The 1,151,992-nt window shown below is 43.0% G+C and overlaps 10 protein-coding genes, 1 long non-coding RNA gene and 1 other non-coding gene across 24 annotated transcripts; 7 read left to right on the top strand and 5 right to left on the bottom strand.

The window, feature by feature from the left end:
• Positions 1-50,047: 50,047 nt before the first annotated feature.
• On the bottom strand, positions 50,048-64,213 carry ADAT2 (adenosine deaminase tRNA specific 2). The gene is made up of 6 exons (XM_074990455.1): positions 64,119-64,213; positions 59,729-59,833; positions 54,099-54,249; positions 53,384-53,490; positions 52,201-52,273; positions 50,048-52,032 (listed from the first exon to the last, which is right to left on the bottom strand). Exons 1-6 carry the CDS (start codon positions 64,158-64,160, stop codon positions 51,992-51,994), a joined length of 519 nt encoding a protein of 172 aa, XP_074846556.1. The 5' UTR covers positions 64,161-64,213; the 3' UTR covers positions 50,048-51,991.
• A 29-nt stretch (positions 64,214-64,242) lies between these two features.
• Positions 64,243-90,217, top strand: PEX3 (peroxisomal biogenesis factor 3). Of its 2 annotated transcripts, none has more exons than XR_012645029.1 (12): positions 64,243-64,408; positions 69,363-69,494; positions 72,046-72,127; positions 76,234-76,277; positions 78,873-78,997; positions 80,834-80,900; positions 80,996-81,050; positions 82,176-82,344; positions 85,152-85,222; positions 86,331-86,453; positions 86,541-86,662; positions 88,417-88,514. XR_012645029.1 is itself a non-coding variant. In XM_074990454.1 (12 exons), the coding sequence occupies exons 1-12, from the start codon at positions 64,336-64,338 to the stop codon at positions 89,378-89,380; spliced, it is 1,122 nt and encodes a 373-aa protein (XP_074846555.1). In that variant the 5' UTR covers positions 64,243-64,335; the 3' UTR covers positions 89,381-90,217. The 2 variants fall into 2 exon arrangements, 1 of the variants encoding a protein (XP_074846555.1); XM_074990454.1 differs by lacking the exon at positions 86,541-86,662 and adding an exon at positions 89,297-90,217 and having other exon boundaries at positions 88,417-88,513.
• On the bottom strand, positions 90,089-111,554 carry FUCA2 (alpha-L-fucosidase 2). The gene is made up of 8 exons (XM_074990453.1): positions 110,636-111,554; positions 108,278-108,465; positions 106,094-106,433; positions 105,151-105,361; positions 100,927-101,117; positions 98,774-98,882; positions 91,688-93,718; positions 90,089-91,304 (listed from the first exon to the last, which is right to left on the bottom strand). Exons 1-7 carry the CDS (start codon positions 110,815-110,817, stop codon positions 93,581-93,583), a joined length of 1,359 nt encoding a protein of 452 aa, XP_074846554.1. The 5' UTR covers positions 110,818-111,554; the 3' UTR covers positions 90,089-91,304; positions 91,688-93,580.
• A 7,699-nt stretch (positions 111,555-119,253) lies between these two features.
• Positions 119,254-348,814, top strand: PHACTR2 (phosphatase and actin regulator 2). 5 transcript variants are annotated; one of them, XM_074990449.1, is made up of 13 exons: positions 119,254-119,380; positions 273,029-273,196; positions 282,363-282,443; positions 285,652-285,807; positions 295,516-295,749; positions 303,303-303,855; positions 312,182-312,378; positions 313,669-313,825; positions 315,148-315,203; positions 328,103-328,164; positions 331,128-331,265; positions 335,005-335,081; positions 339,771-348,814. In XM_074990449.1, exons 1-13 carry the CDS (start codon positions 119,368-119,370, stop codon positions 339,784-339,786), a joined length of 1,908 nt encoding a protein of 635 aa, XP_074846550.1. In that variant the 5' UTR covers positions 119,254-119,367; the 3' UTR covers positions 339,787-348,814. The 5 variants fall into 5 exon arrangements, with proteins under 5 accessions (XP_074846550.1, XP_074846549.1, XP_074846552.1 ...); XM_074990448.1 differs by lacking the exon at positions 119,254-119,380 and adding an exon at positions 205,829-206,061; XM_074990451.1 differs by lacking the exons at positions 119,254-119,380; positions 295,516-295,749 and adding an exon at positions 205,829-206,061.
• An 8,305-nt stretch (positions 348,815-357,119) lies between these two features.
• LTV1 (LTV1 ribosome biogenesis factor) lies at positions 357,120-375,458 on the top strand. The gene is made up of 11 exons (XM_074990447.1): positions 357,120-357,599; positions 360,292-360,423; positions 361,197-361,388; positions 362,704-362,791; positions 365,486-365,624; positions 367,796-368,039; positions 369,574-369,701; positions 370,805-370,938; positions 371,240-371,292; positions 372,675-372,875; positions 374,973-375,458. Exons 1-11 carry the CDS (start codon positions 357,597-357,599, stop codon positions 375,084-375,086), a joined length of 1,428 nt encoding a protein of 475 aa, XP_074846548.1. The 5' UTR covers positions 357,120-357,596; the 3' UTR covers positions 375,087-375,458.
• Positions 375,459-378,879: 3,421 nt separating this feature from the next.
• ZC2HC1B (zinc finger C2HC-type containing 1B) lies at positions 378,880-400,299 on the top strand. The gene is made up of 8 exons (XM_074989111.1): positions 378,880-378,916; positions 387,431-387,495; positions 388,320-388,439; positions 389,396-389,534; positions 393,523-393,653; positions 394,804-394,897; positions 398,003-398,093; positions 400,275-400,299. Exons 1-8 carry the CDS (start codon positions 378,880-378,882, stop codon positions 400,297-400,299), a joined length of 702 nt encoding a protein of 233 aa, XP_074845212.1.
• A 13,971-nt stretch (positions 400,300-414,270) lies between these two features.
• PLAGL1 (PLAG1 like zinc finger 1) lies at positions 414,271-449,824 on the bottom strand. Of its 3 annotated transcripts, none has more exons than XM_074990444.1 (8): positions 449,019-449,824; positions 442,500-442,542; positions 427,815-427,979; positions 426,276-426,388; positions 424,155-424,304; positions 419,911-420,033; positions 418,226-418,722; positions 414,271-416,992 (listed from the first exon to the last, which is right to left on the bottom strand). In XM_074990444.1, the coding sequence occupies exons 2-8, from the start codon at positions 442,516-442,518 to the stop codon at positions 415,735-415,737; spliced, it is 2,325 nt and encodes a 774-aa protein (XP_074846545.1). In that variant the 5' UTR covers positions 442,519-442,542; positions 449,019-449,824; the 3' UTR covers positions 414,271-415,734. The 3 variants fall into 3 exon arrangements, with proteins under 3 accessions (XP_074846545.1, XP_074846546.1, XP_074846547.1); XM_074990445.1 differs by lacking the exon at positions 449,019-449,824 and adding an exon at positions 447,836-447,912; XM_074990446.1 differs by lacking the exons at positions 426,276-426,388; positions 427,815-427,979; positions 449,019-449,824 and having other exon boundaries at positions 414,272-416,992.
• Positions 449,825-450,920: 1,096 nt separating this feature from the next.
• On the bottom strand, positions 450,921-451,822 carry SF3B5 (splicing factor 3b subunit 5). Its single transcript, XM_074990442.1, has one exon. It carries the CDS (start codon positions 451,681-451,683, stop codon positions 451,423-451,425), a length of 261 nt encoding a protein of 86 aa, XP_074846543.1. The 5' UTR covers positions 451,684-451,822; the 3' UTR covers positions 450,921-451,422.
• Positions 451,823-452,023: 201 nt separating this feature from the next.
• On the top strand, positions 452,024-506,806 carry STX11 (syntaxin 11). Of its 2 annotated transcripts, XM_074990440.1 has the most exons (4): positions 452,024-452,164; positions 454,102-454,172; positions 497,820-497,979; positions 503,099-506,806. In XM_074990440.1, exon 4 carries the CDS (start codon positions 503,104-503,106, stop codon positions 503,968-503,970), a length of 867 nt encoding a protein of 288 aa, XP_074846541.1. In that variant the 5' UTR covers positions 452,024-452,164; positions 454,102-454,172; positions 497,820-497,979; positions 503,099-503,103; the 3' UTR covers positions 503,971-506,806. The 2 variants fall into 2 exon arrangements, with proteins under 2 accessions (XP_074846541.1, XP_074846542.1); XM_074990441.1 differs by lacking the exons at positions 452,024-452,164; positions 454,102-454,172 and adding an exon at positions 481,618-481,748.
• On the bottom strand, positions 454,110-472,856 carry LOC142011272 (uncharacterized). Its single transcript, XR_012645028.1, has 4 exons — positions 472,755-472,856; positions 468,539-470,609; positions 466,170-466,303; positions 454,110-454,648 (listed from the first exon to the last, which is right to left on the bottom strand). It is a non-coding gene; the product is annotated as an uncharacterized LOC142011272 (long non-coding RNA).
• Positions 506,807-524,407: 17,601 nt separating the features above from the next.
• Positions 524,408-524,490, top strand: TRNAL-UAA (transfer RNA leucine (anticodon UAA)). Its single transcript has one exon. It is a non-coding gene; the product is annotated as a tRNA-Leu (tRNA).
• A 40,218-nt stretch (positions 524,491-564,708) lies between these two features.
• Positions 564,709-1,124,974, top strand: UTRN (utrophin). Of its 5 annotated transcripts, none has more exons than XM_074990438.1 (77): positions 564,709-564,844; positions 565,932-566,098; positions 672,774-672,835; positions 694,185-694,277; positions 695,101-695,178; positions 706,428-706,520; positions 707,369-707,541; positions 710,535-710,650; positions 711,916-712,079; positions 712,711-712,914; positions 714,052-714,233; positions 715,137-715,287; positions 717,117-717,236; positions 718,517-718,618; positions 725,039-725,146; positions 725,710-725,886; positions 727,003-727,139; positions 734,272-734,395; positions 738,169-738,256; positions 743,541-743,782; positions 744,022-744,202; positions 749,943-750,088; positions 752,788-753,000; positions 760,293-760,406; positions 761,299-761,454; positions 763,367-763,537; positions 764,380-764,559; positions 765,253-765,387; positions 767,400-767,549; positions 769,925-770,086; positions 770,379-770,507; positions 771,053-771,226; positions 771,379-771,534; positions 778,667-778,837; positions 781,396-781,575; positions 783,727-783,828; positions 783,997-784,167; positions 786,502-786,663; positions 787,151-787,288; positions 787,686-787,838; positions 797,285-797,461; positions 798,910-799,098; positions 801,312-801,484; positions 805,319-805,469; positions 806,867-807,042; positions 808,366-808,501; positions 812,425-812,574; positions 816,889-816,973; positions 818,288-818,502; positions 820,402-820,519; positions 828,403-828,608; positions 834,212-834,366; positions 843,327-843,516; positions 930,285-930,457; positions 939,759-939,915; positions 980,233-980,362; positions 991,968-992,236; positions 994,198-994,344; positions 996,788-996,866; positions 1,000,427-1,000,487; positions 1,026,110-1,026,171; positions 1,028,618-1,028,692; positions 1,038,750-1,038,951; positions 1,046,889-1,046,974; positions 1,054,031-1,054,188; positions 1,058,634-1,058,803; positions 1,062,016-1,062,127; positions 1,074,916-1,075,052; positions 1,076,179-1,076,217; positions 1,076,441-1,076,506; positions 1,084,796-1,084,861; positions 1,090,110-1,090,268; positions 1,090,930-1,091,173; positions 1,106,998-1,107,106; positions 1,109,782-1,109,868; positions 1,120,728-1,120,750; positions 1,122,746-1,124,974. In XM_074990438.1, the coding sequence occupies exons 2-77, from the start codon at positions 566,020-566,022 to the stop codon at positions 1,122,752-1,122,754; spliced, it is 10,578 nt and encodes a 3,525-aa protein (XP_074846539.1). In that variant the 5' UTR covers positions 564,709-564,844; positions 565,932-566,019; the 3' UTR covers positions 1,122,755-1,124,974. The 5 variants fall into 5 exon arrangements, with proteins under 5 accessions (XP_074846539.1, XP_074846538.1, XP_074846537.1 ...); XM_074990437.1 differs by having other exon boundaries at positions 783,727-783,855; positions 787,695-787,838; XM_074990436.1 differs by having other exon boundaries at positions 783,727-783,855; positions 1,058,637-1,058,803.
• Positions 1,124,975-1,151,992: the final 27,018 nt, after the last annotated feature.

Genomic DNA, 1,151,992 nt, shown 5'->3' with positions numbered 1-1,151,992 from the left:
CCAAGCCTTAGGCTGCTCTAGCCTTGTTCTCACTTCAGCCCTCGTACAAGTCTAGCTCCAGCTCTGCTCTTGGTCCTTGTTCCAGGCTTGCTCGCACTCCAACCCATAGCTGCACTCCTGACTCTGGCTCCGACCCCAAACTCCAGCCACTAGGGCTGACTGTTCCCATCATGACTGCTGATCGTGATCAAAGATGCCAAATGAGTTATATATTTTAAATGCAAGCTTAGGCACCTTAAATGAAAGTGCTCTTCCTCTCAAAGGTGCTGAGTACACACAACTAGTACTGTCTGCTGTTGGATCTCTTAAGCAGATATGCCTCTGGAAATCAGTACACTCAGAATATGTCAGATTGGACTGGCACTGACTCTCAATACACGAAAGACCAAAGTTCTCTTGCAGCCAACACGTCATACTGTTACCTAAACCAATCATCATGGTGGATGACCAAGGGCTTGTTTACACTAGCTCCCTACTTCAAAATTTTGAAGAGTAAAGGTACTTCGAAGTTACCCAGGCACTTCAAGGTACCGTCAGGTTAGCTGCAGCTACATGCAAGTCAGCATTTCAAAGTTTAACACTTTGGAGTTGCCGCGGGGGAGAATTAGCTTAATGAAGCGCTGCATATGCAGCGCAGCACTTCATTAATAGTCTCCCGACACCCTACTTACCATGCTTCCTTCAAAGTAAGGAGCTAGTGTAGACAAGCCCCAAGGGTTGGAAAATGTCAACAGCTTCCCCTGGCTCAAAAGCCATCTATCGAGTAATACTGATATTGACGATGATGAAATCTGCCACTGAATTTCCAGTGCCCATGCAGCTTGTGGATGTTTACAGAGGTGAGACGTTGATGACCGTGACATCAAGATGCAAACCAAGACTGATGTCTACAATGCTGTAGTCATCCCAACATTGCTGAAGCGTGGACTCCCTATAGACATCATACTCAAGAGCTGGAGAAATTCCACCAAAGGGGATCTGAGGAGAATATTGGGCATCAAGTGGCAGGACAGACAAACTACCATTAGCATCCTTGCAGAGGATGAGGCCTGAAGCATTGAGGCACCCATCATCCACGGGCAGAAATATTGGTCTGGTCATTCAGATGATTTTGTCAATAGCATCTGACCACTCTTGGGAATTACCTGCATACACCCAATCCTACAGTCTATTTATAATGAGTGTGTAACATTAAATGTACAGGCTGTGCAACCTGACTGAGTTGATGATGCTGAAGGAAATTTACCTTCCGTATTTCTGGACTTTTTGTTTTGCTTTTACTCTATGAGGATAACAGTGCCCGAATAATTTTCTACATTTAATCGTCTCAGTTTAGTAAGTGATAATAAAATAAAATAGCCCTTACTTAGCAATATGCTTAATTTAGCTTTGAATTCACATGTCATCTATATGCCTAGAATCGGACAATTGGAAATTTACGACTTTTGTGCTACTATTGTTTGTAGAAAACTGTTTCCAGACAGAGTTGGATTTAAAAACACAGCAGAAGTAATATCAGCTAGTAGGTCAGGAAAAGGCTATTAATTGTACTATACTGAGAGAGATCAAAGAGGCAGCAAAAATGATACTAATGAAGGACTTCAACTACCTGCATATTATCTGGTCAACCATCACAATGGGACAAGGTTTTTCTTTACACAATGAATGATTGCTTCTTGGAACAGCTAGTTCTAGAACACACAACAGGAGAGACTATTTTCAGCTTAAAATTAAGTAAAGTGCAGGAATTGGTTCAAGAAGTAATTATAGGTGAGCCATTAAGCAATAGTGACCACAGTTTAATTAAATTCAACCTCCTTGGGGAAGGAAAGGTACCAACATTTAGTTCAGTGATGCTCAACTTAAGGGGGAGAAAAGAAGAAGCTAATTGAAAAGTCAAACATAGAGAAATGTAAAGGCCTTAGATTTGGCATGGCTGCTTGAGGAACCAGGAAATCTGAGGGCTTGTCTTCACTGTAAAGACAGTTGAAGTTATAACTCAAAGGGTGTGTCTACACTAGCCCTCTATTTCTAAACCATTTTAGAAAGGGGACCTAAACTTAAAAGAGGCTGCTGAGCGTCTACACACATAACATCCTCTTTCGAAATTGTTTTCAGCGGAAATGGGTGTGCATTTTGAAATCACTCTTCCCATCCAATTTCAGGAACAGTGGCCCCTTTCAAAGTTGAATTTTGAAAAAGCATATGTGTAGATGCTCCTGGCCCACTCTTTCTAAAGAGCGGGTCCACCATGGTGGCAGCCACAGGGCACACAGAGACATTCTTGCCAGCCGCAGCTGCAAGGACCCAGAAACCCCAGGCAGGAAGGTCAGTGTGTGCTGGCAGCCCCAGAACATGAGTTCTGACAGGCATGCCCTCCAGCTGTTCCTATTCCCCAGCCAAAGAGCCCACCCACTGGATAGTGAGTCCCCAAGACCCAGGGATCCCTGGGAGTCCCCCTCTTCCCAGCCAGAGTGGGGTCACCGGAGGCCAGCCATGGCCAGAAAAGGAGGGGCCCGTCCTGGATGGAGGCCAAGAACAAAGATCTCCTTGGTCTTTGGGGCAAAGAAAACATGCTGCAGTACAGCACTGGCTGGCCCTGAAATGCTGTGGCTTTCGATTGGCTGTCGCAGGGGCTCCTCTCCATGTAAAACCTACCACAGATTTTGTTGCAGTTGTCAGTTGCCTGGCTGCCCTCCAACCAATCCAAAGGCTAATTCATCTGGTTTCATTCAGTAGCATGTCACCCATAGTATCACCTCTCACCTCTTTCCTCTAGGAGGCGTCCCAGATATTTACTTATAGCCCTGAGCTCCTCAGGAAAGCACAGGTTAGTACTGGTCTGGGATGTTCCTTTGGTCTCATCATTCTCGCCTCTCCCTAAAGAAGGTCAAAAGTTTCTAATCAGAGGAGCGAAGCTCTTAAGCTGCTTTCCAAAGGGAACATTGGGAGCAAAATCCTACTTAGCTTTGAGACTGAGCTTGATAAATTAGTGGAGAGGGTGTCTGATGAGAGTAGCACAATGGCATGTAGGCAATCTTTGTCTGCAAGCAAACAATAGCCCCAGTGGCTGGTGATGAGACATGAGATGGAAAGGGTTCTGAATTACTGTGGAGAATATTTTCCAGGCACCTGGCTGGGGGGTCTTTCCCACATGCTCAGTCTAACTGATCATCATATTTGGGGCTGGGAAGAAACTTTCACCCGGCTCAGATTGGCAGAAACTTGGGTGGATTTTTGCCTTCCTCTGCAGTGTTGGAAAAGGGCCACCTGCAGATTTAAAGTAATGTGAATGGTGGGTTCTCTGCAACCTGAAGTGTCTAAATCATGATTTGAAGACTTTAGTAACTCAGTGAGAAATTAGGAATCTATTAAAGGAGAGGGTGGGTGAAGTTCTGTGGCCTGTGATGTGCAGGATGTCAAACTAGATGACCGTGATGGTCCCTTCTGACCTTAAAGTCTGAGTGTCTGATGATATGGTAACAGTGGACAATCCATGAATTACTATAGAGGTAATGCTACCACTGAAAAGCTAAATTACTTCTTTGCGTGTCTTCACCGTAGAGGATGTTGGGAAAATACGTACCCTAAGAGTACTCTGGTAGTACATCTTTGTTACCAGCAGAGAGTTCAGAGGTCAAAAAAAGAATACAGTGGAAGAAACTTAGACATTAAAAATAAAACAATCTAGCAGGCCCAGATGGTATACAAACAAAAAGTTGGCTAAGAATATGTGGCTAAACTGCTAGAAAATGTGCTCTTACTTATTAATATCTACTGCACCAAAGGACTTTAGCAAATGTTGTACCTATATTTCAGAAGAGTGCCAGGATGATCCAAGAAATAGCACTGGAGTCACTTTTACCAGATGAGCTGTTTGAAATAACAAAACTATGTAAGATGTAAAAGTTAAAGTTAGAAGTTGGATGTAAAAGTTAGATGATCATGATAGGATTGTGGTCTAACCAGTCATGCCTCTTCTAATGGTCAAGATTTGTTATAATTTTTGATAAAGTAGTGGACAGAGAAAAGCCACTTGAGATCATTTAATTAGACTGTCAAAAGGCTTTTGAGAAACTTGCTGACAAGAGTATTCTAAAGAAACTAGACAGTCATAGGGTAAGAGACAAACAAATCAAAGAATAGGAATAAACAGTCAATTTTTGTCATGGCAAAAGATTACTGTACTGGGTTTAATGCACTGTTACAGCACCTCCTGCTGGTTACTCTAGGAATTAGCTCAGTACAGCCTCAGAATGCCCTGCCAGAGAGTCTCTCACCTGTTTCCCAACAATCTCCATCCTTTTCTTAGAATCCACATTCCTCCCAGACCACAGTGCCCCATCCCTCAGGGTACTACTCTCTTGGCAGTGTCCACATCTGGCATCCTCTTCTCCTGGGGAACCCCACCACTCCTAATACCACCTTTCTGAGTGAACTACTGCAGTTCATCATTTAGTCCCTCCACACAGGGAAACCAGTGTCTGAATTGACCACTAATCATTGGCAAGTTGAACTTGCTGCCTATTCCAGCTCTGGCTGTACTGTGTAGCCCTGGTATCTCCATGAGGCTTTGTCACTGGGGCTCAGCCTAGCATTTGTTCAGCCCCAAGCTCTTCTGGCTTGCCCTGCCTTTCCCCAGCACTGCTCTGTCCAATATACCCCTGCTTGCAGATGGCTAGGCCCCTCTCCCTCCACAGGCAGAGCATGAGTGAGCTGCTCTTCTCCAGGAGCCCTTTTTATAAGGCCCAGATTGGCCCTAATTGGCTTCCTCAAGCCCACTAGCGATTGGCTCCCAGTCCCAGCCTTCTTTCAGGATTGTTTTAACTCCTTGTGTGCCAGTGCATGGCAAATGCACAGTTACCCAATGGGTCACTTAGGACTGCATGCATGGATTGGTGTTATTCTGTATTTTTATTATCTGAATGTGGGCGCACCATCCAAATTTTGCAGATGATACAAAATTATTAATTCAGTCACGTTCTAAACTTCAGGAACTTCAGAGAGAGCCAATCAAGGTAAATGACTGGGCAGAATGATGGCAGATGAAATTGACAAATGCAAGTAAGGCCATTTAGAGGGAATACTCCAATACTTTGCCCTGGGGTCTAATTTAACAGCATTAGCTCAGTGGACAGACTTGGGCATCAGTTCAGACATCTGAGGCAAGACCACTGCCCAGTGTATAATAAGAGCCAAAGAAGAAAACAAAGTGCTAAGCTGTATGAGGAAAGCTGGAGGATAATATTATTCTGCTATGAAATAAATTAATGGATAGGCCAGCACCTGGAGTACTGTACACAGTTCTGCTCACCTGATATCGAAAAGGATAAAACAGAAATAAAGAGGATTAAAGATGGGTGGTGAGAGTGATGAGAGTCATGGAAAAGGTCTTATATGAAGAGAAACTGAAAAGACAGAGACGGGGGTTATGCATAAGGACTGGTATGTCAAAATAATCAATACTATAATCAGGGGAGTTTTATTTACCCTTTCTCATTATACAAGAACAAGAAAGTCCATTAGGTTGAGAGATGGCAAACTCAAAACCGATAAAAAATATTTTAATAGATTGCACTATTCATCTGTGGAACTCATTGCTCCAGGATATATTTGAGAAGCTTAGCAAGACTCAGAAAATTAGAGAGTTATATGGATAACAATAACATCCAGTTATAACAGTAGATGTAAGCAAAGGAGCCTACATTGTAGTTAGTAATAGTGCCAAGGGGTATAAAAATCTTCCATTGCCTGCAGAATTGCAGTTCCGTCGAAGCATCAGAGCAAGCTGCCACCATCACCTCCAAATACACTGTACAAAGAATGTAGCAACCCTGCAAGATGCTAACCACATTCAACTGCATTGACATTAAGGGAGACTGAGGGCACTCTAAACTGTACCCTTTACACAGGCTTAAGGGTAGTTGTAGGCTCAGCATTCATCCTGGGAAAAGCTACACCACAACAGAAGGATCCAAGTAGTGTGGGACGAGGGGATGTCCTAAATTACCTTGATGGATCAGGGTCAAAGACACCTGGTGCAAGGGGGTTAATTAATTGCACCCTCTTTCTTGCGCATAAACATTTAAAAGCTATAATTACGGGCAATCCATGAGAAAAATAGGGATAAACAATTAACTCCCTTGAAACATGTTTGAATGCTAAAGGGTTTTTTCAGCATGAAAGACAGGTTTTTAAAGAAGAAGAGAGGAAGCAATTAAAACTATAAGGACTGTCCTCCTAAATATAGTCGGTATGGTCGGCACGTATGTCTGCAGATTTAAGATTAAAGCCAAAACAAAAAGATGTGAGCCTTTGTTCAACAGAGCTATAATTATGCAGGCACTGGCAGATTTTTATTCCCCTTAGCACTTCTAGACTGCACTGGATGTGCTTAATTTAAAAAAAAAAAAAAAAAAAAACCTGCACTTTGCAGTTTACATTTGCATAGCGTAGGATTACTGTCAAGAACATATATCTGAATATCCGGGGGAGGCATGAGCTGTTTTCAACATTTCAGTGGGCTGGAGAGAAAACAATTAGAAGAAGGGTAGAGGGGAGGACATTTTTATTTTTTAAAAAGGAGCAATAAAAAAATGCAGACAAATGTGTCAATCAGGAGATATATTTTCTCTTTAATTTTATCACAAATACCAAAGTTCACAGTGTGTGTGTGTGTATGTGTGTTGTACTTCCTTGACTGCATAATCTGCATGATATGTGTCATAAGATGTGAATGTTGCCATGGTAATTGCTCCCTTTACTGAATAGTAAGTTAACGAACAAGCCAGACCACAGTCAGGCATGTTAATTTATGAGCTCACCTTCTTGGAAACGTTAAACAATATTTATCTATTTCCTCGAATATGCACAACATAGTTTTCTGCCCTAGGCCTCATAAGCCCCAATAAAATAAATTTACCAGCCTTCCATGATAGAGATTCTTCTGTAGAGAGTTTATTGAATTCTGCAGTTAGCTCTTTCCCAGCTTATCCTTTCCCAGTGTCCTTTGAATTGCAAACTTATTAAGGAAGCCACAAAGACACAGACAATTCTGCTGTGACCCACATGTCAAAAAATCAGTTTGCCATGCATTGAGCTGAATGGCTTAGGTGATACAACATGCTTTACTTTCGCTTCACAGAGGAGCAACAGTGTTCTCCTTTGCCCCGTTATTGACAGCATACACATGGTGGGACTGAGGGCTTGGTTGCTCCTCTCACCCAAAAAGGTCATATCACACTAGGGCCATGGAGCACTAACAGGTATATGAACCAATCCCCCATTTAGTGCTCAAACTTCCTAACTGTCCGGGTGGTTAAACACCAGAATAAATTGCCTAGGGAAGTTGAGGAATCGCCATCACTGGTGATATTTAAGAGCAAATTAGATAGACGTCTACCAGAGATGGTCTAGACAGTACTTGGTCCTGCTGTGAGGGCAGGGGACTGGACTCGATGACGTCTCAAGGTCCCTGCCAGTTCTAGTGTTCTATGATTCTATTATCCTCCAGGTTGGTATCATGCCTGTGCATGCCAGAGGCGGGAGAGGCTCTCTTCCTGGCCTGCTTTTCTATCTGCACGTTATCTTTACGTTAGGTATAAAATTTGGTTTCATTTCCTCCCCTCAACTTTTGTGTTCTGCTACTCTGTGTAATTAAACCAACAAGCCATCCCCATGCCAGAGGTGGTTATATATCAGTGGCGGAAAAGATTGATCCCTCTATTACAGGAAGAACTGGCAGCACTACCTATTATTAAGATTACCCAAGATTTCCTGTTATAAGACTCTCTTTTCAGATGAGTGTAATTGTGCCAGCCTTTAACCATTTTCCAGGCCTGGTGTCTGCCTTCAGCTGCACTTTATTTTTTTAAGTAAAATTGAAATGGTTTGGTTGTTTCCAAGACTGTGGTTAGGGGAAAATACATAGTTTTGCCCATGTTAAAAAATACTAATCTAGCCATTTCATTCAGAAGCTCTAGCACTTTGATGCTATGGAGCAAAGTCATAAAATTGCATGGCAAGGAAATCACAAGAATTAGGCTTGTGGCTTTTTCTGAACCTGTGACAATCTGCCCCAATTTGGTCAATTAGGAGCTGTTAAGAAATTTCATTTCATGCACACTCAGCAGAGACATGCTAGAATCTGGACCCTCAATTCTGCAAAGATCTCAGACATTCATCATCCTCTTTCAGCAGGTACATGTGAGCAGTCTGAGCATGCATCATCTCTCCAGAGCATCTCCATCCTGCAGCTGAGCAGGACTTTTCCTGTACTTGCTCTTCCTGATGGCCAGGGACTGCTGTGGCATCAAGCACAAGAACAAAGAGCAGGAAGATTATGTATCTTGTGCTGTCAGTGTCTCACTGTACTGATGCCCAGGCAGAGTGGAGAGTGGGAAACCAACTGATTAGAATACAAAGTAGGAGTGGTGACTCAAATGGGTGCTGAGGGAAAGCTGCAGGAGCCCAAAGACATGGAGGAGCAGAAGTGGACGGGGAGGGGAAAGAGCTAGGGCGGATAGGAGAACAGAAGGAAAGGGATTTGGGAGAGGAGCTTAGGAGGGGTGTGGTCTGTAGGTCAGAGACTGGACTTGGAGCAGTGATGGGGACAGGGAAGAAGGATCCATCACTAGAGAAATACATTCCCCACAAGAATCTAGAACTGACCCCAGCAGTCCTGAGTCTCACCATTCTCAGCGTTCAGTATACACATCTGTGAAATCTACTGAGGAAGTGTGTCTTTGCCCCCTCTAGTGTTGGTTCCCCAAAGAGGATAACAGCCTACTACTGCTACTGCGAGAGGGTCTGTCAATAATTTCAGTTCAGGCCAATATAATGCCACATGATGGAATTTTTCACTTAACTTTGCCCCCACCCTCCTGCCCCCAACTTTTAAGAAATTGTATAGTCTTAATTATTTGATGATATAATTTTTTTCAACAGTATTCCTGCATCTTTCAGAGGACAGGATGCTGCGTACTTGGGGGATGAACAGTGAAAGAGACAGGCTTTTGTAGGGCCACTGGCTTGTGTGTGTTCACTTTCTGGATCCTCACCATGAGATGCTTGGGAGACAGATTCCCTGAAGTGCTGAGCATTCACAACTGCCACTGAAATCAGTGGGGACTGTCTGCGATGTGCAAATACTACACACTCAGGAAAATCAGGCCCCAAGTGTCTCCAGCTAGGCACCTAAAGTTAGTGGATACGTTTGATGAGTTTCTCCTTAGACCCACTGTGCTTCAGTTATATGGTTATGTGGCCATCCAACGTGTTGGCAGCTGAAAGGAAGCACAACAAAGTCAAGCCATCGGTGGTGTTGTGCCCTATCTGGCACGCCGAGTGAAGAAGATGAAGGGCCTGCAAGACTTTAAAATACCTTGATGTTAAAGGCTTGGGTTAAAGCATTCCCTACGTCACAAATTCCCTGGACTTGGATTGGTATCACTGCCAGCTTTGAGAACCCAGGAAGGCGCATGTAGGAATTCCTCCCTGTGGGGTACTCTCAAGCTTTTTTAACCCTCCCTCAGGAGAGAGCTTGAAAACTGTAATTTCTCTCCATATTTTGGTTTGCAGTCTAAGGCACATACACATGCCTCCTGCTTTCTAAGACAAAGGAACTAGCTCCTGGTCTTAAAGGAGTGATTTTTATTAACAAAACAAAGAAAACACTTGGTGAACATTACTTGGTGCTAAGTGCTACAGAGCAACTGCAGAAAGAGGGTTAAAACACAGAGAATTGCTTCTTTGGGATTCAGTTTGGAAAGTTACAGCATAAGGGAGTAGTTACATATGCTCAGCACAGAGAAAGCCAACAAACCCCAAAATAAAGTCAAAAAACCTGATCGTGTGTGTCTAAACATTCCCTGGTCTACTCACTGTCTGCTGTTCCAAGGTTTAGTCCCTTCCTAGGCATGGCTGTCACTGGATACTCCATGCCTGGCCTCCTGGCTTAATTCATGTCCATCCAGCTCTGCTCAGGTTACAGAACAGCCAAAACAGTAAGGCCACTGATGTCAATTCACAAGCCCACACTCTAAATTCCATGGCCTCTGCTGGCCTCCTGCCAACTCACTTTGTGCTTCCCTGGCATTCTTAGGGACTCTCTAAGACCCACTGTCTATGCTTTTAACCCTTACAGGCAAGACGGTTAGGGCTAGGTCCCAAGAGCTAATTACTGAGAAAGATGTTATAACTGAATGGCTGGCAAGTCCAGAAAAAGGGTATTCTGCCCCCCCACCCCCCACCCCGGCTTCCCCACATGCACATTCCTCACAGGTATGTAGCTGCAGTACAGGAAGAGAGCCCAATGTATGAGTGGTAAATCCTCCCAGGTGGCTATAAGGTCATTTGCCTGCTGGAGTTCGGAGCACACGCTGCTTCCTGGCTCACCTGTGGGCCTCAGCCTGGCTTCGCTGATGGCTCTCTGCAGTGACTACTTCAGTGTCAACCCAGCTTCCCCAAACTGAATGATTGTGGGAATGATTTTCCCAGCTGTTAATGGGAATGCTGAATTTCTTGAGGTCTTACTTGAACTTGTCACTGTGTCAGAGCTTTGGCCTGCCTCTGCATGGCAGGCAGGTCTTAAGGAGGCTTTGAGAGCCTAGGCTTTAGCAGTGCTTTGGTGGCACATCAGTTACCCATCTGTCACAATGGGATAACACCCCTTAATGTCCTGGGGGGTGTTGTGAACATTTTGTGAATCTTTCAGACATCGTGCTTAGACACCATAGAAACTCCCAGTTGGAAATTAATATTCTGTATTCAGTGTAGGTTGTATAGAACAGGTGCAACAAATAGTGCCTAGGCCCACCCATTGAATGAGAATAAAAAGCAATATTCATTCACTGAATGAAGCAAGGTTCACAAGGAAAAAAAACTGTACACTATAATAATGAATACAAACAAATGGGCTGAGTTAAGGTGCCAGAGACCTTTAATTCCTTAACGTTTGAGTGTTTGGCTTTGCAATCTTAACATTATCAATTTGGGATGTAATACAACGTAAAGGGCCAAATCTTGAGAGTGGATGAGGGCCTGCAGAGCATGCTTGAGGGGATGCAAGTTGCAAATGCACAGCAGCCATTCTAGTCCTCACAGGACTGAGCCAAAGTTGGCTAAGCATTTTGGGGCTCCTTCTGGATGAGTGGCATGTTTGATTGTTTTTTTCTGGAAGTGACTGCATAAAACATTTTATTTTGTGATTAGCCAACTAACACCTTTCCCAGCCGCTAAATTTAGTAAAAACAAATAAATATAAACGTACAAATGAAAAAGGCAAGTGACATTTTTGTAAATGATGGCCCCGGAAAAATATATGTACTAAATCATTCAGTTCATCTGGGTTGAGAATGAAAGATATCTATTACCCATGTATTTGATCCTACAATATGCAGTTACTGAGTAATCAGATCAACAGAAAATTATAGTAATCCTCCACTGGGAAGAAGTTGTTCAAACTCAAAAGATTCTGATCATATGCACATACTGAAGCTAACCATGTCATGTTAGGCACTGTTTGCATATATCAGAAAAATGTTTTCATGACAGATAGCCCATAAGTGTGTGTGTGGCCCAGAGGAATCCATGAGTGCAGAATATCTTCAAAAATCACAAGAGTAAGCGCTTCCCACAGAAACCTGACTTCTATATGTCATATGGGGAAATCACTCATTTTTGTAGGAAACCCTTACGTAAATGGAAGAATTAGAAATAAAGGGCCTAAAATACATACTCCATTCTAATTTAGACAACACTACTACCCCTGAATTAATTATCAATTTTGCTTCTCCTTTGTTCAAGGCCAGCCAGGACAGCAATGCTTACCCTAATATCTGTGATGACTAGAGAAGGTGACCATCTGTCCCATTTTCGGAGGGACAGCCCTGTACTTTGGGCACCATTCTGGCATCCTGATTTATTTTGCATAAGGGACTAATTGCCCCAAATTTCACAGAGTTCACTGGCTTCCCCCAGCTGGGAGAGCCGGGAGCTGGACTCATGCCACTGCTGCCCAGCTTCCCCTACCCAGGGCAGCCAGGAGCTGGGAGCCAGACAACACGGTGGCTTGGCTATTGCTTGGCTTCCCCCAGCAGGGGCTGGAGCTAAGCCAGGGTTGTGGGGGTTAGAGCGGAAGCCGCGAAGGGCAGGATGATCCAGGAATTCCATGGGGTTGGATCCGGGGCCTGGCTGGTGGGGGTTGGACCAGGAGCTGGGATTGGAGTCAGAGCCATGGGGAGTTTAGCAGGGTCACTGGAGCCAGAGCCAGAGCTAAGGGGTGGGAGGGGCTGGAGGCAGAGCTGCAGGAGGTTGAGCCAGGCTGTGGAGGTTGGAGCAAGAGCCCAGGCCAAGGGAGGGGTGGTTGGAGTGGGGCTGCTGGAGCCGGGAGGGCTAGGGCTGGAGCCCTGGGGGGGGGTTGAACCCAGCTGTAGAGGTTGGAGTGGGAGCCGGGAGAGGGTTAAGCAGGGCGCTGGAGCCGGAGCTGGGGTCGGGGGGAGGTTTGAGCTTGGGGAGTAAACCATGGCCGCAGTGGGGTTAGAGCCAGAGCTGCCCAGCTTCCCCCAGCTGGGGAGCCGGGAGCTGGACTGAGCAGCGGCATGGGCTGCCCCCCACAGCTCAGAGAAGCCAGGCGCTTTGCTGGCAGGTTGGCAGCCATGTTCCCAGTGCCCCACAGAAGGTGACCATCTGTCCCATCTTGGCCAGGACAGGGGTCAATCCCCATGTCCCATATGTGGCCGGGGGATATATAGTCACCTTACTAGAGGCTGAATCTTTCTAGGCCAGAAATTTCTTGTCTGGCAACATTCATAGTTTGGCATGATTTTAGTTACCCGGACAGCCACTTATCTTGGGTATGGCCAAGTTTTCCATGGTCTCATAAAGCTTGTTTATAGACAACAGTCCTGGCTGTCAGTGTTCTGTGCTGTTATTTAGCTGCAATTTACCCCTAAATGTCTTCGAAAAGCCCAGTAAGCAGTGGAAGTGTTGGTAATGCTGCTAGACAATATTGACCTCCCATGGTTTGGCAAATTCTCTCGTTCGGCACTGGTCAGGTCCTGAGGGTGCTGGACTAGAGAGATTCGACACGTCGTTTGATGTAGAGACAGAGCTTAACTTCTGAGTAAGATAGTTAGTCACTGTGATTTGAAAGACTTCCCCTGGACAAAGTGTGAAGACCTCCAAAGTACTTACCTGTGCAGGGACACTATCACAGAATGCTGCACTCACAGCCATCCAGCCCTTTGGTTCTCAAACTGTGATCTTCCAAACTTTTCTCTACTTCAATCCTACCTCATTTTGTTCTGCAGAGCTTGAACAGATTGATTTCAGAAGCCACAACTATGGCATGTACCGTATGTTTTTTTAAGCAAAGTAGACAGAAAAACAGCAGACCACGGACGTTTGTTTCCAAATTCTGCAGCTTCTAGAAAATATGTGTAGCTGCAAAAAATTATTTTTCAACTTGCAAATAAAAATGCAGACAGATCCACAGCATATGGCTCAAGATTTTATTACATAGGAATTGGGTGATATGACATCTCTTTTAATAGTATAGCTTGAGCCAATGGGACTCCCTATCTTATATGGCAGAAGACATCAGAACCTGCTGGTGAAGCCATGTACTGAGGTACATATTTGCACACAATCAATAAATGTGGTTATTTGGAATCCTTCTGTACCAGCGTGTTCTCCCCATGGTCTCAGTGTTGAGTTGGGAGCAAGGACACAAGTGCTTTGTCCATTTTATGATTAGCATCCTCAGATACGACTGTCAGTCATGATGTCGCAGATTATTATCTACTATATCAAAATTGAGATTGTGCCTCCAGATGTATTGAAACGCTGAAATTTTAGTTTCCAGAAAAGTTCTTTTATCTGGAGCCTCTTGCAATAGTTCCTTTTGTTGGGCATTTCCTGGGCAATTACTGCAAGAGGAAGTCTTCATCCCTAGAACGGTGGTCCCAAATATTCTCCCTCCCTTCCTTTGACGTTAAAGGTTGCTGCAACACCTTTGGAAAGTGTGCATGAAATTCACAGACACCTACCTAAACTTGCAGGAGCTGTAGTAAAATAAGCTTTACTAAGAGTGGGAGATAGGGGGTGTGAATCTGATTAAAGCAAAATAAACAGTGTGCATGACACATCAGTTCTTCCACTCTACGGAAGCTAATCCTGGCTGTGTTACAGGCAAATAATCAATAGTTTATGTTTCTAGAGCATATCCTTTCCCCTTGGTTATGCTTTTGCAGGCAACAAGTCATACATACAGCAAGTGCTGATGGTCTGTGCCCCACATGTACTAAAGACTGAATTAATTACTGTGGACAGTTTCAGCCCTTGTTTTTTTTGCACCATTAGTACACCCTAAAATGTTTTATTGAAAGTGTGGATCCACAATAACTGTCTACTGGCTTCACCTTGGTTTCTTATTTCTAAAGAAGCATCCCCCTTTCTACAGGCTGCCCTCTGTTTATCTTGCCCATCAGGATGCGAGGTTCCTAAATCAGATGTTCCAGAAAAAAAAATCTTATGTGCTCTTGTGACACGATAGCAACTCCTCCCAGAAATCTTGGCATTCACACAGGCTGCACTGAAATCCTCTGGCCTGGTTTCTTAGTTGGATGCGAACATGACTCTAAGCCTATGTCTACACTGCTGCAGAACAGCACATGCTCAGGGTCAATCTTCTAGAGTTTTGTTTTGTACGTGTGTGAAGTGGTGCTTTCCGGGGTCAACGTCAACCCCGGAACTCTTCACGAGCGGTAAGGATTAAGGAATGTTCACAGGTAAAACGTTCTCGGCAACCTTCTTCCATGTAGACAGCCATAGCAGTGGACTACTGATAAGTCCATTTTAGTTATGCAATTGATTTAACTAAAATTGAGTATCAGCAGTCAACTATTATGTCTGGTGTAGACATCACCTAAACTTACAAACCCTGAGTTCCTCTTCTTATGTCCCTTCACCTGAGCCTCATTTCCTTCTCCCTCCTGGTCTCATGACTCGCTGTTGTTTCCATCTCCATACACTTCTGCTGTCTGGGAAGGCAAGTGAGCACCTGTCCCTGAGCTGACCCCACTGCTGCTTTTTGTCCAGCTAGCAGCAGCTGTCATGTACTGAAGAGCCTGACTTCACCACCTCCATGATTCACTCAAAAACCAGTGACCTTGGGTGAAGGGATCCCTCAGTCTTTTTGGTGTCCTGAGTTGTCGCTCCAGTAAATCATTGCCCACAGCAACATTTACAGGTGAAGATGAGCTGTGTTCACCCATCAGTGGGTGGAGTGTTATTGTAAATGAGCTTTTATTTAACTTATCCTTAGAAGGCCAAGGAGATGGAAATCCCCCAGTGCCCTGAATTCTGATTCCCTGCACTCCAGTAAGGGTTTAGGGCACGTTTTATACATGTTTTTGAGTGACAGACCCTAGCGGGGTCTGGTTGAAAGCTAACAATATGGTGTTTCCTCCCCATACACATTCAATAGAACCCAGCACCTGTCTCTGATCACAATTAATTTTACCTCCACGGGGGGAATAACATCACTGTAACTTTTCAGGCATCGCCCCATTTGCTGCATAACAGCTATTATCTTTGGGCTTTCTGCATTTTTATGACATATTAGTTCCAGGGCTTGTGGTTTGGCATCAAGTGCATGTTATTCACACACAAAACAACTGCATTAAAATAACATTAGGAATCTGGCTTAAGCTGACAAAAGCTAGGAAACTGAGAATTAAGGCTGGAAAGTATGTCCTTAACTCACCCCAATGTGCTGTGGCTTCTGTAGCTTATTTAGTATGTTACACCCTCTGGCTGCAATCCCTGAGTCCAGCTGAGCACACGACTTGGTGGAAGGGGAGGAAAAGAGACTGTATGCCACATATGCACCCCCTCAACACACACACACACACACACAGAGAGGTGCTAGGAGTTGCTTTTTTGACTCTGCATATAATTGACTAGCCTGCAGATGCCTCTAATTGCTGGCTGCTCTAATTAATGCTGGCTAGTAATGTCTCTCAAAGGGCAATTACCCCAGCTGGAGAAGGCCAAGGTCCCCGCTCCCCAGACACTTACCCAGCTTGCCACTACAATGGGCCAGAAGAGAAATGCATAGAGCCAGTTGAGCTGGGTCTATAATTACTAAGGATTCCACTGAGCTGACTTTCATGCTGCTAGATTAGTCAGGGTGGCTCTATTGTGGGCCTGAATGAGTCTCGTGGATTTGAATCCCTCCAACTGAAGGTCCAATATTAATTGCAACACCTAAGCACAATAGGCTGACGTAGGAGCTAAATTACCAAGTGGGGAGGAGTCCTGGTATGAGACTCAGAACCAAACTGGCTTCTTCCCACCCTGCTGCCACTTTGGAGTAACATCTTGATGTACCATTATGTTACTGTACCAGGACTGGCTGCCACTGGGCTAGCACAAAAACTTTTTCAGGAGGAATTATGTAGCTACAGGTGATGGAAAACAATTGTCAGATACCATGGTACCTCGCTCACATGGTGGCGAGGCAATTTTTTTTAATGTAATGGCCCTTAACCCCACCCCCACTAAAAAAGTCTTCTCCAGCAAACCTACTGTCCTCTAAACTTAATAGGCTAGCAACAAGACCTTCACAGAGGTCTCAGGCAGCACAAAAACTGAGGAAAACGCTGAAATCAGCAGACACCTGCCACCAAGAAGGGAATCTTTGCGTTGTAGCCAGGCATGAGGCAGGAGCAGGTATTTCTATTGCTCAAAGCAATGTGAGAGAATATGGCTAGTATGGTCTCTGCTGTGGGAGCAATTGAGTTGAGCCTGCCATTACAGGCAGCCTGGCTAGCAGAGGCTTCAGACTGGATATAATTGGAGGAGCAATCCCAGCTTGCACAGTAACTGAGTCAAAGCAAGATGGCCCAAACGAAGTTCTTCACAAGGAAGTGCTGCAGCTAGAGAACAGATCCCAGTGCAAAATTTAAGGATTTACTGAGGTACAGCCAGGAAGTGCGTTGGGGATACAGATTTGGAGTTTGACATGGCAAACAGATCACTGGCAAATAAACGGGGGAAAAGAGGAGGACCAGACCTAGTCCTTGAAGGAGAAACTCTTCTGCAAGGCCCATCAGTTGGGGGAGCTGCAGTTAAATCCGTGCTCTTAAAACAAGTCATAACATACCATGCCTGAAAAATAAGGGAAGGTTCTGGAAAAATGGATGTGGGAAATGAGAAACACTGTGACTCTGGCTTTGGCAAACTGAATGTGACTGGAGGGTGCTGACACTTTCTTAACTAAGTCACCTCCTGAGCCAGGGAGTTTATCATCTTCATATTGTCCATCTTATACCATATTGGCTTTTGTCACAGAACATAAATATCAACTCTTCCCTCTGGCATTGGCTCTCTTCCACAAGACATGTTTGCTCATTGGAAAAGATTACCTCAGCTGCTGTATCTTCACAGCACAGCAAATACATTCAAGTAGCATCAGGGGTCATATTCCAAGTAAAGATTCAGCATGAGAGGGCCACTGTGTCCATGAGAAGGGCCACTGTCCATCCCAATTCCCTGTGACGGCCCAAAGTTGTTTATTTTAAGGGCCACAGCCAGTGTTCTCTCTATTTTTTCCAGCCATGGGTGAAAAATATTGTTAGGTGCACCAAGGCATGTGCAGATGAGCACCACCAACAGAAACACATGCTGCCAGTGCCAGGTGCTCTGCTAATCAGCTGGGTGGCATCTGAATCTCTCATGGGTGGCCACTCAAGTGTACTGGGAACACTAGCCATAGCCAAGAATTCGTCTCCAGGCTGCAGATAAATCATCTCCTCCGAAATATGCTCAAAGTGTGTTTCACTTTTTTGTCTCTTCTCATATTTTTATTTATGTGTTTTGCCGTTTTACAGGAAACAGGCGAGATGCTCAAGTATGAGGCAGTGCTCTCTGATAAGTAACACCAAACACACCAAGTGGAACAGCCAAAAAATAGCTTTCAGGTTCAAGGCTCTGTTCTGCAGAATGAAAAGGCATGTGTATAAACCTCATTGTTTGGCTTTTCCTCCCAGGGCAGGGAGCGAGGTAATTTGTTTTTAAATACTTGCAGCAAATGTTAATGCAGCTGGATCTAGTTGGGTTCTTTCTATTTGTATACTGCAAACCAGCCTATTCCTTCACAAATTGGCATATGGGATAGACCACAAAACACTACCACAGCTGGTAGCTTCAATGGAAAAAACCAAGGACTCCATGTCTGGGCTTAACGATGGGTACTGGGGAAGTTCTATATTATGTAAGAGGTCAGCATAGATCATCAGAGTGGTCACCTTTGGTTTTGAAATCTACGAATCCTCCTCCTGTTAGCGGTCTCTCCATGTCGGGGCTGAAACACTCTGGTGGTAAGAAGATGAACAGTGCTGCCGTCTGTGCTGTTCCTGTTCTGTGTCTAAAGAAAGGACTTCACATTTTGCTCGGCATCAGGAGCTTTGTCGCTTTCCTGAGCATTGAATTAACTATAGGACAATGCTCAGTTAGTTGCTAGGGGGACTTTTACTGCAAAATAAATGATTATTGTATTGGGTCACATTTTCCAAAGCATTAACTAATTCTGGATGTCCAACTTCAGAATCCCTGGGTCTGATTTTCAAGGTTGCCGAGCGCCCGTAGGTCCCAAGCAAGTCACCTGGCGTTGTGACTGGAGTAGTCCAATCGCTGAAAATCGGGCCAAAATATCTCAGAGTAATTACCCAAAATTAGGGACCCTGGAAAATCCAGTGTCATATTGTCCAGAGTGCCTCGGTCAGGGCAGCCTGTCAGGAAACATGGCAGACACACCACGTTGGTGGCGTGTTCTACAACGAGATTTCACTAAAGCCAGTGACAAATGTGAACTCCTGGATCACTCCCTTAGTCTTACCATGGAGCTACAGGCAGACCCCTTTGACTCTCCAGGCCATCTTGCCACCCAGACAAACTGGGCTTTGTGTTAAAAGGTCATTTCCACCAAAAATTACACCACGTCCGAGTGGTGCCCAGTCTCGAGATGCCGGTAACTCACTGGAGATGAACTGGCACGCTAGAGCTTACACCAAGGACGCTAGTAGCCAGTCCCATAGTAAACTAGCCACAGACCGACAACAATGGGGGCAAAGGGCACAGTTGCACAGCAGCCCAGCTCTAGGCCCCTTTGAAATGATGCAGCAGCTCTCAGCTTGGCTCGGGGGTGGGGGGTGGCAGTGCTGCAATCTGAGTGGCGCTACAGGCTGACTGCCCCAGAGCCGGCCCACCAGCAGTACCAAAATTAGTAGAGTGGCCCCTCTGCAAAAATTATTGGCCGCCCCTGCTCTCTACTAAGAGACAAGTGAACTCCCTAGGGCTTCCACATGAGCTGGCACCTGGTCTGCCAGCGCCACAGCCGGCCATGTGCACAGTATGTGTCCAGAGCATTTAAGGGATAAACCAAAGGCCTGTGCATACACCCAGGCCTGACCAGCGTTTCCTGTAACCTGAGCACTTGCGAAGCCACCCGGGGAGATTCATGCACCACCCAGTGACTAGCAGAGTGCCCACAGCCACCAGCTTGTGTTGCTACAGCCACACATGCACTGGTGCACATAACAAAATGTATTCTGCCTATGGATGAAAAAAGTAGAGGGCACACTGGCCTGTCCCCTGTCCACAATCCCTGTGCATAAAGTTAGGCTCTAGCTGTGCCTCCCAGAGGGCCTGGCCAAGTAGCAAGGCAAGGCATGGAGGTAGCTTTGTGTCACCTTTGCATGCTCCTGAATTCACGGGCTACCAAGAGCTTCTAGCGCAGGGATGTCCACCACATGGCCCGTCAGCCAGAACCAGGCCCACAGAACTGGCAGCAGCACCGTTTTTAACAGGTGGTCTTGGGGTTGGGCCTGGCGCAGCTTGCGTGGATCTCAGGGCTCGGAGCAGCTCTCGGGGCTCGGGGCGGTTCGGCGTGGCTCAGCACGGCTCTTGGGACTGGGCGCAGCTCGGTGTGGCATGGATCTTGGGGCTCCAGTGGCGCAGCTCCTGTGGTGGCTCTGGTGAGTCAGTGTGGGTGGGATGTAGGGTGCCTGGCTGCAGGCAGAGGGGGGAAGCTTGGAGGCAGCTTGGGGCTGAGAGGGGGGATAAGCCTGGGGGCTGGTGGGCAGTGGTTTGGAGCTGTGAGGGGTTAAGCCTGGGGATGGGGGATGTGGGTTTGGGGCTATTTTGTATTCGGTCCCCAGAACATGTGAAAAAATTGCTGTGTGGCCCCCGATGAAAAAAGGTTGGACACCCCTGCTCTATTGCCAGCCTGTGCGTGAGCTGGAAGAGCTCTAGTTCCACAAAGGAGGCCTTGGCAGCTCTGAATAGCCACCACACAAAGTGAAGATGGTCACATCCCTTTTTCTCCTAACAGATCTCCCTCCTAGCCCTGTGCTGGATCTAAAAGAATAGCAAACATAGCTCAAGGTGTGCCTACATACTCAGAGGCTTCCTGGTTTATGAGGCCCAGCTATTTTCTGGCCTTTTTTCTCTGCTGGAGTGCTGTACAGAAGGCAGAACACAGCCCAGAATCAGTGCCATTGTTAGGGGGTGGGTCGTTATGGCTTCATGTTCTGTATAAGAAACCTGTACACGTCTAGGAGACTGGACAAGAACAGCTGCCGTTTTGGTTCAGCAGAGTTGAGGCAACATGTTACAGAAGAGGCAGAAAGAGCGAAGTAGAGTTTATTAATAGCAATTTTGCTGTGGGCCATTGCACGAAAAAAGCATTATAATTACACCCCCAATTCTAAAATTTTAAAATACCCATAAATAAAGATTATGTAGGCAGTACAATGTTAAACCACCTATGACCTCCAGGCTGCTTACCCTTTCCTTATTTTAATGCAGATCGAGCAGCTTCTCTGATCACAGACCCAGGATCAGTTGCTAATAGTTTATCTTCTGAGAGGTCATAAACAAAAGGCCCCTGGGACAAAAAAACCGCAAGTCATTTTGACCTGGAACGGCAACGCAAAATTCAATGTCATAAATAACTAGTGGGAGTAGGTCCTCCCTTTGCCTTAAGCCACATAGACTGAAGTGGTCATGTTTCGCTGTGCCAGTATATTGGCCTTCCAAGTGACTTGTCTGCATGGACTGAAAATGGGGTGCTATAAGGGCCTCTCTTTAGAGTGTTATTACACAAGGTATCAAAATGTCTGGCATACTCGTGAATCTGTTTTATAAAAAGGGACGCAAGGTGATATTTGAAATAGAAACAACCACTTGCTTATTAATTTCCAAAGACACATGCTGCTTCTGCTTCCATCAGCTACAAGGTGTGTTTAGCAGGCACCAATAACCTCCTCTTCCTTTGCACATGGGTACCAGCACCTAGGTCTATGAACTCTTGTCTGTTCTTTATACAGTAAACTCTCGTTTATCTGGTATTTGAACAACCAGAACTCTCAATTAACCGGCATTCTGTCCAATCTCAGCCATCCCCTTCTCACTCTGGTGGCCTTTGGCTTCTCCACTCTCTCACATAGTACTCACCGCCCAGAGTGGCTCCCAGAGCGGCCACAGCCATCAGAGTGGTGCGGTAGCTGCCCATGGAACAGCTCTTTGCCCAGTGCCCACTTCCAGTAGTGGCTCCCTGTGAAGCCACTCAGCAGTGGCTCCCCAAGTGGCCGCACGAGAGCTTACCCTGACAGCAGCTCCCTGCCCAGTGCCCACCACCAGCAGCAGCTACCCAGGCGGCTGTGTGCCAGCCAACCCTCACAGCAGCTCCTTGCCAAGTGTCCGCTGAAGGTAGCTGACCCCAGCAATGGCTCCCTGCCGAGTGCCTGCTGCAGGCAGCTGACCCTGGCAGCAGCTCCCTAGCCAGTGCCTGCCACTGGCAATGGCTCCCCACGTGGTGCAGCCATGCCCAAGCACTGCAAGCTGTTCCCCGCCATCCCCACCGACAAGGTAAGGAGGCAGCAGTTGATCAGGAGCTAGCCCTTGGAGAGGTGGGGAGATTAACTTTGTTATCCAGCATATTTAAATATCCAGTAGCCTCCCAATCCCAGGGCTGCTGGATATGAAAGAGTTCACTATATTTCATGGAAGTAAATTTACAAAGAAGTGTGAATGGCTTGTGCAGAAGAAGCACCTGTGCATGCAGTACTTTGTGCATTCCCAGCAGACAGCCTAAATCGGAAAATAAAAAGAGGGTGGGTCTTCAGGTATGTTTTAACATGCACAGGCACTATCAACTTAATGGCACAAATTTTGCTGTGAAATGTACGTGTTCATTCCAGATTAAGGATTTAGAAATGACTGATAAACTTTGCTTTTACCCTCTGATTTCTGTCAATCAAACACCCGAGAGAATCAACAGAGCATATTTAGAATATGTATTTTTAAAATTTCACTTCTGCCAAATCGTTCTGACATTAAAAAGTCAAACTGAAAAAAAAAAAATCCAACCAGCTGTGACTGAAATACACCAAACAAGTAATCAGAATGAAAATTATAGAACAATGTCGCTAATTCCCAGTTACATTAGGCAAACATCAGATGTGCTCTCATCTAACACTTATCAGGTAAAAAGAGCCCAAACCTAATCGTGTGGTACATGCTCACATGGAAGGACAATTTAATGCTTTTCTTCCACCTTTGTTATGGCTCATTCTTCAGCTCTTTAATTCTCCTCTCCAGGTTATTTGTTCTTGTTGCCTGATCATTGGTCATTCTTCTAGCTGTGGCTTCAGTGGAACCTGACATGCATTTGGTGAATGAAATCTAATTCTGTCCCTGAGGCAGGGACTGTGAGCCCCCAGTGTTTGCCCTGATTACAGAGTGGGCAGAAGGACTGGGATCTAGTTGGTAAAGATTTCTCATTGGGTCTGAGAGGATGAAAGTGTAAGACTTGGTGATGCTGAGCAGCTGCCTGAATGCAGCCGTTCTGGAGACCAGGAAAGGCAGATGTGGGCAAAGAAGCTGGTGGCCGGCTTATTGATAAAAAGGGTATTTATTGCTCTGTTCATGATTTATGGCTGAAGAAAGGTTGCACCGTCCGTGTGTTTGATGTTTTAAAACACAGAAACATATGGATTTCCTCCCCACCCCCAAAACCATACCACCGATGGGCTCTATTGTGACTAGCCCTAGTGTGGCTAAGCAAGCAGTAAAGAGACCTAAGGTGTCATTTCTTCCCCATTCTAGAGCTACTCAGATCTTTTGCAGTGCATGGAGCTGGGTCCTAGATATTCATCTCATTGAATAAGAGCAGGAGGAAGAGGCAGAGAGAATGGGCAAAGCCCTACTATGTGCCAGTGAAAGTGGAGAGCTTTGGGAGCAGGGCGGGTTACCTATTCAAACTAAGCAGGAAGAGCTGATATGTTGTATCCATGGGCAGCCTCTGACGTCTGCCCTCCTGGAGCTTATTGGGAATACTATAAAGGGGCACTGCTTCTATGTAAGACACTATGACTGGAAACACTATAAACCAGCTACCGAGACTTTTCTAGTGGCAAGTGCGGCTTCCTGGGCTATGATGCAGGGCAGTGCTGGGGGGCAAAATAGTGGCCCCCACCCCTCCCTGTTGGAGCCTACCTGATGTTGGTTGCCAGGATTGGTAGCAGACACCTGGTGCACTAGAAGCAGGCAGACATTAAGTTTCTCACCTTCCCAGGCTGATTGGCTCAGGCTCCATGCCCTGGTCTTGTTCCACAGCCCTAAGGGTTCAGGCTCTGGACACAGGACTTCAGATTCCGGCTCTCCACTTTCTCCCCATAGCCCCCGTATCTAGGACTTAATGTGTCCCCAGGCTTGCCAGAGATAAGTAAGTCTGCTGTGAAAAGTGATACTTGAATATTTGTTTATATCACTTTTCACAACAGACTTACTAGCTAGCAATAAATATATTACAATGATTTGGACATATATCTTGCATATTCATTTGAATTTCCTAAAGCTAATTAAGTATTTGGGGCATTGTGTAAGAGCAGCCACCAATATGAGTTAGGGGGGGCCACACACTAAGGCCGCAAGAAAATTTGTCCTAAGAATCTTTGGTATAAACCATCCCAGGAGGACATTTATCAGTAAGAGGAAACAGAGGACACAGCCATGAAAACAGCAACTGGTTTCTGTGCCACAGCTTGACTATCAGGGAGCCTCTTATCTGCATTTAATGGGGCCACTGAAAATCAAGCAGGATTTTAGAAAAATTAATAAAGAGAAGTCCTGTGGCACCTTATAAACTAACAGATTTTTGGAGCATAAGCTTTTGTGGGCAAAGACCCACTTCATCAGAGGTACGGAGTGGAAATTCCAGAGGCAGGTCTAAATATACAGGTTCATGAAAAAAAGGGAGCACCAATCAAAAGGAAAGCCAAAGCTGACGAGGTTAGTTGAGGCTGCTGCTATACTACCATTGTCCTGTCAGAGGGGGCATGGTAATGAGGCAATTCAAAGCAGGCTAAGGAGATGCTGACATGCATATTCAGTGCCTCATTAGCACCATGGCAGCCACACAAACAAACGTCGAATTTCACATTGACAGTGTAGATGGGGGCAGCTTTGAAATAAGTGCCCCGCTTCGACATTCCCTTACTCGGATCTAGTTCTGTGGGAGTAAGGGAATGTCAAAGTGGTGTGCTTATTTCGAAGCTGCCCCCATCTCCATTTGTCAGTCTGAAATTCAATGTTTGTTTGTGTGGCTGCCATCATGCTAATGAGGCACTGAATATGCATGTCAGTGCCTCATTAGCCTGCTTTGAATTGCCTCGTTACCATGCCCCCTCCAACAAGACACTGGTAGGGTAGCAGCAGCCTCAGTCAGGGAGGATGTGGCGTACTTCCAGCAGCTGATGTGGGGGTGTGAAAACCAAGAGAGGAGGAACTGCTTTTGTAGTGTGTCAGCTATTCCCAATCTCTGTTCAATCCTTGACTGATGGTGTCAAATTTCCAAATGCACATTTTAGAACAGCAGACTATCTGTTGTCCATAGTTGACTGAAATTGTTGGGACCCAATTCATTCCTCAGAACCGCCATGTAATTCCCTGGAAGTCAGTGGAGGATATGTGGGTATCTGAGGAAGATGTGTATGCGTATCTTCATAACTTCTGTGTAGCTTGTGCCTTGGCTGGACTCTTATGTGATTTTATGCAATTAAGGAGACGTGCTGACGATCACTTCCAGGTAAAAGGCAAAGGAATGTGTTGAACAGCAACGGCGGGCTGGAGAGGACACTACCATATGTCTAAGAATTGTATTTCCTTTGCTGCAGGGGTGCTCACTTTCCCCACTTGGCCCTGGGAAGCACTCACTACCTTCCTTGCCCTCTGGATTTGGGAGCTGCTTGCCTCCCCTCTCCCCACCCAGCCCAGGGAGACCTGTATCTTCCTTCCCTTCACACTGTCCTAGCCTCAGCCCCAGCCCCAACCCTTGCAGAAGATCGATCTTCCCTCCCTCACTCCAGCAGCAGCCCCGGCCCTTTCTGGGCAAGAGCTTGATTTTCCTTGTTTCCTTAGCCCTGGAAATGGAGAAGTTCTGGGCCCCTGACAATTACTGGGGTGGGCAGGCCCCTGGCTGCCACCCTCTTGTGCACAGATGAGGATGATACAACCAATACTGAAATGCCCTTACTCAGTTTGGGAAGCCTCTCCGTGGGCATTGACACTCTTTATTCAGTGTTTTGTTCTTATTTTACATTTAAGATTGATGGTCTAAACGCTCACTTAACATGTTTATTATTATTGTTATTGGTACTACTGTGGAGCCCAGGAGCTTCTGTCGTGAGCCAGGACCCCATTGTGGCAGGTTCTGTACCAACACAACAAAAAGTCAGTAAGTGCCGCAAAGAACTTACAACCTCAGCATAAGATAAGAGACAACAGGGATACAGGAGAATGCAAGCAAAGCAACAGATAATACTGGTCTGCCAAGTGGTCTCACCCCATCAGCAGTCTAGCAGTTGTCAAAGTAAGTCTTTGTAACAAAGGATGCTGGCTCCACTCCTTGGTGCAGATGTTGGGCCAAAATCTCTCTAAGTTATAATATTATAAACCTGTTTCAACTGCTGTATTCTCCAGAAAGTACCTGGGTAGAGAAGATTTTAAAAGCATATCAAATTATCTGTTTTTTGTGTCTTGCAAAACACTTAAAAAGGCACATCTGAAATCTCATCACTTACTTTAGCTCACATGATGGCCTTCCCAATGTAAACAAGGCCTGAATGAGCTCACTCCTGAGCTTTGGGGAAGGCTTCAGGATCAGATTGTGTTTATGTGAATAGCCAAAGGCTATGGCTGCACTGTACGTAAATCAACATGTCACTCAGGCGTGTGAATTAGCTATTCCCCTGAGTGAAGTAACATATGACGACTTAAGCAAAGGAGTAGATAGCCCCTGTCTGCTGTTTAAAGGTGAGCTGATTAGATTCATTTGAAAGCCTTTGGTTTTGGACAGTGATTGCTACAGCTGAAATCACTGAGATCAAGTCTAGGTGTCTCAGATGTGAGACAACAGGGAAAGGTTGCCCATGCCCAACCTTCATGAGCAGCAAAGTTCTCCCAGTACTGCTGAAGTCACTGACAGCTGACATCACTGCGCACTGGGCGTTACCTCAAGAGACTGACTCACAGAGGTCACCACAGGGAGGCGGGTGATAGCAGAAGGAGACAATGCAGGGCCAATGGTGATATAGCAGATGACAGTGTGGAGGAGTAAATGGCACAGCAGAGGACAGCAGTGGAACGCATGACAGTGCAGTGGTGGCTATAGGCAGTGACACAGAGTGAACTGCAGCATCTGTGAGACAGTTGCTTTGGCAGCAGAGCTGATGCACTGTGTGAAGCTTCTTTCCCAGGATGGGAGATGCACTCACATGAAAAACACCCCTGAACCTCTCTGCTGATCAACGACAGCAGGTGTGAGTGGGGTGCAGTGGAGGGAGAGGAGAGTGGTGCATTAAAGGGACATGTTTGTTAGATTCTCATATTACAATGGGAGAAGCGGTGGGAAAGACAGTGTTCAAGTGCCTACAAGGGTGTTACAAGGAGGAGGGAGAAAAAATTATTCTTCTTAACCTCTGATGTCAGGACAAGAAGCAATAGGCTTAGACTACGGCATGGTGGGGTCTAGGCTGAACATTAGGAAGAACTTCTGAACTGTCAGGGTGGCTGAGCACTGGAATAAATTGCCTAGGGAGGTTGTGAAATCTCCATCATTGGAGATATTTAAGAGCAGGTTAGATAAACGTCTGTCAGGGATGATCTGGGTGGTGCGTGGTCCTGCCATGAGGACAAGGGCCTGGACTCGATGACCTCTTGAGGTCCCTTCCAGTTCTAGTGTTGTGTGGTTCTGTGGAAAGGACACTGCCCAAAGTACTCTAATCTGTGCTTAACAAATACAAACGGACTGCTGAGATCCAGCGTTAACATACCTCTTTCTTCTTTATTTCTCTCAGTGAAGCGGGGGCAGGTCTTAAATCCCATAGGGAGAACAACTATTATCCAGTCGCTCAGATAACTATAAGACTGGTTTACTGCCCGCCAGAATGCAGCTGCACTCCTTGTATTTAAATGCGAGGATTGTAACAGTGAGTAGTGAATGTCACTCTTTACTCCCTTCACGCACCACTGAGCTGTGCTCACAATGGTTCTTGGCAGCACCAAACAATTAAACAGATAACACCATCCGTCTTTTATTTCTACCCATTAACCTAATTGCTAACAAAGCACAACTCATGTCATCCTTATGGACTCTCCAGAGCTGAGTCATATTCAAACCAAGGTCTGATTGCTGGGAAAAAAAAAAAGTCACATTTCTTCCTTCCTTTCATGCAGAGCTCCAGGCCAAATTCTCCTAAGTAAAGAGGCTTTGTGCTGCGCGTCCTGTGCAAGGGCAGAGTTTGGAAATTGGCACCCCAATGGAGGTGGGGCTGTGACTGATACGGTAGCACAGAGGCAGTAGTTACTGCTGCACACTGTGACCACAAACTGTGCTACATTTGGGGACAGTGAATCAAAGCTGCGTTGCTCCAAGTTGGCTACATCCCTGCTGCTCCCTCAGCTGCCCATAACTTCCCCCACTCCTTTGCAGAGCAGCAGGCATGGGAGCAGGGAGACCCTCTGTGATGGGTTTCTGTTTGCCTGTCCCCTTAAGCAGAGGAAATGGAAGACTTGTGCCTTGCACATCTACAGAAGGAGCAGGGGATGTTGCCATCAATGACTGAATTTAATCTTTCCACAGTCATCTACAAACTAAGCTCTGTGGGTTCATTATGGTACCTATGACTCTATTTTATCAGCTGCTTTTCCCTGGAGATACTTTACACTTAATGAGAATCTCGATGGAAGGCACTGAATTGCTTTGCAAATGTTAAGCCTTCGACAACCTAGTGAGATATTATCACGTGCATTGCATTATAGAAGGATAAACTGAGACTCGGAGCGGTTACACTGTTTGCACAAAGTCAATAGCAGAAGTGGAAATAGAGCCCCAGAGTGCTGCTCAGCCACTCCCTTCCTATGCATTATAGCAATAAACAGTAACCCTGCATGTATTATCAGCGTACGACTACAGGCCTTGGGCACATTTGACTAATGCCTTTGCTCATCAATAGCCTACTTATGCACATCCTGGCGTGGCTTATCAGCATTCGAGGATGTCTTAATAATTTAAACAGGGACAGAGAGGCGGTTTATTTCTGTGTCTGGGAAGTGCCTAATGCAATTTGGGAACTATAGCGACATCTACATTAGCACGTGATTGCGAAAGGTGCCCTTTTCAAAATGATAAATCGAAAAATCACCTTTCGAAATACAGCGTCCACACATGAGCAAAGGCTGCGCTTCCGATCTGCCCTTTCGAAAGGGTGAGGCACTCCTTTGAAAAAGAGCGTCTACGCCAGGTTTTCCCAAACTGGGGAGCTGTGAAGACATTCCGGGTGCGCATGCCCAGCCCCCTCCCCCTATCACTCTCCTACCCGAAGAAAGAGCTGGCCTTTGCTTCTGGCTCTCAGCCCCTGCCATTTTATGTGGGCAACCCGGCACAGCCACTGTAAAAAGCAGGCAGCCGGCAAAGACCCACATGGAGTTAGCTGCCTCCTGCTAAGGGGAGTGAGTGTGGGTTGGGAATGGAGTTTAGATGGGAGGCTGGGCGTGCCTGGCTTTGGGGAAGGGGAAGGCCTTGAGTGGGGAGGCTTGCAGGGCTAGGGCGGCTTGGGTGGCTGGCCCTAGCATCACAGGGCTCGGGTGGCTTGGGATGGCGGGTGGTCGGCTGGCCCCAGCAGTGCAGGGCCCTGTTGTCTGGCAGGTGGGCAGGCAGCTGGCCCCAGGGGCTGGCAGACAGGCGTCTGGCCCTGGCAGCATGGGACTCAGGCAGCTCAGATGGGCAGCTCTGGCAGGCAGAGCTCAGGCAGGCAGGCAGCTTGCGCAGGCAGCTCTGGCAGCTGGCATGAGGCTCAGGCGGGCGGCCAGCTGGGGCTGCACCAACCACCCACAAGAAAAACTATTTGTACTTATTTTTAATTTTAAATAACATTTTATATCAACTTTCTGTGTTTATTTTAAATTACAAATACAACTGAATTTTTTGTTAAAGAGGGGTTGGGTGATGGTAAAGAAGAGGTGGGGGGTGGCTGAGGGTTTCTCAGAAATCAAAAGAAGGGGCGTGATGCCGAAAAGTTTGGGAATCACTGTTCTACACTGTCCCAAGCGCCCTTTTGAAAGAAAGGGCCAGGAAACGCCCCGGACGGGGTCACATGGTGGACAAGCCGTTCTAGGGCTGAGGCCAGTTGTCCCCTTAAAGGGCCTCTCCCCAACAGCCTCATCCTGCACAGCACAAGGTCTGTGCAGGTGCCATGAGCCCTGTGGACACCTGCGCAGATGGGGCAACGTGGACCAGCAGCACCAGCTTGAGCTGCTTCTGGCTGTTGCCAGTGACATGGTCGCTTTGCTGTCTTCAGCAGTAGCAGCCACCCTTCATCTCCTGCTGCTGCCCCTCAGCACAGCTGTGGAACCCCTGGACCCACAACTCTTCTGGCACCCCGCTCCCCAGCTTGGGTTCTCTGCCAACTCTGAAGCTACCTCAGTAGCTCCGAGTGATGGGAGCACCTGGTGATGGGGGAATGGACAACGCCAGGTGGCTGCAGAATTTTAGAATGCAGAGGCAGAGTTTCCTAGAGCTCTGTCGGTGGCTAGCCGCTGTCTTTCAGAATCAAGCGAGGATGAGGCACGCCCTCCCCATCAAAAAGAAGGTTGCAATAGCTGTCTGGAAACTGGCCACTCTGGATAGCCACTACTCCAAAGACCACCAGTTTGGTGTGGGCAAGGCCACCACTGGGGCTGTCAAAATGGAGGTAAGGCAAGCTCAGGCCATGTATCTACTGGGGGGACAGGGGTCCTGGTACTCCCCACATGTGTACATATGTCCTCCATCTCATGCAGGTGGTTCAGGCCATGAACCCCATGCTCCTGCAGAGGGTGATCTGTGTGGGAGACCTGGATGTAGCCATCAATGTCTTTGCAGCGCTTGGGTTCCTGAACCACTTCAGTGCCCTGAAAAGGACCCAAATACTGATTCATGCCCTGGAACACAGCAGGGGCCAGTATATAGCAGGAAAGGGCACCACTCTGTTGTGCTCCAGGTCCTGGTGGACAGCCGGGGCTGGTTCCAGGACATGTATGTGGGCAGGCCTGGCCACAGCCACCATGCGAGTGTGTTTAGAAACTCCAGCCTCTGCCACTGCAGGGAGGCAGGGGCTTACATCCCCCAAAGTGAGGTCCCACTTAGGGACACCTCAATGAACCTGTGCATGGTGGTTGATGCTGCCTATCCCCTCCAGGCCTGGCTCCCCAAACCCAGCCAGGACCTCTGGCTAAACCATGCCTGAAATGTGTTGAAGCACATGTTCAGGCATTTGAAGGGCCAGTGGTGCTGTCTCCTGGCACACTGGGAGGTGTGGAGTCCAGAATGTGCCCCAAGTGATGGCTGCTATGAATATGCAGTGCCTCATTAGCATAATGGCAGCTGCACACAATTCAAAAGTGCCACTTTCGAATCACATGCCCCCTGTATAGATGAGGGCCTTTCAAAAGGACGCCCCCAGACCTCGAAAGCCCCTTGTTCCTATTTCCAAAAGGAAGGGGCTAGTGTAGACATACCCATATAGACAAAACACTGGCTACCGACCAGAAGAATTTATTTATCAGGGGAGAGCTTGTCTAGCAATGGAGTCACCTGTTAAGGATCTGGGATCACCTGAGGAGGCTGATCCAGAAATCATCTTGCCGAGGGACTGGAAGATTACAAATGGCACAAGCTCCTTTTTTGTCTCATTTCACGGTCATTTTACACAAGCTGCAGATGAGGAAAGCTGCTGCAGGAGCTATGTGAACTGAGATGGGTGGGATTTTCCCCTACCTCCTAAATGCTGATGATCCCAAATGATTCCCAAGGCTACAGTCAGAATTTAATACTTTTTCATGAATCTATGTAATAATGTGTTTGATTCTGTGCAAAGTGTCTGTCTGCTACATGCTGCAGCAACCTTCTGCCCCCTGAGAGAGCTAAAGTATACCCCTAGAAGGCTGACAACTTTGATGGGACACTGGAAGAGAGTGTACTTAACCTACAGGGGAATCTGAAGGAGGGGTTTGGGAGCAGGTCAGCAGCTGTGGGCAGTTCAGGATTCAGAGGCTTAAAACACCAGGATAGTCAGCAGCTGAGATGCCGCTATGGGCTGCTGACCAGGAGATTATCACTGGACTAGTGACAAAGGCCCAGGCAGAATGTGGCTTTGAAAATGTGTGCTCCATGCTCTGTTCTAAATACGTAGGAAGCATTTTCTCAACTTACACTATAGTCATTTGTTTCCAGGGTTGCTTGTTAAGATTCTGTCTTGCAGCCTTTACTCCATGGCTGAGTCTACACTCGCATTCCTCTTTCGAAAGAGGCATGCAAATGAGGGGGATCAAAAATGCAAATGAGGCACAGATTTGAATATATGACGCCTCATTTGCATATTCTTATTTCGAAATAGCTTCTTTCGAAAGAAGAAAACCAGTGTAGGCATTGCTCTTTAGAAAGTAAACCCCATCTTTGAAAGAGGAGTGCCTACATTGGTTTTCTTCTTTTGAAAGAAGCGATTTCAAATAAGAATATGCAAATGAGGTGTCAGATATTCAAATCTGTGCCTCATTTGCATTTTTGATTCCCCTCATTTGCATGCCTCTTTCGAAAGAGGAATGCAAGTGTAGACACAGCCCGAGTGAATAAAGGCTACAAGTATATTAGGTCCAAATTTTCCAAAAGAGATTTCCTCTCTATTGATCAACGGAACAACTGCAGCACTAGCAGCAGCAGAGCAAGCTTTTCACAGAATACCTGTGCTGAGGGCACCATTTACATCTAAACTGGAAGCTAGGCACCTGGATTATCAGCTCCTAGAGACATACCTACCCTAGAGGTCCTTGAGTAAGCATGCTAACAATAGTAGTGGAGCTGCAGTGGCACAGGCAGCGATCAGCAGTGGCATGGGTCGGCTCAGCTGAGTAAATACTGTAGTCCGGCGGACTTACTGCTGTTGTGTCCTCATAGGTCTTTGGCTCCATTGATGATAACCATAAGGCTGCTCGTGGGACCCAATCATATGGGCCCAATGACTGCAGCAGAACCTGCAAGGTTCCCCAAAGACCACAGACCAGATAAGGATCAAATGCACCCAGCCAGGGTTTATTGCCAGTCAAGGTACAAATAACAGTTGTCAAGTATAGTACGCTGTACTGATACACTGTACATCTGTACCTGCTGCAATGGACTGAAGCAGCCAGTGGGAATTCCACTGTCCCGCTAGGTCAGAAGAGGGTCCCCACAACATCACGTTAGATACCGATACAAACAGCACACCTCACTGATGACATATCAAGTGACCACCCTCTGATGTTGTCATTTTACCACCTTCTGAAGCTACTTAGACACCACCCATCACCTGGTACCTTACAGTTTGATTAGATCATCTTTTATCCATCATGCTGTTATTTTAGACCCTTTCCTGAACTTAGATCTGTATCTGTGAGGAGTAGGTACCAAGGTCTTTTTTAATGAGCTGGTGAGACCTTGTGAGTTCAAACTTATGAGCTGTACCAATTAGTGTTCTGCACCTGGACCAATTACCAATCAGTGTTTTGTACTCGCAGGTCTATCTATGCCAGCTTCTGTTACCCGAGGTCTGCCTCTTGCTCACAGCTTAGCTTCACTTTGAGGCATGTTTTGTCCATGTTGCTAGGCCTCAGGCCTCAAACCAAGCCTGTGCTATATGGGCTTAGGCCTTCCATCTTCTTACAAATACGACAAACTCCAGGTCAGGTTGTACTTGGGGCAACTAGCCTGTGTCGTTGCTCACCGCTGCTCATCAAGAGCTGGTGCAAATACATCTACCTCAGCTGGGAAACACACACCAAGCTCCAAGTGCAGACATAGCCTAAGGACAAGAGGGTAGTTCATTCTCCATTTATTCAGGCCTCTTTAGTGAGACTATCAATGACACCAGTGAATGCCAGCCATGACGGGCAGGGTGAGGGGTTAATTTGTCTCTTGTCGATTAGGAATGGGAATGAGCCCATCGACTCATTTCACACGAGCCACTGAACAGCCAACAGATGGTAATAGATTTCGGTCACTGACAGTGTGGTCTGGAACCAAAGGAGAAATGTGGACATGACAAACGATTCTATTGGCCATTTCTTGAACCATTCCTGCCTTACTAATCTCAATGCTGACTAGATCAAAAGACTGGGCTTCTAAATCATTTATCCTCCTTGGAAAATTTTATCACACATTCCTCCTGGTTTAAATCTACTACAGTTAAGGAAGTTTCACTGGGGGCTGAATAAAGCCAAATAAGTGTCAGTAGCTAGGAAGATTTACCTTTGACAGTAATTTTTTTCTCTGTAGAATTCTGGCTACAAAGAGTTATTATTGATTTAAGTATATTGTTGCCTAGACGTCTGTTTCATTGCTCATCTCTGGGTTCTAAGTACAGTAAACCCTTGAAATACGCAGCTTCACGTTACACATAACTCATTTTGACACAAGTAAAGCACAACTTAAAGCTGCTCTGTGGCTGTCAGCCTGCCTAGCTATCTGCAGCTGCAGGCAGCTGGGCAGGCTAAGAGCCCCTTCTCACTGCCTTCCCCCAGCTTTGTGGCTGGGGCACAGCAGGGAGAAGCAGCCAGGAAACTGACCAGCCCTAGCAGGCTGCTCAGTTTCCCAGGTCCTGCAAGCAGCAGGGAGCTGGGAACCACGAGGCAGCCTGCAGGAATGCAACCCCCGCATAACCTGAGGTTTTACGGTATTTAGAAATCTATATAGCTAAATTATCTTACTATATGTTTTAGAAATGTATCTGTCTCTCCACCTGTCTGTGAGTCTGTTCAAGAACTCCTCCTAAATGGTAAGAGCTGAGAACCACCAAACTTGGCATGCAGCTTCCTGACTGAAAGCAAGGTCAGAATTTGGTTGTGCCAGGAGAATGGGATGTGCGTGGAATGAGATTGTTGCCTATCAAATGGAAAGGAAGGAGTTTGAGAGCAGGGACAGTTATACTCACCCATGAGCAGAAGGGGGCAGCAAGCACAGGGGACAGTTATATTCACAAGTGACAACAGTGGGACAGCAGGGGCTCCCGTGAGCAGTCACTGGCTGGCAGCACAGCACACGCCAGCCCAGCCTGCCTCGGGGAGCAGATGCCAGCTGCCATATGGAGCTCATCGACCTGGGCTGGCCATGGGGAGCAGCTCCAGGTATCTTGCACAGCTCCTGCCATCCCTGCATGGCTCTAGGGAGAAGCCAGCAGGCTGCACCCCACCACTTCAGGCCACCCTCAGGGAGTGCTGTCAAGCAACCTGTCCCCCTGCAACTGGGGGAGCAGCTGGGAAGTGGGGTGCAAGGCCCCCCTACCCCAGGTGGGCCTTGGGGAGCAGCCAGTGGGTAAGACCCCCACCCTGGACAGGCCTTGGGGAGAAGTTGGCAGACTGGGTGCAAGACCCCTCCCTGACCTCGGGCAGAAACCAGCTGCCTGGGTGCAGCCCCTCTGCGGCCCTGGCTCAACCCCAGGGAGAATCCAGAGGGTGGGGTATGTGGCCTCGATCCAGACCTGGGCAATACCAGATAAGTCTGTTAGTATGGTGATACTGTGTAGCTGCATTAATGTTACTGTTTATTAGAGCATGAAATAAACAAGGCATTTCATAGCAAAAATAAGATGTTAATGACTGGTAAAATAGGCATTCATTTATTATTTACATCAAATTAATTTTTTCCCCTACTATAATTACTGTGATATGTGATGTGTACATATGAGAATGATTTCCATATAAATACAGCTTTGAGAGTGCTAGTTATCCTCAACCTATAGCATACTATTTAGAAATAATTAGATGGACTCTAGTTGTCTTTTTATCCCTTTTCTTTTTTTAGATGAAATGTACTGAAGGGGAACATAATTCAACAAGTGAACATGGAATTAATTTAATGCCAGCTAATTTTACACAAGTTAATATAATGGTATTAATGAATTGCTTGGTCACTCCTTGCTGTTGTATTGTGATCTCTCTTTGAGTTGCTTAGTAATCTACAGGCAGTAGGCATTTAATTGTTCAGAAAGAGGCAACCTACTGATAAAATAATATCTAAAAGGTGACTGCATGTTTACAAGGGGAGATGACAGACCTGGAATCACTTGTTTCCATTTGCTCATACAAGAGTTGAGTTCAAAGGTCAAATCCTTCCTATGTAGACATTCAAGGCCTTGAAACAAAGTGGCTCCATTGTGCCCTTGTGGAATAGATCTGGTGTAGCAGTAAGTATGGGAGCAGAGACTGACGGGTCCTGAGTATGTAAAGTAGTGGTATGTACAGGGGGTCTGTACCTGGCTTGGACCCATTATTTCAACAGACCCTGGGAAGCAGCACCTGGCCATGCCTGCTACTTCTCAATTATCCTTCAAGCATAGCTTCACAGCAGCTTTAAAAAGACCACTAGTGAGGAGTAGCAGCCTCAGCCCCACCTGTACTCCCCTGAGTGCACAGCTTTTTTTTTCCTCAGACTTAGCCCCCACCCATTTCTCTCCTCTTCCCTCAACATTACAAACATAGGAGCAAAACTGGTGGCAGCCTGGGGACAATGCACTAGAAATAGAGCCATCTTCCTTTCCAAATGCTAGCCTGACACAAAGGCCGTATCTACACTAGCCCCCTCCTTTCGGAAGGGGCATGATAATGAGTGAGTTGCTAATGAGGTGCTGCTATGAACATGCAGCACCTCATTCGCATAATGGCAGCCGCACGCAATTCGAAAGTGCCACTTTTGAATTGCACACCTCCCATGTAGACAGAGGCCTTTCAAAAGGACCCCCTGGACTTCGAAAGACCCTTCTTCCTATTTGGATTTAGGAAGAAGGGGCATTCGAAGTCCAGGGGTTCCTTCTGAAAGGCCCACTTCTACACAGGACGAATCGCGCACAGCTGCCATTATGCTAATGAAGCTCTGCACATTCATGGCAGCGCCTCATTAGCATCTTCCCAACTCGCTCATTATCATGCCCCTTCCAAAAGGAAGGGGCTAGTGTAGACATAGCCAAAGAGGTGCCTTGCATATGGCACATAATCTGGGCTTCAGGGACGTAACACAAGAGATGACTTTAGCTCATTGTATTTACTGTTCTAAGAACATTCTTTTCTGACGTGCTCTCTGCTGTTTTTCCCTCTGTTCAAATTTTCCACTTCCCAGGCTATTCTTTCATTGTGAAGTAGATAAGTACATTTCTATGGGCCAGACTGATACCATTAATTGCACCGAATAGTACTTTATAATCAATCAATGGGATTAGTGGAGTAAGGAAATACATCAATCTGGCTCCATTCAACTGCATTGCTGATAAAGGGGATATTCTTTTACCACATCAATCCCATGATGTGTGAGAGCTTCTGAATTCCAATGAGCTCTCACTAGGCACCATCATTCATTCAAATTACTCACTGACAGGGACTGATTAATCTATAGGGGTGTATGACAGAGTGCAGTCACCCTGCACTGGACAGTAGGGGGTTAACCCTGCCCTGTGGGCTGAAGAAGCCACACTCCTGCCATGCTCCAGGTGCACTTGCAAAGGCAGCTCGTCAGGGGAGAACTGGAGGGGTCACCGGCCATGTGATTCCCCACCCCTGCAGGCCAGCCTGGGGAAGGGCCAGGACAACCCTCTCCATCCAAACCCTGCCTCTCCCTAACCTCTGCTCTGCCCCTCCCAATCCAGGAGGGCAAAGCAGTGGGGCCATCTTACTCCACTTCCGCTGCTGATACTGGTGAGTGTGAGTGGGGCTGGACCCCTGCTGTGGCTGCCAGACACATACTCACCCCCACTGGCTGGTGGCCAGTCCCTCCCACCCAGTGTCTGTGGGGGCAGGTAACCATCTGTCCTGCCTATATCCGTCACCCCTATGGACTGGCATAAAAGAGAGCAGCCCAGCTCAGTTGAGGCTGCCTGCTCTAGACAATCCTCTGCAGAAGCACAGGGACAGAGACACTGCAGCACAGGCCAGAGACAAGATGCTCTCCGCAAATGGGGACAGCGGCAGGAAGTAACCCAACGGAAGGTGACAACAAACTGCTGAGTGAGCTGAAGTCAAGAGTCAGCATATTCAGGTCCGAGCTTTTCCCTGCTGACTCAGTGGCTTGAGCTACAGCTGCTGCTGGGGCCCAGTGGAGAGGGAGGGCCTGGACACCCCAGCTGGGAAATGCTCCCCTTCCCCCATTTTCTGACTCAGAGCAATGGGCCATACAGTCCTGCAAGAAAGGTCAGTTAATTGACTCAGTTGACCATAACTCTTTGCCATTAAAAGTGAATGTACAGATACAGGTTGTGGATAAAGGAGGTGGGAGTTGCATGCCCACTTCTCTATTCCCTAAGGGAGACTGGCACACTTGCCCCCACGCTGGATGGAGTCTTCCTTAACCATGGCATGGGATGATTATGTGGAAGTGATACGTGGGGATTGGATGGGAAGAAGAATGTTTATTGCTCACTGGAATCCAGACACGAAATCACGTTCTATTTGTACTCACATGAGGAGTGAAAGAAAAGATTTCTTTGCTGACAAAATGGTGGATGTGGTCTTTGCCTCTTATGACAGAGAAACTATGAGCACAGAGAAACGGCCAGCAAGCTGCTGGCAGTGCAGTTTAAGAAAAAAAGAAAGCACAGCATGTAGTACCATTCCTCTGCTTGGTCATCTGGTACATGAATTACAAAACCTCTGCACCTCAGCCATATCTCTTTGAGTTCTAAAAACCTAAATAATTAACCTAAGGCAGTTGCCACATCTGAACAGAGTCCAGGTTTCTTAAATAAAATGGAAATACCTATAATTCCTCAGAAAATTGCAGCACTGTTAGATCCTGTAAAACAGGAAAAAAACAAACCATAAAAATCTGTGGGCTCTAGAAATGCTCTGGGTGAAGATGACTTTCTAATAGAATTTTATAAGCTTTTAGTCTCATTTGGTTCCTAATTTACTGAAATGTTTTTAGAGATAAAGGGAATTTCATTTCAGCATTAATTGCAGCCTAGCTTTTTCTTACCTCTCTTTGCATCAAAAATACAGTGATGGACTATTTGCAATAATTAAATTATATTCCAAAAACCCTCTGAGTAAAATGACTCTAAAGACGCAGATTTAAATGCCATCCAGAAAATTCCAGAACAGTATCTTTTATGGAGAATAATTTAATGAGAACTTCAAGATTAGATGCTGATCAGCAAAGTTGCTACAGAATCCATAGTCCTGATATAATTTGCTATTTTTAAAATTGTGAAGTAATCATAAAAATAAAACCCCACAACCCGTAAATGGGCTGTACCTCACCCATAAACAGCAGCTGACTTCTTTGTTTACCCCAAAACCATTTAGTGCTCTGCCTACTACTCCGCAGTACTACACACTATAATTGTATCTTTAATTTCTGTCTTGTTGAAAGTCTGCTGGAAAGCCATGTCTGTGAGCCGTCATTAGCAGCAATTCATATGTAAATGGCTTAAGATGACAAAAACAAAGCTTTATTAAAAGAGAAACGTTGTCCCAAAGATTGTTGAGGATTGTTGCTTGTCCTCCTTAGGTGTGATAACAGCTCAGCTGGTGTTGTGACACTTGGTGAATCGAATGTGGAGCATGAAGAATGCAGACCACCCCCTCAGTGCTATTTCCTTACCTGCCGGAGAGAGCATTTGATAAGAGAATACCAGTGCTTATCCCACCATGCTATATTGCCAGTTGCAACATTGGAGGCACCTGAACTGAGGCCTCACTGCTATAAGAGAAGGGGGCTGCTGGCACAGTATTCTGCATTAGGTACATAGGCCTTTGGAATGCGTGCCTTCCCCTTGGTCTGTAGCGACCTGAATGTATTAATTTCCATGTGCGTTGCAAGATTGATCTTTTCTCCTCTGACCATAAAGACATGGGAAATGGGTAGCAATGGAAAGGGAGTCAGGTGGAGACCTCAATGGTGCTGAGGCAGGATAAATTCCCAAATTTGTGGACTGTGTGTCAGGTGTGCTGGTCTATTGATACAAAGGTGAATGTCATATCTCTTAATGGTCTGATGAGGTTGGGGTATCTGTTGCTTTTTGAGTATCTGTGGGAGGTGGGAGTGAAAGCTGCTGGGAGCTTTGGTGAGTGTTATTGATAGCAATATGAAGGTTGAAAGGAACATAGAACTCTTTCCCCTTATTGACATACTTTTAAGGCAGTGGATGAATAGACTTGAATCATCTGTTCTTTCCAGCCAAACTTTTATGATAAGCACTGAGAAGTCTGGGCTCCCATCCAGATTTTTCAAAAGTGATATAAAAACAAGGATAGTCCTATCCAGTGGCCAAAACCTATGTTAAAACTGATAGCATCCAAAACCTTCATTGATTCTGTTGGGGAGTCTTGTTTGAAAAACTGCTAGCACAACATGGCTCCAGATTTTACCCTTTAACTTATTAATAAATGGCAGATACATGACATTGAAAACTGTAAGTCAATCATGAGTTAATAGCTCCAACTCTTTCCAGGTAAACTTCTTTTGTAATTAGAGAAGAATGGTGTCTGGTAGGCAGGTGCTGGGAATACATCAGCTAGAACAGCTTCACCACCTCTGATCCAAGTACCAGTGGTGCTCCACGGAACACTAATTAGTCAGGTGACGCAGATTCACCATATTTCCAGTGGAGAGAAAGAAGAACAAACAAGTGACAGAAACTAAATGCACAGGAAAAGGATCATGAGAATCACAATTTTTGGTCTGGCTGGGCTGTACTGAGCATTAAACCAGAGGGAGCGAATGCAAAGATTGCTTTAAGTCACTTTTGCAGCACCCTAATCCTTGGCTGAGTTTACACAACTAGTCTTAAGAATAGAGATTCCTGTAGCCTGCAGGCTGTTGAAAATTGTGCCAGATGATGACTGGGGAGGACTGCAGAGGTGGTCTAAAATGTGTAAGTAACAAAAAGCACACGAAATTATGTGCTAAACACTTCACTATGCTTGCATTTATACAACTAGCCTATGATACCAGGAATTTAGTAAGAATAAAGACATGCCATATCTTCATTAAGAGCTGCCACAGTGAGCAAGAAAACTATTGAAATAGGAGTGATAGTAAAACAACACAGTGAGATAAACAAGCACTTAAAAGACAGCCCTGGCACAAAGTTAACAAGTGGTGGAGGAGGGGAAGAGGCCAAAATGTCAATTCACTATGAAAGGCTCTGAGCCATCAACTGGCATTCAGATCTCCAGCTGCCCCCTTGTGTGCAGGCAAGCTACAACACCCAATACTGCTAGAATATTTTTTAAATCCCCAAACCTAAAGATTTCTCACGCTACAGTTGCCTATTCATGGGCTGCTAAACATCCCATAAGATGGAAATGCTATTAAAGTATCTTCAAGTAGCAGTAGGTAAGGGTTCTGTTGTGCAAGAAGCTGAGGTCTTTTGTTGAAGTCAATGGGTGTGAGGGATCCTCAAGATCTTACTGGAGATACCAGATGCCCCACTGAATAAAGCCCCACATGAGCAAATTATTACACAATGGATTTAAATACTACAGAGCACACTAAGTAAGTGCATATATGTGTGCGTGAGTGATTCCTTCTGATTGTTACTGCTGACAGCAGCAGCACTGCAAAAAGAGATTGGAAATGAACTGTAGCCTCAGCAGTGTGGATAAGCAAATGAGTCGCACTGAAACCAAGTAGCAGCTGTCTTCATGGAGAGGATTAACGAGAACACGTTTGGCCACTGAGGAGCTGTCCATCTCGGTTCAGAGTGGGGGGATTCTTGGCCTGTTGACAGCATGAGGTTATGAGTGAAGGCAGAGAACACAAAAGTAGCTACACAATTCTGTTCCAACATTTAAGCGACATTTGCCAGTGTAACACTGTGGGTTGATTTCACATTTAAAAGTAAGAATTTTTTTAAATAAAATAAAAACTGCTCTTCTCTCCCCGAGCATTTCGTTTGGCAACATAACACCTGGCCACAAAATTATGTGAGATCCTCACATTCATCTTCAGCCATTTTTTAAAAACGTTTATGACATTTTGATGTACTAGCCTGATGCACAGGGGTTATTTGCAGATCAAGGAGCAGGGCTATTCAATGATTCCACTCTACATGCTAATCTTCACTTGTCATGGGACAATTTGGTGGCAAGTTTGGATAAGTAAATCCAAGAAAAAGGCAGAAAAGGCAGGCAGGAAAAAGATGGCTATGTGGGCTATCCATACACACACAAACATCCATGTAGTTGCTAAAGACACCTGCACAAAAGCTCCATGCAGCAGATGGACCCTACATAGGGACAGGTCAGGGAGTAGAACTAAAGAACAGATTCTCTTAGCATATGCTCCCCATCAGTGTAAAATATTCTGGTTATTTAGTGATGCGTGGAGCTGCACTATTATTTAGCCACACTAATAAACAGTCTCAGAGAAAGCTCTAGGTTTCCTAATCATTATACTTACTGTATGATGACCATTCAGCAACATTAAGTAATAGTAAAAAGGGAACAAAGTACCTAACCCTCCCAGTAAATCAAACCAGAAAAGCCTCTTTCATTTTTCTCTCACAGGATAGATATTCTTCTTTTCCCATAAATGGGTGTCTTTTGCAGTGTGCCTGGAAGGTTCTGAAGTTTGAGCAATTTCAGATCAAGGAGAGAAACCAGTTAGAGTCCTGGGGTCTGCACAGAACACCAGGAGTCCCCTCATTTATAAGGAGGGAAATCAAACTTGAATGCTTTTGCTGATCAGAGCATGTTACAGGAGAGATAAACTCCCTCGAGTAGGCAGGTTCCAGGTCATTTAGGGTTCTACAGGTCAGAATTAATACCTTAAACTTCATTCAGAGACTGACACGCAACCAATGTTCTGGAATTCTAGTGTTCTGTGCTTCCAGCAATGTGCCCTGGTCAGTAAATGAACTGCTGTGTTCTGCACCAGCATCAGTCTTTAAGTTTTAGCCCCATGCAGAACATATTGTATGTGTCAAAGCACAGCTAGCAATAGCAAAATCCACATCCTGGAGAGGCATGGACTCTAAAAAGCCACCTTAGCTAGAGCTGCAATACGATCCTCCAACAGCAGCCGGAGGTCTCACTCCCTAAGTTCTGAGCTCTGGTAGACTGGTGAACTTCCTCAACTGACAAGGCTGATATACTGTCTCTGCCATCTCTTCTGCAGCTTCCCCCATCCCACAGTCCTCATCTCCATTTCTGAAGAGCTGAGCTTTTCATCCACAATCCTGTCTGAGGCACTGAACCCCAATGCCATCCAAGCAAGACAAGAGAGCCATACAGTTGGATGTTATCAGTATACTGAAATGGCTTCCCTGTGCTACACCATGCATGGAAGCTTTCTGGGAATGAAAGCTATAGCTTAAGTTAGTCTTTCAAGTGATGGCCCAGTAGCCAGTGGCATATATGTCAATTGCTAAGCATTCGTGTGTGAAACAAGGAAGGAGAGTCTGTATTTGGGAATTAGGACCAGAATTTCCAATGAATCCTCAGTCTCTGCATCTTTTACTAGTCCTTCCCCCTGCACACATCAGTTTACAGCTGGTCAGTCTGACCAGGAGTTTAAAGAATTCCCATCCCCATGGTATGTGAGCACCTAAAGTCTTACAGAGTAGTGCAACCTAATGGCTGGATTTCAAAATACAAGGCTTCTTTTTCACAGAAGTCAAAAATAGGGTTCTATGGAGACAGTGAATTTTTCTATTTAGCAACTTATAGATAAACTTAACATAGCCTAACCAGGTTTTTTACTTATTTATTTTGTTAATAATACGGTATTTTTTACCATATGAAAATGGAAAAATGACAAGTGAAATCTTGGCACCAACTGCCCCAATGGCAGTTTTGCTATTGTCTTTACTGGGAGGCAATGTCACCCCATGTTACTACAATCTGAACAATTCCTTAACTCCAGAAATTGCCTCTACTTTATCCAATAGTACCATTAACCACCTACATGTTGGCATGCACATCCCCGCCCCACAAAAGAAGACAGAAAAGCTGGCAGATTCATTCATAGGTGAAGTCACTGAGTTGTTCTTTAGCCAGAAAACAACAAATTCATTCCTTCTGTCGTCAGGTGATACAAAGCTAACAAACATAACGTCCGCTATGAAAGGCGAGATTAATCAAACAGTTCTAAACCTTCACATCCAGAGTTCTGTGCTTTTTATTTTCTTACCTTTCTCTTATTTTTAATCATGTATGTTTTGAGAGAGACAAAAGACAGACAGCATTGAAAACATTTGATGTCTCTATGGAAACACAGACTAACTCATACTTTATTGCCAAGTGACTACCTAACTGGTGTTTACATCCTATTGGATCACCACAGGCCATCTGCCATACCAAAAACTTTTGCAAAAATTGCTTTTCAGTTATACAAAAAAATAATCATTCTTGGCTACCAGTTCACAACAACTTTGAAAATTTCAAACCACCTCACTTCAGAGGTGGCCCCTTCAAAAGATAAGGGCATGCCTTACAGAATTATTAGAAAATGACGCATTTCTAGGTGTATTTTAATTATAAAGTTGTATTTTGGCAGCCGCCAGGCAAAATAAATGATTAAACAGATGTTTCTTGTACTCTAACACTAATTGTCTTCCTCTACCCTTTCCTCTCCTCGTGTCAAAAGCATTTTCTTTTAAGATTTAACAGTTACTGCATACACTGGAGCTCCTGGCTGCAAATTCTCTCCCCAGGTCTTGCTCCAAATACAACAGAAGAACAGGCTTCCTCCCAAGTGCTGGGAAAGTTTGAGGACTTTACTTTTAAAAATCTAATTTTTTATCAGTGCTCTAAGTCTGCCAAGGAAAGTTTGGGCCATGCTGCATACACATCTCTGCAAAAGACCTGCAGACATTTCAAACACTTAATGTAAGACCTCCATAAATGTACACATTTAAATAAATAAAACTGTCATGTAAAGGTATCACAATCTAAAATAATGGAAGGAGCTCATAATGAGAATGGAATGGCTCCATAAGCCTTTCAAAGCCTCAAGTTGTAATTTAAATGAGTGCTCTCTCCTGTCGTGCCAGTCACAAGACATAATTATTGTATCTTTGGCTTGTCAATCACAATCCATTTAGGACAAAACCATGTAGCTTTGTGCTCTCGCTCTTCAAGCTGGTTCAACAGATTTTCATGTCAAAATCTATTGACAAGCAAGCCAATGGATGAGATAAGGTCACAGAATTCTGTGATTTGACTGGAGAATATACAGTCCAAGGTGAATCTTATATGGTAGCATATTTTGGGTGTGTGGGGAAGCCTTATTTAAAATACTTAATTCCATATCGTATAAGCTGTGGGTATATTGTCTACACCTTCTGAAGGTTCTTGATTACACTGTAAACAAAAATAAAAACAAGGAAGCAAAAGTCATGTGAAAATAATGTGTATAATTAATACAATTGCAACCACAATGTCCACATGGTATTGATAGCCAAGGACGTTCTGTTCAACATTCACTTGTGCATTGAGACAACCCCTGTGAAGATTCCCATTGTCTACAACAGGGCTTGGATGGGTCCTTGGTGAAGAGTTTGCAACCATTTCCTCAGGATGTGGAACCTGCCAGTTTTCCCTGGTGACTACCTGTCTACTTGGCAAAGATGCTTCCATGGAACACATTATGCCCATGATCCATAAGCAGCAACAGATTCCAATTTGTTTCCAGCTCAGGTTCAGGTTATGGTGTGGACCAATAAATCATTAAAAGTTTTACTTTCCAAATAAATGGCCTCTTTCCCTGTGTTCCATACCAATAATTGAGGTCAGCTGCTGATCTCTTCATCATACTGTCCCTGGAGTTCTATTCCACAAGATGCAGGTGCAAAATATTCTGGCAGACTATATTCCTGATAGTCTGAGTCTGTCGGTCTAAGAACATGATGCAAGGGCTATCAATTTTATTAAATTTTTCATTAACTGAAATTTTCTAACTTGTGGTTGGAGGACCCTAGCAGAGACCTATGGACAATCTAATATCCTATCTCTGATAGATTAGTACTGGACACTTTAGAAGAAGGTAGGCAAAAACTCATCAGGGACAGTTATTTAAAAAAAATAATAATGCCCTTCAGAGGGATTTTCTTAATTCCCATCATTCAGTGATTGGCTTATAGCCTAAAACATGAGGATTTAGATCCCTTGTTAAAAGAATAACACCTGCGTAACTCACTGTGACTCTAACAGCATCCTAATGCCAGTGGTCAAGGGGCTCATGGGTATCTGGTAGTGAGTTTCAGTTGGCCTGGCCAGTTCACTTATATCATAATCTGGTTCTAATAGGTATTGTGTAAAGCATTATTGGAAAACCCTAACAACCTGGTCATTAATAGTCTTGTGTGGTGCAGGTATCGTACATGCCCAAAGGCCTGTACAAATGTGAAGGAAATATGGGACTAAAATGTGTTTGGGTACGAGTCTGGGGATTGAGTAAACAGTTTTGATTTTTTGTTTTTCTCCCTAAAGAAAAAGCCAACGCCTCCATACAAGCACAACTGTGGACAACTGACAACCAGTCAAGTGGCTGTTCCAGGGATATCAAAGGCTGCAAGAAAAAATTAATTTGTACTGAAGAAGAAAGCACCAGCAGAAAAGAAACCTGCATGGGACCTTCTCCATCAGAAGCCAGAGCACCTTTCCTCCCAGCAGAGGCTCTGAACTTTGAGGATACATTTCAAAAGCTCACTGCACTATAAAGGAACTTGGGGTTCTCTGTCTCTCTCAACTAAGGGTATGTCTATACCTATGGGGGGTTTGATGTGCCATGATCAATCTTCCAGAGACCAATTTTACTGTGTCAGTGAAGACGCGGCAAAATCGATCTCTCTGGGTTTGGCTGTCAACCGTGATACTCCATGCTGCCATGTAGAATAAGGGATGTTGGCACAAACCCAAAGAGCCCTGGTCTACACCAGGGTACAAAGTCCATCCTGATACGTCAATTGGCTAGAATTGTGTATCTGGGATTGATCCCTAGTGTAGACCAGGACTAAGGAAACAAAGAAACTAAGCACTTTAGACTTAATGGGAGATACTTACTGACCAGGCTATCAGTCATCTTGCTGGTAGGAGGCATGACAAGAATCAAGATTCTACCTCTGTTAAGTCAGTCACTAGACAGTGTGTTTCACTTTTATTTGCTTATACCCATTTCTGACTTTATCCTGTATGCATGAACACACTTAAAATCCTTTTTCTTAATAAACTCGTTTACTTTTAATTTAAACCAGTGCTGTGTTTGAATTGAACTAATTGTTAACATCACTTACCAAATACAGCAAAATAACAGCTTACGTATAGAGTAACAGACCTTAATACTTGCCTGTGAGTCCAGGACAGAGGCATACAGTTTTGGGGAAATTTAGGACCAGGACTGTGCTGAGGTCAGATGGCTAGTAGTAACCAAGGCTAGTGGATATCCGTGTGGTGGTGGTGCAAACAAGCAAGCTGCTGGAGTCAAAATTGCAGGACCACAGCTGCTTATCACACAGTGATTCAGTGCATGCTTATATGAGGTCTGGGAGCATCCAGACTGAGATGCTAAATCAGTAGAGCATTTTAAGGCACTCGGGGTTACAGGACAAGTGGTGGGACAACATCTCACTCGTCTGTGTTGTACCACAATATGTGACACTCATTAACCATATAAAAACACCTTTTTATACTGCTATGTTTTGCCTTAATATATACATTATGAGTTCCATAATAATGCATTGTATTAAAAACACGCATTTTAAATTTGGTGCCACTAATTGATCATTACCTTCTGTATATCATTATTTAGACCTTTATTGCATCCCCTTATTCATCTCCTCTACAAATTAATTCATCCTAGCCCTTTCATTCTCTCCATGTGGAAGAATTTATTTTTGTCACTTACCTCTGCATTTAAATTTTTACTTTGATTTTGAGATTGCAGCATGGGGGATACACAAAGTGAAGAGTTTTCAGATGGGACCCAGCACGTTTGCAATAATACCATCATGCATTCATCATTCACTATTCTGGTCCTTGTGCATTGTTCCTATTTGTTTGTTTTAATGACTGCAGCTTAACATTAAGCAAAGGTTCTCACTGAGTTGTCTGCACTGACAAATTGGTCTCTTTCTATAAGAAAATTCAAAATCCAGCTGCATGCACAAGTAGCAAAAATTATTTCTTATGAAGTACATTACCTTGCCTTTGACGTCTTAAATTTTATCAGTCATCTAGTTGCTCATTTACCTATCCTGTTAAGTCCATCTGAAATTTCCCAGTCTGCTCTATCCTTGACTAAACTGAACAATTTTGTTTCAGCTGTAACTTCTACACTCTGCCTCTCTCTCCTATTTTATTTTATTTTTCATCAGCTCAATGCATATTTACTTTATCTTTAATTACATATCACATTTATAAAACCATAGAAGAAGTCTTCAGTGTAAAATAACTGACCCACACTTCTAAGCAAAATAATTCTGAAGAAAATTGTGCATCTCAAATCTGCTCTATTAACAATGTATGGAAAAGAAGAACCAGGTGATAAAATTTACCCTAACCCTAACCCTAACCCTAGCCTCTACTACCTCACTGTTCCCTACCCTTTCCAAATTAATAACAAACACATTAAAACAATACAGATCCTGATCTTTAAGGGTACTCCATTAACTTTTTGACATGTTGAAAATGGGTCATTTGTTCATACTTCTAATCAATAACAGATCTTTATCTCTCACACCTTTCCTACTGAATTAGCCTTTTCTGAGGGACACTCAAAGATTATAAAGTTCCAGTAAATTGTGTCATCTCGCTCTTCTTTTTCCCCTTATTGTTAATGCATGCAAAATACTGTAATAGATTTGAGATGCACAATTGTCTTTTTGAGTAATTTTGCTTAAGGGTGTTGGTTGCTTGTTTTACACAGAAGGTGTTATTTATGATGTAATTGTGGTCTTCAGCTGTGATCCTTTTTCTTTTCCGCCTTACTTGCTGGAAGGAATAAGCAACCCAAGCAGAGACTTAGAAATCTCACCACAAAATTTCGTCTGAGTTTTTTGCACTTAAATATAACTTTGTCTGACAAGCTAGAAATTGACTAGGTTAAAAAATGCAGTGGTTTGGGTAAGGCTTTCTCAACCCCTGCTACCTGAAATATATGTATTTGGCCTGTCATAAGGATCAATATACTAACACTTTTAGGCTATGTCTACACTAGAAGCATCTGTCAACAGAAGTTACTGTCGACAGGGAAATCTCGACAGAACCTCTGACGACAGATTGCATCTACACACAACTTGCTCTGTCAACAGAGAACTGTCAGGCTGCACTGCCCTCTGGTGCCAGAAAGAGGAATGGTAGCTCTGCACAGGCGGTTGCCAGGCAACTGGAAGCCCTCTCTGTTGACAGACGTGTCTACACTGCATTTTTGTTGATAGTACTCTGTCCAGAGACTATTATGCATCAAATTTTTGAGGGATAATACTGTCAAAGAAAATACAGAGTTCTGTCGAGACTTTGTTCTGTCGACAAAACTCTTTAGTGTAGACACAGCCTTAGGGAAAGAAGTACCCCTTCTAAAATGGGATTCTTTTAAAGTGGGATTCCCACTTATCTTTTGTTCCAGTTCAAAAGTCCAACATAGACTCTGACTAGGTCAACCACCTTCAGCTGTGTGCCTTATGCGGTCCTACTACCCAACAGCTTGATTTTTCTGTCCCTGCTCTTGGGCTATGTCTACACGTGAAGCCTACATCGAAATAGCTTATTTCGATGTAGCAACATCGAAATAGGCTATTTCGATAAATAACGTCTACACGTCCTCCAGGGCTGGCAACATCGATGTTCAACTTCGACGTTGCGCAGCACCACATCGAAATAGGCGCAGCGAGGGAACGTCTACATGCCAAAGTAGCACACATCGAAATAAGGGTGCCAGGCACAGCTGCAGACAGGGTCACAGGGCGGACTCAACAGCAAGCCGCTCCCTTAAAGGGCCCCTCCCAGACACAGTTGCACTAAACAACACAAGATACAGAGAGCCGACAACTGGTTGCAGACCCTGTGCCTGCAGCATGGATCCCCAGCTGCCGCAGCAGCAGCCAGAAGCCCTGGGCTAAGGGCTGCTGCCCACGGTGACCATAGAGCCCCGCAGGGGCTCGAGGGAGAGCATCTCTCAACCCCTCAGCTGATGGCCGCCATGGCGGACCCCGCTATTTCAAAGTTGCGGGACGCGCAACGACTACATGGTCCCTACTTCGACGTTGAACGTCGAAGTAGGGCGCTATTCCTATCCCCTCATGGGGTTAGCGACTTCAACGTCTCGCTGCCTAATGTCAAAGTTAGTGCCGCTACTTCGAAGTAGCATGCACATGCAGACACGGCTTTGGTGAGTTATTACTCATATATTGTCCCATTGACTTCAGTGACTACTTTTAAGGCAAGTAAGCATTCCTCAGTTTAAGTAAGGATGGCAAAACAAGGCTTGGCTTCAAAAGTATTTAATTTTCCTATTAACAGTCACCTATGTACTTACATGGTTCCCAACACCCGTATCAGTTTCAAATATCAATTTGTCCTTTCAACACATTTCAGATGCAGAATGGAAGCAAAGGATATATGGCCCAGACCCTCAAAGTAGTTAGGTGCCTAACTCCCACTGACTTCAAAGGCAATTAAGCACCTGAATACCTTTTGAGGATTTGGGCCTTAAAATAATTAATTCAAGGTACTCAAAGAAGTTTGTGTAAATCTAGGAATTTAACTCATATCAGAGTTACCAGTCAAATGTCTTAACCACAAGTATATCCATCCCCACAGTGAGATCCACAGCATTAAAAGCTGTTATCTAAATTGTGGATATTTGGACAGTAGGTTGGTTTCAAGGCCTCTTGTAACTCTTGCCTACTGGAGGAAGTAAATTGACAGTATCTCTTTTCAGCACTACATATCTCTGTTGATGCTGATGAATCTAGAAATGCAGTAATATTTTATATGATTTCAGGAAAGAAAAGACTCAGACCAGCAGTAACTGCTGTCCAATGGGTCAGGAGATACAGTATACTGAAAATGTATACGAAAGGAATAATTTTAATATCTTGTAAATAGCAGTAATATGAAAAAGAGCATGTAGGAGCTCAGGACATTCTTCACTCCCACCCCCATTCAGTAAACTACAACCATTGACAAAAAGTCTCAGAGGGGTAACCGTGTTAGTCTAGAAAATTACACAGAGAAAGTAAGTATCTTTATATAACCATCAAAACAAAAATCTAGCTGTTACTCAGATGGTAGAAAATATTTAACTGTACCATGATTCTGACTATTGTATTCTCAGAATTTTAATCTCTTGTGTAATAAAAAAATATACATTTCCTCAAAATTTCTGCAAATCAGCCAACTAAATCATGAGACTTTTTTTCCTCAAGGTAAATATCTATCCAAGGCAATACAATCCGAATTTCAACTTAGACCTATATTTTTTATTCATTAATGGAACTGTAAGGCCCTCTTCTGGATTATGAATTACAGCAAGGCCAAGCAAAAGCATATGTAATTGATGTAAATAACAAATGCTCCAAAACCTAGACAGTCGTGCATTTTGTTCTTTTTTTTTTCTGACATTTTCCTTTCCTAGTTTTAACATATATGATTATACATTTCAAACACAAGAATATAGTAGTTTAGAATGAGTCCAACTGACTGACCTATTCAACACTTAACTGTAATCTTTTTCTATATGCTAATAAGCAAGAAAGGGGTAAGAGGCACAAACTTTCATGACAGCTTCCAAAACTTCATGAACAAATACTATGCAGGCAAACTGGTATTTGCTTATGCAAATCAAATAGTGCAGTTTTGTATAAATGCTTGCCTTTTCATGTGTGACTTCCCAGAAACTCTTTGAAAGTTTGGCCTACAAGAGATACACAGTAGAAAATAGTGAACTTTTACATGTAGCTGATCCCGATATCGGTGTTGGGTGGTGTAAATGAACATAACTTTCAAAGTGACTTGTTTATCCATATTTGATACTGAGACACTCTCTATAAATACCCACTTTCAAACTTCAAGAGGTTCCTCCATAGACTAAAGGACATGGATGTCCATCTATGCACTGTGTAGTACAGAAGTTATTCTAATGGTCCAGCTGGATTAAAAGAAATTGAGTCTGAATTATAATTCAAAATATTCCCCAACAAACAGAAGTCATACACTCATTGTAAAGGTTATTATCAATCATTCAACCTACTAGCCACAGAAAAGACAGAAATTGATAATATTCAAATAGTGAAACCATACTGATCAATGTATTCGAAGTTCATGAATGTGTCCATACCCAAATGCTGCATCTAAAGGAACAATGAAGAGATCTTTTTCCACAAATCACTATTTTCTTCTCTTTCAGTTTTCCATCAGTAGGGGACTATCACTTACTGCATTCCTTCTTCCGTACTTTTGATTTTGGTGCTGCCATAAAGGATGGAGACAAAAAACAGGACACGGAAAGTGAAAGATGACAGTACCTGTGCCAGAATTCTTTCAAGCTATGACTGGGGTGATCAGAGTTGCAAAACAAAAATTAAAAAAAACAAAAACAAACAAAAAAAAAACAACACCTCACTAAAGGAAACTTACCATTTGGATTTTCTTGTCTGTAGAAGGTTTTTAACATGTCCACTGCTTCTTCAGCTCGATAACCAGCAATGCACTGTTGAAATTAAAACTCTGTGTTTATTAAAGCCTCCAAAACCAAGATGCACAGACATTGTACTTCTTTTTCTGTATATGACTAAGTATCTATAATCAGAAATCCTCATTTTCAGGATGAAGACCTTGTCTATTTTTAAAACTAGGCTGAGGTTCAGTATAATAGTTGGCAGACCTGTTCATCTTCCATAAATGTTAAGAAAAACTCTTTTGCAACCATCATTCCCTCCTCCACATGCTGGCAGTATAGTTTCTGTTTACGTCTGTAAATCCTATTAATACTTGGTAATATAAGAAACATGAATGTGGGTATTTTTAAATTAGGTTTCTATCGAGTAGTTCTTCTATGATCATATTCCTAGAAATCAACTGTGAGGCCTCCTTGCCCTTCAAAAGTAACATTCCCACCCATAAAATGTACTGTAACCAGCCCAAATACGTGAATGAGAATGACAGGAAAAATAATGAGCTAGGATGTTTTCAATAACACCACTAATTGCAGAGAATACACCCACATAAGAAGGTGCTAACTTGTACACATTCATCCCACTGCAATTGCTTGTGGGGGAAAAAAAAGTGTTTATAATAGAAACAGCCTTTTCCTTTATACAGCTGGTCATATCTAAGAACTAAATACCCATCTTCAGCTCGGCTATCAGAAAAAAATCTTTCAGAAGTCTGTACAAAACGCTCAGACCGTAACCCACGGGTGAACAATAATTTTTGATGGGGGCCACTCCAAGATTTTGCTAAGTGTTCACGGGCCACACTTGTCTATGCAGCAGGTGCAGGGTTTGGGATGGAGGTTGAGTGCAGAACAGGGTAGGGAACTGAGATGAAGGCAGGCCCACTGACTGTGGTAACAAAGGTGGCAGTTGCACCGGGCCCCAGTATTTCAAACAGGCCTGGAACTCCCAGGTGCCACTACTGCTACTGCCACCATTAATCTAGAAAGTGGGTGCTCATGTTGTGATGCCATCAGAATGTATTTGCCGATATTGGAAATCCTTTCACAGCTGCACTATCTCAGCTTCTCATCACCAAGAGCACAGTAGCAGTATTCTTTCTCTTAAACATTAAACACCAGAAGGAATGCATCTCAATGTCCTACCTGAAATGGTTCCCCTGTGTCTGTTAAGTTAGCTGAGGAGATGTTCAAAACGGAGCCACAACCTCCAAAACGCTCATTTTGACAGCCATACACAACCAGTGGGATTTATAGGAAAGAGTTAAGGAACTAAATAAGAAAAGAGTGTTCTTAAGCAGAAGATCCTGATTTAACAAGTCATCTGAGTTCAGTAAATGGTGCTTATGCTCTTAATAAAGTTAGTCGTCATCCACCCTTCACTTTTGGGCTGGGACTCAGCGTCTGCTTCTGGGTAACATGTGGAACATGCCTTCTGCAGATGGAAGAATTGGTCAACCCACTCTAGCCTTTGAAATTGGAAGAGGTCCCACAGGGGACACACTCGAAGCCACATATTACTCGATAGTTACATTTTCCAAAACAGGACACTTGAGTGAGATGGACTAATTGTATACAGTAACGGGCTCTGAGACTTACTTTCACGCCCCTAAGAGAAAAGAATCTATGTGCCTGGTCTGCAAGTTGCTTTCTCTTCTCTTTAAATCTTTTCTTCTTGGTCTTTTGGCCTTTGATAATAGGAACTGTAGCATGAGTACATTTTCTGAGCAGATAAGCTGGTACTCTATAAAGCTTTTTTCAAAATATCAAGCTCTTCCCTACCAGTTCATTACCAAATGATTTACTTGAACATAACATACTGACATATGGTTTTCTCACCTGTATCACAACCAAAGGATACTCATCAAGCGCAGGGCTGCTGCACACATAATACAAGGCTCTACGGTTACATACAACACTGTGTGTGCAAACACTTCGTCAGGATCCTTACCATGTTGATGACACCAGTCTAGGACCTGATCAATTGCTACCATTTCGGCATGTCGAGTAGCCTGAGAATTTATACGGAGACAAAAAAGACTTGCACTGATCTACAACTTTAAGTATATTACCCCATTAAGTTTATCTGCTCCAATGAAATGAGAACACACCACCAAAACATTATCTTTTTTAATTTTTTTTAAAAACTTATTTTCATTTCTATCAAATCTGCAATGTAACGCTTCATTAAAGGGGCCCGTTTTTTGGCTAGTCCTGGCTGAAAAATTGAGCATATACAGAGTTCAATTTGAATTTTGCAGACTGATCTGAAGTAATGATTCTCAGCTTCAAACTTCAATCGTGTACAACTCTCAAGGAATCAACAAGCTTGATCAGATCTCATCTCATTCTGCCTGCTTCTTGACACAGCAAGCAGAGGGCTCAACTCAGGAGCACATCTCTCACCCTATGCTTCTCCGGCTTCATATATGAGGAAAATGCTAAGTAAACAGACCAGAGTGACCTTGATTTGTCTTTGTAGCCAAGAAAAGTGGGATAGGTTAATAAAATCTTACATAGCTAAAATTAACTGTAAAATAATATATAATTTAAATATCATCTCCATGTGGCTCTAAATAAATATTTCGATGAAATTTCCACATATTCATTCAATGTGACCTTTCACATTGCCTTAGAATGGTAACTGAGGATTCTTCAGTGAAAGTTCACTCTCAAAATGATTTGGCATTACCCACTGAACATGAAATTCCAGTGCAACACTGTGGCCAAAAAGGCTAATGCAATCCATGGATGCATAAAAAGGGAAATCGAGAGTAGGAGAGGTTATCTTCCCCCATATTTGAGACTTGTGAGCCTGCTACTATACTATTGTGCCCAGTTCTGCTAGCTAGAAGGATCCAATTCAAAAATATGTTGAAAAATCAGAGGGTTCAGAGAAGACCCACGAGAATGATTAACAGATTAGAAAGCCTAACTTATAGGCTGTGTCTACACTTACCAAAAACTTCGAAATGGCCATGCTAATAGCCAGATCGAGGAATACTAATGAGGTGCTGAAATGCATATTCAGTGCCTCATTAGCATGCCGCCAGCTGCAGCACTTTGAAATTGCTGCATTTCGCTCCCATGCGGCCCATCTACATGGGGGTCCTTTCAAAAGGACCCCACCAACATCGAAATCCCCTTATTCCTATGAGTTCATAGCATGCCTGCTGGCGGCATGCAAATGAGGCACTGAATACGCATTTCAGCACCTCATTAGTATTCTTCAATCTGGCCATTAGCATGGCCATTTCGAAGTTTTTGGCAAGTGTAGACGTAGCCATAATGACAGACTCAAAGAGCTCTATTTATTTAGCTTAACAAAGAGCAGGTTTGTCCAGTGACTTGATTACAATCTTTAAATACTTACATGGGGAACAAATATTTAATAAGGGGCTCTTCAATCTAACTGAGAAATGTATAACACAATCCAATGGCTGGACACTGAAACAAGACAAATTACGACAGGAAATAAGATGTACATTTTTACCAGTGAAAGTGCCTGACCATTGGAAAAACTGATCATGGTTCTTGGCAGATTCTTCATCACTAAGAATTTTTAAAATCAAATGAGACATTTTCTAAAATGTATTGTCTAGGACAGGGATCGACAACCCTGCGGCTCTTTAAGGATCCACTTGCAGCTCCAAGTGCTGCCGCCACTGACTCCATGTACAGCTTCAGAGGCTCCCACAGCTTATTTTTTTAAGAGGTGGCAGCCTCCGGAGCCACTACACAGTCAGCTGCAGCAGAGGGGAAGCTGACAGGGCAGGTAGCCCCAGAAGAGAAAGCCGGGGCAAGGTCAGCCTGCAGGACAGCTGGGAGGAGGGGCAGCTGAGCCTGCCCTGTCGGAGCTGTGCAGCCATGCAGAGAAGGCAGCGGCAGTGGGGAGCAGCGGTAGTGTGCAGAGCTCCTCATCTAAGCCAAGTAAATCCTGGGTTGAGGGGGTGGTGTTGTGGCTGAAGGGGTTAAACCTGGGCTTGGGATGTTGGTTTGGGGCTGAAGGGGTTAAACTTGGGGTTGGGAGGCAGATTTGGGGCTCAGAGGGGTTAAACCTGGAGATGGGGGAGCAGTTTGAGAGATGAGGGTAAAGCTGGGGGATGGGGTAACAATTTTCTAACTGGTGAAATGCACTGTGTGTGCACTGTTCTTAAAACAAGGGTTACAACAAGTACAGTTTGACTGTATTATTTTTTATCTATTTATTAAGGACTGCCTCATATTCATGTGCATTGTGGCTCCTGAAGTATTAGTTTTGTAACTGAATTTGAAAAAATGGCTCTTATTGCTATTTCAGTTGCAAATCCTTGCTCTAGGAAATAATCTGGGGAAGGTACGGCTTATGGCCATTTAGTTGGACGCAACAGTCTTTCTGGCCTTGGTCTCTATGAGTCTATGAACTTGTCTGCAGTAAGAGTGCCTGGGAGTGAGCTCACGGATGCCGCCAATCCCAGGCGAGCAGACTGATTCCTAGAAAACCATTACAGACAATGTAATTTAGAAAAGCCCTACTTGACTGATCTAAATTATGCCCTGAAGATGACAGAAGGCATAAAGATAGAGCTATGTCTGCTTTCCTTCACACAAAGTCAACTGCACCTGGCATGAGCTGGATGAAGATGAGAACTAAGTCCACGTTAATGGAACAACACAGGTCTTAAAATGACTTTGTGAACAGGTATACTGAAACAAACCAATGTGTCATTTTCATATTGGTTGTGCATGTGTTCACTTTTATATTACATCATGAATTCATTCATAATCTTCAATAGCCCCATATATAAAATTACTATTTGCATAGACTTTATGTGCTATGTATTTATTATTTATATTATTATAAAAGAGAAAAACTGATAAACAGTAATAATGGAACAAAAAACAATTATTGTTATAGAAGAATAATAAAAGGTGTTGGAAAAATAGACATTACCTGAAGGTAAAGTCATTAGGGAAGAAGCCTATGATGCTATTAATACAGTGCCCAAAAGTATCCTGTCCTAAACAACAATCAATCTAAACCTTACACAAGAATCAACGAGAGTGACATGGCTAAAGCTGGTAGTTCTGTTTTATCCCAGGGCATCATTAATAATTTATGAGTGGAAACAATATTTCCTTTTCAATGGTTACATATTGTACTTCGCAACATGCTGTGGGCAAAACACATGCTGACATGACTAAACAGGAGATAAACAGCAAGAAGAAGCCTACATGTGGTAACAAAGCATCTTAAAGGGAGAACAGTTTAGTGGGAGGATATGCTTGCACATATACAAATTCCAATAATTTTTCTTGCTGGGAAGGGCCACATGTATTATTACAAAGGAAACAGAAGGGTTATATGGAGAAGGAATGAGAACAATCAGGCTAGCGTGGGAGCTGCCAGAGGCAAAATAATGCTGGCTAGGTCTGGTGCACCTACTGCCAGCTCATTTAAAACAGAATGCCTAGCAAAGATATTTGGTGCACTCTTGCCCAATGAATTCAAGTAATTACAAGCCTAACAATCTTGAATAACTGAGTCTAGACATATGCTGCTACTAAGCAACATGAAAGATTCTGTAATACACACAACCATTCCTCCCATCCCCAACTTTGGCAAGAACTAGGACAATGATGATAAATAATTTTAAGATAAGTCTGGTAGCAGAAAAGGCTTCCTGGCTGGTTTTACATACATTGCTTTTGGCATATGGCACAGAAAAAGCACACACGTGACAATATGCAGAATAACTGGAGATTTCAGTTGCTGGCAACATTTGGAGAGATTTCAGAAAATATTTTTTTTAAAAAATGACCAGTTTGAAGCATGAAGTGGCATATGAACTTTTAGCGTATCAGGCAATATCTTGCAACACTGGCTATAAAAATGCCATGCAAATGCCTGTTTCCACTTTCTGGTGACATTGTAAATAAGAAGCAGGCAACGAAATCTACTATTAGTGTTTGCCTTTGCAATCAGCAGAACAAGAAGTAGTACTAAGTGGACTTATAGGCTATGTCTAAACTAGAAGCATCTGTTGACAGAAGTTACTCTTGAAAAGGAAAAGGAAAATCTCGACATAACCTCTGTTGACAGATTACATCTACACAACTTGCTCTGTCGACAGAGAACTGCCAGGTTACACTGCCATCTGATGCCAGAAGGCAGAATGGCAGCTCTGCAAAGGGGGCTGCCCGGCAACCAGAAGTCCCTTCTGTCGACAGTGTTATCCCTCAAAATTTTGAGGGATAATGCTGTCAAGGAAAACAAAAAAGCAGTCCAGTAGCACTTTAAAGACTAACAAAATAATTTATTGGGTGATGAGCTTTTGTGGGACAGACCCACTTCTTCAGATCATAGCCACACCAGAACAGACATCCCATTTCAAATCATTGTTAATGTGTCAAATTTGAATACATAAGAGAGTTCAGCAGCCTCTCTTTCCAAACAGCTGTGAAAATTCCTTTTCAGTAAAACACAGACTTTCAGGTCATTAACAGAATGGCCCACTCCATTAAAGTGCTGGCTGACAAGTTTGTGAATCAGGAGTGGTTTTATGTCTGTTTTATGCCCATTAGTTCTTTGTCTAAGGAAGTTTGAAGTCTGTCCAATACACAAAGCATGTGGGCATTGTTGGCACTGTTGGCACCTATGATGTTAGTTGAGGAACATGAGAATGCGCCCGTGATTCTGTGAATAACCTGGTTAGGTCCAGTGATGATATCTCCAGAATAGAAATGTGGACAAAGTTGGCAACAGGTCTCGTTGCAACGAAAAGTTCCAGGATTGGTATTCCTGTGGTACAGACTGTGAGTGTTGGTGAAGAAACTCATAAGGTTGGGAGGTTGTCTTTAAAGTGCGACTGGACTGCTTTTTTGTTTTCATAGTATATAGACTAGCACAGCTATCTCTCTGTTACTATTCAATACTGTCAAGGCAAATGCAGAGTTCTTTCAAAACTCTGTCGACAGAATGCTTTAAGTGTGTAGACACTCCCTGAGATATGTCGACGGAAGGCCTCTTCTGTTGACAAAGCTCTCTAGTGTAGACACAGCCATAGAGTCCAAAGTTTTACATTGGTTTGGTTTAGAGTGTATTTATGTGAAAAAAAACCATTTACATTTGTAAGTTACACTTTCACTGTAAAGGGACTGCACTTTAATACTTGTATGAGGGGGACTGAAAAATACTATTTCTTTTGTTAATAATTTTTACAATGTATATATTTGTAGTCAGTAATGTAAAGCAAGCACTGTACACTTTGCAGACTGGTTGTAACTGAAATCAATATCAAAATGTAGAAAAACATGCACAAATATTTAATATGTTTCAGTTGGTAGTCTATTACTTAACAGTGTGATTAATATTTTAAGTTAATTTTGTGAACCATAATGAATTGACACCCCAATGCATACATGGTGGGGAATCCACACCCGCTGGGCTCAGTGGTAAGGCTCCCATTGCACATAGTGTGTACTTTCTGACAGGTGTTTTTTGTGACTTACATTCTTAGTCTCATTAACCTCATTCCTCCCCTTTCCTAGGATTTCATTATTATAGACCATAAGACAGCCAACAGGGACTTCCCCATTTTCCAATGCTTCTTTAGCCTGCAAAACACACAAGAAAATTAGGAGGGAAGGGGAAATCTTAAAGATAAGGTGCAGACAAAATAAAACCTAATTGCTGTTAGCATTTGTATATAGTGTGCAACTGATGGCCATTTTACATGCTGTCACAGAAACTCTTTTTGTATTTGCTGTATGGATTTATCCTATTTCAGGTTCCTAAAGAGGAACTGGGTCAGCTGATTATGAGAGATCTGGGAGCTTTGGGGAAGGAGGGACACTGTGGAGGAAAAGCAGGAGTTGGGGAGTAATAGGTGGGTGTGACAGAGGAGGTACCTCCAACAGGCAGAGCCATCCCATCCATAGAGCAATCTGGGGCAACTGTGCCAGGCTCTGCCCTTTGGGTGGGCCTGCATCAGTTGCCTCAACTGTCCTATGGGCAGGACAGACCCTCAGGAATACAGGAGCCTAGTGTCTGGAAGCAGCAGGGGCCTCCCCCTCTCCCCAGTCACTGTGTGGTGGCAGGCCCCAGAGGCCTGGCAGCCTGCTGTGCTCTACCTTCTTCCTCCCAGCTGCATTCTGATTCACTCGAGCTGAGAGAAGTAGAGCACTCCAGACCCAAGGAATTCCACTTCCCACAGCTGTGAAGAAGTGGGGCACAATGGGCTGGGAAAGGGTGGTGGTGCGGAACTGAGCAGGCTGCCAGGCCACTCCAGACCCTGCTGCAATGGTGAGTGTGTGCATGGGGTGATTGCTGCTGCCACACCATGCCAGGCCTGTAACCCTCCAGCTCACTTGCTTAGAGGAGGGGGCAAGGGGATAGTGCAGGGGCACAGGTGGGACATGGGTGAGGCTTGTGGAAGGGGAGGAGTGGGGGTGGGGTGAGGTGAAGCAGAGACAGACCAGGGGTAGGGCCTGTAGAAGTGGGGTTGTCCTGGTCACATGCCTGAGACATTGAAGGGGGTCAGGGGAACAGCCCTGGCAGTGGGGGATACTCGCTGGAAATGGGATGCATTGATGCTCCCTGTCAAAGTGACCGGGTAGCTGGTGCAAGGCCAGAATGCACTAACAGCCATCAATCAGTGCCTCCTTACAGGAGTCCATCCCCAGTGATGTTAGCTGGGCCCTGGGTGGGTAGGATTGGACAAATGCAGCTGTGGGGAATGAATGTAAGGGAGGGACCAATCAGTTCCTTCTGAGATGCAGCTTATCTGCTTTGCAAAAACTCCAGACGTTTCCTGTTATTACAAAAATCCACATGCACTGAGAAAAGCTATGTCCTGGAAAACCAGGCTGTATGGTAATCCTATTTCACTCAGAAAACAGATCTGAGATGTTTTATTCCTTTTCAAAATAAAGGCCTTGATTCAACTCAGGAAACCTTGTGGCAAAAAGACCTATGCAAACAGCAACACATCCACCTTCCCTGAAATCAGTACAACTGCAAATGTGGACAATACTGATGAAGATTGGAGTGTGATGAGAGACTGAATGAGTTCAAACATCTACTAGTGTAGTAGCAGAGAAGTAGCCATGCTACTCCATATTCTAACAAAACAAACCAGCAGTCATGTAGCACTTTAAAGACTAACAAAACGATTTATTAGATGATGAGCTTTCCTGGGACAGATCCAGTTCTTCAGATCTACAGAATTTCCAGTCCAGACTCAGTTTTTTGTTTTATAATTGGAACTATGCATCCCCTAGAACTGGAAGGGACCTCAGGAGATCATCTAGTTCAGTCCCCTGCCTTCTTGGCAAGACCAAGCACCCTCCCTGGCATCTATCTGCCCCCATCCCTAAATGGTCTCCTCAGGGACTGAGCTCACAACCCTGGGCTTTTAGCAGGCCAATGCTCAAACCACTGAGCTTACATGGCCCCCAGGTCCAAAAAAGTAATTGCAATAAAAAGTGACAAATCAAATACACAGAAGTGAAGGACAGAGGTGAGAGGTGGGGAATGTTCACAAATCTCACTATGTAAGCTGCTTTTAAAGTCTCTTTGTTGTCGGATGCATATTCTCAGAACTTTAACAGAATGGCCCACTCCACTGAAATGCTCATTGACAGGCTTATGTGTATTGAGATTCCTAAAGTCTGGTCTGTGCCCATTCATTCTTTAGCAAAGTGTTTGCCTGGTTTGTCCAATGTACATAGTAGAGGGGCATTCCTGGCACATGATAGTATATAAATATTGCTCAAGGTATAGGAGAATGAGCCCCTGATCTTGTAATTAATGTGGTTAGGTCCAGTGATGGTGTCTCCAGAATAAATATGTGGACAAAGTTGGTAATGGGGTTTGTTGCAAGGAAAAGTTCCAGGACTGGTATTACTGTGGCGTAGGCTGTGATTGCTAGTGAGAATCTTACTTAGTTTAGGAGCTTGTCTATATGAGAGAACAGGCCTGTCACCTAGGGCCTTCTCAAGCACAATCTAGAATGGGTTGTAGTTTATTAATGATGTGTTGCAGGGGCTTGGCTGGGGGCTATAGGTAATGACAAGTGGTTTTCTGTTATTGACTTTCTGGGACCTATCTTGATATAGCTGGTTTCTGGGTATTTGTCTGGCCCTGTCAATCTGTTTTTTTACTTTTCCCAGTGGAAAATTAAGTTTTACAAATGCTTGATAGATATATCGAAGTTTTCAGTCTCTGTCAGTAGGATCAGAGCAGATGTGATTGTATCTAAGGGCCTGACGATAAACGATGGATCATGTGGTGTGTGCTGGATGGAAGCTGGAAGCACGTAGGTAAGTGTAGCAGTCAGTGGGTTTCTGGTAGAGAGTGGTGTCGATGTGGCCATCAGTGATTTGTACCATGGTGTCTAGGAAACGTATCTCTCATGTGGAATAGTCAAGGCTGAGATTGATGGTGGTGTACAGCTTGTTAAAATCACTGTGGAATTCTTCCAGAGTCTCTTTATATTGGGTCCAAATGATTAAGATATCATCAATGTAGCGTAAATAAAGGAGTGGTAATAGGGGACAAGATCTGAGGAATCATTCTTCTAAGTCAGCCATACAAATGTTAGCACACTTAGGGGCCATGCAGGTGCCCATAGCAGTGCCCCTAATTTGAAGGTATAAACTGTCCCCAATTGGAAATAAGTGTGAGTAAGAACAAAGTTACATAGGTCAGACAGCAGATTTGCCATGGTAACATCAGGGATGGTATTCCTGATCTCTTGTAGACCATGTTCATGCAAATAAATCTGATTCCGGGCTCAGATGATGTATCTGGGGGTGGGTTCATACTCAAATTTGACACATTAACACTTGGTATGAACACGGACAAAAATTATCACATGCATTAAAAGGACTGTTTCCCTTCCTTTGAGGTTCCTAATTATCTCAGGCAAGACACTTAACATCCCCCATCCCGCGCCCTCCTCCTTCAGTTCAATGTATTTGATTTGTCAGTTTTTATTGAGGTTTTTTTTTGGAAGGGGGGACCTCTGTGCTATCTAACTGAGTATGGACTGGAAATTCCATAAATCTGAAGGGGCTCTGCCCCACAAAAGCTCATCACGTAATACATCATTTTGTTAATCTTTAAAGTGCTACGTGACTGCTGTTTTATCCTCTGGTGTGTGTATAATGGCTCTCACCCAATGCACAATCCATGAAGGCAGGCAGATAGTCTACGTCTACCAGCCCTCCTTTGGGTGCACTGTCTTCAGGCCTGCCACAGAAAGATAAACCTGACTCCACCCTAGTCCAGGACGGAGACACAAACCCAGGCTCTTTGCTTGCAGTTTATTACTACATCCTGATTTGTGAGCTCAATAAGGGCAATCTTAGATATCAGTGACCTTGACCTAAGCAGCTGCACCCCTGGAAGCTCTCGAGTGTAGCTGTGCTCTTAGCAGACGCTAAATATGAGGTGCTGACTTTTGGTCACTCAGGAACATGCTCAATCCAGTGTCCCGGCCAGACTGGGACACCCTGCCAGCCCGCATTCTCTGCCCGCTGCCCTGGTACAAACACGCGGCTGAAGCTGAGCTCTCCAGTGCTTCGGCTTTACTCATAGTTTCACCTCCAGTGACCGGCCTGGCAAGTTACCCCTCTCTGGGGCACACCAGGCCTGAGCGCCGAGGCGCCCACCACCCACCTCCAGGCACTAAACTGCACCAGTTTAGCCCCACGGCCGCGCTGAGCCCAGGCCCGAATGAAAGCTCCGGGTAACTCCCACGTCATCCCTCCCCGCACTTGACCTCGCGCCAAGGGGCTGCAGCTGCACCCGGCCGGCCCGGCCCGGCGCCTGGCGGGATGCAGCCCTCCTGGGACCCACAGATCCCAGCAGACGCCGCTCTCCGGCCCGGCCCCTCACCATGCGCAGGGCTCGGTCCATCCAGCTCGCCGCCGCCGCCATCCCCGGAACGCGCCGCGCCACACGGCTGTTTCCGGGGGACCGGGCGGCAGCGGCACCGCGGGGGGAAGTGGTGGGCGGGGAGTGCCACTGTCTGCGCCGCCGCCGCCTCTCGCCGCCCGCGGGCTGAGCGGCCGCTGCCGGCTGGGGGCGGCCGGGCCGGGCCGGGCGGGGCAGGATGCTGGGGGCCCTCTGGAGCTTCCTCAAGCGCCACAAGAAGAAATGTCTCTTCCTGGGCACCTTCCTGGGCGGTGAGTGACCCGCCCGCGTGTCCCCAGCCGGCCCCACGGAGCCCTGCTCCTTCCCCGTCCCCCCGGTGCGCGTCTGGGGCCTGCCGTGCCCCAGGAGCTGCGAGCGCTGCAGATCAGGGCGCCCCGGGGCCTGCGGGGGCCACGTAGCACCCCTCCCCCATTGCTGGAGCCTGCAGTGCGGGGGCTCCTGCCCAGCTCGGGAGAAACTAGTCCCCCTCCGCTGGCAGCCCCCAGCCTTGCCCTGCGAGGGAAGCGGGGTGTGTGGCCCCACTGCTGGCCTGTGCTCTGTAGGGCCTTATTTTTGTGACTGTGGCTGCAGATAGAAATGTTGTATCGGGAACTCGGTAGATCTCTGGGATGGGGTGCCGCCTGGATCGTGTTTGCAGCTGTGGGTGTCGTCCAGCTGATTAATAGAGCACCCCCAGTGCTCATAGCAGGTTTCTCTACTCGTGGTGCACCTAGCCACATTTACTCAGCACACACATGGAAAAAAAATTAGAGGGAACATTGCCTGCAGCTAGGAGGCCCTGACTGCCCACTTGAGGCATGTTGCACATAAGTCTGTGTTGTATATGTGGGATGGAAATGCTTCCTCTCTGCTCCTTTCATAGTCTTTTTTTAAGTTTACACCCTGTAATACTAAGTGGGGTGCAGCCCACAACCTTTTGGAGTATTAATGTGAAATTTAGGCTACATGTACACTACAGGCAATTGATGGTCTGAAATGAATCCACTGGCGGTCAGCTGAATAGGTGTAGTGAAGACTCACCAAATGGGCCATGTCTTCCGTCAGCTGGATTAGAAAAGCAAGGGAAGTCAGCCAGAGAGTTTCTCTCAAAAACCCTTCACCCCGCCCCAACCCCATAGATCTTGCAGTATCTTGATTTAAAGTATGTCAACTCTGGCTACTTTATTCACGTAGCTGGAGCTGCTTATCTTAAGTCAGCTTTCTGCTATAGTGTGGCTGTAAGCATCGTTTTAAAAATATAATGTTCCTGTGTCTGGTTTTGATAAGACAATTACACTTTCATACATAACTTTTTTGGGGGAAATAAACTGATGAACTGAGAGGGTGCTGAAAATGAGTGTGTGAAATGCATAAAATGAATAATTTGGGGTTGCAAAATCTATTTTAAAAAGCACAGCAGACAGACCTTGCTTTTATATGGTGGTTATTTGGAGTTTTGTGAAGAAGATGGTGGCAAAGCAACCAGTGAGGCAACTCATATTTTAAATTATTTCCCTCCAATTACCATGTTTATTTTCATAGGAACTGAGTTGTACTAGAATGTGAGCACGGACTACAATATTCCTGTTGCTTAAGAGGAAACTAAGGGGATCAGCCGAAACAAACAATATAAATACAAATTTTAGACTATGCCCATTGGGATCTGATTAGTAAATGTGAATTAACTTGAAGGCCTTGAAAGTAATGCATGCCTTGACTATCTTAAGTTTTTAATGATACCTTAACAAATTTCCCAGCTGCTTCTCTCCCCAGGGCTGCTGTGGATGGAGCTATTCCAGCCCTGCTGGAGAGCTCCTGCCTGTGGCCATTCTGCCAGGTTAGAGCAACCCCCCATCCCCATGGTAGGTGTGGTGAAGGGAGGAGGGCTGGTCCAGCCCATGCCTGGTAACTGGTTAAAGTAGTGCACAACATGGTCTGACTGTGTCTCCTTCATCTTCGCTCAAGATTCTCAGCACATGTCCTAAACCATGGGTGTCCAACCTTTTGGCTTACCTGGGCCTCATTGAGTGAAGAGGAATTGTCTTGGGCTGCATATAAAATATATAATACAGTTAATGTATATAAATCACGTAATAATGTTAAAAGTTTACGATCTTGTGGGGCCACATTACTAGCTGTCCAGGGCCGCATGTGGCCCATGGGCCGCAGGTTGGACATGCCTGTCCTAAACTGAGCAAGAGGACTCCTGTGTAGCAAGCAATGCTGTTTTACACAGCACAGAGATTTCTGAGCGTCCATTTAAGAATGTTGCAAAGGCAGTATAGTTGGGCATGGATGTTAAGGGACTGCATCTTATGTTTCAGTTGAAAGATTAATGGTTTCTCACCTCTTACATAGCTTTGAAAAAGCATTAAATGGTTTTAAGGATGCAAGTATTTAATTGATTGTTGAATATTTCATAATGAACAATTGGTTGCTCATCATTTTTATGCTTATATCTTTATTATAAAGAAAGCTAGATTGACTAAACACTTCCAGCCATCAGCAACATGTAATACTGTTTGGGTTTATGGTACAGGTTGAACCTCTCCAATCCAGAACTCTGAACTGGCAAACTCTGTAATCCGTCATGATTTTAGTTAAATGAACCACCACAAATTTGGATTGAGCCATGTTTCCCATGTTCCCATAAAATTTATTTACAGCCACCAGTCCTGGTTCTCAGCGTTCTGTGCTGTTGTTTAACTGTAGTTTACCTCTAAATGTCTTCTAAGAGCCCAGCGAGCAGTAGAAGTGTTGGTAATGTGCTAGAAGATATTGACCTCCTGTCTAGCAAATTCTCTCATCCGGCACTGGTCAGGTCCCGAGGGTGCCTTAGGAGAGAGGTTCAACTTTCTTACTCTTTCAAATATTTACTTTGTAGCCCAGGAATCTTTATTCAGTTGAAGAAAATGTGTATACTTGAATTTACTGCTTCATAAGAGTACTTTAGTATCAAGAGGAATTTTGAATTAATATATAAGCTTGTTTGGTATACTGTTATATGATTTCCAGACTCTCTCTTCAGTGACAAGATCTGTATTAAAAAAAAAAAATTAGTGTAGAAAAATATGTGGTCAAATAGCAGTGATGCTTGCAGTAGAAGTGGTGATAATATTGTACTCAGGTAGGACATGCATACCTCCAAAAGAGTGTGTTAAACACCTGAATGGTGTAGATACATAAATATCCTGCAAAACCTCAATTTGACTTGTAGTCTAGGAAATTTGAACATTCTAAGTTTCAGGTGTTCATGTCAAAGCTGAAGTACAATGAATATAAAAATAACATTAATCATTGATCAGTTGAGGAAATTTGACTTAGGTCTGTCTGTCAGTAGCATGACATAAAACAGATGCTTAGAGATAGAAACATAGCAAGAACAGATCAGGAGTTCACTGCAGTCTGGAATCTTGCCTTTGCTAGATGTTTCAGTGGACAATAAACTCCAGTATAATGTCCTTTGCTAATTATACCGTACTTCAGTGTTGTAAGGAAAGGAGAAATTTTTTTCCTGATACCAGCTGCTGATTGTCTTAGGCCTCTGATACTGGAATGTGTTGTATAACAGACCCCTGCAGCCAAAAAGGGCTTGTCTACACTTGAAATGTGACAGTAGTAACATTGTCTATGCCAGTGGTGTTCAGTCAAAACAAAATTTAGCAGTTGCCCCAGCCTCCTCCCCAGCCAGGCATACTGCCCTCCAAGCCAAGCACACACCCTCCACCAAGCACCCTCTCCCCTACATGCAAACACCTAGTGGCTCACCAGAGCTGACCCTCCCTGTGCTGAGCAAGCCACAGGAGGAGCTGCCAAGTGGTCAGGTTCATGTGTGTAGGGGCAGAGAGCACTCCCTGCGTGTGGCTCTAACAAGCCACTTTGCCACACCGTGCTATCCAGTTTGCCACATGTGGGCCATGTCTACATGTGCCCCAAACTTCGAAATGGCCATGCAAATGGCCATTTCGAAGTTTACTAATGAAGCGCTGAAATGCATATTCAGCGCTTCATTAGCATGCGGGCGGCAGCCGCGCTTCGAAATTGACGCTCCTTGCCGCCGCGTGGCGCGTCCAGACAGGGCTCCTTTTCGAAAGGACGCCGCCTACTTCAAAGTCCCATGAGCTCATGGGAATAAGGGGACTTCGAAGTAGGCGGCGTCCTTTCGAAAAGGAGCCCCGTCTGGACGCGCCGCGCGGCGGCAAGGAGCGTCAATTTCGAAGCGCAGAATATGCATTTCAGCGCTTCATTAGTAAACTTTGAAATGGCCATTTGCATGGCCATTTCGAAGTTTGGGGCACGTGTAAACGTAGCCGTGGTGAATGGACAGCGTATTGGACGTTGCGGGTCTAAGCTCTGGGATGTATGCACTCACAATACTGATGGGAGGAATTATCCCATCAGTGTAGGTAATCCACTCCCCAAGAGGTAGTAGCTAGGCTGATGGAGGAATTTATCCCCGATCTAGCACTGTCTGCACTGGGCATTACATAGACTTAATTGCGTCAGTCGGATGTGCAGATTTCTGACATGCCTGAATAGCTTTTTAGGAGAGCAGATCTACAAGGAGTTGATAGCCCTTGTAAATTTAATCCAAGTTAAAGAGATTTCATGTCACTTGTGTTTGTCATTTACACTTTGAGATGCTGAGGAATTTATTTTATTTTATTTTATTTTTTTTTTTATTTTTTTTTGCTACCAGTCCCTTACAAATATCTGAACAAAATCTTTTTTCTCTAACAATGAGCTATCACTTTTCTTTCCTTTTGTCTCTCTCTCTCTCTCTCTCTTCCCCCTTTCTTTGAGTTTTATGCATTCAGCTTTTCTCACTAACCCTTTATTTCTTCCTCACTCTCTCATTTTCTGCTTTTCATTCTCCAAGTTTTTTTTTTGTTTTTTTTTTAATATTTGTTGTTTGTAGTGCAGTTGGCCAAAGGATCCTTATCAAATTGTGAGGAATATCTGCATGGAAGACATTTTTTGCCTAAAATCAAAGCATTATGTTTGGCATTTTATTTTCACCTTGAAGTCCTAGTTTTTAATAGTAGAGTGGAAAAATTCCACCCTGAATGGTTGAGAACAAGATTCTTTTAAGAAGCTTGTGATATTGTTGTTTTGTTAAAAAGAGGGATGGGTCTATAGTAAAACAGAACAAAGGAGCAGAAGTAAAAAGAGCTTTATGATATTTTGTAAAGCCACTTGTTTTAAAATATATATGTTTACTTATAGGAGTCTACCTACTGGGAAAATATGGGCAGAAGAAAATCAAAGAAATTCAGGAAAGAGAAGCTGCTGAATATATTGCCCAAGCACGAAGGCAGTATCATTTTGAAAGTAATCAGAGGACCTGCAATATGACAGGTAAGGCAAGCAAATATATTTTCCATATGAGACTTCTTTGGAGATTTGTGAAATATATTGAAACCTGCGAGATGCAAGGAGAAGATTAATACTAGAGCTTATGAGACGCATCAGTGTTTTATAAAGGCATAGTTCAAATACAGTTATTGGGTTCTATAGTAATATAGATTTATTACAATTTTTTGTAGGTTCAGCATTCTCTGATGTCCCTATGAAATACATTATTCAGGAATAAAATGGTCCCCAAACTAAAGGTCTGGGTATATTTCCAGAAAGCCATTAAGCAAACTCAATTATTAAGTTTGATGGAATTAACTTGGCAGATAACATTTAGTACATCCAGTAAGAAACTTTGAAGTTTAATAATTTCCTGACATTGAAGATAGACCATTTAAAAAGTTGAACACTAAGGTGGTGGTGATTATTCTTGTTCTGCAGCGTAACCTATAGCTTAGAGAAGGAGAATTATTTATTCACAGGTGATTCTTGGTTATTTTTATGACATGCGTGGAACAGCATTTCTTTTTTCTCCTCTGAAGTGCCTAATATCTCTTTGCATTGCTGACAGTGGTTGGGGATGCCAAGTTTGGTTGGAAAGCAGTTTTGGCTTCTTTTTAACTTAACACAAACTTTTCAAGTTTATAGTTCTGAGTTGAGTGTACAGAGGAAATTAGGTTTTATTTATCCTGTTCATTCACCACAACTAAGTACTATCTGTCTGAATTATTTCCTTTCTACATGCGTTGTCGTTATATACTGTGCATGTCTGTCTTTCATTTTATCTTCTCTTTGACAGGATAGGAATTTGGCTCTGAGATCTTCCAAGATAAAGGGAAATTTGCCCCCTCAATATGCCTTCTGTTTGTTTCTTGTTTTAAATATAAAATGGATCTTACAAATAGGCAGCATCCTTTCTCTAGAGAAACAAAGTCAGTATTGTCTGCTCCATTGAAGAAAGCCAAATTTCAATTTTTAGCTAGCTGCAGGAACCCTGTATACTTTTTAAGATTTTATATATCAAAAGTTTAGATATCTCCAATTCATATATAGAAATAAGGAGACACAACAGTGGCACTAATAATTTGTGAGCAAGTTGACATTGTGAGTACTTGGGTTGTGTTGAGTTCTGTTCTGTTGCCTTCCTTCATTGTTCTTTGTTCAGGTTCATAATTCTTTGAGGCAGAGACTGTTTTCTGATGCCTGTAAAGTACCTGACATTGTTTGAGTTCTACTATAGCATAAATTAAAATAATTTAAGCCCTAAAATGTGTGTATCTGGTAGTTTGTTTGTGGTAGTACAATATTTAGTTGTGAATCAGTTAAAAAAGGAACAATACCCCCAAGAGCAGGAGTTCTATCCTGAGATTTGGGTTACCGGGGTTCAGTTCCCCGGTCTGCCATCAATTTCCTCTGTGATCTTGGGCAAGTCAGGACCTCAGTTTCCCATCTGGAAAATGGGAATAATAACATTTACCCATCTCACAGTGGTGTTGCAACAATAAATACATTAAAGTTTATGAGGCACTGAGATACTACAGTTTGGAAAGATCTCTAAGCACGTTAGAGATGGTGAACGATGGATTTGGCACAACACTCTAACTTGACTAGCCAGTTAAGCCTGACACAAAAAAAATCCAATTTAGGAACTAACATAGAGTTGTACTTGACAAACCAGTCACAAATGTGGACACTAGGGAATAAGAAATACTCTACCTCGGTGGTTCTCAACTGTGAGAGTATTGCAGAGGATTTGTGGAAAACAAATAAAAATGATCATAGAAAATAAGTTTTAAATAAATTTTGAAGTTATACTCAATTATTATGTTTAAATTAAATAGCTTCCAATAATGTTACTAATTTCTGTCTGAAAATCTACACTGTGATTTCCTTTTCCATTTAATGAAGTTATATAGTACCTAAAATTGGCTTTGATGAGGGTCCACTGACAATTTGGGGAGTGATTGGGAGTCTGTGAATGGTTTTGGAGAGTGATTGGGGGTTTGCACTAGTGAAAAGTTTGGGAACCACTGCTCTAGCTGTAGCTGCTGTAAAGACTGTTTCTAGACTAACAGACTGGGTTCTGACATGAGCAGTTAAATGGACTGATGAGAATTTTTCTTCCTACACAAATAGAAGTTCCCTATAAGTAAATACAACAAGTGAGGACTTCTTCAGAGGACTTCTTCAAAGCAAACCATCCCTGTGACTGTACACTTATTGTTCCTTCTTTGATGAAATCAGAAAAAGCCCTTCCTTAACTTCTAAAAATAGTAACAGATGGGTAATGGCCACCCCAGTTTGATGTCCATAAGACTTACAGAAATAACTTATGCTTTTGTTATACTATGATGGGAAACCTCTTCGATTGTATGTTCATTCTATAGTATACTTTCAGTCCTTCCTGTGTGTCTTGTCCAACTGCCCAGTCACACGCACCTGGTGTGTTGTAAATGGGAAGCAAAAATTATTATTCTTAAGTATTGGAGGGAAAGGAGGGCATATAGACTGGCTGTTTCTCTTTGTTTACCAATTGCTTTTCTTCTAATTTTAGTGCTGTCTATGCTTCCAACATTGAGGGATGCTCTAATGCATCAATTAAATTCTGAGAGCCTCACATCTTTACTGAAAAATAGGTAAGATTGTCTTGTAGATTGTTGTAGAAATTGTGCTAAGTGATTGAGTCATAAGTTTTCCCAGATTTTGTCTCTAAGAGGTGTATTTACAGTTGAAAGAGCATGTGAGATTTTGATCCTCTGTACCATGGATGGACAACGCCAAAGAATGAGTGAGCTGCGTGAGTGTCCGTCCTTCACGTCAGTGGGTCACAGCAGTTGTGAATCAGTTAAAAAAAGGAACAATACCCCCAAGAGCAGGAGTTCTATCCTGAGATTTGGGTTATCTGGGTTCAGTTCCCCGACCTGCCATCAATTTCTTCTGTGATCTTGGGCAAGTCAGGACCTCAGTTCCCATCTGTATAATGGGGATAATAACATTTACCCATATCACATTGGTGTTGCAACAATAAACACATTAAAGTTTATGAGGCACTGAGATGCTACAGTTTGGGAAGATCTCTAAGCACGTTAGAGATGGTGAAGGATGGATTTGGCACAACACTCTAATTTGACTAGCCAGTTAAGCCTGACACAAAAAAAATCCAACTTAGGAACTAAAGTAGAATTGTACTTGACAAACCAGTCACAAATGTGGACACTAGGGAATAAGAAATACTCTACCTCGGTGGTTCCCAACTGTGAGAGTATTGCAGAGGATTTGTGGAAAACAAATAAAAATGATCATAGAAAATGCCTGCAGCCCTGTAGGCTCACCAACTGTCCCCCACCCCACGCACGTCTCACACACTGGGGCACTAGGGCCCCACACTTACCTGCTCCTCCCCAGCCCTCTCGGTGCTATCAGGACATGTACATCACCACCTGATTTGTGCTCCATTCCTGCTCCTTTCCCTCTCTCCCAGAGGTGGAACACCACAAACAGCTGATTCACAGTGTTCCAGCTCTGGGGGGGAGGGGAAGGAGCAGGACAGAGCATAAATTGATTGATTTGTGACTCCAAAAGCCCTAATAGGAAGTGTGATGCTCGAGTGCCAAAAGGCACATGTGGGAGGTGGGTGGCCAGGAGATCTACAGCTGCAGGTTGACCACCACTGCCCTAGACCCTCGAATCAACAGTCTGTTACGGTATTAAATTATATCATAGAAATTATTTATATATATATTGGAGAGGTAGCTGTGTTAGGCTGTATCTTCAAACACAGCAAGAAGTCCTGTGAACCGTCACCTGACGAAGCGGGTCTTTGCCCATGAAAGCTTTTGCTCCAAAATATCTGGAAGTCTATAAGGTGCCACAGGACTTCCTATTATTTATTTATGTAGTTTATGTATGGTGCTTCATAAACATTAGAAGAAAAGATCTTTAGCCTGTAGCATTTATTCTAAGAGCGCTGGCTTCAAGCACTTATTATGCAGAATTTCTGGAAAGGACATGCTTACAGAATCAGAAACATTGAGTTTGTAAAAGAGTTCTTGTGATCTTATCAAGGTCAGGCATGCAAGTGGTTGTGAAGAGAAAGCAAGATAGCGTCCCACTTGTAATCTCATCTGGAAGAAGTGAGCTAGTCCAGATCTAGAAATTAATTGGAGGTACACATCTCCTAGAACTGGAAGGGAAATTGGGAGGTCATCTAGTCCAGTCCCCTGCCTTCTTTGCAGGACCAAGCACCATCTCTGACATCTATTTACCCTGATCCCTAAAATGGCCTCCTCAAGGATTGAGCTCACAACCCTGGTATTAGCAGGCCAATGCTCAAACCACTGAGTAGAACAGTTGGGGGCATTTTCTACACAAAGAAGTAATACACAGTTTTAGGGACATACTTCTACCAATTTTGGTAATGGCTTTTGTGGCTGTGATCCCCAGCCCATTCAATTTAGGCTACTGAAGAGTCTTCAGGTGGCAATGGCTTCTTTACATCTAATCTCATTGTATTGGAACCAGTGACCTAAAGGAGAAACTACATCACAGACAGCTCTGACCCATCCAGTCCCCTCATAGCTATCAGATGATGCTGTCACTTAGGCTATGTCTTTTCTGCTTTCGGCAATGGGATGCAAATGAGTTGTGGATTTACATATCTTGTGCCTCATTTGCATGTTTTCTCATGATCTTGCTTCAGGGAGAAGCTTTCCAGAAGCAAAACAACCGTGCAGACAGGGTTCCTTTGGAAACAAACCCCTTTTTCAAAAGCACCCTTCTTCCAATTCTGTTTCTGGGAGAAAGGTTCTTTTGAAAGTGGTGTTTGTTTTCAAAGGAACCCCATCTACATGGCTCTCTTTGCTTCTGGAAAAGTGTCTCCCAGAAACAAGATTGTGTGAGAATATGCAAATGAGGTATGTGATATGTAAATCCATCCATTTGCATTTCTGAGCTCACTCATTTGCATTCCACTTCTGAAAACAATGCAGTGTTGATGTAGTCTGACAGTGCTTTCCTTGTAGCTTTAATGTAACTACCAAACTTCAGCACACTTTTTTTGTTAAAGCAACTGGAAAGGCTTTTTAAATAGTTCAGCCTTAATGGACTGCTTAACGAGTCATTGTCTTTAGTTTAAAAAAATAGCAAGCAACTTAATCTAATGCTAGTATTTCTAGTACACGTTCTCAAAGTATCCTAGTTATAATTAAGTTAGCTGTCAAAAACAGCAGAAGACACTACATTTATTCCAGTTCTGTGTTGATTTTGTACAGCACATTAAATCAGTATTTTTGTTACAATAAACCATGATTTTAAAATGGAAATATGTTTATTGAATATTTTCTTCAATATGTGTAATTCAGGGACTCTGCAATCAATCAAGTTTATGTCCTAAAATAATCAGCAAAACTAGTTTGGCTATGATGCTGCTTATTGTTTGCTTTAAGGCAAAGATGTACAGTTGCTGAAATCATACCCTGTAGGGTACATTTTTGTGTCAAAATTGATCTGTTTCAGCTAATAGGTCATTATTTTGATAAGTTTGCAGGTCAAGGTGTAAAGGAGCTCTGAGACATGGGTGAATGACGTTGGTTTTCTTCTTGCAGTGACAGTGGATTTGTGGGGAAGGGCAGGCCAGATAGTAAGGTAGTGTTTTATCTAAATTTCTGAATTCAAATGTTACATGTAAGTGTTAATCTCTTGTTGAGAGATGGGCTGGCCAGCCACAGAAATTTAGGGCACGTTCTGATCAGTTGCCTCTATTTAGCTCATCGGTGCAGAGGAAGCATTGAATTTCATTTTCTTTGGATGTAGACCTGTGGGTTTTATATTTTTGTAGAGAGACCGGTCGTAAAACGAAATAACTGCCTGGATTGGATGTAAAGCTGGAGTTTTTTCAAGTAGCTACATATTCTTGTGCTTTGCCCAGAGATGCAGGGATGCTTTCTCACTGCCACCTCTGGAAGGCAAAGATGAAATGTTTTCAGTCCAGGTGGGGTCATTTTGACTGAAGGAGAGAGAGAAAGTACATGGCAGGCAGATAAGGAATGGTGATCATTTCTAACATTACTGTTTTGTACCATGTAAAGGAGCAGAAATGGAGATTTCGGCTCTTGATATCCCAGAGAGTACATTATCTTTCTGATATTTCAGTGTGTTAAAATCATGCATGTCTTAGTAAGTTTGCTGAAATACAAACAAATGGTCAGTTTCATCTTTAGAGCTTCAGTTTCATCTTTAAAAATCATCCGCTCTGCTTCCTCAAGCCAAATTTTGAGGAAGCAATATGACCACTGAGGCTACAGTCCTGCAGCGCATTGCACTGTGCCCACCCACAGCCCCTTAAATCAGTGAGAGTCCAGGTGGGCGTGGGTGTCTGTATGAAACATGTGAGAGGATCAGGATCCAGGTCACCAACACCGCTCTGTGTTTTGCATGGTTTTCATTTTAAATACTGATTCACTAAGCTTATGAACCCAGTCCAGGCAATAGAGCTACAGAATCCAATTTGCCAAAAAGTTAATCTGCTACGTTGAGGTTGTTTTGAAAAACCTTGAGGATTTTTGTTATGCTTTATTATAGGACACACTTCTTCCTGCATTACAGACACGTGATGGTGGGCACAAACTTAATTTAAATTAAGATTACATAAACTTGCTTTGCAATGCTATTATTTCATTTTTCTTTAATTAGTTTCCTTTTGAATGTAAAGTTTTTAATATTTTTCATTCTTTCTTCCCAACAGGCCACCAAACAAGTTAGAAATATGGGAGGATTTGAAAATAATAAGTAAGTCAAAATCAAAGGTGTTTATGTATATACTGTAGCATAATAATCCTGAAAAAGCATATCTTTTATGTCTTCTCCTTTTAGAACATACATAGCCATTTAACAGCACAGGAGTGGGTTGCTGTTGCTTTTACAGATATTGTTTGTTTAGTTATATTCTACTGCTTCAGAGCAACATTGTAGAGCAGAAGTCATCACAGAAGGATGTTACAGATAAGAGTTTTGTATATCTTTGGGAAGTCATAAGGTTGGAGGCCATGCTGAAGTATCTCACTGAGTCTTGGAAGGCTGTAAGACCCTCAAAAATCTGAAGAGTGGAATAAGAATGGAGAAATATGCGTGCCACTACTTCTGCACCTCTGTGGAAAAATCTCAGAAAGTGGTGCTAGAAACAACTTTGCTGGGCTCAGTAGAAGGAACTGAATTTAAAAAAAAAAAGAAAACTACTAAATGTTGCCCAGTTGCATGTATTAGCAGCTGTTGATTTTTCTGTCGCCCAAGCTCATGACAAGGTCTCATGTCACTGTCCACATATGATACGTGTCAATGTTGTTTCAGCAGATGCTATTGGTGAACACGTGTATATGAGGTCAGGCCTATGTAAGGATTAAAAACACAGTTATGTGTGGGGCAAACTAAATTGTCCATGACAGGTACTAGCTGTTGTATCCTTGCTCTGTGATGTTCAGATTTTTTGTGCAAGGTATTAACATGCCTTGCTATAAAGCAGTTAATGACAACATGACAAAACTGCCAGCACATTGCTCTGACCTGGGCTATTGCTTCCCAGTTGCTGAGTCAATCTGACATGGACTGTAGTGTATCTTTGTATTTGCCATCATGAAACTCGATACCTTGCTTTAGCTGCTCTTAAAATATGGCCTTTTGTATTCTTGAAATGGCCTATAAATAAAATGCCCAGACCCAAGCAGCTGAACTTTACTGAACATGCCTTCAATGCCAGACATCCAACAGTGATTAAGGATTCCAATATTGGCAGTCTCATTCTATTGTTTCATCTTGCGAACGAACTGGAAATCGCACATATCTAACCAATCCTTGTTACATAGTGTGGCAGTGGTATGCTGCCCATGTCTTACAACCATACAAAAGCATTGCAATGATGCCTGTCCAATAGAGGTATGGCTCGGTGCTGCTTTTGACATCCATGGCATACTATAGATAATACACCATTCCAAATGCAGACCTGTCCTTAGTTAATCTCATAATCGATTATGGAATTTAACAATGGCATGCTCCCTAAGTCAGAGAACTTGTCCATGGACTTCAGAGATACGTTCTACAACCTGTTCATTTTTTTTCTCAAGCTCGTAGTAACCAGTCATACCATAGGAGCCCCTTGTTATGTCATCTAGGCCATGTCTACACTAGCCCCAAACTTTGAAATGGCCAGGCAAATGGCCATTTCGAAGTTTACTAATGAAGCGCTGAAATGCATATTCAGCGCTTCATTAGCACGCGGGCGGCTGCGGCACTTCAAAATTGACGCTCCTCGCCGCCGCGCGGCTCGTCCCGACAGGGCTCCTTTTCTAAAGGACCCCGCCTACTTCCAAGTCCCCTTATTCCCATGAGCTGATGGGAATAAGGGGACTTCAAAGTAGGCAGGGTCCTTTCGAAAAGGAGCCCTGTTGGGATGAGCCGCGCGGCAGCGAGGCGCATCAATTTCGAAGTGCTGCGGCCGCCCGCATGCTAATGAAGCGCTGAATATGCATTTCAGCGCTTCATTAGTAAACTTCGAAATGGCCATTTGCCTGGCCATTTTGAAGTTTGGGGCTAGTGTAGACATAGCCCTAGTGTGTTTTGGGGTAGAGGGAAAGGGATTATGCCATGGTGTCTACATAGCTGAATAGCTGTGCAGTGAATTATCTTTGGGCCAAGGTTAAATATCTCTTCCTGACTCATAGCTACCATGTGTCTATCTGTTTTTTCTCTTTGCTTCATTTTCCACTCCCATTAGTTCTGTACTCTCTTTTATAGCTCTCTTATGTATACTGATTTGTCCATTTGGTCTTCTCCTTCCCTATTTTCTAGTCCTTTTTCCCTTATGTTCATATTGCTTGCTACTCGAGCAAACTTATTGCCTAGTTGCCTCATAGACCCTTCCATTCAGACATCCTCTCTTGCTAGTGGCTGGCTACTCCCCTGCTGGCTCCTGTTCCTTTTCTTAAGCGATATCAGCCCCCTGCCACAGGTAATTAGCAAGCTGCTGTTAAACTGCCTTTGTCTGAACTGCATCATCTAATGTAGAGTTCTGTATCTCTTTCCATGGCCTTATGAAGAATGTCAGTTTTAACACAATGCCCCTTTTTGCATCTGGATTAGCCCAATAACAAGGATCAGCAGTAACTACATACAATTTGAGTAATTTGTGCAGTAGTTTTTCTTTTTGCAAATGATTTTAATAGTGTAATTTAGCTTCTTACTTTACAGTGAATGATTGTGAATTTTATTAAGCATTTTAGCTCAAGCCTGTACATATTTAGACCTGCATGATTGTCTTGATTGTGAACTTCCTTTCCTCTTTTGCCCACTGAGTGATGTAAGTTCAGAATTATTTCCTTTCCTTCCTTTAAGGTTTTACCAGAAGCATTGTAGCTGTGTATAGTACATGTATGCTTGTAGTTCTTCTGCGAGTCCAATTAAATATTATTGGTGGTTACATCTACCTGGATAATGCAGAAATCTGCAAAAATGGCACAGTGAGTATTTGTTTGTGGAAAGAAATTACTCAGTGAGCGATAAAAGGATATAACTGGGAATATTGAGATGAAATTGTTGAAATGAAAATTTAGGCTGACATCAGGTGGGGGGGCACGTGAGAACTTTCCCAGCAGCAAGATGTATTAGTCCATGGAACAGTTTCTCGATGGAAGTAATGGTAATCCTGTTGCTTGAAACCCTTAAAACTGGACTGAGCAAAGTATTAGTAAGCTCGCCTAACAGTCTCTCTGAGAAACACAGGCACAAATTGAGAGAGTTGTTTGTTATTAAATACCAGAATAAATACAGATTTCTCGTATCATTAATTTTCTGAGATACAGCAATATGAATATGCACAAGTGAGCCTGTGATAGGTAATCCAGCTGCAGGATTTTCATGCCTTGTTCCTGTCAGCATATACACAGGCTGCCCCCAAGTTACAGTTTCCTACAACTGAAGAAGAATTATGATTGGCTAATTACAACTCAATGATCTAGTTACGTTGTCTGACTCCACTTATTCTGGCTTCCTGACTTTATGTCCTTATTGGCATTGCCAGATCATGGAAACACCCAGCAAGGTAAGAGACTTGGTTTTCTTTTCTGTGTTGTGGCAATCAACAAGAGGAACAAATGAGCCCAACCAAGAGTGTCTGATAAGATCTCAGTGAGCTACTAGATGGCTGCTTTGAAAGCATGAAATGTGGGCATTAATAGTCATCTTGAGTGCCTCTCTGTATCACTAACAGTTCCTTCCACCTTCCTTTCCAGAAGAAGGGCTTAGGAGAATCCACTTCCCTGTAAGGCAGGCCGAGATGGTGGAAGTCAGGGTCCAGTTAGTAAAATCTGAAAAGGGTCTGGGGAGACGGGTCCATTCTGCCATCTTCCCAGCAGTGGTGTGGATTGACAGGATCCAATTTCTGCTTCCCCACAAGAATTTTAAGGCTTGAGGCTTCATTGCTGCCACAGTCCTTCAGAGTGGCTTCCTTGAGATTTTCTTAGGAGCTAGAAGGTGGAGCAGGAACTGGTTCCAACTCTAGTTTGCCCTCTTCAGGAGAATTCCTATCTGTGTAAAAGGTGAATGAGAGATGAGATTTTTTCTGCCACTAGGGATGAAGAAGAGGTCCCTATGGCACAGTGGAGGGAAAGACCAGGGACCTTACCAGCGGAAAAATCTGTTTGGCAGAGTAGTAAAAGGATCCTTTAGGATGGAGGGAAGCAGGAGCCTGAATAAAGAACCTCCTTTTATTGAAGAAGAGGAAATGGCATGAGAAAGACTAGTCTTCTTCCACTTCCAGCCTGTCAGCATGTTTGAATCTGGATTTCTTCTAGCAGTCCTATTCTTGGATATTCTAGGCTAGGATATATGGGAGCAGTCCTGCTTTTCTTAAAAGCAGGTGAGGCAGGGGTTGCTGAATTTGAATGGCTGCTCCCATCTTTCACCCAGGCTTATGTGTAGCACGTCTCTACAAAGCTTGGAGATGAAGGATGAACAGAATGACCTTCTGCTAAAGAATGGATATGCAGCAGAAGCCAGTTTTAGCCCCTCTTTCACGATTTTCCTTTGAGAAAGTATTTGTCCCACCTTGTGCCATGCTGTAAAACTACTGAGGTCTGGGAGAAATATGGTGCCTCATCAGTGAGGCAGAATTGGGGAAGTCCATGCATAATATTAGAATGACCTGAGGGAAGCCCACACATGGTATTGGAATGACTTGGAAAAGGAAAGTCCACATCCAAAATGATTACAAACAACCTGAAAGCAGAGGAAGAAGACTCGTGCATTAATCTATACGAATGGCTGGTACATAATTAAATTTATTTTTTCCTATACAGACACCTCTAGCTCCCCCTGAAGTCCAACAGCAATATTTATCAAGTATTCAGCATCTTCTAGGAGATGGTATGATGTAAACTTACCATTTTTATATTGTGTTAATCAATATTTTCAACAAATAAGATTTGAGTCATTTTGGTACCTTGTTTTTCTGCCCATAGGTCTGACTGAGTTAATAACTGTAGTTAAACAAGCTGTGCAGGAAGTTTTAGGAAGGTAAAGGTGACTTTTTTTCATCTTCTCCATGCTGATTGCTTTTAAATAGTATGTTGGGAGGGGGGTATTAGTAAATATATGTGTGTGTTACCCTGTGATAAAATTTTGGCTTTGAATTTTGATATGCTTACATCCTTACTAATATGTGTGAAGAACAGAAGACAAAGTTGTTGCATTTCCAACAACCAGATGGGGATTTTAGTAAAATGAGACAGTTAAGGGATAGAGCTAAAAGTGTTACAGGGTGTAGTGAGAGTGTGATATATGGGCACACACTTGAAAACTCCCTCCTTCTTTCACAATAAGGTTAAGCGACCAGTTGGGAGGGGCAAATATGGATGCAGGGGAAGGGGGAGAGAGGTAAAATGCTTAAAGACCAGACAAATGCCTGCCCTGAATGCACTACCTCACCCCTTTTCCCTTAAATGGAACATGGCCATAAGTTGTAAATGGTGACACTTAGGACATGCACAGCAGGTATATCTGGGCTTGCTAAGCGGGAGTGGGAAGGGGAATGATAATGGAAGAAGGAGGGGACTGGGAATAGGGGAATGAGGAAAGAGGCACAGGCAAGGCTCTGCAGTATTGGAGCTGGAAAGGGGGACATAGAAGGTAAATGTTCTGCGGCATCAGAGTTGGGAACAGAACCCTGGGAAGAGGGCCATTGGTGTGTGGAACCAGGGGTTAGAAGAAGAAGGGGTTCTTCTGGAGTACAGAACTGTAGTTGGGAGAGGGGAAAGGGAAAACTCTTGGCATATAGAGAGAAGCTGACTGGTGAAAAGGGCTTCAGAATATGCACATTGGGAAACTAATCCCAATAAACATCATGTTTTCAGCACTTTGGACTTCTGTTCTTCTACTTTCTGTCTGTGTGACAAGAACTAGGGGAGAGGGTGATGGGAAAGCCCTTTAACAAAGGGGCTTTCTCAGAAATATTAAAATTTTCTCATTTGCAAATAGCAGCTGAAAATGCCTGATTTATCTATTAATGTGCATTGACAGGCTTAGTTTGTTGCAACAGATTTCTGAGGTGATCGATATCTGAAAATGACTGTACTTGTTTGAATGTAATTTTGTCACAAGCAAATAAAAGATGAATAACATCTTAGTCCTTTCTTTCCACAGTGTTTCTCTTAAACACACACTGTCTCTTTTGGAGTTGGAGCAAAAACTTAAAGAAATCAGAACGCTGGTAGAGGAGCGTAACAACTTGTCCCACTCAGATAAGACTGGAACTAGAGCGCTGTTGTGTCATTATATGATGCCAGATGAAGAAAACCCACTAGCCACCCAGGTACTTGTTTAATGTTAAGTGCTTCATTTTTGTTCTGTTTTGTGTACCACATTATTATTGTAGCTTGGTAACTGTACCCTTGATGAAAGTCAATCTCAGTTACTTCACATTGAGTCCTTAAAATAATTTATGGACTAGCAGTAGCTGCTCAGGAGCTAAAAAGAGTTGTTTATTTTAATGCCAGTTTCATCCTTCAGCAAGGAGAAACAGATAAGAGAGAAGAAGAAAACTTTGCTGGGAATCGGTTGTTTCAGTAAAAGTTTTCCAAACTTCCTGAACTTTATGAGCATCATTGTTACAATCCAAGCCACATCTCAGACCGAGAGATTTCATCCTTAATTTGATATAAAACTAGTTTTAAGGAATAAACTCCCTAGAGTACGTGATGATTAAATGCTCCTCTGATGTTAGATGGCTAAGCATAAATGTGAATTATTTCAGTTTTAGAGGATTCAGTATATCTTGCTAAGTACTCTGTTTCCCAGTAAACTTTCTGAAAGAAAACAGCAGTGATAAAATGAGTGAACACTTCTGCATGTGCACAGATTATAAAGAGACTTGATAATCCGAATTTAAAACTTAGTTTTCAGTTGGACATTTGTTACAATGGTTTTACCTTTTCAGACTTTTGGCTTGACTTCTCTCCCCTTTCTCTGTTGCACTTATGTTTTACGCCTTACTTTTGGTCACTCATGGGATGTTCACTGTGAAGCTACCTAATCTTAGTATGAGGAAGCTTTGTTGTGTTTGCTGAAGCTCAACTTCCCAATTTCACTGGCCATTGACAACACAAGCACTGCCCTTATGGCCCACTACCACTCTACAAATTAGTGATTGGCATACCCCAACTTCCAAGATCTCCCTGGAGTATCCAGCCTGCTGGACACTCTCGCAGTATTTGCAAATCTACTGCTTCCTTCAAAGAAACAGTACATTTTGCTTACCACTTCCACCTCAGATCACCATTCTGCTTTATGCACAGTGCTTCAATATCTTTATATTGAAATCAAGTACAATATAACCTCTTAGTTTACAAACACCGTGGGAATGGATATTGTTCATAATGATGAACAAAATGTTATGGTGGTTCTTTAAAAAGTTTACAAGTGAACATTGATTTAACACAGCTCTGAAGTTGTACTAAGCAGAGGAAAAATGTTGCTTTTAACCACCTTCATTCATTTAAATTGAACAATTACAGAAACAGTTTCCTTATCTTGTCAATTTTTTTTATACTTTCCCTTCAATTTTTTGAAGTTTGTTTCGTGCGGTATAGAACAGTAAACTCTTTCATATCTGGCAGTCTTGGGACTGGCAGGTTGCTGGATATTCAAATATTCTGGATAATAGACAGTTATACCTAGCAATGCATGACACTAAAGAAAAACAAGATTAGATATTCAGAAACAAACTATATGCAGAGTATTTTATTTACCAAAAACAGTAGTACCACACACTGTAAACTTACACTGTATTTGCTGCATTTATTTGTATTTACTTTCACTAGATTGTATTTATGGAAAATATAACTAAAATTTTCTTACGGTTAAAATGCCAGTTGAGAGTTCTGGATGATAGAATTCAAGATATGAAAGAGTTTACTGTTGGTGTTTTGGTGGGGGTTTTTTTTTTTTCCCCCATCTGCTGCTGCCTGATTGCATAATTCTGGTTCTGCTGTGTAAAATCTATTCAACACAAAGCATAAGAATTTCAAGTTTCAGCAAGAAGTAGGATTGGGAACAAATGGATACATACAATATGCATTCTAGTGCCCAGACATAGCTAAGGAGATACTCTTATGTCTAATAAAGCATTGCTCACACAAAATCTTGGTAGCATTTTACAGCCAATCTGTCTGGAACACTTCTTGAGACAAGCACACAGTCAATTTGTTTTCTCAGTGAAGGATTCAGTAAGTTTTCTTGCACTCCAAAATATGCCAGAACAGATAAACCTTTTGTTTTTATTGATAAACTGGACACCTCCCCTGCTGTTCATTTATTCCTATAGATTTCACTCTCTCTCAGTCCGAACCTGATTCAATGTGTATAGAGGCTGATAAAGAGATAAGTTGTCTTGCCTGAAAGAAGTGTATCTGAAGTATACCACCTTTATTCCAAGACATTGCAAAATATTATTTTCGGCATAGCTATATAGCTCATTAAGTATCTGTACATACATTTTGCAGTGATTATAACAACCAGTGGGTTATTAGTAGCTCTCACGAAAGAGATCACATGCCATCCATCACACAACTACAGGTTGAACCTCTTTAGTGCAGCACCCTCGGTGCCAAATGAGAGAATTTGCCAGACCACGGGAGGTCAATGTTGTCTAGCAGCATGACTGACACTTCCACTGCTTACTGGGTTCTTAGAAGGCATTTGGGGTAAATTACAGCTAAATAACAGCACAGAACCCTGAAAGCCAGGACTCGTGACCGGAAACAAACTTTATGGGACCATGGGAAACTTGATAAGCGGTCATCCAGCTAACTCAAATCATGCCAGATTACGGATGGTGCCAGACTAGAGAGGTTCAATGTGTATTATACAGATGTCTGCATTGGGGATCCCTGTAAAATACTTTGTATCCCTGGTGCCCTCTGCAGTTGATACAAAGCAGTCCCTGGACCACTCACTCCCATTTTACTAAATTTCCAAAATGACCCTAGCTGCAAATATATTACCAGCCTAGTCCTGCAACGCTGACATCAAACACAGACCTTTATATTTGTAATCTAGTATTTGTATTCCAGTTGCTAATGCTGTTCATATTAAGTTGGATATTTTGTTTGCTTTTTCTAGGCTTGTGGACTTACAGAAAGAGATGTTGCTACTATTAAATTACTTAATGAAACCAGAGATATGTTGGAAAGGTATAGCAAGAACCTATGCTGTACTCTGCATTAGCATTAAAAATCTTTACCATAAATTTGCAATTTTCCTGTATGAACTTGTGGTGGTGATTGATCTCCTTTTAAAACTTGACCCTTAAACTATTAACACTATATTAAAATCAATGATCTGTACCTAAGTGGGGGTTGACACATGGCTAGAAAATATACTTGTAAGAAGTAATCTTGCAGTGACAAGCTGACATGTAAGGTCTTTTTTTCCACCCCTCATTTTCTGTGGTACTACAGTAACTTGGGCCAACTTCTCTATTAGATCAGCGGAAGTCTAGATAGGTTTCACTGAAATCAATGGCTTTCTTCCATTCTTACACTTCTATAAAAATGCATACATTAGAACTTATTTTTCTTTTTCAGATTCCATTTTGAAATGGATTCTAATTGACACCTTTATTGCTCGGTTTTGGCAGAGCATTAATTTTTTTTTATACAAGAGTGAGGGTTTTTGCATTCAGAATATTACCAGACATTGAACATGGATGCACTGAACTATGGGCAGGCTGTTCTTGTAATTGATCTTCTGGAAATCTTGAGTGTTTTACTGTGCCCATCTGTACAGTATTTTAGAACTAAGAAAGAATAATTACTGCAGTTCTAGTTCCCCTACATTAGTGACAAATGCTTTAGAAATGTTTCATCTACACGGGCTTTTATTTAGCTTCCATGTGGAGTTCAATATGTTGCTTACAATCTTTAAGGCCCTAAATGGCTTGGGACGTGGTTACTCTGTCTCTGGTATACTGCCACAATTGACATTATGGAGTCTAGTGGTACTCAAGGTGGAAGTCCCTCAATAAAGATGAGAGGGAACTGCTGACAGGATGTTCTGTGACTTTTTTTGGAGCCTGGATCTGCCCCTCAAACTGCTGGACATGATGCAAAGACCATCTGTTTGATGGGATGAGGAAGATATATTTATGAGCAGTCCTTTGTGTATATTTAATCTTCAGTTTATGGGATAGGCATCCACATTGCTGGAGGGGTGACTACAGGTGTATTTTAAAAATGTGAAGAACTACCTGTTGGAAACAAGAACAGTGTATATAAACAACTTTTTTTTTTTTTTTAACAGTCCAGATTTTAGTGCCATTTTGAGCACATGTTTAAACAGAGGTTTCGGTCGACTATTGGACAATATGGCAGAGTTCTTTAGACCTACTGAACAGGACGTATGTCAGAGTGGCTCTGTAAATAGGTAAATATTACTTTGCTCGTATTTTATGTGTAGTCTTGATTGTGCTTTTGACTTCTGAGTAAACTCTCTAATATAATGTAATTATAGATGCCCTGGCCCTTGTATAATTGAAGTAGCTGCTGATGAGAAGAATTATAGGACTTCATAAACAAACATGGATTTTTACTCACTTTAGGGATGTAGAGAAGTAGTGCATTGCTATTTTACAGGTGAGAAAACAAACATAAGCTGTGATTTGATGAGTGTTGCCCACAGTCACCTGCAGTGTTAAAACTTCAGCGTTCTTGGCTCTCTCTCCTGTACTTAGTCTGCTAGAGCATGCTGCCTCTCTAATTATATTTTGACTTATTTAGAATATACTCCTCTGGTGGCAGCTCTTGGAACAATGAAGTATGACACTTGAGGGAAAAGACCATACAAACTGACTGGAAGAGAGAGTTTTGGCAGACAAGTTCTTTATTTTGTTTTACCATTTCCAGATCTCTTCAATAGCTGGCATGAAATCAGTCAGGAGTTCCTTTGCCCTATAAACGCACACAATACTAGTAACTGTAGATTCTGAAATTCTTCATGTATAATGGCCTGTTAAAAATATGGAGTCTAGTGCCTCTTCTAATAGACTTGCTTACTTTTTTATTTGTTTTTACTTATTTTAGCAATTTTTCAAACCCTGAATTGAGTAATACGTGTGATCCTGCCTAGTCCCAGAGCTAAACACATCCCAGTTGTGATTCCCATGCCTGTCTTAATCCCATCTCTTAACTCTCTCCATCCTCCTTACACAGCTTTGTTTTAGCACTCCTTCTGATATGTATTTTCAGTCCTTGACTCCTAGACGCTTAAATTTAACTTCTGAACTACATACCATCTGTAATATTGTCAGTGTACACAGCACTGGGCAGTAAACTGAATGTACTGAATACAAAATAGTTCCTAGCCTGGAAGAGTGAATTTTAAAAAAATTGTCCTAGCCTGAAAGGTATAGTGGATTTAAAGAAAAACACGCATACAGGATAAACATGTAATAATATGCGATCATTTGATAGCTAAAATACTTAACAGAATAGATAATTTATGGTCATTTCCAAGGGAGCTTGACCTATTGGCATTTCTCTTGGAACTGTATTCTTTGTGCCCTGAACATACAATGAGGGCCATACAGGCAAATGGTTGCACCCAGTGAGAACCCAGAAGGTTTCAGTTAGGCTGCATATACAGGGATTTGCTCATAAAAAGATCTGTCTCAGTGCAGGATTGAGCTTTGAGGCTGACAGAGGAGGACATGGAGGAGATTTATTACTCTGATATATTTATTGGTCAGATGAAGCTGACATTTTGGGGGTGAAATCCTATCTACACTGAGTCAGTGACAAAACATCTTATTTGAAAGTTCCATATGCATCCCATTCTAAAAAATATTTTAAAATAGGGGAAAAAACAGATTATCATTGTCAATAACAAAAAAGCAGAACAGTGATTTATTTAAAAATGCTTGATAGCCCTTGAATATCATTTATTTAAATTGAGTAATGTAATCTTTTGATTGCTATTAATCTCCCCTGTGTCTGATGCTTCGCACTACCTCCAACATTATTTGAAAGAGGATGGGCCTGCAAACTGAGACAGCTAGTGATAGTTGGTACAAACTTTGGTTGAGCTACAGCTCTTGCTATAGGTTACCCACCTATGTTGCTAACTATTCCATTCAACAACAGACCAATTACTGTTCCTTGTAGTTGTTCTCTGTTCGTGCGCTTTAACAAAAGACTGATAATGAACAAATAAGGTAAACTTAAAACGACATGCAATGCAAATCTGAAACTTGCTCTTCTAAGCTTTAAAGAGATGGAAGTGACTTCTTCAGAATTGTAACAATCCCAAAGAGTTTATATTTACTTTTTGTGATATAAAAAAGACCACACCTACCTCTTTTGCCTACCTCTTATGTTTTTGTTTGTTCTAGTCTCTCTAGTGTTAGTCTTCCTTTGGCAAAGATAATACCCATCATAAATGGGCAGATCCATTCGGTATGCAGTGAAACCCCTAGTCACTTTGTTCAGGTAAGAAGTATTTGTACTTCAAATATTAACAAGTGTCCTAAGCCTGTAAAAATATTAATTGTTAAATACAACATTGTATAGCATAATTATAAATGCCCAATTCCCATGTGATGAGTTCAGCTTCTTTTAGGAAATGGGAACAACTGGTGCCACTTAAGAATTGGAGGGTTTATAATTGTGTTTCCTCTCACAAAAAAGGCCTTTCTTTCTCAAATCCCTGCCATCTGCTGTTGTCAGTGGTGGGGACGGAAAGGAAGATAGCGAATGGGGAATGCAGAATGATCCCTTGATCAGACTACTTTGGTGATTCTGATGAAAACATTGTTTTTTATAGGTGAGAAATTTTTTATGTTTGAGAAGAGAACTCAATATATATCATGAGTCTCTTTCATGTCTAACGTGTAAATACTTCATCAAGAAAAAGGTGGTGATGGTGCTTTTAAGCAACACGGTGAACCTCTCTCATCCAACAACACCCATGACCAGGCAGGATTTTAGTTATCTGAATGTCCACTTGCCATGGGTATGGCCAAGTGTTCAGTGGTCCCATAAATTTTGTTTACAGCCACCAATCTTGGCTCTCAGTGTTCTGTGCTGCTTTTTAGCTGTGATTTACCCCTAAATGTCTTCTAAGAACCTAGTAAGCAGTGGAAGTGTTGCTAATGCTTCTACACAGTATTGACCTCCTGTGGTTCAGCAACTTTCTGGTTTGGCATCAGTGAGGTCCTGATGGTGCCGGACTAGAGAGGTTCAACTTGTTATTTTTATTTCTATTTTTTCCAGGACCTGTTGACCATGGAACAAATGAAAGACTTTGCTGCTAATGTGTATGAAGCTTTTAGTACTCCTCAACAATTAGAGAAGTGAGCTGTGCGTCAAAAGGGACAGATCATGTCTTTGTATAATACATCCTTTGTGAAGACATGACAGGAACGTAAGGATTTTGATTAGTTTTGTAATGGTGTAAGATTACCAAACCATTGGAAAGAATACACTGTTTGAAATACTTGGGAATGCACCTGCTTTTGTTTTTTATACTATAGAATCTTACAACACCTGATTTAAAAACTTGTTCTTGTTGGAAGAATCACTGTTCATTAAGACTTTGTATTAAGAAGGTCTGACCTCTATTTAATAACTCATTTAGAGCTACCTTTTATTGTACATAAAGGGTCAATATTAAGATATGTACTGTTAAAACTGACTTGCTTTGGATGGTGAGTTTGGGGAGAAGCAACCTCTACGTAACTGGAGAAACTGCAGCAGATAAGTAAACTGGGTGAAATCAGGCTTCTCTTTCCTTCCCCCACAAGGACTTTAAATACCTTCTTTCTTCAGTACTAGAAATGGCTCCCTAAAGTTTTAATATTCCTGAGGCAAAACACATTTTCTGCCAACTGATGCAGGTGCTTGGCCAACATTCTGGGTGCTTGCCTTCCTGCTGAAGACTTGGAATACGTTGATTTTTTAGAGGTTGTCTTATGTTTATGCTGTTGATGAACAGCTGTTGCTGTACACATTTGTTTGTAAATATTTTATCTTACTTTGTATTAATTTTGAGCCCAGTAAACTATCTGTATTGCAATAAAGAATTTTAATGTAAAACTTGTGTGCAATAACTTTACCAACATACAATAATGCCTATAACTAAACAGACCACCATTTTAAAACTTTACATATTTTAAAATAAATGTGTCTACATTATCATAGTCTTGCATTTATTTTCCTTAAGCTTCCTGGGGAAAAAAAAAAAACTTGCACAGACCAGGAAAATCATCTTGGGCACATCAGGTGGAACTACATGAGAGCAATTTCCATATACATATCAGTCCACACGAGGCATCTATCTCAAAACCCAAGCAGTATAAAATAAGAGAAACTGCAGTAACCCTGCTAACAATAAGGCTATGTCTACAGTGCATTCTGCTTTGGGCAGTAGAATGCAAATGAGTGAAGATCAGAAGTGCAAATGAGGCATGGATTTACATATCTCACGCAAACTGACTTCTGGAAGAAACTTGTCCGGAAGCAAACACAGCTTTGTACATGGGATTCCTCTGAAACATTTTCAAAAGAACCCTTCTGATTCTGTTTCTGGAAAAAGGGTTCTTTCGAAAACAGGGTTTGTTTTTGAAGGAACCCCATCTACCCAGCTGTTTTTGCTTCCAGAAAAGCCTCTTCTGGAAACAAGATTCTGTAAGAATATGCAAATGAGGCATGCTATGTCAATCCTTGCCTCATTTGTATTTCAGAGCTCACTCATTTGCATTCTGCTTACAAAAGCAGAATGCAGTGTAGACTTAGTCTAGCTAACTGACCCACACAGCATTGGTGCATAATGTCAGTCCACCACTCCGTTATGTCTAGACTGCAGGCTTCTGTTCTGTTGACATCCCTGCACACCTCATGCCACAAGGCAGGATGGGCCAAATGTCAGAAGAGCCTGACATAAATTGCAGTGCACAGTTTGCATATCTTTTGCCAACAGTTCCCCACAGTCTAGACACAGCCAGAAACTTTAAATATGCCCATTATTACAGCATAAAGTGTAGCGTTTGTAGCACAGGCCGATTCCTATTCACAACCTTCTAAATTTAGACAGCAGATAATTTTATATGTGATGTGTTAAATTCCTTACCTATGGAAGCTGCTTGAAATAGAACAATGTGACTTTTCTAGTGTCAGGTTACTTGCAGACAGTCAGACTAAGATACTGATCCTGAAAAGACAACTTTTTATGTTGTGAGTACTATTAAAATCAAGGCTACTACTCACAATGGCTGTGTCTAGACTAGCCCCCAGCTTCAAAGGGGGCATGGTAATTAGGGTGTTGGGAGATTACCATGAAGTGCTGCGGTGCATATGCAGCACATCATTAGGCTAAATCTCCCTCCTGGCAACTTCAAAGTGTGAAACTTCGAAGTGCGACTTGCGTGTAGCTGCGGGTCAGCCGTGGATACTTCAAATTGCCCTCACTACTTCAAAGTCCCTTAGTAAAATAGCATGGGCACTTTAAAGTACCCACGGCTGACCTCTGGCTACACACAAGCTGGCACTTCAGAATTGCCATGGAGATTTAGCCTAATGAAGTGCTGTGTATGCACTGCAGCACTTCATTAGTAATTTCACAACCTAATTACCATGCCCCCTTTGAAGTTGGGGGCTAGTCTAGACAGAGCAAAAAATGTAATATATATATGGATGCGCATAATTCTTTGGAAGATTGCTGCCCAGAGTAGGATACACAGTAGAATAAGATGATGAATATTTTGGCCAATAGGTGCTATAGCTGTACTACATTCCCCAGCTCTGTGACAATGACATGTGGCACTGGAACTTCTTTGCAAATATCATTGACAAATTGCAGTGGACTTTGATTCTGCTGTAGACTCTGGGAACAGCTTATTTAATCTCTTTCTTGATTTAGAATTCTGGCACTTAACGCTACGTTCGATATCACAGTCCTGTTACACGTAAGACAGCAGATACTGATGGTCCAAAGGAGGATTGTCATTGGCCAGTTGGACCTTTTTGATGTCACAGCTGCACACAGCCTTGTTATCACTAAAACACAAATTTCTGCCTCCTTTTGTTAAGTGGGTATTGAAGAAATAAAGGGTTCATCATAAATGGACTATCCATGCCACAGAAGAAACAAAGGCTTAGAATGACCTTTAAACTGTTCCCTCTCAAGTGCTATTTAGGGCACTATTTGGCCCTTTCAGTCCCTTGACTCGCCTTCTGTTGTAAAAAGTAAATCTGGAACTGCTGAACACTCAGTGAGAGTTGAAACTGACTATCAGGGGACAGAATGCTGATGAAAGGACAGCCAGGCTCCTGAAAGGCAGCAGAGGTCCAGTTATTTCTAGAAATGCCTTTTCTGCTCTACTATATATCCTTCACTAGGGCTGGGTCTATATTTGCCCCCAACTTTGAAGGGGGTACGTTAATCGGGGTGACAGGAGATTACTAATGAAGTGCTGTGGTGAATACGCAGCACTGCGTTAGGCTAATTCTCCTCCGAGGCAACTTCAAAGTGCTGGCAGGCGAGTAGCCGCGGGCACTTCAAAGTGCCTTTACTCCCAAAATTTTGAGGAGTAAAGGCACTTTGAAGTAGCATGAGCACTTCGAAGTACTCGTGGCTACACGCATGCCAACACTTTGAAATTTGACACTTCGAATTTGCCACAGAGGAGAATTAGCTTAATGAAGTGCTGCATATTCACAGCAGCACTTCATTAGTAATCTCCTGTCACCCTGATTAACATGCCCCCTTTGAAGTTTGGGGCAAGAGTAAACAAGCCATAGGAATGCCTTTCATAGTAAAAGGATATGGTGCACAAGTGCTTCATAACTCATATTAACCATACTCTTCATAGTAATAACCTTCAAAGTGGCTATTCTACTAGACTCCATGTTATTTCTAACGTGGCTGAGAAAGTACCTTATTCATGATTTACTACTGCAGCTGCTAGGGTATTTTCATGTGAAATTCTTTTTAATGAAAAATAGCTTTTTTCAATAAATTTTTGCAAAATGTTTTTGATCAATTTCATTTTCCCTTTTTGGCAGAAAAGAGAAGAAACAATTTAAATCTTTCCCTTAGGAAAAAAAACTTCTGGTTTAAAAAAGTACACAAAATAATTTCAGAAACTCTGACTGATACAACTAACGCCTTCCCTGCACAGCCATTTTTTGATGAACTTACCACTGCACAGTTTGCTCCTGCTGGCACAGGCTACTTGAGGAAGATGCAACATGGGTCAGTACACAAGTTCTTGAAGAGATGAATTGAAACCAGCAGGTCAGAAATTGATACCATGTGTCAGACAAGTTCCACTGTAATCTTACAAATCTACCCTATCATTTAAAGCTAACCAGTCTTTTAAATCAAAAGATGTTAAATGCAGGAAGTCCTCATCGCAGTGCATCAGGACCAGCATTTGCATTAAATCTGATCCCATCACTCCCAATTTCAGCTGTACATAAAGCATGCAGTCAAGTTAAAAATGTGAAGTTTTCTCAATAACGTATGTGAAAAATAGCTTAAATCTTCATTTGCATCATTCAGTTTACATTAGTTAGTTGCAGAGTCCAGGCCCACTGACAGGGTAACTGATTAGGGGTTAACAGAGGTATAGCCACTGCCATTCCCTTTTCTCCCAGTGAAACCCACTTCAATAGTCCATATCCAATCAGCGTCACCTGGGAAAAAGAATTAAATTACAGTTTACTCAAAGTGACCATTGTCCTAATGATTACCTGAATATATTTTGCCTCCAGTTAAACATTCTTTAACGTTTATTTTAACACAATGGATTAACAGTAGGCACCACTTTGTCAGCCATATGAATGGTTGGAGAATGTCCCAAGGTGCTAAACAGATGCTTCTCAGGTCTTCACGTAACTAAGATGGTATGTAATGATGCTGCATCCAATAATTTGGGCCTGACTATGGTAATGTTCTGGATGCAGATGGCAATGGAAAACCAAAGGAACTCTCAGACAGAAGGGCTGAGTCAAAATGGAGCTCTACCCAGCGCTGCTACCAGCAGAGCTATGCAAAGAGTTTGGGATTGCAAATGGCTGCCTATTTGCATATTCCCAAAGCTCATTACCATAGCCATGCAAGAGTTCAGTGCAGGCAGAAGCGGTGCTGGCACTGCAGAGGCCATGCGGATGTGCCTCTGCCAGCTAAACCCCACCTCTGTCATCAGTCCCTTATGCCTCAAATGTTTCAGGGCTAAGGGACTGGTGACAGAGGAGGGTTTCAGCCATCCAAGGCACATCCACATGGCCTCTGCAGTGCTCGCACCCGCTTCTGCCAGCACCAAACTCTCGTGGCTACGGTAATGAGCTTTGGGAGTATGCAAATGGCCAAATTTTGAGGAGTAAAGGGACTTCTAAGTTGCCTCGGCACTTCAAAGTACCGGCGGGTGAGCCGCGGCTAGACGCGTGCCACTACTTTGAAGTTTAAAACTTCAAATTTGCCGTGGGGGTGGGGGGGGAATTTGCGTAATGAAGTGCTGCGTATGCACGGCAGCACTTCATTAGTAAACTCCCAACACCCTAATTACCATCCGTCCTTTGAAGGAAGGTGGTAGTGTAGACAAGCCCTATGGGAAACACAGGTTTCACAATGCAAACTAGTTCAGTGACTTACAATTAATAACATAATATACTTTTTAAAGAGTAAGTACTACCACACAAATAGAGCAAGGTAACTATACACAAACCACATTCAGCTGTTTAGCAGAGCATGTGCATGAAAGCTAAGAGGTTCCAAACATCATAATGTAATGTCATGTTTTTGGAAAGTTAGTTAACAGGTTCTTACACTTGCACTACTTTTTGCCTACAGGAAGATGTCAAATTCCGAGGTGACTATTTTAGGGAAGCAGGCATTTTTGTTTTTTTAACAGAGATGCTTTTATTATAATGGAAATAACTGTTCTGCTCAGCTCATGAAAAAAAATCAATAATCTTTAATACACTAGTGCTTAATTTAAAAGCATATTAGAAAACAGGCTTTGGGGAGGGAATCACAAGTACCTATGTAGAAATTATATTATTGCACATAGTACATAAGGGCCATGTCTACACTAGCCCAAAACGGCCATGCAAATGGCCATTCTGAAGTATACTAATGAAGTGCGGAAATACATATTCAGCACTTCATTAGAATGCCGGCAGCCGCGGCACTTCGAAATTGACGTGGCTCATTGCCCTGCGGCTCGTCCAGATGGGGCTCCTTTTCGAAAGGGCCCCGGCAACTTTGAAATCCCCTTACTCCTATCTGCTGTTAAAAACAAAGGGATTTCAAAGTTGCCAGGGTCCTTTCGAAAAGGACCCCCTTCTGGACGAGTCGCATCAACTTCGAAGTGCCGCAGCTGCTGGCATTCTAATGAGCCGCTGAATATGTATTTCAGCACTTCATTAGTAAACTTCGAAATGGCCATTTGCCTGGCCATTTCAAAGTTTTGGGCTAATGTAGACATAGCCAAGGTGGTGTAAATTCTAGTCTCACTTTACTCTGCTGTCAGGAGTATTTGTTTGAGCGAGTACAACTGACACTTCCGTTACATGCCCTTTTAACAGTATGTAAAATTTTGACAGAATAAATTTAAAAAAACTATAGTTGTTATTTGAACAAGTCTTTGAAATAACTGTCCCTGTCTGTGTTACACTATACTTCCTCTGACATTTTGACACTGCATTGTCACCAGTTGAAGGATTATTAATATTTAGAAAGGAAGGAGAATTCTGTATTGAGGCACTGGCCAGGGACAGGTGATTTGAGTTCCCTTTGTGTGAGGTTGGGCAAGTCAGTCTCACTATGCCTCAGTTCCACCAGCTGTCAAATCGGGATATCATATCCTACTGCCCATCTTTTGTCAGCCTTGTTTATTAGGTTCTAAACTCTTTTGGAGAGGGACTCTCTCTTATTGCATTTGTACAACACCAAGCATATCAGTGCTCCAGTACTGGTAGGGGACACTAGGTATTACCATAACGTTGATACTAATAATGATTAAGAATGCAAAACTAAGAATGAGCTATTCATTTTAAAGTCTCCCCATTTCTAGATTTTCATCAGAGTGCAGAACAAATTCTCCAGTGCCAAGATCATGTACTTCAGTTGTCAAATGTAACTGATGCTAGAGAAGCACTGAGAGAGAGAGAGAGAGCGTGCAACACAAGCATCTTCATTTATCTATAAAGATGGTATTATATGGGAGTGTACTGAAGTAGCAACAGGGCTGGTCAAAAATTGGGCATGTCAAGAGGAAAGTCACATTCGGGTGGAGTTGTGCAAATGGGCAAAAAGCTACTCATGAGAGTGTGTAACTCACACAGCATCGGTTAGGGATGGAGGAATTCCACCTGCCCTAAATTACACTCCCATTCTTGTTTTTCAGGGTTCTATGCTAAGAAAGAAAGTCAGGGTTGACCACCTCAGTAAGATACCCTTTGAACCAAGGGACCATCCAGAGTTGCATCCAGCTCTTCAAGGAGTCATTTGCAGCTTTGCCCAGCTGCCGCTGAAACAGCAGAACTAAATTTAATTGGTTTAACAGCCGGCAGGGCAGCAGGAGGGATCCAGTCATTAAACCAATTTAATTTAGTTCCATTATTTCAGTGGTGGCAGGCAGGGAGCTGCCTGCACTGCAGGTGGGAGAAATGCTAAGACCTCAGGAGAGTTGAGGGGAAGCGTGGCAAAGTCTGCTCCTGCTGGAGCCACGCAGCCCTGCTGAGGAGGCGGCGGCGGCGGCAGTGGCAGCGGCAGCGGAAGCAGAGGAGCAGTGGCAGCACACAGAGGTGATGGAGCAGTACTACCTCCTGCTGGCCGAGCGCGAGAGCACACGCCAGTACAACAGGTACCTGCAGCTCAAGCTGTCTGACAGCTTCCACAAGATGGGCGAGGAGCTCATTGGCTGAGGTGGGTTAAGCCTGGGGATTGCTGGGCAGGTATAGGGCTGTTTGGGGCTGACAGGGGTTTAGCCTGGGGATGTGGGGGGTGGGGGAAGGAGGGGCAGGTTTGCCCTCAGGGCACCACAGAAGAATTTAGACTCCTACAAATGACCAGTTTGAAAAAGCAGGAGATACTTATGTCAAAACTAGGCCTCCTTTATGTCTTTCCTCCTGCAGCCTCTGAGGGTCTGTTGACATGAACACCTAGTTTGCAGCAAGCTGGTGTGTAATATCTATGTTGTACTAGCCTGCCAACCATTAAAAGTTCCATCATTCAGTTCAACCTAACCTGCTTTGAAATGGGAGTCAAAGCACACAAGAGAACTTTCTGTGTGTGGCACCAGGTTCTGCAGAGATATCTAATGTGTGGCAAGCTAGTGCAATGTAGATTTACAACTCAGCCTGCTGAGAAATAAGTGCTCGAATATTAAGTTTTCAAAGGCTATGCAAGCACAAGGAAACAAGCCACAGTGATTACAGTTGCCTCTCCTTAACCGTCAGGTCTTGGTTCTCTGACCTACTTTAGACATGAATGGAACTTTCTTTCAGAGTCCCAGTAACTCACAGAACCGTGCAACAGGGACTTATCAAACTAACATCCAGTGCAGCTGAACCTGGGCAACTGAGAGGAAAGACAGATATACTTAGATATACTCAAATAAACTTGGCAAGTGATGCACGCCCACATAGTGCAGAAGAAACAAAAAAACACCACCCACAACACTGTCAATCTAATCTGTGGGGTTGAGGGGGAGTTCCTTCCCAACCCCATATATGGTATTCAGTAGATTCCAAGCATGTGAACAAGTACCAGGCAGCCAAGCATCTGAGAGATGGAATGCTCTGTGTCACTTTGTAGCTTTGATCCACCCCTACCAATGTCCTATCTCCAGCTGTCTCTGATACTTAGAGGAAGGAAACCAAACAAACACAAACCCAGCATACATTTTTAGGCAGATCGCACATATTTTAGGAGGGGATCTCTGGGACTCCCGCATGACCAACCATGCACAATCTCAAGCACTGCAAACTCAACATCTTCACACAGGCTGAGGCAGCATTTGGTAGAAGGATGTTACTGGATGGGGCGTTCCTGTAACCCTTAATGTCCGTAACAATTCTACACACTTACACAGAATCCTCTACTCTCTGTAGGGATGACTTTCCCCCTTCTGCAACGGAGGGGCCTGATACAGAGAGAATTCTGTCTTACCTATGCATTTTCATTCTAGGAATGACCCTCCCTTTGAAGAACTGTGTTACATTTGCCAGAGAGGAGTGTCTACCAATTGCTTGCAACCTGAATAATTTGCAAGGGAAGTAGGTATTCCACCAGGAAATCTCTAAATTTTGTGTCAAGGCTTTGGTGCCAGTGGTTTGAGCTGAACAGCACATTTACACTTTGGTATAAGTAACATGTCTTCTTTGAAAGCTATCAGTCAGGAAGTCCTTCCTAAAAGGTGGCCCTAGGCCCAGGCTCAGCACAAATATTTGCTTAACCCCCAGTTGTCATGGAATAAGAAAACCCCCTTTTAGAAAGTCTGACATGGAGAGTCCTAGACTGAGAGTTTACAAGTAAGAGAATTTACCCTTTTTCAACATATTATGTTGTTATTTTCCACCAAAGGTGACACGGATTTTTATTTGGAAAAAAAGAATGTCCACAGTTGATTACACAGTTTTCAGATATTTTCCAATCTATCTTATGAATATATTCCTCCTTTCTTTATTCAAAGATAATGTGCTGGAAATCCCACAGAACTAGTAAAAAAGGCAGTGGTCACTTACTTGTGTCCTTCCAACAGTGGCTTTGGGGTCACCAAGTATCAGAGTCCCTGAAGTTGGCCAATTAAAGAAAATGGCATAGACTGTGGCTTCTTTACATTTGAATGTATACCTGGTTGAAAATGGGGAGTCATATACTTTAATACCAGTATTTCTTGTAACTGTGTAAACACCTAGGTGAAATGCACATGTAAATATTTCAAGACTAGTAAAAGGAATTTACTAGTGTAAATCCAGTGGCAATTAGCTTCACGAACACAACAAAAACTGTTTGATTCAAAACTACAGCAAATCTATAATTTAAAAAAAAAAAAAAAGCTTGGCTTTGAGAAGATCTTTGTCTAAGTACAATATTTGTGCGAATATTTGAAACTTTTCTTACATATGAATGTTTCTCATGAGTTTTACATCCTACTTTTTTATGGTTTATATTTCATAGCCAATGCTGAGGACAGGAACACAGAATGACAGAACAGCCTTTGAGGGAAGGAGAACGAGTAGAGTCAAAAATACAGCTAGGCCCTGGCTGTGGATTAGTGGCACAACAAACGTATAGACGTTATTGGGTAAGGCAGGGTCCATATGCTAGGAAGGAGTGGGTTTGATGGGAAATTTCACCAGAAACGACATTATCATTATCTTATCAATTAATCATACTCATTTTAATAGGGGTCATAGTCAACCTACCATTGATCAGAGTTGATTCAATTTTTCAGATCCTCTGGCTGAGACACTTCAATAGCCTAAGAATACACATCTAGCCTTTGTTTCAGTCTACATCAGAAGCAGGAACCCTTATGTCTCCTTTTTATTGCCCTACGCATTATGATGAATCAGCTTGACTCAGGGCTTTTTTTCTGGTGGAACGCACCGGAACTTGTTCTAGCACCTTTCTTCCTGGCACCACCATTTTGGGAGCCAGTTGGGTGACTCCAAGCCACATGTGGCTCTTTAAAGAAGCCATTTACAGCTCCTACTGCTGTTGCCACTCACTCCTCCAGCTCTCTGCCTGCCACGCTGAAAGAAGAGGAAGCGATTTAATTGGTTTAATGGCCAGGAGGGGGGATCCAGGCATTAAACCAATTAAATCGATTCCTGCTCTTTCAAGATGACATGGTGCTGGGAACTGCCCCGATACTCTATAAGTAAGTGAATCCTCGGTTGTAGGGGAGGGACAGTTTGGGAATGCCAGGGGTTAAGCCTAGGGGCAGATGGGGTGATTTGCAGCTGCAGGGGAGGCTGAGCTGGGGCAGGTGGGGAGATTTGGGGCTGTGGGGGTTTAAACCTGGGGGTAGTTTGGGGATATGAGGGGGTTAAGCTGTGTGGCAGAGCGGGGCAGTCTGGGGCTGTGAGGGGGTTAAGCCTGGGTGCGGTTTGGGGCTACAAGTGGGTTAAGACTGGGGGCTGTTTGGGACTGCGAGGGGGCTAAGCTTGGGGGTAGGGAGGTGGTTTGGGACTGTGGGGGGTTAACCCTGGGGGTGGTTTGGGGCAGCAGGGAGTTCTGGCACCCTTTTTTTTCCTAGAAAAAAAGCATTAACTTTACTAATGTCCAGTATATAATCTCTTCCTTTAAGCACCTATGTTGGCTTGTGTGATGGAGTGGGGGGGAGTGCATGCGTGAGTCAGGCTGGATGTGAGCGGCAAGCAGAGCAGCTACCAGTGGCTAAGGATGACCCTGGGGCTACAACTGGCAGGTAACACCTCTGCCCTGAACAAAGAGGAGGGAGGAGCCGAGCTGGGTTTTTGAATTGGGGAACGGCAGTTAGAGGCTAGGGGAAGAGAGAGCTGGAAGGCAGCCAGCTGAGGAGCGGGAAAGCTACACCCCAGAGAGGCACCCCTCGGGGTCTTCTCCCCAGGACAGGTTGGAAGGACCATCTCTGACTGCTGTACTGTCGCTTCTGTGAGAAACTAGGCATCTGTTGTCTAATAAACCTCCTGTTGTACCTGCTGAGTGAGTGTCACTCCTGCCAGCGGACGGGGTGCAGTGCAGGGGGACCCATGAACCCCATCACAGGTTGTCAAAAGGTTTGTTTTTTTTCCTGAGACAGCAAAATAGCATTCAAATTAAGGCAGTGGTTTCTTGACTGTAAACATCTGTCCATTAGAAATGGGACAATTTCATGTAACAGTCTCAATAACTGCACATCTCCTCTTACCACACTTCTGGTGTGATGGTGTCACTCTGAGTTCTCCATGGCTTAGTTCCATAAATGGCTTCTCCATTAACTCCCAGCCAGACACCCATCTGCCTTAGGCGTTCTTGGAATATAACATCAATGCGACCATCATGGGTGGGTCCAATGTTCATCAGCAGATTTCCCCCATATGCCACTGTTTCTACAAGTTGCTGAAACATGTAGAAAGCTCATAATGTTAAGTGTAGGGCCAATTAAGACATAAACATTCTTTTGGTGCTCTTAGAAAAACACAGTACAGTACTCCACATATATGGGTTGAAAGGACTGAGTCAGCATTTGCTAATGCAATACGTCAGTAGTAAGTTAGTGGTTCCAACAGTTTCTACAAAATTAAAGCTTCCATTAAAAATAACACAATTTTTAGCTCTTATGACTCAACAATGCCTCCCAAATGTGATCTGTCTAATGGCTGACTGAACTTGCATTCTTTTAGCCTCTCTGCATTATGAGCTATTATCTGCTCCTCATTTGTTTAACTAGGGAGTTGATTCCAAACCCTAATGATGAGAGATAAGTGTCAGTGTTGTTAACTATTTCAATACCAATCATTTTATGTTATAAACGTCAGGCTACTCTGAAATGGTGGTGAGAGTTTGGGACTGCAGTGGATACTATGAAGATACACACTCATACACTCTCACCCTCCCCACACACTCTCGCTCTCTTCCTACCCCCTGCCTCAATCTGACTTCTGAGAATGGGGTAACAATTATACTGAAAAAGTACTTGTACTGCAGAATAAAATGAAATTAAACAAAACACCTTTGGTTTCTGCAGCTAAATACTTTTCATTTCTTTTCAGAAGTACCTTGCATATAATTAGGGTTACCATATTTGACCTTTCAAAAAAGAGGGCACCCTTGAGACAGGTGTATCTGTATCAGTATCTACCAACTCATGTTGCATTAATATACTGTACAGTAAACTCTTTCATATCTGGCAGCCCCAGGACCGGGAGGTTACCAGATATGCAAATATCATGGATAACAGAGAGGTATATCTAACAATGCATAACACTAAAGAAAAACAAGATTAGATATTCACAAATAAACAAAAATGCATGCAGAGTACTTTATTTACCAACTACCATAGTATTGTACACTGTAAACTTATACTGTATTTGCTATATTTATTTGTATTTACTTCCACTATACTGTACTGATGGCAAACGTAACTAAAATTTACGTATGGTTAAAATGCCAGTTATTTGAGAGTTCCGGATGATAGAATGCTCGATATAAAAGAGTTTACTGGATATACTATAACATATTAATATAATCAAAACAAAAAAGCAGTCCAGTAGCACTTTAAAGACGAACAAAATAATTTATTAGGTGATGAGCTTTTGTGGAACAGACCCACTTCTTCAGATCATAGTCATACCATGTCGTGGTATGGCTATGATCTGAAGAAGTAAGCTGTCGTGGGACAGACCCATCACCTAATAAATTATTTTGTTAGTCTTTAAAGTGCTACTGGACTGCTTTTTTGTTTTGATAGTATATAGACGAGCACGGCTATCTCTCTGTTAATATTAATACAATGTGAGTTGGTAGAAAGCGATACATTCCGTCTCGGGGTGTCCTTTTTTTTTTAATATGGTAACCCAAGTATAATAGAAGAGTTTGAAGTAAACTGCAGTACCTAAGCCATTATGAAAGAGCTAAACTAAGACCTTTTTCCTGCAACTGATTTCAGGCGGGTGCACCTCCTGTTTCTTCGCAAAGCCCTGCTGAACTCAATGAGGCTCCACAAAGATGCAAGGGTGCACCTGGAAAGAACCAGTTGCAGGTTCAGGATCCTACCTTCCCTTGCTAACTTGTTTTAAATTACAATTATCTGCATAACCAACTTTCAAGAAAAAAGTATTTTAATTTTAAAAAAGGCAAGTATTGGATTGAATTTGCATCGGGAAAAATCTGAAAAAAAAACCTGGTGCAAAGATAAAAATGTAACTCAGCTGTTAGACTGTTAGCTGTGAACTCTAACCCACCTGTTAGACTGCAAAGTCAAGCCACCAAAGGAAAGCTAGAGTTGTGTAATCTGATAATACCAAACCATGCACACTACAACAGCTGAATATTTCACTGTGTTGTAACTACTCCTTAGAGACTAAAGTTCTACTTGTCTCTAAATGTGGTCAAGCTGTGGGTTTGGGAACACCCTTTGAACTCTGGAGGGCACTGATGGTGGCTGTGCATGCAGTGGGTTCTTTGGATGAGTCAGCAATCTGATCTCAGCACCATCTGTTATCAAACTCACACAAGCCGTGTCTACACGTGCACGCTACTTCGAAGTAGCGGCACTAACTTCGAAATAGCGCCCGTCACGGCTACACGTGTCGGGTGCTATTTCGAAGTTAACATCGACGTTAGGCGGCGAGACGTCGAAGCCGCTAACCCCATGAGGGGGTGGGAATAGTGCCCTACTTCGACATTCAACGTCGAAGTAGGGACCGTGTAGTCGTTGCGCGTCCCGCAACATCGAAATTGCGGGGTCCTCCATGGCGGCCATCAGCTGAGGGGTTGAGAGATGCCCTCTCTCCAGCCCCTGCGGGGCTCTATGGTCATCGTGTGCAGCAGCCCTTAGCCCAGGGCTTCTGGCTGCTGCTGCCGCAGCTGGGGATCCATGCTGCATGCACAGGGTCTGCAACCAGTTGTCGGCTCTGTGGATCTTGTGTTGTTTAGTGCAACTGTGTCTGGGAGGGGCCCTTTAAGGGAGCGGCTTGCTGTTGAGTCCGCCCTGTGACCCTGTCTGCAGCTGTGCCTGGCACCCTTATTTCGATGTGTGCTACTTTGGCGTGTAGACATTCCCTCGCTGCGCCTATTTCGATGTGGTGCTGCGCAACGTCAAAGTTGAACATCGACATTGCCAGCCCTGGAGGATGTGTAGATGTTATTCATCGAAGTAGGCTTCACGTGTAGACATAGCCACAATGATGCTGAGAGGGAGATGAGGAAAGAGTGCCCTGAATGAAGCAGAACAGGCAAACCCAAATTCCTCCTAACAAACCAACCCTCAAATCAGGATCAGATACAGTGAATTCAGATTTGGATTGCTATTTCCACCAATCTATAAGACATGTTCATATTTCTGTCCTGTCTTTGTAAATCTCTTATCCGTTTGTACTTATATAATAGGAACATTTAATGCAGAGTATCATGCTTTGCGTAACATGAATGTAGACTTTTTTGGAAACACTTAGATATGCTGTGTAAATGTGGATTCAGCAGATGTAAGGCTCATCCATTTATACAGAATTTAACATGTATTTTTGATATCAACTTCACTAGCAGCAGGACAGGACACCCACATGCTGATGTCAGAATATTTCTGAGATATGAGGAGAAAACTACAGCAACAATAATGACTCTTGTGCTTAAATACCTCAAACACTTAAAGGCTGCATCTAGATTCATTCCGGCTGCTGGCAACATAATGCAAATGACGGTTCACGAAATTGCAAATATGTTTGCTCATTTGCATAGTCACACAAATAATTTGCATATTCACCGCAGAAAACAAGCAGTGTCGACGTGGTTCTGCCAACAAAGACCCCCTCTGCAACCAGCCCCTTATCTTTCATTTACATCATGCTGCCAGCAGCTGGACTGAACCTAGAGGCAGTCGGAGTGTATAGTTTGCAAAAAATACTTAGAAGAATACCAAAAAATCATAGGTTATTACTACTTTGTATTCGTCACCATGAGGTTGGAACTCTGAAGACAGAAAAAAAAGGAAGGTCCTTAACCTCCTTTGTTTGCGACAAAAGTAATTAAGTGGAATTTATGGGCCTAATCCCCACCACCCATCTCTGTACAGCCAGTGGCCTATGCTCCCCACTCCCATGCTGGAGCCTCTGCATTTATTTGACAAATAAAATGTGCAGAATTGTACAATACTGCGTGCAGAATTTTTAATTGTTTGCACAAAATGCCTTCAAGAATGATGTGTAAATCACACATAATTCCACTGACATCAAACTTGTGTAAGAGAGAGGAGGCTCAAACCACTGGATCTGCACAGTTAAGGTAGAACCATCACTGAACTTAGTCTGATAATGACCTCCTGACGATTATTTCCTTTGACCATATGAAGTTATTTCTTAACATTATATTGATGACCTGTAAGAATCAAAAGTAATAGTCAGATGCTGTCTGCCATATCTCTGTCTTACCGTACCTTCACCAGTTCTTCAATCACGAGGTAATCACTTAGCTGTGCATTCCGTCTATAACCCCATGATCTCTTGTCTATGGTCATACAGCTCTCCCACTTATGAAGCAAAAGGTGTCCTGGGTTATAGCGGTCACTGCAGGTGTAATATCCGCCATGCTTACAAATGCTGCCAACTCCCCAGCGATCGTTTGTTACAACCGTATCCCGAACGGGGCTGAAATTACAGACATGTTAAACAAGTGGGTATGATTTTAAATTATTTAGAACTAAATGTCAACTCTTTTCCCCAGAAATTCACATTCAAGATGACTTCTGTATTTCTAATTTTCCTCTTTATATAATGCGCATGTGTAGGAAATTTGGACTGAGATTTCTATTTCTGAGGTATTACACAGAGTGCAAGCCACAAATGGACCCAGTTCTGCATTCCTTAGTCATGCAAGCCTCCAACTGTCTGCCACGGATACAGACTGCAATACAGATCTTTGAATATATGCACTGTGCCTTATGTCAAAGGCATGGTCCATGAAGAAAGTATCCTGATCATATTCTTAAACAAAGCCACCCCACTTGCCATCATGGAAGATGACTGTTTTAAACAGGAGAAAAAAACAGTTCTCATGGCCATACCATTTTCATGGAACAACTTATGGACCTGCTTGACATTTTGCATGAAAACTATTCATAAATTTTACAGCCATTTCTAGTAACTTGGCTAGTAGTAGTAGGCATAACTTGGCTATTAATGGCAATACTCTTCCCTGACTTCATCCCTTATATAGCAGGGAAACTATGTGGGAGATGACATGGTTAAGTGAAACAATGTATCCCACACAAGATATAGAAAATGAGACTGCTATAGACTGCTATAATAGACTGCTATGAGAAGATACAGACTGGCCAAATTTCCAATTTAAGGGCAAAATATATGATAGAAACAAGATACCTGTCATTATACAGCCAGGCTAAAAATCCAGTGCTGTTCCAGTAAGTATCTGGTACGTTACCATCCCCATCAGACCAAAGGATCTCTGGTTGGTATTTCATCACAATCTCATAGAGCTCAGGCAATGACTTGGCAGTTGGAAACTGTCTTGTTGTGAATACATTGGAAGCATCATAAAGAAAGAGAGGATTGAACCATTCAAAGAGAGAGTAGTACAGCCCAAAGTGCAAATCAGTTCTGTTTCTTATAGCGCTTGCTAATTCAGCCACAATGTCCCGTTTTGGTCCTAAGTTAACAGCATTCCAGTTCCAAGAGTATTTGGACCCCCACAAAGTAAAACCTAGCAAGAGAAAGTTGAAAGGTAAGGTGAAAGTAAAAAGCACTCTGAGCAGATTCTTATATATGTTATTCTATTAGCCAAATACACGGGCTGATTGCAGTTCCCAGAAAGAGGAAATAGGGGTCTTTACACTTCTGTTTTCCCTATCACTGAAATCTCTAGCTATGTATCACTGTAACATTCTTTCCTTTAGAACAATCCATTAACAAGATAGTGCTTAAAATTGTTTATGTAAAGAACCGTGTCTACATATAACTTTCAGTAGTAACAGACAGGGAGCCATGCTAGTCTGTATACTATCAAAACACAAAAGCAGTCAAGTAGCACTTTAAAGACTAACAAAATAATTTATTAGGTGAACTTTCGTGGGACAGACCCACTTCTTCAGACCATAGCCACACCAGAACAGACTCTATATTTAAGGCACAGAGAACCTAAAACAGTAATTAAGGTGGACAAATCAGAAAAAAAATGATCAAGGTGAGCAAATCAGGAGTAGAGGGGTAGAAGTGGGGGGGTGTCAAGAATTAGATTAAGCCAAGTATGCAAACGAGCCCCTATAGTGACTCAGACTTGCACCTTCAAAGAGCTTTACAAACACCACCAAACAAATCTTCACAACACTTCCGGGAACTGTGTAAATATCACTTACCCCATTTTAATGATGTAAACAGCTTAAGGTACTTGCTCAAAGCCACAAAAGAAACTGCCTGAAATCCAGGCTGCTCTGAATGGGAGTTTTGCTTTGAATTTGAGTGGAGCTACGGGCCCAGGCCTCAGAGCTAAGAGTAGAACTCACAGGTTATTGTTTGCTAATCCTGTGCCAACACGTTGTGTTGCTTTTAAGAATAACTCCTGGACTAGTGAAAGTATTAAACAGACCGGGTATATGGAAACAGCAGACCATTGCTTTGATAATATCACTGTGAGACCCTTCTCCTCCTAAGAACTGATACAAGCCCCTACCATGCTGCTTACAGTCTTAAGTTTTCGTCCAGAGTGTACCTGACATTCTGATATTAATTGCTACCACCGCAGACCTACCAAGACATGATGCGGTGAACTGTGATAGGATTTATCAAAAGGAGAAAGATGAAAAGAGCATTAACGGAAAAAATGCAGTTGTGTGGTGATACCACAGGACCAAAGCTCAGGCAATCTAGTTCAGTTCCCTGCTCTGTCACAGATTTCTTGTGTGACCCTAGGCAAGTCATGTAAATCTCTGTCTCAATCTTCAAAATAGTGACTATAATGTTTTGTCTATCTTGTCCATTTAGATAGGAAACTTTTCAGGGTAGGAAATGTTTCTTACTCTGGGCATGTAGAGCACCTAGTCATTCAAAGACAATTTTGAGTTTGGTTTCTAGCTGTGACAGTCACAAGAGAAATCAGGCTGCTAATTTTGAAATATATTATCTATATTTCAAAAATCTGTAGCGGATGCTGAAAAGCAGAAGAAATGTGCAGAGAGTTAACAAAAACACAGCCATGTTCTCTATGAAACAAAACATAATTTACTCATGTGGTTCACTAAGCAATAAAAGTCCTAGAGTTAAATTATGCAATAGTCAGATATTAACAACTTTTGTGGCTGTTGTAGGAAGCTCTGCAGCATTCTTAACTTCAGTCATTGCAAGCTACAGCAGGAGGAATAATGTAATAGTGAATTCTATCACATTTCCAACCTTCTATAGGTGATATGAGCTACAAAATACCACTTAATCTTGCCAGTTATTTTAGCATCTTGCCAGGTAGACAAGATAGCTTTATCTGGGGTGGTTTTCCGCACGAAAAGAAATGAACCATCTGTTGCAATATTGCCAGCAATCACATGTTTTATTTACCTTCATGATGTTTTGAAGTCAAGACCACATACTTTGCACCAGAAGCCTTCAGGATATCTGCCCATTGTTTAGCATCAAAAAACTCGGCAGTAAACAAAGGGCCAAAATCTTCATAGCTGAAGTCAGGAGGGTAATTTGTCTCCATAAATGTTACATAGGGCTGTTTCTTCTCCTTCTTCCAGTACCACCTTCCAAATACACAATAAAAACATCCAACATTTGAAAAACATACACAATTAAAATAACCAATTCCAGTTTTGACATTCTAAAAGGGGTGCACACTGACACAGGCACATTGTTGAAGAATATTGGAAATAAAATAAAACTGTTTCTGGCAAGAACAGCTTTTATAATTGGTGACATCCTGGTCTACATTCCTCAAGAACTTCATTTAAGGGTCCCCTAGTATTTCCCTCTGATCAATGTTTTACACCAGCTAAAATCTGATGAGAAAGGAAAAGAAATAGTCTTATTTAGAGACCAAATGCTGGAAACTTACTACCAGGCATACAGATGTGGGAAGTAAGCCATGTAGGCAGCTACGTAGTGTGGCAGTTTTGTAGGAATAGCCCTGGCCTGAGACTGCACAGCTATAGATCTCTTTAAATGTGCATGCTATAGCAGAGCAACAGCATCCAGGCCCACCAGTGGGGAGGGATGGGTGGCAAATGGGGCAATTACCCCAGGGCTCAGGTGATTTAAAAGGCTCTGGCAGGTGACAGGCAGCACAGTAGGACTAAGGTATCCTTCCTGCCTGCCCTTGTGCTGTGCCACTTGTGGAAGTGGCTGGCACCATCCCTGCAGCCCCTTGGGTGGGGTGTGTCTGCATGCTGCCCCTATCCTGAGCACTGACTCTCCAGCTTCCACCAGCCAGGAACACAAGGAAAGCGTCCTTGTGAGACAAATCTTATTACCTCCATTTTACAAACAGCAGGGTCAATCTGTGACATGCTTCAGAGGAGGTCTGTGGCAGAGCACAGAATAGAAATCACCTTGGCTATGTCTACACTAGCCCCAAACTTCGAAATGGCCATGTAAATGGCCATTTCGAAGTTTACTAATGAAGTGCTGAAATACATATTCAGCGCCTCATTAGCATGCGGGCGGCCGCAGCACTTCGAAATTGACGCGGCTCACCCCGACGGAGCTCCTTTTCGAAAGGACCCCAGCTACTTCGAAGTCCCCTTATTCCCATCTGCTCACAGGAATAAGGGGACTTCGAAGTAGCCAGGGTCCTTTTGAAAAGGAGCCCTGTCGGGACGAGCCGCGCGGCTGCGAGCCGCGTCAATTTCAAAGTGCTGTGGCCGCCCGCATGCTAATGAGGCACTGAATATGTATTTCAGTGCTTCATTAGTAAACTTCGAAAGAAGTCTGGAGCTAGTGTAGACACGGCCCTTATCATACAAAGGGTCTGCTTCTGGGAACATTCAGGTGTGTCAAAAAGTTTAATCATATGTAAATGTCTATGGGACCTGTTTCTGTAGTAAGGGTCATTTTAAAAATCAACCCCCTAACACAACATTAAAAAAAAAAATCTATCGCCACTTTCATTTGTTCACTACATCTTGACTGAAATCCTAGCTAGACCTGGATTACAGATTTCCCCAAGAATCTGCAATACCTCTGATTTGTGATGTTTGGAAAGCCCATTATAAACTGGTAAAACTTGCCTGTGGATTTGCTTTTCAAACACTCCCAAGGTTCAGGTGCCCAGGGGCAAGGTTTTGGTTCACCTCTCCTATATGGCTACAGCTACACTATGGAGATCTGTTGAAAGAAGCATTTCTGGAATACTGTATCTCTTCTGAAAGAACTTCTTTTGAAAGAGTGCATGTGTGCGCATGCGCACACACGGATCAAAAGAGTGATCTGCTCCTTCGAAAGACAGTGTGGACACAGCCCTTGCTCTTTTGAAAGAGGCTGAAAAATCAGGCACCATAAGGACTGCTCTTTCGAAAGAAGGGCCCTGCAGAGCATCTACACACACACTTTCTTTCGAAAGAGGCTTTGAAAAGGAGGTGCTCTTCCTGAAACAGGAGTGGAAGAGCAGTTTGGAAAGGAACACCACATGCTTTCGATTTACTTTGAAAGAATGTTTTTTGCGTGTAGACGCTCCATGGGCTCTTTCAAAGCAGCCCCCTTCTTTCGAAGAACTTGCTAGTGTAGACATGGCCATATAGCATTTCACAACTACCAGACACACAGGGAGGGAGGGTGGGAGTGAAAAGTTGTTTACGACCGGGTGCAGCTTCCTTAGGGACGGAAGAGAGCACAGCAGGGCTGCCCCCTGCACAGAAGCAGCAAGGGACGATCCAAGATACACAAAGGGGGAAGCCGGACGCGCGGAGGGAGCCTCACCAGAACCACTCGCTGCCGAAGCTGGGCACGGAGAACACGCCCCAGTGGATGAAAATGCCGAACTTGACTTCATCAAACCAGGCGGGAAGCGGCCTGGAATCCAGAGACTCCCAGGTCGGGGCGTAGCGCGCGCCGCAGCCCGGCAGCAGGGCCGGGAGCAGATAGAGGAGCCCCAGCAGCATCGCGGGTAGCAGCCTGCGACTGGAGCCCGCCGCCGTGGTTGGCCGCTGGGCGCGATTCCGCCTCCCACCCGACAGCAGTCAGCTGACTTGGTACGCGGCCGGCAGGGCTGCTTCCGCAGGCCGCGAGGGTGCTCCGCGTGTTCCGCCCGCTGGGCGAGGAGGTGGAGAATGGTTTCTTAGCGCCTGATCGTTTTCCAGGCCTGCTGAGCCAGGAGAGGCGGCGTGCAGGGGAGCTGAAATCAGATCCCACGGGGCCGTCTCTCTCAAGCGTTGAACGGGCGACGTGTCCTGCACACGCTCGCTAACTTAACAGCTGAACCGGCTGGTCTTTACGGTCAATTGCTAGTTAAAAAGCGATGGGATTGGAGCATCCGGGAGACAGGAGTTGGTTGCCCAGTTCCCCGGGCCACTGGTGAAACAGACCTTCCCCTGGTGTGATCACTAGCACAGTGGGTGCATGGAGATTGAGCGGTGCGATATGAAAAGTCCGGAAGAACAAAGGAAACTTACTTCTGATTACTTATAGGCGTTGCCATTTAAAGAAAATTAAACTGCCCGCCTTGGCCTCTGGAATTATTAGGTCTGTAGAGTGTCATTTGGAAAAAGACAAATGAGGGGAAGGATTTTGCATAGTTTCAAAGAGGCACTTAAAATGTCACACAACCTGTGAATTCTTTTTAGTTGTGGTTAAGCCATGCGACCTACTGCTTTAGAGGCATGATGTCAGTGACTGAATATCTGAATAAATGTCTAGAAAAGTGCTTCATTGTACTCACTAGACCTGTTTGAATCGGTAAAAGTAAAATAAACGTCAATACATTCTTCTCCAAAATATGCACCGTTTTAACCAGCCCTTCTGCCAAATTATTTATTTCTGAAATTTTATTGGTGCACAGATAATTCGGGAAATGTGTTTCGTCTGCCATAACCTTGAATTGCCACAAAGTGGCAGTATTTCAGAGAGTTGCTGGTAGAAATGGAGGTGTTTGTGTAATGTACTTAGGGCAGTCATGGTACATTAAACAGCTGAAATGCTTGAGTTTAAGATTTCATAGTACAGTGCTTATATTTGAGCAATATTTCAGTGTTAAAACTCTGAGGTAGAAGAAGTTGTTCCTGGCAGGTGCAGGGAAGTTTTCAAAGAAGATTATTTAAAAAAAAAGTTAAAAACAGCTTTGTGTTGTTCAAAAACTTTTCTCTCTCACTGACAGAAATTGATCTGATAAAAAATATTATCTCGCCCACCTTGTCTCTAAGAAATCATGGGAATGTTCAAAGGTGAGCATGAATGTTCACTGTGTTCATGGTATTCTCAGGTGAGAAATTGTGCTGATTGAAACTGTGCTGCACCATTCATCACATGTGGTGTCATCGTTGTGTACATTGTGGTAGTGCCTAGAGCACCCTACTAGGTCAAGGCCCCATTATGTTAGGGATCATATGAATACATACTAAGTTACTCCCCCTTCCTTACTGTATAAATGACAAAACAAGACAAAAAAGTGTTGTGGGGAGGGTAACTAAAGGACAGAGTAAAGGAAAAAATAGGCTGTTTTGGTACAGACAAACTGTGTGCACAGTCCCTAGCTAATCATCTGCAGTAATCATAACTCTCCACATACCTCACTACTTCCACCTGTTCATATTCTCCAACCACAGTCCTGTTTGTTGCAATATACTTGAATGAAGGAGTCCACTTGTGTCATGATGACTGCTGGTTCAACTCCTCAATGCTGTTTCTGTGTTGTGATTCCATAGATATCTCTACTGGTTAATATACGTGCTCTCCAGCCACCACTCAGCTTCTAATTCCTGTCCTCTGTGGTCTGCAGAAGACCGTTAGGTCCACCAGCCGTCTCCAGTAGTCCTTTTCCCCAAGCATCCTCCTGCCCCAACAGTAGAGAAAGAGGAATCCCTCCCAAATTCACTCTATTTCCAGCCCTAGTCATCCATCTGTTCTCTAATCTGGCTGACATTTCTCCAAACGTGGTCTCTGCAGGGCTAACTAGGGTGCATTACTGCAGCACATTTTCCAATATCTGATGCCTGTGGAAGGGTAGGACAGGAGGAAAGACATCTCCTGCATACAGATAGAAATAGGAGGATTGTCTCAGGGAGTACTTATGGGTACCTTTAGCAGACTCCAACAACTCTGAAAGGAGATTAGTTTTGAAAAGATTCTGAAAAAAAGAGCACTGGCCTAGTGTTATTTAACATTGAATCATATTTGGAATACTAGCAGTGAAAGAGCAAAGTGACCGTGTGAGGAATTCACCAGGCACTGTTTCCTGTGAATAATAATATCCACAATGCAGTTCCACAACAACTTGTCCTGACAGATCTTGACTTTCCGCCCACTATAGATGAGATTAAGAAAGCTGTTAGCCACATGAGTTCAGGAAAAGCTCCTGGAAAAGATGGGATACCAGCAGAGAGATATAAAGCGGCAAGTCCAGGAGCACTAGCAGCGTTCCATAGCGTGATCATCAGCATCTGGGAGGATGAAAACATACCAAAGGACCTCCACAATGCTATTATTGTCCCCCTTTTTAAGAATAAAGGCAGCAAAGCAGAATGTGGAAACTACAGAGGCATATCCCTCCTCTCCGTTGGAGGGAAGATCATCGCCCTCATCATCTTGAACCGCCTAATAGCCAGTATTTCTGAGGCAAATCTACCTGAAAGTCAATGCAGTTTTCGACCTGGTTGGAGCACAGCCGATATGGTGTTTGCTGTCAGACAAATACAAGAGAAGTGCATTGAACAGAACATGCACCTGTATGCTGTCTTCATAGATCTGACAAAGGCATTTGATACCGTCAACAGGGAAGCCCTTTGGACCATTCTAATATGACTTGGCTGCCCAAGAAAATTTGTCCAGATTATACGCCTTTTCCATGACGACATGACAGGTGAAGTACTGTCTGATGGAGCCACATGAGCGCCCTTCAACATCACCAACGGCGTGAAACAAGGATGTGTTCTCTCGCTCCTCTCTTATTTAACCTGTACTTTGCATGTGTCCTTAACCATGCAATGAAAGATCTGGACCGAGGTATATACTTGAAATACCGGCATGATGGTTCACTTTTTGACCTCCATTGCCTGAATGCAAAGACTAAGACAGTGCAGAAACTCCTTTCTGAGGCACTCTTTGCTGACGACTGTGCCCTTATTGCTCACACTGAAAATGATCTTCAGCACATTGTCAACAAGTTTGCTGAGGCCTCACAACTTTTCAGACTAACTATCAGCCTCGGAAAGACAGAAGTTCTCCATCAACTTGCACCTGGATCAAATGCTCCTGTCCCGAGTATCTCCATTGACGGCACTCAGCTTAAAGTAGTGGAGAACTTTAAATACCTGGGTAATGTCATATCCAGTGATGGATCACTGGATAATGAGATCAATGCATGAATATCCAAAGTGAGCCAGGCACTTGGCTGTCTGTGTGTCAAAGTTCTAAACCACCATAACACCCGGATGTCAACAAAACTGCTTGTGTACAGAGCTGTTGTTCTCTCATCTCTTTTGTACAGGTGCGAAACATGGACACTATATAGGTGTCACATCAAGCAGCTCAAAGCATTCCACATGTGCTGCCTCTGTAACATCATGAAGATCCTCTGGCAAAACAAAGTGCCCGATCTTGAGGTCCTCGAGAGAGCCCAGATGACAAGCATTGAAGTGATGATGATGAAGTCACAACTACGTTGGACCGGTCATGTCAGCCACATGGATGCCAACAGAATCCCTCGCCAACTTCTGCATGGTGAACTCTCCCAGGGCATCCGGCATATAGGTCATCCACGGAAACGCTACAAGGATACCATCAAAGCCAATCTGCAGTACAGAAGTATCAAACCTAGGGATCTTGAGGACGCTGCCAGTGACAGAACACAGTGGCGTGCAACAGTCAGAAATACCTGCATTGCCTTTGAGGAACACCGCTGCCGGAGTCTACAAGAGGCACGCGAATGACGTCACAGAGCATCAGCAATGCACAGCCCACAGATTGCAAACTTCCCATGCACCACCTGCGGCAAAATGTGCACCTCTAGAACTGGCTTATACAGTCACCAGAGGGCACATCATGAGACCAATAACAGATGATCTGCACAGATTTGTCATCATCGGATCAACGGACTACCATTAATTAATTAATCATATTTGGAATACTAGCAGTGAAAGAGCAAAGTGACCATGTGAGGAATTCACCAGGCACTGTTTCTCATGATGTTTCTCATCTCAAAAATGACAGCAGAATAAACAACATCCTTGTCACGTGCCAGTACTAAGGCAGACAATATTCCTGTTCCCCGTTGAATGGCTTTAAAAACAAGGACATAATATTTAATATTTTCAGTTGTATAACATTTTGATGTGCACTTCAAGTTATTGGCTGGTTAATGCATCATGGCTCTTGTAGTATCAGTAATTCTGATGGCTCACATTAATTTCTAATGGTGTTTTACATTTAGAAATAAGAGCACCTGAATTTTTGCTTTTCATGCTGCCTTTTCATTTAGGTATCTGCCTATTTTGTTCTCAAAGTTGACTCGGTTTCTGCAAAATATTTTCTCTTACCTTCGTTCCTTTAGCTGTCACTTTGCTCCTCACCAGGTACTTCCTGTCTCTTGTTATTTTGTTTCTATTCCAGTTTCTCTGATCTTGTAGCTTTCTCACATTCTGCAGCTTCTCCCTTCACTAAAAGATTTCAGACACACAAGTGCTCCTTACTTGTAGGCCTTTTAAAATGTACTCTTTAAAAGTAGTGCAATGCTGTGCAGCTCATCTTACATGCCGCTTTGATGGCTTAAATGCTTTGAAGGAAAAAATGGTCCAAAAACAGCTCATGGCTCTAATCCAAAGCCTATTTGAGTCAATAAATTCTTATTGACTTCCAAGAATTTTGCATCACACTGTGTGTATTTTGTTAACTTGCTTTAATGGCATTGTCATAGGGTGCCCTCACCCCACACAGGGCATGAGAGAGTTAACCCTGCTATAGGGGCTGAGAAAGACATGCCCCTTTCACTCTGCTGCGCATGCTCCAAGTGTGGAGTTAGTATAAAATGGAGCAACTCAGTTTAGTCTGTGCTGGCTGCTAGAGAGAAAGGATGTGTTACAGAAGCTCCAGAGGTGAACCAGCTGCAGAGCTAGACAGTGGGACCTAGAGACCCTGGAGATTGGGACAATCCTTCAGAGCCAGTAGAGTCCTGGAGAGAGATGGGAGCTGCAGAACTAAGGACCCTGAAACCGGATGGATTGCCATGATGCTAGAGATGGTAGTGTGCACCATGCAGGATGCATGAGTGGTACCTCCCACTCCAGTGAGTCCAGTGCATTTTGATTGGGAATCCCCACTGGGCTAGTGGTGAACCACTTAGCCACTAACAGGGCTATGAGTTGGGGGCTGATGGAGTGGGTGGGCCTGGGTCCCCCTACTGGGGCTGTTGCCCCTTCTTCCTTTGTCTAGCAATAGACATACTAGCATTGGGCTGTGCTGCCCTGCAGAGTAGTGTGACTTGACTGACTGTGGCCAGCAGATCACACATTTGCATCTCAGAGGATAGATAGGTAGGTTAGGGTTGGGTGGGGGAATGAACCAGAGGACAATAGTTTTCCATTTTGTTTCCTATGCCCAGCAATTTTGTACTCTATTTGATGGATTAGAAAAACAGGGTAAAATCCTGGCCCCACTGAAGTCAAATAGGAGTTTTGTCACTGACTTCAGTGGAGCCAGGATTTTAGCAAAGATGACACCTGCGGAAGAGTCAATACAGTGCAGAAACTTTAGTCCCTTGTGCTGCTCTAAGCTTTAAGCTGCTTAAGAAATAAAGCCAGAGAAGCAGTTAGCTTCCTAAGGAAATACAACTGCTATTGGTAGAACTTCCACAATCCATGTCTTCTAATGGCTGTAATATTGGTTGTGCACACTTTATACCAATGGTCCTCAGCCAGGAGTATGCATACACTTGGAGAACACAGAGGTCTTCCAGAGGATACATTAGTTCATCATTATATTTGCCTAACTGTACATCAGGTTTCATAACATTTACTTCTCAAGTCAGTATAACCTAAAATTTGATACAGATCATGACTTGTTTATGTATTAAACTGTATGTACAATATTTATATTCCAGTTGATTTATCTATTGTATATTTGAGTTCATGCATTTGTTTAAGCAATCTTCCTAAATGGTAAGAGCTAGGACCACTGAATTTGGCATGCAGCTTCTTCCTTTCATAACTTAAAGCAACGTAAGGGTTTGGTTGAGCCAGGACAATGGGATGTGTGTGGAATGTGATTGTTTCTCATCAAACAGAAAGGGAGGGCTCTGATAGCAGGGAGAGTTACATTCCCTAATGAGCACAGGCAGCAGCAAGCATGGTCTCTGACAGCCCTGGAGAGCCCCAGTGGAGCCACCAGCTGGACAACAATGCCTATGCTACCCTGGGGAGAAGCTCCTGCTGCCCTGGACAGCCCAGGAGAGGGGTCAGCACCATCCTGACAGCCCCCCAAAACTACAGCCCTGGGGAGTAAGCCAGTGGCCAGGCAGCATGGCCCCTTGAGCCCTCCACAAACACCTCCCAACCTCTTGCCCTAACTCTGGCACCCTCACTACCTGCTCTGGGCCCTTCCTCACCCTGAACCCTGATTCCTGACCCCCCCTCCCCCCGGAGCTCTCCCACATCCCCAAGCTCCTGCCCTGTCTCATGCACCCACCACTTGAAGGACCCAAGCATCAGATATAGTTATAAGGCAAAAGTAAGACAGTAAGCAATGGTGCAGTAGTAGTGTGCTGTGACACTTTTGTATTTTTAGATCTGATCTTGTAAGTAAATAGCTTTTTGTGGGGTCAGACTTGGGGGTATGCAGAACAAATCAGACTTCTGACAGGGATATAGTAGTCTGGAGAGGCTGAGAGCCTCTGCTTTAGATTTTCATATCTATCTTTTTCTTGATAACCGTAATCTACCGTGAGGATCTGAAATTACTTAACTAATAGAAGCAATGAAGCGAATGGATTTTCCATTGACTGTCATGTTGCTTTAATGATGACTTAGATTTTACAAAACTAAAATTAAAAAGGAGAGAAATACTGAAATAAAGAGCCTGATTTTGCTTCCACTGAAACTTCCACTACTGATTTCAAGGGAGAAGGAATGATTTCTAATGTGTTTAGAATTTGTCACATAAAACAGAAGATAGTGACTGTATCAAGAAGAAGCAAAACTGTCTCTTTAACATTAAACTGCATGTTAGGCAGATTTGACTCATCACAGTAACTACGGGTTGAGTGATACACCAAGCAACTTCTTTGTTCCATAGGTCAGGAGGCGGAGAAAATAAGGCATCCTGTACACAAAAGAAAATTGATACTCTCTATTTCTTAGCTTTTGTCTCACTGATCATCACAGTTTCTGGGCATAGGAAACGAAGTCGAAAACTATTGATTGTCACATCACTGGGACAGCTGCTTACTGCCATAAGGGAAGAAGGATTAGGTGTTGAGAGTACAAAGAGTCTGCTTTCCTTCTATATGAGGGTTGGCATATTTGAGTTTTCAAAAAAGAGACACCACCTCTGATGGGTGTCCTCCTTTTTTTTTTTAAGTTCAAATATGGCAATCCTGTTCTACACAGGCATGGCACAATTCTCTACTGACTTGCCCCTAACTGGGTGATTTTACACTTGCACAAATGGGTATAAAATGCTACTGGATTGGAAAAAGCTTTTTGCCTCCACTTTGTGCACATGGAAATAGCTACAGTAGGTGCAAAGTAGTGGAGAATCAGACCCAGGGTGTCTGTGAGGCAGCCAGGAAGGGCTAAGGTAAGAAGTGGTTAGGCTGAACTTTGAAAAAGCCACACTCGTGTATCACACAAAAGCCCACCCACACCTTATAGCTACTTTGACCGTGTGCCTAGGCAGCTGTGTGCCTGCAGGCCTTCTCTTCCTCTCTGCTGCTGGTGTGGTACGCAAAGGTCTTGGGCCTGAAAAGATGAGACGCAATAGTCCCTGGTCCCCCATTAATTCCAACCCCACCCCACACGCACCCGCGTAGCCCCCCTCTTTTCAAAGGCGGGAGCTGCCCAGTAGCGTTCCCTGGAGCCGGCCGGCCGGCTGAGGAAGGTCGGTCGGTCGGTGGGTCAGGCAGGCAGGCAGCGCGCAGGCACGTCTCTGAGGGCAGCGCTGGGATCTGATTGCACTTGTGAGCCAGTGGGCGGCTCCTTCCTGTGCAAACTTTTCTCTCGCCTCTCTCCCGCCGGCGCCCGCCCTGGCTAGCTGAGTGCCCGGCAGAGCGGTAGGAGCCGGTCCCCGCGGCTCTGCGCTGCGCCCCCTCCCCAGCCCGGCTCGCAGCTCCAGGGCTGCAGCTCTCCGCCCAGCTGGAGATGGAGGCGGAGGGCAGGAAGGAGAGTGCAGCCGAGGCAGCGTCTCCAGCCGGTTGGCTGCTGCCCGGGGATCCTGGCCCCCGAGGCCGCTCCCAGAGCGATATCTCCTCCTTCTGCTCCTCCAGGAGAAGCCCCCTGTTCAGGGGCACCATGACGGGCTCAGGTGAGCGGGGTGGTCCGTCATTGGGAGGGCCAGGGAAAGGGCTGCTAGGCTGATCCCACCTGCTGTCAGCTAACCCAGACTCTCCCTACCTGCTACTCTCGGAGCTTTTGCTGCAGGTGTGCCCCTGGTGGGGCTTTGGGGCCAGGGGTGCCCATGTCAATCCCAGGCCGGTTGGGTTTTGTATCAGGCTCTCCAGGAGTCTGAGGAGCTGCTTGGAGACATACAGATAGTTTAACGGGTGGCTGGTGTTTACAAACCTTGCAAAGTGCTGAGGGTGGAAGATGCCAGCGGGCATGCTGCTGCAGCCACGGTTTAGAGCAAGCACCAAGAGGCACCTCTCTCTCCAGCTTCACCAAGCAGCATCACCTTGAAAGTTGTGGGGTTGCATGTTGGTGTCTTACATCCAAAGTGTTGCTAAACAGGAAAATGCAGGGTGGGAACCCGTCTGATGCGCTCCAAAACCAGAATGAGTTTAGGGTTTGTTTACAAGATCTTAGTTGGTTTCAACCTGGGGCTGATCCTGAGAGGCAAGGAGTGCCCCAAATTCGTTTTGACTTCAGTATGACTGGGCACTCACGATCAGTCTATGCTGTGACTGAATATCACTGTTTGTTTGTACAGGCTGTCAGTTTACGAGATGTAAATCCCTTTGTCATGCTCATTACTTATTGTGTGGGTGTTCCCTTCTATTTTGGAAGTGCTATTAGTGCGCTGCCCAGCATTAGAGTTTTTTGAACTGACTTTCCTCAAGTATATAATATTTCATGTGAGTGTTTTAGGAAGCTTTGCAAAGAAACTGTGAAATATTCTGAAAGGGAACCCGAATTCAGAGAAGTGGGGCTGATGGCCTGTCTCACACAGAGCTCAATTTGTCCTACTTCAAGAGAACTTTCCCTGAGTAAAAGCTGTAGGATCTGGCTTGGAGTGAGAATTGCATTGTATTTTACTGCTTTCCATTAAAATGTTATTTTGTTACTATAGTTTGAACCTCTCTAATAGGGCACACTCCTGTGTGGCAACATCCGTAATCTGTCATGATTTTAGTTAGCTGGAGGATCACTTACCATGGGGGTGGCCAAGTTTCCCATGGTCCCATAAAGTTTGTTTAAAGACACCAGTCCTGCTCTTGGTGTTCTGTACTGATATGAAACTGTTATTTATCCCTAAATGTCTTCCATGACCCCAATAAGCAGTGAAAGTGTTGGTACTGCTGCTATACAACATTTACCCCCCCTTGGTTTGACAAATTCTCTTGTTCAGCACCACTGAGGTCCCCAGGGTGCCGGAATAGAGGAGATCAACCTGTATCATCAAATCTTTCATATTTACTGGTTCACCAACAAAGGTGGGGTTTCTGATGGGACAAAAACTTGTAAGGCAAAATTCTGTCCACAGTCAGGAGTTCACAGTCTACCTATTTCAGTGGAAGTTACAGGGGTACATCTCTGGTGTAATTTGACTCTGATACAAGTGAGGCTTCCAAAGAGGTCCAGGGTGAATTTCAAGCAGAAACTTCAGGGAGATGAGGATCACAGTCTTCACTGTAGACATTTTAAAGTGGCAAAACTTAAAAATCAGGCTATGGTCTTTTTGGTCCTTTCTTGTGGCTCATTTTAAAAAGAGCAGAACCTAGTTGCATCCTGCAATACAGATCTGCATGTGTACACTCACTTGGAAAAAGGCAACCCAGATCCTCAGCTGATGTAAATCAGCACTAATCCACCGAGTTAAATGAAACTATGCAGTTTACATCAGGTAAGGATTTGGCCTGAGATGTTTTGGATTCTGTTATGCTATACATGTGGACTTCCATGGAGGTTGATGCGGAGCCAAACCACAATAAGGGATTGTGCTTCAGGGTGCTTTCCGGAGCTCCCGAGTGTACAGAGCAAGCCAGCACATCCGCTGCAGCGTCTATTCAGATAATGATGGGAGAGCTGCAAACTGCACTTAGCCAGCAGTGCTGTCTGGTATGAAGGACACTGTGCTCTAATGTCACTGGCACCACAGGAAATGCTAGGTGGGAGAAGTCCCTTTGCTTAGGGAGACCCAACAGGAATCCATCTGGCAGCTGTGCAGAGAACACAAGTGGGAGGGGAGGCTTCTTGCACACTCACAGGGAAGCAAAACGCAAAAAAGGGCTGATATTAGATTTAGTCTGAAACTGTTTTACTGACAAAAATCATATGCCAGTTTCCGCACCTCATCTTTCCTTTTTCTTTCCATATCTCTTCCTCTTGAACAGTGTTCAAGTAAATTCCAGGCTGGTGAAGGGTGCTGCAAGTAGAGGCGACCATTTGTTTATGTGAAGCAAGTGAGATGAAAGCCAGAACAGGTACAGCACAGCCTGCAGCCCTGTAAGATACCCGGCTGCCTGCCTCATGTGCCTCAATCCATGCCTAGTGGTGATAGTGTTCAACCTCCATGTGTGTTCAGTCTTTAGTTCATTTGCCAAGACTGCCAATAAAGGATTAGTGTCAACTGTCATGACTTCTATGATGTGGACATTTCCTTTCAGCAGTATTTATTTTTAGAGTTTACTTGCATTACATGAGGTGAATTAGGCCTCCCTTCCTGCCCTTGTCTTTTTTTTTTTTTTTTATAACCCAAAACCCTTCAAAGATGTGCTTCCTGCCAGCAACTGACAAATAATGCCTTCTGATTTTTTAACTGCTATATTTACTCCATCTCTCTTCCTTGGGTTTTTCCAGCTATGCATATGCACAATGGAAGGTCAGGTAATATAGGTATGTATTCCATTTTTAAAAAAGGAACACGTGTATAAAAATGCAAAGCTGTTACATTTTAATATGGTTATTAGAAATATTTTAATACAGCATTTTTACAAAAAATTTCTCATTCCAAAAACCAGGAAAGCAAACATAAGTGGGAGTGAAACTTGGTGTGCTTGGAGTTACAATATGTTTTTTTTGCCCCTATATTTTCCTGTAGCCCTAAGATTATTAATTTATAGTCGGTCACTCATCACATCACAGATATCACAAGCATGCCAAGTGCCCCTATTTAGAAGGAACTTAAAAAATCTGTTCACAGTTTTTCCCTTTTGCCCCTTCCAAAATTTGTCCAGACACAGTATATTAGAATGAAATAAAACAGCACCTACTGACATGGTATTTTTGTCCCCATCAGTCAGATTTTGATCTCAGTTGTGCTGACATATGAGAACAAAGTTTGATCCATTTTCTGAACAATCAATACCTTACAAGAAGGTTATTCTGCCATTTTAGTCATCAATGAATGTGCCACTGAATGGGCATCAGTTTTTTGAGGGACAATGTTAATGGAGATTGTCTAGTTGCAATAATTACACCAAGATTTCTAAAAGCAGTTTTGGCAATGGCTCACAAAATCCATCTGCCTGTTATTCCAGACAAGCAATCTCTATATCTGAACAGCTTAATGAATCTAGGCTTTTTCTATATCCTGAAAGTAAGTTTCCTGGCATCTCTTTTTACGGTAGCCTGCCATCAACTGCCATCCTACTTTTGAGACTAATAAAATGTAAAATACTTTTTTTTCTAAAAGGAACCTATCCTAGGATAAATGATGGAAGATTATTTTCTTCTTCTTTTTAGGCCAAACAGCGTTAATCCCAGTCATGCTGAGTGACGCATTACCCCCAAATTAGAATTTTCATTCATTTTAATGGGATTATTGGCAACACAAGGTACTACTTAAGAGTGAATAAAAGTGGCATAATCTGCCCCTTTGGTAGCAACTTGACTTGTAAGCATGCGAATTAAATGTCAGGAATTAAGGGACATTAAATAAATATTCTCATATCCCTAGTGTGCCTCAGTTGTGAGGGAGGAACTGAAGGATGTGCGTATGATCAATTCTCTAGTCCAATGGCTTAATTGCCACCCACTTTTGGCAGTTACTAAGAAAGAATTCATGAGTTAAATCCCTGTGATTGACAATTCAGTTTTTCCTGTGGATGTCTTTGGGGTTGCTCCTTTGCAAGAAGTTGTTTGTTTAGATAACCTGTTCTAATGCCAGTGGATGCGCTTGGAGTATGAAAGGGTACATTTTTGGAACCCATCACCAACCATTGTGCAGCTTAAGTGGAGGAAAGGGACTGGAGAGTTGTCCAAAGAATGCAGTCAGGGATTCAACCAGTGTGGCTGGCATTTCATTGTGAGTTATGGAATGATGTGACACAAGGGGTTGGCTACGGGCTAAAGGCCGAGCCAAAGTATAGTGTATTCTGGCCATCCATAGCCAGCAGAGTGGTCCTTAGAGGATTGGTCAGTCCAGGATAATTTATTTCAATATGGCCCCACTTGGGGTGTGTGGAAAGGTAATTTAGAATCACCACCATGTTGAAATTAACACAAAACACAATGTTCTGTGATGAACGAATGTAGTGAACAGAGCACCAGGGTAATGTGTTTTTGATGGCATGTTTTGCTCAGGAAGAGAGCTAATACATTTTGAACAGGTAGGGGGTTTTTATGGTTGGTGCACTTATTTCCAGAACCAATGAGTTTCTGTAATCTAGCCTGAAAGTCACCAAGAAGTGAATTGTGGCTCCCAGACTATTATCAGACAACAGCAAGTGCAACATTCTTGGCAGATGCAACTAAAAGGAGTTTGATGGCACAAGATGTATTAGTGCCCAGAAACAGTCTGGAACATAGAACTCACAGGCACATGAGCTCCACATATGAATTGATTTGACTCATTAAGGTCAGACTGCCTTGGTAGTGGAAGAGATTAGGTGGTGATTAGCTCTTTGTGCTTGTTTTGACTCATTTAGCCTAATCTCTGAATTTGGTCCTTCATATTTGACAGGGGTAAGTCACTTTGGCCAAAGTCTTCAGAACTGGCTACAGATTGGGCTCCATAATTTTGGGGTCTCATTTTCACATTTACCAGACACCCCGTGTTGTAACTGACCCATGGGAGGTGCAGATATCCAACACTTGCAAACAAACATGTCATGCTTACACTGAGTGGGGCTGTAGGGCAGAGAGCATCTTTCAGTCTGTGAATGAGGGAGGTAGTGATTTTTGAGGGGCACCAGCATCTCATGCTAGTGGAGTATACTCAGATGTATAGTAATGATCTTTGCAAGTGTATGAAAATTACATAATATTTGAAAAAGGAGAAAAGTATAAATGAAATATACACTTTCATTGAGCAGGCTTTTGCAGGATTTATTTACAGCATAGATTAAAGAACAGAAATTACAGGAGGTTTAAAACAGATAAATTTGAGAGATTTGCAGTAGAAAGAGACAAATCATTGCAGGTTGAACCTCACTAGTCTGACACCCTGAGGGTGTGACTGGTACCAAACGAGAGAATTTGCCAGACCACGGGAGGTTAATATTGTAGAGCGGCATTGTCAACACTTCTACTGCTTACTGGGTTCTTAGATGACATTTAAGGGTAAATTACAGCTAAATAACAGCACAGAACACTGAGAGCCAGGACTGATGATCGTAAACAAGCTTCATGAGAAAGTTGGCCACACTCACAAGTGGTCATCTGGCTACCTACAATCATGTTGATTACAGATGTTGCCGGCTGAGAGAGTGCTGGGTAAGTGAGGTTCAACCTGTATTTTGGTTGAGCTCAGCAACTAGGAAAAACCTGTGTAATTTCTAAGAAATTGTATATCCTTTTACTAACATGGTAGGCTCTTGATCTTTTTCATTATATTTAAAATCTGTACTATTGAGAATAGAAGAGAAACCCACTCATACTTTGACAAGCAAGTGTTTATGAAATACATACACATATTTCTTTTTAATCAGTATGCGTCTTGCCGCCATTGTCACGTAACATGAAACTGGACTGTTTTCATCATTACGCATCACTACTAGTTTCAAAGTTCTAAGGAGAATGTCAACTGTCAGTGTACATTTTTTTCATACTACATTTACTGCAAAATATGAAGTTTCTATGAATCATAATCTTTCAATATGCTGAAGTATGCGTAAAAAAGCTGGGTGAACAAGAGCTTACCCACTGATACCTGTATTGCCTAAAAGGTAAGAATCTACGGTTTTTATATTGAACATAGCAAATTTTGCTGCCTGTTGACATTTGTAGGAAACAGTAGTGTCCTTGATGAAGGGTGGGTGCTCCATGGTTTAAAAAACACAGTGGTAAGTCATTTTTATAACTGGAATGACTGACCATTCAGCACTTTAGAATCAATTCTATATGTGGGCCCAGGATGAACATTATCTTAATGTGGTAATGATCTCTACAACTAGCTAAGTAGAAAGCAGGTTACAAACATTTGCACTACATGATAGAGCATGCATTTGTGGCAATGAATCAGCTACTGGCTGTGTGATCTGCTTAGCATTTTGCCACTGTATTTTAGTTTCCCATGGCCTTTGGCATCCTTCACTTCCTGCTAAAGTGAAGCCTCTACTGAGTAACCATTTAATATCAGATCTCAACTGAAGTATGACGCTTGCGTGGCCTATTAAAAGATCCATTGCAAAAGAATTTTTCCACCTTTCTTTCCTGACCAACGTAAGATTTTGAAAAACCAAAAGCTAAATATTTCACCTGATTGGTTATTTATTCTTCTGTTTTCTCATGTCATGAAATAGAGCCCCTTTATGGCCTTCAGAACTGCATGTGGGTAGAAGTACGTATCCTGTAAACCAGTGTTTCTCATTTTTTTTATAAAGTACTTTAAAAAAAATAAGTACCCCCCACTACCTACAATTTTCAGATACAATTTTTTCTACCATTGCAACACATTTGTTTAAACAACGTAATTTTAACTGAACAAAACAGCAGAAATGTAGCACTTTAAAGACTAACAAAACTATTTGTAAGGGGGTGAGCTTTCGTGGAACAGATCTGATAAAGTGATTTTGTTTTGTTGGCATACAGATTAACACAGCTACCTCTCTGTTACTTATGAATCGTAACTGGTTGGTTGGAAGAAATTGCTTATGGGCACTAAACTTGTGATTTTTACTTGACTGAGCAAAAAGGATAAATAAGAGAGAGAACATAAGACCAATTTTTTTATTCATAAAAAAGTCTGAGACACACTGAATTAATGTACGCTCTGGAAGAGGTCTGCATACCCCCATGGATACATGTACCCTGAGTTGAGAACCACTGCTTTAAACAGCTACATGTGATTGTAGTGGGACAGTCCACTCTTGAACACCCCTGAGTGGCTGGGCGTCATACTGTACCTTTTCTCCTGCAGGCTGCCAGCAACACCTGATAAGTCTACAGTGGCTTGGCCCTTTGGCCTTATTACAAAGTCCGAATGAACCCTTTCCAGAATAGGAAAAGTCCAATAAATAGTTTACTTTGCCCTCACTAGGGTCTTGAGCCCTAGCTCTGGGGCCTTTAAATTTAACTCTTTGATCAGACTCACAAATAACTTCCATCCCCTTCTTGGTCTTTATCCACTTTACCTGTGGTCAGTGAGGGAACCCAGGCTGGCTTGTATGGGTTCCAAACCCGGAATCTTCTACACGGCTGCCAAGTACTGCTTCATCCAGTTCTCTGCTATGTTTCTGGACTTCTCCCTACATGGCTTTCTAGGTTCAGGCTCTTATGTCCTCTCTCTCCTCCTCCAAATCCAGTTATGCAAAATGTAGCCAAAACCAAACTCTGTCTGTTGCTTGAGTTCCCTTAGCCAAAGGGAAACACCTTTCCTTTCCCCCTCCCACCTCTGATACCAGCTAGAAACTGATCTGCTAAGCTCCCACTGCTCCTTCTGTCTGGCCTGCTAGGTTCCAAGTGGCTGTCACTAGGCCTTGGAGGACGAGGTCTCTCCAGCTTCCACGATAACTGCTCCAATGAGGTCTCTCTAGGTAACCCCAAAGGACCTGTCTTTGCTGCCTTTTTCCTCCCACTTTCCTGGGGTGGACTTTGGGCCTCTCTAGAGAGCCACAAAGGCCAGTTTACACCCTGTCAAAACGTCATAAACATATGAAGATAGAAACGCATACAGTTTGTAAGCTTCAAGGTAAGATTTATAACCCATCCATGATACAGAATATCAACAAAAATGTGTCTTCCTCCTTTGTGCATTACATGGTAAATAGGAGCATTCAATGTGTAATTTTAAACTAAGACTGCACCCGGTGGCTATTCTTATTCTTTTTCCACAGTGTTGGAGCCCATGGAAACCCCCCTAAGGTGCTCAGTTGTTGTTTAGGTGTCCAAGCTGCTAATTTACAAGTATATTTAGGCTGCTAATAATAATACGTAGCTCCTATTTTGAATTCAGTGGATCTCAAAGCTCTTTACAAAGGGACATCTGTATCCATATAATGTAACAAAGTAACCTTTAATAACCATCATTAATTTGCCTAGTATTTGTTGCTACTTGTGCAGTGGAGTATTTTCTAAAATTACTCTATTAAACCACTCGGCTCATCTGGAAGAGGTTTCCTGAGAGGGACCAAAAATCCTGAGTTTGGTGTCCTGAGTTCTGTTACCTTTTGCTTGTCTTTGAAAGATCACACCATAAAAATATTAATTACAATGGACATTCTTGCTTGTCATTTGTGTGGGAGGTTTTGTCTTCCCCTTAGTATATGTTATGAGTTAGGCTGGGTATCCTGTAAAGTAAATACACAGACAGCAAGACCCTTGTCTTGGCTCATCTCTTACCACTTTTATACCACTGTAACTTCATTGACTTCTATCATCACCTAATAAATTATTTTGTTATTTTTTAAAGTGCTGTATGACTGCTTTTTTGTTTTGATCAACCTCAATAACAATGTTTGGACATCTGCTTTATATATTGAGTCTGTTCTGGTAAGGCTATACATCTGAAGAAGTGGGTCTGTCCCACAAAAGCTCATCACCAAGGGTGAATCTACACTAGCCGGCTACTTCGAAGCTGTCTACACACACTGTGCACTATTTTGACGTTGAAATCAACGTTAGGCGGCAAGATGTCGAAATTGCTATTCCTATCCGAAGATGGGAATAGTGCCCTACTTTGACGTTCAACGTCGAAGTAGGGCATGCGTAGACGATCCATGTCCCGCTACATCGAAATAGCGGGGTCCTCCATGGCGGCCATCAGCTGAGGGGTTGAGAGACGCTCTGTCCAGCCCCTGCTGGGCTTTATGGTTGCCACATGTAGCAGCCCTTAGCTCAGGGCTTCTGGCTGCTGCTGGGGGTCCATGCTGTATGCACGGGGTCTGCAACCAGTTGTCGGCTCCTTGGACCTCGTGCTGTGCAGGCTATGTGTGTCTGGGGGGGCCCTTTAAGGGAGCAGCTTGCTCTTGCCCCAGAAGGGCTAGTCCAGCCTGTGACCTCGTCCGCAAGCTTTGCTGGCCCCTTATTTCGACAGAGAGCGCTTGTGTGTACGGACACTCCACATTTCCTTCCAGGGCGGCTCCTTTCGATGTTCCCTGTCGCTACTTCAATGTTGAATGTCGACTGCACCAGCCCTGGAGGACATGTAGACGATACGCGTTGAAGTAGCCTGTTTTGATGTTCTTACTTCGACGTAGTGTGCTAGTGTAGACATAGCCCTAATAAATTATTTTGTTAGTCTTTAAAGTGCTACATGACTGCTTTTTTGTTTTGGTAGAATACAGACTAACACAGCTATCTCTCTGTTTCCATTGACTTCTGAGGGCTTGTTTTTGTTTACACTGTTTATGAGATCAGAACTGTGTCTTTAATATATAAAATAAGGTTATTAGAACTATGAAAGTCTAAAAACATTAGCATCTGGGAGTTTATGAAAGGTTGAAGCACTGAAGTAGTCTTAAACTTATAGGAATCAAATCAATGGTGGCTTTAGAAACATTACTTTTTCTGTCACTCTGAAGCTTTATCAGATCAGTGTCAACAATCCTCACAAACTTCCCTTGCCCTCCTGTGAAGAATGTCAAGTACAGCTCTGTTAAACAGCAGCATCACCTGCTGTGTACTTTGGTAATGACATGCTTTTCTACTCTGCCATCTCTCTCACATTATTGATCTTGTGTTCCTTCTGTATGCATTAACATCATCTCTCATTTTTGTGTAATTTCCAAGTCCACTTTCTTATTTTGCCAGAAGTACTCAATAGACATTTTGGAGGGGTTGGGTCCTCTATCAGATGATGTCTTGTCTGTTGCTTAGAGGTTGAAATACTGCATGCAGCTGATTTCTTCTAAAATATATTACTGTAAATACAGTAAACTTTCTTAACTGGCATTCTATCATCTGGAATTCTCAACTATCATTTTAACCAGAAGTAAATTTGAGTTACATTTTCCATAAGTACAGTACAGTGAAAGTAAATACTAATGAATACAGTGTAAGTTTACAGTGTACAATATTACTGTTGTTGGTAAATAAAGTACCGGCATATATTTTTGTTTTGTTCCTAAATATCTAATCTTTGTTTTTCTTTAGTGTTATGCATGGCTAGGTATACATCTCAATTATCCAGGGCTGTGTCTACGCATGCCACTTCCTCCAGAAGTGGCATGGTGATGAGCAGCCTGGAATATGCTAATGAGGCATGGATGTAAATGTTCTGTGCCTCATTAGCATATGGCCACGTGATTCAGGGTCTGGAAGAAACTCTTCTGGACTCCAAAATAGCCATGTTGATGTGTGGCCCACAGTGAAGAAAGGAAGAAAACCCTTCCTCCTGAAGCCCTGTCTTCCTCAGGAGAGATCCCCATGGGCTGTGCATGTACATGTGTATTCTGGAGTCTGAAAGAGCTTCTCCCAGACTCCAAATCATGTGACCGTATGCTAATAAGGTATGGGAATTTACATCTGTGCCTCATTAGCATCTTACTGGTTGCTCATTACCATGCCACTTCTGGAGGAAGTGGCATGTGTAGACACAGCCCAGAATATTTGAGTATCTGGCATCCTCTCAGTCCCGGAGCTGCTGGATATGAAAGAGTTTACTGTTGGAGGATTTCAGGAATTTAGTACATAGTAGTTTGTTTTCTTTTTGTTAAATTTAAACTGGTTGCCCTAAAAGTTCATATTTCAAATGACAATGTGTATTGTATTTTCAAATGACAATGTATGTTGTGGGTGGAGCTGGAAAAAGTACTTCTATCCTTCCCCTCCCTCATCCAAATTGCAAAATAAAGGGCAAAAACATGATCCACGTGTTCTTTTTAGAAAATCTGGACCAGTTTTACAAGACCATGACAACCATCACAAAACGGTGAGACTGAAAATCAGTGGGCAGTTCAGTTCTGATTAAAATCTCAGAAGTTCTTCTGGCTCTCCCCATTTTCCACAGCTTCCAACAAATTTGTGCTGTAGTGCTTCTCAGATCAGAGGTACATGATACATTCTAGAGACCCTTTGACTAGGAAGCTTCCCTGAATGAGATTTGAATGGAGATTGGGACCCAGCAAGCATAAACTAGGTTTGTTGGTGCCCACAAAAGGGCAATTCAAGCTGAAGAAGGCTTTTGAAGATTGTTAATAAACAGTGGTGGTTGGAAATTGCGCAAGAAGAGGAGAGCTTGGTTAGATCTCTTGGAGATTCTGGGGAAGGAACAAAATGCCTTTTAGGAGTCATGGCAAGAGAAGATTAAATAGTAGGAATAGTGGGGAGATTTTCAGACATGAAAGAAGAGTGGCAAAACTCAGGGACAAAGCTGAGCTTTGAATGTGTCATAATTTTTCTAAGTCTAGAATCTGTTTGAAGTTTTTGGACCCAGAATGTTTCCTGAGGAAGTGTGGGTTTTTTCGCAAGTAAATCCTGATTTCAAATGCATTTTCCAAAATCCAATGGGAAAACCTGAACCACAAAAAAAATTTAAATTGATGTTTCGAAGTTTCAGATTCAAGTTTGTGTAAACTTTAAAATACAAGCAAAATGTTATAATTACAACTCCTCCTCCTGCCCCTGAATCTGGGGGAAAATAGGAAGATCAGGTTTTCTCCTGGGGAGAAATGCCATTTTCCAAAGCAACTCTAGCTAAACCAGTTAATTTATCTAGTGAAAATATCATTAAAGCCAATTTCTTAAATTGATCACTGAAGCCTTGATCCTCCAAGGTGCTGAGTGCCTGGTCTAAAGGATGAGGGTGCTCACCACCTCACAGGATCAGGACCTAAAAATATATCAAACCAATGTATCATACCATTTGTAAAGACACACGCATTTTCTTTTTTCCATTCTTGGTGGAGAATCATAGCTTCTAAGTACATTTGTAACTAATGTACACCTTATGCAAATATATTACGGGTGCTGAGTTGAATTGGTGTAGATAGGCAGTTTTAGTTTTGTAGGGGTTTTTATTGTTGTCTGTGGACACAGGAAAGAATAGGTTGTGGCCAATTTGCAGTTGAAAGTTTGTGTCCTAATTGCAGGCCTTCTTTGTCTTCAAACATGTACAGCTATATTTAGGCTTACTGAGTGAGTGAATAATTAGTAATGGTACTATTGTTATTTTGAGGATTTTTTTTATTAGCTTACATCTGATTTTAAAATAACCTTTTATTGCAGATGGTCTAGTGGAATTTTTCATCCAAAAATGGGAACTGTGCTCAATAACTATTGCAAAAATAGTATTTAAATGTTACAATTTCCTACTTTGGAGTGAAATTAATAACTGAATACTGGCAATCTTAGGAAATCAAGATTTGAAACGTGTTAACACATTTGGTTCCAAAATTCAATTGTCTGTTCTATTTAATTTGTACGTCAGAAAGAAAGACTGGCCTTGTGAAAAGGTGACCAGATGTACTGTTTTTAACGGGACAGTCCTGTATTTAAGCTCTCTTGCAGGTGTCCCTGCTTTTATCTAAAAAAAAAATGGGCCAACTGTCCCTTATTTTTTGTCTCTCCCCTCCCATCAGTACTGGTTGGGCCTGCTGCCAGCCAGATCCTTGTTCCCCAGCTACCCACCCACCAGCATTGAGTTGGGGAGGGGGGTTCCAGTGGCTGATGATTGGGATAAATGTGCCAGGCTGGTGGTTGGGCACAACTGTAGTATGCAGAGCCAGCTGCTCCACCTGCAGGTCCATCAGTGCAGTCCCTACTGTGGTACCTCCTCTTGGCCAGCAGGCCCCCTTCACCCCTGTCCCATTTCCAGCCAGTGCTGGCTACTAGCTGCAGAGACAGGCAGGCAGTAGCCTGTTCCATGTCACCTGTGCTGCTTCCCCGCTGTCCCTCTCATGTGCTTCCCCTCTCATTGTCCATTCCCTGCTGTTCCTGTTCACACACCCATCCCCAGTGCTCCTCCATATCCTGTCCCGCTAGTAGAGTGTGTCCTGCTCCCAGCGCTGTGCAGAGAAACAGCCCCTGGTCAAATTATTCAGCTCTCCAACACACTGCCTGGTAGGTTCCTTCTTCTCCCACCCACCTCTGGCTAGGCTGGCACCAAGAAAAGCTCAAGACCCTACAGCACAGGGTGCTGCCTAGGAGAAACCAATGCCTGCATGTGCCAAAGCCCCACATAGCACTAGCACATGGAAGTTTCTCCACCCTTCCATTAAACTTGCAGAGGTGGGAAGGAAGCTATTTCCAGCCTGTTTGTGCCCCGATCCTGCGGGCTCCACATCAGCCCCTGGGGCAAGGGCAAAGCACCCTCTTCACACACAGCCTCCACCCTATATTCTGCCCTGAGGTGTGCATAGCTGCTCAGTCCACTATGCACCTTCCCGTGCTTAACCACATTGCCAGCCACTGAAGTCTCTGTAGACATTCTGAGCCCTGGTCCTCAATGCATCTTTAGGGCTTAACCCTTCCCACTCACACTTTAGCCAGGAAACAGGAGGTGGCTGGGGTTATGTTGGTGGCCAATAGCATCTTAGAGATGTTCGTGGTCACTCAGCACTGTGCAGGCAGGAAGGGACAAGTTGCTTCCAGCCACAGGAGGGTGGGGGTGAGGGACAGGGGTGGGAGGGAAGAGATGACCTTTCCAATACGCAGGCTAGGTCATCCCGACCCTGGACCTCCACCTCTCTGTGGCTGGAAGCAGCTCTCATCCCTTCCCTCCCACTGCTGGTTATGCCCCACTGTGAAACCTGACAGAAATCTGTGGCAGGAGGCTGTGACCCTGTGTGCCCCCTCCCCACCATGTGTTGCCTGGAGAAGATGTGGCATCAGGTACCAGAAGTGGGTCCATGGTTGGTAGAGAGTACTAGGGTGGAAAGGTTGGGTCAGTTCGGTCAGATACTCCCACCCCTGCTGTGCGGGAGGTGTATGGGAGAGTCACTTCTCAATATGCAAGCGTTAAAGATAAGATAAATAAAATGACTTTAGCCACCCAGTATTTTTTTTTAACAGCGCTCAGTCAACTTGATGTTAATTGGAATATTTGTACTGCACAGTTCTGATTGCCATTGAATTCACTTGAGTATAAGTCATTTTACTACGTGTCCCATATTCAGCATAGGGAAATGCAGTAAGGTCAGTTTCTTCTTCCATTGCAGACTTCTGCTGTGATGTTGATGAAATCACCATGCCTTGTCTGTAAAAATAGGATTATAGCACTTCTCAGCCTCACAGGGAAGCTGTAGTAAAGACAGCGAAGCACTCAGATTCCACAGCAATGGAGGCTGCATAAGTACCTAAGGGTATGTCTACACTAGAAAATGTGGTCAAATTTGTAAAGTCAAGGGTGCATGTCCACACTGGCACATGAAGCTGTATGAGTGAGTCTCTGTTAGGATTACCAGCTTTGATTTAGTCATCTATGCACTGTGGGTACCTATCCCACAGTTCCTGTTGCCCTGTTGCATTGTAGCCTTTTATCCCAGGGTCTGACAGGACAAAAAAGTGCTGTGGGTGCACTTCTCTCCTCTCCCTGCCTGTTGCAAGCAATGGCAAAAAGTGTTTTCACACCCTTTTTTCATATCTGTGCAGACACGATTGCAAGGCTAACATGGAACCCGTGCAGCTTCAAAGTGTTGTGGCAAGTATTGTAAGCACCTCACACATGGTGCTCAGTTATGTGCAGAGCCTAAGCAGCCTTCAGAGCGATGAAGATTGACATACTCATATGTGAAACACTGGAGAGGAGGAACAGGCAGATGCTGGCTGCACTTGAGGCTTTGTACACTGTGGAGCGCTAGTTCTGGTGCCATGAAATAAACTCGGACTGGTGGAACCGCATTGTTCTGCAGGCATAGGATGATCAGGAGTGACTGCAAAACTCCCGCATGCGTAGGGCCACTTTTGTGAGAATTTGTGAATTCCTTCCCCTATTCCGAAGTGCAGAGAGATCAAAGTGAGACCTGCTCTGACTGTTCAGAAGCAAGTGGCAATAGCTCTGTGGAAGCTTGCAACACCAGACAGCTACTGGTTAATGGACAATCAATCTAGAGTGGGCATATCTACAGTGGGGCCTGCTGTTATCCAGGTAAACAAGGCAATCATTACTCTTTTGCTATGAAAGACAGTGATTCTGGGACATGTATAGGACATAGTGGACAGTTTTTCCGTGGTAGGATTCCCCAACTGCAGCAGAGCAATAGATGAAATGTACCTCCCTATCTTGGCACCAGGCCACCTTGCCACAGAGTACGTAAACCACAAGGGACACTTCTCCATGGTGTTTCAGGTGTTGGTGGATCACAAGGGCTATTTCACTGACATCAGTGCGGGATGATCAGGAAAAGTGCAAGATGCATGCATTTTTAGGAACTCTGGTCTGTTCAGAAAGCTGCAGAAGGGAACTTTCTTCCCAGACCAGAAAATTACCATTGGACATGCGGAGATGCCAATAGTCATCCTGGGAGAACCAGCTTACCTCTTGCTCCCTTAGTTACAATGCCATACACAGGCAGCATGGATTGCAGGAAGGAGCAGTTCAAATATAGGTTGAGCAAATACAGAATGGTAGTAGAATGTGCATTTAGCCATTTAAAAGCCAGGTTCAGAAGCCTCATGACTCGGTTAGATCTCAGTGAAGGCAACATTCCCCTCCTTCAGGAGGTACCTCCTGAATGACGTGTGGGGCCTGTAAGTCCTGTAAACCGCCTTCCCCTGCCCTGCCCCATGCAACATAAGCAATAAAGACACTGTTTTTGCAAGCTTAATTGTGTTTCCCCCCCACACCCAAGGGAACAGTAAAGGTGTTCATACCAGGGGCTTTGGGGGTGGCTAAGCAAGGACAAGAGGCATTTTACCATCAGAGGTGGGCGGGGGGCAGGAACGTCAGCCTTCTGCTCTCAGAAATGTCCCTGGGAGTGGAATGAAAAGCTGCCCTTGACTTCCCTTCCCCTGGCCCCCATTCTGGGACACCAGTGGTGGGGGGTTAGGGTGCATAGTGAGCAGGGCATGTGGTTCACCATTGTCTGCAGTAACAGAGAGGTAGCTGCGTTAGTCTGTATCTTAACAAAACAAAAAAGCAGTCATGTAGCACTTTTTAAAGACTATTTCCAGTACAGCACTATCACCCAATAAATTATTTTGTCAGTCTTTAAAGTGCTACATAACTGCTTTTTTTTGTTTTATGGTCTGCAGTGGAGCTCTGTGGTCCCATACCAGGCACTGCAGGAGTTCTGTTTGCTGAACTATCAGCTCCAACATCTCGTCATGGGTCTGGACTTCATGTTTTCTGAGTGCACTTCTCTCCTCCAGCTTGGTTCTCCTCCATGCATTTAACTGTACACTGTCCATGCGGGCAGCTTCCATCTGCTGTAGCAACGTATCTCCCTGTATTTGTTTTCTCCTTTAGAGCTTGCCGGCAGGTCCAGCCTTGTGGGACAGGAGCCATTTAGGCTCATTTTCCAACCTCATACCTCAATAAGCCCTTCACACCCAGCCTTTTTGTCTCTTATCTATCTTCATGCATGTCTGCTGTGAAATTTATTAAATATCTCTGACAAAATTGTAGCCCTAATGCTAATACACTAGAATTCATCAATTTTGAAGGTCTCATATCCCAGTGTTGTGATATTTATCTTGGCACCAAAGAAAGTGTAGCATTCTGTTTTAATTATGTGGACTACAGAGGTTTCTGACAACTTACCTACACTAGAGTCTCCAGTTATATACTTAGAAGCTGAGGGGGGACTCTATTTCCACAGGGGAACTGCATCCCTCTGTTGCTCTGGTGAATTCAAATGTCTGGAGATTTTTTTTTTAAGTGTCTTTCTGTTATGCCTGGCTGCCAACACATCTGAGCTGGTAAAATCTCACATGTTGGGTACCTTATTGAAAAGCAAACCCAACAGAGCTGCTGCTACCCAGGTATTTTAGTTCTTGGGAAATGGTTCTGCCATGAAATTTGTTCGATTCTTTGGAAGATGAAATAATGCTGATTTTTTTAAACATTTTAGCTGCGAAAAGCAAAATTGGTTTTAGAGATTAAACAGACTTATTTTTATAGCCCCTACATTGCTTAGCGGATGAACAAGAAAGTTGTCCAACAAAACCTGCACATGGTGATCAATTCTAAATATACAGGCTTCTGTGTGTGCAGTAAGATGCTGTGCATTATAGCATACAATACAACATAAATTTCCTGTGTAATGTGGATATATGTTACTGTACGGTGGATGCAGTTTCTCTCCAGAATCATAAGTGTGCTAAAAGTTAAATACAGGTTGAACTTCTCTAATCCGGAACTCTCTCATCTGGCACACTCTGTAATCAGGTGTGCTTTTTATATGGTCACACCCATGATAAGTGTTCATCTGGCTAAATTTCCTGTGGTCCCATAAAGTTTGTTTACAGCCACAAGTCCTGGCTCTCAGTGTTCTGTACTGTTAGTTAGCCTTAGGGGTAAGTTAAAGCTATGTCTACGCGAGAAGCATCTGTTGACAGATGTTACTCTCGACAGGGAAATCTCAACAGAACCTCTCTCAACAGACTGCTGCTACACACAACTTGCTCTGTTGACAGAGAACTACCAGACTGCACTTCCCTCTGGTGCTGGAAAGTGGAATGGTAGCTCTGCAAACAGGGCTGCCTGGCAACCGACAGCCCTCTCTGTCCACAGAAGAGTCTACACTGCACTTCTGTTGACAAGACCCTCTAGTGTAGACACAGCCCTGTTGACAGAGTGTTATGCCTCAGATTTTTGAGGGATAACACTGTCGAGGCGAAAGCAGAGTTCTGCCAAGACTCTGTCAACAGAAGGCTTTATGGCTGGGTCTGCACTATGTAGTGTTGTCGACAGAAGGGGTCTTCTGTCAACATAACTCAGGGAATGTCCACACACTTAAAGCATTCTCTCGACAGAACTCTGCATTTTCCTTGACAGTATTATCCCTCAAAAATTTGAGATGTAACAATTTCTGGACAGAATACGTTCGACAAAAGTGCAGTGTAGCCACTTCTGTGGACAGAGAGGGAACCTCTCCTCTGCTCAATGCAGAGTGAGTTGCATTTCACTTTACCTTAATCCTGGATTTAGACTACATATATTTAGAGGAACCACCCAAAAAGTCAGAGGTAACGGCTTGTGACTGCAATTGGGACAACTATGGCTGTGTCTACACGGGAGCCCACCATCAAAAGAGCAAAATTGAAATTCAGAAATCGATATAGTGTCTTTTGAAAGAACACGACCATACGGCAAAGGCGGATCGCAGTTCTGACCCACTCTTTGGAAAACTCCGCCCCATTATTTTGAAAGAGTGCGTCCACACGTGTACAAGTGCTCTTTTGAAAGAAGGGAGGTAGAGATGCTGTGGACGGGGTCGCATGGCCGCCAAGCCCTTCCGGGGCCCGCAGCCAGCCACCACCTTAAAGGGCTCCCCTTCAGTTCCCCCACCCTGCACTAGCTGAGGCCTGCCGAGCTGCCAGGAGCAACGCAGGACCCCAGCACAGCAGCACCATGGCCAACAACACCCTGCTCCTCGCACTGGATGCAGACATCGTGGGCACTGTTGCCCATGTTGTCTGCATGGTTGCCGCAGCCACCCCCCTCCTCCTTGGGAGACATAACAGCCCTCCTGAGGACACGGAGTGCACCCCGGCGCCTGTGGAGCCACCTCAACAGCGTAGATTGGTGGGAGTGACTGGTTCTGGGGCAATGGGATGATGCCACCTGGCTCTGGAACTTTTGCATGAGCTGGGACACCTTCCAGGAGCTGTGTCACTGGCTGGCACCTGCATTGAGGCATCAGAACATCACCATGCAGCCCACACTCCCCATCGAGAAGCGAGTCACAATTGCGGTATAGAAACTGGACACCCTGGACTCCTACCACTCAGTGGGCCACCAGTTCAGGGTGGGCAAGGCCACTGTCGGAGCAGTGTTCGTGGAGGTGAGCTGGTCCTAGGGCACACTTCCACCACGGAAAGGCCGGCAGGGGGGTCACTGGCTGGGGTGGAGGGGCCAGGAGAGGGTCACTGGCTGGGAACACCCTGCCACACTCTCATGAGAGTGCACAGCCTCTCTCCCTGCATGTAGTCCACGCCCTGAACACCATGCTCCTGCACTGAGTTGTCTGCGTCAGGGACCTAGACGCCATCATCGAGGTTTTCTCCTCGTTGGGGTTCCTGAACTGCTTTGCTGCCCTGGACGGGACGCACATCCCCATCCGCGCCCCATCACACAGTGCTGGCTGCTATATCAACCGGAAGGGCTCCCACTCGGTGCTCCTCCAGGACCTGGTGGACCACAAAGGCCGGTTCATGGACATCTACATGGGCTGGTTGGGGCAAACCCACAACGCCATGGTCTTCTGCAGTTCCAGCCTGTGCCAGCGTATGGAGGGGAAAATGCCAGCTGGGGACACCACTATGCATAGTTGCGAATGCGGCATACCTCCTACTGCTGTGGCAGATGCGGCCCTGTACTGGCCACCTTGACCCCAGCAGGGAGGCCTTCAACACCCACCTCACCCAGGCCTGGCATGGGGTTGAGCGGGCCTTCGGGCACCCCAAGGGGTGGTGGCGGTTTCTTCTTGCCCGCCTTGAGGTGGGGATGTGCAGTGTCCCACAAGTGGTGGGCACCTGCTGCGTCATCCACAACATTGTGGAGGCCAAGGGGGATGCCTCCATAAGCACTGCCTGTCGGAGGTTGGTGGGGTCATCCCCTGTGCGCTTCTGTGACCTCCGGTTGCGCATCCGGCTTGATGCGGCTCCTGAAGGTGCCCAGCCCCTGTCCGATGCCTCTGGGGGGCTCTTGGGGACCACCAGCACCGATGGGCTGCATGGGCCCTCACTTGCTGCACCTTCAAGGGGTGATGGACAGCACGTCAGTCTCCCAGCAGAACCTCATCTCCCATTCCCCCCCCAGGACACTGTCCCCCTGAGGCCCCGCCTTCCCCAGTGCCTGGCCATGGTGGACATGGCATCCCTGTGGCGTCAAGTGCACAAGGGCTTCCCCCCCACACGTGGGACCATCCCCGGTTGTGGGCTGGCCCACAGGCATTCCACTGCGCAACTTGGTGCCTGGAACTGTCCACAGGTCCGGGTGCTGGGTGGCGCTGGCAGGTGCAGAGGGGGTGTTCAGGGCTGTGGCCGGCCAGGGTGTCTGGCCCTGGGCCTCCAGGTCTGTGCCCAGTCCACTGGCAGGGGTGCCACCCCCACCCTGCCCGCCGGTCTGCTGGCCCTGCTGTGCACTTACTGGGGGGGACCTCAGTGATCTCCAGGGATGCCCGGCTCCCCATGGCCCAGCTGGACGACCATGAGGGGAGGTCAATGATGAGGTCGCCCTCCTCGCTGGACCAGTCCCAGGTGGTGTCTGCCCCCTGGCTCGGGCTGACTGGTCCTGGCTCCTGCATCTCCTCTGGCTCGGGCTGGTCTGCCAGGCCTCCAGGATGCTGTGGAGCTCCCTATAGTAGGGGCAGGTGGAGGGGCCTGCCCCTGAGCGCCTGGCCTCATCCTGGACCGGGGCATAGCCCTGCTGGAGCTGTTTTACTTTGCTCCGGACTTGCTCCGGGGTCCACCCCAGGTGGCCTTGGCTGGTCAGTCCGTGGGCAAGGCGGGCGAAGGCAGCAGTGTTCCTCCACTTTACCCCCATCTCCTGGAGGACCTCCTCTTCTCTCCGAAGGCCCAGGAAGTGTCTGAGTTCATGGTCTGTCCAGGAGGGGCCCCTCTTCTTTTTTTTCAGGAATGGACACCTGGGAGCCCTGTGGCGGCTCTGAGGGGGGCCCTGGGGCTTGGGGGACTGCCAGGTGCTGGCCATGTGCCTGTCGCGGTTGTCGGGGGCAGCTGAGAGGGCGTGCTGCCTGGAGCTCGTGCTTTCGCAGCTTGCCTGCTCTCAGCTTCCTGCCATGGGATTTCTGGGTCCATGCGGCTTTAAGAGCAGCTAGATGCATGGGTCATAGAGCTCCGCTTGGTGGGGCAGGGCATCTCTGCGCTCGGGCTGGGCACCGTCGTGGAGGACTCCTCTTTCGAAACAGAGGGCCATGGTGTGTCTATAAGTGCCTTATTTTGACATTTTTCTATGGGTGGCGCTCTTCCTGTACGGCCTCAGGGTCCAGCTTTCAATGTCTGGGCTACGTTCCTTCAATTTCAAATTGAAAGAGCGCATGGCACGTGTAGATGCTCCCTTCGTTCTTTCGAAAGAGGGCCGGTCTTTTCAAAATACTGTGCATGTGTAGACACACCCTATAAGTTTACAGAGGTGGGAAGGATCTTAGTAATGGCAATCTACTGAACCAAATGGTTTATTTTCTGTGCTCCTTTCTGTGTATCATGTGAAGAGTAAAAAAAAAAAGTCAAGACAGGTTTCAAAGCAAGCAGAAATAATTAAGAAAAAATCTGATCTCCATTAAAAGAGCGTACTTTTGGCTTCAGTGGAATTAATCTAGATGAGGTGTATTGGAATAGAGAATACCTGTTTTACGGGGGTGGGATTGTGTTTAAAAAAATCTAGAACCCTCTGTGTAAATAACAAGTATCACTCTCTGACCAAGAATTAGATGCCTGAGTTTATGAACATTTGAAAGAAAACACTGCAGTTTGAAAAAAGCATCCAACAATATTGATATAGACTTGTAATGCTACTTCAGAAATAAAAAGTTTGCATTCGTAAACGTAACCAGCATGTGCATATGTTATAATAAACATAATCTCGAACATCAAGAAATGTTTAGGACTTTTGAAACTTTTGATGATTTTTCATATTTAGAGGCAAAGCTAGATTATGATTAAAAACTATTTGGTCTTCCAGATTAATGAGAAAAATCAGAAGTCAATTATGGTGTCTGTTAGTGGATGCTGGATGGTTACAGTATTCAGTCTGCAACTCGACTCCACTGGTTTTGGACTGATGCTGTACTCTATTGGAATATCTTTCTTTGGTACCACTCTATAGGACAAAGTCTCCATTAGGGTTTTCTCTGAAGCCAGGAGTTGTGTAATAGCATTGTTTGTTCAATACTGTGCAGATAGAGGGCATTGTTGGAATCTGATATACACTCATCCCTCGTTAAATGAGTACTTTATTTACGAGTACTCGCGTAAATGAGGGACACTTATACCTACCCCAGTGAACTCCCTCCACTAATATGAGCCTTACCCCTCCCCTCAGCTCCAACCCCCAGCAGTCTAACCCCCCTCCCCCATCAGCACCACAGCCCCAACCCACTGCAGCCAGACCCCACCCACCGGCCCCACAGCCTGAACCCCTGCAAGCCCTGCAGCCCCATACTGCGGCAGCGTAATCGGCCCGGTGGACAGACACCCCCCACCCTCCGCTGGCCCCGCACCGCAGCAGTGGCAGTGTAAGTGGGCCCACGTCCAGATACCCCTGACGGCCCACGGCCATGTACTGTGGCTAGACACCTCTGCCAGGCCCGTAGCCAGACCCCTCTGACGGCCCCACGGCCGTGTACAAGGACAGCCCAACCGGCCCCATGGCCAGACCCCTCTGCCCCCCCCCACTGCCACTCCCAAAGTGCAGCAGCCAGACCCGCCCCACCTCCTGTGCCCCCCGCAGCCTGAATCCCACCGGAATATAATCCTCCCTCCTGATCACAGCCCCAAACTGCCCCCAGCCTTTAACCCTCCCCAACTCAAGGTTCACTTACCCTTCAAACACAGCGTCACCTGCTGCCACTCCTTCCCCGTGTTAGGAACCCTAGGAACCAATCGGAGACTCTTACCTATATTTTAATAGGAATTTAGTGTCCCTCTTAGGAGTTTTCGCCTACAAGCAGAAAGTTGGGAACCAATTGTGCTTGTATAGCGAGGAATGAGTGTGCTGTAATGAAGCACCTTACAACAGATACAGCAAATGTAAAATCCCAGTACATGGCTTTCTAATGAAGAGTCACAATATGTAATACAGAAATTTTTGTAATGTGGAGACTAATTATATAATGTATGTGTCCTGGTCCTAGGTACTGTTAGATTGGCTGGTATAATTTGTGTGTTTATAACATTGTACAAACATCAATCTTCAATTAGACTCAGTTTCTTACAATTAGGGCCCTGCAAATCTGCAGATGTCTACAGACCATGGTTTTTGGATCACTGATGAATGTATATCCAAATGTTGTATCTAGTGCAGGGCTGTCAAGCCATTACAAAATGTAATCACACTTATTAATGATGCTGTTAAAAATAGAATAATACTTTTTAAATATTTTGGATGTTTACTACATTTTCAGATACATTTCAGTTGTAACATAGAATACAAAGTGTACGCTGTTCACTTTACATTTTTGGTTACAATTATTTACACTGTAAAAAAATTGTGTAAGGTGAATTGAAAAATATGAATACTATAGTGCAACCTCTATCATGACAGTTGAACTTATGTGTAAAATTATGTACAAAAATTGCATTTAAAACTAAAACAATGTAAACCTTGAGTCTAAAATCTAGTCTTATTTCTTAATCTGATTTCTTAGACAAATAAGTTTGTTTACATTTGCAGGAGACAGTGTTGCCCACTTCTTGTTCATAATGTCACCTGAAAGCAAGAACAGGCATTTGTACAGCAGTCTTGTAGCTAGTGCAAAATATTTACATGTCAGATGCACAGGATTCATATGTCCCTTCACATAAGCATGAGACTTTGGGATGCAGCACTTTCAGGATTTCAGCATCTCAGCCCACACCCCTGCAACCCAGGGTCCTGGCTACCAACCCTGTGCTGCTGGACTCCCGGGGTCCTATCTCTCAGGCCTGCTGTTGTCTGGAACCTCCACTGCAGGCATTGGGTCCTGCTCAGCCACTGACCCTGTACACTGGGGCTCTGCTTCTGGGCTGCCAGCTGGCAGGACAGGGGGTTCTGCTGCAGACATCATGGTCTTGCTCAGCTGCAGGTCCTGCATGTCCCAGCTGACAGTCCTGCTCTAGGGGGGCAATGGGTGGTGTGGACGAGGATGGGGATGCAGCTCAGCACCTCTACTTCATAAACTGTGTGAGCCACAGGTGCTTCGTGCTTCAACCAGAATTTTAGAAGACATGCATCCATAGTGATAAGTTCTGTTTACTAACAATGCAAAGCAGTGTGTACTGACACTTTCATCATCTCAGTCAGATGCCATCAGAAGGCTGGTTTTGCTTATGTTTGCTTTTGTTTTTCATTGGTGTTTTAGAGTTTCTGCACTGGAGTGTTGTTTTTTTAAGGTATCTGAAAGCATGCTGCATACTTCCTCTCACAAGTTTGGGTGGCACTTCAGATTTTTAAGCTTTGGGTTGAGTGCTGTAGCTATCTTTAGAAATCTCACATTGGTAACTTGTTGTTGTAGTATCTGCAATGAACATCATCGTGTAAGCATGTCCTCTGGAAAGTTTAGCTTATCTAGCAGGGAAGTACCTTGCATTATTGACTACAAAAGTACCATGCAACTGCCTGTTCTCACTTTCTGGTTACATTGTAAATAAGGAGAGAGCAGTATTATCCCCTGTAAATATCACCAAACTTTAAGACTGAGTAAACTTGTATGTTCTACATTTTTTCATTGCTCTTGTGCACAGTTATGTAACAAATCTACATTTGCAAGTTGAACTTTCACGATAGAGATTGCACTAAATTGCCCGTAAAATTTGTATAAAATGTTTACAGTGCAAATATTTGCAATAAAAATGTAATGTGACTAGTGTACACATTGTATTCTCTGTAACTGAGATCAATATATTTGAAAATGTAAAACAACTTCCAAAATATTTAATAAATTTCAATTGATATTCTATTTAACAGTGCAATTAAAACTGATTAACTGCAGTTTTTTATCACAACTTTTGGTTCATCGTGTGAATTAATGGTGATTGGCAGCCCAAATCCAGAGCCCTACAAATCTGTGGCTGTCTACAAATTTTGTATCTGCTCAGGGCTCTATTTAAAATATTATTTCTTCCCAAAACACTGTCAGACTGAACTCAAAGTCACATTGTAACATCAAGATAACAGCCTTGCATTTGAATTTGTCTCGTGCTCTAGACATAGCCTGAGATTCTAGCTTCCATCCTTTCTTCTCATGCAACAGAAGGGGAACTAAACTAGCATCCCCCACCTACTGGGTCAGTTCTCTAATCACTGGGCTAAAGGCTACCATTTTGTGACTCCAGTCCTCATTTGCTTTTGCTGAAATACCCCACATTACAAAGAAACTTCATCAGGGTGATGGGAAAAGTGTTTAATTTAGATAGCTCTGAAAGCTAGTGAAGAAGCAGGGCTAAGCTGGGAGAGAGGCAGCAGCAGAGGGCCATGTGGTGAGTGCGAGCTGGGGGAGACAAGGAGAGGCAATCCCCTGCCACTGCTGCTGCTACTCATGCTTATCCCCAAACACGGAATGGGTGGCGCCAAGAGTACAGGAGCGGCTGCCCAGGGCCCTGCACCCAGGGCACTTGGGGATTGCCCCAAGCCCTAACCCCCACCTGCCTGTGGGATGGCCCTGCCAGAAACAATGGGAAAAGGTCCATGCCCCAAGTCAACCTGATCTACAGGCAGGGAGTCAGGTTGCCAGGGGAGTCCCCTCCGCCATGTGAGCTGGACCTGCCTGGGTGAGACTGAGTGGGGCTGAGCTGTAGAAAGAGCAAGAGACAGCCCAGCAGCAGTGCCATGATGCCTGGAGAGCCAGAACCAGAGACCTGAGACACAGTGCAAAGAGCAGGCCCATGCTAGGAGTGGACTGTGACATGCCCTGATAGTCCAATGATGCTGTTTGTGAGGGCTCTGTGTCATAGAGAAGAGTTGTGTGTTTTCCCTCTGTTGTTTTCCATTTTTTCTTATTCTCATTTTTAAAATTGTTTAATACATTGTATTTGCTTTGAACTGTAGTAATCAGTGGCTCAGGGAAGTACTCAATACAAAGAGAGGACCCCAGAGTGGGGACATCCTAGCCCCTGCCCTAGGTGACGACAAGATTGGGGGTTGAGCCCCCAGGAATCCTGGCCCCAGCCTTACTGGGTTCACAAGGATTCTGCCACAAAGGAGAGTGGAAGAGAGCCGTTGGGGCCAGTGAGGCTTCTGAGTAACAGAAGTGGGAGCAGAAACTCAGACCCTTTCGTTAGCCCATCTCACCTGAGTGGTGTAGAAGCCAGGAAGGTCCCTCTCAATAATGGGACCATTGTCCACTTACATAAGGGTAGGAAGTGGGTGAGAAAGGTGTGAGGGCTAGTTCTTCTGAGTGATGATGATGGGTGTAGCTACTTGCAGGGCTTCCTGGACGCTCCACTTTGGTTAAGAGTGCTCTGTGCCTCCATTCCCTTACCCTTTATTCGAGCTTGGCCCGCTTTGACCTTATCAAAAGGAAAAGGGAGAAAATGTCCTGTGGAGAAAAAAAGATTAAGTGTGAATAACAGGAGAAATAGAATAGATTTTACATGTGAGAGACTGAGGAGGGTGAAATGATTTTTCTCTCTTGATTTCAAACTCTCCCCTCCTTTCTCCACTGTCTCCAAATTCTACCCTGCACTGCTCCTCCCTGTACATGGACATAGCACACTATGCTGACAAATTCATTCTACCCTGAAAAAATTCTGCTCTCCACAAGCCTCGGCCCTTGACACTGTTCTCTCCACAGAAACCCACGCAACTGTTTCTGCCCCCTGGGATCCCACACAGGTCTGTCTCTGCCTATATATTTTTTTTTTCTGTTTTGATGTTCTCTTGTGTTCTTAGCCTTTCTCCTTGCTCTGTCTTCCCTGCCGTGGAAAGAGCAGTGGATCCAGCTTATCTGTGGGAAACATCCAGAGAGTGTAATCTTCATTTCCCAACCCCTCATCTGTGGCAGGGTCCCCAGTGTGGATGGGGAGTGTCCAGGAGACGTGGTGTAGCTGGTAACGTTTTGGTAAGGGGTGGATTAGGAACAAGTGGGGACCTGGGACAACATGGCACAAGTGGGCCCCTCAATGTATTAGAATATTAATGTAACATCATTATTTATCCTTTAAAATCTATTCACGATTATTATTACTCATGATGCATACTAAAATTACACTTACTTTTAAAATAAGAATGGCACGACCTTTCTTTTGTTCCACTAAAGTAAATTGTTTAAACAAAGTGAAGTCATGGAGGGACCTCATGCCTGGGGGATCTGTGCCAACTGCCCCTTTTGCCCTGACGTTAATCCACCACTGGTTCTCCCCCTGTGTTTGGAGGAAAGAACTGGTGGCAGTATTTGCCAAGAGACCAAGATGCGAGCTGCTCTAACTAGCTAACCATTTGCCACATGGTCAGACGAGCAATTCCCCATAGGCTAGCAGCTTTATTTGCAGACCAGAGAAGGGACTGCAAATTCATAGCCTGTCAGGAAAAGATCACGGAATGGGCAGGCCTGTGGTCCTATTTCACCTATTCCATGTTGCAATGTTTTGGAACCATTAGTTAGCTTGGAGGAGCCTGTCTCATTAAGCAGTATTTATTCCTAAAAGTATTTTTGACTGAGTAAGGATTGCAGGAGATCTTAGCTTCTTTCATGACCTTTCTACTTTTCTGAGACGTGCAGTTCTCCTGTTGTGTGGGAAAGAATAGCAAAATGCTCTAGCAGTAAGGTTTTTGTGAGCACCTTTGTTTCCACAACGACAATCTGGCAATGTTGAAAGGGGAAATCATGAACAAGGTTTAAATCTCCTTTAATGCTTTAATTTTACTCACACAAGTTGACTTAAGTGGTGTAGCAGAGTTCATCCTGAGATTACTGTGGGGAGATGGAGCCACGCTTTATGCTTCTGGCTTGTCTGCGGAAGTTACTTCCACAGTCTGTTGTGATGCAATTGAATGGAGTAGCATGTTTCAGCCTGAAGTCCTTTTTATTGCACTGAACAAAATGGAGGAAGAGCAGGACTTTACCAACAGGAGGATTCCTCTTCTGAGTACAGGTTATACAAGAGAGAGCTTTTGGAGAAGGCTGGCCTTACTGTTTAGAGGGCTGGAGCACATGACCTACAAGGAGAGACTGTTCTCAGTAGTGACTGATGGCAGAACAAGAAGCAATGGTCCAAAGCTACAGTAGAGGAGGTGTAGGTTGGATATTAGGAAAAAACATTTCACCAGGAGAGTGGCGAAGCACTGGAATGCGTTACCTAGAGAGGTGGTGGGATCTCCATCCCTAGAGGTTTTTAAGCCCCACTTTGACAAAGTCTGCGCTGGGATGATTAAGTTGGGGTTCATCCTGCTTTAGGCAGGGGGCTGGACTCAATGATGTCCTGAGGGCCCCACTAGCTCTTGGATTCTATGATATGGACTAGGCTGCACATCTTACATCAAACACTCCTAATTTATCCAGTAGTACTGTCTGAGTCACCTGCTGTACAAGCTATTAGTTTAGATATCCATAATATTTTTTATATTCTTAAATATATTTTTCTGATTAGGATTTTAATATGTCTATTTTCAATTGAAAGACCGTTCAGTAAGGGATTATTACAAGAAAAATGTGGGCTGGCAAATGAAATTGCTGCTATGTGAAACTGACACACTAGATGGGGTGGTTGTCATTCTCATGCCAAATGCCCAAGTACTTTCTTTTGTTTTTGAAGTTATATAAAGTACACAAGTCCTTGTGTAGCAGAATTAATTAATTTAATTTTTAACGTTTAGCTTTCATTCATTTCTTAATGAATTGAGGTCACTGTAGAGTTCTTGTGAGGTTTGGTTTCTTTAAGCACCACTTTAGAATAATGTGACAGAATTGTTTTTAAAATCTACAAAGGTTGTTTAAAACAATTTAGTCAGTGCTACTGCTGTCAGCCATTGTAATGTGACACAAGCCGTGTCTACACGTGCACGCTACTTCGAAGTAGCGGCACTAACTTCGAAATAGCGCCCGTCGCGGCTACACGCGTCGGGCGCTATTTCGAAGTTAACTTTGATGTTAGGCGGCGAGACGTCGAAGTCGCTAACCTCATGAGGGGATTGGAATAGCGCCCTACTTCGACGTTCAACGTCGAAGTAGGGACCGTGTAGACGATCCGCGTCCCGCAACGTCGAAATTGCCGGGTCCTCCGTGGCGGCCATCAGCTGAGGGGTTGAGAGACTCTCTCTCTCCAGCCCCTGCAGGGCTCTACGGTCACCGTGGGCAGCAGCCCTTAGCCCAGGGCTTCTGGCTGCTGCTGCGGCAGCTGGGGATCCATGCTGCAGGCACAGGGTCTGCAACCAGTTGTAGGCTCTGTGTATCTTGTGTTGTTTAGTGCAACTGTGTCTGGGAGGGGCCCTTTAAGGGAGCGGCTTGCTGTTGAGTCCGCCCTGTGACCCTGTCTGCAGCTGTGCCTGGCACCCTTATTTCGATGTGTGCTACTTTGGCGTGTAGACATTCCCTCGCAGCGCCTATTTCGATGTGGTGCCGCGCAACGTCGAAGTTGAACATCGACGTTGCCAGCCCTGGAGGACGTGTAGACGTTACTCATCGAAATAGCCTATTTCGATGTTGCTACATCGAAATAAGCTATTTCGATGTTGGCTTCACGTGTAGACGTAGCCACAGTGTGATGAGCTTTACATGATAGGTGTTTCTAATATAATATGATCTCTTTGGAGTATTTGATTCTCTTGTGCTTGGCCCAGGTTTGGGCTTTTCATCTTGGTCTTCAAAGAAACTGAGTGAGAAACAAGTGAGAAGTGTCTTATTATCAGTTTTATTACACCTGTTTGTGTAATCTGGAATCATCGGAGGCTTGTATTCTCCATCCTGAGGCGGTTTCACATCTGTAGTATTAATGAACTTCAGTGTTTTATGGAGGAAAAATCTGGTGTTAGCAGAACCAGATGTTTCTAGCATATATGCCAAGTGCTTTGTTTCTGAGCTAAAGCAGCAGGTTTATGGGCTGGTGATAGTCTTAGAGCCTGGATGTGAATACATTTGTGTATACTGCGGATAGAGTTTATTAAGGAGTCTCTGATTTATCCTTTTTGTATTGATTTACATTACAGGCTTGATCTAGAACTACTTAGAACAGCATTCAGGAATCAGTTTTGTCAGCTAAGAGCTATACAGCAAGGACTCTGCTTTAATGGCACATTAGAATCTCCACTGTTTTCCTTGATAGCTTTCTGATTTATAGAAAATTAGAATATTTACCCAGTGGTGTTTGGGCCCTTAATTTTGGTTCTTTGGAAAGTAAAATAAAATGTATATGCTTCATTTAAATCATTGCTCTGGAGTGTAGCTAGGGATGCGGTGTTTAGTATGCATGCTGCCGTGGGGAAAAAGGCCTAACTCATCCCTCTCACTGCGGAGTTTGGGGCCACATAAGGAGTGGCCTCTATGGCCTCTGCAGAGGGGACAGTCCAGGGACAGGCATGTCTCCCGGCTGGGGCTGGTCCCAGTTCACCTGGCCCCTGTGGAACCCAGCCAGAGTGAAGTGTGTAGAAAATTGTGCACTCTCCCTTTGCTCCCTGACAAAGGGAAACATCTAGCAATGGTGTCTTACAAATTGGGGTGGGGGGCAAGCTTCAGACCGCCCCCCTGCCCAGTTGGGGTAGGCTCAGGTTTGTCTTCCCATTGCATTTCCCAGCCAGAATGAGGAATGCAGCAAACTCTATTCTTTCTGCTCTCTCCCTGACAAGGGGAACAGCTGGCAACAGTCCTGTAGGAATCAGGGTTGGGGAAAGCTTTGGTCCCCTCTAAAGGCTGCCTGGGGTGTGGGAGGCTCATGGATGGGGCAGCCCTAGATGGGGGGCATGCCCCCTGATAGCCCTTCTCACCTGCCTTTGGATTCTGTCTCTTTTCTGTATGGTTTTATGAGAATCAATCCCATTCCAGGCACACTTCATTTTCCTGGCACTACCAAACCCTTACATTGCTTTAAGTTATGACAAGAAGAAGCTGTATATCAAATTTGGTGGTCCTCGTTCTTTCTGGTGAGGAGGAACTCTTGAACAGGCAGATGGAGACATACAGACAGACTTGCAGACAGACTTTCACAAATATATACAGTTAACCCTTGAGAAGCATGATTTTGCTTTGCACTTAACACGCCTTAACACAAGTTAGGTGCAAATTGAAACCACTCCCACTCCAGCCTCTTGGCTCCCCCAGCTGGGGAGCTCGGGCACACAGCTGCTTGTGGTATGACTTCTTGAGCTGGGAGAAGCCAGGGGCTGCGTGGCTGCCCCCTCCAATTCTCCCAACCAGGGGAATTCTGGGGATCTCCCCATACCATCCCCCAGTTTATGCAAAATTCAATTTACGCGGAGGTTGCCCAGGACACAACCTCCACAACGCGGAGGTTGCCCAGGGATTACTATAGTGGATTTAAAAGCAGAGTCTGCAGCTCTGAAAAAGAATTTACAATCCACATCACGCTGGAAAAAGCTATGAAAAGCCTGGTGTCAGAATGACTTTGGTCCTAAAGCCTTTGTATAAAGTTCCATTCCTGGTAGTAGATATAACACTATCCTTTTACTCGGGATTTTACAAAATTTAACAAGAAACTGTTTCCTTTTCCCCTTTACCTACATTTGAATGCAGGCTCAATCCAAAGCCCATTGAAGCCATTGGAAAAATTCTTACTGGGTTCACCAGACTTTGGATTAGGCCCACACTGCTGCACTGAGAGTCCTGAAGGCAGAAAACTGCTAGCTGCATGAGCAATTCATTCCTTTGCGCTAACTCTATACATTGTCACATCAACATGCCTGGACACTACCTAGTGCAGTGCACTTCTGGAGGAGCAAGGATAGCATCAGTTTCCAAGCCTATTCATTCCATAGCCTGTCTGCCAACAAGGGCGTCATTGCCAACCTGAATAGTTCTGTGACACAGAGACCGGTTCGTGTTAGGACTTGGAGTGGGGCTTGTAGCTAAATACACAGGCTACAGAGCTCCTGCCGTATGTTGATGACTTTTTATCAGTTTCAGTCGTGTCAAAAGTAAATCAGTGCCCACAGGTTACTTAATTCCCTTTTCTATTCATTCCCTCTGAAGTGCCTGGTATTGGTCACTGTTCACAAACAGGATACTGAGCTAGGCAGACCTTTGGTCTGACCCAGTATGGCTGCTCTTATGAGAGAAGACAGTGAAGTGCCTTCCTTTACCTGTACTGTTCCATAGCATCTGATCAGTTGGGTAACCCTTCCCCCCGCCCATGCCCACACACACTTTCTTTCATGGTTTATTGTGATTATTTATTATGAATTGTAGTAGTGTGGGAATCCCAGTCTTTGACCAGGACCCCACAGTATGCTAGGCATGGCTCACACAGAGAAGAAAACGGTCTCTGCTTCACAAAGTATAATGTCTGATGCATGTGACCATGAAAGACAGAATGAGAATGAATTTCAGTGGGTGGGAGGTGCACGGATCAATATGTAAGGCCTTATAAACATCACATGTCTGATCCATCCATCTACTCCTAAGCAGGGGAGCCTTGTCAGAAATTATGACAAAAATCAAACATTGTTTTGTTTGGGGATTTTTTTTTAGAAATAAAAATTACAATACGAATATATTTTTATAAATGGATCCCATGAAGATCAAATTTGGTATAGAAGGATGACACAAATCGTGTGTGTATGTGTGGGTGTACAAGGGAAAGGAGATTTTGTTGCACTGTGTAATTTCAGTGTAAATTTACATAGTGTGTGTTAAAAAGAAAAAAGTTATCTATATTTGTATAGAATAATTTTGGATGTAGTTTTGGTCTTTTCTAAAATGGAACATTAAAAATCACTGTTGCTAAAACTTTGCTCAGTTATTTATTGATTATCATTGTCTAAACTCAGAAAAAATAAATAGAGCTTATATCTTATCATAGTAATCCAGTTATTGGTGAAGTAATTGGCATCAGTTCGTCAATTATTAATAAAAACAGAGAGTAAATAAATATAATCTACTTTATTCAGTAAGCTACCATTGATGTAACTACCTTCTATAGACATGCTTAGTTAACGGAATAAACATGAAAAAACCAGTCACAATAGCTATAGCAAGCCAGATTTTGATGGAGGGAAAAAATATGTTAACACCAAAGTCAATGTGGTAACAAACACGAATTGACAACAGCTGTAAAGAGTCATCTTGGTAGCTGGGGAAGCCCTAAATTCACCTTAGCCACAGGAAGTGTGTGGTAGCAGCATAGAAATAACTATAGTGCACCTAGGCCACTTAAGAAGACTGCACAGGGAACATTTTAGGACAGTGTTTTGTGTAACGTTGCCGTGATGCACATAGGGTCCAGCTTCTGTTTGTTCAGAGTGTTGGAGATAGGGAAGAAGGATTAATAAAATCCCTTCCTCCCCTGCAAATTGAGGGTTGAAATTTTCCATCTGTTAGCAGAGATAACTTCACTATTTCTGACGGTCATAATATTATCCAGTCCCTTTTTAGATTCAAACATAGAAATGACACAAGTTGCTTTGAAGAACTAGATCATTTGAATGTCTAATTTTAGGTTAATTCTTGAGAACATCCTCCAAACTGCTTTTCTGTCTGATTCAGAAGTAGAAGCATGTAAGGGTTCTTGTGACTGGCAGGGTGGCATAGCCTGCCTTAGCAGATCCATGCAGATTCAAGGCTTGTCTGTTACATTTGGTCTTTCCTTAACTATAGCACTTCATAGGTGGGAGGGACTATGGGATGGGGCCAAGACAGGGATTGGCAGCAGGAAGAGACATTCTTTTTCAAATTTGGTAAAAAACAGTAATTCAAGAGCTGCAGTGCATGTGAATACAAGAAGGTCCTTAATAAATAAGATCAAACCATACTTTTTGCAACCCCTATTTTAAGAACACATATCCCACAATTCACTGTACATATGAAAGGGGGAGCTCTCCAATGTTTCGAGATCACATATCGTTTGCGATTTAGATATGAGTTGTTCATTTTTGGGCTTTTGGATGTTCACTGAAATATGGAAAATAATCAGGAGTTTGTTTTTTTTGAACTTTGCAATTATAGCATCAGGAGCCACAAAGAAGTCCTTAAAGAGGCACATGTGGAGCTGAAGGTTGTCGACCCCTGGACCAAAGGGTTTGTCCTGCATGAAGCTCCAGCTAAGCGTGTGAGCTTTGAGATAGGGCTTGGAATGAGAGGTTTGGAGTGCGGAAGGGGGCTCCAGGCAGGAGCCAAGGAATTTGGAGTGCAGGAACAGGTTCAGTGCTGGGTCAGGGGATGGGTTCTGGCTGGGTGTGTGGGTTCTGGGGTGGGACTGGGAACAGGGCAGGTGGTTGGAGTACAGGAGCTTTGGGTGGGGGGGAGGAGGCTCAGGGATGGTGTGCAGGCATTGACTCTAGGAGGGAGTTAAGATGCAGGAGGGGGTTCCAACCTGGGGCAGAGGGTTGGGTGTGGAAGGGAGTTTGGGGTACAGGCTCTAGCTGGGTGGTGCTTACTGCAACATAGCAGGGTTAAGGCAATCTCCTTGCCTGCCCTGGCTCTCTGTTGCTCCCAGATGCAGCTGCCATGTTTGGCCCTAGGCTGAGGGCCAGGTTGCTCTGTGCAGTGTGCATTGCCTGCACCCACAGACAGCACTCTGCAGCTCCCATTGACTATGGTGCCTGACAATGGGAGCTATGGAGACAGCATTCGGCATAGCACATAGCTTCCCAGGTCACTGCCCCCTCTGCCTACGGGCTTCAGGGAAATGCTGGTGCACCGGCACTTGGGGCTCTAGCCCTTGTGGAGGGGGTGGGTACCAAAGCTCAGGGCTTCCAGCAAGCAATATGGAGACTTTCCATGGGCTGGATGAAATGAAGCAGCAGGTTGGGTCTCGCCTGCGGGCCACAAGTTCACCACTCCTGCTGTAATCACTCGTGTGTAACTTTACTCCATGGGAATGAGACCACTATATCAATGAGATTGCTTGCCTGAGCAAAGTTATTCCTGTGGTTAAGGATTTGCAGGGTCCATCATTTATTTAAGGCATTCCCCATAAAAAAAACAAACTTCAAAACTCCTAGGTTGTGCTCCTTAAAATTGACTTTTCATGATACATGCAAAGTGCTAGACAATGGCTAGGCAGCTGGTGTTCAGTGACTGCTGCTGATTGTTGCTGATCATAATTACCTTGCTGTTATCTTGTTCCCCCGCCCCGTCTGTGTCCACCTGTTGTCTCTTGACTTATGCATAGATTGTGAGATCTTCACTGCAGGCTTTGTCTCAGTTAGGTATGTTCCCAGTCCCGAGCACAACAGAGTCTGGCTCTACGGCTGGACTCCTAGGCACTACTGCAGTCAAAATAAGAACTTTGCCAGTCTCTGTGGCTAAAAAGAAGAGGGCAGTTTTGAAGAGCAGACTTATACGTAGATGAGTTTGAGACAAACTTGGCTGATCTAAGAACAAATCCTATTCCAGGGTTGTGTGCTATGCCTTTGTAGATCTGTATCAAGACACCAGTTAAACTGAAATAATTGAAATATAAATTAAAAGGCCAGGAAAGGACTTCTAATTAAGCAATGAATTCGTACCTCCTACTAGACAGTTGAACATACTAGCATAAGCAGGTCTCCTACATTGCTTCCTGTTTCCAGATAATTTTAAAATGTCAGTCAGTTTTGCTTAAATTTGTATTTTTAGACCTAGGCAGCAAGTAATCCTTTTCTGCCATAAAATGAATTATCATAATTTTACCAATTTTTTTAGGATTTCTTTAAGTGATTTGTCCCACTCTGGGAACAGTGAATAAATGTGTAGTTTTTATAGGATCCAGTCCTGCAGCTCTTCAGATGAACAATGGCACGGATCATCTGTACCCTGAACCAGAGCCATACATGAGGGGAACTCTTTGTATTTTGATTGCTCCCTTGCCATATGGAAATGGGAGCTCATTGTCTCCATAATATTCTTGTCCTTCTGGACACCACAGAAGTATTATAGCATCTCTGGGGTCATCTGGTGGGGTTGGAAACAGAGTGAACCAAGAGGTTATGTAGTGGGTAGAAGGGGATGTAAATCTTCTGTCCCTCTCTCATCCCTCAACCCTGAGAAACTTAAGCAGACTTGAGCCTTCCTTGTCTTCTGCATAGAGCACTGCCACCACCATGGTCCTGTAGGCAAGCAGTGACGGGGGTGCAGCTGGCTGGTAGTTCAGCTCCAATGGAGCACTTTGCCAGTGATGGTGGGAGGTAGAACTTTGCAAGCACGGACCTGCCTTCTCATGGACCCTGGAAGATATACTATACCTGTTTCGGGGAGGGAGGTTGCCTGCAATCCATTTTGCAACCCCAGACTTCCTGATAGAACTCTGCAAAGGCTATCAACAAAGGGTTCCTAGTGGAGATTTCCTCCCCCAGGACCCCATCCGGGAATGTAGAGTTTTTCATGGTGAAAGATGATTGTGAGAGTAACTGTGCATTTCCCCCTAGACAGAGAGGTGAGGCATTAAGAACAAAAATTTAATTTATTCACATGATTTCATAATCGCTGATACTCTCCTGTGTGTGCTTGATTGGTTTGCTTATAACAGAAGCCTACAGGATTCTTTGTAGAGCTGTGGGCGAAATTTGTTCGGTCCTAGAATTTAGGTTTTAGTCTTTTTTAAATAAAAATTTGTGGAATAGGTGCCCTGCAAAGTCTCTGGAAGTATGTATAGAACCATGACACATTTTCAATTTTACTGAAAAGTTTTAGGGTAAAACCCAGACACAACTATGTGCTAGTACAGGGTTTCTTAATTTGTGAATCATGACTCCTGGGGGTGGAGAGAAAGCTCCAAGGGATTGTAATGAGGTTGCCCTTTCCATATTGCTCAATAGGAGGGGGAGTACGAGTGTGGTAAAAGTTAAGAGCTATAGGGATAGTGCATAAACACCAGAAAGGGAATCTGAGCATGAAAAGAAAATTGAAACTCCCCAGCCTAGTTTTACTCTCTATGCTGAGTGATATGGAAGAAAAAGACAAATGGCTTAAGAAGTGAAAAAGTAAATTAGCTATTTCAAATACATTATGTTTTAGTAATTTCAAGCAGTATAAGTAAAGCAGGGAAAGAACATTTTAATATTTATTTTGACATGGTCCCTCTAATGTCATTCACACCCTCATGGAAGCTGAGCAGATTAAGTTTCTCACTGCAATATGATGTAAAGAAAAGGTCAATGGAGTTATAAAAATGCCTAGCAGCTTTTTGTAATAGTTTTAATGAGCCTTTTGATACTGTGCTCAAGAGGCCTTCCCTCCGTGGATGTCTAAATATGCTCTTAGAGCAAATGTTGTACAGTTTGCTCCTGCTGAAGGTTATTCTTAGAAATAAATGATGAAGGGTGTATCATTTCCCCTCCTCCACCTTTGTTGGTGCCTTAATACAGAAACCTGTGTTTGTAAGAAAATTACAGCATCCTAGATTTCAGTGCCTATTTGGTGTGCGACTGCAAGCGAGTGCTATTGTGAAGAGGAAAGAAAGAGAACAATGCTGTGCAAATGTCACTTCAGTATCTTTTTATGTCTGATTATCACCACGGGAGTACAGCAATGGCTTGTTTGCCACAAAAGGAATAGATGGCTTTACACAATGTGCTGGGAATGGATATCCAGGTGAAAAATGTTACATTAAATAAGGTATTGTGTAATATCAAGAGGGAAAGAAATGCTACCAGCTCTTCTATATATATTTGATCATGCAATTACATCAGTACCAAGGACTTAAAATAATATAGTACTTGGCTTCCAGCTTGTTGTTCATGATTTTATACACTTACTGCAAAAGCTGTTATGTGGCATTTCTAACACTGCAGTACCTCCTAACCTTCTGCTGGAGTAATAGTTTAGCATTAACTCAGTGAAACAGGTGCCAGTGACTGAATCATCACTTCCTGCAGCAGTTGGATTTGGTGTTTTTGTTTTTTGGGTTTTTTTTTTTTGTTCTCTCTTCCAATGTACTGACCAGACTGAACCCTGCTTAGCATGTAGGAGCCAGTAAAAACACAACCAAAGGTAATATGGCTGCATCATGAGCTATAAACCATTTGTCTCCCCTGCTAGCTCTACAGAGGCAGGCGAGGTCCTCCTGATGCATGTTATTCTTACACCTATTTATAGCACCTCACTAACATGTCAATTAGTTTTATGTGCTTTGCTCCCATCAGTTTAGCTGAAGGCTTGTCAGAATACATTTTTCAAGGAAATCCTGACAAAATACCAACTACGAGATAAGATGGAAATAACTAACTGATGTAGACTGTTCCCTTTAGCTGCCACTGTGGAACATTGTTGAAGTTGATGTATACTCCTGCTGATGTTCATTGACTTCAAAACATTTAAGTATGTTTGTTTGTTTGTTTCTGGTGGCTTTTGAAATGCAGGATGAAATTCCTCCAAGTGTACAAAGATCTCTATTCCAAAGCTGTACTGTTGCATCCATAAAACTGGATCATAACAGATTGTGAATCCCACTGATGGTTGATCTTCATGATATTCTAAACAAAAAGTGCTCTTGGCCATGCTTGTAATTGCTTCTGCCTGTCACATTGACTCAACAGACATTCTAAGCTTCAGAGTCACATACAGAGTGAAAATCCTGGAATGTTATTCTATAACTAATCTCGTATTGCCTGCTGCTCATGGTTTCATTATCCTCCTGAACTGTTAATAATTGTTTCACTATTTTCCTTGGGATGGAGATAGACTTACAAATAGTGATTATTAAGATCCCTCTTCTCTCAATATTTGCATTGCAAATTGGTGGAATTGAGAAAGAAGAGTGCTAACAAATATGTTGAGCACCCCTTTCTTTTCTGTGTCACGTCTTCCTTCCTTCTGATTTAACCCAAATTAAAAACTCATGCTCCCTCTTCATTTCCCATTCCTGACATATACTCTTCTGTATATTTTAAATTCAGGGATGAAAGTCCTGCCTCACCAAAACCAAGTGGGGATAGGATTGTGCCTTTAGTCCTCAACACGGGATTATGTTGTCTTCCCTTTTGTTTTTTCCTCTCCTAAAAGGTAATTCCACTAGTAGTGCCTGGTATTTTTCCTACTACTGTCTGCTTTATTTTATAAATAATACTGAAGCAAATTTTCCTCTTTTTACCATATGTGAGGTCATAAAACATGGGAGGTGAATCTGCAGATGAAACAGAGGGAAATATGGAGGGTAAAAAGGCAGGAGTATAGTCCCAATATTACGGTTTGCATAAAATGCCTTTTTATGCAAACTATTAAATAAATTCCTGTAATTCCATCGTAAAAGGCTGACAAAACAGTCTAATATTTCAGTTCATTAAGGATGGAAAAGGCCTGGTAAGGTCTTATGGAGTCAGATGATGTTCATACATTCATGGAGTTTGAAGCCAGGAAAGACCATTAGCTCATCTAGTCTAGCCTTTTCTATGTTACATTTCAGTTACCTTTAACTTGTAATTGCATAAATAAAATCTTTGCTTGAGATCTTCAAATCAAGATATGCTTTAACCAAACGATGGAGAATCTGCCACATGCCTGGATGGTTTGTTTCTGTGGTTAATTACCTCATTGTTGAAAAGCGTCTAATATGTAATTTGAATGTGTCTGTCTTCAACTTTCAGCTATTTGTTCTTACAGTTTTATGTGCTAAATTTAAGTTCCCTTTACCTGATGTTTTCTCCCTTATAACTTTAAATATATGATCACTTTATGTCTTCAAAACACTTTTGCTTGGGCTGAAACTTTTTTTGTACTAGCGATCCTCATGTCACACTGCTCATCAAATGCTGTCGATGAGGTGCCAGTATACCAGGCCCACATCAATAAAGCCAGCTATTTCTGATACAAACCCAGATCCAAAATTTTCAGAAAGTTTGAGGTTGTTTGGATCTAGGGTTTTGGTTTTACCTATTTTAGATAAATGTATAACCCTATGTTTTAGATGACCCTATGTTTTAGATGACCCTATGGCCAGACATAACTGGTGACACAAAGATTGCAAGGTTTTGTTTCAGGCTCATCTCTATTTTCAGTGGGAAAATTGGATGTTTTAATGCACTTATTTGTAATGTTTAATGTATCTTTAGTCTAAGGCAGGAGAAAGCATTTAATTTTTGAGTATAATGTCATCTATTTTGATGTTTGTGTAATGAGGAACTGAAAAACCAAACATATATCAGATTGATGCAGGATCTTGTAGTCTTTTTTATTTGCCGTGTACCCTTTTTGTTAAGAGGAGACACACTACCTTATAACTAGCCTTTTTCGTTTGGCTAAGACCCAGTCCTATTCTCTCAGGTTACGCCTATACTATAGAGATCTTTCGAAAGAAGTTCTTTAGGCAGATCTCTTCTGAAAGAACTTCTTTTGAAAGAGCATGTCCACGCTGCTCCCGCTCTTTTGAAAGAACAGCCAAGGGATCAAAAAATGAGGTCCCATGAGGACTGCTCTTTCTAAAAAAAAAAAAGGGCCTGCGGAGCATCTACACGTGTTTCCTTTCTTTATATAGAGGGTTAACAAGAGTGACTCCAAGAGCTTACAAGAATCTGAAAGGAAGAACAATTTTGTTTCTTAAAGAAAAATACTTTAAAGTGTAATGTAAAATCTGTGAGGGGAAACCTGTGATTGTTGCTACCTGAGGGATCACTCCAACAAGCCTTCTATTTACAGATCTCCCACTCACATCTGTAGGAGTTAAATAAATAACAGACCTGGAGAGCTAGACCTTGAGTGACAGACAGCATTGTGTGAACTCCACAACATTGTGGGCATTCTCTGTCCTTTGCTCTGCATCATATGTTCCATTGACAGTAAGGGCTGAGTACTTAAAAATATGAACTTTAGGGTAGATACGACTTCTGGTGTTTTTTACCACTGTGTCAATTAAGCCTTGTTCTGAGTAGATTTAAATGTCCTTTGGAGGCTGCCAGCTTCCTGTAACCCCCAAAATGCTATAAGCAGGGTTAAATGACAGTAGTAGAAATGTCAGAAGCCACCTTGCTAGATTCAAATTAAAGACTTGCAACAGATATGTGCCACCGTCTCACAGGACTTGGGCTACCATTTAACTGCAGGTGAGTATATGGGAGTTCAGCTTCCACCTGGGCCCCTGTCTGCACCACAGTTAAATAGCCCTTAGTCCAAACCCCGCACATCCACGTCCTCTAGCACAGGCCAGGAAAGGATTTTTAATTGTGGACGTACACTTCCAGTTCTCTGGTTCTCACCAGTGCCTTGCAGCTGGTGCTAGTTATTAGTGGAAAGTTTTTGTTAAAATTCCCCAGTTTAGACTGGTGGAAGTGTTTGTAGAAATTGTAGGTAATCCTCCTCAGTGCATGCACTGAATTTTCACAGTACTAAGTGGGCGCTTACAGAGCTATCTGACACAGTAGCAGAACATTATTTTCTAAAAAGAGGAGATTTAAAAAGGTGGTTTTGAGGAGCTCTTTTCTGCATGTCCTGAAGTTCACAGTTGTTGCAGGAGGAATTGTGGGGTTTGCCCACAGGACCGCAAGCTTGCCTGTATACCATAACTTACCATCTGTTTGAAATGAAAAGTGAGCACCTCTCATATACCTTTCTAGATCTGAGTTTATTAAAAGTTATAATTCAGAATTAGCATACAGTTGTCTTACCTATGTGTGTGCTTATCTTCTGCTGCATCTTTCTGTGTGCCACACTCGGGCTTTTTCTTGACCTCTCCTTATTTGTCTGTTTTCCACCCCCACTGTCCTCATGCCATCTTTCATGTCACCTTTTCCATTTTCACAGTCCCCCCCTCCCCATTTTAACATATGCCAAGCCCTTTCCTGTTCTTCTGAAAATCCTTCTGTTCTGTGAAACTCCCCACTTACAAATACCACGCATTGTTATACGGGCTTAGTTTTCCTTTCGTGCCATTTTTACATTTTTCCAAATCTGTCGACTTCAGTGGTATTACTCCTGCTCCTCCAACAAGAGAGCACAATCAGGCTCTGTGTAATTGTTCATGCTTTTATATTAAACAGTTTTTTCTTGCAAAGACTCTGTTCTCTGTTTAGCACATTTTGTACTGCAGAGCATCCTGTGTGCTTCCAGTATTATGTAAATAATCATTTTAGGCTGATTTGTGGCTTAGCCCCAAGCAAAGAACAGCACATTGTTGTGCTGCCCCGAGCCAGCCACCAGTATATGGCTGTATTTACACTATGAGATAAATACAAATTTATGGCAGTAAGCTTGATATTATAACATCACTGCCTTCACTGTAAATACCATTAGGTCGATTTAGAGAGCACTAATGTCGATATCATAACATCATTGAAACTGGCTGGTGTAGCATCAAATTCGAATTTAAAGGTCCAAAGGAAGGCCAGTGTGGAAGTGCCACGTCTTAGAATTGAATTCATTAGCCTCCAGAGGTATCCCATATGTATCCCACAGTGCTCCACTCTGGCCACTTCCATCTCTGCTGCTCTCCAGGTGCACAGGAATTGGGTAACAGGAAGCCTGCAAATATACATTTGGCATCCAGTTGAATTTCCTGCAGTCAACCGCATCACATGGCTAGCCCCCCCCCGCCCCCAACCCAATAAAAGGATCTGCCTGCTGTTCAGTGCAAACCATGCTGGCAGACAGCACCATGTCCTGGCTTGCACGCGGTGAGGGATCCAAGGGTAGGAAAGGTTTTCAGGGGCTTGCTGCTGCCCAGAGGAACATTTCAACTGGTTCTGCAGCCACAGGCCCCCCCATCCTTCCCACCCACACCCTGCCACCAAAAATATTTTAAGGGGCTTGCAGTCACCATGGGGACCATTTTAGCTGGCTCTGCATGGTGACTTTAGCCATGGTCCCCATATACCCCCACACAAAAAGACTTTCAGGAAGCATGTCAACTGGCCCATCATCTTCTGATCAACCACCTCCCCAGAGGATGAGGGGGTCCGGCACCCTGACAGTCAATTGGTGCTGCTCCCCTGCACCTGAGCACCACTGCTTGTTGAAATTTGGAAAGCACCATCCCCCATGTTGGACAACTCTGTAGTGTAGTGGGAAGCCAAAAATCTTTTTCCTAATCTTTTCTATGACCTTTCTTCAAGCTTTGGTCCCCTTAACACAGAGGAGAATGGGTGGAGGGCCAGTTGAGAAGACACAGGCTGTTGGGTGATCCCAGGGCACAGAAAGAGTGTAATGGACTGGGAAGCTGAAAACCCTGCCTCACAAAATCTCTATTTTCAAAACCTTTACTATCCTACTCTTTCTTCAAGCTGTGCATTTTCCTGTATTTTTTTCAGGGATCGCATATAATCAAGGGAATGGGGACAGTGGGTGGAGGGTCAGTTGAGGAGACCCAGACACCTGCTGCTTTTTGTAAAATCTTTGATAATTCAGTTATAGAAAGCAATTCAGTTGCAGAAGCAAATGATTTCAGTTAATTTGGTGATCTTTGTTGATGCCTCACATTTCCTTCCTTCCTCCTGGAAAAATATCTGTTTGTTTACCACAGGACGGGAATGAGGACAATGCAATGTGGGAAGATGACATCACATTCCCACAACCACTTGCAAGCCATTTTTTCCCATGCTGCCCCAGCGAAAATACCCAGATGGCCACAGGGCTGCGGGAACTGTGGGATAGGTTCCCACAATGCACTGCTGCAGCAGTTGATGTTTGGTGATTGAGTGTGGCAGCACCAAGTCAACTTTGTGGGGAGCATGTGGGGAGGGGAGAATAGTCCAATTCAAATTTATAAAACACAGCATTACAAAGTCAATTTAAATAAATTCAGAGGTATCTCATAGTGTAGACATAGCCTAAGATGGGAAACAGCAGCCCTGCTTCCCTCCCTATGCTGCTGGTCTGTGAGGTGGGTAGCTGTTGCAGAGGTTTAAGGGAGAGCTGTGCACTAGGTGTTTGATCCTGCCAATGTGGCTGAGCTGTCAAGCCCGATCCAATAAGTAAACTAAAACATACTAGAGTTGCTTCATGGGGACTACTTGTGTGCTTCCAGTTAAACTTTGGTGTAAATACTTCACCGGATCAGGCTAGAGTGACCAGGTCCTTGCAAAAAGGAGCTCAGGAGAAATGGCATCCATAAATGTAAGGCCTTCTGAGGACAGAAGAAAGGAAGTAAATTATTGAAAGCAACCTTAACTATACAGATATTACCATTCAGGGTTCTGGATGTTATTTATAAACATTAATTTAGGGTTACCATATTTAAGGGAGTGTATCTGTATCAGTATCTACCAACTCACATTGTATTAATGTATAATATATAATTAATATTTAATAATTATTATTACATAATACATATTTTAATATATAACACATTAATACAACATGGCTGTGGCCACACTAGCCCCTCCTTTCAGAGAGGGCATAGTAATGTGGCACTTAGGCAGATGCTAATGAAACACTGCCATGAATATGCAGCACCTCATTAGCATAATGGCAGCTGCTCCCGTTTCAAAAGTGCTGCTTTCGAAATGCACACCGCCTGGGTAGCCGGGGGCCTTTCGAAAAGACCCCCTGATTTTGAAAGCCCCTTCTTCTCAAAATCTAACGGGAATAAGGGGCTTTTGAAATCAGGAGGTCGTTTCGAAAGGCCCCCAGCTACACGGGCAGCATGTGTTTAGAAAGGAGCCCTTTTGAAGTGTGCGGGGGTGCTATTATGCTAATGAGGTGCTGCATATTCATGGAAGTGCCTCATTAGCATCTGCCTAAGTGCCACATTACCATGCCCTCTCTGAAAGGAGGGGCTAGCATGGCCATAGCCCATGAGTTGATAGATACTGATACAAATACACTCCGTCTCAGAGGTGTCCTCTTTTTTTATATGGTAACCTTAATTAGGTAACTTCACAATGGTATTTTGAAGCTAAGTGGCTATCCTCATTTTACAGGCAGAGAAAGTGAGGCACAGAATGTTAAGTGATTTACCCAAGGGTTTGGCCTATTTGCTGTTTTGCCAGTTATTCCTGTGTTTTGAGAGCATCCTCCATCCTTTTATCCATGGAATCACGCCACCTCTAGCAGGGAAAGGAGGGAAAATTCCCAGAATTAAAATTTGATGGAATTCCTATGAGATCCCAAATACTATTTTGGGAATTGTCAGAAGCTTTGAGGAGTAATGGGACTTCGAAGTAGCACAAACACTTCTAAGTACCCGCAGCTGACCTACGGCTACACATAAACCAGCCCTTCAAAGTTTCACATTTTGAAGTTGCCACAGAGGAGATTTAGTTTTATGAAGTGCTGCATATGCAGCGCAGCACCTCATTAGTAATCTCCCAACACCCTAATTACCATGCCCCCTTCGAAGTTGGGGGCTAGTCTAGACACAGCTGCATAGACCCATCAGGCTGCCCATAGGCCAGGAGTTACATGGGCCGGAAGTGCTCAAGCTCCATGAATATTCAGGCATGGGAGATCAGCACCAGCCATGTTCACAGCCTCATCTTTCCCCTGCCTGAAGCTGGCTGCTACCTATGCCCTAGATGAGTCTGAAAGCTGTAAACAAATTGCACATAAGAGTCTGGGGGAGCAGGCAGGGTGCATGGGCAGGATACCACAGGAATAAGCAGCACCATTTACTGGCAATAATCTTAACAATGTAGTGTTGTCTCACAGGCAACAAGATTTTGGATTTAGTGTTTGGTATACCTGTGTAGTACTATTTGTTGTTTGGTTGGATGAAAAAAAAATAGATTTCTTCTGTCCCAAATTTCAAACATTTGTTTATTTTAAAGTAAAGCAGAAACAGGAATGAAATTCAGTAGAGCAGCTGAAAGTTTTTCTTGTGTCATAATTCTGAGGTTTCAAAATTTGGGAAAATATTGAAAAAATACTATTTCTTTACACCTTTCAACTGATGATAAGAGATATCAGTAGAAGATTAAAGTTAAAATTGATGGTTAAAGCTTAATAGTTTTGTCAGCCAAACCATAAGTGAGATATTGCTCATATGTTGTAATGTAATAGTTACATCTGCTCATGGGTTTTCGTTAAGAAGTAACATGTAGCAGCGTATGCCAATCATCATAAAGACTTCTTTCAGTTCTGCAACTTTTAGTTTTCACCTATAAGAGGAGATTGAAATTTTAGATTAAGGATTCATTTATAAATATTCAATAAGTTATTACTTGGTTAATCATGTGTTAGTGACAGAATGCAACAGGAGAATAGGTCGCTTATTACCATTGCTTACATAACTCTTGTATTTTCACCTTCTATCACACATAGAACAGCAACATTCTTATGACATCTGTCATTTATAGGCTTTTTATAAATAGAATTTTTATATAAAGTGTAACATTTGTAATTTTTTTGCCCCCCTTAGCCCTCCACGCTTTTATGTATTGCAATACAGAATGCAGAGCCGACATGCCCTACACACTCTGCGTTTTTGCTGATGACATTCACTCTCAGCAGTTGATTCTCTCTCTCCCCCATTATCAGTGCAAACAGATCAGGGCTCTAAGCATTTTGTATCTAAAAAGGATGAGGGGAGTAATTGCAGAGATGTATATTGTTTGTCCTATAATACACACATTAGTACCCATGAGCATGATCTTATGTCATTAAACAACATGAAAACATTCATTTTTTTACTGAAGATTATGGTAGATACAGAAGTATGGAAATGAAAGAGAAAATAGCATAAAAAACAATACTGTGGCATGTATCTAGTTTGTTACTCAATAGGATTCCAATGAACTTCACAAAAGTGCGTAAGGTTACATTCCTCTTAGAAATGAGGAAATTGAGATGGAAGTTGTTCCTTCCCTCTACGGATTGAACCTCTCTAGTCCAGCACCTTTGGAATGCCAAACTAGTAAGCCAAACTAGAGAATTTGTCAGAACACAAGAGATCAATATCACCTAGTTGCATTACCAACACTTCTGTTTCTTACTGGGCTCTTAGAAGACATTTAGGGGTAAATTGCAGATAAATAACAGCACAGAATGCTGAGAGCCAGGACTGGTGGCTGCAAACAAATTTTATGGAAATAGGGAAAACTTGACCACACCCTTGATGGGGACATCCAGATAACTAAAATCATGCCAGAGCACAGACATTGCCCAAGAGTGCCAGATTATAGAGGTTGAACCTGTAGGTAAGATGGCAGGTCTGTCAGGAATAGAACTCAGTCCCCTGATGTCTATCTCCACATCTGACAAAGCGGGTCATTGCCCACGAAAGTATATACTCCAAAATATCTGTTAAGTCTAAAAAGTGCCACAGAACTTCTTGTTGTTTTTGAAGATACAGACTAACTTGGCTACCTCTTTGATACTTATCCCCATATTGAATCTATTCAGCTTAAGTTGGTGGGATAAATATCTTTGAACATTAAAATATGTATTATTTGTAAGAAGAGAACTTCTGAAAATATAGAAAAGGGAAATGTTTAAAAATCCCATTCTAGTATAATTATTTTATATGATCATGAAAAAATCTTGGGTACCAGAATCTCAGGCAGTATAAAAAGTCTAGTAAAAATGTCTGTAGTTGGCTTTTCATTTCTACGTATGCCAATCAGGTTTTGTTGGGCCTGATTCTGCTAATGTCCAGTGACGGTTTTGCATTTGAGTAATAGGATCTTGGCCCTTTAGTTACTTTTAGCCCGCAAAAGGTTGTGTAACATAATAAATGTGTCAAGTAGATGAGTTGCTTGTCTGTGTATGTAAATTGATAGAGCTATAAATGCATTTCGGGTAAACAATATGGAACATCAGACATGGAACATGTATGATTTAATGCATAGCCGGAATTAATGACTGCAGCAAACATAACCTCATTCATTTTCTTAAAGCTAAAACTCCTTAGGAGAAAAGACTACTTTTTACCCCCACCTATTTTCTCATCCCCACCCCATCAAAACTTTTGCCTTTTATAATGTAGGCTCATTCCACTCTTTTGTCTGCACCTTTTGCTTTAGAGTTTTGCCTTCACACCTTTTAAACATTTCCTCATTGCAAGAACATTTCTTCTACTTTGCAAACATGTATATTCAATATTATGTAGTTGGAAGCGGGGTGTCCCCCACCTCCAGGAGAGGTGAAAATCCTAGGGGCATTCAAGTATCCACTTGATAGGCTCACACGGTCTTAATCAGCCTATAATAGAGCTAATGGCTGTTTGTCATCCTTGGAGATATAAATTTCCTGGTGGTGTCTACTGCAGTCAGTGCATGAAGTATGCTCTGACTGCCAGCAAGGTCTAATAATCAGGAGAAGGGCAGTGAGCTTCATTAGAGAGAGAGAGAGAGCAGCACCAGCTGCTTTTTCTATAGAACTCTGCTTCTTGAGTGCTGGTGTGTGCAGAAAAAATGGATAATGCTGGTAAGTGGAAAGAAAACAGATTTTAATTCTTAGCTGATCCATCGAATTCATTTGTATCCTGTCTTGTTTGCTGCAGGATGTTTGCTATCTTGCTACTGCAGTTCTGCTATTAAAATGTTTATTAAACTGAATTTCTGTTGTGTATGTGCTATGCTCCTTTAACCCTTTAACAGTCCATGGAAGTTTGGGGTTTTTGGTAATGTGACTATACACTGTAATTGAAAATTAATCTTTTAAGGACTTCAGTATTTCAGAATCTGTCTGCAGGAGGTGTGGATTTTGATCTCTTTATATCACAGTAAAGGAGGTAAAATGCATACAATTAACTAGAAATATATCTGACAGATGGTAGAAAGTGTATATAGGTAATTAACAGAGGAAGCTGAAAGAGTATTAGCATTTATACTCATCACATGTATTTATTATTTTAAAATGTTTTTCTTTTATGTAAAAACACTTTGCCCTCTAACCAATTAAGAGATAAAACATTGAATATATTTGCACTTTTTTCTATTTCCTTTGATGTTTCATCTTTAGAGGATGCATTTTAATGCCAAATAACACGTCTCAGGGTTTCTACGTAGATAAACACGATAGCTTTACTTATTCAGAGAAAGAAAGTATTTGCATTTCACTCTATCATGGTTATACTGATTAGTGCAAAAGGATAGCTCTTTTTGATGAACATTTCAATACTGCTGTAACTGCAGTGCAACTTGCACATTTGCTCATTGGTTTATTGTACCAGCAAAATATGAAGTAAGATACAGGATTTGCTGTGGATTCATTGCCCATTGCACTCAGTTTAAATGATTTTATTTGCTCAGTATTTAAAAAGATGATTCACTATAAACTCTATATGTACACACTTTCCATAGCACATTTGAGAGAAGATGCTACAAGAATATACTATGTTTAATTTTTTTTTAATAGGAGAGTAGTTTTTGTTTGTGCTTTAAGCTGTAGTGGTCAAACTCATCCCTCATGTCACTTGATTGATTCTGTGGATACACAGGTTAGAAAAACTTGCGTCGATTTGCCACGAACGCCTGTTCTTAAGATAAACAAAAAATGCTACCAGAGATGAAATTGTTAGTACCACTGATCATGTATGGTCAGTTACAGTACAAGTGAATTCCTAAACTGATGTGGTACAAGTTTAATATTAGCTTTCATGAAATAAACTAGATGGAGAGATTTAGGGGCATTTTTTGTTATTTTTAAAGTATACTCAATAGATCTGGAATAAACAGACAATGACACATGCATAGTAGTCCATGACTAGGCAACATTTTTTCAGTCAGATAGAGGATTTTCTTGTTCCGCTATAGAACGTCTGTAGGTGAGCAATACCACAAACTGCTAATTCTTTCTGGTTTTAAACTCTTCCCTCCACCATCAATTAATTAATATTATTGAAATCCTGACAGCTATCGCTTTCTTCCAGCTATAAAAGCATTTTCTAGAATGAGTCATACTTACTTTAAAGGCCAGTTTGAGGCTATTATCTGAAAACCATAGAAACAGTTTTTCCCGTGTTGTTTTCTTTCTGCCTTAGTGGCGTTTCAAGTTCTGATATCTCATGATTTTGCAATCAGCAGCATTTTGGCATTGAAAATATATCGGACATTGTCCTCTGCATAACTTTACTAGCCAGTGTCAATATATTCCATATTGCTGAAATGTTCAACGATCCCCAAGACTTGATTGGTACTCTCTCTCAGAAATGTGGACAACCAGGCAAACTGTACTATTGCACCTTTGAATGGTGAATTAAGAATAAGATAAGCACATCAAATGAAGTAAGCCTCAGTGTGATAGGTAAGGCCTCAATTCTGCTTCCGGTCTGTAGCGAAACTCTCATTGACTTCAGTTGCGCAAAACTTAACCTTAAAAGAGCTTCTGTTATGCTTGTGAAATGTATCCATTCCTTTCCCTGGGGGCTTTTTCCAAGAATACGTCTCTGCTTGGACGTTTACATGTGCAACTGCTTTCAAAGGAGACTAAGAGCTGTGCGCCCATGCTTACTGCCTTTTAATAGGATTATTTTAAAAACTTTTTAAAAAAAACATCCTTTTAAAAACTCACTCCACCCTACATGTCAGAATCCATATTTAACTTCTGAGTATATCTGCTGATGCAACTGAAAGGTCTAAAATAGCTGTAAACCAGAAAGCCTAATTAGTGTGTAGTTCGGTAGTTCTTCATTTTATAGATAAGATAATGATATAGACATATTAGATACCTGTCTGAATATTTCCTGGGTTGATGCTATTTCTGTCATTACAGAAATTATAGAGTCTTATACACAGCTGCTGGTTTTAATCATTGTGTGCTAGAAATAACAATTTGGTTATCAATGTCAGTGAATCAGGTCTTTGTTATCAAATTCATGATTCTGCCAAATAGACTTTCAGAGTCAGAATATAGTAATTATTAGACAGAAATCTACCGCTGGCCGGCATAACAGATATATAGCTCTGTAATTTATCAAACTGTATGCCAACACCAGAATAATTTATGTGGAACTCTGTCTTTGAATATGGTCACTGTCTTTGGGTTGACTGTATGCACTTTTGCTGTTTCAGTCCATCCTATGTTGTAGTTTAAGAAACATGCTCTTGTGATGTGTCCACCTTTCAGTTTGATGTTAAAGCTTATGGTCTTGCTCTCCCAGATGACAACAATTATGCAGAGCTATTTCGCTTTCTATATTATTTTAAAAGCCTTTCCTGTAATAGTAATAAAATATTCATTAAATAGTGTACAGAGTGTCAGGGTAGTTCTAGCAGTGTTTGGCACCTGTTTTGGCAATAGTTGTTGTTTCTGTAGTTATCGCTGGAGGCACTCAGCAATGTTTTTCTTTTGAATTACAGTTACCAGTCAGTGTGTATGTTTGTAAAGGCTGTAACATAGGTTTCTCTTTTCTGCCTTCCTGTATCCAGTCATAGGGCATATAACCTCTACAGTCATCACAGCACTTATGTTGCTTTTTGGGTGGCTGGGGTCAAGAATGGTGGCAATAAAGCACATTTTAAAGAAATTAAAAGATGAAAGACTAAGAGGACATTAATGGGGAGGATATAAAAACAGCAGGACCCTTATGACAACCGGAGGAGGGAGACTGAGAGAACAGTGATTTTTGGACTTCCCATAAAAATATGGAAGACCAGTCCTATCTGTTCCCCCACAGGTGTTAGACAGTTTTATTATCCCTGGATAGAAAGCCTACAGCAAAGCAGATGAATTGTACTCAAATAATATTATCACTTGCATTAAACTTCTGGCCACAACTTCAGCCAGAGATGTTGAATGTTCTTGAGGTATTTATACTGGGATGAGCGACTGCATAGTGCCACTGTGTGGGCAGCTCCCACAGGGAGCCAGGCCTTGGGCTAAATTGTCTCTTTTAAAAGTGATGTAAGACTTGTACACTGAATGCTGGACTCTTTTTTTTAAGTCTGTCTACACAAACAGAAGATTCAAAATGTCACCAGCAACAAACTTTTTAAAGTGCCTGTAGAACAGTTCCTGCAGAACAGTGATTTTTTTTAATGACTATTTATGGAAATCCTAAAATCGTGTTCCAGACCTGGCTTCAAGCATTGATTTTAATTTGTTTGTCCAATATACCCCTACAGAAGAGAAGAAGGCTATGAGTAAAGGTTTCTTTGCCAAATGTAATTCATTTTGCTTTTGATGCATTTGTTAATTTTCCAAGAAGTCAATACAAAGTATACATCTGGGGCAAATGCTGGCCTGGATAAGAACTAGCCCTTAAACTGATACTTTATCATTTTTAATCTTAATATTAACTGCCTCAGACTCAAGCAACATTTCTACATTAAATATGAGATGTTACATGTTAACATAAAATTATGCATTTTATTTAAGATTTAAGGAAGACGTTTTTTCAGATGTTTAAAGCAATGGAACTTAAATTCTGTTCCTGAATTTGCCACCAGATCACTGTGTGTCCTGGGCAAGTGCCTTTTTTCAGTTTTTCTATCACTCAGTTGACCAATTGTTAGGATTAGAATATTGCCTATCATACAGGTGTCAAGATTCTTAGATATCCAAGGATTTATCCTGGTTAATGTAACTTTTGTGATTCAAACTGGAACCACACAATATTAGAAATGTAGGACTGAAAGGGACCTTAGTAGATCATCTAGTCTAGTCTCCAGCTCTGAGACAGAACTAAGTGTTATCCAGCCTGCTCTTAAAAAGCTCCAGTGACAGATTCCACAATCTTCCTAGGCAATATATTGCCATGCTTACCTAAACTTCTGGTTAGGAAGGTTTTCCTAATATTTATCCAAAAATGTTTCGTGCATAAGGGACTGGTGATAGAGGTGGGATTAGCCGTCTGAGGCATGTCCACATGGCTTCTGCAGTGTCGGCACCCTCTTCTGCCGGCCCCAAACTCTCACATTGCTATGGTAATAAGCTTCAGGAGTATGCAAATAGATAGCCATTTGCAATCCCATGAAGCTCACTTTGCATAGGTCTGCTGGCAGCAGTGCTGAGCAGAGCTGTGTGTAGACCCAGCCTCTTTTACTACTTGTGCTGTCCTTAGTGGTTAACAACTACAATTTATCACCTTCCTCTTTATAACAACCTTTTACATATCTAACGATAGTTTTCCTATACCTCTTCACTCTTCTGTTCTCCAGGGTGAAAAAATTCAATTTTTCAATATTTTCTCATAGTGTCATGTTTTCTTAAATCTTTAATCATTTATGTTGCTCTCCACTGGTCTTTCTCTTGTTTGTTCACCTCTTTCCTGAAGAGTGGTGCTTAGAACTGGGCACAGTACTCCAGCTAAGGCCTTATCAGTGCTGAATAGACTAGAACTCTTTCTTGCGTCTCACTGACACATACCAAAATGAGATTTGCTTTTTTTTTTCCAGTTGACTCATATTTTAGTTTATGATCCACTATGATCCTTTTTTACAGTATGCCTTCCTGGGCATTTCCCATTTTTGTGTTTCTGCAATTGATTAGTCCCTCCTAAATATAGAAGTTTGCATTTATTCTAACTGAATGTCATCCTATTTATTTCAGACTGTTTGTCCAATTTATCAAGGTCATTTTCACTTACTGTCCTGTCCTTCAGTGTTGCAACCTGACCCAGCCTGGTATCACTCAAAAAGTTTAAGTGTAATATCTGTGCCATTATCCAAATAATTTATTAAAATATTGACTAGAACTGGACCCAGGACAGATCCCTGTGGAGGTCCCACATGATATGCCCTTCTAGCTTGACTGAAGCATTAATAAACTACTCTGAATACAGTTTTCCAACCAGTTGTGTCAGGTTCATCCAAGCTATATTTCTCTAGTTTCACAGAATCATAGAAGGAGAGGAGGAGACCTCGGAGGTCATCAAGTCCAACCCTCTTCTAAAAGCTGGATCAATCCTAATGAAATCATCCCAGCCGGTGCCTTGTCAAGTCTGTTTGAGGAGGTCATGTGAAGCAGTATCAAAAGTCTTACTAAGGCTGAGATTTGCATAGAATGCCTGGGCGTGGAGAGGGATGACTAGCTTTCATGTAACAATCCATTGTCTCAATTGAAATTCTATGACCATTCTAAAATACAAGAACAAAATCAATGCTACATGCTGCTGGCAAGACCTTTTCTCTGTGATATGACCAGGTGACTTCTGTGTCTTACATTTTTTCAGCAGTGCCTAGATACTTCCTGAATGACCTTCAGTTCACCCTTTTTTGCTGACTTTAGCCTCTGCTTGTATATAATGGGGCAGCTGCTGATGCCACAATAACTATATTGGTTTCCTATCCAGTTATCTGTAGATTAAAAAAGAGATTGTAAGCAGACAGCAAATTGCAAAGCAATGATCAACCTTCTTAAATTCCTTGTATTTTAATTTGTACTAAAATACATCATTAGGTCTGGTTTGCACTAATGGTTCTCAGTGAAAACTGCTCCTATAGTGGAAGTATATAGTATAGCCTGCAAAAAAAAAATTAAATCTCTCATTTACTGTATTTTGATTAAATACTTGTTTGCTTAGTCCTCCACCTAGAAACTGGAACAGAATGTACATGAAACCATCACCTTGGGGGAAAAAAACATTTGGGAGGATTAAACAATTTCAGGAATGGCACCATTCTTCCAGCATTCTGCTTAAGAACAAGAAAGAATTGTTGGTTCATCCCTCCTGAAATGACAGTGCAGTAGGTTGCACAGATGCAAACGAAGCACTATAAGATGTAATGATGTAATGGGCAGTGTATATAGCCTTACGCTGCATCTTCCAAAATAATCATGGGGCCATTTCCAATTGTTGAAATGGCTCACAGACAGGTTGCTTTATGGCTTCAGGTGATAAACACATAATGCCATGGTAATCCATTTCCAAAGTTTCTTCATCCATGTAGCTAACATTATGCAATCTCTCACTACAGTCCAGTCATTGTTTTGACTGTTACATCCTTTTTTCATTATTTCTGTCCCTAAGAGTAGAACATGGTAAAGAAAAGACCTTGCTCAGTCTGCTTGCATGTAAAGCAATGCTCTGCACTGAACTGGTGAGGTGTGGAGGTGTGTTACCCTAATAATACTTACTGCTTTGCTGTACCCTAGCCACAGTTCTTTGGGTGAAGTTAAGCCTAAATTATCACCGTGCAATCATATTTTACGTGCATTCATGCTTTCTTTCCCTTTGCCCTGTTAATCATCTTCTGTGTAGTGACACAAGAATGAGTGAAAAGGAAAGCAAAGTATTTCAATAGCATATAGGTTTCAAAGGTAAGGAAATATAGTTTTTGCAGCTTCCGTTTTTAAACTGTTGAACTCGTCCACAGTACACTTTTTTTGGTGTTTTCTATTTTTACTGCTTGTAGCCCTGTACCATCTAGCAAAATCAGGGTCCCATTATGCAAGGCACTGGTCAAATGCATAGTAAAAGACAGCATAGATCTAGGATAAGACTAATACAAGGTGGAACTCTGGTTTCATTGACGTCATTGGATTTTTGTGATTGACTTCGCAGTGGTCAAAAATTCTTCCAAAAGCTGAGAAGGAAAAGGAAGATGACATGACTTGCCTGAAGTCATCCAGCAGCTCTGGGACTGGAACTCAGTCCAGTGCCTTGGACACTCTTCATCTTAACTAAATCTTGCTCAGACAGCTTCCAACAGGTGCGTCCAGAGACCAGGCTATGAGAACATGATTCTTATCCCAGCAACCAGCTCAGTTATCCTGAGGGAGTGTGTCCTGGCCTGACAAAGCTACCTAAGATTGAGACTCAATTGCCAGGAAATCATGGTAATGCTGAGGTCCAATGACTAAACCTGCTTCTCTCCAGGATTGCCTTTAATGGATTCTGAGAAAATGTACCAGAAAGTAACCCATTCAGCTCCACACCCAAACAGTCTATGAAAGAGCTATTGCCTTATGGAGGGTCATGAGGCTGCCACATTGTATTGATACAAGCCCGCAGTATTGTATCTCAAGCGACTGTCCTAGAACTTATAGCTCTTCACACTAGGCTACAGGAACCATCAGCTCTGGCTAATGTGAAGAGGTGGCATGTTGTAAGTGGTGACCTGATAAAAGCTCTTAGTTCATTTTCAGAGAAGAATTGTGTAGATCTGCAGTGGAGGGAAGTTGATAGCCACACGGGCTGAACCCATCATTTGAAAAAACAGATGGAAATAGTGTGTCCCAAGATGGCAGGTGACTGTAACTGTCTGGTTGTTCTATTTTCTGTATGACGATCACAACCTCCCTTTTGTGTGGTGTTTGCTATTGTGCATGAGAATAGCAAACAAGTAAACCCTCAACACTTTAAATTTCTAGTAACCATAGAACCACTGAAGTTGGACCATGGCATTTTAAACACAGAGGGTGTCATGAATGAATGCCTGTAAAGGGTTAAACCCAGAGAGAGTGGGTTCTCTGTTGGCAAGCAGCCAGGTGAAACAATGGGAAGAGAGAGGGATCTTTTGAATTGAAGCAGGTACTTGCTGAGGGTTTTTTTTTTCTCTTATCTTGTCAGATGAGAGAGACACAAAGATGTTTAAGCCTGAGCAGGGCCTAAGAAATTGAGTAAATATCCAGGCCACAAGGAGATCTGGGGCATACAGATGCATAAGTAGAAAGGAAATATTTAGTCAGATGCAACTGGATTATTGTTTATTTTGGGCTTGGTGCAGGAGTTTTCAGGCTGGCTGATGTACCCCCCTGTACAGTGTAAATTCTAAACTGAATCCCAGTGAAGTGATTCTCTTCTTTTACCTACCCTTTTCCTTTTAGTTGCTCTATAACACCTAGCAACCAAGTGTGCTTTATCACTTGATTTGCATCATTTATATTTTGTTTTGTTAATCTCCCTATTTAAAGGCAATGATTTGATTCCTGTGTCCTATGCGCATGCATGCCTAAAGGTCAGCTATTAGATTGCAGTTTAATATCTTCCTCTTTGTTTTTGAGCTCTACCCTAAGGCAGAGCTAAGAGCTTGGGGTTATCCCACAGGGAGACATCCCAAGTGTGTCTTCCTGGTTCTAAAGAGGGGTTTTCTCACTTGGGTGGTGGCAGCTACCTCCCAGGGTCAGGAAATCTGTGACCTTAGGAAGCTTTTAAACAGAAGCCTATAGAGGCAAGTTATTTTTATGGTCTGCACTTGGAGTGTCAGAATGGGGAATAGCTTTGACAGGAGGAAAGAGACTATATTTAAAGTAGCATCATAAAATCTTCCTCCAAGAAAAGTGGATCATGTTCTGAGGCACTTCATGCTAGAAAAGTGTGTAGGCAGGAAGTTAGCCACAGGGGAAGAAGCAAAATCATGTGACCAAAGAGCAGGTAGCTGATAATGAGACTCCAACATATGGTGGTTATTGTCCTTATTCACTGTCTAGCTGTGAGTCTTTTAGAAACATTGGAAGATCATGGTGTTACTTGTCTGGGCATGCTGTGGGGTATAACAGTAGGTCATCTGGATTGTTTGGAATGTCACACAAGAATTTCTCCAGTTAAGTGATTGAGTTTGTTCTTTTTAGTTATACTTGCATGTATAACTATTGATGAAACCTACTTAAATTGTAATTGAAGTTGAATGAAACCTAGTATAGGGATGCAGGAAAGTTCTCTTAACCCACCATCCTGTCAGGAGTTAGAACCCTGCATAGAAATGCTGAATCATTTCTGCTGACTGGGTGGCAGGTGTGACTTGATAACTTACCAGGAGCTAAGAAATGAGCATGGGAAAGAACTACGGGCAAAGAAAAGGAGGTCCTGTAGGAAACCTTAAAAAGTGCCTTGCTTGGAGATTACCCTGAAGTTGAGTTCATAATCATTTTAATTATCTGAGTGCCCTGTAGAGTCAAACCCAGAAAAGGGTTAAGTTTGACATTATATGGAGACTTTATTTAGAATAGGATGGAAACGCTGTTGGGTTACAGGAAGTACTAGGGCTAGATAATGAGTAACCATGTCTTGCTAAAACTGGCAGGTTCTGCAGTACCCCCACCATATTATGCCAGATGCCTGGTACAGATGTTTGGGTGGGTAGAGGTTAATGCTCTCAGAGAACCTTGTGAGGGTGGCACTAGAAGAGCAATGATCTTCTCACAAGAAGGCTGCAAAAATTTGAAAGCCAGAATGAATAATTTTATGCATAGCAGCCACTCCATTGGGAAGTCTGGCCTACCAAAGAGTGTTTGGTCCAAGCAAGATAAGTTTATTTTGAACCCACTAAAGATAAAGACCAGCAGAAATAGCCTACTTGCCTATAAAAGGCTAGGTTGAACTGTGCTGCATATTTGCTTGAGTCTGGGTTGCCTGATATTAATACCTGTTAACTTCAGTTATTTCCTGATTTACTATGTAATAAAATCTCTTTAAATTCATGTCTTTATGTAGCAATAGCCACAGGGCATATTCTGGAATCATAAAAGAGAGGTGAATATATTTTATGAAATAATCTCTGTAAGACTTGGTCTAGAAAGTTTGAGAACCCCTGCAATTCAGACAAAAGCATGACAACAGTATTTCCACAGTTAACAAAAAAGTCGAAGTCTAGTTGGATCTACCACTTACTCACAGATACTGTTTAACTTTCTCACCAGAGCTTGACTCACACATTGTTTTGGACATACATTCTTATGTGGAAGTCAGCTTTTAGATTTGAAGAAATGAAAATATTTGATTATCTCAAATCCAAGGAATGCTGACGTTGCTCTCACATAAGCCTTTACACATGTGCCAGTTAAGAAAATCCCTTGATCACATGCTTAACATTAATCCTGTGCTTAGATGCATTGATGAATCAGTGCCTTAATGTCAAATGAAAAATGTTTACTAATGCATAAAGGCTATGTGAATGCCATTTAGTATGCAATGTGAATTTTATTGGAGAGCTAATAATTCCAAGTGTAATGTTTATTTACATTTGTCTGTCTTGGCTGCTTTGTGTGTAGTTGGCTTTGTTGTATTCTCTTTCCCTCCAGCCTCTTTCTTTGTTCTTATTTTTATTATTGAATATTAAAATAAATGATATACTAGCCTGTCTAATTTCAAGTGAAATTTGGCCACCCTGTGTGGTGTGGTTTAATGGCTTTTGGCATTTTAAAAAGAAATGCATATGATAAAGCTACTGAGCTTTGATAAATATGACAGCTCACATAATTTGTTATTCAATGGATTTTCCATGAAATTTTAAGATCCATAATACTCATTCTTAATACTTCCATATTTACAATAAATCATAATTCTAATAGAACTATTCTGCTTTGTCAAGCATTACATGATCAGCAAGCTTTCATGAAGGAATTTAAAAAAAAAAAATTACCATTAATACTATGACACAAATGGTCAAAAAATGAGCGATTTAAAATTGGGACTAGTGTGCTGTTCGTAAACTGAGACACTGTGACATAACTAGAGCAGTATCCTTGTGTGAGAACAATAAGTATACTTCAAATTCTCTGGTTTTCTGTCACAGTCATCATCCTATAAACACATTATAGATAGGATCTTTGTATTGGGTGGATAAATAAATATGTTCTTTACCAAAGTCTCAAAGTTTGCTATGGTGTTGTCTGGTTTCCTAATGTGACTAGATGGCCTCAAATGTTTAACTATAACACAAATGTGGGGCACAGGAGCAGCAATGGTTTTGTAATGAAAGCACAGGACTGGGAATCAGGAGATGTGGATTCTAATACTGTCTCTGCTAAAGACTTCCTATGTGACTTAAAGAAAGTCCCTAGCAACCCAGTTCTGCAAGGTGCTGATGGGTCTTCCAAACTCCTGAGCTCCTTTCATTGGAGTCAGTGGGAGCTGAAGGCACTCAGCATCTCAGTAAGATGCTTGGTACCTTGCTACATACAGGATAAGGCCCTTTGTGTCTGTTTTTGAAGAGCTCTTGAACAGCTTTTGAAATGCTCTGCAGGTTGCACCTCCCCACTCTGGGGCTCTTTGGCTTAGCAACATTTCTGGTCCAAGACCAGAGAGCCCCAGGGCTGTGAGACTAGTGACTGGAGGGGCTGGGAGCCCTGCTGGCCATGACCCTGGTGGCAGAGTGGCCAGCAGCCCAGCTGAGCTGGTTGTTCTGTGGGGTTGCTGTCTGTGGATCTGGGAATGGAGCCAGCATTTGCAGGGCCAGGGCCAGTGTCTGGCAGCCAGGGCTGGCAGCAGCAAAGCTGATGCTGGGACCAGCAACTCAGGTGGCCAGCTGGGGCTGGTGTATGGGTGCTGAAGATAGGGGAGCCAGGTGGGTGGAAGCAGAGCCAGTGGCAGGGAAGGGCAGTGGGCTGGTGGGGGGGAACCGCAGGAAGAGGACATTGCCTGGTCCAACAAATTCCCTCATTCATGACTGATCAGATTCTAGGGGTGCCAGACTAGGGAGGTCCAACCTGTATATGTAAATTTTAAACTATGCAACAGTGCAAGAATCTGCTTTTGCTGATGCATTTTAAAAATGCACACAAGCAATAAATAATTCTGGCCATATATAAAAGATGCACAAATGCCATATAAACGCCACCTAATAATTTTAGAAAGTTGCCTACCACTAAACATTGCTTCCTTTTTTTTAATGCAAACCGGAAAAACAGCTCAGCATGCACTTGCGTCATCTTAAACTCATTGCACACTGCAGTTACTGAAGTGCACTGAAAACAGTTGTGACAATCTGCACAGGAAATATGTTTCTTTTTTAAGGTGCTTCCAAGAGATGGCGGTGGGGTTGCGGGAAGCTGCACAGGGAAATAAGCATTGTTTGCCATCCAACTAAAAGGATTCTGAAGATGTAGAAGTTAATATAGTGGAGGGGGAAATGTGCACATTTAATCTGAAGTGTTATCTGTGCTATTATTACACATAACAGAAAATAGCTTGTGGAATTTTATGCCCTAATTAAGAGCATCCAAAATGGTATAGATGAATTAAAAAAAAACAACCCTCTGACTACCGGAAAGGAATTAAAATATTCATTATCTATTGGGGTTATTGGGAGTCTTCCAGATACAGCACTGGTTCTCCCTCTGGGTCGGAAGCAATGCATTACTATCAGGTAAAGAGGCAGCTGGATATAGATGTGGCATGCAGGTGTAGCTTGACAGTTATATTTGTGGGGAGGTGGGAGGAGCAGACAGCTCAAGTCCAGCTAGTGGGGCTGAGGTGGGGGAGACAAATCTGCACCTGCCGTTTGGCGGGGGGGGACAGTGCCTCCCATGTGCCACTCCCCCACCCCCGCATGACACCCATGATCAGTGTTCCTTGTAAGCTGAATGCTTGGGCGACCACTCCAGAGAGACTGAGTAGCTGTCCAGAGGATTAGCAGAGAACCCCTGGCCAACATCATGTGTTTCTATTGGTGATGCACATCCAGACATGCCTTAGTGCATGTAACAAAATTTATTCCACACATGGATGACAAAATTTAGAAGGCGCATTGCCGACATTATTGGGTGCACATTACCAATGCACAGCGGACTGTTGGAGTAACGGGAGAGCTGGAAGACATGCTCCTACGTGTATCCTTGCATCTGCTCTTCAAGAAAGGCTAGGTAACCGCCATGGTGGCCTTCTTCAGCCAGTGAGCGGAAACAGCCCATGTGGGGAGATACCACAGCCTGGGAAGAGCATTGCTACTGTTTATTTATTTCCACAGATTGGCCCACACCCATTTAGTTATTTGGATGCAGGGATGGATTCAGAATTTGCCCCATAAAAAAAAATTGCTATAATTTTGGACAACCCTGTTTTACTGCACAGTTTGAGTAGACTGTGTTTGCTGTAAAGGGAAAACAAAAATTAGGTAACACATCAGCCCTGTTTGAGCAGTGTAAAAGGGCCTTAAGATGGGTGTAAATGTAAAGCACCTGACACAATGTTATAAAAATGACTTCCCTAAACTGAGAATAGGGTTCTCTGATAATGTCAGGTGATTGAATGAGGCAGTGCAATGACTGACAAGCCCTGAATTTTACCAGCCTTAAAAATTACACACCTCTCTGATCACCTCCACCCCTATTTTTTCTGCCCATTTTATTGGCATTGAATTACAAGTAAGAGTTCTACAAGGCCAACCATTTCTCTATATTATTCACATATGGATATATGGAGATCTGTCTTATACAATCTACCATTCTTCCTGGAGTTCAGCAATATTGTGGATATTCATGAACAGCATTTTCTGAACCATTTATAATGATCTTCAGAATAGGCAGGGCTCTGCAAGACCTTCACCTAGAGCATAGGGGCCCCAAAAGGCAGGGACTGTGGTGTTGCTGCTTCATGAAGTGTTGGATAGCTGTAGCATCAGTGCACTGATGAGGTGCTTTGCAACCTCTGCATGCCAGGTTTCACGCTGAGGTACAGGTAAGAGTGGGAGGGGAAATTGTGTCCAAAGGTGCTGAGGACAGCTAGCCACCAGGTCAAGGATTGTGCAGATCCAATGGCCACAAACCCTTGTTGAGCCACTAGGTTTATTCTGACCCCAAGACTGGGACAGCAGCTGCAGAAGGGTAGCAGAGTTCTCCTGCACTCTGCCCAGGGGTTGAGGAGAGTAAAGTTAGCTTCCCTGTCCTCAGAATAATTCCCTCCATGAAATAAACTGTGCAGAGAATGTGTTGTGATGGTTTTCTCTTCGTGAGAGGACTGCATGCTCAGTGGACAATTTCTTGCTCTTGAAGGAAGACAGACACTCACCTACACTGTGCCAATAACTACAAAGGCTGCCTCTAGATTCAGTCTGGCTGCTGGCAGAATGATGCAAATGAGGGCTCACGAAATTGCAAATAGATGCTTATTTGCATATTAGCATGGCTCATTTGTGACAGAAAACAAGCAGGGTAGATGCGGTTCTGCTGGCAAAACCCCCCTCTGTCACCAGGCCCTAATCCTTGAGGGTTTTTTTTTGTTTTGTTTAGTTTTTTGCCAGCAGAACCACGTCTACATTGCTTCTTTTCTGTGCCAAATATGCAAATGAGCAGCCATTTGCAATTTCATAAGCCCTCATTTACCTCATGCTGCCAGCAGCTGGACTGAATCTAGATGCACCCAAAGAGTAATTTTATGGACCAGGCTGTAGGTGGTCAGGTCAGGTGGGCACAGCAAGTATATAAGTTGGGGAACAAAGCCAAAGGTCAGCACCAGAGTCAATTACCAGTTGCCAGAGACAGAAAAAGGAATCAAAACTGAGGGTCAGACCCATGGTCAAATACCAAATGGCAGAGTCAGGGGCAGAAGTTAGAGGCCAGGACTGGTGGCAAGGCATGAAAGGAGGCAAAGGTCGGGAACAGGAGCAAAGGCAGGGGTGAGTCAGGAGCCAGGATCAGAGCAGGAATGCAACTGAGTGCAGGGGGACAGAAGTAGCCAGGGTCCAATATATCTACAACAGGAAACCACTTTGTTGCTCAGACAAGCTTTCTGTTCCTCCACCTGGTTTACACAGTATACAAAGCTGGACCAATTGGTGGAACCAGGCAGTCTTCCAATCAGAATTCTTGTGGGTGGTGCATTGGCTCAGGTTATAGCCCAAATAACTTCTCAGCCTACCTAATTTCAGTAGCCAGTGGGTGGGGGCCAGCCTATGGTAGGTTTCCAAGGACACCAGTCCTGATTTCAACACCTTACAGATCAACAGAATGACCTGGGCAATTATAGTTCTATCAGCCTGACATTGGTTCTAAGTGAACTAGTAGACCAGGAAATATGAGAATCCAAGGAGAGTAACACAGTTAGTGCCAATCAACAGGGGCTTATAGGAAATAGATCAAATGTTATAATTTTTATGATATTACAGGTTAGCTTGATAAAGGTAATAGTGTTGATACAATACACTCAGACTTCTGTAAGGAGTTTGATTTGCATGACATTTTGATTAAAAAATGAGATACAAAATCAATGTGAATCACATTTAACAGATTTTAAACTGGCTAGCTCATAGCTTCAAAAGATAATTGTAAATGGGGAATCATCACTGAGTAAGCCTAGTTTTTAGTGGTGTTTTGCAGGGACTAGTTCTTGGCCCTGTATTAGATTTGCAGATGGCAGAACGACCAAAGGAGTGGCAAATAATGAAGAGGACAGGTGTGGTCTGGACTGCCTGGTAAGCTGAGCACAAGCAAACAATATGCATTTAATACAGTCAAAAGTATAGTTACACATCTAGGAACAAAGAATGTAGGCCATCTTTTCAGCATGGGGAACTCTGTGCTGGGAAGCAGTGAGTCTAAAGTAGATTTAGGAGTCATGGTAGGTAATTAGCACAGGAGGTGTCTAGGGTTCTAGGGGTTATTCCTAGATGATAGTAAACCAAAGGGTGACATATCTGATCTCTCTATGAAGCACCAGTTGCCTGCTGGTTGTCATAATTATTGCAAACTACACATGTGGGTAATAGTTAAGGAGTTATGTATCTATCCTGAAAAACTGTGTTCTTAGAGTCTTGGAGTTAAGGCAGATAACCAAGTGGTAACTGACATGCAGGCCTGTTGATGGCGGCCGGAGAGGGGTGCAAAGGAGGCAACTGCCCCAGGGCCCAGCAATTCAAAAGGGTGGTGCTGTGTGCAGTAGACTCTGAGAGGCTCTGAAGGAGGGCAGAGGGAAGCTAGCCCCTTCCCCATCCCTTCGGCCCTAGACCCTGCTAAGGGCGCCATTTCAGATTTTGTTTGGGAAGGGGGCAACTTTAACCATGATTCCAGAGGCTATTTAGGCATTTGAAAACTCCGGTGGTTTTGGCCAATAATTTAACAATCAGCTGACAGGAGCCCTGTATCTCCTTCCCATATAAAAAGAAAGAAATACAGAACTCACTCAGCTTTAATAATAGCATGTTCTAACATCTTGTGGCAAGTCATTTAAGGGATACAGTTAGGTTTAAAATTTTAATATATAGTTTTACATTGTTACTAACTCTGCAGAGAGAGGGATGCTATCAGATCTCCTGGGTTCTAGTCCAGCTGTGGGAAGGGAGTGGGGTCGAGTGAGTTACAACAGGAGCAGCTACTTCTGGGTTCTATGTAAGAACATCAGAATAACTGTATTGGGTCAGACCAAAGATCCATCCTAGTATCATGTCTTCTGATGGTAGCCAGTGCCAAGTGTTTCAGAGGGAGTGAACATAACAGGCAATCACTGAGTGATTCATCCCATCACCCATTCCCAGCTTCTGGCAAACAGAGGTAAGGGACATACAGAAAGTGATGTTGGATCTCTGCCCCCATTGGCTATTAACCATGGAGGGATCTACTTTCCCATGCACTGACCTGGTTCTTTTTTGAACCCTGTTATAATCTGGTCCTTCACAACATCCTCTAGCAAAGAGTTATATGGGTTGACTGTGCATTGCGTGAAGAAACACTTCCTTTTGTTGGTTTTAAACCTGCCACTTGCTAAAATGTTCCTTTGGGTGCAGTAATCAGGATAGCCCTCACTCTGTTGCTGGGCTTCTGTCTGCATTCTCCTTATACTCTTACAGCTTGTTCCTCTCTTCATGTGTGTGCTTCTTAAATCAGGTGATTTGGGTTTTAGTTTAAAAATCTTGTTTATCTAGCCCCTGCTGCCGCCCCCTACTCAAACTCAGTCTCTAAACTAAACTCTCTCACAAGACTCCTTTGTTAACCCCTCCTTTGTTTCCTACCAGCGTACCTGATACAGTAAACTCTTTCATATCCAGCATTCTGTCATCCAGAACTTCCAAATAAGTGGCTTTTAACAATAAGTACATTTTAATTATGATTTCCATAAGTACAGGATAGTGAAAGTAAATACAAATAAATACGGTATAAGTACAATACTACTCTGCATACATTTTTGTTAATTGTTGTTAATTTTTAATGCCTAATTTTGTTTTTCTTTTGTTATGAATTGCTAGCTATATCTCTCTCTAATCCAGAATATTTAAATATCTGGTAACCTCCCAGTCCTGGGGCTGCCCGTAAGAAAGAATTTCTTGTACAAACTTTTTGTTATCTTATCACCTTGCCTCTGTTTATAAACAGTCTCCCTGCTGCAAAGGCTGTGCTGCTCTCAGCTTCCAAATTCATCACAGTCACACTTAATCTGTGTTGCAGTTAAACACTCTATTTGAGGCTAGAGTGAGTTGACCCCTCTTTCATAGTTGGGGGGGGGCTACAGACCCCTATATCCCCCCATAAATGGCATCCTGAACCCTACCTCATCTGGGTATGCAGACTGTTCCACCCCACAGACACACCTAGTCCAGAGGCCTTGCCCAGAGGCCTGGCAATTCTCTTGGCATTCCCTCAATCCCATCCCCGCTGACAAGTATTACCCTCTTTCACCATTTGTGTACTGTGTACTGTATACCTGATGATATCTGGTTTTTTTGCAAACTAAGCCTGGAGCAAAGGGACACACTAGATCCTTCACCTAGGGCAGGGGTGAGCAAACTGTTTGCATCAAGCCCCACTTTTCATCCCTGCAGTTAGCAGTCGCCCCAAAAAAACCTGTCCAGTGTAAGCCAAACTGATGGAAGTTTCAGTTATGTTCCTATGGGGGAAAAAAAAACAAACTTTCACCACATGTAAGAAAATAAGTTTATAGAAAGTAAAAATCTTTACTAATTGGTGTGTGTGTGTGTGTGTGTGTGTGTGAATACACAGACAGTAGAACCCTGATATATGCGCACTCAAGTTGTGAGAATCTTGGGTTAATGTGACTCTGAGTGATGGGGTGCTGGCACCTGGCTCCAGGCTGCCCAACACTCAGAGGAGACAGGAAACTGACCAGTGCAAGAGTGTTGGTCATTTTCCCAGCACTTATGAGTGGCGGGCAGCTGGGACCCAGGCGTCAGCTCCCAGCCACTCACAGAATTGGGGAAACTGACCAGCGCTGCTGCGTCGGTCAGTTTCCCCACTCCTGTCAGTGGTGGCAGCTGAGAGCCTGACTCTCCACTGCCGCCACTCACAGGAGTGGGGAAACTGCTCCTGTCGGGAGCAGCAGCTTGACTGTTGGCTGCCGCCTCTGACAGGAGTGGGGAAACTGATCAGTGCAGCAGCTGCTCACAGAAGCACTGCTGTACTGGTCAGTTTCCTGGCTCCCCTGAGTCACGCAAAATTTGATTTACACAGGGTTGCACAGGAATGTAACCTCTGTGTATGTTGGGGGGGGGTCTACTGTACGTTAACGCAGTAACATATATCAACATTTTGAATGAAATGGGTGAGCCTGAGACCCAGCAGCTCATTGAGCTGTGGCCGCCCCCCCTTAGGAAATTTCATGACCCCCTGATGGGGCTCACCCCCCACTTTGCTCACCCCGACCTAGGATACAAATTGCCAGCATTCTTGCTTCATGAAAAGAGGGTCAGAACAAGCCTGGCTGTGCAGAGGAGAAAGGATTTTGGGTGAGCAATATTGCGTAGGACTTGAGAATATCTTGGTAATTGAATACTGAGCCGAGAATGTTTTTGTTTTATTTTTATGCAGTTACTTGTTTCCAGTGTTTTTACTTGCTTCTGCTTGAAAAACTGTGCTCAGTGCTGTGTGTTAGATGGGGCAGTGGTCAGACACAGAGCCGGCAAGCTGAGCTGTCCTGTTACTTTGGAAGCTGCAGGTCTGTGAGCACTGCCAGGGTCCAGTGGACCAGGGGCAGGAAAGTTCAGAATGCTGCTTGGAGAATACTGCCTGTGGTACACACTGTGTGTGTGTGTGTGTGTGTGTGTGTGTGTGTGTTTGAAAGAGAGCTGCATTTCACTATGGACTCAGGCCCAGCTGTGGTTCACATATGATAGAGCTGCTCATACTCCTTTTATGAAATAAGTAATAACAACAAGTGGGTCCAGTGATGGGTAAGCCAGAGTTAGTTAAATGATTTATCTCCATTTACGCCAATGGAGGGCGGTGATCCTGGCATTATTTCAGAGTTGCTGAAGTCAAGTATCCACATTTTCATTTTAGATGTCAGCCTGACATTGTAGCTGAAAGTTAACTCAGTGCTGCAATCTGAGCAGTGAAATGTAAATCTCTTCTTTGCTTTACCTACCGAGCTCTGCATAGTCACAGAAAATCTGGCTGTTAAATATGTTCTGGCGGTTGGTGCATTCTACATAAAGGTTCAAATGACACTTCAGTTTCATATAGATGTGACTCTTGTCATCTGTGCACGGTGGTTATCAGTAGTTTTCACCCCAAACTAAGCAAAATCTGACTGTTTTCAATTAGTTTAGTTTTTATGATTGACTCATTGGAACCCTACCTGTAAAGCAAGATGCAGGGAGTGAGAATAAAAGCCTAACAAAACTATATAAAGATTTGTACAATTACTTTCAAACCAAAATCCCTATGCTTTGTAGACCTGTAATTATTGTGTGTACTGCTAGATTTCTTTTCCCCATTACATTAACACTGCACTATACATAAAACTCTAGGGTGCACAAGAAAAGAGAGACCACTGCGATTTAGGATTTTTTAAATAAAATTTTAATTTAGAAATGCATTCAAACCAAACCTTGGCTCCAGACACCCCGTAAGCTGATAGGACAGTGTTTCCACCCAAATGGTGGTAACTCTAGAGAGGTCACAGGTCCAATGTGGAGGTAAGACCAAGTGTGCAGGGGGGCAAGGTTGGATAGTGAGCTCACTCCACATTTACCCTACAGCAGTGACTTCTGTCCTGTAAAGTGGGGCCTGCCTCCCTTCACCAGAAGTTTTGATTAGGGTCACAGGGTCACAGCACCAGTCAAGTTTTACCCATCTGCCTCTCTGTCATTATGGAGTGGGTTGTGATCTGGTATATGGGGTCAGAGCACCACTCACTCACACATGGCCCTACCACCCATCTGTTATGACAGAAGGCTGGGTGAGGCCAAACTGAGTGGTGCTGAGTTCCCATACATCAGATCACAGTTCCCAGAGTGGAGAGCCAGGCACAGTCCCAAAGCACAGGGATGCCCCTGTGGGGCTAATGCTGGGCAAGCTTGTTGTCTGATCTCTCTGTCCCAGAGCCTGTGCTTTACATTGAGCTGGAATTATGAGTGGAGTGCCAAGATGGAAGGTACTGCTCTGGGTGGTCAGTGCCCCCGAAGCAGAGAAGAAAAGTGATGTCTTGTGATTTTGGGCTCCCCCTCAAAATTTGAATTCTACTGGGTTGCAAAAAAAGACGTTATTCAGCCTTACTACACAACTTGGGAGTTGTAGTGCTAGAAAAAGTTTTTTTTAGAAATAGAATGGAACAGAGAGCTATGCAGAGAACAGTTGGACCTGAGCACCTGCTATTTTGGAGGATTTGGTGTCTAAACCCAGACACAGACTTGAATTTTGCTTTTATTGCAGCCTACACCAGTTTTGCTTTGTTCTGCACTAGATGATATTAAAAATGAACCTCCTTCCATCCCAGATCTGAAAGCCTCTGAACTAGATTGAAAAAGCAGATGTGAATTTTGGCTTCATTCACATCTTTCTAGTGTACAAAGACTTTTATCAGAGGGATGATTTAAAAGCACAGGACTTAGACTCAAGAAACCAAGCTCAATTCTTTACTCTGATGCAGACTTCCTGATTGAGTATGGGCAAGTCACTTAGAGCCCCCAGCCATAAAATGGGGCTGCCTCCCCACTCTGACACTCCGAGTGCAGGAAGTGGGTGCCCACAAAAACAAAAAATACCTTGCCTCTACAGGCTCTGTTTAGAAAAGTTTCCCAAGGTCACACATTCCCTGGCTCTGGGTTGGTAGACTGCCATTACCCAAGTGAGAAAAAACCACTTTAACTCAGGAAGACAAATGTGGGATGGCTCCCTATGGAGTAAACCCCAAGCTCTTAACCCTCCCTTACAAGAGAGCTTAGAAACAAAGAGCTGTAATCTTATAGTTGACCTTTCAATCTAAGGCATGACTATACACAGACTTTTCTCTAGGACACAGGAATCAAATCATTGCGTAAAAAATAATTTATTCACAAAACTAGAGATGGAAGAATACCAAGAAAATAACTAAATGTACTTAGTTGCTAGATGTAATAAAACAACTCAAAATGTTCTGGTTGCAGAACAAAGAATTTCTTCCCTGGGATTCAGCTTAGAAGTTACAGAGTACAGGGGAAAGAACAATCATTAGGAAGCCTGTGGTATCCCAATTCCAAAATATACATAACCTGATCGCATCTAACTAAACATTTCCTTTCTGCTTAGATATCTATTTGCTGGTTATAAGGTGGCCAGGAGATTTACTGGACTCATTCAATGTTTTTGGTCTCTCCCTGCTCCAGTCGCAGACCCAGAGAAAGACCCCTCAAACTGCAGTTGTTCTCAGTTCTTAAAGAATCTTTCTTTCTCCCATTGGCTTACCTGGTGATCCCCACCAAGAACGTCTGGTAACTCTTTACAGGCATTCAGTCATGACAGGGGATAATGGCGATTCCCATATAAATACCATAGGTAGATAAGCGTTCAGTTCTCTTGATGCACACTGTGACAGTATTGCACTGAAATGGTGTATCAGAAATGAACAATGACCACATGAAAGACATGAGTCCTATGAAAATAATCAGACAGTACATATGACATAGTTGTGTAATTGTTCCATAGCAAAGGAGATTGGAGCACCCAGAGCTGGCAGCATGTGTTTCTATTGGGGGTGCACATCTGCACATGCCTCAGTGCACCTAACAAGATTTATTCCACGCAGAGAAAAAATTAGAGGAAAGACTGGGGGGAGCAGGAGGAAACCGGGACTGGTTGGACAAAGAGATTGGGACTAGGAATTGGAGTGGGGAGTGGAAGTAGAGGTAGACAGATTTGATGAGAAATTGACAGAGAACTAGGAGTGTTTGCGGAAAGGGTCGGGTGAGACTGAGAATGTATGAAAAGCCTGAGGAGGGACATTGAGTGGGAACCATTGCAGGGAGGAAGGGAGAGTCAGATCATCCAGGGTGACACTAGGACTGGCTGCCGAAGGAGATTAGAACTGAGACAAAAAGCTTGAGGCATGGCCCCTGGGACTGGATAAGAAGTTAGATGGTGCAGAGATGGAACTGGAAGAGAGACAGGTTCCAGAGGTTTGAGTAGAACGGAGGAAACAGCCAGCTTGTGGGGCATGTCTGTGTCCTGTAGAGAACACTCCCCTCCAGAGCAGTGTTCCCTGTAAGCTGAGCATGTGGGCAGCCTTCCGGGAGAGATTCAGGTGCAGCCCAGCTGATAGGAGAGGGCCCACAGCTGGCAGCATGTGTTTGTACAGGTGGTGCGCATCTGCACATGCCTTGGTATACATAACATTTATTCTGCCCCTGGATGGGAAAAAACAGAGTGAACACTGCTCCAGAGCCTGGAGTGGAACCCACTTCCTCATAACTCCCTGCTGGGCGGTAACATTTGTGAAACCCAGTGGCAAAGTGTATGTCTATATCCCCCACTGGAGCTGGTCCACATAAATGACAACCATCTACTATTGTTGTCAGTGACTCCTCTAGTGCAAGTGACAGAGGACTGAACAGGGGCTCTAAAGTTTCTCATGCTTTGGTGAGCTATGTGGGCGTCTATGTGATGAGTGTTTTGTGTTCTCAGTTTGCCTTTTAAAAAAAAACAAGGAAATTGCATGTGAAAACTGTGTAAAGAATGCTATTATGGATGTGGAGATAAGGACTCAAAAGTTAAGAAAAAAGCAGTCAAGTATCACTTTAAAGACTAACAAAATAATTGATTAGGTGATGAGCTTTTGTGGGACAGACCCACTTCTTCAGACCATAGCCATACCAGAACAGACTCAATATTTAAGGCACAGAGAACCAAAAACAGTAATCAAGATTGACAATTCAGAAAAAAAATTAGCAAGGTGAGCAAATCTGAGAGTGGGGGGGTGTCAAGAGTTAGATTAAGTCAAGTTTGCAAAAGAGCCCCTATAATGATCCAGAAATTCGACACATTAACACATGGTTTGAACCGGGATGTGAATTTTCTGGGTCATTATAGGGGCTCTTTTGCAAACTTGGCTTAATCTAATTCTTGAGTCCCCTCCCCACCTTCTGCCCCTCTGCTCTCTGATTTGCTCACCTTGATTATTTTTTTTCTTATTTGTCAACCTTGATTACTATTTTTGGTTCTCTATGCCTTAAATATTGAGTCTGTTCTGGTGTGGCTATGGTCTGAAGAAGTGGGTCTGCCCCACGAAAGTTCACCTAATAAATTATTTTGTTAGTCTTTAAAGTGCTACTTGACTGCTTTTTTGTTTTGATAGTATACAGACTAGCATGGCTCCCTCTCTGTTACTATTCAAAAGTTAAGAAGTGCAAGAATTTAAAACACAGTCTCTATGCAGCTCTATTACCTTTGCAGACAGACAAGGCTAAACTAAACCCATGGGGGTGTGCATTTCTCTTGTTCATCTTAAGGTTTCACGTTCAAAGTCTATAGTTGCTAAGTTCATACTGTGGCTTTTTAAAAGTATAAATATGAAGACCAATACAAAGAGTCTCTCATAAGATGGGCAAATACCAAAGAAATGAAGGCTGCCTATTTCAAGTGAATAACTTCAATACACGTCTGAATGTGGGTTTTCTTTTTGCAGGATGGGAGAAGGGATTTCTCTATAGTTATGTTTCTCCCTTTCTGCCCCTTTTCTGCGTGGATTTGGAGTAAAATGTTTCCACACTCTGGGCTTGGTCTGAAGCTTGGACTGTCAGGGATTCAGCCAGGCTGATAGTATATACTATCAGGCTAGAAACTGGAAAAAGAAGCACAGGCTAACTTTAAACAAGAGGATCCAGAAAACATGGGCAAGGGTTTAGATTGATGGAGTGGAGAAGGGAGTAAATCATCAACTCCCTCTTCCTAGCCAGTATGTTTCCCACCATTTTCTTTCAAGCTGTCCACTTCTCTGCAGGTCCTATCAGGTACAGCGGCACAACCAGAATTTTCCCTGGCAGGTTGTGTGTGGCCAGGGGGTGGGGTGGGGTGGGGTAGGCTACCTGCCATGCAGCAGACGTCAGGTTCTGACAGGCATGTGTGTCCATGGGGTTTCTTCCCTTTTTACTGATGCACAGCACATTCATGTACTTGCTAAGCTGCTCTCTCTCATTCTGGAGTGAGCTTGAAAGTGGAAGAATGAGAGGAAGTAGTATGTGGAGGTGACAGCCCAGGGTTCTGGGTTCTATCCTTGGCCAGTCCTTGAAGGTGGGGAAGAACTGGTAATTGAGGCTATCAACTGAAGCATGATCAGGGGGTCTGAAGCCTCAGGACCCTGTGGCCCCTGCTCTCCATTTCTGAAAAACCCAGTCTGCCATCTCCTCATGCTGCTTCCTCCAACTTTTCTGCTTCTGGTTCTGCTCTGGAAGATGGACATTCATGTGAATTTGTAGTATTGTCTACAGTCAAGGAAGGGGGGAAGGGTGGGATCTGAGGACTCTGCCTCCTTGCGTTTGGTGCCCCCAATCAGGTATCCTATCTGCTGAGCTGGGTGGGTGGCATTATGATCCTGGTGTGAAGTTTAAACATTCAGGAATTCAACAGGGCTGGCAGTATGAACTACCATAATATAGTCTGAATGCATAAATTTCCTGAAAAAGGCTGACCAAAACACAACAGTTGTACTACTTTAATTTAAATAATTGTACCACTGGTCTGTATTGATTTGAACTAAAATGATTATAAGCTGATTATAAACTTATTTAAGTCTATTCATTCAGGAGTTTGCAAAGGTTTAAGGAAATACTGTAAAAATATTTTTAGTTAAACTTTTACAGTCTTTGTGTGTGGACAAGGCTTAACATCTGCAGGTGTTTAGCCAGAAATAAGGCGGTAATATAGCACTTGGTGAAAAATACATTTCTTTATCTGGCAGTATTTTGGGAAAAGCATTGCTGAGATCTACCAGCCACTGGTTTAAGGACAAGGCTTTCATAGGAATAAGTATGAAATAACAAAATATTCTATATTAGTTTTCCTATAGTGAGAAGCCAAAACTTTTCCCTCTTTTTGAAAGTGAGGCAGAAGTTGGATGCTCCCTATAAGATGAGTAGTTTTTAATATGAAATTATAATTTGTTTTCTTCTATTGAAAGCAGACTGACAGTCAATAGATAAAAATAAATATTAAATTTTTACAGATAATTGAAGACCTCACTGCACCCCCTTCCCTTCAAATGGAGCAGTCTGCTGCTGTCTTCTTGAATATGAAGGTCTGACCCATGAAGACTAAAACTTGACAGAAATGCTCTATCAAGATAGGCACATTCCATTTTGGTCTAAATGGAGAGCTTCTTGGATCAAAATATAACATATATGGTAGGACCTATAGCCTAGGTAGTCTGCAGCTCTGTAAGATGGAAGTGGCCAAGACTGGATTTGGTCCCTGATTTATGATCTGGCCTACCCTAGTTAGTATCCTAAAGTATGTAGGGATATTCTGCCTACATTATCTCTCCATAAATAATAATTCATCCTTGTGTTTATGGCTTTGCCTTCGAGGCTCTCCACATGATTTAATTAATTTAGCCAATAACTCTGTGATGTAGGTAAACATGTCCTCTGTTTTACAGATGGAGAAACTCTGGCGCAGATAGGTTAAGTGACTCATCCATGGTCATATGAAAAGTCATTGGCAGATCTAAGGACCAAACCTAGATCTCCTGTATTCCTGTGTTGTGTCTTAATCAAAAGGGCAACCTCACTGACACATGCCCAGTCCCTGAGATGTAATAGTATGGTGTGAGCATTTGCCGTGTATCATATTTAAGAATTTGCCTTTAAACAAACAAAGAAAAAACCCCTAATGCATAAAGTTGCAAAGTACTACACTCTGATTTATTTTCAGCATGTCAGGAGAGGAAGGATGGTAAATATGGTACACATTTTGCAGTCAAATAAGTCGTAAAACATTCTTGAAATTTTCTGGTATGCTGCCAATGATTAGATCATTAAATAAGCAAAAGATTAAGCAAAGAAACACATATCAGCCTAACCTCTACATAATGTACTTAACGGTTGTGGGTCAAATTAATAAATTTGCTGTGTTTTATTACTGTGTATGAATCAAGATTAAGTTTTGTTAGGGTACAGTTTGTGAGAAAATGAACAGTCTCGTTTTGTGCTGTGTTTGAAAAGAGTCTGGGCAAGTGAGGATCTGGGTTTGAGAATCATCGAGGAATCCCCTTAATGTCAGTTACATCTTTATATACTTTTATGTATTATGATAGGACCAAACATTATTTAATGCATTCCTATAGTCATCAAATGGAATTAACCCTCTCTACTTTTCTGAAAAGAATCACAATTTTTAAAGTAAAATAAGTCATGTGATATATTTGCTTTGGGGCTAAAGGGAGACTTATGGGTGCACTGTAATTACCTTAGATAAAGAAAAGACAGGAATGATCATGCATGAGGATTGTAGCAATAAGTTCTGCAGCAGCTCACTTGATAATGCTGCAGTTGTGGCCAATGAGTCTGCGAGCTACAGGGATAATGCACCCCAAAACTTACCCACAAGGGAACAGAGGCTCATAGCTACTATTCACACCAATAGCAACTGTGCAGCAGATACGCATTAGAAAGTGCAAGATGGGGCTGAGGATTCCACACGTAGTAGAACACAGCATGGTAACTTAGGCAACTCTTGTGAGGATTTTCTCCTTCGTGAATTGATGATGTTGAGTGAATTTTTCCCAGCAAATACAGAACAGTGAAGCCTTTTTGTAATGCCCAGTAAGGGAAATATGAGGGTCCCTTTAAGTTGGCTTTATGGCTGCTTAATATCAGTAGTGTAGCACAAGGCAGTCACAACACAATGCAAGTCCCTGATCTGCTGTTTTTCCCTTGAATAAAATGTTTCACACCTGCAAGTTATTTTTTTCAGCCTTTGAAAGGTACATCTACACTTACGAAGAGATTGACCCGGTCTTCTGAGGTCCAATTTCACATGCCTGGTGGGGGGAACAGTCAACCCCTGTATTCTTGAGTCTTGTGAGGAGTTAGAGAGGTCGATGGGAAAATTTTTCAGAAATGTAAATGCATGAAGATGTCAATCAAAATAGCCAAAAGGAAAAGCAAAATGTAAGTTATAAGTATATTCAGTATCTTTTCTGTGGAAAAAACAAAAGGAGCTGTTACTTAGTTGGCTTGGCCCCCCACCCCAGCCAAACCCATGCGACTGCTGCGGTGCCAGTAGTCTTACTGGCACAAAAAACGCCCTGGGTATACTTAAACTACACAAGATGCATACCCTGGCCGAGAAGTTACTAATGAGAATGTAATGTTTCTAATTTCTGACTTTTAGTATTTGGCAAAAGCACCTAAAGTTGGGTTTATTTTGGCTTTTCTGACCAAAGTCAATGGGTCATTAAGAACCTTCAGGCCATGGAGATAAGGTTACAGCTAGTAGGGAGAGTTCTTGCCATAAACAACACACACTATAAAGTATCCACAGTGAATAGGGCTAGTGCAGAGGGAATGTATATGGCAGATATTTAAAGTGATAGATCTGCAGCTAGGGAGACAGGAAAATGAGTGTTCTGAGGTAACCTGTTGTGAGCTGCATCTGATCATAGCCAGTGCAGATAGAGAGACGCTATCTGATGCAAGCAGGAAGATGGGAAAAAGACAGAGATGTTTGAAACATAATAGAAAGGAGCAGGTTCAGAAATAATAGATAGGTGGTACCCACTTACCATAGGGCTTGCTGTGGTGACTGTGAAGAGGATGCATGACAGGTCTGAGAAAGGAGGAGAGAGCAAACAAAGTGCTTGGGCTTGCTAGTTGCAAAGAGAGATGATGGGACATTGTCCCTTAATATGAACATAAGGCTGTGCACACATGCATTAATACTTCAGTGGGAATATGCCAGCTATATCAGCTGACGATCCTGGTCCCTTATATTAACTTAAAGTACTAACATGAACTTAGAATGGTTAAAGTTTTTGAAAGCCTGGCAGAGACATAGCTCTTGAAGAATTCTGCAGTATAGCATGCTGTTTCTTTACCATCACTTTCTTGCTGCCCAAATGGCTTGAATTAAGATGTGCAGAACTCAGTTAATGTTTTTTAATTGCAGTTCTCGTTGTCTTTCAGTATAAATGTGAGGCTTCAGAGGAATAAGGTTCTGTGATAGGTATGTATTGGGCTGGGAATATTTTCAGGCAGCTTAGTTACTGTTTTCCTCTGAGTCCTCTACATACCATTCAGACATGACACATTGGCTTGTGGAAGGGAAATACTTATTCAAACAACGTATAGTTAGACTGTGGAACTCATTGCCACCTGTAATGGTTGAAGCCAAGAGCTCAGCAAGATTCACGATTGGATTGGAGCTATACATGTGTAATGCTGACAGACCCTGGTTGCCAGCATCAGGGATTGAACCTGTGGTCATAGGGGCGAAAGCTCTGTGCGCTACCACATGAGCTAAAGGGTAAGTGGCTCTCACTCCAGGCTGTACAGCAGAGACTTCACTCACCCTAGTATGAGGTCATAGTGCCTCTGGGTACTACATATGGATAACAATTGTATCCAAAGTTCTTAAGATTAAAAATAGTAGTATTTTGGAAGGGCCATAAAACTTCATCCTGCAGAGTTTAAGACAATTGCTATTAAAGACCATAGTAAGATCTGATATCAGGGCATATTGTCCCACATCTGCTTACTGTGGGGTTCTTGCACCAAAGCATTTATTTCTGCATATTATCAGCAACAACATAATAGACTACATCAGTGTTCCTTAAACTGTGATCTGTGGAACACTGGTGTTCCACGAACAATTCGCAGGTATGCCACAAGCATTTGAAAAAAAATACTTCAAAGTATATATTTTCTATTATTAAACCAGATACAATGTCACTTCTTTGTTGCTATGATACCTGATTAAATTACTTCATTTTGGTTTTGCTATATATGTTGTTGTTTGGCTTTTTTTTTTTTGCTCTGACAACAATTTTTTTAAAAAAATTTTTATAGATGTTCTGCATAAAAAATATTGTTGTATGTTGTTCCATGGTCTCAAAAAGTTTAAGAAGCACAGGACCAGATAGACCTTGACTCAGATCCAATATTTCTATGTATGTACACATACAACCATTGTATGTTGTTTATTTTTAGTAGAGCCCAGGATATGCTAAGCACTTTCTAATGGGAAAAGATGATCCAATCCTTGGACTAAAGAAACAAAAAAGCAGTCAAGTAGCACTTTAAAGACTAACAAAATAATTTATTTGGTGAGCTTTCGTGGGACAGGCCCACTTCTTCAAAAAACATGGTTCTCTTTACCTTAACTATTGAGTCTGTTCTGGTATGGCTATGGTCTGAAGAAGTGGGCCTGTACCACGAAAGCTCACCAAATAAATTATTTTGTTAGTCTTTAAAGTGCTACTTGACTGATTTTTGTTTTGATAGTATATAGACTAGCACGGCTTTCTCTCTGTTACTATTGGACTAAAGAGTTCCCAAAAGGAAAAAAAAATGGTTTAAATTTCCTTTTAGTATGTCGTTTTGCAATATGAGCTTTTTAAAAACTTGTTTCAGCTCACCGTGTAGAACATCTCATGGATTTAAGAAATGTGCCCAAAACTGGAATATTTCCACTGTTCAGGTTGAAACTCTCTAATCGAGAACTCTCTCATCTGGAAGACTCTGTAATCTGGCATGATTTTAGTGTATCAGATGACCACTTGGTGTAGCCAGGTTCCCTGTGGTCCCATAAAGTTTGTTTGCAGCCACCAGTGCTGTGTCTCAGTTTGATGTGCTGTTATTTAGCTGTAATTTACCCCTAAATGACTTCTCAGCAGCGGAAGTATCAGCAATGTAATTTACCCCTTAATGACTTCGAATAAGCTGTGGAAGTATTAGCAATGTGCTAGAAAATATTGACCGCCTGTCATCCAGCAAATTCTCTCTTCCGGCACTGATCGGGTCCCAAGGGTGCCAGAAAAGAGAGGTTTAACCTGTATTTTCTTGTGTGTTTTGTTTAGTGAGGAACACATCATTGGCTCTTAAAATAGTAGTTCTGATATCCAAAATAATTGTTGAAGACAAGAGTTTGCAAGGATGCCAGTAGCTAAGGACTCAAGTGTTGGCTCAAGCATGACTAAGCAAGAGAGAGGAACAATTTACTCCAAATAGTCACAAGGCAGAGCAAACAATCATTAGGAACTGCCATGCAAAACAAAATGACAGAAAGCATAAGTCAAATATAAAGTTATAAAAAAAATGACTTTATTAGGCAACAGATAAGGTCAAAAAAGTGTGTGCATGGGGGTGGGGAGTCACTTCATAGAATCATAGAGCTGGAAGGGATCTCAAGAGGTCATCAAGTCCAGCCCCCTGTCCAAGCAGGATCAACCCCGACTAAGTCATCCCAGCCATGACTATGTCAAGCCGGGACTTTAAAACTTCTAGGGATGGAGATTCCACCACCTCCCTACGCAGTGCATTCCAATGCTTCACCACTCTCCTGGTGAAGTAGTTTTTTCCTAATATCCAATCTACTCCTCTCCTTCTGTAACTTCAGACCATTACCCCTTGTTCTGCTGTCTGTTACCACTGGGAACAGTTGCTCTCCATCCCTTTTAGAGCCCTGCCCCCCTTTCAGGAAGTTGAAGGCTGCTATTAAATCACCCCCAGTTCATTTTAACTGTGTATCATTCTTTATGAATTCTTGTTCATTTTTCCCTTGTGAGTATGTTGATTGCAGTGTTTCTCTTCTCTGCTTTCAATAATTAAAAAAATCTCAGGAAGATTTTAGTGAGGGACTGCAGCAATTTATGAAGGCAATTAACTAATTAAAAAATTAATGTATTACAATGAAAAGATTTTGATGTTAGGAAGCATTGTGTTCTCTGACTTTCAATAGTAAATATTGTATTACATGCAGAGCTGTGTGAATACTGCTAAAACTGTTGAGAAAAGTTCATTCGCATAAAAATTGTTTTGCTTCTATGATATTTTAAAACATTTTGTGGGGTTGTTTTTTTTTTTTTTCCATTTCTTTTCCTAAAATCTGTGCAAGCAACGTCATGTAAAGGAATCACTAGACCCACCTGTGAAACAAGGAACTGCTCAGTGTAACTAAGAGTGATTTTAGCAGGCCCTCGTATATAAAAAGGAAAATGTTACAAATACATACATGCATGCACACTATTGTATAAATCTTGTTCAAATGGCCGACTGCTCGTAATGGATTCAGAAGCCAGTTAGAGATGACAGAACCTCATACCAGGTAGTTTAGAGGGCCTGTCGTACAGTGTAGATAATAAATGCTTGATACGATTGCTGAGGTGGATTATTTAATTACTGCCAGTTGGCTAAAATTTGTTTACAAATTGTTCAGTGAATAAGTTTGAATAGCAAACCTAACTGCAAAGATCTAATTCTTTGTAGATAATTCAGATGCAGAAGGAGGGGCTCAGTTTGTCAAATTGCTATAAATAGCTGTCCCAGCTCTCTAAGGCTGTGTCTACACTACGAACTAAGTTCAAAGCTAACTTCAGAGTTAGGCACTACTTTGAAGTAGCCAGCAAAAAATCTACACACATTTTCCCTTACTTCAAAGTTAATGTCAAAGTAGGGAGCCCAACTTCAAAGTCCTTACTTCATTCCTGGGAATGGAGTCATGTCCTACTTCAAAGTTAAACTTCAAAGCAGGGTGTGTGTAGATACTCAACTTCAAAGTAAGCAACTTCAAGGTTATTTTTGTAGTGTAGACACAGCCAAAATGTACAATTTAGGTATGTTCTTATGAAGAATGAGCATTGAAATGGGAGTAAATACCTCTTGACTTCTAAGCTAGCTCTGCTATTCAGAGCTTTCTCATATCTCAGTTTTTTCTAGTTGGAAAATTATGATTATATCTATCCATTCTGCAGGAATGTTGAGGAGAATAACTAGTTAATTTTTGTACAATGATTTTACGTTGTTCAGTCAAAGAATTAAAAACCACACTTCTACCTGAAATGTTCTCTTCTCCCAGTATCACACGAAATATCTAAGATTACTATAAGTGAAACAGATTTTGAGAGGGGAAAAATAACCAGTTTTTTAATCAGGTTGGCTACTTTGTGCTTTTGACATCACTTTAAGTATAGTCAGTTTCATGTGTACTCCTTTAGTTAGTCAATGTTCTTTTTTGTTTGTGTGGATTTACAGCCACTGAGAAGTGGGAAAAAGAATAAATCAGGAAAATATGAATGTAAAGCCACAAAACCTGCCATGGGGACTAAGACATAATACCTGAGTTTATTTACTGGTTGCTTGAAGCTGACTAGATTGCAAGTTTGAGGGAAGGTGGTGTCCCTCTCAGCTCTCTAAATCCTAAGTGTTATTGGTATTACTTGAGATGTTCTTTCTGCAACTGAAACAGCTTTTTCTAAATAGATTTGGATTTTTCAGCCAAGTACTGCTAAAGCTGCACTAACAATGTATTTCTGCTTGGGGAGTCAACAAAAAAATTCATAGTAGTTCAGTTCCAAACTATGGGGTTTGTCCCCTCCCACCCACACCACCATCCTCTCCTGTTCCACCCTCTTCCCTGAATTCAGGAAATATGTTTGGAGCATGCTAGCCAATCCTCGGAAAGCTCTCTGGTAAGCTCTTTAGATGGGGAAATGTGATCCCTATTGCACCCTAGTATTGAGCTCTCTGTTTCTTTGAGTAGACGTCTTCCAATATAATGATCATATCCCAAGTCTAGTATATGATGCTTTTGATATGAAAGGTGTTATTCTGTTTTTTTATTATATCAGGCAGACTCTACAAACCGTTTTACTTAGATGGCCCCTCAGAAGGTTAGCACAAACTCCTGAAATATCCTTTGTATGTCCACCCTCTCAGTCCAGTCAGGATTCTTTGTTGCTTTGAGCAATTAGTTTGCATTTTATTTTTTCCATCCAACTTAAACAGTTCTTTGGTTGCTGTATATATGCACTGTGTCTGCAGGAGATATCCCTTCCGCACTTCCACTTCTTAACTTTCCAATCAGCAGGGGAAAATTTTCTGCGGGAGAGCCTAGTGTAGACTAGTATTACCTGTCTGCCAGCAAATATACATTTTATTTTCAATAAGCAGCTCTCCTGCAAGGTGTATCTTGTTTTTGTACTGCCCAAATACAGTAATCCCTCGAAATGGGCAATTTTGAGTTGCGCTTAACTTGCATTAGCATGAGTTAAGTGCAACTTAAAATCCTGCTCCTCCCTGCCCTGGTTCAACCCCCACTCCAAGTGGCTCCAGCTCAACCACCCCCACCCCACAAGACCCTGGTTCAAACCCCCTGTCTCCAGCTCCCCACCCTCTGTGCCCAGCTCTACCGCACTGCGCCTGGCTCCAGCTGTGTCCCCCCATTCCTGTCTCCGCCTCCCCTTGTGTCCAGCTCTGGCTCACCACCCCTGCACACCTGGCTCTGGCTCAGCCCCCCACACAGCCCCAGCTCACCACCCCCACCATCCCCCTTGGAGCCCCAACCCACCACCAGGCTTAACCCTCCCCTGCTGCCCCCCAACCCCAGAACTTACTTTGTAAAAGGAGCTCCAGGTGCTCCTGTTGCTTCCTCTGCTGCAGAATGTGCATTCCACCCAGGGAAAAAACCGCCCACCTGACTTATGTGAAATTTGAGTTACATGGGAATGCAACCCTTGCCTAACTCGAGGGACTACTGCACAATTCTTTTGTATATTAATTGTCCTGGCTGAAAGTTTTAACCTGAAGTCAGATTCCTATCTGCCTCATATCTGTATTTAAAGAGAGTCATATTTCCAACACCAGAAGCAACCACTATGAGCTAGTCTTATTGAATAATATATACAGGCAATTCATCCTTTTTCCAGGTAGGGCTCCCAGTGTTCTTCTATAGGCCTCTCTTAACTAATTTGTATAAAAATTCTACTCAATATAAAATGACTTACATTTACCAGGCTCATATGGATGTGTGTATGAAGAGTGCAAACAGCTCCCCCCATACCCAATTTCTCTCCCTTCTTCCCTGCTGCGGTGTGCAGGAGAAGCCTGCAGTGTATGATGGGGGACCCAAGGGACCCTGGGTGCTGCACTTCCTTGGCCAGCTCCCTGCCTAGAGAGCTGGCCCTTCAGCAGGAAAGGAACTACGTTTCTCAGCATGTCCGTGGCTGTTAGCAAAAGGAAAAGGAGGGGAATTAATATTTTGGGATATTGTTTTTCACTTACAAAATTTTTCAAGCCTCAACATAATGCAATGTTATAAAAATTAAATGCCAATAAACATCAGGAAATTCTATGTTAAACTCAGAAACCCTTATAAATATGTAGATGAAGGGCATGGAATGTGTACATGGAATGCATTTATTTTGTGTAGCTTCTCAACTGGGAAAGTCAGTATGAGTTTGGAGTGATCTCTGTGTGTAAGTAGTTTGCAAATGTTGACCCAAAGAAGAGACTAAGAACATACTATTGCTCCTAGTTAAATTAGTTACTCCTCTAGTTCAGATGATAGAGGCCCATGCATTTACCATTGAATGTTCCAAGGATCAATCCTCCCATAATAACTTATAATGGGAGGTCTTGCCATAGAGTTAATGGGTTGGGAGCTTAAGGGAAGGAGCTAAGAGTGAAAGACTGTTCTTCTAATTTGGTGACAGAAGTCAAAGATTGTGAGGCTATTGGAGTTGTAAAAGCTATATGTACTGTTTCTTTAAATCTATTGCTGGAAGTTGCAAGCTAAGCAGAAAAAAATGAAAAATATTCTACAAGGAAGCAGAAGAGCGGTTCTATGGAGAATACTGTTTTATCTATTCTAACTGAATTCCTCAATCAGCACTGATAAAAGTGGTCTGTGATATTTTTTGTCATGGTCAGTTCATAGACCGCTACCTACTAACTCCAAAGGACGAAGCTGTGGTGGAAGTACTTAGCAGCACAGATTTCAGAGATCAGTATTTGTTTGTGATAGACAAGATAGTAAAAGCGAAAATGACTATAAATCAGTTACCTTAAATTTTTATTTTGTGGGGGGTGTAAATTTTTGGAAATTACTTTTGAAGTCTTGTGGTTTTTTTTTAATATAACATGTCTGAATATGCTGTTGAGCATTTGTTAGAAATATTTGTTTTTCCCTAAACTAATTTTCAGAGCAGTCACTGGGGAATGGGATAGGTCTAGGTCCAGTCTGACCAACTCTGAAACATGCCGCTAAACATGTTAGTAGTGTTACACTTACCAAGAAGTCCTGTTAAACTAGAAAAATAAGGTTTATTTTATGACTGTGACTTTTTTTTTTAAATCTGTAATAGGAAAAAAACTGCTGCCCCAATAGTCATCTAATAGACTTGCTTCAGAGGCTTACCCAACTGTGCAATGTCTCAGCAGCCGTCTTCGTGAAGTTTGTCACTCTCATAGAAATTCTTGCAGACTGTTGGCACATTCTGCAAAGTATGCTGCATCTTTACATAACGTAAGGGCCATAAAGGCTTTTGATAAGGCAGGTTAACCAGTGATAGGCAAAGTAATCATATGTTCCCATTGTTGAGATAAGTAACTCCCAGAATAAACCTTAATTCTCAAAAACTGTCCTGTGTGCTAGATCTTGTCAAGTTAGGAAACAAAGTTGAAGTTAAAATCAGATTTTGATAGTGATGTGAAAAGGAAGTGTTAAGACTTTTAAATCAATGAATTACATCTATTATTTCTAAGAGGTGATGTAGCCAAAACAGATTAGAGTTTAAGACCAAAAGATCATCTATTCTGTCATCCTGTCACAGTTACCTCGCTACCGAGTGCAATAACTTGTATTTGGCCAAAGCATATCTTCCAGAAATGCATCCAGTCTTGATCTGAAGACATCAAGAGACAAAGAATCCACCACTTTCTTTAGCAGTTTATTTCAGTGGTCAGCGCGACTATCTGTTAAAAATTTGTGCTTAATTTCTAATTTGAATTTGCGTAGCTTCAGCTTCCAACCATTGGCTCCTGTTCCACTTTTCTTTACTGAATTCATTATCAAACTTTTCATTATGTGGTATTTCTCCCTCTGAAGGCACTTTTACACTACAATCAAGTGACTGCTTAGACTTGCTATTAAAATATTTATTTTTGATATTTTAAATATTTTGAACTCTTTAAGTCTCTTGCTGTAAGGCATTTCCTCCATTGCTCAAATAATTTTGTGGCTCTTTTCTACACCTTCTTTAATTATTTCATCATTTTTTTTAAAAAACAAACAAACAAACATGGACCTCAGAGCTGTATGTGGCATTTCAGTATCAGTCTCACCAGTGCTGTATTCAGAGGTGAAATCACATCCATACCCTTACTCACTAGCCCCCTGTTTATACATTCAATGACTGCATTAGCCATTTTTGCCAGAGTATCGCACTGGGATCGCTCGCCAAATTGTTCTACTCTGCATTCTTCCTTCCTGGAATATAACTTTGCTTTTGGTTGTATTAAAACACATTTTCTCTGACTTGTCCCCATTCTGCATGATTGTTCTGCATGACTGCTGTCCTTACTTACTTACCAATTTTGTTCCTGATTTTCCTCAGCATCAGAAATTAACCCCCACCCCACCTCTTGTGTGTGCATACGCACAGCAAGAGAGGGCAAGCGCTATTTGGAATGTTCCTTTGTTTGCCCACATAAAAGTAATCAACACATGATCACTAGTCACAGGCAACCTCCAACTTCCAATCCATTGATTACTTCACCTTTAGTCTCTTTAATTCATGCGTGCATCTTTGTCCTAATCACTTCAAATTTTGCCAAAACACTTCCCCATAGCCACATTGCAAATGCAGAATCTGACATGTACAAAGCCTATTTTCTGAGAACTATATGTGGGTGGGAAATAATGGAAACAGCCAAATATGTCCAGCTATGGTGAAATTAGTGATTCTCAATAATCCTGCAGCATAAACCCTACCAGCATAGGGCGCTGTGCAAATCAGCAAGGTTCTATGCAGATTCTGGAGGCCATCAGCATGAAGCATCTTTCAGGGTCAGGGTCAGGGTCAGGGTCAATTATACTATTGTCTATTTATCTTTGATGTCCTTAACAATTAAAATATAGGTGTCTTTTGGAGTGTGGGGAAATGGTTAGTAATAGATTTGATATAAGTGGATTTGGTCTTCTTGGGTCATCAGCAGGTTTTACTGCTTAAACTGGTCTTTTCTGAAAGGGTCTTTAATTAAGATTCAGAAAATAAATACTGTAAAACTCTTCCCCAGGCCCTACCCATCTCTAAAGTGCAGGAAGCCCTGAGGAGAACTGTACCTGTGTATACACACATGTACCTGTGTTGTGATTGCGATGTCATCCTATAACTAGCAACACCAGAACAGAGAGAACTCAGTCCTTTGAGGTGTGGGAGATAAAGAGGGATAAGACCACTGCAGAAAAGCAGATCGTGTTGCATTTAAGTGCCCTGTCTTAGTATTAGAATTGGTTCTCATTCAAGCCCAGTAAGAGCATGTAACATTGACCCCTTTGTACTAGAGGAGAGTACTACAAACCCTTGCTCTGGTAGGATGGTCTCTGTGCGGCTGTACCAGCAGGGGACTCCCTCCCCACGACCTTTGACCTCCCGTAATCTGCATAGAGGAATGACAGGCATCCCGTAACAGGAACAGTGGTGAGCGGGGCTGCAGCCGGAGGAGGTGGACTTACAAGCGAACCAGCCGGGGCGGCGGCAGCAGAAGTTGCAGCCGTCTGATAGCAAAGCAGCCAGCCGCGGGAGAAGGTGAAATGAGCCCTTGGCAATGCATGTGGCAAAGAATGCATGACCGCAGGACCAAGAGAGCTGCATGATTGCGGGACCCCGGCCTCTCTTAGCGCTAAGGAATGGGCCAGACCTCAGTCTCCTCTCTGTCTCAACAAGGCAGCGGTGAGTAGCTGCAAAGCTGTGCTTTGGGTTTCTTTTTTCCGTGGAAGGAAAAGTTACGTTGCCGGGAGTTTAGTAAACGGCCCGTGTGGCTGACCCAGTAATTTCCTTAGATGGACGGAAAAGCAGAGCTGCGACAAATCTTTTTTGGGGGAAAAGTAGGGGGTTTTCGGGGGTGGTGCAGAGTTTGTGTTAAAGACACAGTAAACTCTTTTTCCAAAAGGATGACTTGGTTTGGGTATGATTTGAATACCCTTTTATAAATCTGGCTTTGGTTGGATGTGGCACTAGCCCTTCTAAAGTACAAAATAACTTGCTCGTAATGTCTGTCTATGTCAGGGAATCACAAATTCCTTACTCTCTTTTTTTAAAACCTGGCAACTGTTGGACTCCGCTGCGAGAAAAGAGTGTTTTTGTAGCTCTGCTTGGTAAAACAATAGACGAGAACAATGCAATACAGTTTTGCTGTCTGCAAGCACTTCTTAACTCCTATTCTCAATGTAGTCAGCTTTGGTTGGTTTCATGCATTTCCTTCCTTGTTTTGTTTCACTCTCCTTCCACCGAATACAAAGACAGTCTAACCATATCCTACGTTTTTAATTCTGTACAAATATATATTCTCTTGGCTCATTCATTTGTATTTTTTAAAAAGCCATCAGGAAGACATAACTGACATGTAACCAAAGAGAGCATGAGTTGGGGTGCGCTGTTTCTTAACTCTCCTCTTTCCCCTCTGCAATGTTTTATTTTTTTTAATTAAAAAAAAGAAGGAAAGGAGGTAGGGTCCTCTGGCACTTACACCAGCAGTATGGATAGCACTCATCCATCTGTTTGCTTCTGGCTCTCTTACATTTTATGTGTAAGATTACTATTTAAAAGAAACAGCATTAGCAGAATTTTTAAAAAAAGCAGTTTTGAGTTTCTGCAAATCAGCTTTCCCAAGATTTAATATTATATTTTTCATATTTTGAGGCAGAAGCACGTTGATAAAACCTGGTATGCTTTAGATATGAACAAAAGATCAGCTAACCCCCACAATCATAAAAAGAGAAGGGAATGTGTAATCGAAATTAATACCAGCAAGGTTTGAAATTTCTAGTAAAAGCTTATGTGCTCAGAGCTTTTTCTTTAGCACCCCTTTCTCTTGCCATCGTTTAAAACAGGCAGTCAAACAAACTCATGAAGCTGACCACTCTTTTTACTTCACAGTTGTTTCTTAGGGTTCTTAGTGCTACAGGTATAGGAAACTTTTGCAAAACAAGAGAATATACATCAAACTCATTTCCCTTTTTTTACTGTCAGCTTATTCATGTGCTATGAGGTAGTAGAGAATGGGTTTTATGAAAACATGGAGATTTTCTGGAAAAGTATATTTCTGCAGGTGGTACAGTTTTAATTTCCCAACATGTCTGAGTCTAGTAAAATTATCTGTGTAAGAAAATATTGATTATCCCGTCTCCAGATCCACTTCAGCCTCTCTGATGACATGTTAGAGAAATTTGGCTATATTTTTAAAGATCTCACCCAACAGCAAAAACATTAGAATTTCATGAAGGTGGCTGTTGTTAGGAAATAAGTTTAAGGAAATGTGAGTTAGATAAAGTTTTTGTTTAACTTCCGCTACAAAAACATGTTCAAATGTTATGTGTAAATGTGTTTTGAGAGTGGGTTTGGGGGACAGGGCTTATGTAATTTGAAACATGTTAGTTGTGTCTAAATTTGCCTCAATGCATACTGTTAAAATAATTGTACTGATTTATAACTAATTTAAAACAAATCTCAGAATCATCTTTTCATTGAAGACAGCACTTTCACTCAGGAGCAATAGAATAAAACCAGCTATAAAACATCTATTTTGTGATGCTGCAGATGTGTTATTATAATTATGAACATTTTAATTGACAAACATGCTATCCTTACGATTCTGGAGTTGAGGTGGTTTTGTCTGAGTACGTTAATAGTAAAAAAATCATGTAGCTTTCAGAGAGTTCAACAAAACTACAGTAAGATTCTGAAAATGTCTGGGAAGAATATTATCAGCAAGAAACTGGAGGCATGTGGGTGGGTGGGACCTATGGATTCCGTTTCTTTGGTCTGTTTTACAGATCTGATTTGAAAGCTTAAAACATCATAAAGTTTTGCGAACAAATCCTGCTCCATTTGAAGTCAATGAAAAGACTTCCATTTGACTCCAGTGGAGTTGGATTGTGCCCTCATGAATAGGCAGGTACTCCAGAAGTCCAAATAGTGCCCTCATAAATAGACAGATAGTCCAAAAGTCATTCAGTTTGGTGTGCCAGCCCCCTACAAGCTGTATAAGCCATTGACAGTTGCAAGAGATTAGAGCATTAAAGGAAAGCTTTATTGTTTGTACATAGGAGATGCATATCTATCCTAGTGCTAAGGTATCCATAGGGCATTCAGATCCTTAGCTACTCAAGAAAAGCAGCTGTGAAAAAGTATGCACTAGCCTGGATTTCCTCTCTCCCATCCAAGCTAACTTTTAGGTCCTGATTGTGCAATATGATTTCCTAGTATGGACTGTTGTGCCCATGTGCAACATGGCATCTTCTGGTCAATAGGGGACTGTGCTACAGGATCATGTTTCAGGATCGCAACTTTAGATTTGATCATGAAACAGAAATTTGTTCAGTACAGAGGACAAATGCAGCTTTAGGAGGTTCTTGCTCTGAAAATGGGAAGTGTCCATTGTAATGTAATCAAAAACAAGAAGTCGTTCTGTGGCACCTTATAGACCAACAGGTATTTTGGAGCATAAGCTTTAGTGGGCAAAGACAACACGGGTCTTTGGTGCCACAGGACTTCTTGTTGTTTTTGAAGATACAGACTAACTTGGCCACATCTCTGATATTTGTAATGTCCTATATTTCTGATGATTTTCAATAACAATTTTCTTTTAAACTAGGTAGGGGGAAGACCCTGAAAAATAAGTTTGCTTGGGGGAGGGGGGGTGCGTGTGTGTGTGTGAAAATGTGACGACCTAAAGGAGGAGGTCCTGAATAGCTTCTGAGTATTTCCCATGAGTGTTATGCAAGATCAGGGCCGGAACCTCAAACCAGATCTAGTATCAATTCTGCAAATTATATTTACATCCCAAAACAGATTTCGCCTTCCTCTCTGTGTACAAAATTTGCACTTCTATCTCTGTCTCTCATTCATAGCCTTATCTCCCAACCTCTTTCATCTTACACAATGGTGCTTCTTAGCACCTTACATGATCTAGACATTAAGGCTGCGTCTACACTGCAAAGTAACTTCGAAGCTTATAGTTGTATGACTTCGAAGTGAGCGACTTCGAAGTAGAGTGTCTACACACAAAAAGCTCCCAGCCTTATTTTGAAGTAGGCTCCCACCTACTTCAAAGTGAAGTGTCTACACACAATTAGCTCCTACTTCGAAGTAAGGGGCCAGGAAATAATGCAGGCAGTGGGTTGCATGGTCAACAAGCCCTTCCGGGCTCGCAGCCTGACGACCACTTAAAGGGCTACTCCCAACACCCTCATCCTGCATGTGCTCAAGGCTGCCAGGCTGCACACAGCAGTAGAGCACGTGCTGGGGAGAAGAGCCGGAGACCATGCTAGCTCACTCTGTCCCCAAGGACGATGCCCTCTCCACCCTGGTCAGCCTGCTGGCCATGCTGGTTGCCCTGCTGTTTCAGTGGCATGGCCATGTCATCCGCAGCCTGGCCAAGGCCCTGCCGCCCCTCCCTTGGGCCCCCCCAATCCAGGGCCAGTGCACCTGTGCCACCAGCACTGAGTGGTGGGACCGGCTGGTTCTACAGGACTGGAACGATGAGCAGTGGCTGAGGAACTTTAGGATGATGCACCAGATATTTGAGGACCTCTGCCACTGTGTCACACCAGCCCTCCAGCACCAGGACACCTGGATGTGGCCAGCGCTCCTGGTGCAGAAGAGGGTGACCATCGCACTGTGGAGGGTGGCCACCCCCTGACAGTCACCATCAGCTGCCGATTCAGTGTCAGCAAGGCCACCATCAAGCAGTGCTTGACAGAGGTAAGCCTGGCCCCCACCGTGGACCCAACCTGGGGAGGGGGCTACTGGGCAGGGGGAAGGAGGCTCCTGGCAGGCAGAGGGCAGAGGGAAGGGGGCCCCAGGCTGGCAGGTGTTTGGACCTGTCTTCCTTCCCCCACTTACCCCTCCAGGTCGTCCAAGCCATGAACACTGTGCTCCTGTGACACAGGTTGACCATGGGGGACCTGGACGTTGCTCTTGCTGAGTTCGCAGACCTGGGTTTCCCCAATTGTTTTGGATCCCTGGACAGGACACACACGGCGATCCAGGCTCTGGACCCCAGCGGGGGCACCTCTGTTGACAGGAAGGGGTACCACTTGGTGTTACTCCAGGCCCTGGTGGATGTGAGGGGCCGTTTCCTGGATGGGTGCGTGGTGTGGCTGGGGAGGGCCCAGGAAAACCAGGTGTTCCGGAATTCGTGGCTGGGACGCCAGATTCACGAGTGCTCCCACTCAGGCACATCAAGGTGCCCTCCTGCATTGTGGCTGAAGCTGTGTACCCACTGCACCTGTGGCGCATGTGGCCCTGTACTGGATGTACCATACTGGCCCAGGATGCCTTTAACAGTGGCCTCAACCATGCCAGGGGCACAGTAGAGTGGGTGTTTGGGAGGCTGAAGGGGAGGTTTCGTAGCCTCCTCACCAGGCTGGATGTCAGCCTTCCAGACGTCCCCGCGGTCATTGCTGCCTGCTGTGCCTTCCACAGTCTTGTGGAGGGCCGGTGAGAGCCCTTTATCCAGGGCTGGGCTTGTGGATCTGGGGACTGGCTCTGAGCAGCAGCCTGCTGCCCTGTGCCAAGGGATGGGTTCAGAGTCCGGGAGGCTTTGTGCCAGGCCTTTACCCAGGGCGTGCCCTGACCCTCCCAGCCACACTTAGCACCACAGGCCCTCACACTCCCCCACTGAATGCACCCCTCCTGCTCCACCCCTCATCACTCTACCACCACGCAACAGGGACACGGGGTTAGGGTGGGAACAATCAACTTTCCTGTGGGCAATAAACATAATTGGACAACAAAACAGAGCAACGTGTTACGCTATTTACAGTGCACGGGGGGAACAGTCCACAGGTGGGAGGTGGGGAGGCTATGTGGGGAGACTGAGCTGAGAGGTGGGCTGGGATGGGAGAAGGGTCAGTCACCCAGGGGCATGGGGGGCTGGGAGCTGCATTGGCCTCGGCTGCCCCTACTGCCCCAGGTCTGAGGCTCCCTGCGGGGCTGTGATGGGGCTGGGATCATGGGGAGGTAGGGCTGGAGTGGGAGTGCTGCAAGCTCGGCCTCTGCAGGGTGTGAGCGGGGTGGGGCCACTGGGGCTGGGTCAGGTGTACCCGCCTTAGCCAGCAGCTGTGGGGGGAAGGGGGCCTGTGGGCCAGGCTGGTGAAGGGGCAGGAGGTTGGGTGAGGCAAGTAGCCACGGACTGGGCCATGGCGTCCAGGTTGCTGGCCAGCCACACCCACAAGTCCTGCTCCATTGCCAGCCAGTCCCAGAGCACCCTGGTCATCTCCCACATGACTGCCTGGTTGGTGGCTGCCTCCTCATCCCTCCAGCGTCGTCTCTGGGAGGCTCAGCCATAGCCGTGTGGGGATGCAGGTTGGGGAGATGGGGTGGCCTCCTGGCCCCCTGAGGCTGCAGCCCACTCTGGTGGACTGTGGCGGTTTCCTGATGATGAATCTGTGGAGACAGAAGGGAACAGAGGGATGGCCTGTGAGTGCTGGGTCCCAACCCTGGGGGGCGGGGGTCAGGGCCCCCACCCTGCTGGCCCGCACCCTGCTGCCCTGCCACCCAATGGCGCATGAGCCCCATGTGATCTCAGGTGCCCAGAGGTTCTCACCTGACGAGGGTTGGGCCATATTCCCTCCCCATTCGCCATCTGCAGGCATGTGGGCTTCAGGGCTGTTCCTGGGGGGCCCCAGCCCCAGCCCTTGCGACAGCCCGCTTGCCACCTTCGTACCAGCTGTGACCTCCCAGGGCTCGGATGAGGCTCAGCTTGAGGATGCTTAGTTGGGTGTCCCTGAGGGGAGGGCAGTGATGAGGGTCCCGTTGCTGGAGCCTGTGTCATCGTCCTTGGTGGGCCTGTCCCTGCGCGGGGGGCTGGTGGTGCCGGAGAGGCCTGCCTCCTCACTGCTGTGTGAGGGGCAGGTGGGGGGACCAGCAGAGTTGACGACGTGCTCTGGGGTGGCTGCCTCCCTCGGTCCCAGGAGCCCGTGCAGCTCCCTATAGTGGGGGCAGTGTGCGGGCTGTTCCCCGACCTGCTGGCATCATCATGGGCTTTGGCGTACGTATGCCTCAGTTCCTTTACTTTTATCCTGATACTGCTGCCACTGTGGTCGGGGTGGCCTTGGGCAGTGAGGCTGCTGGCCAGCTGGTCAAAGGCCTCAGGTTGCACTGGCAGGTGCCGGTTTGCCAAAGGACCTCCTCCTCCCTGCACAGAGCCCGGCCCTGTGACCCTTGGACCCTTTGTCTGTGGCCACGGGGAGTCAGGGGGGTCCTGACGTGCTGCCGTGGTGGCCAGGGGGTGCGGAGGCTGGCTGGTGCATCGAGCAGGGGCAGTCCAAAGGTGAGCTCATGCTGCCCCTGCTCGTGGCACAGTGTCAGGTTCATGCCTGGGGTTGCCAGGGAGCTGCTTCCTTTAAGGCGGCCGGCAGGGACCATAGAACCCTGCCTGGGCTGGCCAGACTGTCTCCCTGCTCCAGGAGGAGCCTCCTCCTTGGTGGCCCCCTTACTTTGAAGTAGCAAGTGCAGAATGTCTACACACACTCTACTTGGAAGTTAAACTTTGAATTAGGGCACTACTTTGAATTAGGGCACTACTTCATTTCTGGGAATAGAATAGTGACTTCAAAGTTAGCCTCCCTTTCTTCAAAGTAAGGAAAAGTGTGTGTGGACACTGCAAGCTATTTCTAAGTAGCCTCTCACTTCGAAGTTAACCTTGAACTAAGTTTGTAGTGTAGAGGCAGCCTGAGAGAGAGAGAGACTAAGCTATTTTGAGAACAACAAAAAGTCTTGTGACATCTTATAGACTAACACAGCTACCTCTCTGATACTAAGCTATTTTGGACCTCAAACTTGCTGCAAGGATAATATAACTTGCTAGGGCCCTGACTCTGGGAAGCACTTAACATTGATCTTAATGGGACTTATGTACATGTTTATTGTGGAGCACCCTTTTATTTATTTATTTTCTTAAACCACTCACTATTTTCTCTTTGCATAAATGTATCGTCTATCCTATAATTTTAGTCTCTCTTCCCAGTGGTTAGCTTTTTTTTTATTCTTTTTCTCACATAAGTGCCTATTGTTGCTCTTATTGATTGATTTACAGATATTGCCTTCATTGGTGTTAGTACAAGTTTACACTGGTGTACAGGACAGGAGGATCAGGTCCTAAATTTATTCATTTCCCTAACCCAGAGGCTGTCAAACTGTGGTCTGCCGACCACTTGCTGTGGTCAGCAGAACAGTTGCTGGGTGTCTTTAGGTAGCTGCTGGTCACATGGTGTTGGCTTCTCCATCTTTGCTGCTCAGACACATTTGAAAAGTTTTTCTAAAGATCTTTTTCCTTGCAAGCCCTTGCTCCAGGTGCGTTGAGGATTTCTATAAATACAAATGGTAAGGGAAGTAAGCAGAGCAGTTGTGAAAGGCAAGGGGGATGGTGGATCGAGTAGGCAACTTCTTTAATGAAACACTGTAAAAGAGTTTGTGAACATCCTGCCCTGTTTCCTCTTCCTTCCTCCCCGCTGGTCTTTCCCAGGCCTGACAGGACTGGAAAATCAGCACTCCATTTCCATTCACTGACTGGTGTTCCAGGACTTAGCTTTGTACTGATGAGTGCAAAGAGAACTATCACTTCCGCTTTCTGCCCAGTGACAGATCAATGGCTTTCAAGAAGGGAGCAAAGTTGCTGAGTGATGATGGGGAGCAGCTCTTGTAAATAGTTCTTGTATTTACTTGGTTCCAGTCAATAAGTATCCTGAGACTGGAGACTTCTCAAATTCAAGCATGGTAATCACACTGGGAAGGTAGCACTCAAAAGTCCTTATTCCTGGAGCTGAAAAGCTACAGCCCACAGGATCTGGCTATTTGTTGAGTTTGGCGTTCAGTGCAGGAATTATCATAGGTCAAAAGCTAACTTGTTTCTCAGCCTTTTTTTTTTTTTTTTTTTTTTAAATCTCTCTTGGGGTTAGGGGCTTCCTGTTAGTTGACACAGCAATGACATCTCTTCCTATGGCTGACCAAAAAGCTCATGCCTTGTTTTGACCAGGCAGACATGCCACCAGCGTGTTTTTTTTTTCCAGAATGCAGTGAAAAGGGTGGTCTTCATTTCTACAGAGGATTAAAACTACATATCCCAATGAGCATCTCTTCTGTAATTTTATAGCAATAATAATTAAAGTGGGTTGGGGAAAAGGGAAAAAAATGTGAATGTTTGTACTTATCCTTCACCAGCCCCTCCCCTTTTTTAGGTTCAGAATTTTGAAAATGGGAAGAATTTTGATCAGTTCTGACGGTACTAATAATACCTTCCATCTGAGGAGCCTAGAGCCTTTACAGGCATTATTTGAATTAATCTCAGCACATCCCTGTCAGGTGCCACAATTATATCCCCAAGTGAGAGCTGAAGGAGCTTCTACTTGGGGGATAGTAAACCAGAGGGATTGGACCATAAATGAGATGACCAAGATCAAGGATGTCGTTGATAAGACTACAAATAGTATCCAGGTCTGCTGGCCCTGACTTGTTCCTCAGTGGCTAGATCATCCTAATGAGGTTTTATTTTAATGATTTATTTCAAATTCTAAAAATGCCCCTAGTGCAGTGTACTGGACAGGTGTTTGTAGTATCTTTGTCATCTGACGTGTTTACAACACACCAGGGTGGTCTTGCTGGCCCCTACAAGATGTCAGTGGCTTTGAGGTCAGCCAGCTTTGTTACATGATACGGCCCCTTTAAGGAATGGGGGTTTAAAGGTGCAGAAGGGGGGCTGAGGAATGGGGCACAGGTGGTAGTCTGGAAGCTGCCTCCAGAATAGGATAAAACATGAGTGTTCGCTGGCTCTAGGAAAGAGGGAAGCTAGATAATTAGCAAAAGAGGATGCCTGCTTGTGTTCAAGGACTTCCCTGCCTCCCACACTCCCTAATGAGTGGGGGTGTGCATGGCCCTGAACCAAAGGGGAGGGAGAAAAGAATGCCTATGAAGCAGGGCACCTGGCACTGGCCACTGTTGGCAGATGGGATGCTGGGCTAGATGGACTTTTGGTCTGACCCACTAATGGCCATTTTTATGTTCTTAGGGCTGGGACCTAGCTGCTGGTGTGCCAGGAAAGCTGGCTTTATCCATGCCACTGGCCCCCGAATCAGGGATATAGAGTTGTTTCACCAGAAAAAAGCAATGCACAGCCCCAGGAAGATGTAGCTGGCGGGGGAACGGGGGTAGTGATTTAGGCATGAAGGGGCCAAGGGAAATTATACGTTTGCAAATATTTTATAATTTGGACTCCGGGGAGGGGGGACTATTATGTTAAATATTTTGGTTGGGGAGCAAGTTGTTGTAGACAGGCAAGAAGGAACAAAGGGTGGTATACCTGGGGTGGCACAAGGGGGCATGCTCCAGGGATGGTGCCCTGCCACAAAACTCAAATGCATCCAACTCTCTCCAGCAAACAGACTCTTCCATTGTCACTATTCATTCTTCTCTGCTCCCTCTTTCTAAAAGAACAGACAGATAGAGCCTGGCAAAACAGACAGCCTTTACAGAGTGAACAGCACCAGATGGGGAGACGAAACTAAGGAGCTCTCACTGAAAATCTCCTGGTTGCAAACTGTCTTGCAGTGAATTGCTGGGACTTTTAGTCAAGCACCTTGGCTGATCTTAACTGCTACTCCTTTGTTTAACTAAGTTAAGAACTGGTCACTGAGACAAAAAAAACAATTCATTTAAGGGGTTATAAATTAAAATCAGCCCCTTTAATTGAACCCAGAAGCAATCTAGATGCCTATGTAGATCAAAGTATTGGTGCAGTGCAACATGCTTTTGGCAAGGAGAAGACCCTTTGCTGTTGTACATTGCATCCTGACTCTCCATCTGCTTGGAGTTTACACTGAGACACTGATAAATAACAAAAAGTGTATTTCTGTTCTCAGTGATTGCACAGTCTATGGCAATAAACTCTTCCTGATTGGTTCTGTACAGTTTTTCATCATTTATGTTTTTTATCATACACACAATTTATCATCTGATCGTGTTGCTTTTAAGGTGGGAAGAGTGCGTATTAATAGTTGTTTGAAACACCTTGACAGAGAGAGAGAAAACGTTGATAGACACATTGGAACCTTATTCTCAATTATACAAAGGTTCTTTATCGGACATTGTCAGGCGTTATGAGAAGTAATGAGGTGCAGCCACAACTACCTATGCGATAGATCAGGTATGAGCTGTAATTCTAACAGTCCAAGTTTATTCTGGTGAGAGGTATCCTTGCTAAGCATGTCAGTGATTGGGCAGGCAGTGCAGGTAGTAGCTAATATTGGGATTGGGAGCTGGGATTCAGAAGATCTAAGTGCTGGTTGGTCACTCTGCCATTTGCTCACCTGTTTGACTTTGGGCAAGTCAGTGAAAACTTTCTGTGCTTCAGTTTCCCCATTTGAAAGACAATCATGCTCACCAATCTTTGCCAAGTGCTTAGAGAACCATAGAGGAAAAATACCACAGGGAAGAGCTCCATGTCCTATTTTTTCATGTATCCTTGGATAAAATTTTGAGATGTACCTCAGTAACTTGGGAATCTAATACCACTGACTTTCAATAAGGCAATTGGAGTCTAATCACTGTGGAGAACTTAAGATCCTAAGTTACTTAGATGATTTTTGAAATTTTGCCCTACATCACATTTTTGTTTCTCTCTGAAATGCAGATGAAAAAGTAAAGGCACATGTTAGACAGTCACACATTTTAAGTCCAGAAGAGACAATTAGATCATATTCTGACCTGCATAACACCTAGTTAACCTTGCTCATGACAGTGAGCTATATCGTTTTTGACAATGTGACTTAGATACCTGAGGCAGGTATATTTGAGAACTTTCCCCATAATATTTCATATTTCAGTATGTATGAGCAGCCCATTGAGCACAGATGTACATTCCAGAAACGTGCAGCAGATACGTTGCTCAGAGAGTTTGATTCTCCTTTAATTGTGTGTGTGGTTAAGTTTGTGACTAAGGGTTCAGTGCTGATTTTGAGCCAGAGAGACTGCAAGTCTGCACATCACTAGGTTCCCCCCCTTAACTCTGCCAGTATACCCTGAGCCCCAAGACTCAACAAGCTGTCAGCTCTACTCTATGACGTTAACTGTGATAGACTTTATGGTAATTTTGGGGAGTGGACAAATGGGCATGAGAATGTGATCACAAAATTTATTTTCCTTTGCTAACTAAGTTGAGATTTCAACCCAAGTGTTCAGAAGAACCTTAGCATGCTTGTCTGGTTCTTAACCTCCAAGAAAGATGCTATCTGCCTTGCTGTTTAAGAAAAACTGCACTTCTGAAACATTCTTTTCATTCAACTTTCTTTTCAGCCAAAAATAAACCTGATTGGACTTCAAGTACCATAAACAACTTCTCTATTTCTTTTATTTTGGCATCTGAGTCACAAAAGAGGGACGGCATAGGAGTACAACCAGGAAAGCTCGTAGTTTTTGCTGTGAATTTGAGCAATAGCCTTTATGCTGGCTTGAGCCAAGTTTTAAGACAGGATTGGTAAGATTTTATACTATCTCTATTTTTCACCCGCAGGACCAAACAATGGAAAAAATTAGGATTGTGCCCTTATAATACTGAGACTTTGGGTTCCCATGGAGCCCATGTTGAGCACAGACTAAGTGGAGGAGTAGCTGAAGGAGTTTTTCTGCCAGTTTTTTCTGCTCTCTGACAGAAACAACTCTCTCAGCATAGCTGTGTTTGCATTGCAGGTTTTGTTGGAATAGCTATGTCAATCAGAAGTGTGTTTTCTTCAAACCCCGAACAGACACCTCTATGCTAGGATAAATTTTAAGCATAGACCAAGCCTTAAAATTGGAATGCTCTCCTTTTTGTCTCTTGCTGTACACTTATGTAATTATGGATAAGACTCTACCAAATTCACAGTCCATTTTGGTCAACTTCACAGTCATAAGGTTTTGATAATAGTAGATTTCACTATTTCAGCAATTTAAATCTGAAATTTCATAGCATTGTCATTGTGTGGGTCTGGATCCAAAAGGGACGTGTGGTGGTGGAGTTCACAAAGTTAATGTCGGGGGAGGGGATTTGTGGGAGTGCCACCCTTTTGTGCCGCTGCTGGTGGCAGTGCTGTCTTCAGAGGCGGGTAGCTGGAGGGCAGTGGTGGCTTTTGGTTGGGAATCCAACTCTTAAGACACAGCTGCTGCCTGCAGAGCTGGGCCGCTCGTCAGCAGTGGCTGTTTTCTGGCTGCCCAGCTCTGAATGCAGCAAGCCTGAAATAAGGGTGGCATGGTATAGGACTGCCCTCCTTACTTTCATGCTGCTGCCTGTAGAAGTGCGCCCTCAGAAGCAGAAGTGGGAAGCAGAAATATTGCTAGGAGACTCCTGCAGTAACTTGCACACCTGCCGTGCTCTTCCTGAGCCAAACACTGCACAAAATGCCACAGTAGTTAAAGTCAATAAGCTCTGAATGAACTCCTCTGCTGCAGCTGTAACTCGCTGCAAATGAGACTGTGATGTTAAGCTGCAGGACAGTAGGGGGTTCTCTTTATGCCATGCCCTGGAGAGAGAACCAGTCCACAGCAATGGCCCATGTGTTTATGACAAATGTGGGCATAATGCCCTGCAAATCTCAACCCTAGGATTCCCACCATCTTTCTCTTTGTGAGGCAGCTCTTACAGTGAAATTGAACCCTTTCTGTGTTGCTGTGCAACCATACTGTACCATATTCACATTCTTACCTTAGAAAAAAAAAGGTTTTCATTACTTCAGCCATTTCAGTCATGTTTCCTACCACTGCCTTCAACCGTAGGTATGTTGAGTCTGAGAAATTTGTGCCCTGATGTTTTGTAATCCCTAAACACTTACAAGCTGTTCCTAGGATTAATCATCAGCTTTCTCATTTGCTACTGTTAGAAAGAGAAAAGGCAACCTAGTAAACTTAATACAGTAAACCCTTGAAATACACGGCTTCAGGTAGCGTGCAGTCTAGCAGGCTAAGGACCCCTTCTCCCTTCCTTCCTCCAGCGATGTGGCTGACAGCTGCACAGCTGAGAGATGGCAGGGAGAAGCAGCCAGGAAACTTACCAGCCCTGGTGGGCTCTTCAGCTTCCTGGGTCCTGCAAGTGGTGGGGAGCTGGGAACCAAGTGGCAGCCCTGGTCAATTTCCTGGCTGCAAGCATTGGAGGGGAGCTGGGAGACAGGCTGCTGCTTGGTTCCCAGCCCCCTGCCACTTGTGGGACCTGGGAAACTGACCAGCCATGAGCTGTTCAGTTTCCCAGGTCCTGCAAGCAGCAGGGAGATGGGAACCAGGCTACACCCTGGTTCCTGGCTCCCTGCCACTCTGCTAGCCAAGAAACTGACCAGCCCTGGTGGGCTGCTCAGTTTCCCAGCTCCTGCAAGCCCAGGGGAGCCGGGAACCAAGTAGTTCCTGTCTCCTGCCGACTTGCATGAAAAATCTGTTACATGGAGGTTGCAACCCCTGCATAACTCGAGGGTTTACTGTACTGGAAAGACTGAAAAATAAGAGGAACTGTCCAGTTTTATATAGAACTGCTATGGCCTTCTATATGTTTCTATCAAACAAAAGCCTCTAGTTCTCAACTCTGCCCACATTCCTCTCTCTTAGTGCCAAACGATAGATGAATCTGGTGCATAGCCCTCTTCTTTTTCCAGTCACCAATAACTCTGCTCCTTCTCCTTCCTTTCTAGACACAGTTCTGTAACTTTTGTGTTGCTGAATAAGCTGTAATAGAGACCAAGTGATAATACCTGACTTGTATATGGCACTTTTGGTCAGTAACACTTTACAGATAAAGTATCATTATCTCAGTTTTATAGATGGGGAAACCGAGTCACAGAGTCGGAAAGTAAGTTGCCTACGGCCACCCAGTTGAGCCAGGAATAGAACTTAGTTCACCTGAGTCTTCATCTTATATTCAGGAGCCCACATTCTCTCCACTGGCCCTCATCTCTTCCTGTCTAACTCCTTAGAATAACCATTATCATCTGTCAGAATCCAGGATATAAAAACATGTCTCTGATCTTTAGTCTCTCCCTTGAGAACTAATAAAATAGCATTACTGGGGACAAGGCTGGGGACTGAGTCCCAAAGATCAGGGGCTCTCCAAGCAATAACTTGCTAGCTGCTAGGATTCTCTTGTACATATGTGGCTCTAAATCATGGGGAAAGAAGTGGATTGTCATTTAATAGATTTCTGGTCATGTAGTGAGAGAGAAAATATAAAAAAGCAGAGAACTGAAGCAGGAGAGTGAGGAAAACCTGATAAAAACAAACTTTCTTCCCAAACCAAACTCACATTGGTTTGTTTGGCTTTTTTCCCAGGGTGAGCATGGAGTGGGATGAAAACATAAACAAAAAACGATTCAAACAGATTTTTCATAGCCCTACCCTCGAGTTAATCCCAAAGTCCTCTCAACAAGTATTTGTTGCCACATCAACTTCAGGGTAAGATAGATGAGTCCAAACCAGGGTGGCCAATAATTTTTGATGGGTGGCCATGCCAAAAGTTTGGTAAATGGTCAAGGGCCGCACTTTTCTCTGGGTGGGGGGTGAGGTCTGGATGGAGGTTGAGTGTAGAAGGGAGATTGGGATAGGGGATTGGAGTGTGAGAAGGTGTGGAGTCTGGGAGGGAGTTTGGCTGAAGGAGGTGGTTGTGACCTGGGGCAGGGGATTGGCATGCAGGCTCTGGAAGAGGGTATAAGTCCAGGAGAGGAGTCTATCCTGGAGAAGGGTGACAGGAAGGGGGTGCCCAGAGTTTGTGTTTTGAGCTGGGACAGGAGATTGGGGGTGCAGAGCCTTCCTGATGGTCTCAGTAGGCCAGATTCAGGCCACAGGCCGTATCCTGACCACCCCGTCCAAACAGTACATGTTCTTCTCTTACCGCTATCCTAAGTCTAGAATTAGGCTCTGGAGGGTGATAAGTAACAAGGCAAGGTATCAGTGCTGCAGCCTGAAAATGACTTGAAGGTGTTTTCCTCCCCTCCTCTGCCCAGCTCTGCCCAGAATCACAAAGAGCAGCAATGGTTCTGTGAGTTATCTTCAACAATTCAACCTTCATAATCAAACCATAAAACTCTTCAGGAGTCCCCCTTCAAATCCCTATTGGTAATAGGACAGCCTCCTATCACATGAGAACTGTTTGTCACATGGGTGGGGAGCCCATGGCCTGGAACTGGTCTGTGGCTTGCCTGGATCCAGCACCTGAGGCTCAGGGCTCCTCTCCATGGCATGCAGCCTGTGGCAGAGTGGACAGGAGGGGATGTGGAGCCCTGAGCCTTGCAGGGCAGAGTAAGGGAAGCTGGGGCTGGATTGGGCCATGGACTCTGCCTGGCGGGGAAGGAAGTGGCTATGAGTCCACATGCCACAACCCCTGCACCCCCTCTGGTGGAACAGCAACACACCACTGCCTGGAGAAGCTTTTCCCTTCGCTGCTCTGATTGGCCAGAATTCCAGTCAGTCAGAGCAGTGTCTGGGAGTAATGCAGTGAGCTGCACCAGGTTAGTGCCCTCCCATCACTCAGACCTCACACCACCAAACTGTTTCTGCCCCCCTTCCTGCCCAAAGGCCCAACCCCAGCCCACTTCTGCAATCCTTCCCATACCCACCCCCCCACGCTTCTTCATCCCCCTCCTGCTCGGAGCTCCCATCCCCAGTCCACTCCTGCACCCCTTCCAGCTCAGACCTCCACCCCATCCAGTGTCCTGTCAGCTCCTTCCCACACTGAACCCCTCATTTTTGGCCCCATCCCAGAGTCTAGGGCTTAGCTAGCCTCTGGGGCTGGTATACAAGGGGAAAGCAGTGAATACCCTTTTATTTTGTTTTGCTTTTCAGTCAGAGACCAGAGTGAAATGCTTCTCATTTGTGTGGCCCTTGACAGATTTTTCTGGGGGTCAGTGGTCCCCCACCCCTGGTTTACCAGGACATTTAACTATATTATGCATGGTTAGTTGAGACTTGAATAACTTAGTAGCCCTGTGCAAGCTCTCAGTTTAAGAATGAATTTCATCTGAAGAACACAGCTTGCAATCCAGAGGCCACTTGGGAACAAGAAAATGCAAGATGACTGACTGATTACTTTTAAGTTTTTTTTTTTTCTGTGCTTAGAACAGCTGTGGTGGACAATTGTTAGTGTTGGAGGATTTAAAAGAAACAAGCATCCAGACATCCCAGTGAAAGTGTGGTGTGACACAGAGTGTCAAGCTTCTTAAGAAATAAGATTTCATAGGTAGCTATGAGTCTGTTTCAGCAAAAACAACAAGGAGTCCAGTGGCACCTTCATCTAATACAATGGCTATGTCTACACGAGCCCCAAACTTCGAAATGGCCACGCAAATGGCCATTTCGAAGTTTACTAATGAAGCGCTGAAATGCATATTCAGCGCTTCATTAGCATGCGGGCGGCCGCGGCGCTTCGAAATTGACGCGGCTTGCAGCCGCGCCTCTCATCCAGACGGGGCTCCTTTTCAAAAGGACCCCACCTACTTCGAAGTCTCCTTATTCCCATGAGCTAATGGGAATAAGGGGACTTAGAAGTAGGCGGGGTCCTTTTGAAAAGGAGCCCCGTCTGGATGAGACGCGCGGCTGCAAGCCACGTCAATTTCGAAGCGCTGCGGCCGCCCCCATGCTAATGAAGCGCTGAATATGCATTTCAGCGCTTCATTAGTAAACTTCGAAATGGCCATTTGCGTGGCCATTTCAAAGTTTGGGGCTTGTGTAGACACGGCCAACAGTTGTCCACCAGAGCTGTTCTAAGCAGAGGAAGAATCTGATGAAGTGAGTTGCAACTCACAGAAGCTTTTGCCATAATAAAATTTTTAGTCTTTAAGGTGCCACTGGACTCTTCCTTATTGTTTATTAAGGAATAAAGTGAGAGAAACATGGAAAAAAATGGGGAAGGCCTATGATTAGTTTACTACTTCAGTAGGGGACAATTAAGTATTGGGAAATAGTATTTTCTATTACTTGAAAAGTCAAGCAGCTCTGTAAAGTAAGATGAAGCTGTTTGTGAGTGACATCCTTATGATAATATTAATTGTTATATCAGAAGATGCAGAGTAGAGCCCCACAATGGCCTTTTGCAAAATATCATGGGACCTGTTGCCATAACAACAAGAATGAATAAAATGTACTATGTTGCGGGCAGAATTGGATGGGGAAAAAAACCAAAACAGACTTCTGTCATTTGTGGGAAAACACTAATTTTTAAACAAATGTTTTAATACTTAAATTTAAGCAAGGGATAAAAAAAGATTTGGTGTATGTTGTAACAGAAATTAAAGTATTTAACATGGTTTAAGCAGGATGTTTTATTCTTTTAATTATAAAAACTGTTTGAATTCCATACATGTGTGTATATATCATAAGATTTTTGCAGGTGGGAATGACATAAAAGTGCAAGAAATAGCGTGGGACTGGGTGGAAGTAGGTATCATGTTATGATGTGGGGGTGAGATCTGAAAAATGGTCCTTTGGAGAGCTCTAATGTAGACCATGACTGTGGGTTTTGTTTCCCCCCAATTGCCTTTTCACCTGTTCATGAATTTGAGCAAAATGTTACCGAGTGGAACAGAGGGTGTGGTACAGCCGTTCTAACACTTGAAACACTGCTGAGAAAGGAAACTGTACACATAAAGATCAGCTTTCATCCCTGACAAAGAACATCAACTGTACTGATACTGAGAGATGTTCCCTGTGGCCGACTGGCCAAACACTGGCAGCAAAACAGCTTGCGTAGAGGAAATCTCTCTACTTTGTATACTATTATGTAATTTTTTGTTTCCTGTATCCAAATGTGCTTGCGTTTTGGTTCCAGGGTAATGCCCACCCAAAATCTAAGAGCATTGCTGGTGCACTTGATATTAGTAGAAACTTTGGGGTTTTACCAGCCCTTGTGCAAAGAATTAACATCACACCATTTGTAAATAAAAACAAATTACAGTAACCACCAAAATATGCAGATTCTCTGATAAGTGTCTGTTTAGGATAAGTAGATCATTTCCACAGCTAGAACAATTGTTCTGTGACAGACATTGACATTTGATATTTTCACCATGAGCATTTTAATTTAAGTTATGATTTACCTGGGACAATGGCTGGAGGCAGGCAGGGACACTTTTGAATTCCTACGGTTTTTTTATTAAATGGCTGTAGCTTTAGCTGAGAACTGAACCCAATCTACTTATTTTTTTCCATAACATTTGACTGGGAATCCACCTCCATAGACAATAAGCCCAGAAATTTAATGCTGCCATTGTGGAGAAGATTACTGAGACTGAAGGCAACAACTGGGATACTCCTGGGGTCAGTTAGAAGTTTTGTCCTGGGACAGAGTGAAGTGGAGGAGACTCGTAGATGACCTATGCTCCACTTGGAGTACAAGGGTTTAAGTCAAGTCTGATGTATATTTAATGTGACAGTTCAACCACTTGTAATTTTGTTGATGAAGAAAAAAGTCTTCTCCCCTTTCTTCTCTGCCCAGATATTTCTAGACCAAGGATGGACACCACTGAACAATATAGAACCAAACTGTTGTTGAGTGAGGTCTAAGAGCAGACTAAGAGAGCACTTGTCATAAAGGAGATTAGGTGTGCAGGAGATTTCCCAGTTGGGTCACTTTTCTTGGGGAGAGTTTAAAAAATTTTAACAGCTGGATTGGAGTCTCTCCTTCATAACTCCATTTAAATTCACTGCAGCCAACTTTATTCTTTTCAGCTAACCCACCATCTGTTCAGATGATGAACTTGTCTCTCAGCTCCGTGGTAGGCAGGGCAGTATGATGACCAGTTGCACACTCTTATGCCTATTGGAATCTGGGGTTCATTCGTCATTGGTGTCGCAGGCATGCCAAAGGGCACAACACTTCAGTTGAGAGACACCATGCTGGGGTCCCACATACAAGCATTTGTGCCCCCAAATCAAACTTTGCAGGTACAATGGGGAGTATGAAACTGAGAAACATAAGGATTCCCTTCCCAAAACCTAAGTTCTCCCATGAGTCACTGGATAAGCATCCCTCTATTTCCCATAAATGAGCTTGTACATGATTTTGGTCTCCTTAGCTCTGTCATCTGACTCCTTACAGGTTTGTAAGTAGTAGGTAAACTCACAGGGAGGGTCTCAGGCCAGACCGGTGCCACTTCAGTAATACTCTACTCATTCATTTCCTATGGTGCTTGGACAGCTCACGTAATTAGTTGAACTATATTTCCTGTTTTTTGGTTGGGGACGGTAGTGACTGCATTATTTTTGTTATTTCTGCCCCAAATACCAGCCCCCTCCTGCAGTATAATTCATGCAAAGCATTAAAGGCATAACAAGCAACTAGACACAGCAGCCTAGTATGAAACCTAACCTGTGTGTTTTGATTTGCTGGGAGAGGAAACAAACGTAATGATACTTTTCAGCAAATATTTATTAAACTAAACACATACTCAGTGAAACACAGTCAAGTAATTTAGCTTATGTAGCCATTTAAAGTTCTTATCTGGTGGGAAATGATCTCTCGGGTCTATCTTTCTTTACTTGGGGGGAAAAAAAATCTCAAGTACTTGATTGCCAAGAAATTATGTAATTTTTTCATTGCTAATTGTTCTAAAATGGTTATGCAGTTCTGCTCCTGTAAATGTATTAAGATTATGGGGCAATTTCATGGTGTTTTATTTATTAATTAATTACATATTTGAGTAAAGGAAAGTATTGGTTTTGGCACAGGCATGCTAAGAATATTCTTGGTATGAAAATGTGAAATTTTAGATTGTACTTCACTAAATATGGCATTTGTTAAACTAGTATAAAGAAGGACACAGTGGACTTTACTATCTTATGCATTGTTTTGCTGCCCATGGTTTTCATCTTCTTGTGAACTGCAGCAGGGCCTTATAAAAGAAGGAAGATGGTAGCGTTAAATAATGCATATTAGATTTAAATTAACTCCATCAATTTTGGTGTAGTTTATACGTGATAGTCTAAGAAAAATTAAGGTTGAGCACTTTTGGAAAGATGAATATTATGAGGGAAAAATCAAACTCTTTGTCTCTAGGAAAAAGGTTTTGTCTCCTGAATATGGACAGCCTTGATGCATGGAACTGAAAAGAGTAAGCAAGAGGTATAAACTCTTAGTGGTGAAGCTTAAAACTGTGTGTGGGAGAGAGATTGATCAATAACATTGGCATGATGAGATCTGTGAAGAAGGTAATGGACTTCTTGAGGGCTGAACATATTTTAAACAAACAAAAGTTGACCTGTGTTCCTTGGAAGAGAAAGTAATATAGTAATGGAACAACAGAGAGCAGCAAAAGAGATAGGTACGTGAGGCCAGAAATTCCCCCCATCTGGACTAGGATGTGTTCCCAAGTCATGTAGTGGAGTGAATGTGGTTGTGAGATTGTGGGAGAAAAGTTACATTGAGGAGATTGGCCACTACCACAGCAGATTTCCAACCACAGAAGTTTGTAGCAAGAAAGGCAAGTACCTTGGTAATCTAAAACAATTTGCATCTTTCATCTTCCCCTGTTGCACTGGTTTTTATTTTGATGTAATTTCCTACTTCCATTAGTATTTGTGCAAGGCTATTTAAATATCAAATCTATCAAATCCATACAAACACTGTGTTACAGAAATACTTCATGTTTATCCACTAACATTATGAATGGACAAACCTCGGTTGAAACAAATAACTGCAAAATCTCATGTAGAAAGAAAAAGATCCATTACCATTCATATTTAACATGGATTTGGTCCATTTATTTCACTGCAATAAACAGCACCATCAGCTATTGCAATATTTAGTGCTATTCTTAGATACCCAACCACAGGAATAATGGAATCTCAGCTTTCATTTTTTTTTAAATATGTACATTTCTAACCCTCATGATTGCAGGGAAAAAGCTTGAAAATGTGAAACAAATGGTATCATCAAGTTTCAGGAACCCAAAGGCATTCGCACTCAAGTTTTTTTTTAAAAAAATCATGATTTTATGTTAATCTCATGATTTTGGGGCCTGACTCATGATTCTACCAAGCTCTGGTTGACTTAGTGTTAACATACAAGTGTGCTGATAAGAGACTGCTCTGTATTCTTGGCCCTGGTCTCATGACATGGAGTTTAACATTTATACCCCTGTCAGATAGCAATGGCCACCACTCCCTAATCCCAGTGGCTGCTCTTACAACCTCTTATTTTTCATCTAATGAAAGTACCTTATAGGTTAAACCCTTGTAAGCTTGTCCTTTTATGCTCACTCAAACATTGCTGCTTACCCTTCTGTTACAGATCTGGAAAGGGAGACATGGCCAAATGCAATGACTTATCCAAAGCCACTAAACAGAAATAAATGAATTAAGTTCAGGAATTTTTGTCACCCTTCCTCTCAGCTGTTCTCTCCCATTCTGTCCATCTGGGCTAATAATTTTATGTATTAAATATCTGTGCTGGTGCCTCTACCCACAGAACTTTCAACGCATGCACAGCCATGGAAGAAAAACACTGTAAAAACCAGCCTCAAGAAACTGCAAATGAGATAAAAATAGAGCGGGTACCTTGTTCATCATGGTAGGTGAATTTACTGGCAACCCTGAACCTCATTAAATCCTAGTTCTGAACAGGCGCTGTGTTAATTTTCAGATGGGAAAGCTACCCAAGACTCTGACCGCTGGCAGTCATACGTGCTGGAACTAGGATGTTGGGTGCACTGCCATACAGCCTGGCTTGAAGTGGTTTCCATCATATACAGGATTTACAGTTTGGGTCAGTGGCTCTCAGTTCTCTCACTGTATAAATTGTTCCAGCACTCCTGTCTGCAGTCCAGCAGATAACTAAATTGGCGATAGCCATGCCTGGGAGGAAAAGCTTCTACTCTTTGGCAGAATTGGTAACCTATTACTTCACCATAGAAGGATATTTCAGGGGATATAAAACCAGCCACAGGGAATGTTCCAAGCCTTAGGAGACTCTTCATCTCTGCAGATGACTGTGGAGCTGTCTGACAGCACAGGGTAGGTTTGTTTAGCCTTGTCCATCTCCTGTGAGGATTGACACTGCTGGGCATAGAATTCTCATCCAATTGGATTTCCCTCCTTCATCTTTATATGGTAAGCCCCTACTTGGAAGAGCAGGGGAAAAAAAGATAGGAAATTAAATTAGTGGCTTTTAAAAAAATTAATGAATACCAGACAAACTTAATTCAACATTGCTAACTATACCAGCATGTGTAGAACATTTGTATTGGCCTAGGCAGTTACTTGTAAGAACAGATGTCCGCAAGGGAAAAATATGTAAATCTACATAGATTTATTTGTTTTACTCTGTTAATTTCTTTTTAATTCAATCTGTGCTCCCACACTTAAAGTTGTGTGAAGGGAATTAAGAGTTCGGTATACATAATACAACACAAATGTCTGTTTAGCAAGGAAAAAAAGGGAGAAAAGATTTGGGAGACGGGAGAGAGACACTTGGTTAATTTGCTACAGTCACAGAAGACAAGTAGCAGCAGAACCATTGTAAAACTTCCTCCATAAAGACTTCTGTCAAGCTCCATCAAGCTGATTGCGTGCTCCAAAATTAAGTGAAGCTGTGGAATAGCTGTAGCTTAAAAAGCTATTGCGAGCAGAGTTTTGGCATGGTTTCTCTGACCAGTACAGTAATTCCTTGATTTACATGGAGGTTGCTTCCTGGGCAACCTGTGCATAAGTCAAATTTCACATAAATTGGGGGTGGGTGGGAAGATCCCCAGAATTCCCCTGGCTAGGGGAAACAGGCAGCTGGAGTCTCTGCAGAGCTCTTCTAATTCCCTGCCTTTCCCCAACTGGGGGAAGCCGGGCAGCAGCAGTGCTGCATCACTGTTCCAGCCTCCCACTTCCCCTGGCTGGGAGAAGTGGCACGGCCGCTGGCTCTGGCTGCCAGCTTCCCCTGACTGGGGGAAGTGTAGGGGTGAGCAGCCATGCGGCCCCCGGGCTCTCCCAGCTGGGGGCTTGAGGGGGGTGGTTTCGATTTATACTTAACTTGCATCAATGCGAGTTAAGCCCAAGTTGAAATCATGCTTCTTGAGGATTTACTGTACTGACAACTTTTTCACCTGAGGCTATGGCTCTGGTCCTTCAAACAGTGTGGTAGGAGTGCTCCTGTGTAATGTAGGTAAGAGTTTGCAGGACCAGTGCCTGAGGTAGATCCTTTTTATGAAGTCGTAATACGTGTTAGGATCTAAAGAAGTACAGGTCTCATGAAAACTCTGTGGTGCTTCTCAGAGTATTCCCTTACAAATATTAGTTTTTAAAAGGTAGAAGTTTGCTTGCAACAACTGTGTTTAGATATAGTTGTAGATTGAAATGTTCTGTTTCCAGCTGGACAGGATGGTAGCATGTACAGTCACTGCTCCTCTGAGTCTGTGAACATTATGTTCCGTGGAAAGGCTATAGAAAACTGGATTTTATTTTGCTTTGTGTTGTGGACTCACACCATATAAGATTCATTCAGTTGTCCAGTTTGCTGAAATGATGTAGTTGGTTAAAAGCTCCTTGCTTCCTCAGTGTACGTTAGTGTGGCAAGAATATTATGTACATATATGAAGATCTGAAAAAACTTCACAAAGTGGATCAGTATTGTCTTCTGCTTTACTGATAAAGAAACTGGTTGGTGGTGATGCTGAAAAGGACTTGCCCAAGATCACACAGTGGGCCAAGGGCAAAATGAAGACTAGACCGTAAGTCTTCTTGGCCATAGTCCAGGAGGCTACCCCCTAGACCGATGGTGTCTGGCCTTTTTTTATTGGGGCCACATGGCAATTTTTTCCATGTTCCAGGGGCCGAACACAAAATAGCCCTAAACCAATCCTCTCCTCATTTCCAGTCTTAAACCCTTGCAGCCCCAAACTGCCACCCTCCCTCCCCAAGGCTTAATCTCCAGCCCCCGCTGCCCCAAACCTCCCCCAGCCTTAATCCTCTCCAAAACCCCAAGCTGCCCCCAAGCTTAACACACACACACACACACACACACACCCTGCAGCACCAGACTACCCAGAATTCACTTACCTTGCACCAGAACTCCACATGCTGCTGCCTGCTGTTGCGTCTTCGCCGTCTCCTCTTCACCACGGCTACACAGCTTCCCCAGCCTTCCGGCTGCCCACAGGTAGAGCATGGCAGGGATGGGTCTCAGCACCCGCCGTGTTGAAACAATAGGACTTAAACAGTAATGGTTTAATCGCCGTTAAACCAATTAAATTAAGTTCTATTGTTTCAGCACAGCAGGGAGCTGAGAGAGACCCCTGCCGTGCTCTACCCATGGGGAGCTGGGGGATTGGGGGACCTTCACAGCTGCCTTTTAAAAAAGGTGCCGCTGCCGGCTCAATGGGCCAGATAAAAAGGTTTTACAGGCTGGATTGTACCACGGGCCACGTGTTGGACACACCTGCCCTAGACTATTCAGACTGCACCTTTTTTGGAAGTACTATGTATGTTGCAGTAATTGTGGACTTGAAAGAAACTAAGGATTTCAGAGCTAAGGGCCAGAGAATGAGAATGAGTCATATATTGAATCTGGTCACAAGAACTGACTGAGTTTTCTTTTGGTATCATTCTAGATAGTTTTCACTATAGTTACAAGATAATGTTATGCTTGCAAAAAAAAATTAAAAATGCAGTGTTGTTCAAATCAGATTATATTACAGTCATTTGAACCATATAAAAATTGTAAATAGACATTTATATTCTGAGATCTGTTCCCTTTCAAATGAAAATCCATATTTGGGTCTTCATATAAAGTATATGCCTGATCTTATTAATAAAACTATACATGCTTGTAAAAGTGTTTCAGGAGAATAAGGTCCTTCTCTAAAGCCAGTTTGTAAGATATGGAGTTCACCGCAACTAAAGTAACTAAAAGTTCTCATCTGGACTTTTAACAAGAACTAGTCCTTATGTTAAATTTATGTTTTTCTGTACCCTACTGCTTCCCCAGGAAGTCAGCATTCTGCTAATGGGTCTGTCACAGATGGGGAAAGGAAACTGCACAGTTGTTGCTGTAACCACTGAAGAGGAGATTTAGATTTATTTAGGAGTCTGCATTGAGTGAATCATGGCTATAGAGGTTGTATCATTTTGTATATGCTTCTCTCTTTCGCGATACAGTATGTATCTATTTTTGACAAAATTAGAATATTGATCATGAAACTTGCAGGGTTAATGAATAAAACTGTACTAACTTATCTTCCTGTAAATGCTAAAGAAAGTATTTAACATATGTTTCTCTAAACTGATATAAGAAAAAATAATCTTTCTTATTGTTTCCCATTTTAAACCTCCTTTTTAGTACAATGATGTCTTTTAAGTCACTATTACAAATAAAATATAATTAAATTTTTGTGCAGTTTTTGGTTTTATAACAAGTAAAGCAGAAAAGTTGAATATTCATCTGTCTCAGTCTGAATGTAGGTTAGAGAGGGAAGCTAATGGTAGTGATGGAGTTGATTAGGTAGTAAAAAGTTTGGAATGTAAACTTCAGCCCTCTAGATTTGTGTATTGCATATTTGGGGTTTTCTTCCTCCTCAACTTTGTTTACTGATTTCAGTAAAATTCCAAGGCTACATCTACACTACAATGATCCGTTGACAGAAGGCACTGTTGGAAGAGATCTGACAACTTCTGTTGACAGAGTGCATCCATACACAAAAGCGGATCGAAAAAAAGCCATCCACTCTGTCAACACAGAGTAGCCGGACTGCTCAGCCCTCTCTTGACAGAACGGCCAACCAGAAGGACAGCAGACAGGGCTTCTTGGTGACCTGCCAACAGAGGGCCCCCCAGAGCATCCACACAACTTTTTGTTGACAGATTTCTATTGAGAAAGGCGTTCTGTGCCAAATTCTGTCAACATACTGATTTTAGTGTGGACGCTGTTTTGTTTAGTGTGCATTTTTATTGCAGATGCTGTTTTATTGGGAAAAAAACCCTCTAGTGTAGATGTAGCCCAAAAGATTAGATTATTTGTGGGGGAGGGTGGGATAAGTGGTGAAGCCATTAATTTGTAAAAATGCACGTGTTTATTTTCAGAATTCTACATTTGAACTAGTGGTGGTGTAAGAAACCAGAACTAAAATTCCTAAACCTTAACTGGACATTTTGCCTTTTATACTTTGAAATTTAAGCTGAATAGAGGGGTAATTGAAAGCAGAGTGGTGCTCCAGATATGTGGCATCAATTGTAATTGAGTGGATTGTGTATATGTACCCCTCACTGTACAGGTTGAACCTCTCTAACTGACTGTGCCAAACGAGAGAATTTGTTGGATCACAGGAGTTCAATATTGCTTAACCCATTACCAACACCTCCACTGCTTACTGGGCTCTTAGGAGACATTTAGGGGTACAAGTATCAAAGAGGTAGCCATGTTAGTCTGTATCTTCAAAAACAAGAAGAAGTCCTGTGGCACCTTACAGACTAACAGCACAGAACATTAAGAGCCAGGACTGGTGGCTGTAAACAAATTTTATAGGACCATGGGAAATTTGGCCATGATAAGTGGTCATTAGGCTAACTAAAATCATGCTGAATTACAGAAGTAGCTGGATGAGAGAGTTCTGGATTAGAGAGGTTCAACCTGTAGTCTCCTACTTCAGCACTAGCTAATGTCTGTTGATTAAATGCAGAGAACACTATATTCAGTGCTGTTCAGAACCTATAAAGGAAGAACTGCCATTGCCCCAAAGAGCTTGTAATTACCAACAGTAATGACAAAATGTCACTTAAATCATAAAGGGATTCCTGGTTGTGCTTCCATGCAAAGGTGCTGTGAGTAGTAGGCATCCTTCAGTCTGCACAGACTATGGATCGCACCCTTCAAAGTTTTAATTTCAGACTTCATTTACAGCGTCTATTGTGACTATAAAGACCCACACGAGAGTGACAGTCCTTGCTGCATCTCTTGCCGATGTAGTGGGTGTCTGGCAAGTCCTTATTGTGCTTTCTGTGCGCTCGCTTCTCCTCTGCTAGCTGTCTGATCTTCAACTCGCCCTTCTGAAGGCCCTTGTGTAAGCCCTGCCTCCATCTGCCGCGGTCATCTGCTAGTTCTTCCCAGTTGTCCAGCTCGATGTCTACCTCTCTGAGGTCTCTCTTGCAGACATCTTTGTAACGCAACTGGGGGCGTCCGGGGGGTCTTTTGCCAGAGGCTAGCTCACCACACATGATGTCTTTTGGAATCCTTCCATCGTTCATCCTGTGGACGTGGCCAAGCCAGCGGAGTCGACGCTGCCTGAGGAGGGTGTGCATGGTTGGGATTCCAGCTTGCTCAAGGATGGCTGTGTTGGTAACTCTGTCCTTCCATGATATTCCAAGGATGCGCCTGAGGCAGCGCAAGTGGAAGATGTTCAGCCTCTTTTCCTGGCAGGCATACAGGGTCCAAGTCTCGCTGCCATAAAGGAGGGTGCTGAGAATGCAGGCTCTGTAGACTTGCATTTTGGTGTGAGTGTACAGCTTGTTGTTATTCCACACTCTCCTGCTGAGTCTGGACAGAGTTGTGGCCGCTTTTCCGATCCTCCTATTTAGCTCAGTGTCCAACGACAGGGTATCAGTGATGGTGGACCCGAGGTAAACGTACTCGTGGACAACCTCTAACGTATAGTTGTCAATGCTGATTGATGGGGATTCAGCAACATCTTGACCAAGTACATTTGTCTTCTTTAGGCTGATGGTAAGCCCAAAGTCCTTGCACGCTTTGGAGAACCGATCCAGCAGTTTTTGAAGCTGGTCTTCTGTGTGAGACACTACAGCAGCATCGTCTGCGAACAGCATGTCTCTGATGAGGACTTCTCGCACCTTAGTCTTAGCTCTCAGCCTTGCAAGGTTAAACAGTTTCCCATCAGATCTTGTGTGCAGCAAGATGCCCTCTGTTGAAGATCCAAAGGCATGCTTCAGGAGGAGTGCGAAGAAGATCCCGAACAATGTCGGAGCAAGCAAGCATCCTTGTTTGACGCCGCTCCTGATTCTGAAAGCATCCGATAATGCGCCGTCATATTGGATGGTTCCTCTCATGTTTTCATGGAACGACTGGATCATCTTGAGTAACCGTGGAGGGCAGCCTATCTTGTGGAGCAGTTTGAACAGACCATCCCTGCTGACCAAGTCAAAAGCCTTGGTCAAGTCGATGAAGGCTATGTAGAGTGGCTTTCTCTGCTCCCTGCACTTCTCCTGCAGCTGCCTTAGAGAGAAGACCATGTCAACGGTAGACCTCTCTGCACGGAATCCACACTGCGATTCGGGGTACACCCTCTCAGCAATCTTCTGGAGTCTGCCAAGGATGACGCGAGCGAACAGTTTGCCAGTGACGCTTAGGAGGGAGATTCCATGGTAGTTGTTGCAGTCGCTTCTGTCTCCTTTGTTCTTATACAACGTTACAATGTTAGCGTCACGCATATCCTGTGGAACCTCACCCTCTTTCCAGCACAGGCACAGCAGCTCATGCAGGGGTTCCAGGAGTGCATCCGCGGCACATTTGATTACCTCTGGTGGTATACCATTCTGACCAGGGGCCTTTCCTGCTGCAATGCTGTCGATGGCTGCCTTCAGTTCGTCCATTACTGGTAGGAACTTGACGGCATCAAGGGCTGCGTCAACCACAACATTCTCGCGTGAGTACAGCTCGGAGTAGTGCTCGACCCAACGCTCCATCTGTTTGGCTTTGTCAGCGATGACTTCACCAGATTTGGATTTCAGAGGTGCCATCTTGTTCTGGGTGGGTCCTAATGCCTTCTTCATACCCTCGTACGTTCCTCTGAGATTACCAAAGTCAGCACAGGTCTGGATGCTGCTGCATAACTGGAGCCAGTGGTTGTTGGCACAGCGCCTGGCTGTCTGCTGTACTGTTCTTCTGGCCTCTCTAAGTGCTTGCTGAGTACTCTGGCTCGGTGAGCGTTTGTACTCCAGGAGTGCAGCACGCTTCTTTTCAATGACTGGAATCATCTCATCAGAGTTAGCTTCGAACCAGTCGTTCGTGTTTCTAGCTCTTCTTCCAAACACCGACAAGGCCATGTTGTAAACTGTATCCCTCAGATGTTGCCATTTGGATGTCGCATCGAGGCCCCCATGGCCACTGCGCAGATTTTCCTGGAGGGTCTCTCTGAACTTTTCAGCTTTCTCCGAGTTTGCCGTCTTTCTGGCATCAATGCGGGGCCTTCCAGCAGGTTTACAGCGGTACAGCTTCTTGGGTCTCAGCTTGAGCTTGGAGCAAACTAGCGAGTGATCTGTATCGCAGTCAGCACTATGATAGCTGCGTGTCAGAAGGATGTTTTTGAGGTTGTTACGCCTAGTGATGACCACATCTAGTTGATGCCAGTGCTTCGAGCGTGAGTGTCTCCACGACACTCTGTGCTGTGGCTTCGTTTGGAAGAATGCGTTTGTGATGCACAGATTGTGGTACGTGCACAGTTCAAGGAGACGCTGTCCATTGTCATTCATTTTTCCCACACCGAAGTGTCCTAAGCAGGAAGGCCATGAGGCCCAATCAGCTCCAACTCTTGCATTGAAGTCACCCAAGATGTACAGTTGTTCACGAGCAGGTATTTGCGCTACAGCAGCACTAAGCATGTCATAGAACTTGTCTTTTACTTCTGGTGTGGCGTATAGGGTTGGGGCATAAGCGCTGATCAGGTGGACAAGACCGGCACACGTTTGAAGCGTGATCTGAAGAAGTCTTTCCGATCTGCCCATGACTAAATCAACCATTTGTAGAAGGGTGTTTCTGACAGCGAAGCCAACACCATGCTCTCTGGGTTCTTCTTGGGCTTTACCCTGCCAGAAAAAGGTGTAGTCCTTTTCCTTTAGAGATCCTGAATCTCCAAGTTGCGTCTTTTGCAGTGCAGCGATATCAACTCGGAGCCTTTTCAGTTCCTCATTGATGACAGCGGTCTTGCGGGTGTCACTGATGGCCTGAAGATCTTCAGTCAAGCCGGTCAGCATGGTCCGCACATTCCAGCAAGCAAGCTTGAATTGTTGATGTTTCTCATTTCTTGTTGATTTTCTTATTGGTTTGCCTGGTGCCCAAATTTCAGTCACTTGTCAGGTTCAGGAACCTTAAGCCTCACGCACCCAGCGAGGCAGGTGAACTGTGGCGGGACAGTACCCTATTGGCTGGGGGCTGCCCAGCTTGAGGCGGGCGGTGACTGTCCAGTGAGATGCGAGGATCCCTCCCACTGTCGAAGGCAACCCCTGGCACTCGTTCTCTACACCAATCGAGCAAGAGCTTAGAACCGGTAACTGTTGCCCCCGTGTTGATGCAACGCTGTTCAGCGATGCCGGAGTACCTCTCCGGGCGCGAGCCTGGGCATTTGTTATGGAGACTCTGGGCTGCCCAGACACCAGTGTCCCCCTCTCGGCTTTACTGATATAGTCCAAAGGAGAGGATAACCTCCACGTCTGGTACCAGCTCAGCTGCAGGAGTTGCCGGGACAGTGCCAGAAGTTGACACTGAACCACCTTCAGACTCCACTCCGGGTTTTCTGTCAGGGTTTACTCCCTTAGCCTTTCTCCTTCCCAGGATAACCCACAAGGCAGTGGGGTGTGGAGTTGTGGAGAATGTGGTTAAGGATCATACTACTTCATACCTCCCTGTCAGCATGAGTCACCATAGCTCCCTGTGGAGCCATGACCCTTCTCCCTACCTTTTGCCCCTCCCCCCAGCTACCATCACCATAGGACCCTCCCCAACCCACTACCCCCATCTGCTCCCATGTCCACCCTCCTCACTGCACTGGCCCCTCTCCCCCCAGCTGCTCTCAGTGCCCCCAGGTCCACTTTCCCCTGTCGCTCTTCAGAGAATTTTTTTTTCTCTCTCTCTCTTTTCCTTCTTCTTCTTCTCTCTTTTCCTGGTAGTGCTGCCTTGCAGGGCACAGGTGGAACACCATACCTGAAAAGGTCAAACCCGGGGCTCCTCTCTCGGCGAATTCCCAGAGGCAAACTCCCTTCCCTGTTCGCTGCTCACCCCTGGTTCGCTGGGAGCTCCCTTCTTATAGGGAGAGCTGCTGGCTGGTCAGGCCTGGCTCAAAGCCTTGCCTCCAGTCTATTCAGCCCCCCTTCAAGGCTCACCTGGCAGGGAACTGCCCCAATTCACACCTTGCAAACTGCTCTTCTCTGCACAGCACAAGCTCAGACTCTGCAAAGTAACATAGCTGCACAGACAGACAGACATTCACCCCCTACCAGCTCACCACACAGCCCCCGAAATCCCACACTCACCCTGCTGTGAGTGAAGCCAAATGAACTGAGTTTCTTTAGTGGCTGGAGAGAGCCAGACAGGGGCAAGGTGGATTGTGTCATGCAGCTCTGCCTCAGGTGAGCATCCTGTAGGTGGGTAGCCTGGTCTACACTTAAACATTAGATTTGATCTACCTGGAGTGCTGTGAAAAATTCTGCACCACGTGCAGTGTAGTAGAGCAACCTAATCCCCAGGGCAGGGATGGATGGGGGTTAGGTTGAGCTGCCATAGTGCACATGGTGCAGAATTGTTCACAGCCCTGTTCCATCCACTTAGCTACCATCTCTCAGAGAGGTGAATTAACTCCAGTGACAGAAAAATTCCTTCTGTCAACAGGGAAGCAATGACAGTGCAACTCGTCTGCAGGGCGGTGGCTGTGGCAGCTGTAGTGAGATGTACCCTGAGAGTTCTGGGTTCTGAGAAATGAAGTAGTGTCACACTGCAGCCTTCCAGAAAATATAAATACTTCAGATACAAATAGCTGTCATTAGGAGATGGTACCACCATGTAGTGAAGAAGTGGAAATAAGCGCTTCTTTAAGCAATGGACTAACATGGATAGGTTATACTGTAGAAGACTGTGGCCTAACTCAAGCATTCGAGGTTCTTGCTCTCTTTATTCCCTTAATAGTAGGATGGCTTATGAAAGCTCTCTTTAGCCCAAGGGGCATGCAGAGCCAGGAGAATGTCAGTCCTAGTCCTGCTGGCACCTGCAGTAACTTTGACTCAGCTGATGACAGTGAAGTCTGTCTTAGGCATGCAATTGTTATGGCATGTCTGCAATACTGTGAATCCCAAATATTCAGAACTCATGAGTCATGTCCCACCTCTCCCCCCATCACGAGATTTTAAGATCTAACATTTGAGCCCTTTTTTCCCCCTCTCTTATCTTCTACTTTTTGAAACTCTAGGAATCATGTTTTTCAGCTTTTCTCCACAGCCCTAAGGGCTAGAAATACTTGTTTTTTAAATGAAGGCTGAGATTCTTTTAATAGCTTGGCTTCAAGAGCTGAAACTCCTAGTATCCTGAAACTCTCAGTAACATTTCAACAGGAGTGGGCAATACCTTTTATTTTACTGTCCTGATCTGAGAGCTGTGTTTTCTGGCTTTAAAAATGAACCCTTGACTTAATAACCAGTATTAACTGAATATAGCTCTTTTGAGAGCAAGAAACTACTCATTGAAGGATAACTTTTGATGTTGTTTTACCTGGAGTAAGTAGTACTGCTGTAATTTGTCTATAGTAGAGGTTTGCATTCATGTAGCTACACAGAGGGTACATCTGCACTGCGGCTGGAGGTGTAATTTCTAGCTTGGTCAGAGGTACAAGTGCTAGTTTTGATCGGACTAGTGCACTATAGATAGCAGTATAACCATAGCAATGCAGGCAGCTGCTCAGGCTAGCTGCCTGAGTCCATGTCACAGGCTTAGTCTACACTGCAAAATTAGGTTGACTTAAGCCACTGGTTCCTTGCATTGACCTAGTTGTGAATATATCTGCACCTTGAGTTTGTCTCCCACTGGTATAAGCCTTCCATTACATTGACACAGTAACATCGCCTCCCTGAGTGGCACTGAGCCAAGGCTGATTTATAGTGGCCAATGCAGAGTGACTGTAGGGGCTGTGGTACCTGTATCAATCCTAACAGTTCCCAGACAGCTGTCCCACAATGCTTGGCGCTGACCACTCTGGTCAGAATTGTGAACTCTACTGCCAAGGGTCATGGAGTCCAAAAGTTCCCCTTCCTGTGTATTTCTGAAATGCGTTTTCCTGATTGTCTGTCATTATGAGCACTCCTCACAACTCTCCGGTGTGTGTAACTCTCCAGTTGACCATACCGGCTACATGCTCCAGATGTGCTCTGGCCTGAAATGGACAGGAGATACCGGAGCTCCTGGCATGTGAAGAGAAGACCTGTGCAAGCACAGCCACAGACCAGTCATAAAAACAGGGACAGAAACTTCACCCCACAGTGACCCTCTGCACTGTTTTTTTCAGCCCTGCCATGAATTGCCAGAACTTCCCAAAAGACAGTAACTGGATGGTGGTGAGTTACACACTGGAATACCTACCCGTGATGCACCATGCTGAGCATCAACACAAGCACTACAGCCTAGTACACTCAGTGTCAACACAAGGAGTCAAATGTACATGCACAGAAGTGACACATTAACTATGGTGACTTTATGCCACCAAAACTTGCATTGGCTGAAGTTTGTAGTGTAGAAGTGTTGTCAGATGGGTTGTACTCTGGTGACTGGTCATCCTACCCAGGCTGCTGTGGCTATTCTGCTATTTTTAGCACTCCAGCTTGATTGTACTGAGCGCCACCATCTCTACCTGAACTAGAAATTCCACTCCACAAAAAACAAGCAGTCCTGTATCACCTTAAAGAATAACAAATGTATTTCTTAGGTAATTACCTTTTGTGGGTTAGACCTCCTCCTTCAGATTTTCAGAACTTTACTTCCACTCCAGTATAAGACATAACTTTTATGGGAAAGAAAATCCTTCTCTCTTACTTTATTGTGGCCTCCAGCTGCCAGGTCACTAACCTTTTAACACTGAAATATCTTAATTCAAGAAAGCGCTGCCTTGGAAAGAAATAAATTAACTATAATTAAACAACGTTAACCTTTTGTCCTTCCTACGCTAACAAACTGGAGTGTTACGTTACATTTCCATCAGCTTAGAAACTGCTTGTTCCCCATGGTGCTGTATGCGGGATTCTACTTGGGGAAGGAAGGATTGTGTGTGGGGGGAAGGGCTTGTATGCTGCAAATTTGGGGCAGCTCATGTGGTGCAAATTGCCATAATTTCCCTGAGTTTGCCACTCACTAGGGATGGAATGAAATGAAAACTGAGCACAGAGTTTTAACGTGCAGAATGTGTTGTGTTGAGCAATGTGTGCAAGAATGAGAGGGAAGTTTGCGAAATTATGAACATTTTCCAAGCTACAAAAGCACTGACTTAGCTTTCCTTAGTCCTTTTCATTTTAGAAATGTCACCAACCACTCCTTCAAGTACTGGAAAGAAACAGTCATTTGAAAGCTATTTTGTAAATGTTCTTTTAAAAAAGAATTGTTAGTATTTTTTATTTCAAAACATGCTTTTATACAGTGTATGTTTTATATCAGGATCCAATTACTCATCCATTGTGTTGTGCCTGAGTAGTTTCATGTGTGGAATGCATTTACCATTAGTTTTCTTTAGTTACCTGATGGTAATTTTGGAAAAAGATATTTTCCTGTTATGTGTTCAGGGGAATTAAATTGTAGTTGATTATTTAATGGTCTCTGGTCAGTCCATGCTGTTTGAAATGTGGTATTGGATTGGCTTCAAATAACAACATAATAGAAGTAGCACTTAGAAACTGCTAGAAAAGAAGCCATATGTTGCAAAAGTAATACAGTGCAAAATTCCACTTGTTGTTAATACAGGGCTACACTTTTCTTTCTGCTTCTATGAGCAGAAGTTCATCTATAAAGTACATTTCCTATGGTTTGTTGCGTTCCCCTCAAAAGATTCTCTGCAACGTTTCAGGCTATACTGTTTTTAAGGAAAGTGGGTGGAATAGAGAGCAGTCAGCGAGTAGTTGAAGTTGAAATTAGAAATTAGATCAGAATTTAGGGCAGCCAGGAGTGGCAGGTAGACTCCTGGAGGAGCCGGGCTGCAAGCTGGAGGGAAGGGAAGATGGGGTCATTGTGCAGAGGCATAGGCGCTCTATGCCTACCTCCATTTCTTCCATGTGTGGGAGTGTGGGTGAATTGCTGAGGGAAAAATACCATGGAAATGCCAGGTTTATAGGTATTTTTGTGGAAATATCCTGTGCAGGACATAATGTGGCTCTCAGCCCATTTTATTGTTTTTTTAAGTATTTTTCTCTTTTGTGATGCTAATGAGCTGTCAGATTGTTTACATAAAAGACCAGGATGAAGCTAAAAAGATTAGGACAGGCAAAACCCTAGCAAATCAGGATTTTTGGAGTATTCCTCTGGGCTTCTCTGAGACATAATTCACTTTCCCAGGGACCTTGGAAACTGAAGCTTGCTGTCATATAACATTCCCTCTTTTGGAAACCATTTGGTAGTAGTTTAAAAAAGAAAACATCACAAACCTTAAATAAAGCCCAAGGTGATTTTATTAAGACTGATGTTGTGGATAAGAAAGTATTCAACTTCTGCAACAGCAGCAAATGGCTAAAAAGTCCGTTGCCTTTCAGCAATAATCTGCCTTTTAGTATCACATTGTTACAAAGCGTACAACTGAATATTCCACTAAGACTCCTCTACATGATATTCTTCTCATACCTTTTTCTGTGCTCTCAGTCATGTTCTATCACCTTACTAAAACTAGCCTGAAAGCTAAGACAGAGAAGAAGAAAAAAAAAACCCCAAACTTACTCCACAGTTCTTCTTCTGCAGAGTTTATCGCACAACTGACCCTTTGACAGAGGCTGGTGCGTCAGAATATAAATTTCACTTAAATCGATTTCTAACCCTTTTGGTGATGAAGTAAACCGTGTGTGGCAGAAACAGCAATTTCCTGCCATATTTTTGAGAGACCTCATTGAATGAAGTTTAAATAGCTTTGGAGTCAATTCTATTGCAAATAGAAAGTATAGGTATTATAGTAAGATTGAAAGTAACTTCTCTGGGGGCAGACATAACTAATACTCATCTGGTATTATTAAGAGCTTCAAAGGACTAATCAAAACAATATTTCAGACAAGAATCAACTTTTTGAGTAAACAAAGTTTAAAGGAAGCTCCCAGGAAATCTTTAGCAAAAGGTATGTGCAAATGTGTTCCCTCTGGTTATGCAAGAATTCCACCTCTGAAAGTACCTCTGGAATTCGAGGAGAGAGAGATTTGATTTTGGAATTTGGGAGCAGGTGATCAGTAGACAAAGGCATAAACTGCACAAAGGACAGGCTCACAGATCTATGAGGGTGCTTGTTCTGACTTAATGGCTGGTCTGGACTTGTAACCACAGGGGAGAAAAAAAACTTTGGTGTGATTTGGAATGGGTTACCTCCTAGAACCCTTGTTGAGTTAGGAAGATCTCTGATCGGTTTATCAGCATATGTGTAGATTCTTTCAATGTTTTAATATAGTTTCTGTGGAATGCAAGAGAGGTATCTTCTGTCTGTATCTTCACAAAACAAAAAAAGCATTCCTGTAGCATCTTAAAGACTGGGCCACACACTCCCAAAGAAACAGAGGTACCACCTGACCAGTATCCTGTATAACAAGCAGGAGAGGATCAAGAATGAAACTCTCATCAACAAACAAATGTCCACACAAGATGCCCCATTGTGGGTCTTTAATAATACCAGACAAAACATCTGTAATACACACTTCTGCTCCCTACAGAAGAGAGAGGATAATAAACTATCTAAACTACTTCATACCACAGGGAACTATAACCATTATAGCCTCAACTCACCAGATAATGTTGTTAACCTTTCCAGCTACAGACTTAGCCCAGCAGAAAAGTCTGTCTTACCCCAGGGACTTTTTTTCTGCCCTACCATTCCTGTGAATTTGATACAACTTTGGGGTGACCTTGAAGCATTTTTTGCCATTTCCATCTGAGGGAATACTTCCAACACACCGGTGAACATCAAGCTGACCCACTAGATCCCCCTTACCAACATCAGAAGAACTCTATGTGGACTCCCCCACAATGGTCATAACGACAGTCTGGATTTCTGTATTCAGTGCATCCACAAGCATGCACCGGTTGATATTGTGCACAAACCCCACCATGTGACACACAATCTCAGCCGTGTTGAACGCAGTGCTGTCCAGAGTCTCAAAAATAGCTCTGACATTATAATCAAGCCAGCTGACAAAGGGGGTGCTGTAATCATGAATAAGTCAGACTATGAACCGGAGGCGGCTCGACAACTCTCTGGCACTACATTTGACAGACCTCTTTCCTCTGATCCCACTGAAGAATACCAAAAGAAACTACATCATCTGCTTATGAAACTCCCTGCTTCTACTCGGACCAAATTCATACAGACATACCTTCGGAGCCCCGGCCAGGATTAGTCTACTTGCTACCCAAAATCCATAAATCCAGACACCCTATCATTTCAGATACTGGCACCCTTACTACAGGACTATCCTGCTATGTGGACTCTCTCCTCAAACCCTATGCTTGCAGCACTCCTAGCTATTGCCGAGATACCACTGACTTCCTGAGGAAATTGCAGAACATCCAAAATCTTCATGAAAATACCATCCTTGCCATCGTGGATGTAGAAGCTCTTTACACCAATATTCCACATGAAAATGGTCTACAAGCTATCACAGGAACACCATCCCAGATGATGCCACAGCACATCAGGTGGCTGAGTTATGTAACTTTTTGTTCTCATCCACACGTATTTCTGATTTGGGGAAAGTTTATGCCTTCCGATCAGCAGCACTGCTATGGGCATCCACATGGTCCCACGGCATGCTAACATTTTTATGAGTGACTTAGAACAATGTTTCTTCAGCTTCTGTCCACTATTACCCATCCTTTACTTATGTTACACTGATGACCTCTTTATCATTTGGACCCATGGTAAAGACACCCTTGAAGAATTCCACAGGGATTTCAACAACCTGCACCCCACCATCAATCTCAGCCTTGGTCATTCCCACACGAGACATCCATTTCATGGCCACCACAGTACAAATCACTGGCTGTCAAATCAATACCACTCTATAGTGGAAACCCACTGACCACTACTCTTACTGAGATGCCCTCAGCTTCCATCCAGAACACATCACATGATCCATCATTTATAGTCAAGCCCTAAGATACAACCTCATCTGCTCCAGTCCTACTGACAGAGACCAAAAACTTCAAGATCTCTACCAGACATTCATAAAAAAATTTGTACCCACCAGGAGAAGCTTAAAAAAATCAGACTGACAGGGCCAGACAAATACTCAGAAACCAGCTACTTCTACATAGGCCCAAGAAGTTTAATGAGAGAACACCGCTAGTCATCTCCGATAGCCCCCAACTCAAATGCCTCCAGCACATTATTAACCATCTACAACATATACTGGAACATGATGCTGAACTCTCGCAGCCCTAAGTGACAGACCTGTTCTTTCCTACAAACAGCCACCCAACCTCAGGAAAATTCTCACTAGCAACCACACACCACGCCACAGGCACACTAATCCTGGAACCTCTCCTTGCAACAAACCCCGTTTCCAACTCTGTCCACATATTTACACTGCCCCACAAAAGCTCATCACACGATAAATTATTTTGTTAGTTTTTAAAGTGCTACAGGACTGCTTTTTGTTTTGTGAAGATACAGACTAACATGGCTACCTCTCTGTGATTATTCACTTAATAGACACTTACAGAAACTTTTTTCTTCTCCCGTCCCACCACTTCTGTTTTTCATAGCTGATTTATCAGTTTTTATTTCATTTTTTTTCTATCTTGCTTTTATATTCTCTTCGTCTCATATATCAGTTAATAGGTATTCTCCAGATCTGAAGAAGTGGATCCATCCCATGAAAGGTCATCACCTAATAAATTATATTGCTAGTCTTTAAAATGCTACAGGATTGCTTTTTTGTTCTCTGTAATGCTTTCACCTTAAAAATGTGCTGTAGGTGATTATACTGTGGATAGCCTCTGAGGAGAAAGTGAAGTAGGCTTGTTTAGCCAGGCTGCCTTGCTGAGGTGCTCACAGTTGAGGCAAGGAACTGGGCAGCCTCGGAAACCCAGGTCAGGAGCAAAGATGCAGGTCCCTTCCAAGAGAGGAGAGAGCTGGGAGCCTAGAGTGGGTGCCTTTGCCCATAGCCCTGAATCATGACATTCTGCAAATATGAATGTAGTGTTGACTAGTCTTGTTCTCCTGGTTTCTTACAAAGCCTGAAATAATTGCTCTGAGAGATATGAGATGTCCTGGCTTATTTGAATGGAGAGCCCAGGTACCCAAGTCCCCAACTGCATCCAGTTGCCAGAACTCCAGTTTTCACAAGTAAGATCTGCAATGAAGCTATCCAGTTTCAATACAAGACTTTGCAGCACACAGAAGAATTAATAATTGTAATAGAATATAACTGTGAACATTGTTGTGATTGTATTATTCATTTGTATATGTCATTCAACTGAACCTTCCATTTCTATTTTGTTTGAAGCTGCCGTGAAGTTTGCATCCTGTTTATATTTGTGTTTCAGAATTCAAGCAAAATGAGGATTGGCTTAAAACTCGTGAGATTTTTTTAAATAATACATTTGGAGTTCTCTTTATTTATCTAGAGTCTTTTGAAATGTTTGGATTTCCATTTGCAAGATTATCTAACAATCATGAGCATTATAAACTTGCTTTTTATTCTGTAAATGAAAGCTGGGATATTGACATTTTCACATTGATTCCAGGGTTTAGAGCTTTAAGAAATACATCAGATATCATGAAACTTTCAATAAATAATGAAATTGGCAACAATAGTTTGCCCAAAGTAGGTTTTAAATGCTAAAGTGTGTTAAGAAGAGCCTTATTTTCTGTGTACAAATTAAAAAAAAACAAACAACTTTCATTTAGAACTTACTTGAACATACTTGGTGGAAGACTGAAATGATTCCCCATAGGATATGACAAGAAGTCCTGTGGCACCTTACAGACTAACAGATGTTTTGGAGCATACGCTTTTGTGGGCAAAGACCCGCTTCATCAGGTGACCTCTTGGGTGCCAGATTTGAATCTGGCCCAGGTTGGTAGTGACCAAATTACCATCTGCTGGCAGTTTATTGGAATGAGTTGGTAATCTCTGAGGCTAGGGCTACACTGTAGCCCTAGCTCAAAATAAGTTACACACTTTGCATTGTGCAAATTGCACAACTTATTTTGAGACATCTTATTCCAAACCTGATGAAGGCTACACTGCACCAGAGTTTGAAATAAGTGCTTATTCCAAGCTTCCCGGTAACCCTTGTACAACACGGTAACCCTATTTCGAGCATGGTGTTTGGCTGCATGGTTTCTATTTCGAGATGCAAATGTATCCCAAAATAGAAACAATATTGTAGCCTCAGTCTGACTGAGTAAACATGGTGTCTCTTCATAAGAGATGTTGGTTCCCAGCCCAGGAGTGAAACACATTAGGAGGACATTACTGGGGAGGAGATGAGCTGTTTATATTGTGTTATTTTGGTGGGCAGCTACCAGGGTTGCCAGTCCAGCGTCAGGTGAGCAGTACAATAGTACTAAATTAACTTTAAAATGTTAACAAGTACAAAATTAAATTTTATTTTACCCTAAAGCATATAAAGGTATGTTAAATAAAAAAGAGTGTATTCTTATTATTACTCTGTTAATATCCAAATGGGAGTGCCAGAAAAGTGCATACAGTAAAGAAAATCACATGGGCTTTGTAGGACTATAAGTAGTCTTAAAAAAATCTACCTGGTTAACAGAGAGGGTAGAGAAGAATCAGAAATGTAGGGAGCTGAGGAGAAGGAGTAATCTGAAATACAGACAGGCTGAAGGCTGTGGAAAGAGTGAGACCTAGAAAAGAAAGCTTTTGTGTATATATCATGTTTAATAAGATGCTTGCAAAATTGTAATGGAAATGTATCATCCCAGGCACCCAACCAGGCTGCCTACATTTAGCTTGATGATAGTAAAAGAATTAGTGGTATTTTACTTGCATGTAGAAATACTACTTGTCCCAGTGTCACAGGGAAATCAAATTTACCAGGCTGTACTCTAGGGATAGAAAGTGCCAAGTCCTCTAATCTTCTTCTCTTCATGGATCTGTATTCAAATCCTGTGTTAAAACAATGGGTTTGAAGATCTTCGTCTGTGTTCCATATAAGAAAGTGGATTAAGATATCTGAATGTCTTGTCATTTGTGCTCTACATAATAAAACCACTGGGCTAACTGGCAAAATGGGCAACCTGAAATGGAGGAACAAAAGGTGCAGGAGCACAGGATCAAGATGCACTGACCGTTATGTCGAGGAAGCTTGTGCAGTTGCTGCTCTGCAGTATATTCTAGCCAGTACTGGTTATGTCAGTTGTTAGTCCCTCACTGTCATAATAATAGCTCCATTGCAAAATTAAAAAACATTACCATATCACATTAATGCACTTCTCCAATTGGCATAAAGCAGAGCTATAATTCCACCTAGCATTTTGCACTCATGGTTTTTGATGTCACCGCAATAACCTGATGGAATTCTCACTGCTTTATTATGTACAAATAAGAGCACATTGAACTTTATATTATAATCCCTCAAAATAGAGCAGAATCCCTTCATAAGCTGCATTTCTATGTGCGCCCCCTCAGCCCTAGAGTAAGAGAAGCAGCTGGGTTGAAGAATATTTCATTCCATATGCAATTCCCCCTCCCCTTGTTTTTAATGAAGAGCTACACGCAGTAAACACAACAGCTGCTTGCCATGCAGTTAGGGACGATGAGAGCAATGAAACATGTTGCTGAATAAAAGCTGTCTGCCACTTGTTGGCTTTGATTTGTTCACAAGAAATACAAAAGCTTTGGTTTTGCCCAGGATCCTGATATTATGATCGAGAAAAACATGATCAATTTTGAAACTGTATGGTTTTAGAAAATGTGCTTGATATTGACAAATTGGCATTTAGACCAGAAAGAGTTGTGATTAATATTTTACAAATTCTTTGGGAGCATCTTCAGACTTTACTGTTTACCAAGGTATAATCTAGCAATGAAGACAGACATTTTCAAGGTAGGTAAAGAGCTAAACTAAATTAAATAGAGCCCTTTTTATGAGTGTAGAGCTAACAGGCTGCATAACCACTTGCAATAACAAAACTCAAAAATTTACAGATGATATTTAAATCTGTCCTTAACGTCTTCATTGGGTTTTTGTGGACAACTGGGGCACAGCATGAAACCTTTTGCATCGGATTTGACTTACGCACATTTGAATAACTGCAGCAAATGCAACTTCCTATGTACTATGTGGTTTTGAACATGCATGCTAAAACTGTAGAAATATAATATCACTTTTAAAAATGCAATTGCCAGACAGGTCTGTAATAAGGATTTTAAAGATGATCTTAGGGTTTTGTATGTAACTGTTTCATTGTTGCCATCAGTGGGCTTAGAGCTTTAATCACAGCAGAGGCGGAGGTCTCATACTGGGAAAAATGTTTCCCAGGCTCCTCCCAAAAAATAACGCCACCATTGTGAGTCACCAATATGCAGTTTGCAAAGGGATTCAATTATACTTGAAGGTATATAATAATGCAATAATGTCCCCCTCCGTGCATAATTTTACTATTGGATGTTGGTGACCAGTGATTGAATTTGGGAAGATGGTAGCGAGGGAGAGTTTCATTCTTACATGAAGACTAAAGTAGTTAATATTTTAAATGACCACCCCTGGGAATATGATGGAATATCTGCCTGAGATGTAGTGGGCAGCTCACTGCATCAGAGCTATTTGAGGATCTCTGTGCACTATAGAGTCAGTTCAAGTTATCAGTACCTAAGTTGGTCTTCCTGTGAGTGTTCATAGAGCAAAACCATACTCGAGTTACAGTGTCCTCACTGGTGTTGCACTCAACTGGTTAGATCAGTAGGACTTCTAGTTCTTGATTCTCCTAAATCAATATTTCTTTTTCAGTTTTGATTGATTGATTGATTTTCCATTTATCTCAATAAGTGTCTTAAAGGCTGAACTTTGTTCCCACTGTGAGTGTCCTTGTCATAAATCCCAATGGTCCTTGCAAAACTTTGTGTATCTTGAGTCTGTGATAAAAATCTAATTATCATCTGATCAGATTGATTGGCGAGCCTATAACCCATGTTATATAAACAGTACTGATCTCCTAAAAATTAGACAACACTGCTACTCACTGGATATGTTCAAGAAGAAAAATGCAGACCCATTCCCTCCAAATGGAGACTACTACAGCCCAATAGATTGCCAGCCTGGGACAAAGTTGCATTATGGACAAATATACTCCATGTCCTAATCAGAGCTAAAGGTGCTCTGTAGCTATTTACAGGAAAACCTGGCCAGTGGGTCCACTGGCAATGCACTTCTCAAGCAGAAGCACCAGTTTACTTTGTGAAGGAGGAGGATGGGTCACAGTGCCTCTGTGAGGACTGTCATATCTTGAACCAAATGACCATTCATAACATGTAGGCCTTGCCCCCATTCTGGAATTGTTGTACAGCCTGGGTATGGCCACAATACTCATAAAAGTAGATATTTTGGGGACATATGGCTTGGGGATGAACGGAAGACCTCCTTTAGTACCTGATTTAGGGACTTCAGATCCATGCTGATGACATTTGGCCCCTGCAACATTTCAGCATTTCATAAATGTTGTGTGCAGGGATATCCTGGATTAGTACCGGATCATCTCCCTTAATGTTATGCCAGTATTTTCCAAGAACTTGGAGCAGCACTACCAGCATGTTTGGTCTGTCTTGGAAAGGTTATGAAAGCATGGTTTGTATACGAAACTGGAATAGTTCACTTTTGATCAGGCCACCATTGAATTTTTGGGGTTCATCCTCTGCCCAGCAGGAATCTCAGATGAATCCTCAGAAGATGGAAGCCATCTGCAGTTGGTCAGCAAACCAAGCCTATGGGAACTTGAGCACTTTCTGGGCTTTGCAAATTTTCATAGGGGTTTCATCATCCAACGCATTACCTTCCTGACTTCTCTAGTCCTCAAAGCCATGCAATTCACTTGGTCATGTGAATTACAGCTTGTTTTTGACCGACTAGAGGCTGCCTTCACTAAGTCCCCAGTCCTGCACACACTGATCTGACTCATCCTTTCATAGGGGCAGCAGATGCATCCATTGTGGCCATAGGAACAGTATTCCTACAGTGACACAGACTCCAGTCATTTCTGCATGTCTCTACATTCTATTCTCAAAAAATTACCCCATCAGAGCTGAACTTTGAAATATTGGACAAGCAGCTTCTGGCCTCAAAAAGGACATGTAAAGAATGCTGTATCACCTTAAGGGAGCTTAGCACACAGTACAGATCTTCACTGACCATAAGAACCTTAAGTGTATTTTTGCAAGACTCAAACTTTGAACGAGCCCTCTTCCTTTCCAGGTTCAGTTTCACAATTAGCAACTACCTGGGAAAGCAAATGGAAAAGTTGATTCTGTACCATGGATGGGGAAGGACTACCAGGCAAGCAAAGACTTGACTTCCAAGCTTCCCTACCTCCTTGAGCCTGCTAACTTCTATGAGTTCAGCTCCCCTTCATCTCATCTGCCTTGAAAAAAGAGCTGTTTGCCCAAGCAACACAGTCCATGAAGGATGGGATAATGTATTTTGACGAGCACATATATATGCCCTCTGGACACCCTTGACTGGAGGTGCTAGGGCCCCTTTTACAATTCAATTTTGAAACCTATTGGTAGCCACTTTTTAATCCATTTCATGTGTGCCGTGTTAATTTTATCTTGTTCAATTTTTTAAAGCAAAAATGTTGCATGGTACCACATCTAATGTTACAGAGCAGTCTAAGTATATTATGTCAACACTATTAACTTTATCAACTAAACTTGTGCTCTCAAAATGAGGCTCTGTGTAGATCAGATATTTGCCTATCCACGTGGCCCATAAATCTATGGCTAGACCCTCCTGACAGCAGTCGGTCATGTCAGGAGCTTTCTGCCGACATCTCAATTTTCCTCGTTCCATGAGGAAGAAGGGATGTGTCGGCAGGAGGGATTTTCCTAACATTTGGCCCAGTGCGGATGGGCCAAATGTTGGTAAAGCCTCTGTTGACAAAATTATCAACAGGAGACACGCAAATGCATCGTGCAATTTGCATATCTTTCACCGACAGTTCTCGGCAATCTAGACATAGCCTAAGAGATTAAGATATTATGACAATCTATTTTCCAATAACACATCTTGATTCACATTAATTACATTACCCTCCTTTATTTCTTTACTAATTGAGTCCAGTATCTGCTGCTCCATGACCTTGCTCAAGAGTGGTGTCACACTGACAGGCCTATTATTACCCAGGGCATCCTGTTTCCTTTTTTGTTTTTTTTAAAAAATGGCACAATATTTGCTTTCTTTCCCATTTCTGGACCTTCACCAGTGCTCTGAGATTTATTGAAAATTGTATTAATGGTCTAGTGAGTTCTTCAGACAGCCCTTTTTAAAAGCCTCAGATGCAAGTTATTGGTACCTGTTGATTTGAAAATGCCTGACTGACCGTAGTAGCTGCAATTTAACACTTAAAGACACTAGTGGAACGGAAAGAGTTTTAACCACATGGTGAGACGATAGCATCATGATTTAGGTGCCCTAAAGGGAATTTGGCTGTCTTCGAAATCTGATCCCAAATCTGGGTGTTGAACATTGGGTGATGGCTCTGACCTCTTTTTAAAAATCCTGTATTTGGAAGTTTAGGATCATGACAGTCAGGAAGGACCCCTGGTATTTTGGCCTGACCATGAGAAGCACCTGTGTTGTGTTGCTAGGTCAGGGCTGGGCAAACTTTTTGGAGTAAGGGCCACATCTGGATTGGCAAATTTGTGTGGTGGGCCATAAATATAGGGCTGGGGTAGAGGGCTGACGTATCAGAGAAGGCTGGGGACAAGGGGCTGTAGGGCAGGAGGGGATTCAGGGTGGGGGTTGAGGTGCAGGAGGGGTTTGTAGTGCAGCTCCAGCCAGACACTGCTTACCTCAGGCAGCACCCAGTCAGCTGTGCAGCAGGGGGAAGACAGGCTCTCCCCTGCCTTTGTCCCATGCCATTCCCAGAAGTAGCCAGCATGCCTGTCAGTGGTTCTTGGGATGGGAGAGCAGGTGGCTCCACATGCTGCCTTCACCTGCAGGCACCTCCCTTGCAGCTCCCAATGGCCATGCTTCCCCCTTCCTGGCCAATGGAAGCTGCAAAGGCAGTGCCTGCCTGTGAGGGCAGTGCACAGGACCTTCGTCTCCCCTCCCCCTGCCCCCACTCCAGGAGGGTGTGTGGAGGTGCTGGCCACTTCTGGGAGTGGCAGAGGTCCACAGCAGGCAGCGAGCCTGGCTTAGCTCCCCTGAACTGGTCATGCTAAAGAGGGATTAAAAGCCCTGACAGGCCAGATGTGGCCTGTGGGCTGCAATATGTCCACATCTGTACTGGGAGGTGCTCGTTTGATGTAATAATTTCAATATTTTTAAACTAATTCCTGCATATTGTATTTCTCATGATGTCTTTTCAGTTTTCTGTGCACTGCAGGGAATAGGAAATCCTAATTTTAGGCAAATTACATAGTGTACTTATCTGCTTTCTCTTGGAAGACCAAGCCGGTACGATGGTCTCTGTTCTCTCCTATCTTTTTTTGCTTTAGTGCAAGATGTTTTGGCAGGCCATTGAAGAGTTTCCACGAAATTATGTGCAGCTGGAAGGTAATTTTGGAACTAGCTTGAGAAATGGGAATGGATCCAGAAGCTTCCATGTAATATGCTTGACTTGGTCTCATTTTATCAACTGTAAAACGTGTTTCACTTACTGCAGAGCTGTTTGTTTTTGGGTCCAGTTTATTTAAGCACAAAAATAGGATGACCGCATACTGACTTCCAATTATTTTCACACTTCCGTTCTGTGTCTGCTGAGAATTTCTGTCATTTGTCAGTTGCTAGAAGTATTTTCCATAAATGAATCCTCATTGATTTTTCCCTAATTTTAGAATATAGCAAGAAGTAACAAAATAAGGAAACATTGCTGGTTTTGCAGTATTCTCAGATGTGGTCCTGCAATAGGTCACCATAAAATTGAGCAAGGTACATAAATCTAAACATATTGGCTACATCTACACTAGGACACTATGTCGAGGTAGCCTATTTCGAAGTAACAACTTCGAAATAGGCCAGTTTGACATGTATCGTCCACACATCCTCCAGGGCTGGTGCCGTCGATGTTCAGCGTCGAAGTAGTGACGGGGAATGTCGAAAGGAGCTGCCTCAGAAGGAAACATGGAGTGTCCACATACATGAGCGCTGTCCACATATATGAGCGCTGCCCATCAAAATAAAGGGCCAGGAAAGCCCACAGATGGGGTCACAGGCTGGACTAGCCCTTCTGGAACAACAGCAAGCCACTCCTTTAAAGGGCTCCTCCCAGACACACCCGGCCTTCACAGCATGAGGTCTCCAGAGCGCTAGCCACACTCTCGCAGACCAACGCACAGCAGCCATGAATCTGCAGTAGCAGCAGGAGCACCTGGAATCCTTTCAGGTAGTCTTCCAGGGAGCAAGCGCCCTGCTAGGTGCTGCACAGGAGGCCGCCCAGCAGCTCCTGGCAGGGGGGCCCTCCCTGGTGGCAGACAGGGACACCCCTGACCACCGGGCTCCCCTCTTCCTTCCCCGCTGGGTGCTTCACCACCTCTGGAGCTACCCCACCAGCTCTGAGTGGTGGGAGCAGCTGGTCATGGGGGAGTGGGGGGACGACCAGTGGCTGCAGAACTTCCGCATGCGAGGGCAGACCTTCCTGGAGCTCTGCCAGTGGCTCACCCCTGCACTGAGGCACCAGGACACCTGGATGCAGCGCGTCCTCCCCATCAAGAAGAGGGTCGCAATAGCCATCTGGAAGCTGGCCACTCCAGACAGCTGCCACTCTGTGGGACACCAGTTTGGAGTGGGAAAGGCCACAGTCAGGGCCGTTGTCATGGAGGTAAGGAGGCCTGGGCATACACCCACTGGGGAATGGGGGAGTCAGGGAGGGCGGCCCGGATGTGGGGCTGGGGAGGGAGTGGGGCCGGGGAGGGAGGGGGCTGGGTGAAGGCCTGAGGGAAGGAGGGAGGGAGGGAGGGGGCTGGCTGGAGGCCTGGGGAGGGATGGTCTGGGCGTGGGGTGCCTAGGGAGGTGCCCAGGAGGGGGGCCCGGGTCAGGGGCCTGGGGCACCCTGCACACCCTCATGGGTGCTCGTGTCCCCTCCCCACAGGTGGTCCGTGTGCTTAATGCCATGCTGCTCTGGAGGGTCATCTGAGTCGGGGACCTGGATGCAGCCATCACCGGATTTGCTGCTAAGGGGTTCCCGAACTGCTTTGGGGCTGTAGATGGGACCCACATCCCCATCCACGCCCTGGACTACAGCAGGGGAAGATACATCAACTGGATGGGCTACCACTCGGTGGTCCTGCAGGCCATGGTGGACAGCCAGGACCACCTCCAGGATGTCTACATGGGCTGGCCCCGCTGTACACATGACGCCCGTGTTTTTAGGAACTCGGGCCTGTGCTGTTGGCTGGAGGCGGGGACCTACATCCCCCAGAGGGATCTACCACCGTGCCCCTCTGCCTTGTGGCAGACATGGCCTACCCCCTCCAGCTCTGGCTCATGCGCCCACAGACCAGCCACCTCACCACCAGCCAAGAGTGCTACAACGCCCAACTGAACCCCGCCCACCAGGTGGTGGAGAGGACCGGTGGCGGTGCCTCCTTGCCCACCTGGATGTCAGCCTCCAGAACATCCCCCAGGTTGTGGGTGCGTGCTGCATGCTCCATGACATTGTTGAGAGCAAGGGGAAGGCCTTCATCCAGGGGTGGGCAGTCAATGCCAGCATGGGCTTCCCCCAGCCGCTTGCTGCATCCAGTCCTCAGGCCCGCCACAAGGGAGCACAGGTCTGCGAAGCCCTGTGGGCCCATTTTGATCAGGGAGACCCCTGAGCACCTCCCTGGTCTTCCCCGGAGAGCTGCCCGCACACCATCCCCCCAACAAGCACACATCTCAGGTTCTGTGGAAAATAAAACTGTGGATTATTGAATACTGGTAAACTGTCTTATGTGCACAACAAAAACTGGAACCAATATACAAAGGGGGACAACTATATACAAATGGGGGGCTAGTGGATGGCTTGGCCATCAGCCTATCAATCTGGGGTGGGGGTGAAGGGGCATGACCACCAGTGGGTATGCGTCATGCCTCCCCCCCACCATCCGCAGTCCCCGGCGCAGCCGGCTGGGGCCAGGAGGATGGCAGGTACGGCTGGGATGCCTCCACCAGCCGGCCTTCAGCCCCAGTGGGCTCCAGTCCTGGGGGGCTGGCAGGTATGGTGGCAGTTGGGGCAGCAGGTGAGGCAGGTGGGGCGGCGGGGGAGCATTGGGTGAAACGGTGGGGAGGTCAGCAGGAGGGCAGCGGGGTGTGGGAGCCAGGCGACAGTCTCCTGGAGCGACCCGGCTATATCCTGGAACATGCCCATGAATTCCTGCCACGCTGCCTGGCACCAGTTAGACTGCTCCCAGTCAAAGTGGAGCCGCTCCTTGGCCAACTCTGCCTGCTGCCAGAGAGCCGCCAGGAGTCCACGGGGGCTATGCCCTGGGTCCAGCAGTGGCTTGCCCATCCTGCTGGCCTCAGTGGTGCCTGACCTCTGGTGGGCTCTTGGGGACCAAGGAGAGTGCCTGGCTGCCTGGGGCCTCGGATGGTGCAGCTGGAGAGAGGGAGGGGAAGCATGTTAGTACTGTGCTGTGGCCCATGGCCCATTCCCCCATCCCCCCTTGGGTGCTGGGTCTCTGTCCCCATTGGTGGGTTTGGTGTCCCTGTTGGGTGTCCCCATTGCATGGTCCCCCTGCCCCCGGGGTTAGGGCACAGTGCTGTCCATGGGTGTGGGTGCTGACGGGTACTGATGGCCATGCCGCCGTCCTGGGACCGTGCTGTGGCTGGGCAGTTGCAGGTTGGGGTCCACTCGGGGTGTGTGGGGCTCCCAGTCATGTCTGGTGCCCCCGCCCCATGGCCCGGGGGTACGTGCCCTGTAGGGTACGTACCTGACCATCCACTGCTGCGGTTGGGGGAACCCCAGTGGGTGGATGCCCGGCTGGTGCTCTGGGAGGGAAGGTCTATGAAGAGGCCCCCCTCGCTGCTGGGTCCCTCCTCTGCCGTCCCAAGGGGTGGCTCCTCACGTGGGCCCTGGGGCGTGGGGCTGGCCTCCGGGCCAGACTCCAGCTCCAAGGCCTGCTGGGACTCCACTGCTGCTGTGTCCAATATGGCCTGGGGGGAGGAGGAGTCCCAGGGGCCCAGGATGGCCCTGAGCTCCCTATAATAGGGGCAAGCGGCAAAGGCGGCCCTAGACCAGCTGGCCGAATCCCGGGCCTGGGCGTACCCCTGCCGCAACTCCTTCACCTTGTTCCAGACGTGATCCAGGGTGCGGGCAGGGTGACCCTGGGTGGCCAGGCCCTTGGCCAGTCGGGCGAATGCTTCTGCCTTCTGCCACTTGCTCCCATCACGTGGAGCACCTCCTCTTCACCCCAGAGCCCCAGCAGGTCTCGGAGCTCGGCCTCCGACCAGGAGGGCCCTGCCCCCGTGTGGCTGCCGGGGGTCCCTGGGTCCCCAGGTCCCCTCAGGGGTAAGCCCTGGGGTCGCTCAGGGGGCTGGCTGGATGCCATGGCTCTGGGTGGTCAGGTCGGGGTTCGTAGAGGGCGTGCAGGGCTAGTATGTGCATGTGGTGCTGCCTACACGCTCTCAGCTTCCTGCCATAAGAAATCCAGGTCTGTGGTGCTTTAAAGGCTGCTGCGCGTGGTGATCATAAAGCCCCACAGGGGCTGGACAGCATATCTCAACCCCTCAGCTGATGGTTGCCATGGAGGACCCCAATATTTTGAAGTAGCAGGACACGGATTGTCTACACACCCCCTACTTGGACATTGAACCTCGAAGTAGGCTCTATTCCCATCTTCGGATGGGAATAGCGATTTTGACGTCTCACCGCCTAACGTCGAGTTCAACATCGAAATAGCGCTCGGCGTTTGTAGACGCGATGTGTGCTATTTCGATGTTGTGCCGGCTACTTTGAATTAGCTGGGTAGTGTGGATGCACCCATTCTCAGGCTGAATCACAAAATTCTCTAAAGTTTTTCTCTTTTTGTTCTCCAAGCAACATACAAGTTGAACCTGTCTAATCGGGCGCCCTTGGGACCTGTCCGGTGCTGGATGAGAGAACTTGTTGGACCACGGAAGGTCAACTTGTGTAGTAGCATTACCAACACTTTCACTGCTTACTGGGCTCTTAAAGGACACGTAAGGGTAAATTACACCTAAATAACAGCACAGAACACTGAGAGCCAGAATTGGTGGCTGGAAATGAATTTTATGAGCCGACTGGAACTTTGGTCACACCCATCATAAATGGTCAAACAGCCAACTAAAATCATGCTGGATTACAGATGTTGCTGGACGAGGGGGTTCCAAGTTAGAGGTTCAACCTGCATTAGAAAACTTTATTACTGTGTTTCAGGGTGACTATCATTTCCTGGTATCTGGCATGATGTACAGTAACTTTCAGCCATCCATTAAACTAAGCAGTCTGATAGCGATTTCATTTTTGCAGCAAGTGGTTTTTTTTTTCTTCCTTTCCACCCCACTTTCTCCTTCTGATGGCTGGTTTGGTTTTCTGGTCAGTTTTTTACTGGGTAGTTTTTTAGGTCAAGCTTAGGATTTATCTTGACATTTGTTACATCTGGAAAACTTTACTGTCTGGAAGTTTTCCATCTGCTTTTTTTAAATAAATCATTGCAGGAAGGAAAGGAAAGTATACAATTTACTGTGGGCCTAACTTCACTCTTTTCTGATGTGAGCCAACTGGGTTCCAATCAGAGAGCAGGTAACAGGTGGGAATGATTAATTCTCATCCAAATTGTGTTCTAATGCCTGTATTCTGGGAACAATAAGCTCTTAATCACTCGTTATGAAAGAAACCAAAAAGGATAGAAGTTGAGTTGATTTGATAGGGAGTAAATGATGAGGATCCAGGACAATCTGATGCTGTAATGAAAACAGCATGGTGCTGGAATGTGAATAACTAGTCTATGATAGTTTGATATGTGTGAGTATTACAAATGTGAAGTTAAATCCGGAGGTACGGTGTATTTAGCCCTAGGCAGTTCCTGCCAGTCTCAGTAAGGGTCTGCCTATTCAAGGACTGAGTACAAATTGGAATAAGGTGCTCAGGGTTTTCCTCATCACATCCATTTCCTTGTACGCATACTGTTTTCCAGCTTAAACAATGGCATCAGTCTGGAGGCCTTTCTGAGCACCACCAGCACCATACCACACAATGCACTGGACGTGGCAGTCAGCTGTAGGGACAGATGAAACAAAATGATGTTTCTAGCTTCCCATATCTTGCCTCAATTTTCCACCTTCCTCCTGAGGGTCTCGGGATGAAGTTATTTACAAAAGGAACAAGACAATCTGGTCTTATATTGCCTAGAAACAAAATAGTAAAAATCCCAGTCTGTGGTATGCGAAGTCCGCCTTGTTGCTGTCTTCCAAGCCAGCACAGTAGCTCTTACTCAATGTGCTCTATAATTTGCCCCGCATTCTCCAGCCCAGGCTCATTATCTACGCCAGTGTTTCTTAAACGTTTTGAGACCACAGAACACCAAACAATAATCACTTTTTTATGTGGAAAACCTAAGAAAATGTTGTTAAAAATTGTTGTCAGATCAAAACAAATGAACAAACAACAACATATGTGGCAAAACCAAAATGAAGCAATTTAATCAGGTGTCATAGCAAATCAAAAGTAACATTGCATCTGGTTTTAATAACAGAAAACTTTGTTTATTGTAAAACTTTGAATTATTTTTCCAAATGTTTGCAGCACACCTTTGAGTTGTTCATGGAACACCAGTGTTCCACAGAACATGGTTTGAGAAACACTGATCTATAGTGCGTGTATAGATCCTGTTACTATTGTGTCAGAGTGCCTTGTAATCAATAGATATCTATTCTCACACCACCTGTGAACTAGAGAAGTGTTCTTATCTGTATGAGAACCAGAAGCACAGGGAGATTCAGTGCATTTCTTCACTGCAGAGTTAACTCGTACGATCTACTCTCAAATTAGATGAGCTTAGCTCAGACCCAACTACACTGTGCAATTACAGTTGGTCCATGCAAAGTAATTCTGTTAGTGACATTAAATGATATTAGCTGCTCATATGAAGTGTTCATTCAAGCTGTAGCCCGCAGCCCTAATGGGCCAGCCAGCTCAAGTTAAAAGCATCACCACATGTGAGTTAAGAGGTTTTGTGGGGCAGGCCTAGAGTTAGGGACAAAACTAAGTTAACTTGTCACTGAAGACAAACCCTCAGTGACTTCCTGGAGGTTGCAGAGGAATTCTGGCAGAGCAGGGAATTGGAGCTGGGGGTCCAAAGTCCCAGGCTGGCATCAAGACCTCTGGAACACTGATCGTTCTGTCTTCCCCTGGGCAGAATAGTGGGAAACTGAGCTGACGAGAACTCTCTGCTTCCAGGCAGCTAGGAAGAGGCCTCCCGACCAGGTGACAGAAGGATACCTCATTTTGTTAGCGCTGACTCTAAATACACATTTGAAGATAATGAGAAAAATTACGCTATGGGGTGGGATGAAACAAGGGACGCAGAGAAAATGATAGCAAGATAGAAGATGGAACCATTGTTCTGGTTATATTCATGCTTAAGACATGTGGCTTTGCATACGCTCATACCCTGTACACCTGTGAAGGGCATTTGCCTCAAAACTGTTGTGACCATATGTAACATTTTGTTGTCAAAAGAGCCTGGGAGTGTCTTTGTTTAACCCACTCCTAAGACTGAGGTGAGAAGTAGGATAGTATAACTCAGTGATGGGCAACCTCTGGATCACAGGCCACATGCAGCCCATCAAGGGTCTGTGTCTGGCCCACAAGATATTTTGCAATGTGCAGGATTGCCAGATTCTACTGGTTTCCACCTATGTAGTTTTTTCCCTACCAGTATTACTAAAGTGATGAGCCTGTAGAGCCAAGGGGCACGTGAAGCGAAATGCATGCTGATTGCAAACAACATTGACTGTAAGAGCCGTGTACCCCTTTTGCAATTGAAGTGCTGCCATGCTTCAGACGGGAAACCCCAAAAATTCTAAGTGTGCAAGTGCAGTTAGCAGACTATCCTGTCCTGGGAGACTGTCTTGGTTACGACAATCTTGTGGCCCTCAGCGAAGGCAGGCCACTCATACGGTCCCACTCACTAGCCTAGGTTGTGTATCACCACATGCATCCACAGTAGCACTGTCAAGGGAGCACAGAATTCTTACTAAGTGCTTGTGGAACACATGTATGTTAGTAATGGTACTTTGCAGCCCTATGCAGCTGCTTATCAAGGAGCAGAATTTGACCTTCTGTTTGGAGTTTAACAGACTTGGACAGATTTGCCTTTTCTGTTGTGGACTTGGATTAACTGGAGCAAGGTTTCACTTTGCTTCTCAGGAGGTGGAGAGGTGCAAAACAGCCATGTGAAACCTTCTCCGGACTTGTGTGTTGCAGGACTGTCATACTGACAGACTGACCAACATGCGCGGGCGAGATGGTGACACTCAGGTGGGCAAATATACAGTACATGCACTAATTGTGGCTGTCCCAAGAGTATATGTGCACTACCCACTTCTGTTATTTTAAGACAGCAATCAGAATTTATCTGAGATGGCTACTACCAACTCCTTAAGCACATTGCTAGCAGGAGGTCAATTGTACCTTTTGTAGCACTGATAGCCCTCTCTTGAAGTTACCATTCAGCCCACCCCCATTAGAACTTTTAGATTTTCCCTTCCATTTAGTTATAATACAATTTAATGAATTCTATCATGATAGATTCTGAAAGTTAAAGCACCAGATGTATGGCAAGGCAAATTCATACAATGCCAATTCACTGGGTTGCTCAGTGATGCATTACAGCTCAGCTATTGGGGGATTAGTTGCATTCTTTTTCTATCTGAGCAAGAAAAAAAAACCCCACAAGTCATTTAGGCTGTGTCTACATTAGAAAATTCTTTCAAAAATATTTTTGAAAGAAGGGGGCTCTTTTGAAAGATCACATGGAGTGTCTACACACAAAAAGCGTTCTTTCAAAAGTAAATCAAAAGAATGGGGTGCTCCTTTCAAAATCACTTTTGCTTTCCCGTTTCAGGAAGAACACCCCCTTTTGAAAGCTTCTTTCGAAAGAAAATGTGTGTAGATGCTCCACAGGCCCTTTTTTTTTCTTTTTTTCTCGAAAGAGCAGTTCTCATGGCACCTGATTTTTTTCGATCCCTGGCCTGTTTCTTCAAAAGAGTGAGGGCTGTGCAGACACTCTCTTTTGAAAGAGCAGCTCACTCTTTTGATGCGCTTTTCTGTGCGTGGGGACACACTTTCGAAAGAAGTTCTTTTGTAAGAGATCTTCCAGAAGGGCTTCTTTCCAAAGATCTCTGTAATGTGGGCCTAGACTCAGGCTTTTTTCCTTAGGGAAAATTTGATTTCTGCTATAGAATGAGAGTTTTAATTTATTTAACATTAAAGGTGAATTTTAACCAGAGGCTCAAACATTTTACCACTCAAAAGATTTTTCCAATAAACTCTAGAAATAAGCAGTTTAATTTATTCTGTACCAAGTCCAAGAGTAGTTATTCCTTTCAGGGAGTTAAGATAACATGCAGCTGCATAAACATGTTGATTCTGCTGGATTAGAGACCATGTCATCAAACTCTGGCAGCCTTCAGCAAGGCTGTAAGTGAAGTCACTCTGCCTTAAAAAGAGGGTTTGAGATCTCCATATACTAGTATGTCTTGTGTACCATGCGCCTTGGGGGAGAAAGGGTCAGATCAAAGGGAGAGAAATGGATTTCATATTAGAACTTTATCAGAGGGCTTTATAAATATACAAAATATTAAGACATAATGCCACAAAAATAAAGTAAGTCTGAATTCAGGTTGTCACACCCATCCTTAAATTTCTCAGCCCTTTTGTGCTAGGTATGGTAGTGCCTATCATCATGTGTTTAAAACAAAAAAAACATTCACTACACTGAATAATAGATCGCTCAGCTAGGGGCTGGGTCTTTCAATATTCCCTTGAGGTGGAGGGGTAGGTCACTCAGCATTCTTCCTGCCAGGGTTCAGTCCATCAACAGTCCCATGCACTGCCTTAGGTTCATGCTCGACCCTCAGAGGCTGATGTGAGAACCTGGGTCTACCTTCATCTCAAGGTCCCAATCCAGGGACACTCAGAAATTCTGGGCTTTTCTTTATCAGTCCGCACAGCTCCTTCCCTGGACTGGTTCCTTCCACACCACATTCCCTTCTGACTACACCAATTCCAGGCACCTTCTTCCCAGGGAGTGGTTGCTTCCTGCAGCCTTTCCTGTCAGGTCTGTCTGTAGCCTGCTCTTTGGCTTTATGGCTCTGCCTATTCCTGCACACTCTCTCTAATTAGCTGCCTCTAGTCTTTGCAGGCCAGTTGGCTCATTGGTTCTACCTGGCCTAGGTCAACACATGCAGGGCCAATCTGGGGTTCACACACCATCACAGCATGCACAGATTTTTTTTTCCATGAGTGGTGAATGCACCAACTATTTATGTACATTCCCATTCTTAACTCATGGTTTTTAAATGAATTCTTTGATTGCAGTTGACCTAACAGATCAGTATGAGTCTGACAGAATGGGACCAGGAAAGAGGTGTTCCAGCAAGCTGCTTTTCTGCAGTAATGCTTAAACAAACAAATGGGACAAACTTGAAGGTGCTGTAACAGCCTTTATTCAGAATTACATTTATTTTTTGTGGGCGAAAGGCTTTTCTGGGAGAGAATGAAGACAGAAATTGATAGACAGCTCAGGAAAGAACAGGCCGGCTTCCAAAGCAAGAGATCCTGTACTGACCAAATACAGTAAATTCTTTCATATCCACCAACCCTGGGACCAGGAGGTTGCCGGATAGTCAAATATTCTGGACAACAGAGAGGTCTACCTAGCAATGCATATCATTAAAGAAAAACAAGATTCGATATTGAGAAACAAACAAAAATGTATGTAGAGTACTTTATTTACCAACAACAGTAGTATTGTATGCTGTAAATTTATACTTTATTTGCTGTATTTACTTTCATTAAACTGTACTTATTGAAAATGTAACTAAAACTTACTTATGGTTGAAATGCCGGTTACCTGAAAGTTCCAGATAATAGAATGCTGGTTATGAAAGAGTTTACTGTAGTAACTCTAAGTGATCATAGAATGGTTGCTGGAGTGGAACTGCCCCCATATGTAACCTTCATAGACTTTGAAAAATCCTTTGACTTCATTGATAGAGACACTTTATGGAAACGGCTGCAGCACCATGGCATCCCATCCAAAATTATTAACTTGGTCCATTTCACGTATGAGCCCTCAACATGCCAAGTTGTTCACAATAGTGTCTTGGCAGAATCCTTCAGCGTACCCTCAGGAGTGCAACCAGGATGCCTACTGTCACCTTTCATGTTCTTGGTCACAATGGACTGAATTATGAGTAGGACAACAGAGGGCCATCAACAGGGCATTCACTGGATGCTTTTCAAATAGCTAGAGCAGTGTTCCCCAAAGTGTGGTACATATACCACTGGTGATATCAAAAGGATTTCAAGGGGCATGTGGCAGAAAATGCACTACTAAAAATTAGGAAAGAAGCACTTGGACGAAACTGGGAGAGGGGGTACACCAATACAGCCGAACTCCTGAAAGGGGTACATTAGTATTTCAAGTGTGGGAAACGCTGAGCTGGAGAACATTGATTTTGCTGATGACATCACCCTCCTTTCACACTGACATGAAATCGTAGAAGAAAAGGTCATAGCACTAGAAAAACTGCATCAGTCAGTGACTGGACTGAGCATTAACAACGGAAAGACCAAGACAGAATGTAGCCAGACAGCCAGCCCCTTCTCAGACCAGCATTGCTGGGAACACAAGGGAGCCAAAACAACAGGGCACTTAACATAAATTCCAGCACAGCCTTTGAAGCTGTGAGAAGCACAGGTGTGCTGCTACAATGTGCCTCTGGGAACATATACAATGATTAGGCTCACAGCAGACAGAGAAGCTGTGACAGACATGGCTCTTAGCCCCTACTAAATAACGTGATGCACACACACCCACATCCTAGGTGGGAAAATATTTACCCTAATAAAAGAATGTCCAGTAGTCGAAACTTATTGTTTCTCTCCCTTGCAAGTGTAAACTACTCTTGCGAGAGCTGGCGTCGCCCAGACAGACCAGCCCCAATTTCGCATAAGAAAGGAGAAAGAGAATAAAGGAGTACAGAGGTATAAGTATGGGACCTACAGCACCATGATTTTTGAGTGCTTTTCACTATCTATCTGCTGGTCAGATAAGTGACAGCCTCCCAAGGCTTCTGCAGCTAAGAGGGTCCCTGAGCGCCTTGTCCCTTATTCGTCTTTCCGCGGAATTGAGTGACCGATCCTGGCTTGGCACCGCTGGAATCGAGAGATGCAAGGAGGGTAAGAAGCACCCACACCTGATCTCCTATCTTTAGTGTACACATATTTTGAAATAGAGCTCTATACTTTGTTGTCTTTCTTTGGGATTGTGGCTTCAGCTTTGTAACTTGTTTGTGTGTGTAACATCTATACATTTAAATAAGTAGGCACTAGCAATTTTGTAACCACATGATTAGAATCTAGTTTAATAAATTTTGGTAACCATTTGTGCATAAGCCTGACTTGTTTCTCTGGTTTACTGTAAAGCAGCCAACACAATTAAAGAACCTCAGCCGTTTTGGCTATAAAGCCTGGCCATTAGGTGAGAGTACTAAGAGCCTAGCGTTGAGTTGTGCCGCCTCCATGGGGCAAACTCTTGGGGCGCCTGTCAGTCAATCCTGACTGCCCACTGCGAAGGAGCTCTGAGCTCTAGCAGTTAAAGTCACGGGTGTGGAAAGGCTCTTAGTGCTGCCATTGGGGCACCTGTCAGTCAGTGTTGACTGCCCACTGCGAAGGAGCTCTGAGCTCTAGCAGTTAAAGTCACGGGTGGTTAGGACCTTGGGGCATCCGTCAGCCTAGCCCGGGCTGCCCGCCGCGAAGGGACAGTGCGTCCTAGGGGTTAAAGTCACGGATGGTATAAAACGGGCATAGCTGGCACCTCACCAAACATCCTTGGCCATCGGCTAACACAGTAGGGATCAGCCAGTCCAGCAGCAACACCATCACACTGGGATGGGATGACCTGGAAGATGTGGAGCAGTTCAACTACTTGGGGAGTATTATGGGCAGAGTCAGAGGAACAGACAAGGATAGCAATGTCAGGGTAGGGAAAGCAACAGCTGCATTCAAGACTTCATCCCATATGGAGTTCACAAATAATACCTGCAAAGACAGAACTGAAATCTTCAACACAGATGTGAAGAGTGTGCTCTTGTATGAATGCAAGACCTGGTGTATTAAAAAGTCTGCAAATCACAAGCTACAGGCATTCCTAAACAGATGCCTGAGGTACATCCTTGGCATCAAATGGCAAGACTGTGTCACAAATGAGGAGGTTTGGAACAGAGCCTGACAAAGAACCACTTGACATTTAAGTCAAGAGCAGAAACCAGTGATGGCTAGGCCACACTCTCAGAAAACCATCATCCAGCATAGTCCGCCAAGCTCTCACATGGAACCCGCAAGGAATATTCAAAAGAGGAAGACCTCGGACAATGTGGAGAAGGTCTCCTGAGATTGAGGGACAACAGCTGGGGTACTCCCAGAGTCAGCTAGAAGTTTGGTCCCAAGACAGAATGAAGTGGAGGAGACTTGTAGATGACCTATGCTCCACTTGGAGTACAAGGGTTTAAGTCAAGTCAGGAAGTCTTAGCATTAGTGTTTACTTTGCTATTATTACTACTACTACTAATTAATACTTTCCCACCACACAGATTCATTAGTCTAGTAAATGCTTTCTAAAGCACCATATAAATGCTGGATAATGTTAACATTGCAGGCCCTCAGTCTAGAATCACAAAATCCTTTTTTCAAAATTATTAGTTAATTAACCATCACGGTGGTTCTGTGATCTATATAAATCTTATCCTCCCTTTGCAGATGGACAGACAGGGGCAGCAATGGCTTAACTGATCTGTTCGTGGTTACTTAGAGTCAGCGATATATCCAAAAACAGAATTCAGAATAGCTGATTCCCAATCTTGTGCTCCACTAGACTATTACTAATTGAATTACAATTTGAGGAAATAATACAGGCTCTGGAAAAAGTTTTGCACCTGTAGCTCAACATATATATGTATATTGAAGTTTTGCTCACTATCCTCTTAGTAATATAATGTCTCTGAAGGATTCAAGTAAAATAACACCCAACTTTCATTCGCTTGAGCTAAATCGATCAAAGTCCCGTTTGTATTAATGTGGAATTGCTGTTTTAGAGGGAGAAGAAGAGCATTATTAAAAGCACTGACTATGCAAAATCAATATTTTTGTAGAAAAACTTTGAGTGCATTGCTTATTGTTGTTAGCTACTTCATGACTCTTGGTTTGTTTCCCTGTTTAGTGTGAAAATAACTGAAATTACTAAGAGCAGATTATAACTAAAGAATTTTCAGTTAACCAGTAAAGTGGGGATCTATTGTAAACATTGAGTATAAATATGGCATGGGGTTGTTCCATGTTTCTCTAAAGTCTTCCAAATAAAATTGGATCAATTCGCAAGTAAAAAAAATTTTTAGTTTGTTTTGTTTCCCTCACTACTAACATTACACAGTCATGCCACCAGCAGATGAGTTTCACAAACAGCATAGCTGGCTCTCTGATTACCTAGCATGGGACATGTACCAAGGATGAAGTGTGGCCAGAGCATTTTTACACCTTGGCTGTTCTGGGTGCTGGAGTGGTCTGCAGGGGCCATTAGAGCTGAGGTAGGAGTTTGGCTAGCCCTTTAGACCGCTGTTATGAGCGCTGACAGCCCCAGGCTCAGGGAGGTTAGTTGTTCTCCATTTTGGTTCCTGTGACTAGTTCATCATCAGTGCAAGAATGATTCAGGCTTTTGGTTGATCTTTAACAGTTTGACCATATAGCAAATCTTAATAAAATAGAAAATGCTTAGCACAGCAAACTTCAGCATGGTACACTTTGAAACAGCCAGTATGTTTAGAGATAAAGGTTACTTGTAAGGCTAATTTGCCTTGTAAATAAACCTAAATCTTTTGCTTCACTAGGCTAATGGGTCCCTGATAACGTTGGCTTAAATTATGTCTTCCTTATCGCTGAGAGAGACGCCCAAATTACATGGCTGTCACACTGTGTGCGCCACTAAAAGTCAACACTTACCCACCATAGTTGGTATCCCATTCTTACAAGTAGCTCTGCACAGGTCCATGCAGCACCCCACTGAATTTGGTGGGGCTCCATGAGAGCTCAGGGATCTACCCTTACAAAGCTCATTGCAGGACCGGTGCCTAAAATACAGCTGTGCGATAACATTGGTTAACTGTTGACATTTAATGGCAATCACTTTGTGTCCAGGATGTTTGTCAAGTGTTCTTTAATAACAAACATCTTCTAGAATCTCCGAGTAGAGGTGCTATTCAGGAAAGCACTTCAACATGTGATTCAGTTCTTTCCTGACTAGAGAAGAATTTAAGCCTGTTGTTAGGTGTTTTCTTGAACTGGAGCCAGACAGAGGCAATTTCCTTGCATTACTGTTTTCCAGAAATGAATTTCAGTGAAACAGCATAAAAGTGCTTAAGTGCATCTGGTTCTCCAACAATAAAACTACTGTGTTTTGTCAGCTTCTTGATTTAAAATAAAACGTCTTTCATTTTCTCCTGCATTCAGTGGAATTTTACTACTTCAGCCTTCAGATGAAAAAAATCTGTCAATGGTGTAAACAATTAAAATGATGTCACACTAAATCCATGCATATTCTATTGTCAAAAATCATAATGGCAGATTTAATAGGCACCAGTGATCCAGGGCAAGTGAATGGCTTTTTGAAGATAAGGGAGAAGGGAAATGTTACAGTGTAACCGTGAGAGAGCAACATAAGTAACCAAACAACATCCCCTCACAGAGGGTTGAGCATCTACTCATAGGTATATTGCTTACAGTGATTAATAGCAGAGCCATGGTCACGTTGGGGTAAAACATACCCTTTGATGCCTGATGTATGAAGCAAACAGTGTAAATCATAAACATCAATTTTCTGCAAAGTGTTGCACAACTGAAGAGAAATAGTTATGGAAAAAGAGTTCTCCATACATGCTTTGTAATTTTACTGTGAAATGGCTTTCTTCCTGACAGTGCGTTAGTTTGAAATCAAATGTATTAATTTATTATTGATTTTGAATTGGAATGTTGGTATTTTCTTTAGACCAGAAATTTTTACCAAATTCCTCGTCATGGGGTAATTCTAGAAACATCCTGTAAAGTCTGACCATCCTTGTATGTTTCAGCCAGTTCTTTGTTGGGTTCTTTTAAAAGGAAGGAATGAACATAAGGGCCATTGTTTATTAAACGGAAATTTTCTCCATATAGAGTGACCATCCACCCCATTTTTCCCAGAATGGTCCCTTATTTAAGTTGTCTCACAGGCATCCTGACTTGAAGAAAGTAGGCAGACTGCCCCCTATTTTGAGGGGCTCCTGTTCCCTGTCACCCTGTGTCGTGGGGTGGCAGCCTCTCCTGCCAGGGAGCTCCTCCACTGGGTGGCTGCCCTGTTCTCCAGAGCTCTGCACCTAGTGGCAGCTTCTCCTGCTGCAGGGGAGCTCCTCTGGGGGGCAGCTGCCCCATTCCCTGGCACCCTACGATGGCAGCCCCCACTCCCAATGAACTCCACATTGGGGCAGCTGCCTCATTCCCCGGTGCTCTACACTTATAGGAGGCAGCTCTAGCTGCTAGGGGGCCCATCCATGGGTTGCTCCTGCTTCATTCTCTGGCCCCCCATGCTGGGAGACTTTGGAACATCCCCCAACAGGGGTTTATGGAGCCCCCATGCTCCACTCCCCCCATCCCTGGGGTCTCCCCATTAGAGGCTGCAGAGCTTCCATCCCTGGTGCCTCACCCTGGAGCAGCAGCCCCATCAACAAGGAGCCCTGACATGGGGCTGCAGCCCATCCCTGTCCCTGGAGGCTGGTGTCCTGTATTTGCCATAGGGCAATGTGGCCACCCTATCTTCTTATACCTTCAAAATGATTTATTTTGAATTTTGTTTTTAACAGTTATGAATGTTTCCGGATTAGTGTTTGCAGCTAAATTGATCATTGACTCATAGGACTGGAAGTGACCTTGAGAGGTCATCTAGTCCAGTCCCCTGCACTCAGGGCAGGACTAAATATTATCTAGAGCACCTTGGCAGGTGTTTGTGATGTTCTTGTTTGTGTATGGAAAATTCTGGCTCATTTGAAGGAGAGGTATTTGAGCAGTTGCAGCTGATTGTGAGGCTGTTATACAGACCTAGATGTTGCCATGATGTAGTCACAGCCCTCTGTAGGGGGCAGTGCAGAACTATGTTGCCCTGTGGGAGCTCTGGAAGCCCCATTCTCTGTAACCTCTCCAGCACACAGGGAGTTTACAGAGACTGTGCTATCATTTAGGATGATGCAGCCTGTTTACAGGCCAGTGAAGAAAAGAGTAGGGTTGAAGTCAAACTTCTTTTCTGGCAACTTTGGGTGTGTGCAGGATGTTGTGCTGCAGTCACTTTGCTCACTAGACATCAAGGAGCTGTTCACGGGCCCCGTCCACTCTCTGGCTTAGGGAGTCCCTTGTCTTCAGTTCTGTTTGTTCAGGCTATCACTATGCCCTTTCCTCCCTGACCCAGGTTCTCTTTGCAGGGTTACATTCACCTCAGAGTCATAAACTGGATTCTTTGCTGTGTTCTGGAAACTCTGACAGGAGCCTAACTACCACTGGCACTCTCATTCTGAACTGTTTTTTTTTTTTCCAATGAGGACCATGTGATCTTCTAGCAATTCCCATCCTTGTAGCCTCATCTGGGAGGCAGCTGATTAGTTGGAGATTGAACAGCCCTAGCTCTCCTCAAAGGCTGTGCCATCTGTGAAAGATTGTAACCGACTGACAGCGCAGAATAGCCAAGACTGTTTGTGTCCTCCCATCCCACACCCTTGTACAAGGGCCAGTCTCCGTCTGGCTCTAAGACCGAAAAGCTTTGTTAAAGCCAACTCTAGCAGTCTTCTTGGAACCCCTTTTTATTTTGCCAATGGTCAGGTTTTCCAAAGAGAGAAACTGAGTGTAGACTTACCGTTCTTAATAGTTTAAATAACAATTAATCTGGAAAAGCCCTTTAATCGTGTTTGTTCAATCTTCCTGCCCCTGTAAGATTTATTACATTTTAGTTGGACTATCAAGCAATTTAAAAAAATTAATCACAGTTGATCACACTGTTAAATGATAATAGAATATAATTAATTTCAATATTTTGGATGTTTTCTATGTTTACAAATATATTGAATACAAAATGTACAGTGCTCTCTTTTTATATTTATTTTGGTTACAAATACTTGCACTGTAGATTTTTTTAAATTCACCTCATATAAGTACTTTAGTTTAATCTGTTTATCATGAAAGTTGAACTTACAAATTTAGGATTGTGTACAAAAACCTGAATTCAAAAATAAAACCAAGTAACACCTTACTATCTGCAAGTCCACTCAGTCCTACTAATTATCAGAAAGCGATCACTCAGCACTCTGTATTCTGTATTGTACTTGAGATCAATATATTTGAAAATGTAGACTAACATCCAACATATTTACTAAATTTCAAGTGATAGTCTTTTGTTTAACAGTGTGATTGAATGTTTGTAATGACAATTTTTTTCGTTAATCTAATGAGTTAACTGTTTAATCGACATCTCTATATTTTATGGCCTGTTATATTTATTGATTAATGCTACATATTGAACCAAATTAATCTTTGATTTTAATGTTATAGACTTCAATGTGGTTGTATGAGGTATTTCCTTTTCCAGAATTTTGGAAATAGCTAATTCCAAGGAAAGAAATATTAACATCAGTGTTTCAAAAATCTCCCATAGCAAGGACATTTTTAAACATCCAAGGTCAATATGGAAACCTATGGCAAATACATAATTCTGTGGGAGCTATTTCAAGAGTCCATACTGGTGGGATGGGTCAGAAGCAGCACAGGGTGGTAGACAGGGCTCAAGACCAGCATTTGGGAAATCTGGGTCCTTTTCCAGAATCTGCCACTGGCTCCCTTTCCAACCTCAGAACTAAGCACTTAATTGTATTATGCTTTGGTTTCTCTCTCAGGAACCTGGGGATAGCACTACTTCCCTCTGTAGAGAACTTTGATTTACAGAACTTTGATGTACACACTGTGATTATTATTGTTGTCAACAATGTCATCAAGTGTGTTCTTGACCACTTATAACTGGAATATGTAAATAAACCAAAATACTAGCAGAAGCCATTCTTCCGTAAACACACAGACCTAATTTTATGTGCGTAAATAATGCCATTGATTTCAGTGAAACTACTCACATAGCATAGGTAAGTACATATTTAAGTGTTTGCAGGATCAAGCTAGAATGTTCTACTTGTTCTCTTCTAATTTTTAAAGAAGCCAGTACTGTAATAAGGAAAAATAATAGTGGAATTCAAAATGATACCATAGGGAAGTTCATGCCACCATACACTTTAACTCTATATCACCTCTCTGCTGAATGAGTTTTCTTAATTGGGCTCACAAAACCCAGCACTAAGGTTCCACATGTAAATATTGGCTCAGGCTTTGATTTTGTCAATAAATCTTTGCTGACCAAACCCAGTAATTCTTATTTGCGTATTTGCCTAAAGTATTTTGGATTCAGCACCAAATGCTTAATGTTAAATTCTTTTTGTTAATAAGCAGCCTTAGTCATGACACACTCCACTGTGAATTATTGACTATCAAGGATATCAAACTGACCTGTTTCTGAGTGTCCCATTCCATTGCCAAAATTGTTAATATTAGAGCTGGGGAAGCTGATTTATTTTTTTTCTGCTAAAATGTAACTATGGAAAATGACCCAGTTTGCAGTGGAAGATTTTTTTCCCAATAAAATGATCTGACCAAACTCTCAACTACAGGGGGAGAATTTTTTTTTATTTTAATCGGAAATGTGTGTTATAAAGTTCTGACCAATTCTAACTAGGATATTGAATAGTTGCGGAACAAAGGGACCCAACATGAAACAATCTCCATCTGGACTCATGGACTCATCCACCCATATGGAACTCTGGAATCTAATAATGCAGTAGGGTTAAAAGATTTGAGAGAGTTCGATGTTCAGAACCCTCACGAATGTTGATTTTTCACAAATACAGGGGGATTCGGAGCCCCGGGAGGCAGTGACTGACAGCGCTCCCTGCCCCAGAGCGCCAGGAAGCAGTGGCTGCTGGTGCTCCCTGCCCCAAGGAAGTGGCGGCTGGTGGAGCTCCCTGCCCCTGGGCCCCGAGAAGCAGCAACCATGGGCGCTCCCCCCGGAGCCCCGAGAAGCGGCAGCTGCTGGCACTCCCTGCCCCAGGGAAGTGGTGGCAGCTGGAGCCCCTGAAGCAGCCTCTTGTGAATAATTGAATTCACCAATGTTAAGTTTGCGAATATGGGGACCTTACAGATTTAGATTTAGAATATGACTTCCCTATCCTGCTTGTTTCTGTAACATTTTATTTTTCTTGTTTATATAGTTGATGGATTGGACAAGGCTTCAATTGCAAATTCTGATGGGCCAACCCCCGGATCCCAAACTCCTCCTTTTAAGAGGAGAGGCAAACTCTCTACCATTGGGAAAATCTTTAAACCTTGGAAATGGCGGAAGAAGAAGACGAGTGACAAATTTAAAGAAACATCCGCAGGTATGTGTGTGGTCATTTGTTAACCTGTAATCTGTAATTAAGCAATATTTTGTATTCTATATTAAATGTCTTTCTGTGACTATCACACCATTTCTACGAGAATGTAATATCAGTGTTCTCAACACATACACAAAATAGATAATTATTCCAATTTTACATACACCTATAGATAACATTTCAGATTCAAGTTTTGTTCCAATGTCTATGTCAAAAAATATTGCCTGATAAACAACTATGTTTATTAATATTAATGAGATTATTATGAAGCAGTGCCCATTTTAAGTACTTAAAAACTAATTCTGATGTGTTCATTCAAAGTATGATTGAATCAATTTTCACTAGGCCTAATTTTTAAATTCCAATTCCTGACCTGTGGCACTTCTGATTTAAAAAGCCTTCCTTGCCTGGCTTTAATCAAACATATAACAGAAAGCAGCTGTTTAGCCCATGATTAAAGGTAAACTTTAAGCTGCGTCTAACCTAAAACATAATAGCACTAATGAGACAGTTTTAAAATCTACACAGCCTAACCATTCTTTCTGTAAATCTTACATATTAAAGAGAAGGTATTTAAATGACTGGGTGCTTTTATTGCTACAAATCTACTTTGGCCAAAAGTATTTTGGGTTTATCTTCATTTATTCCATCTTATTTATCCCAGCAGTGAATTTGTCCGTTTGTGGCCAAGATGAAGAAACTCTTCTTGTTGCCTTGTTTTCAATTTATATAGGGCTATACTGTGCCTTTTTTAGGAGCTTCCCTGAGTATATGCTTGCATTGCCAAGAGATGATGTGCCAGGCTGTGCACTTCACTAAGTTGTGTCAAGACGTAATATTACAATGTGATGACATTTCACCTGCCCAAAGATATTTCAGAACTGAACCAGAATTCAGGATATATGACAGTCCCATCAAAATCGGTCCAGTCTGCTGATAATTAGAACAGGTGGCAAATGTCAAGGGCATAGGACCAAGTTAGAAGAACCATCAGCCATAAAACCAGGCTCCAAACCAGCATAAGAGAGAACGCAGAGGCTGCGGAGCCAGATCTTGATTCATATTTCATCTGCTATTGACATAAGAGCTGTTTGTAAGATGGCTACTGTTGGAATCAGGTATCATAGAATCACAGAATACTGGGATTTGAAAGGCACTTGAGAGGTCACAGCAGGACCAAGCACCATCTAGACCAGGGGGCTGCAACTGATATAGTGAGAGGAAACTTTTTTTTCAAATTCAGTTACAAAATCAACACTTCAAGAGCCACAATGCATGTGAATACGAGACAGTCCTTAATAAATAACGTCAGACCATAATTTTTGTTACCCCATGTTAAGAACAGCGGACACACAATGATTTGTACCAGTTAGAAAGTTGTTACCCCCATCTCCAGGCTTTACCCACCTCAACCCCCAAATCTGCCCCCATCCCCATGCTTTACCCCCACATCTTGCAAACTGCCCCCCTGACAGGTTTAACCCCTGTTAGCCCTAGGATTTACCTGCCTCAGCCAACAAGCTCCACACACTGCTGCTGCTCCTCCATGGCCTCCGCCTTCCGTCTGCTGCTCCCCTCTGCTGCCTCCTGTGTGCAGCTGCGCAGCTCCGGCAGGGTAGGCTCAGCTCCCCTCCCCACCCACCAGCTCTCCTGCAGGCTTCCCCCCCGTAGAGTAGCTCCTTGCCCTGCCAGATTCCCCCTGCCTCAGCTGACTGCTCACCGGCTCAGGAGGCTGCCGCCACTTAAACAAAAAACCCAAATTCCGTTTGAGCAATGGCAACCTCTAGAGTCGCAAGAGAAGTCAGTGGTGGTAGTGCTCGGAGCCACAAGTGTCTCATTAAAGAGCCTCATGTGGCTCTGGACCTTCAGGTTGTCGACCCTGATCTAGACCATCTAACTTTCTCTTAAATATTTCCAGCAATGGAGATTCCACAGCCTCCCTAGGCAATTTATTCCAGTGTTTAACCACCCTGACAGTTAGGAAGTTTGTTCAAATGTCCAACCTAAATCTGCCTGGCTGCAATTTAAGTCCATTGCTTCCTGTCCTTTCATCAGAGTTTAAGGAGAACGATTTTCTCCCTCCTCCGTGTAATACCCTTTTGGGTACTTAAAAATGTTATCATGTCCCCTCTCAGTCTTCTCTTTTTCCAGAATAAACAAACCCACTTCTTTCAATCTTCCCTCATAAGTCAAGTTTTATAGATCTTTTAATAGTTTTGGTTGCTCTTCTCTGTACCTCCTCTAATTCATCCACATCTTTCCTGAAATGTGTCATCCAGTACAGACCACCTTACTCCAATTGAGGCCTAATCAGTGCAGAGTAGAGTAGAAGAATTACTTCTTATGTCTTGGTTACAATACTCCCTGTTAAAGCATCCCCTAATGTATTGAATTTCATCCTATTTACCTCAGACCATTTCTCAAATTTCTCAAGATCATTTTGAATTATAATCCTTTCTTCCAGAGCACTTGCAACTCCTCCCATCTTGCTATCGTACACAGATATTACAAATATATTCTCCATCCGATTATCTAAATAGTGGATGATGATATTGAACAGAACCAGTCCCAAAACTGACCTCTGTGGATTCCCACCTGTTATACCCTTCCAGCGTGACTTTGACCCATTGACAACTACTCTCTGAGAAAGCTTTTCTTTACCAAGCAGGAAATAAGAAATTCGAAGATTATTTTTAATGTTGTCTGACACATTAAAATATTAACTCATGTATCATTGATATGTCTGCCAACAAAATCCCACATGTACATACATCACCAGTGGTGACCAGTGAGTGGAGCTCCAGGGAGGGACATCAGCTACATGCCCTCCCTCAGCCCTTCTCTGCGCTAATTCCTGCCTCTGTCCCCTGTTCCACCCCGCCTGCCTCTTCCTCCAGAAGTGGTACAGTGCTGATGGTTGGTGCGGAGGAGAAGTGCTGGGTGGGTCATGTGCCCCTCCAGCCTCTGTGCTCCATTCAGCTGATCCTGTCACAAGCACTATTTGAAATGCCCCCCTTTTCTGCTTTTCCAGACTACCTTCTCATTCCCAATGGTCATAGCATGAACTACACTCATCCCTCACTATACAAGCACAGTTGGTTCCTAACTTTTTGCTCGTAGGCAAAAACTCATAAGAAGGATACTAAAGTCCTATTAAAATACTGGTAAAAGACTCTGATTGGCTCCAAGTGCTCGGAGGGGCAGCAGGTGGCGCTGCTTTTGAAAAGTAAATGAACCTGGGGTTGGGAAGGGGTTAAAAGCTGGGAATAGTTTGGGGCCATGAGTGGGAGGGAGAGAGGATTAAAACCTGTAGGCAGCTCAGGTGGAGAAGGTGGCGGCTTGTTCCTCCCGGCTGCACCAGGGGTACCTGGGGGTGAGGGTGCGGGGGGACCAGGGGGTTTGGAATGGAACAGGATGGGGTGGGTGTTGGGAGTGGGCTGGGGGAATGTTGGGACAGGGCAGAGGGGGGCTGTAGGTTTCCCTGCCCCCTGGCCAGGGACCCCACGGCTGGAACAGAGCCAGCCGTGGGGCTGCCACTCTCACCACCACCACCACCCCGCGCCAGGGACCCTGTGGCTCAAGTGGAGCCAGCCACGGGGCCGCCAGTCTCTCCGCTCCGCCCCCTGCCAGGGACCCCGTGGGGCTGCCGCTCTCGCTGCCCCCCCAATCCCCCCCCAGCTGGTGATCCCGCAGCTGGAGCGCAGCCAGCAACAGGGCTGCCGGTCTCTCCACCCCCCACTGGGGATACAGTGGCTGGAGTGCAGCCAGCTGGGGGGTTGCAGGACTCACTGCTCCCCTCCCCCTCTGCCGGGGACCCTGTGGGGCTGCCGGACTCACCCCTCTCTCCCCGCCAGGGACCCTACAGCTGGAGCAGAGCCAGCTACGAATCTGCTGGTCTCGCAGCCTCCTCTAGCGGCTGGCTTGTATTAGCAGGGGAAGTTCACTCATCTAGTGAACATTGGTATGTATGTGACTCCCTCGTTTTAACGAGTACTCATAAGTAACTCCTTAAACGAGGGATGAGTAGACTTGCAAATGCTTTTAAACTTAACCACCAAAATGTGTGCACAACTTAATGAAGTGACCACTGGATGCTATTACTATTAACTATGTTTTCCCTTACATTCGTTCTTCACTGTTTGTTATTCTCACCCTGTATACCATGTCTAATAATAAAGCCCCAGTCTTGCAAATTGGATCTGCCCTTGTAGACTTAGTTGGGGTCCTATTGAAATCTTACGGACTCCATATGGGCACAGGGATCCACATCAGTGAATCTCATCCTGGGTTCAGAGACTCAAGATATACAGATTTTCAAGACAAGAAACTAGGTCTTTTTACCTGCAAGGTAGTCATTAAACACAAAGCACCAGGATATAGATAGGCACATGCTGGGTAATTGGGTATGGAACCTTTAATTTCTGTGGCAGTCATTTGACTCACAACCAGTGGTTTGACTCGCAACCAGGAGGGTAGTGGCAGTAAGCCATTACCATTTAAAGGGTGTCTTGTAAGGACGAGAAAACTAAGGGAGAGATGTGTCGTATTTTTGAGATCTTCTTCACAGGCATTACACCTGCTTTGTTTAAAAAAATAAAAAAGTTAAAAAAAAAAAAAAAGATGAAAGCAGAGGTTCTGGAGGACAAGATATTACATTGAGGGGTGTTAGTGTGCTATACTGCCTCCATCAGAACCCAATCAAGAAAACCTTCCAGTCAGATTCATATAAATAGACCCGCTGATGATTCGCTTGTATTTTCCCTTTTTTAACAAGATTCTTAATAGACCTTAAGTTCTGGGATGGAATCTGGGCAAATTTAGAACCAGATTTAGAAGTTAACTTTGTGGCTCAGGTACACTGTTCAGTCCTATATGCAGGGATTTCTTTTTATGCATGTCTGTGGGCGTACACATGTGTGTGCTTTTTTTGTAAATGTGGAGCACGATTTTTTTAAAGATAAAGGAGTTCAGAATAGTAATCCAATGAGTGTGCATAAGAGACATAAGTGAAAAATTTGAGTGGAAACAGTGATTGGTAAAATGATTTTGTTATGACCTACTAAAATATTTATACGTTAGTAAAAGTTTTATAGAAATTACCTTTTGGGATCATGCTGTAATATCATAAGTGGAAAAATAATATTTCCTCATCCTCCCCCATTTCCTGTTGCTAGCAGCCCTGGACATGTAGGAAACGCAGTCCCTTTCCTGCTCCAGGGCCAGCGTTCTTGACAGGCAGCTGACCTAGGAACTACAACTACTAAGGTGCCTTGGGTTCCCTCATCATGCCCTGCAGGATTACTTTGCACAGTGCAACAGGAAGGAGGGGAGAGAAACCAGACTGTTGTGCGGGGGGGGCCGGTGCGAGATCTTTGCAGCTTTCACACTCACACACACACACCCCCACGTACAGACCTGCTGTTGTTTAAATAATTATCAGTTGGGAGAATAGGACCGCAAACCTCTCCTCCTCCCACACTTCATGTAGTACTAAACGTCAAACAGATGCTCAAAAGAAAGGGGTTATAGGCAAAGCAAGCATGTTGAAACCTGTGGCATTTTAAACCCGTTCTCTTATTTGTACTGCGCTTTGAAGGTATTACTGAACAGTTTAATATTACTTTGTACCTAGGTACTGCCACATCTCCTTAAAATGAAAGATTTTAAGAACTCTCTTCACTGCATAGTTACCATCGGCTGTTACTCAGCAGCTGTCCCTAACATCCATGCTGTCTACATACAAAACCTCTTCCACTGAGTGTGGTACTGCTTTCAGCCTGGAGCTGCAGGCTAGAGCCCAGTTGTTGCTATTGCTCAGATTGGTAACATACCCAATCTGAAGGACACAGGCTAAATCATTCCAGTGCTAATAGTCCTCCATTCCCTTCCCACATTGCCCTCTTTCCTTGGATGCCCAGAAGGACAGACAAGTTCTCCCTCATTTCACTGAGAGAGAATCACAGGGCAGCTCCGTTTATTGCAGCACAAAGAATTGTGGGCCGTTCTCCCAGAAGTCCTAGTAGTTCACAGAGTTGAACACAGCACTAATGAGGACCTAGTGACTTTGTTAGTGCTTTGCAGCGTGGCTGCTTTCACCCAGGTTAGGCTAACCTGAGTGCTCCTGCCTTAGTGCTAATCACCCAAATTAGCTCTGCAGTGAAGAAATATCCTTCTCTGCTGTGGAGCTTGTTGTCAAGGTATACACAAACAAAAGGCCCTTTGGAATGCAGTGATTTGCTCTTAAATTCTCCAGATACATAGAAGAATTTTTTATAGAATCACATTAAATTCTGTAGTGCTTTTCAATAAAAATGGGGCATGGTGAAACCCCACTTGGGCTGAATGCACCCCATCACAAGCTGCTTCCCAGAGATAAAAATTCCATCCTTATACCTATTGAAAAAGATTCCTAGGATGAGCAGGAATTAAAAAGATGATTTTGCTTAGCCAGTGGCTCTTGTTGCCATACTGGTTAACACAGCAGGAAAGACATTAACTGCAGACCCGCAAAGGAAAAGGAGCAGGGAGGTCACAGGAGCAGGGTAGAAGAGCCTCTTCTTCCAACAAATGGTAAGGGAGATTTTACCTGTGTTTTGGACCAAGAGGATGTGTTTATTTTACATCTCTGAAGACAGCACCTGGCTTAAGAATGTTAGCAATCCTGTTTTTAGTTTGTTCTCTTAGAGGCCTAGCAAATGTTCTACCCTGGTAAATATGTGACTGGGGGATGTCTGTTCTGGTCAGTAAGAAAACAGAATGTCAGAGAGTCTTGCAACTGATATCTCTCTCAGCTCTGGATCAGACCTTTTGAAATAAGGCCCTATTATAAGTTTGACCAGACCATACCATGCAGGGTTTTTTTTTTTTAAACAAAATCCACACGTAATTGTATTGTGCTATGAGCTAAAAAATCTACATAACATATGGTGCAAATATTTAAAAAAAGATGGAGAAGTAGATATGGAAATATTTGTACTGATGTGGGAATGATGGTTGGAATTTTTTCCTTAGGCTACATATTTTCCATTCTGTATCTCATAAAATCCATTCACTGTGAACCCAGTTGTGCACTCTTTGTATAAAGAGCTTTTAAAATAGTGTAAAAACAAACTGAATGGCATCAACACAAGCTTTTCCCTCTGCGTCTATTTGCTGCAAAGGGAAAGGAGGCAGCAGTTTAAATCTTGGCATGAAGCAGCTGCCACTTCAAAGCTGCATGGTAAGAGTGTATGGAATTGGGGCCAGAAACCATTTTTAGCTTGATTAGATCAGGATTAAGCCCAGAGAAAAACTCTAAACTAAATCAGAATCAGCTGGGGCTCATCTTGGAAAGACCAAAACAAAAAATTGGCAGGTATCTAGGCTCTCAGATTACTTTTTAAATGGGAGAATGGGTTTTTAAGACTGCTTGAGGCTTATGGTCACTGAATGGCACAACGCATTCTTTCTGCACCAGGTAAATAAAGTTATTTCTTCACCTTTCCAAGCAAGTCACATATTGAATTGGCCTAATGCAAAAAATACAGTAGTCAGTGGAATCCCTTCCATGAGTAGGGTTTATTATAGTGAATGGGGGTTCCAGGATTAGACTGATAGAAAATATGCTATATTCAGACACAGTCACAAAACACAATCTTTCCTGTCTAAGGATGAAGCTCAAACCTCTGAAGTTAGTGGAAGTTTTTTAATTGACGTCAGCTTGGCCAGGGTTTCACTCTAAGATTTTTGAGCTTTCTGGGAGAAGGCCTCCATTGTGGGAGAAGGCCTCCAGTGTGTTTATGGAGTTGGTTGCACTTCATAACACGAACGTGGGGACCATTGTTATCTGGTTTACTAGAGCTCCAAATTGAGTCTGCATTTCCATAAAATCTCAAGGATGATGATAACATCATGTTAAAGGCAATTGTAAAGAGCTGACCGCTAAGGCTAGTTCTTATTAGATTTACATGAATATTGTCAACAAGGTCAGTTAGACTAGCAAGCAGTGCTGATTTGTTCATACCGCATGACTCAAAAAACCTTCCTGTACTCCAAGAATCAAATAAATTGAAAAAAAAAAAAGCATGCTGGGTTAATAGAATGTAATTTCTTTAACGTATTTTTATAAACAACCTCAGCAAATGCTAGGAATAATGATAGATCAAGACCTAAACCTCCTTCTGTGTGAACTTTCCAGCCCATGAAATGGGGATAGTTATATTTGAGTGCTATGATGCCTGCTTAATGGTGATAGTGATTTGAAAATATTACGAGTTGCATCCTAATATGAAATAAAGTGTTTGTTTGTTTTTTATTTTTCAGTTTAAAAATAGTAATTCCTGTGTTACCCACTAACAGTGCTGTTTTTGTGCTAGTATCTGCCAGTATAGAGTACCAGCACCTCAGCAGCCCCAGCTATGGAATTGGCTGGGGAGGAGGAATGGGGAGCTGGCTGAGTACTGGCTCTTCCTTTTGTTTTTTTTTTTTTAAAAAAAAGCACTGCCCATGAGCACTGGAAAAACATAATTATGGGAAATGCAGAGTGAAAACAGGTCAAATCTTTAGGCACTTAAATACCTTTGAAAATCTGACCATAAGTGCCTAGAACTTTTAAAAAGGAAATTTAGGCTCATAAGACAGGTGCTTTTAAAAATTTCACTCATGGTCTTTTTCACCCTACACTCTCTGTGGTTAACCAAGATGTCTCCATCGGCTCTTACCCTGCACTCTATTTTGTTGTGTGTTTTGTTTATGGGTATGCTACTATCTTTGTATGTTTTGAAATTATTAAAAAGCTATTTATTCTTAATGAAAAATAAAATTAATTAAAATGCGCACTATGATTTTTTCCCCAACCTAAAAATGTGACTTTGCAGGGGTGACAACCAGCCCAAATGATGATTTTGTTCTTGTTATTACAGGCTATATTAACTTATTTTAAAGCTGTTTTTCCCCATTTCATTAGGGCACTGCATGGGTTGTGCTAAGCAGCATTACTGCAAAGGCTATTGGCTACTGTGTGTCTAATAAAATAAAGAATATTTCCAGAATGTGTGAAAGCTGAAAAAGGAACTCTTCTTTCTCACTTCCAGCAAAATCAAGGAGCATGCAGAATGTTGGGGGTGGGGTCATATTTGACATTCAGCACCAGAAAGGATGTATTCTTAATTGTGCTTTTTCTTTTTCTAAGTGCTGGAAAGGAAGATTTCAACAAGACAAAGCAGAGAGGAGCTGATAAGAAAGGGAGTTCTGAAGGAAATGCCTGAGCAAGGTGATGACATATAACCAATAATTTAAATCTTAAACTCTAAGCATGGATCTTATTACTGCTATTGCTATGATTATTACTATCACGATGTTCCCTTTTATAGGAATATTAGCTATCCAGCTATAAAACGGCAGATTTGGAGAAACACTGGCAGCAAGTGGGAGAGGCAGTTTCACCAAGTTGATAGGGCACCAAACTTGTAGTCTGGAGACTTGGAGTTTGTTTCTGGTTTTGCTGTTGACTTGCTGTGTGTTCTTGCACTAGCTACTTAACTTTTCTGTAATATCTATAAAACTGAGTTAGGGCGTAGCACTTTCGTAAAGCAGATTTCATTCTGTGGATGAAAATGCAGAGTATTTTTTTTAAGTATTTTTGAATCAGTGACTCATTGAATATTTTGAGTTGAGATACTCTTCTCAAAATGTGGAAGATGATATGATTATCAATAAGAAAATGAAAGGCTTTGGGGCACTGCTACTTACCAGCTGAGGTATGTCTACACTGCAGTTAAAAACCTATGGCTGACCCACACCAGCTGACTCAGATTAAGGAACCGTTTAATTGTGGTGTAGACATTAGGGCTCAGGGGTTCTAGAAGCCTCTGAGGTGGGAGGAGGGGGTACCATAGCTCAGACTGCTGCCCAGATTTAAATGTCTTCAGGGGAATTAGACAGCCTCTTAGCCTGAGCTCTGCAACCTGGAATCAGCTGACACAGGCCAGACACATATGTCTAATTACAGAGTAGAAATACTGTGTGTCACAAGTGTAAACCAAGCAAGCAGTTCAACAGCTGGTATTTCAAATATTGAGAGCAGGTGTGAGATCTCTCACATACTACACTCAAATAACGGAAGCATAATAAGCTTTGAGGAAAAATCTCGCTGTTAAAAAATGGCACCAGATTTAGTAAATGGTAAGCTTAGCAAGATATATTATGCAAAGCATGTGTGAAACATTGTCTGATTATACCTGAAGTTTTTCAGCAGTATGCACATCTGTCTTCAGAGTGTTTGTTTCTGCTCTTTGAAGTGGTGGTATTTTGTACTATTAATTTAATAAATAAAATCAAAATCTTATCAAATCTGAGGTTAATATAATTTTATTAACTGCAGTGTTTGTCCATCTCCTAAAATTAATCCATTAGACATGAAGACCAAAAAGATTTTGACAGGACAACAGTAAAGGGAACTGCCTAAGAACCTAAATGGACTTTATAAAAGTCTTAGACAACAGTTTCTGATCATATTTCTCACGATAGATTTCCACTAAAAATGTTTTTCTCTGGCTTGACGAATCAGTATAGTCAATCTTAGGAATGAAGTCAGGACTAGTTAATATTTATACTCCCTACAGGTTCATAGGCATGAATATTTAAAGCTGGCGGTACTTTTACACTTGCTAGTGCTAGGGCATGGCTCTGTACACCACTGCAGTGTTTGTGTATCAGAGCATGACACCCGAGACAACTGGGGTTTTAAGATTGTCTTTGCTACCATTTTGCCCTGTGGCTCGGGACCAGAAACGTCATTGCTCTGTGCATCTGTTTACTTATCTGTAGAACTGATTTTTTTTTTAAAAATACATTTATTTTGTGGTGGTGTGAGGCTTAGTTGATTGATGTTTGTAGATTTCACTTTGGTGGGAAAGGGCAGTAAATGCAATGTTTTAATCTCTATCTTTTGATTAGTACCAGATTTAAAATAGTTGAGCTAAAAATGGACTTACGTAGTCCATTATTTCTTTAACCTCCCCCATTTCGCCCCCGCACCCGACTACCTGATATTCTGTTGCAATGCAATTTGTACTGTCATTCAAATTGGGTCAGTACAAAGAAAGACAAGGGTAAGATGGTGAAACAATATTTTCTCCCATTTAAGAAGGGCTTTCCATATGATAAGTATGTATGTTTTAAAGAGCACCTTAAAAGAAGATGAGGCAAAAGCTTGATGCTCTGAGAAAGCAGGCACACAAAAATAGGAGAGTAAAAGTTGGAAGAAGGGACGGGCACAGAGGCAGACAGGTTAAAGCCATTGCAGGGTCTTCACGGTGAGAATGAGAAGTTTGAATCAAATATGAAAGATGAGGGAGAGTGGCATGATAGTGCAGCCAGCGGGGGAGATAATTTTGGTGACAATATTTTGTGTGGATTTAAGGAAGAGTGAGGGGAGAAGTAGTGAGGCCAGAGAGGACACGTGAAGGCAATAAGAAGAGAAGTGAGAAAGAATAATCTAATCCTAACAGGAAAAGAGAATGCACTAGGAGGGGAAATGCAGCAGACATCTAAGGGGGAAAAAAAGGTAATAGAGAATAACCAGGAAAAATATTATTGATTATCTTAATAAGGACAGTGAAGTAAATGGAAGAACGGAAACCAGATTAGAGTCAGTCAAAGACAGAATTTGGGAAGAGAGCACATTGAGCCAGCCTCTGTAGAGAACATCCTCCAGATACTTGGAGAAACAGGTATGAGCAAGATGCACTGGAAGGAGGGGGTGTTTGTTAAGGGAAGGGTTTTAAGAGGATTGACAGAAGCGCATAGTTAAATACTAGTAAGTAAATATAATTTGTTAAAGGTAGAGCAAAATTTGGTCTGCATAATCTTTATTGCTTACCTGAGCTGTGAGTTCGAATTCAACTTGCCTGTCAAGGTTCAGCTGGAAGAGCTGGGAGTTGAATGATAATCTTTGTTACTTTTTAACTGGGCACATGTGATCTGGGAGTCACAAACACAATAAAGAGGGAGCCTTATAACACGAGTCACTTAGGCTATGTCTAGACTGTAGCCCTAACTCGGAATCATGTACAAATTGTGTAAATTATTTAGGATTATCTTATTTTGATCTTGTTGTGATCCAAACGGCACTGAAGTTCAAAATAAGGGGCTATTTCGAGGTTTCTGCTACTCCTCTCACAACAAGGGGTAGCGGAAATGGAATACTGCGCTCGAAATAGTCACGCTATTTCAAGTGTGGCAAGAAGCCCCAGAGTTGCAATTTCAGGATTCAGCTGTATCCCAAAATGGCAACAAAAGTCTAGCCATAGCCTTAGAGTAGAACTTCATCAGAATGTTTTATGGATAAATTAATGTGATATTGTGATTTTCTTTCATGAAAATTTAAAACTTGAAAAATTACTGAGTCAACATCACATGAAGAGCTAGCTCTTGAATAAGCTGAAAAATTGGATAACTTTTTTTCATCTTCATTTTAGATGGTGATGTAACAGTAAATTTTGAAACCTCAAATGGGCACACCATAACCATCAGTGAAGAAACCATACAGGAAGAAAATGTAATAAAGCCCACAGAAGACAATGGCTCCTTATCAGCCAAAACACCTGTTGCGGAAGGAAAAAAAGAAGATAAAGGTAAACAAATCCCTCATACTCTCACAACCTCTCTGAGTGACGAAGGGGAGAGTGGTCAGAGCACAGAAGCAGGAGCCAGGGGGATCTGATTTCTAACTTCTGAATACTGCTAACTTCATTTCTCGCTTTGGGCAAGTCCCTATTTCAGATTCTCCTTTTGAGAAATGAGGATAAACTATATTTAGTGTAAAGGTACATCTTCACTTCACTTTCTGGGCACCCCTGCTCTGTTGGTCACAGCATTCCACAGAGTCTTTGTCCCGGCCACGCTCTGTAAGGCTTTTCCTCAAACCTGCAACTGTCTAACTCCCCATCAAGGCACTCTTGGCTTGGCTAGCTGGTCAAGTCACATAGAAGTCTAAAGCTTTTCCAGGAAAGCATGAATACATCCAAATATGTCTTCAAATTCAGGGCTCTCCTGACCATCCCTACTGATATGCAAAACACACAGCTGCATGGAACACCATGACATTTATGGAACTAAATTGCTTCAAATTTCATGTGGCACTGTGCAGTTGGGTGCTGCGTATCATCTCGGGGGGCCCTATCCCCATTCCCTAGCTGGGCCTTCACTTCCCCATCACAGGCTGCGCCCAGTCCCTGCTCATCCGGTGGCAGTGAGTGACGTAAGTGCAGGCCAGAAGTCTGAGGACAGACAGGGGTAGTCACGCAGCTGGTGGCTGGAGAGAAGCATTAGTTTCCCCTTCAAAGTGCGGCTTTAATCTGGTCAGTCTGCTCCTTCAGCCTGCACTCACATTGCTTGTTCCTACCTGCACTTCTCACCTAAGGCTGCAGGTGAGTCTCCTCTCTGCCCTGCTCCTGCCTAGCATTGACATGCCAACTCTTCTGACCAGATGCCATGTGTGGCAATGTCATCCGGTGCGGGAGAGTTGACAACGGTACTCCTGCCCCCCGCAACTTCTGTCCCTGCGGAGCAGTTTCTCTCCCCGTGAGGGCTGGGGTGAGGCAGGGAAGAGGGCACTGGTGCTGCGCTGTGTGGAATACTAGTTTCGGGAGTGATGGCCCTTCTACCCCTCCGACTCGTTCCCTTGCTATATTCGGTTTGTTAAATCCTAGCCTAGGGCTTCTCCCCAATTAGAGAGACCTCTGTTTCTGAACTGAGCTCCCCTAGGCTACTTGTCAGACCAAATTTTGCCTCCTGTATCTAGGACACAATAGTTAGTCACTTACCCAGCTGCAGAGCAGGACTAGCTTGGGTTCTTCTCCCACTGAGCCAGCTGATGGGGGTTAAGCCCCATTGTGTATACTCATTAGCTTTTCAGGATTAAAGAAGAAATGTAGTTCATGTGTACAGTTTTCAAAAGTGCCCAAAGTGATTATGTTGCTTGTGTCCCAATGTCAAAAATAGCTTAGGAACTAAATCCCATTGACTTTCAACGGGTCTCAGCCACCTACGTGTCTAAATCACTTTGAAAATTGAACTTAGGCTCCTAAGTCACTTAGTCTTTTGCAAATCATACCCCATGTCTGTAAGGTGATTTGTAAAGAGCAATACATACAGTCAGTTCAGCCTATGTCTTCACTTAAACATCTGTTGATTCATTAGGCGTTTGATGGAATAAAGAAGAGTAATACTGAGTGAGGATCACAGGATTAGTCCCATAAGGGGTGTTTTGGTTTTTTTTTCCTAACATCTTTGGTAATGCACACTGTTATTTCATTGTCCTTGAAAATTACTCCTGAATTACAGCGCTTTCCTGAAAGGTATCAGGGATGAGAAGAGTCATTATCTCTTTATTTCAAGCTGTTTGATTTAAGGGCCTTTACAAAATATAGTGGTAGGGTTTTCTAGTGAGAAGTGAACCTTGGAAAGTTGAGTGTGACAGTTCAGCTAATCACCCAAAAAGTTTGGATCTTTCTCCAAACAAAGCAAATGTTTTGGGGAGGCAAAATGTGGCTGGAAATGAGAATTAGATTTCATGTAAGATTTCCAGTACTTGCTGCCTTCACTCGAGCCAGAAAAACAACAAGACTGGCCTTGCTCATGGTATTTTGGCATATCCAGCTTCTGGTCCTAGACAGGACTAGGAAAGCTTAGATTTTGGTTTTCTAGCTTCAATAAAGTTGTAGTGATATTATATAACAGCTATAAAGAATAATACAATGGAACTATTAGAGGGCCAATCCTGCAGGAAGTGGTGAATACATTTGATTTGCTTGCTGAGCAAAACCAGTATAACTCCATTGACTTCACTGGAGTTACTTTTGACACTCACGACATGAAAGGATAGGACTGTTGGGCCTATTGACCTCAGTAGGTGTTCCGGGTGAATAGCCTCGGAAGGACTCTGCATCAGAGCTGGAATTGCAATGCAGGACTCCCTGGCTCACTGCCTTACTTCCATATCATGGAACCTGCTGCTCTGTCTAATCACAACTCTCAGTCCATCATAAGAATCAAGACACGAAAAAGTGAAAGTTAGCTAGAAAATTCGGGGGTAATGTGTTCAGGAAGTACAAGCCTATGGCAGATGCTGTTAAGCATTTTAAAGGTTCTGTATTTATGCATAAACCTTAAAGGAGGGGTTTGCCCACTTGATGTGCATATGAGGACTGAAGACCGGATTGGTTCCTGTCATTAAGTGTCAGAACATGCTGCACTAATCAATATTGGCTGAACTAAGTGTTTTTAAAAATTCTTGAGACTAAAAAAATGTGCCAGGTTCTTTCTGTGTGCCTTCTTGATTTTGAGCCTTTAGAGCAGTGGTTCCCAAACTTTTCGGCATCATGACCCCCTTGTGATTTTTGAGAAACCCTCGTGCCCCTCCACCTCTTCTTACCACCATCCAACCCCCCTTTTAACAAAAAAATTCAATTCATAACTTAAACACAAAAACTTGATATAAAAATACTATTTCAAATTAAAAATAAGCACAAACAGTTTTTCTTGGCCCTTTGCAGGTGCCTGGTGCAGCCCCAGCTGGCCAGCTGCCTGAGCCCTGTGCCAGCAGCCAGAGCTGCCTGGGCCAGCCACCTGCTCACCTGAGACCTGTGCTGGCAGAGCCACAGCCAGCCACCTGAACTGTAGCTGCCGCCAGGGCCAGCTGCCGTCCCACCAGCCTGAGCTGCCCGCGCGCATTGCTGCTAGGGCCAGCCACCTGAGCCCCACGCTGCTGAGACCAGCCACCTGCCTGCCCACCGCCCAAGCCCCACGTAGCAGGGGCCAGCTGCCAGCCTGAGCCGCCTGACCCCGGTGATGCCAGAGGCAGCCGCCCAAGCCCCACGAGTCCCACAAGCTGGCTGGCCACTCGAGCCCCACCCCTCCCACAAAGCCAGGCACCACCAGGTCCCAGCTCTTACCCCATCCCTGTCACCAGAGCCAGGAACCCCCTGCCTCCCCATCTAACTCTTCCACCCCCTCCCCCAACCCACACTCTCTCACCTTTGCAGAAGGCACCCAGCTCCATATGGGTCTTTGCTGGCTGCCTGCTTTTTATAGCAGTTGTGCTAGGTCACCCACGTAAAATGGCAGGAGCTGAGAGCTGGAAGCAAAGGCCAGCTCTTTCTTCAGGTGGGGAAACTATGTGGGGGCTCGGTTGCCTCATGCCCCCACCCACCCAGTTTGGGAAACCATGCTTTAGAGTTTTCAAGTTTTTCCATACAACTGAGAAGGTTAAGAACTTTTTAAAACACAAAAAATTTGATTCTTACATGATTTCAGGACTTGGAGGGTTTAAGAAAAAACAACACATATTACAAGACAGTAATACAGTAAAATTACAAGAATTGGCAACCCTAGTAGAACATGGAGTGTGTTAGGGATTAAAAGAAGAATGGTCCTCTGGTGAGCTGTAGAATTAGAGAGACAGCAGGCAAACTAAAGACTGAAACATACAATGTAAGTTAACCAAAAAAAGCCCTTTCAAGTTGTCCTGTGTGCTGCTAAACAATTTTATAAACTATGCACCCATCTGTTGCTTGTCAGTTTACAGATGGTTCTGACATTTTGTGAAAAAATTCCCTTTGGTAGCTTTATAATGTAACTGTTGCTATTTGAAGTAATAATGTGGTGTCAGTCATTGAAATGGCATGTTTAAAAAGAAATCCCTCCCTTGCATAAAGATAATGAGGAGCTGCTGACAGTTCTTACATACAACAGGTAATTAATTATTGAGCCTTCGCAGGTGAGAAACCTTGATCTTTTAGCAGATCATGTATTTATTCTGTGAACTCCAGTGTTTTTTAAAAGGAAAATTATCCAGCACCTTTCAGGGAAAATAAAAAGCCAAAATGCTGAATTATAGCTATTCTCTGTAGGTACACAAGGGCTATGTCTGCACTGAAGGCTGCTGTCGACAAAACAGAAGTTTTGTCAACAGAGCATGTCCAGACTGCAGATCTATCGGCAGAGATCTGCCAGTTGGGAGTATTCTGTTGACACCCCTGCACACCTCGTTCCACATGGAAGAAGGGATGTCTCAACAGAGGGATTTTTCCCAACAGTCGTCAGAATTGTACTAGCCCAAGGATGATCTTATCCTCCCTCCCCAAGCACGCCAGAGGCAGGTGCTAACTTCTCACTGCACAGCACAGTAGCTCTTGGGCCCCTGGCGGGATTGCTATTCTTTCTCCATCGCTGGCTTACTGGCTTAGTTTAGAATCTTAAGCGTACACTTCATTTTAGTTCACAAAACTGATTCAATCCGTTTTTATTCCAGCTGGTTCATTTCGTGCCTCATGATTATCTTGGGCTTCGGGAAATTTTTGGCTGAATACTGAGGAGCAGGATATTAATAGGAATGGAGGCTGAGAAGTTTAATTTTGCAGGCTGGTAGCCACCTGTGATTGCTAGTGTTCTGAAAAACAATAGTAACGTGGGAAGCCAGGGCACTGTTCTGGATGCTATTTAGACAGAGTCCAAGCTTCTGAAATATTCCTAGGCATTTACAGTAGATCAGCTGACCAATTGCTGTGAGTTCTTGTGGATTTTTGCTTGTCTTCTGCTGCAGGAAATTTGCATGTTGATTTCCAGCTGGATTTTACATCTGTGGGTCACTTTTCCAATGAAGAATTCTATTCCAAGCTCCAGCAAAGGCTCTTCATTTTAAATGGTTGTGACACAGCTTCTTTTTATCCCCTTCTGTTTGTCCGCCATTCCCTTATTTCTTTTTAAATTAATCTTTTATTGTTCTCATGTCTGGAAACTTTGGCTCTGACCTTTAAATGAGCATATAAGCCAGTGGGCTAGCTCTCTGTCCCAACACTCTCCAGCCACAGATTTTCAGTTCTGTTTTCTTCAAGGCTTTGGTTTCTTCAAAATAAAGCTATATAACAGCAGTTCAGCATGTCATCCACATTCTTTCCCTCTCACCCATAAACTAATGCAGGGACCCGTAGCACCAAACCTGTGGCACCTGAGTCAAGTTATGCCTATTTGCCCCATTCTCATTCTCATTCATAACTTGCTCCCTGCATATTTGCACTCTGCAGACCATTCCACTGAGAGGAATGTGTAAATTATCCTCTTTCCCCTGACTCAATGACTCCTGCAGATTTCCTTCCACAAGGTCTCTTGCTCAGTGTGCTGCTGATACAAGAAGTTCGCAAGTGGGGATGCCTATGTTCTTGATTAACTATGTCAATGCTATGCAGTAAAGGGGAAGAGACTCTCCTCACAGCAGTTTCGTTTTTACAGTAAGCTGCAGCGACCATATATCGTTTGCAACACTTGTTTTCCATAATATCACCCACTGAGTTACACTTCTCTTCCTGGAAGGGATGACTTTGCTGTTGATGAGGATTAGATGCCTGAGTTGCAGTTCTACCTGTTTTATCATCCTGAGCCTGCTGTGTTGCTATTTCCTTGTGTTGCTCCTCTAGCATTAGAAATAATACTGCTAGAATAGCAATGAGATAATGCTGTGGTGGATTAAGAAAAACATAGGTCTTTCATTATTAAATATCTATAGCAATTAACAGCGAGTTAACAGTAAGTTCATGGACATGCAAGGTGTTGTTTCTAAACTTTATAGTCAGAATTTCACCAAAGTTCAACTTTCATCCTCGGGAGCCCAGTTTAAAAAGATCTTAAGGCCCATGTAGGTCTCAGAATAAATAATCAGATTTTCAAAAGGGCTCAGCACATCTGGATAGCGCGTCCTTTTGAAACTCTGGCCACACCATCACAGTGAGAGCTGCTAGGGGGTGAGCATTTTGTCGACTTGAATATCATGTGTCTGTCTTTGCAGGAACAGAGCTTCCTCTGGCTCTAGTTGTGGTGGGCTCAGCATCTTCAGCAAATGTATTCTAAATACAAATACAATATTGATTGAGGGTCTGAATGAGGCATTAACCTTTGCTGTGCTTTTGTTTGTTTTCAAAAGGGTGACTGATAGGTGCATTGTGTTGGTCCAAGTGATTTCTCACTGTCCAGATCTGGTACAAGGTGATAGTGGCTAAAAGTTATTCCCATTTAATGGCTGTTTCTGGTGATTTCTTAAAATGAATTGGTCATCTTGGTGCAGTCCCTAATGTACAAATGTCGAAATCGGAAACCAGCAGCTCACAGCTGTTGCTGGTAAATGGTGGAGACGAGTACGGATAAACTGATAAGATAGAGTTGGTCCTGATGTCATTCTCAGTGAGATGCCAGAGAATGAATAGCCCTGAAGATTAGGGGCCTGTATTACAAGTACAGTAGACCCACAACTTATGCGGAGGTTGCGTTCTTGCAGCCCCCATGTAAGTCAAATTTCCCACGCAATGTGGGGAAGCCCAGAAACTGATGAGGGCACCAGCGATGGCTCCCGTCTTCCCTCTGCTTGCTGGGGCTGGGAAACTGACTAGCATATCGCTGGTCAGTTTCCTGGCTCCAGCCGGCGGGGAGACAGGCGCAGCTTCTCCCTGGCTTCTCCCAGCTGGGGGAAACCCAGGAGAAGCCGCGGTAATGCAGGTGTCTGTCCGCCTGGCTTCCCCTAGGTGGGAGAAGCCACGTTGGGTAGACAGCTGCAGCAGCGTAGCTGCTCCCTGCTGGAGGAAGCTGGGGAGAAGCCACACCACCAATGCTGCCCACTCTGCTTCTCCCAGCTGGAGGAGCCAAGCAGGAAGACAGCCGCAGAATGGCTTCCAGTTGCTCTTAGCTTATGTTAACACAGGTTAAGCGCAACTCACAGTCGCACATTTCATCTGTATCCAGACAGAGTTACAGGCCTCAGACAGCCCCAAGCTTTCATGTGGTTCAAGAGGCTGGTTGCTGTAGTGCATAGGGGCCTCACTTAAAGATCAGGACCTCATTGTGCCAGGCAGCATACAAACACAGAACAAAAAAGATGGTCTACGCCCCCAAAAGCTCACAATCGAAATATAAGACAAGAGATGCCAGATAGACACAGGTCGACAACAGAGTGCAAGAAAACTAAAAAGACAGTACTGGTTAGTAAGACAGAAAGTGGTGTCAGTACACCAACAACCTAATTGTCAAATATTTTGTAGTCATGAGAGCAAAGGAGAGTCTGAGAGAGCATAATGGAGTTGCTTTATGGATTTATGGGGAGCTCCTCCCAAGCATGTTTGTAAGAGATGATAGGCAAGTGAGAATAGGCTGTGAAGGGCCTTGAAAATGAAGACAAGTAGGTCATGGAAGTACCCCGTTGGGAGTTTCACTGAACCAGCCATAGGACTGAAAAAGAGGTGGTCCTCCTTCGTATGTCTTCCACAGCTGTTCTGATACCTTCTTTCACTGCCTCAAAGCAAAAGTCATCAACAAAAGGAGAAGGTGAGGAGAGTTTTGAGGTAGATGCACAGGTACTCTAATGCAGAGGTGAACAAAGTGGGGGGCGTATCCCCTTGGGGGGCATGAAATTTCATAGGGGAGCACAGCATGATTGGCTGCTGGGTCTCAGGCTCATGCATGTTATTAAAAATGTTGAAATATGATACTGTCTTATGTGTGTGTATTCACATTTATACAGATTAATGAAGTTTTTACATTCTACATACTTATGTTCTTACACATGCCAAAAGGGTGTTTTTTTTTCCATATGAACATAATCCAAATTTCAATCTGTTTGGGTTATAGTAGATGGGTTAGGGGGCCCCTGCTAACTGTGGGGACGAAAAGTGGGGCCCTGTGTAAAAAGTTTGCTTACCCCACTCTAATGACCAGATATGCACAGGAGATATACTATAAAAGGGGAAGGTTTAATAAATGTATCTCCTCTTTCTCCCCGAGTGTGTCTGATGGAGAAACAAGACCTAGGAGAGCAGAAAAATTGTTGAAGTGGTCAGTGAGCGGAAGTAGCCCTCCATTTAATGGTAGTAAGCTTTCATAGTATTCTATCAGAAGTATTAGAAAAAAACAGCTAAGTCCATAGTGTTGTAAGCTTAGCAAAGAATGACAAAATCAACTGTTAGTGTAAACTGATTGTGCTAGATAACCCAATAAGTGAAGAGGAATTAACTCTTTGTCTTCATTCCCCCAGCATTTGACAACAGATAAGTTTGCATGCTGCATATATGACAACCATTGACACACTAGGCTCAAGTTCATTGCTGCTAGAGGGATCATCAGTCCTTTATCCCTGATCCTAGGATAAAACAATGTAATTGTTGTCTAACACATTATTTGTCTTTCATCTACTAATCTGTATAGTGAATAAATGCTGCTTATCTTTTGGGAATAGATAGAGATGTAGTAACAGAAAGGGTGGAAGGCAGGAGAAAGAGATCCAGGAACAGCCACTTGATGTGCAGTGAATGAAGTTTTAATATGACCTTAGTTATAAAAGTTAGTACACTGATTGCCAAAAATAACTACAGTGCCATAGATAGCTATTTTAGAACTACTTTAATTATGCACTTTGCTCCAATATTGTATCCAGACATTGTGCTTGTCAATAACAGACAAGTAATACATTAGTGATTTTGTACATGCTTATTGCTATATAAGGTGTTTTTCAAAAAGGTCAGAAAGGTTACTCTAATACTGAACAAATCCTGGGCTAGGAAGTTGGATTAGAACAGAATTTCCATCTGGCAAGCACCTAGACACAACCACATGATATAGAATGCTATCTAGTCTACAAAATCTACTTTGATTTAAGACGTTTTGATTCTTAACAAAACTGTCAGTCACAGTCAGCGTCAGTACAAGGGTGGGTAAGTGTTCTCACGCCACATAACGTTGCATTTAACTTGACTTCATTTCTGCCTAAAGAACAGAAGTACCCTGAGCAAGACACCTAAATAAAGTAACCACTTCTAATTTATATACTGCGGCACAGGCTGAAATTTCCGGCCACTGCCAGGCTACAGAACCTGTGACTGAGCAGATGTCCCAGTTTACAGAACAGTCACAAAATTAATACAGGATTATACGGTCTGCTGTTCTCATGGGAGGGGAAAAAATTAGATGGAATTTGAGGGGAAATGGTGCTGCCAGTTCTAAATGACTCCAACTATAGCTAGCAGGCCAGCCTGTGCTATTGCAAGTCACGGCTGGAGCTTGGAAACCTATGGTACAGAGAAAATTGAAAGAAGCAGGTTAAGTGCCCCATCCTCCATAAAAAAAAAAAAGGTCTTCAGTTAAGATCTAGTGTGATATATTACAGGGGTGGTGCATTGTTCTGAAGCAAGAGAAGAGGAACTCTTCTGATCCCCAACAGGTTAAGCAGCATTGTCTAGCTTGTCTTTGGATTTACATGGTGTGTGTCTGTGTCAGTTGGCTTCTGTTCTCTTTCTTCTTTATAGAGAGCACTGTTAACTGTCCTGAAAAACCAGCCTCCCCTGCTCCACCACTGCCCAAGTGTAAACCTAAACCTAAAAAAACGTCAGTACCTCCAAAAAATGTTACTGCTGCTGCCACTGCCACCAGCCATAAGAATAATGAAGCACCTCATCTTAAAAAAAAAGTCAAGGCTCCTGCTAAGCAGCCCCCTCTCCCACCTCCCAAACCAGCAGGTCACAATGCAAATCGAGAAGCTGGTGAGTACTGGACAAGCAGTGCTGGTGTGGTGGGTGCATGTGCATGGGGTGCATGTACCAAATATTCTCTGCATCAGTTGTAACTATGTATACTAACAAATCTGCACTTTACTAGCTCTTCACTGGGCTCATGCTCTGCTGTATAACACCCCCCTGCTCCCCCGAAAATGAATAAATCACTTTGCTGTCTAACCTTTGTATATTTGTGATTAAAAAGTACTGTACAAAGGTGATATGGAAATCCCAATTAACTGCAATAACTGAGGGTAGAGATGTTGGGAAAGGAAAAAGGTGAGTTCCAAGACAAAGTTTAGCTTAATTATCCCAAGAAAACAATTGTTGTAAAAAATGGTGTCACCGCCTATTTTTCCTGGAAATAACTAATATTTCAATAAATTTGACAAGACTACAGCCTCCCTTAAGAGGGCAGAATGTAGAACCACTATGTTATTCCTGGAGGCTGTCAAATATATTTGCCTCTAGCTGATAGAATAGATTACAGCTCATTGAAAAAGTCGTCTCTCAATGGACTGATGGATGAAATATCCTGCTAACTAAATCACAGATATACGTACCCAGTGTTATGCTGTTTAACTACCATTTAGCAATGATGCCAAATTAAATATTTTAAGCGGTCAAGTTTAAAACACTAATGTCCTTTGACTGAGAGTGGTTATAAATTATAGGGTGCCAAAAAAAATTAAAACCACCAGAAGGCAATTAAAACACTATTGAGTTTATAATCAATGCACTTTGTGCAATAAGCCAACTAGAAAGCTCACTCAGTGCCTGAATTTTTCTCTCCAAGTACATCCTCATTGATAGTTTGCAAATGTTGACAGATGCAAATGTTCATATCTGAAGCATGAAAAAGGAATCCTATTGATGACACTGCAAAGCTGCTGAAGTTGTGATAGTCGCGCTGCCAGAAAGTCTCATTCATGAACCTGACATTAATTATACCAGTTAACTGCACAAATGAACATTTGTTGAGCCTGCATCTGCATCCACAAAATAATTTGTGAATATCTGTATCCACATCTGTGGATACAAAGTGGATATCATCAAATGTACAAGGTTCTACATACTAAATTTGTATCCACATTGTCATCTGTATTTGCAAAAATGAGCTGTATATATCCACATTGACATGCAAGATGTGGATACTCGCAGATATCCGTGGATTCACAGGGCTTTAAATGTTTGAGTGACCCAGAATGCATTGCTTATATTCTTCATGCAGGTGAATGCCAAAGTTCTGATAGGGTTGGGAAGCTTTCTCAAGGTAAAGTCAACAAACTTTTATAGAAACAAAACATTGGATTCATGTGAAAAAAGATGATTTATTTCATGTTTTTAATTTAAATAAATAATCTTGTTTACTTAAAATACGTGCTATCTTGGAGCTTGATTCTGTTCACAAAGATTTTGCTACACCATAAAATTATTGGGGTTGCATGAGTATAACGGAGATGCATTTTATCTTTTGACTATTAAAGCAATACATACTGTGCTAATAATTTATTTCAACATTAGGTATATGATAGTCCTTTAAAAGGACAGTAATTTTATCTGTTTTACACTGGTGGTTTTCAAAATATTTAGTACACTATACTTATTGCAAGGCACCGCATACACTTTTGGCAATATATATAGGAAGAGCAGGTTGAAAATGGAAGGATTTCTATCACAAATTACAGTGAAAATAGAAAAAAAAACTTACTTTAAAATTTTCTGTGGAAATTGTTGATTTCAGCAGAAATCCAAAAATTGAAATATCTCACCCCAAAATTGATACTTCTGACTGAGCTGAAATTGGGCAGGTGCTATCACAGGGAAACATTCTGGTGGGTTTTCCAGTCTGAGTTCAAGTCCAGAAAGGTTCTAAGAATGGCACAAGACATTTCAATACCCTTGACTTTTGGAGTCTAATCAGTGACAATTGGTTCTATACTGTGCTTTTTAACTTTAAGCATGTGGCTAGTCTTCTCACTAATTTCAGCCCCATGCTTAATGCTTTGCTATTTGTTTCCATTGAAAGTTCCCCCTTCAGCTTTTAAGTCTTCCCATTTTTTTCTGATTGGCTGATTTGTAAATTAGTGACCCCCTAAAGCTCAGCTGATATACAATACCTGCTTTACAGGGAGGTCCTCCTTTTATTCATTTCACTAGTTTGTGGCACTCAGAGAACAGCAGGTGGTTTGCCAAAGGTCGGAAAACTGAGTCTGTGCACATTTTTCCAGGTGCACTGCTCATTCCCTTTGCCACAGAACATTGTAAATATCTGTGCCCCATAAAATTGTGTTAGAGGACAAAATAGCATAATAGGTTTTCTCTGCGGCTTTCCTGTTTCAGACTTCATGGAGCCTAAGTGTGGAAGTTATTTTTGTATCATGTGCTTATTTCAGTATAATAAATGTTGCCGATAGCTGTATTTTGGTTTGCATTCTAAACAACTGATTTCAAGGTACAGTTAAGTGGGTTTGGTACATTTTAACCTTCTGTTCTATTCTGTAGCTGGAAAGCCTGATGATCATCTGGCCCAGTGGGCAGTTCATAGCTTCCCCCGCCTTCCAGCTCCTTTGCGGTGATGAGCTCTGATGAAGCAACTTGAGAACAAGGGGGTGAATGAGGCTGCAGCCAGGGCTGCCTCTGGGATGACAAGACTGGCAGAACTTGGAAAGTCATGAACGGCCCTCTGGGCCAGATGATCATCATGCTTTCCAGCTACAGAATAGAGCAAAAGGCTAAAATGTGTGGGTGTGGGTCCCCCCTTCGTTGCTTCCACCCTCTTGTGCTCTAGTTGCTTCATCAGACCTCATCACTACAAAAAAGATGGACAGGGGTGCAGGCAACAAAGGGGGAACCCACACCCACCCACTCCACCAGGCCCCCAACCATCTCTCAAAGTGGCCAGCCCAATTGCTAAGCTGCCTCAAACTGTACATCCCCACCCCAGATCACTTCCTGTCAGTCTGATGCTCCTCAGTTTGAGTGGTGGTTGTGAGCTAAGCAGACTCTGCTCAGTGTCTTAGTACAGAGCATCTACACTACAAATAAAAAGCCCTCAGCTGTCCTGTGCAAGCAGACTCAGGGGCTGTGTATTTATAGTATAGATATTCAGACATGGCTAGAGCCTGGGATCTGGGACTCTTGAGAGTTGGAAGGAGCCCCGAGCTAACCCAAGCTCTGCAATTAAATTGTTCCTCAGCTTGAGGCCCAGGAGGCCAAGTCACAAGGGTGTTTAAGTGCAATGTAGCCCTGCCCTGAGGGTCCACTTCAGTTGGTCAGTCTGTCTCTCAAATAGCAATGGGACCCAAGTTCCCTATCCCGCTTCAGTGTGGGGCCTGTTGACCCCACTCCATATGTGGCATGTTAATCCACTGAGCTATTATGTGATTACATAAGAACATAAGAATGGCCATACAGGGTCAGACCAAAGGTCCATCCAGCCCAGTATCCCATCTGCCGACAGTGGCCAATGCCAGTTGCCCCAGAGAAGGAGAACAGAAGACAATGATCAAGTGATTTATCTCCTGCCATCCATCTCCTGCCCCTGTACTGAAGGCTAGGGCACCATACTTTACCCCTGGCTAATAGCCATTTATGGACCTAACCTGCAAAAATTTAGCGAGCTCTTTTTTAAACCCTAGTACAGTCCTGGCCTTCACAGCCTCCTCCAGCAAGGAGTTCCACAGGTTGACTGTGCGCTGTGTGAAGAAAAATTTCCTTTTATTAGTTTTGAACCAACTACCCATCAATTTCATTTGGTGTCCCCTAGTTCTTGTATTATGGGAAAAGGTAAAAAATTTTTCTATATTCACTTTCTCCACACCATTCATGATTTTATATACCTCTATCATATCGCCCCTCAATTGCCTCTTTTCCAGACTGAAAAGTCCCAGTCTCTCTAGCCTCTCCCCATATGGGACCCGTTCCAAACCCCTAATCATCTTAGTTGCCCTTTTCTGAACCTTTTCTAATGCCAATATATCTTTTTTGAGGTGAGGAGACCACATCTGCACGCAGTACTCAAGATGTGGGCGTACCATAGTTTTATATAGGGGAAGTATGATATCTTTTGTCTTATTATCTATCCCTTTTTTAATAATTCCTAACATCCTATTTGCTTTACTAACTGCCACTGCACACTGCATGGATGTCTTCAGAGAACTATCCACTATAACCCCAAGATCCCTTTCCCGATCTGTCAAAGCTAAATTTGACCCCATCATGTTGTACGTGTAATTTGGGTTATTTTTTCCAATGTGCATTACCTTACACTTACCCACATTAAATTTCATTTGCCATTTTGCTGCCCAATCACTCAGTTTGCTGAGATCTTTTTGTAGTTCTTCACAATCCCTTTTGGTTTTGACTGTCCTGAACAACTTGGTGTCATCTGCAAACTTTGCCACCTCACTGCTTACCTCATTTTCTAGATCATTGATGAACAAGTTGAATAGGATCGGTCCCAGGATTGACGCCTGGGGAACACCACTAGTTACCCCCCTCCATTGTGAAAATTTACCATTTATTCCAACCCTTTGTTTTCTGTCTTTTAACCAATTCCTGATCCATGAAAGGATCTTTCCTCCTATCCCATGACCGCCTAATTTACATAAAAGCCTTTGGTGTGGGACCGTGTCAAAGGCTTTCTGGAAATCTAGGTATATTATGTCCACTGGGTGCCCCTTGTCCTCATGTTTATTAACCCCTTCAAAGAATTCTAATAGATTAGTTAGACACAACTTCCCTGTGCAAAAACCATGCTGACTTTTACCCAACAATTCGTGCTCTTCTATGTGCCTTGCAATTTTATTCTTTACTATTGTTTCTACTAATCTGCCTGGTACTGATGTTAGACTTATCGGTCTATAATTGCCAGGGTCTCCTCTAGAGCCTTTTTAAAATATTGGCGTTATATTGGCCATCTTCCAGTCATTGGGTACCGAAGCGGATTTAAAGGATAGGTTACAAACCACTGTTAATAACTCCGCAATTTCACATTTGAGTTCTTTCAGAACCCTTGGGTGAATACCGTCTGGTCCTGGAGACTTGTTACTATTCAGCTTATCAATTAACTCCAAAACCTCCTCTAATGTCACTTCAATCTGGGAGAGTTCCTCAGATTTGTCACGTGAAAAGGCTGGCTCAGATTTAGGAACCTCTCTAACATCCTCAGCCATGAAGACTGAAGCAAAGAAATCATTTAATTGCTCCGCAATGGCACTGTCTTCCTTGATCACTCCTTTTATATCTTTATCGTCCAAGGGCTCCACTGCTTTTTTAATGGGCTTCCTGCTTCTAATGTATTTAAAAAACATTTTACTATCATTTTTTGAATTTTTGGCTAGCTGTTCCTCAAAATCTTTTTTGGCTTTTCTTACTACATTATGACACTTAATTTGGGAGTGTTTGTGTTCCTTTCTATTTTCCTCACTAGGATTTGACTTCCACTTTTTAAAAGCTGCCCTTTTCTCTCTCACTGCCCTTTTAACATGGCTGTTAAGCCATGGTGGTTCTTTGTTAGGTCTCTTACTGTGTTTTTTTATTTGGGGTATACATTTAAGTTGGGCCTCTAGTATGGTGTCTTTAAACAGTTTCCATGCCACTTCCAGGGATTTTAGTTTAGTTACTCTACCTTTTAGTTTCTGTTTAACTAGCTTCCTCATTTTAGTGTAATTCCCCTTTTTGAAATTAAATGCCGGAGTGTTTGACCGCTGCGGTGTTCTTCCCAACACAGGAATATTAAAAGTTACTATATTGTGGTCACTATTTCCAAGCAGTCCAGTAACAGTTACCTCTTGGACCAGATCCTGCGTTCCAGTCAGGACTAGATCGAGAATTGACTCTCCCCTTGTGGGTTCCGGTACTAGCTGCTCCAAGAAGCAGTCATTTAAGGCATCAAGAAATTTAATCTCTGAATCCCGTCCTGAGGTGACATGCACCCAATCAATATGGGGATAATTGAAATCTCCTATTATTACTGTGTTTTTTATTTTGATAGCCTCTCTAATCTCCCTTAACATTTCAGCATCACTGTCCTGGTTAGGTGGTCGGTAATATATTCCTAATGCCATATTCATATTAGAGGAATGAATTGTTATCCATAATGATTCCATGGAACATTTGGATTCCTTGAGGATTTTTGCTTCATTTGATTCTATATTATCCTTCACATATAGTACCACTCCGCCACCTGCACGACCTGTTCTGTCTTTCCGATATAATTTATATCCCGGTATGATAGTGTCCCACCGATTGTCCTCATTCCACCATGTTTCTGTGATGCCTATTATGTCAACTTCCTCCTTTGATATGAGGTACTCCAGTTCACCCATCTTATTAGACAGACTCCTAGATTCTTTGTTAATGCTCCCAGTCATGGTTTAATTTTAGTGCATTGCCCATCATAACAAAAGTATTTGATTTCACTGGTATTTTGATCAAAAGGATTTAATTGTATGTGGGCTTTTTAAAAAAATTTAGTCAGAATTCTTGTATTAACTCCCAATTTAGCTTCTGACTCATTGTACGACCTTGGGCAAAGCAGCTAGCTGTGCCTCAGTTCCCCCGTCTGGAGGAGGAAACCTTTACAAGAACATACTACGAGTTCATTAAATGATATGCATAAAGTATATTTTGACTTTCATATGAAAAGTGCTATGGAATGGCAACAATTATTGTCATTATTATACTCTGGTTTAAAAAAGCCTAAGATAAAAAAACTAAGTAAAAAATTAGTTGTAAAGATCATTAACTTTTGCTGCAGACTAACTGCAATTATTTATATTTTTGGGGAGCCAGCACTGTTTAGAGAAGAGGGACCAGGGAAGTTTCCATGAGCTAATTCTCCACAGGATGCATGGAATTACTTCTCACAATTGCTCTGTGTGTGTGCTTATCTAAAGGAGGATGTACAATCGTGCTTTAGTAATTGTGAAATTAGACTCATATGCAGACATCCTGATATTTTCAAAAGCCCCTAACTGATTTAGGAAACTGAGTTTCATTTTCAAGCATGATGTAGAACTGACATGCTTAAATCCCATCAAAAATCAGCAGGACTTGAGTTCCTAAGTCTCTGAGTCACTTTTAAAAGGAGGGAGGCTTCTGTCACCCAAGCACTTCTGAAAACTTTCCCTGGCATGTGGTTAGTTATTCAGTCAGGACAACTGAGTGATTATTTTAAACAAGTGGATTTTAAGACTATACTAGTAATCTTTAACACTACTGTGTATTGGCCTACTACCCATCACACAGTGATGGCAGTCAAAATCTCTAGCCTCAGCTCTATCATCTGTAAGGACCTTAGGCCAGTACTTACACCTTGTGCCTCTACCTACTTCTCAAAGCGGAAGCAGTAAGACCTACCACCTCACAGGAGACATGTGAGAATCAATTAGTTAACCAATGTTTGTCAAATGCTTAGAGTTACAGAAATACTAAGCATACACTTCTTTAAAATATCAATTCAAAATACAGTTGAAAGGATTTAAAGAAAAACTGCATTTCATATGTTGTAAAATATTTGTCCTTTCTCATTTTAGCTAGTTCCTCTCACACAAAAAAATTACCTATCTCCAAGTCATCATCTTCACCGTCTCCTTCGTCCACATCATCTCATCCAAAAGCCCTTAAGGAGACAGCACCTAGTAAAACGGGCGCATCAGGGACTTCCAGGGGCAAGAAAAAGCCTGGGAAACAGTCAGCCCCACAAACCCGTGCAGATGGGGATATTTCTTCCACCTCCACTGCAGCAGCAGACAGTTTGGAAACAAAGGTGGAGAACTCTCAGCCAGAGCAACCTTCCATCGTAATTTCTGAATCTGAAGATACAGACCAGCAGAGCAAGCTGATTATCCCTCCTCCTCCTACAGCTCCTCCACCACCACCACCGCTGTCTTTCTCTCCACCTTCTGCCAGTCAGTCCGTTGACTCCTCAAAAATACCAGACATATCCATTAGCACTGAAGCAGGCCTGTCTGTCCCAGGCTCAGATTCTAATCCTCTTCTCCAGTCTGAACATGAACTAGGCAGTGAAAACCTCAGCAGTGCAGCCCTGGATAGTAACTTGGATAGGAGTGAAGAAAACACAACATGGTAAGACTCTGGTGTCATTTATAAGCACTACAGTACACAGCTCATTGCTAGCAATGGTGACACTATCAGATAAAGGAAGAAGTGCTCCCAGTCCTGTACCTTTGCCTAACACTTCAGTCAAACGTGTACGATCCAGAAACTTTAGTTAGCTTGTTTTTTAGCAGTATTCATTTTCACTTGCCTTTATACTTTCACCTCCCAGTCATAGCCAACACTGAGAGGCAAAATACATTAATAAAACTCAATAATGCTTTCCTTCCATAACCGTAATGGCATTTACAATAGCAATTGCTCCCTTCTGCCTCCCTTGTTTAAGAATAATTCTTCGAGCGGTCCCCGTGGGTGCTCCACAGTAGGTGCCGGGCTCACCCCAGCGCCGCAGATCGGAAATTTTCTAGCAGTTTCCTTCGGATCGCGCATGCGCCGATGCACACCGCTCCTTCGCGCGCTCTCGGTCATGTGCGCGATCTGGTCCCCGCCAGTTCCTTCTCAACCGCCAATGGCTGCAGACGGAATCCACTCCGGCTCCAACGCCTGGGACAGATAAGACTGTTAGTTCTTAGTTGATAGCTTGTTTTTACTATTATACGTTTAAAAAAAAAAAAAAAAAAGTAACTAATTAAGAGGGAAGAGGAATGGAGGAGAGCAGAGCGGACAAAGAAGGCTGCTTAGGCCGTCTGCTACCCTAAAGGCCGTAAATGTTATTTGTTTTAAAAACACTGTGATTAGTGGCTAAGTACCCTATTAACAGTTAAAGACTCACCGGGATGTCTTCATCGGGGTTTAAGAAGTGTGAGTCATGCCGCGAGGCCATGCCTGCCTCTGATGGGCATAGTAAGTGCATTCGTTGCCTGGAGGAGTCCCACGTTACTCAGAAGTGCTCTCACTGCGCTAAGCTTACAGCCAGGGCCAGGAAGGACAGGGAAATGAGGCTCAAAATGATCTTGTTTGATAAGGCCCTTCAGCCCGAACCACCGGAGGCGCCTCACACAGAAGGGCCCTCAGGGTCGCACCAAAGGAAGGCAGCTTCTTTGACCCCCTCTGTGCAAAAGAAGAAGAAACTGTCCCCAGCTCGATCCTTGCTGGCGACCTCAGCGAGCAGGACGAGCGGAACGCAGAGCCCTGACCCACGGGCTGATGATAGCGGAGCACGGTCGTGCACGCGGCCGTGGCCGGGCCTCCGACTATTCAACAGTCAGCACCGAGGGTGCTGCTGGCACCAGCGCGGCAAGCGCCGGAATCAGTGGCGCCACCTCATGCAGCACCTGCTCTCACGGCACTGATGGTGCAAGGGCACCCAGCACGGGGCCAAACGGCGCCGGAGGAAGCTACCCGCATGGCACCTCATATGACGGCACCGAGCGCAGCACCGACAGCGGGGCCGAGATCCCCGGCACGGGAGGGGGCAGCACCTACTCTGCAAGGACGGGGGAAAGCTAGGGCTAAAACCCGGCACCGCAGTCCATCTCCGGGCATTGCTGCGCTGCTGCTATCACCCAGTCCCCCCCCCCCCCCCCCGAGATACACACACCGCACTGGACGGCAACTCCAACGGCCTGTTTCAGACCCCCCTCCCCGTTCCTCCAACCACCATCACCTTGGCTCAGACAACCTTCACCCTTTTCGGGCATGGATCCCTACGAATACTATCACAGACCATTTTCACCATTATCAATGTCGTCGAGGAGATCGCGCTCTTCCAGACATCATAGGTACACACTCTGATCGTAGTCCAGATCTCCATCACCGGGCCCTTGCCCGTGTTGTTATGGCCGTCCTCATCATACTGAACACCGACATCGGAGGTCCAGATCCAGGGGCAGATCCCCACCCACACCTCACCAACACCCCCGCATACACTCTCGCTCTGGGAAAGGAACGCAGTGTTCCCAGGCGGAAATGGGTCCAGAGTCCCAAGACCTTCCTTCACAACCCACAAAAGAACAAGCATACCAGCAAACTCAGGAATCAGAGGAGTTGGAGGAGGTATAGCCTAGCGGCGCCTCCTCATCTTCCCCAGATGAGGCAGTTGTCTCCAGGGACATCTCCCCCCCGGATGACCTTAAACAATTCCAAGATCTGTTCAAAAGAGTAGCATACCCACAGGACATTCAAATAGCAGAGGTGCAGGAGAAACATCATAAGCTCCTGAAAAATTTGAGACCCCCGGCTTCATCTAAAATTGCCATCCCACTGGACGAAGCCATTATGGAATCAGCCACTAACATATGGCAGATTCCGGCCTCCATCCCGCCTACGAATAAAAGGGCGGATAAGAAATACTTCGTCCCAGCCAAAGGCATGGAATTCCTGTTTAGCCACCCACAGCCCAATCCTTTGGTGGTCGAATCGTCTCAACAGAGGTCAAAGATGCCTCAATATAAATCAGGGGGGTCAGATAAAGATGCAAAGAAATTACACCTGTTCGGCAGAAAGGTCTACTCGTCCTCTACCTTATTACTGAGAATGGCAAACTATGCGGCACATCTATCAAACCATAACTTTGACAATTACACTAGACTTACCTCTCTCTTGGACTTCCTCCCAGAGGACAAGAAGCCAGTGCTAAAGGTGATCATCCAAGAGGGCTACATGGCCTCGCGAACGGGAGTTCAGATTGTCCTGGACATGGTGGACACAGCGGCACGCTCAACAGCCGCAGCAGTGGTAATTCATAGGGAATCCTGGCTCCAGACGTCTGATATCCCCAGAGATCTACAGGCGAAGATTGTAGATCTTCCATTCGATAAGCAAAAGTTGTTTGCATAATCAACCGACTCGGTCCTACACTCTAGCAAAGTTTTGAGGGCCACACTTAGGACCCTGCGTATCTATACTCCACCATACAAGAAGAAATTCTACCCCCAGCAAAGGCGCTACGCTTACCAACCACAGTGCGCACAATATCAGCGAGGCTATGACCAAGGGCGCCATCAACAGCAGCAACAGTACAGGGCCCCCAGGTGACGTCCTCAACAAAGTCGCACAACCTCGGGGCAAGCCCAAAGGCAGCAAGTTTGACGGGTATGTCGAGGACTGCACTATCAACACCATCTCTCAATGCCACTCTCACCTCATGTTCCATCATCTCCTCAAACCGTTCTACTCCCAATGGCAAAACACCACAACAGACAAATGGGTGCTGGAAATTATAGCCACGGGTTACACGATCCCCTTCCAGTCACTACCACCACCGAAACCTCCCACCCAGCCTCTTCTCAGGGACCCTTCTCACGAGACGAGGCTGAAGCAGGAGGTGGATCACCTCATGTTCAGAGAGGTGGTGGAAAGAGTACCAGAACAATTCCAAGGGAAAGGCTTTTACTCATGATACTTCCTAACAGAGAAGAAAACAGGAGGCTGGAGACCGATCTTGGACCTACGGGGCCTCAACCCGTACTTGCGCAAACAGCCCTTCAGGATGATTACAGTTGCCTCCAGAATTATGGCACTGGACAATAGAGACTGGTTTGCAGCCCTCAACTTACAAGACGCTTACTTTCATATAAAAATCCACCCGGCATACAGACGTTTCTTCCGCTTCAAGGTAGGCGGGGAGCATTTCCAATACAGAGTTCTTCCTTTCGGCCTATCTTCGGCACCCAGATTTTTTACCAAAACCCTGGCAGTGGTATCAGCTTACCTGCACAGGCAGGCCACGTTCATTTTTCCATATCTGGACGACTGCCTGCTGAAAGGGGCCTCGAAGGCAGAGGTCCTACACATGATACATGTCACCGCAAACATGTTCACTTCTCTGGGCCTAGTTATCAACCTCGCAAAGTCAGAGACCGAGCCCACGCAAGATATAGAATTTATAGGGGCGCGCATAGACTCTATTACATCAAGAGTATACCTGCCCAATGCCTGCTTCCGCACCATCAAATCCCTGGTACAAGTCATGATGTACAGCCCCACGGTGCCGATCCTAACATGTCTGCAACTGTTGGGGCACATGGCGGCCGCCACGTTCGTGGTACAGAATGCCAGGCTACATATGCGAAGCCTGCAGCATTGGCTGGCGAGTGTTTACAGACCGGCAGCTCATACCATCCATAGGGTAGTATCGCCCACGACGGAGGTACAAAAGTCACTAGCGTGATGGGCAGATCCCAAGAACCTGCTAGTGGGAGTACCCTTCCACCAACCACAAATTTCTATTTTTCTTACAACCAACGCCTCCCACATAGGATGGGGAGCACACATTGGCAGCAAGGTGACGCAAGGGCTATGGTCCCCCGCGGAACAGACACTGCACATAAACATACTGGAGCTCAGAGCAGTGTTCAATGCGTGCAGACATTTTTGGAAATGCCTGCACGGCAAAGTAGTCGGGATCAATACTGACAATACCTCCACCATGTTTTACATCAATCGACAAGGAGGGGCATGGTCCCGTGCGCTATGCGCAGAAGCAGTCCGATTGTGGAACTGGTGCACTGCCAACAACATAACGTTGAAAGCCTCATACTTGCCCGGCGTCCACAACGTGAAGGCAAACCAACTAAGCAGACGCTTTGCACTCACGCACGAGTGGCAGATCCGCTCCGACCTGCTCCGACGCATATTTTGCACTTGGGGGTTTCCCCAAGTCGATTTGTTTCTGACCCAACACAACAAGAAATGCCCTCAGTACTGCTCCAGATCAGGAATAGGGCGGGGGTCCTTGGGGGACGCCTTCATGATCTCATGTAAGGGCCCTCTGCTCTACGTGTTCCCCCCCACAACACTCATCCACAAGGTTCTACAGAAAGCCAGAAGAGAGAGAGCTCACATGATACTCATAGTCCCGACCTGGGAACGACAACAATGGTTTCCCCTGCTTCTGCACATGTCGGGCCATCGACCACTTCCCCTACCAGTAGTGCCAGACTTACTTACGCAGGCTCAAGGGTCCATAGTGCACCCACATCCTCAGGGACTCGGCCTACAAGCATGGCTAATCCATGGCTCAGCGCCTTAGAGAGCACATGTTCGGAGGGAGTAAAACAAGTCTTAGAGTGTAGTCAAAGGACCTCCACCAGAAGGACTTAGGAGCAGAAGTGGATCTGATTTACCTCCTGGTGCTCTTCCAAGCAGTTAGCTCCTCTCAACGTCCCTATAACTGTAATTCTAGAATACCTGCTGGACCTCAAGCGAGACGGGCTCTCTCTATCCTCGCTAAAGGTCCACCTCGCAGCTATATCAGCCTTTCGACACAAAGAGGAAGGGCCCACCATATTCGCCCATCCTATCGTCACAAGGTTCCTGAAGGGGCTGGTAAATCTGTACCGCCCTCGGAAACCGCTACCACTGTCATGGAGTTTGGACTTGGTACTCCACACGCTATCGGGACCACCCTTTGAGCCATTAGCCACGGTACCCCTCCGACTACTTACCATGAAAATGACCTTCCTTCTCGCGATTACGTCAGCCCGCAGGGTGAGCGAACTCGCAGCAGTAATGTCAATGCCGCCCTGCACAGTATTCTCAAAGGAAGCAGTGATCTTATGGTTACACCCAGCCTTCGTTCCAAAAGTTTCCTCGGAGTTCCACATTAACGAACCAATAGTATTACCCTCGTTTTATCCAAAGCCACACAGCTCCAGCAAGGAGGCACGACTGCATCTCCTAGATGTGAGGAGGGTGTTGGCCTTTTACATAGACAGAACTAAGCCCTTCTGGAAACCGGACAGACTCCTGGTGTCTCTTGCTCCAAGGTCGAAAGGGGAAGGCCTCTCTTCCTAGAGAATTTCAAATCACACTGTGTCCTGCATAAAACTGTGTTACAAGCTCTGTAAGACCCCTCTGCCAGCTCCGCCCAAGGCTCACTCCACCAGAGCGATGGCGGCATCAACAGCCTTTTTCAAGGGAATCGCATTGAAAGACATTTGCAGAGTGGCGACTTGGTCATCTTACAACACCTTCGCCAAGCATTATGCCCTGCACCAGGTGTTGGATGAGGATACCCGTCTGTCGACAGCAGTCCTCTCAAGGGCAAGCTGCACATGAATCGAGTACCCACCTCCTTGCTTGGGGTCACTGCTGGGTAGTCACCTACTATGGAGCACCCACGGGGACCACTCGAAGAAGAAAGAGAGGTTACTCACTTGTGTAGTAACGATGGTTCTTTGAGATGTGTCCCCGTGGGTGCTCCACTACCCACCCGTTCCTCCCCACTTTGGATCTCTGTCCGGTGTTTTTCAGGAGCATCCGGGGCGGTTGGTCAAGGAACTGGCAGGGACCAGATCGCACACATGACCGAGAGCGCACGAAGGAGCGGCGCACATCAGCGCATGCGCGATCCGAAGGAAACTGCTAGAAAATTTCCGATCTGCGGAGCAGGGGCGAGCCCGACACCTACTGTGGAGCACCCACGGGGACACGTCTCGAAGAACCATCGTTACTACAACACAAGTGAGTAACCTCTCTTTTAGAAAAAAAAGTAGATCTTTCTATGACCCAGAAAGGAAGAAGAATCAGCAACTGTAAAATCCACTCACTGTTGCCATTCTGCATAACAGGAAGGAGCACAGATATTACAGCAATTGGGCATCAATACCAGAACCTAACTAACCAGCCTCTGAAGTCCCACCCTCACACCACTTCTTCCCCCAAGGTCGTGCCTCCCCCATCTGTTCTCCCCATGGCACTCACACTTCAGATGTAGCTCCCCCACTTTTAAAAGTGATGGGCCTGTGGCTCCCTACTCCAACTTTTCTGTGTTCTGGTGTCCCGGAAGCCAGTCACTCTCAGCGTTAAAAAATGTTAAACAAGATCTGGGGTCTGGTATCCTCCGCCTGCCTAGTGTCATGGCAAGCACACCGCTAAGAATTATTTAACCTTTTATCAAAGATACAGAGAAGGTGGGAAAACAGTCGAAGTGTTAGGAAAAGTAAAGCATTAAGTAAGTCTTTAATTTTAACAGCTTTCCTTTCCTTTTAGCTGGAGAAAATTCACACAGAAACCTCCCCCCACACACACATACCTTTGACAGTCGCTTAAATGGTATCAAAGATAGCATTAATATTCTGTTTGGGGAGGAGAGAAGTTAGAAGAGATGAGCTGCAGCTGCTGTTGTTATTGCTATTACTGAAGTCCAAAACAGTTCTTTTGGGGAAAGGCAGAGCAGTTGTCTGAGATGGGAGGGAGCAGCTGATGTTGCTAAAGCCCACTCTTGTTTCAAGCAGCATTTGAGATTCGTTCAAAGCCAGTGGGATGGCCATTATCTCCGTCCCTGCCTCTGGCCCTCTCAGGTCAGAACATCTTTTGAGATTAGGGCAAAGAAAGTCTGGGGGTCCCTGCAAATGGTGGAGGTGGCAGCTATGAGGATAACACTCACTCCATTAGCCTGTCTATCCTCCCCGCTGTACCTCAAAGTCTTTATTTTAAGGACCCAAAAAAGGGTATGATGTGTGCAATAGCCCATCTCTTCGTTATTTTATCCACCAGTTGGGCCTAATGTACAACACACCAATTTTGGTCCATTAATACATGATTTCAATATAATCCTTGTATTTTACCAGTGTGGAGTTTTTGGTTTGGGCTAATTTAGTCTCTACGTCTGGTTCTCTTGCAGCTGTTTATGACATCCAGCATTGAAATCAACTTGACCAACTTTTCATCATCATACACATTTGATAACTGAGCTCAGAATTAGGATAAATTTGTGAGACCGATTACCACAACACTTCTCTGCTTTCTCGCAAGAGAAAATCAACATCATTCACAACCACACAAAGCAGTTCTAGTTTTGGCATTTAAGTGGCATAAAGGGGCTGTAATCCAGATGCTAATCACCAACAGAGAATTCCCCTGGCATAGAGGAAATCATAGCTAGCACGTCTGCGCCAGGATATAGTCCTTGTGCCTCTGCCTTTCCTTCCCATCACACACAGAGAGTAGAAGGGGCACTGAGGCTGGTGCAGCTATGCTCAGTTGCCCCAGTTCTCCACTGATATAGGCACCATTAAGGGGGATGGACATGAGTGGTGTAACTTAGAACTACCTGATGGCATCAGTAAATGATGCAGACAGGCTGGCCCTCATATCAGAGGGCTGGAACTCACGCCTTTGTTCCATCCCATTCCCCTTCATCAAGCAGATTTCTGGCTCACGAGAGAATCTCCTACACTGTATACACCTGTGATTGTTGGCTGTTAATGCATTTTATATATTACTGATACAGCTCATCACTAAGACCATGTGCATCTCTTTATAAATACAGGATTAAGTCTCTCTGAATAAAGAAGCTTGTATTTCCAGGCTTGCTTATCTCAGGAAGTCTCCTTTTGAGGTACCATGTGATTTACCTTGCTGTTACAGCATGTTTTCTATATATCGACAGTTCAGTTACCAAAGAAGACCAGGAAGAGGAGACTCCTAACCTAGCAAGTCCTCAACCCACAGAAGAACCTCTTGAGCCTATGGCCAGTCCAGAATGTGAGAGCAGCAAAGAGAGCCACACCAGTGATTCTGATTCAGATGGGCCAATACTCTACACGGATGACGATGACGATGATGACAATAACACAAGTGCTGAAAGTAAGATGATTGGAAGAGGGATGTTCAGGGGAGAGATGGTCACTTTATGTGAATGATAACAGTAACTTGTTAGGGACCAGCTAGTTTAATGCCGTTATTTTCTGTGAAAGAAATTCCTTCCTTCATCTTTGGTTATGGACTTCTCAGGCTTTTGACTCTCTTAGCACAAATGACATACTGTAAGTGTGAAAATTTGAAATTTCGTCTGAGTGACTTGTCCAGGAATGACGGGGAGGAAGCTCTTTATTCCCATGCTGAATTGGTATGCCAGGAAATGGCAATCTCTGTTACATGATTGCTTGAGCATTTCATTCATTTGGCCATTGGTCCAATACAAGGCAAGCTGTATTAAAAATGTTACTCAGAGGGGTACAGGGATTTCTAATGACACTGGAGCATACCCTACTGGTTTAGATATAGTCCAGGTTAGTCATCATGGCAAATCGATATATTCACATAGCAATGCCGTGGCCTATGGAAAGAGTGTTGTGGTGGCCTCAGACCTATTTTTACTGTACTAGTGACTACATCCCCACATCTGCAATCATGTTCATTATCTGACACCTTTACAAAGACTCGGCAGAGAAGACATGCGGTGAATGGGCTGTAAGGGACATATCCCTAAAGAAGGTTGGTCCCACAGTTAGTTGAACTATATTGGTGGGGCAACATTGGGAGGCTTGCATTATCATTGTTGTATCGGTTTTGTTTGAACAGGTGACTACATGCCCCACAGCCTGCCATCTAACATACTTTACAAGAGCTAAATGCACTTTTAAAAATTGACTTACTCCTTAGTTATAATTGTCAGATTCGGCAATGTTCACAGAGTGCTTTGAAGAAGAAAAGCGCTATAGAAGTGTTAAGTAGCCGTAAAAATGAGGGAGAGTTTGGGAGAAGGGGAGAATTAGACTGGCTTTAGAAAAGAGATTCAGTTTGTTATATGTGCTGTAAAAAAAGCACATAAAGTTAACTGTAATGTATCAGATTTCAGGGAGACTCAAGCCCTGACTTCTCATTTTTATCATATCACTTCAGAGATAATGGATGTCACTTGTAAACTCACACACTGCTTTCTAACATGTTGGCTGTCAGCAGATTCTTTTCTGAGTCCTTCGGCCTTTTATCATCATGACCCAAGTTGAAATTATTTTTCTTACGATGTTATAAAATTCCTCTCCCGCATGTGGAAAAGGGCTGCTGTGGAGATGTATTAAAAGCTCTTGCTGAGAGTTTGCATCTGTAACCTGAGTGTGAGTGAACTACCTATCCCCTTCATTTTTCTCTCAGGCGCTTTGGCAAGTAAAATCCGTCGTAGAGATACTCTTGCTATCAAACTTGGCAACCGACCATCTAAAAAAGAATTGGAAGACAAAAACATCTTGCAGCGTACTTCTGAGGAGGAGAGGCAGGAAATCAGACAGCAGATTGGAACGAAACTCGTGAGGTATCCATTGCAATCTGATGGTGGGTTTGGGAGGTGGGGAAAGAACCAAGTATATGGGTATCACATCTTGAATGAAGCCACAGTATCTGGTGCAGGACATCTGGGTTATCAGGTCTGTGAGTACCTGATATATTATATGATGTGAACTAATATATTTTGTGTACTGGAGAGCCAAATTAAAAAAAAAACAAAATCTCGTAATGGTGGGAGTGGTGCATCATTGTGTGGGATTCATGCAATACTTTACTTTTAATAATATGAGTGTGGGTCTTGTCACTGGTGCCCTGGCTGAATTCTGACCCCGGTCATCATATTGTGCTTATTGACATTTCTTCCACAGTTTAAACTGAGAAACAGAGCTGTCCCATCCATAGAATGAACTGGGGTGGCTGCCCCAGGTCCTGTGTTTTTGGGGACCGTGCAGCAGCCATCCATGCTGTCCTGTGGATGGGCGGGTGGAGGATTGCCTGGGACAGAGTGTGATGGCATTGGCAGCAGCCAGGGGGTTGCTTCCCCTTCCCCCACACTCACCAGGCAGGTGCAACAGGGCCGACACCCACTGTGGGCACGGGGATAAGATGGGAGGGGGAGGCTTTGGGTCTTCTACCTTTCAGATACCCAATGTTAACTTTCCTGGTGAAATTGCTCCTGCTTCTTTGCAGCCCCAAAGAGAATTTTTTTAGTAAATTTATCGCAATATAAGCCATGTTTTACTGTATACAATCCTGAAAATAAGTGGTTTTCAGACATTTTAAAAATGTTCAAATATTTTGGCAAGTACGTAACTAACATCATTTTGATTTAAATCTCCAGATTTTACATACACATAGCACTTAGTCAGTAGTGTACTTTACTATGGTTAAAACAAATGAAATAGAAAGAATGTATAAATGTATGAAAATATTCCTACAGTTGCCCAATGTATTACAATATAACACAGGGAGATTTGTACAGAATATTTCACACAAACTAGATCCCAAACTGAGTATTTTAAAGCCTTTTATAAAAAGGTTTCTACACATAGTTACCATGATTGCCGCTAAATGCTGGTCATTGTCACGTCTATGTGGTCAACTGTGTATCAAACGAGACATACACCTGCTCCGTACCCAGTGTATGTGCTCAGCTGTAGAAACTGCATTCAGATTAACTGTGCAGTTGCATACCCACTTTGGAGTAGAAAATGAATAGAACTGATGATTACATTTGAAAGACTACTTAAAGGAGTTGCACTACACACTTTAACTAAACAACCTATTGTTTGGATTGTGAACCTTTGGGAAAACTTGGCTGATAAATGGTCATTTAATTTGTACCTACAGGAGACTTAGCCAGAGGCCCACAACTGAAGAACTAGAGCAGAGAAACATCCTGAAGCGTAAGTATTCTATGCAGATTAATATCATTATTAATTCACCAAAAAAAACACTAATTTGGCTTGACTCTTAACATAAAGTATTAGATTTGTGCCTGGAGAGAGATGACGTCTGGTGAAGTAGCATCTTGACATTAGCCCCATTAAAAGTCTGTAATGGTAGCAAATACAGGCTGTATTCAGGAAGACATACTAGCTGTGTCTACACGTGCACGCTACTTCGAAGTAGCGGCACTAACTTCGAAATAGCGCCCGTCGCGGCTACACGCGTCGGGCGCTATTTTGAAGTTAACTTGGACGTTAGGCGGCGAGACGTCGAAGTCGCTAACCTCATGAGGGGTTCGGAATAGCGCCCTACTTCGACGTTCAACGTCGAAGTAGGGACCGTGTAGACGATCCGCGTCCCGCAACGTCGAAATTGCCGGGTCCTCCATGGCGGCCATCAGCTGGGGGGTTGAGAGATGCTCTCTCTCCAGCCCCTGCGGGGCTCTGTGGTCGCCGTGGGCAGCAGCCCTTAGCCCAGGGCTTCTGGCTGCTGCTGCGGCAGCTGGGGATCCATGCTGCAGGCACAGGGTCTGCAACCAGTTGTCGGCTCTGTGTATCTTGTGTTGTATACTGCAACTGTGTCTGGGAGGTGCCCTTTAAGGGAGCGGCTGGCTGTTGAGTCCGCCCTGTGGCCCTGTCTGCAGCTGTGCCTGGCACCCTTATTTCGATGTGTGCTACTTTGGCGTGTAGACGTTCCCTCGCAGCGCCTATTTCGATGTGGTGCCGCGCAACGTCGAAGTTGAACATCAACATTGCCAGCCCTGGAGGACGTGTAGACGTTATTCATCGAAATAGCCTATTTCGATGTAGGCTTCACGTGTAGACGTAGCCACTGAGACCTTGCTCAAACATACTCTCTCCTTTAATTTCAATGGAGCTGCATGAGTGTGACTGACTGCAGAAACTGCCCCTATTGTTATAAAAATTTGTCGGACACTTAAGTGCTCCTGAAAGGTATTTTTAGTCCTGTTAATCACTTCTCCCTAATTTTTATAAGGAAGAAGGGAAATATTCAGTGGTCTCCAAACAGGGACAGATCTGAGTGAAGTACAAAAAACAAGAAGAAAGGTGAAGTATCCTAGGGAAGAGGAGACAATGCACCCTAACTACTTCAAGAAGTCACAGAAACCAAAAGAAACCATTGCCTCCCTAAAGTTGTATTATTATTTCTGAGTTCCTTTGCCAGCAGACTGATGTCAGCTTTGTCCACTCTCAGAGCTGCTTTCCCCGTAACTATAGTTATGCCTTTTTTCGTAGTGCCCACATGTATGGGAATGCCCTTGCTCCTCAGATCCATGAGACTTCCACTCCTCAGGATTCACTCCTGCACTGACATCTACAAGAAATTCACCAGTCAACCTGATTAGGTTGAGTATAGCTCATGTACAGTGTTCCCTGAACGCTTGAGTGACCACCCAGGAGAGATTCAGGTGCTGTTCAGCTGATTAGCAAAGTTCCCACAGCCACCCACAGTGTGTACAATGTGTTTCTATTCATGGTTCCCATGCAGACATGCCTTGGTGCACATAATAAAATTTATTCCACCCCGGATGGAAAAGTTAGAGGAAACAGTGCTTGTGTATTATTTATTTTTTTTAAAAGCTATGTATGAAGTATATTATATAAACTTTGATTGTTTGCCCATCTTCCCCTTCATTTATGTTGCTTGCCAACTTAAATGGGTAAGCTATTTGGGACAGACTTGTGTCTTCTCTAGTGAGAGCTCAATATCTATCATATTGTGGGTTCTACCAGTATCTGAATAATAAACGACTATAACAACACAAATGCTAATCTCTTTAGAAACCCTGGCAACCAACCCCACCCCTGTCATCTAGACCATCATCTACACAGTACAGAAATAATACAATGTGTGTATTGCTACATTTTTAAGCACATCATCAACCCTTGCATGCCTAGAATCCATCTGGACATACCCATATACAGTATGTGAGTGGAAGAGAAGACGACATGGGTGCCATGTCCTGTGAAATCCAAGTGACTCTCACAACATCACTTGACCAGACAAGTTAAGAAAAAAGAAAAAGATCAACATTCAGGGAAGCCATGAAGCTGATTAAAATAGTACTGGTATCATCAAGCCTCTCAAAGTATAACTAGGATAATTATTAAAACTGTAGCTTCTTTTATGTGGTTATCTGTTATGCACTGTGATACAAAGCAAGCAGCCATTTGGCACCTTAAATACGTAACTATTTGTTAGGTAATGAACTTTTGTTGGAAAGACCCACTTCAGATTCTGCTTCAGAATCTGCAGAATCTGAAGAAATGGGTCTGTCCCATGGAAGCTCATTACCTAATAAATTGTATTTTTAGTCTTTAAGGTGCTACAGGACTGCTTGCCTTGATTTGTAAAAATACAGACTAACATGGCTACCTCTCTGGCACTGTGATACATTAGAGAGGGTTCAAAAAACTCATGAACAAAACTCCTGAGCTAAAATGTGCGACATTCTGAATCTTTACATTACACTGTCAGCTGTAATAAAGATAAACTGCCAGGTATAAACATACTGATCTGATAACCAGTCAGCAAACAGTGGACCATATGCAGGGTTTAAATTATCATATATTGTTTCCTGGAGCCCCAGGGCTTCTGGGTGCTTCTACCCTATGGGAGGTGCTTAGGCTCACGAGTTCTGGCCCACAGAGGACATTAGGGCTCAAAGCTTCTGTCTCAAACCTTTGACAATATTTACCAGAGGTTTGCTTTGGACAGCTCCAGTTGAGCTTAAGCACTGACCATGTAAGAAGGATATTTCAAAAACACATACCAGTATATGACAAGGTATTCCTGCTACTTTGAAGAGACCAGTTACACTTTGGCCGCATCTACACTACCCCTCCCTTTGGAAGGGGTATGTAAGTGCCACAGATCAGAAATGCTAATGAGGCTCTGATATTGGGTGCTGTCCAATTGGGAAGAAGGGTGGTTTTGAAATTGGGGTATCCAACGTGGCTAGTTTTCAATTCAAAAGCAGCACTTTCGATGTGGTGTGTGGCTGCCATTATGCAAATGACACACTGAATAGTCATATCAGTGCCTCATTAGCATTTCCAATCTGGGGCATTTGCATACCCCTTCCGAAAGGGAGGTGTAGTGGAGACACGACCTTTCTGTGTCCAGGTCTAACACGGATAACCTCTCAACCTGTCAAAGTACTCAATCAAACTAAAAATCACACCTAGAACTAATGAATATAGACGGTAGAGATCAGTAGAAGATATTTTCTTTATAATTTCAGTTTGTCTTGTGGGTTTAACAGCACTTTGTGCTTAGTAACTTTCACTATTTTCTTATTATAAATAGTCACGTTCTGTCAAAAGACAAGCCTGGAAACTTTTAACTCTGCTGGACACTAAAACCATAGCTCATTACCACAATTTGTGACATGCCTTCGTGCCTACTAACTTTTCATAGTTCTACAAATGCAGAGCCCATTTTAAGTGGGCTCCTACAGCATGTGTATGTATGATTGTTATGCTGAACAATTTATCCCACACTGAATTTAGCTTGGACACTCTGGTTACCTCTTGAAGAAGGGCTGATCTACATTCAAAATTTAGTTTGTATAAGTGGGTCTCTCAGGAGTGTGAAACACTCGCACCCATAGAGAGATAGCTATGCTGACCTAACTTTCCCCTCCAGTCCCTGCATGGATGGCAGTACATCAATGGAAAAATTACTAATCACTACATCTCAGGCCATGTCTGCATTAGCACTAATAGAATCATAGAATACTAGAACTGGAAGGGACCTTGAGAGATCATCAAGTCCAGTCCCCTGTCTTCACAGCAAGACCAACGGGTGTCCAACACATGGCCCGCAGGCCAAAATCTGGCCCACAGAGGCTTTTCATTCAGCCCATGGAGCTGGCAGTGGCACCATTTTGAAAGCCAGCTGGGTGGCTCTGAGCCACATGTGGCTCTTTAAGGAGCCATTTGCGCCTCCAGCCGCTGCTGCCGCTCATTCCTTTTCCAGCTCCCTGCCCAGCTGCACTGAAATAATGGGACTCAATTTAATTGTTTTAACAGCCAGCAGGAGGGATGCGGCTGTTAAACCAATTAAATTGAGTCCCATTATTTCAGTGAAGCAGGGCAGAGAGGTGCACGCACTGCAGTTGGGGGAGGGAGTAGGGCTGGTTGGGAGGAGCTGCACAGCCATGCTGAGGAGCAGACTGTGGCCTGGTGAAGGTGCAGCTCAAGGTGGTAGCACCTTGAGCTCCTGTGTAAGGTAAGTTAATCCTGGGTTTGGGGCTGCGAGGGGTTTAAACTTGGGGCAGGGAGGCAGCAATTTGGAGCTGCAAGGGTTTTAAGCCTGGGGACAGGTTTGTGGCTGAGACAGATTAAGCCTGTGGATAGGTGGGGACAGATTTGGGTCTATTTTGTGTTCAGCCCCTGGAATATTTAAAAAGTTAACATGTGGCCCCTGATGAAAAGAGTTGGACACCCCTGATCTATATCATCCGTTAGATATTTATCTAACCCATTCTTAAATACCTCCAATGATGGAGATTCTGCAACCACCCTCAGCAAAACACAGGCCTTGCTTTGAGCAGGATTTGAATCTACACAGGGGAACCCTATTGGATTTCTAGCCTGACACCATAAGCCCTCAGCCATCACAGCTGTCAACAAAACTTCTGTCATTTGGAGTGTGTGAAAAATCTTCCTCCTGAGCAACGTAAATTTTGCTGCCATAAAGTACTCTTATGCGCAGTGCTATGTCAGTGGGAGACACTGTGTTGCCAGTATAGCTGTTGCCACTCACTGAGCTGATTTAATATGTCTGTTGGAGAGCTCTCTCCCACCAACATAACGTGGCTACACAAATGTTCTTCGAGCAGCACAGCTTATAGCTGTGCCGTTGAAAACTTGTACGTGTAGTCAAGGCCCCAGGGAAGATGGAATAAATATAATAATGGAAAAAACTACTAACATCTTAATTGTAAACATTCTCTCATCTACCGTGTCTTTCTCATTTTCCTGGGTATTTATGTGGGTCTTGCTCAGAAAAGCAGGAGAAAGAAAAACACTTCAAAATTTAGGAAATTTTATTATAAAAAGTGGAGTGGGCACTGACTACACATGTACCTGAAGCTACTATGTGTTCCTTTTTAAAATGTATTACATTACAAGTTGATGGGAATCGTCTCAATGTCAAATAGGTATGTTGCTTCTGTTGACGGTGCTCTTAGCCCAGTGCCAGTGTAGGTTTTCTGAAATTCTCGTAGCTCTTAAACTATGTGTATTGTTTATGGGTTTATTCTGCCTACTTCCCCTGGACAATTCAGAAATGTTTACATCTCTTACATTCCTGTATTGTTGTTCTGTGCAGGATTTGTGAATGAGTCACAATTTCTTTGATAAAGCTTCCTTCTGGGTAATTTTATACTGTTGTGGGGGTTTTGTTAGTATTAGAACTGCCCATCAACTAAGCAGTACTGCAGCTGGAGCAAATTTGTGATTTATTTTTTAGTGTACATTTGGGATAGCTGAGCTGATGCACAGGTCAAATTGATCCAAATGTTTGCCTCAAAATTAAGTTGAATCCAAATATTTTGTAAGTTTCAAAAAAGTTTTAATGCTTCGGACGTTTTGCCACTAGCTAAAAGCAAGGATTTATTATGTCCAAAGATATTTTTATGTTTATAGTTTCAGCCAAAGCAGGAAGTACTGGAAATCCTGTGACAGAGATTTCAGTCTGATTTGTAGATCACAGAAACTTGGATAAGTGTGTATAAGTGTTCAGACTTTTGTACCCTTTTTCACATTAAAAATGAAAAGTTACGCAGTAACTTGAACATGTTCTAACACAGGCTGGTTTCTTGCATTCTGTCTTGGAAACATTTTGGATTCACACTCTTGAATCAATTATAGTATTGTGTCACAGCAATAGTATTGTGTCACAGCAAGGAAGCTTTTTCAACTCTCAGAAGGACTCCAGTTTGCTACCATTGTCTTCTTCTGTAGCTGTGAAGAATAGCAAGTTATACAGACTGTGTGCCCGTCCTCTTGACAAGCCTGGCTTTTTGGAAACATGATGTAGCTTTTGGTGCTAGTTAGGGAATACTAATGATTATTTTTGTTTGTGAAAACAAAAGCCAAAAACTGCTTTTTTGCTTTCCGCAGCATTCCAGATCCTTAGTGCTTTGTCTGTCATCTTTTTTCATTTCCTTAGCAATCCTACATAGTAATCTAAATATAGTTAATCCCCTCAGGGACTCAGTGGAAAGTTCAGTTTTACACTCCTGGATTACTTTAAAGTTGAAAACAGAGCAGCCCTTACGCAGAAAAATTGCTCTTCTCTGCCTGACTTTCTGTGGTGAATTAAAAGTCCCATAATGATGCCAGAGTCTAAAATGCCAGTATTTGCTGTAGCGGTAGTGGGATAAATGTTTATTTCTCTAAGGAGAAATAAAAAGACACCATAATATACCATAATTGACACCAATTTTAAATTCCTGTAATCTAGGATCAAATTCTGGCTTGGGCAATGTCTTCGTGTATGTTCCAGAAGCTGCAGCCAGGACACAAAGAAACCGTAGAACAGATTCTTTTCTGGTCAAATTCCAACTGCCCTTCAAATCAGAGATCAGTCCGAAGGATATCTGTAGGTTGAGCTCCAGAGAGGTGTTTCAGGGTAGCACTAGCAAATTGGAAATAGGGTGTGCATGTAACCCACATGCTTATGAGGTGTGGTTCATTGTCCCATATAAGACACCTAACCACTCACAGGAAGAATGGCTCTCCTCCAGCTGGCTTTTCACTCAGACTGTAGAGGCTCCTGCACTAAGCTCCAGAGGTCCCAGATTTGGGTCTGCCAGTGGATGGTTACATGCACATTTAACTCTTGGCCACATACAGATGATTTTTGCTCCTCGGAGCAACCAGAATGGATTCCCATTAACATTGCTTTTGTAGCATGACTCTTTATGCTAGTCTGGGCAAGTCAGACATTTTCATAACTGCAGCCAGAATTTGATACTAAGGCTGCATCTACACTATGAGATAAATTCGAATTTCAAGGCTTTAGCTTGATATTAAAACATGACTGTCTTCATACGTAATACTGTTAACTTGATTTATTGAGCCATAATGCCGATTACAGAATATCAATATTATGGGATGGGTATAGCATCTACCTCAAATTTAAAATCTCATATTAAGGTTCGTGTGGAAGCACCATGTCCTTAATTTGAATTTGTTAGTCTCCAGAAGTGTCTCGTATGTATCCCACAAAGCTACACGGTGACCCTCCAAGTATGGCTGCTTCATTGTACACTGCTGTGAGGTGTGAAGGAGGAAGGTCAAAGTAAGCCTGACAAGTTTGGATTGCATTTGAATTAAAATTTGAATTGGAATTTAGTGGCCCAGGCCTGCAAGTAAAAAGGGCATCCATTATGAAAAAGTCCCTTTGCCCATTGTGTCATCTGGCATCGGTAGCCATCGCACCCCATCGGTAGCAGTTTTCAGTAGCCCTGTACTGCAATCATGAGCACTCAGGGTAGTGGTCTGACTATCATGTCTCAGGCTCGTAAGAGAGCCCCAGCTTGGACCCACCAGGAGATTCTGGATCTCATTGACATTTAGGGAGAACAATCGGTGGCGAAGAGACTTTGGATGGCCAAGAGAAACGCGGCCATCTGTGATCAAATGGGGCAAGAGATGGCAGCCCGAGGTTATTCCAGGGACTCTGTGCAGTGCTGGCCAAAGGTTAAAGAACTCTGGCAGGCCTATCAAAAAGTCTGAAAAGCCAACCAGTGGTCAGTGGTAGCTCCACAGACCTGCTGCTATTATCAGCAGCTCCACGTGCTTATGAAGAGCGACCCCACCATGGAGGCACAGGTGGGCAGTGGAACTCCCTTGTCTGCAGCTGATGCGCAGCTTAGGGAACCAGGCAGTTGCAGGGAGGGTGAGTGCTGCTGAAGGCACAGCTGGCCAGTGATACTCCCTGGTCTGCAGCAAACGTGCGGCTGAGGGAGCCAAATGGGGGAGGGGGGACCAAAGGCACAGCACATTCTATTTATTAACTTAACCCCCTCCCCACCAAAGCACAACATTCATTCATTATGGCACAATATGATTTATTGGCATTATGGCAGACATATACATAGGTAACATGTACATTACAGATCATTCATAAAGCTGTTTTTTAAAGTGACCCTTATTACTGCAGCCTGAGTGTGGGTACTGACGGATGGCATTGTAGACAGCTGTGAGTAAGCCCTGCCTATTGCTTCCACTTCAGAATTCCAGATAGACGGGAAAGTCTCCCGCCTTGATTCACATATGTTGTGCAAAATAGCGCACACTGTAATAACAGTGGGAATATTAGCTTCAGAAACGTCCAAATGGGTCAATAAACATCTGAACCTCACTTTCAAACACCCAAAGGCGCATTCTGTGATCATTCTGCACTTGCTGTATCTGTAATTAAAGTTTTCCTTGCTGGGGTCCAGGGCTCCTGTGTAGGGTTTCATCAGGCAGGGAAGCAGAGAGTGAGCAGGGTTGCCCAATATAACACCATGCAATCTTGATTTTCTGATCAGGGAAAAAAGTCTCATCCAGGAGCTTTTAGTACAGTCCTGAATTTCGGAATACGCATGCGTTGTGAACCCTCCCTGACCAGCCTACATTGATGTCAGTAAAATGGCCTTTGTGATCTACCAACCCCTGCATGACCATGGAGATGTACCCCTTTTGATTAAAATGCTCTAAGGCCAGGTGTGCTGGGGCCATGATGGAGATGTGCGTGCCATCCATTGCCCCACTGCAGTTAAGAAAGCCCTGGGCAGCAAAGCCGTCCACAATGGCCTATACATCTCCCAGGGTCACAGTCTTCAGAAGGAGATGCTGACAGATTGCATGGCCCACCTCTATCATCGTGGATCCCACTGTAGATCTGCCCACCCTGAACTGATCTGCCACTGACGGGTAACTGTCGGGGGTTGCAAACTTCCACAGTGCAATTGCCACTTGTTTCTGTACCGTTAAAGCCTGCCTCGTTTTGGTGTTGCTGTGCTTCAGGGCGGGCACCAGTGCATCACAAAGTTCCATAAAGGTGGACTTCTGCATGCAAAATCTCTGCACTCACTGCTGGTCGTCCCAGGACTCCAAACAATGTGATCTCACCAGTGTGTGCTGGTCTCTCAAGTCCAAAAACGCTACTCCACTGTGATCAATGCATTCATGGCAGCCACCAGCTCTGTGTTCTTGGACTGCAGTTGGCATAATTGCTGTTCCAAAACACCATCCTCGTCATCACCAGCAGCAGCAGCAGCACCACTCCGGTAGAGAAGCATCATTGAGCTTTGGAACTGAAGGACAAATTGTGTGACAACCGCTGTGGTTGCCAAAACAGTCTGTGCTATGAGTTGGAGCGTTCGTGGATCCATGCTCACGCTGGAATGCTGCAGCAGGAAATGGCACGATCTCCAGTTCTTTTTTCACGCAGGTAGGGATGCACTGAATTGTGGGATAGTCCTTGGACTTCTGGGATTCCAACATGAAACACCCACAAGCAACCAGGGCTAAGGCACTGTGGGATAGGTACCCACAATGCGGTGCTCACGCTGTCGAACTTGCATGGGGCAATAGAGAAGTGGAGATTCGACAAGGAGAAAAGTGGGTTGAATTTCAAGAATCTTTGTGGGTGTGTCTTGCAGAAGCTTTTGCAGACTCCATAGCATCCTCAACTTCCCTGCTTCTTTGCAGAGAAGCCTTTTTCTGCTCTTCATTATAACCACCCTGAATTCCTAATCTTTCCCAGGTGGAGCTCATTCTGTAATCAGGGTTACCTAGCCGTAGCCCTCTAGCCCTGAATGGGCAAATCACCCTGTTAGCGTGCAAAAGGGGTATTTTGTGTGTGAGTTACAGTGTTAAGTGCCTTAAATAAGGCTTTCTCTAGACACACACCCTCTCAATGATAGACAAAAGTTTTGGTGCAGCAAGTGGCAATGTAAACAGGTCCTTGGCTGGCAGAAGTGCTCTCCTGTTGATAGTGTGAACCCTGCTCCTATGGGGTTGAAGTATTTTATCAGCAAACGTGCCAACCAACAGTGTTCATGCTACCTGAGTTAGCCACACAACCATATGGTTAAAAAATCTGTAACGTAGATAAAGCCTCAGTGAGTCAGCTTCTCAGCCAATGTACCAAAGAACTCAAAGCAGCCTGAGGATTTCAGATCTTTTTCTTTAGGAATTGAGTTTTAGTTCTCTAAATAAAAGAGTTCAACATAAGTTCAATATGTCAACTGCATGCTTTTCCCTGAACACTAGATCTCCCAATACGGTTCATCTGCTCCCTCCAGGTTTTGCTCCTCAGACCTTCTGCCTGGGTTTCCCCTTGTCCTGGAGCTTTTCCTCCAACAGACGGGCTTCCAGGTAGAGCGGTTCAGGAATTTTTCAATTAAACATTTCTTCAAGAATCATCAAAACCAAAATTTTCTGCAAGAAAGTTATCAGTTTCAAATAAAATTTCAGTGGGAAGATTTCTCAGGTCCAGGATGAAATTTCTGGGGAAGGCTCTAAGGCAGTGGAGTGGATATGAGAGAGGGACCCACATCAAAGAGCAAATTGATTAGAGCACTCATGTGGGAGGTGCTGTTTCATGTCCCTGCTCCAAATCAAACCTATTAGATGTTCAGTCCTGGGTCAATCTTGCTATATCCCATGAAATATAATCTTGGAAGACTGAGGTATATTGTGTCCACCACTTTCCTTATATCAAGACAGCCAGTTATCTGCTCCTAGGAGCAATCAGACTGATCAGGCATGACTTGTCCTTGGTGAGTCCATGTTGACCATTCCTGATCACTTTCCTTTCCATTATCTGAGGGCTCTTCCAATCTCAATCGTCACCTTCCTTTCCTACAACTGTTTCAAAATGGATTGTTTGAGGACCCGCTCCATGATTTTTCTGATGATGGAAGTGAGAGGCTGACTGGTCTGTAGCTCCCCAGGTTCAGATTCTTCCCTTTTTTGAAAATGGGCATTATATTTGCCTTTTTTGCAGTTGTCAGACCTCCTGCAGTTACCATGCATTTACAAAGATAATGACCAATAGCTCTACGATCACATCAGCTAACTCTCTCAGCACCCTCAGATGCATTAGATCAAGCCCTGTGGACATATACATGTCTATCTTTTCTAAATAGTCCTTAACCTGGGAGATAACACTCTGGGAGATGACCTTGTCTGTGAAGACTGAAGCAAAAAAAGCGTGGAATATTTCAGCTCTTTCCACATCATTGGTTGCCTATTAGGTTGCCTTGTATAGTTAGAAATACAGTGAAGGAAATAATGCTTTGACTACCAAAAGAACTTATATGAAAAATATTCACTTCAATAGCTCAGTAAGAGCGATTTCAGTCATAGAGCAAACTTAGCCTTGGCAGTCTTTGCAAGTGTGAAGTTTGGTGACAAAATGTTCTTGAGGAGTAATGCTGGGCTTGACATTTTCTTTCTGTTGCTGTTTTTAGTTTTGTTTCATTCTCTCCATCTCCTTCGCTTTCCCCCTTCCTTATAACAACGTCTGCTTTATCAAAAGAATTTACAAGTACTGAATAATACTCTGTTTTCAGGTATACCTGGTCCACCCCTGCGGAGATGGGTGTACTGACAGATTAATCTGTTGAACAATCATAAGCCTAATGCCAAAGTGAGAATTAAACTAAGTTTTAGCCACCTGTTTGTTCACTCATTTGGGACAGTCATTATGGATGAGGGCAAATCCTATTGAACAAGTGTTCAAAGCTGTGCTCTAAACCTTTTCTAACACAGTTTGGCCTTGTGCACAGTAGACAAATAGCCTCCTTTAGAACTAGATGTGGTTGGTTGAACCAAAATCCTCAAATTCATGGCCTTGGGGAAACATGGTCCCATATCTAAACTTTGCAATTCCACCAGCAGCTCTAATTAGAATATTTCATCCGCAGTGAAGATATAGTCACACAAAAATAAGGGAGATGGGCAAATAATACAAATAATTTCCTGCATTGATCAGTTAAAAACAATTTGTTGCACCAGTATATGTACGCCTTTTTTAATTTGCTGTTCACAGACATTCAGGCAGTCAGTTTTCAGTGGCACACAATTTTCTGGAAAGTAAATTTCAGTCACATGCACAAATATCTGCAGAAATTCTCAAGTTGCATATCCAATTATTTTTATTTGCTTCCTCTGACCAAGGAACCAAAAGTAATAAATTTTGATTGTTCTGATTATTCATAATTAACCAAGACAGCTTAAATAATGAAAATCACATGCTCGCAGAGAACTATTAATGATCAGTCCATGGAATCTAAAAAATCAACAGCAAAACAACTGACTGAATAATTTCCAGTACCAAATAAATTTAAGGCATTTGCTATAAGTTCATGGATAGTCTGAGAACAAAAAAACAAACAGAAAGAGGTTAGGTTCCTCAGACAGATTATTTACTTCAAATGATTTTCTCTGCCCTAGTAAACACAGTTAAACTCTGAATCTAAACTAGGGTAAATGGGGACTTAGGAATAATGGCATTGATGGTCTTAGCCTCGTGGCAGGTAGATGAAGCAGCTGTGCAGTTCCTTGTTTGTTATTCACAGAGTGCAAATGACAGTAGCCCTCTCTGTAAAATTCCAGGCATGGGTGGATAACTACAGAAAGCTGAAGAATTGGGAATGGGAAAGGGGCAGAGAAAGGTAATGAGCACACTAAAAATAGGGTATCTCAGAAATATGAATATGGATGACCAGTATGCTAAAGCCTGAAACATACTGTCCAGCGAAATATGCCATATACACATCCCTTAAATAGTCATCCCATTTTTTTCCACTCTTTCAAAACAGAGAAGAATGAAGAAGAAGAACAGGAAGCCAGAAAGGAATTAAAACGCAGACTCAGCAGAAAGGTAACAAAATGTTTCAAGTGTATTGTACTCTGGTTTCTTTTCAGATTGTATAAATCTTTCACCTTTTACCTGTGTGTATAATAGAGAACAAGAAAATTCTCTATGCTATTCTAAAATATTTTAATGTATGTTGATGAAACTCTCTCCCATTGCCATTTCCCCATAATATGAACACTGTTATAAAGACAGAATGGATCAAAGTCATCCTCAGTGTAAATCCGGTCTCTTCAATTTTCCCTAGTGTTTTTACAAGGCAGAAGTGTATCTTTGAAAGAAATCTAGGTCCTGATGGTAGTTTTCCTGTGCATATGTGTTTTGGGGGGAAAGCGGGGTGTGAATACGGGGAGCTTTCCCAAGCATGCATGCACACTCATGAAACCCCATCTGAAGGTATTTGCCTCTTACGGAAAATCTATGAGTTTAAGAGAGTCCTGAAAAAGTTTTGGGGTCCTGAACAACCTTCCATAATTATCCCACACACTAGCCCATGGCGCTTGCCCATCACAGAAGAGAACACCTACTGCATTCTCCTCCTCAGGGTTGGCCTAACTCTATCCTTGTTGAAGTCAGTGGTAAATTGGTACAACTCCCACTGCTATCAGATGTAAGCCAATGCTTAGGGTTTTTGAAAATCCCACTCCTTGTGCCTTAGTGATGCATAATATCTTTCAGAGCTCTCAGTGGGATAAAAGCACAGTCCTCCTGATCCATCAAGTATATCTAAATTGCTAAAATTGATTATCAAGACCAAACAGAGTGGTACTGTGGAAGATGTTGCAATGCAAATCTCTCCCAATAGATAATGTACACATTTTTGCTTAGCCCTGTCAGTACAAGAGAGAACCACAGTATCCCAAATGTTTATCATTATGCCCAAATTAATTATTAAATTGTGTTATATTTTTGGATTGTGATCTTCCTGTTAATCTCATGGATATTTCTATTGCCTTAAACAATTGAGAATCTTAAAATCTTACAAAAAAGTTATAATATGTGTATATTTAACCTCTAATCGGAACTTCCCTAGTTTGGCAACACCGCTGGTCTGGCACTGCCAGTGACCCTGTGGGAGCACTCCCAGGGACAAACCGTCAGGCTGAGCCTAAGAGCATTCTGTCTTTGCAACAGAGATCATGTGATGGGGAAATGGAGATGGGAAAGGGAATTCTGTCAGTATTGTATGAAATATACTTTTAGAATGGTGTGTGTGTCTATATATTTCTGTCTATAGATAGATAATTGTGAAACAACAAGCACATAAAAGCTTAAATTTTTCTAGTTGTACCAAACTTGCTTGTATACACGTGCATATTATGTATGTTAGGACTATATTCTGTTGTCCAACACACCACTGCAAACACAGTTATTTCAGCTGGATTTGAGCATTGCAAGAATTTCTGTACTGGATCAGATTCAAGGTTCATTTAGTTTCATATCCTGTCTCTGACAGTGTTCAGCACTGGCGGTTTCAGAGGAAAGTGTAAGAAACCCTAGCACAGGGGTGGGCAATTCGCAGCCTGCAAACCCGCTATCTGCCTCCTTCCCCACGTCTCTGCCACACCAGGGCACTAGAGCCCAGCACTTCCTACTACTTCCCCTGCCTCCCAGCACTTTAGAAGTGCCACAGATTCATGCTCCGTCCCCACTTCTCCCTCTCCCTCACAGAGCAGGAACAGCTGCAAACAGCTAATTCACAGTTTTCCCGCTCTGAGAGGGAGAGGGCGCAGCAGGGACAAAGTGCAAATCTGTGGATTGACAGTGCTCCTAAAGTGCGGGGAGGGAGGAGGTGACATAGAAGTGCAGACTCTGGTGTCCCAGTGCATGAGAGACACATGGGGGGAGGAGGCAGACAGGGCCCACAGGGCTGCAAGTGTAGCCCTATTGGGCTACAGGTTGCTGCAGCTGTGCCCTCCTCTCATGCCCTCCCTCCCTCAAGCTCATCCAAGTCCCTAATAGCTACAGAGTAAACCCTGAAGTAGAAGGTTTCATATCCCTTACAAACTGTATTATTAATGGCAACAATGTGGGATATTCTTGCTCTCCATATAACTATCCAATCCTTCTTCAAATCTTATTTAGTTCTTGGCCTTAGTGACTTCCTCTGGCAGTGAGTTCCACAGTTTGATCAAGCATTCCATATAAAAGTGTTATCTTTTGTTGGTCTTGAATTTACAACCTTTTAATATCATTGACTGTCCTGCATGCTTGGGTTATGAGAGCGGGTGAATAGAACTTCCCAATTTACCTTTCTTATTCCGTTTGTTGTTTAATTTTTTTATCCTACCATTTGTTTTCTAAGGAAAACAGTGCCAGCCTTTTCAATCTCTCTCCATGAGAGAATTTTTCATAGACTCCTGGTAACTGTCATTGTTCTCCACGGCACCCTTTCCAGTTCTGCAATATTCTTTTTGAGATGAGGCAGTGCCATAATATGACATACACTTTTCCTACACTTCCAAAAACATATATGCAAAGGCAGATTTTGCTTATTGTGAAAATAATTAGTTCAAATTAGTTAATTGGTACCTTTAGTGGGATGACTCTGATCATTTGATTCAAGATCATAATAAAGGCAGAATCTGATTCACCAATTATTTTAGTTGCTTTAGACAAACCTATCAAAAATATTCTTTTTATAATGAAAAACAGGTATGATTATTTTAATATTTACAATCTAGCATTGTCTAATAGATTAACCATTGTAACAAAGTTAAAATTAATGTACTAGAGATGAATTGTCAAGATACTTTGTGGCCTGTCTGACAAAGATTAATTTTATAGTCTAAGAAACTAGGTTGCACAGCTTTCCAGTTCCTGTTTAATGCTCCCAAGACAGTGCCTTTTTTTAGATGCCTGAAAGTGACCCCGATTAGAAATACCTTTAATGTTCTCTTGAGGTTACATCTTTCCCTAGGTTTTATATTGGCTTATTCAATTCACTCTTTTCCACCTCCTGTTCACAGCTCAGTCTGAGGCCTACAGTGGCTGAACTGCAGGCAAGAAGAATCCTACGATTCAATGAGTATGTGGAAGTAACGGAGTCCCCAGATTATGATCGCCGAGCAGACAAGCCTTGGGCACGGTTAACTCCTGCAGATAAGGCAAGAGAGAAATAGAAATGATGATAGAGGTTGAATTCCTTATCTTTCAAAAAAATCTCTAATCATTTTCCGTCCCTCTACACTAGTATCATTAATGACATTGTCTTGAGGCAATGAGATTGTCATGGTACCATGCATAGCCACATCTATGAAAACACTCTGCCTATTAAAATTGTACTGACTAGCTCAGTTGTGGCAATTCAGAAGTGAATCTCTCACATTTAAAAATCCTTCCAAGGTAAGTTTGATCACTGCTATCAAGTTTTAGTTGCAATCCCTGGAGTTCAACCAAAGTTTCTGTAGTCAGAGGCCTACAGGCTGTACTTAAGAGCTGCTTTTTTAAACAAATCATAGTGAAATGTAGTGGGCTTTCCCATTATTGTATAAATGCTTGGCCACATGATTACACATCACTACAGTTATCAGCTGACCAACTGCATGCATGCACCATTGGGAATAAACTCAGTTTAAAACATCAAAATCCTGTCTCTTTATCCTGCAGTTTAATAGAGGAGAGAGACAAACTGGGTAGCAGAGAGAACTTTAAAAAGCAAGAGAAGCTATCCAATTTCTTATTCACTTGTAAGTAGAGTTTTAAAAATAAGTAAAAGGATACCAAAGAAAAGTCATACTTTTTAATGAAAAATCATCAAATATTTCAGACTTTATTTTGCTAAAAGTAGATTCAAGTCTGGGAGGAAATTATTTTCATCCTTTGTGACTGCAGATAACTTCGGAGTACAGACCATAAGGAGCTACCTCCCACATTATACGCTCCCACTCAGAAGGAAGTGAGTGGCAGCTACTAGCCTTAGCTTCCAGTGAACTTAGCAGTTCACTCTGAGTACAGTGAGTTAACGCTAATTTAGGAGACGTCTACTCTTACCAGAAGATTGACTCCTACAGGGCCAGTCTTCCAGGGTTCAATTTAGCATACCTAGGCCATTTCTACACAGGCCACTTCCTTTGGAAGTGGCATGCTAATACATGGAGCTAAAGATGCTAATGAGGCGTGGATGCAAATTCCCCATGCCTCATTAGCATAACATCGTGATTTGGAGTCCAAAAATTTTCAGGAAGAGGGGCCTCCGGAAGAATGACTTCCCTCTGGAAGCCCCCCTGGGGCTGCGCTTCTGCACGGCGTTTTGGAGTCCGGGAGAACAGTCTTCTGGACTCCAAATCACGTGACATTATGCTAATGAGGGATGGGGAATTTGCATCCATGCCTCATTAGCATCTTTTGCTCCGTGTATTAGCATGCCACTTCCGAAAGAAGTGGCCTATGCAGAAATGGCCCTCGTGGGGATGCGCTAAATCAAACCATCAGGGCTCTATAGTCAGCCGTGGTACTCTTAATTCTTGTGAGGAGTAAGGGAGGCTAATGGGAGAGTTTCTCCTGTTGACCTCCCACTTGTGGACAGCCAGAAAAATCAGTCTAGGATACGTCAATTCCAGCTGTGCAATTGTTGTACCTGGAAATGTGTATCATAGATTAACTTGTTGCTCTGGTATGGACCTGGCCCTAAGCTGGAGGTAACAATGACCTGAATGGCTGTGGCACTCATGCCAGCCACAAGTGAAGAAAAGATTTTTGGGCCTACTGATGCCGTCCCTGAATTTGTGCACAATGGTGTCATTCATTAAATCCTGATATTGCTTTCTGCTTTGACAATAGGCAAAGTGCAATTCTGTCAAACTGCTTGTTTCTCTGCCTTCCTGGAGAGAACTGCTTCTTTTTTTGCCCCAAAGACTTATCAGTAGGGCCTTTCAGAAAAATCTATTCTGCTGTCCAATTCTCCTGTAGAATCCGCTTCAGAAACCCTCTGCTAGAAATGGGTGGTTTATCTACCACTGTTTCTGTAACAAATTAGATAGAAGATCCTGCAATACCTGTAAAGTACCACAAAACATACATACAAGAGTCCAGTCCTTTTTTGCTTAAAAAAATGAAAGCACAGCTTTTATTCTACTTTATATTTTAGCTAAATTGTTATCCACCAAAAGGAAATCATTTCTATAGTATAGTCAATAACTTGTATTTCAAAACATAGAACCTTATTACCGAATCATGTCCTGTCAGATCAAGTGGTTGAGACTAAAACTCTATTCCAGGCCTATTGCTAGGTTTCAGTCCTCTTAGGTACTGAGCATTCTCTATTCCTCATGAAGTCTTCACTAGCAGAGAACATTAAGCACCTTGCAAGAAACTGAGGTAAGCAGTCCTCAGGCAAATAACTGCTTGATCATTCATGGTGGCAATGTAACTTTTTCACTTGTAGGTCATCTGCTCAGGTCTTGCTAATAGTGGCTGAAAGTTATTACGACCACCTGACAGACCAACACCAATAAAAATTTTTACCTCACCACCCAATCTTGCTAATATTGTGGGACCAAAATGGCTGAAATAGCATTGTGTATATTATTGCCATCTGAAATATATTTCTTAGCATCAATCCATTTTGTGATGAACAGATCTCCACAGCATAGTTGCCACAAATTGGTTTCCATTTTTCCAGTCTCAGCAGAGAAGCAAAGCTTCTGGAGACTCCATTACCTCTTTTCCCCAGTCCCTCTAGGTCCAGTTGAAGCACATCAGTGAAAAGAAGCCTGCACTATACCAGTTCCATAGAGTGAGGCCTCTGGTATCTTGGCTATCAGTATGGGATATATTTAAAAACAATGGGGGTGCAATATCTGAGTTGTGTCTCTTTCTTTACTATTTTGCAGCAGTCTTATGCTGGTGTATCACGGGGCTTAAGCAGGACTGTCCCCTGCTGGAACATATGGTTTATAATTTAGGAGATGGCATTCTGACAACACAGCATAATCTTATCAGACTTAAATTCTGTCCTGCTTTGAAAGACATTGCTCTGTCAATGAAGTGTCTTTTTATAATACAAATTGTATTACTTGTACTTTAAACACTGAAAGGAGTGAGAGAGAATAACCCTTTCACTGAACAGCAGAGTCTGAAAGCCATGGTTTATAATGTTTATAGATTTGGACCAAAAGTACTTATAGCAATATCTGTGTGTGTAGAGTGCTGACCTTTTAAGAAATTATGTGAATTATGTAGTGAGGTAAAATAATTGCAGCTCTTTTTATATAGGCATCAAGGACTGACATTTTGAAGTGTGCCAAATTTCCGCTATTCTTTAGTATGTGCCAGCTGAAAACACAGCCATGGAATGTCCAAACACATCACATAATGTTACATAAAATTGATCAAACTGAATGACTACTTTCCATTTGAAAAGTGGCATTTATCTTGCATTTCTGAGATCTTGTCTCCAGTCGGGAGCAATAGGGATCTTGTAGTTTATGCAGTTGCTATGCATGAGGTATGACTCATCCTACACTCCAAGGCTATATGCTGTGATAATCTCTTTGCAGATGCATACTAAACAGATGGCTGGTGAGGGTGACAGATTCTCTTTCCCTCGTCTTTTGCAGCAGGTACCATATATCGGGGGAGGAGTTTTCTGGCCCAAGACATTTTCTTATAGGTTTCTTAAAAGTGGTATTACTGAATGAAATAACCATAAATGAAAGAGCCATTACAGTCTTAGGATTGGAAGTGTGCAGGAGTGATGGATTACATGAAAGGATTTAGTGAAAAGTAAATGGAAAACAAGTAGATGAGGGTATTTTACATCTCAAAAGTGAAGGTTTTTGTTCTGCTAATGTATTTTTACTGGGTGTTCCCCTTTGTGATGTTTGTTTATGTATTTTTAATTAGGCAGCCATACGGAAAGAGCTGAATGAATTTAAAAGCACGGAAATGGAAGTACATGAGGAAAGTCGACAGTTTACAAGGTAAGTAAAAGTACCTTTTGGTGTAAAGCTAATAATAGGTGAATATGTCGTATTAATCTCTGCCTTTCCCAAATTCTCTAGAGTGCTACTGTAATTAATTCCTTGACCTTTAGCTGGTGGAATATCCCAGTATTACTGATGTGATCAATGAAATCACATAACCGGTATGGCAACGAGGGTAACCAGAACAGATTAGATTTTAAATGGAAAATATTGCTTATGAGATCTGAAAACTAATCCTTTCATACATTTTATTGGATTCAGCATGTCCCAGATGAAATTAACAATCTGCAAATGTGGAAGGAGAGCTTTGCTTCCACCAAACCACTGCATATGTTAGTGTTAGCCCTCTTAGTGGGTGTTTTAAGGCACTATAATCAAGCCAGCAGGCTAACAAACTTTGCAAAGTCCATCCACACTCGAGGGAACTTCCTAACAATACCCACAGCCCCTAACAACCTTTGGGAAACTTGCCAAATTCCAACATTCCATTCTAACATTCCTTATTTATCATGAATAACATTTTCATATGCAACAGCAACAAAGGGTCCCGTGGCACCTTATAGACTAACAGAAAGTTTTGAGCATGAGCTTTCGTGAGCACAGACTCGCTTCATCAGATGCAGCATCTGATGAAGTGAGTCTGTGCTCACGAAAGCTCATGCTCAAAACTTTTCTGTTAGTCTGTAAGGTGCCACAGGACCCTTCGTTGCTGTTACAGATCCAGACTAACACGGCTGCCCCTCCGATATTTGATTTCCATATGCATCTCTCTTTGAACCTGTGCTCTAGATCTCACCAAGACACTTCAAATCAGTCTTGTTTGAAGTATTCAGGATACATTATCTTACAGCTAGGATATGTCAGAAAAGAACTAAAAGTATTTTCCATCTGTGATTGATATCTGTCTTTCTTAAACCCCATATCTTTTAAAAGACATGTCCAAATAATCTTAAATTTTGTCTAAAAGTAGTTTGATGATTACAGATCAAACAAAACAAATTTGAAGCTAACAGGAGTTTTACTGTGGATTTTAAATTTGGTAGTAATAAGAAGGCTCTATCAGTGGAAAACAATTTTCTGTTCAAGCTACTGCAACTCCATAAGGATTACTCAATATATTATTATTGTATTAATCGTAAGCAAGGCTCTGATATTTTAAGACCACTATATGCTTACCAAATAGGATCATTATTAGAGAAAGTGATAATCTATATTTAGGTTACATGACAATTCACATTATAATTATTTTTCTGACAGCTTTTTGACGCGCTGTAATGTCTCTTATGATTTGCCACAGAACTTTGAAATTTGGCAGAGGTTTATTACAGAGGTCAGATGTGTGCTGTTTGCTGTCACTATGATAATTTATCCTGATTTCTCCAAATTCTAAGCTTCTGAAGATGGCATTTAGCAGTCTGCATTATGCTTAGTAGGTCTTGTTTCTCAAATCATTCAACCAATACTTAATTTGTAATGAAAAAGGTGCTGGGACTGAAGCAATTGTGTTTTTTTTTACATTCATGACTGATGTAGCAAGTCTAGAGGTGCCAGGGCTATCAACTGCCAAGACTAGAGGAGCTGGCAGTCAGGGTTCTTTTGGTTAGCTATCAGGAAAACATTCTAACTGTAAGTATAGTTAAATACTGGAATAGGTTATCAGAGGACGTTGTGGACTAGATGACCTCTTGATGTCCCTTTCAGACATACATTTCTATGATTCCATAAAAACTGAGACTTCAGATAAGACACACACAAATATTGATCCATAACTGGGTCCCTTCCTCCTTTCACTGCCACTGTTGCCACTATTCTGCAATTGTGTGTGATCCTGTAGTTAACTATATCATAATGCACGGTCACAATGGGATAGAACTGGGCTAGATGATCAACATTAGTTCTGGATTTTCCTAATTTGTGTGTGCTTGACTTTATGATTTTAATAATCTTTTAAAATAAGGTTATTTAAGAATACCTAGCACTTCAGTGCAGTTTATAAACATGAAGGTGACAGTTACACCACAGAAATCTGTAGACAGAAGTCATTGTCAGAAGAGATTTCCTGACAAAACATCTGTGGACAGAGTACAGCCACACACAAAAGCCAGTCAGAAGATCCTGGGCTCTGTCGACAGAGCTGCCAGACTGCCCAGCTGCTCTCTCGACAAAACAGGCTCCCGGATGCACAACAACAAAGCTGCCCATTGTTCTGGATGCCCTGTCTCCAGAAATCCCCTGGGACCATTTACATAGCTGTTTTGTTGACAGACATCTGTCCACAAAGGTGTTATGCCTCGTGGCTTTCAGGCATAAGGCTGTCAACAAATGTGCTGGGTTTTGCACATGCTGTGGACAAAACCCATTTTGTGTATAAACACACTAGGGCTGTGGCCATACTTGGCCAAAACTTCGACATGGCATGAGGCAGTGAATTGAATATTCAGCGCCTCATTAGCATTAGGACGCTTCCAGTTGCAGCGCTTCAAAAGCGCCACTTTTGAATGCACGCGGCTACACAGGGGTCCACGTTTTGAAATCCCCTTACTCCTCTCAGCTGAGGAATAGCCAAACTGTAGCCAAACTAGTTAATTCTCATAACACCTCATGAGGCAGGCAAGGAACCACTGTAATTTTTACAAACAGGGAAACTGACCCAAGGATTATAACCCAATGTTTTGCTTAGGATGTTAGAAAATGCCCTTCTTGAATGTGGCTACAGATCACTTGTGTCTCTCCATTTTGGTCCCAGTTTCTTGTATTCCAGTCTTTAGGGTGTGTGAAAATACAGGCTTTGACAAATGCAATATAAAGTAAATTACTGGAGACTGTTCTGTGATGTGAGCTGATGCAATTGGTATGTAACTTCTCGATTAAACCATTACAAATTGTATGGGAAAACTAGCACCTATATATACAAGAGACACCAGAGAGGATCTTGGAAGTGTTTCTCACTGACATTGAAAACAGCAGTTGATGGACACAGATTATAGTAGGATTCTCAGAAATTCTCAAAGGTGTAAGGCAATCCAATTCTTGAACCCAGCAACCCAGTGGCAAAGCTATTTAGCTGAGAGATTTGAAGCAGGGATGCCAGTCTTACCCATGTATCCAGGTTGTCATCAAGGAGCCTACTGCCTGAGGAAGACTCCAGCTCCAAAGTACCTTCTCTCTGTTCTCTCTAACCATTTTGATATTTTGATTGGCCTGTGGTGGGGAGGAGTAATTATACTAATTCAGTGCACTAATGCTGGAGAAAAGTCATTGATGTTGAGAGCAGAATCAGGCACATCGGTGAACTATGTCAGCTATATTCCTTTCAACAACAGGGCTTTGAGGAGACTGAAGCTCTTTCCTTTCTTCCCAAAATTGAAATCCTATGACATCTAACAGACTGAAAAAACAAAGTAGGGTTTGGTCTAATGGTATAACAGGCAAGTGACTCTAGGTCAGAAAATAAATTATTAATTTAAAAGAAAAAAGAACCACTTAGGAAGTACAAATTAAAAGTGAGTTGCAGTCTGCAGCTGGGCAGAACAGATTTGCTCATAAAGTTAAGTGGTGGGATGAGAAGATGAAGGAGCTACTTCCTATAGGTCATTATTAATCTGTTTTCTCTTGCCTTCCCCAAATCTGATACTGAGCTTTGGATACACAATAAACAGCTTTGATGTTTATTTTTGTATCACGTATAATGTTCAAAGCCTTCCTATTAGTTCTGATAATACAATTTGATTTCTCATGTAAGTTCACAATTACATTAACGGGATCATTTTAAATGTAAGCCTAAGAAAGTGGATTCCTGAAAGGGGAAAAAAAAAGTCTTTTATTAACAGAGTAAGAATAATTTACCAATCTGTAAACATTCAGATTTGGGAAGACAACATAATGTATATTTATAAAGTGCTATGTTGTATTTTTTGAAAATTTTTCCACCCCTGCATGAGATTCACCATCCAACCTCTATAGACAGTAGACACCATTCTAATTAATACAAATGCTAAAATCACAAATTTGCCTTTGGAAATCATTATAATCTCACCTTGCTGCATAACATGCCAATATTGGGTTTTGCAACTAAACCCATAGTGCCCATAATTTAAAAAGTGACCCTGATATACATATGAATTATATGACAGTAGTGTAGCTTGTTTTCTTTTGCCTTGAAATGTCTGTCAGAAAAAAACATATGTAATTATATCTTACCCAAAATTGAGTATTTTGCCTTTTTTTTATATATTTTCCATGTTTGTGTGTACATTTCGAAACTATTTAAACAGAAATTCTTACTCTTGGTGATGGCTTATGCTACCAATTACTGCTGGTCTTCTAATGATTTATCTGGCATATCTGACTGCACTTACAAGAAAATAATAGTGTGTAAGTGCGAAGTGTCTTTTATGCTAGGATCTCAATGCAACATGCAAAGATGTTTAAGTACTATTTTACCTATTTTACTGATGAGGATGCAGTCCTAAAAATAATACTTGTTTTTCAAAGATGATTTGTGTTTCCTAGTCAGTTGTTTCACATGAGACATAATCTAGTTTGGATCTCATTTACATCAATGAAAATCAAGAGCATTTCTGTTAGGTTTGTGGAGATAAATAGGTGTGAAATCAAAATCTGGCCCAATGCCCTTATTGGATGAAACTATACTACCTATAACTTTTATTTGATTTACTGTTTCAGGTTTCATCGTCCATAATTGTTTGACAGTATCCCATACTTCACACATCAGTTTCCTTCAGGGAAATCATTGCATCGTGAAGATCTGAGATTGCACTGCAGCCTGAACAAGTATGAGTGCATGTTGCAGTTTATCCTGAGGTTAATGAAGAATGTGGCCCTCATCTTTATTAGCAAACAAGAAATTTGACTGGGACCAGAACCCACGGAAAGTGAGGGTAACATTTCATTTTAACTAAGCACTGTGTTGGTGTTAAGAGAGATTGTGGTTCTCTGTCTAGTTCACACAGATACCTTGTTATTTTTTTTTTCATGGAAGCTTGACTAAAGATAAAGGCCTGAAGACAATTGTTTGACAGCCTGTGGCCAGGAACTTATCAGGCTTTACATCATAGTGACTAAGGGTAATTCGGGGACAATGGAGAAACAGAGGGAGAGAGAACACAAGAGGAGGAGATAAAAAGAGATTTCACCTGTCAGTTCGCAAAAGAAAGTTAAAGCAAACTGGTAGCAAGTTCTTTGTGAAACTGGTTGAATTATGTACTTGGGTGGCAGAAGAAAAAATATTGTAAATCTGGCAGTTTGAGGAACTGTGTGTGTTTTCTAGAGACCTCAACCTATCCTAGCAAGACAGTAAACCACCATGTCCTCATTTCATCCGTACTTTAGTGAAGTACAGTAATATTTGTGGTGCCAGTGAATCCAGTTGCCAGAAAATATTCTTGTTATAATTCAATGTATTTTTTAAAATTCTGACAAGCATGCTTAGAGAAAATATATTGAGTATTCATATAGCACAGCTAAATATACTTGGTGTTTTTTAATGCAATTACACCTTGGATTCGCCATGATTATTTATCAGAATTACACACGTGGGTTTTAAAGGACAAATAACAAGACACTGTGAGTGCAATGAAAGGATTCAGGTTTTGAAACACTCTTCTTTTGTCTGTCACGTTGTCAGAGTAGTGGCTCCAATATCTCTTTGAACTATGGCAGACAGTATTGACAATCGTGATCTTCTGATTTGAAGTCAAAATTAGAACTGAAATCAGCCATGAATTTGCATTTAAGTAGGTTTGCAAAGTTATTTATAAAGTGACATTACTTTTAAGAGCTACATTAGCTGGATCCCTTGGATTGCTTCTAGAAAGAATTAACATGTGGATCAATATATCTTCATCAAGGGCCTTGTAAAAGCTACAGAAAATCCTTAGCATCTTCAACGTGTTTTTTTGTATGTGAAGAATGCTTATTAACTCAGTAACTTCTGAAAGTGCATTTGTGAATACAGTGCTATTAAAATTAAATGGTATGGAGTGTGAAAGGCAATATGTGCTTTTGTTGTGTCAGCCCTAAGGCCTATTACAAGCCTTTGGCATTGTTTACACTAAAGAATTCTCTGTCTTATATTGGCACTTATTTATCCTTTGCTTTATGTACACAATAAATGTTCTGGACCTGGAGTACACAAAAACATACATGTAATGCAGTATTACAGTATATATGTTATTTATCCTTTTTTATATGTGTACATAATTACAATTTATTTTTGTCTTATGTGCCCTCTTCAGTTTTTAATTATAAAAACTAAGTATATTTTCAGGCAATAAAAGGTCTATGTAGAGTGTTTTTTTTACCTCAGATTCTGCAGTAGATTTGTGTGGAATGTTTTTAATTTATAAAATGGAAAATTGTCATTTTAGATGTCTGCCTAAAGTCAGAAAACAATTAGCGGTTAAATTTAGAGCTCAGTCTTTACTGATATTTACAAGACCTTGTTTGCGTAAGTGGGATGGATTATTTTTGTAAAGGGCATTCAAGTAATAGAAGGATGCTTTCCAGGGCTGGCTTTCTGTTTGTTTTTAAATAGATCGATTCAAACATTTTAAAAAATAGGTTGAAAGGAACTTTACAAACACTTTAGTTTTGGTAAAAGTCCTACAAAATGCAGGATGTGAACCCAAAAATATCAATAACTACTGAAACAGCCAACTGCAAGCTTGTAACAGATAAAAATAACCAGCATGGTTCCACCACTTACTGGAATCAATTAGGTGTATTAAAAATAGAAGTAATAGGAAACAATTTAGCTTCTTCAATGCCATCATTTTGTAACTATAACAGCAGCATTTTTTCATCAAGGAAGCAATGAAGATGTACACCACACTAAATCATACATAAATGTGCAAGCCATTAGACTTATAGTTTTGACAGCATTCTTATTAAAATCCCATGCTTTTCAGGGTTTAAAATTAGCCATAAAAATGTACCAGGGTTTAAAGCTTGGCAAAACAATTCTTTTTTCTGAAACTGTTTTTGTTTGTTTGTTGCCAAATGTAGAAGAAAGCATGGAATGCAAAACAGTATAGAAATGGACTATGTCGACACTGAAGCATTTAATTTAAGCATTTTTGTTTTAAAAAATATTAAATGGAACAGTTGACAAGTCCTTAATGTGATCTAACGCAGAAGTTCCCAAATTATGTTCCAGCAGAACACTGGTGTTCGGCGAGCTATGCCAAAGTGTTCCACCATTGAAATTGAGTAATGGCGGTCTCTTCCCCATTCCCCGAGGAAAAAATAAATTTTGGGATGTTTTATCTTTCATCCCTGCTATATTTGTTTAGTTAATGTCTGGTTTCATTATTATTTGTTGAGTTGCATTTACTGTGCAATAATTTACTTAATAATATTATGAAATATTTTCTGTTAGTAATGTTCTTCATAGTTAGTATGATGAAGTAAAAAAAAAAAAAAAAAATGTGTTCCACAAAGAGCACTGTGACATCTGAGTGTTCTACAACCAGACAAAGTTTGGGTACCACTGATTTAACCACTTTGGTATTTTAGAAAATAGCATATGCCGTGTAAGAATTTCACAAACGTACGGCCTGATTCTGCAAAACTTATGCAGGATAGTAGTAGCATTCATACCATTGTATGAGTAATGACTACCAATGTAAATTAAAAACCAGCAGGACTGGGAAATCAGAGCTCCCTATGAAATCAATGGTGGGTTTTGCCATTGAGAATATATGCCATTGTGTACATGTGACAACTAATTGGAGCTACCGTGGCTTCCACTGTTAAAAAGATACAAACTGTGGCCCTTACTTAGCAAAGGACGTAATCAACATGCCTAAAATGGGACAAAGGAAATTCACCTCAGTAAGACTTATGCACAGACTTAAATGCTTAGCTAAATTAGAACTTACATATTGTTTATGCATAATATACATATACATATTTAACCCTGTATATATATTATATATATTGTAATTTGCAACAGGATTGGAGGACAAAAGTTGTAAAGTATTAATCAAGTGATAGACAAGTTAATGAAATTGTGATACATTGCAGTGCTTGATGAGGGAAGTTTGCTGCTTTTTGCTAAGTCGCATCACTTCAGGTAGGTCTCTTGATCCTTTGTCCTGGCTCCCTTGGAGACTTTCAGATCACTGTAGTGAAGAGGAATATGGTGTACATCTAAGCCCACGGGGGCTGGCAGCAAGCAACTCAACAAAAAATAATCAAAACTACTGTAACATGAGGAAAAACTGATTGGGGAGAGTCAACATGGAAATCCCAATGGCATAAAAGGAGAGAGAAATAAAGTGAAAAAGTTCTCACCTTGCTGCCAAAACCAATTCAATATGATTTTGAATTTCTTTCCAGACAGATAATTAATACAATTCTGTTTTAGAACACTTGACCAAGGCTTTGTTTCCTGTATTGTACTCAGCAATCCAAACTGAACAAAAATATGTTTACGGCACTCACTAGACTGGAATAACCATTCCACAATTACTGGATAACAGACTCAGGTGTCAGTCTTGCATTTGTCTTACATCCAGACATTCTACTGCATTATACTCAAGGGTACATAGGATGGGTCCTTAATAAAATCCTAAACTCCTATGTACAAAACAGATTGTAATATCTGAGTCATTCTAGTCTCTTAGGTGACATTTGTATTTCCTTATTGATAAACAGAGAAGTTTTTTAAAATGTGTAAAATCCTCTATAATTAATGGCAAATATATGCAGACTTAAAAACTAAACATGTTTCAAAACAAGATGCTGGTATCAGACAGGAACTGGAGACCTAAGCCTGTTAGGGTGGATCCCACAGTGGAGACAACATGGAAGCTCGAATTAAGGTATCTTAATTTGACCTTCCCCTTTAGTGTAGACCTGGCCTTAAAACACTATGGCTGCGTCTACACAAGCATGTGCTTTCAAAATAGTTTTTGAAAGGAAGGTCTCTTTTGAAAAATCCTTCAGATCATCTACACACAGAAAGCATTCTTTCAAAAGTACTTTCAAGGATGCAGTGCCCCTTTCGAATTTATGCCTCCCTTCCTGTTCCAGGAAGAGTGTCTTCTTTTAAAAGGCTCTTTCGAAAGATGTGTGTAGATGCTCCATGGGTCACTCTTTCAAAAGAGCAGATCGCACCTTCGATCTGCTTTTTGTGTATAGATAAGTGATTTTGAAAGGCAGATTTCAAAGGTTTGTCTTTTGAAATTGCACTGGTGTATAGATATAGCCTACCACGTACAGCGCTTAGTGCCATTAATAGCTTCATTGAAGTCCATGAGTTTCCTTGCCATAAGAAAACATACAGGCCGTGTCTCCACTTAGTAGAAACCTGGAAATGGCCATGCTAATGGCCAAATCAAAGAATACTAATGAGGCGCTGAAATGCATATTCAGCGCCTCATTAGCATGCCGGCACCAAGTGCCATGGTTTGCTCCTGTGTGGCTTGTCTACACCGGAGTCCTTTTCAAAAGGACCCCACCGACATCGAAATCCCCTTATTCCTATGAGCTCATGAGTATGCATTTCAGCGCCACATTAGTATTCTTCGATTTGGCCATTAGCATAGCCATTTCCAAGTTTTTACTAAGTGTAGACGTGGCCACGGTGGGTTTGCAGGGTTGTACATGTGTGGAGGATCAGAAACTTACCTAGAAGAACCAAAGTTCCATATGTCCTCTCTTCTGTAGTTGACGCTACTAATTTCTAAAGCAGTGCAAAAATTTAAACCCATGCCCTGCTTTGGTGAAGCATACGTCCATTATTACAGAAGAACTACTGAACTTGCTCACTGGTAGCTACAGGTCTTTGTGGATCAACACTAAAGAATTTTTTTCATTAAAGCTGTGATCCAAACTTAAATATATCCCAAAAATTCAAAGGTAGATGCCCTTTCTAACTCATTTTCCTCAGTACCTCATCTTCAATGAAGTTGCTTCAGGTTCAAGTTTTGTCAACATTTGTGCTACACCCTTGTTAAGGAGCCAGATTTACAACATGGTTGTCCCTAACATAGTTACAAACCTGGTCTTATAGATGATTTGGCATGAATTAAAAATGTATTTACAGCAAAGTCTATATTACAGATTGGAACTACAGAACCAGTTCAGCATTTGCTGAAGTCAATATAAAGAATTCCTTCACTTTGGTAGGCACTGGATCAGGACCCATGTTTAGAATCAGGTTAGTGACCAAATGAGTTATAATCAGATTCCCTGACACGATTGTACCTGTGTAGTATAGATACAGAGCTTTACTCTGCTGTAAGCAAAAATCACAATATGACACTTTGTCCTTAATATCCAGTATGAAGTTTTGTCAGATGGTATCAAATTAAAGGTTTATGCTGTGGCCTTCAGCAGTGGCTGTTCTGGCACATCATAAGTCCATTATTTTAATGCTTTAACACTCTTTTTATTTGTATCACAAGGTATAAAATCCGTTCAGCTGCTGTAAATTAAAATTAAGATGTTCACAGGGTGAAAAACAAATTTGCCCCCTGCCTTTAGGAGCCACCAGATTTAGCTCTTCTGCTGTTGATATTGGTATTTTTATTGTACAAAGCACAGTGCAATACATGCTGCTAGAACTTAAAAACTAGCTTTTGAAGGACAAGAATAGTACGTAGCAAACAAGTTGTGAAAGATGTTTATAGGTTGCTAGTGAAGTATTTTGAGAATAAAATAAAAATGGATGAAAAATAAATCCTCTTGAATTCAAAGCTTAAATTGTCTGCTTAGAAATAGGCATTTGAAAAATCTTGTGAAGTATAGAGGTAAATTGAGAGGGAGAGATGCAGTAGAAAAAACATAATATAACATGATGGCAGGTTTCTATTTATTAATTTTTATGAATGAGATTATATTTTATTATGTCAATCTCTAGATCTTTTCCCAGAAGTTTAAGGGAAATACAGCTCATATGAGCTGCTTGTAGCAATGCAAGAAAGTTGTCTTGATACCAGGAGGAGTCTTTGTCTTTTATTTCTTTTTCCATCAAGAAGCTAAATATTGTATTGGGTAGGACCAAAAGAGTTAATGATAGTCTATCCCTGGTACTACTCTCATTAATTCTTGATTTAGCATCTTGCAGTACTATGTCAAATTTTGCCATGGTTAAACATTGTTATAATTGAGTAAAATGATGCTGGACTTATCAGCTGTGTCAACATAGAGCAGTAGTGGTGACAGTCTGATGCAAATAAGCAGTCTTGAAAATGTAAAATGGTGACTCATTTGCATAGTCACACAACTGATGTACATATTCATGGGGTAACTTGCATATTTGCAGTAGAAATCAAGTGGTGTAGACGTGGTTCTGCTGGCAAAAATTACCTTTGTCAGCAGCCCCAATGCGTGATTTTTTCCACACAGCCATCTTCTCTTCCTTTTGGTATTCTGTGTGATGTAATTTTGATGTGTAAATTTTGGAATTAAAGAAACATCATGTTTTGGACAGTTATTTTAATTGGTATGATTTTGAGTCAAACAACCACATCAGTGACTTAATGTTTTGATGGGCAACTAGACATTCCAGGGTATTTTTTTATTATTTTGATATAGCAAAAGTTAATTTAATATCTACATTAAAAGAGAGCTTTTGAATTTTTATTTTTCTAAAAGAGAAATAGAATTCTGTTTGCAAAAAAAAGTTAAATCTGGGCAAGGTGATGGATCAGCACTGTCACTGCTCTAAGAACCAAAAGGTTTGTGGCACTTACCAGTTGCTCTGGCTATTACCATGACCTGGAAATGTCAATATCTCACTGGGTTGCGGATTTAGAGTACGTCTACACAGCAAAGTTATTTCAAAATAACAGATGCTATTTTGATATAATTATCTAGCATCTAAACAGCGCAACCATTATTTCAAAATAGCAGTTGGCTTATTTTGAAATTGGCAAATCTCATTCCGTGAGGAATAGCGCCTATTTCAAAATAGGTGCTGTTAAGAGAGGGAATAGCGTCTATTTCAAAACAAGCCGTAATTCATTCAATGTCTCTCTTTCAAAATAGGCTCTATTGTGTGTAGACACTATATTTCTAGGATGACCATCCATCCCGTTTTTGGCAGGATGGTCCCGTATTTGGGTCGCCAAAAAAAATATCCTGTCTTATTTTACAAAAGGGACTAATTGTCCCATATTTGCTGTGCAGGCTCAGCTGCTGGCCAGAGAGCACATACTATACGTCAGTATGTGCTCTCCACAACAGAGGGAGCCAGCAAGTTAGCCTACTTTCCCCTTCCCGAAGGCTCAGGGAAGTCGGGAGATGGAGCGCCACAGCTGCCCCATCCCTGCCACTTCCCCGAGGCTCAGGGAGGGTGGGGGAAGCACCACCCCACACACACACCCCAATCCTGTATGTGGTTTTGAGAGATATGGTCACCCTGTGTATTTCAAAATAGTTGTGTTATTTTGAAATGCATTTTTGAGTACAGCAGTATTATCTCAAAATAAGACTGCTGTGTAGACATACCCTTAGATGTACACTGCACTTTCAAGAACAAGTATACTCACATGCAGAACTAAAGTACCTATTAGGACTTGATACTGGAAATCTTTCCTCAGGTGACTCTTTCCACTTAAGACCTCTGAGAGATTTCAAAAGGATGTCTCCCTTGCAAGGGTTTTGCCAGGTTAGCCAATCCATTAAAACAACAGAGAGGAATAAAACTTGCTATATGTGACATCCAAATAGAACTAGCAATAGATCCTATAGGGGCTGATGAGGCTTTCATTGAAGTCAATGTGATTTTTGCCATCAGTTTCTCTATAAGTAAGTTAAGGCCCATATTCATGAGATATAAATCTAGGCCCTGTTGAAGGTTTTGTCATTGATTTCATTGGGATCAGGATTTCACTTACAGAATCAAGGCTGTCGTTGAATGTCAACAGTTAAGGTTGGTGTATGTATCACTAGGTACAAGGACAGTGTTGACACTTCACTTTATTACTATTATTGGATAAAAACAAAAACAAAATATGCTCAATTGTGCTCAAAGTATCCTGCCTCAGTTTCACCAAAGTTTCATACTTAAACTGAAAACAAGTGAACAACATTCCAGAGTTGATTTTCTACTGCCTTGATGTTGGCTACTCACAGGTACCTAGGCCAAGTGGACTTAAAATGTCACCAGTTCCAAACTGTGGCATTTTACACACATTTTGCACAGCTGTTAAGAGATGCATAAGGTAGAGAAATGGAGAATTAAACAATCAAGTCTTAAACTTATACAGTGTACTTTATATTAATGTGATTGTAAAATAAAGACATGAATGCCTTCCTGTGAATTGTACCTAACCAAAGTTGAGCAACGAACTGTGGCAAACTTGCCGGAAATATCAGACCTAATGAATGAGTTTATAATTTCCAGTGACAAATCCTATATTCCATATTACACAGGTGTATTGATATCTGTGAATGTAAATAACTGGAACTGCACATTAATTGATAGCACATTTTTTCTTGATCCTTGTTCTGTTCTGCAATATGTATTTTCCACTACTGTCATCTGAAAAATGTATAATTTTTTATACAGTATCTGTCTTTCTTTTGTGTTTATGCTGTTATTTAATAAGCAAAAATGTGTTCTGCCTAGCTGTACAATATTGTAGGATACTTTGCTGTGCACAGTTTCAAGTGCCTTAGAAAACCATTTAGCTCTCTCTCTCTATATATATATAAATATATACACGAAATGAAAAAATTACCTCAATAAAATTGTTTAGAAAACAAATATTTTCTTCTTGAATTTGTAGTAAGTATATATGAAAGTATATTAGATTTGATTTCTGATAGACCTTACCTTGTAGAAAGTTTACTTCTGATGGTTGGCTAAAAAGTGACTCTACGGCAGAAGAGGAAATGAGCTTTTATGGGACAGACCCATTTCTTCAGACCTGGAAAATTCCAATCCAAAGAAGTGGGTCTATCCCAGGAAAGCTCATCACCTAATAAATTATTTTGTTAGTCTTTGAAGTGTTACAGCACTGCTTTTTTGTTTTGTGAAGATAAAGACTAACATGACTGCCTCTTTGTGGCAGATGAGGGGTTCATTTCCCTGCATATAACTCAATGAAATTAGCTTGCTAAATTCCTTGTTTTGGAAGCTCCTCACACATATTTGATATGATTGCTCTTTTGTATATAGCCCTGTTCATGAAGAGCTGTGCTTAGTCACTCTGAATTAATATTTAGATAGCATGAGCTGAATTGAGAGAGGGGCCTGATTCCACTGTCCATTTCACTAGTTTTATATCTATTTGGTTCCCTTTGCTGACTTCAATGAAGTAACTCTTGATCTACAATGTCAGAGCAGAATCAGGTACTTAACTTGGTAATGTTTATCTGAACTGAACATATAAAAGCTCACAGAAGACCACAGCATGCCTTCCAATTTTTTTTGACATTTCACAAGCAACAGCATTCAATAGAGAAAGACTAATGTTATGACTACAAACACAAGAAAAGAACAAGGCTATGCCTAGAAGCACAGCATTTGTGTTTTTACAAGAGTTAGCAAAACAATTCCCTTCAATGGATTTGTCTCAGCACTGTTAAGCTGTTTCTTCATGCTGTATGTGAGAAATGTATGCTTAGCCACCATATTCTTATCTCTAGTATTGGAGTAAAGTACAATAAAGTTAAGAGTTTCTCTGAATCTACCTGAATTGAACTGAAATCAGAAAATGGGCCAGTATTCTTGATGTGTCTTTTTATTATACTAAATAGTACTTTTTTTTTTACCCATAAGAAGTAACACATCTTATGAAAATGTCTTCCTCCTCCTAGCAATTGTGTGTGTTTGAAGTTTAGGTTTTAAAAATAATCAGGTTAAAAATTGTACAATATTATGCATATGAACTACTTCAAATATTATTTTACTAGACACTTATAGTCAGGAAACTCTCCACAGCTATGCTGCTTTTAATATTGAACTTTCTGCATTGTTAAGGAGAAGGGAACTTGCACCTCCAAATTGTAATTGGAAGACAGGGGAGGGGATACTGCCCCATTGGTGGCATGCTCCTTCCTTCTTGCAACCCCTTGTACTGGATTCAAACTGCAAATGTTGAAGGAAAAAGGATTGGGGGGGGGACACAGTGATGTTGACAGGTCTAGCTACTCTTTCACCCCCCTAAAATTGTGGGGCCAAGTGTAACTATAATAACTTGCAGTACAGTGCTTTCTCTGCCACTTTGTGAAACCCACCTATCACCACCAATGCCTCTCACGAGGGGAGGCTCTAAAGAGAGCCAGCAGGCTGGAAGAGCACTGGTAGCAGACTCCTAAAGGAGTAGTGCTTCTAGGATATGCAGAGAGAATACAGTAGTCCCTTGGGATATGTGAGGGTTGCGTTCCACACAACTCTCACATACCTTGAATTTCGGGTAAGTTCAGGAGCTTGGGCGGTGGGTTGGGGCCGAGGGGTTAAGCCTGGGGTAGGTTAGGGCTGTGGCGGGTGGGAGGGAAGAGCTGAGCTGGGCCGTGTGGGGGTTGGAGCTGGATCCGTGGGGATGGTGGGCAGGGGGCTGGAGTCTCAGGCCATGCAGTGCTCCACTGCGCCAGGGGCTGCGAGCCCCATGCGTGGGTTGGGGCTGAGCTGAGGCCATGAGGGGTGGGACTGATTGGGGGGGCAAGGAGATTTTAGCACCCCTAGCTGCCTGCAGTAGCAGGCAGCTAGGGAGGCTAAAGCCCTTCTCCTTAGCTTCCAGAGTGGCGCTGCCTCTAGGAAGGGGGTTTTAGCCCACCTGGCTGCCTGCAGGGGCAGGCAGCTAGATGAGCTAAAAGCCTTCCCCCTACCTTCCCAGAGCGGTACCTAGCACTGCTCTGGGAAAGCAGGGAGAAGGAGCTCTTAGCCTGCTAGGCAGGCTGAGAGCCATGCATCTTCAAGTTGTGTGAAACTTGTGTTAAAGTGAGTTTCGCACAACCTGAAGATGCGTGAAGTGAGGGTTTACTGTACAAGCACCAAGGCCAAATTTGCAAACACATCTGTCATTTTCTTGGGACAGTTCTGAGGAGCCAGAGCTCTAGGAGCAGCCCAGGAAATGAAGTGGAGTTTGTGTGCAACTTCTGGGGAAACTTGAGGTGATCTAAATGTAAGTATCAAAACTAAAGCTTCAAAAGGTCCTGGCTCAGTAAGGTTATTGTGCAGGCAGTAGAATGACACTGTTCAGAGGGATGGTCCTAAGTGGCTGGCTGGGGATTGAGTTGCCTGGCAGTTATGAATGGTCAGTTTTATTAAGGGGAGTCAGTTAAATTGGTTGTAGAAAAAACAGAACACAGTGAGGAGATATAGGCTACAGGTACACTACAGCGCTCTGTTGACAGAAATCACTGTCAGAAGAGATTCCCACCAAAGCTTCTATTGGCACAGTACAGCCACACACAAAAGCCAATTGGAAGAGCCTGGGCCCTGTCGACAGAGCAGCCGGACTGCCCGGCCAGTCTCTTGACAAAACAGGCACCCGGAAGGACAGCAGACAGGGCTGCCAATTGTTGTGAATGCTCTGTCTGTCGAGAGAGGCCCCCCAGAGCATCCACAGCTTCTTTATCGACAGAATCTGTCAAAGAGTAGTGTTATGTCTCATGACTGAAAGGCAGAATGCTGCCAGTGAAAGTGCTGGGTTTTGTTGACAGATTGTCAACAAAACGCATTTTGTGTGTCCATGTTCCACCAGTTTTGTCAACAAAACCCTGGTTTTGTTGGCAAACTCTCCAGTGTAACCATAGCCAGAGTGAATGTGGGGAGACTGAATTAATAGAGATGGGGAAACCCTTGGGGAGACAGTGGATTATGAAAAGGGATTACCAACAGGCTGGGGTGACACTGGATAGCCTAGACCTCCACAACTTGCAGGAGAGAAACGGGAGCCACCCAGCTGCTCCCCAGTATGCAGAATATGCTATCTGGTGACATGGAGATGGGTCCATTTTTCTTCCCTGAAGATGCTGGAAATTGGAGGGAGGCATGTTATTAGCCCTCCCCACCCTTCCGAAAAGGCAACTACTTATAAGTAAGAGTGTGTTAGGAAAGAGAAACCCTTTGGGGAACAAGGTAACTATGTTAAGGCTGCTTTGCTGAAGCCAAACTCTTTGGGACATTGAAAACAGAGAGGTTTATATAGAAGTTGCAAAATAAAAATTAAAAAAAAAATCCCTCTCCAGATATGAGCAGCACACTCCATTCCAGCAATTCCCAGAGCTCTTCCTTTCTGTTACACAAGGAAATTTGCTTTAGATACTGGCACCCTAGCATTGCCAATTCTCATAAGATTATTGGGAGACGTGATTGAATGGATTTTTGGTTAGAAGGAATTTGGGGGTTTTAAAGCCTTTTACCATTTCAAAACTGTGAGGCTTCTCTTCCAAACTTTTGCCCTTATTCAGCAGGGCCACCATGCTGAACATGCCATAATGTGTCACAGACAGGACAGAGTGGGAGCTGAGGGGACAGAGGAATGTGTAGTGGGGGACAGTGGCTGATGGTTAAGCATGGGATTGGGGTCAGAGATTTTGAATGTGAGCATTAGGCAACTGAAAGGAAGAGAAAGGAAGATCTGAAGGGGTGAATATAGGGAGCAGATGAGGGAGGGGTGACTAGCGGGGCTCAGAGAAGAGACTGGAAAAGAAAGGAATGATGTCTCCCATATCCCAGGCATTAAATAACGATAAGTAGAAACTATGGCCCAACTGGGAAGATGGAGGCCTGCATTTTTGTATGTTTATTTTGAATCTCTTCTAACCACATACCAGAGGAGACAGATGAATTCCCCCTAAAGTTTAACAATCAGAAAAAAAGCCCAAACAGTAGTAGTATTAGGTATTATTCCTATTTCATTTCAAAACAAACCTGCTTGTTATTTGGGTAGATTACAGATTCACTCAGAGGCTCCATACAAGACCAGGCTCCCATTGTGCTACGCACTATACAAACAGAATTCCTGCCCCAAAGATCTTACATGACAAGACCAGACAAAACACGAAGAGCAAATGGAAGCACACAGAGACATTTAAGTGCCAAAATGCAAATACGACTCAAGGTCACAACCTAAGCAGGGACTAGAACCCAGTTCTCCTAACTCAGGGGTTGGCAACCGAAATAGCTAGAAGAGACCTTTTTTTGAATTGAGTAAACACTAAAACAAGAAGTTCTGTGGCACCTTATGGACTAAAAGATATTTTGAAGCATAAGCTTTCATGGGTAAAGACCCGCTTTGTCAGATGCCACAGGACTTCTTGTTGTTTTCGTGGATACCGACTAACATGACTACCCCTCTGATACTTGTCACCATCCAAGTAAAAACTAAACAATTCAAGAGTCTCAATACATGTGAATACAAGAGGGTCCTTAATAAAGTCAAACCATACTTTTCATACCACTATTTTAAGAACACATACAATAATTGGTAATGTGATTTGTAATTGTAATTTGTAATGTTTAATTTGTAACATGTTTAATGCAGAACATTCACAAACTTTTTACAAATTCTATTGCCTCACACTTTACGTGTGTGGGTGTGGGTGTGTGTATCACTATCTTCCTGACTTTCACTCCCAAACCCACTTTAGTTATGTCAATTTCATTTCAAATTTAATTTCAGGTTTCTTTCATAAAATGTGTTTTGCCCTTCACAGCAGGAGTGCCGTAAGCTTCCTCTTCCTTTTCAAAATCAAGATTTTATTAGCAACACAATTAAAACACAGCTATAGTATCATATCCCACAATGCACTGCACATATAAAAAGGTATTCACTATTTATCAAAAATAATTAGTAGGTTTTTTTTTGGTTTTTTGGTTTTTTAAACTTTGCAATTATAGCCTTGGGAGCCACAAAGGAGTCCTTAAAAAGCCACATGCAGCTCCTGAGCCACAGGTTGCAGACCTGTTTCCTAACTTCTAAGACAGCACTCCACCATATAGGCAATGACTGAGGGTTGGGATGGGAGTCAGTCATGATATTTTAAAATGTTTTGAAAATTTAGTGTTGGCCATATTGCAGTAGTGAGGCTGGGAAACAGCAAGAGTGAGCTGGCTTGCAATTGTGTCTCTTAAGTGTGTGACTCTGAAAATCCTTTTTTCAGCAAGAGTTATCACTCGTAGGAGTAGTCCTCTTGAATCCTTGCCCAAGGACTTGTAAAATGATGTCTCCAGTTTGAGATTCTTTTGAGTAGGTCCTGTGTCTCCTCCATGATCTATATCTATACAACTAGTCACCTCCCAATAAACAACAGAAATACAGTATCTGTTACAAAATCATTACCAGTCATGTCACATTATTTCATTAATTAAATTACTCTTTTCATAACACTGATAAAGTGACTCTCAAGCTTGGCTACGTCTACACGTGCCCCAAACTTCAAAATGGCCATGCAAATGGCCATTTCGAAGTTTACTAATGAAGCGCTGAAATGCATATTCAGCGCTTCATTAGCATGCGGGCGGCAGCGGCGCTTTGAAATTGACGCGCTTTGCCGCCGCGCGGCGCGTCCAAACGGGGCTCCTTTTCGAAAGGGCCCCACCTACTTCGAAGTCCCCTTATTCCCACGGGAATAAGGGGACTTCGAAGAAGGTGGCGTCCTTTCAAAAAGGAGCCCCGTCTGGATGCGCCGCGCGGCGGCAAGGCGCATCAATTTTGAAGCGCCGCTGCCGCCCGCATGCTAATGAAGCGCTGAATATGCATTTCAGCGCTTCATTAGTAAACTTCGAAATGGCCATTTGCATGGCCATTTTGAAGTTTGGGGCACGTGTAGACATGGCCAAGGTGAAGAAAACACATAGCATACTAAATTATGGTAAAGCTTTCAGAGAACAAGAAACTACCAAAAAATTGGAAGTGTGAGAGCTTATGAAGTTCTGGTGACACCTACTGAAAAATACTGAAATACATCTAAAAGCTAATTCAACTGGTATTGTGACAGAGAGATAGCCATGTTAGTCTGTATTCTATCAAAACAAAAAAGCAGTCCAGTAGCACTTTAAAGACTAACAGAATAATTTATTAGGTGATGAGCTTTCGTGGGACAGACCCACTTCTTCAGATCATAGCCATATCAGAACAGACTCAATATATAAAGCACAGACCTTCTGGTATGGCTATGATCTGAAGAAGTGGATTTGTCCCACAAAAGGTCATCATCTAATAAATTATTTAAAGTGCGACTGGACCACTTTTTTGTTTTCAATTGGTATTAATAATTCTCAGGTGCATATACACAGTAGCAGATACAAAAACATTTATTCAAAATTAAGAATTGTGTCTTAATCTCTTCTTTTGCAAAATTATAAATTCTTCCACTTTCCTTAGGGGCATGCTATGTACATTCCCATATAAATCATGGCCGTGTCTACACTAGCCCCAAACTTTGAAATGGCCATGCAAATGGCCATTTCAAAGTTTACTAATCAAGTAAAACTGCTCATAGGAATAAGGGGACTTTGAAGTAGGCAGGGTCCTTTCGAAAAGGTACCCCGTCAGGAAGAGCCGCGCGGCGGCAAGGCGCGTCAATTTCGAAGTGCTGCAGCCGCCCGCATGCTAATGAAGCGCTGAATATGTATGTCAGCGCTTCATTAGTAAACTTCGAAATGGCCATTTGCATGGCCATTTCGAAGTTTAGGGCTAGTGTAGACACGGCCCATGTTTGAAGATATTTAGCACTGGGTCAGGAGATAATTGATTAGCCTAAAGGCAGGATTACAAGTGCTACAGCAGCTGTGCAGGGCAAGACCTGCAGAGGGAAACCATGTCCTATTTTGGCCAGGACTGTCCTAACCTTTTTTTTTTTTTTTTTTTGGCCAAAAGCAGGCTATTGTCCCATTTGCCCTTGTCCCCGATCATCAGTTGACAAAAGCAAACTCATCAAGTTCAATTTTGCCAAACAGGTGGGTCAGACCCCTAACACAACAAAGGCACATACATGTGATTGGGAGTGAAATGGCAACACCAGATCTGTGCTCCAGGGAGGGCTAAAAATATCACCTCCAATCAGCCAGCCCACCCCCAGGCACCCAAGTGGGTTCTTGAAAGCCCTGTGCATGGGCAGGGAGATGTGGATAACTAGCCAGTCAGGTTGCCAAATTTCTGATTGCAGAAAACCAAACGCCCTTGTCCCGCTCCTTTCCTTGCCTCTTCTCTTTGTGCTCACTCCACCTTTCCCTCCATTGCTTGCTCTCCCCTGCTGTGGAGGAGGGGCTGGAGGACCAGCCCTACACACAGGTGTTTGGACCAGGGATGTGTGCAGTGGCCACGAGGACCCCAGCTCCAGAGTACTGTGTAGACAGAGAAATGAGGATGGAAGCGTGGTTCGGGCTCAGGCACCAATGGGGGCGGGAAGGGGCTTCAATGAGCCCCACGCGGGCAGGAGACAAGGAGGCGTCAGGCCCCTGGGGTAAAATATCTGACCACCCTGTGCTTCAGGAACATTTTTCTAGCGGTGATGTACAGCCGGGGCGCAGCCTCCATCAGAGCTGCCAACCGCCCAGCTTCGCTCCCCCTGACTCTTGCGAATGGTGGGGCCCATGTGCCATACGCTGCCCACCCTACACCCTTGCTCTGGGCAAGCCCTGCCTCCCGCCGGCGTGCGCGCCTTGGGGCACAACGCAGCCCAGGGCAGGGCCTCCGCAGGAGCGGGAGGGAAAGAGGCGCGCCAGGCGGACACCATAGGGCAAACGGCCGTGCGAGTGACGTCACGGTGACCGTTGGATGGCCAACTGGCACACGCGGCAAGTAAGCCCCAAGCTGACAATCAGGCACGCGCTGAGCCAGCCGCGTTCCTAAACCGGGCCCGCCCAGAGCCCCACGTGACTGTCACCGGGACTGTGGCGGGGCCCGCCCCGCTCGCTGCGAGCCAATCAAGCCCAGAAGCAACGAGCCGCGAGCCCAGAGCGTCACATCCCAGAGAGCGGGTCTATCGCCCAGCCTGTGAGCGGCGGGAGGGGAGAACGCACAACACGTGACCTCACGCCGCGGGCCTGGCCCAATGGAGGGTTTAACGTCCGTAGAAACGTACTGCTCATGCGCTGCGGAAAGACCCGCGGGGGGCACGTGATCGCTGTCCTCTCCTTTCCTTCAACAAAATGTGCCCCGGCCCACTGCGGCTCCCCTAGCGCGCGTGCCCACAGTCCTCCTCCAGCAGCAATTCTTCCCTTCCTGCCTACGCTCTTTCCACCGCTGAACCCCACCGCGTGGGCAATACCATTCGCGTAGCGCTGGGGGTCCTGTTAGTGCTGCTATCTCTTTAACCCCCGCCTGCCGCGAGAGGGCGTTCCTCAGCCCCGGCTGGTTTGGACCCTGTGGCAGAAGATGCCTCACTAACTTCCACTGTGCTTCTTTGGAGCCGAGTCTGTCCGCCCCCCACCCCGCCAGTGGACACCGGTTGGTTTATCCCAAGATGGCGGCGGCCTCCGACTAGTTGTAAAGCCATAGTTCAGTTTTGGGACTCCACGTGAGAGTAAGCGTGGCTTCGAGTGTTCTGTAGTGCGCCTGCCGCTGTGTCCGCTTCCGAGCCATGGTGAGTAGCGGAAGAGCGGAAAGAATATGGAACCTTTTTGGGTTGGGGGGCGCGCGCCGAGTCACTGTCTGTTGCTCTCCCCCGACCCCCACCCCAGCAGTGGAGTTCTGCCCCCACGTTTACTCTGAAACCTAATGACGATGGTGGCTTAACGCCCTGAGCCTGCTGGGGTTGGGGGGGGGGGTCTCGGAGGGGAGTTGTGAGGAGGTGCTGTGAAATACGGGTATCTGTGACTAGTCGTCATTTGTGAGATAGTGCCCAAGGGCCAGCAGCACCTAGGTGTCATTGTGCGAGACAGATAGGAACAGGTGCAGAGAGGTAGCTGTGCTATTCTGTATTTTAACAAACCAAACAAGCAGTCGTGTAGCACTTTAAAGACTAACAAAACAATTTATTAGGTGATGAGCTTTCCTGGGGTAGACCCGCTATTCAGATCAATAATGTTTCCACGACAGACTGGCTGCTATATATGCAGAGATTAAAAAAAATTGAGATTAAAAACTTTCCATCAGGTAGCTAGGACTGAAGGAGGAGGGTGGGGAGCGGGGAATTTTAAGTGTCTTGCCTGAGTTAATTATGAACATGGAAGGAGGGGAAGCAGACCTTGTAAGGCAGAGGTAACTGCTGTCTTTGTTTGTACCAAGTGTTAATGTGTCAAATTTGAATATGAACCCCAGTTCACAAATTCGACACATTAACACCTGGTAAGAACAAAGACAGCAGTTACCTCTTGCCTTACAAGGACTGCTTCCCATCCTTTTGATGTTGGTAAGTATCTCAGGCAAGACACTCAACATCCCTCACTCTCCCTCCTTCAGTTTTATGTACTTCATCAGTTTTTATTAAAAACATTTTTTGGCAGTCTGTATATATAGTTGTCAGTCTGTACTGGAAATGTTATTGATCTGAAGAAGTGGGTCTGTCCCACAAAAGCTCATCACCTAATAAATCATTTTGTTAGTTTTTTACAGTGCTACATGACTGCTGTTTTGTACTCTACTAGCAGACAGGCCTGGTATCCTGAAGGAACTCGCAAATCAAGTAGCCAAGACAGACGCAAAGTAAAATAATTAACACTTGAAATAATTAAACTTTAAAAGATCCCCAAATTATTATTATTATTACATTCTGTTTTCTGAGTATTTGGCTTCTGTGTGATTCAAAGTGCAGGTATTTGTTGTACATCCAGGGGTACTAGAATCAGCGTCATAAGTAAGCTGTCAGTCCTGTGGCACCTTTTTGAGATTAATAAATGTATGAGGTTTTAACCTTCTGTGAATAAGACCCACTTCTTCAGAGGGAAAAACAATTCAGTGTTTATATAGCATTTTATATAAATATGTAGGGAATTTTCTCATGAAAGCTGAAATTCTCCAGTAATCGTTAGGCTTTAGGAGAATGCCTGCCTTTAGGATAAACACCAGTATCCCAAGCCTTGTCCTAAAATCTGACTTGACAGTGGTGAAAGAGAGTTCACAAGGATGACGGTCAAGTGACCCAATAAAGAGAGAGAATTGGTGATGAAGTGGAAACAAAGGGTAGCAATAGTGGTAGACTTAAAGCATAACTTTTTAGTATGAATAATTCAGAAATTTATCTTAATTAAAAGGTATGTCCACTACATACCTACTGTGTCTGTGCAGGCTTCTCACTGACGTCAGAGGATTGCAAGTAAAGATGACATGTAGGTCAGAATTTATTTCCTGAGTCTATACAGACCATAATTATAAATGGATTTCTGCACTTTCCACAGAATGGACTTCAGAAGCATAGTTTAACCCACAAGCTACTGGGTTGTGTGAGTGGAGACCTGGATTTTAAACCTTGTATTTCTACCACCTTTCTCCTCTAGAAGTGGCATATACATTTGCTTACTTACAGTCTTTGGCCCTCATCTTGTGACATTTCCATACATAAGATTCCAGAATGCACACCTACCTGGTAGTTGATACATTCTTATAGCACTGTATCCCGAATCCAACATGTTATTTTGTTTGATTTATATTTTAGAATAAAAAAGAGTAGGGGAAGCTTAGGTTTATAACATATCAAAATGTTATATAATTTTTCTAAACTTCTCAGTTATCGGTAGTACAGCTGATTGGAAAATGTTACATTTTTTCACACAGTTTTACTGAGAGCTGTACATGTATTTTCAACAAAATAATGCTTTGCATTGCTGAGGAATTCAGGATGCTGAGAATGTTTATTTTATATGGTAGTGGTTCAGTTATTTCATTGTGATTATCTAGACTAGAAATATTTTTTATGGTCTGTTTAAATGATACATGGGAAGCTGCTTGGTCTGTCTTGAGGAGTTTCCACCTGTCCATTTCCTCGTTTCCCAGCTTGAGCTTTGACAGGTGTGCCCTGATGTGTTAAGAGTGCAGTTACTTAAGAACGCCTATGAGAGCACAGCTGAAAACGAAAACGTGCTGTAACTACTTCCCATAATTCATGTTTAGTGTGTAATTCTACAGAATACAAATACCTGCAGTTGACACTCCTAGATGATGCAGTATATGTGGCAAGAACACATCTAATGTTGGTTTGTTTAAGACCAGCTGTTTGAATATGCAACATTTTCTGAAATTTTATAGGAAGGAATGTGTGGGGGGGGGGGAAAGGGTTCCTTTAAAAAATTAAATATATTAAAACTTTCTGTAATCAGAATATAACTCTTCTGTTTCAGCCTCACAGAAGGAAGAAGCCCTTTATAGAGAAAAAGAAAGCTGTAACATTTCACCTGGTACACAGGAGTCAGAGGGATCCTTTGACGGCTGATGATACTGCACCTCAGAGAGTTCTGTTACCTGCACAGAAGGTAAATGTTCTTTTCTACCATAGAAGTTTAGATTAAAATTTAATATTGCAGTAGAGTGAAAAGTGAAACCTTATAACCATTTTAAAGTCGTAACTGATAAAAAGGGAGGTAGCTTGGGAATAGGTTTTTTCTTAGGAGATATCAGTCTGACCCAGCACAGTGTGAGAATCTGGATGTTCTTTGCAATTTTTGAGAACACATTCACATGTTCATCTTTTTTTTTTTTTTAACACTACTGTACAGACAAGTTCTCAGCATTTTACTAACCACTTATTAAGGAGAAAATTTGCCAAGCCAGAGGTAGTTATGGTGGATGCAAGGGAAGATGTCCCATTGATTAAACCCTGGAATGTAGGAGTCCAAGACATCCAGTCTCAGAATTAATCCAGTGAGTCAAAACAAGTCTCTGTGCACCAAATGTGTGATTGTATACCTTCTCTATATACGAAGGCTCACAAAGCTTTTGCAAATGAACGTTTTGCTCATGAAAATACACAATAAGGCATACATGGGTTGAACGTCTTAAGTGTATATTGGACTGTTTTTTAAAATAAAATATTTCTTTTACTATAAAGTGATTTTCTGTGATGTCTTTAAACAAAAGGCTTCCTTCTCAGTCCTTTATACTAAAGTTGCTTTGTCTCAGGTTTTTCCTTTTACCCCTATAAGGGGTCCTTATTTTTCAAAACACAAAGATTTCCATTTTATGTATTCATTATTTATAAAGAATTTGAATCAACATAATTAATCCTAATCTTGTTTACAATCTTAAGGGAGATGAGGAGCAGAGAAGAGCAGAGCAGCGGAAGTATGGCGTGTTCTTTGATGATGACTATGACTACCTGCAGCATCTAAAAGAAGCCTCTGGTGCCTCTGAGCTAGTCCCCTCTAATGTGCCTGGTCTACAGAGGAGCATTGTAGTGAGAGAGGAAGCAGAGATAGAGGAAGAAAGTCAGCAAATTCCAGTAAGTGTGGTGTTTGGTGTACTGTTGCCCATTAGTCTGTTTATATTTTTCTGAGTTTAACACTTGTAAATCCAGCTACCTTTTTAAATTTAATAACCTTGTTCAACAAACCTTCCTATAGCTATAAACTAACTGTGAAGCTTTCTGTTTTTTCCCATCATCAAAGGTTAGGTGTTTTTGGCTGTGATCAAATAGGAAATTTGGCATACTGAAGTACTATAATGGAAATAAACAATCCATTTGTTATTTAACAGCTGCAAAACACTTAAATTTTCATCATGGCCTTGTAAGGGTTCCTGTGTGACAGGAAAAGGAGGGAATCCCATAATGTTTATGTGGAAAAAAAGATGCAAGTTGCTCACGCTAGTTTTACATTTGTTTATAAAACATTAGATTGCATGGAAACTGGAAAACGTTTAAATAAGCAGTAGTAAACTAGAACCCACAAGAGAAGAGGCAGTTATTGATTATTGTCCCAAGTGGAACACAGTATCTAGTCCAAGAAGTGCCTATAGCTGGACCACTAGGTAATAGTGACTGTAATTAGATTATAACATCCCTCAGGCGTGGAAAACACTACAGCAGCCCAACACTCTCTTGCATTTAATTTCAGAAAGTGGAACTACACAAAAATGAGTCAGTGAAATGGAGATTAAAAGGCACAGTGCCAAAAATGGAATCCATGTAAGCTGCATGGAAGTCTTTTAAAGACAGTATAATAGAGGTTCAGTTAAATGTATAATTCACTTTTAAAAAGGTAGTCAGATAACCAAAATAACTGCCATTGTGGTTCAAGAACAAAAATAAAAAGCATTGAGAGAAAAAAGGCATTGTTTGAAAAATGGAACTTGTATCCAAATGAGGAAAATGGAAAGGAGCATAAACTCTGGCAAATGAAGTCTTAAAATGGCCTTTTTTATGCTTATGGTATTAAGGAGATAGAAAGCTGTTTCCAGTTATTTTGTGCACAGCCATATCCTCAGTCACATCTTGAAAGCTTTCAAACAATCTGCGTACTAAGGGCGAAAATTCTTCATTGGCTAACTTTCTAAATGCAGTAAAGAGACAAGTTGGGTAACATATCTTTTTTTTATATTGTGCCAGCTGCTGTCTGGTTAAAAAGACAAGCTTTTGAGCTACACACAGTTTTTTTTCCTAAGATCAGTTAAAAAAAAACCCAATTAAAATCTTTGTCATGTAAGTAAGCAATAATTTTCAAAGGTTTGTCTCCTCCTCAGTGCACTCAGAATATCTGATCACTCTCTTGCATCTTTATGATTATTTTGAAGTATAGTTTGGTTTTGTTTGTGTAAAGGTTCCTGCTATTAAGTTGCCTTCCTCAGTGTTTGCCTCAGAGTTTGAAGAGGATGTGGGACTGTTAAATAAAGCTGCTCCTGTGTCAGGTAACTCTTCCCCTTTTTTCTTTTGTGAAGCTGATGGTCCTTATGGAAACTTGGTGAAGTTATAGTTTAGTTAAATGAGAGGATTGCTTAGCTCTTGAAGAGTATGAACCTTCCATATTTGTTACCATTTTGCTCAGTCTCAGTACTTCTCAGTAGCAGGGAGAAGAGTATAATTAAGAAGAACCAAAATGTGAATCAGGAGATTTGTTTTCCTCAGTAACTGAATTTGTGCCTTTCTGCAGCATTTTATATATATGTGTGTGTGTGTGTGTGTGTGTGTGTGTGTGTGTGTATATATATATATGTAAAAAGCTAAGGACTAGAACCAGTTTTTTTATTTTTGTGTGTGTGTGTGTGTACTGAGGAAAATAAATCTCTTCACATTTTGGTTCTTCTCGGTTATATATTAAACTCATTCTAATCCTTATCTTGGTTATATTATGCTATTTGGAAAGCGGGGGGAAATCCTTGAGGGCTTTTAAAGGAGACTTTGTCAGTCTCTTAAATCCCCCTTTTTACTGGGATATCTGAACATACACATTTGTGCCACTGTAGAATCCCATGCATGCAGAAGTGCACCTGTGTGTATCACTGTACAGATCTGGGGTTTCAGTCTCAATGTTTGTTTTTCCTTTTAAGAAAATAAATTCCATTTGGCATCTCGTTAATGTATTCTGAAACTTTAGTATGTTTTTAAGTCTTCAGTATTACAAAGACACCGCATGTTTGTGTTTTCCCAAATACAACTGTGTGCGCTATTCTGGTATAGCATCTGTCACACTTTTCTTTTATTAGGCTTTAAGATCGATAGTCCCTTCTGGTCAGAAAGAGGCATTTTAAAAACAAATGTGCAGCAAACTGAAACAGAGGATTTAGTTTTGTGGCCCCAGTGTACACAATTTAAGGATTTTTTTTTAATATTTTCTGCAGTGGAGGATGTGTGTATTCCAAATAAGAGAAGCAGTTACTCAGATGAGAATAAATCATTTGTAACATTTGTACATTGACCCGTAAAAGAATTTGGAAATTATCCCCATGCTGTTTTCAATTAGGTCCCATTTTATATAAGGAAAAATTAAGGCTCAGTTCAGTGACTTGCTCAAGGCCACAGAAGAAGCCTATGGTAGGGGATTCATAAATTCTGATCTCAGCTTTGTGTCCCTGTTCTGTGTTTAGACTCTTAGACCCCACATCAGTCTGACTTCTAATGGGCACAGTTGCACTACTGTCCAATTGAACTCAGTAGCTGTGTCTCTGGATTTATAATCCTGTCTCTGTGGCTGTGTGTACACTAGAGGGTTTTTCTGGCAAAACTGGGCTTCTGTTGAGGAAAAACTCTCAGAGCATCTACACACAAAATGTGCTTTGTTGACAGCCTGTTGACAAAACTCGGCACATCTGCCATCAGCGTTATATCTCTCCAAATTCAGGTATAATGCCTTTCTCAATCATTTCCTGTCACCAGAACAGTCGTGGGCCGTGTCTACACTAGCCCCAAACTTCGAAATGGCCATTTCAGAATTTACTAATGAAGCGCCAAAATGCACATTCAACGCTTCATTAGCATGTGGGTGGCCATAGCACTTGAAAATTGATGCGCCTCGCCACCGTGCGGCTCGTCCCGACGGGGCTCCTTTTCGAAAGGATCCTGCCTACTTCGAAGTCCCTTATTCCCATGGCCATTTCGAAGTTTGGGGCTAGTGTAGACGTAGCCATGTAGATGCTCTAGTGCCCTTTTGTTGACTGATGGGGTTTCCAGTAACCAGGCAGCCTTGTTTGCAGAGCTTCCAGTCAGCTATTCTGTTGAGAGAGGGCCGGGCAGTCTGGCCGCTTTCTGTTGACAGAGCGGATTGCTCTTTCGATCTGATTTTATCTGTAGAGGCATTCTGTCGACAGAAGTTTTGCCAGGGAATCTTTTCTGACAGTCACTTCTGTCAAGAGAGGCTTCTTGTGTAGATGTGATGTGTGTGTGTGTGTGTGTACACAACTTTTTTTTCTCCCACGCAGCAGAATGACATCATTACACAACTGCATCTGTCTGCTGCCTTGAAGGGTGGAGGGTGGGGAGAGGGGCCTGGCTTCTCTCCTCACCTCTTTGCCAGCAGCCCTCAGACTCACCTGGGAGGGGAGCAGCCACCACCTTCAGGCCATGGCAAGGAGGGAAGGTCCCTCTCAGTGCTGAGCTCTACCTTCCACTACTGACTTCCCCAGGGCCAGGCAGCAAGACAGAGTTCCCATCTGTAGTGACAGTCAGCTCTGAGCGGCATCTTCCAGTCTGCTGAAGCCACCCACAGCAACCTCTCCCAGGCCTTCCCATATGGCAGACAGACTGGGTGCAGGGGAAATGTGGGGGGAGGCCCCATAAAGGCTGGGGCTGACAATACAGCTCCCCAACCCCTTGCAAAGGCTGGGTATGGCTGCACAGCTCCTTGACCCCTTAGGAAGAGGGTGGGGCAGGAGGGAGGGAGGCTGGCAAGTGTAGAGTGCAGGGGGTGCAGTGCCCTAGTACCTTTTAAAAAGTTCTTTGCCTCCCTAACTTTCCTTCCCAAAAAAGGATTATTATCTGAGCTCACCAAATAGCTTTACCTAATGCAAATCATTACATTTATAATTAGTGTTTGTAACTGGGATTGTTTGTTTTAGGGAAGTGGCTTGGGGATGCAATGCTAATTTTAATATTCCTTTCCATTGTAGGACCACGTCTGGATTTTGACCCTGATATTGTCGCAGCTCTTGATGATGACTTTGACTTTGACAATCCAGATAATCTTCTTGACGATGACTTTGTCCTAAAGGCCAATGAGCAAGAGAAAGGGGACTGGAAAGGAGAGGAGTATGTGGAGCTTTGCAGAACTTGTTAAAGTCCTAACAATAGGGTGACCCTCCATTCTGTATTAGTGGTCCCAAATAGCCTTCCGTACTTATTTTTAAAAGGGATTAATTGTACCATATTTGGGCCCTCCCCCGCTGACCTTTTCCTTCAGCAGCTGGCTGGAGAGCATGGAGGTCACTTCCAAGAGCCTCAGGGAAGTGTGGGCGGCTGCAGCATCCCTGCTGCTTTCCCAGGTCTCCTGGGGAGTGCTGGCAGCTGCTGCTTTTCCAGGGAGCACCGGCAGCATGGAACCGGGAGGAGCCACCCCTCCCTCCCATATCTACGGGACAGGGAGATATGGTCACCCTACTTAACAAACAATATGCAGCATTGTTCATATTTGGGGTTTTTTTGTTTTGTTTTATCTCGCTGTTTGTAACTAAGATTTTTTTCCTCAGTTGAAATAGTGTACATTGTTGGCAGATGTCTGTCTCAGACACAGTCATTTAAGTAGTGTGGTGGTGCTTTACAAAGCCAAATTCGGAGGGTTGCTAAGTTTGGAGGTGGGCACGTTGTGCCATCACTAAATTCACAAATGTGTATCTGACAATCCTGTTCAGTAAATTCCATAAACTGTGTTGGGATTGGATACACAGTCTCAAAGTAGTAGCAGAGATAGCTGTGCTAGTCTGTATACTATCAAAACCAAAAAGCAGTCCAGTAGCACTTTAAAGACTAACAAAATAATTTATTAGGTGATGAGCTTTCATGGGACAGACCCACTTCTTCAGACCATAGCCATACCAGAAGAGACTCAATATTTAAGGCTCAGAGAACCAAAAATAGTAATCAGGGTTGACAAATCAGAAAAATTATTATCAAAGTGAGCAAATAAGAGAGCAGAGGGGTAGAAGGGCGGGGGGGAATCAAGAATTAGATAAAGCAAAGTATGTAAAAGAGTCCTTGCCATCCCGGTTGAAACCACGTGTTAATGTGTTGAATTTGCATATAAAAGAGTTCAACAGCCTCTCTTTCAAAACGACTGTTAAAAGTTCCTTTTCTGTAAAACACAGACTTTCAGGTCATTATCAGAATGGCCCACTCCATTAAGGTGCCAACTTTGTCCACATATGTCTTCTGGAGATACCATCACTGGACCTAACCAGGTCACTCTCAGAATCATGGGCACAGTCTCATTTTCCTCAGCTAACATCATATATGCCATCATGTGCCAATAATGCCCACATGCTTTGTATATTGTACAGACTTCAAATTCTCTTAGACAAAGAGTTAATGGGCATAAAACAGACATAAAAACACTCCTGATTCATAAACCTGTCAGCCAGCCCTTTAATGGAGTGGGCCATTCTGTTAATGACCTGAATGTCTGTGTTTTACTGAAAAGGAACTTTTAACAGCTGTTTGGAAAGAGGCTGCGGAACTCTTTTATATTCAAATCTGACACATTAACACATAGTTTGAACCGGGGTGGCAATTTTCTATCTCATTATAAGGACTCTTTTACACACTTTATGTAATTCTTGACTCCCCCACCCCACCCTTTCCGCTCTCTGATTTGCTCACCTTGATGATGATTTTTCTGATTTGTCAACCTTGCTTACTATTTTTGGTTCTCTGCGTTTTAAATATTTAGTCTGTTCTGGTATAGCTATGATCTGAAGAAGTGGGTCTGTCCCGCGAAAGCTCACCACCTAATAAATTATTTTGTTAGTCTTTAAAGTGCTACTGGACTGTTTTTTTGTTTTGATTAGTCTCAAAATACTTCCAGTATAATATAGGCATTAATGTTACAGGTGATCATTGAGATGGGTTTACAGGTCTTTGGGAAATATCTTGTTCCCAATGATCCCTCACTTCATATTTCTAGCATTAGCTACTGGTGCCATTTCTTTCATAAGCATATGAATAGTTTTACTTATAATTATTCCAGTATTCTTTTGTGTCTGTTCTTTTCCCATTTCAAGATGTATAATCAACCAGTTATGTTTGGAACATCAAGGGGACAGCAGCGTGTGAAAGCATTGGTGTACTTCCTTTTACTGCACTTTACTATTAAATGTTACAAGTTCTTGTATCTGCAGGAGAAGAATATTTCAAAAAAAAAAAACAAAAAACCCTGTCATAAGCTTAAGTGTTTGATAGGATTCTGATGTCTATACCCATTGTAATAGGGGCTCTGGTACTGAGGATGAAGATGAGTGGGAGGATATGGATGATGATGGAAAGGACGACAATAGTAGTGAAGATTATGATTCAGAGGGTCCTTTGTCAGATGATGAGAAAGTTGGTGAAGAGATGAAAGAGTTTCTTTTCATGGAAGAAGAGACTAAGAGTCGTTTCACAGAATACTCCATGACTTCATCAGTAATGAGAAGGAATGAGCAGTTGACCCTGCTAGATGAGAGGTTTGAGAAGGTAAAGCAGCTAACGGATTGAATGCTAAATACTAATAAGCATGAGAGAGAGAGGGGACATTTTAAACTTATTTCTGTGTGCTTTTTGCCCCATTATTGTAATGTATGGTCTGCCCCCCCTCCCCGATCTATGAGCCAGTGATCTTCAAACTTTTTAGACTGCGTACTTCTTCCCAAATAGTCTACTGTATACTCGTGTCTGAGATAGGCAACAGGGAGACTGGGTCACATGCCCCCAACTGACACATCTTCCATTTAATAGCCTCTAGAGATTTTCAAACTCTGGGTGTGGCCACAGAGAAGGATGCAAAGAAATGTTTGGGGGTCAGGAGCATCAGGCAGCTCATGTTAGTGCTGCATGGTGGGACTGTAGGGAGAGTGCCAGCTCTGCTCCCTGACTCATCGTAGTGGGCTACGCAGCCTGTCAGGCAGAATAGTTTAAAATTATAATTCAAGGAGATGGGGCTTGAGGTCAAAAAGTTTGAAAATATCAACACCGTTCGCACACCCCTCTGCTCTTCTGCATCCCCTTAGGCGGGTATCCCTACATTTTGAAAACCTCTGAGTCACAACTGAAAGGGAACATGCATCTGCAGTTTTAATTGAAAAGTAATTAAATATTTAGGTAAGATTTATTGTCCACCATTAAAAGACTATCCTTGCATACCCTGGTAGTACATACAGCCCAGTTTGAAAATTACTGCTAAGCTAATCCACGTCCATGGACCCTTATACCAATGCAAGCTCTCACTGTTATTTAATTTCACAGTGGTGGCAGATATTGCTTTCTCTGCAGGTATTTTACATTTAAAAATGAGTTTGAGTTCTAAATGAGTACTATCCAATGCATGATTTTTATTGTTTCATGTACATTAAAAGGTGTTAACTATATAATCACAGTTTCTCTTTCTGCCCCCAATGATTATAATTATTTCTACTGAAGGTAATGCATAACCTCCTGGGAGGAGAATATCAATCAGTAAAGGATATACAATTTGTCAAGTCACATATGTCCATCTGTAAAGTGGGCACGGTATATTAGGCATGTAGATGGACTTGAAACATTGTTTTTTAAAGTGCTTTCATTTAATTGATGAAGTCTGATTTTTTTTTTTTCTATCTAGTTGTTTCAGTTAAGATCCCTAAGGCAAAAGAGGAACGGTCAGTAATTTTTATTTCATACCACTGAAAGATAACTTGTTCTCTGTATTATCACGTCAAAAGGAGGTAAAGAAGAAAGCTTGCTGCTGCTGCTGCTATAGTTGTTTTGTGGACTTAACTTCAAATACTCTCCCCCCCCCCCCCACCAGCCTCATAAATTATCTTCTTAGTGCTAAGGAGATCTAGCCAGAGAGCAGTACTTCATTGTAGCTAGTCACTGTAAGAACATGAACAGACAGTGTTTTCTTCTATAGAACTTTTTGTTACAAATAGTGTGAAAGTGAACTTGAACATCAAGAGATGCTGTTGAAGAACAATGTGAGACAATGTAATCTATTATTCCTTCAGTTTTGTCGCTCTTTTTTCTTGTATAGTTCTTTGAACAGTTTGATGATGATGAGATTGGAGCGTTGGATAATGTCGAATTAGAAGGCTTTATTCACACTGACAGTACTCGATTGCAGGAAGTCCTGAATGACTATTACAAAGAGAAAGCTAAGGAGTATGTAGAATACACTTCTAGACCTATTTGGATAATGTGTAACTAAAGTTAGTTGTCATTTATTTCACTTAAGAGCTACCTAAATTTTAATTTACTTCAGTGGGAGAATATTTTTGTTTTGGAAGATGCAGTTTAGCGTTTTACTCATGTATTTAGCAGTGGATTTCAGTTAAACTAAGTGGTGATACTTTTTTCAAAAAGTGAGGGCTTTGTGTGTGGTGGTGGGGGTGTTGGTTGGTTGGGCTGTTGTGTTTTTTGTGGGGGGTGGGTGTTGGGCTGAGGGGTGGAGATAGTCCCCCTCACCTTTTCAAGCAAGGCTCCCAGCACCCATACTAACTATCCTATTTAATTACAGCTAATGTTCATGGGTCATCTTATTTCTACTGATTTGCAGAAAAGTTGCTGATTTGAACTTGGGTTTCCTCACTTACTATGCATCTTTCCATTATTGCTGTTAGTAACTGATTTTTGCAACAGAGTATCTCCATTTGTTGTTACATTGTAGAATGATTTGTATATCATGAGCTTTCAGGTAACTGGCATAAGTAATCCCAAGCAGTAGGCTTTATGGATCCTACTCAGAGAGAGAGCCCTCTGTTTTGTCATTTAGTTCCTGTTTCTTCTGTGCCTTCTATTTCTCTTCTTGATTGCGCTAAGTCATGCTATGCCTTCTACTGCCTAATAGAAGAATGTAAAACACAATTGTTTGCATTCAGATCAGGGGGACAGTGAGCCAGTGGGTTCACTAATGTTTCCCTTCCTACCTTTGGGCTGCCAAACAGTGTTGTAAGTAGGAGCAGCCTACTTAGCAGTTCATCTCTGCTGATGTTTAAATAGGCTGGTTATTTTGGAATTTGTGGAGAGAGTGGATGGGGAAAGGAAACAAGATTCCCATGTCATACTAAGCTTTTTTGGTTTTGCTCTTAAAAATACATAGGAATGCTGCTAACTTTTGTGATGGCTTTTTTAATGTAGTCACAGATTTAAGTAAAATGGGTGGAAGAAACAGTCATGATTTGTTGTTCGGGGTTTGAAAGTTATAGTGAAATTCTTACTTCCCTTTCCCTGACTTTATGTCCTCTTCTCTTGATATTCTCCAAAAGCTGTGTGAAACCCAATGCCCTTGAACCAGAACGGGATTTAGAATCTCCACTTAATGAGAAGGGTGAAGAAGAAGAATTTGTAACTTTAGTTATTGAGGAACCCAAAGAGAAATGGGATTGTGAATCCATTTTAAGTAAGTATGTTAAGCTCTTTTTCCAGCAGTGGTAATGCAAATTATCGATTTGCCTTGTGACTTGTCACAAAGATTCTAGGTATAATACCTTCTGCGTTACCCTGTGCTTTTTGACTGGTGCATAACAGCATACATTCTCATTAAATTGGTCAGTGCATATTAGGTGCCCTAAAACATAACTATATGCCATGAATAATTAAAACTTAGTGCAATTTTTAAAAAGCTATACTACGTTTAAAAAAATAAGAAAGGTTTTTGGTGTACAGTCTTCCATTATGTCTATTTATCTTTCTTTCCTTAGGTACATACTCAAACTTGTATAATCATCCAAAACTTATTGAGGAACCAACAAAGGTAAAATCATTTAGCTTTGTTTTCTATAGTTTGTGAAGGTTACAAAAATATAAGCAGCTGCATAGTTTGTGGAGTCAAGACAAAGACAGTTACTTTCCTGTAGGCTGTATTTCTTCTTGAATGGACCTGCAGATGAGGGGAAATAGGAATGCTGTATTTGCTGCTAAATGATTTCTAAAACACTAGAAGATTTACCCAGCATTGCTTGGATCCTTAACTCAAATGTTTTTGTTATTCTTCATGTAAGTTATTGTTCTGGGGTGGAGCTGAGGATGTTGGGTTCAGTATACAGCTGTCCTTGGGAGAGAGGACAACCCCAGTCCTCTCTCACAGCAGAAGCATCAGGTGAGAAGTATGTATCCATGGCTGCTACAGCGGGAGGAGGGATGCATGCAGTTGAAGTGGGCACAGCTGGAGGAGGTGTTCATGCCCTCCAACTGAGGGACAGAGATACAAACTCTCAGCAGTCCCCTGTTGCCTCAAAGGGGTTGCAGCTGTTTGAGGACCCATCTCTGGCTGCTTGCTGCCCCCCTGTGGTCATTATATAGTACAACTCTCCTTGCTACCAGCCCTCCCTTTCCATTTTATGAGAGAGCCATCGTATATCAGGCACATCCCTTGGTCCTGGCAAAGCTGCAAACCAGATTTGGTGATCCTTATTCTTACCATTTAAGAGGAGTTCTTGAATAGACAGACTCAAAGACAAACTCTCAAATAGAGTGTGTGTGAAATTTTGGGTGGCTTTTTTTAAGGTGGGTTGGGGGCGAGAGACTATTTTTGTATATGAAAAATTTGCATAACCTGTTTGTTCTGGAGAACTGTGGGTAGTTGAAAAATTTAGTAATATTATATCAAGTATGAAGACTGAACCTGTACAGATGTTCAAGAAATCAGTTATTTTGGAGGTGAGTCTCTACTGTCCCTTCTGATGGCTGAGAATTCCCACCACAGTTTTTGTGCTCCAAGAAGTTCCCCAGCAAAATTTAAAGGAAACCTTAAAAATATCAAGATATAAAAAAGAAGCAAACCTCATCTTTTTGAGACCTTTTCATAAAGAATCAGAATATGACTTCATTGCTAGTAAGACTTAAAAGATGGCAGGAAAAGTAATGTTAAGAGTTTGAAAAAAACAAAGTTATATTTAAAGCCAACTTCAGCCCCCCAAAGGTATATATACAGTTCTTGTTGAGTTTGGGAAATCATGTGCATCTATGTAAGGGCAGAATTTGGCTTGAATGTTCACTATTGGGATATTTTGCAGAATTATTGATGGTTCTGTACTGTTGCTGGTGATCAAGGATGATCCATAACCCTTGGAAGAGAAACCAGGGGAGGATGGAAGGTTAAAGACAACTAATTCATTGGCACATTCTGTCTTTTAGTTTAAACCAATCAAAATTTCTCACAAGACTGGAATTCCACTGGAAGTTTTGCCTCAGAGAGGTCTTACGGCTAAACAGACTGAACGCGTGCAAATGATTGATCAAAGTGATCTGCCAAGAGTATCCACACAGCCACGTTCCAAGAATGAGAGCAGAGAGGATAGAAAAGCTAGAAAACAGGCTATACGGGAAGAAAGAAAGGTAAAAATCCAGTTGTCTTAATATGTTAAGAAAACACTTCAAAAATCTTCAGGAAAATGTATTGCACTGCTACTTTTCCGTTTCTTCAAAATCCTGCTTTTGTTTTTGTTTTTTTCTTTTAAAGCCAATTTTATTTTGTTTATAGACATTAATGTGAAAAATTCATGGTTTTTTTAGGGTGGTTGGTTTTGTTTTGTTTTTTGGTAATTTTTCCAGAAAATGCCATGCCCTGCAAAGCTTGATTGTGTGAGGTTTTGTTTGTTTCCTCCCTCAAGTATGAAAATGTTTTCTTGGTCATCATTCCACAAAGATTCTCAATTTTTTTTTTCAACTGTCTTTTTCTCTCTAATTACTGGTCTTTTATGTGTGAGGTTACTACAGAAAGTAAATTTACATTCACCTTTTAATCTCTTAGGCTGTCTACACGTGTCGCTTCCAGAAGAAGCAGCATGGTAATAAGCTATCTGGAAGATGCTAATGAGGTGCAGATGCAAATTTTCCATGCCTCATTAGTATATCAGCATGTGGTTTGGAGTCCAGAAGAAGCTCTTCCAGGCTCCAGAGTACATGTGCAGACGCGTGGCCTGTGGGGATCTTACGGAAGGAAACCCTCCTTCCAGAAGCCCCTTCTTCAAAATTTTGAGGTAGGGCGCCAGGCCAGGAGGGGGGTAGTGGGGCATGTGGCCATCAGGTGACTTCCTTTTAAACAGCACTGACATTCTCTTTCCTCATGTTGATGGATGTCACTCTTCTTCCTCAGCTATCTCTTCTGCTTTCCTTTTTGCCAGGGACTGGCATGATCCAACGTTTAAAGTTCAGAATAGATGAAGCAGAGGTGGTGGCAGAAGTACCATTAAGGCTGTATCTACATGCGCCTCTTCTTTCGGAAGAAGTGGCACGGTAATGACCTATCCAGAAGATGCTAAAGAAGCGCATATGCAAATTTTCCGTGCCTCCTTAGCATATCAGCACTTGGTTCAGAGTCCAAAAGCAGCTCTTCGGGACTCCGAAGTACACGTTCAGGCCCGTGGGGATCTTCCAGAAGGAAACCGTGCATCTGCACGTGTACTTTGGAGTCCAGAAGAGCTTCTTCCAGTCTCTGAACCACGTGCCGATATGCTAATGAGGCAGGGAAGATTTGCATCCATGCCTCTTTAGCATCATCCGGATAGATCATTACCATGCCGCTTCTTCCGAGAGGAGCGGCATATGTGGACACAGCCTTAATGGTACTTCTGCCACCACCCTGTTCCATCGACTCTGAACTTTAAATGTTAGATCATGCCAGCCCCTGGCAAAAGGAAAGCAGAAGAGATAGCTGAGGAAGAAGTAACATGCGTCAACATGAGGAAAGAGCGTGTCAGTGGTGTTCAAAAGGAAGACACTTGATGGCCACATTGCCCCGCTACCCCCCACCTGGCCAGGTGCCCTATCCTGGTGACTTGCTGGAGACGTCCAGCCCCAAGCCACGCAGCCCTGAGAGCCAGTGTGACGGTTTGGTGGCTTTGGGGGCTCATGCAGCAGTGGCTTGGGAGCTCGAGCACCGAGGTAGCTGGCTTGGGTGCTGTGTGGCCTGATGCTGGGCACCTCTGGCAGTGCAGCTCCTGAGCTCCCAGGCTGCTGCCGTACGCCACCTTTGGAGCTGCTGCACCACCACCCTAGCCTCCCCACCGACCTGCATTTGCCACAATATGCTTCCCTGTTCACTGCATGTGGTGAATGAGGAGCATATTGGACACTGCAGGAGTATGTGAGGCAGCAAGTCTCTAGAACTTTGGTGTGTGGGGCATCGTACAGTACAAGAGCTACAGCAGTACTGCTGCAATTTCACTGTAGTGTAGACGCTTCCGTCAACATAGTGGTGAATGTCATGGGTTAGAGGCTGTCTTAACTATACCTCCAAGGTATGAATTTTTTATGCTAGTGAGTAATGTTATGAAGTCAGCCTAAGCATTTTTTTGTGTAAACCAGGCCTTATTTAGCATGTTTTGAAAGTTAGTAAGATAGCTCTCTTGGATTGTGATGATGTTGGGCGTGAATTATATTTCTTTGCAAATATCAAATAGGTTTAATGTATAAAGTCATTCATGTTTGCAGGAACGCAGAATAGAGAAGAAAGCCAACAAATTAGCTTTCAAGCTGGAAAAAACAAGGCAAGAAAAAGAACTGCTCAATCTGAGACAGAACATACAAGGGCTCAAGCTATCATAATGGAACAAATGACTCTCATATTTTGGAAAATTCTTTTGCATTGTTCCATGTGCTAGACTCTTGTGGAAAAGACACTGACTCTTTTAATCTTGTTCCTCGATGGACAGAAATTCATACCACGGTAGCTGAATTTTTCTCTAACCTGATCCAGTAACTTACAATCTTTTTTTTTAAATGTAAAAATTAGATGAAACAATTTTTGGTTACAAATTAAAGTTTACAGTGGTATTGTATCTTTCTGTCATGAACATTACATGATATTTCTAAACTGAGTTGCACTGGGTGTGTGTAGCTTAAATTTCAGAAACTTATTTTTTCAATGAAACATTTTTTGTATGTATAAAGATCATTAAACAATTGTGATTTAAGAGAGCATGGTGGTGTTTCTACATGAGATTTCCCTCCCTTTATATTGGTATTTAAATAGAGGATCAGTTGGAAACCACACTTTGACTTTATCACAGTTCTATATATCAAAAATAGATGATATTTCTTCCAAGTCCTGTTCTCTTGTATGAGTTATTTATTATTGTTTGAATATTACTGTGGCAAATACTGGAAAGTATTTTTAAGAAACATGTTTTAGAAAGTCTTGTATATGTATACATCCCTTTAATTTAAATGGTTGTGTTTTTCCATTTCATGTGGAGGGTTAAATAAGTGAAGATATTTAAAATCAAAGTTAGCAACTTTAACAATTTCATAAGGAAATTAACATGGCTTTATTGTACAGTCTTGTACAAATTGGACCCAGGCCCACCAATGGGAGGTCAAAGGGGGTAGTTGCCGCAGACCCCTTTGAAATGTCTTGGAGAGCTGTGTTGCCACTCTGGGGCTGCAAGGGAGTGTGAGGAGACACCAGTGCAAGATCCACCCCTTCTGTGGGGGAGCGGGGGTAGGTAGCCAGTCCCCCTCGCACTTTGCTCCCGGGCCCACAGTGGCTGTTGGTGCCATTGGTTGGATCTCCATGTTCCCGTACCGTCAGGACCTGGTCAGGCCACTCTGGGCTGGCCCTGCTCGAGCTGATGAGGCTCCCTGCCTCTGATCTTTGTGGTCCCACTGGACTATGGGTGTTGCTGGACCAGAGAGGTTCAAGTTGTATACAATAGTTGGAAAAAATATTCACAGTAATAAGTTAGTCATACATCATGAGGGGAGTGGGTGGGATAGGTGTTGCATCTGACGTGACATAAAACTTCTGTTGCATTTCCTTATATTTCTTGAACTTTAACTGCAGCTTTAGTATCGCATTGTGAGACAGCTAAACTACAAATGCAAACATTGATGCTGTATGTGGTCTAAATCATCCATGACCTAAGCAGGAACCTCTTGAAGATGGGACGTGTCTCATCCCAAGCTAACACCGTACACACCTTAGTTCTGACTCTAGAATTGAATCTGCATTAAGGTATAATATCAGTAATTTTTATTGGCCATGGGACTGCTCACCTCAGTATGGTGAGCAAGAGTTGCCCATGTGAACAGAAGAGGGTAGCGCAATGTAAAAGCATCTGAGTGTGCTACTTACAGGTGGTTGATTCTTGTAGAATCAAAACCTATTTCTGGGATATGGAGCACTGCAGTAAACTCTCATATCCAGCAGCCCTGGGACCAGAAGGTAGCTAGATAATAGAGAGGTATACCTAGCAATGCCTAACACTAAAGAAAAACAAGATCAGATATTAAGAAACTAATGTATGCAGAGTATTTATTTTATTTACTAACAGTAGTAGTGTAAACTGTAAACTTACACTGTATGTATTTGTATTTACTTTCACTACACTGTACTTATGGAAAGCATAACTAAAATTTACTTACAGTTGAAATTCTGGTTACAGTAGTTCCTCGAGTTGTGTTCCCACACACCCTCACATAACTCGAATTTCATGTAAATTGGTGGGGGGGGTGCTTTTTTCCCAGGTGGAACACATGTTCTCTGGCCAAGGGAGAAGCAGGAGCACCTGGATCTCCTTTTGAAAGGTAGGTGCTGGGGTTGGGGGTGTAGCTAGGGAGGCTTAAGACTGGTGGTGGGCTGGGCCCATGGGAGGGAGGTAGTAGGGTTAAGTCTATGGTGGGCTATGGCTGCAGCTTCAAGGGGTGGGGATGTGGAGTTGCGCTGGACACAAGGGAGGGGGATGAGCCAGAGCTTGTGGGTACGGGGCTGAACTGGGGCAGTGGGGCATTGAGCCAGTCCAGGGGAGTTCAGCCAGCACCGGAGGGGAGCTGGATTTTGAGTTGCACTTAACCGACTTATGAACACATTCAGCTCCAGCTCCAACCCCCATCCACTCAACCACCCCACCTCGGTGCACCGCCCTGTGTGGCCCCCCGCCCCCCATTCAACCCTGGCATCCAGCTCAATCCTTCCCTCCCATGGCCCGGCTCAAACCCCCACCCCCCAATCCCCCCATGTTTTGGGGCTCTCTCTGTCAGCCACTGCTCGTGTCTGCAGGACTTCTATCCCCCACACCAGCTCAACCCACCACATTCAACCGCACCCCCCGGCACCCAGCACTTGCTGGGTTGTCAGCTGCCAGCTGCTGCAGGTGCATGAGGTTCTACACACCCCCGTTTAACCCCGCTGCCCCAGCTCACACTCCCTGACATGGAGCTCCCACTTCAACCTGTGCCCGGGGCTCCAGCTCCAACCCACCAGCCCCCACAGTCCCGGCTCCAAACCCCTGTCCAGGCTCAACTCCTGCCCCAACCCCCTGCAAGCCCCAGCTCAACTGCACCCTCCCACCACTCCTGCCATCCTAACCCACCCCAGGATTAATCCCCCACCCCTTCCCAGGGGCCCAACCCAAGCACTCCCCAACTTACACAATTCAAGGTACACAAGAGTTGCGTGGAACACAACTCTCATGTACCTCAAAGGATTCCAGAATAAGGGTGTTTCCAACTTGCAACCAAATGGAGTTGCGACCAGGTGTTCAGAAAGTAACCTGTTTGTAAGTTGGGGAATATCTATATATGAGAGTTCTGGCCAATAGAATGCGGGATATGGAAGAGTTTACTGTATTTTGAAAAGAATTCTGGACCAGTCCCCAGAAGGTAAGGGAAAGAGAAAATTACTATTTATTTAATCCACATCCCTGTAAGTACTTCAGCGTTGTTGCCAGTGGGATGTAAAAAAGAAAAATATTTTCACAGTTTAACCATTTTTGTCAGGTTGTTTTTACTGTTTTTGGAAGTTTTATTAAAATTCTTTAGCATAAACTTTCTCTCCTTGATGGGTGTGATGTAATTGTTTAAATTTCTATTGATCCCTATTATGAGCTCACTCAGCAGTACCTGTATCTTCCTTTGTGTTGTCTTTGTAAAACACCTAAATGGCAGGTGTGCGGATAGCGGAAATCAGCATGAATCCTTTGGGTACAGAAATTATTCAGAGTGCTTGGGCTATAACATCTATTGCTGCTTATCAGATTGAACTATTATAATTAGAATCTAAAAGTAGTTTTCTCTCAAATCTCTTCCCAGATTCTGTATTATCCAGAGCTATAGAAATCAGCCCACCTAATTATCGTGTCGGGGGGGGGAAAGGTATTAGGAGGAGCGTATGATGCAAACATCTTTGTTCAAGCTTTCATTTGATTTCTAGCTATGCTAATTTTCATGTGTATACTAGGATAGGTCAGGATGTGTGTGTCATAATTGTTGATTATTTGGTTGCTAATAACAGGCAACTCAGACTACTGCAAACATGAACTGTACAAGTAAAAGTCGATCACCTAGCACCCATGTTTCCTGAGTGGTTTAAATAGGGAACTTGAGGAATTCTCACATAGAGATGAATCAGATGCATGAAAAGGAATTAAATGGAAAAGGTGAGTAACGGTCAAAGCTTGATATTTTGAGTAAAGTATAACTGGTTAATAATAAACATGAACATGAGTTTTATTTGAAATATTGCTATGTGTTTTTTAAGGGTGCTGTTATCTATCTGCTGCTGTACAGTTGTGAAGTTAACCAATCATCATCTTCTGCATCAGTAACAGAGGAAGCCATGCTAGTCTATATACTATCAAAACAAAAAAGCAGTCAAGTAGCACTTTAAAGACTACTTTAAAGTGCTACTTGACTGCTTTTTTGTTTTGATAATCCTCTGCAGGTGGATATTATGTTAAGTTGCTGAAGCAGAGAGAGGAAGTAAATGAAAAAGGATGTTATGCTTTCAGTTTGGCTTTGCTGCCGGAGCTTTTGAGTCAGATAAGGCAATTTTACTGTGTTCTGCATACCTAAAGAATAATTGTAACTTTTTCAGTTATTCTAATATTTGATTTGCTATGGTCCATGTCCCAATATGACTTGCATTATGCTAAGAAGAGGAGTAACACCCTATAAGCAAGTTTGGGAATGGTTTTTTATGCTCTTGTTGCCTACAGACATGTGAAGCAGGCCTGTTACTACTGTTGTTTCATTACTGTATTTCCTTTCTCTCCTGGTTGACCACTTCTATAGAGTAAAAACAGAAAGTAAAGAGAGCTAGAGCCAGAACAAGAACACAATTAGGAAGTTAACAGTACTTGTTAAAAGGGGTGAGAACAGTGGGATAGAATGGAGGTTACAGGCTTAATATGTTGGTTAGAAATTGAGGAGAGCTGCTAGTCTCAGAGCAAAAGGTTATAAAATTATAATGTCACGAAGTGTTGAAATCATGTTACTATGTATGCCTCAGGGTATTCTTTTCTGAATGCCTACTACAATAAGGAAAAACTTGCCAAGAGGCTCATACTGCAAAGTGGCAAACTTCGTCTTCATATATGAGGGTCTGCAAGTCCCAAATGGCAAGTCTGTGTGGGTTATGGGGTTTTGTACTTTTGGGTTGGTTGGTTGGGATTCCCCCCCCCCGCCCCAATAAATAAGTGGGAGATATATTCCACTTTGAAACTACAATTCTTTGTTTTGAAAATTCTATTTCAAATTTTATATTATAAAATTGAGGTGTTTTGATTACTCAATAACTTTTGTCATTTTTCTTTAGAGAGCTTTGAAGTTGCAGGCTTTTCCAAATTATAAATGAAAACAAAATTCATAATCCTCAAAATGGAATTTCCATCTTCCCCATCTCTTTCTACTAATGTATTGCCACAATGTTTTAGTTTACTGTGACAAAATTAATTCAAGTCTCTGTAGACTCTGACATTATACATAAATGTTTGGGGGGCAGAGGAAGAAGGTTAAGCCATATTGTTCATTTTGTGTAACCCAAGCGTGCAGTTTGGCATAAGAATATATGTGGGCTACCTAGGAATTTTTCAGGTATTCTTTAAGGTCATAAGAGAAGTAATTCACAAGAGAAGGTCATAAGAGAATGCTCCCCTCTCTCCCCACTTAGCTCTGACACACTTTGAAGCTCTGACTGTCACTTATATGACTTTAAGATGGCATTGACTAGCTCTTCTAAGCACCTATTACAAACACTTTGTTTGCTTCCTTCAGAAATTTGACATAAATTGATAAGTTAGGGATAGATGCTAATATAGGCTGTTCTCTGCTCTCCTTGTACTTCCAGATCTCTTTTGACACAAAAGGGCACTATTAAGAATATGGCATGTTTAGTTTTCTGCTTTATATGTGGAAATGAATCAAATATTTGTGACTTTTTTCATCCTTTTATCTTCTGTTTTGCATTTAGAATAGCATAAATATAAAATAGAGGTAACTAATGCTTAAATATGTAAATTTATAATTTTCAGGGGTTTCTGGGTACAGGATGTTTGATACATCTTTATACATGTCTTATTTATTAATGAGCCTACTGTGTGACTTAAGCTGTATCATTCCCAGCTGTTTGCACAAATAGTAACCTGCTCACCTCTTAATACAAATTTAACATTTACAAGTGAGCATTACTTATCTGCTACAGAATTAAATCTTGAGAAATATTTAGCTGATGTGACAATTTTCTTGTGACCCATTTAATACATTAGTAATGGCCACACTGTCTTACAGCTTTAAAATTGTAAGCAGTCATCTTAAAGTTGACAGAGTAACTGTATCATAGAATCATAGAACACTAGGACTAGACAACACTTGGAAGAGACATCAAAAGGTCATCGGGTCCAGTTCCCTCCCTCTTGGCAGAACCAAACACCACCTAGATCATCCCTGATAGGTGTCTGTCTAAGCTGCTCTTAAATATCTCCAGAGATGGAGCTTCCACAGCCTCCCTACACAACTTATTCCAGTGTTTCATCACCCTGACAGTTAGCAAGTTTTTCCGAATGTCTAATCTAAATCTCGCTTGCTGCAGTTGAAACCCATTGCTCCTTGTCCTGTCCTCAGAGGCCAAGGAGAACAATTTTTCTCCCTCTTCTTTGAGGTATTTGAAAACCACTATCGTGTCCCCTCCAAATCTTCTCTTTTCTAAACTAAACAAGACCAGTTCTTCCAGTCTTTCCTCATAACTCGTGTTCTTTAGACCTTTAATCATTCTTCTTGCTCATCTCTGGACCTTTTCCAATTTCTCCATATCATTCTTGAAATATGGTGCCCAGAACTGGACACAGTACTCCAACTGAGGCCTAATGAGTGCTGAGTAGAAGGGAAGAATGACTTTTCATGTCTTGCTCTCAACACTCCTGCTCATCCATCCTAGAATCGTGTTTGCTTTTTTGGTAGCAGCATCACACTGTTGACTCATATTTAGCTTGCTATCCACTATGACCCCTAAGTCCTAGACAGTCCTAAGTCCTTCCCATTCTATATGTATGAAGTTAATTGTTTCTTCCTAAGTGGAGTACTTTGCATTTGTCCTTATTAAACTTCATCCTGTTTACCTCAGACCATTTCTCCAGTTTGTCCAGATCAGTCTGAATTAAGAGCCGATCCTTCAAAGCAGTTGCAGCCCCTCCCAGTTTGGTATCATCTGCAAACTCTTAATAAGCTCACTCTCTCTGCCAATATCTAAATCGTTGATGAAGATTTTGAATAGAACTGCTCATCATTAAGGGGCTTAATTTATTTTTATGATTTATGAAAAGTATTGGAATAAAGCAAAACCTCAGTGTGGAAAGCCCGCTTCTCAGTTTGCTCTGGTTAGCTGTAATCTCTGTAGTGAAATACCCTATTGTATCGTATTTCCACTCTACCATTATGATGTCATTATAGAATGATCTTTTACTGTACCATGCTCCATGCAGCCTGAGGAAGATCAGGTCTACTTTAATCTCATTGTATGATTTTTGCAGCAATGATTTCCTTTAGGGGTATCTGATTGGGACTGCAAACTCTTTCATAAGTATGTGACATTTTCAGCTTTTGAGTAGACAAGTTATTGTTCCAGTCTCATGCTCTACGTTTCAGATATTAAAATACTAGGGAAATCAAAATTTAACAGCTTCACAAGTGTCAGTTATACCACTCCTTGGCATATGTTTAGTTAAAGCCTCAGTAGTACTTGTTAAAGGTGATTCCTGCGTCATTTAGGTAAGGCTCTACAGGCTGTTTTATCTGCATGTAGAATACTTGATTCCTGCATGCTCACTGGAGTTGATGGCATTGTTAAGTTAGGGGGAAAAAAATCATTTGGTTTTTAAAACGTTTGTTCTATGAAAACTCAGTGTGGAATTTCTCAAAAATGAAATGGTTTTTTGTTTTGGTTTCAGAAAATCATTAGTTTTACAGGTATTTTTCCCCCCATTTTTCACACTGGTGAGCTCATTTTCCTACTAGAAAAGTCAAGGGGAGGGAAGTAAAATGGTAGTTTCACATTTAAAAAAAAGAAAACAAACAAAACTTAGTTTTCTGGTGAATGACAAAAGTGAGAGGGGACATTTCCTCACTGTTTTGAAAAAGAAAACCTGAGGATGAATGTCCTGAAATTTGTTTGAAAACTAAGAGCATATTCCAATATTTTTCGCATTAAGCATTTTCCTTTGAAAATGTTTACAAAACATTTTTGGCTGGCTCTAAGAGTGGAGTAATAACAAAAATGTGTTTATCTGATTGCTTTGTTGGCCAGTGGAAAATAAACTGCCACCAAAATTGGCTGGTTTGTGGATAGTGTCAGTAGATAGAGGATTTGTATTGGTATGGAAGACCTTTTTTTTTTTTAAACTTGCCCTCAAGGGCTATGTCTACCTGCACCCTAAACTTGAAGTAAGATACACCATTTGCATAGCTCAAATTGTGTATCTTATTTCATTTTGAAATAGGCTATTTTGGCATTTGGCACTGTCTAAACAGCACCAAATGTGCAAATAGTGCATTATTTTGAAGCATCCATTGTTCCTCGTGCAATAAAAAATATTTCAAAATAGGAGATGCATTTTAAAGACACAGAATAGCTATTTCAGGAAACCAAGGTGTGCCGAAATAGCTCTGCTATGCAGCCGTAATACAAGGGGCCACTCCACATCAGGGTTCTTGTGCTGTACTTGATGCTCCCGTTTAGTCTGTAGAATTGCTATTCAGCCACCTATCGCAGTGAGTAGTACTGGTGCAAAAAGCAAATAGTACAGGAGGTATAGCCATATATCTATACCATTCTAGGAAAGCTGTCTGGATAATACAAAATAAAACTGATTTGCCATCAGTGGCTTTTTGCTTTTAAAGCCCCATGCTGAATCCCTCTAGTAGGGAAAGTCAGAAGAATTCAAGAGAATGGAAGAGTGAAGTGTTTTGTCTGAGCAATAACTCCCCTGTGACTAGTGTGCAGGGGTGGTGCTCTATGAAAGCCCATGGACAAAAATCTAATTTGTGCAGGCTACAACTTCCTACGTGTAGAGAGGGACACATGCTTCCTGCATTTAACCAAACATGAAAGTCTTGTCAAAGTTACATACTATTCCAACCTTTCTCAAGTGTCCCTTACTAAAGAATCTATATGATAATAATACTCTTCTCCCCATTCAGAAGGTACTGTCTGAATAATTTTCCATTTGGCATATCTTCAACATCAAAACATTTCCAAAAGCAACCATTCCCAGATTGCGTAATATTTCTCTGGTATCCTTTGCGATGTAAAGGATGTGTTCGTCTATGATATCAATAAAAATAAACACAGTTAAGATATTTCCAAGCAGCTCACTCTGAATGAGAAATGTGAGTTTGAAAAGAAGTAGATTAAAATTTATAGGAAGCCTACTTTGAAAACAAGGAATTCAGCTGGGTACAAACTGAAGACATTACTCACCTTACTTGATCTCAAAGATGTTTCTTCTGTAGGAAGATTTTGGATGTGACAGATCATTTTGGGAAACTCCTTCCAATGTCATCTCCTAGCAAAACTTTTTAAGAGATTTCCTTAATATGACCACTACTGGGCTGCACAACAAAATGCATTTAATTGTATAAAAGAACTTCTGACCTCTCTGCCTGTTCTGATGCGATGTTCAGCATGCTGTCGAACACTGGTAGCAGCAGACACCTTTTCTTCAGAAGTGGGTCCGTCCCACAAAAGCTCATCACCTAACAAATTATTTTTAGTCTTTAAAGTGCTACTAGACTGCGTTTTGGTTTTGATAGTATATAGATTAGCACGGCTCGCTCTCTGCTACTTTTCAGATGAGTTAGAAATCATGCTCATACAGTAGAAGCTAAGAGACCTGAGACCTCTTGCATTCATATCATAAAGCCTTGCAAAAATTGAGCGGTGGTGTGCTCAAGTGGAAAAGGAAGCTCTAGCAATCCCTTGGTTTATCTCTGCCCATCGATCACCCCGGATGACCTGTGACTGAGAGCCCTTCAGTGCCAACTGGGAGACTGTACCATGCCATAATTCTCATCAAGTCTGATACACTCATTGCCCCAACTTGCTGGTGTCATTTGAATCTTAAAGATGTCATGTAAAATAATAAACATGCATATGACATTAATAATATTGTGTGATGTAGGTGACGTGTTGAAAGAATAGTAGATGTGTGCTCAAAATATGTTTCTAGTGTGTTCAGCAAACAGTACCTTAGCCCAGCCTGTCTTGGACAAATGTTGGTTTGCTGGAGTGAGTGAATCTTCAATGTAAATTAAGCAAGGTGAAACTAAAAACAATGAAAACCATATTTACATGAAAGGTAAACAAACTAATCCGCAAGGGGAACATAGAAATTGGGATTGCCTGAGTGTTACCTGCAAGGAAAGATTCAGGCTGTCTGAGTCCAGAGGAGTTTGCTGGCAAGGCAAAGAAGCTGGTGTTTTCGGTAGCCTGACTCCTAGTTCTACAGGAGCAAGGCATGTATTCCTTGGCATTTTGACCAATGTAGTGTCCGGATTGTCTCCTGCAGAACTTCAGGGTTCCTTTTCCTGATACATGTAAAACCCAGTGATCCAACCTGGAAAAAAATGTGAAAATGTTGTACCAAACTTGGCAACAACAAAACTTGAGTGTTCAGCACAGGGGGAAGAGAAGCACTACCTGAACAGAGATTATGAAACACAGTTGGGCTTAAAACCTCCGAGGCATTTGGAAGTGTTCAGAACGTGGCAGAAATTCCAACATTTTTACCTCCGCAAGAACTTTTCTGGAGGAATCAGGTTGATCTTCAGTATTTCCTGATGAGATGATCTGGAACCTGCAGGTTCTTTGCCAGGAGGCAGCCCTCTTCCACAGGGAGATATCTGCACAAACAACACAGAAATGAGAGCTTGACCTGGATGACTAATCAGACCCCTTTAGTGACTTCAGCCTTAGAATACTGTTTAGGACTATTTAAATGCAATTTTTAAGGAGACATAGTCAGTGTTCCCTCTACCTTTTTCCACCCATGGGCAGAACAAACTTTATGTGCACCAAGGCATGTGCACCATGAATAGAAAAACATGCTTCTGGATGCGGGCACTCTGGTAACCAGTTGTGCAGCATGTGAATCTTTCCTGGCCAGCCACCCAAGCACTCAGGTTACAGGGAACACTGGCCACATTACTGTAAATAGTTTTCAGGAATTAGAAGTTTATTTTAAATTAGAGTGTTCAGGTCGGGGGGGAGAACCTACCTATAATGAAATAATGTAAAGCAGGACATTTTCCCCCACAGGCATTAATGTAAGTCGGAGAGATGTGTTCCACAAAGTCCTCTGTCACCTCTGAGATGGACAGCATGGAACCTTATCCCATAGGAAACAGTGGAATGTGGGAGTGTTAGGTTCCTCGATCTCAGAGCTGTTCTGACCTCATGGTACCAAATAACCAAAACACAACTCACTTGCAGACATTTTTAACACATTTCATTCACACTTATGTTAATTGAACACCATTTTATTATCGCTTTTAAACTGCATTTCTTAAAACATTTACATTCCCCTCATTTATTAACATTTTTAAATGGCACTTTACATTGAAAACCCTATTTATTAGCATTTTAAACAACATTTTAAAAAAATCCTACTTGGAGGTTGAAGATGTCATCTTCATATCGCTAAGGCTATGTCTAGATTGCACAGATCTGTTGGCAAAAGATATGCAAGTTGTACAATACATTTGTGTATCTTCTGTCAACAGTTCTGTTGGGAGAAACTGTCCTAACGTTTGGCTTGTCTACACTGGGCAAAATGTCAGGTAAACCTCTCCTCTGCTGAGAGATTCCTTCTTCCTCGTGCAACAAGGCTGAGCAGGATGTCTCCTGAAGCGTCATGCTTTTGTTGGGAGACCTCTGAGCTCCTGTCAGAAGCCTGCAGTTTGGACATAGCCTAAATTTAGCTTCCATCACTTTTTCTCTTTAAAGTGACAGTCCAGCTTAGTTTGCTCACCATGGTGAAGTTTGGCATTGTAAATTTCTTTGGAGCATACCAAGTCATTCATTTATAGCATGTGACACCTTTGCAGAATAATCAACAAGATGATCATTTGCCTTGAAAATATCGATGAGCTCCAGCCAGTTTGAACATACGTTGAAGGGTATCAGCTGTCAACCCCTTTCGTGTTTCTGTTGATTTTTGTCAGGTGTCAGAGGGACAAAGATATGGTCTTCAGAAGCAGAGAGTAGAACGTTAAGTGCAAGTATATAAGAGAAGATCAGCTGGCATACAGCAAATGTTCAATATTTATCCACCTAGGCATTTATCACTATAGTATTTAAATGTGCCACTGAGTCTTCAGTTGAATGGTAGCCTGTAATCTTTCCTATATTGGACTGTAAAGTAACTGTCCTATGGAAATGGTGAAGCTGGCTCCTCCAGCTGATAAGATGGAGGAAATTATGGCCTGCGGGGTATAGCATTTAACCCAGCACAGAGGTGGAGCTTTCACAAAAGGGGAAAGAAAAATAAAATTCCCCAGTAATTGTTTTGCTGTGAGAAAAGATAATTGGTTCCAAAAATCACAGGGCCTGCTCTTATGATTGATTTTTAGTGTGTGTGCAAGAACTCCTGTGTCACTAATAATATATGTTGAATTTTGTACAGATACCAGATGTCAAGATTTGTTAACTTGTGAAACCTGTGGAAGACACTTTGCACAAGATATTCTGGTAAAATAAAGGCCTTTTTTTTGTAAATGCATACAACTGAAAATAGAGGAGTTGTGAGGGCTGGGAGCATAGAGAAGAGCAGTAAATGCTAGTAGGTTAAACATAGATATTGAAAGGAACTTGCACTCTCTGAAAAACTGATTGAGCTAATCACTCTGAGTACTACCCTGCCCTGCAGTGTAAATAGATTACCTGTGCATTGCTCTCTCTCATCTAGATGTATTTCTGAGTATGGCAGAAATAATGATTGTGCCTTAGACAGAAGCATTAGTAGCAGCATAGATGGTGGGTGACCCCGTAAGTTGGAAAGGCAAGTCCCCCTCCCCTGCCAGTAGCTAACACCCCCTGCATGGGATAGTGCACCAGTCTGCTCCAGAGAGCTGGTGGGTATGCGGAGCATTTCGCCTTCTGTGAATGCCCCACCTCTGTGGTGGGTTAAATTCTATACCCCACGGGCCACCATTTCCTCCATCTTATCTGCTGGAGGAACCAGAGAGGCAAGCCAGAAAGTTTGGCCCTCACCTCCCCAAGCTGTGCCTGCTGCCCAGACCCCTATCAAACAAGCCTCCTCCAACTTACAGCCAAATTGCCAGCCCCAGCACTGGGAGGACAGGTGGTATGGCCCTTAGCTTGCCTTCTCCAGCCTCTGTGGCACTGCAACAGCCTCTGAGGAAGGGAGCCTGGGAGACTCCAATGGAGCATGGTTAGGGCCAGATGAGGCAGTTTGGGAAAGCATTGTTTTCCCTAGCCTATGAATAGCCACCCATGATCAGCAAAATCTCAGGTCTTTGCCATAAGATTTTGATTTTCTTTTTGCATCCTAGTTAAGGCATCAGCCAATATGCAGAAAAGTCTTCAACAAAAAGCGCAAGCCTTTCAATTCTTTGAAACAGAGACTGCAAGGAACTGAAATTCCTTCAGTGAACAAACATCCACCACCTAAGGTATTGTTGGAATTGTAGCAGGCATGTTGCCTTCATTTTAATAGCTTCAGTCAACAAATTGTGGTGGTCACTCTGGTGATGAATGGGTGTCCTGAGTGAGCATAGTCTGTGACACACTCTCTCGGGACATACTGTCTCTTTGGCTGTGGGTCAGCCTGTGTTCTTGCCTTTCCTTCTCCCTAGCCCTAGCCTTTGTGCTCTATCAAGTACAACTAATCAGTGGTTTGTGCCTCAGTGCAAGAGCCATGCTGGCGTGCAGTGAAACCCTTATCAACACACCTGAGACATGTTCAAGCTACAGCCATCTATGTCCTGTACTAGGGACAATGCTGCAGAGTTTAATTACTGTTAAATTCAAACAGTAAGCAATTTTTATACCTTTATTCAAGGAAGATTATTATCTGTATTGCCGTGGTAGCCATAGGACTAAGCAGGACTCGGGGGTCCCTTGTGTGCAGCGCCAGAGGGAAGGTGTGATTCTGTGTGTACACATGAATTTGTCTTTTTAATACCATCATTGTATTATGGTTGTGTGCTGTTTGCTGATGATGCTCCAGTAACAATAGCTGGCTGGGGAGAATCCGGTTTCAGACCTTGACTGATGGTTTGGTAGGAGAAGAGGCAAAAATATACAAGAGGAGATCAAAAGGGAGTATGGGAGACAGGATTGTCATGCGAACTTTCATATTTCAGCCCGTATAAGCTATAGTCCTCTGTGACCTAAATGTCTTGCAATGAAAGGTTGTTCTTTTATTGGTCCCTTGGAGCACTGGTTAATTAGTGGGGACAGCGTGCGAAGATAAGAGAGTGGATTTGACCTGAATTTTAATAAATCTTGGTCTCTTTTTAATATTCTTTCACTTGGAAATTCTATTTAGCAAAGAATCCAAAGTCGAAGCCCTTATCCCCACAGAAGGGGTATATAGAGTTTTTGTTGCCCTGTGGTTCCGTTACAGAACCAGCCAGAAAAGAAATCTAACTGGCGACAGCAGCATGAGGATTTCATTAATGCTATTCGGTCAGCCAAGCAAGTCATGAAAGCCATGAAAGAGGGCCGTCCCCTTCCTCCTCCTCTACCTCCAAGCATCAATCCAGGTTTGTTTAGTTTTGCCTGTTGCTGATTTTCTGCTTGCTTATACTTGGTAAAGCAGAAAGCTCCTCTTATTCACAGGAGGGCTTCAGTTTTACTCCATTCTGTGCAACCTGAGAACAACACAAACTCCTGGTTTGTTTTTAAAATAGAGCATGAAGTCAGAAGGAGCCTTGGGAGCAGCTAAAGATAGTTTCTGAAGGTAGTGAGTAGTAGCTTCAGGGAGAGGTGGAGCAACATAGGTGAATTGTAGAGGCAATAAAATTATTGGACCTTTCAACTTTCGTGGTTATAACTCATCAGTCTAGTACAGGGGTCGGCAACCAAAATAGCAAGAAGAGCTTCCCCCTCCCCCAAATGTGGCAAAAACTCAATACTTCAAAAACCACAATGCATGAGAATATGAGACGGTCCTTAATAAATAACGTCCAACCATACTTTTTGTAACCCCTGTTTTAAGAACAGTGTGCACACACAATGATTTGTAATGCAATAATACATGTTTATGTATGTCCTGCAGAAGACTTTTTATTTATTCTCTTGCCTCACACTTTACATGTGTTTATACCACTGTCTTCCTGACTTTCACTCCTGAACCCAATTTAAATATGCCAATTTTACTTTACATTTAATTTTTCTTTCATAAAATGTGTGTTGCCCTTCACAGCAGGAATTCTGCAAGCTGCCTTTTCCCTGTCAAGACTTTATTAGTAACACAATCTAAACACAGTGTCATATCCCACAATGCACTGCACATATTAAAGGGGAATTTATCTAACATTGAGATCACATATCGTTTGCTGTTTAGATATGAGTTGTTCATTGTTGGGCTTTTAGACATTCACTGTTTATTGAAAATAATCAGGAGGGTTGTTTTTTTTTAACTTTGTAATTATAGAGTTGGGAGCCACAAAGAAGTCCTTAAAGAGCCACATGCACCTCTGGAGCAGCAAGTTGCCAACCCCTGGTCTAGTAGCGGAGCTCTGGGGTGGGAGTTGAGAAGTTTAGGCTCAGGTCCTGACTCTGCCATTGACTACCAAAGGGTGAAATTCACTTTTTACACTTGGAATAAGCTGTAAGTCAGACATAGGCCTGAGGATGGCCCTCTACATTGAGCCGAAGTTCAGCCTTTGGCTTTTCAGAGGTCAGTGAAGAGGGCGTGGGAACCCAGCACATGTGGCAGTTGTCTCTTCCTTCTCGTGGCCTTTAAGGCCAGAAAACATCATTGGCTGGGTCTACACATGCCCCTTCCTTTCGAAAGGGGCATGTTAATGAGCAGGTTCAAAAGATGCTAATGAGGTGCTGCAATGAATGAGGCACTGCATATTAGCATAATGGTGGCCATGGCAATTCGAAAGTGCGGCTTTTCGAATCGTGCACCACCCATAGAGACGGGACCTTCTGAAAGGACCCCCCCCCCCCAGTTTTCAAAAGCCCTTCTTCCTATCTGGTGATCGGCGGGGTCGTTTTGGAAGGTCCCGTCTCCACGGGCGGCACGCGATTCGAAAAGCCGCACTTTTGAATTGCCATGGCCGCCGTTATGCTAATGAGGCGCTGCATATTCATTGCAGTGCCTTATTAGCATCTTTCAAACCCGCTTATTAACATGCCCCTTTCGAAAGGAAGGGGAATGTGTAGACCCAGCCAATGTGGTCCCAGTCATTGTGGTCTTCAAATCATTATTTAAAGATGTCAAGTTTCAGAGAATCCACCATTTACTCTAGTTCGAACCGTTAAATGACTCACGCTACAGAGGGAGCAAAAACCCACCACACTCTTATACAATCTGTCCTTGAGTGTTTGAGAAGGGGTTGGGGGAGGAGGAGACATTCTTTCTGATCCCAGGTATATTGATTAGCTAAACCCTAAGCATGTGGGTGAGATGCAACAGTCAGGCAGCAAGACAGGGAACTCCAAGCCAATCCTCATCTAATGTCCTATCTCTGGCTATTGGATATATCTGTTTAGTACCAGGTAGGTACATATGAGCCATACAATATTTTAGGCAATCTTATACCATCCCCTCCATAAACTTATCAGCTCAATCATGAAACCAGTTAGGTAACTTCCCCCTTCCTTTGGAAGGCTTTTCCAGAACTTCACTCCCCTGGTTAGAAACTTTCCTCTAATTTCAAGCCTGAATTTGTTGATGGCCAGTTGATATCAATTTCATTTTGTGCCCACATTGAACCTTAGCTTTAAATAATTCCTTTACCTTCCATGTTTTTACCCATTGGATGTATTTAGAGTGAAATCGTAGTAGTAGGCATCCTTCAGTCTACGTAGACTATGGATCATGCCCTTCGTAGTTCCATTTGGGATCACCATTTGAGTGAAATCATATGTCCTCTTTAAAAAAAAAAAAAAAAAAAAAATTGTTTTCAACACATCATTAGAATTGCCAGGCTTCAGGGCAAATGTCCCTTTTGGTTCCCTCCCCTTCCCACCCCCATAGGTAGGTCTGTTTTTCTAGGTTCAGATCCCTGAGTTCTTCAGTCCAGGTCACTTCCCTAACTAATTCCCTTAATAAATAACAAGCAGTCCTGTAGCACCTTAAAAACTAACATTTATTAGGTCACAAGCCTTTGTGGGTAAGCCCCACTTCTTCAGGTGGTTGGAGTAGAACACTGATTCCCAGCCTTTTCAGTAACACAGCACACTTCAATGCGACAAACAATTCCCTGGCACACCCACTTTTTTTCAGCTGAATTGACTGCTCATAAACATGACATTTACTATGGACACGGTCTTACTAGAGAGGTTAGCAACATAGTGCACACAACAAGCTGAACAAGTATCAAATGCATTCATGTTTCAAATCCATCACAGAATATACCGTCATCAACAAATGGAAATAAAAGGTAAGCGAGTGAATGTGTGCCATGATAGGGATGTTGAGTAATCAAGTAACTGCTGAAAATTTCTGTTACTCAGTTGCTTGTGGGGTGGGGGCATTGGCAGCTCGAGAGGAGATCCTGTGCAAAGAGACGCGACGAGGGGAAAATGATGACATTTCATGGCATGCTTGGACAGTTCTCTTGGCACTGGAGTAGAAGTGGGTCTGAAGAAGTGGTCTTCGCACGAAGGCTCATGACCTAACAAATCTGTTGGTCTATAAGGTGCTACAGGACTGCTTGTTTGTGAAGCTACAGACTAACACAGCTACACTCTGAAACTAATTCCCTTTAAGTTTTTTTGAAGTCATTGCTCATAGTTGCAGACCTACTTTGGTTTATCTTTCCCTTTAGTTTAAAGTTAAACTGAATTAACGCTTGTACCTCTGTACGTGATGGCTGGAACATAGCAGATGTAATGCTGATTTTTTTTTTTTTTTTACAAAAAAACAGAGGCAATCCTGGCATTTACACACTGGTACGCCTAAGTTCGTTACCAGGAAAATTGCCATTTTTGGTAGATGTCCATTTTATATAGCATTTTTATTCCATTTTATTTTTTTAAAAGCCAAGCATAGTATAATCCTTCAACTTCATGCAAAGAAATTCTATTCCCTGATCCATGCTACAGAGCCTTTGTGATGTTGCACATTCTTGTCCCCTCTGCATTCATTCTACAGGTGGAACTCCAGTTGTAATCAGTGAATGCAGGAGAGAGATTTGTAGTGAAATACTGAAGGCGAGAGGAACTCCCAGTCATTTCAGTAGGCTTTGGACTAAGTTCCATACATCAGCAAAGATCTCAGTACTTTGCAAGCAATTGATCGTGCACCCACTCTTCATCCCTACAGCATACAGCAGATCAAATGAACATAGTAGCCAAGGTACATGGAATTTTGCCAAGGACAGTGCTTAGTGTTGATGGAAACTGAGACACAGTGAAAGGAAGTGACTTGCCCAAGGTCATCCCAGCAGGACAGGCAAAGCTGGACATTGAATCCAGGTCTCCTGAGTCCTAGTCTCACAAAGAGTAGGTAGTTCTCTCTCAATACCTTATGAACTGTTGATTCAGTCTTACCTGTTCTTTTGTTGTAACCAGACTATATTCAGTGTCCTTACTGCTTGAGAAGGTTTAATGAAGCTGCAGCAGAGAGGCACATCAGTTTTTGCAAAGAACTTTCTACACGACGTGCCTTTACACCAGGCCAAAAAGGAGCCAAGCAGGCCCTGGTGAGTAACACGTTAGCCTTGTGCTTTCTTCCAGAAGACTTACCAGATAGTGGGTTGTGATGTAGGGAGGGAAGCTACAGATTCATATGTAGCTTTAAACCACAATGAAACCAATGCTTTTTTTTAACTAAATGAGACATGAAGTTACTTCAAAAAAGTCTCTCTCTATCAGCAGGAAGTTATATAAAAGTATAGTCGCAAATGCTGAGGAGAAACTAGCTTCTTCAGACTCTTCTCTAAAGAGTCCAGGAAAGTAACAGAGAGGGAGCTGTGCTAGTCTATATACTGTCAAAACAGAAAAAGCAGTCAAGTTAGCACTTTAAAGACTAACAAAATAATTTATTAGGTGAGCTTTTGTGGGACAGACCCCCTAAGAAGTGGGTCTGTCCCACAAAAGCTCACCTAATAAATTATTTTGTTAGTCTTTAAAGTGCTACTTGACTGCTTTTTTGTTTTGAGTCCAGGAAAGCATACTACAGTACTATGCTAGGGGATATACCAAAGGCCAAATTCCTTTCATCGCCTTGGAAATGGAGTGAATCCTCTGTGTCCTGACCTGTTACTGTATTTATTAAATGTTTATACAACTTGCACTAAAAATTTTTATTAAAACATAAATTGTTCTTCACTTTAAAAAGTAAATAAGTGACTGAGGTAGTTTGTCTCTAGTAATTAGCAAAGTCAAAATCTTGTCTTCCAGTTCCTATAAGTGTTTCAATTCAGAGAAGGATCAGCTGTTTGATAACAGGAAAGATAAATCCTAAAATAGAAGAAAAAAATCTTAAGATTTAATACCATATCTGCCACCAAAAGGCTTAAACTGCATCGTTAACACAGTGGGCCTCTATTAGAGGAAGTTCCTGGAGAACCAAGTGTCTGAAAGGGTTCCATTGATGGGGAGAGACCATTGTATGTCATTGACGGCCTGTTCCTCAGAGTGCCTTGGCTATCTTAGATTGCATGAGAGAACTGTGTTTTGGGGAAGAAGCAAGAACCTGGTGTTCTTTCCTGCTGCCTTGGTCTGCTTTTGCTGTCTCTGAGGGAATTAAGACAATGGATTGCTCCTAGAATCTCCATGAATATCTCTGCTGCAGTTGAGTCCTGGGCAGTTTTGTCATGAAACAGTGCTAACCGTGTGCCCTCTCACCAGGGCAAGCAACAAATGTCTCAAAGGAAAGGCCCAGCCTTAACGAGCGCTGTGGAATCACTGCTTCAAAAAAGAGCCCAAGAAGCGGCCAACACAGGTAAGCAGTTGCAATCAATTAGTTGAATGAACATTGGAGAAATACCTGCTTTTCTTCAGTTCAGTGTCCGGTACTATTATTGCTCAGACATTGCAGAGGAACATAATCCCATCTGCACTCCACCTTTTTAACCAATTTTGTACCCAGTTAGTGACCTGGTTGGCTCTAATAGTGGTTTGTGTCCTCAGATGACAGCATTAACATTATTTTAGTAGTCCTCACAGTTAACAGCGTTATCTCCTGCCAGCAGCATAGACTAGTTACAGTAGATGACTGTCTTCCTGAAACCAGTCCTCACCCTCTGTCTGTGCAGTCAGGGCCAAATCCTGTAGGGTGCTAGCAACTCATGAAGCACCATCTGTCACTGAATTCAGTGGCCTTGAGGTGGTTCAGCAACATATAGGATCAGACCCTCTGTGAAAGCACATGCCTGAATGTAATGGCCCCAGTGCTGTTTGGTGATTATTCTGTGAAGCTGCTGTTCAGGCATTGCAACACCTACTGAGGCACTATGGAGTAGTGGCTGAGACTTTTCCTAGAATATACTACGTCAGTCAGGCAGCATGGTAGATATGACTGCATAAATATAATTTTATAATGTCTTTTTAAACACTGTAGCTGTGTACACAAAATAGAACAGTGCTTGTGATTGAATCGTGGGAAAGTGTCACAGACTGGCAAAGAAAATATGGTTGTACTTGTAGACTGTGATGGAGAGGTATTATACTTGTAGAACTTGGTAATTAGACAAATAAAATTTAATTTCAGCTTCATGCAATCATGAGCAGAAAGTGTTATCCACACTTCCACCCCCAAACAACACTCAGTTGTGTTTCCTACAACGGAAATGAGAGTGGAAGGGAGAAGTTTTAAAGCTTCTGAGTACAAAGCATTGGAGGGATTTTAAAAGTTGTCCATGTCCTTTTGTGCGGTAGGTTTTGAGGTTTTGTCCTAGGTCTTTGGGTTTTCAAAAATGACTCGAGTTGTTAAAAGCTAGGCATTTTTTAAATGAAAACATTCCCGTGTGCCTTGGAATCCCCATATGTGCAGCATGATGCAAGTAGATTCATAACCACCAGAAAGTGAATCTGAGGAGGAAGAGTTTTTAATAGTAGTCCCTGAGGAAGAGAATTAGGTTTTAGCATTTGAGATCTACTGTCAGGAGGTATGGCTAACGGCACTGAAGGATTTTGCTAAGTGAAGAATTCATTAATGTTGCAATATATTTCTTATGCTCTCAAAGAACTAGGTTGTGACTAGAAGCAAAAGAGGAGTAATGAGAAGGGTAATGCATCATTATGCTGCTTCTGTATACTATAATCGTTATTTTGTAGTTGGCAGCACTGAAATCTGTTGGGTCAAGCTATTTTCTCTTGATATTAAACCTATATTCACATGAAATAAAAATACAGCTTAATAAACTGAATCTTTGTGTTACAGTGGGTCCATGGTAGGAATGGAGATTAATTTAATCTCCCTAGCCACTTGGTGTCACTATAATTACAACATATCTGCTGTCCTTATTTTAATTTCTTACATGTATTGTAATTGCACGGTGTTGGGCTGGAATTTTTTTCCTTGTAATTCAGTCTGATCTTTTATAATACGTTTAAAAATGAGTATTTACCAAATTATAGGAGGGGGCCTGTTTATCCTTGGGCCTTTTGAGAAGTGAAAGGTGCTGTGAAGTGCCAAATATTGCTGATAACTCACACCACATAATCATCATCTGGCATATAGTCTGTGTGACATGTTTTCTTTTGGCCCCCAAGGGGCACGCCAGTATTTAGTCTTTGTTCCCTAGTGTATATCTAGCCTAAGTCTTTCTCAGATACACAGTTGTAGCTATGCGATTAACACAGCTAGAATCAACGTACCAGAATCAGCTTTTTGCCCTAGTGTAGATTGGGGCTCTTCAGGCTTGTGCCAGCATCCCTTACTCCACGCAGTAGTGGGGAGTACCAGAGTTGATGGCTGAGCCTAGAGGGATTGGTTTGCCACATATTAATACATGCATCAAAATCGAATTCTAGAAGGCTGATCATGGAGTGGTGATCTTATGGTAAGTATAGGCATACGCTTACTGCAGACAATGGACCTTATGCCTTGCTCATTCTTCTCTGACACTGATTTCTTTTTATCTGATTTTTTTCCCCACGCATTTATCTGAAGCATATAGGTACAGGAGACCTAGCACCCAGCACCATGCAGCCAGCAGCCCACCCTGGGCAGCTAGCAGCCCCACTGGGGCCAGCAGCAGCTGCTTGCTCAGTGTGGCTGGGCCTCAGCATCATGGGACAGAGGCAGGGATGACTGCTTGCCCAGGGTGGCAGGGGTTGCCCACGCAGGGAGCTGGCCTGGGAGATTGGTGCCAGAGCAGCCAGTAACCCAGCTGGGCTCTACTCCTTGGGACCCTGTGGGGGCTGCCTGGCTAGGGAGCCAACCCTGATGAGCCACTCTCTGGTGGCTGGCATCCCACAGCCTTACCCCATGGAGCTGGCTGCCAGCATTTCAGAATAGCTAAAGCCCAAGCAGCCCCTTCACTCCTAGCCTTTCCCTCTGTGACCCACCCCCCCCGCCCAATTATCTGACATTTTCAGGTATCTGACTGTTGGTCAGTCCCAGTTATGTCAGGTAAATGGGGTTTTACTGTAGTTGTTCAATAACAACATGGAAGCTTCAGCAATCTTTCCATACAAAACCTGAAAACCCTTAAACACACCAAATATGCTGAATTTGACATTCATTGGTTTTAGGCACATGATTGGAAATCAGGTGCTATTTATTATCTACCCCCTTGTTGGGAGGGGTGTGCTTCTTTCAGGGCCCCTCCCCTTCCTTTATCACACTCTGTTTACAACCTACACTGCTTTTCTAAGGCTCTTCTCTTTAAATACTGTTCCACTGAGCAAGTCTGTCAGCATCCATGTGGTAAGCAGTTACTTGGTTATCTGTACCAAAGTGGTTTTAAAAGGGCTTTTAAAAAAAAAAGTCATATTAATGGTTACTGAAGGTATAACCTAGGCAAAGCTACATGTGTGTGTTCTATTTTGCAATAATTCATTGAATGTAAAATTACTGAGAGATGGTACTATGCTTTTAAAGGGCCTTCTGTGGAGTCTTCTGCTGGAATACCAGAGACAACCAAAAACATATCAGGTGTACCTTCTGGAAAAACTAGTCCAGGAGATTCTCGGTAAGAAATATTCCTACAGAGGCTCCCAAGGATTAGATTTTTATTGTAAATAAATGTTGGTAAACATCAGTTTCACAATGTGCCAAAAATATTACCAACACATGTAAAATGTACAGCTAGACAAGGAAAAATACTACTTGAGAAGTTATTAGAGTTTGCTTAAGGAGCTTTATTTATTATATGTTGACGTGTGATGTTGACAATTGGTCTTTTACCAGTTACCAAGCTTTAACTTCTTGAATCTTAGCATCTATTTTTCATTAAATAATTCTGACCATAACTTCCCACAACTGTAAAAATGTAAGTAAAAATTGGAAAAAAAAAAGCTGCTCTCCATCAAAATAATTTAAATTTAATTTAATTAAAATTATTACGTCTCACAATACAGCTAAACAAATTATGAGATTTTTCGAGAGGTTGTTTGAATGTGAACAATATATGCAGTATGTAGGAAATATGTCACAAATAGGGCCACTGGAAGTTAGTGCAGTATAATTTCCATCCTCTTGGTGATGGGAGAGTCTCCTTATGGGGTTTTCTGGGATTCTTTTCTACAGTATTTTGGTTGATTTAAGTGTTGGGTGGAGTGCTTTTGGCTAGTAAGGGAACAAGTTCAATGAGTCTGCAGGCGTGCATATATTTACCCAGAAACTAGACACCTGCAGCTGGCCCATGCTGACTGGCTTGGGCTGGCAGGGCTCTTTCATTGCTATGTAGACTTCTGGGTGCAGGCTGGAGCCCTTGCCCTAGGACCCTCCCATCTTGCAGGCTCCAGCCCACACCTGGAAGTCACTGTAGTGAAACAATCTGCAGCCTGAGTCCTGTGAGCCCAAGTTGGCTGGCACAGGTCAGCCACAGGTCTTTCATTGCCCTGCAGACATACCCTGAGAAATACTAGTTTTAAGAACTGCAGACTGTGCTGTTCCTCTCAGTTGAATAATCATTCTGAAATACACTAATAGAGACATCCAGCTATGATGCTTGTTGATAGGGGCTATATACAAATACTTTCACCACAGATAAGATTTCAAGTTTTAAGTGTTACCAAAAATGAATATTAGGTCTCTAATAGAATTTTTGTCCTTAGCGTGAGGACTTTGGGGAGGTGTTGAGGGAAAAGGTCTGTCTGGGAAGTCAATGGGCCTCCAAGGCTAGGGGAAGGGTTCATGTGAAAATCTCAAGTAGGCAATGAAAGCTCTGAGCCTTGCAGAGGGAAGGGGAAGAAATTTTAAGATTAGGTGACAGTTTTATTTCACATTATGCAATATAGACAAACATAATTGGTATGGATTTTATTTTAAATATCCATTGTATCTGTCCAAAAGAGCTGCAAAATCCAGGCCAAAATTTCAGGGATGAGCATAAATGTGCTGCCAATTTCCACTGGCCGTGGGCATGAACAGATTTTATACTAGGAAAAATTCCACTCTGGCTGGGTCTACACTTGCCCCCATCTTTGAAGGGGGCATGCTAATCAGGGCAACAGGAGATTACTAATGAAGTGCTGTGGTGAATACTTGAGGAGCTTCAAAGTTGCCATGGGGGAGAATTAGCCTAATGTATTCACTGCAGCACTTCGCTAGTAATCTCCCATTGATCTGATTACCATGCCACCTTCGAAGTTGGGGGCAAATGTCGATAAGCCCTCTGAGACGTATTTCATAATCCACAAGCAAGAAAGGAATCTGTTGAAAAGTGGGAAAATTGTTTTCAGTGAACAAAATAAGCAGTTTCTGTGAAACTTTCAAAAAGTTGTATGCAAAGAATTTGTAAAGACTGAAAACAACCAGTCAACTCCATGCTAAGTGAAGGGTCAGGTGGTCTAATAAGAAACACGCTAGCTTTCACACACCTGGCAAAGGCCAGTTTGAGGGTTTATTTTTTACATATAAAGATATGCCAATTTCATGTGAAATGTGTTAATATTTTTTAAAACAGAAGAATGTGTCTGATTATTGGTTAAGCATTTTTTGTTCATTATTTTTCCTACCCGCTATCAGCATATGAACATCTAGAGCCTTTTATGAATGCCTAAATATTTGTTGTTCCAGTTCATCTAACTGGCTGTGATTATTTTTATTTTGTTTTAACTTTATTTTGTTAGGAGCAAATGTAAGTAGTACGAGAGGAAGGGTTTCTTCCAGCATAAGTAGTAAATAAATGTCACTTCACTGATTTCAGACTGCCAGCACAATACAGAAGATAAAGTGACAGATCACCCATGAGTTGAAATGACTCTTCACTTGTACAGCATTCCTACTGAAGATCCTAAGAGAACAGTCCCATAAAACCATCTGCATTCCAAGTGTGACTCGGTTTATTACATTGAAGGCAACCATGTGTTACTGATTACAATACAACGTGCAAGTTTTTCTGGGGTACAAATTATTTTCCAGGGCCTTTTTTAAAAGCAAAATTGATTTTTGGGGGTAAATTGTTCTTCCCCAATTATGACTGGTTATAAAAGGATTCCATCAAGATATTTTAAATTATTTTAAACATATTGGTGAATGGAATAGGGAGCTCAGAGAACCAGGCAACCAACTGGTTGTCATGCCTGACTTCAGTCCCTTTGCTTCCCTGGCAGAGTTAGGAAGAAGGTATGGGAATTGAAGTAAGGCCATCCCTCTCTCCCAGGACCTTGTATGAAGCAATGCCAGTAGGCGTTCATCAGGCGATAAACCAGAGCACCAATAGTAGTGCATTAAAATATTGGCTCCAAGAATTCTTGGCATTGGCCCCTTTTTCCTACACCCACAAAAAGTTCCCTACTATTTCCTGTGCACACGCCTGTAGTCTATAGTCAAGCAATGTCCATGCAATGTTCCTTCCTGCTTCTTCACTGGAAATCAAGAATCTCTAAAATAGTGTGCCCCTAGAGAAAATATTGAATGTTTTACACTAAGCCTATTGGTATGCTTAGGAGTGGTGGTCCATGTATGTAGCTGTTCCATGAAAACTTACATAGCTATCAGAATACGTGAGTGTACAGAATAGGGTAAAAACAATGTGTGTGTGCTCCTCCTCCTCCTCCTGAAGTATACCTCTTTCTACACAAAAGATCTTGTTATGAGAGAGAATGCAGATAAACTGAAAAATGCAAAAAATGGTTGCTTGTTTGAGGGGCACAGCTGCTGGTCCTTTTCACCAGGATTCCAAATTGCTGCTATGAGTGTTTCAGAATTGTATGTTTTAAGATAATCCATCTCCAGGAGTTACAGTGAAGCTTTCTTGGTTGTGCTGAAGTCCCCCCCAAAAATGTAAGCAACTCACCTCAGTCTAATTGTTTTTTCCTGCCTAAGTTATCTTCCCTCATAGCTTCCTTCTTTTGTAGAAGTCAGAGTACAAGATGAATTCTTCATTCAGTTTAAGTCTACTCTTTCACCTAAAATCAACCAGGACGCACATCTTTGGAGTCTTTGGAGAAGAGTGGAGAATTGTGGACAATCAAATGTATATACTAGCTTAGATCCTCTTCTCAACCACTAGAGTGGTAATATCCTCTTCCAATCAGGTAAATGAGTCATACACTATTCTGAGCAAGAAAAGTGCTGCAAGAGAGACCTTCTTGCTGCTGATTTCTGCTCCCATTGGTACACAGACTTACAAACATCTTTTGGGATAGAGTATGCTTTGGTGCAAAGCTATCCACCATGTGGTTCTCTGCCAATGCAACACCATCAAGGCTCAACATTTCTGAAATAATTCTCCCAGTTATATTCCACAGCATTGTCCATCCTGTGACCTCTTGATGACTTAACCTGGATTACTTTCTACATTCTGCTGCATCAAGTTACATTGGCCAGAAGATTCTTTACCAGTACAACTAACAGTCCATGGCTGTGGAATTCAGTTCTATGCTATATTTACAGGGACCACCTTTTGTGTACTTCTGCAACCCAATTTATCCATTGCTGGCATATTTCAGGTGACACCATCCTGTGAACATGCTGCCACCTAAAATTAGGGCATTATGTAATTTCTGGCATCTATTGGGAGAAAAGGAGATTCAAGTCCAGATGAAATTGATCATATGTAACATCCTGGCATGTGGCAAGGTGGCCTAGCAACTGGTGGGGATGGGCACCACTAAGCGTGGCAAACAATAGGCCATGAGAAGATAAGTGACCCAAAAATACTAGGTCCCCCCCATAACTAATATTTGTTTAATTGAGAACAGAAGATTTACTTTTATGAAGAGCTGGACTGGATCCTCAGAACTTGGACTGATGTGCTATTAGGTGCAGCAGAAGTATCCTTAACCTAAGCTCAGTTGTAATGGATGCAGAGAAGGAGGAAAAAAACAGGTGTTCTGTGGACCAGGAGATACCTGCTACATTGCTGGGATCTCAGAATCAATATAGTGGATCCAGGATCCTGACCCTGAAGCACAGATGTATGATACGTCCACCAGCTTGGGAGGAGGACTGTAGAGTCGGGGGCTCTCTACTGTAGGTATGTAGCTTTTTTTTTTTTAAAAGTTGTTCTTGTCAGAGCTGACTTTGTGGGGCTAATAGGAAGAGTTTTTTCCAAATTCTTAAGAGTTATTTCTTTTGGTGTCTGCAAACGTGTAGATGGTTCAGGTGCCCATTTGTCCCACTGCTCTGCCATTCCATTTCTCCAGTGCATTCCCCCCACCCTTATTCCCATGCTTCAGCATCAAGAGCAGCAGCTGCTAACTTCCAGATCTCTGTATATTTCCATCACCCTTTGAGATCCATAAGTATGCTCCTGGTCCAGCCAAAAGTTGCACCATTTGGGGGATACAGAAGCCAGTTGAGCCATGGCATGTGGCTGTGCTCAAGCCTCAGGTAAGCAGGGGAAGGGAATGTCAAAAGTAAGACAGAAACCACAATGTAAATTTCCAAAAATAGATTTTTACTGGGAGGGATTATATGTTAGGCTCTATGGCCAAAGCATTTATACTGCATTGGATCAGCCAATTTGCTGGACTACAGCATGTGAGTGTGCCGTTCTCGGCAATTGCAGATGCATTCCAATAGTTCAGTCCCACCAAACTTCACCCCGATTCAAAAGCAGTATTCAGCCTACTGAAGACCATCCCCAAGACAGTGCTTAGGCACACAGCCATTGCATCATGAATTCTGTGTACGGCTAATCTGGCTAACTAACTAAAATCATGCCAGATTATGGATATTGCCAGACTCGAAGTTCAACCTGTAGCATTTTTCAGCTATAGTTCTTGACTGAGCTGAGGAGGTAAGTATTGTCATATCTGTTAGACAGTGAAATGCTGAAAGATGAAGTAACTTGCTCAAGGTCACATAGTATGTCAATGGCAGAACTGAGCCAGAGCCTTGGTCCTTCTGTTTAGCCCAGTGCCCTATCCCATGTGTCACTCTGCCTCTGAAAATGTTCTGTCCTCGCCCACTCAATGGGTGAATAGAATACTGTTCTGACAACTGAATATAACATGCTCTGACCATATGTAAAATATAAACAGTATTCTTTTAAAATGTGAAACTCTCACCAGTTTCCCTGGGAGAAGGCTCCAAGAAAGAGAGCGCCAAAACCATCGTGTCATTTACATTCTGAGATTCTAAGATTTCGCTGATCACTTTCATGCAGGCACCACAGGCGGCTTCTTCGAGTGGTCTCTGTGGGTGCTCCACAGTAGGTGTCGGGCTTGCCCCGGCACTGCAGATCGGAGATTTCCAAGCTGTATGTCCTCAGATCATGCATGCGGTGATGCGTGCCGGTCCTTTGCACGCTTTCAGTCACGTGTGCGATCCGGTCTATGCCAGTTCCTCTCAACTGCCAGCGGCTGCAGACGGACTTTGCTTTGGCTCCAATGCCTAGAGAGAGAACTTCTATTTGTTACTATTTGCTAGTTCCCTTTCAAAATGTTTCTCTTAAAAACTGTTCTTTAAAAATTTTACTGTATGTAGATCAAAAAAAAAAAAGAGGGGAGGAGAAGAGAGAGGGAAGAGCAGCCGCTTCCGTGGCCTGCTTATCTCTACAATAGAGTGTTGTTGAATATTCTTTACAGGCTAGTACCTGTTTGTTTATTGTTCTAGTACTTGTTAAGTACCCTCGTTAAAGTTGCATGTCGTTAAGTAGTTTAACAAGGAAGATGTCTCCAGTGGACTTCAAATAATGCGAGTCATGGGGTGAAGCTATGCCTGCCTTGGACGACCATAGCAAATGTATTCATTGTCTGGGCGAGACATATGTCCCACAGAAATGTCATCACTGCTCTAAACTGATGGCTAGAGCAAGGAAGGACAGGGAAATGAGGCTAAAAATGATTTTATTTGACAAGGCTCTTCAGCCTGAGCTGACTGAGATATCCCATATGGAAGGGCCCTTGTTGCTGCACAAGTGGAAGGCAGCCTCTTTGACCTCCTTGGGTTGTAAGAGGAAGAAGATATCCCCTACTCAATCCTTGCCAGTACTACATACAAGCAGGATGAGTGAGGCACAGAACCAGGAAATGCTTGCTAGTAAGGGCAGCGCAAAAACTGGAGAACTGAAGACAGTGCCTGGGGCTCAGACTTTAAAAGATGTGGCACAGAAGATCCAGCAGGTGCCTAAGCAACAGGCACTGGAGACTGCGGCCCCAAGAGCATCAGAATGGGGTCTGATGGTGCCGGAGACCTCTGTTCACGCAGAGCTGCAGGCTTGGGCACCGAGCGCAACACCACCAGCACCGATACCCCCAGCAAGATCTCCGGCACTGGACGTAACACCTGTATCAGCACTGACTCATCAGTCTCACAAACCAAGAAAGGTGAGGTCTAAGACTCTGCACCGAAGTCCATCGCCGGACCTTCTCATCACACCTCTCTCACCCAGCTCTCCTGCTGAAACGTGCATACTGCAACGCCCGTTAACGCCACCATCACCTTTCCTGAGGCTGCCATCTCCTCTCCTCTGGCCACCTTCTCCCTGGCTTAGGCATCCTTCACCTGTTGTCTCACATGAGCTACATAGATATCCCTTCAGAGCCTCCCCACCTATTTCCATGTCATCCAGGAGATCACACTCCTCCCATCATCACAGATATAGACAGCACTCGCTCTCTATATCCTCATCACCAGGACCATGTCCTTGCTACTACATTCGTCCATATCATCATGAAGAATATCATCGGCACTGAAGCTACTCAAGGTCAAGGGATAGATCCCTGCACCCATGTTCATCATACAGACAGTTCTCACCCCTTCCTACTAAGGGGGGCCATGTCTCTCCACCAACAGTAGGTCCAGAGTCAGCTATCAACCTCCCCCTGGATCCTTTAGGTGAACGGGCACAGGAGGTGTCCGAGGAACAGATAGAGGCATATCAGACAGACGCCTCCTTGTCCTCTCCAGGTGAGGTGGTCATCCCAGGAGATACATCTCCTCCAGATGACCTTAAACAATGTCAGGACCTGTTCAAAAGGGTGGCACAGTCCCAGGATATACAGGTCATGGAGGTACAGGAGAAGCAGCACAAGCTCCTCAAGAATCTGAGACCTCCCACGTCATTGAAGATTGCCATTCCACTAGACGAGGCCATCATGGAGGCTGCCACAAATATCTGGCAGACCCCAGCTTCTATTCTGCCAACCAACAAATGAGCAGAAAAAAAGTATTTGTCCCATCGAGGCAAATGGAGTTTTTATTTAACCACCCGCAACCAAACCCCCTTGTGGTGGAGTTCTCTCAACGGAGATCGAAGACACCACAATACAAATCCATGGTGTCGGACAAGGACACAAAGAGACTGGACTTACTCAGAGGAAGGTGTATTCATCCTCCACCCTACTGTTACGCATGGCCAACTGTGCTGTGCACCTCTCCAACCATAATTTCAACAACTATACAAGACTCGTTTCACTCATGGACTTTCTCCTGGACGACAAGAAGCCTATTTTAAAGGCGATAGTTCAGGAAGGATACATGGTTTCATGTACAGGAGTCCAAATTGCACTAGATGTGGCAGACACAGCAGCACGCTCCATGGTCACTGCAGTGGTGATGCAGCGAGTGTCTTGGCTCCAGACATCTGGCATTCCTAAGGATCTACAAACGGAAGTTGAAGACCTTCCCTTTGATAGGGCAAAGCTGTTTGCTGAATCTACAGACTCAGTCCTCCACTCCAGCAAGGACTTGAGAACTACACTCAGAATGCTGGGCATGTACACTCCTCCTTACAGGAGGAAGAGATTCTACTCATACTAGCGACATTATACCTATCGATCTCAGTTCCCGCAATACCCGCAAGGCTATGATCACCAACAACGACGACCACCTAGATGACGTCCCTAGCAAGGCCATACCCCTGCATCACAGACAGCAAGTTTGAGTGCTATGTTGAGGACTTTGATGCCACAACCATCATTCAGTGCCAGCGACAATCTCAACCTCTGTTCCACCATTGCCTCAGATCATTCTACCATCGGTGGAAAAGCATTACTACGGACAAATGGGTACTGGAGACTATTTTGCTGTGGGATACGCCATCCCATTCCGCTCCATGCCTCCACCAAAACCCCCCACCCAGTCCCTCTTCAGGGACCACTCTCACGAGATTCTTTTGAAACAAGAGGTAGGCCACCTCATCTCCACAGGAGTGGTAGAGAGAGTCCTGGACGAGTTTCAGGGAAAAGCTTTTTACTCCTGATACTTCCTCATGGTAAAGAAAACAGGAGGCTGGAGACCAATCCTAGACTTACGGGCTCTCAACTGATACATCCGCAAACAGCATTTCAAGATGACCGCAATTACTTCCATAGTCACAGCACTGGATGATGGGGACTGCTTCACAGCCCTGGATTTACAAGATGCGTATTTTCATATTACCATTCACCCTGCACACAGGCGCTTCCTCCGCTTTGCTGTGGGTACAGAACACTTCTGGTATAGAGTCTTGCCCTTTTGGCCTGTCTTCAGCGCCCAAGGTCTTTACAAAGACACTTTTTGCAGTGTCAGCTTACCTGCATCAGTAGGATGTATTCATCTTCCAGTATCTGGACGACTGCCTCTTGAAAAGTGCCTCAAGGGCAGACATTACACATGATAGACGTTACTACGAAGACATTCCTCTCACTGGGACTAGTCATCAACTTCCAGAATCGACGACGGAACTCATGCAGGACATAGAATTCATAGGAGAGTGCCTAGATTCCATCACAGCAAGCGTGTATCTGCCTACCGTACGTTTTCATGCTATCCAGTCTCTGATACAGGTGCTGATGTACAGCCCCACAGTATGAGAATTAACTTGTGTGCAGCTCCTGGGACACATGGCTGCCACCACATTTGTGGTGCAAAATGCCAGATTGCATCTTCACTGCCTCCAGCACTGGTTGGCGACTGTGTATATACCAATGAAATACGCCACTCACAAAAATGTATTGCCCCCCCCAGCAGAGGTGCAGAAGTCTCTGACATAGTGGATGGACCCCAAGAATTTGCTGTTGGGGTACCCTTTCACCAACCACAAACCACAGTTTTTCTCACGACAGATGCTTCCCACATAGGCTGGGGGGCACACATGGGAAACAGGTCAGCACAAGGGCGATGGTCCCATACAGAGATGGCAATGCACATAAACATACTGGAGCTATGAGCAGTGTTCAATGCATGCAAGCACTTCCGCCAATACCTATGATACAAGGTAGCTGAGGTCAATACTGACAACATTTCCACAATGTATTATGTCAATCGTCAGGGCGGAGCTAGATCCCACACATTGTGTCGAGGCAGTCTGCCTGTGGAACTGGTGCACTGCAAACAACATAACCTTAAAAGCCTCATATTTACCAGGTGTCAGCAATGCAAGAGCAGATCAGCTGAGCAGGCACTTCGCTTTCACACATGAATGGGAGATTGGCTCTGATCTGCTCTGCAGTATATTCAACACATGGGCATTCCCTTATATAGACTTGTTTGCAACCTACATCAACAAAAAACGCCCTCAATACTGCTCCAAAATGGGCATCGGCCCAGGCTCATTAGGGGATGTCTTCCTGCTCTCATGGAAGGGCCCCTTGCTGTATGCATTCCTACTAGGGTACTTATCTACAAGGTCCTGGAGATGGCAAGGAGGGAGGGAGCACGCTTGATACTTATAGCCCCAGCGTGGGACCATCAGTACTGGTTTCCTCTGCTGCAATGCATGTTGTGTTGCCCACCACTCCCCCTCCTGAGTGTACCAGATCTCCTCTCACAGAACCGGGGAATCTTGAGACATCTTCAGCCTCGAATGCTACACCTCAAGGCATGGCTAATCCCTGGCTCAGTGCCCTAGATGTAGTATGTCCTGAAAGAGCAAAAGAAGTCTTTGAATGCAGTCGACGGGCCTCTACCAGGAAAGCTTACATGTACAAGTGGAAGCGCTTTACTTCCTGGTGTTTGTCCAAACAATTGACCCCGTGGAGGTCCTGTTTCCCACAATTTTGGATTATCTACTGGACCTAAAACAAGGGGGACTCTCTATCATCACTAAAGGTCCACCTAGCAGCTATATCGGCATTCCACCACACAGTGGAAGAGTCAACTGTCTTTGCCCATCCCATTACCACACGGTTCCTGAAGGGCCTTGTGAACTTATACCCCCCGCGGAAGCTGTTATCACCTTCATGGAGTTTTAGATCTGGTCCTTAGCACACCGTCTAGACCACCCTTTGAACTTCTAGCCACCATTTCCCTCCACCTACTTACCATAAAAACTACCTTTCTTCTCGCAATCACATCTGCTCGCAGGGTGAGCGAGCTGGCAGCGGTAATGGCAGTTCCTCCCTATATTATAATCTCCAAAGAAGCAGCGATACTATACCTACACCCGGCGTTCCTTGCAAAGATATCTTCAGAGCTCCATATCAGTGAACTGATAACTTTACCATCCTTCTACCCAAGGCCACACACCTCGACTAGGGAAGTACGGCTTCCTTCACTTGATGTGGGAAGGGCACTGGCCTTCTATACAGAAAGAACCAAACCCTTCTGTAAGACCGATAGAATCTTGGTGTGTCTCGCACCCAGATCAAAAGGGGAAGGATTATCATCACAAAGAATCTCAAATAACATTGTACCCTGTATAAAGATGTGCTATGCATTACATAAGACCCCTCTGCTAGTTCCACCCAGAGTTCACTCCACCAGAGCGATGGCAGTCTCGACAGCCTTCTTTAAAGGAGTCTCCCTGAAGGACATTTGCAGAGCAGCAATGTGGTCATCCTATGACACCTTCGCCAGACACTATGCAATTCATTGGGTGTTGGAAGAGGATACACACCTGTCGACAGCAGTCCTTTCAGGGGCAAGCTGCACATAGTGTGATACCCACCTCCATTTTTCTGGGGTCACTACTCGGTAGTCACCTATTGTGGAGCACCCATGGGGGCCACTTGAAGAGGAAGAAGTTGCTCACCTGTGTAGTAAAGATGGTTCTTCAAGATGTGTCCCCTAGGTGCTCCACTGCCCACCCGTTCCTCCCCGCTTTAGAGTTCTGCTTTATATTTTTCAGGAGCACCCAAGGTGGTTGGTCAAGGAACTGGCATGGACCAGATTGCGCACATGACTGAAAGCGTGCAAAGGACCGGTGTGCATCGGCACATGCGCAATCAGACGAGGTACAGCTTGGAAATATCCGATCTGCGGCACCAGGGCCAGCCCAACACCTACTGTGGAGCACCTACAGGGACACATCTCAAAGAACCATTGTTACTACACAAGTGAGTAACTTCTTCTTCCAGTTAGTAGTCCCTGTAAGCAGTAACTTTTAAAACAGCTTAATTCTGCACTCCGTAGCTTATTGTATTACATTATAAAAGTTGTTTAATGGTAACATTACACAGAGAACATTTTATACTTCAGATCTCAGACAGGATTGTAAGAATTGACAGATCTTATGAGGTAATTTGCCTTGTTGTATTGTATTGCTTTAAAGTGACCTGGATGTTTATGTTAGGGATGAAAGAGTGATTGAATCATGGGCTACTCCCATCACAGAAACTAGTCCTGCAGTAGAGGATGTATTTGATATTAAAGTGATATGATTGTGTCCCCCTCTGGTCACACAGGGGACTTGCATTTGCTGCAGAGCCTGCCTTTTTAACTCTGGCTGTAGGGATCACTGCAATCAGCCCTTTAAGTCACTAATTAATGTCTGTCTTGGCTGACACTTGGGATTTATCTCCACGAAGCAAGACAATCATCAAAATCAGCAAGAAAATGCCCAGCCTTAACTGAACCCGAAGAAGAGCTCTATGCTGCACCATAGCTTGTCTGCCTCACCACCAGAAGCTGGTCCAGGGGAAGGTATTACTTCACCTACTTTGTTGCCCAGGCCTAATTAGGTACTTTATCCAGCCTGTTCCTGAAAAAATGCAGGATATGTAACTATCTAAAACATAGTGTATGTCTACTCTGCCTCCACGAGGCGTCATTGCAGCTTTAGTAGACACATCTGAGCTAGCTTGAGTCTCAACATAGTGAAGCTGCAGCAGGATGCACCAGCTCTGAATCATTAACCAGGGTTCTGGTTGAGCTTGCACAGCCCACACTGAAGCACACCTTGCCATAGGCTCACTACTCCACCTCCCAGACTGGCTCTATTTGAGCTGTAACTACACTCCATCAATGCGGTACTTACGTATCCTTTATGGTTTTGGTTTACACTAATGATATATATCAGCAGTGCTGCCTTGTGAAACAGTATTAATACCCACATTGTTCACCCAAGTTTACAACTGTGGAGACCCAAACCCATAAATGTATACTCAATTTCTGCAACTTTGTGTTAGGATAAGCAATTTTGCTTTGCTGGCATCAGCTACTCTAAACTGCTGCATGCATTTGTTCTACGTTTAGGCATAACTGAAACTCTCACAATGGAGTTGTCTTATAATCTAGCAAGAGACTAATCCCGTTTACAGAAAAATGCACTTGTATGGGGCTATATACAAAAAAAAAATACAGCTTCACACTTCATAGCTTTGAATATGTAAAGTACATTCATCCCTCGTTTAACAAGTACTTGCTAAAATGAGAGACATACATACCTGTGTGTGTTCACAAAACAAGTGAACTTCCCCTGCTTATATGAGCCAGCTGCCAGGTCCCTGGCTGGGGGCTGGGGACACCCACAGCTGGAGTGGAGCCAGTCATGGGATCCCAGGCTGGGGAGATCTGCAGCTGGCTCTGCTCCAGCTGCAGGGTTGCTGGCCAGGGGACAGGGAGACCTGCAGCCCTGAGGCTGGACTGGAACCAGCCACAGGGTCCCTGGCTGGGAATGGGGACACCCACAGCCCCAGCCCAGTCCCCAAACTCCCTGGTCCACTGCACCCCACCCACCCCCAGGTGCTGCTCCAGCCCAGAGGAACAAGCTGCCACCACCAAGTTTTAACTCTCCCTCCCACTCATGGCCCCAAACTGCCCCCAGCCTTTAACCCTCCCTAACCCCCCCACCCCACCCCAAGGTTCACTTACCATTCAAAAGCAGCATCATGTGCTGCCAGTCCTTCGCTGAGTTAGGAGCACTACGAACCAATCAGAGACTTTAACATGTATTTAATGGTAATTTAGTGTCCCTCTTACGAGTCTTCGCCTATGAGCAGAAAGTTGGGAACCAGTTGTGCTCGTATAGCAAGGGATGAGCGTATTGTGTAGACAGAAATATACACGCAGACCGGTGAATTAGACAAGGACCACAGTCTTCAGTTTCCAGAGCTGGTGAAGAGAAGCAGCTGGGACAAGAATTTGGGGTTTCTTGTTTCCCATACTGGTCTCCAATATTCCCTCTAATTCTTTCTGGCCATGGGCAGAATAAATTATGTGCCCTGAGGCATGTGTGCATGTACACCCCCAGTAAAAATGCATGCTATGGGCACTCTGCTAAGCAGTTGGGCTGCCCCTGAACCTCTCCTAGGTAACTGCAAAGCTTACAGGGAACACTGCTGGTCTCCCAAGCTCAGAAATTTCAAACACAACCAAACATAAAAATCTCACTTTAAGTATCTTAATATTTCCCTTCCACTGACATGACATCTTAAGCCTAAAGCAGCAATGTAGTGGAAGTCTTTGCCTCAGAGGCAAATGGGCAGTGTGATGGAAATTCCTGTCTGCACTGTTCTTATCCTGTGTTCTTACACATCAACCTCCAGGCATCTCAGCAGAGGCCTTCTTGAGAACACTAGTACTACTACTACTTAACCCTTGTACTCTGTATGGCAGACAGGTCATCTACAAGTCTCGTCCACTGCACTCTGTCAAGGGACAAAACTTCTAGCTGACTGCAGGAGAACCCCAGTTGTACTTGAGAATACTACATTTACAGAAAAGAAAATCTCCCTCTTAATGTTCTTGCCTCAATTCCTACTTTAAAAAAAATAACAAATCTTTTTTCTAATTTTTTTCTAAAGATAATTTTTACAAGATACGTGACCTGTGATGCTCTTAATGACTCACTACAAAACAGGTCCTATGTTCAGCTTCCCCTACAGTTAAGCTTTTGAGAATGTCAGAAGCTAACTTCGAATTGACTGATGGGATTAAAATAACTAATTACCTTTTTCACTAAAATGTTTTAATTACTGTTGTATCATGCTATCTAGGAGCTTTAGTAACACAGGTGCTTCGTGTTACTTTTTATTAGAAGCACTCTTCATGAGCTCTGCAAGCCTAGCACCCATGTAGGAGGCACAGTGCTGTATTTCAGAATAGCTTTCAGGCAGGAGTGGGCACAAGTTCTCCTGACGGATCATGAATCTGGACTCCTGCTAAAGATGAACATTTTCATACAGAGCATAGTCATGATTCTAGCTCCATATCTGTAGTGCATTTTCTTTTAACCAAAAATATAAGTGAAAAAATATTTTAATATTTAGTTAACCTCTTTTAGAAGTTCAAACCAAGCTGATAAAATGCTCATTAACATATATTTAGACAATACCTATAAAATCCATATTGTTAAAAATATATAATAGTTGAAGCAAAATGACGACAATTTGCAAGATCAGGAAGAATAACACAGTAAATGAATTCATCTAAATCTACACCCACACATCAAACTTTTAAAGACTTAACCAGTAGGATGTTTATGGATAAACCTCCCAAAACCAGAATTCTCTCATCTAGAAACATCTGTAGTCTGGCAGGACCATGGATGTTACTGGACCAGAGCCCCCAGGTTGGAGGCTAGTGAGGGGAGCCTGGTCACCTCAGGAAGGGGAGCCCAGTGGGGCTTGCATCCCTGGCCAGAGATGACAGCCAAAGAGAGCCAGTGTCCATGCAGCTGGAGCTGCACAGGCACCCACAGAGCTGGGACCATCCCAGCGGTCCAGACAGGGCTGCATCAGGCACCCACAGGGCTGGACTGCGCTGGTAGCCCAGCTGGGGCCATACCAAGCACCTGCGAAGTGAGGCCATGCCAGCAAACTGGCTGATCCAGAGCCAGGCTGGGGCCAGTGACTGCAGGACCAGGGCAGTGTCCAGTACTTGGGACAGGCCTGGTGTCTGCACGGCCCAGGCTGGCAAACTAGTTGGGGTGGAGCTGGTGCCCATGTAGCCAGGGCTGCAGCTGGGGCCATGTTCAGCATAGGACTGGAACCAGACTCCACAGCTGGCAGCCACAGGTAGACAGGCCAGCGTCAGCCCAGCAGGGACCAAGGTCTGGCAGGAGGTAAGGGGGCCCCAGGACTGGAGATGTGGCGGGGGGGTGGGTGGGTGGGTGGAGTGGGCAGCAGACTGGGTGGCTTTATCCAGCAAATTCCCTCATCTGGGACCTGTCAGGTCCTGAGGGTACCAGACAAAGGAGGTGCAACCTGTAGGGTAATTTAAAAATGCACAATAGGCCTGTGCTGCAATTCCTGCATTTTTCAGTGAAGAGCTGGTTTTAGTAGTTAAATAATAAATCAATCTACTTTTAAGCAACTTAGTGGGACTTGAGGGCACAGAGTACCTTCTAAGGTTTGGACTTTAATTTCTATGTTTTCTTTTGATTCAAAGAGTCAGGATCAGGAACAACAGCAAACTTAAAAACACAGGATCTTTGTGAAATGGTTTATGGGAGATGGATGGACTGTGGCCTACGGAAGTTTTCTTTGCTTTTTAAGTTTGTAGTGTGGTATCTTTTACAGTTTGCATGAGTTCAGCATACCTTGTCAGTTGATAGCTTTTTGACACCTGTAAATTTCTGGAAAGAAATCATAAACAACTTACAAAAAAACAAACAAACAAAAGGCATTTTTCTAGTTTAGTTTATATAAACATGATTTAATGGCTAAATACAGCCAGTTAAATACTACTGCGATAAAATATAAATATAAAAATACATTACTTCACAGTTTCATACCTGCTACATATTTATCCAGCTTTAGTGAGGGGTTGACATGTAGGTAGGGCAGACACAACATGAAACCTTCCTTCATCTTAGTCATAACTGCAGACCAGTCCTTGACTGCAACAAAAGCTACTATGCATACAGGTAGGATTGTAACCTCAAGTTCGTTACTAGCGTAGTTTAACCACCAAAGAACAATTATGTTACAGGTTGTAACAGTAGAAGAATCACTTTCCTTAACTAAAAAGAGGCCATTATCAACAAAGAGAGTAAAGCCTGCTTGGGTGGAGAACATAATCTTCACTTAGGTTGTGGTACTGCTGCAATGTATCCTGTGTGGTCATACTATGCCAGCAGGAGAGACCTCTCCCACTGGCATTATTAAACCACCTCTAACAAACAGTGGTAGCTGTGTTTCCGGGAGAGCAGCTCCTGTTGACGTAGCACCATCCACAGCGGCGCTTTTGCCAGTGAAACTTTTGTTGGTTGGGGCGTGGTTTTGCTCATACCCCTGAGTGACAAGTTTTGCCAAAAAAAGTGCTAGTGTAGACATAACCTGCGAGTTAGATAGTTTAAGGAACTTAGCACTCTGGAATCAGTGGGACTACTCATGCTTAAGGCTAAGTAGTAGGGTTTAAATGCTTGTCTGGATTAGGCCCAGAATACCTACCTTCTTGCAGAATTGAGGTCTAAATGAAAAATTAATATACTGTCTTAGTCATATACTTCCTCTTCAGAAACAGCCACTTATCCCAGACATCCATTCTTAGGCTACAACGGTGGTAGTTATTTCCAACCCTGGAGAAAACACCGTATCTTCACACTCAGCAGAGATGCACTTCAAAAAAACAAATTCTAGGTCAACTTAATCATCACAGTGTTTTTTTTTGTGTGTGTTTTCAAAAGCAATAATTGAAAGAAGTCACAACTTATGTTGAACATTCTTAAACCTCAGTGCTCTAAGTACTTGCCATAGAAACTTACTGGACCCTACTAAATTCCACATATGAATGATATTCAAGTCTTTGTATAAAATTATTGTGTCATAGCTCACTTAAAAATTGTTTCCTATCTTTGTCTCCTAGCAGCCTCATAACTTTTGCCTGTTACAAATACATTTGAGTTTCCATGGAAGAGCACTAGTTCAGCTACTTGGTAAAAACGTGGAGGGTACTGAGTGGAAAAATGTGGCATTGTTGCAAGTTTCATAAGCTATGAAACTAGTATTATGTAAAATACAACTACTAATTGTTACTTCCTGGATATTCTACCATACTTATGTCCTTTTGACCAGATCTTAGACAGTCTGGGGCTTTTCTCCTTAACAAATCAGGGTATGAATAGCTGGCCATTATCCAAATGCATGGTGAAAATGAGGCAAAGCTACAGAATTTGTATTGGATGCAAAAGAATGGGTGACATGATGAAGCTGATTTAGGGCCACTCCAGCCAGAGCTAGGTGTGCACCTTGCTGTTGGGTGTGGCAGCTCAGCACGTGTGATGCTTCCTCCTGACTAAAGGTCATTGTGATGTCCCCACCATTATTCTGATTATCACTCTGAGGGAACTGCCAGAAACCCAGTATATGAGTAAGATCCATGGAGGGCACGCTAATAGATTCAACCGTTGTCACAGTCTCCTTTTGCAGCGTGTATTTCCCAGCATCACCTGGAGACCCCAAGGAAATTTCTTCCAGATGGATTTTGTGAGGTTCTAGAAAAGGCAGGTCCTCAAGCAAATTCACATCATGAGCTTTAATATCCACTTTGAGGGGTAGGTTTTTGATGGATGCTGGTGCAAATGAGGTAATACTCTGTTCACACTTGTGTTGATTAAAATTTTGGTTGGTAGGGACTGATGGAGGAGATGGCTTAGAATGATTGACTGAGAGACTATCTGCACAGCTCATCCTTGTCACATGAGGAGATTGAAGGTGATGAGTCGACTGTAGGCTTTGTTGACAGTGCATATGTGGACTGTTACACTCTTCTGCTTCTAAACAGTTCAGAAGCCCATGCTGCATAGAAGTCCTCTTGGGAGAAGAGAGGATATGGGCATCTTCCTTCAGTCTGAATGAAAAAAAAGGGTCAAAGAGACTCTGCAAGTCACGATTATGCAACCTACCCTTCAGTAGCTCTTGCGGATGTGTTTTCTTCATGTGGCGAGTCAAGTGGTCCTTACGCCCAAATCTTTGGGCGCAAAACTGACACAAGAAGTTCTTGCAGCCTGTGTGAACCACCATGTGACGTTGTACATCTTTGCGGGTATAGAAATAGCGTTCACAATGGTCACACTTATGTTTCTTTTCCTTAGTGCTGCTGCCTGGCTTCTCTGCATGACTTTTGAGGTGTTCTAACAGCACCTCAGTGCTTCCAAACTCTTGGGAGCACACCTGGCAGGTAAGGTCCCCATTGGTGGCTGCATGAAGAGCCAGGTGTCGTTTGTAACCGAGCTTGGTGTTATACTTCTTGCCACAGTCTTTACACCTGAAGGCCATCTTGTTGGGATCGTGAGTCTGAAGATGATTTTTCAGGTGGTCCTTTCTGTGGAAGGTCTTTTCACAGTAACTACAGTGGTGAGATTTCTGTGGCGAGTGGGTGACCGAGTGCCTAAGACAGAAGAATAACATGTTTACAGAACTCCTGTACAAAAGTGGGATATAGCTTCAAATAGTGAAGGCACTTATGTTCTCTAGGACAGCGTTTCCTAATTTTCTTTGGCCACAGAACCCTTGTAAATGCAAAAGAATGTTGTGGCATCCGATTCCCAGGCTCTATCCCCTTTGGGATCCCTCCTGCTGGCCATTAAACCAATCAAATTTAGTTCTATTGTTTCAATGCAGCATGGAGCTGCAGAGGAGTCAGCTATTTTAATGGCATTTTCTCACAGAACCCTTATTTTCACTTTGTGGAACCCCAGGGTTCTGCGGAACACCATTTGGGAAACTGCTCTAGGATAACAATTTTCAAAAAAGCCAAACTCTATTAAACTCTACTGGGTTTTTAAAGTCTGTAGAGCTAAATCAACATTACTGCAGGAAACACTTTTTGAATAGCAATTATAACTGTACTTAAGGGAAGCAGAAGATTGCTACTGGCTAAAAGGGAGGACTGGGAACTGGAATACCTATTGTCCTACCATGGACTGGTTGGGTACAACAGGAAACTCATTCATCCTCATCTGTAAAAGGAGTATGGCTCATTCACACACAAGCCAGGTGAAACGTAATCAATAGAGTGACTGTGTATCTCCCTGTCCCAAATACAGGACAGGGACATACGGGGGAAGGGACAGCTCCTCCCAACTCCATCAAGCCCCCAGGAAGCCAGGAAGGAAGCAGCAGCTGCCCACACTCCCCCTGCTTCCCCAAGGCTCGGGAAAGTGACTACCACTAGCAGCTGTGACTGCGCAGCTGCTGGTGGAAAAGGTTGAGGGGTGGGGAGGCCCAAATACGGGACAATTCGTCTCCTTCAAAAAAAAAAAAATAGGGATGCCTTTTTGGCATCCCAAATATAGGACCATCCTGCCCAACGCGGAATGGATGGTCACCCTAGTAATCCATGTTTGTGAAGTGTTCAAGTTCTGTTGAAGAAAGGTGTCACATAATCCCATTTGAGTGAGGTAGTATGGACCACACTATCTACTGGATAGTTTTAGCAACATATGACAGTGCATTTGTTTCAGTTATGCAGGCCATGAACAGCATATATTTAATCTTATCCTATATAGAAATATGATCCATAGTGTTTAGGCAAGAGTCATCACTAGTACAAGTCAAGAAAAGTTATGTGCTCCTCCCACACCCACACCAGGGAAGGCCATTATCCCTCCAGGAGCTGTACCTTATCAACTTATATTTGGAAATAAAAGCTTTTGTGCATCCAGGCTGGGAACATCTGTAGGGATGCTCTCCTGTGTGGCCATAAGCATGGGCTGCAAGCTTTTCAACAGAAACAAATATCTTCCCACAGCGTTGGCAGGGATGACTATCTGGTTGCTTCACTTCTCTGTCCATTAGGAGTGAAGACTGACCATTTCTCCATGTAGGCACAAACCTCCCAATGGAACTGCAAACACTTCCTGAGGTGGCACAGGTAGGCTTTGCTCTAGAGGAACAGGACATGGCCCTGTAGCACAGGGCAGTGCTTGTGCCCAAGCCAGTATCTCTCACTTGGCCTTTGGTTTTGCCCTTTGCTTTTAGAGGCCCTAGTGTATTTGCTGGTCTGAAGCTTCTGAGAAGTGCTTTGTCTTCACTGATGCATTGATGAGATTCCAGCAGAGCGAAAGTCTCAAAAGCGTTACCACAGTTAGAGCATATCCAGGCATGGGCACACTCTCTCTGCAATGAGAACAGAAACAGTTCCCTGTGACTAAGCATTATAAAGAGAGAAGGATCACATTCTTCTCACCACCCGTGTTGTCTTTGGTCTGGTCTAGCATATAACTATGCCACCCAGACTGCCTGTAGAGACACATTAATCTTAGCTATGTACAAGCAGGCCCACTGACAGGGGCAATTGCCCTGAGAACTGGTGATTCAAAGGGGCCCAGGACTCCGGCTGTCACTACTGCAGTAACAGCTGCAGTGAGCAGAGCTCTGGGCCTTTTAAACCACTGCTGGAGCACCACCCTGTGTCTTTCGAGTAGCTCTAAGGGCTGGGGGGAGAGCTGTGCTCTGGGCAGCTTTGAGTGCTGACTGCCCTTGGCCCCTCCCATGTTGTCCCCAGTTCCTCCCTCCCCCAACCTTCTCGGAGGGCCGAGCCTCCTCTCTCCCCCACACACATTTCACAAGGGCTCTGAGCAGCTGTCAGCTCCACTGTGCCCAGGCATGAAAGCAAATGATTGGCTAAATGATCATTTCCATGTTGTTGTCTGGTGTTTGTTGCTAGTCTAGCTCTTGCTGAGCATTTTTGTAATGTTTTTTCCTCTGCATGTAGTACATTTCAGTGTCTGTCTGTTCTTATTATGGAAGTGCCAGTCACAGTTCCGTAAGAAGGCCGAGTCAAGTTTTGTGCTTAATTTTAGACTGAGAGCACTCTGCTATACTGCAGCTATACAGAAACCATGGGCCTGTGGGATTGTTCTACCAACAGCGCAGAGTATGTATCTCCCTTCATGGAGGTATGAGAAAAAAGCAAATGAAATGTAGTAGCTGTTGTGCTCTAGCACTTGAGGAGGGTGGAAGGACTATAACATGCAACATATATATATGCCAAAGAGCTAGAGCAGTGAGCCGGTGAGAGGAGAACTTTAAGGACTGGTTACTCAGTTCCCCAAGAATACACGCCAGCATGTTACTCGTTCCAAAGCTTAATATTGTATGCCAGCACTGTACTGTGCTCTTCTTAGATTTCATAAAGTACTCTTTCTGCAGGTAATAGTTTACCTTTGCTATTTGTTTGAAATTTAATTCAATGTTAGACTAGCGGACCATCACTTTCAGTCATGTGAACTGAGGGAAGGTGAGCAGGTAGGCTTTCTGCTAGAAGGTGAAGTTTTGGCTTGGATTCATTTCTTGAACACTTACTGTTGTTAAAACTGGTGATAAAGCACAGATATCAGATTCTTCTTTGACAGGTGCAGAACCTTCCATAAACTTGGCATAATCTGCAGCATACCACACTTTTAATTCTGTGTGGGGTTCAACTAGCTGCGAATGGAAAAAAAAATCCACAGTTATGTACTTGTACTGTCTTTGTTTCTATAGAAAACTGTTTTAGATCTCATTTCAAAGTGGTAGTAATCTAATTCTTACCTGTGCACAAATTGTTTTGATAGCTGTTTAAACCACTGACAGCTAGGGATGTTAAAATATTTATCCATTTAAATGAGACTACTTACCTGGTTGATCATCTTGACTTGGGTCCTGCTGCCCTGCCTGCTGCTGAGCCTATCACCCAGCCCCAGTGTAACCATGGGGTCCTGCTGCAGCCATGAGAGCCCAACCTGCTGGCCCTTCTGCAGCAGGATTGCTCGGGCCCAAGATGGCTGGCTGCTGCCAGTGCTCACTGATGAGGGTCAATTAAAGGTGAGCATGCTAGTAAGCTTCATGCTTACCAGTTAAACATTTAACATCCCCATTGACTTCACTCTATGTAATTCTGTATGACAAATGGGTGACCATTTATAATATCATTAATATCGATGTTACAAAATTTCAGTAAATCTTACAAGATATGCCATGTAAGGTATCCGTAGAAAAGTTGTGATTTGCTAACAAGTATGATGACCTTGTTTATATGTATGTATCATCTTTTATAGTGAGTTATAAAGATGTGTGATCGAGCTGCATCGCAAACCTGTGCTAGGTGACAGCTCCAGACAGATTGACATCAACATTAGCTAGCCTGTTGGACCAATCAACCGTACAATGAAACCATTCAGAAAAGCTAGTGGCTGTGCCTATCAGTCCGCGGAAGAGGTAGGAACATGCCTGTGGGCAGGGAATGCCAAAAGGTCTTCTGTGTGCTGTAAGCTTGTTTGGGATAGATGATGTTCAAGTCACATGGCAAAGGACATCAAAAAGCAGCTGCATCTTCTCCATTGTGTCTTCCACCCTGTTTCTCACCTGTGGAGTAACTTTTCTAGAAGTTGGAACTTTTAAATACAAGATCAACAGACCCACCCAAAGCTCCATATATGTTCCCAATGGACTTCAGAAGCCAGCACGATCACAGAAGCTCCTAAGTGATATATGGATTCTCAAGTCATATATGTATGTATCTGATTGCTCTGACCTTTTAACAACTCATTTCTCATTTTTTATTTTTTAATAAACCTTTGATATTTTTAGATATTAAAGCATTATCTGGTAGCATGATACTTTGGGTAAGATCCAAGCTAGTATTGCTCTGGCTGCATGGGAGGCCCTTTGGGGGATCAGAAAAACATTTTGTGTAGTAATAAGTTTTAAATAACTTCTCACTTCACTGGACCTGTTCGGTATTTGGGAGTTATAGGTAGGAATGCAAGAAAGAGAAGCGAGAGGATTTGGTTTAGCTTCTTGATGATCAGGGTGGGGGCTGAGGAGCACAGTGTGTTACCAGTTGATGACCACAGTTTGGCAGAATCTATTCTCTTTTAAGCAGCCTGCCTTGACATTGACATTTTCAGTGTGGGCTACCTTGGATGCCTTGGGTCTTGGCTAATTTTCAAAATTTACCAATTTTTTGAGAACTACTGTTCAGCGTGAGTTGAAAAATTGGTTGGTTGTACAACTCCTAAAATAGGGAAGAACAATTTTACCACACATAATACATTTAGCCAATAATAATGCAAATTACAGAAAAACAGAGGACAATCAGGTAAATATATTACTTCACAAATTAATTGTTGAATAGAGCTAGGGAAGGTAACTTTGGGGTTTGGGATTTCTTTTTCTTCCTATTCCCAACCTAAAATATAAATATAGTAAACCATTTATAGATATGTAAAATACTACAGTGTATATGAAGCCAATCTATAGAGCATCTGCATTTCACTTAAACTATGTCAAATTATTTCCATGCTTGTGTGAAGGAAACAATGAAGATGATCAGGGGCTGAGTCTTTTACTAAAATGTGACTTTTAAATATTAATATTCTTGTTCTTTCCTAGAATCACAGTTGGACATGGGAATAATGTGGTAGTGCACACAATGAAATTTAAGTGGTCAGATGGATGATGCATTATATGTCTATAAAATTTGTTGCTTTTAAAATCTGTGTTTGTAGGGAATTGGTCTCTGTCACTTGCAGTGGTATTCCTCCAAATTCTTTAACTTATGTCTTCTAGTCACTCAGTAGGCAAGTGAGAGCTATGTAGGTGTATCACTTGAATAAAACTTATTAGTAGCAGTTTTGTGTCACTGCAGTTTTCTTTTTGTTCCAAACAGAATCTGAAACATCTTCATGCCTGTACTACAAAGGTGAGGAATCAACCTCTCCTCTGATGCAGGATACAACCAGACTGATAAGACTATCCACAATACCATTTTCTTCATGTTAAATGTGTGACCAAATTTGCTGCTGGAATAAATGAGCACAGCTCCACTGAGGTCCAGAACAGCACTCAATTACACCTGCAAAGTGTTTGGCCTATTTAAATTATACAAGAAAATATAGATTGTCATCATCACAAACTTGAAGGACAGACATTTGTTCATGTTTTCCTTGCATGACATAGAAGTAATCATCTACTATATTAAGTGTGTGTCTGTCATGCTATGTTTGTTCAAGAACTCCTCTTACACCATAAGAGCTACAACCACAACACTTGGTATGCAGCTTCCTCTTACGCTAAATTAAACCAAGGTCAGAGGTTTTGGTTGTGCCTAGAAAGTAGGAAATGCCTGAAATCCCATGATTTTCCAGAACATGGAAAGGGAGGGGCACCAACAGGAGGGACAATGTACTTCAGAGTCACCACTGTGGGTGGCAGGAAAAGAGTGGCCATGTGGAGATAAGGCTCTCCCCCCTGCTTGCTTTTGGATGGATAAGTGTGTTCCCGGGTTCCATGGAGGGAGCCCAGCTGCTCCCCTGCAAATTCCCCCCCATTAGTCCCTGACATGCAGGAGCCTGAAACCTGGCCCTGTCATCCTTCTGCCCAAGCTCACACTGGTGCTGTGGAAAGCAGTCCAGCCCTGGCCCCCCCGCTGCCATTCTCACTGGGGCCAGGCAGAAGTGCACCATCTCTGGCCTCCCACCCAGCCCTGCCACTCTGCCTGGGGCTGGGCACAAAAGGCAGGTCCCCAGCTCCTGCCTCTTCCAGCACTCTGGCCTGCACTGGGGGAAAGAGCTATGACCAAGCCTCCTACCCTTGGCAGCACAGTCCAGCCCCAGCCTCAGCCCCCTCAACCTTCCCCAGCCTGCCCCTCTCCCCGCCCACCCTGCAGCACTGTGGCCTGGCCCAGACCCTCTCACCTCTGGTGTCATGGCCCAGCCATCCCTCCACTCCCCCTGGCATAGCCCCAGCTCCTATGGCCATCCTGCTCACCCACAGGCCTTCCTTCTCCTCTGGAGCGCATGCCAGGGCCAGGGCAAGCAGCTCAGCCCCCCGTCACCCCCCCCAGCTCATATTGGGGCAACTGCAGCCTGGCCACAGCCCAACCTCTCTCTCAGGCCCAGCCCAGAACCTGAGGCCTGACCCACTTTTATCTCTAACTAGCTTCTCCCAGAAAAGTAATAGTCTAGAGAATCTGTTAGTACCTGATTACCTTGCAAACAAGATTGCAGTGTAAAAATTATGAAAACAATCTCCAGCAAGATCACTGTTCTTAAATATAGTAGTCAGCACTGTAGAACAATAGTATTTAAAGAGTTTTCTAAGTTTTTCTCTTCAGCACACACTTTCGGAACAGCTGGGTTGCCAAAAACATGTATAATTATATACCAAAGGAAAGAAAGGTACTGCTTGTTTTTCCCAGAACAAAGCTGTGTTCAGTGTCATACTGCCAGAGCAGGCGCATCACAAAAATTCAGAATAAAAAATATTTTACAACACCGTTGTATGAACTCCAGTTATCAACAGGGCTACTTGAGTTTTCTTTTTATCACTATCATTTTCTTTATCTCTTGCAGCATATTCCATGACACATTAGCTCTAATCAGAAAGCCCAGTAAGCAGCCTGTTGTACATTAAGTGGTATGAAGGGATGTGTATAATGGAGAGGAGGTTACTTAAGTATAATAAGCCTCTCATCTTTAATGAGGTAAGCCAGTCTCCTCTGAGTTTTGGTTAGACTAGCATGTTATTTGGATTGTGGTCATGTAAGGGGATGCAGCCTTAACTACCTTCACAGTTGTGAAATAGACTTCTCCTCCATACTGATAGGCTACAAGGGTCTGCTCTTCTTGATTCCGAGCTAGTCGCACAAACATCATCCAATTACCACAGTCTTCAGTTGGAGCATCCAGAAAGTACTTTACACCATCTTTTAATACCTGAAATAAGAGTGTGAGAAAAAGACTGAGTTATAACAGACCTGTGGGAAGAATGCACTACTGTTTTTTGCTGAATTTGTTTCAAGACAATTCTTTTTATATATTTATTCATACCAGTATGCTTTCAGAAACAATAAATGTGACTTTTTAAATGAGCCAGCTGAAAGAGACTGGTAAGACTGAACTATTTCTGAGAGGCCCAGGCACAGAAATAACTGCAGGTACTTGTTTGATATGTGCATTTACCAGTTATATTAATTGACATTTTTAGAATGTGAAAAGATAACTTAGGTTTAAGTGCAAGCAGACAAGAAGTAAGATCTATTTTGAACTTTAATATATTTTCGAAGTGCTTGATATCGCAATCATCAATGCTGTACTGAAGTTTTGTTTTGCATGGATCAGTAAGTAATAATTCATATAACAAGCATAATTTGGTAACATCCAGTATTTAGATATTTCAACATTCATCCCTCTTGACTGACCACAATATTGTATTTCCATACCAATAAGGAAGTCATACTAATGAATCGCAATGCCTGGGATGTCTCTCATTCTCTCTGCTTCACTTTATTCCTTCTGGATTCTTTTCAGACAGAAAAGGAAAGGAATGTGTTGAGCAAGAGGCTTCAGCTCTGCTGCCAGGATGTCACCCTTCAGTGACATGCACTGAAAGATGGGCTGTCTCGCTGCAGCGGTATGTCCGTTTTCTGTATGTTGACACTTCATATACAAACAGGCCATTTATCAGCTCCACTGGTCATTTTGAAAGCTCTCGAGGGTTGAGAAGCAATTATGTGAAAAACTCTGCATTTCTGTTGGCTTTGGGAGCTTTCCATCTAACATCAGAGTTTCTGGTGACTACATTTCTGCTGGATGTGTGCTGTTCTCAGTCACACTGAGGGTTCTGACAGACATAAGGCAAAGCTCCTGCTGAAGGAAATGCATGGTAAAGTCTCATGCCATTCTCTCCATTTTGTGAGGTAACTCTGCTACTTGGACTATGACTCTTAAGATAATTAAGAGGATACAGGGACTGATGTAAGAAAGGGGGAGGGGAATTTGTGTAAAGCCTGGTTAAAAGACAGCTAACCGGGGGAAACTAGTGAGTGTTTGATTCACTCATATTGGCATAGTTGTTATAAATTACACTCCCTGAACTAGTACAAGTTCCTGCGCTTGAAGTGGGGCAGAGGTGGGTTTTCATCCCCAGAGGAGGGCAGATCTCTTTGCACTGTCAACCTCCCAAAGGGCTTCCACTGAAGGATAGCTTTATCTTGCTGGAAGAAGTCTGTAGACAGCCTTTGCTAGCAGGGTTCATATGGGATGCATTGTATCAACTACTTCTGGTCCCTTTCAGAGCCTCACCAGTTCTCAGTTGCCTGCTCAGTGGGGGTAGAGAATGTCTTACATCAATGCAAACTTTCTCTAGGCCTTACCCATTCATTGTCTGTTGCTGACTTGCCCATGGAAAAAGAGCATTCTTTTTGTGTGAGGTTGCTTTTAATGTATAAAAGGACAGACTTTGTCAAAGCTCTGCCTCTCTCTCCTACCCCATGAAACAAGTTCCTGCTAGACTTAGAAATAATACTCTCATTGAACTAGTAGGAAGCTTTTAGTGTGAATGTTTTAAAATGGATTGAACAGATTCTGAGAGAATACAGTTCAGCACTACACAAAAAGATAGTTGCTTTGCATCACATATTATGTTGGTATCAAATTATGCATCACTAGAGCAAAAGTGAAAAACCACTTGTCGAGTTTCATAATGTTCAGGTTTTCCGTTTTTCAAAGTGTAACTTTAATCGGATATGATTGTATGTGCAATATGAATGTATTGTACTATCTGAAACTTGAATAGGAAAAAGATGTTCATGCCACTTTAAAAAGAAAAACACTGAATAAAAAATTGGAATCTTACAAAACTTCCTGCAATAGCTTGAAACCCAGCTGAACCTGTGAGTTCATTACCTGTAGAACAAGCCTGTTTTCATCATAGTGGGTAAGTTTTGGAGATAGTTTCCCGACATAAGGACCAAATTGTGTTCTCTTCTGTATAACTTTCTTAGTAAACACTCCAAGGACTGTGAATAAAATAAGACAAGCCTAAGAAGAATACACGCATCATGATCTAAATCCTAATCAACTGAGAGAAATGAGCAAGTGTAAAATAGGATGGACACATTTCTCCCCCAGGTTCAGGCTGAGAAATAAATCAGGTTGTGACCACTCAGGGGATCTTGAAGTTATTACATGGGGGGGTGGGGTTGCGCAGAAGCATCAGTCTGAAGGAGAAACCACTGCTTCTTTACAGCCACCTATTGCACAGCTGCCCTGTGCGCCTCCAGAATCCTCAGGCCTGCATTCCTGCCACTCACCAACTCCTGGCAAGCAGGGCTGAGTGTAGCCCGTAGTAGAGGAGGGGGTGGCCAGGGGATGGGGCTGGTCGCAAGAGCCAGTGCAGAGCCCATAGCTGGGGAGGGATGGCTGAGAGCTGCCCAGAATCCCCCTTCAGAATCTTCACCTAACTTCTATGCTCCTGCATTCAAGGTTAAATAAAAAAAAAAACTATTTTTCATTGCAAATGTACAGTATTTCATCTACATTATGGCTCGAATACTGTTTTGTGGTTTAGCCTAAGGAAACTAACCACCATGTATAACATTGTTTCTGTGGAAAAATGTGTTCCAAGTTCCCAACAACCAACTTACAAGTGAACTTTTGAAACACATGTTCATAAGTTAGGGGCTTCTTGTATTAACAGTGACAGTCAGCTACAGCCAGAAACTTTGTGTGGCTCAAGGCAGCATGCTGTGGGGCACTGAAGGTGCAGAGCACAATGCAACCACTTTGCTTGCCTTGCCCTCAGACTGAGTCTGTTGCTAGTCCTGCATGGAAGATCTTCATTTTCTGCCAGATTATCAAGGCAGAATTAGCTTATTTATAACCATCGTTAAGGAATATCTATAAATTAGCAAGAAGTTTGTAACCTCCTCCCCCACCCCCATTTGAACAAACTATCATGTTGCCTGAAAGAAACAATATAATCTTTCCTCATTGCTGACTTCAGATGCCATAAGGGTGAACTGCACTGAACCTTCATGTGCCCTCTGAATTTTGTTCCTTTAATTGCTATTTTGTTCCTCTTTCCCCTTTTGGACCATTGTCAGAATTAACTGAAGTACCCATAAGATAGGCTTGCAGTTTTGTCACATTCAGTGATTTCTGTGAATGAAATATTGGAAATGGCTTTAAAAGTATATTTTGATTACCCTCCCCCCAAATCATGTGATATTTCCATCAAGTGCAGGGGGGTCACAGCACTGCTCACATTTGGTCTGTCTGCCCCTCCCGGAGTGGCTTGCTCTGTGAGTTAGCAGTGCTCACCTAAAAACTAAGATAGCATTTTGTTGTGATAGGCTGTTCAGAACTGCCTCCCAGTTATGTATGAAAACAAGCCACATTAGTGCTTTTGTCTCTTCTTTCCCAAGCCATAGCAAAAGTAGTTACCACGCTTGCTTTGTTGGTTCCCAGGTCGCAGCTCCAGCACTCGCAAGGTGAGACAGTGAGGTAGAGAAAGGCGGGCTCGACTGGGAATAACCCTGTCTTTAACCCTGATGAGTGGTCCATGGAGTTTGCATTCTTCTGCAAGGCTTTTGCCACATTCTTCACACCCTATAAGCCAAGAACAGAATTCCCAAAGTAATGTACTATCCTCCTATTCCCAAGAAGCTGAGACTGAAAAGGAAACTGAAAAATAACATCTTACACTTAGTGTACTGCGTACTGGAGGGTCCCAAAGATACAAGGTAAATACAGGGATCAGTTTACCTTCATGAAATGCAGCCACCTCAGGAGAGGTGCAGCACAGAAAAAAATCTGCCATTCCAGGGACACAGTAATCGATGCTGAAAGGATATGATTGTCGCACCTATTTAGGGCACCTTACGGCATAGTAGTGCTATAATATTTTGGTATATAATTCACAGAAAACATACTTTACTGGACTATAAGTTAGATTAAGTTAGTTTAGAATGGATTTTGGAGGTACTTTGCAAAATACGCCCCCTCAAAAGACTGCATAAAGTAGACCCCTGATTTACACAATTTCAACTTGTTTCTTGAAATAACACAAGTTGAAATCAAGAATTATTGCCTAGCTGCTGCGCCCTCCCCATGGCCCTGCTGCACCCCTGAGCCTGCTCCGCTCACTCCTGCCTATCTGAAAACTTCAGGGGCTCAGCAGTTGCAGCAAAGATGGTGGTGGCTCCATGCACCCCACCCAACCCCATGGGCTGGTGCAGTGGCAGGGAGCTGGGAAACTGACCAGTGCTGCTGCTCCTGGCTCCCTGCTGAGCCTGGCTCCCAACTCCCATGAGCAGCAGGAAGCCTAGAGCCAAGCACAGCAGTGCTGGTCAGTTTCCCAGCTCCCCAAGGCTGTGGGAACCCAGGAGCCAAGCAGCAGGATGAGCACTGCGAGCAGCACCACCATACCAGCTGGCGGGCATACATAGCTGTTGTCATCTTCACTGTGGCAGCCGAGCCCCTCTGCCACTCACAGCCCTGGCCTGGGGGGGGACCCAAAAGCAGCAGGGTGCCCACTCCCTGGGCTTGTTCTTTGCCTCTCCCCATCACAACTTACACAAATTTTGACTTATGAGGGATTCCCAAGGAACACAACCTGCATGTAAGTTGGGGTTTTACTGTATTTTTAGTACTCAACCTCATTAGAAACAGGTAACAGATGAAAAAAATCAAAGCAAATTAATAAAGGCTTTATTTAGATCTGTTTTGTACTTGCCTGCTTTGTTTATGCTGTTTTTCTACAGAGATGGAATGCAAAAGATAAATCTGTTGTTCTAGACCACGAATGCAGTTTGATGTGGAAAACAATTAGTTTTGCCAAGTACTGGAATTAAACAGACATCTAGCAAGGGACGCTTCATGCAGGATTCAAATAATTGTCTGTGCCAGGGTTTAAGTGGGTCTGTAATTTTATTTACTAAAGTGTTTGAAAAAAAATGTAGGTGGTCCCTGTTGATGGGAAATATATAGGCACACAGAATTCTCAAATGTTTGTTTACATGGGTTGAATGCCAAATCTCACAGGAACTACACAAGGTCAGCAGGAAAAATGTGGCTGAATGACAATGTACCACTTTGGAAAGGGGCCCTTCTGTAATACCACAGGAACAAGCTTACTACTGAGTCTCTAGAACTCAGTTGAGTGCTATTCTTACAATGAATAAACTGCCCTTTTTAAAAAGGCCTAGAGAATCCTATTCAGGTGCATGGATAAATGCTCAAATCGGTATACTGCCTCTGTTCTTATGTAGCATAAAAAAAACCTAGTTTCCGTACCTGCCACTACCCGACAGCTTAAAAAAAGTCCTGCTACAGGAACCTTTCATTTTAGTCCCGTTAAAAGGCCTGATTAACGATGTTGAGGCAGTTCTACTCAAACCTTAGACTTTTCAATTTTAAAACCACCTTGTCTGTCACTATTTAACATAGTCCCCTGAAAGTGCACAGTTAATATCAATGTACAGAGGCAGTAGGGCTGCAGAAATTTTGGTGGTGCCCAGAGCCTGCAACCCTCCCCCAGCAAAATTCTTTGCCACTACCTGCTAAAGGCTCAGGGAGGGGATTTGGGTGCAGGAGGCGGTAAGGGGTGCAGGGTCTGTAATGGAGTCTGGGTGCTGGGCACAGTAGCTGACCTGGGGCAGGGGCTGAAGGTATACATATCTCATAAAGCTGGAAGGAACCTTGAGAAGTCATTGAGTCCAGTCCCCTGCCCTCTTGGCAGAACCAAGCACCATCCCTGACATTTTTTTTCAAGTCTAGTTGCCCCAAACCACTAAAGGATTAAACTCACAACCTTGGATTTACAAGGCCAATGCTCACACTGAGATGCAGGCACTGAGAAGTAGTTTGGGGTGGGAGGTGCCATGCTTATCTGGTCTGCCCCCTTCTGACAGCAGATGTTGGGGAAGGTGTAATGCCAAGCACCTTTCAGTGTTACCAACATGCCCATTGAAAGAGATTAGTTAAAATCCACACAGGTTTTATGATTTGGTTAACGTTCAGCTAAATCTGCAGTTGGACTATGCAACTGTGCTAAACTGATAACTGTATTCCAAAGGTGAAAATGCCTCCTGAGATGGTGGCAAGGAATCAGAATATTTTTAAGATGCTGAATTGTACTATAAAAGTGGGCATTTGCATCACTAAAAATTTCACTGCATCTTTGCTATATAATGACTGTCATATGCATGTTCTGCCCAAATCTGAACTTCATAAATATTTGAGATGTTAGCCTTTTAATAACAACCAATTTTCTTTCTTTAACACCTAGAATACTGGCTTTACAAGACTGCTTAGGAAGATATGTATATAACATATTCAATAAAAGCACCAAACTAATTTTGAAATCACGTTCTCCCCTTTGGTAACTCCGGCATAGCTCCTTTTGCAATCAAACGGAACCACACAAAAAGAATTATGTCCAACAACTAACTAAAATGGAAAGCTTAGGACAAAACTTATATTAGGCACTTAAATAATAGTAGCCTGACTATTGTGAGATTCTGAATCCCCAGAAATCCATCTTATTTCAGTGAGAAATGTAAGAGCTCATAGGAATAAGTGGATTTTAATGTTGGTGGGATCCTTTTCGAAAAGGACCCCCAGTGTAGACAAACCACAAGGAAATGAAATATGGCAATTTTGAAGTGCTGCGGCTGGCAGCATGCTAATGAGGCGCTGAATATGCATTTCAACACCTCATTAGTGTTCTTCAATTTGGCCATTAGCATAGCCATTTTGAAGTTTTTGGTAAGCCTAGATGTAGCCGGTGTGTTTTAAACTGAAAATTAAGGATTTGGAAACAGAACCACTGAATTTTGCACCCATTCTTGGCTGAATGCAGCCAAATATTCACTGTGATTTTTCTCCCTTGTTTTTAATCCTTTGAAAAATATCTGATTAGCTCTCAGGAATTCATGGCAGAGACTCTGGTGGGGGGCACGCCCAGCACATGTTCCTAAGGGAAGGAACCTGATCTCCATTCTCAGTGATGTTGTGTCCCCAGCTCACCATATCTGTAGGCATTTGTTCAGAAGAGGAAGTGAACTCTAGGGGCAGACCTCCAACAATCTAGCAAGAAATTTGTAGTAGGTAACATAGGGCATTTGGTGAGCCATAAAACTTCATCAATGCACGGGCTGATTTCCCAAAGTTAGCTAATGTTTATTTCCCCCTAGTATTTACTGGATTTTTCTCAATGATATGAAAAATGCTATCATTTAGCTATGTAATAATCAGACCATGGGTGTTAACATGGTGGTCTAGTATTCACAATACTTTCGTTCACATATTAGGAACCTGTTAGTGGATGCCTAGCGCACCAAAAATTCCCCACTTGCTTCAGATGAATATTGTTTGTGCCAGGAATACATGCAGGGGGAAAAGGCTGGAAGTAGATTTTAAACATAACCAATGAATAAAGATCAAGATAAACAGTATTCTCAATCATGGTTTAACTGCAGTTGTACCATTTGCATAACAAACAAGTAATTTATCCCAGAGAAACTGCTCTGTCTCATTTTCATTTAGTCATATTGTGGAAGGGTTTTTGTTGGTGGAAGAATTAAACATCATGGGGGAATTTATTTGTCTCACATGCAATGTAATTGCAGTATACATTACATCATATTTATTTTCTGTTAGATTGTGACACTGCAGTTCATCTGATGAATCATAATAGTATGAACAAATCCTTATTCTAAGAATACCTGATACTTAAAAAGAATACAGCAGCAATACTAATGGATGCAAGTCTTAGCTCTCCTTGCTTAAAAGTACACAAGGTTTTCTTGCTTTGTGCTTGTGCTGAAGAGTTCACTGGTGGAGAGCTTGAGAAGCTGTTTCAGAGTGCAATTTCCTTGGCAGAAATTCACAGTACTCAATTCATGAACCATTATTCCCAAGAAGGTTTCCTTTTCTCTTGGCCCCCAGCCATACATTTCCCACTGTGGCTCGTGTAAGAAACATTCCACACTCTGAGATTTGTATGCATAGTGCATTGATAAAGTATCTGAAGCACTGAATTAAATAAAGAATTCCACTTATATTGGAGTAAAATATATCACATCCACTACACTTATGGAACTTTATTCAAAGCCTCTTAATTAGTCCACAGTTTTTTAGTCTCAGTAAGTTTTTTTTTAGTTTCTGAATTTTTAACGTTTAGCTCTAGAAACTTTTCTAACCAGAAAACAGAATATTTTTTCCAATTTTCAAATTCTCCACAATTTCATGTTTCTGTAGCCTTAAATTTTTTCTGTTCTATACAATACATGTCTTACACTGAAAGAACATTATGGTTAGACTCATGAAAAGTGCTATATAAGAGCTAAGTACTGTTGTTGTAGAGTTAAGCACTCAAGTCAGGAAATGACTAAGTGAAGCTTCACTCTGCCCATTTGTGTGAATGGACTAAGCTACAAACAAATGTACATTACACATTGTATCATCTGAGAAATAGTACAGCAAAAACATTTGGGGACTATGATTATGGAAAATAAGACATTGAAAGAAAGAGGTCTTCAGGCACTTAAATGCCAATCAATAAATTTCAAATAGTACCAATTCCATATTCTGGAATTATTTAACTAGACATATGAAATGTCCTTCTCCCACATCTACAGATTTTCTTCCCTAGTTGTTTTCAACCAGGGGTACACTGAGATCTTCTGGGAAATGTTACTTCATCTAGATATTTGCCTAATTTTACGAGACTACACTGTGTTTGAAATGAGAAGCTGGAAGCAGTAGTGGCAACACTGGAAAATAATTAAGAAATGGAGAATGATTGGAAAAAAAAAAAAAGGCAGTTCTGCCAGGAATGTATTCCTTTTGGATTCACATCCACAAATGATGATCCATCTCAAGCTCTGTTTTTCCCTTTGTGGAGAAACTATCAAATAAGTATGAGGCCAGCACATTTTCAATGACATGTAAAGACAAAACACCCTGTGCATAAGAATTAGAGATGTAATAGGTTAACTGTTAAGCCTCAACCTAAACAGCTGAGGCATGAGCATACTGGTTCTAGTAAACCAATAGGGGCTGGAGCAGCCCTCAGCCTGGCGTGAGCAGGGGTCGTTCTGGCCCCATGGAGGAGGTGGTCCAGCACGGCCAGAGCAACCCACATCTGACTGTGTTGCCCCTACAGAATTCTGGCATTTGCCAATTTGGACCCAGCCAAATGCACACTTATAAGGACACAGGTATATATGTACACTATCTAGAGTGTTAATAGAGCTTTAAGTTTTACTTATCTGGAACTCTGTCTGTCAACATCCGTAATCCATAAGGTGACCATATGTCCCCCTCCCAAATATGGGACAAGGGGAATGATGCCATCCCAGCCAAAACAGGACAGATGGTCACCCCACCTGGGAGACAGGAGGTGGCTGCCCTGTAGGGGCAGCCACCTCCCAGTGAAGCTCCTGGCTTCCCCCAACTGGGGGGCCCCCATGCTGCCACTCCAGCTCGCCCAGACAGCGGGGGAGTAGGGAGGGCAGCCACCTGGTGCCCCCAGCTGAGGGAAGCTCGGGGGGGGGCAGGCAGCTGCGCTGCTGTGCAGGTCCAGCTCCAGTTCCCCGCCTCTGAGGGAAGATGATGAGGGAGTCACAGCACGGGTGTGGCTCCCGCTCCCCCAGCGGGGGGAAGTTGGGGGGCAGCTGCGCTGCAGCAGGGGAGCCAGGGGAAGCTGGGAAACAGCCATGCTGCTGCACGGGTCTGGCTCCTGGCTCCCCCAGCTGGGGGATGCTGGGGGGTGGGGTAGCCGCAGCTGGGTCCAGCTCCCCCAGCTGGGGGGCAGCCATGCTGCCATGGAGGAGCTAGGGGAAGCGAGCGACAGCCACCTGATAATGTGGGACAATTAGCCCCTTTAACAAAATAAATCGATGGCATCCCAAATTTGGGACTGTCCCGCCAAAACCAAAACATAAGAAGGTAGGAGTCATCTGTTCTACAGAAGAGGATGTTGAGGCCAGAAAAACAATAATTTGCTCAAATGTTCTACAGCAAACTAGTGCCAGAGTCATGAATATAGGCCCAAAGCAACCAAGTTCCTTAAACTAATGCAAAATTTTAAATATATGAAAAGTTCCATCAAAGTCTGTGGAATTATTCATGGGCACAAAAGTGACACACCTATTTAAGTATTCTGATGAATCAGGGCCATAATGCAAAAATTCTGACTTCCACTTTTCACTGTAATCCCTGGGTATCATGACAAATATGGTTTCATTTGATGTTTGTACTTGGATTTACATTGGTGTATAGGGAAACTAGGGTGCATGGCTTTATGCCTTCGGTCGGTCCATTGTATATAAAAGCTTTGGTTTCATGAGCCAAAAGCCTTTTACTTTGCTCACCACTGAAACAGATACAAACACTTTTGGGTTTTGCGTTTTACTATTATTAGCAAATGTACATTTCAATTATTTAGGGCATTCCTTTCCTCTGACAGCAACTCGGAACACAAAAAATATTGGTGCCTGACTACTTTCTTCCCTGTATTTTTACAGAAAACAAACAAACAATCAGCATCCCAAATTCATCAAAAATTATTAAATCCTCTCCTAGCCTTTGGTGCAGATAAACAGCAAAGTAGAAGGCAGTGAGATTTCTTTACAAACAATACTACTTAGGTCCTGAGGATTCTCGCTTTCCTGATAAATCAGCTGTTCTTCTGTGAATATTGAGGTTATGAAATACACCGGTCCCTGAAAGATCCCATGCAGTTCAGTTAATTCTTATATAAGTGAAGAACTGCACATAAATACCACAGCCTACATCAAGGAAGGGAGGGTGGGCGTATTTTAGAAGAGAGCCCTAAGTATCAGACAAAGGAAAGCCTTTGATTCTATTTCTCATTATTTTGACTTTCATTAAAAGTCCTCTATTTCTGTTCTTGTTTTGGGAAAAAAAGCTAATAAAGAAGCGTCATTTATATATTTTGTGGGAAAGAATATAGTGAGATCAAACTTTTTGCATTTAATAACAACATCATTTGAATACTTTACAAGCCTATTATGTAAAGTAAAACTGAAACAACTCTTACCAGATTGCAAATTATGTTTTTAGATAGAATTAGTCCAGTAGGAGATGGCAGGAAACATGTCATCCTTCTTTAGTACTATTTTCCAAATATCCCTGGCCGTGTCTACACTAGCCAAAAACTTCGAAATGGCCATGCAAATGGCCATTTCGAAGTTTACTAATGAAGTGCTGAAATACCTATTCAGCGCCTCATTAGCATGCGGGCAGCTGCGGCACTTTGAAATTGATGCGGCTCGCTGCCGCGCGGCTCGTCCCAATAGGGCTCCTTTTCGAAAGTACCCTGCCTGCTTAGAAGTCCCCTTATTCCCATCTGCTCATAGGAATAAAGGGACTTTGAAGTAGGCGGGGTCCTTTCAAAAAGGAGCCCCGTTAGGACGAGCCACGCCAATTTCAAAGCGCCGCGGCCGCCCGCATGCTAATGAGGTGCTGAACAGGTATTTCAGAGCTCCATTAGTAAACTTCGAAATGGCCATTTGCATGGCCATTTCAAAGTTTTTGGCTAGTGTAGACACGGCCCCTGTGTTTAACATCTAACTTTGCCTTGTTTTCATAAGGGCTGCATCTACCCTTGGGGAAAACTTCGAAATGGCCATGCTAATCGGAGAATACTGAGGTGCTGAAATGTAGACAGCCGGTAGCACACTACTGAGCCCTGTGTAGACAAGCCCTGTGCAAGGGAAACATGGCACTTTTGAAGTGTCGCAGCTGGCAGCATGCTAATAAGGCACTGAATATTCATTTCGACACCTCATTAGTATTCTCCAATTTGGCCATTAGCATGGCCATTTTGAAGTTTTCCCCTCGTTTAGACATAGCCAAGAGGACCCATTCAGTACCACGGGCTCTTTTTCAGCTGTCAATAAATAGAAGCAGTGAATTCCCCAAGGCTTCACAAAGCTAGTTAGGCACAACCCTTCCATTTTTCAGAAAACATAGCATTCATTTCAGAGAGTTTCTGAGGAGCAAATACAACCAAGAGGTCAAAGACCCACCTCTCCACTGTTTTCATTATGCCTAGGAGAGATGAACAGGAAGAGGTTTCCTCCAGGGAAGGGCCCGGCAGACCATCTTACTGTTCATTCAAATTCATCTGCTTCCTACACTCCAGTGGCAGTGTGGAATACTAACTGTGACTAACTCCCATATTCAGACAGCATAACATTCTGCCCACTAGTTCATCTACAGTAAGAAAGAAAAATAAGCTCCAAGTGAAGTTACTTACTTCCCTGCTCAGTCAGGTTTCGATATCTGTCTGCCATTTCATAATTAAACTTCATTTCTACCCTTAATTTCCCAAGTGAAGACTACTAGTCAGAGAACTATTTGCTGTCTCATTATTTTACCATATTAAAATTTCATTATGACCTAGGTTTTTAGTTTACTTCCCAAAGTTTGTGGTCACTGATGTTTGAGTTTCAGACAGGTTCCCCTGTACTGTGTATCTGTGAAATACACTCTAGAATCTACTCCTCAGAGCACAATAGTATTTGAAGATTTCTAAGAAGTTAAGGTTTTGTCTTCTTTATTATTATATGTTTTCTAGTCTTCATGTTCAGGAGGATAGCCATGAAAATGTGACCAGACTCTACACACAACATGAAATAGCACTGAGAGATGTGAACTGTCTCATTCATGTCAATGGGGTGTTAACCCTGGAACCTAAAAGAAACATCTTAAAGGTTATCTAAGTTATTTTTATTGGTAATCAGTTTTGCAAGAACTTCCAGCTAATTCATTTATCCCCACATGCCTCCATCAAAACCTTGAGCCCTAAACTGTCCACTGACCAGCGCTGAATCCTCCTGCATCCCCACTGATAAATCCCATGGATACCAGTATTACGTCAATACAAACAGTGTCATATCAAATCTGAAAAAGCAGAAAATGTAAAAATATGTAATTTAATATTAAACTGCATGAAGCTTCTGCACGGTTTCTACTATTCATTTTCATGTTTCGTATTTTGAGAATGCTCTAGTTTTTATTTAAGGGGCTGCAGACCTTTCAGTCCACTGAGCCAGAGCGTTGCAGAACACAGGGAACTGTTCAACAGACTTTGGATACAGCCTGATGCACCGTCTATGTATTGGTGTAAAGAATGATGTTTTCCATACCGCTTAGTATCCCTTCTGTTCTTTGTATACCATTTGTTTAGAAAGATGTTATCAATGCACAGCCATTGGGTCCTTCAATGTCTCTTTCTTGTAGCATTCCCTACCTGTGGCATAACCTGGATTCTTTGCTGCTAAACAGCTGCAGAAACAAACATCCTACCCGGAATATACAGTGTTCCCACTGGAAATTGCCCTAGTTCTTGAGATTCTCCCTGCTGCACCCAGTGTATCATATAAAGTGATGAAATTGACCAGTCTTATTAATTTCACTGTGCTGCAGTGTGTGAAAGAGGAGACAACAAGAGCTCTGACCTTAGTGAGCTTAGTAAGACAGCAGTGCATTGTCTTCTGTTCAGTTCTAAAACTATTATCTTCCCAACTATGTTAATTGAACCTTAGTCTGTGAACATTGAGAGCTGTCACTCAGGGAAGTGTTCTACTCATCATGGAGAAGTGGATCTTTTGAAGTTTTGTATGTATTTGGGTAGATTCTTTGGCCCTGCCCATCACTGCATCATACTAATGTCTCACAAACTTATTAAAGTGAATACTAGAAAACCATCTTTCTCCTTGCCCCTGACAGTTTTAGGGCATTTATTTGCATGTGCACATATATTTAATATGATTTTTGTTTTTGATTATATAAGAGAGGCTGTGAGATTCACAGTATTCCTGATTTATTGGAAATCATCTTCAACAGAAGTGCCCCGCAGCAGAAAAGCTCTCTCTTTCTCCTGCCCATAGAAATTTTGCAGTCCAATGGACTGAAACACTATGATCCGGTGGAATACCCGCATGCTCAGACAGGTGGCCTCAGTCCTATAAGTGGCTTAGAAAAAGAGGAAAGGAACCTTAACTTTGACCTGATACTAAGATGCTAAGGAAGGATAGCCTTGAAGGTAAGGGTGGGAACCTAGATCACTAAAGACAAAGGTACTAGTCCCTGGTCTACCACAAATGGCCCGTGTGATCTTGGGCAAGTCACTTAGTATCTCAGTGCCTTAATTTCCTGCCTACAAACCGGGGATAATAGCACTGCCATACCTCAGACAGCTGGGGAACAGCTAACTTAATAAAGGAGAGGCACTTCAATACTATGGGGATGAGGGCTATATAACCAGAGCGGGTCTGGTCTTAGGGGCCAGGAAGCTGGGCGGTCACCCAGGGCCACCACATTCAAGGGACTGCCAAAAAGCCAGCCCCGGTGTGTTGGGCTCAGCTGCTGTCTTGGGAGCCAGCTTTCCCCAGTGCTGCACACTTCTGAATGGGCACTCTGCTCCCAGGCCAGATCCCACTGTGCTGCCCCTGCTCCCAGGAGGCCCCTGCCACACTCCCAGGCAGGTGCTCCACCCTAGGCAGGCCCCTGCCCCACTGCATGTGCTCCCAGGCAGGTAGTCCACTCCAGGACAGCCCCTGCCGAGCTTTGTGCTCCAGGATTGGGCCAACTGCTGGGTGCAGAGCTGCGGCAGAACACTGGGCTTGGGGTTATTGCGGGGGCTGCCATTTTCCAGGGGATGCTGAAATTTGCCTGGGGCCACCAATTGGCTAGGACCAGCCCTGAATATAACTACCAGAGGGCTTTATTTAACTGAAGAAATGTGCATATGCTGCTGAGAAAGGATCTGTTGTTGTTCTGAACTAGCTGAAACTTCCTAAGGTTGGTAGCTAAAAGTTCAGGGTACAGTGCACTACAGTAATGGGGCCTAGAGGTCATGAATATATGGATTACCATGGCCAGGTCCACCCCAGGAGCTTTCTTGAGTAAATCTTCAATTTTATTAGATGATTAATACTCCTAGCCACTACGGCAATAAACATCAATAATAATAATGTAATTATTATACATATACTAAGGCTTAGTACAATTGAATTGGGAGAAAGAGAAGCCATGAGTTTATTACTAACCACACTTAGGTATGACTGGGAACTGTGTATCCAGAATCAAGCAATACATGCTAGCAAGCTCCCTGCCACATGGCTAATCAATGCTCCAAACTTGGACCTCTATTTTTTCAAGCCTATTATGATACAAAAATGTCTCTGCTTCCAGGCAAACAATCTCTGGAGTAGAAACCAAAGCGGTAGCATTAGGATGTCAATTATAAATCAGCAAAATAAGATTTTAGGAGTCCAAAGCCAGCAGTTTTCCCTGGTATGCACAGTAGATAACATACATTACAAATTCTTATTTCTGAAGTTTTCCTGTATGTGCTAAAGAGCACTAAAGTTTCCACCAAGGTCTCCAATTACTTACTGCATGCATAAAGTATACTTTCTCAAGTAACTATTAAAGCAGATATGTGGCTGGCAGATGGTGACAGTTGTTGGTAATGTAAGTCTATTATCTGGTTTAAATTAGCAAGAAACATTTTCCTTTGTTCTTTTATGGAAATCACGCACACCTAATACAGTACATTTCTAATGTTTTCCTCCCCTAGAGGCCACATCACCTCTTTGCCACAGTTCACTTCTTTAGTAACAGTGTTTTCCCACAATCCTGAAAGGAGGATAACAAAGTACACATACATACAAGACCCACAGTGTTCTGTTATTTACAAGGGATAAATGGATGCCATTTTTCAGGGTAGAATCACACTTTAACATGTCCCTGAAACATGATTTGGTTTAGCACAGAAAGTAATTAAGGTCCTGTATATCAGGGATTCTCAATGAGGGGTTTGTGTACCACTGAGGGTACATGCAGGTCTTCCAGAGGCACATCAATTCATCTAGATATTCACCAAGTTTTATAATAGGCTACATGAAAAACTAGGAAGGTCAGTACAAACTAAATTTTTCATCAGACAATAACATACTTATATTGCCCTATATAGTATATCAGTGTTTTTTTAACATGGAGGAGGGGGAGGTCACAATTTTTTAAAATGAGAAAGTAAGCTTTTTTTTTCAGTATAGCGTGCTGTGCTGTGTTTTGTATTCTTATGCCTGAGTCTGAAAGCAAGTAGTTTTCAAGTGTGGTGTAACGAGGTATGCAAGACAAAAATCAGCCTCCTTGAAAGGACTGCAGCAGTCTGGAAAGGTTGAGAGTTATGGTTGCGTATATTACAAAATAGACCAGTTTTAATTTTAACCATGTTAGCAGACAATGCCACACTTGTACAGCTCTGTCCTCAGTGGATAATTTTGACTCAGCAATATAGAAGTATTAGCTTGTTTGCCACAAAGCACTGTCCTTCCCTTTAAATCAAGGAAAGGGACACCATCGACTTGAAATCTAGTCAGCCTAACGAAAAAAAGTGCTTATACACTCATCCCTCACTATATGAGCACAATTGGATCCCAAAGTTCTGCTCGTAGATGAAAACTCATAAGAGCAACACTAAATTCCCATTAAAATACATGTAAAAGTCTCCAATTCATTCCAAGTGCTTGTAACTGAACATACACCAGTTGAGTTTAGGTACTTTTCTGATCTATTTAAATAGTTTGGCATCAGAAATAGGATGTAGTGTATGTATGTAGAGCAAAGATTCCCAACCTATAGGTCGGGACCCAAACATAGGTCCCATTGGATTTGTTAAAGGTTGCCATCTGGGCAGTTCCCAGCTGCATGTGGCTGTTAAAGAATCCATTTGCAGTTTCTTAACACTGCCACCTCAGGAAGATATCTATCAATAGATGTAGCTGCCATTTCCAGCAGCTCTCTCTATCACTAGGGATAGCAATTACTTTATGCCTAGGTGCTGAAAGCTTAACACTTGAGTTAATTAGTTTTAACAACTGTTACCTGCTGTAAGCAGAAGGGCTGTCGGAGCCACCGAGCCTAGCAGCCCCAGTGAAGAGGCTGCGGAAGGAGGAAGAGCGTCTAAGGCTGGGGACTTTTAGGGATGCAGTGGGGGTCTAAGACTGTGGGAACTTTGGGGCTGTGGGGAGAGTCTAAGGCTGGGGGCAGTTTGGGGCTGCTGGAGGGGGGCGGTTGAAACCTGGCCGAGGATGAGGTCTGAGGTGCAGGTGGCGGGAACTAATGTAGTAAACCCTTGAGTTACCCAGGGGTTGTTCCTGCAACCCCTGCATAACTCAAATTTTCCTGCAAGGGGAGGGGAGCCAGGAACCGCCAGGGCTGGTCAGTGTCCTGGCTCTCAGAGTGGCAAAAGCTGGTAAGCAAGGGCAGGCTGGTTCCAATCTCGCCATGGCTTGCAGGACCTGGAAATTGATCAGCTCATGGCTCGTCAGTTTCATATTCCCACCACCAAATGGGAGGGAACCAGGCTAAGAGCCTTCTCCCTCTCTTCCCCCAGCTGCAGGGCTGTCAGACAGCTGCACGTCTGAGGGAAGGGAGGGAGAAGGCTCCAGCTGCAGGTCTCCCCACTCCCTGGCCAGGGACCCCAGGGCTGGCTCATATAAGCGGGGAAAGTTCACTCATTTAGTGAATAAAGGTAGGTATGTATGTATGTCCCTTGTTTTAGCAAGTACTCATAAGTAAAGTACTCATTAAAATGAGGGATAAGTGTAAATAGTCTCAGCTGCCACACCTTTGTTAAGCCTCTCTGACAATTATGCGGTTTTACATTTCTGTTTTATTGCTTGTCTCCCCTTTGTTGCTGTGTGAAAAGCAAACATGCCACAGAGGAAACTGACAAGAGTGAAATAATTAATATAGAGTGAGTGAGTAGGCAGGCAGATTTTTTCCCTCCTGTCTTTCACTAATGATCTTAGGTTCACTGGCAGCAATGGCAGATAAAACACTTGTAGACAGAAATATGAATTTTAAGTTGATAATATCTCAATGAATTTGTGTCTATTCTTCAACAGATTTCCACAGCTTTAATTAGGTTGAGTAGTACATTATTGTAGCAGAGAACAATAGTGCTCTGCAGATGTTTCACAACCCCATTGTCATAAAAATATTTCTTCATTTTAAAATGAAATATCAATCCTGAGAACATCCATGTAGTACTAACATTTATTAGGAGGGAAATTTACTTACATAGCAGATCTGAAGACATGTTTACAGACTGGGCAAAGGAAACCTAAGAAAAGCAAATGGAAGAATATAAGTTTCTGTGGTGGATGTGCTCATGTTTAGCCTTGTAAAAGAGAATAAGCTGTAGGGTTGAATATAGAATCACAATATTATAAGCTACAGATACAGGGATACATTTTCATGTGTTAATTTTGTTGCAGTTGGAAGTGTCAGATCATACAAGGATCAGTACAGGCAATCTGAAGTGACCTTTAAATAGTTGCTCAATTCTTTTTAAAGACAAGGGATCTTATCTGCAGAGGTTTAATAAGGAAAGAATATGATACTTTGGAGAGCAAAAACCAAAAACATCCCTCCACCCCCCCAATTAAAAAGCTTTGTTCAGTAGAACTGATTCCCTCTTTAATTCAAACACACTCCCAAAGGTCGAAATGCTTATTTGTAACGAACCAAATGTTAACCCACTCCACCCCTTCGCACAGTCCCCATCCCTACTCTGTCCCCAAAACCCCCTTCCCCAAGTGATACAAGCCAGGAGATTATCAAGGAGCCTCGCACATCTCCAGCAGCCCCAGGATCAGATATTGCTAGATATTCAAATATTCTGGACAATAGAGAGGTATCCCTAGCAATGCATAACACTAAAGAAAAACAGGATTAGATATTAAGAAACAATAATGTATGCAGAGTACTTTATTTACCAACAACAGTAGTCTTGTACACTGTAAACTTACAGGCTACGTCTAAGCTAGAAGCATCTGTCTACAGAAGTTAATGTCAGAAGAGATGTTCTGACAAAACTTCTGTCGACAGATCATGTCTACGCACCTACACATCTACAGGTCTACACAAAAGCAGATTGATCTTTTGACCCACTCTGTTGAGAAAATGGCTCCGTGGAGCATGTACACTGCTTTTTGGTCGAGAGTTTCTGCCAACAGAATGCATTTTGTGCTCCGTGAGCTTTGTTAACAAAACCCTAGTTTTGTCTACAAAACTCTCTAGTGTAGACATAGCTGTACTGTAGCTGCTTTATTTGTATTTACTTTACTATACTGTACTTACAGAAAATGTAAACAAAATTTACTTATGGTTAAAATGCTGGTTATTTGAGAGTTCTGAATGATAGAATGAGAGATTAAAGAGCTTACTGTAATAACTTTTCATTTCTCCCACCCCTTGTCTGTCATGTCTATTCAATCTGTAAATTCATTTGGGCAGCAGCAGTCTCTTATTAAGTATGTGTGTGCAGCTCCTAGCACGCTGGGAGGCATGATCCCGGTTGCAGCCTCTACCTGCTACTATAATATATCTCAGTAATAAGTTTTTAAAGTTGATAATATACTGGGTAATGAACTATAGGAGGATTCCGCAGGAGGACAGCCTGCAATAATCAAGTCTTTTTTAAATTTTGTATCTGGAGAGGAAAAACTTAATTCCCTGCCACTGCTGGTAAGTACAGCATACCAAGACACCTAGGCGGTGGTTACATGCAACTAAGAGCACGCCTACCACTGCAAGCACACACACTCTCTCTCAGCAGCAACGCAGACAGTACCTCAGGTTAGCCCCGACTACATACCCAGGGGATCAGATAGGATTATACTTCAGCAGCTAGCCCCAACAGCCACCCACATTACTATTTTTAGCATGCTAGCTTGAGCAGAGCTAGTATCTGTTTGTTTACTTGCACTGGGAAGCACGTTCCCAGCTTTTGTGCAGACATACCCTATAGGGACTGACCCCCCAAGCCTTACTCAGGCAAAACTACAGAAATAACCCCAGAGTTTGATCCTACAAGGTGCTGAACCCTCTGTTCCTGATCCAGCAAAGCATTTCACATTCTTACTTTAACCAGTATCCTTTGCTTCAATGGGACTACTGTGGATTTAAAGTTAAGAATGTGCTGGAGCAGGGCCAGGGCCTACAAAGGAGATACGAGCTGCAAATAGTTGTTATAGAAATCAATGAAACTAAAACCAGTTCCTAAAAATGTGAGTTTTTAAATGACAGGAGACCTAGAAGACCTGAAGACAAAATATATGAAGCTTTTCTCTTATCAACAGAAGTTGATCTAATAAAAGATGTCACCTCACCACCCTTGTCTCTTTAAGAGATATAGCCACATTCCTAAGATAGCGTATATTCCAAAGCAGAGGGAAAGGAAATCTCTGTTTCAGTGTATAAATAATGTTGGATCACTCCTTCAAATTCTGAATTAAACTAAACGAAGGCAAATGAGAAACCCATTTGTATGAAATAAATGATTTGAAAGGAAAAATTGTCAGGTTACATCCTTCCTTGACACCTCAGCTAAACTATTTTCAGCGCTTTGGATTTGAAGCCAAACGCTAGTTTTAGGCTAGCGGGGTGAACACTCGTCACAGCTTTACTCAGCCTGTTTGACACATAGGAAAAAGTGGAGCTGCGGATATTTTGTCTCTCTGCAGCACTGTGCTACTTTGCCACAAATAATCAGGAAAGTCTAACTTGCCTTCTGGAGCTAAAGAGCGGTTTTATAAAAGACTTGGCTCTAACACTGTCCTCTTTCTGTTTCCTACACAGCTCACTATGAAGTAATCAAACATTACAAGCTGCTAAGTTTCCATACACAAGGATTCAAGCTACACAAAGCTCCGTTCTACCACATGCCTTTGACCAATCAAAACAACAACCAAGAGTGAAGTGGAGATGGTCATATGTAACATCCATTTCTGTAGCAGAAATAAATCATAAAAATAGCTTTGTCTTATGTAAACCAGTATGTTAAATTAACATCTTGCCTAAATTCTTTTAGAATCCCTTTGTTTCAAATTCGCTCTACTGATATTGCAACTACCTAGCACAGTGCCCATAAATGCATTTCCTTCCCTCTTTTCTGCCCTTTTAGTATCCTTCTTAAGTATGAAAAAGAGGAGGCTAAGTGTAGCGAGCTATGCCATAAGATTCTGTTAAAACTGCAGTAGTTTTACTGATTTAGGCTCCAGCCTTGCAAAGGGACTATTCACTCCCTATGGCAGTTTTGCCCAAGGAAGGACTACAGGATCAGAACCTTGATAGCTTCCCAGGTTACCTGGGCATACTTCTAAAGAGGGTCATACACTCATAACAGTGAGCTGCAGGGGTTGAGGACAAAGGTTTGTCTCTCTGGCCTGTGACAGGACTGTAACGTAAAAGTAGGGTCTGTATTGTGGTATACTACAATAGATAAAATGCCAGAAGATGGCACTAAGGCCACAACTATACTACAGTTAGACCTCCCTGGTCCAAAACCCTTTGGGCCAGACTGGTCCCGAATGCAGGAATTTGCTGGCCCGGGGTGGTCCCTTGCCGCCGGCCCCTAAGCACTTGTGGCCCACTGGCACACTGCCGCAGCCCCAGTTCCTGGCCCCTGGGAGGCAGTGCTGCCACTCTGCAGCTGTGGCTCACTGGCTTCCTGGCCACATGTCTCCCCCCACTACTCCCAAGCCACTGGTCTCCAGCCCCAGCTCCCCAGCCGCTCTTAGGTCCTGCTCTGGATTTTTCATAGGTACGGCCTGTAGACCAAAAAGTCACTCTAAGATAGGCAATTCCAGCTATAATAAGGCTGTGTCTATACATGACCCCTCCTTTTGGAAGGGGCATGTTAATTAGGCAGTTTGGAAGATGCTAATGAGGCACTGATATGAATATGCAACGCTCCATTAGCATACTAGCAGCTGTGCACGAATCAAAAGTGCTGCTTTCACAATGTGCACAACCCATGTAGATGAGGGCCTTTCAAAAGAACCACCCCCCGACTTCAAAAGCCCCTTCTTCCTAAAAAGCAAATGGGTTTAATTAATTAATAAAAGATAATGACGTGATAAAACCTCCAGGAATTCATCCAACCAAAGCAGGCAATCCTACCAAGGTCCCAGGAGCCCCTGGAAGAGTGGCGGTGGGGCAAGTTGCGACATTTAAGGCCCTACTTTTTTGTAATGTAGACGGAGTCCTACTGGACTCTTTCTGTAGGAGTCACTAAAAATAATAATTGTCATTCCTTGTCCTTGGGACAGGCAAGTGTTCTCACGCTGCACCAAAAAATAAAGGGCTAAAGCAGCCACATTTTGGAGGGTGCTTTGCAGGCAGATTAACTCTTTTGGGGGCCTGGGATGATTAGATTTTAAGGGTCCTGTAGGACAGATATTCCTAATGTATGTTATGGTTTCTGTTAAAATGCCTTCCCATTATGCCCAAATTTCATAGTCTGGTATTGAGGGCTAGTTAATGAGGAACATGAGTTCACAAATGCAGCTAGTGTGAGTGAAAAATTATCCTGTCTGTATCTGAAGGCGAGCAAGCTAAGACCGCATGTGGGAGGCCAGACAGGGAGCCCTTAGCTGACATTACAGGCCCAAGCAAGGCTGTAGCCTCAGATGGGGCCTCAAAGTCTGGAGGAGAAGATAACAGCCCCAACAGCTACATTCCAAGTCTGATCTCAGGTTCACAGAGAGGCCTAGATCATCAATGATGAGATGTGGCAGCCTCCCTGTTCTCCCTCCCAGATATCTCCCATGTTTGTCAGCCCAGGTTCTCAGAGGTACAAACAAAGTATTACAAATAAGTATGTTTGCCATGTACTTTTACTGTTTTTGCTTTATATCTCTCCTTCATACCTATGGATCATGTGTGTTTGGAAAGAATCCTCATTACTCCCATGGACACACAATTTGAATTTAATGCATGCATTGCTAAGTAAATTTTTTAGGAAAACCACGTGTACTAGATAAAATATTGATGTGAGCTATGAGTGGAGTCATCGTGTAACCTTCTAGTTTACTGGCTTATTGTGCTCACTTTGTCTTGCTGCTAGGACCTATCCAGGAGCTTGGAAATGCCCACCCTGTCATTTCCCTCTGCCCATTGGCACCCTATATAACCAGTTGTAACCAACTGCTTGACAGTGCCCCACTGAGCCCAACAAACAATGTGGCACTCTGCCAGCTGTGCATAATAAACCCTCCCGCTTGTTTCATACAGAGTGTCCAGACTTTGCTCCTACAGGTCCCCTAAGGTTCAGGGCTGGGGTCAAAAATAAGGAGTTCCAAGTGGATAAAGGGGTGAAAGGTAGGAGGGTGGGTGTCAGAGAGGTGAGGGCTCCAACTGGGGGATGGGGTACAGGCTCTGAGGTAGGGCTGGAAATGAGGCATTTGGGATGAAGGAGTGGGCTCCATGCTGTGGCCAACAGTACTGAAATTTAGGAGTAGGCTCAGGGGTACAGGATCTGGGTGAGAGTTACTCCCAGAGCCTGCCCCAGCACCGTGAGTTAATATGCAAAAGGGAGCTCAGAGCAGACAGTTGAAGTGCAGGGTACTTACCTGACCATGCTCCCATTTGGTGTGTCAGGGGAAGCTGAAACAGCTGATGTGCCCCCTCCAGAGCCCCCATTTTGAACCTCTGACCTATAACCTCCACCCATTTCTTTCATTAGGGCTGTGTCTACACGTGCCCCAAACTTCGAAATGGCCATTTGCATGGCCATTTCGAAGTTTACTAATGAAGCGCTGAAATGCATATTCAGCGCTTCATTAGCATGCGGGCGGCAGCTGCGCTTCGAAATTGACGAGCCTTGCCGCCGCGCGGCGCGTCCAGACGGGGCTCCTTTTCGAAAGGGCCCTGCCTACTTCGAAGTCCCCTTATTCCCATGAGCTCATGGGAATAAGGGGACTTCGAAGAAGGTGGCGTCCTTTCGAAAAGGAGCCCCGTCTGGACGCGCCGCGCGGCGGCAAAGCTCGTCAATTTCGAAGCGCAGCTGCCGCCCGCATGCTAATGAAGCGCTGAATATGCATTTCAGCGCTTCATTAGTAAACTTCGAAATGGCCATTTGCATGGCCATTTCGAAGTTTGGGGCACGTGTAGACACAGCCTCGTTGTCCCAAGCCTTGAATTGACTCCTGGGACCAGTAGCCCCGCCCACTAGGCTGAGGGAGGGGCCTTAACAGTGGGCGGGTTAACCCCCCCGCCGCCTTACGAGCGTTTCCAACAGATGCGCACCAGCGATGGCCGCACCCCTGCTCCCATTGGCTGGGATCCCCAGCCAATGGGAGCTGCAGGGGTGGGGCCTGCAGGTGAGGGCAACAGGGACAGAACTTCCCCTGGCGTTCGCGGCAGGGCGCTCTAGGCCGGGGCGGGAACGGCAGCGGATGGGGCCATGTCCCACGCCCGGGCTCGAGTGGCAGCGGCCTTTCTGAGGCGCGTCCCTTCGGCCGGCCCAGGCGCTCAGCGGCCACAGAGCGGATAACGGCGTTGGGCGGGGTCCAGCAGAGCGCAGCCCCAGGGTAACACCCCAAGTCCGTCAGCTCCCTAGCCTCGGCCGGGCCGGACCCTGCAGCGGAGACAGGGACTCTCCCCTCCCCGGCAGGTCTCCTTAGGCCTCCTGGGCGCTCCAGGGGGTCCCGGGAGAGGGCGCAAGGGCGGGCTCGGGCTCCGGAAGGACGGCAGAGCCCCGCTCGGCTCGCCGGGCGCTGGCCCGTCTCAGCCCTACCACCGGCTGCCACTCACCCGCGCCTCCTGCTCATTTCTCCGCTCTGCGGCTGCCTCCTCCGGCCCGGTTGGCGCCCGACTCGGTGCAGGGAGCCCCGGCCAGCTGCTGCCGCCGCGGCGGGCGGGCGGGCGGGCGGAGCGGAGGCGGGGGACTGCCCAGGCACGGTGGGCGGGCGCCCCTGCGCTGCTAGCAGCTCAGCTGGCTCTGCCCCCGCCTCCCGGCCGGACTAGCCGCGGAGCCGCTCTGCGGCCCAGGTCGGGCGCGAAGCAGCGGTTCTGCCTCCGCGTGGGGTAAACGCGGACTCGCTTCCGCGCCGTGAGCACCGCCCTGCCGAGCCCCCTAGTGGTGTCTCCAGCTCACACCGCCGGAGGGTGAGGGAGCAGCCCCCGCTGCAGTCCGGCTGCACAGCTGGGGAGGTATTGGCAGGATCGGGGCCTACTACTACTCACACAAGAAATTAATGCTCTTCTCCACCCATGTAACTGGCTATCGTCCTTCAGTGCCTCTTGGGTCAACTCCGCAATTACCCAGGTCGTTTCACAAGCTCCAGGCCTTCAAAGTCATGTGACTGGCTGCGAAAGACGCGTGAGCTTTAAGAAATAAGTACAGGGCTCTTTTCCCTTCGAGATTATCGGCTGAAGGCTTTTCCAGTTTGCCTCCACAGTCATGAAGGCTACAAACTGACTTTACTGGGAAAGGGGGGCTGGGACCTCCACAATCACTAGACACGATAAACTTGCAAGAGTTTGGGACACCACTTTCGTTTCTGTGAAATGTACTAGCCCCTCATTTTGCAGCAAATGACTGAACAAGAGTTTCAAAATAGTGAAAATGGAGGGAGTTCTTTGCAGGGAAGGAAGGAGTGAAACATTTTAAGTTTCCCAAAATAAACCATTGTTTTGTGTCCCTTATTTTGGGTCTTTGTCACACAGATTTGCACCTTGGCTGGCTAACAGTTAATTCTTTTAAAAACAAGTTCTACCAGGCTTCAGGCAGTTGCTCGCATTTTAAGCACTTATCTACCCCTTTGAAATAGGTTTGTATTATGCCATGATTAAAATGGCAACACCCTGTCTAGTAACACTCCCAACACATTTGAAGAAATCCTTTGTGGTGACCTGTTGCATTCTGTACTCTGCAACACCACCACCGTTTAAAGACTGAAATGCAAATAACTTTACCTCCCACTACAGGTTCAACTCATGCTTCTCAGAGGCAAATACTGCCATCAGTTGATACTTAACGGTGATTTTTCAGTCTCAGAAATATTGAAGTCCCATTGCAGCAATTTCCTTACACTTTCCTCTTCCTCATAAAATTTCAGCACTATGCTCACATCTACATTTTGTGCATGTTACAGTGAGAAACCACTGCCATGTCGGATGGGGGAAACATTTTAAACCACTTAAATCTTGAGAGATTTATTACTGCCAATGGAATATTAGGCACCTGTAAAAAGCTCTGATTATTTTCCAAAACTGTTCCCTATCCCAAGTATTCTGAATTATTTTAAACTCAAATGAAGTTTATTTTTGTTTTAGGAAAATCCTTTAGCAAGGGAAACCACCATGTCATAATATAGGAAAAACATTTTAACCACTTAAATCCTGAGAGATTTTCATTTATCAAAGGAATTTTATTAGACAGCTGCAAAAAGCTATGGGATTATATTCAAACCATTCTCCTATCTAAAATTACTCTCTTGGAGCACCATCAAATCTAAAGATTGTTTGAACTTTGTTAAGTAAATCCCTGATGGGGGAACAACTGCAGTTAATACCATTCTGAAAACCCTGATTTAAGCTTCAGAAACAAACACCTGAAACCCCATGGCTGTGGTTATGAAAGTGACTGATCCCTTTTGTTCTCCTACCGAGCCATTAGCTACCCTACAGGCAGATCACCAGGAGCAGCACATGTGAAAGCTCTCAACGCATTTTTATTTCACGTTTTAGAAATAGCTGAACCGAGCATGGTGTGGTGCTGCGAACAGCGGTGCTCCACAGGAAGTAGTAGTCTCTCCAGCTCAAGCCTTTAGGAGCAGCGGGTCAGATTAGCACCGATTCCAAACACGTGCTTTTTTCGTAGATTGGCTCCATCACGGAAACCGACGGTGGAGTGTCCACATCCCCCCGGCCTGAGAGCTGGCACCGTCCAGTCCGCCTCTCAAGCAGGGCGGCAGAGCAATACGGTACCCGGCTGGAGGGGGGCAGGTAATAACAGGGTTCAGCAGGAGCAGCCCAGATTCCCGCCCCGAAAGCAGCGCGACAACTTCTCCCTCCTCTCAAGAGCAGCCCACCCCGCCCCGCGTCCATCACCCCGGTCTCATTCCCCTGCGGGCAGGCGGGCGAGTTCTTGGGTTCAACGGGCCGGGTCCAAAAGTTTGTGGGGGAGGGGAGAAGAGAGGCAGCTAGGGCGGCGCTAAGACTCCTCGGGCTTGTCGGCGGGCGGGCCGCAGGGCTGCAGCATCTTCTCCATGAGGTTGAAGCGCACGCGCGCCTTGCTCTCGTTCTCGGCGATGGCGAAGTAGTTGAGCAGGTCGAAGTGGCCCATGTAGGAGCAATACGAGTCACGGTGCTGATTCACCAGCCACTCCCACTTGGTGGTGTCCGCGTGCCCCGTGCCGATGTACTTGGACTGCAGGTGCTCCAGCTGGCTGTGGATAGTGTAGCGATCCGTCATGGTGGCACTCCGGGCACAAGCAAGTCACAAACGCTTGTAGGCTTAGCCCTCAGCCAGCATAAAATGGCGGCCGGAAGTGACGTTTGGGAGGAAACACGCCGCCCGGTTCCAGCCCTCGGGCGATGGTGCGTCGATAACTCACTTAAGCGACTTTCGCGTTCCTAGCGAAACTTCACACTGCCAAGAGAACAACAAAACTTTGGTTCAGATCGCCTGGGCATGTCAGGATCACGGCCGCCTGAGAAAGGAGGCAAATTGGTCCCGCCTCTGACCAGCGCATGCGCTCCCTGCACGAGCGCCCCCCATGCATGCTGGGAGTTGTAGTTCCTGCGCCTGCAAGGCGCGCTTAAGCACCGCGGGGACGGGGCACTGCATCTTCCCCCACCTCAGCCCGGCCCGCCTCCATTAGCATCCTGGCTGCCTACCACTGGGCAAGTGCCGCGCCCCGCCCCGCCCCGCCCCGGGAGTAGCACAGCCCGCGGTGCGTGACGCTTGTCGGTCGAGGGGTTCGGGGTGGCTCGGTGTGCGCGACGGGCACCGGTTGTTTTCTTGATAGCGGAGTCTTTGAATCCAGGAAGCCGTTAGCAAACCACCCCGACAAAAGGGGTTTCCTTTCCCCGCGGCCGCACGGCTCTCGTGGGTGCCAGGGGAGAATTCTCGGGTGCTCCTGCAGAGAGCAGGCAGGGGGCTCGGCTGCTCTGAACGTAACCGCGGGCGGGGAGAGTCTGCGCCCCAGAACGGCCGCGTTAGTGTGGTGGGGGAACAGCCACGCCTGTTCCGCATCTGCGTTTTTACTCCCTTCCAGCCAAGGAAACGCGGCGCAGGAGGGGGTCGTTTTGGGTGTTTTTTCTTTGATTCCACAGCGGTAGGTCCTAAAACAAATCAACAATAGGCAGCTCCCTAGATAGTCTCTACCCTCGATTTATGATACGGTGCATACCGGGGTCTCAAGTGACTTCTGCAATATCTGCATTACAACATCCATATTTTCACAGAACTACTTGTCTGATCTTACACGCAGGGAGATCGATGAGAGCTTTGTTAGAAACTTGAAAGACAACTGAGTACTGCATTTGGGTATACGAGCTCCTGAATTACTGTTATCGGAAGGGTGGCCGTGTTAGTCTGTATTGGTAAAAACAAGAAGTCCATAAGTTTTTATGGGCAAAGACCCACTTCATCAGGTGCAATGTAGTAGAGCTTCCAGAGGTCTAAGTATACAGGCTCATGAAGAGGAGGGAGTCCTAGGCAAGAGGAAGGCCAGAGCTGATGAGCAGCTAACGTGGAGGTGTGAACAGCAGGGTCGTTTCTACACATGCCATTTGTTCCTAAAACAGCCTGCGAATAAACAGCACAGAAAATGCCAATGAGGTGCAGATGTAAATTTCCAGTGCCTCATTAGCATATGGTCGCATGATTTGGAGTCCGGAAGTTGTTATGCAAAGTGGTTGCTATCAGAAATATATACCTGCAGTGACTCTAACTGGCCACTTGATGCCAGAGTTGTGCTGTACCTGATTGTAATTATCAGTGTGGCTATATGTACACTAAAGGGTTTTGTCGACAAAACCTGGAGTTGGACCAGCATCTGATGAAGTGAGTCTGTGCTCATGAAAGCTCATGCTCAAAACTTTTCTGTTAGTCTATAAGGTGCCACAGGACCCTTCATTGCTGTTACAGATCCAGACTAACACGGCTACCCCTCCAATACCAGAATCCCAAGGCATTGACAGTAAATCAACAGAACATAGCACTTGTGTCAACAGCCTTCTCCCGCTCCCCATGAGGCATAATGCCTCTATCAACAGATCTGCTGACAGAAAGCTAGGCTAGACATTCCAGGGAGACCTCTGTCAGTAGACAGGACTTCTGGGACACCAGGCAGCTCTGTCTGCTGTGCTTCCAGTTCATCGTTTTGTTGAGAGTGGATGGGCAGTCCAGCCACTCTGACAGAGCGGATTGCTCTTGAGATCGATCTGCTTGGCAGTTTGGCCATGATCTGTTGACAGAAGTTTTGTTGGAAGATATTTTCTGGCAAAAACTTCTGTTGGCACATTGCTGTAATGTAGACCTAGCCAAAGAGTGGTTTCTGCTATTGTGACAGTACAAGTCATCGTAGCAATGGTCTCATGTGAGACAGGTAAATGGAAAAAGATGTACTCATTTTCTACACCAGACTTTTACCTGAGCCAGGAAGCCTCCCATTGAACCTGCATGTAACAGGAGCCTACACATGCTGTGTTAGAGCACACAATACAATTACAGGGACAAATCAGTCCAGAAAGAAGTGTACTTGTATATGTATTTTTTAATATTTGACATGCACCTGGAAGCATTTCAAAGTGTACTTTGCTACTTTTCTGTCACCTAATAGAAATCACAACATAACTTGCTATTTTGCTTGTCCTGCTTATACAGTATTGCAAGAGATTTCCCTGAAAATAAATAAAATTGAGACTTCTCTGGAGACCAGCCTGAAAAGAATGGAGGTATGTTAGAATAATGTGGGGGTAAGATAGGAAACAATTAGCAGTCGTAGATGGAAAATACATTGCATCACAAAAGATTATTTTCCTTATAAGCATGCTTCTCTGGCTCCTGACTAACAGAATTCTTTGATAATTACTTGCATCGATCCTATCACCTCTTTGTCATGCTATGCTAAAAAAACCTCTTGTTAATTACATGGTCTTTTTTCCCCCAGATATTCCATAGTGTCATACACATTGTACAAAACATATTAGATACACATAATTGGCCAAGTTCTGTGATGATGTACAACTTGTATAATTGCAGAATGTTCGTGCATTGTCCCAGTGAGTACCAGTTGGAAAATATTTCTTTAATGAATAATCCTATGTAATGCTCTTATAGTGATGAACCTCTCCTTTCCTCTCTTCATATTTTTCATCCTTGCTATCCAAATCTTGATTCTTTTCCAGTAGGTGAACGGCTCATGATATATCTTAACATAAAATCAAGAGAAATCTTGCTTTAATGTTTTAAATCAGTGATTTAATGTCAGGGAAAAAAGTTTTTCTTAGAACAGAATTGTGCCGATAGGATCTAGCCAAAGCTATACATACTTTTTTAAAAAAAAACACCACAGGGTAAAAACAAAATTCCATTTCCTATCTCTTCAAGGAATGTAAATGTGTCAAGCTTTTTAAATCAGCCTATAATTTTTTTCTCCTATCTCTCAATCAAACCTCCATTCTCAAAATATCATATTGGCATGAGGCCCAGGGCAAGCACTATCCAGAACTGGGCTGGTGACATGTTTTAAGATTTGGTATTTAGCAATGCATCCCTCCTACCAACAGGAACCTTGTATAGTGGAATAGAGAGATTCCCATCTTATAACCCTAAAAGAGTTTGAAATATTAGATTTAAGAATCATAAACTTTTTAAGGAATTTTATAGACAGGTTTAACATGTTTAAGTTTTGAATTTTCCTGTACAACATGGACAGCTTGATAAATTATATCTGGCTTTATTAAAGCTCTCTGAAGCATTATTAAAGTAGTTTTTCTATAAAAGATGTGGCATGTACATGATGGGCATGGTGGGGGATAAACACTGTGATCCTGCAGGGCTCCCATCTATGGGTCTCTACATCAGTGCTTAGCTCTTCTGACTTCAGTATGGCTTTGCATAGTGCATGTGGAGCAGTTTACAAGACAGAAGCTAAACGATATCTGCAGTGTCCTGTGTAATGCAGTCATAGTTTCGCAAAGTATGACTACTACAGTTAGTAATACACTCTCATACTGATGACACCTTTATTCTCATTCCCAATGTTATGTAGTATATACACGTAATGGATTGTGTAATAATAAATTAAATTAGCTCCTAAATCAGGCTAATGTAGTTTAATTTAGAAACTGATAATCTATTCCTTAGCACTCAGGAGCATTTAAAGGAAGTATCACAATAGAGGTCACTAGGACAGCATCTACAGACAGAAGACTGAAATAGAGCAATTTAAGAAACACAGGACAGAGAAAGAGCATCTGTTAAAGAACACATAAAAGTCTCAGAAAAAGATAACTATCATAGTTAGAAAGAAAGTCTGTATTCCAAAGCCTTTGTTTCGGGGTTTCCCAACCCATGGGTCACCATTACATTTCAAAAGGGTCAGGAGCTGGGCTAGGCAGCTCCAAAGGTGGCACTTAAGAATCCATTCACAGTCATGAAGTGGTTCTCAACTTCTTAATTGGATTAACAGCCATCAGGCAGTTAAGACAATCAATTAATTTGAGAACCATTTCAGCTGCAGGGCAAAGAACTGCATACCCAAGCAGCAGTGCCAGGCTCAGGTAAGGTAGGGGCCTGAGTCTGAGGTTGGGAGGGAGGGCTCAGCAGTATGTGGGGTCCCCCCAGCAAGGTTCCTGCAGCTGGCCCCTCCCTAACCAGGGTTCCCATGGCTGGTACTGCTGCCCAGGCTTAACCCCAGCCAGCTTCTAGTCACAGGAGCAGGGTCTCCCCCAGACCTCAGCCAGGTTTCCTGCAGCTGGCTCTGCTGGCCAGGGCTTGGCCCCAGCCAGCTTCCAGCTGTGGGGTTGGGGGTCCCCTCACAGCCCTGGCTGGGGTTTTCGCAGCTGGCGCTGCCAGCTGGGGCTCGGTCCTGGATGGCTTCCAGCTTCAGGGGTCAGATTCTAAACTTTTAAGAATACAATACATGGTGTTATTTAATTCCAGCCCCTGAGTGTGACTCCCCTAGTCCCTGATTGTGGGGTTTAAGCCAGGGGGAGCAGTTTGGGGATGAGTGTCTTTCCCCCCACCACAACTCTGATTAACTATAATAAACATAGTGTTATTTTATTATTGTATTTCCCCTTTTCTATGAAGCAGCTGCTATGAATATATATACGAGGGGGGCAAGTTTATATTCTTGCCTCAGGCGCTAAATTAGCTAGTTACAGCACTGGCTCTCCAACCCACCCCGCACCCAACCTTGCCCCGCTTTTTGAATTGCCTTGGGTCACCACATCTTCCTGAATTGTCATAATGGGTCACCCTCTGGAAATGGTTGGGAACCGCTGCTTTGTTTGGAAAATAACCGCCACCTCTAAATAAATGTGCTGAATTTCTGCTTGAAGCTAAAAATAGAGCAGACAGTCTGACAGGTCAATTTAAACTGCATATAATTACCGAAGGATAGTTTTTAAAAATTCACATTTTTTTCATGCATTTGTAAATAAAATGGAATGTAAAATCAAGAAGATCTGTAAACTGGAGGTTATGTCGGAGCTGTGCTTTGATTTCTCTGGGCCTCATCTTTCTCCCCATTTGTTCCAGGACCTTTTTCGTGTTATTCATCTCAGGTTAAGTATCACAGCTAATATGAAGCAGAGGTGGACATCAGTCTGTCCTGAGTAAGTGCAAAGACACAGCAGAGCTTATATGTTAGCATAAACTCATTTACATCACTTTGTACAGAAAACCCCGGTGTAATTTTTGTGGTCAGCCTAAGATAGAAGGAGCTGGTCAGAACAGTATCTACTACACTTTCTCTGCCAAGTTAGGAAGAGGAGACAACAAATTATTCTCCCTCCTCTCCCTTAAACATTACTTAATATAGCAGTGCACATGTTTTAAAATATTTTAAAATAAACTTAAAAGTGCTCTCCAGAAAGAAATCTATATCTACTTAGAAACGCTAATATTTATCATTTCATTTAAGTACTAGAACAGCATTATCAAAATCCTTATCTTCAAAGAGCTCTATTTCTGTTCCACATGTCTAAAACTCATCCGTAAATACGCAGTGAGTCAACTGATAAGACTTTGAGAAATACAAAAAAATCTTTCAGCAGAAGTACAGAAATGTTGATATATCTGAATCACTAACATGCCTGACTACAATGGTTCATTTGATGCTGTTGTAAATGCATTCTACTAATTTTTGCTATGGAATTTTGATATGAGGATTACTGACAAGACAGAGAATGGATGCACAGAAATCATTGTGGTTGATCATGAAAATAGATATTTAGGAAAGTTTAACCTAAGGATAAGTTGCACAATGCAATACAATTGGTGCATCTTTGTCAAATTGGGTCCTGGCATATCAATGACAAAAGAGACAGTTATCCAGACCAGTGCTGCTCAAACTTCTTAGGTTGACAACCTCTTATTTTAAAAAAAAAAAAAATCATAACCCCCATATATTTTTAAATTCCACTATGAAGCCTCTAGGGGTTCCATTCCAGTCCCAAACCTGGATGAAGGAGCAGGGTTGGTCAGGTGAGTAAGGATGCACTGACCGTAAAACAACAATATGAATGAAATCTGATGTCAGTATGACTAAATGATAAAATACGCTGGCTCGGACGTCACCAACAAGGTCTGTGACACCAAAAGAGCGATCAGGGCTGGGTCGATAAGTTGGCTACAGAAAGAAAATTACAACTAACATGTATACTATCAGTCGGAATGTGGAACATCCGAACAGTGTGGGCAACTGGAAAATTAGAGCTGCTTTGGAAGGAGATGGAGAGATACCAACGCAATATACTTTGACTGGCGGAGATGTGTTGGATGGCATCGAGAGAGATGTGCAGTTGCAAAGTCATTTGGGCAGGGAACGAAACGAAGCATAAGGCAGAGTCCTTTTTAGCAAAAGAGCTAGAGGAGCATTGTTAGGATACAAACTGATGAGTGCAAGAATTATGGTAGCGAGATTCGAAGCAAAACCGTTCTATGTCTTGGTCATTCAGATGTATATGCCCACATCAGACAGTATGGAGGAAGAGATTGAGCTATTCTGTAAAGACTTGACAAAGATGCTATAGAAAATACTGAAGAGAGATGTGTTGATCATCGGAGGAGATTGGAACGTGAAGGTTGGAAGAGATAACAAAGGTTGTGAGAGAGTCATGGGAAGGTTTGAATATGGAGAAAGAAACAAATGAGGCGAGAAACTACTAGAATTTGCTACGGAGCATGAGATGGTGATCTGCAACATGAGATTCCAACAGAAGGACAGTAGGAAGTGGACAGGGCAGTTGAGTGAAAGGAAGTCCAAGAACATGATAGATATGATTTTGATAAGAAGATGGGTAATATCAGTACAGCTGTACTTTCCAAGGAGGAGATATAGCTTGACATCAGTAGACTGTGATCCGAGTCATCAAGATGAAACTCAAGAGAAAGTGTAAGACAAAGTTTAAGACAAGAAGGCTATGTCTACACTAGACATACACATGCAAATGGCCATTTCGAAGTTTACTAATGAAGCGCTGAAATACATATTCAGCGCCTCATTAGCATGTGGGCGGCCACTGCACTTCGAAATTGACGCGGCTCACCACCATGCGGCTCGTCCAGACGGGGCTCCTTTTTGAAAGGACCCCGGCTACTTCAAAGTCCCCTTATTCCTATGAGCAAATGGAAATAAGGGGACTTTGAAATTGACGCGGCTCACCGCCACGTGGCTCATCCAGATGGGGCTCCTTTTCGAAAGGACCCCACCTACTTCGAAGTCCCCTTATTTCCATTTGCTCATAGGAATAAGGGGACTTCAAAGTAGGCGGGGTCCTTTTGAAAAGGAGCCCCATTGGGATGAGCTGCGCGGCGGCGAGCCGCGTCAATTTTGAAGTGCTGCGGCCGCCCGCATGCTAATGAAGCGCTGAATATGTATTTCAGCGCTTCATTAGTAAACTTCGAAATGGCCATTTTTTCGAAGTTTGGGGCTAGTGTAGACATAGCCGAAGACATGTATCAAGGCTAGGAGAAGAAGAACTAGGGAATGAGTAGAGAGCAGTGCTCAAAGAGAAGATTAAGAATGCAGCCACAGAGAAAGACCTAGAAAAGAGAGTCAAAGGGATAGCCATGGCAATAGAAGAAGCAATTGAGCAGACTGTTCCAGAAGAAGAGAAGGTTAATAAGAAGTGGATCACACAGGAGACACTGAAGTTGGTACAAGAAAAGAGAGCACTGAAGCTCAGAAGAGATGTTTCTGAGAGGGTGGAAAAGCAATATAGGGTGAAATGCAATGAGGTGAGGTAAGGAAAGCAGCCAGAAAAGATAATGTGAAATGGTTAGAGCAGCAGTGTGAAGATACAGACAGGTATTACAGCGAATGTAAGACCAGGAAGGTGTATAGGATGATTAGGAATATTAATAGGAAGTGGCAGCCGAAGCAGATGGTGATCAAAGATGAGAACAAAGGGGGGCTGATGAACAAGGAGAAAATTATGCAGCGATGAATGAGATATTGCACTGATCTATACAAAGCACAGTTGGACCCAAGTGTCTCAGAGAGATTGACTGAAGAACTGAAAGAGATATCTCCACTGAACATTGAGAGTGAGACCAATATTTCAATGGAGGAAGTAGAGCAGTGAAATGACTAAAGAACAACAAGAACCTTGGAAATAAGATCATGGGAGAGATGATTAAATATGACAGAGAAAGTATGATTCAGGAAACACATCAATTATGTAATGTAGCATGGAAAGAAGGGAAGGCATCTAAGTAATGGACAAGATCCATGATAGTGACTATACACTAGAAAGGAAGTGCATCGGAATGCAAGAACTACAGAACGATTACCCTAACTAATGACCTAAGGAAGGTGCTGATGATGATACTGACAGAGAGACTAAGATTGTGGATAGAAGAACATCTAATGGACAAGCAAGCAGGGTTCAGGAAAGATAGAAGTACCATACAGCAGATATTGGTGCAAAGATTGATAGCGGAGAAATCTCGACAAAAGAACAAGAACATCTACACTTGCTTCGTCAATTTTTTTCAGAAGGCATTTGACAGTATAGATCAGAAAGCAACTTGGGCGGTGTTAGAGTCATACAGAGTGGATAGCAGACTGATACAGTTGTTGAAGGATATCGGGGACAATGTGGAGGCAGTGGTGAGAACATGCAGAGAGTTGGGAAATTGGTTTAGAACGAGTAGAGGTATGAAACAAGGAGATCCGATATTGCTGAGTATCTTCATCACGCGGAAGAGGTAGAAGGGATATCTGTGCATGGGATAAGAATTAACAATTAGAGGTTCGTGGATGATATAGTTATTGAGGGAGATGAGGAGAAGCTAGCAAAAACCAGTGCAGGTTCTAAATGAGGAAGGGAAGCAGTATGGACTGATTATGAACATTGATAAAACCAAAACAATGGTATTTGGAAATAAGGAAATAGGAAGGATGATCAGTGTAGATGGGATTGAACTAGAGAACACAGAGAAGTTCAAGTATCCGGGGAGCAACATAAAATACAATCTAGACTGTAAGAAGGAAATAGTGATGAGAATAGCAAAAGCAACAGCTAGTTTGAAGGTGATGGATGAGATCTGGAAAAGAAAAGCGATTAGCTTAGGGACAATGCTGAGCATCTTGAAAATGTATGTATTCAGCAGCATGTTGTATGGATGTGAAACATGGGTGATAATGAAAGATTCAAACGGAAGAATATTGGCATTTGAGAGGAGTTGTTGCTATAGAAAGATCCTGAGAATAGGATTGATGCAGAAGGTCACCAACAAGCAATTACGTAGGAAGAAACAGCCAAAAGAGAACCCACTGCAAAAAGTTATACAATGGAAGTTACAGCTATTTGGGCACATCTTCAGAATTAACGACAAATGAAAAACCAAGACCCTGGTATTCGGCATAATGGACAGTTTAAATAGGAGAGGCAGACCCCACAGAGAATGGGTAGATGATATAGTAGATTGGCACAGAGCTAGTCTACAGAAACTAAGCCACTCCACACTAGAGAGGGAAAGATGGAAGGAAATAGCGAGAGAGGCATCAGACACCAATGGGCGCTGATGCCATGGTGGTGGTGGTGATGATATATTTTTAGCTTACCTTTATAGTAAATGTATCAATGATTATAAGAAGCCCTGTATAAATTAATGTCCATACGAACTATGTTAAAAGAACATTTTTAAGGTTGTAAAGGCAAGCACTCAAAAGTTAGGATATGCCAAAAGTGAAGTTGTCTGTAGAACCTTAGTTTGGTCTCCCCTTCGGTTCTTGTGTCAGCTACATTTCTTGTCCAGGCTGCCTGAGTCCCATGAAGGGACACCAAGAGCACAGGAGTGGACAGTCTTTCTGCTCTCAGTTGAAATGCCTGACTTCAGACTCGGCATGGCAAATAGCAGCCCAGAGCTGCACTTGCAGGGAAAATCCTGCTCAATCTGAGGATGGACGGGGGAAAGAGAATCTTCACAGATTTTAGTAGCTAAAATCTCAGAAATCTCTATGGAACGTGTGCAGTCTGCAGATTTTACAAAGCCTATTGAATTGGCCAAATTTGGATACATTATAATAGGGGACAACAGAAGGCACTGTAACGACCTTGGCCCATGGCAGTTGCCCCCTCTAGGTGGCATGGGCCGACACAGCTCAAGGGATGGCTGGAGTCAGACAGACAGTTTGGAAGCCCAGCTCTTAGTTCAGGGCATGGCAACAGACACGCAACAGTTGGGAAGCCGAGCCCTTGGTTCAGGGCGGGGCTGCAGGTGTGCCACTATCCACCAATCAGGGTGGCTTTGGAGAGGCGAGGGGTTGCCTCTCCAGGGTGGTGGGGTAGGGGGACGCAGGCCCTCCCACTCCACTGCCTCCCGGCCCGGGGACGTACTAATCGCTCACACCCTGAGCTTGGTAGTGGGGATCCAGACTGCAACACACCACCATGGGCTCAGGAGGAGCGTTCCCCAGGCCACTTCCTACCTCAGCCTCCATTGGTGCTGAGTCCCAGTCGGCGTGGTCCGCCTGTCCAGGCTGGTGGGTCTCCTCTGGTAGGTAGCCCTCGGTAGGTCCGGCCAGTCGGACATCTCCACGTTGTTCGGATAGTCCATAGGTGGCAGGACTGTGGGCTCCAGACGGTCGGAGGCCTCAGCACTGTGGGCATCAGGCAGGAGTCCAGGACCGTGCTCTTCTGGAACCCCAGGGTAACTAGCCACAGGCAGTCTCTGGTCCTGGCAGGGCCTCAGAGGAGGGGGCCCTCCACTGGCACAAGGGCCCCCGTAGATCCGGGAAGTTGGCGTAGTGGCCTAACAGCAGGCTTAGCTGCAGCTGCCCAGGCTGGTCTGGGCTGCTGGGGGACAGCTCTCACCGGCAGGCTGGTTGCTGGCGGGTCCCCCGCTCCTGGCACCCAGGAGCCTGGTCAGAGCCCTCCACCCTGCTTGGAGGCCTGGCCTTTAATGGGCCTTGAGTCCCGCCGCTGGCCCTTCCAGCTCTATGCACCGCCCTCTAGGGGTGGGACACAAGTATTCTGGCTCTGGGCCTGCCCACCAGGGTCTCTGAGCAGCCTCCTCTGCCTCTGAGTTGGGGGGGCCACAGCACCTCACTACGGGCACCTTCCTGCCAAATTTCAAGTCCTTGCTCCAAATCTGGGGGCTCTAGAGTTGTTAAGAAAAAAATCTCTTGTGCTTTTTCTTTGAACACAAGTAAAGCAAAGTAGTTTTTCCTAATTTAATTCTTGGAAACTGATGCACTATTTTGGCTGAAACTTTGCAAAATTGTCAGCCTGAGAAAGACACCAACATAGAAAATATCATGCCAAATGGTTAAACTGTGGGAAAACAATAAGAAATTTAAAACTGAGTTTTATAATGTGAAAACCACCATTTCAGGGACAAAACTGGTGGAGCATCTACACACAAAATGCATTTCGTCGACAGACTGACAACAAAAGTTGGCACTTCAGCCGACAGCAATCCACCTCTCCACAATGAGGAATAATGCCTTTATAACAGTTTCTGTTGACAAAAACACTGTGTCGATGCTCCGGGGGGCCGTCTGTCAACACGCAGGGTTTCCGGTTCACCAGGCAACATTTGCAGATCTTCCAGTTGGCCATTCTGTTGACAGAGTGGCTGGCCACTCTGGCCACTCTCTGTTGACAGAGCACATTGCTCTTTCAGTCTGCTTTTGTGTGTGAGCGTGATCTGTCGACAGAAGTTTTGCTGGAAAATCTCTTCCAACAGTAACTTCTGTCAACAGATCACTGTAGTGTAGACGTAGCCTGTCGATAAAGCAGTTAAGAAAGTCACGTGAAAAACAGTTTCCTTGCATGTTCATATGCAGCAGCTGCTTCATTTACCTTGGTATGTAAGCTATTTTATTGCTTGGGATAAGACCTACGTCATTCTCCTTGTGTGGTTTTTCCCTTTTTCCTATCTTTGTCTGTTTTACACATTTTGATTGCAGTCTCTCCTTGACAAGGCTTGGCTTTAACTTTGTTTTGTATAGAAGCTGACACAAGGAGGCCCTTAGGCATTACAGCAATAAAATAATAGCATGGAGATGGTTAAAATTTAACTCTGTTTAGAAGGCCAGCACAGGTATCTATCAATTCTACCAAGGCACCTTTTGATGTTTTAATTAAATAGGGAAAATATATATGTATGTGTCTATATTCCATTACTTCCCTTTCCTTATCTACTATATATATATATATATAGATATATATATATATATAGTAGATAAGGAAAGGGAAGTAATGGAAGATTATCGCACACATCTTCCTAGGGCGTTCTCCAGTTTTCTGTTCCAGATAGGGCCTAAATATGTGGTCACTGTTCACAAGGGACTCAGTATCAGAAAATGCTGACCATGCCAGCCCCAATCAATTACACTCAGCACTTTGCTTCTGGCACGTCTGGGAATAACATTTCAACCTGCTTTACAATTAGGGCTAGATACAGCAAAAACACTATTGCAAAACCAGAACGGTGGCTGTTCCAGTTGCCACACGATATAACATTGATATTGAGTCCATTAATGCTACATGGATTCAAGTTGCATATGCTTTATAAAAGTAAACATAGTCTATATATCACACACAGTGCAAGGTCTGATTAGTCCAATCAAATTCTGTTTCTTTTTTTCCATACACAACAATTACAATTATTTGTGATGAGAGAATGGGGCAGGTGAGAAGGTAACCACTGTCTAAGAAGTAATTGTCCTATCCTGTGCTAGTTAACTATTCAGTTATAGCAACCACAGTTGGCTTTCTCATACATACATCACTGTTGGAAGGTTCTTTCTGAATGACTCTTTCATGCAGAACTGGTATGTATTGTAAATGGAGAATAGAATCTTGCACAGACTTTTGAGTCATAAACTAATTTACATAATTTAAAGAATAAAACAAGCTAGTCCAGTGACTCAGCAGGATATCACAGTCTTTCACACATGCACACACACCTGTAACCTAGAATGTAGATCAGATTTAATGACAACATTAACTATTGCAGTGACATGTCTACTTCACATATGCTCTTCTGTCCAAATTTATGCTAAGCAATGCACAATTTATAGTTATAGGTACACGGTATGATCATACAGTCAGGAAAATAGGACTTGCAATACTGGATAAAATTCATGATCCTTCTTGTTTCATTACCTGTCTCCAACAGTGACCAAAACTATATGTTTCAGAGGAAGATGCAAGAAACAACCCCATACTCCTGGTGTCCCTACACTTCCAACTGTGAGAAGCTGGGACTAAATAACAGGGAATAGATCACTTGAAATTCCCTTGTTCTGTTCATTCCCTCTGAAGCATCTGACACTGACTACCACTGAAAACAAGATACTGGGCTAATAGACCATTGATCTGACCCAGTGTTCTAAGCCTTGCAATAGGCAGATGTGGCATTATCTGTCCCTGAAATCCATCAAATAGAGATGCTTGTGATAACTAGATAGCCCTAAGCCAGAGGTCTGTGACCAGAATCACAAGAAGAGCCATTTTTTCAAATTCAGTTACAAAATCAATCCTTGAAGAGCCATGATGCATGTGAATATGAGACAGTCCTTAATAAATAACATCAAACTGTGCTTTTTAGGTCCCCTATTTTAATAACAGTGCACATACAATTATTTGTACCAGTTAGAAAGTTGTTACCTCATCTCCAGCCTGTACCCACCTCAGCCCCAAAATCCAACCCCAATCCCCAGGCTTTACTCCTCCATCCCACAAACCCTCCTTTCCACCCCCAGCCTTAACCCCTTTGAGCCCCAACCTCCCTCCCCACCCCCAGGCTTAACTCTTCTGAGCCCTAACCTCCACCCTCCCTCTGCCCCTAGGATTAACTTGCATCAGCGCACAGCTCCTCGCCACCTTCTTAGTGGGCTGCCTAGCTCCCGTGAGGGCTGGCTCAGCTGCCCCTAGTCGCCTGCTGGCTGACTTCTGCCCATGTGGGGTGGCCCCCTGCTGGGTGGTTTTCACTTCTGGGCTCCCCACCACCCTTGACTGCACAGTGGCTCTGGAGCTGCCAGCACTTAAATGGAATTTATGCAGCAGCCACCTCTGGAGACACACGTGGAGTCAGCATCAGCAGCGCTCGGAGCCACAAGTGGCTACTTAAGAGCCGAAGGTTGCTGATCCATGCCCTAAGCACTTGCCTTTTCAATAAGATAGTTTCATTTTCTTTATGCAAAGAATCACCATGTAAACAATTTCTCAGCTACTCCTAAAATATGTCTTTAAAAGGCCACTCACCTCTCATTGGCATTTGTTTGTGCATTTTTGGGCTTTCTGAATGGGACTAGGAATAGGAGGGAGAGACAGGTTTTCAGTCATGGTCAACAGCCTCCTGCCGTAGATGAAAACATCTGTGCTCATTGTAACAGAACCTGTGGTTCAAGGATAGGCCTTATCAGCCACCTGAGGATCCACAACTCCCATGGAAGAAGATCATACTTGGCAACGCGTGATTGCCATCATCATCACTAAATATATACTTCATTAAAGGGCAAATGTTAGAGAGCACAGACAGAATCATGGTATGTTCACTAAAAAGTAAGGCCGTGTCCACACTAGCCCCAAAATTCGAAATGGCCACGCAAATGGCCATTTCGAAGTTTACTAATGAAGCGCTGAAATGCATATTCAGCGCTTCATTAGCATGCGGGCGGCCACGGCGCTTCGAAATTGACACAGCTCGTCCTGAAGGGGCTCCTTTTCGAAAGGACCCCGCCTACTTCGAAGTCCCTTTATTCCCATGAGCAGATGGGAATAAGGGGACTTCGAAGTAGGCGGGGTCCTTTCGAAAAGGAGCCCTGTCAGGACGAGCCACGCAGCGGTGAGCCGCGTCAATTTCGAAGCGCTGCGGCCGCCCACATGCTAATGAGGCGCTGAATATGCATTTCAGCACTTTATTAGTAAACTTTGAAATGGCCAATTGCATGGCCATTTCGAAGTCTGGGGCTAATGTAGATGTGGCCTAAGAGCTAGAAAATGAGGGAATGTCCTGAGTGGGTGCAAAGCTTTTAAATTTCTAAAAGCAGAATTTAGCTTTTAATTCAGAAGGTCTGGGAGCCAAAGAACAATTAGGGAGAAACTTCTCTTAGCAAACAATATTATAGCATGTGGAATGTTCCTCCAAACCAAAAAACAGTAGCAACTAAAGTATGATAACAGTCATGTAGCCTTACAGCTAGAAAAAAAAAAACTCATGAGGGTTAAGCAGGAGCCAGGCAATTACACATTGCTTCCTTATAATGCAAATTAATAACTTCATGCAATTATCTCAAAATGCTTTACAAACAGTATTTCATTAATACTCACACCCTCTTTATCCTGCAAGAAAATAGCAGTAGCTGTATTTTATGGCAAAAGAAACTCAGGTAAAAGTATTTAAGTGCCTTGCCAGAGATGAGTTAGTGGCAAGATCAGACATACAACTCAGGGCTAGTAACAGAGAGGTAGCCGTGCTAGTCTATATACTATCAAAACACAAAAGCAGTCAAGTAGCACTTTAAAGACTAACAAAATAATTTATTAGGTGAGCTTTCGTGGGACAGACCCACTTCTTCAGACCATAGCCAGACCAGAACAGACTCAATATTTAAGGCACAGAGTCCTCCTTGATTACTGTTTTTGGTTTTCTCTGCCTTAAATATTGAGTCTGTTCTGGTCTGGCTATGGTCTGAAGAAGTGGGTCCGTCCCATGAAAGCTCACCTAATAAATTAGTTTGCTAGTCTTTACAGTGGTACTTGACTGCTTTTTTGTTTTAACTCAGGGCTACTGATTCCAATTCCCCTGTACTGAGCATGACTGTGTCTCCCCAATGTTTTCTTATGAGTCACAAAAGCTGAGTGCCCAAGCACAGTGTGTACTATCCAGATAAGATTTGCTTATGACTACAAGCAAAAACATGACCACAAAATGTAACTGCTTGCTGTTTGTAAATGAGCCCTATGGAAAATTTCATTATCAGTCAAGATTCTGTTTCCTCCTCCATTCTCAAGTAGCCATTAAGCTGAACCCACGCTGTCACTTACACATTTCTTACACTTCACACTTTAAAGCATTATAACTTCTTTGGAACCTAAAATTGGTATGCAAAGCCACTCAAGTGCTTAACCCCAATAAATTCTAACACTTCTGCAGCAAAATGAGAAACTGTCACTTCATTATCAGAACCTCAGTCAATGCTTGCTTAGGAAATCAAGCCCAGTATGAACACACTTTTAAAGCAGTACTATCACTGTAACTTGTACAAGCAACAGATATACATCTTAAAATACTGAAGAGACAATGAACAGTAAGTAGAGTTATCTGGTCCAGGAACATCCACGGTCTGGCCAGACCAGAGAATCCCAGTTTTTAGAGTTACAACCTGTACAGTACTTTTTATTTGTTTAGAATTACTGTGCATGACTCTGTACAGTTAGTTTACACCACATTTCATTTTGTCTTGGGCTGAATGTTTCCTAAGTATTATCTGTACCACAGTAAACTCTCAATTTTATGGAACCCGATTTATCGGACTTCGGGAACAACAGATGTCACCCCGTTGTTCCCAAAGTCTGCTGGGGGTCTGTAAAATCATCCCTCCCCCCAAAAAAAAAGTTAAGTAACTTACCACTGATGGAGCCTGGGGGAGCCACCACCTCCTCCAAGGGAGCTGCCATGTGTACATGGGGGCTCTTGCGGCAGCTCCTGCAGGCTGTGCGGTGGCCCTTCCAGCTGTGTGGGGTGAAGCGGCTTCAGCTGCATTGCGAAGCAGCTCCAGCCACGTGCAGTGAGGCTGCTGCAGCTGTGCAGCCAGATGCCTCCAGCTGCACATGGCAAAGTGGCTCCAGCTGTGTGGCGGAGCGCCACCAGCTGCTGACACGCGCCTCCAATGCCACAGTGGGGTCCAGCAGCTCCTCTGGTGAGTCACAGAGTTTGTTTGGGTTTTTTTTGATGGCAGTGAGGCTGGGGCTGGGAGAGCCTGGCAGGGGTGGGCGGGCAGGTAAACCCTTTCATAGAATACTCAAGGAGCTGATAGAAGAGGCATCTGAGCCTTTATCTATCGTCTTTGGAAAATCATGGGAGACAGGAGAGATTCCAGAAGCTGGAAAAGGGCAAATGTAGTGCCCATCTATAAAAAGGGGAATAAGAATAACCCAGGAAACTACAGGCCAGTCGGCTTAACTTCTGTGCCAGGAAAGATAATGGAGCAGATAATTAAAGAAATCATCTGCAAGCACTTGGAAGGTGGTAAGGTGATAGGGAACAGCCAGCATAGATTTGTAAAGAACAAATCATGTCAAACCAATCTGATAGCTTTCTTTGGTAGGATAACGAGCCTTGTGGATAGGGAAGAAGCGATAGATTTGGTATACCTAGTCTTTAGTAACGCTTTTGATATGGTGTTGCATGATATTCTTACAAAAAACTAGGCAAATACAATTTAGATGAGGCTACTATAAAGTGGGTGCATAACTGGCTGGATAACTGTACTCAGAGAGTAGTTCTTAATGGTTCTCAATCCTGCTGGAAAAATATAATAAGTGGGGTTCCGCAGGGGTCTGTGTGAGGACTGGTTCTGTTCAATATCTTCATCAGCGATTTAGATATTGGCATAGAAAGTATGCTTATTATGTTTGCAGATGATACCACGCTGGGAGGGGCTGCAACTGCTTTGGAGGGTAGGGTCATAATTCAAAATGATCTGGATTAAATTGGAGAAATGGTCTGAGGTAAACAGGATGAACTTTAATAAGGACAAATGCAAAGTGCTACTACACTTGGGAAGGAACAATCAGTTTCACACATACAGAATGGGAAGAGACTATCTAGGAACGACTACAGCAGAAAGGGATCTAGGGGTTATAGTGGACCACAAGCTAAATATGAGTCAACAGTGTGATGCTGTTGCAAAAAAAGCAAACATGATTCTGGGATGCATTAACAGGTGTGTTGTGAACAAGACACGAGAAATCATTCGTCCGCTCTACTCTGTGCTGGTTAGGCCTCAGCTGGAGTATTGTGTCCAGTTCAGGGCACCGCAGTTCAAGAATGATGTGGAGAAATTAGACAGGGTCCAGAAAAGAGTGACAAGAATGATTAAAGATCTAGCGAATGTCACCTATGAAGAAAAGCTGAAAGAACTGGGCTTGTTTAGTTTGGAAAAGAGAAGATCGAGGGGCAACATGATAGCAGTTTTCAGGTATCAAAAAGGGTGTCATAAGGAGGAAGGAGAAAACTTGTTCTTTTTGGCCTCTGAGGATAGAACAAGAGGCAATGGACTTAAACTGCAGCAAGGGAGGCTTAGGTTGGATATTAGGAAAAAGTTCTTAACGGTCAGGGTGGTCAAACAGTGGAATAAATTGCCAAGGGAGGTTGTGGAATCTCCATTGCTGGAGATATTTAAGAACAGGTTAGATGGATGCCTGTCAGGGATGGTTTAGACAGTACTTGGTCCTGCCATTAGGGCAGGGGGCTGGACTCGATGGCCTCTCGAGGTCCCTTCCAGTCCTAGTATTCTATGATTCTATGATAATGGACTTTTGGTAATAGCGGACAACCTTACCCCCCATTAGTCCATTATATTGAGGGCTTACTGTACTGTAATGCCCACAGGTCTTGACCAGGGAAGGGAGGCTCAGTGTGATAACCCCTATAAAAACGAATAGTAAATGACAGTTCCTGCCTACAAGATCTTCTTCCTATGAGTAAAGGAAAAAAGTAAGAATAAAAAGATTATACAAAAATACTTCTCAGAAACAAAAGTTCAATCATTTAAATTTTCTGTTGTAGTTCTAATATGTAGCCTTATATTAATAACGTAAAATCCACTGCCTCTAAAATATCTTGTTCTCATCATTCATATATATTGGATGTGTTATCCCTTGCAGGTAAAAACAAAATTCTGATGGTCTCTGTGCGGATACTGATATTCTGAAATAACTGAGTCCACACACACTGATAATCAGGAATAACTCCATGTGCAGACAACTATGTAAACCTTAACTACATCAGGATATATTTTACCTGCAGTTTCCAGTGGGTGCATATCTATTGGTGGATGGTGTAGTTTAGCCAATGCTTACTTAGGTGGAGTAGGGTATTTTTACCACCGGGCTGGCTAACCTTTGAATCACCACTTATGGGGTTGCACTCACTAGAAGTTACCAATCCAGAAAATCTTTTTGTTGATATAGTCATACGGTTGTTCTCCCAATTGCCACCCAACTCATTTTCCTTTATGAAAGGTAAGCTAGTTCTCTAGTTTGAGTAAATCACCATACTGCCACTCACTGCAATAAAACTCTTAAAGGATATTTATAGCTAGTCAGTGCCAGTAAATCTTCAATTTCTATAGTCTGTGTATTTGACTGTGACTGAAAATCTATCCCCAGCATCTTTTAAATAGCCACACATATCTATAACTAGGTTTCAAAAAATAAAACACAAGCTCCTCTTTTCCTCAGCTCAGGTTCATGACTTGTTTGACAAATATCCCTGTACCTCGTGTGTCACGTTGATTGTTAACTTGTTTCCTTGCTAGAATACAAATCTGTAAACTACAAATATAAAAATGACATGGTTTCATTGAAAGTGATACATGGAAATCTGACGTACTATTATTGTGCCAACTTTAAATTATCTGTATGCAGTTTGGCTTTCTATTCAGTAACGATAATTAGTCATGGATGGGCTGTGAAATTTATTCTGCCCATGAATCCACAAATAAGTCACCAGAAAAGGCTTTTATTCAACTTTGGAGAGCATTTTGGACACCTATGCTTTTTCTTCTTGAACGTAATCACGTTATTCTAAGATAGACTACTTAAAAGTTCTCTTCATAAGCCTAACCATAAAGTCACTTGAAAGCTTCAGATATTGCCAAATGCCTCCTGAGCACAATGGCTGTATGATAAGAGAATATATGGTGCAGTCTTTGCTAGCTGCCAAGCCCATTTTGAATGAATTTCAAGGTGCCCTTTATGGAACTGAAAGATGCCTACAGAATTGAATAAGGATTATAAATTATGATTCTATATAAATTAAAAACCCATAAAATGGATTTATGAGTTGGTTTTGTTTGTTTGTTTACCTATTTAGTAGAAAATATGTCATTTTTTAGTTATTTATAGAGGATGCACCAAAAACTGCAGAAGGCTAACATTTTCTATTAAATGTGTCAGATAATTTCCATAAGTGGGATGATCATCTTTACAGAGCCCTTAAAAGTCTAGGACTTAGCTACCCTCTGTACCCGCCCTTTCTGATTTGCCAGGTGATCTACCCCATCACTGTCCAAGGGAGACAAATGAAGAGGCAAGTAACAGGGCTTTCTTGGTCACAGAAACTAGACTCAATAACCTGCTGAGGTCCCTTCCAGTTCTATGAGATTTGTATCTCTGTATTCCCTCTGGAATGTACTGCTGTTAGAAATTCCCCTACAACTGAGCCTGGCTGTATTCAGGAACTTGTTTGAGCTGCACCTCTCTCTCGCCTTTTTGTTATCTGTTGGGTTTGGCATCCCTAATATTGAGACCACTAGTGAGGTTTTCCCATCTCTGCTCTTTACAGCTGTAATATTACAAAGGGTTGGGCTCCCTATGCTTTTAAAGTTTTATTGCTTGTAATCTAAACCATATTATGCACATGCAGATTTCCGGTGATGCTAGTTATGGTAACTTGTACTATGGGGATAGGCGGTGGATAAATATTTTTAATTAAAAAATTCATTCAAACAAAAGCTTTTTCTTATGTATTATGTATTTGAGAGAGTTTGTCTGTTTGATCAAGAACTCCTCAAGAATAAGAGCTAAAACTACCAAATTCAGTATGCAGCTTCGTCTTACCACAATGTTAAGCAGCTTAACGGTTTGGGTGTACCAGGAAAACAGGATGTGCTAGGAATGGGATTGCTTCTCATAAAACCTAAGAGACAAGAGACGGCATTGCCAAATCAAGTACAGTCCTCAAAACTGAGCAAATGTTGAAAGAGACAAGTAGGATGAACCTGGAATAGGATTGTTTCTCAATAAACCTTTTTGAAGAAAGATAAAATGGAGAAATTTGGAATAACGCTCTGCTTTGGCAAAGGTAAATCAAAACTTAAGGCCTCAAAAACAGAAGAAAATGTTATTGGAAATCAGATTGACTATAGCCCTTTTTTGTTACAACTTAGTGAATGATAAGAGTTTAAAGCAATGAAAAAAATACACTTGACAGAATTCTCATTTAAAATTTTACTAAAAAATTAAATGGAAAAATTATAGGAATCTTTTTAAGAAATCTAAAAAATATAATTTTATAAAAATAACACTGTATTGCTGAAAATTAAAATCATATAAATAAAGCCTGTACATTTTCCTTTTATTTTCCCAAAAGAACCCTTAATTAAGGACTAATGCAACACCAGGTAAGTCTGCTAGTCATACATAAAGGCTGTGTCTACACTACCTCCCTAGTTCAAAGGGAGGATGGTAAGTAGGGTGTCGGGAGATTATTGATGAAGTGCTGCGCTGCATATGCAGCACTTCATTACACTAATTCTCCCCCGCGGCAGCTCTGAAGTGTTAAACTTGGAAGTGCCAGCTTGCGTGTAGCTGCGGCTAACGTGCCAATACTTTGAAGTGCCTGGGCAAAATTTTGAGGAGTGAAGGGACTATGAAGTTGCCCAGGCACTTCGAAGTACCAGTGGGTTAGCTGCAGCTACATGTGAGCCGGCACTTCCAAGTTGGACACTTCGGAGTTGTCACGGGAGAATTAGCTTAATAAAGTGCTGCATATGCAGTGCAGCACTTTGTTAATAATTTCCCAACAACCTAGTTACCATCCTCCCTTCGAAGGAGGGAGGTAGTGTAGGCAAGCCCATAAGGATTTTATTCTGCATCCAAAATTTATGTGAATAGTACAAAAATCCAGTGGTTTATGGCTGGCCCCCTATAGGGAAATACTTTGAATTTCCATTTACTCAGCTATTAAGTTAGTCAAACTTGCTGGCTGAAGCCATCTCTTCTGTGTCAATACAAAACACAACATTCATTCAAAATGGTATTTGATACAATCATAACTTGTTCTGCAGCTATTAAGAAGCTATATAGGTGCAGTGAACCTTAAAAGCCAAGTTGTGGGTTACAAGGAATTCAGAAGTTTATTTCAAATGTTTTTCAGGCATAATTTAAAAAGTATGTAAATAAACAAGAGAAAGGTCTCTAACACTGGAGTGTTATGTCTGTAGATCTTCGAAGAGTCCATTCTTTTTCAACAGTTTCACCTTAGTCCAGTGTTCCCCAAACTTTTCAGGGTTGTATCCTCTCTTACACCTTTCCACACCCAAGACTGGGCTGAAGCTCCCAAGGGTTGGGAAACAGAGTGGTTAAGGGGCCTGGGCTGGGAACAGAGTTGTAGCCAGGAGTGGAGCCATGGCCAGGAGTTGAGGCCAGGTGTGGAGCCACAACCTGGCTGCAGTTGGGGGAGTCGGGGCCAGGGCCAGTGGAGCAGCTGGAGTAGAACTAGGGGGTCAAGTGGAGCTGGGTGATACTCACTCCCTACCCTCATGGCGGCTGGTCCAGGCCCCTCCACACATCTCCAAAACATTCCCCCGTGCCCTCCTAGGGGAAGTTGCCACACAGTTTGGGGATCACTGGCTTAGTCCTTCTTGTGAAGGACTGGAAAGTACATAAAACATCATTCACTGGGCCAAATGCTTCTCTCACTTATTCCTTGTAAATGCATGGACTTCAACTGAATGAATCTAGATTAACACACGTTTAAAATATTTAACTCCTGAGTTGTTTTCAAGAAAATCGGTTTCACATGAAGGTGAGAATTAAAAAGACGACAGTCTGGTAACTTTAACCGTCTCTGAAATAGTAGGTATTATAGGGTCAGATACCGATTCATTGGCAGACCAGTGTGATGAAGTATCCATACCATTTACTCCATTACATTCCATGACTCAACTCAGAAGTTAATGTTTCAGTTCCATGACCTTCTACTGAAGCATATGATATTGGCCACTGTCCAACACTGGATACTGGACAACAGGCAGCATTGATATGGTCTGATATGGCAATTCTTATGTTCCAGTGAAGTGTTTGAAGGATACAGTCTACATCAAGGAGCTGAGGGGATATTTTTTCAAGAGACAGGGAACAGCAGTCATCTGGGATGTAACTGTGAATGTCTCCATTATCCTTATAACAACACTTTATATGTTCAGAGCATTAGTAAAAGAGCATTAACTCATTAGTTCTAATAACCTCTCTTTAGATCTGAAGGTAATTATTATTTCCATTTTACCAGGGCAGAACTGAAACCAAAATATGACTTGCCAAAGGCTACAGAGCAAGTCAAATTGCAGAGCCATGATCAGCATGAGGAATTTCCGTATTGTTTGAAACCACACTGGTTTAGCATGTGTAACATTAAAAACAAAAGAATCCGAGTATGATCTTGACATAAGTGATACTCTGAAAATGAGTCATACAATTGAACCATCCATTGTGTAAAAAAAGAGTAGAGCCAATGGAGCATTGTAAAATTTGACATTCTTGGCCTCCCGGAAGTGTCCCGCAGTGCTCCAATGTGACCACTCTGGCAACTGCTTTCAGCTCCGTTGCACTCAGTTGTGCAGGAAGCAGCCCAGGAAAATCTGAATTTCATTTCCCATTTGACCAGCATGTTGAATAGGCAGCACACTGCAGCAGTACATCTGCCATGAATTCTAAGGATGGAGGACAAGCTGCAATATGGAGCATGTGGCAGATCCAGGACTTCATTGATGTGGGGGGTGGATGAATCTGTGCTGTGAAAACTATGAAGAAGCAAAAGAAATACAGATATATACTCCAAGATCTCACAGGACGTAGAGGAAAAAGGATACACCAGGGATGCTCAGCAGTGCAACATGAAAATAAATGGGCTCAGGCAGGCAGTAACGTAAAACAAGGAAGCAAATGGACATTCTAGGTCATCACCACAAACATGCCACTCCTAGGAGGAGCTGCCTGGAATTCTAGGGAGTGACCCAATCCCCGTCTGTGGATACCTCAGAAGAGATTCCACAGGAATCCTCTAGCAACAGCAAGGAGGACATGGTGGGTAAGGAAGAGGAGGAGGATGACAATGATTTGCAAGCATATGGGGCAGCTGATCTCACTGACAGCCAGGAACTTTTTTGTAATTCTGGATCTTATCCCCTCCTCCCAGGACATTTTGCAGCCAGACCCTGATCACAGGGAGGGCTCCTCTGGTGAGTTCTCACTTTTAATCATGCTACAAGTGAGCTAAGACAATTGGATGTGATCTATAGTGGTCGTTGTACTTACACAGCCTGGAGCCCGCGTACCAACTTGTTAATGTGTCTGGGCATGGAGCTCTGACCTGGCACATCTCCATAAAGCTCTCAGACAGGTACTCTTTAATTCTTCTCATGAGATTTTTGGGGAGGCCTGCCTTATTCCTACCACTACAGAGCAGTGCAGCACAATGACCAGCCTTGTGCCCACATTCAGTCAGTATGTATTCCTTATTAATGTTTGTTCATCTAAGGAGACTAATATCTCTTTTTGCAACCTAGAGGAAGCAGGGGAAGGCGCTTTAAGCTACTATGTGATAGCACAAACTGCTCTGCCATGCCTGCATCTCCCCCAGTTAATCTCCCTGGGCTGCTGGGAGAAGGGAATTTTTGACTGCCCCATTCAAGGGGGTAGGGGCAAGGGAGGAAGACCACATGGTGACTAAGAAAGCCAGACACGCAGCCACAGAGAGGACAGCGCAAACTGCTCTGTGATGCCTGGACCATCTCCCTCCCTTCCTTGAGCGGCTGGAGGAAGATAACTTTTCATTGTCCCAGCTAAGGGGAAGGGTTGGGAACCATGCAGCAACTAGCTATAGGGAGGAAAGCACAAGCTGCTCTGCTAAGCCTGGACCACCCTCCTCCCTTCCACAGGCTGTTGGGAAAAAGGAAATTTTCACTGTCCCAGACACAGGGAAAGGGGAGCCACTCTGTGGCCGAGAAAGCCAGGCATACACAGTGACCACCACTGCCACAGCTCCTAGATCTCCCCTGCATCTGCTTGCAGCGTGTACAGCTGCAGAGACTGCTTTGCAATCACAGGCTTGAAAGCATGCCCAAAATCTGTGCTTTACTATGGCTGGAAGCAAACAGTGTCAAGCATGTCCCTTAAGATCTCTTTATAGTACTTGCTGCAAAGAGGACACTTGAAAGCCAAAAATTTTCCTTGCACAGGATATATCCCCTTTGTCTTTCACAGAAGTTCCTTCATGAGATTCTTTTGTGTGCTGTTAAACTTATCTACTGTAAATGTATTTCCTCACTGTCTGGCCTTTACTTATGTTTTGTTGCAGTGTGCTCAACAGCAGGCTTTTTGACCACCACTTGCCCACCATCTCCATCTATTAGACTGGCACACATCCACAGAAGAAAACAAACTTAGGAAGATATGTTCACAGATCACATAGAAACCACCTGCAAGGAAAAGGCACAGTTAAATGTGTGGAGCTAACCATGCTGGAGCAGAGGTGAGAAAGGAGAGCACATTGGAAGGAGAAGAGAGCGCATGAGCTGGAGACCTAGAAGGAGATGTTGCAGCTGAAGAAGCAAACAGAGCTCCTGTTGTGCCTGGTACAGGAGCATAGAGCCCCACTGCATCCCGTGAGGAATAACATGCCCTCCTCACCATGTTCCCTTACCTCCATGCTCAGCAGCCCAGAATGTGGGCGGGAGAAAGTCAAGGGTAGCCTTGCATTCCACTCCCAGGCATGCTTCTGAGAGAAGGCTGATATTCCCCCACCTGTGATGGCAAAATACCCTTGCTTACCCACCCCCAAAGGCCATGTCATGAACTTCTTTATTGTCCCGAATAAAAATAATTAAGCTCAGAAACCCAGTCTCTTGGGACACACAAGGGATGGAGGAAGTGGTTTGTAGGATTTAGAGCCAAATACACATCATTCAGGGAGCTCTCCATAAGAGCAACAGACATGACTGTCATGTCACTGTCTGGTCATTCATAAAGCTGTTTTCCAAAGCCTCCCTAACTATCAGTAGACCTCACTGTGCTCTTATTGTTCTGGTGTCTGGCTGTCCATAATTACTGGCCAGGTGATCTGTCTCTATCTTCCAGCCTGGCATGAAATTTTCCCCCTTTCTCTCACATAAATTATGAAGCACGCAGCAGGCTGCCACGACAAGGGGAACGCTGCCTTTCCTGAAGTCTAACCAAGTCAGTAGGCTCCTGAACCTGGCTTTTAAATGGCCAAAGGCACATTCTACTACCCTTCTGCACATGCTCAGCTTGTAGTTCAACTGCTCCTTACTGTGGTCCAGGCCGCCTGTATATGGCTTTATGAGCCAAGGGAGCAAGGGGTAAGTTGGGTCACCCAGAATCACTACTGGCATCCCTGCATCTCCACTTGCGATCTTTTAGTCTGAGACGAAAATCCAATTCTGCAGCTTTCTACACAGTCGTCAGTTCCTAAAGATGTGTGCATAATGGTCCCCTCCCAACCATCCCATGGTGATGTTAGTGAAATGACCCTTGTGATCTACCAACGGCTGCAACACCATGAAGAAGGATCCCTTGTGGTTTTATGTACACTGTGTCAAGGTGGGCCAGTGCCAAGATAGACGTGTATTCATTCCATCTATCGCTCCACCACTGTTAGGGAACCTCGTCAGAGCAAAACCATCCATTATGTCTTGCATGTTTCCCAGAGTCATTGTCTTTTGTAGCAGAAGGATATTGATTGTCTTGGCTACCTGGATCACAGCAACCCCCACTGTAGATTTCACCACTATGAATTGACTACCCACTGACTGGTAGCTGTGTAGTGTTGCAAGCTTCCACAGAGCAATTGCCATATGTTTGTGAACTCTCTGAGCAGGTCTCATTTTACTATCACAGTGCTTCAGGATGGTGGAAAGCAATTCACAAATTTCCATTTAAATGGCATTACATATGCAAAAGTTTTATAGCCACTGCTAATCAAAGCATTGAGTGCAGCCAGCTTCTTCCCATTTCTCCTCTCCAGTGTGTCTCACTCATATAAGTCCATGTCCTTCTCAGAGTCTTCATTGCTCTCACTGCTGCTTAGGCTCTGCACATACTGCAGCACAGTGTGTGAGGTGCTCATAATACTTGCCACAACAGTTTTAAGCTGTACGGGTTCCATGCTAGTCTTGCAATGGCATCTGCATAATATGAATAACGGGCATCAAAACACTTCCCTGTGTCTACACGAGCCTCTTTCTTTTGGAAGGGGCATGTTAATGAGCGGGTTCAAAAGATGCTAATGAGACGCTGCTATGAACATGCAGTGCCTCATTAGCATAACGGTGGCCACAGCGATTCAAAAGTGCGGCTTTTGAATCACGTCGCCCATGGAGACGGGGACTTTCCGAAAAGAACCCCCCCAGTTTTCGAAAGCCCCTTCTTCCTATCTGGTGTTAGGAAGAAGGGGCTTTCAAAAACTGGAGGGTCCTTTCGGAAGGTCCCCGTCTCCACAGGTGGTGGATGATTCAAAAGCATGGCTTTTGAATCGCTGCGGCTGCCATTATGCTAATGAGGCACTACATATTCATAGCAGTGCCTCATTAGCATATTTCGAATGCTCTCATTAACATGCCCCTTCTGAAAAGAAGGGGCTTGTGCAGACCCAGCCTTTTTGCTTTTGCTTTCCAAAGGGAGGCAGAGGAGACAAATGCACTATGGGATGCTGGCAACACACAACCACCCATGGCACATTTTTCCCCATCATACACTGGGACAGAAACCCACAAAGCAGCAGGAATTGTGAGATAGATACACCCAGTGCATTGATGATAAAAGTCAGAGCTGGCAATGTTAATGGACACATACTGTCCACTTTATGTGCCACTGTGGACAAGCATCCTCAACTTTGTAAAATAGTGTTAGAAAAATTGACCATAACAAATTCAACCTAATTTTGTAGTGTGGGCATACCCTAGGATGCTACAGGACTTCTTGGTATTTACAAATAACAGGGTTCAGTTTGTGTTTCCAGCAGTTTTTCTGCATTCATACTGTGTTTGTGAACCTCCCCTATCATGTTTGTAATAGTGAATTCTGTGAAAATCTGGACAACTTTCCCATGGTGCTTCAGACCTCTGTTCAGTAAGGTATTTAACACGTCCTGTGCAAAGCACCTGAGTTGTCCAATTGAAGCCAATGGGACTGCAGTACTCACATTTAAATAGTGTTCCAAATCTGGACCCCAGTAAGGGAAAGTGAAACCTGAGGACACACACACTGACTGATTACTATCAGCAACATGTGAGACAAAACACTATGGGCTTCAGACTTCACAAAGAGCTGTAAAGCTGGACTAGACAAACTGGTTATACAAAGAAAGTTAGGGTATCTGGTTCACATTGCAAAAATATCCTGAACTTGTTACAGCATGATGTTGTATGTCAGCCTAGGCCTCTGGCAGGCAAAACAAAGCTAGCTCAACACAGTTACTATATTTACCACAGTTACAAATAGTTTTAACCTTGTGTTCAAACACAAGCCATGTGTACAGCCAACCATGCCAGCAACTCATTACAAGTTATAGCATGAATAGGACCTAAAATACTGCAGGCTGTCTGCCACTTCTGTTGTTAACTTACTGGTTATTGCTGACATGCACTGGGGCAGCCTCTGTTCCTTCCCCAATTCTTAGTCTACCATGTACCTCCTTTCTCCTGTATCATTCTGTACAGTGTCTCCTACTTAAGATATCCCTTGCTCTGATCCATCCCTACCTGCTCAGATACCCAGGAACTCCTGTGCCTCTATCCTGTCTGTAACTTTACATAGACTTGCATTCCCTACCCCTTTGTTTAGCTCCCCTGCTTCCCTGCTCTAGCTGCACTAGCACTGAGCAAGGTTTATAAAAAAAGCCATATAAATGAGCATTTGCTGACTTGTGCCTTCGACCAGGGGCACACAAAGTGGGGGACCAGCTGAAGCCCATCAAAAATGTGAAGCTATCTTAATGTATGTGTATTCACATTTATATACTGATTAATCAAGCTTTTACATACTACATACTTATCTTCTTAGTCCTGCCAAAAGGTTTTTTTTTCCTTCATATGAACATAACCAAAATTTCCCTGTGGTTGGATTACAGGAAACAGGTTGGGGCCACCTGCTAATTGCAGGGATAGAAAAGCGAATCCCGATGTAACAAGTCTGCTCACCCCGCCTTAGGCCTTCATCCGGGCAAAAGGTCCTTTCTGGACCAGAGCCCCAAGAAGGGGGTAGGTCGCAAGTCAGGAGCAGTCACTAGACCATGGCAGGCCCAGCTACTGGCTACGACCAGAACCACCCACACTTCCCAGCAGCGGGGGAAAGCCCCCTAGCCTGTTCTCAGAAGTGACCCACCGCCAACCACTCCCCCGAAACAGGCCTGCGGGGGGAAGTAGGAGGGGAATGTACCACTCGCGACTCGCTCCCCGTCACCCCCGGCGTGCGGCGCCCCCGAGGAGCGCCTCTGCCCCCGATTCCACCTGCAGCCCGCCCGGCTTCCCCACCAGGCCCAGGCAGCCTCGTGGAAACCCCGGGCACTGGAAACTCCCGCCCCACCCACCGGTTCCCACAGCGTTACCTCCCGCGCAGCCGGTCACCGCCAGAGCTTCTGCCCGCGCCCAATGGGCGCGGACGGGGGAGGAGCCGGGCGGGGTGGGGCGAGGCGGGACAGGACGCCCGAGGGGCCGGGGTAACTCTCTGTGCCCGAGCCAGGCGTGCCAGGTTCCCTGGAGGACGCAGCTGGAGCAAGCAGCGGGGTCTCGCCCTTTCGCCCGTCTTCCTCGAGCGGTGAGTCCCCGGCCCGCCGCGTGGGCAGAGCGGCCTCTCTGGCCATCAACCCCCTGCGCGTAGAGGGCCGGCGCTGCCCGGGGGAGCCCCGAGTCCTGCCCGAGAGGGTCGCGCTGCGCTCCGGGCTGGGGGCGGCGGGCTTGAGCCGAGCCGATGGCTTCGGGGCAGGTTGCAGCGGACGGGCCGCTGCTGTAGCCGCCGGAGCTGGGCGGAGGTGCGGCGGAGGAAGGGGATCGGGGGTGCGTGCATCGCTGCAGGGTTTTCCTCTTGCAGTAGGGACCCGAGGGCGGTTTGCGTGGGAAGCCAGGCAAAAAGCAGCAAAGTTCTGGGTCCCTTTTGGAAAGCGCCCCTGCGCGGAAACCGTGAAGCTAAGTCCTTTCCGTCTCTCCGGGGGAGTGATGGAGCCGCACGTGAAGTGCCTCGCCGTGTCAAACAGACGCAAAGGAGAGAGTAATGTTGTATAGGAACTAGCTGGCGTTGGGAGCTAGGGGGAAGGAAGGAGCTGGGGGGGGGGGGGCGAAGGTGGGGTAGAAGGTGCTAAGTGAATTTACGCTGTCTGGAAACTATTTAGACTACTTTAAAGAAGTCTTCAGCTGTCATTTCTTAATCCTGTCACTAAGGAGAACAAAGTCAGGATCTCCCTCCTCCCCCAGTCTATATAACCTAAAAAATGTAGGGTACCAGTATAAAAAAAGAAGACACCCCTGAGAGGGAGTGTATCTGTACCAGTAGCTGCCCACTCAACCTTATGTTAATGATTATATACTAACATACTTTTCTGAAAGCTCAAATATGGTAACCCTAACAAAAACGAATTTCTTCAGCGGTTTTGGCTGGGTATTATAGTCCTAACCCAGATCATATGTGTGGTATCAGAGACATAGCCTAGTTAGTCTGTACCGTCAAAAACAGCAAGAAGTCCTGTGGCACCTTATAGACTAACAGATAATTTAATTTGGAACATAAGCTTTCTTGGGCAAAGACCTGCTTCATCATCAGATCTGTTAGTCTATAAGGTGCCACAGGACTTCTTGTTTTTTTTATGGTATGTATAGTTGGCTTTAGATCTAGTATATAAAAGTGATCTTACTCCACCTAGTTGCCCCACAATGACCCATGGTATAAATGACTGAACAAGTTAGCTTTCTCTGGTTCTTCTTACTAACTGATTGGCATTGATATTCCTGATAAAATGAATACCTCTATATATCTGAAATTTATGTTTTGTAGCCCAGCATGAAATAGCAGGACCAGAGGACTGGCTGAAAATAGAAAATTAAACTTCCTGTTTTTAATTGTGAGAATAGCATTTAGAATTGTGAGGCCTTCTTTTAAGAGTTCAGACATCAAGAAAGGAAGATGGTTTAGTTCTCAGAAGAACTTAAACTATGGCATTGTTTTCTGATAGTACTGCTAGTGAGCACTTTACATTTTCAAAGGGCTGCGCAATTATGATGATGGGGAAGTAGTACAGGTACTTCCCAAATTACAAATATCTGACTTATGAACATACACGCATACAAACAAAAACTCACCTGTAGCCACGGGGTGCCAGCAAGAGGCACAGGCAGCAGCTATTAGCCAGGATGGCCAAGAATGGTGTTTCTAGCCTTGGTGTGTCAGAGGCTGGAAATGAATGAAAGGCGAGGGATCACTCAATGACTGCCTGTTCTGTTCACTCCCTCTGGAGCATCTGGCATTAGTCACTGTCAGAAGACAGGATATTGGGCTAGATGGACCTCAGGTCTGACCCAGTATGGCTGTTCTTACGTTCTTATGTATGCTTCTGTCCAGATGCCAGCTGCAAAGCCACCCTCTGGTCCTCCAGAGTTATCCCTCCCTTGCTTGCTGGCACGCTATACCCTGGTGAGCAGAGGTTGGGTGCAGCCTGGGATGGGGAGGGTGGAAAGCAGTTGGGGGATGATGATGGTGGCTATCAGAGCTGGTGGGGAGTGGGGGCCAGTGGGGGATAGGTCTGGCCAAAAGAGCTGGTACTGATCCAGTTTGCAGGCTGGGTGGGGGGAGGGAAAAAGGCGGGGGGTGCCCAGAAGTCCTCTTCAGAAATTTCACCTAGCTCTTCATCCTCCTGTAATTAAACCAGCCTTTCCTCAAACACTAACGCTGAAGGTTAAATAAAAAGCTATTTCTACTCTTTCATTCCAAATATACAGTATTTCACCTGTATTACAGATTAAGTAGGTTTTTGTGGGCGAGCGTGGGAATTGATGATGTATGATATTGTTTCTATGGGAAAATGCATTCTAAGTTCCGAACAACCAACTTACAAATGAGCTTTCGGAACACAACCCATTCATAAATTGGGGACTTCCTGTGTTCTTACCTGAGGCTGAGCCTTTAGAATGATACTCTTTCTTATGGTACCTTTCACACACAAATAATTGTTGCTCTCCTGCTTAAGGCTTGAGAGGATTAACTACTGCTCACACTGTTGAATGACCCATTGAATAGCAGTTGTATTTATGAACCAAACAATGGGCTTAAGCCAGCTGGTCTCTGTTTTGTTTTTTTCCATTTAGACTAAAATGTTAGGGTTAGGTTTAGGTTTCTGTTAAGAAGTGTAAGATGAAACATCTTCTCATGGATAATGTGCCTAATGTTTCTGTTTGTTATTTTCTGTGGTAATAGTAGCTTCTGATCATTGTAAATAAGTAACACAATAGCATACAAAATCACAAGCCATACCATGCTGTCATGGAGATTCTGTGTCATTTGATTAGGTTTATTGCTAAGCTTCTAATAACTAATACTGTTAACTTATTATTTTTATATTGCTGGTAAGTCTAGACTTTTATGTCGGGGGGCGGGGGAGGGAAGAATGTCAGGAGATGACCTCTCTTTGACAGAAATGTAACACTAATTTAGCTTTAGTCAGAGTCACTACTTGCTTTATGGTGGTAGTTTCTTTGCATGTTTATGGAGCAGAAATAGTGCGATAGCCAGACGCGTGTGTTTGTATCTGACTCAGAAGGAAGGAGTAAGAGAGAGAGAAAGCGAGTGGAATTTCCTGTGGATTTGTGCTGTTGGAATAGGGTTTCCACTCTGCAGGCAGGATCTAGTTAGAAGATGTGTTTTGTACAAGGGAGAAGTAGTAGAGTGGCCATCTAGTAATTTTTCTGCTTAAATTCAATACAACTTTCCATTAGAAACATTTTCAATTATTAAAAAAATGAAGTATCTGCTTTCCTCAACTTTTTTTAAAATTGAAAAAGATTATCCAAACATGAAAATATTTCCATTTGCAATTGCTGAACAATTTTTAATGAAAAAGTCAAAACGTTTGCAGAATGATTCCAGCCATCTCTACCAGCACCATTAAGAGCTGGATTGTCTCACTAAATGTTTGTATTTGAGAGAAAAGTTTGAAACCTGAGACCGCACACAGGTAAAGGGAAAGCAGCTTTGGTCACTGATGATATTTTATTGGCTGAAATCAGGTGGGAATCTGACCAGCTTCTAAATTTGTGAACTTCTTGTGACAAACTGACACTTGCTTTCATGCAAGAAGGCCATATCTCATGGTTACATCCCTTGTCTACCATAATGATCTAAGACTTAAATTCTAAGTCTTTTTTTGGCACAAGTCTCATCCAGGTCCATTTCTGAATCTTGAGCCACAGTGGGCCAAACGTCAAGAAGCTTTGTGGAAATTTAAATTTGAATTCATAAGAATGAAGTTGAAAAACCAAACTTATTAAAAATCAAATTTATCTCGTAGTGTAAACAGCCCCTGCCACTCTCTACACAGTGGAGGAGACTGAGATATAAAGCTGAATATTGCCATCATTCTGAAAAGATGTCAGCCCATTCCTCCTTGCTAAGTCTCATGAGCTTAGAACGGGAAAGTACCCTAAAGTTTCTTTCTGATAGGTTTCAGAAAATAACAACAAACAAAAATTACCCACAGGCAGCCCCATATATTCCTACAAATCAGCACCTCATTATCATAGGATCAATGACTGCTAATAGATCTAACACTAGCACTACAGAGCCTTTTAAGATACTGATTTGTGTGGCTACAGATGTGGATTTGTAAATACAAACAAGAAAAACACCTTGTGAAGTTATATGTGCTTGATCCAGAAAAGATACTCTAAGCATCAAATTCCTAGTTACACTTATGCACCATTGTCAACATGGCTGGTATGCCAGGTGTGTAACAAAGAATATATTTCCCCTCCTCTGTTCAGGGATATCTTTAATGTGTGAGCTGGTCATATTAGTGCTGCTGGTTTTAGTCTTTGACTTTCTTGCACACAACTCTGCATATGACAAGTGGTCGAGGTGGATTACAAGCTCTAAATGTACAAGAAGATGTCAAGGTTAACTTCCTCGTGGTAGTGGCTTTTCATTTTAACTCAGATTGCCAGGGAAAGAGGGAAATATGGATCTTATGCAAGGTTGGAGTGAAATAAAATGGAGTGCAAGATTGACCCTCTGCTTCAAATTTGTTTGCTTCTCAAAAAATCTGTTCTAGAAGAGTATATAATGCATTGTACACATGTGAGATAGGAACAACATTATCATGCCACAAAAAAAGAGCAATTTATGGACCCCCTCCTGGGCTCTCTAGCATTCCCATTAATTTTAGCTGGGGAAGAATTGGGCCCAGTGGCACATAGCAAGCGTGGTTGAATTTTATGTATTTGAAGGGGAATGCATGTCAGTAATTTGCAGGTATAGACTATATGTGTAAAAGGTGCTAAAGGGAAGGCTAGCATTGTAAAAATAGATTTGCACTTCCAGGATTCACTCTTGTTACAGAACCTGATCCTGTGCCTGGAATGGATTGGTATGCAGTACAGAATAATCACTACATAGCATCCCAGCTCTTGGAATGTCCCTGGGTTGAGTTTGCAGGGTCTGTGTATAACTGCTGGGGGTATTTCACCAGGCTACTGGCTTTTTGGCCCCTTTACAGCTGTTGAAATGATATAGAGGTTGCAGTTACCCCCAAAATTGGGCCCTAAATGTATCAATGCACTCATTTAGGTTGCTAATATAGAACAGTAATCTGATGTGAAACAATATGTTTATTGGGGATAGCATTTTTAAAAATGCTGTCTGATCAGCAGCATAACTTTATATGGGAATGCAGATCTCTCCATTCCCCCCACAATTATATTCCAGTGTCCGCATACCAAATTCTTTATAAATTAATTTGAAAGTTAATTTTCTCCACTCTTCTATATTCATAAACTCATATCTTGGTGGAATGAGTTGTGTATGAGCTTAGACATTCTGAACAGTCTTTAGCTTTGTCTGTATAAATGGGTTTATCTAACTGGTGACAGCTGACAGCCACATGTCACTACTCAGATGACTGTTTAATATCTTCTTCCTTATTTTTATTTATAATTCTATTTCATAATAGAAATAGCATTTCTATGGACATCTTGTAGTTATTTGGTGTGACGTTTTAGATTAATTTAAAACAGCTAAAAGGTCCTGTCACACCTGCCTTGTTACTTTGGATATCTTAATATTGTGCTGCTGTGGTTCAGTGCTCTTACAGCAGTAGCCAATTTTCAAACATAGGGCACCAGCCTCTTTGCTTTACTTAATTTCCTTCTCTCCCCAATCTATCTCCCTGAGTTCTCAACTGTCTGACACACTTTTCCCCTCTAGTTCATCATCCCTAAAGACAGGAAACTTGCTCCCACTCATTAGTACGCTCTACACAATTTGCAAACCAGAGATCTGTTTGAGGTAAAAATAAACAAAAAGTTTATTTCATAAGCAAGCCCTTGATTCAGAGATGAAGTAGTAAGAAAAAGCTACACAAGTTACACAGAAAATAAACAAAGATGTAATTCAAGTATTGTGTTTGTTTTATTTCCTTCTCCAATACCACTTAATTATTGCCTCTTAACAATTTCCCAGCATGCCCTACAATTTCAGATACATCTACACTTATTGGAAGATTGACATGCTGGCAGTCGATCTTCCTGGGTTTGACTGAGCAGGCCTAGTGGGGATGCATTAAATTGAACTGTCATGCATGACATGTATTCCTGGCACTTGCAAGGGGGTAAGGGAAGCTTACAAGAGAGTTCTCCTGTCATCCTGCTGTGTGGCTGTTGGAAAAAAATTGATTTTAGGTAAGTCGATGCCAGCTATGCAATTGTCATAGCTGAATTTGCATATCTACAAACTGTGCTTCTGAGACAGCAATCCATGTCAATGGTGGTCCTTGGTTTCCGGATAACCTTCATGTCAAATTTTTTTTTTTTTTTTTTTTTTTTTTTTTTAAAACAGGGTGTGTGGTTTTCTTTCTTTCTTTCTTCTCAGAGCATGGTAATCATGGTTACACATAGCCGGAGTGCTTCCCGAAGTGGAGTTTTTTTTTTTTCCGGTTTGAAATTGTTTTAGTGTTTTCCCATTAGCTTTAATGGTGCACCACTCTCTCATCTGGCTGCATAGCATAGGTGCTTGCAGCTCCTTTGGTGTGTGCCCATGGCCTGGGAGATATGCTCTCTGCCAGATTGCTTCACCACACCACCACGCTGCTGTGACGTGATGCTCTAATAGTTGCACTCTAGTTACAGTTAAATTTTCGACACACAATGCATCCATTTTTAACAACAACGTGTATGTATATCCCAGCAACCATCAGGTTCAGGGTATTAAAAGCTTTCATAAAAGATCTTATTTGACATTTTGATACACCGTAACACTATATACAAATGATCCAGATATTTGCTTATTCTTAGGGGTTCAGACCATTTTCCCCTTGGTGTGTCAGGACCATGATTGTTACACAAGGGTACAGTCATTCAACCCTATCTTGCATACAGGAATATTGTGGTGATTATATGGTCAAAGCATTGTGACAACGTTATCTGATGTTGCTGGAATGTCTTGAAAATTACAGTATGTGCATTACTTTGTGTATGCATTTAATGTTATTACCTTGCTTGAGTCATAATGATGCCCAAGAGGTAAAGTAATTGCTCAGAAATGAATGGATGGCAGTGTCTCACTGCCTGCATTAATGGTATGTATGTAAGTGTTACTGTATAATTTTGCATAATGCATGATTTCTGTGACTCTGATCATGTCACTTGACTCCTTTACACTATTTTTTTTACACTTGCTAAAAGAGATATAAGGATTTTTTTATCTCTTAATTTATCGGGTAAAAGCCCAGAAGGCTGGATGGATAGCAATTTTTGCATATTTAAAAACTAAAGAACTAAATGAAATATTTTCATGTGAGTGTTGTGATGAAGAGAAGTTGGTGGAGAGGCACAGTTTCAAGTACAAGCCTATAGAATTACTTTCATGTACGCAATTAATTTATCCTGTCCCCAAACCTCATCCAAATCCTTAGGATTCTTTTGGTGTAGATGTTGATTTGCATGTTCTGGTGCTACTAGAATATAAACAATAAAAATACTTGAATTTAAAGTTCTTGCCCACAGCTGGCATATAAATACATCCAGGAAGGAAACAAAGCAACTATACATGTCTATATCCCCACCTGTTTCCCCCTTTCCCCCCGCCTGCCCTCCTGTAACCTAAGCCGCCTGCTTAAAAGGCCCAATAAAATTCATTCCTTGGAAAAGATGGCTGTTACTAGTAAGGGACTCAATGATTTTGGCATCCAAATAAAAATGATAAATGGTATGTTGGAAACATCAAGATAGACAGGGTCATGAAATAAGCCTGAGAAATATGAGATACGATAAATAGGAAGACCTGAGAAGTGTTTCTCTGGAGGTACAATAGAACCTTGTCCTGTGTAACAGAATTACAAACTTCAACAAAAATGCGGACTAGTCAAACAGGGCACACAAAGGCAATCTATTCAGGTGGTCAGTGCCTCATTTCATTTTGCTAGAGGCACCAGCCATTTGAATGTTAATTGTTTTTGATTCCTGTCTGACAAGTTCTCTTTGAGGGGAAAGGGAATAGACATCCTGAAGATTTAGACAACTGGATAGATAAACAAGGCCATAAAATGTTGGAAGCATCATTAAAAGCTGACACATCCAGGGAGTTGACTATGGCATTAGACAGCAGTGTCCAATACGTTTAGCACTTGCCATGTGTGGTGACTAGGACACTGCGTTATGGTGAATATGGGGATGGCCAACTCATAGCTCTTTAGCTGCATGCAGCTCGTAGAGCCTTTAAATTTGGCTCCTCCTGAGAACCACACGCAGGAAGTGCTATCTGCCCCCTCCATGCATGCCCCCCACCACTTGGTGGGAGAAGCGCATGGTGGTGGCCCCGGCAGCAGTGGTCCCAGTGAGTCGCCAGCATTGAATTCAAATGCAGGGAACTAAAGGTACCTGGCTCTGGCGGGCAGGGGAGGGTGTTTGAGGCGGGAAGCGCTGGGAGTGACTGGTTGTGGGAGAGGGGGAAGGCATTTCTTTGTATAATTATTTATTTAATACTATAATGTGGCAAATATGGAAAGACAACAGCCACAAATGTGGCAATCTTTGAATTTTATTGGACATTGCTGGTGTTAGACATGAGTAATAAACCTGTTCTGGAATGACATCATGCTCTGAGGTGGGGCTCAGTGTTCAAGAACTTTATTTGTTAAATAAATGATGGGGGAAGCAAGCTTGTCCTAAAATGCTTAATTAAATCTTAATAAGAAAGGGAAAAGAGACTTTTTTTGAGGTTGTGAAAGTTTTTATAGGAGAACCGGCCTATGACTTTGGCACCTGGACACACTCCCATGTAGAATAAGTTAAAACATAGGGGTGGATGGGCAGAGAGGGAGAAGAAAGCAGATCTTGACTGTAATCTGAAATGGGTAACCTGCAATATTCTGTGGGTGAATTGTTTGGTATAGTTTTATGAGATTTCTGTGGGTCATTAAATGATACTGTTAGTGTTAAAGGATAAACTTACGTCTTTACATGTGCAGAGAAGATAATAAAGTTCTCTTAAAATTATCAATGGTCAGATAAAACTCCTCCACTTCCTGGTTCCAGAGATTGTATGTTTTACTCTTATGTTATGGGCAAGAGACCTTGGAAGAGCTCTAGGACAGACAGCAGAATCCCCATTGTGACCTTGCCTATGTATATTGTCTAGAGCTAGTTTGCGGTAGAGAGGAAGAACAGTTAAATAGCTTGAGGGATGCTCCTGGCTACGGTGGGGAAACTGTTTCTCCAGACAATCAGGAACTGATGTTTTGGGAGCTGACAGACTTGTGATAACTTCAGAAGTTCGGGGTGCCTTACCGAAGCAGTCCTTGCTTCCCTGCTTACGTCCAGTTTCTTTCCTTGCGAGTTTTAAGTTCTAAAAATGCTAAAGAAATAGTTCCAACAGCCAGTGAGATTTTTTCCTTACAATTTGAAGGCTATAATTTCAAAACGTTTGTTTAAATGTAGTGTGTACTGTGATGTCAGGAACCAGCTTCAATGGCAGCTACTTAATATGTGCACTGACTTTCAAAAATGTACAATATGCACCCTAATCAACATTGTGATATTCTTTAGAGAGATGTCTGATTTTCTATTCTGCTATTAAAGCTGCCTGGTTAACAAATCCATGTTGTAAAAGACATCTGTTCTCCAAGTTAATGTTGTATAATACTATTGCAGAAAAAGTATAACCTGACAAAATTATTGAAGCTATTGTACAATAAGTACACAACAGAAGTTTCACAACAGAAAGTGACAGTTTTCTAGAGATTATCTTCATATCAACATCTTTTTAAAGATCTTTTCAAAGGAACATTTCAGTTGCACTCCATTTTTGCTCTGACATAAGTTCCCAATAATTTAAGGAACAGTGAGAGACGGCTCTGTTTTCACTGCATTCTAATCTACTGCCAGCTTGCCGCTCTCGCCAACAGAAGTTGGTCCAATATAAAATGTTACTTCTCCCACCTTGTGTCTCTAATATTCTGGGACTAACACAGATACAACAGTGCATTCATATGTACAGGGATTTCTGGACAATCAAATGATCTAGTTGGGTGAAAAGTCAGCCAGCCCCGAATTGTCCCCAAACAATGTGGGAAAACTTTTGGAATGCACTGAGATGTGGTTATTTTAAAAATAATACCTTCCCCTATGGGCAGATTATTTCATAACTGTCCACTACAATCTTTCTCATATCTTACTCTCTAACTCATGAGATACTGGTTATTGACAGAGATTGTATACTAAACAGGCTACTGGTCTGATTAGAGTCATAGAATACTAGGACTGGAGGGGACCTCGAGAGGCCATTGAGTCCAGCCCCCTGCCCCAATGGCAGGACCAAGTACTGTCTAAAGCATCCCTGATAGACATCTATCTAACCTGTTCTTAAATATCTATGGCAATCCTTACGTTTTTTATATTGTAATATGTATTAGCTTGTACCTGGGAAGAAGTTACATATGAAAAAGGAATGTGTATTGTGGCTCAAAATGCTCTGAGAGAGAGCCTTATTAGTCTGTATCTTCACAAAGCAAAAAAGCAATCCTATGGCACTTGAAAGATTAACAATATAATTTATTAGGTAATGAGCTTTCATGGGACAGACCCACTTCTTCAGATCTGGAAAATCCTGATAAATGATAACTGAGATTACAAAGGGAGACATCTAAATTGGATTTCATTCTCATGTTTGATACTTTGCACCTCGGTCTCAACAAAGATATCAAGTACCTTACTCATTACAAGGAGAATTTTCCTACCTTTCATATTCGTAGTGATCCCATGCATGCATCTGACAAAGTGGGTCTTTTCTCATGAAAGATTATGCTCTAATAAATCTGTTAGTCTGGAAGGCGCCACAGGACTTTTTGTTGGTTTTTGTAGAGAAAAATTTGCATGGAATGCTCTGGAAACTTCACTAATTTTCCTCCTCTAAAGTTAAGAGCACTGAACCTAAATAAGGATATGTTTTTGTTTTTTAAGTTTCAGTACCATTTGGGCCTATCTGCCGTCCAAGATCCGGACTGGTATGGTTAGGGTAACCATCCATCCTGTATTTATTTTTTAAAAGGGGTGAATTGTCCCATATTTGACACCCCCCCCCGACCTTTTCCACTAGCGGCTGTACAGGTGCAGCTGCTGGCCAGAGTCACTTTCCCGAGCCACGGGGGAGCGTGGTCAGCTGCTGCATCCCTGCTGCTTCCTTGGGGTTCAGGGAGCGCTACTGGTTGCCACTTCTCCAGGGTGCAATGGCGGCTGCCACTTCTCCAGGGTGTGCTGGAAGCTGCCATTTCCTCGAGGCTCCCAGGGAGCACCAGGGGGCTGCTGCCTCCTTCCCGGCTCCCTGGCGCTTGGTGGAACTGGGAGGAGCTGCCCCTCCCCTTGCATAAACTCCCTGCCCTGTGTTTGGGACAGGGAGATATGGTCACCCTAGCTATGATACATCAGGGTTTAGTTGATTGCCTGAATCAAGCGGGAACTACTCTGCTTAATCTAAAACTAGTCCTTTGCAATTACAGAGAAAATTGTTCGGTTTTTGCCTTTTTAAATTTGGAGAGTGAATGCAGCATGGAGCTGGGATAGCTGGTGGAAAAGCATCATGAATGACACTGGAGCAATAGTAGAAATGAACACCTGCAGATGTGTGAACAATAGGTCACTGTATCACTGAATTCTGTTACTGCAAATATCTTGTTTTGACAGGTATTTTAAATTGCATCATTTCAGAATCCTCTTATCTGACACAGCTTTTGCTTATACTTGAAGTTTGCTCTGCCCAAGCTGTTCACTAGCCAGGCATTTCAGAGAGCCAAACATAGCTGCAATCTTATTGCAACACATACCACAACTAGAATTTGTAACCTCCCATGCATCATGGGAAGGCTGTTTGTGGTTGTGATTAATAAACTGAAGTTTCATTCTGTGAAGGGAAGATGCCTATGGGAAGTGCCTTTTTTGCATTAAAAAAAAAAAAAAAGAAGAGGCATTGGTACTCAGCTGGCTCCCCGTCACCTCCTTGCAGCCCAGTCCCATGACTGGTGCTGCTGAGATGCTGGTCCTCAGTACCAGGAAGTTCCAGCACATAAAAAGCACTGCATATGGGACAGATTTTCAGCTGGCTAAATTTACAGTTTACACCAGGAGAAGATTTAGTCCAGAGACCTAAGCCAATTGTTGAAGGCATTAGCTAGCCTACATTCCATGTGAAAACAGATGAATTACAAACAAGATACTTCTTACAGGGATAAAGTGGCTAAAAGTCTACATTTCAAAATGAATATTCAAAATTACATATGAAAAATTAAGGATAAATCAGGACACTTTCAATTTTGGATTTTATAACTCCTACCCCATCCCCATTGTGCTTGATCCTCACAATATCATATCATTGAACAATACTACATATCCCTAAGTGAATCTTTAAGCTAGTGTGCAAAATATTTACACCCATGGATGTAGGGTTCAATTAAATCAGTGGGAGTATCACCACTGATTTCAAAGGTGAATGGTTGGGCCTATACTTACATATGCAGTGTGATTGTAGTTGTGTCAGTCCCAGGACATTAGAGAGACAAGAAGTGAGAGGTGATCTTTTACTTGACCAACTTCTATTGTTTTCACTTGTCAAAGAATAATATTTTATGCTGTAGTGCTGTTTAGTTATCGGCACCAATGGTAGCTCCACCCATAATAAAAGTTCGAATTACTCTCTGTTTTAAGACTGTTTTCAATTGCTTATAATAAGAACATAAGAATGGCCATACTGGGTCAGACCAAAGGTCCATCCAGCCCAGCATCCCATCTGCCGACGGTGGCCAATGCCAGTTGCCCCAGAGAAGGAGAACAGAAGACAATGATCAAGTGATTTATCTCCTGCCATCCATCTGCTGCCCTTGTTCTGAAGGCTAGGGCACCATACTTTATCCCTGGCTAATAGCCATTTATGGACCTAACCTGCAAAAATTTATCAAGCTCTTTTTTAAACCCTAATAGAGTCCTGGCCTTCACAGCCTCCTCGGGCAAGGAGTTCCACAGGTTGACTGTGCGCTGTGTGAAGAAAAATTTCCTTTTATTAGTTTTGAACCTACTACCCATCAATTTCATTTGGTGTCCCCTAGTTCTTGTATTATGGGAAAAGGTAAATAATTTTTCTATATTCACTTTCTCCACACCATTCATGATTTTATATACCTCTATCATATCGCCCCTCAATCGCCTCTTTTCCAAACTGAAAAGTCCCAGTCTCTCTAGCCTCTCCCCATATGGGACCCGTTCCAAGCCCCTAATCATCTTAGTCGCCCTTTTCTGAACCTTTTCTAATGCCAATATATCTTTTTTGAGGTGAGGAGACCACATCTGCACGCAGTACTCAAGATGTGGGTGTACCATAGTTTTATATAGGGGAAGTATGATATCTTTTGTCTTATTATCGATCCCTTTTTTAATAATTCCTAACATCCTATTTGCCTTACTAACTGCCGCTGCACACTGCGTGGATGTCTTCAGAGAACTATCCACTATAACTCCAAGATCCCTTTCCTGATCTGTCGTAGCTAAATTTGACCCCATCATGTAGTACGTGTAATTTGGGTTATTTTTTCCAACATGCATTACCTTACACTTACCCACATTAAATTTCATTTGCCATTTTGCTGCCCAATCATTCAGTTTGCTGAGATCTTTTTGTAGTTCTTCACAATCCCTTTTGGTTTTGACTGTCCTGAACAACTTGGTGTCATCTGCAAACTTTGCCACCTCACTGCTTACCTCAGTAAGCTTAGACATTACTTACTTACTTACTTAGACATTATTTGTTCAGGCTGAAATTTCATGCCAGGTGCCTCCTTCATGTTGAATTTTTAAAATATTTTTTAGATAAAATGGTTCTGCTGTTTCTGAGAGTGAGGTTGCAGAAAATGCACTGGTAAAACATGTTAAAAACATTTATGCTCGTTTTGTTGGGAAGCTCTAGTTCCTTTTTGCCCTGGAGTAGAAATTTGAAATATGACAGTGGGGTAGCTCTTGTGTCGGGGATGCGCCTTTTGCATTTAATGTGAAAATGCATCCACAATTTGACCAAGTTACAAACCTGAAAATTGCAGCATACACATATGTGCCTAACAGAGATTTGTTTGAGGTAGCAAAATTTTCTCAAAATTCCAGTCGCAGTATGCATGCCCTTGTCCCTCATGGCTCTTGTTGCGCTGATCAGACTCTGCATGCGTAGGCTGCACAGACTGACCAAGAATTTTCCATCCCAGAGGACATTTCCTGCAACTGTTGCTCCTCATAGCTGTAGGCTGGTGTGGTTTCCGGTATCCGAACTGACAGTAAGAATACAGTAGTCCCCTTGTGGGAGCCAGGCCTAGCTTCTCCCTGGAGTTCCCAGCTGCGGGAAGCTGAGGAGAAGCCATGCCACTCTGGCTGTCTGCCCTCCTGGCTCCCACAGCTGGGGGACCCAGGTGGGGAGCCAGATGCAGTGGCTGAGTTTCTGCCAGCTGGGAGAAGCCACACCACAGCAGCTCTTAGCCCACCGGGCTGCCTCAGCTGAGGGTAGCAGGACAGAAACCCCGCTGCAGCAGCTGTCTGCCCACTGGACTCCCCCAAGCTGGGGGAGACTGGCAGGCAGACAGCCGCTGCCGCAAGGCTTCTCCCAGCTCGGGGCTGGAATGCTTTCGACTTGCACTTAACTCGTGTTAATGCAAGCCAAGCACAAATTGAAATCATGCATACTGGGGGATTACTGTGCTGTCGGGCTATGTCTACACTAGAGTTTTGTTTAGAAAACTCGCAGAGTATCTACACACAAAATGTTTTTTGTCAACAGAAACTGACAAATAAGCCATGTAGATACTCTAGGAGGCTCTCCTGTTGACAGAGCGCATCAAAAGATTGATCCACTCTTACGTGTAAACACAATCTGTCGACGGAACTTTTGTTGGAACATCTCTTCCAACAGTAAGTTTTGTCAACAGATGTTTCTAGTGTAGATGTAGCCAAGGTCTTGTGTTCTGTGTACCTCCTGAGGGTGCCCAGGCGGTGTGGTGAAAGGGGAGGATATTGGGGTGCTTAAATATATAGGGGAGGAATGCAGGAAGCTGACAATCAGGATGTGGACTATGTTTAGAATGAGAAGGGTGGACCCTGGGAGGATAGGAGCAGAGAAAGGTGGACAGAAGGGCTTGGATAGGGGAGGAAGAGCAGGGTCAGACTGGGTGTTATGGGGCAGAGGTATGCAACCAAAAATACATACTCGGAATCGTTCATAAAACCAGAATTCTTTAGACCCAACAGTCTTTTGTAGGGAGTCAGTAGCTGTAAAATGCACTGGCAGTCTCCTCCTTCACTAGCTTGCCCACACAGTGCACGACAGCCTCTTAATGCTGCCAGTTGACCCATTAACTTAAATCAGAGGCCAGACATCTGTTCTGTGGATCTACTGATGACCTATGAAATTGCAAAAAACCTCCATTCCACGAACGTTAATGTTGCAAAGTCAAGAATTCAAAAGTTAGAAAATGCCAGAATTGCAGTTGCCTGTGCAACCTTAATTCAGCTCCCTTGTGCATGTATATTAGTAACGTACAATAGACTTAATGGAACTTGTGGCCATGCTTCTTTATCTATGCTAATAATATCTAAAATTATTAGAAGTGTAGGCATGGAAAGTAAGGGTATGCTAAGGGGCGCTGGAGCACCACCAGGGTCCCAGCCACATTTCCCTGCTGCCCAGATCTCAGTTGCCAGCCCTGCACCCTTGGCATCCAGGGTCCTGGTAGCTGGACTTGCTGATGTCTGGGGAGTCATCTGCCAGCCCTGAGGTCTCCCTCAACTGCTGGCGCCACACCTTTCCTGGGGCATAGACAAGGGTCATGGCAGTGCATCTCATCCCCCACTCTGAAAACTGACCCATGGCCACTGATCATAAGCTGGGGGAGAAAGCGGGGTTGAATAGTCTGGTTTCTGACTGTGTATTGTTTTGTGAGTGTGCTTCTTGAAGTTCTTAGTTCTGACAATAAAAATCGGTGAGGTCAGTTTGACATCTAGACATTTTCATTTTAGGGTCCTCTGTACTCCATACTGTATTTTCAGTATTGCAGTGGAATGATTATTTTAATTAAAATGTAATTGGATTTTTGTTTGTTTTGTTGTTTTTAAGGTGGAAATGCTTCCTTTGGTCCAAGTCTTCTAAAAGGACATTCTTGCAAATGTAAATCTTGAACCTCATGTAAGTGGGCTGCATGGACTGCCTGTGGAGAGGATAAGTTTGAACTTTAAAGAAACATTTTAGGAGTTAGTAGTCATTATTAAAAAGAGAGGTGGGTTATAGTTATTTATATTTCTTTATCACCATTTTTTTTATTTTGTATTCTATTTTTAACTTCCATGACAATCTGTGGGTTGTTTTTGTTCATTTTGGGTTTTTTGTTTGTTTGCTTAATAGTCTTCTGTGATGGCTATCCCCAAACACTTCAGCATTGTGCTAAAGAACTAAAAAGTGAACTAATTTATAACCGAAATTATCTCAGCTGCCTTGTTTGTGTGTTTCACCTCAGCTAAAGTATAGAAAATAAGCAAATGGTGCACGTGATGAAGCATAATTTAGATTCTCTAAAAATATTATTTCGTTTTAAATAGCATCAGACATTCTTAAGAGTAAGGAATTTATTTTCAATTATTTTTATCTTGGATTAAGACTGCTGTAGTACTCCTGTGGCAGTTTGATCCCTGTCATGTGACTGAATCCATATTCTGCCTCTCCAGTACTTCACAGCAAAATCCAAATCATTTTCATTTTTGTGGGGGGCTGACAGACATGCCAGTCCCTTGGCAAGGTGGAATGGGGGTGGCTCTGTGCTCCTGGAAGAGGCATGGCCTTGGGCTGAAGGGACAAGGCTGGCGAGAGCCAGCTCTCAGCAGGGCCTGGAGTGTACCACACTAGGCCCTGTCCCCAGCCCTCAAAGCCACCCAAAGGGCACCGCATGGTGCTCCAAAACCAATTTAAAGGGCCTGGGCTCCTGCTGCCACCACTCCTGTGGTAGCAGCATTGACGTTGGAGAGCTCTGGGCCCTTTTGAAGCATGGGGACCCAAGGCAACTGCCCCATTTGTCTTCCTTGCTCCTCTGTCCTCTGGTCAGCAGGCCTGTTCATAGTATTCTGCATCTTCCATTCTTTTTAACTGTGGCATGTAAATATGATCACAAGAATGGGAAGATGAACATCTTATTTGAAACAGTTAGGGGCGAATCATTCTGCTTGGTGAGAAGGTGCTCTTGGTCTGCTTTAGGAACAGAAAGAGGCAAAAATATCTTAGCAACAAAACCTCCTGCTATATCACCATTCCTAATTCTCTGTCCCACACTTTTGCTAGTTTGTTCCCCTCTACAAACAGATACCCTTATTTTTGCAGAGTAAGAAAATGGAAAGCATTCTGCTTCATGAGGGTTGTCTAGCCAGGAGTGTTGTCTTTTGTCTAACCTGTGGTGTGAACTTAAGCTGATTACAGCTATGCAAGTATAATCCCCTATGTGAGCCATTCTTACACTGGTGTAAAGAATGTGGTTTTGTTTATTTTTGTTTGTTTTTTGGTTTAGCTTATAGCTTGGAAGTGAATAAAGTTAAACTAAAAAAAAAAAAGCTACTGTTACACCGAGGTAAGAGCATCTACCCTGAGGCTATCCTACTGTGATTTTATTGGCATCTCTAGTAAATTTTCCCCAGGGACAAGCTCAAGGCCCCACTGTTGTAAACACTTGCATGTGCCCAGTGTCTTAAGTGGGATTATTTATGTTCATAGAAGTAAGTGCTTTCATGAGCATTTGTAGAATTGTGTCTTAAAAATGCTTTGAAATCTCTAGCATGATACCTCTCAATCCTGTTGTACAAAACTTTAAGGTGTGTGTGTCAAAGAGGGCAGTTCCTGTGAGGGGGCTGCAGTTAGGGTTTTGTTTTTGTTACTTAGCTTTTAAAAATTCAGCAACAGTTAATAAATCTGGACTTTTAGCTTTGTCTACATGGCAGCGCTTTAATGTGGCAGCCACAGCAGGAGCACTGGGAGAGAGTTCTCCCAGTGCTGTAGGTAATCTACCTCCAAGAGGCGAGTATCTAATTGCACTGGGAACCTGACTCCCAGTACTGTATCCTGTTAACACTGGTGCTTTACAGCAGTGTTTCTCAACCAGGGGCACGTGTATCTTTGGGGGTTGTATCTTTGTATCTCATCTAGATATTTGCCTAGTTTTTCAACAGGCGGCATAAAAAACACTAGTAAATCTAAAATTTCGTTGAGACTATATTCAAAAACAGCAAGAAGTCCTGTGGCACCTTATAGACTAAAAAACATTTTGGAGCATGCGTTTTTGTGGGCAAAGACCCACTTCGTCTTTGCCCACGAAAGTTTATGCTCCAAAATATCTGTTCGTCTATAAGGTGCCACAGGACTTCTTGCTGTTTTTGAAGATACAGACTAACTCGGCCACCTCTCTGATTCAGACTGTATGTTTCTGCTGCTGAAATGTAAGTACAATATTTCTATTTCAATTCATTTATTTGATAATAAGGTGGTAGAAAGTCAGCAAGTTTTCAGAAGTAGACTTCTGTGACATTTTGCATGTTTTTGAAAGTAAGCAGTTTTTAAGTGAGGTGTAACTTGGTGGTATGCAAAAACAAATCTGATTCCTGAAAAGGGCACGGTAACCTGGGGAGGTTGAATGGTGCTTGTTTCAAGAGCTCAGATTACTTAAGGACCATAGTTCGCAATCATGGTGGCGTGTGAACCCTTCCAGGTATGCATGAGAAGTCTTGGAGTAATTTAATTTTTTTTTTTTTTTTAGAAGGGTGTACTTTATTTTAAAAAAATAAATAAGTTGAGAAATACTGCTTTACAGCACTGTAACATGCTGCACTCAGGGAGTGGAGGTTTTTTTTGTTCATAACCCAGAGCCAGAAAGTTACAGCACAGTAAAGCTCCAATGTAGACTTAGCCTTTGACTCCCGCTGTCCTTGTTGGATTAACATCTATATCCTTTGGTTATTTCTCCAGTAAGTTGGGTTTGTTTGTTTTGTTTGTTTGTTTTTCTTTTTAAAACAACTTTGAAATAATTGAGTGAGAAGTAATTTGTGCTAGTTAACACCTTTGTAAAGGCTTGTGTGGACACTCCCTTGAAAAATGAAAATGTAAGGTATAGTAAAATTCATTTAGGCCGTGTTTACACTAGCCCAAATCTTTGAAATGGCCATGCAAATGGCCATTTCAAAGATTACTAATGAGGTGCTAAAATGCATATTCAGCACCTAATTAGCATGCCACCGTCTGCGGCTCTTCAAAATTGCCACTTTTCACTGCCACGTGGCTCGTCCAGATGGGGGTCCTTTTCAAAAGGTCCCTGCCAACTTTGAAATTCCCTTATTCCTATCAGCAGAGCAGATATCAGCAAATAAGAATAAGGGGATTTTGAAGTTCGCGGGGGCCTTTCTAAAAGGACCCCTGTGTGGACAAGCCATGCAGCAGCGAAAAGCAGCAATTTCGAAGAGCTGCGGCATGCTAAGGAGGCGCTGAATATGCATTTCAGCGCCTCATGAGTAATTTTCGAAATGGCCATTTTGAAGATTTGGGCTAGTACAGGCATAGCCGTAGTGTCAAAACATAGAACACTAGTGAGAGCATGCTAATTATTTATGTACATATGTAACTGAGTAATCGCTCTCTTTAATTTAAATGGCCCTGTCCTGGAATTCCAGGTTCTAAACTAGACTGCCACAGTAACCTTGTCGTAGGCATTTAATATATTTGATCTCTTGTATTTACTGTTCGTGTATTTATGCCTCAGGTAACAAGAATTTGGAAACAAAGATATAGTGTGCCAATAATAGAAGAGAGGTGCCACTAGGATAATCTGATATTTAGTTTTATTTTCTGTTTAGCTAGATAAAGGGTTGGTTCTGGATCTGTTCCCATTTCATGCTTGCTGAACTTAACAGGAGTTCAATGCTCTGAATGACCACCAGAATTGGGCGTTAAGAGCAAAAACAAAATATAAAAACTGTACATAAGTATTTCCTTGTTAGAAAAGCTGAAGTGTACTCTTCAATCCCAGGCATGCTAACATTTTGTTTTAGTATGGTGCCTAGCACAATGGAGCACTGATCCTTCTTAGGGTTTCTGAATTAGAAACTTGTTCCCTGTAGGTGCCCTGCTCCTTTCTGAAAATCCCAGCCCAAACCTATCCCAGTCAATCCTTCTAAGTTGTCCTTTCCCTGCTGTGCTTTTGGCATATGTGTTTGTACTCTATAGATATATTGGCTACGTCTACACTAGCATTCCTCTTTCGAAAGAGGCATGCAAATGAAGGGAAAAAATGCAAATAAAATATTTACATATCTGACACCTCATTTGCATATTATTTTGAAGGAGCTTTTTTCAAAAGCAGAAAAGCTTTTCTCTCATTTATTTCCTTCATTTGCATGCCTCTTTTTGAAAGAGGAATACTAGGGTAGATGTCGCCATTAACTGGTTTCACTGAGGCTGTGGCCACACTTGGCCAAAACTTCGAAATGGCTATGCTAATGGCCAAATTGAAGAATACTAATGAGGCACTGAAATGAATATTCAGTGCTTCATTAGCATGCTTCTGGCCGTGGTGCTTTGAAAGTGCCGCTTTTGAATACGTGCGGCTCGGCTACATGGGGATCCTTTTTAAACGCACCCCGCACATTTTGAAATCCCCTTATTCCAGTCAGCTGAGGGAACAGGGGGATTTCTAAATGTGCAGGGTCCTTTCGAAAACGACCCCTATGTAGCTGAGCCGCGTGCGTTCAAAAGTGGCACTCTCGAAGCGCTGTGCCTGGGAGAATGTTAATGAGGCACTGAATATTCATTTCTGCGCCTCATTAGTATTCTTCAATTTGGCCATTAGCTTGGCCATTTCGAAGTTTTGGCCAAGTGCAGCCACAGCCTGAGGCAGAAACTGCAAAGGCAGAACTCTAGGGTTTCTGGTCATTGGGGTTAGTGATACAGCTAATACCAAGGCTTAGAAAGCATCTAGGTGCAGAGAAATCTTGAATTTTCAATTAGATTAGTGCAATTATACATATAGCAGTAATGACTGTAGGCTTCTTATTAAACCTTAATTATTGGTTTACAAGAATCATGTCCTTTTTTTATTATTTTGACTAGTGACAGCTCTTAATAATGCATGATTAAAAAAGAGGGGGGGAAAAAAGTACTGAACCTTATACCTATCACAAAGGCACTCATATGCCAGTGTGTAACATCCAATGTCTTATGCCAAATGATACCGGGAATTAACAAAAAGTGGTATTTTTGTGGTGTGTTTTATGCAAATATGCTTTTCATGTGAAACTTTTAAAAATATTAATAATTTTTTTAATATTTCTGTTTTGTTTTTTCTCTTCTCCCCAACCACTGTTTGCCAATAGGCAGGATGAAGGACCGTCTGTGTGAATTGTGTGAATTAGCCAGGCTTTATAATCAACAGTTTCCTAACAATGAGGATGATGAGGATATACCTGATGAGACCCTCTTGTTTGAGGCTGATTATGCCCTCGCAACTCTTTACAAGGATATCCAGAGTATCAGAACAGACAACCTCCACCTGAAAGACGATATCAAACGGCTAGGTAAACAAAATAGCCGCTTTCTTACCTCCATGCGCCGTCTCAGTAGCATCAAACGAGATACTAACAGCATCGCCAAAGACATCAAGGCCCGTGGAGAAGGCATCCACAGGAAACTCCAGGCAATGAAGGACTTCAGTGAAGATGCAGAAGCGAAACATGGCACAATTTCTGTCGTAACCCGTGTATCAAAGAATCACTATGTTGACCTCATGCATGCCTTTCAGGAAGCCATGTTTGAGTATAACGAGACCGAGATGAACCAGCGGGAGAACTGCAAGATTCGGATCCAGAGACAGCTGGAGATCATGGGCAAGGATGTTTCTGGAAACCAAATTGAGGACATGATCGAGCAAGGCAAGTGGGATGTTTTCTCTGAGAATCTCCTGTCTGATGTCAGAGGGGCTCGCGCAGCCTTGAATGAAATAGAGACACGGCACAAAGAGTTGCTGAAGTTGGAGACTCGCATCCGGGAGGTTCATGAGCTCTTTCTGCAGGTGGCGCTGCTGGTAGAGCAACAGTCTGACACATTTGACATCATCCAACTAAATATGGAAAAAGTTGAGGACTATGTAGGTGAGGCTAAATGTCAGGTGAGGAAGGCTTTGGAATACAGGAGAAAGCATCCTTGTCGAACACTCCTCTGCTGTTGCATTTCATGCTGCAAAGACTGATTCTACTACTCATGCCTTACAGACCAGCTGAAATGTGCCCTAAGAAGGTACAGTTGAAATAGTGCTTTGAAGAAAGGCTACTCTTTGGAACAGGATTGCTTTTAGTGTTTGGTGGCCAGGGTAGTTTCCCCCTTGTTTTAGAGTGAGATGCCATAAGTACATTTATATGCTAATAAAAGCCAAATATTGCTGGCAAATAATTTTACTTTTTTTAAAGAAGACATGAAGCCTTCACTGGTTGGTTGTAATGAAGGCTAGAGTGTTTGAGAGCCTCAAAAATGATACATGCTCCCATCTGACACAACGTAATTTAAAAGAATGAGAGAGAGAGAGAGAGACTCATAGCTTCATCACTGAAGGATGAGTGTTAGTATAGCTTGTATTCTGTCTTCCAAAGTGAGCCTGCCCAGGGCGCAGCTCTGTTGCTGTAGTGATGTACATCTGTGGTGCTTTTAAGTGTTGCCTGCCTTTTGGTAGCTTGGAGCCCACATAATGCAGTCCTTGAGCAATTCATTTCTACATTTATTTGAAAAAAAACAAACAGCAAGTCTGTTAAATCATTAATAGAAAACAGAATTAATTTCTTAAACCTTTTTACATGAGGAGCTTGATGCTGATCGCTCGCCAGTTTTACACCAGTGGAACTCCACTGAAATAAATTAAGTGAATTTTGATCTATTTTGACATAGATAAGATCAGACTCAGTTCCAAGAAGAGGTCATTCCTCACCTCCATTCTTTTCATTGTTGTGAACACACTCGAATTTTGGCCAGGTTACAGGAAACACTGAAAACTAAGATCTCTTTTCAATTAACTGTTTTCTTTAATCACTGATGACTCTGTTTTAATGTTATACTTTAAGGTTTTAATGTAATTTGCTGGAGGACTCAAAATGGTCATGAAAAACTTTTCAAAGTTTTTAGCCCTGTAAATAAAATTCATGCAGCTATCACCTCTCTAATGTGACTTACAACAGTCATGAATGGACATTTGTTGGGAGGGCAGCTCAGCAGCTGTAAAATTTTAGAGATTCACATACATGCAAACTTGCAGTTGTGGTGACAGATTTACCTTGTAAATAGATGCTGACTTTTGTAAGAAAGAATATTGTAATATTGTATTTGAGTTTGTTAAATAACATGAAGGTATTAATAACAATGTTCACACTGATTAGTATATGAAGACTTAAGGGGCTGTTTTCTGCCTCTGGGAAAACTGCATATTGAAAAGAGGATAGATCCTTTATTGAACCTCCTGTTTGAGCCAAAGTGTTGGAATCAGAATTACGCTTCCTTTTATTGATGTTGAAAATTTTTGCTTCCTCTCCCTCCTTGTGTTAGTCCGATGGCGGAATGAAAGGGAATGCCAAAAATATGCACAATATTCCAAATACAGTATTTCTGAGTGGCTTTCTGCTACATTGTGATTTATTGGTACTTGGAATTGATACAAGGAATTTTTTTGATATAAGACTTTTTTTAAGATCTTCTATTTTATTTACTTTTCTTTCTTGTTCATACTATTATATTTTAACATTTCATATTTGTATTGTGGTGGTGATCTGCCCAAATCCACCTAACTACGCTTTTGCACCCTTAACAATCATGTATTTCTCTTGTCTTCTGCACAGTAAATGTATATTGTAACAAATTATTTTACTTACTTGCAAAACAATAAGAACTCACAAAAACAAATTGATACCCACTTCTAAACATTTCTTTGCTTAGAAAGAAAATGTTTCCTACTGGATAGACTTGCCAAATGGAGGATGAGGGAATTGGATGAAGGACAATGGGCAAGAATGTCCCAAGTTGAAAGTCACTTCATTTAGAACTAAATATATGAAGCAGCTGTGCATTTATTTGCATATGCTCATTATCTAAAATGAGCTTCAGACAAGAGGGTATTTGTGGTATATGGTGAAGCCTTGAAGCCATCAGTGTTATATTTGCGAGGGGAAATTCAAACTACTCGCATCTGAACTATAAGGGAGAAGAGAATAGGGTAACATATGCACTGGAACCAATTACTAACCTTTAAGTGCCATTGCCATGTTGAGTAGTACCTTACTTTCGTAAGTAGTCTCAATCAAGTCAGTGAGACTGTATCTGAAGAAAGCTGTTGAGCATGAGGCTATCAGAATCTTGACCTAAATTAGGCCACCAGAACATCGTTCTATTTCCTTTGTGTATTGTAGCGTTTCCCCCCCCACACTTTTATTATAGTTATGTACATGTTCTAATTATATATCTTTTTATACATGTCTATATCTATAAATGCAATAAAAGCATATCAATGTTACAGTAAAGATGTGGAGTAACACCTTGACTCAGCAGAGCCAAGTAGATCTTTGCACATTGATGTTCATGGAACTTAGCTTAAAAGTGGCATTACCAAGGTTTCTAACCCGCTTTCATCAACTCACACAAGTGCCTGAAACATTGTGAAAAATGTCCTGCTAATGTTTCGTACTCCATTGCAACAAGGGTACAAATTAAATCTGGCAGTTCTGAGAGCTCCTTAATATTGTATGTTTCAAACATCACATTCCTAATATCCATTCTAATCTTACATCCTTACTTGCAGATGAGAATAGGGTGTAAAATAAGCAAGAATAAGAAATAAATATTTTTCTTGTTTCAAAATTGATCTTGTACAATAATTAAGGCTTGCAACATGCACCCAGAGAGACTGTGATTAGCAATCACTGATTATATAGTTTTTCCATCTTATACTAAACCATTGTATAATATATCTTGTAAAATATTTTCTTAAGAAGTCCAAAGTTTGTGTCCAAGCTCCCTTGTCAAGTTGCTTTTTAAACTTAACTTCTGTAGCAACAAACACTATTAAAAACATATCTTTTGAGTACTGTAGTCTTCTTGAATGTGCATTGTTGAGTCTCTGTAGCTCTGGGAGACTGAGCTAGTATCTAGTCTGTTTTGTGCATAATCAGTAAAACACGACGAGTTTCTAATTGGGTCCAGATCTGGCCATGAACACTCTCAAGCACTGCAGAATGCAATTTGAGTTGCACAGGTGTAACTGATGGATAAATTTGACAATGCAAAACACTACTGCTAGTGGTGATGCTAGAACCAAAAACAATTTTAGTACAAAACCCATACAGAAAGCTTGTCCTTCAAATCTTGGCGGTGGGTTATGGCAGAGAAGGGAAAATCTTTTAATTTCCAGATGGTAGAAACTAGAACTGGAAGTTAAAAGAAAAATACACCAGCGTGGAATCCCACAAACTTCCATTTGTTGGACCACCTTTTAAATAGTGAGCTACTTTCAGGAATTAAAAACATTCTGTCTCTTGTAAGTAAGTACTGCTTAACGCTGTGCTTTTTGGCTTTACCCATCCGTGAACTTGCCTTGTCACCATTACAGAGTGCTTTGTAAAGGGTGGATTTCACAGTAGTTACAGAGAAGAAAACACAATGTCATGTTCCCACAGGATGGGTGGAGAAAGAAGACAAAAGGGGCTTCCTGGTCTTCAATGCATTTATAAAAGAAGCTGTGAAATGGAAGTAACCATGTAAAAAGAGCCATGATAGGTTGAACCTCTCTCATCCGGCACTATCTGTAATCAGCATGATTTTAGTTAGCTGGATGATCACTTATAGGTGTGGCCAAGTTTCTGGCAATCCCATAAAGTTTGTTTCCAGCCACCAGTCCTGGCTATCAGTGTTCTGTGCTGTTATTTACCCCTAAATGTCTTCTAAAAACCCAGAAAGCAGCGGATGTGTTGGTAATGCTGCTAGACAATATTGACCTCCTGTCGTCTGGCAAATTCATTTGGTACCAGTCAGGTCCCCAGGGTGCCGGATCAGAGAGGTTCAACCTATAGTAAATCTGTTCGTGCTTAGGGAAATGCAAGCAATTTGATTGCATATAATCTCCTTTTGCCGATGACATGGTACTACTGTACCTTCAAAAAAGACAGGACGGGAACCAGAAGCAACAACATTAAAGAGAGGTTGTGGGTTTTTTGGTTTTGTAGGGGTATGGGGATGCCTCTGTGAAGACTTAAATGTGAAAGAGGAAGTGATAAGAATGGCAGGAGCTTCATGAGGAAATTTGGTGAGAGTTGCAGAATCCTCCCAATATGAGGAAAGGGGAGAACTGAAACCCAGGTCCCCTGACATACTGCCACATTTCCTCCAAAAAGATGAGCTTGGCACTGGGGGAAGGAACTAAAAAACCTCTACTACTCATTCCATGCACTTAATTATGTGTATAATGTGTATAATTATGTGTATAACATTCACTGCTATATGTTAGAGCAGAAGTTAGCAACCCCTGGCGTGGGTGCCAAGAATGGCATGTGAGGCAGGAGCTCAGCCCTGCCCCTCATCCCCCAGGCAGGGAGGAGCTTGCTCAAAGCCATGCTGCCTGTGGATTAACAAAAGACCAGCTAAAGCTACCAGCCACCACCTAAATGGTAAAGCTCTGCCTCTTTATGTATTTATTAATGAAGCTGTTGTAAGTAGGACTATTAGTGACTTAAAAAATGTCGCAGGCACTCAGACCATACATAGAGGTCAAAAGATAAACTTTTGGCACTCCGCCTGGAAAAGGTTGCTGACCACTGTGTTAGAAGTTACATCATACCCCTTTGGGGTCCTGGGAGTGTGTGTTTGTTGCTCTATATTTTACCTCGAGTTATTGGGGTGAAATGGTCTTAAATTTTAATTTATTGAAGGGTTCAGGCCATCTCAGGACCTGCAGCAGTATAAGGGGAATTCTTCTGCATTTGTTTTGAGAGAATCTTCTAGAAACAAATGTACAGCTTCCAGTTCCCCCCATTTAAGAAATTAGAGTAATGACCCTTCTCTTCTCCAAAGCCATTGAGGAAGGGTTGGGCTAAACTGGATATCTTCATGGTCAGTCCTCTGTTTACTCTGTGTTATTTAATTAATGGGATGTGTGGCCAGAGCATCAGCTTGTTACATGAATTCTATGTATAGTTATATTTTAGAAATTTAAATCAACCGGCTTCTCTATTCTCAAGCCTTGTCAGAAAGCCAGTAGCAACTGGAAGATTGCAAGACTTCATGCTGCATATCTCTTCAAGAATGAGGATATGACCGTGACAGGAAATGAACTGTCATTTTATAGTCATGTAAGCTATCTCTAAAGCAGATAAAACACAATGGCTACGTCTGTACTAGCCCAAACTTCGAAATGGCCATGCAAATAGGAATAAGGGGATTTCAAAGTTGGTGGGGTCCTTTCGAAAAGGACCCCCGTCTGGACAAGCTGCAGCAATTTTGAAGCACTGCGGCCACCCGCATGCTAATGCGGCAGTGAATATGTATTTCAGAACTTCACCGCTAATCTTCGAAGTGGCCATGCAAATGGCCATTTTGAAGTTTTGGGCTAGTATAGACATAGCCATTGTGTTTTATCTGCTTTAGAGATAGTCATGTAAGCTATTTATAAAATGACAGTTCATTTCCTGTCATGGTCATTTCCTCATTCTTCAAGAGATATGCAGCATGAAGTCTTGCAGTCTTCCAGTTGTCACTGGCTTTCTGACAAGGCGTGAGAATAGAGAAGCTGCTTGATTTAAATTTCTAAAATTTGCATGGCTATTTCGAAGTTTTGGGCTAGTGTAGACATGGCCAATGTGATTTTTTCATGAAAACATAATAAATTTTTTCTTCAGAAATTCAATAAACAAGTAGCCATTATGCTCAATGCTCCCATTTCCAAAATGTGCTGACAAAATGCAGATACTTTAGTACTGTAGGTGCATCCTGTGCGCAAAAAGGATAGTATTGCAACCACGCTGAGAAGTGCACAATCATGAGAGAGTAGCAAAGGGACAGTTTTACACATACAATTTGCCAGTTTTATTTTTGATCCTAGATGTATTGGGCCTATGCTGTGGAAGAGCAGGAATAGTTCAGTGGTCAAGAGGGTACCCAAAGTAAGGGGGGGCCATGCAAAGCCATTCAAGGAGGTTCCCCAGTTATAGGCCCCACATTTACCACTATGTTCCTGTTTTACCACCAGCAGCAATAGTGGTGCCTACTAAAGATGCCGCAGAGTTATGCCAGTAGTAAGAACACTGAACAACACACATTAGCCGTGTCTACACGTGCACGCTACTTCGAAGTAGCGGCACTAACTTCGAAATAGCACCCCTCACAGCTACACGTGAAGGGCGCTATTTTGATGTTAACATCAACGTTAGGTGGCGAGACGTCGAAGCCGCAAACCTCATGAGGGGATAGGAATAGCGCCCTACTTCGACGTTGAACGTCGAAGTAGGGACCGTGTAGTCGTTGCGCATCCCCCAACATCGAAATTGCGGGGTCCTCCATGGCGGCCATCAGCTGAGGGTTTGAGAGACACTCTCTACAGCCCCTCAGCTCAATGGTGGCTGCGTGGAGCAGCCCCTTAAAGGTCCCCGCCCCCTCCCTTTCTGTGCAGGAAGCTGAGAGAGTGTGCAGGCAGCAGCAATAACACGCAGCCAGCCTGCTCGCTCTTCAGCAGCCCCAAGAACCCCCCAGCGCACCGATGGCTGCTCGGCAGCCCCCCCAGGGGACCCCCCCAAGGGCAGCCAGGCCGGCAGCCAGGCCGGCAAGCGGCAGCGGGGACCCTCCTGGTCGGAGGCCGAGCTTCGGGACCTGCTGGGGCTCTGGAGCGAGGAGGAGGTGCTCCAGGTAATGGGGAGCAAGAGGCGGAACATGGATGCGTTCGCTCAGCTGGCTGAGGGCCTGGCCGCCCAGGGTCACCCTGTCCGCACTCCGGACCATGTCCGGAGTAAAGTCAAGGAGCTGCGGCAGGGTTACACCCGGGCCCGGGATGTGGTCGGCCGATCTGGGGCCGCCCCCGTCACTTGCCTCTTTTACAGGGAGCTCAGGGACATCCTGGGCCCCCGGCACACCTCCTCCCCTCCGGCCACTCTTGACACCTCGGCTGAGGAGCCCCAGCAGGCCCCGGAGCCGGAGTCTGCCCCGGAGGTAAGCCCCGCACCCCGGGGCCCCCCCCCTGGAGCCCACCCCCGGGGCATCGCAGGAGGAGGGGGACTCCTCCTCCGCTGAGACGGGGCTGCGCATCCTCCTTCCATCCCGGAGCAGCAGCCGGGCGTCCTCCCCCTGGGTGTCCCCGGACCGTGGGAGTGGACCTACAGGTATGTACCCCCCCGGTGTACACCCTCGAGGTTGAGGGGTGGGGGTAATAGATATGTGGCCAGGGCCCTCCACATGCCCAGATGGCCATGGCCCCAAGGACAGCAGTGCCATGTCCCTCACAGCACTGCATCAGCCCCTGCCCCCGCCCCCCAGGACGACAGTGCCATGCCCCATCCCCGGGGCAGGGGGGAGCGGAACCTCTAGGGTCCCCCGGGAGGAAGGGGTGGGACACCCCACAGCAGCAGCAGCATTGATGGAGTGGGGGGAGTGCAAATGCGAGACTCAGGCTAGATATGAGCAACAAGCTGAATAGGATGATCCTGGGGCTACAACGCAGGTGACACCTCTGCCCTGAACAAAAAGGAGGGAGGAGCCGAGCTGCCTTTGAATGGGGGGGGGGGCCGCAGGTAGAGGCTAGGGGAAGGGAGAGCTGGAAGGCAGCCAGCCTGAGGAGGGGGAAAGCTACACCCCAGAGGGGCACCCCTTGGGGTCTTCTCCCCAGGACGGGTTGGAAGGAGTGTCTCTGACTGCTGTACTGTCACCCCTGGGAGAAACTGGGCATCTGTGGCCTAAGAAACCTCTCCTGTCAGACCCTGCTGAGTGTAGTGAGAGTCACTCCCGCCAGGGGACGGGGTGCAGTGCAGGGGGACCCGTGAACCCCATCACAGCAGCATCTCCCGGGGATGGGGATGGGGAACCTGCAGCACGGGGGTGGGGGAACAAGGGCCATGGCTCGGGGCCCACACTAACACCTGTCTCCACTCTTCTTCCCCCCCTCCTGTGTTCTGCAGCTGCACCATCGGAAGGACTGGAGAGCGCCGGCGAGGCGTCAGTGGTCACGGAATCCCCTCCGGGGCCATTGCTCCAGGCCAGCCCCTCGGCGGAGGACCGACCGGCCCCACGGCTGGCAAGACGGCGGACCCAGCAACACCACACGCCAGCGACGGACCCCCAGCTGCTGGCCATCCATCGTCGGCAGCTGGAGGTTGTGGAGCAGCGTCTGTGGGTGGAGCAATGCCGCCTCCACCTCCAGGAGCGGGCGCTGGCCTGGTGCCAAGAGGCATGGGGGGCCTACATGGATACGTTCAACCGCCTCGTGAACTACTTGGCCCCCCATGCCGTGCTGGCCGCTGCTGTGCCCGTCCTGAGTGCTCCACCCGCCGCGCCACCCGCTGCTCCGCTCGTCGCCGTCCTGTCCGCCGTCGCCCCGCCACCGAGGGCCGGACCGCCGAGGGACACCTGGGGCCAGCTGAGACTCGCCGGATGTATCTTCTGGTCCGCCTGGCCCCCAGCCAGCCCCAGACAGGGCTGCGGCCAAGGCGGCCTCCCAGCCGCAAACCCCCAGTGCCGGACTATAGGGGCGTGGGGCCCAGGATGTGCCCCCCCCCTTGTGTATAGTTTTGGGACTTATTTATTTGTGCCCCCCGTTTGCCCCGTCCCCCCCATGTAAATAGTTCTCCTGTTCCTTGTAATCCCTGGTTTTCTGTTTTTTGTACATATAATATATGCAAACTTCTTTATTATTCACTTATATAATAGTTTACTTAGAAGGTCTTGTATATAGTTTGTTGTTACTAGTTAAAAAAACAGTTCAAAGAAAACCAGTTTCATTTTACCAACAAGTGCGTGCTTTTATTTGTCCAGGAAAAGGGTGGGGGGTGCTGTTGGGTGCTCCGTGGTGTGGGCGTAGGGGCAGGGAGTGTTGTGGAGGAAGTGGGGGGCAGTGGGGGGCCTGGCAGAGTTCACCCCGCGGCCTCATCGAAGTGGGCCCGCAGGGCCTCCCGGACCCGGGTCCCTTCGGGGTCCACCTGGCGACTGGGGGCAGTGGGTGGCTGCACGTCGGCCCTGCCGGCCTCCACAGCCCAGCCCTGAAAAAAGGCCTCCCCCTTGCTCTCCACCAGATTGTGTAGGGCACAGCAGGCACCCACGATCTGGGGGATGTTGTTGGGGCCCGCATCCAAGCGGGTCAGGAGACATCTCCAGCGCCCTTTGAGGCGACCAACTGAGCGCTCCACCACCTGGAGCACGTGGTTCAGGCACTGGTTGAAGCGCTCCTGGCTAGCGGAGAGATGGCCCGTGTACGGGTGCATGAGCCAGGGCCGGAGGGGATATGCCGCATCTGCGATGACGCAGAGGGGCATGGTGGTGTCCCCCACAGGGATCTCCTGCTGGGGGATGTAGGTCCCCGCCTCCAGCCAGCGGCACGGGCCTGAGTTCCGAAAAACCCGGGCGTCATGGGTGCTGCCAGGCCAGCCCACATAAACGTCTTGGAAATGGCCCCGGCTGTCCACCAAGGCCTGGAGGACCACTGAGTGGTAGCCCTTGCGATTTATGTAGTGTCATCCACTGTGTTGCGGGGCGCAGATGGGGATGTGAGTCCCATCCAGAGCCCCGAAGCAATTGGGGAAGCCCAGCGTGGCAAAGCCCATGATGGTGGCATCTGGGTCCCCCAGCCTCACGAGCCTGTGGAGGAGCAGGGCATTGATGGCACGCACAACCTGCAGGGAAAGCACATGGGAGAGCACCAATGAGGGGTGAGCAGGGTGTGCGTGGCCCTGCCCTGCCCAGGCCCCCCTGTTCTGCCCGGGCCCCCTTGCCCTCCCCTCCCCTGCCCTGCCCTGCCAGGGCCCCCCTGCCCTTCCCCCCCCCGTGGGTCCTCTTACCTCCGTGAGGACAGCCCCGACGGTGGCCTTGCCGACACTGAACTGCTGTCCCACGGATCGGTAGCTGTCTGGAGTGGCCAGCTTCCAGACAGCGATGCCGACCCGGTTCTCCACTGGGAGGGCATGCCGCATGGCGGTGTCCTGGTGCCTGAGTGCGGGGGTGAGCCACTGGCACAGCTCCATAAATGTCTGCCGGCTCATCCTGAAGTTCCTGAGCCAGCGGTCGTCGTCCCACTCCTCAAGCACCAGCCGCTCCCACCAGTCGGTGCTGGTGGGGTAGCTCCACAGCCGCCGGCGTGTGAGGCGGGGAGGGGGGGCGGGGTGCTGCACGGTTGGGGGTTGAGTCCAGCTCCCCTGCAGGCCGCTCATCCTCTGGTGTGGCAAGGAGGTGCTCAGCTGCCTCCCGCATGGCATGGATCAGGGTGAGCCCTGCTCCTGCAGGGAGGTCTGGGTGGACCTCTGGCTGCTGCTGCTGCTGGGGGTCCATGCCTGCGTCGCCCGGGGTCTGTGTGCCTATGGCTCCTCAGACCGTGTGCTGTGCAGGCTGCGTGTGTCTGGGAGGGGCCCTTTAAGGGAGCGGCTAGCTGTTGCCCCGGAAGCGCTAGTCCGCCCTGTGACCCTGTCTGCGGCTGTGCCTGGCATCCCTATTTCAATGTGTGCTATTTTGGCGTGTAGACGTTCCCTCGCAGCGCCTATTTCGATTTGCTGCCGCACAACGTTGAAGTTGAACATCGACGTTGCCAGCAGTGGAGGACGTGTAGATGTTATTCATCGAAATAGCCTATTTCGATGTCGCTACATCGAAATAGGCTACTTCAAAGTAGGCTTCACGTGTAGACGTAGCTATTAGGGCCCAGCAGAAAGCACATATGGAGAACACTCAAAAGTTGTGTGGTTTTGATTGTGGAAAACAGTCTCACTGTGGAAATGATTGTTGGTTCAAGGATAGACCCTACATACCTTCAAGAAATTGGAGCCCACACAGAAGATGCAGTTCAGAATAAAATAGTCTTAATAAGGCTCAGATTCACCAGTTTGTGCATGACAACATGGAGTCTGCAGGGAATACTGAAGCATCTCTAGAACTGTATATTTTTGAAGACAATAAATTTAGTAGTATGTAGATTAATTTGTAAATAAAAGGAACTTAAAATGAAACTTGCTGTCTGCTGTTTCTGTAATTTCATAGCAGGGTTAGCAGCAGTGTTCCCTGTAAGCTGAGTGTGGGAGCACGAGCACCTGGTGGCCGGGCCTCACTCGCAAGGCAGAATGACCATACACTCCATCTTGGAACGCTACCATACAACGGCGGGAAGGTCTGAAGTCAGGCCAGGAGAAAGAAATCAGAAAGTTGACAAGTAGTTGGAGAGTCCCCACAGAGAACATCCTGACAAGCAGATAGTAAGCCCCCAAAGTGAACAGCTGGGGCAAGTAGCTGGAAGCCCCCAAAGAGAACATCTTGGTTGTACAACATCAGAGGGTCCCAGGGGAGGTTCAGAAAAAGACCAAGGACAGAGGAAATCTTGTAACATGTTCTGACAGGCCGGGAGGATAGAAAGCCCAAATTAGGTAACAAACGCTTTAATTGGCCAGGTATCGAACCCCCAAATAAGAAACAGTATAAAAGGTGATTTAGCAGGAATAAGGGGGTGGGCTCCTGGACACAAGGCGGAGGTTAGCGACTTCCAGTCCAGACAGCAGACCCCGGCCTGATCACCCGGACGTCACCACCACGAAAGGTCCCAACTAAGCCGTATCTCTGACTTGAAGGGCCGCTGTAACATAGTTATTGGTGAGATGTGGGAGCATTGGATGTTATTGGTAAGTCACATGTAATTATATATAGTTATATGTAACCTAGTATTTAGCTTATGCCAAATAAATAACTATATATATATATATAACAAGTGTTAAGTAATTGTAGTTACAAATAAATGAATAAATCACTATTGGTAAATACCACTAGCTGGTCTAGCTGGGTCTGTATAAAGAATTATTGGGACTTAGAACAGCCACAGGGCATTGTGGTGTTCACAATCGGAGTGTTATTGTTCCTGGTACTCATAATACTGTGGAAACCTAGGTTTTAAAGTGGATACACTGAATCACATATTGCTGCTACACTATATCAGGCTGCTATAAAGGTGGGGTGGTTGGTCCCGAGCCACCCGACTCCCCCCGCTGTATCATACCCCACGCGCACCCACGGGACCCGGAGTAGGTCGGCACATCGTCACTGAGCACTTGGGTGGATTCTCAGGAGAGATTCAGATGCCACCCAGCTGATTAACAGAGCACTCATAGTGAACAGGATGTGTTTCTACTGGTGGTGCACATCGTCACATGCTGTGGTGCACATAACAAAATTTATTCTGCCCATAGATAGAAAAAATTAGAGGGCCTGCTGATTAGCAGAGGCTGTTTAAAAGTGTGAAGTTGCAGAAAACTTCAGTGATGCTATAATCATACAAAGGCAATATCCTCCCTCTCCTGGGTGTCATTACAGCACAGGTAATATGTAATGGTAAACATCTGTGAAGTGCAGTACCCAAGTAAACATCGGTACTGAAGCTTTTCAGTATTCATGTTTCTTGAAGGTGCTGCTAATCTGAAATGCTTAAAAGATCTTATCTTGTCAGGAAATTGATGAAGAGAGAAAAAGTTCTTAAAATATTTACCTTGTATCCGCTCAACTTTTATTATCGTCAACCCCTTTCTGCTCGCTAAAGAGGTTAGTTCCAAAAATTGGAATTCATACATGCAGTATGTGTTACTGTGGAACAAACAACTGTAAAATATGCAGCTTCCCTTCAATGCTGTATTTCAGTTCTTGAGAACAGACAAGTAATTTTAAGATTAAAACAAGTGACCCTAATCAAAATACCAATGAAGAGGAGAGGTGGAAAATAATTAGATATTTTAGATTAAAAATTACAATAATTTAATTACTCTTCCTTAAACTTGCATGAGCTAATGACTGAGTTTTTATCAATTAACAAATTAATATATTAATGCCCCACAGTTCTAATATTGACTGAATATTGCTTTATGAGAGACATTATATTCAGTCTGTATACACACAACAGCTGTTTCAATCCTTATTTTGCCTAGGCCTGCAATTTGTTGCACCTAGGAGGTGCAAAGTGTCTGAAAGATGTCACAGCATTTCATTGCACTACAAGTAAGAACTACTCCCTCTTAGGAAACAGTTATATATCACTTTTAACCTGGCCACATAACCATAATGCTAAGGAAATCTTATTTATATTACTTACTCAGCTCCTTCTCACTTCTCTTATAACCATTATCTTAATTATTTTGCAATTTGCAAAAGACAATTATCAAGATTAGTTGTAGCCTAGCAACTGAGAATGTTACTTTACCAAAAGAGGAAATGGGTAATGGTCACTGGATCTAGCCACATTAATGTTAATTTTTGCGTGCTTTTGTAAGTCACATTTTTGAAAAGGGAAGCTTAGCCTTAGACCTCTCATTTTCATTTTTTTAAAAAATTAAGCAGCAAAGATAATTTCACAAACGTGAGTAAATATGTGATTATCTTTATGGAATAATATAATTTATTGTCTATGAGACTCACCTATCTCCTCTTCTTAACCAAGATGATACAAAAGTCCCAACAACAAAAATTACTTTACCCATTATATTTTTCAAAAGTAATTGGAGGTGACAATTGAATATAAAATTTATGAGAGCAGGCTCCAAATGTGAGTGCTTAAGCTGAGGCAATAGCTACACTACAAAGATGTGCTGATGCAAGTTACATCAGTAGACGCTGCTGCAGTTTGCTTACTGCTTGGGTGTGTGCATATTTGCTTCCTTGCATCTTTTCTGCATGTACTTGGTTGACTTGTGTGTTGATGCACAGCGTGGTGCACCAGAGATGGATATCAGCCTGCCACCAATCAGCACATTGACTTTTGGAAAATTGTGCTGATAGTAGGAAGTCAGAAATTAGTTGCACTGGGGGAAATGGAAGCAAGAGGTCAACTTCCCATAAAGCAATGCTCTACATGTCATAATATGATCTGTATCCCATAATTTGTGCACCTATCTTCAGTTTTCCCTGAGCCCACATGGAACTTGTCGCTGTTAACCATCTGACAGAAACATACAATATGCACATCCCTGCACTGTTGTCATAAGCACTGAAAGCACAGGACCCATGATCCTCTGGTATTTGCAGCACTGCAAGGAGAACAGTGGGGGAACATGATGATTTCCTGATAGTTTGCTGTGGGTCACTGCAAGAACCAATCTAGGTCATTTGTGGCATTTATGGAGGAGCTACATACAAATGGTGGACCACTGCTTCTGGGCTCCAAAACTCTGATGCAGAAAGCCAGGTTCCTTGATCACTGTGCAGAACTCATTCCAGGCCTCCAGCCATAGGCATTGACTTCCCCTCTAGCCTGAGGTGTGCTCAACTCCCCCTGCTATCCACACATTACCTCTTCCCCCCAGGTGCCTGCCCCCAACCCTTCCCTTTTCGCTTCCCTGCCCTGTCCCCTTTCCATCCCTTCCCCAAAAACTCTGCTCCACCTGCCTCTTTTTGGCCTCATCCCCTGAGAGCACTATGTCCCTACTCCTGCTTCCTCCCAGAGCATCTCAAATGCCGCTAAACAGCTGTTTGTAGCAGGTACCATAAGGAGAAATTTACTTATGTATTACCCAAGGTTCCTTCCCCCCATTGGGCTCATCCATGCTTGTCTGCTGGGATTTGCTGAATCTGGTGTAGTGAAAAATAGGGAACTCCATATGGAGGACTCTACAGTTGCCTGCCCCTCTATTCTTGGCTTTAGAATAATTTAATATAAATAGTATGTGTTATAGAATTCTAAGAACATTACCTAAGAGAATTACAGATGGTTTTAAGCAATGTATTGACCTGGTTGGTAGGCACTAACAACTAATCAATGATTTTTAAGGGTCAATAAATGTTGTTTATAAATGGAACCTCATTAAACTCATGTATGTATTTACAGGAAAGACACAAAACATTTAAAATGGTCGGATACTGCTTTTGCTTTTTGTCGTTACATTCAGAAAATATGTAACTATTTGCCTGATTTCTTGTGTCACAGATGGTGCTCGGATTTCTGTCTGAATGACCATACTTTTGAAATGTAAGGTTTGGAAACACTTTACAAATCCAGGAGTAACATTCTGCACCCCCGCCACACCTGTTTAACTAGAAGAGCCTGTATCTAACAGCCTAGGCATGTTCCAACATATAATTACATGAGAATAAGTAAAATGTCAATAAATAACCAAGTTATTATCTGTTTTCTACTTTTTCGTTAATTTTTGGTAGGCTGATGGGCTCTTCGTTATCACAATTTATCGGAACGTTTTCTAAATTTTGTTTCTAAATTTCTAATTTTTCTAAATTTGCAGGAAGGAATTCTAAATAAATTCTAAATTAAATAGCCCTTCATTTCTTTAAGGAAACCACTGTTTTGCCAGAAAATGCTTCCTGCCGTAGGGTTTCACTACTCTAGAATGTTGTTTTCAGTGTAATGATTAAATAGTCAATGATCCTGTGATGGGGTTCTGGGGTCCCCAAAGCTCTGCACCCTGTCCGCAGGCAGGAGAGTCTCTGACTCAGCAGGAGAACAGCGGGTTTATTAGCTGACAGGACACAGCATCGTACAGAGGAGTCAGTGCAGCCGGCAGAGACAGCCAGTCCAATCCATGTTGGGGAGAGGAGGCCCCGAGGGGCCCCCAGAGCTGGGGCCTTGCCCCCTCCTTTGTCTCTCTCTCTCTCCCAGCCCAGACTCACTGCTTCCAACTCCCAGTTCCAATTCAAACCCCTGAGGCTCCACCTCCTCCTTTGTCTGCAGTACAAAGGTGTTACCTGGTCATGAGGGTTACCCTCAGCAGGAGCCCCACACCCTCTGTGAGCCACTCACATACACACAGGTATCCCCCACTCCATCACATCTCTCCCCCCTTCCAGACCGAACTGAGCGGGGTCACTCAGCCAGTGACCTGGGGAAGTTTGGGGCCCTCCCCTCGTGATTGGGCATCGGCTGCACCCTCAGTGCTCCCCTTGATGTGCACCACCTCCATGTCATAATCCTGCTGGGGGAGGCTCCAACTCAGGAGCTTGGTATTGGCCCTTTTCATGTGATGCAGCCGGGCAAGTCCCTTTAGTTCCCTCAGGTTGGTCGGTCTCCCTGCTTCTGTCTCTGGTCCGTCAGCCACGTTCTCAAGTCGGGCAGGCAGAGCCCATACAGATGCTGCAGCACCAACAGATCAAATAGTTCTTTTCTGGGCTGGGCCCTGCCCTGTCTGACCACCAGCCCATACAGCTGCTCCAGACAATGTTTGGAATTCAGTTACAGTCCAGTAAAGGAAGGTACAAATGCTTCCACCCTTGGCATTTAGCCAGACCACCAAAATGGTTGTGTGCCTCAGTTTCCCCTTCCATGCCACACAATAGGTTTGGAATGTTCCTCCTCATGTGAGAGGTTGCAAGACTAGTTACAGGGAACAATGGTGACATTTCAGAGTTACAGACTCCTTCAACATACAACTCATGCTTCTACATCAATGTCATCATGTCACATGGCTCTTTCCAAACCTTCAGTACATGGTACAATTCTACAGCTTTTGGTAGCAGCACCCCTTGGTTACAGCAGTCAGCGTGAGTTACAGGACAAACCCATTGCAACTGCACATTTACGTTGCTCTTTGGTAGACCACAACCTTTGTGCAACATCCTTGAGAATCTGGTATTTTGGGGATAAATGGCTGAGGTCTTTCTTAGCACCATCAAGTTATAATCTTCTCTCTTGCCCCCTGGGGTGGAAATTTGATCTCTCTGGCTGTGCCCTCCCTTCTAACAAGAGCTGGGCCATTGATGATCTCAGGGAGACGGCCCCCTCCCAGCCAGCCTGGAAATTTGCAAACCAAATTGCTTTCTGAGAGTTGTTTTGTGAGTCCCAGACGCAGAATCCACATGAAGGAATCCCTGTTTATCCCTTACTGGCCCACCAGGACCACAGCTCCTTTGTCCTTCCACCTCCAACTACTGCCTCCCCATGGAATCAGAAGTGGAGTCCAGTATAAGAATATAAGTGTTTCCACCATCTGGAGATGGGGATTTGCTGGCCCTCTCCTGCATCCTACAGAGACTGACTGTGCAGCTGTTTTACTTGGTTCTCACAGGGCTGCTCACACTCCCTGATAGTTTTCACTTTACTTGCATCAACTTCCAATTCCTGAGAAACTTTTACCCTGCCTGCTCTGGACCCTTCCAGAGCACAGCCAGTGGTTTCACACTCAGGCAGGTCCTGGCCATCAGGAGCTGAAACAAACTTCTCCCCAGGCAAAGGGCTGCTCTGGCTCTTACAGACAAGCACCTTTCCTGTTCACTCTCCTCCACCTCACTCCCATTTTCTGCAGTCCCCACAGACGGGTCAGGAAAAGTTTCAGGGAAATTCTCTTCCTCAAGAGCTCCCCCAAACAACAACTCACCCCTGTCTGGCTCCACAGGGGCACTGCTCCCTTGAGCCACAACCAGCTCCTGGGTTTCACCTACACCCAGGATCACTTCTGGCCCATCAGGCAGATTCCCACATAATCCCCCTCCAGGCAGACAGCCAGTACCACTGGACAGATTAGGGTCCCTTTCCTCCCTTCTGCTACCAGATCCTTTATCTTCATCAGTCAGCGTAACTCCATTGCCCGTCTGTTCTTGTGTCCTGGCAAGAGGATGACTCTAGTAGGACAGAGTCCTCTCACCCCCTCCCAGTAACACCTCAGCATCAGGCAAAGAACAAGCACCAGAATCGTCTGGTCTCTGGGATTTCCTGATGATCTTAACTGGATTAGACCAAGTTAAAGCATCATCCCCCCTGAGAGACACAGAGGTAGGCCCACTTCCCATCTGGGCTTCAGCTGCCCTCAGATCCAGCTCTGGGATCTTGGCTCCATCTCGAGCCCCCACAGGCTCAGGCAAAGGATTCACTTCCCCAGAAGCAGAAGCACTTTTCTTGCACCAAGGACCAGTGTCCTTAGCAGGGACACCACTGCCCATCCCAGAGCCATTCCCTCTGCTCCAGCCACCATGGCTGGATTCAGAGACACACCTGGAATGCTCTTTTCTGGTGGATCCATCTCCAGCCATCCTAGGCTGGTGAATCTTCCTCAGACAATGGGCTAGTTTCCTCATTGGCACCTTTTCCAAACGCAAGCTCTGCTCTCTCCCCAGGCTGCTGCTGCTGTTCAACACAGACAGACAATGGGAGACACTCTCTCCTTTGTCCCAGCCCCCCGGCTGGTCTCCACACACACACAGAAGGTGAAGCAGCTTCTCTCACAGACAACTTGCCATTCCCAGTGGATCAGCTGCTTTCCTGCACAGACACACAGGCACCTTCCTTGGCCCAGGCCTGGAAAACTCTTCGCAGGTCTGTCTTGGCCACTAGTAGATGATGGGTTGGAATCGCTCCTTCCCTCCTTGAGCTGTGGCAGGCCACTCGGTTCAGAACTCCATGCAGTCCAGGGTTCCCTGCCCCGATTCGGGCTCACCTCTGCAGGATTCTCCCCAGCCCTCAGCTCCGCCACTGCACATCCACGCTGCCTTGTCCAGCTTCTTTAATCTCGATTCGGTTTCCAGGTGCTGCCACTTCACAGCGGAGTTGCTCAGCGTGGTTGCAGGCTCTCAGGTTGATGCCCTCTGCACCCCACGATTCCTGGAAGAATCCCTTCAGTGTGCCAGGCTTCTTGCGGGTCACAAGCTGCCCGGGGTTAGGCCATAGGCCCCTCTGCGACCGACTCCAACAGACTCCCAGCGGAACCCCTTCTTCAGTGTGACACCCGCTCTCAAGGACCATGAGCACCCTGTCTTGGGAAGAACTCATTCAGCGTCAGCCTCCTCAGGGGTCACTTGTTCCTGGGGGTTGGGCTCTCGGCCCCTCCACCTTCTGGGACCGACTCCAACAGATTCCCAGGAGTAACCCCTCCTCGGGTGTGACACCCCCTCTCGAGGACCACAACCGCAGTTGCTTGGGTTCGGCCGCAGGCCCCTCCGCCTTGGGGAACTGCACCTCACTGCCCTTCAGCACACCTGGGTCTCGCAGGCCCCACTTCTTCCGGGGCCCCGGTCACTTACTGCTGGATGCTCCATCCTCGGGGTGCAGAACATCCCACTTCTGACACCAATGTGATGGGGTTCTGGGGTCCCCAAAGCTCTGCACCCTGTCCGCAGGCAGGAGAGTCTCTGACTCAGCAGGAGAACAGCGGGTTTATTAGCTGACAGGACACAGCATCGTACAGAGGAGTCAGTGCAGCCGGCAGAGACAGCCAGTCCAATCCATGTTGGGGAGAGGAGGCCCCGAGGGGCCCCCAGAGCTGGGGCCTTGCCCCCTCCTTTGTCTCTCTCTCTCTCCCAGCCCAGACTCACTGCTTCCAACTCCCAGTTCCAATTCAAACCCCTGAGGCTCCACCTCCTCCTTTGTCTGCAGTACAAAGGTGTTACCTGGTCATGAGGGTTACCCTCAGCAGGAGCCCCACACCCTCTGTGAGCCACTCACATACACACAGGTATCCCCCACTCCATGACAGATCCAACAAAATGTAATTTCTTCTGTAAGTGTGAAATAGCGCAAGGAAGGATTTGTTTTCCATTTCACGCTGGCCGAAGTGTCCTAATACATTCTGCATGCAGGAGTGAGGGAAAAGGGGAGACCTGTAACACTTTTATTACAAAAAATTAAATAGAAAACGACGGCAGCACCTCAGCTTCTTGCCAACTTTGGACACAATGGAACAAGGTCAGTAGCATAGTACGGTTATTAAGTGTGGCACTTTCATGATCCAGCACCACAACAAGGGCCCTGATGGGGTGGAAGCACTTTCATTCTCAACTGCAGAAACGGCAACTTTTCAGGCAAATCGACGTGTACTCTGCTTGCGAGTTAGTAGGGTCAGAGCGTAGAGCCGCGCGGGTGAGTGTCTGGGAAGGGTGCACGTGGGTAGCGCAGGCAGGGGCAGGAGAGTGCAGTGACTGGGGAGGTTGCACAGGCATGGGATGGGCCTGTAAGCAGGAGTGCGGGGGCGGTGCAGTGGGGGGCTCCTTAGGGAAGGGGTGTGGTTGGAAGGTGCACTAGGAGGAAATTCTGCGGTGGGGGGCAGTGTGGGCTGTGCAGCTGGAGGGGGCAGTACGCGGGAGGGCCAATGCGGGGGGAGAGGGCGTGGGGCGTTGCTGCCAGGGCTCAGTGGGGTGAAATTGGGGGCGCAGTGGGGGGAGGCCCTGCTTGGGCTGGCTGTGGGGCCGGGGTGGAGCAGGGGGCGGCAGGTCCAGGCACAGCCCGCAGGGGGGCAGGAGACCGGGGTGCGGGCGAGCACGTGGGTGGGAGCACCTTCTAACGCTAAATTCCCACCCCCCCCCGCTTTTCGGCGCGTGCCTGCGGCCCGCCCGACTCTTAGCTGTTGTCGCTGGCTGCTTTGGGTTCTGCGCCCGCCCGCGCTCACAGGGAAAAGCGGCGGGGCGGTGCCGCTGGGGTCTCAGGCCCCCGTTTTTCCTCTGTAATGGGGTAGGCGTAACGTGTTGGGAGAACGCGCTATGTAGGAATGTCTGCATGCACTGTCTCCACCTGCACCAGGATGGCCGAGTGGTTAAGGCGTTGGACTTAAGATCCAATGGACGCATGTCCGCGTGGGTTCGAACCCCACTCCTGGTAGCTCTGGTTTTTTTCTCTCTAAAAGAGTTAAATTAGCAAGGAGGGAATTTAACAACTGCTGAAACCCAGACATGGCTCAGGGAGATCTTCAGAGCCCGCCTGACAGCCTGCTAGCACCAGGAAGTGTGTCATATAACCGAGCTGGGGCTGCTGCTTGCCCATTAGGAAAGGGATAATGCAGATAGCGTAGTGTAGGGAAAAACCTTTCAGGCTCACATGTCCCCGGGGTGGGAAAATCCTCCTGCCTCAAAGTAAACTTGACTCCAGATGTGGTCTTTGCGCAGGAACACATGCACACACACACAGATGGGCATGTATGCCAGCAGCACACACAGAGTGATTGACACAGAAAGAAAGGTACACAGGCTTGGTGATACCGACAGACGCGCTCAAAAGCTGACACATGGGCAGGCTGAGGGAGGTGCAGATCCCAACACCCAGACTTCAAGAGCCACAGACATGCAGAACAAGCCTGCAAACACACAGGAAGAGATGCACAGACATGCAGGAAGAGACACACATAGTTACACTGGCATGGCAGGACAAAAGGAAATCCCTGAACACACAGGCTGTCACAAATACACAGCAAGACACACGCATAATCTGAATATCCAGGGAACCAACCATATAGCAACAGCAGCACAAGCAGGAAAAGAAGTACACGATTAAGACATGGATATGCATATGAAGACATACAGAGAAACAGATATAAGAGCATGCACATGAAGGGAAAAATACAGGAACAGAGTGGAATACAGATGGAGACAGATGTATTGAGATGTGAAAGACATGCAATAAGGAGGTTTGTGGTGCTGGCAGTGGTGGCTAGGGGCACTCAAGCCCTTTTAAATTGCCCAGAGGCTGCAGGTAGGGGTGGGAGATGCTCCAGGGGTGGCACACAGGGTTGGCAGGTGGAGCTTGGTAAGAGATTGGGCTACGAACTTTACAGCCAGGCCCCTGGCCCTTGATTATTTCTGGAACTTGGGCGCCACAGACCCATGTAAGTTACAAACCCTACCTGAGATAGGGCTGAAGACAGAAGGAACCCATCAGGAGGAGACTGAGGGAAATAACAGCAACAGATTGGAGTCAGCAGTGTGACTGCTGCATAGAGCAGTGTTTCCCAAGTGGTGTTCCACAGAACCCCGGGGTTCCGCAAAGTGAAAATAAGAATTCTGAGAGAAAATTCCATTGCAATAACATTTTATGATTTTAAAAAAATAATATTTAAACATTTATGAATTTTATGAAAAACAATTTACCTTTGTGTTTGCCACGATAAATGTCCCTGTGTAATGCCAGCTTAGTCAGAGAGTGAGGACAATGATGTCACTACTCAGTGCTGTGTGTGCAGTCAGTCAGTGGTGTGATTGCTTGTTAAATACAACTGTAAATCCCCATGCTCACTCTCAGGGAGCTTGGATCTTTTTGGGGCAGCTTAGGTCAAGAGTATTCAGCTTTATCAAGACATGCAATTGGTCAGTTGTTGCCCTTTACCAGCACAAACTAATGTGAAACTTGCTTCTGGAATTATGCAGCAACAAAAATGAAATACAGAAATGAACTGAATGCTGCGCCAGATATGTGAGTCCGACTTTCCAGGATTAAACCAAATATAGAAAGAATCTGCCGAGAAAAGAAGAAAAATTTCTCTTTGCATTGAAAACTGCCAACATTATGCATATTAGTTTTTGAGCTTTACTTTTTGTACACAGTAAATGTGATTTTTGTTTTTAAATATGTGCAATTAAACTAAATGTTGATCTCAGGTCCTTGTTTATCATTTGTTAATTATTATCCTTACTTACTTGTGGTCTACTTTTTCAGCTCCATATGTAACTGTTATTAGGGATTCTGCAAAATTCTTTTGAGTTTAAAAGGGTTCCGCAACCAAATAAAATTGGAAAACACTAGTGTAGAGAGTCCCTTGATTGGACTCTGCACATTGACTCTAAGAAGGGGATAGGTCTTATTTGGGAGCCTGAACAAGTGGCTGAATTTAAAAGACTTAAAGTTGAAGACTCTAGGGAGAGCAACTAGACTGTTCACTAGATTCTTTCCTGTGCGGTTTGGGGTGCATTTGGAAAGTCTGATGTGACCAGAAGGTCAAGCTGCTGCAGACTTACCAACATTGGCTGAAAGCATGTGAGGGAAGCAGTGGAGGAAAAGACTGCAGTACTGCACACTTCCATTAGGAGGTGCTCAAGAAATTAATTTCCTTTTATGAAAGTCAATGGGAGCCTTGCCATTGACTTCAACTGGAACAGGAACTGACCTTTCATTTTAATTATTTTCTTAGCTTTCGGGATCTACTATACACAAGCTACCTGAGCTCTCGACATAACTTGAAAACATGTAAAAAAGAATACACTAAAAGTGCAGCAGTACAATTCAGCATAACCCAGAATGATTCCAATCATTGTGCCATGATTTTGGTGGCGTTTGAATTGGTATTTCATGATGTTGCTTTGTGATGTGATAGTACAAAATTAGCCATGCTGCTCTGTTGTCATATCACAGAATGACAATGTTGTGCCAGCCCTAATGGATATTCAGGATAGCCAAATGCAAATGAACAATGCTGCACTCAAACTGGCATGGGCAAACCTTTACTATGAGTTTACCTATAATATTCTGGTCCCCTTTCAGTGAAGGTATTTACAGGTGATCCTGACAACACTTCTCCCTATAATTTGAGTTGGATATGTTATTTTAAGCTTTCAGTCCAAAACTGTTGAATAGAGCTGAAATTTTTTTTAAAAACGCAACTTCGTCGGCATTGAAATTCAACGGACAATGAAAGACTTGATGCAGTCTAAAATTAAAGAATTTATTTCACAGCATCATTCTTCATTTTATACCATACAACATGTGCAGATATCGCAGACATGACCACACATATTTGATAACTTACAAGGAGTTAGATGAACTTGTAACGGCAACTCCCTGTGCTGCAATATTTAGCCGCTCCGGTCTTAGAAGCCTAAGTCAGCTGACATGGGCTCCAAGACTCGGTGCTGTGACATTTTTATTGAAGTTTAGCTGTGCCCCTGGTTACCACATTTTGGATACTAAAATGAAAGGTACAGAGAAAAAAAACATGAAGTACCTGATCAGTTGTGTAGTGTTAGGAAATATGAGCATCTTCCTACATGTTTAAGTCTTCGTCGTTTGTCCTTCATTGAGGTCAAACAACAAACGCAAAAAGCTTCTGTAAGCAGGGCCTAACATATGTGAAAACATAGCTGTTTGCATTGTTGCCTAGGTTCCAACAGGACCAACCAACATGGCTTCAAATAGATTACCCTGCATCTTACTGGGCCTGTTCAGTTGGATTAGGCTGATAGAGCTGAATGGAGGCAGCAGGCAAATATAGTATCTGCTGCAGATCCTTTTCTTCAATGTGTATTTATTCAACTGCCTCCCTTTCTCCTAAATAGCATGCAACTATACTGCGGTTTTTAAAAGCAGATTCCTTTGTTTTCCTGGGGTCCTTCTTTGCCATATTGCCAGCCTTAGGGATTCTGTGTTACTACGATTATGGCAACCTAGCTGCTATTCCCTTCCGAGCTTTTAAATCCCACTCCTAAGTATTGATCAAAGTGGATCACCAGCTTATAGGTGAAAGGTCCTCCCTCATTCTATGTACTGACTCAGCTGGTATTGCTGGGCCATTTTGGGGTTTGCATTTTAAACCGTATCTGCCAAGTTAGGCCTGGTCTCAGACACTGTTTACTGGATAATGATATAACTGTGATTGAGTGGACTACCTTTCTGTTGTACTCCATGTGAAATCAAGCAAAGTCAACCTACTGTATTTCATTCAGTCATCTGCCCTGCCTAGTTAACGTGTTCACCACCTTGTTGAAGGACTAGCACTGAGGAGCCATGATGATGATGATGATGATGATGATGATTATTAGCGCCTATTTATTTATTCTACAGCCTCTAGGAGCCTGGTTAGGGGCCAGTGCCCCTTTTGCCTGTCCACCTACTGAGCCATCCATCTCCCCTTAATCTTCTTATCTCATTGTACTGTCTGTTTATAATCACTCTCTGAAATTCCTTTCTTCAAATTCCATCCTAGACCTTTTCCTATTTAGCTTCTGACCCTTGCACACAATTAAAACTGCTTTCAATAAAGTCAGTTGTGATATCCCCTTTGGCAAATGTCAGAACCAGTACTCCATCTTCATCCTTCTTGTTCTGTCACTCAGCTTTGGCACAGTTGTCCATGTTCTCTTCACTTGATAACTGTTTCCATACTTCACTTAAATTGGAAGCATTGCAAGTTACTGCTTTTGCTGGGTAATCCATTTTCTAAACATACAGCAAACATTTTTTAAAGAAGTTCCAGGAATTAAAGCTATTCTGAATTGATACAGATTGTACTTATATCTGCTTTGAAGAATATTTCATTTATTTCCCTGACAAATATTGTTTAAATATATTTGGAACAGTGATACCCAATGGTTGGCTTTAGCAATAACGGCCAAAACATTTTTTTAGAAATATTTCCTAGCCTACTGCAAAGGAAACTGACAAAATTATTCAAAAGAAATTGTCATATTTTAACTCTAATATTAGCAGAAACCTCTGATCCTAAATTACTTGGATGAAATGGAAATTTAAGTGAGTTATTCACTAAAATCTATCTGATATGCCACAATATTTTCCTCTTGCTTTTATCCCCAATAGTTTGGCTAGAGGTAGTGCTTATTTTATTGTTACTGCTCTTATATGAACACCTAAAACTTAGGGGCAGATCATGTTCCTTCTCCAGGTCCTGCATGCTGCTGTGCTCAGAAAGGGGAGACAATGGTTTGTTGCAATATTCTCCGGAGCTGATAGTAGCATAGAGTTCATGTGAACAGCCCAGTCTCCTTTGCTAGCCCTAATGTAGAGACATGGATAGAAACACAGGAGAAAGAGATGGAAAAGGTGAACTTGAAACACTTAATGCTGTGGAAGTTCTATACTGCAGAAGGCTGCTGCTTTCAGTTATTGTCGTTGTTGGCATCATTCTGGTCCCTGAAACTGGTGTAAAGCCTCCTTTGCCTTTGCTGCTCCTGGGTCTCACCATACCTTTTGAGTTTTCCCTTTGCCACTGCTGCTCTTGGATCTCACCATCTTTATTGTGTCTCCAAGGAGATGCAACATAAACGTCTTCAACACAAAAAAACAGTCCAGTAAGATTTTAAAGACTAACAAAATCATTTATTAGGTGATGAGGTTGCATGAGACAGACCCACTTCTTCGGGTCAGAGCCAGACCAGAACAGACTGAATTATTTAAGGCACAGAGAACCAAAAATAGTAATCGAGGTTGACAAATCAGAAAAATATTATCAAGGTGAGTAAATCAGAGAGCAGAGGGGCAGAAGGTGGGTGTGTGTCAAGAATTAGATAAAGCCAATTATGCAAAAGAGCCCCTATAATGACCCAGAAAATTCCCATCCCGGTTCAAACCACGTGTTAATGTGTCTAATTTGAATATAAAAGAGAGTTCAGCGGCCTCTCTTTCCAAACTGTTGTGAAAACTCTTCAGTAAAACGCAGACTTTCAGGTCATTAACAGAATGGTCCACTCCATTAAAATGCTGGCTGACAGGTTTGTGGATCAGAGTGTTTTTATGTCTGTTTTATGCCCATTAATTCTTTGTCTAAGAGGATTTGAAGTCTGTCCAATATGCAGAGCATCTGGGCATTGTTGGCACATGATGGCATATGTGATGTTAGTTGAGGAACGTGAGAATGTGCCTGTGATTCTGCGAATAACTTGGTTAGGTCCAGTGATGATATCTCCAGAATAGATATGTGGACAAAGTTGGCAGCAGGCTTTGTTGCAAGGAAAAGTTCCAGGACTGATGTTCCTGTGGTATAGACTGTGATTGTGGGTGAGAATCCTCATAAGGTTGGGAGGTTGTCTATAGCAGAGAACAGGCCTATCACCTAGGGCCTTCTGGAGTGCGGCATCCTGATTAAGGGTAGGTTGTAGGACTTTAATAATGTGTTGCAGTGGTTTGAGTTGGGGGCTGTAGGTGATGACCAGTGGTGTTCTGTTCTTGGCTTTTTGGGCCTATCTTGGAGTAGCTGAGTATTCGTCTCACCCTGTCGATTTGTTTTTTTATTTCTCCTGGTGGGTCATTCAGGTTTATGAATATTTGTAATATCTTGTAGTTTTCTGTCTCTGTCGGTAGGATCAGAGCAAATGCGATTGTACCTGAGGGCTTGACTGTAAACAATGGATCTAGTTGTGTGTGCAGGATGGAAGCTTGAAGCGTGTACTTTATCAACACAGTGCCTCACAAGGAAAGAAATAAACTAAAAAAACCTAAAAAACAAACTAACAAACAAACAAACTAAAAAGGGAAGGAGTGAGGCAGCTCGATCCTACCCTGACAGCTGAAAATATAAGCCAGTTTTTAAAGTTCTTAGGAAACTTTGTCACAAAAAGCACAGGAAGTGGCATTGGTGAGCCTGTAGGTGGTGCTCTTTCCTCTGAGATAAGGTCAGAATCCACAGTTTGTTGCATGCGCAATGGAGACAAATAATAGTAATTAGAAAACTGACTAAAATCAGTAAGAACAAGCTCAGAGCATAATGTAAAATGAAGATCTACACTGTATGCACCATCACCTTTGACCCCAGATTTCTGCTTTCAGTCCTTCCAGTGATAAATTTATTCTGCCTCACACCCTGGGCTAAGACTAAAACTGATGCTCCCTAACTGCCTCCACCTGATGATAGGAACTAACCAATTTACATTGGGTTGTTTTTCTTGCTCCTCACAGATCTAATCAGCTCCTATTCTTGGGACAACACCATTTTGCACAAGGTTAACCTGAGGCTCCTGGGGTGGAGTAGGGGAGTTGATTGATTTTATATCTGCTTGTTCTGCCCATCACACTGCACCAGTCTAGCCTCCCCTCAACAATTCCCTGAGTTATGTTATGTGAAAAAGAAACAGGTAATCTTCAGCCAGCCTTTGCATGAGAAATCGAACCCAGCTGCTTGTGCCTGGATTTAGGCATCATTGTCAACACCAAAACTGCAGCTCTGGGAACCTCTAGATGCAGTGGGGATTGTGTGTATTTTGGTGAATTTCAGGACTTAGTGCTTTACAGTCATGAACCAATTCATTACCACACACCCAATGAGGTAGCTATTATTATTAGAGCTGGCTGAAAATTTTGGCTGAATGGTTTTTCTGTCAGCAAATGCTGTGTCTAACCAAACTTATTGCAGGAAAAGGTGGTGTGGTTAATGGACTGACATGGGAAACCTGGATTCAAATCTCAGAACAACGGCAAGGACTTTAACTGGGGTTTCCTCAATCCTAGGTGAGTGCTCTGACTACAAGATCATTGCATGGGTGAGTGGACCAGTATATGAACAAAAGATAAAAGATTTGTTTTGTCCCAAAATGTAATTAGAAATATCTTAAAATCTGAAATATTTTCACAGAATGGGACAAATGTTTCTTTCCCACTTCTAATTCTTAAGAGGGTGGGGGCAGAATCAAGATACACATACACATCTAATAGAGCTGGAAGGGACCTCAGGAGGTCATCAAGTCCAGTCCCCTGCCCTCTTGGCAGGACCACCACCATCCCTTTTTTTTATTTAAAAAAAAATCTATTGGCCCCACATCCCTAAGTGGCTCCCTTGAGGATTGAATTCACAACCTTGGGTTTAGAAAGCTAATGAGCTATCCCTCTCCCACAACATACTGAGAATATGTTGGTTGTTCAGAAAATAACAAGATGATTATTTACTGAACAACCAAAATATTCTAGGCATCTCATGTAAATAAACAAAAACACAGCTTCTCTAAACTGGACAAGACACAACAATGTGAAGGTCATAAACAGACAATAAAGGGGCAAAGGGGAAAGGACATAGAGGGCTGATGATACTAAGCTCCTGTGGTTACTCAGTAAGCTATGTATTCATATGGATAGTTATGGCACATTTGTTTTTGTTTTTGTTTTTGGTGCACTTTTCCACCCCCTCAATTCTTCCTGAGTTAAACGGCAGAAGCAAATCTTTAGGAGGATGTGAGTCCTATTCTTAGTGTAAGGGCACTGTGCACCCAAGTGGCATGTGATGAGGACCCATCATGGAAGTTGGTCTCCTGGGCTATGAGTGAGGGCTTGACGAGCAGACTTGGGAAGAGCTTTCCAGGCAAGGAAGTATCAAAGCTGGGATGCGAAAACAGATGTCCTTGGCTACCAGTTCTACATAAAAAGGTTGATTCTGCTCCTATTGAAGGAAATGGTAGAGGCCCACCACTTTCAGCGGTGCAGGGTAGGACTTAGCTTACTGGACTATATTACTTCTCATGCTGTTGAGCTGCTCTTTCTCATGATTGGATTCAGAGGCTATGTAGGCGCTCAGTACAGGCCTGGCCATAGAGCAAGGCGAGCAAGGTGGCTGCCTTCGGACCCACACCTTCAACGCCTCATGCTCTGATTGACTACAGAATCCACCACCTAATGGACAGGCCCTACTGTAAGCGTGTGCCTGGGCCCTTCTGGGCCAGTTCTGGCTCAGTGGAGGACACAGTTTAGCGGCAAGGAGTTGACTGAGAGGGAGCTTGATGCAGTCCAAGTGCACATAGCCACATTAGTCTGGCCTGCTCTCAGAAGCTGAGGAAGCTAGGAGCAGGCTTTCCACAGGGCCTGCAAGAAGGTCTCTGAATAAGCATCCAGAAGGAGAAATCGATGACAGCCTTTCAGCCCCGGTGATCAGTTTATATTTTCAATATACAACACAAGGCAAAGGGCTAGATTTTAAAGGAAACCTGAGATTAGTCCTGACATTTCTCATTCCCCAACATTAAAGGTGTGGGGGCGGGGGGCGGATATGGGCGTGTTTCACAGGTTCCACAGCCTCTGCATGAAGATTACTGACACCAAACTGCGTGAACATTCCAAGCTGCAGACACATGTAGGAATGCATAAGATAGCGTCCACATGACCAGACAGCTAGCCAGTGGCCTGGAACGAATCAAATCCCAACGAAAATGGAAACATTTGTGGAAAATCTTCTGTTTTCATTTTTGATTGGTGGATGTTGTATCTTGTTTAGCGTGGGCTCCCAGGCCTTGCCCCATTGACCCACAATTAAATACTACTTTCTATTTCATTTTTTTCCCCCACGACATTTAAGTATCAGAAGCCAGGCTTGTTTGTTTATTTATATTTTAGACTTATAAAATATTATCTCTTTATCTCAGAGTGGAGTACCCATACCAATGTACTTAGACTGCGCATACTTAATACACCCATCTTATCAAAACCTGGTGCTGTATTGTATTTACTTATCAAATGATCCACTTCCCCTTAATATACGTTAAATATACATATGTAAGACTATTATTTCATAAAATTTCTGTGTAAGGTCAGATCATGTGAAAAAAACACAAAAGCTTCTGCGTAATATGTATACAAAAAAAGAAAAGCTAAATTTGCTGCAGAAACTATCACCAAATAGTTTGACTGATGTATAATTAAAATCTCATATCTAACCTTGCGTTGCGTAGCTTTTTGCATAGCTTGCAGTATCTCAAGTGTTCTATTGCTAGAGACATTTTACTGTTGCCTCTTGAGGTCAGAATAAGATCAAAGGCTCAGCTTTTAAGGATATTTGGCATTCTTAGATAAAGTGTTTTGTTTTCCATTCATTTGCACACACTACAGATGGGGAGGGGGTACAGGGAAAAACCCTGTGACCCTGTCTGTGTTAAATGGGCAGACTTTCATATGCATTTTAGTACCTTCTGCTTTACATTCTTCAACTTATCACCCTTTCCCTCTTTATAAAACTTTTTTTTTTTAGTGGGGTGCTGCTACTTTTGGCATTTGGTGCCTGTTGCCATGAAGCATCCGTAATCAAAACATTCACTTCTTGAGCCAAAATGTATCTCAGTTCTGCAAGCCCAATCATATCAATGATTACAGCTTTCAGGTTTTTAAACTGAAGTGATGTTAACATATGGTAACAGCATTGACTGGTTTCCTTTGGGAACTCCACCCACCATGTTCGTCGCACACAGCTATATTAATACTGTTCTCATGTTTTAAGTACTTGTAACGCTGTCCCACCCAGGTCAGCCTCAGTTTCAGAATTACTTCTAATCTGAACATTAAATGAGTCTGTGGAATGATCAGCAACTCTGCCTTGGATTTTTGAAATATTTCCCGCATCCAAAATACTATCTGACCGTCTCTGTTTTATTATGACAAAAACAATGGTCTCATAGGTATAATACAAGCCAGGAATTCAGTCTTTCATTGAATAGAGGAGATACGTTATTTTTATTTGCTCTGAAAACGGAATACATAATTCTATTACTGGAAAAAAAAATCTCACATGTAAAGATCTATGTTAGCTTAAGTAAAATAGAAATATGACTTGTCCTAGGTAAAATGGGCTCTTAATGGCAACTTAAGTCAAATGATGAATAAATTTCCTCAGTGCAATTTTTAATTATGGGTCTCTAGATTTTAATATAAGACCCACAACCACAGCTACAATTAATCCAGGCATCATACAGGCTGCTCTAAAACAAAACAATTTGATCATAAATTTGACTGGGTGATATTCCATAAAAGCATTGGACTATCAATCAGCATAATATGGAACTTTTTTTAAATCATATCTCCTGATAGTTTTAGTGTGAGAAAAGCTAATGGATGTCATTATTTTTGTCTTAATGATATACTATTCTTTTGCCTCCTTTACGTGGTACAATAATTGGAGTAGTTGACATGGAATCAGTGTTGTTCTAGTAATCTGGCATTTTTATCTCCTGCAGAGTTTACTTGTTTTGGTAATAACAACTCAAAAACCAATGAAAGTGGATGAAACAGTATGCTGGAGTGGATAAACCCAGTCCTGAATGTAGTGGAGAGAGACTGTTAAGAATCCGCTCAAGATCAAGGAAATAACAGGTATCTCCATCTTGCCTGTAGGAACTGGAGAGTCTGTTCATGGTGTGGGGTGACAAAATGAGGCTGGTCTCAGCTGATGAGCATTCTTCTCCATGAGGAGAAGGAAACTGTCTAAAAAGGGAAAATCTTTTTTCCGAATTCAAGTGGCAGATAGACAGACTCTACTTGAAACAATGAGCCTGAGAGATTCTGGTGGCATAAGCTTTTCTTAATTTGTAAAGATTCAAGTCTGTATAACAAGAGCTAGAGCAGGGACCAGCAACCCCCAGCATGGGGGCACGTGAGCTGATTTTCACTGGCACATGAGGCGGGAGCTCAGCCCCACCTCTCCTCCCCCATGCAGCCTGGAGCTTGTTCAAAGCTGTGCTGCCTGTGGTTTAGCAAAAGGTAATGTTACCAACTACCACCTAAATGGTAGAGCTCCACATCTTAATTTATCTGCTAATGAAGCTGTTGTAAGTAGGACTCTTAAGCTACGTCTACACGTGAAGCCTACATCGAAGTAGCTTATTTTGATGTAGCGACATTGAAATAGGCTATTTCGATGAATAACGTCTACACGTCCTCCAGGGCTGGCAATGTCGACGTTCAACATCGACGTTGCGCAGCACCACATTGAAATAGGCGCTGCAAGGGAACGTCTACATGCCAAAGTAGCACACATCGAAATAAGGGTGCCAGGCACAGCTGCAGACAGGGTCACAGGGCGGACTCAACAGCAAGCCGCTCCCTTAAAGGGCCCCTCCCAGGCACAGTTGCACTAAACAGCGCAAGATCCACAGAGCCAACAACTGGTTGCAGACCCTGTGCATGCAGCATGGATCCCCAGCTGCAGCAGCAGCAGCCAGGAGCCCTGGGCTAAGGGCTGCTGCGCACGGTGACCATAGAGTTCCGCAGGGGCTGGAGAGAGAGCGTCTCTCAACCCCTCAGCTGATGGCCACCATGGCGGACCCTGCTATTTCGATGTTGCGGGACGCGGATCGTCTACACGTGCCCTACTTCAACGTTCAACTTCGAAGTAGGGTGCTATTCCCGTCCCCTCATGGGGTTAGCGGCTTTGACGTCTCGCCGCCTAAAGTCGATGTTAACATCGAAATAGCGCCCAACACGTGTAGCCATGACGGGTGCTATTTCGAAGTTAGTGCCGCTACTTTGAAGTAGCGTGCACGTGTAGACACGGCTTTAGTGACTTTAAAAAGTATCACTGGCACTGAGACCATATATAGAGGTCAAAAAGTCAAATTTCAGCACTCTGCCTCAGAAATGTTGCTCACCCCTGAGCTAGAGTGACAGCTTAGATGACATATTGCATATGGTTAAATACATAAGTTTGTGGGGTAGAAAGACCTTATGAGAGCGTTGAACTAACATCACACTCATGCTCGCTCTTTGTAAACATCTGCTTTAAAAAGCCGTGCTGGATCAAACCAAATCCATGTTATGTGTCTGGAGGAGGGGACTGTCAAAGTGACATAACAAGCTAGTAGGAGACTATTTTTCCTTGACAGTCTTTCATTTTACCCCTCCAGTCCCCTGAATCCACACCTCCAAGGTAAGAATGTCAATTATAACATTCATGGCAGTGTAGATTAGTAACAGAGAGAAAGCCATGCTAGTATATATACTATCAAAACAAAAAAGCAAAAGAGCAGTAAAGTAGCACTTTAACAAAATAATTTATTAGGTGATGAGCTTTCGTGGGACAGACCCACTTCTTCAGACCATAGCCATACCAGAACAGACTCAATATTTAAGGCACAGAGAACCAAAAACAGTAATCAAGGCTGACAAATCAGAAAAAAAATTATCAAGGTGAGCAACTCAGAGAGTGGGGGTGGGAATCAAGAATTAGATTAAGCCAACTCTTTTGCATATTTGGTTTTATCTAATTCTTGACCCCCCCCACCCCTCTACTGTCTGATTTGCTCATCTTGATAATTTTTTTTTCTAATTTATCAACTTTGATTACTATTTTTGGTTCTTTGTGCCTTAAATATTGAGTCTGTTCTGGTATGGCTATGATTTGAAGAAGTGGGTCTGTCTCACGAAAGCTCACCTAATAAATTATTTTGTTAGTCTTTAAAGTGCTACTTTACTGCTTTTTTTCTTTTTTGTTTTGATATTCATGGCAGCGGAGGTTCCTTGGTTGTTGTTTCTTGGCAAGCAGGAGTTCCTTCCCCCACCCAGCATCACCCTTGCTGGCACTGAGCTTAAATGATCAGGAAGTGTTAGAAAGTACCTTACTCAATTTATTGCTTACTAGGAAGCTTCACCCCTTCATTGTGGATGGTGGTTTGACCCTGGTATTTCATGTATAAGGATCCATGGAATTAGAGGCTGGATCTACAGCGCCTGGGATAGCTGACATTCCCACATCACCACTTGCAGGCCATGAAGACCTACATCCAAAGAGGTATGTGGAGATAACAGGCCACAGGAAGTTTTGTGCAAAGGGTCCAAAGTGATAGCACCCTGCGGTCCTCTGACTAGTCAATGACTAGGTTAGTGGAAAATTCTCCTTGCAGAGTGAAACTCCCTACTGGCAAAAAACTAGAAGAGCCAATGGAGCGGGCCCTCAGTCCACTATCATGAAGAACTGAGGTGGGATAGAGCCTGACAGGGGAGTGGTGGGCTGGAGACGTGGTAAAGTTGAGCTCCATTATGCTGATGCCTCACTAGTGCCAGTTACAGTAACCCCTCAATTGCTCTAACTCCAGAGCCAGGCCAGTGTTGAATCATGGCTCTTAACTGTTTTTCTGAAGGGCTGTTTCTCCTCTGTGCTATGTGGAGCTTAGGTACACAGAAGACTGAATCCTTTCAGTGTTGCCACCTCTTATGGTCCTGTCAAAGCACATAATCAGACCAGTTCATATTTGGATGGGAGGTTGCTTAGGAAAAACAGAGGGAGTTGAAGAAAGATACTGTGCTTCAGTAGGCAGTACTCTTCTCTTTCAGATTACATCTAGATTTAGGGTGACCATCCAGCCCATTTTAGTTGGGACTGTCCCTTTTTTGAGCTCCCTGGAGAGTGTTCTGACTTTTTTTTACCAAGGTAGTTGTCCCATATACTGCAGAGCAGGGACCTGAATTTGAAAGAGACAGCTCCTTGAGCAGCTGGGGCTGTCTCTTTAAAGAGCTAGCTGGAGAAGCTGGAGGAAGTGGGCGGGCTCTTTAAACAGGTTGTTTAAACACAGCTGTTGCCAGGAACCCCGGGGCATGGGAGGGGGTGGAGGAGTGGCAAGGGAGTCAGGCTGCTGTGCACTCTTTGCTTTAAGAGCCTGAGAAAAAAAGAGGAGGTTGTGTCTTAGATATCCCCTGCCCCCTCAACACTGCTGGCATTCAATAGGATTGGGGTAGAGAGGACAGGGCCCTATGATGGGGGACGGGGGGCAGCCACTCAGGGGGGAAGGTGGGACAGCTTCTGGGGGGTTGCACTTAGCTTGGTAGCCCAGAGGCAGAAGCGAACAGGCAAATCTCTGGAGCAAAGGGCAGCTTAACCCAGGCCAGGGGTTAGATGGGGGATATGGGTTTTGAGGAGTCCCATGAAGAGTGAAGGACAGGGGTCAGGAGGGAGCAGACACAGGAAGAAGGAGACAAGGAAGGTGAGTCATGGGAAGGGCTGTTAGGGCTGGATTAACTCTCCTGGAGGCCAGGGCTGTTAGATTTTGTGGGCCCCCCTAGGATCTGGGGTGAACACAAAATAATGGATACAGAATATGCGATGGGGGTAGGGGTGGTGGTCCTTCAGACTGGGCCAGAAGACTAGGATGTGAGATAAGGTGAGGCTGCTCCAGCTAGGAGTGCATGCACTGAGGTGGAGCCTGGGATGAAGGGTTGAGGCACAACAAGAGGGTGCTCCAGGCTGGGGACCAGAGGTTTGGAGTGTGGGAGGGGGCTCAGCCTGGCCCACTGACAGGTGGCAAAGGGGGAAGTGCCCAGGACCCCTGACAATTTAAAAGGGCCTGGGAGCCCCAGACCCTTTTAAATTGCTCAGGCAAGTGTGGCAGGTGAAACTGCCCCTGCCCACCTTTGACGAGGCTAACCTCCTGCTCCATTCTTTCTGCCTGTGCCTTCTCTCAAAGGCCAGAGCCACAGCCCCCCACCCTTCGAGAGGAGATGATGGGAGAAGTAGGGTGGGGGTAGGGAGTTTGGCTGTTCCACTTTCCATAGGTGTTAACGGCTTAGAATGGAAAGAACTCGTTTTCAACATAATTCTTGCGGAGTTTTATAACTATCTGAAAACGGATCAATATTTTTTGGAAAAATATCCTGTGTTACTTTACTAATTGATGCAGGATAAATTAAAAACTGGAAGAACTTTACCATAGCTCCTGTTTATTTGTTTGGCTTTTCAGTTAGAGACAGATTTCCAGATAAGTGATTTCCATCAAGTTTTAGCATTTATTTGGGAAGGGGTATTTGAACCATTAGGCTGAAGCCCTTGTCTTAATCTGTCCCTGCCCTGGGGAATCGGGGAGCTAGTTAGGCCAGTACTGCAGAGTGGAGGAAGAAAGGGTGGCCCAAAGGCAGTAACTAGGAAAGAAACAGGCACCATAATTTATCTGTTGTAAATCCACTGAAATTTAAATTGGTGGGGGAGGAGGAGATAAATTGGCCTCATAGTTTTCATTCTCTTTTTATACTGCTGCAAAAAATATCAAATGGTTTACATTGTTCCAGAACCCAGCTGCAGGGCTCCTCCCTGCTCCCAGCCTCCTGTCCTGACTCCTGCCCCTATCCCTCATGCCTGCCCTCCTGCACATACACCCAGTCCTGATTTCCAGCAGCTCACACATATCCCAGCCCTCCTCTACATTTCCCCAGTCCCCTGCTCTAGCTCCTGCACCTCTGTCTCTCACTACCAACCCTCCCACTACTAGCCCACACTCTGGAGGACAGCAAGATGAGGACAAGGCGTGCATTTCTGTAGAGAAATAACCACTTACTTGTAGGTAATATATATACATGTAAATTTTTACTTTTTTTTGTTACAGTAGTGCAGTACATGATTTAAATGGATGCTCACTCAACTTAATATTATATTGAATGTGCGTACTGCATAGTTCTAATGGGTTGCCATTGAACTTGCTTAACTCCAAGCAGTTTTACCAGGTGTCCCATATTTCACATAGGGAAAGATGGTCACATTATCCAGATTGCAATCATTGGGTGTGACTGCTGCTAGCGCTAATAGTCCGTCCAGATCCTGGACCAGTGAAGCTGTGGCGGACCTTCCTGGAACCCTGAGTAAGGGTGCACTGAAGCTTAATTGTTCTGGTACCTGAGCAAATTAAAGATAGTGTAGGTATGTTGGCTCAAGATGCAGTCACGGTCCATGATTTGCATCTACACATACCCGTAATCCTAATTTAGCCAATGGTCACCTCTGTGATTACATCCTTTTCCCCAATATTCTAGTTTATTTCAACTTGCTTGAGCAGCCTTGGACTTCTGTGCTGAAAAGTGTAATCTCAGGCCCAAGTTCTGTGAAGACTTATCATGCAAGTAACTTTACCCCTCCCACTCACTGGCACACTATTACAGGGCTGAGGCCCTGAACAGCTGTTATTCATCAAAGAGGTGGCTGTTTCTGAGCCCAATCTATTATAATTATATGTCATTGTACTATCCCACTGGACACAGGAGCTGATGGGCCTAGTAGCTAGTACATTGGCCTGACCTTTGGCGATTTGGGGTCTGTTCCTGGCTTGTCTTCTTACTGATTGAGTGATCTTGTGTAACTTTTCTCTATTCTAAAATGGTGACACTGACTCTGGCTTCCTTGGTAAGGCACTTTGAGATCTATAGGTTAAAAGTGCCATGTAAAAGCTTGATATTATTATAGATTGTGTATCAAATCAAAGCGATTGACTGTATAATACGATCGTTTTGTCCACCAGTGACATGATGATTTAAATAAGATGGAGGAATTTAATTATTAAGTAAATGAAGAATAAATTATTTTTCTGATTTCATATAGGGGAGGCTGCCAAAAAGCCACTATTATGTTAAAGAAATTTTCAGTCAGTGGCAACATTGGCTTGATTTGAATTTGTATCAGAGTCATAAGGCTTTGGATAAGCGAAATGCTTCAGCCAACTCTTGGGATTTGCAGGCTTACTCAAAGGCATTGAAAGGATTTTTTAAACTTTATTTTCATATTCTAACTTGTTAAAGATTCTTTCCTGTTGCTGCTGTTACTCTGCTTCTGCTTATTTGTTGCTATCACTCCAGAAAAACCCAGGTTTAAATAGACATTCATGGGAAAAGATACTCAGTGGGAAAAGGGGAAAAGTCTTTTGGAAGATTTGTAACATTTGTTAAGCTATGTATGGTGCCAACAGCTATTTTAAAAATAGTTATTCAGTGATTTATTTGTAATAGGAATGGAGGAAGCCAAAGAAAATGCTCTATATTATAGGTTCTGAAACTCAGAATATTCAGCCAGCTGCATTTATCCTTCTGCTGCTTTCTGTGTCTTTTGGGGGTGGTAGGGGTTTGTATTGTTATTTGCACAACACATTATTTCAGTCTACTGTGCTGCGATCTTTGCTTGGCTTTGGCACACTAGGAATGTAATAAGTATATAATTTCTTTTCACAAATAAATCTATTATTTGAGTTGGGCAGAAAATTAAAAAAAATTAAAAACATTTTCATGTTTTTGAGATATGGCTTGGTGTTTTATGTTTGAGGACGTATAAACAAGAAGCATGACTCACCAATAATCTGAACTTCTACATGTGCATCTTCTTACCATGTTCCTTAATATTTTAGAAATCTGCTGCTATGTGCTCACAATCCAGCCACTGAAAGAATTAAATCTACCTCATGGTTAAAAAAAAAATACTTTATGCGTGCTGTAATCGTAATCAGTAAATCATAATTGACCTTAAAAGATTCCTATTGTGAAATCATGTGGTCTAAATTAATCAAACAACAAAACAACCATGTAATTGCCAATTTATGTTTTGCAAAAGGCCACGGTCCCAAGGTCTAAGTTCACTGCTTTCTCCCAGGCTTAGGAATATCCATTTCTAGTTACATCTGAAATGTTTATTCTTTTGAATTATCTTCACTAATAGAAATTCCTCCCAAGAGGCTTCTAGGCATCAGCAGAGTTAAGAATAAATGGCAGAGGGAAATTGGAGGGATCACAAAGGAACAAGAGAAACTCTAATCCCATGGTTGTGGTGACATAGTTGAGAAACCCCATGAATGGCACAGAATATTTTTATTTTCTGCTTGTAAAGGCTTCTGTCCATAAGATACTAGGAACTGATCTTTTGGGTTTGTTTTGGTCTTTTATATTGAGAAGCAAAACAATAAACATATGGAGATTTATCCTCCACTCCCTCCAAGTGAGGCTTTGATGAATAGACAGTCACCTATTTCATGATAGGCCCAACAAGGAAAATAACAAAACACCACTTGTCCTCACTAGAACCTTCCTACTAAACCCCTCCAGCTCATCATTGACAGCCTACGACCTATATGACAACACTACCCCTCACTTCCACAGGCCTTGGGTCACAGGCAAGTCCTCTCCTACAAACAGCCACCCAACCTCTAGAAACTACATCCCAGGAGCCACACACCATACCACAGAAACACCAGCCCAGAAACCTACCCCTACAACAAAGCCCGTTGCCATCTCTGTCCACATAGCTGTACTAGCAACACCATCACTGGGCCTAACCACATCAGCCACACCATCAGGGATTCATATACCTGCACATACACTACTGTGATATATGTTGTCATGTGCCAGCAATGCCCCTCTGCCAAGTACGTTGGACAAACCGGAGAGTCTCTGGGCCAAAGAGGAATGGACATGAATCCGAGATCAGGAATTGGAATACACATAAACCTATAGGGGAACATTTCAACCTCCCTGGACATTCGATAATGGATTTAAAAGTAGCCATTCTTGTACAAAAGGATTTTACCACAAGTATAGTGTCTGCTGTAAAGAGCAAGCTGTGAAGTCCAGTTGGTCTGGGGCGATGGCATTTCACAAGGAGAGGCTAGAGCTGAGTGAATAGGACATGTGCAAACACTTTTGTTGGCCTGTTGCAGCTACAGTCAGTCCATGGGCCTTTCCCCTTATAAAGTGGAATGACGGTCCCAACTTTCCACTAAGATGGTGTCTTCCCAGCAGTCCAAGCACAGCCAAAAAGCTGGAGCAATGCTACATGCCTGGGCTCTGTGGAATACCAGAAAAATTCTGGCACTATGCCATTGGGTCAAGCAGCATGGCTGATTCACAGTTTCCTTATGGCAGAGTGAACCTTTTTCCATGTTGTGTGTCTGCACAGATACCAGGGTTAGTGGGTGTATTTACTACTAGTGCATCCAGACCTGGGCATGGAGTCACTTCAGGATGGTTATGTGTAGTTCCATAATATTCTTTCTATTTTTGCAGGACTTCTTAGGTTGAACATGTTTGACAAATAAGCCTTACTTATTGTCATAAACTCCACTTAAAGTCAGTTTTGGATCAAAGTGACACACTAACTTTGAATACAGGCTGTGATTTATGAGATCTGATTTCCTCTTCTGTCTTTTTTGCCAAGTTCCTAAAATCCGATTCATCATCCACTTTTGCTCTCACCTGAAAAATACCTTATAAATGTTTAGACTCTGTGTTGTCATGGTGCTGTCTCCCCTCAGATTTCTTTTGCTGAATTTGAGATATCTCATCAGACAGCCAAGGACGTCTCTTGTAGCATTTCAGTTTGGAAAGGGCATCTAGATCTTCTTGGGTGACTGTGCTTATGACTGTTCAGAGTGATTCTACATCACTCAAGACAGTGCCATGTGTGTTCCATTTGTTATGAGCGGTGACAGAGTACTTGTTAGCAAGTGCTGAATTTTCACAGCTGCAGTCTGTCTAATGTGTCATAACAGATGTCCTTGTGTAGAACTTGGGTGGGGTGAGGTGGAGGTAACTGCCATAATAACAACAAGGACATACAGATTGGTATTTGCCAGGGCTTCTGCACCTCTGTAGATCCAATATGACCTTGCTATAATATATTCCAATATACAGTCCAGCTCTTTCCTTATCCAGACATCACTGGATATCCAGGTTTCCCAACGTATATCTGAGTCCTTGAACCAACTGCTAGTGATGGTAATATTACTGGAAGTGCAAAAGGAGGGAAATCTCACAGCATTCTTATTCTGGGACAAGTTGGTGTGTCATTCATATTGCCAAGGATAAGAAGTTTGTTTAGCAGTGGAACAGTGTGTGTCACTGCTGCTAGCTGCTGACAGAATGCTTCTTTATTAGTGTGTGCAACTTCCTCCGTGGGAGCACAGACTGTCCTGGCGATGTACCAACCGGCAATCTAGCAGTCAATAAAACTAGGGTGCCCCGTTATAAGTGATTTAGGAAAGGGTGGACAGAGGACAAGTGTTACCTCATTTGCATAGCTGGTTCCTCCGGAGTACTATAGACATGCCTTCTCCACAGAATGCAGACCATTTTTCATGAGTCTCACCTTAGCTATCCCAATGACTGCAACATTGTGTCTTTTCAACTCTTAATCATAGAGTCATAGAATACTAGGACTGGAAGGGACTTTGAGAGGTCATTGAGTCCAGCCCCCTGCCCTCATGGCAGGACCAAGTACTGTCTAGACCATCCCTGATAGACATCTATCTAACCTGTTCTTAAATATCTCCAGAGATGGAGATTCCTCAACCTTCCCAGGCAATTTATTCCACTGTTTGACCACCCTGACAGTTAGAAACTTTATTTAGGGTTAGTACAATCCAGGTGGGAAATCTGGTCTATTTCCCTGAATCAGTCAGGGATGCTATAGGCATTATGGACTTTGACTTAAAGTGTGGACCACGTTTGATCAGATGCCTTCTCATTTCATTGTGTCTCCTTGGGATAGGGGAGGTGAAAAGTGATTATTTTGTTTGGAAACATCAGGAAGCAGAGGTCATAGCTCTTCTGCATTCACCATCATTGGGGGAGTAGTTTACCTTTTCTGCTGGGTCCGCCATTGGCCTTTGCTCAGAACCCTGAGCAGGGGACCCGATCAGAGACTACTGGCTGGACCCAGCTGGAACTGAAGTTGCACTGGCAGGGGTAACCACCTCTTGAAGTTGCACAACAAATATTGCTGCCCTACGCACTACCCAGTGGGTATTTCAGAGGTATCTTATGAATTTTTACTGGCTTCTGGATGGGATTTGCTGCTGTTCTACTTCTGCTGTTGTTGTATTTGTTTTGTGTTGTTTTACTTTGTTTTGTTTCTTGTTAAGGATCATGGTTTTAATTATTTGTCTAGGCAACTGGAGCCTGGAGAAGTTTTATGTGTGTCTTAAATAAATTAAATCAATAAATTAGGAAACAAATGTCATGGTGAAGATAAGGATTTGATCCCACTTGCCACTCAGCTTATTACATTGAGTGGCCCCAGCCCATCAGTGTACTTGCTCCCACAAATACTACTCTGCTTTAATTATCAATGGAACACCCTCCTGAGCCAATCTTCATTCAAATCCCTCCTTCAAACTGTTTCCACTGTGATACATACAAAAAAATATTGATTGCTCAATTGTGTAAGGATAGATGATTTTATTTTTTAAAAGTCAAATGATTTGAAAACCTCAAGTCTATCCAAAGATAAACTCTATTAGCCTCATCTTCTCTTTCTCCTTTATACCTATTGTTTATAACACTTACTGTATCAGATTATACGTTATATTATCAGATGATAAATTCTTTGGCTGCGGTTACACTGACCAAAACTGCCCACTGTTGTATGGAAATGGATGGTCTCAAAAATGCAAACGGCCCCTCATTTGTATATTCCCTCACCAGCAAAGGCTGCTGCCAGCAGAAAAAAGCAGTGTAAAGTCGTTCTGCCAGCGAAACCCCGCCTTTGTCGGCAGCCTCTTATGCCTGGAAAATATCAGCAATGTGCTGGTCAGTTTCCCGGGTCCTGCAAGCTGGGAAGGAGCTGGGAACCAAGCGGCAGCCTGGCTTCTGGCTCCCTGCCACTGGCAGGAGCCAAGCATGGGTTCTGCATGGCTTCCCCAGCTGATGGAATCAGGGGAGAAGCTGCACCACCATGGCTGTCTGCCCCCCCCCCCCCGCAGTCCCCGCAGCTGGGGGAGCCCAGCAGGCAGACAGCTGCTGTGGCACAGTTTCTCCACTATGTCCCCCAGCTAGGCATCTGGAGCATTTTTGATTCACACTTAACTCGTGTTAACACGAGTTAAGCAGACATGGAAATTGTGCATACCAGGGGATTGCTGTATATGCACAAGCCTGATTTGTAGAACTGCTAAACTCACGCAGGTTCCACTGACTTTATCTGGAATTGTGGGTCCTCACAGCACAGAAAATCCAGGCTTCAAGCGCACTGAAAGTAGTCCCAAGAACATAAATTAGGCCCGCATATACGTTGTTCAAAACCTCCGCATCTGTTGGGCTCAGTTCCCAGTCTTGGTTCCAACAATACAAAAGCAGCCTTAAAGAGACAGCCAAGATTTCCCCCTGAAACAGAAATCTTCAGAAGCTGCAAAACTGGCTTGGCCAGATCTAATATACACCCCTCCGCTCAGGGAGGGATGGAGATGAGCAGAGGAGGTGGCATTCCACAAGATCTTGCTCCAGACAAGCTAGCCTAAAGGCTCCTTAAAGGGTTTGTCTGCTCTGCCCAGCAACTAGGTGTGACTGAAGCATGTGTAGGCATACCTGAGCTAGCTTCACTGGAGTTAGCACTCAATAAAAATGGTAGCGTAGCTGTGGTGGCAGGAGCTAGCCACCTGAATACAAATCCATTGGACTTAGGGATGGCAGAATGATTTTAGCCAACTTAATTAAAATAACTGATTTATATTAAGATAGAAATTACTTCATTTTTTAAAAAGATAATTGATTAAATCAAGCCAAGGCTTGGTAAAACTAATTTGAAAGTGTGTCCTTTTGCAAATGTAAATAAAATATAGAGTGAACCATATTAGAAATGAAACAAGCAGTCCTGTAGCACCTTAACAACTAACAATTTCATTTAGCAGGTAATGAGTTTTCATGGGGAAGACCCACTTTATCAGGTTTTGGAGTAAAAATTAGAATATAGTGTGTGTGTGTGTGTGTGTGTGTGTGTCAGGGAGGTGGGGAAGATATAAAGAGCAAATTAAGTTAAGTGGGATAGGTGTCATTTGTGTGAATGTCAAAAGTGGGGAAATTGTCCTTGTAATGCATAAGATAATCGAGATCTCTGTTACTTTTTCCACAGGTTCCATTAATGACTGGTAATTTCTTCCGCCCTCTTTTCCTTCATTCCCCCTCCCCAGCTGTAAGGATGGTAATGTAGGCCTCAACTTGTGTGTTTCAGTACAAATGTGCATTTTAGGAGTCTACAAAATTCTATATGAAATCTGAAATTCTACCAGTTAGGAAACTACGCCAAGGAAAAACATACATTTTAGTCCTTTAAGACTCCATAGTGGGAAGAAAATAAAGAGCTAGCAAATTTACACACAAATATAAGTTACATTTTCTAGCATTGATCTAAATGAAACGAATAGCAGTTTAATTTAAATGGATTGGGTTTTCTTGGTTTTTCTGTTTTCATTTGGTTTTTTTTTGTTAATCATGCTTCTAATCCAGGGATCCCCGGCTTGGGTCATGGTTAGATTTTCTAAGGGTTGCTAGCAGGGCGCTTAAGGGGCCATTTGCAGCCACTTGATTCCTCCTTGGCTCCCAGTCCCTGCCCTGCGGTGCTGAAATGGAACTCGTTTTAATTGGTTTAACAGCCGGCAGGAGGGATCCCACCTTGAAACCAATTAAACTGAGTCCCATTTAAGCCTGCAGGGGAGGGGAGGGAACTGCCCAGCCGCAAGTGGGGGAAGGGAGTAGGAGGTCTGGGGAGAGCTGGGCAGAGAAGGAGGTGGCTCAAATGAAGGAGCAGAAGGGGTCAGCAGCCACAGCTTGGAACTTCCCTGTGAGCCACATGGGGGGGGTCTGGGAGAGCTAAGACAGGTTTAAGCCTGTGGATGTGGGCGAGGCGGGGAAGAGGGGACTGAGACTGGTTAGGGCTCTGTGCGCCAACTGGCTCCCATCGTGCTGCTCTGGGGTCTCTGCTGCCCCACCTAGGATCCTGTGGCTGGTGCTGCTGGCCAGAGCTAAGCACTGTGTTCAGCTTCAAGCTGCAGGGCAGTTGGGGTCCCCCTCACACCTCTGGCCAGAGTCCCCTGACTGGCAGTGCCAGCCAGGTCTCCACACCCCAGCCAGCTCCCAGCTGCAGGGCTGCCAGGGTCCCCACCCCATTTTGTGAAAATCTTATGCGGGACCAGCCACCCTGCCTGGGGTCCTGTGGGTGGGGCTGCCTGTCATGTGTAAATTGTCCAAAAATCTGGTGACCCTAGCTGAGAGGAGTTTAAGCTGGGGGGTTGAGAGGAGTTTAAGCTGGGAGGTGGGGGGGCATTTTTGGGCTGAGAGGGATTTAAACCTAGGGAACAGAGGGGTGCATTTTTCCCAGGGGAGAACTGCCTTTCACTGCCCCCACCCCCAGCACCTAGTTTGAATTGCCTGGGTCACAAGGTCATCTGGTGCTGGTGGATATTTTGGCATTAGGTTGACTCAGGATCAGAGATGTAAAAAGGTGGCTTTGGAGACTGAGCCCATTAAAAAACAACCCCCCCAAGACAAAACAAACCTCAAAACGTAAAACCCCACCCTATATTTCTGATTTGACATGCGATAAATATTTTCAGCAATGTGGGACCATAAATTTGTAAAGTAAATTCCTGTACCATCTTTCAGTCACTGCTCTCTTTATTTTACTAACAGGAGTTACAGAAGCTTCTCTGAAGGAAGGATTTCTTATACCTAATTTACAGATGAGTAAACTGAGCCACAGCAAGGTTCAGGGAAGTGTTGAAATTTGTACCAGTGGAAGAAGCTAGTTCCCTGTTCTGACCCCTATATGCCACTCCCTTCAAAAAGAGAAACGTTACAATTGTCTGTCTGGCCATTATGTCTGGTAACCAGTTGGTAACTATTGATAACTAGACATATGGTTACTAATCAAGACCAAATCAATTCTGTAACTCAAATTGATAAAGTAAGATCAGCTTGCGGGGGCGGGGGAAGGAAGCAAAATAAATATATAACTGGAGAACAATATATATCAAACAGTTTGAGTAACAATTTATGTCTGCCCTTAAAATGAACATGTTTTATTAACCTAAAGCTTCTTGTCTTGCAAAGATATTTTTTCTTGTTACTGTTTTTAATTGTATAGTTCAGTTAAGAAGATTATACCAGAAAGGTAAATTGATGTTCTACATTGTTCATTAACATTAACATACCTTTTATGTAATATTTTATGGTGGTTACCTTCTAAATGTTGATAAATTGTAGTACCTTCTGCTGGTGTTGCTATAGCTAAGGGAGCATCAGCATATCTATTATAAACACAATGTCCAAGGTTTTGTAACTAAGATATAGACCTTTACTTCAGTCAAACACAGACTGCGATACCCAAATATACTTATCTGTTCCATTAAATCTAATAAGATAAAAGCTTCTGAGTGGAGATAACCATGGTAATTGAGATCAAAGCAACAGCAAAATCTAATAAAGCTGTAAGAAGCGAGGAGCATGTTGTTTCTGCTGCTCATTGTACTCAGCATGATTGTTTTACCATTCACTTGTCCTCCCATTCTGTCTCCCTGTTTTTCCCACCTGTTGTGTGTAGTCATAGGTGTAGTGTGTAAACTCCATGAAGGAAGGATGGCCTTGTGCATTATGTTTTACAATGTCCAGCCTTTTGGGAAACTGATCTCTGATGGGGGTCTGTAAGAGCTATAGTAATGCAGATAATAAATAATCATAATTAAAGAATGTGTAACTTCAGCTACAGAGATGGTCATATGTTATATTGAGTAGTAGCAGTGAGGCAGCCATATTAGTCTGTACTCCAACACAACAAAACTGCAGAAATGTAGCACATTAAAGACTAAAAATTTTGTCATTTTTTCTGTTTTGATATGTGATATTGGAACAAGTTTCTCAACCTGCCTTTGCTGGTCTGTGGAAGAAGGTCCAGGTCATCTGTGCAGAGGGCAAGTGGAAGGCCTCATTACCACCTGTACTGGGAGAACATCCCAAGGTCATCTGTGCTTGTACCCTTGTAGCACTTCTAGTCTCTGGTTCTAATTCTACTGTTGGCTCTCCAGAACTTCCAGCAGAGACAGGATGCCAGGGACCTCCCTCTCACTTCACTGTCTCCAGGTTCTTTGGAGGAGGAGGCACCCATGGAAAATCAGAGGTCTATGAGTCTATATCAGTTTTTGGAGGCAACGTTTGTCAGACCGAGGGCAAAGCACAATCCCCCAGTTCTACCCTGGCTCCACCTAGCCCACCTGTAGGGTGCTGTCTCCACCCCCCAGCAAAATCTCTCAGCTCACATTGGCTAATTTCACAAGTTGCCCCTGGCCCCAGCAAAATCTCTCAGCTTCTATTAGTCAGAAACCAGCCAATTGGGAGCTGAGGGGGAAGTGTAGCACAGTTTCTCCACTGGCATTGGCTGTTTTCCAGCCAATAGGAGCTGAGAAATTTTGCTGTGGGACACAGCAACTTGCAAAACCAGCCAAAGGAAGCTAAGTGATTTTGCTGGGGGGCAGGGGCTGTGCAGCACGTCTTAGCTCCCATTGGCTGGGTTACATACAGTAAAAGCTGAGAAATATTGCTGGGGGAGGGGACAGCATGTTCCAGCAGAGCACCACATGGAAAACCCCTGGATTAGAAGCTGGTTAAGAGAGACAAAAGCAAGCAATAGGAATAAATGGCGAACAATTAACAGGAGTTATCCCTAATGTTCATTCAAGATCTGTGATTATTTAGTGTATACCTGAAATCGTGAGAACATAAGAATGGCCATGCTGGGTCAGACCAAAGGTACATCTAGTGCAGTATCCTGTCTTCCTACAGAGGCCTATTCCTGATGCCCCGCGGGGATTGAACAGAACAGGTAATCATGAAAGCAACCGCTCTCCTGACCTGCATTTCCAACCTCTGACAAACAGAGGAAAGGAACACCATTCCTGCCCATACTGGCTAATATCCACTGAGAGACCTAACCGCCATGAATTTGTCTAGTTCTTTTTTGAACCCTTTTAGTCTTGGTCTTCACAACCTCTTCTGGTAAGGAGTTCCAGAGACCTACCATGCACTGTGTGAAGAACAACTTCCTTTTGTTAGTTTTAAACCTGCTACCCATTAATTTCATTTGGCGACCCCATTCTAAATCATGAAAATGAATGGCTAATGAGAAAAATGTACGGATAAACCAAAAGAGCTGGGCTACTTGAGGTTAGAAACAACTGTAAGGACCTTCAGATGGACTTGACAAAGGTTTGTGAATGGACAGCATCATTGCATATGGTAAATACTCCTACGTTCATTCATATATATATTCATATATATATATGAATGAACATAGGAGTATTTACCATATGCAATGATGCTGTCCATTCACAAACCTACATATATATACATATACATATACACACACACAATAGAGTGTATTTTTATAAATAACGTTTGTTATTTATGTCTCATCTTGTCTTCTGTGAAAATTAATTACAAAAAATAGAAAAACCTTGTGTTAACAGATTTTTGTCATACATCAACATGTAAGCACTCTGTTATCTGAGCTAAAGATACAAGGGCTGAAGAAAAAATGCCTGCCAAGTGACAATCTACCAGATACATTAACTGAGAACGGTTACATGATGTGATATGAAGATAGGGACCATAAAGATATTATATTTACACAGCAATCCATATGGCATCTTATGTCTTTCTTGATTTAGAATGGTTCGCTGAAATCATGACAAAACATTGATGAATGGGTGTATTGTTATAGCAGTCTGTCACCAGCTACTGACACATTAAGTTCTTAGCTATATTGTAATCCTATCAATCATGAGTGTGTTCCTAAAAATAGCAGGAATGAGAGCAAAGGAAACAAAAGGAGACAAGGTAGGACTAACTCAAGGTAGAACAGTTGCGCTATTTTAGTGAGGAGGAAAAGAGTATTTACTAACGTGAACCAAAATTGGAGGCATTTCAGCTAGTTTTTTGTACCTTCTATTGCTTTCCCTTTTGCTTTTACTTCCCTCCCTTTCCCTGGAAGCTTTCTCAGCTTTTCATGTATTTTTCTTCATTTCTTTTACATTGTACAGAAATCTAGACAATGTCACATTACAGCCGCGTCTACACGTGCCAGCTACTTCGAAGTGGCTGTGCCAACTCTGAAATAGCGCCCGCCACATCTACATGTGGCGAGCGCTATTTCAAAGTTGAAATCGACATAAGGCGTTGAACGTTGAAGTATGGCACGTGTAGCCGATCTGCGTCTCGCAACATCGAAATAGCGGGGTCCGTCATGGCGGCCATCAGCTGAGGGGTTGAGAGACGCTCTCTCCAGCCCCTGCGGGGTTCTATGGTCAGCGTGTGCAGCAGCCCTTAGCCCAGGGCTTCTGGCTGCTGCTGCTGCAGCTGGGGATCCATGCTGCATGCACAGGGTCTGCAACCAGTTGTCGGCTCTGTGGATCTTGTGCTGTTTAGTGCAGGTGTGTCTGGGAGGGGCCCTTTAAGGGAGCGGCTTGCTGTTGAGTCCGCCCTGTGACCCTGTCTGCAGCTGTTCCTGGCACCCTTATTTCGATGTGGGCCGCTTTGGTGTGTAGACGCTCCCCTGCAGCGCCTACTTCGATGTAGTACTGCGGCACCAGCCCTGGAGGATGTGTAGATGTTATTCATCGAAATAGCTGATTTCAATGTCGCTACATCTAAATAAGCTATTTCGATGTAGCATTCACGTGTAGACGTAGCTTACCAGAGAGGTAGCCATGTTCGTCGGTATCTTCAAAAACAACAAGAAGTCCTGTGGCACCTTATAGACTAACAGATATTTGGAGCATAAGCTTTTGTGGGCAAAGACCCGCTTCATCAGATGCATGAGTGGGGGAGGGGGGTTTCAGAGGAAGATTTAAAGAGGGGGTCTCAATCAAGGGGAGGGCCAGAGCTGGCAAGGTCTATTAAATCAGGGTGGAAATGGCCTATTATTGGCAGTTGATGTGGAGTAGTGCACATCAAGGGAGGAGAAAACAAGTCAGTTCCGTCAGGGGGGATGTGGCCCATTGTCAGATGCTAATGGGGAGGTGTGAACATCAGGAGCGGAGAAACTGCTTTTGTAATGGACCAACCACTCCCAGTCTCTGTTCAGTCCTTGGTTGATGGAATCAAATTTGAAAATTAATTGCAGCTCAGAAATTTCTCTCTCCATTTTATTTTTGTAAATTTTTTATTGTAGGACTGCTACTTTTAAATCTGTTACTGAGTGTCCAAGGAGGTTGAAGTGTTCTAAAGGTTTCTGTGTGTTACCATTCCTGATGTCTGATTTATGTCCATTTTATTCTTTTACGTAGCGACTGTCCAGTTTGGCCAATGTAAATAGCCTTGGGGCATTGCTGGCACATGATGGCATATATTATATTAGTAGATGTGCAGGTGAACAAGCCCCTGATGGTCTGGTTGATGTTAGGTCCTGTGATGATATCGCTGGTGTAGACATGTGAGCAGAGTTGGCAACGATATTGGTTGCAGGGATTGGTTCTAGGTTTAGAGTTACTGTGCTGTGGTCTGTAATTTCTGATGAGAATTTAAGGTTGGCAGGCTGTCTGTAGGCGAGGACAAGCCTGCCTCCCAAGGTCTGTGAGAGTGAAGGATCATTGTCCAGGATGGGTTGAAGATCACTGATGAAACACTCGACAGGCTTTAGCTGGAGGCTATACATGATGGCCAGTGGTGTTCTCTTGTTTCCTTTTTGAGGCCTGTCTTGTACCAGGTGGCTTGTGGGTACACACTCAGAAACTGATTTAAAAAGCAGTCCTATGACAAAAAAATTTCAAAAATAAAATGGAGAGAGAAATTTCAGAGCTGTAATTCATTTGCAAATTTAACTCCATCAACCAAGGATTGAACAGAGACTGGGAGTGGTTGGCCCATTACAAAAGTAGTTTCTCCGCTCTTGATGTTCACAACTCCACATTAGCATCTAACAGTGGGACACTTCTGAACTGACTTGTTTTCTCCTCTCTTGATGCTCACTACTCCACATTAACTGCCGACAATGGCCATTTCCATCCTTACTGAATAGACCTTGTTACCTCTGGCCATCACCTTTACTGAGACCCGCCCGCTTTTTAAATCTTCCTCTGGAGCACCCCTCCACCCCCCGCAAATCGTGCATCTGACGAAGTGGGTCTTTTCCCACAAAAGCTTATGCTCCAAAATATCTATTAGTTTATAAAGTGCCACAGGACTTCTTGTTGTTTATGTCACATTGGCTATGTCTACACTAGCACACTACGTCAAAGTAGCCTATTTCGAAGTAAGAACATCTAAATAGGCTACTTTGACGCGTATCATCTACACATCCTCCAGGGCTGGTGCCATCAATGTTCAACATCAAAGTAGTGATGGGGAATGTCGAAAGGAGCCGCCCCAGAAGGTAATGCAGAGTGTCCACGCACACAAGCACTTCCCATCGAAAAAAGGGGCCAGGAATGCCTGCGGACGGGGTCACAGGCTGGACTAGCCCTTCCGGGGCAACAGCAATCAGCTCCCTTAAAGGGCGCCTCCCAGATACACCCGGCCTGCACAGCACGAGGTCTGCAGAGCGCTAGCCACACTCTCGCAGACCAACGCACAGCAGCCATGGACCCCCAGCAGCAGCAGCACCACCTGGAAGCCTTCCAGGTAGTCACTCAGGGAGCAAGCGCCTTGCTAGGTCCTGCCTAGGAGGCCGCCCAGCAGCTCCTGGCAGGGGGGCCCTCCCCGGGGGCAGATGGGGATGGTCCTGACCACTGGGCTCCCCTGTTCCTCCCCTGCTGGGTGCCCAGCTGCCTCTGGAGCTTCCCACCAGCTCCAAGAGGTGGGAGCAGCTGGTCATGGGGGAGTGGGATGACAACATGTGGCTCTGGAATGTCTGCATGCACCAGCAGACCTTCCTGGAGCTCTGCCAGTGGCTCACCCCCACACTGAGGCAACAGGACACCCAGATGCGGCGCACCCTCTCCGTCAAGAAGAGGATCGCAATAGCCGTCTGGAAGCTGGCCACTCCAGACAGCTACCACTCCGTGGGACACCAGTTCAGAGTGGTAAAGGCCACGGCTGGGGCCATTGTCATGGAGATAAGGAGGCCTGGGCACGCACCCACTGGGGGGTGGGGTGCGGGCCAAGGAGGGGACCAGGTGTGGGGCCGGGGAGGGAGGGGCTGGGCGGGGGGGTACCCGGGGAGGTGCCTGGGAAGGGAGCCTGGGGGGAGAGGCCCAGGGCACCCTGAACAACCTCATGGGCACTTGCATTCCCTCCCCACAGGTGGTCCATGCGCTCAATGCCATGCTGCTCCAGAGGGTTGTCAGAGTAGGGGACCCGGATGCAGATGTTTCCAGATTCGCCGCCATGGGGTTCTTGAACTGCTTCAGGGCCCTGGATGGGACCCACATCCCCATTTGCACCCCGGACCACAGCGAGGGAAGATACATGTCCTCTGGGGGACACCACTGTGCCCCTCTGCGTTGCGGCAGATGTGGCCTACCCCCTCCAGCCCTGGTTCATGTGCCCGTACACCGGCCACTTCAGCGTCAGCCAGGAGCGGTTCAACACCCGGCTGAACCACGCCTGCCAGGTGGTGGACTGGGCCTTCGGCCACCTGAAGAGTCACTAGGTTCTGTGGAAAATAAAACCGTGAATTATTGAAAACTGGTAACTGTGTAATGTTCACAACAAAAACTGCAACCAACATACAAAGGAGGACAACTATATACAAGGGAAACAACTATGCACAAGGGGGATAACTATATGCAAATGGGGGACCAGCGGATGGCTCGGCTGTCAGCCCATCAGTCTGGGGTGGGGGTAGAGGGCGTGACCCCCAGTGGGTATGGGTAGTGACCTCCCCCACCATCTGTGGTCCCCGGCGCAGCCGGCTGGGTGCCGGGAGGCCTCCACTGGCTGGTCTTCAGCCCCAGTGGGCTCCGGTCCTGGGGGGCTGGCAGATGGCACGGCAGGTGGCAAGGCGGGTGGCGAGGCAGGCAGCATGGCAGGGGGTGGGGCAGGGAGGCATCAGTTGAAGTGGTGGGGAGGGCGGCGGGGGGTGTGGGAGCCGGGCAACAGCCTCCCGGAGCGACCCGGCTATGTCCTGGAATATGCCCATGAACTCCGACCACACCACCCAGCACCAGGTGGACTCCTCCCGGTCGAACTGGAGTCTCTCCTTGGCCACCTCCATCTGCCACTGGAGAGCCTCCAGGAGCTGGGGGGGCCATCCCCTGGGTCTGGCAGTGGAGTGACCATCCTGCTGGCCTCGGGGGTCTCCCCGGGTGCTGGCGGTGGCTGGCCTCCGGTGGGCTCTCCAGGACCACGGACGGTACCTGGCTGCCTGGAGCCTTTTAATGGTGCAGCTGCGGGGAGGGAGAGAAGGAGGGGAAGGCTGTTAGTACTGTGCCCTGGCCCATGGCCCGTTCCCCCCACCCCTCCTTGGATGCTGGGTCTCCGTCCCCATTGGTGGGTGTGATGTCCCTGTTGGGTGTCCCCATTGCATGGTCCCCCCGCCCCCAGGGTTAGGGCACAGTGCTGTCCATGGGTGTGGGTGCTAACGGGCACTGATGGCCATGCCGCCATCCTGGGACCGTGCTGTGGCTGAGCAGTTGTGGGTCAGGGTCTGTGGGCTGGGGGTGTGTGGGGCTTCCGGTCATGTCTGGTGCCCCCACCTCGTGGCCCAGGGGTGTGTGGCCTGTGGGGTACGTACCTGACCGTCCACTGCCACAGTCGGGGGAACCCTGGTAGGCAGATACCCAGCTGGTGCTCCAGGAGGGGAGGTCTATTAGGAGCACCCCCCCTCACTGCTGGACCCCTCCTCCACCGTCCCGAGGGGTGGCTCCTTGCGTGGGCCCTGGGGTGTGGGGCTGGCCTCTGGGCCGGACTCCGGCTCTGAGGCCTGCTGGGGCTCGTCAGCCGTGGTGTCAAGGGTGGCTGGGGGGAGGAGGTGTCCTGGGGGGTCCAGGATGGCCCTGATCTGCCAGTGGGGCAAGCGGTGGGGGTGGCCTTAGACCGGCTGGCCGAGTCCCGGGCCTGGGCGTAACCCTGCCACAACTCCTTCACCTTGCTCCGGACGTGGTCTGGAATGCGGGCAGGGTGACCCCGAGCGACCAGGCCCTCGGCCAGTCAGGCGAACGCTTCTATGTTCTGCTGCTCGCTCCCAGCACGTGGAGCACCTCCTCCACACCCCAGAGCCCCAGCAGGTCTCGGAGCTCGGCCTCCGACCAGGAGGGGCCCCGCCGCGTTTTGGCTCCCCCCTTTGTCTGCCAGGGGGTGCCTGGGTCCCCTCGGGGGGGGCGCTGGGGGCGCTGTAGAGGCTGCCATGGGTGGTGGGTGGTGGAGTTGGGGCCTCCAGAGGGCATGCAGGGCAAGCACATGCGTGTGCTGCTGCCTGCACGCTTTCAGCTTCCTGCCACAGGAAATCCGGGTCTGTGGTGCTTTAAAGGCTGCTGCGCATGGGGACCATCGAGCCCCAGAGGGGCTGGACAGAGCATCTCAACCCCTCAGCTGATTGCCACCATGGAGGACCCCACTATTTAGAAGTAGCGGGACGCGGATGGTCTATACATGCCCTACTTTGACACTGAAAGTCGAAGTAGGGCGCTATTCCCATCTTCGGATGGGAACAGCAATTTCGGCATCTGGCTGCCTAACGTCAATTTCAATGTCAAAATAGCATGTGGCGTGTGTCGACGCGACGCAAGCTATTTTGACATTATGCCGGCTACTTCGAAGTAGCTGGCTAGTGTAGATGCACCCATTATGTAATTTTAAAGTCCCACAGCAGTTTAGGGGGGCTTGTTGATGTGCTTTAGAAAAATGCACATGTGCAGCCCTTTATATGCTTAAATGAATACACTGTTGTGCTGTTCATTACTTTTTCAGTTGGGCTCACTACTGCATTCCAAAGCCCTACAAAGCACACATGTTGAATATACATTATCGTAATTATTATTTACTGAAGCACCTAGAAACCACAGTAAGATCGGCACCCCCTTGTGCAAGGCATTGTATCAACACATTAAAAAAGAAACTCTCTGCTTTTAAATTATTTACAATCTAAGTACAGTAAAGGGTGAATGCACAGACTTTGATCACTGGTCTGAATGGAGGCATGTTTGAAACCTTAAAGCAGAATTTACTTTCCACATCCACATGGCACTACTTTTTGTTGGCCTCCTACTCTCCTTCCATTGGCATTGTTGCAGTTCGGAGAAGAGAATGTTACTGTGCTGTTATAGTGTGGCACAAGGAGCAATGAAGAATCAGAGGCGCCATTGTGCTAGGCACAGTACAAAGAGTAGTAGTCAGTCCTGGCCCAGACTGATGCTCCTTTGTAAAACATTAGAAATAGCTCTTAAAATGTAAAGTGGGAAAAAGCTCCTTCCCGAGTAAAATAAAATAAATTTATTTTAAAGGAAAGTTTAATATAACTTCTTTTTTAAAGTAACTGTCAGAATGGGGTTATTAGAAAGAGAAGGTGGATGAGGTAATTTCTTTTATTGGACCAACATCTGTTGATGAGAATAAAAAGATTTTGAGCTTACACAGGGCTCTAGGTCAGGGGAAAGCAACTTTTTGGAGGTGGAGTGATGATATTTGACCCCACTCCAGCAGGGGGTCCTGGCTTCTGCCCTGTGCAGGGGGCTCTGGCTCTAGCCCTGCACTGTGGTGGGGGTGATGCAGCAGCGGCTCCGGAAAGATTTCTTTCAGTATGGGGTCCCCACTGAGTGTGGGTTGGAAGCATTTAATGATACCCCTTCTGGACCAGTGTGGAATAGCACCTGGGTGTGTGCACACCCCCAGGTTTAACGTGTACACAAGCCCGCAGAGTATCATAGCCAAATACGAGGTGGAACAGATTGTTGAGCATAAGAAATTAACACATATGTTAAGGGACCATTCAAGGAGAAGTTGCCTGTTAACACAACCCCAGTTTGTCACAAAAACTCTCTTGTGTAGATGTAGCCCTTATGTAGAAGAAGCTCAGATACACATAATTTCATATTTCATATTCTAGCAGGAAAAATATTGCTAGCATCAATATTTTTTCATGGGACATCTATTCAGATTGCATGGAACAGTTCAGTGGAAACCAGTTTAGGAAACACTGAGCCACACAGTTATTGGGACTTTTAGTGCACTGGATGTGATTTATCACTTTATAAGAAGCCTATGTACAACCCATGGTTCTTGAAAGGTGTGTTTTGGGCAGAGGCAGGTTAATGTTTCCTTGGGCCCTGCACCTATAGCCCTGCTGCGTTCCACCCTTTCTGCCCCTTTAATGGAGACAGGGCCTGCCCCTGTTCCATCAAGTCCCACCCACCCTGCCCATCCAGCAGCTGCGGGCTTCAGGCTTCTGCCACCCAGTGGTGGGATTTTTTTCCAGAGGCCCCTCGGTTGATTTCTTGCTGTGTTTGAGATGGTTACTGGATCAGTGATGGTAGGTGGGATGATGGGTGTCATTTTATGGAAGATAGGATAGTGGAAATGGGATGTTGAACTTGTAATGGGATATGGAGCCTTTAAGTCCAGTCCCAAAGTATAATGACAAAGTTATTACCATCTCATGGCTCTTTGGTAATCTACATACAGTAAGGCAGAATGAAATCTCTAATCATAGAAATGTGTTATTCCTTACTACTGTTCAGGCACTGAAGCACAGATATTCAGCATGCACAGGGAATTTCTGGGACAGTGGCATAATTACAATACAATATGTATGCAAATAGTGCATTTAGGAACAGTAAAGCAGAATGCAAGCAGCAAAATGTGTTTCCATATATATGCAAGTGTTTGTTTTTTATTCTTGGTATATCGGGGTAATGTATAATAAACACCAAACAAACAAAAAGCACCAAAACATGTTATCAAAGCACACATATAGAAAAATTAAGTAACTTGAGGGTCATACAAGAAGTCGATGACAGGCTCAGGATTAAAAGTCAATTTTTCTGTTATGATTGTTATTACTGATTATTTATATTGCAGTGATGTGTAGGGGCCCCAATTAGAGATCAGGGTCCCATTGTGGTAGGCTGTATACTATTAATAAAACTTTGTAGCGTACAAACTCAGAACAAAAAGATTGGCCCTCTGTTTTGCAAATTTATTTTTCCTAAGTTACCTTCAGCCTCCGAGTCCTGTGTGTTAACTATAAGACTGGGATTTCTTTGACTTGCGAATTCCAAGCCTTCACTCTCTGGGACTTTATTTACAGAACTGATGAAGATGATAGAACCAATGCTCTCAATTGCGGCACTGTTCCCTGCTGTGTCCAATGATCTTCTAGTATTGTGGACACACTGGCTTTAATCATTCTAAGATGGATGGGATGTGTGTTTGCATGTGTGCATGATGTTCCACATACAGGAAAACATTGAGTCTCACTTATTGTCTACAGATAGAGAGTCAAGAAGTCTTTGATACACAGGGGCCAATAGACACATTCACTGTGGAGACAAAGAACCTAACTCATTCTTCTGGCCTGAAATCTACCCCTATTATTTAGTGGCTTTGATGGTGGCAACAAATACCAAATCTCTGTCAGGTAACTCTGAATTTATCCAGCTTCTCAATGTCAACTGGCATTTATACAACATTTTTATTTGTATTATAGTCAGACCTAAAGGACCCAAATCAGGACCCCCTTAACTCAACGCTCAGCAAACATGGTAAGGCACAGTCTTTACTTTGTACCTTCTAAACAGACAAGATAGTCAAGAGAGATGCTATATAAATATTTTGACCAATAATGTTGCAATCATTGTGACTTCATAATCCGTCAATAGCCCATGAGCTGAAGTTCTCTGTGCTGCAATAATGACATTTTATATGGAAATAATGTTATAATTGGTGTGAGACCCAAAACAATCTTACGCTTTAATTGTTCCGCAAATGCATGAGACGGGTCCAAGAGAATCGACCCCTTGTTTGGAATATTTCATGACAGCAAGCTCCTGCTCTTGGTATACATATCTGTGTGAGATTAATTGCTGTTGTTTTAAAAGAATCCCTGAACATACAAGTTTAAAATTAACTGTAAATGTGACTGTGCTCACAAGAGCAAATCATATCAAAGTGAATTCTGGGCATTGTTTATGGAGCTGTTAACATCCTGTCACATTATTTAAAAATTCATTTCACTGGAAGCTAACATGCAGTAAATTATATATTTACAGAATCTCCCTTGCATTTTATTTTGCCTCTCAGTGGTGTTATTCCAGAGAACTAATGTCCAATGCAAACTCCTCTGGTCCCTTCTCCTGCAAAACCAACTGGGAGAGAACTGTATTGAGGGAAGAATGAGGTAAATAGAGAACTGACATTTAGCAAAGGCTAATGAAAATTGTCAGCAAACATATAGATACATATGTATATAATTTTCCAGACTAGGGTTTTTTTCTCTCTATATATAGATATTAAATCCCTAGGCTGGAAAACAACTAGAATCACTTTTTTAAAGCGAGACCAAGGGTCTGCAACCAAAATAGTGACAAGACCCATTTTTTCAAATTCAGTTACAAAATCAATACTTCAGGGGCTGCAAAGCATGTGAATATCGTAAAATTCCTTTAATATGGACAGGTGCTGGATTACCAAATTTTCCAGACTATTAACCCCCACAGCCTAGTTCAACCCACCCCCATCGCAGCTCACCACCCCTGTGCCCAGCTGCAGCTCACCAGTCCTGCGAGTCCTGAGCTTCTTCTCTACCCAGCGCTCCTGCAGCTTCTTCGCTGACCCTGCACTCCTGTGGCTTCTTCACCCCCATGCTCCTGCAGCTTCTGCACCCCTGTGCATCTCTAGCTTCACTACCCCATGCTTCTTGGGTTCTTTACCCCCACGCTCCTGGAGCTTCTTCACCTCCATGTGTCTCTAGCTTCACCTCCCCTGCACACCCTGCCTCCCTGCATGCCCCAGCTCCAACCCCCGCACACCCTGGGTCAACTCTACCTCCACCCCTAACCCACCCCAGGCTTAACTCCCCTGTCCCCTTTCCCACAGCCCCAACCCACCACCCAAGCCCCCCGACTTACATGACTTTTGAGGCATGCATATTTTGGGGATGCCGGAGCATCAGGATTTCTGGACCATCAAAGGCTGGATTAAAGGAATTTTACTATACAAGACAGTCCTTAATAAATAACATCAAACCATACTCTTTGTAACCCCTATTTTAAGAACAGTGCACACGCAGTGATTTGTACCAGTTAGAAAGTTTAAGTTACTTTCACCGCTGGATTGGAGAGCAAATGAGGAGAAGGAAAACACTGCGCCTGGGGACAGGCTCTTAAGAAGGAAGGAGCCATGTTTACATCAACCCTCCACGCTCCCCCCCACCCCATCGTTCCAAGGCGCTACCCCCCTTGACCTTCAAGCCCACCCCCATCCCCAGGCTTTACCCCTCTTAGGCACAAACCTGACCATCATCTCCAAGATTAACCCCTCTGAGCAAGAAACCTGTCCCCTGGACTAACCCATTTATGGCACTGGCTGGGGACCCGACACTGGGTGGCCCGATGCGCCCAGCGGAAGGAATACAGGCATGGAGGAGTTCTGCTGGTGGGAGTGGGCTGAGCCAGGTCCTCCAGAGGTATGGCAAGGGGCTCTCTGCAGCTCCCTGCCCTGCTGCTGTTGAAATAATGGAACCGGGAAAGGAAAAGCATTTTTGAAAGGAGCGCCACATTCTTTCGATTTACTTTTGGAAGAACGCTTTTTGTGTGTAGATGCTCCATGGGCTCTTTCAAAAGAGCGCCCTTCTTTTGAAAAATCTTTTGAAAGAACTTGCTAGTGCAGACTTAGCGTTGGAGTGCTCACAAAATCTTGTATTTTTATGGTGTCTATTATTTGCATGTACAGAAACTGGTGAACCTTTGAGTGCCACTGTCTCATTTGCACATGGAAATGTGTGGTCGGGTGCATGTCTTTGAATATGCAGGTGGCTACAGCCCATTCGGTCAGCGCAGGATCCTTCCCTGCCTTCCTCTTCCCCCAAACAGCGGTAGAAAAAGTAAGCCCAAAATTACTTGAGTACAAGTGCAGCTGCTGGGGACGGATGTATTTAAGTACAAGTCACTGGTGTCCCTCCAGAAAACTACTTGAGTAGAAGCACACATATGCGCACACATCACATCTTGATTATACACAAGTACAGTAGAGCAGCTCCCTGCTGCTCACTGGAGACAGGAAACTGATCAGCTCTGCTGCGCTGGTCAGTTTCCCAGCTCCTGTCAGTGCTGGCAGCCAAGAGTCAGGCTGCCACTCCTGGCATGAGTAGTTACCCGACTGACTCCTGTGAGTTGCAGCAGATGCTTCTGTGACTGAGGGCAGCTGAGAGTCAGGGTCTGGGCTGTTGCCACTGACAGGGTTGGGGAAACTCCTGGTCAATTTCCTGGCTCCCCTGAGTGTTGGGCAGCTGGGAGACAGGCCCCAGCACCCCACCACTCAAGAGCTGCCTTAACCCGAGACGGTGCAACTTGAGTGCATGTAGTGAAAGGGTAGAAGTGAAAGCAGCTGTACTTTTTACTCAAGTAACTCTTTGGGTACTATCCCCACCTCTGCCTCCAAGTAACTCAGCCCCCGCCAGGGAAGAACTTGGAAGTGGGCTGGGCCAAGGTGGGAATTGGAAAGCTCTCCCACACACTGAGCCGCAGAGCACAGTCCGCCCTGTTGGCAAACACGGCCTGGCTCTAACCTCCCCCGCGCTGCAGGCCGGGGCAGGGGGGAACGGCCACCCAGTTCGGAGGCCAACCTGAGGCTGGCTGGGGGGTGCTGCTAAGCGAGGCGAGCCCGGCCCAGGCTCTCCTCGGGCTGATTGACAGGGCAGGCGGTCACATGACGCTGCCACGCCACGTTTGTCCCAGCGCCAGCGTGCAGCAGCCAGCGCTCTGCTGGAGCCGGGGGTGGGCTGGGGAGAGGAGAACAAAGTTCCCGGCGCAGTTGCAGCTCTCGCCGTCTGCCCCGCCACTTCTGCGCGCCTGGCAGGCGGGGAGCAGGCGCGCGGCAGCCGCCAGCCCTGCCCGGAGCTTCAGCTCCGTCCTGCAGTCGCCGAGGAACAAAGCGGGGCGAGGGCAGCCGCCGCCGCCGCCTGTGCGAAAGTTGCCGAGCTCGCCCGGCCCGGGGGCAGCGGGAGCCGCTTCCAGCGCGCCGGGGAAGCCTCAGACGTGCGGGGTCGGGTGCTGCCGCCGCTGCCGTTTACTTTGGCCCGGGCCCGGGGCGCAGCGGGGGGCTCGGCACGCGAGTGTGGCAGCAGGTACTGGAAGTCGGCGCCAGCCGAGGGGGGCGAGGGCGGGGACGGGGACGGGGACGGGGCGGTCCGGCTGGGCTGGGCTGGGCTCCCGCCGGGCGGGACTCGCTGCCCCTCTCCCCGCGTGGCTGGGGGGGAGCCCGGGCCCGGTGGGCTGGGGAGGGGGAGTCTGGTTCAGCCAGAACCTGGCAAAGGGGGCAGCTGGGGCCGTAGGTGCCGTTCCCGCCTCTCGCGCGGGGGCAGAGCGGGGTGCGCCGGGCGTGGCTGTGTGCCCCGCGCGTGGGGGAAAGGCAGACTGAGCCCACAGGTGTGAAGGCGGCGCTGAGTCCCGCTTGTCCGGATCTCCTGCAGCCCGCCTTCTTCCTGCCCTAGGGATCTGACTTCTACTTTGGTCACCTGCCTCCTCCCCCTCCTCCGCTCTCCCACCCGATTAGTTCCAATAGTGTCTCAGCCCATAGCACCTCGGGGTGCTTCTGCGCCCTCCGGTCTCCCTTTCTGCAGGTGTCACTTCCATGAAAATAGGTTTTATTGTGTGTGTCGGGGGTGGGGAAGGAGGTGTGAGGAGTAAGGGTGGGGGGAAGTCACGCTCTTCTTTTATGTTGTGTGACTAACTGGATCTCCTATATAACTTGGGGAGGAGTGTCTTTATATAGCTTGTGGAATGGCTTTCCTAAAATATAACAGTTAGAAATACAGTAATGGTATTCCAGTTACCACATCTTGACAATTCTTGATCTTTATCCCCCAAATTTTTCTCTAATGTGCTTAGTAAATTGAGCATGTTCATTTCACTTGTATAGTTTGCACTTCCTAGTATATTTAATATTAAGCCATTTCCTTGGTTGTGTTTTTGCTTTGTGACTTTGCAATTAAAGTAGAAAGCAAATTTAATTTTTTTTGTTATGTTAAAATCCTCTTTTTTTATTGGGAGAGAAGAACTTTTTAATGACAGTAACATTTACAACACTTGTGGTACATTGAAAACACATGTATCAAGCATATACCATTGTTCACATGTATAGAATTGGATAGCTTTTGGTTTAATAAATGGAATGATTAAATTTTAACTACTCTTTCCTTTCTGTATTTTTAGGCATTGCTGCTGAACCAGTCCTGTACATAGCAACTGTTTTTGGAAGGTTTAGATTACAGCAGAGAGAGAATTTCAAGGCTGTGCAAGAATGGCCCAGGTTTCTGATCAAGAGGAAGGACCTGATGGAGGACATAGTGAATTCAGTGATATCATCAAGTCCAGATCTGGTAGGTTGCAGGAATATAAAGTTGTGTATATCTTTCTTTATATACCATTGAGTAGGAAAATGCCTCAAATTATGGGGTGTAAACTGTCATTTAATTGAGAAGTTCTTGCAAGTTTGTGATCATTCTATAAGATCTTTCTAGCACAAGAAGGTTCTGATTCTGACTGGGATTTCTTGGTACAACTAAAATACAGATGTATGTATAAAAATAAGTGTATATTTCTACTTCTCTACCACGTTAATCAATTCATTTTTATTTAAGATCCACCTTTTGCACTGTAATTATCTCTGCTTTTGGAAATAAGGATGTGTTTAAATAAGCACTCTTACGCAACCAAGTTTTGGCAGCTCCTTTTGTGTTTGTTTTGAGCTATGGGAAATGGCTATGCAGGTTGCAGCATTGCAAGGTGTTTTACATGTTTAATAGCATGATATAAAATGAATCTACTTTTTTGACTAGCTACTGTTGTCTGACTTCACCACAAACATGTCCTATACTAGAAACAGTTTCTGGATAATGGTCTTCCTGAAGTTTATTTTTAAATGTTCTGCTTATGGGTCTTTGTGTCCTTCCTGTTGCTGTTGTGTGTGAGTGCTTCACAAACATTAATAGAGTTATTCTGACAAGAAGTGAAGTAAGGAACTATGATTATTCCCATTTTACAGATTGGTGATGCAAAGGCAAAATGAGTTGCTTATGGGCATCCAGGAAATCTTTTGTACAGACAAAAACCGATTACAGTCCCTGGGTCCTAATTCAATGTTTTATCCTAAAGACCACCTTGTTCTCTCCTAAAGGCAGAATATTTGACATCCACATCATAAGAAATTAACTTTTCCAGTTGTTCCGTGCAGTAGTAACAAAATGGCATTATAATTACAAAACAAATATATTTGTCCTGGTGTAAATACAGGTAGATCTGACTCAGAATTATGGACAGGTTGCACTTCTCTTGTCTGGCACCCTAAGGACCTGACTGGTTCCAGGAAGAGAATTTTGTGCTGCGAAGGGAGGTCCCCTGTCTCAGGCCCTGCCACCTCCAGTCTCAGCAGTCCCTTTATCTGCGGCCGGTCCCTGGTGCTGCCCACCAGTCCTGACCCTGCACAACTGAGGCCCCAGTTGCTGGCCCTGCGGAGGATGCCTCTGGCTGCACAGAGGTCAGCTCCAGAGCTGGCTGGGATTCCAGCACCAGGAACATAAGTCCCTGCACAGCCCCTGGTCACTGAGCCCCCACCCAGCAGGGCTCCCAGCCGCTAGCCCTTCTCCTAGCAGCCTCCCAGCTGGAACTCTCTGATCCAGGGACATCTGTGGTCCATTAAGGGACCAGAGAATTCTGGCTTTGGAAGGTGCAACCTGTATATACAATTACTGTAATCATGTTGTATGTAAACTTAAGTAGGATACAAATTTGGGACCAGATCCAAAGGCCTTGGAAGTCACTGGGAATCTTTCCGTTGGTTTCAGGTGTCTTTGTAACAGGCCTTTTGTGCACACAGCTTAGTTTTAGGAATCTGCACTTTTTTCTCTGTAGTGCGTGAGTTGAGGGGTGCAGAGCTCTTCTTAACTTTTGAAAGTACAGTTTGTGAAACAATATTTATGGTTTCAGCTGTGTATTTTTCTAAAACTGTGGTCCTAATATGATGTTGCAAAGGTCCACTACAGGCTAAGGATTCTGGGTTGTCGAGCACCTGGTTTGCTTCAATTTTTGCAGGCATTTTGAGGCATCTGGTGTGTTTTGAGTCCTCTGTATAAGCAATGTACAGTAGTCCTTAGGGATACGCGAGGGTTGTGTTCCAGGCAACCCTTGTGTATCCCAAATTTTGGGTAAGTTGTGGGGGTGCGGCTTGGGCAATGGGTTAAGCCTGGGGTGGGTTAGGGCTGCAGGGACGTGAAAGGCAGGAGTTGAGCCGGGGCGTGTGGGGGTTGGAGCAGGGTCTGCATGGGTGGTGGACAGGGGGCTGGAGCTTGAACCCTGTGTGCCGTGCAGGAGGGTGGAGCCCAAGCCCCAAGCAGGGCTGTAGCGCGCTGTGTGTGGGTTGGGGCTGAGCTGGGGCCATGGGGATGGGGATGTGATCCTGTGGGGAGCAAGAGGGAGCAGCTAGGGGGGCAAAAACCCTTCTCCCTGCCTTAGTAGAGTGGCACCACTGTCAACATAATAGCAGTGCTGCTCTGGGAAGGGGGTTTTAGCTCTCCTGGCTGCCTGTAGCAGCAGGCAGCTAGGAGAGCTACAAGCCTTCCCCCTACCTTCCCAGAGCGGTGCCTAGTGCTGTGGGAATCTAGGAGGGCTGACAGCCATGCAGCTTTGGTAGAGCGAGTTTCACGCAACCTGAAGATGTGTAAAGCGAGGGTTTACTGCAATTTAGTTTCCATTTTTTATTTGGACCTATGTGTATCTACAGTAGTCCTTACTTATCTCATACATTAATTATGTATTTTAAATATGTATTGCCCTAAAAATCAGAAGCGATTTAAGTCAGTGGGGTTATGTGCACCCTTGTGGGTACTCAAAGGTCTTCCAGGGGGTACATCAGCTCATCTAGCTATTTGCCTAGTTTTAAAGCAGGCTGCATACAAATACTAGTAAAGTTAGTACAATTTAAAAGTTCATTTAGTGACTTGTTTCTACTGCTTCATACACTTTATGCAGAAATATAGGTACAGTGTCTGTTCTAACTCATTTACTTGACAAGATGGTAGAAAGTCAGCAAGTTTTACGTAGTAGCCTTCCGTGATATTTTTCTTGTTTTTATAAGTAAGTAGTTTTTAAGTGAGGTGTAACTTGGTGGTATGGAAAAACAAATCTGACTCCTGAAAAGGGCACAGTAACCTGGAAAGGTTGAATGATCCTTGTTTCAAGACCTCAGATTTCTGTAGGACTATATTTCTCAACCAGTGGTATGGGTACCTGAGAGAAGTCTTGGGGGTACTTTATATTTAAAAGAAAAATTGAGAAATGCTGACGTATGTCAACTTTAATGTAAAATGAAAATGGGATTTAAAAAAAATCTTATTTTCAAGCTCCCTAAGGTTTATATGTGGATCTCAGATGTGCAGCATGCATTAATACATAGCTCACATCTGAACCAGCCCCTAAAACGAAGCCTGTGAGAGGGATATTTTTAATGAAAGGAACACAAAGTATCAAAGTATAGACAGCAACAATTAAAGGCTAATTGTTAGGTCTAAAATACATATTTTGCATGCCTTGTCCTTCCTCTTAACCCCTTGGAAAAAAGAAAAATGCTCATTTAAAAGAAATGTTCATGTTGGCATGTAAATGGAACACTGTGGTGCTTCCCATTAACTTTTCTTCGCCCCACTCCCCAGCCCAGCAGCTGCTCATGATAGTTATACAAATGGTCAGAGTTCACCAAACATATTACTACAAAATAATTCACTTTCATAAAATGTTCCTGAATTATTAACAGCTGCTTTTACAAATATGTAGGATAGGACAAGATAGGAGCCTTTATTTTGATTTTCTTGTGTGGTGGGGAGGAAAGGTCTTGAACTTATTATTTTTGTTTCTTATGCTTTTGTAATATTCTGCCATGTGAAAGTTGGGGATTTAAGTATTCTTGTATAACTTTTCATTATTAGTGGGAGAAAGCTAGTCTGTATTTTCTTTACTAGTGAGTTTAAATTAAGAACAATTTTTAAATGTCTCATTACTGTAGCATATTATTTTTTTTTTTTTTAAAAATAGTAGCGCCTTTTAAAAAGCAGCTAATTTGAATCCTCTACGGGAAGGTAATATATGATGTCACTTATAGTCAGGCTTGGCAAAATTCCTTTTTTAATTTTTATAATTTTTGACACATCCAGGTTGTATTTTTAAGTGTTTTTATCAATTTACATTTTCACTGTTGGGGGGAATCCTATGACAGGTTGGCGGCTAGATCAGTGGTTTTTTAAAGTATGTTCTGTGGAGTACTGGTGTTCCATGAACAGCTCGCAGGTGTGTCACAGTGTCATAGCAACTAACAACGAACTGGGGCATGTATATATATTTTCTGATATTAAAACCACACACAATGTTACTGCTTCATTGCTATGATACCTGATTTACTTACCTCATTTTTTTTTTATTTTTTTGGTCTAACTCTCTTTTCCCAAGATGATATTGTTTGGTGTTGCAGGGTCTCAAAGTTTAAAATATGCTGGGCTGGACAATAACCGATAACCATAGACTCAGATTCAAAGGGTTAAACGTATTGAGCTTTTCTTCAATTCTTTGTTTTGCTCATTGTCTTTCTAAAAAAATCTGCTAAACGAGATGTTTAGGATACCTGGATTATTTTAATAATGTAGGGAGCGAAATAGTAACTTGCTCTCAGTGGAATGTTAACTTCAAAAAGGGGGCTGCAGGCAAAGGAGGAAGACCAGCAAAAAGTTTTTGCTACCTGTGTGCGTATAATGTATTCCAAGAAGACAATCACAGTGCATGACCAGTCTTCATGAGATTTATTACTTTAATTAGCTGGTGTTGGAAAATTCAGTAGCAGATAGTATGAATGCATAGACAGTTACAGAAATAACTATTGTTTACATTGATGGAAACTTGTTTTGAGCTAAAATGGTATTTACACATGGTAATTTATTAAAACATCAGGCATTACAGATTGCTTAGGATATGCCACGTGTTGCAGTTTAATGTCGTTATTTCTCAGTTGCATAGAATTAAAAATGAGCTAAATTTAAATACACAGTTTTAAAGAAACTTAGAAAGATAAGTGCAGTGTACAATTGGAGGATGTGAAGAAGGGCTATTCTGTAAAATACCATATAATGAAATGGATTTATTACAAAAATACACAAAAAATTAACAAGTTGGAAGAAATAAAACAATTTTTATACACACAATATTTTTACACAATATTGTGACCAAAATGTGGGTTTTTCTATGCCTACCTTTTTTAAAAATAAAACATTAGTGTCTACAAAACTGTACCCTTTAAAATAGTTGGAAAATATTAACATTTATTGAAAAGTTTCAGTGCAGGATCTAGTTCTGTCATTCAAAGATTAAATTCACTGTATGTGGGAGTTCTTATATGCTTGGACTCTGATAGTGGTATATCATACTTTTGAATTACTAAGACTTAACCAGTATCTGAATGTTTCTACCCACATTATTTATGCATTAAGAATATTTCTTCTTTGGCAACAAGTATGAAATCCATATTCTAAGATGATGATGTACTTCTGCAGCCCTTGTAAGTTATAAACTCTTGATTTTTTTTTGACAAGTCATAAATATATTTGATTTGATTCTCTCAGTAACCAATCTTCCAAAGCATAGTACTAAAGAAGAGTCTTTTGAGGGTGTGAGGGATTTTTAAAGTACGTCTGATTTAAGATTTATCATCTTCCAATTTCAGGGAGGCTCTATTTATACTAGACAAACATAGGCACATTCTGATTGTTTAAAATAAAATACACAGTGGTGTATTAAATAGTAACAGAGAGAAAGCTGTGCTAGTCTATATACTGTCAAAACAAAAAAGCAGTCAAGTAACATTTCAGAGACTAACAAAATAATTTATTAGGTGAGCTTTCGTGGGACAGACCCACTTCTTCAAGCCATAGCCATACCAGAAGAGACTCGATATTTAAGGCACAGAGAAACCAAAAATAGTAATCAAGGCTGACAAATCAGAAAAAAATTATCAAAAAAAGGTGAGCAAATCATAGAGTAGGGGGGCAGAAGGGGTGGGTAGTTTAAGAATTTGATTAAGCCAAGTATGCAAAAGAGCCCCTGTAATGACCTAGAAGATCCCCCATCATGGTGCAAACCACATGTTAATGTGTCAAATTTGAATGTAAAAGAGAGTTCAGCAGCCTCTCTTTCCAGACTGTTGTGAAAATTCCTTTTCAGTAAGATGCAAACTTTTAAGTCATTAACAGAATGGCCCACTCCATTAAAGTGCTGGCTGACATGTTTGTGGATCAGGAGTGTTTTTATGTCTGTTTTGTGCCCATTAACTCTTTGTCTAAGAGAGTTTGAAGTCTGTCCAATATACAAAGCATCTGGGCATTGCTGGCACATGATGGCATATATGCCGTTAGTTGAGGAACATGAGAATGTGCCTGTGATTCTGTGAATAACCTGGTTAGGTCCAGTGATGGTATCTCCAGAATAGATATGTGGACAAAGCTGGCAGCAGGCTTTGTTGCAAGGAAAAGGAAAAGTTCCAGGACTGGTGTTCCTGTGGTGTAGACTGTGGCTGTTGGTGAGAATCCTCATAAGGTTGGGAGGTTGTCTGTAGCAGAGAACAGGCCTGTCACCTAGGGCCTTCTGGAGTGTGGCATCCTGATTAAAGATAGGTTGTAGGTCTTTAATCATGTGTTGCAGTGGTTTGAGCTGGGGGCTGTAGGTGATGACCAGTGGTGTTCTGTTCTTGGCTTTTTTTGGGCCTATCTTGGAGTAGCTGGTCTCTGGATATTTGTCTGGCCCTGTTAATTTGTTTTTTTTTATTTCTCCTGGAGGGTAATTCAGGTTTATGAATATTTGGTAAAGACACCACTTCTTCTGGATCCCTAACGCCGGTCTCGCAAGGGGAATGATGCCTTCTTCTGGAAGATTCCAGAAGAAAGCACGTGTGGACGCTTGTGTACTGTTGGTCCGCCATGGTGGCTCCCTGCCGGAGCAGGAGACAATCTGGCAAGCGCCTGAGGGCTCTGTGGTGCCTGCTTCCAGAAGCAGTTAAAGCTGCAAGGACCTAGAAACCCTGGAGCAAGAAGCAGGGGCTGCAAGTCTGGCAGCGTGTGCTGGGCTGCAGCACCCAGCCTGCAACAACCCCAAACGCGATGGCCAGCAGCCAGCCTCCCTACGCAGCCCGTAAGAAAAGAACCCCTGCCTGCACAGAGCCATAGCTGGGAGACCTCCCTGCACTCTGGTGAGAGGAAGATGTCCTGAAGGACACATCTGGGCACTAGCAAAATGTCTGCACCTGCATCTAACTGGCCACAGCCCTGGCTGCCCATGGCCATCCTACCTGGACCACAGACCAGGTCCGGTGCAAGATCAGGGAACACTGCGAGGGACAGCCACCATTGCTCTGGAGCCGGCCCAGCTAGGTGTCCCTATTATAGGGAGCCACAGGACATCCTGGTGGGTGATGACACCTCGCCACCGTGCTACCTTGTGGACACGGTAGCCACGGCCCCCCACCACACTGGAGGGGCAGGACGGCAGCTCCTCTGAAGAGGCTGGGGAGGAGGGCGAGACTGCTAGCCAATCCAAGGACCCTTGGCTGACCCCTCCCCGAGGGGTCCCTGGTGATAGCCCTGGCGTTGGGGCCGAGCAGCCGGGCCACATCCAGCTGGGCATCCCCAGACCTGTATGAGGTTACGCCATATAAGCACGCGGCATGGGGCATCCCTGGTGAGGGCACATGCAGGCTTCCCACCACGGCCCCCCAATGCCGCACACTAGAGTGCACCCTGGAGCCACAGGCAAGCTGCAGGGCACCCCGCATGCCCCTTCCCCAGGAGCCCTTGCACACGCAGGTCCATGTAGGAGGGAACCCAGGACACACAGCTGCGCATGGAGCCCTCTGTGCCCGACCGAGTCCCTCTTGCCCAGTGCCCCACTCCTGGGTGGGCCCTGGTCGGGTACCAGCATCCCTAAGGTGAGGGGCTGCTCTGGTCACTGTGCCACGGCCATGGGCCTGTGGCGCAAGAGCCTTCTCAGTCTGGCTCAGGGGGACGGGACTACCACACGAGCCTTGGCTGGGTCCCTAAAGCCTCCTCCCCGCTCCTCCTTGTCTTACAGCAGCTCCCTCCTAGGGACGGGAGGGTTGCCAGCAGGGCCTGGGGCCAGCTGGCAGCATGCGGGCCAGAGGTGCTGGCAGTTCCCCCGGCTGGGGCACGACCCACATGCGTGGCCGCAGCCTGGCAGGCATGGAGGGTCCACTTCTGGAGCCTGGCAGAGGAGGCAGTGGCATATGCAGCTGCCGTCCGCCACCAAAACGATTTGGCAGAGAGGCGCCTGGCCCTGGAGGCAGAGGACATCTGATGGTGCCACGACACCGGGGGGGCGGGGGGAGGTGGTGGAGATGCTCTGCCAGGTTTGTGGGGCCCTTGTGGCACTCCCTCCTGCCTCGCTACTGCTCCCCTGGCCCCCTCCTCACGCCCCCTTGCTGTCCTCCCTGCTGTTCCCCCTTCCCCCCCCACTGCTCCTCCTGCCCCCCTCCCCGCCTTCCCTCCTGCTGTTCCTGAGGCCCTAGCTGCCCTCCTTCCCCAGAGTCTCCAGACTGGCTACCAGGCATAGCAGGATGGTGATGTTGCCAATGACGAGGTCCCGTTGAGTGATGTATGTGCCCGCCTCCATCCCATGGCGCAGGGAAGCGTTCCGAAAGATGCGGGCATTGTGTGCCCGGCTGGCCAGCTGACATAGATATCAGTGAACCCTCCGTGAGCATCCACCACTGCCCGGATTGAGTGGTATCCTTTATGGTTGATGTATTGGCCAGCGTGGCAGTCCAGGGCCCTGTTGGAGATATGGGTGCCGTCCGATGCCCTGAAGCGCTGGGGGAAGCTGAGCTCCGTGAAGCCTGCCACGTCCGCCTCGAGTCCCTGAGGTGCACGAACAGGTCGTTGATAGCTTTCATGGCCTGTGCGAGACAGTGTGCATGCTTGTGGGTGTGCCCAGGGGTACCTGGGCCCATCCCTGGCTGCCCTCTGCCTCCCCCTCCTCCCATTCCTCCCTCGCTATGGCCCCCAGCAGCGTGCCCCTCTGGGAGGGGGCTTGTGTATGCGTGAGGTATCATGGTCCCCTGTGGCAGACTCCCTGGCCCCTGTGTCTGGCGGCAAAGGACTCAGGGGGGCCAACCAGGCACAGATCTTGGGGAATGTGCCCTTCGCTATGCGCAGGTTCTGCTGTCATTGTTTGCCGTTGCACTGTGCCATGACTGCCTGGCCCCACCAGTCGCTGCTGGAGGGGTGGGCCCAGATGTGGGGGATGGGCTGTTGGGGGCCTGGCAGGGCCAGGGGTGGGTCAGGGCCCTTGGTGCTCATGCAATGTTCATGCAGCAGGCTGGGGAGGGTGGCCAGGAGGCTCCCCAGCACCCTTGTCAGGGCGATCCTGCGCTGCTGCGGGAACTCGGGGTCCATGGCTGGCACGTGGGCTGTTGCAGGAGCAGTGAGACAGCGAGCTGTGCTGGGAGCAGCAAAAAGGGCCTCAGCAGCTAGTGCAGGGAGGGACTCTTGGATGGGGGCCCTTTAACAGGCTGCCTGGCCAGTGCCCTGGAAGTGCTCTCTGGTCTTGTGACCCTGTCTGAGGCATTTCCTGCCCTCTTCTTCCAGAAGAGCATCCATGCACGTGTGGACTCTCTTCCGGAAGACCGGGCGGCATTTTTGGATGCCGCTTTGTGTGTAGATGCTCCCTTCTGGAAGATGATCTTCCTGGAGATGGCTTCTGGAAGATCCTCTTCTGGGAGAACTGACGTGTAGACACAGTGGCTGTGTCTAAATAAAATACCACCTTTATGTGCGATGTATGAATGCATCTGGAGACATAAAAGGGCATAGGTCAAACTTAACCTATGTCTGTATTTTTTTTTAAAAACAAAAATAGTTTTACTGGACATGTTTTCCATAACAAACTCAATTCTAAATATAATCTAGAACGTAGGTTTTGTGTGTTTTTAAGAATATAATTTAGGAGAAGTAGGTAGTTATATGTTTGGTTTTGAAACGGAAGCTTTCAGCAGAGAATGCAGGGGAATGCTTGCTTTGTGGTGAGGAAAAACAGTGCTGTCATCAGTGTTTTGAAGCACAGAGGAACTTTGCTGTGATTAATTATGCAACACAGGCCAGGGGAACCCACTTGAAATCTGTCATGATAGTTTGAAGGGTAATGCATATAATTAAGCATTAAGATGTGACGAGCAAGACATTCCTTCTGCAGTATAACTGAGTGCATCTTAAGGTACAAGAGTAGATTGGTAGAAGCTTAATTCTTCTGATCTCGCTTTTATTTTTAATTAAATATGGTTGGCAGGGTCTTGAAAGAGCTAATCTAAAAATTGAAACTCACCGTGAAAGATCTATGGTGAGGAACACTTTTGGGAGTTGATGCTGTTTGTAAAGAAGTTTGACTGCTTCTTGAGGATATTTAGATGGTCAACAGCTCTGCTTTGCTAAGGGATTTCCTTGCTCTGGAACATGCTTTGAGGAGACTTGTTCCTTTCATAGGTCTTGAATGATGGCTAGTAAAACAGTGAGTGTTAAATATATTTTGTGCTGTACCTGTCCTGATTTTTTTTTTTAAAGTAAAGTGCAAAAATTTCCAGGTTGAAGCAGTTATTGACTAGCTAGTGATGTAGAGAAACTAGACAAGGTATCAGGTATCGGAGGGGTAGCCATGTTAGTCTGGATCTCCTTGTGAGCATTTGTACATGCCTGCCATCTTAGCAATCAGAAACTTGTTAAACATCAAGAAAAGAATTTGAGTTGCAAGTGATTGTTGATTTCAGTGGCCTTTGGATTTGGGCCAGAGATTTCCATTGATTTCTAAAGGGTTTTGAATTAGGCCTGTTCTCACTGGGGCTTTTTGGTGCCTCTTTAAAGTATGTTACAAGCAGGAGTCAGAAATTTTTTTCTCCTTGGGCTTTGAGGATAGGACAAGGAGCAGTGGGCTTAAACTCTAGCAAGGGAGGTCTAGGCTGGACATGAGGATAAACTTCTTAACTGTCAGAGTGGTTAAACACTAGAATAAAGTACCTAGGGAGGTTGTAGAGTCTCCATCCTTGGAGTTATTTGGGCTCAGTTAGGCAGACATCTATCGGGGATGGCCTAGATAGTGCTTGGTCCTGCTGTGAGGACAGGGGACTGGCCTTGATGACCTCTTGAGGTCCCTTCCAGTTCTTCTATTCTGTGAATCTGAACACAGACTGGGAATGGCTCACTCACTGCAGAAAGGTAAATTTCACTCTTTTGGTTTTCTCCTCTTCCTATCAACTTTTGGGAGTAGGCTGCATCCACCCTGATCCAATTAGCAGCATTAGCACTTGTCCTTCACATAGTAATATAACACTTCCATCTTTGTGTGTATAAATCCTTGCCAGACTGAAGTTTCCCCTTCATGCTTCTGATGAAGTGGGCTGCAGCCCACAAAAGCTTATGCCCAAATAAATTTGTTAGTCTTTAAGATGCCATGGGGCTCTTCATTGTTTTTGCTGAAACAGGCAAACATGACTAACCCTCTGAAACTTGGTGCTTTTTAAAAAAAAAGGGTCCACTAGGGTTGATCAGTGTCCCTAAAACACTGCTGCTACAGAGTTTCTAGTCCAAAGACTCTGCAAGGCTGTCTCTTGCCTCCCCTTTCATACAATACCAGATAGCTACACAACACATTTTTTTACTGACTTTCCTCATTTTAAAAATAGACATTTAGCCTTTTTGTAGGACTGGGGTCTACCCGTGTGTTTGACCAAAATCTTCTTGCCTGCTGTCCTTATGTAGAATACTGGATGGCTTCCACCTTCTACTGCAGAGGGGTGAGGTGTATTCCAGTACTATCGTATGTGTATGAATCTTTCAGGTTGATAGATAATATTTAAATGGCAAAATATTGTATTTAGTCTTTGTATTGTGCAAAGCAACCAGTCTTGTTTAGCTGTTGTGATCTATCACTAATATAATCTCACTGTTTTGTGACACTCTCCTGTCTGTATCCACCTGTTTGTGATTTGTCTGCTATTTAGATTAGAAGCTTCTTGGGGCAGAGACAGTCTTCTTGTTCTGTGTTTTATATAGAAATCTGGTCTGTCTTCACCCCTCTGAGCAGGATTGCCTGTTTCCAAACTTGACCAGATTGCTTGGCTGGAAAGAGAAGAGCCATGGGTACTGGATGTCCTGCACTTGAAGGAGATCTGATCTATGACAGGCAGTGTGGTAATACAAATAACTTTTAGACTATTAAAGAAAGGCACTCCCCATGCTGGAGTGCTGTAGGTACAAAAAACAAACAAGCCTCACAACACCATTGCTTTAGAATTGCAGCCATTGAGGGGTTTGGGTGGATTCAGGGAAGGTCCCTCTTCCTTAAAGCCTATTATTGTTCTCAGTATGATTCTCAGTCTTCTGCATTTTCACATTTACTTCTGCCTCTTGTGGCTGCGGTGGCTTTTAGCAGCGTGCTTGTGAATCGTGAATTTTCGTATCTAACATCTTTTGTTTCATGGAATAGATTTCATACAAACATATTTCCCATATGTATGACCAATTCAAATGAGAGTGAAAACACAAGCATGGCCAGTGTTCCTGGAGAGACTGCTGACGTTCTCTCACACATACATTGACGCTCTCTTGGGGAAGATTTTAGAGTTCTCAAGCTTGAGTTGGAGGAGGGGAGGAGGCTAATCTAATGTAGAAGCATCTTAATTCCACTTTATCCTATACAGAATGTTCTTAGCAAATATTCAAGACGTTTATCAAGGTTTAGCTGCGTCATCACTGGCACCTTTTGTAGAAACTACTCAATTACCTATCCTCTCATTGACGATTTCTCGTAGAGCAACACTCTGGTTAGACATGCAGGGCTTGCCTAATGTTTATGAAAGGGAGGAAGCATGGCAATGTTTTCACTGACACTTCTGGGTTTGGAGGACTGGCAAGGAGCCTGGAAAAATATAATTGAGTGGTTGTTTTTTTTTTTTTTTTGGTGGGTGGGAACAGAGGCACAACAAATAGTCTGATCATCCCTCCATTCTCAAGCTGATATGGAAGCTTTGCTGTGATATACCTGAAGTTGCATAGGTTGTACTTGTTCCATATGCATTATTCTGCCTCTGTGATGGACAGTACCCCTCCCTTCGTGGAAGTTCAACTGTCATAAGAGAGCAGCTGTTCCCCCTTCCTGCCTACTACTACTATTACTACTCGCAGCTCAGTGTAGGGGAGAGTTGCAAGTTAGTGGAGTGAGCATAACACAACAGTCTTTTCTTAAACTATGACTAAAGTGTGTCCGTCCGTCCCCCCCTCCCTCCCCATTGGTGGAGTTATGTGGTAGGATAACTTAAATGATCAGCTTGTCTCCGGAGACAGGTTTTCTCTGTTAAATTCCCAAAATTAAGAGGGGGCACTAGAAGCAGAATTTCAGAAAGTGATTATTTTATATTCAAAGTGAAGGGAGGGAATTTTAAACGTAGCAGAAAAAGTAGCAGGGCAAATAAATAACCTCTATGGGACATGAGAGTAATGGAAATGGTTCCATGCAAGTCGAGACAATGGGATTATTCCAGAAGCTACATTTATAAATGCCAGCAGCTGCAAAGTGCAGTGTATTTGAAGCAGCATTGGTCTAAGGATGTTAGAGCCAAGGTAGGTGAGGTAATGTCTTTTATTGGACCACTTTCTGTTGGTCAGAGAGACAAGGTTTCAGACTTGTACAGAGCTCTTCTTTGGTCTGGGAAATGTACTGTCACAGTTAATTACAAGGTGGAACAGCTGTGGAGGCAGTGGAAAGGGAATGGAGACAGAATAAAGAAACGCTTAGAATGCTTTGTTGAGACCAGTATATTATGACCCAATGGCTGAAATTTGAACCTAGACAAATTCAGACTCAAAATTTAAGGGTTAGGTTTTTGACAGTGAGAGTATCGAACCAGTGGAACAATTTATTGTCCAGTGGAAATATTAACATGGGGGATTTTTCCTTACTAATAACTTTAAATGGAGATCGGCTGCTTTTTCCTTTTAAAAAAAAAAAAAAAAATGCTCCTAGGAATTATTTAGCGCAAGTTCTATGACCTGTATTTTATAGGAGACCAGACTAGATCACAGTGGTCTCTTCTGGCCTTGGAACCTATGAGTATGAAAACCTGATTGTTTCAAATATGTTCTTGGATTATTTTTAAGGGACAGTCAAGAAATCTGTTACAGCGATTGGATGAAGTCATGAGAAAATTGGCTTAAGGAAGTCCTGTGCAGCTTGCACTTGAGGAAGGCTTACACAAAAGCTTAGCTAATGTTGAAGGAGAGAAAACAAACCAAGCCAAAATGAGGAAATGCCAAAGAGATTATGCAGTGCAATAATGTGTGTGTGTGTGTGTGTGTGGAGGGGAAGGGGGGCGGAAGAGAAAAAACACCTCCCACTTCCTCAGGAGCTCCTACTGGCTCAGTTGCCTTCTGCGTCTGCTGTGCTTGGCAGGTTGAGGTGCTCGAGGAGCTGGTTACTGCCTCAGTGTCACTCTGCCCCGCAAGTTAGAGCAGCAAGAGTTCTCCAGTTGAACTATGGTATCTTCTGCAACACCTCTCTCCTTACTCCCTCAGGGAGGCTGGAAAGTCTAAGGTGTCGGAGCCAACTCTGCGTGGGCCCTCCTACGTTGGGCTGGAGATATGGATATCCTCAGTTGAGGGCAATCTCTGATCCCTTTTCTCTGTAACACAAAGGGAATAGAGCAGGTCTGAGAATCTAGCTCACTGCACACAGAAAAGAAAAGGATATTCCCAGACTGGAAAATGTGGCAGAAGAATATCTACAGAAAGTGTGGTGTAGCTGCAGTTTTCTCTAGTGTCCAGAAATCCTAGGAAGTGTGAGGGTCAGAGTACTCCTGCACGACGTATTTCTTCTTTCTGATTGCCTGAGCAATTCCAGTTGTGGGCCTCCGTAGTAAGAGAGGCCTGTTAAGTAACACGGCATGGCATGGCTTAGTAGCGATGGCATTAGCAGGTATTCACTGTACAGTCTAGAGGCACTGCTTTACACCTCCAGTCCCTTATTATAAGAATTTTTAAATATGAATCCTTCCTTGCAATTTCTTTTCAATTACACGTACAAACCATAACAGCTGCTGGTGTTCAGAAACCACCGTTTGTTATACTTTCCCCAACCCCTCTAGTCTGTCCAACCATCTCTTGGCTTGTCAGTCTCTGCTCCAAAAAACTTAGTCGTTTCTTTGTTTTTGTTCTCTTTTGTGCAGCGTTTGCTAGAGTGGAGTGCTGGTCCATGAGTGTGGCTCCTAGTCATTACAGTAATATTATTGCTCATTAATACCTTCATCTGATTTAGCACATTATTTGCCCGATTTCAGAGTTTCTGCCAACTTGTGGTGTGTCTGTGACTTCATTTTGGAGTAGGTGCTGAATACCTCTGAAAATTAAGCAGTATACCTGTTATTCTGTAAGTCGTCTTTGAAGTTTGAGAGAGTTAAAATTTTTTGTTAGCTAAGGAACAACTGGAAAGAAACCTGGCAGGCATATTGTGCTGATAGAATGTGGCGTACCTATGAGGACAAAGCAGTCTCTTGCATATTTTAAAATGTTGGTTACTTCTGTGACAGAGAAGTTGTAACTAACACATGTGGCAATTTGGCTTAATCACCCAGAAGTTATGACCTGTGTTGGGCAGGAAATTAGACTAGGCAGTCTGAGTGGCCTTAAAAAGCTATGAACATTTGCTAGTCAGACCAACCCTGATGGAAGTATAACAAAGTAATTCGGTTAAGAATAAGATGGAATTGGACAGGCATATAAGTTAAGGGCATATGCCGGCTTATGCAGTTGTTTTAGAAGAAACATGAGGTTTTAAGTCTTGGAACAAAATTTTGTTCCAGTTTTCACAATCAACTTATTCAAATAGCTTTTACTAATCTCATTGTGCTGCCTTTTTATATTATTAAAAATCAAATGAATTGTGTGGTACCCCCTTCCACCATCCCTCGAAGTGTTGAGGGAGGGAATTTCAGGAGGAATATTTTCCTAAAATCTGATGTCACAAAGCGAGAAGGGGAAAAAGGATTGTTACAGATAAATGGCTAAATATTTTGGATGGTGTTTAATAGCAAAAAGGTGAAAAGCCAACAATTTTGGATGCAGAAAAAGTACTGCATAGATGCATTTATTCAGGCAGTTAAAAGGGTGCATGACGGCAGTAGCATGAACATCTCTGGTTTCTAACTAAAACACAGCTATAGGAAAGCTGTTATGTAACATGAAGGTGGGTAAAGTGGTATGTAAGTGCTGACAGGCCCATCCTTTTTATCTTAAATTCTTCTGAGACCTCTGTTTGATGCAACCTGGCACTGAGCAACAACTAGAGTCAGCATAATTCCTTCACAAAGAATATCAGTGCTGCTGCGCTTTTCCTCCCGGCATTGAGTGGAAACCGATTCAGTAGTGAAACAAGGTCCTTTGCTGTGGAAATGATGCTGCCTGAAGAGATGGAACTTGCGATTGTTCTCTGAAATTGGGCTGGGTTGGTCTGAAGGCTTCTGGGAAGACATTCACGGGTCCCTTGTTTTGACTGTTTTTTACCTGTTTTGTATAGGGCTTTGCGACACTGCCCCCGTAGAGCGTCCCCAGTTCTGTTTGGCTGGGAACAGATAAATGATCTCTTCAGGCTTGTGTATCAGAACATTTAAAGTGCACCCATACGACACCTTATTTTGGCATAGCTTTTGTTGTTCAGCAGTGTGAATAAATCCCTGCCCTCCCCCACCTCAAGTGACATAAGTGCTGATGTGGACAGTGCTATACTGAGGGGGTGTAGTTATGTAACAGCTCTAGCATAGCTGTGCCTTTGGTCCATGACAGTAAGTCAACATTTTAATGGAGTGGGCCATTCTGTTAATGACTTAAGAGTTTGCGTGTTACTGAAGAAAAATTTTCACATCACTGTTGAAAGGGAGACAGCTGAACTGACTTTTATATTCAAATTCGGCACATTAACACGCGGTTTGATCTGGGATGTGAATTTTCTGAGTCCCTATAGGGGCTCGTTTGCATACTTGGCTTAATCTAATTGTTGACCTTCCCTACTCTCTGACTTGCTCACCTTGATTTTTTTTTTTTTTTTCCTGATTTGTCCTCCTTGATTACTGTTTTTGGTTCTCTGTGCCTTAAATATAGAGTCTGTTTTGGTATGGCTATGGTCTGAAGAAGTGGGTCTGTCCCATGAAAGCTCACCTAATAAATTATTTTACTAGTCTTTAAAGTGCTACTTGACTGCTCTTTTTTTAATAGTATAGAGACTAGCACAGCTCCCTTTCTGTTACTATTCAACATGCGGAGATGTGTGAGATATGGACTGCCCATGTGGAGCCTGGTAATGCATATGAATAGTTTTGTTATGCACTTTGCTCTAGTTTTAGTTCAAGGAAGACTAGATAAAAGCATGTTAACTAACTGTTAATGCACTTTAGCAGGGTCAGCATGTGGTGCAGGTTGACTTTTTACCTGAGCTTCCCATGAACCAAGTGCTCATATAGGCTAGTCCTAATCTAGCCTGGTTGTAGCTCATTCAGAGCATTGTAAACTAAGAGTGAAACTTTTTTACATTCACTCTGTGAACAAATTTTTGAGTCACCAGGAGTCACGGAGCACACGGGTGTGTTCTCTCTGGCCTTTGATGCTTAATAAACTTAGATGGGGCTATTGTAAGGTGGGTGCAGAACTGGCTGGATAAACATACTCAGAGTAGTCAGTAATGGTTCTCAATCCTGCTGGAAAGGTATAACAAGGGGTTCTGCAGGGGTCTGTTTTGGGACCGGTTCTGTTCAATATCTTCATCAACGATTTAGATATTGGCATAGAAAGTACGCCTATTAGGTTTGCAGATGATGCCACGCTAGGAGGGGTTGCAGCTGCTTTGGAGGATAGCGTCAAAATTCAGAATGATCTGGAGAAATGGTCTGAGGTAAACAGGCTGAAGTTTGATAAAGGCAAATGCAAAGTGCTCCACTTAAGAAGGAACAATCGGTTCATGCATACAGAATAGGAAGCGACTGTCTAGGAAGGAGTATGGCAGAAAGGGATCTAGGGGTTATAGTGGACCACAAGTTAAATATGAGTCAACAGTATGATGCTGTTGGGAAAAAAAAGCAACCATGATTCTGGGATGCATTAACAGGTGTGTTGTGAGCAAGACACGAGAAGTCATTCTTCCGCTCTACTCTGCGCTGGTTAGCCTTCGGTTGGAGTATTATGTCCAGTTCTCAGTTCTGGGCACTGCATTTCAAGAAGGATGTGGAGAAATTGGAAAGGGTCCAGAAAAGAGCAACAAGAATGATCAAAGGTCTAGAGAAAATGACCTAGGAAGAAAGGCGGAAAGAATTGGGCTTGTTTAGTTTGGAAAAAAGAAGACTGAGTGGGGGACATGATAGTGGTTTTCAGGTATCTAAAAGGGCTTCGTAAGGAGGAGGGAGAAAACTTGTTCTTCTTGGCCTCTGAGGATAGAACAAGAAACAATGGACTGAAACTGCAGCAAGGGAGGTTTAGGTTGGACATTAGGAAAAAGTTCCTAACTGTCAGGAGGGTCAAAACAATGGAATAAATTGCCTAGGGAGGTTGTGGAATCTCCATCTCTGGAGGTATTTAAGAACAGGTTAGACAAATGTCTATCAGGGTGGTCTAAACAGTACTTGGTCCTGCCGTGAGGGCAGGGGGCTGGACCCGATGACCTCTCAAGGTCCCTTCCAGTCCTAGCATTCTATGAATCTAGGATAAATCAACTACTGTATGACCTCTGAGTCTATTTTCAGCCCTGCATAGAAGGAATTGCAGCTATCTGGCTGGGTAGGTGATGAAGGCTAGACTGTCACAGTGCCAGGGACCTTGATGGAGAAGAAGGGATGTGCTCTGTGGGATCATGCCAATAATAGACAGTTTTACATTCTGTTACTGTTTGTGTTCAGGAACAGGAAAGGGTCCTTTAGGTTCCCAAGACTGCTTACACCTCTTCTTTCTGATAAGGGGTTGGGTATCTCAGTTGAAGTAAGTGCCTCAGACTGGTCTCTTTATTCTCCTGCTCCTGTTGTCACCATTTTTGTCTTCACTCTTTTCTTAAATTTGTAGGGTGGGCATTATTAAGGTCATTTGGGACAAAAGAATAGCCTGAGACAAGATGCTAAATTTCTTAGAGGAGACCTTTCTATTTTTCTTTTTAAGTCCTGAACTAGTGAATAACCAATTGAAAATTCTCAGAAAACTCTTGAGAATTCTGTCCACAAAGAGAGAATATCATAATTTTTTTCTTGCAGGGGGAGTGGTGCATTGTAATCTTGACACATAACAAAGTGGTTGAATCCCTGTTTGAAATACAAAACCAACCTCCATTTTTATTTACAGCACTGCAACTGGGACCTCCATACTTGAGTGAAGGGAAGGGGGAATAAGTGTGCCTAATGGCGCTTCTCATAACTTCCTGGTAGCTGCTGCCACACACTAGTTCATTTCCTCCCCTCATCCTCCTCTTTGAAATTAGGACACTTTACACACCTTCAAATGCTTCATTAACTTTCTGCAAGAGAACAGTTATTTCCTAATTAGCCACATGCATATGATTGGGCTACTGGAAAACAAATTTAGTTTTAAAGAAAACTGTGGCCAGGGGCCGGTCTCCATCATGTTGGGTGCCTGCAGCCCTTTTTTGCTGCCCTTGAGTGCCTTTTCAAAGTCCCTCATGGTCTTCTGCAGGAGCTGCTAAGCGCCTCGGTGAAATGCAAGCTCTCTGACATTTTCTTCTCCTTGTTGGGGTGATGGGGTGGGGTCCCCACCCCCTCAGGAAGATGCGCTATGCTGTTAAAAATTGTGAAAACTGACGGCTCAGCGAAGATATTGTCTATAGTTTGGTTTGTAATTAAAAGTTGCATCAACATAGCTACAGTGTCCAGTGGTATAAAAAAATTATGCCCCTGAACATCAAAGCTGTGGCAGAGCTAATGTGGGAGGTTATTTACTGCCATTTGGGGAGAGGGATTACCTACAGTGTTGTGAAACCTGCCTTCTGTTGACGTAAGCAACATCTACATTAGGGGTGCTACAGCAGCACAGACCTGGTATCATAGTTGCTCTGCTGCAAAGCCCATAGTATGAAAACCTCATCTTTCATGCCCCCACCCATTCCCCAGGTGCCCAAGTGTCTTAACTGCTGCTGAGACTTAGAGCAAAGGTTGGAAGCTAGTTACTTTTTATACTGGTTTAATTGTGCGTGATTTTATTTTCTGTCCTCTTTGCTCATAATAGGGAGGTTGGGCCCCCCTGAACCTATCCTGTATTCTCCTTATTCCCCTCTGTCCTCTCCAAAGCTACATTCAAGGGAAAAAATTGTGGTAGGTTTGCACTAGGGCTGAAGTGGGTTAGACATGTCTCCCGTTGGAGATGAGCTCTGAGAGGATGCTACTTCATAGTTGAGTGAAATCTCTTATTTCCCCAGGTTCAGTACAGGCCTGCGACTTCTCTTTTTTTTTTTTTTTTTTTTAACCTGAGGAGCAGAGCTGATCTCTGATCTCTGACAGCTTTCTTTGTACATGACAGTTTCTTTCCCTACCACAAGAAAGCAGGACCAGCTTCTCACACATCTTTATACAAGCTCCTTTTCTTTTTTCTGGAGGGAACAGGCACGAGGGTGGGGGCACCATTAAAAATGAGAACAACGAAGTTTGTCTTTGTTTGCCTGGATCAGCAGTTTAGAAACGCTGAAGGAAATAGGCTTAGAAGTTTGGAAGCTTAATGTTAATGAATTCCATGTGAACTGTAGGTTGCTTTTCTTTCTTTTTTTCCTAGGAAATAATTTCCATGATGAACAGCCCTATGACCTGTCTTTCCAGATCTTTCATGAGCAATCAGCAGTTCTTTGACCTCTTCTCTCCCAGTAATTTGAGAGAGAGGCCTTTGTGTTAAAAGGAGTGATAAGAATACATTAGCAAGAGGCAGAGCTATATTATCATTTTATGTAGGGCAATAATACGAAGCAGGGATGCTAATCTGGATTTTCCTCTGCGTAAAAAGGAGATTCCAAGATGAGCTCTCTCCTTGGCTTTCTTTGACTTGAAAAAATTTCTAGCTAATGAAAAATCCCAGATGGCTTTCACTTACCCCACCCATTCAAAACCAGTCAGCTTTTGATTCGGTGTATGACACAGTTGCACGTGATCGAATTCTCTAGCAGCTCCATGCCAGGGTTCCAGAATTGTAAAGAGTGAATATATTGATTAAAATAAATATTTTGTCGTCTTCTGAAACAGGGTAATGTGACAAGTAGGGGAAATATCATTTGTTATGGGATTTGTCAGTGGCGATGATCCAAACATCTTCTCTGTGTCTAAAAATTTGAATCTGCTCTTTCCATCCTCTAAGGCAAGTTGTAGGGAGAAACAATAAACTTGGTGCCAGAAGCAAGCTGGGGGAAGTTAAAGAGTGGCTTAGTCCTGTGGTCCAAATGATGTGATTCATCAAGTGAAATGTACTATTAGCTGTAATAGATACCGTGTGGAAAACTAAAAAAGATTAAGGAATGAACCAAAGCAGAAGGAATTCTGAAGAATGGTAGTTTGTGATGTGCTCCTCTCAGATCCTATTGCAATGAGGTCAGCTGCCAAGTTGCAAAGTAGAGTGAAGCTGTAGTATAATATAAAATATGCTTTAGTTCCAGTCCCTGGGTTATAAAAACATTGTAATCGCTTGGGTACAGAGCAGAATAGCAATGCTAATCCTAGCACTGGGTATATTCAGTGAGTTCCAACAGACTGACAATCTGTATTGGGAATAAGCCTACAAGTTTTGAGTAACTTCAGTCGAAACCTGTCGTCCTGAAGGTGTAGAGGAGAGATGTCTATGTTGTTAATTTCAGAGAGACAGCCATGTTAGTCTGTATTCTATCAAAACACAAAAGCAGTCATGTAGCACTTTAAAGACTAACAATATAACTTATTAGGTGATGAGCTTTCATGGGACAGACCCACTTCCTAAGATCTACAGCATATATATTGAGTATTTTCTGGTAGGGTTGTAGATCTGAAGAAGTGGGTCTGTCCTACGAAAGCTCATCACCTAATATTTTACTAGTCTTTACAGTGCTACATGACTGCTTTTTTTGTTTTGCTAATTTCAGTTTTGCACTGAGAGTAAATGGAATATAAATTAATTTTGTGAAGTGATCTATTGAGAGAGATTGGTTGACCATTTTCACCCTTTAATTAAACTTACAGTCAGGAAACAGTGATTTCAGAATTGTTCAGGAAACAGTTAATTACTCTTTTTGCAGACAGAAAAACAGCATTAAACAGGCTGAATAACTTGTATTGCAAGATACAGCCCCTGTTTGATTTGAAAAATGGAAGATAGCTGCTTTGAACATCCTTTACCTCATGTGAGAAAGAGAAGTGATTTAACATTTTATAACCAGAATAAAATTTCACTACATTTTTTTTTAAAAATATCTTGATTTGTTGCTTTGAAGACCACTAGCTAGATTTTAATGTTATAATAGATGAGAGTTCCTGTTCTTTTACTAAGAGGAGTGAAAAGAGCTCCCTCCCGTCCACCTCAAAATGTCTGTTTTGCTTCTGATTTTTTTTTTTTTTACCTTCTCCTCAAAAGGTTCAACTTAATGGAAACCCCCTGGGCTTAGAGGAGGTTTCATTCATAACTGTCACTATGGCCTGGGTAGGATCATTCAAGCCACGAGAGGTGCCTTCTCCTTCTTCCTTATGTCAGAATGAGGAAAAAAATAATTACAGAGAAGTTCTCTGCTGGCTTAGGGAGCCTGAAGCCAAATTTTATATACTGACCAATATTTTGAAGCATAAGCTTTCGTGGGCAAAGACCCTAACCCTAACCCTGGTCTTTGCCCACAAAAGCTTATGCTCCAAAATATCGGTCAGTCTGTAAGGTGCCACAGGACTTCTTGGTGTTTTTGAAGATACAGACTCTCACGACTACCTCTCTGATACTTGAAGCCAAATTCTGTCTCTGTGTATAACATGGCAATGCTCGCGCACCTTGGGACAGACATAAATAATTTGTGTGTGTATGAGAGAGAGAGAGAGAGTGGATTTTCCTTTCTGTGGACAGACAGGTTAATCTGATACGCTGCTCTCGGGATGTGCAAAACTTAGTAAAGCATATTTTTAGTCTGAAACAATATTGTCAGCCTCACAATTGACCTGGAAGTGATTGTTGTAGGCAGTGGGGCATATAAGCAGAAGAGGCATGACCTCTGGAGGAAGGGGCGGGCTGGGGCCAGCTAGCCCTCAGTGCCATCTGGACTCTAGAGTGCCCACTGCACCTCCTTACCCACCCGAGCCCTCAGTGTTGCCCCAAGTGCGCTGTGTAGTGCATCAGTAGGGATTCGAAGGGCCTGGTGCTCCAGCTACCACCACTCTTGCAGTAGCAGTGGCGGTGGTCAGGAGCTCCAGACCCTTGCCTCAGGGCAGTTGCTCCCTTGGTATCCTCCCTGGTCGACTGGCCTGGTGCCAGGCAATGTACAAGCAGGAGGACAGTCCCACCCTCCATGTTTTTATGTCTCTACCCCTTCTGATAAGATTGGCAGAATTTTGAGTTTTTTTTTGTTTGTTTTTTTTTTTTTTTAAAAAATGAGTTTGACAAATATTTTTATCATTTTAAATTTTCGTAATTGTGAAATATTACAGGGCAGATAGCACATGGTTATTTAACCAGAGTAAATGTTGAGGTTCAAAGTATAAAGCTTTAACTATTAAAACACATCAGATGTTAAAAATACAAAGTAGATAGGCGTAAATCAAACTCTTAATTTCTCTAGCCACACTTTTCTTTTGTTAAGCTGTAAATTATGATTAACGTGATTTTTTTCATTGGTTTGTGTGTGGTGAAATTGGGATTTACTGAGACTTACTGATTTATATATCTAGTCCTTCCAAGCCTAGTATTAGGCACTGGTATGGAACAATAATTTTTTGTTTCAAGGGTATGCGTTGTCCTCCTGTTTGTTTCCCTCTGGAGCTACCTTTTGCTAATGATCTTGCAGTTTGCTGATGCAGAGATGTTCATGAGATTGCAAACGCACAACATGTGACCGTCAATGGAGCATGAGGAAGTTGGTCATGCATCCGTTGAAGTGGGACTTTGCCTACGAAAGCTTATTCTCCAAGAAATCTGTTAGTCTGTAAGGTGCCTGGTTGTTTTTGTGCTTACAGACTAACATGGCTACCCCTCTGATACTTCAACGGAGTGTGAACTGCAAGTCTCAAGTAGACATTTAAACTAAAATTCTAGGTTCATGAAGTAAGTGGGTAGAAGTGTTGGTGATAGAAAGGGGAACAACCCTTGAAGACAGAGTAAAGAGTGCCGTTTGTTTTCCCAGAGTCATTGGCAGTCAGGAGTGTGAAGGAGCAGAGACCAGGGTTCTCTAATTTTTTCCATCCAGAGGCAGAATAAATGTTGTTATATGCATTAAGGCCTATGGGGATGTGCACCACCTATAGAAACATGCTCCCAGCTGTAGGTGGCTATGGATGTTCTGCTCACCAGCTGGATGTCTCCTAAATCTTTGCTGGGCAGCTGCCTAAGTGCTCAGCTTCCAGGGAACACTGGCAAAGATGTGGTTGCCAGGCACAGCTAGGGTTAAAGAGCACCTGTGGGTTCAGCAATCTCTGCCTCTGCAGCTGATGGCAGGACTAGAGTGGTGAGAAAAAGGGAGCCTGGGTCAATCAGGGACTGACCGGGAAAGAGGTAGGAGCTCTCTGTATGCCTGCCTCAAGGCACAGAGACAACATGCCTGCCAAGGCAACCACGGGAGGCATGTAAATCTTCCCCCTGTGAAGGGGAGTCAGCAGAGAAGCCCCACCCAAATGTGGGAAAACTGAGCTAGCAGAGCCACAGCCCAAACAAAAGGACTTATGTGAAGAGCAAATTCGGGCAATGGGTCCTGAAAATCCCTCTCTCCTCCCATACCTGGGAGCAAGACCTATCTGTGCTGTGTAGGGGTTGGTGTGATCCAGGATTCTGAGCCTGGACCCCAGGGAAAAGAAGGGGTCAGGTCCACCATTCAGCCCTTAATCAACAGTCTTGCCCAATGATTCTCAATCTGGGGCCGGCAGAGCTCTGGAGTTCGGTGACAGCATTGCAGGGTGTCTGTGGGGGAAAAACAAGATGGATAAAAATATTCGTAGAAAGTAAGTTTTAAATAAATTGCAAAGTTACAATCCATTATTATTTTTAAATTAAATATCTTCCAATAAGTTTTATTAATTGCTGTCTGAAAATCTGTGCTGTGGTTTCCTTTTTCATTTAATCCATTGTAGATAGGTGACAGACCTGTCGTTTCCTAAAGACAACTTCCTAACGTGAGAGATTCTCACCAGCAATCATGGGCTATACCACAGTAATACTAATCCTGGAATTTTTCCTTGCAACAAACTGCTTCCAACTTTGTCCACATATTTATTCTGGGGATACCATCACTATACCTAACCAGGTTAGTTACGAGATCAACGGCACATTGTCGTGCAGTTCCAGAAACATTATATATGCCATTATATGCTAACAATGCCCTGACACTATGTACATTGGACGGACTGGGCAAAACCTTCGTCAAAGAATACATGGACACAGAGCAGACATCAAGAAACTCAATACACATAAGCCAGTCAGTGAACACTTCAGTGAAGTGGGCCATTCTGTTAGAGACCTGAGAATTTGTGTCCTAGAGCATAAGGAATTTAAAAACAGATTAGAGTGAGAAATTTGTGAGTTGGAGTTCATATTCAAATTTGACACATTAATAGGTGGTATGAACAGAGTCATCATTTACCTCACGCCTTGCAGAGACTGCTTCCCTTCCTTTGACACTCCTAATTATTCCAGGCAGGACAATTAACGCCCCTCCCCCCCACTTCCTTCAATCCTATTTGATTTGTCAGGTTTTATTGCAATTTTTTTTTTGGTCTGTACTTATGACTGTCGGTCTGTATCAGAAATGAGATTGATCTGAAGAAGTGGATCTGTCCCATGAAAGCTCGTCACCAAATAAATCACTTTGTTAGTCTTTAAAGTGCTGCATTTCTACTGCCTTGTTTTGTTGGAGTACAGACTAACATGGTTACCTCTCTGTTACTAGTCAACAGGTAGACACAGGTCACTCTTATGGCCCTGGTAGACATGATTCTTCAAGAGATGCTGATCTTGCATGTGTGCACGCTCACCTAGAATAGTAACTATGCGGTAGAGCCATCTTCCTTGGTTGACACAGATCTCTTTTCAGTCTTCCTCCATTGTGTACGCCAGTCACTGCCAAGTGACAGTGACAGCAGGCAATGGTTTTCTGTACAGCTTTCATGGATGAGATAAAGATAATTCAATTTTCGAGAGGTTTTGGTATTTCAGAATTTTGCTTTATTTCAATTTGGAATGAAAATATAACTTTGAAATTCTCTATGAAGGGAAATGGAGCCCTGACTCTGGGTGCCCTGGCATGTTGTCCGAGGGCAAGGTCTATGAGAGCACTGGGGTTTCCTGCAATAGAGAGCCTGCATGGTGGGCTGCCTCAGAGCTGTGAGCTGCTCTAGGGTATTCTGCCTGGCAAGGTCCTAAGGGGTTGGGTGGTGACCATGTAGACATACAAAGACTGTCTGAGTTCTGTTGAAACTTGAACTGAGTTCTGTTGAAATTGAACAATCCCTGTGAAACATTTTGTTTTTGATGAATCTGCAAGTTATGAGGAGTAACATGATTGCCTGGAATTTTTCCAGTCAGCTCTGTTCACCACCCTCATCATCCTCTGCTGCAAACATAGCTGTGCAAGTGCATTGTTTGTGTTTTTTATTTTTAAAATCCTAAACAGTACATTATACTGTTCTTCTCCCACAGGTGCGGGATAGGAGGAGGAGCTGACAAACATGACAAATGTTACTTATGCTGCCTAATGCACTGTGGGAAGGCACTCAGATACTACACTGATAAGTGCAGCAGTATATCAATCTGAAAAACAGCAGTTCTTGACTCAGGACTCTGTGCCACCTCTGCCCCTCCCCTCCTACCCCAAATCAGGTTTCAGCAGGGATCTGCTAATAGGGCCGACATTAGACTTACTGGGACCCCAGGTTTAGGGTTACCATATTTGACCTTTCAAAAAAGAGGACACCCCGATGGGAGTGTACCTGTGTCAGTATCTACCACCTCACATTGTATTAATGTGTTCTAATATGTATAGCACATTAATACAAGGTGAGTTGGTAGGTACTGATACAGGTACACTCCCTCTCAGGGGTGTCCTCTTTATATGGTAACCCTACACTAGGCTGAGACTCTTTCAGCCCCAAGACCTCTGATTGAAATCCTGCTGTCCTGGGGGAGGAGCTGAAGCATAAGCAACTGAACTTTATGGGGCCCCAGATAGTTAACCACCTTGTTACCTCATAACACTTGCTCTGGGTTTGTATGCAGTAAAAACTGGTGTAGCACAGGTGGGCTACAGAGTTTTTATAGCATGTGGTGAGGGCCTTGGTCTAAAAAAAAGGTTGAGAACCTAGGCATAATAGGTGTAACCTGATTTGTCTTTCTAGTGCTGCAACATACGGTAGTAAATAAGAAAGGGAATAGTGAGTATGAATGGTGCGTTTTTAAATCTTTATAAACAAAAATGTATTTTCACATGGCTCCAGGAAACCCTCCCACAGTAATCTACATTTTTTTTTCTTGCTGTCACTGACATTTTTAAAATTACAGAAATATTTTGACTGTTGTTATTTGTGTGACAAATCCTGCTCACTAGGGGGAGAGGTACAGCATTTGCTTAGTTGGTTGTAGGTTGGAGGGGTGCAGCAAGAAAATAGATTTTGTGTGTATAATTCAGATTATGTATTATCTGTACTCTCAGTTAAGTAAAGCCCTTTTACACTGTTTCTGGCACTTCAGTGGGGCTTTTAAATTAAGGCTTCTTTACACAGCCAGAGCAGTGTAATTGGAGGAGAAAAAAAAATTGAGTGAAATCCTGGCTTTCTTGAAATCGATTGCAAATTTCCAATTCATTTCACCCATTGAAATTCTAGATGAGTTTGTAGTTCTGATTTTTTTTTCTGGAACTATTATGAACAGTGATTGATGTCTTCAAACACTGGTATTAAGGAGTGAGTTAATTCTGTTTAGTTACTCTATGGCAAATGTTTGACTTCAACATGCAGACAAAATGTAGCTCAGTTGATTCATTTTTTTTAATTTGTTACTAGAACATTGTAACTTTTTTTTTTGTTTTTTCTTGTGAAACACTTAGAAAATATTGCTTGTATCACCTCTTTTCTTTGTGAACGAAGAAATAGCATATATCAAACTGAGGCTGAGCCATCTGGGCATAAAATTGACAACCTTTGCTAGAGAGAGACTTCGACTTGCTGGGGTTTAAATAAAGCCTTGCCAATTCTGAAACCTCTCTTCTAAGGAAATGACATTGAGGTATGGTGTTTATAGTTGGTATACTAGATGGGCATATTCTCAAAGGGCTGTAGAATCTGTTTGGCTGACCATAGTGACTTGGATTTTAAAGCCAAAGTTTTAATATCCAATGAAACTAGATTAATAAGGCAAGAATGTTGATAATAGATTTGGAAGCCTCTAGGGATGTCGAGTTGTCTCTGTCTCCTATGGCTTTGCTAACCACTGCTGTATTTGTTGTAGGGTCCCGTTATCCATCAGTGGAGTAATAGACTCTTCAGGTTAAAAAATATACAACAGTTAGTATACATTTGAGAAGGCGGCCAAGTCAAAATAATTATCGCTGGCCAAAGTCTGTCTATTTTTTATTAAAAGGAACAACCTATGACTTACTATAAAAACACTATTATTTTCTGTAGTCTTGGCTCTTTCTCCACTCCCCGCTTTTTATCCTTGGGGGGGTGTGGTTGTATTAAACTTCAAGTTTTCCAAATGTTAGTCTCTTCATGTTACAAATAATTATCTGTTGTCTAAATACCATTATTGCAGTGATTTAACATACTGCTATACAAATGTAATACAAAGAGCTTTGCTATTTCATTACAAAATTATTATACTTCATATCAGAGTGTGTTTGTAATGGAGCAGTGTAAATGGGCTTTTCTAATAGTTTAATGAGAGCTGGTCCTGGAATTACAATTTAGCCTTTTCCATACTGAGATATAACCAGCTTTTACAAGTCTGCTCAGGTTAAGTAATTTCTGATAAGTCTGTTTCAGGGTTTTCTGGTATAAGTATAATTTGTATAACCATGTTCAATTTTAAAAAAGGTCAATATTTGCAATATGTCTTCAAACGATAATAGAGGCATAGCAGTGATCTTATTTAGGCGTGGAAGGGACTAAATAAACTGAACAATAGAGTAAGATGAAATGATGGTGGAAAGCAATATGACAGGTTAAGAGCTTTGCACTGGAATCCCTATTTCTATACGACAGGTTAAGAGCTTTGCCCCAGAATCCCTGTCTCTTAAATGGAAATAAGGTAGCCTCTTGAGGGTGTTGGCAGGCTTAACGAATTTTTTACATCTTGTATGAAAGGTGCTGAAGTCTGCAAGAGCATTCTTGTCTGATCCTCCCATGTTCTTGTGCTTCCCCCCTCCGCAGTGATTGTACAGAATTACTCTTCTTGGCCCCACCTTAAAAAGAAATGTGCCTTATTATCCAAACTTTTTAGCTTAATACACAAGGCTGACTATTTCTAGAGTTTGTGATCTGGCCATCAGCAATGGAGTCTGGAGGTGGTGCCTTCAAACTTTGCATAATTTCTCTTGCTTAGCTTGGATACTTGATGGACAGCAGCTCTGGGGAGGTAGTAGTCTATGCTTTTTGATCAGTTTATTGGAAAATCTGATAGTGTTATGGCCTCAATAGACAGTTTGTGTAACACCTACAGCCTTCAAAAGAATAGTATGTGCTCTCCTCCCACCAATAGATCACAATTATTTTTACAGACTTGAGTTATGTCTGTTTTGGGGCTCAGGCTTGCTAACAAGGGCCGTGTCTACACTAGCCAAAAACTTCGAAATGGCCATCATTTTGAAGTTTACTAATGAAGCTCTGAAATACATATTCAGCACCTCATTAGCATGCGGGCGGCTGTGGCACTTCAAAATTGACGTGCCTCGTCCAGACAGGGCTCCTTTTCGAGAGGCCCCCAGCTACTTTGAAGTCCCCTTATTCCCATCTGCTCATAGTAATAAGGGGACTTCGAAGTAGGCGGGGTCCTTTCGAAAAGGAGCCCTATGTGGATGAGCCGCGTCAATTTCGAAGTGCCGTGGTCTCCCACATGCTAATGAGGCGCTGAATATGTATTTCAGCGCTTCATTAGTAAACTTCGAAATGGTCATTTGCGTGGCCACTTGGAAGTTTTTGGCTAGTGTAGACACAGCCATGCGTGGCAGAATTACCTGCTCCAGTGTTTATACATTTGTGTATCTATCCTCAGAACTTTGTGGGAATTCTCCAATTGTGCTAGTTCCTTTAGAAGATGGTTTTTTTTAAATCAATATGGGCTGGTTTACCATAGTGTTCCTGTTGCTGCTCATACTTTAAAGAGCCGTGCCACTTGTGTGGGAATTTCCTAAAATTCTTCTGCCTATATGGCTTGGCCTTTTCAACTGGATCAGTGTGACTGCACCTTTTATGAAGCTCCTCTGAAATGTTTCACATGGTCTTGGGGCCTGTGCTATGTTGATCCAGTTGTAGAATTAAGCTTTGATCTGTTACGATAGTGGCAGAAGATCTTTCAGGGTCTCACAAGCTTTGCCAGGTGAAGTCAAAAGTTTATTTTCAGGTGGCATTTTGTGTTTAAAAATAGTTTTAGGAAATAGTTTATTAGCTAATAAAATTTGGAATCAAATCTGCCAGTTTGCTACTATAGAAAAGACACTAGATTAACTTTCTGGTGGATGGTAATTTTTGTTCATTTTAGATATTTTTTCCCTTTGATGAGGGAGAGAAAAGACATTTCCCTCCCCATTCCCAAATGGATGCCTCAACTTAATTTCTAATTGTAGTGGTGATATTATTTTGTCTTTTTTTTTTTAAAAGAAATTTTTCAACTTTTACAGAAAACCTCAAATTTGCTGGTGGTTTGACATATCTCCATTGTACTGTATTCTAGCTGGTTGGTCAGTTCATTCTTTGAATAGGGTGGGATTCTTTTTCCCAATGAAACAAGGATTTTTACTTTAGTGGAAAGATTTGAAGAATATTCACTTTATTTTAATCTTTTCAAGCTGTCTTTCTTTACAGAATGGCCCTTGTTCTTCTGTGGCAGCCTGCCCAGACTGATGGGAGCCAGGGGTAAGAATGAGAAATTATATTCACTTTGAAGAAGAAAATTAAACAAATCTGGAAGAATAGAGACAATAAAAATCAGAAGAATAGAACCGGTTAAAATATCTTTATTTGTGGTGATGAAATAGTTTGTAGATCTGGTTCTTGAATAGCTTAGGGTAGGTCTACATTAGAGTTTCATTGCTGAAACTAATGCCGACATGCAGAAGTTGCCAAAAGTCAGCAAAGCATGTTCACACTGGCCCCTTCTGTCCAAAAATATTGTCCACGTTTTTAGCTCCCGCATTGACAGTGTGGGCAGTGCACTGTGGGTATGTATCTCTCAGTGGCTGGCGACAGCATCTGTCACTAGGTGTTGTGGGATCATGGAAGAGAGCACAGTACATCTTGGGACTGTGGAAAAGGGTTTCCAGCCCTCTGGGATTTCCAGCTTCCTTTCATGCCTGTTTCCCAACTGCCGTTCCTTGCTGTGCACGCCAGCATCTGCTGTGAAAACATCTAGATCCCGCACTTCTCTCGCGTGCTTTCAGTGACATGCAGACATCGCACATTGCAGCAGACTTAGTCTTAAAGTTACTGACAGAGGAGGAAGACTCACAGGCAGCCAACATTCTATGTCGGCGAGACAGCAGCAGCCTGTCATTGCATTTGGCACCTGCGGAGCAGCAATACAGAATAGACTGTGCCTTTTGGGCTAGGGAGACCAACGGTGATTGGAGGGATCACATCACCCTGTGGATATGGGATGAAGAGCAGTACTACACAGCCTTCCTTTAGCTGTGTGCAGAGTTGTCCTTGTGCTGCAGTTTGGGGAGCCACCAGAATGAGAGCTGCCCTCTTGGTGACGATTGCTGGCAAATCCCAGTTGCTACTGGTCTGTGGCAAATCTGTCTGGAGAGGGGAAGTCTACCATTGGAGCTGTACTGCTGGAAGTGGGCAGGGCAATACATCACATTTTGCTGGGGAGGAACTGCTGGACTGGGAAATATGCGTGACATATTGGATGGCATTGCAGAGAGGAGCTTTCCTAGCTGTGGCGGGAGCAGTAGATGGCACACACATTTCAATTTCAGCACCAGACCTCCTTGCTACAGAGTGCATCAGCAGGAAGAGATACTTCTTGATGGTGCTGCTGGTGTTTGTGAGTCACTGAGAGTGTTTCACTGACGTTGGTGCTGGAGGTCTGGAAAGATGTGTGACAGGTGCATCTTCAGGAACAACAGCCTGTTTGTTTAAAAGAAAAAAAAAAAGGGTGCAGGTGGGGACTTTCTTTCCTGACCACAAGATTATCCTGGGGGATGTGAAAATGCCCATAGTAATCCTAGGAGGCCCATCTTACCCTTTGGAGCACTGGCTCACAAGACTGTACGCGGGGCATCTGGACAGCAGTAAGGGGCAGGGGCCGGGGTCCTGCCTAACCTCGCTGGCCGTGGTGGGAAAAAAAGCAGAGCGATGAGGCCCTGGCTCGTCACTCCAGGGATGGGATTGACCCTGCACTCACTGGTGGGGAGTAGAATGATGCAACCAGGAGCTAGGGGAGCAAGGTGAGCGAGGGCCCCAGTGCTCTGCTTTCCTCCACCTCTGCTGGTGAGTGTGTGTGTGGGGTGGGGATTGGGGATTGACCCCTGCTGCTGGTGCCAGGCTGCTGGTGCCAGACTCCTGGCCCTGCTAGTCCCCTGGGCCCACATCACTTAGTGGGAGGTTTGGGGGCAAGGAGAGTAAGGGTCGGGCAGAAAGAGGTGGGGTATGGGTGGTTGTCATGGTCCTTTCCCTCAGGCTAGGGGTGCTGCAGCGAGAAGTCACTGGAGGAGGGGTTGTCACATGACTCGTTGTTCCAGCTCCCGTGTCTCCAGTCAGCCCAGCTCTGAAGTGTCCACAGGGCTCTTGGCAGTAGAGGCGGGGTTGCTGCCAAGAATAGCATCCAGCTCCTCTATAAAACTGGCATGCCTTGGGGGGCAGCACCAGAGCAACGGGTTTCCTCCCTCACCATATGGCCCCTTCATCGTTGCTCTGCGCTGCAGTATGTCCTGTTCAGAGCTGGTGTCATGCAAGCTTCAGGAGATTTGCCCTTTTCATGTCCCGGTTCCTGTGGGTCACTTGTACCTGGGCCTACACAGACTCCTGTCCCCATTTACTGAACAGCTCCACATGTTCCGTGGTGGTCCAAGTGGAGAGCATTTGGAGCAATAGCCAGCCCCGATCTTTTGGGAAGATGCCGTGAGGGCGCTCCACACTGAGCCAGTCAGCAGGAAGTGGAATTTAAAGTTCCCAAGGCTTCACAGTGGAGGGGCAGATGGTTTTGTGCCTGGTTGCGGGGCAGTGGAGTTCAGAGTGCTGACCCAGAGGGAAGTGAGACTGCCTAGGGCATTCTGTGAAACTTCCTAGAGGGCAATAAATGCTGCGCGCGCACACAAAAAAAAAAAAGCCACCTGGTGTCCACACTACATGTTTAAAGGGAAGGGGAAAGAAAAAAAGTCCCTTGGGGAAGTGAAAGCTGCTTTTTCTTTTCTTTTCTTTTTTTCTCCCAACAATAGTTGTGTTGCAGTGTATGCGCTGTCATGGTTTTGTTGCCAAAAAGCAGTTAACGTAGACATGCCCTCATTATCTGCAAGACAATTCCTTCTTAACATGCACACCCAGTTACACTATGTCTGTCACAGTTGACCCACCTGCTCTACTTAAGTCGAATACAGTATGTGTGGCACGTAAACAATGGGCAAAAAAATAGACTGAATTAAACAGGAGTCACTCTTAACCTGCCTCGTATAGGGTGGAAAGATAAATTATTTATACAGCTCTGTTCAGGTGGAAAGCGAGGACTAAATTTTACTGTCTGTTGAAGGTATTGAAAATTCATGATGTAAAAGATCAGGACTCTTTTTCTGTCAGTAGTTCCTTCATTAACCAGACTTAGCCAGAGTTTAATGTGATCTGTTAAATATTTACTCCAAAGTAATGACTTGTTACAGACAAGCCTTTCAGTCACCAAAAGTCAGCTTGGGTCTGTGAAAGTGGGCAGTATCTAGGAATACATTAGAAACCTTTTCCAGTTTGGTGTAGTTAAGGAAACTCCATATGGCTGATAAGTATGCATTCACTTTCTGCATAGTAAACCTCATATAGCAAATTGATCATGGATGGAGACAAGCATTTGGGGAATGACATGGTTTAACAAATGTTTTCTTTTTATAAGTTCCCCCCGCCCCTTCTCTAATTGTGTCCTAGGAGGTGGTGTAGTTAGGTAGTATGATGTTTTCTGGTCCTTTACTTCCTTGTCTTTGGCGGATCATATTGTATCCCTTTTGGAATTGCCTTTTAAGATGTCTTGGAAGAATGTAAATTGATAAATTAAACACCAGGATATGTAAAAATATTTCCTTAGTATAACCTTAAGTGTTTTGGATTTTGGTTATCACCACCCCTTGGATTCTGATCTCTTTCCTCTTTTGAGTGTGGGGTTTTTGCCACTCAGCTTATCTTAACTTTGATCTTTCTTTCCTACAGTTGCCTGCAATTGCTCATGCTGGTAGTGGGATGTGCTTGAGTGGTTCTCCTGTAGCTGGAGACCTTACTTGGCATATCAAAGGTCTTGTAATTCCTGTTACTTTGTCTACTGATTGTTTGTTTGAAACTAAAATCTCTTTAAAGAAGTTGAACAGTCCAAAAAATCTACCTGTAGTTTTTCAGTATGCAGACTAATTACAGTAGTTCACGCTCAACCACTGTTGTAAATTTGTCACTGGGAGACATCAATGTACTTGGGGCTACTGAGATTTACTTGGCTCACTGTTTTATTTAACTTTATTCATAACTTGCTGTCTGTTTCGTTATGCAGAGGGAGAGTGTTGATTTTGTTGGGGTGAATGAAGGGTATTATTTGTGGTATTGATCCCACTTAGGTTTGAATCACCAAAGACCTTCTATGTAAAGACAGTATTTCTGGGAGATAGAAAAAAAGACTGCTTTTCTGCAGTACGAGCAATTGAACAGGAAACCCCAAAACAATTATTTAAAAATAAATCTGTGACTAATAGTAAATAAAAATTCTAACAGGTAAAACCATGAAATGAGTTTCCTATTCATACCTCATCTGCATAGATTATCACTGGATGTGGCACGACTGATGGCAGTTTATTTCCTAACTCAGGCTTTGTATACACTAGCATTTTTGTTGATAAAATTGTCAAACAGGGATGTGAAAAAAAACTCAGACCGATGTAAGTTTCATGGGTGTGGACAGAGTTATATTAGAGGGAAATTCTGTCTGGCTTTCATAGCTGCTGCCACTGGTTGGGCTGTTTTAATTATCTGGCAGAAGAGCTCTCTGCCTCTGAGATAGAGCAGTTTACACAAGAGATCATAGGACAGTACGTCTCTGATGTGGTAAAGTCAGTCTCAGATTTTGGATATAAGGAAACCGGTGAAAAAGGAAGGGCCAGCGTTGTTGTCCAACGTACATTTTAAGGTGTTTAAATTAACAAACCTTTTCCACCAACAAAAAAAAAAGTGGCCTGCTACTTCCTGTGTTAGCAGACAAAGTATCTTCAGAGATCTTTATTTGTACATTGTAGAGATCCAAACTAAAAAGGGGACACACACACCAATTTTGCTTTTTGTAGGTCACTTTAAGAAGTAAGGAATATTTATTTATTTATGTATTTATTTATACACGTATTTGCAGTAGGGGGGAGCCCCATTCAGAAGATGAGATTCCGAGATTCCGTTGAGCTAGCTTATTGGTTATAGCTAATAATCTGTTTACACTGAAGTGAGTAGAGAGGGACCTTGGACTCTTTTATCAGATGTTTCCTTTTAAAATAGCTTAACCTAAGGATTGATCAGGTGAGAGGAGTGTGGCAGATTAAATCACAGAAATCCCCTTGGGGTTGTCCCATGCTGTGCTGATTAAGCCGTCCATGCCCTCCTTCCTACCCTCTGGGACCCCTCTGTTCCACTGAGCCAGGAACTTTTGTCTCCCCCCAGCAAAGACACACAGTTGGGGTAAGCACCCCCTTGCAGAATATTACTGATGCTGAACCAGAAAGTAATCACCAAAAGGGACCAAAACCCCAAATAAATCCATCCTACTCTGTGTAAAAGTCTTACAGAGAAAGCTAATAAGGTCAGCTCTCTTTAAGAGTGAAAGGGAGATGTGTGGTGGTTACTCTCCCCCACCCCGTCCCAGTAACAGTTATTTACAATGGGCTTGATAATAAACTGAAGTGTTTTTATAAAGTATTAAAAATAGAATTCAAGTGATTGCAAGTAGAAACAGTCAGCTCAAAGTAAGTTACTAAATTAAAATAAACAGCAGCTAATTCTACTATACTAAGAAACCTTTTACATGCAAATTCTTGTGCTAAACAGTTGATCTAAACATTTCTTTTCACAAGATAAGCAACCTCCTAGTTTAGGCCTGTTTCTTCCCCTGTTCTGTATTGGATGTTTCAGCAAGCATCTTAGGTGTTAAGAAGCGGGGTTTCTGTTATTATTTGGTTCTCCCCTTCTGTTCCTTTTCCCCAAGGGAGGAATTCTTTGTGCTTGGTTCAAACTACTCTTGCCTTGTGTGCGAAAGTACCAGATCCAGAATGGAAACACAAAAGCAGTCAAGTAGCACTTTAGAGACTAACAAAATAATTTATTAGGTGATGAGCTCTTGTGGGACGGACCCACTTCTTCAGACCATAGCCTTACTAGAGCTGACTAAAGATATAAAACACAGAGGTCCAAAAATTATCATCAAGGTTGGCAAATCAGAAAAATGGTTATCAAGGTTGGCAAATCAGAAGAGCAGAGGGGTGACAGGAGTGGGGTGGGGAAGTCAAGAGTTAGATAAAACAAAGTATGTAAAAGAGTACTTATAATAGGTCAGGTAGTTGTCCGGGGTCAAAACACAGCTTTCTGCAACTACTCAGATCCAGAATAGGTTTCACATCAGAGAGCCTTATGACATGTCTTTGTGGAGCAACCACAGGTTGGGATTACAGGACGAAAGAGACTATTTGCAGTTGGTTGGTTTGTGTGTTGAGGCATTATGTTCCCCATGTATCTGAAATGGCCCTCATTAGCAGATTCAGAATGAAAGTCAGATTCATGCTTCACGTTTTTTTCTTTATATACAAGAATGATACATGTGCCAAAATAGGATATACAAATTCAGCAAATAACTTTAAAAGTGGTATGTTACACAATGCATTTTGCATAAAGTGTCTGAGTTATTTATATAAATAAGCAGTACCTATTTTTTTGTTTTTTAAAAAAAGAGAGGAGCAGTACTCAGTCAGCTCTCTCCTCCCTCCTCCCAGCCAATCCCATCGCTGGGGCTGCTGAGGTGCCAGTACTCAGTACCAGCACAAAACAAGCAGTGTTCCTAAGCCAATTTTTGTAAAGCATGAGGAGGCTGTGACATGGACTACTGCAAATTCTTCTCTTCACAGCCTCTTTTGTCTTAAACATCCTCACACGCATCTGTGTAAATGCTCCTGAATCTGGTTTCTGTCTTTGGGCTGTCTGTAGGTTAGGACTGGTTTGGTTGTGGCTTCACTGACAGCCGAGCGGAGGTGTAAGTTGGTATTTGCAATGAGTGTTCTGGTAGTGCCAGCTCTACTATTGTGAGTCACAGCATTCATGTTTTGTACCGGTTCTTGTCCACAGCTGTCAATTGGTTCAGGTTTTCTCAGACTGTGACCTGCTCCAAATTCCATCAGCTGGTTTTAATTTTAAGTGCTATCTCCACCATCAACTACAAGTATTAAATTAACATAAAAGCTGATTATTAAGTGTTTAAAAGGTATCTCACAAAACAGGGAGACAAAATGGCAGATGAAATTCCATGTTGATAAGTGCAAAGCACATTGAAAAACATAATCCCAACTGCACACCCAAATTGATGCTATTCCTCATCAAGGAAGAGATCTTGGAGTTATCGTGGACCATTCTCTGAAAACATCTACTTGATATGCAGTAGTAGTCAGGAAAACGTAATATTAGGAACCATATGGAAAAGGGGTAGAAAATTAGACATAACATAAATCCATGGTATGCCCATACCTTGTGTAATATGTGCGGGCCTGGTCTTCTCTTCTCTTTTTAATGTAGATATTCAAATTGGTGCAGAAAAGGACCAGAAAAAGATGAAGGGGGAGATATGAAACATCTTCTTTATAGGGGAGAATAAAAAGACTGGGACTGTTCATTTTAGAAGTGACACGACTGTGAGAGTGGGAGGGTGGAATACGATATGAAAAAATCATGAATGACTCATGAATGACACATGTTGAATAGTAACAAAGAGGAAGCCGTGTTAGTCTATACACTATCAAAACAAAAAGCAGTCAAGTAGCACTTTAAAGACTAGCAAAATGGTTTATTAGGTGAGCTTTCGTGGGACTGTTCTGGTCTGGCTATGGTCTGAAGAAGTGGGTCTGTCCCACGAAAGCTCACCTAATAAACTATTTTGCTAGTCTTTAAAGTGCTACTTGACTGCTTTTTGTTATGAATGACACAGGAAGTTTCGTTTGCACTTTTGCATAAGACAAGAACCAGGGCTCACCCAATGAAATGTAATGAGTAGCAGTCTTAGAATGAATATAAGGAAGTACGACTTCAGAGAGTGGATGGTCAGCCTGTGAAACTCATTGCCGTCAGATATTGTGAAGGTGATACATATCTGTGGGTTCAGAAAAGAAAAAATAAGTTAATGGAGTATAAGTCCATCAATGGCTATTAGCAAAGATGGTGAGGGATGCAACCCCCTCCCACCCCCATCTTGATGCTCTGGGTGTACTTGAAGGCTGGAGGGTGGATCATTTGATAATTGCTCTCGTTTGTTTATTTCTTCAGAAGCATCTGGCAGTGTTAACCCTTGGAAAACAAGGACAGTGGGCTAGGTGGAATGGCCCATTGTGGCCGTTCTTGTATTTTTGTGTATTTCGTACCTGAAAAGTCAAGGGACTTGTGATTTTGCAGGATCTAAATGCTTTCCTTGTCCACATAAATGTAATTGATTGCAGTCTATGACCTTGATTAGCAGCTGTCTTGACTGTAAACAAAATTTGTTCTCAACAAGGAATGAAATACCAGACAGGGAAAATACTTACTTTCTGCCCTTCAGCATTTGTTTAAAAAAAAAAAAAAATCAAAATATAGCAAAACTTAATCTAAGTGCCCAGGGTAAATTGGGATCAGAGAGAGTGCATCTTGGGTCATCAGCCTCCTGTCACTTGCTCTCTCTTATATTTCTTTGAAATGTTTATTACACGTTTTTCTTTTTGCGTTCTGGATCAGATTCCAAGGTAGAACATCCCTGCTTTGGTTTGCTAGCTGTTCCTTCTATAGCTTATGTACATTTCCCTTTTCTGCCTCCTCCCTGCCCTCTCTAGTGTTTGTTTACATATTTAGATGTGTATATTTGTGTGTATAAAATATATGAAGGAAAATTCTGGTTGAGCCTCTAAAATGAGCAAGCACTGGGAGGTTTGCAATTTCATGAATACGCTGGAAAAATCTTACAACTGTGCGTCAGCATGAGAAGGTCCCCACCCAGTTGGGTAGCCACAAATAAGCATGTAGAGGTCTGTGGGGGTAGCTGCAGTTGTCTAGCTTTTTTGAGCTTGAGTGGCTTAAAATGAAAATGTAATTTCACTCCCAAATGTGAAGCACAGGGCTTGCTTTTTGTTCTTCAACATTTATTTGCTATCAGACCCATATGTGCTCCCTCTCAGCCAAGGGAGGAGTTGCTTTGTGTTTTTTATTTTAGACAGCTGGGCACTGGGAATTTACATTAGCATAACTAACTCTCATTCTCTCTCATGAATTTTTTACCCTGAGTGATGTAGCTATTACAGCCAGTGTTGACAGTGCTGGCTCAACAGAACGATTTGTCTTTTTACCTAGTTACTGCCTCATGGGGAAGTGAATTACCTGTGCCAGTGGGAGAAACCCACCAAATGCTATGGACTGTGCGCTCTGGGTTTGCTATTCATAAGGCCTGCTCAGGCAAGTCACTGGTTAGTATAAAAATTAGGTTTGTTCTAGTTTACATATCTGCCTAGCCTAGGGTGACCAGATGTCCCGATAATATGAAGTCTTCATCTTATATACACATCTGTACAAGCCTGGGAGGTGTCCTGTTTTTTCACACTTGCTATCAGGCTAGGCAAGGGCAATCGAGTCTCTCAATAAGTGCATGTATGTTTAGACGTTGGAGACACATGTACATATATAATGAGTGGTTTCTGCTCTTTACTGCGTATACTGCTCCCAAGGAAGGGAGAATAACAGATTTATGTCATTCACTAGGGTCCTTGCTTTGCAGAGCTTACATGCTTGGGAAAGGCATAGATACTGAGGTACTGCACGTTATAGATTTGCAAGTGAAGTGTGTGTCTGAGAGTATGGCCATTGTATGTATATTTTGTGTGTGTGTGTGTGTGTGTGCGCGTGCGCGCGCAATATAGGGAAGCTTTTTTGGGTTGGTGGCCACTGGCCCACAGACAAATCATTTGGCTACGCAAAAAATGAGAAGCAAAGACCAAAACAAAAGAGCCCCCCAACTCCTCACTAATGTGGCCCTCACCAGGAACACCTCACTCCTCTTGCATTCCAGTCCCATGGGAGGAAGAGGGAGGAGAAAAGGTGGACTGAGGTTTGGGGCTTCCCTCAGTCCTGCTGAATTCTTCTAGGTGTCTGGGATTATTGCATTTTGTGCTCCCCCGGCCCCAGCTCTGGGGTGGGGCCAGACGTTGGGGGGGTGCAGGCCTGGGCTGGGGGGCATGTTCAGGATCAAGGTGGCAATGTGGACTCTGGGAGAGGTATAAGGTGCAGGAGCAGGCTGTGGGTGTAGGGTGTAGGCAGGAGGAGGGTGGGGAATCTGGGTGTAAGGCGCGATGGCTGGAGCAGGCTTGGGTGAGGAGTCAGGGTAAGACTGGAGGGGTGGGAGGGAGGTGGGGTGCATGAGGTTGATGGGGGATGTTTATTGGCACAGGTCCCTGTGGGTGCATGTGACTCTGCACTTCTGCGATTCCGGCTAATGGGAGCAGCTTGGGAAAACTTCAAGCTGAGCACTTCCCTGTGCTGCCCTGCCCCTGCTTGGGGAGGGGAAGCGGTAGTGCATAGAGCCAATCCCTTCCCTCACTTGGCAGAGCCTGTGGGCTGGATCCAGTTGTGGGGTCTGAGGGATTGGAGCACCAGCATGGCCTCCCTGAGGCGGGGTGGTGGTGGTGAGCCCCAAGCTTCTCGAGCTAGATCCAGGCAAGCAGAGGGCTGGTTCAGCCCACAGGCCATAGATTCCCCACTCCTCATAAAGGAATCAAGCTAGATATTCAGGCTGTGACAGAACGATCCTCGGTGGCTCTTTAGACTGACGATGCTGATGCCCTTAGTGTGGTTTAGTTACTCATTTGTTCAGAAGAACAGTATTTTGCAGTACAGCATCTTTTATTTGACTGCACAATTTACAAGCAGTAATTCATCAAATGCTTGTGTGAAAGAGATTCAGCCCCCCCACTGGGGTGGATTGTTCCATACATTTTTGAAGTGTAGGGCAGGGAGCCAAGAATATTTTGTCCAGCTAAAATTGCATGGGGCTTTTTACCTGTTAGAAAGTTGCCTGAGTTATATAATGCTGCCAGGACACCAGGGTGAGAGAACTTTATTCTCCAGGTATGTCTACAATATGCAAAAGTGTGACCCAGTCATGACTGATCATCTGCAGTTGGGTTTCACGCATCTGGTAGAGACACACGAAATCAGACTATGTGGGGTTGGCAGTTGACCCCTATGCTTCTCAGGGTATGTCTACGCTTGGGAATAAAGTCAAATTTGTTAAAGTTGACTTTCTAACACTAGATGTAATAAAGTCAAAGTTGAGCATCTGGACCTGCTAACAAAGTTGACTTAGAGTGTCCCATTAAATTGCCCGAGTCCCACTGCAGCAGCACTGCACTGTGGGCACCTCTCCCACAGTCTCAGCAGCCCTGCTGCATTCTGGGATTCTGTGCCAGTGTCTCATGGAGGGAAAAATAGTCACCACAAGTGCTTCTGAGCTGTTCTAAGGAAAACGTGCATAGACCCACTCCCCAGGATTGCACCATTCTATTATTGGTAGGAAAAAAAGCATACTCACCAGAAGTGCCCTCTCCAGCATCCTGGTTTGCCTCTGAAGCCTCCTGGGATGAGGGGACAGGCTCTGATGTGAGAAACGTGTACTGGCTTGCAGCATTAACTTCTGTACTGGAGTGCACCCAGCTGTCATCCACCTTGTCTTCCTCCACCATCTCAGGCCCTGCTTGATCATCCTGCCGAGCAACACATACTGAGGAGTCCGTGCATTTTTGCGGGGAAGAGGTTGCATCTGTCCCCAGAATAACAACAAAGAGGGGGCCATGCTAGTCTATATACTATCAAAACAACAAGCAGTCAAGTAGCACTTTAAAGACTAGCAAAATAATTTATTAAGTGAGCTTTCGTGGGACAGACCCACTTGTTCAGACCATAGCCATACCAGAACAGACTCAATCATAACAGCGGTATTTCTGGGGAGATGACCCAGATGAACCATTAACTTCTTTGCTCTTTGGGAAATTCTGCCTGGGTGCCTTGATTTTTAATGCACCGCTGCTGATTGTCTCTGGCGTACCCTCTCTGAATCATGCCTTGCCATATCTTTGTGTAAATATTGGCGTTCTTTTGCTGTTTTTGAGCTGCATGAGGGCAGATTCATCCCCTGCCCCCAACAGCAGTGAGGTCCTGGATCTCCTAATGGCTCTATGCTGAGGCTTTTCTGCAGCCCTGGGAACACATGGCTAGTAGGTGTGCTGTAGAGGGGTGCTCTTGACGTCTGCGTGCCACATTGGCCAGAGAGGAAAGGAAAGGGATTCAAATGACCACTGCTTCCTGTTATCTACTTTCTGCTCGCTTGGAGAGCAGTGGAGGTAAAGCAATGTCCAGAAAGAGCACATCAAGTGGCATTGTGAGGTAGTTTTGGAGGCTGATGAAATTGATTTTAAAAATGCTGCTGTCTGCACTTGCGTAAGCCAACGTTAAAAAATTGGTTTTTGGCTTTACTCCCAGTGAAATTGGGAGTAAAAATGTTGACTTTAGGTCCCCTTAAAATCAACTTTGAGTGCTGTGGTGAAGACTGTTTGGTTTGTAAAATCGACCTAAGACCCTTTAATTTGATTTTATTCCCTTAGTGTAGATTAGGCCTGAGTATCCTGAGGAGTAAAAGAGGTCAATGGGAGAGTTTCTCCCATCTACCTCCTTCTGTGAAGACAGCCAGGTAGGTTGATTCTAGCTACGCAATGGTCGTATCTATAATTGCATATCTTCAATCAAGTTAACTGCCTAGTGTAGTCCTGCCCTCCTCCTGGTTCTACAGCTTGGCATGATGAAGCAATAGAGGATGTGGGGAACTTTTTCTAATTTTTGTCATTGGTGTTTTAATTGTCCTGGACAGTTACCCTCTGCACTCGCAGAAACATCAGTCCAATTTGGAAATTTTGAATTCTTGTATGTCTGTTGAGTGTTTGGAAGTGCAGGCCAGGAGCTCTGCTGTTCGGCTGCCACACTTCTCAGCTGGGAGCTTTGATCTCACTTTGGAGTTAGTTCTGCTGGGTTACATCGCTGTAACCCTTACACACCCTGCAGTAAAAGAACTGCCCTGAGCCTGGCACTTATCTGTTACTGTTTGCCTCCCTACTGATCCCATTTGCCCTTGTGCTTCCTGCAATTGTTGCCTGAGGAGAAGAATGGTAGTTAGATTATTTTTATTTTTTTTCCTGCCTTAGTCCCCAGTTCATCTGTGGTCATGTGTCTTGTCAGCTTTTTACTGCAAGGAGCTCAGCCTTTCTCTGCCCCCCTGCTCTGCACGTGTCATGGAGTAGACACACCTGCAGTTTTCTGTGCAGTCCTAGAATTTCAGATTGCCATGAAAGGAACTTGGCAACTTCATTTATTGTAGCTAAGGCTTTGTTCTGCACTGCAGATCTGAAGAAGTGGGTCTGCTCCATGAAATCATGACCTAATAAATTACTTTGTTTAGTCTTTAAGGTGCTACATGACTGCTTGTTTTGTTAAAATACAGGCTAACAGGGCTACCTCTGTTATTGTTCTACACTGGCAATTGAGAGACCAAGCTTTAGTCATTCACAGGGGCTTTAAAGACCCCCTTTCTCCAACAAAAGCTTTGTCCTGCCAAGTGCTCAGGAGTGCTTCCCTGCCCTGCTAACAAATCAGAAGATTTCAAAGCTGTGCTGTGCAGACGAAGCTTTAGTAACCTCTCTGAAAGCTGATTGGTGATGGGTGTCCTACTCCTGCCATTCTGTTCAGTCTGGTGTTCCTTTTCTAGCCCTTCGCTATCTGATGGAGCAGTTTTTTCACTGTGGGATGCACTGCGTACAAACAGATCTGGGATTGAAAAGTAGAACTTTGTATGCTCAGGTTTTGGGTTGAGTGTTTCAGAACTGAAACGTAGTCAATATTCTGCTTTGGAGTATGTTGCTTTGTTGTTCAGAATCTTGGCTGTTAAATTCACAGTGAGTGAAGGTGTTTTGAATACACTCAGAATTGCTAAAAGAGCATGACATCCCTTATGTGTCCATATGTGAATTTCCAAAGAAAAGTAGGGCATTACTAGGAAAATGGTAGTAACTGTTGGATTCATTGACAGTGCGGTGGAATCTCACTGTCCTGGCATGACTTCTAAGTGCAGTTGTAGTCGTTTTAATTTTATTAGTCTCTGTGGGATTGGCTTGTCACTGAAACTGGTGACCTGGAGCATTAGAACAAACGTCAGCTTCGTTATACCATGACATCGATCTTCTCTTTGTATTTTTAAGTAAGGTTGTCTGGTGAGAAAGTGGAAGTTGGTAGGTCAAACAGTCATCACAGTTAACTGAGCAGTATCAGTGCTGCGGATGTGTCTTCTGGCTTTGATTGTAATAGTATCCAGAGGTAGCGAACTAGGCATATAAGGGGACAAGCTGTGCATCTAAACTTCAGTCGCCAGGACAGGTTGGCAGGGTTTTAAAGCCTTTGTGTGTGTAAACTCGTAAACATTCTGCTCAGGTAGTTATGTTCCAATCAGTCCCTGTTGAAATCAGCGAGAACTGACTCTCACCTTGGATGCTTCAGCTAGGTCTGGATGACTGGTACTTGGGTCAGGGCCTGGTGGGAAGCGCTAGTGGGGAAGGAGGCTCTCAGCTTGCTTCCTGGATCTGGAGCCAAACTGGTTGCCAAAGTGGCCTCTGTCTGCTTTAGAGTCTGAATATACGACGCCATTGTAGTTCCTGTTGTCCCCTTGCCAACCACTTGCAGCCGGTATGAGGTTCCTGATACTCTAGTTTTGTCTGCTAAGGAGGACATCATCCTGTCTTGAGCTGTGTCAACATGGCCCTTCTGTTTTGGAAGGGGCATGCAAATGTGGCTGATCGGAAATGCAAATGAGACACATTTCAATATCTTGTGCATCATTTGCATATTCTCACGTGATCTGGCTTCCAGAAGAGCCATTTCTGGAATCCAAAGCAGCCGTGGGTATGGGATTCCTTTGAAAGGAAACCTCTCTTTTGAAAGCACACTTTTTCCTGAAAAAAAATTAGGAAGAAGGATGCTTTTCAGAGGAGGGTTTTCTTTCAAAGGAGCCCCGTCCACACAACTGCTTTTGCTTCTGGAAATGGCTCTTCCAGAAGCCAGATAATGCAGAAATGTGCAAATGAGGCATGAGATATTTAAATCTGTGCCTCATTTTCATTTCCGATTGGCTGCATTTGCACACACCTTCTGAAAGGGAGGGGCCGGGTGGATGCAGCTTTGCATTCTTAGGGCATCTCTATGCTCCCTTTTATACAAGGTGTGCAGCCTTCTGGAATATTTATTTTGAGTAGTCATGCAAATTTCAACCCAACTGAATTCACTGGGCCTGCATGTGGATGCATGAGATCCACCTGTCTTCATCACTGCGAGGTGAGGGCTTTAATGTGGCACCTGCAATGCTGCCTGACAATGTTCCCTTTAAGCTGTGTGCTTGTGCAGCCACGAAGGAGAGGTCAGAATGCTGTATGGCTGATTAGTAAAGTGCCTACAACTAGGTTTTGTGTTTTGTTTTGTTTTTGTTTTGTTTCTACTGGTGGTGCACATTTGCACATCCCTCAATGCACAAACAAATTTATTCTGCGCATGGATGGAAAGGATAAGGGGGAGTGTTGCTGCCTTGTGTGGGGCACAGGTAAGACCAGGAGTCTCATGTCAGACTGCCAGAAAACAGCGCATGTACATCAACTGATGGTATAGTCTATCATAAGACTTCATCAACCCAGTAACAGATGTTTCCAAAATGCTATACTAGATATTCTGAAGCACAGACTGTCTCTTTGAGACCCTCTAGTCCCTCATGCACCACTCAGATGAATTAAACTTCTGTGATTAATGACTACTGAAATCAGAAATCACATTATATTAGGTTTTTCCGGTTCCAAAGACTGATGCCCACCGTATGTAGCGCTGAATAGCACCCTAACACCATGCTGTTAGCCAGTAATTAGTGAACAAACTTTAAATATTTGTTAATTTAAAAGACAAAAAGAATTATTAAGTGAGTCACATTTATCTATCAAGATAATAGCAGTGATGTTAAATCTAGCTTGCGGCTAGATTAAAACTAGCTTGCGGCTAGTTTCTCTGGATCACCCAAAAGGTTGGGGTCTTCAGTCATTGTTCAGGGCTTCCATGTATAAGAGATTATAGGCAGGAGGTGTGGAGGAGGAAAAAGGGAAGAAGGTGATGTGTCATTCTCCAAATTATACCTCCTCTGACGATGGGGGGAAAAAAATTACTGTCTCAAACATGGAGTTAATGATCACATGTTCCACGTAGCTTGCTGAGTCACTGGATCTCCACTGTCCATATGCTCTCAGGAGTATCTCTTCAAAGAGTGAACTCTCCTGATTGGTTTTGGTGCAAATCTGTCTTGTGAGTGATACCTAGGAACACAACATATTGGGCTGTGGTGTGGCAGCAGCTCCCCGCCCAGTGTCCACTGCCCAGAGTGGCTCCCCATGTGGTGCTGCCATGCCTGAGTTTCACAGGCACAACCACCATAGATCAGCATTGGAGGAAGAGAGCGTTTCCAATGTTTAATAAGTGGTGGACTGAAATTCCAGGTCTGGACTGCTCCCAGCATTGCTATAGATTGGGTTTGGCCTTAGGAAAGTCATTTCACCTCTGTGCCTCTTTTTCTCTCTCATCCCATGATTTTTTGCACCAGTGGCTCTCAATGTGTGGCCCATTCAGCATACAGCTATGGTCCATGTGCCATCTCAGTGTCATCCAGGGGTGTGGGGGTGTGGGTGTGTATCTTGCGTAGATCAATGCTGCCAATATAACAGGCGGCTGCATATGCCCCCTACAGTGGTAAATAGGTTGAGAACCACTGGCTTAGACATTAAGCTCTTTTGCAATGAGGAGACACTCTCTCATGGGTTAGGGCCACACTACAGCAATCTTTCAAAGGAAGTTCTTTTGGAAGATCTCTTCTCAAAAAACTTCTTTCAAAAGATCATGATTACACACACAAAGGCTGATGGACTCCAGGCTTTCAGGAAATCTTCTGACTTTGTCACTTGATCAGTCCTAGTTTTTCAGCTATTAAATTGACTGATATCCTCTGGGGGAGCCTCTCCCAAATTATATCAAACAAATAATATCTGTTAGCCTATAAGGTGCCACAGGACTTCTTGTTCTTGAAGACGCAGACTAACATGACTACCTCTCTGATGCTTGTCTCACAAATTGCTCATCTCTCGCCTATTTTTTTTTCTCCTTCCTCGGGGGCTAGACTGTAACCTTTATCAGAGAGGTAGCCGTGTTAGTCTGTAGCTTCGAGAACAACAAGAAGTCTTGTGGCACCTTATAGACTAACAGATATTTTGGAGCATAAGCTTTTGTGGGCAAAGACCCGCTTCATCAGATGCATGAGTGAGGGAGTGGTTTCAGAGGAGTATTTAAAGAGTAGGGGCCCAGTAAGAGGGAGGGCCACAGCTGACAAGGTCTATTCAGCAAGGTGGAAATGGCCCAGTATCAACAGTACTTATCAAAAGAGGGAAAAAAACAAGTTAGATCAGATAGGGAGATGTGAGCCTTTGTCAGAGTCTAATGGGGAGCTGTTAGCACCCAGAGCAGAGAAACTGCCTTTGTAAGCTACAAGCCATTCCCAGTCTGTTTAATCCATGGTTAATGGAGTCAAATTTGCAAATAAATTGCAGCTCAGAGATTCCTCTCTCCATCTGATTTTTAAAATTTTTCTTTTTCAGAACTGTCACCCTTAAATCTGCCACTGAGTGTCCAGGGAGATTGAAGTGTACTCCCACAGGCTTCTGTACATTACCGTTCCTGATGTCTCATCTATGTCCTTCTATTCTTTTACAGAGAGACTCTCCAGTTTGGCCAATGTAAATTGCAGTGGGGCATTACTGGCACACGAGGGTGTATATTATATTAGTAGCTGTGCAGGTAAAGGAGCCCCTGATCGTATGGTTGGTGTTAGGTCCTGTGATGATGTCACTGGTGTAGATATGTGAGCAGAGTTGGCAGCGAGGACTGTTGCAGGGCTGGTTCCAGGCCTAGAGTCACTGGTTTGTGATTTGTAGTGGCGGGTGAGGATTTGTTTAAGGTTGGCAGGCTGTCTGTAGGTGAGGACAGGCCTGCCTCCCAAGGTTTGTGAGAGTGAAAGATCATTGTTCAGGATGGGTTGCACTAGGCAGTGCTCTGGGAAGGCAGGGGGAAGGGGCTCTTAGCCTGCCTGGCTGCCTGCAGCTGCGGGAAGCTAGGCAGGCTGACAGCCATGCATCTTCAAGTTGTGTGAAACTTGCATTAATGTGAGTTTTGTGCACCCTGAAGATGCAAAGTGAGGGTTTACTGTATCTGTGACTTCATAAGTGCCCCTTGCAAATATTCTAGTGATCCATACCCATACTGTGGTGACATCACAACAGCGATAGCTACGTTGCAGCACGCTTTCTGTAAAAACAGTTGAAATGTGGTCTTGACCTGTCTGGACGGAGATTCCTCCTCTGTTGCCTCTCAAAAGCAGTGTTAACTAGGAATGGTTCTGGCTGAGTTATTTTATTTCTGTAATTTTTGACAGATAATGCCAATGTTTGTTTTTAAGCATTTTTCGACTTCTGTGATAATCAGGGTGAATAAAAATGGATTTAACAAAACACAAAATACTAACTTTTTCATTTTTAAATGAAAATTAAGTATCATACAATTACAATTAAATAGAAACATGCCACAGGTTGGCACTCCGGTCCAGCAACATCCATGGTCTGGAATGACTTTAGTTAGGCAAATGTTCACTTATCATAGGGGTGGCCAAGTTTCCTGCATCCTGTAAAGTTTGGTAGAGGTTGAACCTCTCTAGTCCAGTGCCCTCAGGACCTAACCGGTGCCAAAAACAGAATTTGCTGGACCAAGGGAGGTCAGTATTGTCTAGCAGCATTACCAACACTTAACACTGCTTACTGGGCCCTTAGAAGACATGGGGTAAATTACAGCTAAATAACAGCGCAGAACACTGAGAGCCAGCACTCATGGCTGCAATTTTATGGGAACCACAGGAAACTTGCCCACACCCATAATAAGTGGTCGTCTGCCAAATCATGCTGGATTACAGACGTTGCCGGATGAGAGAGTTCCTGATTAGAGAGGTTCAGTCTGTATTTTTGTGTTGGTCAGTTTGTGTGCAGTGAAGAGTATTTCAGTGTCACATGTAGATAAGGGTTCTTGGGCTCAGTGACGCAGCTCCATGTAGATATTTTGGAGTGAAGAGCAAGTAGTGCTTATTTGTGTGTGCTTGGGCCTTTTAAAAATGTTGACACTTAAAAAAGTGCAACTAGAGAAGATACATAACATTATTTACATAAAATTAAATATGCCTGACTAGCACGGCTTTCGCTCTGTTACTAGGAACAACAGTGTGTCTTTGGTCATTACTTTAAAAGGCTGTTTATTGGACTTAATTTATTTGTTATTTTTAGAGGCGGATATCCTTTCAGTGAGACTCAGACTGTCATTTAAGTGTTCTTGAAAGTTTTATTCAGTACAACTGAGTTGTAGGAATTACATGTAATGTAACGATATTTTATGGGCTTAGATTTTGTACATGAATTACTGTGTAGTCTCAGATCTCCTTTTCTTTGTGTAACTTATTAGCTTAGATTTTTCGATATAATACGTCATGATGTATGTATGTATGTTTGAGCAGAGCTTCAATTAGGTCATGCCCTAAGAGATTTAACGAATGTAAGTTTGATAGGCTACCTCTGAGAACAGAGTCCCAGTTAGGTTTTATCACACCACTGTTTTGCAACACCTGAGTCAGGAAAATGGAAACAAAAGGCACTGCATGTTTGCTTTCCTCAGGGTGGGTCTGCCTAGGCAGATTGCTTTTATCACCAGAGGTATGTTTCTAGTAGTAATGGAATGGTTTTCCTTCTACTCAGCATGTGGCATCTAAGAGCTTTTTAACAGTGACAGTGTTACATGTTCCTTAATAGTGACAATGTTGCAAGCCTTAGCTATCAGCTGCTGTTGGAAAACCCACCATTTCTGTCTGATGGATTAGTCTGACTCTTCAATCTGTCCTCCAGCATTAGCATGGTACACACTACAGTTTACATTTTAAAATTCATAAACAACCCAGAAAGAACAGCTGGTCTTCAGCTCAGTTACAAAGCCAGCCCCCCTCTCCTCCAAGGATATGGATTTGGAGAGGAAAAGGAAGTGTATAGTAGCTGCTCCTGTCTTGTCAAAGTCACGTATACTTTACAGTGAGACTCCAACAGCAGGTGCAGGGCTGGAGTGAAAATAAAACTGGAACAACATATCCGAAGGTGGGATAAAGCAGATGTGATGGGGTGAGGGTGCGTAATGTCCCTACCTCCTCAGTTGTATTTCAGATTCCCGCCCCCCCCCCCCCGATTTTTAGCCAGGGACTCTTTATGCATATATTTGTGGGGAGTGGTTTCATAATATGTGCCCCCTTCTACAGTTGTATGACTGTCTCTGGGATGTAGTAATGCCATCCACTTTATTCCCCCTCCCTGCATATTTCCCAGCTTCATTCATATTTTGTAGACTCAGGATTAGGAATACCACATTTTTATAACATGCTGTTTTCAGGGTTCTTGTTTCAAGTAAAGTGCAAGAGTCTGTGTACCTACTTGGTACTAAAGTCAATTTATCTTGCTTGTCCAAATTTATTTTTAACTTCTTTGTCTCAGTGTGATCCTGTAAGGAGAAGAGGGTCTATCAGGATGTGTGCCATGTTTACAGCATCTGACCATTTATAAAAAGTTTTTTTTCTCCCCAAGAAAATGTGTGTTCTTCGTAAGTATTTCTTTCCAAGCTTCATGCCACAAAACTCCAGCCAGCTGCCCAGTGCACCATAATTGACTACCTCCTGCACCATCTAAAAATAAATCTCTTTTCAACATGCACTCTGACAGGAATAGACTTGTTTCTAACGCTACACCCACTGATCTAGTTGGGAGACAGCCTGGAGGTGGCCTAAACCATAGTACACTGGCAGATCTGGATAAGAATGTGTTTGAGGAAAAACACATGTAGTAAAGAAGACCTGGACAAACTTCTGCTCATTTTTTTTGGTCTTTCAATTTAAATTCAATTTACCAGTTATTTCAACCATGATCAAGCAAACTGTACACAGTACACTTACACCTGTGGTGATGAAAAAGACAGATTGGACATTCGCATTGATAAAGAAATTTTTATAATACAATTTTCTTTTCTAAATGAAAGCATCGGAGAGGTAGCTGTGTTAGGCTGTATCTTCAAAAATAAACCACTGACTCCTGACTGCAAGGCTAAGTAAGTATTATGTAAACATCTATGTTGGTGTCTGTAATGAGTTGGAAGCTAGGGTTGCCAGATGTCATGGAAATTCGGGACTGCCCTAAACATTGCAGGAAAAGTCCCGTGTCCCATGTTTACGGGGAATGGGGAACTTGTCATGGACATTCCTGCTGGCTGGGGTTGCTGGTGGGGTTTAGTGCCTTAGCTAGCTCCCAGTTGTGGGACTGCTGGGGACCCCCCCCCCCCAATCACTGAGGCTCCCATAGCTGAGCCTGCTGGTGGAACTTGGTGCCCCAGCCAGCCTCCCAGCTACAGGGCTGCCAGAGTCCCCCGGCTGGGGTTTCTGTGGCTGGAGCTGCCAGTAGGACTTGTGTCCTGCATAAGTATTTTGAAAATGTGGCAACCCTAGGGCACCCTTGTGTGAACTAGAAGCTCTCAGAAGCTTGAAGAGTCTGATAGTTTGCTGCTAATGTGGTTAATATGGGTGGTGTAGATGGTCTCCTGATGAGTGAGTCTGTCAAGTGCTTGCTGGGGCTGGTGACAAATGTTGGGCTTGGCAATGAGGGAGGGGCTTGGCTCCAGTTCCCTGGAAGGGATGGGGCCTTGGGTGGCAGGGGCAGGGCTAGGGGCAGCCTGCTCCCCCATGGTTGCTTAGACTGCAACATGTGGGGTCCACTGGTGATTTGAAGGGCTTGGGGCTCTAGCTACTGCTGCGCTCATTGCTAAGGTACTCCCAGGAAGCTAGTGAGATGTCATTTCCCGTTTCTGCTCTGCCCACGGTGCTGGTGTTCGTCATCCATTTTTAGTAGCATTTAAAACATGATCTCTTGTGCTTTCTCCCATGCTGCCAGTCGCCTGGGAGGGGTGCTGATAAACACCTGCAACGCCTCCCTCAAGTCCCTCCTTAAAATTCTGTTCTGTTGTGATGCCTACAAAACACTTAATCGCACTTGGGTGGTCGGTGAGCTGGAACAACTGTCATACTGACTGCTATTGTCTCGTATTGTCATCTTGTGGCTCCTGCACTGGGGCTGCTGGTTTGCTGGAAGGGAGTTTGGGTGCTGGATGCAGGTTCTGGGCGAGGTGCAGGATGGGATACAGGCTCTCACAGCGTTCATGTGCAAGAAAGCTGGGGCTCTAGGGGGGTGGGCGTTTGCAGGAGGGGATTTGAGGTTCTGGCTTTGGGATGGAGTTTGAGGATTGGGGTGCAGGATTCAGACTCTGAGAGGAAATGCGGGTATAGAAGTGGGTGAGGGATGCAGGCTCTGGGGTGGAGTTCAGGGTCAGGTTCTGGCATGGGGCAGGGCTGAGGGTGTCTGAGTGAGCGCTTGATGCAGGCTCTGGGAGGAAGTTTTTTGCCAGGAGGGGGTGTAAGCATTGGTAGGAGTGGGGCGTGGAGGCAAAGGGGTGGGAGTGTGCCACACTTACCAGGGGAACCCCCCCCCCAGCAGCCACTCTTGGGAGGGTGGAGGTTTCCACACACTGCTGCCCACCTGCCACCCCTCTTACACTTCCACTCTGCTTGTGCCCAGGCCTCCTCCTGCCCCTGGGTGCTTTAAAATGGCCCAGGAACCCCCACTGCCATCCCTAGTAGCGATGAGTCACCACAGCCAGGGAGAGGGTACATCTGCATGCTGTCCCAGGGGCTGCAGGGAGGTGCTGGCAGCCAAGGGGAGTGAGTGGCAGGAAGCCTGCTTTAGCCTTGCTTTGCTGCTGGTAGTGATGGCAGGGCCCCATGGAGTGTTTTGAAATTGCCTGGGGCAGCTGGTGGGGCAGCAGATGCACAGGGAAGGTGGGAGCATGCGGGGCAGTGGGCAAGGCTGGGGGATACTTGGGAGAGAACACGCAATCTGGCTGAGGAGAGCACACTGGGGTGGCAGGTGGGGTTGAGGAGAGACCAGGTCCCAGGCCAGGAATATTCCTGTTGCCAGGGCACTGTGGGCCCATAGAACTCTCTGCCTGTAGTCCTCCTAACTGTCTGTCTGTCGTTCCTGGTTTTGTACTTAAGGATGGGACGTGTAGGTGCTACTACAATGTAAATAAAAACTTATTCCTGCATATTTAAGATTTTCCAGATGTTCTGTGTTGCTGCACCTGAAATGTGTCTGAGATTTTGGAAAGGACCAAGTATGTATATATGTATGTTCTGAAAATTTCAAGAGACAGGATCAGTTTTTCAGAAGGAGAAACTGTGAGGATTCTTGATAAGTTAAATATTTTATAATCTCTAATTACCCTTTATTTTTCCAAATGTGTCAGTGGACTAGCTGTTGTTTCACAGCCACATTGGTGCTGTTATTAATAAAACTGAATCAGTCAGTGGGAGTGTGCTTTTATTAGAGCTCTATAGATTTCAAAATGGCCAGGTTGGTGTTTAGTAGCAGAGCTGTAGCCATGATTACTCCCAGGCAGCCTGGAGGGTTCACAGGAAGACTAAGCTCTTCCATCATCCATTGTCTCTGCTGATGGGCCATTAACCCTGTCTGACTTTTTCACTGCTGCACCCAAAGGGCTAGTTGTGGGTGACACCCAAAATAGTGCATGTGAAATACAGATGCATTGTTAGTATTTATCATTTCAGATACAGAAATGATACAGGCATTCAAAGCCATAGCCTTTACAGTGATATCTTACGTGAGCCATCTTGCATGAGGTGTGTCTCAGTTACGTCATATTCATATCATAAGCACATTTCCATAAAGACTGTGGAGTGTAGTGTCACAGCAGTATGCTTTTTAATTTTTCAAAACAACCTTTCTTTTTTCTGTTTCTCTTTTCTGTTTCCTGTGACCCGAGCTGGTAGATGTAGACTCTGTTGTTTAAGTGTGGAGTTGAGGTTTTCTAAAGGAAAATAATCCCTGCACAAATGTGCCTCAAGACTATTTTGTTATCAGAACTATTTTTATCAAAGGTGGTTTGCTTTGCACTGGGGTTGGTCTGACCTTGTTTGGCCTTCTTGCCTGGTGATAGGTAGCTGCATGTCAGAGTCTTAGATTGTGCTTGTGGGAGAATCAAATGCCTTTGCTCCAGTTCTTACACCCTCACTCTTCTGTAGTTTCAGCTGGTCCCTTTGGCCTTTTTTTTAATCTTGTGGGGATAAGAAAACTAGGCAAGTAGCCAGTGATGGTTGGTCTATAATAGAGCCAGTGGTATGTACAAAATTTGATTACTGGTGTCAACACCAGATGAATAAAAGAGAGCACATTCCTGAGACAGATAGCTGCAAAATAAATGGTCTATTGAATGCAGCTGTAGTAGGAATGAGACCATTTTATTAGAATGCATGAAGTAGTTTGTAGGTAGAGTGCCTGTGTTGAACACACAGGTTTTTGTTTTTAAACCATCCCCTTGCTCTGGTATTAAGGCTATGTCACAAAAACTCAGCATGTCCCTTTCTTGGTTATAAGCTCTTGCAGTTGATACAAGTGGTGTTCTTTGAGTACTGTCCCAGTTGGTGCGTCCTCTCAACAGTGCTTGGAGATTTTTCTATACCTGTGTTTTCCCACCACTGAGCTCCTTCTCTACTATCCTCCGCAGCAAATGGAGGTTTCTTTCTCTCTCTTTCACGCACACACACAGAGACACACACACACACGCTCGCTGAAAGACGAAGAAGAATTAGATATTGTTCTACCCTTCGCCATTCTTATCGAAGTTATCTTTCCCGTTAAAGTTTAACAAGAAAAAAAAGTTAGGTTTAGTGTTAGAGATTATTGACTGCGTCATTGCCATGCTGCGCTCCACAGGCTTCAAGCGATGTGGAACATGCATTAAGTGCCTGGGTGAGGGTTACCAAATGCATCCACTGCTCCAGCCTCATGGCGAGGGCCAGGAGGGACCAAGTCAACAGGCTCAAGACTTATTTATATGAAAGTCCCTTCAACCACCATCCCCAGAGCAGCCCTCCTCCAAAAAACCAGCATGAGAGACCCTGGGTATAAACTCTGTGTCCCCCTCTACCTCAGTTGGCACCCCAACCACCAAAGCAGGTCCTTACCCAGTGCATTCCTGGCCTCCGGCACCACCCTCACAGGCCGTGCCAGCCGAAAAGGCTGCCGTGATGCCCCTGTCACTGTCTAAGATGGCACTGCTCAAACGGGCACTTTTGGAGCTGAGCCTCTAGCAGTTGGTGCCTCCAACACTGTTGACACTATTGGCTTTGGCTGCTTCTACTCCAGGGCGTAAGAAGTCATCAAAAACTAAGACCCTGCTCTCGGTGCTCAAGACAGCACAAATGACGTTGCTCCAAGTCTCCATGCTGCTTGAGTGAGGCGCTGGACATAGAACAGCTAAGTCCAGGACCGAGGCATTGCCCCATTTTTGTGTGGCACCTGACAAGGCACCGAAGCTGCACCAGGACACTGCTTCACCCAAGCCTGCAGCATCGGAGCGTGGTGCAGCGCTGCAAAGATTTGCCGCTGAGATCTCACACAGCACCAGCCTCAGCGCCACCTCCATCCCCGTGCTCATCTGGGCATTTGGGGTTCTTGCATGGTTCAGGGGCCTGACTACCCACCCGGGGAGGAGGCAGTTCTGACTGACGGAATATCTTTTCATCACAGCACTCCAGTCTCAGGCACTCTAACTGGGACGATGTGCCACCAACAATGGCTTACCCACAACTGCCCCCACCCTGGTTCATGCATCACTATCCTTACTCACGAGAACCTGCTCCTAACTGGTCACCCTGGCAGTCAAGATCACCCTGTTCCTATGCTCCATTGGCACTGCCCACTGTGTCCGTGGACCACCCTGTGACACCACAACCCACAATATCCATGATATATCCCACGTTGCAGCGTTCTGAGATGGGCGGGAGGGGGCTCCCTGTTGGAGGGTGAGCACTGGCCCCCCACTACACCACTCCTCTTCATTACCTAATGATGCTCTCTGTCTCACCTCCCCCTATGGATGACTCACAGGCCTTTCAAGAGCTGTTTAGATTGGTGGCCCAGGCTCAGTAAAAGGTCCTGTAGGAGGTGCAGGTGAAGCAGTACAGGCTTTCTGCACCCAGCACCCCACAACCTCCTCCAGAATTGCACTGCATGTGGATGAGGCGATAAGGGACCCCACAAACACATCTGGCAGATGGTGGCATTCATTTTTCCCGCCAACAAGAGGGCAGATAAGAGGTATTTTGTGTCCTCCAAGGACGTGGAGTTTTTATTCACTCATCACAACCAAATTCGCTGGTGGTTAACAAATCCAGGTCCTTCCATTCCACCCCTCGGGGAACAACTAGCAAGGGTGGAACATTGAGGGGCACAAAATCTACTCTTCAGGCATGTAGCTCCTGGTGTGTGGCAAACTGTGCAGCCATGCTGGCTGACTATGACCACCTCAGTTATTCCAAGTTGCAAGAGCTGGTCCCCTTCTTACTGGAGCAGCATCGCCTGGCCCTCATGAAGGGCACACCATCGCCCATCTAGCCCTCCAGTCCACAATGGATATAGTGGACAGGGTGGATAGAGTCACAGCCTCTACTGTGGTCATGAGGCATAGTTCATGGCTCCAACCTTCAAGGGTCTCCAAAGACCTTCAGCAGAAGGTAGAGGACCTTCCCTTAGATAAGCAGCACCTGTTTGCAGAAAAGACTGATGTCTTACATTCACTGAAGGACTCTTGTAACACACTGCATACATTGGAGATGCACCCCCCTCACACATTTAAGCAGGCTTGGTACTCTCTACCAAAGACCACAGGAGCAGTTCGAACAGCAGCCACAGTGCTACGAACCCCACCAACGATGCAGGTGTCAGCGGTGCAAACCTCACCGACAGCATCATCAACAGTCTGTGGCATCCCACCCTCAGCAGCCCAAGTAGCAGTTTAGAGGGTTTGATTGGGAGTCTGAGATCTCTTCCCACTCCAGCCATCTTATCTTACAGCAGTAGCTATGCATTTTACCACCTCCACTCCCTTTTTCCATCACTGGGCCAGCATTACTTCAGACAAGTGGGTTCCAGGATTACTGGCCCTGGGGGGATTCCATCCAATTTACCTTTACCCTCCCCAACCCTGTCCCTCTTCAGGGGCCCTTCTCATGAGAATCTGTTTGCTCAAGAGGTACAGCACATTCTCTGTCTGGGCACTGTTGAGCTGGTCTCGGCAGAGTTTCAGGGCCCCAGGTTCTACTCCACGTACTTCCTAGCCCAGAAGAAGAACGGTGGGTGGAGGCCCATCATCGACCTCTGGAGGCACAACAAATATGTCCTCTGTTGACATTTCAAGATGGTGACTCTTGTGACTATTATCCGAGTGCCAGACAAAGAAGACTGTCTCTCAGCTCTTGACCTACAGGACACCTATTTCCATATCGCCATCCATGCAGTGCACAGGCACTGTCTTCATTTTACAGTTGGGTTCCACCGCTACCAAAACAGTGTCCTTCTGTTTGGGCTCTCAGCTGTATCCAGGGTGTTCTGCAAGACCCATGGTCACAACTGCCCGCATATGATGTCATGTGGTGATCATCTTCCCGTACCCGGATGATTGTGTCATAAAAGGGCCCTCATTTCTGGAGGTACTTCACATGGAATGGGTCACCACAGAACTCCTGCTCAGCATTGGCTTCCATGTAAACTGTGAGTAGTCCATGCTTCGACCTACGCAATCTCTAGAGTTCATCAGGGCCCACATAAACATTTCTTGGCCATCACTCAATAACAAGTTGGATGTCTTCATGTCGCCCTACTATTTGAGTCTGTTGAAGATAAACACTACCACTGCCAGGGTCATTCTTCCTGTTCAAAGTTTCTAGGCCCTGAATGACCTCCTTGTGTTGGTGCTGCTGTCTCCCACTGTCATGGTGCATGTGTGCCTGAAGCTGCTGGGTCACATGGCCGCCACCACCTACATGGTCAAACTGGCCAAGACTGCATGTGCAGTAGCTCCAGCCCTGGCTGTCCACATGCTATGCCCCAGCCAGGGACCTGCTATCCAAATCAGTAACTGTTCCGCCATGCATTCTCACCTCCCTCCAGTGGTGCACATGTCCGGACAACAATCTCACTGGGGTGCTGTTCCACCAGCTGCCCCCCCATCTGCTATCCTTACTGTGGATGCCTCTCTTGTGGGGAGGGGGTCCATTTGGGCTGCCTTGCGGTCCAGAGCAAATGGCACTGAGCAAGTGCTCCACATAATTCTACGGGAGCTCAGGGTGGTCCGCTAAGTTTGCCAGCATTTCTGTTGGCACCTCGCATGCAAAACTGTCAACATCCTGACAGACAGCAGCACATACATGTAATTGTGAGGGTGGGGTTTGCTCCTCGTCCCTGTGCGTGAAAGCTATAAAACTGTGGACCTGGTGCTTTCAGCACTATATCAGTCTGGTGACTACATATCTCCCCAGAGCACTGAATGTGATCATGCACACCTTCAGTCACTTGTAGAGTGATCATCACAAGTGGGAGGTATAACATGGTGGCCCTCAACCATGTGTTCCAGGTTTGGGGCCAGCCATGCATAGACCTGTTTTGTAAACTGAGTCAACAGAAAGTGCCATCAGTTCTGCTCCAGAGCATGTCTGGGGTGACACACTCTTGGGGACGCTTTCTCCATCAAATGGGACATGCCTCTTCTCTTGATTCACAAGTTTCTGGTAAGGGTCAGGCTGGATTGGGCTCATCTCATCCTGATAGCGTCGGCATGGCTGAGGAAAAACTTGGCATCATTCACTTTACCGGCTTTCAGCAGTGACTCCATATCCCTTTCCTCCCTGCTGCAATCTTCTGACCCAGGACTTCAGCTGCACCCTTCACTCAGATCCACTCAGGCTGCACTTCCATGCATGGCTCCTTTATGGCTCCAGGATGCCAAAATTGCATGCTCTTGAGTGGGTAAAAAGGGTTCTTGTTAACAGCAGACAACACTCTACCCACAGGTCCTACCTCTACAAGTGGACGTGCTTCTCTCAGTGGTTGGCGCTAATAACCCTTTGCCTCCTCACACCGTGCCCCTTCCTGTCCTCCTTGACTACCTGCTGCACCTGCATGAATCAGGCCTAACCATCAGTACTGCCAGGGTGCATGCCGTACAAAGCTTTGGCACAAGTCTCCTCTGCTCTTCTTCTCCTTTGTGGAGAGATCTGTGGGCCATCCTGTTTTGTCTCAACAGCTCTCCAAGTAGATCTCCACGTGCATGCACGCCTGTTAGACTCCCCACCAGAAAGACCTTGTGGGTGCTGTCCCAGCCCATTCTACCAGGACTGCATCTTCCATCACTGCCTTTCTCAAGAATGTACCCCTTATGGACATAGAGGCAAGTCAGCAACGTGGTCTTTGAGCAATACCTTTGCACAGCACTTTTCTCTTCAATTGCTTCCTCCGTTCAAGTGGGTCAAGCAGTTTTTTTGACTGTAATCATTACTGGGCTCCAAACCCACCTCCAAAATGTGACTAATGCTTTATAATAACTCAGTGGAGCATCTACAGGGACACTACTTGAAGAAGAAGATGATGATGATGATGTTGTTGACCTTGTGCAGAAATGATGGTTCCTCAAGATATATGTCCCTGTGGGTGCTCCACTTCCATCCTTCCTTCCCCTACTGTGGAGCATCCTGCTGTATTTGCTAGGGTAGAGAAGGAATGGAGGGGTCTATGCTGCGCGCATGTGCAGTGTGGGAAACCACAGCTATGGAAGGATCTCCGTGCACTGGCGCCAGGATGCACCGACACCCAGAGTGGAGGACCCACAGGGGGACGCATCTCTAAGTACCCTCTCTGCTGCACAAGGTGAGCAGCTTTCTTTTTCATATCCAGTATATTTTATTTTGTAGAGGCCCTAGCTTCATTTTGACTGTAGATTATTTTAATGCCTTATTGTTCCTGCAGCCTGCTAATCCTATGAGTAAGACATATGCAAATCACATCCAACACAATTTAGTTTTTACATCGGTGTCTTATTACTGACTTCACAAACATGTAACTATGTCATTAGTTTGATGCATGGGAGCAGATGGGATCTACTGTCGTGTGTAAGTCATTAGCAGTAATGGACCTTCAGTTTTAAGTATTTTTTCAACGAATAAGTTGACCAGAATGAGGTTGTGGTTGGGTTTTTGTTTTTTTTTTAATGACAGACTAGTATGTGTTTTGGTAAAACTTGCTTGGGAGAGGCTCATCGCTCTTCTAATGTATTAATAAAAAAATCTACTACATTGCTGTGTGGACACCATTCCTAAAAATACTTTTAATACATGTACTTGGAGTAAGTTTCATGGCCTCTGTCTGGCATGACTTTATCTTTCTGTACAGAGATCTCTCTTTGGCTGTAATATACTCTTCTGTAAGGTCAAAAAGTGACCCATCAAGTCTGTATTTTATGTAGACTCCATGGTCCAGGTCCCTAACTCCATGGCCTTTGTCATCTGAATGCTAAAACCAAGACGCTTGAGAGGCTCATCCTTGAAGCCCTTTTTGCTGACAACTGGGCACTTATGGCACACAAGGAATCTGATCTCCAGCTCATCGTCAACAAGGTTGCTGATGCCACTCGCCTCTTTGGTTTGACCATCAGCCTAGGAAAGGCCGAGGTTCTGTTTCAACCTGCCCCAGGATCTGCTGCTCTCCCTGCTTCAATCTTTATAGAAGGAACAGAGTTAAAAACAGTGGAGGAGTTCAAGTACCTTGGCAGTGTGATAGCCAATGATGGCTCCCTTGACAAAGAAATCCAATGCCAGAGTCTGCCAGGCCAGCTGGGCACTAGGATGTCTGAGAGCACGAGTGTTGGATCAGCACCATATCTGACAGTCCACTAAACTGAAAGCGTACAAGGTTGCAGTCCTGACCAGTCTCCTGTAGGGCTGTGAAACCTGGACCTTGTACAGAAAACATATAAAACTGCTGGAGCGCTTCCACACACGCACAGCCTGAGGTCAATACTCACATTCGATGGCAGGACAGAGTTATGAACCTGGAAGTCCCGGACAGAGCAGGCGCCATGATTCTGAAAGCCCAGCTTTGCTGGACAGGGCACGTCATACGAATGGAGGAGTCAAGAATCCCTAAGCAACCCCTCTGCGGTGAACTCTCCCAGGGCAAAAGGACTCTAGGTTGGCCTTGCAAGGGTATAAAGACTGCGTGGTCAACATTGCTCATGCTGATTTAAAACCAGATCAGCTAGAGCATCATGCAAAAGACCAAACAGGCTGGCGTTGTCTCGTATGACACACGTATGACAACTTTGAAGAGCAGCAATGCATACGCCTCATTGATGCTCGTGAGAGGAAGAAAGCAACAGCAGCAGCCTCATCAACAGAGCCAGGACAATTCCCTTGCCCCCACTGCAAACACCCGTGCCGTTCAAAGCTTGGTCTCCTCAGCCACATGCGAGCCCACAGCCGATGAGCCTGTGCAAGCTCAAGATGTTATCGTCGGACAAGATGGATTACCTACTCTTCTCTAATACAGAAGTTTATCATCTTATCTTGGATCACTTACTTGCTACCTTCCCAGTGAATGCAAAACACAGATTAAAATTCTAGAATTACGTAGCCTTAAATTAAATGTTTTCAGTTTAATTAAGAAATTTATTTTTAATTAACTAATTCCAAAATTCACAACTGTTTTACTTGTCAATTTCAGAACACCAAAGGGAGGACAGCGAGTTGTCCCTTGAAGTAGTACAGAGTGCCCTGAAATTTGTGTACAAGTATAGTTTTTAACCAATCATTAAAGGTGGTAATGTTACTTCAGATTATTAAACTAAGTATTACTATTGGTGTTTGTACATATCAACTTTTGTTTGTGCCTACATTGCGGAGTTGATTGTCAGATCAGTTTAGCTGTACATCTTTTATTAATTTTAATGGACAGTGTGTGCCTAAATCCCCTACACTGCTTTGAAATACCAGATTCAAGTATTGGTAACTTGCCTTACAGGAGTGTTGAGGATGAGTTAATTTGCTATGAAAAATTAAGAATAAAAGTGCTATGTCAGTGTTAAGTATTTTTTATCATTACAGCTATTGGCAAATTAAATGCCAAAAATAAGATTTGTAGAGCCTTGTAAGGATGTTGCATGAAATTTCAGTGGTTGAGCATGGCGTAGGAAAATTACCATGGATTCTTTTCTTCTTTTCAATATGTAGAATTTTGACTTGCTCCTGCTTTGTAAGCAGAGAGACAGAATTTTTGTCTAAAATGCAAACACTGTCTTGGTAAACTGTTACACCGTAAGGGGGCACTTTTGGTTAGTTCAAGTGTACATTGTTTGCATACGTTCTTTAACTGTGAAAGGATTACATGTTTCCTGAGTGGCTCACATTGTGGTTGAGTTTTAAGTCCAGTTCTTTCGTAGAAAAACCAATTCTCTCTACTCCACCCCCCCCCCCAAAAAAAAAAAATCCCAGCATGCAGTTGTCATGCTGTTACCGGCATGCACTTCCTCTGCATCTTCACTTTTCCTGTTTTTAAGCATTGAGTTGGACTGTGAGCATGCAGACAGCTAAAAAAGTTCTTTGGAAAAAGTGTAAGTCTGATTTTCTTTGGCATGCAGACATCCAGGCTTGTTCTGTTCCACCAGGTGAGTGCATATTCAAAGCCTCAAAATATATTTGCTAAAGTGGAGATACAAAAAAGTAAACTTACCTTTTGCTAGCCACTTTATAAATTAACAGTTTGTTCGCTTAGTCTAACACCACTGTGTTCTTAAAGGCATGGCAGGAAACAGTCCAAGGGAAGGATAGTTCATAATTTGCTGTTTGTGATACAACTCCATTGCAAGCACTAGGTGAATTGTGGCAGATTAACATTTGCTGTTAGGTGTTCCAGTCATATTTGCCAACGATTTTTCATTTTTAAATCTGAAGTGTTAGCTTACTTGGTGAAGAAAGTTATTAAAATTGTGTCCAGAAAATACATTTTAAAGTGTGAAAAGTGAGTATGGACAAAATTGGAGAGGTTTGCTGACATTTCCTTTTACCCGAGAGAAACACTAGATCTTTTGGCTATCGGAACAAAAAAGCAGTCCAGTATCACTTTAAAGACTAACAAAATAATTTATTAGGTGATGTGCTTTCATGGGACAGATCCACTTCTTCAGATCATAGCCATACCAGAACAGACGGAATATTTAAGGCACAGAGAACCAAAAATAGCAATCAAGGTTGACAAATCAGAAAAATATTATCGAGGTGAGCAAATCAGAGAGTAGGGGGGTGGGGGGAAGAGTCAAGAATTTGATTAAGCCAAGTATGCAAAAGAGCCTCCATAATGACCTAAAAACTTCCCATCCCCGTTCAAACCATGTGTTAATGTGTTGAATTTGAATATAAAAGAGAGTTCAGCAGCCTCTCTTTCCAAACTGCTGTGAAAATTCTTCTTCAGTAAGACACAGACTTTCAGGTCATTAACAGAATGGCCCATTCCATTAAAGTGGTGACTGACCGGTTTGTGGATCAGGAGTGCTTTTATGTCTGTTTTATGCCCATTAATTCTTTGTCTAAGACAGTTTGAAGTCTGTCTAATATACAAAGCAGATTTGAGTATCTAATTGAGCACATATAATGAAGTTCTGCTTATTGTGATTTGAGTACATTGGTATACTCGAGTATATTCTCTGTCCACCCCTTCACATTTCAGCACAGTTGCTGACATGATCTCTTAAAAATCCAAGGTGGTTGGGGGAGAATGGGACCTTTACTGTTTTGAGACAGATGAATGGGCTTTGCTGCACCTGAAAAGAACCCAGATGAGGCTTGTGGGGAGAGTAAACTGGGAGCATATTCTTTTCCTGTTTGAAACTCCTGTAGGATTTTAAAATTTCAGTGCTCTGAGGTTTGGGTCCAGGACTGGGGAAAAAAAAACAAACTAGACCTGGAGAGCAGGAAGAGATTAGACTCCCATATTTGTGAGTTCCAGTTTTTCAGATGGCCCTCTGGCTATGGTCAGGTGTCAGATCTGAGACAGTAATTGCCTCTCACTGATTATCTGCTGTGTAGGATTGTAAAGTGCCAAATCAAGAAAGCAGTGGTGCTGTGCTAGTTTAGAAGAACCCCCCCATTTTGCATAGAAAAAGCAGTGGGATGGGATTCTGAGTTTGCTTACTTCTGCATAAATTTGGAGTAATGCAGTTGGTCTGCATTTATGCTAGTGTAAGTGATATCTGCATCTGCCCCTTAATCTTTAAAGGCCCAATCCACTCCCATTTAAGTGAACTGAAGTTTCTAGTCATACTCATTGATTTCAGTAGGAGCTGGATTTGGCCATAACTCTAAAGCAGTGGTGAGGGGGAAGGATTCCTTTTTTGGTCCACGTCTCTGTATGGAAATTGCATGTCAGCCTGTGGATGCAAAAAAAAAAGAAAGCCGGGTAGGGGAGAGGGCTCTGGCTGGGAGGGGTGAGCTCTGTATTGTGGCCAGAAAGGAGGTATTCAGAGTGCCGAAGGTGGCTCTGGGCTGGGGCAGAGGGTTGCAGTGTGGGAGGAGGTGGGGCAGTGGCTTAGGGAGGGGTGGGTGCGGGCTTGCAGGAGGGAGCATGGGACCAGCGGTTTGTGCTGTAGAAGAGTGGTCTGGGTTGGGATTGGAAGGTTGGAGGGGGATTGGGTCAGAGGGGTGGGACATGAGAGCAGGCTCTGAGTGATATTTACCTCAAGCAGCTCCCGGAAGCAGCAGCATGTCCTCTGGCCTGCTCCAGTGTGGATGTGTAGCCCGGAGGCCTGGCATACTGTCCCTCCCCTGCAGCTGCAATTGGCTGTGCTTTCTGGCCTGTGGGAGCTGCAGAAGTGGTGCTTATGGTGGGGCAGTGTGCAGAGCTCCCCAGCTCCTCCTGCTTCCAGGTGCTGCCTGTAAAAGGTCTCATGGGTTGAACGCTGCTTGTGGGTCATACCCACAGATTTGGTTAAGAATACGCCACAGAGTTTGAAAAGATGAAGTGCTCTTTTGAATCTTATTAAAGCTGAAATGACATAAAAACAAAATGATAATCAGAGGTAGATAATTTCAAAGGTCAGGTCCCTTGATTGGTTAGGGCTAGAAACACCTTGCCAGGCTTGTCTTGAGCTTGAAGAGTTGATCAGAGGGAACATTTGAGCGCTGCTTTTCTTCGTCTGTTGAAAGAAAAGCTGTTTTTGAGGTCTCTTGTCTCTGGTTTTCCTAGAATGCAGGCTTGGGGGGAAGAAGACATTGTAAGTGGTGTGTTTTGTTAATTGATGAACGCTGGTTTTGTGAAAGCTCTCAAGAGTTTAGTTTATCCATAGATGAGCTGTGAGTTGCATTCCTTTGAATCCTCCGCCTTCAGCCATTCAAGCATTTTAATATGTTAACTGCCAGAGAGTATGCATCTAGATCAGATTCAGTTATTCTCATTATGTAAGGATGACTTTCTAAGGGTGGCCTGTTCAAACTGGGAGCAGGAATGGAGTACTTCTGTGAATTCACATTGCAGAATTGCTTGGTCACTTGTTTAATGTGCGACCAGTATAAAATTTGGTTTACAGAGGGCCTATTAACTCTCTCCCCTCAACCTGAAGTACCTGTTCAGCAACAGTTGCACCAGTGCCAAATACCAAGATAAAATAACCTCTCCACCTATGTTTTCCCCGAAGCTGCACAACCCTGCAGCTTCCCATCAACCTCCACACAGGGGCTCAGGGCTTCATTGGGGAGCTGTCTCTTGTCCAGATCCTGAAGATGCTGGAGCCAGAGGAAAGGAGCCCCTCTTGATTGATCCCCAGCACCAAGCTGAGGTGTGGCCCAGGTGAGCAGGAACCCGCCACCCTTCTGCCAACCCCCAAAAGCCCTCAGCCCCACCCCAGAACCCACTTCCCTATTTGGGGCCCTCCCACTGCTGCACCCCAGTCCTCTGCCCCAGGCTTGAGTCCCCTCCTACATTTAGAACCTTTTGGTCCCACCTCCACCACCTGGATTTTGTGATTAGCTCCAGTATGAAGGTGAAGTATTGCACATCCGTCTTCACATTGGTGCACGTGACAATATTTGTTCTGCTCGTGGGTCAGAGTAATTGAAGGGAATGCTACGGGGTAGCCTATTTGTACTGCCGGAACCATGTTGCTCCTTTTCACTTGCTAGTCTGTCCTTGCCTAATGCTGAAATTGTCTCATGGTTTCTTGGTTCTTCATAGCTAACTGTTCACAGGCTCCTACAGTCCCTCTCCTCGTGTGTCCCTGTCCCTTCCCTTGCCCTGAATTCCATCCTTGTCCTCATATTCACAAAAGAGTTGCAAGGCCCAGCTGAGTCTGACCCTATGCCCTGGGATGCTCCATTGTAGGTACGTCAGTGATCACTGAGCACAACAGCGTGTGAAAATTCAAAGCACATGTCCAGTGTCTAGTCCAGTGCCCCATATCTGACAGGAGCTAGTGCTAGATGTTTCAGAAAAGCATAGGAATCCCTGAAGTGGTTAGTTGTGCAGTAAGTTCTCTTTAGTGGATGTCTTTAATTAGTAGCTGTCTTATGCCCTGAAACAAGCTCATTTTTAATCCAATTTAATGAGAGAAAAAAGGTGCAATGAGACTTTTGAATCGGAGTACATTCTTGGTCTCTATTACATGGGTAACTTGGATTTGCAAGATATTTCAGTTCTTATACAGTTTCTTTTGCATTCTACTTTAGCCCAAAGCTTTTTTTAGGTGCCATAAATTGTATACTGGCTGTTTAGGCCAAGTGCGCAAACTTTCTCTGTGTATGGAGTTCTCAGTTCACAGAATGTATTTGGTATGAAATAGTCTTGCATCAGGGAAGACCGAAATCAATACTTTTCCCTGAGTAAGTTTTAATCTTGAGTGGACTTCCTTGTGTTTCTGAAGGTCTTGATGCTGAATGGGATCATGGAGCACAAGCTCTATGTATCTAGGGGTAGGTTGGTTGCTTCATTCAAAGCTGTGGATGTGGTGTGCAGTGTCAGTAATACAATTTGGCCTCTGTCAGTTCAGCTGGTTTAATTCCAGTAACTTGGTCCTGGTGGAGAGGCCTTGAATTTTTTAAGTTTGGACCTTTATCTTGAGAAGGAGTAGGGGGCCTGCTTCCACCCACTATTCAAAGGCTGCCTGGGCCTGGTATCCTTTTACAAGCGTGTGACTTAATTATTTCAATCATTTCACTTTTTTGTTTTCGGGGTCTTTAATCACCTCTAAATTCCTTGCTGAAATTTTACAGAATCGTATAAGCTTCTACCAAGCAAACTGCAATCTGCATTAAGAAAGCAGGGAGACATTTATTAGCTTCTGTTATCTTTATGCTCCTTTTTATAAATGGGTATCTAAAGATGGTCTTGTTAAAGGAACTTATTAGGGTGAAACATCAAGCTTATTTAATTTTTTTCCCCTGTGTGAAAAATGCTGCCTTGTTGAAAAGAAAACAGCCATGGAGGGGCGTTTTACTGGATGTGGAAAAAGGTGTTAATCGTTAAGAACCCCTCCTGAAAGGACTGCTCTACTGAGCATTTTCTATAAAATGCTGCTTTGAAATGGGAAAAGCATGCAGGCAGTTCAGCACCCTTGAGAAGTTACAGTTTACTTGTGTTTTTTTTTAAGGACTAGAACTCTGTTTCAAGTGATCACAAGGAAATATAAATGACTATCACCATAACATTTTGCTTAACCTTCTGTAGCATTTGGCTCCATGGTTGTGATTAAAAAAATGTATTTGAAGTGACATGGTGGCTAGGTAGAAGAACTTCATCTAAATCCTCAAAAAGCAATGATTCAATAATGTCCTTTTTTAAATTCATGCATCCATTAGCATTTTGATTTCTTTGTAGTTCTAATTGTGTCCCTTTGGATAATTCCATCAGTGTTGACTCTCGAGTTTCAAGTGGAATGTAGTTTATCTATTGGGCCACAGTATAGCCACACTGATTGAAACATGAAATTTATTTGATTACAAGACTAGGCAAGTGTTCTGTTGGCAGAAATAATATATGCCATATTGTTCTAGTGTAAAATTGAATGCTCTTTGTTGGTTGTTTGCTTATTAGGGTTCTTCTTAAAGATGTGTTTTTACATACAGTAGACCCCTGAGTTACATGAGAGTTCTGTTCCACGCACTCTCGCCTAACCCAGACTTTGCGTGCGCGCGTGGGGGCATATCCAGCTTTTTCCCCAGCCGAACACACATTTTACATCAGGGGAAGCAAAAGCAGCAGAAAGGTAAGTCCTGGGGTGGAGGGTGCTGATGGGGAGAGTTAAGGCTGGTGGTGGGTTGGTGCTGTGGGAGATGGGCCGGGGGGGAGGGCTAAGCCTGGTGGTGGGTTGGGGCTGTGGGAGATGGGCCGGGGGGGAGGGCTAAGCCTGGTGGTGGGTTGGGGCTGCAGGGGGGTGAGGGGTGAAGTTGAGCCAGAGGTGTGTGTGGGGGTGGTGAGCCGAGCTGCAGGGGATTTGAACTGGAGCACAGGGGGGTTGAACTGGAGCTGTGTGTGAGTGGTGGTGAGCTGGAGTGCAGGGGGTGGGGGTGTGTGAGCTGGAGCTGTGCACGGGTGGTTACACCGTGGCTGGGAAGTTTGGGTCAGAGTCGTGACTGAGCGGTAGTGAGCTTAGAGCCAGAGGTGAGGGGTGGGGGGTGAGCAGGACCGATGTGCGGGTGGTGAGCAGAGCTCGGGGTCTGGGCTGGGGCTGTGTGGAGCTACAGGGGATGAGCCAGGGCCAAGGGGGAACGAGTTAAGCGCAACTGGAAATTGTGGAAGAATCTGGGTCAGCCGCATAAGAGTGGGGTTGCATACTCTGGGTTCACGTACTCTTGAGACCTTACTGTATGTATGTATTTGGAACAACTCTGCTTTTTAGAAACCATATTTAATAATTATGCACATTCAGTTAATTCCTTTTGGCAGGAAACCTATTTACCTTCTATATTGAAATACATTAATAAGATTTAGTCAACCCGATAGCTAATGGATTGGTAAGAAGAATCAGTTGTAAGTAGTTTCAGGTTGTTTATTTTCCCCTTGAGCTCTTCTGTCAATTTTCATGGCTTTACATGGAATTATTTTTTTCTAATCCTGTTCTTGCTGCCATGGCTGGACAGAAGCTCCGCATGAGCACCATGAGAAGCTGACTAATGATGGCAAACATTGATGTTGACTATCTCTGAAGTGTCATCAAACTCAGAATAAACAACTGAAAAATAGAGCAATATTTTTCTCTACACTCAGAGTAAGTTTTTGAAACAATGGGAAATAGAGGTAAATAAAGAAGTTGTCCTACTTTCCACCCCAAAAAGGCCTCTGCAAAACAACCTGAGTGTAACTGCAACATTGTGGGGAAATGGGGATACTCCCTGGACTGGCCAGGAATTTGTTTGTTCACTTTCATGTATTTCTACTGAAATGTTCTGACGCTTAATTGAAGGGCACCATATGCTTCCTGCTCTAGTCAATTACAAGTACATGAATTGTTGAAATACAGTCTGGTATGTGACCTGGTTTGTAAATTGTATTGCTGGATAGAATGTATTGTAAATCTAACTAAGCAAGTAAGTTGGTCTAACTCCCTGGAATATCCTTTCATTGAATTAAAAGTGTAATTGTTTTGCAAGGGAAGTTGATGACTCATGGTTCAACCCTCAAGATTTGGTGAAGTGGATGTTTGTAACACTTTTATTATGCTATTCTTAATATTAATCATTGGATAAAGTGAATTCATCAGGGTGATTTTGATTTAAATCATCTCCCCCAAAAAACAAAACAAAGCACCACGTTGGTTTAAATAAAGTTACCCAAAATGCTAAGACTGACTGTGCTGAAAGTGCACTTCTCTTTGGAGTAAGGCCCATTGAGCTCACTGGCACTAATGTGACTTCATCTTTTCTTGATTTGTTGAATAATGCACGTAAGACTCAAACTGGATTTATGCTTTGGGTTCAAAAGTGAGTCATTAATATTTTAGCCCGTACTGGTGGCAAGCAGAGCACTGCTGCTGAGGGTAGCTGTGAGGTGATGCAGAAATCTAGCCAATTAGTAGAGTTTATTTTCAGCACGCGTGGGGAAACCAATAGCAATCAGGTAAAACAAGCAAAGGTAAATTATGTTTGTCGCTCGAAAAGAGTAGGTCGTATTTTTCTTCTTCAGCAAAAGTGTCCTATATTATACCTAGTATTTTCTTACACAGTTGTGGTGCTTCATAAAAATGTAACACTGTAGAAGTAATTGGACTCTGCAGGAAATGCTGATTCTATAAACCGGAAAAAGTCTTAGTCCAAGCAACTTTAAAGACTTTGAGTGGGAAGCTATGTTAGATTCCAAAGAGAAAGTGACTGGCAACTGGCCACTCACAGACTGGAAGCAATGCCCCTGTGGGCCTGTCCTATAGGAGTAACTAAAGGAGGTTAAGAAAAAGGATAGGGACGGTAGAAACACCCCCTCCCCAATTTTTTTCCCTCTGGAGGACATCACGTTACTGATGCTGCTTGTCAGCTGGGAGAAGTAACATTGGCCATTAGTTGATGGACATTAAAATACATGAGGAGCAGCACACTCAGGGTGCAGAGTAGATTTGCCTCAGGAGCCAGAACTATTTTTGGACCAACATGGGAAATTTGATGGGAAAGTTACAGAGATTCAGGGATAGTTGTTATTGACAGCTAGGAACAAAATAGCCCTCTCTTCTTTCTGGGATCTGATCTTCATCCTGGATACATTTATGTCATTAGTTTCTGATTATTATATTGGGGTTTTTTTTTGTTTGCATTTGTTGTTTAATCAGGAAGATTATACGAGCAGCTCCTGGATCCCTGGCCCTTTGTCATATGGCAGGTTATAACCGTTTATAATCCCGAGCTGTGTCATGTGACTGTTGCCCGGAAGGACCAGTTTACATAACCTATTAAATCAGGAATAGTAACAGAAAGGTAGCTGTGTTAGTCTGTACTCCAACAAAACAAAGCAGCAGAAATGTAGCACTTTGAAGACTAACAAAATGATTTATTCGGTGATGAGCTTTGGTGGGACAGACCCACTTCTTCAGATCAGGGCAATCATAGTTGATAGTGGTGCAAGAAACATTGGGCCGTGAAGTTCCCAGAACTGACTTAATTCTAATAACGTGTCCAGAGCTTTCCAGGGCACGGGAAGCCCTGGCTATGAGGAGGCTTGTGATCAAATCGGTAGAGTGGCATCACTGGTATCAAGTCTCTTTCACAAATTAAGTTACTAGGTTCACAGCTCGCACCTATGGATGGGACTCTCCAGGGAGGTGTGTGCTGAGAGGTCACAAGGGCGTGCTGGCAGTGCCATGGAGCTATCAGCTGGAATCCACTCTAGCCCCTCTGTGCTGCTGTTTGTGGCAGCAGGGGCCCCAGTGGGTTTTAAATTACTTGGGAGCAGCAGGCAGGGGCAAGGGATGCACAGTGGGGTGCATTCATGGCTGGGAGACAAGGGGGGGCAAGGAATGCAAAGAGGCCCCCTGCTCCTCCCCAGAGCCCTGCTGGAGAGGGGTTCCTGCTAGTGTGCTAGGAGGATTTGAGGACTGGCATGGGCCCTAAAATAAATTGTTTGATACTTCTGGTGTAGTCACTGGATTGCTGGTTGCCTTGTTAAGTTCATGGCTCCATGCTGAGCTGTGAAACTGACAAATAGGCTGTGTCCTGACAGCAAGAACTGGCTGTCCTTAGCCCTCTGGCCCTCTTCAGTGAGTGGAAGGTGTTTCAGGCGAAGACAGAAGGAGGGTAGTTGTAAGTGATCTAGTGTAGGTTGACTTAGGGGTATAGTGTGGACAAGTCTGTGATACCCAGGATGATCACCCTGAAAATTAGAAAAGACAAGGCTTGATGTTGCTGATGTTTCTAAGGTAAAGCTAGTTTCCAAGAAACCCAAAACCACCATCAAAGAAAACCAGAATTTTCAGGACTGCACACAGCCTAAAGAAGTAAAAATAGTACAAGCAAAAATTTTAAGTATCCTCTTTAAAATGTTTACATTGAAGCTTGAAAAACAACCATCACAAGACTTCTTGTTGTTTTTGAAGACACAGATTAACTCAGCTACCCCTCTGATAATTGAAGCTTGAGTGAATCTTAATAAGCAAATATGTCAAGAAGGTGGCTTCCAGGACAAACTATTCATTTAGCATCCTGATCTAATACTGGAATGGGATTCAAATACTCCTACACCTAAGTGAGTTAAAACAAAGGTCCTTTTCCTATTTTAGGTCTGTGCTTGAACCTAAATGCTAAACATAAATGAATCCATGCTGCTGGTAGTTTGCTTATTGTATTTTTCACATTTTGATGATTTTGGTGTTCTATGAAAGAAGCTCATCATAAATAGCAGTGTTTTTGTAAATTGATTTTGTTCATTTGGCTTGTTCTGTCACAGAAATAACTTGAGAATAAAGAAATACGTTTGGCAAGGTCTTCCTGTAATGTGTGTTGTCATTTTTTAAATCAGATGGATGGAAAAGATTCTGGTAATTTGAATTATTTGTTTTTAAAAAAATCCTTTTTGTTGCTAAGGTGCTTAAAAATTGATTTTTAATTCTTATGGTAACTTATAGAAGAATACATTGATTGGTTCTTGAAGTTTTGACCTGCTGATTTGTGCGATAAGAAAAGGTACAAGCTAACAAACCTCAAATTGTCAAATGCAATTATACTGGTAAATGAATCATTGCTTTACTGTGAACATAAACTGTAGAGTCAAAAATAACACACATTAAAATCTAGGGTTGCTATAACTAGTAGATAAAATGTTTTATAGCTTCTGAGTGGATCTAAGCAAAAAGGAGATTTTTTTTTAAGAAGTATATTAAAATGGAGATTATGTACATAATTTTAAAAAAGCATGTAGTGTCTTTGTAAGTAAAATAGCAGTTACTTATCTACGGTTTTCCCATATCTTTGTTTATTTTATTCACAAGAATCAGAACAAAGGAGATCTTTGATAAGTCATTTAGATTATATATAATTTGTGTCTTGTGAGAAGACATCACAATTTATAAATGGAGGGGAAAATCTAAATGCCTTTTGTAAAAGTAGGTTGTGATGAGACTGTTAATCATATGATACGTGGTTCTTAAATGCATGACTATACTAATTAAGTACTCAATCCTCCAAAGGTATTCATATGGGTGCACCATAACAGCCACATATGGTTGCGTAAAGTTGAATGATACTCTATTGCAGGATTGGGATGCAAAACACTAAAATGAATCAGAATTCATAATAAAGACTGTTCTCTGCAATTCACAAGATGGGGACTTGCTGTCTAGTGCTGAGAAAAATCTTCAAAAAGTAAAGTGCACCTCACGTAATCAATCGATGTTCTGAGTGAATCTATAGTAGTGGTGTCCAAGAGAAATTTAATGGATTGCCACCAGCCTTCCCCCGCACCCAGGTATCGCCTCCCCCACCAGACCACCCCCTCCGCCCTGAGATTACTCACTGGAGCCAGCTCTGCTGCTGCCACCATGAGCTTGTCCCACGTGGTGAGTGGGGATCGTATTGGACTCTGCGGATCTATAGAGTTTCTTGTGTTTTTAAGACTTGGGCCCTGACCTGGCAAACTGCTGTGTGGAGGGAGACCTCATAGATTATAGGGGTAAAAGGGACCTTCATAGTCATCTATTCCGGCCTTCTTCACATTACATTTCTCGGAACTTCCCCCATTCATTCTTGTAATTGTCCCATGTCCTCTGCCTGAAGTCCTCAAATCTTAACTTAAAAACTTGAAGTTACTGAGACTCCAACATTTACTCTAGTTCAAGCCAGTGAGTGATGCATTCCCCATACTGTAGTGGAAGGTGAACTCCTCTCCTCCCAAGGTCACTGCCAATCTGACTGGTGGGAAGATCCTTTCCCATCCCCAGATATGGTGATTGGTTGGCCCCTGAGCGTGTGGGCATGACCACCAGCCAGATACCTGGGAAGAAATCTCAGTAGTAATTCAGAACTTTCCCCATCTAGAGTCCAAGCTCTGGCTGCTGCAGATGTTTGATTATAGGAGTTACAGATGCACTGTAGGCAATAACCTCTTACTATCCCCTCCATAAACAGCAAGAAGTCCTGTGGCACCTTATAGACTAACAAAAATTTTGGAGCATAAGCTTTCGTGGGCAATAACCCGCTTCGTCAGACACATCTGACGAAGCGGGTCTTTGCCCACGAAAGCTTACGCTCCAAAATTTCTGTTAGTCTATAAGGTGCCATAGGACTTCTTGTTGTTTTCGAAAATACAGGCTAACATGGCTACCTCTCTGATACTTATCACCTCCATAACAATAGCAAGCTCAGTCTCAAAACAAGTTAGTGTTTTTTGCCCCTTCTATTCTCTTTGAAAGGCTGTTTCACCACTTCACTCCTGTACTGACTAGAAACTGTCATCTGATTTCACGCCTAAGCTTATTGATGACTGGTTTATATTAATTTGTTCTTGTGCCAACATTGGCCCTTATCTTAAATGCCATGCCTTCTGTTCAGCCCTCTGATGTATTTATAGAGACAATTATATCTCTCCCACTCCTTTGTTTTGTTGGGTCAGACAAGCCAGACTCCTTTAAACCTGCTGTCCTAAGGCAAATAGTTCATTTCTCTAATCATCTTAGCAGTCTTTCTCTGCACCTGTCTCATCTTTCTTAAACAAGGGAGATCAGAACTGCATACAGTATTTCAGATGAACTCTCACATGTGCCGTATGCAATATTCATTTCACTTGCTTATTGATGCTGTGCCATTGCCATTATAGGCTGTGGAGTTGGATTCCTGTGGAGATGCTGAGGGACCAGTGAGGAATGGTTCTGCACCAAGAACCTAGTTGGGGCTAGGTGACCAGTCCACGGCAAGGAAACAGACTTCCTGCTAGCTCTATTGCTTAGGACAGTCTAGGAGATAGAAGTACAGAGTTTCCTGATTCTGCTGAACAATGTAACTAGGAATTTACATGACTGCAAACTTAAGTCTCATGTTTAAAATGGTAGTGTTTGAGTAGGACTCTTAAGGAATCCCTGAGCTTTCGTAGGCGTGCCTTTTTGAAGCAGTTTAGAATGCATTTCATATTGAAAGGACCTGGAAGAGTTCACCTTTCAGAAACTGCATTAATATCGTAAAACAATTAGCCCTGTGACTGGTGGGTAGCCCTTACATTTTGTGAGTATCAGCAAGTGTTGTGGTTGCCAGTCTGTAAAGCTATCTGATTTGATTTCATTCAGTTAGCCAAAAAAAAAAAAAATTAACCCAGGTTGATCATGTTTTTAATCACACTGTTAAAACAGAATATCTGTTTAAATGTATTAAATATTTTGGATGTTTTTTCTACATTTTCAAATATATTGATTTCAGTTAAAACACAGAATACAAACTGTACAGTGAGATCTATTTATTTTCAAATATTGGTAATGTAAAAATTAGCAGTGAAATATTGTTTTTTCAGTTCACCTCAGACGAGTACTGTAGTGAAATTTCCTTATAAATATAGGGTTTTTTTTAATGCAATTACATAACAATGTAAAACTTTAGAGCATGAGTGTGTAGTAGTGGTCTGTGAGCCGGAGGTAGTTCCCTAGGGTTAGCTTCTGATAGGTTGCTAGTGCTTTATTTACTGCACATCCACAGGTATGGACGCTTTTTCAGCTTGTGTTCCCACAGAAGCTGCAGAATCCGAACCATCAAAAAAGAAAATCAGCCTTCTGCTGATGGCTTCTTACTGGTCTGAACATGTTTGAGTCTGCTCTGCTTTGCATCATGATCAAGGAGAACCTCTCTTCAGCATGGAGGAATGTCCTCTGAAATGGTTTTTGAAGCATGAAGAGGCACGTGCATCTTTAGCTCATCTGACACACACATTTTGTGATGTCAGCTACAACAGTGCCATTTGGCCTCCTGTTCTCACTGTCAGGTGATATTTATAAACCAGAAGCAAACAGCATTAACTTCTGCAAATGTAAACAAACTTGGTGGTCTGAGCAATTGGCTAAACAAGATGTAGGACAGAGTAGATGTGTAGGCTCTAAAGTTGTGGCTTGTTTTGTTTGTGACTGTAGTTATTTTTGTGTACATAATTCCACATTTGTAAGTTCAGCTTTCAGGTACATAGATTGCACCACAGTACTTATTATGGGGGAGTTAAAAATGCTGTTTCTTTTGCTCCTTAAAATATAAACGTGTGTAATAAAATAAAATTTCAATATGTGTTGTGTCTTGTAATTTAAATTAATATATTTGAAAATGTAGAAAACATCCAAAATATTTAAATGCTATTTTGTTATTGTTTAACAGTGTGATTAATCACCTTTAAATTGTAATCCCTTGACAGCCCTGATATTTGAATCTGGATTTTAAATGGGAGAGTATGAACAAGGCTCGAGAGTTTAGTCTCCTGTTTGTCACTGCCTCTATAGAGGCTGCCTTGTTTGAGACTTCAGAGTCCTATTCGTTCTCTGCCTAGAGTCTGTAAGAACATATGTGGTGCTGATTAGTGAAGTGTTCTGCTTGATGCACATGTGATGTCTTGGCTATGCCTGTGCTTAAACCTCTACAGCCTATGTGAATAGGAGGGGTTTGGCTGTCAGCTCAGGGAATTCACCTCCCTGAGAGGTGGTGAGCAGTTTGACAGAAGAAGTCATCTTCTCCTTAGTGCTGTCTACAAGGGGAATGGGTTCCGCTGGGATTTCTTACACTCTGAAATCCATCTGTGCTGATGTAAGTTGCCAGTATAGACCAGCCCTTTGGTTTTGATTTGTGTTTAGTATTTGAATTTCTGTTACTGTGATTGGCAAAGTTTTCTGGAGTGTTTGAAGGATCATGGAAACATATACTGCACAGCTTTTTTTCTGCTAGACACAGAGAGCATTCCAGTAGTGCAGTCTGTCTTTGGTTAAATTAAGTGCGTGTGCATATTTTGCTTTACTGGCTTAAATGAAAGTAACAGGAAAAATAAGAGTAATTTAAACCTATGTTACAGTCCTTTGGCTTATGGTTACTCAAAAAAAGGAGTCAGACGTTTTCCAACTGTTTTGTTTAAATCTAATGTCTTGGCTGCTCTTGCTCATACCTCTTCAGGCCGTGATAGCATGCACATACCCATTAATACGTGACCAACTGCATTCTAGCCTGATAGGAAGCAAGTCGTGGCAAGTTTACCAGACCTTTTTGTTCCAAATGATAACATTATCCTATTAAGTATCCTCAAGCATGTTACAGAGCAGAAGAATGCACATTAAATAATCACCTACCAATTGAGGGGCTCCACCTGTGAAATAAGAAAATCCTGATTTGTTCAAGGAGCCATATACAATGTTTTTATGAATAATAAACGTAAGATAGTTTGGGGTTTGAAAAATAATTTTATTTCTGCTGATTTTTGTCATTTGAGAAGTTGTTTACACAAAACCCCTCGAATCAAACATAAGATGTTATTCTTGGTCATATGTTATATTCCATACTGAAATGCATTAGGATGGGCAGATAACATTTGATATTAAACTGCAATATTACCTGCAACATTTGACAGCCTTGTGTTCCTCTTGCAGTAGTTTCTAATCTTTTCTTGTGGGGGAAGTGGGCAAGGGGAAACAGCTCTACCATCAGATATGAGGTGTGCTCTGTTATTGTTACTGGTAACGATCATCATCATGTGTACCACTGTACTTTCAAATGGTGCTTCGCCTTCTGTTCAGTTAAGTGTCCTGGCAACCCACTTCAGTCTGCAGAGTGTTAGTAGCCAGAATCTTTTATTAAAATGAACAGGGGTTACTGCAGCATGGAAGTTCAGAAATTTATTAGGGCTGGGTTTCCTGAATCTTAAACATGCAATGCCATTTTCTATGTTCAGGAGGCATTATTTCAGAGTTTCCTCATCTTTCTTTGTATTCTCATTTAAGACCTTATCCTGCAAATGTATCTGTGTGCATAGACACTTCTGTAAATAATCTCAAACCTCAAAAGTACTGAAGAATTTGGGAGGTAATGTTCTGAAACAAGTAGGAAAGTTCTTTTTATATGCTTTCAGTGAGATTGGGAAGCAAGAAGTTGGAAGGCTGAGTTACTGGTTTGTTTTATCCTCTTTCTTAAGTATGCACTTGTTTACATTTACTTTAGTAGGGACTACTCCCAGTGGTTAGCCTTTTAATTATCTGGAACCGCCCTTCCCAGTCCTTTGTTTTCTCACTTGAATTTCTGCTCTCTGCTTTCTAATACTGGAGCATCTCTTGTAGATCCTGATCTGCTGTTTGGTGGTGTACCTATTCTCAAGTGATATGGAAGTTGTGGTAGTAGCATCCTTACAGAATGTCCTAAGTATACCCATCTTTCTCTTCTTTTCATGTTTGATTCTTTAGGTTGGTTTGTTCTACCAAGATTTTCTAAGATTGCGAGAAACTGTCTAATGGACTCTGTAGCTCTTCTGCAGACGTTTACTTTACAATCTCCTAGTTATCAGTTTGTTGTACACTTTCCTGACACTTCTGGATAAATGATAGGCATAATTTCAGTATTAAATTTTTTTAGCATTTTTGTTTTAGTTCCAGTTTTTCTATGTTTCCCAGTCTTTTCAAGTTTATGAAAGTTGTTTGCTGCTTTTGATGTCGTGACATGGTGTTGCCATTATTGCCCATCTCACTTGTTTTGAGGTAAGGTAACTTCTACTATTTCTGTGTGTTCTGGACATTGATAGCCATATGTTTTTCCTTTGTTTTTATTTCCATTAGGACTGATCTAAGTAGAACAGTGCCATCAGTAAAAATGAGGTAATTGAGCACAGTCCAAAGGCTAAAATTTCTCTTCAAGAGAATCTTGTCTGCTTTAAAGGGGTATTTAAAGAGTCTGGTCCCAGTAAAAGGGAGGGCCAGAGCTGACAAGGTCTATTCAGTCAGGGTGGAAAAGGCTCATTATTAGTTGTGTGTATCAAAACAGTAAAAAAACAAGTTAGATAAGATGGTGGGGGTGGGTATGGCCCATTGTCACATTCTAATGTGTAGATGTTAAATACCCCTCTGAAACCACCCTGCCACTCACGCATCTGATGAAGCGGGTCTTAGCCCATGAAAGCTTATGCTCCAAAATATCTGTTAGTCTATGAGGTGCCACAGGACTTGTTGTTCTTGAAGATACAGACTAACATGGCTACCTCTCTGATACTTGTCTGCTTTAGTAGGCCTAGAGAAAGGGATAGGCTGAGCTAGAGTCAGGGAACCATGACTGTTAGTGTTAGAACACTATTCAAAAGAATATAAAATTATGCCCCACAAATAAAATGAAAAGCAGCAGTGCAGTATACAAACTACTATCTTTATCAGTTCTCCTTTGCACCCAAATACGGAATGCTTCATGATATATACTTAGTGCTGGTAACACTGCAGAATTGTACTTAATTTTGGGAGCCAGATAATGCACCTGGGATATGCAACTCTACTGGTAATAAAAAGAAATAGGATTTTTTGTTAGTGATGTCAGATCAACTCTATTTCAGGCTCTTCTTTTTTTCTGGTTGTGAATGCTCCTCAGTTGCATCAGTTTATTCCATGACTATTTTTCACAAATACACAAGAGAGTGGAACGGATAAAAATACCGTTCAATTGGGCAAACGTCATGATCTATCTTCTTACATAGCACTTACTATTGCCATGAAATTTAGGTATTTGCAGCTTGGCAGCTGGAACCTGTTTGTGTGTCCCCTCTTTCAATGCTCAGTTAATGAACCCAAATTAGTTTCTAGATGTTATGGATAAAAAGCTTCAGTAATCATCCTTTGTTCTTTCTCTTCTTCCACAACCACACAAAAGCTTGAGGAATAATAAGGGACTGGAGTGACACAAGTTGTAAAATTGGAGCAGCTCTGATTATAGACACAGCTGAGGTTTTGGAGCTCTTATTTTTTTTATTCCTTTGGCAAGTTGCATGTTTTTTATTGTGTTGCTCTCTCTGTGGGATTGAAAACAAACTTCTTGCATGCAAAGGTTGTAATTAAATTTAAAAAAATGCTAACTGCTATTAGCTTCCAGAGGCAATGCTTGGGCACACTAATACTTTCTAGAACAAAAGTATCTGTGAATGCATTCCTCCTCCTCCTTCTCTTTATCTGCTTTAGGATCTTCTCTTTGCTTGATGTCCACAGAGTGTTCTTCCTTGGTTTTTTTCTGATTTTCTGCCATATTAAGGTATGTGTAAACTGCAATAAAAAACCCTGGCACCAAGTCTCAGCACCTGAGTCAGCTGACTGTGGCTGCTGAGCTGTAAAATTTCACCTGGCGCCCAGGCTCTGAATCCCTGCCGGAACCAGACTTAGTTGACTCAACTAGCTGTGGCTGTGCCCTGAGCTTTTAACTGCAGTTCCAAAGGCTCTTCTACAGAGGTTTTCAAGAGTCTCCATGTAAAGCCTGTCGTCATTGTCTTCTGCCAGTCCACCTTCTGAGTGAAGTGAACTGCCTCTGTAGCCTTCCCAAAGTGGCCTGAGCAATGAGATTCTGACAGGGAATTGAGCCAGGGTTTTCCACATAATTGTGCAGTGTATGAGGGAGTTCTTTGGTTACTTGCCACTGACGGACATTTCAATCAGTGACCTGCTCTTTGGTAAGGAGTCATTTGGAGATGCAGCTCAGGGACACGTAGCTGTGCTAGCTTAATCAGATCCAATGTGCTAAGAATAGTGTGTAGCCATGGCAGCACAGGCAGCAGTGAGGACTGGGTACCCTTACTGTATATCTGTCAGGCCCAAGAGACATGGGTCAGTACCTCTTCCTCTGACTGCTGCTGCCATGAATTTGCTATCCTTAGCATGCTCGCTCATTTGGCGTTGATGTGGGTATTTTGTTCTTCTGCTGGCATCATGCCTCCGTTCTAGGTGTAGACATACCCTTAGTTTTCCAGAACTGCTAAACTGCAAACAATAACTGGTACCAGAAATATTTTCTTACTTGCATGTGAATTAAATAAAAAAAATAGCCAGCTGACTGATTCCAACGTGTCCTCTATCCAGCTGTGCAGTCTCATAAAAATCAAATTTTTAAGAATTCCTTCTTTAGTGACCCTGAAGTAGTAAGTCCCCTGGATATTAAAGAATGTCAGATATGTCATTGGGTTCACAGCTTTATTAAGAGGCAGCAGTGGATAACTTAAAATATGACTAGCGAGTGTTGCTGCTTGCATTCATGACATTTTAAAAAACAGGGTGCTCCTTCAGGCACCATTGTATTTGCTTGTTACAGCCAATTAATTTTTTCTGCTCTCTAATAAATATTCTCATGCATAATGTACGATTTTAGAAGAATACACTTTGCAAGCAGTGAGTAATGCTATGGAAAGACCTAAGGGGTGATAAATAACAGCAAATAGGGTAGATGCTTTCAATTTGATATTATGGTAAATGTTATTGATGAATGGATGTCATGTTATGGACCAAGGAAGTGATAAGCTCTTTCTAAGCGGGTTTGATTGGATACCATCCACAATTCTCTGACTTCTTCCATGGCACTTAATAGCAGAAGAATGACTAAAAAATACGGAGAAATCATAGAAGAATTATAAAAACTAATAAGGGGCTTGAGTGATTTAAGTGATATGAAAAAATGGAGTTGACCAAATTCTGAGTAAGGGGAGTAAGATAAATCTCAAGTACTTGGTAGACAGGTGACATTTAAGGATTTTGTCAAATACCAAAACCACCTCCTGTTTTGTCCTGAATAGTAGAAGCCCCATGTGTTCCCTGCTCAGCTGCCGTATCCTGGACAACTTCCACAATTCAGGTCTGTGTTGCAGTGCAAAAATACGCCCTGGTCTGAAAACTTTGACAGAATGATAAATGTTTGATTTAGTGCCAATGAAATATGACACCCAACATTCATTGTACTGTACTGGGGACTCAAAAAGGAGAGTATTTGATAGGAAAAAGTAGTATTAAAGGGTTCCGATTGCACAATTAGGCTGTAAATTATAATACATGACAATGGGTAGGATAACCATTATTACCACAGTACCACATTATAAATTAAGAATGTAACATTTTTTAAAAAATAGTAATTGAATAATTTTGTACATAAACTGCCATCACCAGCCAACAATTAAGTGAACTACTTTAAGAAGGAAAGTTTTATATTAGTGTACATAGCCTGTTGACAAAGTTTAGCAGGCAGTTTACATGTTCCTAGTTTTGCCTTGCATGATGTAGAGATGATTGACAGTAGGGCTGGAATTGCTTATAATAGCTCTGGCTTGTAATGTTTTACTTTAAACTGTTTTGCCTTCCTAAATTATACCGATGGAATCACAAAAATAAGTAAAAATACCATTTAACTCCTGGGTCAGAGATGCTATGCCTTTAATACAGCTGTGTTGTTTCTTTTTAAGGTAGTTACTCAAACTAAGCTGAGTAAAGTTCTAGTAAGGTTTGTGCTGGACAAAGTACTGTTTCAGCAAATCATCCTGTGGCTATTTGATATAATCATGTTTCAGTATATTCTAGCATTTGCAGGTATCTGTTTAGAGATGTTCAATATTTTATAGAAACTAAGTCACTCTGCACTGGATAGGGAAAGATGGAAAGAAATAGTGAGAGAGGCATCAGACACCAACGGGCCCTGAGCCCACGGTTATTGATGATGATGAATGATGATTGATATTTTAGTGCTTTAGAAATAATATTCTTGCTTTCATTTTATTTCTATTTATGTAATTCAGCTAATGAAAAGTACAGTTTTTTTTTTTAAAACCATTGAACTCTATAATGTGACCAGTGTGTGTACAAATCATTTCATACTCGTTCCTTGCTACTGGAAAAATGTATGAAATTAATTTAATTTTTAGCAGGTTTCTCCATCTTGCTGGTTTATAGTCAGTGTGCAAGAGAAGAATAAATATGGTGACCCCCAAGAGACCCCACTTAATGGTATTTCCCATTTTGGAAGCACAGTCATTCTCTCTCTCTGATGCCTTATGTTGTTTAAGCAAATACAATTCGAGTACCCCTTGCTATATTTTAATGCGGGGGTTCTTCTGCTTCACTGCAAAATAAATTGTCAAAATATAATAAACTTCAACAGTGGGAGTGCTGAATGGTTTCAGTGCCCAGATGAAAGGGTCATTAAACAAATTACTTAAGTAGGAGGCAAGGAGTTTTTAAGTTCAGCAGGGAGTTGTCAAAGTAGTGCCTGAACTGAACAGCGCTCTAAGTAGAGCATGAACGTTCCTTACTTCTCCCTGGTGCTTCTCTGTATTGTGATGTCACATCAAACACAGAACTGCTTTGGAGTATGAATCCAGCCTACAGTGCTTTCCCGCACCATGAGGGAGGTTTACTTCTGTTGTAAGGTTCTCTAAACCAGAGATTCCCAACCTATGGGCTGGGACCCAAACCGGGTCCCCATTAGATTTTTCTAAGAGTTGCTGGCAAGGCGTCTCTGAGCCATATGTTGCTTTTTAAGGAGCCATTTGCAGCTCCCGCTGCTGCCACTGCTCACTCCTCCAGCTCCCAGTCTGACTTGCTGTGCTGAAATGGAACTCAGTTTAATTGATTTAGCAACTGGTGGAGGGATCCAGCGTAAAATCAATTAAATTGAGTCCCATTTCAGTGCGGCAGGGCAGGGAACTTCCTGTGCTGCTGGTGGAGGAAGAGAGTAGGAAGGCTGGGGGGGGGGGTCATGTGGAGGAGGCAGTGGCAGCAGCCCGGTGAAAGAGCAGCAGAGAGCAGCAGCGCAGTTTGTGTGAGGTAGATGGGGGTGCAGTTTGGGGCTGTGAGACGTTTAAGCCTGTGGAGGTGGGGGCAAATCAAGATTTATAAAGCCTTTTTTTCCAAGGGGGAACCTTCTCCCCGACCCTCGGTTTTGAATTGCCTTCGGTCACAAAGTCTTACTGAATTGTCAAAATGGGTCACTGTCTTGAAAAGGTTGGGAACCTCTGCTCTAAAACCTTTGGGAGATGAGTTTGTTTTCTTTAAAGTTATAAAACGAAGCCCAGTGCAGAAAATGCCCGGTATTTGATTTTCCTTTTGTTTCTCATTTCTTTACCCAGGGCAGTTACTTTGTTTTCATTCTGGGCAAGTGGACAATGACCAATGTTGTTGGAAAACAACAGGAAATCCTGTGGCACCTTTATAGACTAACAGGTATTTTGGAGCATAAGCTTTCGTGGGCAAAGACCCGCTTCATCAGATGCCATCTGATGAAGTGGGTCTTTGCCCACGAAAGCTTATGCTCCAAAGTACCTGTTAGTCTATAAGGTGTCACAGGACTTCTTGCTGTTTTTGAAGATACAGACTTACACGGCTACTCCTCTGAATGTTGTTGTAAACTCTTTTGCTATATGTCCCGGTTGATATGTTGATTCTGGAGTTCCTGACATACTTATTTCTCCTAAGGACACAACCTTTAAAAATTACTGACTTTTTAAGCCATATTTCTCTTTTGTCAGAAAGGGAGGCCAGTATTACAAGTTCAGTTCTACTCATGTTCAGTAAGCAGTTTTCGTCCTCATTACTTACCACTAGATTTGTCATCCTCTAAGGGAAATGTGCGACTACTGCATAATCTACCCCAACCCTGTTAAGAGTAGACATGTAATTTGGCAATGATCATATTGTCCCTCAGTGCTTCAGTTTGACTTCCATCATGATGATGATTTAGCCCAGTGCGGCACCAGTTGGATATCAGTAGTTGTTCATCAGCGTTTCAGGATGAACATCCTATATCCACATCAAGGGCTGTGGCTATGGAAGTTTCTTAACATGTTGTGTTACACTTCCATTCAGTGATCTCAGACTTCCACAGAGCAGTGCTCACAGCGTTCCTGTGAGGCACACGTTGAATGGATGTAAAACTGGTTAGTCTATCGTAAAATATGGCTGTAAATGGGCAATCATTGAGTGGGAACATTTCCAGTGAGTTCTTCAAGGTTCTGTTCTTGATTGTAGGCTGTTTTATCGATGGCCTGGAAGAAATCATAAATTTCTCACTTACAAAGTTTGCAGACAACATACAAATCGGGGAGGAGTAAATATGAAGAGGACTGTCAGTGATTTAGAGTGATCTGGATTGTTTGGTAGGCTTGGCACACGCAAATAATATATGTTTCAATACAGGCAAAGGTATGGTATAATCTTCAGAATTGTGGACATCTTGGGAATGGAGGTTGTTCATAACACTGAACAAATCATTATGGTAGTTCTTTCAAAAGTTTATAGCTGAACATTGACGTCATACACCTTTGAAACTTTGATGTGGAGAAGAAAAATGGTGCTTTTAAGCATCTTAGGTTAAATGAAACAAGCACAAAAACAGTTCCCTTATTTTATTAATTTTTCTTAATTTTTTCCTTTATTTCCTTTAATTTTTAGTAGTTTACGTTGCTGTCTTCTTTGCTGCTCCCCCCTTTTTTTGTGGGGGCACGTCGCTGCTGATGCCTAATTGCACGCATCTGGTTTCAAATGCGGTATGTGTTTGATCATCTTATAATTCGGGGGTTTGTTACTCTGTATACATTTAGGTACAAAGACTATCTAGGCCATGCAAAATGGGGACCTACATCTGGAAAGCAAACATTCTGAAAAAAGATGTTGGGGTTATGATGGATGCTCTGACGTTGACAAGACAAGACAAACCCAGCCTTGTACTGGTGCAGACATCTTTTATAGTTTTTAGTCTGTAGTCCTGGTTCTTTCCCACTGCCCCAGGCACTTGTCACCAGTCAATGGCAGATGGGTTTGTCCAGATGGATCTCGCACACACCCATTCTCACACAGACAGCACAAGGTTTACAAGCTCTTGGACACAAAGTGTCTTATGCGATAAAATAACAAATATTAAGGATAATACAAAGGTACAAGGTAGTATAAAATAACAAATCTAAAGAGTAATGCAAAAGTCTGTGCCCTATTAAAAAAGATACAGGGTGACACAAAGATAACATAGTAACACAAAGCGTCCATTAAAAGATACATTACTATCCAGGGTTGCTACACTGAGCAGAAGAGCTGGTGCCATCTTCGGATGTATAAACGGGGAGTCATTCAGGAGAAACCCATGAGATTGTATTATCTCTATATATAGCACTATTGTGGCTGCTACTGTGTCCAGTTGTGGTGACCACAATTGAAGAAAGATGCTGAATAACTGGAGAGGGTTCAGCAGAGAACCATGAGCACAATAAAAAGATTGGAAAACAGGCCAGAGAGAGATTCCGTAAACTCAGTCTCCTTTTTCTTAACAGAGGAAGGTTTACGGGTGAGTTTATCGTAGTGTACAAGTACCTATACTTATGATGATGTGCTATATGATAACAGAGAGCTCAGGAGTCTTGCAGGCAATGGTATAAACTGATACAATGGCTGGAAGTTGAAAGCAGAGAAATTAAGACTAGATATGCATTGAACTTTGGGAATGGAGGTTTTTCGTAGCTCTGAAACGGGTGTGCAGAGAAATAAAAAAAGTGACTGATTTTTGAAGGCGCACTATGTCAAGAGCGGCTTTCCCCTCCTGCCCCGCTGGCCAGAGGACCTAGTTATCCCAGACATGGCTCTGGTGCTGGTGGTTCTGGCTCTCTTCCCCTTCACTCAGGGCCATGGGGCTGATCGAACTCATGCTCCTCCTGCTGTCCTCAGGCTATGCCTAGATTGTAGACTTCTGTTGGGAGATCTCAATAGAAATCTGCCATTCTGGGTGTATTCCACCAACATCCCAGTCTTCCTCGTTCCAAGAGGAAGAAGAGATGTGTTGGCTGAAGGGGTTTTCCCAATATTTGGCACCATGTAGATGGACAAATGTTGGGGAAGAGCCTCTCCAGACAGAACTTTTGGCAGAATTTGTGTATCTTTGGCTGACGTTTCTTGGCAATTTAGACATAGCGTGGGAGCTGAATCTCTTACTACAGCCCAAGGGACAGAGAAACTGTCATAGCCTCAGGCTTGAGGCTGGAGGGAGGAGCTTTCTCTCCCGTCTTCAGAAGAGTTCTCTTTCACCATGCCTCTGCTCTGGAACACTTATAACTCAGGAGGGAGAAAGCAAGAAACAAACAAACCAAAAAGCGCCAAACCATTGTGGTTGCATTTACAACTGACCATTGACTAAACAAGCACAAATACTTTCCTTACCTTATGAGCAAATTTAAAAACATGTTTCTTTTTTTAGTAGTTCACATCATAATACAGTACTTTACAGTAGGGTCTCAATATTTGCAAGAGTTCTGAGTTCAGAATCCTTGCGAATGTTGATTTTCGTGAATGTGGGGGGCCTGGGGCTCCAGGAAAGCCATGGTAGCGGCTGGTGCTCCCCACCCGGGACCCCAGGGAAGCTGTGGCGGCCACTGGTGTGCCTGGGCTGGAGCCCCAGGGAAGTGAGGCCGCTCATGAATAATTGAATTCGCGAATGTGGCACTCGCAACTGTTGAGACTCTACTGTACTGTGTCATAAGTGGCATAGGATTACAAAGATAGGATCCAGTTGTGTGAAATACTCAGTGTTTCCTGGGAAATATTGCAAATTCCCTCAATATTGGAGAGGCTAAGCACTTTACCAGTTTAGGCTGTTTACTAAGGAGTTCAGCAGAGGCATACAAATAGTTGCATGGCATTAGAATTACATCGATATTTCACTTCTGTACTATTATACTAAACCTTATCCATGTTAGACTGGAACAAGTTTTAATCTTCATGACATCTTTTTGACTTCTGAATGATCTGTAGTGTACCTAGATAGCAACATGACCTTGTTTCCTTTTCTCTTACTGAAACACCCCTAACAACATGTATATCTTTGCAGGAGGAAAGAAGAATGTTTTCGTTTTGAGGAGATCACTAGTATTTGTTGTTTGACGTTATCTTGAGAAACAGTCTCTGAGGCACGCAGAAAATAATTCAGGTTCTAGACAGACTGTAGGTTGTTTATCACTGTTCTGATCTATCTCATATTTGAAGCTGTTAAATGTAAGTTATGTGGTAATGTTTCTTGGATATTCAACATAAATTACTACTCAGGAAAGCTTTTTCTCTAGTCATTTCATGCTAAATTAAAGGTCTTTACCATGAGTAGTCCTCCCCCACACATCAAGATTTACAACAATAAATTGGTTGTGAATTCACAAGTAAGTTTGTTTTTTGTTTTTATCAACTGACAAGTTGGGACACTTAGAATAGTGAGCCCTCCTGGGCCCTTTCTAGTTTGACTATAACCTCTTCTGATCTAAATTAGTGGGTTTTATCCCAAGAGCAATGGGTCCAAATCTCTTCTTATCATTTGTATTCCAAGTGGGTTAGTAGACTAGTTTTCCTAATTAATTGCTTGCATTTAATTTGAAATTCAAAAGTGGTCAGTTTTATCATAGTCCTAGCATTATTAACAAAAATCATGGTGGGTGCTTCTGAAGACTTTGAATCCTAGTTGTAAGATCCTGAAATTAACCAATTTATGTTAGCTTCTTCAGTAAGCTAAGTGGGAAGATGGATATAGTTTTCTCTCCGCATGCAGCAGTCTAATACTGTGTGCCATGTTTGTGAAACTTAGCTATTGCTTAAACCTCGTGTTCAAGTTGTTTGACTCCAGTTACAGTGTTGTGTACGTTTAGCATTGTGTCTTTCTCTGCAAAATGTTGTCAAGCAGAAAATTAAAGCTTTGCTATGGAATACTAAAATGTCTCTTTCCACCTTGTATCAATTCTGTTTTTACAAGTCAGTATTTATAGTCCCTACAGAGTTTACTTTAAAAAAAAATGTAGTCAAGTTGCAGAGATGTTAGTCTGTATCCGCATCTGACGAAGCGGGTCTTTGCCCACGAAAGCTTATGCTACAAAATATCTGTTAGTCTATCCAGTGGTTCCCAAACTTTTCAGCATCATATCCCCCTTTTGATTTTTGAGAAACCCTTACGGCCCTCCACCTCTTCTTTACCATCATCCAATTCCCCTTTAACAAAAAATTCAATTCGTAACTTGAAATAAACATGAAAGCTTCATGTAAAAATGTTATTTAAAATTGAAAATAAGCACAAGTATTTTTCTTGGCCCCTTGTGGTCACCTGGTGCAGTCCCAGCTGGCCAGCTGCCTGAGCCCTAAGCCAGCTTCCAGAGCTGCCCGCACCAGCTGCCTGCCCACCTGAGACCTGCACTGCCAGAGCCTCCCACCCGAGCCCCACACCACTGGGGCCAGCCATCCACTTGCTCGCCAGTCACTTGGGCCAGCCGTCCACCGGAGCCCTGAGCTGCCAGGGCCAGCTGCCCACTTACCAGCCCGAGCCCCAGGCTGCTGGGGCCAGCTGCCCGAGTCCCGCAAGCCCTGCAAGCAACCCAGCGAAGCCCCTCCCCTCCCTTCCCACCCCACAAAGCCAGGCACCTCCATCCACCATCTAAACCCATCCCCTCCTCCACCCCCAACCCACACTCTCTCATTTGCAGAATGCAGTCATCTCCATGTGGGTCTTTGCCGTCTGCCTGCTTTTTACAGTAGCTGCGCTGGGTCACCCACATAAAATAGCAGGGTCCGAGAGCTGGAAGCAAAGGCTGGATCTTTCTTCAGGTGGGAGGAATGATGGCGCCTTGCGCCCCCCGCCCCCTGGAGTTTCTTTGCACACACACACTCCCACCCTGGTTTGGGAAACCATGGTCTATAAGATGCCACAGGACTTCTTGTGTTTTTTTTTTTTTTTTTTGGTAGTCAAGATGGTAACAATATTGCAGAATAATTGGGGATGGGTGGAGTCCCATGTCCTTTTCCCTCTTGAAATGTTGAACAGTCTATGAACAGTGCTTGGGTCGTGATATTATCTGCTTGATTTGTAACTGTTGTTGCTATGATGGATGGTAAGATATCCAGGTGAAAACCTGAGTTCAGATATATCTGCAAATCTACAAATTATAGTTATTTGCTTTCCTGGCCTTTTCTCCATGTTTTAACTAACATGCATGCATGCCCCCTCTCTCTTGTATTTTTCTGATCTCTTAACATCTGTTGAGTGCCTTTTCATTCTTGTACACAGATGGGTTCATGTGGGAGTTACTTGGTGAAATTTTATGGCTTGTGTTATGTGAGAGATTAGATGATTGTAATGATCCCTTCTGGTCTTAAAACTGGTGAGTCACCTCCATGAATGCAAGTCAACCAAATAATAATTTCTAAATTAGAAGGATTAAAAAGGTAAAATAGGAGCAATGGCCCAACTGATTGTGGAAATCTATTTCAGTATTAATATAACCTCCCCTTGAAATGCAAACACCGACTCTGTCCATTATGCAAATTTAATTCATAGTTACCATTTTCATATCTCTCTGTAGCCAGTTAATTGGCCCTTTCTCAGCCTCAGCACTGACGGGATCAAGCAGCTTACCCAGGATCACTCAGGAAGTCTGTGATGAGCAAGGACTTTGACTCAGCTCTTCCCAGTTTTAGTTCAGTATCTTAACTCCTGGGCCTTCCTTCCCCTCTAACCTTTACCTGCATGCTTGCCTCCATTTTGTATCCATTTAACTTTCTGGCATGATAATGCAGGATTTTAGCACCAGGCCCTATGTGACACAGTAGTGACTTCTTAACTATACTGTATTTTGAGACTGCTACCTAGATGCAGTAGGTACTTTGTAGTTATGACCCTTTGCCTGACATTTTTGGTTCTGTGCTGTCCTTATGCAAAAGCAGTGCAGCAACTGATTAATATGCTAACAAAATAAGCCAGCAGTGATGTAACACTTTAAAGACTAAGTAAGGTGAGTTTCTCAGAAGGGCCTGTTGTCTGATGTCACAGTATCATTGATGAGTCTGTGAGCTTTGTGCTCTCTTCAGCTTCTTTTTAAATTTCATTTTCATGTGCAGAGACTATCAACATGGCATGCCAGATTATTTTAGCTAGGAGTTATGTAAACAGGTAATTTAATATTTCTTTACCTGGGGAGATTCCAGTTTCCAAGTAAACTTTGTATACTATCAAGCATATACTGTTAGCTCGAAGACTTGCAGATGCTGTCAGTGATAGGGGCTCTTGATTACTCTTCTTTGGTGTTTTGTTTCTGATCTCATCTGCCTCCAAGGAATAGTTAGCAAGGGAGGTGTAATTTTTTTTTTTTTTTTTTTTTTTTTTTTTAAAAAGAGGAAGTGTATTCCTGAGCTTTCCTTATGCTGAAAATTTACCAGTTACAGCCACTGATGCAGTTGTGTTTGGTGCCAGCTCTAATGCAGTCAGGTGCTATTGGAACTTGCACTCGTGGAATTATCATCCTTCCTTTTTAATTTTCCCTTGCTTTTTAGTAGTAGATTTTACAAGGCTGCATTTTGTGACAAGTTCCTAGTACAGACAAGGCCTTACAGAGAGATGAGGGTCTAGACAAAGATTCCATTGAAGTCAGTGACCAAAGTTGTCTTCATTGTGAGTGGGCTTTGGCCAGGATATTAAAAAAAACACAGTTGTAGCAGAAAGATCTTTTAAAAAATGTATATTGTCAGTCCATCATTAATTCCTCCTTTCCTACCAGTCTCCTACCCTCACTGCCCCAACCATTGTTCTGAATCCTAACCTCACCTGACTACCTCGAAGTGTCAGGTGTTAGTTAGGGTTTATCATCAGCTGATTCTTGGCTTCTCTAATGGCGCTGCCAACAAGGTTGCCAATTCCAACACATAGATACTTATATATTAATATCTGGGCTGAAATCACCAGCTCTTTGCATAAGAAGGTGGTAAGGCTTGTGGTCATTGTTCATCTGGTTGAAATGCAGACATTCAGTATGAAGGTGAAAGGTTACAAATTACATCTGTACATCTGATGAAGTGAGTCTTTGCTCACGAAAGCTCACGCTCAAAACTTTTCTGTTAGTCTTATAAGGTGCCACAGGACCCGTCATTGCTGTTACATGTTCCTTGAATCATTCACGCCTACCAGATCCCTGTTTAATGCCAGTCATGGTGGCAAGAGAAGGGAAGGGATTTGCTCAACAATCTTATCTTTCAAAACAGTGACAGTCATTAAGATGGTTATTTAGTAAATTATATTGTGGTAATGCCCAGAGGCCCCAATCAGCATCAGGGTTGATATATTAGTGACTTTGTGAAATCTTCCATTAATTGGAAGTAAATACTTCAGTGATTTCTGGTTGTAAATAATACATACACAGATTTTGATGATGACATATGGGGAAGATCTCTATTTTTCAGTGAATTTAATAAATTATAAATGTTAAATGCTTGCTACCATCCAGGGAAAACTCATCACTTTCCCCTTTTTTCTGTAAACTCATACCCATGTGATGTGGGGAGGTATCTGTGATTTAAAAACAAAAAAAAGTGTTACTACCCCAAGGCTAAACATAAAGGCATTTCTAATTTTGTTACTTTCCTCATACCCTAATTGAAAACCCAGAGGCGAATGCCTTCTTTTATTTCTAAATTCCTTCTCTATAGAAAATTAGAAGTTTTAAATAAAGGGGTCAGTAGAAATTTAAGGTTGAGTTAAATGAATGATGACTCACATTTTCTTGCTGAACTGGTTGATGCAAAATGCAGTAGGACTGTCTGATCCAGGCCATAAAACCTCCCTGGTGCCCTTTATGACAGAAATGCTGCTCTTCCAATGATCCCGTACAGATACATTTTTGTCTTTTAGGATTTGAGTAAAAAACAAGAAAACAAAATCCTGTACAAGTGCAAGTGAAATGTAAATGGGAAAAGGAGGAGGCTGGTTTTAAAGAAGAATGCTGAAAGCAGAGGTTTTGCACATGGGGCAAACCACGACTCAGTGAGGTCTTCTGCTCTATGTATATCAGTCTCTATAGTGTGTTCAAGAATGAAAAGGAGGTATAAAGATGGAAACTGGACCAGAACTGGAGTTTGAAAATGTCATGGTAAACTGAAAAGACGATGCTCAGAATGGAGGACTCCGCAAGGCTTTCAGGTGATTTAAATGGCAGAATGAAGCTTAGGCACTTGTTCTTGAGATCCGTTTCTTACGAGTGCACTCCAGTGGCACAAACATACTTCCGTTATACAGTGTGGTACGAGAGTCAACAAACAGCTAGCAAATCCTTATTTCTTCTTCTTTGTTTGTGAGTATTTGGAAGTGTTCTACGCCAGCCTTAAAGGTTGGGGGTTCTCAACCTTTTTCTTTATGAGCCTGTCCATCTCCCATTATATTGTTAAAAACTCCAGGGCCCAGCAGGGGCTGGGGCACAGACATGAGATTCTGTTCTGGAGACAGAGATGAGGGGGCCTGGACGTGGGCGGCAGATAATGTAGGCAAGGGATGGCATTGCCTGTGCTCCGCAGTTGGCTGGGGAAGGCTGGAGACATGGTAAAGGCTGGGGCCAGGCATGCCTTTGGAGGTAGAGGGGGAGAAGGGAAGGCTGTGGAAGGAGCGGGGCTGAGACTTGCCTTCAGCCACTGTCCATGGGCCTTGGGCACAAGCATGGTTTGATTCTGTTTTTGGGAGGGAGCAGAGGTTGTCAGGCTTGAGTCAGGTCTGCACAGTGGTGCCCAAGGAGAGTGCACCATCTTTCCCCCTTGCCTAATTTTAGCAGTCTGCCTAGCTTGTTTGGGTTGTGGTGGGGGAAGACAAAACCAGAAATTATAGCCCAGAGGGAGGTGGGGTGCTCAGCTCAAGAAGTTTGAACACCACGTAGGGGTATTTAGTGGCCATGTGCAGGGCAGAGGTGTAACTCAGGGTGCAGTGTATGTGAGGCTGTGCGCGAACAGGGGTGGCGGGGTGGTACTCAGAGTGCAAGCAGAGAGCAGCTAGGGACTGTGTGCTGGAAGGGGTCCTCGCTGCAACCTCTGCTCCCTGAGGGCCTTGGAGCCAGGCCCCCGCTTGGACAGCTCTTACTGGCTGCATGAGCAATCGAAGTGGGCTGAGGAGGAGTTACAAGCTTGGGCACCAGAGGCAGCAGGAGATGGGTGAACACTGCAGCTGCCAACTCCATGACACCAGCTAGAGCTGCAGCTGCCTGCACTTCCCATTTCTGACTGAGCCAGGGACTTGGGGGTGGAGGAAGAGGAGATGGGGCGGTATTTGTGGATCTGCCCTCTTCTGTGTAAGTTATTGCCGTCTGGAGGGAGTCAGCTCCGCTTGTGTCTCCTGAATTCCACCCCAAGGGCTCAGGGCCTCTGCCCCACAGCTAAAATTGGGGCTTGGACCTATGGGATTCAGCCATGCAGCTTTTGGCTTCAGCTCTGTGGAGAAGTGCTCAGACAGGGAACCTGCCTGCAGGGGAAATGAGCTAGGGGCTTCTGCCCCATGGGGATCTTCTGCGTGTTTGCACTCCAGAATTCAGCTCTGTGGCTTGTGGCTTTAGCCCTGTGGCGAGGTGCCGGGGCTCTAGATTTCAGTTTCAAGGCCCTCTGGTCCACTTAAAAAGGCTTGGGTGGGTGGGTGGTGCTTCAGGTCTCCACTGGAGAGCATCTATGTAATGTAATCCCTCAGGAGTAGGGCTCAGCCACTAATTTTTGAAAGGACCGACAGTTTGAATGACTCAGGATACGACTAAGAAGAAACTGAGGGAGTGGTTCATGTAGTAATGGATTGACTTATGTGCCAGAGCCTGTACTGCCATATCATGTGACTGCAATGCCTTCAGGGTTGTGCACGTGTAACTGAGAACATGATTTTGGTTCATAATATTTGCTTATTTCAGTGTCTTTTTGAGAGAAATTTTTATTGCTCTGTGGCTGAAAAATCTTCATGTCATACATGTGAAGGTGTGTATGTAATGGGCATATGTTTCATTGAACAATAGAACTTTTGATTAAACATGAGCAGTTTTTCCTCTGTTGTCATGTCCATCTCTAGTAGTTTCTTTTACAGATATGTAGAAATCCACAGAATGTGAATTGGGCATTGGATATGTTGCGATAATTAGTAGTACTTCCTCCTTTCACATATGACACTTTCTTCCCAGGGATTTCTAACTGAGAGGTGAACACAACCTCACATTAACTATAATGACTCAATTATAAAAACGCTAATTTCCGAGCTTTATAAATCAAATATAAAGGTGTAGCCTGGATGGGAAAATATTCACAGGTTCTGAAATGAGCAAAATGCTTTGGAAAAATGTATCTTGACATTTTGTGTTGCAAGAATGCTTATTTGTTAAATTAATGGGTTCGCATATGTTTCTTCATGGGTAAATGAGGTAGAAAAAGGTAGAAAATACCTAAGTCAGGACTGGAGTGAGAATGTGCACTTCTAGCTCTTTGTCGGAGCCTGAAAACAAAGGTTTCCCACTTAAAGTGAAATGGAATAGTCTGCTGGTCCAGTAGCTTGTGTTGACAGATGGTTGTTTTGCCCTCACAGCCCCTGCCCCAGATACTTCAGCAATCAATGTGGTATAAATGCCTAGGTAGTACTTCAGCCCTTGAGAACTGGAAGAAAAAAGGAAATCTATAGAGCAAAGCTTTTCTTGGGTAGCGTTAATTGTGATCTCTTGTTGGAGTGTGTGCATATGTTCATTGGGTTATGGTGGTGAATGTCCAATCACAGATCACTGCAAATGTAATTTCTTTTGTGTTTTCTTAATCATTGTTGGTTTACATGATAATTGAGACACTTATTTTTGGAAACAGTATTAATAAGTCTGCAGTACTAGTTTTTAATGGTAACCAAATTAAATTAACATAACTACAAATATTGGTATCAATTACTGGTATTAGTTCTCTCAAAGGTTTAGGAATGCAAAAAGGCAGATCAAGTCCATGAAAAGATGTATTCTATGTACATATCAAGGGGGGTGGGTCTTTGCAGGGGGTTGAAGGTTAACAAATGATGCTCATTCCAGTCTTCATCTCTTTTGTTTTTATGTTTTTAGACACAGATGATAGAAATGTTCATTCTAATAGCTGGGCACCTTGGCAAGGCTTTACATTCCTATTAATCCTCTAGATGTTATGAAATGCCTAAATCCATTTGCAGTTACTATTGGTTCCAGACCTCAGACTTAATTATGCCATGCTAATAAATAACTTCATCCAATCCTCTCTCCTCTCAGCATATGTCTGAAAAAACAGATACAGTTTTGCCTGTCTGGGCCCTGCAGGATCCCAAGGATCAAGGGACTCTGGTGAAAAATGCTGAGCCAGCAGCTCCATCTTCTCTAATTTCCAGAGAGTACCAGTTCAAGTGGCTGTATTACCCAGAAGTGTGGCATAAGCAGAGGCCTGGAGTTTTAAAGATTTGGCTCCCCAAACATTGAAGGCTTTAAAAGATCAAAGCCAACACTTTCAATGCGCCTCAAATGTTGATAGGCAGCCAGGGCAGCTTTTGCATCACCAGGTTTCTGTGTCCTGTAATACACTTGTATTTAAAAGGCTGCTATGCTTTGGATTAATTTAACCTTCTGAATAGGCTAAATGCATACTTCAGAATAGTGTGATGTGAACGTGAACTTGTGGTGACACAGACACTTAAGATATGTCTACACTAGAGAGTTTTGTTGACAAAACCCATGGAGTGTCCACACTAAAAATATCAGAGAGGTAGCCGTGTTAGTCTGTAGCTTCGAGAACAACAAGAAGTCTTGTGGCACCATATAGACTAACAGATATTTTGGAGCGTAAGCTTTTGTGGGCAAAGACCTGCTTCATCAGATGCATGAGATTCTCATGCATGTAATGCAGCGGGTTTTTGCCCATGAAAGTTTATGCTCCAAAATATCTGTTAGTCTGTGAGATGCCACAACACACTAAAAATGTGTTCTGTTCTCACTTGGCACTTTTTGTTGAAAGCCTTCTGCCTCTCTCAACAGAATCTGTTGACAAAAAAGCTGTGTGGACACTCCAAGGTCACCCTATGGTGACTTCCAGGTCACTGGGAAGCCTGTCTGCCTTGCTTCTGGTTGGCTGCTCTATGGAGAGAGCAGCTGGGCAAGTCTGGCTGTGCTCTATTTACAGACAGGATTAACAGTGATCCACTTTTGTGTGTGGCTGCAATCTGTCAACAGAAGTTTTGTTGGTAACTTCTGTCACCAGATTGCTGTAGTGTTGATGTAGCCGAAGTGTAAACAATCTGAATCTGAAACACAAATCTGAAATATTATGGTTGCTAATAAGGCAGATGGTTTAAAAAAAATACACTTCAAATAGCTTGAACCCAGTTGCAGCCTTGTCATCCTGTAGTCGTCTTAAAACTCGTAAGATCCCTAAAATGGCAGGCTTATTTAATAAATAATGAAGGATGACATAACTCTTCTGGTTCATTTTTTCCTACCCAGCAACCTTCTTTAAGTTTGAGGTGGTTGGTCCTCATCTTTGATTAGGTTCCTGTGCTAATAAAATTTTTAAAGAAGAGCTCCCTACAGTGTAAATGGCAAAGTATTGAATTTCATGGCGTTTGCATGTTGAACAAGTGGACAAGGTAGAACCATGTAGCCCTCGGCTATGAGGAAGGTCTTGCGGGAGATTTACAGTAGTTCATAATGATAACCTGGGTCTTTGCATATTAAAAGGAGGAAACTACTGCAGAGTATTCTCATCTGCTTTTGTCTAATAGTGACAGAGAGGGAGCTGTGCTAACTATATACTATCAAGATAAAAAAGCAGTCCAGTAGCACCTCAGCCGTTTGGAATGGAGAGTCATCAACTGTTGTATTTCTTTTTAGTGACAGGTCCCAGAGGTGCGATACCGCGAGGGATGAAAGACAAAGACGAACATAGACAGCAGGGGGCCAACAGTTCTATAGTCTGAAGGCCCTGAGTTTATTATTCTCACAGCTTTTATAACCAAGTGAGAGCACATTATTATGAGAAAAGCAGTCAGCTGCAATTAGCTACAATAACTGGCTCAGCACTTCTATCTCTAAAAAAGCCACATCAATCCTCCCAGTCCTTGAACATGGACTCTCAAAAACACCTAATCAAAACAACACAGCTCCGGCGGCTTGCCTACACGAAAGCAGGTGTTCCGTCTAGATGCCAAGAGCCCAGCCAGGCCTGGGAAACATGTAGGAGGGAGAAGGCAAAACTCCTTCATCTCCCCCTTTTTGTTTTTCTAGCTACTCTATGCAACATCAGAGAAAAAACAGCAGCTTGCTGCCTACAATTGGAGGATAGGTTTCTGTTTCTCCTCCAAATAACACAAAGCAAGAGCAAAAGAATCAAAATCAGGCCTAACAATACTAGCGCTGAGCCCCCTAACAGCTTAATATATTTGAGTGGATTCAGAGAACTCAGGCCATCCACTAGGCCATCCAACAATTTCGATCCAGAGAGTAGTTCTAATTTTTTATCGAAAGTGGTAAAGATTAGGTTCTGCAGATGTTGTATTTCAATTGACAAATTTCCTTGACCCAACAGGTGTTTTTTCACATTTGCCCACGGAAAGTGGGTATCATTATAAGGTAAAGGGGTAACACAATAAGAAGATACATTCCAATCACATTGCATTCTTAGTTGTTTCTGCATGCTAACTATTTGATCGCCAAGCATTATGACAGCCTGTTGGAGGTCAGCCATCTGAGAGGCTAGCTGGCTATCAACTTGGCGTTGAGAAGTCCAAAGTCTATCTGCATTAGCATGCCATTCTTGTACGAACTCGGTGGTTTGAATCGTTTGATGTAGGGCTGCTCCAGCTACTGCTGCTGTGGCGGTGACGGCAATAAGTCCCATAATCACGGCAATCAGCAGACCAACAAATCGTTTGGCTCTTTTAAGAATTCTGCTCAGGGCTTGGTCGATAAAATACATCTCAGGAGATCGCTGCCAAGACCGAGGCATTCGAACGGGGATCCATATTCCGGTCCGTGCTTTTAACAAATACATCCTATCTTTTAAATGATTAAAGGGAACAGAACGGTTAATACATGTATAAAAAGAACAGTTATGACAACTAACAGAAAAATCGCTCTCATTCCATATGGCAGGGCCAATCATTATCAAATATGGCATGCGAACGCAAGCCTGGATATAATGGGTAGAATTGAGATGAAATGTGACGTTTGAAAAGGTATTGTTTTTTCCTTGGGTATACATCCCTCTCCATGCTCGCATAGGTTGTAGGGCTGTGGCTAATTTCCATAATGAGTCATGGATGGGGCCAAAAGGTAAGTGAGGGGCTGGAGGAGACATACCACCTCCATGCCAAACAATACTTCCTGGGGCACTTGTATACACGCTATTATTTGCTTTACGCCATTTGAGATCCACCACGGTGTTCTTTCGCCGAGCCGAGCCAACAGGGCTCCAATCAATGACTCTTCCATAGGAAGTATTAACTAGAACTCGGCCTGTATTCCCACGACAGGGCTCCCAATGAACCCAATCTGATACATACGCTGTTATCCATTGGACGCAGGGAGGCAGATCAGGAGGTGCTTGATTAGTCAGCTCCAAGCTATTAAATGTATGAGCTACAAGAAGATATAAATGGTAATTATCACTTGTGTTTCGGATCATAGCCAACCAGGCTTGGGCGTGGGTTTTTAAACAATGTCCCTCATTTCCAATGCAAATTGGATGCCCTTCAACTCCTACTATATAAGTAGGAATTTGCATACCTTCCTCCGAAGGGGCTAACAGACCTCGGTTATCATAAGGCCCTGGCATCCATCGGGAATCATTGACATAAATAGGCATAGGAGGATCCAACCAATGAATAGCACGGTTAAGGGGAGGGTTAGGCACATATGCCCAATATGTGAAATTTTGTGTTGATGCACTTATGGTTGTGGTCAATACTACCAGCACGGCCAAAAACAGTGAGGGGGAGACGATATCAACCGGGGGCACCATCCTCATTCGCCGGGGGGTTGTCATATCTTGGCTTGATGTATCGAGCCGGAACCCAGCGCGTTTCTCCAAGATCTGTAAAGATACAAGCAAACCCTCTGCCCCAAATCTTAACCGTTCCTGGAACCCACTGTCCTTCATCATTTTTCCAATATATGGGTTGATTCAGGTTTCTTCTTTTGCTAATAGACCAATGTTTTTCTGCAGCGGACACATCATTTATTGTGGAACTGTTTAAGAAATTAAGAGTAAAGAGAGCCATATGTAATTGCTGTCTGGGTGTTATTTTTCCTAAATGTGATGTCCATACTCCCCCTTTTTGTTTTTCTAGCATGTTTTTAAGTGTTCTATGGGCCCTTTCAATAATTGCTTGACCCTGAGGGTTATAAGGAATACCTGTGGTATGCTGAATGGCCCATTGTGTTAAAAATGCAGCAAACCGTTGTGAGGTGTAAGCCGGTCCATTATCTGTTTTAATGTGTTTGGGGATGCCCAAAATATTGAACGTCTCTAATAAATGCTGAATTACATGATTTGTGGTCTCCCCTGTTAGCGGGGTGGCCCATAAAAATCCAGAATACGTGTCAATGGATGCATGTACAAAGCTTAATTTCCCAAAAGAGGGGATGTGTGTAACATCCATCTGCCACAAGTCATTTGCATTGAGTCCTCGGGGATTTACTCCCGGGGGAAAGGTAGGGGCAGTAATGGGCCCACATGTGGGGCACTGGGCCACTATTTGCTGTGCTTGACTTTTGGTAATTTGAAACTTGCGAGTCAAGCCAGATGTGTTAATGTGAGTTAAGGAATGGTAATCCTTTGCTTGCTGGGTGGTGCCTACCAACAGCCGATCAATACTCTGGTTTCCTGCAGCTATTGGTCCCGGTAGGCCAGAATGAGCACGAACATGTGTAATAAAAATAGGGTGTATACGAGATCTAACAAAAGATTGCAATTGCAAAAACATTTCATGCAATTCAGAACAAGGTAAAATAGTAGCTGTTTCTATCTGTTGGACAGTAAATTCAACATATTGGGAATCAGTGACTATATTAACAGGGTGTAAATAATCAATAAGCAGCTGCATAACAGCAGCAAGTTCAGCCTTTTGTACGGAATTATAAGGGGTCTGCCACACCTTGGTAATTGGGCCGGTATAACCGGCCTTGCCAGGCCCACTAGCATCAGTAAAAAATGTTGCAGCATTAACAAGGGGTTGGTGCCTGACTATGGTAGATAAAATAAACGGGGTCCTTTTAAGAAAGGCAAACAGCTTGGCGTGAGGATAATGATTACCAATTTCTCCCACATAATTAGATAGGCTAATTTGCCATTGCATATTGTTCTCAAAGCTTTGGTTAACCTGATTTGAGGTGAGAGGGACTGTAATTGAATGGGGGTCCCATCCTGTGAGCTGTTTACAACGGGAGCGGCCTCGATAAATTACATCAGCAATCTTATCCAAATAGGTGGATAAGGTTTTTGCCACTTTGTTTGGCAAAAAGATCCATTCTAATATAGCATGTTGCTGGGCCAAAACTCCTGACGGACTGTGAGGAGTGGGAAAAACTAACAGTGTAACCGGCTGCGTTGGCTGCACGCGTTGTAACTGCGCTGAGTGGATTTGTTGTTCCACCCATTTAAGTTCAGCCTCTGCTTCAATAGATAACTTACGTGGACTGTTAAGATCAGGATCTCCCTGGAGTGTGATAAACAGATTTTCCAGGGCATAAGTGGGAATCCCGAGAGAAGGGCGAAGCCAATTAATATCTCCCAGTAATTTCTGAAAATCATTCAGAGAGTTTAAAGAATCCCTACGAATTTGCACCTTCTGTGGAGTCACAATATTTCTCTGTATTATGGTACCAAGATAAGCAAATGGAAAATCCCTTTGTACCTTTTCCTCAGCTATTTGTAATCCAAAATTATCCAAATCCTGCCTTGCTTGTTCAAATACCCTGTCCAGCTCCATTTTACATGGAGAGGAGAGCAGAATGTCATCCATGTAATGAATGATCAGTGCTCGGGGAAACTGTTGTCTGAGTAGCTGTAATGGCTGATTAACATAATATTGACAAAGGGTAGGGCTGTTAAGCATGCCCTGGGGCAAAACCTTCCATTGATATCGGGGAGTAGGCTTATGATGATTGATGACAGGAATGGTAAATGCAAATTTTTCCCTGTCCTGTGGTTGTAGCTGAATGGTAAAAAAGCAGTCTTTCAAATCAATAACAATAATGTGCCAATTGGCAGGTATCATTGCCGGTGAAGGCATCCCGGGCTGTAAAGATCCCATGGGGGCAATAACAGTATTAACTCTACGCAAGTCAGTAAGCATTCTCCACTTCCCTGACTTCTTTTTAATAAGGAAGACAGGAGAATTCCAGGGACTGGTTGATTCTTCAATATGCCCCATTTTCAGTTGTTCCTCGACTAAGATTTGTAAAGCCTCTAGCTTCTCTTGGGACAGAGGCCACTGCTCCACCCAGATTGGGCTGTCAGTCAGCCACTTCAGTGGCAGGGCGAAGCTAGCTCGAGCAGCGGCCGTTACTCTAAATTTGGGAACCCCAACCCATCATGATCAAATTGCTTTAAGGTGTTTGCAGAATTGCATACCATGGCATCTGCCAGTGGCTGAGTTTTTACAGGAGTAGAGGGAATGGTAACATAGGCTCCCCACTGATTTAACAAATCTCTCCCCCAGAGGTTAATAGCTATCTCAGCCACAAAGGGCTGCAAGGTTGCTGCCTGCCCATCGGGCCCTAGGCACTGCAAAATATTGGTGCTCTGGCAGACATCTGTCATGACCCCAACCCCGGTAAAGACAGTTGGGACTTTCTGCAAGGGCCACGCCGAGGGCCAGAACTCTTTTGATATGATGGAGACATCAGCCCCTGTATCCACTAAACCTCTGAATTCTTTACCGCCTAAACTAATGGTAATTTCAGGCCGACGGTCCCCAATGTAGGTTTGCCAATACACACTCCTCCCTGTGCTTCCGAAGCCCCCCTGTCTTTTTATGGGGTGCTTCGACCCTGAAAGGTAGGGCAGCAATAGTAACTGGGCAATTTTATCTCCAGCCTCCAGCTGATATGGAACATCTGCACTCATCATAACTAGAATCTCTCCCTCATAATCACTATCAATAACACCAGTATGTACTATTACTCCTTTAGATGTTAAGCTACTCCTTCCCAAAAGAAGGCCGACCGACCCAGCCGGGACCGGTCCAAAAACATTAGTTTTTATCTTTTGCACACCCCTAGCCGGCTGCAGCAGGATATTGTCTGGAATGGCTATGTCTAAAGCTGCGCTGCCGTGGGTGGCATGCCTGAGGTCGGAAACTGAAAGCCGGTTTGCATCGGGCCGCTGCTGACCGGAAAAAAGCTGCGGCTGCTGCCCATATTGTTTACTTGCGGGCCCCGGGTCGGGCCCGCTTGAAAGTTTCCCGACTGAAAAAGAGGGGTGCCATTTCTGTGATATCTAGAGTGGCACTGAGTAGCCCAATGCCGTCCCTTTTGACATCTGGGACAGATCCCCGGGGGATTGTTAGCAGGATCGTTCCCAGTAACTCTCTGATTTCTTCTTAATCGGTCCTGCCCCTGTCGGCAGTTCCTTTTCAGGTGCCCAGGTTTTCCACATTCAAAACACTTCATGTTCTGATTAGACTGATAGGGGCCATCCCCTTTTAACGCAGCAGCTAAAAGACCCATTTTATAGGCATCTGACCCTATATCATTACAAGCCTTAATATACTCATCCAGGGAGGCCCCCCGACATTTCAGCGGTCTTAAAGTCCGCTGACATTCTCCGTTTGCATTATCAAAAGAAAGCATCTGTAACAAGAGCTCTTTAAGCTCGGGCTGGGATACTGTTTTATCTAAAACCCCTTTCAAACGGGCTATGAAATCCACATAAGGCTCTTGTGCACTCTGTTTTACCTTTACAAAAGAGGGGGTACTCTCCCCTGGCTTAGCAATTTTTTCCCAGGCCTTAAGACAACAAAGGCGGACCTGGACAATTGCAACATCATTATACTGTAACTGTGCCTGGATGCCAAACCAGGCACCGGTACCAGTGAGCTGTTCCAAAGTAATAGCTACAGGGGGATTCTGACTAGCATTTCGCCTGGCCGTGAGAGCAGCCTCATCATGCCACCAGGTCTTAAATTGTAAAAATTCCGCCCCATTCAGCACGGTGCGTCCCAGTACTTCCCAATCCCACGGGATCAATCTCTCGGCCTGGCTTAATCCCTGCACCAAGCCAAAGGTGTAGGGAGAGTTAACACCATACTGGACACACGCTTGTTTTAAATCTTTGAGCAATTTAAAGGTTAATGGCTCATGGTGATAATTAATTGCTCCCTGGGGGAATTGCTGATTAGGAGGGACCTGTTGTATTGTAACTGGAAAAGCCGAAAGGGTTAGAGGGGATAAATCAAAGCCTTCATGGGCTCCGACCGCCAGAACCGTCCTCATCAAATTAGTCACAGGCTCTGTAACGGTCTGTCGCGGGGGTTCTGCAAAAAGCTCATCCTTTCCATAACAAGAAAAGGGGGGTGCAGAGGGGCCTTCCTCCTTAGTAGGTGGTGGGAGCGGGGAAGGCGTGGAGGGAGGGAAATCGGGCTCTGGCTGAGCCACACAAACATTAGCAGGGAAAAAGCCCGATGATGTTTCACGGGCAGTATAATTTTTCTGTTGTTCAGAGTTCCCTGTCTTTTCATCTCCTGTAATAGGCTGACCCTCTTGGCCCTCCTCACTGGAATCTCCTGATTCCTCCGATAAGGCCTCATCTCCCTTGGGAACCCTGCGTCTGGCTCCTCTTTCTGCTAAAGAGTCCGGGGGGAGGGAGCAACCCTCTTCAGAGCCAGACTGTAACGGCTCTAAGGCACGGACTACAAGATTACAAAGAGACCAAACGGGGAGTGGGATAATTTCCCCCTTTTGGTGCGCTCGACGCAGGGCTCTCATAATCAATCTCCACTGTTTTAAATCTAGAGCATTTTTCCCACTTGGGGTAAACCAATAACAATGCTTACAAATAAGATCAAATAGTTTCTGAAATGTACTTTGTTTTACTTTTACTCCTGAGCTTTTCAGTAACGTCTGAAGCAATTCAATATAAGAGGAGTAAGAAGATGGGGAATTCCCCATCTTAACCCTGCCCGAATCCCGAAGGTCTGACTTACCCAGTCTAGAAATTCTCTTCGGTCCCTCCGGTATTGATACACCTTCCTCGCCGCATGGACGCTTCTCACCTCCGTGTCCCTGTTCGGGCGCCAGATGTTGTATTTCTTTTTAGTGACAGGTCCCAGAGGTGCGATACCGCGAGGGATGAAAGACAAAGACGAACATAGACAGCAGGGGGCCAACAGTTCTATAGTCTGAAGGCCCTGAGTTTATTATTCTCACAGCTTTTATAACCAAGTGAGAGCACATTATTATGAGAAAAGCAGTCAGCTGCAATTAGCTACAATAACTGGCTCAGCACTTCTATCTCTAAAAAAGCCACATCAATCCTCCCAGTCCTTGAACATGGACTCTCAAAAACACCTAATCAAAACAACACAGCTCCGGCGGCTTGCCTACACGAAAGCAGGTGTTCCGTCTAGATGCCAAGAGCCCAGCCAGGCCTGGGAAACATGTAGGAGGGAGAAGGCAAAACTCCTTCAATCAACTACATGAAATATTTTGTTAGTCTTTAAAGTGCTACTGGACTGCTTTTTTGTTTTGATAGTATATAGACTAGCATGGTTCCCTCTCTGTTACTAGTGGATCAAAAAGATTAGTAGCATCAGGAGTTTATTAATAGAGCAAGAGCCTCCTCACGAGTGCCTCCTTGGTAAGATACCCTCAGGTAACAAGTTCCTGACAGGCTCCAAGCACTGACTCATTTGTTGGTTTTTAGCAGCCAGGAGGGATGTGAGTTAAATTGCAAGGTAGCAGCCCCAGGTGCACCTCACCACTTCCAGAAATATATTGAGTGACACTGGTTGCAACTCGATGAGAATAGATTGTACAAGTGCTGTCTGAGTCATGGTATTGCCCTATTTCCTTGATGCGGTAGTGTTAGTCTGAATTTGAGTAATCCTGTCTGCTAAGTAGCCAGCAAGTTCTACACAAAGAGGCTGGGACTGTTTTGCTTGAAATGCTATCTCAAACACCCCCAGGATTGAAATATTAATCTTGTTTGGAAAATTTTAAAGAATAAATACTCACTCATTGTCTCCCCCCCACTTTTTTTTTCCCCTCCAGATGAGCACAATGACGTACAGAAGAAGACCTTTACAAAATGGATAAATGCTCGCTTTTCCAAGGTAGTAATGATTTAAAAAATTCCAGTAAGAACTAGACCAGTTCAGTTCTAGGTACCATGTTTTGTTTCAGAGTTTTTAGCAATTACTAAATGTACTTAGTGCAATCATTTTGAAGTACTGTTTCGGAAAAACATAGTGAAGTGTATAAAGGCTAATTTATATGTTTTAAGTAAAATATTGGCTGTGTCCCCTTCTCATTCATCCTTCTCCACCACCCCATGCAACTAGTACACTCCTGCTAGTTTGTGACAGTCAATTATATTCATATGTGTTAAGAATTAGTTTTCTGCTGGGTAGTGTAAGTTCAGTTCATAGATGTCATGCTGGAAGTTAAATGTACATATAATATCTGGAGTGGATTCTAGTAAACAGCCTTTGCTATGCTGATGCTCAGTCTGTTCTACTCATACAAAATATTCAGTGAACCTCTACGCTGGTCCACAAAGTGCTGTCAGTTTGAGTGTTCGTTAGGACCTGGCAGATAATTTATTCATTCATGTTTGCATACTCATTTGCTTTCACATTCTGACTTTCTGGTTCCAGTGCTTTCCTGTCACTTAAAATCTATTGGGGACATTGCCTCTTATTTGGGGTTGTGAAAGAAAGTTGTAGTGTCCCACAGGGAAGAATAGTAGCTATTTTAAAGCTCCTTTTATGCCACTCTACTGATCACTGAAAATGGAACCTTGCCCATAAACACAGGGACCATGGGATTATTTCCTACTCAATAGCATGAAAAGAGGAACCCAGGTTGGCCTCAGGTAAAGGCCAGAAAGGCTACTGAAAGAAGAACTTCTAATGTGGGCGCCTCACTTAGTGGAAAGGTGCACACATGTGAAGTCCAATGTTTGAGGATTAGGAGGAGACTAATTTAAAAGCCTTGTAGGAAATGATTGTATCATAGACTTCCCAAAGCTACAGTCTGGTTTACAGAATGTAGAAGTTTGGTTACCTTCTCTTCAGCCCTCCCAATTACAACACATTGTTTAAGTGCAAGGGAAGGAGAGTACTTCTGTGGATGAAAGTCATCACCCATTAATGACAACATGAAGATATGCAAGCTAAGTTAATGGTTAGAAGACTTGTACTATAGGGCAGGAGTGTGCAAAATCGGAGGGTGCGGGGCTGGGGGGGTGTGACATTTCATAAAGCGGGGTGCAACATAATTGGCTGCTGGGTGTTTGGCTTATCTACCTCATTAAAAATGTTGAAGTATGTTACTGTTTTTCTGTATGTGTGTGCACATTTATATACCAGTTCATTTTTTTACACGCTCCATTACTTAGTTTCTTACACATGCTGAAAAGGCTTTTTTCTCATACGACCATAACCAAAATTTCTATGGGTTTGGATGACATTAGACAGGTTGGGGGTCCTTGCTAAGTGCAGGGATGAAAAGTGGGGCCCGACGTAAAAAGTTTGCTCACCCCTGCTCTCAGGCATAAAGGACCTGTATGATGTACTCCTCTCCTGTCATGTTCAGCTCAAATACTGGGTATGGCTTCTTTGCACAAACAGAGCACTAGCTTAGGGAAACTAATGCACTTGGATACCACAGTGAAGAGCATGATAAAAAGATTAGGGAAGAAAATAATATTTTAGAAAATCTTGTATCTTACATTTAAAAATGAGCACAGGAAATGACACCGTTGGATTAATGGCACATGTCTCATGATAGGGAAAAGTGCAGATGCAGATGTGAGAAATTGAGTAGGTTTATTTATCTTATGTCACAGAAAATATGGAATAAAAACTGAGAAATTGCCGAATTACTAATTTCAGGCTCTAAGAACTTGAACGTTAACTGACACTAATAGCCCTTCATTTGAATGTGTAAATGAGTGCAAAATAGTTTAGCTATACTTGCTGTATAAAACAATTTAATGGACAGAGAAATAGAAAATAAGCTACTTCGCTGTTTCGTAGCCTCTGTAATTTCATGCACTTTAAAAATTGCTTGAACTTTAATTAAACCGATTGGACTTGTTTGAAAAAACTTCTGTACAGTATAGAACAATGTCATTCTCTTGCCTTGTCAGTCACTCTAAGAATTATATTGGCAGTGTAATTACACTCCAATTGCATAATTTTTTTAATAAAAAGGAAAGTTAATTTAAAATAGTTTAAGTGGTAAAGAAGGCAATTAATTTACTCTGTTGAGCCTCAGACTTTTGAAAGCTGTAGTACATTCAGCTTCATCTAACTTCAGTAAGTCTGCAAAACTGGCACCATCAGATTGGAGGAAATAATCCAGCTAATGCTAAGCATCTATATAGTTTTAAAATTGTGCACTTATTGGTATTGTAAGAAACATTAGCAGAAAAATACCCCGGTCTTATTGATATGTACCTAATATAAAAACTAAATATGGAAACAATTAAAAATTGCAAAAATTTGGGAAAGTTACAAACCGGTACAATTAAACCAGGGGAGTTTTCCCCCTTAAATGCACTTTTTTGTGTGTTTTTCAAATCTAGTATGAGATATGTTGTAGGACTATTTCCGCTTTCCCAACGGGACTGTTCCACAAAATAATGTAACTAATTATCAGTCACGTTTAGGTCAAATATCTGGAGAAAAAAAAAGTGTTTTAAATTTCATACACTGCTACTTTTAGTTATATCCTTCTCTGTCTGTCACCTCGTATTTAATCTATAGTGATAATGCACACAAAAACTAAATTTAAAAGATCATAGTTAGGTTTGCAAATTCAAGCACTGAGAAATTAGGAAATGTTGGAATTAAGGTTATCTGTGTCATATGAATCCCCCCCTTTCCCATACATGTGTACTATGATGGTTTTTAATTAAATGTTCACATATTGTGTTCCACAGGATTGCTGCCTCATGCAATAGGCAAAATGGACGATGCTCAATTAATGAGTAGCTATTAAGTATTTTGTTCAGTGTGTGTGGCCCCACTGCTGATTTTCTGCACCCTGTACAGCTCCTGCTCTGATGACTAAATTATTAATTTCCTCATGGATTTCTTTCTGGCAGTCATTAGAGTCTGAGTGTTTCACAGATGAAATTATTTTCACAATAACCTTGTGAGAGGTAGACTCTGTGTGTGTGTGTGTGTGTGTGTGTGAGAGAGAGAGAGAGAGAGAGAGAGAGAGAGAGAGAGAGAGTGTGCGCGCGCACAAGTGCCTCATTTCATAGATGGGAAACTGAGATGCAGAGATGTTAAGCAAAAAATTTGGAGTTCCCTGTTTGAGGCATCTGGGACCTGATTTTTCTCATAATATTGATCACACTGTGTATGTTTAAAGCCCAGTTCCACAGATTTCAGTTGCAGCTCTGAATGCTCAACACTCATGGCTTGGTGCCCTCTTTTGCATGATCTCAGTTTCCCCTGTAGTCTGCTGCTCCTCCTGTCTCTTGCGATCCCCCTCTTCCCTGCAGGTTGCCCTCCCTGTCATTTCACATGGGTACGTGTTTGTTCCCTGATCCCTTTGCTGTTTGCTGTATACCTCCTCTGCCCAGCCTGGGCTTTTCCTACTTTTCTGCTGTTTGCCTGCCTCCCCAGTCCCACCCAGTAGGACCCTCTTTGCTTTCTGTTTTGCCTGCATCACTGGTGCACCTGGCCTCACAGTTTTGTTTACTTGGTGGCTTTCCTTAGTCCGCCCAAGTCATATCTTTTGTTGTTTTGTCCCCTATCCAGACCCCTTCTGCTTACTCTTTTGTCTCTTCCCCTGCCAAACCCTGCATGCTCCATGCACTTGTGGACTCTGTGCACCACCCCCATTTCATTTGCTCTCCTATTCACTCCCTGTGCCCCTCCACCTCTTGCGCCTCAGGTTGCCAGGTGTCTCATGTTTGGCCAGCACAGTGGGGACCTGGGGCTAAGGCAGGCTCTCTACCTGCCCAGAGCTTCATCTGGCTCCTGGATGTGGCCACCAGATACCCATTGCTCCTGAGTACTTGGAGGGTCCCTACATTTCCCCTGTCCTGAATCCTGCCTCTGGAGGAGCTCCCATTGAGTAGAGACTGTGGTCAGTGGGAGGTGTGGAGGTGGTGCCTGCGATTGTTAGGGCAGTGCGTGGACCTTCTCTGCTGTCCATGTGCCTGGGGGCTGCAGGGACCCAGTGGCTGCTTCCTGGGAGCTGCAGTAAAGGGCCATGGCCAGAAGAAAGAGCAAGAGCCCACCCAGTAGGCTTGTTCCATGGGGGCAGCTGCCATTTCTAGGGGCATTGGCTCCACAGCACCTGGGGCATAAATCCAGGTGGCTGTGGCCCCACTTGCCATTCCAGTGCCATCTGCCATGGGGCCCACATCCACCTGGATGTTACTGCTGCCATTGCCACCTCTTCCCCACGCTGGGCGGGGGTCATGGCTTCTCTTCTGCTAGTAAGTCCCCATTCTGTTGATGGTGGTGATGCTTTTGGAGGGCTTGGAACAGCCTTCCTGGTTTCCCAGGTAAGATGCCCTCTACTGGGCCCACTTCTCATCAGGGAAAGGCTCCATGCTCCCTCTCCTGCGCTTTTGGGGCATGTCCTACCTAGTTTCCCCCACTCCTCATCAGCACCCACTGACAGTCTCACTAGGGTGCTGGGGATGGTCCCATCATTGCTCCCAGCCAAACGGAGATATTCTGCTGCTGACAGAAGCCATCAGGTTGTTGTGATATCTGGGGCTTATCTCAGTGAAGACCATCCTCTGTCTGCTGGCCATCATCACCTTCTTTTGCAGTCTAGACCCCATTGCCCTTGCCCCTAGACCTAACCTCACTGGCCAGCTGTCCAGTGACACCACGGAGGGCTGGGTGATGGTTACTTGGGGAAAGCACCTGTTTCTGGGGAAAAGCTCAGAGAGTCATGGACCCAGCATCTCCCCCTCTTAAAAGAGGTGTCGCGTAAGAGGCGTCTTGGGGAACTGCTGCTAGGGCTGCTTCTGTGCCTCCTGAGAGAGTCCAGTGGCTGGAGCTGCCAGAGGAAGCTCTGGGAGCAGTGACTGGTTTGGTGCGCTCTCTCTCTCTCTCATTCTCTCTCTCTCATTCTCTCTCTCTCTCTCTTTCTGTCCTTTACTGAGGAGGCCTCAGAGGGAGCCCTCCCCACTTTTCTACCATCTTCCCCTCAGTTGGGGCCAAGATGGAATGCTGATGGGGGAGGGACCACCTTATGGCGTGTGCGGGCCTCTGAGTGATCTTCCGAAAGATAAAGGCCCTGGGTCTTAACCTTGTAGGTGTGAAACAGAGTTGGATTTTCACTTGGATAGCAAAAGACACATCCCTGATGCAAGGTCGTCTTGCTCCAATGGATGCAGGTGTTAGAGCTTTTAAAAGGGAGTGTTTTCAGGTTTGTTTGCATGGGTGGTATACATTTTCACTTGTCTTGTCCTCAGAAATGGCATCTCTGGTAAGGCTGACATTTTCCGGAAATATTCAGCCTGAGGCAGACCTCTATCATGGGGAAAAATTAGCTCAAATGGTCAAAGTTTTGTAAGTAGCTGAAATCCTAGGTTCTTACAATGGGAAATGTTAGGTAACTGGAATAGGTGATGCTATCAGCCATGCTTGTAATAATGTTATCAACTAGGTCTGTTAACATGATTAACATAATTGATTAACCGAATGATTAATAATACAATACCACTTATTTAAATATTTTTGATGTTTTCTGTATTTTCTAATCTACTGATTTCAATTAATTTCAAGAGTTAACTGTGGTTAATTGACTACTATTTTTATGTATGTCTGTTAATACTCATATGTCCAAAACATGTTCCAGGTGTTTTAAGCACTGAAAAAATGTATACAAATATAGTACTTCTCCTAAAGATCTGTTTATATGATACAGTACTTTGCTGGATTGAGGTTAATAGAAAGGAACTGTTTACATCCCTGTTTTATGGCATGATACTTTTGTGTAAGTAATTTAACGCTAGTCTTTTACATTTTTTCACTTCTAGGTTTTGTCTCAACATTACTGCTTTGTGGTTTTTGTCCCTTACAATTTCCCCCTTTTTTTTTTAAACGCACACACAAACCCTGGATCCCTTTACCTTTTTGATATTTTTCCAAATGCACTCTTTTGGCAAGTCCAATTAATCTGTGTAATTATGTTGCCTAATCTTCCTGTTGTCTACAATTTCACATGAATTGGGGAGTCTCCAGGCCAAAGACATTGCAGGAGGAGTTACATGTGTCAGATTCAGGGAATTGATAGATTTGTGCAACATTAGAGATAATAACTGTTAAGTCATCTTGTCTGTCCAAGGAAATACCATCTGAGTTACTAATCCTTTCTCCAATTTAATTTTTGAGTGTCCCAAGAAGCATTTTTCATTTCCTTTACAGAATATTCTGTAATCTAATCATTATTACTATTGCAGCAGGAAACATTTTTAAAAATTCAGTTGAGGCTTTCCTTTAGTAAATTGCATTCTGTTTACCCAGAAAGCAGTAACTTGGTTCACCAAGATAGCTAGACCTAGCAAACTGGTAAAATAACAGCAGAATATTTGGGGACAGAACCTTTCCTGTAGTGGTGCAAACAGTATTTATCTGAACTGATCTAAGTTTTGAAAACATTTAGTGTTTGGGTCTGTGTTTATTTCTTTTGTTTGTTCTACCTACTTCTTCACAGAGCTCAGAATTTTTTAAAGTAATCCTAAATTTACCTAAAGTTTAATTTTAATATATTTTATGATCTAGTGAGAGGGTTGAAGGGAATTTGGCCTAGAAGTAATATGAATCAATTAGTTTATCTCTAGGTTAAGAACTAGAAGTAAAAGTAATAGTCTGCCCATTCAGTAGGCTTTTGATGTCTTTAATTTTGAACTGAAATGTTCTTACTTAGGCTCTTTCTACACAGGCCATTTCCTTCGGAAGTGGCATGCTAATACACAGAGTGAAAGATGCTAATGAGGCGTGGATGCAAATTCTGTGCCTCATTAGCATAACATCAGATGATTTGGAGTCTAGAAGACCGTTCTTCTGGACTGCAAAACGCCGTGTAGAAACGCAGCCCCGGGGGGGCTTCTGGAAGGAAGTCCTTCCTCCGGAGGCCCCTTCTTCCCAAAAATTTTCAGGAAGAAGGGGCCTCCGGAGGAAGGACTTCCTTCCAGAAGCCCCCCCGGGGCTGCGTTTCTACACGGCGTTTTGCAGTCCAGAAGAATGGTCTTCCAGACTCCAAATCACCTGATATTATGCTAATGAAGCACGGGGTATTTGCGTCCGTGCCTCATTAGAATCTTTTGCTCCGTGGAAGTGGCATGTGTAGAAATGGCCTCAGTTACGTGTCAAATGAAAATATTGAGATTAAGAACATATTTCTAAAAACTTCTGTTCAAGAAGATGAAGAAAGTAAGGGTCTTTGTATGCTTTAGGCCTGTACCAGGCAGAAAAAATGAATGAGAATTAAGAAGATATTTTTAGCACTTTCAGTGGGACAGGACTCATTAAACTTTGCACATATCCACGGACTTCCTGATGCAATGTATTTTCTTACCTGCTTCTTAGGTCTGAGGTTTCCTTTCATATTTTGTTTGCTTTTTTTGCTTTCCACATAGGTCAATAACATGTTGAGTGTTCCATGAGTACAGTGGAGAGGTATCTCTATCTTCTTTGAGTCGTGGTCCCTATTGTATGCCCTGAGAATTATATGTGCACACCTTGTGTCTGGTGATAGAGAATGTAAGAGATGTGTCTGTGTTGGACTGCAAATGCACCCTGGCTCACCTTGTGCCTCATTCCCTGGGGATGAAGGGCCAATCAGATAACTTTCCCTCCAGTTCCTTCTCAGTGCTTCACAGTAGGGGCTGGAACCTTGAGTAGCCACAGTTTTGGCTTCATTCTACAAAAGTAACATCTACCTAGCTCGTAAATAGCTTTAGCAGTTTTAATAGTTTTAAAAAGCTTAGTGTTCTTCTCAAAGCTTCATGCTTCAGCAGAGAAACAAAGGCTCTATTCCCTCAGTGTTCAGCAGGCCTTCTTGGCCTTTTCCTGCAGAGGACAAAACCAATTAAAAATTGCTGTTGCTGAATGCGTGGGAGGGCACATCATCTCTACCCAGAGAATCTCCAAATGGATCTTTGGCTTCATTCTGCTCTTTCAGCTTTCCCTCCTGTCTGTCCCACAGTGGGGTAAGATTTCATTCCTCCAGAGTGCAAGCAACAACTATGGCATCTCTTAAAGAGCTGCCCCTCTTGGACATCTGTGAAGCAGCCAGAAGGTGATCCGTTCATATGTTGTCAAGACATTGTACCTGAGTGCAGTATTCTTTTGCCAGTGCTCTCTTTGGGTGCTGATACTCCTTACCATCTATATTGGGGTGGTCAGACTTATTGGCCTTCTCATCTATGTGGGATAATCTCCAGGAGTTTGGGATACAGGCACATCCAGTTGTGGGGACTCTAGTTCTGCTCCTGGTGAAGACTGGAGCCCCAGCAGCTGCTTCTTACAGGGTTGAAGGCCCAAGTTCCCCTCCACGTAAGGGCCAAAACTTCAAGCTCTGTTGTTCTGCTACAGGACAGAAGCCTGATCCTTGTCTGTATTCCACTTTCTGCCATCCTTCCCCTCTGATTTGATCTTACCTTCTGTACTGCAAGTCAGGTGATCAGCGAACCCACTCTTCATTGTCTCAGACTGAGGAATGGATAAGTCAGTGAGCACACAAGGCCCAACCAGTGCTACTTTCAACTTCTCGAGGTGCAGGTGCACAATGCCCTTCTAAAACCCTCAGTGAAATACAAATACAGATCAACAAAACATGCAGCTGTTGGTAAGTACCCTCCCTATTTCAGTTCTACAAGTACTTCAACCTATTTCTGTCATCTTGTTGACTTAAACTTTACACTATGTCTCAACTCTTTCTGCTCTTCTCTTCACCGATCTTCATGGGAGTTAGTTGATCACTTGATTGTTTTTATTTTTGAAAGAGCATTAGTGTTTACTTCTATTAGTTATCTGTGTAAGAAGATGAGAAAATTTTGCCTGCTAGTAATGAGGTGCCAATTCCACAAAGGTCCTAAGCGCATTCAAGAGGGCACTTAATCATGGGTTTATGTCCTTTTTAAGAGAAACAGACTTGTGCATATGAGTGTGATTCACTTAAGCTTATATAATTTTGCTAAATTGTGGTCTGCAAATGCATTTTATTTTTGTTCATGTATGTTGTGTCCTGTTTTTTTGTACATTTGGAGGGCCAACAAAAAGGAGAAAAAGTTCCATTTCATATCTTAAAAATATTTCTGTAGATCAAGTTGTGGTCTAAACTTAGACATTAGGAAGCCATAACGGATTTTATTTGTTGACGCAATTGTTTACATTGTCCAGTGACCTCTTCACTTTCTGAACTGTTTCCCACATCAGGTTCCCATGTACTGGATTCAGGTTTTGACGTTATCAGATTATCTTGTTTTTTTTTTATTTGGTGCCCATAGGAGTATGACTAAATTGCAAAGGTCATTAGCATAAAATCTTTGGGAAGAACAGCATGTTAAAACATAATAAACAGTTTGGGCTCTAGTTACCTAAATTAACTACGTAGATCTCTTCCCCCTAATTTAACCTCCATTCCTCCAAGACTAGAGTAACCAATGTCCATAATTTTATGGGAATATCCCAGTTTTGATTTAACTATTTACCATCTTACAGGGTGCTGAAACTGGACAGTTTTGCAGGATTTAAAAACAACAACGATAACCTTTTCACATCACCACTTAGGATATCTGGGGTAGTATAACTAAATGTCTTTTCTGAGAATGTGGATGACCTCATGCTACCAAAGAACCCAGCACAACTGGGGTGAAGCAGAGATGGATGGGCTAGGCCTTACCCTGTAGTGTGTGTTGCTGTTGTGCTACACAGCTGAGTGTTTCAGGAAGTAAAGGCGGGGATTTTATATTCACAAAGCAGTGACTTCTTCCTCAGACACACCCACCACGCTTCTTAATTAGGAGAGCGGGTGTTTTACTTAATTTTGGAGTACAGTGGAGCCTCGCTGAGACACACATGTATAACTGTACAATGCTTATTGTAGCTCTTGCCGGAGCTGCTTTATACAGTGAACATGTTTTGAGTCTCCTGTGCGTAGCTAGTGGAGAATTATACCTTTGCTTTTCAAGCACCTACCATTTCCCTGGTGCCCCCTCAGATTCATCAATGTGGAGCTGACAGGGATCATAGCTCTTTCATTTTGTTGCTGCTGTTCTTTTAATTCTCAGATTCTTAACATTAGTTAATTCTTCAGCACAGTTCTCCCATGCAGGATTTTAACATAAACTGGGTTTCTGTGGGTCTCCTTATTCCCTATGTTGGTGCAACCATACTCAGTTTCGCTTACTATAATCCATCCTCAGCTCACTTAATGAGAAAAGAGAACATCTTCCATTCTGCTACAAGTACTTCTGCTAAAAGTAACCAAGTGCTCCTTATTCACTATATTATTGTAATGGCTTTTGTTTGCAGCCTTTTATGATTATGGGTTAATTTTGTTTATAGATTAAAATACATTGCCCTCTCTTTTGGTAGTAAAAGCAAAGTAAATTGCACCGTGTCTGTAACATAAACTAAGCAAGAATCAAGAAAAAGGAACTTTCTCAATGAGACTGTGAATCTTCTTATTACATCATAATTGAATGTGAAATATTTCTATATTAGTAAAGAATGACAATTTAAGGATGTTTAACTGCAAAATACAACAAAAAGTCATTTGTTCTAATAAACTTGCACAGATTTGCAAGCTAGAGCATACGTTCATGGATGTAAGTGGATTACCTGAGAGTTGTTAGTAGTACCAGACTACTTAACTTTCAGTAAGCTAGGTCTTATTGTAGATCATATAAATATTAGGGGGAAGGAACACTTAGCTTAATCCTACACTAACCTGATAGCACAACACCCTCCTTTACAGAATTCAATCCATGTGCACAACAAGTAATCCTAGATACATTGAAGGAAATGTAAGTGACGATCAGTGACACTGGCCTATATCCGTTCTGGCTGGAGAATGATGGCCAGAAACATCTGGGCTCTCTGATAACAGATAAAGGTTTTTTTTTTTTTTTGAAGACTTGATGCCTACTTCTCATTGCTATGTGTGTAACTGACACGGTGAATAACTTTGCAATTACTGACTGGCACCCAGGCACTCAGTTCTAAGAAGGTAATTGAGAAACTCGTTAAAAGCTGTCTCAAGTTACACATGTCCTCTGCTAAGAGAGGTCGTATGGCTCAAAACAGCATTAGTGGTGCTTCTTTATATAGTTAATTGGCAAACTTCCATCCTTGTTCTGCTTTATTTCTCTGTAGCATTTAATGTTGTCTACTGCTGTTTACTATGGCATTCTGCTCAGAAATCATGCAGGAGTAACCAACAGCACTCTTTATTGATGCACCCTATCCAGGGTGCTTCTACTAGGCAACACCTTTACTTTTGGAGCTCTCATCTGTAGAGTTCTGCAGACCTTTATTCTCGACATCTGCCTCTAAACCAAAGGCATGAAATATAGGTAAGCGGTGGCTGACTATCCATTATTACTGTTGCAGCACCTGAATGACATCAAAGCCTGGGTGAAAAGTAGATGCCTAAGCTCAGGCAAGATGGCAATATAATCCCCCACATGCCCCAGGAACAGCAGCATTCAAAATGACCTCCAACTTTCCAAAAGACTTGGACATATCTTTTCAGAGGTAAAATGGGTCAGTGACATATGCATATATGGCCAATGTGCCGTTATTTTAGAATACAGTTAGTGACTGCAGATTCAACTCAATGTGATGAAGAGTGCTTCAGCTTGTCTGCTGAACAGCATAGTTCATTCAGAGCTCATCTGTCTGGTGCTATAGTTGTTTCACTGGCTGTCCGTAGAGCAGCTGAACAAGTTTTGAAGCCATGGAGTGATATCCAGGGGAGCACTTCAAGGAGGCATAGCATAAAATTTATAGCCTGAGGGAGTGGGAAGAAGGTGGCTCTAATGTAACCGTGCTGTAATAATTTCAAGATAGAAAAGTCTATTTTCCTGTTTGTTAAAGTAGGAATAAAAGAAATATTTAGTTCTGGTTTTTGATCTCTGATCTAGAGCAGAGTAAATGTTTTAAGATGTTCCAGTAACAATGAACTTGGTAGACATATCTTGTGGTATAGATACAATCCATGAGCCTTCTAATTCCAGAATGGTTTTGTATTTGGCTGTTACTTCAGTCAGCATAGAGACCCCAGATGTTGCAGAGATGGAACATAAGAAGGGAAAGCGCATTGGTTAAATTTTTTTCAACGCACAAGAGGGTCTAAATTTTTAAATCTCATTAGTGTTTTTGGTTGCTTCCATATTTGGGTGCTCTCAAGCTGACACCTTAAAGAAGTCAGGTTTTCGGAAGTGCTGAGTGCTTGCCCTTTAAAAATCAAGCTTCTTTGGACATCTCAAATTGGGCACCCAAAATTGCAGATTTATTCCAGTACGTAAATTGTATTTTCCTTCTTGTGTACCCACACTGTTCCTCCACTAATTTTTGCTGTCTCAAGTGCCTAATGTTTTAAAGGATATTTTTGACTTAGCATGCAAATGCATATCACTTTTTATTATTACATGTATAATGAAAGATTAGAGGGGGAAAAAAACCTTCCTTTTTTTTTTCCTGTTTGACTTTGTACCTCTAATAGCACTTGGTGTACAGCGAGTTTAATGTTTCCCTTTGTTCAGCCATTCTGTTAATTTCCCGTGTGTGTATCCTCACCCAGCAAGGAGGATAGAGAAATAGAGTAAAAATGTGTTTGTAAAGTCACAACAATCATCAGGAGGATTTGGGGCCACTGTAGTTAGGGTGATCGGATCAAAAGTGTTAAATATCGGGACACTCCCTTCCCTGATCCCTCCACACTTTTGTTACCTCCTTATGACCCTCCCGTCCACCCACTCTCATGCCTCCCTCACAGTCACCTACTGCTGACTTGCCTCTCACCTCCTTCACCACCACTCTTCCTGGAAACCCCAAGACCAGGGTTCCCTCTAATTTTTCCCATCCATAGGCAGAATAAATTTTGTTACATGCACCAACACATGTGCAAATGTGTGCCACCAACAGAAACACCTGCTGCCACTATGGAAAGCTGTTGGTGCTGTGCTAATCAGCTGGGCAAAATCTGAATCTACTGAGTGGCTGCTCTAGTGTTCAGCTTAGGGGAAACGCTGCCCAAGACCCCGCTTCTGCTGGTTGAAGCTCCTACCCCACCATCCTGCTTTAAGGATCCAAGCTCTCCCTCACCTTCCCCTCCCCCCTCCCCTCTGGGGAGTGAATGGAGTAGGTGCTCCATGAGCTGCATATCAGCAGTAAAAGAGCTGCAAATGCCTCTAGCGCCAACTCTATTGGTTATTTCCAAATTACAATATCCCCTGGTTGCCTAATTGTGTTAGCACGTTACTACCTGCAGTTCCAAGGGAGGAAGGTGGTGTACACAAATAACTTGATTCAGTTACACAACCCAGCGAGCGCATCCCTACTGCCAACAGTCACACCTCACCCTGTGCCCTGAGGTGGTCAGAGCAGTGTGTTAGACATATTTATTTTGGGGCATTCGGTGTACGCTAGGGACCAAGGTCGACCCTGATGTATGGGTTCTAGCTACACTAATGGCATAGCTAGAATTGCGTATTAGAGATCGACCTTGTTCCCTAGTGTAGAGCAGGTGATAGGTGCAGTCTTTGCTCACCAGTGTGTTTGAGTGACCTGGGCAGTGGCTTAACGGTGCCTCCCTCAGGCCTGCCCTGGGTGGAATCGGCATGTGTGGATTGCCAGCAGCAGTCTCTGTAGCCTTGTCCCGGGCATGGCTTGGTGCCTCCTTCCTCAGGCCCCACTGTGAGCTAGGTAGGCTGGTCTGCACGCACACGGGATGGGATGCAGCTGTTACCTCTGCGGGACATCTCCTCCTCCTCCCCCTATGCGAAAACTCATGGGGAAAGGAGAGTTGGGAAACTGCAGTGCTCTGCTTTGAACAGCCTCCTCTGTTGAATGCAGAGCTTAGGCATCCTTGGAGTCAGCCATGGGTGCTCCCGGCCATGCCCAGCTATTCTTCGGGGCATGCTGAACTCAGAAGTTCCCCCACTAGGGCTGTTACTCAGCTCTGGGTTCCAAGAGCCATTGGAACCCTCCCAGTCTTAGTCTCCTGGGGTGGGTTTCCTTTTCTGAGAGTGCATTTGCCAGATTGCAGAGCTTTCTGGCTGTGCCACCCCAACCCTTAAAATAAGCACTTTGGATCAGATGCAGACATGCAGAGTGGGTGCGTAGAGTGAGTGTGGATTCAGTGCAGTGTTAAGACTGGTCACAAAGAACCGGCAGGTGACCAATAATTGAAGCATGAGGTTTGTTTGCAGCCTCAAGGAAGGGACATCCCAGTCCCACCCCTCCTGCTCTGCTCGGCTGTCACCAGAAGCCAGGGCACTGGAGTCTGCTGGCTTGCAGTGTTTGTGTGTGCTTCCCCGCTGCCTCCTCGTGCTGCTGGCTTGCTGCGTCCTTTCTCACTTCCCCTGCCTACTGCTCCCCTCCTCACCTGAATATCTGGACAAATGGTGTCCAAATAGTACCTAGGGTGGGATGCAGGAAATATTGGTAAATATCAGGACAGGGCCAATTTTATTGGGGCATCTGGTCACCCTAATATAGTAGCAAAAACTATCAAGTTTTGGCTGACTAGATTCTAAATGATGGTGTCCCTTTAAACTTCTCATCTGATTCAATTACTTGGTGAGTAACCAGTTTTCATTTTTTAACCAGTTAAATTTGTGTCTGCTGGTCTCCTCTTTCTCCGTTTATTTTCCTCTTACTTCCTGGCTGATGTCATGATGTGTTTGCCCTTGCCTGTTGCTTCAGGTCTAGGTATAATTTGTCAGACTGTGCTGAGTATGTCAATCGGGATCAGATCTTTTCAGTGATAAAATGGTTATTTTATGGGACATTAACAGACATTGGGCCTCCATTGTTTTTCCTATATGTAATTGTTTACAGCTGTGAAAAGTGAATATCAAATATACTGGTTCAGAATGGTAACACTCTATTCCCACTTTGCATAGTGTAAATGGCAGTGGTGGAGAATCTTGCCAATTGTTCTGGACTTCATTGAAGTAAATGAGAAACAGTTGTTCTGTTGATTTTTTTTTTCTGGGGCTTTGTCGCTGGCCATTAACACATTTCCATAAAAAATTACATTTATATAGGTCCCACCATAAAATGATCCAAAGTGCTTAAAAAATTACAAACTAGTGAGTTATATTGGTACCTTGGATCTTTGACTATATATTTTGGAATTAAAAGGAAAAATAGTTCATAAGACATATTGGATGGCAACCAATATGGTATAATGTGACCCTGACTCTCATCCCCATACAGTGGAAGTGTTCTACAAATCTACAAAACATTGGGTTTTTAGCATTGCTTTTGTGTGTTTCTTTTTGTTTGAGGATAATGAACGGCTCTTCAGTTCTTCCACTTGGCACCTGGGGTAGACCCTGTAGTAGCCCCATCACAACCATTTCACAATATATCAGCAGATACTTTGATTCCGAGAGCTTGGCTCTTTCTGCAGTTATTGCAGCTTCCATTGGCTCGTCATGGCCAGGTGTTTTAGAATCAACAGTAGTAGTGACTTGTGTGCACCTTAATGGCCTTGACTCCATCATCTATTCCTTGATCCAGGCCCAAATTAAATTGGCTTGCATGCCGGTATCCATGGTAAAGGTCATTTTGTGGTGGCTCATCTCCAGTGCCTTTGCTGCTTCCATGCCACATCATGGTGTGTGGGAGAACCCAAGGAATTCCACCTGTTCCTTTCTCCGAATCTGCCATCCTAGGCCAAGTTTAAAGGTTGGTATTGAACTGGATGGCACCTATAAACCCTATGCAAATTATATGAACATGTGGTGTTCTTACCATGCTTATGAAGTAGTCTCAGAGGGGTAGCCAGGCTAGTTTGCAGCTTTACAAATAACAAGCAGTCCTGTAGCCCCTTAAAGAGTAAGAAATTTTAGTCCATGAGCTTTCATGGTTCAAACCCACTTCCTCAGATGACTGGAGCAGAAAAATATAATTTAGGGTTTATAAAGTGAGGGCGGAGGTGGAGTGGAGGAATGGTTACCTGTCACTAGTAGGATCAGATTGATGAAGTAAATTAAGTAGGCTGTGTCCCATTCCTGCATATATCAAAGGTGAAGAAATTGCCTTTGTATGTGTAAGATATTTGAGATCTCTGTTAAAGCCTAGTTTAAATGTGTCAAATTTGCAAAGGACTTCCTGTCAGATGTCTGCCTCTGTAATCTTGTGGTAAAATTCTTTGATAGAGGAAAGGCTACTTTTAAATTCCATTATTAAATGTCCAGGAAGGTTAAAATGTTCCTGTGTGGGTTTATATGTATTCCATTTCCTGATGTCAGATTTACTAAATAGTGATGTTCCTGCTTGCAAACTCTTAATTCTTTCATATCTCGTACTTATTGTTTGAAATGAGTTCATCAGTTGCATTGCTCACCCCCCCCCCCCCCCCCCCGCCTTTCTCTCTGCTAGACTTTATATATTGTGACTAACTGACTGCAGGGTAGATTGATTCAAATCAAGACGATTCAAAAAACTAAAAAAAAAAAAAACACCCTGATGCTTCCTGGACATATTCTTCAAAGAATGGTGCTAATCTGATCACTAAAGCATGCTAATTTACAACTCAGCACAGTATTTTACAACATCCTAAGAGGGTACATGTAACTTTTTAGATATCTTGATTTTATTAATTTAGGAAATGATACACAATTCTCATTACCTGTGTCAAGCTGCGGATGTAGCAGCAGTATATTAGGAACTGTAAAAACTAACTAACACACATACATGCAATAGCACTTATATTTTATCAAACTAAGTCTTAAAAAGTCTTACATTTTATGTAAATGTTTCACATGGCAATTGTAGCAGTCTCCTGAGTGCTGGCTGGCAGCTGTCCTCAAATTTTTTTTTTAAATTCAGATTTTATGAACACCAACAGTTAAGAGCTAAGAACACTAAATGTTTGTTATCCTTGAAACTTTTTCAACTAGCCATCATCTTCCCCACTTCCACTGTCATTTTGATTCATAGACTGAAACAGAAATAAGAGTTTTCCTGCTTTTTCAGCTCCCAATCAATTTCTGAGGTTGTGTGAATAATACCAAAGGATGTAAATATCCCCTTTGTGCCTACAGGGGAAGCTACTGCTGTGAGAAGTTGGCTTAGCAACCAAAGGAACTCTTGTTTTCAAGGTGCCTAGTTAATAATTCCCACCAGTTCATAGGAGTGACTTTGTTCAAAACAAAAGCAGTAAGCATGTACTGATGATATGGTTTCACTCCAGGTTGAAATTTATTATTTGGCATAACTGAGGAGCAGTTTTTGAGACACCCAAGCTGTGCATCATCTTCAGAAGTTAGACATCTGTCTTTCTAGCTGCAGTTAAGAATGCTCACAAGAAAATTAGGTGGAGTTATCGTTTGATCCATTTGCTTCTTTAACTGCCTGTATTTTAGTTTTCTGGTAAGGCATTTCCTTCGTCAGTGTCTCCTGAAGTGCCTTGCAAATCTCAATAGCATCAGCAATGCAGCAGCAATTACGCTGAAGTTGTTTAAGGCTATGGATAATAGGTTTCAGTATAATGAATGTATCCCCTACATTCCTCTTTATTCCAATGTTAGCTACTTTGGATGAAATATTTCTGCTATTTAATCATAGTCTTCTTCACTAAATTTTATGATAATAGGCCAATTCTTAATAAACAGTTCAAAAAACTCAATCATAGAATTCCACTGAACATTTTGAGGGTGAATTAGTTTGGATCCTCCTTTTCTCTTCATTGAAGCAGGTTTAAAATAGTTGTTATGGAAGTGTTTTGTGACTTCAACATTTTCTTTTGTTCCTGGAGAAGATGTACCTGATTCTTTGGCTAACAGATGCATTAAAACGGGTACTGCAGCTGTATCTTATTAAGGTGCATCTTTCTGTTTGTGAGTATCTTTTCATTTTTGCCATGTTTGCAACAGTGTCTATGACAAAACTTCACACGTCACTTGAATATTTGCTCACAGTTTATTACAGCTTTTCTGACACTTTTCTTAAATATTCTGTTGTGTGAGCATTTCCCAGTGTGTCTATTGTTTCTGAAAGATATGCAGCCCCATCTCTGTTGGGTAGCAGGCACATATTTCTCCATCATTATGTACCTTGCTCCATCCATCAAGTTGCTTCTCATACACTGTATCTGTCAACCTGTCACCAAGGACTCCTTTACTACGTGGAATGTAGCCTGGTCATGAGGAAGCAACTATGTCAATGAAGGTGTTTATTGTTAATAATGTGAAAAGGAGAATTTGTGGCATAAATGAACCAAGCAATCTTTTTATCTATGGTGTTTTGTTGGTATTTGCTGGTCCTCGCTACAGATCTTTTGCGTGGTGTTGATACTTTAATGTCTGCAATATGTTTAATTGCAGCTTTGCTGCTAGACGTACCAGTGGATGGTTCTGAATTTGCTGCAGATAGACAGTCTGTCTCTTATGCTTAAATGGGATCCTGAAACAAATTCAGATATTATTTTGAATAGTCCTTCTCACTTATTCTCACTCTATTATTCAGTTAATATTTACATTTTTTATCAGCAAGGATGCAGATCTGGTTCCGAGTTACCAAGAAAGGTACGAGTGAGTACACTTCAGTGGGGCTTACTCCCAGATTAACTCCTTGGTGCATCTGATTTTTGAGAAAACAAGTATAGAATGGGGTTCTCTTAGAAAAGCTGAGTTATGCTGAAGTAAACTAGGAAATAGACTTATGGTATCACCATTGTGAACTGTGGACATGATGTTCAAAAATAAGGGACATGTATTTATTTATGTAACATAAAATAAGAAAATGACATTCAGTGGCAACTGGAAACTCTAGATTTCTCTTACTCCAGCTTTCTTTATTGTATACTTGGGTGATAGATTCTAAAACTAGTTAACTAATTAAACAATCCTTAAGGATTAGCTAAAGAAAACTTGTTTTTCTAGCGACATCCAACATAGCAAAAGCAAACAGCTTAGGAATTTACTTGTCAAGTCGCATTTATACTAAAAGGCATAGAGAGGTTCTTGAAGAATGACGCATTGCGAAATGGGTTATTTACATTGCTTGCCAGTTGATCCATTCAGCCATATCCACAACATTATATCCCAATAAGCAATTTTCCTTATGAACTTTCATTTTTTCAGCTAGGCCCTGCATCATGTTCATGCACGTACTGTTTTTACCCAGAGAATTAGTTTCATCAGCATATTCCCAGAAACAGTCTTTCTTACACCCAGAAGTCATGGTAGTTTTTCAATGGCAAAAGTGTGTGGGAATATAGGAAGCTTTGTTTGTGCTGAATAATGTCTCTCTTTTTTTCTTTCCAGTCCATGTCACTGTTTCTTTGCTACCTTTTGTGCTAGGATTCGGCAACCTGTGGCGCCGGAGTTGCATATGGCTCATTAAGGAGTCATTTGCATCTCTGGGCGCTGCTGCTGCTGACTCCTCTTGTGGCTCCCTGCCCTGCAGCTGCTGAAATAATGGAACTTAATTTAACTGGTTTACTTTAAATTTAAATATAGTACCGTTATTTCAGTGCAGCAGGGTAGGGAGCTGCCCCTACTGTAGGTGGGGGAAGTGAGCAGGAGAGCTGAGAGGAGAGGCAGCCGAGTTGGCCCCTACTGGCGCCATGCATGTCTGCTGAGAAGAAGGTGTGGGAGGAGGAAGGGGGAGGCAGCGGTTGTCTCTGCCCCTGCCAGACTCTCACATTCCAGTTGAGAAGGAGGAGGCTTGCGGGGGGAGGGCAGTAAGCAGTGGCAGTGTGTGTGCACAGTTGGAGGAGCTCATCTGCTAAGGCAGGTTAATTCTGGATTTGAGACTGAGAGGGGTTAAGCCTGGGGATGTGGGGGCAGGTTTGAAGCTGAGAGGGGTTAACTGTGGGGATGGGGATGGGGATGGGGAGGTGGGTTTGGGGTAAGAGGGGTTAAGCCTGGGGATGTGGGGGATGGTTTGAGGCGGAGAGGGGTTAACCCTCAGATGGGGGTGAAAGTAACTTAAGCTTTCTAACTGGTAAAATAATTGTGTGTGCGCTGTTCTTAAAATAGTGGTGACAAAACCCATGGTTTGATGTTATTTATTAAGGATTATCTCGTATTCACATGCATTGCGGCTCTTGAAGGATTGTGGTTTTTTTGTTTTTTGTTTTTTTTTTTGGTAAATTAATTTGGAAAAAAATGGCTCTTCTTGCTAGTTTTCCTAGCAGACCCCTGTTCTGTGCTGTTCTGTACTCCGTGCTTTCTTATATATTGTCACTCTCTTTAAGACAGCGTCTTAGCTGACTCTTGTGCTATGCTTGGCCAAGGTCTACCAGTGCATACGCACAGAACAAACACAGTCCTATCCAGCCTTGTCCTTCTTTGTACATGTTACTTTTTACTCTGCTGAGAAACAGAGTTTGAAAGCCCAGAACTTTCAACAACCAAGGGTTGATAGGTAGGCTGGACAGACTAGAACTATTAATTCATTTTTTGAGAGACTCTAATTGTAGGTGGCATGGCATCTTTGTGATGAGATTTAATTGTAATTGTTTTTAAAACAAGGATTTTAGTGTTTTATTGATATTAAAAACATAAAAATAAGATTTAACAAACTCAGTTTTTAAGTTTAAAAAATGATTTTTTTGTAACCTGATTGATGGGTAACACTTCTGTCAGAAAAAATCAAATATATTAATTTAGTGTCAGAGTCCTTGAATGGCTGCTACTTTATTTAAAAAAAAAAAAAAAGGCATAAAGAAGATTGTGCTGTGGCAGTTACAGGGCTATCCAATTCAAAGCCCATTGAAGAAACCAGAAAGATTCCCAGTGATATAAGTGGTCTTTAGATCACCCCTGGAAGAAGAAGAAAAAAATCAACACCAAGAGAATTTATCCAAAGATCTTGTTGCTGAGAAGCTGTTTCTCTCTTCTTTCATGTTTCCATAGTCTTGGTTCTGCTTAGGTGTAGCTAGAGCAGAACATTGTTTATGAAAGACAACTAAAAGTTTAGTCAGTAGGGTTTATTTTTCTGGGATGCTGAAGCATCCATGTTGAAGACAGTAGGAACTGGGGGTGCCGAAAGAGTCTTGATATTAGGTTGTGGGTGTAGAGTGGAGGAGAAAGCAAAAAGATAAAGGGAAGAATATTCATCTGTGGAGGGTGGCCACAACCCTTAATTGTATGGTCCTTCTTTTTTCCTGTATTATGATAACCATTAATTGAAAATGTTGCAAAAATTAAAATTTCTCTCATTTTGAAGAGGCTTTTGTTGCTGAAATAAGCATTTATTCTCTTTCCATTTTATTTTTTTCCTTTAGAGTGGGAAGCCACCAATTAAGGATCTGTTCACAGAGCTCAAGGATGGAAGGAAGCTCTTGGATCTTTTAGAAGGGCTCACAGGAAATCCATTGGTAAGAGAAATACTTACTTAGCAATTTGTGAGGGGTACTAATCGCTGGACTTCTGGTTCCTAAGTACAAACATCTCACTATGTAGTGCATGTGAATTTGGGACTGATTTAAAGCCCTTTATTGAGAGACTTGATAAAAGAGAGTCTTTCATGCTTTCGTGCCCATTTGTGGATGCTCCATGTTAAACTTTATGGGCTTGATCTTGCTTTTGGATCCTCACACCAGACTCCCATAGGTATTAGGGCTCCATAAAGGCCACCTTCAGGATTCAGATTTTGATAAGTCAGGGGAAATGGAGTAGCTGCAGTAGTTCAAGGATTGCTTTGAATTTTGAGTTCTCTCTTCCCCTCACCAAACTAGGGAACCACAGAAGACAAAGGGCATTTCCAGTTGTTTTCCAGGTGCCAAAACAACAAATCACCTCATGCTGCTTTTTAAGGAGCCAGTAACTCCAGGTGCTGTGCCAAATTGCTAAAAGCTTCACCTTTCCCATTGGGAACACCAAGGCAGTTACATCACAAGTACAAAATTCCACAGCACGCTAACAATTGTGATGTTTATGTAAGACCAGTGTAAAACTTTCTGAAACTGAAGTTTGTTTCAATATGCAAGGAGTGTTTTACTGAGTGTTACTCTGTTTCACTGTTAATTCAGTAAAAATCCCTGTCTGATTTCTGCAAGTGTTCCTTGTTTCTGTTTCTGTTTATAAAAATAATACCACGCTGCAAAGACAATTATACTGTTTTTCTCTATTTATTTTGTTTTCAGTTGTTGTCATGTGTTTTGACAAGAGCAAAATGTAACTTTGTATTTTTATTTTTAGCCCAAAGAACGAGGCTCCACAAGAGTACATGCCCTAAATAATGTCGACAGAGTGCTGCAAGTTTTACAACAGAACAATGTAAGCTTCTATTGTAACTTAAAATAGATTTTTGTGGACAATTTGGTTTGGTAAGTCTTCTAAAATAAGTGGATTACAATTTCACATCAGAAACCTACTGCACACAGCAAATAAAAATGCCACCAGACAAAATGAAAACTGAGCATTTTGTGTGGTCAGTGTTTTTGGCTAATGTCAAATGGTTTTGTGAAATAATTAAATGCAAACACTATGTTATCAAAATAATGTGGGTTTTGATGAAGGGGAACTTAATGCTTTGACTGTAGGCATTTGTTTTCTGTGCATGTTAAACTACATTTTACATTTATCATTTGTAAGCATTGTTCCCTCAAATCTTGTCCATCCATGTGTAGAATAAATATTTTGTGTTTCAAGGCATGTGTGAATGTGGACACTAATAGAAACAAAAATACTTGGTTGTGGGCACTCTGACAATCAGCTGGAGGGCACTTGACTCTCTTCAGAGGACGCACAAACACACAGCTTATAGGGAACGCTGCTTGTAAATCATTAGCAACTCTAGTTCATGCGTGTTTATTGAATCAGTAATATTTAATCTAATCTAGTTTCTTAGATGCACTCACAATTTTAGTGTTTGAGCTCTACTTCGCCACACCTTTGACATACAATCTATATATTATGTATATGTCGTCTTTAGAAATCTCTATGGCTCAGTCCCTGGAAATGTTTTGAAAATTGAGTCACGAGCTAAGGACTGATGAATACCATCAGGGATTGGAGACTTCGATTTGTTAATTCTCTGAAGCACAAGAATATGTTCCTATAATTTTGTGCCATCTTTAGAAGAGTTATGGCCCTGCTCTTTTTATTGCTGCAGTACATATACCTTCAAATAGTAATTTTAAAGAACATGCATTAAAATATTTGTTGCAAAAATGCCTAACTCCACAAAACAAAGTTGCCCAGACGGTTTCATCTTGCAGGTAGTTGGCCTAATGCTAGACGGATGCTCTCTGTGCATGAATCTAGACTACTAAATATGGGGCTCCTCTGATGAAGTTGCAGCACTGGTGCAGGAATTCTCAACGTCATGAAAGTTTTTTGCACCTATCTATTCCTTTAGGGGAGAGATTCTCTTGAGGTGGCGGGGGCGGGGACCAAATTTCGGGGGGGGAGTAAATCCAGTATTTATAGTAAAATGGGGAGAGCAAGTGCCAAGTTACAACACTACTTGATGATGGAAGTGTGTGCATGTCAAATTCGAAGGAGTAGTATTGTGGTTTTGTGTGGGGTTGCAGTGCTACTCTCTCACATTTGGCCTGTAAGGGTGACTGGGCCAAGTTTTGGTGGAATTGTAAGCCGGTGTACCTGGCTGCAGTGTTGCTCACTCAGATTCTTTTCTTCTTGTGCAGCGGGCCCTGCAATTTTACAAAATCCCTAGAGTTGTCCAAATGGGTCTTGATATGAAAAAGTCTGAGAACCCCTGCTTTAGGGCCTGATCCAAAGCACACGTGAGAGTCTTTCCATTGACTTCATGAGTTCTGGTTCGGTCCTTAATGAGTTGTCCTGCACTTATAAATCTTTCAGTGGCTGATCAAAATGAACAGTACCGCTTTGAGAAAAAACAAGAATATTTTTACATTTTTCACAGTTGTTTGCATTATGGTGTAATCTTCTTATAGTGTAACAATTATATTTTTTTCATCTTGGCAGAATAGCTTCATGATAAGCATTTTTTTTTTCCTAATTAGAATTGTTATTTTGCATGTGGCAGGACTGAAATAATTCAGGAACAATAGCTTCGGTTTGTTTCAGTACAGTGTCTGAGTTTCTGTTTATGTACCGCTGATTAAACAATGTTGTCAAACTGTTGTATGTTACTGAGCAGTTTCCCCTTGTGTTTTGTTGGACTAAAATTATGTTATTAAGGAGTGACTTGAAGTGATCAAGGATTTATTCTTCTCTAACATACAGTACACACATTTATTTGCTTTCCTAAGGATAAACAATGATTCTTTCTAGCCTAAAATTAATTTTGATTTATATTATGAAAATAGTAAATGGGACTGATTTAAATGACCTAGTGATTCATTGATTCTTCCTTGACCACCTAAGATCTGTTGTGTTGGAATTGTGACGGTAGCATTAGTCAGCTGACTGTGGTGAAGATTCTGCATGGCTATGTCTACACTAGCCAAAAACTTCGAAATGGCCATGCAAATGGCCATTTCGAAGCTTACTAATGAAGCGCTGAAATATATTCAGCACCTCATTAGCATGCGGGTGGCCACGGCACTTCGAAATTGACGTGGCTCACTGCTGCGCGGCTCATCCCAACGGGGCTTCTTTTCGAAAGGACCCCGGCTACTTCGAAGTCCCATTATTCCCATCTGCTCATAGGAATAAGGGGACTTCGAAGTAGCCGGGGTCCTTTTGAAAAGGAGCCCCGTCTGGGTGAGCTGTATCAATTTCGAAGCGCTGCGGCCGCCCGCATGCTAATGAGGCGCTGAAAATGTATTTCAGCACTTCATTAGTAAACTTCGAAATGGCCATTTGCATGGCCATTTCGAAGTTTTTGGCTAGTGTAGACATGGCCCATGTGATTTACACCAGGTTCTCCGAAATATTAAGAACACTTTTAAGATAAAGGAATGCTATTGGGTGTGATTACTTCCTTATCACCTGGGAGCAGAGAGGCTATAAAACATCAATACATTTTGAAAAAAATAAGTATTGAGCATTTAAAAAAATATATTCTAAGGAACTGGTGAATATTAGGTGTCAAAATTTCCTGTGATTGCCTTGACTTCATTTCCCTTATAAGAGCAGAACAGTTTAGATGGTGGTGATGATAAAAAAGCAGATTGTTGACAGAATGATTTTCCTGAAGTGTAGTTACAGCATTGGATGTAGAATTTAGTATAGGTACAGAGATGATATAGAAAGAGTTGTCAATAATCATACATGTTCCCAAACTACAAAGAAGTCTGTTTGCATATTCTCAGGACCTTTCCTTCACTCAGTAAATTGCAATTTATGCAAAATAATTCTGAGCCAACTGCATTTGGAGTACTTCCATTATGACATGTTCCCCTCTTCACATCCTAGCTTTCTTTCCAGTGTTAAATGATCTTCATTAGTGGCTGTTTTCTGTCTCCCTTGAGAGTTCAGTCCCTCAGCATTTTATGAAGTGGGCCATACTAAGGCTGAATCTACACTGAGATAAATTTGAATTTATTCCAGGTAGCTTGATTTTAGCACCTCTGTCTTCACTGTAAACACCATTAGCTTGGTTTTGGATGCACTAATCTCGAGATTACAAAATTGCAGTTATCTGGTGGGTATAGAGTCAAGCTCAAATTCAGGAGTTCGATTAAAGGCCAGTGCGGAAGCGCCATGTCTTAAAATCGAATTTATTAGCCTCCAGAGGTCTCCCATATGTAACCCACGATGGCCCCCTCAGTGTTCCACTCTGGCCGCTGTTCTCCAGTAACAGGAAGAGCCTGAATTTCCAAGCGGGAGCAGCCAGCCTTTAGCTGTGGGCTCATGTTAGTATGACAGCCTGAGAAGTATCTTTCTTTCTGTGTTTCTTTTGTATTAGTGCTGTGTGTGCACCTGCCCATTCATATAGCCCTGCAGGGAGTTCACGACTCTGACTGTACACTTGTAATTTTTTTTTTCTGCACTGCATGGTGCCAGCATCTGCCCCACCATACCATGTGTCAACGAGGCTGTGCTAGGGGTTGTGCTTGCATAACACTCCCAGAAACTTCATCTGAGTAGTTTACATTTGTGTGTGTACACCTTCCCTCCCCCACAGGTGCCACACAGTCTGGGTCTTTCCTGCATTCAGCCATATCACGTGGGTAGCCCCCAACCCGATAAAAGGATTTGCCTGCTGTTTGGTGCTGACCATGCTGCCAGTCACGTATTTAGGGCTCCAAGGGCCGCTAAGATAATCAGGGGCTTGTTGTCACTGTGGGAAAGTCTCCCCCTGTGGTTAAGATACTGGGGGCTTTGCTGTTGTCATGGGGCAGTCTCCTCTGATGGATAAGATACTGGGGGCTTTGCTGCCACCGGGGAAAAGTCTCCCCAGCGGCTAAGATATTCAGGGTTTTGCTGCTGCTGTGGAGAAGGACCGGTTCAACTGGCCCCCCACTGAACACCCACTTCACCCACACCTGGGCTTGCTGTTGCTGGGGGAAGTCTCCCCAAACACCTAAGGGGCTTGCTGCTGCTGGGGAGAAATCTCCCCAGGCAGCTAAGATACTGGGGGCTTTGCTGCCGCTGAGGCAAAGGACCACCTCAACTGGCCTACCCCCTCTTAGCTCATACGGGGGCTTGCTGCTGCCAGGGAAAAGTCCCCCCCCCAGTGGCTCAGATATTCGGGGTTTTGCTGCTGCCTTGGGGAGGGGCCTCTTCAACTGGCCCTGCACTGAACACCCCCTTTGCCCATACTGGGGTTTGCTGCCGCCAGGTGAAGTCTCATGAGCTGGGTGGGGGATGGGAGGGGCTGATTCCCCAGGAAGGGACCATGTCAACTGGGCTCTCAGGGCTTCTCCCTCCTCCCCAAAACACAAGCTGGCTCCCCTGTCAATGAGATTTGGGACTTCCACCATCACCTTATCATATGTACAGAGACATTCTTTCTGTGTTATGTTGTGTTACAGTGCACCGGAAAGCCAAAGACTCTGCCCAACAGAAATGGAATGGTGGAAGGGACCAAAATTTTTTTTCCTAGACTTTTCTATCCTCTTTCTTCTCACTTTGAGGGTCCCTGCATTATTTCCAGAGATTAGCATATTTTCAGGGGTTGGGAGGGGAATGAGGAAAATTCAATGTGGGAAGATGGCAAAGACCAGCGAGCATACCAAGAATACTATGGGGATGAGGGAACTGTGGGATATCTTCCCACAATGCAGTACTGCAGCAGTCAATGTTAGTCAATTTGAGTGTGGCACCAATGACTCGACTTTGTGCGGAGCATGTGGGAGATGAGGATGGTCAAATTTGAACTTATGAATTCCAGAATTAGAAAATCAATATTAATAAATTTGAATTTATCTTGTAGTGTAGATGCAGCCCAAGATTGTTTTAGTGTAGGGATCAAAAGAGGATCCTTTGCTACCCCCTTGCTTTCCTCACTGTTTCTCCAGAAGCATAACTTTCTGCTGCTCTAAAACGTGCCTCTACCTGAAAAGTGACCCTGGATTGTGAGGTTCCACATATGTCCCAGTGATTCCTTAGTTTCACTCGTCTCCAGATAAAAAGATTGGTTTGAAAAAGCAACACTCAGCATAGGCAGACTTCAGAATCTTGAAGGGAGCTATTCTGATAATTTAGTCTGACGTACTGCATAACAAAGGCCACAGAGCTTCTCTAAGAGTTCCTGGAGCATATCTTTTAGGAGAACATATGTTTTTGATTTGAAAAATTGCCAGTGAAGAATATGTCTTGGCCCTTGGTAAATTGTTCTGATTAATTACTTATACCTTGCAGAATATACACCTTATTTCCATCCTCAATTTGTCTAGCTTCAGCTTCCAGCTATTGAATTGCTGCATTTTTCTGTGATAGATAGAAAAGCCCATTATCAAATTTGTTTTTCAAATAGGTAGTTTGTTACAATCAAACCACTTCCTTAACCTTCCAGAAGAGTAAGCTTCTTGAATTTGTCCATATAAGTCATGTTTTCTACCTATATTATATTACAGTCCTCAATTTTTTTCTGAATCTCATTCTCTACAGCTGCTACGTTACCTTACCTGGAATCTGTATCAAATGGACAGACCTATAATTATTTGGAAATCGTACTTAGCTGTTTAAAGTATTGGTACAACCATAGCTTTCTTTTAGTCTTTTGGATTTCCATAGCATTCCAACCTTTCCTGAAAATCACCATTAATGGTATAGTGAGCCAGCTCTTGTGATAATTCTTGGATACAGATTATATGGAATGGCTCAAAACATAACAGGTGGCATTACACACAAGCTGCGTCTACACGTGCACGCTACTTCGAAGTAGCGGCACCAACTTTGAAATAGCGCCTGTCACGGCTACATGTGTTGGGTGGTATTTTACAGTTAACATCAACGTTAGGCGGTGAGACGTCGAAGCCGCTAACCCCATGAGGGGATGGGAATAGCGCCCTACTTCGACGTTCAACGTTGAAGTAGGGAACGTGTAGTCGTTGCGTGTCCCGCAACATCGAGATTGCGGGGTCCTCCATGGCGGCCATCAGCTGAGAGGTTGAGAGACGCTCTCTCCAGCCCCTGAGCTCTATGGTGGCCGCGTGGAGCGGCCCCTTAAGGCTCCCCACCCCCTCCCTTCCTGTGCAGGAAGCTGAGAGAGCGTGCAGGCAGCAGCAGTAACACGCGGCTAGCCTGCACGCTCCTCCGCAGCCGCAGCCACCCCCACCCCCACCCAACGCAATGGCCGCCCGGCAGCCCCCCCAGCGCCCCCCCCACAAAGGGGAGCCAGGGCTCACAGCCCAGCAGCCAGGCGGGGAAGCGGCAGCGGGGCCCCTCCTGGACGGAGGCCGAGCTTTGGGACCTGCTGGGGCTCTGGAGTGAGGAGGAGGTGCTCCAGGTAATGGGGAGCAAGAGGTGGAATGCGGATGCGTTTGCTCGGCTGGCCGAGGGCCTGGCCGCCCGGGGTCACCCTGCCCGCACTCCGGATCATGTCCGGAGTAAAGTGACGGAGCTGCGGCAGGGTTACGCCTGGGCCCGGGATGTGGCCGGCTGATCTGGGGCCGCCCCCGTCACTTGCCCCTTTTACAGGGAGCTCAGGGACATCCTGGGCCCCCGGCACACCTCCTCCCCTCCGGCCACTCTTGATACCTCGGCCGAGGAGCCCCAGCAGGCCCCGGAGCCGGAGTCCGCCCCGGAGGCAAGCCCCGCACCCCGGGGTCCCCCCCAGGAGCCCACCTCCGGGGCACCGGAGGAGGAGGAGGGGGAGTCCTCCTCGAGTGACGGGGGGCTGCACATCATCATGGCCTCGAGGAGCTCCAGCCGGGCGTCTGCCCCCCTGGGTGTCCCCCGACTGTGGGAGTGGACCATCAGGTATGTACCCCCACCCCCGGTGCACACCCACGGGGTTGAGGGGCGGGGGTAATAGATATGGCCAGGGCCCTCCACATGCCCAGATGACCATGGCCCCAAGGACAGCAGTGGCACGTCCCTCACAGGAGTGCATCAGCCCCTGGCCCCCCCAGCACGACAATGCCATGCCCCATCCCCGGGGCTGGGGGGAGCGGAACCTCTAGGGTCCCCCGGGGGGAGGGGGTGGGACACCCAGCAGCAGCAGCATGTGATGGAGTGGGGGGAGTGCAAATGCGAGACTCAGGCTAGATATGAGAAACAAGCTGAATAGCTCCCAGTGGCTAAGGATGATCCTGGGGCTACAACTGGCAGGTTACACCTCTGCCCTGAACAAAGAGGAGGGAGGAGCCGAGCTGGGTTTGAATCGGGGGCGGCAGTTAGAGGCTAGGGGAAGGGAGAGCTGGAAGGCAGCCAGCCTGAGGAGGTGGAAAGCTACACCCGAGAGGGGCACCCCTCGGGGTCTTCTCCCCAGGACGGGTTGGAAGGACTGTCTCTGACTGCTGTACTGTCGCTTCTGTGAGAAACTGGGCATCTGTTGCCTAATAAATCTCCTGTCGTACCTGCTGAGTGAGTGAGAGTCTCTCCTGCCAGCGGATGGGGTGCAGTGCAGGGGGACCCGTGAACCCCATCACAGCAGCATCTCCCGGGGACGGGGATGGGGAACCTGCAGCAGAGGGGTAGGGGGACAAGGGCCACGGCTCGGGGCCCACACTAACAGCTGTCTCCACTCTTCTTCCCCCCTCCTGTCTTCCGCAGCTGCACCATTGGAAGGACTGGAGAGCGCCGGCGAGGCGTCAGTGGTCCCGGAGACCCCTCCAGGGCCATCACTCCAGGCCAGCCCCTCGGCGGAGCAACGACCGGCCCCACGGCGGGGAAGACGGTGGACGCAGCACCACCAGCCGCTGGCGACAGACCCCCAGCTGCTGGCACTGCACTGTCAGCAGCTGGAGGTCGCCGAGCAGCAGCTGCGGGTGGAGGAACGCCGCCTCCACCTCCAGGAGTGGGCGCTGGCCTGGCGCCAGGAGGCATGGAGGGCCTACATGCGGACCCTCAACCACATCACGGACTCCCTGGCCCCCCAGGCCGCGCTGGCCGCCGCAGCGCCTGCCCTGCCTGCTCCACCCGCTGCTCCAGCCGCTGCGCCGTCTGCCGTCGCACCGCCACCTGCCACCGAGGGCCATTCCGCCGAGGGGGACCTGGGGCCAGCTGACACTCGCCGGCCGTATCTCCCGGTCCGCCCGGCCCCCAGCCAGCCTTGGCCAGGGCTGTGGCCAAGGCGGGGATCCCGGCCGCCCACCCCCAGCGCTGGACTGTAGGGGCTTGGGGCCCAGGATGTGGCCCCCCCTCCCCCTTTGTATATATTCCCCCCAGTTTATTGTTCTTTTCTTGTAAATAGTTTGTATTTGTGACCCATTACTTTGCTGATCTTTACCCCCCATGTAAATAGTTCACCCCTTCCTTGTCTTCCCCTTTCATGTTATCCCGATTTTTATAATGTATATGTATTTATCAGTTTGATTCCCCTGTACATAGTTTGTCTTGTTCAGAATATTTATAATAACAATAATAGTATAAGAGTTGTAGTAAAGAAAATGTTTGAGTTGACAAACAACTGTCTGCTTTTACTTTTACAAGAAAAGTGGGGGGGTGTGCTCTTGGGTGCTCTGTGGTGTGGGTGTAGGGGCAGGGAGTGTTGTGGAGGATGGGGGTGGTGCAGTGGGGGGCCTGCCAGCGTTCACCCTGCGGCCTCATCGAACTGGGCCCTCAGGGCCTCCTGGACCCAGGTCCCTTCGGGGTCCACCTGGCGACTGGAGGCAGCGAGTGGTTGCACATCGGCCCTGCCGGCCTCCACAGCCCAGCTGTGAAAGAAGGCCTCCCCCTTGCTCTCCACCAGGTTGTGTAGGGCGCTGCACGCACCCTCAATCTGGGGGATGTTGGTGGGGCCCGCATCAAGGCGGGTGAGGAGACACGTCCAGCGCCCTTTGGGGCGGCCAAATGTGCGCTCCACCACCTGGTGCGCGTGGTTCAGGTGCTGGTTGAAGCGCTTTTGGCTGGCAGAGAGATGGCCCGTGTAGGGGTGCATGAGCCAGGGCCGGAGGGGGTATGCCGCATCTGCGATGACGCAGAGGGGCATGGTGGTGTCCCCCACAGGGATCTCCCGCTGGGGGATGTAGGTCCCTGCCTCCAGCCGGCGGCACAGGCCCGAGTTCCGGAATATCCAGGCGTCGTGGGTGCTGCCAGGCCAGCCCACATAAATGTCCAGGAAACGGCCCCGGCTGTCCACCAAGGCCTGGAGGACCACTGAGTGGTAGCCCTTCCTGTTTATGTAGCGTCCTCCACTGTGTTCCTGGGCACGGATGGGGATGTGGGTCCCATCCAGAGCCCCGAAGCAATTGGGGAAGCCCAGGGTGGCAAAGCCCGCGATGGCGGCATCCGGGTCCCCCAGCCTCACGAGCCTGTGGAGGAGCAGGGCGTTGATGGCGCAGACGACCTGCAGGGGAAGCACATGGGAGAGCACCAATGAGGGGTGTGCAGGGTGTGTGTGGCCCTCCCCTGCCAGGGCCCCCTTCCCCTCCACTGCCAGGGCTGCTTCCCCCTCCCCCCCCGTGGGTTCTCTTTTCTCCATGAGGACAGCCCTGACGGTGGCCTTGCCGACGCCAAACTGCTGTCCCACGGATCGGTAGCTGTCTGGAGTGGCCAGCTTCCAGACAGCGATGCCGACCCGTTTCTCCACACTTAGGGCACGCCACATGGCGGTGTCCTGGTGTCTGAGTGCGGGGGTGAGCCACTGGCATAGCTCCAGAAATGTCTGTCAGCTCATCCGAAAGTTCTGGAGCCAGTGGTCGTTGTCCCACTCTCTGAGCACCAGCCGCTCCCACCAGTCAGTGCTGGTGGGGTAGCTCCGCGGCCGGGGGACGGGGGGTTGCTGCAGGGTTGGGGGTTGAGTCCTCCTCCTCTGCGGGCAGCTCCTCCTCTGTGGCAAGGATGTGCTCAGCTGCCTCCTGCATGGCATGGAGCAGGGCAAGCACTGCTCCGAGCAGGGCAGCTGGGTGGACCTCTGGCGGCTGCTGCTGCTGCTGCTGGGGGTCCATGACTGCGTCGCTCGAGGTGTGCGTGCCTATGGCTCTGCAGACCGCGTGCTGTGCAGGCTGCGTGTGTCTGGGAGGGGCCCTTTAAGGGAGCGGCTAGCTGTTGCCCCGGAAGCGCTAGTCCGCCCTGTGACCCTGTCTGCAGCTGTTCCTGGCACCCTTATTTTGATGTGTGCTACTTTGGCGTGTAGACGTTCCCTCGCAGCGCCTATTTCGATGTGGTGCTGCGCTACGTCGACGTTGAACGTCCACGTTGCCAGCCCTCGAGGACTTGTAGACGTTATTCATCGAAATAGCCTACATCGATGTAGCGTTCACATGTAGATATAGCTACAGTGTTCTAGATCAGAGACAGTTTTGCTCTTTTCATTGTTCCCTTTTCTTCTACTCTCTGGGAGAAACACTGGGACGTGATTCACATTTGTACTTGCTTGTGAAAAAAGGAGTTTGTTTCAAAAACTTTACAGAGGTTAAGAAGGGTTCAAAAGTGTTCCATAAGTGATTAGGTAAAGTAAAACAATAGTGGAAATTTCAGGAAAAAGTGAACAGATCATTAGTGAGTAAGGATATTTTAAAAAGGAATATAAAACCATCGTGTTCCCCCTTGCAGCAGCACCTGAAAAATTATATAAATTCCACTGACACTGCATTAATGTAATTTTTCCTGAATTAAACTTCTTCGGTTAAAATTAATGCAAACTAATTCCCTCCTGGACTCTTACTACCTACAAAGCTTATCACATGACTTCTGGGTGAATCTGAAAATTAAAGTTGTTCATAATTATGACACTTTCTTGACACACTAATATCGTGCAGTATTTAGGAGTACATCTTACCTTGAAAAGCAGACCAGTCACAGCATATTTGCCCCATGCTGGTTGGAATTGAACCTTTACTCTCTAATCTATGTATTTTGTTTCTAATTGCCTTCATGACAAATTCAGGTAATTCCTCTTGTAGAAATCTCTGCTTGGCTGTTCTCACAAAATTAAATGTACCTGTTTATTTGCTAGTGAATTTGGTTGAATAAAAAAATGGGAGGATACTCAAACCAGTGGTGGAAAACAGTGAATGACTTAATTGATTTGATGTCTCCAGGTGGAATTGGTTAATATAGGAGGAACTGACATTGTTGATGGAAATCACAAATTGACCCTGGGATTACTGTGGAGCATCATCTTGCACTGGCAGGTGAGGAAGCTTTGGAGAGGTCGGGGCTCTTTCCAGGAATTTGCACGTTGGTCTATTCTGAATTCTTACATATCTCTCTCTATCCACTTACTGGGAAAGCATTGCTTCTCTGTGTGATTTGTAATGAAAAGTAGGTCTGAGTTTAGTTTTTGACCTTTTCCATTGGCAGAATCACCAAATGCATGTTCTAATGATATGTCCAGTTGGCTGTTTTGCTAGTCCTGTTAGCACACACAAACATTTGAAATGAAGACTAAAACATTCTTTTTGCTAGCGTTCTGTACTGACCTACTTACCCGGTCTCTTAAAGTGTTTCAGCAGAATGCCCTTGATACTGTAATTGTGCCCTGGTTTTAGTGTCTCGCCAAAGTGCTTCCGCTGACTTTAATGGAATTACTCATGGGTGAAATGAGTGACGTGAGTGAGAGGAGAACTGGATATGTTGGGAGGGATCACGTCCCCTTCTTAAGCATCATGTAAAGTGGTAAATGTCATAAGGGGCTAAAGAGAATTCCCCATGTGGAATCAATGTCTTCCCCACAAGGCCCACTATAGAAGAACATGCTAGGGGTAGAACAAAGGACACGAGGAAGCAGAGCTGTAGAGTATTCCATGCAAGTCTGGGCAGCACTAGGGATGCTGTTCTAATTTAGAAAAGAGACAAGGGTCCCATTCTGCCCCAGCACTTCTTGTTGTTTTTCCTCAGCTGCAATGTCTGTAACTGACCGATTGCATTTAATGAAAACCACATTTTCATTCAGATGTCATGTGGTGCAACAACTCCATTTAAATGTGGTTGTGACAGATAAATGTGTAAATTGTAGTTTTTTATGGATTGCTTTCCACAGGTGAAAGATGTCATGAAGGATATCATGTCTGACTTGCAGCAGACAAACAGTGAGAAAATCCTGCTGAGCTGGGTTCGGCAATCTACAAGGCCTTACAGTCAGGTCAATGTTCTCAATTTTACCACAAGTTGGACCGATGGACTGGCATTTAATGCTGTGATCCACAGACACAAGTAAGGGATCATTACATCGTTACATGGCTACGCAAATAGGAAGTTTCTGCCTCTTCATCCTGGAAAGTTCAACAGCTTTTTACACTGTTTAAATGATTCTCTGCTGGTGGGCTTTGTTTTTTGTTTTTACAATAACAATAGAGAGAAATTTGCCAATCCGGCACGTACTTGCGGAGGGTAAAGCTGTAACTCTCATTGTTTCTTTGCTGGCTTTTCAATTACCAAAGAATAAAAGTGCTTGAAACTGCTGTACATGACATGCATTAACTAGAAAGTAAGCTGGAAGATGTCTTTACAGAGAGGGTATCTTGGTTAGTAGACCATCTTACTTCTTTCCTCAAAACCAAAAATACACTTGAAATAAAGGCTCCAGTTCAGCTTGTTGTTTGCAATATGTCTAGTGAGTAGATAAGGAACGCTTTGAAACAAGTCAACATATCAGAGTGCTCTCTCTTACTTTTGAAAAAGTGTGATTAGAGAGACAGAAATTATTCTCATGCAGTTGGCATGTATTATTGTATAGAAGAATTAAAGACTAATACAATTTATTTCTGTAGTGTAGTGTTGTACTCTTCCTTTTTCTAAGTGGTATTGTTTAAGCTGTTAGGGGCAAAGATTACATATTCTTTGTTTTGGGGTATGTGTTTAGTGGTCCATAGAAATAAATAATGAATTAACAAGTATGCTGTATACAATCAGATATTTCTGCTTTAGGTCAGTCCAGTCTCTCAAATGTTTCAGGTTCCATCATTTCCCAGAATGCACTCTTCCACAATATAGTTTATATTGTTACAGCAGCTGGAGGCCAACCAGGTCACAGCTCCAATGTGCCAGGTCCTGGGCAGACCTATAGGAAATGGTTGTCCCTTTCTCAGTGATCTTGTAATCCAAAAGATCGCAGTTAGATGTGATTAACAAACAAATTGGGATGGGTTGCAGAGGAGACAGGCAAGAAAAGTAATTGAAAGTGTGAAAGTTTCTTCTCAGTAGAAATTGCTACTCACTCGCTCTCCAATGAATAGTGCAGTGCTTCCCAATTATATTTGTCCACGGAACCTTTTTAAACTCAAAATAATTTTGTGGAACCCCTGGTATATGGAGCCAAAAAAGTAGACCATAAATAAGTAAGAATAATAATAAACAAATGCTAAACAAGGTCCTGAGATCAGCATTTAGTTTAATTGCACATATTTAAAAAAAAAATCACATTTAATGGTACAAAAAGTAAAGCTTGAAAAGTAATATGCATGATATTGGCAGTTATCAATGCAGAGAGTGGTTTTTCTTCTTTCCTTGGCAAATTCTTTTTATATTTGGTTTAATACTGGAAAGTTGGATTTGCATATCTGGTGTGGCATTCAGTGAGTTTCTGCATTTCATTTTTGTTGCTGCATAATTACAGAACCCAGTTTAGCACAGGTATGTGCTAGTGAGGGGTAGCAACCGACGAATTGCATGTTTTGATAATGCTGAATATTCTTGACCTAGGCCTCCCCAAAATTATCCACACTCCCTGAGAGTGAGTACGGGGATTTATGGTGATATGTAACAAGCGATTTCACCACTGATTAACTGCATGCGTGCAGTGCTGAGTAGTGACATCATCATCATCCCCACACTCTGGCTAAGCTGGCATTATGCAGGGACCCTTATCATGGCAAACACAAATGAAAACTGCTTTTAATAAAATTCATAAAGGTTTAAATATAATTATTTTTAATCACAAAATGTTACTGTAATGAAACTTTTTCACTGAACCCTTATTTTCACTTCGTGGAACCCTGGGGTTCCGTGGAACAACATTTGGGAAATGCTGGAATAGTGCATTTATTTTTTTAAATAAAAAAGATTTTAATAAAATAATCCCTCCTCATTATACATATGGGTATCATTTTATAAATCCCTTCTAACCCTCCTTGTTTAAACTCTTTGTAGTCAATTACTAAAATCCTATTAGTTATATTTTATCTTAGTTATGTTAGGTTTTTTTAAACCTTTTTCTAAATGTCAGAACCTTTAACTCCCTATTCAGTTTTGTTCCGTACCTCAATAGTCATTCCACTTGCCTTTAAGGTACCCATCATTTCCCTTCCCCACCAAGTTTGAGAAATCTTAAGAATAATGGTCACTTTTTCATAATTTCTGTAAAAATACAGAAAATAATTGTTCATGCCACTGTAATATTTGCTGTTCAAACACTGCACCATGTACTAGTTGCACTTCTCTGAATTTGGAAGTAAAATGACTAGAAATAAAAGTGAAACATACTTTTTTCTGATTATCCAAAGTGAGTGCAATACAAAAAGTAAACACTCAGAAGTAATGTTGAAAAATAAATACTTAAATAATAAAAAATGTTTTTTGAGCTGGCAGCATTTCTTCTAATGTTACCACAAAAATAATGGTTGTAGAGTGTAGTATATGTCAAATGATGGGACTGTTACTCCAGTAATGTGGGTACAAGTTGAACCTCTCTAGTTTGGCACCTTTGGGACCTGATAAGTGCCGAACCAGAGAATTTGCTGGACCACAGGAGGTCTGTATTCTCTAGCAACATTGCCAACATTTCCACTGCTTACTGGGCTCTTAGAAGACATTTAGGGGTAAATTACAGCTAAATAACAGCATAGAACACTGAGAGCCAGGACTGGTGGCTGTAAACACACTTTATGGGGCCACCGGGAACTTGACCACTCCCATGATAAGTGGACCATGTGGCTAACTAAAATTATGCTGGACCATGGATGTTGTCCGTAGTGTACTGGACTAGAGAGGTTCAAACTATACAAAGTTAGTGATTTAAATATGTCCTGGATTTTGTTAGTATTTGTGTGTACAGACTTCAGCTTTCTGCTTTGAATCTCAGTTTGAAAATCTGTAATTGCTGGAAGTATTGTAATGCTATCTGATTTACGAAAGATTTCCCCTTCCTTTCCCCCACTCTGCCTATTTTTTTTAATTGGTGATTTATTTTGTTTCTCTTGTTCTTTCAGACCTGAGCTCTTCAGTTGGGATCAAGTTACTAAGTTGAGTCCAACTGAGAGACTAGAACATGCTTTCACCATTGCCAAAACCCAGCTGGGAATAGAAAACCTGTTAGATCCTGAAGGTAAAATACATTTGCTTGCTCTTGATTAGAAATTTTGTTTTTGAGATAAGTGTTGAAAACTTACTTCTATTTACTTTTAATATAAATGCAGAGCCAGGTTATTTTCAGGTTTTGACTTCTTGTTTATCTTCTGCCACTGACCCTGTGAAGAGAGAGCTAATTATGAGGGGGTCATTTGTGTTAGTGTAAAAGGGAGATTTGTCTTCCCAGATTGCTTTTATTTAAAATTACTTGATGCAAAAAACGATTCTTGGTTAAGAAAGAGCAAAAACTGGTTCACAGTAGGACAGGTGGTTTTTTTATTAATGAAGGATCAGTGGATTAAAAGGGTATTGCGTCAAAAAGCATAGGAGGTAAAACTATAAATGAGTAAACATTTCCCAGGCTAAAGCAACACATTAAATACTACCTACTTGATATCTCTTCTCACCACACAAACCCACCTTTGCTGTCTGTTGCCACTGAAGAGCAGTAGATTTTTTTCCGCTGCCGCAGTGCCTCACTTGAGGGAGCACTTGCCAGCAAGCTTCTGTGACTTGCATTAAATTCCTGCCCCTCTGAGTGGACCCTGGGCTTCCCAAATATATGTCCTACATAATAGAGCAGCAGATGAGTTCTGCAGCGTTAAGTGATCAGTCCTGGTGATATAGAGGTGAGGTTCAATCTAGAGAAAGCTGTTTAAACCTTATTACCCAGTGTGTCTGTCAGAAGTGAGGATAGAGGGCTCTGACTTTGCACTGTAACTTGACTGAACTGTGTGGTTTTGATGCAGCTCTGAGGAAACTGATATGTTCATTTATAGGATTTGGTAGCTTCTGCTGCACTGCCAATACTGTGTAGGGACTGACAACCTATGGGCATTCCATTTTGTTCTTTGCTCAAACTGTGTAAATGCTGAATTTCCCAGGAGACTTTCCAAACTAAATTCCTTGATTTCAGGTGCTGCTTTGCTCAGAAAAGTTAGGGATCGGCTTTAAAACATAAGATAAGTTGGGGCAGAATAGCCTCAACCTCTTTACAAAAATATTCTAACATTCTGAGAAATGAAGGGATTTATTCATTTTTTGCATTTTCCATTGCTCATGCTTTCTAATCTGTTAACCTTTCCAGACATTGTGGGGAAGGAATGCCTGACCTTTTCCCATAAAATTTCTTGAGAATATTTGAGACCCTGGCACTTTCTGGTACATACACCTCATCTTTGCTATCTAGGAAATTTTCTGGAAAAGCAGTCTCACTTCAGTTTTGCCAAATGTCCTTTGTAGATGTTGCTGTACAGCTTCCTGACAAAAAATCTATCATCATGTATTTGACCTCTTTGTTTGAGGTCCTTCCTCAGCAAATCACCATGGAAGACATCCGTGAGGTGGAGACTCTTCCAAGGAGATACAAAAAGGAATGTGAAGAAGCAGCATTTAATATACAGCAAGTATGTTTCTATACCTTTGGGTCTGGAAGGCTCTTGGCTGTAATTTTCACTAGTATACTGGTAGCTCTTCTGCTCTTTGTGAAATCCATGGGAGGATACTAAAAACACACTCTGACATTCCTCTTCCTAATTCTGTGTCTCACCTTTGTTTCTGTTCCCCCTCCCTTATCCTATGCCAGCAATTGTCGGTTTGTTCTGGAAAGTTTTAGATGCTTTAAGCTTCTTGTTTTTGTCCATCTTTTTCATTCATCTCGGTGTGCTGGGCAGGATGTCCCCTGATCCTGAATTTAATTTGCTTTGGGAGAGTTTTTATTCTTCTCTGGCACTCCTTCCCTCCACTTTAGTGTCACCTGCTAAATTAACTTAGTAAAAACAACTGTGGGTAATTTTATTCTTACTGGTGACCTCGAGACTATATTCCTCTTGGGGGGGAAAAATGGAAATTAATTATATTGCACAGTTGGCCTTTCTAGTCTACAAAGTAACCAACTATGTTACAAGATGGCATAACAGACAGGCTGTCATGTCACTGAAGTACTCAATAGGTCTTAAACAATCTCTGTTTGGTGACAATTATGGAAACAACATCTCTGTATTTGTAATAAGAGTTACTTTCCTCTTTGTTATGCAGAGTGCAACACCTGAAGAGGAACACGGAGGTTCGAGAGCTGAAACCCCTAGCACTGTAACTGAGGTGGATATGGACTTGGACAGCTACCAAGAAGCTCTGGAAGAGGTCCTTGCATGGTTGCTTTCAGCTGAAGATATCTATCACGAACAGGATGAAATATCTGTTGATGTTGAGGAAGTCAAAAAGCAGTTTGCTGACCATGAAGTATGTTTGTGTTGGCAAATCTTTTTCCAGCTTCTGCTTAAAATTCTTAGCTCTTAATAATGTAAACTGCAGAGTGAGAGATACCTATCTCACAGAAATGGAAGGGACCTTCACAGGTCATCAAGTCCAGTCCCCTGCCCTCAAAGCAGGGCCTGTCACCATCCCTGACATTTTTTTGTTTTCATCTATTTGCCTTAGACCCCTAAATGGTCTCCTCAAAGACTGAACTCACAACTCTGGGTTTAGCATGCCAATGCTCCAACCACTGAGTTATCCTTCCCAGTTGTTCTAGTTCATTTCTCTTGCCTTTGCTAAATTTACACTGAAAGTTTGTTGTTGCTTGTAACATCTGCATCATGATTTGCTTTGCTTGTTAGATTTTGAATTTTAACCTTTCGGGTTTTCTGGGTTTTTTTTTTGTTTTTTTTTTTTTTCAATTTTAGAATTTTTTTTTTTTTTTTAAATAAAGGTTAATTTTAGTGCACCATTTTCTTTAATTTCTCAACTTCTAAAGGATTTGATGGAAACTTTGTAGACTTTGTTGTGGTTTATGCACGAGTTCCAATGGTGCTATGCAGAGATACATCAGTGGAGGAGTGGGTCCTGCTTTGTCTCCATTTGTTAGTGTGAGGTATCTGGTTGTATGTGTAATGTTGCTGGAAAAGTTCTGTTAGATACTTAATCAGAAAACAGAGCTACCTTTACCAGAGTTGTCTTCTCCACGTGTAGAAACTGTGTAACCATATATAGAGAAGAGAAAGGACCCTTCCCATGTACACGTTGTGGACTTTTGAAAAAATGGTTTCTGTAGTGGAAACTGCTTTCTTTGCAATATGTTTTGTTTTTCAATGTTCCAATTAATATGTTTCATAGTGCACTTATTTTAAAGCCTGTCTCCTAACAAGCAACAACTTCTCTTAGGAAAGGTATATTTTTAATCCCTTATCACCTCTTCTCTTTTACTGCAACAAAAACTTGTGATTATTTTGAAATCTTCTGATGCAGAGAGTAAAGGTCTGCTGTGCTTGTGCTTCTGATGCTAGCTTATTCTGCAGCATTGTGGTTTGATCATTGGTTCATAAACTCTTGATGGGAACTCACAAATCATGATGATGTAATTTGCTGTACTTTTTCCAGACTTTTATGATGGAGCTGACTGCACACCAGAGCAGTGTGGGTGGTGTACTGCAGGCTGGGAACCAACTGATAGCACAGGGTAGTCTATCAGAGGAAGAGGAGAATGAGATCCAGGAACAAATGACACTGCTGAATGCTCGATGGGAAGCTCTGAGATTGGCTAGCATGGACAGGCAATCTCAGTGAGTTGAGCCCTGAAACGTCTCGTGTATCTGGTGAACTAATTAATTGGGTGAAAGTAACTTAAATTTTGTACAAGTACTGTCGTATTGCAACGTTCCTCCCCTTGGTGTGGGTCTTCCAGGGTAGGAGGTGGGGATGTATGGTGGGGGTTCAGGAGTCATGGCAGGGGGTTGGTGGTATATGGAGGGTTCTGGAGTTGAGGTTAGGAGGAGAGGCTCAGGGCAGGGTGCGCGTGTGTGTGTGCGCACGCGTATATGCACGGGGAACCCTCCTCCCCAAACCTCCCAAGAGTCATACGAGGACACTACTTTCTCTTCTTCCTGTTACTGTCAGGGAGTAGGAGGAAAGCGCACAGCTCATCTTCCCCCTGTCCTCCTCAGCCCAAGTGGGAGGAATGCAGCAAACCCTGCACTTTCCCCTCGCTTCCTTACGGTGACAGGCAAGGGAACAGCAGCCTGTAGTCTCTTGGAAGTAGGCAGCTTCAGAACCTCTGCCTTCCCCAGAGGGTGCCTTGGGGGATGAGAGTCTCAGGGCTGGGACTGTCCCATACCAGTGGGGGGCACATGTTCATACCAGCCCCTTTCATCCACCTGGCTGCCTATTGCTTAGTGTGGGTGGAGAGCCCTGAGAGCTGGACAGGGAGTGCATCCATACCACCTTCTGCAGTGTGTGTCCGTTTTCGCCTCTTTTTAAGGCCTAATTTAAAAATTTGCAGAATGATCTTGTCATTTGGTAGCATTAAATCCATCTTGTTTGTGTTTCATTAACTCACCTGGCGCACAGCAAGGTGGAGACAAAAAAAAAAACCCTCTGCATTCTTGGCTACCTTAACTAGATCTTGTGCTCTTTACTTGGAAAAGCCATTCTGGAATTAGTCTGCTTTTGCTTTCTCCCATGTGCAGGTTGCATGATGTGTTGATGGAACTGCAGAAAAAACAATTGCAGCAGTTGTCTAACTGGCTGACTGTCACAGAAGAGCGAATCCAAAAGATGGAATCTCAGGCCTTAGCTGAAGATTTGGAGTCACTTCAAAAACAGATGGAAGTACATAAAGTAAATGTCGTTTGCCTGATATGTAATACACATAATATGGAAAAAATACTCAGAAGCACTAATAACTTAGCGACTACTACAATGAGGAAACTCAAGAGTGGTGGCCACTTAAGTGTTCTCTATTTTTAGGCAAGATTCAGATTTGGCTGTAAACTGAGGCAATGTGCTTGATAGTTTTCATGTGGCAGGGGTTGGGCATGGGAAAGAAGAGAACTGGGCAGTTTTAAAAGCTCTAGCTGAGTAAAGCACCTTTAGTGGAAGTTGCATATCTTGCCTTGTTTGCTGCATGAATAGTTCTTCATTAACTAAGGAAGGGCTGAAAAATAATTTGCCCATATTGAAGATCAGGCAAGTGCACTGTACCTATTACCACATAAAAAACAAATTAAAGACCCACCCCAAACCAAAATGAAACACTAAGCCGAGAAGAAATTGTTCTGGTTTTGCACAGCTTTCTACCATAGGTGTGGCTCTAAGACAGGTTTTTGGAGCTCAGTCTTGCCTTCTGCCCAAGGCACTTTAAGAGCAAAGAGGGCTTGTAAATGCTCATTATTCTTACAACATTCTGTGGTAAGTGTTGAAAAGAACATTCATTCTGAGATGGAGTTAGATTATTAACCTTCTTCCTAGTTCCCATGAAGGGACCAAGGACATTAGATATCCTGTTTAAAAAAAACGAAAACCCTAAAACGAAAAAAACCAAACAAACTGCCACAAACTGCTTTGCCCTTGGCTCATTGGTCAAAATTTCCACTTCCTTCCCATTTTTGTGAGTTGAGTGCACTGTTCATTTCCTTCCTCCATCTTCAGTGCTAGCTACGTTTCAGCAGGGCTTAAGGTCTTTAGATTTTGAATAATAATGTAGAGTGCTTTTCAGAGCTCAGTATCATTATCCTCATTTTGAAGATTAGGTCAGTGAGAGACAGATAGGTGAAATGACTTGCTGAGGGTCATCATGCTGGTAGATAGCGGAGCTCAGAATAGAATGTAAGTCTCCTGAGGCCTACTTCAGAGTTTTATCCACTACACCAAGAATCCTTTTGGGATAAAAAAATACAGTAGAAAATTTAAAGCTGTAATTCCAGGGCACTGTTACTCTCGTGATAGGGGTTTAATACCTAGAAATTTACAAAAACAATATTTCTATATTGCTAAATAAAAAGCGTATCTTTCGCTTCCTACATGCTCTTTGTAGTTCATGTACAGTCTTTTGTCAGTATTGTCTCTCTAATATATTCCATCAAAGCTATACAGTTAGATGTCCTTATTGTTCCGTCAAAACCTATTAAAAGACAGGTGTGCATAGTAAGTAATTTAATCTACTGTTGGACTCCCAAAGTGATACTTCATTATATACAGTAACACATTTTGTAGAAACACTTAGTTTTCTTGCATGTATTGGTAGAGGTTCAGAATGTCATTTGCTGTTGAGAGCCAAACATTTGAATTTTCAGACATCGCTTTTTTTGGTCAGAGCGCACAAAACATACTTTTTTTGTAGATGAAAACCAAATCCTATTACACAGTTTATTAAATTCATATTACAGTAGGGTCCACTTCCATTCATGTGCATTGAAGAATTTAATGAGTGATAGTGCTGGTATCGTGTGGGTGTCATCCATCATCTGAAATAATGTATTTTCGGTTCATTACCATTGAAAGTTGCCTTTTTAAATATTTAGGTACATTGTAAATACGTCTCCCCTTAATAAAACATTCGTTTAATTTTTGAACCTTTACCGCTTTGCACAGCAACAGTTTTAACTGTTGTAATCTAAAACGAGTGTTCACCCCTATCTAGTTTCTGTGGCCATTGATTGTTCTTTCAGGAGTTGCAGAAGGATCTTGAGATAGAGCAAGTTAAGGTAAACTCACTGACCCACATGGTAGTGATTGTTGATGAAAACAGTGGTGAGAGCGCAACAGCTGTACTGGAGGAACAACTGCAGGTAAATGTTTTGCGCTGTTCCTCATTGTACTTCATTACACATAAGCTGTATGGGTGGCTTGGTTTTGTTGTCTGATAGTTAATTTTGAAGTAGCTGTAAATATAGTATAGTACCTCCTTAACTGTAAATTACCTTTTTCATATTTTTTCTAAGTTGTCTAGTCCCTAGAGTATTTTGATGCATAAGATTTATTAGCGCATGCTTTATTCCTCTGAAATAAAATATTAAAATTCAAGGATAGAAAGGTATTTGCTGAAGACACTAGCTTACAGACTCCTTACCTGCCTCCCTTCAAAATGTTAATTTGTTATTGCTGGAATGTAGAAAAGAAGACACATAATTTTTAATGGAATTTTTAAAATGGACACATTTTTGTGCTGTACACTATTTATTAAATCGCTATTGTTTCTAAAAGATAGATTGATATTGGGTTCTGATGACAACGTAAAGTGTTCTGAAAATTTTACCAGAGCAATTTTAATAAGTCCTAATCCCCATTTTTAACCGTGCTTAAGTCACTTTAGAGGACAAATCCAGTTTAGAGAGGATAAGGCTGGGTCTACACTTGCCACAGAAGATTGAACACTTAAGTTCAACCCAGGGTCAGTGTCAACCCCGGAACTCCTTGCGAGCAGGAAGGATTAAGGAATGCTGATGGGCATTCTGCAGTGGGGACAGGGACAAATATCGATGGCTGCAAAATCGATTTTTGGTGCACAATTGGCATACCTAACATTGCGTAGCAGCCGTCGATATTCAAGGTAAGTGTAGAGCCAGCCTAAGTGTACTTGTACTTTTAAGAGACACAGAAACCTTTGAAAATTTTACTTCTAATTCTATTTGTGGAATTATACAGAAATAATGAGAATTTACAATAGAGTATTTTTAACATTCTCCTTTGTATAAGTAATTTTGATAGAGATGTACATGGACTGGCTATAAAATATATTTTGCTATTTGAAGAGTTGACCTTTTTATGCAGTGCCTAAGTAATGTCTTCTAGTTTTAAAATATTTTCCCTAAAATGTCCTACATTAAACAGACTACTACTTCAGTTAAAAGAAGAGACGATAAAGTGAGAGTTTTTTCAAAACCAGATCAGACTTAGGCCACCTGAGAAGGACTTTTTGGAAAACAAGAATTGCAATTCTAGGTTTGGGTAACTTTAAATTTAGATAGTGGTGATAGTGATTTAGACAAACTAATAGGGTTTGAATATCTGGCCTATTATGCATTTCACAGTGTGACTGAATATTCATTAACATTTCTTGCTGTTGTAGAAGCTCGGCGAGCGTTGGACTGCAGTTTGTCATTGGACTGAGGAACGTTGGATGAAACTGCAAGGCATGCAGATGCTGTGGCAGGAATTTATGGAAGAGCAGGTAGGAAGCTGTGCAACTATCCAAAATAATAAATGGAGAAATTCAAACTCATTACTACTTTACTGAAAACATTTTTAAAATTGTAAAATTTTCTTCTGTAAAAATATTTTCCAGAAGGTGCAAAATTAATCTCTTCCACTTAAATCCTGCCAACCTGTACATGAACATATTGGCATTACAGTGAATCAGACAAATTTTGTCTGTTATCCTTTCGCTACAGTACTCCTAGTGAAACTGTAAAACTGTCATAAAGATCAATTATTCAGTGATGTGGTAGGGTGCAATGCAGTGATGTTATCTGAATTATGAAGTAATTAAATTGCTTTTGCTCTGTTGAGATCAAAAGTCCAGGTAGTAGTAAGTGCCTAAGGTTTCAGAACTAAATAAAGTATTGGCAGCTGGGGACCAATAAGTTATTGAAGGTGGAGGAAAGAACTTTGTCTTATGAAAGAGAGGTCACTAAGTATCTCAGCTTTATTTAGGAGGGTGAGATAGCTCAGTGGTTTGAGCATTGGCCTGCTGAACCCAGGGTTGTGAGTTCAGTCCTTGAGGGGGCTATTTAAGGATCTGGGGAAAATAGATTTTTGTTCAACATCTTTATTAAAGACCTGGATGAGGGACTGGATTGCACCCTCAGAGAGTTTGCAGATGACACTAAGCTAGGGGGGAGGTAGATGGGATCCAGAGTGACCTGGATAAATGGAGGATTTGGCCAAAATAAATCTGATGCGGTTCAACAAGGACAAGTGTAGAGTCCTGCACCTGGGGCAGAAGAATCTCAACCGTTTTTAGGCTGGGGACTGACTGGCTAGGCAGCAGTACAACGGAAAGGGACCCAGGGGTTATGGTGGATGAAAGGCTGGATATGAGCAAACAGTGTGCCCTCGTAGCCAAGAAGGCTAATGACGTATTAGGGCGCATTAGGACAAGCATTGCAAGCAGATCTAGAGAAGTGGCTGTTCCCCTCTGTTCGGTAATGGTGAAGCCACTTCTTGAATATTAGAGGGGTAGCCTCCAAAGAGAAATTGCTGAGCTACAATTCCTCTGCAAATTCAATACCCTCAGCTCAGGATTAAACAAAGACTGTGAATGGCTGGCTAAATACAAAAGCAGCTTCCCCTCTCTTGGAGTTCACACCTCCAGATCTACTGATGACAATACAACTCAGCCTGCCTGACTGAGCTAACCTCGTTATCCCCAGCCTAGCTCTGGCCTATTTATACCTGGCCTTGCAGATTTCCAGGACCAGCATCTGAAGAAGTGAGTTTACTCACGAAAGCTCATGCTCTAAACTTTTCTGTTAGTCTATAAGGTGCCACAGGACCCTTCGTTGTTCTTGAATATTGTGTCCAGTTTTGGGTCCCCCCAGTATGAAAAGGATCTGGATGTGCTGGAGCAGGTTCAGTGGAAGGCAACAAAAATGTTTAAAGGGCTGGAGTACGTGACCTATGAGGAGAGGCTAATGGATTTGGGCTTATTTAGTTTACAAAAGAGAAAATTGAGGTGTGATTTAATAGCAGCCTTCAACTTTCCGAAGGGGAGCTCTAAAGAGGATGGAGAGAAACTGTTCTCAGTGATGTCAGATGGGAGAACAAGGAGCAATGGCCTGAAGTTACAGAAGGAGAGGAGTAGGTTAGATATTAGGGAAAACTACTTCACCAGGACAGTGATGAAGCTCTGGAATGTGTTGCCTAAAGAGGTGGTGGATTCTCCATCCCTAGAGGTTTTTAAGACTCAGCTTGACAAGGTCCTGGCTGGGATGACTTAGTTGGGGTTGTTCCTGCTTGAAGCAGGGGGCTGGATTAGACGACTAACTGAAGGTCCCTTCCAGCCCTATGATTTCCAATGAGTCAGGGTGGAGAGGGGTTGCCAGCAAGAGATAAGCAGTGCTTCATCTAAAATGGAGAGGATTCGACAGGAGCCTGGTGAAAGGGACCAGATTACTCTTTTTTTCCCCTCCACTTGGTACAAAGGGGGATTTGGAATATGTGGTAACCCATTAAGAGTGGAAGCAACTTGTTGGTTTTTGTTTTGTATTGTTTTTTGTTTTTCTGATGAAAGACTTTTCTATAAGAGACTAACTGCTCTCAGAGGCTATGTCTACACCAGAGGTTTTGTTGACATAACCTCCAGAGCGTCCACACTACAAATGCTTTCAGTCAACATACTGTTGACAGAACTTGGCACTTTTGTTAACAGCCGTCTGTCTCTCCCCCATGAATCTGAATGCTTTTTTTGACAGAATCTGTCAACAAAAAAGCCTTGTGGATAGACAGGGCTTCTGGGTCATCAGGCAGTCCTGTCTGCTGTGCTTCTGGTTGGCCTTTCTGTAGAGAAATAGCCAGGCAAGTCTGCCCACTCCCTGTTGACAGATTGGATCACTTTTTTGATCCGCATTTGTGTGTAGGTGCACTCTGTGGACAGAAGTTTTGTCAGAAGAGATTGCTGTAATGTAGACATAGCCAGAGAGGAAACGGCCATGTGGAACTGGATTTTGTTTTCATTCTGATTTGCGTTCCTAAGCACACCTCTTTAATCAGGCTCCCAAGGAAGAAGTTTTGTAAGCCCAGGCATGAGAGGTTAGACATTTTTCTCTTGTCCAACGTAGTGGTATTCATAACCATAAAAGCTATGTAATCCTGTTAAAAAGTCCTGATCATTGTTGGCCTCTAGAAATATATTGTGACAGTGAGTTCCACAGGTGAAATCTTGTTGTAGAAAATAAAATTTTGAGTAGCCGCACATTTTTGCGTTCCCATTTTATTGTTTTTACGTTATTAAAGTAATCCTTACTCCTCAGTCATAATCATACTGGTGTTCATTCTCAGTGACTTTAATATAGAAGAAATTGCATCAAAATATAGTTCTGAACATCTTCATTTTCCTGTATCACTATGTTTAGAGTGTTGAGGATAATCTATCATCTTAGGACCCTGGGTCATTGAACTCTTCTGTCTTGTTAGCTAACCCATGTTCATGTAGTGGTAAGACAGTTAAAGATTTTGTATCTGACTTATATTCAAACCATAAAACAGTTTTTAAATGACATACTCGTACTATTTTATGTGGGTTAAGAGCAGTAAAGAATGGAGTAAAATGGAAACTGTTGGTCATTGACTCTGAGAGCAATGTACTAGTGAATCATGAAGTACTTGGCAGCTTGGTGATTCTAGAATCTCCTCCAAACATGCTGCCACTGTGAATAAATGCACATCATTCTGCAGCCAACTGATCAATCCTATGACTACTATTTTACAATTACTGACATAAAATAGAAGAGGTACATGCCATATCTCAATATACTGATTAGATTCTCTTTTGAGATACAAAGAGATGGCACTATGAATTTAAGGCTACAGGATGTGACATTACACTTTATTTTGAATATGCTATGATATAAACCTATTTAGGTCATAGCATAAACAACCACGTTAGGTTTTTTCTTCAGCTGTGATAGAGTCATTGTTTGAAAACCGGTGTTTATTCGATAGTCCTGTTTAATAGTAATAGTTGGGCAGTATTTTGGCAGCTAAGTATTCTTAAATAGTGACATAAAATGATGTAAACAATAAACACGTAAGCTTATTTCATATATATGAAAATAAAATCTGTTTAGGTCCTATGGAGGTTGGGGGTAGAACAGTGGTATTTATTCTGATTTATCTGGCAGGGTTCCAGGCTGGCTTCCATGACCAAGAACAAGTCTATGCAGCAAAATTAAGTGAAACTAAGTTAGGTTCATATATAGCTGATAGGTCATGTCCACACGGAGCCCCATCTGTTGGTGTGTCCTCATCAGGAGCATTCCACTGACTTAATCTGGGTGGGATGTTGTGAGGCACTCTCAGTTAGAGCCCCACTGCTGAGCTCTCAGTCCTGGGATGGGGCAGGCTCCAGCTGAGAGTCCTTGAAGGGAGCTGAGAGCCACCTTACTCAGTGCCTGCATGGACACTGCTACATCAGCCTAAAGATTATGCCTCTTGCAGAGGTAGAGTTAAGTTGATACACAATTACATCAGCAAGAGTTACATTTTAGTGTAGCCTTGTAGTGTAAACTGCTTCTCTTCACCTAACTCCGTTGTGTATACCAGGTCTGAGATATTTCATTTAAGAGCCATGTTATAGTGATGTTTTGTGTAGCTTAACAGTCTTCCTGGTTGTAGTTAGCATGGCTCTGCTCCTAGAGGGGACCAGGTTTTAGAAACTGTTCTCTGATATTTTGTATATGTATTCTTGTGTAAGCAGAGAAATGCTGACTAAAATGTTATGGCAGTTTTTGAGTAGGGTAGAATTGTATAAGAGTCAAGGAAATGAGCAGAGTGGAGCCACTAGTCCCTCCACAGGTCAGGGATAGGTCCTCAACCACTCCCATTTCAAAGAAGTTTTATGTGAAGGTTTTTCTTGTCCTTGCATTCAGAAGAACTGCTTGCTAACCAGGAAGTATGCGGGCAGATGAATCAACTGATATGAGTATCATCTTATACACAAATTGCTTTCATAGCCAAGATTTTTACAAAATGTCCATGAACTATGTTACTCTGAAAGTGAGAGAGCCTTGAAGGTTTTTAAGTTTGTATTGAAAAGGTAGGGAGTGTGAGTCAGATCTGCCATATGTAACTGCCAAGCATAAGTGATCAGTGCCTATATATTAGGAAAACTAACTTAACTAGAAATACTGAGATTAAAACTAATTTCAGGTTCTAGGAACATATTTGTGTCATTGAGAAAATATTTTGATTATTCGCCTGCTGTTACTTCCTTCAATTTAGCAGAGATGCATCAGCCTTTTTTTTGTGACTGTCTCAAGAATCTTTGGAAGCCGAGTCAACATGTTTCTTGCTGCTCAGGAGACAAGTTTGTCTGCCGTTGCCACAAGAAGCAGAGGTCACCAAATGAAATTATTAGGCAGCAGATTTAAAGCAAACAATAGGAAATATCTTTTCATACAATGCACAATTAACTTGTGGAACTCCTTGATGGAGAATGTTGTGAAGACCAAGAGTACAGTAGAGTTTAAATAAGAACTAGATAAATTCACAGGGGATGGGTCCATCAATGGCTATTAGCTAGGATGGGCATGGACGATGTCCTTAGCCTCTGTTTGCCAGAGACTGGAAATGAGTGACAGGGAATTGATCAGTTGATAATTACCTGTTCTATTCATTGCCTCTGGGGCACCTGGCATTGGCTGCCGTCGGAAGACAGGATACTGGACTTGATGGGCCTAAGGTCTGACCCAGTATGGCTGTTCTTATGTTCTTCTATGTACTTAGGACTGTAATAATTATGAAGCTCCAGCTTCCTGAGGAGGATTATCATTGTCAGCTATGGTAGCAGAGATTAATTGTATACATTGAAGAGCTTCATAACTCATCTATGTAAAATGCGTTGACTGGAGCACCAGCTTAGTTTTTCCCATAAATATTTGGTATTGTAACCTTGTTCTTTCACACTTCATGGCATTTTCATCACTTCTATATTTTCCTGTCAATATGCGTACGTACTACGGTTATATAGGAAAGGAAAACTACAGCAGAGGTAGGCCCAGGAATTGCTAATCTCTCCTGGGCCAATGCCAAAACTGCACAGCTAGACGGAGGAGTTGATGTGTTTAAAAGTGTTGTGTCCAGTGAATGACTAGGTTTGTTTAAAATAAATAAATAAAAGAATTAGCTATAGCCTGTGGTTCTTAAATTGTGGTCCATGGGGTTTTGGATGGGATGTTGGCAGAGCCTCATTGCTTCCAGCTGTTAAAAGAAACTAATACACATTCCTAACATTTTTCTTTCACATAAGGCATTGTTGTGGTTCCCACAACAATGATATATGATCACTAATGAGAAAAGAAAGTGGTCTGCATGATTCCAAATGAGATTGAAGGATGGGGAGGTGGGGGTGAGAGAGAGAGAGAAGCTATGAGACAGTTTCTCCTTGAAGATGTGTTCCACATTATGAAAGAGTTAGAGCACCCCTCATTTGTATATCTTACAGTCATGCACCTTTACATTCTTTGTCTCTGTCTCTAGTGGTTTGAGGCATTGCCTGCTCTGTTACAGTTGAAGGGGAGAAATGTTCAGGTGTGGTAATTAGAATGACTTGATTTGGAAGTTGATTATCACAAACTGCCAAGTCAAGAAGCACCGATGGCTCTGGAAAGCAGGGTTTTTGGAGCAATAGGTCTGCTAGTGGTGAGAATTTGTGATGATTCGAAGGAATTCACAGAATTTAACTCTGGTATAATAATTAAGCTGAAATTCTAATGCATGTGTGTTATTCCCATTAATGTCACTAAGGATCTGATGCATGTAAGAACTGCAGAACAGTGTAAGCTAACATGGAGCTCTAACAGGAGGAATTAGTCATGAGTTCTTTGACACTGTAGTATGTTTCAGAAGGGCTGTATTCTTTTTGCCTCTACAGTGCTTGTTAAAAGCTTGGTTAACTGAAAAAGAGGAGGCTTTAAGCAAGGTCCAAAGAAGGAACTTCAAAGATCCGACTGTGCTGAGTGTGACTGTTCGAAAACTAGCTGTGAGTATTGCTATTCTGGTCTTTCCTGACAATTTTAGAAAAAAAGTGAGCAAATAACATGATATTGACCTGACTTCATTTGACTTTAATAGGAGCTGGGAACTTTCTGTACCTTTGACAGTCAGGCCACATGTTCCCACCTTATGTTAAAGTCATCCATTTGTAAAGTGACATCCATTTTGAATAATTATTATTATGGCAAACTCTGCTTCTCTGTGCTGTATTGCAGCTCTTCTGCTTCACAGTTTCCATTGTTTCACTGAAGACTGTCAATAGAAAGTCACTTTCAGCAGTTTCCAGTACTAGCTAAGACCTCTATGCTAAATGCTGTCTTAAATTTGCTCTTGTGTTCAATATAAGAGCTGATTCTTCTTTAGACTGTCTTGCTTATTGTTGCATGATAAGTTTTTTTTGTCTTTTTTTTTAAATGGGGTTTGCCTAGATCACAGGATAAGTTTGTCTATAGAACTCAAAGAGAAAATTTGAGTAAATCTTGGGAAGTGGTGGGGAAATGCTTGATATCTTTGAGTGAAAAAAGTTAATAGAATTTATTTAAATGTCAGATTTTGAAGGAAGACATGGGAAAGAAGCGTCAAATGCTAGATCAGCTTAGTGAGGTTGGTCAGGAAATGGCACAGCTCCTTGGAAATAAGGCCTCAAAGAAATTTGACACTGATCTGGAGGACCTAACTCAGAAGTGGGACAGCTTAGTTCAGAAACTTGAAGACTTCTCTAATCAGGTAAGCAAACAATATTAAATTGTCTTTCTCTCCTTCAGCTATGCCCATAGACTCAGTCTTGGCCGCTTTGAACAAAACTGCCCAGCAAAGGCTTTAGCATCAATTCTGGGACGGGAAGGGTCATACAATTCATGGTTAAGTTAATCCCTCATGTCAATCCGTGGACTTTTCTTGGTCTGTCAGAGCCTACATTTGTTAACTTTTTGGGCACAGCTGCATGAGGCTCAGCTGCTTCCACTCAGGTTGAGAAAGGGACCCTGTTACTATCTTTCTTTTATAGGTAGGCAAATTGGTATATGTTTAGAATTTTATTGATTGTGAATTTTTAAATATTGCTGTAAATCTTCTGGGCCTGGCTGACGTTGTTACTTCAGAAATCAGAATAAATAAGTTCATGGAGTCATAGCAAGGCTGAATTTTGACCACTGTGATTTTTCTCAGCTTGGCACAGATATTCTGTGAGATACTGAAATCATAGAACTAAACATATGTTTTCGTATGCAAGAATAACAGCAAAGCATGCATGTTTACAGTGTGCCAGTGTATTAAGGCCATAGTTAGTATTTCTTACTTGGACAAAACCACTTTTGGGAAAGGTATGTTGAGTAGGACTCCTAGGCCGTATTTCTTAAAATGATTTAATCAGATGCTTCACTTTAACTGGCTAGATCATGCTAATTAGTCCAGTACAAAGCCCTGTAAACTCAAGAGAAAGACTCGCGTTGACTGTAATGGGCTTTTGGATTATGTGTCAGTCTTTGCATTGTTGGAAACTAGTTGTGATTAACTTGTATTGTTGGTTTTTACTGGTAAATGAAAATTTGCCATAGACTCTACTGATTGCCTTTGATACAAAGTGTGTCTGTACTCGCTGTCTAAGACAGTATATTCTGTGGTGGATTTGTAACATTAATGCATTTGATCCTTGTTTAGCTTGTTGTAAGCACTACTATGCTGCAAACATCCCTAGTAAGATAGAAACCGTAGTAAGTGTGACATTTATGAACCATTGATTCAGCAGAAAATAGTGTGCGCGCCAGGGAATTTGTGTGTGTGTGTGTGTGTGTGTGTGTGTGTGAGTAAATGTAACTCTTTTTGCTTAATTATTTTTGGTAGGTAACACAGGCTGTTGGAAACATAAGAATGATTTCTGTAAAGGAGCAGGTAATGGTAAAACAATCCAAACAAGAACTACCACCACCTCCACCACCAAAGAAAAGGCAGATACCTGTGGATATTGAAGTAAGAAAAAGGTAAGACTACATTATTGATATTTATTTCTCAATATATAGCATTTTAAACTTCTTTTCCTTAGCGTTTTTATATATATAGATATAGATATAGATATAAAATATATGAAATTAGCGTGTTTATATATATATATCTATATCTATATCTATATCTATGAAAATATGAAATTGTCCTTATGTAAGTGAAAAATATCTATAACCACTAGTGCTGGGAGAAAATGTTCAGCTCATATTCTTTTTTTATACAAAAGATACAAATTTGGGTTGATAAAAATATTTTACACCTTAAAATAGCTTTTGAATTTTTAATTCAGAATGACTTAGTTTTGATTTTGTTTACTTTAATTGCACCTGAACATTTCTTAAAAATCTTGCCAAAAATTGTCTGTTTCAGGTTGACATGACAATTGTTTTATTCCTGGCCTGCCAGTGATTGAAAAAGATCAGTTACTTCCACATGTTGGCTGTGTCTACACTTGGCCAAAATTTCGAAAGGACCATGCTATTGTCCAAATCGGAGAATACTAATGAGGTGCTGAAAGTACTGCGTTTCGATTGTGCGCAGCTCGTCTGCACAGGGCCCTTTTTGAAAAGATCCCACAAACTTTGAAATTCCCTTATTCCTATCAGCTGATGGCCCTTTCAAAATTTTGGCCAGGTGTAGACATGGCTGTTGTCTCTAATTGTCACATAACTGGGGGGCCCAATTATTCTTGGTGTGATGGAGTGGGGGATACCTGTGTGTGTGTGTGAGGGGCTCAGAGAGGGTGTGGGGCTCCTGCTGAGGGTAACCCTGACAACCAGGTAACACCTTTGTACTGCAGACAAAGGAGGAGGTGGAGCCTGAGGGGTTTGAATTGGAGCTGGGAGTTGGAAGCAGTTAGTCTGGGCTGAGGGAAAGAGAGACCAAGGAGGGGGCAAGGCCCCGGCTCTGGGGGCCCCTCGGGGCCTCCTCTCCCCAGCATGGATTGGACTGGCTGTCTCTGCCTGCTGCACTGACTCCTCTGTACGATGCTGTGTCCTGTCGGCTAATAAACCCGTTCTCCTGCTGAGTGAGAGACTTTTTTGCCTGCGGACAGGGTGCAGAGCTTGGGGGACCCCAGAACCCCATCACACTGGTGTCAGAAGTGGGATGTTCTGCACCCCGAGGATGGAGCATCCAGTAGTAAGTGACCGGCGCCACGGAAGAAGAAGAGGGGCCTGCGAGACCCTGGTGTGCTGACGGGCAGTGAGGTGCAGCTCCCCAAGGTGGAGGGGCCTGCGGCCGAACCCAAGCAACTGCGGTCGTGGTCCTCGAGAGGGGGTGTCACACCCGAGGAGGGGTTACTCCTGGGAATCTGTTGGAGTCGGTCCCAGAAGGTGGAGGGGCCGAGAGCCCAACCCCCAGGAACAAGTGACCCCTGAGGAGGCTGACGCTGAATGAGTTCTTCCCAAGACAGTGTGCTCATGGTCCCTGAGAGCGGGTGTCACACTGAAGAAGGGGTTCCGCTGGGAGTGTGTTGGAGTCGGTCCCAGAGGGTGGAGGGGCCTACGGCCTAACCCTGGGCAGCTTGTGACCCGCAAGGAGCCTGGCAGACTGAAGGGATTCTTCCAGGAATCGTGGGGTGCAGAGGGCATCAGCCTGAGAGCCTGCAACCACGCTGAGCAACTCCGCTGTGAAGTGGCAGCACCTGGAAACTGAATCGAGATTAAAGAAGCTGGACAAGGCAGCGTGGATGTGCAGTGGCAGAGCTGAGGGTTAAGGAAAATCCTGCAGAGGTGAGCCCGGATTGGGGCAGGGAACCCTGGACTGCCTGGAGCTCTGAACCGAGTGGCCTGCCACAGCTCAAGGAGGGAAGGAGCGATTCCAACCCATCATCTACTAGTGGCCAAGACAGACCTGCGAAGAGTTTTCCAGGCCTGGGCGGAGGAAGGTGCCTGTGTGTCTGTGCAGGAAAGCAGCTTGTCCACTGAGAATGGCAAGTTGTCTGTGAGAGAAGCTGCTCCACCTTCTGTGTGTGTGTGGAGACCAGCCGGGGGGCTGGGACAAAGGAGAGAGTGTCTCCCATTGTCTGTCTGTGTTGAACAGCAGCAGCAGCCTGGGGAGAGAGCAGAGCCTGCATTTGGAAAAGGTGCCAATGAAGAAACTAGCCCATTGTCTGAGGAAGATTCCCCAGCCTGGGGCGGCTGGAGAAGGATCCACCAGAAAAGAGCATTCCAGGTGTGTCTCTGAATCCAGCCATGGGGGCTGGAGCAGAGGGAATGGCTCTGGGATGGGCAGTGGTGTCCCTGCTAAGGACACTGGTCCTTGGTGCAAGAAAAGTGCTTCTGCTTCTGGGGAAGTGAATCCTTTGCCTGAGCCTGTGGGGGCTCGAGATGGAGCCAAGATCCCAGAGCTGGATCTGAGGGCAGCTGAAGCCCAGATGGGAAGTGGGCCTGCCTCTGTGTCTCTCAGGGGGGATGATGCTTTAACTTGGTCTAATCCAGTTAGGATCATCAGGGAATCCCAGAGACCAGACGATTCTGGTACTTGTTCTTTGCCTGATGCTGAGGTGTTACTGGGAGGGGGTGAGAGGACTCTGTCCTACCAGAGTCATCCTCTCGCCAGGACACAAGAACAGACGGGCAATGGAGTTACGCTGACTGATGAAGATAAAGGAGCTGGTAGCAGAAGGGAGGAAAGGGATCCTAACCTTCTGTCCGGTGGTACTGGCTGTCTGCCTGGAGGGGGATTACGTGGGAATCTGCCTGATGGGCCAGAAGTGATCCTGGGTATAGGTGAAACCCAGGAGCTGGTTGTGGCTCAAGGGAGCAGTGCCCCCATGGAGGCAGACGGGTGAGTTATTGTTTGGGGAAGCTCTTAAGGAAGAGAATTTCCCTGAAACTTTTCCTGACCCGTCTGTGGGGACTGCAGAAAATGGGAGTGAGGTGAAGGAGAGTGAACAGGAAAGGTGCATGTCTGTAAGAGCCAGAGCAGCCCTTTGCCTGGGGAGAAGTTTGTTTCAGCTCCTGATGGCCAGGACCTGCCTGAGTGTGAAACCACTGGCTGTGCTCTGCAAGGGTCCAAAGCAGGCAGGGTAAAAGTTTCTCAGGAATTGGAAGTTGATGCAAGTAAAGTGAAAACTATCAGGGAGTGTGAGCAGCCCTGTGAGAACCAACTAAAACAGCTGCACAGTCAGTCTCTGTAGGATGCAGGAGAGGGCCAGCAATTCCCCATCTCCAGATGGTGGAAACACTTATATTCTTATACTGGACTCCACTTCTGATTCCATGGGGAGGCAGTCGTTGGAGGGGGAAGGATAAAGGAGCTATGGTCCTGGTGGGCCAGTAAGGGATAAACAGGGATTCCTCCATGTGGATTCTGCGTCTGGGACTCACAAAACAACTCTCAGAAAGCAGTTTGGTTTGCAAATTTCCAGGCTGGCTGGGAGGGGGCCGTCTCCCTGAGATCATCAATGGCCCAGCTCTTGTTAGAAGGGAGGGCACAGCCAGAGAGATCAAATTTCCACCCCAGGGGGCAAGAGAGAAGATTAGAACTTGATGGTGCTAAGAAAGGCCTCAGCCATTTATCCCCAAAATACCAGATTTTCAAGGATGGTGCACAAAAGTTGTGGTCTACCAAAGAGCAACGTAAATGTGCAGTTGCAATGGGGTTGTTCTGTTACTCACGCTGACTGCTGTAACCAAGGGGTGCTGCTACCAAAAGCTGTAGAATTGTACCATGTACTGAATGTTTGGAAAGAGCCATGTGACATGATGACATTGATGTAGAAGCATGAGTTGTATGTTGAAGGAATCTGTACTCTGAAATGTCACCATTGTTCCCTGTAACTAGTCTTGCAACCTCTGACATGAGAAGGAACATTCCAAACCTATTGTGTGGCATGGAAGGGGAAACTGAGGCACACAGCCATTGTGGTGGTCTGGCTAAATGCCAAGGGTGGAAGCATTTGTACCTTCTTTTACTGGACTGTAACTGAATTCCAGACATTGGCCGGAGCAGCTGTATGGACTGGTGGTCAGATGGGGCAGGACCCAGACCACAAAAGACCTGTTTGATCTGTTGGTGCTGCAGCATCTGTATGGGCTCTGCCCACCCGACTTGAGAATGTGGCTGACGGACCGGGGCCGAAGCAGGGAGACCGACCAACCCAAGGGAACTAAAGGGACTTGCCCGGCTGCATCACATGAAAAGGGCCAAGACCAAGCTCCTGACTTGGAGCCTCCCCCAGCAGGACTATGACGTGGAGGTGGTGCAAATCGAGGGGAGAACAGAGGGTACAGCCAATGCCCTGTCACAAGGGGAGAGCCCCGAACTTCCCCAGGTCACTGGCTGAGTGACCCCGCTCAGTTCGGTCTGGAAGGGGGGAGAGATGTGATGGAGTGGGGGATACCTGTGTGTGTGTGTGAGGGGCTCAGAGAGGGTGTGGGGCTCCTGCTGAGGGTAACCCTGACAACCAGGTAACACCTTTGTACTGCAGACAAAGGAGGAGGTGGAGCCTGAGGGGTTTGAATTGGAGCTGGGAGTTGGAAGCAGTTAGTCTGGGCTGAGGGAAAGAGAGACCAAGGAGGGGGCAAGGCCCCGGCTCTGGGGGCCCCTCGGGGCCTCCTCTCCCCAGCATGGATTGGACTGGCTGTCTCTGCCTGCTGCACTGACTCCTCTGTACGATGCTGTGTCCTGTCGGCTAATAAACCCGTTCTCCTGCTGAGTGAGAGACTTTTTTGCCTGCGGACAGGGTGCAGAGCTTGGGGGACCCCAGAACCCCATCACACTTGGTTACATGGTTGGTCCCCTCCTCTGACAATGACACGCGTTCTGCGTTGTGCCACCACTTGTGCAAAGGTTTTAAGATATTATGCAACACCTTCTGGAAACTGGTGTAAAATGAATAATCGTTAATTATTTTTTCACAGTCAAACGTGAATGTACCGTTATCCTTCGATTTACATGGAGGTTTTGTCCTGGGCAACCTCCATGTAAATCAATATTTTGTATAAATTGGGGGTGGGGAAGGGTTGGGGAGATCCCTGGAATTCCCCTGGCTGGTGGAGCGGGCAGCTTGGGGTAGAAGGAGGAGCAGCCATGTGGCCCCCCGCTTCTCCCAGACAGGGGACACACAGCTGCTTGTGCTGTGCGCCTGTTGGGCTCTCCCAGCCGGGGGACCCAGGGGGTGGATGGGGTGTTTCGGCTTGCACTTAACTTGCGTAAGTGCGAGTTAAGCACAAATCGAAATCATGCTTCTCGAGGGTTTACTGTAGCTCCAAATTTTTATTAAGAAAGCATTTTCTCCTAGTCCTGAGTTCTCTGTGTAGCTCTCCCATTGCTTCACAATGTGCTGTTTGTAGAAGTCGTTCACAGTCTGATTTTTCAGGGATACTGAACACCTGCAGATCCCATTAACTTCAAATGGAGTTCTGAGGGCTGACGACTACCAAAAAAATTGGTCCTCAGCTTCTGTGAGCCTCAGCTTTTCCCCTGAAAGGTGGAGATAATTTTCCTTGTTAAAGCATTTTTAGATCCGTAGATGAAAAGCGAGATGCAAGTGTCAGTAATAAAGCTATAACTTATTAGTTTGTTATTTCTGATTGTATTAATTACATCTGTTCCCACCTTTTTCATGTATTTAATAGTAGCGACCAGAATGTATTGAGATTTCATTGCTAGGAATTCATTGGGCGGTTGTATATTTCAAACAAAAATGCACTTTGGTATACTTTTATAAAATACTGAAACTAAAACAAAAATTCTATGGTCAATATAAAGGAACAGAATAAATGCTGCATGCATTTATCATACCCATATCATTTTCTGTTTACCCTTCATTCTGAAAAAGTCAGTAATTTGACTGATCAATGATTTATCCTCTAGTTTATTCAGATTAGAGTCCTGAGCCAAGAGCAGGTCCTAGGTAATGTTGATTCACATAGTAAGAAATGGTTTAATCTTTTAGAGAGAAATGAATTGGTCTGAAATCAACTCTCAAGGGTTGAATTGAACTCAGCGCACCTTAGTCCCAGTCTGATTCCTTAGGCACAAAATCATCCTTTTTACAGTTTTTGGATTAGATGTTCATGATGATCTGTAGACTTTCTGCTCATTAAGACCGTGATTGATCCTGTTCAGTGTTACCATCTCCCTTTACTAGTGTTAAAGCTGTATCAGTGAGTGGAGTTGGAAAAAACAGGCTAAACTTTGCTGGTTTTTTCCACTTCCCTAGAACAAGCATTTGAGCCAGTAAATGAACAATGACCGGAAACCTGCAAATTTGCCCATGAACAGTTTGATTTAACAGTAATTTGCTGGAATTAGTTTCTCACTGATTAGTTACAGATGGTTGATCTGAACTAGGATTTGTCTGCATGGAAAGTAATATTGATATCTAATTTGTGACTTAATATCAATATAATTAAACTGGGATAGCCCTCAGAAGGACACTCTTGTAAGAGTGTTTGTTTATTTTATTTTTTCTTTGTCAGTTTGGTTTAAACTGAAACTAAAAGGCCATGCTCCTGGTGAGCTCTCTGGTATAAATATGTTGGCTTAGCTGATACGAGTGTAACTATCCTGTGTAGTCAAGCCCTTAGCAGAGCTGTAAAGCTTGAATTATAAACTATATCTCAATCAGCTGATCATTTATAATCGTTTTGCCTGCTCCTCTGAGTTACTATGTAGTTCTTTAGCTACTCATTCTTCATTTAAGCTAATATATGGCTTTTTAAATGTATTTGCAGAGTCTGGAACAAAAATATAGACATTTGTTCATATTTTTAATGTTGTTTTGTTGAGGGAAATCTACTGTTATAAATATAACATCGTAAAATGTATCCTGTATGATCTTTATGTTAACAGAAGTAGTAGTCTTATATTGTAAGGGATCTGTAAAATGAGAAAACAAATGGCCCCATAGTTCGTGCAAGGCAAGTTAATGGTAGTGAAATGATTTTTGCTGAGGCAGTTTACTGAAGAATCTGTGAGCAGTGAGGACTGTCGCTGCCCGCTTGTGGTTGGACAGCGATATGAAAAGACATGAATGTCTGTGTGCTGCCTTGCTTTCTCGGTCCAGATGGAAGAATGTATGGAACTTAATAAAAGACACAATGACTGAGTGGGGAGGAAAAATGATGAAAAAATTTACCATCTGACCTTTTAAACCAGGTTTGATGCTGAAAATGCTGAGCTGTTGAACTGGATTTTGAAATCAAAAGCTGCCATTCAGGCCATAGAGATCAAAGAATACAAGAAGATGAGAGACACTTCGAATATGAAAGAAAAGTTGGAGGTAAGATAAGAAGATGGAAGGATTTTCCTGTGAATAGTTTTATTCTGTGAATTTTCACTTGGTATCAGCTAGAGAGACAGTCTGTTTCTGTGGATTGTCCCTTTGTTAAATGGCCATGCATGCTGACTAGACGTGGAACTCTGACAGTAGTGTGCCTGTTGTCTCATGCTTCTTGATTTCCTAGGATTTGGGGTCTTTTTTTCTTGCTGATATCTGTGATCAGTGGATTAATAGGAGGTGCTGGTCTTGTGGATGATTGTATTTTCTGGCCTTGTTTTGGCCTCATGGCTGACAACTGTAGACAGGGATTGATTGAAAACACTCAGATAAGTTTGGGAAAGTATAGAGCTGTGGGCGGTCTCTATACACAATCCCCTGGAGGCACATATTGACCTTCTGCCTACCCTATCCCACAAAGTGTTTTTATTGCTAAAGTAATTGGAATCTTACTACTTAGAATTTTAGCATAGGTCAGAGTCCCTGTAATTATAATCTATATACAATACTGTTGCTATAAAACTGTCGCCAACCTGTGATGCACTGTAGAATTTACAAGACCACGTGGGAGCCGTGCCTCCTTGGTTTTGGATTCTTGCCGCTGGAGGAGTAAATCCTTGTGACTTTTTTTTTTTTTTTTTAAAGCATTGCCTTTGCAGAAGCTTGCTCGATTACTAGCGGTGCTTGTGGTCTTTTAATGTACATATTTAAATCTCCAGAAGGAGGCTCACTTAACAGTGGGCTACAATGCAAGAACATGATGTTGAGGCTATATGAAAGGATGTTGTAGCTGATGCTATTATTATTGTTACTTATAAAGCCCCCTAAATGTGTGTGTCTCTTCATGAAACAGAAGTCCCTCATCAGAAGAGTTTACAATCTGCATTCCAAGTTCTGCAATTAACACATAGAAATCATTTTTCTGTGGAGCCCCATTTAAGTAAGCAAGGGTTCTGTGGAAGCATTGCGGTTCACTTGTCTGTTGTCAGTGGCAGGCTTGGAGTGCACGTTAAAGAAGAGTAGAAGAGGGTGACTAATACAGTAAACTTTTTCATATCCAGCTGCCCTGGGATCGGGAGGCTTCCAGATTTTCGAATATTCTGGATAATAGAGAGTTATACCTAGGAGTGCGTAACACTAAAGAAAAAGAAGATTAGATATTAAGAAAGAAACAAAATGTATGCAGAGTACTTTGTTTACAAACAGTAGTATGGCACACTACAACGCTTTACTGTATTTGCTGCATTTGTTTGTATTTACTTTCATTATGCTGTACTTACGGACAACGTAACTAAAATTTACTTATGGTTAAAATGCCAGTTATTTGAGAGTTCCAGATAATAGTATGCTGGATATAAAAGAGTTTACTGTATGGAGAAGAGTTGATGAAGAAAAGGATGAGGTCACCATCATGTATCAGAAGTGGTTATAATTAAGAAGTCAATTTAATTTTAGACTGTGGCTTGTAACTCTGCTGGAAGAGATGCCTTTTGAAGAGAAACACAAAGAAGGGGTATATTCAGTGCTTTTTTTTTTTTTTTTTTTTAAAAAAAAAAAAAACACCAAAAAAAAACCAAAACCAAAGCCAGTACACAGCTGGCTTCTTCCCCTTGTCCCCCACCCGAGTTCCCGCAAAGGGGGCTGCCAGTAGGGCTCTCAGCCCCAGCTGGCTCTCCGCCATGGGGCTGCTGGGTACTCCTGCCCCCTGGCTGGGCTCCCAGGGCTGGAGCTACCAGCGGAGCTTCGTGCACCAGCTGTGCCCTAACCCCTGTGACTGCTGGGGTTCCCCAGCACTGGCTGGGTCCCTGGGGCTGGAGCTACTGATGGGGCTCTCCAGCCCTGGCTCCTTCCAGCCCTGGAATGGCTGGGGTTCTCCTGGGCCTGGAGCTGCTGGCGGGGCTCTGCTCCCCAGCCATGGGTCTCACGGGGTCCCCCTGCCCTCCCGGCCAGGGATCCCAGCTGGAAGGTGCCCATATGGCATACCATGCTGTACCGTCACAAAAACCGCACTGGGTATATGCATGGTAGAAGAAGGAGCAGCAAGGGGTTTTGTGTGTTTGTGTGTGCTAGTTGTTTTAAACATTAAATAAACAAGTACAATGTGAGTTGTGAAGGGACATTCAGCTGGGCTGCTTGACTAAAGCAAAATGGAAATGTGGGGAATGAAAAGGAGAGAAGTGCAAAGGAGGAGGAGGATGGAACTCTTCCCGTTTTAAATTAATGGGCAAATATTTATTAAGATAAAAAAGCCAGTCAAAGTCAGTACTTGCATTTTGCTTCTAACCTATCTTCGCTAGCCGTGAAAAGGAAGGAAAAAGGGAAATTATTTTGGTAGTTTTGATTAGGAAATAAATTCAGGGTTGAGGAATTGGTGTTCAGGGCTCCCCACAGGGGTGGCACAAGTCATCTGAGGAGCCATCTCCCTCTACACAGTCACACCGAAGCAAAACACTCACTAGTACGGAGGTTTCTAGGCCTCCAGCCTTCCATTGCGGACTTCACATCCTGAATGCATCAAAATGACTATGAACCTCTCTGCCTTCAAACCAACTTTGAAAGCTCAGATTTCTCTCATTGGTTATTTTTTTTTTAAAAAGTAATGTTTGGGGAAATTGTAAAATGGGGAGAAAACTGAAGTTATTTAAAAGAATTAACACTTGAATTTCTTATGGTGCATGTGGTATGGGGTGGGGGGTGGGGGGAGTTTGGAGCCCTGATCTTGCAACCACCAGAGCAGCCCCAAAAGAACACATTAAAAAAAGACAGGCAAGGCATCATGGAGACGCACATGTCTGCAATATCTGCTTTGTAGGAAAATAGGAAGCTTCAATTTTCTCATGTTTTGGTGCATTCTTTAACAGAATTGTATACCCCCTCAGGGGCAATTTCTGTAGCTCACAATGTAAATCTTCTCAGCTGATAACATTGTTCACTTACTGTTAATTTGGGACCTCATCCAACCCATGTGAATTTATGAAAGTTTGCTAGTGAATTTAGGAGAGCAAAACGAGACATTGTAAGGTGTGCAAAATTAATTGGAAAGAATACTACTCAAAGCTTTCAAGTCTGAAAAGCCAAGAAGTTCTGTTCATTTGCTGAATTTGTCTTAGGCTAAGTATACTAAATATGGGTCAAACAACTAACAAAACACCATAATTTTATTCCTAGTGTTATGGTGGTAGTTTTTATCTTTGTCTTGCAACTAGCACTGGGAGCAAAAGTGTGCTGGCTTTAAATGCAAGAAGAAACTATTCCATTGGGAGCCAATAGAGGATGTAATGTGGCCTGCCCTTGCTGGCTCAGATAAGTAGGATATTACCTTCAACCCACTGTTCTCTTCACCACAGGTTTATTTGACTGGATTTTTTTTAAAATAAATTTAACTGAAAAGATCAGTTTAGCGTGGTGACAGTCGCGTATGGAATGGTTAAGATTTGAATTAGAATCATTATAGAGAAGGTACAAAATAGCATTGTCACCAGCCAAGTGGACTGCTTTGTTCACCTTTTATTTTTGACGTCCTGCTGCTATGATTAATCTTTTGCTTTTATTGTAACCAGTAAGTACTGTGTAAAACAGCTATGCATTAGTAACTGAAGCAAACATGACTGACAAACACTCAAAGATGCTTGCAAATGGGAATCTCGTGCAAGAAATCCTGAATTATCTGCAGTGTGGCAGGGATGCCTGTGTTATGTGCTGTACTGAAAAAGTTTCCATGTCAAAGGAAATACCCATCTTACAAATAACATTCTTTGTTGGGATTTGATTTGCAGGCCCTAGAAAAAGAAACAGTAGAGAAAAGCCCAAAGTTAGATGATCTGAGCCAAAGTGGACAGAAGCTGATGGATCAAATGGGAAAGGGTAAGAAATGTGTAAAATTCTTTCGTTTTGTTTTGGTGGAGTTAAGTGATTTATGCACTTAACTGAGTGGAAACATACGTTTATTGAAGATACTTTTCCAGGTTATGCTTGTCTTCATCTCTTCTGTCCTAGAGAGAGTTGAATTGATCTTAATTGGTGTTGATGAAGGCAATGTCTATGAATGTTATTTAATCGTATGAAAGATCAGCTCAGAAAACGTTTCTCTAGCATGTGTCCACTTCTTAGATTTTGTTTCATGTCCATTGAATATGTGAAAAAAGGCAACATTAAAATTATGTATTCTACTTTTGGAATCTAAGACAAAGAAGTTGCCTTCAAAACTTTCATGTTACTGGCTTGTCACTTCAGAGCAAATTTGAATTGTACAAAATGCAAGCGTACAGTAAGCCCTGGAGATATGCACAACCAAGGTGTGCATGTCTTAGGTTAATGCAACTGCTGACACTGACAGGAGCATGAAACCACTCCTGTCAGGGGTAGCAGCTGTGAGTCAGGATGCTGCCCCGATGATAGACGTCTCCCCACTCATGTCAGGGATGCAGCCCCCCCCCGCCCCCATATCTCAAGGGTTTACTGTATCTGTCTCTGGGTATTTGCGTTCTTTATGCATGTTTGTGATTGTGTACAAATTCTTGTCACTGTGGTTTTGGTGATGCAGTTACTACCAATGGTACAAAGGCAAAAGAGATGATCATCGTTTGAGACATTATCTTAGTGAATGATTGCCAGTTAGAACCCTAACTTCTCAAAACTTACTCCGGTTATAATTCTAATAAATATAATGAAATGCTGTCAGTAAAGCATGTCACATCCTCCTGCACAGCAGCTGTTCACATACTCTCAAGACAGAATATTTGTTGCTCCGAGATCTATTCCAGAATTGCTCTCTGGAACCATTGTTATGGTTTGCAGAGTTCCCGGGCATTGAAAAGGGTGATGCATATCACCATCATTGTGTTGACAGTGATGTCTGCATATCAACACATGCATTGTATGTCCAGGATAGGCTGTGCTCAAGCATGATTCTGCCTCGCCCCTGAGTGCTCATGGAGGATGTGGTTTTGTAGAACTAAAGGGCATCCTTCACACACTGTGATCTCAACACTCGCACTGTGCGTGTGAGGTCAGGCTGCGTGAAGGACACCATTTAGTTATACAAAATGGGATTCTGCACACATGCAAGAGTCATGGCCTTGCATACACGTGTAGAATTGCATGCCTTGCTACAAGTGTCATAGCACACCACTGGGGCTGACCATTTTTTTCTAACAGACTTTGTAAAACTTCTGGCAGGCTACCCAACAGGCAGGCTTTTTCCCAGCCGAGGCATCACTCAAAAAACCCTCGTTTGCTAATAATTTCCAGCCAGACTATTCTTTTCCTGCTAGGATGGAAATCTTTAACTTTATCTATGATCTGGTGTCACATTTTGGCATGCAGTCCAGACCAGTGAGGTGTCTCACAATGCTTTTCTGTTGTAGCTCCCAACCTGGGCCATTCATACCCACCCACCCCGGCAGGTAGGTCATATGCTGAGTGTCACTGTGCTAGAGAGTGCTTGTTCAGCGGTTTTGACCTCAGCAGCCTGTTCAGGTTCTTCATCTAGCTTTCACTAGCCATGAGTGAGTATTTGCAGGGTCATGCCAGCATACTCTGTGGTTCATTTGATCATTTAAAAACATAGGGTTAAAAAGAGACAAGGTGGGTGAGGTAATAGCTTTCATTGCATCAACTCCTGTTGCTTGTAGAGGCAGTCTTTTGAGTCCCACAGAGCTCTTCTTCAGGTCTAGGAAGGACACTCTGTGCATTACAGCTGAGGGTAAGATGGAACAGATTGTTTAGCGTTAGAAGTTTTTGCACATTTTGAGGGACCATTCAAGACTGAGTCACCCTTCAACACCTCAGGACATGTGGGACAAAAAGAGAAGTCCATGATCTTTGGTATTTAGCAGAGTAACACATGTAAATGGCCGAGCTTTTCTGTTGTAGGTTTCTTTTGAGGACGAAGATGGATTGAGCGGACAGGGTTGCTGACTTTCCAGTCACATGTAACTGACTACCCTTGTTCTGCCCCTTCCTTTGCATCAATAGGAAAAGCTTTCCTGTAGGTACAGTGCTGTCTGAACTGGAGGGTTAGTTCAGTATAACTGTTGCTCAGGGGTGAAAAAAATCCCCACCCCTACCCCCTGAGAGATGTAGTTATTATCGATATAGGTCTGTAGGTTAGATTCGTCACCTTTGTTTCATGACGCAGGGATGACTTCATGGAGCTAGGTCGATATTTGTGACATCTCTCCCCTCTCAGCAGATTGTAAAGCCTAATAAGTCCTTAGCTAGAGTTAATACCTACATCTTACAGCAGTGGTGTCCAATAAGAATTCAAAGATCACCACAGGCTTACCCTCCCCCTCCTCCAGAGCCAGGCTCCCACAGTCCCCTTTTTTAAATCAATCCTGGTGACTTGATGGGACTCCTCGGGCCACTGGAGCAGCCAAGGCTGTCGCCTGAGCAGCCGGGGCTGCTGAAACTGCTGATGGCACTACTGCAGCCTCTGTGGCTGCCACTGCTGCCACCACCACGTGCTTCTCCCACCCAGTGGTGGGACATGTGCATGGAGTGGGTGGACAGCACTCCCCACATACAGCTCTAGGAGGAGTCACATTTAAAGGGCTCCAACAGCACTTTACTGCTCCAGAGCCAGAATTGCCACACTGCAGTGTCCTGTTCGCCACATGTCTTACAGTGACATTAGTCACCAGTGTGTCGTTTAGCTTTCAGAGAAGACTTCCCCCATGTACCTTTGTAATACAGTTACATAGTGTTAGTGGGGTGTGCAAAGTCGGGGGTGGGGATGAAATTTCATAAGGAGAACGTAGCACCATTGGCTGCTGGGTCTCAGGCTCATCCAGCCCATTAAAAATAGTGAAATATGTTGTTGGTTTTAATTATGTGTATTCACATTTATGTACTGATTAGTCAAGTTATTACATTCTGCACACTTATTTTCTTACACACGTCCAAGGGATTTTATTTTCATATGAACATAACTGAAATTTCCGTCAGATTTGGATTACATAAGAGAGGTAGGTATGTGTGGGGGAGGGAGAGGGGTGCTGCTAACTGCAGGGATAAAAATTGGGGCCCAGCATAAAAAGTTTGCTCACCTCTGTTGTGTACAGTCAGTTGATTCAGTTGAATTACTAGTTTTCAAGTGATGCCTAATGACACATTTTGTGCAAAGATTGTTACAGTAGTGTGTAATGTGAGAACACGGGGTGCTTAATGTTGCACTGGGGTCCATAGTAGAGTGTGTCACAATCTCACAAGCTGATGGAGGCAATTCAGCATAGAGCTAGACAGTAAAAACTTGTAGTGCTTTGATTGTTCCTAGGTTTCAAGCATCTTTGGGAAGGAATCCATTTCTCTCCAAACTATGAAGGCCTTTTTGGCCTTAACAAACATTACATACTGATTATAATGCAAAATTTATGTTTCAAAATTTGGCTTGTAGCACTTAATAGGATACTACAGAAGAATTGTTCAAGTTTTCTGTCAAGAGGAAAAATACACAATGTCAAGCAAGACAAAACATGTAGAGTTCTCTTACAGATCTTTCCACAAGGGTGTGTAGTGTGAGAACACAGGGCTGCTTAGTGTTCCACCATGGTCTCTTGTACAATGGGTCACGAACGAATATACTTCACAAGGCCTTGTCCAAATACAACTCATATAAAGAACTGGTAACCTGTAACGGAAATAGCAACACAAACTTGCAACTTTCAAGATATAAAAAGAACTTTTAAGAATCTGAACTATTGGTTGTTTTGGGCTGAATTCAGAGTGCCTCAGTCATTATACTAGACTATTAGCTATTATAGCCTGGCTAATTACAGTTACAAATTCTTCTTATGCTTGAATATCCAGATACCTTATTAATAATAATGCTGCAGGGATGATGTTTTGTGAATCTGGAAATTATCTGTAAGATCACTGTCTTGCATTATACTGCCACAAGCCACCATTACTGCTACAAATCATGTTGGTTACTAGCACTGGAAAGGATTGCAAGTTTCATGGCAGTGTGATAAAGACAAGCATGCATACAACCTTTTAAGTGAACACTAAATCCGCAGTTACTTAGGCAACACGAGAAAAAAGCTAGTGAGAAAAGTGTGTGAGTGTGAAGTCTGTGATACATCTTTAAGTGGTGTATTGCACTGATTGTTCAAATTTATTCAGTCTTCTTTTTAAAGTGCATGTGAGCTAGAAAGAAAAATGTTTCATGCAGTGTCTTGTCAGTATTTGTCATGTTGTGTTTTGCAGCAATCGTTGATTTTATCATCTAGTTTGCTAATCACATCTTTCTACAACGTAACATTGTTTGGCATTGTTCCCTCTCTTTCCCTGCCTGATGATGCAGCACATCCATCCATCCTTTCAACAAACTCACTGACCCCAGTGCACAGTTAGGGACTGATGCTTTGGTGTTTTGCTGCTGCTCTTTTTCAGCAGTTACTTCAGAGTGCTGCAGGGGAAAAACTTCATCAAAAAGCCGATTAAATAAAATTAACCATTATTGAACAATGATTTAAGATGTTAACTTGCAAAATACAATTCAATATTTAAAATAAAATCCTTGTGTTTAGCTGATCATTGTAAACTCTAAATTTGTCAGATGGAGTGGCACTGACCGGCTGTGGCTGCTCTGGGTCAGTGACTGGGGCTTGTGGTGCTCAGGCTGCAGGGCTAAATATTGCTGTGTGGACATTAAAGGGGCCCTGTGTGGGTGGAGGATCCTGGATATTGGGCTGGAGTTCTAACATCTGCACAGTGGTTTCTGAGCTCCATGAGTCTGATTCTGCTTATTTAGTTGCCACTTTTTTGTTTTCATCCCTGTGTAGACATATGGTATGTCTTACTTGTGAGCTTGTAAATTAGCAGCCCAAATGCTTGTTACCACTATTAGACATAGCTTCGAGGAAGGCTGACTTGGAAGTTAAAACAAAACAATCCAAAAACCAGTGTGATTGTAGATGAAACATGCATATTTGCATTAGTATATCTGAAGAATGGAGTGATTGGATTTTTATAAATCAAGATGTGTTGCCATGTCTATAACTACAATGGTCACAGAGAGGTAGCTGTGTTAGTCTGTTTCTCACAAAGCAAAAAAAGTAATCTGAAAGCTCATCGCCTAATAAGTGCTATTTGACTGCTTTTTTTGTTTTATAACTACAATGGTTTATTTCCTTATTTAACTCAGAGGGACTTTTTACTGAGGATGTGAAAAATGCCCTGGAGAAGACACTGACAGAGTGGAAAGAAATGATTGGGCACCTGGAGGAACTGGCAAGGAAGATGCAGTACCAGGATGAAATAAATGCATACTTCAGGGAAATGGGTGAACTTGAGAAGATTGTAAATGAGAAAGAAGTGTGGCTTAAAAATGCCTCTTCTGCTGCATTGCAACAGCAATCTTTGACAGCCCTAAAAGAGTCATGTCAGGTAAGGTTGGTAACCTTGTTTTTGACATTAAACTTATAGCAGAACAGAATACTCTGGGTTAATTTAGCCTGTGTCAACAGTGTTAAGGGTAATGGGCACAATCACTCCTGTCCTATTTGTACGTGAGGTAAAGGCTTTTGAAAATGCTATAAATCTGCTGAATGGGCATAGCACAATGCTTTTATACAAATGGCTTAAATGTATAGTCTGTTTTTGCTTTTGTTTTTAATTTTTCACAGCGGGAGCTCACTCATCTGTTAAGTCTGTGCCCTCAAATTGAACATCAGACTGCTACCTGTAAGCTGCTTACATCCCAGCCTGCTGCTCCAAATTTCATAGAAGGCAGCTTGAGCAGTTTTACTGATCGCTTCAGATCTGTCCAACAGAAATTGGAGGAACAAGAACAGCAACTGAAGAAAGGTCAATATTCTGGTTTTTTCTGTTTTAAATACAGTTGGTGCCTCTGTTTTAATTCTTGTCCTTTATAAAAATAAGATTTTGATACAGACCCTTTTGGTACGCGATCTGATGTTCTCAGAGCCAGCAAAGAGTTGTTGCTGCACTGTATAATACGTATGATTGTCTTAGGTCACCACTGACATCCTACATAAATCGTATAATCACGCAGGCTGGTAAGGAAACATGATTAAAATAATTTTTGAGCGTAAGAATTTTTGAGTGAAATAATCTTTGATAAAAAGATGAGAACTTTGTAAAATACATAAAAATAATTTTAAAGTTTAGGTTAACAAGCACGTTCCAGTCCTACCTTGTGTATGATCCAAGATATGTGGTATTACAAGAAAGCCATGATTGTAAGACCCGTTAGTTGTGACTTCTAGAGCAGATTTACCGAAACTTCGTTCCAGTGCAGCGCCCTTCTGAGAACAAAAATTACTACATGACCCTAAGAGTGGGGATCAAGGCTTGAGGGGGAGGGATAGCTCAGTGGCTAGGGCATTGGCCTTGTTGGCCAGGATTGTGAGTTCAGTCCTTGAGGGTGTATTATCAAGGTTCTGGGGCAGGTTAGATTAAACGTATACGTCAGGGATGGTGCTCAGTCCCCTGCACTCACAGCAGGACCTGACCTCTTGGGCTCCCTTCCAGCTCTATGAGATACGTATCTCTGTTTTTCAATTCAGGGCCTGCCTGAGCCCTGTCATCCCTAGCAGGTGGCCAAAGCCCAAGCCACACAGCCTCAGCCAAACCTGAAGCCCTGTCGAGGAAGGGTGGAATTCCTTCAGCTTTGGGCTTGGGCCCCAGTTCCCAGCAAGTTTAATACCAGCTTGGTGACTCCATTCAAGCAGGGTCACAACTCACTTTGTGGTCCCAACCCACATTTTAAGAAACACTGTTCTAGAGGATTTATCTGACCAACTGAATCTCACAAAATCTCAATTTTTTTTTTGCACCCTGCACAACTGCTTAAATTGGTGCATGGTGTAAAGCAGAAGGATGTGAAATCACACACACTTTTATTTGTGGTGCATGGGTCAGTACTTGAATTTTGGCTTCTGTGTAGGGCTGAAATGCCCTTTTGGTTCAACCATTGTAATGGAAGTTGCCTATGCACTGCTGAGTTTGTCTTCTGACTTCCAAAATCTGGTTCTGTCAAGCAGAAAAATCGGTGATGGTAACAGTTATTGTTTAGGCCACAGACATAGGGTGAACTTAACTGGTTATGGGTATTTTTCTGCAAGTCTGTGAGTGCCCTCTGCTGCCAGTATAAAGTGAAAGACTGTGTCTACACTACAAAAATAACTTGGAAGTTGCTTACTTCGAAGTACAACTTCAAAATAAGCAACTTCAAAGTTGAGCATCTACACACACCCTACTTCCAAGTTAAACTTCGAATTAGGACACTACTCCATTCCCGGGAATGAAGTAAGGACTGTGAAGCTGGGCTCCCTACTTCGAAGGTAAGTAAGGGAAAATGCGTGTAGACTCTCTGCTGGGAACTTCAAAGTTAATTTGTAGTGTAGTCTCACCCAAGGGGAGATGAAGGAGCTCAGCATGTTGCACTCAGACAGTATAGTATTAAATATATACAAGGTTTAAGTGGAATAAAATTTTTATTTCATGGAGTCAATGGATAATTTCATGTGCAACCATAACCTCTATTTTTGTAATTAGCTGCAGCCAAATATATAAATAGTATAAACACAAGTAGATGGTAATGATCTGTTAAGGAATCACATTTGGGTCTTATATTAAGTGTTTTTTTAAACTTTGGAACTTTTTTTACTACTTTAACCTTCACTTCGCAATATTTTAACCCTTACACAGTGTGCACATCGTCTGCAGTGAATGAGGTAAGGGGCATCTAGTCTCATGTATTATTCACTGACACGAAATAAGGGAAAAAAGCAGTCATGAAGCACTTTACAGACTAACAAAAAAATTTATTAGGTGATGAGTTTTCATGGGACAGACCCACTTCTTCCGATCTTGAGGTAGTGCTGTGCTGAAAACAATACTCTCTGTTACTATGAAATAAGGCCTGAGCCCCACAGAGTAAGTATTATGTAACTGTATACTGAACAGTGAAATGTACACATTAAGCTGTACCTTTTAACATTTCTCTGCAAAGGCCTGATTCATCATTCACTCGTGCTAGTCAAAACGCTTGCATTGTCTTCAGTGACCTTTGGGTCAGGCCCTTAATCATTATGTAAAATATCATGGGCTTTTTACGAGGGTAGTTTACTAAAACTGCTAAAACTCGTACATATATGAACAACTTTGAAAAATACTGGAAGTTCATGGTAGGTAGTTAGCAGATAAAAGTTACGTCTAAAATGGGAGCTCAGAACTCCTTAAAACAGCAACTTACTGTTAGTTGATAGAAGGATAGTTCATAATTGGGTTAAATAATTGCTTTCCTGTGTGTTCATGATTAAATTTAAATAGTTATTCGTTTTGAGCCTGATTCAGAGCCTGTTGAATTTCCCAGGAGTCGTTCCATTGACATCAGAGGGTTTTGAATTAAACCTGTAGAATGTAACGGAAAATTGGAGTGCCAGATTACCTCTTCCATGCATCTTTCTAAATATGTTCTTCCCTAATGTGAAAAGTGATCATGCAAGGATTCTGCATTTTTGAAACTAAATTTAATTAATTAGCAAAACGTACTTGAAGTACATGATAACAGTAAAGAACTGGGTATGCCTGTGGCACTACAGAAATAAATAATAATACTTTGATGCAAGGTAAATTAGCCAACCACTTATCACAGAAGAATGGAAGACAGAGAGCTCTGTGAAATCGAAATGTGCATAAGAAATTTATTTAGTCTTTCAGCTTTGTCAAGCATATCAGTCACATATAATTCTTTTTGGAAATGATTGTCTGAAGGCAAATTCCATCTTTGAAGTTTTTAGGTGTTTGACCTGCTTCTCTGGAACATTTTCCTTGTCTCTCCCTTTTGTTAAGGCTTCACTATTATCATTCAAGCCAGGCATAGCGGCTTCAGTGGGATTTTAAATGTAGTGCAAAAATATGTGGCTCTTAAATATTTTACAGTCCAATATCAAATGCACCCATCTATAAACAGGTACCTCCCCCCATAGTCTTTTGTTTTATGCATCCAAGAAGTAGGATGAAATGTTTTATACTGGCTCCAGCAGGGAAGGAGAAAAGCCATCTTTCCAATGCAATAAAAATAGATTAAAATGCTGTGCTATTAGGGCAGCTGTTTAATGCATCATGTAAGAATCAAGCTCTTCAGCTCACATTGTCAGGAAACTTTCTCATGGATCACGCTCAGATATTTTATCAGGTTTTTATCATGCTCAGGTTTTTATCATGCTCATCGTGATGTATTGTTTTGTAACTGTTATGATTTAGTTCTTATGCATGTGAACAGATATATTGGTAATGAGCATTGCAGTAAATCATTGCAGGATGTGACTGGAATATGCTTTTTTTATTTTTTTCTAGCAAATTATTTCAAGTAAGCATGCTTGTTTCTGAATGACCGTTTTTAACCATCAAAACAAAAAGCAGTCAAGTAGCACTTTAAAGACTAGCAAAATAGTTTATTAGGTGAGCTTTCGTGGGACAGACCCACTTCTTCGAAAGCTCACTCAATAAACTATTTTGCTAGTCTTTAAAGTGCTACTTGACTGCTTTTTGTTTTGATAGTGTATAGATTAGCACGGCTTACTCTCTGTTACTATTCAACATTTTTTAACCATGTATTATGTTGTGTAAACATTCTCATTAAAGGGTCAGATAATACATTCACTGTAGAATATCATTTTTGAAAGGTAGATTGGCTGCAGTTTGGGGGCAAATATCGTGGGCCCCAGAGTACTCTCCACATTTTTATACCTATACCACTTTTATACTGTTGAACCATTTTTTATACCTAAGAACCTATTGTTTAAGAAACTTTCTTGTACAGTGGAAACGGCACATAATACAGTATGGTGTGTGTTTTGACATTTAATTTAAGTTGAATTGGTTGCAAGTAGAAGGAACTTTCAGCATTTATAAGCTCCTACAAAGGTGAGAGGTGCCGGTGCTGGGAGTCTGTGGGGTTTATAAGCTTGTAAACACACTTCAGGTTTTCCTTGTCACAGATTCCCAGTTCCTCGTCACAGTTGAGTCTGTTGGCTTCTGAAAGTTCCTTGTACTTGGAGTTATGCTTGATTCCCTGCAAATGGAGCACAGCTCCATAGGAATGTTTTGTGGAGAATTGCAATGCTTATTTCATATAGGACTGAGATTTCCTTATCATTAGGTTTCACTGATTAAACAATATACTACATCTTGCTGTACCAGGAAGCCTTTTCTCTAAAAACTGTTATTGCTTTCTTTGAGAAATGGTGCTGGACAAGTCTAATTTTCTCTGAAAGTGTTCACTCATTCTTCAGTTGGAAATGGTATGAAATAACACTGGTCCTTTAAATAACCCATTGTTGAAAGCGAGCCTTTTGATTAATTTTCTGTGGTGGCTGTGAATTGTATTATTAGTGCTGATTTTAAATTCAATATTTTGCTGATAGTTTCTGAACCATGCAAACTCATTTGCCAAATCCTTTGAGATTCTAAAGAAGTCCAAAACAGGGAACATAATTAAAAACATACAGGTTTGCAAGGATTAGATTTTTATCGGTAAATATGAATAAACATTGTTGATGGTATTTAATTGATTTCACATCACATATGCAAACTAATGAAAAATATTTCCTTTGATAATTAAAATATACAGATAAGTAGGTTCTCTAAGTAGCATTTTTCTTACTTGATTTAAAACTATATACTTTGTTTATTTTGACATTAAAATTTAAATATAATGTTTTAACTGCTATAAAACTTTAACTCTTTGAATCTGTGTCTGCTGTCATTAAATAGTTGTATGACCCGCCATTTTTTGCCTCTGCTCCAGTTTTCCACAATTGTGAATATTGAAATAGTAAATATTAAGTCATTTTAAGCATTTTTGCTATCCATCAAAATTATATATAAAATAATTTTGCTAAGCCTAAAAACAAATAAAGATTTGCAAACGGCCCACAACACATATTAACCTGTTGATTCATCAGTTCTAAGGTACCTAGTTTTAGGGTTTTCCCAAGTGTTTCCAAATAGGTTTTGAGGAATTGATTGGATGGGTTCATTCCCTGTCATTACTGTTGGAATATTAGATATATGCTAAGTTTTTCCGGACTAAGTTCCATGTTCAAAAGCATCATAAGTGTCTAAGTCCTTTTGCCTGTCCATGATAGTCACGCTCGTAAGTGCCCAAGTAACTTCTGAAACTGGGATTTCAGTTCCTAAGTCACTTTGGCAATTTCAGAAATTTTACCTATAATCCTGTTAAAACTTTATCGTTTGCCATCAATATTAAAGGAGACCCATGACTGAAAATAGCCACAAGAAAGAGGTTTTCTTCGTCTTACTATTTATTATGTAAAATCACCAACAACTATGACCACAGAAAAAAATACCTCCACCAATTTTTTTTTCCATGAAGCCATAGCACTTTGCGTATTTTGGCCTGAATTGTTAATATTATAGTTCCAGGAGTTTGTGGTCTAGCATTCAGTCAAATATATGGAATATAGCTTCAGCCCTTCTAGAAATAAAAGCTCTCTGTGGCCATTATTGTCTGCTTTTTAAAACATTTTTTTTTCCTCTGTAAAATAAAAAACAGAGTTTGAATGCCAACCTAGCCAGGATTACTTGGACACTTTAAAGAGACTTAAGGATATATTGAATGAACTGGAGAGTAAAGTACAATCCACCATGAGTGCCATAAATGACCCAAGTAAGGTAGAGAGAGCTTTGCAGCAGACAAAGGTAAGTTTATTTTCACTTTTGCATCTAGAAAGTTGACTGTCTTGATAGTTTACTCTGTCCGAGGGAAGCATTAATGCTGCTGGCTGCTGTTTTTCTCATCCTACAACCTAATGTTTTACCCAGATTAATTGTGATTATAGTGTTTGGTATAACCTAGCCAAAGACACTGGGATAATACCATTTTTTTTTTTTTTTTTTGCTGCATCTCCTTGGAATTTTAGTTGCGCAAGGGATGTATCATCATTTTTTAAAAATCCTAAACTGTGATGAATTACGGCTGTGTGCTATTCAAAGACTTTCAGTCTGCCTTTCAGAAGCAGTGGGCACTGGCCATTAGGTACCATGGAGACAATTGCTTTAAAACATCTATGGATAGAGAAGCAGAAATGTAGCATTTTAAGGACTAACAAAATAATTTATTTGGTGATGAGCTTTCGTTGGACCGACCCACTTCGTCAGACCTATAGACAGAGAGGAGCAAGACTTCACTTAGTATTGCCTGTGTATAAAGTAAATATCTTGTCACAAGTTGCAGTGCAAATGCCTGAACCCTCCCACTTTCGTTCATCTGCATGCGTGTATAAAAATCCAAATGGGGTTAAGTTGTTTGAAAAATTCTCCATCCATTAACTGTTCTCCCCTCTCCACTCCTTTTTGTGAAGATGCTGACTCAGAAGACTTTCTGTGCATTTGTGTAGGAGTGTGGGAGTGAAGGTGGAGGAACTGTGCTGAAGAATAATCACTAGCTATTCTTTTTTTTTTCTTTTTTGGTTTATTCTGTTGAGGGGGCAACTGAGGGTATTAAAATCCCTGTATATGAGGGTGTCATGCTTTACTTACAAAGACAGATGATTACAGCTTTACTTATAAAAACAGCAGGAGTTCTGCAGCTTGTTCTTTTGAAACTGCTGCCTTGCAATTTAAATTTGGCAGAAACCTTAATACATGAGCTGTTGGAAATCAGGAGCTTTTTTTTTTTTTTTTTTTCCGTCTCTGGGACTTTAAGTAGATGTCTATTTAAAAATTCTACTCACTGTCTGTGACTGACTAACCCAAAAGGGCATACTATGCAGGTATGGTAGTATGAGAGACTTCCTTCACTGTTAGAAAGAGCCATGAGTGCCTGTGACATAGACCTTAGGTTGGGATTGAGTAAGGCATCAGTATGCCACCATAATGGGATTGAATAAGACATCATTATGAAGATGCCATTAAGCATCTTAATTCAAAAAACATGAGCCTAAAAACAGATTGATCAGATGGGTCTTTGGCAGTTTATGAATAGACCCCTGCTCAGACACAAAATTAGTATTTGCATCCACAAAAATGATCTGCGGATATCTGCATTCATGTCTGCAGATGTGCATACCTATGCCTAATAAACGGATAGCCCTGGATTTGCAGGACTCTCTGCAGGATAATATGCAAGTCCCAGTCATCAGAGGATATGCAAACCAGGCTGCCAATATTTATTTTCCTATGATTGACATGGTGAATTTTAAAATGTTCATACAGACAAAAACTGCCCTATTACCACAGTACAGCATGATTAGACAGAAAGATAAGCACATATCAGCAGTGGGAGCAAATATTAGCATTTTTGTGGGATTCTTTCAGGGAAAAAAATAGGCTTCAGAATACTAACAAAAATGATCGGTTTAAATAAAATGGTGGTGATCTTGGTCCTCATTTTAGTTCTGTCTCACGTGATGTAACATATTAATTTGTAATTATATTTGAAAATTAGTTATTTGGCCCATCCTGTGACTCTTTGAAACTTAAAATGCATGATGCTGACTGTTCTTACTATGATTGCCCTGTATTACAGCTATTCTAGCAGCACTTAGAGCCAAGGTAGTCATTGTTTTCATTGTGGTTATTGTAACATATTTTGGTTTTTGTGGTGTATGAAATACAGATGGGAAACTGAGGATTAGGGTAAGTCTTAGGTAGGGTGACCATATCTCCCTGTCCTAAATATGGGACAGGGAGACATGGGGGGGGCAGCTCCCCCCAGCTTCACCAAGCCCCAAGAGCACCCCCGGGAGTCCTGGGGAAGCAGCGGCCCCGGGTGCTCCTGGCCCCGAGCCCTGGAGAAGCCGCAGTCGTGAGTGTTCCCGGCCCCGAGCCCTGGGAAAGCAGCAGCACTGGGTGCTCCCCACCTGGAGCCTTGGGAGAGTGGCAGCTGCAGGTGCTCCCTGCCCCCACCACAAGCCCCCGAGGGCCTAGGTATGGGACAGTTTGCCTCTTTTAAAAAATACACAGGGATGCCTTTTTGGCGTCCCAAATACAGGACCATCCCACCCAATACAAGACAGGTGGTCGCCCGTGTCTTAGGTTCATTTTCTGTCTCTTTTGACATAAATTTCTTAATGCTGACTATTTGCATATGTGAACACACTGTGTAATATCACAGTACTTAGGGTTGCCAGGGGTCAGGGTTTTTGCTGGATTTTTCGTCTTTTTTTTGGCTCTTCAATCTCCATTTTTTTTTTAAATCTATGAACAAACGTCCATGACTTGGTAATTCCACCCTTATTTCAGCACTGCTGCTGGCAGTGTGTCTAACGTCAGAACTCAGTGGCCAGAAAGTAGTGGCTGCTGTAACCTTCTTCCCTTCAGCTTCCTCTTTTCTGTTTGGGAACTTAAAATATGGTAACCCAAACATATGGATGTACTTTTCTATGTTTTCCATGCAGACTGTTTGTGATATGCTAGAAGACCAGAAACCCACAATCGATAAACTTGCTGCAGAAACAAAAGCTTTGGAAAAACAAGCTTCTTCTGATATAGCCAAGACCTACAAGCAAGAAGTCAAGCATATACAAGGGCATTGGGACAAGTTAAAAGTCAAATTTTCTAAAGATGTTCACCTACTGGAGGAAATTGTCTCTAAACTGAGAATATTTGAGGTAAAGTGAAAATATCTGAGTTGATATATTTCCATACCTGTTAAAAGGGTCTGTTTTCTTTTCCCTAATAAGCAGAGTCCAGCAGAAGTTTGATTTTATCGTTGAATACACGTTGGCCACAGATCTAGTTAGAATACAGAAATCTTATCACAGGGAATTCTGAGGTATCATAAAGCAGTGGTATTGGCCTCTACCTGTTAAGTCTGATTTACTTTTTCATCCTCTGATATAATTGTTTTTTTACTTACAAATAAAATTCCTCCTTTTCTGTTCCATTCCTGGAATAACAGAGTAAAGAGTAAATTTGCACTTTTGGCTCAGGGTCGAGCTTATTTACTGTGTAAGGGATTTCATCTTTTTTAAAAACACTACACAAACAGTCCTCACCAGCAGCCCTTTGAGGCACAAAAGGAAATATCCTCACTTAAGAATGGGAGGGATTATATTGCCTGCTCTGTGTCACACAGATTTGTTGTGTAAAATCGATTTAAAATTAACTTCTGGGTCGCCATCCCATTTTCAGTTTATTAATCAGTGCTGTCCTTATGGGGAGGCACAAAAAGTTAAAAAACAAAAAATTGTATTGTAAGTTACTTTTCAAAATATAACTCAAAATATATTACTAACCAGGATGTGCAGTTATGAACTGGGATAGTGAGTGCTGGTCACAACAGATTAAAAACAAGTCTGTTGTTCATGGAGTCATTGCTTTGTCTAAACTGAAGAGTATACTGCTTAAGCAGCAGACATTTTGAATACAGATCTGGGTTTCCCTTTCCTTTTTTTTTTTTTTTTTTAAAATACACAAAGTGAAACATTGTGTTTCTGGGAGTTGTACTTATCTGTGCCTTTTCAGGTCACTTATGCTAGTTCCAGATTCTGAATGTGAAGTTTTCTTTGACACCTTTTGCAGCAAGCAAATGCTGACAAAGGAGATGTTGAACTCTTAAATTGAACTACTTAACTGGGAGATTTTCTTATATGCACTAATCATTTTTTTAATAATTTAATAATCACTGAATTATCTCTATTTATTTCTGTGCTTAGAATGTCTGTTTTGTTTGCACAGTCTACATACAAGCTGATTTTCTTACTGAACCACCTCTTTTTTGAGACACAAGGTTCCAGGCAGAGGGGGAAACATGCATGTCTTTTGGTCTTCATTTTCTGAGCTCATGACTTTTAGGAGCAAAGTTATGCACTTTAGGTGGTGAACAAATGCAACTTTCAAAAGAAACATTGATTCAAACAAGGATGTAACAGGATGGATTGCTGCATGGGCTGCTGATTCTGGACCGAAGGCAGTGCTGATTATTCAATGGGCTCTCAGTGGGATCAGTAAATTCCCTATAAAGGGCAGGAGGTAGTTGCTGTTAGGTGGAAATGCTCAGAAATCACAAGCGCAAGGCACTGGCTTGCAGCAGTGAGAAAGATTTGGGTCTTGCAGAGACACTAAACTGTTCCCAGTGCTGAGAAAGAGGGGTGAGAACCCTGCAATGAAGTGGGAGAGGTACTGAGGATGTGGACTAGGGACCTGTAGGGCATATATATACACCTGAGAACTGAATTAAATGGATGCCAGGTGGGGAATATTTTAGTTTATTTGGAACGTCTGAGTTTGAGGACCCATGATAAGGAGAAAAGAGGGGTAGAGTGCTGCAGAAGCACCCCTGAGCGCAAGTGGGTGCTTGGGTGGTGGCCAGCCCTGACACAGGGAACTTGTCGGGTAGGCATATATTTGTCGAAGTTGAGGCTATTAAGACTATCAGTAGTATGGTGTTGTGACGTAGGTCTGGCTTGCAGAATTTTAGTCACGGCTGTACATGTGGATTAAGGTAGGCAAATGAAAAATTGGTTGGGATTTGCTGCCACAAGCTTGGCAAAGCATAGTCAGGGTAGTAAATTGTAGTTCAACCTCCTCTGCAGGGACAGAACCCACCTCTACATGCATATGTGTGTATTTTGCCAGTTATTTACTAATCGTTAGTTCTAGATCTGCAGCTGGCTTCCAGTTTACTGCTGAGTAGCTGGCAGGGCAAGCTGTCTGGGTATTGGCGACTATGCACAGTATTGGTGTGACAGTTGCTGAAATATGGCCCTAATTAATAAACTTGTGAATGGAATTCATAAAGCAGTCTGAAATTGGAGGTCAAGGGGGTTCACACATGGGGAATATCTGTTGTTTTCTATGTATTACCTGTAGGTCCTCTGACCTGCAGTACTGAGATCAGTAGGCGTAGTCTTTCTGCTTAACTAGGAATAACTGGTTTGCTTGTTTGGTTTTTTTTAAAATTGCTTCTTACTAGTTTATGCAGCCCAGAAGCAGGTGGCAATGCGTATCTGCCAAAATGTGCTCACTCTGCTTCACCAAAACTCTCACTTTTTTGCTACTTTCATGACACCAGTCTGAGGGATCTTATAGTGAAGGGAGTGTTGAGCTTGAGGAGTGGCCTGATTCTGTTGATGTCAAAGACAGTCTGTTGTTTTGATTTCAGTGGGTTGGATAAGGCCCAGGGTGAGGAAGTTTTTGTCAGAATCTTGAGCATGAAATGACCCTTTAAGTCATCTATACATTGTCTTTACCTGGGCAGGATTATTCCCTGTGGTAAATTTACCAGGATATTCCCATAGTTTTAAATGGACCAAGTGATGGGATTGCAGCCCAACCCCTTGGTGATTATTCTGCATGCATCTCACTCTTAAGAAGTTTCTCTTAGTATTAAGTTTACCTTTCTTTATCTCACCTCCTTCTTCCTAATTATATTGCCTATTATCATGGCAAATAACTCTTCTTTCAGGAGTTCACACTGTTCAAATACTAGTAGGTTTAGGATGGTTTCCTTCCAGTTCCTTCCTCACTTATCTTAGCAACATATACTTAATTTTTTAAATAGTGGCACAACTCATTGTTCATTTTTTACAGTTCTTTTCAGAACTCTCTAATTTCCTGTAATTGCAATATCTGTCTTGTAACTAGTTGCCATTAAAGTCAGCACTTAATGAAGTCATTTGAACAGTCCCCAAGTTTATCCACTTACATAGGCTTATCCTATGCAGGATTGGGCCCTGGAAATACACTCTATGTACATAGAAAGGAGAGGGAGAGAGAGCAATGTAGTATACTCAGTTATTTATCAGAATTACCTCAGAGATGTGATGCAGCTACAAGCTGAGGGCAAAATTCTCCTTTCTGATCTTCACAGCAGTGTTTAATGTTAATGTACTGTTCTCCCGTGTGTTTGGGACACCCACTGATGTCAAGGCCATTGACGTTCCACTGATGTCTGTAGGAGTCCTGGAGACATAGGAAGAACCGAATGCTGTAGCCGAGTTCTGCTGTGCAGATCCGAGAACAGAATTTGTTTCCCCAGTGAGGACATAGGTATTGGTACGTAGCTTTAATGGAGGGGAGAAGCTTAGGAAAACTGCAAGAGACAGCACTGTAATGCTCTGAGTTTTGCAAGGATGGTGCTTGGGGAAATGTACTTCAAAGGGCTTAAATGTGGGTGGGTGTTAGTCCACTGAAATTTTTTTCCAGTTCCTTTCCCCAGCATTTCCTCAATACTTTGTAAAGCTATCAGTACCTGAATAAAGCTGCCTGTTTGTATCTTGCTATTTCTTTTGAGGAACTTTTGTACATGTGTTGAAGGTCATATCTTAGAATGCTGCTAGGTTAAAAACCATCATTGTTTGAATATGAAGGTTGAAACAAAAACTTCATGGTTAGGACTGGGCAGACAAGAGTGAAGTTTGCATTGCCGGAGAGCGGATCTAATGTGGAAGTGAGTTGTATTTGCATAGGTATTCTATACTGCTTAGTGATGCTGGGTACTGTTGGAGAGATGATAGCAGAGTCAATGGGTTGATTATGTTTTACAGCCATACTCAGACTTAGTAAAAGAGATAGTTGAGAGGGTGGGCAAGAGACATGGGAATGAGCTGAAGAAAGTGAGATCCCCGCTGATGGTGTTGTCATACTTAAGAGGTTAGTTTGTGTCTGTGTAAGGATTCTTGTTTTGTTTTCAATCTGTTTTCTCATGTTTTAAATTTTGTACTGTGCAGTAAATACACACACTTATCTCTTAAAACAAAAAGCAGTCAAGTGGCACTTTAAAGATGAGCAAAATGGTTTATTAGGTGAGCTTTCGTGGGACAGACCCACTTCTTCAGACCATAGCCAGACCAGAACAGACTCAATATTTAAGGCACGGAGAACCAAAAGCAGTAATCAAGGAGGGCAAATGAGAAAAAAATGATCAAGGTGAGCAAATCAGAGAGTGGACGGGTGGTGGTGGTGGTGGTGGCGGGGGGGGGAGGTCAAGAATGAGATTAAGCCAAGTATTCAGACAAGTCACTATAGGGGCTTGTCTGCATACTTGGCTTAATCTCATTCTTGACCTTCCCCCCCCCCACCCGTCCACTCTCTGATTTGCTCACCTTGATCATTTTTTTCTGATTTGCCCTCCTTGATTACTGCTTTTGGTTCTCTGTGCCTTAAATATTGAGTCTGTTCTGGTCTGGCTATGGTCTGAAGAAGTGGGTCTGTCCCACGAAAGCTCACCTAATAAACCATTTTGCTCATCTTTAAAGTGCCACTTGACTGCTTTTTGTTTTGATAGTGTATAGACTAGCAGGACTCTCTCTCTGTTACTTATCTCTTAGTTCTGAAGTCTAAACATGATACATATCATTATCCTCATTTTGCATATAGACAGAGACAGAGAGTGAAGTGACTTACTAAAGGTCTGATAAAAGGTTGGTGGCAGAGCCACTTAACAGAAATCTTGGCTCCCAGTCCAGTGCCCTCTCTGCTGGACTGTGCAACAAGGAACTATGGAATTTCACCTTAATAGTGGGAAGAGAATTTTGTTTTCAGTGGCACTGTGATGAAAATCTGTCTTTAGTTTTCACCATGGGAAAAGGGGGAAGGGAAACATTAATTTTATTCAGCTTTGTTAAACAGTGCATGGCTCTACCAGTTTTAGTGGGAATATTGTGGAAAATACTATTGGGCTCTGTTGGGTCACACTGCAAAGAGGCCATCACACTTGCGCATCCTCTGGCTAGAAGGCAGCGGGAGGGAGCTTTACTTGGAGAAGGAATTCTTCTGTATATATCTAAAGCATCCTGTCCATGGAGCGTGGGGTTTGCCTCCCTACTATGAAGTTGGCAAAGCCTGCCCCTTAACCTGACAGATCTACTCAGCTTCTTGCACTCTCTGTTCTTTTATATCTCCCAGGCAGCACAGATGTAATGGTATAGATTAGTCAGAGATCTCTTCTGCTCTGTGGCTGTAACTGTCCCTGTGTTCTTCCTTGCACAGACTGACTGGGGAGAGAGGTTGAAGACGAGGTTATCCTCCTTTTTTAGGTAGATTTCTTCAGGGGCTTTTAAAGGTCTGATGTTGCACATCCCTTTACTATCTCCACTCCTTTTCTCCATGTGGAAAATGGATGGCTGAGAGTCCTTGAAAGGGATGCGTGAAGTGCCAAGATGATGTGCGAATTTATGCATTGCGTGGAAACCCCACTCCCATGTGAGGGCTAGTCACATCAAATTCAGTGGGAGTATCCACATGCTTTAGAGTTAAGTATGTGCTTAAGTTACTTGCTGAAGAAAGGTTTAAGTTTAATGAAGTAAACTCTTACATATCATACAGAGTGAGAGAATGAGGCAATCGAATGCATAAGGCATACATTTTGCTTTAATTATACCCTAAATTTCCCAACTTGAAACAGATTAAATATACTGAATATCACCAGGAGCCCCTATAAGAATGAGGTGAGACATTTCTTTGCTGTAGGTTAAATAAATATCAAAACAAGAATGTAAGCACGCAAACAAGAGAACCAAATATTACAATATGGGGAAGGCATCTAACCTAGAAAAGAATCTGGGGAGGGAAGAGACTAGAAATACAGTTAACAGCTTTCCTTTTAAAACAATTCATGGGTGAAAGTCCATAGGATAATGAATATTAAAACTTGGGGCCAGATTGTAGCACTTACATGCTTCAAGTTAAGCACATGGTAAAGTAACTTATCAGATCTTACTCTTACTGACTAAACATTTCACACTGACTTGTTGTTTCACTGTTGGAGCTTCCTATGGACTGTTTTGGAAACTGATTTGACAAACCAGTATGATCAGCTGCTGAAATTTCCAGAAGCTGAAGGAGGATCAAAACAATGTCAAGTATCTAAACATAAATCTTTCCCATAGTGGAGCTGAGAAAAAAAAAAGTATTGCAGTTCTTTGAGTTTCCAATGCTGAGTTTTTTTTTTTAAGAAATTGTCAGTATATTATCCTGCAAATATTATCACCACAAGATTGCAGTGAAATAAGGTATATGTTCAATTGTATTGTTTAAGGCACAGCTCTGTGCTGAGTTTTTTGTGAGCATAAAATGAAATTGAGGGACAGCATAGTAAAAAAAAAAAAAAAAAAAAAAAAAAAAAAGAGAGAAAGTGAATAGTTTTTTTCTACAAAGTGTAGCTAACCCAAGGACCTGTTTATCCCAAATATAGTTGAAGTTATAGTAGTAGTTTTCAAATTTTAGTCTTAAATTTCAGTATTGTACATCCACAATTACATTAGACAGGAGGAAACGTTTTTGTTAGCAGGGAAGCAAATCTTCCATCTTCAAGGAATAAGCTAATTGATAAGCATCAGAAGTAACGTCACTTGTGGCCGGATTATTCCATAACTGCACTTCCTCTGGACTATCTGGTAATCGCCATTGTCAGAGATAAGCTATTGGATTTAGTGGATCACCATTGTGATCCAGTATGGCATTTCCTACATATCGGTATTCCTGAAAGAAGCAAAATGCCTCTGGTCCCCTGCAGTAATGAAGTGGGTGCCTCCTTGCTACTACCACTTTTTAATAGCTACATGGTTTACCCTTCCTTCCTGTGTCAGTGCTGTGCAAGGGAGAGGGAAAGGATTCATGGCCCCACCTCCTTGGACGCAGTACATCCCTTGGGAATATGATTGGAGCAGCCTTTGCATTCCTATCTGCAAAGTGGCCTATAGTTGGGCCTCACTCTCACAGAGCCCTCACAAGTAGGGAATGGGCAGAAACTCTTGAAGCCTGTACTTGCCTTTCTCCTCCATATACCTGCGTAGTGGTGTCCCGGTACTTTATGATTGTTCATATAAGTGAGAGAGTGGAAAACAAATCTGTCAAAAGAGAAATTGAAACTGTTAGCAGTTTTTAAAATTGTTACTAAAAGTTGTAGAAAAGCTGTAGTTGCAGGCTGCTCATGATGGAGTTACTGTGTTCAATTCAGGCCGATTTAAAAATCGTTCAGAAGTGGATGGATGGTGTGAAGGACTTCTTAATGAAAGAACAAGCGATCCAAGGAGATTCTGAAGGGCTTCAAAAGCAGCTTGACCAATGTGCAGTGAGTTCTGTTGATCTAAGAAACCTCGTGCAATACTGTATTTCTCATGTTTATTATTTTGCTGCTATTGTTAAACAGGGTACATGACACATCCAGTAAAGCATGCCAAAACATTCTTTCCCTTTGTCTTCATCTTTTTTTTTTTTTTTTGGTTCAGGTAGTATTTCTTCAGCAATCCATCTGAGCCTAATAACACATTGTGCTTCAGAGAGCTTGTTCCAAGCCCCCCCCCAGCATGAAGAATATCTTGCATAATTTAGTTTCATAACTGCCATGATAGATGGGTACGTTCTCCCCACATTTTGTGAATGGGGGAACGGGGTCAGAGGGGAGAAAGTGGTGATAAAAGAAGTCCTGTGCAGAGGTCAGGGTATCACATTCAAATCTTCCAATTCCCTGGTTCTGGGCCTCAACCACTAGAGTATTCATCCTTCCCAGCCAATATCTTGCAGCGTTATTCCTCCAGGGATTAAGAATTTAGGCTGAGAGCCTATAAATAAATAGGACTCTGAAATGTAGTCTGATTGTGTATCTTTGCCTTAGTTGCTGGAAATTTAGGCCTGGCAAAAAGCTGATAGATTCCAGTGGGATGATATAGTCATTTGGCATTTTTGAATATTAATTAGTGGTGTAATGCCTGATTAAAGTGGGCCATAATAAGGTTGTGTCTGTCAGGCTTCAGACACATTGTTTTGGTACAATTTCTACTGATGGGTACATGGGGTAGGATTGATATTTATTTTGGGCTCCAACAATCTTTAATAAAAGATTGAGAAAAATTAAAATGGAAAGAATGCATATCTTACTGCTATCTTACAAAAATAAATGCCTAATTCTAGTGTACTTCCATAATAGGGCTTATTAATATGTTCTTTCTTTGATACATGTTTAGATATTCGTTAATGAAGTGGAAAAGACTGAGCTGTCTTTAAAAGAGATGAAAGAAGTAGAGTCCACTTTAAGAAGCCAGCCTGGTGTAGGAGTTGATACCTGGGTAAAGTCTAGGCTAGCAGATTGCCAGGCACAATGGGAGAAACTGAGCAAGCAGGTCAGTAATTGATAGTATTAATATTTATGTGTTTTATATTGTCTGCGACTGTAATTGTTTCTTGCTTTTTTCCCACAGTAAAAGCATTAATGGGCTAGATGGGTAACAGTGTCACAGTAGACTAGCAAGCCTTTAAATGTTACATTATAGTAATAAAATCTGTTCGAAAAGGAAATGAATAGCGCTCTGACCAAAGCAGGTGTTTCATTTGATTAAGTATAATTTAAGTCATATTTTTATATGTTTTATTTTTTAATGATATACCCTTTTGGTTCTGTTGAACAAAACAGCCTGCAGCGTACCTGTTTTCTTATCAAAGAAGTCTTAGAACATTGTTCTAGTGACTGCATTTGGAGCTGGGTTGTGGCTGTCGGAGGCAGATGACCCTTAGCTTATATTTTAAAGTAACTTACTGAGACCTTTTTGAATGAGAATTATGGAAGCCATATAAAACAGGTAGCTGACAGGGACCCATTGCTTTTTGTCCTTTTTTCTTTTGTACAGACTTCACAGAGGCCATCTCTTCTGTAGTTACCACCAAGTGTTTTGTTCACACTGTTACTCCATCAGCTTTTACATAACTAGTGCAATCCCAGCATTTACAATATAAACTAGCTTTACTCCTCCTCCTTTAAAGTGTGGGTGGGTGGGGGGTGGAGTTTCTCTTACAAGACCTTTTGTCAGGATCTGCTAGTTTTCTCTCTCTCCTTCTGCCACCTGCATTTCCTTTCTGTACATCCAGTGTCCTCATTAATGGATGAATTTGCTTCCCATCCCCAACCTGAACTAATTATCAAAAACTCCTCTTCTTAATCAGGCTCTGCATGAGGCCCAGTTAGCTAAACGGGAACTAAAGTTCTGGTTCAGTTGCTGATTCCCAGCACTCCGTCACAAGGCAATATTTTTTTCATTTTGCACTTTGTCAAATCAGTATTTCGCTTTACAGAAACTTATCAAAGATACAGTTTGTTTAAATTTTGGTTAATTTTACTTCAGTGCATTGTTAATACTGGGCTCCGTTAGTTATCCATTCAAGGTAGCTGAGGTTCAGAAAGTTTAAATCCATTATTCTGATATCCAGTATCATTGCTGTAGATCTTTTTCTTTACATTTTTAATTGCTTGTAGTTCAAAGATTATCTGATTTACCAGTTCAGTGTACCAGATGCTTATCTCATCTTTTTCCCCAGCAAGCAGTTGTTGGTCTTTCTTCAAGTTTCATGTGAGACCTGGAATTTTATTCCTGACACTGGGTGCCACCTAATGTTAGACTAATCCTTCAAAATCCTCCTGAAAACCAACTTCTTTTCTGTTAGTTTTCACTACTAACCTTGCCTCCTTCTCCAGTCTTTAATCCCATTGTGAGTTCATATGTCATCTAGATAGAAGATGAGCTATACACTCGTGTCATAGTCTCTATATTGATAATTGCTAGAGATTTTCCTTCAGCTGAAGTGGCAGGGCATGTACTTTTGGAGCAGTAGAATCTGTGTTTGGCCATTGTGTGCAACATAGTGACACCTGTGAAGTTCCTAAGTGGTTACTTGTTTATTAACAGAATAAATAATAGTATTGACGTCATCATTGGACACAATGGACTACCTACAATAGTATAAACAAAAAAGATATGACACAGAAGGACATATGATATTCTCAAGTACATCAGAAACGAAAGATGAACTTTTGTCCCCTTCAGATCTAGGTCTTCCTTCATGGCTTGGTCTGCTTAAAATAGCTCAAATTGATTAGTTTTGAATTTCTGAACCTTTTTATCTAAAACGAGACCTGTGAAAAATGGTCTGGTTGAGGGAATTTAATTACTTGCACTTGAATTTTAGTCTGCTTTAAAATGCTTTTTCAACATCAAATAATGAGACCATTTTAACTTGAATTCTTTTGGTTGGCATTTCTAGATTGTTAGTCAGAAAAACCGGCTGTCTGAAAGTCAGGAAAAAACAGTGAACCTGAAAAAGGATTTGGCAGAGATGCAAGAATGGATGACACAGGCTGAAGAGGAGTACTTGGAGAGAGATTTTGAGTACAAATCTCCAGAAGAACTAGAGAATGCTGTAGAGGAAATGAAGGTCAGAAATACTAGATCATTTCAAAGACCTGGTTATGCACAAACAAAACACAACACTTAGGTAAGGAAAGCTGGGAGATGGGGACTTGGCCTGCTCCACCTGTGTAGTGTTCCCAGTGGTGAGCAGGGTTGGTGTGCTGGGACTTGCCCTGCTCCTGGGCCAGGGAGCCATGTGTGGGAGCTTGCAAGCTCTCACCTCCTCTCCCTGGCAGAAGCAGCAGGTGAGGAGAGCAGGGCAAGCCCCCAGCACACTCCCTAGGCCTGGCTGGAGCACTGGGTGGAGACGGGCAAGCCCCTGTACTCTGGTGGGAGCAGAGCCAGGGTGGGACTGGATGCTAAGTGGGAGAGCCTGGGCCCACCCATGGCTGTGCCTTTGGTGTCTCTGAGCCATAAAATTGTAGTGTGATAAATTCCAGTACACCATATAAGGCACTGTAAGATTGCTTGGGTTAGCAATTCCTTCTTCACCTGTATCTCCATTGACTTCACTTTGTGCTCTTCTCCCCTATCCCTTATTGCCCAGGGGTCTTTTGGGGTCCGCATTCTGTTGGCACGAATATTTGCCAGCCAAGATTTAGATCCCCTTATCAACAGCAGATGTGCTTAATCTTCCACTGTGCTCTCCTCTCCCGATAGCCCATTCTGTGTGTATCTATTTACTGTACTTGTGTCCATATTAAAATGCGGACAAATGGGCTTTGACCAAAACGTATGCAAGTCAGAGTATGGTCCATTGTTGCTATGCATACGTATGAACCTTTTTAACCTATGATTAGAAAAACGTTTAATGGCTAGCTATCAGCTAAGCTGAGGTTGATGAGCTAATATGTCTTTTTTGACTAGAGAGCAAAAGAGGATGTGTTGCAGAAAGAAGTGCGAGTGAAGATTTTGAAAGACAATATCAAGGTGTTAGCTGCAAAAGTGCCATCTGGTGGTCAGCACTTGACATCCGAACTTAACACTGTGTTAGAGAACTACCAACTACTGTGTAATCGGATCCGAGGGAAATGCCACACCTTAGAGGTATGATTTGTAGCTGTTAAATTAATAAAACCCAGGACAAAGGCACAACAAAAAGCTGATGATACTTAGAACCATTAAATCCAATATCTTTTGTGTACACACAGTTTGCCCTCATTTTCTTTTTTTGGCATAGGTTACTGAAACTCACAAGGAACCACATCATTTTGCGTTTATTCTCCTTGATAGTATAGTGTATTGCAATAAAAGTTTATCCAGCTTAGAAGTTTTGTCACACAGCTCAGTATCTATTTGTCACTGTTTGCAAAAGGACAAAAAGAATCTCCACAGAGCAACACTATTATTTTTTCTTGTTAACATTAACTCTAATAATAAAACTGAAAAAGCATAGGCTTGTGTAGGATAGGAGTAAATGTGGTTATTTTAGAAAGGGCAGGTGAGTGGGATTGTGTGATAATCTGAGTGTATGTACACTGTAATTTTGTAGGTAAGTTTCCTGTGATGCATTGTGTGATTTGCAGCTTTCTAGATACTTGGTGTTATAAAAGACTGTTGTGTCCAGGAGCCAGTTAAAAACTGTAGAACCTACTCTATTGCCTAATTGATTTTTTTGTATTTATGAGTAGTTATAATGCTAGTTCTAGAATCTTAAGGAAATCTGGTCACATTTAGACTGCTCATAGGTATCAAAATAAACACTCTTTAGACTAATTTCAGTTTTCCCCTTACCTTTAGGAGGTGTGGTCCTGTTGGATTGAGCTGCTTCAGTATCTGGACCTGGAAACCACTTGGCTAAACACTTTGGAAGAAAGGGTGCAAAGCACAGAAAACCTGCCTGATAAATTGAACACTGTCAATGAAGCTCTTGAGGTATTAAGGCCATCCTATTGGATGGGTGACTGTTCAGATAACTCTGCCAAGAAATGTATAAATAAACCTCAGTTGAAGACAAAAATGTATATTGAACTTTTAATTTCCTGTGTCGAATGAATTTATCAGCCAGTTAACACCGTCATATCTGGCATTCTGTTATCTGGAACTCTCAAATAACCAGCATTTTAACCACAAATAAATTTTAGTTGTGTTTTTCTTAAGTATAGTATAATGAAGGTAAATACACATAAATATAGCAAATACAGTATAAGTTTACAGTGTGCAATACTACTGTTAAAAATAAAAAATAAATATAAGTATATGGAGATACACGTCAGAGAACGGGAAGGGACTTTGGGAGGTCATTGAGTCCAGTCCCCTGCCTTGTTGGCTGGACCAAGCACCATCCCTTACAGTTTTTAAATCTCTTTGGCCCAGACCCCTATGTGGCCTCCTCAAGGACTGAACTCACAACCCTGGGTTTTAACAGGCCAATGCTCAAACCACTGAGCTATCCCTAAATAAATAAAGTACTCTGCATACATTTTGTTTGTTTATGATCCAATCTTGTTTTTCTTCAGTGTTATGCATTGCCAGGTATACCTGTCTGTTATCCAGCATATTTGAAAATCTGGCAACCTCCCACTTCTGGAGCTGCTGGATGTGAAAGAGTTTACTGCAGTTAAATTAGGGTGACCAACCTTCCCATATTAGGTAGGATGGTCCCTGTGAAAAGGGACAAATTGTCCTGTATTTAGGCCCTGGGGAGCTGGAGGTGGGGGCGTGAGCACCCGCTGCTTCCCCAGGGCTCTGGGGTGGGGATGGGGGGGAACGCCTGCAGCAGCTACTTCATCAGGGCTCTGGGGCCGGGGGCATCTACAACTGCTGCTTCGCCAGGGCTGGGGATGGAGGGTGCCATTTCCTGGGGCTTGGTGCAGCCAGGAGGCGCTCCCCCCACCCGCCCAACTCCCTGTCCTGTATTTGGTCGCCCTAATTTAAATCTACATGACAGATAACTGTAAAGATAATCTGAAAAGATGACCATTAGCCTTCCTGGTTATTGTACCTTGTGTCATCTAGAGCAGGGGTCGGCAGCCTGTGGAACGTGAGCCAATTTAGAGCAGCACGTGCTGGGGGCACTGGCCCCTCCCCCCCCCATGCAGGGAATTGGAGCTGGAGACCTGATGCAGAAAAGGGCCAGGGCCATAGCTCCTGCATCAGGACCCCCACTGTGGCACAGGGCCTGGGGATGGAGGCTTCTTCCTTCCTGCCAAAACCCCCTCCACATGGCGGGGCTGGGTCCAGAATCTCCTTTGCTGGAGCACCCCCCCCCCCAATCCTCAGGGCTGGGGCTTGCTGGAGACCCCCCACAGGGTTGTGGCTGGGGGGCGGGAGCTGCCTCCACACCATGGGGCTGAGGCCCCCACCAGAGCACAGGTACTGGAAAGTTTCTGTTTAAAGGAAAATTCATGTTTTTTTGTTGTTGTTGTTTGACATTTGACTGCATTGTTCAGAAGCTCTCATTATAAATGTGTATTTTACAGCATTATTCATAAGAATTATAGTGCAAACTGACATGTTACAGATGGGCTGTATTGGTTTATTGATGAAGCTGTTGCAAGTAGGGCTATTAGTGACTGTAGAAAGTGTTACTGGCACTCAGGCTGTACATAAAGGTCAAATTTCGGCACTCTGCTTCAGAAAGGCTGACCTTAGTTCTAGAGATAGTCTCTTGTTATTTTCTGCCCCATGAGAATTGCTAAGACTCCCCAGTAGCCTGCATCATGGGGTAGTTGTGAAAAATAAGTGCTGTGATTTAGGTGTTGAAAACATGATGATTGTTGAGCTTGCCCGTTACAGACACTTCAAAAGCAGTGTTTAACTCATTCTGTCAGAACACCGGGACATTTGGAACATAAAAGCTGCTGTGCATGCAGCCAAAATTTGAGTTCTAAAAACAAAGGCAAAATTCAGCGTCCTAACTGTTGCAGTCCTTCTCCATTATTTAGTCCCTGGAATGTGTCCTGCGTCATCCAGCTGATAATCGAACCCAGATTCGGGAGCTTGGTCAGACGTTGATTGATGGTGGGATTCTTGATGACATCATCAGCGAAAAATTGGAGGCTTTCAATGCCCGCTATGAAGAGTTAAGTCACTTGGTAAGAATTTGGGGCAGGGAGGGAGGAACCCTTTGTGTGTCACAGTCGTCTTCGCATGCTCAGATTGGTTTGAAAAAAAGCTGACGTGGTTTGGCCATTGAAATCACGGACACAAGATTGAAAGGCTGTACTACAGAAAAGCATTCACTATGGTTTCAGGCATAATAAATTTAGAAAATTGCTGCAAGACTCAGATATGCAGTAATTTATTCTTGTACTAATTTTTTTATTCTTTGGAAAAGCTGTGGTATCTCTTTTACTTCATTTTCCAAATAGTTGTGACCAAGTGGGAGACTTCATCCTCAGAACTTAAAATGCTTTCTGAAATGGAGTTCATCCCAATAATCAATTTAATAATCCTTTTCTACTATCCTAAATTCTAGCAGATGAGAGATGCTTATGGTGCTATACTACACATTCCTCCTAAAACTGAAAGAACACTGAAAGTTGCCTTTTTAATTCTTGAATATGATTAGAACAAAGTAAAATTGGAACAACATAAAATTGAAATCAAGTATGTGAGGAAGCTATTGCAAGAGATGGTTATGGTTTCCTCTGATCTTTAAAGTCTGAGTTGTTCATTTTCTCCTCCTGTTTTGTAACATGTGGCCAAAAGGGTTCATGTGGCCTTTGGATAGACAAACAAGTGACTCTGGAGTAGAAGCAGAGAGGTTGTACAGGTTGAACCTCTAATTTGGCAATCTTGGGACCTGACAAGTGTCAAATGAGAAAATTTGCCTGATCGCAGGAGGCCAATATTGGCTAGCAGCATTATCAACACTTCTACTGCTTACAGAGCTCTTAGACATTTAGGGGTAAATTACAGCCAAATAACAACACCGAATACTGAGAGCCAGGACTTGTGTCTGGAAACAAACTTTATGGGCTCATGGGAAACTTGGCCACACCCATGATAATTGGTCATCCAGCCTCCTGAAATCATGCTGGATTTTGGATGTTGTCGGATGAGAGTGTGCCGGATTAGAGAGGTTCAACCTGAATTACTTCTGTATTTGGCAGTGTTGTGACCGCTGTTGGCATACTATGTGCAGCTTTCTGTTCCCAGTTCAAGAAGGATGTTGCTATATTGGAACAGGCTCCACAAAGAGCCATGAGAATAATTAAGGGGTTTAAAAGCAAAACTATTAGTGACTTTAAAAAGTATCAGGACTTTCAAGTGCTAGACTTGAGGAATTCGACCTGTTTATCAGAGTAGGTTAAGAGGTGACTTGATAACTCAAATCTGTCTACATGGGGAACAAGTATTTGATAATTGGCTCTTCAGTTTTGCACAGAAAGGTGTAACACAAGCCAGTGATTGAAGCTTGATGGGATAAGGCATAAACTTTCAACAGTTCAGGTAATTAACCATTGGAAAAATTTGCTGAGTATTGTGGTAGACCTTCACTGGCAATTTTCAAGTCATAACTGGATGCTTTTCTAAAAGATCTGGTGGTAGGAATTATGCTGCTGGATCTCTGTGTTATAAAGGGCTGTGTTATAGAGATGATCAGATGGTATGATCGCGATCATGCCACCTAGTCTTGAAATCTGTGAATCTATTTTAGATAGAATGGGCAGTGCATTGGTAGCTACATCTCAGTTTATTAAATTTAGTCATCATAACCACAAAACCCAGCCTCCTGCTTGAAGGATAAGGAGGGCAAAGAAGCATCTAGTCTCATTTCAGTGTATTTGCATAATTGGTTGCACAGTCTTGGAATGGTGTGGGGGAGTGTGTGCTTTATATGTCAATATTATGTATAGATTTTTTTTTCCACTCTGGTAATTTCTTTACAAATAACCCACTTTCCTGGTAGCTGCATTGATGATGTGGTCTAGTGTGGTAATTGAAGTTAGGTAGGTATTTGTTTTCTGTGTGTGAGTGGTAGGGGAACTGGTATTCATTTGTGAGGCATGAGACTGCAAGTAACATTTCCTTTTTGGTTTTTTGAATGGAGCAAAAAAAGAAATGCAAGTCTTTTTTCAGCCCTTAATGAAGGAAGAGCGTTTATTGTTCATAAAGGAGATATACGTTTGTATACTTGTCAGGGAGAAATAATTTGATGCCTGTTACAAACTCCCCTGATCCTGTGCACTATCCAGTTTATGAAACACATCTAACTCTCCATTTTGCCTCCATTTGCTGAGATTTTTTTAAAAGACTTTTTTCTCAGACGTAGCGTCAGAATTTCTCTTCTGTGTTTCTCTTATTTATTGTCAATTACTGGTAGAAGCTGCGCATCAGTTTTCTAGGTGCTGGATGGAGTTCCTTTTCATGGCTATTGTTATGTGTGTGAATTTTTAATTCTGAGACAAACCTTAGAAGTATTTGTGCTGCACAATGCCTCCTTGTGCTCTCTCCCCACCTGTAGGCAGTGAGCAGGCAGATTGCCTTGGAGCAGCACCTTCAGACCGTGAGGGAAACTGACCACATGCTGCAAGTCTTGCAGGAAAACTTAACAGAGCTGGACAGACAGTTGACCTCATACTTGACTGATAGGATAGATGCCTTCCAGATGCCCCAGGAAGCCCAGGTATTCAGCAGAGCTTATTCACCGCATTAGCTTCTCAGGTGTTTGATTGTGTATGCTGATAGATTACCTCCTTGGAGTAGCACATTCTGTTTGTGTGGGAAGGAGGCATTAGAATAGGTGCTGCAATGGTCCTAATGGCGTTCAGTCTCGTAAGCAGTCATCAAAGTCAGCATCGGCTTCAGAGTATTTACAACACACTGTCTCAAAGTGGATTTGCTGCTTGATATCTGACATTCCCTGTGGGTTTTCTATCCTTTTATCTCCCTCCCCCCTCCTTTTTACCTATCGGCAGAGAATGCAAGCAGAAATTGCAGTTCATGAATCCACCTTGGAGGAACTTAAGAAAAATGTACGGTTACTGCCCTCTGCTTCCTCGGAATGCAGGTCCCCTCGGGGTGGAACTCAGCTGGATGTTCTGCAGGTAAAGAAATCCCAGCCGTGAATTTAGGCTCTGGCAGCTTCCAGTTGTAAACCACTTTTGTCCACCTGCCAATCATTTAGTGCAGTCAACCAGGTTTTAAAAATATGTGATTTACGTGGTCTAAACGGGGAGCTGAAAGTAGGAGAGGGGTTAACCAATATATTAAAATATCTTAAATTTCTTAGGGTGGAATGCGTAGAGCCAGAAGGGATGTTTACTTTTGTGTGTGTTGTAGAGTTTGAGGCCTGTCTAATTGCAGAGGAAACATGGAAAAGTATGTATCTTGACACGTGAAACACGGAGACGTACGTATCTCATAGAGCTGGAAGGGACCTCAAGAGGTCATTGAGTCCAGTCCCCTGCACTCACAGCAGGACCTGTTACCATCCCATACTCAGATGAAAGCATACTCTAGTGCTGAACCGTTTAATTATATTAAAAGGAAAAAGGATTGGAGCACAAGAGGAGAAGCCTTAAACATTGTTTCAAAGATCAGATACTAATTTTATTAATTAATTAATCCTTTTTTGTGCTCTTGCAAACAGAGGAAACTCCGGGAGATAGCCACAAAGTATCAGCTCTTCCAGAAACCAGCCAATTTTGAGCAGCGCATGTTGGACTGTAAGCGGGTACTGGATAGTGTAAAGGCAGAACTCCATGTCCTGGATGTGAAGGATACTGACCCTGATGTAATCCAGGGTCACCTGGACAAGTGTATGGTAAAGTACTTTTATTGGTGAACTTTTTCCAGGTCTTGTATTTTAACTCATATACAACAATCTTTTTCTCTAAAAAGAATTGCCTTGTATTATTGTCTGTAAAATCTTGTACTCTACAGAGGTTGCTAAAATGTATTTTTCTCTGGTTTCAGAAACTGTACAAAACTCTAAGTGAAGTGAAGCTGGAGGTGGAGACTGTAATCAAGACAGGAAGGCAAATTGTACAGAAACAGCAAACAGACAATCCCAAAGGAATGGATGAACAACTCACTGCACTAAAATTTCTTTATAATGATCTAGGTGCACAGGTAAAAGTGACAAATATATATATGCCATATAAAATAGAGTATTTATTTATTTTTCCCTTTTTTTAAATACTTCTGCGGGAGCAGTGGTCGGTTTTTTGATTTCAGAGTTCCAAATTAACGTTGTGCCCCTGCAACTGGCTCATACAATTCTAGGATGCATCAGGTGAGGTATTTCTAGTAGAGATAGGGAATTGTTAGTTCTGACCTCATCTGGAATACTGTGTCCAGGTCTGGTCTCCCGTGTTTAAGAAAGATGAATTCAAACTAGACCTGAGAGTTTGTGCTCTAGAGAAAGCAGACCTTAACAACCGTCTACAGAGACAGTGTTTGGAACTAACATTCATATTCAAATTTGACACATTAACACGCGGTTTGACAGGGACAGCAATTACCTGACCCAGTATAAGGATTCTTTCACATACTTTGATGTTTGACCTAACTCTTAACTTCCACACCCCACTCTTTCTGCTCTTCTTTCTAATTTGGCTTCAAGGCTGAGCTTGATAGGCATGAGAATGGGATGAAAGTGCTAGTAGCAAATGTCCACATTGGCCAGAGACTGGACGCTAGATGGGGAGGGCTCTGAGTTACTACAGAAAATTCTTTGCTGGGTGGCCATTGGATGTTGCCGAAATATTCAGGGTCCAACTGATATGATTGGCATCAGGAGGAAATTTTCTCCCAGGTCAGATTGGAAGACGCTTTTTTTTGTTTTGGCCTTCCTCTGCAACATGGGGCATGGGTCACTTGCAGATTTAAATCAGTACAGGTGCTGGATTCTCTGTAACCTGAAGAAAAATTGGGAGGGGAGATACTCATCTCTGAATAGCTTGTCATCTATAAAATAAATACCATATCTGTCCTAGGGAGGGATGTATGGTATTTTTTAACTGCTTAAAGCCTTCTGCTGTAATCACTGGCTGGGCCTTAGAATTTTCTTTGTCTTTAAAATAAATAAATAGATACATAATAAACACTTCATTTTGGGAATTCAATTACTCAGTCACACATGATGGATCCATGACAGGAATGGGTGGGCGAGATTTTATGTCCTGCAATATTCAGGAGGTCAGACTAGATGATCGTGATGGCCCCTTTTGGACTTAATCTGTGAGTCTGCGAATGGACAGAGTGCAGACAAACTGCTGCACCCATTGCATCCTATGAGTTGCAGGTTCAGTGCATTAGTGTAAAAGTTTGTATTTGCATAATTGCAGTGTGGTACAGATACAGTAGCATTGTTTTTAGGTTGCTCTTCTCTTTAAAATTCTCTCCTGTTTTGAATAGAATGATAGAGCTGATCTTGCTCTCTTGATAGTAGGTGATTTCTTGTTCTTCATGAAGATGAGGTCATTTCCACTCTTGCTGTATGTCTGGGTTGTCTTCAAGCAGGCTTGTAACATACCTCTTCTTAGCAGCCTGTAGTATAAAATCCTAAAACAAGGTGTGTTCATCAGCAGGGTTTTTTAATGATTATGTGATCTTCTTGGGGTCACTTAGGTCACCAGAAGTGATTTAGCAGATAGTTGCTTGTCTTCTCCATTTGATAAGCTTTGCCTTCATGATGGGATTGAAATGAAAAATGTAGGGAATACGAGTAGGATTCATGGAGACACAAGGTGGATGAAGCAAATCTTTTACTGGACCAACTTTTGTTGGTAGAGAGACAAGCTTTTGAACTACATAAAACTCTTCTGCAGCTCTGTGTCATTTGAAAACTTAACTGTGGCCAACAGAAGCTGTTCCAGTAGAAGATATTACCTCACACACCTTTTCTCTCTAATATCTTAGGACTAATTGCAAATTAATCATGTTAGTGACATTCAGAACTACATTAGGTATTGAGTCAGAGTTTTGATTCAGTCATAGAATGAGGTATATGCCTAGATGAAGAAAATAAGTCTTTAGACAAACATTTAATAACAAAAGGAGTAGAAAACATTGTCTTCTACTTTTAGCTAAGATACAGAATCTACAACGAAGCAGAATTCTGCCATTCTTCCTCTGAGGTTATGGTATATGGCCAAATTATTTCAGACAAATAAAAATACCACTGAGACTTGTTCGTTAGCTGGTAGTTATGTGGCTGTGCAGAAAATCAGTGACAGCCTAGCAGAGGAGCAGCGTGGCTTGCAGCATTCCAAAACAACTTAGTAAAACTACAGCCTAGGTATTTTTGTTTTCAGTACCTCTGAGTGTATGTATTGCTTTGAATATTGTAATAGGAATACAAGTTCAACTACTAAACTAAGAGATTCTTATTCTTGAGGTTTGTAATATATTTTAGCAATATAATTTGCATACCAACATTAGTCTGAACTTATCTGGACAAGTAACGATGGTTTGTTGTGTAATCTCACCTTTTTAACCTAATTGTAATTATTTTTGTCCTAGTAATGCCTACATCACTTTCTGCATCCTGTTAAAGTGTGGTTGTCACGGCTGAGTCTTCACCCTGTCACTCCAACTGCAGATAATGGGAGCTTGCTAGCTTAATAAAAAACCAAATCCTGTCTCTGAGCTTCTCACGGAAACAGAAAATTCTCCCTGATTCCAGTTTCCCTGGAGTCAGTCTATAACTATTGCCACAGAAGAGCAAAAACCCTTTTTCCAGAAAAGAAATCACTTGGGAATCTCTTTTATGAGGGTGTTCCAAAGGCCTCCCCTCAAGAAGTGGGAAAACAAAAAAAAACCAAACAAACAAGGATCTCTGATAGCTTGTTGGCTGAACTGAGCAGGTAGGCTTAAGACTGCTCTTTGTCTCCACAAACAAGTGGATTACAGCAGAGCGTTTAACGAAGAAAAGGTACTATGATAAACAAAAAGCACATATTCGCAAGCATATCCGTGGGTGAAGAAACAGTGTTTGCAAAGCATAATAGGTTCAGAGACAGTTCTCAACCCATAAAAAAAGAGTAGTAAACTCTCCAACCATCTGTCTAAACCCTCTTCCCTACTTAAATAGTTTTAGTGTTGGTGGGAGAGTATTTCCCAGGGGACTCACGTCCCCCGCATCTCTTCTGTGACACTCATACAACAGCTGTGTCATTTCAGGTTTGAATTTCTTTAGCTGCATTTCATTGGATCCATGGCTCCAAAACTCCTTCCCCTGAGCTCTAATTCGTGTAAGTGGTTTGACTCTGAAGTGTGTCTCTGAAAAATGGCATTTCCTAACTCAACAAGTCAGCTTCCTCAGAGTGTTCGAAGGGAGGTCTGCTAATTTAAATTCCAAAATCTTGTGAATGCTTGTGTTAGTCCTGTACAACTGACACAGCCAACTTAGAGGAAATTGCATTATATTTCTTACACATCATTAGCAAAATTGTTTAGAAAGTATCTGTCAGACCCACTGGTGCAATCCCTTTTAAGGCAATAATAACACTTCTTTGATGTGTGAAGTTGCAAAGGTTTTCCTACAGACCTTTGTTTCTGATCATGAACAAGAATGAAGGCATCCACGGTCATTCTCATACCATGGATGGGTTGGATTAAGAAAAGTCCCCTATTGGTGTACTCTGTCCGTTTGAAGTGGAAGCTATTGCAGTGTAATAAATACGTAGTCCACCAATGTGACTTTGAGAGAGTTCCTTTTCAGTCTGAACATTTTGAGGTAAAATTTCCACTGAGAATTAAAAATAAACCCATGCCCATTGTCATAATAATGATCACATTTCAGTTAATTTGCCTTTAAGCTTTTGACTACGTCTGCACTAAGAAATTCAAATCGATTTTATCGTGCTGGGTTTCCTAAGTTCAAATTTGAGTATCCTTACCTCCCCACAGATTCCCCACAAAATCGACTTATTGCCGTCACACTGAATCACCAGTCATCAACTGCTGCAGCAGTGCATTGTGGGAATCTATCCCACAGTTTCTGGATATTTTCATTGGTGCAGTCTGGGGAAAAAATGACCCACAAGTGATTATGGGCATGTGATGTCATCTTCCCACATTGCATTGCCCTCATTGCCCTCCCATGGAAAGCAAACAGCCATTTTTTGAGAAGAAAAGAAGGAAAAGTAGGGCATCAACAAAGATTACTAAATTAACTGAAATCTCTTGATTCTACAACTGATTTGCTTTTTATAACTGAGTTATCAAAGACTTCACAAAAAGCAGCAGGTGTCTGTCTCCCCTCAACTGGCCCTCCAGCCATTGTGCACCATCCCTTGATTACATTTGATCCCTGAAAATAATACAGGAACAATGCAGAGCTTGAGGAAAGAGTAGGATAGTAAAGAAACAAAAAGCAGTCAAGTAGCATTTTAAAGACTAGCAAAATAATTTATTAGGTGAGATTTCGTGGGACAGATCCACTTCTTCAGACCATAGCCCTACCAGAACAGACTCAATATTTAAGGCACAGAGAACCAAAAACAGTTTATCAAGGAGGACAAATCAGAAAAAAAAAATGAAGATGAGCAAACCAGAGAGTGGGGGTGGGGAAAGGTCAAGAATTAGATTAAGCCAAGTGTATAGATGATCTCCTATAGTGACTCAGAAAATTCCCATCCTGGTTTAAACCAACTGTTAATGTGCCGAATTTGGATATAAATGACAGCTCGGCTGGTTCTCTTTGAATAGTGGTGCAAAATTTTTTTTCCCAGTAACACGCATACTCTTAAGTCATTAACAGAATGCCCCATTCCATTAAAATGTTGACTAACTGGTTTGTGGATCTGGAGTGTTCTGATGTCTGTTTTGTGCCCATTAACCCTTTGTCTAAGGGAGTTAGAAGTCTATCCAATATACAAAGCGTCTGGGCATTGTTGGCACATGATGGCATATATGATGTTAGTAGAGGAGCATGAGAAAGTGCCCGTGATTCTGTGAGTAACCTGGTTAGGTCCAGTGATGGTATTTCCAGAGAAGATATGTGGACAAAGCTGGCAGTGGGATTTGTTGAAAGGAAAGGTTCCAGGACTGGTATTCCTGGGGTATAGACTGTGGCTGTTAGTGAGGATCCTCATAAGGTTGGGAGATTGTCTGTAGGAGAGAACAGGCATGTCACCTAGGGTCTTCTGGAGTGTAGCATCCTGATTAAGGATAGGTTGTAGGTTTTTAATAATTCGTTGCAGTGGTTTGAGTTGGGGGCTGTCGGTAATGACCAGTGGCATTCTGTTCTTGGCTTTATTGGGCCGATCTTGGAATAGCTGGTCTCTGGGTATTCGTCTGGCCCTGTCGATTTGTTTTTTTACTTCTCCTGGTGGGTAATTCAGGTTTATGAATAGGATAGTAAAGATTTGGAAAAGAGATTTTTGTGAGGCAGGGCTTTTAGCTTCCGAGTTCATTACACTGAAGTGCCCAACATGCGGGATTGGGTTTTCCAAATTTACACACTCATGAATGCCTTTGTGCTCTGGGCTCACCCAGGGGTCTGTCTTGTCAACTGGCCCTCCAACCACTTTTCCGTCTGTTGAGGGGCTCAAAGGACGAAGAAAGAGAAGGATAGAAAAGGTTAGGAAAAAGATTTCTGGCTTCCCGCTGCACTACACAGCGTTGTCCGATGTGGGGGGATGTGGCTTACCAAATTTTAACATGCAGTGTTGCTCAGATGGGGGGCCAACCCCAGTTGACTGTTAGGGGGCCAGACCCCCTCATTCCATATGGGGGTCTTGGGTTGATCGGAGGATGAAGGGCCATTTTCATGGGGGCCCTTCAGTATTGCTCAGGTGGGGGGGCCAGCCCCAATTGACTGTGTAGGGGCCAGCTCCCCTCATTGCCATAGGGTCTGTGGCTGCAGAGCCAGTTGCCGTGGTCCTCCCACACAGCAGCAAGCCCCCAAAAATCTTTCTGGGCAGGGGGTTGTGGGGTCTGTGGTGGGAGAGCTAGTCTAGGTGGTCCTCCTGGCAGCTGCAAGCCCCTGAAAGTCTTAGCCACTGGGGGAGAGTTCCCCCCAGGTGATAGCAAGTGCTCAGTTACTTTGGGGTGAGGGGATGTGAGTCCATGGCTTGAGGGCTAGTTGATATGGTTCTCCCAGTGGCTGCAAGCACCCCCAAAATCTTTCCCTTCCTTTGAGCCCTCAGCATGCGCAAGCCAGGACATGGTGCTGCCTGGCAGCCTGGTGCACACGGAACAGCAGGTGTGTCCTTTTATTGGGTTTGGGGCTAGCCACGTGATGTGGTTGGGCGCTGAAAAGACCCCGGCTGCATGGTGTTGGGGGCGGGGGATGGGACAGCCCTACTCAAATGTAAACCTCAGAAGTTTCTCACGCTCTCATACAAACATGACCCGCACAACAGCCTAGCTGCCACATGGTGCAGCGGGGCAGAGGGTGGTGCCAGCACAGGGGGGCAGGGGCAAAAACAAGTGTGCTCAGCTTGCAGAGGTAGAGACAGAATCATCAGCTCTGTGTTTGGGCTATTTTTAATAGGTAGGTGCACTCACAGGGCTGATAGCAAAGAAAGAAAGAAGTTTCTTTGCTTCTCATACAAGCATGACCCCACAGCTGCACTAATAGCAAGGAAAGAGAGGCATTTCTGAGCCTCTCATACAAGCATGACCCTGCAGCCACGGGCTTCTTGGTGCTGAATTCAAATTCACGGGCTTCCTGTTACCTAATTCCTGTGCACCTGGAGAGCAGTGAAGATGGAAGTGGCCTGAGTGGAGGACTTTGGGGCATTGTAGGATACATTTGGGGCACCTCTGGAGGCTAAGGAATTCGATTAAAAGACATGGTGGTTCCACACTAGCCTTCATTTGAACTCGATGCTACACCCCACCGCTTTCGATGGTGTTGTGATATTGATCTTAGTGCTCGCTAAAGGCGAGCTAATAATATTTACAGTGAAGACAGTGATGATGTAAAATCAGGATAACTGCCTTCAATTTGACTTTATCATGTAGTGTAGAGAGACCCTGAGTCTGCAAGTGATCATGTAAAGGTTACATTTGTCAGTTAGTAGCTGCAAAAAAGTGAGACGACCGTTTTTGTTCTGTTCTTTGTTTTAGTGTATTATCCTGTTTCAATTATTGATCAGTTAACAGGAGGAAATTGGTTATTTTCTTCCTTTATAATACGATGTAACAGTTGTAAACAACTTAATATTCTTTCCAGGTAACTTTGCAATACAAGACAACTTTAATGTGTGGAATTGGAAAGTGAGTTTTAATTACTGGTTTATTTCTGCAGGTAACAGAAGGGAAACAAGACCTGGAACGTGCATTGCAGCTGGCATGCAAAATGAAGAAAGAGACGGCCTCATTGGCAGAATGGCTAGCTGTTACTGAAACTGAATTAGTACAGAAGTCCACTTCAGAGAGTTCACTTGCTGATCTGGACACAGAAATTGCTTGGGCTAAAGTAAGTAACCCATGTTATAATTAGGGCTGTCAAATGATGAAACAAATTAATCACAACCAATTGCTATTTTAATCACACTTGTTTATTAATAATAATAATAATAATAATAATAATAATAAATAATAATAATACCTCCATTTATTTAACTATTTGGCTGTTTTTCTGTGTTTTCAAATGTATATCTTTTTTTACAGGGCATATTTGTGATAAAAGTAGTATGAAATTATCACTGTACACTTTGTATTCCATGTTGTGATAGAACTCAGTATATTTGAAAACGCAGAAAAACATCCAAAATGTTTAATTATTTAACAATGCTTGTTCAACTTTGTTTAAACTTTGATTAACTTGATTTAAAAATTAATCATGAGAAATTTGTTTAGAGTTAATTGCTTGAGTTAACTGCAATTGAGTTAACTGTGATTGACAGCCCTATTTATAATTCAGAGATTAATTATTATATTTATTGTATTAACACTGTGGTGACTCTACCGGATCGTAACTTAAGAATTTGGAGTCTTCTGCATTTGTTCGCAAGTCTATAACTTGCTGAGTTCATGCTGGAGCAGAGTGTACACGACTGTGCTATCACAAGTATCTTAAACCATGAGCTATTTATTCTTCATGGACACCAGTACAATGTTAAAGGTGTTAAGGATTATCTGTTGAATAATATCTAATTATCTCATAATGTCTCCTACCTTGTTTTAATCACACCAATATTACTATTACTGCAGCACATCTGTTCAGAAGTTTCATGTGGAAAATTGGATTTTTTTTTTTTGATAAAATTTGCGGATTACACAGGTGGGATGGGTTGTAAATACTTTGAAGGACAGGATTAGTCTTCAAAATGTTCTGGGTAAATTGAAACATTGGTTTGAAATCAACAAGATTAAATTTCATAAAGATGAACACAAAGTACTTTGGAAGGAAAAAATCAAATACACAAATATAATATGTGGCATAGCTTGATAGGCAGTACTGAGGAAAAGGATATGGGTGTTACAGTGGATCATATATGGAATATGAGCCAAAAATGTAATGCAGTTCCAAAATAGGCTAATACTGTTCTGGGATTAACAGGAGTGTTGTATGTAAACTGTGGGAGGTATTTGGCCCACTCTAATTAACCCTGGAATATTGAGTCAAATTCTGGGCCCTACACTTTAGAAAAGATTTGGAAGAAATGAAGAGAGTTCAAAGGAGAGCAACAAATGTTGAGGGAAAGTTTGCAAAACCTAAGCCACAAGGAAGGGTTGAAAAACTGAGCATGTTTAATCTTGGAAAAAAGGAAAACAAGGACAAGAGCAGCTTCCAAAAGGGCTGTTATAAAGAGAACAGTGATCAGTTGTTTTGCCTGTTCACTGAAGGTAGGACAAGAAGTAAAGGGCTTAAGCTGCAGCAAGGGAGATTTAAGTTCAATATTAGGGAGAACTTTCCAAATATCAGGGTAGTTAAATCTGGGTTATGTTTCCAAGGGACACTGTGGAATTCCCATCAGTAGAGATTTTTAAGAATTTTTTTTGGACAGCGCTTTTTAGGGCTGATCTGTGTTTAGTTGCTCCTGCCTCAGTGCAGGGGGGCTGGACTTGGTTACTTCTCAATAGGCCCTGCGTTTCTATGACTCTATAATTATGTAAATCAGAGAGCTTTGTAAATAATCAGGTTGAGTATTAGTGATCAGTGGTCCTACATGAGGAGAGTTTGAACTATATATTTTGTTTGCTGTACAGTATCCATTTTCTTTATTTTTGGGTAATACACTGTATTGTTGAAATCTTACTTATAAGAGAGCACAAAGACGATTGTGTGGGAATTCTCTTCATCCCTGGCTAATAAAGCTATTGAACACTCTAACGTATTTAAACACATACCATTATGAAAAACAAGGTCGTAAAAAGACTTTTAATTTTAAGGAAGCCATAAAAACCTAATTGAAATAGTCCTGTCTATTCTATATATGCAAATATAGCTATAGAAGCATTGTAGGAGTATAACAACATATGAAAAATGATAATGGCATTTTGCATAAGGAGAGTGGGATTTTCATAAGCATTCAAGTTTGACCTAACTCTCCTCCCGCTAAAATCAACTGTCAGACGTTCATTTCGTTAGGACGGAGTTAGTTCAATGAGTGTGTGTGTAAAGCTCAATCTTCATGTGAGCCTTTATAGTGTGAGAAGAACTCTTCTTAAAATTCCCCTCTTTTTTTTTTAATTGTATTGGTTGGGAGCATGTGCATGAACTATCTGTTTAGGTAATACTCACTTAAAATGGTTAAACATTTGTTATTTAAGATTAATTGTTGGATGAATGCACGTAGTGGGGAAAACAAAAAGTCCTGTGGCACCTTTGTAAATTAACAGATATTTTGAAGCATAAGCTTTCATGGGCAAAGACCCTCTTCGTCAGATGCTTCAGAGAGCACACCCTTTCTTTTGTGAAAAGCAATAACTCATTAACCTTTCCCCTCCCCACCCACTTCCAGACTCAGTGCCTCCTTGATCTTATGATCCATGGCAGTGATGTACTATGAAGTATTACTCTTGTTTTAGAATGTACTGAGAGAGCTGGAGAGAAGGAAAGCTGACCTGAACACCATCACCGAGAGCAGTGCAGTGCTCCAGACCTTGGTGGAAGGCAGTGAGACTTCTCTGGAGGAGAAACTCTGTGTTCTTAATGCTGGCTGGAGTAGAGTTCGAACCTGGACTGAAGACTGGTGTAACACCTTGTTGGTAAATCGTAAAAGAAATATATATATATATATTGTGTGTGTTTTTCCCTCAGAAGCATTTACAATTGTTGAAGTCTCTTACTTTCAGGTTTGACAATAAAACTTCCATTCTACTCATTGACTTAAAGGAAGTCAGGGTTGTATTTTTGGCAGCCTACTTGTTGTCCAAGACTGAGAGAACAAAGTTATGAAGGCAGACAAAATGAAGAAGCTGGGAATTTGTTGTGAGGTGGGGTGTGTTTCAGACTAGCCAAGAGACATAAGCTGTGATGTAGTTTTTGGAATGGAATGCACATTGCAAGTACATATATACTTGCTACAGTGATGGAGCTGTATAAATTCCTGAGTCAGACAGGCAAGTTGTCATTTTAGCTCACATTGGAAGTGATGCTTAGTCATAGCGAATAAAAACAGTGATAGATTTTTCTTTTTCGTCCTGGTTCTGCTGGTAAAGTTCTTGTGCAGGCTCTCATCTTCTCCAGTTTGACTTGCTGCAATTTCTTTCTTACTAGTCACCCTACCACATATGCCAGTCCACTCCAATCCATTCAAAATATACTCTACCGGTAGCTCATTGTGCAGATCTCATTACTTCCCCCTTTAAAAACTCTGCACTGGTACCCTCTGTTTTACCACGTAGGTCCTAGCTTCTTGTCCTTACTTTCATGGCCTATTGTAGCCCTGCTCTGCTGTACTTATCCTCTTTAGTTCCTTAGTGTGACACCTCCCTGCCTCTTCCGGTCCAGTCCAGTGGTGCCAGTCTTTTCCAACCATTTTCCAGCTTATCCCGTCTGTCTCTATAGTCTACTCTACACCCCTACTTATGCACACAGTGGTCTCCCCTGAATTAATCTGGGTGGAAAGTCACTTCTTAATTCTCATTAAAATACCACCTCAAGACGCATCTCTGTTGTGAAATTCTATACCCTGTAATTGTTTAGTCATTATCCGGGGATAGTTAATTCATGGAATGGAAAATAAAATAAACCAAAATAACAAAGGAAACTCCCACTCCATCCGTTCCCCCCAAAAGAGACCCCACACCAACAGAAAAATACCATCACAACCTGTTTTGGTACTTTCAAGTGGGTTGTATATTACCTTTGTCCCCCTTTTGGCCTCACACTCGTACTCACTTGTGACTTTCTCAGATTACTCTGCAAGTTTTCTGAGGCAGAGCTTTTCCCATACAAGGCCTTTTCTATGACTCTTGGCACACATTGGTCCCAGTCCTGGTTGGGGCTCTCTTGATGCTATCACAATACAAATTAAGAGAAACATATTCAAAGAATTGTTCATCTGATAGTTAAATAACTAAGTTGCTACATTGACTCTGATTAGCATCATTGCATTGCAAAGATTGATTGATTGCTCATCCTATGGAGTCTGCCAGTGCTGCTCCTCAATCAGCTTGGCAGAGTCCTTATTGAGCAATACAAAATGCTCCTTTCCCTCCACCCTGTCGGAGGCTGAATTCTCTCTGTGGGTGGCTTCCACACCTCCTGGTGGATCAGCTGGTGACTGTGTAATATACTGACACTTGGAGTTCTGTTTCCTCTTCAGGAAGGTTCTGAGGAGTTTGTTGAAATCTGTCTCTACTCAGCGCAGCTCTTAAACACGTGCAACTTTAAGTGCTATTCTGAATAGATTTGTGTTCCTGAATTGGGGCCAATATCTGTATCTTGGGCTGAGTAAACAGAGACCCAAGGCTATAGGCCCAACCTGTGTTTGCGCTAAATTAACAATATTACAAATATTAATATTGACATTTTGAATGAAAAAACAAAAACAAACCCCTTTTTTTGGAAAGGGAAAATCCTCCCTTTTCCAACAGTCATGGAAGAATTCTTAAATTCTAATCCTGTTTCTGCTGCAGAATTGTGCGGCCATGAGCAAAACAGCTTAGTTTATCCTATTCCTTAACTGCAAAAAGAGGGGCACTAACTCTCTTACCTACCTCATCAAAGTATAGATTCGTTTGTCAGTGTTTATAAAGTTGATTGAAGGTGAAAAATGCTATAAAATGTTCAGCGTTTTTTTCTTCCAAAAGGATCTGTAGCATTTTTGTATTACATTATATTTTTCCTTACTGGGGATATTTAAAAATATGCTTTTGTTGCTTACTTGGATATACTTTTGCTTCCCTTTCCAGAATCATCAGAGCCAGCTGGAGATCTTTGATGAGACTGTTGCCCACATAAGTACTTGGCTCTATCAAGCTGAAGCCCTCCTTGATGAGACTGAGAAAAAAACAGTGAGCAAAAAGGAAGAAACGGTGAAGGTGGCGAACTTTTACTTTAAAACAGGAGTTATAAAATAGTAGCTGTTTTGGATTTCGTGTGAGATTGAGCTAGCTTTTCTGGTTGATTGATTTATTTTTTTCTTTGCACAGCAGTAACTTTATGCTGTTTTTTCTTCTTAGCGTTTAGCTTCAGAATTGGATGACGTGAGTCTCCGAGTGGCTAATGTGAGGGACCAAGCTGTCATCTTAATGAGCAATCGTGGTGTGTCATGCCGTGAACTTGTTGAACCTAAGCTGTCTGAACTGAACCGGAACTTTGAGAAGGTATCACAGCACATCAAAAGTGCTAAGGTGAGCAAGAAAAAGTCACAAAACCAGGAAGTTGTTATAGTCCAAAAATACCTGAAGAGAGAGGGAGTGTGTATAAAATACTAATATTACTTCATGGGAAGATCTTCATTTTAACATACAAAGCTACTTTTTATCCATGTAAATCTCTGTATACAAAAATTAATATATTCGGTGAGTGGTAGGTGTGACTGGTTAATCACCAGTTAATCACCAATCCTGAACTGGATCATAGGACAATGGATGTAGTGGTAATAGGGTGACCAGAGGTCATGAATTGATAGCAGTCTTGATAGTTGGGACTTTTTTTTTCAATATAGGTGCCGATAATCCCTCCCTCTCCATTTCCCCTCTACTCTGTCCCAACTTGTCACATGTTCCATCTGGTCACTCTAAGTGGCACCAGCCTTTTGTTTAATAGTTGTTTATCTGTAGTCTAGACCAGCGGTTCCCAACCTTTTCCAGACGGGGGCCCATTTTGACAATTCAGGAAGACTTGGTGACCCGAGGCTATTCAAAAATGGGTGGTGGTGGTGGAGGGCGGTGGCAGAGCCGTAACTAGCTAATTTTGCGCCTGAGGCAAGAATATAAAGCTGTGCCCCCTCATGTTGTTCTATAAAAAGGGAAAATACATTAATAAAATAATAACACTGTTTATTTATTATAGTTTAGTATTTTATTATACTTAATCTGAGTTGTGGTGGGGGAAAGACTCACCCTCACACTGCTCCCCCCTGCCCCAGCTTACACCCCACACTCTGAGGCTGAAGGGTCTGAGGGCCTGTCACAAACAAAAAAAAAAAATGAAAACTGAGAAATCAGCTACATGGAAGAGAAAAGAGGGGGGCAAAAGGGGAGAAGGGAGGGGGTGGGTGAAATTACTTCCAGAGACTATTGAGCGGCTTGCTTGGGAGTGCTACAAGTATCAAAGACACAGAAGCAATCTTTGTAATGCGTAAGGCAGGAGGGTCCAACTTTTTTTTTCCACTGGGGGCTACATGGCAATTTTTTCAATGCTCTGGGGGCTGAACACAATATAGTCCTAAGCCATCACCACCATCCTACCCCTGCCCCCAGCCTTATGGACCCCCCCCCCACCAGACCCAAACCGCCCCCAGCCCTAGACCCGCCCCCCGTCAGCCCCAAACCAACCCCAGCCTTAGAACCGTCTCTGCAGCTCTAAATCACCCCCAAAGCCCTAAGCCACCCCAGCCTTAGATACTCCCCCTCCTCCCACAGCCTCTTCATCAGGGCTGCTGGGCGGGTCAGCTCTCCCAGCCGTCCTGCTCCCAGCAGGTAGCAATTGTTAAGACCAATTAACAAGCTTTCAGCACCTAGGCATAAAGTAATTGCTATCTCTAGTGATAGATGCTGTCTCCAGCAGCTATCTCAATTGATAGATATCTGCCTGAGGCAGCACCATTGAGAACTTGCAAATGGCTTCTTTAACAGCCCCACGCAGCTGGGAACTGCCCAGCTGGTGACCCTTAAATCTAATGGCAAACCATGTTTGGGTCCTGACCCATAGGTTGGGAATCCCTGGTCTAGACCATAAAGTACATCTCTCTGTGAGAGAGGCCATAGGACGAAGCTAGCCAGAGGCCTGTAGGCTGACATTTATTGGTGGAAACTCTCTGGCATGTACCAACATTCTACCTGGCTACCTTTAGTTATTGTAGCAAAGCAACTCCTGCGATGTCATTACAAGTCCCATGCTATTATTTTGTTTTTCTGTCATGGTTATGTGTATTATGAGAATCTCACTCTTGCTTTTAATGAAACCTAAGCTTCTTGCCCCCTCAGTTGTGGAAAATAGTTCAAAACGATGAATTTTAAAGTCTCAAATCCCAGAAAGCAAATGAAAACTCCAGACTATTTTCAAAATTTCATCCTTTGCCTTTTCTAAACCATCTTAGGTACAGGGCAGCTCTGAACACACCTCTCCCAGACCACAGAGATGAGCCAGCAGTGATGCAGAGCTGACAGCTGCTAGCTGCTCTAGCCCTGCTGCACTGCTGGTGCTGGCATTAGGACCCACTGATGGGAGGAGTTAAATTTCCCAAGGATGGCAGGAGGGCTGGGGGATGTTGAGGTGGGGAAGCATGTGGACCAGCAGATGTGTGTGGGGCAGGAGAATGAGTGGAGACACGCTACTCTTCTGGAGCCAGAGAGGTGTGCCTGCTGGCCCACTAGGAAGATTTGAAGACTGGCACGGACCCTAAAATAAATAAAGTTTGAGACCCCTGACTTACACAGAGTCATGTTTACACAAGTTATTTCAGTATTAAGGATTGAGCCCTTAATTTGCAGGGTTTTTGTTTTGCTTTTGTGCTACAGATACTCATTGGTCAGGAATCCGTGCCTTATAAAGTTCCTCTTGAGCCAGAACTCCAGGAACCTGGAGTGGCTTCTGCAGACCTTGACAAATTTGAGAGCGATTTACAAAACATGCTGAAAGTCGTGGAAAAGCATATGGAATCATGTGATGAAGATGAAAAGGTTTGTGAGCAATGGATGAATTAGTTTGATCAACTCTTCCGTGTTTCTTGAATTAGCAGTGTCGTTTTACCTGGTCTCTGTGAAGTTTTGGTGTGTCAGTGAATATATAATGTTACAAGTGTACTGAAAACCACTTTAGAACAGAGTAGTGTGTCTCGGGCAGAGTGAGAGCATGAGTAGAATAACATTTCCTCTGCTTCCAGGCCTGGATAAGCTGTGCTCTCTCCTTTGCTCAGCCTCCTCTTTGGCTGGTTCACTGAGAAGCCACATCCTTTTTCAGTCCATTTTGATAATGGCTTTGTGTGTCCTTTAGTCTTTGATGCTTGCACAGAGTTGGAATTTCTCAGTACCAATTTATTTTGGATGACGGTGAGATGCTTAATACTGTTGAAGTGTTAATTATCTTAGCAGCCCGGCAGTCAACAAATCCATTTTGAATGCTCCAAGTGGGCATTCTGTAAATGAGCATAAACTTCTGTAATTTTAGATGGATGAAGAGAGAGCCCAGATTGAGGAGGTTTTACAAAGAGGAGAAGAACTGTTACAGAGGCCCATGGAGGACAACAAGAGGGAGAAGATCCACTTGCAGCTCTTGCTTCTGCAAACAAAGCACAACAATGTAAAGGTGTGACTCCATAGTTTTTACATGGCAGACTTCTGGTGCATTTTCCTAGTGGTCTTCTGGTATCCTCTTTGATATCTGATTGTGACTGCTTAATAGCATGGGTTAGTGGACGAAAGCCTTCGGAGCATTTTGGGTACATGCAGAAAAAGAGTGACTGAACCTTAGTGATCCCAACTTAAAAATACTTTCCAAAATTTTATTTTTTGTTTTCCTATAGTTTTGATTTTCTGAAATTTTAAAACCATCCCGAGTCATTCACATAATCAGAACTTGCTGTAATTAGTTAATCCCGACATACCACTAAATAGAAGCTGAACTTCATTTAAAATAAACAAGTATAATCCACTCCCCAGTTTATTTTTCTCACACTGTCTCCCCCATGTCTCTCTTGTTTGAGGAACTGAAGTCTTTTCAAAGGAAGCAGGTGGCAGAGCTTTCCCCTGTGTTTTCACAATATAAGAGAGAACAGGACAGTCTGTTGAACTGGCTGAATGAGACAGAGCACCGTCTGTCAGGACTGCAGGGAGAAGATGATGACCAAAAACTACAGGTAAATACGGATGCTCAAAAAGAAAAATTAAAGCGTGATGGTAATAGATGACATCATATGAAAGTGGCTGTTCTAGGGCTCAGGAATATTCTTTTGATTCCACAATGGTAAGAAATGTGTTCAAAAGGGTTGTATTAAGTTCTCCATTAAGTGAGGTGTGCCTGTGTCAGTCCTGAATTACCATGAAGTATTGCCTTTATTATTATCATTATCATCATCATCACTGGGGGAAGAGTAGAAACACCTGTTTAATTTTCCTTTAAATTGCTTATTTTGTATATAAATACTTACTATAGGCAGGTGTGTAGTGCTGTTTCTAGTTAAGCTTCCCTAATGCTTTCTGTTATAAGGCTCTTTCTTTGGAAAGCTGTAACTTTTGTGAATTGATCATCATTTTGTTTCAGTTTGGCATAGGACCTTGGGAGCCAGTTTAATGACTTATGAAAATGGGTGACAGCATGGGGATAGATACATGAGTGTGTAGGATCAAGGAAGGGGGTGGTTTGTTCTGGGAAATGCAGAGTTGGGAGAAGTCAGTTGGAGGAATGGGAGACGTGGAAGAAATAGCTCAGCCAGACTCTGGGAGAGGTTGGACTAGATAATGGTCCTTAGTAGAACCAAGCAGCGGGACTGATGATTGCAATGGTGTGGGTACCCATTTGGGAAGGGCTTGTGACCCCAGGTACAGAACAATCTTTGATGTGAGTGGATCAGGTTCTCTAGTCTGAGCTGCAGTTGGTCAGGATTGTTAATTCAGAGCTGGCGTGACCTGTTCAACTGTACCATCAATGTCACTGGTCACGTGGGCCGCAGGTGTCATGATGGCATGTGCATGAGCGCAGGAGCGCGCGTGTGTGTGTGTGTGTGGGGGGGTTTTTTTTTCTTTATTTCCCTTCCCCGGCATAGTTCCATTTTATACCTGCTAATTTGTGTGGCTTGGTCTCAGTTTGATGAGGAGCACAATGTGGCATCGTGCCTGTGAACAATGAGGGGCGGGGAAGCGGATGTGCACTGTTGTTTTACCCAACAGGATTGATGTATTGGCCGCCTAGTCTCTGTGACTCAGCATGGGAGGCTGTTGTTGTTTATATGTTTTGATTGGGCAGTTGATATTTTTGGAATAACACATCTTTCATACAAACTACCTGGGCCTGCTGATGGGGGCAGGAGAAAGGGGTAACTGCTCTGGGATCTGGTGATTCAAAAGCAGCTGGGGCTGTCAGCTGTTGCTGTCACCTCCCTTTAAATTGCTGCATGAGCCCCTGGCAGCTCTAAGGGCTGGCAAGGGGTGGAGGGGTGCCAGGGATCAGTCAGTGCTGAAGGCTGTTTTTCCTACCCTGACCCCTTCTTCCTGAGGTCACATCCTTTCTAGGACTGCAGAGCCAGCCCTTTACCTTGCCCTGGTGATATTTTGGAATAGGGGCTATATAGACAGGGAATAGGGCCTATTTCCAAATAAACTATTTCGGAGTAGCTTATTCCGAAATCACGCTGCTATGTAGACCTAGAACACTGGTTGCAAGTGCTTATCTTTTATGTGCTTCCAGGGACTTTAATCTGAAACAGTCTCTTATGTGTAGACACACTATTTCAGAACAAGTTTTGCTTATTTTGGGGCTTCCCTGTAGTGTAGACACATTATTCATTGTTCTGGAATTTTTTTTTTTTTTGGGAATAATTATGTAAAGTATACATACCCCTGGTAGAGACCAAGCCAAAGTTAAGCTTGCTTTTGTGACCTTAACTGTCCCTTCTTTTGCATTACCTTGGAAATCAATGTTTATTACATGATTGGCTGCTGTTTCTCAAATTGTACAATATAAAGCCACACTCCCACTATTTTTATGCTAGTTACAAATGTGGAGAACTTCGTGATCGAGCAAGGAGCTATGACAAATACTGTTGAAAAATTTCATATTAATTGCATTCAGTTTTTTAATTTTTAAAAATATATAGGTGGTGGAAAAAACTATATATAAACTTTCATAATTTATTAAGCATTTGTTATCTACCCGAGCTGTAGTTGAAACATTGAATTGTGTAAATGAGAAAAAGCAGAATGTTTATAAAAATAGAATTCATGACAGTACAGCTCTTAAAATGAGTTGAAGAAGTGAAGTAAAATTTAGAAGAGTTCGGAGGGAAGGAAGTGGGGAGAGAGTTGGGAGTGATGATGGCCAGCACCCATGCATTTAATAGAGTAAAATTCTTTCAAGAAAGCATCCTATACCTCTGAGATGTTTTTGGATATTTACAGTTAGAATATGCTGTTCTTTCTGAGGTGGCCAAATTTAGTGTGTCTGTGGTCTAGTCTTTAAGTGTTGGTTGTGTTTTGGATGTTAAATTATTAGCAATTTTCAGTGGTCTGCTGAGCCCAAACTTTTCAGATTGATTCACCTGCTAGTTAACATCCACTTGTGTAGCCTGTAACAGTTCTATTTGAGAAGAAAAAAATTAACTCTGCAGTTAAGTTTTCCCCAAAACATGGGTGTAAGAGCACTCCTAGAGCTTATGGGCTAAGTTAGTGCCAGTATTTTTGACTTGGTGGCAACTGTTTTGAACAGTCAAAGGCAGATCCAATGGAAGTGCTGGGTTGGTCTTAAACAGAGCTCTTTTCTGCCATGTTGTTCATATAATGTGGAAAAGCCATCATTTTGCTTACCTTCTTGATTGGGCTGTAAGCTCATAAGGTTTTTAATAATAAATACCTTAATATTGTACTTTATAAATGTTACTGTTATGACTCTGGGCTTTTGCATTTCATTGGGGCTTTGGTGCAAGGGCTCTCTGAATATCAAAATTCTGATTGTGGGAAGGAGGAAGGAGAGACATAAAGGTTGGCAGCGTGATGGATAAAAATTCCACAGGCGTCCATTTTTGCATCCTCACTCAGTGATCCAGGGCCTTCAGTGTGTTTCTTCTTTATTTTTCTGTAGGATCGTTAACCTTGTACTGAAGCACTTCAGTAATCCTTTTCTCTTGCTCTGCGGTTATGTGTGTGGTACTAACTGTGTCTTCTGATGAGCAGATTCTGTGCTCAGCCTCCTCTAATCTTGACGCCAAAAGTAGCGAATTATCTTGATGGGTACCAGTAATATTTTTAACCTGTTACATCTTTAGATTTTATTTTCTCCAAGATAATTTGAGATTTACTTCAGCCAGTCCATAATTCCCTCTAGTCTCAGAAGGGGATCCTGTCCCAGCTGACCATCTTGGCTCTAAGAAGGCTATCTGGCAGCTTCTGCTTTTTAGGATTTTGTAGAATAGAAGTGGCACAACATCCATAATTTGTACAAGTTACAGTAAGAGTTGTGGAATAATGTCTGTTAGGTGAAGAAAACCTAATCCTTGATTACTGTTTTTGGTTCTCTGTGCCTTAAATATTGAGTCTGTTCTGGTATGGCTATGTTCTGAAGAAGTGGGTCTGTCCCACGAAAGCTCATCACCTAATAAACTATTTTGCTCGTCTTTAAAGTGCTACTTGACTGCTTTTTGTTTTGCTATTGATTGGAGATTGTGAGAGGTGGGAAAGAGTGTGATAAAGCTGTGTGTGCGCATCACCCTCCATCCTCCATTGGCACCCATTGATTCTAACTACATTCTGTTTCAATGTACGCATACACATGTATCTCTTAAAAATTGCAACATGTATCTCTTAAAAATTGCAATATGTATGTTTAAATAGATTTTTGCATCACCGTAGCTATGTTCACTTTTTAAAAATGTTGTTATGGTTATTTTCATAGATTTGAATTACACTCTGTATACCAGAGCTACTGAATTGATTGGGTTTGGATAGTTCTGTTTGAATCCTATTACAGTCTAATAGCTTTACTGCATATATAAAATGCAAATGCAGTCTCGGGCTCTCCAATGAGCTGCATGTGGATAGCTCACGGAAGTTAATGAGAAACCCGGTGCCATAGAAAACTCTTTGCAGCATCAGGGCTCTATGCAGCCATGAGTAAAGGACATTAAAATGTATGTATGTAACATGAATAGAATATGAAGGGTACATTCACTTGAAATACTGGAAGAAGGAAGCAATTTTCCTACTGATTAATATACAGCCATCAATTTTGGAACAGTTCGCCCCCTCCCCTCATATTTCTACATAATTAAGAATAAATTTCTTTTGAAACTTCTGTGATCTTACAATTCTTTTAAGATAGTATTTGTCTGAGAATTCATATGCATATTTAAAGGGCGAAATACTGGTTATTAGAGTTACATTGAGTGCCATAGTTAGTTGGGAACGTCTGGTTGTTTGGGAATCTAGTTTGAAGGGATTTGTTCTCAGACATTATATATTGATAGTTCCTGTCCAGAGATTTTTATGTGTTTAATTGCTCAGAATGCAAATTCATTTCTCTATTTTTCCTTTCTTCCTTCCAATATGGTTTGCCTGTAATGACAATTGGTTTAAAATTTTATGCAATAACAATGAAAAGCTTTATGAAGCAATAAATAATTGCTTGGACAAGCTTGGGGGTAGGCAGTCTGTTGTTAGTTCTAACTTTCTGGTTATAGAGCATGATAATTAAAACCAATCAATCGCGTTATGATTGTTCTGATACTTTTTAAACCAGGTCCAATTAAAGAGGGGAATGGGAAATGTTCATGCTCCGAATGAGACCCACACAGCATGAAATATTCGTGCAATACATGTCAGTCGGCATTTAGTGTCCCATTGCATCAGCCACCTATGGCAACCATAAGGTTATATGAGCTTGTCTGCTTTCCTTAGCTACAGCTTGAACCTGTCCAGTCTGGCACCCTCAGGACCTGACCAGTGCTGGACGAGAGAATTTGCTGGATGATGGGAGATCAATATTTTCTAGCATGTTACCAACACTTCTATTGCTTACTAGGCTGCTCTTAGAAGACATTTAGGGGTAAATTACAGCTAACTAGCAGCACAGAGCACTGAGAGCCAGGACTGGTGGTTGTAAACAAACTTTGTGGGCCCACAGGAAACTTGGCCACGCCTGTGATAAGCAGTTGTCCGGCTAACTAAAATCATGATGGATTAGGGATGCTACCAGATAAGAGACGTTCAACCTGTATGTTTATATCCTGATAGCCACATTAAGGCTTCAGGCTCACATTAATGGTAATCTCTTTTAGAGGGACGTTTTAAGTTACTAAGCTTCTTTTGTGTACCTGAAGTATCAGTGGCCCTTTAATGATAGACTGTAAATTTTATCATCTCTTTTCTGAACCTGTACCTCATTGCTCTACTAGGTACTTCATTAATCCCACCTGCATGTTTGCATGACCCATCTAGGTTTACTACTGCACCGGTAGGCACGGACCTTGATACAAGACATCTTAAAATGGGATGATAGTTACTTCACAGGGTTTTTGAGCTCTCTGCATATTACAGGAATTTATTCCCAGGCAGATCCATTTTCTCCCCTCATATTATGCAAAGAGTTTTTTAAGGCTTCCTGTGTAACAAAGGACAAACTGCATAGCTAAAGGGAACTGCTGAGGCTGTCTAATCTTGATGTGAACCATCTTGATCTTTCACCTTACTCTTATACCTTTTGGATACCGAGTGCTAGTGGCTTTGGACAAGAAAGATAATAGAGGGGCCTTTCTTCTCTGGATTCTTCTATTCTGTACATTCCTGGCACAATCTCTGAGAGGACGCAGGCCCCTAAAAAGTAAACAGTGGAGTCTCATGTCATCTTGTGCGATGACTAACTGCTGGGAAATGTAATTTCCGACAAAACCATAAGAACTTAATACAGGCAAATAAGGCTTCATTTTAATGACCTTCAATACAAATCCAGTTTGACTACCCTTCCAGAGATCAGAAAAATATAGGGCTGCAAAGGACCTCAAGACAAGATCAAGTCAAGACCCAGTGCTGTATCAGGCCCAAGTAAACCTAGACCACCCCCTGCTAGGTGTGTGCCCAACTTGTTTTTAACAGCTTTCGGTGATGGAAACTCCCTTATCTCCGTTGGAAGCAAGTTCCAGAGCTTAGCTACTCTCCTAAAATTTGTTTGTAATATCTACCTGAATCTGTCTTGTTGCAGATTAAGTCCATGACTACTTTTCTTACCTTCAGTGGACATGTCAAACAATTAAGCATCATCCTTTTGATAATAGTGCTTAACTTTCAGGATGACTTGTATCAGGTTCCCATCAGTGTTCTTTTCCCAACACTAATCATGTCCAGCTTTTTAACCTGTCCTCATAGGTCAGTTTTTTTAAGCCTTTTATGTTTTTGGTTGCTCTCCTCTGGGTTCTTTTCAAAATGTTCACATTTTCTGAATTGTGTTGCCAGAATTGGACATAGTACTCCATCCAGGGCTCACGAGTGCTGAGTAGAATAGGATTATTGCATCCTGTTGCATAAAAGCCTCCACCAGAGCTATTACTTGATTTTACACATTCATTTCCTGGAAATAAACTAAACTGTAAGGTCCTGTCAACACATGACTTAGACCTTGCAATTTTTGTAAAACCTTGCAACTTTGTAAATCTCAGCAACCTTGCTTTATAAGTTCAGAAACTTACTGTAAGCTTGGTGATTGTTGAGTCTTGCAACTTTGTAATCTTTTTTTGTAACTTCCATCCACCCTGCTTGTAGCTTACTCTAAACTGCATTCTCTCCTCAGATATGACTGTGTGTGTGTGAGTGGAGACTCTTGTGCATTTGGGGTTAGGTACTGCAAAGCTGAGCACCTGGAGATGGGTCATCAAACCACTCAAGACTGCTGATCTGCTAGATCACGGGATGTCTGGGCATGCTCTTTCGTGATGAATGTGGATGAGTCACAGGATTGTACAGAGACAATAAAAGGAGAGAGCTCCGGGCAGTAGACTTCTTTCTGAGAAGCTCCTCTTGTCTTCCTACAGTCAGTTTCTTTCCAGACCAGCATTTCCAGCCATGATTAGCAGACAGACCCTCCAACGTGCCTTGGCTCCTTCTACAACCCATATGCCTGTGCAAGTGTGTGAGTGCCTAAAACCAGGCATTAATGTCTGTGAATGATTGAAGGGTGTGTGTGTGTGTGTGTGTGTGTGTGTGTGTGTGTGTGTGTGTGTGTGTGTGAGAGAGAGATATGATTCCCTTTTTAGTTAGTGGCAGCTCTGTTATCTTTAGTTAACCATGTAGTTTAGTGTTAATTCCTCAGTCAGTAAATTCTTACTAGTGTAACTCTGAGTGGTTTCCTGTGTAAATTAAGATTATACATCCTGTGTCTTTCTGACAACCATTCTTCCAGTATACCCCGGGATCAGGACTTATTTTCTGCCAGAATGCTCCAGAATGGCATTCTAGCACCTTTTTTCAAAAGCTGGCTGGGCAGGTCCATCCAAGCCTCATTGAGCTGTTTAAGAGCCATTTGCAGCTCTGGTTGCAGCTGCCTCTGGCTGATTCTTCCTTCACTCCCTCCCTGCCCTGCCTGCTATGCTGCAGTGCTGGTGGAGGGGAGCCACATGGAGGAGGTAGTGGCAAGGCACCGGAGGTAAGGGGGGAGGTAGGGTGGGTGGGGGCTGGGAGAGTGTGTGATTTAAGCCAGGGGGCGGGTAGTGGCTGCACGCTCAGGGTGGGGTGGGGATGGCATTAACCTCTGGTGGGGGGCGGAGCTTGGGGGAAGCAGCTCAGGCCTGGCATGGGGGTTGGTTTGGGTGCTGGTGGCGGGGGGGCAGTGTGGGCCCTGTGCGGGGCAGTTAAGCCACCTGGGGATGGTTTGAGCGCTGTGCAGGGGGTTTAAGCTGCTGGGTGGGGTGCTGGGCCTCAGGGTGAGGTGGGAGTGGTTTGGGACTTGAGTTCTGCCACCCCCTTTTCTTTCACCCTGGGAAAAAAAGCACTGCCCAGAATCATATTAGCCTTTTTGTGCAGCTACATGCAGTAATGACTCATTGTCAGTTTAAATCTGTCCTTCGGAGTGCTTCCAGTTCCTCCCAACATGGTGTCACCTGCAGTTTTGCATGTGTACGATCTACTCCTTTATCCAAGGCATTAATGGAAATACTGAATAGCACTAGACTCAGGACTTGCCCCCATGTTCCACTTAATACACCCTTCTGATCAGGCAGCAAGCAATTGGGAACTATTCCTACAGTAATGTTGTTGATCATGTTTCCGTCATTTGCTTATGAGACTGTTCTCTGGAAGTGTGCCCAAAACCTTTCAAAAATCCACGTATATCATGTGTTCTGCCTCTGCCTTGCATGTTAGGTCACTAATCCTGTCGGAGAAGGAAAGGTTTGTTTGGCATAACATGTTCTTGACAAATGCATGCTGACTCTTATGACCCAATTATCCTTGAGGTTCTTACAAATTGCTCAATAAATTGCTCCAGTATCTTTAAAGATGTTGACGTTAGGCCGACTGGTCTATTATTCCATGTGTCCCTCTTTTGTCCCTTTTTAAAGATAAGTACACTGTTTGCCCTTCTCAGTCTTCTGGCACCTTACTAATCCTCCAGGAGTTCTCAGAGATAATGGCTAATATTTCTGAGCTTGCTTCATCTCATTCCCTAAGTACCCTAGGATGCATTTCATTAGGCCCTGCTGATTTGAACACATCTGACTTAGCTAAATGTTCTTTTCCAATTTTGGCTTGCATTCCTTCCCCCGGGTTGTTAATATTAATGGGGTTGTGTATTAGGTGATCATTAAGCATTTTAGTGATGACTGAAGCAAAAGAGTGTATCCAGCACCCCAGCTTACTTGATTTGAGTTCTGTTGTCCCTAACAAAGGATCTTTCAAAAGAGATTTTTTTTTACCAAAAGTTCTCGCTGATAGTAAGATGTAATCTTAACTGAGAAGTCAATCAAAGGCACCTCAGCAGCCTTCAGAAGTTTTATAGCAGTGGTGATAACCTTGTTTCTTGCAGGCTGCATGCAGACCATTGGGTTCTACCTGTGGCCTGCAGGACATTTAGTTTACCGTTGCCCATATGCAGGGTTGCCAGATTCCACTGGTTTCTTTCCATCCATTTGCAGTGGTGTGGCAGAACGGGGTGAAGGAGAGGGAAAGGAAGGATGCTGGGAGGCAGGGGCTGGTGCACCCCTTCTCTGGGTTACCTGGGGCCACCACAGACAGTGGCTGCTGTGGCCTGGCTAGAGTGTCCTTCCTGCTGCGTGCCCGAGCTCTGGAAATAGGGCTGCTTTGGCCTGACTGGAGTGTCCTTGTCTGTTGTGCACCAGGGGCAGGGAAGCTCCATCTGGGCTCTAGCAGTGTTGGTCCCTGGTATATGCTCCTCTTTTTCAGGCCCTCCCCTTAACTGGTTAATTGTTTACATGGTAGGTTAACCAATTAACCAGGATTTTACACCTTTAGAGAGAAGCTGAATATCTAAAGCAGCGCTATAGTAATGCACATACACCATTTTGATGTGTTCATGCATTGAATACTGTATGAAAAGGAAGAAATAATTTTTCGCGGGTTGCAGACAGCTGTAATTAAATGTACTCCGTAGGAGCTGCTTCAGGAGCTTGAACAGCACCGAGAGGAATTTGCTGCTTTGCAGAAGAAGAGCAGCAACTTGTCCCAATACAGCCCAACTAGGGAAGCTGAGCGTACTGATGTGTGTCGACGCTGGCAGCAAGTCGAAAGTCAGTTTGCTGCATGCCAACAGATGCAGTTCAAGCCTCAGGTAATTTGTTATTTTATAAGGGAAGGTAAATAATTGTATGCTGTAATCTTTTTAGAAGATTATACTTGACTTCATTTCACATCCTCCCCACTCTTCCCCCCCAAAGTACCTTGTATGGGACAGTTGAATATTATAAACCATACAGATAGAACTAGCAGCAGAGCAGAGTTCAAGTAGGACTCATGTTCTGGAGACACTTCAGTAAGTTGGCACAAATGCTTACCATAAGATAATACTCTTCCACCTCCCCTCCGAATGGCTTTGCAAGGAAACTGATGAAAACAGAGAAGAACTTGGAAATAATATAGAGCTCTGATACTTGATGTGCTCTTATGTAATGTGGCCAACCCATTTGCCATGTGTAACCATGACAGAGTGTTACATCTCATGAAGCAGCAAATGGTCACTGCAAGAGTTTAGTTTTTACAGTTGATGTTAAAGCTCTGGTACTTTCAGGATGGCAATATGGTGTCTTCCACTTGTTAACTAGCTTTTGGAACAGGAAATCATTTCCCGGACATTTTAATGCATGGAAAATCTGTTTCAGATACCGAGACTACTTCCTTTTTTAAGGCTTAGGTGTAGGTTAGGCTATGTGGCACTAATCTGAGGAACTCACCAATATGCTTACATTGTGCATATTGGATGCCATAGACGAAAGCTACATTTTACCACCTCCGGTGCTTCCCTGTCTGCTAAATGGGGACTCATCCATACAAATTCTACTCTTTAGGAGCCACATCAGATGATTCCAGTGGTTCCAGAAGTTGCTAATGTGTTGTGGCTGCAAAATAGATACTGCAGCCTGTGTATGCTTACAAACATGGCACTCGGTTCCACAGTGTTTTGTCATTATGTGGGAAGGTGAGGCGCCAACTATGTTAATGCTAGAAACCACATAAGTTCCTTGCACCAAGACTATGTAGTACTTGCGGGAAAAGGGCTCACATGCTGTTGCATCTTTGCAGGGCCTTATTCATCCCATGCAAAGCTTAAGATTTATGAGCGCATATTTAAAAACACTTTTGGGAGCAAAAAGTGCCAAGACAACAGGGGAAATAATGGTGGGTTGTGCTGGAGTAAATTTATAACTCTGCTTTCTCTTCAGTAAAGGGCTGACAACCAGAGGAGCAGAGACTATATTCTGTTTCCTTTCTATAATCATGAGTCCCGACAGGTTATAAAAATGAAGGTGAAAGAACTAAAAGATTTGTTTTTAAAAATGATTTATAAAAAATATAAATTTGCTGGTATAAACAGTCACAGTCTTTTTGGTTCTCTGGGTAATTTGAGTTAGATAGAAGGAACTTCTATGGTTTTTGAAAATGTCTAATCTGAATGTAGTAGAAATTTTTCATTTGTTGCAGTAGCCTTTTGTTTAGGAGCTTTTTCCCCAACAGTGCATAAAATTGAGAAGAATAAATAAATGACTTTTTATGTTTCCTTAGGCAATCCCTTTCCAGAGGTTCAAAGGCAACTATCCATCAGGAATTAGGGCTTCTCCCTTCCCTACTGAATACCTTGTTGAAATTAACAAAGTTTTGCTGGCCATGGCTGATGTTGAACTGTTGTTGAATGCACCAGAGCTAAACACCGGTGTCTATGAGGACTTTTCTACTCAAGAAGATTCATTGAAGGTATTGCAAATCTAAACATTGTATTGCAAAAAGAGCAACAAAAAATGATTGTGGTTACATTTTTGACTTGTGTAGTATATTGTTCAAGATCTGTATAGAAAAATATATTTTTAGCATGCATCTGCCGTCCATGTATCTGTGCACCCATGAATCCATTTGTTCAAGAATGCCTCCTAACTTGTAAGAACATCACCAGATTTGTTATGTGGCTACATCTTACTTATAGCAAGGTGAGGGTTTGGCCATGCCAGGACCATGGGAGGTGCCTGGAAACTGATGGTTTTCCAGACCACGGAAAGGAACGGGGTGGAAAGAAGGGAGGCTATACTGCAGTCACCACTGGGGCAGCGAGCACCAGGGGCAGGTGCAGGAAAATGGCCAGTTGGGGCCAGGGCTCTTCACCCTGTCAGCCACTGGATTGGGTAAGTGGCTCCCCCGTTCCAAACCCCTCCCATTAGCCATAGTACCAAATGCAGGGAGCCCTGCTGCTTCCTGCTTATCCTCTCCCACTCCCAGACCAACCCCTAGGCCAGGCAGCTGCCACCCTACCCTGCAGACTCTGGGGCTGGGAACCCCACCTTGTCCCACTCCCCCTCAGGACAGGCCTGGGCTGGCAACTGCCCCCACCAGAGTACAGTTGGGAGAGGGAGGCAGGAACCACAGCCCACCAGAGGGCAGGCCAGGGCTGGGAATTGCCTCTCCAGGAGATGCTAGGCCCAGGAACTATAATGTGACTACTGCCCTCCCCGCCCCACCTCCCCCAAGAGTAGATGCCAGGGCAGACAGTGCAGCCATGCCCACCTCACTCTCCCTCCCACCCTGGACCAGCATCACCTTTGACACTGTGGGTGGCCCCAGTAAACCCCCCAAGACCTCCCAGCTCTGCCCTGCCCCCCACACCACCTGCCCTGATTCCTGCATTCCCTGCTTCTCTGAGCTCTCCAAACCCTGCCCTGATTTATCTACCTTCCACCCTCAGCACCCCTCACACACATCCTTGGCTTGAGACTCCCACTCCTTGCCTGAACTCCAACACTCTCCACCTCCTCCCCTGACTCCCCAGTCCTCCCACCCCCTGCACTCACTCCTCCATCCCCACCCATTGGCCAGAGGTACCCACCCACCTGCCCTCTCTCCAGCTCCCTCCACCTCATGCCCGGAGCCCCCACAAAACCTCCCACATCCTTGCCCTTACTCCTGCACCCCAACCCTGAGCCCCCACAAGGACCTGAGCTATGCTGGGTAAGTCCTCTAGTAATAAATCTATGGCACTCTTTTCCTTCCCACTGTAGTTATTATTGGTAACTGTCAGGTATCCATGCATGTTTCCTGTCTCTCAATTTGGAATGCTCAGATTTGAAACGGCATGTAGAGATGTAAGAAGTGGGTGTCGCCTGTAGATTAACAAAAGACCAGCTAATGCTACCAACCACCACCTAAATGGTAAAGGTCTGCATCTTTATTTATTAATGGAGCTGTTGTAAGTAGGACTATTAGCGACTTTTATAAAGAATCGCTGGCACTTGGATTGTACGTAGAAATCAAAGGTCAAATTTCGGCACTCTGCCTTGGAAAGGTTGCTTACCCCCCATCTAGAGCATGGAGAGGTCTCATAGAGACCCTAGAACTGTGCACAGTTTTGGAATACCCAGACATAAATAGGCAATATATTTGGAATTGGCAGTATTAACTTCGGAATGTTTTTGTCCCTTGAAGTTAAAATGTTAACATGACTTTAATGCAGTTCTGTGTATGTCAAAAATTATTTTGGGAATAATTTAAACAACTCCCTTCTTAGGAGACTTCAAAGAAAGATTTGGAAAGGAGGAAGAAAGAGAAAAATCACCTGCAGTACATTGCAAGTGCAGTCGTTGCTCAAAAGAATAAGAGGAAAAAGTGCATTTCTTTCTAATGCTATTGAGATAGTACATGATAATCCTTTTAACTCAAAACCTGATTGGCTGGCGCACACTCGCTCTCTCTCTAGTTTTCTTATAAGCATTTGGAGAGGATAGATGATTAAAAAGGTACAAATGAAAACCATTTTTCTTGATTAATATATCAACGGTTGGTTCTTTCCCCACGGAAGCCACAGTTTCCCTTTTCTGGATGATCAGCTGCTAATAGAATGTTTTTTGAAGGGGATGCTGACCATTCTTGTTTCTTGCTGGGGTTGACTTTACTAATGGGTGGTGCCATTGTTGTGCTCGTAGAACATAAAAGATATTTTGGACAAACTTGGGGACCAGATTGCAGTCATTCATGAGAAACAACCTGATGTTATCCTGGAAGCATCTGGACCTGAGTCTATTCAAATAGGAGATGCACTAACACAGCTGAATGCAGAGTGGGACAGAATTAATAGGATGTACAATGACCAGAAGTGGTAAGTCTGTTTTTCAGTTTTATAGGAATATATTTTAAAGTGAATAAAGCAAAATGTTTTACATTTGCAGAATTTTAATGATTTCACAAAGAACTTCAATTTAATCATCGTTTCCTATTTCAGTGCTGTGGAATAATTTCAAACATTATTTAACACTTTTATTTAACATTAGCTAGCGTACAAACTGTATTCTGTTTTTTAATTACAAAAATATACCTTTTAGCTAGAATACCTTAGGTGGTTGTTTTACTTTGATAGTGTAAAATGCTGTAAGTTTTATAGCACAATATTTGTAAGCTCTATTTTGTAAGGTATTACAAAGTTCTGTCCAATAGAGAACGTATTGAATGGAATATGTTTTCGCAAAGTTTCTTAAATAAATTAATTTGTAGATGACATTCTGTATATTATCATGCACACAATGCCATGATGAACAGCAGTAATCTATGAAACTATAAAAGATTTTACATTGAAATGTGGCTGCAGGTGAGGCATGGGCAGGGATAGAGTCCCTTTTCCAGAAGCTGGGAATGGGTGACAGGGGATGGATTACTTGGTGATTACATGTTCTGTTAATTCCCTCTGAAGTACTTGGTGCTGGCAGCTGTCGGAAGACAGGATACTGGGCTGGACAGATCTTTGATCTCACCCTGTATGGCTGCTATTATGTTCTAAGAAATTGTTTCCAGCTGAGTGATCATTAAAGAACAATTAAATAAACGTATAAGAAAACAGATGAGACCTGCTGGTTTCCTTTGTCATGAACAGTAATACATTTTCAGCTACTTTAAACTTTTCTGATTGTCTGAACATGTTAATGTATTTTCACTCTGCAAATATGAAGGTCTGCAATTCTAAAATAAATTTTTATGTGAAAGCTGCTAGTCGGATACAGTTATAGGATGTTTTACATTTAAAAGATAGTTTGTTTTGGCTTATAAAACCCCTGTATTTTTTGAAATGTACTGATCAGTATTACAAGACGTTTCCATTGTGGTTGTAAAACAGTTACAATATTAATGTTCTAATGGAATTCAGGAAGTTTCTATTAAGTAAACTGAAGGGATCTGAAGCTGTTAATGTGGTCTGAAGCTGTTAATGTTCAATAGAAAGCATTGTGATTTTCTATACTGAGTGATTCCCAAATTGGATTTTGCTGTATTATAAACTTAAGTATCAGAGAGGTAGCTGAGTTACTCTGTATCTTCAAAAACAACAAGAAGTCCTATGGCACCTTATAGACTAACAGATATTTTGGAGCATAAGCTTTCGTGGGCAAAGACCTGCTTTGTCAGATGAAGCGGGTCTTTGCCCTCGAAAGCTTATGGTCCAAAATATCTGTTAGTCTATAAGGTGCCACAGGACTTCTTGTTGTTTTTATAAAACTTAAGTAGTTGGAACATTTGAAGCGGTGTGAGTGGTGGTAACAAGAATGGATAATAATTCAAATGAAGTCCTGAACAGTTTTTTTTTTTTTTAAAGCCCTTATCCTGTAAAACATGCATGTCTTGTAACTTGTTGAAGAAATTTTAAAATTTGAAAATGCTCAGTGTATATTGAATAGAGGGAGGTGTTTATGTACTTGTTTTTCTGTGTATGGCGTGTACATAGGATGCCAGTCATGGTAGTATCTTGACTGTTATAATCTATACATAAATGTACATATGTCCTTCCATCATAACATTACATAACAATAATATTTTTTTCTGGATTTTTTTAGTGACACAAGTAAAAGCTATACATTCTTATCTTTTTCTAAAATGTCAATAAAATCTCATTTACTTAATAAGTAAGCAGGCGTGACCATCGGCACAGGAGACTGTTAATAGTGGGGGTGCTGCAAGCCAGCTCTCTTTCCCCTGTTGGCCCTTCACCTGAGCTGGGGTGGGTGTGTGGCCAGGAGTGGAACCTGAGCAGCTGGCATGTTCAGGCCCAGCAGCTCAGCCCTGACTAAAACCTGAGTGTGCTACAGCAACTCCTGCTCTCTTATTTCCCATGCCTATGGCCACAGCTGCCCAGAAAGCTGGTATACCCACTGAAAGAAGGTATGTGTATCAAAGAAAAACATCATTTAAACATTTATAATTAACTTGGAGAATGCAACACATTTTCTAATCATTTTCCTAACTGGGTCATTGTATGCAAATGAATCACTGAAATTTATAAACGTTTTCAATTGTTCATCTTAATTAAAAAGTCATCGAACAAGCTTTTTCACCTGGAAGTGGTCATCAGACTGGGAATTTCAACTAAAATACAAGGTAGCCTTATGAATTTTTAAAGAAGTGCTAGTTTTAACACCTTCCCCCATATTTTTATATTAGAATAATACTGCTATCACCTTGCACAGTGGAGGGGGCAATAATGTTAACCTTAGTTGGTGTGCATACAGATAAACTGGGTCCACATAATGCAAAGGCTGGCCTGTTATTTCCCCTTGAAAGTGCATTAAGTCCATCACACTTCCATTTTCACAGATTTCAACAGGCATCAGTGTTTTCAGTGTCTGGAGAGAGGCCAAGATAGCTGAAATGTTGGCTTTTGTTTTCATTTTTGCAGGTTGTTGTGGTACTTTGAGTTTTAATGGGATGGCAGGGTTCTTGTGCTGACCCATTCTGCTAGCTAACTAAACCCTGAAGGAGGGCTCAGGTGCAGCTGAGCACATGCTGAAGTCAATCTCTAATCAGCAAAACATTTGAACATATTCTTGAATCTTTTTGCCTCTATTAAGTATGTTCTGTGAGTTATGCATTATATTTAATTTTCATGCTGAATAGGAATGGTATAAAAAGTATGCACTTGCTTCTTTGCTGAATTGGGCCCAGTGCTACCAGGTACGTTCTTCTGACTCATTATGGTAAGTGTAGCTTTCTAACTGCACCATCATCCCACACTTCTCCCAAAGAGAGGAGAGATCTATGGCCCTGACTTTCAGTGCAGTATAGTGAAGAACAGCGTCACTCTTTTTAAGGTTTCTGGCAGCAGGAAGTCATGGTTTTGTGAGCAAAATACCGGTTGAACAATTAATCATATTTGGTTTTTCACGCTCTCTGATGTGTCAACTCTCTTTTAAAACAAAACAAAAAAAAAAAACCTGTTCTGCAGACAGATTTTGCTGCAGCTAATTCATCTTTGTTTCTACAGTAATTGAAACCAAATAGTCCTCAGGCCTGCCTTCAGTTCCTTCAGTTTAGTAGGCAGTGATGGTTTGCGTGGTTGGCTTTTGCAGTCAGTTCAATGCCAGGAGCTGTTCGGTGTCTAGGATTTAGGCTGCTTCTATGCGTGCCCCCTCCCATTGAAGGGGGCATGGTAATGAGGCAATTTGAAGCAGGCTAATATGCATATCAAGCCCCTCATGAGCATAATGGCAACTGTGCAAATTTCGAAGTGCAGACTTTGAATTACACATTGACAGTGTAGATGGGATCAGCTTCAAAATAAGCACCCCACTTCGACATTCCCTTACTCCAGTCTAGTTATGCGGGAGTGAGGGAATGTTGAAGTGGGGCGCTGATTTCAAAGCTGCCCTCATGTTCACTGTCAATCTGCAGTTCAACGTCTGCACTTCCATGGCTGCCATCTTGCTAATGAGGCACTGAATATGCACCTTAGCACCTCATTAGTCTGCTTCAAATTGCCTCATTAGCATGGCACCTCCAACAGAAGGGGGTGAATGTAGAAGCAGCCTTACTTAACTACTCTGTAACAGGTCTTTCTATTTTCCAGAACAAGTTGTTATGAATTAACTATGCTTAATCTTAAATATAAATAGGCCAACCCATGTGTTTCCTCTTAAATTAGGTTATTTTGAAACCCTTCCTTATTCCCCAACAGTTGTTTTGATAGGGCAGTTGAAGATTGGAGGCAGTTCCATTGTGATCTCAATGACCTCACGCAGTGGATAACGGAGGCTGAAGGGTTACTGGCTGATGCCCACACTCCAGATGGTAGCCTGGATTTGGAGGCAGCTGGGCTGCATCAGCAGGTATGTGATGTTCAGTCAGAGGACAGGACCACTGACAAAAGGTTAGCATGGATTTGAGCCAAAAATAAATTTGTCTATAAATAAAATATATACTTGGGATTGTGGTGGTCATCTAAATTTTTTGCAAGAAGATGTCTGTGTCTCGCTTGAAATTGCTTTTCAGGTTGTAATTTCAGGTGTTATTTTTGAAAAGTTAGCTTATAAGTGTAAAAGTTTTAATCAGGAGTGAGGGGAAGTTTAGCCCTATTTTCTGTCTTCTGTTTATTTATTTATTGTTATGAAGGTTCAGTTGGCTACATTTTAAAATATATTAGAATTAATGTGGTGTTGTGCTCCTTAATGGGATGTTCTTTAAAAATAATCAGTTTATCTTTAACTGGCCATTTCAGGATTTAATTTTCCATTCTGAATAGAAAGGCAGAACAACTGATTGGTTTTTATAAAGCTGTCTAATGTAAAGATCCAATGGAAAAAAGTACTTTTCCTTCTTATAGGTTTTGCCTTTTCAAATTTTGTTTTCCTGGTTCTTCTCATGTATCACCATAAGGGGAAACAGTTTTTCCTCTTTAGCCCAAATCTTAATTTTAATTTTGTAAAAGCAAGAGGCTAAAGCATAACTTTAAAATAAACCCAAAACAAACAAAATCCTTTAGCAAGTTGCAGGTATCTATATTTTGGAAGTCCAAATGTTAAATACCTTTGTGTTACAGGAGAAATTAATAATCCACTGAGCATTACTTGTATATGTTTCTTTTTCTTAGTCTTGTTGGTAGTTTTCTTCTAGGGCATTTCCTTTCTCTTTCTTGAATCATCATCAGCTTTGTTTTAGTCTCAGAGAGATCTGTACTAATAATGTAAGCTTTGTTTCCCCTGGCTGTTAGGGACATATAAAGGTTTGAGCCTGACTTTTAATGACTTCTCTCAGTTGCTTGGCAGTTTTGTGATGTCTGCTGATCGTGGCACCATTGCCAAAATGTTCCCAGCTAAAGTGATGCTCAATTACAAATACAGTTGTGCACACAAGTGAGGAGCAGAGCTGGTGAAAAAAGCACATAATATGTGGGCAGTGTTTAAAAAAAAGAAAAAGTAGGACTTAAAAATATCAGGCAAGAATGCAGTTGCTAATATTAATCATTTAAGTCTTCTCTAATATTCTGTTGTATTCAATTGCCTATTGTGCATTTCTTTTTAAATGACATTTATTAATAAGTTGGCCTAGACCTAGTAAAGAGCATTTAATCATTTGTGTAAGGTTGTATATTATTGATATAAGTGTTTACAATGTTCTTGTTAGGAAAATAATACGCAGCCAGGATACATTTTCAATGTTACATGCAGTCAATCAAAATCAATTTGGGTCAGTGATAAAATTCTGCGTGTTTTCCTACTTATGACAGGAACTTGAAGAAGGAGTCAGCAGCCATCAGACCAGCTTTTCAGTGCTGAACAGAACTGGGGAAGGAATCATACAGAAACTCTCCACTGCAGATGGGAGCTTCCTGCAAGAAAAACTGGCCAGATTAAATAAACGCTGGAAAGCAATCACTGCTGAGATCATGGACAGACAACAGAGGTAAGAAGTTAACCAGAAATGTGGGTGTTTGAGCTGATGTGATGGGAAGAATCTCATTTAGAAGTCTACAGAGGATATATAGATTCTATTGCACACCATTATTAGACTGAATTTTTTTGACATGTAGGCACTGTTTTCAACCACTTTCCCCTGAAAGCATCAAGAATTGACTTCTCAGGGTGTTCATGTTAACAGGAAACAAAAAAGCCCAAAGCACACCTCTTCCTACAGTTTTCTGTTTTACATGGTTTCACTGCAAAGCCTGAGGAGCCACAGTTACTCAGCTAGTTGCACTGGATAAGACTGAACTGTAGGTACATTTCTGCCGAACTTTACTTTGTTTTTGAATTTCAGACAATAGGTTCAAGTTTAATGAAAATTAAAGAGGACCTCAAAAATACATTGCAAGAAACCATCTATAAATATGTAATTTATATGTCTGTAAATAAGATCTGAATCCATTTTGAAGTGCTACTCTAAATTTTGTGTAGGAGATCAGGGTTTAAGGGCAGTCTGAGCTAACAATGAACATTTTCAGTATATCTTTGTGGGATATGAAATAAATGTTAATGGAAATTGTGAAACTAAATTCCCATAATAAATATTATTTTTCAACTTTCTGAAATGAATCTAATTTTTAGTCTTCTTTGCTATATACAGAAAATAAACAAAATTTTCTCAATTAGTTTATCGGGCAAAACCTAAGTGTTCATGTGCTACAAGAAGACGTCCCTTCCCAATATTTATGTGCAGAGTCTTTCCTGGATATTGTCACAGATGGTGATTTTTTTTTTTTTTGGGGCCTTGATATTTGTGGAAACTTGGCTTTGGTGGTCTTGTTTCATGTGCACATTTTCATTTAATATTTTGTTCAGATTTTTGGAAAAAACATATTTGGAAGTTTTTAAAGTAAAGTCTGAAATACAATAATTTGAATATGGTTTGCCTTTTTTGGCTCGGGGGAGAATCTTTTGATCAGTAAAAACCTGCTCTTTTGGCTACTGTCATTAGTGTAAAAAAGAAAGCTACATGTCACATTGGAGAAGTGTGGGAATGGCAGATAGTGTTCCTGGCTGGGGCAGTATGTCACACACCTCAACAGGCTTTAATATTTGAACTGGAAATTTTGCAAGCACCAGGTTTGCTGCAAGTGTGTTATTCTCTCTTACCAAAATATATGTATATATATAAAAAAATATGGAGAGATGGAGAGAGAGAGAGAGGTGTTTTCCTCTACTTTTAATAAAGTTGTCTTCATTTGTTCATGTATATTGATTTGCTTCATTTTGGTCTGTTTTCCCTTATGGAATTTGTGGTTTTTAGACTGAAAGGAGAGAATCCGCAGCTAATGGAGTTCCGAAAGAAGCTGGATGAATTGAATTGCTGGTTGGAAAATGTAGAAAATTTCCTTGAAATGAGACCTACATTCAACCATGAAGAAAACCTGCGAGAATTAAAGGCAAGATAGATTAAAATGTGTATAAGTGCATGCGAATCTTCTGCTAATTCTGAATCTGCCATGGTCAGACACATATCCAAAATGAGGAGAGGCACAAGAAAAATAATGTCCTATGAGGTGTTGTGGGATTAGTTACCAAAATAAGGGACAGCTTTTACGGAGGACCAGTTGAGAGTTGTATAAGAAGATATTATAGGATGCAGTAAGAAAACACACACTTGTGCTGTAGAACCTTGCAGTGTGTTTGTTATTGTCTCAGTTCAAAATCACCTGGCACTTCAGAAAAAGAATAGTAACAGAGAGATAGCTGTGCCAGTCTGTATACTATCAAAACAAAAAAGCAGTCCACTAGCACTTTAAAGACTAACAAAATAATTTATTGGGTGTTGAGCTTTCGTGGGACAGACCCCCTTCTTCAGACCGTAGATATACCAGAACAGACTCAATATTTAAGACACAGCGAACCAAAAATAGTATTCAAGGTTGACAAAGCATAAAAATATTATCAAGGTGAGCAAATCAGAGAGCAGAGGGGCAGAAGGGGGTGGGGGTGTCAAGAATTAGATTAAGCCGAGTATGCAAAAGAGCCCCTATAATGACCCAGAAAATTCACATCCCGGTTCAAACCACATGTTAATGTGTCGAATTTGAATATAAAAGAGAGTTCAGCGGCCTCTCTTTCCAATCTGTTGTGAAAATTCCTCTTCAGTAAGACACAAACCTTCAGGTCATTAACAGAATGGCCCACTCCATTAAAGGGCTGACTGATCGGTTTGTGAATCAGGAGTGTTTTTAAGTCTGTTTTGTGCCCATTAATTCTTTGTCTAAGAGAGTTTGAAGTCTGTCCAAAATACAGAGCATCTGGGCATTGTTGGCACATGACGGCATATTTGATGGTAGTTGAGGCACATGAGAATGTGCCCGTGATCCTGTGAATAACCTGGTTAGGTCCAGTGATGGTATCTCCAGAATAGATACGTGGACAAAGTTGACAACGGGCTTTGTTGCAAGGAAAAGTTCCAGGACTGGTGTTCCTAGGGTATAGACTGTGATTGTTGGTGAAAATTCTCATAAGGTTGGGAGGTTGTCTGTGGGAGAGAATAGGCCTGTCAGCTAGGGCCTTCTGGAGTGTGGCATCCTGATTAAGGGTAGATTGTAGGTCTTTTAATAATGTGTTGCAGTGGTTTGAGATGGGGGCTGTAGGTGATGATCTGTGGTGTTCAGTTAATGACCTGAAGGTTTGTGTCTTACTGAAGGGGAATTTTCACAACAGATTGGAAAGAGAGGCCGCTGAACTCTCTTTCATATTCAAATTCGACACATTAACACGTGGTTTGAACTGGGATGTGAATTTTCTGGGTCATTATAGGGACTCTTTTGCATACTTGGCTTAATCTAATTCTTGACACCCCCCCCACCCTCCGCCCCTCTGCTCTCTGATTTGCCCACCTTGATAATATTTTTCTGATTTGTCAACCTTGATTACTATTTTTGGTTCTCTGTCTCTTAAATATTGAGTCTGTTCTGGTATGGCTCTGATCTGAAGAAGTGGGTCTGTCCCATGAAAGCTCATCACCTAAAATTATTTTGTCTTCAAAGTGCTGCTGGACTTCTCTTTTTGTTTTGACAGAAAACGAATTTGTGACATGTGAAATGTAGTAATACGGGCAGAGCATTATGTACCCTCATGTGACTAAACAGACTGACTGCTGTCAAAAATTATAACCAGGGCATGAAATTTACAGTTTGTTTTAATGGTGTTTTTACTTATCAAAGTGAGTTGTATTAAAATATTCAAGATTGACGTGGGAAGTTACAATTAACTCTCACAATGCATTTGATTACTGTAAAATTATATAGTGTATGTCAACGTTGTTTTGCACTGTAGAATAGTCTGTCTGGTAATGGTATTTAGCTGAAATGTCAACTGATGGCCCCAAGCAGGATACAAAAATCATATTTCCTGCAAGTCTGTTAAATGAGGTAAATTGGTTACAGTTACATCAGTTGACCTTTCAAGTGCAGTTTACTGTATGGTACCCAACCAGCAATCAAACCTAATCTTATTTCCTGATCACTGTATTCTTTCTTCCCACATTAGGAAAGTGAAAACTTTGCTAGGAAAGCGTTACTGGGACGCACATGTTCAGATGATGTATAAAAATCTGTATGGATAAATGAGTGCATACATGTTGTCTGTGATATAATTATTTATTGAGTTGTGCTAGGTGTTTTACAGACAAATAGAAGACTTGCTCCCTGTTGTGCAGTGCTTACAGCCTGAGGCCCTAGCCAGAGAGAATTATTCCCATGTATAATCCCGTTGAAGTCAGTTGGGGACTATGTATAGGAGAAACCTTTTGCTGCAACAGTGAACAAGGGGGAGGGGCGTCAGATACAGTTGTCAAAATAAGATGAGGTTTTCTTAAAGGATAAATTCACAATTTCCTCTTAAACATTCCGCTCTTCTCTTCCCCAAAGGCGCCTAAAAACCTCAGCGCAACTTTGGCCATGATACTCTAACAAACTGCCTGTGGGCTTTCCTAGACATTGGCTTAGGTTGCAGCAAACTGGGGAATGAATCTGTAGCTGATTTGCTGCACACTGAGTAGCTGAACGGACTCTGTTATCATGCACTCGAAAATCTTCAGGTAGCAGGCTTAGTGCATGGCAGACACATCCCATGTTGGTGTGCATTACCTCTGCCTCAAGAGTTGGCTTGTGTGGAACTTGTTGCAGAATTGGGGCCTTTGGTAGTAAAGCTTAAAAACAGGTGGAGGCTGTGGTTTTAACTGAGGTGGTGACTCAGGTAATTAATTCTTTATAATTTAAGCATATTGGAAACGCCAAAAGAGAATCAAAGTAAAGTGTGGCTGTAGCAGAGGAGTAGCTTCCTGAGAAACGTCTTAAAGCAGATACATTCGTTATTCTGTTTTAGTTTCAGTTCCTTGGATTTTTGTGTTTCATGTAGGCAGACCATGGACTCTGGTAGTCAAGTAAAGTTTTTAAATACTTCCAAATATTTTCTATTGTTTGGGCTGTTATTACAGTAAAAGCCCTTTTATTTGGCACTTCAGCAAGTGGCAAGCTCAATAAACTAGCATACCTGATCTGCACAGAAATTCCAGGTTTTAATTTAGTTGGTGTGGGCCAGTGGGGGAGTAGGACTTTGAAGGGGCTGTGGGGCATGCTCTGGGAGGGAGTTTGTGGTGTGGGAGGGCTCGGGCTGCTGTATGTAGATGGATTCACCTCTGGTGGCTCTCGCAAGTGGCTCCCCATCCCTGTTGTCGCTGTTGAAGGCATGACCAGACAGTTCTTCAGGCACTCTGCCTCCATCTTCAAGAACTGATTCTGGAGCTCCCAGCCCATTGGCTGGGAGCCATGGCCAATGGGAGCTGTGTGGGACAGCACTTCCAAATGGAGGTAGGATGCTTGCTTTAAGCAGAACAGGGAGCTGCTTGTAGGACTGCGAGAGGTGACCTCCCATCCCCTGCTGGCTCCAAATCCCCTTCTGTGCATGCTTCTCCCCCCACCCCCAGTGCATCCCATGTTCCCGACCAGCAACCCCATTACTCTAGTCCCTCTCTCTTAGTTAACCGCCATTTTAAATTTACTCTCTGTTCCTCCATCATACAAGCAATAAATGATTTCACCGTAGTAGAGTCCTGCAAATTGGCCAATATCTGCAGACCATGTTTGAGAATCAGACGTGGATACAGATTTTGTGTCGGCATAGGGCTTTCATTATTGCATCTTTAGTTTGTGCTCTTTGGTTTGTTTTATTTTTTTCTAATAATCCTCCAGATGTCAAATTCTTTGGTTAACAGAAAACCTTTAACTGTTTGTGCCTGCCTGTGTGAGTATGCACGTGTACTTGCAAGCACAGTTGCCTTCAGAATAAACTTCTCTCTTGTCCCCTTTAGGGCTTAACAGCAGAAATGGAAATACAAGGAGAAAAACTGAAATGGTTGAACAGAAGTGAAGCTGATGTACTTTCAGATAAAAACACGGGGTTTCAGGAAAAAGAGAGAATTTCTGACACCTTGAGGACCGTCAATATGAAGTGGAACAAGGTATGTATTTTTGTTGCGATGGTTGTGTAGTCAGCACGTCTAATAATTGACTGAGAGGCCCGTCCTCCTATCCATACAGGTGTGATTCCCACTAAATCTTTTGGAAGCTGTACACGCATCTCCAGGGAAGGCTAGACTCCATAGTGTAGAGCTGGAGTATTGTTACAGGTCTAAGTGCTAAACTCATGTAAAAATTGTTCAATCAGTATGAATTATGCTTTGGTTTGGGCCTTTCTGATTGAACTTCTTTTCCTTCAAAGATCTAGATTTCTTTTACTTCAACAAGCTGTAAAGTATCAATTAGAAATTGAACTTTTCAGAATATTTTTGTAAGAAATGAAATGTTTAAACTCATCATAGCAAATATTAAATAAAATCAGTTTACATGGGGAAGTATGCTGAGTCATGACTTACCTGCATTCTCTTTGCTTTTCGATAGTAGAAATTAGAAATTCTAATGAAATGTGATCTCTTTGGCCTAATGACCTGATAAAGGGAAGAGATTATCAGAGGCTGCAGGTAGTGTGACTGAGATTGTGTGTAAATGTTGATGGGACAGCTTGACTGTGGGTCAGGGATCTGAGTATTTGCTGGGGGAAGAGAGATTTGGTAGGAATTGGGGAGAAAAAATGCCTCTATTTCTCTTCCCACCGCCTCAAGCTGAGTAACCCTCTTTCTTTCCCCCTAAAAAAAATCATCATCATCATCATCAATAACCATGGGCTCAGCGCACGTTGGTGTCTGATGCCTCTCACTGTTTCCTTCCATCTTTCCCCATCCAGCGCAGAGTGGCTTAGTTTCTGTAGACGAGCTCCGCACCAATCGACTACATCATCTATCCATTCTCTGTGGGGTCTGCCTCTCGTATTCGAACTATCCATTATGCCGAATACCGGGGTCTTGATTTTTCATTTGTCATTCATTCTGCAAATATGTCCAAATAGTTGTAGCTTCCATTTTATAACCTTCTGCGGCGGGTTCTCTTTCGGCTGTATCTTCCTATATAATTCCTTATTGGTGACCTTCTGCATCCATCCTATTCTCAGAATCTTTCTATAACAACTCCTTTCAAACACCAATATTTTTCTTTTTGAGTCTTTCATTATCACCCATGTCTCACATTTGTACAACATGCTGCTGAATACACAAGTTTTCAAGATGCCCAGCTTTGTACTTAAGCTAATTGCTTTGCTTTTCCAGATCTTATCCCTCGCCTTCAAACTTGCTCTTGCTTTCGCTATTCTAGTTGCTATTTCCTTCTTAGTCTAGATCATATATTATGTTGCTCCCCAGATATGCAAACTTCTCCACATTTTCCAGTTCAATACCATCAACACTGATCTCCCTTCCTATTTTCTTATCTCCAGATACTATTGTTTTTGTTTTATCGATGTTCCTAATCAGTCTGTATTGCTTCCCTTCTTCGTTTAACACCCGCACCATTTTCGCTAGCTTCTCCTCATCTTCCTCAATGATAACTATATCATCTGTGAATCTCAAGTTGTTAATTCTTTTTGCATGCACAGATATCCCTTCTACCTCTTCCTTGATCTTGTCCATTGCTCTCTCCAGATGTGCGATGAAGATACTTGGCAATATTGGATCTCCTTGTCTCGTACCTGTACTTGTTTTAAACCAACTTCCCAACTCCCTGCATGTTCTCACCACTGCCTCCGCATTATCTTTCAACAACCTTATTAGTCTGCTGTCCACTCCGTATGACTCCCAACCCCGTTCAAGTCACTTTCTGATGTATACTGTCAAATGCCTTTTGAAAATGGATGCAGCAAGTGTATACGTTTTTTTTCTTTCGTTGAGCTTTCTCCACTATCACTCTTAGCGCCAGTATCTGCTGTATGGTACTTCTATCTTTTCTGAACCCTGCTTGCTCATCTGCTATATGTTCTTCTATCTGCAAACTTAATCCTTAGTCAGTATCATCGTCAGTACCTTACCTAGATGACTCGTTAGGGCAATCGTTCTGTAGTTCTTACATTCCAATGTACTTCCTTTCTTGGATATTGTCACTAGCACAGATCTTGTCCATTCCTTAGGTGCCTTCCCTTCTTTCCATGCTACATTACATTGTCAGTGTATTTCCTGAATCATGCTTTCTCCGGCGTATTTGACCATCTCTTCCGTGATCTTATCATTTCCAGGGGTTTTGTTGTTCTTTAGTCGTTTCACTGCTTTTTCTACTTCCTCCTCTGAAATATTGGTCTTGCTCTCGATGCTCGGGGGAGATATCTCTTTCAATTCTTCAATCAGTCTCTCTGAGATACTCGGGTCCAACTGTGCTTTGTATAGATCGGTGCAATATCTCGTCCATTGCTGCACAATTTTCTCCCTGTTCATGAGAACTTCTTCGTTCCCATCTTTGATCGCCATCTGCTTCAGTTGCCATTTCCTATTAATATTCCTAATTGTCTTATACACCTCCCTGGTCTTACATTTGCCATAATACCTCTCGATATCTTCACATTGCTCCTCTAACCATTTCTCCCTGTCCTTGGTGGCTGCTTTCCTTACCGCATTGCATTTCATCCTATATTGCTGTTCTGCCATCTTAGAAACATCTCTTCTCATCTTCAACACTCTTTTCTCTTGAACCAACTTCAGTGTCTTCTGGGTAATCCACTTCTTATTGATCTTTTCTTCTTCTGGAACAGTCTGCTCAATTGCCTCTTCTATAGCGAGGGCTGTCCCCACAACTCTCTTATCTAGGTCTTTCTCTGTGGCGATATTCTTAATCGTCTCTTCGAGTGCTGTTCTGTGTGTGTTCCCTGTTTCTTCCTCACATAGCTTCGCCATGTCTGTTCTTTTCTTAAAGTGTGTCTTACATTTTCTTTTGAGTTTTATCTGGATGTTTGCGATCAGTAGACTGTGGTCTGAGTCTGTATCTCCTCCTTGGAAAGTTCGGCACTGCTGCACTGATGTTATCCATCTTCTTATCAAAATCATATCTATCAAGTTCTTGGACTTCCCATCATTCAATCGCCATGTCCACTTCCTCCAGTCCTTTTGTTGGAATGTCGTGTTGCAAATCACCATCTCATGCTCTGTAGCAAGCTCTAACAGTTTTTCACCTCGTTTGTTTCTTTCTCCATATCCGAACTTTCCCATGACTCTCTCCCTACCTTCATCAGCTGTTCCAATCTGCACATTCCAATCTCCTCCGACGATCAACACCTCATTCTTCGGTATCTCCTCCACCGTCTTTGTCAAGTCTTTATAGAATAGCTCAATCTCTTCCTCCGTACTGTCCAACGTGGGTGCATACAGCTGAGTGATTGAGATGTTGAATGGTTTTGCTTCGAATCGCATGACCATCATCCTTACACTTACCGGTTTGCATCCTAATGATGCTCTTCTAGCTGTTCTACTAAGAAGGAATCCAACTCCTGCTTCATGCTTCGTTTTGTTTCCTGACCAAATGACTTCGCAGCCGCATATCTCTCCTGATTTTTGTCCAACACATCTCTGCCAGTCCAAGTATATCATGTTGGTATCTCTCCATCACCTTCCAAAGCAGCTCTAATTTTCCAGTTGCCCACGGTGTTCGGACGTTCCATGTTCCAATGGATAGCATATGCGCTAGGTGTAATTTTCTTCTGATAGCCAATTTATCAAACCAACCCCGATCACTTGATTGGTATCATGGACCTTGTTTATCCGGGCGACATCAAAGCCAGCGTCTTTTAACATTTAGTTGTACTGGTATCAGATTTCATTCGTATTGTTGTTTGACAGTCAGTGCATTGACATACATCTGACGAACCCTCCTCCTTCTTGGGACTGACATGGAGCTCTCAGTGGCTTCATGGGGGAGTTCCCAAAATAATTGTGTAGCCAAATTTGATTAGTTCTACTAGTTGGTGGATAAATTTTGTACATATTTGAACAACCTCGCTTCATGTTTCAGTACAGCTTGTGGGCCTCTGCTAATACCTCCACTAGCAGGCAACGAGTCACAACTAGATACTCAGGCTTGAAAGAATGGAAAAGATTGTCTCTGACCTGTCTCTAAATTCTGTGCTGTCTGACTCAAACTTAAGTCAGACATACACACCATATGTATGTTCATGTATGAAGATATGTTGATAAATGCTATTTGACCAAAAGGTGACGTTACTTGTGATTATTAAGTGATAGGTTTCTATGGTGCTGCGTTTGCTGTCTAAAAATATCTTCTGTGTTAACATAGTATTTTTGTATATATTTGGGTTCAAAATTTTAGTTGTTTTAGTGTTTTTGTTGTAGCTATTACAAAGCAAGCATCCTTATGTTGTTTTGCCCTTCCATGCTGTGCTGTAGTTGTTCAAAGAGGTACCTGACAGAGTGCGAGAACTTGAGGCGTATGTTCAGCAGCTCCATCTTGTGACACAGCCAAAGCTTTCTGGTGAGTGATGAGTGGAAAACATACTTCATAGTCATGTTTTAATTTAATTGAGTTTAATCCAGTTTGCAGTAAAAATAAAACTGTATTAACATGGATAAAGTGGAGATTATAATATGACAGAATTTGGTATGAACTGGGTTGAAGGTGTAAAACACTAAATGGTTTTAGGCTCAGGCTGGAAGCACATTCCAGAGGGGTTGTAACAGAACATTTTGTGAAGAAACATCTTGGTACCAACATACTCTTTTTTTTTTTTTTTTTTTTTTTTTTTTTTTTTTTGGAAAAAAACCAGCCATACTCACCCAGGTTCAGGACAGGGTCTAAACTGACAGCATGCTAGATAGTGATTGAACCCTTTGTAATGGGTTGTAGCTAGGTAACGTCAGAGGGTGGCGAGTTGATACCTCAGGAGTGATGTGTAATTTTTGTACCTGTGTATAAAAAGATACCCATAGGGATTTGTCTTTGTTTGACCTGGGGCTCAATCTGAGCTTCCATGCTACTGAGTGAGGCAAGTCCATTGTCACAGGCACACTTAGCCTACCTGTAGACATCTGATTCAGGGAAGCTATGACAGGTCTTTGTTTATAATAAACCTGGCTGGGCACCTTCTATCCTTAGCTGATTTTGTCGTGTTATCAGGGGCTCCTTTGGAGTCTGCTTTGCTGGCTACTTGCACAAAGGTAGCATGGCACAGAGACGGCCCAAGCATGCCTCTGAATGGTTATCACCATTGGATAGAGCAAAAGGCCTGTCAGGACACTACACACGTGATGTCTGGCAACCACACTGCAGTGGTTAGGTTCTGTTTCCAAATGGCCTGCCAGCCTTTCCCAGGAGATGCAGACCTCTATTCCAGACATCCTGTTTGATGTTTTTTCTTCCCTTTCCTGCCCAGCTGGAAACAAGATGGATATGCTCAGGGTGTTTACACTCTTCTTTGTACCTGAAATTTTTAGTTCAGCAAATTATTACATCTCTAGCAACGATGATCAAGATTAATTTTGGCAACATTTTATTCATTGGAAGCCACTGTTTTCTAATGAACATGAAGTATTGGGGTCACCATTTACTGGCGTAAAATCAAGTAATATGCATTTTGCTTTCTGTCTTTTTTTGTGCTGTTGTTAAGGTTGCTGTAGACATCAATCTTGCTATTCTTTCTCTGTACGCAGTGGTGTGAATTTGTAGATGTTTGAGAAAATGCTATAATTTTTGTAGTTGTCACCAATATTATTTGGCCTAGATTTTTGTTAATATTAATGAATGAATAGCATTTTTTAAAAAAGCAATTGAGTATCTTTATCATTTTAGCTTATCCTGCTGTCCAAAACATGGCACTATTGTCATCTTCCTTTGAAACTCCGGTACAGACTCAGCAGGTTTTCGAACTTTCTGCACCAGCTGATCTGGATAAAACTACAACTGAACTGGCTGATTGGCTGGTATTGATTGACCAGATGCTGAAGTCAAACATAGTCACTGTGGGAAATGCGGACGAGATCAATCGGACAATTGCACGAATGAAAGTAGGTGCCACTGGAAAAAATCTAATAAATCTTGATAACACGAAACAACTTTAGTATCTTTTTTTTTTTAATGTTTGTATATTCTGTGGAGAAGAAACAAGAAGAAAATCATTGTATGTTACTGCAGCTGGTACAGTATTATTTGAAAATAACTGTTTATTTGAGAAGTAAAAATCTGTGTAATATACCATAGTTTTAAAATGTTTTCTCTGTTGAGTGCTTGGTCCTGCATGTCTAGGGCCGTACTGTTTTTATGTCTAGATGTTTTGATTTGGGGAAGAAATGCAGTAAATAGTGTGTATATGTGTAGGGACATTACCAATATTCTTTGCTGGGATATGCCTTTTGTTGAAAGTCAGTACGTCAGCTTTTGGTAAGTTTAAAAAGCTACTGTGTAATACAAGGATTCTTTAGACCTTATTATAATGCAAGTTAGTTTATTTCCACTTAATTTGAAATAAAAAAAACAATCTATTGTAAATACTAATGTACACACTCACACTTGTTTGTCCATAATCATAGCTCCCCAAAAGCTGAGCCAGGACTAGGCATCGATATCTGTGTGTCTATATTAGCATTTATTATAATTTAACTTATTTGAAATGGAAATCAATCAACATGAATTACAACATGACCAAAAGCTGTAATCTAGGCAAACGCTAAGCAGCTGTTTGCATTCTCATTTTTTTCAAAGAAGGATTCAGCATATGGTATCTCTTAAGAAGTTACGATTTTCTTTTGACTTCATAGCATTCATTATGTGTAGAGATAGTAATTAGCACTTTGACAAAACCATGTGATACATAAAATATATTTTTGATTACATCAGGCTGATTTTCTTTTGTCCCTTTCAGAAATGATTACTGTTTAATAATAGCCTCATTAGTCTTTTATAGTAAGAAACTAATTTACAGAAAACAAAGAGGCAGACAAATATTATGCAGCACTTAGCTGCGTTTACACTAGCCCCCTTCTTTGAAGGGAGCATGGTAATCAGCCTGATCGGAGAATACTATGAAGTGTTGTGATGAATATCCTGCACTTCATTAGGCTAATTTTTCTTGTGGCAACTTTAAAGTGCTGGCATGCCATTTGGGGAATTAGGGCACTTTGAAGTTGTCACAGGCCCTGTGTCTACACATGCCCCTTCCTTTCAAAAGGGGCATGTTAATGAGCGGGTTTGAAAGATGCTAATGAGGCGCTGCAATGAATATGCAACACTTCATTAGCATAATGGTGGCCGCGGTGATTCGCAACTGCGGCTTTTCGAATTGCACGCCACCCGTGGAGATGGGACCTTCCAAAGGGACGCCCCCCCCCCCCCCAGTTTTCGAATCTGGGAATCGGAAGAAGGGCTTTCGAAAACTGGGGGGGTTCTTTTGGAAGGTACCATCTCCACAGGCAGTGCGCGATTCCAAAAGCTGCACTTTCGAATCGCCGCAGCTGCTGTTATGCTAATGAGGTGCTGCATATTCATTGCAGCGCCTCATTAGCATCTTTCGAACCCACTCATTAACATGCCACTTTCGAAAGGAAGGGGCACGTGTAGAACCAGCCAAGGAGAATCAGACTAATGAAGTGCTGCATATTCATCGCAGCACTTCATTAGTGTTCTCCAATCAGGCTGATTACCATGCCCCCTTCAAAGAAGGGAGCTAGTGTAGACACAGCCTTAATGTGTAGTTCACCTACATGCGTCTTCAGTAACAGACATTTAAAATAAAGTAGCTTTATGATAATGGTGACATTGAAAATATATTACATTTGTGAAATAGAGATGGGAACAGCTGTGTGTGAGCACAATTTGTTTTAAGTTCATAACTCTGCACAGCTCAGAAAATATATTTATAATGTTAATTTTTTCATTTTCTAATAAAAATATAATACTGATTCTTACAGATAACAAAGGAGGACCTAGAACAGCGCCATCCACAGTTGGATTCTGTTTTTACCTTGGCTCAAAATTTGAAAAATAAAACTTCCAGTTCAGATGTTAGGACAGTGATCACAGAGAAATGTGAGTTCTCCCTCACAGTGTTTTTTTCAAGCATAATCCGTTTTTCATTCTACTAAAATGAACTATCTTATTTCTCGTAAACTATGAAAGTTTTCCCTAATTATAGCAGATTAAATTGAACACATGTAGGTCTTAGCAGTCAAAACAGTCAAGCGACTTTGAGTTTCCCAGCGTTGTTTAAAAACATGCACTACTAAATCAAAGTTTTGGTGCTTGCTCACTGCCCATTTCTTAAATACAAGGGGGAGAGAGATCTTGGGTAGGTCAGTACAAGTTAGCTCATGAAACACTTGAGAACTACTTATAAAATTTTTCATACTTATTCTGTTCATTGTATTCAGTGGCGTAAAGGAATTAATATATTGTTTACTTTATTATGAACTGCTGTGCTTTCAGTGCTTTGTCATTAAGGGTGATGCAGACTGTACTAGTATATCAAAACAAAAGCAGTCCACTAGCACTTTAAAGTGCTAGTGGACTGCATTTTTGTTTTGATAATATATAGACTAGCATGGCTATCTCTGTGCTAGTGTACATTCCTGGTCTGGTTTGGAGGACAAAGGAAAAAAAGCCAAGAGTGGCATTGAATTGTGTGCTGAAAGTAACAGTCTTTAACAGTGACGAAGAATGGAACATCTAATGGTGGTGGTAGAAGTCTTTACCTGTTTCTGTATTAATAATATGCCATGAAAATTTCAGAGGATGAGAGTTGGGCCCATATTTTTAAAGCTGTTTAGACATTGCTGTGCTCAGTTTCTCAATGCTTAATTGACTTGAGAGATTAAATCTCATTTTCCAAAGGGAGGGAGGTAATTAGCAACTTTTAAATCCCATTGGCAGTACCTTTTGAGAATGAGATGTACTCATCTATGGGTACATCGATACATACTGGCAGATGGACCTGGTCACGGTTATCTTGTAGGGTTCAATTTCATGCACTTAATGGGGACAGTCGAAATTGAACTATTGAAGGTTGACAGTTGATGCTTATACTCATTCTCGCAAGGAGTAAGGGAGGTCGATGGGAGAGTTTCTCCTGTCGACCTCCCTCAGTGAGGACGGCCAGATAAGTTGATTCTAGATGTGTCGATTCCAGCTATGCAATTGCTGTAGCTGGAATAGCATATCTACGATCAACTTTAAGATCTAGTGTAGACCTGCTGTTAGTCAGTAAAGCATGATGGGTGCTCAATGGCTACATGCTTTCAGAAATCTGAGTCCTGGTTTAAATGAGCAGCCAGTGTAGATAGATGTTTCAGAAGTTCTTTCATCCACCTCTGAATGTTCTGGAGATTCTCCTCTGCAGGTCCTTAGACAGACCAGAATGTTACAGCTGCTTTCACTCCTGCTGCTATTGCTTCTGTTGTTTCAGTGGAATCACTGATTTTTTCACCAGAAACTGCTGTTTGCATCAGAACCAAATATTTATTTAATATAGTAACATTTCTCTATTTGTTAGGTGTGCTTGATCTCCTTCTCCCTAGCTCTAATTTAGTACTACTGAAATCATTTCTGAAATCATCCTGAAGCTGCCTCTTGGTTGAAGTTGATGACATAGTACATTTTAATCACCAATACAGTGGCTCTTCTGGTGCAAATCATTGTCAGCACTTCTCAGTAATAGAGTTATGAAGCGAAGTGTAACATTGTGTTGAATGGCAAAGGCTGCATAAAGAGGCCTTAATGCAGATGAGAGAACTCGTATGGTTCAGAATACTTTGAAATGATGTATAAGGAATTGGATGTTATGTAGCTGCCGTTAATTTAAATATTTTCTCTGCTTTTGTTCAGAAGTGGAAAATTAAAATGAGCCGAGTACCAGGTATATTTGATTTCCACTTGTATCTGTTTATCTGCAAATTAAATATCTCTTGAGCTGTTAAGCAAACTTTGTGTCATTTGTTAACTGTATTGAACTGAGGACATTTTATTTTCCACAAATCAGAACAAAGGTAATCAAGCTGTTGTAAGATAAATACAATAAAGATTACGAGCTGCTTAGATACCATGGTAGCTGGAGTTATGTCAGTATGTAAGATAGGCAGCATTAGAAATAGAAAGGAAATAAGTGTGCAACTTTTCTTTAAAAAAGAAATTCCTAAGTACACGAGGCACTATTATTATAAGTGAGAATCTTCTCTTTTAAAGCCCTACTCAGGGCATGCTCCTGAATGTAATATTTAATGTAACAGAGTAATTAATAGCATCTATAAGTGATGCAAGTAGCTTCTGTTTCAGTAGTGAAGGAAAATGGTAAGGGATAGAAGAGAATTACCATACTGTTTAGAAATTGTGTTGATACTGTCAAACTTCAAATAATTGTTTTGCTTGGTTTTGGCAGTGCTTTTCCTTTCCATGCACAAAAAGTCCATAGAAGCCTGATTTTTATTTGGAAGAAATTTAATTTTTAAAATAATAAAATATGCCTCATGTAGATGAATAGCATTCATATTCAGAGACCCATATTATACCATCAATTTTGAAGAAAAACTGTGTGGATTTTTTTCCCCCTAAATTTTGCTGAAATATTCACTGGGACAATTTGTCCTGACTGTAGGCTTTATTTCTATAACCAGTTTGTAATTATTACTTAAATTGACATTAAGAGATTTATTTTTGTCAGCAAGCTGGGAAGGATTTTAACCTATTCAGGGGAAATAAGTCCCTCATAGTTAAGACTACAACCAAGTTCTGAACGAATGTAGTTATGAACTACTCCTGTAACTCAGGTTGGTATCATTGGTTAATGCTAAACATTGACTACATTCACTCTAAATACAAAAGGAAATATTTCTTCTTCTTCAAGTGCTTGCTCATGTCAGTCGTGCCCATTTCACAAGAGGTGTGTGTGCTTGCCACATGCACCAGTTCCAGAAATTTTTCCCCCCAGTAGTACCCATAGGGGAGCACCTCTAGCGACCCCTGGAGTGGTGTCTCCTTTCTAACAAGCATCTTTGCTCGGTGCACAAGGTGGCATGTAGTTTCATCCTCTGACATGCGAGACTGCACATGTGCCCTTGATGAGGTGGCTGGTGCTGTTCTTCTTACAGGTCAGGGACTACCTTGATAAAGTTCTCACTGTCCCAGATCCCATATTGCCTTCTGGTGGTGGGTAGTTCTGGGGAATGTGCTCCACAGAAACCACAACCCAGTGCTCGGAGGGCCATGTGCTCTGGGATTTCTGTACTGCTCACAATATAAACCTGGAGCCTTTTCACCTCCTAGGAGCCCTGAACTCTCTTGGGGACTGCTTGATTCAATACTACTTGTCCCACTACAGGTGGACACTGCACAAGGAGGTTGCCAGCTTGATTCCCCAGAGGTGGGGTACTCCCCAGGTGGATGTATTTGCTACCAGGCAGAACTGCTGCTTCCCCCTGTTTTGCACCTTATGGGGCCTGGGTGGGCTCCTTCTTGGAAACCTTCATCTTGTCCTGGACAGGGATCTGCTCTACAAGATTTTCCCATTTCTGCTGCCCAGCAGGATCCAAAAGAAAATCAAAAAGACAAGGTCACGGTCATCATCTTAGCTTTGGTATTGCCCCCTCAGTATTGGTTCAGAATCCAGTCAAGCCTGGCATTGCTTTGTCCTCTTCCCCACCGTGGCTGCTGCTGCTCTGCCCGGTCCTCCTGTCACATGCCCATGGCTGTCTCCTTCACCTTAACTTTGCATCTCTGCACCCTGTCTGTGGCATGAATGCTGTGTGGCTGAACCCAAAGGAACAGGCCTGCTTCGAGGGCATTTGTCAGGTCCTCCTTGAGCGGAGGAAACCCTTGGCCTGGCTGATCTACATGGCCAAATGGACAGTGCATTGGACAATGGACCATGATATCTTCCAGTGAGGGCCCTGATACAGTCAACCCTAGCTCACATGCTTTGTTTGAAGAACCAGGGGTTGGCACATTCTTCCCTCAAGGTGCACTTGAGGGCCATTTCTGCCTTCCATTCCGCATTACAGGACCATACTGTTTTCCCTGTCTCTTCTCCACGATCAGACCCCCTGGTTCTGTCCTAGGACCTGATCATTTAAATCACTGACTGTAGTGAGCCGGTATGGCCTCCTGCTGACTCAGAGGCAGAGGAGGCTGTGCAGAGGCCCTGGTGGGCGGGCCTGGAGCCAGAACACCAGTGGCCCGCCCCTCAGAGGGTGGGGCCTAGGGCTAGAAGGTCCAAGGGCTGGCCTTGGGACCCATTGAAGCCTGGGCCTCCAGGCAGGGAGGAAGGGCCTCTGCGAGCTCCCCGGCGCCAGGGGCAGAGAGCCTGATACCGGCCGGCCGGTCCGGAGAAGCAAGCCCCAGCAGCCTCGACCCGCCAGGACAGCCACGGATCCAGATGCCTCAAGGGACCTACCCGGACTTCCCAGACCTGCCAGGACCCTCACGCTGGTGGAAACCCTCCGCCTTGGAGGAAACCCTGGACCCTACCAGACCAGCGAGGGTGAGCGACCTGCCCCGGAGCTCCGGCGGACCCCTGCAGCCCTCAGGCCCAGGATCGCCCCAGGCCCACTGTGCTATTGCCGCCAGACTACCCCAATGATGTGGACATGGCCGACTGGCCGGAGCCCCCAAAGGTGGACGATCTGGAGGAGGCTGACCCCGCGGGACCCCCTGACCAAATGGACTGGGATCTTTCCCCGATGGAGGTACAGGTAGGAAGTGGCCCGGGGAACAACGCTCCCGAACCCATGGCAGTGTGTTGCGGCCTGGATCCCCGCTGCCGTGCTCGTGTCTGAGTGACCCCCAGGGCCCCGGGCTGGGTTGCAGTGGAATGGGAGGGCCTGCGACCCCCTACCCGCTCCTTGACGGGGCCAGCCCGCGCTGGGCCTGTGCTCAAACCCTTGTGCTGCTGCCCCGCCCCAAACTAAGGGCTGGGCTGGGCTGGGCTGGGCTTGCCTTACAAACTGTGAACTGCTGCCCCGCCCTGGACTGAGGGCTGGGCTGGGATTGTGTTACAACTGTGAACTGCTGCCCGCCTTGAACTGAGGGCTGGGCCTGTACTCTAGCTGTGAACTGCTGCCCCGCCCTGAACGGAGGGCTGGGCTTGTACTATAAATTGTGAACTGCCGCCCCACCCCGAACTGGGGGCTGGGTTGGTGTTATAACCCTTTGTTTGGTTGCCGCCCCGCCCTGGGCCAAGGGCTGTGCGTCCCAGGACTCCTACACTGACCATGTGCTTTGGATGTAGCATTCTTGAATGGTAGCCTTCCTCATGGCAATAACAGTGGCTAGGTGAGTTTTTGAATTTTGAGGCTTGACCACAGTATACGGTCTCCTATAAGGGCAAAGTTCAGCTTCGTCCACATCTGGTCTTTCTACTGAAATTGGTTCCACCCTTCCATTTGGGCCAGGACGCTTTCCGACCTCTTCTCTGTCCCAAACCCCACTCTTCTAGTGAGGAGAGGCTCCTTTGTTTGATGTCTGGTGGGTGATGACCTTTTGCCTTAAGAGAACTAGTTAGTTGCAGAGATCCACCTGGCTGTTCATCTCCATGGATGAGAGAAAGAGGGGTTAACCGGTTTCTACCCAGAAGATATCAAGCTGGGTCACTTTCTGTATTTGCACCTGCTCCAACCTGGCTGGTGTTCCCCCACCCCTTACTGTGTGGGCACACTCAACTAGAGTGCAGGCTTTGTCTTCAGCACATCCCTATCCAGGACATCTGTCGGATGGCTATGGGGTTGACAGTGGGCATCTTCTCCTTGCACTCTGCCATCGTCTCAGACTAGGGATGACACTTGGTTCATCAAGGTGATTCTGCAGTTGTCTTGTTCATGATTCTTACCCACATCTGAGGGGAACCCACTGATGGACACATACTTTGGAATAGACATGAGCAAGCACCAGAAGAAGAAAAGACCTGTTCCATGGTGCGTAACTGGTGTTCTTCAAAATGTGTTGCTCATGTCCATTCCGCCTCCCGTCCTCCTTCCGCACTGTTGGAATCTCTGGTCTGAAGGAACTGAGGGTGTGGGGAGCACAGCATCCGTATCCCACCTCAGGGAGGCATTACTCCTGAGATCGCTAGAGATACTCCCCTACAGGTATGGCTGAGCATGCACCCCTGTTGTGGAATGGACATGAGGAACACATCTTGAACGCCAGTTATTGAACAGGCAACTGTCTTTTCAAAGTCAGATGTCAATTGGGCAAAATTCTAGAGCAGTGGTTCCCAAACTTTTTGGCATCACGCGCCCCCCTTTTGATTTTTGAGAAATCCTCACCCCCTCACACCTCCTCTTTACCATCATCCAACCACCCTTTAACAAATAATTTAGTTCATAATTTAAAATAAACACAAAAATGTGAAATAAAAGTTATTGAAATTTTAAAATAAGCGCAAATAGTTTTCTTGGCTCTTGGCGGGGCCTGGTACAGCCCCAGCTGACCAGCCACCAGAGCTGACTGCACTAGCCGTCAGCCTGCCTGAGACCTGTACTGCCAGAGCCACCTGCCTGAACCCTGCACTCCCGGGGCCACCCACTTGCCGGTTCACCAGCCGCCAGGGCCACCTGCCCACCAACCACCCAAGCCCTGTGCTGCTGGAACCATCCACTCACCCACCAGCCGCCTGAGCACCTGCCCAAACGCTGTGCTGCCAGGGCCAGCTGGCCACTCACCAGCCCAAGCCACCTGAGCCCTGCAATTCTGGAGCCAGCCGCCAGCCCGAGCTGCCAGAGCCTTGGGATGCTGGAGCCAGCTGCCCAAGCCCCGCAAGCTGGTCAGCTGGCCAGCTGGCCAGCCGCCCAAACCCCACAAGCCACCCACTCGAGCCCCTCCCATCCAACAAAGCTAGGTACCACCAGTTCCCCACTGTTAGCCCATCCCCCCTCTAATGAATGAGGCACCCTGATCCGCCCCAGCCCACACTCACTCACCTTTGCATGTGGGTCTTTGCTGGCTGCCCGCTTTTTATAGCGCCTGCACTGGGTCACCCACCTAAAATGGCACAGGTTGAGAGCTGGAAGCAAATGCTGGATCTTTCTTCAGGTGGGGGGAATGAAGGGCGGGGGCTGGGTCACCTCGCACCTCCCCCCCCCGAATTTCTTCATGCCCCCCCATGGGGGCGTGCCCCCCAGTTTGGGAAACCATGGTCTAGAGTAATAGGACATTTTATAATGAGAAGTTTTATAGTGAGAAAATCTGACTCATTTTATTTTTCTCTGTTTATCTGTCCTAGTAACAGAATGATTTGTTACTACTGTTTCAAACTTTCAGCACATCTGAATCTCCTTGCAGCATTTGAACAGATAATATGTAAAGAAATACATTGTAATGAATGATTATTGTATCTTAGTGTAACAACTACTTATGCTAGGTGTGTGCTAGAAATGTTTTGGTATAGTAATGCAGGTTAGTGGCATGATTTTTTTTTCCCTCTTGTGTGACATTTCCATATTGGTAAATATCATAGTTTAGAGGCAGTTATATCAGCATAAAAAAGTTTTGGCTGCTGTAGCTTATTATAGTCAAGAGGCCAATATTAATTATATGGTCACAAGCCCTTTTCTGCAGGTGTAAGCTGTATTTTTGCTATGAGGATCAGTGGCTAGCTCATTAAACCTTTTCTAGTGTAGATGTATCCTTATACTCACACTTCATTATTTTGTGTATCACTGTAATTGAACTGGTATGGACATACACATTAATAAAAAAGTCTTGTTAACTTTGTTCACTGTTGTGTACCCATTTCTAGTTCTCCTTTTTCTTGTCTCTGTGTGTATGCATACTCCTTATATGCAGTAGATGTATTTTATGGGTCTTGCAGCAGCTCTTAATATAGACTATTTGCTCTATTTCTGGTCATCACAGGGAGCAATAGATAATGAAGTCATGACTAGTGGATGTGAACTTTAGGTTATAACTGTCTGCATTCTTCTGTGCAGTGGAGAAGGTCAAGAACCAATGGGACAATACTCAGCATGGCGTGGAGGTACGGCAGCAGCAACTGAAGCGCATGCTCTCCGATAGCATGCGGTGGGATGAGCAAAGGCAAGAAATGGAACAGCTCATAGGACACTATGAGATCCATTTGCACACACTTCTACAGGCTCCTAAAGAGACACTTAGGAAACAGATTTCTGAAAACAAAGTAAGATCTGGTTCATATTTCATAATTCCTTCCTCAGGCTGCATGACTTCATTGGTTACTCAGATTGTCTCTGACTTAGAGGTGCAGTATACTCTTAAAGTAGCCACCAACCTCGGGACCACAAGATTGCTCGATATTCAAATATGCCGGATAAGAGAGCGCAGCTGGGGGGACACAGGCGGCGCTCAGGAGAGGCACAGGCAGCAGGGAGAGACAAAGCCATGGGATCTCTGGCTGAGGCCGGGGACCCTGCTGGGATGTGGTGCTAGGTGAGGGCTGGCAGCGCTGGGGCGAAGGAGCCGGCCAGGGGGCCAGCTGGCGGTACTGCAGGAATGCTGGGGAGCCAGCCGAGGTGTGGGGGAACACTGGCAGGTCTGGGGCCGTGGACTCTGCCAGCAAAGCTCTGGCAGTGATGCCCAGGAGTGACTTGCAGTCAGTTTTGCTGTCCGAACAAGCAGCATGTTTGTGCTAGTTTTCTGTGAGTTCTGGTTGAAAGAATACTGGATACAAGAGAGTTTATTGTATGTGGTTCAGTATGAGTAACAATCTTTTGACAGGTTCTCTGTTTGTTTGTATATATACTTCTCATTTGTATGCCAGTAGTTATTCTAAATAGTCATGTTTATTTTTGCTCAGAATTTCTGAGACTCATGTTTGGGCGAGTGTAGTGAGTTTATACTATGTGAACATGTGTATATGTTTATGTAACATGTATATTTCACAGTAACTTATTAGCCCTGCTGGAGACTGTGGAAGTAGGTATTAAAGAAGGGTTAACTTTTCCCAAGTTTGACCAGAACTGTCACCCCAAATGCAGAGTGCAAGACCCTTTAAGAACCTCTTATTGTGATCTTCTTGGAATATGTGTTTCCTGCCTTTCTCAGCAGGCTCCCCACTTTGGTATTATAGTAGCAAATCCAACTGCTTCAGGACTGGCTGCTGCCTTCATATGATATAGGAGATTGTCCAAGATGGGTCGTCCCTCTCTGGTGTAAGGAAGGGAAGAGTGGGCAAAAGGGGAAGTAGGATAAGATGAACTAAAAGTACACAATCAAAAATGAGGATGACGCTCAATCAGTGTGGATTGTTCTTAAGGGTGGAGCAGTGAATGGAAAGAGAGAGGATGTAATTTTAAAAAAAATAGAGACTGTAAGGGAAGGAGGAGATCCAGGCTAAGGACTGGGTTGGAGAGGAGCAGAGAATGTGATGGTGAGAATTAATCACATGTTCCCAAAAGCATTCCAATGTTTTTCCTTGGGGGCTGATCACTGTGAGTTTCCCACATTAGGGTGCTCGTGTGCCATACTTTGGAACATCTTCAAATCAGTGTCAGGTGATCTGCATGTGTGTAGTAGTGTCCCTTCATGCTCCTGGACAACAGCAGCGGGCGTTGATGCCTGTTCAAATCCTTCTTGCTGCTGCGTGGCCTGAGTCTGTCTTAGAGAAGTGCATAATCAGTAGAGTGTACTTGTAAATTAGTTTTTATGTATCTAGTTTTAATTAGCATGAGTACATAGCTAGTAAGCTTATAATTATTACAGGACTAGAAGATTTACCCAATGTTGCTCAGGTCCTTCAAGGCAGGAAGTGTGGGGGGTGCATGAGTCAGGGGACGGGGTGGGAGATGTGGGGAGGCTTGGGGTGGGGGGGCAGGTGCCAGCCTGGAGTGGCAGGGGCATGCTTGCTGCCCTCCTGTGACCATTCTGCAGTATCATTATCCTTCTAACAAGTGGACTCGTACGGATGGACAGACATACAGACAGGCAAACTTTCTCAAATATATAGTAGATTAGTTCAACCCTCTGCACTGGAGGACAATCTGCCCAGAGTTGCAGGATTTAACTGTCTCCCCTGCCTTTGATTCTTTTCCACCAGTGATGAGCACCAAAAGTACCTGTAGGGCTTTTGAAGCACATATGTAGTCCAAGTGCAGTATCTACTGATCCTTTCCATCCAGCATCAGGGAGGTAACTCCCTCTGAGGATGTTTTTGATGAAGGAGACTGCGGCCCACTTTTAACCAGACCTGGGAACCCCCCTGTACCTGACTAACAGCCACTCTCCAAGCATGAGTCACATGGCTGAGCCTTAGCTACCAAAGCCCTTAACTGTGGGATAGCATTCCCTGTCCCCCAATGGCAGAACTATGTGAGAAGCCTAAAGGGACAGAAGAGTCCATTAGGATTCCCTCATGGTATTTCCCCATAATGTTCCACCAATTGTGTGTTGTGTACTGTCATCCAGAATAAGCTGTGTGGCATTCAGGGTTCACATCATCTCTGCACTTTCCTGGCTTCTCTGAGTGCAGCCCACCCCAATGCCAAAGATGTTAGGCCTCTTGCATTCATCTGTCCTGGAATGGAATCCTACGCCTCGCTCACTCCTTCGACTGGATCTGTGTGGCTCATGACCCTGTTTACCAACTGAAACTGCTCATCAGCCCTGCTAGATACGGCCAGTTGAAAGCCTGCTACAGGAAGGAGTGGTGGGGAGTGGTGTGGTGGAAAAAGTCCTCCTAGAACTCAGGGGCAAGGGGTTCTATTCTCTTTATTTTCTAATGCCAAAGGCTAGAGGCAATCTGAGATCCATCTTGGCACTAGGATACCTCAACAAATACCACGAGAACTTGAAGTTCCCTATGGTCTCCCTGCCCTCCATTATTCCTTCCCTGGATCCAGGAGACTGGTATGGTGACTTTGACTTGAAGGACACATTTTCATGCAGTGACCTTCCAAGAACACAGGCTGTTGCTCCTGTTTTTCACAGTGGGACAGGCACATTACCATTTCACAGTGCTGCTTTTTATCCTGGCCACAGCATCACAAGTGTTTGCAAAATGCATGGCAATGGGGATGTCCTGCCTCAGGCCTTGGGTCATCCTTATCTATCCATTACTTTGATGACTGGCTAATCAAGGGCCTTACCAGGTTGTGAATGCCACTGAGACATTACTGTCCCAGTGCCGGGGAATAGGCCTGTTGATAAACAAAGAATGGTTAATGTTAGTCACTGTACAGAGGATGGTGTTTACCAGAGAAGTTCTAGGCCCTACAAAGGCCAGGGCTTACCTGCTGCTTAGCAGATTTCACACAAGAAGATCTCATATTTGGAGTCTTTGCATTTCCCCTCGTGACTGCCAGGGTCTGTCTGTGATTACTGGGTCACGTGGTGGGATGCACCTATGTCAATGTGGGGCTGCAGATGCTCCAATAGTGGCTGGTGATAGTGTATGTCCCATCCAGAGATCACCTATACAAGTTGTTCATTTTCCCAGATGCGCTCAAGGTGATCAGATGTGTACTATCCCTGAAACAGTCCTGCAAGGAGTCCCATTTGACAGCACACATCCATCAGTTTTGCTCTTATAGGATGCCTTGGATAGGGGTGCACCTTGGAGCAGTGCCATCACAAGGTACATGGTACCCAGAGGAGCTGACGTTGCACATAAATGTCAGAGCTCAGGACAATTAGCTGGGCGTGCACAGTGTTCCTCCTGCAACTGGGGGCTGTGTGTCTCAGGTGTTGATGGAAAACATGGCCTCCATGTTCTGCATCAGTAGACGAGGAGCGCACACATCAGCCATGTCAAGAGGCGCTGCATCTGTGGGAGTTGTGTGTACAGCATTTCACCTTCTTGGCATCAAAAACACACTGGTGGATCATCTCAGCAGATCCTTCTTATTTGTCCACGAGTGGCCACTCCACCCCGAGGTTGCCCAGAGTCTCTTCCAGAGGTGTGGAATTCCCCAAGTGGACTCTTTTGCCATGGTGCAGAACAGGAAGACTCATGTTTTGCTTCTTACAGGGTGCTGATGACAGAGGTTTTTCTCCTGTGTTGGTCAGGGGACCTCATATACATGCACTCCCATTCGTTACGCTCATTAGCAGAGTCCTGGGAAAGATCCGGAGAGACAATGCCTGCGTCATCTTGATTGCATTGGCAACCTGGATTGTGCTTAATTGCACCAGCAGTGGTTTGTCAGGCTCTTAGACCTCACCACAGCCTTTAAGTAGGTGCTGCTCAGTGGGTCACACCGCCTGGTGCAGGACTGTGGTCATCTCCTTCACCCCAGCCTCCTGCCCCTCCACTTCGTGGTGTGGCTGCTGCATGGCTAAACCCGGAGGAGCAGACATCCTCTCGGGAGGTGCAACAGGTGCTGTTAGGCAGTAGGAGGCCCTGTAGTAGGATGACTTACCTGGCAAAGTGCGTGAAGTTTTCCCTTTAGATGGAAGGCATAGAATACCTCCCTGATGGATTAATCTTTGCAATCTGGCTGTGAGTAGCTGCCTTTCCGAAAAAGTCAGGGTTTAATAACTCTTTTATTAATCTGATCTCCTTTCTCACTGTTGGTGTTTCTGGCAAGAAAGAACTGAGAGTTGGTGGAGCTGGTAGTGTACTTTATGCTTTGTAGTAGGGGTGCCACTCCAAGGGGCATCAGACCCAGTCTGCCAGGGTACTGCTTAGGGAGAAGCTTCCAGCAGTGATGCATGTGGTGAGCACACTTAGAATGAACATGAGCTACACATATTAAAGAACACCAGTTTTGGAACAGGCAACAGGTCTTTTACTGATGTATTACTGGCTACTTAGCTGGACACACCAGTTCATAACACCGTAATACATTTTTTCACATTCTGGAAGCAAGCAGTTGTAAGATGACATCTGCATAGGCAGTGATCTAGTATTTTTAGTATTTTCCTTTCACTTTTGTTCTGCCCCCTAAACCCACACTCTGGCGATCAGAGTTACTGCTGGGACAGCGAGCCAGAGTTAAACCCATGTGCAATAGGAGTTAAATGGTTCAGTATTTATTAGAGGACATAATTTAAATGTTTGCTAAAAAATTCACCACAGATAGATAATGTAGCATAAGGGAGCATGCAAAATGAAAAATTTAGCATACATTTGTTTAGATTGTGGAATTATATTTAATTCATTCACTCATGGCTACCCTTGCATAGTGGGCTTATCTTAAGTGCACTGCAGTTTGAGCTTTGACTTTCCTTAACTTAAACAAAAAAGTTTATTTGTCTCATATGTTCTCTATTTTGTTAAAATGCATCTGTATATTGTTCGTTTGTAAGTAGACATGTATGATGCACATCTGATCTTTGTTCAACAAGTATGGCATATCATTCCTAGTAAAGAGAACAGGCCTACAAATCCTGAAGAAATATTCCAACCCCTCCAATTTTAATGGCAAGAGGTGCATGTCTCATAATATTTTAGAGGTTTTTCTTGGAACACTGTTAGGAAAAATATATGAAATGATCTTCCAAGTAAAAATATTTTTTCAAAAAGTCTACCTTTGTTTTTTCTTTGCCCAGTTGGTAAGCAGAATACAATGCAATACAGAATACAATTTGTATAGTCCCTTGTGCTCTTTGGCAAATGCTTTTTGTCATTTCTATTTGAATAGTGTATTCACATATACTGAAATTTATGGTATTCTGATAGTAAATTTACATCACGCAGGAAAATGTACATATACGTGTTTCACAGTCAATCTGTGCAATAACTTACCAATATAGAATATGGGAGATCAGACTTTGATTTTAAATTTCCTCTATTACCTGTTTATTTGTTCTGATTTTTTTCCTTAGTTGCTAATACAAGAACTGCCTAAAAGAGAGAGCACCGTGGCTGCATTCAATGACCTCTCTAATAAACTTCTTCTGGACTACAGTAATGATGACACAAGGAAGGTGAAAGAAATCACTGACCGTTTAAGCACCTCTTGGATCAACCTTAATCAAAGGTAACTTCAAGGCTCTGTTGAGTGTAAATATTTTACACGGTATATCTAGGTCTTGCTGTTTTAAACAGTCAAAATATTGGACATAAACTCATGGATATGAGAGGCTCTCATTAAGCCATCTATTCTTCCTTTTTTGTAGCCTACAAGGTTATCACAGTTCAGTGGTCACCTGTATTAGAGTGAGTCAGATTTAGAATATTTCTAATGGTGGCGTTTCTACAATTGATCCTGTAAGACTTTTGTCCATACATGCACCGATCATCTTGTCCATCAAATAAATAAATAAATACATGCTGGTGCTTTCACGATTTTTTCTTTGTTCAGTCTTATTTCTTTGTCCCTAGCCATTCTTCTGTGCAATGCTTTGAACAATTCTTTCCCTTCTTTGAAATCAGCATCTTTGGATAATTATAAATTGAGTTTCCTTTTTGTGACTTTATATGAATTCAGTTCAGTCTTCTGACATAAGTTAATTCTTACAAGCCTTTTCATATCTTGGGGATACTTTTTCTGAAGTACCTCCAGTTTATTTTTGGAGTCCCATTCCATATGTGGTACTTTTTTATTTTTGAAGCTGAATATCTAATTTGAGGAGCTGTAAGAACAGTACACCATTCTGCTCCTGAAATTTACTTTTTTTACACTAGTTCAAATTATTTGCTGAAAGTCAGTAACAATATGGTCCTGCATATGATGGATATGTGCATAGTTCTATTGTGTACAAATTAATCAAATACCCCTTTGAATCCTGTTGTATATTTTTTGTAGCCGACAAATGATGACAGATGATTTAAGAATAGTATGTAGAATAACATACAGAATATAATATATAGAACAGAATGTGTGTGTGTGTGTGTGTGTGTATACACACATACACAGAGAGAGAGAGAGAGAGCGCAAAAGCTTTAAAAGAAAATAGTTGTCTTACCTAATAATTAAATGATGATTTAGCAGGGCTAATTGCTTTTTTCAGGGGAAAAATTCAATGTGTTGTGGTTTTTTAAAGAAAAAAGTCTTTAAAGGTAGCAGCCAGTGAAAGTTCTTTAGTAGATGAAAGTGAATGAGACAAGCTAGAGAGATGGCTAATGAAAGTTGTATAAGTGACATTATGTCCTGGGAAAGGAGAGCAGAAGGAAGAAGGTGACTTCAGTGGTATGTAGTAAATATCAGAGGTAATTAAAGAAGCACTATGTAGAATGTTCGTGGGAGGAACATTCTGCCTCAGTAGTTTGTGCATTGATGTGGCAAGGAAGTCTTCAAAGACTTTCCTGGTTGTTTTCAGAGATGATAACTGAAATGGTATAAAACTGTGTAGCTCATCCTATGTGGTAATTTGAGTGTGTGTCAGAGAGGATAGATTAAAAATATATCCCTCTTTAGATGTGACTTGAGAGGTCCTGGGATTTTTAAAGGCGTTTGAAAACTGTTTGAAGTTCATTGGGATTTGGACACCTAAGTCCCTATGATCCCAGAACCATTGTGGAAATAGGCTTTAGTTAGTGAGAAAAATTTCCAGTTTTTCCAATAGTTGGTTCACGTTATAGTTTTGAGGCTATCTCATGGTTCAATGCCTTTCTTGATCTCTCATTCACATTCAAATTTGGATTTTGGGTCATCCCTCTGTCCCATTACTGTATTTGAGTAAATGAAAAATGAATGGTAGTAAAAATCTGAGTTTTTGTATGTGATTGGCACCTGTGGCCATATACCAAAGAATCTGAGGCTCAGTTCACATGGGCTTTGGTGTGGGAGAGATTGTTTGGTGCACAAAGTTTTATGCTTATAATATCATTTTAGAAGTGCTTCATTGTCTGTGTTAACAGTATCCATGCATAGATAAACCAGGAGGATTTTTTAGTTACTTTATCTGGAAGACTCATGGTTCTGAATAACATCACAATACAGCAATGAAACATAATTGCAGTAGAACTTTAAATTTTAAACAGCTCATTTTAAAGCCATTGACGTTAAAGAGATTTAGCTTTCCACTTTGTGGTGTAAATTGGATATGTTGTACAGTGTTTAATAACATTGTTATACTCTAAGGGCTAAAACTATGGTAATTCATCAATACATTCACAGCCTCAATAATGCATTACATTTCATGTCCTCATCATCCCTTTTGTTTCTTTCTGATACATTCTCTCTCTCCACCCACGTTTCTGCAGAGTGTACTGCAGAATATAGAATTACAGTTTGCATTTGAAACAAACAAGATAATGGAATTTAAGATTCAGACTGGGCTGGAAAGAGCCTAAAAGTAGAGGGGAATGATTTTCTTGTTCTTGTTCCTGGCACTATTAGTAGAATTCACTTTTTTTTTCTTATGCATTTGAGTCTGGTGTCACTTTCTGCACTTCTGTGGAAGTCTGAAGTTCATCCTGATACTGACTCCACAACCTTTGAAGATCATTATCAGAGCCCTCTAAGTTTTCATGGCCTGGATTTGGACTCCTTTGGTCTCAGGCTGGCAAAATCTTGCCTGTCATGAAAGGATGAGAGAGGGGGTTACAGTGCAGTGCAGTGCAGAGCTCTCTCTTCTTCTTCGCTTTGTATTTATTATCTCTGTGAAAGTGGAATCAGCATCTCTATGTCTCTCCTATAATAATGTGGATTACCACTGCGTCATTATACAAGCCTTATTTTTTTCTTCTCACTGAAAAATTGAAAACTCTCAGATTATCCACATCCTCATTCTCAAGCCATTTGCTATTCACGCTGCTACAATATGCAAAGCATATTTAATAGTATTTTTTTCCAGCTTTCAGTCAAATAGCATGAATGCATGAGGGCTATAACAGGATTGTATACCTTCCCTGAGTTTCAACCAAGCAGGAAGTTTGAGATGCTAAAAGTTAGTGCAGGAGCTGCCATTCTTAAAGCAATGAAATGGAGTGTGAAGTTCAGCTCATCTGCCTGTGCTTAAGCTTCCAGAGTAGGGCCAGTATTCTTGGTTCATACTTTGACACTTGTCTGTTTCTTTGAAAGCCACCTTTATTTTCAGCTTTTTGTTCTCATTGCTGCTTCATTATTAAATTTACTCCCTTTCCTGGAAGGAAATCCTTACAGAGGGAGATGATTTTGAAGTCAAGACTTCCTAATTGTTTTGTCTTTATTTCTTTGCTGGTTACATTGCTCTAATTTTAAGGGGCATTTTGTATAATTTTTAGATAACATATTTATCAAGCATCCCATCATTTGAATTAGCATTTCATTATTATTTTTTCAACAGGAGAATAAATGTTCAGGCATATTCCACCAGACCTAGAGCCAGAAGCATTAAGCCGCGGAGGCAGTGATACATTAAAGGCTTCTGCTTTCTGAATAGTTTATATTGGTAGTAGGCAATCAGCCACACCAGCTCTGGCAAGGCCCCTGGGATGGACGGTATCTCTGCTGAAATTTTCAAAGCAGCAGGACCAGTGTCACTTGAAGCCTTTCACATCATCTTGATCAGCTTCTGGGAGGAAGAAGACATGCCCAAAGACTTTAAGGATGCAACAGTCGTCATGCTCTTCAAGAACAAGGGCAACAAAGCTGACTGTGGAAATTACCGGGGCATCTCCCTTCTCTGTACTGCTGGGAAGGTCTTGGCTCGAGTCACCCTCAACCGTCTGATCACCAACCTCTCAGAGGAGAGCCTACCAGAGGCACAGTGTGGTCTTCGCCTAGGCTGCAGCACCATTGACATGATCTTTGCTGTTCATCAGGTCCAGGAAAAGTGCATAGAGCAGAACTTGGATCTGTACGCTGTCTTTATAGACCTGACCAAGGCGTTTGACTCCGTCAACAGAGAAGCCCTGTGGATTATCCTGTCAAAACTTGACTGCCCACGAAGATTCGTTAACCTCATATGCCTGTTCCATGATGACATGACTAGCTTTGTTCTTTCAAATGGCGAGTCCTCAGATGCATTTGAGATATCCAGTGGTGTGAAGCAAGGGTGCGTGCTGGCCCCAGTGTTGTTCAACCTCTTTTTCACATGCATCCTCAGCCACACATTTAGGGACCTGGACCAGGGAGTTTACGTAAAATACAGACTTGATGGGTCACTTTTTGACCTTTGTTGTCTGCAAGCTAAAACCAAGACACCAGAGAGGCTCATCCTTGAAGCTCTTTTTGCTGACGACTGGGCACTTATGGGACACAAGGAATCTGATCTTCAGCTCATCGTCAACAAGTTTGCTGATGCCACTCACCTCTTTGGTTTGCCCATCAGCCTAGGAAAGACCGAGGTACTGTTTTAACCTGCTCCAGGATCTGCTGTTCTCCCCACTTCAATCTTTATTGAAGGAACAGAGTTAAAAACAGTAGAGGAATTCAAGCACGAGTGTTGAATCAGCACAATATCTGTGTTAGCCGGTGGCCAGGTAATGAATGGTCTGTGAGCCTATTTTACATCCAAGTTTTTAGCTGCTGGGACAGCCTATCCCTTCGCAGCAGGCAGCCAAGATGGTTGACAGATGCCCCCGAGATTCACCCGAGACTTTAACTGCTACGACAGGCTGTCCTGTCACAGTGGGCGGCCACTGTGGCTGATGGGTGCCCCCGAGATTGGTGCAGAGAGCTTATACCACCCGAGTCTTTGACTGCTAGGACAGACTGTCCCTTCACAATGGGCAGCCAGGGAGGTTGACGGGCGTCCCAGCAGTCTGTCCCGTGGAGGTGACACGACGCAATGCTCAGCTCTTACTGCACTTTACCACTGACCAGGCTGGTATAGCCACACAGGTATGGTTCTTTTGTTTGTGTTCGGTTGAATCACAGTAACTGAAAGGAGTCAGGCTGAAGCTTAAACATGGTTACTATTTATTAAAGCAGAAAGAAAAATGTTAATGGTTACACAGTTATTGCAATAAAAATCTTAATGGTTACAAGGGTATTGCTCTATTTTTAGCTACTATAGTAGGATGATACAAATGACATGTCAATTAGAGAAAGTTACCCATTTGAGGACCAGATGCCTCAGACTAAAGAGCTCTTACTATTAAATGTGCACAAAAACATTGCAGGTATAATTCTCACCCCTGCATCTTTCGACTCTGGCGTAGCCAACGTCATTCACTGAATCCCTCGGGAAGAACAAACGAGGAGGGCATCCCCTGGGTCCTCGGGAGGCAAAGGCCTTACCTGACCGGCAGGTATAGGTAATTGGAGCTCAGTTAGGGTGGGCTGCCAGACCCTTCTTTATACCCCTTAGGGAACGTAGATTCTTCCTTATCTCAAGGTACCAATTGTTCTGGCTCATTTTTGTGATGCCAGTTCTTATAAAGCAGCTGCAAGTTAATGTACACTTGTAAGATAGAGAGAACTAAATTTGTTAAGACAGGGTGTTTTTTTTCACATGGGCAGGAAATTCCTCTTCTGGGACGAAAAATGTGGGCGTATCAATTATCAGTACCATCCAAGGGCAGCTTGAGGCCCTGTGGTCATCGGCCGGACTATTGGCCGCCTTATCTGTATTTTTCCCAGTCCAGGGTCATGCTAACATAGCACATCTGTGTTTGTGAGGCATCTCAAAACATTCTTAAGCCTTGTACTGTGTGCTCTCAAAACATTCTAAGACTGTGCTGTTTTTCACTGTACTTTGTGTTGGTCTGAGGCACCTAAGAGGGGCAGGCAAGATGGAGTAGAGCAGGGGGATTCTGTCTGGCTACAATGTGACACTCCACTAAACTGAAAGTGTACAAGGCTGTAGTCCTGACCAGTCTCCTGCATGGCTGTGAAACCTGGACCTTGTACAGAAAACATATAAAACTGCTGGAGTGCTTCCACATACGCAGCCTGAGGTCAATACTGCACATTTGATGGCAGGACAGAGTTACAAACCTGAAAGTCCTGGACAGAGCAGGAACCACGAGCATCAAAGCCATGATTCTGAAATCCCAGCTTTGCTGGACAGGGCACGCCATACGAATGGCAACACCTAAGCAACACCTCTACGGTGAACTCTCCCGGGCCAAAAGGAATCAAGGCAGGCCTCGCAAGAGATACAAAGACTGCGTGAAGGTCAACATTGCTCATGCTGGTTTAAAACCAGATCGGCTAGAGCAGCATGCAGAAGACTGAACAGGCTGGTGTGCTCTCATATGACACGCGTATAACAACTTTGAAGAGCAGCAATGCGTGCGCCTCATTGATGCTCATGAGAGGAAGAAAGCAGCGGCAGCAGCCTCACCAACAGAGCCAGGACAATTCCCTTGCCCCCACTACAAACACTCATGCTGTTCAAAGCTTGAACTCCTCAGCCACGTGTGAGTCCACAACTGATGAGCCTGTGCAAGCTCAAGACGTCATCGTCGGACACAACGGACTACCTACATTTCTCTGAAAAAAATTATAAAAATATGAATTAGACTTGTTGTACTTGAATGACAGCTATTCAGGATATTTATACAATGTTTTTCCACGTTGCCAGTAAACTAATGTAGAAATCATGGGCTTGATTCTGAAGGGAACTGGTCATCTACAGCTTCTTTTGACTCAAAAATTAGGTCTTGCCATCTGTGGATCATTTCAGCCACTACTGAAACTTAACCATGTCTAGCTTCAAATGGAGCAATTGTTTAATACTGTTGAATAAGCACTGCACAGCACAGTTTGGTAGAAAGTTGAAAAGAAAATTCAAATTTCAGGCAGTTGGATGCAAATGTATAAGGCTAGAAATGTGGCCAAAATACCAGGGAAGCTCCTATCCATACAAACAAGACAAAGGATGAGGATTTGGATTTTCTCTTCTAAATGACAGCATTTTCATAAACCCTTTAACACTCTCTCATTAGGTGTCAGTAGCAGTTTAATTGTAACATAGAGGGAAGAGACTAGTGGCTTCGGGTAGAAAAGCCTATGAGTGTTTCATGGAAAACATGTTTATTTTGTCCATATTTGTGAACAATACATTAAATTCAGTTTCATACTGTGCAATGTATAATTGGTAAAGGTTACTGGAAATTTTTTAAAAATGTTAACTTGTCACAGTTTTGCATTGATACATTTTAAAGTTGTATCGCATTCTTTTATTCTGATCCTTTGTTGAACCAATGTGAGTGAGACTATTTAAAAAGTTATAGTAACCTCTAAAGCCTTTTGAAACTATTCCTTGTGATTTCTTATGGTGTTGCCAGAGCTCATCAGTACAGGGTGAACCTCTCTAATCTGGCATCCCTGGGACTTGACTGGTGCCGGATGAGAGAATTTGCTAGCCCACGGGGCAGTGTTGTCTAGCTGCATTACTAACACTTCCACTCTGTCATGGGTTCTTAAAAGACACTTGAGGGTAAATTACTTAATAACAGCACAGAACACTGACACCCAGGATGGTAGCTGGAGACAAACTTTATAGCACTATGAGAAACTTGGACATACCCATAAGTGGGCATCTGGCTAACTAAACTCATGCTTGATTATGGATGTTGCCGAATGAAAGAGTTCCAGATTAGAGAGTTTCAACCTGTATTAAGCATGTAGGCGTTTGTGGGGCTATACGGTTGGAAACTACACGCTGGAATTCTCCTGTCTGTATTTTTATTGTGGGCTAGATTCTGCTAGCCGTATTCCCTATGTACTACCACCTGAGCTCACTCTTTGGTAGAAAGGTATTATTCAGACTGGCAAAATCTTGTTGTCTATTAGAGATGGGCCTGAGCCCGATCCCCCACATTTTGATCTTCCCACTGCAGGTCAGCAAGACTTCAACTCTATTTTATGGAATTACAGTTGTTTTTGAGTCATATTTAAATTTGACTTAATACTTACGAGCTGCTCCATGTAGAAAAATCCCTTATTTGACCATTGGCCTTTCTATTAAATGCCACCAAAAGTTTATCAGACAGTTTGTTTACCTGGCCTTTCAGCTTGAATCTTGTAACCAGTGTCCCTTTGGGTTTATAGTGTTGAAATATGGCACATTTTTTTGGTATGTTTTCTTGACCCCAAGGAGAAAACCCATAGATGTTAAGGATAACACTTTCCTAGAGTCCCAAAAGGTCATTGTTTCAGAGGGGTAGCCGTGTTAGCCTGGATCTGTAACAGCAATGAAGGGTCCTGTGGCACCTTATAGACTAACAGAAAAGTTTGGAGCATGAGCTTTCTGATGATAATGCATCTGATGAAGTGAGTCTTTGCTCACGAAAGCTCATGCTCAAAACTTTTCTGTTAGTCTATAAGGTGCCACAGGACCCTTCGTTGCTGTTAAAAGGTCATTGGTGTAGCAAACTTCAAACTTTTTTTAGCTTTCTGTGTGAGACAGTCATGCTGGGCATAAGGCCATCAGTTTGGAGAAATTAAGGTCGTCAGAGGTTTTGCAACATTTAAGTGGTCTGAATGAAGAAAATTATCCAAGGCAAGAGATGTCAATACAGCTAGCTTTCACCCTAATGGGAGATGTTGTCAGCCAGTATTAAGTAAACACTGTCACATAAAGGCAGATACCTCTTGTGTGTGTGGAAATCCTGTATCTTTTAGCTCCCCTGAAGAAGCGCAAATGAAGTACATCTATTCAGTTTTCCACAGTGCTGTTATGTGTAAAGTAAATACCTTTTAAAGGAAATGGTTTCCATTCAAACCAATGAGCTACTGCTTGCCCTTCAGAGGGTGTCCGCTGATAACAGCAGTGAGGAAAATGTTCAAAGTGTGGAAATAATAGCATCTCACCCTTGCAGTGTCACAAACCCATGGTTGTAACTCATAGAAATGCCAGGTTTTATTGACCAATTTGTATCGTCTTTGCATTCCTATGGGGTTTGGGTGTAATACATGTACCCAGTACAGAATGGTAGGTACGCATGCAGTGTCCCAGGAAACGATGCCATAACATACAAGAAAACAAGTACGAACAGACTGCATGGTTTTCTTCGTTCTTTATATGAGTGAATCTTCAGATCACTGTACAGTATATTTATGATTCACATACATGATGTCAAAGAGAAAAAAATTGGAATCTGTCTCATTTGTGCTTTCAGAGCTGGTGATAGGCAGAATGCCTTGGAGGTTGAACTGAAGATAGTGCAAACCTCACTCAAGGATCTAGAGGGCTTCCTCAAGTGGATGCAAGAGGCAGAAACTACACTTAATGTCCTTGCAGATGCATCCCAACGGGAGAACGCTCTGGAGGACAGTGCCTGTATTGGGGAACTGAAAAAACAGGTGCAGGTAAGAGCTTTAGAGAATATTATTGATTTCTGCTTCTCTACTACTGTGAACCTGACCAGGAAAAAGGTGCCTAATGAAGTGGAAATCCTGCATTATATTCAATAAAACAGTATTTCAAAATGGCACTGGGAATGGAGGGCATTATTGACATTATGAATGTAATAATCCTGAGCCACCTGTATCCATCAGGCTCTAAACTGTGACCTTTCTGGGTAGCTGTATTAAGACAAAAATATATGTTATTAGTGGAAGATGTCCTCCCTGAGCTACACCCTGTTATTATGTAACATAAGTGCTCATCTCTGTCCTGCATTAGGGAGCACAGGTATCGGAGATGGGCTCCTCAACTTCATTCCACACTCCCACTCCTCCCTGGCACCTCCCCTGCTGTCCTAGCAGCATAGTTGTTATTAGCTGGTACTGCTTTGAGCAGTTGCTGTCCTTTCATTGTTGCTCAGCAGTTCCTGCTTGTCACCAACTGTGTTACATGGGAGTGAGATGAGAAAGTGGCTCTGCCTTCTCCATTGCCTTCTTCCCTGCCCAACTGGGAAAGACAGCAATAACAGAATAGGAATTTTAATGTCTCTACCTGGACCGAGGGAAATATCTAGCAAAGAAAGGCTTTTCCAACCACTCAAGAAAGGCCAAAAGGACTCCTCCAAAGGTACTCCCTCTTTTCTGGGATGTATGGTTAGGGAGAAATGGACTTTGCCTTAGGTGCACAAATGGAGGAGAGCAGGCAGAGGATATGTACAGAAGGGTTGATTGGAGACATGTGACTACTTTGCAGTGGTTTGTTTGGGCCTCAGGCTGAAGAGGTTCGATTCAACTACATTAAAATGCTTGTTTTGCATTTATGCTAGGAGGCAAATGGTTAAAATGGTTTCTGAATATGGGTACTTTGGTTGACCCAGTGACATAATGTGAAATCCATTCCCCTTTCTTCCTAATTTTTTTTAATTAACATGTCTCATTCAGTTAGTTTACTTCATTATCTAATGTAATGTATTTTGTTTCTGCGGGCAAAGAAGGCACAATAGGTTAAATTATATTAAATAATAACTTTCATGGTCTCATTTGATGGTGCTAGAGTAGTTTTTAATGATGAAGAGCTTGTTAGAATTTGTTGTGCAATTGATCCAAGCATCTCTACATTGAATTTAATTAAACGAATCTAAAATCTATGATAATAACAATAGTCTAAGGAAAGAACAGTTTACTGTAATGGTAGACACAATATGGCCAAAGCTTTAATGAATACTCCTCTCCATATAGGTGATTTTTCACATAATTATTGTGCCATGGTAGTTTACTAGTCTGTAATGATACTCCATGAGTTATCATTTTCTTCCATTTTAAAGTTCCCCCATCAGTAAACTATTGCAAAAATGGGAGATGATTCAAGCACAAATTGGAACTGCTGTAACAGTGTATACCAACAGGAGGCGTAAGAGATCTGAAATGGGACAGTTAGTGATCTGAGGCAGTGTGTGGACAGCTTGATCCTCCTTTGTCTTGTAGAATCATTTACACCTGTGCAAAGGCTAAATCGGAATGTTAGTGTTTTATTCCCCTCTGCACAGGTATGTAAATGAATACATCAGGGGTAAGGCAGTGGAGAAGGAAACCGTTATTTCAGTCTCCATATCATGTGATTGACTCTCTTTAGTTGTACAAAGTTTTTTCATTTTAAAAAGGGCAGAGATCACCTTTTGCAGAGCAGCACTGATACAACATTTGTGTGCTAATGGTGAGACTGTATACTAGCTCTTCCGGCTGCCTGTGACTACAAACCATCCTCAAAGGACTGTTTTGTGGCCACAGGGAAGCTAGAGGTAGCTGCTTGGGGCTAAGACAGGTAAGGCACAGTGATCTATCCTCCTCCCTTGCTTCAGCACCCTCTGCTGTTGTTTTCTTCCATTCCCATGACTGTGCTCTGTTCGGTGCTGCATAGCAAAGGGGGCGTAATCTTCTAACCTACCCAGGAGTCAACATGTAAGTTTAAATTCCCTTTCAAATTCCAAAGGTTTAGCTATAGCACAGAGTAAGGTGACTCACAGTTCTGACTTTTTAAATAAATTCCCTCCCTTCAGCTTTCAAGGTCATTTTAACTTACTGATGAACATTAGTCTTCTAAAGGTACAAATTTCCATAATGTGGTGTTGATGTAAAAATTCCCCGTGTATTCCTATGATTTCAGACATTTGTGTTGATTTCAGCATGGTGGAGTTACTTTCTTGTAATACCAAAAGATAGAGAAATAAAATTACTCCACACCCATGATATCTGTTCACATTAAAAATATTTATTTTTTTCCCCTTTGGTGTTGTGGTATATCCAATAAATCAAAGCTTTGTTTATCTCACCATTTCATGCATTTCAATGTACAGGGGAGACTGTTTTCTAAATCACATTGATTACAAAAACATGTGCGGCACTCATACTGTCCTTATGGAAGAACTATAGGAGACCTGTATACTGATTGACTAGCACTTTAGAAAGGGTTTACATTGTGATACATCATTTTATACTAGCCACTTGTAGGCAAAACCTGGCTTTTATTTTATGGTTCTTAGTGGAAGAACATTATTTTTGTACATCTTTTCCATTAAAACAGGACCCTCAGTTATAGTACTCTATCTTTTTGCAGATATTTTCCATTACATTGTGACACGGCTAACTTGATTAGTTTGCAGCTGACGTTACATTGCAGCATCAGTGATCTAGGGTTTGTGGAAGTCTTTTGTTTTCCTTCCATTAAGATTTTTTTTGAGGGGGAGTGGGGTTAAAAGTTAATGAGAAACAATACCCTCCCGCTGCCCCAAACTTTGGGGAAAGGTAAAGGGTAAAATGGAGGAAATTCATAAGTAGGGTGGCAGTTTACCTTACTTCCACCTTGCTGTGCCTAGATATTGCAGTGATCATTTGTGTAGTATTAGTAGCGAGTCTGCACTAATCACATCCTGTTATGCTGGTGCTATACAAACATATTGGAAAACAGAGAGTAATCCGTGCTAGTCTATACACTATCAAAACAAAAAGCAGTCAAGTAGCACTTTAAAGACTAGCAAAATAGTTTATTAGGTGAGCTTTCGTGGGACAGACCCACTTCTTCAGACCATAGCCAGACCAGAACAGACTCAATATTTAAGACACAGAGAACCAAAAACAGTAAGCAAGGAGGACAAATCAGAAAAAGATAATCAAGGTGAGCAAATCAGAGAGTGGAGGGGTGGGGGGGAAGATCAAGAATTAGATTGAGCCAAGTATGCAGACGAGCCCCTATAGTGACTCAGAAAGTTCCCATCACGATTTAAACCATGTGTTAATGTGCCGAATTTGAATATAAAAGCCAGCTCGGCTGCTTCTCTTTCCAGAACGGTGCGATAATTCCTTTTCAGTAGCACACATACCTTGAGGTCATTGACAGAATGCCCCATTCCATTAAAATGTTGACTAACATCAAAACACTCCAGATCCACAAACCAGTTAGTCAACATTTTAATGGAATGGGGCATTCTGTCAATGACCTCAAGGTACGTGTGTTACTGAATAGACATTATCGCTCCATTTTAGAAAAAGAAGTGGACGAGCTGACATTAATATTCAAATTCAGCACATTAACACATGGTTTAAATCGTGATGGGAACTTTCTCAGTCACTATAGGGGCTCGTCTGCATACTTGGCTCAATCTAATTCTTGATCTTCCCCCCCACCCCTCCACTCTCTGATTTGCTCACCTTGATTATCTTTTTCTGATTTGTCCTCCTTGCTTACTGTTTTTGGTTCTCTGTGTCTTAAATATTGAGTCTGTTCTGGTCTGGCTATGGTCTGAAGAAGTGGGTCTGTCCCACGAAAGCTCACCTAATAAACTATTTTGCTAGTCTTTAAAGTGCTACTTGACTGCTTTTTGTTTTGATATTGGAAAACATGGTGACTTACTATCTAATTTAGAGCCAGAAACAAGTGAGGACATAGCATATAATAGAAGGACTAGAGTGGCAGGATTAGGTTCCATACTTGCATGGGTTAGCTGTTGAATTATGATGGTTCCAAATAACTAGGAAATTTAAAAATTTAAAAACTCACCCTTGTTGTTATTGGCAGTCTAATTCCTTGTGTGTATTGGATGAATGGGGGCTGGGGTACTGAGTAACAAAGAAGATGGCATAATTGAAAGAGAAAGGGCAGACTTGCAGTGGAGGAAATCTCTTTGGCCTTGGGAAATCCAGAAGTATTCTGTGACATGGGCAAGGAATTGGTGGCATCAGACACGGAATGTAAGTCAGGGGTTTGAGGGTTGAAGGAACAGACTTTGTGGTGTATGAGGGGGCAGTAGTCAAAATGGTGAGATTAGAAACTTGTCATCGTATTGTTTTGGGAGAAGGAGTGAATGGAGGCAGAGGGGGTGATGGAAGAGAGACAAGGGAATGGAGAATGGCGTGGAAATCATGGATATTGATGGCCGGGAGATTATAAAAAGTTTGGATGGAAAAGTAGGTGAGCTGTGCCCTGGAAATTAGGTGGTGATTGGTGAGAAGGAAATTGCTCTTCCATAAGATTTCCATTCACTGTGTTTAATAAAGACAAGGTTGAGGTGTTGCTATTTTGGTAAAGGGAAGAGTTGATTTAATTGTGCAAATCAAATGAGGAGGTGAGAAGAATGAGGTGGGAAGTGAAAAGGGCAGCTGGGAGATCTATATGAAAAATTGTTCAAGGAGGAAGAACCTATCGTCTTGGGAGCCCACAATACAATGCACGATCTGTGATAGGCAAGGTTGGTGTTGAGGAAAATAATCTGCTTATTATTTTAAATGAAGAAGGCTGGATCTAGCCAGACTCCATGCGGACGGGATTATCTCATCTTGAATTCAGGGTGTAAAATAGCAGGCTGGCGTTAGCACAGGTATAACAAGGGAGATGTGCACATAGGAAAACCTGGAAGAGGGGGAGGTGAATGAGAGAGAGCCTGGAATGGGAAAACTAGGAGCAGACAGGAAGAGGAGAAAAAATAATGAGAGAGAGAGAGAGAGAGGAAAAAATACGTAAAATGGTGATGTGGGGAAAGAGCACGAACAGAGACGAAAGAAATAAAAAAACCCCACAAAACCAAGTAAAGACTGGATATGCCTGTAATTACAGGGCATTTGATATGCCGTGATTGATCTTCCAGAGATCAGTTTGATCTCTCTGGACTTGGCCATTGACCCTGGTACTCCATGTTGCTCTGTGGAGTGAGGGACATTGGCGCAAGCCCAAAGTGCCCGTCTCTACACCAGGGAACAAAGTTGTTCCTAATAGCATGGCTAGAATTGTGTATCTGGGATCAACTTTGATCCCTAGTGTAGACTAGGCCGTCGTTTAAGGACAATAAGTGCTTAGTTGGCCCATATCCCTATGTGCTGTTGTATTTCTCAGAAAAGAGAGAATTCAGAATGGGAAGAACTGAATTGCTGCTTAGAGAATCAAGGTGGAGTCTGTAAAATCTTCTACAGGCTGATCATATCTGTCCGAATGGGAGTATGTCAGCAACTGAATGTTTAAAACTGAGCAATGCATAAAGTGTTGGCTTCAAAGCTATGCAGTACCTAAGGTGCTGTGAATTCATCAGAGCCTTATTGTTAATGATTACGTCCCATGCTGAGTGATACGTAGATATATGAAGATGTTCGTGTGGATAATATGCAGATGAATAGAAGATACATAGCTGTGTTCATTTTTCTTCAAACTAAGCCCCAAATCAGATATTCTAACATTTGCTATCCATACAGCCTCCATATTGAAAACAAGGGTGTATCTTCTAGGCAAACAAGTAAACCGCATTCTAGCTCTGTAGAATACATTCAACTCTGCAGTTTTAAAATGAGCATGCGACAACCCTAGGTCCAGCTCCCATTCTCATCTTCGTCCTGCGCTGTGTACTCGCTCTCATATCCTGATTGATAAGCTCAAACCTCTTCTGTCGTGTGACCCCACGTTTCGAAGACAAGTGTGAATCTTTTCATTTGGGATATAAATGTTATCTTCCAAATAAAAAGAAAGATAGTAATAGGACCAAAAGAGTACCACGATGGCTAAGCAGCTGATTAATTGATGGCACTAGAGCCAAAAAGGCATCCTATTAAAAATTTGACAGACAAATCCTAAGGCAGAAAATAGGAAGAAGCACAGGCTCTGGCAAGTAAAATGTAAAAATGTTATTAGGCAGGCCAAGAAAGAATTTGAGAAGCAACTTGTTAAAGATGCAAAAGTTAACAATTAGTATGTATAAGTACATCAGAAGCAGAAAACTTGCCAGACAGACAGTGGGGCCAATAGATGACAAAGGAACATGTGCAGGAAAGCTTAATTCATACTGTGCATTGGTCTTTACTGCAGAGGATGTGGCAGAGATCCCCACATCAGAGAAATTCTCTCTGGGCAACCAGTCTGAAATGCTGTTCCAAATTGATGTCACTAGAAGAGGTTTTAGAGCAAGTGGATAAACTCAACACTAAGAAGTTATCAGGAACAGTTGGTATCCACCCCTGAGTTTTGAAATAAGTCATACTGTAGAACTAACAACTGTGGCAGGTATCCTATTCCTGAAATCAGCTTCTCTGCCTGATGCTGGAGGGTAGGTAATGCAATTCCAGTTTTGAAAAAGTGCTGCTGAAAAGGAGGAGGTTCTGTCCAGTGAACGTAACTTCGTTATTAGGAATATTGACAGGAACTGTAGTAAGTAATGGAATTAGCAAACACCTAGACAACTGTGATTCATTGGGAAATAATAAGCCTGTGGATAAGGGTGATCCAGTCAATATAGTTGTACTTGGATTTTCAGAAAGCTTTTGACTTACTGCTTTATTAAAGTCTGTTAAGAAAAATAAGTAGCCATGAGATAAAGGCGGAAGGGTCCTGTTGTGGATCAATAACCAGTTGAAAGACAGAAAACAATGGGTCGTAATAAATGGTAAGTTTTACAAAGGAGAGAAGTGAACTATGGGGTCCCCCATGAGTTTGTACCGAAACCTTTTGTGCTGCTCAACATGTTCGTTAATGATCTGCAAAAGGAGGTGCAATGTTTGCAGATGATATAAAATTGTTCCAGAAGGTTAAGTCCAGAGCAGACTGAGGAAATAGAGGGATCTTGAAAACCTGGGTGACTGAACAGAATGGCCGTTAAGTGTGCACTCATGCACATTGGAAAAATAGTCCCAATTATAATTATAAAGTGATGGCTCTAAATTAGCTGTTAGCCCCCCATAAAGAGATCTTGCAAGGAGCATGGATAGTTCTCTGAAAACTTCCACTCATTGCACAGCAGTAGGCAAAAAGACTAACAATATGTTAGGAGCTATTAAGAAAGAGATCTGACAAAGTGGGTCTTTGCCTGTGAACGCTTATGCTCCAAAATATCAGTTAGTCTATAAGGTGCCACAGGACTTCTTGTTGTTTTTGAATGATAAAATGGAAAATATCCTAATAGTGCTATAGCAGACTCATTGGACACCCACAACTTGAATATTGCTTGCAATTCTGGTTGCCCCATCTTGAAAAAGATAGGGTGGAACTTGTAAAGGCTCACAGAAGGGCAAAAAATATAATCAATTATATGAAACACCTTTCATATGAGGAGAGATTAAAATATTTGGCACTGTTCATCTTAGAAAATATACAACTAAGGAGGGCTCTGAAAGAGGTCTGTAAAATCATAAATGATATAAAAATGAATAAAGAAGTGTTACCATTTCATACCTCACACAGCCAGTGTCTCTTGATTAAATTAATATGTAGCAGGTGGAGCGCAAATAGGAAATACTTTTTTACACAGTGCAAAACTAACCTGCGGAACTCATTGTTAGGGGATGCTGAGGTGGCCAAAAATATAATTAGGTTTTATAAAAAAAAGATTTAGGTCCATCAATAGCTCTTAGCAGAACTCGCTGCGGATATAATATTGGGGTCCCCAGCTGCAAAACTGATTTGTGGATAGCCTTATCTGTGAATGTGGATACCAGGAAATATAAAGTGGATATCCACAGATTTGCAAATTACAGAATTCATATCTGCATCTGCATTCCTGTCTGTAAAAACAACCCATGGGTATTTAGATCTGCATCCACTGATATTTGCAGATTTGCAAGGTTCTAGCTGTATTAGTCAGAATGGTTAGGGATTCACCCTCTGCTCAGGGTGAACCTAAACATCTGACTGCCATAAGTCAGTATGTAAAAGACAGTAATGCATCAACACTGTATCCCTGTTCTTTGTACATACCCTGAAGCTCGGGCATGAGTCACTGTTTGAATTAGGACACTGGGCAAGGTGAACCATAGTCTGACCCCATCTGGAACCTATTGTGTTTTTTATTCCCATAGTTTCTGGATTTTTCCCTGCTGTCCTATATAGTCATAAAGAAAGAGAGGTGGCCACAAGCTACTGGACCTATTGATAACTCTGGTAGGGGCCTAAATCCTTAGGTTGAGACCCCATATTTTATTTCCTATGTTAATTTAATCTTTTTCTGTACTGTTTTGATATTTATTTTAGTTGTATCCATTCATTTCCGTTTCTTTCAGACATGTTGTTATCTGGACATTTTTTTTCCCCCTCCCTCCCTTGATTTGGAGAACTTTTAAGGTGCAGTAATAGTGGAAGCCATGAACATCACTGTAAAAATAATTGGAAAGGTTTTTGGTCTTTGGGTAGTCGTCTTTGTTGTGCCTCCTTCTTAGATGGGTTTGTAGAACACTGACTTTTACCAGGCTGCATTGACTGCCTTACCTTCTATAATCAAAGTTGGATTTGTCTCTGTTTTGAGGCAGTGATGTCATTCAGCATTTACTTTGGCTGTTTTGCTTTCTGCTGTGTTGATGTTTTTGGATGTTTGTTCTGGCAGTGTGTCTAATAGAAATGACAATGTCTGTATTGACTTGCCTTTCTAAGCAATAAGATGTGGTGCTGATGCTGTAATATGGCTACAGGTATAGGCTGGATTACACCTGGAGTAAGTTATAGATATAAAAACATTCCTGCTCAATAGCATTGTATTTCTGTTGTTAACTTGTGTAAATAAACATCAAAATGTAGCCTCTCAGGATTCAAGGCAGTGGAGACCCTGTCTATGGATGGTGATTGTGACATGAAATGTTCAGTTTGCTAAAAACAGTCTCACTCTTGCGTCCATTTCTTAATGAGACATTTAGGAAAAGGCTCTAATTGGAAATGACATCTTGAAAACATTCATACTTACTGGTGTGGAAATTATTCATTGGGAGCCCCTTGGATGAATTAGCTTTAAGAGAGTTTTCTCAGGAAGGAGATTTGTCCCTGGCAGTTTTTTTTCTTGTGTTTTTAAATAATCTAGCTCTGAGACATGTCTGTATGTGATTTATTAGCCCTCAACATATGGCTGATATAATTGGGGCAGGTATCCCTCTGCTTGTCTCTCAAGATTGATAACACGGTCTGCTATTCACTCACTCTACAGCTCTGCCAGAGCTGCATTTAGTCTGAGAGCAAGAACATCCTTCTCCAGAGTGCGGGAGTGAATGCTGTTTCTCTCTCTCTCCCTGTTTCTCAGTATAAAACAGCTACAAGGGAAGAACTATTGGGATATGTTGGAGCCGTCCTCCTGAGGGAATTCTGTTTTGTTTCTGCAGCTTTAATGTTTCAGTTAATAAGCTTCTCTGCTATTTACTGCATTCCAGTATAATAGCAGACACTCGGCTGCTCAACAACTTCATTTGTTCTCTGTGCATGCGGAGCTGAGCAAATACTGGCTAGGAAGATTTGAGAAGGGTTTTATTTTCTGTTTTTTTGTTTTTAATTGGGAGAAACTTATGCTGTATCAAGCTCCTTTGCCTCTGAGACATATAAAGCTTTGTAGCTCTCAAAAGCAATCCTGGAAGCGAGCATGCTCAGAGAGCTGGCAAATCGTTGTCCAGTGACCAGGAGGAAATGATAGTTGCTCTTCATATATAATGCAAATTCTGAGGAGTCTTCAGAAGTGTGGCAAACTTAAAATGATGGCTGTGGTGAGAACATCTCTCCAGAAAGTTGTGGTGTTGTTGCATCGCTTACAAAGAATGGCAGTTTCTTCTCCACGTTACCAAAAGCTTTGTAAGGTGAGTTAAAAAGGTGGTGGGGGCGGGGTGGTGGGGGACCTTTGATGGTCTACAGATCTTACTTTTTTATCTCAAAAAGCCAACAAATGAGATGGACAGCAAAAAAGCATCCTATGCTAGACAGTAAATTTTGAATTGAAAGTCTATTATTTTGTGTGTGTGTGTGTGTGTGTGTGCGCGCGTAAAATATCTATTAAAATGTCATTCAAAAATGTGAAACATTAATTTACTGAGGTTTTTAGACCAAATGTTAACATTTTAAAGATTTCTGGGGAGCAACTGTGTTAACATTCAATTATCTTCCCTAAAAGTCTATTTTTGGAGGCCAGTTAGGTTCTGATAAATGTGTTATAGTTCTTGAACTCCTGTTTGACCATTATACAGGAGCCTGAAGCTCTCCTTAGTTTTTTGGGGTTGGGGTTGAAATAAACTTTATGTAAGCATGTGATTTCAGCAGGCTAGTAAATAGTGCTCGCACTTTTACGGTATTTTTTGGTGTTTTACAAAATTAAAAGAAAAAGTTAGATGTCAAATCTGTCAACATGATTTTCAACTTTTTGTATTAGCAGAGCTGTTATCTCATTCCTTGAGATGGAATGTTCAGATTGTAGCAGGACCCTACATTGCACAAATACAGATGGACAACTTTGTTGCTGTGGAAATGCCAAAGTGGGGTGTGTGTGTGTTAAAGAACAGTCATTTTCTAGTTGTAACACTTTTGAATGCAAGAGTGTGCTGAATTTTTGCAGCCATTCTTTGGCAGTTTAACATCATCTCTGTGTGTGTGTGTAACGTTCATGCTATTGTGGATTATTGGAACTTAACAGGTGGATTCTCTTCCATAACTTCAGAGAGTACAGAAATTGGGAGAGGTGCATGGTCATAAACAAAAACGATATTTTGGCATTCCCTTGAAATCCATTTGGCTATCTTTGAACCAAGTGTTGATTAGCATATTTTAAATTCCTTTTGTTTATACTGAAAATACAAACACATTGCATATGAGATATGTAAGGTACCTTTCCAAAGGTAGACTGAAAATTTCTCATTGTTAATTGTATTATGTTGGAAAATGGCATACAGTGAACTCATGATTACAAAACTTTACAGCAATGTGAAATGCATTATCTTTTGAAAAATTGGGAAGTGACATAAACTACAAAGGCATTTTTCAAATGCTTTATATTTTTTCATTACCCTTTTCATGACTTCCAAACTGGGCCATAAAGTGCTAGCTGTGTAGTAGAATTTGTACTGGTAGAGTTTTGGAATGTCAGGATGATTATAATCCATTTGTACATACATTTTGAAATTGTTCCCTGATTAGGTAATGAAGGTAAGTAGTGGTTCAATTCACAAATGAATAATTGAGACTAGTTAGTTTATTGTGTAAATAATAGTTATTTAAGCATGTTTGCATCAGTACATTTTGTTATGTTAACAATGAATAATTTGCTTTGGTAATGACATTTGTCATTTCTCATATAAAATAATTTTTTATTAATGGAGAAGAAGACAGTCTCACTTTCTTTTGAAAAATTACTAGTAAATCTGAATACATAAAATCATCTTTTTTACTCATTTTTAACTTTGTGTATAAACTACCTTTAATAGCATATCTGTCAACCTGGTAGTAGTCAACCCTGTGGATGAGAGGTAATATCAGCTGAAATTGTTTGCTAAGTGGAATGGAAGTCTAGAATCTAGCCAGGTGTACGTAGCTTGCTGAGTTTAAATCTACCTGCTGTACTAAAAAATTTAAGGACGCTATTACTAAAAAACATATTTTCTGACTGACTAATAGGCTTTGGGAAAATTGGTGTATTTCTCTTTAAAAACTAGACTTTACTGCTCTTAAAGGTTGCCTGAAGTTAAAAGAAGCTGGAGTTTGAATTGTCCTGCTCTGCTAAACTGGCCACTGATAAGGGGAAGCAGGGGAAAAAATACAAAAACCTCAGACACTTCCAGCAGGTGTCAGTATAAGGCAGTGATATGTCAGGCTGGTGATGAAACATTTTCATTCTGTTTTCCACTTCTTGAGAATTAAATAAAAAATTAAAAACAGCTGTTTAGGAAATAATTACCTACACTCAAATTGTCACCTCAACCTCAAATTGTTGGAAAAAAATGTAGTATGTACTTAATTTTGTGTTTGTGGAAATATAAAGAGTTAGCAGTTAAGTTCTGCATGGGAAGTTACATAACCCTTAGCTGGGGTTCTGAATGTTACGTTGAATGAACAAATTGATGCCTCACTGTTTGTTTTGTTTGTTTGCATAACATAGCAAATGCACATTCTGTGCAAAAGAAGCCCCACCTGAGGTTAGTGAGAGAATCAGCAGAAATTAGCATCAATAATATGAATGCTCAGACAAACAGTGAGCTTCTCTAATAAAGAGCATCATAAATGAAAAAAATACAGGCATTATCCTCAAATTGCAATCAGCATTGTTTTTCTTCTAATTTAGTAATTGGGTAAAGTAATAATGTAAAACTTAAGTCTTCGGGCTGTAATTTTTTAAAAGCAGAGAATCCCCAGACTTTTCTTGAACTACATTTAAAATGTCAGTGAAATGGAAAATGATACAAAAGTCTAAGCTTAGGTTAATATTTTGTGTGTGAGGTATTTCTTTTTCTTTCTTGTACCCTTCCACAAAAAAGACATAAAGAACATTCAACTCTTTTTCTGAAGGTCCTCCACTGACCCTGCTATGTAATGGTTGGACATTAAAATCTCCTGAGGACATAACTAGTATGTGTAGCATAACAACAGTTATGTTGTAGTAGGACATACTATAATGTCATCATTCAGTATTTAACGCTGCCTTATTTTTCAGACACAGTTTAAAGAAATAGTTTATTCCATCATAAAATTCAGAAGAGAGAGGATGATAACTTAAAAGGCCTATTATCCCATGCAAGATTGTTCAAACAGTGAATTTTCAACTGTTACATCCAAGCTGGTTTCAGATATTTTGGGAGTGGATGAGATTATTACAGAAGACCAGAAAAATTGTTTCATGAGAAGGTGTGAAACTCGTAGATCTTTTCCTTACAGCCGAAACTGCAACATTATTTATGAAAATGCTATATGAAATGAGAGATTTTATGAATGTTTTTGATAAAAATCATAAAATGTTATAGTTCAGTCAAGTACATGTAGGGAACATTTTGACATATGTATTATGTTGTTGGAGAATTATGATACACACTATTAGCACATATACAGAAAAATTAAGAGATGGTATTTTCGAGAGAATATTCTTCAGGAAAATGTTTAAAAAATGAAAACACTAGAATATGTACATAAAATATATGCAGTCTCAGATCAGATGTGAGAAACTTTTACTCCTGAATTGCCGCATTATTATGCAGATTAAGAGCTTCCTCACTTATGAAGCTAAATGATACATCAGAACCAAGAATTCAAGTTTTTACTGTATAAATTCATGTTTTAAACATGTTTGTGCTTCCTTTCTGCTATTTATTTTCACTAGACACCATTGTAGTAAGGCATATTAAAGTATAGAATCGTGTAAACGTAGGATTGAAAGCCCAACCCCAGCTGCTGCCCCAAGCCAGACACCTCTTATAATTTCCAAAGGTGCTTGGGGGAAGGGGTGCAACAGGGGTGGGGTGGGGGAGAAAGAGGGCAGGGCAGCGTTGGGAAGGGACAGAGTTTGGGGGATGAAGGAGTACTCAAGCACCCTGGGTCATGTGAGTCTCCTGGGCAGGATTGTGAAAATGCTTGCATGGACCATGATTTCGAGAACCCTGATCTAGACCAAACAATAGAGATTCTTATATTTGCAACATATTTTAGTAATGCCCATACACCAAAAACTCATAACTTCGTACACACAAATGCTATACATATTTTGACAGGACAACTGATAAAGGCCTTTCCTATGATATATTACTTGGTATGCTTTGCATGAAATATATTATTATATGAAGGTGAATATGAGGGCTCTACAGTGGTGCTTTGAAGTACAGAGGGCTACAGCCATCTTATGGAAGTGTGAAAAACATGACTGGGAATAGGGCAAAAATAATCAACAAACGGCTAGCTGTAGCTAACGCTTGTGGCCCTCTGAAGTTAATGCAGGTTTTTCCATTGACTTCAGTGTACCCAGGATTTCACCTTTAATATTTAAATGGTTTAAACTTGGTGAAGGGTTGACATCTGTTCAAGCTGATGAAGTAGCGACAACCAAATGGGAGCAACAGGGAGAAATGAGCAGCGTAAAAGGACACTAGGCAAGGGAGATCAGGAACCTGGAGCAACTCTTGGAGTGGTCAAAACCGCGGAATATTACCTTTACAATATTTCTGAACTACCTAATATTGACCAAGTTACAAGTTCAACAATATGTTACACCATCAAAATGTTCCTGAACTATATTTAAGACAACTTGTTACTTTACAAAGTAGAAACTTTGGAGCTCTCAATGAAGATTTATGTGGGACAATTAAGAGCAGCAAACATAGATCGATGGAATGCTAGTGAAAGAGACTAAGGATGTAGGACAGTTTTCTATAAGAATTGAGAGGAAAGGATTGCTAGAAATTAATAAATTAAGAGTAGTATTAAATGACTTGATTCTTGAAAAATGAACATGAATGTCCTGTCTGTCTCCAACAAGTAAAATGAGGGAATACAGACAACTATGAAGTCTGAAAGATTCCATAAAAACACTGGAACATGCACCCCCCACCCCCCCGCAGGAATGTAATAGTTGGAAATACGAACATTTGCAACTCAACTGGCTCAGTTTATATTTAGGGTAGTGTATTTAATGAATTGACAAATTAATCAAATTTACTACTGACTTTTATATTTAAGAAGTCATGGGAAAATTTTAATAAGGTACTGGGAAAAAAGCAAATTAATACTGGTCTTCCATGAAAGAAAATCATCCTGGATTGCTGTCCTCTGTCTATCCCATCTCCTTTGTAAAATAATGGGAGAAATAGTGAGAGAGAAAAATAATTAAGAATCAGTAGAAAAGCAGAGATGAGAAATAAGAGACAAAAGTTTATAAATAGATACTGCTAAAGAGAAATTGACTTATGGGTAGAATTGTGAAGTTTGTGGGAGAAGAGAAAACAATGGAATAAATGTATTTAGATTTTTAGCAAAACATTTTATATTGTGTATCTCTCTGACTCTGAAATAACTGGTATTACTTTGGAATGGGCCCTGTCTTAGGTGGTTTGAAAACTGGCTAACAGGGAAGTAACTCAGACAGGTAAATATCAAAACAGAGAAAAATATAAGTGAAATTGACGTTTGAAAAATGAAGGCAGGTAGGGAAACATAATCTGAAAAAACAATATTTGGTGGGAGGGGGAAATTTAGTAAGTCTGTTACACCTGAAGTCTTTATTAATCTCAAGTTAGACTTGCTTTTGGTGATAAGTTAAAGGCCAGTGTAGGGATGTTAATGTTTAACCAGTTAACCGGTAAGCTTAAATGGTAAGCCTAAATGCGGTGGAAGCAGCCCTCATTTGCCACAGGCCTGACCTGGGACAGCCAGGGGCAAGAGTGCTCCAGTCACGCTAGAACAGTCCTGGTCTGTGGTGCTCCTGTGCACACTGTGGGCAGGAGCTCTCCAGCCTGGCCAGAGCAGCCCCCATCCATGATGAAGCAGGGGGAAGGGGAGACAGGACAGTAATACTCCATTTAATCAGTTAACTGGTTAAACTTAATGTTTAACTGGTTAACTAATTATTTTGTTAGTTATTAAAGAGCGACATGACTGCTGGTTTGTTTAATAAAATGGGGTTTTACATCCCTAGGCCAGTGCAACTATATCTGCATCACACAAGCATTGTGTCATGGGTCAGAAAGGTAACTATACGCCTGTTACCCACATGTTTTATGGAGAGGTTTGAGCATGTGTGCCAAAAGAGTGAGTGATAAATTGGAGGAAGATTGAGGAAGAACTGAAAATGATCAGAGGACTAGAGGAACTGTTTATGAAGACAAATGAAAAGTGGTAAAAGTCTGGGGAGTTCGGCCAGTATTTGAGTGTTGGGATGTTACATATCCATTTCCAAATATTTGAAGATTGTAATTGCTAAACAGATAGATAAATAATTTAGTGTATAATAAGAGGATAATAATTCAGACTACTGGAACGAAATGTTATGAAAGTTATTCAGACTAAATATACGGAACACATTTTGACTATAATATATCCAGTATCTGTGGCTTTCCCAAGGGGAGTAGTTCATTAGAGCCCTCAATGTCTAACCCGTTTTGAGACTAAAATAGGTAAAATCCTCTTGGATATACAATAGGGAACAGCTGTGTACAACCCAGTATTAAGACTGGAGACATTTTGTTCTTTTAAGGCTAGTCTGTACAATTGTGTTACATCAGTGCACCTGCACCGATGCAGCTGGGCTGCTCGAGTACGTCTGGTGAAGACATGCTGTGCCAACAGGAGGCTGATCTCCAATCAGCATAATTACTTAGCCTCAATGAGACATAGATTCTAAACCCATGGGACAGCGCCACCTACTAACTTAGCACTGATATGGACAGCTCTTGGGTGGATGTAACTTGTGTTGCTTGGGGGAGTGTGGCTTTTTCACAACCCTGAGTCATGTAAGTTACAGCAACTTAAGCAATACAGTAGACAAGCCCTCAGTTTCTACATTCTGATTCTAATTGGAAAGCGGTTTAATATTCTGTATAATTTACCTGTGACCTGAAACTGTTTTTCGCAAATTATTTGTGCTTTATATTTTGATATTCTTATTTCATTTTCAGGCATGGCTTTTAATCCTCTGAAAGGCAGTGCCTTACACAGTAAACTCGTTCGTATTCTGCAGCCTGAGGGCCCAGAGGTTGCCAGGGATTCAAATATTCTGGATAATAGAGATATATGTAGCAATGCATAACACTAAAGAAATTCAAGATTATATATTAAGAAACAAACAAAAATATATGCAGAGTACTTTATTTACCAGCAACAATAGTATGGTACACTGTAAACTTACACTGTTTGCTGTATTTATTTGTATTTACTTGCACTATACTGTACTTATGGAAAACGTAATTAAAATTTACTTGTGGTTAAAATGCCGATTTGACAGTTTTGCATGATAGAATGCTGGATATAAAAGGGTTTACTGTAAGTCTTCTGCTTTCTGTGGCTAGGAGCTTCTTCTCAAGGGCAGGTTGCTCATCCTCTTGCAAATTATTATGAGCAGGAACTCAAGTAATTGAACATGAAGGTGGGATGGAACAAGCCACTTCTTGTTTTCATAGGCCCTTCTCTAATTTTTAATTTGCTGGACAGCTATAAAAATTATAAAAGGATTTTGTATTAAAGTAGACCATGACTGCTAGTGCTGAGTACCAAAGATGGCCATCTGGCGGTGACTAGTTTTGGCTGAGGAAGAGGAGGAGAGACAAATTGGAGAGAACATAACGAAATTTAGCTCTACTATTTTGTCTTGCTTATCAGTTGTTCTTTTTAGTAAGCAGACTAAACTTAAGCAAAATGAAAACAAGACAAGCCCTGGCATGGGGTGTGTGTGTGGGTGTGTTGTTTTTTAAACAATGTTTCAGAACTAGCATTTTTTAAAAGTATTTCAGGACATTTTTTAGAAATCACATTAGGTTTAGATGCGTATCTGACTTGTTGAGTGGAAAACAACTTTGCCAATGCAGAAGGAGCAAAAATGAAGATCAAGTATTAGGGTAGTTTTAATGTGACTGAGTTTTGGATTAATGGAGAAATTGACTTCCTTGAACGTCATGTGTTCATAGGAACTGGATCAATATTTGATATATGTCACCTATGGTAGTATTATACACATAGCTTTTTTGATTGCTAGCCTTTTTTCAATGCAAGAAGTCTCCTTTTCTGCCCACTGGGATTCAACAGTGAGCATGTCTCAGCCCAAATCCCATATCCTACATAAAAGTAATGTGTGATGTAGTGTTTCATAATGTCTCCCTCAAGCAGTGTTTAGAGTTTCTGAGTACCTCCAAGGAAGGACTGTAATGATTCACCAACTCTTCCCTCCAAAGCTGCCTGTCCTATCTCCGTATAACCTAATTCTATTTCACACCAAGCACCAGAACTGCCTGTCCTATCTCCATATAACCTAATTCTATTTCACACCAAGCACCAGAACTAATAGTGTGGATACTGTACTTGCTGAAAAACTAGAAAAGTAAGCAATGTCTATCAAAGATGTTGTGTCATTCCAGTAATTAGAAACTCAAAGGATGATGTAATGTGAATTATTCTAGCTTTGTACCCTTTCTCAGCTGGCACAGGGAGTGGGAAGACCAAATGCCCCCAGACCATATCTGGAACTGAATATCCCACATTCAAGTTGTTTGAGCTAATAACTCCTTGGCTTTATTTTGCAGTGCCCCATCTTCACTTAATGCACAACTCATGTCAGTTTGCTACAAAGGTGAAAACAAATAAATAATTTTAACTATATGTTGTGTTTGTAAAGTTAGTGTTGGTGAAAGGTAAGGGTTATGGTAGACTGACATTGTAGATTAATATTTGTCGTCATGAAAGAAAATTTGTGGTTCCAATGGTAACTTGTAGTGGTGTTTCCTATTCTCCAATAAATATTGGAAATGTTGCAAAAACACTGGCAAATACAAATACTAGGATGCTTTAATGTTGATTGTGCCTTGGTGAGCATTGAACCTGTGGACTAGGTACTGGACTTGGCAGGGGAGTGCAAGCTTTTCCACATTGTTCCATCAGTGTGCCGAGTCCCTGACCTGGAATGACTGTCTTCTAATAGAAGGAAGGGTACTTCAGTCTTGATGCTTATTCTATTCTTGCCTCTTTTACTGTGGCTACAACTAATGTACCAATTAGCGCTAATTGTGGTGGGTTTTGTGATCACTGCCAGTTTGGTCTTCATTTGAACTAATATGTTTGAGAGGAAAGACCGTATTAATGCTCTGAGCCAACCATTCATCTTTTGTGTTCTGTTTCAAATCTTCCAGTTCAATTATTATGACTATGGCTTGCTCTGTGACAAAGAGGAATTATTCAGCAGCTACCGCATCAAATGTTACACAATACAGAGTCTATCTTTCACTCTCCCAACCAAGAGTCAAAGTAGGGTCATTTAACATCTCACAATGGAACCTAAAGTACTTGTTTTTATGATTGTTTGAGTACCCTCAAGTTTCTTGGAAACACATAATGAAAATGACACACCTTCCAAAAAGCTCCTGGGCTATGTCTGCACTAGAGAGTTTTGTCAACAAAACCCTGGTTTCGTTGACAAAACTTGTGGAATGTCTACAGACAAAGTGCATTTTGTTGACAGTCTGTTGACAAAACTCAGCACTTCTGCCGACTGCATTCTGTCTCTCTGTGATGAAGCATAAGACTTCCGTTGACAGTTTGTCAACAAAAAAGCCATGTGGATGCTCCAGGGGGCCTTCTGTCGACAGACAGGTCTTCTAATTCACTGGGCAGCCCTGTTTGCTGAGCGTCCAGTTGGCGGGTCTGTCAAGAGTGGCCAGGCAGTCTGGCCACTCTCTGTCAACAGAGCAGATGGCTCTTTTGATCCACTTGTGTGTGGGTGTGATCTGTCGACAGAAGTTTTGCCAGAAGATCTCTTCTGAGAGTAACTTTCTCGACAGATCACTATAGTGTAGATGAGTCAGTACAGCAGGCAGAGACAGCCAGTATAATTCATGTTGGGGAGAGGAGGCCCCAAGGGGCCCCCAGAGGTGGGGCCTTGTCTCCTCCTTTGTCTCTCTCTCTCCCAGCCCAGACTAGTGTAGATGTAACCCTAGTGTCCTATACTTTCCCTTTCCTATTTTTGTGTTAGCAGACAATATTTTTTTTCCTCTTGTCCATAAAAGGGTCCGAACAGCTAGTTCGGAGGCAGAGAGAAAGCATGGCCATGGCAGGAGTGTTTGGAGACTGCGCTTTCAGTACTCTTATGTAAACCACTTCCACGCGGCGAGTAGCTAAAAGCACTGGGAGCCCATTTATGTTGGAGCTTTACAGTACTGTAACTTGCTGCGCTTGTGGGCTTAGATGGAACTTGAGGGTTATTTTTACATGCCCTGAGCCAGAAAGTTGCAATGCAGTAAAGTAGCAGTGTAGAGCTGTGGCCTGTTTCTTAACGTTCTGTTGGTTGAGGATGTTCCTGTTTGGTTTAAATTCCTTCGTGCCATATAAGACACAAGAAATGAAAATATTCCATTAAATTGCATAAAACTGCCAAACACTTTAATTTGATTTGGTTGCTAAGCAGTGCACTTGTCTTGCTGTCATATTGTAGCATATAAAAAATGTTGCTGATGGCAGGACTGGAGAATACACTTGTAATGAAATGCATTTTTCTTTGAAGTATCTGCTTTAAAAATAATTACCTGGTAGGCATCAAAACTAGAGACATAGTGAAATAAAACCACATGTGTTTATGCCCAAGTGCTTTCATTAAAACATTGGCAGCATTATTTTACTTGTAAATGGACTAGAGATAATGATCATTAATGGGAATGGTGGTTCATCTGTTGCCCTTTGAAGAAAGATTGATGAATACTAGACTGTTGAACAGACCTCATTAAACAGAAATTTTTATGGAGTCTCCTATAGGCAGTAGAAAGTAAATATGCATTATATATATTTATTCCACCACTAAAGGAATGACAAACTTAGAAGCATTTTTTCAGTAATAGAGTGCTGTGACATTTTTGTGTTTTTGTGTCTGATTTTATAAGCAGGTAGTTTTTAAGTGGTGTGGTACTTAAAGTAAGTGACAAATCATAGCCCTGAAAGGGGTACAGAAGTCTGAAAAGGTTAGGGCTGTTGGTCTAAGTAGTGAATACTTAATGGAAAGTAAAGTAATAAGGCAAAACGATGGTGAAAACTCCAGGGTGGTCTCTTAAAGTATGGGAAATTAAACTGGTGGGAATTACAAAGGGTTATTAAACTGCATCATTTGTATGTCTTGCTAAATTATTTTTCTTGTGGGAAGTTGTTGCTTTAAGCATACAATAAATATTTACAGGGGTTGAATGTTTGAGTCACATAGCTTAAAAAACAGTGAATTTGTCATTTTATCTTTAAAATTAGCTCTTGGTTTGCCAGCTGCTTTGCAGACATAATCTGCCTGTGCACATTTCAAATCCATTCATTCTAGTAGGAATTTATCATAGTTCAGTGCTGTTGTGAACTATGGAAATATTCATCTTGCAGAAAGGCATTTCTTACTTAGCCAGAAGCAAAGAATATTTGACAATTAAGAAAATATGGAACCATATATTCTTATAACTTCATTGCTAAAAGACTGTTGTGCCACTTCTTTTCTCTGGTGTTTCTTTACTTTATGCCAAGCAGTGAGTTGCAAATTCTTCTTAACAAGATGGTAGACTTGTACTTTTGGTTTTCACTTCAGTACAGATACAAATATTTTTTTATAGAGCAACCAACCATTTGAAGGGAATGTGTTAGGTTTATTGAGGTATTAATGAAGCTGCTGGCTCTGAAAGCTTAGCATGCTATATTTGGATGCCACTAAATAAGTGGTACCAGACAAATCTATACATGTCCCTTCTCTTTGATGCTGCTAAGTGATGCTTTCTTCGTCAGTGTTCCATCCTGGTATTCATGGGATTTGCTCTTCTCTTAAAGTTGCTTTTTGTTGTGTATGTACATGCATGCTTTTATATACTGGCACACTTTTTGGGGGGAAGGGTTGTGAGTTTCTGCAGATCCACAATTGGGCTAATACTGTTTCTTCCCAGCGAAGACCAGCCATCCCCTCCTCCACCAGATTTTCTATGATGATTTTGGCACCTCCAGTTGACTCGAAATGATTAACTCTTCTGATTAACTTAATAAATTAACATGCAGTAATAACTCAACTATGGAAAGTTGCAGAGATGTTTCTCTCGTATTTTTCCAATAAAAGTAACTTCCACAGCACATACAAAAATTTAAACTGTTCAGCAATGAAAGTCCCTGTAATTTACCCCTTATATAGTAGCATTCTTTGTGTGTGATAACTCAGTCACAGCTTGTCAAAATCAACAGAGTATCTTGGGCATTCAGTATACCTTGAAAATCTGTAATATGACAAATATTTGGAGAGACAACTTCCTAGGCAGGTGCTTGGTTCATTTCTCTTTGAGATATTCATGAATCACAACTGAAGTCAATAATTTAATATCTGATTAGTCACATTTATCTTGTATAAAATTGTTCAGCCTCCTATAAAGTAAGGATCTGTATTTTCATGTTAAATAACTAATAAAAATTGCCTAACCCTTTCAGGTATTAGGGTTCAGTTTTTCCATACATGAAAAATTAGGTCCATACTAAACATAGGCTAGGCGAGGAAGAAATAGGGAATGCATATAGAGCGGCGCTCGAAGAGAAGATCAGGAATGTGGGCACAGAGAAAGACCTAGATAAAGAGAGTTGAAGGGATAGTCATGGCAATAGAAGACACAATTGAGCAGATGGTTCTGGATGAAGAGAAGATCAATAAGAAGGAGACACTGAAGTAGATCCAAGAGAAGAGAGTACTGAAGATCAGAAGGGATGTTTCCAAGAGGGCAGAAGAGCAGTATAGAGTGAATGCAACGAGGTAAGAAAAGCGGCCAGATTGGATAAGATGAAATGGTTAGAGGAAGCAGTGTGGAGCTACAGAGAGGTATTATGGTGAGTGTAAGACCAGGAGATGTATAAGATGATCAGGAATATTAATAGGAAGTGGCAGCCAAAGCAGATGGCGATCAAAGACAAGAAAGATGAGGTACTCATGAATAAGGAGACAATTATGCAGTGATGGATGAGATATTGCACCAACCTGTATAAAGCACAGTTGGACCCAAGTGTCTCAGAGAGACAAATCAAAGAGCTAACAGAGGTGTCACTGCTGAGCATTGAGAGCAAGACTGATAATTTGAAGGAGGAAGTAGAAAGAGCAGTGAAATGACAATAGAACAAGAGCACTGGAAATAAGATCACGGGAGAGTTTATCAAATATGGCGGGGAAAGTATGATTCAAGAAATACATCAACTGCAATATAGTATAGAAAGAAGGGAATGCAACTAAGGAATGGACAAGATTCATGCTAGTCACAATACACAAGAAAGGAAGCGCACTGGAGTACAAGAACTACAGAATGATTGCCTTAATGAGTCATCTAGGCAAGGTGCTCATGATGATACTGACAGAGAGACTGAGATCACAGATGGAAGATCATCTAGCAGATGAGCAAGTGGGATTCAGGAAAGATGGAAGTACCATACAGCATGCTCTTGCTGCTCCCTCCTTCTCCTCTTCTTCTTTTTCTTTTTCTATTTTTTTTTTAAGTACTGCCAGAAAATCAGTTGAAATATCAATACATTTCTAACATGAAGTAACTTACAGAAAGAAATTCCAAGCCTGAATTTATGGTTTTCCTAGTTTTTCAGATTGGGAAAGACTTTTGAACTATGTCATACAGTTACCACATACTCTGTCTATTTGCCTTTGGATTTTGGGTGTGACATTCTTGAGTCAATTTCCCACACCTGAGAGAGAGCCCCCTGTGGCTCAAAATCTCTCTCTCTCTCTTTTTCTCTCTCTCTCATATCAACAGAAGTTGGTCCAATAAAAGATTATTACCACACCCACCTTGTTTCTCTAATATCCTGGGACTGACATGGCTAAAATCACGCTATATACAAAATGTGCTGGGCATTTCCAAATACAAGATACTGTTCCTAACCCAGGAGTTGGCTACATGTGTTAATATAGCAAATAATGCAATTTTTTTGTATTTCCATACCTGATCCTGGCAATAGTAGACTAACCTCTTTTGTTTCTTATGCTAATTCCCTCCATCTATTACACTTCCTGTAAATAACAGTAATGATCTGGTTCTGCAGCTCAGCGAGCTGGATACAATTGGAACCACATAATGAATTATTCATTTGCTGTCACATTTCTTAGAGAGGTAGCTGACTTAGCCTTTATCTTCACAAAACAAAAAAGCAGTCCTATAGCACTTTAAAGACTAACAAAGTAATCTACTAGGTGATGAGAGTTCATTCGGCAGACTTACATCTTCACATCTGGAATTCAGATTCACCCAATAAATTATTTTGTTAGTCTTTAAAGTGCTACAGGACTGCTTTTTTGTTTTGCCACATTTCTTGAAAGGCTTGTAACAGTATCAGTGTGTCTTCAAACAAAAACTTGTTTGATATTGGGTCAGTTGTTACATTTTTTAAATGGAAAAATTCAGTTGGTGAATCTTATTGTCTCCTATTTTGTTCTGGCCAGTTGTTCCATTGCATTTATTAATTCTGCTCCTGGGCTTGACCTATTGTAACTGCCAAGCTGTTTCTCCAAAGTACCGCATGTATTAGTGCACTCTTTTAGAAACCTGGTGAATTTTCAGCATCTCATTTAAATGTTCCAAGAAACAAAAACAAAGACCCCAAAAAACCCAGGGCTTTTTTTCCCCCACCAGAACACACTGGAACCAAGTTCCAGCATGTTTTTTCCATTGGAATACCAGAAAAATTTTCACCTCATGTCCCACAGCAGTGTGTGGACTGGGCCATTAAAATTGAACTTCCTAACCCCTATGAGGACTCATCAAGCTTGTGTTCAGCACCATTTTCTTCTGGGGGGGGGGGGGGGGGGAAAGCACTGAAAAACCCCAAACCATTAATTTCTTCATGAGTCTCATGTGGCTTAGGTCAAGGATTCTCTGTTGCTCCCCCCCGCCAACTTTTCTTTTCTAACTTAAAAAAAAAAAAAAAGAGATTTTAATCCTAATGGTGTAGGTAGTGGTGTTGAACAATTGTTGTACTATGGATCCTAAAAACCTGTGAAGAAAACTGTAAACCTGTTTGTTTATGGAAACTATCGAGGATGTGAGTGACGTAAGAATAAATTTAAATATTGATTAGGCTAAGTCAGTCACACCAGAGCAATGGACTGGACTAAAACTGAGTCCGTACCAATGCTCCCAGGATTTTACCCCGTGACCCTGCTCGCCGTCTACGGTGGGTCTAATCACAATGGGGTTTCAGGGTGTGTGAACTGCGCTGCTACGGTGTGTTTACCCAAGGAAGAAATACGGACAAGGTGTTAGGTTCAAACAGGGAGAAAGGGTTTATTTAACAAAGCAATAGTGTGGATTATGGTAAGCTAGGTGACACAAAATATGTGGACCCTTGTTTTTCTGAAATAAGCACAGGATTTGAGTACTAATTGGCTTATAGCCTTAAACAGGTAACTGCTATAACAGCACTGCTGTCTAACCTCTTAGCTACTTACTGTGCTTCCGGGACGGACCGTGCAGTCTTCGATGCGTGCTGTAAAATGGAAAGGATAACTTCAGAGCTGAATATTATTTTTATTTATTCCTGGATCTTCCTGAGGTTCACCAGGTCGCTCGACCCTTGGCCGACTACCGCAGGGAGCAGATCTTACTCAGAATAAGAATTTGCCTGCGCTAAGCTAGGTCAATTCTCTAGTTAAGTGAGTTGCCCTGCTGGCCAAGCAGGGGAGAGCCCAGTATATGCGGGGTTTCCTTCTGAGAGGTTATCCCCTTAATTAAATGGTGGGGTTTTCCTAGTTAAAGGTTATCCCCTCAAAAGGGTGCTGCCTATTTCGACCACCTTGTTATGGTAGCCCTTTATTGCAGAACCTCGTTACCCTTAAAGGGTTACAAAGAATACCAGGGTTTCCCCTTATAGGGTTATCCCTGACCGCTCTACCCTCCTAAATAGGGGGGAGCTTATAGCTCTGGATTTTAATTATAAAGCAGATTACCTAACTACTCTTCTGTTTGCATGTAATAGTTTTAGGCTAGACCAATAGCATTGGCCTCCTGTGCCTTTACAAAGAGACAAGGGGTACAAAATATAAGACGCAGATCATGGACTTGGGGAAGTCCCAATCCACTCTCTGTTACAAAACTATATAAAGCTATCCTTACATTAACTGCTCACCAAATTACTTATATTGGCTTTAAACCCAGACCACAAATACCTCCTTATTCCTGCTCTGTAATCCAGGCGCTAGGCCTGTAGTTCTCTTCGAGCTAGGAAGTTATGACCCTCACGGCTCCCTTGTATGGCAGCCACGTCAGGTCAGATAGTAAAGGAGGAAGGAGGAAAAGGAGAGCCAGGAGGAAAAACCGGCTTGGTGTACAAAAACCTCCTGGATTTTTTCAGGAACGACCGTGATATTTCAGACACCGGCCCGAGCTAAGGTCAGTGACTGGAAGGGCAGGGTCGCTGCTGTGGGTTCCCCGTGCAGGGCACCGTTGTTTAGGCGGCGCGGTCTGCCGGGCAAACCCTCCGGATAAAAGAACCGGAGCCTTACTAGTGATTTTTGCTCTTTATAGACTGGAGCTCTTCTGGTCTTCTGGCTGGAACTCTTCTGTTCTTCGTCGGCCCACGGCAGCTAGCGAGCGATGACTGACACACAGGTCAGCTTCGGCTCTTCTGCCAGCGATGTTCGGCTACAGGCTCAGTCCAGCTCTTAGCTCAGTCTTTCTCTGTAGTCTTCTTTCTTCTTTGTCCGCTCTCCTCCGAGGTCAGGTCTGGAATGCCCCAAGCAGGGCTGCTCTCCTGAATATATGCAGCCTGGGTGGACCTGTTTGACAACTTCTGCCTGCTAGGTCCTCCTCAGTGCCACAACGTATCAAAGGGGTATTTGACTACTACATATGTATTGGGATTCTAAATTGACCAATCAGTTTGAAACATTTCAAACCATAACTTCATACATATTCATAGCCCGCCGAATATTAATTGTAACTGTCATTCTCCAACTGTCATTTTCCAGCGGCCATTTTGTGTATCTAAACATCATTTTAACAGTAAATACATTTTACAATTTATCTAGTTTTGATGTGGTTTGTGAGGGAAATAAGTCACCACTGCTGACAAAGCAGATTATAGAATTTAAATGCTTAGCTTAAAGGCTGTTTGGTCAGGATGCAGGGCAACCACACAGACACCACAGCCCATGGACAGGGACATATAAATCACCTCAGAAGAGGATATTTCTACAGAAACCACTTCAAGCCAGAGGAGCTACCCCAGTTCTAGCACTCCTGGATGTAAGGAGATCCTCAGATAATTCAGCATTTTTCGCCCCATGAAATCCACCATTTTGCTGCAGCCAGGCACCCAGCGTTTTTTTGTCTTATCTCCCTGCCTTGCTGGAATCAACCTCTAGCTACATCTTGGGCTTGTCTACACTAACCCCCTCCTTCAAAGCGGGCATGGTAATCAGCCCAATTGGAGGAGGCTAATGAGGTGCTACGATGTATATGCAGCACCTCATTAGCATAATGGCCACTATGGGAACTTCAAAGTTGCTAACTTCGAAGTGCTGACCGGCAGTGTAGCCATGGGTGCTTTGAAGTTCCCGCCTAAGTTTGAAGTTCCCTTACTCCTAAAATGTACTTTGGCACGTACCTTGAAGAGTCCACAGCTACACTGCTTGTCAGCACTTCAAAGTTAGCAACTTTGAAGTTCCCGTGGTGGCCATTATGCTAATGAGGTGCTGCATATGCATGGCAGCACCTCATTAACCTCCTCTGATCAGGCTGATTACCAGGCCCCCTTCGAAGGAGGGGGCTAGTGTAGATGCAACCCTTGTTTTCTGGATTTCTTTTAAATAGGCGTATAATGCATTTCCCTGTACTGCCCCATGGAGCCAAGCAGCAAAGAGGCTTTGATCTCCCTTTAAAGGAGTTGTCTCAGTAGCTGGCTAAGGAACTAGGATGTTCACATGGCTTTTTAAAGGAGGTAGCACTGAGCCATTTGGAGACCCACCATCTACCATTTGGCTCTCAAACTAGAGCAAACCACGGACCCCCATTTTGATTTAAAAAATTCAGGAACCCCCATCCTGCTTCTCTACTGAGGCCCCCACCTTTGCCCCACACCTTCTCCGTGGCTCCACTCACTCCATCCCCTCTCCCCCTGCCACTTTCCTTACTACTCCCTCACTCACTTTCAGAAGGCTGGGGCAGGGTGCTGTGGTGCTGGGAGGGTTGAGGGCTCCAGCTGGGGGTGCAGGCTATGGGGTCAGATTTGGAATGAGGGATTTGGGCTGTGGGAAGGAATTCTGAGATAAGGTTGGGTGTTAGGATGTGCAAAGGATGTGAGGGCTCCAGCTGTGATGTGTGGGCAGGCTGAGGATGACGATGTGGGGTACATGAGGGGGCTTGGGAGGTAGGGTTGAGGTGTAGGGGATACGGGCTCTAGGAAGGAGTTTGAGTGTGTGGAGGGGATGCTGGGATGGGGCAGAGGGTGCAGCGTTGGAGGGGCAGCAGTGTCCTTGTGGTGCCTATTGCAGCATCCACCAGGTCCCTGACCTAGCCCCAGGTGCATAGGCAGTTTGGAATATTCTGCGTGCTGCCCCCACTGGTGCCCTCCTCCAGCAAAATGGTGTAATTCCCAAGCCAGTTCTCTTCCTAGCTGTAATCTGACAACACTCATTCATTTCAGTGGCATTAGTTTGTTAGGTTCCAAGCAGAAATTAGGCCACCGATAGAACCTCTCTCAATACAGAAATAAAACCTCCTCTGACAGTCCATCTCAGTGTCACTCACCGCCCCACACTGAAAGCCATATGGGGTATATCAACCCATAATCAACAGGAAATCCCATCTGGAAAGTAATCTCTCTTGAATCCAGTGTTCTTGCCTTCAAACAATGCCCAGACCTCCTCAAACATGTCATCAGAAGGAGGCTGCCCACAGACTAGGACACACCAACAGACCATGCCAGAACAAGAGGTGAAAAATCTACAGAGGTATTTCCATTCTTTATAGTAATGAACACACCCATCAATACACCTTTCAAGATACATGGTGTGAATAGGGTCGCCAGGGTGCAACCTGGATTGTGGGACTTCTCAGCCCACCAACCTGGGCTGTCTCCCACATTGTGATGCTGCTGTTGACAAGCAAACCTCTGAGAGGCATCGCACTTACACAGAATCCAGAAAGAGGCTCCAGCCAATTCCCTAGGGCTCTGCACCTCAGAACTGTACCCTCTTGCAATGGTCAGAAGCCTGACCAGTGTAAAGTCAGTACTTAGGCTGTCTCTTCTTCATAGGAAGGCTGGAAATGCACCAGCCTTTGTAACCTGGGCAGGTTTCCCAAGCACTTTAGACAAACTCACTGGTAAGGATAAAACATCAAAATAAGTTTAACAATGGAGAGAGATTTTAACTGATCATAAGTGGTAGCATAAAGGTCATAGCTACCTTGGAAAATAAAAATAGAAACACACTTTCCAAATCCTAAACTTTTAGTCTATGCAAGTGCTGAATCAAACAGCTTTCTCACTGTGACAGATAGTACAAACAGGTTATGGTTCCTCAGTACACAGGCTGGGACCAAATTTCAGCCTGGAAGTAAACTTCCCCAATTCAAAAATCTGTGTCCTCCAGATGTTGAGCTGGAGCAGAGGGATATGAAGTCATTATTTTACTATTTATACCTTCTTCCATATGGTTGAAAAATTCTTGTGATATGGAGGTCAGGCAGCCCTAATTGGTAAGGAAGTCTCCTTTCTGTATGTGCCTTCTCTTAAAATGGCCGTAGGATAGTGGCTTGTGTGTTAATAAGCCCTTAACCATCTAAATGCCCAAATGTATGCAAGCACATTTGGGAACTGCCAAGTTCAACAGTCAAATATGAAGTTTGTTAATGCCACGTTTCTCTCCCTTTCCCTTCTGGCTCTTTGGTAGCTTCTCGCTAAAGGGATTAAAAGTTTTCTGTATACAAGAGGATAAGTTTGAATGAAAAATGACTGGATAAGAGTCTGCCATGACATTTGCTGTAACAGGCTTAATGACTGGCGGCAGCAGCAGCAAAATATTATTGTCAACCTCAGGGCTTGCTGTTTGGTGGTTGTGGCTTTCTGTGCTCATTCCATAGGCACTGAGTTCAGTCAAAGCAGCAAGTGCAGTCTCTTGGGCTGCACCTCTGCTTGGCTGCCCAACATAGGGGCGAGCTACTATTGAGTCTCTGAGTCTGGTGGGCACTCATTTTGAAGTTGGTGAGGAATGATTAACGTTATACCATTTTTTAATTGACCCTTTTGAAACATTTCCCTGTAGAATTATTCATTTGTAGAGAAATTGCTCTTGCCTAAAAGTGCTACCGTTGCCCGTAGATCTCTGGACAGTGGTATCAACGGTGAGGTGTGTATACGAGCACGTTTTATTGTGAGGCAACTACACCAACTGATATTGGTGTTTTTACTTATACCACTCTGTTCCTGTAGAAAACTGAATGAGCAGTCACTTTTGTTTAAAGATATTTTGCATAACCCACTAGGTTTTAACTCTGCCATTAAAGTTCTGAGTTCTCCGTGAAAAGTATTTCTGTTTTGCAAATATTGATTGGTCATAATGAGGGACAAAGCACTAAGAATTTTCAATCTGTGTGGGATAAGCAAGCCAAATCAATAAGTACCACAGTCATCTTAAGTACCAGGGAGGAAAAGTTATTGATTGGCATACAGCGAGAGGCAACCTAGGCGAGGGAGTTGGCCACATGAGTGGCCCTCTTTCATCTCAGTGGGCCGCAAGATTGTTGTAACCGAGATGATCTCCCAGGATACGGTAGTTTTGCTAACCACACGTGCATACCTAGAATTTGTGGGGTGTGCCAAATGAAGGATAGCAGCACTTCGATTAGATGCAGAAGAGGCATACAGCTCTTAGAGTCAACATGTGCAGTCAGCATATACCTCCCTTCCCATGCCCTTGCTTTAAGAGCATGTCACTTTAGTAATACTGGTAGGAATAAAACTATGTCCATGTAAACCAGCAGAATCTGGCAGTCCTGTGTATGGGGAAAGGTAAACAAAATGTCTAGCAGGCCATACATGGAACCTGAATGGGTCACGTGTATCCCTCAGGCCACAGGTTGCCCACCAGCAGCTTAAAGGATGTTGTATGATCAATACAGTTATGGTCTGAATAGGCAGAGAATGTGAAGCAGTCAATATGTGCATGAGCTGGAACTTCACGCAAGATGTACTGCTTGAGTCTTTTCTTTATACAATTCCATGGAGACCTGGATGCAGCGAATCGACTAGAAGGTTTGGAATTTTAAATAGGAGACAGCTATAATTATACCAGACATAGGTGAGTCTAAGGCAATGTGTGATATTAGTAAATGTTTACACAGGGATTCTTAACTCCCTTTTTTATATACAATTTTTTAAGGGTCTAAATTGTATAAAAGGAATACGAATTATCATGAAAAGTTTTAACTTGATATTATTCAGGGCTGGAGTTTCATTCAAGTATAGAGGTGTTTGTGTTATACTTCATCAGCCAGCACTATACTGTCTCAGAGCCCCAGTCATGGAGGAGGATCCCATTTCATTGTGCTTTGTACAAACACAGTTCAAAACGCGGTCTCTTCTCCAGTGAGCTTAAACTACAAATTTGTAGTGTCAAACCAGTTCTGAAGCAGTGTCCACTCCTGTGAACTAGAGAGTGTCTACTCCTGTGAACTAGTGAATGCTCTCCTGCGACCTAGCTACATTATTTTGAAAATATATTTATTGTTCAAGCCAACTAGCCACACTCAGCTGGTCAAATACCCATGTGTCTAGTGGTTAGTGTGTTGCACGCCACAGATGTAAATGTACATAAGAGACAGAAGGGGTATGCTACTGGAGAGGGAGACATGGGGGTGGAACAGAGATCAACAAAAATGGAGTAATCTTTTTACTTGTCAGAGTTGAACTACTAATAACTATTTATCATATGCAATAAATAATCTTCTCATTCCTGGAATTTGTATACAAAAGAAGTCTGTTTGTGGGGAAGTTTAGAAGAAATGTAAATCAACTGTTAGGCTGTATCTACATTTGCATTCCTCTTTTGAAAGAGGCATGCAAATGAGGGAAATTGAAAATGCAAATGATGTGCAGATTTACATATCTGGCACCTCATTTGCATTGTCTCCTTTCGAAAAAAGCAGCGTAGATGTGGCTCTTTCAAAAGTAATCCCCGTCTTCAAAAGAGCGCTTTTTCCTATTTTAATGCATTTTCGATTTCCCTTATTTGCATGCCTCTTTCAAAAGAGCAAGGCAAGTGTAGACATAGCCTCTGAGAGGGACTATTTGCTGTGACACTGTTCCTGGAATGCATTCTGAAACCAGATGCAAGTAACTCGTAGCCAATTTCAGACCAGAAGATACTGAGAGGGTGGAAGAAACCGCGGGTTACTAAACAGATTTACGTAGGAGACTCCAGAGCTGATTTCAAACTCTGTATTCTGTCCTCCAGCTAATTTGGACTTCATGTCCCAGCATTTGGAGTGTAAGGCATTTATACTTACTTTGCAATGAAAGCATCCATTATTCTTTTAAACTAAAGTATTATGGCAGTCATCATGGAAATTGAAATTAGATTTAACAGTAAAGCTGAGTGAAAGCTTCATTTCAGTTTATTGCTTTTGGCTCATGGGTTGCGAATCATAGAAGAACAGAACTGGAAGGCACTTGGAGAGGTCATCAAGTCCAGTCCCCTGCACTCCTGACAGGGCCAGGCACCACCTAGATAATCCCTAACAGGTGTTTGTGTAATCTGCTCTTAAAAATTTCCAGTGATGGAACCAGATTGGTACTGAACTTCGCAGCTCATTTCCCCAACTCCAGTAAGTTTTTAGTTTTTATAAAATAATTAGCTTTGAGTTTTATTTTTTTTTTCTTAAAAACATGGAAGGTTACAGATGGGGTGAAAGTTCAGGGGTGTCCTGTTCAGGAAAGAACTCTTTATGATTAGTAGCTTATCTGTTAGATGAAATAATAGAAAATTATATTATTATAACATAGCTTAGATTACTGGTTACTGCTCTTTGAAGGACTAGCTAAATTCAGGGAGGATAGATCCACCAATGGCTATTGGCCAGGATGTGCAAGGATAATATTCCTAGCATTTGTTTGCCAGAACCTGGGAATAGGTGACATTTGATTATTTGTTCTGTTCTTTTCATTTCTTCTGGGGCATCTGTCATTGGCCACTGTCAGAAGACGTGATACTGGTCTATATGGACCTTTTGGTCTGACCCAGGAAGGCTGCTCTTATGTTTTAAGAGGCAGGGTGCTGAGAGCTGAAGCTTCACTGTGGACTGGAGGAATCATAAATGAAAAATACAGAATTGCACTCAGAAAGATTAGCTGTTACAATCAAGGTTTTATGGCTAAATGTTGCTTATCTTATTGACACAAACAGTCTTACTGAATGTGACAATAGATTTGCTTACCTGAATAGGATGAGGAAGATTTGACCCTTATGGGAGGTCTGCACTAGGCAGGTAAGTGGATTGTAGATACACAGTTATAGCTATGGCATTTGTGTAGCTAGAACTGACTTATCTACAATCAACTTACCTGGCCATCCTCACAGAGGGAGGGCAATATGAGAAGCTCTCCTGAAGATCTCCTTACTCCTCGCGATATCGAAGAGTACAGGGGTCAAGTGCCAACTCCCCCGATGCATGAGATCGAACCTGGAAGATCAACCTGCACTGGGTTGATCTTTCATGTAATATAAACATACCCTTAGTGTATGAAACTGGTACAGTGACTCAAAAGATTTGGACACTGATGGCCTAAGCAAATAATATGAAACTTGCAGTGCCTTCATTTGGTGTAGAGTCTCGTTGATGGCTTTTACAGGAGTGCAATCAATCTCTAATGTGGAGAAGGAAAGCTTAAAATATCATTTTAAAAATGCTTAAAATACCACTAATCCTGCTTTTTAAATCTTGTCAAGTCACTGAGGATTTTTAAAAATAAAAACCTCGAATATTTTAATAGAATAAGTTACACCTTTGGTCATTAGTGTAGTATGCCTTTAGAATTAAATACTATTTTGCTTTTATTTTACTCTCTTGGAACTAATGGGCAGGGGTGGGTGTCCTATATTATAGGAGGGGTAATAGATGTTTCAACATATTAACCTGTAAGTTGTCTAGAGATGGGTTGTAAATATATTTGGTGTTGCATTTGACAGAAGCCTGCAATTAATTTTTGTAAATGGCTGTAAGGAAGCTTTTCCAGAACGGTAAAATATGTAACAGATCTCTTTGCAGATATGTTCTGTTTTAAGAGAACAGTTCATTATATGTTGAGTTTTTAAAAAATAGATGATGTGATCTTGTCGTCAAGTAAGAAGAAAGCATGAATTGTGATGATATTTTATGCAATAGTAGGAAATTCTTTGATATCCTGCAGCCCTGGGATTGGGAGGTTGCTGGATATTCAGATATGTCAGATATTTTTCTAGCAGCCTGTCCATCTTGCAGAGAGGAAGAGTTCCCGTCATACGCTGGCCTGCACAGGTAGAATGAGCAAAGATAAAGTTTTCCATTGAAAATCCCAGCCCAACAGAGCAATAGATCTGTAACACAATTTGCAGCAACTAAATATTTGGCTTTATGCTGAGCTTCAGTTGTGCCTTCTCCATTAAAGTGGACAGCTGGAGGAAGGGTAGAGCCACCACCGCTCTTTCAATCAGCTGCAGAGCTTCAGCAAATCTAGCACTGCTCATACCAGACAAGAGAATTTGCTTTGTCTTGTGGAAACTTGCCCCCATTGGCTGGAGGTCCAGTGGTCAAGGCTGATCCAGGAGAGGGAGCAACCGAGCCAGGCATGTGGGGAGCCACTCTGCTTGGCTCCCATGTGGGTAGCAGACACATACAGGAGATAAAATGCTGGTTAATTGAGAAGTCCGGTTCTTTGAATGCTGTTTAAAACAAAGTTTACTTCATTTTTCCATTTACAAAATGACCATTAGAACAATATTAAGTGGCACTTGAAAATGTGAAGTATGCTAGTTTACAAAATAGTATTATAAGCTTTATAATACAGATTGAACATCTCTTGTCTGGTACCCTTGGGACCTACCTGGTGCCGGATGAGAGCATTTGCTGGACTATGGAAAATATTGTTTAGCAGCATTACCAGCACTTCCGCTGCTTACTGGGCTCTTAGAATACATTTGGAGTAAATTACAGCTAAGTAACATGACAGAACACAGAGAATCAGGACTGGTGGCTGTAAGCAAACTTTGAGACCATGGGAAACTTGACCACATCCCGGATAAGTGGTCATCTGACTGACTAAAATTATGCTGGACCAAGGATGTTGTCAGATGAGAGAGTGCCAAATTAGAGAGGTTCAAAGTGTACTATATATAATATAAAAATACATACTTTACATGTGTAAAGCTTGTGTTAAATATAAATGACTAAATTTTGTTAGCCTGCCTTACAAATGATGCACAGTATAAGTCTGCTTATACATGCAACCTGTGATTTGAGATGTTAATGGAGTAATTCTAAATGGTATTTTTTTAATGTGAAACTGATTAATGTGACAGAAGGATGTTTACAGGTTTATGAGTTTGGAGTGTTGGTCTCTTATGTCTGAAATACTCACATGAAATCTATAGCTAAATCTCAGAATCAAGGTTGAGCTCCACAAAAATTACAGTAACATAGTAGATTTTTGGTACAGTAAGTAGAAGGGCACAATTCCTCTTGAGTTGCTATTGCCCGCATGCAGCATACCCACAAAAGATGTCACAGGAGTCATTCAAAAACCTAGAACTGTGGAACACTTACAACAGCTAGAATATTACAGTTGTACAGTATGTGTACGTAGTTTTGGTTAACCCTGCAATTGTGTTTTGTCCTTCAGGCTGTTCAGGGTCAATCAAAACAAAGGAGTCGAATGTTTAATTACTGTGGTAAGGAATTGCATGTCTTGCACTATAGACTCCCAAATTATTAAATGACTTTAACTGACATTAATCATCCTTGCTAGATTGTGATAGTGATTATAAATAGAGACACATCTCCAGTGGCTTTCTCCATCTACTTCCATTACTGATTATATGGGGACCAGAGTGGGAAAGGCTTAATGGAATGATTAAATATTGACTATTTAGAATCTCATCTTATACACTTGGGTGGAACACAAAGCTTTTAAAATACATAGTAGTTAAGAACTAATTGTTATCTTATTTGACTATTGTTATTTTGAACCTCTTAAAATGACTTGATTTTCATACCCTGTCCCTGATTCTGTTGGATTTGCTGTTGTCACCCTTACCAGTATTGGAAAATTGAGCTTTAATTAGAAATGATTTTGTGGTTCAGTTTCTCGTTAGGCTGATAACACTTTTGCAAGGTTCCAGTAAGGTGATACATCTGTTGGTAATAACTCAGGAATTGTCTGACAGGTGCTTCATGTATATAACTTTCCCTAATACAGTTGTTTCAATAAGAAATGTCAAACTATGATAGCATTGAATGTTTTGTGTTCTAAAATGCTTCTCATGTCTTTTGTAAATTCGTCTTTGTTACCATGTTTCCTCTATTCTATCATCCCTAAATGGAATCAGCAGCTTCTTCTTAGTAGCCCTGATATTGTCATGAAGTTAGTATTTTGTAAATGCTGTGCTTTTGGCCTCTCTCGTTGTCGGTGTACTTATTTTCTTTTCTCCTTTATGCAGCGGTGTTTCTGAAGTATTTGAAAAACAGTTAACAGAATGTTCAATTATTGCTAATAGTGATTTTGAAAATCATGACATGCATAATTGATCCTTTTTTGAGACTACGTCTGAGACTGTAGGCTGTAGAAAATCAGTTATTGACCAAAGAGGAGGAAGAGATGGATGCCTCTGGAACAAGAGTCACTGAAGCAGCAATCTAGCAATGAGCAATATATATGCAATTATTCTTCAAATCGAGGTATGTTATACCTGTCTTTAAAAGTTTCCTGAGACACACAAGCCACTACAAAGATTGTCATTACTGTAAGGGGTAATGATTAAACTTCCGGGATCTGGATAAAGGGACCTTTATGGCTTGAGAAGTCCCAAAGCTATTCTCTGTCACACGTTTGAAGTTGCCCACTCAGAGTTCTTTCCAAGGTGAAATAGCTTCAGCATCTCTTTAAGCCATGACAGCTCCTTGGCTATGTTACTACAAAAGCTGATCCATATTTTTTCCGTATTAGTGGCCAAATATAGTCCAAAGACAAGATGGTGCATATACGTTATTAGTCTATGTAAAGGACAGCCTATTGCTGAGATTTCTTCTCTAATTTCCTGTTGGCCCAGAGAAACAGTAATCTGCTACTGTCCTTGGCCAGGTGTGATTAGTATTCCTTCCATCACCTACACTGGCTCATTTAGTCTGGCTGGAAGGTGGGGAAGAGTCCCACCCGCTTCTTTGCCCACTTATTTGGCCAGAAGAGGAAAACAACAGGGAGAAGATGCCTGCGTACTTCTGTGCATGGATGGCAAGTGGAGCTACCTTTCGGGTAGGCTACTTCCTGGGTCCACTCCTTCCATCTGGATCTTCCCCCCACATCCAGAGCCACAAAACCCCCTGGCACTCTCTGATAGAGCACAAGTGCCCTTGCTGAGAGACCCTGAATGCTCTCCCCTTTGGCCAGAGGAGCCCTGGGCCAACCACAGCCCCACTTCAAGGCACATGCCTGCCCAGAGGAGCCCTGGGCAATCTACAGCTGCAATTTTCCCAAAGATGCTTTCAATATATTGCATGCGGCTTCCAGTGTGGCTGAAGCGGCGGCACTTGCTACTGAGATTCCTGTTCTCCTTAGTAATCTCCATGGAGTCCAGAGAACATGGGGCATAATAAAATAAAATCTTCACTTCAAAACCCTGCATTGAGGGGGTCTGACAGCTGCAGCAGTGCCTGGGAAGGCAGACCTCTTCTCTTTCTCCCTCTGTTCTTTACAGAATAGTCAGAAAAAGAGTTTTCATTTGTCTTTTGTTTATTTGTTTACTGATAGCCTCCAAAAGACACCCTGCCTTCCCCCTCCCCCACCGCCCAACCACTCCCTCCCACCCAGACTGCTTACTCTGGATTAAAAAACAGAGGTATGTAAAGGGTCTTGGAACGTCCCAGTTTTGCTGAGAGAGGATTTGTCCTAATGCAGGTGCTGTGATAGAGACCTAAGAAGTTGTGTTCTGAGGGGTCCCTCAGAAGCCCCGGTGTAGCAAGCAGGAAGGGTAGCACTGGAGACAAGGTAAGGGGGCACCTCCTCCAAGCCATGGCTTTTTCAGCTGATGCTGTGGCCCATAGAGCAATTTAGAGAGACTTCCATAATCAAATAGGTGTAAGCATGAAACCATGCTGGAAGGTAGAAGTGGGAGAAAGGCACAAAGCCCTGCCTATACTCCTCTCCCCCTTCTACTAGGGCCTCCCCTCTGCCAGGCTGGAAGCCAGATAGAGGCCATGGCAAGAGCTGCCCTGGATGGAGTGCTGTGGTGACTGGAGGGAGCTTTCATTCTTCTTCGAGTGTCCCCGTGGGTGCTCCACATTAGGTGTCGGGCTCGCCCGGCGCCGCAGATCGGATCTTCCAAGCAGTTTCTGCCGGACCGCGCATGCGCCGGTGCGCGCCGCTCCCCCGCGCGCTCCCGGCCATGTGCGCGATCCGGTCCCCGCCTGTTCCTCTTAACCGCCGTCGGCTGCAGACGGAATCCAACTAGGCTAAGGCCAAGTAGTGTATTCAACGGCTTTATCTGTTTTTTCTTAAAGTTTTTTCAGGCACTTAGGCTACTATAAGCTAGCCGGTTGTTATTTTGTAAAAAAAAAAAAAAAAAAAAACAACAACGAACAAGCTAGGAGAGGGACAGCTCAGCCAGTCCCAGTAACAAGCGCCGGAGGCCAGGAGCTAGGGCTATCAGCCCTCCTGCTAAGGCAGGCCATCAGACGGGGAAAACGGCACAAAGAAGGTGCTAAGTACCCACTTAAAAACTCAAAGACTCACCAACAATGTCCTCTTCAGGCTTTAAAAAAAAAAAAAAATGCTGCTTCTTGATAAGGCCCTCCAGCCAGAAGCGCCGGAGCGACCGCAGCAGGAGGGACCCTCCGGGGCCCTTAAAAGGAAAGCTGCCTCCCTCACTCCATCAGCGCAGAAACGGAGGAAAGTATCTCCAGCCCGATCCCTGCCGGCAGCAACAGCGAGCGGGACGGGAGGAGCAAGCAGCCCCCAGCCGCAGCAACAGCTGATCGGCGGCGGCACGGAGAGCCACGTGGAAACGGCTCAGCCTCCAATACTCAGCCAGCCGCCCCGCACCGCAGGCAGGGCGGCGGCTAAGCAAACGCCGGTACCGGCGGCACCGCAGGCAGCGGCACCGACCCCCAGGGAACCGGCGGTGCAGAGCGCGCAGGCACGCAGCCTGCCGGCACCGGAGGACACCGCACATGCGGCATCGCCCTCGAGCGTGCCGAGCTCGGTGCGGACGGGGCCGGAATCCCCTGTATGCTCCCCAGCCCGATCCCTGCCGGCAGCAACAGCGAGCGGGACGGGAGGAGCGAGCAGCCCCCAGCCGCAGCAACAGCTGATCGGCGGCGGCACGGAGAGCCACGTGGAAGCAGCTCAGCCTCCGATAATCAGCCAGCCGCCCCGCACCGCAGGCAGGGCGGCGGCTAAACAAGCGCTGGTACCAGCGGCACCGCGGGCAGCGGCACCGACCCCTGGGGAACCGGCGGTGCAGAGCGCGCAGGCACGTAGCCTGCCGGCACTGGAGGACACCGCACGTGCGGCACCGCCCTTGAGCGTGCCGAGCTCGGTGCGGACGCCGGAATGCCCTGTATGCCCCCCAGCCCGATCCCTGCCGGCAGCAACAACGAGCGGGACGGGAGGAGCGAGCAGCCCCCAGCCGCAGCAACAGCTGATCGGCGGCGGCACGGAGAGCCACGTGCAAGCGGCTCACCCTTCGATAATCAGCCAGCCGCCCCGCACCGCAGGCAGGGCGGCGGCTAAACAAGCGCCGGTACCACCGACCCCCGGAAAACCGGCGGTGCAGAGCGCGCAGGCACGCAGCCTGCCAGCACCGAAGGACACCGCACATGCGGCACCGACTTCGAGTGTGCCGAGCTCGGTGCGGACGGGGCCGGGATCCCCTGTATGTCAGGGGCGGAGTTACCTCCTCAAGGGAGGGGGAAGACTGCACACAAGAGGAGGCATTGCAGCCCCTCTCCGCACAGGGCTGTGTAGTTGCTTTCTCACAGCCCTCCGCTATGTTGCAGACTCCAACTAGAAGGCAGGGGTCCCCCCCCCTTGGCCTACCCGGAGCCCCCTTCTCCATTTCTGCAACCAGCCTCACCCTGGCTGGGACCACCTCCACCCTTCCTGGGATTTGAACCGCTGGACTATTAGGCAAAGTCGCTCTCTCCAGGGTCTCGACGGTCTCCCTCCCCCAGACGCAAAGGGTATGCACCAAGGGAGTGGTCTAGGTCACCTTCCCAAGACCAGTGCTTATACTGCCGTGGTCGCCCCTACCACGCAGGGCATAGACACCATCGGCAATCTACTAGGGAAAGATCCCTACGAACGATCTCGTACCCCCGAGGGCAATTGTGACTGGGGACAGAGACTTAAGCATCTCAGGGGGGACTGGTTATGGAACCCCGAGATTTTTCCTCGCACACCTCTAGTGAGAGGGTGTACCATCATCAGCAGGAACCGGAAGGGTCCAGAGAGACGTACCCCAGCGGTTCCTCGCTTTCCTCCCCGGATGAGGCTACGGCCCCGGGGGGCGTCCATCCTCCGGACAATCTCAAACAGTTCCAAGAGCTGTTTTACGAGGGTGGCCTTCACGCAAGGCTTCCAGACAGCAAAGGTGCAAGAGCAACACCATAAGCTCCTCAAAAATCTGAGACCTCCGGCCTCCTCCAAAATAGCAATACCGCTGATGACGCAATCTTGGAGTCTGCCACTATGACTATTCCGCCTGTCCACAAAAGAGCAAAAAAAAAAAAAAAAAAATACTTCGTGCCCACGAAGGGCATGGAGTTCCTGTTCAGCCACCCACAACCAAATTCTTTGGTGGTGGAGTCGTCGCAACGTGGGGGAATAAACAAACATGCCAAAAAGCTAGAGCTGTTGGGCAGAAAGGTCTACTCCTCCTCCACGCTACTGTTGCCAATGGCAAATTACGCAGCGCATCTAGCGAACCATAATTTCAACAACCACATTAGGTTGACCTCCCTCATGGACTCGCTTCCAGAGGGCACGAAACCAGTGCTCAAGGCCATCATCCGACCATTTTATAACCAGTGGCAAAGGATCACCACAGACACATGGGTGCTGGAGATCATAGCCACGGGGTACGCCATCCCCTCCCAGTTGCTCCCACCGCCATGACCTCCACCCGGGGCCCCACCTCCAGGAGACCTCCCATGTAGCGAGGCTCAAGCAGGAGGTAGACCATCTCATGCTCGTAGGGGCAGTGGAAAGAGTGCCGGAGCAACTGCAAGGGAGAGGGTTCTACTCGAGGTACTTCCTCACGGGGAGGTCCATCTTAGATTTTCGAGGCCTCACCGGTACCTGCGCAAGCAACGTTTTCGGATGATCACAAACGCCTCCATCCTTACGGCACTAGACGATGGAGATTGGTTCGCAGCCCTCGACTTACAAGGTCCTACCGTTTGGGCTCTCCTCAGCCCCCAGAGTCTTCACCAAGACCTTGGCAGTGGTGTCAGCCTACCTGCACAGACAGGGGGTATTTATATTCCAGTATCTGAATGACTGCCTACTCAAAGGGGCCTCAAAGGAGGAGGTACTACGCATAATATGTGTCACAGCAGGCACGTTCTCTTCGCTCGGCCTGCTTATCAATCTGACAAAATGAAAGACAGACCCCACACAGGACATAGAGTTCGTAGGGGCACGCATAAATTCTATTACAGCGAGGGCGTATCTACCAGAGACTCGCTTTCGGGCCATCGGCTCCCTCGCGCAAGGCTTCACCTTCAGCCCTATGGTGCCGGTTCTGACGTGCTTACAGCCGCTGGGCCACATGGCAGCAGCAACGTTTCGTAGAACAGAACGCCAGGTTACACATGCGCAGCATGCAGCATTGGCTGGCGAGCGTATACAAACCGGCAGCACACACTGTTCACAGGATGGCGTCGCCCACAACGGAGGTGCGCAAATCCCTGCAATGGTGGGTAAACCCCGAGAACCTGCTAACAAGGGTACCCTTCCACCAACCACACGTATTGGTTTTTCTTACTACAGATGCCCCCCTCATAGGGTGGGGAGCACACATGGGCGAAGAGGTGACGCAAGGGCTGTGGTCCTCTATGGAGCAGTCACTGCACACAAATATACTGGAGCTCAAAGCAGTGTTCAACGCCTGCAGACACTTTCGAGACCAACTGAAAGGCAAGGTAGTCGGGATCAGTACAGACGATACCTCCACCATGTTTTATATAAATCGGCAAGGAGGAGCTCGGTCCCGTGCCTTATGTGTAGAAGCAGTCCGGTTGTGGAACTGCTGCATCGCCAACAATGTAACCTTGAAAGCCTCGTACTTACCAGGCGCTCGCAATGTGAAGGCAGACCAGCTGAGCAGGCGTTTCACACTCACGCACGAGTGGCAGATCCGTCCCGATCTGCTGCAACCGATTTTTCCACGCATGGGGTTTTTCCCCAGATAGACCCTGTTTGCTACTCAGCACAACAAGAAGTGCCCACGATTCTGCTCCAGGGCAGGATTGGGACGGGGGTCCCTGAGGGATGCCTTCGCGATCTCATGGAGGGGCCCCCTGCTTTACGCTTTCCCTCCCACAGTGCTCATCCACAAAGTGTTGCAGAAAGCCAGGAGGGAAGGAACCTGAATGATCCCGATAGTCCCAACGTGGGATCGACAGCAATGGTTCCCCCTATTCCTGCGCATGTCGGACCGGCCACCGATGTCCCCTCCGGTGGCGCGGGATCTGCTCACGCAAGCCCAGGGGTCCATAGTGCATCCGCACCCCCAAAGCCTGCGACTACAAACGTGGTTAATCCATGGCTCAGCTCCCTAGAGAGCACATGTACGGAGGAAGTGCAGCAAGTCCTAGAAAGTAGCAGGAGGACTTCCACCAGGAAGACCTTCAAGCAGAAATGGACTCGCTTTACGGCATGGTGTTCTACCAAACAGCTAGCCCCCTTTCGGTGCCTACGGCTGTGATATTAGAGTATTTACTGGACCTCAAGAGAGGAGGACTCTCGCTATCCTCGTTTCAGGTCCACCTGGCCGCCATTTTGGTGTTCAGACACGAAGAGGAAGGGCACACGGTGTTCGCCCATCCCATGGTTACCAGGTTCTTCAAAGGGCTGGTAAGTCTATACCCCCCTCAGAAACCGCTTCCACCTCTGTGGAACTCGGACCTGGTGCTTAATGCGAAAAGGGGACCACCGTTTGAGCCTTTGGCCACGGTTTCCCTCCGCCTCCTTATGATGAAGACGACCTTTCTTCTCGCAATCACGTCAGCTCGCAGGGTGAGCGAGCTTGAGGCAGTTATGGCAACGCCGCCCTGCGCTGTTTTTCCAAGGAGGCGGTAACCATACGGCTGCATCCAGCCTTTGTTCCTAAAGTTTCTTTCTGAGTTTCATACTAACGAACCTATTGTTTACCCTTGTTTATCCAAAGCCTCATAACTCTAACAAAGAGGTGCGCCTACACCTCCTGGACGTGAGCAGGCGCTAGCTTTCTATATGGACAGGACCAAGTCCTTCCGGAGAACGGATAGGCTCCTAGTCTCTCTCGCTCCCAAATCAAAAGGAGAATGTCTCTCTTCGCAGAGAATCTCTAAGCACATCGTATCTTGCATAAAAATGTGCTACAAACTCAAAAAGACTCCTTTACTGGCCACGCCCAGGGCTCATTCCACTAGGGCGGTGGCAGCATCAACAGCCTTTTTTCAAGGGCGTTGCGCTAAAAGACATTTGCAGAGTGGCGTCCTGGTCATCCTGTGACACCTTCGCCAAACATTACGCCCTTCACAGGGTATTCCAAGAGGATACCTGTCTCTTGGCAGCGGTCCTCTCGGGGACAAGCTGCACATAATCCGATTACCCACCTCCTATCTTGGGTTACTGCTGGGTAGTCACCTAATGTGGAGCACCCACGGGGACACTCGAAGAAGAAAGAAAGGTTACTCACCGTAGTAACGGTGGTTCTTCGAGATGTGTCCCCGTGGGTGCTCCACTACCCGCCCATCCTCCCCGCTCCGGATCTCTGTTTAGTGTTTTGCAGGAGCATCCGAGGCGGTTGGTCAAGGAACTGGCGGGGACCGGATCGCGCACATGTCCGGGAGCGCGCGGGGGAGCGGCGCGCACCGGCGCATGCGCGGTCCGGCAGAAACTGCTTGGAAGATCCGATCTGCGGCGCCGGGCGAGCCCGACACCTAATGTGGAGCACCCACGGGGACACATCTCGAAGAACCACCGTTACTACGGTGAGTAACCTTTCTGTCTGTGTCCCTGCTTCTGACTACCATGGCAGGTGATGGGTCTGTGGTTTTCAGCAGTGGCTTGGGCTCGCTGGGTGACTCTTACCACAGCCTCGTTCTGACTTCTGGTGTGAGCAGGGGGTGGAGCCATGGGAGGAAGAGAAGGAGCAGGGGAAGAACCACTGAGTGGGGCCAACCCTTGTGGCAGGTGGGGGAGAGAGGGAAAACCCTACCTGAGCTCCCCACCAGTGGCGGATTATCATAAGGGCAAAAGGGGCAATTGCTGCAGGGCCCCTGGTGGTGAGAGACCCCCAAGGCTCCATAATTCCATTTTGTTTCAACAGTTCACTTTGATGGAACAAAATGAATGTCATGTGATTCTTGTTTTAACATTAGTTTGTTAATTAATTTAATTTGTGCATCACGAGTAACAATAAACATGAAAGCATAAATAAAGATGTTACATTAATATTTTAATATGTTGGGGTGGGGACTGTGTTCTTAGTCTGCCCCTGCCCTGCCAGGGAGAGGCTGGCACTGCCATCAGGGGCTGCACTTATCAGAACCCCCCTAATGAATCACAGGCCTTGCTGGTGGCACCACACATCTGCCTATGGCCTGTAGTTTGCCCTCCTTCCCCAACAGTGTTCCCCCACTTCTCCCAAACTATACAGAGGTTGAATGGTTGGTGGGCTATGGCCCTGTTGAAGCCTCCATTTCCAGCACGCGTAGGAATGAAAGGGTGTCGATTTTAATGCACTTGCGGAAGTGCCAGTTAGATTTTGAATTTGAAATCTAGTGAACTAGGCCTGTCAATCGAATGAGTGTTAAAATAAGTGTGAAATGGAATCCGATAGGCTAACACCTTTCAGGTGAGTCCTGGGAGTGCTGGCTTACTGATTTTAACACTTGGTTCTTCTCAGGTCAACTTTTAACATAACCACAGTGTATCTCGGTTGTGGTCACTTGATTATTCTTAACTATTTATTAGGCTAGAACCATGCTAACATGGAGTCAGCTGTGACCCAGTCAAGTGTCAGTGCAGCCAGTGCTCTAGGCATGTGCTGAGCAAACCAGTACAGTCTAAGACTGAGACTCAACAGCTACGTCAGAGAACAATGAAAATCACCAAAATTTCATGTTGAATTTATCATCATTTCTTTAGCATATAACAAATTTATCTATCTCCCTTCCAGCATTTCTCCAAGGAGGAGGGAAGCACTTATTTTTAAGGCGCTTCTGAGAGTTTGATCCCTGCTATTTGAATGAATTGGTTCAAAAGGGACAAATCTAGAATATGAAGATCAATTTCTTTTGATATGGTGCAAATTGCTTTTAGGCCAGTTTGCTGGGAATTACATAAAGGATTTTAAATCTAAAATATTGTTACAAGAGAGTGTACACATAACAAAATAGCTAGCATCCAAATACGTAGCTTGATGCTTCCTGGACTCAGTAAAAAAAAGGATTATTCTTTTTGATTATAAAGTCTATACAGTTGACAAACCTCATTTGTTATATTTCAGCTTTGAAATCTAATTGGAAAATTCATAAAATGTAAACCCTTTGATTACACAGTCTGGAAGGGCTTTCTAAATGTTGATGGGAGATGGTTTAGCCTTGTTTAGAGCATCTCGGGACTAGGTATGCACAATTCCCCCTAGGCTGAGGGTTCAATGGCATAGTACAGAATTTCACTCCTACATCTCTCTGCCTTGATGTTTTCAGAGGGCCTATTTATCATTCTCAGATTTTGCAGGAATATAAATATTTATTTCAAAAATTTACCTGCAAACAGCAGGCTGCCACAATCCCCTGACAGATGTGAATGTTTATGCTTCTATAGTAAGGGAGAGATAGCCGTGTTAGTCTATATACTATCAAAACAAAAAAGTAGTCCAGTAGCACTCTAAGGACTAACACAATAATTTATTAGGTGGTCTATCCCACGAAAGCTCACCACCTAGTAAATTATTTTGTTAGACTATAAAGTGCTAGTGGACTAATTTTTTGTTTTGATAGTTTATTTTTTCCAGTAATTGTAGTGGGTGTTAGTGCTGAAATGAAACGAGGACACTTAAATGTCTGTATTCGCTATTAGATGCTGATCAATTTAGTGTACACTATGGGAGTAAAAAGTGTAGTATTAGTTATTGAAAAGAAGGAAGTGCACAGGAATGAATAAATGAGAGAGCCAAAGACAAGGAAGAGTCAAATAAACATAGAAAGTAGGGTTAGGATAGACGAGAAACAGAGGGGTGAAATAGTAGCACCCTTAAAGGGGATCACATTTTCCCCTTGAATGATGCTGTGTACGGGAAATTGCTGAATACATAATAAGCAGCAAACAGTGATGAAATAATATTTATAGTTACTAGTTACAGGCAATATTCTTTCCTTGGACACTATTTGTTGATGATTAAGGTTATTATTATGAAGTCCAAGATATTTTTCTAAGCTCACTGACCATAATTAAATATGGACTTCTCTGTCCACATGAATTTGAAAACTCCTGAACAAATAGGACAAACAGAAAATGAACAATAGGGGAGAAAGAGGCCATAAAAATATTCATAATCTATATATTTTCTCTATTTGCAAAGTGTGGTAAGGGTACATTTTTTTGTAAAGCATTCTACACAGAATTTAAAGATGGAAAGTGCAAAGTAAGAGCTAGGTGTTAGTAATGTTCCATTCATATGTAATACTTGAATTTCTTTTCATATTAAATCAATACATAGGAATCTGTTACATTTTATGATCCGCAGTTCTCAAACTAGCAATTTCTAAAGCGATTGTAGGCTTGAATGTCGAATAGTAGCTTATAAATTTCAACAGAGATCGCAGCTTAGTATTTTTTCAGTGGTATATAATTTACATACTCATGGAATTCTCCTTCTAATGTTATTCATAGGCTTATGAGTGGAATTTCCTTATGAGAATGGATATTTGGTTCATTCTGTTTGTCGTGACTACATGTGTTAAACATTTCCCAGATTTTTTTTTTTTAATTTCTCCTTTGTATTACTGGCCATGGAAATGTAATATGCTTTTTTCTAAATTAAGACTGTTTCTATTTGGCAAAAATTGTGTGCCTGTCCTTTTCATCTGTGTTACTTTTAGAAAAGAGCCAATAGAGTTTTTATTGATTACATGTTTATCGATTCCCTTGATATTATTGGCAGTGTCAGCATAGGTTCAGATGCGTATGCTGAAAATGAACCGATATTCCTTTGGGCTGGATGTGTGCGTCTGCGGTAGCAGAGCACACAAACATTTGCGGGTTTATATAAGCAGAAACATTTATTTCTGTTTTCACACTATTCCAGTGACAGAGTGGTTAATTTTCAAATCTGAAAGGCCTTTTTCACTGCCTTTCAAGGCTGGATTGTGGTGAGCCATACCTAATGACCAGAGCTGGAGCCCAGAGTCATGAGAGGAGAGTCAGCTGAGTCAGGGTACTTCGACATGAGAGGCAGGAGGCACATTTAGAATTGGAACCATAAGTCACTAACCACAGTCAGGATGGGTCAGTGTATGCTCAGGTCAGAGGCAGGAGACAAACCAGAGGTCAGAATGACACATCAAGGGTCTGGAGCCAAGCCAGGTTGGAATGCCAGGAAGTCAAGGTGGAAGAGCAAGAGGCACAAGATATGCAGTCTAGGGCAGTTGGATGCTGATTTTTTTCAGACAGCTTCGTGTTCCTCACGTAACTAGAACCAGCAGGATAATGCATCAGATGCTCTGGGACACAGGGCTAGGATAAAAGGTATGGAGCCATAAACTGGAGCAGGAGGACATCATGGATCCTGGAAAGGGCTGGTCTTTGGGGAAAATGGCACCCTGGGCAAAGTTTTATTTTTGTCTCCATGGGCTCCCCACCAATGTTGCCTCTAAAATTTTCCATCTGTGAGCGGAATATTTTATGTGCACCAAGGCATGTACATATGTGCTACTGTAGAAACACATGCTACAGCTGTGGGTGGCTATGGGAGCTATGCTAATCAGTTGGATGGCACCTGACTCTCTTCTGGGTGTCTACCCAAGTGCTCAAGTTACAGGAAAAACTGATTCCCCACCTCTCCTGCTCTCCCAACCCCTGCACCTCCTGTCTGACCCCTTCCTGTGCCTCTAATACAGATGTGTCCCCCCACCTCCTGATCCCCACATGAAGCACTCGCCTGCCGGCTGGGAGCACTATCTGACTCTGCATGCCTGTGTAGGGCACACCTCTGCACTGCCAGATGGCACTCCCTTGCTTATAGCACCCCTGGGTTGTCACCTGTATAAGACAGGCCCTGATGCTGAGTCAGAAGTTGTCAGCAGACCTCCAAGTGGAGGCTTGAAGCCTCACTGCTCTTGTGGACACGAGTTGAAAGCCTGCAGATCACAACTCTGCCTTTATGTAACAGTGTTTGTAGGAATGTCAAGTACTTAGTCCAAATTGGTTGACAATGTCTGTAACCATTGTTTTTTTTTTTTTTTTTCTTGTACTTATTTTAGTAAGAACAGCACCGAAAGGACTGGCCTGAATCTCACAAATAACATCCCTTAACACACATGAAAAGAAAACTGAAACTTTTGGAAAAAATAAATAAAAGTTTGTTGCCACAGCTGCCTCTTGTTACTTCAGCTACTCTTTGGAATTTTATAGTCAGTTTCTCCTATATGTAAACATTTTCTCTCTCCCCTTTTGCTATATGAAAACTCCACACATACAGTTAGGGTAAGGAAGGACTCTCCAAGACTAACAGTGAAATTTTCTATAAACAATGTTGTCAAATGCACAAAGTAAACTGAGAAAGAGTAGAAGTGTATTTCTTTTCTGGTTTTAGTTCATGATTGTAGACACTATGAAAGGAACAGTTTAAATAAGTTAGATGTCTTTAAGTTGACCATGTTTCTTTAAACACATTGGCTGTGTCTACATTACAAAAATGACTTCCAAGTTGCTTACTTTGAAGTACAACTTCGAAGTTGAGCATCTACATGCACCCTACTTCAAAGTTAAACTTCGGAAAAGGGCACTACTCCATTCCTGGGATTCGAGTAAGGACTTAGAAGTTAGGCTCCCTACTTTGAAGTTGCCTTCAAAGGGAAAAATGTGTGTAGACTCTCTGCTGGCTACTTCGATGTAGTGCCTAACTTCAAAGTTAACTTCACAATTAGTTCCTAGTGCAGATGCACCCATTGGAAGTGGACGGTTATTTAAATTTCTTCAAGAAATGGACATCGGCAGACTTGCCACTTAAGATTGCTAACCCTCTTTGGAGTTACAGTAATTATTTGATCTGATTTTGTCTTTCTCTGGTCATTGTCTTGCACTTGTGTATTTCTGCTTTTAATTTGCATAGTTATAGTTCAAATGGTACAGGATTGCTCTTACTTTGACACCGACAGTTGACAAGATTCACTGCCTCTAACCAGCCTCTAAAACAAGAAATTCCAGTAATGATGAGGGTAATAAAACACAAAAAAGCCTGTTAGAGCAGGAATGCTACTTCATATTTCCAGGCAATCTGATGATACATTTTTATAACTTCTCCCACACAATACCGTGGGCTTTTAGCCATTTGCAATACAACATTTTATAGGCTGGTGTATTTTTTCTTAACTAGCTAGAAAATACATGGAACTCTTTTACTTTTTACTTCTCCTATACAGGTAGTTCTCAGACTTATGACACAAGTGGTTCCTTACAATTGTACTGTAATTTGGAATGTTGTAACTTGGAACCGCTAAGGCTGGCGTCTACACTAGCAAGTTCTTTTGAGAGCTTTTTCAGAAGAACCGGGGCTCTTTCAAAAGAGCCCATGGAGCATCTACACACACAAAGCGTTCTTTTGAAAGTAAATTGGAAGAATATGGCGCTCCTTTTGAAATCACTCTTTCTTTCCCATTTCAAGAAGAGTGGCCCCTTTTGAAAGCTCCTTTTGAAAGAAAATGTGTGTAGAGATGCCACAGGACCCTTCTTTCAAAAGAGCAGTCCTCCTGGTATCTGATTTTTTTGATCTTTAGCCTGTTCTGTTGAAAGAGCAGGGACTGTGTGGACGTTCTCTTTTAAAAGAGCAGATCACTCTTTTGATCTGCTTTTTTGTGTCTGGGCACACTCCTTTCCAAAGAAATTCTTTCAGAGGATATCTTCTGGAAGGACTTCTTTTGAAAGATCTATGTAGTGTAGATGTAGCCTAATTGTAGGACTGGACATTGTCAACTCGAAACCTGGAGTCATAAGTCAAATCAGGGTGTCAGTTTAGAAGCAGCATTAAGTGCAGTTTGACTTATGTCTGAGGACAGCCTGTATTTTTCAGATTCTTTCTTTTGTGATTAGCCCTTACTCCCTAAAGCGTTGTAGTAGTTTGGCACAATTTTACTTGCTATTTACCTCTTCCTTTGTAGTGTTCCCATTTTGTTCTTTCTTTTACCCTTCCCTGTGCATTGACTGTAGTGCCTTGTTAGCATGCCAGAAAGCAGACTGCCATTTTTGTGAGAGAAGATGCTCTAATCCTTTGCCCACTTGCCAGAGGGCAGAGGAACTCTAGACAATGTCTTCAGTAATACTTGTGAAGTCTCAGTATCTCATATGTTAGGCTTTGACTGAAAAACGTAATGCAATTAAATAACAATTTGATTAAAAAATGGGGAGATTTTAATAGACAATTTCTGTTACATACAACCCTAATGTTATCAACGATATAAGAGGTCAGACTAGATAGTAAGGAGATGTGTAAAACTTGCTTCTAAAATGGAGTTGTCTCCATGTTTTCTGTGAATTTTCTGTGGTGTTGTTGCTGTTTAAATGTATTTCTTCTAACTCGCAGATAGGGTTTACATAACCTGTTTTTAAAAGAGTTTTCTTGAATAAGCCTCGAAACTCTTCTTTAATTACCTTGTTATTTACTTCTGCCATCGTCTTGCACATCAATTAGTCAGGCTAGGAGGCTAATCTGCAAAAGTAAATAATATATCTTCCTGTAGACGCATAGTATAATTGCAAAATTTAAAAGTTTCTCCTGCTTCTGTTGTTTACCAGTGAATTTCATGGGGAAATTGTTTGTGCAGCAGATTTGCATCACAATGCCTTGCAGATACTGCAGTAATAATAGCAAAACTCCCAGGGGCTTTCACTGTACTGTATTTATTTGAGTAAGTAATGTTAATAATTTATACAGTTGAGATGTAGACTTCAGTCTTGTTCTTTGTGGGTGAAAATACAGATCTGGAGTTTATATTAAACAGTGGGTTCTTTAGTAAGTCATTGCTTATATTTGTCATACTGAAACATTTGTATGGCTGGGAGCTGTCAGATGGAAATGTCTTTTCCTTCTGTACTTTAGCCTGGATCGCTTCTTCCCTTCCTGCCCACAACTTAGTTCTCATGCCTTGAAAGCACAGTATTGATTCCATAGAGTAATGATTTATTGTGTGGGATTTCGTGTTTTATAATATTTCAGCTTGGGATTTTCCAAATCTCCTACAGAATTTAAATCCTATTGAAATGTAATGGGAGTTTGGGTGCCATGCTTTTTGTAGCCTACTATGAAAAAGTTTGCTACTTTGATACGTTAATAATTCTTTCGCCCAGTTTCACTATTGTACATTCCCTTCCTTAAGTTTTTGCTCAGCACAGATGCTAAAGCACTGGCAAAGCTTATCTCTGTAGTTTAAAATCTGTCATTTTGTGCTGTTTTTTCCCTATTATAACTTTTCCCCAAATAATTTCAGATGATCCTTCCCTCTAGCTGAAAGAGTGGAACATTATTCTTCAGAAAATGGAGTTGCTGTTAAGGACTCTAGGCCTGTCACTTGGATAAGGGTGTTATTTTTCTGCTGTGTAATAGTGGTCTCATTCCATCTTCATTGGTCTTTCTCTTTATCTGCCCCCATTTGCGGGAGTTTAGGTCACTTTTTGAATCCATGATGTAAGATGATGCTGCAATGAACTACTGTAGAGTCACTCAGCTGTGATTACACGTCAGTCTAAATGCGACTTATCTGACTCCTGCTATAGAGAGATTTGTGCTGCAGCATGGGACAAATGGGAACATTCCAGTATTGCCAACCTTAAATGTTGAAAATACATGAGTTAGACTCACCAAAAATGCTAATCTCAGAGGGACAGTCATATGTTGGTCTGTCGTTTGCCAAATATCAAGCTGATTTGAGGAAGTGGATTTTACTCACCAAAACTCATTACTTAAAGTGCTATAGAACTGCTTGTTGGCAAAAATAATGAGATTACATGCAAGTAACAGATGTGATGTTTTTGTTTGCCTTCTGCACTTTGAGCATTAAGGGTTCACAGGGGACACAGTTGAAGCTTTCTACATAGCTATGAGGGCTAACAACTTCGTATTTTTAACAATGAAGGCTGAAATCAGCACCTACTTGAGTGCAGTAGCTGGGGCTTTTAAAGAAGTCATTATCTTGAGACTCATAATAAAATTGTGGAAGTTGGTAACACTAATGTTCACCAAATCCTGCTTGGTCTCTGCACTCAATCACCAAGCGCAGAATGACAAAACAATGAAAAAGCTGAGTATAACAGTGTGATTAAAACTTTGAACCTAGGCTTTACTTCAAGATGGGCAATAACTTTTAATGAGGGACACTCCAAGAGTTTAAGAGGTCAGTGACTGCACTTTTCATGTTATTAATGGAGGGGTGTGAGTTCTGGGAGGGAGCGCAGGAGGTGTTTGTGACTGGTGGGGGGGCGGGGGTAGCTTGTGGTTGGTGGCCCAGGGGTACTTTCAGCCAGGATCCTCTGCTGCTATACCGCGTATGCTGCTCAAAGTGGTCACTGCTGGGGCCAGAGTGTATGTTTATGCATAGTGCTCCCTCTTGGTTGGAGGGAGGAAGTGGTCTTTGCATGCTGCCTGCATTTGCAAGCACTGCTCCTGCAGCTCCCATGGGCTGTTTTCAAGCCAATGGAAGTAGTAAAGATTATGCTGATGGTGGGGGCAATGTGAAAAGACCTCTCCTTTGCCCCCCCTGGAGCACACCACACAGAAATGCACACACTGATCCCAACAACAGGCTGTTATGAGTGGTGTATGGGATTGTGGCAGACAGGGAACATGCCCAAGGGTCCCACTGTCCTGTGGTGGGCCTGATCCAAATATTTGGCAGGCTGGATTCAGCCTGTGACCAGTATTTTGCCTGCCCCGTTTTAAGTAGAAAGTGGCAAGAGGCAAGTGTTTGATATTGTTAATAGACTGAGCTTAAGAGGACTGATTCACATGTACCACTTAATCAGCTCAATATCCTTCTGTCATTACAAGCAGTTATTCCCCCTTTCATTTTGAGGTGCCCAAGAGGGGTTTAAGTTAATAGCTAGGAGAGGAGAGTAAGAAGTAGAAGAAAGATAAGAGCACTCAGCATAAAAATCAAGGTATTGAGAACAAAATTGATCAGTGTACCAAAGGACATGAAGATGAGAAATTCTTTAATTTCCTGTAACGCCAATTCTAGGAGCCTGGGTTATGAATAAGAGGAATAGGAATTGCTCAGTTGTGAGTATAAGATTAATGTAGTTGGTATTGCTAAAACCTGGTGGGATGATCTGCACAATTGGAATGCTGAAGTCAACGTCTAAAGCCTATTTAGAAAGGGCTGAATAGACTAAAGAGTAAGCTGAGTGGCACTCTTGTCAGAAATGGCATTATTTGTTTCTGACGACTAATGGAATACTATGTCCCATTCTGTTGCCCACATTTCAAGAAGGATGTTGATTGAAGAGGACGTAAGGAAAATCATTGAGAGTGATTAAAGGACTAGAAAATATGTCCTTATAATATGTCCTTGGACTGAAGGAGTTCAATCTATTTAGCTTAACAGAACAAAGTTATAAGTGCCTACATGGAGAGTGGATATTTTGTAACGGGTCACCACTATCAGGGAAAGTTGTAACAAAATGTAATGGCTGGCACTTAAAGATAGGCAAGTTCAGAAATAAGGGTGAGGGTAGTTATTTAGGGAACAATTTGCCAAGGATTTTTAAGGATTCTACATCACTGATAATTTTTAAGACAAGATTTTTTTCCCTAAAACAGTATGAATTATTTTGGGGAAATTTTATGATCTGTGCTGTTCAGAAGATCAGACTACATCAGGGTGGGCAAAATTTTTTGATGGGGTAGAGGGCACTCCAAGAATTTGGCAAGTGGTAAAGGGCTGCACTCTTCCATGATATTAATGGAAGAAGTGTGGGGTCTGAGATGGAGGTTGGGTGTAGAAGGGAGCTTGAGGTAAGGGATTGGGATATATGAGGGGTTAAGGGTCTGTGAGGGGTGAAGAGGCGGTTGTGACCTGGTGGCAGGGGTCTAGGATGCAGGAAGGGATGCAGAGGTTGGGTTGTGACCCAGGGTAGGGGACTGGAGTTCAGGGGTTTGGGCTGTGACCTAGGGTTGGGGGTCTGACCTGAAGCAGGAGATTGGGGTGCAGAGTCTGGGAGGGAGGTATGGATGCAGGAGGTGGCACAGAGGATTATGGTTACATGGGGTGGGAAGCAGAGGATTGGGTGGAGGGAGGAGGGGCTGGGGTTCCGGAGACAGGGTTATTGGGTGTCAAGTGAACATTTAGCTTTCTGCATTAAAAGAACAAAGCCAGTCTTATCCCAAAGGATCTCTTCTTGAAATCACATCCTGTTTCTGGGTGTGCTATGGCTTGGCAAAGATACCTGCCTCCATGCTGACTGCACATTCCACAAGGGTGTAGGCATCCTCAGCAGCTTTCTTGGCTCAAGTTCCTATCCAGCTCACATGCTGGGCAACAGCATAGTCATCAGCTTCTATTGTTAAATCATGCTGTGCTATTACATAGCTGGCCAGAGAGGACTCAGCTTTCAGCAGAGTAGTACTACCGTCAGTATTTCCATAAAACTCCTAGGTATGGCTTGGAAGTCACCTACTTCACTCCAAGAAGAAATAAAACACTTGCTTCTGTAACTGTAGTAACAGAGAGATAGCCGTGCTAGTCTATATACTATCAAAACAAAAAAGCAGTCCAGTAGCACTTTAAAGACTACCAAAATAGTTTATTAGGTGATGAGCTTTTGTGGGACAGACCCACTTCTTCAGATCATAGCCATACCAGAACAGACTCAATATTTAAGGCACAGAGAACCAAAAATAGGTGAGCAAATCAGAGATTAGAGGGGCAGAAGGTGGTGTGGGAAGAGTCAAGAATTAGATAAGGCAAAGTATGCAAAGTATGCAAAGGAGCCCCTATAATGAGCTAGAAAATTCCTGTCCCGGTTCAAACCACGTGCTAGTGTGGTGAATTTGAATATAAAGGAGATTTCCGCAGCTTCTCTTTCCAAAGTGCTATGAAAATTCTTCTTCAGTAAAACGCAGACTTTCAGGTCATTAACAGAATGGCCCACTCCATTAAAGTGCTGGCTGACAGGTTTGTGAATCAGGTGTGTTTTTATGTCTGTTTTATGCCCATTAAGTTCTTGGAGATGTGTTGCTCATGTCCATTCCATGACCAACCTTTCTCCTATTTGTCGGCATATATATGGCAAGAAGGAACTGGAGAGGCAGCGGGCTGACAGGGATCTATGTACACCAAGATGAAAGTGTGAATTGAGGGGGCTTGTGGAAGAAAAAAAAAAAAAAAGTCTGTCCACACACGTACTTGTGGTGGACATGTGGAACACCTCTTAAAAACCAATAGTTATGAGAGGTATGCAATTTTTTTTTGCGCTTTGATATAATAGATAAAGAGAAAACTGCAGGTGCACAGCATGTAAGTGGCATATTTGAGAACAATTTCTGCTGCAAAAGTTCAGTACTCAAATATCAAATATTCATGTTAAGTAAAAGAAAATATAGATAATTTTCAAAATAAGCCAAACCATTAGTTCTCAGTATAGAGGGAAATGCTATCAAGTTCCAAGTTTGAAGGCTAACTGTTGTCTTTCTAGGACTGTTGTAAATGTTGAGGTTAGAATTGTTTTGCAACAGGAAGCGGGTTGTTTTTTCACTCTCATAAGTTGGGATTTATCTGTTTATACAACTGTACCAATATAACTTGAACTTTCAAACTGATTTAATCAAACCAGTGCATAAGGGCTGTGTGAATACTCTACATTGGTTTGAACTACACTTATTTTTGTTTATCTAAAATTGATGAGGAACCCATTTAAAGGAAACCAACATAAGCTGCAATAGGCTGAGGTAAGAGTCTGTCTAAGGATTTTTACTGGTTTAGTTAAATTAGTGCATATTTGTGTATGTACACACCTCAGAAATGGTTGTACAAGTAAACTGAAACATAAAACAAAACTCAAGCCCAGAAACAATCTGCCCTCTGGATAGGGATCAGACATAACAAATTTTAAATTGGTTTTAAAATTTATGAGCATGTAAAAACATTGGATGCTGCTTGTTTCTGAAACTAACTGTAGAAGCCCTTTCTTGCTGGCTTGTAGAATATAGATTTGAACAGCCATGTAATTTCACAAAAAACAAGCGGTCCTGTTGCACCTTAAAGACTAACCATTTTATTTATTAGGTAATGAGCTTCTGTCGGTAAGACAGGTAAGACCTACGGAAGCTCATTTCCCAATATAAAAAAATTGTTAGTCTTTAAGATACTACAGGACTGCTTGTTTGTTTTTTTGAAGACACAGCCTAACACAGCTACCCCATGAAACTGTTAGCTATGTAATTTGTTATTGAATTATAATGACAAACATTGACTTGGTTTTGTGTGTTCAAAGCACTGTGTAAAAATTAATTTATTCTCATAAGGTCCTTTTACAGTGTCTGATTTCTGGACTCTTTGCAAAGCTGCGGTAGGCTATTAATAATTTCAACAAGAGTAGCTTTCCTGTCTGAAATACTCAAACAATCAGGATGGATTGCAAATAATGCACATCAGAGGTTGTTCAGTCTCCTATGTTTATGAAGAATTTTGTGGATGATATCAATGCAATGATCGAGCTGTTTTGAGGTGCAGGCTCTTACAGCTAGTTTATTATCAAAATATCAAACTTATGTTGGCTGAATACTTCTCTTACTTTAATATTCAATTATCCAACCCCGCTGTCAAAGTAAGACTAGAAGATGTATTTTCCTGAAGATTGAGATACTTGAAATTTTGTCTCATACCCATATTATTTCCATCACTGAAAACCCAAGATGGAGGAGTTTCTTACCAGTTTTCCACAAAACAGGTTTACTTTCCTTCGGGTTATCATCATGTCATGCATGCTTTTTTTTTACTTCAGATGAATCCAGACAAAATTATGCCTGAATAATTTGGAGTGTATTAGCACAACATTGCTAACATTGTAAATGTATCCAGGACAGGCTATGTTTGTAATTGCACTCTGTAAAATATTGATGGCAGTTTATCTTTGTTGCTCTTGTTCCCAAAGACCTGTTTCAAGTTGATAGTTTTTGAGGGCTGTTTATAAAAATTTGTTTTTGAAAATGTCATATGCTTATCTCTACCCACTGAATGCTTTCCTCCTTCCATTAGTTCAGCAGGTGCTGACATATGGAATATGATGTTTACTGAATGAAGTTTATGTAGTGTGGGTGTGGTGAGTGTTTTGTGTTTCATTTTCACACTGGCAGGAGAGCTACATAGCATATAAATCTGCCTTTCTTTCCTGGAAAATACACTGTTCAATAGTAATCCATGGAAAGCTGACCAGCACAGCTAACAGTTTATCTGATTACACACAGCTACATTAATAATTTAGTCTGTAACTATTTCTATGATGCTTGATTAACTAATGTATTTCTTTTCAGCCTATAAGGAAATATGAAATAAAAAAAACTTTGAACTAAATGGAAAGAGCTTCTCACAGCTAAGGTTGGTTAGGCATGCAATGAATGCTGGGAACATTTAAAACACTGAAGTATTTAGTGTTTGGATTTGTTGGTATCTCCTTCCCTCAGAAACTGGAATGTCTGAGAAATCAAGATTTCAATAAGTAAGAATTCCATGAATTCCAGATTTCTGTATTCAGTTCTGTATGTCTGTACTTACTGGCTAGGATTTTCTAAACCACATAGCATTGGGAATTTGTAGATAGACTTAACTGGAGCAGAATTAGGACAACACTGAGTGCTTTAAAAAATTCCTTCCCTTATACTGAAAAATCATGCTCGCCAAACCCCTCCTCATTTCCCTCAAAAAAGAAAAAGCCTCCCCCCCAAAAGCCTAGAAACAAAATATCTTGGTTTTGGTAAGGCTTGTCTCAATTTAAATTGGATATATAGGCAAAAGGTGTTTACATAATTTAGTTAACATCAAACACTTAAGATTCAGGGTTTGCTATACAGGGACCTCACTCCACTTACCGTGGCAAACACAGTTACAAATCCTTGAAAGGCAAAAACAGTTAAAGCTTTTGAAATGTAAAGCATTGGAAAAGATTGTTGCTTTCCCCTTTAGATGGTGAGTTTTTAGAAGGGAGGGTTTTTTTGAGACTCTAATAGTATCAAAGATGGGAATAACTTAGGGCAGAAGAGATGTTAGTTGAGATGGGGTGAAGCTGCTATTGCTGCTGTTAAAGCTGCATCCCATTTTTTATCCTCAGTTGTAGTTGGGTTTTAGGTAGAGGTGGTGGTATCAGCTGGATTTCTCTTTGGTCAGAACAGGTCTCTGGATCTGGATGGCAGCCATATCTTGCTCAAGTAGCCAGAAAGCTTATTCCACTGACCATTTCCTTTTTATTTTGCCCACTTATTAGGCCTAGTTTTTGACATACCAGTTTGGGGGTTGCTGATTTTTGGTTCCAGACTTTTCTTGTTTACTAAATATGATTTTAATACAGGTTTTGAGTTATCAGTAGGCCTTTTGTCTCAGGCTGATGCAGACCAGAGGCGACCAGTTTTGAGGATTTTAGGGGGTGCGTGGGCCAAGAGTCCCATGACCTGCCCACCTCTTCCCACAGAAGTGCCACCTGTGTCCGCTGGGTGTGGGGGTAGTCCTCCCCTCCCCTGGAGCAGCATGGCCTAGGATCATACACAGAGCAGTTAGTTATCAGTGGTTTGCTGTCAGCCTGGGAGGATGTAATTAGTGGGTACTGTGCGGGGGGAGCTCCTGTCTGACTGGCTCCTTATATGAAAGGCTACTCCAGCAAGCTGCCTTCTGGTTGGCTCCCCCCAGGAACCCTTCACTTACTGGCTGGTGGTGCTGCAGAGGCTCCCTACAGCCTGCCTTAACACCTTCCCTTGTAGGAGTGAGGCATTTGCCCACCTACCCTTACTCTTTGTCATTTTTGCCTCCCGTTCAAGTAATTGTAAAATTGTATTTCCTAACACCTCCCTCCACGACTCTGAGTGTTTTGTAAACATTAGTTAAAATCTTCTAGACAAGTGTTCTTATTTGTCATTTGGTACATAGGATTCAGTGACTTGCCTGAGGGGTCACGTTAAACTATTGGCAAAACTGGAAATGGCTTGCTGCTCTGTGTCGATTAAATATTGCTGCACCTCTTTTTTTAATACAAACCTCAATTTTTCTTCTGCTGCTCTTTAGCTAGAAGCTAGGTTGCACTTGCTTTGTAATTTATTTGATTAGCCATGTTGTGCTGGAGTGGGGGCTGGTACTAATTGACAAACCTGATCTTTAAAGCCCCAGTGATGTTTTGTGCCTGCATACCTTCCGAGTCTAATGCTTTATTCAAATTTGTGATCATAAATTGAAATGTTGTGGGCATAATTACTTGTAAACCAAAGTCATGGTGAAGACTAATTTGTATTTCTTACTACTGTGATTTTAAAAAAAAAATCATGAAATGGTCCAAGAAATCTGAAATCAGTTGTAGTCTTGCCCCCTTTTCTTTATTGACCTTTTATAGACCTTTAGGGAAAACTAGGAATAAAATCTGAAGATAACTGGTGCCGTTTTATACCAACCAAACGCTAACTATATGATAGTATATGGAAAGTTTGAACTGATTCCTAACTACACTGCAATAAAAACTCTGAAAGCTTTTCATACAGTGGTGCTGGTTGTCCCTACAAGTTCTTCATCTCTGACAGGAATGAATACTGCCATATTAAGTAAAACAATTCAACACCAACTTTTAGGTGTATTAATGCCAAAGCAACCTTTTCTGTCACAGGTAAATGATGTATTTAATCATCTGGAAGCAATTTTGTGGACTTTCATTGAGTTCAGCTAAGCGGAACCCAGCTACTTAACAAAATATTTTTTATGATTATAGTCTTTCGTAGTTGATGTGATGTAAGTTCATTGAGTATCTTATTTCTCAGGGACTGTGATAGCATAAATTCATGTGTTAATCTGCATAGACAGAAAATTAGGTAGTGTGTTTTTATTTTGATGCACATATGTTTAGGAAAAAAACTATTTTGTCACTGAGTGAGAGGCCAAGTCAAGATAACAGATCTGTTTGTAGGAAAAATGACTAGCAAGCTTAAGAGAGCCAAGATACAAAATACTGAAATACAAGGTGTGGTTTTTAGTGGATTACTTTTTTCCTTTCATAATGTTGCCAGTGTGCACTGGAAACCATGTTCTGTTAGACTACGGACAAGTTAGGATTGTTTCAGAAGCTTGAGGGAGGAAATTAATTTGGAGAAAAGTATGCGTCCTGTTCACCCTCCTTTTACTACAGAGTGCAAGCTTGCTGAAATAACAAGTGCTTGGGTAACCCATGGGTAAGCATATTTTATAAGAAGTTGTGTTGCTATTGCTCTGAGTTAGAGTTTTGACCTTTTAGCTTGAGCTGTAGCAGCTTGTGATTTTAGCTCTGGAGGTCTCCAGTTCAATCCTCAGTCTGTCAGACAGGAGAGAAGCCATCACGCTAGCATGGAAATGTGTCAGGTGAAAGGGATGAAGTGTAAAGAAAATTTTTGGTTAAGGTTCTGGTGGCAAACTCCTGTTTTTCATGACAAATGCCAGTGGAACATTAATGTACATGTAGTACAGAGTACTTTTGTGGTTTGGCGTTTTAGAACCAGACATGTCCTGTGGACTTCAAGGAACTTCATACAGCTTGTTTGAAAGGAGGAAGGGCTTAGTCAAACTTGCAGCAATTCATACCTGTGACAAAATTCATACCTATAAACTGATGCCTAGATCACTTACACATCCTTTTTACATGGGCATATGATGGTGGCTTCGGTGGCATTGCAGCACAGAGTGAGTTGCAATTTGTGTGATAGCTTTGAGGAATCGACACTAGTCCATTTCTCCCCTATGTGTCTCACTACTCGCGGTGGTTTTAAATGGCTTTCCAGGTGCCTATACAAGTGACAATTCATCAATTATTCCTTGTCAAATTTATGATTACATGATTATTTGTCATTCAAAAGAGGCCAAAATCAATGGGAATTCTTTTGTGCTAGTTGCGGAACTTCCTTTTATCCACGTTAAGAAACCTAGTTTGCCTCAGAGGCTGCTATTGTCAAAATAGGACTCAACCACTTTCCCCAAAAACCTGAGATTAGAATTGCTAACTCTGCTCTAGCCTGTAACCAGACATATAGTTTCACAAAGGAAATGAACTTAAAAATATTCTAGCCAGCAGTGATGCCTCCTCTTCTGCCCTCAAGTTTTGTGGTTAGGGAATGGCTTGAAACTCAGGCCCTTTCTGGGACACATTTTAAATAAGTGGCTTTGTTTTAAACATCACTCAGCTTCTTCCTGTCTGTCAGTCTCAAACTCTGCTGAACAATCCAAAAGATCTACCTTGAGGTTATCTTGCAATATGCGCTCAGAAAGTTATTCTGTATTTTGTGTGTTCAGTGAATGTCATGTGAAGGTCCTGTAGTACGTCAATTTTGACAGCATTTTAATGTAGATCTCAGAGGCTGAGGGCTGTATGAAGAAATGATTATGAGAAAGTCTGGCCATATGGTCTATCTTTTATGTTACAGAATAATATTAAAAAGTAGCAGACAAACTATTGTGCTGGTTCATTTTCTGGTGATGGGAAGTGTGAGTCATACCATATTGCTGTCATTAGTTTAGAAGGATGGTAATGGCAACCTTGAATTTTTAATAAACACACAGTATTTTCCATATGTTTCTTAAAACATAAATGAAAATCTTCTTCACCGAGGAAACTTGAGATCTTGAAGATATAACCAGGTTTTGCCAGTTGCTTCAGAAATATGTCAAATATGCAATCTAGTAGAATTAAAGGAAAATATATTCATGTAGCAGAGCTTTGTTACAAAATTAATCATAAGGTGTCTCTTGTTTTCCGACAATGTTTGGTAAAGCAAAAAGCATAATTTTATCAGTTTGTGCTACCGTCTTCAGATTGGCTTTATTTTCTTACAAGCTGGTTTTTAGTATATTTCAGTTGATTACAACAATTAAAACATATAAAACCTGATTATTCAGAAGTTCTGAGCTTCTGGAATTTCAACTGTCCTCAACAGAAGCTGCTGCTATTACTCAGCATTTCTGAAAACTGGTCCAATGTTATTTTAAAAAGTACATTCTTTTTACTATAAGTCTTCTATGTAATTTTTGTTATATTTCTTTATGTTGAGAACGAAGGTGGTGGGAAAGAAAAAACGCAAATATGAAAAATGTGGACATCTTTTACTGCTCAGTATGGTGGAGGGTGTCAGACAAAAGCCTTTGAATAGGTGCACGCTAACAGTAAATTTACTGGCGAAACCAATGATCATGAGAATATGTACAAAATTACTATACATAGAATCTATTCATCTTGCTTGTTAGTAACGTCTCAAAACATCATTATTTCTCTGATGAAGTGTGGACAAACTGAATTGCAGAACAAGCTGTGTTATCTGGCACCCTCAGGGAACTGGGGTTCTCCTGCAACTGCCACCGGCCACACATCTGGCCCCGTGGCCATCGTCCCTGACCCGGTAGCTGCTGGCAGACACCTAGCCCCAGCCCTGTGACCCACTTCAGGCAGCTGGTGCTGGCCAGAGAGCTAGCTCCACGGCCTCAGCTGAGCAGATGGTCCCGCCACAGACCACACTGCCCCATGTCCAAGGCAACTGGCCCTGCTCCACCAAGGCAGGTACTGGTTAGTTGACCTTGCCTTTGAGCTGTATTGAACTTGGAATGAAAAGTGATGTTTGCATTAGTGACCAGTAAAATACAGCCTCTGATTAACAAACTATAAACCTTCTCATGTAACATAAGAGAGCAACTGGCATTGTGCGCCCATTGAAGATGAGTAAATATATGTATAACAGTGTTTTATGTAAAAGGACCAAGATACGAGTGCTGTAGACTTATGTATAATAATTGTTTCAGATTCAGCCCAACTACTCCCATTTTTCACCAATAGCTTTTCACTTTCTTCTTTGTGCTGGAACTGAAAAGAGCAGTTTGGCTTTGCGGACCATGTGTGTATTTATGAATGTATTTAATTTGTGCTGTCTTTTTCTTTGCATATGTTATAGTGAGAGTTGTATTTTGTCATGTTTGCTTTAATTAGGTATCTCACTGAGGAACAAGCCAGAAACAAAAATCTTTAATAGAACACACAACCCAAGAAAACGAACTGGCTGCCAAGTCAAGGAAATCTTTCTGGGGATAAAATATTAAATTTTCAGTCTGCCTCTGTAACCTAGAGGTAACCACTCCATGACTCTTACTGTGGACTGCATATGGGAGAAGCTGGACCGGGCTAATAGTTCATTTTCTCCTCTAGTTGCCGTTTGTGTGAGGGGATATGAATTATACATGCTCTCACTAGCCACACCTTCCTGGCTCCTTCACTTGCTTGCTTCTGGTAACCTTCTGTATTCTTGGTGGACATCAGGTCCAGTTCCCTGGAACTGTGGCAGGACCAAGCACTGTCTAGACAACCCTGACAAATGTTGTGCAACCTGTTCTTAAGTCTCCAAAAATAGAGATTGAATAGCTTACCTAGACAATTGATGTAAGTGTTTATCCATCCTGTTAAGAAGATATTCCTAATGTCCAACATAAGCCTCCCGTCCTGCAATTTAAGTCCATTGCTTCTTGTCTTATCCTCAGAGGCTAAAGAAAATATTTTCCCCCTCCTCTTTGTAACTACCTTTTAGATACTTGAAAAGCATTGTTCTTTTCTGGACTTTCTCCAGTTTGTACCCATCTTTCCTGAAATGTCCTGGACACAATACTGGATGGAACTGGACACAATACTTCAGATGAGATCTATTTAGCATGGAGTAGAGCATAATAATTACTTCTCATGTCTTGTTTACAGCAGTCGTGATAATATATCCCAGAATGTTGTTTGCCTTTTTTGCAGTAGTGTTACCTTTTGAACTCATACTTACCTTGGGGTCCACTATGACCCCTAAATCCCTTTCCGCAGTACTCCTTTGTAGGCTATCATTTCTTATTTAGCATGTGTCCAAGTGATTGGTCCTTCCTATGTGGAGTACTTAGCATTTGTCCTTGCAGAATTTCATCCTATTTAACTCAGACAATTTCTCCAGTTTGTCCAGATCATTTTGAATTATAATCCTGTCCTTCCAAGCACTTGCAAACCCTCTTGGTATCATCTGCAGACTTTGTAGATATGGTATGTATGCCATTATCTAAATCATTGATGAGGATATTGAGCAGAACTGTACCCAGAACTGATCATTGTAGAAACCCCACGTATGTCCTTTCAGCATGATTGTGAACCATTAATAACCATTCCCTGGGAATGGTTATCTGAATAATTATGCATCCACCTTATGGTAGCTCCATATAAGTTGTACTTCCATAGTTTCTTTATGAGAAAGTCTTGCCAAACTCTATCAAAAGGTTTGCTAAAATCTAGATAATACCACATCTACTGCTATGCTATCCTATCCTTCCCTATCCCCAAGACGTTTTATCCTGTAAAAGAAAGCTGTCAGGTTGGCTTGACATGGTTTATATTTATGTGGGTTGAGTTGTAAATAATATAAGATGAGCTGACATGCTTTATCTCATGATACTCTTTTATCAGCAGATGTTCATCCTCTGTCTCCAGCACAGCAGATCTGGTATTTTAGAGCAGCGGCTCTCAGCCTTTCTAGGCTACTTTACCTCTTTCAGGAGTCTGATTTGTCTTGTTGATTTGTTTCACCTTACTTAAACACTGCTTACACAGTCAGACCTCACAATTCAAAAGTCACAGCACACTACTACTAGTGTTGCCAGCTTTCTAATCACAGAAAATCTAACTCCCTGAGGCCTCATCCTTGCCCTGTTCCTTCTGAGGCCACACCCTCCCACTCACTTCTTACCTCCTCTGTCATTCATTGTCCACCCCCACCATGACTTTGGTTTGGCTAGAGGTGTGGGGCTGGGTATGAGGAATTTGGGATGCAGGATGGGTTCTGGGCTGGTGCACAGTGTTGGGAGAGTACAGGGTGCAAGATGTGGGAGGAGCTAAGGTCTGGAAAGGGGATACAGGCTGTGGGTGGGGGGATGGAGGCGTGGGCTCCAACCCATCAGTGCCTGCCTCATGTGACTTCCAGTTGGCAGTACAGCGGGGCTAAGGCAGGCTGCTTGCCTGCCCTGGTTTTGTGCAGTTCTCATATGCTGCTGGCATGTCCCCTCTACTTTTTTCCCCTATCCATGGGCAAAATAAATTTTGTTATGGGCACTGTGGCATGTGCAGATGTGCACCACCAATAGAAACACATGCTGCCAGCTGTGGGCACTCTGCTAGTCCCCTGGGCAGCATCTGACTCTCTTCTGGGTGGCTGACCAAACACTCAATTTACAGAGAACACTGGTGCAGGGATATTCTGGGAGAGGTGCATGAGGGTGGCAGGCAAGGCCAGGCAAGTGGCCTGGCTCTCAACACTGGTGCAGCTGGAGCCTCATGCTCTGAATATTGGTGGAGCACAGGCCCCATGGACCCATATAACTTACCACCTCTCTGCAGCTCAGTGTGGTGTTAGCTTGCAAATTTTAGCAAAAGAGGAAGTTGAACCTCTCTGGTCCAGCACCCTCGGAACATGGAACCAGGGAATTAGCTGGAGCAGGGGAAGTCGTTGCAGGCCCTCCCATTCATGGCCTCCATCTCTGGGACTCTGCCCCCAGCCCCTGGTGCTGCGCTCTGCTCTAGTCTAGTGGTGCTCCTGGCTCCAGCCTGCCAGTTTTTCCCCATGGGATCACTAGCGATACTGGACCAGGGGTGTTGCCAGACTAGGCAAATTCAGGTTACAGAGAGTCAATCCATGTTATGGTTGTGTCGCTGCATTTTATCTGCCCAAAATACACAGGAACACTCTCACTAGAGGAAAGTGTATTGGGAGTTCAGAGTGGCCCAGCTTTGGGAGATGGGGCTAACTAGGTGTTTATCCCGTTGACCGCAAGGGTCTGTTTTCACGCTGGAATGTTTTGGGAAACATTTTTATGCCCTAAATATTTGAAGAAGTATTTTCTTATGTTAATATCCCTGTTCCCAAGTAATGCTGCTAGAACTGTCCTTAGGCGTCCCACTGCAGAAAACCAGTTTTCTGTAAGAGGTGAGAGGATGATCAGCAAGACAGCAAAGCATCCTGACTGGGTGCTGTATATTAAGGTGCGTTCCCTAATCCCCTAGTTACCATTAATTTATTCCTACTGGAAGGTTACTGTGTAGAGAGAGAGAGATTTAAAAAAGAAAAACAGTATAAAGTAGTGCACAGATCTGCGATACCTTTTGAAATGCATGGAGCAACCTTTTTATTTGTGCTGGTTGCTTTTATATTCTAGGGATTTTATCTACAATAATGGCTAAGTAACCCTTATCTACATTGCACTGGTTTTTCTTTCGGACCAAAAACACTTTGAAGACCTTCATGGAATTTGACTTCTCACTTTTTAATTTAATCCCCTTTTTCTCAATTACCTATTTTTTGTTTTATTTTTTAATTTCAGTCATGATTTATCTCTGACTACAATTATAGCTAGTTTTCTTTGATAAATGAGGCAACATGATATTAATAATAGAACTTCCATTTGTGCCTTTGAAAACTTTTTATTTAAATTCATTTGTTTTAATCAGTGAACACAAGAGAAATTGTGCCATTTGTGTATGGGTTGCAAAATAGACTAGTTTAGGCACTGTGAATCTCTCAGCAGTTTTTCATTTTTTTGTATGCTTTAAATTTAAGGGAGATGCTTTAGGTTTCTTACACTGTAATAATTTGAATTACGTGTGTTCTTATTGGATATTTTTGTACTTAGTTACGGGTTTCAAAACTCCCTAGCTAAGATGCTAGAAGTAAATGAAAGGTTTGTCTTTCATAGGCCATAGAGGGATGGATGTGAAGAAATGATATAAAATAGAAAAGTACAACAGGAAAATAAGAGATTTTAAGCACAAATTTCAGAAGACCTTGGTAATTTTTTTCCCTGCTGCTCCGGGTAATTGACCGAGTTCTGCCTTTCAGCACATCAGAAACTTTTTCAGCTTAGTTCCTTTGCCAGTTAGCTATATAACAAACTTGAAAATTACTTGTTGAAAGGCTTAACTGCAAGAGAAAATTATTGTTATTAAAGTTGACCTGCTAATTTCAGACTGCTTTCTCTCCTTAACCTTAGCCAGTTATCAGCAATCACTCATGTAACAGCAATTTTTGGCTATTAATTGTATTTTTAGTTAATAAAGACATCCATTTCCTGTGTGACTTTTAATTCTGTTGGTAGATGGGTTACTCTTAGATGTGGCTTCTGACTTTTCAACTTTTTGTTTTTATGAATCACTGATCTTAGGGTTTATGTAGCTGATTTGTAGCAAAATATATGTGATAGCAAATGAACCACAAAATAACTGACAAAAAATGAAAAGCAAATTTAGAGCATGATTGGGCTATAAGACCCGCTTCAGTTTCTTGAGATGGGGAAAAAAAGTTGAATTAGCACTTGTCCTTATGTGCTTGTTCCTGCAGAAGTCTTCATGGTCAAAATGGCAATGTGAATGTCCTAAACCATATGATTCTTAATCAGGTCTTTGTTCTTGGGAGCATATATGCCGTGCTATTGATTTTGGGTATTACGTAATTAGAGCCATATGTTATTGTCTTATACAGTACATCAGTTGAGCTAAATGTGATATGAAGGCCTTTTAGCCTAGATTCAGCAGCAGCATGGAAGTGTTTTGATTCAATAGAAAAAATAATTTTTAGTTAAGGTGACCAATTGTCCTGTATTGGGCGGGAAGGTCCCATATTTGGCCCTCGGAGCCTGGGGGTAGGGGCAGGAGCACCTGATGTTGCCACTTCCCCAGGGCCCTGGGTGGGGAGTGTCCGTGGCTGCTGCTTCTTGGGAGGTGGAGGGGAGTGCCATCTCCCTGGGGCTTGGTGAAGCCAGGAGGAGCCTCCCCTACCCCCCATATCTCCCTGTCCTGTATTTGGGACTGGGAGGTACGGTCATCCTAATTTTAGTGCATCAGCAGAAAGAACAAAACAAAGTTACCAACTAAAAAAAGAGTTATCTGAGTAACTGACCTCCTATCTGAGGCTGCGTCTACAATATGAGATAAAACCGATTTCTTAAAGCTGGGTTTCATCCATTTGGTTTTGAGCATCTTCACCTTCCTACATGCTCCCCACACATGCGACTTACTGCTGCCACACACAAGTAGCTCAAATCAAGCTTAAATCGAGTGCTGCTGCAGTGTATTGTGGGAACCTACCTCTTTCCCCTGACACGTTAAGTACGTTTAAGTTGACGTGGTTGTTGCACTGAAACTCAAATGAGTCATCAGTAATGGCCCAGGGCGGCTAAAAGACAATACCCAGTTGACAGCCACACAAATCATGATTGCCCATGGAGTCCCTTTCTGGGACTTGAATCTGGGTTTAGGCCACCTGACAAAGAAGACCCTTATGTCGAAGTAGACACAATTGTTACAGTGAAACTTGAATGATTCATCAGGCTCAAAGACCCCAGACTACAGCCAGGTTTACACATGAAAAAGAAGACCCTTACGACACAAATATTCCCCACTGCAAGGAAGCACTCTGGAATAACTTCAAGTTAGCTGATAGAAAATTAAGAAGTAATTTATCTTTTCTGTTTTTGTAATTATACTTCTTTGTAATCCTTGACAATTTTGCAGCTTAGATCTGTTTGTTCATTTATTTAAAACATTCAGATTCTTCTCAAGACAGCACAGTGATGATTGTCAATTGCCTGACCAGTAACTGGAAGTTTACTCTGAGGAAAAGATGCATGAAAAATATTTAACAGCCTGAAGTTCAGATAAGAGAAACGTAACTGGCATAAACATTCTGGGCTCAATTATGCTTCTCCCAAGGCTGAGTAACCTTAGGGGTTGGGAAGAGGTATACTGTTGGAATACTGGTTCCTGTAGGAACTATGCCTTTGAAAGTTGGTCCCATCGAGGTACCGTTGGCTGTAGAATGGAGACAAGTTCTTTCTACACCTTTTAAAAGATGTAATAAATCTCACCATGCCCACCCTGCACTGCTCACAGTGAAGCCATCCCGGTACACAGAGAAACTGGGTAATGGCTCTGCTTTCTGCACCCTAAGCAGCATTAACTGGCCCCATCTCTTTCACACTGCACAGCTGGGAGGTAGATGGTGGGTCTGTAAGCACACAATCTTTGTGGTACATTTTGGATAGGTAGGGCTCCCTTCCAGTGCACCTGCTCTGGAAAAGTTGTAATAATTTAATCCAGAGGCATTATGTTTAGAAACTCTTGTTTCCCCTTTCATTTAGTTTCTTCTAAACAATTATTAGATTTACCTGACAGTTTCGCTTCTGTCAATATAAATCAACTCTGTTGTACAACTGTAACAATAACAGCAACAAAGAATAACATATTGTGCTAATTGCAAACATACAGATTTCTTGCAGAGTCTTTACTCAGTTACTGAAAATAATTCATACTTTTTCTGAACTGCAACATTTAAACCTTGCTAACATAGGTAATCTGTAAAATTTAATTCCCTGGATTGAAAGCCAATTTAGATTAGAACAGAGTTATACTACTGTAAAAATCATGCACCTTTTAAAATAATTCTGTTCATATACCATTATTTTCCTTTCCAGCTATATCAAATATTATAGCTTGGGCTGGCTTGTGAGGAGGTGGTGATCTTTTTATTATACAGTGCGCATTCTATCAGTACTGGCATTTTGTATAGCTTCTGGAGCACTCTGGTGATGAGATTTTCTGATTTATAAATTTCGGTGGGACAAATGAAATCTCTGCAGTCAGTGGTCATGGTCTTTCGTTTTCAAGAAGCTATTCCAAAAATATCTCTTTGAAAATCATAATGGTGCATAAAATGTGAATGGTGAAATGTATCTCTCAGTTGATGAAGTGGATGGCATTTTTGTCTTCATAGAGCTGTTCTGTGGATGACTGGTGATTACGTAAGAGATTAATTACGGTTTTGGTGGATTATTCCTTTGATTATTTTAGTAGGGATATACTCTGCATTTTAAAAAATCTCCCCAAATTTAAGAATAACTTCAAAAGAAAAAAAAGTCCCAGAGAGGTAGCTGTGTTAGTCTGTATAGTCACAAAACTGAAAAGCAGCCTTGTAGCACTTTAAAAACTAACAAAATGATTTCTTAGGTAATGAGATTTCATGGGACAGACCCACTTCATTAGTCCTGGAAATTCTGACAAAAGTAACCTGGCACAACGAGAATTTAACAGGAAGATAGAAAAATGAAATGAAAACTGATGAATCAGCTACGTAAGACAGAAGGAGGGAGGGCAAAGGTGGTGGTGGAGAGATATAGGAGGTGGAAAGTTACTTGCTGCAGGTGTCTATTAAGTGAGTTGCCTGAGGTCATTACAAATAGCAAAGATGGGGAAGCTGTCCTTGTAATGTGTAAGGTATCTTGACTGAGACCCAGGAGTAAAGTGGTGAATTTGAGAATAAACTCCAATTCAGATGCCTCCCTTTGTAATTTGATGTTAAAGACTCTTTGTTTTAGGAGGCAGGTTTTCAGGTCTTGAATGCTGTGGCCTGCTCCACTGAATTGATCACTGATGGGTTTATGCGTATTCAGATTCCTAATGTCTGCTTTGTGTCCATTCATTCTTTGGTGAAGCGCTTGTCCAGAAGGGCGTTGATGGCAGATATAACATTTGATGGAGGTACAGGAATATGAGCTCCAGATCATGTAACTGATGTGGTTAGGCCCAGTGATGGTGTCTCCAGAGTAAACATGTGAACAAAGTTGGCAGTGGGGTTTGTTTTTGGGAAAAATTCCAGGATTAGTGTTTCTGCGGTATGGCGTGTCATTTCTAGTGAGCATTTTCCTGAGGTTAGGTGGTTGTCTGGAGGAAATGACAAACCTCTCACCTAGGGCCTCTGCGAGTGTAGCATTGCGCTCCAGTATAGGTTGTAGATTGTAAAAGCGCACATGCTGAATGCCTATTTAAATAGGAAAGACCTGTCTTACAAATGGCTATGGGAGCCAGAACGGCTAAACCGAAACAGTCTTTTGTCATAAAACAATGCCCTTCCCCTGCGTCCAGTGTTTAGCCAGGGTTGCAATTCTGAGCAGATCAACTCTTCTCCCCCTTACGTGGCTGAAACTCGCAGAAAATTGAGAGACTAATCCCTGTTCAAAAAGTGACCAGAACCAGCGAGATCTTCACAGAAATGTGTTCTCCATCCTCCGATCTTATGGCCATTTCACTGGCTGAAAATATACGACCAACTATAGCAAGGACCCGTTCAACGGTACATATCATGCCACGTGCCCTTAGAGTGTGGCAATGTGACGAATGATGCTGTGTGGAAGGAGGGGCTCTGCCTCCTTGTCACAGACTCGAGTATAAATGCTGTTGCTTGAGAGCAAACTCAAGAGAAAGCAGCTGTGTGCTATTTAAATGGAATATAAATCTATAGTTATTGAGCTGGCCAGATGTCAACACCAACGTTGAAGAAATTAAGGTAAAATATGACTTCAGTGATTTATGAAGGCCAATGTAATTCAAGTGTGATGCTTTATACCCTTTGTACTGGAGAGTTTTAGGACTTGTCTACAGCACAATGCTTTGCTAAATTTCTAATAATCTTTTCAGGGGTCAGTTCAGTTCTTGAGGGCTTGGTGTCATCTGAAACTTCATAAAATAGAAATCAATTGCTGCTTCTTACAGATCAGCAAATCTTTTTGAAAACATAAATTTCATTTGTGTCGTATGGTGTGTCTTTAATCTGCTAAAAGGGTAGACAATACTTTAGTTACAGGCAGGAAAACATGAGGTGTTTGTGGGCTTGGATTTAAAAAATCCCATGTTTTAATTGAGGTGACATCTTGTTCTGGGGATGGGAGAAGTGAACCACGAGAAATGTAGATTTGTTCTCTTCTTACTGTGTGTCTTCCCCCACTACCCCCGCCCCCAAACAAAAAAAAAAAAAAAAGATCCTTTGCTTCTAAATGAGAGGCTTTACATAGCCCTGTCCAGAGGGTGGAGGGGTAACTGGACAACCACCAGCAACATTTGCTTCACTCAGAGCAATTGCGTGCTATGGAGATACCAGAGTATCACCCTTGAGTTGAGAGTGCCGCTGTGTTTAGGATTAAATCTTATTGCAGTCCCACCAGACAGTCTCCTGGATTAATTTTTAACATTTGGATTAAAGTGGGAGACTTGTATGCATATAAGAAAACACTTTCCATGCAAAGAGAGAGAGAGCAACGCTAAATATAGTATTGATGGATTTGCACACAAACAGGTTTGTGAAGATGCTGTTGACTTCTCGTGGGGATTTGTGCATGTGAACTCAAATGTTTCATGTCTCCTAGTTCTGTGCCAAGATGAGGAGAGGATTAGCATTCACAATCAAATAATATATTCTTAAAGAAGTGTCATCTTTCTTAATATCTAGAGTCTGCAGACTTGTTTGAGTAGGGAATATTTGATGTTCGCCAGCAGCATCTACCAATTAATGATAATTAACGGTTGACCAATTAATTTGCAAGATCTTGGTAGCTTTAGAAATCACACCCCATAGAGCATATTACTGTACCATGGGACATGCTCTGAGTGGCTATAAAGTCAGCTGTCCTTCACCTGATGTGGAACAGAGGAGATTGTACAGGACTGGAAAGGGTCAAGACAGAGTGCATGATTCTTTGGTTAGTCCTCCAGAATGAACAATTTATAGTAGACCTTAGGCTGGCTCCAATTTATTTTGAAGTGTGCTTGAGTCATCAGTGGCTATAGGGTGGGGTGAGCACAAAAGTGGCTTAAAGCCAATTTCAGCCCATCCTACACCTCATCTCAGTAGCATCAAACCTGTCTTCTCTTTTGGATTTGTATTTGCAATTTGTAAAACAACTTAGAGCCATTGGGGATAGGTGCTTCTAAGAAATCAAAAAAAAAAAAAGAAATAAAAGTTGCATAGATCCAATTCAGCTGGTATTTTAATATGGATATGTAGATATGAAAAATGTAGGTTATTCAGAGAATTGAAAAAAATCACCCCAATGCCCCCCTTCCCAAGTTACATTTGGCAATGTAATTTTATTGCCTATCCCAAAGACTTCTGTTTACGGTGTCCCTTTTGGAATTTTCATGTATTCCTTTCAGATTTTGTCTTGTGTGATGCATCATGTTCTGAAGAAGGCCATCATTGTGAAACAATAGCTTGTTTCTTTGGACTTTGGACTGTACTTACTTATAAAGATTTGTCTTTGTAGTTAGATACTTCAGAAGTTTCACGGGACAGACCTTTGCACCTGGCTGGCTGATTCTTTTATATATCAATTTGCAATGGGGAATGAGAGCTTTTTTTGTCTCTCGTTTGGAAGAGAAAAAATAGAAGATTTTTTTGGCTTTAAGCTTCGGAAGTGTGAAAGGGACCTGTTAATCTTTCCAGGCAACTTGTTGCAATTTAAATATTCCCATCCATTCTCAGAGCAATTACCAAAATAAGATTACTGAGGCAATCACATTTTAAAGTTTTATTAACTCATTCCACCAGGGTTTTTAGAAAACATTTAACGGTAAATTACAGCTAAATAACAGTACAGAACACTGAGAGTCACGACTGGTGTCTGTAAATAAACTATATGAGCCCCTGGGAAACTTGGCCACACCCATGATACATGGTCATCCGGCTAACGAAAATCATGCCGGATTATGAAGTTAGCCAGACGGAAGAGTTCCAAATTAGAGAGGTTCAACCAGTACCCCTTTTTCAGAAAAAAAAAATATAAAAAAGTACCCACAGACTTCTCTCGTACCCTTGGCTGAGAAACATGGTTCTAAGGTAATCAGTGGTTTTGAAACAAGTGTCATTCATCCTTTCCAGATTACTGTGCCCTTTTCAGGAGTCATATTTGTTTTTGTAAACCACCAACATACGCCTTACTTAAAAACTGCTTACTTACAAAAACATGCAAAAATATCACAGAAGATCACTACTGAAACCTTGCTGACTTTCTACCATCTTATCATCAAATAAATGAATTGGACTAGAAGTATTATACTTCAGCGTGAGGCATATGAAGCAATAGAAACAATTCATTGTCTGAGTGGAAAAGACTTTCATGTTATACTGACTTTACTAGTGTTTTTTATATAGCCTGTTGTAAAACTAGGCCAATGTCTAGATGAGTTGATTGTACCCTCTGGAAGACCTTGGTGTACCCCCAAAGGTACATGAACACCTGGGCGAGAAACACTGAAGTGTTCTTTTAGTTACAGGCAGGAAAATGTTGTTGTTTTTTCCTCTTTTTGTTTCCAATTTTGGGCTAAATCCTGCAGACAATTTCTGTCATGTATATAATTACATCATTACATATGGAGTCAATGGGGCTCTACATGTGAGTACGGCTATGCACTGTAATAGCTATTTGCAGTGTTAACCCCTTTATTTAGACCAATAAATAAATGCATTCAAACTAATTATACTTTCAGCATACACCAGTGTAAATCATTAGTAATTCCACTGAAGCCAATTATGTAGAATTCACCAAGAAAAACTGGTATAATTACGTGAAACAATGTTAACGTGTGTGGTACCATTCTTCAGGGTCAATGTGCTAAACGTATTAGAACATTCTCCAAACCTGTTGGAAATTCCATTGTGAATTTTGTTTCTGAGAGTCCTTGCAATTGAGTTCTGTTATTGTACTCCTAACAGTGAGCTTGTTTCAGCTCTAATGCTATGTCTAGATTGCCGGCTTCTGCAAGGAAGCCCGGAGGACTCCTGACAGAAGCCTGTCACTCAGAGAGCCTTCTGCCAACATTCAGGTCATCCTCATTCCCATTATAATTTCAGTGTCCTGAAGGAAAGAAGTGAGGTTTGTTTAAACAGGAATTCAGTAGAATCGCCTTGTAGTGCCAAAACAGTCATGTAAAGTTATGCTCCTTTAGTCTGTATCTATTTTCAGATTGTGCAGTAAACAGTCAATTTGGAAAAGCAGAAAATGGCTTTGAGATGTATTTGAGCTGAGCTCGGTCTAACTAGTTTACAGTTTAGGTCTTGGCAGGATCCATTAAAGAAGATTAGGGAGTTTAAAACAATCTTCTATGTAAAAAGTGAAAAATTGCTCGTGTAATAAAAATGATTTGGTAGCATCACAGTTTAATGTGTACTTTCCTCTATATCTTTCATGGGAGCACCATCAAAACGATTTGCCTGTAACATGACTGCATGCATTGTAAGTTGGTTAGAGTGTGCCCAACACCTTCTCCTCTTTTGTTACTTATCAGTTCTGGTCTTGTGAGCAAGTAATGATCGTACCTCTGAACTGCCCATAGGGGTCAAGTCTCCAGCAACTGTGTATTTTATGACTGCCTTGGCTTCAGTGGCGCTATGACAGTTTGCACCTGCCAAAAGGTTTTGCCCCAGATTCTTGAATATTTAAATGCATCGCTGTCCTTGTGCTCTTGGTAGTAAGCACAGCGTGTGCACAGGTAACACAAGCCAAACAATCATGGAGAAATCCAGTGCCTGAAAGTCACCTTTCAGAATGAACTCTCAGTTTAGGAATTTTATAAAAATAACTGAAGAAAACGTAATCTAAGGAAAATACTACAAAAGATGATGAGTCTGTGCAGTATGAAGGTACAGTGAGATGTAGTTGAACTCACTATTAATTAGTGTGCATTGATAGCTACCACTTTACAGAAAAACAAACGAACAAAAAATCCAACCGCAAAGCCCATCCCTAACACTTTTTTTTTAAATTGAATATAAACAGTTTCTAATTCACTGTCTCTGAATTTGGTTAGCCCAATTATTCTGATTTTATCATTTAATATTTTATTATGAATATAATTTTATTTCTGTAGAATACTTGGTTTGGATGCATTCATATGCATAACATACTTAACATAAACAAAGGAAAGATAAATAATTGCAGTAAATCCTGCTCACATTTAAATATTTTACAAAATTCGTTCATCTTAAAAACATTCCCCCATTCCAGAACAATCAGTCTCTTAGGCAGCTGTGTCATGTAATATTTTCAAATGGTTGGCAGAAGGGTGACATGAGTGATAGCCATAATAGATGTTTTGTGAGTGTTAGGTTTGTTTTTTAAACTACTGCTATATTTGTCACTTGCTGGAAAGTATATTGCAGCTCTTGTCAATTGAATCAGTGGTTTGCAGAGAGCATTGATAGCTAAAGTGGGTCCATCACACACACAGGCTATGTCTACACTAGCCCCTGCCTTTCAAAAGGGGGATGCTAATGAGACACTTGGGTATGCTAATGAGGCACCATTTGGTTTTAGGAAGAAGGGGCTTTTGAAGACTGGAGGTCCTTTCGAAAGGCCCCCCGTCTACACGGGCAGCATGTGATTGGAAAGCAGCACTTTTGAATTACCTCAGCAGCCATTATGCTAATGAGGTGCTGCATATTGATGGCAGTGGCTCATTAGCATCCCCCTTTTGAAAGGTGGGGACTAGTGTAGACATAGCCACACTGCTTAAGTGGAAATTATTTTAAATGGAGATTTTCCAGTAGGCCAACATTAAGGTGTCAGATTTCTGGTGGAAATGAGAGCCCAGGCCTCAAATGAAAAGGATCTGTGTATGAAATAATAAGTTGTACATGTGGGTGTGTGTTTCTGTTGCAATATAAATTGTACAGTTCAAAATAACCTATTTAGTGATTCAATATCCCTGTTTCCTCTTGAGGAGCAAGAGAAGTGTGATGAGTAAGGAGGGGAGTGAAGACTGGTGGTCCAGGAGTTAGGCAGTTCTGAGAGTTCCAGATGTTTTGCAGCGAGGGAGGCCACCAGGAAATGGGAGTGAGCTTAACTATTGTGCAGCAGGAGGTGTGGTGGAAGAGGGGATGCTGAGTAAAATAATAAACAAATGCTGCAGAATAGATTACCACATTGTTGTCAGAGCAGCAAGGGAGTTGAAGAGTGAGATCCCCAGCAAAGGTTTCAGAGGTTACAGCATGATCCTTTCGTGGAGGCTTTGCTCAAACAGGGGGAGTAACTCTTTTTTTTTCTTTTTCTTTCTTTCTTTCTTTCTTTCTTTTTAAACTGGGCCTTAGTTGTATTGCTCTACAGTGTCCTGTGGATGAGACTGACAGAAGGAAATGGACTGAAATTAGCTTGGTCATTACCATAGCAACACATCTGCTGGTGTTTGAAAGTGTGTGTGAGGGAGAAGGGGAGACCTGCTGTCCAGCATTTTGGTGGTAGCTCTTCTTTTTCTTCAGACTGAAATTTACTTCACCCTACTTTAGTTCTTCTAAAGAAGATGGTTTTCGGTTTCCCTACCCAAAAAATGTCTTTTTGCAGAAAAATCTCCTGAATGGTGTGAACTTGGAATAGTTTGCTTTTTTCTTTCTGAATGCCATGAGGATAACTCCTTTTGCTATGTGTAATTGAGACCAAACACTGAGCTTCGGTCCCAGAAGAAAACAGTTGGGAACTGCAGGTCATTAGAGGGGTGAACAAAAGGGATCCTGGGTCATCTAAAGAGACAAGGAGACCAGGCCAGCATCATGGAACCTGATTAACAGAACAAATAGTATCGAGTCCATTTATTCTGAACTGCCTAGCCTATAAGAATAAGTGGGCACAGTGGGTGCACTAAAATGTTGATACAATGTAAGCTGCCACCGAAGGAGTACAGTGCAAGGGAGGTATGTGCTTCGGATTTCCCAAAGGGTTTAAAGGAGGTATAGTTGGAGAAAACAAAAACAAAAACAACTTTTTGGAGGCAATAGAGTTGACTGGAGGAGCTTTATCAGAAAGATGTAGGCTCGAAGGGACACACAACCATGATTGGCCTGAACTTCAGCTTATGGCAGTTGCTGACAAAATTTGAAAAGGTAGGAGGAGGCAAGTTTCAAGTATGTGTTATTTTTTTTTTGAAACAAATAAAAGTTCAGGTCATTCTAATTTTACCAACTTCATCTTCTGTTTAAGTCCTTAGATGTCGACTCCCAAATATTTACAAGAAATAATTCCTCTTTCTTCCTTCACAGCTGCTAGGGATACTGTTGTCATGTTTATTCTGTCAATCACCTTCTTTCTCTTACAATAAGTTAGGGAAGTATTCAGCATTTTTCAGCCCTGAGTACCAGGGTGCTTTTCATAATGCTTGCTATTTCATGTAGTTTTTCATTAGGGGAGAGCACAAAATAATTTGCTGTTAATTTGACTGAAAACTGACTTTGTGAAACTAAAGGACCTAAGAGAGAATTTAACAGCAGAATGACTTAATCAAATAGGAATATGATTTCTCCACACCATCCTCTCCCGCCTCATCCCAGTGTAGTTAGGCTTGCCTTTATCAAAAGAAACCTTATTAACAGTAATGCTGAGAGGCAGGATGGTTAGTTGTATAGCTGTTGCACTGATTAGAGGATATGGTACTTAGACTAATCAAAAACGTATCACTTTCACTTGCGGCAGCACTTTTGAGACTGGGAGTGTGTGTTCATGGAACAGAATCTTTAGCTTGGCTCTCTACTTATTGTGTTCTCACATGGTATTCTTTTCCATGGAAAATACACAGTAACTCGGCTGGTGTTAGAGAGACAGCTGGGAGGGCAAATAACAGGGTTTTTTCCCCCCAAATGTTCAGCTTTAAAAATTGTTGGTTATTGCAAAAATGCTAAGAAACATTCATGCCCTTTATGCAACTTTTGTTACAAATAAACACTTTTACTACCTAAACAACTCTAAAAGGGACATTACGGATGTAGTCACTGATAGTAACTTAACTTAGACTGTTGAATATAGTGTAGAGTTTTTCTTCTTCTTGATGGATGGATTTATTTTGATAACTGATATAATTTTATTTCAAAATCAGTAGTACCACTCTTCTGAAGAGTCTGGTAAGTGTGAGCTTTCTTTACCTCTGCGGCTTCATTTGTGACTGATCAGGTGGTTTGCAGGGACAGTGAGATGTGTACAATACCCATTATGAATGAAAAAGTGTCTTCCAGTGACAGCTGATAACAGCAGGTGACAAAGTTTATGACATGAAAAGGGTCTGTTTAGTTTGTGCATACACCCCCTTTTTCTTAATAGGTATACGGTATGTGTAACATGAGTCATTTGCTACACTTAAGCCCTCTGCAAGTCTGTAATTGTAGGCAGTGTCTGGACATTTTTGCTGTAATTGCTGCTGTTAGTCTTAAAAGCTTAAGTCAGCCACCAGATGTTAGTAACCTTAATTTTTCTTGGTGCCTTTGGGCCATTTTAATAATGTTTTTAGAAAGTAGCTGAGATGTCAGCACTGGTGTAGTTCTTTTGTACTACACAGAGCTCTGGTGTCTGCACATTTCACATCTCCCTTGTGCTTCTGAATATATACTTTCAGCCTCAAGCTTGTTGTATCCTGTTAGATTTTTTGCTAAGGTGTAGGAGGATGAATAACTACTGCAGAAGAATGCTAATAGCTGTGCAACATTTACTACTTGACTTGTCACCAGAGTTTCAGAACAACTTTTCCTCGTGTGCCTTTTCTCCCCTTACACGAATAAATTATTGTGCATGTGCACACATGTTCATCCTTTGACAGAATGGTTTGCTTCCAGGAATATTAGTATCATGAGAAGTCCTGCCTTGTAGCTACTCCTAACTTTGTGGAAGCATGAATAGGTTGTAAGGATAGAATTACAAGTGTTATTTTTATGGTGATAACGCATATAGCTAGGAGGCATTCCCAAAACTTGACCAACCTATATACAAAAGCAGGGTCTCGTTACAATCAAATGGGGTGTGCTGCTTTGGGTTGATTCTGTCTCAAAGATGTAACTGTGGATATTAGTAGAAATTGATTTATGTTGTTCTTCAGATGTTAACTAACTGGGCAATGGAAATTATTCACTATTAAGTAAATTAACGTGTCAACACTCCTTGAAATCTCAAGCTTAGAAAGTCATTAGAATCATTGTTCACGTTGTTAAAAGAATCTTTATCCACCAAGACTCATACATAAGTTTCACTGACCTGACCAAAGCATTCGACTCAATCAGTTGTAACACCCTGTGGACCATCCTCTCAAAGATTGGCTGCCCCAAAAAATTCATTAGCATCTTGAGGCTGCTTCGCGATAACACGACTGTCACAGTATAGAGAACAACAGGTCTCAAAATGACCCTTTTGAGGTCAAACTGGGAGTCAAACAAGGCTGTGTCATTGCCCCATCACTGTTTGGCATTTTCATTGCTGTGAGCCTTCACCTCATTGATGGCTTCCAGATGGCGTGAAGATTGTCCATAGGATGAATGGGAAACTTTTTAGTCTCAGGAGACTGAAGGCTAAAAGCGAGACCTTCTTGACCTCGATCATGGAGCTCCAGTATGCGCATGACAGCATGGTTACTGCTATTTCTCCAGCAGCCCTTCAGGCCATCTTAAGTGTCCTCGCTGAAGCATATGAGAATCTCAGCTTCAAACTGAACATCAAAAAGACCAACGTGCTCCACCAAACCTCGCCAACAGGACAATCTCCTGTGAGTTCTACTGAAGTTAATGGAGAACTGCTGGAAAGCGTGGAACACTTCTCATACCTTGGAAGTCACCTTTCTGCTAAAGTCGACATTGACGCAAAAATCCAGCATTGTCTGGGCCATGCAAGTTCTGCTTTCATCCACTTGAGACAAAGGGTCTTTGAGAACTGGGACACAGATCTCAAGACAAATCTCCTTGTATACCATGCAGTGGTTGTTCCAACAGTACTGTATGCAGATGAAACCTTGACAACATACAAGTGTCATTTCAAGGCATTTGAACAATATCATCAATGCTGCCTCAGGAGAATCCTAAATTTCTCTTGGGAGGATAGGTGCACACACATTAGCATCCTGGAAGAGTCAAACATGACTAGCATTGAAGCCATTATCATTCATCAACAGCTTTGTTGGGCTGGTTATGTGGCTCGGATGTATAATCAGTGCCTCCCAAAACTGATTTTGTTTTCTGAGTTAGAGGAAGGACAGAGAAGCGTTGGAGGCCAGTGCAAGCAATATAAGGACATGATGAAGGCACAACTGAAAAAGTGCAGCATCGGTGTCGACACTTGGAAGAACCTTGCCCAAAACATCCCCAGTGCAGAACGGTAATCTGTGACGGGGTTATGCAATTTCAGAGGTTCAGCTGCAGTGCTGATTAGGAGGGGCAGAGAAGAAATAGCATCAAAAACTACTCCGTGCCCCTCCAACAGCTACTAACACCTGCCCCTTCTGTGATAAGATCTTTGGCTCCAGAATTGGGCTGATCAGCCATTGACAGACTCAGAAATAGGAGGGTGACATGAAGATGTCCTACTCATTATTGATTGACTGCTGAGAGGGAGAGGCATGCTCCCTGTTAAGCTTTTGTCTACACAGGTTTGAGAGATGTCAGCTTCTTGCAAAGTCAGAGCTACAGTGCAAGACTTTGATAACATGAGCTTGGAATATAAACACATGAAAAAATATTATCCAGAGTTTTTTCCCTTGAAACTCCTTTTAGAAAATATCTGAGCGCTTAGATGGTATTAAGTTTCTGTCATAACTGAGCTGTATTGCTGTTCTATGCTGCTTTGACTTACATACACAGAAATCACAATAGTTATGGTAGGCAGTGCTGTCTGTGTGACGTTTCAGAAGGTTTAATGTCGTTCTTTATATGTAGTTCTGCCAGTACTAGATTTATGATAGTGGCAGTTCTACCCAAGGGTTTGTATGTGCATAAGAGCTGCCCTTTTCTGTGTGGGAAGGAGATAGGTCAAAAGTCATAATTCTCTTCTGAGACTGAATAAAGTGCCCCTTCAGGAAATCTGTCCCTTGTTTCTCTTGAGGCTATGCTACTCTGTCCCTTAATTGTCTTTTTTTTGCAGCTGCTTGCTTTTTTATGTTTGGGGTATGGAAGAAAAGAGAGAGATATGAATCTCTTGATGTAACAGAGGCTAGTGAGCAGGGTTTCTGCCATAAAAGTGCAATCACAGGCAGTTTACAGCAGTGGTAGGTCAATATAATTATGTAGTTGTGAACAAACTTTTTTATGCTGGGGCCCCACTTTTTGTCCCTGGAATTAGCAGCCCTTCCTCCCCGTCCCCACCATCCCCAACCTATCTAATATAATCCAAACCAATGGAAATTCTGGTTATGTTCATATGAAAAAAAAACTTTCAGCATGTGTAAGAAAATAAGTACGAAGAACGTAAAAACTTTAATAGTCAGTATATAAATGTGAATACAAGTACTTAAAAACCGTACCATATTTCAAAATGTTCAATGAACTAGATGAGCCTGACACAGAGCAGCCAATCCTGCTGTGCCCTCCCTTATGAAATTTCACACACACATCCCGGGAGCCTTCCCCCCAGGTTGCTTGCCCCTGTAATATGTTTTATTCAAAACAGAGCAAGTAGTTTGCCCTAATGAAACTTCCCTACTTTGCTAACTGCTGTGTGCCCTCTTCAGCAATGACCAAATAGAGATGTCCTGGTTGATGTCTGTCTGGCATGCTGCTATTTCGTTTGGTTGCAATTGACACTCAAGGTTTATTCTTGTAGAAGGAGCTTTCCACAGCATATGAGTTCTCTTGTGGAGCTGTCATGGCCCTCAGAGGTCAGGAGTAGAGGATGGCAGGTGAAGAGAGTGACACCGTAAAGCCAGAATTGCAAAAGCTATTTATGGAAGCCTGAGATACATCATTTTATCCACAGTGGTTAATAAAATATCTTCGAGATCAACAGGAAGTCCTGTGGCACCTTATAGACTAACAGATATTTTGGAGCATAAGCTTTCTCGGGCAAAGACCTGCTTCATCAGATGCGTGAGTGGGGGGGGATAAAATACCTTCTGTACGTTAGTGCTTAAAACCAAATAACTACAATATTCTCAGGTTCCAGTTTCTTAAGAATAGAAAAGAGTGAGATTTTTTACCTTTTCCTGAACAGTTCATTCTGTTTTGCTTAAACCATAAGTTGGGAATAAAGAGTTTTCTCCAACCTGTCAGGTTTTTACTCTGAGCAGAAGGTGGGTGCTCAAGAACCCTGGTCAGAACAGGTAACCTTGTGAAAACACATCCTGTATAAAGTGAGTGGAAGTAATTATAGTGACACAGTCCATGTTATGGCAGTCTGGATTCAAGGTTTTACAGTGTTTCCATTCTGAAAAGTGGTGCAGGCATAACATTGTGTTGTTTAAATCCAGAATTTTTATCTGTAATCAAGTGTGGTAATCTGGTGGGTAGTGGCCTCTGCTATCAGACTGACTGTTTAAAAGAAACACTGAAGTGCAGGAATGGGAGCAGTTCTGAGATTTAGGTTTTGTTCCCAGATCTGCCACAGACTTTGTGTGACCTTGAACAAGTCAATTGAAGGCCAGACTTTTTAACGTGGCTGTCAATTTTCTGAGATCTCATTTTGAGGGCTATTTCAACAGCAACTCTCACTGAAATTAGTTGGGTCTTGGAGCTTTCTTCAATATTTTAGCTGGACAAATTGAATGAAATAGTATGTTCTACTGGAACTGTTTCTGAGGAGACCAATTTTCAGGCTACCCAAAGCTCTTCAGATCAGAATGAAGAGATCTTCTTGCATAGTGGTGCCTGTCTCTCCCTGTGGCAGGATGCAGTGTATTTTTCCTTCTCTTTCCACATGTTTCTTTTGAGCCAATGCTATGGTACAGATCTCACAGAAATGTTTCCATGTGGTTACTGAGAGATGTTTAAAATAATTTTTTAAATATATAAAAAAAAAAAGGGTGGCAGGAGAGAACTTGCTATTCGTCCCAGACAGTAGTGCTGCAGTTGCTAGTCTGAGCCAAAGAAAGTGATCCTGGATGAAGAGGGCTAGTTATTGATGCACATGGGAAAAAGGGGTGAAGGGCATGTGTCTTACCAGGAGACAGGTTGATCTTCTGGGAGTTTTATTTTGTGCATCTGGTAAAGATGCACGAAACTGATTTCTCTGGGGCCCTCAGTTGACACCCCCCTCCTTGCTCTTGCGAGGAGTAAGGGAGGTCAATGGGAGAAATGCTGCCATCAACTTCCCTCAAGGAGGACAAACCCTTAGGGTTGACTGTAGAGGCATCGATTCTAGCTATGCAACCTCCATAGCTTGAATCGCATATCTGCAGGGGACTGTAAGGTCCCTTTTTCCCGTGTTTTCGTCACTGGCTGGGTCTACACTAGATCTTATGGGGGGGGTGTCAACTGAGGGCCCCAGAGAAATCAATTTCATGCTGCTTGCTGTCACCCTCATATTTCTGAGTCCGTCAATGGCTGATCAGCCCAATTCTGGAGCTGAAGATCTTATCCCTCTCATGGATATATGAAGGTTATTGGAGTTTGATGCTGCTGTTCCCTGATTCAGGTTCCAATACTGCAATGCAATTTCACTCCAGTAATATCCCTTTCCTAGGATCTGTTCTTATAATGATGAGAAATGCACTATCGCCTAGGTCTTCCGTGCAGAACTAGTATCATTGCCCCAGGCTTTTTACAGTACTGAAACTGAGGCATGGAATAGTGAAGGGAGTTGCTCAAAGCCACACAGTGTTTATTGGCAATGCTGTGTTGAGTTACTGTGTCACAATCACTGGCACAAGGGGTAATTGACTTGCCTTGCCCTTTGAAGGAACAGACATATATGTGTTTTTACAGCCCATGATTTCTGTCAAGAGTAGAATCCCCACCTGCCAAAGATTTCATTTTTCAACTGTTGATTTGATTTTTTTTGGAAGGACTGTAGTTATGAGTTCCACAGCATGCCAAGAGAACACCACCATTCAGTGCATTCCCAAACATTTTTGTATGCGAAGCAGGCATTGTGAGGTGCAGCACCATTCACTTGGGTGTATGTTTAAAGGCCCAGTGCGCAGGTGTTAGAGAAGAGTGGCTGATCGCACTGGAGCATCTTTCAGTGTCAGCCTATGCTGTTGAATTTTAGTTTAATGAAGGCTAGGATGTGCTTGGTTTGATTGACAACAGCAGTAATGTCTTTTGAAGTAGATGTGGGATCAGGGAATAAGTTCCGTGTCATTTGAAGACTTGAGCATTGCAGAACGTGCAGTCTAGTTTTACTTTAATCATTTTTTTCAAAGGTGAAATCCACTGCAGAGTACAACATAATTATATCTTGCCCTGTCGTGGGTGCTGTACCACATATAGCAAAAGGTTGTGTACAGTAGCTGAACTGGTAAAATGATTTTAGCAATTGCTGTAGTAGAATCCAGAAAGTTACGTCAATGCAATGGGAATGTTTTTGACTAGAATAGCCTAAAGGACGGTAGGGTGAGTGGATCTCACTGGACATGTGCATGGAATTCCTGCTTTATTCTATTTTAAAGAGCTAAGGAGCAAGTGAGTATGCCGAAGCTTGAGATTACATACCTTCTGCACGTGGAGACTGGGGAATGCGTTTGTAAATGTTGTATGGTGCAAGAGAGAGAATTTTGGTAGTCATCTTAAAGGACATCTGAAGATATAGGAGACTTAATTTCTGAATGACTATTTTACGGAGGGTGTGATTTCAAAGACACAAAGGACAATGGAAAACCAATTTTTATTATTATAAGCTTAGGGCTGCTCACTTAATAGCTACAACTCATATTTCCTCATTTGTAAAATAGGCCTAATTATGTTGTTTACATGTTTTGTGGATTAACGGGTGGTGAAGTGGTGTACAACTGTACAACACTAAGGTCACCCAGTGGTGAAAATGGAATTGTGTCTCTTGGCTCCTAGCCCATTCTCTATCCTCTGGACAGCCTGGGCTTGAGATACTTTTTTTTTTGCTGTGTTTCTTTAACATTTCACCAGTAGAGATTTTCATGCAAATATGATTAATTTTTTGGAAACATCCGGCTAGTGAGTGGTTGGTTTTTTTTTTTTTTCCCCTTTAGTATAAAATGTTGCAAGATAGCACCAATGTTGCAGTCTTAGTAACAGGCAGATTTCATCATTGGGGGTGGGGGTGGGAGGAACTCAGAACAAACATATCCCTTCTGCTTTAGTTGTAGATCTAATAGACTCGATGGTTTTTTCCTCCCACTTTTTCAGGACATCCAGGCTGAGATTGATGCCCACAATGACATCTTCAAGAGCATTGATGGAAACAGACAGAAGATGGTAAAAGCCTTGGGAAACTCTGAAGAAGCAGCACTGCTCCAACACCGACTTGATGACATGAACCAGCGCTGGAATGACTTGAAGGCAAAGTCAGCCAGTATCAGGTTAGTGATAGAACCATCAAAGTAAGAATGGGAGAAAAGTCTCAGCTTTCTTCGTACTCTAAAACATTGGTGTGCTATTAAAGAGAGAAGTCAGTCCTCTTCAAAGACTTTGGGGCTTGGCTTTTAGAATTCTGGGCATGTGCTAACCATGGAGGTTAATTATTTAACTCATTCTCTTTTTACTGGAGTATGAACTGGCAAGTTACAATGGCATGTGCTGGTAAGGTTTGCTGAAAATGGGCCCATTTCACATCTCAGACCATGACTATACTACTGTTCCCTTTAGGAAAGGGCGTGTAAATTGTGGCTGTTCAAAAATGCAAACAAGGCACTGATGAATATTCAGTGCCTCATTTGCATAATGATCCCCCCCCCCCCCCCCCCGGCCTGTTGAAAGTGCTGATTTCGAATTAAAAGTAGCCATGTAGCCGGGACTGCTTCGAAAGGGTGTCCTGATTTTGAAAGCACAATCGGGGCACCCTTTTGGAGGAACCCTGTCTACACGGTTATTTTTTAGTTCAAAATAAGCACTTTTGATGTGCTGGGTGGCCACAATTATGTAAATGAGGTGCTGAATATTCATCAGTGCCTTGTTTGCATTTTTGAACACCTGTAATTTACACATCTTTCTGAAAGGGTGGGACAGTGTAGCCGGGGCCTCAATGTTGCAAATCAGACGCTGGTGTGGGGAGAATCCATTTTTTAACTAAAGTTAGTATTTTTGTAGAGTTAACATCCCAGAAAGAGAGAGGGTGGTGACTGTTTGTTTGGAGGATCATTGCATAGGATGATTTAAAGAAAAAAAAATGTTTAAAAAGCGAATAGATTAGGTTTAAAACAAACAACACTCCCTTTGCCTAACAGCACACCAGTGCAAAGTGGAAAAGGTGTAGATCAGAATGGTCTAGTCTGGCCTTGGAATCATCTAGCCATGGTTCTCAAAGGCTGGGTCACAGCTCTGAAGTGGGTTATGTCACCATTTTAACGGGTCTCCAAAGCGGGAGTTAGACTAGCTAGGGCCCAGGTTTAGAGCCCTGGAATCCTGTCCCACAGGGCTGAAGCAGAAGACTGAGGGATTCAGCTCCATAGGGTGAGGTTTACATAACAGGCCTGTCCCACTCCCACATCTCCTGTAGCTGAAGCCTTTGGGTCTCAGCTTCTCCCTCTCACTTCCCCATCCAGGGTGGTAGGGCTCAAGCTTTACTTCCCCATCCTGGGATCCTGTAGTGGTTTTTGTTGTCAGAAGGAGGTCGCAGAGTAATGTTTGAGAACCCCCGATCTATTTTCTGAGCTCCTATCTAATGCCAGCCATAGAACTTCCCCCAAAAGAATTCCTGAGGCGTACATTTTAGAACAATCCTGCTGTGCAATAGTCTCCATTAAACTCAGTGGTTAGAGCATTGGCCTTGTAAACCCAGTTTAATCATTGAGGGGACCTTTCAGGGGTTTGGGGCAGGTTAGATTAAAAAAAAAAAAACAAAAAAAACTTCAAGTATTTTGCAAGAAGATAATTTTATCTTGTGGTGGTTGTTGTAGGGACTAAAATGAATCTGAGATTAAAGTTAATTAGTTGTGAATTCATTTACAGAGATTTTAATAGATATTGAAAACATAAAGATATACACATCTCATTGAGCTGGAAGGGACCTTGAAAGGTCATTGAGTTCAGTTGCCTGCCCTCACAGCAGGACCTATCACCATCCCTGACCGCTTTTTTTTCCCCTTAAATCAGACCTGCCCTAGAACCTTGAAAGGCACCCTGAAGGATTGACCTCACAACCCTGGGTTTACAAGGCCAATGCTCTAACCCCACTGAGCTATCCTTCCCCACCCCGATATTGCTTGATATTGATTAAAGCAGTGTTCTCATCCAGTAATGTTAACTATTGGTATTAATTATCTAAAGAACAGAAAATTGAGTCAAGACTTTAATTTTGGCACAACAGTTGAAATGAAAAGCTACAGGAACAAATGGCTAAATCATTTAATTTTAGATTCCACTTAGCCCTGTTGCTGAACTGCCACACAGACAAGCCCAAGGGGAAGCCTTTTCTCAGAAAAATCGTACTGCCAGAATAGCCGATTTTGGAATTTGAGAGCATCAGCAGACTTTGGAAAGGAGCTTGCGGAGACCAGCCTGCTCCATGATTAGTTGAAACAAGTGCCTTCAAATGTGAATTTCCATGAGCTTCACTCACCAAATAAATCAGACTAAAAGACATTTGTATGTTATAGTTGAAACAACTGCTGCAGAGTTCTAGCAATAACAGCAGAGTTACTTGGCCTTTCCTAGGGATTACTGATCATTTGGGTGAAATTAATGAGCCAAATTGCCCTTGAACCATTTACCCCAGTCAGTCATTAATTCCTGGGCAAGGGCCGTGCACAAAACAATGATTGCTAGTATAAAAGGAAGATTTGTGGACGTACTTTCTTTTTTAATATAAACCTTTTTTTAATTTCTGTGAATGCATGTAACATGCTGTCCATGGGACAGCATTAATATTAGCGCCATGGACGTGATTAGGATTGATGTCCACTCTGCTGCTGAGCAGCAAGTTGTTCTGAATATGAACTGCAACTAAAAGGCAGTCTGGGAAGAGTTTTGCCAACAAACAGATTAATGAAAACAAATTAAACTTTTATCTTATCCATTGTAACTGAAAGGACAATATTAGTGGTTCTGTCCATTCAGTACCATGCTTCAATTATAGTCCTGTAGTCTAATACCAAAAAATTTAAAAAACGAGAAAATCAGAGTAATAATGTTGTTACTGTGAAGACTATTTCTAATTGTTACCTTTAATGCTTTGCTTCATTTGTCAGACTGGATTGAGATATGAGCTCTAAGTGAAACGCAGGGTAGATCTGTGAAGAATCTCCAATGGTATTTAATGGGCTAGTATTGATGTTTGAAAAGTCTGAGTTCGTTATGGTTTTGTTTTCTGGTTTTGTATTGTGCCCAGATTAGGAACAAAATTTCCAGTCATGCACATTTTTGTATCTGGGTGTCAGTCCTTGCTGAATAGGCCATGTGAGTACAAATGGCCTGTGTGAGACTCGGTGCACCACGTATATCCCACTTAAACCCTTAACATTGAGCTTAAATGAGACTCAAGTGATATATCAAGGCCAGTTCAAGCCCTGTTTACAGGAGTGGGTTAGTTTTGTTACTTGGCACTGTGTGTAAAGAGGACTATAATTTGAAAAGAATGCCAGCATTTAGAATCATGCTTTGACACAGTCCAGAAGGTACTTGAAAATGTGCATTTTCTGGTGATTGTGACATTGCCCACAATCTAATATGTGGTTTGCTTTGCTTCTGTTTTCTTGCTAACACCAGAGGAATCTTAGGTCTGGTCTATGCTGTGTGCTTAGGTCAAAGTTAGCTGCATTGGGTGAATTTGATAACCAGTGTGTCTACACCACCAAGCCCTTTTTGCCAAATTTAAAGGTGTTTAAATCTATTTCTCTATTCCTCTTTAACAAGTAGAGTAGCACTAAGTTTGACCTTACATGGTTAACTTTGGGATACTGCAGATGCAGCGCTGTGCAAGCTAACCTTCTTAGACTCTGGGAGATGTTTGCCATTTCCCCAATGTGACCACTCTGGGCAGCACTTTCAACTCTGCTGCACTCCCAGGTACCCAGGAAAAGCCCCAAGAATTTTCGAATTTCATTTTTTGTTTGGTCGGTGTGGTGAGCTCAGCAGCTCACCTAACTGTGAATACTCCATGCCACAAATAATCTCTGGCATGGAGCGTGCAGGAGACATGGATCTGATTGCTGTGTGGGTAGTGGCATCTGTGACGGTGGAACTCCAAAACACAGCAGAAATGCTGGTATTTGCCAAAACTGCACAGGGTATGGTGGAAAAAGAGTACAGCAGGGACCTCCAGCAGTGCTGCCTAAAAATAGAGGTTTTCCAGCAAGCATACCAGAAGACAACAGAGGCATATGGTTGATCCAGGTCAGAGTCTCAAACATACAGCTTTTATGAGCAGCTGCATGGAATTCTATAGAGAGGACAGACTCAACCATGGTCCCAGAATTGTCCGTGGATCCCTCTCAAGTGACTCTTCAGGTAGCCATGGGCAACAGAGAGGAGGACATTGTAGATGAGGAAGAAAAGGAGGAGGAAAATGATCAGCAAGCAAGTGGAGGGTCTGATCTCACTGACAGCCAGGACCTTTTTCTAACTTTGGAGCCAGTGCCCTCACAGGACTCCTTGCTGCAAGATCCTGATGTTGGGCAGGGCACTTCTGGTGAGTTCATGTTTGTAATCTCCCCTGGAAAAGTTTGCTAATGTGTTTGGAGGTGGAGTGGGAATCTTCCTTGCACATCTCTACAAAGCTCTCCTAGAGATGCTCTGTAATCCTCAGAAAAGGGCTCCATCCTCCACAGTGAGACACTTTCTCACGCCAAGTCAGTAGTCTGTGCTTGTCCCCTGGGACCAGCATAAGCCTTGCACTGTGTCAGCAGGATCGACTATTGCCAATGTATTCCAATTGCTTCATTCAACGAGTTCCTGAATGCCTGTGTTTGCGACCTCCTCACATTCTTCCTCTCTCCGGTGGCTCCTGGCTAGGGTCAGGCATATCACAGTATAATGAGCAAGGTGTTTGCAGTGCTTGTCACAGCAGTTTGCAGCTGAGCGTTGTCCAGCTGCTTGGATAACCAGGTGAAAAAGGACACCAAAAATTGTTTGCCGTTGTTTTCAAGCAGGGGGAGGAAATGAGTGTATTACAGGATGCTGACATCAGTTACTCAGAACAACCTGCTGCAATGTTTTTGTCCCATCAGGCATTGGTAAGCTAACCCAGAATGCAAGTGGGTGTCAGGAACTGTAGGATGGCTACCCACAGTGCACTGCTGTTAAAGTCAAAGACAGCCACACTACTGGGGACTTATTCCATTGACTGCATGAGGACATACACCTTAAACTGCGTAAACTTGGATTCTAAAAAGTTGATCTTAATAAATTAAATTTATAGTACAGACATACCCTTGAAACTGACCATACCTTTTCCAATTTCTCTATGGATTTTTTGCCATCTACAACACAAAGTAGCAGCTCAGCATTGTCCTGCATTATGTAATAGGGGCCTATCTTTTAAAGTAACACTTTTTGGCACTGGTGTTTATTTTTCCCTTCCTTCCCTTTTCATGTAGGGGACAGGAGGATTTTTTGCAGAGTGGGAGGAAGAAGCGTGTGAGAGGAAGTGTGATTCCCTGAATGAGACCCACCCACTGAACATTTTTCCTGCATGTATTTGTCCCCAAGCATGACAAAGTAGTGCAAACTAAGCAAGCTGAAAGGACAAAAGGTGATTCAGATGTGAGGAGAACCTCTCGGGGTCCTCAGAAAGGGAGTTCTATCCTGGTTGCACTCAGTCTGCAGAGTCATACTTTGCCAGGTGAAAGGTCTTTTAAGTCTGGTCAACTTTTGGGGCCTCTGCGTTCCTCCTTTCTAGTCAAGAATCCTCTATGGATATCTCCAGAAGAGACATCAGCCCAGTTCAGTACTCAGGATTTGGCAGGTGCATCCTTCCTCACCAGTCTGGGATGCTTTTGGGAGGAATCCCAAAATGATTTCCATCCCTTCCACCCAAGTTCTTTGACTGAATCCACTTTAAATGGCTCTCTTGCGGAAGTTCTTGTGAATGATTCCATTGAGCAGGGGCACAGAGTCTCAAAGCTCTCTTTGCAGGCTAAGTTCCCAACAGAAGCAACTTTTAGGGGGACCAAAACAGAGACAAAGTCCCCAGACAGGGACAAAATTCTTCTCCTGTGAAGGCACAAGAGAAAAGGAAAAAGTCCGTGAAGCACAAGAAGCCTTCTAGACCCTCATTGTTTTCTCCTAGTTCAAGCTCTATTGCCACAGGCTCCTGTGTTGCAAATACAGATGAGATTCGAAAATGGATTCACTGAACCTTGTGACTGAAACCCAAATCCTACACTGTATTTTTTTTCCACTCCTGCTTCGCACATACTCTGAGCAGAATTCCATCAAAACCCTCCTTATTCCTTTGTAAATTTGAGCATGTGTCCAATCAACTGCGGCAGCTGTATATTATGCTTTTATAAGAAGTATATTGAAATAAGAGATGGAATATATGGTTAAAATAAACGCTGATATTCATATTTAGTGTTCACTTCTTTTATATCTCTTTACAGTGTGTTTAGCGAGATATTTCATTTTCATTGCTGGGTAGAAAGTACTTTTATATTACTTATCAGGCTATTTCTGAGCCTCTAGGTTCCACCAGACTTCCAGATCGTATGTTGGTAATTTTCTGCTAATATCATTAACTGACACACAAGTGGGCACTCAATAATGGTAAATTTAAATGTAGTATTGTATACCACAAAATTCGCATTAGTGCCAAATGAGTTCATTCATGATTAATGTTATTGCAGGGAATGTAAAACTAACAGAGAACAATTGTTAAAGTGTCCTTTGAATTTCTGATTAGTGACATATGTTTTTTCCTCCCCAAGTTCTAATTTTTTAATTTATTTTGCTAATGGGTAAGTCTGCTAAATAAGTGGAACAGAATTGTAAGACCTTGGGCAATATCATCTGTTTTGAGGGGAGAGCAGTTTAGATAGCTGGGCCTTTTGAAAAAAAATGTAATTATTTGTCTTAAATCTCCATAAATGTTTCATTTCAGTCCAGGTAAATTAATTGGGGTTAGAGATATTCCTTTTATTTATTGGGGGGGAAAAAAAAGCCAGCCTCTGGGTCAGGGCTGAAGTCTGGGCAGAAGTGGGGGGGTGGGGGTGGGGAGGAACCTGGGGGCAGGGCTGGGGGCTAGCATCCCACAGTGAGCCCTTCAGCACCACCTGGAGCTCCAGTGGCATTTTAAAGGGCCCAGGGCTCCTGCTGTTTATGCTGCTAAGATCTCTGGTCCTTTTTACTTTCCTGGGACCCAAGACAGCTGCCCCCTTTTATTCCCCTATTCTGGATTCATTTACAAAGAAGTGAACTGAAAACGTAGCTTCCTTTCCTAACAGGAGCAAAAAAGGCCACTGACAAATGTAGTAGAAAACATAATGCAGTTTTCATCCGTTGTAAGGAAGACTGCTACGGTGTAGTCATTAAGTGTAGTTGATGAGTGACAAGACAACACAAGAGGGTTGACAACCTGGGAGTTCCCTGAGTTTATTACTTTTAAGAAGGACTTATGACCAAAACATCGATTTAAGTTAAAGTATGTAAATACTAACCGTGCACACAAAGCTCTTAATTTTGCTGTAAAACGTGGTAACCTCTGGGGTGAAATGTTTTGAATGGATGCAGACAAAATTAGCAGGCATAGTGAAGTATCTTGATGTGAGGCCATTGTCTGTCTTAGATTTAAAACAGCAGATGCAGAAAATGTATTGTTGAACACTGTTTGAGCATGTGTTTTAGTGGATGCCCTGATTTCCTTAGATTTTTCCTGGTCTAGCAGTCCTGGGGTCTCAGACCTTTGCAAGAAAATTAGGGTCTTGCAATTCAGCTGAACTTGCTTAAGGCATGCTGTCTCTGCCCTTTGTGTGACGCCTCCATTGCTTTCTCTCCTTATCTTAAATCTGGGTTCAGGCCTTAATACGTTCGAGTGTGCCTCTTTCCTTTTCCGTGGCTTTTTTCCTTCTGAATTTGAAGATTCTGTGTAGCAAGGCACTGTGTGGATTCCCAAGTCATGCTCTGTGCTCCCTTGCCTATCTCATTCACAAGGCAGTATAGGACAGCAAGATGGTATACGTTCAGTCTCAAAATAGAGAGCTGGTTTGAATTCAGCATTAAGAGAGGCAAATGGTGGGGAGGCTGTAAGCTTAGGAGTCCCACTTTAGAAAATCACATGCTGGTAGGAAAACATGGAAGCACTTGCAAAAAAACAAGTAGCTGCTCAAGTGCTTTCATGGGTTAGGGTGAGGGAAAACTGATTTCTTTTCCTATGTTTATCTAGCTCACTTTTCAGGGGGAGACGTTCCCCTGGCAAATTAAGCTTGCTTCTACTTAATCCCACTGACAAATGCTTCCCCATTCATCCACCTGATATCTCTCACACATCTTGGAACCACACCCCTCTGAAGTATCACAACCCCACCAAAATGATCCTCGAGAAGTAGATATTCCAGAACATTTCATATTCATCTCCAAGTACTGCCTGGTAAATGGCTGTTAGTAGTGGGCATTCATGGGAACATCCATTTAAAATGACAGCTTAGGAGTAGGCAAGTGAAATAGTGTAGCATTGAAACAGTTAATATATGTGTATCTGCTAACATGGATTTAAAAAACTGAAATAGGTATTTTTTTTAAAGGGCAGACACCAAATATACTGTTTGTTGATAACAGAATAGAAGAGACCTCGGTGGCAGCAGCAAATTAAACTGAGCTGCTCTGTAACCTAGCTGATGTATGGCAAGTAAAATGATTGTTTACTAGTGTAAGTAATTATATATGGGGTTCAAAATTAATTGAAAAAACACAGAATGACTGGAATGGAAGTGGAATAGCTGACCATCACTACTATAGTCTATTTAATGGAGGGTAGCCAATTAGAACATAGAAAATACTAGCTATATTGATGGTACGTTAGAAAGTCAGTGGCATGAGATTGCACAGTTGCCTGTTAAGTGTTAGGTTTGGTTGAAGATCCCATGTCAGGTTGGATTGGAATGGAGCAGAGGAAAATTAAGGAAATAAGAATTTGTCTACCATTGTCAAGAGAAATTACAGTGAAGTCATGTTTTAATTGCGTAACTGTGAAATGCTGCAGTAACTTGTCACTGACTCGTGTTGAAGTGGTAAATAATCTGTACCATCACCAAGTTATCAACTGTTTAGAATTAATATCTTGGTTCTGATGACTGCTGGTGTGCATTTTTCCTTTCAGCTGTAGACATCAATGATTGAAGTTTGTCTCAGGAGGTCGGAAAAATTATATGTTGAGGTGCAAAGATTAGATGTGCGTAATTTGTGCATTACAAGGTCTGATTCATTAGAGAGTTGGTGGTGGATGGGAGGGTTCTTTCTTCCCTGTCAGATATACAGACTGCATTGTTTGAGACAAGTTCACACATCAGACAGACATTCATCCACGTTCTCTTGTATCTTGGACTAATGTGCTTTTGCAGTGCAAAATGATGGAAAGTGGTGACTTTTAATGGACATATGAGCTTTTCATTTGCATTTACGGGTTACTGATATGATCCTGTTCTGAAAGGGACAAATTTCTTCAAATAAAATGTGCTAGATTTTGGATTCAGGGCAGTCCTCTGAATAGGATCCTGTTTTATCTTTTCTCAGAGCTCACTTGGAGGCAAGTGCAGAAAAATGGAATAGACTGCTGACATCCCTGGAAGAGCTAATCAAATGGCTGAATAGGAAAGATGAAGAGCTGAAAAAGCAGATGCCCGTTGGAGGGGACGTACCAACTCTACAGCAACAATATGACCATTGTAAAGTGAGTTGACTCCTGCATTTAGCAGATAGTAAAATAAAGGAATCAGGAGAAATACCCATGAATTTCCCCTCATGACACATCTTTGAGAAATGTTCCTTTTCAAATCATGGTCACATTTTCCTACGAGGTCAGAGTAATTTAGAAACACCATTTAAAATTACAACAGAATGGTTTCTAATTTATATGTTTTTGTACATATATTTCACTAAAGAAAAATGTGGTCCATTTCTTGGTGTTCTTCGCCATCTAACAGGTAAGTCTTTGTGTGAGCAGAACTTATCAAGTGCGTATAAGAATAAGAGCTGGGCAAAAAATAAAAGCAATGTTGGGTCTATATTTAGTAGAATTATCATAATGACTGGTATTGTATTTTTCTGTTTAGTGCATAGTTTTGTTTCTGAAGAAGATTAAAAAATTCTTGTAAGTACTAAAAATAAACTAGTTAGGCCTCACGTTTTATCATCTAAATCTTCTAGCTGTTTTGCTCAGTGAATTAGGTGTTAACAGGTCTTCAGCCCAGAAGCTTATTTACTGCTAGTACTAGACAGAAACACATTTAATGTGGCATTTAAAGATTTCAGATGTACAAAAATGGGTGTTATACCTAAAGACAGGAAAACTAAGGAACAAAGAAATTGATTCATCGCAGCTTTTAGTGAGATAGTAGCAATATGAAGGGGAAAAGACCAAGACTCCATATTCTATTTCCTCAGCTTAAGGAACAACTCTCACAGTATGGGAGAGTGTGACGTTAGGTTTAGACTATGGAGCAAACCAACCACATCTGTATAGAGAACCTGTGGGTTTTGTGGCATATTTACAGATTGTTTGTTCCAAAATTTAAATAATCATTTAAAATTATGACAAAATTCCATGAGGTAGGGGTGGCTAAATCTTGTTTTTAAATGCAGATTTGCAGCTTCTGAGGGCATCTCCCAGATGTAACAAGGTTCGGTGAAAACCTGCAGTGCTCCAGCGAGCACACTTACGGTCTCTGTGGACCCAGCCACTGTGCCCCAAAACTCTCTAATATACTGCTCTTTGGGTTTAATACAAGTCCCAGTCAGAGACATAAATGCAGAATTTGTCCCTGTCAGTTGAAAAATGTTGCCCAACAGCCATGTCTGGTTTTATGTTTGGTTCTGAGCAATTTTACCTTACAATCCAACCAAATAAAATTAAGAGACTTCTTGTGCATGATATGTGTATGCATAAATAAATATTTTTGAGTTGTAGGTTGAACCACGATTTTCTAACATTTACCTTAGCTATGATGAAAAGTTCTTTTACATACTACTGTCCTCTCTTGTCATCCGACATGTATGTCATTGCACCTACCCAAATATGTATTTTTTGGATGTGGCTTTTTCTGCAGTATTGCAGATTGGTTATTGCTAGAGAGAGTAATCTAGATGAGATGCACCCAGTGATCCTCTATGGCAACACTTAAATTCTGATAGTTAGTAGGCACTGTGTATTACTTAACTGGCTATGTAGTTTATCAGTGCTACATCAAATGGAGGAGTGGCTATGTCTCTATGAAAACTGTAAAAAGATCTGCTGCTGATTCTCTTCCTCCCACATATTTGCATTATGCCTACTTGGGATGTGGAATGAAGAGAGAGCCTTTTGATCAACTCTAAAAAGCACACATACACAGAAATTAATATATAATTTTAAATTTGTTTGTTGGACTCATTTGAATGGTACTGAGGTGTTAGGATGGGAAGAAAAAATAGATTACAAACTGCTTACAAATTTGGCTTTTGATTTGAGAGAAGTGATCATGTTAATTTTTCTGAAGACATTTTACGCTCAAAGAGAATACATACTGGTATTTCTCCCAGGAGCAAGGGCTACAAAATCAAGACCTCATTACCTAAACAGGAACCTTTTACAAGTGTGTTAATGTTTTCCAACAGTGTCCAGATGTTTGTTTTCCTTGTTTTTCAGAAGAGCTCCAGGTTAAGGTTCCCAAAACCGCTTCAAATAATGAAAAGTATATTAATAATTTGAGAGGAACTCGAAGTAAATAAAATTGAGAAGTATAAAATATACCTAGAGGAGAGATTACGTTCAATATCCCGTACTTTTGAAAACTCAGCTGTAACTTAACTTTCCTTTTCGGCTATTTCTAGACTACAGGATTTTGTCAGCAAAATGGCCATTTTTGTCAACAAAACCTGCAGAGCATCCAGCTTCATAAGGGCAACACTTTTGTTGATAGGTGTACCCAGCTCGCCGCAAGGAAGAACGCCTCTGTTGACAGAGATCTGTCAACCAAAAGCCAGTCTGGGCATTCCAGAGGGCCTTCTGTCGACAGAAGGGGCTTTTGGAACACCGTGCAAGGCTGTCTGCTAGGCTTCTAGTTGGCTGTTTTGCTGATAGAGCATCCAGGCAATCCAACTGCTTTCTGTCAACAAAGTGGATCACTCTTTCAATCTGCCCTGTGGGCTAGCCGCGATCTGTAGAAAGAAGTTTTGTCGGAAGATATCTTCTGACAAAAACCTTTTGCTGACAAATCCCTCTAGTCTAGGCATAGCCTTAGGGAGTTGTTTGGTGAGCCAGAAAAAACGTCAGAGTGAAGAAAACTTCCTTGTTAATCCCTATTTTACTGCTTCATATTTCTCATTAATGCCAATCTGTTTCAAGTCTGATGTCTCCTTCACTCCCTTGGCTCTTTCCCATTCTTCCTCATAAAAGTTCATTTTAGGATGTCGAAGAGTGATATGGCAATAGCTGTTCCATATAAAAATTTTGATAAATTGCAGTGATCGCATCAGAAGATGCACCTAGTGCATAATGTAAGCTCCATCTGTGGCCTGGGACAAAATTAATCTACTTTTCTGCATCACTTTTCCCCCAAAAGAAGGTTAATACTGATCAGTCTCATAAGACAGACAGGTGGAGCAGCTAGATAATGTGTGCATAGAGCTTTGAAGAGGAAAAGTTCTGTGTAAATACCAAGTGGGTTCAATTAAGATAACTTTGTAGCCATGGTGTAATTCTGAGCCCCATTGCTCCCACTTGGCTTGGGGACCCATGAGTCTAGGAAGGGAAAGACGTCAGGAATGAGCCATTTCTGCTGCCGGGGAGAAGCAGAGGTATTGGTGCTGAAAAGATTTGATCTCATTCACCTTCCCTGGAGACCTCTACTACTTCCTAATCTACTGTAGCATCTCATTTTAGGAAGCTAGTGAGTGACAGCTATTGGTGACTGTTTGCCAATCACCCGGCCAGCAGGGGACACTGCCTAGGAGACTGTTTGCTTTTCCTGGGCTTTGTTTTTAAAGGCTGTTTTTACAGAAATTTGCCTGGAAATTTTCCACAGTTGCTGAGGCATCAGTGTAGCTACACGACTGTTAGCAGTTGGTGGAGCCAGAAGGAAAGCTGGGTTTTGTTTGTTTTTTATTGCTCCTGGTCTTGATGACATAAAGGTAATAAAAATCCCTGGCACCTCCTGCCAATGCTATCAAGCAGTGTAGCTATGGTAGAGTTAGAGCCGGCAACAGGATATTTTTAGCTAAAATACATCAGTGTAAGTCCCAGCATGGGGGTAGGGTAGGTCTTATCTCAGCATTCTCCCCCCTGCTAACACTGCTGTCAAGTCTTTCTCCCAACAGAGAATAAAAAGAGGGTGGCAGAGAAGGGGTAGCGAAGTTGGGAGCAACAGTGACCAGGATGTGGAAAAAATGGGGAGGGAGCAGTGAATGGAAGAAGAGGCTTGTGGGTAAAATAACTTGAAGAGAAAGTAGACACCGAAAGTTGGAGGAAAAAGAGAGGAGGAGAGTCCCTGCCAGTGGAAAAAATTGTGTTGTTCAGTAGGAAGATGGGCACAAAATTTTAGGATTTTTTTGTTTTGTTTTGACATCAGGGATGTGCTTATATGGGATAAAAATTGATATAGGAATGCTGTGATTTGGAGGTGAGCAGAGTAGAAGGTAGTGTTCCTATGTATTGGAGAGGGGAAATGCATCACTATCCCGTTGTGGTTCCTAGCTTTTTGAGAATGCTGTTGGGCTATATATGTTCTTGTTAGTTTGTTGTGCTGGAGCACTTCAGCTTCAGTGTGTGAGAAGGGAAATACTTTGTAGTTAGTTAGGATCAGGCACCCCCTTGTGATTTTTAGAAGCACCTATCTGGGTAGCTAAGGAGAGGTCTAGCTATTGCTGAACAAAACATTCATCTTAATTCACAAAAATGCTATGTCTGCCTTATTCAAGTTCTAGCCAAATGGGCAAAGCACCAGCAAGTGTTTCATTAAAACCACTTGCTTGTAAGTTATTCTGCAAATTTTTCTTATTCTTTTGTATACACCAAACTTTTTCAGGCTACTTACAGTATATTTCTTCTTCATATTAATTTCTGGAAGTGGGTCATGCGGTGAGAGTTGTATGAGATTTTTTTTCCTGAGTCCCTGGTTGGTTAAGACATTCCCAGATTATCAAGAATGATAGCTCATCCCACCAAAAATATTGCTGTTAATTTCTCATAGGGAAACTGTATTTCCAGTTGAGCTTCCTTAATGATCAGGAAAAATATGTCAGAAAATTGTCTTCTGACCCTAACTTCTAGGTCCTTCAGACTGGCAGGCAACTAGTTACGATGTTTAGCAGCTTGTGTAATTTCTTTTGGAGCTATCTTAATTTGTAGTATTTTTATTTCTGTTTTCTCAAAGGGAAACTTCTGGAATTGAATGTTATTGGCATTCTCTTGACCCATCAGGCTGCAGCCTATAATGTATCATTACTAGACATTTTAAGTATTCTCCTAGGCCTGAATAGCTGTCTTTTTGAATTTCTTCACTTGTTCTTTACAAGCACTCTATTACTTTGTATTTGCCTTTTGTCAAATCTCACCAAACGTACCATATAGAATTAAGAGGGTCAGATCTGTTTCGGTGCTTTTCTGTACAAAGAGACCCAAGAACAGGGATGGGCAACAAGCGGCCTGCAGACCAGGCCCAGTTCATCAGGGTTGGCCCCAGCGGTCCACCTGGGGTTAACTCCAATGAATTGCATCCAGCCCATGGGCAGCTTATTGCCCAGCTCTATCTAAGAGGCAGCATTGTCAAGGCAAGAGGGCATAACAAAAAAAAATGGGAGCTAAGGGGAAGTGCAGCACTTGCTATTCTTCAGTCAGGCATTTGTACTGTGGGGAGCTGTTTCCCGGGAAGTGAGAGAGCCAGGCTTATGTGGGCTAGAGAATGCAGCAAATCAAAAGACACTGCTGTAGATGCTGCTCCTAGATAACATTGTCAGTGAGCGCCTACATTTAATGGAGATGCTGAAAAAATGGCTTGAGAAGGCTTGTGGGGTGAGTGGGGGAGTCAGGAAGGTCACTAGACTGATGGAGAAGGGCAACAACCTCTTCGATTTGCAGGAAGAATTACAACCTGATTCCTTGGTCTGTGATGTCACCAGAGCAATAACTTTTAAGAGTCCTATTACCCACTACAGCACATGCTAAGTAGCTTTCTCAAGCATGGGTGCTCCTTCCAAAAATCATGCATCAATCAGCAGGAAAAGTGGCCTCTTGCTAGCAGTCAGCAGTCTCCAGCATTCTGAGAGTGGCTTAAGAGACTCTTACAGCGTCAAAAGTCTTTCTGAATGTTGGCTGGTGATCAGAATTCCATCATTTCAGAAGCAAGTGCAGAATCTGGCTTTTTTTGTAGTGTGGTTTAAAATGAGGGAGGGAATATTTTGGTGAGAAAAGGAAAGGCAGGATCTAGTGGCCCCTATTCTATTCTAATATTGTGGTGGGCCCATTGAATGTAAAAAATTTACAACCACTCTTTATTGAGCACATCTTGATTTGTCTGTTACTTGTAATGCTTTGTTTGTTTTTCCTTTTAGCGTTCATTATTTTCTTTCTTCATGAATACTTTCTCCAAAAGGACGAAGTACAAATAAGTGTCACATAGAATAAAGTTTTAAATTAGAGTTTCAGTGATGCGTATTTTTAACTTGAAAAAGAAAATGTCTTTGATTGTTCCCACAAAATTCAGTTTTCTTGTGAGAAGTGTGGAAAATGGCATTGGTTCAGTACTTAAAATAATAGACCTCTGGGACAGTAAAAGAAACAAGCATGCAATTACCAGTGAGGGGTACAATAACTTCTTTTGCAATGCTGAGAGCAATAGCTATAATCATTCCTCATTCTTAGGCATCTCAACAGACAGAATCCTTTTAATGCAATAAAAAGACACCAGGAAAATTGTTGTTTAAAGATTAATCTGTTGCCATAGACATTCATCTAACATTTCTTTTTTCTGGGTCCAGTATCCGGCTATTTCAACACACAAAATAAAACTTGTTTTGGAATGTCTTCATTAATAGAATGATCTCTCTTCTTTTTACTCCAATGTTACCTTGGGGAAAAATATGTGTGAATGAAGACAAGCCTACAGTGCAGAAAAAGCATAATAATAAAAAAAAAAAAAATCATGCCTGTCCTAGAACACTACAGGATGAATATCAGGTACCCGGTCCCTCATTCTGTCTTCTAATGTGAGCAGTATGTCTCTCATCTCCTTAGCTTCCTTGCTGACTACAACAACACACACACTCATCTTCTAGAAAACAAGGCTATGCCAAATCCTTGCCTTGGCTTGCCCCAAAAATCTGCTACATGCACGCCTCTTTTCTAGCTCCTGAGTATCTCTAGTGGCAATTCTATGATCAGGCTACCTTTCCTCCACAACAAATACATCTTCCTTTAGTTCTTCCATCACTGTAGACTCTGCCCCCAATTTAATTGAATCCCATGTTTGCAATTCCATCTTCCATTTTGCTATCTTTGATTCAGTGCTCAAAACCTCTCCTCCTCCTGTTTCCACATCCTACTCTACAAATGATCTTGCAGATATCTTCCAGCAGGAGGAGGACAAAATATGTCATGACTTCTTCCCTCAGCTTGCCTTTACTTCCCTGCCCTCTTTTTATCCTATCTCAGCTGCAGAAGTTTCCCATCTGCTGATCTTCTAACCCTTCCACTAGCTCCAGTGAGCCCATCCCATCCCTTGGTCTCCTTTGGGTCTATTCTAGTCCCTTCCTTATTTCTCTTTTTTTCTCTCCCCCATCCCCCACCTCAAAATCTTCTCCAAACTTTGATCCCACTTGCCTGTCCAAGTATCAGCCCTTCTACAGGCTATTTGGAATTTCTCTTCTCCAATTCCATCCTTGACATTCTCCAAAATGGCTTACATGGCTTGAGCTCCATTGGAACAGCTCTGTCCAACTTCTCTACTACTCTCTTCCTAGACAAAAGTTCAGAAGCAGTATTCCATCCTCATCCTCCTTGATCTCTCAGCCATCTTTTATACATTCATCCATATTCTTCTTGAAGTCTTGTCCTCTGTTGGCTTCCCTGACTGGTTTTCTTCTGCCCCTGTAATACCTAACTCTTTGGATGGTCTGCCTCATCCCACCTCCAGTTTTCTGTCAACTCCTCATGGCTCTGTCCTTGCTCCAGTTCTCTTCTCCCTTTGCACCTTATCTCAGGGTAATGTTATCTGCAACCACAAGTTCCTTTGCTGTCTGTCAGTGTTCTCTCTATTTTTTTCTATCCATATGCAGAATAACTTTTGTTCTTCTTCGAGTGTCCCCGTGGGTGCTCCACATTAGGTGTCGGGCTCGCCCGGCGCCGCAGATCGGATCTTCCAAGCAGTTTCTGCCGGACCGCGCATGCGCCGGTGCACGCCACTCCCCCGCGCGCTCCCGGCCACGTGCGCGATCCGGTCCCCGCCAGTTCCTCTTAACCGCCGTCGGCTGCAGACGGAATCCGAACTAGGCTAAGGCCAAGTAGCGTATTCAATGGCTTTAACTGCTTTGCTTTAAAGTTTTTCAAGTACTTAGGCTACTGCAAGTTAGCCGGTTGTTATTTTTGCAAAAAAAAAAAAAAAAACAAAAAACAAAAGCAACAAACAAACTACAAGCGGGACAGCTTCAATCCAGTCCCAGTAACAAGCGCCGGAGGCCAGGAGCATCGGGCCATCAGCCCTCCTGCTGGGGCAGGCCGTGGGAAGGGGAAAACAGCACAGGGAAGGTGCTAAGTACCCGCTTAACAACTGAAAGACTCACCAACAATGTCCTGTTCAGGCTTTGAAAAATGTGAGTCCTGCCCAGAGGCGATTAAGGAGAGACAGGGAGATGCGGCTTAAAATGCTGCTTTGGATAAGGCCCTCCAGCCAGACGTGCCGGAGCGGCTGCAGCAGGAGGGACCCTCCGGGGCCCATAAAAGGAAAGCTGCCTCCCTCACTCCATCAGGCAGAAACGGAGGAAAGTCTCCCCAACCCGATCCCTGCCGGCAGCAACAGCGAGCGGGACGGGAGGAGCGCACAGCCCCCAGCCGCAGCAACAGCTGATCGGCGGCAGCAGGGAGAGCCACGTGGAAGCGGCTCAGCCTCCGATGATCAGCCAGCCGCCCCGCACCGCAGGCAGGGCAGCGGCTTAAAACTGCTTTTTCATAAGGCCCTCCAGCCAGACGTGCCGGAGCGGCCGCAGCAGGAGGGACCCTGCGGGGCCCATAAAAGGAAAGCTGCCAAAAACGGAGGAAAGTCTCCCCAGCCCGATCCCTGCCGGCAACAATAGCGAGCGGGACGGGAGGAGCGAGCAGCCCCCAGCCGCAGCAACAGCTGATCGGCGGCGGCACGGAAAGCCACGTGGAAGCGGCTCAGCCTCCGATAATCAGCCAGCCGACCCGCACCGCAGGCAGGGCGGCGGCTAAACAAGCGCCGGTACCGGCGGCACCGCAGGCAGCGGCACCGACCCCTGGGGAACCGGCGGTGCAGAGCGCGCAGGCACGTAGCCTGCAGGCACCGGAGCACACCGCACCTGCGGCACCGCCCTCAAGGGTGCCGAGCTCGGTGCGCACAGGGCCGGGATCCCCTGTAAGTCAGGGGGCGGAGTTACCTCCTCAAGGGAGGGGGAAGGCTGCACACAAGAGGAGGCGTTGCAGCCCCTCTTCGGACAGGGCTGTGGAGCTGCTTTCTCACAGCCCTCCGCTTATGTTACAGACTCCAACCAGAAGGCAGGGGTCCCCCCTAGCCTACCCGGAGCCCCCTTCTCCATTTTTTTGCAACCAGCCTCACCCTGGCTGGGAACACCTTCACCCTTCCTGGGGTTTGAACCGCTGGACTATTATGCGAAATCGCTCTCTCCAGCCCTCCCCCAGACGCAGAGGGTATGCACCAAGGGAGTGGTCTAGGTCACCTTCCCAAGAACAGTGCCTATACTGCCATGGTCGCCCCTACCACGCGGGGCATAGACACCATCGGCTATCTACCAGGGAAAGATCCCCACAAACGATCTCGTACCCCCGAGGGCAATTGCGACCGGGGACAGAGACTCAAGCATCTCAGGGGGGACTGGTTATGGAACCCCGAGATTTTCCCTCGCAAACCTCTAGTGACAGGGTGTACCGTCACCAGCAGGAACCGGAAGGGTCCACAGAGACGTATCCCAGTGGTTCCTCGCTCTCCTCCCCGGATGAGGCTACGGCCCCGGGGGACGTCCATCCTCCGGACAATCTCAAACAGTTCCAAGAGCTGTTTTACGAGGGTGGCCTTCACGCAAGGCATCCAGACAGCTAAGGTGCAAGAGAAACACCATAAGCTCCTCAAAAATCTGAGACCTCCGGACTCCTCCAAAATAGCAATACCGCTTAATGACACAATTTTGGAGTCTGCCACTACGATATGGCAGACTCCTGCGACTATTCCGCCTGTCCACAAGAGAGCAAAAAAAAACAAAAAAACAAAACTTCGTGCCGACTAAGGGCACGGAGTTCCTGTTCAGCCACCCACAACCAAATTCCTTGGTGGTGGAGTAGTCGCAATGTGGCATGACAAACATGCCAAAAAGCTAGAGCTGTTGGGCAGGAAGGTCTACTCCTCCTCCACTCTACTGTTGCGAATGGCAAATTACGCAGCGCATCTAGCGAACCATAATTTCGATAACCACATTAGGTTAGCCTCCCTCATGGACTCGCTTCCAGAGGGCAAGAAACCAGTGCTCAAGGCCATCATGCGAGAAGGCTATGCGGCCTCGAGGACGGGAGTTCAGATCGCCCTGGATGTTGCGGACTCAGCAACAGCGTCCCCAGTACCACAGGGGTTACGAGCAAGGGCGACATCAACAGCACCAGCAGTACAGAACTCCCAGGCGTCGTTCCCAACACAGCCGTGCGTCCTTGGGGCAGGGCCAAAGGCCACAAGTTTGACACACAGATCCAGGGCTGCGCCATCACTACCGTCGCAAGGTCATCCGAAGCGGTTATTCCACCATCGCCTCCGACCATTCTATAACCAGTGGCGAAGGATCACCACAGACAAATGGGTGCTGGAGATCATAGCCACGGGGTATGCCATCCCCTTCCAGTCGCTCCCACCGCCATGACCTCCACCCAGGCCCCACCTCCAGGAGGCCTCCCACGTGGCGAGGCTCAAGCAGGAGGTAGACCATCTCATGCTCATAGGGGCAGTGAAAAGAATGCCGGAGCAACTGCAAGGGAGAGGGTTCTACTCCAGGTACTTCCTCACGGGGAAAAGACAGGAGGCGGGAGGTCCATCTTAGATTTTCGAGGCCTCAACCGGTACCTGCGCAAGCAACGCTTTCGGATGATCACAATCGCCTCCATCCTTACGGCACTAGACGATGGAGATTGGTTCGCAGCCCTCAACTTATAAGATGCGTATTTTCACATAACTATTCATCCGGCTCACCTACGATTCCTCTGGTTTCTCATGGTAGGCAAAGAACATTTTCAATACAAGGTCCTACCGTTTGGACTCTCCTTGGCCCCCAGAGTCTTCACCAAGCCCTTGGCAGTGGTGTCAGCCTACCTGCACAGACAGGGGGTATTTATATTCCAGTATCCGGATGACTGCCTACTCAAAGGGGCCTCGAAGGAGGTACTACGCATAATATGCGTCACAACAGGCACGTTCTCTCGCTCGGCCTGGTTATCAATCTGACAAAATCAAAGATAGACCCCACGCAGGACATAGAGTTCGTAGGGGCACACATAAATTCTATTACAGCGAGTGCGTATCTACCAGAGACTCCCTTTTGGGCCGTCGGCTCCCTCGTGCAAGTCTTCACCTTCAGCCCTACGGTGCTGGTTCTAACGTGCTTACAGCTGCTGGGCCACATGGCAGCAGCGGCGTTCGTACAACAGAACGCCAGGTTACACATGCTCAGTATGCAGCACTGGCTGGCGAGCGTATACAACCCAGCAGCACACACTGTTCACAGGGTGGCGTCGCCCACAACAGAGGTGCGCAAATCCCTGCAATGGTGGGTAAACCCCGAAAACCTGCTAACAGGGGTACCCTTCCACCAACCACACATACTGGTTTTTTCTTACTACAGACGCCTCCCTCATAGGGTGGGGAGCACACATGGGCGAAGAGGTGACGCAAGGGCTGTGGTCCTCCACGGAGCAGTCACTGCACACAAATATACTGGAGCTCAGAGCAGTGTTCAACGCCTGCAGACACTTTCGAGACCATATAAAAGGCAATGTAGTCGGGATCAGTATAGACAATACCTCCACCATGTTTTATATAAATCGGCAAGGAGGAGCTCGGTCCCGTGCCTTATGTGCAGAAGCAGTCCGGTCGTGAAACTGCTGCATCGCCAACAATATAACCTTGAAAGCCTCATACTTCCCAGGCGCTCACAATGTGAAGGCAGACCAGCTGAGCACGCGTTTCGCACTCATGCACGAGTGGCAGATCCGTCCCGATCTGCTGCAACCGATTTTTTCATGCATGGGGTTTTTTCCCCAGATAGACCTGTTTGCAACTCAGCACAACAAGAAGTGCCCACTATTCTGCTCCAGGGCAGGACTGGGATGGGGGTCCCTGAGGGACGCCTTCGCGATCTCATGGAGGGGCCCCCTGCTTTACGCTTTCCCTCCCACAGTGCTCATCCACACAGTGTTGCAGAAAGCCAGGAGGGAAGGAGCCTGAATGATCCCGATAGTCCCAACATGGGATCGACAGCAATGGTTCCCCCTACTCCTGCGCATGTCGGACCGGCCACCGATGCCCCTTCCGGTGGCGCCGGATCTGCTCACGCAAGCCCAGGGGTCCATAGTGCATCCGCACCCCCAAGGCCTGCGACTACAAACGTGGTTGATCCATGGCTCAGCTCCCTAGAGAGCACATGTACGGAGGAAGTGCAACACGCCCTAGAAAGTAGCAGGAGGACTTCCACCAGGAAGACCTACAAGCAGAAGTGGACTCGCTTTACGGCATGGTGTTCTACCAAACAGCTAGCCCCCCTTTTCAGTGCCTATGGCTGTGATATTAGAGTATTTACTGGACCTCAAGAGAGGAGGACTCTCGCTATCCTCGTTAAGGTCCACCTTGCTGCCTTTTTGGCATTCAGACACGGAGAGACAGGGCACATGGTGTTCGCCCATCCCATGGTTGCCAGGTTCCTTAAAGGGCTGGTAAACCTATACCCCCCTCGGAAACCGCTTCCACTTTCGTGGAACTTGGACCTGGTGCTTAATGCGAAAAGGGGACCACCGTTCGAGCCTTTGGCCACGGTTTCCCTCTGCCTCCTTATGATAAAGACGATCTTTCTTCTCGCAATCACGTCAGCTCGCAGGGTGAGCGAGCTTGCGGCAGTTATGGCAATGCCACCCTGCGCTGTTTTTTCCAAGGAGGTGGTAACTATACGGCTGCATCCAGCCTTTGTTCCTAAAGTTTCTTTCCGAGTTTCATACTAACGAACCTATTGTTTACCCTTGTTTTATCCAAAGCCTCATAACTCTAACAAAGAGGCGCGCCTACACCTCCTGGACGTGAGGAGGCGCTAGCTTCCTATATAGACAGGACCAAGTCCTTCCAGAGAACGGATAGACTCCTAGTCTCTATCGCTCCCAAATCAAAAGGAGAATGTCTCTCTTCGCAGAGAATCTCGAAGCACATCGTATCTTGCATAAAAATGTGCTACAAACTCAAAAAGACTCCTTTCCTGGCCATGCCCAGGGCTCATTCCACTAGGGCGGTGGCAGCATCAACAGCCCTTTTTCAAGGGCGTTGCGCTAAAAGACATTTGCAGAGTGGCGACCTGGTCATCCTGTGACACCTTCGCCAAACATTACGCCCTTCACAGGGTATTCCAAGAGGATACCCGTCTTCGACAGCGGTCCTCTCGGGGACAAGCTGCACATAATCCGATTACCCACCTCCTATCTTGGGTTACTGCTGGGTAGTCACCTAATGTGGAGCACCCACGGGGACACTCGAAGAAGAAAGAAAGGTTACTCACCGTAGTAACGGTGGTTCTTCGAGATGTGTCCCCATGGGTGCTCCACTACCCGCCCATCCTCCCCGCTCCGGATCTCTGTTTAGTGTTTTGCAGGAGCATCCGAGGCGGTTGGTCAAGGAACTGGCGGGGACCGGATCGCGCACGTGGCCGGGAGCGCGCGGGGGAGTGGCGCGCACCGGCGCATGCGCGGTCCGGCAGAAACTGCTTGGAAGATCCGATCTGCGGCGCCGGGCGAGCCCGACACCTAATGTGGAGCACCCACGGGGACACATCTCGAAGAACCACCGTTACTACGGTGAGTAACCTTTCTTTATGTGCCCTTAGGAATGTGCAGATGTGCAGCACTAGTATAAAAGCATGCTTCCAGGTGTGGATGTTCTGATAATCAGCTGGGTGGCATTTGAATCTCAGTGGGTGGACACCTAAGTACTCAGCATACAGGGTATCTGTACTGCAGACCAGTCTCCTTCTATTCAAACTAAAATTTTAGTCTGTTGCTTTGTCCCCTTCTTGTGGATGTGTGGCTATTGGGTCATGTGCAACATATGTCAAATAGAGTTCTTAATCCTCAGTCATACACACTCTTCTCCCTCAGGCTTTATGGGACATTTTCCTCTCACAAACAGAGCATTAACTTGCATTGATGCCAACTTCTTACTTCTCTAGATGTGAGAAATTGCTCCAGCACAAAATGCATCTCCGTCCACTGCAATGACAGGGCAGCAGTGATATACACAAACGGGAACAGGGAGTTCAGAGTCCATTCTTTTGTTAGGAATAGTTTCCTGTGAGTCCTACCTCTTGTCATTGCAAGCAGCTGTCTCTTGTGGAAAATCAGTGCTTATGCCAGTTGACCCCCTGGTCAGTGCATTCTCAGTCCCTTGATATAACAGCAGGTGTACATCACTGTGGGAGGACTTAATAAAGTGCTTTTTGCCAGGGATGCAAAACAAATTTTTTCCATTTTTCTCTTCCAGCCTTAGGAGTAAACCTCACACACAGACATGCCTTCATGAGAATGGGACAGGGAACTAGGATATTTCTTCCCTTTCAGATTCTTCTGAGAGTGCAGAGGAAGGTGAAGAAGGACCAAACATAAGTTACTGTGCTGGTAGCCAAGATGCTTTTGATTTTCAGAGCTGTTGAACCTAACAGATAAACTCACCATCCAAATCTTTTGTTCTTGGTCATCTCAGTGGGTTTGTCTCATTTAGGCTGATACGTTGGAGAGGGACTGGAGACGCTCCCGAAAGGAGGGCCTTTTGTCTGCTGATCTGAACTATGTACATAAGCACAGATTTAGCACTCAGGGTGCTAAGGATAATAACAACAGATCCAAATTTCTTCTTGGCATGATATCAAAAGAGTTTCATAGTTGCATTATCTTTCAGGGTCCCTTCAGCTTCTTTCATGGTCAGGAATATTGTTTGCTTCTTATGAAAGAAGCAGTTTGTTCTTTTTGTCACCCCTGAATGATCCAGCTACTCCTCAATTACACCTGTCTCTTGATTTGCACAAGTTTATGGATCTGTGAGGCAAAATTCCCCAGAAAGGTACTGTCTTTCAAGCTAGATATTGTAGATACAGTGACCTCCACCAGTCAGGAGAATTGAACCCCATTTTTCTCCTCCCCACCTACCAACTATGATGCACCATCAGCTCCTTTCAGAGCAGGTGTCTTTTCATCTTCTATGAGATTTAATCCTGAAGGTTAAATGTGGGATTCCATGTCAACCGTCCTGTTTTTCTCCCAGCCCTCTGTGTGAACTTTGCGTCTTCCTAGGACAGGAGACTTTAGCCCTTGGTTGGTGAATTTGCACAAAATTCTCTTGTTATGGCTCATGACTACTCAGAAAGGTTTGTGCCCTGTCACATTGCCAGATAAACAGCATGCTGCATCTTGTGTATTAGCAAGCTGAATACCAATGCTCCATCCTGACCAAATCTGATTGAGGAGATATCTGACCCATTAATGATTATTTTTGAAAAGTGATGAAAGGTAGGAGAGATTCCAGGAGGCTGGAAAGTGATACTATATTTGCTCATGTATTAAAAAGGTAACTACAGGGGTTGAGTCCTCCACTTTTGTGGTGTGTAGGCTGGCTGCGTGACCTTTTCCCCATGTGCTCATAAAACTTTGTCAGCTAGATCTGAGGATGTTGCCTTCAGTCCAAGTTGCATAGTAAAATGCTTTTCTTGGTGGTTACTGCTCACTACATATAGCCGCAAATGTCCCCCTCACTAGGATTGACTAAGAATAAAATCTGACAAAAGAATAATAATTTGTAATTCCTTCTGCTTTAGTTCTGTCTTTTCCAGTGCTATTTTCCCCCAGTTCCCCTGGTGGGTTTCTCCCTGATACCTTCTAATCATCTACATCTCTACTCTTAAATTTCGTACTCAGCATGGAAGTCTCTTCCTCTGGAGGGAATTCTGAAAACTGTCACTTTATAGCCTGAACTTGATTGATAGGTACTTTGCATCTTTAAATTTTAGTAAATGGAGTCCTAACTTTGACTGTCTACTATTAGTAGAATGAGAGAATAGAAACATAACATTGTCTTATAAAATTAATTCAGACCTCAAAGAGAAATACGTATTGCTAACATTATAATAAATTGGAAACTTATGGATCCTAATGTGGACAAGAATTTCTCATATATGCTTAAGAAATCCAGGAATATAACGCTGAGTCATCATTTTACATGGTTGAAAGAGGTTTCCAAAAGAACAAAGTTACAGAGATTTTGATTTATGAGCGAGTGATGTTACTGCTTCACAGACAGTACAGTAATCCCTCCAAATGCGCAATTTCCAGTTGTGCTTAACTCGCATTCATGTGAGGTAAGTGCTACTGAAAATCCCACTCCCCCTGGACCTGGTTCAACCACCCCTGGCCCCAGACGGCTCCAGTTCAACGCTCTCAAGTGGCCTCGGTTCAAATACCCCCATGTAGCCAAAGTTTAAATGCCTCTGCATGGCTCTGGCTCACTCCCCCATGCACACATCTCTGATTCTCCCCTCCCCCTGCTCGGCCCCCGCTCCCCTGCCCTCCCCAGTTCACACAGCTCCGGCTCAACCCCCCACAGGGCTGTCTGGCCCTGGCTCAACTCCACCCCCCCGCCCCCGTCCCTCTCTGGAGCCCTAACCCACCCCAGGCTTAACTCCCTACCCCTCAGCCATGGCCCCAACTCACTGGCAGGTTTAATATTCCCCAACGGCCTACCCTCTGGATTTACCTTTCATAAGGACCATTCCACTGGCTAAGAAAACCAAAAACTCCGACTTACACAAAATCTGAGTTATGTGAGGATGCATGGGAATACAACCCTCGCATAGTTTGAGGGACTGCTGTAGTGGCAAAGTGGTAACCATATTCACACGCTGATCTGTCACACATTTGCCTGTAAATAGCCTTTTCTTATACAACTAAGAACTTTGGACATTTAATTAAATCCTTATTGTTTACACTAAATTCTCTTTAAGTCAATAGACTGGACTGTCAAATTAGCAGTAGGAAGCAAGAATACCAAATGGCATGGTTTAAAGGAAGTTATTAAAAATAGCGAAAGATATTTCAGTTATCTTTTCTCATTTTGTTCTTTGCCTGCAAAATGTCTAGTTTGTATTTTGTACAAACAGCCCTGATCCTCATTCAATCAGTGATCTACAAACATTGTGACATAATATTTGGATCTGTGTCTATCCACAATCCATCAATGTGGTCTGCCAATATCCATGGATATAAAACAGATTTGCCTGGCTCTATTCACACCCTTTATACTTATTCACCTTGGTATTAATCAGGCAGTGATTTAATTAGTATGTTTTCCCCTGCAAAGCATAGAAACTGCAGATTCCAGCTATTAAACAATACTATCACTTGACAAGTTTAGTAATGGTAATGTTTTCATATTATGAAAGAGAGGGAAGATGAGGAAAACTGATCTGCAAAAGTGATCATTTTGGGATCAAATAATAGATGTTTTAGGGCTTGCTTGAGCCTGCACAGACTGATCATGCTTATCTGCACCAGCAAAGCAAGTAAACACATGCATTATTGCCATCGATTTTTATATGGTCTAAGTGCAGTCATGGATCATGGTTAGGTTATTCAGCATTTGGCAGGATTCAGTCCTGATTGAAAAGTTGCATTGATAAAGGGACGTTGGTAAATATGTGTGTCAACTAAGTTTTAGAGCCATGGTTAAGACTAGTAGTTTCTTAACCTATTCTTTGTCTAGTGTCCTAAGAGGTCTCCGTACCATAGATAACATAAATACATTGATATAACACAATATGGTTGGATGTGGTTTGTGTTTCAGCTAGGTTGTTATCTCTTGTGGCATTTCTATACATTGTCATTCTTTGATTTGCAAAAACTCACACTGGTATTTGAAGTGGGTCATGTAAATTCTAAGCACATTTTTCCCCCAAAACTGAAGTCAGAAACTGTTGTGCCATTTCATTCTTTTTTGTATTGGCAATACGTACCGTACAGAGAAGTAAGTGTGTAAGGCTTTTGGGAGATGGATTATCAAGTGGCGTAGAAATTACTCCACATGCTCTAACAACCAACTTAGAAGTGGAATTAGAGTAACATTTTTTTTCTGCCTCAGTAAAGATTGAGTGCACTTTAAATCAGGAATAGAAATCCATTACTACTGAAAAGCTATGATTTAATACTGTATCTATTTTATTAGATTTTTCTTAGTTTGATGTTCAGTATTCCAGGCTGTTTTACTGTATAACTAAAGGTAAATGGGAAGTTGATATCTCAAGGGCTATTAGGCTTTAGAAATTAGAACAGGGACTTTGGTAAAAAGAACTATTGATCTTTCTGCTTATTTAACGATTCATTTCTTTAGACAGACGTAGCTGTTTCTATTTACAGACAGAAAACATAAACAAGTAATTGCGTAATAATTGACTCAAGTACTTTAATGTTTAAATGACAACATCTGGCATGCTTCAGTGAAAATTTTTAGCTGATAACCGCTAATGATTTTAGGTTTGTGTTGAGAAATTTAGCCACCAACTAGAGCAACTTGCTAATATTATAAAATATTACATATAAAAAGGATGCTATGGGTTGCAGTTCGAGTTCTATTGAAGCTCATTCTAGTACCATGGGAAGGATGTAACAGATTGAGGCTGCTTCTACACATGCCACCTCTCGTTGGAGGTGCCATGGTAATGAGGCAATTCGAAGCAGGCTAATGAGATGCTAACGTGCATATCAAGCACCTCATTAGCATGATAGTGGCCACGTGAATTTCAAAGTTCAGACTTCAAATTGCAGATAGACAGTGTAGATGGGGGCAGCTTCGAAATAAGTGCCCCACTTCAACGTTCCCTTACTCCGATCTAGTTGTTTGGGAGTAAGGGAATTGCCTCATTGCCGTGCAACCTCGGACAGGAGGTGGCATGCGTAGACGCAGTGTGAGTTGCACCACCTTATCAGATAAGACAATCACTTTCCTAATCCACTGCCTATGAGCTGCTAAACAAATCATTCTGTGTAACAGGAGTGTTGTTTTGTAGGCTAGCTGTAGGACTGTAACTTGAGTTTACGTAGCGCTAGTAAAGAAAAATACTTAATTGAAAGGCGTGAACAAAGGAGAAAACTGAGGAGACTGTAGGATTTGTCTTTACATACTGCGCTACAGCTGGTCTGTTGTAGCACTTGGGAAAGGATGGGAGCTTTTCTCATCAGTATAGTCAATCTATTTCTCTGAGAGGCAGTAACTGTGTCCCCAGGAGATGTTCTCCTGCTGATATAGCACTGTCTACATTGGGGCTTAGGTTAGTATGATTATATCATTCATGGGAGTGGAATTTTTACAGGCTTGAGCTATGCAGTTATACACATATAGGTATGGTGTTGAACTGACATTAGAGCCCTAATCAGGATTTTTAGCTGTGATTTAAAAGCACCATCACTCTGCAGAGCATCAGCCTCGTGATACTTTTGTAGGAGCTTTCCAAGCCAGGAAGTTACCCACACTGCCATGCTTTCACACACACAGCACACCCACTAAGTGGACTTCTCCTCTGGGAGGGGTCTATGAGTGACAGGAGGAAAAAAAAAACCAAGGAAAAAAAGAAACCAAAAAAAAACCCCACCACAAAGTAAGGTTGGGAACCAGTTCAGTTGTCTAATGTAAGGTCAGCAGAGCCTACTGATTTTCTCAGCTGCTCCTGCCTTCCTTCCATAGGCAGACAAGATCACATTTTTTAACCTATGTAGTTTGCTCATTGAGCAGACAAGGAAGCCAGATTTTGTGCTGAATATGCCTGAGCTTTAGAGCACACATACCTCTTTGACCACAGAAGTTGTACAATGTATTTTGAATGAGTCAGGAGTCTACTTAAAAAAGAATTTTGTGGTTAAGACCATTGGCTTTGTCACAGACACTCAGATTCCAACTTGACGAGCTTTGTGGAAAAGTCTGTAGGGAATTAAAAAAAATCCTTATGTAAGGTAAAATTTAAATGGTGCTTAGTGTGTCAGGGAACAGAGGCGCATGCTCTGAACAATAAAGATAGGGAGAAATATTGAACAAGGACCTTATTCATTGACTAGTGTTGGTGAGGAGCCCTTGGGGAAAAAGTAAAATATGATCATATGATGCAAGGTAGTATGGCAAAGTGGAAAGAGCTACAAAACAGGGAGGAGAGTCATACAATTGTTTGTCTTGTGCTGGAGAGACATCAGATGCTAATGTGTGCTGACAGAGGTCAGTGAAAGTAGGTAGATTTAGTGGTGTTGGCCCCGTAGAGAATGGTTGAATGTGTTTAATAACTATGTGTCATGCGCCACATGGTATCAGGTGTCTTCTTGATCATGAATGTAAATATATCACATTGGAGAAATCAAATGTTTGTTTACAATAGATAAAATATAATTTAATTTTACCAGTTTAAAAATAGAATAATGAAAGCTAGAAATTATACCAATCACTGTTTGCGAACCATGGTGGTTGCATTTGAGATTGTTAAAATTTCTGTTATAAAACCTATTCATGAAGGAATTCCTATAACTCGGATATAAAATATGTACCAGGCTATGTTAATATATGCTATATATTTGCAGTTTTACTGTCTGAAGCTACTCAGGGTCACTATGGAGTTCACAAGTTTTCTTCCTTTTCCTGCTGCAAGGAAAGTAGCCTCATAAATCCAGGAAATCTGCCTTATTATGAGGAAGTTGCAATAGCTACTCACACTATCTCGCAGACAGATTGGCTGTGGTGATTCTTCTGAAGAGAAGGGGTCCCTATTTTATGATTCACTTCCTGATTTTGAAGGTTGATCCTTTAGGCTATCCTCTCTTGAAATACTTTTGCGACAAATGTATCATTTTAATGTTTCACTGTTATTCCCATGAAGTGTTGCCTTTTTTCCTCAGAGGACAGAGTTTTAAGTCCTGTATTGCTGTTTTCTTGATCATTCGAATTCTATCTGGAACAGGTGTAAAGAATTATTAGGATGATCAGGAGTGTGGAGGGACTACCTTATCAAAGAGCTTGGTTTGTTAAGTCTAGCAGGGAGAAGGCTGAGAAGGGACATTATTGCTTTCTGAAAATACCACAGATGGTGAAGACCTGTTTGACTTAAAGGATTATGTTGGTCTAAGTGGGACATAAACATAGAAGAAAGTTTCCAACCATCAGGGAAGTGAGGTTTTACAATAGCCTTCCAATAGGGGCTGTGGGGACAAACAGCATAAGTAGTTGTAATAAAAAACTGGGCACATTTGGTGCATGTGGACAATAGGGGTGTTTCTGATGGTAAAAGGCAGAGCTCACAAGCCTGGGTGGAGGGGCAGGGTGGGAAGGGGTTTCCCTGCCAATTTAAGTCTTATGTTCCTAAAAGCTCATGCTTCCTGCTTGCAGCTGACCAATTGACTAGCAGTGGTCAATAATAGTGGAAGATTTCCACTATCCCCATATTGACTGTGTACATGTCACCTCAGGATGGGATGCAGAGATAAAGTTTCTTGACACCTTAAATGCAGTATTGGGGCAGCTGGTTCTGGAAGCTGTATTATGAGAGGCAATTCTTGATTTAGTCCTAAGTGGAGCGCAGAATCTGGTTGAAGTGGTAAATATAGCTGCACTACTGGGAAACAGCGATCATAGTGTAAGAAAATTTGGTTACATCTGCACTGAAATGAAGTTGAATTTAATAAAATTAACTTTTTAATGCTAGATTTTTATGAAGTCAACTTTGACTTTCCACAAATATTCAGAAAGTCAACTTAGTGTATCTCCATTTTCTTACCTATGTTCAACTGCATGAGCAATGCATTATGGGTACCTATCCCACAGTGCCTGACACCATGTTGCATTCTAGGTATTTTGTGCCAGTGGTTTATGGGAAAAATTCTCTGTAAATGCTTGTGGGTGTCTTATAGCTGTTGAATAGTGTGTTATGGCCTCTTCACAAAGTGCTGTGGTGTATTTATTTAAACAAAGTCAGTGGGAGGATGAGTTGGCTGAGGATGATTCAGATGTTGAAATGAAGAACTGGATACCAGGAATGAAGAGCTGATGGCTGCCCTGGATGCACTGCTTACAGTGGAATGCCATTTTTAGAGACATGAAACCAGCACACATTGGTGGGACCATATCATTCTAGACGTCTGGGACAACCAGTGGTAGCTGCAAAACTTTGGCATGTGCAAGGCCACTTTTGTGGAACTTTGTGATTTGCTGTGCCCTGGCCTGAAGCGCAGCAAAAGCAGAATGAAACATGTTTTGACATTCCACAAGTGAGTGGCAATTGCTTTGTGGACGTTTGCAATGCCTGACAGCTACTGATCAGTGGGAAACCAATTCAGGGTGGGCAAATCTACAGTGTGGGCCACAGTGATGAATATAGCCAATGCAATCTATCACCATCGGACGCAGAAGACCATGACTGGGAAACGCCCAGCACATAGTGGATGACCTGCTGTCATGGGGTTTCCTGTCTATGATGGGGCTATAGATGGAATGCACATCCCTATCATGGCCCCAGACCACCTGGCCTCAGAGTACCTAAACTGTAAGGAGTACTTCTCCATGGTGTTGGAGGCATTGATGGATCGCAAAGAGATGGTTGGGAAAGGTGCATGTACACAAAGCTCCTGGAGGGGGACTTCCTTCACAGACCACAAAATCAAGAGTGGTGACGTGGAGATGCCCATAGTGATATTGAGAGAGACCCTGTTTACCCTCTGCTCCCTCGCCTCTTGAAGCCATACACAAGCAGCCTGGACCACAGCCAGTTACAGGCTTAGCAGGTGCACAATGGCAGTGGAATGTGCCTTTGGCCATTTAAAAGCCAGATTCAGGTGCCTTTTGGACTTTCCCAAATCAACATCCCCACCATGGTTGCAGCATGCTGTATCCTCCAAAACATATGCAAATCAGAGGAAGATAATTTCATGCCAGCAGCTGGACACAAGGGCATTCACAAATGCACATGCAGAAACAACGGCAATCAGGGAGGCTTTGAAAAACAGATTTGTGAATGAGCAGATAGCTCCATGATTCTGCTGCATTTAATTATTGTCATAATTTCCTCCCTCCCCTCCCAGGCTGGTCTTGGAAAATTTAAATAGCCAGGGAACAATGTGAAAAACTCTAATAAAAAAATCCTGTGATTTTTCTAGGTTGCAAAAAGAAACATCAGCCTCCTAGTAATAACAAAGACTGGGGAAAAAAATGCTCATTCTTTGTGACCCACAGGGCTGGAAAACTTGCCCGAATGCTACGTGGTGCCATGATACCAGATTACTTACTGGTTGCTTGGTGTGGCAAAATGTCCTATCATATAAGCTGCTGTAAGTCAGGCGCACCCGCCCCCCACTCCAAAAAAAAAAAAAAAAACATGTAAAAAATAAAAGTACCTGGCTGAGGCCTTTATGGAAATCTCCAGAAGGGATAAGTACTCCACCCCAGAAATATTAACAAGCTGGTCTAAGGGACATAGATCCATCATGTCTATAGCAGTTTAAAAAAATGAGCTCCCCAAAAGTAAACATATACCCCAACCCAGAGAAAACCCACTTGTAGCATTCTAAAAAAAATGCTCACCAGAATAACCCTCTGTACCATTGCTGGACACCAGAGCTTCAGGTGTCAATGAGGAGGGAAATAGCCTGAGATCAAGGTTAACAAAGAGCTCTGGGCTGACAGGATCAGCTTCATTGGGCATCTGCTGATGACTGTTGGTGTCCTCCTGTTCATCGGCCTCTCCGTTCTGCTTCCCCTCTTGGCTCCTACTGGACTCCTGCGGACATCCTCTTGAAGAGACCCAGTTAAGATCAGGGACCATGGTTGGGTCCCTCCCCAGAATGGCATCCAGCTGTTCGTAGTACGGACGCATCTTGGGAGATGACCCAGATTGCCTGTTTGCTTCTCAGACTTTGATAGCTCTTCTGGAACTCCTTTACTTTTATCCAGCATAGCTGAGTGTCCCGGAAGTAAACTTTTGCAACATACCCCATGAAGTCTTTTCATAAATGTGCTCATTTCGCTTACTGACACACAGTTTGCTCAGCATGGATTCCTCTCCCCAACAGAAATGAGATCCAGGATCTTGTTATGGCTCCATTCTGGAGCTGTCTTGTGGCCCTGAGAACTCAGATAAGAGAAGAACCCTGAGTGTTCATGACGACAAGATGTGATGGTTACATGTGATGCAATGGATGGCTCCTGAGATGCACTAAATGAATTCAAATTCTTGTTACCTAATTCAAATTCCCAGGGTTCCTGTTACCTAGTTCCTGTGCACCTGGAGAGCAGAGGAGGTGAAAGTGAGCAGAACTGGCTCCTATGGGGCGTTGTAGGATACCTGTGAGACATTTGTGGGGGCCAGTAAAATTGATTTAAAGAAATGCTCTTTCCACACTAACATTAATCTGACCTTTAAAATTCAAACTTGGTGTTCTGCCGCATCGGATTGTCGAAGCAACAATGTTGACCTTAGCACTTCTTAAAATCAGCCTAATGGTATTTGCAGTGAAGACAGTCACATTGTAAAATTGAGCTAAGTGCCTTAAAATCAACTTTATGCTGTAGTATATACATAACCTTAAACATCCATGTGGTGGAAAAAACACCCCAGTAGCTCAATGCTGTTCAGAAAAGGGAACTCTACAAAAATTAGGTTAGTTAAACAGAAATTAAAAGGTACAGTGCCAGAGTTAAATCCCTGCAAACTGCATGGAAAGACACCCTAATAGAGGTCCAAATTAAAAAAAGCACAGTAAGAGAACCAAAACAATGCCACCATGGCTTAACAACCAAGAAAAAATAATCAGTGTGAAATAAAAAGGTGTTGCTTAAAAAGAGGAAGTTAAATCCTAATGAAGAAAATAGAAAGGAGCATAAACTCTGTCAAATTAAGTGTAAAAATAAAATAAAGGAGGGCCAAAAAGCAGTTTGAAGAGCAGCTAGCCAAAAATTTAAAAAGTAATAGCAAAATGTTTAAGTACATCTGAAGCAGGAAGTCTGCTAAACCACCAGTGGGGCCACTAGATGATCAAGATACTAAAGTAGCACCTCAAATATAAGGTCATTGTGGGGAAACCAGATAAATCCTTTCCTTCAGTCTTTCAGCTGAAGATTTTTCATAGCCTGCAACATAGGTGGATTGACACAATTTTCTAATGTAGACCAGCCATGTGTGATCTGCTGTTCCCATTTAATACCTATCAAACTACTACACTATTATATCTGGAGCTTCCTTTGCAAGGGCTGAATTTTCTAGGATTAGTTTGAATAAGGAGTCTTACTTAAAATGATGATGAGCTTTGTGATCTGGAGTGTCTTACTCAGTGGAGTTTATGAACACACCATATGTCTAGGGACTGTGCACTAATTGGCAGTATAATTAATTCTCATAGCAAGTGCATAGGTATTAACACATCTCCTTTCCTTTCTGCCAACTTGGGAAGTTACCTTTTGTTTTATATAAGCTGGCAGTGCTAAACACAAATAAGCTACTTTATGCTATCAGAAATTATAGAATTTTTTCATTGTTGAGAAGGAATATTTAAGAATCGTGGACTGTCCTTCACTATTTCTTTTTAGCTTACGTATCAAATGCACTTCATTTAGCTGATCAATATTTTCCATTTTACATTTAATCAAACCTGTTTTAAAACCATTCATGTAGAGCTGGATCACAGACGGGCAATGACAAGCCTCTTGTAGAAGTTAAAAAAATTTAAAAACTCAAGATGGGACATGTGTGGAATATTTCACCTTTTTAGAGAAACCGTTGGTTTTGGGATTGATGATAATTTCTTGTTGGAGACCTTTCTGGAAACGAAGGAAAGGAGCAACCTTTAGACAGTCACTTTCCTTTCAAAGATAGAGGAATGTGGAGTGAGCTAGGATTTGTAGGACCTGGCATGTATTTTCCCAAGTGTTTTCAATCTGGCTTTGACTCCTAAGTCATGTAGGCTTGTTTAAGGATTTTTCCCAACATTATTCTGTTATCTGAAGTGTGGGTCAGATCACTAGGTGACCCATTTTTTCATTTTATATCTCTTTATAATAAATCCCCTTCGTCTGCTGTTATTAATAGAACTGTATGTCTGCACATTATGTACTGCATGCAATTCTGGTCACTCAATTACCAAGGGGTATATTAGAATTGGAAAAGGTAGAGAGAGAGGCAACAAAATAATTAAGGGTATAGAACAGATCATATATATAGAGAGAGTAAAAAGACTGGGCTTTCTAGCTTAGAAAAGAGACAACTGAACAGGGTTATGGTAGGAGTCCATAATATTGGGAATGGTATAGAGAAAGTGAATGAGGAAGTGTGTTCTGAGTAATAAATAACAACCACCTGGGGTCATCCAGTGAAATTAATAGGCAGCAGATATGAAACAAAAAGGAACTCCTGCTTTAATACAGTGCACAATCAATCTGTGAAACTTGTTGCCAGGGAATATTGTGAAGGCCAGAACAATAATAGGGGTTAGATGAGTTCCTAGATGCTAGGTGCATGAATGGCTGTTTGCCAAGCAGATCAGGGATGGAACCCTATACTCTGCTGTCCCTAGTCTCTGATTGCCAGAAGCTAGGGCTGGGCAACAGAGGATGGATTGCTTGGCATTTGACTGTTATATTCTTTAACACTAGCTTTAACTCATGGACCAATCCCTGCACCAAACCTCGGTGCTGACTCTACCCACATATCTACACCAGCAGCACCATCACAGGAGCTAACCACATCAACCACGCCATTGGGGCTCATTCACCTGCACATCTACTAATGTAATATTTGCCATCATGTGCCAGCAATGCCCCTGTCTCGTACACATAGTGCAAACTGGACAGTCTCTACATAAAAGAATAAATGGACATAAATCAGATATCAGGAATAGTAACATGCAAAAACCTGTAGGAGAGCACTTCAGTCTCCCTGGACACTCAGTGAGAGATTTAAAAGTAGCCTGCAACAAAAAAAAAAGCACTTCAAAAACAGACTCCAAAGAGAAACTGTAGAGGTACAAGTCATCTGCCAATTTGACACCATCAATAAAGGATTGAACAGAGACTGAGAGTGACTGGCCAGTTATAAAAGCAGTTTCTCCTCTCTTGGGGTTAACACCTCCACATTAGCTGCTGGAAATGGGCCACACCCTACCTTACCGAATTGACCTCATCAGCGCTGGCCTGCCTCTTTATCTGGACTCTCTCCTTTTCATGAGTCTGTATAATTAGGCCTCTGGAATCTCCACTGTGTTGCATCTGATGCAGTGGGTTTTTGATCACGAAAAGCTTGTGCTCTAAAATATCTGTTGGTCTGTAAGGTACCACAGGACATCTTACTGTTTTTGCAGATACGGACTAACACAGCTATCCCTCTGCTTGAAGCACCTGGCATTGCCTACCGTTGGAAGACCAAATACTGGGCTATATAGACTATTGATCTGACCCAGTACGGCTATTCTTACGTTATTTTCCAAGTACGTTTGATAGTAGAATTCCTCAGCTGTTCACAGCTCTATCTAAAATAGAGACAATGGTATCCTTTTTTTGTTGAGATTTTTTTTCTGAAAAATTTTAAAGTGGTGCATGCGTCATCAAGTGGCTTGTCAATGGGGAAGAAATCTCTTTTGCAAATGCTTACAGGTCCTGCTCAAGCTACAAACTTGAGCTGAGGTCAAAATCTGGTTCAATCAACTAATCTAGCAGTAAAAGTATGTAAATTTTACATAAATATGAAATAAAATAAAAAGCCTAGAGATCTTGCCTTTCTCCCAGTCTCTGGATCAGCTATGTCTACACTTTAAGCTGCAGGTGAAATTTTAAGCTTGAGGACCCATATGCTCGACAGTTCTGGTTGAGATCACAAGCTGGAAATAGATGGTAGCCATGACAGAGTGAGAACTGAAATGTTCAGGTGTGCTTAACAGTTATATCCAGTATATTGGAGTGCAATAGTGAGTGGGGTAATATGTTTTGTTGGACCAACATCTGTGAGGCCAATAAAAGTTTGTCTAATAAAGATAATTTTGTTGTAGATGTAGTAGAATGTCATAAATGTTACCTTAACTAGACCTTTCTCTTTCATTTAGGCTATGGCAGCACTTGCCAGTTTTTTTAATAAAACTCAAGTTCTGTTGATAAAACTCATCACATGTCCCCACACAAAATGTATTTTGTCCAGTCTGTCGACAAAACTCAGCACTTCCGCTGACAACCTTCTGCCTCTCCCAGATGAGGAAGAGCCCTTTTGTCAACAGATTCCAGGACACTGGACAGCCCTGTTTGCTGTGCTTCTGGTTGTCTGTCTTATCGAGAGAGCAGCTGGGCAGTCCGGCTGCTCTGTTGACAGAGCGGATTGCTCTTTCGATCCACTTTAGTGTAGGGCTGCATTCTGTCAACATGCGTTTTGTCGGAAAATCTCTTCCGTCGGAAAATCTCTTCCAACGGAAAATCATATTTGCAGACACAAAGTATAAAGGGTATTGGATTAATACAAAGCATGCTAAATGTCATCCATCTATTCCATTACTTTGCTTGCCTTTCTTGTTCTCCATCTGTCCTGCCAATGCTACCAAATATGGTGCTTCCCAACATGACTCCTCCCATTCAGGTTAATTTGATTACTTACATGCTTACTGTGAGAAAGAGTGCTTAATAGTGTGTCAGAGAAGGCCTTTAGAACATAAGGTCACTGAAGCAGAGGCATTGTCTTCAAATATGTTTGTGAAGCACCTACAAAGCATACTACAGACATGAAAAAGAAAAGGGAATATTTTATTTCTCGCTTTGTTTGTTTTCCTTTAATGCCATTAATGGTCCAGTACACACATGAGATTTGTTATATGAAATGTGAGACTACAGGTTTTCTTCATGAAAAATATCAGTCCCTCAATGACTATTTGTCATTGGAGTGGCTTTTGTTACAGCCTATGCATAACTATTGTCTTTCACGTCAGTATTCGTGCATTTTGCATACTGTATGTACAATTCACTTGAGGCTTCAAATAATCTTTGCAGTCTTGTAGTTCTGAGTCACACATAGCTGGTACTTACAATTACTCCTTGATGTCTATTTATCAGTTAACACTTGTAAAGAGCCATCAAGTTATATTTTTAACATATAGTATATTGAGACTCTCCACATATACTTATCTAGGTACTTCTGTGGTGCTTCATAAATTCATAAAAAAAGTAATGAGTATGTCATTCCCCATCCCTTCCTCTTTCACTGGAAAGGTGGAAAGTTGTGGGTTTTTTTGTTTTTTGTTTTGCTTTTTTAAACATAAGGATTTTGGAGTTGCAATTAACAATGTTCGCTTACAATCTAGCAAGACTCTAGAAAAGATGTATTATTTCTTTCAGGGACTAAAAGGAGCCTGATATGTATTACATTATAAACGTAGATAAAGACATACTTTTAATATGGACACAGGGTATGTCTGAATTTATTTGGCATTGACACAAAACACGTCTAAATATATTTTATTCTTTCATCTATAGTGGAAAAATTAATATAGCGTTAAGGTTTTTAGAGAAAAATATTTAAACTTGTAGTTAACGGCTCAGATAAAGGGAATAATTCACCACTTGCTGAACAGTGGCAGGAACGTGACAGTCTGAATATGTCTAGGAATGAAGGAAGCTACTGCTTAATTGAGTAAAAGCTACTAAGCATGAAGCACAATGATGTTCATTAATAAACCTTCCACTGACAGTAATTTTACATGATTGGACTTCACATTTCCTAGCCCCCTGAAATTAGACTTGTATTGTTTGCACTTCTAGGTCAATGATTATTTCAGCTAAGGGAAGGGCCTGGGTTATGTTGCTAACAAAATTTAAAGGGCCCTGTAGAAAACAGTTTTCTCCTCAGCCACTGGAAAAGTGAAACGATTAGAAAGTCAGTTTTGAGAGGAAACGCCTACTAAACTGTTACACTGTATGCCTCTAAAAGGCTAGAAGGTGCCAAAAGTGCCCGCTGCCCTGGGGCTAATTGTCTTACCACTTTGAGATCTTTCATGCCACATAAAAGTACCCTGGAAGATGAATACTGTAATGCAGCAGTGCACATTCCCAGCACTAGCCTTGTTTCTATCCCTCAGCCCTTCCATGCTCTTTGAATTTCTCAAGTAATGTGTATTGAGGGCCCCACGTTTGGCAGGTCCACTGTACATCTTGGGTATCTACTGCTGCATTTGTATTTTTGTCTTCAAGAGAATCATCTGATTTTCAATATCTGCTTTATATTTGGCTGCATAGTTGAGGAAGGCTAGAGTTACTCCTTCCAGATTCACCCTTACTTAAGCCTCAGTCTCTATCAGTGACAGTTTGGGTATAGAACAAGACACGGGGCAGCAAGCTTGTTTTCCTTCAGTGAAATATGTCCCTACTCTCTACTAGACAGAGCAGGCAGAAAGAAATTAAGAAAACGTAACAGTACCTGTTAAAGTACAGTTCTTTTTTGCTCATGTGAAAGGCTGATACTAATTTCAAGCCATTGCAATGTGAAGGTCAGAAGAAGCATTAAATTTGATAGCACTAATAAAACTGCACAAAGGAGCAGAAGAAAACAGACTTACTTTAGATTAGTATGCATAGGCTATCAGAAAAAATTCTTCGTTAAGGTGTTTTAAAAATCATCTGCTTTACATTTAGTATGAAAATTCTTATTGGTTCCACCCTAATGACAGCAAAAATGATGTCTGAGTCAGTGTGGCATGTGCATGCTAACGACTGGAAAGGAGCCCTCTACAGTCTTTCTGCAGGTGGTAAGTCATGTCTCCAGTGAGATTTTGAAAAAACACGCACAGAGATAGAGAGGAAGAGCCATGGTGAATTCTGCTTCTTTTATATCTTAGCAGTGTTCTATCTTCATTGGCCTGTGAAAAGGCCAGTCTCTGATGCTTCTCTCTGGTGGACAAAAGACACCTATTATTCTTCTCAACTTTCCAGGTGACACTTCACAATGGTGATTGCTTTAGTACTAATTTTAAAATGTCTGTATAAACTTCTATTTATACAGATTCTTTTGTGCCAAAAGTTTACAGGTTTTATTGGGAGGAGAGTTAATTGTATTACCCTGGAATGCTGACACCCTGTGGAGTTGAAACATGACAGTCATCCTCTATTAGCAATATGACAGAGGCCAGACATTTTAATTTTAAGTTTGATTTATTTTTTGTGGAAGGATAGGATTGCTTTTAGGACATGAGAGTAACTGTGGAAAACAGCATCACTATGTCCTATAGAAACTAGATATTACGTTTGCGTAGCTATGTAAAACGGAACAGGGCTGTTTCTCAATCCCCATGAGGTATACGTTGTTACATAATTGATTTTAAAAAGTAAGAGCTTTGTATATCTCTTCTGCTTCCCCCTTTCTACACTCATGCACATACACTGGAAATATGCAGTATGTTGCAGCCATGTTACTCCCAGGATATTAGAGAGCCAAAGCGGGTAAGGTAACATCTGCATATGTATCTGGTTATTAAAGAGACCAGGTGCGGAAGGTAACATCTGCATATATAGTCTAATTCTCTCCCTTACTCAGAATTATGAGTTTGAATTGTAACTGACCTCTCAGCCAAAGAAAGTTCTGCAGGACTCTTCGACTGCACTGCAGTTATTGTAGTTCGTGAGCAGTCCCAATCTCCCCTCTCATGTTACATGAGCTAGGGGTTACCAGTCTAATTTTGTATTTGGTGCAAGGTATCCAGGCAGCATAAAGGGAATAGTTTGCAATTTTTCTACATTTGTGTGTGTGTGTGTGTGTGTGTGTGTTTTGGATAAGTGTGTTTTGTTACTTTACCCTTTTTACTACATTCCCTACTCCAGTGGTTTGTCACCATCTCTTAAGTCTTAACCAATGACATGTCTACACTATCGGTAAATTTACATTGCTACAGTTGGTGCTACAGGTGTTGATTTAGCAGATCTAGTAACACCCCAGTGGATTGAAGGCAGAGCCCTCTTCAGTTAATTTTGGAGTAAGAATTGAAGGTAAGCCAGTGGGAGAGCATCTCCTGTCAACATAGCGCAGCGTAAACACCATGGTAAATCTACCAAAATTACATCAACTCTGTTATTCACATAGTGTAATTTAGATTGATTTACCATGGTACTGTGGACAAGCCCTTAGTTTAGACAGTTTGCAGGGTACCATCTTTTATTTTTCTTTTTAACACCATACATGCTTTTAGGAATGCGTAAATTAGAATAAATATTAGGGATCCTATTAGGGATCCTTTGTAGTTCAAGTCTGAAATAACAACTGAATGCATTAGTTAAATGCAGAATAAACTGCATCTGACAAAGTGGGTCTTTGCCCATGAAAGTTTATGCTCCAAAACAAATCTGTTAATCTGATGTTTGGCGCTCTCTCTCACACTCACACACACACTCGAGTGTTTGTTTTTTTCTGCATACTTCATATGAAACAGCAAGAAGGAGCATTGATTGACATGGAGGAACAGTCATTAAGCATTATCGCATTTACCTTTTCATTCTTTTTACTTGACCAAGTCCATGCTTTCATGATGCAGAGACATATTTAGCATTATACCACACCTGCCAGTGACAGACTTGGTTTCTCTGTGATCTATGGAAACAGCTTTTCCCCAACACTTCTCAGAGCTCAATTATTTTTTTTATTTCCATTCAAAACATAAAAGAAGGTGTAATTTCTCCAACACCTGGTGCAGAAAGACTAGGTAATTAAACACCAGCAGAGCTGATTGTTGTATAAAGCCACAATGTGGCAAACAGATTTGAGGTTCAGTAATGTGTATCTTTATTTCAGTGAAAGGGGTGCGTAATGAAACCTGATTTAAATGTGTTCTGTTTTTAAGAAATGTTTAATGTGTTTTCATTAAAATTAGCTTTGTCTTCAGAGCCTCTAAACAAGAGCTGCTCTTTGAACTATTCTGTGCAATAAAAAAAAACCCATGAAGGAATATAAATCAGTAGCACCTAATTTTGAAAGCCCACTCATTATGTTAGAAATTTTAAGACATTGACACTGAAAGAAGTTTGTGCTGCATGATATGCTATGTAGCATAAACATGATTAAAAGTGAAAATTCTCATTTTAGTGTAACTTCAGAAAGCTTATTCATTGCACTCCAGGTTTTGTCTGGTAATTCCATGGGAAGTAATATAGTATTCTGAAAGGAGTTTCAAAGTTAGTCATTAAGCAGTGGTCACATCTGTTTATATTGTTGCAGTTTATGACCATTATTTTTGCCCTGTATTTCTGTTCAGGGAACAGATTAGCAAAATGTTCTGCTAACCCCTAAAGCCAGAAGAGACCATTAGATCTTAGAATAATAGGACTGGAAGAGACCTGGATAGGTCATCTAGTTCAGTCCTGTGCACTTTACAGCTGTACTGTTTCTAGTCTATTCCTAATAGGTGACTTTTTGAAGACAAAATTGCTAGTAGCTCAAATCTCCTCAGTCATCTCCTTGAGTACTCTAGGATTCATTTAATCAGACTCTGGTGATTTGAAGACATCAAAGTAATTTTTAACTTGTCCTTTTCCTGTTATGGGCCCTGATCCTATCTCATTTCCACTGACATTGTCTATGATGGACATCTAACATGGTGCATTCCTGTGAAAATGAGGTAGGATCAGATGTCTGTTCTGATGTCCTGCATAATACAGGCTATTAAAATGCCCTCCAGATCCCCTGTGCTGACCCCAATCACTTCATTTAAACCAAGGTGTTTCGGTCCTCAGGAGAAATTGTTTTATGCCACAAGCAGAGAATAGGAGGGACTGAGGTACCAGCAAGGCTCAAGGCCTCTGACTGGCAGAGAACAGGTCAGGTAAGGTGTGATCAGGCAGTCTTCACTTCATGGTGCAGAAGAGTTTGGGGAAAAAATAGTAGCAGATAGTAAAGCTTCTATACTGAGATTCATTTGACTAATGGTCCCACATTTTCTGTGCTGGTCATGTACTTCTGGGGACAGTTCTTCTTCCCTGAATCCTGTCGTGAAAGTCCTCCCATCCAACAGAGTGTGCAATTTACCTTAGTTTTGTCAGTTTGATCTCAGAACTGGAATGCAGAACACAGAAAACTGCCCTAAAGTTACAATATAAATAAATGAGACCACTGCTGTGGTAAACTAATTTTAGCCTATCAACATAATTGCTACAGAATGACCATAGATGTGCACAGGGAATCTTTTATCTCTGCAGCATCACCAATAAGCCACAATGAACTGCAACTCAGGGTGCACTCAAAGGCTGCCAGTTATGGGCCAGCGCTGTCCAAGCACTAACTAATTTACTCTATGGGGACATTGCAAAACTGAATAAAACCTAGAAATGTCTCATGCATTTCACAAGTATTATAGCAAAATCTTTGATACGTAACAAAATTTACTTTTACAGCCTTCTTTATGATTCTCAATAGGAATTTTGTCATATTTTTATTCTCTATATATTGCTCTTATAGCTTGCATTACCAATCAAATCCTGTCTTCAGTTCACTCCAAGCTAATGAAGTTCAAGTGAAGGAGTACACTTAGAAGTGGATTTTTTAGTTTTCATTATCTGTGTACTGCAGAGAGGCTTGTCTGGCAGGATGGATGTTAATGATAACATTGGTTATTTGTGCATCATACACACTCTTTGCTATTCCTCTTTGCTGGCACAAACCAAGCTAGAAAATTAAGTATTGCTAAATAAATAAGGAATAAGGAGACTGGGTCAGAGACCCTATTTTTAAAGCAGCTTTCAGTACACATGAATTGCCAATGCATGTGCCTTGACTAAGATACCTTTTACTCTAAAATTATTGCTCTCTTACTATTAATTTTTCATCTGTAAAGTCCCTTTCATGTTGATGCGTATCACAGTAGTTGGGGAAATTATTGTTAAGGAATTTCACTGATCATGTGGAAGTATACAAGCCCCTGTGCATTTGTAATGCCCATATATTTTTCATCCTCTAAATCAAAGGGCAAATGGGAGCTTTAGAAAGCAGCACAGGGTGGGCCACCGGTTTCTACAGCTTCCATTGGCCAGGAGCGGCAAACTGTGTCCATTTGGAGCTGCGAGGGGCTGTACCCGCGCACGATGAGAGAAACTGTCTGGCAGCGCACCAGCAGCTAACCCTAATGAACTGTGTGCAGCCTGAAAGCTGGAGGTTCTCCATCCCTGCTGTAGGTAAAGCCCTCCATTAAATGGAGTCTCTATTTAATCAACTGCAGTGGAGCAGTGTGGGTGAAAGTGATCTTGAAATGATAAAAGCTCATTATTCTAATGTAGGGGTGAGCAAACTTTTTACATTGGGCCTCACTTTTGATCCCTGCAATTAGCAAGGCCCCACAACCAGTCTACTGTTATCCAAACTGGTGGAAATTTTGGTTATGTTCATATGGGGAAAACAAAAAACCTCCTGAAAAAAACCCTTTCAGCAAGTGTAAGAAAAGTATGTAGAATGTTAAACCTTTATTAATCAGTATGTAAGTGTGAATACACATACATAAAACCAGTAATATATTCCAACATATTAATGAGATGGATGAGGCTGATGCCTAGCAGCTGATCAAGCTGCACCCTCCTTAGGAAATTTCATGCCTCCCCAAGGATGCCTGCCCTCAACTTTTCCGACCATTCCTTAAAACAGGGGTGAGCAGAAGAACAGCAAAATAAAGACAACAGATTTCAAAAAGGCAGAATTTAGGGAACTCAGGAAGAGGAAAAATGGTAAAAATTACTTAGAGTATATCTTCATTGCAGGGAAGACTAACACTGCTGTGGTCACTCTTCCAGAGTTCAGTTTATTTTGCCTAGTGGGGATGCGCTAAATTGAATTTACAGGGCACCCCTGTTAACGGTCGTACTCTTCTCCCCAGTTTGAAGTAAGGGAAGTCAACAGGCATGCAGGCTCACATTGAACTCCTTTAGTGGAGAAAGTGCGGAAGCCCAAATTGAGGTACATTGACTCTAGCTATATAAATAACATGCCTGGAATTGCTTGCCTTAGTTGGATCTTCCCCTCTAGTATAGACTTGCCCTTTAACAAGTTAGACATCTTCAAGTCACGTGGGTCTGATTAAATGAATCATAGAGTACGCATGGAACAGACCGAGGAGTGATCTGAACCTTTAGTGATCATCTTTGAGAAGCTGTGGAACATAGGAGAGATACGAAAAGACTAAAAAAGGAGAACCATAGTGCCAATCTATAAAAAGGGAAATAAGGACAACCAAGGGACTTACAGACCATTCAGCTTAACTTCTGTACAAGGAAAGATAAATAATCAATTAATGAGGAAACATCAAGAAGATAATAAGGTGATAAGTAACGGCATGGGTTTGTCAAACCAATCTTATAGTTTTCTTTTTACAGGCCCTACAGATGGGGACGGGGGGAGTGGTAAATGAAATATGTCTTGACTTGAGTAGAGTTTTTAATACTGCCTCATGTGGCCTCTTCTCATAAGCAAACTACAGAAATACATTCAAATACAAATGCATACAACCTATTTGGATGCATAACTGGTTGGAAAACCATTCCAAGAGAGCAGTTATCAGTGGTTCACAGTCATGCTGGAAAGGCATAACTAGTGGTGTTCCACAGGCATGAGTTCTGGAACCAATTCAGTTCGTATCTTTGTCAATAATTTAGATAATGGCATAGAGGGTACCCTTATTAAGCTTGTGGACAATACCATGCTGGGAGGGCTTACACATGTTTATTGGTAGCATTAAACTTCAAGATGATCTGGAAACACTGGAAAAATGGTTTGAAGTAAATAGGATGGAATTCAATAAGGACAAACGCAAAGTGCGCCATTTAGGAAGGAACTGTCAGTTGCACACATACAAAACAGGAAATGACTACCTGGAAAGGGAATCTGGGCGGCCATGGTGAACCACAAACTAAACATGCGTCAACAGTGTAACACTGTAGCAAAGAAAGCAAATATCCTTTTGGCATGTATTAGCAAGAGTGTCGTAAGCAAGATATAAGAGGCAATACTTATGCTTTGCTCTGCAGTGAGTAGGGCTCAGTGGGAGTATTGTGTCCCGTTCTGGCTGCCATATTTCAGGAAAGATATGGGCAAACTAGAGAGAGCCCCCAAAAGAGCAATAGAAATTATTGAAGGTCTAGAGAACGTGACCTATGAGGAAAGACTGAAAAAACTGTTTGTTTAGTTTAGGAAACAGAAGACTGAGAAGGGAGATAACTGTTTTCAAGAACATAAGGGCTGTGTCTACACCAGCTCCCTACTTCAAAGGGAGCATGGTAAGTAGGGTGTTGGGAGATCATTAGGCTAATTGTCCCCTGCGGCAACTTCAAAGTGTTAAACTTTGAAGTGCCAGCTTGCATGTAGCCATGGCTAACCCGCTGGTACTTCAAAGTTCCTGGCAACTTTGAAGTACCAACAAGCTAGCCATCGATACATGCAAGCCGGCACTTTGAAGTTGCTGTGGGGGAGAATTAGCTTAATGAAGTGCTGCATATGCACCGCAGCATTTCATTAATAATCTCCCGACACTCTGCTTACCATGCTCCCTTTGAAGTAGGGAGCTAGTGTAGACACAACCAGGGTGTTATTCCAAGGAGGAGGGGGAAGAATTGTTCTTGTTAACTTCTTATGATAGAACAAAAAGAAAGGGGCTTAAACTGCAGCAAGGGAGGTTTCGGTTGGCCATTTGGAAAAACTTCTTGTCAGGGGGGTTAAGTATTGGAACGGATTGGCTAGAGCAATTATAGAATCTCCATCAGTAGAGATTTTTAAGAGAGGTTAGACAAACACCTGTCAGGAATGGCCTAAATAGTACTTTGTCTTTCTGTGAGTGCAAGGGACTGGACTAGATGACTTTTTAAAGAGCCTTCCTGTCCTATTTGTCTGTGACATTCTATGATGATTTTTTCCCATTTTTATTTTAGTTACTTCTGTGGGTCTAAATTGAGGAGGTTATAACAAAAGAAATGTTGTATTACAGAACATTTACGTTGTCCCTGTGTCTGCATGAGCCCCTTTCTTTTGAAAGGGACATGTCAATGAGCGGGTTTGAAAGATGCTATATAAAGGAATGAATCTGATGATAGGAAGAAGGGCTTTTGAAAACCTGGGGGGGCTCCTTTCGGAAGGTCCCATCTCCATGGGCGGCGCGCGATTGGAAAAGCTGCACTTTCGAATCGCCACGGCCACCATTATGCTAATGAGGTGCTGCATATTCATTGCAGCGCCTCATTAGCATCTTTCGAACCCACTCATTACCATGCCCCTTTCAAAAGGAAGGGGCTCGTGTAGACCCAGCCTGTGTGTGTTTCTGTTCATGCTGAAGTTAATTGCTTAGTGGGACTGTTTTGATGTACTACTAATGTCTGGTAACTGTGGAAGGGCAGTGGAGTAAGTACAATAGCATTCCCCTCTGCTTCACTACTGTCAAAATGTATATGTAGTTTTTCTGTGTTTAAGTAAGAAATTAGAAAATAAATTGGGCAGAAAATCAGTGAAAGATATCTGGCTTTAACAGTCTTCCAGACATTTGGAATAATATATCCAGTGTACTATACTCTCTCTCATGAAAATGCACTCTAAACTGTGAGGGGTAGTGGTTTAAATCAGGGCAGGCTTCTCAGTATCACTCATGGACAATTAGGCATCTGATCTGTTATTGTCTTTCCTCATATGAAGTCCCATTTGGGTCAAGTCCTGTGTTGAGATTGTTGTGCTTCTGCACATCTGACATGAGCCAGGAGGTGTCGAGAATATCAGTGTGATCCTCTGTACTGTGTGTGTTGGTTCTGAGGAATGGCCATGTGGGTTCTCAAAGCAAAAACTTTTCACATGTGTTCCAGGCTGGGAAGAAAATTTGGGAGATAATGGAGAGGAGCATTAGACTTTAGATGCAAAACTAAATGAAGGTTAAAATTGAGCTTTGTAGGCCCTGATCCCACAGTTAGATCCCCGCAGCAGACCCTTGTGTCCGTATGGAGTCTCCCTGGGTCAGCCCACTTGCAGATCTAGTTCCATAATTGTCACACACTATGCAAGTATCTGGAGAAAGAGTAGTGAGACGACACTAACGATTTTCTGCCCTTATCTTTTTGCTAGGAACTGTTTTCTATCAGGAAGAGATGTACTTTGTGTTCTACAGTGCCTGCATACTACAGGTGGAACCTGCCTAGTCTGGCACCCTTGGGAACTAACTGCTGTCAGATCAGGGGAAGGTTGAGGCTGGTTCCTTTGATCCCAGTCACTGGCCTACAGGGGACTGGCCCCTTCCTGCCCCTCCCCGGGGATGCTGGGCTTCACTGCCAAATGCTGGGACTCAGTTCCTCCAGAGTACCAGCACTCCCGTTTGCTTCACAAGTCAGCTGGCCGAGGCTCTGCTGCCAGTCTTCTTGCGCTCTGCTGCCAGTCTCCTTGCGCTCTGAGGCTCTGCTGTTGGTCCCAGGGACATCGGGCCTCTACTTCCTGGTCCTGCAACACTCCTAGCCCCAACCCATCCTTATTTTCCCGGTGAGTGCTACAGTGCTGGAGCACCCATGGTCACCAATGATACAAGACCAGGAGTGTTGCCAGACTAAGGAAGTCCAGATTAGGGAGGTTCAGGCAGTATACTGAAAAGAAAAAGAAAGAAAAAAAGCTTAAAATGTTAATTTAAAAGCAGAAATTATAATACATAGGATTCAAAGCACACTATTGTCTATTTATAGTGGTAATAAATTTAATTGTTTCACAAAAATTATTTACTTCTGACAAGGATTATTTTAATAAATTATATGAAACTAAATGCTTTTTAGAAGACATTAGAACAGATTGTTTGATTAAACACAGGACTTTAAAGGAGGAAGGTTAAATTTTTACCCTCCGTTTATAAATAAATGAACAAAAGCACTAGAGAATAAAGTTTGTTGAGATTCATTCACCATTGCAGGAAAAACCTCTCAAAGAAAAATTGAAATTGCCTTGGCACAACAGGCTGAAAATATTTTAGGCTACTTGAAGGCTGTCTTTTCATCACGTGCTCTCTGTGGCTGAGTTTTAAAGTTATGTAGTTTAATTTGTTTCTGCCTCCTTTAACTTAACCCATTCTAAAGAATGTAAAATGCTTCTGCAGCTCTCATTGCAGTTGTGAAATTTTTTTCTTTTATACTATTGGATGTGTGTTTTTTATTGCTCTGACTAACTAAAAAAGGGGGAGGGGGAGCAGCCACTAGTCAGAGCAGAATCCTGCAGGCACTAATGAAGGCTTCAAAATGTGTTTTTGTGTAAGTTCAAGTATAATAATTTCCCTTTGGTGAATATTTTAAACACACTATCATTTTTCTCATATTCACATATTTAGGTTCTGCAAAAATCACCTCTGCCATCTAAATTCATTTTCTTCCCATCTCTGCTTGGCAAAAATTTACATTTTCTCTTGCAGCGTGAATTAAATGTTGGCTATTAGTCACACACTACATCGGCCAGAGAGTTGAAAATGGGGAGGTTGCTACAATGTTTTTTGTACAAAACATTAAGTTACAAATGCAACTCTTATTTCCCTTTGTTTAAGGCCCTGAGGCATGAACTGAAGGATAAAGAGCAAACCATTCTGAGTGCTATAGAGCAGGCACGAATTTTCCTTGCTGACCAACCAATTGAGGGCCCTGAAGAACCAAGAAAAAACCTGCACTCAAAAACAGGTTGGTTAGTGTTTCTTTTCAATTTGGAATCTATAAAATGAACGTAGTGACATTAAACCACTTTTTAGGTTCTCAGTATACATTTTCTAATTCATTACTTGTGCAGCCTTCTTGAATTTTGAAAGCACTTGGGCATTTTACATCCTATGAATTGATCAAGTATAACCATTATTACTTTATAAATAGTCAGTGTTTGATGATGGAAGAATGAAATGTACAAATAAATAAAAGGCTATGTTTTATATTGAAAATATTTTGAGGAGGCACGTCTGGCATTCTTCGCCTTTTGTTAGAAACTTAATATATGGATAACATCAGTGCAATTTTGAATGTTTTTGATGCAGTATCAAAGGTATACACCTGAAATACAGTTCAAAGGGAATTGGCTCATAAGCCATTAATATCTGAATATTTTACTCTTTTTATAAAAATATTAACCAAAATAGATTCTGGACTTGCCTGATGAAAAATGCAGCACATCTGTTCTAGATAATTTTGTTTTTCATCTCTAGGTATTTAGATGTTTAATTCTTTAGTAACTTCAGAAATTAACTCACATTTAGCTATTTTCAGGAGCCTAAGGAATATTAGCGAGTCTGTCAGTAGTTCAAAAGAAAAAGAATATAGTAATTGTAGAAGTACATAGTACATACAGTAAGTACCGTGGAGCTGAAAAGCAAGTTCATAATTTGTTTCTCTGTTATCCTGCAATCTTACTGATGAAGATGGACCCCTCTCCTTTCTTAATATTTTCTTCTTATTTCATACCTACCATAGAACCTTCCTAATTCACATTTCAACCTAATGTTAATTGAAAATAACCAATGTTCTAGAAATCTTACACTACTTTTGTGCAAATTTCTACCACAAACAGATTTTTATTTTCCTGGTTTTTATGAACACCTGTTGGGTAAAGCAAATGAACATCTTGTTGGTTGACTAATACTTCTTGGTGTTTGTAAAAGTTCCCACCCCCATGCTGTTTTGAAAAATAATCAAGAGAATATTATGCAGCATGTTAGTTTTGTATCTTTTTCATATGTTGCATATATAATAAATGCACTATATGTCCAACACTGCATGCAGCATCATGAAGATAAACAATATTCTGATTTTTAGCTTTGCAAAATGATGTCAGTAAATTTTGTAACTTAAATCTCAAAAGGTGTAAAAGCACACAACATTGTAACACACTACTAGTGCCAAGTGTTTTATATTCAGCGGTGCGTGTCAGGATTTGACTTTTTCATTTTTTTTCTCTCAGTACTGCTCCACAATCTGAAGAAATGGGTATTTCCCACTAAAACTCATTACTTAATAAGTAATATTGTTGGTCTTTAAGGTGCTACAGCACTGCTTTTTTTAATTTTTTTTCTTTGTAATTGTTACTCAGGTGCACAACTTGTTAGTTCCTGCACTACTTCTGGGTGTCATGTAGAGTGGAAGTAGACAATACTGTTTCTTATTTGTGGCACTCAGCAAAAGTCTGTGTCTGCTCATTGATTTCACTACAAGGATCCAGGCATTTTCCAGTGCAAGATATGATTACAGCAGTGCGCGTTATGTGGGGCTGTACTTCAAAACTGTTCAGAAACTTGCTCGCTGAAAGTATTCAGAGGTCTTTTTAAGGGCTGTTCTTTATAGGAATTGCCTCAACACCAATACTCCAAATCTGTTCCTGGCTTCCTGTGTGGCTTTTTTTTGCCTCCTTCCTTTTTCTTTTTCCCAGATCCAATTTAAGGTTTGTCAGTCCGGCCTCTGTCCTTTTGTGATGTTACAGTAGTTGAAATTGTCTAAGGTTCATGGTCTAGTCCCTCCACAGCTTAATTGCAAAAGACTAGAAATGGGATGTTCTGGCTACATGTACACTAGCCAAAAACTTCGAAATGGCCATGCAAATGGCCATTTCGAAGTTTACTAATGAAGTGCTGAAATACATATTCAGCGCCTCATTAGCATGCGGGTGGCCACAGCACTTTGAATGATGCGGCTCGTCCCAATGGGGCTCCTTTTCAAAAGGACCCCGGCTACTTCGAAGTCCCCTTATTCCTATGAGCAGATGGGAATAAGGGGACTTCGAAGTAGCTGGGGTCCTTTTGAAAAGGAGCCCCATCTGGACAAGCTGCGCAGTGGCAAGCCGCGTCATTTGAAGTGCCGTGGCCGCCCGCATGCTACTGAGGTGCTGAATATGTATTTCAGCGCGTCATTAGTGAACTTCGAAATGGCCATTTCGAAGTTTTTGGCTAGCATAGACACGGTCTCTCTGTACTGGGTCCTTAACTGAGGAATTCATTTCCCTTCTCCGTTCATGAGAGCCTGATTCTGTTAACCTGACGGCCACTTAGCAAGGCCTGTTTGCTCCTCTATACTTTTTCTGGAAGGGAAGGAATACATTGTTTGAGTGTGTTGGAGAAAATTTGGAGGTGAGCCCACAGGAATCAGTGTAGGATTTGCTCAAGGAAAAGACTCTCTTTAAAGTCCCAAAATAAAAACCATAAATCCTTTTTTTTGTGTGTGATAAGTCATAAGAGGAATATAATACCTTCTCATGTGTTTCAAGATGCTTTATATTAACTCAATTGCTTCTTTACATGTAACAAGCTCTTGATGTGCTCTACAGTAACAATTACATCAACTTAGGTAACCACATTAGCTCTGATGCTGTTTCCCGTTAGCAAGTTGGCCTCCACAATCCAGGAAATCATCTTGTTGCCTTCATTCTTATCTTGTCTGTCTTTTCTTCTGATTATGTCTTCATCTCCCCAAGGATCACATCATCACAGAAGAATAAGCTTTTTCTTGTTTTTGAACTTGCAGCTTCTAAATACAGCAGGCTGATAAACCACCACAACAGCTGTTAGATTTTTGTAAATCAACAAGATAAGGGCACTGTGAAAAATACTTGTTTCTAGCTTTACTGTCACTTGTCCTTGATATATAGTAAGAAAATTTAGAGTATAATTAACTGCATGCAGAGAATATAGCTACAATTAGTTTCTCAGCTCCAAGAATTATTAGTGAAGTTAGAGCCCATGAAAAACACAGAAAAACAGATTACTTTCTTTGCCTTGGGTTCTTAACAGCAGGTCAACTCTATGACTTTCTTAGTATTACAAACAGTCTTGTCCTTAAAATTCAGTTCATTAAATATACTATAAAATAAAGTGCTAACTGATCAGGATGATACCTAAATAAACTCAATTGCATCAGCCCACACAGAAAACTCTGTCCTCTGGCCTGTTTTTGGTTTTACTTTTTGTCTTTCAGAGGAAAAAATGCTCCTATTCCCTGATGAAGTGTCTTTAATGCATGGATACAGTCTCCTCCAGTGTCCCCAGAGTACTGCTACACATGGCCACTGGGCCACTAATATCGTAGATGGTCTTTGGTGGGGGAACATTCAGCCCTTACACCGTTCACCTTAGTGGCTCAGGAAGAAGAACCACATCCTAGACTGCCCAGAATAACCACTATGGTAGAGGGGTTCCATGCATCTATCGTGCCTCTTGTCTCCAGAGTGACTGCTGGAAGTGAGGGGTGGCTTAATGGTACTATCCAAGCTCTATGCTATCCAAGATTTCCTCTCACTGTGATGAAGCATGGTCACAGAAGACTGCTTGCGATGTTGCCTGGTGTGGTGATTATGCCACTGACACCTGCCTTCTTGGTCTCTGTGAATCCCCATCATCCTGTCCTGCTGAACCAGATCCTCTGGTCTCCCCCAACCAAGGCACAGAGTGCTGCCCCCCTACAGAGCTATTCAGACACTGTTTAACTACAGCTCTGAGTGGATCCAGTTTTAGGGCACAACACACAGAAAATCAGCCCCCAGGAGGGATAAAAGTGACAAATAAACCCATCTCTCTGCAAAAGATTTACAAGGAGGGCCTATTAGATAAGCCCCCTTTATCAATAAAGGAGAGAGATTCATGGTGGTAGACTTCCCCAGGTAGTAACAGTTTACACAAGGCTTGATTATAAACAAAACAGTTGTTATTAAACAACAGGATTTAAGCAACAGTAAGATTTAAGTTGTTTTAAATAAAAACAGACAGATCAAAGTCAATTACCGAATCAAACAAAGGAGAAAACGCACGGCTACTTCTGTTCTGTTCTTGTGAGTTCTTGCCCTAAATAGCTGTTTCTATATCCAGTGAAATCTGCAGGTAAGAAATGATGTTATACTGATGTGAGTGTCCAGTAAAGTTCTCTGTCTTTTTGATTGTGTGGCAGGCAGTTTCTAAGGCAGGCTGAAGATAAAAGGTGGAGACACCTCGGGGCCCTCTTTATACTTTTCCTCTGTGGAGAGAATTCCATTGTTCTTTGTGTTCCAATATAGAAGCTGTCACATGAGTGTAATCACCTATCCCTGTCCTTTTAAAACAGTCAGCCATTGCCTACTCACTGGTCTGAACATAGAAGGCAAAGTTCTTCAGATGCGGATTGATACCAATTAAAGGCCCTTTGTTGGCGAAGTGTTGCTATTCCCTCACAAGCCATGCTCTCACAATAGGGTTGCCACACCTCTTGGTGAGGTGTTCATAGCGAAAAACATTTGGAACACAAACAGATGGACAATATTTATAACTTGAACTACAAAAATGATACATGCACAAAAACAGGATTTACAGGTCCCACAGATTATACCATTGAAAGTGACATAACATGTTGTCCAAAGCATCTCTCAGTTATGCATATTTATATTCAAAACCCATTTTCCATAAAGCATGGGAGGATCTGTCACACTTAAACACTTGGGAGTCATCAGGGGGACAGTTAAAGCTAGGTTTTCAGCTGCTCTGCACTGAGGCGATTCAGGGCTTGAACTTCTTCTAAGGTGCTTCCATTTTGCAAAAATACTGTAACCTCTGATTTGATGTCACAACACTTTTTTGCAAAATGCAAGCAACTTCCAGTGAAAAATGTTGAGGGTATCTTGTGCTGGTTACATATGTGTGTGTGCTCTGACATGCTCTTTCCCCTGAATCACAAGCCCTTTCTTGGTCTGCGAGGTAGGTGGAACACCTGTCAGACCTGTGACTAAAGGAGTGCCATAGAGCAACTGCTTCTGCTTTCTGCTTCTCCTTAAGGGCGAAGTGCATCACCTCTACAACACTTGCATTGTGCTTGGCAGCCAAGAGACAGGTCCATGAAATCTATTTTTCTTGTATTTCCCTTTTAAAAATAAAAACACTCAGGGTAAGCCTTCATATACTTTTCTGACAAGCTCAAAGTTATAATTTTGCTCTCAGGGGAGGGGTTCAGCTTCACCTCTAGTAAAAAAAAATTCTCTTTCTTCCTGTTGTAATACGGTTACCTTTCAGATTTACCTGTTGATGTGTTAATGCTGTGGCTGTTGAAGAAGTGCTCTATGTGGTTTGAAACCTTGTCTCCTTCACCAACAGAAGATTGCTCCATAAAAGATAGTACCTCACCCACCTCAAGTTATCCAGGACCAACGTGGCTACAACTACACTGCATTTAATATTATGGGGACACGTAGTAGTAGCATCCTCCTTTTCCCATTATTGATAACTTTACCCTGTTCTTCTTAGAAATATCTACCCACAAACTCACACGTTAGCTGCTCAGTGTTCTTTACTCTACTAGTTCATTCATCCACAGATTAAAAGTAATTTGTCTTTTATCCTGCAGCCATTTTCCTCATTCTTTATTTTAAAAAAAATCTTTTATTTTGAGAACCATCAGTACTAATTGAACTAAAAACAAAGGGTTAAGATGAAAATGATCAACTATCTTTCCCCCCCCGCAACTATATGCACAGTAGATCTCTGCATTATGGGAAGCTAGTGGCATGCCATGTTATTCTGGCATGGATGGCTGCTTTGAATTTGCCTAATTGCTACATTTTTGCTTCTTATTATCTAAACTTCTTGCTCCTGTAATACTTTGTGTTGTGAGCAAGTTTTCTGCTAGAGTTATTAGACGCTGGAAGAATACTTTTCATTGGAGTGATGCTAAAGACATAATCGTTTGATGACAATCCTGTTGAATTCTTCCGACTATGAGCTTGACAGTGTCCCATTATGCCTGTTTAAATGCTCTGAAAGTGCTCATAATGATGACAGTGTCATTTGCACACGTCGCTTTCTTCTGCAAAGACTCACTGAACTGTGGAAGAGATTCTGTATAATTTGGGGAATGGACATTAAACTGGCTCCAGTTCTTCTGTGCTGTTTAAAGAGCATAGTAAAGTTAAGGGAAAATAATCTTAATTATGGTAAGGAAGAGAGACTTTTAGCTCCTGTCAGTCCATAAAGTGAGCACCTTTTGTATAGATTTAGGAATGAACAAGAATCTGGTTAGGAAACTCCAAAGAACTGGTAGAGCTAGCAGCAACTTTACATAGCTAAAATAAATTTGTAAACAAGCAACATATTGTTCATACATAATATTTTCCTACTAACGTATTGCTCACTCTTTAAAATCTGTTTGCTTGCCTTATATTAAAAAATGTGTTAAACCTGACTCATAAAAGGTCACGTCCCATTGCAGTATACCTCCACTAGGCACTGAAGAAAAACTTTGCTATTTTCATCACTTTGTTTTTGACAAAAGAGATTACTGAAATGAAGCAGTTGCAACCAGAGCAGTGGATATTTTTTTCTCTTCCTGACTCTAAGGTCAGTTAATATTTTTCTTTGGTAAACAGATGGTCTGATGAACATAGCACTTTTCTTACTTTCTGAGCAGCTACCGAAGTGGAAATAATGTAATAAGTAGAATGAAAAAAGGCTGATCAGTCAGAAGATTTCATACTAAACAAAGACAAAAAGGCAACAACTAGTGTTCTTGTCACAGTATAAAGGAATCGTGTATCCCTGTGCCAACTTCTTTAATGATGAACTGATGGAAGAGATTCCCTAACTCAAGGAAAATTGTCACTGTTATTTCATCTTTTGTGAAATCTGGCCTACAGTTCTAAACTATGCAACCAATGTCATGCAAATGTGTTCTCTGCTCTAAAAAAAAAAAGTAATAGGTTACTTGTTAACATGTTGGGCTGTGAAAGTGGCAAACATTCATGCAAGACATATTTAGCTCTTAGGTGAATAGACGTCTAATGATTTTGTGCCTCATAAAACTAAGTATCTGGTTTTACTTACATAATAAATATATTTTTAAAGCAAGTCGATAAGAACCTCCCAAGGGATTTATGAAGTTAAATAGAACCATTTCAACACGTTAATACAACTAGTATTTTTCTAATAAAAAATCAACAGACATATTTACCCAGTAACATCGAATTAACAAATGACCTTCCTGTGGCTTTCAACAGCCTCAGGACAATATATCTATTTTTATTTCTGTTCAGTTCTCATTTCTATGCCACACCTGTCACCATGCACTCTAGGTGCCTGCCACGCAGTAAGGGATGTGACTAACATCTGTCACAAGTGCTTTTCTTTGGTTTTAGCTAGCAGCACAAACCAGAGAGAGGACTCTTCCTTCTCTCTGGTAGCACATGCCATTGCCACCATCTTCTTGTGGATCATATTAGAAGCATGATAAACCAAGACAGTTATAAAGATATTTTAATGGCTACCCACAACTAGATGGAGGGTTATTTGACTCATTTGATCTCTTCCAATGAAAATGTTGCTTTCATCTTTTTTTTCCCCACTAATGTCATTCTCATATTTATAGACAGCATTCATCTTTTATGGGTCAAGCTGCTCAAATAAAATGTTCCTTAAATGCTGCTGCTTTTCTGTATGAAAGAATGAGTGTAATACCAATGTGTGTGTGTTTTGGTTTATGTTTAACCATAATTTTTTCTGCTATTGAAAGCATTTTTGTAGCTGCAGAAATTGTGTGTGGAATGTGGTTGTCTTGCATAAAAGAAAGGAGTCCTCTGAGCATTACTCTCAGGCTGCCTCTATGCTACGAGATAAATTCGAATTTAATTCAGTTAGCTCAATTTTACCACATGACTGTCTTCTCTGGAAAGACCTTTAGCTTGATTTTTGGTGCACTAATCTTGAGATTACGAAATCGCAGTTACCTGACGGTGTAGCGTCAAATGCGAATTCAGAAGCTTGATTAAAGGCCAGTGTGGAAGCGCTGTGTCTTAAAATCAAATTTATTAGCCTCCAGAGGTGTTCCATATGTAACCCACAATGCCCCTCTCACTGCTCCACTCTGGCTGCTGCTCTCCGGTAACAGGAAGACTGTGAATTTCCAAGCAGGAGCAGCGAGCTGTTAGCTGTGGGCTCGTGTTAGTATGAGAGCCTAATAAATGGCTTCTTTCTTTCTATGCTGTTAGTGCTGTGAGTGCATCTACCCATTGAAATAGCCTCTGCAGGATGTTTGCAGCTCTGTCTTTACACTAGCTATTTTTTTCTGCACTGACTGGCGCCAGCCTATGCCCCACCATACCACATGTCAACAAGGCTATGCTGGGGATCGTGCTTCCATAATATGCTGAGAAACTTCTTAGTGGTTTACATTTCTCTGCAAACCCCCTTCCTTCCCCCACAGGCACCACACAGTCTGGGTCTTTCCCGTGCTCAGCCACGTCACATGGGTAGCCCCCAACACAACCCAAAAAAAGGATGTGCTCGCCGTTTGGTGCAGACAGTGCTGTCAGTCACGTGTTTAGGGCTCCAAGGGAGGGTAAGATATTATGGGCTTTGCTGCTACTGTGGGGAAGTCTCCCGCAGGGGTTAAGTTATGGGGGTCTTTGCTGCTGCCATGGGAAATCTCCCTCAGTGGTTAGGAAACTGAGGTCTTTGCTGCTGCTAGGGAAAGACCACCTTGACTGGCCCCCCACTAAAACCCCCTTCTCCCCTTTGGCCCATACTGGGGCTTGCTGCCGCTGAGGAAAAGTCAAGCAGCTAAAAAATTCGGGGTTTGGCTGCTGCCATGGGGAAGGACCACTTCAACTGGCCCCCCACTGCACCCCCCCCCACTTTTCACCCATACCAGGGCTTGCCGCTGTCGGGGGTGGAGGAAACCAAAAACACTTTTCTCCTGCACTTTTCTATCCTCTTTCTTCTCACTTTAAAAAACTGGTCCGAGCTCCTGTATTATTTTCAGGGATCAGGTGCATGCAGTGATGGGAGGGTGAGACGCTGAGTGGATGGCCAGTTGAGAACACAGTTGTTGTACCTGTGTGGGCAATGTAATGGGATGGGAAACCAAAAATTCTTTTTTCTTAGACTTTTCTATCCTCTTTCTTCTCACTTCACGAAAGAGTTCGGGCCCATACTTTATTATCGGGGATCACGTGCACTGAGGGGCGGTGGAATACTCCGTGGATGGCCAGTTGAGAACACAGTTGTTGCATGGCAGCTTTCTAGTGCACTGGAAAGCTAAATACCCTTTCCAATACCAATATAATGAATGGGGAAACCAAAAATTCTTTTTTCCTGCAATTTTCTGTCCTTTTTCTTCTCACTTTCAAATACAGTCCCGGCCTCTCTGTGACTTTCAGGGATCACATGTATGCAATGATGGGAAGTGGGACGCTCAGTGGATGGCCAGTTGAGAATACAGTCGCCACACCCATGTTGACAATGTAATGTGAGGGGAAACCAAAAATTCTTTTTCCCTATGCTTTCTTATCCTCTTTCTTCTCACTTTAAAAAACCATCCATTATTTTCAGGGATCACTTTTTGGCAGTGATGGGAGATGGGGTACTCAGTGGATGGCCAGTGGAGAACACAGTTGTTGCACAGAAGCTTTATAATGCACGGCAAGGCCAAACACCCTCCCCAGCACCAATATAGTGAAGGGGGGATTCAAAAATTCTTTTTTTCCTACACTTCCCTAATCCTCTTCTTTCTCACTTTAAAACACAGTCTGGGCCGCTGCATTCATTTGACGGATCACATGCACGCAATGATGGGTAGTGGGACAAGTGGATGGCCAGTTGAGAATACAGTTGCTGCACCGTGTTGGCAATGTAATGTGGGGGCAAACCAAAAATTCTATTTTCCTAGACTTTTCTGTCTTCTTTCTTCTAATTTTGAGGGTCTTTGCATTATTTCCAGGGAACGACATATTTTCAGGGATTTGGAGGAGAATGAGGAAAATGCAATGTGGGAAGATGACATCAAGACCAGGGAGCATACCCAGAATACTACAGGGATGAGGGAATTGTGGGATAGCTTCCCACAATGCACTACTGCAGCAGTCAGTGTTAGCCTCTGTGTGTGTGTGTGGCATCAATGACTTGACTTTGCGGGGAGAACGGTAGAACTGAGGATGGTCAAAACTGAATGTATATATTCCAGAATTAGAAAATCAATATAAATAAATTCAAATTTATCTCATAGGGTAGACGCGGCCTCAGTCACTGTAATGGTAAATCTCTCCCAAATGAGGGAGGCTGAATGAAGTTGTTTCCAGAGCTCATTGAGGCCACTCTTGAGTACATGTCTCCACTACAAAATTAGGTCAATTTTATTCAATTTTGAGCATCTGATTTTTACATGCGATTTTACATGTCCCCACCAGGTGGCTGTGGCTGACAGAGCACATTTTCACTGCCAGGGATTGAATCAGCGCAAGAAGTGCTGCACTGTGGACAGCTACCCACAGTCCTGCAGCTGATTGTCATTCTGGGCTAATATCCCATGAGGCATTGGGGCGAAAACATTGTTGTGGGTGGTTATGAGAGCGTGTCATCAACCCCCATGTCTGTTGCTCAGAATCATCCCCGACCTGTGGTAGTAACAGAGAGGGAGCCGTGCTAGTCTATATATTATCAAAACAAAAAAGGATTCAGGTAGCCCTTTAAAGACTAACAAAATAACTTACAGGTGATGAGCTTTTGTGGGACAGACCCACTTCTTCAGACCATAGGCATACCAGAACAGACTCAATATTTAAGGCACAGAGAACCAAAAATAGTAATCAAGGTTGACAAGTCAGAAAAAGTATCAATCAAGGTGAGCAAATCAGAGAGCAGAGGTGTAGGGGAGGTGGGGAGAATCAAGAGTTAGAATCCTGTGGTAGAATTGTCTAAGCACCTTGTTTTTTCCACATAGCATTGCTGTGTGTCCCTGGTAGAACTTATCCACTGTGCATTTTGGCATAGATATCTGCATTTCTTTGTCTGATTTGTAGCTTGGCCTGCATAGTTTCTTCCTCCCTTCTCACCCAGTAATCAGGGAAAATGTGGCTTACGTTAACAGAGAGTTAAAAGAGAGAAAAAAGATTCATAAACAGTTTTGTGAACTAGGAGAGTGAGGTAGCATTACCTCACATTCAGATTAATTACTCTTCCAGATTCCAGAGGTTTCACAAACCCCAACAGCCAGATATAGACTCTTGCCTTTTGTAATCCATGGCAAAGAGTATGAAATTCTTAGCAATTATCTTAGCCCTGTTGTTTTCTAAGAATAAGGTTTTGCTTTTCATTTTGTTTTATTTGTCCTCATGGAGTTTTCTTGTTGATTTGTTTAAAGAAAAATCTTCTGGATTATGATCTGCTCTGAACTGGCTGAAAATCTTATCAGATATAGTTTTGTCGAATGCGCTTCTTGTACAGAATTAAATCTGTTCAACCGCAAATGAACAGCACCTTTTAAAAAAAAACCAAAAACCTCTAAACCCTGAATCATCCTTTCGCTACAGAGTTAACCCCTGAGGAGAAAGCACAGAGAATTGCCAAAGCCATGCGTAAGCAGTCTTCAGAGGTGAAAGAGAAATGGGAGAGCCTGAATGCCAGTGCCAACAGCTGGCAGAAACAAGTGGAGAAAGCACTAGAGAAACTGAAAGACGTGCAGTGTGCCATGGATGACCTAGATGCTGACTTGAAAGAGGCTGAAAATGTGCGAAATGGCTGGAAACCTGTTGGAGATTTACTCATTGACTCATTGCAGGAACATATTGAAAAAACTACAGTAAGCAGGAAATTCTTTTGGATATAATTTGATTTGTAATGTGTGGAATTCAGAATTCCTTCACACTTCCAACGTGTATTATAAGTACATATGTACCTGCATATTCTGCCTATATGTATTTTCTAGCCAAAACCTTTTTAAACTTTCACTATGTCTACACTAAGTGGTATTTAGAGTACAAACACTGCATGCCTCCCTGGCATGGGTATAAATAGCAAAATAGACGGTGAAGCACTTCTTAAGCAAGCAGAGTAAATACACTCCACGATTTTAGAGTATGTACCCCTGCACAACTACATGGCTTCCCTTCATCTACCCTTTAGTTTTTAGGAGTGTAGCTATTACTGCCTCCCCTACTCCAGGGAAAGACCACAGGAGTAGGCAGGCAGCAGGGAAACATGCTGGCACAGCACCTCCCTGCGAGAGCCGTTCCTTGCTGCCTCTCCCTGCCAGAGCCTTTCACTGGTGCAGGAGCTACACAGTTTAATGTTGACACAAGCTCCTTTTCACTAATTACACATACCCTACATGTCCAGTCGGGTTTATAGTTAAGTTTGCTCAAGGGCATTTCCTATAAACACTATTATTAAATTTCATGGAAATTGCTGCTTAAGGCAACATCGAAGTCATGCTCAAATGCACAGATTTACTTCTGACGTTAGCACATGAAGTTAGTCATGAAGAGATCAGTGGTCTAGCATTGTAAATATTTGCAAAAATATTCCATCTTTATATAGATTGCAAAAATTACTTGCATTTCAGACTGTTTGTTTCATTTCACCAATTTCATACATCCACGAATAGGAATTTAACACCTCCTGTCTCCTAAATTTTTCTTAAACTTTTGGGGTCAATGGAATAGAAAAATGTTGGGTCGATCATAGTCAAAGTTGATTTATATACAGGCCACTGCTGATTTAAGAGGAGTAATGCACACATTCCTTCCCCCTTTCCCATTTGAACACAGCAACCCAACCTGTAGTAGGCCGAGGGAATAGCTCTTTGCTCTTGTGTTAAGAGGCAGTTTGTCATATCCTGATGCCATTTCTGCAAAGCAGAGTAAAGCAAAGTATATTAAATTTTCATTCATTGTTGGCAGTCAACAAACCAAAATTTCCCCTCTTGTTGGTGTGTGCCTCCTGTTAATGGAACTGATGTGAGGGATGGTTTCTAGGGGAAAAAAGGGAGTAATTGGATTAGCCAAAAAACCTTTTTTTCCTCTGATTGTTTTTGGCTTGTTCAATGGCCCTTAGTCATGCTCTTTAGCATTAATTGCCTTTACTTCCCCACAGCAAGAAAGACATTTAGTGAATCATTTTACTTGTACCTAAAACTTTTAGGTTTTCGTTTTACATTTAGTTTAGTTTGATGAAGAAAACATCTTTTTTAAAAATTGTAAGTTTTAATTGTACAGTCAGAATCCCATAAAGTATTATATTTCCTTTCCTTGGAAGAGGCAGTGCCTCATGCTTTGCTAATTCAGTGTTGAGGTACCTGAAGAAAGATTTTGCCAGCAACTTTTAATTGGGGAACAATAGTCAGCCTTATTCAATGAATAAGATTTAAGAATCCTTGATGTGACCTTGCATTACTAAAAATCACCATAGAATATGACACAAAGCCCTATGCACCCCTAAAATCTTTCTTAAGGCCTATTTTTTAGAGCTTAAGTGTACTGCACATAGTGTAGGCTTTTTATATGGGCCCTGTGTACAGAGATGTATTTAAAGTAAAGCCAAATGTTACAATGCCACAGAATGTTTTACAATCAAAGTCAACTCAAGTAAATAGGCTTTCCTTCACAGAGTGTGCTAGTTATATCCTTTGCATGCTCCTCAGGAGCACTTCCACCTTGGACTTTGGTGTCAACCAAATGTAACTTTAGTTTCGGTTTGGTATGCAAGCTTTCCTTCTGTTCTGTATGATGGTAATCAAGCAGAGATGTGTGTTTATTTTCTCAGGCTTTCAGAGACGAGATTGCACCAATCAACTTGAAAGTTAAAACACTGAATGATTTATCTAGTCAACTCTCTCCACTTGACCTTCATCCATCTTTAAAGATGTCTCGCCAGCTGGATGACCTCAATATGCGCTGGAAACTTTTACAGGTATACTCCTCCTCCTCCATTCCCTGCAAGAGTAGGAGGAAACGCTTCAGCAGTGTTCCTCTTTTTCTCTTACAAAACACATTATTAACTATTTTTCCTTTAATGCTTTCTTACCTGTGTTACCATAGTGACAAAAAACAATGAAAGGAGCTGTCTTTCCTTCACTGTCTTGACTGAGAGCCTCCCTTTTCTGCTCTCTCAGCAGTTCAGTCAGTCATGGGATTGCCTTAATCTTTAAAGAGGCTGGATCTTATTTTTGTTTCACCTGTGTGATAGCAGTATTTGTAAGCACTGAAATAACTACATAAATCATAGTTATTGAAACTTTTGAAAGGTGGCACATGCATTTCTGCTGTGTTGCCAGTTGTGTAAAGGTTGATTTTTATTTTTTTTAAATATCCAATTTCTATAAGGATTCTTTTTCACACGTAATGTGAATATTGATAGGCTTGGGCCCCTGGGGTGGAGGGGAAAGAAGTGAAGGTTTAGGATAAAGAAACACGCTAGAGAGATATAGAGCAGATTCATATTGCTTATACACTCATCCCTCATTTAAGGAATACTTGACTTATGAGTACTTGCTAAAATGAGGGAGACACTTACCTACCAATGCTCAGTTGACGAGCGAATTTCCCCTGCTAATAGCAGCCAGACACTGGCAGGGGCTGCAAGACCAGCAGCCCAGTGGCTGCTCTGCTCCAGTCACTGGGTCCCAGGCGGGAAGACGGGTGAGTCCGGCAGCCCTGGAGGGTCCCCGGCGGGGGAGGGGAGCAGTGAGTCCTGCAGCCCCCCAGTGGGCTGCACTCAAGCCGCAGGGTAGCCAGCAGGGGGTGGAGGGGTGCGTTTGACAGCCCCACGGGGTCCCCAGCAGAGGGTGGGGCGGAGAGACTGGCAACTCTGCGGCTGGCTCCGCTCCAGCCATGGGGTCCATGGTTGGGTCATGGGAAGATCCGCATTCCCACGGCTGGAGCTGATCCGGCCGCAGGGAGACCTGCAGTGCTGTGGCTGGAGCTGAGCCAGCCGCAGGGTCCCTGGCTGGGGTGTGGGGAAATCCGCAGCCCCTCGCCCCAGTCCCAACATTACCCCAGCCCACAGCTCCCCACACAACCCCACCCCCCCAGCCTGCTCCCAACACCCACACCATCCTCTTCAGTTCCAAACCCCCTAGTTCCCCACACCTCCCATGTTCCTCTGGTGCAGCCAGGAGGAACAAGTGGCCACCTCTTCCACCTGAGCTGCCTATAGGTTTTAACCCGCCCTCCTTCCCGCTCATGTCCCCAAAGTGTCCCCAGCCTTTAACCCCCTCCCAACCCCGTTCACTTAGTTTTCAAAAACAGCGCCACCTGCTGCCCCTCCGAGCACTTGGAACCCATCAGAGTCTCTTACAAGTATTTTAATAGGAATGTAGAGTTTCGGAGGGGTAGCCATGTTAGTCTGGATCTGTAACAGCAACGAAGGGTCCTGTGGCACCTTATAGACTAACAGAAAAGTTTTGAGCATGAGCTTTCATGAGCACGGACTCACTTCATTAGATGCCTCTTATGAGTTTTCACCTACGAGCAAAAAGTTAGGAATCAACTGTGTTCATGTAGCTAGGGATGAGTGTATTTGACTGTTTGGTGCTTCAGTGGTCTAAGACGGGTAAGATGGAGTCTGTGTATCTATTTAGTTCATTTACAGTTTAATGCTGAATGAAATAATGAAGATTCTTAATTTAACAATTTTTTTTTTCATTTTCCCCTCTCTGAAACTTTCATGGTATTTTTTATCAGACCACTTCCCCAAATTTCCCCAAATCTCAGACTCTCTGCTGCCAAACAAGGAAGGAATTAGGGAAAACAAGTTGTTTTTAAAGAAGAAAAAAAGATGTCTTTACCTTTGCTGCTGGGAACCTGCAGAGTTAGGATGTAAGCTTCTTGGCTAGTAGGCTCAAAACAGGTGGTGCTGGGAGGCAAAGTTATTAACATTACTGAAGCATCTCCCCCTTGTCTCTTAAAATGTAATTTGTTATTGGAATGATTCTCTGCCTTAAAGAGAAGTACCTAACCAGCTAAGCCCCTGCAGCATGTGCTTAGTGCAGTTTAATTAGTAAACCAAAAAGAAGTCTGGCCATGCTGTCATCCAATGAAACAGCATGCTCCGGAATGGTTCCATCTTGCAAAGGCAGCTCTCAGATTTGTCAGAGTGAAAGAAGAACTCAAAAAATGCAATAGACATTTACGGTAACTGTGAAAGCTGTTCATTATTGATCTGCATTGCTCACAGAAGTGCAATGTTACCTTGCATTTAAAAAAAATCCATTGGTTGTCCGTGAACTGAGAGTGAATAACTATGTAAAATGTGTGACATTTGTTTGGAGTGGAGTTCACACCACTCTGTTTATTGTGGCAGCTTCTTTACAGAATAAATAAGAGCCCTTTGTTTGTTATGTGGGTGTGTATAGGTGTCTGTAGAGGATCGCCTTAAACTGCTGCAGGAAGCACACCAGGATTTTGGCCCTGCATCTCAACATTTTCTCTCCAGTAAGTACTAGTAGTAAATTGATAATCTGAGATGGCATCTCCTAATCACACCCTTAACTGACCATGTGGTTCAGGAAGATGTTCTTCCTTGTAGTTAACTACTTTGTTCTTTCAGCGGGGTTAATCCCATCTTCCGCCACATTCACTCATTTCACTTGAGCTCTCTATTGTATTCCATCCTCCCGGATCATCTAGCTGTCTCCATGCACAATAATTCTACTTCCACTTATCTAACCACTCATCCTTTGTTTGCAGGTTTTACTATGTTTCTGCACCAAGCATCTTGTTTATCTGTATAGTGTCACACACATCAGTTCTTATCCTTTTGCCCTCTGATAGCTTCTTTTCAATCATATTCTCTCTACCTCTGAGCTTAGCTACCTAACTGATAAAACAGCTGGTCAGACTTCTTTTTTAGAAAATGCATACTAACCAAAACTTTTACTGAATGGCATGCTCTGTTTTCAGACATTTGAATGAGGAGAAAAGTCCAACACAATTATTTTTTTGGAGAGACCGTTTTATTTATTTATTTATTTATTGTGATGTACTGAACTTTCCGACATTTAGATTCTGAACTTTCCATTATTTACAAGATTTTTCAGATCCATGGCCTGCCATTGGCGCATTATAGAATATAATGGAACTGTGGAGTAAAGATCCATGTTCAGTTTTTGAATCTTTGTCATCCACCAGCATCCCCCAAAGCTCAAGTGTGTTCACTTACAAGGTGTTAAATCAGGACTATCTCTAGTTTTTTTACATGAACAGTGCAATAATAACCCTAGTTCTTTGTCTTGTATTATATTTGCATGCCTTCAGATGGGTGGATAGTGCCTTAAGGACTTTGACATTGCACTTTGGTTCCATAGATCTCAGTGTATGGTATGCTGACACATGACATAATGCTTGGAGCATCTTGCCAGGAGGCAAGCCAAATAACCTAAAATAATCTCAAAAGCCCTAGATTACTACTCTTTCTTTTCTGGGAAATTTAACAGCTGTATTCTCATTTCAAACCCACAGGTACAATTGAAATAAAGACCCTGGTGAAAGAGGTGCAGTGTAATACATTTCCTTTAAAAAATACAGGTGGCACAGAGGACAAAGATGTTTAGAGAGATTCCTCCAATATGAGGCCTTTTGGTAGACATGCCACATTCTTCAGCTGTGATCCTAAGAACTGAACTGCTTAACACCTTCTTTTGCACAAATAAGTTAATAAAATGCACCTGGTACTGGGGAATGCCTGAGATTCTTGCAGGCTCTGTTTAGTCTCAGAGTTAGTACAGCTGAGGGAGCATTTTTATGCTGCCTTACTAGCATACCTAGCTTTTCCTTAAGGAATATCCCTAATGGGAATTGGCAGTCAGTCCTGAAACACTAGTCACTCCTGTTCTACAAAGAACAACCTGACAAAGAGGACAGCTTGAAGCAGTGTCCGCAGGTTGGTACAACCCATGCTCCAGCTCTTTCCTGATCTATTTCTGTCATCCTACCTTAGTTTTATCTGCAGAAAGACAGCTACAATCTTACTGCATGCTTTCTCAACCTGGAATCCTAAAATGGGCCATTGCTCAAAGTGTTATGGTCCTTAGTTCCCTAAAAGATGCTCAGGTTACTGTCTTAAAACATTCAGAAATACTTGGTTGATTTTTCTGTAACCTTAATTTATTTTACAGGCCTCCAGTTCCATAACACTGCAGCTATATTTTGCATTCTTAGAAGAATAAACTGTCAATCAGTTGTTTTTGGCATATGCTCTGTCTCTCAGCCTGTTGTACGCTTCAACCAAAGCCTTCAAAAACCCTGTTCAGTGCAGCCCTCAACTGCATCCAATCTTTTTACTAATGTCTGCAGTATTTATATTGGGTGCCAGAATCAATAGTTACTCTGTTCATCTTGGTTAGATTCATACAGCACAGAAAATAGGCAGTGGTTTTTATTGAGTATAGTTCCAAATAAGTACAGTGTCACTTCATCCACAGGAATTAGAGCTAAATCTATTATTATGTTATCAGCACTATCTGCCCTCCATTGCAGAATATCTGCAGTCACTCATATCTAGTAAGTCAAATATGAGCAAAACTCAGAGGGGGATAATCTTCATAGTTAGCTAATATTATTCAAATAATAGTACCCCAGAAAGCAATGGCAGTGACTAACAATATAGGGAAATGAAGGTCTGAAAGTAGCATATTTCTAAAGTTGTCTGCTGTCTTGGCCCATCTGGGTGATTTCACTCTTTCTCTCCTCCACACTACAGATCCTTAAAATGCAGGCCTTGCTCTTCTCTTTGTTTCAGATAATTGGAAAATAGAATGATTGTTTGATCATGGAACTTTTTTTTTTCTTACAAAGTACCCGCACTTATTAAAGTATGGATGCATTATTTCACCTTTAAGTGTGGCACAGCACTTTCTTGTAGTTTTTTCAATACATATAAAAAAGTAAACCATTTTTCCAAGGGTTCATATATTTTGCCCCAAAATACTGCGCAGTTAATCTTTTGTTCCGTTAATTAATTTATTAATGCTGTACAACATGGCCAGAATTTTCATTCCGTTTGTCAGGTGTTTATGTATGGGGCATGATGCCTAACTTTGGCTTTTGCGTTGAATTTAAATTCATCTCATTGTGCTCATTCTTTCAAGAACAAATATCATTTGCTTCCAGAGTGAATATGCTGACATGAATTTCCTGTACAATAGACAGTGTTTAAACAAACACCAAATTGGTCATGCTGTCTGGGATGGTATAAAGCAGGGGGTGTGGGGAGCACATGTGTAGAACACATGTATAGTGACTCCCAGTATGTGGCCACTTCAAAGTTAATCTGTCAGCTATTTTCCCCCATCTTTAGCTAAAGATTTCTGGTGTCTCCTGAGGTTTTTAGATAAATTGAGTTGTACTGTTTTTTAAGTTTTGCCCCTTTTGTATGTGGTTTTACAGGTTAGTTTTTTGCTGTTTCAGATATACATGAATTTTGCACAGATTTCTTCAGGAGCATGGGAATGGGATCTAATAGTTTGTGTATTTCACAGAACATGGATTTACATTAATTGGGATTTGAACTAGGGACAGAGGGAAATAACTAATAATAACGTAGTCATGATTTTTCATTATATTTTAATATGTTAATTATGTTACTGGAGACCCATAAGCTTAGGTTGCTGAAAACTTCCAAAGCTTAAATTGCTTTTAATTTCTGGAACCAATTGCTGGAAATAGGAAAAGAGTTTTAAAATACATACTCACTCTGCCCACGTACTAGTCTGCAATTTATTAATCTTCATTGAAATAGAATCACCATAGTTGTTTGTTTTATTTCTTGTGTGGCATCAAATAGATAGATAGCTAACATCATTCTGATATATTAACCTTTTTTTTTCCTCCAGCTGAATTACTGAAAGCCAGATTGGAAAATTAGAGCCGTTTCCACTTAATTTATTACAAGCACAACTAATTGTAAAAAGGAATACTGGTTTTTTTTTCCCCTGGGACAGGTGCTGTCTAATGACCATTTCCTGTTTTTTTTTTTTTTTTTTTCTTTTCCTCAGCTTCAGTTCAGCTTCCATGGCAGAGATCTGTTTCACATAACAAAGTGCCCTATTACATCAAGTAAGTTGGTTTTGGTTTTCATTTAGCTTCACTTAAGAAAGCAAAGGTTTTGTGAGCTATGCCTGATAGCTAATGTTACAAGATTATTAGAAATGTTACAAGCATACCCACGATAGGAGCACTCATTTACAAATAGATACAAATCATCCAACACAGAGTCTCTGACTCAGCAAGGTTATTTAATCACATTTGTGAATTTAATCACATGACTAATGCCTCTGAAGCCAATAAGACTACTCATGCGCTTAGAATTAGGCACAAGTTTAAGAACCTTTTTCATTCAAAGCCTAGGCCAGAGACGAAATACAAAGAAATCAGACTGGTGGCTTTTTTTCTGTAAAAATCTGAACTCTTAATGACAAAGTCCATAACTGAGAAGCATTATTGTAGACACTGATTTTTACAAAGATTTTTCACACAGCTAACTAACCTCTTGTTTTTCTTTTTGTTCGAAGCTTCTGTATGCACAGCCATCTGGCTGATCTTCCTGTCCTCTTTTTTTTGCTTTTGAAAATATCTACCTGGCATCAAATTAATCTCTGTGCCAAATAATTTGTAAATAATTGAAATAGAGACATTCAGTGTGTGTGATAGTGGAAAAAAATAATTCACAATCCTTAACTATATAATTTTTCTTATACAGTGATGTTTATAATATAGGGAGAAAGTACAGGTAAATAAATCTGATTAGAAGAACAAAGATTGTGGTTCTATCAGAAAACCAGCAGTGGTGTACAGAAGGGATAAATGCTGTTTGGACTGTCCAGTATGCATTTTAAACCAAACTTGGAGTGGTTTATTCTAATCCTGGAGGTGGTGGTGAGGAAGTCTATGTAAAATCTTGTGAGCATCAGTCTGGAGGGGCCATATTATTTCTTAGTGGAGCATATGTATGAGTGTGGTCATCCCAGCTAGTGCCTTTATGTGATGGTATGTGATACTGTTGTTTATCTGTAAAGCTCACATTCAGGGTCTCACTGAAAACTATTACAGAAATATATGGAGGTTCTAAAAATGAAGTTCAGGATTCTATTTCTTTGTATCCCTCTGCCTGTGTTTGCTTAGCCTTTCTTAGTGTTCTTTAGAGCAGGGATGAGCAAACGTTTTATGTTTGGCCCCACTTTTCAGCCCTGCAATTAGTAACGCACCCCCAACCCCAACTTGTCTAACATAACCAAAAGTGATGGAAATTTTGGTTATGTTTATTTTAAAAAAAACCTTGTGGCATGTTTAAGAAAAGTGTGTAGAATGTGAGAATTTTGTTAATCGGTATATAAATGTGAACACACACACCTAACAACAGTAGCATGCTTCAACATTTTTAATGAGATGGATGAGCCTGAGAGGAGACAACCAATTGTGCTGTCCCCCTCCACGCTTAGGAAATCTTGTCGCACCTGAGGGAGCCCACCCCCTGCACTTTGCTCTCCCCTGCCTTAGAATAAGAGATTCCTTCCTTCATGCCCTGGATGGCAGACAGGAGCAAAGATGAGACAGGTCCATAATTTCTCTTCCTTCCTGCAGTGCTTCTGAAGGCCAGCCTGCCCCAGACAGCAGCAAAACTGCAGGTACTATGTCTGCAGTGATGGATAGGCAGAGAAGTGAAATGCTCGAGGAAGTCAGTGGAGCTGCTGCTTTTCTTGTTCACACTGATTCATCCTCCGATTCCTGGAGCATTTCGGGTAAAGGGGTGTTAGTATGGATAGAGGTTCTGTCAAGCCTGGCATGTGGAGGGAAGGGGAGAGCGATCCCTCCTTCCCAACAGTGCCAAATTACTGCTCTCTCATACTGGGTGTGCTTCCTGCCTCCTTCACTGCTTTATATCTCTGTGTGGGAAGGAAAGATGTCAATGGTGCATCTCCTACAACCCACAGTTAATGCTGGACTTTGTACTACTTGATCCTCTGCAGCACTAGCAGCTACATCACAGCTCACAGTTGCATCCTCTGGGCTGCTATGTGAGCCTCATCTCCTTCTCTTGTCAGAAAAGAGTAATTTGGGGCTCCCTGTCCATCTTTATAGTAGGGTCCCAGGTCTCCCCCTCATCAGAATTAACATTTGAGATGTTTCTTTGAGTAATATCTGTATGGCTGTTCCACAACAGGATGCGCACAATCCCATGCATCCTTAATTGGAGATTTTTCATCAGAAGATCTCGTGCCTCCACCTTCCTGGGCAAAAGTTTGCACATTCCATCTCCATTCCTTCTCAGCTGCAGCTTATGACAGCCTTGTGGTGCCTGTTCACCAGATACGCAGTTTGCTACCTCTCTCTCTTAAGCATTTATTTTCTTCATGGTTATTTATCACACATTTGCGGAGGGGTTTGCATTCCTTTTGCCTGATCTGGACCTTTGGGAGGGTTGTGGGGGGACCTTGATCCTCAGACACAAGTATGAGTGATGGTCACCTCCTGGGCTTTAAATCCTCCTGGGCTTCCCATTGATCTTCCCCTTGCAGTGACAAAGACACAGATTGTCGCTGCAGCCTGGAATAGTCTCACACTCACATATAAGATCTGCTTAGGTATTAAAAGCAGATCTAAGCAAGTAAGGGGAAACAGGATAAAATTCTTGTGGCTGGAGCAGTCCCTGAGACCTGCAGGATCGAGAGGGATGCTTGTACTTTGGATCCAGTTGATCTGAGAGCCTTGGCAACTGTCTCTTCTGTGTTGTAATCAAAGACTCTGAGGGCTCTTCAGAACCATCTAGACCCTCAAAAAAGGACATACCACTTTCTCCAGAATGAGATAAGAGAAGTGGAAAGTCACCCCTCATTTCCCAACAGGGGTAGCACTGAAGTGTCCATCCCCCCCAATCCCGAGACCATGGACCAGCTTAGAAGATCATGGTGCAAACAAGGAAGCCATCAAGTAAAGAATCTAGAATGGCACTGGCATCAGACTTAGAGCATCAAACTCAAAGAGACTTCAGAGCCAGATGAAAATCCTCATCAGTACCTCTTCTGTAGCCAGACATGAAGGGCCTGGCAATTGCATTTCAGTACCGTCTGCAGGACCACCTGACATACTGATTACTGAGTATCCCTACTTGTAGTCACTTGTATTTTCCAGGCTTCTAGTCTACTGTCACTTTTGAATCCTGAAAAAAAGCCTGAACCATGAATATGGAGGACATTCTCTGCAAGTGCCGCTCTCCTTCCAAGGCCTGCTTATCCTCTGATTCTGCCATCTTCAGCAGTGACTCACCTTCCAGTACTGACTTGGTCACCAGCTCCTCGCAAACCATTTGGGGGTGTAGAGAAGCATTCAGAGCTCGTACTGATATGCATAACATTCTCCTTTACTGTCTCTCCAACCCTCCAACTCTCAACCCCCATCCTTTCAGAGCCCCGTACGGTCTTGACCACAGGTACCGACACCACTTGGCTTTCAGGTAGGCACAGGGGATAACATCTCATCTTATTCTGGCATGCTGACATACCTTCCAGCCTTCCTCCATTTCAGTACATCCTGAGGAGGAAACTCTTAACAGAGGACACACCTGGCTGTCTTGGCAAGGACAGCTTTCATGCCTTGTCTCCGTCTCTTAAGCCCCTCCAGAGTTAGGCTTTCTGAAATCTGTGGCTCCCCTAGGGAGACCAGCTCTACAAGGTCTCATCTTTTTGGGGGGTACATCAGGAGCAACAACTGCCACTCTTAGTGTCCCGCTTTAGAGCAAGATCTACAGAGGAACAACAGTCAGCTGAGGATGGATGTAGAGGCTCTCTACAGTAATATTCCACATGAAGATGGATTACAAGTGATCAGGAATATCATCCCTGACGTTACCACAGCCAGTCTGGTGTCTGACCTCTGTAAATTTGTTTTCACGCACAATTATTTCCAATTTGGGGAAAACTTATACCTCCAGATTAGTGGCACTGCTAGGGGCACCCGCATGGTCCCAAAATATGCTAATACATTTATGGCTGACTTGGAATAATGATTCCTCAGCTCTCGTCCCCTATTACCTCGCCTTTACTTATGATGCATTGATGATATCTTTATCATTTGGATCCATGGTAAAGAGACTCTAGAAGAATTCCACAGAGACTTTAACAATCTGCACCCCACCATCCATTTATGCCTTGACCAGTCCACATGAGAGATACATTTCCTGGACACTACAGTACAAGTCAATGATGGCCTGATCAGTACCACACTCTACCAGAAAGCCACTGACCGCTGTACTTACCTACATGCTTCTAGCTTCCATCCTGCACACACAACAAGATCCATCATTTACACTCAAGCCCTTGGGTGCAACCGCATTTACGCTGACCTACTGACAGAGACCAAAAACTACAAGATCTCTACCAAACATTCATAAACCTGAATCACCCACCGGGAAAAGTAAAAACACAAATCGACAGGGCCAGACGAATACCCAGAAACCATCCACTCCAAGATAGGCCCAAAAAAAGCCAATAACAGTCTGACACCACTCGTCATTACCTACAGCCCCCAACTCAAACCACTGCAATGCATCATTAAAGACCTACAACCTATCCTAAATCAGGATGCCACACTCCAGAAGGCCCAAGATGACAGGCCTGTTCTCTCCTATAGACAACCTCCCAACCTTATGAGGATTCTCACTAGCAACTATAGGCTATACCACAGTAATACCAGTCCTGGAACTTTTCCTTGCAACAAAGCCCATTACCAACTTTGTCCACATATCTATTCTGGAGATACCATCACTGGACCTAACCATGTTATTCACAGAATCACAGGCACATTCTCGTGTTCCTCAACTAACATCATGTATGTCATCATGTGCTAACAATGCCCACATGCGATGTATATCGGACAGACTTCAAACACTCTTCAACGAAGAATGAATGGACACAAAACAGGCATCAAAAAACTCCTAACTCACAAACGTGTCAGCCAGCACTTTAATGGCTGACCTGAAAGTCTGTGTTTTACTGAATGGGAACTTTAAGGACCTACGACAGAGAGAGTGCTCAGAACTCTCATTTTTATTCAAATTTGACACATTAACACATGGTTTGAACTGGGACAGCAAGTAGCTGGACCATTATAAGGATTCTTTTTGCATACTTGGTTTTATCTGACTCTTGACTTCCCCACCCCACACCCCCTCCTGCTACCCCTCTGCTCTTCTGATTTGCCAACCGTGATAACATTTTTTCTGATTTGTCAACCTCGATAACAATTTTTGGACCTCTGTGCTGTAGATATTGAGTCTGTTCTGGTATGGCCATGATCTGAAGAAATGGCTCTGTTCCACAAAAACTCATCACCTAGTAAATTATTTTGTTAGTCTTTAAAGTGCTACTTGGCTGCTTTTTTTGTTTTGATAGAATACAGACTAACGCTGCTGTCTCTCTGTCACTGTTCAACACTCCCAACCTGTTTGCTGAATGTGGCAGGAGTCTTGTGAAACTCCTTTGTATAATTCCTAGTTAATGTATTATAATGCCTATGTACTTGGGATGAAAGTAGCAAGGTATAGCTGCATAGGCAAAATAATCTTTGCTTTTTCCTGCCTTTTTGTGTGCATCACTTTGCAATTTAAATGTACTTTTTTATTGTCAAAAGCTGTCTCTACACTTGGCCAAAATTTTGAAAGGGCCATGCTAATTGCCAAATCAGAGAATACTAATGAGGCACTAAAATGAATATTCAGTTCCTCATTAGCATGCTTGTGGCTGCTGGTAGGAATAAGGGGGTTTCAGCATTTGTGGGGCCCTTTTCGAAAAGGGACCCATGTAGACGAGCTGTGCATGATCAAAACGCAGCACTTTCGAAGTGCCGCAGCTGGCATCATGCTAATGAAGCACTGAATATTCATTTTAGCACATTGGTAGCATTCCCTGGTTTGGCCATTAGTATGGCCCTTTTGAAATTTTGGCTAAGTATAAACACAGCCAAAGAGAAACAATTTAAACACATGCAACATATATATGATACAGAAATAGTCTATAAGTTATTTGCGACTGGACCACCTATGTAGAGCGTGGCTTAAGAAATCCAGAGGAATATTGAGTCCTTCTGGTCATATTTTATTAATGACTTTGGTGGAAAACATGAAAACCAAATAAAATCATCAGCACTGCTCCAAAAATGGTTTGCTAACAAGAGACATAGCTGAAATGTAAGACACCTATTTTACATATTAAAACAGAGCAATTTCTTAAAAAAATATACTAAGGATACTAACAAGGCAGGTAAAATAGTTACTTTAATCTGGGAGCCTCACAGATCTCTGGACATAATTGGAGTTGTTGAATGTGGCTGGTCATGATTTTTAGACAATGCATTAGATGGCATCCAATAGTCATTAAGACAGCACTATAAAAGTGGGATGTCAGGTGTAGGCAGTCAGTGGAAGAGTCTTTTCATGACCCAACTAGCTCTTATTTTTCATTTGTCTCTTCTTATAAAGGTTTTTAAATAAACAAGGTCAAAGCAATTGGAACAGAAAAATCTCTTACAGCCCCCATAAAATGGCTTTTGCAGTGTTTTCTCTTTACTATCAAATTGATGTACACTATCTTGATATTTATGCCTTGAAAGAAAAGTACAATAATCTGATATTTAATCACCAGGTTTTGTTTATTTTTTAAAAATGCAGTGAAGAATACTAAATATTTATAGCTTCATAGTTTTCCATGCCAGCTTTTCTTGGCATTTTGCTATATTTCCATGGTGCACACTGTCTCCAAACTTCACAGCTACTAGCAGTAGGTGAGGGAAGTACTGAGTTACGGAAAATAGAACAGAAAAGGGGTCTGAAAAAAGCTGATTCTTAAGTTTGTCTTTTGGGGGATTATCAGGCTGAGCCACTTTATCCAGCTTTAAATATATATATTTTTGTAAACTATGTTCAGTGTCCATGTTCAGACCAAACTCGGAAGTAAGTAGAAAAATGTCATAATTATAAATGTATTTAATGGAACAATTATTGTGCTTTGACAGTACAATTCTGAGAGCAATCATCTTCACAATAATTATCTTTTATACAAAGAACCAATTCTTGGAAAGTTGTACGGAGTAGATTGTCACTTAATTTTCCCTTGTGGCTTTTCTGAAGTGCACCAACATAAGAATGGTCATACTAGGTCAGGCCAAAAGTCCATCTGCCAAGGATCTGATCTTCTGACAAAGGCCAGAACCAGTTACTACAGAACAGGTAATCATCAAGTGATCCCTATCATCCATTCCCAGCTTCTGGAAAGCAGAGGCTCAGGATACCATCCTCATCCATCCTGGCTAATAGCTATTGATTGACTTATTGGCCATGAAGATACCTTTTTCTTTTTTAAACTCTAACATTTTCGGCCTTCACAGCATCCTCTGTCAGAGTTCCACAGGCTAATGTTGTGTTGTGTGATACTTCCTTTTGTTAGTTTTAAACCACTGCCTTTTAATTTCAGTTGGTGACACTTCTTTGTGTGTTACGAGAAGGAGTAAATAACAATTTCTTGTTTTCTTTCTTCACGTCTCTCATGATTTTATAGACCACTATCACGTCCCACCTTAGTCATAGGTTTTCTAAGCTGAAAAGTCTAACTCTTTTTAACCTCTCCTCATCTGGTACTGATCACAGGTACAGGTCTTTGGGGACACTACTGTTTAGCTCTCTCTATTGTGAAAACTCACCATTTATTTCTACTTTGTCTTTCTTATCTTATATCCAGTTACTGATCCATGAGAAGACCTTCCTTCTTATCCTGTGACAGCTTATTTTGCTTCAGAGGCTGGTGAGGGACCTTGTCAAAAGCTTTATGCTATATCCACTGGATTCCCTTGTTCACATGCTTGTTGATTCCCTTGGAGAATTGTACTGGATTGGTGAGGCATGACTTCCATTAGCAAAGATAATGTTGTCTCTTCCCCCAACAAGTTATGTTCATCAATGTGTCTGACAACTTCGTTCTTTATTATAGTTTCAAAGAATTAACCAAATACTGAAGACAGGCTTACTGGATCACATCTGAAGTCTTTTTTTTAAAAAAAGCTGGCATTACATTAGCTATCCTTGAATCATATGTTACAGAAGCTGATTTAAGTGATAGGCTGCAGACTACAGTTAGTAGTTCTGCAGTTTCACATTTTAGTTTTTTCAGAACTCTTGGATGAATACCATCTGGTCCTGGTGATTTTTTTATTGTTTAATTTATCAGTTTGTTCCAAAACCACCTCTAATGGCATCTCAGTCTAGGACAGTTTCACTGATTTGTCAACTAAAAAGAATGCTTCAGGTTTGGAAATCTTCCCCACATCTGAGCCAGGAAAACCAATGCAAAGTTTAGTTTCTTTGAAATAGCTATGCCATCTTTGAGTGCTCCCTTAAGCATCTCAATTGTTCAGCCTGTCTCTCCCTCACTGGCCAGTTATTTAGCAGGTTTTTCTGCTTCTGTTCTAGGGGAGAAAAAGCTAAGTACTACTTTTTGAGTTTTTCACTGACTGTTCTTCATATTCTTTTTTGACCTTCCTAATTATGTTTTCTAATGGTTGAATCACCCATTACTTCTTGTCTGTTCCTAATAAACAGAGTTCCCTCCCCTGTAGAGGTTCTAGTGGATTCCATGACATCGTTGGAAGAAAGTGTCCCAACTGTGGGATCTTTTCCCTGTGCTCCAGTTGGATTTTCTCCTTTCCTGAGACTTTCATCCTCCTCAACAAGACACAGTCTGTCAGATTAGGGATGGGACCATTCTACAGTGTCCTGGAAACTTTCATGCACGTACCTCTCTGTCTCCCTTCGTTCCGCTGGTTCTGCCACTCTGGTCTCCAAAACCTATCCATGGCCTCTGAACTCCAGGAGCTACTTGCACTGAATGCACATCTACATAACCTGCCCACATGCTGCACTGAGTGCAGTAAATTGGATAGCCCCCAAATCTGCTACTGAACTTCTGCCTACATTATTTTTTTACACTTACATCTCATTCCTTTGTTTTCTTTGGAAGGTGTAGGGGCTGCTTATGGGGATGGGGGATCAAAGGGAGCAGTTTCCTTGGGGCATGGTGATTTGAAAGACCCCCCGGGCACTGGGTCCTTTAATTCACCTCTGGAGCTCCGCTCAGTGCCGTCCAGGTGGCCCTGGGGAGGTACAGCATGGTTTGGGTGGTGCTGAGGGCTGGCTACCCCTAGTGCCACCCCTTCCAGGGGACCAGAGCTGAGACCCCCCCCCCATATATCCCAGGGCTGATATGCATTCCATGTCTTGCAAGAATAAATATTTTTAAGATCAATGTGCTCAAGAAGCAATTCTAAAGCATGCTGCTGTGCCATTTTATGGTCAGGATTGTATCTAGAGAGCTGGGGCTTAATAAACTGGGTAGTCCTTTTGTCGGAGCTGAGGGAGAAAAATGAATGGGAAAACAGGGAAAAATAAGAATATCAGTGAAATGCCAACTCCTGGTGTCCCCTGGTGGCTTCTGGACAACCTGCAAGTGTCTCCTGTCCTCAGTTTCTCCCATAAAAGGTTTCTTTAAATATGCCCTACACACCTTTCTGGGGGGCCATTCACAACATCCTTTCTTGGATTCTGGGTTTATTGGCAGAAAATAGACTCTGTTTCAGGACTCTGAGTTTTATCTCTTTACCTTCTCGTTGGGTCACTCCCAACCCTTTCTCGCCTGTCATTTCATTGTCCATTCCCAGGGCTTTCTGCTGGAGCCTGCTTGCTCCCGAAAGTTTCTGTCCATTTTTCTCTGCTCTGGTCTCCCTAAACAGACCCCCTCCATTGCAGCTACCTGCTACTCTTTCACAGAGGAACCATCTGATCTCTCTCAGGTGTGCCTCTTCAGTAATCAGGGGTGGCAGGCCCCAGGCCCTTAAGAGGAAGCCACCCTCTTACAAAGAGTACAGTACAGTATTTGACATCTGTAGGAGCTAACTCACCTTTGAATTGGGAGGCTGTAGAAGTACACCCAGTAGGATGATGATTTTTTGGAAATGTACTACAAGCTTGCAAGCTTTGTAACAAAAATAAAGGAAGCTTTTTTCGTCAAATTAGGAAACTCTCTGAAAAGTAGGCGAGTGTGCTTTAGCCTGCAATGGATCTGTAGCAGGAGAGTGTCAAAATGATTTAAAACGTCTGTATTGTGAGATAAGTAGCATTTGTTTTGTCTCCTGCCCTATGCCAGTGGTCACAGGCTTTTACGTGTCCAGACAAGCATGTCTCAAAGAAAAAGAAGGTTCTGTTGCTGGCTTGTTTTCCCCCACCAGTTTACTAATATTGATATGCATACTGGTTCTGGATGGCTATAGTTATTACAATATATGTATTTTACACCTAAGAGAGGCCCCCTTTTACTTGAACAAGTGGAGTACTTTGAAGAGGAGAGAGAGTTCTATTTCCATGTAATTAAGATGCATTCTTTAGAGCCCAGGTAGATGAAGGTGTTTATGCTTCTATGCTCTGCAGGGTGATGGTGTTTGATTGACTAGAACATGCATATTTGTTTTCATATACAATTTAGTCTTTTACTTTGTTTCCTCCTTTTATCATATAAAACAAGTTGCCAAGTGGCTTTTGAGATTTTCTTGGTCCTATTTATCTTCTATTTTACGTCAACGAGAAATGGCAATAGTTCTGCCATTTTGGGTTAATTATTGCAGTAATAGTCAGTGGATAGTGTTTGAAACCTAGGACCCAAATGAGCTCTACATCTTTCATACCTAAGTATTCTTGGGGAAAGTTGATTCTTTGAAATTTTTGACAACGTGCCCAAGAGACTGGGACTAGTGAGCAGTATGGAGAAGGAGAGAGCATAGGTCATGCAGTATTTACTGTTAGCTGTTGTTTGTAATAAATGTGATAAGTTTGGACAAATGGTTACAAAAGACAAAAATTGATTACTTTGAGCAAGCGTTAAATTGAATTCATTTTTCATCGGCTGTGCTGCAAAAGATGTGGGCTATAATGGACATTCTCTGTAACTTTTTATTTATAATCATTTGAAGCATGCAAGACATGTTTGGCCTCAATACAGATGATGCAAAAATAAAACCCTGTGCTAATACAGAAATTTGAAAAACATGGAAATTTACCTCCACTAATTTTTAAAAAAGGACACTTTAAAATATTGAAATTCAGCTTGTAAATAAATTTGAGGAATTTATCATCAGGTGAAAGGAATGTAGGAAGGAAACTATTATTATGGGATATCTTGGTGTTCTTCAGTTAACCACAACTACTCATGCTACATTTACAAGTCTTTCCACCTTCACAATTTATACTGCTTGGAAGTACTCAAAAGGAAATGAGAGGGATCAAAGCAAATGTAATATCGTATAGAGCATGTTACTCAGGGCAGTGATGTCTCCTCATCATCATCAAGGACTCAGTTTCAAAATGCATAACAAAACACTTCTGAATGCTCCTGAAAAGGACCTGGCATCGTTAAAAACATTTTGAAAGTCACTTTATTTCCCCCTTTATCGAAATGATTTAATCCTCCAGGGCAAGGAATCTTGATTCTGTACTTTTAAAGTCTCCCTTCAGAACCAATATTCTTCCTCTTCTGATCTTAGTTGTACCATGAGTTTGGGGGAGATAAAAACAATCCACTGACATTGGAAGTAAATCTTCCTCCTGGCCATTGCATCCCTAATACCATCTTCTTTAGGACTGAAGGGAAAATAATATTTTAATTGCCTGCAAATGAGATGCAGCTTTTAATTTTGAGATTATTTCCTTAGTTACCACTAGCCTTCATCTTCTAATTAATAATGACAAGTAGTGCTTGTTATCCTGAGGGAGCTCACAATATACATAGTAGAAATAACTCCACCCACTACTAAAATGCAGCTGCCCTTACAATAGCATTGCTAGGAGTTTTACAGCACGCCATTGCTATAGTTTAAGAAAGGTGGTTAAATATGCTGTATCCAGATGAAATGATATGAGAAGTTCAGGCAGGCAGAAGTAATTCCTCTAACTGGAGCAGTGCCTGTTCCCAAAGTGCCATGGAATCATTAAAGACGGTTGGAGATCACAACTTCAGTTTTACATCGCGTCTAAAAGAGTCTACCTTTAGAAAAACAGTATGACTTACCACCATTCTACGGCTTTTCTCTTCTTTGATGTGTGTGTTGATGTTGATAGCACTTTTGAACTGTGTGGGGGGGGAGGGGGAACTTTTGAGATTTTGAAATGGGAAAGTTCAGAGTTAAATGTTTCAATCCAAATCTTCTACTTTGCCTTATCTTCGGCTCAGATCTTATTTTCCATTTCTGGTTGGGAAACTTCTTAAAATTTCCTGGGACATTATGAGGTTTCAGTCCAAACTGGTAGCCCAGTTGTTCCTGTGAAACTCCATCAAATGACACTGTCTGATCTTGTTTGTGCCATTTTAGTAGAATACATCAATTAAAAAAAAGTTGTGTTTCATCTCCAGGTAGTAATTTGGATATTTGACTCTTCAGTCTGTATAGACTGCCTATCAAGATCTGATTCATAGATGTTTTTAGCTGTGAAAAGATAAGAAAGCTGAGGTAATTTCTTTAATTGTACCAATTTTTGATGGTGAAAGGGATATATCTCTGTGTAAATCTGACAGCTTTTTTAAAAATTAAAAATATAAACATGTTTAGAGATATATACATGTCATAGAGCTGGAAGGGACTTTCAGAGGTCACTGAGCCTAGTCCCCTGCACTCACAATAGGGCATATCATAATCCCTGATAGATTTTTTTTTAATGTATTTGCCCCAGATCCCTCAATGCCCCCCTACCCCCCGATTGAGCTTACAGCCATGGGTTTAGCAGGCCAATGCTCAGACCACTGAGCTGTCCCTCCCTGCTTTCCTTGTCTCTTTCACCAACAGAATTTGTTCTAATAAAAGATATTACCTCACCTTAAGCATCCAACTGATCCTTACTGTACCTGGAAGATTCCCCTCTGAAAAGTCATAACCAATACTGCATCTGCCTTGGGACAGGTCACTATGGCTCGAGTATTGCAGAAAAGAGTCATCAGGATGCAGTTAAGAGTTCTACCTCAGTCTCCTACCCAGCTGACAAGGACTTGCAGAGACTATCTGGGACTTATGAGCCTCTTTACTCTTAAGCATAGTTTTTGTGGGTTGATCTATATGCATTAGACATGCATCAGTAGCACAGAAGCTAATGTGTCTACAGCGCAGAAAGATGGGTCTTGTTTCAGAGGGCTACTTTATAAACCAGATCCGCACAAATTGGTGTATCCTGCTTGCTTCCTATTTTGAGTCCCTTAAAATGAGTCCTTTAACTGACATCCCTATTTGTTATCTGCATCCACATTCGTTCTTCCTGCAAAATTCAATTTACATGCACATTAAAACTCCCTGTGTGTTATGAAATTGTCATCAAACATAATTTTGTAGTGAGAAATAGCAACTTTGAGATTGGTTCCTTTTTTAACTCATTAATATGAAGTGGTAGTAGCATTTTTACAGCCTTATCCTATATTTCCTCATTTGCAGTTTTTATATAACATGTGTTGGGAGTGGGGTGCACGAAAGGTGCCACTTTACTGCCCTGGAAACTGGAGTCTTTAATCCTCAGAATAGCTCTAATACGAATAGTGGCACCAATAGCAGCAGCACTGACAATGCTGCTGCTGCTTTCACCTGAATGAATCAGCTCCATTGCTTGGGTCATTCAGCAAATGCCTACATTGTAGCTGGGAGCAAGCCTCTCTGCTAAACCTGACAAGAAAATTGGAAACTGTGAGTGGTAGTTTTATGATGTAAAGCTTTGTGTTCTGGGGATAAGACTTAGACAATCTCATTCATTTCATGTAAACACCTAGCAGCTATCCAGTAGTAATAACTTTTTGGTCACTAGCAGTGACCTAGAGGAAAAATAGTTCTATATCCCATTTTCAGTTCCATGGCTCATCAGTCTGCCTTTCTCAAAGTTTACTATCAGAGAGAATGGCGTTTCTGACAAAAAGCATACCAGTATGAAAGAAGTGAGACCTTTAAAAATCAATTAGTCTGTGATCAGACATGTTCAGAACTCACCACTTCAGCTGGTGAAAAAATAGGGGATCTTAGGGAGTAATTGTTGATAATGGCTGTATTCTGGAAGTATTTTTGTATAATAGCACAGATCTCATGTTGATGTCTTTTCACATCAAAGGGAAAATTCTGCTATCCAGGTTGTTTATTGCATTACAGGGAGCTAGTGAGATGTATTACAAAGTCTTGGGAGAGAGAGTTCCTGAATTCTGATCATTACTTCACCTTTCGGCTGTCTGACATAAGCAGAATGATGTAACCTCTCTCTACCTCATTTTTAACCATATGTAAAATAGGAAAACAACACTTCATCTGGCATACAGTTAGGCTAAAATACCACTTTTGATGGCCTTTGAGGTTTTCACATAAAGGGTACTATGCAAAAGTATATATGTAATTTTAATAATAGTATTCTTATTTATTACGAGAGAAATTCTTCAGGGATCCCAGATGGTTCTTAATACTTACTTATCCAGTTTTGAGGGCGTTAATCCTACAAGACCGAGTCCAGGATGCCACTGCTGGTGCCAGTGAGGATGTCCAGACATTGTGCCATAAAAATTAGTAAGCTGTTGAAGTCATTACTTTTTCAGTGTAGTAATTGTTTTAAGTTACTCCCCATTTTTCATAGACACACTGGACTGAATTTATCTATATAGTAACTGTTAAAGAGAAAAACACCATTCCGTTCAGCTTAGTAGAGTATAGCGTTGAAGGGTTGAACTTTTAGAGCCAACATTGGAAATATAATTTCATCATTACTTTGATAGGTAATAGAAGCTAATACTAAACTTTTGTACTTCCACAGTATCTTCTCTATGAGGTTCTCAAAGCACCTCTCAAATGGTAGTCAAGTTTCATAACACCTGTTTTACAGATGAGTGGAATGAGGTACAAAGGCCCTGATTCAGCAAAGTCCTTAAGCAGATACCTAAATTGCACTGTGTGAATAGTCCCATTGAGGACATGGCCAGATAGACAGGGTTTGGTGTGAACCCGTGTGTCATTACACATACAATATGGGGATTGGATGGTAACAAATATTTTAGTGTTTCAGTCATTTGAAAAAAGGTTTTTAAAAATCTGATATAAACGGTATTCAAATGTGTTTCTTAAACTACCAATTAATTCATCTCACACTTGTAATTTAGAGATGTGTGGTTCTGTCAGAACAAAGCCTTTTAGACGCCATACACTAATGCAGACCATGTGTGCGGGCGATACTTTTCAATTACAACAAGTAAATCACCAGGCACTTTTTTTTTTTTAACGAGATTCATACTGATTCACATGATCTTTACTGAAGACCCTTCTTTTAGATGTGACTGTATGGCTTACGATGAATACAACTATGCTTGTAATGTAGGTCAGTGAGATGTGGTTGAGTTGACAATGTCAGCATTTCACTGAACACTGTATTGGAGACACTTGGGAATATCAGAAGCCTGAGTGCAAGCTGAAATGCTAGTTCTTCTTCGAGTGTCCCCGTGGGTGCTCCACATTAGGTGTCGGGCTCGCCCGGCGCCGCAGATCGGATCTTCCAAGCAGTTTCTGCCGGACCGCACATGCACCAGTGCACACCACTCCCTTGCACGCTCCTGGCCACGTGCGCGATCCGGTCCCCGCCAGTTCCTCATAACCGCCGTCGGCTGCAGACGGAATCCGACTAGGCTACGGCCAAGTTAGCGTATTCAATGGTTTTAGCTGTTTTCTTTAAAGTTTTCAAGTTCTTAGTCTATTGTTAAGTTAGCCAGTTGTTATTTTCAAAAAAAAAAAAAACAAAAAAAAAAAACAAGAAACAACAAGCGGGACGGAATTCAGTCCAGTCCTAGTAACAAGCGGAGCACCGGAGGCCAGGAGCCTAGGGCCATTAGCCCTCCTGCCGCAGCAGGCTATCCGAGAGGGGGAAAACAGCACAGAGAAGGTGCTAAGTACACCATTAACAACTAAAAGACTCACCAACAATGTCCTCTTCAGGATTCAAGAAATGTGAGTCTTGCCGAGAGGCAATGCTAGCATCTGATGGGCACAGTCACTGTATAAGGTGCCTTGGGGAGTCCCATGTCACGCAGAAATGCTCCTTCTGTGCAAAATTAACAGCCAGAGCAAGGAAGGACAGGGAGATGCGGCTTAAAATGCTGCTATTCGACAAGGCCCTCCAGCCAGACGTACCGGAGCGGCTGCAGCAGGAGGGACCCTCCGGGGCCCATAAAAGGAAAGCTGCCTCCCTCACCCCATCAGCGCAAAAACGGAGGAAAGTCTCCCCAACCCGATCCCTGCCGGCAGCAACAGCGAGCGGGAGGGGAGGAGCGCACAGCCCCCAGCTGCAGCAAGAGCTGATTGGCGGCGGCACAGAGAGCCACGTGGAGGCGGCTCAGCCTCCGATGATCAAACAGCCGCCCCGCACCGCAGGCAGGGCGGCGGCTATACAAGTGCCGGTACCGGCGGCACCGACCCCCGGGGAACCGGCGGTGCAGAGCGCGCAGGCACGCAGCCTGCAGGCACCGGAGGACACCGCCCGCGCGGCACTGCCCATGAGCGTGCCGAGCGCGGCGCATACGGGGCCGAGATCCCCTGCACGTCAGGGGCGGAGCCACCCCCTCAAGGGAGGGGGAAGGCTGCATAGAAAACAAGGCACCGCAGCCCCTCTCCAGACAGGGCTGCAGAGTTGCTTTCTCTCAGCCCTCCGTTCATGCTGCAGACTCCAACTAGAAGGCGGGGGTCCCCCCTAGCCTACCCGGAGCCCCCGTCTCCATTTTTACAACCAGCCTCGCCCTGGCTGGGACCACCTTCACCCTTCTTGGGGTTTGAGCCGCTGGAGTACGATCACCCAGACGCAGATGGTATGCACCAAGGGAGTGGTCCAGGTCACCTTCCCAAGAACAGTGCCCATGCTGCCATGGTCGTCCCTATCACGCGGGGCATAGACACCACCGGCAGTCTACGAGGGAAAGATCCCCACAGATGGTCCCGTATCCCTGAGGGCAATCGCGAACGGGGACAGAGACTCAAGTATCTCAGGGGGAACTGGTTGTGGAACCCCGAGATTTTCCCTTGCAAGCTTCCAGCTAGTGGATGTACCATCACCAACAGGAACCGGAAGGGTCCAGAGAGGCGTATCCTAGTGGTTCCTCGCTCTCCTCCCCGGACGGGGCTACGGCCCTGGGGGACGTCCATCCTCCGGATGATCTCAAACAGTTTCAAGAGCTGTTTAAAAGGGTGGCCTTCACGCAAGGCATCCAGACAGCAGAGGTGCAAGAGAAACACCATAAGCTCCTCAAAAATCTGAGACCTCCGGCCTCCTCCAAAATAGCAATACCGCTTGACGAAGCAATCTTGGAGTCCGCCACTATGATATGGCAGACCCCTGCGACTATTCCGCCTGTCCACAAGAGAGCGGATAGAAAATACTTCGTGCCGGCGAAGGGCATGGAGTTCCTGTTCAGCCACCCACAGCCAAATTCCTTGGTGGTAGAGTCGTCGCAACAAAGATCAAAGACATCTCAATTCAAGACAGGGGGAACAGACAAAGATGCCAAGAAGCTAGAGCTGTTCGGCAGAAAGGTCTACTCCTCCTCCACTCTACTGTTGCGAATGGCAAATTACGCAGCGCATCTAGCGAACCACAATTTCGACAACTACACTAGGTTAACCTCCCTCATGGACTCGCTTCCAGAGGACAAGAAACCAGTGCTCAAGGCCATCGTGCAAGAAGGCTACGCGGCCTCGAGGACGGGAGTTCAGATCGCCCTGGATGTTGCGGACACAGCAGCATGCTCCACAGCTACGGCAGTGGTGATGCGAAGGGAGTCCTGGCTCCAGACTTCGGGTATACCGAGGGATCTGCAGGCAAAGATCGTCGATCTTCCCTTTGACTCGCAGAAGCTGTTTGCTGAATCAACTGACTCGGTCCTTCATTCCAGTAAAGATTCAAGAGCCACCCTTAGGACCCTGGGGATTTACACCCCTCCATACAGAAAGAAAAAGTACTACCCTCAACAAAGACGGTACCAGTACCAGCAACAGCGTCCCCAGTACCACAGGGGTTACGAGCAAGGGCGACATCAACAGCACCAGCAGTACAGAACTCCCAGGCGACGTTCCCAACAGAGCTGTGCATCCTCTGGGCAGGGCCAAAGGCCACAAGTTTGACACATAGATCCAGGGCTGCGCCATCCCTACCATCGCACAACATCATCCGAAGCGGTTATTCCACCATCGCCTCCGTCCATTCTACGACCAGTGGCAAAGGATCACCACAGACAACTGGGTGCTGGAGATCATAGCCACGGGGTACGCCATCCCCTTCCAGTCGCTCCCACCGCCACGACCTCCACCCAGGCCCCACCTCCAGGAGGCCTCCCACGTAGCGAGGCTCAAGCAGGAGGTAGACCATCTCATGCTCATAGGGGCAGTGGAAAGAGTGCCGGAGCAACTGCAAGGGAAAGGGTTCTACTCGAGGTACTTCCTCTCAGAGAAAAAGACAGGAGGCTGGAGGCCCATCTTAGATCTTTGAGGCCTCAACCGGTACCTGCGCAAGCAACGCTTTTGGATGATCACAATCGCCTCCATCCTTATGGCACTAGACGATGGAGTTTGGTTCGCCGCCCTCGACTTACAAGACGCATATTTTCACATAACTATCCATCCGGCTCACCGACGAGTCCTCCGGTTCATGGTAGGCAAAGAACATTTTCAATACAAGGTCCTACCGTTCGGCCTCTCCTCGGCCCCCAGAGTCTTCACCAAGACCTTGGCAGTGGTGTCAGCCTACCTGCACAGACAGGGGGTATTTATATTCCTGTATCTGGACGACTGCCTACTCAGAGGGGCCTCGAAGGAGGAGGTACTACGCATGATATGCGTCACAGCAGGCACGTTCTCTTCGCTCGGCCTGGTTATCAATCTGGCAAAATCAAAGATAGACCCCACACAGGACATAGAGTTCATAGGGGCACGCATAAATTCTATTACAGCGAGAGTGTATCTACCAGAGACACGCTTTTGGGCCATCGGCTCCCTCGTGCAAGTCATCACCTTCAGCCCTACGGTGCCGGTTCTGACGTGCTTACAGCTGCTGCGCCACATGGCAGCAGCGACGTTCGTAGTACAGAACGCTAGGTTACACACGCGCAGCATGCAGCACTGGCTGGCGAGCGTATACAAACCAGCAGCACCAAACCAGCAGCACACACCGTTCACAGGGTGGTGTCGCCCACAACAGAGGTGCGCAAATCCCTGCAATGGTGGGTAAACCCCAAGAACTTGCTAACAGGGGTACCCTTCCACCAACCACAAATATCGGTTTTTCTTACTACAGATGCCTCCCTCATAGGGTGGGGAGCACATATGGGCGAAGAGGTGACGCAAGGGCTGTGGTCCTCCACGGAGCAGTCACTGCACATAAATATACTGGAGCTCAGAGCAGTGTTCAACGCCTGCAGACACTTTTGAGACCATATACAAGGCAAAGTAGTCGGGATCAGTACAGACAATACCTCCACCATGTTTTATATAAATCGGCAAGGAGGAGCTCGGTCCCGTGCCTTATGTGCGGAAGCAGTCCAGTTATGGAACTGGTGCATCACCAACAATATAATCTTGAAAGTCTTGTACTTACCAGGCGCTCACAGTGTGAAGGCAGACCAGCTGAGCAGGCGTTTCGCACTCACGCACGAGTGGCAGATCCGTCCCGATCTGCTACGACCGATTTTTTACGCATGGGGTTTTCCCCAGATAGACCTGTTTGCCACTCAACACAACAAGAAGTGCCCACGATTCTGCTCCAGGGCAGGACTGGGATGGGGGTCCCTGGGGGACGCATTCGTGATCTCCTGGAGGGGCCCCCTGCTTTACGCTTTTCCTCCCACAGTGCTGATCCACAAAGTGTTGCAGAAAGCCAGGAGGGAAGGAGCCCGAATGATCCTGATAGTCCCAACGTGGGATCGACAGCAATGGTTCCCCCTACTCCTGCGCATGTCGGACCGTCCACCGATGCCCCTTCCGGTGGCGCCGGATCTGCTCACGCAAGCCCAGGGGTCCATAGGGCATCCGCAACCCCAAGGCCTGTGACTACAAGCATGGTTAATCCATGGCTCAGCTCCCTAGAGAGCACATGTACGGAGGAAGTGCAACAAGCCCTAGAAAGTAGCAGGAGGACTTCCACCAGGAAGACCTACAAGCAGAAGTGGACTCGCTTTACGGCATGGTGTTCTACCAAACAGCTAGCCCCCCTTTCGGTGCCTATACCTGTAATATTAGAGTATTTACTGGACCTCAAGAGAGGAGGACTCTCACTATCCTCGTTAAAGGTCCACCTTGCCGCCATTTCGGCGTTCAGACACGAAGAGGAAGGGCACACGGTGTTCTCCCATCCCATGGTTACCAGGTTCCTCAAAAGGTTGGTAAACCTATACCCCCCTTGGAAACCGCTTCCACCTTCGTGGAAGTTGGACCTGGTGCTTAATGCGCTAACGGGACCACCGTTCAAGCCTTTGGCCACGATTTCCCTCCGCCTCCTTACGATAAAGACGACCTTTCTTCTCGCAATCATGTCAGCTCACAGGGTGAGCGAGCTTGCAGCAGTTATGGCAACGCCACCCTGCACTGTTTTTTCCAAGGAGGCGGTAACCGTACGGCTGCATCCAGCCTTTGTTCCTAAAGTTTCTTCTGAGTTTCATATTAACGAACCTATTGTTTTACCCTCGTTTTATCCAAAGCCTCATAACTCTAACAAAGAGGCGCGCCTACACCTCCTGGACGTGAGGAGGGCGCTAGCCTTCTATATAGACAGGACCAAGTCCTTCCGGAAAACAGATAGACTCCTAGTCTCTCTCGCTCCCAAATCGAAAGGAGAAGGTCCCTCTTCGCAGAGAATCTCGAAGCACATCGTATCCTGCATAAAAATGTGCTGCGAACTCAAAAAGACTCCTTTACTGGCCATGCCCAGGGCTCATTCCACTAGGGCGGTGGCGGCATCAACAGCCTTTTTCAAGGGCGTTGCGCTAAAAGACATTTGCAGAGCGACGACCTGGTCATCCTATGACACCTTCGCCAAACATTACACCCTTCACAGGGTATTCCAAGAGGATACCCATCTCTCGACAGCGGTCCTCTCGGGGACAAGCTGCACATAATCCGATTACCCACCTCCTATCTTGGGTTACTGCTGGGTAGTCGCCTAATGTGGAGCACCCACGGGGACACTCGAAGAAGAAAAAAAGGTTACTCACCGTAGTAACGGTGGTTCTTCGAGATGTGTCCCCGTGGGTGCTCCACTACCCGCCCATCCTCCCCGCTTTAGATCTCTGTTTAGTGTTTTGCAGGAGCATCCGAGGCGGTTGGTCAAGGAACTGGCAGGGACCGGATCGCGCACGTGGCCAGGAGCGCGCAAGGGAGCGGCGCGCACCGGCGCATGCGCGGTCCGGCAGAAACTGCTTGGAAGATCCGATCTGCGGCGCCGGGCGAGCCCGACACCTAATGTGGAGCACCCACGGGGACACATCTCGAAGAATCACCGTTACTACGGTGAATAACCTTTCTTTATCTGGTTTCTTAATTGGGTGATTAATGTAGCCCGTTATTTTCTGTTTCCATTTACTGAGACTATACAGACCTCTTACCCTGGCTTCGGAATCTTCATTTCTTTCTACACTACAATCATTCAGACTGCAGCACAGTAAATCACCACAGCCATGTGCAATCAGTGGATCAAGAAGCAGTGTGTTTGTTTTTTTTTTTTGTTTGTTTTTTTTCCTTTTTGGGCTGGTTTCACTGCTGATTTATTAGTTTGTGTCTGACAATGAATAAATGTCAAGTCTACTGTCTTCTGTCAGGTGACTGTTGCAGAAAAAACAAGCATTACTGGCATTTTCAGTCTTACTTTTAGAAGTTATAAAACTTTGCTGGCCAGGCATGTGTCTTTTTGTCATTATTGCTATTTTTTAGACTAGGATATTAATGCACTTAGTTTTGTGATCAGTTCTCCTGATTTTATTATGAGATTTTTATTCTGTCATGATTTTTTTTGTGTTTAGTATGGTTTTCTACCTGTCTAAGGTTGCAATATAAGAAGTTGTCCCTATTCAGCAAAACATTTAAGCGTATCAATAACTTTGAGCATGTTTAACTGCTTTCTTAAATAGTATCAGAGAGGTAGCCGAGTTACAGGCCCTTTACAATATCCCACATGAAGATGGACTTCAAGTTGTTAGGAAGGTTATCCCTGACGAGACTGAGGCACAGATGGTGGCGGAGCTTTATGATTTTGTCCTCACCCACAACTATTTCAGATTTGAGGACAATTTATACCTTCAAATCAGTGGCACTGCTATGGGTACCTGCATGGCCCCACAATATGCCAACATTTTTATGGCTGACCTGGAAAAGTGCTTCCTCATCTCTTGTCCCCTAGTGCCCCTCCTCTACTTGTACTACACTGATGACATCTTCATCATCTGGACCCAGGGGAAAGAGGATCTTGAAGAGTTCCACTGTGATTTCAACAATTTCCACCCCACCATCAACCTCGGCCTGGGCCAGTCTGCACAAGAGATCCACTTCCTGGATGCTACTGTGCAAATAAGTGATGGTCACATCAATACCACCCTATGCTGAAAACCCATGGACCACTATGCTTATCTACATGTCTCCAGCTTCCATCCAGAGCACACCACATGATCCATTGTATGTAGCCCGGCACTAAGGTACACCCGCATTTGCTCCAATCCTTCAGGCAGAGACAAACATCTACAAAACCTTTACCAAGCTTTCCTGAAGCTACAGTACCCACTTAATGAAGTGAAGGAACATATTGACAGAGCCAGATGGGTACCCAGAAGCCATCTGCTACAAGACAGGCCCAACCAGGGAAACAAGAGAACACCACTGTTCATCACATACAGCCCCCAGCTAAAGCCTCTCCAGCACATCATCAGTGATCTATGACCCATCCTGGACAACTATCCTTCACTCTCACAGACCTTGGAAGACTGGCCCATCCTCCCCTACAGACATCCTGCCAACCTTAAACAAATTCTCACCAGAAACTATAGACCACAATGCAGTAACTCTAAAGCTGGAACCAATCCTTGCAACAAACCTCGCTGAGAACTCTTCCCACATATTTACTACACCAGTGATATCATCACAGGACCTAACTTCAAGCACGCCATTAGAGGCTCTTTCACCTGCACACCTAACTAATATAACATATGCCATCATGTGCCAGCCATGCCCCACTGCTATTTACATTGGCCAAACTGGACAGTCTCTACGCAAAAGGTTAAATGGACGTAAATCAGACATCCGGAACGGTAACATACAAAAACCTGCAGGAGAACACTTCAGTCTCCCTGGACACTCAGTAACAGATAAAAGTAGCAGTCCGACAACAGCAAAAATTCAAAAATAAACTGCAAAGAGAAATTTCAGAGCTGCAATTCATTTGCGAATTTGACTCCATCAACCAAGGATTCAACAGAGACTAGGAGTGGTTGGCCCATTACACAAGCAGTTTCTCTGCTCCTGATGTTCACAACTCCACGTTAATTGCTGATGATGGGCCACATCCACCCTGACTGAATAGACCTTGTCAGCTCTGGCCCTCCCTTTGACTGAGACTCCCTCTTTAAACCCTCCTCTGACTCCCCGCCCCCGCCACATGTATCTAATAGAGCGGGTCTTCACCCATGACAGCTTATGCTCCAAAATATCTGTTAGTCTGTAAGGTGCCACAGGACTTCTTGCTGTTTCTTAAATAGTGATGATACAAGTAGATGCTTCAAGTTGTTTCCTGGGTTCAGGTTTAACAAAAGAGGCTGGTTCATGCATAGTTGGGTAGAATCCTGTCACCTGGGCATGCTGTTATTTTGTGCCTTCAAGTGTGTGGCTAGAAATACTGAGTAAAAGAGAACAAATGCTTCTTTGTAGTCTTGTTGAAGATATTACTGGACCAGATCTTCAGCTGCTGTCTGGAGGTACGCTCATTTATACTTGAGGAGGAAATGGCCCACTGAGTTCAATGGCAAAATATCTTGTAATTCGGGTTTCAAAGCATCAGTTTATGGGAAAACTCTGTGCCTCCCTCTGCTGAGGAAGTTTTGACAGACAAGTTTGAAACAAACTTTCTCTGCTTTAAGGTTCTAAAATATTTGGAGACTCTTTTATAAGAAATCCCTGCTCTTCTGAATGTCAGAAATGTCCCAAGGAAGTTTATTTTCATGAGACTTTCAGTCTAAACATTCTTTTAAAATATCTGAACCTCTGGATGCTTATCACACCTTTACTCACTTCCTGTTTTCTCCCTTTTCCCTGCACTCTCTGCAGACCCCACATCTTACATCTTTGGTAAATCACGTCCCAGTACCATGCAACCTTGTTTTGTTATAATATGCTAGAAACCTTCTGCCATCAAAATACAATAGGCAGAGACTCTTTAAAAAACAAAGTTAAGATCAAATGTAGTCACATAACATTTGTTCTAAATATTTTGTACTGTACATTTACTTATGCTTGTCTGTTTGCTTACCGACGAGTTCAAACAAATATTCCTTTTTAATGTGCGATAAATATACAGAGAGTACTCAAATTAATCTCCCCAATTAATAAAGCAACAATAAGCACATTTTCACACACATATCTGTTCATTCAGAAATTAAGTAATTTTATGAAAATGTGTTTATGCTTATCTCTATCTCTGCTTGCTGACAAGTTCAAATAAAAACAGAGATTAAAGACAGTAGCTTTTTCTGTTTCTTTAAATATAACTTAATTTGCTAACCTGTGATAATATCATTCACAGTACTAACTTGTTAATTCGGAGCAGCAATGTTGTGGTCTTTTCAGTATAACACCCCACATATAATTGTCTAATTAATCTGCTTTAAGTTTAAATATCTGTGTGTAGCATGAATGTATTTTAATCTTTCCAACAATTGATATGCCAAAATAGAGAAAAAACATCACTGGTGAGAAAAAAGGTGATTTCATTAAGCATGAAATAAGCTGCATTTTATCCCTAAAGCTTTGTGAGAGTTTGATAGATTAACCATGCTGTTAAATGGTGGTACCCATTGTATCTCTATGTTTTGAGAGCATAAATGTAGAAAGTCATCCTGTGATATCCGGCAGCAATAGGTTTGCAGGAGGGAAAGTTTATTATTATTAAAAGTGTTATGGATAAGTCATAAGATCACTGATATTGAGTAGTTGCAAATATATAATGAAGACTATGAAATAAAAGCCTCTCTTTTGTTAAAACAAAAATCACTTAAAAATGGGATTAGCATGCTGAGACCTGCAGGGAATTTGCATCTTTACCTTATAAGTTGTCACCTTGGTTTCAGAATCAGTTTCCAATTTATACTAAGAGAGAGAGCAAACAAAAGCAGAACTGAAAAAGGATAAGAAGTAAATCATTGTAGTGGGTGCTAAATATGGGATAATTATCTGCTGAGTTATAGGACTGAATGCTTCAAGCAATTGCGTGATAAATCTTGTTGTTTGTTATGTAAAAGTGAAGGGATTTTTCTTTTTTTTTACATATAAGCAAAGGGTTGAATCTGTATGTGGCTCAGAATGTCTTTTCTTTTCATCTTTTTGTCTCAATCTTTGCATTTCTCCTTCTCTTACAGTCACCAGACACAAACAACCTGTTGGGATCATCCCAAAATGTCTGAGCTCTTCCAGTCCCTAGGTAAGTACACTTCCTTTACATAAACAATTTTATGGAGCCAGTCTAACTTTGGGGTGTGCTTCCCTAAGGGGTGCAGAGCAATGTTCAGGTGCAGGTGGGGCCTGAGCCAGTCCTCTGCAGGGCAGAGAGAATAGGCTACCCAGTTTTGTTGTACTTGATATTGTAATCACGCAATCTGTATTAGAATCTTAGAATCCTAGGGCTGGAAGGGACCTCAGGAGGTCATCGAGTCCAGCCTCCTGCTTCAAGCAGGATCAACCCCAACTAAATCATTCCAGCCAGGACTTTGTCAAGCCAGGACTTAAAAATCTCTAGGGATGGAGATTCTACCACCTCTCTAGGTAATGCATTCCAGTGCTTCACCACTCTCCCGGTGGAATAGTTTTTCCTAATATCCAGCCTACTCCCACTGCAAATTGAGACAATTGCTCCTTGTTCTGCCGTCTGTCACTACTGAGAACAGCCTTTCTCCATCCCCTTTAGAGCCCCCTTTCAGGAAGTGGAAGGGTGCTATCAAATCACCCCTCACTCTTCTGCGAACTAAATAAGCCCAAATCCCTCAGCCTCTCCTCATAGGTCATGTGCTCCAGACCCCTAATCATTTTCATTGCCCTCCACTGGACCTGCTCCAATGCATCCACATCCTTTCTATATGGGAGGGGTGGTGCAGAACTGGACACAATACTCCAGATGTGGCCCTACGAACGCCAAATAGAGAGGAGTAGTAACTTCTCTAAATCTGCTGGAAATGTTCCTTCTAATGAACCCCAATATGCCATCAGCCTTCTTGGCTACAAGGGCACACTGTTGACTCATATCCAGCCTCTCATCCACTGTAATCCCTGGGTCCTTTTCTGCTGTACTACTACTTAACCAGTCGGCCCCCAGCCTGTAACAATGCTAGGGATTCTTCTGTCTCAGGTGCAGGACTCTGCCCTTGTCCTTGTTGAACTTCGTCAGATTACTTTTGATTCAATTTATCACGGTCACTCTGGACCCCATCTCTGCCCTCCAATGTATCTATCCCCCGTCTTAGTGTCAATTCCAGATTTGCTGAGGGTGCAATTCATCCCCTCATCCAGGTCATTGATAAAGATGTTGAACAGTGGCAGCCCCAGAAATGATCTGTGGGGCGCTCCACTTGAAACTGGCCACCATGCAGGCATTGAGCCATTGTTATTCAGTAAACAACTGTAATTCAATAGAATGGTTTTGTGAACTTACCTTTCAATATAGTGGTCTTTATTTATCCATCTGTATAATTTTCAGTAGCAATTATATCGCTATCCTCAAGTGATCATAGGATTCAGGCTCCCTGTGCATTAAAGTAAGCATGCATAGTCTATAGAATGCTATGTTTCGCAATCTCTCAGAGCAATAAAAACTAGTTTATTGTACTATAGCAAGGCTGGTTTGGCAGCTTGCCAATGTAAACACCTGCATTTAGTATGAAATGCCCCCTGTCTGAGGAATGCAAGGATAAAATGTTATTGAACAGGGAAAAAAATACAGCTATATTTCAGGGTTTATCAAATGGATAGTATATATTTCTTTCTGACTTTTCATCTGTCTTTCCATCCATCTATATATGTTTGTCTCAGAGTTTATAAAATTATGACATTAAAGAAACCATAGCTAGTAAGTCTCTTGCTAAACTTCACCACTCAATCTCTATACCCTGTGTTGCATCATATCCCCTTATCCTTCTTCTGTACATTGTCTGTTTTTAGATTGTGAGATCTTTGACCTTGTACTTTCCTGGAAAATACTTGGGACACTGTTGCCAGTGTAGTAACATCTAAGGGACTGACACGCTGAAGTTAAGGGGAAGTCCTTCTGTTGACTGTAAGGGGATTTAGACCAGGTCCTAAATCTATGGTGGTTTTCATACAGGTTGCACCTCCCTTTTTTGGCATCCTTGAGGTCTGAGCAATGCCAGACCAAGAGGGGTCAATGTCCTTTGGGCTCCCCTCATGGCCACTGGCCCACTCCTGGCCACCAGCCCTGGCTACTGTCTGCAGCTTCCTGTCCTTGTCTGCAGTTTTCCTGGCCCCACATACCAAGCCTGGGCTGCAGGCCACCAGCTTCCTGGCCAAGGGCAGTCCATGGTTCCCCAGCCACTACTAGTCCCCCTGTCACCAGACTATCTCTGGCTGCCCACTCTAGACCAAGGCTTCTGGCCTCTGGAATCTCAGCTGACCCCCCACTTCTGGCTGCTGGGTCTCTCTGGTTCTGTGGACCAGAATGTCCCACATTTTAGAGGTTCAACCTGTATCTTGTTTTGAAATATTGTATTCCCTCTTCTTCTGCAGCTTTGTCAAATGAAATTAACCTCAAATTTTACTGATCAGAAGGATTTAGGAAATTGTGTCAAGGAAGTCTTGTTGATTTCTAGGTATTGGTGCTGATTTAGAAACAACTTATTTTCTGCTCTGTAATATTTCAGCTGACTTGAACAACGTCCGTTTCTCTGCATACCGTACAGCCATCAAAATCCGAAGACTGCAAAAAGCATTATGCTGTAAGTTTATCCTTCAAAATAACCAGTTTGCACAGTATTTGGGGAAGGAGGGTGGACCTGATCCTAAAGACAATAACAGCAATAAAAAAGGTGTATGTGTGTGTTGGGGTGTGTGTGTCAGATGTCTCCTTCACAATTTGTCATTCATACCACGAAGTGACATTAATTGCCCCTGGCCCATGTCACTGCTATGAATTAATAAAGTTCTTGAGTACAGAGGAAGGCAATGGAATGAGCTAAGCTAATGTGCTGTCTTCTCTGGTTATTTTTTAGAACACAAATGGGAAAAAAAATTCAAAATGTGCACCGCATACAAACCATAGTGTGAACTGATACTCTGCAGGAGGAAATGATTCTTGTTAAGAAGCTCAGTTCTGCTCATCAGGTCCAATATTAGACTATATGAGAGAGAGTGATGGCATTTTTCTCAACTGTTTTTTTTTTATAACTGTTAATACAAAAATATTTTTTCTTAAGAAAAATGGCCATATTGAAGGAAATGCAGCTAGAGATAGATGTAAACTGCTTAGAGTTGGGGTGCTGGGTAAAGAGCTTCATGTCTGTAAGTTTACTTGAGACTGGTTTCCTGCTTCATTAGATGGGTTTGCCATAAACTTTCCTTACACACAAACAATTCTTGCAGAAAACAAATATACTACTAATGACAATCGTTTTCAGTTTATATAGTACTTTTTTCTGCAGAATCAAGAGAGCAGAAGTACTTTGCGCATGCTCCATATTGCATGGTATTTTGAGAAGTCCTTTACTGTTGTTTCATTGTTGTACTGTGCCCATAATTTTGGTAGCCTTAGAAGTAGCATATCTGGGGATTTTTGGTTGATTTTTCGAGCTGTCCCCCTGATTCGGAGCTGTCAGTTGCTTATTCATTCTCAGAAATGAGAGACCGCAAATTCTCATCTGAGAGGCCTGCTAAGAGCCTTAGTTGTCTTTTATCAGAGGGGTAGCCGTGTTAGTCTGGATCTGTAGCAGCAACGAAGGGTCCTGTGGCACCTTATAGACTAACAGAAAATTTTAGAGCATGAGCTTTCGTGAGTTAACTCACTTCTTCAGATCTGAAGAAGTGAGTTAACTCACGAAAGCTCATGCTCTAAACTTTTCTGTTAGTCTATAAGGTGCCACAGGACCCTTCATTGCTGTTAGTTGTCTTTGAGATTCATCCTTTTCCTCAGCATTTCCTCCTGAACTCTTATGAATAGTCAGGGTAAGGAAAAACAGAAAAATATTGCTTGGGCAGAGTTAACTTGCCACTGGCCTGTGGTCTGTTGCTGTTAGGGAGGTGGGTGCCAGTGGAGTAAAATGATGGGTAGTCATTTGGTGGGATTTTCCCCAATAAAATATATGAGGGAGCAGGCTGAAGGGCAGGAAAGATGCATATTGGGAAGTGGACAAGGGAAGGAAGAGGAAACTGGAGAGAAAAGATGGATGAGAAAATGAGGAAGAGCCTGAGGCAGATGCAGCTAAAAATAAAATACAGAATACAAATGGCATGGAAAAGCTACTAAATACATGGAAAAGGAAAAAAACCTCACAGGAATTTCAAGAGGAAAAAGGCAGTAAGTGGGAGTGACTGGATATAACCAGGTGTGGTATGGAAACCATGCCTGTGTGTGGTACTGAAGGGGTAATAGTAGTACCTGAAGGGACTAAGGCTTAGATCTGTCACAAACTTGGCAACAATTGGCTTAATATATTGCATGGCTTCTGTAGATCCTCTGATTGGAATTCAGGAGTCAGACTTTTGTGTTATAAATGGAATAATCAAGTGCCCACAGTACAGCAACCTGTTGAGTATGTGGGATGAAGTGTGAGGAAAGCAAAGTCAGCCTGAAATACAAAGGGAACAAGCAATTGGTTGCAAATTCACCAACAGAGCAGGCTGGTTTCCCCACCTCTAACAACAGGACACCCACAAGGCCTTCATTTTGGGAGCTTCTGGGTAGAGGGGTTATAACAGCCATTTAAAAGGCAGCTCTCAGTAGGAGGAGAAATTAAAATGTGATAGCTGTAAAAAGACTATTCAGATTCTGCTCAGTTGGTGAGTGGTAGCACTTATTTTTATTCCAACTTTCTCGCTTTAGCAGCATATCCAGTGTCCAGCTGACTGGTTAGTACAAATCTCCACACAATAATGAAGGGCAAAATGACTACAAATGACTAAACTAAACTGAAAAATTTCTCTTTACGTAGCTTGTCTCAAAAAAATCCAAATGCAGCTCTGTCTTTCAGCCTGACCTCTGCAAAACTGAGGTGGAAACACTATCTATCCATCTTAATTCTTAGTGCTTTTAGCAAGCTTTAGCAAAGAACCCCCTTCTCTTCCCTACACCCTTCCCCGATAAAATGGGGAGATGCAGTGATAACAGCACTTAGTACTCAAAGCACTTTTGTGAGTATTGCTGCCCTTTTACTAATAAGGTAAATGAGGCAAAGATAAGTGTAGTGATTTGCCTGCAGTCAGCCAGCTGACTAACAGCAGAGCCATGAATAGAAGTCCTGTCTCCATGTCTCCTGTGTGAGAATGTAGCTGTCAAGCTGAAGAAAGACAAGGCATTCAGAGAAATATGCTAACTTAATGGTACACGTGTTTTGGAACATTGATTTATTTAATGTAGAAGAACTCAGGAGGCATGTGGATCTCAGAGAAACACGTATCTGTTTAGTAACAGAGAGAAAGCCATGCTAGTCTATTTACTGCTTTTTTGTTTTGATAGTAAAGTAGCACTTTAAAGACTAACAAAATAATTAATAGGTGAGCTTTTGTGGGACAGACCCACTTCTTCAGACCATAGCCATATCACAACAGACTCAATATTTAAGGCGCACAGAACCAAAAATAGTAATCCAGGTTGACAAATCAGAAAAAAAAAACTATGAAGGTGAGCAAATCAAAGAGCAGAGGGGTGGGGGTCAAGAATTAGATTAAGCCAAGTATGCAAAAGAACCCCTTCAGTGTCCCAGAAAATTTGCATCCCGGTTCAAGCCAAGTGTTAATGTGTCAAATTTGAATATGAAAGAGAGTTCAGCAGTCTCTCTTTCCAAAGCAGTGTAAAAATTCTTCTTCAATGAGACGCAAACTGTTAAGTCATTAACTGTATGGCCTGCTCCGTTAAAATGTAGACTAACTGGTTTGTGGATCAGGAATGTTTTGATGTCTGTCTTGTGCCCATTAACTCTTTGTCTGAGAGAGTTTGAAGTCTGTCCAATATACAAAGCATCTGGGCATTGTTGGCACATGATGGCATAAATGATGTTAGTTGAGGAACATGAGAATGTGCCTGTGATTCTGTGACTAACCTGGTTAGGTCCATGATGGTATCTGCAGAATAGATATGTGGACAAAGCCGGCAGCAGGCTTTGTTGCAAGGAAAAGCCTCAGGACTGGTGTTCCTGTGGTACAGACTGTGGCTGTTGGTGAGAGTCCTCATAAGGTTGGGAGGTTGTCTGTAAGAGAGAACAGGCCTGTCACCTAGGGCCTTCGGGAGTGTGGCATGCTGATTAAGGATAGGTTGTAGGTCTTTAATAATGCATTGCAGTGGTTTGAGTTGGGGGCTGTAGGTGATGACCAGTGTGTTCTGTTCTTGGCTTTTTTGGGCCTATCTTGGAGTAGCTGGTCTCTGGGTATTTGTCTGGCCCTGTCGATTTGTTTTTTTATTTCTCCTGGTGGCTAATTTAGGTTTATGAATATTTGGTACGGATCTTGTAGTTTTTGGTCTCTGTTTGCCGCCTTAAAGCAAACTACTGCTGGAATCCAGAAGCTGGGCTGCTGTTTATAATATATGTCCACTCAACCGATTTAGGTCATTCACATGGATCTGATTAGAGCACGTCACAAAATTGTCCCCTAACTGTTTTTTTGGTTTTTTTTATGTGCTGCTGTTGTGTTAAAAAAGTGGACCATTGAGAAGAAAGAATTTTTTGTTCTTTTGAGAAGCATTTTGATTGAGTTTTTATGTTGGACGTTGGGAAAAGGGCTGTTGTGCCATTGCAGTACTACTGAGATGACCCAGTCAGGGAGTGGGCCCTGTATTTTTTTATTATTGTACTGCATGCCTGAGCTCAATTCAGAGGAAATAATTTTGCCACTACTAGCCAGAAACAAAGCTTTCTAGAAAAAGAAAGGAAAACTGCAGTTCTGTCACTGTGCCTCAGTAGGCAATTTTAAAATAAAGCGTAATAGCCTGCAGAGCTGGGACACTGATGTTCCCACACACAATTGGGAGTGCATACAGAGGCTCATCCAAGGAGCACACTGGAGGCTAGGCACCACTGGAAGTATTGCCCAAAGGGCCCTGAGTACAGTGCCCTGTGGCCATCTGATTGTCCAGTGTGGCAGACCACTGCCTGTAGGCTGCAGGAGCCTGCTAGAAGGCAGGTGTGCTGGTTGGTGGGCTAGTGCCTTCCTGTTCCCTGAGTGAGCCTAATTGGGGCAGGCAGCTGGGGCCTTGTTAGGAATCAGCCACAGCCGAGTCTAATTAGCGCTCATGGTCAGCTGAGGCCCTGCACTCCCTATAAAAGGCTCCCCACCTGGTAGCAGAGGGAAAGGTTTTGGAAGGTGCACCGGAGAACAGGAGCAGAGCAGATACAGAGCAGAAACAGGAACAGAGTGAGAAGGTACCATGGGGAAGTGGTGGGTGAAGTGGACCAGGGTGAGTTTGCTGCATCGGCGCAGGTGTGAAGGCCCTGCCAGCTGCTTCTTGTCCTCTTAGGGACCTGGGCCGGAGTCCAGGGTAGAGGGCGGGTCTGGACTACCCCCACCTTTCCCCATAGGGTTACTCTACTGGAGCAGGCGCAGGCCTGCAAGGGGACTGGCTTTATCCTCCCCATTCTGGACTTGCCTATGATGAGGATAGTTCACTAAGTGGAGACACCTGCCTCTGGAAGGCCTGGGCAGATAAGGAATCTCTGTGAGTCTCTGAGGCACAAAAAAGAACCTCCAGGAAGTGCAGGGACCCACAGGGGCTGACAAGGGAAAGTACACCATTTAACAACAATTAAGGGTGCTCCATGAATTTATCTGGGCAGCAATATAGAGTTTTGGCCTCCTGTGACTCCAGACTGCATCTTTTCTGATATCCATTCTTGGACCATTATGTTATGTTGCTCCCCAGATATGTGAACTTCTTTACATTCTCTAGTTCGATCCCATCTGCATTGCTCTTCCTTCCTATTTCCTTAGCTAGTCGTACTGGCATCAGATTTCATTCATATTGTTGTTTCACAATCAGTGCATCAATGCTCATCTGACCAACCCTCCTCCTGCATCCAGACTTGGGACTGTCGTAGAACCCCTAGAGGCTTCATACCATATGTTCTAGACTGGAAGAAGGAAGTAGCGACTAGAATAGGGAAAGCAGGAGCTAGTTTGAAGGCGCCGGATAAGATTTGGAAAAGCAAAGCGATTAGCTTGGGAACAAAGATGAGCATCTTGAAAACGTGCATATTCAGCAGCATGTTGTACGGATGTGAGACACGGGTGATAATGAAAGATTCAAAGAGAAGGATATTGGCATTCAAGAGGAGTTGTTACAGAAAGATCCTGAGGATAGGATAGATACAGAAGTTCACCATTGAGGGATTATATCGGAAGATACAGCCAAAAGAGAACCTACTGCAGAAGGTTATATAACAGAAGCTACAGCTATTTGGGCATATTTGCAGAATGAACAACAAGCAAAAAATCAAGACCCTGGTATTTGGCATAATGAATTATTCAAATAGGAGAAGCAGACATCACAGAGAATGGGTAGATGATATGGGAGATTGGTGTGGATCTAGTCTACAGCAACTAAGCCACTCTGCACTGGACAGGGAAAGATGCAAGGAAGTAGTGAGGGAGGCATCAGACATCAACGGGCACTGAGCCCATCGTGGTTGTTGATGATAATGATGGTGATTCTTGGACTGCAGCTTGATTTGTGACTCCACCATCACAATTCTAGCCTGGTAACTATCTGTCATCTCTAGTCTCCAATCTTGGCCTGGCTCTTATTTATCAATTCTAACTCTAGCGATTCCTCCTATCCTCATTCACTAACTATTGGCTTATGGCCATACTTCTTGATAGGTGTGTGTATGTGCAGACAAGAGAGAAAGGGATTAACATTTACAAGGTCTTTTTGACACCACAGCTTGACAGCAGCATTTGTCTGGTTACTCTGAAGCTACACCAACTTAGAATTCAGCGTTAGCAGTTACTTGTCTCCCTGAGTCAGTCAAGTACAGCAGTTTGAATGATGAACTGTGACACAAATTCTGTTTTTAGTTTCTTTTGGGAAAGCATCTCACTATGAAAATGAAAGCGATGACCGTTATGTCAGTTCATCAGAGAACTAGTGAATTAGTCTTTAAGCACGTTTCAGTTATCTGCCAAGAGTCAAACTTTGGATAAAGAAAGTGCACTAAGAGATGGTGTATTTGGGCTCTAAGCCAGGAATTTCCCCTTCATCTACTTTAATCTCTCGCCATCTGGATACGAATAGTTAATTAACGTGCATGTAGTATGAAGATACCCTCCTCAGTATAGGATTTATCATACCAGAATAGTCCACCAGTCTATAGAATTCTGTATACTGTTACTGACAGTGGACAGAACTTGTTGCTTTCTATGATTACCTCCTATGTCCAGATTCAACCAACCAGATGAGCAATACTGCTCATTGGGATGGAGCAAGTTCCTTTGCGCTATACGCCACATGCAATCGTGTTATACAAGACATGAAGTTTGATTAAACTTCTGTTGGTTTATTAGCTTAATTTACATAACTATAAAAAGAATATTTCCTTTTAGTGCTTTAAATAAACTGTCCTTAAAGTGTGTTCAATTCCTCTAGGAATTCTGAAGTATAAAGATGAATTCCTCCAGCACCTTAAGTACTGCTGTTAGAAGATCTTCATAAGCATAATACATCAAGTCCTAAAGTCAGCAGAGTAGCTCCAGTATCTACTTAGGCAAAGGTTTCCATTGCAAAGGCCACTGTAGTAACATCCAGTTCCAGACACCGCATTACTTCCTTTTTTAGCATTCAAAGGAGGGCAGTGGCCAGATCCCATTTCTTTAATTAAATACACTAACAAGGATGAAGAAACTTAGTTCTAATACTGGGGAAGCTGCAGTTACCAACAGAATAGTAAAACGATTGATAAAGATGCCACTTATGGCAATCATACAAATCTGAGTTCCCTCTTGTACTTAACACATCGGGAGTGTAAAAAAACGACATACTCTTAAAACCTACTTGGACTCGACATGCGTGAAGATTGTTAGTACTTTATAGGCTTGCATCCACTTTCCAAAATATGAAATCAGAAATTCTACATTTCATTGTGTGCCTTTGAGTTTTTAGAACTCTGATTTTCCTGTGTTCCATTTTGGGTCTTGGGATATTACACTCATTCCAAGTACAGTAAAATGTTACAGTGTTATGGCAAAGCATAGTAGCAGCTACAGCTACCATTCCAAAAATAGTTTGCTATAGTTAGTCCTCCCCTATCCAGCCTATGTACATGTAGCCTTCTTTAAACAGTGGATCTCCTCCCGTGTAGTAGACAAAAGCATTGAAGTTCAATGGAATTGCTCATATACAGAAGGAAGATAGCTAGACATCCAGTAACATTTTAGTTTATGCCATTACCTTGTCTTTTTCCTATGTATCTCATTTTACAGACCATGCTGAACCAGTCTGATTTTGCATCCTGCGCTGCTGCACAAAGACTTTTGCCCTTCTGCGGTCCTTATTTTATACTGATATATGGCAATTTATAACTCAGGCTAGACCTGTCAAAACCTATTTCCACAGAAAAATGACTTTTATACTGTTTAATGCACAATTAACTCTGATAACGAAGAAACAGCTCTGGATGATTGTTTCAAATTCATACTATAGATACTGTAGTTACTATGCAAAAAGGTGCCAGGAAACTGCCATTGCTTCCTGCTAAAATTCCAACTTGTCTAGTCAAAGATGTCACTAAGAATTATGCCACCGTTTGACTTACACTGCCCTTCCTTCTTTTATGCAAAGATATGCCTCATTTCATTACATAAACTGACTTGGAAAATTCAATAATAACCTTCTTTTCTTTCTCATCATCCAGCACGATAATTAGATTTTCATGATCACTATTACATTTGAGTGTGCTTTTTGATGTCAGCACCCACTCCTTGTTATTCATCAGAAATTCATAGTAATAGTGCATCCTTTTAGGAAGGGTGCTGCTGCTGATGTATAATTATGCATGTTATCACCTTGACTAATAGGATAAAAGCATAGGATGAAAATTACTTGTTTTTCCTGGAAAAGCACACCAAGCTGCTTCCCATTAGTTTCTGTTAAATTTTCATTTTTCTTCATCTTCTGTTCAGTTAATCAGTCTTCACTGTGTCCTTAATTCACATTACTGTGAAACATTGCTATCAAAGAATTTGCATTGCTTTACATTGGGAGCCATTCAGTGTTAATTTTACCGTCTCTATAATCGAGGCCTGATTCTGCCCTCTGAGTCGTAAAGAAATCGCTTAGTAAAATGAGTGGAATCCCATCAATTCTGCATCTGAAGGCAGAATTCATATCTGACACAGCTCTCATCAATTGTTTTAAACCACCTTTGCTGAGTAGGTTAATTTTTCTGTTGTTGTTTGAGATTAAATAAATCTAATTAACGCAGGGAAGAAACAAAGCAAACACACCCAGAGCTACAGATTCCTGCTTAATAGAGAGGGGTGCTTCACCAGTGTTAGTATGGTTAAGGCATTGCGTCAGCTAACCTGCCTGTACATACTGCTATAGTGGCAGGAGGATTCAGGAGACACAGTTATAGGATCATAGAATACTAGAACTGGAAGGGAGGTCATAAAGTCCAGTTCCCTGTCCTCATGGCAGGACCAAGCAACATCTATATCATCCCCATTAGATATTTATCTAACCTGTTCTTAAATACCTCTGGTGATTGGAGATTCTCTAACCACTCTAGGCAATTTATTCCAGTAATTAAGCACCCTAGCAGGAAACTTTTTCCTGATGTCCAATCTGAACCTTCCTTGGTGCATTTTAAGCCCCCTTTTTTTTTTTTTGCCCTGTTTTCAGAGGACAAGGAGAATAGTTTTTCTCCCTCTTCCTTGTCCAGATCTTTTTGAATTCTGACCCTATCCTCCAAAGCACTTGTACCCCCTTCCAACTTGGTATCATCTGCAAACTTGGTAAGCGTACTCTCTATGCAATTATCTAAGTCACTGATGAAGATATTGAACAGAACTAGCTCCAGAACTGAACCCTGCAGAACCCCACTTGTTATTCCAGCCTGGCTATGAACCATTACTAACTACTCTCTGAATGTCAAGTATCGGAGGGGTAGGCGTGTTAGTCTGGATCTGTAACAGCAACGAAGGGTCCTGTGACACCTTATAGACTAACAGAAAAGTTTTGAGCATGAGCTTTCGTGAGCACAGACTCACTTCATCAGATGCTGGTCTTGGAAATCTGCAGGGCCAGGTATAAATAAGCCAGAGCAAGGGTGGGGATAACAATCCCCTTGTTATCCCCACCCTTGCTCTGGCTTATTTATACCTGGCCCTGCAGATTTCCAAGACCAGCATCTGATGAAGTGAGTCTGTGCTCACGAAAGCTCATGCTCAAAACTTTTCTGTTAGTCTATAAGGTGCCACAGGACCCTTTGTTGCTGTTACTCTCTGAATGGTTATCTAATTAGTTATGCACCGACCTGACAGTAGCCCCAGCTAGGTTGCAGTTCCTTAGTTTACTGATCAGAAGGTCATGTGATACTGTATCAACTGCTTTACTAAAGTCTAGGTATACCATGTCCACCATTTTCCCTTTATCCACAAGGTGTGTTACCCTACCAAATAAAGCTATCAGGTTGACTCGACCTGATTTGTTCCTGATAAATCCATGCTGACAGTTATATATCACCTTATTATCTTCCAGATGTTTACAGATGGATTCCTTAATTATTTACTCCATTATCTTTCCTTGCACTGGTTACTAATGTCTCTCTTGTGGTTTTTTTGTTATGTTATTAGTGGACCTGTTGGATTTGAACACAACAAATGAAGTTTTCAAACAGCACAAATTGAGCCAAAATGACCAGCTCCTCTGTGTCCAGGATGTGATCAGTTGTCTCACTACTGCTTACAGTGGACTTGAGGAGAAGCACAAGGACTTGGTGAATGTTCCTCTTTGTGTCGATATGTGTCTCAACTGGCTGCTCAACGTGTATGATACGTAAGTAATATGTTCCTATTTACAGCATGTAGCTCATTGTTTCCATGCAGCGCACAAAATGTATGCCACGCTTACAGTGAGTCCCATGGGATTGTATTTGGGATGATGTGTGTAAAAGGGAATGTATTAGAGTGCAGCACTCTTGCTTCACCTTATCTTTTCTTTTTTTTCTGCTTTGGGAAGGGAGGTGTGGGAAGAGACAAGCTGTGATCGCAAAACTTCAGTCAACGCTTCAGTGAAAAACACGCTTTTGTCCCTATTCATAAAGTTTCAGGGTGCATCACTGGTGACAGTATGGGTACTTGAAATGGCCAGTTTCTTATTCCACCTACTGAAAATTCCTGGAATTCAACCACATATAAAAATAAATACTTTTATAGACAGTTTTTGTATATATGTATGCTAAAGCTACATATGCTACTCAGGAAGCACAAAAATGTTGAAAGAGGTGTGTCATTCATTTGACAGTTGGAATTACTGTGCGGGATATAGAGCACATTGCAACCTCCATAGCATCCATTCCAAATTTTAAAAAATCCAAAGCAGCTATCCAAAAATCTTGATGACAGCCATCCAGCCCAAAACTCAGATCTACCTATAATTCCACAGCCAACTGAACATCAACTCCCATAGATACCAAGATACCATGACCCATCACATGGACACAGAACACCACCCTAACAACGTCAATCTATCCAGGCTACCCTTAATTCAAAGTGAAGATCTGAACTCTCCAGTGGGCTGATTCTGCCCAGCCACAGAACAAGATAATACAGTAATGAGGAGGAGGATTCTGCTGCTGCTGCTTCCTCCTTAAGGAATTTCCACAACAAAGGTTACACCAGCTACATTCAGCACGTCCCCCTGACAAAAATAAGAATCTGATTGTCTGTATCCCAAATACCAAAACCACACACCGGATCATAACATCAAATGTCTCAGGGAAAAAAAAATGACTCTGAAATTGTCAACAGATGCTACATCATCACAGTCTCTGTACCATTGAGGGGATAGCTACATAGTCCCTGAACCCAGCCAATATAGTAGTCAAATCTCCACATAATCCTTAATTGTGATAACTACAGCAATGAGGCCAAAGGCAGCTCTCACCCCTCCTACACTGAAGAAAAGGCCACCCAAAGACCCCCGGGAGAACCTTTTTTCCACTGTAGTTAAAAAAAAAAACCACTGGCTGCCCTTCCCATGATTGTCACCTGCCATCTCACACTGGAACCTATGTGGCCCTCATCAAATAATTACAACACATATTTCATGGAGACAGAGAACATCCTGAAAGATTTCTTTCAGGAAAGCCCCTATTCTGGCTGTGAGGCAACCTAGCTCCCCTCCCCACAAACCTTGCCAATCTCATTGTCAGACATAAAGTCTTCATAAACCAGGACACACCATCTCAGAGTGGCACAAGACCCTGTCAGAAGAAAAGCAGCAAAACGTGTAGTTCTCTTTCTAGAGCTACAGTGAACAGTACTCACACAACACACCTTTCAATATTCTTGTATTTTACATGTGCTTATGCAAAACATGGTGTTCCTCATTCATTGCATCAAATGCCCTAATAACACGTATGTGGGTGAAGCAAGACTATCACTATATTTATGAATGAACAGTCACAGGAAAATGATGGAAGTCAGAAACAAAGTGAGTGAACACTTTCCACAAAGTTATTGCTCTGTTTCTGGTCTTTCAATACATGTCCTCAAGGAAACATTTGCACAACACCTTCATAAATCTACTAGACATTAAAACCTGTGGCCATAATCAGTAGGTTCATTTCAACAATATGTAACATGCGTCAGTCCTTATCTACCAACTTCAGACCCTTAACGTAGCAATCTAAACCCCTATTGCCTGTTTCATTTCAAGTGACTTCTTACCATATGTTACCCTTTCTCCTTAACAATCTTGTCCCAACTTGCAGTTAGCTCAGACACTCTGCTTCCTTCACCAACCTGAAGAATTCTGTGTAGCTCCAAAAACTTGTGCCTTGGAAGTTTGTCAAATAAAAGATATTACCTCACTCACCTTGTGTTTCAGAAACGTTCGAGCAGGTTACCCAGTGTCTGATTCCACAATTCTAGGGCTACGACAGGGAACATCTCCTCCAGGTTCTTATTTAAGAATGTTATAACTGGTTATGTGTGTGTAGTTCTTACAAGGATGAGATTCTCTTTTTTTATGTATATGTAATTTTGAGGGAAAATAGTGATGTCTACTTTTAACCATACTTTCAATTGTCATTTTAAATGTTCACAGATGCACAAAATTTGGGAGTGAGTTTATGCCAATTTTAGCAATGAAACCGGAGCCTTTTGCAAAGTGTATTGTGTTCTCTCTCTCTCTCTCTCACTTTTCATTCACAGATAAGACAAGGATCCATGCAAAAATAACAACATCTACCCACAAAAACCCTCATCCACTGACCCCATCACTCTGAAAGCACATTGGCAAATGTGTCTTAGGCTACGTCTACACTTAGTAAAAACTTCAAAATGGCCATACTAATGGCTAAATCAAAGAATACTAATGAGGCACTGAATTGAATATTCAGCGTCTCATTAGCATTCGCATGCTGACGGCCACAGCTACATGAGGGTCCTTTTCGAAAGGACCCCGCACATTTCAAATTGCCTTATTCCTATCAGCTGAGAGGAAAAAGGGGATTTTGAAATGTGTGGAGTCCTTTAGAAAAGGACCCCCGTGTAGCCGTGCGTATTTGAGAGCAGTGCTTTCAAAGTGCTGTGGCTGGCAGCATGCGAATGCTAATGAGGCACTGAATATTCAATTCAGCGCTTCATTAGTATTCTTTGATTTGGCCATTAGCAGCAGTTTTGGCCATGTGTGGCCACAGCCTTTGTTTCCTCATTCTTTCAAATATTTTTTTTTTTTTTTTTGGTTGCTGCAGAGTTTTCACTTCTTCAGTCTTTCTTCCTGCAGATAAACTGGCCGGAAAACCGAGTTACCTACAGCATGTCCAAATTTCACTGAATTGCCAGGCAGTGCCTTTCCATGCAAATGACTGCTTTGATTGTCCTGTAGCTGTGTTTTGGGGCGGGATATGTGATATCTGATATGATACATGTCACTGCATGGCTGACATACTGTGGGTTACTTGTTCATCTGCTGTTACATCTTGTTGATGTAAACTTCATACAGCAGAACAATCCCGGAATCACATCAATACTATAGTTTTCATTAAAACATTATTCATCAGTTTCTATATAGATGGTTAGACGTCTCCTGCCTCATGAACGACCACCCTCCCCCTGCAAGAAGAGGTGTACCTGGGGAGATTTCATATGCCCTTCATAGTCTCTTGTCACCCAAATACTTAAGATTTTTTGGGGCAGGCCCATAAGGATTGGCCACCCATCAGATGGGGCTTCTGACAGATGTGGGATTCCCATCTTCACCAGTACCAAGTATCCTCTTCCAACCTACTGAGGAGAGGTGAACAGCATTCCTCCCTCTCTCCTCTTAGGTTGATTTATACTTTGATTGACCAACTACTGGCAATTATAAATTAGGGATAGACTTTACCTACCATGTATTTATCCTGTGAAGTTCTTAGGGGAAGGGGAACCACAGAAAGGTCTGAAAGCTGTGGTTTAAGATTAATAATGTAATTGTTAGCAGCCCAGGTGCACTATGAGTTTTTCTGAGTGAAGCTCTTCAAAATTCAGGCCTCAGTCCTGTGGTACAAAATAAGAAAATATTAGATGCTTTATTCACAAAGTTAAAGAGTATATATTTTCTCTCTCTCCTTTCCGCTTCGCTCCCAAGGATATTAAAGATGGGAAAATCATATTTAATTGCCATTTTTGAAATGTTCTTTAGAAAGGAACTAATTTGTCTCCTGGCATTTCCTTTGTTTATTGCATCAGTGTTACATATATATATGTACAGCGTTCCAAATCATTAAACTTCCTACCAAAGCATCTGTTTGTCGCCTGCTATTAACCTGAGATTTAATTAGTGGTTTGCAGATTGAACAACTTCTCAGTTTGTAATCAAACTTGCCTGCTGATGTATGTGGTCATTAGAAAGAAGCAATTTATTTTTAGACACAGCTGACAGCAACCGTCTATTGTGTTTGGTATTTTCTGACGCGTTGAGAATTACTCATTCTTCAAGCTAGATAGAAAAAAGGAGCAGAGGTGAAACCTACCCCTCGAAACTGTTACATTCTCAAGGATCCAAAGATTGTTTTGTTAATTAGTGTCTGCACTGCAAATACATTTCAGACTTAAACATGATCCCTCAAGAGAATTTTGTCCATTCCAGAACACCTTTAAAAATACAGTATTGAAAATATAACTTGTAGGCACAATGTGAACTTTATGAGAAATAGTCTTTTAAATGTCTTTTCGAGGAGAGATAAGTGTGTGCATGGAATCAAATTTTTTTTTTTTTTTAGTAGATCTCACGGATAGGTTGTTACACTTGGTCATCTGCATACGTTTAATGTGAAAGCACATGTAAATAAATAACTATATTATTTTATTTTAGGGTTATCGTGTATTGTCCAATCTTAGGAAACATACATCACTTATAGGAAAGTGGGCTGACAACCTTATAGATTATGTGATTGCAGGTGCTTCACATGTGTAAAGGGATACACAATAACTTGTGTACAGTATCTTTGCTTATAGGGGTCAATGATCTGTTATTCTCCTTTATAAGTACTGGTAATTCTTAGAACCCTAAACAAACCACATAGTGTCCATAAGGAAACGTGTATGGAATTTCTGCTGGTTTTATAGCTACTTGATCAGGTAGTATTTCGGATGGAAATTCAACCTTTCCAAATTTGTGTAACCCTAAAGTGAAGGGTCCTTTCTGTATTAAAAAGCTGTGTGTGCCTTTTTTCTTGTGTTTTTGCATATCAAGGCAATGTTTTATACCCTAGTTTTTCTGTAAGATTCAAGTCTCTTCTGCTTAGAGCCATCTCATTATCTTTCCTTTACGGTTCACTCATTCTAGGAAGAACCATGGCTTTGTTATTGTTGTAAAATTGACAGTGATCTATTCATAGGTGTTGCACTTGCTGTAATTTCCTGTCTTGTCCCATTTGTTACTTGAAATTAGGTCAGATGGCAGCGAATGGGACAAGATAGGAAATTACAGTAAATGCAACATCTGTGAATAGATCAGTCAATTTTACAGCAATAGCAAAGCCATGGTTCGTCCTAGGAAGAGTGAACCATAAAGGTGATACTCTGGCTCGGAAAAGTTGCTGACCCTCGCGCTATAAGATATTCTGGAGCAAAAATGTCATCCAAAAGACTGGTTGCTTGTTCATGTTTGCATATCAAATTAAGTAGGATGCATGTGATAGGCATTGTTGTATACCCTAGCTTTTCTGTGAGATTCAAAGCTCTTCACCTAGTGCTAGAGAAACTTTTTAAACTCACTGTCCTACTTCCAACAGCTTCATTAATACATAAATGAAGATGTAGAACTATACCATTTAGGTGGTGGTTGGTAGCGTTAGCTGGTCATTTGTTAATCCACAGGTGGCCTGGGCTTTGAGCAAGCTCCGGGCTGCATGGGGAAGAGGGACAGGGCTAAGCTCCTGCCTCACATGCTGATGAAAATTGGCTTACATGTCCCTGTTGGCACATGAGGCAGGGCTTGCTGACCCTGATATAGAGGCTTTATGGACTCTTCTCCATTAGGATCCCACAGTGATATAATGTCATAACTGTGCGTTGCTGCTGTGATTGGTGCACAGTAAATTACATTGTGTCTTGTCCATTTAAACTTTATGCTGATGCATCTCTGTTGTGTCGCAGAAGATGCCTTTAGAGCAATATAGTGAGATTAGGCTCTGGTATGTAGGGTTCAAATTATAGGTCAGGCTAGTTGCATTGCACTTTGAGATTACCCACTTCCTGTTATAGAACCCTGTTTTCAGCTTTTTATAATTGCCAAAACTTTAACTAATTTTGGCTAAAATTTTCTGTGTTCCATGTATGTCTCAGGGTGAGTTTAAAAAAAAATCCAACAAAAATGGACCAACTGTTTCTCAGAATGAAGCAAAGGAAACATACCTTGTTTTGCCTGGGCTGAAATATTCTGGTGAGCTTTTTCTTTGAAGAGCTCCAGCATGTCCATGTTTTGGAGAAAGGACATGAAGGTCAGGGAGGAGTGACATTGGTGTTAAGGGATGTTTGCTTTCTTATACCTGTAAAAATACACCCTAATATGATGAATTTACAGGCCTTTGTAAAATTGTATTTCGCACATGCTCAGTGCACAATTTTTTTTTTTTTTTTTTTTTTTATGTTTTAGTAGATAAATTCCCCAAAGATGCTCTGGATACTTCGTATCCTTCATTTTAGGCTGAGCAGGACTTACTCTGCAGTTGCAGCTCTGGGCTTGTGTTTGCTGTGTTGGGTCCAGGTCTGGGCAGCACAGAGGAGAAAGTTGCTTCAGTCAAATGCAGAAGGGGAAGAGAGGTTTTCTTCCTCTGCGTTCAAATCAGGCAGCTTCCTCCACCATCTTGCCAGTGAGGGGTCTTTGGAAGTAGGTTAAGGCAATAAACATGCTTGGGTGGAATAGATGAACACAAGGAGCCAGGGCATGAGAACTAGGACGGAAGGCCAGCAAGAGAGAGGGAGAAACTTCTTTTGGAGATTGGGATGGGCAGAAATTAAGATTTACAGCAGGAAAGATGATTAGATCTGAATGGTCATAGACACTGGGACTTGGGGTGGCAAATGCACTGTGTGGGAATCAGAGCCAGAAGATGACAAGACTAAGACTGGATGAGAAGCCCTATGGCTGGTTAAAGAGGCTGGGATAGAGAACCAGTAGGGCAGGAGGGAAGCAGTTGGTGGGAGAGGGAAGTAGATCTGATAAAGAGATGGGATACAGAGGGAAGAACTGGCATTGTTTAGCAGTGGGGACGAGGACAAAGAGTCTGGGCTGAGTGAGGAATTCTGAAATTGGACTAGCAGCGTGGAATGGGAGTTTAGAATTACAGTAGTCCAGAATTTTGGGACAAAGTATTTTTTAATAAGAAAGTGACAATAGATCCAAATCAGAACAGTAACTCAAGAGGGGATAGGTTGTGACAACTTGACCATTTTGAAAAACTTTGGGGAAATTATCTGAAGAAAATACTTTCAGTTTTCACAGTGTGTGTGAGAGAGATAAAGAGAGAGTGTTGCTTTAAGAACAGCTCTAATGAAGACAATGTGTGTGGCTTTTTTTTCCAAGTCTTGGAAGGGTCATTAGTTAAGGCAAAAATCAGCAAGTTGTTAATTAGTGCAGTTTTTGAAACAAGCTTTTGCACTTTCTTAGATGATGGTGCTTTCCTCCCAGTTTTCTGATTTATATCACATTAGTACCAATTACGAACTGCATTTTGCTTATGAGTGTAAAACTGTATCATTTGGAGCCCAGTGTGCTTTTTTTTTTTTAAATGTCACACAGCATGAGTCTGAAGTCGTATTGAGAACAGCACCAAATTCTCTTATTAGCATATTTATTTTCAGCTGTTGTGTACTGATGCATCTATACACCAAAATGTTGTAAAAAGAGAGATGAAGCACAGTGGGTAAAAAACATTAATGTCTGTACGGTATAAGAGCTCAACTTCATTTTACAGTCCTCATCTCTTACTGTGTAGCATGTTTCCCAGCTGTTTACTTTTTGTTGTGTAAATCACATTTGTCAAATTAAGCTATGATTTAACGGTGCTCAATTTAATCATTTTGGGGGTAATGTGGAATTTTGAGATGACATACCCACATTGAGGAGTTTTTGTGAAGGAGAATTCTTGTAATACAATTATTAGTGCCAAAGACCTGAATTAACTTGTTTGAAGGGTTTAGGTATAGCTTTTATATCTTGCCAGGAGTTTAGAGTTTGGAGTGACTCTGTACCACAATACTAATTGTATTTTATTTCAGGGGTCGGACTGGAAAAATCAGAGTGCAGTCCCTGAAGATTGGATTGATGTCTCTTTCCAAGGGGCTTCTAGAAGAAAAGTATAGATGTAAGTAAGCACTTACTCCATCAAATATCAGAGGGGTAGCCATGTTAGTCTGTAACCCCAAAAACATCGAGAAGTCCTGTGGCACATTATAGACTAACAGATTTTTGGAGCATAAGCTTTTGTGGGAAAAGACCCGCTTTGTCAGATGCATATCACATGCATCTGACAAAGTAGGTCTTTGCCCGTGAGAGCTTATGCTCCAAAAAATCCATCATATATGAGAATCTGTGCTTTCAATAGTAAAAGACACAGCCATGCTTTTAAACAAAAAATCATAATTCTTTTGCCCAGGACTAGGAGTATTTTTATGAGTAGATTACCATTAGCTTTTTCACTGTCATCAGTCATAGTGGTAAAGTGTGGACAAGTACATTTTATGCCAATAATTGATAAATTACGCAGTTACAACAAATGGTAAGGAGGGATTAAGTGGTTATGTGTGGCTTCTGTGGAGAAGCCAGAAAAATGTCCTGTTTTGCATTTTTTAGAAAGGTTTTTTTGCTTGTTTAACAATAATGGAACATTTATATGTTCAGTTTGAGGGAAAATCAAACAAGTTAGAGACAATAGGAACAGGTGCATATGTTTGATAAACTGCTATGAGGAAATAGACCGCCATACATCAGCTGCATTAAATGTGGCTGTTTATGAGGAAGAATGACTGCCACTTTGCAGATAGTGCTTAATCATCTGAACTTTCTGCCAGTACCTTACCCTAGTGTAATACAACAAAGCATGACATTATATTGATTTAGATATTTCAAAATTTTTGAGGATGTGGAAAATTTTGAAAACATTTAGTAAAATAGCCACATTTTGCAAAAATAGTTACAGACTCATAAGAGTGATGATCTGTTATTCAGTACCTTATGAATAATTCAGAACAAAGGACTAATGCAATCCTAGGGGATGTCTAATATTACACTATGGATTTATGAAACTGAAAATTATTTGTCATGGGAGCAGCAGTGTGACACACTTCACAAAAGCAGAAGTAACAGTATTCAGAGAGAATATTTGTTATATCTTTAACAGAATACTGTAGAGCTCTCTGGGAATATATTACTGGCTTTTTAAAGCACATTTCCATGAAATTGTCGATTACCATGGCTAAATTAGCAAAATTTGTGTTCTGTGAATTAAAACATCTGTTTTTTTGTACAACTGTAGTCTCTCCTCAACATGTTCTGGATTTTTTTTCTATTCCCTAGCATCGTGTGGTTCATATGAATTGGTCTTTATTTTCACGAATGAGGGTGGATGGTTGAGACCCTAGATAATTAATCAAAATTCAAAATGAGGCAGGAGAATGGGATTTGGGAAAAATGAAAAGCTGATTGTAGGCTCTGGGAATTAGGTTCCCTTGACAAAATGGTAAGAGCCAACCAAAAGATTAGAAAAACTTCGTATAGGTCAGGTTATTTTATTTATTTATTTATTTTTTTGAAACACAAAATTGCCTTCAGCAATGTAAAATAGACCTTGTCAATTAAATATTCTTATAGACACTAAATTACAAACTTTACTTGAGTAGTAAATTTGCTAGGCTAATGATAACTTTAGCAATTATTTATAATAATAAAATAAAAGCAATTGGCGACCAGTGTAAATTTGCATAATTGACTTAAAAGTTTACAGCACTCTTCAGGAGCAAACTAAAATTAGGATTTTTGATACTGTGAGGCACCAAAGATTAACTGATTGTGTCAGAAGATTTGTGTACTTAAAACAATCACAAGTTCAGTTCTGAAACTCATCATATATGAAAGAGACTTAGATGTCTAAATAGCTTCCTGACCTGTTTTTTAGGACTTAAACAGTTATCCTGTCACTTAACATAAACAAATTTTCTATTTTAATTTCTATGTACAGTTCTCTTTCAATGTGCCAAGCTTTGATGTTCATAATTTCCACCTTTAGAGCCCATCTCCTGATGAACCTTCAGAGCTTGTCACAACACAAGACTTTTCTTTAGAGGAGTGCGAGTGTTATCTAATGTTAGTGCCATCCTTCAGGGTTTGAAGTTAGTATTTCTGGGTTCTAATACCACTATGCCACTGACTTGCAATGCAACCTTGAGCAAGTTATAGTCCTCATGTGCTATAAACAAGCATGCGTCATCTCCGAGAAACTTTGGAACATATCCTTCTTTTGTTTGGGTTCTTTAGAATTTTTCTTTAACCAGCTTGACAGTGATCTACCTCTTGCATCTCATCCCTTACAAAATCAATCTGAAGAAGACATATCAATCCTATATGTCTTATACCTGGATGGTCAGATGATCACAAAGCAATGATCCCCACAGATTATCGGTAGCATCTTCCTCGGTTGTTCTGCTTTTTGGAATCTGGTTTCATAGGAGATGAAGGGCAATTTCCCTGTGGGCTACTCTTCCAATTACACTATTAATTTATCATCTGTTTAGCAACCACATACAGCCAAGTTTATGTCCTGTTCAGGTAGAAGCTCTTTGACACAGATGCATTCTGAATACACTTTGGGGTCGCAATTCCTGATAAAATTCAACTGCTCTCCCCCGCCCTCCAGCCAGTGTTCTTCATAAGAATGCAATTTGTGTAGTCACTGGGTTTAAAAAAAAAAAGTGTTATCAAATAGAGCTCCTAGTCGTGTTAAGAAAAAAGAGCACACAAGTAAAGCCCCAATTCAAACAAGAATCCCTATCCAGGAAAATGCTCATGCTTAACTTTCCTGTGAGATTTTTCGACCGCAGATAGAATAAAAAATATGCCTAACTACTTTCATGAGGTGGAAACTACAGGTATACAGCAAACAAAAAAATTAACAAATGTGTTAAAATACTCATTAGTTGCTTTAATAACTGTATAACCCAAGCTAATTTTGAAATACTAGAAAGAATAAACAAAATGCCCATAATTAATTACTATTATTACTGTCATCTATATATATATATCATAATTTATACTGCAGACAAGAATAGGCCACTTGTGAGTTACTTTGTTCTACTGGCTCAGATGTTCTTTGAAAGCATATTTCATGGAAAGTATTCATGGAAACTGAAGCTTAAATCCACATACGACTATTCATGGCTAAGTTCTTTTAACACTCATCCAAACAAGAAACAGAAGCAATGTCAAAAGCCGTATCTGACCAGTCACAACTAAAAAACATAACTTGAAGAATGGTTACCAGGTAATCACAGAAGAAAACTTCATTCCATTCCTAATTGAAAACAACTGGCAAAATTCAAATGCATTCAAGATCAAGAAAAGCCATTCTGTTTGCTGACAATTCCTGAGCAGCAAACAAAGATAAATTGATGTGAATAACTAATATGTTGTAAAATTATTTATTGAACACTGTACTGAATTTAGATCTCATCCCCAGTGTACGAGGCTAAGTTTGAATAACATTTAAAACCTGCAGAGACTGCCAGAAAACATCTAAATTTTACTGTTACCTTGGCTTTGGGGCTGATGCCTTCCATTTCTCAAGAATGATAGAATTTGGGATGCCACAAGGGAGACTGTCTATTGAAAGAGCTTTACTTTTGGTTGAGTAACTCAGTTTTCAGGAAGTGTACAAGATCTGGGAAAACTGGTTTTCCGTTTCAGCTGTACGAATATCAACCAATGTCTTCTCATCCTTTATAGTGATTATAACTGCTAATACTGCAAGATTTTTTAAGGGATGGGGTGGTGCACCCCATTTCTAACACAATCAGGATAAACAAATTATGCTGAAAATTCAATTAGTCGTCAACACGTTTTTTTCCTCTGCTTACACTTCTAACAGAGGCCATTTCATTGTAATTACAGTGTCTCTTTTACTGGGCTCTTTGCAGGTGCACAGACTTGACAATGCTCAATATTTTATTTGATGACTCAGCAGTCTTTGCCAAAAAAGACAGAAACAACACGCTTGTGAAAATTTTACTGCGAATGACAAACTGTTGAACAAACATTCTTGTGCTGCCTAGTGTCTGCTGTAGTTACCAACCTGTGGTCATAGTTCTTCACAAAACTCTTTTTCTAATAAAACAAGGTTACATGCAGTCATATTCATTAGATGAGTAGGTGTGCATTCTTCGGAATTTTGGTATTATGCTATTAGGGTCACCTACTACCATTGTATCTACGGTCTGAATTCCCCCATCTCACCTTTCCTGCCTATTTTTTTAAATTAAACCTACTTAATTGTTTCAGCCTGCATACAATCTCTTAAAATCTTTGAGTTGTGGGATCTCCGAAGGTGGTTAATGGGTTCGTCTACTATGGCAAAACACCCTGATAATGTGTTCCCCATCAGAGCTGCCATCAACATGTTATCCCTTGCCACAGCCCAGCATTTTCACCTGCCAGGGTTAATGTTTTTAGGCTAGCAGAATGTGCTAGAGCTTCGATGTATTCATTGTATTCTTGATTCAGAAGACTCCTTTCCTCTGCAAAACGCAGTGAACACAGTGAAGCTGCTGGTGCGGGGCCCCAGTGCGGGGAACAGCCTCTGCCCTCTCTCTGCTTTGGCTCCAGCACAGTCAGTCTTCCTAGGTTACTCACAGAAGGAGGGTGGGGGTGGGGGTGGGGGTTGTGAATTATGCCTTCTGTTTCAAATGAATCTCAAGTAATAATCTTTCTCTTTGCCCTCTGCCATCTTAATTCATCTCATACTTTTTGTGAAGATGTTTTTCCATCTTTTTCCCGGTCATGGTGGCTGTTCAGCCCTGGGTGCCCCATCTTTGCACCAGATTCCAGTGGGCACAGAGACCAGCAGAAGCACTGGAGTGGGGGCCTGTGGTAGCTGTCCTCCTAATAGCTCTGCAAATCTAGTCTCATAGCAGCTACAAAAAAAAATCCCAACTGCTGTTCCCCAGAAAACTGACCAGGACTTTCAAAACCTAAGAGGAAGAAGCTAAAGCCAGCAGTAAATGCAGAAAAATTTACAAAATGCAATTGATAATCCAGATGTCCCTTTTGTTAAATTTTTGTATCAGCCCCCAACTGCCAAAAAACATATATGCCCAATTTAAAAAAAAAAAAATTTACATTTGCAAATAGTTTGTCTGTCTTTCCATTTGAAATATATTCAGAAGGGATTTTTAACCATAATATATCTTAAATATAAGAGAGGTACAATATTTGAAAAACTGTACAAATGAATTGTTTTTGAATTAAAAGGTATGGAAAACCTCATTTGGCAACAGAAGAGATTTAAGAAACAGAACAGGAAAGAAAAAAACATGTATCTCCAGGTCTTACTAGGTTTATACAGGAGATAAACCTACTAGACAGGATTCTAAGAGAGGTTCTCAATATTTAAGACCTAGAGACAGATTAATGTAGTACCTAAATGTGGAAGTACAAAACAAGAGAGATCATGAATTGAATCTAGCAGCACCAGGGAAAACAACGGTAAGTGTCACAACTTTAGAGGTTGGCATTCAAAATGCCACAATAGCGATTGTACTGAAAAAATCAGCATACAGGAAGAACTAACTAACTAGTCAGGTGGATCTATAAGTATATTCAGTAGGTGGATCTATTACTGGGTTGTGCTATGAATTTAGATTGGACATGAATACCAAAATAAGCTAGAACATCATTCCAGTACTACTCTTCTGAATGCATCAGTTTCTGCTTTATTAAAGATTCCTTATTTTACAAACATTAAATTCTTGGGGTGAAATTCTGACTCTGCTGAGTTCAATGGCAAAGCCTCTATCAACTTCAGAAGGCCCGTGATTTCACCTTCAGTTTCTTAAATATGAAAAAATCTTTTTAAGTGAACATGAATTGCTGCACAATTGTTTTCCTGCAACTTTGTTCAGCACCCTAGAAAAATAGCTGAGATTTTTGCACTGCTCCATTAATTGCATAGCTAAAGTTTAATAATTAACAAGCAGTCCTGAAGCACCTTAGAGACTTAACAAATTTATTACATCATGAGCTTTCATGAGTAAAACCCACTTCCTTGTCTGAAAGCTCATGATCAAATAAATTTGTTACGTGCTATGGGGCTGCTTGTTGCTTGTGAAGCTACAGACCAACATAGCTTTGTCTCTGAGAATAAAATTTAATAATAGTTCAAATGTCCACCCTATTAACTATCTCGTTGCTGATCATTTAGATAGAATCTTCTGTGTGGTTGGATTTTACACAAACGAGAAATGGAAGAGACCTGTTTGATTTGCATCTAATCCATGTTCAGTAATCAGTGCAAAGTTGTTGCCTACAAACTATTTTACAAAGCTCTGAAGTTATTCAAATACCTTCCAACATTTCCCTTGAAAAAGTATTCATATGTTCCATAGGTCTCACTGTCAGGAACTATTTTGCTTCCCTTTTTCAGACTCAATTTTTCCTGTCTAAATTTTATCCCTATCCTAGTTATGCCCCCTTGGGTTGACATGTGCACAAGAAAAGAGGGATCAGTGAAGAGAGAGTGCGTGGAAGGATACAGTTATCCAGGGGTGTAGTAGCAAATATAGAGACATAGCATAAGTAGCTGAAGATAGATCATTGGTAAGAGAGCTGGTTCTCAAATCTTTCAACTTTGTGCCAACTGTGACATCTTTCAGTTCAGATGCAATTTTTATTCTGCCCCATACCAATCTGCTGGTAGCTCAAGTTTTAGTATAAGTTTGTCTAATATATGAAATTATTCCTGTGGTAACATAGAAAATGTTTTGTTAAATCAAATGTCTTATTTTAATCCTATGTTATTTTGTCTTGCGGTATTTCCCGCATTTTTGTTGGTTGTCGGAAGTTGTAATATGGTAGTGCCTTTTCCATTTCTTGTTTTAAAAGGTATTAAGATAAGCAGCAGGAAATTACTCTTACTTGGCCTGGTTCTGTTACACCACTGTAAATCAGAAACAAACACTACTGCAAATAATGGAGTGACACTACAATAACACTGTTGTAAGCCATGGGATAATCAGACCCATTTATTACATTTATAATGGGCAATACTGTAAAACCCATAGAGCCGAAGTGCAGATAAATAAATTAGGGAATTGAAAAAAAAAAAAGCAGTTGAGACTAAAATGACTTATGAGCCATTGATTGCCTATAATTGCAGATCTCTTTAAGGAAGTGGCCGGACCTACAGAAATGTGTGACCAGAGGCAGCTTGGCCTGTTGCTTCATGATGCCATCCAGATTCCCCGGCAGCTTGGAGAAGTAGCAGCTTTTGGTGGTAGTAATATTGAACCCAGTGTCCGTAGTTGCTTCCAGCAGGTAAGATCAACAACTTCTCTTTGTTTAGAATGTGTCAGTAGTATCTTTATTGTTTTGTTCCTTTTTTTATATTTTCAGAAATTTCATTTAGGCCAAAATCAACTGTGGCATTAGCAGACAGTCTCTTCATATGAAAGTGTAAAAATAATAAAAGGTGTAAAGTACGTCATCCAAACGTGCAGTTAGAATGTGTATTAAATGCAGCTTTTTCATGGAAGACCAACAAAAGGAAGATCAAAAGTCAAAATGTGTAAATTGTTTCAAGGTATGGACTGGGCCACTATGAAACTCAAAAAATTCAAGAAGTAGAGCTGCATTAATAAATAAATATTAAATATGTGAAAAATATTTAAAACATTTTTATTTACTCTAAAGTAGTTCATCTATAGGCCAAAATTTTCACGTGGTAATAATGACTTTCCTCTGTCTTTCACACTAATCATAATCATAGAACAGCAAAGTTAGAAGGGACTGGGGTGGTCACATAGTCTAACCCTCAGCCAAGATGCAGGATGTGGTGTAACCTCTTTTTGAAAACCTCTAGTGAAGGGAGCTTCCACAACCTCCTTAGGCAGTTTGTTCCGTTGTCCTATTGCTCTCACAGTTAAGAAGCTAACTATAAGTCTGCTATACATTAGTTTGAATCTATTGCCTCTTGTCCTGCCATCTGTGGCAAGAGAGCACAATTTTTCTCCATCTTTTGTATGACAACCTTTTGGTTATTAGAGGACTGCAATCATAGCCCCACTGAATCTGCTCTTTTCCAAAGCAAACATACCCAATTATTTCAGCCTTTGCTCATTTGGCTTATGTTCTACTCCTTTGATCATCTTCTTTGCTTGCCTCTGAATCCTTTCCAGTTTCTCTACATCATTTTGACGCAGCAGTGACCAAAATTGGACAACAGTACTCCACCTGCAATTTAATCAACGCCAAGTAGAGTGATACAGTACTGTCACCTCCTGTGACTTACATACTGTGTCCCTTTTAAAGTAGGCCAACACTGTGTTTCTTTTTTTGCAATAACATCACATTGTTGTGATCCACTACAGCTGCAGATTCTTTTCAGCAGTGCTTTCATCAAGACAGTTATTCCCCCATTCTATACTCCTGCATTTGGTTTTTCATTCCTAAATGTAACACATTCCATTTGTGAACAACAAGAAGTCTTGTGGCACCTTAAAGACTAACAGAAATTTTGGAGCATACGCTTTCATTGTCAGACCCACTTCATCAGATGCATGAGTGGGGGGGCTGGTTTCAGAGGGTCATTTAAAGAGTGGGGTCCCAGTAAGAGGGAGGGCCAGAGCTGACAAGGTCTTTGATAATGGGCCATTTCCACTGTGCTGAGTAGACCTTGTCAGCTCTGTTAGTCTATAAGGTGCCACAGGACTTCTTGTTCTCGAAGCTACAGGCTAACGTGGCTACCTCTCTGATACATTCCATTTGTGTTTCCTGAATTTCCTTTTGTTTTTTATAGCTCAATTTGCCAATTTATAAGGTCCCTGTGGATATCAGTTCTATATTCTGAGGGGTTGGCAACCCTTCCCCCAGCTTTCTGTCTTTCACAAAATTGCTCAATATGCTGTCTTCCTACATTCAGGTTGTTAATAAAGATGTTAACACCAAACTCAGAACAGCTATCTGAGGAATCCCACTTGAGACCTCCCACTCTTTCAGATCTGGCATTCTCTTCATTATATATGACTCTTTGTTTGTAGTCGTTTAACGAATTATATCTGCACTTCATGGTAGTTCTGCTGAGCCTGCACTTCTCCAGCTTACTTATCAAATGTCTTGTCTGTGATTCTAAACCCTTCCCTTTAGCCAACCCATCTGTGCCTAAACACAAAACAAAAGAATAAACACAACCCTTCCTCGACCTTCAGTATGGGTGGGAACTTCCTCCCATTAAGAACCTTCCCCTGCCTTCCCTGCTCTCACCAGGGACAGAATAGGCTGCCACACAAACAAGCATGCTGCTCTCACCAGCATCCACAAACACACACAAAAGTTACAATTTACCACACAAGCACCAAAGCATCTACCCCTTGCCCTCACTCTACCCCGAAGGGATACCTAAAAGGGAAGCCCCATTTGGCTTTCCCCTTCTTCATCCTACTGAGCAGGCTTCTTACCCGGGAGATACTGAAGCAACAGCAGGGCAAGGTCTTCCTTCAAGCAGGGCTGGAAAAGGTGTTAGTTTTGTATAAAAGGAAATTCCAATGAATTATCAAATCAAGAAAAGATCCACAGTGTACATCTGAAAGTATCATAAAAACTTTGGTTTTATGGCAGTCACAGTACCCTTTAATCCCTGTTAAATCTTATCGTAGAAGTTACTTATCCTACATATCACTTGCTGTGCAGACTTGTATTGTGAGAACAACATGCTTTCCTCGGCTGAAACAAGACTGGATCATAGCAGTTAAGGGAGTGGTCATTTTTGGCACTACCCATCATCAAGAAATTATTTAGTGTTAGTTTTTTGACAAAGGAACTGGTAATTTCACAATATTTGCCACAGTCCTGAATATGTCTGGGAGTCTTTATGCAGCAGATAGATCATAGTACAGGATTTCCTTGTCTTGCAGTTCAGCTATGTGAAAGCTGTTGCTGGGGCTGTCTGTCTTTTTAGGGAAGATAGGAGGAAAGATAAGACATTCTAATGGAACACAACCAAATTTTGAATTTGAAAAGGATGCCCAAGGCTCTAATCATCTGGTAGCGATAATTGGGTTGGCCGCATGTATTATTTTTGTAAATGTGACTGCCTTTGAACAATGTTAGGAATCAATTTGAGAAGACAGTATATTGTATATAAGTCTCACTGCGTGGGATGTCAGACGTAATAGTAGTGTGATTTTAGTAAATCCCACAAAAGAGAATATGAGAAGACTTCTGTGGAATAGAGGCAACATTTCTTCTTCTGCCTTTCCTTATTGCAGCTTCTAGGATTTTTGCCCAGTCTTTATACTTTATTCCATTGTTACTAGTTCGGAACTTGGAAACATTGGGTGGTGCAAACTGATTTTATAAGTGAAAAATGATAGATTTCAATCTGAGCTGTTTTCTTCCTTTGGAGTGAAGACCATGTTTATTATGAGTCATTTTGGGGAAGTTTTATGGCCTACATTAAACTAGATGATACCAGTGGTCCCTTCTGGTTTTGGAATCTATGAATTAGGTTCATGAATAATTTGCTCAATTTAAGATCAAGGGCAGTTGGCCATGTGGACCTATCCTAAGCCTTCTGTCACTGGTCTTAAATATTTCAAGTCCTATCTAGAAGAGAGAATTCAGATTTTGGTGATGGACTTTGTGTGTCACCACCAAGGTATTTGATGTGCTGTCTCTCAAGGATCAATTTAATCTCTCCTGATATTCAGCATATACAGAATCTCTCCTTTGAATGTACACTCTAGGACATCATTTGTTACTAAGAACAAAGTTCCATTTCTTTTATTGGATGGACTTTGCCAGTTCAGCCTCTGCTGTAAAGGCATGTTTGGACAATATTTTCACATGGATGTGTCAGAGCTGTCTTGTCCTGAACGCTGTGAAAACAAATGTTTTACGAATGGATAGAATTCATTATTACAATACTTTCTTTCTTGGTGTTTCCACTTACTGTGAGGGATCTATTTGGGCAGCAAATAGGTTAAGAATCCTGGAGTCCCTTGTTGTCATGCAGCACTGCTTAGCATTGATGTTTGATGTTTCCCTCTCTCCCTACAGTGACAAGAGCTGCATGGAGCATCCAGCTTCTTTAAAAGTGGTGCCTCTCTGTGCTGTGGGGGCAGGCCCCAGGCCAGATTAAAAGGTTTGGCCGAATCCTGCCTGCCCCAATCTGCATTGTTTCAGGTGTCAAGCAAACATGCCTGTACATTCTGAATGCAAATCAGTACTGCATGACAAAAGGCACTCCAAAAATTACTGGCCACCTCCGATGTAGATAATTTTTTGGCTTACAATATTGGCTTTTTTTAGACAAAGCCCTCAAAGTTGTAGACTCTTCCTTCAGCCTTGCCACGACACGTAATTACATACAAATACTTTCTCATTTTTGGGTGGCTTGTTGCCACATCTTACATCAACAAGCAAGTGTGCCTTCTCTGCAGGAGGCCTTTCAGTGCAGGTCTTGCTTTCCCTTGACATTCTATACAAAGATATCTTACAATGTGGTCACTGGTAGCTCTGTATTTATTACCTTCTCTTCTCCCTTGTCTTGATTTTCTTCCTCTTTTTAATAGGCTCGTCTATTTGTTTCTCGTTGCCTGAACTTTAATGAAGGCTGTGTCTTATATCGCCTATTTATATTATTAATTTTTTGTGCAGTGCCTAGAGCTGGGAACGAGAGTTGATTTTTGGTTATCAAATAGAATAATTTAAAAAAATATTTTGTTTTCAGCTTTTAATGCCATTATCTTTTGGTTTTCCTTCAGCAGAATCGCAACAAGCCAGAAATTACTGTAAAGCAGTTTATAGATTGGATGCGATTGGAGCCACAGTCTATGGTATGGCTGCCAGTTCTACACAGAGTAGCAGCTGCAGAAACAGCAAAACATCAGGCAAAGTGCAACATCTGCAAAGAATGTCCAATTGTCGGCTTTAGGTAAGAAGAGTGCAATCTCTCTTTGTTTTTGGCTATAGCATTAATACGTTGCTATCATGCATCTCCTGTACAATCTCTCTCTAGAAGCACTAAACACAATCTGACTCTCTCCTCCCGTGTCTGTCCAAAAGAAGTCTGGGAAATTTTAAAAGGAAAAGACAAACAGTGAACATTCTCCAACTGAGTCCCCAGTGCGATATGATTTGGATAGAAGGGTGAGCACACTTGAAGGCCGTGTCTACACTAGCCCCAAACTTCGAAATGGCCACGCAAATGGCCATTTCGAAGTTTACTAATGAAGCGCTGAAATACATATTCAGTGCTTCATTAGCATGCGGGCGGCCGCAGCACTTCGAAATTGACGTGGCTCACCGCCGCGTGACTCATCCCAATGGGGCTCCTTTTCGAAAGGACCCTGCCTACTGCGAAGTCCCCTTATTCCCATGAGCAGACAGGAATAAGGGGACTTCAAAGAAGGCGGGGTCCTTTCGAAAAGGAGCCCTGTTGGGACGAGCCACGCGGCGGCGAGCCATGTCAATTTCGAAGTGCCACGGCCGCTGGCATGCTAATGAAGTGCTGAATATGTATTTCAGCGCTTCATTAGTAAACTTCGAAATGGCCATTTGCGTGGCCATTTCAAAGTTTGGGGCTAGTGTAGACACAGCCGAAATGTCTGTTATGACCGGTTAAGAAATACACATATAGTGGTACCCTGTCAAAGCATGCAAGAGCAGAGCAAGCTTTAGCAGCTATGTATCACTTTCTTTTTTGTGCATGAAGGGTAGCCCTTGACAATTCAGCCCATTCTGAGAGTAGGTCTCATGGGACAGGTTACTCTTTTATGCTAATCTGAACTGCAAAAGATCTCTTCTTTTTGTCTCTCCTTCTATTCATTTAAGGATAACAATAAAGGGTCCGAACACAGGAATCTTATTCAACTTACTCTATGGGCAAAACACAGAAATGGAAAAGAAAGACAAGCTTATAGCAGAAAGAAGGCAGGGAAATAACTATTTTTATACAATTTACGCAACATTGCTGAAGAATTATATAACAGCATGGTACAGAGTGAATTAAGTGGCCATACTTTATGTGGGGCTCTGCACAAATCATATTAACAGCTTCACTCATGTATGTTAAAAGTGAACCGACAAATTAGACACACACAATCTTATGCATCATGAAACAAAAAACACCTAAATGTTTTTCTCCATTTAATGTGGCCAAAACAAGCAGGATTGAAATCTCTGTAAGGTGACAAAAGAGCCCAGGTGCCACTCAACCAGCTGTCAGTCATTCTGGTTTCCTCTGCATAAAGTCTGTTAGAGAATGAGTCTGTTTTTCTCTCACATGGAGCAAAGTAACTTGTCATTTTTAGTTAAATCTGTTGTTGTTACTAGAAGTCACTATCCTAAAATCCTAACAGCACAGATTCCAGTTCCAGGACTGCCTTTAGCTTCTTGGGACCTGGGCCAAAAGATCAGGCAATCTTTGCGGCTACAGCTTACCTTCTGGCAAATTGTGGGGTTGGCAGACTTCCTTGAATTAAAAAAATACAAAAAAAAAAAAAAAAGATACATTCCTCTAACAAAACATCTTGGCCTCTGTAGACCAAAGCCACACAAAGCAAGGGTGAACTGGCTTGCTTGTAAGCAACTCCTGCTGCGTTCTGAAATCAAGACACATCAGGGAAAATTGTACAAATGCCATTAAATACACACAACATTTAAGGGCCAGGGGAGGGGTATTTGTTTCCTCTACCTGGGGCTAGATCTGAGCCAGGCTGTACACCTGCAGTGGAGATGCAAGTACACACTCCTTTGTGGGCTACGCGAATCTTAGGTCTAGGTATGCAGGAGCAAGAGCATGCTGTGCACCATTAGCTTCACCCTCACACTACTGGGCAGAGCAGCTGAGCTAGTGTCAGGGTGGGGGGACAATATCGTAATTTGCTCTTAGTATTTGTCGATACCAGATACAATCCTCTTAAGCAAGGAGTCAGTGTGGAAGCCTGGAATGCCACAAATCAGGTGTTCTCGAGCCAACCACGACTCCCCATATACGAAGTCGTTCTCTGCAAGGTTATTTGTTCCAATATGTCATAGATACACAGACACGAGGATACATCCTGCAGTATTAGGCTGCCACATTTATGCGGGGAGGGATAGCTCAGTGGTTTGAGCCAAACCCAGGGTTGTGAGCTCAATCCTTGAGGAGGCCATTTAGGGACTGGGGCAAATAGATATCAGGGATGGTGCTTGGTCCTGCCAAGAGGACAGGGGACTGGGCTAGATGAACTCCCAAGGTCCCTTCCAGTTTTAGGAGATGTGTATCTCCAATTATTTCAATTTATATCAAAGACATTATTATAGAGATGCCATCATGATAGGTGCCTCAGTGGTACAGGTTGAACTTCTCTAGTCCTGCACCCACAGCACCTGACCAGAGCCGAAAAAGAGAATTTGCTGGACCATGAGAGCTTAATATTGTCTAGCAGCATTATCAACTCCTCCACTGCCTGCTGGGCTCTTAGAAGACAGTTGGGGTAAATTAGAGCTAAATAGCGGCGGGGATCACTGAGAGCCAGGACTGGTGACTGTAAACAAACTTGATGGGACCACGGGAAACTTGGCTTCACCCATGGTCATCTGGCTAACTAAACTCATGCCAGATTATGGATGTTTCTGGATGAGAGAGTGCCAGATTAGAGAGGTTCAACCTGTAGTAGGCACTTGACTACAGTCCTGAAGTTCCAGGATTCACATCTTACTTGATCTTACACAGGTCACTTCCCGTTCACCCAGCTGCAAAATGTATACCTGTTCTATCAGGTTAGGGCAATCAAAGGCAGTTGATCATGATGCTGGCAGTATCACTCCCTGGTATGCATTGGCTATGAAACTGATATGCTTTAACCATGCTAGACTGATGAGCCATGCTCCCACAGTTTAATATATAAAGATATACATGGTGGTTTCTAAGCATGGCTTCACAAACTCAGTGCCCCCCTCACAGTGTTGTTGCAGAGCATCCAAGTCAAACGAGTTATCACCATTTCAAAGAGCAACTTTCTCTCCACTTTTTTAAGAACACAAAAGAGAGGAAAAAGTAAGATAATTTACCTTGTGAGATTTAATAGGACACAAATGATACCACTTAAATCTAGGAAGCTCCAGTATATGACTTAATCACATCACTTAATCTCTCCACAGATACCGAAGTCTGAAACATTTCAACTATGATGTCTGCCAGAGCTGTTTCTTTTCTGGCCGCACAGCTAAGGGCCATAAATTACATTATCCAATGGTGGAGTATTGCATACCTGTAAGTGCTGATTTACAAATAGTTTCCAATAGATTATATTTTACATTAGTCTAGTATTTCTTGTATAGTCTTTGATACCTAAAAAGATAGATTTTACACCAAAAACATGCAATCATGGCTTATGTTGCTGTATTTCTCCTTGAACTCCACCAGGGATTCACTTGTGCAATTGATAATAAATGGAAGGTGCTCAGATAGTGGGCAACAGTATACAGTTTTCATTTAGATAGAATTCTCTTTTGTAGAACATGTGTACAGTGTTGAATGAGCTACAACATACATCATTTGCAATGAAGAGGAGGTGTTAGATTACATGGATACACTCCGCTACTACTGCATTATAAATGTTTGTGTATTGATTATATATTTTAATATTTTCCAAAGTAGATGTTAAATTCCTTCAGGTCCAGTAGTTGACCTACTTTATCAAAATCTGGTTTGGAAATTTGCCGTGGGTTCCACTGAATTTATAATACTGATTTTGTAGTTTTTATTAGGCCATTGTCAAGAAATGAAAACAAAATAGCTGAAGTTTTAAAAGAGCACACCAAAAAGTACTGTGCAGAATTCCCTTGAAGTAGCTAATAGTCATAGATTTCTATACCTCTGCATCTTCTTGCTGATGAGTCATCATGATGTTGTCATTTAAAGCTGTTTCTAAGAAGTGTATTTTGTGAAACTTAACAAAAGTAATTGCTAATTTTTCCTGTAGTGTCCCAATATGTGTTCCAGTTTGGGTGTGCCTGTGCCTCTTGAGACCTTGATCAGAGATGTTTTGTTACCAGTGTCTGTTCAGCCTGGGCATGTGCTCTCTGTCTTTGTGGTGCATGCTGAGGCTCTAAAAGATGCACGGATGAACTGCTCTTTTCAATCAACTCAGCTGGAGACAAAGCCTTAATGCGTTTGCCTTGAGGATGCTGTAGCTATCTTGTTTACAGTTTCTGCAATGATGTGTATAGAGTTATCCAGTCCTTCATTTCCAAAGGCCAGTTATTGAATAGAAATGTTCTTCAAACATCCTTGGATGCAGCTGTTGTCAGGTCCATCTCCACACCTGGATGTGTGTGCAGGGTGCCATGGTGCCTATGCTCAAGGAATAGAGAGAAGACTAGAAGATTGTTGAGGATCTCCCATTCACTGGTTATAAGGTGTTATTTTGTGTTTTGCATATTTTTTGAGACCCCAGATGGGTCTTTGTACATGCTAAAGGCCTCTAAGTATACCTTACGATCCCTGCTGAGGCACTTACGATCCCTGCTGGGGCAAGGTATATACACCCACAACTGTTGATTCCTGGATTAGTTTAGAACAATCTATTTTACAAACAGAGGCACCACTTACAGGCCTCTGCAGCTTCCTCTATAAGAAGGAAACTGCTTAGACTCTTGCAAAGATCAGTTCAGTGTCTTTGAAGGCATATCTTTCTGTTGCTTAGCTGCATGAGTAACTATGACAACAATACAAAATAAGCAGTCTAATGCTCCCCCCCCCCACTGCACATGAGCTCCGTGCACTGCTGCTACTGCTCCTTCGCAGGCGGCTGCCACTGCTTCCTCCACACCACTCCCCCAGCCCTCCTATTCCCTTCCCCCACCTGCAGTGCAGGCAGTTCCCTGCCCTGCTGCACTGAATTGGGACTCAATTTAATTGGTTTAATGGCCAGATCGCTACTGCTGGATGTTGAACCAATTAAATTGAGTTCCATTTCAGCAGGGCAGGGCAGGGACTGGATGCTGGAGGAGCAAGCAGTGACAGTGGCATGAGCCACAAATGGCTCTTTAAAGAGCCACATGTGGCTTGGAGCCACGCAGCCAGCGACCCCTAGAAAATCTAATGGTGACCCATGTTTGAGTCCCAACCATTTGATTGGGAATCTCTGCTGTATAGTCTTGATGTCCAGCATGAATGCTTCTAATTAAGTGCTCAAGAAGCACATGCACACCTGAAGTGATGTGCCAATGGGGGGAAAAGAAATCTGAGTCTCATTTTTTTGTGCAAGATAAATATCCTCTTATATTCCTGGTGCAAGAGTGGTATTATCACTTGTGGTATTTTTGTTCTCAAAATGTTGCTTTTTTATGTGATATGTGACATATGTGAACTCTCAAACAAGTAGAAATAAAGGGTATAGTGTTTTGTTCTGGACTGAATCTGACCTTCTTTCATTCATTTCTTATACTGGTGCATGAACTCTGTGGGACATCTCAGAGTGAGAAAACATTTTTTTTAGAGAAATTGTTTTGTTGTTTTCCATTACTTCAACAGGGGGGCTTGTTCGTATAACATTCTCTTGCATGTTGCACCTCACTATTAGCAGATGTTATTGAGTAGCATTAGTGGTTCATTACAATGTAGGTTACCTATGAGTTATACTGCATTTCAATTCATTAATTTTTTTAAACTTCAGTGGTACGACTGGGCTGGTAAAATAGCATGCCAGTTACTGTAGCTATATAAATAAAACTACCCTTGATATTCTGCTATATCAGTTTTGTTGTTAAATCCATATTCTGTAATTTTCTCTTTCTGCCCTCATTTTAACTCTTCTACCTACCTGTTAATTGGCTGACTGAGGTCTACATTTTGAAAATTATATTGGTGATTCATACAGACATTTGGGATATGCAAAATAAGTAACTCTGCTCAGCACTGCAAAGTAAACCAGCAGCAACTGCATTTGTAATTATGTGGTTTGTGTTCACAACTACATGTTGTGTGTTTAAAACCTCAAATTATTTAGAAAGAAAATCAAGCTTTAAACTAAAGGGAGCACTGCAAATGACTCAGTTCCCTGCATTTTAACAACTTTTATTAAATATTAAAATTTAAGTATTTCAAAACAGTAAAACTATTGAATCTTTATCTTACCTCCTTCTCCCCCACCCCCCAACCCTTCTGCTAAAGATTGCATTCATCTGTCAAGTCTGTGATTGTTCCTATTAGTATTCTGCTAGGTATTCCATGGAGGGGTGAGTTTCCCTTCCAGTTCTCAACAAATGATGTCTCTCTACTAATCTTGAAACAAGCTATAATAACAACTTGTTGGTATTTTATATCCAAAATATGAAACAATGTTTCAGTGCCCTTTTCTCTACTATCATTTTTTATTTTTCCATTGGGATAGCATTGTATTATACTTTGTTATCCAATTTATAGGCCAGTCTTCTGGTGGTAATGAGCAGCTACATTGCCAAAGTGAAGCAGTTTGTGCTACAGGACACTGAACCTACAGAGATGTGATACTTTTATGCTGTTCTCCAGTCACGTACATGCTCTTGACTTTAGCTGGGTGACATAGTTTGAAAGAAAAAAAAAGTTGCATTTTGGCATATTCAGCCTGCTCTTGTGTAGTATCTTGGCTTATGTGACCTCATCTAGTTAATAACATCTTTTAACCGTCCATTTTTATTTTAATTGCTTGTTATTTTATTTTGCTTTTAGTTTCAGTCTTTTTGAAATGATGCCATACAGGCAAGCTTTTCTTTATCAGTGAATTCTCTTCACGTCTGAGTCTGCTTTTCAGTTTTTTGATGGGCTCATCATATATCCGCATGGCTTGTGTTAACACTAAATTAACTTTTTGCAAGAGTCTACCACTGTGGCTCTTTTATGTTCCACACGTAAGTGATTAAAGAATTCTACAATCCCCAAATTCATGTTTGAGCTTTATTAGCTTGCTAAGAGTGATATATCCCAGCTCATAATTAACGTCCTTGCATTAGCATATCTTTTACATTTATCTATAGTCTATGTCAAGACATTTTTTCCCCTTCTTCCTCCGCTGTATAAGTAATTTGCAGTACTGCTGGCCCATCATGTGGGAAAGCACCATCACCTGATTTGGGTTCTTTCTCTGAAGCCCCCATGCAATTTAGAAACATTTCCTCTGTTGTTTAATTTGCAGAATTTTCTTACAAAGATCATTTGCAAATTGTGAGGAACTGAAGGAAGTAAGTGTTCCTCCTTTGGTATGATGTAACTTCTAGCACAATAAAACACTTGTTGAGCTCTCAGGAGTCACTTTTGTCATGATGTGGCCTGATACTTTTATTAAGTGCACTCCTGGCTGTGTGCACTACAGATCCCCACACAGTGCCAAGTCCTCCAAGGCATGAGTCTGTTACAACCTCAGTTAGTGTCTTGGCTCAGTATTTCAAATTGTAGCATGGTTTTAGCTCTGGAACTTGGAAGTTCCTTGTTTGGTGCTCGGTACATCAGCCAGATTAACAGCTGTTACACTGTACTTGGATCGGTTGACATCTGATCTACTTCTTGCTGAGCATAATCAGATGTTGGCATAATCATGCTCATCTAATGTTGCATTGTTTTACTTGCAGTCATCTCATCCTGCTAACAGGAGTCCAGTTTCTCAAAGGACTTTATGCACCTAACTTTCATTGAAATCAATGGTAGTTAGCATTTTAGTACTCTGGAGGATCTGGCTTAACATGACTTCCCTTAGGCCTACCATGCAGTCTTAACAGTTGTACGATTGTATAAATACATAATGTAAGAAAATTTCTTTTCTCTTCATCAGGGATCCTTAAAATTGGAACTTTTTGGATATACATTTTCTTCTCCTAAATTTCTAATTTTTGCTCTAAAATCAATCTTGTTTTAAAATCAGTGTGTTTTACATTCTCATTTTCTTCTATCATATTTTCACATACCTGAGTTGTTGGTTTTGTCTGTACTGTGTTGCAGGTCTGACATAAGCCAACTTTTCTTGAGTTTGCCTAGTTTCAAGGAAAGACTTTTTAACCTTACTCTGTAATGAGGACAAGAAGTTCTGCATTGTTTTCTCTTTTTCATCAAATAATAAGTGTCAGTTTGGAAGAGGGTAGTCAACATTGCACAGGTGTTTTGAAATTGACTGCGTGGATGAAACAAGTCATCTTTTTCCATCTGGTTTTTACTTTTGTACATTTTTGTTTTCTTCTCAAACACCATAGTGACTGTCAGGTTATTTTCTTCTTGTGAAGATTTAACCCCAAAATCCTAATGAGATGAGAATGTATTTGTCACATGTATAAAATTATAGCTGGTTTCCACGTGAGGTTCAGCTCTTCTCCCTGTTGAGCTTATATTTTGGCACCCTTTGTATATCTGTGTTAAATTTAAATGTAAGAACAAAACATACCGTTTGCCAGACCAGATGAGACCACTAGTCCATGTAAGGAAATTGTGTAAGGTATTTCAAGTTACCTTATTTCGAACTCAGTGCTGTCCAGATGGCACCGAAGTTCAAAATAAGTGGCTGTTTTGAGGTTTCTGCTATCGCTCTCACGATGAGGGGCAGCGAAACAGAACACCCTGCTCAAAATATTGCTACTGTTTCGAGCATGATGTGTAGCCCTGGAGTTGCAATTTCAGGATACGTTTGAATCCCGAAATAGCAACAAAAGTCTAACCATAGCCTAATGCTCTAAGTAGAGATCAGTCAAAAAGCAATAGTATGTAACAAGGTTTGTGTTGGCAATGATACAACCTGGTATCTTGGACATTGTAGACAATGACTTGTATCTTACAGTCCATGTAGGCTGTATTCTTATTACTGTATCATTTTCTAGCTCAGAAAACATTTTACCTGCAATACCAATATTTGGTACTTTTAGAGCACTTCATAAGACCTGATCCAGAGTGATCACAAAAGCCAGTGTCTCCTGGCTCCATATTTGCAAAGCACTGTATAAACATCAATGAATCAAATATGAACTAGCCACAAATGTCTCTTAGATTCTCAAAGTTGTTAATATATTAATTTCAACATTACAGAAAAATATAAATGCCTCATAGTTGCTAAATAAAACCAGAGATCTGCAAAATGGCCCAAGCATTGGGAAAAGATTTGAGTCATAGTTGGATAAGCTACTCAGTGTGGGCACACGAGGGATTTGTTTCAGAAGCTAGTTTGATCATAAATTTCAGTAATAATGAAGATAATTTGAAGAACAGCTTCAAGATTTTGTTTTTAGGTTGAGTGCATAAATGCCTAGATTTGCTCTAGACTTTTCTGTATAAACATTTAACACAAATGCTTGATGGCTGTAACTACGGTCTACCTGTTCAACCATTAAATTTGTTTTGTGCTTGTGGTATTTATCATCAGCCCAATCTCCTTTATATATTTTCATTCCCTCCCACAAAGGGGTGGGAGAAAAGTCAAGGTGTTTAATGGAGCATCTTAGTTCAAGAAGTAGTCGTTCAAATGATTATAGGCCTTCTACAACAGGGGTGAGCAAACTTTTCATGTCAGCCTCCACTTGTCATTCCTGCAATTAGCAGCATGCTCCCACCCCAACCATGGCCCAACCTGTCTAATGTAATCCAAATGGATGGAAATTTTCGTTATGTTCATATGAAAAAAAAAAAAGCTTTCAGTATGTGTAATAAATGTGAATACATAGCCATAAAAACAATACCATATTTCAATATTTTGCAGACTTCAGGTTTTACTTAGCAGCTATGAGGCATTTATATTTTTAATGACATGGGAGAGCTGATCATGCTGTACTTCACTTACGAAATTTCACTGTCTCCCAATTTGTGCACTCCTGTTCTACAGACCTTCATATAATCTTCTCTGGCAAAATGTTTTTAACAAAGGGGGCATCATAATTTATAATATAATGATTCATACTTAAAGAATTTTGCAGAGATAGGTAACATTGAGTTGGTAGGTTCTGGTCTGAGGAGAGCTTGCTTCTGATGATGAGCTTGATGAGGTTGGGGGTTATTTGAAGGCCAGGAAAGGGGGTTCAAGAAAGATTTCTCTTAGGCCCCATTAAGCATTGTTTGTAATTGTTGTATAATACTTGTGTGGGTTCCAGTGTAGGGTGGGAAGTGACAGTTAGAGGTATATGGTGTAAGTGTGTTTTATTTCTGTATTTAGGCAGGTATTTTTAGCATATTTGGGTGGTGAGAAGCAATCTAGTTCTCTGGTGGAGCATCCTTGTACAAGGGAGGCAGTTTTAAGTGTTATGATGTACACCCAGACTTTCTCCACGGAGTATGTTCTGTCATACCCAAGTGCCTGGCTGTAGATTACAGATTTCTTGGTATGTTTCAAAAGATGAGCCTGGGAGCTTAAATTCATTACTTCATTAGATGCTAAATATCATTGACTGAATAGAAACGTGGGATTTATAGATTATTACAACAATCTATAACTCACTTTAACCTCCTAGCCTTTTTGTAACCAGTTCCCTCCCTCCACAGTGTTAATTTTTTCTATCCAGGGGTAGAATACATTTGATTATAAGAATCAAAGAGGTATACCCCTCGGAACCCCCCACTCATGTATCCGATGAAGCAGGTCTTTGCCCATGAAAGCTTATGCTCCAAAATATCTGTTAGTCTATAAGGTACCACAGGACTTCTTGTTGTTACGTTTGGTTATGGGCACCAAGGCATGTGTGGCTGTGTACCAGCAGTGAAAACATATTCTGCCAGCTGTGGGCAGCTCTGGGCACTCTGCTAATCAGTTGGGCAGCACCTGAATCTCTCCTGGGTGCTTTCCCAGGCACTCAGCTTACATGGAACACTGTCCCCACCCAATGGCTGGAGAGGTGTTAGAGACATTTCACTTTGAATGGGCCCTTAACTCCTAATGCTATACAATCTGTGCGATCTTGTATTTAGTAGGGAGACTCTGAATACCTTCTCCAGACCTAAAGAAGAGCTCTGTGTAAGCTTGAAAGCTTGTCTGTCTCAACAACAAAAGCTGGAGCAATGAAAAATATTTCCTATCATCACAAAAAAAATGGAAATTATTATTGAGGCAAATTCATGGGTAATTCTTGAGATGTCGTACTATTATTGAAATCCCTTTCTCCTTTTCTTTAGCTCATGGTACCTCCTGCCATCCTTCTCCTGTAAGGGCACTACTAATTTCTTTATTCTTTCATTACTCTCTCTACAATATATGATTTTAGCTTCTTCCTGGTAAACTGAGCTGTGAGAAGTGAAAGAGATAGATAGGATTTTCTCCTTCCTAGAACTTCTTGTCACAATGTTTCAAATCTGAAATGTAAATTTCCCTGAGGATTGCTCCTTTGTTGTTATAATTATTGTTGACATCTTACCTTGGAAGGGAGCTGACCAAAATTACATTTCCCTCAAGAAGCTCATAACATGATAGGCAACATGTCCGAGATGATTAGCCCAACTGGTGGGTCAACATCAGGGAAAAATATGTTTCAGATGGTAACGCTTACTTGCAACTATGCCTATTAAAAACCCTCTCCTTGAGCAACAACCCAAAAAGATAATTGTTGATGACATTTTAAGAGGGTAATCACTTTCCTGAGCCTTTAAGCAACATGTGTGAATATTTGTAAGCAAAAAATTGTCAGAGGGGAAGACGGCTTCACGATTTCCTCATCCCTCCAATTGTACAAAGCGTGGCCCTTCGTTTTTATTGTAATTACTTTGTTCTGTAAAGAAGGAAAATAACAAGAGTGCTGAAAGAAAATGAATCTGGCTATTTCAAATGCAGCCCATTGTTTTCAGCTGTAGAGTCAGAGATTAATCTCTGCCATTGGAAGATTGGATGGCTGATGAAAATAGTCTGAATCCAAACTGTTGTATCAAAGTGATTATTGCTTCCTGTCCCTAACACTAATTGTATTTAACTGATGTTTGGCTGCTAGTACCCATTCCTCCCCGACCATCCCAGACTGGTAAATTCTAAAGTCAGATTATTACTCTTTGAAATTACAGAAAGATCAGTTTGTGCAATATCTTTTTTTAAGTATCATTTTTGAAAGAGGTAAGATGTAATGAACTCTTGATTTTGTATTCTGACAAAGAATTCCTGTTGCTTAGAATTCCAAAATCATCACCTCGAGGAGAAGAAATCTTCACAATGCTTTTGCAGTGGCATGTTAACTTGTTACTGTACTTGTCACTGATAGATATAGGATCAATTCATTTGTTATGCACCTCAGGTGGTGAGGGGCTATGTGTGGGGTTATTGCCAGGGCCTGCAACCGAAATAGCAAGAAGAGCCATTTTTTCAAATTCACTTTCAAAAAATCAAGCTGCAGTGCATGTGAATACAAGACAGTCCTTAATAAATAAGATCAAACTGTACTTTTGGTAACCCCTATTTTAAGAACAGTGTGCACACAATGATTTGTACCAGTTAGAAAGTCTGCTACTTTCACTTCTGTTTTGGAGAGCAAATGAGAACAAGGAAAACGTTGGCTCTTGAGTAGGAAGGAGCGATGTTCACATCAACCCTCTATGCTGAGGAGGAAGAGCTGGGCAGCAAGTTCACAGCAGCTGGCGCTGAAAGTCACACCCACTCTCCCAGCCAGAGCCAGAGGACCAGCCCCGCTTGGCATCCCAGGAACTGACGTTGCTGCTGGTTCGAGGCATCCTGAGTTCCTATGCTCCCAGGAGCAGCAGCTCCCAGGATTCAGCAGCTGCTCTGTGCGAGACTGAGTGGCAGCAGCATGCCCTGCCCTCCTCCCAGCCCTGTGTGGAGTGAGGAGCTCGCCTGAGGCAAGCTCTACAGCTGGACCTTGCCTGGGGGGTGATTGTCACCCGTGATAGAGTCAGGCAGGCAGAGGGGCCACCTCCTCCTCCATCCCCCTGCACCTGTTCTACCTTTCCATCCCCTCTCAGCCCTCAGATCTGCTGACCTGCAGTGGGCAGAAGGAGTGAGGGAGGGAGTCAGCTGGAGCTGGCCAATGTGGAAGACGCAGGTGGGCAGGGAAGGGAGGATGTAGAATCTCCTCCTCTAGTTCCCCCCCTCCAGGACCAGACCGCTCTCTCCCAAGACCTGAATGGAATCATTTCAGGATCCCTCCTGTTGCCCCGTTGGCCATTAAACCAACTGAATTTAGTTCTGTTGTTTCAGCAGTGGCAGGACAGGGAGCCACAGAGGAGTCAACAGCAGCAGAGTCCAGAGCCGCAAATAACTCCTTAAAGAGCCTGAGGCTGCTGACCTCTGGGTTATTGTGTATGCTTCTGTGTTGCTGTGTGGGTGATTGTGGAGGATATTGTGCCGGGAGTTTTGTATGGGTGTCAAGTGAGGTGTATGTGCTGCCAGGAGGGGATGTATATGATTAGGGTTGTGTGTTCTGTTGTTGTGCAGGGCTAGTGATGTGATTTGTGCATGTAGTCAATGGGGATATCTGCTGTGGCGAGAGACTGTGTGTTTCAGGGGTTGTAGATTGTAGGTTGCAGACCTTGTAGATTCCAAGGTCAGAAAGGACCGTTCTGATCATCTAGTCTGATCTCCTGTTAACACTGAACTTCTCCAAAAGAATTCCTAGCGAATATCTTTTAGAAGAACAACAAGTCTTGGTTTTAAAATGGCCAGTAATGGAAAAACCACCTGATCTTTGGTGAACTGCTATAATGGCTAATTACTCTCACCATTATAAATGTATGTCATATTTCCAGTCTGAACTTGTATAGTTTTATATTCCAGACATGATCACGTTATACCTTTCTCTGCTAGGATAAAGACTCACTTTTGAATGTTTTTGTCATCAGCCTTCATGATCAAGGAGGACATACTGATGATGGTTTCACATTTTGTGTATTTGATTGTGACTGAAAAGATCAATGCACACGTGGCAGTCCTTCCTGCATGAAGCTCAGAGATAGCTGGAAGCTCAGGAAGTAATTATAAACTATGACTGCAAAAACGAGAGGTCCTGTGGCACCTTAAACTAACAGATTTATTGGAGCATAAGCTTCCATGGGCAAAGACCCACATCATCAGATTCATGGAGTGGAAATTCCAGAGGCAGGTATAAATATAGAGGCACATGAAAAGAAGGAGTACCAATCAAGAGGAAGTCTAGAATTAATGAGGTCAGCTCAGTCAGGGAGGACTGAACACCAAGAGAGGAGAAACTGCTTCTGTAGTTTGTCAACCATCCCCAGTCTTTGTTCAATCCTAAATTGATAGTGTCAAATTTGCAAAAGAATTGTAGCTCTGTTGTTTCTCTTTGGAGTCTGTTTTCAAAGTGTGTTTTTGTTTAAATCTGCTACTGAGTGCCCAGCGAAATTGATGTGTTCTCCAACAGGTTTTTTTGTGTTACCATTTATGATATCTGATTTGTGTCCCTTTCTTCTTTTACGTAGAGTCTGCCCAGTTTGGCCAATGTATAGGGCAGAGGGGTATTGGTAGCACATGATGGCATATATTATGTTACTAGTAAATGCAGGTGAATGAGCCCCCATGGTGTGGCTGACATGGTTAGGTCCTGTGATGGTGTTGCTAGTATAGATGTGTGGGTAGAGTTGGCACCGAGGTTTGTTGCAGGGATTGATTCCTAAGTTGGAGTTACTGGGCTGTGGTGTATAGCTACTGGTGAGAATTTGCGTCAGGTTGGTGGGCTGTCTGTTGGCAAGGGACTGTAGCACCTTAAAGACTAACAATATTATTTATTAGGTGATGAGTTTTTGTGGGACACCCCCAGTTCTTCAGATCTGGAGAATACCGATAACTGAGAGGAGGAGTAACAGAGAGGGTGCTGTGCTAGTCTATGTCCTATCAAAACAAAAAGCAGTCAAGTAGCACTTTGAAGACTAGCAAAATACTTAATTAGGTGATGAGCTTTTGTGGGACAGACCCACTTCTTCAGACCGTAGAGTCTGTTCTGGTATGGCTATGGTCTGAAGAAGTGGGTTTGTCCCACAAAAGCTCATCACCTAATACATTATTTTGCTAGTCTTTAAAGTGCTACTTGACTGCTTTTTGTTTTGAGAGGAGGAGAATTTTTTTTAAAAAATAGAGAAAAACCTGAGAGAAAAATACTTCCCTTGGACCCTCCCCTTTTGAGGGCAGAGACCCAGGCCCTCCTCCCACCTTGCCCTCAGGCCCATGGTGCCGAATGGTGCAGCTGTCTGCACTGCAATAATATAGCAGTGGTTGGCCCATGTCAACTACCTTGCTCTTGTGGCGCCCCCCTAAATGGCCTAAAATTACAGTGTAGACTTCTGGGTTCAGGCTGGAGTGTAGGCTCTGGGACCCTCCCACCTCTCCAAGTCTGGGCTGCAGCCTGAATATCTGCACTGAAATTTTATAGTACCTCAGCCAAAGCTCCATGAGTCTGAGTCAGACAACTCAGCCATTATACAGCATGTGAACGTATACTTAACATGTCAGCTCTTAGGTCAGGTACTGCCTCTTCCTGAGTTTTCATACAATCTCATACTATGGAGCCTTAGTTTCAGTTTGAACCTCTCAGAACCATTATAATACAAATAACAGGAAGGAGTAGCATTTGTTCCAATAACTTTATAGAAAACATCCAAGGAAAAGCCAGATGCTGCAGGAGAAGGAATGTCATGATTCAACTGGTAGTGCCTATTATTTTAAAGGTAGTATTAAATCAGTGACTCAGCATGGAGTCTGGAGTTCGACAATATACATGGGGAGATAGGTTAGAGAAGCAGGTGCTATAGAATTCATCACCATAACTGTATTGTATAGTTTAAAAATACTATTTTGTGAGTTGAATTGATAGTAATTGTTTCTAAACAAAATAGCTAGTCCACTTTTTATAGTTTTTTGTTCTAATTTGATGCCTTTTTAGGCTTGTAACAGTTGTAGTTTTTATTATCCATCATTTTATAAAATATGAAGAAATCTTGTATGTTCATTGCTATCAGGTTTAAGAACTGTGGGTTTTAATTTCGAGCCATTCATAGAGGATAGAATTGTGAACATTTAGAAGTTCCCTTTTGTGTCCTCTTCCAGCGTCATGAAAGATATAAACAAATTACAAGTAGAAATGTTTAATTTTATTTCTCTAACTTTCTAGACAACATCTGGAGAAGATGTACGAGATTTCACAAAGGTGCTGAAAAACAAGTTCCGGTCAAAGAAGTATTTTGCCAAACACCCACGACTTGGATACCTTCCTGTGCAAACAGTTCTCGAAGGCGATAACTTGGAGGCGTAAGTTTGAATGAGGCTTTTTTGTTTTATTTTATATTTTTGTGCTTGTTTTCTAGAAATAATTTTATACTTTGGTTGTATAATATATTGCCAAAAAGTCATGGAATTCAGCGTATGTTGGGAGGTCATATATGTAGAACAAAATAAAGATGCATTGGAGAGGCGAAGAGAATACTTGCATTGACTGACTTTCCTTTATTTCATGGAATTTCAGGGGCTGTAAACATAGTTAAAGTGAATGAAACCATTTTATATATCGAAGCTATATATAAAAATGATGTATAGTTTCAGTACATAGAATGGTTTCATTCTCTATGTATGGTTTGCCTAAATATTGTGGCTGTAGCAATTATCAGTCATTCTTTCTCTTAACCAGTACCTCTGTATTTTCACACAGGTTTACTACCGCTATTATTTAACTAATTAATTAACAGATTGCTCTTAAGAAGTTAAGAAACAAAATCAAATAGCCAGCTTTCACAGTTGCTGAGGTACCGAAATATACACCAGGGTTTAATCTGGTCCCTGGTATCCAATATGAATATATTGCCTGTTTGAAACAGTCTCAGAGTAGTCCATATTTTAAAAAACAAAACCAAAGAGCAGTGTGGCGTAACATCTGGCACGATTGTAGTCCATGGTCAGAAGTGGCCAAGGATTGGAATAGTAGAGAGATTTCAGCGGGTCTGGATAAATATTATGAAGCTGTGAGGGAAGCATAAGGGTGTGTGTAGCCCATCTTGTCAGTGCTTTCTTTCCATAAGCAATAAAAAGACCCATAACTATTTGGCAAAAACTATATATATATAAAACTTGAAAGAAAACTCCCTGCAATTCAATGGAAGAATTGTTAAATTCAAACAAGCCAGATATGATTTTATATTATTAATTCAATGTGTGATATTAGTGTATTTAAAAAAAAATTAAAAGTATCATATACCGACTATCTTCCACATGGCATACTGCAGACTCTTGCTACTGCTTGTCTGTGTCATAAATGTTGCTACTGGAAATCAATTGGGTGGGCTGATGGTTAGTTTGTGCTTTTTTTTTTTCCACCTTTTTCTTGTGTAATTGCATTAAAGGTTTTGTTCTATGGTTTCCTTCTCTTTTTTCTTCTTTGCAGTCCTATCACGCTTATCAGTATGTGGCCAGAGCAGTATGAGTGAGTATGCACAACTCTTGTGTCTGGAAAGCTGAATATGCTGATTCGTTTCTTAATGTTGACTAGTTGCTTACCTATTGGTAGGGTCTGTTATACACACCTGGACAAAAGCTCACATAACAGCTTCGTTTTTGACAATTTCATTAGGTTAACTTTTTTAAAAATGATATATTGGCTTATTAATGAGATTACATTTACATTTTTTCTTATTTTCTTTTAATAGTCCTTCCCAATCCCCACAGCTATTTCACGATGACACACACTCCAGAATAGAGCAATATGCCACCAGGTAAGAAACATGTAATTTTTTTTATTTCAAATGCACTTCTGCATTTTGGGGTGTAATCCTGCAGGCTGAAATATATATTATGTTGAGTGGACAGAATTTATTGAAAAGACCTGAGTCGCATGACTTTTTTATACCAGGAGGTAGGTTAATTCTTTCCACCCCAATAGCTGGGGGGTTATCTTAATTAAAATTAAATGAATTTGAGTGGAGTAGATAAATCAAAATTGTCATTGACCAGTGTAGTGCGCAACGTCTTAAAATTACTGTAGGGTGTTTCTGCAAATCTAGTTTGTTTTCCATCTTCTCTCCACCTCTGACCTTCTAATATGTCTAGTCATCAAAAATGAAGAACCAGCATGGCAAGGTAGATGATTTCTCCTTGAGATTTTTGTGTCATCCGGGATGTAAGACTAGGTGAGCAGTCAGGTCTGATGTTTTCAGAGTCTGAGAGATTTCTGCATGGTGCATACTACCTAGTCTGTGAAAGAGTTGCTGATATAACTTAAAGGGTCTTGCTTAGTGACTGTAAAATACATTCTTTTCTGAAAGAAAGTTTATACTGAATAAGTCATGATTCTTGGGACATAAATGATTTTCTGCAAGGTATCTTAAGAACCATTTTGTAAACTGCCCCTCCTTTTACTAGAAGCTTCAGCAGTATGTGTAAATTTGTGTTTGCAGCTGCAGTTGTAAATAGTGAAATTTCATTCCACAAACAACAACAAATTGTTACAAATACACTGTGTTAGGAATTCTCAGCCTGTTTCTTTCTGAGGCGTGCTCAGCAGGCTGTAAAAACTCCACAGTCCACCTGTGCCACAATAGCTGGTTTTCTGCACATAAAAGCATTAGGGAGCACTAAGCAGGGCAGTTGCCTAGGATCCTCTGCCACCATGGCCCCATGAAGCTACATTGCTCAAGCTTCAGCTTCAGCCCTGGGTGGCAAGGCTCAGGGCCCCAGAGTTCAGATTCATGCTTTCTGGCTGGGACCCCAGTGAGTTTAACACTGGCCTTCCTTGTTGCACCCTCTGAAACCCACTCCGGGGTACCCTGGATCCCTGGCTGAGATCTGCAGAGCTACGTGACACTGTTTGGGGGCCATACTCAGAGGCAGAGCAACAGAATGTTTTGCCAGGGCAGAGCTGCTATGTTGTCAAGATTTGCTGAGTGCTGCAGGGGAAGTGTGGGAACACTACTTCTTTCCACCCAGGAAAGGAGGAAGTTCAGCACTGGTTAGGAGCAGTCTGAGAGGGAGGAGCTTACTGTTCACCTTCAGACAGCCAAGAAGCTGATGATGTATTTAAAACTGGAGCTTACCAGTTTTGGTTTATGCAGTAAAAATATCTAATCTCCTCACATTTCACTTATTTTGTTTTTAAAGGCAATGCAGCACTTATAGCTGTTATCCAAGATTATTTCTTGTTGACTAACTTGCCGCTCTGAATGGGTTATCTGTACGCACTACAAAAGAATCACAGCTTAAAAATAATTGTAAAACTTTGTAGCAGTAGAACAAAATGTAACCAGAAAAGGACCAATTATACGTATTGGGTTGGGGAGAGTAACTCTTAAGTGTTACCTATAATCAGCCACATCTTCCTCCTCCTAATTTGACTGTTAATGTTTGTGTCTTTCTTGTTTAGCAATGTACAGTACATTAGTATAAACAAACTTGGAAATGTTTAGATCAGTCTAGATCAGTGTTACTTAAACTTTTTGGCCGTTTCTACACAGGCCACTTTCTTTGAAAGTGGCATGGTAATACACGGACCAAAATATGCTAATGAGGCACAGATACAAATTCCCTGCGCCTCATTAGCATACGGTCACATGATTTGGAGTCAGGAAGACCGTTCTTCCGGACTCCGAAATGCCGTTTAGAAGCACGGCCCCTGTGGGGTCTTCCGGAGGCCCCTTCTTCCTGAAAATTTTCAGGATTTTCAGTATGCTAATGATGCACAGGGAATTTGCATCCATGCCTTATTAGCATATTTCAGTCCGTGTATTACCACGTCACTTTCGCAGAATGTGGCCTGTGTAGAAATGGCCTTTGAGACAGCGCAACATCAAACAATAATATTTTTCTGCAGAATACCTATGAAAGTTTTCTTCAAAAATTGTTGTCATACAGAAAAAAATCATACACAGCAAAAACAAAATGAAGTAATCTGAAGTAATTTAATCAGTATCATAGCAATGGAGAAGTTACATTTTGGTTTTAATAACCAAGAATATATCCGATCAAAGTGTGATATCAAAAAAGTGTCAGAAGGTCATGGAATGCCTGAGTATTGTTCACAAAACACCAGTGTTCTGTGGAACATAATGTAAGAAACGCTGGTCTAGATGAAATTACTGTAAGCTGGATGCATAACTAGTTGAAAGCCTATAATCAGAGTAGTTACCAATGAGCCACTGTCAAACAGGGATGACTAACCTGTTGAAGTGCAGTTGGGGTCTGTCTTGGGCTTGGCTCCAGTACTTAACATTTCCATTAATGTCTTGAATAATGGAGTAAAGGTATAATGGAGTGAAGCTTATAAAATGTATGGACACCAAGCTGAGAGTGGCTGCAAACACTTTAGAGGACAGGATTAGAATTCAAAATGACTGAGATAAATTGATCTGAAGTAAGTAATAAGTTAAGCCACATGCTACATTTAACAAAAAGCTGATGCACAAAATGGGAAATAACCGGGTAGAAAGTGAATACTGCTTAAAGCATTTGGCTGTCATTGTGGATCAGAAATTAAAGATAAGACAGTGATGTGTTCCAGAAAAAACTAATTACAAAAAAAGCTAATATCACTTTGGTATGTATTACCAGGAGACCTGGGAGGTGATTATCTTAGTGTGATCTGTGCTGGGGAAGTAGTCAGCTGGAGAACTGCGTCCTGTTTTGTGACATTCGTGAGAGTGATGTCTGTGTTTTTAGTCTGTCTGTCCTTTATTCATCCTGTTGTGTTTTGATTTTGTGATGTATATAGAGCCCAGGGAAAAATCAAGTTCTAGGCTTAGACTGTAGGGCAGGTCCCATTACTACCGGCTGGCCTGAACAATCTTGATTATGGTCATACCAGTCTTGTTTGGAGTGCTCTGAACCACCTTACTGATGAATGGGTCCTTGATGAATACAGAACCATATCTGTACCTACCATGTTCAGAAGCTAAAAGGGAATGCTTATTATTTGTGCATCTAGGCCTTCTTACAAACCATGAAACTATACTTTGTCACTTTAATATATGCTTAAGAGAAGTGAAATCAGTTTAGTGACGCAGTAGGTCACCTTATGTGCTGCGTGTCCGTTTTATAATATGTCTGCATATTAATACAGTTTTTTTATTATTGATCCAACTAGTATTTTCTCTTTCAAAATAGAGAACATTTATGATTGATCTGAGCTCTTGTGCTGAATCCCCATGTTCAGTTAATTAGGGAAGGAGTTGAGTGTTTAAGTATTATTCAACTAATGTTCACACTGTAACAAGTCACATAGTTTTTATGAGTAGTATTCTGTGTAGATTGCCTAATATTTCCATTCTAGGAGATTGCCAGGAAGATACCTCACAAGCAGGGACACCGTTCAGGGCAAAATGCCTACTGCTTTATTAAATCAATAAGAACATAAACAAATGAAGAAGAGAAATGAAGAAGATGTTCGCTGCAAAGATCAGTTGGCTGTAGCTGATCAGTCTCAAGTATTTTATTCTGACTGGGGGACTCCAAAATTAAAATGGCTACCCCGACCAGAAGCCATTCCTGTAGCACAACTGTTGCAACTTCCCCTGAGGCAGACTTCAAACAACTTCTGCTGTGGGTCTCTTTGTCCCAGTTACAAACTGAGTCCAACAGTTCTGGGAGAAACACGCCATCCTTGCCTACTGTCCCAGCCCAACCAGCTGAATCCACCTGAACACTAATAAAGACAATAATCTTCTACACACATACCGTGTGAACCAGAGCATGAGTCTGGTTTGTCTGAAGTGAAAAGAAAAGTCACTGTATAAATATTACAATAGGATACATTCTTTTTTGTGTGATTGTTCATGTGCATTCCAGTGTAGGTGTGTGCACATGCTCAATTGCCGGAAAATTTTCCCCCTAGTCTGGTAGCTGTCAGGTCAGTGCAGCGCCCTCTAGAGTGGTGCAGATATAGCACCCTATATAGTCACCACCTGACTTACCCCCTCTCAAGTTCTTTCTTGCTGCTGCATCAGTCGCAAGAACTCCTGTTGCTGGTGGAAGCAATCTTCTCGTTTAACTGGTAACTGTTCAATCTTATCTGTAAGTAGTTCTAATTAGGTATTAATAGTTCAAATATTTAATAGGTCAGTTGTTGTTAGCTAATGTTGATCATCAGCCCAAGTAGGGAGGTTGTTTCCCCTTCTCAAGGTCTCAGTCACAAGGTCACCAGGCTTCAAAGGCTGCATTGACTGTGGGAAGCACATGCTTAAAAGTGATCTTCATTCAGTCTGCTTGAAGTGTCTAGGCAAGAGTCACCATCAGGACTGCTGCCTGATCTGTAAAATCTTTAAGCTGAGGACCTTGAAGAACAGGGCTTGGCCAGGGTGTTGACGAACGAGAAGGAGAAGGGAACCGTGCACCATGGTGAAGGGCCATTAGCTCAACCTTCTTGGAGACATCAGTCTCAGTACCTGGTGCCTCACAAAAAGAAAAGGCACAAGAGGGGCCATTCTCCTGTGTCTTCCAAGCACAGGGAGACTATTCAGGTGGCATCAGGAGAGAAGCACTATGGGCAAAGCATGGATGGTCAGGCTTTGATGCAAGTCTGGAGGTCCAACCACTGCTCATTGCAACTACCATCAATGCCCAGAAACATTCCAGGTGGTGCAGAGCCTCCTGCAGATCATGGCGCCGTTCTCCCCAATGAGGAAGAACAGGTCCTCGAGGCAGGTGTTAAGTCATCCCTGTGTTGCGGAGCAAGCCCTCCATGATGGCTTGTCTGTCCACACCTCCAGCTCTGCCATCGATGCCGTCCTGTCTAGTGCTGACACAGGTGCCCTTGGGATCGGCACTGCCTTGGTCTTCAGCAGAAGCCCAACTCCTGCTTCTCCAGTCCTGCTAGGAGTAGGAGTGCTTGCTTTTCATCCAGGTGGAGTCAATGCTCCTCTCCGGGACAGTGGCCATCAAACTGCCAGCCAGCTCTGCAGTAGCTGTTCTGGACTCTGTGTGCATACTGCAAGAGCCAGGGACAATTCTTTTTCCCTCCATCCCAGGCTCCATTGCTGGTGCTGGGAGCATTTTTTTGATCCAGTCTGTCAACAAAAGGGCCTCCCGGCGCATATACATGACTTTTGTCTACAGTTTGTCTACAAAATTGCATTTTGTGTGTAGATGCTCCAGGAGTTTTGTTGACAAAACTCCGGTTTTGGCTACAAAACTCTCTAGTGTAGACCTAGCCTGTAAGGATAATTTCCTTCTGTCAACAAAGCTTAAACTCTTATCCTCATCATTTCACCACATGCTTTTAAGTTTTAAAAGTCTAAAAAACATGTCCTATGAGGGAAGATTGAAAGAACTGGGTTTGTTTAGTCTGGAAAAGAGGTGACTAAGAGAGGACATCATCAACTTTCAAGTATTAATAAGGTTGATACAATGAAAATGGAGAAAAATTACTCTTTAATCTCTGATGGGAGAACAGAAAGCAATGGGCTTAAATTGCAGCAAGGGAGATATAGGTTGGACATTAGGGAAAAGCTTCCTAACTGTCAAGCGCTGGAATAAATTGCCTAGGGAAGGTGTGGAATTTCCATCATTGAGGATTTTTAAGCGCAGGTTAGACAAGCATCTTCCAAGGGTGATCTAGATGATGCTTGATCCTACCATGAGTGCAGGGGACTGGACGTGGTGACCTCTCAAGGTTCCTTCCAGTTCTGTGATCTTCCACCTGTGAATAGCCATAAATATAATTTCCCCTTCCTATCACTATATATCCCCTGTCTTGTGTTTGAATCCCTCCCCTGACTTCAGTGTTTCCTGTAAGCTGTGCACTTGGGTGGCCACCAAAGAGACACTCAGGAGCTGCCCAACTGATTAGCAGAGTGCCCACAGCCAGCAACACATGTTTCTATTGGTGGTGCAGGTAACAAAATTTATTCCACCCAGGATGGAAAAAATTAGAGAGAAACTTGCCTGACTCCCTGGTTTTTCCATCACATTCAGGTTCACATTTCTTGTCCCCACTTTCAAGACTCTGCAGTTCTGCCCTTATTTACCTGCCTGCTTTTCTCTCTCATTATGTTATCCCCTCTGCCATGTGACATTGTGGCCTGATTTGTCCACTTTTTCACAGCCATCCACATATTTTCACCCATTATGTCTATTTGAGGTCATTTGTACGCTGTCATGTTATGTTGTCAACTGTTCTAAATGTATCTTTGTGGGGACGAAGTATGATGTAGCGGCTGGAGCCCAATCTTGGGAGTCGGAGAATGTGGGTCTATTCCCAGTTGTGCTCCTGAGTTGCTGAAACACCGTGGGCAAATCACTAACACACTCTGTGCCCATCTGTGAAATAGTGATAATTATGCCAGTTCCCTATTTTACAGCAGTGCTTTGAAATTAAACTTACATTTTTTGTGTAGGCCTTAAAGGTGCTCATGTGGACAACATAACAGAAGTGACTGTCCTTGGTATTATTGCTGGCTTATTCAGTGTCAGCTAATGCTGAAGGTGTACAGGAGATCAACTTCTGAAAACAAAGAATTATCTGAATGCCATTTCATCCGTTAAAAACTTGATTTCCAAATAGACAATCCAAGTCTAGATAGTACTGCTCCGTTCCCATGCTATACCATTCCTCCACCTCATTAGAATAAGGTGAGCAATAACATAAGAGTCCTTTATCTTATAATAGGTTGTCCTTTATTGCCTCTAATCTTTACAAAGAAGGCTAATTCATTTACAAATTAAATAGCTTGCCCTCAGACAAAAAAGAAACTACAAAAAATGAGTCCACGAGTGGTGCACGTCTTTTTTCTTCAGCTCAAACATGTCTACAGAATGTTAGTGGTAGTTCTTTTTTATAGCAAATGTCATAGTAACACCCCTGGAATCCTAGCAGTTAGAAAAGGAAAAGAAAGATCTATTAGGTTATTTGAGCCAACTCCTTGGGGACAGAGGACAGGTTTCAAATAAGCCAAATTGTACATCATACTGATCTTAGAATAGGCAGTACTCCTTATGAGCAGGGAATTTCACTTTCTTGAGGTCAATGTAAGTTTAATGAAAGATATTTAATTTGTCCTTTGATACTGTTGTATTTATTGCAACTGCAGTAATCATTATTTTCAACAGTCAGTCTCATTTAACTAAGTTGAACTTCTCCAGCTTCAGGTGTAGACTCCTGAGAGGGTGGTTATTTAGAAATGGTTGGTAGGGCAAGGGAAACTGCTTGCTTATCTATAAATGGAGTTGTTTGTGCCCCTTGTCAATGTACATGGACCATTATATTTTTTAATTGCCGTGTAGACATTTTGTTCAGTGAAGTCTAGTGAAAACACATAGACAAAATTTCTAAAACATCTCTAAAAACAGACATTACCAAGATGTTGTTTGCTTCATGTGTTCCCTCCATTATTCTTTTCCTAATGCTGCACAAACTATACAATAACAAGATAGCATGAGAAATACAGGCAATGGCTCCCTGCACTTGTTACATATTACCTTAGAATGTTTTCCAGGAAAGTTTGTTAATACTTTGAGGGTCAGTTTGTCTGTTGTGCAATTTTCTTTATTTGAGGAAAGCTTCAGAGGTTGCTTGATTCTTCTGATGATGCCAATGAAAATCTAATTGTCTTTTACTGGATTGCCAAAAAACATACTTGCTGCAGGTGAATGGGCAGGTAAACTTTCAGTGGTTCATATCAGTGAGGACTATTTTCTGTGGATAAGAACCTGCCTATAAATTTACCTATGTCTAGTTACGTTAAAATACTTGGAATACCTTAGCATATGAGTGTTGAATATGTTGTTGTTGTCATTCATCCTGTCTGTCTTCTCTGTCAATCAGCTATTGGTTTAGGAGGTCAGCCTTCATCACCTGAAAGAATTGACCTATCTGAAATGCTCCCAAATAGTAACAGAGAGGAAGCCGTGCTAGTCTATACACTATCAAAACAAAAAGCAGTCAAGTAGCACTTTAATTTTATTTTTAACTTCTTTATTTTAACTTTATTTTGCTCCCAAATAGAGTGATCTCAGCCTGATTTCTTAGCACAATCTCTCAGTCACATTTCTCTTTTTTTTTTTTCCCTCTTTTTTTTCAGGCTGGCTCAAATGGAAAGGACCAATGGTTCCTTGTTGACAGACAGCAGCTCCACTACAGGAAGTGTGTAAGTAAATCACACAATTAGAGCTGCTTGGAAAGGCAAACTCATCTGATATTCATTGCTTACATACTGAATTTTTGTCCCAATCCAGGTAGATGATAATAAATGAGTCCCAAAAAGTCTCAGTAAATTTCATAAGTCCAAAAGTAATGGTATAAATTGGCAGTGTTTGTTTAGCTTGATGTGTCATTTAGTGGAGTGGTTCTGCCTCAAGAAATTGGATTGTTTCAGCTGAAAGGCACATATAAATTCATAGTACTTTTCTTTTTCCTAGCATGTCCCATTAATTTAAAAGAAAAGTAATTCAGTGGAAGACTGTACAGTGCTAGAACAGGATTGCTACTTATACAGAACAATTATATTGATTTTGACAGTTATGTTCATCTACAAAGGAATGAGCTTATAAAATTTACTAAAAGGCCATGTTATTAAAATTGAGGGGGTTTTTTTGTTTTAAAAAGCTTTAATTGAGATAAATTGATATGCTGGAAAAAAAAGAGAAAGATAACAGATTCTTGATAGGTTAAATACAACTAATTTTTCATTGTGAAGAAATAATTGAAAAACTTGTGTCTTTGCCAAGAACCAAATTGTGAGCTTTGTGAAATAATTCAAGCATAGAGAGAGAGGTCCCAGCTCTATTTAAGTATATTGTGATGTCATCAGCTTTTGACAGGAAAACCTAGATCTTTGGTGTTCAACTTTCATTAGACAGAAAGCTTTTTAATTTTTCAAATGAATTTGCTATTTTAAAATGTTACTGTGTACTCAGTGTAACTATGAATTTCATTAGTGGTGGGTGATTGGAAAGAAAAAGTTTGTTTCAAAGAAACATTTAAGTTTACTTTGAAGCCTTCTCTGTAATCCTGCACACTTGGTGCTCTCTCACTTTAATTTTTTTGAAGTTGATAAATCTGTTTTAATAGATTTCCTGAATAGTTGGTATATCAGTAACTACCGTGTAGAGAACTGTCCCGTCTTTGTTCATTCGAGAATCTTGCTAACTCACTACTGTTTGGCTTGTATTCATAAAAAGGAAAAGTTGAGAGCTGCTAAATGCCTGTATATTTGGTTGAGTAGTTAAGTCCCAATTAATGAGTCTGGTCAGGTGGTTAGATAGACACATTATTCATTCTAACTTTAAAACATAATTTGTAATATTTTATTAATAATTCATCTTTTGACTTTTATAAATCTACCTCTTTTGTCTTAAGATTTTGAAAGTTTAAAATCCCTGGGTCTCAAGCCTCATAAAAAAGCTTAATTAGGTAGATTCAGTATGTTATGAGGCTGGGATAACTCCCAAATTTAAGTCCCTTTATCCTCTGAACTCAAAAGGGAAAAATTACGTGTGTACTTTAGCGTTAATAAGATCAAAGCCAGAGGTGGGTACAGTAGGACAGCAAGCACCATTAACTCTTTTCCAGTTGCACGTAGCTTCTGTTTACAGGTATTTCTCAGGCTTTGCTTGAACTGAAATAGTTGGATCCAGATTTCAGCCCCCACAAAATTCAAGTGCTGTTATTTGAAATTTTGATTTTGGGCCTGTGACAATCTGCTGGGTTCCCAGAACTGAGAGTTGCTCTTACTCCTCTCAACCTCAGCAAGTGCAAGTTTTGCTACTGCTGTGCTGTATGACAGCTCCCTGCTATTCTAGCTCGGCAAACTCTTCAGTACTCTGACAGCCCAGACCTTTTGTAACAGCTAGTAAACAATGAACCCCAACTCCTGAGTTCCCCAGTGATGTCTCCCGGTACCACTCGGCCTGTTTTCAGAATTCTCACAATAGTTAAGTGTGCTGATCTTCTAAAGAGTCAGTAACAGTTCATTAATTTAGCTGAGAGTTGACAAACATTTCTTTCAATCACAGCAGTGTATTGTTTTATGTTATTAGTAAAACAAATTCAGTTAATGAAAGGACATAGATTAGGTTACGTCAAGTATTAGGAATAAAGATAGGAAGGAAAGCAAGCAAACAAAAAGTAAAAATACACTTCCAAAACTAAACCTGGTTGAATAATTTAGTTTCTTGTACACAGAAGTGTTTCTCTCCAAGTCTTTCGTCGATAATGGCTGACCAAACTGACCAGACCACTTTGTGAAAGAACATAAAAATGAAATTTTTGGATGTGAATAAGATGAAATTTGACCTGAAATTTAGTTCAGATTTTTCACCTTGGGCCCATCTAATATAAAGAAATCTCGATAAAATCCCTACATCTTGGTGCATTTTGCTCAGGGTTGGGAGGTGAGTACAGGTTGGACCTCCCAGGTCCAGCACCCTCAGGACCTGACCAGTCCTGAATGAGCGGATTTGCTGAACTGGGGGAGGTAGCCTGCCACCAGTCCTAGCCAGCGCCCAACCTCCAGCCCCAGCCCAGATGCTGCCTGCTGCCCACAGCAGCTCTGCTGGCGGCAGCCCTGGCTCAGCCCCACTGCTGCTGGCTACAGGCTCTGGCCCCAGATACAGTCCCTCCACCAAGGGCTATGGCCCTGGAAATGGCTCCAGGCCCAGCCCTGCTGCTGCAGTCAGGTTCCAGCCCAGGATTCTCTAGTCTGGAACATCCTTGGTCCTGCCAGACCTCAAATGTTGCTGGACCAGATAATCCCAGTTTTTGGAGTTATAACCTGTATTAATTTTTAAATCAAATTCTGAGCTTCTCATAATCAGAACTGTGGTTTTTGATGGTATTTTGTTGGTCCCCTAGAGTTCTTCAGCTTATTACATACTTGTAATAGGGGCAAAGTCACATTTAACACTGAAAAGTCACAACTTCTGTCTTGTCAGCTGAACCCTGTTAATGAACTTGTTAACACACATTACGCTCTAAAAGGCTTACATGACAAGTCTTCTGGATTTAAATGCATGGGCAAATTTCTGCCATAAGTTAAGCATCATAAGTGCATTGACAGCAAATATTCTGGCAAATACAGAGTTACAAGGTCATTTTTCAGAGATGTTGATTTTTCTTCTGTCATAATTATCCTGGACTTCATTATAATTTCTCTTTTGCCTAAAACTCTGTCCTTCTAAGCTGACAGTATGTAAAATTAACTAAAGTAGAAACATTTCCCTCATTTAAAGCCCTATTAGCACATTGTAGAAAGCCCAGAAAGTGTCCAGTACAGAGCACCCAAGCTGACCCTAAAACAAGCAAAATATGATTAAGATGATCCTCATACTCTTTCCCCAAATGTTCTGGTACCTCACAGAGAGCCTGGTCATTGTGTCTGAGAAAGACCAGATATATAACCTCTTTGCTGTTAGTCTTGCATCACGCTGCCTTTACTGCCAATGCTTGTGAACATACCACTGAAAACAGTGCAGTGTTAAGACTCACCTAGACCGTTCAACATCCCATTAGCTGTGTTCTCCCTTGTTGTACCTGAACCAGTTAGTGACACTCAAGAAGTTAAAGACCATTTGCTCAGAGAGAGAAATTAATATCAATTGTCAATAAATCAGGAAAAGGACAGATAAACAAAAGTGAAAGAGGAAGAGAGAAAGTTTGCCAAGGCTGCTGTACCTTGAGGATTTTGATATTTTTCAGAGCAATACTTGGTCAGAGTGGAAAATTTATTATCTGGTTCCAGGGAGGTCAACAGCTGCTGCCGGCCCAGGGTAAAGTGTGTGTGTGGTTGCAGGGGGCGGGGGGGGGGTGTTCTCCATGCACCCAGAAGGGGCAGGGCCTCAGGTGAAAGGGGTGGAGCCTCAAGCAGTCAGCCCTTATCTCCATTCAGATTGCAGCATTTCCCCCATTCCAGCCCTCAGACACATGGAACAGCACTCTGGTGGAAATTCAAAGAGTGTCGGCATTCCAGCCACTGACACAGTAGCAGCAGTCAGGAGTTCCAGGCCTCTTTGACATGTTGGGCCCCAGTGCAATTACCCTTCTTCTGCCCCCTCGGCCAGTTCCCCCCACCCACCCCATTGCCGCATCAGCAAGCCTGTGTGGTTCAATCTGTCAAACAGAATCAAGAACATAAGAGAGATCAGAATGATTCTGTCAGGAAGCCTTGATATTTTTTTTCTTTAGAACTTATGCTAAATGCTCTGAAAGATGTGGGAAGCTACACCCATTTGCCCCTTATTCTCCACATACTTACGAATACAGTGTATGCATACCTATTTAAGACATATATAAACATATGCACACATGGGGAGAGAGAATAGCATGTCTCAAGTGCAGATTTCTGTGGCTTATGTGAGATGCACCATTCTTAAATCTGGCCTTCCTATAGCTCACTTTTATATCTCTCTGCTGTCATTCTGCTAAATGGAGCAGGCATTAAATATTACAGTGCAGTCTGATGACCTCTCCTTCTTCACGGTACTGATTTTGAATCAAAGCAAGCTGGAAATTTTCATTGGATAGCAATGGGAAAAGGCTAAAGAGTTGATTTTGATGCTCTCTTTTTTTCTGGCTGCTAGCTTCTGTTCTCTCTCAATTCTGGAGAGGAAAGTGTAATGGATTCTCAATAACAAAATGTTTGTTTGCCAGACTTTGCTGTGTTCTTGTCTTGTAGGCCTTTCTGTCATCATGAAACCTTGAACTGAAATGTCACTGCCACCGACAGATCTATCTTTATTACTGCCATGAGATTTGTTAGTGCAGATACAAGGTCCTGCCTTTCAGACCAATAAGTTAGCAAGGCAAACGGAAGATTGAGGGAAAGATGTATAGCCAAAATGCATCTTTCCTTAAATAGATTTTTCTTTACCAGCTGTTCATTGAATAGTAATGTTATCGGTTATCGTAAACATGTATAATGAACAAATCAATAATTCCAGTCTTTGTTCTCTATAGTTCATGTGGGGTAGGCACAATGAAACAGAGAGAGAGAGAGAGAGTGCAAATCTGCTCTTTCTTAAATAAATCTGAGCATGAAATCTGAAATTAAAAAACAAGTTATGATTCTTTTTGGCCAGTTTGTATTTATCTGTTGCTGTCATACCAGAATATACTGAATGTATGTTCATTTTTAAGAAATCACATCCACGTTCTTCAGAACAGCAAATATCTGTTTTGACTCCAGTTAGTAGTTTTATTGTTTCATGCCCATAAGTTTGTTTCAAAATATGTCTCTGAGTGGGACAAAGACTCTTTAGGCAGGTGGAGCTCAATGGAAAGAGTATTTTTAAAAAAGACAGACCTAGCAAAGCTTTTAGATGATTGGCTAATTTGTACTTTCAGTGCTAGCAAGTATATTTAAATGAGCTATTTCCATCTGTGTTGTTTTGTTACTCTAGAGAGGATGAACATGCCCTTATCCAGCAGTACTGTCAAACGCTGGGAGGGGAGTCACCTCTCAGTCAACCTCAGAGTCCCGCACAAATCCTAAGGTCAGTGGAAAAGGAAGAACGAGGAGAGCTGGAGCGTATCATTGCCGACCTGGAAGAAGAGCAAAGGTTTTGTAATCTTCTTGTGCAGCCTCTGAGCTGTTATTTCATTAACTCCATTTTAATCATGCCCGTGGTGCACTGTCATTGTTTGGACTCAGCTATGTCTAGGTTGCAGGCTTCTGTTGGGAGCCTGGAGGTCTCCTGACAGAAGTCTGCCACTCTGGGAGCCTTCTGCCAACATCCCGGCCATCCTTGTTCCATGGGGAAAAAGGGAGGTGTCAGCAGAGGGGGTCTTTCCAACATTTGGCCCCATGTAGACAGGACAAATATCAGGAAAGCCTCTCCCGACAGAACTGTAGGCAGAAGATAAGCGAATGCTTTGCGCATGTCACATATCTTTTGCTGATGGGTCTCTTCAATGAAAACATAGCCAAAGTAAGAATCCAATCAGTCTGTTCAGCTGTTCACAATGGCTCTTTGTAGGCTAGGGTGTTGGGCCTGAGAGCAGACAGTCTAACAAAGTAGCAATTTCATTCCAACTTATTTGTGCTGCTGCTATCTAACGTTGAATGCTTGGAGCCTAGGCTGTATCTTGGTATAAAGTACGAAGGCCCCACAGATACAAATAATCAGAAGATATACTGAATTAGGGAAGAGATCTTAAATTAAGTTGCCATCTATGCTGTCATGAAATATAATCTCCTTTTTCTCTTTATAATTACATTAGGAGCCTCCAGGTGGAATATGAGCAGCTAAAGGAACAGCATCTTCGGAGAGGAATAAACCCCCTTGCCTCCCCTCCAGACTCTGTTGTATCACCCCAGCACGCTTCTGAAGATGCTGAGCTCATTGCTGAGGCCAAACTCCTGAGGCAGCACAAAGGTCGTCTGGAGGCCAGAATGCAAATATTGGAAGATCACAATAAACAACTCGAGTCTCAGCTTCACCGACTACGACAGCTGCTTGAGCAGGTACCTTAAATTGGCTCTGCCCTCCCTCAACTCTCATGCATGTGAGATGGCATTATGTCAGGGTTAATTTTTTTCCCATTGAGTGCAATTGAAATTAATTGAATTATTTGTGAACATTTCTCACTTCATTACTTTGCTCTGCTGCTTTCAGTTTTATTGATGGAGTGAAAGGTGTGTGTGTGTGTATTTTCCTACCTTCCACTATAAATATATTTACAATAGCACAAACAAAACATAATACAGAATGATGCTTCAGAACTACTCACGTTGACAAAGCGTGTCGCAAGTGGCACGTAAAATATTTTCTTTCATTAAAACTGCCAGTTTGGGCATCCTCCAGTCAACAACCAAATAATCACCTGGCATGTTCAACATGTCATAATATGGTATTATTTATTTATTTTCAATGTCTTTCCAAGAGCTCAAAGCACTTCTGACGTCTATGAAAGTTTCAAAACTACTTAAATAACAAAAACAAGTGCAGCAACACAATTCATCTGCATAAACCTCATTGTACCTTCTCCAAAAGCTTGGTCTGGCAGTTGAAGTTGGGCACTGTACTGTTGCTCAGAACTGCAATGATAGAGAGGACCAGGAGGTTTGTCTCTCAGGTAATACAGAAATAATTCCTAAGGAAAATGGGGAAAACCAGACAATTCCTTTCTTAGCTCTTTTGAGTAGTCTCTCTCTATATAGTGTGTGAAGTAAAATGGAGTTGTAGTTACAGTTGAATGTTGCAGTAGAAAAACCTTTGTCATTCTTGAAAGTGCCAATAACTGCGGGCTGGAGTTTTTTAACTCTTGAAATGTGAACACACAGGTCCTATAGATCCCAAGCCTTATCTGTGTATGGAAAAATGCTAGCTTTTAAGCATCATTTTGGATCCAGGGACTTAAGGAATTTACAGTGGTGATACATCCCCTTTCCCTTCTAGATCACCAGTTCAGATCAATGCTAGTTCAGAGTGACAGATATTCCCTGGCGTAGAAGAGCCTAGTGAGTGGTTTTAGTCCTGTTCTGAATGAGCCAAATGTCCACATCACATAAAACAGACATCACAATTGGTGTTCTATTCTATTGTTAGCACATAGGCAGTAATTCATACTGTTGTTGGCAGTTCTGGAAGAAAGGTCAAGGAATAAACAGTTCTAAAGACTGAACTGCTCTCTTATCAATACTGGTAGTCCTGCCAGGGTGGTACATCTGTTCTGCTAGCGGAGGACTTCAATTCAGTGGCATAGTGGTAAAAAGTAGATAAATTAATCTTTCCGGTATTCCATGCTAGACAGTGGCATCTTCCCCATTTACCTTTACTGCTCTATCTGCTGTTCTTACATGTTTTTCACCAAGGCACAAGCTGCTTAAATATTTAGTTAGGACAAGTGGAATTTACCCAGTGATTCCTATCAGTGACCCATCTAGTCCAATGTGACAGTGGCCATTATCTGCTGCTTCTAGAGATTTTTAAAACCTCCTTTGTAGATGGTCATGTAGTAACTAGCTCCTCTGGGAACTTTCTATTTAACTGCAGGCCTAAAGTATGAGGGGATGCATTCCTTAAATGTCCCTTCTTTATTTTTTTCCAATGTAACAGTGGATGTTCTTATTGTTCATAGAATTGTATAATCCTTTTGGAATCCTCATAAGCTCATTCTCTCAATAATATTATGTGGCAATTATAGTGAATTCAGTGTTATGCAAAAAAAAAAATTCCACGTTAACAGCTTTGCCTTTTAATTTTCTTGAGTGTCCTCTGGTTTTTTCTTGCTGGATAAATGCAGGAACACAATTCACCTTCACTCTACAATTCATTATTTCAAACTCTTCTATTATGTCACCTGTTCTCTGACCTATATAAATCCAATTTCTCTTTGTCTTCATATGGGAGTCACTTTATCCTTCTAATCATTGTGGCTGCTGTTTTCCAAGTCAACTCTCTGTCCTCTCTGCCTTCTTAAGGTGGGGTGGTCAGAACTGACTGCTGTTGCCCAGGTGAATGTGTACCCCTGGTTTACATAATATTTTCCATAGTTTGTAGTATGCTGTTCTCTGCACACATCTAATTTCTTGTTTTCTTTCTTTTTTTAACCCACTACTACACTTTAAACAGATATTTTTAGCAAATTGTCTACAATGGCACCTTGGTCTTTTCCCACAATAATGCACTTGGATCAAATCAGTGTTTATTAATAATTTCAGTTCAAGAGTGCATTACTTTGCTTTGTCTTCTGTGAAATCTTTAATGTATTTATTATTGTCATTGGTCAAGTGTGGCTCCTTGGGACATTAGGCCATTAACCTTGTTCCATGCTAACCATTTATTCCCTCTCTGTTTTCTATCTCATAGCCAGTTCCTGATCCATGATAAACCTTTACTATTAAGGCTGACCCTTCTGTATTTTCTGAAAAGACTCCTGAGAGGAATTTTATAAAGCTTTTTGAAAGTTCAAATAAATTTTATTTATTGCTTTTCCTTTAACGTTATTCACTTCCTCAAATCAGTCTGTTCTTAAAAATGTGATTTAAGAAATCACTTTTCACTACTGCTGAGCTGAATGGTTAACTGACTCATACCCTGTGTCTACACGTGTCCCTTGCTTTTGAAAGGGGCATGTTAATGAGCGGGTTTGAAAGATGCTAATGAGGCACTGCAATGAATATGCAGCACCTCATTAGCATAGTGGAGGCCACGGCAATTTGAAAGTGCGGCTTTTTGAATTGCATACCACCCATGGAGATGGGACCTTCCGAAAGGACCCCCCCAATTTTTGAAAGCCCTTCTTCCAATCACCAGATAGACCCAGCCATAATGTTTCCTTATTTTAATCACTAGTATTAGTCTGAAAATAACTCGCCTGTTTACAATAATATTTTTATTATTATCATTGGCCTTTCTCGTCATCTGTTCCTGTCTTCTGTCAGCTGCAAGACAGTCTTTTCTCATTCAGGTGCCTAGTTTCAGCAGGTAGCGTCATGATCATTGTTTGGTTTAACAACTTGTCAGTGCATCCGAAAGCACTGGTACTTTTTCTTCCGGGAGATGTAGAGTGGGTTTTTCTATGCACAGATGCATGAGGAGAAAACTTATGAAACTTAAAAACTGTCCTGCCATGACAGTATGAGCTGTGCGTGAGAGTGTTGAAAGAAATTCTTTAGGGAACAAATGCAGCAGAAATATGCATGCACTCACACATATATTCACCTATCCCAGGTCACAATTCAGAGGTGATCGTGCTGTTTTTATTTTAGCAAGCCCAGAGGAGTGGTGGCTGTCACGCAGCATTGTCACGTTTGTCTGTCTGTCTTCACTATAGTGCCAAACATGGAGGTGAAACAGAACTGGGATGTGACAGTTTTGACGCTGCCATGTTAATCATAAAAAAGGAGAGAAATAAAAAAGCTATTTCCTTTGTTTTTCTCAGCTCCTTTTGAAGCTGTAGGTTCCATGCCACATAAAAACAAGCCCTTATTACTGGGGATATTACGCATCTGTTGTGGATCTTTCCTGCTTGACTAATCTACTGAACAGAGGGTTCATATAAGGCCTGATCCTGCATTATTGAAGTCAGTAGGAGCTTGCCAGTTACTTCAGTGGGCTCAGGATTAGAACATGAGGAGGAGCAGTGCACAGGTCTGATAGTGGGAACCCCTGGCGCCCCAGGGCTGAGAGCAGGAGCTCCCCCTTCTTTGACTAAAAGCAAAGAACTAGCTTCCCTCCTTCTGGCTAGTGGAGTAAGGGGAATCCGAGGTGGGGTTAAAAGAAGGAGCTAATTCCTGTCTGCAGTTTCCTGTGGCTCCTTGTCTTTCCCACCAGTAGGTGGAAAACAATTGCCACTGATAAGGGGAGAAGAAAGAAAGTGGATACAAAATTCTAACTTCTAAATCCTGCCAACTCCCTTTTGTGGGAACAGAGTTGTGTGGGCCATGCTTTACTATTATTGTAGTTTGTAGTTGTAGTATTACTGAGAGGAGTGCTTCAAAATGGGTTCTGAAAGATTCACCAAAATGCAGAAACTTGCTTCTTCTTCGAGTGGTCCCCACAGGTGCTCCACAGTAGGTGTCAGGCTCACCCCAGCGCCGCAGATAGGAAACTTCTAGCAGTGTCCATCGGGTCGCGCACGCGCCGATGCGCGCCACTCCCTCGCGCCCTCTCGGTCACGTGCGCGATCCAGTCCCCGCCAGTTCCTTCTCAACTGCCAGCAGCTGCAGATGGAATTCGCTCCGGCTCCAACGCCTGAGACAAAAAAAAAAAGCAAACTGTTGTTAATAGTTATTAGTTGTTACTTGTTAGTTGTTTTATGACTGTTGAAACCGTTTTGTGCTATATACAATTAAAAAAAAAAAAAAAAAAAAAAAAAAGGAGAAGAACAAAAGGGAGAAGAGCAGACAGAGGCGGCTGCCTTAGGCAATCCGCTGCCCCTGAAGTCCGTGAACGTTATCTGGTTACAGACTTCATTGGCAGCTAAGTACCCTATTAACATTTAAAGACTTACAAGCCTCAGCAGAGATGTCTTTGCAGGGCTTTAAGGGGTTTGAGTCATGCCGCGAGACCATGCCTGCCTCAGACGGGCATAGCGAGTGCATTCGTTGTCTTGGGGAGACCCACGATACTCAGAAATGAGACAAAAAATTATCTTATTTGATAAGGCCCTCCAACCTGAACCACCAGAGAAGCCCCAGGAAGAGGGGCCCTCGGGGTCGCACATGAGGAAGGTGGTTTTCCCTAACCTCCTCTGTGCAAAAGAAAAGGAAGCTCTCCCCAGCTCGATCCTCGCCGGTAACACCAGCGAGCAGGACGAGCAGAACGCAGGGCCCTGACCCCCTGGCTGCTCATAGTGGGGATGCAACAGCACACAGGACTGTGCCTGGGCCTCCGACTGCTCAGCGGTCGGCACCGAGGGTGCCGCAGGCATCAACGCGGCAAGCACCGGAATTGGCGGAGCCGACTGACGCAGCACCAACCCTTGTGGCACTGACAGCACTGGAGGAGGGGCACCCGACATGGGGCCAAACGCTGCCGGAGGAAGCTACCCGCGCGGCACCGACAGTGGCGCCGAGGTCCCCAGCACCGGAGGGGGCGGCGCCTGCTCTGCAGGGGCAGGGGAAGGCAAAGGCCAAAACCCGGCACTGCAGTCTGGCTCCAGACGTCATTGCACTGCCATTATCACCTAGTCCCCTCCCCCCGCCCCCCAGCCCCGAGATACACACACACACTGCGCCGGGCAGCCACTCCAACGGCCTGCTTCAGACCTCCCTCCCCGTTCCTCTAGCCACCATCGCCTTAACTCAGACAACCTTCACCATTTTCCAGCATGGACCCTTATGAATACTATCACAGATCATCTCTGCCGTTATCAACGTTGTCACGGAATCACGCTCTTCCAGACACCATATGTACACATTCCGATCGTGGTCCAGATCTCCATCACCGGGCCCTTGCCCATGTTGTCATGGCCGTCCTTATCATACTGAACACTGGCATCGGGGGTCCAGATCCAGGGGCAGATCCCCACCCACAGCCTGCCAACACCCCCTCATACAATCTCACTCTGTGAGAGGAATGCAGCTTTCCCAGGCAGGCATTGGTCCAGAGTCCCAGGACCTTCCTTCACAATCCACAAAACAGCAGGTATATCAGCAAACTCAAGAATCAGAGGAGTTAGAGGAGGTATATTGTAGCGGCGCCTCCTCGTCCTCCCCAGATGAGGCAAGTGTCCCCGGGGACATCCACCCTTCCCTCGGACAACCTTAAGCAATTCCAGGAGCTGTTCAACAGAGTAGCACTCACACAGGGCATTCAAATAGCGGAGGTGCAGGAGAAACATCATAAACTCCTGAAGGATCTGAGACCCCCGGCTTCATCCAAAATCGCCATTCCGCTAGACGAAGCCATTATGGAATCAGCCACCAACATATGGCAGATTCCAGCCTCCATCCAACCTACAAATAAAAGGGCGGATAAGAAATACTTTGTTCCAGCCAAAGGAATGGAATTCCTGTTTAGACGCCCCAATATAAATCAGGAGGGTCAGACAAAGATGCGAGGAAATTAGACCTGTTTGGCAAAAAGGTCTACTCCTCCTCTACCTTATTACTAAGAATGGCAAAGTATGCGGCACACCTGTCAAACCACAATTTCGACAGTTACTCCAGACTGACCCCTCTTACGGACTTCCTCCCAGAGGACAAGAAACCAGTGCTGAAGGCGATTGCCCAGGAGGGCTACGCAGCCTCGCGAACAGGAGTTCAGATCACCCTGGATGTGGCGGACACAGAGGCACTCTCAACAGCCACAGCAATGGTAATGCGCAGGGAATCCTGGCTCCAGACGTCTGGCATTCCCAGAGACCTACAAACAAAAATCGTGGACCTGCCATTTGATAAGCAAAAGTTATGTGCAGAATCAACCAACTTGGTCCTACGCTCCAGCAAGGACTCGAGGGCCATACTTAGGACCTTGGGTATATATACTTCCCCATACAGGAGGAAAAAGTTCTACCCCCAGCAAAGGCGCTACGCCTATCAACCACAGCGTGCACAACATCAACGAAGCTACGACCCCGGGCGCCACCAACAGCAGCAGCAGGATAGGGCTCCCAGGCAACGTCCCCAACAAAGTTGCGCAACCTCAGGGCAAGTCCTAAGACAGCTAGTTTGATGGGTACGTTGAGGGCTGCACTATCAAGACCACGTCTCAATGCCACTCTCAACACATGTTCCATCATTGCCTCAAACCTTTTTATTCCCAATGGCAAAACATCACGACAGTCAAATGGGTACTGGAAATCATAGCCATGGGTTACACAATCTCCTTCCAATCACTCCCACCACCGAAACATCCCACCCAGTCCTCTCTCATGAACCTTTCTCACAAGACCAGGCTGAAACAGGAGGTAGATCATCTCATGTTTACAGGGGCGGTGGAGAGAGTACCAGAACAATCCCAAGGGAAAGGTTTCTACACACGATACTTCCTAACAGAGAAGAAAACAGGAGGCTGGAGGCGAATTTTGGACTTAAAGGCCCTCAACCGGTATTTGCACAAACAGCGCTTCAGGATGACTACAATTGCCTCCATAATTACGGCACTGGACGATGGAAATTGGTTTGCAGCCCTCAACTTGCAGGACGCTTATTTTCATATAGCAATCCACCTGGCACACAGACATTTCTTCCGCTTCAAAGTCGGCAAGGAGCATTTTCAATACAGAGTTCTTCTGTTTGGTCTCTCTTCAGCACCCAGAGTTTTTACCAAAACCCTGGCGGTAGTATCAGTGTACCTACACAGGCAGGGTGTGTTCATTTTTCCATATCCGGACGACTGCCTACTAAAAGGGGTCTCGAAAGCAGAGGTCCTACGCATGATACATATCACCGTGAACACATTCACCTTGTTGGGCCTGGTTATCAACCTCGCAAAGTCAAAGACCGAGCCCATGCAAGATATAGAATTCATAGGGGCATGCATAGACGCTATTACATCAAGAGTATACCTACCCGATGCCCATTTCCGCACCATCAAATCCCTGGTACAAGTTATGATGTACAGCCCCACGGTGCCAATCCTAACATGTCTGCAACTGTTGGGGCACATGGTGGCCGCCATGTTTATGGTACATAATGCCAGGCTACATATGCGAAGCCTGCAGCATTGGTTGGCGAGCGTTTACAGACCAATAGTCCATACCATCCACAGGGTAGTGTTGCCCACAACGGAGGTCCAAAAATTGCTGGCATGGTGGGCAGATCCCAAGAACTTGCTAGGAGGGGTGCCCTTCCACCAGCCACAAATCGCGATTTTTCTTACAACAGACGCCTCCCACATAGGACGGGGAGCGCATATTGGCAGCAAAGTAACCCAAGGACTATGGTCCCCCGTGGAACAGACACTGCACATAAACATACTAGAGCTCAGAGCAGTGTTCAATGCGGGCAGACGCTTTCGCAAATACCTGCACGGCAAAGTCGTCGGAATCAATACCGACAACACCTCCACCATGTTTTACATCAATCGACAAGGAGGAGCCCGATCCCGAGCATTATGCGCAGAAGCAGTCCGGTTGTGGAACTGGTGCATTGCCAACAAGATAACACTGAAAGCCTCATACTTACCTGGTGTCCACAACATGAAGGCGGACCAACTAAGCAGACGATTTGCGTGCATGCACGAGTGGCAGATCCGCTCCGACACGTATTTCACAAATGGGGGTTTCCCCAAGTCGATTTGTTTGCCACCCAACACAACAAGAAGTGCCCTCAGTACTGCTCCAGAGCAGGCATAGGATGGGAGTCCTTTGGGGACGCCTTCGTGATCTCATGGAAGGGCACTCTACTCTATGCGTTCCTTCCTGCAACACTCAGCTACAAGGTTCTAGAGAAAGCCAGAAGGGAGGGAGCACGCATGATACTCATAGTCCCAACCTGGGACTGACAACAATGGTTTCCCTTGCTTCTGCGCATGTCATGCCGCCCACCACTCCCGCTACTGGTAGTGCCGGACCTACTCACGCAGGCTCAGGGGTCCATAGTGCACCCACATCCTCAGGGGCTCCACCTACAGGCATGGCTAATTCGTGGCTCAGCGCCTGAGAGAGCACATGTTCGGAGGGAGTGAAACAAGTCTTGGAGTGCAGTCGAAGGACCTCCACCAGAAGGACTTATGAGCAGAAGTGGACGCGATTTACCTCCTGGTGCTCTTCCAAGTAGTTAGCTCCTCTGGATGTCCCTATAACTGTAATTCTAGACTACCTGCTGGAGCTGAAACAAGACGGACTCTCCCTATCCTCGCTAAAGGTCCATCTCGCAGCTATATCAGCGTTTTCGACACAAAGAGGAAGGGCCAACCATATTCGCCCATCCTGTCGTCACAAGGTTCCAAAAGGGGTTGGCAAATCTCTACCCCCCTCGGAAACCGTTACCACCGTCATGGAGTCTGGACTTGGTACTCCACACGCTGTCGGGACCGCCCCTTTGAACCATTGACCACGGTACCCCTCCGACTACCTACCATGAAAAAGACCTTCCTTCTTGCGATTACATCAGCCCGCAGGGTGAGCGAACTCGCAGCAATAATGGCAACGCCGCCCTGCACAGTATTCTCAAAGGAAGCAGTGATCTTACGATTACACCCAGCCTCCATTCCGAAAGTTTCCTCGGAGTTCCACATTAACGAACCAATAGTATTACCCTCGTTTTACTCGAAGCCTCACAGCTCCAGCAAGGAGGCACGGCTGCACCTGTTAGACGTTATGAGGGCATTGGCCTTTTACATGGACAGAACTAAGTCCTTCTGAAAAACGGACAGACTCCTGGTGTCTATTGCACCCAGGTCGAAAGGGGAAGACCTATCTTCCCAGAGGTTTTCGAATCACATAGTATGCTGCATAAGTCTGTGTTACAAGCTCCGTAAGACCCCTCTGCTAGCTCCGCCCAAGGCTCACTCCACCAGAGTGATGGCAGTGTTGGCGGCCTTCTTCAAAGGAATCCCGTTGAAAGACATCTGCAGAGCGGCAACTTGTTTCTCTTACGACACCTTTGCCAAGCATTATGCCCTCCACTGGGTGTTCGAGGAGGATACACATCTGTCAACAGCAGTCCTCTCAAGGGCAAGCTGCACATGAATCGGTTACCCACCTCCTTACTTGGGGTCACTGCTGGTTAGTCACCTACTGTGGAGCACCCACAGGGACCACTCGAAGAAGAAAGAGAAGTTACTCACTTGTGCAGTAACGATGGTTCTTCGAGATGTGTCCCCGTGGGTGCTCCACAACCCGCCTGTCCTCCCCGCTTCGAAGCTCTGTCCAGTGTTTTTCAGGAGCATCCGGGGTGGTTGGTCAAGGAACTGGCGGGGACCGGATCGCGCATGTGACAGAGAGCGCGCGAGGGAGCGGCGCGCATCGGCGCATGCGCGACCCGACAGACACTGCTAGAAGTTTCTGATCTGCGGCGCCGGGGCGAGCCCGACACCTACTGTGGAGCACCCACGGGGACGCATCTCGAAGAACCATCGTTACTACACAAGTGAGTAACTTCTCTTTTCAACTTTGAGTTCTTTGGAAAAGAGCCTGCCTGCACCACTTCCTTTATTTGTTTCTTTCAGCAAACTGAATTGGGATTGGGGAGTAATATACACATTCCTTTGTTTTTCTGGATTTTATCGTCCAGCAATGTGGCCCAAAGCAGCCCTAGTGCAAGGGAAAATCTATTTTCTTATCTCATTTTTTATAATGTACCTGCCTGTCTCATTCTGAATGTCTCACTTTTCTGTGGTGCGTATGTGTGCAGCTGACGTTGCAGAAATTAACTTCATAATGTTGGGCTCATGGGATCTAGTAGGCAGAGCATTTATTGGGAGCCAAGACTTCTGAGCTCTCAGCTCTGCCATGGGACAAGACATTTGCCCACTCTAAGCTCACTTTCCATATCAGTAAAATGGGGGTATCGTGATGTTTTTTAAGAAACTTTGAGATCCTCAGATTGAAAGAGCTATACAGACAAATTGATTTATTTACATATATCATGGATGAAGCCTGGTACGTTGTTTCCCACACTGAGCAGTATCTGATTGTTCAGAGAAGACAATATAATATATCTGGCCACTTGTGCAGTCCTAGATTCTTCCTTCCCCTCTGCAACAATTGCTTGAAGTGTGCAAATTGATTACCCTTTTTGGCATAATCACCCTTATTAAAATGTTATCCATTGATTATAAAATTATACAGGCTTGTTTTAAAATCTAGCTGCAATATTTGATACTCATCTCTGGTGGAAATGGGTTCCATAGGTTGACTACAAACGAAGTGGAGTACAGTAATATCTCCTTCTTTGTTTTACATTTAACTGCTGTTGAATTCACCAAGCAAGCCCCTTTTTTCTCTTAGTGTGAAGTAGCATAATAAAGAAGAAATAACCTGTTTTCACCACTAGCTCATTAGTTAAATCCCTCAACATCTCCTTTCTATCCCAATTAATCTAGGTTCTGTAATCTCTCACCAGGCTTAATCCACTTTATCTATATCTGAAATTTGAAAGTGTTGAATGCTGTAGCATTACTTCCTAGGAAGTCCATACATAAAACTTAATCCACTTTCTTACCCTTCACTGTACCTTTTTGTTCACAGTTACAGTCAAAAAGTGAGGTGACCAAAACTAGGCATGGCTCTACCAACTTTAACAATTCAAATGACCTCTCTCTTACTAATCTCAGTCTTCCTGTTGGATGTAGTCAGCTACCATGCCACTTACATCAGACTTCCTAGAAGAAGAAATCTTTCTTGAATGACCTGTGCCAGTTCATTTCTAGGCTTGTCCAAGCTGAGACTAGGTACCAAATTGTATGTGACAACTTTCTGACTACCCTGGTCTGCACTGGGTAGGGTCTTGTTTAAGAACAACAAACGCATTTTACCTAGATATTCTAGTAGGATTTGAGCTTGAAGTTGAATGGCAAGTGACTTAACTGTACAACAAGTCAGCAGCCATGGCTGTGAGCTTCTTGATGATAAACCCCCCTGGGGAATCCTGAATGCATTTCTATTTCTCTTTTTCCTTCGAATATAGACTTCTGTTCCTTGATTTATGCATTTTACTCAAAGTTGACATGGTCAAAATGAAGGCAAAGGTGGTGATGGGAGAAGGGAAAAACAGCTTTATTGAAGCTCTCAACAGAAAATGTCTTTCTGTTTCTTCATATTATATATGGAATGTGGAACAAACCTACATTGCTGAACAATTTTTAGGTACCTTTTAGCTAGTGTCTGAGGAAATTAACAGTTTCCCTTAAAGCTGTTTGAGCTGGAAAGGAGAGCCGAGTTTTTTAAACCAGGAGTTAGTTTTGTTTTGTTTTTCTTTTTTTAAAAAAATCCTTTTCATACTTCCTGAATTTATTAAACATCATTCTTGTTCATTCTAGATTTTTTTCAGTCTAAATTTTAAAAGTCAGAATGTTAAATAGTAATTGTTTCTACTTTGGTCCTAAAACGTTAGTCTTTAAAATAATTTCTGTAGCTTGTTTTTTACAGGCTTAATTAAAGGACACTTTTTCACAATATGGGATGAATAATTTGCATTTAACAACATGCGTTATAACAGGGGTGCCAACTGTAGCTAAGGTTACAAACCTGCATGAACAGTTGTCACGTACTCATAGCTTCCCACGATATTTAGCTGGAGTTTTCCATGACTTCCTCAAGGTGATTTTTTTATGAAAGCCTGAACAAAATCCCTTCTGATATTGTTCGGTCATGTTACGTTGAACTAACAGTTTGACCTTTTTCCATTTTATATGCATTTGTGTGTGGGCACATGGAATAGTGTATGTAAGAAATATATTTCAGTAGTGTGTACATGAATACATACAAACTAAATACAGCTAGCATTCTGAAGAGAGCTTCTGACCGTAGCTGCTTCGGTTTGTAGCTTGTTAACATGAATCGCCTAGGACTTGATTTTCATCCATTCTGAGTCCCCATTGAGTTTTACTAGTTGTGGATACTTATGAAAATTTTCTCCCATCATTCATGATTTTATAGACCCAGCGGGGCTGAAAACCACAACAGGCAGAGAGTGAGAGAGAGAGAGAGAGTGAGAGAGAGAGAGAGAGAGTGTGTGTGTGTGAGAGAGAGAAATTTCAGACACCTGTGCAATTTCCCTCTTTGCCTCACTCCCATTGGCAGGCCTGTCTAGACCTCTTATCATGTCCCTTTTTAGTAATCTGTTTTCTGATTGAGCAGTCCTAATTTTTTTAATATATCATATGGAAGCTGTTCAGTGCCCCCTAATTATTTTTGTTGGCATTCTTCATAAATCTTGCCATTCTGATGTGTCTTTTTTAAACAGAGTGACCAGAACTGCATACTGTATTCAAGGGGTTGGCACAGCCAGGGTTTATAGAATGGCATGATGACATTTATTTGTATTATCTATCCCTTTTCTAATGATTCTGTTAGCTTTTTTTGAGTGCCACTGCACATTGAGCAGATGTTTTCAGAGAAGTAGCCACAGTGATGCCAAGTTTACTTTCTTAAGTAGTAACAGATAATTTAGACTCTATCATTTTGTATCTGTAGTTGGAATTATATTTTCCAATGGGCATTGCTTTGCATTTGTCAACATTGTATTTCATCTGCCATTTTGCTGCCCAGTCATGCAGTTTTGCGAGATGCCTTTGTAAATAAGTGATTTGTATCACCTGTGAACTTTGCCATGTGTTTATCCCTTTTTCCATTTCTTTTATGAATCCACTGAACAGCATTCAACCCAGTACAGATCCTTGGGGAACATAACTATTTTCCTCTCTCCACTCTGAAAACTGACCATTTAATCCTACCCTTTGTTTACTATCTTTTAACCAGCTACTTGATTCATCAGAGGACCTGCTGCCTTATCCCAAAACTGCTTACTTTGCTTAAGAGCCTTTGGTGAGGAGCCCTCTGGAAGGCTTTCTGAAAATACAAGCATACTGGATTCCCTCTGTCCACATACTTTTTAACTACCTCAAAGAATTCTAATAGATCAGGGAGGCACGATTCCCTTTATAAAAGCTGTGATGACTCTTCCATAACATATTATGTTAATTCTGTTTTTCGGTTTCACCCAATTTTTCCTGGTACTGAAGTTAAGCTTTCTGGCCTGATATTGGCTGGGATTGCCACTGAAGCTGTTTCTATAAATTAGTGTTATGTAAACTATCCGGTCATTTGGTAGAGAGACCCATTTCAAGCCATGGGTTACATACCATAGTAGTTGTACAACTTTATATTTGAGTTGCTTCAGAACTCTTGGGTGAATACTACCTGGTGACAAAGTTTTATTGCTGTTTAATGTGTCTGTTTTTGTTCCAGTATCCCCTATATTGACTTCTCAGTTTGGAACATTTTTTCACATTTATACCCTAAAAAAATGGCTTAGCAATTGGAAATCTCCCCTACAGCCTTTGCAGTGAAGACCAAGTCAAAGAATTAATTAAACTTCTCCAAATAGCCTCATCTTCCTTTAGATGAGTGTTTAGAGCAGAGTAGATGGTTAGCATCTTTGTTGTCCAACGGACACACTGATTGCTTGGCAGGCTCCTTGATTCTGAAGTACAGTAAAACCCCAGTTATCCAACATGATCAGGGTTGACTGATGGTTGGGTACCTGAAAATGCCAGATAATCAGGGGTGAAGAGGTGGGAAGCTGCCTGGACCCCTTCTGAGGTGCTGGTGTCTGGCTCTCTGGGGCTGGCTCCCCAGGCAGGCAGCCCCACCGGTTCCAGGGCACTGACATCTGGCTGGTCTCAGGGCCAGAACCCCAGCTGGCCCCAGGATAGAGAGCCTCAGTGGCCAGAGCATGGAGCCCCAGTTGGCTCCAGGGCAGGCAGTCCCACCGGCCCAGGATGTGGAAACTCTGCTGGTCCTGGTGCTGGAGCCACTGCCAGCCCCAGGGCATGGAGTTGCCACCAGCCCCAGTGGCATCTCCCCAGGCCAGCTCCCTGGGTGGGCAGCCCCTGCTGCCCTGAGTGGTCAGCCATTCCCACCACCACCCCAGGGCACCGCGCCCCAACTGGCCCCAGGCAGACAGCCGCTGCTGGCTCTACTGGGGCTGCCAGCTGCATGGTGTTGGGGGAGATTATCCATCCACCCACCCCATGTTATCCAACATTCCGTTTCATCCCACACTGTCTCAGGTGGTGTCAGATAAAATGGAGCATTGGATAACTGGGGTCAGATAACTGGGGGTTTTCCCCATGCTTAAAAATGTTTGCTGTTAGTTTTTGGATCTTTTGCTAGTTGCTCTTCAAATTCTTTTGTGGCCTGTCCAATCATACTTTTAAACTTGTCAGAGAGTTATTCTTCTTTCTATTTTCCCCACTAGAATATGACTTCCACCTTTTAAAGGGTGTCCTTTTATCCCTAACTGCCTGTTTTCCCTGCTATTCAGCCATGGTGACATTTGTTGGTCCTCTTAAATGTTCTGTTTTTACTTTGGAGTGTATATATTTAGGTTGAACCTCTATGATGATGATTTTTAAAAAGTTTCCATGCAGCTTGCGGGTATTTCACTCTTGTGACTGTTCCTTATAATTTCCATTTAGTTTGCTTCTTATGTTTGCGTAATAGCCCTTTTTGATGGCAAATGGTACTGTTCTGAGTTTCTTTGGTATCCCTGCCTCCCTCACTCCTCCCCGAGGCATTACATTTAACTACATTATGGTCACTCTTACCAAGTGGTTCAGCTATATTCATATCTATATGCACACAAGCTCTTTAAAAATGCATGTTCCGTACATCTTAGAATAAGCTGTAACAAAAGCAGCTGAAATTTAAAACTTCATTTGAACAAAACTCTGAAAACTAGTGTTTGCTTGGCTAGGTGTGTGGGGAAAATATTATAAAGTTTGACAAGGCTGAACATTTTGGTGTTAACGGCTTAAAGGGTTTTCAAAACTGCATAATAGAACACCTAAGCCCCTTTGTAACATTCTTTCATATTCTCCCTTTGTGTGATGGCAATTATTTTTTATGCACAAACACCACCTTAACTCGTGGGAGCTGACTGGAGGCTGCCTATGACAGCATTGAAATGTCAAATCATGTTAATAAATTATTTTCTTAGAAGCTGTATCTTTCTAAGACCATCCCACTTGGAAACAGAAATGAGTGCAGGATGGGGAGAATTAAAAGGAGAATAAGAACTAACGCAAGAAGAGAAAAGGAAGAAAAAGGGATATGAGAGTGATTAAAAAGGGAGCAGCACACACACACACGTGAAAATCAGTATGCGTAATTTACTTAGACTTCTGGATTACTATAACGATGGAATTCTGTTTCTTAAATTTCATTTAGCCTGAATCAGACTCCAGAGTTAATGGAATCTCTCCCTGTGCTTCACCCCAGTATTCCGCTCACAGTTATTCGATTGATCAGGATGCCAGTTCACAGTTTCATCAGACAGGTCAGTACTTTGGTCAAATTTTGTCGTGTTTGTGTACAAATGACTGCAACCAGTTTTACTGATGGGTGCCTGAAGTAGCAATATCAGGCCCATTCTACATTTCTAGCTAACACTGTTAGTGTTTTCTGGAACTGGGCACAAGAAGAAGAATAATATTGTGTTATGACATAGGGAAAGAGAACTTGCATTTAGTAATGGATGGCAATCCAGGCTAGTTGGTCTCCTCTCCCTTTTGAGAATGGGAATTAGTGATACAATTTCTTAAGGCACTGAGGGGAAGGAACCTACTGCAGTGGTATGCATCTCACAGTATGGGGGCGGCCTGCTGCCAAGGGGGAACTTACTGCCCTGGCACTCCTGACAGTTGCTTGGGGAACTAGCTCAGTCTTCAGCATGTCACCTCCCTCTGGCTGATGTGTCATCTGCCACCCACTGTCGCCACATGATTTGGATCTCTCTAGATAGTGGCATCCCCTTCAGAACACTGCCCTCCAGCAGAGTCCGGTCTATTAGTCTCTCACCCTCTTTCAGGGCACTCAGCAGTTCTTGTTCAGGCACCCACCAGTGTGGCCAGCTGCAGACTCTTATCTATCCCTTCACCTCAGGGGCAAGACACCACCCACACTGACCAGAGCTGATGTGGCTAGGTGCAGTGCCAGTGGGAGCGGGGGGAGACAAGCCTGCCCACTACTCTGACTTCCAGCCCAGGGACCCTCTAATGGCAGCCTTAGCCTGCACTCCCCCATCTCCCTGCTACTACCTCACTCTATGGACCACATCCCCTGTTACCCCTTGCACCTTCTGGACCCCTCCATCAGGGCCAGCAGCCTGGCAGGTATCAGGCTGGAGCATCTCTGCCACTCCCCTTAGCCTGCCCAGTACTGCTGTAACTGAAATGCTTGTCCTTAGTAGGAGCTCGTCCTGCACCTTCCCTGGTCAGGATCTAACTGTAGCTCTTTACTGCTCTGTGGCTCAGGGCCAGCAGTCTGACCAATGTTTGGCTGAAGCTTTTCCCTAACTTCTCTCTGCCTGCCCAGCACTGCTCCCTGTAAAGTGCTGGCATGTACTGGGAGCTGGTTCTGCACCTTCCCTGGCCGGGACCTAACTGATTCAGCTTTGCTGGAGCAGCTCCTTATATGCAGGGCTGCTCCACAAGCTCCTGTCTGATTGGCTTCCCCCAGAAGCCCTTCATTCATTGGCTCCCTCCTGCCTGTCTTACCTCCTTCTTTGTGGTAGTGGGGCACTTGCCCCACTGCAGCTGCACAGAACTCTTTCTTCAAAGACAGAAAATGCGACGTATCATTTTCTGGTTCTAAATGCAGCTCTGGGTAGAATTAATTTCATTGTGGCATTCTGGGAAAAAAAACAAACACACACCTTGTTAAGACTTCATTGCGAGTTAAGTTGTGTAGGCCCTCTGCACATGGGTGGATCTTATCCTGAATGGGTATTTTAAAAGTCACTGGATTGGAACCTCAGTAATTTGCATAAATGGCTGGGAAAACTGTTGCGAATAAACACACAAAAAAGACAGATTCATCATACTTTGTTCATTCAGCATACTTCATTTATTTTAAGAGCTGATGTACATTTTCATTACAAGTATATTGCATAAATGTGGTACAACCTAGTGTTTTTTAAAAATAATGAAGCAATCCTACCAGAGGACTCTGTGTCCAGTTCATGAGGGCGCAGAAGCAATGCTCAAATCCAGACCTACCAGGGCAGCACTTAATTCAAATTCTTGTTAACTTTAGTTGAACTTAAGCACCTGCTTTAAAGCCCTTAATAAGGTTAAACTTCTGACTCAGGGCCTCAAGGAAAATTAAATCTTTCCTACGAAGAGGGGAGAAACCAGTACCCCTTGTGTACAGATAACTAAACTATAGATAATCTGAGTCCAGTTCTGTGGAAACTGCTGAAAAAAACCCGCGATCTTTGTTTGTCATACTATTAATTTTTATGCCAATACTGAAAGAAAATGCCAGTGTGACGTGAAATTTTCGTAATGCTGTTTTCATGAACTGATAGATTGATATGAGGTGCTCTGTAATAATGGTGCCAAAAATTGAATAAACAAATTTCACTAATGATTTATTTGGCTAAATTTTAAAAATTCCTTTAAGAAATAAACAAACAAGCAAATGGCTTGAAAAACAGTTGCATTGATGCTATTTCTGGTGCATATTGAACAAATACTGTTTGGAAGATAAATGTGGTTTTTGTTTTTTTTTTTTGTAAATCTCTGATTTCTTTGATTTTGAAAGTACATGACAAATTGTTTGAAAATGGAGCACAGTGTCAAATGTGTGGCTACCAAATAAGTTTAACAAGATGACAGAATCATGTACGTATCTTAATAGTAAGTTTTTGCATTCTGCATCACATGAGCAATTCCCTTTGGTTAAATCTCAAGCATATAATTGTTAAGCCATAATAATAGAAAAATGAGATCAGTTTAAAATGGTAATTTAACTTCCACTGCCATTCCCAAGACTGACAATTATCAATGAACAGTTCCTGCACATTACTTAACAAATGCTTCAGGTAGGGGGTTTTCAGTTTAAAAGAGGATTTAGCTAGTAGGTTAGATGAGAACGACTTTCAGAATCTGTTGTGTCCCTTTTTTTTCCCCCTCATTATTAAAATCATTGCTCATCTTGTCTTTTCTGCAGATGACCTGTTAGTCCCACCTCATAATACCAGCACAGATCTAACAGATGTCATGGAACAAATCAACAGCACATTTCCTACTTGCTGCTGTAAGTATTAAGTGTAGTGAAACCTGTCTTCCCATCTACAAACCCTTGTGTCTTTCTCCTTGTCATTCTCTGACGTGATTACACAGAGTAGTATAGACATGTAGTTTATTTTCAAATAAGTCATATGCAGAATTTTGATCAAGAAAAGTGAAGCTTAACTGAGCAGAATATTTGCCAACATGTCATGGCTGTGTAATCCTGTTCTTTGAAACTGTTCAACATACATTGACAGTGATAAAAAGAAGTCAAATGAAATCATAGTCATCCTGTATTTTAAAAAAACAAAAATAATTCATTGTAATCTGGCTTACTTCAAGAAAAGCAGATTGCTTGAGGCAGAATCTTTGTTTCTGTCTAGAAGAAGAAATAGAGATACAAGGCCGGATTCTCTGCTGGTGTAAATAGAGTTAATGCCCACTTATACCAACGGTGACTTTAGCCCCTGGTGAGAACCCTGATCTCTCTTGAATTTAGTGAGAGTTGGGGAAGAGCAGTAGCTGGGCCTTTCACCACACCACTGATTGTGCTAAAAATCTAAGCGATGACTTCTCCTCGTCAGAGGAGCATCGACTTTACCTTCTGGCATGAAATGAACATGTTAATAATATAGCACTTTGCTGCTTTAATTCACAGTCAATTAAAATATAACCCACATCAATGAAAGTATCTTCAAATAGATCAACTATAACCATATAAAATAATAAAAGAGAGGCACGTCAGGGCTGAGCATATACGTTACCTCCCGAGTCTGACCAGACTGACCCACTGAAATTCACACAGTAAGAGCACTCTCTGTGCATGGAAGGGGCAGGGCTCAGTTATTTTCCCTGGAATGCCTTCTTCCATGGGCCATGGAAAGAACACTGTGCTGGCATGCAGCAAAAGCATGGGGAGGCATAGGGAGGCTTGGGCAGAGGGGGATAGAATCATGGTCTCTCTTCCAGTGCTGTGAAAACTCCCTAGAAAAGATTATACAGCTAGAGAGGCACAATCAGACATCTGTGAGTTCTTTACAGCAGTTAATACGTGTCTCTGCTGACCTCATTGCCAGTGTCATTCTCTGTTCAAAGAGACAATCCCTTTAGTTCTGCCAACATTTGGTATGAATTATTGATCCTAGCAGAGGGATGTCTCAGAAAGCTTATGTTTATAATATGTAACTAATTTGGTTTAGGTATAAGCGAAGCAAAAAAAAGAAAAAGTTGTTTTTATGTCTGATCTCTGCCAAAGAACTTGGCTTTTTGCTCATTGTTCTATTCTGTTTCCCAATACTACTGAACCCTATTAAAACACTCTCCTTATCTCTCCCACACACTTTTCATGTCTTTGAAGAATTGCATCGGAGGAAATACGTTATACACATTTTGAGAAAGCAAATTAGTATCTTGCAGAGCACAGTTTGTTTCAGCAGTCCCCTGACGTGCTGAGTTAGTGCTAGATTACAAGCCATAGCCCCCTATTTTGCGTAGTAAGGGCCTGATTCTAAGAGGTGCTTTGCTTGCGAAACTTGTGCTGAGGTTACTTGGTAGTGCTAGCGCAGCTTCTTTTTCACTGCAGTGAACGGAAAACACAAAGAAAAAGTATTCCTCCTCCCGTGTTTTTTATTTTGCGTTTGTGAAGGCCTGTAATGCAGTGGTGAAAGTAAGATAACTTTAGATTGTGGCTGGATGTGCTTTGGTCCACAGGGAATAGAGGCGTCCTTTAGCTCCTTTGCATTCCCTGTTCAAGAGACAGCCATAATCTCAGTCTGTGCTTTCCCTGAAGATGAGGAGTAGATGGGTTCTACAGCCTGTTAAGGCATGTCACAGCTCCCACCCTTACACGAGCTTTCCCAGCACCACCAGGGTCAGACATGATACTTCCTGATGATGTAATTATTCCTTTCTTTCCCCTCCCTTCCTTACCCTCATCAGTTTCTCAATGCAGGCTGCTGTTAGCACCCACAATATGACTCCTGAGATTTGCAAGTGGGAATGTCAACCACTTTTGTTAAAATCTCACCAGTAACCATTGGAAAGATCTCACTTACAGAGTAGTGCTGTTTGCTTGAAATTGAATGTCCTATGAAGAATATGATTAAAATAAAAGTGGAGTGTTAATGTCTTTTAAAAATTCTCCTGTTGGTAAAATATTTGATCACTATATTGCTCTACAGCAAGGGTCTGCAGCCTTTCTAAGGCGGAGTGCCAAAATTTGGCCTTTCGACCTCTATGTGTGGACCAAGTGCTGGTGATACTTTTTAAAGTCATTAACAGTCCTATTTACAACACCTTCATTAATAAATAAATTAAGATGCAGAGCTTTACTGTTTAGGTTGTGGTTGGTAGCATTAGCTGGTCCTTTGTTAATCCACTAGCGGCATGTCTTTGAGCAAGCTCCTGGCTGCATGGGGGATGGGGAGCAGGACTGAACTCCTACCTCACATGCTGATAAAAATTGGCTTGGGTGCCACTCTTGGCACGTGTGCTGCGGACTGCGGACCCCTGCTCGACGCCCAGCACTGCTTCACTACAGCCCTATCAGCTGTATTTTCTTATGTTTCCCTTTCATGAAGCTGGAGTAGTCCCACTTGGATTAAACTTTTCACTGGCAGTTTTGTTTATAAACTTTATTTTTAGGAGGCACCTGTCTCACAGGTTTAAAATTATATCAGGTTAACATTTGTTTTTTAACCAGTACGTCCAACATTTAATTCCTTTATTGAACAGTGTGTAAAATGTTTACATGACGGTTCTTCTATACTGAGTAATCAAAATGTTTGGTGCAGATTCAAATAGGGAGTAGGAGAGGGAGGAATAAATGTAATGTTGAGTTTTAAAAACTGAAGCATAATAAAATATCCATCCTGAATAAAGAGTTTGATTTCTTCTGCTAGTTAAATTTGATTTCTTCTGCTAGCACAAGGGAACAGATGAAAAGGGTATGTAATTTAATGCTGAAAAGCATCTAATGTGTATTATTCAGTGTGTGTTCCAGAATGACTGCTGCTATAAATGTTAGGTGATGAGTTATGATAAAAGGCACATGGGTACTGTGTGCACGTGAGATGAGTTGCATTGTCTCTTACAGCCACTAATGACAGCAATGACTGAAGCATAATAGCATACTTGCTGTTCTGCTGGGATCTCTGCTGTAAAACTGTGAATCATAACCGCTCAGTTGATTATGGCCTGATGCCCTCCTTTCCTCTTCTTGCTGATCTTAGTGAAGGAGGACCCAGGGGAAGGGGGAATACTTGCCTTTCTCCTGTAAATCCAAGTGAGTATGGTGATACAACAGACAGTGCTGAGAAATGGGTCCTCTTCCAGCACCCATCTGCCTTTCCTCCCAAGACTTAAGGAGGCTTATAAGTGTGCTAAACTGTCCCGTAATTGATATAATTAATTTTTTTATTTATAGTTCCTAAGAATCTCAAACATGGATTAGGGCTCCAGTGAGGTGGGTATTATGCAGAGATGCAGTACTTGTCTCAGAGACCTTATTTTCTAGGATTAAAGGTACTTAATAGTAGTTAAGTGTCACTAGTTTTCCTTAACCCAGCTTGCTGATATACTCAACTATGACATGTGAGACGAGGCACTATTGTAGGGTGAGTTGAGGACAAAGTGCCTTCTGTTATTATGTCAGAGTGCTATGTTAGAGAACATACAATTTTTAATACATAATTTCCCTGTACGGAGATAAAGATGTGAGGAGCCTGGGAGCAAACTCGTAATAGCTGCCATATCTGAAAAATAAAACCTAAAAGAAGTACAGTCCCTCAGGGAAGGCCTTCTGTAGTGAAATTTTACGCTCCAAAATTTAATGTGTTGAGAAAACTTTGTGAGTTTTAAAGCTGGGGTCTCTGCTGCAGAATTGTTCAGGAATCATAACAATTCAATTGACTATGGTTTGATGCTCTCGTTTCCTCCCCTTGCCAAGTAGCTGGTCTGTGGGACCCTGATGAGGGCCCAGTATCCTCAACAGAAAAGATACTTTTGAGGTTTTTCTGTAGTTGGAAATGTAGTTGTTCTGTTCTTTTCCCCAGACTAGTTGTAAAGGGGGAAATGTATATAAGAATTCCCTCTGAGAAAGGAAGGAAGAGGCACTCTGCCCCTGAAAGCAGTTGTAAATATCCATTTTGTTTGTTTTTCTGAGCGTGATGAGATGTTCTGTTGTGTGTTCGACCAGCATTTTCTTTTTTTTACTTTTGTCTTCTGGATCAGGTTTCATGTAATTAGAGCTCAAGTTAGAGGGCTTTCTATGACAAATAGAATGTCAGGTAACATACTACTTTAATAACCATTTCATAAAGGTATATAGACTGTGACCACTACTGGAAGATGTTCTTGCAGCAAAAATGAATTGAGTTTCTCCAGACTAAAGCAGATTCCCAAGCTGCTATAAGTAATGGGAGTCCTGTTATAGTGTCCCACTAGCCCAGCTAGAAGACTTAGATGTTTTACAAAGCTGAATCTACAGTGCTCATGTGGCCTGAATGTACATGATGCTTCAGCAAGCCCATCTTGGCTACGTCTACACATGAAGCCTACATCGAAATAGGCTATTTCGATGAATAACGTCTACACGTCCTCCAGGGCTGGCAACGTCGATGTTCAACTTCGACGTTGCGCAGCACAACATCAAAATAGGCTCTGCGAGGGAACGTCTACACGCCAAAGTAGCACACATCGAAATAGGGATGCCAGGCACAGCTGCAGACAGGGTCACAGGGCGGACTAGCGCTTCCGAGGCAACAGCTAGCCGCTCCCTTAAAGGGCCCCTCCCAGACACACACAGCCTGCACAGCATGCGGTCTGAGGAGCCATAGGCACACAGACCCCGGGCGACGCAGGCATGGACCCGCAGCAGCAGCAGCAGCAGCCAGAGTTCGGTCCAGCCCTCCCGGCAGGAGCAGGGCTTGCCCTGCTCCATGCCATGTGGGAGGCAGCTGAGCACCTCCTTGCTACACCAGAGGAGGAGCTGCCCCCAGGGCAGCAGGGCTCAACCCCCAACCCTGCAGCACCCCGCCCCCCTCCTCACACGCCGGCGGCTGTGGAGCTACCCCACCAGCACCGACTGGTGGGAGCGGCTGGTGCTTGAGGAGTGGGACAACGACCGCTGGCTCAGGAACTTCAGGATGAGCCGGCAGACATTTATGGAGCTGTGCCAGTGGCTCACCTCTGCACTCAGGCACCAGGACACCGCCATGCGGCGTGCCCTCCCTGTGGAGAAACGGGTCGGCATCGCTGTCTGGAAGCTGGCCACTCCAGACAGCCACCGATCCCATGGGACAGCAGTTTGGTGTCGGCAAGGCCACCGTCGGGGCTGTCCTCATGGAGGTAAGAGAACCCACGGGGGGAGGGCAGAGCAGGGGAGGGGGGCCCGGGCAGAGGAGGGCAGGGCAGGGCAGGGCCACGCACACCCTGCTCACACCTCATTGGTGCTCTCCCATGTGCTTTCCCTGCAGGTTGTGCGTTCCATCAATGCCATGCTCCTGCACAGGCTCGTGAGGCTGGGGGACCCAGATGCCACTATCGCGGCCTTTGCCACCCTGGGCTTCCCCAGTTGCTTCGGGGCTCTGGATGGGACTCACATCCCCATCCGCGCCCCGCATCACAGTGGAGGACACTACATCAATCGCAAGGGCTACCATTCTGTGGTCCTCCAGGCCTTGGTGGACAGCCGGGGCCATTTCCAGGACATTTATGTGGGCTGGGCTGGCTTGGCAGCACCCACGACGCCCGGGTTTTCCGGAACTCGGGCCTGTGCCGCCGGCTGGAGTCGGGGACCTACATCCCGCAGCGGGAGATCCCTGTGGGGGACACCACCATGCCCCTCTGCGTCATCGCAGATGCGGCATACCCCTTCTGGCCCTGGCTCATGCACCCGTACGCGGACCATCTCTCTGCTAGCCAGGAGCGCTTCAACCAGCGCCTGAACCACGCGCGCCAGGTGGTGGTGCGCTCATTTGGCCGCCTGAAAGGACGCTGGAGATGTCTCCTGACCCACCTGGATGCGAGCCCCAACAACATCCCCCTGATTGTGGGTGCCTGCTGCGCCCTGCACAATTTGGTGGAGAGCAAGGGGGAAGCCTTTTTCTAGGGCTGGGCTGTGGAGGCCGGCAGGGCCGACGTGCAGCCACCCGCTGCCCCCAGTCGGCAGGTGGACCCCAAAGGGACCCGGGTCCGGGAGGCCCTGCGGGCCCACTTGGATGATGAGGCCACGGGGTGAACTCTGCCAGGCCCCCAACTGCCCACCCCTTCCTCCACAACACTCCCTGCCCCAACGCCCACACCATGGAGCACCCAACCGCACCCCCCTCCCACTTTTCCTGGACAAATGACAGCACGCACTTGTGGCTGAACTGAAACTGCTTTTTCTTTTAGAACTTTTATTTTTAACTATAAATAAAACAAGAACAAACTATATACAACGTGTGGAACAAAAGTAATGTGTACAAATAAAACAATAGTAATAAAAAAGTTTGTTCACTAATAAAAAGAAAACCAGGGATGATAAAGGGGAGAACGATTTACATGGGGGGGACGGGGCAAATGGGGGGCACAAATTAATAAGTCACAACTATATACAAGGGGGGGGGGCCACGTCCCGGGCCCCTCGCCCCTAAAGTCCAGCACTGGGCGTGGGCGGCCGCGAGCCCCGCCGCGGCCGGCTGGGGGCGGGGCGGACCGGAAGATATGCCCGGTGAGTCTCAGCTGGCTCCAGGGGTCCCTCGGCGCGGCGGGGCGACGGCGGACGGGACGGCGACGTGGGGAGCAGCTGGTGGTGCGGCGGGTGGAGCAGGCAGGGCAGGCGCTGCGGCAGCCGGCGCGGCATGGGGGGCCAGGTAGTCCACCAGGCGGTTGAAAGTCTCCATGTAGGCCCCCCATGCCTCTTGGCGCCAGACCAGCGCCCGCTCCTGCAGGTGAAGGTGGCGTTGCTCCACCCGCAGGTGCTGCTCCGCAACCTCCAGCTGCCGACGTTGGATGGCCAGCAGCTGGGGGTCCGTCGCCGTCGGCTGGTGGTGGCGCAAGGTCCACCGTCTTGCCCGCCAGGGGGCCGGTCGGTCCTCGGCCGAGGGGCTTGCCTGGAGCGATGGCCCCGGAGGGGTCTCCGGGACCACTGACGCCTCGCCGGCGCTCTCTTCCGGTCCTTCCGATGGTGCAGGTGTGGGACACAGGAGAGGCGGGGGGAAGAAGAATGGAGACAGGCGTTAGTGTGGGCCCTGAGCCGTGGCCTTTGTTCCCCCAGCCCTGTGCTGCAGGTTCCCCATCTCTGTCCCCGGGAGATGCTGCTGTGATGGATGGGGTTCAGGGGTCCCCCTGCACTGCACCCCGTCCCCTGGTGGGTGCGACTCTCACTTCACTCCGCAGGGTCTGACAGGAGAGGTTTCTTAGGCCACAGATGCCCAGTTTCTCCCAGGAATGACAGCACCAGCTGTCAGAAGAGACAGTCCTTCCAACCCGTCGTGGGGAGAAGACCCCAAGGGGTGCCCCTCTGGGATGCAGCTTTCCCCCTCCTCAGGCTGGCTGCCTTCCAGCTCTCCCTTCCCCTAGCCTCTACCTGTGGCCCCCGCCCTCCCACCCCACTTCAAAGCTAGCTCGGCTCCTCCCTCCTCTTTGTTCAGGGCAGAGGTGTCACCTGCCAGCTGTAGCCCCACGATCATCCTTTGCCCCTGGGAGCTATTCGGCTCTTGTTGCTCATATCTAGCCTGAGTCTCCCTTTTGCACTCCCTCCACTCCATCACATGCTGCTGCTGCTGCTGCTGCTGCTGCTGCGGGGTGTCCCACCCCCTCCTCCCGGGGGCCCTTCGAGGTTCCGCTCCCCCCTGCCCCAGGGATGGGGCATGGCACTGTCGTGTGGGGTGGGGGGGGCAGGGGCTGATGCACTGCTGTGAGGGACATGGCCCTGCTGTCCTTGGGGCCATGGCCATGTGAGCATGTGGGGGGCCCTGGACACACATCTATTACCCCCGCCCCTCAAGCCCAGGGGTGTACACCAGAGGGGGGTACATACCTGTCGGTCCACTCCCATGGTCCGGAGATCCCCGGGGGGCGGAGGCCCGGCTGCTGCTCTGGGATGGCAGGAGGAGGATCTGCAGCCCAGATTCTGCAGAGGAGGAGCCCCTCTCCTCCTCCTCCTCCTGCCGTGGTGGCCCGGGGGTGGGCTCTGGGGGGGGCCCCCGGGGTGCACGGCTTACCTCCGGGGCGGACTCCGGCTGAAGGGCCTGCTGGAGCTCGTCGGCCAAAGTATCAAGGGTGGCCGGAGGGGAGGAGGTGTGCCGGGGGCCCAGGATGTCCCTGAGCTCCCTGTAAAAGGGGCAAGTGATGGGGGCGGCCCCAGATCAGCCGGCTGCATCCCGGGCCCGGGCGTAAACCTGCCGCAGCTCCTTCACCTTACTCCTGACGTGATCAGGAGTGCGGGCAGGGTGACCCCGGGCAGCCAGTCCGTCGGCCAGCCAAGCGAACGCATCCGCGTTCTGCCTCTTGCTCCCCATTACCTGGAGCACCTCCTCCTCGCTCCAGAGCCCCAGCAGGTCCCACAGCTCGGCCTCCGTCCAGGAGGGGCCCCGCTGCCGCTTGCCAGCCTGGCTGCCCGCCTGGCTGGACTGGCTGCCCTGGCTCCCCTTGGGGGGGGTCCCCTGGGGGCGCTTTGGGGGCTGCCGGGCGGCCATTGATGGTCCTGTGGCTGCTGAGGGACGTGTAGGCTGGCCCGCGTGTCTGGGCTGCTGCCTGCACGTTCCCTCAGCTTACTGCACAGGAAGGGAGGGGGAGGAGACCTTTAAGGGGCCTCTCCATGCGGCCACCATTGAGCTGAGGGGCTGCAGAGAGCGTGTCTCAACCCCTCAGCTGATGGCCGCCATGGAGGACCCCGCAATTTCGAAGTTGCGGGACGTGCAATGACTACACGGTCCCTACTTCGACGTTGAACGTCGAAGTAGGGCGCTATCCCCCTCTCCTGATGAGGATAGCGACTTCGACGTCTCGCCGCCTAACGTCGAAGTTAACTTCGAAATAGTGCCCGACGCGTGTAGCCGTGACGGGCGCTATTTCAAAGTTAGTGCCGCTACTTCGAAGTAGCGTGCACGTGTAGACACGGCTCTTTTCAGCTTGTGGGTATTAAATATCTTCTGCAATAACTACCAACTTTTCTGCTCATATAAGGTGTAGAGCATCTTCTACAAGATGCCCAGTGCTCCCACATTTCTGTAACTTTACTCAGACCCAGGCCCCTAGGATGTAGGGGCCTTACTCTCCCTTTGGAGTTAGTAAGATGCTCAGAGAACCTGCTGAGCTGTTGTCTAACCCTGGAGCCTCCTAAAATTACCCAGGGCCTAAATTTACACTTTGGGGTATGCACACTGCTGCCTCACCCATCAACATGGGTACAGCTCTTGTACAGGCGTAGCATTTATCGTCACGAAACATCTGTGAGGTGGGAAAGAACCAAGGCACAGAGCAGCTAAGTGGGCAGCCCGAGATCACCAGGAAATTTGCGCTAGAGCAGAGAGTTGAATCGCGGTCTCCCAATTCATAGGTGTCTGCTAAAACCACTGGGTTTTTCTCATACTCAGTGAAGGGGTCCGTTTGTATTAGGCTGTCTTAGGTTTGTAAAATGCCCACTTCAGTACCAAGCATGCTGTGAAGTAGTACACTGATGTGTTACACAGGAGCACAGGCCTGTATGTATATCTGTGATAAACAGGTATCTTTAATAGATAATCATACAGAGACTGAAAAGGGTGCAGTTTAGTCACAGTTTCTATCATAATGCTTGAATTTATTAGCATCTAGCAGATGGGGGAAGTCAGTGCATACAATCTGTTTGTTACAAACAAAGGGGTAGCTAGAGACGACACTGACCTGTTAGCCTGTGTTCTGTAACCTTACTAATGTGGTGCTAAAGAGTTCTTTTGAGAAAACACCCCTCACTGAGGATCCTCCTTCCCCCCATTTCATTTTGGCTGGTTGTTTTCTGGCAATTTCTAAAAGACTGTCTGAAACATATATAGTGTAATGAAGTAAATCCTGAGGTTGGCTGTGGAATATTGCTCACTGCATGTTTGCCCAGGTATTTCACAGACTGCTCTGTGTTTGTGTGCTTCTTTCACTCCTGTTCCCATGTCCTTTTACTCTTGCTCCTGTGTTGCCTGGGGCTTTTTCACTGAGCTTTGGTAATACAGTTTGTAAATCTTGCTAGCAATAGCACTGGCCTCTTCTGTTAAAATGGATCCAAGGAATATCAGTCAGAAAAATGTCATGTTATGTCATTGAGCATAACCCCTAAGGAACAGAGAGGTAGCCATGCTAGTCTGCATTCTAACAAAACAGCCGTCATGTAGCACTTGAAAGACTAAAAAAATGATTTATTAGCTTATGAGCTGTCCTTAGGCAGACCCACTTCTTCAAATCCCCCAGGGAAGTTAATATACAAGTCCACAGAGTGTTGGTTACTAAGGGATGATCATCAGCTGTGGGTATGGTTGCACTCATTATGAGCCATCCATCTGGCCAAAACAATATTTTTAATATTTATAGATTGCTCTAGAGTGACTCATATTTATTTCTGAGATAATATTGTAATGCAGCAATCTTAAATATTGAATAGTTGTGTAAGGTACAACATGTTAACTGTGTCAGCAAATCACTTCAGATGCTCAGTGGTTACAACGATGTGATAAATTAGAGTAATTTTGATGCTAAGAATATTATGCCTTAGCCATCAAAGCATCAGTCAGCTCTTACATTTTATGAAGTTCAAATCTGAAATTTTCCTCTCCTTGTGTTGCAGTCTTAAAACAATAACATTTAACTCTTATACTGTTCTATACTTTTGCATTTTAACTTTTTCTTTTGTTTTTCGTTCTGTTTTTACAGCAAGTCTTGCTAGCAGACCACAGGTAAGGTATATGTTGCATGGCCCTTTCAGTAATGTTAATGAAATAGAGGCAGAACAGTTCCCTTGATTTTTGTAATAGATGATTAGCTTTCAGATACACATAGTTGGATGACAAAAACAAATGAGTTTACTTTTAGTGTTACTGATTTTCGGTACCTGCAAGTCAAAAATGTAATTGAAAAACAGATGCCACTTTTTGATGAAATGTTTGCTATTAAAACTTTAGTAATACCTGTTGTAAATTGCAGAAGACTAAATAACAAAAACTGCACATGCTTTGTGTTTGTGTGTGTGTATGCACACTAATTATCTGAGAAAGTAATACCTTATCATATGATTTTTGCTGTATCTGTCCATCTGGGCAAGGTTTTACCATGCCAGCCCCGGCCCCTCCGCCAACAAATGCAGTGTCCTGCCCCGCCCCCCCCCCCCCCCGCCCCCAACAGAGCCCTGCCCCCACCTCATGCCAGCTCCAGCCCCTTCCCTGCCAGTGTGGGGCCCAGCCCAGCCCACCCAACAGAGTCCCTTAACATCCTGCTAGCCCCAGCCCCTCTCCTGCCAGTGCAGGGCCCTATCCCCAACAGAGCTCCTCCCCTAGCCAACACCAGGCCCAGCTCATATCCCCAGTGGAGCCTACTCACACCATGCCAGCCCCTCCCACACCCAGTGCAGGGCCCGGTTCATCCCCACAGTAGAACCCCCCTCAACACCATGCCAGCTCAGTCCTTTCCCCAACCATGGCAGGGCTTGGCCCAGCCCTCAACGGAGCTCCTCCCCCAGTCAGTGCTGGACCCAGCCCACATGTTTTGAATGTGTATTGCAACAGGTTTTGGTCTAGAAATTTCATCTAGCCCAACTTCCGCCTGCAAGCGGATCTGCATTAGGTCTCTAGTGTCTGTCTTGGCCTTGGCCTTGTAATGTTCTTATTCCATTATTAAGTAACTCATTGGGTGTGTCTGTACTTACGAAACTCTTCAGAATGGCCATGCTAATGGCCAAATCAAAGAATACTAATGAGGCACTGATAGGAATAAGGGGATCTCAATGTTGGCAGGGTCCTTTCGAAGAAGACCCTCCGCGTAGATGAGCCGCAGGCGAGCGAACTGCTGCACTTTTGAAGTGCTGCAGCCAGCGGCATGCTAATGAGGCGTTGAATATTTATTTGAGATTCTCATTAGTATTCTTTGATATGGCCATTTCAAAGTTTTTTGTAAGTGTAGACATGGCCTTACAATAAGCAAAAGTTGTCACAAAGTTTCAGAAAGCAATCTGAAAAGCAATCTCAGAAAAATCAGTCTTTGTACTTTTTGATGTCCAAAGTTGTATTGCTTCACAATTCCTAATTCTTATGTTCACCCATTTCTCTTCAAGAACACTTGAAGGGCTCTGAGGACACTCATTTGATCTTTGTGTTTAAAAATTTCCTTTTAAAATGATCTAGAAGAGTGGTAGTGCTTCCCTCAATTTATCATCATTTCTGAAGGGGGTAAATTAACTTGTGACTTGCTGTCAATGACTGACTAACTTTGGGCTGCAGTCCCTTTAAGTTTTTTCCCTTTAGTTTTAACTTACACTGATTTCCAAAGACTCTTACTTTGAAACTGGCTTTTGGAGGACTGTAAACGTGCCCCATCAGTCCTCCTATGAAAGTTCCAAACCTCTCTTCCCCAGAGCTACGGTATGGTAAGCAGATGGCCAGGCTGTCAAAGTTTCCATTCCCCAGTTTCTGCACCCATTGCAGAAGGGGTTCTGTTCCCTCAGTTCAGGAAGCAGCATTAAGCCCAAAGCAATTTAAAAGGCTTATTTTAAGCCCATACTGATAGCTAAGCAGGTTCTTAAGTGTTTTGCTGACTTCGGCACCTGTAAACCCAAAATTTGGAATGTCCCATATATTTTAAATTAGCTCAGCATTTCCTGTTTGCACTCTTCTGGGTGTCTGGGACACTGCATTAGAGGACTGTGATTGTACTAATATAGCTACTTCTCATCACTACAGGCAATGTGAAGCATTCATTTGGAAGGCAGTGACCACTTCCTGACCTGGAGTATGGCCCTTTTCTACAAATGCCAGTCGCAAGTTCTGCTTAGTTAGAAAACTGCATGGGACCTTCTAACATGCTGTTCAGCTCTGATTGTGTGTTCTACTTGAAATAGTAAAACACTGAATACCCAAAGATGAGGAAGTTGTGTTTTTATAATATAATGTTCTTTTGGTCTTCTTTTTCCCTTTCTATGCAACTGTAAATTAATGAATAGTGGAGTATTTGGAAATGATTATACATTTGTCATTTGATTTGTACAAATATATAGCATTGGGAAAGGGGGAGGGGGCTTTATATACATTCTTTTTAATAACAGTAAAGAGTACTGCATAGAGTTTGGATCGAAATGTTACATTCTTACATTCCTTTTTAGTTATTTGCATTTACATTGTAAAAACTTAAGCTTTCTGACATACTTTCTGTTCTGTACAGGTGTTTTATACTTGTGTCAGCCATCTAACCAGATAGATTTCTGAAGACCCTTGAGTTGTTGCCAAGATTGACAACATAACAAGTTCATATAACTTGCACAGTTATTATTTAACAAAACTTATCTTATTGCCAATATGTGAGGGCTAAGCTCCATTTAACGATTGTAGACCTGCTTTGAAAACTTCTGTCATAAGTGACATGCACCAAGATGGCATTTCTAACAGATTTTATGTTGTCAGGAGGTTTTTTTTTTTCTTTTTTTGTTTTTAAATTTATTTCAACTCAGAAATTAGGAAAGAACTATATGAAGACTTAACACTATTTAAGCTGTTTTCAATAAGATCTCTCAAAGTAAAATGCAACTTTGTCTTCCAGAGACAAAGCTTGTTGTTTGGAATTGTGCCAAACATTTTTTTAAGCCCCGCTTCTCCAATTTGCAAAGTCAAGACCAGTTACCAGCATCTTATACCTAAGATCTGAACATACAGACATTTTTATACTCCTTCTGGAAATCTCTAATGAATTGAGAAGCTCTTTCCAATAATATCAGAACTAAAGCATTTTCTTTAAACTGGTTCAGGGCACCTGGATGTTTTCATTGTCTTGCTCTTTATTTTTGAAAACCTCATTTATAGTTCATTTATTTATGTGCTTACGGTAGGAATAATTTTGGAAAGGTGTGCTACTGATTTATGGTAAAAGTATTCAAATTAGCAATCTGGTGATGGGTACTTCTGCCTTCACTGTTGAGTTTACAGTGTTGCATGGACATTTGCTTTAATGTCAGAACATACATTTCATTGGTAAATTGCACATAATAATCAATTTTCAGATATCAAGTGAGGAAACAAAATCATATCCTAACATAATGTTGTTGAAGAAGAGTCTCTGGTCTTGAAAACCCTACAAATTTGGTAATTCTATCTATACTGAGTCTAGAGGGCATGCTGGTAAAACATCAGGATTTGGTAATATCTGATTATCTTCACTGAGGTGGTGCCTACCAGAATGTCCTACATTCATAATTTTCACTCACGAGTGAAAGCTTAAGGTATGGTCAGAGCACAGGTTCTAATCCCAGTTCTGATGTGAATTACACCTGAACTGGTGGGCACAAAATTTAATAATCCTGCCACAGTTTCCCTGGTAAAATGGGGTGATAACATTTACCTGCCTCTCAGAGGTGTTGTGAGGCTTAATTAATTAATGTCTCTAAAGTGCTTTGAAGATTACAAGTGCTATATAAATGCTAAGTATTATTTTTGGATGGGGGCGGGGTTGGGGAATTGACAAGGTGGGAAGGGGAGAGACTGGCTATTATATGATTCCTTCATCTAGGAAAAATATATTTGTAGTAGAGTTATTTTGAGAAGGAAAATAGTTTTGCAGAAGAGGAAAAGCCATGACTGCCTTTCTACCTCAGACCTATCTTCATGTGTGGTATTGGAAATAGATTTATGCTCTGTTTGCTGCAAGATTGTGTGTTTGTTTTTTTTTAACTAGGCCGCATCATATCAAAGCAAGAAATTCTTTTTAAAACTTCCCTGAATTGAAAAGGTCTCAGTAGTCAATTTGGTGGCTTTTTTATTCTGTAAAAGGTTATGTGTAATATGGTTTTTCTGCCTGTGTTTGTATGCAAGCTGTGTCCTCTACTCTGCTGCCAAGTAAAAGCTCCTTAAAACACTACATTGTAACGTTCTTCCTCTGAGACAATAATAAATAAAAGGAATATATTGTAGTAACATTAAAAACAGGATCACATTCTTTTGAGTCTTGTGGTACAGAATAATCACACCTCTCCCTTTTAGTCTGGTTACATGCTATAAGTTTTATTTGGGATAAAATTAATTTTGAACACAGGGCTGCTTTGATATTCTTCATCTCAGAAGTAAATCACATTTTAAAAACTGTTCCTGTGGGACAGGATTTCAAGACTTCAAGGTACATTTATGAAAATAGCATATGTTTATATTCTTCCGCAAACTCCCTTCCTTGGTAACACAGACGCTATTTAATCTTTCTCTGCTGTATGACAAATTTAAATTTAAAAAAAGCAAGCATTTAATGTCTTGCTTTAAAAAAGAAGTGTACTGTATTACAAATAGCAATATGTGAATATTCTGAATACTGGAGTTGCAAATTAATCTCCCAGTTTCATTGGATATCAATCCTTCATTTCAAAAACATCTTTGTGTATTCAAAAACCTGTCCGATGTCATGTTGGCTGTCAACATTAAAAACATTGCCCAAGACTTTCCCACCTCATTTTTTCCCATATTTTCTAAGAATGTGTTGAGCAACATATGTCCCTGTACAGAACACTGGGGAACCCCCAGCTATTCTACCCATTCCATTGGGAAAACTGACCATTTATTGTAATCCCGTTGCCCTGTCTTTTAACCAGATACTGATCTATGAGAGTACTGTCCCTATTATGCAATGACAACTTATTTTAGATAAGAATCTTTATAGTAAGAGACATTGTTGAGGGCTTTTGAAATTCCAAATACTGTATACTACCTCCACTGTGTCACCCTTATCCATATTCTTGGTGAACCTGTCTAAGAATTGTCCTTGGCGAGGTAGGATTTTACTTTACAAAAGCTGTTTTGACTTTCAAAAGTTGGTTTCTGATAATTCCATTCTTTGCTGTGGTTTCACCCCATTTGCCTGGTCTGAAATTAGGCTTACTGGCTTGTAATTGCCAGGATTGCTTCTGGAGCCTTTTTAAAAAATTGGTATTCATTGGGTGCCCTCTAGTCATCACGTACGGAGACTTACTTAAACAATAGATTACATGGCACAGTTTTGTAGTTCTAATTTGCTTGAAAACTTCTCTACTGACACCTCAATCTGGGACAGTTTCTCAGACTGTCATCTAAAAAAAATGGCTCGTGAGCCATTTTTTCGTCATGTGTCATCAGCGAAGACCAATACAAAGAATTCATTTAGCTTCTCTGGAATGGCCTTATCATCCCTGAGTGACCCTTCAGCATCATACAGTCCCCCCACTAACTTTTTGCAGGTTTTCTCTTTCTGATTACTTAAACATATACTTTTGCTACTAGTTTTTGAGTCTTCTGCTAGTTACTCTTCAAATTGTTTCTTAATCTGTTCAGTAACACTTCTAGAGGTTATACTCCTATGTATTTTCTTCAGTAGTATTTGACTTCCAATTTTTAAAGGATGCCTTTAAACTCATGTTAAGTTCTGATGGCTATTTTTGGTCTCTTTACTTTTTAATCATTTTTCATGTGAGTACACACATAATTTGAGCTTCTATTAATAGTGTTTTTACATGGTCTCCATGCAGTTTGCAGGCATTTTACTCTCTTGCTTCTTTTTAATTTTTTATTTAACAAGCTTCTTCATTTTTAGGTAGGTCCTGTTTTTAAACTTAAATGCTACAGTGGTGGATTTCTTTGGTATTCCCCACCTCCAAAGATGATATATTGAATTACATTATTGTTTCTACTGCCAAGTGGTTCAGCCGTATTCACCTCTTAGATCAGATCCTGTGCTCCACTTAGGATGAAATCAAGAATTGCTTCTATTTTTGTGGTTTTCTAGAACAACCTACTCCAAGAAGCTGTCTGTATCTATGCATTTTATCTCTGCATCTCTTCCTGAGTGACACATACCCCCTCAATTTGAAGATAGTTGAAATCTCTTCTCATTATAGTGTTTTCTGCCTTTGTACCTTCTCTGATCTGCCTGAGCATTTCATCATCATCATCATTGTTCAAGCATAGAATTTTTATCTATAGGGATTCTGAGGTACAGTATAGTTCATTTAAGGTTTTTTACTGTATTTAACATGATCTCTTTTCACATATGCCACTCTCCCATCCACACAACCTACTCTGTTATTTCTATATACGGTATTTGAACTCTGATATTGCCATGTTTCCTGGATGATCAGCATTCCGAGAAGTTTCTGTAATGCCTATTATATCAATTTCCTTATTTAGTGCCAGGCACTCTAGTTCGTCCATGTTAGTATTAAGACTTAAATCATTTGTATTTCTAATCATTTAAATTCTCAACATTATTACATAGTTCTGCCTAATAATTGGAATTACCTCTTTAGGAGGGGTTTGGGTGACCATCTGTCCCATGTTTGGTGGGACAGTCTTGTATTTGGGATGCCAAAAAGGCATCCTGACTGCACTCCTAGGATACACCTTGATGTTCTCCTTCTTCAAGATTTTCATGTTTAATGCCACAAGTGCTGCCACACGGGGAGGTGGGACTGTTCTGTTGTGTGCCTGAAAGTTTCCTCTATGAACCTTTGTCTGCATTAGCTCTTCCAATTCAGTCCCTCTGGCCTCAACAACCCATATGCTGTCTCTGAAGGCCATGAGCTGCTAGTGCTGAATGCGCACATACATCGTACTCAAACTTACTGCATGGGTTGACTCCTGCCAGCTTTAGTTTTACGGATTTTAGCTTTGGGGATTTTAGTTTCTTTTTTGATGGAATCCTAAAGGTTTTAGGGACCAAGGACTAGCCGGCAAAAGCCTTTTTGGGTTCAGATCCTAGAGCCCCATAACAGATCACACTAATTTTCAAGCATGCACCCAATTGAGAAACTCAAACGCTCTTCTCCAAGCATACACAATTTATGAACCTGTTACAGCCTCCAACCGGCAAACCAAGTTCTTAGTTCAATCAAATGGTTTACACCAAAACAAACAAACAAAGAACCAAACAAAAAAAAAAGTGATGACGAGTCCCTTCTCATCTCCTGGCTGTACCTGCTAGAAATCTTTCAGCCCCTTCCCCGGATAATTATCTCCCTTTCTCCCAGGTTAGATCACACCATTTTTTGGAGACACAGTGACCTACATTTGATACTTTCATATGGTGGTATTGTCTGCTAATTGTGTATGAAAGTAGTGTGGTAAGGCTAGCCTCATTCCTGGGCTCTGGGCCTCTGTTCAGTCCACTGCCCCCATGGCCAGGATGCTGTTGCCCTTCTTGAGATGGGGGCAGGATGGCGATCTGAGGGGAAACCGGGCCCCACCCACTCGTTCCGGGTTCTGGCCCAGAGACCCCATGTGCCTGCTACTGGTGCGGTGGGGCTCCCCTTGCCATGGACACCGCAGCTCTTCTCCCTGGGCCACTTCCCCAGATGATTCCCCACCAACCCCCCCGGACCTCCTCCAGGTAGTGGCGGGAGCTGCAGCAGCACATTCTCCTTCTTGGATCAGCTCCCCCATGTGATCAGTCTGTTCCAACCTCACGCCGAATCTCAGGGCCGCCTGGGCAGGGGCCTTTAGCTCCTTGCTGCTGCGTTCTCCTCCCCTCCTTTGGTGCTTCTAGAACACCCCCCTTGCGTCTCTCCACTCGCCTTCTATGCTCTCCTCTATCACCCTCCTCTGCCACTGGGCAAAGGGGTTTTTAAAGGCAGTCTTCAGTGGGACCAGCGGGCCCCAATTGACCTAGGGCAGCTTCCTCCCCAGCTGCTCCCACTCTGCTTATTTGCCTGCTTTTCTCTCGTACTCACTCCCTGCTGGCCTTACCCTGTCACAGTAGAGTAACTACATTACTAGTCTGTTCAAGGGTTTGATTTTAATGGGTGGGCCCGGCAAAGTGGGGGGCAAGACAACAACTTTCCTGGGCTGGGGTCTGATGATTCAACAGGGCCCAGAGCTCTTGGCTGCCACCACTACTTTGGCAACTGGGACTGCTGAGCCCTCGACATAGCCACTGCAGCTCCAGGGCAATTTTGTCAGCGCCTGTGTTAATGTGGCTTTACTATTTTGAGACATCTTTCCCCCTGTGCTGCCTTGTGAGCTCAGAGGGTAGCCTCAGGCGGTGCAGTGCCCAGAGTGCCATGCAGAGGAGTCTAGCACAGGGATTCCAGGAGAGACACCGGCCACGTGTTCCTTTCCGACCCTGTCCATGCTCCACCCATGTCTTCCCCTCTCCCTGCTCATGTTCCACTCCCTCCCCACCACCCCAGCTCACCTCTTGCTCTGAAAGCACCTCACTGCTTCCGGTGAGTGTGGGGGCAGGCCCCCTCCCTGCTACATGGAGGGGCACAGCCTGAGAGTAGCATGAGCAGGACTGCCCCCTGCAAACACTGGAAGTCGTGCAGCGCTAACAGTGAGTATGAGCTAGGCAATGTTGAAGGGTGCGTGTGACACCTTGTGCATTCCCATGCATCACTTCTGGTTAAATGTAAGGAGACAGGTGATTGGATACTATTTTTGGAGGCTGGAATGTAATTTTTTCCCCCTAGTAGGCCTGGTGGCTTTTGTCTTGTCTCCTGGTTGTGCCTGAGGAAGCTGCTGGCAGCTTTGGTGGGCTGTACACCTGTGGCAGCTGAGAGAGGTGGAGTCTTGTGCTTATAAACAGTAATTGTTTTTTATTGTGTATGTTCCCTTGAGGCTTCTTGTAATAAGATTTTTTTTTATATAAATTAAGATATAAAGTAAATGTTTAGGTCTCTTACCTACCTGGCACAGCTGTTGCAGTGAGTGAAAGCTAGGGTGTAGGCTATTGCATGCATAGAAACACAGTGGTGATTTTCATCTGAACAATTTAATTTTCCCCAGCAACAAGCCCCTTAAGCCTATATGTGCACTTAGGACAACCTAAGCTTGAAGAACTCCATTATGGATGGGGCAACTGATGTCTTGTCTGCTTAAATCATTTTGACAAAAGCTCTGTGAGCTGAAACATTACCAGCAAATCAGTGTGTGTATTAACCAGGGTATAATTTTGATTTATGTGACCAGTGCTGGAGCACAGAGGTAGTTCTGCTTTGAATTAAAAAGAAGAAAGCCAAACTTCAGCTAAACTAAGAAAAACTATGGGAGATTAAGTTGGTGGCAGTGTTTTGGGGTCTTTGATTCCTACCTCTCAACGGATGGTATTTATAAGAGGTCACTGGAGACAAGGCAATTAGGGATGAACTCTGCATACATAATCAAAAATCCCCACCATTTGTGGTCTGATGGGCACTAAAGTCTCCTAGGGTCAGTAATTGGAAGCCTCTCCATAGTGTTGTTTGTGTCCCTAATAGGAATAGTTATATTTGTAATCCCTTGGGTGTTTATAGAGCATGATCCCTTTCAAGCCTTGTTCTAAGGAAAACGACATGCTAACTGCTGCAGGAAAAGGATGTGTGGGCTGTTCCTGGTGGAGCAGGGAAGGAGAGTGTGGGGGTTTGTCTCTGGTATTTGGGACAAGAGGGCTACAGGAGGGAGACATGCACATAGTGACACGGATGAGAACTTGCCCCATGCCTGGGAGCGACAGAGTGGCCAACAGAGGCCACAGCTCTAATTAGATATCTTTGATGTGATGTGATTGGTGACCGTTCAGAGATGGAGGTATATGGTGCTTGAAGATACTCTCTGTGCAAGAACCCAGTTGGCGGCAGACAAGGTTTTACAGGTGATACTTTAGCCTATAGGTTACAGGGAAGGAGGTGCTGGAATGATGGCTACTAGTGATGGTGGGGAAGGTGATGGTGATGAGGAAGATGATGGCTAACATGTCACACTGTTCTGGAGGGAACAGGGTAAATCTATAGAAATGCAGCTGTATATTCCCTGTCTTGTGAAGTTGGGATGGTTGTGACAGTGCTTAATGTATCAATAAATTGTGTTTGTAAATATACAAGAGTTCCTATAGTGTGTGTGTTGCAACTGTGCACATCAGTGTCCCCAGCCATGGAACAATGTAAATACTGGGCCTGATCCTGGGACAAGTCTACCCTAAAGGTGGTGACTGGAAATTCATGAGATTACACACCAATATTTATTAGTTTCATGGCTTAATGCTGAGCTGCCCTCAAACAGAAGACTGCCACCTGAGGAACACTTAGCTAAAGCCAATGAATGTATCCTGACTCTATCATCATCAAGAGAGGAAAGGGCAAAATCGCAAAGCAGAGCATTTGCCATATGTTCATTCCTCATATGACCGTAGGCCATTTCATTGAATATAGGGCAGCTGGTAAAATTGCTCTCATGCAAGCGAGTTCAGTGGCAATCAGTCACAGTGATGTAGTACAAACATTCAAATTAACATCCAGTTGATCAAGTCCCTCTTCAAAAGAACTACTGTGCCGCTGGAGCCTTTTCATTTACCTTCTTAAGGTTCGCACAGGGAGTGGTGACATCCGCACATCCCCACACACCTCTCTCACACAGGGATGGGAGTAGCCAACCAGCCAGACCCAACCATCCCTCGCCAGTGCTCTCCACCCTCTATGCATGGCTGGGCCTCTGAGATAGATTTGCCTTTCCTGGTACCTGGCATCACGTCTTCCCAAGGCAATACATGTGGAAGGGGGGGTGCAGGGTCACAGGTCCCTTCCCCAGATTTCTCTTGGGGTTCACACCAAGGGATAGGAGCTGCTTTCTTCTGATATGGATTGGGGATAGGGATAGGAGTGATTTGTCCTTTTCCAGATGCCACCTCTTCCCCTTTCCCCCTGCTCCCCTATGTCTATATACAACTTCTCTCTTTCTGCCTACATGGTGCAGAAAAGCAGCTTGCTCTCCAAGCTGCTGCTGGCCACCAACATAACCCCGCTGCCTCCTGTCTCCTGGTGACAGCACAGGAAGGAAGAGGTTAAGCCCTAAGGATGAACTGAGCACCAGGGTCCAGGGAACCTGGCTGCAGGGCTCAGCAATCCTTGCCAGAAAAGTGGCTCAGCAAGGGAGGGAGCCTAGGGGACAGAGCAGCCACTACACACCCTGGTGGCAGAACCTGTGGGGTCAGCAAGAGGAGAGGGCTAAGTACCCTGATTGGGGACCTGCAGGATTAGGGCACAAACAGGCTGGAAATAGCTTTCTCTCTAACGCTCCAGAGATAGACAATAGAGAAGCTTCTTCCCCATGCCAGCACTGTGGGGGGGCTTTGGCACAGGAAGGGCTGGGCTCCTCCTGGCCAGCATCCCAGGGTCTTGAGCTTTCCCTGGCTGCCAGCCCAGCCACAGGCAGTGCGGGAAGGAAGGAGCCAGCCAGGCTGGTGGGGGGCTGAAAGATCTGACCAGGCACAGCACCAGGAGTAGAAAACGCCTCACTGGGAGCGTGAGGGGGAAACTGGAGGAGCGGTGAGGTGCTGAGGAGAGGACAGTGAGAAGAGAATCATGTAAAGAGCTGATGGGTGGGCAGCAGAAGTGAAAAGTAACTGGCCACGGCCTGCCTGAACTCACTAGTCACTGCAGCAAGCAGTGAGTGGTGGCTGGAAATGGGACATAGGGCAGCAGGAGGATCCATGCAGCCGGGAGTGCACTGATGGCCCAGCAGCGGGGAGTGGCCAGTCCTGCACATTGTAGCTTTACCCCACTACTGGCCTTGCTAACTCACCCCTCTCATCACTGGTTCCCCCAAGTCATACTGAGGGGTGGGAGGCTGGTGAGCGTGGCTGCACCCAGCAGTAGGCTCCCCTAGTACTGAACGTAGGGAAGGGGCAGAAAATACGGGACAATGTGCCCATTTTTTTTAAAAGTAGGGACACCTGTAGGAGGTCTGTCCCTTTAAAACCAGGATACCGGAGAGCCCTACTGATAACAAAAGCTATGTGACACGTGGTTGGCTTTGTAACTGCGGTGCTGTTCCGTGATATGGATTTAGTTTTCAGCAACGCACCTGGAGCAAAGCACTGGGACAGGTCAGGTGTGTCTCATGGCAAAGCGCTCCCGGGAACCATCAGCCGTACCAACTGTTCTTCGGCAGAGAAAACCGCCTGCACTAAGCGAAGGGACAGAGCCTCCCTGAGCTGGGAACGCTCAAGCGCTGCCTTCTGGAGGGCAGGGATGAGCTTGTCGCTGGGATTTGGGGCTGCTAGCGTGTCTGTGATTGTGGGACACAACTTAGAGCCTCTGTAGTGCCCAGTTAGACCCCATGCACCAGTGGGGGCAGATTTGCTTTAGTCTGGGGTTATGGCTACGTTACAGAACTAACAGTGAGGCTGCTGTAGTGCAGCTAATTTCAGACATTGCAGGCCAACGGGAGAGCAAGATGAACGATGCCAGCCATTTGGGTACCTTGGAGGATAAGAAATGGGTACCTTGTGGCCACAGGAATACTGCACTGAGTAATCTTACCACCACCGCAGGGACACACCCCAGTAGAAACCCAAAAATACTTTGTAAACTCTGTGTGTGTGTGTGTGTGTGTGTGTGTGTGTGTGTGTGTGTGTGTGTGTGTGTGTGTGTGTGTGTGTGTGTGTGTGTGTGTGTGTGTGTGTACACACACATGAAGGTGCTTCTTCCACAAGTGCAGACACATGACACTTGTCATTTTTATTCTAAAATTCTATCGAGTATAGACCTGCACTAGGACAAAACTTGTCAGAATGCTGTTGAAAGCACAGCAGTATTACCAACTGCTCAGTTCAAAGTGGTGAGAGAACCTTTTTTTTGAGAATAGGGGAGCCAGGTTGCAATTATTTGAAGTTCCCACTTCAAGTCACAACAACCCTATGTGGCCTACGAATGTGATGTCATTCCCACCGGCGCTGCTTTCTGGTGCCCACATAAAACACTGACCTATCTAAGAAACAGAGAGGAGGCCATGCTAGTCTATACACTATCACAACAAGAAGCAGTCAAGTAGCACTTTAAAGACTAGCAAAATGGTTTATTAGGTGAGCTTTCGTGGGACAGACCCACTTCTTCAGACCATAGCCAGACCAGAACAAGAAGTGGGTCTGTCCCACGAAAGCTCACCTAATAAACCATTTTGCTAGTCTTTAAAGTGCTACTTGACTGCTTTCTATCTAAGAAACATTGACATCTGCAGGGAGGCCCCCGTGCTCCCTGCAAATCTCTGCCTTGGACAGAACCCACCATACAGGAATGAGCCCTGCCCAGCTTTCCAAACACTGAGCCATGATTAGTCATTCTGATGGGTACTGGGAAAGAAACAACCTAGAAGTTACCACTGCTTGGTTGTTTCCACTGGGGCATACTCTGTGGCGTGTTGCACAGCATTTGGGGGGATATACTGCATTTTTTCTCAAACGAGCTAAAACAAACAGCAGAAAATGACACCACTTCAATATTTCATTTTGAGAACCATACTAGCTTAGGGCAATTTATTTTAAAAGTGAGGAACAAAGCCAAGGAAGAGTGGAATGGGATTCATGGACTCTGACTCCTATAATTTGATTTGAAAACACATTGCATAATGTCTGAAGCAAAGTAAGATGGTAAAGAATGGAGGGAGGTGCTTTTAGAGTTCAGCTAGGCTCATTGCTTGTATGTCTGTAGAAAGAATAAATGATGGATAAAGGTTTTATCAGATTTAGGTTAGGATTTTATTCAGTTTACACACTTTCACCATATCCATCCGTGTAATGTCTGAGCACCTGCCAACATAGAATTCAACGAAGTGGCCGGCACCTCTCACCTGTGTCCCTGTCCATATTTTTATCCACATTTATTTTGAGATTGATGTTGTGCAAGCTAGTCTTGGTGTACTTGAAAGAGGTCACAATAAAATCTGGCCAAACCTTTAAAAATGCAACAGATGGGCCTTTTAACAAGCTCTTGATGATATGAAATTATCTTTCTATGAAGATGAATGAGCATGGGCTTACTGGGTAGCTCGTGTCTATAAGTCAGGAGATTTGGGATGAAATCCAGGCCTCATTGAAGTTAATGGCAAAATTCTCCCTGACCTCAAATGGTACTGGATTTTAACTGTGACTTCTAATCCTAGTTTGAAAGTGACTCCCTGTATAAACTTGAGTGATAATAGATAACATCTCTTGCTTCACTTTTTGTTCCTGCACAATGAGAAGAATGCCTGCTTCACCAGGGTGTGGTGAGGCTTCATTGAGGGTTTAAGAAATATGGAGATACACCTACTCCATAGCACTGGATAGATCATTCAGAGGTGATCAAGTCCTGGCCCCTGTCCTCTCAGCAGGAGCTATTATCATACCTGGCAGTTTTTGGTTTTTTTTTACCCCCAATCCCTAAATGCCCCCTTCCACGATTGAGCTTACAATCTTTGGTTTAGCAGGTCAATGCTGAAACCACTGAGCTATCCCTCCTGTTTTAAGAGCTCTGAGCTCCTTGGGTAATACATGCTATTTCTATGGGGTCATTTATCTGTATGTCCAACTTCTCCTCCTGCTTTTTTACTTTCACAAAAGTCTTCAGGTTTGACATTACTAGTCCAGAATCAGTCTGTCAATAACTGATGGGTGACATCCAGCCATAACACTTCCAGACTCTTTATGTCAAAGTATTTCAGTGAAAAGTAACTTAGTACTTTACTGTGCATTGGAAGTCAGATGTGTGCAGTCTGAGCTGAAACTTAAATGCTGAAACTGAGATAGGGCAATTCCCAGTTTGAAGGCCCTGGTTACACTTAAGATCACTGTTTCTGGTGGTAACACCAGGCCATGTGAATCATGGGGCAGTTTCCTAGCTGGACCTAAATGCCTCTCTCGCTCCCTGAATAAATCACAAGGAAGTTGCTTTAAAAGCCACACTGGATATTTTCTGCAAAGCAGAATATCTAGCATATCTGTCTGTGTGAGAGCTGATCAGTAGCCAGTTTCATGACTGAGAGGGGGGCAGGTTGAAAATGTTTTGGGTAGGCAAGCGCTCTGCTGTAACAGTTTGCAACCCACTTGGGTAATCGTGTGTCAAAGTAAATAATAAATGCATGAATGTCTATTTAAATTTCTTGCCAGCAATTCCTTTGGACTTTAACTTGCATCATTTCTAACCTGTGGCAGGTTAAAGTTCTTTTTTAATGTCAGCTTGAATCCACTGCTCTTGACAAATGGCCAGCCAAGAAGTCATCATGCCACATTCACACATGAGCTGGTGAATTCCAAGTGTTTGAGACAGTCAGTTCCATTGAGGACAATAACCAGTGCATGCTCTAGGCAGGACATGCAGCTTTCCCATTCTCCTTTTCTTCCTCCTCATTGCTCTGGTTACACCCGTGCAAAAAGTGATGAGCCTAGCACGCTTGTTTAGTGATATGTGAACAGCTAATGGACATGCTAACAATGCTTCAAGTGATTGCAAGTCCATGCTGTTGGCAGGATGCTTGTGCCCAGTGCAAAGCTCAAGCGGTTCAGTGGCAACAGCTGGGGTGATGCAGTTGCCCTCTGCTGCTACTTGCAGCTGCACAAATGGTATAAAAGGCAAAGCATTCCCACACAGTTCCTTCTTACTACCCCATTCCACCTTATACTATCTTGTTTTGCCTTTGTGAAGTATCCCCATTTATTCTGTACATAGTTGGCACTACGTTAGTCAAAGTTTTAGCGTTAGGTGGTTTTTTGGTAGTGGCGCCTTTTCAGTGTGTTGTTATTCACTTAGGTTCCCATTGCTGGGCTTGGGACCCAGAACTGAGGCATGTGCCAGTCAACGGGCTTCAAACCGTGTCGTTCCTGCAGAAAGCCAATGCCAGTAAGTGACCCTCCTGCAGTTGCTGTAGGTACTTTCAACCCAGGTCCAAAAAAGACAGGGCAGCCAAACTTAAATTTCTAAAGATGGGGAGGGAGGTAACTCTGTGCCCACCTTCAGGGTCTTCCAACTCAGAATGGCTGCCAACCACTCCTGCTTCCTTCAGGCACTCCTCCTGGAGACTGGCAGCAGTCTGCAGCCCCAATTCTGAGGAAAAAGTACTGCAAGTTGCCCTGGTGTGACTCAGCTTCTGGGAAGATGATATCCCTGGCACCAAAGGCCAGCATGCCTGTGGACAAAGGAAGCTGAGTACAAAGTGAAAGCAATTTCTGTAGCATTCATCTGCTCGGGTGGGACTGTCGACATTGGTACCAGCACAGGTACTATTGTAATAGGCCCTGAAGTAGTAACACCAAGTTTAACAGTGCCATCTATGTTGTCACGTCAACAAGTACTATCAAGTGCTTACCCCAGCATGCATGTTGTCATGTCAGCAAGTACAGCAAATTCTTACCCCCAGCATGCAGCATAGTGGTTGTCCCCAGATCTTGAATTGCTTCATTGTTTGGCACCATCCAGAGGGAAACCAGCAACAATTTTCTTCTGTGCCATCTTTTCTGGGCTCTTGGCACTATCTGGCACTGATAGAAATAGCTTCTCCTTTGGTTAGAGGAAGCTGATTCAGCTTTAGACGCAGAGGCTGGGTCCTACTTCTGTAGTGCTATCTTGTACTTCACCATCTCCCTCCAAGGGCTTACCTCTGCCTTGTACATGCTGGTGGGCCTATCTTGGCCTGCCCATACAGGCTAGAGTTTGGAAGGATTGCTCTCTGGGTTCTTACCAATGGTTATTTTGAACCCCTGGGTTTTTCTGCCTTCCAGCAATTCATCCTTCCTGGTCTGCTTCCTCGAGTAGGTGCCAGAACCCATCATCTGTGGCCACATTTGGCCAAAACTTTGAAATGGCCATGCTAATGGCCATGTCAAAGAATATTAATGAGAACAAAAAAGCAGTCCAGTAGCACTTTAAAGACTAACAAAAAATTTATTAGGTGATGAGCTTTTGTGGGACAGACCCACTTCTTCAGCTCATAGCCACACCAGAACAGTCTCAATATTTAAGGCTCAGAGAACCAAAAATAATAATGAAGGTTGACAAATCAGAAAAATTATCCAGGTCAGCAAATTAGAGAGCAGAGGGGCAGAAGGAGGCGGGGAAGTCAAGAATTAGACAAAGCAAAGTATGCAAAAGAGTCCTTATAATGATCTAGAAAATGGCCATCCTGGTTTAAATCACATGTTAATGTGTCGAATTTGAATATAAAAGAAAGTTCAGCAGCCTCTCTTTCCAAACTGCTGTTAAAGTTTCTTTTCAGTAAAACACAGACTTTCAGGTCATTAACAGAATGGGCCACTCTATTAAAGAACTGGCTGACAGGTTTATGAATCAGGAGTGTTTTTATGTCTGTTTTGTGCCCATTAATTCTTTGTCTAAGAGAGTTTGAAGTCTGTCCAATATACAGAACGTGGGCATTGTTGACACCTGATGGCATATATGGTGTTAGTCAAGGAACGTGAGAATGTGCCCATGACTCTGTGAATAACCTGGTTAGGTCCAGTGATGGTATCTCCAGAATAGATATGTGGAAGAAAGTTGGCAACAGGCCTTGTTGCAAGGAAAAGTTCCAGGACTGGTGTTCCTGTGGTATAGTCTGCAGTTGTTATTAATGAGGCACTGAAATGAATATTCAGCGCCTCATTAGCATGCTGTCAGTGCCGCTTTTGATGGCACGCAGCTCAGCTACATGGCAGTCCTTTTTGAAAGGACCCTGCACATTTTGAAATCCCTTTATTCCTGTCACCGAACAGGAAACGTGTGGGGTCTTTTTAAAAAGGACCTCCATGTAGCCGAGCCATGCGCCGTCGAAAGGGGCACTGACAGCATGCTAATGAGGTGCTGAATATTCATTTCAATGCCTCATTAGCATGCTTCGATTTGGCCATTAGCATGGCCATTTTGAAATTTTGGCCACGTGTGTCCACAGCCATCCTGTCAAGTACAATGGGAATCCCTTGCACGGTATTAGACGGTACTGAGGACGAGGACTAGGGCCACCAACAAAGCAGGGAGCAATGTAAAGGAGCCAGCAGCACCATCCCTAGTTTGCCTAGGACCTTGACAAGTCCACCCTCAGCTCTGTGTCGCAGTAAGGAGTTCAAGAACCATCAGCCTGGAGGGAGCATCCACTTCAAGTCAGTTGTGAAGGCTGCTGTAAGTCCCACTGTCACACCACTGAATGAGAGCACTGAGCGTGAGACCAGCACAGCCCAAAACACAAGATGCAAACCCCCACCTTTCTCAGTAATGTGTCCGTATGCTGGGGTGCAGTGTGCACAGCTGTCATGTTTGCTTATGTTACAACAAAGTCAAACAACCCCAACACGCTTTCCCAACACACGCGTGAAGAGAGATTAGGTGCTTCTTTGTAACCACTCTGTAAACTCGTTGCCAGCACCACAGAGTTAAAACAGTAGTTTAACTCTCAGTGAAGGCAGGTGTGTGAAAGAGAAGACAGCCCTCTGCTGTTCATCTGCTGCCCTGCTCTTGACGGAATCCTTGAGGTTCATGAGGAGCTTCAGCTGATTTTGCTAGATACCTGTGGGTGTAGGTGATGGTGATGAGGTTTTAATCACGGCAGAGAGAAGCAAAAGGAATTTCTGCCCAGATGTCGCTCCCTCTCACTAACCCCAGAGGCCCCTCAGGAATGGTCAGTAGGGCTCTAACGATCTACTTGTTGCCAACAGGCTATAGTGACAGCCCTATCCATTTTCCATAAAGGTGGCTAAGAAAACTTGACTGGCAAAAACACGGACTTGAAAAAGAATGTCCCTTCCTTCCCCAAATCCTAATACTCACTTCCTGTAATAAATTCACTCAGTCAGAGGCTGAAAACAAAGACTCATTGAAATGGAAAGGAAGCATCAGCCAGTGTTCATTTTTGTGATGAAAAATTAAGACTCAGGTTTTGTAGACAAACGAGGTATCCTGGGCTCCCTCTGCTTGACTGTCTGTGTGTGTGTGTGTGTGTGTCTCTCTCTCTCTCTCTCTCCACAGATCAGTAACCCTGCTTGATTAAGAACTGAAAATGTGACCCTTACTGGGATGAAGGATGTTTTTGATTTTTGTGCCTTCACTGTGTTCTCCAACTCGCAGTCACAAGACAACTGGATGGAGACCTTTCACACAGCCCTGAAAATGAAGCTGGCTAAAATACCATTTAAAATCAGAGTGAATAGGTCTATTCTAATCAACATCTTACACAGGGAAAGCTCTACCACTGAGCCCCAAGAGACAGAAGTGGGGAATTTATAGGATCTGATTTGCCTTTCACTTACACTGGAGTAAATCAGTAGTAATTTCATTGAAGGCAATGGCGCTGCACCACACGAGAATCAGTTCCTGCCTTTCCTAACCCTCCTTAACCCTATTGCCTTGTATTAAATGAACAGGAACCCCTACCAGAGCTGGCCTGTTGAAAAGCTACCATTTGAGTACCCAGTCCTGCAAAACCTTAATGAGGCTGAGCAGTTTCAACTCATGAGGTACCCCTGGCTGAATTCAGCGTCACCATGTTTCAATGTCAGTAGAATCCAAACCTGTCACACAGTCATACTGAGCACATTGTGCTAAATTACCCTCTAGCCTGCCCTGTGGCCACTTGCAATGTGTTTATATTCACTGTGTGATACTGTGAGCATCAGGGAGGGAGGTGAAGACTGAAGTGGGCATTTTTCCAAGGTCATGGAGGAACAGTGGATCATCCCGCCTCAAACAGACCAAAAAGTCTTAATGAATCAAGTTAATTAGGTAAAAATATTAAAATGCTGATCATGGTGATATGCCTTATGAGATATTTCTGTAGGCATTGACCAGCTTTCCTGTCTTTTTGCACCAATAACATAAAATACAGATGTTTGAGGCTTGTAAGACTCAGCACCCCCCGCCCACAAGGTAGAGCCCACACGAGCTACTGCAATAATCAGGGTAGATATTGATTTGAAAATACATCACCCATTTTCAGTAACTATTTCCTTATGCTTTACATTTATGCGGCTGTATTTCTAAAAAGGGTACCAAGACATACAACAGGTGCATTCCTCAGAAGGGTGAACATTACATGTGCAAATTGCTTTTTGGAGTGGAAAAATACAAGAAGAAAGCAAGGAGCCTCAAACAGATCTCCTCACTGCGCTGGGGCTTCAGTTCTTCCCTAGGAAGACGGGGAAATGCTTGCTGCTGTGTCTGAGTCTTGTTCAGAGATTATTCCTCAGTGTAGAGACACACAGCAGAATTCTGAGGCTAATGAAACCAATCTGGAATGTGACAATCCATTCTAGGCACACTGCTGTGATATAGACAGTCGCCTCCCAGTGGCTGCTTTTTGAAAGTTTATAAGAGAGGAGATTCAACAAGGTACAGTATTTGAAATGCCCTAATGAAGTGTTCAGAGTCAGAATGGGACTACTGTTGTGTCTGCCAGCTGGTAGCCAGACAACCTCCGGAGTTGATTTGCTTAGTTAGAAAATCTTTGATGCAGGACTTGGGGTGGGAACAACCTGTGCATTGCCACTGCTAAAACACGAACCAATACCCTGACAGTCCATTTTCAGTGCAACCAGAGGGAGCTTGCTTCTGGCTTAAGTTGTGTGCTATATGCATACCTCACGTTTTTCTTCTTTTCTGAGCGGAAAAAGCAGATGGCCAGCTTGTGCTGATTGCCCTATTGCTTGATAGCCAGATGCTAGAGAAGAATAGGAAAACACATTTAATGATACAGTTTATTTATATAATGTTTGCAAGTGTGTGGATATTAGACTTTCCTATTTGACTTTGATATCCCAATACACAAAAACGGGCATATATAACACAAACACAATTAAAGGTAGCCAGGTAAATTCTATTTCCAAAGCTGCTTGATGGTGCTGTCTGAAAATTAATATTCACAGCAAGTTTTGTCAGCATGGAACAATTATGCTATTCTTGATTCCAGTGTGACGTTGAACAGTGAGACTGACTAAATCTCAATTTCATTATTTTACTCTGATCACTATGAGTAAACAGCCTGTGTTTAATTGTGACATTAGGGTGGAAGTTTTTCAAGTATTTCAAATTTAATAATTGTAGGAAACATGTTTTGTTATTTTAGTATGATTTTTACCTGCCATCTTTCAAGTAAATTCTCAGGTGACTTTGTCATAGAAAAGTAATGTGTTTGGCTCAATTAGGCAGCTAATTAAGGTGCACTCTTGCAGAAATAATAAATGTGTTGGGCCAATTAAATGCTATTGGCACAATTGTAGCTTTACAGGCAACTGCTCCCATGTTCACCGTCTTTTAAAGAGACAATCTGACTCTGAATTTTCCCTGCACCGTCAGACATGATGACACACCCCTGTCTGTTCTGGACCATAGGTTTTTCCATCTTTAAGCATTTTTAGAAGGACAGATTCTTTCAATCAGACCCTTTTCTGTGTTTTTTTCAGACACCCAATAGCAAGCCTGCTATGATAGATGTGCTGGCTTCATGCTTAACACTTGTCTTAGTGATTTCCATCTTCTTTTTTGGCTAACATTAGAGCTTTGGGATTACTGAATTCTCTGAGGAATCTTGGTATTGGTTATAAATTCATTAATACCTGGTAGTTTTCTAAGGGATTTGGTTTTGAATATAAATGTCTGTGAAACCTTTGATGAATTTCCAGTGTTCCCACCCCTATGTTAAAATGGCAACAGTATCTAGTTTCATCGTTTGGTCATTAAATTGTACATTTTCAATGGCTAAATCTTGTTTAAGAGGCTCCAGATGGTTAAGTTCAAACCAGACCATGAACTGCTTCAAAAGTATCTCACAAACCTGGATGACTGGGCAACAAAATGGCAGATGAATTTTGATGTTGACAAACGTAAAGTAATTCATATCGGAAAACATCATCCTAAATATATGTACAAAATGTTAGGGACTGAACTAGCTATTACCACTCAAAGGCTGTGTCTACACTACACCACAATTTTGAAGGAGCTCATTTTTGAAGTTCAACTTTGAAGTAATGAACTTCAAAAATGCACGTCCACACACACACACAAAGCAGATCGAATTCACTATCCGCTATTTCGAAGTAGAGGCCTGGCACTTTGAAAAGAAGCGTCCGCATAACCATGGCCCCTTTTTCAAAATAAGAGGCCAGGAAATGCTGTAGATGGAGGTTGCAAGGCTGACAAGCCTTTCTGGAGCTCTCAGCCAGGCACTCCTTTAAAGGCTCCCTCCCAACACGCACACCCTACATGTGCTCAGGACTGCCAGGCTGTACACAGCCCAGCACACCCTTCGCACAAAGCTGAGCCACAGCGGAGACCCTTATGGATCCTCGTGCTCGGGAACTGGGACAACAATCTGTGGCTGTGCAACTTCAGGATGACCAGGCAGACTTTTGAGGAGCTCTGCAATGGTTAACCCCAGGCTTCCAGCACCAGGATGTGGCCTTCACTTCCCCTGCGCAAGAGGGTAGCCATTACCTTCTGGAATTTGAAAATACATCACCTATTTTCAGGAACTATTTCTTTATGCTTTATATTTATGCAGCTGTATTTCTAAAAAGTGTACCAAGACATACAACAGATGCATTCCTCGGAAGGGTGAACATTACATGTGCAAATTGCTTTTTGGAGTGGAAAAATACAAGAAGAAAGCAAGGAGCCTCAAATAGATCTCCTCACTTGCCACCCCAGACAGCCACCACTGTCGCAGACATCAGTTTGGGGAGGGCAAGGCCACTGTTGGGGCAGTCCTGTTCAAGGTAAGCCAGGCCAGAGCCACGCATGCACCGTGTGTGTGTGTGTGCGGGGGAGGGGGTGGTACCCAGGAAGGAGTGGCCTTGCATGGGGTGGGAGAGGGGAGCCCTGCCTGGAGGTGGGGTAGAGAGGGGCCCTACATGGTGATGGGTACCATCTGGCCATGCACTCATGGACACGTCTTGCACCCCCTGCAGGTCATCCTGGCAATAAACACCCTTCTTCTCTGTTGGGTGGTCACTGTCGGGGCCCTGGAAATCGCTCTCACTTGCTTTGTGGACCTGGGATTCCCCAACTGTTTCAGTGTACAGGGTCACATCACCATCCAGGCGCTAGAACACAGCGCCAGCGCCTTTTATAAACAGAAAGGGCTACCACTCCATGGTCCTCTAGGCCCTTGTTGATGCCATGGCTGTGTGTGTGGGAGGGTGGGTGGGATGGTCAGGCAGGGCCCATGACGCCCATGTGTTTTGGAACTTGTAGCTCAGCCACAAGATGCAGGAGGGGCCCTACCTCCCCCCGTGGGAGCTCCTGGTAGAAGACATCACCATGCCCTCTCCCTGCATTTTGGCTGATGCTACGTACCCCCTGCACCAGTGGTTCATGGGGCCCTACACAGGATGCACTGCCCCATCCCAGCGTATGTTCCACACACACCTGAACCAGGCCAGGAACACTGTTGAGTGGGTGTTTGGGAGACTGAAGGGGCGATTTAGATGCCTCTGCACGAGGCTGGTGGTTAGCCTCCTGAACATGCCCATGATGGTCGCAGCCTGCTGTGCTCTCCGCAATATTGTGGAGAGTAAAGGGGAGTCCTTCACCCAGGGCCGGGCTGCTGAGCTTGCCACCAGGTATGAGCAGCCCCTCGCAGCCCTGTGCCGCCAGGCACACAGAGAAGGGGTGTGTGTCAGGAAGGGTCTGTAGGGAGCCCTCACCCAGGGCCCACAGCGACCGTCCCCCGCAGCCACCTCCCAATGACATCCTTCCCACACCCCCACCTCTCACCCCCTCCCACCACACAATAAGGACACGGAAGTAGGGGTGGAAATTGAACTTTACTATTATAAATAAGACTGGCACGTTTATAGACCTCTAAACAAATTCAGTGCTTACATCTATGTACAAGGGGGGAACTATATACGAGAGGCATGGGGCAGGGGCAATAGGGGAAGGAATTAACTTAGAGGAGGAAGATGGGGTGGGTGAGGACTCATGACTCCACCAGAGTGGAGGGCCAGGAGCGGCATCGGCTTCGGGCCCCGCTACTGCCCCAGGTGCAGGGACCCCATCGGGGCTGGGACAATGGGAAGGTGGGGGTGGGGGTCAGCAGGAACCATTGGGGAGATGGAGAAGCTGGTGGGGAAGGAGGGGCCCATTCATCCTGGGTGGCACTGGCCACCAGCCACTGGCTGAGTGCCAGGTGGGTGGCAGACGGGAGGGCGGGCAGAAACAGGGCCCCAAGGTTTGTGGCTGCCCTGGGAGCAGCAGGGAGACTGAGGTGCTGCGGGGTAGGGGAGTGGGGGAGGGTGCTGCAGGGTAGGCTGGCAAGGGAGCAGAAGGTTGAGCAAGGCAGGTGGCCACAGCATGGGTCAGAGTTTCCAGGCTGTCTGCCATCCACACCCACACCTCCTGCTCCATCACCAGCCAGTCCGTGTTCATCTCCCACAGGATGGCCCTGTTGGTGGTCGCCTCTTCATCCTCCCATCGGCAGCAGTGCCTGGTCCATTGTCAACCATGCAGGGATGTGGAGTCAGGTGGGGTGGCTGACTTCTGGCCCTCCACGGCTGCAGGCTGGTCCCAAGTGGGGCTGGGGTGGTGCCTGGACAGCAGACCTGTGGCAACAGAAGGGGATGGGGGATGGCCTGTGAGTCCTGTGTCCTGCCTTCGGAGGCTGGGGCTCTTGCTCTGTTGCCTCCCACCTCCCACTGCTTGATGTGCCAGGGAGCCTCCTGGGTGCAAGGGGTTTCCTCCATGGTGAGGGTTGGGCCGGGTTTGATGGCCCTTCTCTGGGCATGTGGACTGTGGGGCTGTGCAGGGGCAGCTGCTGAGTGTTAGGTGGGCATGTGGCTCCCCGCCGCTGGCGGCAGGGTGTGGGGCCCCCCTCTCCAGGCCCTGAGGGTTCCCGAACATCTGTACCTACCAGCTGGTACCTCCATGAACTCCAGTGACTCCTGGCTGGAGGTGTGCTGGCTCAATGTCCCAGAGGGGATGGCAATGATGAGGATCGCATTGTTGGAACCCTTTTACTCTTTCCCAGCCTCTCGCCTCTCCTCTCCTGTGCAGGTGCTGGTGGCACCTGCAGGTCCCAGCTCCTTCTCTGTGGCTCTTCCTCAGTTTCTGGGGAGGGGGGAGGGGGGACAATGTCCAGGAGGTGCTCTGGAAGTTGCATCTCCTTCGGCCCCAGGAGGCGGTGGAGCTCATCGTAACGAGGACACTGGGTGGGCCATGTCCTGACTGGCTGGTGGCATCCCAGGCTTGGCAGTAGGCCTGCTGGAACTCCTTTGCCTTTGTTCTTATGTGCTCCCTGCTCCTGGTGGGGTGTCCCCAGCTGGTGAGGCCCCTGGCCAGCCGGTCGTACGCAGACACATTTTGTTGCTGCACCCCAGTTTGGGAACTCCTTCTCCTCCCCCCTGGCCCCAAAGTGTGAGGAGGTCTCTCTCTTCATCCTTCATCCAGGAGGGGCCCCTTTTGTGCTGGTGATGGCTGGGCTGCTGGGACTCCTGGCTGGGCTCACCAGTGAGTTCTGAGGTGGTACAGGGCTACTGGCTGGCCAACACGGCTGGCTGAGGGTGGCTGTCATCACAGTGAGGTCGGACAGCAATTGTACTGCAGGGAGCTCATGCTCCCCCTGCACGTAGCACACTCTCAGCTTCCTGCGTGGGGTTGCTGGGTAGCTACATCTTTATGTGCAGCTGCCAGTGACCATAGAGCTCTGTCTGGGCTGGCCAGAGTGTCTCTGGGCTCCTGTGGGCCACCCCTGTGGTAGGCCAGGTACTTTGAAGTAACAGGTTGCAGAGCATCTACACACATCCAATTTCAAAGTTACACTGAGAAATAGTATGCGATTCCCGTCCTGCGAATGGAATAAGGGCTTCAAAGTTCAGCCCCCCCTCCTTTACTTTGACTGCTATTTCTAAGTAATATATACTGTGCGTAGATGCTACACGCTTAACTTTGAAGTAAGCCCTAACTTCAAAATTGATTTCGAAGTTCCTTGCTAGTGTCGCCACGTCCGAAGAACACAATCTTGGAATCGTTGTGGACAGTTTTCTGAAAACATCCACTCACGGTGCTCCAGCAGTAAAAAAAAAAAAAAAAAAAAAAAAAAAAAAAATGCAAGTAGCATCTTAAGAATCATAGAGCATAAGACATAGAATATTGTATTGCCACTATATAAATCCATGGTACACCCACTGCCTATAGATGTGGTTGCCTTATCTCCAAAAAAAGATACGTTGGCATTGGAAGAATTTCAGAAAAGGGCAACAAAAGCGGTTGGGGTTTTTAGAACAACTACCATAAGATGAGAGCTTTAAAAGACTGGGATTTTTCAGCTTAGGAGAGAGACTAAGGGGGGATATAATAGAGGTCTATAAAATCATGATTGGTGTTGAAAAAGTAAAAAAGGAAGTTATTTACTTATTCACATAACATAAGAGCTAGTAGGTTTGACACAAGCAGAAGGAAATACTTCTTCACACTTCACGCAGTCAACCTGTGGAACTCCTTATCAGAGGATGTTGTGAAGGCCAGAACTTTAACAGTGCTCAAAAAAAGAGCTAGATAAATTCAAGGAGGTTAAATCCTTCAATGGCTATTAGCCAGGATGGGTAACAATGATGGCCCTTGCTTCTGTTTGTCAGAATCTGGGAATGGATGACAGGGAGGGATCACTTTATGGTTATCTGTTCTGTCCATTCTTCTGAGACACACAGCCCCAGCCACCGTCGGAAGACAGGATACTGGGCTGGCTGGACCTTTGGTCTGACCCAAAATGGTCATTCTTATGTTTTTATGCTCGTCAGGGCAGTTGCTGCCTTGTCACTTCGGCTATGTCTGCATTCCATGATAAAGTCGATTTGAAGGTAGTTAGCTGTTTTACAATGGCACTGTCTTCACTGTGAACATCATTAGGCTGATTTTAGGGAGTGCTTGGGTCAATATTAATACACGGACCATGAGACTCAGCATAGTGCCAGGTTTGAATTTAAAAGGGCTGAGTAATGCTAGTGTGGAAATGGCTGTTATTGAAATTGACTTGATTGGCTTCCAGAGGTGTCCCATTTGTATTTCACAGTGCCCCACAGTTGTCTTCTCTGGTTGCTTCTATCGCTGCTGCTCTTCAGATGCACAGAAAGTAGGTAACAGAAAGACTGAGGATTTGAATTGAGCACCAGCAAGCCTTGGAAATTGAAGTAGGCACCTGGGCCCATTCTGAATTCATTTCTTTATTATCAGCATGGTGATCGTACCTACCCATGAAAAAATAGCCCAAGCCCTGGGGTGGTGGCTTCTTCCCTGCACAGGATATAGTAAGAGAGGCCGAGATTTCTTCCAGTGCTGGTGCCAGCCCCTACCCCACCTAGCGGCTAGGCTCTGGGGGTTGTGCTTGTATGAAAGGCTGACTGATTTCTTTTCTGTGGTTCACATTTGCACAGGGGCAGTCCGTCCCCGCCCCCCACAGATGCCATGCAGTCAGGGGTCTATATCTTGCCCAGCCACATCATGTGGCTAGCTCCTGACCCAATAAAAGCACATGCCTGCAGTGCAGTGCAGACTATGCTTCCAGACAGCACCAGCTCCAAAGGTGGGAAAGATTTTTGGGGGCTGGCATTCACTAGGGGGAAATCTACCCCCATGGCAAAGATTTTGGGGGCTGGCTGTCGCCGGAGAGAGCTGGGGAGCCTGGCTGGGGACCTTGATCTTTGCTATGTTTTTGGTGGGGCAGCACATGCCGAGGGCCTGGCAAAAAGCCCCTGAAGGGACCATCTCAGGTGATCTGTCAACTACAACTCTCACCCCTCAGTGTATGTGGATGGGGGCTGGCCCCCACATTCATTGATATTCGAGGCTGCTCCCCTGCCAGGGAAAGCCCCTGAAGGGACTTATCCCATGAAGGGACCAGACCAACTGGTCTCTCAGCTTCCACCCCCATCCTGTAGAGTGGACCATCATAACAAAGCAAGCTTCGGAAATATGGCTCCCTTTCAAGAAAGCATTTTTTGTTGTCAGTGAACTGATTTCTTTCCATTATTTTCTGATGTTCAACCAGCGAAGCTACAGCATATGGGTTTAAGTTGGATTAACAGTTTACTCCATAGCTCTCTGTCAATGAGTAACTCCCAGGAAACCAAGGTGTGTCATACCATACTGTGGTTTCAGGGGGGGCAAAGTAGCTGAGGGACCAGTTGAGATGGCACAGTCACCTGGGTGCTCCCAGGGCACGGAGTCATTCTGGCATGTGGGTATGACAGTCCCCTGCCTGGCACACTAGTTGGCTGATCAGGCAAAAGTTGCACCTAAAGGGAAATATGAGAAGGTGTTCTTTCAATGGGGGAAAAGCAGCTGAGCAACCAGTTTACATGGGTCAGTCACCTTCTGAGGCCAGACTGTTTGGTTTTCTTTTGCCTGGGATTCCCTACTTCTCCTTCTTTCCTTCTGAGAAAATGGCAGTTTGCTTTCCGTGGGAGGGGAATGAGGGCAATGTAGTGTGGGAAGATGACATCACTTACACACAACCACTTGTGGGGCATTTTTTTCCCGTGCTGCAACAGCAAAAAAACCCAGAATGCTATGGGGCTGAGGGAACTGTGGGATAGGATCCCACAATGCACTGCTGCAACAGTTGATGTTTGGTGATTTAGTGTTGCAGCACTAACTCAATTTTATAGGGAGGTGAGGATACTTAAATTCAAATTTATAAAACCCAGCATTACAAAACTGAATTTAATAATATTGAATTTATCTTGTAGTGTAGACACAGGCTTATTGACATTGTTTCCTTCTGGACATTCACATAGCCTTGCATGTAGCTATTGTGGTAAGTAAATTGCTTCATCTAATATTCCTTTGCCTTACATGTTTGAATGTGGAGTTGCTGGAAAAAAGATTATTTAATTATTAACTTTGCCAGACAATGAAGTATCAATGTTTTTGCAGTGATTAAAAATATTCTTTTGAATCTTATCTCTTGATGACACTGATAATCTTTGTTTTATATTTGTTTCAAAGTAAATCAAACAGAAAAGCAGCATTAGCTGTTAGGGAATGTACTGCTTACCATAATGTCTCTTTCACTTGTCCGTTTGCAGTTGTATTTATTTTCATTACAATTAATACAGCAGTTATAAAGTGAACATGAACAGCAAGTTAGGTCCATCTATGTCACATTGTGTATGGATCTGATGCAAAAATGAAGTATTTTAGATAACAAAATAGATTTCTTAAGCAGATGTATAATCTGATCCTTTTAATCCACTTTTCAAGAGCTGTTTATATACAGGGACATTCTTATGAATACATATGTTTGTTAGTAATTTCGCTCATTGCATTTATCCAGCTGGAGGAGATTATAGACATTTCTGTGAAATCATAGAAATATGAATTTACAAAGAAAACAGATATTTTTCCCTATCCTACTGCAAAATTAAGTGAGAAGAATTTCTCCCTAACAGTTTTAAACATACTTCCCAAAAGTCCAATGCCACTATTACCACTAAATTTTTCTGGTCAAATTTCAAAACCTGACTACTGGGTCCCTTCTTAGAAATAACATTTTGCTTGCAGCGTATATTTTTGGCATTCAGGTACTGTGGAGTACTGGATAGAAGAAAGCATTGAGCAAAGAGGTGAACTTGAGGACTAGCCCTGCTTAAAAGTAAGTCACCAATACAAAGACTATAAAGGCTGTTTTTAAAAATCCAAGGGATTTTTTTACTTGATCAATCAAGCTTTGAACTTCCATACAAAGCCGTAACATGAAGACCAACGATAAAATCTGTGATATACCCAAGTGAGGATTTTCCTTATGCTGTTGGGAAGGGGGCGAATTAATAATACCTCATGCTTACATAGTGCTTTAAGTGGTTTCACTCAGTTCCACAGATGAAAGTACCAGTAAAGGAGCTTTCATTCATTGTTCTAAGATGAACTGCTATGTGGATCTTATACAGACTGCTTCACCCACCATTGAAAAGCACTCATCTCTTTGACAAAACACATCAGCCAATTAGCAGGCCCAGCAACACTTCCCAGCTGTCCAGACTATGAATAAATGCCTTAGCTGGAAATGGTCCAGGACACTGAAGCTCACAACTCTACCCTGCACTGGGGGAAAAACCCTAGGGGAAATCAAACGGGATAGTTGTCTTGTGAGATAACTCCATGGATTTCAAGGCAGGATAGCTCAGCATGTCTGTGGGCCTGGATGTGTTTGTGTAGAGACATCTGAGAATTTGGTCAGTTAAGTTTTGTTGCATCACTACTCAAATTTCAGGAGGATGGGGTATGATGAAGATCTATTACTGCTTTCAAGTACATTTCGATAAAGCTGATGTATTCATTTAGGGAATACATCATTCATTACTAGTCCAACACAGCACACTATTTCTTAATGTAGAAACCATCCTTTTGCATTTATGTCTTCTTGCATATACCTAAAAAGTTTTTGTATTTGTGATATCTGTTAATAACATATTGCATGCTGTTAAGTTAGTAGCCAGCACATTATTAAATTACCTGCTGTTTAGTGTTTTGATGCAGAAAAATGACACCATGAACCCTCTGAGCCTGAATGGAGAGCCACTGGGGCAGATCTTCAATGGAGCTATGACAGTTTTTACCAGCTGAGGATCTCCCCTGTGATGGTCAGGTTTCATGAAAGCAGCAGTGTCTTCCTGTGAGGAGCCAATTGCAGGATCAGGGCCTATGTGTTAAGGCAGGTTAGCATAGCAAAAATGGTTAATTTTTGTTCATTCTCTACGTCTCCTAATCTAGGTGGTAATCATGCAGCTATATGAGCATTGCACTGTGAACACTAGTCAGTAGATCAGGTTGAACAGGGAAAGAAATAATTTATGGATACATAGAGAAGAGTTGTTCACTGACATGTTTATTGTGAGAGCTGATTGAATACTGGGGAAAATGTGTTCTTGAATAACCTATTTGGCTACTGATAGGAAAACAGTTCTGTAAATATCCCTAGCAAGGCTCAGCACTGCAATCAGATCTGCTTTGGTAAATCTTTCAGTGGGGTTTGCCTGGACATGAGGATCAGGCCTCAGGGACCTAGTTGGAAGATTGGGATTTTAGTAGAGAGATATCTGCTCCCATGAAGCCAATCATTCAGCATAGGTTCAGACAGGGCTGCATTGATTATATTCTTTGGTTGCTGTGTGACAATGTCAGGAATCAGCTTTCCTGTCTTCCAATACTACGTCATAGCATTTTTGATACTTCCTTTAAAAAATCTATTCTGTTTGCATGCTTCCCTACAAAAAGCTCGTAGCAATGTTCTATG

Source organism: Carettochelys insculpta, chromosome 3 (genome assembly GCF_033958435.1).
Source record: "Carettochelys insculpta isolate YL-2023 chromosome 3, ASM3395843v1, whole genome shotgun sequence".
Taxonomy (NCBI): domain Eukaryota; kingdom Metazoa; phylum Chordata; order Testudines; family Carettochelyidae; genus Carettochelys; species Carettochelys insculpta.
This window is presented reverse-complemented; position numbering and strand designations above follow the sequence as displayed.

Bases quoted from the DNA above. Each gene is read 5' to 3' on its own strand.
- ADAT2 (XM_074990455.1), bottom strand. From the start codon at position 64,160: ATGGCGGCGGCGGCGAGCTGGATGGACCGAGCCCTGCGCATG. The intron at 54,250-59,728 runs GTAAGTCACAAA...ATAAATTCTCAG, and splicing joins AGGTTAATGAGACTAAGAAT to GCTACTCGACATGCCGAAAT. The intron at 52,033-52,200 runs GTAAGTTTCCTT...CCTTTATGGCAG, and splicing joins CAGACAAGAAAATCCAAATG to CACCAAAATCAAAAGTACGG.
- PEX3 (XM_074990454.1), top strand. From the start codon at position 64,336: ATGCTGGGGGCCCTCTGGAGCTTCCTCAAGCGCCACAAGAAGAAATGT. The intron at 64,409-69,362 runs GTGAGTGACCCG...GTTTACTTATAG, and splicing joins CCTGGGCACCTTCCTGGGCG to GAGTCTACCTACTGGGAAAA. The intron at 76,278-78,872 runs GTAAGTCAAAAT...CCTTCCTTTAAG, and splicing joins GGAGGATTTGAAAATAATAA to GTTTTACCAGAAGCATTGTA.
- FUCA2 (XM_074990453.1), bottom strand. From the start codon at position 110,817: ATGCTGCTGGGGCTCCTCTATCTGCTCCCGGCCCTGCTGCCGGGCTGC. The intron at 108,466-110,635 runs GTGAGGCTCCCT...TGTATTTGGAAG, and splicing joins TTCGGCAGCGAGTGGTTCTG to GTGGTACTGGAAGAAGGAGA. The intron at 105,362-106,093 runs GTATCTTGTTTC...CTGTAATTTCAG, and splicing joins GCCTGGCTGTATAATGACAG to CCCCGTTCGGGATACGGTTG.
- PHACTR2 (XM_074990448.1), top strand. From the start codon at position 206,019: ATGGGCCAGACCTCAGTCTCCTCTCTGTCTCAACAAGGCAGCG. The intron at 328,165-331,127 runs GTAACAAAATGT...TCCTGTTCACAG, and splicing joins AACGCAGACTCAGCAGAAAG to CTCAGTCTGAGGCCTACAGT. The intron at 331,266-335,004 runs GCAAGAGAGAAA...ATTTTTAATTAG, and splicing joins GGTTAACTCCTGCAGATAAG to GCAGCCATACGGAAAGAGCT.
- LTV1 (XM_074990447.1), top strand. The intron at 360,424-361,196 runs GTAAATGTTCTT...TACAATCTTAAG, and splicing joins TTCTGTTACCTGCACAGAAG to GGAGATGAGGAGCAGAGAAG. The intron at 371,293-372,674 runs GTAAAATCATTT...TCTGTCTTTTAG, and splicing joins TTATTGAGGAACCAACAAAG to TTTAAACCAATCAAAATTTC.
- ZC2HC1B (XM_074989111.1), top strand. From the start codon at position 378,880: ATGAATCAGATGCATGAAAAGGAATTAAATGGAAAAG. The intron at 387,496-388,319 runs GTAAAATAAAGG...TTTGCATCCTAG, and splicing joins ACTTTGCACAAGATATTCTG to TTAAGGCATCAGCCAATATG. The intron at 393,654-394,803 runs GTGAGTAACACG...CCCTCTCACCAG, and splicing joins AAGGAGCCAAGCAGGCCCTG to GGCAAGCAACAAATGTCTCA.
- PLAGL1 (XM_074990444.1), bottom strand. The intron at 420,034-424,154 runs GTAGTTAAGGCT...TTCCATTCGCAG, and splicing joins TCTATTTCACAACTGTGAAG to CTAGTTGAACCCCACACAGA. The intron at 416,993-418,225 runs GTACAGCTCCTG...CTTCTGTCTTAG, and splicing joins TCCAAATATAAGTTGATAAG to GCACTCGGTCACCCACTCGC.
- SF3B5 (XM_074990442.1), bottom strand. From the start codon at position 451,683: ATGACGGATCGCTACACTATCCACAGCCAGCTGGAGCACCTGCAGTCC.
- STX11 (XM_074990440.1), top strand. From the start codon at position 503,104: ATGAAGGACCGTCTGTGTGAATTGTGTGAATTAGCCAGGCTTTATAAT.
- UTRN (XM_074990435.1), top strand. From the start codon at position 566,020: ATGGCCCAGGTTTCTGATCAAGAGGAAGGACCTGATGGAGGACATAGT. The intron at 771,535-778,666 runs GTAAAAGTGACA...TTATTTCTGCAG, and splicing joins ATAATGATCTAGGTGCACAG to GTAACAGAAGGGAAACAAGA. The intron at 828,609-834,211 runs GTAAGATCTGGT...TTTTTTCCTTAG, and splicing joins AACAGATTTCTGAAAACAAA to TTGCTAATACAAGAACTGCC.